At 40.1% G+C, this 901,491-nt stretch overlaps 43 protein-coding genes, 3 long non-coding RNA genes, 4 other non-coding genes and 1 pseudogene across 75 annotated transcripts; 21 read left to right on the top strand and 30 right to left on the bottom strand.

Annotated features, from left to right (window-relative positions):
• Positions 1-6,551: 6,551 nt before the first annotated feature.
• Positions 6,552-77,802, bottom strand: st6galnac5a (ST6 (alpha-N-acetyl-neuraminyl-2,3-beta-galactosyl-1,3)-N-acetylgalactosaminide alpha-2,6-sialyltransferase 5a). 3 transcript variants are annotated; one of them, XR_014908476.1, is made up of 6 exons: positions 77,625-77,802; positions 76,644-76,853; positions 29,613-30,025; positions 17,019-17,126; positions 15,854-15,987; positions 6,777-6,912 (listed from the first exon to the last, which is right to left on the bottom strand). XR_014908476.1 is itself a non-coding variant. In XM_085389314.1 (5 exons), exons 1-5 carry the CDS (start codon positions 77,637-77,639, stop codon positions 6,663-6,665), a joined length of 996 nt encoding a protein of 331 aa, XP_085245440.1. In that variant the 5' UTR covers positions 77,640-77,801; the 3' UTR covers positions 6,552-6,662. The 3 variants fall into 3 exon arrangements, 2 of the variants coding, with proteins under 2 accessions (XP_085245440.1, XP_085245441.1); XM_085389314.1 differs by lacking the exon at positions 15,854-15,987 and having other exon boundaries at positions 6,552-6,912; positions 77,625-77,801; XM_085389315.1 differs by lacking the exons at positions 15,854-15,987; positions 17,019-17,126 and having other exon boundaries at positions 6,552-6,912.
• Positions 77,803-106,152: 28,350 nt separating this feature from the next.
• st6galnac3 (ST6 (alpha-N-acetyl-neuraminyl-2,3-beta-galactosyl-1,3)-N-acetylgalactosaminide alpha-2,6-sialyltransferase 3) lies at positions 106,153-219,991 on the bottom strand. Its single transcript, XM_085389117.1, has 5 exons — positions 219,545-219,991; positions 179,758-179,937; positions 167,828-168,237; positions 114,827-114,934; positions 106,153-110,571 (listed from the first exon to the last, which is right to left on the bottom strand). Exons 1-5 carry the CDS (start codon positions 219,560-219,562, stop codon positions 110,382-110,384), a joined length of 906 nt encoding a protein of 301 aa, XP_085245243.1. The 5' UTR covers positions 219,563-219,991; the 3' UTR covers positions 106,153-110,381.
• A 38,491-nt stretch (positions 219,992-258,482) lies between these two features.
• Positions 258,483-262,469, bottom strand: rabggtb (Rab geranylgeranyltransferase subunit beta). The gene is given in 11 exon segments (XM_085390015.1): positions 258,483-258,895; positions 259,087-259,236; positions 259,750-259,875; positions 260,307-260,417; positions 260,716-260,768; positions 260,874-260,979; positions 261,284-261,481; positions 261,783-261,890; positions 262,225-262,247; positions 262,250-262,304; positions 262,464-262,469. Coding segments are annotated over 11 exon segments (1,077 nt in total). The 3' UTR covers positions 258,483-258,754.
• A 1,110-nt stretch (positions 262,470-263,579) lies between these two features.
• On the bottom strand, positions 263,580-271,509 carry acadm (acyl-CoA dehydrogenase medium chain). The gene is made up of 12 exons (XM_085389439.1): positions 271,420-271,509; positions 270,600-270,711; positions 270,338-270,435; positions 269,596-269,665; positions 269,218-269,318; positions 268,317-268,397; positions 265,997-266,127; positions 265,727-265,835; positions 265,346-265,486; positions 264,475-264,570; positions 264,111-264,359; positions 263,580-264,029 (listed from the first exon to the last, which is right to left on the bottom strand). The coding sequence occupies exons 1-12, from the start codon at positions 271,432-271,434 to the stop codon at positions 263,958-263,960; spliced, it is 1,275 nt and encodes a 424-aa protein (XP_085245565.1). The 5' UTR covers positions 271,435-271,509; the 3' UTR covers positions 263,580-263,957.
• A 7,522-nt stretch (positions 271,510-279,031) lies between these two features.
• rps8a (ribosomal protein S8a) lies at positions 279,032-282,525 on the bottom strand. Its single transcript, XM_085389435.1, has 6 exons — positions 282,483-282,525; positions 280,927-281,033; positions 280,563-280,662; positions 280,180-280,355; positions 279,593-279,722; positions 279,032-279,186 (listed from the first exon to the last, which is right to left on the bottom strand). The coding sequence occupies exons 1-6, from the start codon at positions 282,484-282,486 to the stop codon at positions 279,077-279,079; spliced, it is 627 nt and encodes a 208-aa protein (XP_085245561.1). The 5' UTR covers positions 282,487-282,525; the 3' UTR covers positions 279,032-279,076.
• Positions 279,830-279,897, bottom strand: LOC146647749 (small nucleolar RNA SNORD38). Its single transcript, XR_014908656.1, has one exon. It is a non-coding gene; the product is annotated as a small nucleolar RNA SNORD38 (small nucleolar RNA).
• Positions 280,453-280,522, bottom strand: LOC146647748 (small nucleolar RNA SNORD38). Its single transcript, XR_014908655.1, has one exon. It is a non-coding gene; the product is annotated as a small nucleolar RNA SNORD38 (small nucleolar RNA).
• LOC146647747 (small nucleolar RNA SNORD46) lies at positions 280,763-280,873 on the bottom strand. The gene has a single exon (XR_014908658.1). It is a non-coding gene; the product is annotated as a small nucleolar RNA SNORD46 (small nucleolar RNA).
• A 2,838-nt stretch (positions 282,526-285,363) lies between the features above and the next one.
• On the bottom strand, positions 285,364-293,140 carry hectd3 (HECT domain containing 3). The gene is made up of 20 exons (XM_085389972.1): positions 293,057-293,140; positions 292,247-292,692; positions 290,863-291,116; positions 290,630-290,765; positions 290,058-290,179; positions 289,549-289,662; positions 289,340-289,422; positions 289,060-289,225; positions 288,798-288,879; positions 288,512-288,694; positions 288,378-288,430; positions 288,113-288,281; positions 287,920-288,033; positions 287,655-287,744; positions 287,161-287,367; positions 286,924-287,053; positions 286,372-286,446; positions 285,910-285,991; positions 285,744-285,815; positions 285,364-285,584 (listed from the first exon to the last, which is right to left on the bottom strand). The coding sequence occupies exons 2-20, from the start codon at positions 292,595-292,597 to the stop codon at positions 285,500-285,502; spliced, it is 2,568 nt and encodes an 855-aa protein (XP_085246098.1). The 5' UTR covers positions 292,598-292,692; positions 293,057-293,140; the 3' UTR covers positions 285,364-285,499.
• A 1,068-nt stretch (positions 293,141-294,208) lies between these two features.
• Positions 294,209-298,194, bottom strand: best4 (bestrophin 4). The gene is made up of 9 exons (XM_085390014.1): positions 298,043-298,194; positions 297,858-297,958; positions 297,540-297,773; positions 296,683-296,837; positions 296,491-296,568; positions 295,895-296,047; positions 295,273-295,353; positions 295,036-295,190; positions 294,209-294,476 (listed from the first exon to the last, which is right to left on the bottom strand). Exons 1-9 carry the CDS (start codon positions 298,192-298,194, stop codon positions 294,209-294,211), a joined length of 1,377 nt encoding a protein of 458 aa, XP_085246140.1.
• Positions 298,195-300,880: 2,686 nt separating this feature from the next.
• On the bottom strand, positions 300,881-314,709 carry LOC146647743 (uncharacterized). Of its 2 annotated transcripts, XM_085389958.1 has the most exons (3): positions 314,494-314,709; positions 308,228-308,376; positions 300,881-308,141 (listed from the first exon to the last, which is right to left on the bottom strand). In XM_085389958.1, exon 3 carries the CDS (start codon positions 308,137-308,139, stop codon positions 306,898-306,900), a length of 1,242 nt encoding a protein of 413 aa, XP_085246084.1. In that variant the 5' UTR covers positions 308,140-308,141; positions 308,228-308,376; positions 314,494-314,709; the 3' UTR covers positions 300,881-306,897. The 2 variants fall into 2 exon arrangements, with proteins under 2 accessions (XP_085246084.1, XP_085246086.1); XM_085389960.1 differs by lacking the exon at positions 314,494-314,709 and having other exon boundaries at positions 308,228-308,396.
• A 484-nt stretch (positions 314,710-315,193) lies between these two features.
• Positions 315,194-318,215, bottom strand: LOC146647742 (uncharacterized; annotated as a pseudogene). The gene is made up of 3 exons (XR_014908590.1): positions 318,132-318,215; positions 317,146-317,242; positions 315,194-316,891 (listed from the first exon to the last, which is right to left on the bottom strand). The product of XR_014908590.1 is annotated as an uncharacterized LOC146647742 (transcript).
• Positions 318,216-319,807: 1,592 nt separating this feature from the next.
• glis1a (GLIS family zinc finger 1a) lies at positions 319,808-391,342 on the bottom strand. The gene is made up of 9 exons (XM_085389188.1): positions 391,096-391,342; positions 361,022-362,143; positions 345,457-345,618; positions 336,525-336,638; positions 333,382-333,508; positions 330,009-330,162; positions 323,897-324,030; positions 323,712-323,810; positions 319,808-323,187 (listed from the first exon to the last, which is right to left on the bottom strand). Exons 2-9 carry the CDS (start codon positions 361,913-361,915, stop codon positions 323,045-323,047), a joined length of 1,827 nt encoding a protein of 608 aa, XP_085245314.1. The 5' UTR covers positions 361,916-362,143; positions 391,096-391,342; the 3' UTR covers positions 319,808-323,044.
• A 5,171-nt stretch (positions 391,343-396,513) lies between these two features.
• hnrnpca (heterogeneous nuclear ribonucleoprotein C a) lies at positions 396,514-406,906 on the top strand. 11 transcript variants are annotated; one of them, XM_085389067.1, is made up of 10 exons: positions 396,514-396,707; positions 399,477-399,585; positions 401,104-401,372; positions 402,703-402,775; positions 402,969-403,025; positions 403,115-403,147; positions 403,275-403,444; positions 403,935-404,048; positions 404,344-404,507; positions 406,286-406,906. In XM_085389067.1, exons 2-10 carry the CDS (start codon positions 399,581-399,583, stop codon positions 406,388-406,390), a joined length of 990 nt encoding a protein of 329 aa, XP_085245193.1. In that variant the 5' UTR covers positions 396,514-396,707; positions 399,477-399,580; the 3' UTR covers positions 406,391-406,906. The 11 variants fall into 11 exon arrangements, with proteins under 11 accessions (XP_085245193.1, XP_085245198.1, XP_085245194.1 ...); XM_085389068.1 differs by having other exon boundaries at positions 396,516-396,707; positions 402,972-403,025; positions 403,118-403,147; positions 404,341-404,507; XM_085389066.1 differs by having other exon boundaries at positions 396,516-396,707; positions 402,972-403,025; positions 404,341-404,507.
• Positions 406,907-408,446: 1,540 nt separating this feature from the next.
• On the bottom strand, positions 408,447-412,327 carry LOC146647739 (ferric reductase 1-like). The gene is made up of 7 exons (XM_085390170.1): positions 412,239-412,327; positions 411,553-411,652; positions 410,288-410,494; positions 409,926-410,036; positions 409,557-409,698; positions 409,244-409,408; positions 408,447-408,720 (listed from the first exon to the last, which is right to left on the bottom strand). The coding sequence occupies exons 2-7, from the start codon at positions 411,649-411,651 to the stop codon at positions 408,668-408,670; spliced, it is 777 nt and encodes a 258-aa protein (XP_085246296.1). The 5' UTR covers position 411,652; positions 412,239-412,327; the 3' UTR covers positions 408,447-408,667.
• A 5,984-nt stretch (positions 412,328-418,311) lies between these two features.
• Positions 418,312-445,944, bottom strand: LOC146647738 (uncharacterized). Its single transcript, XM_085389767.1, has 33 exons — positions 445,856-445,944; positions 444,153-444,205; positions 443,611-443,637; positions 443,457-443,525; positions 442,475-442,528; positions 442,251-442,331; positions 442,026-442,088; positions 441,879-441,944; positions 440,625-440,693; positions 440,495-440,545; positions 438,746-438,850; positions 438,549-438,614; positions 434,846-434,905; positions 434,619-434,690; positions 434,405-434,470; positions 434,126-434,194; positions 433,905-433,964; positions 433,579-433,644; positions 429,546-429,611; positions 429,029-429,082; positions 428,862-428,933; positions 428,696-428,767; positions 428,246-428,302; positions 427,856-427,927; positions 427,706-427,774; positions 427,503-427,574; positions 427,241-427,303; positions 426,984-427,046; positions 426,210-426,284; positions 426,087-426,126; positions 425,226-425,277; positions 424,592-425,006; positions 418,312-423,695 (listed from the first exon to the last, which is right to left on the bottom strand). The coding sequence occupies exons 2-33, from the start codon at positions 444,198-444,200 to the stop codon at positions 422,067-422,069; spliced, it is 3,963 nt and encodes a 1,320-aa protein (XP_085245893.1). The 5' UTR covers positions 444,201-444,205; positions 445,856-445,944; the 3' UTR covers positions 418,312-422,066.
• A 3,024-nt stretch (positions 445,945-448,968) lies between these two features.
• Positions 448,969-449,892, top strand: LOC146647737 (uncharacterized). The gene is made up of 3 exons (XR_014908419.1): positions 448,969-449,187; positions 449,282-449,377; positions 449,804-449,892. It is a non-coding gene; the product is annotated as an uncharacterized LOC146647737 (long non-coding RNA).
• apol1 (apolipoprotein L, 1) lies at positions 449,735-470,775 on the bottom strand. 2 transcript variants are annotated; one of them, XM_085388578.1, is made up of 27 exons: positions 469,973-470,775; positions 469,828-469,881; positions 467,637-467,708; positions 466,912-466,977; positions 466,386-466,457; positions 466,196-466,252; positions 465,202-465,270; positions 464,572-464,622; positions 464,435-464,491; positions 464,013-464,078; positions 463,888-463,935; positions 463,696-463,770; positions 462,977-463,045; positions 462,803-462,856; positions 462,641-462,712; positions 460,985-461,032; positions 460,627-460,692; positions 460,175-460,231; positions 459,871-459,951; positions 459,718-459,768; positions 457,804-457,893; positions 457,602-457,652; positions 454,709-454,753; positions 453,902-453,979; positions 453,780-453,816; positions 453,408-453,459; positions 449,735-452,662 (listed from the first exon to the last, which is right to left on the bottom strand). In XM_085388578.1, exons 1-27 carry the CDS (start codon positions 469,973-469,975, stop codon positions 451,657-451,659), a joined length of 2,547 nt encoding a protein of 848 aa, XP_085244704.1. In that variant the 5' UTR covers positions 469,976-470,775; the 3' UTR covers positions 449,735-451,656. The 2 variants fall into 2 exon arrangements, with proteins under 2 accessions (XP_085244704.1, XP_085244705.1); XM_085388579.1 differs by lacking the exon at positions 460,175-460,231.
• Positions 464,726-464,844, top strand: LOC146647736 (5S ribosomal RNA). The gene has a single exon (XR_014908693.1). It is a non-coding gene; the product is annotated as a 5S ribosomal RNA (ribosomal RNA).
• A 4,900-nt stretch (positions 470,776-475,675) lies between the features above and the next one.
• tep1 (telomerase-associated protein 1) lies at positions 475,676-523,460 on the bottom strand. 2 transcript variants are annotated; one of them, XM_085388776.1, is made up of 56 exons: positions 523,320-523,460; positions 521,685-522,221; positions 521,392-521,574; positions 521,165-521,314; positions 519,085-519,249; positions 518,862-518,999; positions 518,497-518,568; positions 517,099-517,211; positions 514,561-514,718; positions 514,098-514,207; positions 513,896-513,974; positions 511,676-511,868; positions 511,070-511,346; positions 510,802-510,954; positions 510,569-510,637; positions 509,991-510,109; positions 509,789-509,857; positions 508,142-508,285; positions 507,767-508,058; positions 506,484-506,605; positions 506,218-506,331; positions 505,656-505,773; positions 505,324-505,512; positions 504,322-504,509; positions 504,072-504,231; positions 503,533-503,712; positions 503,337-503,429; positions 502,605-502,740; positions 492,203-492,362; positions 491,756-491,889; positions 491,581-491,669; positions 491,257-491,371; positions 491,083-491,109; positions 490,788-491,001; positions 489,794-489,914; positions 489,356-489,480; positions 489,166-489,265; positions 488,490-488,645; positions 487,941-488,153; positions 487,436-487,492; positions 487,091-487,226; positions 486,558-486,809; positions 486,286-486,437; positions 484,306-484,410; positions 483,327-483,431; positions 483,047-483,176; positions 482,822-482,907; positions 482,593-482,719; positions 481,000-481,130; positions 480,664-480,782; positions 480,222-480,368; positions 479,880-479,979; positions 477,765-477,882; positions 477,115-477,197; positions 476,556-476,660; positions 475,676-476,078 (listed from the first exon to the last, which is right to left on the bottom strand). In XM_085388776.1, exons 2-56 carry the CDS (start codon positions 522,219-522,221, stop codon positions 475,959-475,961), a joined length of 7,848 nt encoding a protein of 2,615 aa, XP_085244902.1. In that variant the 5' UTR covers positions 523,320-523,460; the 3' UTR covers positions 475,676-475,958. The 2 variants fall into 2 exon arrangements, with proteins under 2 accessions (XP_085244902.1, XP_085244901.1); XM_085388775.1 differs by lacking the exon at positions 523,320-523,460 and adding an exon at positions 522,935-523,247.
• LOC146647734 (uncharacterized) lies at positions 494,219-500,396 on the top strand. The gene is made up of 3 exons (XM_085389938.1): positions 494,219-494,420; positions 494,579-500,083; positions 500,253-500,396. Exons 2-3 carry the CDS (start codon positions 494,783-494,785, stop codon positions 500,394-500,396), a joined length of 5,445 nt encoding a protein of 1,814 aa, XP_085246064.1. The 5' UTR covers positions 494,219-494,420; positions 494,579-494,782.
• Positions 523,393-535,703, top strand: LOC146647732 (uncharacterized). Its single transcript, XM_085388779.1, has 5 exons — positions 523,393-524,153; positions 525,434-525,529; positions 525,928-526,033; positions 528,240-528,342; positions 533,035-535,703. Exons 1-4 carry the CDS (start codon positions 523,631-523,633, stop codon positions 528,295-528,297), a joined length of 783 nt encoding a protein of 260 aa, XP_085244905.1. The 5' UTR covers positions 523,393-523,630; the 3' UTR covers positions 528,298-528,342; positions 533,035-535,703.
• Positions 535,704-538,942: 3,239 nt separating this feature from the next.
• Positions 538,943-545,414, top strand: LOC146647730 (protein lifeguard 1). Of its 2 annotated transcripts, XM_085388777.1 has the most exons (7): positions 538,943-539,235; positions 539,343-539,500; positions 540,680-540,945; positions 542,574-542,774; positions 543,733-543,861; positions 544,835-544,978; positions 545,194-545,414. In XM_085388777.1, the coding sequence occupies exons 3-7, from the start codon at positions 540,691-540,693 to the stop codon at positions 545,326-545,328; spliced, it is 864 nt and encodes a 287-aa protein (XP_085244903.1). In that variant the 5' UTR covers positions 538,943-539,235; positions 539,343-539,500; positions 540,680-540,690; the 3' UTR covers positions 545,329-545,414. The 2 variants fall into 2 exon arrangements, with proteins under 2 accessions (XP_085244903.1, XP_085244904.1); XM_085388778.1 differs by having other exon boundaries at positions 538,943-540,945.
• Positions 539,289-545,317, bottom strand: LOC146647731 (uncharacterized). The gene is made up of 5 exons (XR_014908434.1): positions 545,197-545,317; positions 543,727-543,976; positions 543,409-543,468; positions 542,609-542,771; positions 539,289-539,411 (listed from the first exon to the last, which is right to left on the bottom strand). It is a non-coding gene; the product is annotated as an uncharacterized LOC146647731 (long non-coding RNA).
• Positions 545,415-545,912: 498 nt separating the features above from the next.
• parp2 (poly (ADP-ribose) polymerase 2) lies at positions 545,913-559,166 on the bottom strand. The gene is made up of 17 exons (XM_085388771.1): positions 558,789-559,166; positions 557,536-557,745; positions 557,098-557,274; positions 556,848-556,918; positions 556,285-556,335; positions 555,468-555,564; positions 555,286-555,361; positions 552,899-553,001; positions 552,138-552,291; positions 551,868-552,009; positions 551,714-551,777; positions 551,501-551,635; positions 550,515-550,642; positions 550,253-550,352; positions 549,717-549,815; positions 549,231-549,355; positions 545,913-546,522 (listed from the first exon to the last, which is right to left on the bottom strand). The coding sequence occupies exons 1-17, from the start codon at positions 558,859-558,861 to the stop codon at positions 546,363-546,365; spliced, it is 1,965 nt and encodes a 654-aa protein (XP_085244897.1). The 5' UTR covers positions 558,862-559,166; the 3' UTR covers positions 545,913-546,362.
• A 112-nt stretch (positions 559,167-559,278) lies between these two features.
• Positions 559,279-565,405, top strand: mettl17 (methyltransferase like 17). The gene is made up of 14 exons (XM_085388773.1): positions 559,279-559,452; positions 560,337-560,478; positions 560,577-560,726; positions 560,828-560,915; positions 561,222-561,303; positions 561,444-561,517; positions 561,600-561,694; positions 561,810-561,880; positions 562,157-562,264; positions 562,369-562,437; positions 562,518-562,568; positions 562,670-562,762; positions 563,825-564,021; positions 565,155-565,405. The coding sequence occupies exons 1-14, from the start codon at positions 559,384-559,386 to the stop codon at positions 565,246-565,248; spliced, it is 1,383 nt and encodes a 460-aa protein (XP_085244899.1). The 5' UTR covers positions 559,279-559,383; the 3' UTR covers positions 565,249-565,405.
• Positions 565,406-566,037: 632 nt separating this feature from the next.
• sdr39u1 (short chain dehydrogenase/reductase family 39U, member 1) lies at positions 566,038-570,367 on the bottom strand. Its single transcript, XM_085388774.1, has 6 exons — positions 570,268-570,367; positions 569,440-569,546; positions 569,060-569,142; positions 568,838-568,959; positions 568,569-568,721; positions 566,038-566,828 (listed from the first exon to the last, which is right to left on the bottom strand). Exons 1-6 carry the CDS (start codon positions 570,281-570,283, stop codon positions 566,401-566,403), a joined length of 909 nt encoding a protein of 302 aa, XP_085244900.1. The 5' UTR covers positions 570,284-570,367; the 3' UTR covers positions 566,038-566,400.
• A 2,761-nt stretch (positions 570,368-573,128) lies between these two features.
• On the top strand, positions 573,129-575,413 carry LOC146647726 (uncharacterized). The gene is made up of 3 exons (XR_014908618.1): positions 573,129-573,254; positions 574,338-574,363; positions 575,220-575,413. It is a non-coding gene; the product is annotated as an uncharacterized LOC146647726 (long non-coding RNA).
• A 1,183-nt stretch (positions 575,414-576,596) lies between these two features.
• On the bottom strand, positions 576,597-580,085 carry LOC146647725 (leukotriene B4 receptor 1-like). The gene is made up of 4 exons (XM_085388410.1): positions 579,502-580,085; positions 578,158-578,358; positions 578,003-578,046; positions 576,597-577,050 (listed from the first exon to the last, which is right to left on the bottom strand). Exons 1-4 carry the CDS (start codon positions 580,078-580,080, stop codon positions 576,777-576,779), a joined length of 1,098 nt encoding a protein of 365 aa, XP_085244536.1. The 5' UTR covers positions 580,081-580,085; the 3' UTR covers positions 576,597-576,776.
• Positions 580,086-591,570: 11,485 nt separating this feature from the next.
• LOC146647724 (leukotriene B4 receptor 1-like) lies at positions 591,571-596,646 on the bottom strand. The gene is made up of 5 exons (XM_085388413.1): positions 596,333-596,646; positions 593,796-594,378; positions 592,958-593,158; positions 592,800-592,843; positions 591,571-592,112 (listed from the first exon to the last, which is right to left on the bottom strand). The coding sequence occupies exons 2-5, from the start codon at positions 594,357-594,359 to the stop codon at positions 591,845-591,847; spliced, it is 1,077 nt and encodes a 358-aa protein (XP_085244539.1). The 5' UTR covers positions 594,360-594,378; positions 596,333-596,646; the 3' UTR covers positions 591,571-591,844.
• A 272-nt stretch (positions 596,647-596,918) lies between these two features.
• LOC146647722 (leukotriene B4 receptor 1-like) lies at positions 596,919-615,678 on the bottom strand. 2 transcript variants are annotated; one of them, XM_085388411.1, is made up of 5 exons: positions 615,315-615,678; positions 612,548-613,145; positions 611,368-611,568; positions 611,205-611,248; positions 596,919-599,516 (listed from the first exon to the last, which is right to left on the bottom strand). In XM_085388411.1, the coding sequence occupies exons 2-5, from the start codon at positions 613,124-613,126 to the stop codon at positions 599,252-599,254; spliced, it is 1,089 nt and encodes a 362-aa protein (XP_085244537.1). In that variant the 5' UTR covers positions 613,127-613,145; positions 615,315-615,678; the 3' UTR covers positions 596,919-599,251. The 2 variants fall into 2 exon arrangements, with proteins under 2 accessions (XP_085244537.1, XP_085244538.1); XM_085388412.1 differs by lacking the exon at positions 615,315-615,678 and adding an exon at positions 615,050-615,143.
• Positions 599,525-607,642, top strand: LOC146647723 (uncharacterized). The gene is made up of 3 exons (XM_085389936.1): positions 599,525-600,108; positions 600,226-604,786; positions 606,804-607,642. Exons 2-3 carry the CDS (start codon positions 600,853-600,855, stop codon positions 607,640-607,642), a joined length of 4,773 nt encoding a protein of 1,590 aa, XP_085246062.1. The 5' UTR covers positions 599,525-600,108; positions 600,226-600,852.
• A 7,269-nt stretch (positions 615,679-622,947) lies between the features above and the next one.
• Positions 622,948-652,832, top strand: nfatc4 (nuclear factor of activated T cells 4). The gene is made up of 13 exons (XM_085389867.1): positions 622,948-623,576; positions 627,782-627,948; positions 632,000-632,512; positions 637,500-637,675; positions 637,789-637,951; positions 638,136-638,236; positions 646,777-646,878; positions 647,132-647,319; positions 647,806-647,946; positions 649,017-649,072; positions 649,171-649,297; positions 649,446-650,168; positions 651,944-652,832. The coding sequence occupies exons 1-13, from the start codon at positions 623,384-623,386 to the stop codon at positions 652,012-652,014; spliced, it is 2,721 nt and encodes a 906-aa protein (XP_085245993.1). The 5' UTR covers positions 622,948-623,383; the 3' UTR covers positions 652,015-652,832.
• On the bottom strand, positions 640,004-646,426 carry LOC146647721 (uncharacterized). Its single transcript, XM_085389935.1, has 2 exons — positions 646,293-646,426; positions 640,004-645,975 (listed from the first exon to the last, which is right to left on the bottom strand). Exon 2 carries the CDS (start codon positions 645,743-645,745, stop codon positions 640,004-640,006), a length of 5,742 nt encoding a protein of 1,913 aa, XP_085246061.1. The 5' UTR covers positions 645,746-645,975; positions 646,293-646,426.
• Positions 652,833-659,038: 6,206 nt separating the features above from the next.
• On the bottom strand, positions 659,039-659,920 carry LOC146647719 (myeloid-associated differentiation marker homolog). The gene has a single exon (XM_085389882.1). It carries the CDS (start codon positions 659,918-659,920, stop codon positions 659,039-659,041), a length of 882 nt encoding a protein of 293 aa, XP_085246008.1.
• Positions 659,921-660,919: 999 nt separating this feature from the next.
• LOC146647718 (myeloid-associated differentiation marker homolog) lies at positions 660,920-672,126 on the bottom strand. Its single transcript, XM_085389881.1, has 2 exons — positions 671,968-672,126; positions 660,920-663,125 (listed from the first exon to the last, which is right to left on the bottom strand). The coding sequence occupies exon 2, from the start codon at positions 663,059-663,061 to the stop codon at positions 662,180-662,182; it is 882 nt and encodes a 293-aa protein (XP_085246007.1). The 5' UTR covers positions 663,062-663,125; positions 671,968-672,126; the 3' UTR covers positions 660,920-662,179.
• Positions 672,127-673,089: 963 nt separating this feature from the next.
• On the bottom strand, positions 673,090-679,470 carry LOC146647717 (myeloid-associated differentiation marker homolog). The gene is made up of 2 exons (XM_085389880.1): positions 679,341-679,470; positions 673,090-675,645 (listed from the first exon to the last, which is right to left on the bottom strand). The coding sequence occupies exon 2, from the start codon at positions 675,562-675,564 to the stop codon at positions 674,683-674,685; it is 882 nt and encodes a 293-aa protein (XP_085246006.1). The 5' UTR covers positions 675,565-675,645; positions 679,341-679,470; the 3' UTR covers positions 673,090-674,682.
• A 4,593-nt stretch (positions 679,471-684,063) lies between these two features.
• Positions 684,064-689,300, top strand: pex19 (peroxisomal biogenesis factor 19). Its single transcript, XM_085389883.1, has 8 exons — positions 684,064-684,190; positions 685,557-685,645; positions 686,603-686,765; positions 686,862-686,947; positions 687,029-687,199; positions 687,282-687,452; positions 687,540-687,584; positions 687,768-689,300. The coding sequence occupies exons 1-8, from the start codon at positions 684,127-684,129 to the stop codon at positions 687,852-687,854; spliced, it is 876 nt and encodes a 291-aa protein (XP_085246009.1). The 5' UTR covers positions 684,064-684,126; the 3' UTR covers positions 687,855-689,300.
• Positions 689,301-690,685: 1,385 nt separating this feature from the next.
• copa (COPI coat complex subunit alpha) lies at positions 690,686-702,964 on the top strand. The gene is made up of 30 exons (XM_085389866.1): positions 690,686-690,882; positions 691,206-691,319; positions 691,416-691,489; positions 691,707-691,787; positions 692,300-692,376; positions 692,548-692,657; positions 694,541-694,650; positions 695,190-695,289; positions 695,487-695,705; positions 695,972-696,122; positions 696,317-696,383; positions 696,490-696,565; positions 696,736-696,818; positions 697,117-697,342; positions 697,475-697,613; positions 697,992-698,154; positions 698,321-698,467; positions 698,621-698,810; positions 698,899-698,994; positions 699,106-699,194; positions 699,360-699,483; positions 700,068-700,157; positions 700,279-700,382; positions 700,466-700,612; positions 700,732-700,872; positions 700,993-701,175; positions 701,359-701,469; positions 701,567-701,728; positions 701,852-702,046; positions 702,556-702,964. The coding sequence occupies exons 1-30, from the start codon at positions 690,843-690,845 to the stop codon at positions 702,613-702,615; spliced, it is 3,669 nt and encodes a 1,222-aa protein (XP_085245992.1). The 5' UTR covers positions 690,686-690,842; the 3' UTR covers positions 702,616-702,964.
• A 1,172-nt stretch (positions 702,965-704,136) lies between these two features.
• On the top strand, positions 704,137-717,844 carry ncstn (nicastrin). Its single transcript, XM_085389876.1, has 17 exons — positions 704,137-704,209; positions 706,918-707,019; positions 707,476-707,599; positions 708,334-708,455; positions 709,055-709,200; positions 710,890-711,034; positions 711,204-711,316; positions 711,785-711,937; positions 712,055-712,159; positions 713,027-713,104; positions 713,383-713,552; positions 713,657-713,759; positions 714,143-714,244; positions 714,542-714,629; positions 715,089-715,252; positions 715,399-715,611; positions 716,636-717,844. Exons 1-17 carry the CDS (start codon positions 704,152-704,154, stop codon positions 716,756-716,758), a joined length of 2,109 nt encoding a protein of 702 aa, XP_085246002.1. The 5' UTR covers positions 704,137-704,151; the 3' UTR covers positions 716,759-717,844.
• Positions 717,845-720,182: 2,338 nt separating this feature from the next.
• Positions 720,183-741,864, top strand: LOC146647713 (vang-like protein 2). 2 transcript variants are annotated; one of them, XM_085389874.1, is made up of 8 exons: positions 720,183-720,473; positions 730,501-730,879; positions 734,169-734,292; positions 735,288-735,895; positions 737,113-737,246; positions 737,447-737,582; positions 737,702-737,945; positions 738,776-741,864. In XM_085389874.1, exons 2-8 carry the CDS (start codon positions 730,809-730,811, stop codon positions 739,034-739,036), a joined length of 1,578 nt encoding a protein of 525 aa, XP_085246000.1. In that variant the 5' UTR covers positions 720,183-720,473; positions 730,501-730,808; the 3' UTR covers positions 739,037-741,864. The 2 variants fall into 2 exon arrangements, with proteins under 2 accessions (XP_085246000.1, XP_085246001.1); XM_085389875.1 differs by having other exon boundaries at positions 720,236-720,433.
• A 5,860-nt stretch (positions 741,865-747,724) lies between these two features.
• nectin4b (nectin cell adhesion molecule 4b) lies at positions 747,725-769,401 on the top strand. Of its 2 annotated transcripts, none has more exons than XM_085389873.1 (11): positions 747,725-748,137; positions 752,410-752,610; positions 755,272-755,439; positions 758,528-758,806; positions 761,594-761,711; positions 765,296-765,447; positions 765,751-765,916; positions 766,054-766,129; positions 766,397-766,453; positions 766,649-766,834; positions 767,942-769,401. In XM_085389873.1, the coding sequence occupies exons 1-11, from the start codon at positions 748,086-748,088 to the stop codon at positions 768,167-768,169; spliced, it is 1,683 nt and encodes a 560-aa protein (XP_085245999.1). In that variant the 5' UTR covers positions 747,725-748,085; the 3' UTR covers positions 768,170-769,401. The 2 variants fall into 2 exon arrangements, with proteins under 2 accessions (XP_085245999.1, XP_085245998.1); XM_085389872.1 differs by having other exon boundaries at positions 767,906-769,401.
• A 2,971-nt stretch (positions 769,402-772,372) lies between these two features.
• Positions 772,373-776,633, bottom strand: LOC146647711 (uncharacterized). The gene is made up of 2 exons (XM_085389878.1): positions 775,415-776,633; positions 772,373-773,437 (listed from the first exon to the last, which is right to left on the bottom strand). Exons 1-2 carry the CDS (start codon positions 775,689-775,691, stop codon positions 772,530-772,532), a joined length of 1,185 nt encoding a protein of 394 aa, XP_085246004.1. The 5' UTR covers positions 775,692-776,633; the 3' UTR covers positions 772,373-772,529.
• A 731-nt stretch (positions 776,634-777,364) lies between these two features.
• Positions 777,365-813,764, top strand: tesk2 (testis associated actin remodelling kinase 2). 3 transcript variants are annotated; one of them, XM_085389870.1, is made up of 14 exons: positions 777,365-778,518; positions 783,034-783,164; positions 783,276-783,446; positions 783,703-783,816; positions 790,362-790,483; positions 793,803-793,851; positions 800,278-800,424; positions 801,676-801,758; positions 803,967-804,051; positions 804,315-804,398; positions 805,249-805,335; positions 807,736-807,874; positions 809,465-809,995; positions 811,381-813,764. In XM_085389870.1, exons 3-14 carry the CDS (start codon positions 783,324-783,326, stop codon positions 811,668-811,670), a joined length of 1,854 nt encoding a protein of 617 aa, XP_085245996.1. In that variant the 5' UTR covers positions 777,365-778,518; positions 783,034-783,164; positions 783,276-783,323; the 3' UTR covers positions 811,671-813,764. The 3 variants fall into 3 exon arrangements, with proteins under 3 accessions (XP_085245996.1, XP_085245995.1, XP_085245994.1); XM_085389869.1 differs by adding an exon at positions 778,759-778,809 and having other exon boundaries at positions 783,034-783,446; XM_085389868.1 differs by having other exon boundaries at positions 783,034-783,446.
• Positions 813,765-815,618: 1,854 nt separating this feature from the next.
• LOC146647709 (uncharacterized) lies at positions 815,619-819,242 on the bottom strand. The gene is made up of 5 exons (XM_085389877.1): positions 819,105-819,242; positions 818,710-818,942; positions 818,508-818,629; positions 817,791-817,893; positions 815,619-816,841 (listed from the first exon to the last, which is right to left on the bottom strand). The coding sequence occupies exons 1-5, from the start codon at positions 819,212-819,214 to the stop codon at positions 815,886-815,888; spliced, it is 1,524 nt and encodes a 507-aa protein (XP_085246003.1). The 5' UTR covers positions 819,215-819,242; the 3' UTR covers positions 815,619-815,885.
• A 3,061-nt stretch (positions 819,243-822,303) lies between these two features.
• On the top strand, positions 822,304-835,515 carry arhgap30 (Rho GTPase activating protein 30). Of its 2 annotated transcripts, none has more exons than XM_085389977.1 (14): positions 822,304-822,349; positions 822,907-823,286; positions 825,379-825,481; positions 825,582-825,726; positions 825,816-825,898; positions 826,608-826,715; positions 827,032-827,150; positions 827,247-827,418; positions 827,593-827,690; positions 828,060-828,137; positions 830,147-830,806; positions 831,555-831,763; positions 831,905-832,521; positions 833,554-835,515. In XM_085389977.1, exons 2-14 carry the CDS (start codon positions 823,199-823,201, stop codon positions 834,884-834,886), a joined length of 3,813 nt encoding a protein of 1,270 aa, XP_085246103.1. In that variant the 5' UTR covers positions 822,304-822,349; positions 822,907-823,198; the 3' UTR covers positions 834,887-835,515. The 2 variants fall into 2 exon arrangements, with proteins under 2 accessions (XP_085246103.1, XP_085246101.1); XM_085389975.1 differs by having other exon boundaries at positions 830,147-830,854.
• A 1,632-nt stretch (positions 835,516-837,147) lies between these two features.
• Positions 837,148-842,907, top strand: LOC146647707 (uncharacterized). The gene is made up of 2 exons (XM_085388630.1): positions 837,148-837,505; positions 840,042-842,907. Exons 1-2 carry the CDS (start codon positions 837,235-837,237, stop codon positions 840,983-840,985), a joined length of 1,215 nt encoding a protein of 404 aa, XP_085244756.1. The 5' UTR covers positions 837,148-837,234; the 3' UTR covers positions 840,986-842,907.
• Positions 842,908-843,596: 689 nt separating this feature from the next.
• On the top strand, positions 843,597-860,546 carry LOC146647706 (uncharacterized). Of its 3 annotated transcripts, none has more exons than XM_085388627.1 (5): positions 843,597-844,391; positions 849,124-849,711; positions 855,520-856,275; positions 856,764-856,895; positions 858,214-860,546. In XM_085388627.1, the coding sequence occupies exons 1-5, from the start codon at positions 844,154-844,156 to the stop codon at positions 858,477-858,479; spliced, it is 1,980 nt and encodes a 659-aa protein (XP_085244753.1). In that variant the 5' UTR covers positions 843,597-844,153; the 3' UTR covers positions 858,480-860,546. The 3 variants fall into 3 exon arrangements, 2 of the variants coding, with proteins under 2 accessions (XP_085244753.1, XP_085244752.1); XM_085388626.1 differs by having other exon boundaries at positions 843,598-844,391; positions 856,764-857,584; positions 858,214-858,348; XR_014908428.1 differs by having other exon boundaries at positions 843,599-844,391; positions 856,764-857,679; positions 858,214-858,351.
• A 1,984-nt stretch (positions 860,547-862,530) lies between these two features.
• Positions 862,531-867,895, top strand: LOC146647705 (uncharacterized). Its single transcript, XM_085388628.1, has 4 exons — positions 862,531-862,884; positions 863,125-863,189; positions 865,146-865,239; positions 865,331-867,895. Exons 1-4 carry the CDS (start codon positions 862,677-862,679, stop codon positions 866,395-866,397), a joined length of 1,434 nt encoding a protein of 477 aa, XP_085244754.1. The 5' UTR covers positions 862,531-862,676; the 3' UTR covers positions 866,398-867,895.
• Positions 867,896-871,832: 3,937 nt separating this feature from the next.
• Positions 871,833-879,079, bottom strand: pnp5b (purine nucleoside phosphorylase 5b). The gene is made up of 6 exons (XM_085389373.1): positions 878,924-879,079; positions 876,464-876,633; positions 875,829-875,932; positions 874,579-874,754; positions 873,224-873,414; positions 871,833-872,395 (listed from the first exon to the last, which is right to left on the bottom strand). Exons 1-6 carry the CDS (start codon positions 878,941-878,943, stop codon positions 872,181-872,183), a joined length of 876 nt encoding a protein of 291 aa, XP_085245499.1. The 5' UTR covers positions 878,944-879,079; the 3' UTR covers positions 871,833-872,180.
• An 11,133-nt stretch (positions 879,080-890,212) lies between these two features.
• On the top strand, positions 890,213-901,052 carry LOC146647703 (ATP-sensitive inward rectifier potassium channel 10-like). The gene is made up of 6 exons (XM_085388724.1): positions 890,213-890,295; positions 894,496-894,841; positions 896,780-896,991; positions 897,214-897,345; positions 898,068-898,245; positions 899,608-901,052. The coding sequence occupies exons 2-6, from the start codon at positions 894,496-894,498 to the stop codon at positions 900,003-900,005; spliced, it is 1,266 nt and encodes a 421-aa protein (XP_085244850.1). The 5' UTR covers positions 890,213-890,295; the 3' UTR covers positions 900,006-901,052.
• The last annotated feature ends 439 nt before the right edge of the window (positions 901,053-901,491 follow it).

The raw sequence follows: 901,491 nt of genomic DNA, 5'->3' as shown, positions 1-901,491 counted from the left end.
ATAGTTTTGTTTTTTTTATCAAGTAGGAACCAACCACACACACCCAGTATGCCATCACAGTGCGAAGACAAGGAGGAAACGCATTTCGAACACAACCTTCCAGAGCTACACATCAAACTGACCAGAGACCGACCGACTGGGGCAGTAGCTTGAAAGCTGGCCTTGCCATCACATTTAAAAAAAAAAAAAATGTGATGGCAGTTTCAAATAATTATACCTATAGACCATTTATAATAACATAAGGCTCATTAAAATGGCCCTTTAGAGCTACAATACCGCTCAGGAAAATTGTGTCATAGTTTCAGAGTAGCTACCAAACTACTCAATTAAATGGATTGATATTTATATATTACCTTTTTACTCAGTTGAGCATTTAAAGTACTTTCTACTGCAAGTCTCATTCACACGCATAGGTGTCAAGCATCGATCCACCACCTTCCAAGTGGCAGATGACTTGCTCTACCACCTGAGCCACATCCGCCCCTTGCTGTGTATCACTTAGGCCCATTGTAGAATAATTGCACAGGTTGTTTTCCAATCCAATTCCAATTTCTTTTGTTTTTTTAAGAGCAAAAAGTTTTTTTGTGTCTCATTGGGGATGTTGGTGTCTTGTTTATACTCTCTTAAGAACATCATCTACACTTAAGCCCTACCCAGTGCTTTTAAATGTGATACCAGTGAGTCATTTACAACAACCAGGTGTGGTGAGAGTGAGAGGCTGTCACAATTGCTAAACTCTGCATTTCATAAACCTACTTTATGCCATGACAAGGAAAACAAATCTAATCATTGCTTTTAGTTGTGTACCAGAAAGTATTGAAAACATCATTCCCTGAACAGCTATTCTAATAATTCACATTAATCAAGTTGGTATGAAGCAGGAAAATACTGTTCGCTCCAGTTTAAATACTATGCTTTTTTCCTGTATTATGCGCTCGTAAATGACTAGATCTGAGTCTTTTAGAGTATTGGTCTAACAAATGAGGTATTTCAGGACATCACCTTGGGCTTTGAGATTTTTTTTCTCCGTTTTTTTCTGAGATTTATTAGAGTACTGTAACTCCAGGCCTTTAAATTTTCTACAGAGCGTTTAATTTAGTTTCCCACAGAAGCCTCGTGTTAAACAGTCTTAATTTGCAAAATCCTAAATTGTTTTCTCATCCCTGCTGTAATGTTACATTTTAATATGACTGTTGAAAGAATTTTGTTTACACCAAACACATAAAAACTAATCTTGTCAGAGTAGATTGTATATGCAGGAATCCTTTCGTAGTACCATTTCATTCAACAACATCACAACTGGGAAACAGTTCTACACTGGCTTGAGAACCCATTGTTACCGTAGCATAATAGGACTGCTGTACGTTAAAAGAAAAATTACAGAGCCAGCTGATGGAGGGGGATAAAATTCAGAGATTAAAGTCATTTATCATCCATGCATCCATGTGTCTGTGTGAGGTTGGCTCAACTCATTACCAGCAGACCCTGCTGCTTACTTATGCCTCAAGTAGATAACCTAACAAGGTTATAACCTATACTTCATTATTGGATTTATCAATAAATGCTAATAAAGAACTCTTATTTTAGCCCAGCATCACCGTATTTACCTCCGCCAAGGAAGTAATTATTTGTATCAAAATGATTGATTGCATTGAAATCTTTACCAGAGGGAGGGGCTTGGTCCAACTTGAAGATGATTAGCTTTTGGAATTGATCCAAAGCTAGATTCAGATGCAGAACTTTTTAAACTGCTATAACAGCTATAACATAGTGTAGCTACACAAATATGCACAAATATCACATTTAATTTGGGAGATATCGTCTTGATGTTCGCAGTGAATGTCAAGACAGATATCTGGATGAGCAGATATCTTATGTATGATGTGGAGGGATTTGTAGCCCTATATATGTCTATGTAGTCCCTGCTCTTTTATCATGTGCATACAGACTCATTAGCTTCCTCACTAATGAACGTGCATGACATTCTTTAATAACTTTCTTGACTTTTTCCTCGCTAAGTTTTGGCTTTATTGTCTCAGTAGTTTTGAAGGTTTTTTTTTTTTTTTTTTAAATATAAATTTACGACTTTAATCTCAGAAATTTCTCAAATTATTACCCCCATCCCAGAGCTCCGTAATTTTCTTTTTATTCTGTAACAGCTCTAATACGCATTGTCATACATCAGTAGCCCAACCAAACCAAAAAACTTCAATAGCCCCAAATCCGTTATTTTTAATTTGTCCATTCATCCAGCCTTTTCTGTCGTGTATCTGGGTCGTGTTAATTAGGAATTGATAAATACTGCTGGGATGTACTGAAAAGGATTAGTGGCACATTTTAAGGCCATGACATCCCTGCTGGTTTTCTGTGATATGTTCACTTCAGTTTGAAGTTTCATTGTTGGAATTGTTGCAAATAAAAACAAATCCCGTTTTACATTGTCAGGTGCAGTCTTTATTGTTTTTATACTATAGTTTTTACTAAAACTATTTATAGTTTTTACTAAAACTATAGTCCTGCACAGTTTGTCTTAGAAAAACTGTTCAATCACTATGATGACCAGCTTGTTTGTCGTATTCAAAACATTTAAACCAATTAATCTATCTGTCTGAGGTTTTTAGTATAGACATACAGTAAGAGGAAAACAACAACTGAATTTATAAGTCAGGCTGTTTGCAGTTTAAAGGAAAATCAGGACAGATTTCAACTATTTAAGATGCCATTCACAATTTAAAGCTGCTTCTGTTGGTATTTGTGTGTATGTAATGTTTATACTCATGTATGAAAAATGTTCAAACTACAAGCCCTCATACATATTAGAACGACAATCTTAGTAATGACCTAACTTACTAGTTATAGGACTTCTACACGATGCTTTAAAATCCCCATTTCAGCATAAAAGACTAGTGAATTTAGTTGTTGTTAGGTGGTTGCTCCCTGCGACCCTAATGAGGATAAGTGGAAGAGGATGGATGAAAAGGTGGATGGATGGATAGGTGGTTGCTAGGGGCTCTGTATGCTGTAGGAGGCGTTCACGGACAGACAGAGATGGAGATTTGGTGTATTACAGTAAGACTCCTTAATACGATGTGATTTTCAAAATAGAACTTTTGAAGATCAAAAGCTTGATAGTGTTTAAATGCGTGCCTGTCATTCTGTCTGTAAACACAACTGCTTTAAAAGTTTTGAAGGAATTGTGATGAAACTTTGTAGGCATTTACAGTGCTGTCATGTTACGGATCACTTAAAATGTACGTTACATACATCAAGGTTTTTGAGGCCAGCTTAATGATTTACTGGTCAAAAATTAACAAAAATCCTTAAAAATTAGAAATCAAGTGTGAGGTGTATTTCCAGCAAACATAAAATACCTTATAAAGATTTAAAATGTAATTGCTCAATTGACCTTTGATCTGTCCTTTAAGACTGATCTACAGTTCAAAGTGATAATAATGCCATGCAGAGCTATTTAAACATATGTTTCTTACTGCCATTATTCGTAGTGACAACATACAGGTATATAGGGGAATGATATATGGGGATTCTAAATATCACATTGCAGTTTGCATGAAAATATCCAAATAATGTCCTATATAATGACCTCTGATCCCACTGTCACATTTCAGATCTGCCTTTCTTTCAAGTTGACCCCATAACGTGTTATTTTTACTGCACTACAAACAATAAATTTTACACCCACTCCATTTTAAAGTACATTTAAAAGGAACAAATAAAATTAAATAAATATATCCACAATTTAATAGGATTCCTTTAAAAGTAGATCCTGCCCAGAGAGAAAGCTGCCTTGGCAGAGGTTTGCACTCTCAGGGCGCTTCTTGTTCTATATGATATAAAAAATCTAAAAGCCTGCATATCCTGTTTAGTGACAAAACAACTGTATAACATCTGACTTCAGATGAAGATTTTTAATTACAGTTCTGTTATGTTAATATTTCTGAGTATTAGAGAATGCAATGAGCTTTTTATCATCCCAATATGAATTAAGCAGATTTTATTGATCTGGTAAAAGCTCCACAGTCTAATAACTAAATTGTCCTTTTACTGCATATTTCAATTCCCTTTTCTTTGTCAGCTTGATTTATATTCCTCATCTTCTATGAGATGGCAGTACAGTGCAATTTTCAAACACAAAAAAATGCTCCCACACTCAGTTATGAACATGGTCAAGAATCTATTTGTAGCTCTGGGGAGTAATGAGAGAGCCTTGTAGCTAGTCCCGTGTTTCATTATTATTTCAGTATGACACAGCCTGATGTCACAACCAGACAGGAAGAACAAGATTGAAAAGTGAAAATGGCAGCTGCCGTCACTCAAGGGTGAAGGTGAATCACTGACTCTCTCGCCTCCACACAGCCTACATACATCATCTTCCCCTCCTGGTCACTGCTGAACACAAGTACCAAAAATAGTTTCCATTTTTTCCCCTGCATTTACAGCACTTAGTTTACAACAAAGCTACCGATAAATGGTGCTTTACTGAGTTTTCAAACGATTAGTCAACTGGTCAACATAAAACTAACAACAGATTTTACAGACAACAAGATTGATACCATTCATGCTTATACAGGGGGAGTGAGGATACTGTTAAGACTTGCATCTGTATGTTTCGTTTGACTACCACAAAACAAATAGTAGCGCAGATGGCTTTTATTATTATTATTTTCTTTTTACATTTGACTTTCAGCTTGTGCTACGCTAACCGGCTACAGCCACGAGAGAGGTAACAGTCTTTTCATCTAACTTTCTGCAAGAAAGGGAATAATCAGATCTTCCAAAGTGTCAAACTATTTAAGTTATTTATGAAGCAAAGATATCAAAAATACCACTGGTGGAGATTTGCTTCTTTCTCAGGATTTTATCGCTGTTTGATAAAAATCTTCAGATTTTGGACAATCAGGAAATATCACGGTAGCCTGGGTAATTTAGATGAGCATTTTTCACTGTTTTCTTGCATTTTCTAAACCAAAGCGATCTTCTATAATGGAAAGAGTGAGTATTTGCAAACCTACACAGCATGATTTGTTTAATTAGGCGAAAAAAATAAAAATATTCAACTAATTACCATATTGCTAACAGACACAAATAACACTGTCATTGATGGATGAGTGAACATCTCTCCAGAAAAGAAAAAAAACATCCAGATTCTCGCTGCAGTACAAAGTTAGAAGCACTCTCAGCCTGGCAGCAGACCCTGCAGCAGCTGTTCATGATGTATGAGAAGCAGTTGTGTCTTTGTCTCCGCCGAGGAAATGTAATGTGAAACATGCCCTCATGGTGCGAGCACCCATGTATCTGACCCACAGCATCTCTGCTCTCATTACTCACATTACAGAGATGAGAGTAAAATCAATAGGGACTTAGCACCAGGATGTATCATTAAGATAACCCCACGTCTCATTGCTTTATCCTGATCGATGCCAGATTCTTATTCATGGATCAAGAAAGGAGGGATGGAAAATCAAGAGCAGGAATCTACATGTACTATATATTGTATTAAACAAGAGGAGAGTGTATATGTATGTAAATGAGAACAAGAGAGTGACACATTACATACTCACCAGTTTAATTAAAAAAAAAAAAAAAGTAAAAAGAAAACCCAGCATTCATTGAAACGGTGTAATTCTCCTTCTTGTTGATATGGGCTTTCAGACCTGGCAGCAGATACACAGTTGGATGGATAGCTGCTCCTGCATCCCTGTCCTCGATCCTAATTTCCTACCTGTCTTGTGTGACATGGTTGTGCATTTACACCCAGCTGGTAGCTATATGATCTCACTATTAACTGGTGACAGGAGCCAACAAAGCCTTATGATACATACATCTGGCACCAGAGGAGGTGCACACACACACATACGCACAGGATAAAACCTACCAGTACACGCTTGTCATTCAGCCAGACTGTGCGACATCGGGACATTTGAGTTAGGGTGAGCTCATAATGCACACATCTGAAAGGCAGCCTAAATGAGTCAGGGAAGTGATTTATAAAAACGCTTTGAAGGTGTCTGAGCCTTTGTTGTGTGACATGGGAGGTCTAACAAATCTCATTCAACTTGACCTCCCCAATCTTTGAAAAATGCAGAGCAATATCACACCTGAACAGTGACTGTTCGCACTTTCAAATAGCCAAATTTAACTCGAGCTACACCATTATTTGTATTCACCTTGCACTGCCTCCAGTAGCAAGATTTCAAAACATTCTAATGGTATTTTTCTTTCCACGAATCCTTCAGCGAATCCTGCACAGATCCACGATTCAACAGTGACTTTGTTGATAGACCAGACTCAAGTTTATATCCCCTGTGATCCCTCTAGTAAAGATATGCATACACACACACATATACACGACGAGCTAGAGAGTCCACAGTAAGACATTGCAAGCATGCATCATGAGCAGAGTGTGTAATGATGTTGCCTTCTTGTATTACCTCACTTTACAAGGCTTTCAGTGAGGATTGTTCAAGTTTGAATTGGTTCACCACAGTAAACAAAACACTGCTGGAGCTGCATCTGTTTTCATCTGTAATGACTAATTTTCCTTCATGTTTTATTCGTTGTTTCAAGGGTGCCGCACCCCCTGAATGCAAATCTTTACAGTCCTTACACAAATTTCTAAAGCATTTTCTTTAACCCCACAAAAGTCACGTCTTCAGCGGAGCTGCAGTGACTGTCCCCTCAAGCGTCCGGTTGGCTGGGAGAGGCGGGGGGCTCCAGTCCGGCTGGTAGAAATGGATGTCAAATGTCCGTGCCCAGTTGGCGAAGACGCGCTTCTCTGTTATAAAGCGGTGGTGACTGCCCCGTCGCCCACGCTCATGAGAAATGTACATAGCGCACTCATCTGGGCCACGTGGCTCATAGTAGTGATAGGGGACAGAGTGGTTCTGAGGCTCCCTGCAGTGATGGAAAGAGAGAGGGAGAGGGAAGAGACTGTTGACATTTAAAACCACTTTAATGAGTCACAGAGGTTCATGTGACACCAGAATGCATTTTTCATTTCAAGGTGAGGGAGAGAGACTGATCTGCATTCATTTGTTTGAGGTTTGCACGGCCCACACAGCTAAATGTAACTAGTTTTTATGACTTTTTAAATGCCATCTGCTGCTGAAGAGTGAGCGGAAAAGCCAAGCAAAGAAAAAAAGCTAAAAGCAGCAGCTTTGTTTGAACATGAATAATAAGTCTCTTGTGCTTGGTTTAAGTTCATGGCACTTCATATATCAACATTTCATTCAAATCCAACTGAGTTCAGTTTTATTTATCATTCAACAGACATTGCAGGGCACCTGGGATTACTTTGTAAAGTAAAGACATTGCAGTTGTATAGACAGAAACCCGGCAAGGATCCAGTTGGCGACAGTGGGGGAGATTAGTGTAAAGAGAGAAAAGACGTACAATGAGATTCACTACAATAAATGCGCTTTAAAGTGCTTTAAAAGATTGAAGTGAAAAATATAGAAGCGTGACTGAAAAAAATACGCTTTTTGCCACAATTTAGCAGAGATAAGTTATTTTCTCAGTTTTGAATTACAAGTGTAAATTTTGAGATAACAATCCAACATTTTGACTTGTGGATGGACGGGGTTGACTTCAGTGTACAGTGGCCCGGAGCAAAAATGCTGTAAAAGCACTCAAAACACTACAGAAGTTGAACAAAACACTGTCTAAATAAAAAAAAAAAAAAACCCTACAGAAAACACAACAGCAGTGTTTCTGGGGACACAATAACATGACAGAACACCCAGTGAAGTGACAGACTGCGCTGAGACACAGTTAAAAGCAGCAGAGTATTTGTTGTAAATGTAAATTCTTATAATACCTTAAATACATGTTTGCTATTAGCTGTTTACTGTTAGCTTGTCACTTCTGCAACTGTTGCATCCAATCATCGTCTCCCCCAAAAACACTTCTGTTGTGTTTTGTGTGCTTTTGCAGCACTTTTGTATTTGCTGGTGTTTTCTTACATTGCAGGTTGTTTCACTGGTTGCAAAAAAGAAGTTTCATGGTACATAAGGCTGATCACAGCCTGCACAAAGTAACACCTACTGGCGCTTGCAATATAAATTACTACGTGATTTAGTAGGTAATTCTTTTCCCCACCTGCACTGTTACAAACAATCTTAGGTGTCTTCAACTTGCCAAAATCCCACACTGTCCTGGTAGTGGCCAAAATGATTCTACTATAGAACCAGGTAGAAATAAATGTTACAGTGTTAGAATATTACAAGGTTACACTTTCCCCTCCACTCTTTACACAAACTTTAGCATAGAATGTCTTTGATTTCTCAGACAGATTAACCACTTCCTTCAATTGATTTTTGTTTAAGCTGTCATAGCACAAGAGGGTCTGAAGGTCATAGGACCAGTCTGTCTCAAAGCTGGCAAAGAGAGGCAGACAAACATTCATGCTCATATTCACACCAATTTAGAAAGAATATAGAATTGCTAACTTAACTTGCGCATCTTTGGACTGTGGGAGGAGCTGGAGCATCTAGAAAGAACATCTATGTCTTTCTTTTTTAAAAGTAGAAGTACACAACACCATACATGCCCAAAATATGTTGAAACTTGCATGTTCTGTTTCTTAGTAAACAGCATTACAGCCTTCTGGTTTGAGGCTTTGCACAACATTGTAGACCCCGAATGCTCTGAAGTGTCGGATGTACTTGAGGTCAGGGCGAATTCTTTCTTTAACAGGCTAGTAAAATATTTCTTTATACACAAGGGCATTGTAAGCTTGAACAAAGAGTGAGCCAAACAAACTGCTCTCACAAAGCTGACAACATATTATTGTGTTATAACAGTGTAGCAAATACTCTGCACCGTATTCTGTTTCTAAAATTGGAAAACCCAGCCTTAATGGTGTTAATGATTTTTCAACTTAATTTTCCTTTGCAGATTAACTGCACAGATTTTCATTTAAATTAAATTAGATGGTGAAGAAAGTAGATGTTAGGGAAAATATTCTAAAACACTTCTTCAGTAAAGACTCAGAGAAGAGAAACACACAGAACTTCTTGCTAGCAAGGGCAGCCTCCAGACTGAGACTCGCACTAAGAAACTGCCCCAATCTTTATTTATACTTCAGTAGGTGTGTGTGTGTGTGTGTGTAGGTGTGTGTGTGTGTGTGTGTGTGTGTGTGTGTGTGTGTGTGTGTGTGTGTGTGTCCTGCTGATCAAAGGGTCATGAGAGCACAAAAGGTACATCCTTGGTCAGGAAAGGGGGTAGTCTCCCCCACCCTAGATAACATGGTGAGGAAGTCCAGCAGTTCATCTATATGTAAAGAAGCACTTAAACTAAAACAGACATAGCTACGTTAATCCTGCCGTAAAACAATAAAACAAGGTATGAGCTCTCATGCTCCCAGACGTGGGGGTGCATTCCTGGGATGCACCCCAAGCCTGCAGCCTGTTAGAGATCACACACAATTAATTATATGCCTCTAAGTATACATGGTTGAATATTTTCTAATACAAATAACTACATGCAGTATTCTACCATATGCAAACTTATATCACTAAAAGATTATACTGACTACTAAATACAATTTTCCATTGACAGTAGACTTCCTGTTTGTGTATTTCAAACAATTTTCATTTCTGAATTTTGCCCAGTGTTAAATCACTTCTTCACACACATCTGTCATAATAGCTGAGATTCTGCTGAAATATTAATGAGGCATTTTAGCATTTTCACCTACGCTAGTCATCACGTCCATAGAGCAATTTATCTTCATATATTAATCATTATGCCATTAGATTTTTTCCACATCTGCCCATTTTTCTATTCAGTGTGAGCTCAAATCAAATTTGAGTCTTGGACTTGTATGCATTTCTGACCGTGATACATTTTAAATGTGAGTTTGTAAGATATTGCAACTGCTGAGCAAATGATAGCGCTGGTTTACATCACTCGAAATGCTTTAATAGCATGAAAAGACAAGGGTGCTGGCTTTGTTAGTTCTGTTTCAGTTAAAAAACTGCAACAGTAAAATGAAAATTTTCAACTGTATTATATAATTTTTTTGTAAGATCAGGAAAATAATTAGTTCTGAACCCCTTCTGCTTTTATAATCTCAGTGGCAGATGTATCCTTTTAATTTTTTTTGTTTCCAGTTGTCTTGCACAACACTGAAACTTTTGTGTAACAGAAGTTGTTCAGCGTTGTCATGAACAACATTGTCATGAAAGCCTAACAGGGAGGGTTTCATATTGTTCCCCAGCTTCTCTGCACACGCTGGGAGTGCAATAAAAACTGTGAGTTCTAAAAACACCTTAAAATGTGGGGAAATGTACTTCACCACTATGATCAATCATTTATTTAAAAAAAAAAACAAACAAAAAAAATACTTTTAGAAATCTGGCCACTGTGTAAAAATCACAAGCCCCAAAATTGACTTACATTTTTTTTAAGAATCAATTTGTTTTTAGAAAGAAGTGTTCCTTTGGGGAAAAAAAAGGAAAGGTGGGCATTTTAAAAGCAGTCCATAAACAGCATGTAGCAGCAATTTAACAAAGTAAAAAAAAATTCCCCTGCATCTTACGACTGAAAAAAGTTATATAACAGAAAAGGCAGCACTGAAGGAATAGTAAGGAATATTTTAATATTACAATTCATGCATTATTTATATTTGTTAGTTATTTATTAATGCTTTAGCGTTATATATTTATACACACACTTGAATGTCAATAAAGTGAATCTCACATGGCATTTGAGGTACACTTTTAAATTCTCAGTAGCATCGCATTCAGTAAAAATCGACTGACTGCAGTCATGATGTAAACTAAGAGACACGCTAAATATTGGCTTAGGCCAATGATTGCTCAAAGAAATGAAACAGCAGCACACCCTCGTCGTTATTGTCTATATTGAATTTGTGCTAAAACCCAAAATAAAAAAAATATTCTTTAAGCAATCACAGCCAAGGACAAAGATATACAGAACATTTTACAGTTTGTTCTTTTTTATTGAGAAATCTAATAAGATTTGTTCCCTGTTCAATAAAATCCCCCAATTAAAGCACAGGCTGAGACCAATGAGACGTGAGCTATAATTCAAACCATTAAACTCTGCTAACAAGGCTGGTTAATTTGGTTGCCAGAATCAAGAGGGATTCACAAACTGCTGCATAACCCATACAGGGAGTGCAGAATTATTAGGCAAGTTGTATTTTTGAGGAATAATTTTATTATTGAACAACAACCATGTTCTCAATGAACCCAAAAAACTCATTAATATCAAAGCTGAATGTTTCTGGAAGTAGTTTTTAGTTTGTTTTTAGTTTTAGCTATTTTAGGGGGATATCTGTGTGTGCAGGTGACTATTACTGTGCATAATTATTAGGCAACTTAACAAAAAACAAATATATACCCATTTCAATTATTTATTTTTACCAGTGAAACCAATATAACATCTCCACATTCACAAATATACATTTCTGACATTCAAAAACAAAACAAAAACAAATCAGCGACCAATATAGCCACCTTTCTTTGCAAGGACACTCAAAAGCCTGCCATCCATGGATTCTGTCAGTGTTTTGATCTGTTCACCATCAACATTGCGTGCAGCAGCAACCACAGCCTCCCAGACACTGTTCAGAGAGGTGTACTGTTTTCCCTCCTTGTAAATCTCACATTTGATGATGGACCACAGGTTCTCAATGGGGTTCAGATCAGGTGAACAAGGTGGCCATGTCATTAGTTTTTCTTCTTTTATACCCTTTCTTGCCAGCCACGCTGTGGAGTACTTGGACGCGTGTGATGGAGCATTGTCCTGCATGGAAATCATGTTTTTCTTGAAGGATGCAGACTTCTTCCTGTACCACTGCTTGAAGAAGGTGTCTTCCAGAAACTGGCAGTAGGACTGGGAGTTGAGCTTGACTCCATCCTCAACCCGAAAAGGCCCCACAAGCTCATCTTTGATGATACCAGCCCAAACCAGTACTCCACCTCCACCTTGCTGGCGTCTGAGTCGGACTGGAGCTCTCTGCCCTTTACCAATCCAGCCACGGGCCCATCCATCTGGCCCATCAAGACTCACTCTCATTTCATCAGTCCATAAAACCTTAGAAAAACCAGTCTTGAGATATTTCTTGGCCCAGTCTTGACGTTTCAGCTTGTGTGTCTTGTTCAGTGGTGGTCGTCTTTCAGCCTTTCTTACCTTGGCCATGTCTCTGAGTATTGCACACCTTGTGCTTTTGGGCACTCCAGTGATGTTGCAGCTCTGAAATATGGCCAAACTGGTGGCAAGTGGCATCTTGGCAGCTGCACGCTTGACTTTTCTCAGTTCATGGGCAGTTATTTTGCGCCTCGGTTTTTCCACACGCTTCTTGCGACCCTGTTGACTATTTTGAATGAAACGCTTGATTGTTCGATGATCACGCTTCAGAAGCTTTGCAATTTTGAGACTGCTGCATCCCTCTGCAAGATATCTCACTATTTTTGACTTTTCTGAGCCTGTCAAGTCCTTCTTTTGACCCACCATGCCAAAGGAAAGGACGTTGCCTAATAATTATGCACACCTGATATAGGGTGTTGATGTCATTAGACCACACCCCTTCTCATTACAGAGATGCACATCACCTAATATGCTTAATTGGTAGTAGGCTTTCGAGCCTATACAGCTTGGAGTAAGACAACATGCATGAAGAGGATGATGTGGACAAAATACTCATTTGCCTAATAATTCTGCACTCCCTGTAGTTCATTTCTCCTATAGAGGACCATCAGGATGAGAGCGCTTCTCTGAAAGTTCCCTGTACTGTGAATCTACAGTATTGATGCATTGATACACTTTTTTTAACATCTAATTTGGCTTGCATCTGTTGCATTTGCTAGAATTAATTTACTTCTTTCTATTAATGAATGAATTATTTAATAATTTTGCTGCAACGAAGAAAAATCTCAAAGTTGGAATAATTTATATGCTTCTTTACTATTTTAATTGCATAATTAGCCCTTAATAGGCTAATTAAATTAATTAATTAAAAATGCAATTACACAAAGTTTAACCTTTTTACATCCTTTCATCTTATGAAAAGTCAACACATCATAGAACAATGCTGTAATGTTCCTTATCACAGCGGTCCCCAACACCCGGGCCTCGGACCGGTACTGGTCCGTGAGTCGTTTGGTACCGGGCGCGAGAGTTGAGGCTCAGGTGTGAAATGTATGGCTTTCAGGGTTTTCAGCGTTATTTTGTTTTCGTTTTTATCGTTAACTCGGTTTTCCTGGGTCTTTTCACGTGGACTCGAGTCACATGACTTGGACTCGAGTCAGACTCGAGTCATTACTTTTATGACTTTAGACTTGACTTGAAAAAATGTTCTAAGACTTGTGACTTGACTTGGACTTTTACACCAATGACCTGGGACTTGAATTGGACTTGAACCGGTTTACTTGAAAAGACTTGATATTTCACCCCAAATATAAAATTTAACATGCATATTATATAGAGATTGAAAATGTGACGTCATTCAGGGGTAAAACCGCAAAGGATTCTGGGAACTCGTGGCAAGAGGTACTAGCGCACGCAGGCTTTCAATTGAAATCAGTCACACAGCGATAAAAAGAAACACAAAAATGTCAAGAAGCTGTTGTATTATTAACTGCAATAGCCGGTCGCATGACAGCCACGGGAAGCCGACGGGTAAAGAGATCGGTTGTTATCGGATTACGTCGTTGAAGAGAAATTGTTCGAGCCATGTTTCCGAAGTAACAAAGACGCGACGGGTGGCCTGGATTGCAGCCATTCAAAGATCAAATATAACGTCCCAGAACACTCCAGCTCACAGGTTAGTCTGCTCCAAGCATTTCCACAAAGGTCAGAGTTTTGTAGTAGTTAATACGTCATTTTCATAACATAATTAGTGATATAGGTTACAAGCAAGTCTGGCGCTGAACAGAAATGGTCGCGCTATGCTCCTTTGTTTATTGTGCATAAATAGTGAATTGTCCTGACACAATATTGCGTTTCTCCTCTGTTATTATGGTACATTGACAAAAACATATACTTTTATTCACAGGATAAAACAGTTGTTTTGTATCACTAATTGCCCAGTGCGATTACAACATACAGTACTATTGTCACTGCTACATTTCTGTAACGCGTACCAGAAATTATTTCCACTACTAATTAATTACCCTTGAGCTCAAAGGTCCTATTAATAAACGGTTAACGAATGTGTATTTATGACGACAATTTGTGAGACTGGTAAACTTATGATACGTACGATGGTCTTTCGTTCTACACGGTGCATTTCAAGGTCCTGCACCCATCCGTCGGTAAACTGCACCTGGGCTTGTTGCAGTGACCTGAAGTTACTAAACTTTCATGAGTGTATGCACTCACTCCAACAACCGTATGATTATAAATATGAATATAAATATGCTACAATGAGATAGCTGACTTCATCTAACTAGCAAATGTTTTCCAGGCTACGTTGGTGATACAGTTTTTTTTTAATGTGTATGATATTTTTTGTCATGCGATTTTAAAGCTGGTCCTACAACCACATCCAAGAATAACATGCAGCTTATCTCAGAACTGTCGGTGAAAATTATCCTTGGAGCTAAGTTTAATTGAGCTGCATTTTAAAGAGGTGCAATTTCACAATTTGTGTATATTTTCTAAGTTCACTATTTTGTCATGTGTTGAGAAAAACACAGATTTAAAAATTACATGGTCTAATATTTACATTTAGCATAACTGCAACATTCTTTTTTCGTTTTTTTTTTTTAAAGACTCGAAAGGACTTGAAATTCAAAATTTCAGACTTGTGACTTTACTCGGACTTTTACACCAGTGACTTGAGACTCGACTCTGACTTGCCTGACATTACTTGAGACTTGACTTGAGGATAAAGACTTGAGACTTACTTGAGACTTGCAAAACAATGACTTGGTCCCACCTCTGCTTATCAACAATAACAAACAATGTTGTTAAACACTGTTTAAAAGAGTCCCCGATTTTCTTTAATTGGAACTTTCAAGAAGAGCGATTTAAAAACATAAAGTCTGAATCTTATCTGCTTCAGGCTAAAATTTTATTCTAAACTACTGCACTGAATCGAGATTGCTGTCTGACAGCAGAAACAGTCAGATGCTGCATTTTAGTGACACCGGCACTATCTGCCACTTTGCTAGGTTAACCTCTTTAGCTGCTTATTAACACAAATATCTACAAAGCAAATCACATGGCAGAAACTCAATGAAATTAGGCATGTAGACATGGTCAAGAGGAGAATGCAAAGACTGCTTTGAGCTGATAGTAAGGGAGCAGTAACTGAACTCCTTACAACCAAAGTATGCAGAAGAGCATCTCTGAATGCACCACACATCAAACCTTGAAGCCGATGGGCTACAGCAGCGAAAGCCCACAGTGGGTGCCAATCCTGCCTGCTGATAAGAATAACCCGAGGCTACAGCTCATATGAGCTCACCAAAACTGAATGACAGAAGACTGAAAAAATGTTGCCTCGATTTCTTGATTTTTGGATGGTAGGGTCAAATGTGGCATAAACAACATGAAAGAACAGACACATCCTGCCTTGTACTCTCAGTGATGGTGATGGTGAGGTGGTGTAATGTTATGGTGGATCTTTTCTCTCCATAGTTTGTGCCTCTTGGTACCAAGTGAGCATTGTTTAAATGGCACGGGCTACGTGAGTATTGTTGGGATAGTCATCCCGTTATGACCACGGTGTTACCATGGCTGCTTCCAGCAGGATATTTGAGTTTGAGCTGAAATCAACTCAGACTGGTTTCTTTAAAATGGCAGTGAGTTCACTGCACTCAAATGGCATCTATAGTCACTAAATCTCACTCCAATAGAGCACCTGTGGGATGTAGTGGATGTGGGAGATTCTCATCATGGATATACGGCTGACAAATCTGCTGATGCTGTGTGATGCTGTCATGTCAATATCTCAGAGGAACCGTGTTGAGTCTATGCCCAAAGAAAAAGCCAGTTCTGAAGAAAGAAAAGCAAGTGTTTAGTCAGTATATACTGAAAGTACACGGTCCTCATAAGATGGCAATATATAGTTCTGCTTGTCAACAAAATGACTTCTTATCATCTAATCAGCATTATAGTACATGCATTAACCTGACCTAACAAAAAGCATCTCTCAAACAGAAATCACTCTGGTAAAATATGCCTGCCTTCAGGATACACATGAGGCATTATCCCTCATGCACGCATGTTCCAGTTCATCGCTGGGTGCTCTTGTATTTGCATACTGAATAATACAGAACATGTGGAGGACAAAAACATTCGGATTTTAAATGCAATAAAGCAATGCAGCTTTTCAGTTGTCTGTATTCAGAGTTCACGACCAATGTGTGCTTTCCCAGCCTCGGGACCAGATAATCCATTGTGTGTCGGTCAATTATTGGATATTTTTATTGATGCCACACTGCAGCGAATGAAAAAGTAAAAAGCTTGTTGTGGGGATATTGAATGGTGCAGAAAACAAACCAAATGTATCAGCACAAAAAGGTAGACAAAGCCAGAAAAAGCAAAGGGAGGCATGACTCAAGCTTTAATGCAATAGCAGGGAATTTGACCAGGCACTTTGTATTAGTGAAAATCCTTTCACTGTCGTTTTTCCCCCATCTGAAATTGTACATTGTATTTGGATGATTAGTATAAATCTAACACCTCTGTTAACAGGCACTGGCTCTATAATAATGTTTCTGAAACAGAAGAAAACCCAGGACTCTGTCTTTTCTTTCAACATTATGAATACTTGTCAGTTTACTGAATTATTATGTACTAATACACAAGCAATTTAAGTATTCCAAAACCCTCTCCAGCCACACTGAAATTTCATTTTCAGCTGTCTTAATATATTTAGTTTTTAATCTTTCTTATCAGGCCAGCTGCTATGAATTCATATTTGAAGTTACTGCATTTATGGCTCTCCTTTAAAAAAAATCTCAATGATGGTGCTTGCTGGTGGAGCTGGTGATGATCTTTGACTTTCAGCTCCACTGTCTCACCTGCAGAAGTCAGGCGCCACCATGCCATAGACATTGATCCTATCACACAGCTCCAGGGCGATGGTCATAGTGAACCAGCCGGTGCTCAGCCAGGTCTTCGATATTTTCCTGCAGAGGAAAGGAGGAGGATGTAGGGGGTGAAAGAAGATAGTTAGATGGATTTAATGCATGGGAGACCACAAGGATGAAAACTGAAAAACTTGGATAGATCATTAGAAAATCTCACATTGGCGTATTAGGGCAGAATAAAGATCTCTCTAAATCCTGAGGTCGATATTCCTGGCTGCAAGATCATTCAAGTTCCCCCACAGCTTCATTAAAATACAAATCCATCTTATGCATCGACTGGTACAAATGAACCCTGTCAAATAATCAAATCCTTAATCAGAAAAGAGCCTTGCTCTGCATGAAGTGTCGATAGTTGGATGACATACCTTCAGCATGCAGAACGATCTGCCTGCTTTCAGGAAGAAAAGAGCTGGCCGCTAATCAGACATGATGTTATGAAAAAAACTAAATGAAATATTAACATTGTACTTAAAAAAATCTAAATGTGCTCCAACATGTACTCCATCACAGGACTGGAAAAAAAAATGCTGCCTTACTATCATACTTTTTAAAATAATTCCTTGTTGGTTTTGTGTAGATTTGATGGTCTCCAGTGTACTGAAACTCGCAACACTTCTAGAGGTCAATGAAAACCTTTAAGTTACACCTGAAGATGAAATGAAAATAAGCTTAATAATTTTGGTTCAATTTTCAAATGAAGTTTACAATATCGCTGCACTGACATGTTTATAGAGCAGTGCTTTTCATTTAGATTCTAGTATAAAAGCACAGCAGATCTTTGGAAATGACCTTTGGATGCTGATTAAATAAATTCATTCAAACAAAAATATTCCAACAGAGCATGAAGCCCAGCTACTTTGGTGAACCTTCGACCTTTGCCCTTGTACACTGCAACTATGAAAAATATTCAAAAGTAACAAAATTCCCATCGACCTCAGCTGTAGCTGAACAAACCTCATTTAGGAAAAACAAACACAACCCCAGCTATTTGTTTGCTGTTGTGTGGCATGAATCATTTACCTTCTTGCAAATTGTTCTTGGCTCTTTTTATTTTTGATTAATAATGAAACTAAAAATCTGTTTAGCTGCGGTATGAAGCATGTGTTTTTCAGCTTCTGAAGGATTTCAACACAGGAAAAGGCCTGAGAATGACCCTGCTAACCTAAAGGCAAAGTACCAAAGCGGTCTTGGGAGGAAAACTGTACCCAAGTTTCACTGTGACCAAGTGCTTCCTCACAGCGTTACCAGCATGGTCTCATTTTCACAGTATAGTAGCAACAAAACCTCACAATGATACTGATCTCCAGCTCGCTGGCCTGCAGCCACAGCTGTAATCCCTTCCAACTAAAATTCATGCAGATGAGTTGAGCTGCGGTGGTCCAAAAACATTTTGCAAAAATCAGAATTCATCAAATCAACTTATGAAAATTTATTAGAAAATGCATCATAGCTCCCTCGTACACACTGTGAAGTGATTCAAATATGAGCTGATGTAGCAGGTTTGTGCTACAGCACAATTGAATCCTTAAGCTGAATTAGACTCAAATGTGGTTCTCATCGAGCTTCCCCTGCTGAACAGCTGAACTATCCTAATGGGAACTGTTATTGGTAACCAGTGGATGCATTAATCTCTCAGTGTTTGATGCACTTTTAGATGGCTTTTGGTAAATAAACACTGCAACTTTTACTGAAGCTTTATGAGAAAAAAATAAATGGAGCACAGTGAATGAGGCAAAATGTGGTCTAACTAATGCATTAAATGCTTTTCCTCTTTCATAATTCAAAGTTCAACACAACTACAAAGGGCAGGCATAAGAGGAAACTATAAAGACACGCAACCTCTAATGTATGCATAATTTTGGCAGATGAAACAAAGCTAAGAAAACCTTATGGTGAAAATGAGTCAGCTGAGGATACACCGACTTTGTCTGATGTTCTTAGGCAATTTGTTTCGCATAATGTCACCATTAATTTTAGATTTCAAAACAAGTTTAGCCTGCATATTGCATTTATACAATGCTCTGGTGATAAAAACAGCAATTCCAGCTCTGGTGGAGTCACGTGTACTCAATGCAAGTAGGGAGATGATGGGATAAAAAGTGAATTGTTTTGACAGTAAATGCTAATGTCAACATATTGCTGACCGCAGGTGTGGTTTTTGCTATGATAACCAACTTGGTTTAGCCTGCTAATAATTTAGTAATTAACACCAATTAAAAAGTAAAGCCACAGATGGATTAGTGAACATGCCAACAAGGCTGGCCTTTACCCGCCATGACATCACTACAAGGAGATGCAGAACGCAAAAGTACAAAGCAAAGCAAGGAAACTACTCCATAAGATTACATAAAAATATGTAAAACAAAGAAAGTTTGTTTCCAGTCAGTATAACTGAAGTCCTACTCAGAGATGATGGGTTCCCAGGCTTTCTGCTTCAGTTTCTGAGTGTGCTTATATAAAAGAGGCAGTCTCGTCATGCGACTCTTCTTCTGCAGAAAATGGGCCAACAAAGTGCCACCTACTCCAGTTTGAGACATTGCAAGAGGTCTTATAAAGAATATAAAAATATATATAAAATGTGAACGACATACTGGCGCTGCAAATAAGGCAAGAGGGGAATACCGACATAAACATCTAATCTTGTGAATTCAGCGTTTCATTTATTTGTTTACCGCTTATTCTGAGCTCCAAGGTTTTCGTCTAATGTGACATCTGCACAGGTGTGAAACATCAAACATAACAGACTACTTGAGAAGCTCCATTCCATAATGAGGGATACACAGAAACCACTGTGCTGGTTTAATATTCCCAGTGATAAATAGCCTATAATTAGACTGATCAATTACCTGCAATATCTGCAAGTTGGCAGCAAATTTGCACCATGAATATCCATCCATCCATCCATCCATTCGCTTCCGCTTATCCTTTTCAGGGTTGCGGGTGGTGCTGGAGCCTATCCCAGCTGTCACAGGGCAAGAGGCGGGGTACACCCTGGACAGGTCGCCAGTCTGTCGCAGGGCTAACACATAGAGACAGACAACCATTCACACTCACATTCACTCACGCATTCCCACCTATGGGCAATTTTGGATTAATCAATTAAACTATCCCCCACCATGAATATATTTACTTATATTTATTTATATATTTATATTTACACGTCAACTGCATCACCAACTCAATGCAGGCAAATACCCAGTCAAAGAAAGGAATCCATCTCCCACTCACTGCCTGCAGTCAGGAAAAGAATGAGTGAAAATGTGGCATTTACACACAATATTAAAGTGAAGCTCTGAACATAACCTGCTCCGGAGCCATTATGTGTTCAGCATAAGTTACCATAGTGATCCAGCCAGGTAAAAAGGGATGCACCGTTGTGACACTGAAAACTCTGGCCCATTAATCTCTCTTTATAGAACACCCCTCAGGCAGAGTCACAAAACCTAAAAAAACAGAAGCAAAATGACACAAAACATCTGCAAACATATAGTAAAAGCTCTAGGAGATGCATAACGATAAAACAACTTTGCTGTATGGTTTGTGGTCATTTACAGTATGTGTCTCTTTAAGTTTTTGATGTCTTACTCCACTGTAGGAGATTTGGGGGTCTTTTACTTGTGTAGCCACAGGGCTCTGTTTCTCATCTTGGCTCAGATTTTGTCCTAGTGACAGTTTGAATGCAGAGTTTCTACCATTTCATCACTTCTGAAAACTTTCCCTCAACATCACATGCATCAACTTCTCCGCAGTGCTTCAAAAAATCCCAATCATCAAAGTGACAATGACCGTGAATGTCAACCACATCTGGTGCGATTTAGTTATGCACACATTGCGATCATTATACTGAACCAACAGGATGCTACACGGTAAAGGTGTCAAAAAATTTTCTGCACTCGTTCCTTTGATTCTTTTCCAAGCACAGTTCATTATAGTTTTAAAATGATGCGGCGGAGGAAAAGTGAGCAGGTTCATATTCAAACTCTTGCTTGAGAGCACTTTGACAGCATGTGTTCCTTATCTCCCGACCGGCCTCATCACCCTGCTGCTTCTCAAAGCTTGTTACTCCTTCTTGTCTGTTCCCACACATATGCATCAGCATCCGCAGCATCCGAGGCTTTAACTTGGCAAGACAGAGAAACAAAGCCTGGGCCCTGATAAGAAAAGTCTTGACAAGAACAACCAGGCAGGCATCTCGAAACTCTGCTCGCCTGCTGTTGATGAGGTGACACATTTGGAGTGGAGGGTTTACCTGGCTGTTTGAAAAGGTGTTCAGACCTTCTCTCCCTTGTTTTCTCACAGATACAACAGTGCAGGGAGATGGGGTGGGGTGGGCTTGTGGGGTATATGTCAAGCAAAAATGCTGAAAGAAAGCCCTCTTTAACACCTAAACTTTGAGCATTTCTCTTTCTTAGGAAAGTGGCAGAGAAATGTCTTCCTGGGAAGGCAATAAGGGAGCGAGGAAATGTTATCAGTGTTTAAAGTGTATGAGAAGGCATTATAGACAGCACCCTAGAGCGTACCTAAAAAGTTAAACCCTGCTGTTTTGTCATGGCAAGGCTTTAAGTCTATGCTTTGATGCATTTTTAGACAAGCTGTGGTCCAGTGTCGGTCAGACTTTGATGTAAAAAGAAACATCTCGGAGAGCTAAGGAGTAGACTGCTGTGAAATTTAAGGGAAATCTCGCCGAGGTCCGCACTGAAATAATTAATAAATCATTCAGAGATCTTCACTGGTTTTTTTAATTTTCATGAAAGATTCTGAAAGACAAAATCAACAAGAATGAGTGTTTAAAAGAAGGGATCCACTTCAAAATATTGTTTCAGGAACACAACAAAGAGTTGAAGGTGTTTATTTGGCTTGATATCAATCACCTATGAGACAACAGTCATCACTTCATTTCAGTTTTATTCATCTAGTACCAGCTAACCAGTCATTTGAATGTGACATATTATAAGGTAGTTGCAGTGAGGTTTCTTACTGTTAAAAAGGGAGTTTTTCCTTCCCGCTATTTGCCAAGTGCTTACTCAAAGGGGGTCGCTTGATTAATGGGGTATTCTCTGTGTTTTTGTAGGGCCTTTACCTTAAAATATAACGCGACTTGAGGCGGTTGTTGTTGTGATTTGGTGCCATATAAATAACATTGAATTGAGCCAGGCTCAGGGACAGCAGTCATCTTCTTGGACCAGTTGCAAAGTGAGAGGCAGGAAAACAAAGAAGCTTGCTTTTTCACAAAGAGCCAGGTAGATTTGGATTGTTGTTTTTCCCTTAAAAAAATAAAAATCATTCTAAAAACTACTTGTAAAATATTTTTCTTAGCTCTGTACAGACATTAAGATTTCACCAACGTCTGAAATATTTTGCCTTGCTACTTTTATCCTCCACAGTGGGAACTTTTGAAGATGCTCATTCGGTTAAATAAAAATAGCGGAGGACAAACATGCACTACAGCTACAGTAAATAGAGACTATAAACCCAGTCTTCGTTTGCTTTCTTCCTTCAAATCAAGCAAAAAAAAAAACAACCTCTTCAGGTACAGCCACTCCTTATTTCTCTGTGGTCCAATAAAGCTTTGTGTTTGCTGGAAAAACGCACCACAAAATGGATGTTGATTTAAAATGTGGTTGAACAATCCAGACCCACCAAATCAATCGGCCCACACTGGCCACAGTGTTATGAACAGTGACAACACCCTTTTGTGTGACTTGCTGCTTTATTAGAGTCTGTCCATGCAGCAGACAACGCTGTCGACCCAGTGATGCTATCGCAGAAGAAGCACAGGCTTCTCATTTTCTTTTAATTAAGACAGGACCCAGTTTGTCTGGAACATGCTGATTTGTTTTGATATGCAAACATGGCCACCGGGCTTTAATATAACAACAGCCCTGTCTCTCAAACACACACACACACACACACACACACACACACACACACACACACACACACACACACACACACACACACACACACACACACACACACACACACACACAGGCTTACATACACACAAGCTCTTCTTTTGCAAATTAGAAAACTTTGAGAGTTCAAAGCACAGCATTTTGACACCAACCAATCTGTGGTGGATGTGTGGAGGTCTTAGTCAGAAGGCATGCAGCTAATCTCACTTAAGAAGTCTTCCTCATTTCCTTGTTTATGAACATGCTGATGAATAATGTGGTGTGAAATGTCAAGCTCTTAGCTTCAATGACTGTCTTTTAAAAGGACTTGAGGCAAGCTGTGAGTGGGACGACACATTTATCCCTGTGAAGGAGAGCAGTGCTGCTTCTCATGTTTACATGGTTTGGGATTGCAAATCCAGAAAAGGTACACATGTAGCTATAAGTTTAATTGCACGTTGAGCTTTCTTTTTTGAGTCTTAAAATCACATTTCTATATTTCAACATAAGATTTTGCTTTCCATTGCATTTCATTCCTAACAAGAGAAATGACTGTTAAATCTCTTTGGGGTGGATGGAGTTGGGTTTTTTAGTTATATTTGTGCAATTGTGGTCAGAAGTTTATGATCATGAATGTCATGGTAATTTGGGGTTTTTAATGATTTCCTAGATTTTTTATAGATGCTTGAAACTTTGTTACACACTAACATTAGGTTTCTGGAATGGTCGTCCCAAAGCCTCGACCTCAACCTTTTTAAAAATTTGTGGACTGCACTTAAAAGCCAGGTTGGTGCCAGGAAATCGAGGAAATTTGAATGAACTTCACCAGTTATGCCAAGCAGAGCTGGTCAAATATCCAGCCCAAACTATGTTAGGAACTTGCACCTTGCAAAGATGATTTTTATAGCCACCAAAAAGCTTTTAAGGGACATTTAACCAAATATTAGTGTGAGTGTATGGATATATTTGAGCTGTACTTTTGAGTCTGTGTGGATCAGAGAAGATCCTAAATAAATTCAAACTTGTGCATCCAATTCGGATTTTTAAAGCCAATACAGATGGTTGCTGTTTATTTTTCAACCCTGGGAAAAGAAAAGTTTAAAAAAATAATTAAAAGCCCCAAATGACCACAATGACTGACCACTGACTGCTACTATACATATATAGCAGCTATACTGTCTTTGAGCCTATTATTGTTATTACTGTGTGAAGGTCACATACAGGTATGATTTGCTGTTGTAAGTTCAAGCTGAAACATCTGTGAAGCATCATTATTTCATAACACTCCTATAAAGAAAAAGTATAAAAATATCTGAGTTCATTTTGTGTGTGCACACGGTTATTTATACCTGACACTTTCATCCTGAGTGATTGCAGTGTTTAGGGTTGATTACTAATTTAAACTCCTTCACTTTTTCTAGTCGCCTCTGTATCTACTTGACTTCCACATCACGTTCTGTCTGATCACAGTTTCTCTTGTATTTCGCTCTTTTTTATATCCATGGAAATGGCAGCAATAATGTGGCCTGAATATGTTTTGTTTGCAGTCTGCTTCCACATATAATCTTTTCCTACTACTGTACATTCCCCTCATTATATGTATTTTCTAATGTTCATTCCCTACAAGCAGCAAACCTGAATCCTCGCTTCAGTTTGGTGTTGGACTGTAAATTGACTTCAAGTTCAGACTTTAGACTGCACTCTTCAATTCTGTGAGAGCAGAAGTCTTTAAACAACGAAAATCTATGTAGAAATAGTGGAAATCTCCACACCGCATGCATTGATATGAGGCACATCACTTTTCTTCCATCAGTTTGTGTTGTTTGTTTGACCAATTACACCTTTATCTTGGTCATAATAGCTTAAGCAGTCCTGTGACATTTCATGAGTCACAGCAAAGGTTTTGCCCACCTTCAACCTGAGCAAAAGTCTTATCATCCAAAATAAGTGGAAACGTGTGGGTGTCTGCATGGCCTTTAAAGGTTACTTGGTTTGTAAATGTGTCCTATTCTTTTCATTTAGCAGGGAGCTTTTTCACTGCTGGGCCTGTTGAATATTCTCAAATTTTAGATCAAAAGATCACAGGTTCTTTGTTTTGGGCTCTTATTTCTAAAAAGGCATACAAATCTCAGTTTAAGCACGCTCTAAAAATATCACTTTTAACTTGTAACTTATAAATCTCAAATCAACTTAAATTTTTTTCCACTCACTGTTTTGTAAGTTCAACTTAGAAGATCTGTACTGTTACCTTAAATATCAGTTGCACTGATATGGGCTGTCACTGTTGCTCTTTCTTGCTCATTCAAAATGTCAATATCACTATTCTTGTCCAGTGATCTGTCAGGGCTCTGAGCCAATCAGCCTCGAGCCCGTGATCTTTACAGATCTGTCAATCTGCCTTTCAAGCTGTCTGTCATGTATCCCTCCTCTTTCCATCTCATCTGGCTTGCTATCTGCTGCCTGCTCTGTCTACTCTGCAACACCATCAAGAGAGAACACCCAACTTCTTGGTAGATCAAATGGTGGCAATGAAGGACAACACATCTTTGGTTGGCAAACAAGGATAAAGACTTAATTTAGGATTATATCGTCGCTGTAGCAAATAGCCTTGTTGATTTCTATAGGCTTTATCTGGCAGAGAACCCTATGTGGTAACTGTGAAAGACATCAAAATTGTCCTCCCCAAACCTCTCTGTGGTTGTAGAAGTATATGGAGTTGTCCCAGCCAGTCAGCAAAAATCAGGTGATGTGACAGGTAGTGACATAAATGCATCTTAACAATCTGAAGTTGCCTGGAGCATTTCAAACTTCAGTGTTCTTCTGGAATTTGGGAAATTCTGTTTTTCACCCCATCTACTCTTACATCACTGACCATAACATCGAAAGTAACAGTGGTAAATTTGACATATGATGTTTATGTAGTATTTCTAGAAATTAGTGAAACTTTATGCCATGAAAAGTGGTGGGACCATATCGTCACCTAAAACTGGCAAGTCGATTTTCAGACATACATCAGATGCATTTAATAATTTAATTTAATATATTGGTATTAATTTTACTGTGAGTCGTATTACTGCTAATTGATTTAGTAATTTGAAATCTGTGACTTACTTAGTTTTGATTTAATTACTTCTTGTTATATTTAAAATTTATATCTATAATTTATTTTAATTTTTTTAGAAGATCCTCACTATTACTGTTAAAATGCACTCTTTTCTTTTGCAGCTGCTGCTCTGCTCTTTTATGGAAAGACGGAGACTGTTGTTGTGTCAGCCCGTCAAATACCATGCTTTAGGATAGCACAACCTATACTTAGGTGTATACACACGCTCAATCAAGTCTATGAAATTTCACCAAGTGACATGAAGTGGTTGCCTAGACGACCGGACAGGACTGTACTTTTATATTTGTGTTACATTTGTGAGCATTTTCAGTCAATAAAAATGTTCCTTTGAGTTTATAAGTTTTTCTTACATCTTTAACATATACACTTTGTAGAAAATATTTTACTTTAAATAACCGAGGAACCATTGAGGGTAATTTCCATGACCTTGATTAGCAACATAGAATTTTTTTAAAAGTCACAAACATAACATAACCAATAATGTCTCCCAATAACACTCTAGGGGTCAACTTTTTTATTTCAAAGTATGTAACATTATGTAGAAGTGTGTAGAATTGTGTAGCCACACAATGTTAGGTCATTTCCACGGGAATAACACTGTGGACAGATCTGCAGGCTTCATCTGCCAATCACTGGCAGATTTCTTGCAGCAGACCCTTTTATTTTGTTTTGGGAACCAGCGTAATGTTGCAGTAGAAGAAGGGGAGTTGGCCAGAAGGACAGAACTACAAAGGTCACCGCAGACCGTGTTTACAACCCAAACTGAAACACCTCTACATAACCTGCAGAAAACGTATTACAAGTCAAAACGTTGCTTTAAGATAAGCTCAAAGTTAAGTTTTGCTTCTGCTTACTGTAAATCCTGCTTAAGATCAAAACTGATCAAAAGTCAGCTTTATAAATGAGTCCCTTTCAGCTGTTCTTCACAGCTATGTAATTTGTCCACTGCTCCAGCTGTCTCCTTGCTCTCTGATGCACAGCTGCCCTGCTGTGGCTTTTCTCTTTTCCTTTTTTTGACCAATGTTCATAAGCCATCAAAGCGCGCTTCAATACGACTGCCAAGGTTTGATGTAAGATGCACTGTTAAAGGGATTCAACCTAGATCTTTTTGATAGGTGACCTATCTCAAATCATCATATTTTACACTGCAGCTAGCTCCAGCAGAAACCACAGTTGGGCTGTTAACAATTACCACAAAGCATCATGGGAACAGAAAACACAGACAAGGGAGAAAAAAGTTATTTCAAAAACTAATTTGACTCTAATCACCAGTTAAGGCTCATTCTAGGAATTTACCAGAAAGGATGCAGAGGGACACCTGCTTCCCTTCTCTCTTCTGTATGTGTTATTAAAAACTGCAGGATGTGGCATCATCCTAAACCATATTAGTTCTCTTTACTGAAAAGGCATAACCCATAATTACAATTAAGCTTGCAGGGTTGCCGATTGCACGGTTGATTACCCAGAAGCTCTGCTTTTAATGCTGCGGCCACAGGCTCCCAGTTCTTAAATAACACGGGATTCATTTTCCAAATTAGATAAAATATTGCTTCATAAAGGTACGAGACATTTTGCATGCACAGAGCTTCTGTTAAATTTTTATCTCAAGCATTACAAAGATATACACTAATATATTAAGGCTTTATTTCTCTCTGCTTCCACGCTCCATGGAGCAGAAAGGACCTCGAATAATTCTCACTGATGTTAATGCCTGGTGCTAGAAAGGATGAGAAACTGTAAATACGAACAATAACAGAGAAAGCCTGCTCACTGTAAACATTTACCATGATTGTAGGCACAGATTCTGAAGGATTGATGTCTGAGCCATTCACCAAATCCTCTGCTTGGCGATTTCCCCCACGGCATCTATCTTAAGCTGAAGTCAGATTCAATCTCCGATGACACCCCAAACAAAGGCTCAGATAAAGCGACGGAGACACAAACAGTGTTTGTATGGGTGGGTTTTCATTAAGAGTTAATGGCCACAGGGCTGAGAACTCATCTCCGACTCATTAAAACGGAGTCCTTTAACACTGTTCATTTTGCAACTGAAACTCGGGGTAATTTTTAGGAGGCCATTAGGACACCACACAAAAGAAAGTGAAAGCTTGTTTTGTCACTTTCATTCCTTTCTTTACTACTTTAAAGTAGATCCCTCTGAGACCCATTCAAGTAGTTTTGTAAATAAATTACAATATCTGAGACTTCTTTATGCGAGAAACTTGCACGTTCATGTTTCCATGACATCCAGGTTTACTTGCTAAAGTCTGTTTTTCAAACACAACACGGATTATGAATGCAGAGGCATGCTTTGCAACCACCTACTCTTGTCCATTTAGTTTAAGGGTTTCCTGCAAGCATGGTACGTACTGTATTACTAAATGCATAGCCATGGTTTGACAGACATATACACTTTTACAACACAAAAGAAGCTGACTTTCATACGGTGCTGGAATAAAAGAGACTATTTGGGAGAAGGCATATGGTATAGTTACTATAGACTATGTGCTCTGAATTGGATCAGGCCAGATTTATGGTCCCACTTTTGTTTCTCAGCCTACACAAAAATAAGGATTGTGGAAGTTCAAACAAGACGTGTTTATAGTCCTCAAACAGCATTGTCTGTGACTCAAATGTTATGTGTAGGTTGAAATCTGATTGGATAAAAAGTTTGCTTGAACAGAAAACGGAAAAATCAGAGACGGGTTCACAATAAAGATGAAGGAGCTCAAAAGACAACAAAGATCAAAGAAAGATGGCTGAGAAGAACAAACGATGGCTGCAGAGGACAGTTTTAAGCATTTGGTTTCACTCCATTACAAGATGTTCTTTGCACTGTGAGTTTTGTCTTTTACATAAGCCCAACTAAAGGACCAACAACAGCACAGACAAACAAGAGAAGCCAAAGTTAACATATCTTTGGTCCCGCATGCATTCTTGCAATGCAAAAACTCCACATAACAAAAATGCAACACTATTCCAGCATCATTATCAGTAACATGAGCTCATTGTAAAGCATTCGCCGTCGGTAAGTCGTGCACCAAATTCATCAATTTACTAATCTTTGTGCACTATGCGTTGGAAAAGTTTGGACAAATTCACAAGAGAAATATGGCTGAATTTTCTGCTGATGTAATAGCTGAAGAAGCTGTGAAACTTGTAGCTTGAAAAGTATTGACTGTGCTGCCCTGAAGGTCAGATGAATCACACAAGTGAATGAAATTGGTAGTGACTGAAAATCTTTCCTTGCTTTCGATACAGTATGTGGGAGGGACTACAGCCTAGTGGCATATGGTTGATTTCCACAGGGATAGTGACATGTGAACGTTTGACTGATCAGATAATAACGCATTTGTACAAACTATAAAAATCAACCTGTTAAGTTTGTTTAAGGGCAGAATGATTAAAACTTTATAAAACTGATTAAATATTAATTAAATTATAGCTTTAGCTGAACTATTATTAGACTCCTGATGATGATGGGTTCTGATGCAGTGACGCCCTCACCTGTCCTTGCCGGTCTCCTTCTTGAAGAGTTCATCAAACTGCAGCATCTTCTGCCAGGAGATCATGTAGACTTTGAGCTTGGGGAGCACCTCTTTCATGAGCCTCAGGTTGTTGTACACAAGGCCCTTCCCATCATGCCTCATGTAGTTGCTGGGGCCCCAGAAGATAAATACTGTGTCCTGGCTGGCGTTGAGCAGTTCGTTGCGACTTCTCAAGACCCGCTGCATGCTGGAGTGTGCAATGACACGCAGGGAGGTGCGGTGACCGACGTCACGGGCGTAACCTCTGGCGGTGGGAGCGTCGTTCATGCGGATCACGCACTCGGCCCGGTCGATCTCTTCACCTCGACCGCCTCCAATGAGGTGACCTGAGCTAGTCACCAGGGTGCAGGTGTGGCAGTGCATCCTGAGAGGCTGAGTGAGAGAAGAGGGCAAAGAAGAAGAAGAAGAAAAAAAAAAAAACCAAGTAAGCAAACATGAACTTTCTCACAATATTTGGCTTCCACATCCTTCCGTGAATACCCCTGAAGCACAGCAGCAGAATTTCTGTTCGTTTTCTGCAGTTATTTGTTTGTAAGTCTACAAACTCTTTTTTCCACAAGTCAAAAATGCTGTGAAGTTCTGTTTAGCCTTGGTTTATACAGAGAAATGCAAAGCAGACAGAAATGCACACCTAGGGGAACTTTGGTAAAAAGCTTCACAATGTATTTGAGGCAGAAAATGCTTTGTTGACAAATGGGTAGCGACAGAGCCTCCTGGGTATATGTAGCTTGTCATATTGCTTTGCGATTGGTAGAAACCCTGGGGTCTTATAAAGGATTCACCTTAAATCTTTCTCTCACTCCCACACAACAGAAAAATGTGTGTTTACCTCCAAAACCAACACCAAGATGCAGAAAATCACCTGCAATACTTTATGGGAAACTCACAAAACATTATATTGTTAAAAAAATACAGCACACAGGACAACCATGTCAATAGAAACAACTATCACAACAATATTCACCATTATACTGACAGCTGTAAGGATAGCATAAATACTGCTTTTGCCTGATGAACATGAGGGTATTTACAACATGAACATATTTATTTGAATTCATTTCTACTTTGTAGATGGTGTTTTTCTTCTTGCTCCTGTCCATATATGAGCTGCCACAGCAGAGCTCCTTTTTTCTTTTGCTCTATTATTAAAGCAGCGGATTATGTTCATTTCCAGGCTTGTATTTTTGGACTCTAATACAGCTGCTTTTCACAATTCACAGTTAGAAGCATTTTTTTGAATTTTACTTTACATGCTGAGCCATGGTGCAGCATAAAATAAACAAGCTCCCTTGCCCTCCCTTTACGCCAGCTTAATTCTGATAAAGGAAGGATGGTGAAGGGTGTCAAAACTGGCTTTAATATTTGGAACTTTGGCCATGTGTTATACTAATATCCATCCGCGTAACAGTATATGACAGAGAATAAGGAAAATAAGTAATTAATGAATAGCGAATGAATAGGTCTCTTGTTCATTTTAAATTACATCTGTGTCTATGACTAAAAACATACAACACCACGGCCCGCTGATGTAAGTGTGACCTCTTTTTCACTACGGCATGCACATAAATCATTTGCATAGCCCTATTGATATATGTAAAGCTGCCCTGCATGTTGTTGGTATGTATGAAGCTGCTGCACATATGCTTTGCATGTATTTGTGGGCATGTCTGTGATTCCCCCCGCACTGCCACACATACACAGACACACACCCCTGCACCGAAAATCAATGATATGCAAACCAGCCCTGCAGAGCCCTCTAATGTGCCCTGAAATATCACCCCAGCTGATACGTGTGGTAGTTATTTACACTCTTATAGCCATAACAAATTTACATTTTCTTGGCATTAATAAGAACAAATGATAATAGCCTGATATGTGTGGGGGTGGAGCGGGGGTGGAGGAAGATGTGCCATTATCGTCGTCATCTGCCGACTTTGACTTAGTGGCAGATTAGTGGCGGAGCGGGCTCATCTGTTTAATGAGACCTTAAGGTGCAGGGAGAAAAAGGGGGGGGGTGTGTGACAGAAAGATGGAAAAGAGGCAGGAACGAAAAGAGGACCACAGAAGAGGTACGGAAATCAAGGATATGTAAAGGAGGGAGAGAGAGAGGGCCAAGAGAGAGATAGATGGAGGCACAGAGAGCCACACTGGTGCCATCGTGTTTGATGAAATGTTGAGCTAATGAGGTCCTGGTGGTCTACATCATCACCAAGAACAGCACCAGCATCCATCAGTTCCTCTTGTCTTCCCCTGGCCCTTCCTCTCCCACCTGGCAGAGCTTTGACAGCTAATCTGGCTGAAGAGCTGCGACACCAGCGGAGCAGGTCAGAAATCCCATTTTTACCCAGGGGCTTTTAAGTGGCTCTATAGACCTTATTCTCTCCTCCTCTGTCTCACGGAGCATTTAAGTGGGCCTTGCTGGCCAGAATTGGCCTCTTTGGGGAGCTCGGTCAGGCTATTACTAAGAAATAAGCTGCATGCTTTGGACGAGGTTCTCCATTCCAGTCGGAATTACGTGACCCATCCAATATGGTGGTTCTGGGTTGAGGCGATAAAGTCCAGGTAAACTGTGGTTTACCTCGAGATGGGACGCGAGCGCCTGCTGACTCCAAAGAACCGAAAATATCTTTCACATCCAATTTATCCTCGAAACCCCCCTGAAATTCGAACTCCATTTAAAGATTCATGCAACAAATGGTTTATAATTCAAGACACATCTATCATTTATGTCTTTGAAATCGCTGCCTTTGTTCCTCCTTAGTGAACAAAATGCCTTTGAACATAATTAAAAGATATGCTACATTTAAACTTTGACTGTTAAGAGTTTTTCTTTCTTTTATCAGTTTCTGGTTACAACACCTGATCAAAGCTGTGATCAATAATGCAACTCAGTGAATTTCCCAATCCTGATTATGTTTTGTCTTACCAGCAGTGGGGAAAAGACACAGATGAGGGGAAAAAAAAAATCAGAAAAAGTATTTTCTGCTGTACCATAAAGTACAGTCTAGCTGCTCTGATTAAAAGCTTTTCTGATTTTTCCAGGAATCTTTTTATTTTTGAGATAATTCAGCAGAATAAAAAAAAACTATTCCACTGAGCCACAGTTTCTCTATAAAAGGGTTATTTTATATAAAGGCTGGGAGGAGTCGTTCTGCAGTAGGTATACGACAAACTGTGCAGTTCTTTAGGGAGTGAAAGGTAATTTTATCCAATTTCAGTGGTACTTCATATTTTTCTCCAGCACAATTTAAAGGAAAATAGTCTACTTTTAAGCCAGTAGTCATTCACCAATCAGCTATTACAATAAAACCAGCTGACTAATACTGTGTAGGTCCCCCTCTTGCCACAAAATAACCGAGGCACCTCTGGGAGGTATGGCGATTTCCAGTGGTTTGTAGCGCTGGTGACAAATCCTTTCAGTCCAGTGGGTATGGGAGGGAGGGGCTTCTTGGCCTTTAACAATCTTTGAGTAGGTGTTGTGTGTCAAAGCACCATTTACATACCAGCAGTAAAGCTGCTTTTCTTTTGTGGCGGTTGGGAGTACAATAATTTTAAAAACTGCAAAACACTGGTAAACACGAAACTCTAGGCCCCTGACTGTTACTCAAAAGCAGTGTGTATCTGGGGCCTCTTAACATCTCACACAATTTCATTTAAAAAGGTAGCATTTCACACACAAAGAAAGATTTTTGATAAGTCTAAAATGTTCGTCTTCATAGCTGAACATGACCTGCAGATGCTTTTTTGTTGTTTCACTTACATCAGTTCTCTAATAAGCCTTTAAAGGAATCACCTCAGTCTGTAGGCTTACTTGTGACTCTTTGAGTTTCCAAAAGTAGAATGAGAGGCAGAGCCTTCAGCTCCCAGCCCGCTCTCCTGCGGAAGCAGTTCTGGCTTAGGAGACAGACACCCTCTCTACTCCTAAGATTAGACTTAAAACTTTCCTTTTTGATAAAGCATACAGTTAGGGCTGGAATCAGTTGACCCTGAAGCATCCCTTACTTATCCTGCTATAGGCTCAGGCTGCTGGGGGTCTTCCTGCGATACCCTCTGCATTTCTTTTCCACTCACCTCTTTTCACTCCCCAGGTGTTTATACACCACGGCTGTATGTTGTTAAATTTGATCTCATCTCTCACACAGTCTGTGTTTTGTTGTCTGTCCCTATCCTCTCTTTCTTCTCTCCTCTTTCCCCTCACTCTACCCAACCAGTCAGAGCAGATGACTGCCTCTCACTGAGCCTGGTTCTGCCAGAGGTCTCTTCCTTTTACAAAAGGAGTTTTTTCTTCACATCATCGCCTGGTGCTTGCGCATAGAGCATCACATGATTGTTGCCTTTTTTTTTATATATTGTCCGGGCTTTACAGTAACACTGATACATCAGGGATTTTCCTAAAAACTACTTTTCAGACACTTACACAAGAAAAAACATCAGCAAACAAATCATTGTTATTTACATTTAATAGTCTCAACTTTCACAACGAGCAGTTGTTTACAGTTCGCAGCTCCCTCTAGTTGACCTTCACTTTCCTGTTGTTCCCTCTCTGCAGCACTGCTTTTGCTACCTACTGTGCTGCAGCTATTAGAACCTGTCCTCATCCTCAGGGTGTCAAATACTGGCAAGGTATCGAAGCCAAAGGACACCTTGCGCATATCTCTGAGACGCCAGCGGCTTTGGCAAAACTGCAATATTTGATGCCCTTGAAAGAAGAACATGCTGGCAATTATAGCCATGCCGTCTGAACTGCCAAAATGACTTTGGCCTGCTGAGAATCAAGCCAATCTAATGGTTTGAAGAAATCTGATTGTCTGTTTGACATTTTACCAGTTCTCTCCAGGTAGATTTCATTACTGACAAGTGAGGTGCTGGATCCAGTGAAATAAGTGCCGGTCCCAGTCTGGGAGGCTCCAGCTCCTATTCTAGCAGGATCTGGGACAAATTAAGCCCTGCAGAAGAGGACATAACAGAGAAGTTGAGACCTCAATCTCTCTTATATTAAACCTTCATGACATCCTGAGAGCTTGTTTGGATTTTTTTAAGCCAATGCAATGACTAAGCAACAATAAACAATTTTATCTATGTATTATTTCAAGGAAACTCAAGGTTTGCAACTAACTATTGATTATTTAGCAATGGTTATTTTTGCAAAACAGATTCTAACCGTATTTGGTGAAAGTTTAAATCTAAAACAACCCATAAAAAGAATAAAACTATTCCAGCATAAATAACTTCCATTTAAAATCATCTCACGTTTTTTTTATTTTATTTTATAGTAAGGTGTTTCTCAGAGAGATGAAGGATAACCTTGTCCCACTTGTGGGACTTGCCGTGAACCTGCCGTGTTTTTTTTAAAGCCCATCCATCCACGGTGTCCTAGTAAAGGAACAAAAACAACAACATGCACACAGACAACAGCCAGTCACTGTCTGATCTGTGCTCAACCTGCCAGAGCGACAACCCAGAGCGAGGAGGCCGCCCTCCTCTGTTTCCTCATTCTGTCTGCATCTGAACACTCCGCTTCCACCGGGCCTGTCCTTCACGGGGCTGCAGGAACAATCAGTACCTCCATACCACACAACCCGCCTGACTACCTGACCCGAAGAAAACATGGCTGTCAGAGCTGGGTGGGGGATTAACTTTGAGGGATGGTGGAGGTGATGAAAGAGAGAAGCAGTTCAGCTCCAGACCACCTGGGGAGGCGTGAAGAAGGAAACGGAATAGCTGGGTGGGTATTTGGGGGCCATTACGGTCTGGTGTTGAACTGAATAAACATGATGTTTGCCATTCAAGATATATTTCTTGTCATATTAATGTCCTTTTGATCTTGTGTGTGAGTCAGAAGGCTGGCATTATTGAGTGACATTTGCAAAGTATATATAAGAGTATATAAGAGAGTATAATTAAATGGAAAGAGGAATACAAGCCGCGGTGGACTCATATAATCACTTATGATTACGGTGTGATTGTAGTTGAAAAAGACTGTGTGGCACAGCTACCCTGATTGGCTTTGTGGTCAGCACTCACAGCCCCTGGCTGCCCATGGGTAACACAGGCAATAATTGGTGGTTAAAACTCACATGGGTCTTAAGGGGGCATGAAATCAGCTTTAATTCCTCACCCGACTCCCTTCCACCATCCCCCTGCTCAGCTCTGTCCCTTGAGGAATACTTACACTGCGCTGAACCATTACGTCTGACGTATGCCATTCCCTCTCAGAGCGGAGAAATAGCATTCAAGTGTTGTTATTGATTTCATGTGCATGAATGCGATGGGAAGGGGGTTGGGGGACGAGCGAGGGCTTAGCAAGGATGCGGGGACTTCAAGGATGCGAAATGGAAGATATGGCCGGTAAATGTGAGCAATGAGAGGCAGCAATCATCCAGCCCAGCGGGATGCTGTCTGGCTGTCTGGTATTGCCCACAGATGCTACAACAGAGCAGAGCCTTTTTAGCCTCCTCCAGGCTGACCTTTAGGCTTGTCAAAGATCCCTTTGTTTTCTATAGCCTCCTCAGAGGAAAGCGTTCTACAACAGTCAGACCTTAATATTAGCTTGAGGAAAAAATGCTCATGAGGCCTTCTTAGAAAAGAGCCGAAGGGGAAATTATGACGTCAATTTAAATCTCTTTTTTCGCATGCCATGCTGCTAATGTAGACTGTGAAAGTGACTTCTGTCTTCCATGGCTCATTAATGACTGATGGGTCATATTTCATACTGTAGTGTCACAGGGGTGAGAGAGATACAGTCTGTAGCTGTGCAAAATTTAAAGACATTACAGACATTAAGGAAGGCGTTACAGAGCCAGTAGAAGCAAAACCAGCTGTCTGAAGCTATAATTTGGTCCTGCCTCCATCAGATGCGAAATATTTATCTGTGCATGTGATTATTTTGGCCATGCCAAGTCTACCACCTAAAGAATCATAGCACTTGCTTTCGTCCTACCGACCCACATAAGCATTCCTCAAGCAACATATATGAGTGTTTTTACTCCTGAGGATCAAGAAAGTCAGCTTTTGAAGGTAGACTGTGTGTAGCTGGTACACATACTGAATTTTGCCAGTTTCACATTTATTCCAAAACTGATAGGTTACAACGAGAAAACATAGTTAGATACATAAGATAAGATAAGATAAGATAACCTTTATTAGTCCCACACGTGGGAAATTTGTTTTGTCACAGCAGGAAGTGGACAGTGCAAAAGTTATGAGGCAAAAATTAGAATACAATAAGAATAAATACAGTACACAACTGTACAGAATAGAATAAAATAAAATACTATATACAGTAGAATAAAATAAAATAAATATACAATAGATAAAAATAGAATACAAATACAAATACTATATACAACTGAGTAAAAATACAACGATGACAGAAAGGATTATTGCACTTAGTATTATTGCATATGTATGGATGTGTGTGCTTGATCAGTTAAAGTCTTTATTATGGAGTCTGACAGCAGTGGGGAGGAAAGACCTGCGAAATCTCTCCGTCCCACACCGTGGGTGCCGCAGTCTCCCACTGAAGGAGCTGCTCAGTGCTGTCACAGTCTGCTGCATGGGGTGGGAGATGTTGTCCATCAGGGATGACAGCTTAGCCGCCGTTCTCCTGTCACTCACCACCTCCACTGGGTCCAGAGGGCATCCTAGAACAGAGCTGGCCCTTCGGATCACCCTGTTCAGTCTCTTCCTGTCCCCAGCAGAGATGCTGCCGCCCCAGCAGACCACACCATAAAAGATAGCAGAAGCCACCACAGAGTCATAGAAGGTCTTCAGGAGTGGGCCCTCCACTCCAAACGACCTGAGTCTCCGCAGCAGGTACAGCCTGCTCTGCCCTTTCCTGTAGAGGGCGTCTGAGTTATGAGTCCAGTCCAGTCTATTGTTCAGATGAACACCAAGGTACCTGTAGCTGTCCACAGCCTCAATGTCCATACCTTGGATGTTCAGTGGTTGCAGTGGAGAATGCTTGTGCCTGCGGAAGTCTACCACCAGTTCCTTGGTTTTACTGGCGTTGATCTGGAGGTAGTTCAGCTGGCACCAGTCCACAAAGTCTTGGGTCAGACCTCTGTACTCCTTGTCGTCCCCATCAGTGATGAGGCCGACTATTGCAGAGTCATCAGAGAACTTCTGCAGGAAGCACTGGGTGGAATTGTGGGAGAAGTCTGCAGTGTAGATGGTGAAGAGGAACGGAGCCAGAACCGTTCCCTGTGGGGCCCTCATAGAAAGCTTCATTTACAGAGGACCAGGGAGCCAACTATTGACCCATGCATAAGTGACATCACAAATGCATATTCAGTCACTTTAAAACACAACTGCAGGTCATAAAAACTGATTTCACATTACTGGTCACCACAGCCAGCTGGAATATACTGCATGCTCCTAATGTATTGTTATAGTTATTGTTTAAAGAGGGCCAGCCACCGAGTGTCCTGCTGTAATTTTAATCAGCACAAACTGGCAGAATGTCAGCACATTTCTGAAAGAAAAACAAATACAAGTCTCAACTGTTTTATTGCAGTTCTGATAATTAATGAGTAATATTGCTGAATAAGCTAGAATAAATATTTTGCTGTGAGTGGGAAAATAATTATTTTAGCCATTTAGCTCCATTCTCTCTTTTTCATTGAGAACTACCTCCTGAGTCTCCCGGTGAACTGAAGCCATTTCCAATAAAACAGGAATAATAGCAAACTGGAAATGAATAGGAAGTAATAGAATTAATAGGAAATCAAATCCTCTGTATAGAAGCTCTGCTAACACTAGTGTCATAAGGCTCTGACACTGATTTTGCCAATAGCACATGAAATGAATAGCACATTTGTTTTTTCACATTTTAACTAACGGTTACCAATTAAAGTAATAAGACCTGCTAGGGGTTTTGCTAATAATTGAGAAATTGAAACACTGATTTGGTAAAGATGCTGTAGGAAGGTGGGGCTCAATACCTGGCTGCTTCAATGTGCATATCAAAGTATGCTTGGCAACAAGTGTCACCTCAAGGTGTTATATATTATAAGGCAAAGACACTACAATAATACAGAGAGAAAACACCAACAATTATATGACCCCCTATAAGCAAATGCTTTAGCAACAGGAGGAAAAAACTCCCTTTTAACAGGAAGAAACCTCCAGCAGAACCAGGCTGGCATCCTAGACCTATTGCATGTATCTGTGTAGCCTGTATAATTATTGAATGTATGTGAATGATAGCTAGACTAGGGAAATCAAAGTAGAAAAGAAAAGCACTATAAAAAAAACCAGTCCAATTACAGTCATAGCAAGGAAAACACTGAAGAAAAAAAATCTTTCACTAGATGGTAAAATAGTTATGTGAGACCGAAAGCCAAAATGACACTGGAATCTGTGCAGCCATGGCTAAATATGCAGCAGAAACAAACCATTACAAATAATCTTCCAAGCAAAACAAACAGAAAAAAGCCATCTGAAGTCAGTTGTTCTGGGCTAAAGAAATAATAAATCTCACTGGGATTAATCCAGTGTATACAACAAATGATAATACATAATTTTATCATTCATTAAAATAGCCGATGAAAAAGGCCTAAAATAAATGAATAAATCTGATAACCGACAAGAAAAATACCCTAAAATTTGCTTCATTTCAAAGCTTGTTTCTGCTGCGAGCACCAAAATGTGCAATTTATGATATGGGATGATTAGAAGGAGAAACCGATGAGGGCAGAAATGGAAGGAGAAATTGGGAGGATAAATAAATCTTTTTTTTTTTTTTTTTTTTAAATAGGGATGGTGAGCATAAAAGAATGAGTGAACAGAGCATAAGCGAACAGAGAAACAAAACACCAATTAGAGCCTGTAGGAGCAAAGGAGGAGCGGACTAGAGGGGCGGTACGGCTGCAGTTACCAATTAGAGTAAAATCTCAACAGCTGCAGGCAACGGCAGAGTGGAAAACAACGAATTCAGTTATGTCGGTAAAGGCTGTGTATTCAGAGGGGGAAGAAAAAAAATCAAACCTGCTTCTATTGTGCTGATGTGCGCTGACACACATACACTGGGAAAAAAGAGACACTCCAGCAGGTTGAGAGCTGCAGGGCAGAGTCGATGTAGGAGGGCTTGTTTGGAGCTGTTTGTCTGGCTTGCACGTTTGACCAGTCATTAGGGAGAGCCGAGGTGGGAAGTAAGCCGAGGACTAATGAAGACGGGAGGAGGAGGAGGAAGAGGAGGAGAGAGTGGATAACGAAACAGGAGCAATTAGGGAATCCGGCGGTCAGCAGTCATACTCCAGGTTGACAGCTCCTGTGGCTCTGATGCTCTAGTCTTAATTAGGGCAGAGTTTTCAGTGTTGATCTTTAAAGAAGACGCCTTTGATGGAGGGCAATTATCTACTCCAGAAAAAACGAAAACCAACATCTGACCTAAAAAGAGAGTAATGAAAATTCACTGATGAAGCCTGAGAGTGGTTTTTTTTGGGATAAGTGACGTGGCTGATGATCTTGTTAGAGGAGCACTAGTTGAAATGAAAGCTGATATCATCGAGAGTGTTTGAAGAATAGAAGGCACCGGTGGCGGAGCTCTGATCTTCAAAGCATGCAGTAGTGTAAAGAGAGCCCTTTACTGTGTGGTGTGTGTATGTGCTGGGATGGGCGGGGGGCATTAAACACTTACAGTGTCTACAGAGCAGAGATTTAACGTGCGTGTTTGCGATCAAAGTAACCGTAAACGTGTACGGCTGTAGGAGAGGGATGCAACAATTTAGAGGACATTGTTCTAAGTCACGCAAACACCAACAGCAACAAAAAGCTTCAGTAGCACTTTTAAACAGCTGTTAGGATGCCTGGGTCGTTGACCCAGGGTTTTGAGTTTATTATATTATTTATCATTTCTAGTCTTTGATTTCTAAGAGTTCTGTCTCTGTGTAATCCTTAGTTGCTGTCCCTGTCTGCTATATCCCCGTGTCCAGTCAGTGTCTGTGTCTGCCCTGGTCTCACGTCTCTGTTCCCTCTGTTGTAGTGCCTGCCTGTGAGTCTGTGTCTGTAAGTTCAGTCTGTGTTATGTTTCCTGTTTTATTTTGAAGGTCCATGTCTTATGTTAATGTATCTGGTTTTGCTTCCCCTGTTTCGTTAGGCCTGATTTGCCCCAGCTGTGTTTCCCTCCTGTTGCCCATTCCCTGATTGCTCCCTCTGTGTATTTAAGCCCTGTGTTTCAGTTTGTCGATGTCGTGATCCACCCTTATCTTGCTGTGTGTTTTGTTTGCGTAAGTTTACCTTGGCGTCTTAGTTTTGTTACCCTTTTGAGTTTAGCATTAAAGCTGTTTTGAGTTCACGTTACGCCTCCGAGTGTCTGCACTGTGGGTCCTATTCCTGCCTGCACACAGCCTTCACATAACAGCAGCAGCAGCTGCTTTCTAAAAATCAAGGTCAGAAACAAAAATACTTCAGACTCACAAATTGAGCTACTGAACCCACACCTCAATAGCCCAGCAAGTGAAAATCAGAACCTTGTGCCGTTTTAAATTTGTAAAAATGGCACATGACGGCATAAGATGAAGTGCAAAACATGACACATTCCACTATGTTATTATTAATTTAACAAAAATTAAGCCAAAATGCAAAAGCAGCGTGTGGGAAACTAAGTGTACCCTCACTGATTCCACAGGAATTAAAAGAGTAAGTAGCAGCCAGATACTGCTAATGAAATGCACTTAATTAATTGATCATCTGCAAGTGTTGAACAACTCTATTGCATTTAGATGTGCGGTAACAAAATGCCAAGGAGCAAAGACATCAACAGTGATCTTAAAGAAGCAATTGTTGCTGCCCATCAGTCTGGGAAAGGTTATAAGGCAATTTCCAAACAGTTTGAAGTCTGTCCTCCTTCAATGAGAACGATTATTCACAAGTGGGAAAACATTCAAGACGGTCATCGGTCTCCAAACAAATTCACCTCAAGGTCAGACTGTGTAATGCTTAGAGTCACTGAAAAAAAAAACCCAGTGAAACCAAAGTGAAGAAGTCTGGCCATAATGCCCATTTGGCTAAAGGCAAAGACAGTCTATCAGCACAAACACCTCATACAAACTGTCAGTGGTGAAGGGATGATTTGGGCTTGTTTTGCAGCTATGGGACCTGGACACCTTGCTGTCATTGAGCCAACCAAGAAGTCCTCTGTATAGCAAAGTATTCTAGAGTCAAATGTGAGACTAAAGCTCGACTGAAACAAGGTAACGCAACAGGAAAATATCTACAGCAGCAAATCCTCTCTGATAAAGAAATTAAAAGAGCACTTTTTAATGAGACATTATGTGGCAAGAGTATGCAGTCAGTTCCAGGCAGGGGCCCCAACGCTCGCCTGCTCTGAATCCAAAGAACACCTCTAGGACATTATGTGTCGGTCCATCTAACTCTGCCAACTTGCACATCAGACTTTCCAGGAGCTCAGTGATGCCCTGCTCCAGATCTGGGAGGAGATTCTCCAGGACACTATCCATCACCTAGGAGCATGCCCCAACACTGTTAAACAGGCATGCAAGCATCTGGGGCCATCCTTTCATTTCTACCCATCACCCAATCCATCAGTACAGATGTTGCCCAGCATTATTATTTTTCCCACTGAGTTCTGATTTGAGATCTTGTTTTTTCTAGTAGTGTACAACAGAATAGCTAAAAAAAAAGAAAGTATCAAGATGTTGCAATGTTTCTGTCAAAGTCCAGACCTCAGCCTGAATGAAATGCTGTGACAGGATCTTAAGGGGCCTGTGGATAAAAGAATACCTGCAAATCTCAACGAACACAGGCAACGTTATAAAGAAGATTAGGCCAAATTCCTTCACAATGAAGTGAGAGGCTGATAAAATCATACCGAAAATTAATTGCAGCTAAAGGTGGTTCTAAAAGCGACTTAGTCACAAGTGTGCTGAATATTTCACACCCTGTTTTTGCATCTTGGCTCATTTTTTCATAAATAAATAATGACACGATGTAATATGTCATGTTTTGTAGTTCATCCGAAGGTTAGGGTTTATTTTCCTAATTTTAAGACCTGCTCAGGAGCAAATGATTTTTGATGATTTTATATCCCGACGCGTTAAACATTACAACTAAAAGAAGGTGAACTTTCATCTAATCGTGAGTGTGCATTAGCGCTGCCATACACACACAAGCTTGTCTGGATGTGACCTGACAGAGGTGCATGTGAGAATGCAAATGTCCGATACAGTCAGATCAGATATTAAACCTTCTAACAAGCTAGCTCACAATAGCATGTATGTGAGAACAGCTCAAGCAAAGGCAAGAGAGTGGGCGTCGTGTCTGCTGCCAACTGCACGCTCTACCCAGGAAACACTCAGACCTGAACCAAATTGGTGTTTCCAGTTGTGACACACATCTTTCTTTTCCTACATCTGAGACCGTTTCTCTTGATATTTTCCAGAGATCATGTGTCAAAAAGGCTACAGATAAATTGGTAGTCAACTGATGCAGTCGGATAAAGCAGTTAAGAACTGAAATTGTGTCTCTCACAAGTTACACGTCACTATTTTATCAGCAGTGAGGTATCTAGAGAGAGTAGCAACAGACAGATGACAGGTCTTTACAATGCTACAATGATTTAAATTTCATCCTGGAGGAAAACAATGAATTCCTATTTGTGAAAGATCTGCTCCACAAAAATGTTACACTTTTTTGATGATTGAATCACACAATTGAACATCGCTTAGGTTTAGAGCTTTCCTCAAAATGGAAAATAGCACAATTGTAGTTTACCTGCATTATCAAATGTGTTTCAAAGGTATTTTCAAGATGATCTCAGCTAGGAGAACAAAAACAATTCCCGTCTGGGGTCATGCAATAACTGATGAATCCTCAGAAAAGCATTACACTACCTACAACAAACCCTCAATACTCAAAATTTCATGCCTGTCCAGTCTAGTTTTTGCCAAGCTGCAATATTTATGTTTTATGTGAAGTAGTCAGCGTTCCCTGCTTCAATATAGGACGTCTAACAATGCTGCATTAAAAAAACTGCATTAGTGTGGGCGTGTTGTTTCTAGTGAGACAATGAAATATGATTGGGGCAGAGAAATACATTTGAGAAATAGATCCATTACTTTGAGGAATTATCACATGCCAAAACATTGCAAAGTGTTTTATGATGGCATGAGCAAAGATTTTTCAGCTCTGCAAAGTAAACTTTTCCTTCTCGGTGACCACAAACTGAAAAGTAGAATTAAAGTGTTAATGCTGCAAACTAATCGAGCAGAAAGCTGCTGGCAGGAGTCGTATGTTCTTTTTAAATGCTGTGATTGCTTTGCAAAGGCTTTCATTACAATGACGATAAGGCAGAAAAAATAGTAGATACTCTCTGCATTGTGTGGAGTTGTACAAATTTAAGGTTTTGCGATGCTCTCGTGTTGCAAATTATGATTTGCAAACAAATAAACCCCATCCTCAAAAGTTACCTCAAAGTTGAACGAGAAACCGTAACCACAGTGTTGCTACACTGGAGTGAGTTCTGCTTTACAGGTGATGCTATTATTGCTCCCACCCACACGTTTTTTTTCTGGCTGTACTCACTTCTCTGCCTCCCCAATCAAAAAATGCCCTTGTATCCCAAACACCTCTGCAGCTTTTGTACAGCCCCGCAGGCAGGACTCTGTGTCATTAAACCTCAACTTTCCTCACCACCTGCATAAAAGGTGAAGAGAACAAAGCTGCACCTTGCTTCTGCCTTGTTCTTTTCTCCCCGATAATACCTACACCTCCTCCTCTTCCTGTTCCTCACCTTGTCCAGTGTGGGTGACCTGGAAAAGACAATAAACGCCTCTTCCTGCCGTGAGCTGGAAAGACTGGACCCGAACAGCGAGCTGGAGTGTGAAGGCTGTCGGGTTGCACCTTGTTACAACACACTCTTTTTACTTAATTGGCTCCATATCAGCCTGTTTGCCACTGGTACAGACTGTACAATGATGCAGCCATTGCCTGTCCCTTTACCCTCCACCCAAATAGAAGAGGAGAGATACTGCTATGAGGAGAGGACCACACCAATACACCCCTGTAGGAGAGATTGCTTTGGCATGAATACAAAAGATGAGGTGCAATTTACCAGGTCAGAGAATCTCTCCTGCGCCCCCTTTTTGCTCCAAAATTGCACCAGGAGGTGCCATGTGGAGAAGATAAAGGAGGAAAAAGCCAAGGGGAAATGACAGAGGGACATTAGGAAGAGTGAGGGAGGCAGAAAGACTGGAGGAAGGCGAAAAAGGAGAGAGAGAGAAAGGGGTTGCTGTGACAGACAGAGGCGGGCTGAGGAGGGGAAGAAAATGAAAGGCAATCTGATAGATGAAAAAGAGGAGCAAGAAAAAGGAGTGGCTGTCAGAGAAAGAAGCACTTTGGAGACCAAGAAATGTAGGGCAGCTCCTTCAGAGAAAAGGCAGGGATTTCAGGGGCCTGCTTTGATGAGGAAAAGTTAGAAATGCACACTCACTTGCTTCAGACCGTTATCGAAATTATGATATCTGAAAGGGTCATTATGCAAGAGAAAGCAGCAGCCTCGCAAACACCATTAAAACATCTGCAGGATTTCCCTCTCTGAATGCCTCCAGACACCAGAGTTTAATTCTAAGATCGAGAAGATTTCACATTTGCGAGTGAGCTCACGGTTGCCGTGATCATCCTACCATTTATGGATGTGGTGTGCTGATATGTTCCCATAATCCTCTCAGATCAGTTTGTTGAGAGTGATAGGCATGGTTATTGCCCAGTGCAGTGTGGTAAACAATGGGCTGAATCAATAACGAGAAGATGATCTTGTTAAGAGAAGTCTGGTGAGAGTAATGACTCGGAGGAGACGTCTCAGCACAAGTTGTAAGCCGCTGTTTCGCTTTCCCGTCACGTCTGCCCCTCCACTGCAAAAGTCCCTTTTCTGCACAAGATACAGAGAGTTGAAAATGAAACTGGAAGATAAAAAGGTGCAGCATAATCTTAGCGTGGAACCGAATATATGCATGGGCAGGGACGGCGGGAGGAAATCTGAATACGGCACTCAGACGAACTGCTAACTGTCAAACTTGAGATGACAAGTTTGTTGTGAGCAAGGGCAAATTGGCAATTTTTACAGAAACCAAAAACAACGTCTTCCAGACTGGAGACGGGCTGTTAATCTTGGAGTGCAAAAAGATAAATCACGTCAAGCTAAATCCCATAGGAGCAATTATTGTTGTGTTGTAGCAATATAACGACAAGCCCGAGAAAAACAAAAAGAACACATCAATAATACATCGGCAATACTGCAAAGCCGTATGTGGGCAAAAGCTCCGCTTCCCTGTGAAAACATTTTCTGTACTAAATATTCTATTTGGAGTGTGTCCATTATGTGGTGGAACAGAGGATAATGAGAGACAGTAACCAAAAGGGGTGTGTGTGCGTGTGTGGATGTGTGTGTATAAAACACCAGCTGCCAGTGACTACACTTGTCAGGCAGGAAGAATCTCCTGGGAAGACAGATTTCATATTGGCAAGCAGGACACGTGAGTGTGTCTTTCAATCTCTCTGTGCTTTGTGCATCACTGTGTCTGTTAGATTTACTCAAATATTGAACTCAAGTACAGGTTTCATGAACTTTTATTGAAAATTTCCGTTCTATGCTATGACACTCCACTACGTTTCAGAGGAAAAATACTGTCTTTGACATCTGTCACTACTTAAAAGCTGAAGAAGGTTTTTATTTAAGAAAAAGTACTTGCATATATATGTATATACAATCTTACTAACCACTCAAAGCGCTTTAGACTACAAGTCGCATCTTAATCGCTCATTCATACAGTCCTGTATTCTATGCTCATCAAGCACTTCAACTGCCTTACATCCACAGCCAATTTACAGTCACCAATTAACTGCCATGCTGGCAGGTAGTGGCTGGCTGTTGCACGATGAAACAAATCTAATTCGTTGTGATTGCTTTGGTCACAAGCAAATTGCTGCAGTTGCTCATAGCTTGCATAAAGAAATGTCTGCAAATACCTGCAAATACTATCCAACTTCACACTGAAACTTGAAAAAGTGCAAACTGGAAGTGGAGGGCTTACTTTCATAGTAGCAGGATTCAAAAGATGCCACAGTTACTTTAAAGCAAATGGTCTCCATTTCTGTTTGTTGGTTACCAAGTGGCCTCTAGTCTTTGTAAGGAACTCGTAAAGTCTATAGAGAAAGGCCCATGTCAGGAATTCGAAACAGGAACCTTCTTGCTATGAGGCATCACTGTGCTCATGTTATAGACCAGTGCAAAGACCTTCAGTCTTTTGAAGCTTGCTTTTCCATCCATCAGTTAATTTGTGCTCAAAACACTGAAAACCTAAGGGAAATTCTGCGAATAGTTATTAAAAATCGAGGCAATAGCTTGGTGCGTGGATATAGCTCCAGAGTGACTGGTTCCAGCTGGAGTTCTCGCCCATTAAATCAAGGCTGGTTCTTGCGTTTCTCCCAACATCCAAGCAGTATGCCTGTGACAGCCGCTGGCTACAGTCACTTTGTCACAGTTGAGGAAGTGGAGTAGGTAGGGGTGAGCAGCCGTTTCTTTTGATCACCCGTTTTCTCCTGTTTTGAGTAAGTTAAGAAGGTCAGACTCTGTCTTTAGTTTTGGCTCTTATTTTGGTAAGGTTAGGTGTGTGGGAATCAGTTTAGCTTCGTTTTGTTTGTTATTTTGGCCTTGGCTCACCCCGAAGTGTTGACACACCCGTTTTGTTGTTCCTCTTGCATCACATTGTAAATAAATCCCCTTGTAACGAACGGATTTGTTTCCTGTCACTGATTGGGTCTTCGGGGAGCGAGTGCTTCACTCGTGTTATGGCCTGGCCCCTAGACGGCTCATAAAATGAATTGAATCTTCAAATAAAAAAACAGAAAACCATGTCATCTTTGAACATTTAGCCTTTGCAGAACTTGTGTTTCTTGAGCAACAGATAAAGAGTAAAGTCAGCTTTACTGCCAATAGACCATCGGTCAGTAACACATACCCTCAAAAAGTCTGGGGTGAGATGGGAAAGTTGCTGTGACACATACTCAACATAAAAAACCCACCTGATCCTTCCAATGGGGAAACATTTCTCAAATTAATGAATGAATCAAGCAGAAACACCATATTTTCCACACCTGCATTTGAGCGGCAATATCATCCGTCTGGAAGATAAGCACCACCAGCTGTTTATCTCAATGCACCTTGTAGCGAAATACCAGGAGCAGACGAAGACTCACATTAATTCTCACCTTCTTCTTCTCAAAATTATGTTAAAATCTACAGCAAAGTGGGACGAAAATGTGACTGACTTTCCCTTTTAAACTACTAGATGGTTTAATGTAAATAAAGTTCAAATCAAATTAAATACTTCACATAATAGTAAAGGACCTTTGACAGGACTTTCAGTATTGTATCAACCATTCACTGGCTTTTATCACGTTCTCCTGTTTGACTGCTTCCTGATTTGACAGAAGGCAGAGGTCGATGTTGTTAGAAGCGTCAGAATTGGGAAGAAACAGAATTTATGTGACTTTGAATGTGATTTAAGCATCTAGGAAAGTGATGATAGGTGATCTTATTTTCACCTTAACTATCGGTCTACAGAGGAATGTCCAGAAAAGGGAAAAACAAAAAGAAAAATATCTCTTAGTTAGTGGCACTTCTCTTGTTAACAATAAATGGACGATGAAGAGGTCAGAGGAGAATGGTTAGGCTGGTTTAGGCTGATAAAAAGAAAACAGGTACACATAAAGACTACAACATGTGTCCAATCAGCTACAAAGAAGAAACTGAGGCTACAGTGGTTGCATGCTCATCAAGACTGGACAATAGAAAACTGGAAAAGCATTTCTTGGTCTCTGATAAGTTTCAATTTCGGCTCCAGCACTCAGATGGTAGGGGTCAAAATTTGGCAAGAAAAAACACAAAAGCTTCCTTCCTTGTATCAACAACTCAGGTATCTGCTGCTGGTGGTGGAAAGATGTGGGGAGGATGTTTTTTTCCTGGCACACTTTGTACCAATCAAGTATCATTTAAACTGCAGTCCTTTACGGCCATGTTGTAAGAGCTACTTTCAGCCGGATAATGCCCCATGTCACAATGCTTATATAATCCCAGGCTGGTTTCTTGAACACAGCGAGCTGGCTGTACTCAAAAGGCCTCTACATTAACCAGATCTAAATCCAGCAGAGCACTATTGTGATTTGGTGGAACAAAATAATTACAGGAATCATGAAAGTGATACCCAGAAATCCGCACCAACTGCCTGATACCATCATTTCAGCATGGACCAAAATCTCAGAGGAATGCTTCGAGGACCTTCACAAATGCATGCATTGAAGAATAAAGGCAGTATTGAAGGCAAAAAGTCAACTCTACTACCAGGTTGTACCTAATAAAATAAGGATTGAGTGTAGTGGAAAACATGAATCCCTGAGCCATTTTTCTGAAAAAAAAAAAAACAAGCAGTTTCAGCTGCGGACTTAATGCTTGTCTTGTTTTACTGAAGTATTATTTTAAACTACAATTTTGGTGCTTGTATTTAAGGAAAGAATCCAAGTGATTCTTCCACCACATAGAGGAGAGCCTGTTTATGCATTTTTCTGCTGCATTCACAGATACACACATCTTAATGGGAAAATGCTAATGAAATGAATCCGAATGCTAATGCTTATTGCCAGGCTAATGCCTATTCATTTAGTCAATGGATGCACACCTGATATGCAACAATCACAAAACCGGTGATTAGAAACGTACGAATGAGTTACATTTACACACCTTGATCTTCACAATGAAAGTAATGATTCTTAGCAGCGACACTGGAAGCGGCTCACGTCAGTAAACAAGGGTTTGGGAGTTGTTGTGTTTTTTCCTTTCTGTCTCTTTACTGATTTTTTCACCAAGGTGATGAGCCTCCCCACATACGGCAGGCTCATTAGCCTAACCCTAAGCGTATTCTGCCTAGCAGGAATTCATAAAGACACAAACAATGCACACATGTTTGTGTCTTGTCCTCTCAGAAAGAGGCTCCCACAGTGTATTATCCCTTAATGAGCCCTGATCAGCCGATGAAGAAAAGGTAAGCATCTCACAGCTGCAGAAGTGGAGGAAGCATTCAAAGACTTCACTTAATGCAATTCTTGAAAAACAACCGCAAATAAAAAGTATTTGTTTACAGATAAATGGCCCAGACTAATGGAACGTTATTAGACTAACTGATGACTCACCGATTCGAAGTAGTTCCAAACAGATGAAAAGCAAAGTTCTGCTCCATTAATGTGTATTCATCGCCTTAAACTTTTTTATATCTTTGAGTGTTATTATGAGATATTAAAACAGGGATAGGCTGCTCATAATTTATTATTTACAGTTCCAGTACAGACTGGTAACCATCCAATGTTTTTACTATTAGGTCATGGGCCAATCACATGTATCTTACACTCTCATTGGTGGTTGTTTCAATCATTCACCTGGATGTTGAGTAGAGTTTATTTTGCTGCCTGTTTCATCTTTGCTTGCTGAAAGTTGCACAGTGTCATTGACTTTCTGTGGTCTCTGGTCGTGATGTCACTGCTATTTCCAGAATGGATTTGGTGCGATGTGGTGACCTGAGACCACAGAAAGTCAATAACATTCAACAACTTCAAGTAACTATGGTTGAAAAACTGCTGATGACGAGAAGCTTTTCCCCTTGAGCAACTGAAGCGACTACCAATGAGAGAGCAGGACTCTGTTGACTGGCATATGACCTGTTAATATGTTAACCAGTAAATATGTTAGAGGGTTATCCATTCAACCAAAGTGTCTAGCCTCTAACTTTCATTAAAGAAGGAAGGTTTGTTCAAACAAGGGGAGGTAGCGTGAGAGCAGGCAGGCAGGTGGGTTTTCCTCCACACAGGTTTTCCACAGCGGGTGTTTGTTTGCTTGACTGAAGGAATGGAGGCTGGAACACTGGGGGGGATATAGGCAGATGGAGAGGAAGAGGTAATTTCACTGAGAGATTAACTACAAGAAAGTTTTCCTGAAGCTAGACTGGTTTCCACACAGTATGCTCTATCTGGCAATAAGAGAGGATGAAGAGCTGATCCTTCTATGTGCGGGTAATTGAAGATGGAAAACAGGTGTGCTGGCCCCAGTTGACAGAAACAGGCGAGGGAAATGCCTATTTGATCCCACCAGGAAGGACAGTCTGCCATTTCACAAACTGGCATAGGGATAAGGGAGATGGAGAAGGATGCTGAGGAGGCATGACACAGGGCCTGGAAGGTCTGCAAGGGGCCAGCTGTCAGCTTCCAAGCAAATCACCCAACGAGGAAATCACTTCTAATGTGGACACAGTTTTAGAGTAGAGGGGTTTTCTCTAAACTCTAAACAGAAGACATGGAAGAATAAAGGCTTTTATGTGACTCAGGTGTGCAAAAGCTTACTACTATGAGCCCAACATGATGGCATGTTTTGCATTCTGAATTTTTCAGAAAAAAAAAAAGCATGTCACAATTTCATGGCCGTTTGATCCCCATCCCTACAGTTTTATAGTGCTTTAGTGTTTCGTGGTTTAAAAGAAGATACCTCTGTAACCATTTTAACTTTAAAAAATTAGCATTCAAGACCACAGCGTAGAAATCCAGAGCTTCATTAAAATGCAACATTTATTGTAAATGTAAAATCTTAGTCTTAACCTACAGGTTACAGCTGACTGCAGCTTTCGGATAAACACAAAGTAAAATGTTTCAGTCAGGGAGAAAAAGACATTTTTCCAGCACTGCACAGTCATCTTCTCAGTAGCTGAAGTTTGTAACTCTGAATGGATTTGTAGAAGCAATAAAACTGATTGTAAACTGATTGTGATATAAATAAACTTGTCTAATGCTCAGGCGGTCGATATTGTTCTTCTCAGATACTAGCTGAGCATCTGATGCCATAATGATGATGATGATGATCATCATCATCAGAGCTTTCTTTGCATTATTAATGAGATGATGATGATAGGAGGAGGAATTAACACGGATTATGAGCTGTGGAAATGGAGTCATCTTCAGCTCATAAATAGACTCTTTTGCATTGCTGAAATGAGCTTCGGTATCTGTTAATTTTATTAGCCGCAACCAGCTGTCTTTATATCATTCTTCTTCAGAGCAAAAATGACAATTAGGAGCGCTTCCAGTTTTGAAATGTGAACATTATTTTGTTCCAGAACTTTACTCTGAGCTCAGTGCTGATGGGATAAACTTTGCTGATGAATCAGCTGGGTCTAGGAGGAAACGTCTGCACTTCTATCAATCAAAGAAGAGCAATTTGACTCAAATAACTACTGTACATGTGCTGAAGTAACTTAGCTTCATTTGGTTATCTCGAGTGCAGATAACTACAGTGGGATGAGATGACTCAATACAATCTCAGAGGAAAAAGTGTTGTTTTAAAGACTTGAGAATATTTTATTAGATTGCTTTATTTTTACTGCTGAAGTTCATTCAATTTATATTTTCTCACATTAAAAAAAAAAAAAAAAGAGTAATCCATCTGCTGGCTCACTGTGAACACAGTCTCATTAGATTTTTTGCTCACCTTAAAGCACAAACATCCACTGATTCTACATTAAAGCCACTGCTTAAAGCCTGGTTGTTTTATTTTAAGATGTTTTAATAACCAGTGATTTTACATGATACACTGAGAGTTAATTACACTATATTTAGTAGTTTGGATTGTTAGCTTTCTAAAGGAAAAACATTAAAAAACCCTATGTAAATAGATAATATGCAAGTAAAACTTTATTTATATAGCACCTTTCAAGATATACAATCACAAAGTGCTTCACAAAAGTCAACAATGCATAACAAAATTAATAAATACTATGTATTTGGGGTACTTGCTTTTACAGCTTCTCTCTTATTTCCCAAGACAGAACAACATCTTCAAGATTTTATACCAGGTGCTCTTCCTTGGGACTGGCACTATGAGTACACTAGCTTGTGACTATACACATTATTTAGTTGGCTACTGTTAGAGTGCCAGGGAAGTTCACTGGTCCCTACATCTGTTAAAGTTTACTTACCTATCAATCTTCAGGAACTGGACTTAAGTGAACTTGAGAGGTAAAGTTTCAGCGTTTTATCCCTAAACTAAAGGCCTTTGTCTCCTTCCCAAGGAGATCGGGAGGCAAACTTCATACCAGAAAATGGATGTTTGTTACCAGTTTAAATTCAAATCAAATTCAAATTTTATTTGTCACACACACACAACCATACACAGTATGACATGGGGGTGAAATGCTTGTAGCTGTACAATGCCCGACCATTAAATGACAGAAGAAAAGTTTTACAATATTTACAATTTACAGTTTACTACAGAATTTACAAATTAACTTAGGAATTTACAGTAAAGAATGTGCAAATAGCAGAAGAGATTATAAAGATTATAAATTATAGGAATTATAGGAAATGTGTGGTGGTGCGTGTGGTGACGTGTGTGAGAGTCCAGTCCAGTCTTAACTAATATTAAGCCACTACTACCATTAAAAAAAGGAAAAAGAAAAGAAACACTGCAACAAAACTGATCGATAGAAAGGATTACATCAATAAGTTAATCGCTCCTTCATCTAGAAGGTTAAGCAACTGATAACACACAGTTCTGCCCAGAGCTGTGGCTGTGTGGTGCAGACCATCCACTCAGCTTAAACACTACTGAGTAGAGTCAGTTGCAAATAAACAAATTTTAGCTCAGGACCCGCTCATTTTTCATCGCCAGTGGTTATGTCATCTGTTATCATTTGAAGTTGCCAAAAATCATTGACTTCATATGGTCTCTGGTCACCATGCTGCTGCTGTCGCTTCCTGTGTAGATAGCCCTAAAGACAAGAGGAGGAGCAACAGGAACACAACACACCCACACAACAAAACCAGGTTTGCTATTCCCATAAAAGCCATTGGATCATTAAAATTAATGTTACTTGTCATAAGAAGCAGTGCAGTTTCACTAATGGTTCAGTTTTGTTTTCACTCACCTACTGGGTTAGGTGTAGGGAGGAAAAAATAATGTAATTCGGGTTAAAGCATCATCACTTTTCCATCATCCCTGTTAAAAGGGTAGCGCATTTACACCAGGTGCCTGATGTGTTACAATGTGATCCAAACAGGTCCTGCCTGAGCATCTTTGTGTGAGGAGCACAGATGCCAAAGGATAACCTGTGTGCATCTGTTTAAAAATAAAAATGAAAAGTATTAAAAGTATTTCACACCCAGCCATGATGAGGGGGCTCACTGATCCCTGATGAAATTTTTATTACAAAAAGACAATAACGTCTGATCATCACCAATGAAGTGAAGTTATTAGTAATTTACTGCATGTCTTCCCTTGCTCTGTCCCAGCTTTCATGTCCATTCTCCACTGTTCTGACGTATTAACGGCTCAAAAACCCACCAAGAAAAAAAGGAAATATAAATAATAAGACCAGCACTAATTGTTCTTTGCACATTTAGTGCAGCTGTGAGGTACATGTTAAAGGCTGTCTGAAATACGCTGCACTGTGCAGACACATTTGTTTTTTTAGTTCCTCTTAAAGCTGTTCAGTGCCCTTTGGCGGTGCTCAGCTTCAACTCCATTTTTTAAAAAGTCTTTTCAGGAAAAGCTTCTTTGTGATTTGCTTATTTTCAGTGGACTTTGCTGAGTTGGATGGGAGTTTGATATGATTAAAACTGCGTTGTTTTTTTTAATGCAATTTTGCAAAACCACTAGGAAAAAGACCACACCAACTACACCTTCAAAATCAGTTTAGTCACACTGACAATTATGGGAACTTCAGCTGTTTCCCTATATATTAGCATGACCCACTTGCAACCGCTGAGGCTTAGACAGGACCTTTGGATAGTTAAAGTCTGCATTTACTGACTTCTCAAGGATGATGGAGGTGAGTGGTTCATCACCGTTCTTACAGGCTTCAGTATAGCCACTTTGGAGCTGATGTTTGGACAATCGTGAAGTGGTGAAATGCCTCGGTTTGAACTTTCCCGCACAAACAAACGAACAGTCACACTTGCTTTTTTCAAGGATTGACAAGAAGTGTGAGAGCAGGGAGAGCTGCAAGGACAATTCTCTCCTCCACACTCCTAAAATTACTCCCTCCTTTACTGTTCATGTTCACTGCAGACACCTTGGCTTTCAAAGGAATGGAGACAACGTGTGATCAGAGACGTGACAAAAAGAGGATTTCCAAGTAAGATCACACTAGGAGATGACTGGAACTTGTTTACTGATATGGTTTAAGACGTATTTTTAACCCTACCTTTGTATAATGACCAGTTTTTGCTGCTTTAGTTGCTTTTATTATGATTTTGAGATTGCATCTTCTGCATTATGAAATCTCCTTTATCCACGCTGAAAGAAAAAGGACACAGGCATCACACATGTTTGTGGAAATGCCTCGTATTATCAAAAGGGATTATTTGTCATGTGATCAACTCTTACACACAGATAACATTTTCCATTTTCTACCTTCTATCGTTTTTTTTTTAACATGAGCACAGAATTGGGCCTCAGATAGAAATCACGTCCATTTGCTGGCTTGATCCCTTTCATTCTGTCACGGGCCACCGGGGCAGACCGTGTGGAGTGAGTGGAGGACCCAAGAGCAAACAGAGGTGAGGACACAAAAACCGGACTTAACAGAAGGCGAGCCTTTATTTAGGGCCGAAAACTTAAGGAACAAGGCAGCAAAGCAACTGAGGGAAAACCTGAACATAGACTGGGAAAACTATGGCTAAACAAAGTACAAACTAGGACTAGTTAAGGCTGGGAAACTATGACAAGGGGTAGGGGAGATAACACAGACGACGCGACACAGACTGTAAGAAACACAGAGACTAAATACACATGAGGGATGATCAGGGGAAGTGGCCACACATGGGAACGCAGCTGACACACATGAACTTAACGACAGGACAGGAGGAGTGAGCTGAATACACAGACAGTGAATGCAGGCCTTCAAAGTAAAACAGGAAACATGAGACATGAACCGGGGAGACGTAGTACAGGGGGAGGTGACATAACTGACAGCATGAACTTGACAGTACAAGACACACAGACATAAACACACGAAGGGCAAGGGAGACGTAATGCAAGGGTGACATAATTACAAAAAGGGCTGGACTACCTTAAAGAACCTAAGCAAACAATAAACATCAAAATAGGTTAAGCATAACACACTGGGTCACACGACCCAGGACCATGACACATTCAAGTTGTGGCATCAAATAAAATGCTCTTCTTTGTTAAAAATGCCTTTTTGTTGCTGCTTTTGTCGCTACGGAGACTTGGAGAAAAGTGTCTGACTTCAATCTAATTTTAGTAACTTACGCTTCTCAGGTGACAGCTCCTGAAAAGATTACTTATTACTTACAAACTCCTTTCCAGTGAGCATCTTGGAGCTGAATGATGTTGTGTTGACTGTCAATCTTGAGACACTTCGCAATGACTCAAAAATAGCACCAGAGTTCACATCACCTCTATGAGGTCTGCTCAGCGTGCTTCATAAATGTAAGCCGGACATCATTCCTTCTTAGCAAAAGGAAGCTTTCTGGATGTGACTTTTTAAATTAAAAAAATCATAATATAACAGTTGTACATGAGGTTGTAATCAATTAGATGCAAGCCAAACAAGTAAAAATCTAGTCCTTCAGAAAAAAAACACAAAATGAAAAGGTAGATTTTCTTCCTCTGACTCCAGCTGTCACATTTTATGGAAAAATCATGGTTCATCAGTGAGAGATGCAGAGAGTCTTATGCTGCCACGAATGACACGATGTTCAGTTCTTTGTATAGCCTTGAGAATTCTGTGTAAGCAACATAACGTTGGACTTTGATAGCCTTGTTAGTTGTGAGCTTATAATTGCAAACAGTACAGAGTAAATATCGAGCACTTATTAGCAGTTAACAGGATTGAGAAGCCTTTTTTATTGAACACGTTTCCCTTTGTTTTTTTCTTTTTGTTCCAGATCTTAGATTGCAGACTTTTAATTTCTTTGCCTTTTGTTTTATTGTTGTTACTGAGGAACGCTGATTAGTAAGCTTTTGTTCATTGTTTTGGGCATTGTTCGGCTCAGAAGCAGATAAACTCATACTGAACCTTGATTTGCCTTTTGCAGAGAGTAAACTCGCATATTATGTACAGGTTAACAGCAACAAACCCAAATCAAATTGTCAGTTAAAGATCATATTAAAAGACAGACACATAATCTTTTAGTTTGCTTTTTTTATGCAATAACATAATTAACACTTTCTGCTTTGTAACAGGGTCTGATGTGGAAACAGTGCCATGATTATGGCGTCTGTTTCATAACCACAGTGCAGGTTTTGCGGTGGAAACATTTGACTGAAGACACATTTTTGGCATTTCAATTTGTTTCTTTGTTACTGTTGGATTGTGTGTCCACAGGTGTTTGTACTTTGCGCCGTAATAAAATGACGGTAAAAGGCTCCGCCCACTTCCCATCCAGGTCTTACCATGCAACGACTCTGTGAATGCACTGGAGAAGTGTAGTGGTAGAGTCCTCCGTCAGGAATGAGATATGTGTGTCGACTTTTTATTCTCCCTTAAGATTATCGTGCCATAACGCTGCCCAGAGCAGCTCTGCTAACAGGTTATGGGCCCAGAGCAGCAGGAAAGAGATCCTAGAGATCCTGTAACTGCCAAAGGAAGGGCAGCGTTTCCTGGAAAGCCGCAGGTTACCGGCAGGTGTTAAAAGTTTGGCACGATTGAGTGAGTAAGCGTTTTTGTGCATCATGAGCAGACGCACGGCAGAGTCGGGCAGTCGATATTCCCGTTTGCAGTTTGATGGAGATGAAAGGAAATATGAGATATGGGAAACGAAGTTCCTTGGTCATCTCAGACTACAAGGTTTGAAAGATGTCATCTTAAAGGCTGAGGGTGATGAAGAAGCCGATGGTGAAGATGATGACAAAAATGCAGAAGCATATGCAGAGTTGATACAATTTCTGGATGACAAAAGTTTATCGTTAGTTATGAGAGATGCAGTTGATGACGGACGGAAAGCCCTAAAAATTTTGAGAGGTCATTATGCAGGAGTGGGCAAGCCAAGGATCATAAGTCTGTACACCGAACTTACTTCTCTCACAAATGAAAAGAATGAAAGTGTGACGGACTATATTATCCGAGCAGAAGCAATTATCACAGCGTTAAAAAATGCGGGTGAGTCATTAACTGATGGACTTCTGATCGCAACGATAATGAGAGGTCTACCAGAGACGTTTAAACCCCTGATTGTGCACGTTACACAGAGCGAAGCAAAAATCACATTTTCAGAGTTTAAAGTAAAACTCAGAAGTTATGAAGAAACCGAGAGAATGCGTGCGGCTGTAACTGATGACAACGTAATGAGGACAAAAGTGCAATTAGACCAGGATTCTACTTCATGGCGAGCAGATGACCGAAGATCAAAGAATAATGAGATTGTGTGTTTTAAATGTGGACTAAAGGGACACACTGCAAGAACGTGCCGATCCAGAGTATGGTGCAGTTTTTGCCGGAGTAGTACACACAAAGATGCGACCTGTAGAAGGAAGCTAAGACGGGATGAAGCGAGAGGGGTTGTGGAGAAGGACTACGCGTTCAGGACGGGCTCCGAACCCCAGAGGGTCCCGGACGGCGGCCAAGAGATGCTGAATAACCAGCTACTGGTGGATACGGGAGCGACGTCACATATCTTTACGAAGATCGAGAGTTTTAAGACTTTTGATGACACATTTCGACCCGAGGCTCATTGTGTAGAGTTGGCTGACGGAAGGCGGAGCAGAGGAGCTGCAAAGCGGCGAGGAGATGCTGAGATAAGTATGATTGACAGTAAAGGACGCAGTCACAAGGTAACATTGAAACAAGCACTCTACATTCCATCGTTTCCACAGGACATTTTGTCAGTAAAAGCAGCTACTAGTAACGGAGCCACTGTGGTTTTCAAACACGGGGACAGTTTTCTTAAACATGTTGATGGAACAAAATTCCCTATATATTGTAACGTTCACAAGAACCAGACGGTTGGGGTCTCAGTTTGTCCGTTTATTTGGCACATAAGCCAGCGGGTTGTTAACTCAGGGGGAAGCGCTCTCGAACTCCACCTCTCTTCAGCCTGGCACACACACAGAACAACCAGGTCCCACCCACCCCTTCCTGTACACCACAACCAAACATGAATCTTAAAGGAACAACAACAGTGTGCAGAGATCACCAACATGTCACTGTACAATAACACTTAACCATCGTTACACTGCCCCCCCAGCAATAAGTTCCTCGTCCCCGAGGGAACGACACAGTCTCTGAGGCGGGGTGGTAGCCTACGTTCCCTCCTTGACCTCCTGAGCCCCTGAGGTGGACGCGGAGCTTCGGGGCTTTGGGGTGGAGAGTCCGAGGGAGGGGAACGCAGCCCCGGTCGGGGGTCCCTCTGAGCAGGGTCACGGACGCTCTGTACACGTCCCTCTGGAAAGGAGGGGAGGGACTGCCCTCTGTAGGGGGCCATCCGGTCTCTGTGCAGCGCTACTATCCTCCCCCTAGGAGGCAACTGCACCCTGTAAACAACCTCCCCTACTCACTCTAGGACGCTGCAAGGCCCCACCCAGCTGCTATCCAGTTTAGGACACCGTCCCTTCTTCCTCTTTGGGCTTTAGACCCACACCAGCTCCCCAGCATGGAAGTGCCTCCCCTTAGTGGTGATGTCGTAATTCCTCTTTTGGCGCAGGCCTGCCTTCGCCAGCTGCTCTCGGGCGTAGGAATGTGCAGAATCCAGCCGGTCCTGCAGCTTCCTTGCGTAGTCCCGGCCCGGTGGTGCCTCTGGCGCGTCCGGGGGCTTCCCAAAAGCCAACTCTGCAGGAGTTCTCAGCTCTCTCCCTAACATGAGCAGGGCAGGCGTACATTGGGTGGAGTCCTGTACTGCCGACCTGTAGGCCATGAGGGTAAGGGGAAGATGGTAATCCCAGTCCCGTTGGTGTTCTGAGGTAAGGATGGCTAGCTGCTGGGCCAGCGTCCTGTTAAACCTTTCCACCAGCCCATCGCTTTGGGGGTGAAGTGGGGTGGTGCGGGTTTTCTTAGTCCCAAGGCGTTCACACATGGCAGCAAATACCTTGGACTCAAAGTTACGCCCCTGGTCACTGTGGAGGGTCTCTGCTGTTCCAAAGCGGCTGAACATCCCCTCCACTAATACATCAGCGACCGTCTCAGCCTCCTGATCTGGGATGGCGTATGCTTCCGGCCACTTGGTAAAATAGTCCATGGCCACAAGAACATAGCGGTTTCCTCTGTCTGTGCGAGGAAATGGGCCCATGACGTCCACAGCTACTCGCTCCATTGGGGCTCCTGCTGGTTGCTGCTGAAGCTGAGCCCGGGACTGGTCCTGTGGCCCTTTGTGTGAGGAACATGCATCACAGCTGCGGCAAAAGTCCTCCACGTCCCTCCGCTGTTGACCCCAGTAATAGCCCTGGCGGAGGCGGCGGAGAGTCTTGGAGACCCCAAAGTAGCCGGAGCCAGTGCTCCCATGGCAGGCTTCCAGCACAGCTGACCTCAGCGACCTTGGCACCACAACCTGCCACCTCTCCTCCCCCGTGGCAGGATCCTTCCAGGCACGCTCCAACACCCCCTCCTTCAGCCTGAGAGCTGCAAACTTGGCCCATAGCCCCCTGGTACAGATGGAAAACCCAGTGACCTCATCCCAAAGGGGTTGCTCCCCCTTCTCCAGCCACTGCAGGACCGGCAGCAGGTCCGTGTCTTGTTCCTGCCGTGCCCTCCACTCCGCTGCATCCACCATCAGAAGAGCCCTGCAGGCGAGCTGTGCTGCTCCGTCTATTGTCGTGAGTTCCCGCTCTATTTCCTCTCGCTTCTCACAGTAACGGCAGCCAGCTGCAGCACATGGGCGACGAGAGAGGGCGTCTGCGTTAGAATGGTGCGTCCCTGCTCTGTGCTCCACAGTGAAATTGAAGGCTTGGAGCTCCTCCAGCCAGCGAGCCACCTGTCCCTCTGGCTCCCTGAAAGACATCAGCCACTGAAGGGCAGCATGATCAGTTCTGATAACAAATGCTGTGCCGCACAGGTAGTACTTAAAGTGTCTCACCCCCGCCACCACAGCCAACAGCTCTCGTCGTGTGACACAGTAGCGCCGCTCACTCCTGTTCAGGACCCGGCTGAAGTACGCCACCACCTTCTCCCCTTCCGGCCCAACCTGCGACAACACCGCTCCCAGCCCCACATTACTTGCGTCAGTGTCCAGGACAAAAGGCAGGGCGGGGTCAGGGGGGGCAAGGACTGGAGACTCTGTCAGCGATCTGCGGAGGGTGTCGAACGCCTGCTGACAGTCCTGGGTCCAGATGAAGTCACGGTCCTTCTGCAGCAGGTGGAAGAGTGGTGCGGCTATGGAGGAAAAGCCCTTCACAAACCTCCTGTAATAAGACGCCAGCCCTAGGAAGCTTTTGAGCTGTTTCTGGTCTGCTGGTGTGGGCCACTCGGTAATGGTGTGAATTTTTTCCTCCAACGTGCTGATGCCCTCACGACCCAGCTTGTGGCCCAGAAACTCCACCTCCCTCCTCATGAAGTGGCACTTGTCGGGGTGCAGCTTCAGGCCTGCAGCTGCCACCCTCTCCAACACTTGTCTCAGGGCATCCAGGGCAGCATCAAAGGAGCTCCCGTGCACTAGAAGGTCATCCAGGTAAACCAGACACCGTTGCCGTGGGACGCCAGCCAGCACACTGTCCATAAGCCTCTCGAAGGTCGCAGGAGCATTGCAAAGACCAAAGCTCAGGACTTTGAACTGCCATAGTCCCCTGTTGGTGCAGAAGGCTGTCTTCGGTCTGGATTCCGGGGACAGTGGCACCTGCCAGTAGCCACTCCGCAGGTCCAGGGTGGAGAACCAGGAGGACCCGGCTACTAAGTCGAGAGACTCATCAATCCTGGGAAGGGGGTAAGAGTCCTTCTTCGTCACTTTGTTGAGTGGTCTGTAGTCCACACAGAAACGCATCCTAGGACTTTTTTTCTTAGGCACCATCACCACCGCGGAGGCCCACGGGCTATCAGATGGCTCTATGATGCCCGCCTTCATCATTTCACACAACTCTCTGTCCGCAGCCTCCTGATGAGCCAGGGGCAGGCGGCGTGGGCGCACTTTAATAGGCTGGGCATCCCCGGTCTCAATGACGTGCTCTACCAAGTGTGTCAAGCCAACATCACTTTCTTTCAGGGCAAAAATGTCACTAAACTCTTTTAGTACCTGCCATAGACTCTCTTGCTGCTGTGGAGTCAGCCCCTCACAGTTCTTTGACCAGATACTCCTCACTGCTAAGAGCCTCTCCTCCTCCTCCTCCGCTCGCTGTTCTGCTGGCGGGTCTGCAGCGGTCTCTGCGGTGGAGGTGGACGCCGCGGCAGATGCTGTGCAGACCGGGGGAGGAATAAGCGGCACCTTCTTCCCATCAGGGGTTACGAGGAAGCCTTTGCCTAAGTCCAGTACACCGCCAATGGCTCGTAAAAAATCCAGCCCAAGGATGCAGGCGTCCTGCACGTCAGCCACCCAGGCAGCATAAGACACACCGAGGTCCCCCACCTTGAACTGGAACACTCCCCTCCCTCTCATTGGGGCCAGATCACCGGTCACAGTCTTAAGTTGCACATTAGTCGGTTGCACAGCAGCTCCGGTTGGGACAATATCAGGTCGGACCAGCGTTGCATTGGACCCCGTGTCCAGCAGGGCCGTACAGGACACCCCCGCGATCGTCACTGGAACATGGCAAAAGCCGCCAACCTGGGTCCAGCCCACAGCGATGGCCGCACCGGGTGGAGGTGGCGGTGGTGTGGGGATGTCGTTCTCCCAGGCCCGTGTACTCCCGCCTACACGGGCCCGTGGGCGTTTCCCTGAACCGCTGCAAGCTTGGGGCACTGCCTGATGAGGTGTCCGGGTTGTCCACATCCCCAGCAGCTCTGTGGTCGGCGGTGTGGGCCAGCCCGAGGGGAAGGCGACTGCAGCGAAGCCGCCTGCACCAAACTGCACAAGCCCGCTGGCGTCTCCATCTGTTCCACAGGTGCTGACACAGCCCTCACCACGTGTGCGTCATCAGCGCCCCCAGAGGATCCTGCAAGCATCTCCCTCTCCAACGCTAGCTCCAGGGCTGCACTGAGTGTGGCTGGCCGAGCAGCCAGCTGCGACAGCTAACAGCTCGAACTGTGCGATAAACACTTCCCATGGCGTCTTGCCGCTGAACTTAGGCGTTTTTATATTCGCTGCAGCTTGCTGGGCGCCGCCATGTTTGTTTACATCACGTGACGGCGCGCCAAGCGAGGTCGACTCCTTCCCGCCGGAATCGCGGCCGCTGTGCGAACAGTTCCCGAGCCTAGTCAAACCTGGAGAAAATCCAGCCTCGGCAGACAGCCGCAGCGCCGTTTCCCTCACTCCATGGGCGGGCGAGCGCGGACGAACCTCCCTCTCCTCCGTCTCCTTCTTAATCTTGCCCGGCAACATCCTCGTCTCGTAACGGCAAGCGTCGCCAGCAACAGGGTGTCGGGCGTTCTGGGGTTCTTTTTTCTTTCTTCACTTCTGACACCAATGTAACGTTCACAAGAACCAAACGGTTGGGGTCTCAGTTTGTCCGTTTATTTGGCACATAAGCCAGCGGGTTGTTAACTCAGGGGGAAGCGCTCTCGAACTCCACCTCTCTTCAGCCTGGCACACACACAGAACAACCAGGTCCCACCCACCCCTTCCTGTACACCACAACCAAACATGAATCTTAAAGGAACAACAACAGTGTGCAGAGATCACCAACATGTCACTGTACAATAACACTTAACCATCGTTACAATATGAACATGAGAGACTGTTCTTTATAAACACTGTGCAAGAGTTTGAAGAGAAATGTAATGGATGTTTTGATATGCAAACGTGGCATGAAATTCTAGGACACTGTAATTATGAGGATGTTCAAAATCTGCAAAATGTCGTTGATGGAATGGAAATTAAGGGTAAAATCAACAAAAACATGCAATGTGAAGCCTGTATACAAGGGAAGTTTACTCAAACTAGGAACCGAGAACCAGATGAAAAGGCCAGGGCAGCATTAGAGTTGGTACATACGGATTTAGCTGGTCCGATTACGCCGAACTCGAAAGAAGGGTTTAAGTATGTTTTGTCGTTTGTTGATGATTATTCAGGTGCAACATTTGTATATAATCTGAAAAGCAAAAGTGATACAACTCAAGCAACTGAAAGATTTATTGCAGAGGTGGCGTCATATGGGAAAATCAAGTGCATTCGTTCTGATAATGGAACTGAATTTACAAGCAGACAGTTCAGAGATTTATTAAGTAGACACGGCATTAGGCAGGAAACTTCGGCGCCATATTCGCCTCATCAAAACGGAACAGCAGAGAGGAACTGGCGTACACTTTTTGACATGGCGAGATGCATGTTAGTTGAGAGCGAATTGCCAAAGTCTTTATGGCCATATGCAGTACAAACCGCGGGAGTGATTCGGAACCGATGTTTTAACAAACGCACAGGTCAGACAGCGTATAAGATGTTAACTGGAAAAAGACCTGATCTTTCTAGAATGAAAAAATTCGGATCATTGTGCTATGCTTATAAACAAAATAGGGGAAAGCTGGATCCAAGATGCGACAAAGGTGTTTTCTTGGGATATGACAAAAATAGTCCAGCATATTTGATCTATTTCCCAAAAACTGGGAAAGTTGAAAAGCACAGATTGATAAAAATACTAAATCCCGCGACAATGGATCAACAAACACAGAGTGATCAGATGTATGAAGATGAGGTTTATGAATCCAGAAAAGATGGTGAACCCAAACAGACGAAGGATGAGGATATTCCAGATGGTAGTGAAAGCAGTCAAACTGAGTCCGAGGTTAAAACTGATGATAAAGTAGATGCTGGAGCTACACGTTATCCATCCAGAATCAGAAAGAGACCTGATTATTTGAGTGATTATATCACGGATGTGAAAGAGTGTGAAAATGAACAGATGCAAACCAGTGTTGATTATTGCTACAGATTGTTGTGTGAAATACCCACATCATTTAGCGAAGCTATTGTGTCAAGTGAGTCAAAAGAATGGGAAAAAGCGATGAATGAAGAAATTCAATCCCTTAAGGAGAATGACACATTTACTTTAACCACTTTACCAGAGGGTAAGAAAGCAGTGGGGGGTAAATGGGTTTATGCCGTTAAAAAGAACTCAGACGGATCAGACAGATATAAAGCTCGATTTGTGGCTAAAGGTTTTAGTCAAACAAAAGGAGTTGATTATGAGGAGACTTTTTCACCGACTGCTAACTTATCGAGTGTGAGAGTTTTGATGCAGAAAGTGGTTCAGGATGATATGTTGGTTCACCAGATGGATGTAAAAACCGCCTATCTACACGCACCAATAAATGAAGAAATATATATACAACAACCAGAAGGTTTTGAGACAGAATCAAGTGAGACTAATAAACTGGTGTACAGACTAAAGAAATCACTTTATGGGCTGAAGCAATCGGGTCGTAACTGGAACCAAACCTTACATGACTATTTAAGCAGTTGTGGATTTAGACAAAATATTGCTGATCATTGTGTGTATTCAAAAGAAACTGAAAGTGAAAAAGTAATCATCATAGTGTGGGTGGATGATTTACTCATTGCAGCTAACAATGAAAATGTGCTTTCAGGCGTGAAAGAAATGCTCTCTTCTAAATTCCAAATGAAAGATCTGGGGAAACTTAACCATTTTCTAGGAATAGATTTTCGTCAAGAAAAAGAATGTGTCAAAATGTCACAGAAAATATATATTGAGAACATTTTAAAGAGATTTAACATGCAAAACTGTAAGCCAAGGTTAACACCCTGTGAACAGAAATGGACTCATTCTGATAAATTCGAGACATTACCAGATGTGAGGAGATATCGTGAAGCGGTAGGATGTCTTATTTATCTGAGCTATTGTACGCGACCTGATTTAAGCTATGTTGTCAGCAAACTGTTACAACATTTCAATGCGCCAACTGTTGATGATTGGACAGCAGTGAAACATGTTCTGAGGTATCTAAAAGGTAGTCGAGGAAAAGAACTGTGTTTTAGGAAATGTTCAAGTGGAAAACTAGGTCTACAAGCATACAGTGATGCAGATTGGGCATCCGATGTTTCTGATAGACGCAGTATGACAGGTTATTGTGTAAGCCTAAATGAAAATGGTCCTTTGATATCATGGAAAACCAAAAAGCAGACAACTACAGCACTATCAACTTGTGAAGCCGAATACATGGCATTAGCAGCAACAGTTCAGGAATGTATGTATTTGACTTATTTGATTCAAGATCTTGATGAGTTTGAGTATGAAATACCTATGATATTGGAGGACAATCAGGGAACAATCACTTTGTCAAAAGATCCAGTGAACAGACAAAGATGTAAACACATTGATGTATCATTTTATAAGGTCAGCTGTACATGAAAGGAAAGTGCTCATTGATTACTGTCCAACTGAGTCAATGGTAGCAGATATGATGACGAAACCAGTTTCAAAGTCTAAGTTAGAAAAATTCTCTGTATTTGTGTTTGGAATGTAAGATGTTTTTTCCGGAGGATTGTTTTTCCCCAACCTGTGTACAAGTGGGGGTGTTGGATTGTGTGTCCACAGGTGTTTGTACTTTGCGCCGTAATAAAATGACGGTAAAAGGCTCCGCCCACTTCCCATCCAGGTCTTACCATGCAACAACTCTGTGAATGCACTGGAGAAGTGTAGTGGTAGAGTCCTCCGTCAGGAATGAGATATGTGTGTCGACTTTTTATTCTCCCTTAAGATTATCGTGCCATAACGCTGCCCAGAGCAGCTCTGCTAACAGTTACACAGTCACATTCAAAAGGTGTGAAGATTGTGAAAGAACGCCAACGAGATGGATGCATTTACACCTTTTCAGTGACTGGATTCAAGTCTGAATGCTTCTTGGCTGCATTTGCACTCTGCAATTTTTAGATCTGATAGTTATCCAGTTGGCCCTCTGGATGCATGAAGTGGTTAGAGATTGCTAAGCTATTTGACTGCCGATAAGCAATCTGTAACTTTCCAAACCTGACATTCACAGCCCATTCACGGTCAGCTGTGCAGGGACAAAGACAAGAGAGGCAGGATTTGTATCTCTTTTGCTCTTCCCCCCCCTTTTTGATAGAGCCATTTCTTTCACCTTCACAGTGACTCAAACACTGTTTCAGGAGACTGAATCCCATTTTTCCAATAAGATGCATCTTCCTCTCAGATTATGGTTATGGCAGCTCAGGACCGTTTGTCTGATACGGTCCGATAACAGACAAAGTCTCGGCAACTTGTTCTGGTTGAGCATTAGCAGGATAACGTCCACCATGAACATTCAGAATGCCTCTGGTGTCCAGACTAAATTCATACTGCAGGTTCAATTCCAATTGTTCCATCAGAGCTGTTCAGCTTGCATTAAATTACCAGCTTAAACTGGCTTTAGTCACACTTGAGCAATTTTGACCAAGTGACCCTGACAAATCAGATTCAGGACAAAATGTGCATGTTGATCTGATGTGTTTCACTCATTTAGAAAACCTGACAAATAATAAAACGGCAAAGAAAAAAGCCCAATATTGGCCAGGTGATATGGATCATATGCACAATTTCCAGCTCAGTGAACAACATTTCATCTTAAATTGTTTTTGACATGGGCTGGACTATTTGCAGTGCCTCTTTTGCACTACAGAGATTTAGGTTCCCATGACAAGATGCTGGTATTGATATAATTTGATTTAATGCAGAGCTCCTCCATCAGAGAGGAAGAAAAAGGAGCCCGAAGCAGCTCTGTATGCACCCGGGAAAATTGCTTACTCTTCGGCACCTCTGGAAGTGTAATCAGTGAGCGGGATACCAAAGAAAGCCTTTGTCGAACAGCCATGACACCATCTCTTCAATGAGGGGGGGATGATGGGATATACATCAAAGTCGCCTCTGTAATTGGGAGTGTTTCGACTGAAGGGCAGACAACGTGGTACAGGAAATGATTTAATGTCACATCAGCAAAACACCGCAGGGCTACAGAAGCTGCCTCTGTCTTCTCGGCCGTCTGGTGCTTAAAACTTAAACTTTCTTCTGCAACTTTTCTTTTGTCTTTTCTTGTTTCACTTATAAACTTAAAACAGAGCTCTGCTCCTTTGCTCTGTTTTTGGACAAGAAGCACACTGTTTAGGCAAACCCCGTGTCTCCATAATTAATAACCTTGGCATCCAATATGTTTCTAATCTGGAGAAGGAATGCTCATGGCATAGAGAAGGAGACTATGCCAAATACAAAAAAAAAAAAGTTGGATCATTTCTCTCTCGCACCATGGAGGGCACGCTCATTAATCACGCCTAAAGAGCTGAGTAATGTTGCGGGCCTCGTGTGTCTGTGGAGCCAGATGACGGAAAAGCAAAGAAATTCGGTTTTATTGTAGTGCTTCTCGCCAGCCGTCGTCTTCCATTTGCTCTTAACCATGACAACGGCAGCAGCTATCATCTATCTCCTGATGTTGTGCCACAAGGTATGATCCATTTATCATAGTTTAACCTTTTCAGATCCTTTGCTGCTCTCTCTGGCGCTGAATGACGAAGGTGCTCCACATGCTAAAGCCTATCATCTACCAAAGATTAAAACGCAGAGAAGCTTTAAATCACCATTCGGCTCATGGCATAAGCCTCGGGAAATCTTCCCTCCACATCCTTTATGTTAAAAATGTATAACTTGACCAGTGATTCCCTAACCACAGAATGCCAAAAGGCACGAAATGCAAGATTACTCCATTGAGGGAATGCTTATCGAGAGGCAGTCTCCTCTCCCCTCCACCCCACCCTTCACCAGTAATTGCTTTCCAGGCCTGCACCGGAAAGAGCCTGGAGCTGTGTTATGTTTGGCGGGAGCAGAATACTCTGGAGATAAGTTGAATTCCAAGACTATGCTCCAATTGGGACTACTGTGGCATAACAAAACCACTATTCTCCTCTCTTCAGTCAGGAGAGCCGTTTTAGTATTCCAACATTGTCTTTGCATAAAAATAGCAGTTATCTGTCACTGATGTTTCCTTCATTTTGTGTTGTAATTTAAACCCTGTGAATGGTACAAAGCACAAAGACAGAACTCTCTCACACACACACGTTTGTGCTCTTTTTCCACACAGCCCTGCAGACTTCACAAACACTGTTAGTTCACATCAGATGACTACAGAGTCCTTGGCCATAACGGCCTAATTGGGGAGTTTTCTGTCTTGCTTTCCAGCTGGCTGATTGCAGAGCGAAATCCTAATGAACAGTGAAAAATAGCTTCGTTGCGCAGCGAAGATGTGGCTGTCTGAGATGAAATATTCAAACGTCTCACTTCTCCAGCTGTCACTAAAGCTGCGTTTGGGGGAAGGATGCCTTGTCATGTCTCCTTGGCACAGATGGCTTCGCATGCTCATGCCTTCAAGCGAAGTGTATCTAGTCAGAGTATTTCCAGCCCTGATATGTCTAAAAAAATCCACTCTGACCACAGTTTGTGCTGAACAATCTGCTTTGTAAATTTCGTGTTCTGTCTCAGTGGGATTGCTTGCTGCTGCCGCACAACAGTTTCTGTTTTTTTGGCCATACTGGAGCTGCGGCTCTGAGGGCGGCACAAATAAAAGAAAAATACTAATATTACAAGATTTGGTGAGCTATTATGATTCCCTGAGGAGCAATCACATATTGCCACATAAGCGGTGACATTTATGTCGTTAGTGAAAGTCAGTGATAGCTTTTGGATAAATTTTAATGAACGTGGATCCTCATTAATTTGCCCAATTATTTGAATTTCATCACAGACCACCATAAGGCAACACACTGGTTTATGACTTATAAAACTGATGAACTTCCAATTAAGTAAGAACCTCTGGGGCTTAAAAAAAGCCACCACAAAAGTACTAAAAATCTACAATTTTTCCAGTTACCTCTTAAGGCTGGCTCCCAACAATGTTCAAAATGCTAAAAGGTGGAAATCCAAAATGCAAATTTCAAAAATAAATTCTCACATCAAGGTGGGTACATACATCTTTTATGTACAGTCTGTGGTCAGGACACCAAAACTGCTGAGTGTGTAAATAGGAGAGGCAGAAAGCATGCGATGAAATGACATTAAATTATAGGTTTAAAATGTCATCAAAACACTACTTTTCTTTGTCTTAAGCAGAACACTGATTTGCACTTCAACATGTTGTCAGGATGGTGAAGGTGGCGATGAATAACATCAATTTAAAAAAAAAAAAGCGGTATAGTAAGTCAGAGCTGAGACGTGAGCAGGTGGAGGTTACATTAACTGCAACAAGCACAACCTCCAACCTAACATCAGCTATTGACATGTCCAGATCATCAGCTTAGAGACCCCGGGGCGCAAATGCGTGATGCTCCCCAGCAAGCTTGATTGACAGAATAGTTTTAAATCATTATAGAGGAGACCGGGCCTCATGAATGCCACTTTGCTAAGCATTTTCTCAACTTTAATATTGACTCCATTGAATTTCACACTGAATGAAAAATTACCTTTTTCATTTGTTAAAATTCCTGTTGAAGAAGTCAAGGTTGAACTTTTTTTAAATAAAGATCATTTGGGGGAATTTACCTTGATTTCAGAAAAATGCTGGCAGGCAACAAATATGGGGAAATGAGAGATTCTGCTTCTCTAACAAGTTCACTCAATAGGTCATCTGTGTAAGCTGCTATTACATAATATAATAGCCCTTGAGCAAGTGGATATAAAATTCCCAAACTTTTTTTTGCTAGGCCCCCCTTTGTTTTAAAAGAAAAATGTTTGGGCCTAAAAATCAAGAATGTGGGATACTGTTTGTCCGTGATTTGGAGAGCCCAGTGTGTGCTCCCGACGCAGGGAAAACCAATTCTGCAGGGGAAACCTACCTTGGCACTTGTGCAGGTGAAGCCAAAGGGAAGATATGCTTCACCATATTTTCTAGGAAGGAAGTTGTTTTGGAAACATATTTGGCGATGCTTCATATCCTGCTATGCGTTTGTGTGGAAGCCCTGTCAAAAACCTGTCAATTATGCTAGCAGAGTCCAAACGTTCTTTTTTTTTTCTCTTTTCATACCGCTACCGCTCCACTGTGGGTTTTTCTGTCCAGGCATGGTTGCATTGGCAGTGTGTTTCATTGAAATTTTAAAACATTAAGCTATTGCCAATCATTTTATTACGGTGGATCAAAATCTGATGGCACTTTTCTGCAGTCATATTTCCATCAATTTTGATAAGATCCCCAACACCACTGGTTGAACGGCAGCCCTATAATGTGACACGTTTTACAGATGAGTATAGACACTGAGTGTTGTACCTCAATTCTGACCTCGTCTGTACATACTGACAAAGATTTGAACCAAAAACATCCAATTTGGTGAGACCTGATTTTCAGTCCAGTTCTTGTGTAATTTGGCATACCTTAGCCTTTTCACCCCGTTTCCCTTCCTTATTAATGGTCCTTCCACTGATACAATTTCTGAAGAGGCTTCAGGGTCAGATGCATCTCTCAGGTTCGCCTACTGTAGATAGTTTTTTAGGCCTGCCACTTCTTCCTTTGTCCTCTACTTGTGCAGTTTACGGACGCACTTCACATAGTCCTTTACAAAGCAGCATTTTGGTGCACAAATACTATTATATGCCCATCAGACTGTTATCTTTGTCATTTTTAGTAAATTCATTAAAAGAAATTGTGACAGGCTGCTAGTAACAAGTTCCTGAAGATGTATCACTTCTTCATTGTCGGAGTTATGTGTTTTTTTAAAGGTTGAATGGTCATTATTAGGTGGCCATAAAAATCAACAAAAACATTAATGTAAAAATGGTCAAGTACAAGGCTGGGACTAAAAATGAGGGGAAAAGCAGCCAATGTCCAAAGATACATTAAGAGACTTCCAGAAAGCCTAATGAACTATTGTTGAAGACCACTTAAATACAAGGTAATACGAGCAAAATACAAAGAAATGAGAGGTGTCACTTAACTGTAGATGAAAGAAACAAATAGTTTATATTGGAGAACATCAGCTACTCAGCAACCAGGCTGCTTCTCTTGGTTTTGACCTTTAATCACAGGAAAAATCCACCTGTTTCCTTTCTCTCCAGCCACATATAAGGACCTTAGCCTCCCTTTCTTAACTCCACCTGACATGCAGGATATCACTTTTTACAAAATTTGCATGTTTTTTGGTGTCAGGAAGGCAATCAGAGGAAGACAGACGCTTTCTTGTCCTCCTATCTCCACTGAGAGACAGACAAGAGTGGTTTCCAGTCCTCCTCCTCCTCCTCCACCTTCTCACTGAGAAAATAAAAAGCAGGATAGTGCAAGAAGAAAGGAAACCCTTAGGGATTTCACTCCATCTTTCACTTCTGTGTCAGTTTCTGCCTCCTCCTTCACTCTCTTGTCTCATTCTCTCAGGCTGAACCTTTCCTGGCTCCTATATTCTCTTTTATCATTCTCTTCGTCCTTCCCCTTCCCCAGTTTTGTCCTTTTCTCTCATTCTCTTTGCCCTTACTCTACAAGAGTTTCTTTCCCTTTTCATCTCCACCCTAAGTTTCTTTCTCTGCTTTCTTATCTGGTCACTCTCATTCACAGCACAAGTCCAGGCCCACCAATGCTGCTGTGTAGCTCAAAATAAATTATCTTTCACTCTGAACTGAATCAAACATGTGGTGTTGAAACTTCTGGCTATGAAAGAATTAATGGATTTCAAATGCATACATGCATTTATTTATTCATCTATTTATTTCAAAGATGGTTCAAACAGTCATAGAGAAAATCATTTTAAGGACTCTGGCAAATGCTTTAGCATCTTGGCCAAGTGTCTGCAGAAGATATATAAGATTCCAAATGGTTTCTGGGCTGTCATGAGTTTAATACTCTGGTGGAAGATAAAGTGAAGCGGTCAAAGGCTGACTGACACTGCGCCCGTGTGCCAGCCAGCTGATATCTTGGAGAGATCAATATGGCGGCGAGGTCAGCAAGCAAAGATGAGGAAGACAAATGTTCGACTCAGTATGTTTTTTTCTCCCCAAACAATGATCATTCAACACTGCAGGAGAACACATTTGAGACAAGGCCAACAACTTTTACACTTTAATACACACAGAAAAACCTCAGCCACGTTTTCAGGTACATAAAAAGTTCACGGAAAGTTTTTGAAGACTTTACCGTGCTGCACGCTATAGTAGCCTGCGCATTCAGATCATAGAGTATTGATTGGAGTTTGCAGTGAGAGAACAAGACGGGTGACATAATAGCAGGTTTCAAGCAGCATAAATGATGTTCAGTGGTGCTCCGGCCCTAATTGATATCCCTTGTTGCCAAAATGTCAAAAAAATCTATTGCCAAGAGAAAAAATAAATTAGTAGTTTACTTATGATGCTCGGCTGCTCCAGTTCACTCAAGGAAAATCAATTCTCATCCCTAGCTGGGCTTACTGACGCATTACAGACAAATCCTCATCAAATCAAAACATGCATGGTCACTGAATATTGGCATTTGAGGCAGTGAGAAAAAAAAGATGGTGCTGCGTGCCCTGGGTTTCCGAAAATATGACAGCAATGACTCATTTCGTATTTACTTTTGCTCTGCTTGACTTTGGAGAGATCTATGTGACCTAGCTGCACAATAATTCCAAGTCAGAGTCAAAGAGCTAAATAGCCAGTGGCACATCGACTGCACCTCTGGGTAAATACTAACCCTAACTGCATTTGAATGTTTTCTATTAAACGAGGTCCATAACCCACACTGGTTAAATCAAATTCACAACATTAAAAGTTTTCCCATATTTGAAAGAAGCATATTTAGCACAAATCTCACAGATATAATACAATTAAAGGTTGGACTCCAAAGCAGAATAGGAGTGTCGGGCACAAATGTACCTACTTCTTACATGCAAATTGTGGTCTGGACTCCAGAGTGGACATGGACAACTATCACATTTGCAGTATTGGTAAATACTGCATTAGCTTTCTGCATAGAGAGGTGTATTGTAAGGCTGCAACCACACATCCCTCTCTTTACAAAATCGTCTTCTCACCTTAACTCTAAAACCAAGTTTTTTAACCACTGTTAAAGAAGTAATGACTCAAAAAGGCCCTCTGTATATAAACCACCCTGGAAGCCAATTACAAGCTTCAAACTCTTTAACTGGGATCTTTGTTGCATGTCACAAATTTCCTGCCAGCGCTTTACTGTCACTGTAAGGTAAGAAAAGATCCAAAATACTAAACATGAACTACAAGAAAAGAAACAGCCTTTTACTAAATGTGTCCACAAATTTAAGGTGTAAAACTCATGTTGAGATACCACAGACACAGAAAAAGTGTGAATAACAGTGATTGCATATTAAACAAATAAAATTTGCATGTGTTATTAACAGATTCAGCCATAATGTTAATTTCCTGTTTTGTTTTGAAGCCATTTGGATAATATGGTGAAAGTGTGGATTTGGCCAAATATCTGACTGCTGTTCTGCTCAGTTTTAACAGCATAACCAGAAAACCAAATAACACCTTTAATTTTAGACAACTGAGAAAAATTTCATCACATCTAATAAAAAAAAAACATTTAAAATATGATAATATATATAACTTTGGGATACTAATTTGACACAACCTAAAACATAATGACTTAAAACCCTTTTGTTTTTAAAAGCAGCCGATACATCCTTCCCTTGAGAAATATATAGAGAGAAATGGAAGCTTAAATCAGCATGTCAGTCATGCTGTCTTCATTCCTGCCACACATGGGCTGACTAGAAACACAGATCGGAAATCACCATGATGACATGTAAAGTAAATACACCCAAAAGGTGACAAACGTGCATTTTCTGTAGAGCAGAGCTACTCGGAGGAAAAACTCACGAAGAAATACAAGCAGCATGTCTCCTGAGAAAACTGCCAGCTGAACTTTTCAGGCAGCATTAAAGGTTTCCACACTTGTTGGTTTCTGCACCGGTGAGATTTCTTTTAGTGAATAATAGTTCTACAATCTGTTGCCGACCTCGATTACTTTGTCACAAGATTAAATGACTCTTCAGATCCTCTGGTGTTTAATTTAAAAGAAGTTCATTTACCAACCCGGCTACTTTTTCTGATGTTCAGGAACAGTGGGTTGACTCCCAGATGTGGCTGGAACATACTCACGTTGCATATTTGTCTCATTTGTACAGCCACAGCCTCATCTAAGAGCAGGTCCAATTACTCATATGTAAATCAGCCTATGACATAATCTGATGACTTAATGCTCGTTTTCTAGCAGGTAGCAGATACTGTTTTTTAAGACAGAGATGGCAGCACAAATTGGCCTGTCACTCATGGTGTCTTCAGTCCTGCCACTGACGGATTACTGTATGCACCGTCTGGACACAAGCCCAGCAGAGCTCAGGGGCCAGAGAAGTGACTGTTCTTGTTTAAAACTCGATTAAACAACCACTCAGATGCAAAATGACTGCAGATGTAAAATTGCTAGAAAGAGGTGGAATGACAAGGAAAGGATACAAAATGACTACAGATGCACAAAGTGACAACAAAAAGATTTAACGTGTCTGCTGAGAGACTAAAAATGACATCAAATATATTTAAAATGGCAATAGACCAATGCAAAAATAACTACTGAAACAAAATAACAACAGAGGTACAAAATGACTACAAAAATAGGTAAAATTACTTTAGATAGATGCAAAATGTCTATAGAGAGAGTGAGAATCAGTAAAGCAAGATGCAAACTGATTGCAGAGACACATAAAACAATGAGGGGAATTACAATGAAAAAGAATAGATACTAAATGTCTAGACAGAAGTAAATGGGCAATTATGCAAAAAATATCAAAGAGGCATAGAACAATTAAACAGGTAAAATTCTATTTCAGGGATGCAAAAATGATAGAAGACACACAAAATGACTCAAAAGTGAAAGAAAATAGCTAAAAATCAATGTAAAGCAGTGCAAAAGAGACTAAAAGATAAAATTCAGTTGAAAAAGAGGACTACTACAGAGAGATGTGAAATGATAATGAGTGGAGCCTAAATTGCACTAGAGCAATAAAAAAAATGACTACTAGTGAAGGGATGCAAAAAGCCTATATGGACACAAAATGAGCACAGATCGATGCAAAATGCGAGGGAAGTAAAGAAAAAAAGGAAATCACGGCTAAAAAAAAAGAAGTAATAAGTAATAAGAGTAATAAGGCATATGACAGTAGAGGGATACAAAATGAGAACAGCAACTCAAAGCGATTACTTAAAGAAACAGCAACTACAAATAGCCACAAATCATATTGGTGTTTTGCTCCTGCACATCTGAATGAATGATTGTGGCCAGAACGTTTCTCCAAATTTGTCATTCTTAAATCCAGCTGTTTCAGACAGTCGCGAGAGCCCACCAGCCAAACCGCCTGCATGGTAGTACGCTGTGCCTGCACGCTTACTGAAAACGCCTTCACAAGGTGAATGGGTCTGCTTTACTTGCAGAGGCTTCGCTCCCCGGTACTCTCATTGATTGTTTTCTCCTGGCTTGGTAAACAGATGGCAGTCAATACAACCCCACAATGACGTCAGAGTTCACCTAGCTGCGGGTCTCCTGGGCTTATCAATTAGAGCTTAAGAATGCAGTCGAGGATTTCATTTGTAGCCTAAGCTGTTATTAGTAACGACAGGTGGGTATTGAATGTGGCGCAACGCAGCGCCGGAGAAAATTGTGATAAATGACAGAGAGGATGCTCTCTCTCTCTCTTTCTCTCTCTCTCTAAAGACAGCTACTGGTCGTCAGGACAAGAGGAAATTTGCGTGAGTGCGGCTCAGGCTGGGAAAGATTCAGTGCCGAAAAAAGGGGTTTGGAGAAAAGTAAAACTTTCAAAAGCTTTGATGCCTACTCTGCTGGGCATTCACCACGTGTTAAAGCGAACCACGCGCCCGTTCTCTGCGTTATGAGACACGCACTCAGCCACATCTGTTTACCTTATGGTCGATGATGCTGTTGTATCCCTGGAGGATCGGGGGGTGAGGCTTGGCGACCCCGACGGAGGCTTCGGTGGGCCGCCGCAGCTGTTCATGCTGCCTGATGCGCGTGTCGTTGGCGTCTCTGGAAGCGCCGTTGAAGCTGCCGTTGTACACGAGGAACAAGCTGGCGCACAGGAGAAGCACGAGAAGCACGGCTACCCCATGGCGCTGACACAAAGACACAAGCAGATGCGGGCAAATTAGCCGAGTTCCACCAGACTGAGTTTAACCTGCACCTACGGACTTCATGCAAGATGAGCGGCAGCAGCAGGCGCTGGTTTGTCAGTAAAAGCCCAACTTCCTGTAATGCATGTCACGTGCGACCAAAAACTTAAAAACAGCTTTTATCGAACTATGATAAGGGCACAGCTAATGTTTATGACGCTGTCAGGCTGTTAATTATCTTCTTTACTTAGTTTGCATGCATTAATATTAATCATCAGGTGCGTTGAGGAGCACATGTGTACTGTAATTTACAGTAGGTGCCACACCTCAGAGGACACCAACAGCTTTTAAGTAAAAGTTCTAATAAAAAAGAAAAATAAATCACCTATGTGAATTCATGCCAATCGTACATGAACAGGATGAGCAGCTCACGGCACTTTCAATTTGTTTTCTTTTCTTTATTTCTTTAAAAAAATAGTTTAGAATTAATGCTTATCAGTTAATATTAAAGCAACACGGATATTGTTCACTTTCTACAGTGTATCCGTATTAAACGGAGACAAATCAAGCATCCAGCGCTCTGTGCTGTAGTGGAGCTTTAGTGCCAAACAGAGCGCACAGCTGGACGCCCATTGTTCTGATCCTAATCTTTTGATCCGACACTGTACGCCACAGCGGCGTTATGTCGATTATAGCGCACTTGACGGAACAATGCTGGATTTAAAAGCGAGCACAAACAGTTTGACTGCGGGGTTACATGGCAAAACCCTTTACCATAGGTGTCTTCATTTTGCGGCGCGCTGTCTTATCGCTGCGGTTCAGTGCGTAAGGCTCCACTTTCACTCATGGTCCAGCGTCATCTGCTCGCCTCCCGAATGCACTCCAGTCCGTCCGCGCTGTACCAGCCCGCCTGCCTCTGCCCGTGTGTCTTCAGACTGGAGCCCAAGCGCAATTCATACAGAGGAGACCGCGACAGATGTTCACTGTTGTACCTCTGCTGGGTCTTAATGCCCCCCGAGTTCTTTAGGAGCCGGTGAGTGGAGGCGCAGCGTTTTTAATTAAACAGACTACTGCAAAAGAGTGATAAGACCTATTTGCTAAACGTTATTTCCTGCTGAGGCATATTTGATGTAAATCTGCGCAATTAAACTAGAGTACAGTGAGCCCACTCTGTCATCTTTTGACGTCTGCTGCATTATCCATGGGATGGATTATAAAGACAAGAGAAGTTATGGCTTTACAGTGCAGACGTTATCTGGCACAACTCCCTGAATGTCTGTCACTCAGTGGTGAAACCACATGTTCATTCGTGCGCTGTGTTTATGTTCAAACTACACTGTACTCGAGTATTTCAGTTTTTAGATCTCCTCATACTTCCACTGTAGACTAGAGATTCTTTGTAGATTGTACTCCAGTCTGCAAAGAATCCCATTCATCACGTCCTTCCTTAAGAAATTAGACTCTTAAGGCGGTGTTACTTATTAAACTACTCCATCACATCCAACCATAAGCTGCACACATTACTGCACCAGCAATAGGATATGAAAAACTCAAAAAGAGCCCATTTCTATAATCGTGAAGGACACTTTTTACTTTTACCCACCATTGTTGCTGAACTGCTTTAACCTGTAAAGCTGTATTTAAGTAAATGAATCCTTCCTCTTCTCCATTCAGCGCATCAGAACACAGATTTAAAAACAGTTAAAATCTTTATTTCCTTTTCATTGTTTTTGAGTTTTCCACACTTTTTAAAAATATAATTGATTTTACTTAATTTTCTCTTATTTTTAAAATTTGTTGAAAGCTAGGTGTAAAATGCCACCACACTGAAACCAATAAATAACCTAAAACTAAATACTTTTACATCAATATCATATCAAATTGAATCTGTAGTACAGTAATCCAGTGAACTGACAACGAGCATTAATGAATGGAGCGTGTCTGCAGGAATGATACACTGTTAAAAACATAAAGAAGCAGTTGATCATCCCAGTAGAAATCTAATTCTGTTAAACTTTAGGGAAATTGGTCTGTCCTATTAGAAACCAACAAGCATCATCAATCAGTTTTACCTGCTTTGATTCAAATTAAAGTGACAACTGGACAGGTATTAGATCAAGTCTTTTGTTTGAGGAGGAACACTAGGAGCACTGCTGGATGCCTACAAAATAACCTCAGAGGCTTTAATGAGGACATGACCCCCTTAAGCAGGACCTGTGCTTACAGCCCAGCACCTTGCAGTGTGCCTGGAATTCACCAGAAAACACCAGAATGGGTGGCCTGGAGACACCATGGAAAACATTATATTACCTGCAACATCTATGAGAAGAATAGGGTAGCAGTAGTGAACCTGCCAGTCCTGTTGTTCTCTGGTGAATGCCAATTGAGCTGCACAGCGCTGGTGTATAAGCACAGGTACCACTGAAGGATATTGGGCCCTTATGGAGTTGGTTTCTAACAGTTTGGTCAGAAACATACACATAACCCACTGGAAGTAATGTTGTGAGACTTTGGCTGTATTCCTCTCATTTCCCTGCACACAAAGGAGCAGACACCGGTCCTGCTGGTGGACTCATGCATTTCCACACTCCTGCCTATTTCCCAGTATCACCTCCATGCTCTACAGACTGTGCCGGGAGAACCATATTATTCTTAGCAATTATAGATCAATTTGTTTTAAGATTCTCTGGACTCTAGGATGCCTTTGAAAACAATCAGAGGGCAAATGGTACTGTTCCTTTTGGGCACATCATAAGACCAGTAAAATAAATTGTTAACAGCTAGTTATATTTTCAGGATATACCAATAAAGTAGAGAAACAGAGAGATTCATGGACCTGCTTTGATATTTTCACACTAATATACACATAGGCAGTCATACATGCACTGCATGTCCATGCATACACACATACATATATATATATCATATCCAAAAAATATAAGTAAAATAGTAACAGCGGAAAAAAATAACTTGTGCAAACCAGATGGAAGAAACCTCCCCCCCCCATCCCCATCATTCTTTGAAACAGGAATGGAGTCAGCTCATCAGCTTCATCCATACCGCTGGTGCAGTACACTCAGAGAGGGTCAGACTTCTTTATTCAGAACCTGAGTTTTGGATCAACTGAAAGCAGCACCTTGTGCTGTCTGAGAATTTCATTTTCATTAATTATTCACAGGCCAAAGATGTTTGCTATGTCCTCATCTAGTCCAAAACTTAAAAAGTGATCAATGAAATAAAAAAAAGTTTTAAAATGTACAGTCAGCTGATGTAGTTGGACCAAAACAAATACAATGCAGTCACGTCCTACGGATGCAGTTTGAAGTCTTGCAGCATCTACTAACATTCACATTCAGACAGAAGGATAGAGTTTAAAAATATTCATGATTTAAGAGCATTTTTCACTCCGCTCAAGTCAGCAGCAGATGAGAAGATGGTATTTGAGAGATGTTTTTTCTGGAATGAAAGAATCAACTCAAGGATACGGCCTCGGATATTTCCTTTTCTTCTTATGGTCAGCATTTTGATCTGCTGAAGTGAAGATAACTTCATTAACAAAGGGCACAAAGTCACAAAAAGAAGAAGAAAGAAGCTGCTTTTTTTAAGCTGCTACACGGATCTATTTTGAGATTTAGTGCATTTTTTCTATCACATCTTTTAGAATAATGGTGAAATGTCTAAAATACACATTTATGCTTTTATTTTATCATCTATTGAACATTTATGCAACTTAGCATGTCTTATTTTCATTAACATATAATGTTGGAAAACTTACCATTTAAAAAAGGAAAAAAAAATATTAAAGACATAAAAAAAACCTACTGCATACTCTGATGATTTTTTTTTTTTAGATATAGATTATTTGCTAATTACATAAGTGTATGGATGTCATGCTACTTCTGAAAGTTAAATCAACACAAAGCAGAGATCATAATATCTGAGGTTCATCTTTAATCACTGAACATTTGAATAAGAAACAGAACAAAAGTCAGTTTAGAAAAAGAATATTGCAAATGTTAAACCATTTCTAATTCAAGTTGACAAAGAAAAAATAACAGATTTTTAAAAATAAATTCTCTGGTTGGAGCCAATTAAATTACCAGCCTAACTAGTTCTAGCTAGCACATTCCTCAAACCCTGTAAGCTGACCTCTTCTGCAGCCCTACTCAGAATCTAAAGGACACAGCCATCATTTTCAAAATAAACCTCAAGATACTTTTTGGCTTTTACTTTAGGTGCCCCATAATTTTTTGCCTTGACACCAAGACATATTCCACATTTTGTTGTTTGTGATTGTTTTGTTTATTTCCAATTGTTTACTTTGGTGTTTTGACTTTTGCTACACTTCTTTGACATTCTATTTATTTAGTTTAGTTTTTTTATGCGTGCATTAAACGTGTTATAGAAATAAAACTGAATGGGGTTAAAATGAGACAGTTGAGCCAAATGACACAGAAAAACATCTTTTGATTAGATCTTTACAAAAGTTGCCAGCAATAAACAAGGTCTCATCTTGTCGTCTGCCATTCTTTCTTCTGTGACTGCAAGTTGTTGTGTCAGATCTTGGACCGCCCTCCCTCACTTATCTGCACTCAACCCCTCCTAATCTTATTGGCATGGAGTGCTGCAAGTGCTACAGCTCAGAGGATGTTTTTATATGTGTTATATTACTGACTGGCCTCACAAGCCAAAGAAGACAAGTTTTGCTTATGTCTTGATCTTAAAAGACTAGAAGCAACAGAATTCTCAAAAGAGGTCAAAATCCAGGCAGGCAGAATATATTTTGGCAGAAAATAAAATGTAATATATATCATATGCTTGTTTTAAAAATGTCATCTGTTTATTAAAGTACTTTTTTTCTATTTCCATGCCCTCGTCATAATCCCGGGTCAATAATTTGTTTTATTCATTCTGTAGGATTATGAAATACTTATGTTCACTTTTTGAGAACCTCTGAGTTTTGTAACTTAAATTTCTAGTTTTTGGTTCTTGGTTGCGTTCATATATCTTCTCTTTTTCGTGTCTCGTCTCTGTGTTCTGTCTTCAGCGTCTCCTTTTGACGTCTGTTTTGTTCTTTGGTTTTCTCCATCTATCATGTCTCCATGTCTGATTATTCCCCAGTCCCAGCGTCAGCCTCACCTGAGTCTCTATGCGTTGCTGCCTGCTTTATTTTGTTAGTCCCCTATCGTGTTTGTGTATGTTCACTTTTGCTTCCCATGTGTCATTAGTCAGATTTAGTTCACCTCTGTTCACTTGTGTGTTCCATCTCCTGATTTCCTTATGTGTACATTTAAGCTCTAAGTTTTCTTCTGTTTGTTGTGGTGATCTCCTCTCATATTGTGTGTACTCCTGTTTGTGGGTCTGCCAAGACTAGTTTTTTAGTCATTCTGTTCCAGCTCTGCTCTGCCTTTGTTTGTTAAGTCTGCCAGCTAATAAAGTGGAGATTTCAGTTAAGTCATTGACTTAAGAGTCATTGCTTAACTGCTTAAGTTGTGTGGCGTATATACTCTGGAAAAGATGGACGTGGTCACCTTTGGTTTTTTGGACTGATCTAAAGCATGATTAGCAAGGTGTATATATATACTGTACAGGTATAAATGCACACAGACTGGTTAACCAATATCAGGTAAAACGCAACACTAGATTTTCACTCACCATAACTAGAGTATGGGCTTCCTGGAAGAGTTGTTAGTAAAAAAAACAAAGACAGGACAAATTGCAGCTGAGATTTCCAGTTCAGTGATCCAAATTAGTTGAGATGAGGCCTCGGTGAATTATTTTTTAAATTCCCCTCATGTACAGTTGTATTAAAGAGAAAGTATTGCCTACCTTTGAGGATGTTTTTGGCTCATACAGCACTTTGAAAACAGGGTTAGCCTAAGTAGATGATCTACAGGTTTTCATATTATCACACAGCATAGTCACCATTTACAATTTTACTCCACAAAATGTCCTCATGCTCGTGGTTTCCCACAGATCTCAGTCACTGGACCGATCTTGTTCAGTTTCTGTCTGGCGCCCCTTGCCCATGTAAAGTGTTCTAGCACTGTTATCCATTTACTGCCAGTTGTATAACTTAGCCAGTCTGGAAGAAAATCTGGGTTCACAGCATTTCTGCCTCACGCTATTTCTTATGTACCTGAACTCAAATAATGTTCAAGTCCTTGTTCTTGGTCCTGATCATATTTCTAACGGTGCTGCTCAGTAAGTAACTGATCCGAAGCAATCGGAGTTTTACATCTTTGATTAACATCTCAGTTTTAACCAGCATTTCACAAGTGCCTTTTGACTCGATATAACATTGCCATGCTCCTCTGTAGCTGAACACATTAAAATCTATCATTTCCTCATATTATTACAACTTGTTATGCATATATCTTAGTGATGTATATGTTTGGCACTTAATCCACTTTTTGGTCACTGTTTTGAAGCACCTTTTAACTCTGCCTTAGAAAACGTTAGGGACATAAAGGTTATTATTATTAAATTATTAAATGTTTGGCCTCAGAGGTTGTCACTTCCATAAAAAACCAGCGGTGTGGCTTTGGCATAAAACAACTCAATTACAATTCATGACTCAGCATAAATTACATCTTTGTTTACTGGAATAAAGGAAGATGTCAACCAGAGCAACAGAGTGGCTGAATAATGTTTTTGTAATATGTTTTGAGCAGCAAAATAGTTCAATGGCACAGATGAAGCAGACATGTAAGGTTTTAGTAACACGGGCAGCACTTGTTGGCTCATTTTGTTTATAGTTTTAATCTTTGCTCAGGTAAAAAATATATATATGCAGATTATAACCAGCTTTAAGCAGCTTTCCAGCAATTCCATTCTGCACGAAGCACCACATATGACAATATGACAGCATTAAATATAGAGAGGAGTGGCTGCATGTTTCACCCCCATTTGCTAGTGATTGTGTATAATCTGCTTATGAAAAAAAGATCCCCAAGGGAGACGCAAGAGAGACTTCCCAGAAGCAATAACTCACATCAGTGTTGCCATCTGAGTCACTGGGGGAAAATGTGCAATAAAACAGCGAAAGGTTGGAAGGCTGAACAATAACAACAATAACAAAAACAGCATATGAGAACAGGACTTTCACAGAAAGTCTGTTTTCGAAGAGTGCACCGATTGCTGCGTGGTTAGAGGGCATGCATATCTCTGAGCTTTAGCGGGGATATTTGGGGAAACGTGGGCAATTTGGCAAATCGACAAAGCATTCTCAGGAGCACAAATTATTTACTCCGCGGCTGTTTTTCCACTGCTGCTGCTGATGTCGTGAATTTTAAAATCCAATCATATTTGTGACGTAAAACTGTAACGCCCCATAACAATGTCCACAGACATTTGACTTCAACTTCCAGGGGATTAAAAGACAACACGGTCTGATTTTTTGTGCTCATATTCCCTCTTGGGAAACCAGACAAAAGTGTTACAAAAGTCTACACAAGCACGTAGAAGCAAGCAGGACGTCTGTGCAACACCTTCACTTTAATTCCCCCCCGAGTCGGGTTTTATCTACAGTCCCGAGAGGAGAGTGATGCCTCAAACTGAAAGCTGGAAAATAATGAAAATTTGCAGCATAATATGAACACGAGGAAGCTTTGCTCAATCCATCTTTACAGAGATGGATTTAATGAATTCTTCTGTATCTTCATTATTAGTGCAGCCTATTGCGGCATTTAATACTTCTCCAAAGGATTTAAATGAACGGATTTATTTTTGTGGAAATGCCACGACCAGGATTACTACAGCTTGGATGTTATGCTGGTGCTTTTACATTATACATGAATCTGTTGTAAGATAAAAGGATCAAACCTCCACTGTGAGTTTGTAGAAACTGTTATAAAGCCAGAAACAGAGAAGTCAGTTGTTGCAGCTGCTCTCGTTAAAGTAGTAACTGGTTTTTCCCCCCTGCGTGCTATAAAAAGTCTGGTTTCTGTGAACTCTAACTGTGCTCTCTTTTAAAACAAGTTCCACTGAGTATTCATGAGGGGCCAGTGCAGATCTCTGCTGTGTGGGCGCTTTGGCTCTATATACTCTTACCATCACCATCAGACCATGAGAAGCCATACAAATTTAAAATGTAATCACCACCGCAAGCAATCTAGCATGCCAGCAGCAGCTGGAGCATGTTGATCGACTGCAATGATCCCTGGAGTACTGAGGTTATGACGCTGCAAAATCTGATTGTCAGGGCCAGCACGATGATGATGATGATGATGATGGTAGTTGTAATGCTGCTGAGTATGCGGACAATGAAGGATGCTGATTGGCAGGTGTTTGCCTTCTTCAATGTGCGGGCATGCTCAGTCGCCTAGTTATTACTTGCCATAGGCCATGCCATGTCTGATTGTCTGTGGCCCACATCTGCACTATATTTCTCCCTTTTATGTTGTCTCTAATCCGATGCAGATCTGAATCCCGCCTCTGATTTATGAGTGAAAGCTGCTCCCCACGGTGCTGCAGGAGGGGGACTTTGACAAGAGAATCATACTGGCTTTTTGTCCTTTCCATAATTAGAGAGTACATCCAATTCACCCCATTCATTACCCTTGGGCCCAGTGACAAATGATGAGCAGGCGTGTTTTAATGCAGGCACACTGCCCCATTTGGGGCGAATGAGCAACAGTGCATACAAGAGCGGGAGAGATGGGAGATGCATTCACAAGGTACTTATCATATCACACTAAAAATAGGGAATTCTTATTTTCATCCAACATCCCACTGAGATAATAGCTGCATGTTTGACCAGGAGAATAAAGACACAGGGAGGATTTAAAGGACTACATGAATTGCTTTGAATGTTTTTTCACATTTGCTATAAATAACATGCATTCTGTCGTGACTTTAAAAGACTCTCCTCGCTAGATCTGAGCAGAACCTTCAAAAATGCTGTGATGGGGATTCAGCTGATCTTGGATGATGTGACTTGTTATACTGCTGAACTGCATTATGCTGTTGGTGGGTGTTTTTGTTTTCAATGCATTTTTTCCCACACCGTTTTTATTCTACAGAATAAAAAAGGTGTGGGAAAAATGCATGTAATAATATGTATAAGCATGTGCTAAATAATTGGATTGTTGAATCAACATTATTATTATTATCCTTAAAGAATATTTTCATCTTCTTTTTAACTATTATATCCCTTTTGCTTTGGGATTATGTGTAGTTCTCTTTAAAAACTGAGGTAACTGGACAAGTGGAGGACAAAAGAAGAAGTAGCAGGCCCAAAAAACAATTTACAGTGGAAGAACAGTATCTGAAAGTCACATCCATCAAAATATAAATAAATAAAAATCAATAAATCTCTGACAGACCTGACCTGACCTGAGAGATGACTCTGGAACCTTCAGTTGATCCATCTACTGTTCGCTGAAGCCTCATCAGAAATGGTCTCCGTGGAAGGCCGGCTGTCAGGCGGCCATTCATAAGGAAAGGAAACAAGCTGAGGTATGCCAAAGTATACAAGGACTGATAACTCCAAATTTTTTGTTTCAAATCCTGGTCAGAGGATTTCAAAAGAGAGATACTACTGTTGGGGTGCCTGAGTCATTGACCCAGAGTTTTGAGTTTTCATTATTATTGTACTTTGATTTTTGCCTTTATTTATCATTTCTAGTCTTTTGGTTTCTTTGTCAGAGTTGCGCTTCTGGGTTCTGTTCTGTGTTCCATAGTGTTCCCCCGACTACGGGCGCATTTTTCATGGGACTCGTTTAGCTCTCCAGCCACCTGCCTCGCCTGGTCCAGTCCGGTCCACGTCCGGTACCTCAACATCGCCAGCCACCTTCCAGGCTGCTGACTGGACTTCATTGGCGTTGTGGGCGGCCTCCTAAACTGGATCGCCGTCGTTGCTTTTCGCGCGGCCGGCGCTGTACAGTGCAGCGAGGAATGCCCAGACCTCTACATTGGAGAGACCAAACAGCCACTTCACAAGTGCATGGCACAACATAGAAGAGCCACCTCCACGGGACAAGACTCAGCAGTCCATCTGCATCTAAAAGATAAAGGACACTCTTTCGAAGATGCCAACGTTCACATTTTGGACAGAGAGGACAGATGGTTTGAAAGAGGAGTGAAAGAAGCCATCTATGTCCACTGTGAGCGACCATCTTTGAACAGAGACGGTGGTTTACGACACCAACTGTCTGCCATCTATAATCCAGTTTTGAGTTCCCTTGGCTCATGTGATTAGGTAGAGGATCATCAGGGGTCCTTTGTCCCTCTTTGGGGGGAAACTCCCACTGGCTTTAAATCTGGGACTCTCCACCTTTTGACCTTAGAACTGAAGAAGCTTCTCGGATGAGAGGTGAAACGTCTTCAAGCAACTCAAAGAAGTCCAGACGCTTTTCTTTCTAAGCTCCTTAGACTATGATGACCTGGATGACTGAGAATCTTCACAGACAACAAGAAAGCTACTCTAAGAGAGTTCAGGTTGTTTTGAAGAAGACAAGTGGTCAGACCAAATATGGACTTTCGAATTTGTCGGACAAACGTTGTTTTTGCCTCATACACTAGTTTTGTATGTTTGCATACGTTTAAGTAAATCGCTGCACCTATTTCTGATTTTCCTCACTATATATAGATATAGATAGATAGATCTATCTTTACATGATAGGTGGCTCAAGACTCCCCCCCCCCCCCCCCCCCCATACTGTAAGGGAGAATTCCAATACTGTAGGTCCCATGTGTACAGAAGAGCCAACTGCAGCTTCTCTCTGCATTAAATTGCATTTCTTGCAGCTCATAATTTTGGGATTTTTCCAATTGCACCATTTTAATTTTGTGTCACTGCTCTTGGTCCCATATTCCAGGTGGCCAAATGAAAGCCAATAATCTAAATCTGAACTTTGAATAAAACTGCATTGTAATTACACATGTTACCCCCTCAGCTCTGTCTTTCAGATACACAATATTCAGTATCACTCCTGGTTACACTCACTTACCTGCCAATAACAGCAAAACTGAAATTATTTTATTTAGTCCATCAAACTCTACAATGCTTTATTCTAAAACACTTGGTGCTTCATCCACATGTGTCCAAACTGTAGAAATCCTTCTGTTTTCATGGTTTTATTGAAGTCAGCAATGTCTTTGAAAACCATTGCTAAGTTAAAGCCAGTTTAAAGCCAGTTTAAAAGCCCTCGATGGATCAGTTGCACAATATATCACAGATAATTTAACTCCATATTTTGCCTCCAGGTCACAGAGGTCACCCTGCCAAAGACTTCTCTCAGTGGCCCCCCTTCTTGCCGAAAAGCTAAAGGCAAACTGGCTCTGCTGTTATTGCCCCCAGGCTCTGGAACAGTCTGCCATTCAATGTAAAAACCTGACAACTGACATACCCTTCCCCCCCCCCACTTGCTGTTAGTCAAGTCTGTGTCTCGTGATTTTCAATGTGAGCATTTTATTAGTTTTTCCCCCCTAAATGTTTAGAAAAAAAAATCCATTTATGTATGCTTTTATTTTTAATTCCTTTTTCAGGTTTATCCAAGTATTTCTCTTATTCAGTTACATTTTTATAATGATTTTCTTTGTTTGGTTTACAGTTTTATTATGTTGGCATGAGTTTTACGTTTTGACACCAGGTTTTCAGAAACCTCAGTGTGTGTGAGGGTTGTTTTTTTTGGTTTTTTTAAATGTGCTATATGCTGTAAATACAATTGACTTGAAGTTTGGAGGGAACATATTTACTAATTATGGAACCCAGCCATTGTTAAAAGGATTTAGGTCTACTAATTATGTTTATGGTTATATGTAAAATTGCTTTTCATACTGTGGCACAATATTTAAAAAAAGTCCCTCAGAAATGGTTACCAGTCATGTGAAGCACACCTTATATCATAACCAATGTGCAGGCTGGACTCAAGTCATTTTAAGTGAGTTTATTTACGGTGAACTATTTACAAGCTCTTGAGGCGAGTCAAATCCAGTTAGTCAAGGTGTGAGCTCTCTCTCTCACTCTCACTGAGTTAGTTCTTATCAGAACAAGTGTTGTGCTTCTTTTTCTCTTATATTTATTCCTTTTTGTTGTCATAGCCTCCCTACACATCCTCGGTGCAGCTCAACCAACTGCCAGGAGTTCAGTCACAGATTTACAGACGCTGGCTGATGTTGCTGACAACTACTAGCCTCAAGCAGAAGTGAAGGGTGGGCGAGAGAGGAACAACACTGTCACAAGTTTTGTGACTCCTATAACTGTTATTATTATTTTTTTCATATGCAGACTTTGACATGTAAATCGGAAAGCTACTACAAGTAAATGACCGAAACGTTGCCAAAAACCTGATCAGCTGAAACTTAAACAGTTTGACCCCTTTCATTTTTGCATGAATGGGGGTCTAGCTCTTTCTGTAACAAACACTTTGTTAACATGATAATGATAGCTGACAGGCCATTAGGAGGGAAATTAATGAATTATATTACCAGATGGGCCAAAAAATGAAGCCCATTCATGATGGCATGCAGGTAAATTAGAAAAGAGATTTCCAGGACTGAATTTAATTAAATAACGTCAATCATTAGGGCCATTCAAATGAAAATAAAGACCAAATAATACTTAATCCTACCCCTTTACCCAGTAAACTGCTGTCATTACATGACAATCTGTTCACTTTGTGTGTATTTACAGTTGGTGTAGCTAGGCCAGGACATCGTCCACTGGGGGATTGTTTGTTTTCCATATTTGTTGACTGTGGAAACATCAAGAATAGGGTGATGGGTGTCCTTTGCTCTGAGCTAGCCTTTAATTAAATTGCTCCCTCAGGCATGATGGAAGAGGGAATCTAGTTTCAGGGGTGACTGGGCCACGGATGAAGACCTGGTGCTTTGTACAGGTCTGGCTTTGTTGTGTGCCTCTATTGGAGGGGAGACGAGCAGACAAGCACTCACAGTATAACTTCACCAACAATTAAAGCAACGTCCTGGTGATGAATCAGGAGATATTTTTACTCTTTTATCCTCGCAAGGAAATTTGTTTTGTTGTTAGGTAAAGAACTTATGTAATCGATCTGTGTCTGTGTGTGTGTCTGTGTGTGCCAACATCCAACTAATGAGTGAAAGTAAAAAGGCAATGAATCTTAAATAAATGACAGAGGCACGCAGTGCGTAAAAGTTACCAACACTTTGCAGAGGTTCAAACCTCTCCTAGCATCAACATCAGCTGTGTGCTGGGAGCTTCGTGGCATGCGTTTCCATGGCTGAGAAGCATCTGGAGCTATAATGTTTAGGTTGCTCAGTACTGTTTTTCATATCTTCTGCTTTCTGCTCATCCTTTTAGGGCTAGTCAGAGCAAATCATTTGCTTCCATCTCAATTTATCCCTAGCCTCCTGTTTTGTTACACTAATAGTCTGCATGTCCTCCTCTACTATATCCACAAACCTTCTCTGTGGTCTTCCTGTTTGTTTTTTAGTATTTACATATGCATTGTACTCCACAATTTCATCTCAAGACGTAGCTTCTGGATTTGCGAACAGACATATAAACTACAGATACAATTTTGCGATTCCTATGTTGTAGCTATATTGTGATTGCATTGTCAAATGTTATAATATTAGACTATGTACATGCCTCTTATAGACATGCCGATGTCTATAAGAGATGAATTGTGTTGGTATTTGTATCTCAGTAAAATTGGACATATCAATTGTAAGGTTTCCTTTTAAAAAAATTCTTCTTTCTGTCACAATGGCAATAAAGTTTCACAAAGTCGACCCACGTTCAGATAAGAACTGAAACAGAAGAGGGGATAGCACTCTGGAAACTCAGGAAGCTGGACTGTATGAGGGCGATAGGGTAGCCAGGTGTCCCACTTTTATATTAACTTTGTTCAAGTTTCACATGTTGAGACACGTGTTATGACAATTTTCCATATTTTGATTTCTCAAAACATGAGTTTCACATTGAAATGTGGCTCTGAAAGATTTGTTATAACAGAGATGAATTCCTGATCAAACTAAAGCATGATTGGTAGACATAAAAGCAGCTAAAGCAGCTAATGATTTGGAGAGTTGTCACAATTTATTTTAAATGAAACATAAAAGTGTGTCCAAGGACTTTTGCATAAGACCACTAAAACAAACTTTACTGTTCATTTCTACTTATTGCGTTAACTTAGTGAGGACATGAGGGAAATTGCTTTCAAATAAAGCACATTTATCCTTCATATGATGAATACCTGATGTGTAAGATTAGCTCTCAGCATTAGTATTGTGTTCCACACAAACATACAGACAGGGAGACTAACCAAGCACACGTGAACCCAGGTAACAAAGCAGGTTAGTGAAAGCCACCCAAGAAAATAACCTTCAAAATATAACAGAAATAAATTGAAAGCAAGACAAAGAATGAAGTTCCAGAGAAAACAGGACACGGGAGGAACTGAAGAATGAAATAATGATGAGGAAAATAATATTTGTTAAAGCTATGGATTTTGTATTATTCTATATCTCTTACCAAATGAGTTTTGCATTTATGTATTGTCTATTTTAAGCATACAAATTCGGGCTATTAATGCTTGACAACAATTCCTTTTATGTAAAGGTAAAAGTCTTAATATGAAACAAACTGTGTTGGGAAAGTACACAGGCCCTAACTTGTGATGTAAAGGCTGGGAAACCTTTCTTATCATCACCCACAATGATTGTTCCTTTTCTGTTCTATGGATTTTTTTTTTCTGTTTTGCTGCTTGGGCAGCTTTTATTTTATTAAAAAAAAAAAAAAAAGCCTCTTGCAACTACTTTTATTGCATATTTCAGCTCTAGTGCACAATGAATTTTAACCCAATTCAGCTAAAGAACAGCAGTTTTCCCCTCTCTGTTACACCAAATCTCGGTGTAATGCAACCCTTCTGAAAACGTTGCTGCCCTCACTGCCATTAATGTGTCCATCCACCTTCCAGCTAATGGAAATTTACATTTGGTGCACCTAAGTGCCTTTTTCAAAGTGCCACTCTAATGTGCCATTTTCAGCCCCCTCCATTTGAATCTTTATTGAAAGTTGTGCTGAAATTCCAAGAAAATTCATGGTTAGGAGGAAGATTACAGTTTGTGTCCAAGATAATTTCGACACTCAGCGACTCTCTCGCCATCCTAATTTCCCTGTGGACATAGCAACCTACCATCCAAGTGACTGGAGGCCAGAATCCCATAAATGAAGGCGTCTTTTCTCCATTCTAGTTCCACTCCCTGGTAATAACTGGCTGAGATACAGGCCAGGAGTCTATCTCCCTCTTTGGCTGGTTTGGCTGAATGAGTAATGGCTAATTAACTGTCTGAATATGATTGTTTATCTGACTTTATGATCTGACTGTGTGCCAGTTTGTCTGCCTCTCTGCCTGAGTGTCGTCTATGAGTCTGTCTGCAGTCAGGCCAGTCCACTCCTGACAATAGTGCAAATGTACCAGATGCTCTGCTGTAAGGTCTGTGCCTCAGTGCTGGCATTGTGCCACCGCTCCTGCTTCACTAGGCTAATGTAAATGCACTGTCTCATCATCTGGGCCCATAGGGAGGCACACTTGTCTGCCCCGACATGCTCGCTTTCGTGGGGGGAAGCAAGTGGGCCAGATGCTAGCGAATGACAAGGGAGCCATTGGAGGTCAGGAGTGAAGGACTGCAAAACATCGAGGCTGAAATCATTTATAATGCTGTCAGTGAGTGCAAAAGCCATGGCAGTGCCCCCTTTTAAATGGCTGTTACTCTTTAACAAATATAACAGTGCTAAATATGTCACTTGAGCCTTTGCACTTTGGTAACTAACGGGCAAAAAGAGCTTTTTAGTGTAGTTTGTTTTTCATGACACACGCCCTGTCATATCAGACTGAGTGGAGCTTTCCTCATGGCAAATTTCATCCTCTGGACTTATTCAACTACGGGTAATATAATAATGGCACTGTAAATACTTAGGTTAGGACTGTTATATATCCAGACTTTCCTCTGTAAAGTCCTCAAGGGTGCACTTGCTCAAATTATAATTCTTTTTTCTCACTTACACTTCTAGAAATCACTAATTAGTGGAAATCAAGGTAACTATGCAGAAAAAGCTAAAGGCACACGTTGGCAGCAATTTGTCTAGATTTTGAGGTGAAGTAGCAGGAGATGGCATATGTGCAGTTTGAGCTTAGATTCTACGGTTCAGTGTTTCCTTTACATCATTATGACAAGTTTCATTTTGTAGCCGGTTCTCTCTGTGCCTGGTGGGTTTTCTCTCGGTACTGCAGATGTCTCCCAGAGTTCAAGCTCAAATATACACCAAAATAACAGGTAACATTCAATTCTGCATCCTTTTAAAAATGTTTTTTTGTACTGTTCCACTAACGTACACAGAAATTGTGACCAGAGGTTCAGGAATGGTCTCTGTGAGGTACAAACCATGGGGGTATAAATAAGAGTGTTTTAGAGAAGTGCGCCCCAGTGACAAGCTATTGTACCTGTAGTGGAGTCTGGTTTGAATCAGAAAGATTTGGAGACTTCTGCTTCCACTGTGATGCAAATCTAACTGTAATTTCATACATATATATTTACTTTTCCAACACAAAAAACTATAATGCAACATGACACAAAGCTTCCAGCTTGCGACAAAGCCAAACAACCTAACAGTGGTTAATTTTAATAAAATATGTTACAGGAGCAACATAGTTTACCTTCAAATAAATAATGAGATAGAACTAAATTTTAAAGACAAATGCCAATCGTCATTTAACCTTAAAATCTACACCCTAAAAAAACAAAAAAACAACAGCAGTTTTGTGATCAAGTTACCAAAACCAACAGTTTTAAAAGGACCAAGTCCTTTAAATGCTAAAAACTTATAAAGTGGAAGTAATATTACGAAACAATGCACAATGCAAACTGCTGTTTTCCATTTTCATACTGCAAGTGTTTATGACCATGATTACAACCATGGGTTGCAATAATGGGTTCAGTGGCAACTCTGGAGCAGCAGAAACAAGTTTGACCTTTGAAGTGGATGTGGTGAACTCGCTAGCAGCAGCTGCTCATTTACTTGTTGAGTTTTTGGCCACCTGGTGAAGATCTAATATCCGCGCTCATTTAGCTCTGGTTTTGGGTTCTGCCAACACCTGTGGAAAATATCTGTCTCTTCCACGGCTAAATTTTCTGTGTTCATCGTTGAGTTGCTATCTGTGTCTCTCTGCTGTTTGTTGCTTTGCCGGTACACCGAGTGAAGTTTTATTTTTGCAGAATTAAGCTGCCTGTTGTGGAAAAACCACAATGAGAACACGTATTAAAAAAAAACACAATTTAAAAAGCTATGACACATTTGAAACCTTCCCTAAATCTAACCAACTTTTTCTTTTTTAATGCCAAACCCAATTTAACTGCAGGGCTGACACATTATAAACCTAATTTATTTTCCCAAATATAATTTGTAACCACTTCAGAAATCTCTGTGTATTAAATTATTGAATAATTTTTGGTCTACCAGATTAAAGAAAGATGTCAGAGTGCTCTGTAACTACTATGTAAGTGCAGGGAATTTAACATTTAATTTCACCTATTTAGAAAATCAAGCTGCTGATGGCGTTATGGTGTGGGAGATATTTTCTTGGCACGTGTTAGTACCAAATGAGCTTTGTTTAAACACCACAGCCTTGCTGAGTATTGTCGCTAGCCATGTCCTTTGTGACCACAGTGTACCCATGATCTGATTGCTGCTTCCAGCAGGATAACACACCATGTCACAAAGCTCAAATCATCTCAAAAGAATTTCTTGAACATGACAATGAATTCATTGTATTCAAATGGTCTCCACAGTCACCAGATCTGAAGCAACTGTGTATATATATATAAGTCATGTAGTCCCTGTAGAGCTGCAGTCAAAGAATGACCTATTTACCTCTCCTATACATGTAGCTCTCCATCGCACTCCATATCTGCAACAGCAGAGGTAGCAAGTGAGAAAATCTATTCCCTAATTTGGATGAATCACCACTTAAAACACGACTTTAAACTTCTTACTTGCCCTAACAAAGAAAAGCAGCTCACTGACAATCATTCTGAAAGCACAGATGAGACTTTTTAAACAAGATATCATGTTTTTTGCAGGATCATAGTGCAGATGTACCAGCTTGTCATGAATGTTTGCATGGCTGCACTGAGCACTGGGGCAGATAGACAACCTAGCTGTTGAAGAGCTATGAATCCTTTCCTCGTCCTGCTGTCTTTTTTTCTTTTGTGGAAATATTCTTGTGCGATACGCGATTGGTTTGGACATATCTTATTTTCAGGAGGCTTTTGAAAGCTCCTCTGTCTCTGTTGTGCGAGAATTCCCAGCGAGATCAGTGCTGCCTCTGAGGTTTGGACAGACAAGCAAACCGCTCAACATACACGGTGGGTTTCTGAAGCAGGCATGATAAGTGTGCTCACATCGTGTTTGGTTAGAAGGAGAACAACAAGTGTGTGTGTGGCTGTTCTGCTTTACTTTGCTTCAGGGTAAAAAAAAAAAGAAAAGAAAAAAAAAGCTGCTGCTGGTAGTATATATCCAACAGAGTAGGGATTCATCAAACTGTCAATGTATTCCAAAATTTTACTAAGTTGGGTTAGCACAGTTGGTGAAATCTTTCATGTCTTCAGCTGCTTGCCACGGCTGCAAATACGCTGTGAACATCTCCTCTCACTGCTTGTAAAATCGTCGCTCAGATGATGGGAGGCAGCTCTTCTCTGCAATTTCACATCCATGACCGACTGCAGTCAAATGGCTGGCAAAGCTGGTTTGTGAAATTCGAACATTTCCATTGAATATATAGTGTGAGTCATTTTTTTAAAAACATCTTTGAGATTCAGGGTGCACAAGTCATGCAATGGCAGGTGAGATTTGTTCGCTTATCATTGCCTACGGGCTTCAAAATGATGAGGACAGGTCAGTGAGCAAGCGTACTACCTACGGATCTGTGTACATGTGAAGCATTTCAGATTCTTAAATATTCCACCTTTTTGGTGATCTTTTCTCCTCCCTGTTGTTATGTGCTCCTCATAGCCTTCTTATAATATACAGAACAGCACTGCACACTTAACTACCACCTAAAACTGTTTGCACAGCATCTTTTTGTCCTTCTGTTTAGTATGTAAATTTATGTTGTTTACCTCAGGCTCTTTACTTTTTGTGTGTTTGTCATATTATTGCACTAGTGGTCTTGCTAAAACAATTAAAACTAAGTGTGCAGGAAACTTATTTCAAGCTCAGCTGATGCAATTGTCCATCCATCCATTTTCTGCCATTTATTCAGATCCGGGTCATTGGTCGTTACCCAGTACTCCCTCACCATCCATGTCCTCCAGCTTTTTCAGGGGGACACTGAGGTGTTCCCAAATCCACTGAGACATAATCTCTGCAGCGCATCCCAGGTTCACAGAGCGGTCACTTCTGTGTAGGACACTCCCAAAATACCTCATCTAGGAGGAGTCTGAGTCAGATGTCTCAACCACCTCATTCAGCAACTTTTGATGATACAGTATAATCTACGGTTTACATGCCAGTAAATTTAAGATGTTTTCAGACATTAAATCTGGAAATTGTCCAGGACCTCCATCCTGTGCCATGTGATAGTCGACAGAATCAAGAACTGGCAGGATAAAGTTTAAGACTGCAGTGAATGCACGGAAGATGCTCAAAATAACTGCTTGATAAGTCCTCCATTTATATCAAATGATATCAATCAAACGAATATAGCTTTTAGGCAGACTGCTCCGTCAGCTGGAGATATCACTAAGTAGTTATGAACTCATTTAATCAGGGTGGTACTGCATTGCTAAAAAGATGTATAGAAGGAGAGTTTCACTTTGGAACAGCAACAAAAGTCAACATAAGGATGCTGGAAAGATGGTGGAAGAAATCAGATGATTTACAGCCAAAGGGGTTGGCTTCATTCCCACGTGGGGCTGTTATTTATTTATTTATTTATTTATTTATTCCACATTTCTTTTATTGTTGGACTCAGATCATTTTTCTTGCTGTTCAGCTTTGGTCTCACTTGCTGCTTGGTTAGTTTTTGGCAGTAAAATTATTTGGTTACAAAAGAAGAACAACCCTCTTTTTCATAATGAAACCAAATGTTAAAAAGCTAATTTTTTTTTAATTTACATAGCTTTTACTTTTCATACTTTTATACCAGTAAAGAAAAATTTAAGATAACACACATCTGGTCTTGTAGTAGATACACTGGGGCACATACTTGTGATAACAGGAATTACACGGGGAGGAAGCTGTTACCTATACAACAATAGGTATAATATAATAACAATAGATATAGCAATTACAGCTACCTATGCACTTGCTGTTGAGGGAAAGGGAAGCAGCAGTTTTCAACTTAAAAGCAAGATGATGTCCATAGTTGATGGAAACACAAATAAAAGAGGAGGACCCATGAAGAGTTTCTATAAGCTATGCTGAATGCTTAAATAGGCAGCTGAAAAAAAGGATCACTGTTAGATAGAAGTGGAAGCAGGAATTTAATCAATCAAAACGAATATAGATAGTGAAGTGAGAAAAAACATTATTTCTTTCTGAAATATAATGGAATCAAATGTACCTTGAAATTGTAGTACATGTTGTACTTCAGTAAACGGTTACCACCTACTGGGTTTAGTGGAGCTACTCGGTAGCCAACAGCAGAACACTGTGGGTGTGCTGGGAGGCTCCCAGGGGAGACTGTATGAATGTGAAGCAGGGTGTTCGGGGGAGAAGCGTTTATTTCCAGGAAGCGTTCTCAGTCAATAAGAGCTCCCCTTGATCCTCATGCACCTTGAAAGCAGCTGACGCCTCCCAGCAGTAGATTTGACAGAGCAGTCAATCAAGTCTGTCGGCTGTCACACACACCAGGGCGTCATCTGCATAAAACTGAGAAATGGAAACATGGAAAATGAATAAAGAAAACCTGTGGCTCGTGTATTTGCTGAAATATAAATAGGCATCTGAGGTTGGTGTGATTGATTGAGATGAGCAAAGGGAGGATTTCCAGGGAGAAGACCTTTTAGAACAATTCCATTACCTTCAGGCCCACAGGAAATGTGGGTTGCTATAAACTTTGATTACATCAAGGCAGGTGAAAGGATAGGTGGAGAGGGTTGTAAACAGGAACATTAACTGAAATGTTATGGCTTGTGATCATATATTGCTCAGTCTTTACTCGAGTCAATGCAAACCACTTATTTCTGCTTTTTTATAGTGCTTGAATAATTGCGCAAGATTATTGAAATAGCACCAGCACAGACAAAATAATATACTGTCGACATGCATGACAATACAGAGATTTATTTTGTCAGCGCTACGGCTGCAATTAGTCACAGTTGAATGTTTTCTGTTGCCTCAGATAATCTGAAAATCGTTGACATTTAGTGCCAGCCCATACACTTTATCCTCCCGATTCCTGACAGGCTCGATATGCGCGGAGAAAACGAAGACAGGGGGATGAGGGACTACTGGAGGAGGTGGGTGTAATCAATATAGACATGAGGTAATTAGTGTAGCACTCATATTTCTTTAGGGAGGTGGGCGTAAAAATGTGGCGATCAAAGTGATGTGTGCTCCGTGCAAGTCACTAATGAGGCACCAGCGCGGCTACAGGAATATAATGTTAAAGAGCCTTTAAGAAACCTGTATGGAATTAAATAAAACACGAGCTCCTGCTCAGTCTTTCACTCGCTTCGCAGTCTTTTTAAAAGCGTTACCAGGCAGTGAAGGAACATATGACTGGACTCTTACTCCCACTGGGACTCTCATTTCTTTCTGCTAAAAACTGGACACAGCTTCTAGACTTGTTGGCTGCGTCGAAACCAGTGAAATACACCAATTAACAGGATCTGGCGACAAAAACACGAGTGCTTCGCCAAGTGGACAGGAGAGAGTCCAAAAATCATGACTCCCATTCCGTTCAGTCCACATGAAAAATACAAATGAGCAGAGACGGGGTTGCAGATATTTGAAGGTGCAAACAAGGAGCTTTACACAGCTGGAGATCAGCACTCGTGGGAAGGTGATATATTGTGATGTGTTTTGGCTTGATGTTTTCCCCACACACACACCTGACTAATTGGCTGCATCTGTCAACAAACAACAAAACGGTCATTAGCGCAGGAGTAAAACACGAGGAAGACATAAGAGGAGTTTTCATTTGAGACAAGCAGACGGCTGGACTGAAACAAGTGTCAGAAACATGGTAATTTGGTTCAGTTACTTATTAAAAATGACTTTCGCATTCAGGGCACAAAATTTATGTGATGCAAGTAGAGATTTGTACAGATATCTTTGCCTGCAGGCTAGAAAAAGATCGGCATGATAACATTTTGCAGAAAACAACTCAGTGAGCCAGCAAACCACAACTGGTTATTTTCCACGGCATATATTCCACAGTAGCATGGATCTCCTTGCTCTGTGACTATATGTGATTGAAAACTGATTTTCAAATCCTTTGTTAAAAACAGAAAATGCTGAATAGGATGAATTTAATATGGGAAGTTTACCTGATAATTACCATGAAAAAAATGTTTTTTTTTCAGGCTTTATTCCCTTTTGTGTTTCCCAAAGATCAGCGACAAATACCACTCGTGTACAGTGCTACCTTAGGTCTTCTTCTTCTTTCGGCTGATCAACAGCAGATCATCTGCCTACGTCTCACTCTTGCATCCTCTTCTGTCCTGTCATTACAGTAATGAATCTTCTTTCTGCTTGACTTCTATCTGACAGCTCTATTTTTTACATCCTTTACCTAACATGCCTACTATCTACACCTCCAAACCATCTCAAACTGAGCTGTCCGTCTGATGTGCTGATTTCTAATCCTATCCATCCTTGTCACGCCCACAGAAAATCTTAGCATCTTCAGCACTGCCAGCTCGGCCTCCTGTCATGCCTATCAGCACCATATCTACTAACAAATATTTACCTGCAGGTTTTAATCAATGTTCAAATTCATAGCAACACATGTGCTGTAAATATTTCTCAGTAAGAACAATGCTCTAATTAAGAAGTCATTCATTGTTGGTATTCTGTTTGTCAGTAAATTTTAGCAAAAGTGGCAAAGTCTGGAGCTGAAAAATAAACCAACGCCTAAGTGATTCCACACAACTATGAGAAGTAAAAAAAAAAAAATGTATGCATTAATATAGCTTGGCAGATGTTTATGGCTTTTTTATCTAATATACAATTCCAAAGCTTTTTTGAAAGTTGGAGAACAAAAAGAATGATCATATTGGGTTACACTCTTTGTCTTCAGAACTGCTTTAATTCTTTGAGTGTTGGAGGTGCTGGAGACATTCATCACAGAATTTGCTCCACATTTACATGACAGCATCACACAGTCAAAGCAGATTTACTGGCTACACATCCTTGATTTGAATACACATTCCAAAGGTGCTCTATTTGATTGAGATGTAGTATGTACTGGGCTTGTGCACAGTCGGTGTATTTATTCAAACATAAAATATGTCAGTCTCATTTTTTATTAGGCTGCAACATTTTTTTAGAGGCACGTAGAGAGAGACAGAGCTACTTTAGACTTTGTTTCTTTTATCTGTTTTTCCTTTTTTTTCCACTTCATCCCTTATAATTACCACTGTGCGTGTCCCTGAGCCACGGTAATGGTACATGCTGCAGCACCATCTGGCCCTGGAGAGCACATCCTCCTGCAAATATGTTCCAGAGGTCAAACGCTCTGCAAGAACAAATTTGCAAACACCAAATTGAAAAGATTCCAGTTGTGTCATTGACCTTGTGCAGTTTGAACTGTGCACATAACAGAAAACGCTAATGTGCACCAGCTGCCAGGACAACAAAAAAATGAAGGCAGGAAAAAAATCAGGTAAGCATGGGGTCAGACTGGAATTTAATTGAGTTCTTGCACAGTGAAGGTAAGTGAAGTGATAATGGCAGATTGTTTCTCTCTCCTCAGGGTAAGGTAGACTGAAAAAGTTATTTTCTACATTTACCCAACGGCTCATTAGTTTCTCTGTTGTTGTAAGCTTGTGCAAATTACATCATGTCCATTACTTCCATTGCTCAGAAAGCAAGCTCCCTGTATGGCTCCACCCAGCACTTCAGAGAAATGAATGGGCTGTGGAGCTTGCAGCTATTTAGTTATTAGTTAATACATCAGCCGTGTCATTGTACTGTCTACGGATTTCATAAAGAAGACTGAAGAGCATGCCGAGCTGATGTGGTCAGCTCTGAATATGGATTCCAGGCACCTTAGTTTATTATTTGATGCGATGTAACTCATATTTGTTTGTGACAAAGCACAATGGGGAGGTAAATTAATGTGTGTGTGTGTTTAGAAGGGACAGTGCTTAATGCTAAGTAATCTTAGAACAGAAAACCAATTCTCCTAGTTGCACTGGTCCAGAGCTCTTCTCGGCAGGTAGGTTGTTCCAAGTGTCACAGAGAACTTCCCACAGGTCACTAGTGTTTATTGGTGACATGACTGCTGACAGAAGTAATAGGATAAATCTTAAGCATATAGGGCAATACTCTCTGTCCACATTGAGCCAAATGCTGCAAAACTGATGGTGCTTGACAGTCCAAACGGATAATGAGCCAAAAACAACTCCGTAGTTTCTCAATGCAAAGAAATGGGACATCCTTCAATGACCAAGTCAGTCATGTGATCACAATCCAGAAGAGCATGCTTTCCAGATAGTTAATACAAAATTAAATACAGAAAGACAAACAATCAAGCAGCAACTGCAGAGGACTGCAGCAAAGGCCTGACAGAGCATCTCAAAGGAGGAACAGCATTTGGCGATATCTGCAGGTTTTGGACTTAACTGCAAAGGTTTTCAATCCAAGAACTAAAAACAACTGTTAATTGCCCGAGTTTCTCTAATTACTTCTGAGCATCTGAAAACTATTTATAGGGACTATGTATAAAAATGTCTGTATTTCCTAAAAAGTTTAAACGATATTTTTGTTAAACTCCTTTAATTTTCTCCCGTGTTTCAAAATGTTGAGCCAGAAAGTCAACCATCATTCCCAGGACGAGAACACGGTTAAAATAACCCAAACTAGGCAAATAGGAGGTGTGATGGGTGGTGAATTATAAATGTGTTGGTTCAGCCAAAAAGTGCACAATTCCCACTGTCCTCCCACAGGTGCCTCAGGACATTACAATAGAACTAGAACCTTATGGTAATGATAGAGACTATAGATGTGCTCCTGGCATGGTCACAGATGGATCCTCATTAAAGTCTCCTGTTTGTTCTCTGAGTTGCAGTTGGTCTCTGTGCACATTTGTACATCCAATAAGTCAGAACAGGACTTCTAAGCCATGAGGGAAAAGTTGTAAAAGTAGTGCTGGAAGCACAGCACTGAATGATTTTTAAATCTCATTTGGAATATGCACTAATGTGACCGACTGACTTCTACAGGGCTCGGGACAGCGTTGCTGACACAGACGCTGGTCAGCTCAAGCAGACAACAACTCAAACTGTCAGTTAATTAAACTAAAGCCAGAGGGAGCATAACAACAACATCCAAACATACTTTTCTGTGCTGTGGCTTGGCGTCCTCCTGGACACTACATGACTCTTTGATTAAACTTATGTAAATGTGCTATTCAAACACACCAGCATGTACGTGAGCTGAAAACATTGAGCATCACGGCTCAATCGATTCATATTTAAAAAGAAAATACACTTCTTTTTTTTTTTAAAGAACTAAGACTTTCACTCCTATTGGTAGCAGGGCTTGAGAGGCCACGCTACCCCTGATGCCTTCATGTCATGTTTACAGTGTACTGAACAGTTTTGAAGGACAGGTAATTTCCTGAATGTGTGTGTTCAGTGGTAATGTTTTTCTCAGTCGGTGGATTGTAGCAATGGATGTCAGGTTTTTTCCATTTCCCCCATGTTGTTAATAATTTAACAACATAATTTACAATAAATTCCTGCTTTTCATCTTGGTTGGATTTTTTTTCTATATTTAACCAGAAAACTATATTTAACTAAATCTCTTTTCTGATGTTCCCAAAATGATGTGAGTTGCATTATTATAAGCGTCATTTCTAATTAAATTGCCACAAGCTCAAATGAAGAAGACTGTCAATGAATAAATTGCAACTTAGAAAACACGCTCATTAAAACATTAGTTAATGTACCAAATAAATAAAATCAAGTAAAAAGACAGCAAAAAGGAGACATGTCAGCATCACATAATTGCTTCAGATTGGTCTGCTGCACATCCATGATGTGAATCTCCTGTTCCACCACATTTCAAAGGTGCTCTATTTGATTGTGATCTGCAGGCTCTGGAGGCCATTTGAGTACTGGGAATGCATTCATGTTCAAAAGAACCCTATTTGTTATTACAATGATCAGTTACAACATTAAAACAGCTGAAATTAATAATATAGATCATCTTGTCAACAATGTAATGTTCTGCTTAAAAACCCTGCATCGTGATCTTGATGTGGATGTTGATTTATAGTACTGCCCGGATGTCGTTGGTAGTGATTGTTTTGCCATCTGTAAGCATGCGCTTGTCTATCTCTATTGCTAAAACTGACCTCATCATGGTGGATTTAGGTTTTATAAATCTTAAACTATAAGAATGAGAAAAACTGGATGTTTGCACTGGCAGAATACAAACTAGTGCATTATTGAGCAAACTCGATGCAATTACAGCCTATTACAGTGAGTTTCAGGGTAGCCTATCCACATGTTAATCAATATGCTATATTTACACTGGATATTGTTACCAAACAAAGCTATACATTAGCTTAGTGTCCATAGAGCAAGTACCAGACATTAGATCTGGAGACTGTGAAGGCCATGATCTAAGCTTTTTCTGACACAACGATCCCCCACATCATTAAACAACAACCACAGGCCTGAACTGTTGATTAAAATAGGATGAATTGATGCTTTCATGTTGTTTACACCAAAATCGGGCTCTACCATCCAAATGTTGCAGCAGAAATTGGGACTCATCAGACCAGACCCATCAAACATTTTTTCTAATCTTCCATTGTCCGATTTTGGTGAGCCGATTACAATGTAGCTTCATTTCCTGATCTTTGCAGAGAGGAGTCACACCCAATGTGGTCTTCTGCTGCTGTAGCTCTTCGGCATGATGTTTGTTGAGAGATTCTCTTTTGCTTTTCTTGGTTGTAATGAGTTGTTATTTCAGTTACTGGTGACTTCCTGTCAGTAAACCCAGTAATGCATTGAGTTGCTGCCATGTAATTGGCTGCCTAGATATTTGCATTAATGAGGAGTTGAGCAGGTGGTGCTGAATTTGGCAATGTAGTATTTAGGTTACAGAGAGGAGAAAGAAAAACTCCTCTGTTTTCAGTCAGGATATTTCATTTTGTGTGCTTCAAGTTCAGCTGTTCTTGTTTCTAAAGTAACAAAACTGCATTAACATACTGCTGCAGTGGCCTTTTAATTTTCTGTCTTGATTCTTTATTCATTACTGTGGCATAAAAAGCACAAGTGTAGGCATTATTATTTCAAACTTATGATCATTTATGCAGAGGTTACATAAAAACCAAAAACTCCCAGGAAGTGTCTGGACTCAGCACATCTCTGCTCCTCTACTGACGTTTTAAAATTCTCATGAGACACCAGATTTAAGATGACAGCTCAGCCGGCGCTCCATTCATATAACATGAACACATTTCACCAGTCGTCTTATATTCTTATCCTCCTTACTCGGCTTTGTTATGAAAAGAAATTAATCATATAAAAGGAGTTTTACGGTTTTCTTTAATCCCCACAGTGAATAAAAGACAGAGGACACACTTCACATCGGTAAAAATAAGAACATTCACAATATATCTAATTTTAGCTAATATGCAGACAGCAAATGACAGAAGTAACACATATAATCACAATTATTATTATTTTTAACGAAATGTACAATTCAATAACCTGCAAAAATCCATGCAGCATTTGGATGTTATTTCACCACTGATTAAAAAAAAGGTGTGTTAGCTGTGTTAGCAAAACCACTTTTTTTTCATCATAGTGTCATTTTACATTCTATGCAACTTAAACACGCAAAGTTACACACTTCACAAGGACACTTAACCTGGACACGAAAAACAAACGTGTCAGGACACAAAAAAACTGTAAGACATGCACAGAGGAAAGGAGATGACATAATTATGAATGTCATAATAAACTTTTCAATGCAAAAAAGCACTTCAAGAGTTTGAAATGGCAATACGATAATTAGCAGGGAATAAATAATGTGCTACATAAAGAAACAATCAAAAGTTTTGTCAAATTGTAACTAAATTCCAAACTGTAATTACTTTGACTATCACAGCGGGACACCCAGAAAAAATAATGACTGTATTTTAAAACTGTGACGAATAATGAAATTCACGTCTTTGTTCTGCAAATGTCGAGACTCAAATGTTTTAATCAGGACTTCGGTTTGCTTTTAACTTCAACATTTGCCCCTAATTTTTATTTACACTGATCAGCCACAACATTAAAAACACTGACAGGTGAAATTAATTACACTTATCATCTTGTCAACAACGTGGTGTTCCGCTTAGAAAACTTACATCCTGTCGTATGCTATGGTTAGTGATACGTTGTCATTTATGTGCTAGTGTGTCTGCATTGCTCTTCCCTGTAAAACTGACCTGATCATGTAGGATTAGTGCTAATAAATTCTGAGCTAGGAAAGCAAGAGTAGGGGTATCTACTCCAGACAAAAACTGCCCAGAAACAGATCCCAAGGTGGTGATCCAGCCCCCAAACTTCTGCAGCATGTGTTAGATGCCCTACAACACACCCAGTCTACAGGATGACCTACACATATGATCAGAGCTGTTTTTGCTACAGAAAGGGGGACGGCACAATATTTAGCAGCCAGTCTAAATGTTGTAGCTGATCTGTGTTTTCATTCGAGTGCAGACTTTTCTTCGGATTTAACGACAGTTTATACTTTTTCAAATTAAACAGCACTGCTCAGAACATGACTTGAGGTCATTTAAGGCAGCGATCCCCAAACCTGGGCCTCGGACCGGTACTGGTCCGTGAGTCGTTTGGTACCGGGCTGCGAGAGTTGAGGCCCAGGTGTGAAATGTATAGTTTTCAGGGTTTTTATCGGTTTTCAGCGTTATTTTGTTATCGTTTTTATCGTTAACTCGGTTTTCCTGGGTCTTTTCACGTGTGTAGAGATTAAATCTTCTTTTTTTCGGTACCGGTACTAGTTTTATTTTGTTGTACTTTTCCGCGACACCTTAAAAGCCGGTCTGTGAAAATATTGTCAGGCATAAACCGGTCCGTGGCGCAAAAAAGGTTGGGGACCGCTGATTTAAGGGATACTTTAAGGTCTGGATAAGAACAAAAGGGGTAAAATAGTTCAAAATTTTAGGACACAAAAAAATAGTTGAGCAAATCAATTCCATTCTCATATCTGTACAGTAAATATGAAGCTTCAGGCCCCCGACTTAAAGCTGCAAACAAGAGAAAACCACTTCATAGCTGGCCAACTAGTAATGATTATGTAAAAGAGCGTTTTTGTAAACAAATAAGATATAAAACATTTTAATAGGGGAAATTCAGAGATGCTATTCGGTGGATTTTGTTACCTTTTATGACCCATTTTCATTTTTTATTCTAAGGTAACCTACTGTAACCTGTTGCTGGCTGTATATTTAGCTGGCAGATATGAATGCTCATATTTTCTTTAAAAAACAAAAAAAAAGCTCTTGCATTTGAAAAAAAGAACTTCTGGAAATAAAGCTACCTTATTATCTGCCTGCATCTCAGCCCAGTCTTTTATTCAGTCCCCTTCCTGCGAGCCACAGATGATTCATGAGAGCCCATAAGAGGATGTATTCTTCATAATATACTGTATAATGCATCCTTGGGTTTTCATCCAGTGTGCTCCAGCTGAGAACAATGCAGTGTCTGTTGCTCAGGAAATAACCAACTATGTGGCCTGCAGCAGCAGAAAAAAAACGACTGCACACAAACGAGTGCATCAACAAAAAACAAACAAACAAACAAAAAAGGCATCAATGCTTAAATTAAAAACATGCCACAAAAGGAGGATTGGAGATAAACAGAAAAAAACAGCACTCTTCTTCCACTTGTGAGTAAACAAACAAAAAGCCTTCAAATAATTCATCAAAAAACCCTAAAAACACGTCAAACATGTCTCACAGCAAGTCTGTTTCTTGTATTGATGTGAAGCACTTTACAATGTAGGTTGAAAACTACAGCAGAAATGCAACTGCCTGTTGGAGAGCTGCCAGATGACTGCACAATTGCGTGCTGAGCGAGATGTATAAAACATGTATGTTAAATGTTTAACATGCATGGCCTACTGTACCTATCCACGCTTCAGTGTCTATGGCTGTTTTTTCCCCACGGGAAGGAGAAGAAGCATGATTTCCAACTCTGCCGGCCCAGATTTCATTTTCATGCTCTAATACTTCACGTACATGTGGAGGACACTTTGATCCACTGCTACCCGTCGTGCTGGGATTCCAAACACCTCTTGAACACGCGCCATCCCCGAGGAGACCCCATTACTGTAACTTTCGTTCAAAACTTAAACTACTTTGTTAGTTTTTGACTGATTTAGGGATTCAAATAAATAAACTTGAACACAAAAAATTGTAACAAAAAGCAGTTTTCACGCATGGACTGCTGCACAGAACCTTTCTAGGACTAACCCAACAAAGGTGGAGGTGAGACTGCAAATGTCTAATGCAATTAAATCAGCCATTAGCTGGTCTTTAACCCGCCAGCTCACTTGTACAAAGGCTGTATGACGTGTGCCGATGTGAGAGCAGAGCATCTAATATTACATGCAGCGAGTGCATCATGTGTAATGCCTCCAGGAAGTCTTATTTAGGCAGCTCCCTCACCTAAACAACACAGAGTATTTCCAGGATGGCGAACGCATCTAAAACTGACTATTTCCTGCTGTGCGATACATATGAGGAAAGAGAACTGTGGAAAATATCCCAACCTGATTCTCACAAAATTGTCCAAAGTGCATGTGTGAAAAACGGCTTCAGGCAAACAACACTGACAGAGAGAGTTTAGAAAACTGTTACAAAGTAAACTGTTAGAGGTGGAGCCTTAAAGTCCTTTAGTGTACCTCTTCAAAGTAGAAAACTCTGAAAAAAGAAAAACCTTTAAAAGTACTTTGTGGAGTTTGTGACCTCTAATATTGCTGATATTGAATGTTTGTTTGTTTCTTTTTTTCTACGAGTGGCTCCACATTTTGTTTGTCACAAAATGGGGCTATGAGAGTGTTTTTTGAGTAGGGAATCCATTCATTGTAGCTGTTAAACCTCAAGGATACGCACAATGACTTCTGAATGTAAATCTAAATGTTCTTTATTGATTTAAAAAAAACTCCACAAGGTGCCTTTAATCTTGAGGTACATCCAATACCTTTGTTTTTCAAGGTCTCCAGCTACATCTTATGGGCCTTAAAAGCAGCTTAGATGTTGGGGGGGGGGAGGGGGGGGGGGGGCTATAAGGCCAACAAGTTAAGATCAAAAATGAGTTTTTTATATGGTCATTGCATCGTTACAATTGTTTTTCCTACTTACTATCCGAATACATGTATTCAAGTTATAGCTGCCATGAGGTTTTAGCAACATTAAGCACCTTCTTAATCGTTCCTGTGCCATCAGCAAGTACATTCAGACACCCATGTTCTATGTTTTTACGGGTCTAGAAGGGTTCTCACACAAGATTACTAGGTTACAAATAACTTACAGAGAATCTGAAGCACTGAATTTCAATGTGTAGGTGGTACCTGGTTTCAAATGAAATGCAGTGAGTGCAGAGTTGCCGAAACTCTGCTGATATGTCAAAATGTGACTTTTCACCCCCAAACCCCCATTTTTCTTTTAAGTGAAAGTATTAGAAAAAGCTACAAATGGACCTCAAAAAAATCTAATGGATTTCATGCTTATTTTCAGTCAAGTTTTAACCTGTAAACTTGACCTGCAAATCACCACATCAGTGCTCACAGACAAACAGCATAGCCTCCGTGTGTTGTTAGGCATTGATTTGCAGCAATTCTGAGACTCTGGATCTCAGCTGCAATCACCAGGGAGTGTTTGCATCGAGCAGTCTGTATTTAAAGTCTTTGAGTCGGTCCAGTCCTCCCCTCTGGGCCACCGCTCTGACCAGGACACTAATCACAGCCTCGGGAGAGGCAGTCTTGGTCACATCCACAGCTACCAGCCAGCATACACACCTCACCACTTCACTGATTATTCTTCACCGTCCTGGAACAGATGTATTCAAATGTAATGGCCCGAGCCAAGAGACACGCACGCTCCAACCAGAGACAAATGGGAAGATGCGTTCACGCAGCAAAGCTTTACACAAAGAGGCACAAAGCTGGATGAGAGTACGAGAGAGAGCATCTTCCTTTGTGTCTATACGATGAACTTCAGAGTATGTTGCAGGCACAATGATAACAGAATACAATTAACTTCAAATGGTTTCACTGCACATATAAATCTCTCTCTCCGCAGGGTCACAAATGACTTAACTCCTGCCGTAAAGACGAAGCTTCTAATTGCACATCATTCTGTGCGCTGTGATACTCACACTGTCGATTGGCACACTGTTCAAGAGAATTAACAATTTATCTCCGCGGGAATACATTAGCAAACTATCAGGACATCAGGCCAACACCGCAACATGTGTCTTAATCGTCAATTTCACAGCATTATAAAAAGAAAAAAAAAAATAACATAAAGAGGACACCTTTAAGTTGCATGTATGACCACACAGAAGCAAAAAAGCTGATTTACATCTCCACCTCTGGTTTACCTTCAAGTTTGACTGCAATCTGCTAGTGCTGTCTTTTTCTCGTGACCTTGTTTTGAAGCGTCTTTGAACAGAACGGAGTAAAATTGAATCTGACAGAGCATCTGCCTTCACCACTCGCTCAGTCAGAGATGAAGGCCTGAATGATACTCGTTATAGATTAATTACAGCCTGACAGAAGACAGACACGCAGAGGAAACAAAGTGGACGAGCTTGTCAGACGTCCAAGCTGATGCCACTCGCCTCCACGGTGGCAGCTAAGCGCTTCTTCTGCTACAGCTTTGAGAGAAAATGTAAATTCGGCCTCTGTGATGTGTAGAGAATACGGAAATCTGAGCCACTGAGGTCACTGCGAGTTGACGGACGCTTGTTTCTTCTCCTTTTTTTAAAGTTCAAACCATCCTTCGCTAGACTCACAGAGCAGCGAGCGGATCGATTAGTCAGTGCACAGCAGCAGGCCTCAGCTCTAAAATTCAGGAGAGGGCTTTAAATTCAAAAAAGCAGGAGATGTGTCATTGCTGTTCACATTGGTCAAACTTTTATGTAATTTTTTTTCTTTTTTTTGTATGAGGCTCCATGTGTACCCAACCAGGACTTTAAAAACAACCTTTATTAATAGATATGGGCTGGGATTTGGGCAAAAATGGCTGTGTGTTGGTTAGTGTAACTGCAGAGATTCATTTTGTCTCTGTGGATGATAGTTATGATGATGATGATGATAATGATGCTTCCATGCTGCTTCAGCCAGGGTCACGACAGCTGCCACGGTGGGTTGAAGAACTTGATGGCATGAGACTTTGCCCACTTGGCAAAAACGGACTTCTCCGTGATGAAACGGTGTCCTCCATATGGGGCACTCTCATGCAGGAGATACTCAGCACACTCGTCTCGGCTGCCCGCCTCGTAATAATGGTAGGGAACTTTTTTGTAATCCTCTGTCCTAAAAAGAAGAAGAAGAAGAAGATTATTTACACATTATTTAGACAAACTTTCATCTACAATTGTTTGGGAGTGGCACTATACCTCCTCTGCACATGTACAGACCATCTCTGCTATATCTCCCTGACTTTGTCTCCAAACGGCTCAACCTGAGCCGTCTGTCTAATAAACTCATTTCTAATTTTGGCTATCCTGGTCACACTCAGTGAAAACCTTAACATCTTTAACTTTGCCACCTCCAGCTTCGCCTTCTGTCTTTTTGTTAGTGCCACTGTCTCCAAACCATAGCAGTTCTTACTACAGTCTTTTCTTTCAGTCCCAAATTACCCCTGACACTCATCCTCACTGATCGTCAACTGTTTTCTCAGTCTAGCTTCAACAACTCTTTCCTATATCATCATGATATGGGTTATCAGCTTTATACCTCTGTAGTTACTACAGCTCTGCACATGACACTTGCTGTTGAAAATCAGTACCAATAGACTTCTCTGTTCTTCGGGCATTCTCCAACAGTCTGGTTAAAAAGTCCACTGCCCTCTCTCCTAGACATCTCCATACCCTCCACAGGTATGTCACACCCATATCAGCTGCTTTCCACTCTTCACATCTGCCCTCACTTCCTCCTTCCTAATTCTCAGCACTTTCTGATTGACCAATTTTCCTCTTCTTGCTCTCATTTTCTTCATTCATGAGCTCCTCAAAGCACTCGTTCCATTTTCTCAGTACACCCTCTTCACTTGGGGATGGCACTGCATATGTGGGAAAAAAGCTATTAAAAAAATTCAGCCCACTCCTCATCTGTGTCTGAGATCAGCTTGAGGCTTCATTAGCCACCACACATATTACATTCGAATTTCCAGCTGACCTGTCAGTGGTTCAGTTGCACTGTGAGTACTGTGGGCGGTAGGTTTTGACAAGGAAGAAGAATGAGTGTGTTAAAAAAAACATGATCTCTAGTTCTGCTGTGTCAATTCTGATGTTGGAGAAATGCACCGACATAGCATACAAACGTCTAACAAAAGTGTATACTGTGGTAGTATAGTATTAAAAATTGAGTAAACTAACTGCACTGTAGCCTTTATGAACATTTATGAAACTGTGATAAAGGCACCATGTGTGTATCAATTATTTGGAATTGAAATACTGACATCTTGTTATTAATATGAAAATGCTTGGGGTCCTAATCTTGCTTTTCAATTTAACTGATGTATTGATGGGACATGTTCAGCTTCGTGTTACGTCAGTCTGCCTGCCTTTGAATTATCCATTAAGTACAAATCTTTTTGTTTACTTTTTTACACTTTGGTAACAGATTGTTCACCTCTGTACACCTTTGAATGTTGATTTAACCCTAACCCGAGAGTAATGTTCCTCAATGTAAAATCTGGAGAAATCGATTGGATGCTCATGATCTTTGGACCCTCACAGCCGAGCATTAAAAACAGGCGTGATTCTGTCCCATATCTCATACATAAATTTTAGTCTAGAGCACGAGATGTTCATGTTTTCCAAAATGAATCGAAATTTCAATTCATCTGACCCCAGAGCAGTTTTCCACTTTTATGTTTTGTGACTCCAAGAGGAAAAGGAGTATTTGGCTTGTTATCAGTGTTCAGTTCAAAAGTCTGATGTTATGAGAACATCACAGTCTGTAGATTTGGCGGCTTATACATCTGAAAAGACACCATTAATGCTGAAAGGTATATACAGGTACATACTGTTTGCAGTCCAGATATCTCACCAATTGAAAACATTTGGAGCATCATGAAACAAAAAACATGACAAATGCAACCCATGACTCTTGAGCAGCCAAGAATGGGACAACATTCCTCTCCCAGAATTTGAAAACTTCATATGTTCCCTATATTGTGAGTAAAATATGGGTTCATGGGTTTGTAAATCATTACATTCTGTTTTTCATTTTATACAGTGTCCCAGCTGTTTGGGAATTGGGTTTGTACATATGCTAAGCTATTTTATTTATCCAGGTGTACACATGTTTGTCAGGGAACATTTTTAATTTGCTATGGCAGACACTGATGGCAGCCTGCTCCTGTTTCAACATGGCAAATCCCACAGGCACAAATCGAGGTCAGTAAAGAAAAGGTTTTCTCAGTTGGATGAATTGGAATAGGATCTCCAGGCCAGAGTTCATCACTCTACATCCTGTTAATGCTGTCGTGTATAAATGGGAGCAAATCCCTGCCTAAAGTCTCAAAAATTGTGAAAAAGCTGCCCTGCAAAGTAGAGACTGTTATAGTAGTAGACTATTTGTCAAATGTCTATCCATCCAGTTATCCAGCCAGCTTTTTAACTGCTTATCCAACTAAGGTCACAGCTCACAAACCCATCCCAGCTCTCACAGATACAAGGTACATCCTGGGCAGGTCGCTAGTTCATCGCTGGGCTAACTCAGAGAGACAGGCATTCACAGCTAGGACCAATTTAGATTCACAACATAACATGCATGTGTGTGTGTAACCACAGCAACCCGAGAAAATGTGTTTGCACTAGTCACTCAGGTTTAAAAAAAACAAACATATAGGTATTTATTTTTCTACTGCATATCAAATTAAAACCATGACTGATGTTTGAGTATTCACATATTGTTAAATATATAAACATATTGATGAATATACATTAAAATTTTCAATCTTCTCTTTCTCACAGTTAAGAATACATTTAGCGTTCTTGGTTTTGGCTTAAAATAAATAAAAATCCAAAGTAAGAAAACAAATTCAATTATTAAACCATTAAAACGAAGCTCCTTTGAGACGGTGTTCAGTAATTCGAGCTGATTCTGCCGCGAGCAAAGGCTTCTACTCGGCAGGTCTACCTTATTTGAAAAAAGGGGCTGCTGTCGGCGCCCGCATTTATTCAATAAATAGTCTTTTAACTAAACTCTGATTTACATCACAACAGATTCACTTCTATTCTGAGACAAAGTAAATCTGAAAACATGCAGCAAGCTCAGTAATGTACAGTAATGGATTTCACGATGCGTCGCTCGGTTTAGAGTTTGCATTCAAAAGAAGGGATCAATAAAAACAGAAGGAAGCTTGGAGCAATGGATAAGGTTCATTGTGCACTCTGCCACTGGTTTCTAATGGCGAGTGACAGCTTTATGAGAGGATGACTTGTGTAACAATTGCACTGAGAGAATGAATACAGAGAGAAGGGAAACAGCCATCACGGCAGCCAGTGACTCCACAGCGGGAAAGCGACCGTGGCTGTCTGCCAGCTTACAGTAATACAAAGCCCAATCACTGCCTCTCCTCTGTGTCACACAGTGTGCACCAGTGTTGACAAATAAATTCAATTTCACCCTCTCTGCAGCACCTGTTGAAGCACCACTGCCACAGAACCACTGGGGTCAATCCTAACCTAAAACCATGAATATTGCCACACAAAAGTTTCCTTCTCCTTGTTGTTCTGGAGCATCCAGCTGACAGAAGCACTTTGCGTGACTCTAAACTGTCAATTCAGAAACTTGGTGAAACACAATATATTCCTGTCCTATGCAGGATGGGGGGAAATAAATGAGAGAGGCAGGGAGAGAAAACTGGCCCTTAACTGCCTCACTGAATCATAAAATCCTCCATGCTGGTTGAATTATCGCTTCGCTCTGCCATGTGTCTTTATTTCAGCTCCTGCTGTGCACGGGCTGCACAGAGAGGATAAAAAGCAGGATTTTCAGTGTGCATTAGGTAAAAGTGTTTGATTTGGGGGATAGAGAGAGCTCAGGTAGAGCTGCGAGAGGAGGCGAGATCATCAAGGCTGAGATGACTTGAGACTGAGCAGCCATGCCCAGAGCAAGAGCATCTTGTTTGTCATCCCTCCCATGGCCTCGCAGTCAGACAGTAATCACTCACCCCGGAGTCAGAGAGAAGACGACAGGCCCGATATACAAATAAAACTCGAAGCAGAGGAGGAATTGGGGTGCTGGAGCCCAGCCACCCGCAGCCAAAGAGAGACTGCTGCCTGCTGGGTATTCTAGGCAGGGAAACATAATGGTATTCATGGCACAGAGAACCCAATATGGATTTCAGCATAGAAACTCAGCCATTAAATCCAAACTGAGGCATTGGAAATGTAACAGGGCAGACCGTGGTTATGGGAGGTTGTGATTGGCCGGCGCTGGGGTGAATGTGAATGGAGTTTTCAAAGTTTTGTAGGAACGCGTGCATTTTTCATGCAAGTATAGAGGAAGGAAGATGTGGGAGCGGGTAGCGAGAGTGTGACAGTTCATGTCTTACTTGCAATAGGTGTCATTTATCATGCCGTAGATATGGATCTCTTTGCACATGTCCATGGCGAGGATGAGCGTGAACCAGCCCGTGCTGAGGTAGGAGCCGGACTGGATCCTGCAACACACAAAGATAATGCACTGTAATATTCATTTGCATAAAAATCCTAATCATTTGCATTGAAATATAAAAAAATAAAAACAAGCACAAAGTTTTAAGTATGCCATTTTTCAGCCCCTTGTACACTTCTCTCTTGTGTGATTGTAATTCAGGTGATCTGAGAATTATAATTATCCTAACAGATGTTCTTAGCGTAGGCTGCTCTGGATCTGAGCCTCAGCTCAAATGTATATATATCTACAGAACAGCAAGAAAGCTGGCAGATGCATAACCATATGTCAAGTTTCACATGAGAAATGTTTCTAATTTTAGAGACCAAATAAATATTATGTACAGTGATAATTTAGGGGGTTGTAACATTCACAGTGGCTGTATATAAAAAAATTTGAGGGCTGAGAAATGCTTGATGTTGTTGATTAGCTTCATTCACAGCAGTCATCCCCTGTGAGTGAAGCAGGCCGGTCAATAACAACATGCATTATCCTTTCATCACCATCATCATCAGACCCGTAGTTTGTGAGCTCTGACCCATCAAAGTTGAAAAAAAGTGAGCTTTGATCATTTTCAAACACAGAGCACACAGACTCAAGATTTTTTTTAAGAAACCTGATTAGTAACACCTGAAGCGGGTCATAAAATGTGCTTCCCTAGCCTCTTCCAGGCAGGGGGCCCCCCACATACCCCGAGGGCAACTCTTCTCTGCAATGCAAAACACCACCAGGAGCCTTAGACTGTGAATAAATTAAATGCAGTGCACTGCATGACACCGATAATGATAAATGAAATGGGACATGACCACCGTGTAATGCAGCATCAGTACGGAGAGGTGCAATGAAAATTCATTTAGAGCATCCAATTATACGACACCATCATTAAAATAAACAAATGAATAAATTAGGTCTGAAACTACAAATTATTTTCATTATTGTTCACTTCAGCTTGTTTTTTTCTTAAAAACTGTCAGAAAACAGTGGAAGGTGTTTGTTATAGTTACGCACGTCCCGAGGAGGTGTGTTCAGATGGCTTGTTTTGTTTTACCAACAGCACAAAACCTTCAAGGACATTCAGTTCAATAACACATAGGACAAAGACGAGCTTAATAACATTTAAAAAAAATTAAAAGCTGGAATTTTTAATTTAAAGATGACTAAAAAGACTTATTGTTAGCTTTCAGAAGTGGATATTGTGATCAAGAAAAAATAATTCCAAAAACAATAAATGTAGAGCATGACAACAGAAAGGGAGATGTAGTGGTCTTGAACACACTTCTTTACCTTCTGTAAACCACAAAAAAAAGCACAAAACTTATATGACAGTTGAGTTCCTTTAACATTGGTGTGCTTTGATTCTTGGTTATATTTCTGCTGTTATTATATATCAGTGTTATTTTTATATGTGGGATATAACGTCTGCACCTGTGATTTCTTCTTTATTGTGGTTATATTTATCCATCAGTTGTCACAAACACAAATGAATTCCCAAAAGGTCAGTAAAGACTACTACTGCGACTGCTATGAGCTTTCATAGTGTGGGCTCAAGATTAAGTTCAGATTATTTAGTTCTAGACAAATGACTTCTTTCTATTTCTGTTTAAAGAGGCCAAAGCTGCAGAGTTATTAATGTTAGTAGATCAGTATGTGTAAAGACAGACTTAGAAAACAAACAAATATTACATCCTTCTTGAATTAATTGAATTAATTCATTAAACCATATTGTTTGAAGGATGTTAATTAAACCCTTTTTTGTCTCCAAATTAAAATACAAATGCAAAACCTGCAAACAATACTTTGAAGATACTGTTTCAGGGTTAGGACCATGGACAGCACTCTATTCCATTCACTAGACTTTAAAGCACACAGTGTGAACTATAGTAAAACTACTGTTGCTACATGCAAGAAGCCAGTACACAAAATGAGTCAGAAAATCTTGACAAGCAGGAACTGTGCTAATTAAACTTCACAACCAAAACCAGCTGTGTTCTGAAGTAAATACTGAGATAATCTTTTAAAAAGGGTTTCTTATGTGTTGCTTGTTTTCTGCAGATGATTTACAGTCTGATTTTTCCATGTGAGATAAAGGTTGTATCCAAAAGCATTCACTCATTCACGCTTCTCTATTTTCTGATGATGACGATATAGTGAGCTCCCGAGGAAATTAATATTTTGGCCACCACTTCGGTCATTTTCTCATCATTCAGTTGCAATACAAAATAATAGATCATCCGCTAAATAAATAAATCAATAAGAAGCCACAACTAAGGAAAAGCAACGAGCAGAAGAGATATATTTGGGCCAAGAAACACTAGGACATTAGACCAGTGGAAATCTGTGCTTTGGTGTAATGAGTCCAAATTTGACTTCTTTGGTTCCACCTGTGGTGTCTTTGTTTGACGTAGAAAAAGTGAATGGATGGTCTCTACATGCATGGTTCCCACCGTGAAGCATGGAGAAGGTGTGATGGTGTGGAGGTGCTTTGTTGGGGATTTATTCAAAATTGAAGGCTCACTGATCCAGCATGGCTACCACACAGCATCCTGCAGCGACACACAATCCCAATCATTTTGCGTTTAGTTGGATCATCATTTATTTTTCAACAGGACAATGACCCCGAACAAACCTTCAGGCTGTGTGAGGGCTATTTGACCAAGAAGGAGAGTGATGGTGCTGCGCTAGATGGCCTGGCCTCCACAGTCTCCTGACCTAAACCCAGTCGAGATGGTTTGGAATGAGATGGACCACAGAGTGACGACAAAAGGACCAACAAGTGCTCAGCATCTCTGGGAACTCCTTCAAGACAGTTGGAAAACCATTTCAGGTGACGACCTCATGAAGCTCATCGAGAGAATGCCAAGAGTGTGCAAAGCAGTAATCAAAGCAAAGAGTGGAATTTTTTTTAAGAATCTAAAATATAAACATGTTTTGAGTTATTTCACACTCTTTTGTTTATCACATAATTCCATAAGTGTTCATTCATAATTGTGATGCCTTCAGTGAGACTCTACAATGTAAAATACTCATGAAAATCAAGAAAAACTTTTAATGAGAAGGTATGTACAAATCTTTGACTGTTAGTCTATATGCATATAAAATAATCAAAATTAAATGTATGAATGCTGAATTAATGTTTTAATGTTTATCTGTATCTGCTCCATGGGCTACAGCTTAACAGCATAATAGCTCTCTCTGTTATGGCACCTCTGACGAAGCAATCAAAAACAGCAACACCGAGCAGATCATCAGAATCAACCCCTGACCACAGCAGAATGTAGGCTCATAGCCCAAATACAATTTCTTTGCTGGCTTGAGAGCTCGGAGCTAACATCTGTCAAGGCAGCAGTTGAAAATGCATTGCATGATGAACAGCTTCAATTCAGCTCAATTGGGGTTTTTTTATATAGCGCCAACTCACAACAATAGTCACCTTAAGGTGCTTTATATTGCAAGGTAAAATCCTTCAGTTGTGATAGAAAACTCCAACAATCAAAGCCAATTCCATGTGAAAAAAAAAACACTTTTGGAGTATCAGGGTGAGGTAAGACCAGTTTTTCATTGCTCTACTACTGCACAGTAGCCAAAAATGCACATCAGCCTGTTATTAACGGAAAGTTGGTGATCCAGTGCAATTTATTTGTCTGTAAATAATGTGTAAGTGAATGTTTTTAGATATTTTTGCTTGGAGATATTTTCATAATAGTCGGTGCATAGCTGATGCTGTATGGTCTTTGCTTATTTTGTGAACGCTTATTATTAGATCATCACTGGCTCTCCCAGAAAATAATAGTGTCTGTGAGCATTAAAGTAAAGACAGCGTGCTTGCAGGCATTGTATTTTCGTTATGTGCTGAATTTGCCAATAATAATACAGTCCATGTATATGTGTGTAGCTTAGAACTTGTGTAGATTTCTTAGGTAGTTATTATTTTACGGGAAAATGTTGGATTTTTATTAGACATTTAATATTTTTTTCTAATAAGGGCATATACAGGGAGTGCAGAATTATTAGGCAAGTTGTATTTTTGAGGAATAATGTTATTATTGAACAACAACCATGTTCTCAATGAACCCAAAAAACTCATTAATATCAAAGCTGAATGTTCTTGAAAGTAGTTTTTAGTTTGTTTTTAGTTTTAGCTATTTTAGGGGGATATCTGTGTGTGCAGGTGACTATTACTCTGCATAATTATTAGGCAACTTAAGAAAAAACAAATATATACCCATTTCAATTATTTATTTTTACCAGTGAAACCAATATAACATCTCCACATTCACAAATATACATTTCTGACATTCAAAAACAAAACAAAAACAAATCAGCGACCAATATAGCCACCTTTCTTTGCAAGGACACTCAAAAGCCTGCCATCCATGGATTCTGTCAGTGTTTTGATCTGTTCACCATCAACATTGCGTGCAGCAGCAACCACAGCCTCCCAGACACTGTTCAGAGAGGTGTACTGTTTTCCCTCCTTGTAAATCTCACATTTGATGATGGACCACAGGTTCTCAACGGGGTTCAGATCAGGTGAACAAGGAGGCCATGTCATTAGTTTTTCTTCTTTTATACCCTTTCTTGCCAGCCACGCTGTGGAGTACTTGGACGCGTGTGATGGAGCATTGTCCTGCATGAAAATCATGTTTTTCTTGAAGGATGCAGACTTCTTCCTGTACCACTGCTTGAAGAAGGTGTCTTCCAGAAACTGGCAGTAGGACTGGGAGTTGAGCTTGACTCCATCCTCAACCCGAAAAGGCCCCACAAGCTCATCTTTGATGATACCAACCCAAACCAGTACTCCACCTCCACCTTGCTGGCGTCTGAGTCGGACTGGAGCTCTCTGCCCTTTACCAATCCAGCCACGGGCCTATCCATCTGGCCCATCAAGACTCACTCTCATTTCATCAGTCCATAAAACCTTAGAAAAATCAGTCTTGAGATATTTCTTGGCCCAGTCTTGACGTTTCAGCTTGTGTGTCTTGTTCAGTGGTGGTCGTCTTTCAGCCTTTCTTACCTTGGCCATGTCTCTGAGTATTGCACACCTTGTGCTTTTGGGCACTCCAGTGATGTTGCAGCTCTGAAATATGGCCAAACTGGTGGCAAGTGGCATCTTGGCAGCTGCACGCTTGACTTTTCTCAGTTCATGGGCAGTTATTTTGCGCCTTGGTTTTTCCACACGCTTCTTGCGACCCTGTTGACTATTTTGAATGAAACGCTTGATTGTTCGATGATCACGCTTCAGAAGCTTTGCAATTTTGAGACTGCTGCATCCCTCTGCAAGATATCTCACTATTTTTGACTTTTCTGAGCCTGTCAAGTCCTTCTTTTGACCCATTTTGCCAAAGGAAAGGACGTTGCCTAATAATTATGCACACCTGATATAGGGTGTTGATGTCATTAGACCACACCCCTTCTCATTACAGAGATGCACATCACCTAATATGCTTAATCGGTAGTAGGCTTTCGAGCCTATAAAGCTTGTGGTAAGACAACATGCATGGAGAGGATGATGTGGACAAAATACTTATTTGCCTAATAATTCTGCACTCCCTGTATAAAGACAAACATCTGCATAGAAAACACCATAAGGACAAAAGCCTCAGCCACGAAGCTCCTGGCAAACAGTTTTTGTGCTGATGTTAATCCAGAGGAATTCAAACATTAAGGTGTGGCTAGGGATGGGTATCGAAACCCGGTTCTTGTTGAGAACCGGTTCCCACTGTTTCAATTCCTTGGAATTGTTTGCCATTTTTGCAAATGATTCCCTTATCGATTCCAGTCGCCCTGACTTTTTCTCTAGTGTCATTATAAAGTAAAAAATTATACTGTGTTAACTTTAATAATGAGATCTTTCATGATTTTTTTAATCTTTATCTAACAGAGCTGGTATTTACAAGGATAAAACACAAATTAAACCATCAAGTGGATTTTGCAGGGTTTCCATCATAGTGCTAAAATGTCATATTAACTAATTTAGCTGTTGTAGTTTTTAAAACTTTTAAAACTTAAAAAAAAAAGTTTTTAAAAGAAATTTTAAAAACAGGCAAATGTTTTAATTTACAATTGTTTCATCTGTTTAGCTGATATCCATCCATTTATGGTGGGCTAGATAGTTCTTTACCATATGTGAACAATAAGCATGATTTGGTGCTCTCTTGTCAGTACAGGTTGTAAAGTGAGAAATAAACTCCCAGTTGTCTTCCTCTGTTGGCCAACAAAGCTCTGCGTTTCCATCTGTGCTTTACAATTACCATTATGGCGGATTGATAGCAAAACAATTGAGTGTAAAATTAAATTTACGAGGCTAAAACACATTTAAAATCATATCCTCTAGTGTCTACTTCAAAAACACCAACCTTTTATTTTATTTTTCAGATCAGAGTTAGAATGTTTGTGTTTGTATTTTAACAACATGATGAACTATCAGGACCAAGAGAGGACAAAGAAAGAACCCATTCAATTTAGGTATGAATCCACTTCTTTGAAAATCCAAACAAGGGAAAAGACCTAGTGACTCTCTAGTGAATTCATTAGGTGGTTAAATGAGAAGCCAAACACTCAAATCACCAGTATCTTACAAAGCCAGAGTCTGGGTACAAACGAGCCAAAATAAATCCAGAAACCAATCAGAGATTAAACTAAAGAGTTAATAAAAAATGTGAACAGAAAGTAGTTTGTTTTTTGAGGTTTAGTGGTACAACAAAACCCTCATAAACACATAGACAGTGGGGTTGTGGGGAGGTGAAAATAAAAAAAAAATGCAATTTGCTGTAATAAAGGAGTGGAGGAGCACAGAAGGGAAATGGCACATTATCACTGATACACAGCTCGGCAGCTCTCAGCTGTCAGAGTTGTCAACACATCACTATTACCCTGCATTATTCATTAGTAATTTGCCACTCTTGCGGCACACACGCAGACAGAGACGAATACAGGCACACATACACCACGTCCCAGATGAGAGCTGGATGTCCTGGAGCAAAAAGGCAGTCAGGAATAAATAAAGGGGGTGGGATCCACTGACCCGGTGGCTAACGTTTCAAAGCAGATGTTTGGCAGTGAAGACGTGCCGAGAACGACTGAATTCAGGGTCTACAACCAGTAATGTGTTTACCTGTGACAATTATAATGGGACAAGAGAGTAGAAAAGATGCTGTTATTGTGTGGCCAATTTAAGAGAGATAAGACACGGTGTGAAGCTGCTTTGGCAGGCGACAAATAACATCCAGAGCCGGAGGACAGAGAGAATGCAATTTGCTTGTTTTGTTAAGGCAGAAAAATTCCGTCTTTTACTCAAAGACGGCAAACAAAATGTGTCTGGCTCGACACTGCTTGGCTTTTTAAGCAGTCTTTAAAGCCACTGAGACAGCTTTCTTGAAAAATAAAACAATAAATTGGGTTTGGGCATGAACCATGGGGATTAAAAAAAAGAAATAAAAAATGTGCATAAAAAGCTCAGATAAATCCCTCTTTTTGTTGCTCTCCAACACAGACCTGAGACAAGTGAGGCGGGAGCGATTGGGACTGACATGCTAGGATACTGCCATGCTACTGGCACTGCGAAATGAAGGGTGTTTGAGAAATGAAGTCAGATGCTCTGAGCGGGGTCTAAGTAAATAATCCCCTAAGTCGGACTGATCTGGAGCTTGTTGTGCTTTACCTGCCGAGCGCCAGGGGCTAAGGAGTGGTGGAGAACTGCCCAGGATCAGTGAGAGACTCCTCTACCTACGACTCTGTTCAATAACTCACACTTGACATTCACAGCAAGAGAGCTGTCCACGTGTGCAAGAAACTCTGCACTGACGACTGATTCAGTCGAGCCATGCTATCTAATGCCTCTGCAAGCTGCACAAATATGACATGACACCTGTCAGAAGTGCTTAGTGGAATAAAACTCAGCTCTATTGTAAAAACTTGATCCTTACTCAGAGAGGAAATCCTTTTGACTCTGAAAACTGTTTTACAGTTGGCAAAAATAAATGATGTAATATCAGGCAAATGCACATATTCACATAATCGCCTGGCTGGGTGTCACTCTTTGACTGCATGTTTAAAAGAACACCTGCTCTCATTATGCACGACCCACTGCTGATATAACTGCCTTTGGCAGCTCATAAATCATGACTCAAGATACAAAGAAATGTAATGGAATTAATTAAGGTCATTTACCTTCTTACTCAGTTAGATTATTGCATTGATTCAACTCTTGTGCCTAAATGTATAGCTGTATCCTGCAGGTTAGTTTAGGGTAGTTAGCTTAGGCCAGAGGTTTCCAGGGATGTCTTCAACTGGTTGTTGGGGTGTTTTCCGTGACCAGGTGGCAAGTAGCTGCTTGAGCTTGCTGGCTGATACCAGGTGAAAGTTGCTGCACCACAAACTTCCTTGATATTGCTTTGCTAACTAGAAGATACCGGCTGCAAACACTCACCATTTGCTCTCCAAGTTACAGTGAAACTTGGAAAAATTATGATGCAAACCAGAAATTGAGAACTTTTGTCCTCAAACTAAAGGTATGTCTTACCACAACAGCAATGATCAATTAATGGTGAATGGTCTCCACCATTAAAGTAATGATTTTTGTTGCCATCTGCATGGTTTCACTATCATTTAGCAAGCAGTTTGCAAGTGTTTGCAGGAAGTCATCGCCTTTAATGTGAACTGCTAGTGACTGCAACAAAAACCCTTTCACTAGCAACTGACGGTTACCAGGGGCCATTTAAAAGTAGAATGGGAGGCAGAGCCTTCAGTTTTCAGGCCCCTCTTCTGTGGAACCAGCTTCCTGTTTGGATTCGGGAGACAGACACTATCTCTACTTTTAAGATTAGGCTTAAAACGTTCCTTTTTGCTAAAGCATATAGTTAGGGCTGGACCAGGTGAGCCTGAATCCTCCCTGAACTGTGGTTTTATTTTTGCCCTTTTGTTTCTTTTAGTAGCACAACCATACGTCCTCACTTTGGGTCTGCATCATCTGAAGAAAATAAAGAATGTCATGATGATGGTGTCAAAAGAATGGTAATGGACAGGTGAAAGGATATCATACACCTGAAAACTAGTTTAAACTATTGGTTGGTGGATAGAAATAAAATTATTATTTCAGTTAGTATCAGATGTGATTTAAAACCTAGTCTCTGTAGATGACACCTTGTAAGATGAAAATATCTAAGATAAAAAAAAAAGTCTAATCACTCTTTTCTAGTTTTGTAATTAATGTTAGGTCTTTTTATTATGACTAAGTGCACCATGTGGATATCCAAGGACATTTCAAGAAGTTATGTAAGAAGTTAAAAATATGTTATCAATTTGAAAAAACATGGAATTTTCATGAACATAAAGTGTACTAACCATAAAGTGCAATTTAAAAATAGTTTCACAAACTCTATTTTAGTAGGTTCACTTTCTCTGTCACACCAACACTCCCCATGTCCTCTTTCTTTCGAGATTCAGCAGGAACAACACCCCGAGGCAGGACTCTCAGGCAGAATAGGTAAACATAAAAATCACTTTTTATTTAGGTTGGAAGTCCATGAGCTGCAAAAATCCACAAAGAAAGCAACTAGAATCCAAAAAAATCCAAGACATGAACTGGGAAACACAGGGAGGATAAAGAGAATCCAAAAACAGGCTGGCAATACACAAAGAGGGATAACAGGGTGGATTAACACACACTTTGACAAAGGACAAAAAGAACCTGAGACCAGGTATACACACAGAGATACAAGGACGGCAAATCAAGGAGCTGAGGAACAAAACACAGCTGTAACTAATCATGACAAGACGAGGAAGTAATTTAAATATAGGGCACAAGAGACAAATGACTATCAAAATAAAACAGGAAGTAACTACATGGGAGAATCATGACAAAGATGAAGGATTAATAACTACATACAGTACAAAAAGAGGTCAGGCTATACTAAACTGATGCACAAAGTAGATAATATAAATCAATAAGGAAATATCTTTCACTTCTCCTCCTGCCTGACAACTACATATTCAACATCCTTTGAACAATACATCATCTCTCCCTCTGCAAATGTCCAAACCATCTCAACCTCACCGTGTTAAGAACATAACAAAAGGCTAAATCATCACCTGACCACATTCCCTTGTTTCAAGACTACAGTTCCACAAATTCAAATGTTTGTCATGGACAATCTGCTCAAATGTGATTGATTAACAGAACCTGGATTACGAATGGACTACAAACAGAAACCAGAAAGCTCTTGGCCTTTGGACAAAGATTTTTAAGATCTGTGTACAGACAGCCAAAGGAAAGTTTAATACTGGACACTGGAGGTGGTCAGTAAAAGGTGAAGCTCAATAATGCTGCAGTTCAAAGTTCTTCACTGAATTAAGCCTTAATCTTCCATCATACGCGGCTTTTCTGTAGTGTTTTTAATTCTACGTGTATGGACCAAATAACTTGGGTATTATTCATTGTTTATTTCTTATTCTGCCAGGTTTGCATTTGTTTGATTGAATCATGTTGACACATGAGTTACCCAAGAGATTTAAAAAGTCCAGAATACCTAAGACATGTGGACTTCATATAGCCAGGTCTGTATTTCATATTAAAGTTAACTTGCAACACTGAAGTCAATGTGTCTGCAAAATCAGATTAGTTATTACAAATAAACACAACACTTTGTAGGCAGTTGACTCACAATCATGTGGATTTCCATAAATGTGCCAATTCTTTTACTTAGTTCTGTAAAGTCAATTAAATTGTTGTTAAAATTGTGCTCCTCCTTTTAGCTTTTAGTCTGGCTGTGACTACCTATGATAACTCTGATTGTACTTACCTTATGCAACTCTTCCCATAGCACAAACATTATTTATTTATTTAGCTAGTTATCCATCCGACTAGGGAGTCTTTTATCTTTTTAAAAAAAATCTTTTTTACATGAGACCTGACAGCACACTCCATCAAAATCAATTCATATCCACATAATGCTTTTTGATTACACTTCTAGTTAAATGATGTTTGAAATGCAATCTGTCCTTAAACAGCTGATGAGTCTATGTATCCCTGATTTCTTAAAAAAAAAACATAATTATATTAAAAAAAAAAAAAAAAAACTCAGTGTGACCAAATTTAGAATTGTTTTAACCTTGATATTTAGAGTTGTTTTTATTTGCTAATCAGCAAAATGATACCAGCTCGTTCCTTCTGCATCACAATCAGCATCTTTCTGATACCTGTTATTATGTGGAGCATTGCAGTGATTTTTTCTCTAGTAGTGTCTGGTTTTTCTGCGTCCAAACCTGCTGTATACCTAACGTTATATCAGTATTTAGGAGTTAAAGATGGGGATTAGTAAAGTAGGGGAGACCGGGGATAGTTGTAACGTGGGTCAGTTGTAACACTTCAAATTTCTCCAATCAGGGCTAAGTTTCAAATGATGTGACTCATCCTGTGCATGCCCAATTCAGTTCTGCTATCACATGTGAAAAATCAGCACATTTTGTCAAAAACAGACAATTTAACACCAAAAAAAGTAATTTGTATGCCAAAAAGTAAGTTTTTCTACTTTATTTCAATTTCTAATAGCATTATCTGCTTTGCAGTTAAACTCATCAAACTTAAATTATGTTATTTGTATGTCTATGGGGATATATTCTGTGTAGGTCTTTAGTGCTAATGTTTTAGCCGTTGGCTGTAATGTTAGCTAGTTCATGGCTATAGGAGTCTGGGTCAGTTGTAACAGCAACAGTCTGGGTTAGTTGTAACAATAATGCAGATGTTACAACTTACCACACTATTACTTTAACTTATATTAAACAAGTTGGGGCAACGACATCAGCAGAGAGAGGTTCACTGGTCGCTTTTGTATATGCGGTTAATGCCATTGGCAACACAATTCCTCCACTGTTTGTGTTCCCACACATACATTATGCAGACCTCTGTGTCAGAGATGGACCAGTAGGAAGTACTGGTAGTGGAAATAAATCAGGATGAGTGCAAGAAACAGATTTCCTCATCTTTCTGAAGCACTTTGCAAACCACACCAAGGTAAGCCATGATAAAAAGTAATGGAATTGCGATGCTGGTGAACAACTACATTTTTCAGCTTCATTGTTATGTTCAAAATTGGTGCAAGAGTTCTAATGCCCACTGAGCCAATGAGGCCAAACTCAAGGAAGACCAACCAAAATTAATGAAATATTCAGTTGCAGAAAATTCCATAATTTGTCTTTTTTGGGGGGTTGGAATATGTTCAAAAGCTAGATTTCTGCATTCTGTCACACACACACATAGCTACATAAATGGCTCTAAGTGCATTCATGTGTTGAATAAACAAAGATTACATGTTAATATTTTGTTAGTACCCTTATTTCATTGTGTTACATTTCACCCCAGGATATGTTACAACTAACCCAGACTATGGGGTTAATTGTAACATTTCACTCTTTGTGTTTGAGACCATACCATGCAATGGGTAATTGTGCTGCAGAGAAAATAGCTGCACTATTTAATAGCCGAGACATGTAAATACTTTGCATTACATTTTGAATCCACTACCTTAAAAGAGCTCCAATTTACAGACAGAAATGTCAAAAATGTTACAACTATCCCCGGTCTCCCCTACTTCCTATTCTTTCAGCCAGGTCGGTTTGAGGTTTACGTGGATAGACCTACACCCTCCCACACATCCATCCTCTATCAATTTACTTCAGACACAATCTGGTGAGAGCATTTTATCAGGCCAAGTTCCTTCCTCTTTGATGGTGGGCATCAAGTCAACCGTCTATTTCTCTCAATCTCTTTTTCTCTCTTCTGTTTTGGCTCAAAGAAATTGCCACTCGAACAGAGCTTCAAATATACAGTATTGTCTGGGGTTTGCACAAGTACCATCCAACATAAAGCTGTTACATGAAGGACTTTCTCACTCGCTCTGCAGCCTTAAAAATCGATCTGAACATGAACAGCAGACGGCATTGCTTCTGTCCCTCTATTTCTTCATCCGCATGTAATTTTCTTCTCCCTGCAGGGTGCAGCTTGATGCAAATGAGAGTTTGTTATTAATTGATTACTTCATACAGCAAGAGACCGTGACACAAGTCTCTGCGGTTGCCCGTGGGCGAGTTCCGTGTAGAGGAACGGCACACCATGTCTTCATGTGTCTCTGAAGTAGCTGAGGAGCCCCTGGGACAAAACAGTGACAAAATCCTGAGCTGAGCCGCGAGGTGAAAGCAGGGCATTTTGGCAACATTTTTCTTTTATACAGACCGCAGAGCACAGCAATTTAACGATAGGAATGAACAATGCAGCTGTGTGGGCTTGCTGAGGCGTTTCTTAATTCTGCCAGGAGGCAATGTGAAGCATCAGGGATGACCTCCAACAGCCCACATTATGAAAAAGACAATTTGCTTTCCATAATTCCAGTTTTGTTTACTTTTCTGTGTGACTCTATTAATAACCAGGGAGATGATTTGGGCCCTCAGAGAGCAGACGCCTGTTGATGCAGAGAAGCTCCATCTCTTGTTCGGATGATGTCAGGACAAAAAAGGCTTTTATGTTTTTCCCTTTTTCTCCAACGACTCTCTGAAATGGGTTTTTTGCTTTTATCCATACCAGCTAGCGTGGCTGAAATATCCAACAAGTCCTCAAGCTAAATGACCATGTTGGTTGTTTGCATCTGCAGTCTAAAATGACCCATGTAAGCTTTCCTAAAACAACATATAGGAGCGTTTCCAATTTCAAAGAAAGAAAAAGTCCAACTTTAGTTAGCATTAGCAAATAGTGATGTGGGTTAAAATCGACCCTTTTAAACCTTTTATCAGAAGTCTGAACTCTGTTTTATATGTTTTAAGGCAACAACATAATAAACTTGTATTGTTCAGAGGTTTTAATATCTCAGTAAATACTGGCTGGACTGAAAATTTGATAAGATATTCCTTTTACCCTTAGCATGAATTTTTAAAGCCATGTTTACCTTTTTAAGTAAACCTATATGGCTATGAAAATAACTCAATAGCATTGTCACCTTTAGGAAGCCAGCACCTTGTGAACCTGTGGAGTGGAGGTTCCTTCCATCTTTTTTTTTTAATATCATTGAAATTGTTTGTTTCTGAACCACAATCAAAATGCTTTGCTGCTTGAACTTAAGTCCCTTAGGCCTATTTGTCCTTTTAGAAGCACTTCCATGGATCTTGTCAGGTATCTAGTTAGATTTAACGTGTTATCAAGAACCAGAATATTAATTACTTGCATAAAAGTCTGTTATGTGTGGCAAAAATAACCAGGACCTCACCATCAGTGTAGAATTGACATGTTTTTAGCTCAATTTGAACATCCCACCTCCTGATTTTTCATGCATAAAATCACAGTGCCCATTTTTGAGGTAGTTTAGCTACGCTTCTTGGGAGCTATATTTTTATCCTTTTACATACACATGGTTTGCTTCAAACAAAAATGCCGGTCAGTCTTACACTGGTGAAATAAAAGCAAATATAGCCTCAAAAGGAACTGATAATACTGCTGTGGTCTTCTTAAAAACAGTAATTTTTCCAAGATTTCAAGCCACAAGTAATGTACGGTACTGCATGAAGTGGCAATTACTGATTAATGGAATTGTTAATCATTGATACTTTTTATTTTTAACATTCATGTAGGCATATAAAGGTTCACTTTCTCTCCTGGTCACAGGAATGTTCCAGTGTCATATTGTGCTACCTAATGCAAGAACCGGCTTTGAACAATAATAAAATTAGTGGTAGGAAACTTGCATCAGGGTCTCTAATTTAAAACAGACACATCACGAGTCCTTGACTGGCTTCAGTAAATCCAGAACGTGCCAGAATATTCTGGTTTGTTGGAAGAGAAAACTCACATTGTCTCATGAACATTTCAGTTTTTGGCAGTTTTCGATATTGAACAACCTTCATTTTTACAACAATAACATTCTGATGCGAGAATGACAAATATCTTTGGCTGTAAGACTATAATCAAACCCACTGGGGCCGATGCCTCAGACACTCAGCTATTGCTTCTTAAATTAGTAGAAAAGTTCTAAGCTTTATTCGATCACAAAACCTTTAAAATAATAAACGTGCATCAGTAACACAATGTGCCACTGGAACATGAGAGTGCCAGTTGCTGAAAACGGGCCTATGCTTACTTTGTTAGGTACACCAGTTAAACTGCTCATTGATGCAAATGCCTAATCAGCCAATCAGGTGGATGCAGCTCAGTGCATTTAGGCATCGTCAAGATGAGCTCGAGTTCAAATTTAGCACCATAATGGGGAAGAAAGGCAATTTAAGTGACATTGAAAAGGGAACAAATGCATCTAAGCAGAACTTCTGAAAACCTTTATCTGCAACTAAACAATTCATACTTATTTCTGTGATATATGCATTAGTAAAACATGGTATCTTTAATTAAGACGGTCATATTGAGATTTTACTGTGATACTAGTTTACAGGGCGTGTTGTACATCCACAGCACACTGTTAAAAAAACATCCTAAAACAACGGTAATATTCCGGCAGCTGGGGTGCCAAAATACGACCGTGAAATAACAGAAAATAACTCCCCATAAAAATACGGTTATTTCCAGTAATGAAAATACAATTAGTTGCGCTAATTTGACATGGGATCTCGCCTTTTTCAAGTGCCGCTAAACATTAAATCAGGAACACGTTAATGTGATTAAACAATGAAATCATCTATAAATAGGGAAAAAAAACATCTTAAAAAAACGGTAATATTCCGGCAGCTGGGGCGCCAAAATACGACCGTAAAATAACAGAAAATAACTGTCCCATAAAAATACAGTTATTTTCAGTAATGAAAATAGAGTTTGTTGACATGGGATTCTGCCTTTTCCAAGTGCTTTTAGACATTAAATTAGGAACATTTTTACGTGATCAAACAATGAAATTACCTATAAACAAGGTCACTGAATGTGGAAATATGAATCATAATACGTAAATGTACAGAAATATACAGTTAACAGTTGGTTTAAATAATATTTGATTGCATGCCCTGGGACAGACTGAAAGAGGCGAGGCTGCCATATCGCACCATCGGCCCCTTTGGCTATCACTAGTAGGCGGTAGGTGAAGAGTCTTGACCACGGACACAACGACGGAGAGTGTCCGAGCCGGGGCGCGAACCGGCAATCTTCTGATCACAAGGGGAACTGCCAACTCTTGAGCCACGAACGCCCTAACTAGCAATGATAATAATACTTATGTGATGTAACACAAGCTTATAGGGATCATGTTATATACTTTTCCATAGCATTACATTTGAATTCAACAGTTCAATCTTTTAAATAACGGACAGATATTTGTGAAATCCTGATACATTTGTGAATGTATTTTAACAATCTAAATATGCATATGTGCAGACAGATACATTTAATAATCATGACAATTATGTTGTATTGCATTACAGTGATTTAACGTTAATTTACATTCAAAATGTGAAGTCAAAGTCTATTTACGTAACTTTAATGATATTCTAGAAGAACAGAACATTACTGTAAAATGCACAGTTAATTACCTTCATATTAGGGTTTTTTCCTACGGTCGCAGCGTTACCCGCAACCTTGTTGTTGTTAGTTCACATTCATTGGCCGATGCTTAGCGTCATGTTATTTATATTAATTGCAATTCCTACCTCTACATTTCTTTTTCAAAATATATAATTAGCACAGCATATCCGTGCAATGTTTTACATTGTGGCATGCAGAGAAATCTTAACAAAGAAGCTCACAGAGAGAGATTGAGCTTGTTATTTAACCCCAAACTGGTAGGGGGAGCTCTTTATTAAAACACTTGCTGGTGCTACAATGTGCCTCAAGGTTCAACAACAGCACAACAGAAGTCACTCATGGTACAGCACTCTCGCTACAAAACAACAACTGTCAGTGACGCTGCACCACGTCGTAAACACAACATTCAAGATAACAGTTAAAAGTAACGTAACCATAAACAATAAAACAAGAACATCTAAACACATGTCCCAAGGCATGATGGGAGACATTCCTGGATGTATTTTTACAATCTAAATACGCATATGTACAACAAAATATATTTAACAAACAAGTAAATTGGGTTTTATTACATTTACAGTGATGTTATGTTATTTTACATTTGACGTGTCAGATCACAGTCTACTTATGTAAATGTAATGATATTCTAGAAAAACAGTACACAACTGTAAAATACACAGTAAAATAATTTGACATTACTATTTTTTGGAACAGTGCAGTAGATGCGCAATTCAGCCAAGTTTTACTGTGTGTGTTTCTAATACAGTTCACCATCAAATGTTCCTGTCTCATAGCAGCAGGAGGTAAACTGAAACTCCAGCCCTGCAGTACTACTGTTTCTCATTTTCTTGCAGAGCTATGAATTCTTGAATAACTTTTGCAGAAGAATGATAACATTTTGTTGTGGTATTGCATTCAGTACAGAAAATGTACTTCAGCTAACCATAAAATATCCATGCAGCACTGGCTACAGTCAAGGTCCACTGATATGTCTCATAATTAAACTCACTTTCAATCAACTACATGGCTGCAGATGTTTTGGTTTGTTTCGTTCTTAATTTTGAGGTATTAGTTTTGATTATTTTCTTCTTTTGACTGTTACTCCTTTAAATGAATTATGCTCATTATGAGCGAACATAGACCAGTGCAACAGTTCAAGCCAAAGTATAAAGAGCATTTACTGAATGTAGATCTCGCCCGCATGAATTTAAAAACCTTTATTGAGCTTCTACTCCTTTGATCCAAGTCATGTTTTATCCAGATTCCCTGTACTAAGCTTTTTAAAAATATATTCAGTGTTTGTCCAAAAAATGTCATTTATTGAAGAGTTTCTGATTAATAAACTGCAAATAAACCACACATTTTTACCCCAAATCCGTATCCAACAAATCGCTAAGCCATAAGAGGAAAACCCCACTGAGTGCAGTCATACATGTCCAAGGTGTGATCTGGCTAGTCAACAAACAAATTTTGCCCTCTGATGATGGTGGCAATTGTACAATCTGTGGTGTTTGCTGATGACCAGTCGATGTTGTATCCCGACTGGTGGTTTTTTAAGAAATGTATTTACTTATGAACATGCCGCAAGTGACTTTGCACTGTTAAAACGCAATAACTGGAACACAATAATTCCAAGAACAGACACAGTTTGACATACTGTAGAAAATAAACAAGGGTATTTAAATGAAATCTTCTTCTGCATGTAAAACTAGAAATATTGATTGAAATGACAGGAACCATAAAAGTAAAATAAATTGGACTTTACCTGGGTTTCTGCGTGCTTCATCACATTTCTAGACACCTTTCCTTTAATCCAATATTTCACACAGCTAAAAGATTTATTGAGTGGTGGGTGTGTTTTTTGAGTCAACGCCACAGTGGCACTGTAAAATGTTGCTGAAATAGTCCCCAACAAGTCAAGTGGCTTTATTGTCATTTCAACCATGTGCAGTGATACAGTACCCATGGTGCTACATATAACATATAACAGACAGTCAACACTGGACTACATAAAGTGCAAGTGTGCAAGAATTGCAAAAACACGAAACCAAGACAGTGCGACACTAGACAGAACAGAACGACACAAACACAAGACAGTGCAATAGAAAACTGCAACAATGACACATCGTGCTTTTAGAAAATTACAAGTTCAAGAGGAACAAATGCTTTTTTCTTTTTTTTTTAAATTTCCAAGCAGGAAAATCCTGAAGTATGATTTTGATCTTTTCACATATATTGTTTGTTGTCTTTAAATGCTGCATCACAAAGACAACAACATCAGCAGCACAACGCACATCCCTAAACCTTCCTTAACATGGCTGTAAAACAGGAAAGTCCGTTTTCCTGTAATACTCACTGAAAATATGCAGACGACTGGCAGGAATCTCTCGTACAGATGCTGTTGTAACATAGAGGTATCAAGTTGTATTCTATATCAGAATTCCTGGACAGAATCAGAATTTTAAATATTAAAAGATACATAATACTTAAGTTTTTAAAATTCATTATATGCTTGGTTATAAGTATATTTTAATTGCCTTTCATTTGAATTTTGATTTAAATGGACATGAATACATCTTTATTTAGAGTCACTCTGAAGCAACTTTCTATATATGTTGTCTGCATTCCAAAAAAAACCCACCAAAAATTCTTTCATTTTCTATTTTTGTCCTTAGACATGCTGGGCTTCTTTATTTCTTTCTTCTTTTTTGATATTGGAATTTAGTCCCCCGAGTATGGCTTTATATTTTTTCTGGTTCAATATTCATTGCTGTTTTCAAATTTTCAACTCTCTTTTGGTCACCCCTTTTTTCCACTTTTGTTCACGAGTTTTATCCTTTCTATCTACAATTCTCTCTCTGACCCTTTCAACTATTTTCTCCCCATCCCCCTTCCTCTGCTTCTCTCTCTTCTGACCTTCTGTGTCCGACCTTCCCTTCTTCCACGAATTAATGGGCTCATACTCCTACTAAAGCAGATGTCAATACGAGCACAGTGAGGGGACAGAGTGCAGTATAAAAGGTACAAAGAGGCTTTGAACTCCCAGTGTCGAGGCTGATGTCCTAGCAAACAGCCAGCAGTCATATCACTGCTCTGACATTTTGCATGGAGGACTCTGTAAAGTGAAGTACCCACAGACTCGCTTATCCTGGGCAAAGGGAGATTTTCTCCACCAAAGCCAAATTGTGCTCTGTTTCAGTGATGACAGGAGAATACTGCAGTGTCAACCATGATACGATGAAAATATCACCACAAACACTGACTGTCAACATTCCCTGGAAAACGTTCTAGGAAAATGTCAGAGCTTTAAAGCATGCTGCTGATTTTGATGTTTTGCTGATGTTTTGCTGTTAAAGTAAAAACGTCTCCCCATTCATGTTCTCAAATGTCATGATAATTAGGTCTAAAACAAACTTTTCAACAAGTTTTGAAGGTGGTAGATGACCGATATAAGAAAAAAAAAAAAAGCCAAAAAAGGTGCAATCAGTTGAAATTGGGAGTGCTAGAGTAAAATATGTCTGATTAACCTCAGGCAGTGGTGCAAAAGTAGTGGTGGGAGATTTATCATGGCAAAGATAATAAGCGTGGCCTATGGCCAAAATCTAGTGAGCACTTTTTATTTTGTTAAAGATTTTTTTCTCATGTTTTATATAAGATTACTTACCTTCTGTCCCCAGAAGGCATTTCTTGTGCCATTTAATCTGTCATTTTTTTTGCAAAGTTGCATTTAAAGCCAAGTTAGAATTAATTTAAGATAGTAGAATATATAATATTGTAGCATCTATATATTTTATGAAATGCAAGCTAATTAGGAAGCAACATTTTCAAACTGCATGCTGCCAAGCCAGGCTACTGATGTGTCATCCTCTTCTCCAATTTGTTCAGTGCATCAGCAGAAAATTGTTTGCTAGCTGCTGTGCTACAGTATGTTGGTATATACAAGGCTAGAGTAAAATATTTGGATACTTTGAACCAATCTCTTATCACATGTTTTGCCTCTCCCTTATTAGAAAACAATATCTTAAGATTCCTTTGGATATGCAGTGAGAAGATTATGGGCATTAAACCGATGCATTAGCTTTAGGAATACTAGCTAAAGCTAACTGCATGTTACCCAGCAGCAATGAGGCTATTTGAAGGTTAAATGTTGACTTGCTTGAAGGTTTAACAGAAAGGGGAACCACAGATAGGTTCATCACAAAGAGAAAAGATCACAAATATATTAAAAAAATACTAAAGATGCATAGCTGAGAATCAAAAAATATTACTAAAAAGACAGTGCTCTAATCAGCCAATCACATGACAGCAGCTCAGTGCATTCAGGCATGTACACGCACTTAAAAACACCTGGTGAAGACCAAACTGAGCATCGCAATGGGAGGAAGGAAGATTATTTATATGTGACACTGTTGTTGGTACCAGATTGGCTGGTCTGCGTCACCCACCTTTCTAATCTGGTGCGATGGATGACTTGCATCATGCAAACAAAAACTCTATGACAACTGTTGCTCTCATGTCAACATAGACACAAATGTCTGAGGAATGTTTCCTGCACCATGAACAATTGCATCAGTCCTGAAACCAAAGGGAGATCCAACCTGATACTATCAAGCTATATAGTACTATATAATACTATCTTGGAGAAAGTTAAGGAAATAAAATAGCAGTGACTGTAAAAAGCTCTGCATAGCATTTATAGTATCATACAAGCACCTTGAGTCATTGTTGACAGTCGCTTATAGCACTTTGACCAATATTATCAAGAATACATTTTTTAACCTATGCTAATTATCATTCTCACATTGCTGACTAAATTCTGCTCAAATCAGTTTGTAAAAGCATGAAGTGAATGAGCGATAAGACTCTTTCTATCCATGTATGTCTCTATAGATGGATAGAAAATGATATTACAAAGTCCACGTTGAACTTTTTATACCTAGAGAGCAATATTTTCAGCTTTCACATTGGGCTCATAGGTCTGAACCATACCGCTATTTTTCTCAGAATAATTCATATCGATCAACACTTCATATCTTTTGATGTTTATTTCATGTTCACATTGGAGCTCCGGGTGGTGTGGTGACTAATTTAGAAGCCAAAAACAGCCGATCAAAACTGTTATTTATCATTTTAGTTACTCACTGATGAATGACTCATAGGTTTTTGATTTGATCAGTGGATTTTATTAGTGGGACTGGATAAAATTAACTTTAAATGCAGAAAACGGGCTGGAATAATCTGGTAATCCAGCGTTCCTGTAGAGTGAAGTGATAGTGCTGTGAACACTGTGTGGAATAATGGTGTAAAGATTTGGTTTTAGATCAGGATGCGTGGTGAAAACACAGAATGCAAACGTGCATAATTGCCTAATTACATGTGACAGACTGACACTCTGCTCCTTGCGCTTGACGTTTTCCCAACACAATGACATCAAAAGCTTACTGCTCACCTGCTGCCCAATGCATCCCAACTCTCGACAGGTGCCAATGTAACGAGACCATACGACTTACTCCGTTCACCTGTCAGTTGTTTTAATGTTTCGGCTGATCCATGATCATTTTTACCTTTATAATCAGGTCTCTTGTTTATTAATTTACTAGTTTTTTTATTAATTTAATTTAATCTGTTTTTATTAAAAGTGAAGACAGTGACTACAACATCAGTAAAACCCTGCAGATTTTCACACAAACTAAAAATTTGTTGAGAAAAGAAGTGCCGAGGTGCAGTGTGTCATTTTTTGGCACTGCTCCCCTGCAGGCACCGTGCTGCTAGCACGGTCCAGGCTGCTGTGTTCATTGACACTCTGCATGTGGAGAACATCCATCATCCTAAGTTTCTCCACATTCGGTGCATTTGTCCCCTGTCACATTTAGAGCAACAAACAAAAAACAGAAAAAACAACAGCAACACAAACACCCAAATGACTGACCAGATGGTGCTAGGTAGTGAAAGCCAAAAAAGAACATATTTCTCTGCATCCCTCCTGCATCCTCGCAGCGCTCCTTCCCCCTCCTGACATGCATGGAGTGCTCGGCGAGGGGTTTCCACTCATCTCCTTGTCTCTGCCTGGCAACTAGCACTTTAATAATTCTCTCAGAGCACAGGAAGGCATCTGATGCCTTTATACCCACCACAACACCAGCAGTTTTCTCTCATTAATTTCACAGCACCCCAGCAACTCCGAGGCAAAGACTTAGGGAGAGAAGATAACACGCTTACATCTTACTCGGTGTCTTTCTGGTCTAAGGTGCCTGTGCTGTTTGTTTTACAAAGTTTCTTCCTACATGTTTCAGAGCAAAAAACATTTAGAATTATGTCCTATTATCCTCTTGGATGGCGTCAAGCCTTTCTTGTAATTCATTAAACTATTCAGTGAGATTAAATTCATGGCTTTGCTGCACACAGCTTTGATAATAAATCATAATTAACTCCCTGAGTATTTCTACAATAGACCACTGACAGATGCAGTTACTTTTGCCAAAAAAAGTACTGACAAATTATTTGAAAAATTTGGACGTAATTAAAAAAAAAACTTCCTAAAGCCCCAAGGATAAAGAAAAAAGTGATATTTCAAAGGAGAAAAGTGGAATGATGGAGAAATATTTCCATTTGTATCAGCTGGCTGCACCTAAATGTTTCAGTGGTGAGTCAAAGTTAAAAGTAGGATAGATAGTTGTTTCACACAATTACCACCCACAGTTTCTGTCGCTGTCTCAGTCTCAGTAACACTCCAGCGAAAACTTCAAAGCAAATTTCTCTCCCATTTCTTCAAACCAATTGTATAACCTTGTTTCTCAATTTAAAAGACAAAGCCGGATTAGATAACTAGAGCTCAGCCTTGAATCAAAGGGTGTCACACATGCTAAGCATATTTTCTGTTACATTTCAGGGCATTTAACTGGCATGCTAATCCTCTGCGTCACACAATGAGCAGAACAACACTTTCCTACTTGCCCATATGGAAAAGAAACAGTAAAAACTTATATGATTTACTCATGAAAGTGGCCACTTTCTCATTACTTTCATATATTGCTTTAGTAAGTATCCAATACATACAAGTTTTATATCTGTTTTCACTCTTGTGTGCTTTTCATACAAGTTTCACACAAGACAGATACAAACTTTATAAGATTTATATATATCTTTTCCATATGGGTGGGTTCAAGTAATTTTAGCATTTTTAGCTATTACTAGCTCATGTTTGTTTTTTCAGCTTTTAAAGTTTGCGCTAAATTTCTTTGTTGTATTATTGTGATATAAAGCAGGTATAAAGCACATGTGTATCCAAGTTATTTACACGTGGAATACATTGCTCATCAACCAAAATAAATTCGAAATTATAAATCACAATCCCTAAATAAACTATAGCTGCTAACTAATATATTATTAGTATATAAACTCATAACGTAATGTAACTACATATCCCCATGGCCCAGTTTGAAATGTTAAAATCTTCTCTGACTCTGCAACAACTTTAATCTAAAAAATGAAACCTTTAAGCCTTCGGTTTCCATTCATTCTTTTTTGATCCTCCGATTTAGTTGTTGAATTTGATTCTCCATCAACAGCTCCATTAAAAGTTCAGGTTCAAAAATGTCAGAAAAGGAAGAATAATACTAAGTGAATCCTTTAAGAAGGAAGAGAAAAAAAACCTGTGAGATAAAAATTATTTTATTTTAGAGCCACTGCCAAAGTACTGTATCATTTAAAGAATTAAACCAGAAAGATTCAGCCTGTAAAAATGCACTGTATTCAATAGTCATGGGTGAAAGTGGGATTTGGCAGATTGGCTGCAGTGTCAGGAAAACAATCATTTAGAATTTAGTCACAATATTGTGTATCATGAACTGCAGTAGATTTCTTTGTGTACAGCCTGTGATCAGCTGACCTGTGCTGCTGCCCTTTGTGCATTTGAACTGAAGATTGAGGCTTATTTCGTTTGGTGATTTGGTCATTGGCTTGAATTTAAACTAGATTCCCAAATTGACCATAATGACCATAATAAAGTGACCATAATCTATCTGCTAAGTGAATGCACATGACCATTTCCCTGTTTGGCAAATAGGCTGCTGTCAGTCCCCACAAGGCTGAAAATCAGACACTTCTGGTCCCTAGCCAATAAATCAGTGTAACTCTAATTTAAATTGATGTCTGATACTGCTAAGGTAACGTAACACTGACCATGAATACCAGTCTGCTCTGTACCACTCTGGTAAAGAGCATTACTGGAAACTGCAATATTACAATCTATCTAGATTTGCCAGAATTAAATTGTACTAAATTATCTAGTTTGTTTTTCAAGAACGTTTGCAACATTAAAAAACTTGATCTATAGAGCCTGTATCTTATTAACTAACTCTAACCTTAGTTAGAACACTCCAGATATGCTTTAAATTTCCAGTTTCCCAAATGCTACTTACCTAGCAGTCTTTAAATATTAGAAGAATCTCACATTAACATTATTTTTCTTTTCCTGGGAAATACAGCAGATATATAAAATAAAACTTTACTCCATTTATGCTAGCGCTAAGAAGAGGAGCTTACATGTAAGTACTCTGGCCACAATCCATCTACACAATCAATGCATCACACGAAGGAAAGACAGAAAAAAATGATGTGTTGGGATCGCACGTGGACCGTGGGATGTCATTAGTTTCTTATTACTGAGCAATTATCTCCATGCCGTCAACTTCAAGCAATACCAGGTTGCAGTACGCAAAAAATTAAGTCCCTTGACAGCATTTTGAATTAACCTGTCATCAATCAGAGTTAAATGCTCAATAACTAAAGGGCCCAGAATGCCATTCTGGATCATTCATTCCCACTTTAACACCTGCCTACAGGATTAAAACAAAAACAAATCCTTTACACCTAAAAACTTTTAGTTACTTTTTTACCTGCACTACCCTCAGCTCCCATGTGAGGAATCGGTGACTTGTGATTATTTGAAATTATATATTTTTCCTAAGTGCTGCAGTTGATTTTTAATTTAATTTTAATTAGATTTTTAAATGAATGTTCAACACCTGTTATTATTTATATTTAAACCACATGCTGAATACTTGACCATTTTAAATTGCTTTTATCGGCTTTCCTTGATCAAACCAATTAGTCAGTTTAGTGATCCTTATGTTAAAAAAGTTACTGGGCATCAAACAAAAATTATGTAGAATTTTTAAACAAAAACATTAAAACCCATGTTTTTCATTTAACAGAAGGTAGTCAAACACCACCCCCACACCTGGCCAAAAAAAGACGATTTCAAGCTTAAAATATTATAAAAATATTAATGTATGTACAAGATAAGTTAAATCAGGGTTGCTCGCACAGTCATGGACATTTCTGTCACCAATCTCAAGTCAAGTGGCTTTATTATCATTTCAACCATGTCCAGCAGTACAGTACACAGTGAAGCGAGATAACATTCCTCCAAGAGCATGGTGCTACATATAACATCCATCCATCCATTCGCTTCCGCTTATCCTTTTTCAGAGTCGCAGGGGGCGCTGGAGCCTATCCCAGCTGTCATAGGGCGAGAGGCGGGGTACACCCTGGACAGGTCGCCAGTCTGTCGCAGGGCCAACACACAGGGACAGACAACCATTCGCACTCACATTCACACCTAGTGGCTATTTGGATTATCCAATTAACCTATCTCCACAAGCTGCATGTCTTTGGACGGTGGGAGGAAGCCGGAGTACCCGGAGGGAACCCACGCAAACACGGGGAGAACATGCAAACTCCACACAGAAAGACCTGATGTTGGAATTGAACTCAGGACCTTCTTGTTGTGTGGCAACAGTGCTAACCACCGTGCGACCGTGCTGCCCCGGTCAATTAACACAGGACTACATAAAATGCAAGTGTGCAAAAATTGCACACACAAAAAACCCAAAACAAAAAAAAGTACAACACCAGACAGAACCATTTGTGAGAAATGTATTAAGCTGATGAGGATTGAGTTCCTTTCAGCTCAGAGCAAACGAAACAAAGGCAGATAATGAATAGACTACACGTACAAACAACAATCAATGTGGCACTTTAGGTTTTGGTGAATATTTGAAAATGTTGTGGAAGACCTATTTCTAAATAGCACAAAGGTCAATAAAGCTGAATTAATCCGGTTCCCATGGAGACCATAAAGATCTGCTGGAAATCTGTGCATATACATGTTGTAGATGTTTACCTGACTTGTTACCTGACACTAAAAACCTAATTCCCAGATGACTAAAATTTATGGGCAGTGAGTCTCTCCACAGTCCAACCAAATATTTAATGAGTTTTTTACATCAGCTGTACAGCCATGCTGATTTCATAACTGAAAATTATGCAGCTGTGTTAAAAAAAAAAGTATTTATTCCATCTTTGTCTAACAGCACTTATTGTACTATTGTACAGTATAATACAGGCTAAAATATAATATACACTATGTTTTGCTAATTCAGTGCAAACAGGTCCAGACTCCTACACTAACACGATTGTAACCAATCACAAAAGGGTGTTGGAGTCACCGCACTAGCCAAACGTAATGAATGCACTCTCCCACACGGGCCATTCGTGGCATGGTAATGAGCATGAGCCTTAGTGTTGTGGAAACGCGCCACCTGTCAACCAGTAACTTTCCCACAACCTACCTATCACCTGTCAGCTACTATAAGTTGTGCTTTTGGTAGGGTGCGGTCGAAGGGGACAGGGTGAGACACGGACTCTGTGAGTGACAGGTTTGAATTTTAAATGAGAGAAAGAAATCCCTGCAACAACAACAACAACAACAAAACCAAAAAGTCTCCACAGCAACAAACCTGAACTGAATATGAATTACACTTGACTGGTTAAATACTGGTATTATTTTCATTTCCATTTCCATATAATACGACTGTCACTTTAAGTATAAAGTAACAATAACAACAATGACAATGACAATACATATTTGTGCATTTCTTGGTTTATTTGCAAGGAGAAATTCCCTTAAAGTCAGTGTGCATATTTTTTTTCTGTCTTTCAAATGAAAGTGGCAAAAACTGGAGCTGTGGTCTGACGTGACTTGTTTTAATCCATACAGAATGATAATCTTGAAACACAAAAGATTAAAGCTCCAGTTCATCTGGAGTTCAAGTGGTGACTTTTGATACATCTGCAGACTTGATAAACAACTGGCAAGATAGTGTGTGCATATCCTGTACAGTATTTAGGACAGGTGTGGCAGTGGGTAAAGGAGCCTGCACACTGAATTACAGCTCCACTAAATGTTAAATGATTGAAATGGGCAACATTTTGTACCTTTTATATCAACGTAAATGTTGCCTCTTTTTAGTCGAATAAAATTTCATTCAGTGTGCAGACACTTTTTTTTTCCTTGATTAAAAGGTCGTCTGAGTGATGGAAACAAAATAAGTAAAAATTGCAATAGACCCGTCATGCATCAGTCATTTCTTTCAGTAGATTTCTTTAACATGACCTTTTCTGTATTTGTCCAGGCAACGACAATCCTGAATTTAAATGTCTTGAAATAAATATATAAACTTGCAGAATCTGTAATCAAGGGAAAAAGGTACCATAAACAAGTACTGACCAATCATGATTTTAGGGAGGAAGGCCTTAAAGAGACAGGAATTGAAATATACTGTTGTCAAGGAGATGGACTGAGATGCTACTATTCTAGTCAAGTCCCAAAATAAAAATACAGAGCATAAGAACTGAGATTGATAGATTTCTTTTAAAGCTCACAGACGTGTGAATCAAACATCGCATGTGCCAGGTTAGATTAGACTAGTTTAGATGAAACTTTATTAATCCCTCGGGTGGGTTCCTCCGGGAAATTCAGTTATAAAAGGAGGTCATAAAAAGGTTATAAAAGGTTATAAAAAGGAGAGGGACTACTAGAAGACAAACAAGCCACAGAACACCAAACACTAGCAGTACTAGTGTGTAGTGCAAGGGAAAGCATGGCACTGTGGCAGTTAGTACTGGTGCCTAATAGCAAGAAGTAATCCATCTTCCTCCCACGGTCCAAAGACATGCAGTTAGTGGGATTATGTTAACTAGGTTAATTGATTCTAAATGGGTGTTTACCCGCCTCTTGACCTATGATGACTAGAATAGGGTCCAGTATCCTTGCACCCTAAATTGTATAAGCAATGGCTGGATGGGTACTTTGTAACTGAGGCCTAAATTAATAGTCACTGTTGTTCTGCCTGGATGGCAAAGTGTGGGCAATAGGAAAAAAATGTGTATTCCCTGACCAGTTTGGGGCGGTTGCTTGAGATTTTCCACTAAGTGAAAATTGGTCACAAAGGTCCTTGTAGTTGCTTTGGTAAGTGACAAATTGAGACAGTTGCCTGTAGTCTGCACAGAAGACACCTTATCTGCAATCACAAGCACTCCTGGCTTACTTTTTTTTTAAACGTATTTTTTTTTTTTTACCTTTGAAGGCCACTGGTCTCAGTCTCTACAATTTTCAAGTTTCACTTCCACTCATTCCCTCTTGCACGTTGTGCTAAAACACAAAAGCATCAATACTGCTGGTGCGTCGTGTGCTTTGGCTTGTTTTTCCTTCTAATTTGGGTAACCCTGCACACTTTGTGTTCAAGACAAGTCTGTAAGCAGGTCTGTCTCTACAAGCATCTCTACAATCCATCAGTGTGGGAGCACAGGACTCCCAGATGGCACTGAGCTCACGGAGGGAGAAGGCTGCAAAGGTTGGTATAGATGAAACTGCTGTGTTTGTGTTTAAATAATGCACCTCCTGTACATTAAACCTTCTGTTGCTATTACAATGGTACAGCGCTGCACTTTTCTTAGCAACAACAACATTATTTAAGGGAAGACCTCAAGCCCAGTATAAGCCTAGCGCTGTACTGACGTCAGCATTTACAAGAACAGTGATTGTACTGTCAAACACAGGTACTGCTTCAAACATCGGCTTAAGGGGAAAATGGAGCATTTTAAACAGCTTTTACTGACTAAATTAACAATTTCACTCTGAAAAAAAAAAATCAAAACCAACTGGCAAATTACTAAAACATGAAAGCAAACTTACGCTGCAGGTCTTTTTCATAGCTTCTGCAGTTAATTAAACACTATTCACTTTGGGAAGGTAATATTTCATTTCAAATGTCACTGACAAAAATTCTCTGCATCTCATGGAACAATATCTTGATATAAAGAAACCTAGACTTCATGGTCGATAAGCGTATTAGCTCCACTTATCAAAGCTCTGACAAACAGCCCCAAGCAAAAGAATCCCATCATTATCCATGACCCGAGCCAAGACCTTAACTCACTTCACAGGAGAAAACAGCATTTGTTTTGCTAAAAGAGTCTGATTTATGCATTATTCAAAGAAGGATGAAGCGTCTTGGAACTGAAAGCTTCGTGCCAGTTGACAGGTTTATCATTAAAAAAAAAAAGCTTTGCTACATAACAGCTTACAGTCTTTGTCGTCAAAGAGAAGCAAAGCCTGCCAGTGTTAGTGCCATGTTCTTCTTACCAGAGATGGCAACAATGCTGTCTCTGTGGCTCTGTGCACAGCAGCCATCAACCATTTATGAAGATTTACTGCGCAGAAAAAGCGGAGTAACAAATGGCTTAAGGTCAGCAGAGGTGAGCAGAAGCCTGAATAGGTTTGTTAAAAGAGCACCTTTTTTATGACTCCAGAAAGGAGAATGTAGAAAAACAGTGTGAGGTAACTGGCAGACTCTGAAAGCTCCGCAGCCTATTCAGCATGTTAATGGGATGCCTGTCCAAGTCCGGGGAGTAAAAGCCATGGATTAGCAAAACAGATGAGGACTAACTTATGAGATTTCTCCAGGGACAGAGATCAAGACAAAAACCTAAAACCAAGAATTACACACAGAACTACTGATTATCATTGATTTAAAGCTTAATAATCAATTAAATCCGACTGGTACTGTTGAATAATTTACAGCAGAGTCCTCTTGGGCATCACAATAGGGACTAATCCCAATAACTGTGGTACTATTAAGTCCTCCCGAGCCCGCTCTCAAGCCACACCAGGTCACCTCTCTTACAGTAAAGAAGATTTATGGTGGTTCACATAGAAATGTGCTAGGATAACACCCTCTCACTCCTAGTTTTACAGCTGACTTACAGTGCTTTTCATGTTCATCACTGCACATTATGATCACGGTAAACGATGCTGCACACAAATCAGAATACTGAAAGATGTGCTACAAGGAACAAAGAAATTATTTTTCCTTTTTTCAACGTGTAACAAATTAAACTGACACATTTACACAAAGCCACATACTGATTAAGCATCCATATTAAGTTTTCAACTCTACATCAATCACAACACTGAATCAGCTGTTCATTGTTACAGGCATCGATCTAGTCAAAGTCAAAGTAGTTACAATGTAGTTAAAAGCTACGTGATTAATGTAAATTACTTCATCAAAATTTTATTTCTTTTGCGCTTTAGAGTAACTTTCACTTACCCTTGATTACTTCTTTATTCTAAAAAAGAGAAAGAAAAAAAACCTCTACACATATTCTCTTCAGCGTTCATACTAAGAAGTTAACGACCTGCAGGGGAGAAACGAGAGACAAAGACACTGCAAGAGATGCAGGTGGTCTGAAAACAGTGAGGTGATCTGGCCCATTCAGCACTTTTAGCAGCTCTGGAGGCAATTACGACAATTTCAAACTCTTAGTGTTTGATTGCTGCAATTTGTGCAAGAAAATTTCACTGCTCTGAGTCATAACCACAGAAAAAAAGAGGCCCCTGAAACTGACAATGATCCCATTTTTAAGCTTCTCAGTAACCCAGTACACGCTGTATGTGCATTCATGTAACCAGAAACACCAAATAGTTGCTTTTACATTTTTTAATTAGCTTAAAACTGACTAAGACAAATGAGAAAAGAGTTGTAGCCCTCAGCACAATTCACTAAATCTATTGTACATTCTCCCCGAAGCATCATGGGAAAAGATGATCTGTGAGTTTTTAACTTCTAAAACTTTAAAATTATTAAAATTTGCTTAACAACATTAAAATGGCCCAGTGTTAATGCTAGAGCTACAATTAATCAAGTGATCAGTCAGTCGATTGACAGAAAACTAATTTATTTAATATTCATTCGATTGGAAAAAGCCATTTTAAATTTATTCATGCATTCATTTTCCCCAACTCCTTATCCATTTCAGGGTCATTTTAAATCATAAATTACATAAATTACTGATTTGAGCTTTGTGATATGGAGCATTATCCTACTGGAAACAGTCATCAGAAGATGGGTATACTGTGGTCATAAAGCAACAATACTCAGGTATGGTCTTGCATTTAAACAATCATTGTTACCAATGAGCCCAAAGTGTGCCAAGGAAATATCCCCCACACCATCACCGGTCCGCACCATTTATACAAGGCTTCAATGGTTCAATGTGTTGTGCGTTCAGAGACGGTCTTCTGCATACCTTGGTTGTTTTGGACTGAGTTACTGTTGCCTTCCTATCAGCTCGGAGCAGTCTGGCCATTCTCCTCTGACCTCTGGCATCAACAAGGCATTTTCACCCAAAGAACTGCTGCTCACTGGATATTTTCTCTTTTTCAAACCATTTTCTGTAAACCCTAGAAATGCTTGTGTGGGAAAATCCCAGTAGATCGGCAGTTTCTAAAATACTCAGACGAGACTATCTGGCACCACCAACCATGCCATGTTCAAAGTCACTGAAATCCTATTTCCCTTCCACCCTGATGCTCAGTTTGAACTTCAACAAGTGCTCTTAACAATGTCTGCATGCCTAAATGCACTGAGTTGCTAACATGTGCCTGGCTAATTAGATGTTTGCATTAATGAGCAGCTAAACCCATGGGTTTTTGTAATGCTGATCATACAATGAGTCAAGTTATATATATATATATATATATATATATATATATATATATATATATATATATATATATATATATATATATATATATATATATATATTTTTTTTTTTTTTTTTTTTTTTTTTTTTACTGCTGTATAGCAACTTTGAAACCTTAAAAACAGTAGGCTCAGAGGGAGCAACTGTTTGTAAAGCCTTGTGCTGGGATTACTATGATTTGTGTGTCAATGCATTTAAAAATCAAAAAGAAAATGCAAAGCAGTAAATTGCAGCCCCAGAAGCTGTTGTTTGTTGGGCAAAAGAAAAAAAAAAGGAAAAGGGTGAATTATTATTTGTCACTTGCTGGGACGCTCTCAGAAGAAAAAGCGCAGCTCTGTTTGGGGAGATGAGGGCTTGACAATTTCACAAGCAGATTTTAATACTGCTGCCAAGAGGTGATTGCCTCCCTTTTCACACAGTACTGTACAACTGTAATCTGAAGTGACTAGTTCACATCCAATTTAGGGCTGAACATATAACAGAACACCACTGACAGGATGCATTACAGCTGAGGCAGCATAGACTATTATGGTCACACTCATTCTTCTTGCTTAGGACAATGATGGGCGATCCATCTTTGTCAGCCACGCGACAGTAAGTGCATTACTTAAGATCACACTGTGAGTGTTGTCTGAAATTATGCAGCAGGCTACACACTTTGTATTTTATGTTTTGCAGATTATTTGATTGAAATTCAACAGTACAGCAAATGTAAAAAGAAAAACAAAGCAAAAAAACCAAGTTGTTCAACAGCCTAAACATCACAGAAAAGCTTGTTCGAGTCATACACTGCTAGGGGGTCTGTGCGAGCAAGTTATCTGGTCTGCTGAGAGATTCACAATTCAGCACCTGCTGCAGTTAAAATGTCAAACGCTGGACTGGGAAAAGGAGAAGGGAGGATAGTGAGGAGGAGGACTGGTAAAAATTTACAGCAGTATACCTGTGAAAGACTCTCATGCCTGACCACAGCGTACCACATTTCATGCAGTTTCAGGCTCTCACCTTCACGTCAAAACAATCAGCCTCTACACAATCACAGAGACAGTCACATCAGTTGCTTTTTTCCTCAGCAATGATTCAGACAAAAACACAACTCTTTCTGGATTGCTCATGGTCATCTGTAGACCTGATTAATCCTTCAGATGCTCCGTCACACTTGAGTCAAATCTGACTGAGAGAAATCAGCGGTTGTCTGGTGATTGCATTCAACTTTTTTGTTGTCAAAGACTGGCTGAAACCAGTTGAGGCAAACAACTGGTTGCCCAGAGGTGGAGTATGCGTAAAACACACACAAGAAGCATGGATCTCACATGAAGCATAAAAAAGCAACAAATCTTCAGATCCGTGAAGGAGAAACCTGATTTAACAAATGACTTTTTTACTTTGCAAAAACACATTTTTATTATTACATCTCTATTTTCATTTCTTCTACTGCTCCTAATGCTCTCTTTTATATTCTACAGTTATTCTTACCTCCTGAGTCATATTACTTTTTGCTGTTACAGCTTTATAATTTCTCATCCAAGACCAATGAGGTTTTATCTTATCTTCGAATGCCTGAATAAGGGCAATGTAGTTCTTTAAAGGACAAATAAAATGCTGAGACTGTGCTGGAGACACCGGTGTACAGATATATTCCTAATGCACAGTGACATACTGTGAAGCTTTCTGTTAGGAGGACGTTTTATCTCTTTAGGGTGCTATTTTCTGAGGCCACACAGGCATTTGATCTAATAAGGCTTATTAGATGAGGCTGGCTTGCCACATGACCAGTGATGCAGGTGTGTGTTTGGGTGTGTGTTCACCCAATGAAGCGTATTCGGGAGCTGCAAAAAAGAGCAGAAAATGCATTTAAAGCTTATGTGCCTGCGGACTAACCATCATGTCTACCTGAATTACTGCCCAGCTGGCAGAATAACCAATTCGTGTGAGCCTGACACGACTTTGTTAGAGTCAACTGCAGAAAGATTTTATTCAAAAAGCAAGGAGGCTTCTATAAAAGGAGGTATGACAAATGTCTGCCATTTTTAAGCGTATTGTTGGTGACATGAAAGTAAGAGCTGTCTGCCATTTTCCTACCAAGAATAATCAGATCGTATAGAAAAGCAAAAAATGAAAACACCCTGTGGCCATAAAATTATGTTGACACTTATATAGACATGACAATGACCCATGTAAGTGATGCTGCTCACTCAGTACTTACCCAAATATGGAGACAGAATATTTGTGTATAGCCCCAGTGTTTACCCATGTTACTGTGCACAGCACATCTGTAAATATAGGTTGAAAAATAACACTAAAAGACAGATTTGAACTAAAAATATGCTAATTAGCCATGTGCTCTTGTTCCTCATGATAATTATCCGTGTAGTGATGTGGTGATTAATGCATGCCAGTCAGGTATGCTGCTGAAAGACTGTCCAGCTAAAGAATGAACTGAATAATCGAGTTTGTTTTTCTTTCAAAATCCAATCATGATTAAGTGATAATGCTTCTGATAAAAAATATTTTTCTTGTTTTTCCTTTTTTGTTTCATCCCATTCATCATATTCAATTCCCTGTCTAAAACAAGCAGATAAGATTCAAACCTTGGATTTGGAGACACTTTCCAACTAATACTTGTGGTCATATCTGTAAATGTAAGTAAAAGACAGACTTCGCATATCCCGTGTAAATGTGGTGCACAAAACACAGACCTGTGGGCTAATTTTTAAATCACGTCCACTGCTAATACTAATCCTATGAGAGTAAGGCTTCAGGCTTAAGGTTTTCATTGGACTTGTCTGCAACCATGAACTATGGCACTCAGAGCAGGTCACCTCATAGAAAACAACCGCTCTCCAAACAGCAAAAAAACAACAAAAGCATTTTAATGCAGGAGTTGGTCTAAAGGCACCTTGGCACTACCCAGTGGTCTTTTGTGAACTCAATAGATTATGGTTGAATAGGTTGGATGGAGCATACAGTGGGGCAAAAAAGTATTTAGTCAGCCACCGATTGTGCAAGTTCCCCCACCTAAAATGATAACAGAGGTCAGTAATTTGCACCAGAGGTACACTTCAACTGTGAGAGACAGAATGTGAAAAAAAAAATCCATGAATCCACATGGTAGGATTTGTAAAGAATTTATTCGTAAATCAGGGTGGAAAATAAGTATTTGGTCAATAACAAAAATACAACTCAATACTTTGTAACATAACCTTTGTTGGCAATAACAGAGGTCAAACGTTTACTATAGGTCTTTACCAGGTTTGCACACACAGTAGCTGGTATTTTGGCCCATTCCTCCATGCAGATCTTCTCGAGAGCAGTGATGTTTTGGGGCTGTCGCCGAGCAACACGGACTTTCAACTCCCGCCACAGATTTTCTATGGGGTTGAGGTCTGGAGACTGGCTAGGCCACTCCAGGACTTTCAAATGCTTCTTACAGAGCCACTCCTTTGTTGCCCGGGCGGTGTGTTTTGGATCATTGTCATGTTGGGAGACCCAGCCTCGTTTCATCTTCAAAGTTCTCACTGATGGAAGGAGGTTTTGGCTCAAAATCTCACGATACATGGCCCCATTCATTCTGTCCTTAACACGGATCAGTCGTCCTGTCCCCTTGGCAGAAAAACAGCCCCATAGCATGATGTTTCCACCCCCATGCTTCACAGTAGGTATGGTGTTCTTGGGATGCAACTCAGTATTCTTCTTCCTCCAAACACGACGAGTTGAGTTTATACCAAAAAGTTCTACTTTGGTTTCATCTGACCACATGACATTCTCCCAATCCTCTGCTGTATCATCCATGTGCTCTCTGGCAAACTTCAGACGGGCCTGGACATGCACTGGCTTCAGCAGCGGAACACGTCTGGCACTGCGGGATTTGATTCCCTGCCGTTGTAGTGTGTTACTGATGGTGACCTTTGTTACTTTGGTCCCAGCTCTCTGCAGGTCATTCACCAGGTCCCCCCGTGTGGTTCTGGGATCTTTGCTCACCGTTCTCATGATCATTTTGACCCCACGGGATGAGATCTTGCGTGGAGCCCCAGATCGAGGGAGATTATCAGTGGTCTTGTATGTCTTCCATTTTCTGATGATTGCTCCCACAGTTGATTTTTTCACACCAAGCTGCTTGCCTATTGTAGATTCACTCTTCCCAGTCTGGTGCAGGTCTACAATACTTTTCCTGGTGTCCTTCGAAAGCTCTTTGGTCTTGGCCATGGCGGAGTTTGGAGTCTGACTGTTTGAGGCTGTGGACAGGTGTCTTTTATACAGATGATGAGTTCAAACTGGTGCCATTCATACAGGTAACGAGTGGGGGACAGAAAAGCTTCTTACAGAAGACGTTACAGGTCTGTGAGAGCCAGAGATTTTCCTTGTTTGAGGTGACCAAATACTTATTTTCCACCCTGATTTACGAATAAATTCTTTACAAATCCTACCATGTGAATTCATGGATTTTTTTTTCACATTCTGTCTCTCACAGTTGAAGTGTACCTCTGGTGCAAATTACTGACCTCTGTCATCATTTTAAGTGGGGGAACTTGCACAATCGGTGGCTGACTAAATACTTTTTTGCCCCACTGTACATTACATTGTATGCTTTAAAGAAAATGCATCACGAAAAACAACCATCATAAGTGGGAATAACCAATAAAGATATCTTACAAGATAATGGTGGGTTCCTGCGCAGCTAGATTTCTATAGACGGTGGGTGATAATGACCAGAGAGATGCTCACACCAGAGACAAAAAGACCTGGCTTAACTGAAGCTGACCTGTAATGGCCCCAAACATTATCTGACATTACTGCTAGCAAAGAAGATGCAACCAATTATTAAATCCAAGGATTCACTTATTCTTCCACCAGCCCAGGGATTGTTTAATAAGCGTGCTAATGAATGTGTTACCACTACACAGCTTTAATATTTGAGATTAGACAATTTTGTGGCCATAAGGTTTGATGTTTACTTTGCCACAAAAAATGATTAAAGAACTCAATTCTTTAATCTTAGCATAATACATTAAATTCCTGTCTGTCTGTGTGTTTGTTTGGTGCTTTGTCCTCAAACCCTGAGCTGTGTTCCCCTGGAGGTTCTTAATTATATGGGATATCACTGCTTTTATCATAGATGGGACAAAAGGATTTGTGCCTTTTTGACATTCCAGATGGATCCATTGGAAAACCCAATGTCCACTCCCTTGCTAATAGCTTTGCTAGCATCACCCAAATGTGATTACATCACTAGCACAGAAATGGAAATGGATTTTAAGGAAGACTGCACATTGCCTCCAGCTGATAGTTTGCTTTTTGTCAACAATTGCCTTTCTTTCTCTGATGAGGTCACGAGTCACTGATCCCTTCTTCCTTTAGGAGGGAACACTAACGACTTTCCTGTTCCTCTAAATTGGCAGCCTTTGACCCAGTGAACAGCCAGCCGGAACGCCATGTTATTTGTGTTTCAGGGTTTCCAGTGGCTTCATTTAATAAGATAATTTCATAGCAATTAGAAGCTTTCAGAACTGAAATGTAATGTCATTATATGCTGATGTTGGCAAAGCGCAACACGCTCTGAGCTGATTTTAGGGCTGCGTACAGTGGAAATCACAACTTTATGTGGTGCGAGACAATGAATTCTCTTGCTCTCTTTTCTCTTTAAACTGCTCGTTGTTATGAGCATGAAATTACAGTTAAGTGGTGATGCTGCAAACACTGCGATTCAATCTTCCACGTGAACCGACCGCAGCAATCCTATCTGCTGTTTCTTCTCTTGACATCCAAAACACAAAGCAATTACAGACACAGTCACGTACTGCGCGCCCTGTAAACACAAGACCGGCACTGCTGCAGAGTTATTTGACATTGAAGCCAGTGGCTGCTCTCAATTGCATCAGGACACAGATTGCATCAACAAAGTTCAGTAACTGAAACTTTCAATCACATTCCTTCATTTGAGTTAGAATATTTCACGGTCAGACAGCAATTCTCAGCTTTTAAGTCTGTCACACTTCAAAGCTTCTGTGTGCTGGAAGTATTTTGTCAAAGCCACAATGCATTGAGGCAGCAACAAAGAGGAGAACCACATCTGTAAGGTGAAATTCTAGTTACTTATTTATCACAGATCTTCTATGTAATAATCTGACTGACAAGAACAGGTTACACAATACTGTCTGCAAATTAAGCTTTTGTTGTTGTCAAGACACCAAAATAAATATGTGGTAGCTTTAAGACATTAACAAGATGAAAGAGCGCATTTGAAGTCAATACAATTAGTTTATCATCAGGAATACCCTAAAAACAGTCAGAAAATGTGTTTTGAGTCATTAATATTTACATGAAGAAATGTGCACAATGGTTGATTAAATCCATTCTTGAGATTAAAAAAAAAGAAAAAAAAGATGCAGACGATGAACAGAAAGGTGCTGAATATACATGTTTACTCCCATAGATATTATAATATAGCCTATTATTATGTCAAGCCCCGGTTTCGAGTGTGCCGATCTGTCTCAAAAAAACCTCCCATCCAAATGTTTTTGGATGACATGGAGTGAAAATCTGTTAGCTAACACTAGCAAGCTTGGTTAGTGAGCTGCAAGGATAAACTGTCTCAGTGTATCAGACAGGGAACAACTAGAACTATCAATGACAAAAACAAAAAACCCAACTCTTCCTAAATGCAAAATGTTATGTTCATAATAAAATAAGTTACCGAACTTGTAACTTTTTTTGTCCATTCCTCATACCAAGGCTGCTAGCTTGTGGTTGGCTCTGAGCACAGGATAGCTTTAGCTACTTTTTCCTTTGTTAGCTTTTTAAAAATATCTATGTCCAGCTCAGTGGGGCCGATTTCTATCCTATTTGGTCTGTAGTTAAAAGCATTTTCGTAGAAGGTTCCTCTTTGATCATATTGAGGAACCTTCTACGCTAGCAATGTTTTAGCATGTGGCTCTGAGTGGAAGCAACTATTTACCTGCACCACTGTGTGCATGCTGCCCATTTGCAAAATGCAATTTGCAAAATGGACCAGCTGTCAGTCTGACATGACACTGACAGCTGGTCATACTGCAGAGCAGAAACACTGGAGAACAACTTGTTCCAATTCATGGCAGGTCTATTTAAAAGGATGAGTTATTTAAAAAGGCTTTATTCAATCATAATCAACTTTTTGGTGATTATTATTATTATTATTATTATTATTATTAGACTTTCATTCTATAAAATTGTTTTCAATTATGTTTTCTAGAAGACTAACTGGTTAAAATCATTTGTGTCTTTGTAAACTGTACTAACTTTGACTCTATTGACTGTATTGAGTTTGAACCATCTTAGTGCACACATTTTATGACGCTGCTCTTTAATAATTAGAATAATAGCAATTACATTGATTAAGCCACACCAGGTTCTAGGATGTTTTCTATCGGGTTAACCAATGAAATGAAATGAAAGCAGCTACAGCCAACGGCAGACACAGAATGGCACTTTGTTGCAAAGTTTTCAGGACGATCGGCTGTATTAATCAAGAATGTAAAATGAGATTTTTGCAGTTGCAGTCCAACCACAGGTTTGGGGATTGATAAAGTTGAAACTAGAGCCAAAACTCAGATCAACTGTGCCAAAGATATCCTCCCAAAAAATCTAGCTCTCTCACAGACAAATGGAAGACTAAATTCCAGTTTTATTTGAGTGTTTACATACATGAGAGCTGGAGAGGTTTTTCTATTTTTATTAAACAAAAATCTTCCTTAAAGCCCAGAAAATCCCCATGAATGTCTTACCAGTTTTTTCTCTATTGAAAAAAGTCAGGTGTTTCTAATTGACAAAACGGCTTGTCGGTAAAGAGCTGTTCGCATTGAGAATCTCGTAGACTGTGATTATAACACAGAAGAGAAGCTGTTGAACTTAATGGTGTTTCATTTGAAACTATTTTGGGATGAGTAAGTGCAGACTGCCAGGGGCACTCACACCAATGTGAAGTGGACGGCTGGAGATTTTGAAGCATGGCTGCACAGCTATGACATTCACACTAATAAAAACAGATTAAAATATAATTCTCAACATATATTTGGAGGCACACGAGAGTGGAGCATCTGCTATTAAGTTCATCTGTGACCAGAGTGACTCATTCCTGAAGATGAACTGCAGATGAATCATCCATTTTTGATTCTTGTGCCTGAGGCATTAACAACATCTTCTTGTCAGCTTTGTGTCAAACTTCTGACTTCATGTTTGTTGAAATCAATTCTGACAAATGTTACAGCTGAACTTATACGATCCCCATTTGACCAGTTTGAATCGTTGGTATTGATTGACCACCCTGAGCATTGCTTGTGTTCATCTGAAGCCCAAAGTAAGAAACCGAAGTCCCGTGATTGGAGATTTTACCATTAGTGTCCTTCCTTTTCTTATAGTAGCAGGAGCTGGAGCCAGATCGGACTCTCAAAGACTCTAATTTCATGATTGGGGATTACTTTAACATTTTAACTGGAGTACACAAAAATAAATGAGCTATAACTAAATGACACCTGTGTTCTCTTGAAATTAATGGTCACCTTTGGAGTTTTTGACCATGGGCCATGAGTTAGATTAATGTTTTGATTAGAAGGTACCTAAACAGTTTCTATCCCCTGCACTAATATGCGGACTAATGACCAGCACAAGCTGAGACAAACATTTCTGCCAAGTGCACCTGCAAATACAAATGAATACCAGCCCCTTACTTCTAGAGTAAAGCCTGCACAGAGATAACAGGTAATTTTTAATCTTTTACCTTGCATGATTTATTGCAAGAGGAGAGAAATAAGAACTGCATTAAAGTAATCAGTGAAATTATAATTAAAGCTTATTTATGAAGTTTTTTTTTAACCTCTGGTAATGTTTAATAAGCAGATCCATGTAATGAATATTGCGCTCTGATTGTTTGCCTGATGAAGACCCAGCAGAGTCAAAATGTTGCTTCTTGTCAGTCAGATGAAATTTATAAGAAACCTGTAATTTTCTACTTTTTATTGAGTTCATTGCACCCTAGCTGGCCTTAATATGTATACGCCATCTCGTTTTGCTGATTTTAATCTTGTGTTCCTCCGTGAACAAAAACACAATTCCATTTTTCTTACAAAGAAAATCAAATCAGTTCAGTTTGGAAGTGGTTTATGAAAGGATATGGATCTCCAGGCATCGGCAGGGGTTTGTCAGTCGTCACATGCAGCCTCTTCAAATCTTCATGACAGAAAGCTCAGGAAGGAACAGATCTCAAATGTTGCCTTTTCTCTAAGGCTACGTTCACACTGCAGGCGAAAGCGCAGACGAAAGCGCATCAAATCCGATTTTTTTTTACCCTATGCGACCCATATCCGATCAGTGTGAACGGCACAAATCCGATATTTTCAAATCCGATCTGGGTCACTTTCGTATGTGGTACTGAATCCGATACATATCCGATGTTTCAGAAAGCGACTGCTGTGTGAATGGTCAAGTCGCATTAAATCCGTCTTTTACGTCACTGACACAACAGACGCCAATTATCAGCGCCCGAGAAGACATCGCGAACGCTTCCTGGCCATCCGGTGAAACTGCTGGGAAGACAACGTTGGAGAAACGTTAACATTTTATTTGTACTGCATAACCTGCAGATTCTGACAGAAATCTGCAACTATCCTTTGAAGCACCGCTCCTCTAAGACAGCAATAAGGATAATTATTAGGTTATCTACATTATTATGTAAATAACTAAATAACTTAAAGCAAAAATTGGGAAACATGAAGTCCGAAGTCTTTATATTAAGGACCATCAGTCAAACAATATTGTTTGCTCTGGGTCTAAACCGAGCGCGCTGTGTGTGACATCTTCTTTTGCGCATGCGGGCCGCTTTGAGCGTTCACACTAGAGCGCGTTTGCTGTCGCATTTTATTTGTAGTGTGAACAAGCAGACAAAAAAATCGGATTTGATCAAAAAATCGGAATTGAGCATTAAGACCTGCAGTGTGAATGTAGCCTAAGTCCCAAATAGTACTTATTTGCAAGATCTTGCATGAACACAGCCTGTCTATTAAGATTTTCTTCCCTGGAGCCACCTTTTCTGGATAGCATTCCTAAGTTGCTGTAAAAACTATCTGAATATCGATTTTCTGAAAGTTACCGAGGCACGGCTCATCTACTATGACAACAAAAGGATGTAGAATTTGTTATGCTATAATCCTGCTGCATCAAAACTTAGCTGCAACTCTATCGACTATCAACTCTATGCAACTCTGAGATTCAGTAACATCAGCATCACTGACTCACTGCAGTATGACCGTTATTTCTTATTTTCAAATCTTATTAAGACGGAAATAAAATTGCCTGTATTCACTTGCCTTTTTTTTTTTTAAATCCCACTCTGGACTGATGATAAGTAGATGACCTACTGTGCTTCAAAATTTTAAAACCGTCTTTCTTCTATAGAGTGGGATGAAAGACTTTTTGTGGGGAAGACTGAACAACAAAAAAATTACAGCAGAGCACACGAACAAAGAGAAGCAGTGAAGTGTACATGCGGGGGTCCCTGATTGGCAGATTAGGAACAGGTGTGGAAGAAACCTCAGGCGAGCCTGATGAGGGAGGGCCAGAAAATTATAAAGGAGAGGAAAACCATCAAAGTAAGAAAGTAAAACTGACAGAAGCACAAGAATCACTCATCACAGAGAAGCTTTATTCAGCTGCTCCCTCACTCAGAAGGGGTCGTCACAGTGGATGGCCCCACATGTTTTATTTAGACGGTTTTTAAGCCCTTCCTGATGCACCCTTCAAGGGATTTGTATTTCGACCCGGTCTCGAGCCAGGGATCTTTTGTTAGTTAGATAAATGTATAACTTGAACGTAAACTCAATAAAACTTCCAAACCATGATTTCCTCTTGTGCTCGTCTGATTGTAAGAGTTGTGGTTTAAGGTTTAGGAGTGTCACAGAAGATTTTCTGATTTCAAAATGTGCTGTGGCAGTCTAAAGTTTGAGAATGGCTGTTTCTACTCTATTCAAAAGCATCTTAACAAGTGTCCTGTGGGTGGTTAACAAGTTTTAAGTCAGCCAACACTGCAGTATTTTTCAAACAGAAAGAACACATATGTGTATTGCAAATTGCTTTAATTATAGTTTGACTGAAAAACAACAATAAAAAACTGTATCTGTAGTCTGTCTCTGAGTAACCTCAAAGTTTTCTTGTACTTTACAAAAAAAACAGTTACAGGTGTGAAAAACGTGCAAATTGCATCAACTGAACTAATCAAATGAAAGCAATTGTTTTGTTTTTTAAAGTAAGTAAAATTATCAAAAGTCAAGTTGTAATGTTGTAGGAAGATTGTAACCAAGGTTTTATATCTATTTCATAGGTTACCGTGGAAAACCTTTCACTGTACGACTTTCCATCACATCTAGTTTGATTTCGTGTGTGTGTGTGTCAACAACTTGGAAAAGACTGACAGTTTAAAACAGCACTGCAATGAATTTCTAATTCAAGGAGTTTACATTCTGAATTCTACTTCAAAGAAATTAGGAGTCACATATAGTTCTTACACACACACTGGACATTCTGGACATTGTTTTCACTTCATCACTTAAATCACTTTAAGCATATTTGCACTGCACAAGACATAATGTGGATTGCACAACACTGGTCACTATATTCTTCATTTCCAGTTAATACTTGTACAGCTGCTGTTATTGTGTGTGTGTGTGTGTGTGTGTGTGTGTGTGTGTGTGTGTGTGTGTATGTATGTATATATATATATATATATATATATATATATATATATATAAAAACACACAGCACGCCCCTGCGGGCGGTTTATCCTTCAAGCTCGGGTCCTCTACCAGAGGCCTGGGAGCTTGAGGGTCCTGCGCAGTATCTTAGCTGTTCCCAGGACTGCGCTCTTCTGGACAGAGATCTCCGATGTTATTCCCGGGATCTGCTGGAGCCACTCGCCTAGCTTGGGAGTCACCGCACCTAGTGCTCCGATTACCACGGGGACCACCATTACCTTCACCCTCCACATCCTCTCGAGCTCTTCTCTGAGCCCTTGGTATTTCTCCAGCTTCTCGTGTTCCTTCTTCCTGATATTGCTGTCATTCGGAACCGCTACATCGATCACTACGGCCGTCTTCTTCTGTTTGTCTACCACCACTATGTCCGGTTGGTTAGCCACCACCATTTTGTCCGTCTGTATCTGGAAGTCCCACAGGATCTTAGCTCGGTCATTCTCCACCACCCTTGGGGGCATCTCCCATTTTGACCTCGGGACTTCCAGGTTATACTCGGCACAGATGTTCCTGTACACTATGCCGGCCACTTGGTTATGGCGTTCCATGTATGCCTTGCCTGCTAGCATCTTGCACCCTGCTGTTATGTGCTGGATTGTCTCTGGGGCATCTTTACACAGCCTGCACCTGGGGTCTTGCCTGGTGTGATAGACCCCAGCCTCTATGGATCTTGTACTCAGAGCTTGTTCTTGTGCTGCCATGATTAGTGCCTCTGTGCTGTCTTTCAGTCCAGCTTTGTCCAGCCACTGGTAGGATTTCTGGATATCAGCCACCTCCTCTATCTGCCGGTGGTACATACCGTGCAGGGGCCTGTCCTTCCATGATGGTTCCTCGTTTCCCTCCTCTTTCTTGGGTTTCTGCTGCCTGAGGCATTCACTGAGCACTCGGTCAGTTGGGGCCATCTTCCCAATGTATTCTTGGATGTTCCACCAGTCCCCGGCCCCCTTCCTTCCGCTTAGCGTACAGCCTCAGGGTGCTGGACTTGGGGTGAAACCCTCCATGCATGGTAAGGAGCTTTCTTGTCTTTATGTCAGTGGCTTCTACCTCCTCCTTTGGCCAGCCTATTACCCCAGCAGGGTACCTGATCACAGGCAGGGCGTACGTGTTGATGGCCCGGATCTTGTTCTTACCATTCAGCTGACTCCTCAGGACTTGCCTGACCCTCTGCAGGTACTTGGTGGTTGCAGCCTTTCTAGCGGCCTCTTCATGGTTCCCATTTGCCTGCGGGATCCCCAGGTACTTGTAACTGTCCTCTATGTCTGCAATGTTGCCTTCTGGTAGTTCAATCCCCTCAGTTCTGACTACCTTCCCTCTCTTTGATACCATCCGACTACACTTCTCCAGTCCGAACGACATTCCAATGTCATTGCTGTATAGCCTGGTAGTGTGGATCAGTGAATCGATGTCTCGTTCACTCTTGGCATACAGCTTGATGTCATCCATGTACAGGAGGTGGCAGACAACTGCTCCGTTCCGTAGTCGGTATCCGTAGCCAGTCTTGTTAATGATCTCACTGAGGGGGTTCAGGCCTATGCAGAACAGCAGTGGGGACAGAGCATCTCCTTGGTAGATCCCGCACTTGATGGTGACTTGTGCTATGGGCTTGGAGTTGGCCTCTAGTGTTGTACGCCACATCCCCATTGAGTTCCTGATGAAGGCTCTTAGGGTCCCATTGATCTTGTACAATTCTAGGCATTCCAGTATCCAGCTGTGGGGCATTGAGTCATAGGCCTTCTTGTAATCAATCCAGGCAGTGCACAGGTTGGTCAGTCTGGTCTTGCAGTCTCGGCTGATTGTTCTGTCTACCAGTAGCTGGTGTTTTGCGCCTCTGGTATTCTTGCCAATTCCTTTCTGTGTCCCGTTCATGTATTGACCCATGTGCCTGTTCATCTTAGCCGATATGATGCCTGACAGGAGCTTCCATGTAGTACTGAGGCAGGTTATTGGTCGGTAGTTGGAGGGGACCGGTCCCTTCTTGGGGTCCTTGGGGATCAGGACCGTCCGGCCTTCAGTTAGCCATTCCGGGTGTCTCTCGTTAACTAGCAGCTGGTTCATTTGTGCTGCCAGACGCTCGTGGACTGCAGTCAGCTTCTTCAGCCAGTAGGGGTGAACCATGTCGGGCCCTGGTGCTGTCCAACTCTTCATACTGGAGACCCTTTCTTGGATATCTGCCACTGTGATGGTTACTGGACCCTGTTCAGGGAGGTCGCTGTGGTCTGCCCTCAGATCCTCTAGCCACTGAGCATTGCCGTTATGGGTTGCATCCTTCTCCCATATGCTCTTCCAGTATTGCTCCGTCTCCAGCCTTGGTGGTGCTGTTCTCTTATTGTTCCCTTGCCACTGAGAGTACACCTTTGCTGGTTCTGTGGAGAACAGCTGGTTTATTCTCCTGCCTTCTATCTCTCTGGTGTACCTCCTCAAGCGGCTGGCCAAGGCTGTGAGTCTCTGCTTGGCAGTTTCCAAGGCCTCAAGTATAGACAGCTTGCTGTATTTCTTAGGCACCTTATTTGTCGCACCTTTCTGCAGCTCCGTTAGTTGGCTAACCTCCCTCCGTGCTACTTTGATCTTGCCCTCTAGCCTCCTTCTCCATGGAGGGTACTGCCCCTTGTGGCTGTTCAACTTGTAGCCAAGCATCTCACTGATCACTGCTGCCGTATTGTAGATCAGCTTGTTAGTGTCGGTAATCGTGGTTGTAGGTATTGCCCGTAGTGCTGCATTAACATCATCTAGCAGACCTTCTGAGGGTACTTCACGTAATCTTGGTAACCGGCTACGGGGGATCCAGGTTTCAAGCTTGGCCATGATCCTATTTTTCAGGTCAGTTCCTCTCGCACTCAACGATCCTTCTCCTATCGCACTTGGGGCTATGTACCCAATCTCGGGTGGGGGTGATGATATTGCCCCCCTGACCTGGCGTCCTGACTCCTCCTTGCCGTAGCATTTGTGTTGTACCTCGTCAATCTCTAGCTGTGAGAGCAGTCCCTGCTTTCGAATGTTGGAACAGCAGCTGGATAGCGTAGTGGTTAGACTACACGCCTTTGGAACAGAGGATCGCAAGTTCGATTCCTGCCTGGGGCGTCTGTATCCAGTAAGGGTCCTAAGGCTAGACCCCCTATGCTAAGCGAGCCTACCGCAGACATGAGCGAGACAGATAAATATGAAGGCATGCCGGCTCGGACGTCGCCCGGATCAACAAGGTCCGCGTCAGGTGTTGAGGAACCAGGGCACCCTGACGAAAAGTGGGCTACTGGAACAAGAAGGCATCGGTGGGCAAGAGACGAAAACAGGGCGTTGTTGGAATGCTACTACGCAAGTAACCCCGGCGGAAGGGGCTACATGAATAGGATGAGGGACCTATGGATTCTTCGATACCCAACATCCACAATGACGGCGAAACAACTAGTAGCTCAGTGTTCCAACATTCGTATATATATATATTTCTTCATACATTCTTATATAGTTCTATACTGTGTATTGTGTATTTTGTTGTACAGTTATTTTATTTTCAACTTTAATTTATATATTTTATCTTATTCTTTCCCAGTTAAATTTACCCTTCATTCTAATTTGTGTTGTACAGTTATTTCATTTTTAACCTTAACTTTTTATATTTTATTCCTTCCTAGTTAAATTTACACTTAATTTTTCGTATTTATTTCCTATCTTATTCATAGCCTTTTCCTCTTTTTTTTTTCTTTAGGTCACGAGCAGTTGTCTAAGCATTTCACTGCATATCGTACTGTGTATGACTGTGTACGTGACAAATAAAATAAAATAAAAAATTTGAATTTGAATTAAAAAAGGTCAACAAAACATCCAATGCAGTTCTGAAAAATGTAACAATTACTGGATTATTGATTGTTATTATTTAAGAAAGTTGTTGGTTGCATTTCTGTTGTCACACAAGATCCCCGGTTCGATCTGGGGGTAAAACACAAATTTCCTTTGGGTATGATTCAGGAAGGGCATCGGGGTAAAAACCACCAAATTAAACATGCAGAGCTACCTGCTGTGGGGACTTCTTCTGAATGAAGGAGCAGTCAACAGTAGCTGTTGTCTTCATACAGACAGCTCAACCTTCTGACACCTAAGGTCGAGTTCCTGCACACTCACCAGATGCTGGTTTGACAAGCTCGAGCACAACAATTCAGAAAGACATCTTGGGATTTCACTATGTCAAGGCTGATGAGCATTAACTATAATTTTTATAGTGACTTTAAATTGTACTGGCAGCCAACACAGGCCAACACTGCTGTAATGTGCTCCATTATCTTTCTACTTGTTAGAAAAAAATAGCTGCAGCATTTTTAACCATTGAAGACATTATATAAAACTGATAATGTGTTACTTTTTTTTTTTTAAGTCAGATTAGCATTTTAAAAAGCTGAAATGTGTCTGATCTTTAAGATGTTTCACAGCTAAAACAAATACAGTTGTGACTGTACATATTTAAATCAGGTCTATAAAGCAGTCACTCACAAATGGCAGTAGAGCTGCCAAGTAAGACGTCTTCTTGCCATCAGGAGGAGCTTGGCCTTCAAAGATGGCTGTGGCCCATGCTGCTCCCAGCGATCAAACCACCAAGCCACCTGGGTGCAGTGCACCACCCACTCTGCCACCTGAGCCAAGTCTGCAGCATTAGGCAATAAAGACTCACAGAAAGAAAGAACATTGCTCACACTATCATAAACAGAAGGGTGGTGACACACTTGTGAAAACTCACACATTCGTTTCACAATCTACTTCCGCACACATTTGAACAGAAACACACGGTGGTGCCATGAAGGAGCAGCTGGCCGGGAAGCAGAGACCCAGGTCACGCAGGCCTAGGTGGCAGTGCTATAAAGTGACAGTGTGATTAAAGTCCTGTGTCGTCGTCAGGCCCGTTATCTACTGCCGCTAACAGGCCAGTGCCGATACGCTCCGACAGCCGGCGACTGCAGCTCAGGAGGTATTGCTGATAACACCCAGCCTCAGCTCGTGCAACTTCCAGCCGCAGTGCGCAATTATGAATCATATGTTTAAGTGGCTGTCAAATACATTCACGTGCAGGACTGTTCATTATCATGGCTCCAGATAGAAGCTGGATTGGCCATTTCCTGTTTATCGCTTTTAGATTATCATCATTACCTCTTAGTTCTCAGAAGAGGATGGATGAGGAGAGAGACACGGAGGACACTAATGGTCTTGACTTGATTTGAACCCAAGACGTCATCATGCCATTAGACTTGAGACAAACAGATACTTTTCTGTGAGAAGATTTTTAAATGTATTAATATGTACTCACTTGTCTTTTGTGTCAATAATTGGATTAAAATGAAGCTCTCTCAGAATGTTCCACATCTCAGCACATCCTAAAAGAACAAATTTGTTTATTTTTTTCCCCCAAACATTTATATTTGTTCGCTCTCTGATGCATTGCTGCTTCACCACAATCCATTTGTACTCTCTTTCAAGCTGTGAGCAGCTCTTTGAATTTTCTTTGAGGAACACGTTCTGCGACAATAGACAATCGACTCTATCCTCAATCCAGTCCACATGTCAACGTGTACGGCATGGATACTAGAAAAGCTGAATCTTCCAGTGTGACACCTCACTACAGAAAAATTCATTTTTATTTTTCTTTCTAAAGTTTAACTGAATATTTACTCAGTAACATAAGTGGTTGATAATGATTTGCCACCTGGTGAGTTATTGTTAGACTGACAACTGATTTTGACTTCTGCAGTGAATCTTGGCCGCCGTGAGTGGTCGCCATCATTACCATCATTAATGCTTCTGCATGGTTTTTTTATGTGTTAATTACCTTGTGCTCATGTCACAGTGTTTTATACCAGCCACTATGTCTTTGTACTTTCCATCACAATCATTCTAATAGTTTCAGCAATCTCCCCCTTAGGACTTTGCTGACATCTGTGAGTCCTTATGTTGAGGCTATGGCTTTTATATCGAGGCAATCCTCTGACTGATGCATTCAAAAACTGTGGCAAAAAATAACACTAAATTCATAGGAGGAATCCACAGTACACAATCTCAATCACAATAGGTGTGGGCTGCATTGAGAAAATGTGTCACATTTCCATGGATGTGCTAGTCAGGCCCAAAAATGCAGCCAACAGAGTGCCTGCAGTCACCTGATCCACAACAATGCATCCAGGTTGCTGCTGTCTGAGGGCTGAATTATTTTGCTGAAAAAATAGCCCTAATCTAGGAGTGATTCGTCTTTTCTGAAGCGTAAAACATTTGGTGTCCTGGACGTTGTGAGCCCGGAGGCTGTAGTGTATACCATGAGATTTTAAAAGCTTAGCTTAAAGGTGTGCTACACATGAATAGTGCTAATAAAAGCTTTACTGTTGTAGAATGACAAGTAGATGGTTTAAGGACTTGAGTCTGTTTAACAAACAAGGGAAACGACTTTGCAGCATGCTGAAGAAGAAGAGGAGCCTCAGTTAGCATATATCTGCGAGGCTCAGATACAGAAACAACATTAAAGAGGGTCTATACGTCCTAACTTAACTATAACAGAGAAACAGTATACACTTAGTAAATAAGGGGGCCCAACAACTTTAGAAGATTTTGAATTTCTCATCTACACTTCGCATATAAACAGAGTCTGCTCAGCTTTAGCACATCGTTGGTTTCCTAATATCTTCTTATGTTTATCAAAAGAAAGACCTAAACAAAGACAAAAGCAGGAGCACAACCAGCAAAAAGTGAGTGTTAATAAAGCCAATAAGGAAAGACTACAGTCTGACTGCAGTCCAGATAAATACAGAGTCCAATGTACAAACACATCAGAAAATGCATGGAACAACAAACAGACAAACTGATAGAGGGAGAGACAGGATTAGGAAGGCAGAGAGATGATGGATGAAACTAATGAGGGCGGGGCACAAAAGACAAACAGGGAAGATAAGCATCAAAGACGCGGGAAAAAACTAAACTAAAGAACGTGGCGCATTATGCCAGGCGCTGTCTCACACTGTGATCCTGGTCGTGACGTAGTCTGCACCTCCTTTTGACCTGCTCCTGACTTAAATCAGCTTAATTGAGGTGGTCTTCACTGTAGCTCCATTTAGATTATCATAACCGCTTTTCTAATTACCCCACAGTTTAATTTCCTCTGTCCAGAGATGACTGAGCTTCCTGACAGGCTGAGAGACAGTTACACGGTTGGCTGGCTAATCAGTCAGCGCTGACGCCTCTCTCCCCTTGATCAAGTAAGCAAGTCGAAGCTGGGACGGCACGTCTCCTAGGCTGCTTGCGGCAATCTGGATAATTAGAGTTGTGTTCGATCAGTGTTCCATCTTTGCCAAGCTGATGATTATCCCCGCATGCAGAAAGCAGTGACAGTAAACCAGCAAACACAGACACGCACAAATTACAAGGTAACGGCAGACAAGCTGCTGTGGTATTTTAAGAGTTATAATATTGCTGTAGACATTAATAAATGTAGTTTGCATGGATAAGGGAAGGAAAGGACCATGTTTTTTAATAGATATTTCATGTCTGAGTGAAATAAAGAATTTCAGAGCAGTGCCTTAGTGTATTATTTCAACATAACGGCAATTATCCCCTTCGCTACCTGTGATTACATTAAAATACTGAAATAAGTGCAGCAAAGTTTGAGGCAAGCACAAAAAAAATGATCGAAAAACATACAGACGAACCTCTCAGTGCTCATCACGTTTTCATTTGACGGGGTTCTTGTTACACATTGAGTTTGGTCTGTGATACCAATCAGCAACGACTGAAGTGCTGCATCTCACCCAGGAGCATTATGTTGCGTAATGAGATTCTTCTCCCCGAACATCCCTCCCTAATCCCACGCTTCTATCTGTGCTTTGTGGTCCTTCGCAACAGCTGAGCCAAGATGAACATGGATGCTCTACATGAAATTCAGTGTTAACCCTGCCATCATGAATAACGGCGAGACAATGGAGCCGAAATGGAATGGATGCTACGCCCATTACCAAACACGTTAATCCTCTTAAGAAGTTAAGGCAGGTCTTGATGACATGTGGGCAAGGCAGAGGTATAAAGCGCTGCAGAAATGAGCAGAGACTAATCTGAGAAATTAGGTTCATCCTAAACAAAAGCAGGCCTCGAGCTTTGATCCCATTTTCATTAACCTGCAATTCTCTCTGGGGAATTGACAGGGAAAAAAAATAACCAGGTGAGCCTCTCTTTAAGTTGCGGTTTGCAGTTTTAACACAGGTTGTAGTAAAACATCCCTAAAAACTTTAACTGATCTGCAACTTAAATCAATTCACTGCTTTTCAGAATGTGCCAAGACGCTGTCGGAGAAGTTGTGAGACCAGCTGTGTCTGGGGGTGCTTAGAAAGACTGCCAGAATCATGCTACCTCATTAACCAGATTTCTCCCAGACCAGCATTTGGCTGATGCCTATGACCCAGGCACAGCACACTTCTAAGGCGCTGTGTAAGAGCTCATTTTTCAAAAAATGGCCCCCAGTGCCATGCAGAGCCTCTTTAGAGGCAAAGTTAAGTAACTCACTTTGATGAAGCCTCGTGAGAGGGAAGATTTGAGACAAGAAAAGCACAGAGCAATGAACAGACCATCAGTACTGATAAGATCAATATTATAGCAACAAACAGAGGGGTAGATGTCAAAGTGCTGAGCAGCAAATCTGTCAGAGTGAAAAAGTGGAGGTCTGCTGTGGAATTCAGTGATGCTGTGCCAAAAACAAAAACAGGGCAACTGCAGTTTGACTCACCTGTCTCTTCCAGTCTCCTTCTTAAAGACCATGTCGCAGTGGTTCATCCTGTCCTCTGTGGTGACAAAGATGCGGGCATGAGGGTAGTTTTCCGACGCCTGCCGCAGCATGTTGTACACAATGCCTTTCCCGTCTTTCCTCATGTTCCGGAGCGGCCCCCACACAACGTAGACCGTGTCGTTGGCCTGGCCGAAGAAGTACTGGGGCTTCTGCAGCAGCAGGGGAACGCTGGTATGAGAGACGACCCTCAGAGTCGTGCGTTGGCCCACATCGTTCTCAAACCCCCGTGTGGGTGCGTTGTTCATCCGCCAGATGCAGGGAGACCGATCTATCTGCGGGCCGGCACCCTGGCCCAACATCTGACCAGAGCTGGACACGATGCTGCACAGTTCGCAGTTCAGCTTCAAGGGCTGGAGGAGAGGAAGCAAGTCCATTAGAACTTTAAGGGCACTTGCAGAGCACCTGTCAAGGCTACTTAGTTTTTGCTTCCAAATTTAGACTTCCAGCCTCTCCTATCACACATTTTCATAGCAAGGACCAAAGACCAAAATGAATCAACAATGATTATGGCTAATGAAGGTAACAGACAAATAAGAAGCACCTGTGATCTATATCTTACGTATTTTCAAAGGGCATGCAGCTGAATTAGTGCATTTCAACTACTAAAAACAGCACAGTCCATAAGATCATTGTGAAACAACACATACGCTGTCCATGGTCCTGAAATGAATCCAGTTCAGTTTATCTAATATTTCACTGTTTATTAGAGTGTAATAAAACTTTATTGAGGAAAAATGTGTTTTTAAAATGTATTAACATAAATAATTTGATCAGAACATAAACAAACAGCACCATAAAACTACCAAACCAATTCAAAACATCAAAATAAAATATGGGCTGCTATTAAGACTTTGTATTCCTGACATCCATCCAAGGCCTGATTATTTTCAGGATAGGGTTCAAAGTCAATGCCACCATCTTGTCATTTTCTTCATTCTTCAGTCATTTGGCTTTGAACCCCACTGTGCACGCTGTGAAATTTGTGCCGCAGAAGCCACGTTTAAAAGAACCCAACACCAAAAATTGAATTTTGTTGCCACTGCTATTATCACTGGCGTGGCTCCTTTAGGTTTGAGGTTCCAGGTTCATTTACCTTGTGCAAATCTTAGGTTAAGAATCAATTTTAACGGTAACATAGGAAAGCCTGAACATTTTTAACTTCCAAAGAAGTTAAAGAAAGTTTGTTTAGGCCTGCATTGTTGTCTGATTTGTGTGAGTTAAATAATCTAAGAACGCTCAGCAACTTTCATCAGTTTCTATCAGTGCAAGTTCAGCAGGACTGTGGAACAGTTCATAAAATAAAGCCACAAGAAAGCAAGATAATTAGAACACCCAGCAAGCAGAAAGGAAATTTATCACAGTGCGAAATACTGCAGCGCTTTATCACCGGCTTCTATTGCTGGAGAACAAGGTCTTTACATGCACCATCACCAGGAAGACACGAATACATGAAAACCGACAGGGAAATATATTAAATACACTGAAATTATCAAGGCAAAACAAAATAATGTCCTCCTACAGAATCTTAATGATGTTAGAAAACTCTATGATCGCTGTCTTACTGATAAATATTCTGCTGAAACGAACTCCTGAAAACACATTAAACAGCAGTTTTTTAAAAGATTAAAAGCACATTAAAAACCTTAAACACATGAAATGAGGAGACTTTTATATTCAGTCTTTAAATTGTGCAAACTGGCCACTTTATAAGGTACACCTTGCTAGTACTGTGTTGGACCCCTCTTTTTCCCTGATGAACCGTTGACACAAGCAGGATGGATCCATGTTTTCATGCTGTTTACACCAAATTCTGACCTTACCATTAAGCTATTGCAGCAGAAACGAGTGGTTCCTTGAATTACTGCTGCCTTCCTATCCCTGTAGATCAGGGCCTCAAGGCCTCAAGGGCTGGTGTCCTGCAGGTTTTAGATCTCATCCTGGGTCAACACACCTGAATCAAATGATTAGTTCATTATTGGCCCTCTGGAGAACTTCAAGACATGTTGAGGAGGTCATTTAGCCATTTAAATCAGCTGCGTTGGATCAAGGACACATCATCAGTTTCTGAACTACTCAGATCAGCCCATCTGGCGTCAACAACCTTGCCATGTTCAAATTCATTGTGCCTAATAAAAGGACCCACGAGTGTACATTCCCTTTCATTAAATTAAATGAGTTTTAAATACTGAATAAGTGGTTTCCTTCAAAATTACAATGCATTTGACGCAGTTTCGTCTTGTTTTGTTAGAGTTGTGATATATTTTATATGTGTTCAGTAATATTATTAAAGTGATGTTTTGGCAAGGGACTTTAAACAAAATGCATTTGGTGATTATTCATAAAAAAAATATTAATCAGGGTTTTACGGGCCTCTATAATTTTCTTTTATTCCCCAAGACTGATGTCACACTGCCCAGAACTAACATAGATTAAGTTAATTGAATATGGGACCTCAGAGGTTACAGCTGCGAGGATGACAGAGAAGCAAGCAAGCTGTGTCATTTATCTTACTGTTACTGTATATATATATATTTTATATATCTTATTATATGTTACAGGAGCAAGGGGATTTGTAATGAATCTTCAGTAAGAGCCCTTAGCTACGCTTTGCCAACCGAGGAAAAAAGCCCTCACTGAATCCAAAATGGGAGATTTACCTAATTGAAGCTAATATGCTTGGTTTGTTTTGATGAGATTAAACTTACTTAAGTAAATGAATGCGCGGCAAAGTTGGGAAAAGAAAACGCACTGTGTCACGACTAAACCCTGTTCATCATTTGCTTAATGGAGAATAACTGTAATGTCACTGGTCTGAATGCAAATTGCATTTTTGCTGCACTTTTAATGCACTCTGGTTTCGAACGCAAAACTCTTTGGCATTTGATCAACAAGCACAAGAGTTTTAGAGTGCAAGCACAAGACAATCCACTAAAAACTGTTACAGCTCCTGGCTTATCAGCACTCACAACACGCTTACCACACAAGATCGGTTGCTGCAAAAGGGAACTACACAAAACTACCATTGGTTTTCTTTTGTATCTGACATGTTTCTTTCATACATAACTCCAGCTGACGCTGCTGGTATTGCCTTGTCTTTCATGTATGGATTCAATCACGGGTTAAGAAAGGATTTCTGGACCCAGTCTCCATTTACTGGGTGGTTGAGATAGACATCACCGCAGCCTTGAGCCGTCAGCAGCTCGTCCATCATCACCCCTCAGCCTAGCCCATAACTCCATCATGCCTTTTAGCACACACAGATTGGCTGGGCTCTGTGGGGAGCACTGACTGGCTAACTGTATGTGAAACATATGAGTTTGTCACTGGAAACCTACCAACAAGGAGCCCCTGAGCAAGGCATTTCACCATACTTCTGCTGCAGAGTAGCTGCTTAGTGACAAATAAACAAAAATTGAGGTTTTGGTTTTTAAAAGGCATGTGAGCAGTTTACAGTCACACAAATAAAACCAGCAGTGAACATTATTGTTTCTAATCTCATTTACATGCATTACAGAAGAGTGGAAACCTCATCTAATAACTACAAACCCCGTTGGAACACTTTTTATTCAGTATGCACTGGAATCTGGCTCCCAATAAATCTGAGTTTTACGTCCTATAAATCAATAAAAATGTTACGGCCTCCTCCTCTTCCTCTCCTCGCTTTGATTCATGTTTCAGTTCCATGTTCACGACGGCGCTGTTTCAGTGTGGCCTGCAGTAATCGCAAACAGAGTGCACTTTTATAATCCGAGTAATTCCGGCACTCTGATAAGTACGAAATCGACTCACCAAAGCTTTAGATTTTTAATGCATGAGCGTGTTAAAAATAAAGTGGGTTATTTAAAAAGCAGGCTTAATGCCGGGGACACAGCCATCATTAAATTATAGCACTGGGGTGTGAACTTAACCTTGGCTTGTTCATTAAAATGCTCTGAACACGATTAATTAATAAGCAATAATTATTACATTAACTTGCCAAATATTTCATTGTATGTCTCTGGGACTTCGAAGTCTTTCTGCTTAAAAAATTAGCTTCAGCTGTCTCCATGGGGGAAAGTGGTTCATTTCAAATGCTTCTCTTGGGGTGTTTACATTAAAATAAAGGAGAAAAGTACAGTTCACATTTGAAACCCCTTCCCAGAAACAAATGATTAAGAGGTACATTAACGAAACATGAAAATATCCCCACGTTTAGTTCTGCACGAGCTATTTATGAGTTCTTTTAATAATAACCACAGGTCGTCCAGTGGGAGGCAACCTTTTTTGAAACTTTGATTACTTAGATTCTTTGTAGTGATTTAGTTTTTTATTTGTTCAATTAATCTTGAGTAGCTTACAGTTTGTTTTATATAATGCAAGTATAGGACCAGGTAAAGTTCTGTGGATGTTTTGTTTGATTGTTTTACTGCTTTTATTCTTTTGTTTTGTTTTTATACATAACTGATGATGTAGTGCTAATTACCCAACATTTTACTTTTAGCATGTTAACCGAGTGAAACGGCAAAAGGGAGGTGGTGACCATAATAACTATAATAGCTTTTAGCATAGTATTCTCACTGTGAGCATGCAGTCCCTGTGTTTGTCGACTAATTGTGCTTTGAAACCTCAAGTCTGACCTTTGGCTGTTGCCATCTTGGGATTCTGGAGCTAGAAGAGGCATGCAAAGGGTAGAGTGTCTAGGAGATTACTCACGGGCATGGTTTTCAAATACATGGCCTCCACTTACTAAAGCATACCCAGTTTTATCATTTCATGGCTCACTCACACTACAGTGAAAGCAGGACCACAAACTCCTTGTGACAAAGGAAATTGGGTGGTCTTCCAGTGATTCAATTATATTTTTTCACATTCAATAACTGGTTGGAAGGAGTTGTGGTCACCAGCTAGTTGCCCAGAGTTTAAGCATGCCACACTCTTACCCCTTTTAATCAAGAGGCGACTGCACAGGTCACCCAGAGGGAGGCAACCTGTCTCCAATCAAAGACTTAACTATTTATAATAAATCACAGGCAGACTGGCAAAGGTTTCCAAACAGCAAATGTGCCAACACATTTGCTATCGGTCTATGCACAATTCGCCTGTGACATGTCTCTTTGCTTAAGGGGACTTGACTTAACTAGTTTCCAACTGGTTGTATTCTGGTTATATTCCTCTCTAACAGTAAGGCTGCCAAGTACCTGTCATTTTGCAGTCAAATCGTCATCCTGCACCAACTACATTACTATTTGTTGAGGAATTTCTGAATTTCTGCTTTAGATCTATGAGAGTCTGGTTGAATTCTGCATGTAAGTAGTTAATGTGAATTTCTGTGTACACAGATGGATAATAGATTTGCAATTTTAACCAATTCATCACAGTTAATTGCTGTGTTATCACAAACTGATAGCAGACTGCCTCCATCATATTGCTGTTTTATGGCCGTCTCAACAAAACAAAGGCACCCTGAAGACAGCAGCTGACAGCGAGTGATTACACACCAAGTCGCTGTCTATAAAGCAACTGTTTCAAGGGCAACAAAACACAACTTTGTTGCACATGGTTACAATAATTCTGATCATGCTCCAACACTGTTTTCAAAAAGTGCGACTGTGACATTATCCGACATGGAAACATATGAATCCTTGGATTTAATGCTTGAGAACATGAAAGAAAAACAAAGTGTCCCAAGGTCATAAACAAGTAAGCAATGGGGTGATTGTTTTTTCCCCACAAACTACCACGAAATCACACATCTTTCTCCAACCAGAGGAGTCGCCCCCTGCTGGATATTAGAAAAAATGTTGCTTGAAACCTGCATTGTCTTTTTACTTCAACACAGCTACAAGCACAACCTTGAGCTGCTAGCATGGCAGTGGACTTGCGTGCTGTAGTATTTTAAGCTTTAAACTTTTAGACCAGGAGTCACCAAACATCCCTCACTAGATTAAAGGCTTTGTTATACATGTTTAATTAATCCTATTAATCCTTGTCTAAACAACAAATGGTGCTAAATGAATGTTTACAGCACCATTACGCTGCTTCCCCTACCTATAGTGCTTTCTGGGTTGGGTAACTTACAAATTACTTTCAAATTAGAGGCTCAATATTTCTAAGTAGCAGCAGCTAACTTACACTCACTGGCCACTTTGTGAGGGTAACCTGTTCAACCGCTCAGTAGCATAAATATCTAATCAGCCGATCACATGGCAGCAACTTAATATATTTAGGCATGTAAACTAGGCCAAGGCAACCCACTGAAATTCAAAGTGAGTATTAGAATGGAAAAGAAAGGTGATTTAAATAACGTGGCACGGTTGTTGTAAGACTGGCTGATCTGAGTGATTCAGAAACTGCTGATCCAATGGGATTTTCCTGCACAACCATCTTTGGGGTTTACAGAGGGTTTACAAAAAAAACGAAATAGAAAATATCCAGCAGTTCTGTGGGTGAAAACGTCACCAGTTATGCAGAAGAGCATCTGGGAATGTACAACATATCAAACCTTGAAGCAGATTTGCTATAGAAGGTAAAGCTCAAATCATCTTAAACTGGCTCCTTGAACATGACAATGAGTTTGCTGTGCTCAAATGACCTCCACAGTCACCAGATGTAGTGAAACGGGAGCGTCCCATCACGCATGTGTGGTCAACATATCTACAGCTGTGTGATACTATCATGTCAATATGGACCAAAATCTCTCAGAAATGTTTCCAACACCTTGTTGAATTTATGCTACAATGAACTAAAGAAGTTCTGACTGCAAAAGGTTTGATCCAGTTGCAAAGTGATTGAAGAGTGTAAATGTCTTTCTGACATCTTATCTGACATTTAATCACAAATCCTATTTCATAACAAGGTAAACCTGGATACTACAAATAAATACAAAAAACATTTTATCATTATAAACTAATAAAAATAAGAAAAAAAGGCATTTTAACCAGATGTTTCCCAGACATTCTAATCTAAACACCAACACTAACTCTGAAACACATAATTCTTCACTAACACAGGTTTAATTGTTTGGCATTATTTGAGCAATCAAAGCACAATCAAAGCAGATGGTTTTGGATGTTATGTAACAGATGTTTATGAAGACAAGTTTTAATTGGTGCAAGCAATTTTATTTTATCTCTTGTCTGCAAGGAGCTGATAACAACTTAGAGAGGACTTACATACAATAATGCATATTTTATTAGCCGGTGCAACACGGGCCACAAACAAGAAGCTTTCTCATTAACGTCCATTAGTATCCACAAAGTGCTCCAAAACTCAGACCACTTTCGAAACACACACAGTGGAAAACGTTGTGAGAAAGGCCTGCATTTAAAATGCTCACGTCCAAATGAAAATATAGAGTTTCTCCCTCGCTCTGTGATGGACCAGACACATGGATGTAAAGTGCCACAAGAAAAATGTTTTCTATTTCTCCCGAAAGCAGCGCAGGAACAATTTATCACAGCTGGAGACAGACTCAATCAAATGAATAAAATAAGGCAGGCCATACCCCTGCTACCGGGTTATGCATTATACATGTTTGCGAGAGGTTTATAACACTTCAAATGACACCTCGCTGGGGATCATGTGAGATTGCCTTACTGTCCAGGTGAAATGCTACAGCTTCTAAAGGTGCTGCTGTGTACTTAACAGAGGCTGACAGCTCACACAGCAGGCCTTCATTCCCGACTTCATCACTTACGACACCTGGCGCGGGAGTATCGCCTTGACCAGACCTCCACAATTTCATCCATCCTTTGTCAGAAATTTCATAAGAGTGCAGAGCACTTTTGACACTCATTCTCAGGCCAATCACTGCCTTCCTGATTAGATATAGAGAACTCACTGGTGGGGGAATTTGAGCCAAAAGAGGCCTAATTCTGTAGAAGCTGCCAGTCTTTTTTACGATGATTTACATAAATCTCCATGGGGAGAGGGCAGTGATTTAAGCAGTCTTGTCTGGAGGCAGAAGGAGGTGCAGACGTAGAGACTGGTGTAAAGTGTGATTGCCTCTGGGCCCATGTTGTGTGGATGAAACTCTCCAGAGGCAGAGGATGGCGCTCTGCATTAATCTGCGAGTATCATCCTGCTGAATATAAGACATCCACTTCACATGAATTGACTTCGAATTCTCATTTTCACCCGGAAATGTTACACACATTCATGCTTAGTAAAATGTACATTTTTTAAAACATTTTTTCACCATGACTACTCAATATCCAATAGCATAAGCACAATGGGCTGTGTTTAAACAGGCTGCCTTCCCAAACAATAAACACAGCTTGGTTTTTACATTTTGATGTGGTGGGAATTAAAAGGCTTTGATATTTCAATTTCCATAAATTGTGCAGGGAATATACAGCACAAAGCTGTTTGAAGGCAGAGGAATGGGATCACGGACACGGGTGTTTGGGATTAAAAATAAATAACACTCACAAGGGACATTAAAACGAGCATTTTCAGATCCATCACAGAGAATCTGATATAATAAATTAAGAAAACTCTTAAGGGGGTGCTCTATTTTGAATAGACTACACCTTCATTGTGAAGGTGAATGCTTATAGAATATAAATGTACTGCAGGAGAAAGGGTTACTCAAGTATGAAGTATTATTATATTACAAATGTGTTGCATTATCAAATGTTTACAAAAAAACATAGTGGGGAAAATAAGTATTTGATGCCCTGCTGAATTTGCAAGTGTGATTGCTTACTAAGAAATTAAAAGTCACTAATTTTATGGTTGTTTCATTTTAATAGAGAGAGACAGAAACAGATTATATATTTGATTGCCTACAATCCCTGATTCCTGCACACACAGATGAGAGATTACAATCAGTCAGTTACTCCTGATCTCATCTTGTTTCATGTATAAAGCACACCTGACCACAGAATCCGTTTGTTTCATTCCAGTTCTTCCACCAGCATAGAGAAGACCAAAGAACTGTAAAGGTTAGAATAATTATTCAAAAAAGGAAGAAATATAAAAGAAACATCAGTTGCCCTCAGTCTAACACCATGTACCTCCATCCCTCAGCCAGAAGCTTCAAGTTGGGTCATAGATGGGTCTTCCAGTATGACAAATGACCCAAAACATACCGCTAAGGCAACAAAGGAGTGGCTAATGAAGAAGCACATCAAGGTCATGGAGTAGCATAGCCACTCTCCAAACCTCAATTCTACAGAAAATCAGTGGAGTTGGCTGAAGCTATGAGTTGGCAAGTGACAGCCAAGAAACCTAAAGGCTCTAAAGTGTTTCTGTAAAGAGGAGTGGGCCAAAAACTCCTGAGATCTGTTCAAATCTGATGACCAACTGCAAGAAATGAAATGAAAATTAAACTGCCATAAAAATTAGAGACACGTACACTTCTTAAGTGAGCAAATTCAGCTGGCATTTAGCTAATTATTTCCCCTAATGTATATCTATGTAAAATGTGAGATGCCTTTATCATAAGCAGCAGAAACATTTTCCTCTAAAATAAAATATATGTAAGAATATGTGAAAGATACTTTATTAATATTAGGAAGATTAAAGCCAAATATTGAAGAATTACACCTGCACCTCTGTCATTAATTTAAAAACATCTTTTAATCTGCTTATGCTCTCTTAATCTTCTTAGTTTGCCTTGATAGCTGAAATGACTTTTTTACCTTCGGTTTTGTTTGTTAGTTTTACTGAAATCCTGAATTCTGTTATTTACTGGGAACTAGAGCAGGGAGATATGACCAAAAATATTTATCATGATATACATTTGAAAATTTGCGATAACGATGATATAATTGACACTAGACAAAACACTTTACAACTCCACAACTTTATTAGTGCAAAAAACAAAAACCATCAATGTATTTTCACTTAAACAAGCAGCTGTTTTTTATGTGCATTAAAGTTATATAAAAATTTAACAGTGCAAATGCAAATTCCTTGCTGACCAAAAGGCATTTCCGGTGGAAATTGGCCGACATATCCTCAGCATAACCATGTATAATATCCACAAAACTTAAAGAGAGGTTATACACACACAATACGGTAATATTATGTTGAAGCACAGTATGTATCACTCCGCGAGGCTCCTGCCTACGATAGCCGTAATGCTCCGACAATCCATCAAGCGATGCGGGTTCGTAGCTTAGCAAAGTCTGACGGGTGAAAGCTAAACCAGTTCCACACCACTGAAGTTGCAGCATTTTTACAAACCAGTTCTGGTTCATCCGTTTCATTCAACGATCTGCTTTCGCCCTTCTCATTCTCCGTCGCCGCCATACTTTTTCCGCCATGTGAGTATGAAAACAAAGGCACTGCGCATACGCGTTTAACCCATATTCTATCGCGATATTTCATTTTCTTATCTTTGCCCAATATTATACCGGTATTACCATGAACTGTATGATATGGCCCAGCCCTACTGGGAACTTCTTGGCTCTTTATCACATTTGAAGTTAACCCTTTGGCTTTTATTATGGTTTAAAAGTGTGTGTGTTTATGTGTGGGGTGTGGCCAATTTGATTGGCAAGGGGGCAGACACAAGTTGCTGGAGCCAATCACGTCAATCCAAGGCTTCACCTCTGCTAACTGAGGCCACTGAACTCCACTGTGTTGCAGTACTGGTGGTTTTTGAGGGCATTTAATGAAACTGACTGACACAATATTAAATCCCGCTGTGTGGTACAACAGTCTGCACTGATCAGTATTTTATCAGTTTGTTACTTAGCTTAATTAGTAAAATAATTCCCAACTCAAAGAGCTGGAAAGAAGTTCACACCCCAAAATCAGTGCTGCAGCACGCTGGATTGTTTTCACACATTTTGATGTGACGGTTGCTATAACATGAGGCTGAGCTAGCTAGACATAAAGAAATAAATATATTGGGGACTGTAGTTAGATAAAAGATAAATTAAAAAATAATAATAATTAAAAAGGGCAGCACAGTGGCACGGTGGTTAGCACTGTTGCCGCACAGCAAGAAGGTCCTGAGTTCAATTCCACCATCAGGCCGGGGTCTTTCTGTGTGGAGTTTGCATGTTCTCCCCGTGTTTGCGTGGGTTCTCTCCGGGTACTCCGGCTTCCTCCCAAAGTCCAAAGACATGCAGCTTGTGGGGATAGGTTAATTGGACAATCCAAATTGTCACTAGGTGTGAATGTGTGAATGAATGTGAGTGCAAATGGTTGTTTGTCCCTGTGTGTTGGCCCTGCGACAGACTGGCGACCTGTCCAGGGTGTACCCTGCCTCTCGCCCTATGACAGCTGGGATAGGCTCCAGCGCCCCCCGCGACCCTGAAAAGGATAAGCGGAAGCGAATGGATGGATGGATGGATGGATGGATAATAATTAAAAAGACATAAAAAAGAAGTTTGAGTTCTTTAAGAAATGACGTCTTTGCCATCACAGTTGTTGTTGCAAGAGGGATCATTTTGTTCCAGAGAGTTTGAATCCTGGCGGGTCTATTGTTAATCTTTAGTGATTAAAAAATAAAATGATAAAAGATATATTTTACTTGAATCAAAATCTTTTGTTGTTTATTTTGCCTAAAGACAATCGAGTTCATTTCCCTTACTTTGACTTGATACATTTAGCTTAGTTTGCTGCACCTCGCCTGCAGATGCACCTGACCCTCAAAGTTTGAAATCTACTGAATTAGCATTTTTTTAAAATTTCATATAGAAATCATCAGCATCTATTATCAGCATATGTTGATAATTTAACATTCATCGCATTTACATACAGTTTCGAAAACAATTGACAGTCTTCTGATTTTTTTTATGCGAATAATATGAAAAAACACATGAGAATAGAAGTGCAAATGTTATCTAGCATCTACAAATAAATGAACACTTAGTGAGATGTAACAGCTTAACCTATGTGTGTCTTCCCTGTAGTTCCAGGTGTTTGTTCCTCACCTCCTGTTTAGGAATGCTGACGTATCCCAGGTGGGGCTTGTAAGGCTTGTATGGCTGCTTGGAGAACAACGTCTCGCCAAATACAGGCTGAAAGAGGAAGGAGGGCTTCTCAGAATAGTTCACCACCACCACAAAGAGCGACACTGCCACAATCAGACTGGTCGCGATCAGGGACTTCCTCTGTGGAGGGAGAGAAAGCACATTCATGAGAAGCCTGACCAGTGCACAGAATAAAACCTGAATATATGTTAGAGCAAATCTAAATGTGGCCTTTCAGTATTTTCTGTGGTTTAACAGCTTGGGCTGAATGATAAGCAGAGAAGAAGATTTGCAGTTTCATCGTAAAACTGTAACTGTGAAAGTCAACTATTTGTTTTGAAAATAAAATAGCATGATAAAAACATATTTACACTAAAAAGATAATTGTGTGTTAGATTCCAGATGCCAACAGTGCACACAGTTGTGCATGAAACTTAGTGGGGAAAACAACACTTTAACATTTAATAACACTGAGCTCAAAGGAAAAGATCAGTGAAAACAAGTTCAGCCAACAGTGGCACGATTCTTTCAGCAAACTCAATACATGTTGACGCTGCAAACCCCTAAACTAGATTTAATCTTATTCTTCAAAGATTTCAAAACAGAAAGTTAAAGCTTTAAGTTGATTATTTCACTTAACAAGACATCACAAGACATACAAACACAAATATATTGAGTACATTAGAATACAACATGATATACACAAATTTCTCTAACTGTAATTTTGTGTGGTGATTTATTTTCACTCCTGATAATCTCACAAGGTCAGGCTCTGCTGTTTGTTTGTTAGTTACTGAGCGTGTGCATTTTGCACAGCTAAATAGGTAAAATTGAAGGTGACAATCATTTACCAGGATGATTGCTCGTGCACATCACCAGGAATTCATGGCATTGAGCTTCATTTTTGTTAAATATGATGCCGCATTTTAATGTCCTAATACCACCGCATACAGTTAGGTTCACGGATATTTAGCACTATGACCCAGCTTTTGTTATTTTGCCTTCGTATATGACAAAATGTAGCTTAAATGATAAAAAATTTAAAGTATTGCATCAACTGTTTTAGGAAATTCTCCATTTTTCATAGGCTGACATGATTTTAAATATGAGTGTTCACATCACCAAATACTGTTTCCTTCTTTGATATGCTCTGTTACACCCTTACTGCAGCCGCCTTCAGTTGGCGCTTGTTTGTGCAACTCTCTGCCTTCAGTTTTTTTGTATTTGATAACTAAAAAAACATGCTCCGCTAGGTTGAAATCATGTGACTGACTTAACCATTAAAAAAAATGTCCCATTTCTTTACCTTCAGAAACTCTGGGGTTGCTTTTGCAGTATGTTTGGGGTCATTATCCATTCGCACTGTACAGGACTGTCCGATCAGTTTTGCAGCATTTGGCTGACTCTGAGCAGAGAGTGGGTCCTGTACACTTCAGAATTCATCCTGCGGCTTCTATCAGCAGTCACATCAGTAATAAACACCAGTGGCCCAGTTCCACTGGCAGCCATGCATGCTCTTGCAATAACATTGCTTTCACCATGTTTGACAGATTTGTTGTGTTTCTTGGACCATGAGCTCTTCTTCACTCACCCTCCTTTCACTCTAGTTGTTTATACATATACACCATTTTGCATGTCATATTCTAACTCTAACCTGTGTGTTATTTGTCCCGTCTCTCTCCCCTCATACCCCACCGGTCACAACATAGCTGCACCTCCCTGAGCTTGGTTCTCCCGAAGGTCTCATCCTGTTAAAAGGGAATTTTTTGTCCCACTTTTGCCAATAGCTTGCTTGCAGGGGGTCATCTGATGGGACTTCTGTCTATTTTTGTAGGGTCTTTAACTTACAATATAAAGTGCCTTAATGCAATGTTAATTAAATTGCATCAAAGTCCTCTTCTTGGTTATATCTATGCAAAGAGGGATTTTTTAAATAATTGGATGCTCTTTTAGATGTTTTGTGGCAAATTTGGCCTTCTTGTTCTTGTTCACACCTTTGTAGTTTCTCTATGTTCATGTCGATTTTAACAATGGTACATCTAATTCATTGAGAGTGTTCTTGACTTGGTTAGACGTTGTGAGGACGCACTAATTTTGTTAAACCTCTTGAATTAAAAGTGAAAGCCTGCAGATTAATGACATCTTGGTTGTCTGCTTAAAATGCAATTTTTAGTGTATACAAGAGGTAAATTGTGTTACTGTTCAGAACTTTATTTATGGGCCTAATTGTATTACATTAGGTTGGAGAAGGAAGACAACCTTGTGCATGAGGCTTATTCAGTCACAAGAACCTCTGTAATGGATTTTTTGACTATTTTGGGGAAATCTGAATGGGTCAGTCAGTGTTTTGAGTTCAAGGCAAGACTAGCTGCTTGTTGAATGTCCAATGACTCACTGAGTTGTCCTATTTGTGTAGAGTACAAAAAAACTCTATACAAGCTCATTGTACACAATGTTAGTGAACATGCTGTTACGTTGCAGTCAAATAGCATTGTCGCTCAAGCTTGTGCAGCCCAACACGTTTCCCCACTAGCATCAAGTCAAACTCGGAATCCTCCAAGTCAAAATGAACCAGACAGCGACAACCTCACATTCAACCTTGATGATTCTCCCATCCCAGAGCAATGGAAAGAGCGAATTCTGGGAAAACTGAGATCCATCCCTGAAGTTTTTGCTCTCAATGACATGTCCCATGGCCACACCACAGCTGTGAAGCACCAAATCAAATTGAACAATGAAACACCTTTCAAAGAGCGGCCAAGGCCCATACACCCAAGTGACAGAGAAGCTGTCAAACAACATTTAAGAGAATTACTGGATGCAGGCATCATTCGAGAGTCACAAAGTCCTTTCGCCTCACCAATTGTTTTGGTAAGGAAAAAGAATGGCTCGATAAGGCTATGCATAGATTACCGTAAACTAAATCTAAATCTAAGAACTATTCGAGATGCATATGCCCTGCCAAATATTGAGGAGACATTCACAGCTCTGAGTGGAGCTAAATGGTTTTCGGTCATGGACCTTAAGTCCGGTTACTATCAGGTGGAGGTAGCCGAGGAGGACAAGCCTAAGACAGCCTTTGTGTGTCCTCTTGGCTTCTATGAATTTAATAGGATGCCACAGGGTGTTACAAATGCCCCAAGCACCTTCCAACGCCTGATGGAGAAGTGTGTGGGTGACCTCCACCTCACCGAAGTGCTTGTCTTTTTAGATGACCTGATTGTGTTCTCAGACACATTAGAAGAGCACGAATCCAGGCTAATGAAAGTTCTTACTCGCTTGAGAGACTACGGTCTTAAATTATCCCCAGAAAAATGCCACTTCTTCAAAACATCTGTGAAGTATTTAGGGCATGTTGTGGATGCTCACGGAGTCCACACCGATCCCGAAAAGATCTCTGCTCTGAAATGTTGGCCGCGCCCATCCAATTTCAAAGAGCTTAAATGTTTTTTAGGCTTCGCTGGATACTATATCAGTGTCTCATTCTGAGTGGAGGGATATTCCTTCTTTAAGTTGAGTTACCACTGCCAGTCTCCTTACGATCCTAACTGAACCCAACAAGAGTAGATTCTCAAATATTTTTTTTTCCTTGACTTTGTATGACAGATTACTGTGGATTTGACTGATTTTGGACTACTCAGTTAAAAAGGGTGACAACTAGTGGCGAGCCAGCCAGGAGATTGGCATAGTGGTTTTACCTCCAACTCATATGACACACTGAGTGATACGTTTATTTTCGAAAATGGCACTTGACCTTTGTGAACACTTTAGAGTTGATAGCCAGAAAACCCTGCTTATTACAGGTATTGAAAGACATCGTAGTGAACATGATATAACTAATGTTTTTGAAGTCAATGGTAAGATCTCTAACATTGTCAGGGTCCCTGATGAGCCACATCAGCCCGAAGGCAGAACACTTATAGTGTATGAGTCTGAACAGGCTATCTTAAAGATAGACCCTTCCACCTTAGGGGAAGTTGTCAGCCCTTTAGACCCTACAGTGAAATGGGTTTCCAAAACCGTCAGAGATATCACCCAAGAAGAAATGGGCAAGGAAGTGGCCCGTAGATACCTGAAGGAACTTGAGTTTATGGGGGGCAGTGGGAGGGCAGGCTTCCTCAGTATTTTCCAAGGCGAATTGCAGGCCAGCCCTACCCCCCAGACTGAGACACGATCACCCGTTGACCATAACGTTAATACGACAGCTGACATCATTCCCAATACTGATTCAAGTGAACCCGTAGAACCCACAAGTGCTTTCAGCCCACATACTGACACTTTTGCTGGTCCAGTACATGTAGACGAGAGCATCTACAACCCTTCGCATATTCAGAAAGTAGTGGTTGAACATGTTATTCGTAATGAGCCAAGTCACGCACCCCTTGCTCACGCTAAGATACGTACCTTCTCAGGCCGACTTCCACAGCCCAACGGTGAAGTCGACTATGAGACATGGCGTACCCAAGTCGATCTTCTACTCAGTGACCCTTTCCTGACTGATGCCCTCAAAGTGAGGAAGATACTTGAGAGCTTACTTAGCCCCGCATCTGAAATTGTAAAGCCTCTGGGGGTCACTGCGACACCAAGCACTTATGTCACTCAGCTTGATTCAGCCTTTGGAGTTGTTGAGGACGGTGAAGAGCTTTACACTGCCTTTCTTGGCTCGAATCAAAACAGCGGAGAAAACCCATCTGCCTTCTTGAACCGTCTTCACAGCCTTCTCACACGAGTCATTTCTAGAGGGGGAGCCCCTCTTACAAATGTAAATGAACTGCTTCTTAAGCAATTCATTAGAGGTTGCTGGGACCAAAGCTTGATAATAAGTCTCCAGCTTGAAGCAAAAAAGAGCTTTCCACCCTCATTTTCGGAGCTTCTCCTCATGTTAAGGACTGAGGAAGAGCGTCGTTTCGCCAAGTTGGACCGCATGAAGAAACATTTGGGTGCAACAAAAGCTGCTGCACATGCACACTCGGTTTTTAGTATGCCCACCCTTGGCCAAGCGCCACTTGCGACTCCTACTCCAACCGACAGTGAAGCTGTGAAACTCGAACAAAAAGTCAATGAACTCACAAAGCAAGTTGAACAGTTAACTTTAACTCAAAGGCCAAGGAGCACCACCCCAAGTACTGAACCTCTTGTAAGCACTAAATCCAAATCTGTGAACCCAAAACCAAATGAAACTGCCAAGCTTGAAAGTCAAATAGCCAAGTTGACCAAACAAGTCCAAATGCTTGTCCAAAGCCAAAGACATTCAACCAAACCTGAGAAATATGAGCCCAAAAATTCTCTAGCTGTCAACACCAGAAACTCACAGACATTTGCTAAAGTTCCTGGCACACCTAGGGCATGGTTTTGCTTTAAGTGTGGGGAAGACAATCATATTGCAGTAAGCTGCACAAATGACACTAATCCTACACTTGTCTGAGAAAAGCATGCAGAGTTGAGAAAGAAACAGGCTGATTTTGCTGCACGACAGGCCACAGCCCCGTTTGCTTTAAACTAGTGGCAGCTCCTGTCGTGGGACACCCAGGAGCTGAAACCCTTGATTCCCCCAGTCCCGAGACATTAGCTTGTGGTCCTGAAGTGCAAATCACAGAACCCATTCATCCCATAGACAGCCTAGATCCTAACTTCCTCTTCCCTCAAGGTCTCATAGGCCCACGCTGTGCAGCCTCAGTACTTGTTGACGGGGTACCCTGTGAATCCATAATGGACTCAGGCTCACAGGTTACGACCATTTCTGAGTCTTTTCACAAGATGCACCTTTCCCACCTTCCCATCCAGCCAATACATGCTCTTCTTGAAATTGAAGGAGCAGGAGGGCAAAACGTGCCATACTTGGGTTATGTTCAGACTTGGATTACATTTCCCGAAAACATTGCAGGCAAAGAACAACAATTAACTGTCTTGGCCCTTGTTGTTCCTGAGTGTCACTTTAACAGTAGAATTCCGCTGTTGATAGGGACAAATGTGCTTTTACGGGTTTATGGACAGTTAGTACATCAAGATGGTCCCAAGTTCATTCGTAAGCTACACTCTAAGCAGTTTGCAACGATCCTTCAACATGTTGCCCAAGTACAAAGAAATGATACTCATTCCTGCCCTGTCATGTTGCATAGCAAAGGGGCAGTGACAATCCCTGCAAGACACAAACAATGCCTAATGGGAAATGTGAGGTTAAGAAAGAACAACCAGAACACAAGTTTTGTCCTTGAGCCGCATGAGCAATACAAGTTACCAGGTGGATTGCTTCTTGAATCGGCTTTAGTAGACATTCCTTTTAATTCCAGCAGTAAAGTACCTGTCATACATTGTTGTCAAACGGGTCAAAGACAGCCCAGTGTATGTTGTCAAACCGGAAAACGGAGACGGCCCCCAGCGTACATTGCACAGGGATTTGCTTCTCCCTTGCGGGTTCTTACCTGTTGAAGATCAGGTTGGATCGGACTCTCAAAATGTGAATCAAAGGAAAATGAGGACCAGGAGTAAACCAAACTGCACAAAAGGCAACGACAAGGATAATGGAGGAGAGTACAGTGATGAGGATGAGATGAGTGATGAAGAGGAATTATGTTTTGGCACATGGAATCCATAAATCATCACAAAAGGCCCTTACATTCAAACTGAGTCAGCTCATCCTAAAGCCCAACAGCAATTGGACAGTCATCCCCCTGTATCATCCCCTGACACTGCTGTACCGGAAACGTCCTTACCTGATATTGGAAAACCTACTTTGACACAACCTGAAGTCTCTAACACAAGTCATGTGGACTATGTTCCTTCCGATGCTAGGTCTTCAGACCATGTTGTGATTGACTGTTGTGATTATGTCTCTGTAAAGCACTTTGAATCACCTTGTTGTTGAATTGTGCTATACAAATAAACTTGCCTTGCCTTGCCTTGCCTTGACATTCCCGAACCCAACTTGACACCTACCATGACTGATGCAGATCTCACTCCACCAGAGCCTGCAGTCATTAATGATGATGCTGTTAGTACTGATGCTGGTGCTACAGAACCAGTGAGGTTGAGGCGCTCTGACAGAGAAAGACGCCCACCTCAGAAGTTCACTTATGATGAGTTAGGAGAGCCGCTGACCTTGGCTATTAGCTCCTTTTTCCAAACCTTAGGCGTTGCATTCTCCAAAACTGTCATGTCACCTTTACCAGGCCCCAGTTGGTCAACGATGCATGAAGGGACTCATGCCGTTTAGAGGGGGAGAGTGTAACCCATGGTTATTTTATTGCCAATTGTATTCTGTTTTTATTCTAATTTGAAGTGTTACTGTTTGTTAAATGCTGAGTTTTCCCATGTACCGTGAATGCACCATAGCGCGTGCGTGGTGACTTTCTTTCACTGCATCCGCCTGCACGGAGCTAGATGCGCAAAGCTGTGTGGATATTCAGTCCTGTAACGTGTTGCGCTACGGAATTAATGTTTTCTTTGAAGAATATCCTGGTGAGTCTCACAGTTGCAGTTTCAGTTGTGATTCATAGTCCAGTTTCTGAGCATAAAACCAGTCAGGATACAATGCTTGTCGGAAATGTGATATTTGTCTTAGAACCTGCTAACGATTGCTTAGCTGTGTTAGCCTGTGGAGAGTATGCTAGCGTACCCACATGTGCTCCCTGGGCTAATGCGCTTACATGTGAAGTTTTAGCTAACACACCACGGAGACACTTTTCATGCTTCATGATTTGCAGTGAAATGTATTTTTGTTGTTGATAAATTGTTATTGGCCAATAAGAACTGTATAGATGTGTGATGTGTGAGGAACAAAAGGGATAACACTAGAGAAACACGTTTTATTTTACAAGTGAGTGATTGCACTGCACGTTGTGTGCAGGCTGGTTTTTTGTTTACGTGGTAGAAATCTGCTGCAAGGACCGAGCGGTGCCATCTAAGGACTGGATGCCACTGGAGGTGCCTAGAAAGGACGTTCTCAATCTGAAGGCCACCTGTTTCCTTGGAGGGTGGTAGGATACAACGATTTGCAATTTTTTTTGGATTAACGTTTTTTTTCTGAGATCTCAGGACACTTTATGTTGTTACTTTTTTTCTTTTTTTGGGGGTCAGATCTGATTCCACTTAACACAAAAAACTGATGCATCAAAAAGCAAAAACTGTGACTAAAGACAATTAACACTTACTAAGAACACTGAATACTAAGTGCACTGAACTGAAAAGAACAGCCTACCTAATATATTTATGGACACTTTAAGTGATATATTGTACATTGTTGAGATTTACATGTTTGAAATGGTCTAAATGTTTTGTTCATGTCTATGTTTTGGAGCATTTAAATGTTGAATACACTCAAATCACTTTTCTCCCTTTAAGTTGTTGTCAGTGTCTCATTCTGAGTGGAGGGATATTCCTTCTTTAAGTTGAGTTACCACTGCCAGTCTCCTTACGATCCTAACTGAACCCAACAAGAGTAGATTCTCAAATATTTTTTTTTCCTTGACTTTGTATGACAGATTACTGTGGATTTGACTGATTTTGGACTACTCAGTTAAAAAGGGTGACAAGTGCATCTTTCTAGGGCCCACGGAGATATGAGCACTCGTTCTGTGAGAGGATGTTTTCAAGTCAGAAACTTTATAAGGGAAGAAAATGAAAGTTAAATTCAATCATTATGTTTTCAATTACAGACTTGTGAGTCACAATATCCTCTTCCTTTCACTTCAAATACATCGAATATGAAAAGATTCCTGTGAAGTCCTCCTCCTTCCTATGTAGTCAATTTGCAGAGATTAACCCTTAATCTCTGCTCACTGACACACGCAATTTCCCTCTTTCTAGTGTGACTGAGCCAACACACCTTGAAAAAGCTGAGCTGGCACAGGCAAAGTCGTAATCAATTCTGTAGGAGCGTCACAGCTCAGCTTGAGGTTACTCGACAGACGTTCGTGGCTCTCAGATGATGATTGTGTTCTACTTTTCATCTGGTTGCACTAATGCACTGACTGTGCATAAATGATATGAGCTTCTTTTCTGTTTCAATATTTTTACTAATGAAGCAACAGCTGGGGCTGCATTAATACAAACAGTGCACAACAGCCCCACGATCATATGGAGGTAAGAGGTATTACGGCCTGGCTGAAAGAGCTGAGTGATGAATAATGGATAAAAGATAGAGGACGAGGAAAGGTCTCACAGACAAGAAGATATTAGCAGGGCAGAGCTGGAGATCAATAGATACAAGAGAGAAAGAATCGGACTGTAGTGAAAGAAATCTGAGGCATGCTACAACAGCTCTCAGCCAGAGGGTGATGATAGACTGCAGCAGAGCCAGAGATGCTTTATTTTTTTTCTCTTTTATTCCAGGAAACTTTAATAATGTGCTGCCAATATAACACACGGCAGCAGGAAAGTCTGGGTTTTTAAGAAGGTGCTGTTTTGCAAATTCTTTGAATTTATCTGATGTTGGGGAGATTGAATGTGGCGCGTGGTAATGGTGAAGCCCCCACCGCCAGCCTGCCTGCACCACCACAAGCTCTGATCTCCAACATTAAACATCCCAAGGGAGACACCGGAGGCTGTGCTCTTCAGAGATGAGATCAAACATTTGGTGTGCGGTGGGAGTGGGGTTGAAAAAGACGGCGACCATTTGCTGCCCTGACAAGCCTATCACACTTTACCAGTTGCATGTTTGTTGCATCATACATCATTTCATGGCATTACAACCATCTTTGATCATAAACAGACTCTCAACTTTGATCTGGCATGAAAACAGCACAAAGGGGACCAATGAGAAATCCCTTTTCCACTCGATCAGTACTTTACAAAATAATATATAACACTTTCCTGAAAGAACAGTCAGTTATATGCCACCCCCCCCAAAAAAAGAACAAAAAAGTGGCAGGTCGAGGTTTCTGAAAATGTGCTGTAATAGCCAGTCATCAAGAGTCCATAATGGAGCATGAAACCAATCCTTTATAAAGCAGGAGGGTTCATCATGAGGGGGAAAAAAAACAACCCTCGGCTCAGTCTGCAGAGCTGCAGCATCCATCTGTTCTCATGAGGACAGAAAATTTCCTTGTCTCCTTCAACCTCAATCTGGCCACAAATCACAGGGGAAATGATGTGTCAAAGACTGGAGGCGATTGGAGGGCTCCATGTGGGCGTTGTGGGGCACTGAACCTCCACTAGCTCGAGCGAAAGACTCACAACTTCTCTCCTCGTTTGCTCATCCATCAGGGTGATCACGAGTCAGCCTGTTGAGGCGTGTGACACAGAAATTGAAAGGCTCAGTATCAAAGGAGGAGTACAGTCGGGGAGTGGGACCATTAACACCATCATAGAGGCAGCAGAACAGCTATAAAGTTTCAACATTAGAGCTTTCGGTCAATGTTAAAAATTTCGCTTGAGCAATATGACTCCATATGCAGCTGCAACGACCTTGTTTGCCATCACGAGATCAGACAATGATGGCCATTAACGGCACAGGCACTTAACGGCTGTAGCCTGGGAACGTTTCATATAATGCGCGCCGTCTGAAGGCTCTGAGTTGTCTATTTTTAAAAGTGCTAAAACCTACTCTTAGGAGATATTGATCTCAGTTCACCGGCAGACTGTGTGGGATCACTGGGCTCTGGTACATGAGAGAGCCATAATTTCCCCCCAGTCCCTCCTGCAGGGAGCCTGTATGAGCAGATTGCACACAGGAAGCTAGCAGAAGGTTATTGATGGCCAGCTTGTCCATTTGTGGCAATGACCAAACTGACTTGTCAGTTGTGCAGAAATTGAGCAATATGTGTTGTTATAAAGTACATTCAATCAAATGTCTGTATTTCTGTTTTATGCTATTTATTTTTACATTTTTACAGCTTTAGCTTTAGAGATCACACAAACACATTTTTATTTGCTTATAGTACTTCATCTGTAACAACACTACAGTAATACATGTAAAGCTTCATAATAAAGGCTCAAAAACCTCAGAAACATTTTTAGCTGATTAGTCAGTGTCACTGACTTCAAATGAAGTACTGTGCAACAGTTTTGAGGCATTTCTTATTTCTTTATGTTTTGCTAGTAAAATAGGAAGCACAGTAGGTGCAGCAATTTACTGAAATGTGTTCACACATACACGGAAATACAGTTCATAAGATAAAAACAGAGTTTGTACAATTCTGTAGGCGCTCACTGTTGTAGCTCTCAGGTACAACACAGGCTGCCGTGCCAAAGTGTCTACAGATACAACTTAAAACTGGTTCTTTACTAGGTTGTCTGTGTGTGTAGATACTATATTTGCTCATCCCTTGGGTTAGGAGTCTGTTTTTATGCTTGAATGATTTATTGGTCCGTGTCTTAACCACAAAAAAAACCCAGTCCTCTGAAAATGGTAAATTGGTCAGGTACAAAGACTGGACTAAAAATGAGTGATAAAGCAGACCATGTCCAAAGAACACCCACACCTGCTGAGGTGCTAGCCACGATGGTTGTGGTGGATTGGTTGGGAGCTCTGTTTGTAGTTTTAGTTTTTCCACTCAGGTTTTCACAGTCCTCAGTCTTATAGTAAGATAAGATATGACAAAGATTGCCATCCTTTCATTTTGACAAAGTAATTATTGTATTTGGGTTTATAATGCACGACCAAGGAGGTGATTTCAGAATTCCTGGAATAACACCACCCATCCCATCTGTAAACATTTAAAATTGTCTCACTCCTTCACTGAAGGCATTTTTACTTACAATGGAGTGTTATCACTTTTGTTTATGAAAAAGATCTGATACCTTCACTAAATATTACTAACTACGTAAATCACTAGGGCACTTTTCTTACTAATTAAACAACAAAAAAGGTATAATAAATCTGTAAACTGCAGAATAATCAACAAGTCGTGCTCAATTCACTTGTGTGATGAATAAAAATTCAAAGCAAATTAGCTGTTTATTTCCTCATGCATATATAGTGCATTCAAAATTTCACCTCCATCAGGCTCTATCTGAGCATGAAGAGAATACAATTTCCCACAAAGACTAATGCTCCAGCTCAGTAAACAACAGGGCCACACAGTAGTTCAATCCAAAAAGCTAATGGCAGTGGGTATTGGAATAATGAGAGGCTCAACCTGAAGAAAATGCCTCATGAAAAAACATATCTGGTAGCTATTTTTGAGTGTCTCATGGGCAATGGGCAAAAAACAGAAAATTACATTTGCAATGCAAAAACGCTACCTTGCTGGCTCCTGATTCTCTCCACCACGGTCCAGCGAGCAGTTAAAATCCAATTTCAATTAAGGTGTTTGAGAAAATATTTGAGGAGCCTTACTCTCACTCTTCCTCTTCATAGTGCTAGTGTTTCTCTCCAAGGCAATAAGACAGAAATATAAACAAAGAACCACTCCTGAGATTAAAAGAGGGCCCAGGCACATTACTTCACTTGTGTCATATTTCCAGCAAAGGTCTCGCTTCAAAGCCATCCAAGTACAAGATAACAAACTATTCTTTTCCCGGCGGAGGAAGAGGCCGAGTCTTTGCTGCCAGTAACACGGTCACGCACAGGTTCCCCTTCAAATTTCACCCACGGGAGCCTAGACTGCCACAGGAACTGAGAAATGATGTTAATATAATTTGCAGCTGTATCTGCATTTAGATTAGGTTCATCACTGTCTTATCAAGTTAATTGAGGAGTTATTTCTACGTTTAAACTTAATCTGCTTCAGTAAAGTTTCATGAAGGCATCACATGTGTCACACTCACAAGTTCATGCTCTCACTTCTGTCTTTGAAAGGAATGTGTGGAGCTGCTATAGCGATCCATCTTGTCAAAATGGGATAAAAACATATAGAGGGTATTTTATTATTTTCTGTTAGTTTCACTTCTCCAGGCAGAGGGATAGTTCCAGTGTTAGCAGAACTACAGGCCTAAAGAGCCAACATAAATGTTATGACAAGAACCACTTCATGCTCAGCTGATATCTGTCGCATATGGTCCCTAATTACTGCCATTGGAATCATTCATTGTTATTCCCAGTATATCCTATGTTCCTTCTATTAATGCTGGAAGTGGGAAATGAACTCCCTGGTGCATGTCTCGCTCTCTCATGAGCAGTATCACATTTCCATTTTTGTCTTTGGGCTATGCAACAAGGAGGGTGGATAGTTACAATAATAAGTGGATGACAACAGTACTGGTTACAACCTTACAGAAAAGTATATGACAGTTGGATCAGATCACCCTACAGTGCCAAGTGTGAAAAAAGGTATGCCAAGTCAAACGTATTCTAGTTTAGATTTATGTTACAAAATGTAAGCATGCCTACTGACAGCATTTTTCACCTTTGTTTTTCACAAACTAAACTGTAGAGTCTAGACCTGAAGGGAAAAATCCAATAATATTCATATTTAAAGGTGCAAAAAGGCAAACCTTGTAGTGCTTAAGTTTTCATTTTCAAGAGATGAATATAGTTGTATTGTGGTTATTGACTACAATACCCTTGAACATTTTGATTCTGAATAACTATGAAGTTGATGCTGCTTTGTTGTAGAAAAATGGACTGTTGGCATAACTATGATCGTATAAAGTAGCATTATGAATTTAAACTTGACATGGGTTTAAAGTCTTAGCCACCACTCATTTCTTTATATTTAAAGAAAGGTAGGAAAATGGGAACTAGGTGCAGCGATTTATTGAAGCATGTGCAAACATAAATAGAAATAAAGTCCATCCATCCATTTGCTTCCGGTTATCCTTTTTCAGGGTCACGGGGGACGCTGGAGCCTATCCCAGCTGTCATAGGGCGAAAGGGTACACCCTGGACAGGTCGCCGGTCTGTCGCAGGGCTAAATAAAGTATATGGGGTAAAACCAGAGCTTCTTCAAAGCTTTTCTTTGGATGATGGCTGCATGTTTTTGATCTCATCTCTGTTTAAAAAGACTTCTGGTTTCTGGGAGGCCAATCCGTGACCTATAGTGTTTGTGTGTTTGTGATGATTGTTATGCTGCCAATCAGACACTTTCTGGATGGTGCTGCAAAATAGCTCAAACTCTGACAGTGCTTTGCTGTGTTCATAATTCCATGAAATCTGACAAAATCTCCAGGACCACTGGCTGAAATATAGCCCCAAACCACTGTGTTTTACAGATAGCTCTCACTGTACACTCTCCTGACCTCATCCAAATATTCTGATGATGAATTGAACCAAAAATTTGTTCCAAGTTTCACTTCCCTAAGAATGGCTTCTTGACAGCCACCCTTTAACTCAGACCATTTCCAATGAGGCTTTGTGAACAGTAGCTTGATCAAGTAAAGGCAAAGATGCATCACTTCAGTCCTGTGTCAGGTGGCTCCAGCCCAGCTCCAAATATATCTAAAACCTCCAAAGAGAAGAACTCACCTGGAATACTCACCTGCCTGCTAACATCCACTTCTCACTTGGATCCCGCCTGCCTCCAGAGATATCACTCCATACCTATGCCTCTCTCAAGTCAAGTTAAACTGTTCCATTCTTTTTCTGTCACACTTGGACATAGTTCAATCCCTTATGGACCCCTGGCTAACTCATTCTGTCCTCCTTCAACAGAACACCCGTCGTTGATCCAGTTAACAGTTGCCTTTACATTATCTTCTTCATTGTGTGAAAATAAATCTCCTAACTGCATTCAGCGTGTTGAGTCTGAATTCAGTGTCTTCCCTTGTTTTATATTTTTGGAGTTTTTTAGTTGTAAGCTAAATCATTACTTTATAGTGATGATATGATACTTTTCATGAATCTCTTATTAAAGACTAGCACCCCAATTAATATGAATTGCAGATGCACTTTGGCAACCAAGCTGAATAGCGTAAAATCTGATTCTAAAATCAGCCAAAACACCAAACTATGGCTTCAAAATAACATCTGCAAACTACTGAGTTGATTGTGAATGTATCTGTCCAGTATTTTGAACGTTGCTTAAGGCACCATCTGCAGTTTTATTCAGATTGAGATTTAACAATATTGTGAAATTCATATCAAAAAACTTAAGTCAACATCCTTTTATTAGAGGTACACCCAAGCCCTTGAGTAGATCGCTATAAATAAACCCTATAAGTAGTATTTTCTTTTTATATATATTGGTTGACTTGGTTAGCTATAGAGGAACTCTTGTGAAATTACTTTCATACCCCAGGCACAGCAATGGATGCAGACGGAGAGAGACGAGGAGAGTTCAGATCCAGGAATTACCAAGGCTGGAGAAAACAGCTCAAATTAATGCAGAGTGGGAGCAACGTGGTCCTTCACTACACTGACGTCTCAGGAAAATCTCAGGCAGAGGTGCTTTCCATTCTGTGTTGATCCATTCCTCTCTTGTACACTTTTTAGCATTTTCAAAATTATGCAGAAGGGTTGAGTTAGGCACAGAGCTGAGAGTGAGGGGGTATATTATTTCTATTTTGCTTTAAACAGGCTCACAGTAAAGCACATCTACTTTAAAACTGTATGAGAACCAGAAACTGGTTTATTGCTAAGTAAAATTTCTCACATGTTGTTGAGGTGTGCTAGAAAGTAAGAAAAATAAAAAGGACTGATTTGCAAATAGTATATATATTTACACACACACACACACACACACACACACACACACACACACACATATACATATATGTGTGTGTGTATATATATATACATAATGAACCTAATGCCCTAATGAACTACAGCTGCAGCCGTAAAAATGAATGAGCAGCAGCAAAGTTCATTGCTCATTTGGGGGTTTTAAAACCTGATGATCCCAACCAAGCCCAGCAGAGGGGGCAGTCCCCTTACACAGCTGTCATGTGGAGAACATATGGGAGCAGAAGAGCACTGGTTGCAGCCTTGCATCTTAAAAACTGATCTGTGGAGCTCCTCTGACTAAGCCACTGGCCTGGAGAAACCCCCCAAACACTCACTAGGTTAGTTACAGTAAGTTAATCCAGAAGAACAAGGTTTATTTTCTGAATGAACACCAAGAACCAAATCCAGTCAACGTGTTTCATTCATTTACTTTGCCATGGTGTGCCCAGTAATGTGCTTCTCATAATCCAAAAAACACGCTTCTAAATAAATCACTTCTAGTGAGCATGTGTATGCAGCAGGTTTAAAAGGCAACCGAAATGACAGCTCCACTGGGCTGTGAGCGCTTTCATTTCTTGAAAAGAAATTTGAATTGTTACTCGCTCACAATTAGTTTGCTGACAAGTGTGGCATTTGAGGCATAATGTACTTAGCTATAGTTGGGAAATATAATAACACAGAACATGCAAGTAGTACTAAAACAATTAGTTAAATATTGTGAGCCTTCTTGAATGACAAATGAGAGAAATACATCAGTCCTTGCTTTTCAGAGATTTAGTATATACAATTTATATATTACTGGACATTTAAAGACCTCATCTTGGGTTCTTGGTGTTCTCTCTAATAATTACAGACAGAGAAGTTGTAAAAAAAAACAAAAAAAAAAACAATAATTTCTTTCTACCATATTTTTAAAAAATAGTCACCATTCTGGGCTAAGGTTGTATTTACTGACATATGTTAAATCCAATATTCCAATCTTATTATTACCAGTGAGTAATGTCAGTCATGTTATATGACTGAAAATATTCAAACAATCATTGAGTGAAATTTTCTTAGTACTGTATCTGTCACGATTTATATATAGTATGTAATATGCACAGCCACTTTACTGGGTACACCTAATCCAATCAGCCAATCACATGATAGCAATTCATTCTGTTGAGGCATTGACTGCTGAACTTCAAACTGAGAATGAGGAATAAAGGTGATTTAAGTGAACATGGCATGGTTGTTGATGCAAGAACAGGATTTTCCCACAACCATCTTACAGAGAATGGTCTAAAAAAAGAGAAACTATCCAAAAGTATCTAATTGATGCCAGAGGTCAGAGAATAGCCAGACTGCTTCAAGCTGATAGGAGGGCAACAGTAACTCATATAACCACTCATTATAACCAAGAGGAGGATCTGTAAATGCACAACATGTCAAGCCTGGAAGCAAATGGGCCACAGCAGCAGAAAACCGCACCGCATTCCACTACTGCCAGCCAAGAACAGGAAACTGGGGCTACAATTCACACTAGCTCACCAAAGTTGGACAACAGAAGACTGAAGAAACATTGCAGATTGATGAAAAAACATCTCATAAGGCTTGATTTCTGCTGCAACATTCAGATGGTAGGGGCAGACAAAGCATGGATCCATCCACCTTTTCATGAAACTGTAATGATGTTAGGGAAATTTTCTTAGCATGCTTAATGCCCACAGTGGACCAATCTTCTTACGTCTGCTTCCAGCAGGATAACACACCATGTCACAAAGCTCAAATCATCTCAACCTGTCTTCTTCAACATGACAGTGAGTTCACTGTATTCAAATCTGATCAACAGTCACCAGATCTCGATGCAACAGGGGATATTCACATCTGATAAATCTGCAACTGTGTGACCAAAATCTCTAAAGAATGTTTCCCGTAAATTTTTGGCAAAGGGGGTGAGAGGACAGTGCTGGCAAGGTGTAACTGAAAATACATGTAACAGTCTCCGGAGCAACGGTTACAAAATAATATAAAAACAAAATAAACAATAACTAACCAGCATCTTACAGATGGAAACATGACCAAAAATTTAAAAAAACAAAAAAACAAACCTCATTATATGCTGCTTTCCTTCTGGCAGTCAGTATTCAGTCAAAACTTAAGGAAGTCATGCTCGTCAAAGAGGTATAATGGATGTAATGATGAACATCCAGCTTTCATTTCAGAGATGCTCATTCCTGCTTGCAGACCAATTTGCAGGAAATGAAGTCGCAGCAGAAACGATCATTTCTCTTAAAAGATAAAAGGGATAAACACGTAATATGTGGTGCACCAATCTCCAACTCATTTTTTGTGTATTTTATCAACTAAGTACAGCTGTCCATGCTGTGTTAATGAAACTTCACTCATTCCCGATATGGGCACAGTGACCTTCCTCCTGTACAATAACAAAATGTCCTGATGACGCCCTTGGAGCATGTTACTTCCGTGGTATCACACTTATCGGCGGCGACATATGAAAAGCAAATCCTTAAATCCGGGTCAAATGAACACTAATCTGGTCTACTGGCATGAAACTGGATCGTTTTGGTACAGACCATCATGAACAATCTTAATCTGGACCCCAAAAAATAAATCAGGTTGTTTTTGTGTGGATGAGACTCTGCAGGTGGCAACAATAAGGACTCAACACCCTTTTTTTCTGTATAAACTCAAATACCGCAAATCCCAGTCATCAGTAGATGACGTCAATCGCTGCGCACATGTGTTCACCAGCACACGTGTACTTGTATGTGTGCCTGCGACAGGAAAGCACCAAAAGCCCATTTGACTAATGCATATCTGATATCAAATGGAATATAATCCCCACAAGTATGAAGGATTAAACACTCTGCAATATTCACTTCCCCCCCTCTGGATCCAGCAAACTTTTGGGACAAGAGGAAAAGAGCGCCATATGTTCAGAAAAAACAGTCTGGTGATGCTCTATGCTCTGCTGCGTAGGCTGATGCTTGCTCACTTGAGAAAGTGAAGAATTTGTCAAAGTGAAAGGGGGGGCTGCTCTTTGTGGCACTTTGAAAAGCTGAAAACTGGAATATCTGTGCGCTGAGTGAATGAGTCTACCTGTCAGGACGAGAAAAAAAAGCATTCTGAGAATTCATTATTTTTGGCAGTAAGTTATTGTGCTCCATTAAGACTCTCTGCTATGTGACTTTCTTCCCCGCAGCACTTCTGTAAGCCCATTTGTCTCATTTGATGATGTTTTGTCTCAAGGTCACAACACACAACAATGTGAAGCAGAAAGTTTATATTTTCAATTTTATGCTTATTTATTTTTCTGCTTTACTGATTTTTTTTTTTTTAGGATTTACTTTGCAGATTCAGATAAGCAGCTGAGATCCTCAATCTGAAAACTGCCCTGTGTACTGAGGGCAACATCTCCCAGGATGCACAAAGAAGGTGTATCCAGTGTGAATGGGACATAGAACAGTCCTTACTAATGACTGTAATAATACTATCTAACCTAAGACCAACATAACTGTATCACAAAATAATTAAGAGGTACTTTAAATTTATTTTACTATTTATTATACTATAATGAATATGATATTATTTTTAATGATTTAAAGTACAAACCTAGTCAAAGTAATGTTGTTTGCCTTTGCCTGAAAGAGATGCATTCGTTTTACACAGCAAGCGCTACATATTTGATGTGGTTAATGTTATGTGCATCTTTAACTAAATAAACTGATCTTCAGTAACGCTCTCCTGTGTTCTCCTGCTGTGTTTTAAATGGTTCAGGCCCAGATTATACATCGTTTGAATGCACAAAGCCTCACAATTCAAGCTGCTTTAGATCCCAACGGAAGAGCAACAACAGTTCCTTACAGCGCAGAAAGAGTGCACACGTTGCAAAAAGTTAGTTTATGACACTTTCTATCATCTGTATGAGCATATACTTGTTGGATTTCGATCCACTGCTCATAAAACTTCAGCAAACAAAATGCTTCCAAGCTTTTTGCCTTTTTTTTTCTTTAAGGAAAATAGGGGTGAAAGTCAAGGTGTTAATGTATGTTTGTTGAACCTGGTTCAAGCCAATTAACTGTAAATCAAAAAATCAATAAACCTTAATAGCTCTCAGTGCGAAGCCGAGCAAGCCTGGCTATGAAGATACAGTAACTCCATTTATCAGACCACCTGCTCACTTTTGCTTTATGATGGAAAAATGATGACTAAACGTTCCCTCGTCTATAACATCTATAACTCCTATTGTCAGGGGTTATTTTTGGAGAGAGCCAAAATGCCTCCTGCCATTCAGCCAGGAGCACAAAATGACTTCTGCCGCTCACTTATGACAAGAGTCATTTCAGCTTTATCCTTCTGTCATATCTGAGTTTTTAAGGGCTGGCTCTCATAGCCGCAGATGGCCATTGGGCAGAAGAGATCGCACTGCCGGCCAAGGACAAAGCTACTGTACAGTAATGCATCAGTTGCTCTCCATCCAGCACAAATGTCCCAAATTTGGGCCACAAGTCGTGACTGCAACCACTTTGCAAGACAAACTTTACTGAAACAAAAAGAAAAAGGAGAAAAAACAACATGCATGAGAACGCAGAGGCTGCAAATTTAGCTTTGAAATTCTATGGAGTTCTTTACAGCAGAATACCAATTATTGTCCCTGTCTTTGTGTTTGAAGGGCGAAGGCAGGGGGGGAATCTGGCTGTTGAGAAAAACATCGACCAGAGAAAATCCATTTTAATTTGCCAAATGCCAGAGCAGGATTACTGACATTTAGCAACTGATATTTCCCCTGAAACTCAATAGGATCCCTCCATAACTTCATAATAAAGCCTCATCTCATTGCAAGTGATTATGCACAGCATGACTGCTCACACACAGAAATCTGAGTATATGTATTTATCAAAAGTGCAAACACAGAGACATTTGAGAATGTGGAAAGATTAGAAAGACAGATGCAATGCATCATTTGCAGGACGCAGGAGCAAACAGCGCTGACAGTTTCTTTCAACACTTGACTAAACAGAAGTTCGGCCTCTGCAGAGATTTTTTAAAAAGGTGTTATTTGTTAAAGAAATGCATTTGACAAGAAAATGTCTCCTCGAGGATGCTGGAGACGGGGAAGCAGGAATGTATGTAGAGTTCTAAAGTGGTTCAGCATCAAAAGGGAATTTGTCCTGTTTGAAGTTCAGCCTTCAGAGGGATGACGACTACAATACCTAGAGGTGACAAATGCATTGTTGTAAGAGGCAAAGTGATTTGTTTTGCCTTTGACTTTGAGAGATCCTTTTACTACAATAACTGCACAGTTGGGGGTGCCCCTATAGATCAGTTTATTGAGCAGGAATCCCATATACCAACGGCTATAGTCCTTAATGCAGTGGCCTGGCTTGAGTCTTCCCCAGACAATTTCCTGCATGTCACTCACCCTCTTTCTCTCTCCACATTCGTATCTACTCTACTCTGTGCTGTGTAAGAAAGGTCTAAAATGCTCCAAAATATATAAACATGCAACATATAGAAATATATATTTAGGATATATATATAAAAATAAAGAAAGTGCACAGAAAGCTCAGCTGATACACTAGATACTCATAATGAACACCCTTAGTGTTGCTCAGCATCCTTGCATTTCGCTAACGATTAATGCAGATTCCCAGTACATTAGCCAGAAACATTTTCCACACGTCTGTCAAGATGAAGCTACAAGTTAATGAGCATAAGAAAAGACGGATGTGGAGGAATATCTTTCTGAGCAGTGGAACAAATAGGATATGTTGGATTAGACAGAGCATGTGTTGCATTTAGGACATATTTTTATATTTTTAAGTCATGTCTCACCCTGAGCATGTATAGCTTTTATTGTGGAGGAGAAAATCTGAGTCAGCTGCACCCTCGTTGTTTACAGCGGTAGAAATTTCTGTGAGCTTTCTAACAGCGAATGCACTCAAATGATTTGCAAGCACACCTCTTTGTTTTTCATTAATCCTCTTAGATTGTGAAGGTGCTTTAAGAGCTTCACTAACGGCATTATGAAACTTAAAGTGGAGCGGCTGTTGCACACAATAAACAACCCAGCCAGGTGAATCGAAGGCCACCAAACGAGCCTGCTATGCGACACACGCAGGTGTTCACTCTGCAAAATAACAATAAAGTTTGCCAAGTCTGTCAAAGCCTCTGTGGATAGCTGCCACCCTGTGTTAGGAGAATGGTGGCATTCAATGTGTGTGAGTGTGTGGGAGAAGGTTTGGGAGGAGGTGGTAGAGGTGTCACAGTCAACAACAAAAAAACAGCACCCGACGCTGCAGTTGTGAGGGAGATCAATAATAAGCCAAAATACAAATCTGGACACAGAAAGCAATCACAGAACGGCCGCTGAACCTCAAACACGACATGGAACGAGAGCAGTGAGCCTCGCTGAGCAGATGCAACATCACCCAGAGTGCACAGTGGCATTTTGAAATGCTGCCCACTCCCTTTTTCCACACTGACCACAACAAAAGTTTGGAGGCACAAGCGAACATAAAAGTACCCGGCGGTTTTTATTTCATGGGGGACAAAAAAAAGACTGGCCTTTATTTAATGCCCTCACTTAAACGCCAGGCTTTATTTGTGTCTGTCAACCTCTTCGGTTTACGCCGGCAATCAGCTTCCCAGCGCTGGTGTCCAGAGCACTGCCGGACTTCCAGTGGGGATAATAACAGAGGCGCTGCAACCTTTTATTAGCCTGGTCAACAGCCCTCAGGAAAGAGCCTATACTATGACTAGACATGTTTCCCACTGAGCACATCACTGAGTTTATAGCTCTACCTGACACTTCAATGAGAGGGGAAACTGAATCAAAGCCAGGATATTCGTCAAGGATATCTGATGCTGTATATGTCATCCACAATTCAGCAGCGGGATGGAAATAAATCCTAACATGTCAGGGCAATAAATTAAGCTAAAAAGCTGGTCTGCCCGGGAGCAGGCGTGGCACACAGCTCACAGTTAGACAACACTAATGCAATTACAGGGATTTTCTGCTTGCTCAGAGGCTCGGTTCAAGGGCGGAGCGCAGAGAGCTGAAGGCGAGCTGCACACAATCAGGCGTTTCTCAGGGTAGCAGCCAAGCCTGATCTTGCCACCTCACTCTGTGGAAAGGCCGTTGAGAAAATGCATATAGGATTACAGCAGTATGGTTATGAGATCCAGGGTATTCTGCATGTCTGATGAGCCTAACCTGTGCCAAACTCAGCTTTGCTGGTTTGGGTTATTGAAGGTTATGAAAACAAAATCATTTTTTGAACAGCCACAAGGATGCGAGCTGTGACCTAAAACAGGATTTTAGAAAATTACCCCACTAAATTGATACCCTGAAGAAGGACTTTGCTTGCCCCTTTGCTCCCACTAGCTGTATGGTCAGAGTCAGGTACAAACAAGCCACTGATACTAAAATACCAAGTTTCAGTATTTTGTATATTTCAGCAAAACAACACTTGAACCATTCCTTCATTCCTGCAACCTTCCTACTCAGTCTGACACCTCAAACTATCCCTTTGAGTCTTTTTTTATAATTTGGGAAGTGTTTCTAAGCCGCATCCAAGTCTATGGAGAGCATAACTCCTTACCAAACATGGCCTCTGCTGATCTGTCTCTTCTGGGGCTTTGGATCGCCGCTGTGCCAACAGGCAGTAAGGCCTTGCCAAGAGTACAACAAGCTCTTAGACCTTGCCAAGCGTACAATGTGTGGACGGGGACTTGCCAAATGTAATCCAGCAATAGTGCAACACGCTCAAATGAATCCAACTGGCTGTAGGTTGTAACTCTCTGTAACTCTGTCACTTTATGCTTGGAAATCAACTGAAACTGAAGGAATAAATGCTCCTAAAAGCTGATAATTGTGCAGAAATTTGTGGTTAAGAGTGCTGGAAAGCGTCCAACGGAAGAAAAGGGTAGCAGAAAACTAAACTGTTTAAATCTAGAAAGGGTGGTTTCCAATACCTGTCTGCATTCCTGGGTGTCTGATCGATTCATGCTGCTCTCCTCCTTTTTGTCAATTCTGGTCTCAAACTCTCTCTAACACTCATTGTCATTTTCATCATCATTACTTTGATCCACTGATCTTCTTGCCTCATTGCTTATCTGTCATCCTGCCTTTCCGAACGTCCTTCCTGCAACACTTCACCTCATCCTGGATGTTCAGAGAGACTCATCTGAAGTCTCCATCAACCATCTGCTAACTCTTTTCCCTTGCCACCATCATCTGTGACTCTGGGGTTCTGTTCTATTTACCACCTAGGTGTAGGACACCGTTCTGCCATATTGCTTCAGAGTATAATCTAATTACTCAAATTACACTCCTTTTTGTTGTCTGACCAACAGTCCAAAACACAAAAAAGGTTCAGATCACATAATGGAAGACAAGACAGAGCACACGTTTTCACATTTTCGAAAACCGTAACACTAAAGTTTAAACATTAGTTCCTTGAAAAACGATAATTACAAAAAACTTTCGTTTTGCTGTAAAATCCAGTGTTTCAACCTTGATTTAAGCTTATTAGCACCTTATAAACACCAGTGTGTGAATGTGTGTGTGAATGGGTGGATGACTGGATGTGTAAAGCGCTTTGGGGTCCTTAGGGACTAGTAAAGCGCTATATAAATACAGGCCATTTACCATTTACCTGAACTCAAACATCTTGAACAGGAGTTTCCAGTGGTTATTCTGCTGTGACAATTCAGTGCAACTGTAAACAGAACCTACAGCAGGTCTAAAAATGAGCTACGCTGGAGTTCATTTCAAATTAAGAATTCATGTGATGTGATGATTAACCGTAAAAGTAATTTTAAAGTAGAAGCACTTTACCAAACATTTGCTGACTATAACATATGACAGGGTAATGTTCATATTGGGGCGACCGTGGCTCAGGGGTTTGGGAAGCGCATCTGTAACCGGAAGGTCACAGATGCGTCCTTGGGCAAGACACTTTACCCTACCGCCTACTGGTGTTGGCCAGAGGGGCCGATGGCGCGATATGGCAGCCTCGCTTCTGTCAGTCTGCCCCAGGGCAGCTGTGACTACAACCGTGGCTTACCTCCACCAGTGTGTGAATGCGAGAGTGAATGAATAGTGGCATTGTAAAGCGCTTTGGGTGCCTTGAAAAGCGCTATATAAATCCAATCCATTATTATGTTCTTTTCATCCTCCCTTCTTTTCTCATTTTTTTTTACTTTAGAGGGTTGGTCAGACAAAATGATACATGCTAGAAAGATTACATTTGTGGAGAATGACAATGAGCATTCACATTTTTAATTAATCAGAAATCACAGTGAAAATAATAATGTTTTTTAAAACCTGGCTTGCTGATTCACTTCCCTAGCACTTTTAATTTCTGCTCTGTACTCTACCTGAATATTCACCAAATCACAGACAGGGCCTCTCTCAGCAGGTGTTCACAGCTCAGAGACAAATCTGCCGTCATACATACACAGAATGTCCATCCGGTATTTGCCATTCCCACGCTGCTGTTAGGTTGGCTGGTGGCCGCCTGGATGATTCTCTAACCCAAAAGTCCAAAGCTGGTCCAGGGAACCATCAGGGCCGGATGCTGCCATCTGACCACCAAGGATCTGCCACTTTGGCAGGTTTGTCTCTGACTCACTGACTCAGTGTTATCTACAAGTGGAAGTTAAAATCCCAGTGGACAGTGAATTGTTGAGATGCCAGTCTTAATCCTGAAGTGGCGTGTGACCCTTTAAGCCCCACAGACCTGCTGTCCGAGAGGTCCTGAACGTGTTTGTGTTCAGCATGTGCTGTTACTTATCTATGTAGCTATGTGACACACTGGTAAAATGCTTGCCACACAGCTAATTTGATATGCATTCAAAGAAAAACAGAGGAGGAGGTGCTAAATCCAGATGCAGCCAGCTGCCTCACATTTCCCCGCTACAACTGCTTCTGCTGACTCTTAAATGTGTGCAATGGTAAATGACTGGAGCAATAACTTTAAAAACAGAAGCACTTGATTACTGAAGAAAAACATTGCCAAGTTTGGTACCAACAGTTTTTATGTATTTTCCCCAAATCAAGGGACCATATGGACGTTTGGGGTTGTTTTTTTTTAATCGAGATTTAAGCCAAACCCCTGAGAATAACTCCGGTGTTTCTGAAAGTTAGGATTTCTATTCAGTCAAAAACTGAAGCAACCTAAACTTTTCAGATGAAAATACAGCTATAAGAGTGCAGTCGACTGTAATGATTAAAGAAAAACAATGGCAGATTAATAACTGCACTCAAATATTTTCTGCATGAATTGTCACTCTGTCCCCTTGTTTCGGGGTAATTAAAGTTTAAAACTTCAACCTTGACATTACAGCTCCACCGTGAACGCATGTACAGTAATAATAGGGGTTATGGCCCAGAGGTTCTTTGTGAGCGACGTGTAATTTTATGCTGCTGACCGTGACTGCAATTATAGCGGGACTTAATTTGTAGGCTGCCATATCACCTCTTTCATTAAACTGTGTGTCGTTTCTTTGTGTTTAGTCCAGTAAAGGGACTAGAGAAAAAAAAAAAAAGGATGGCCAGTGCTGGCAGCTCAACTCGTATCGGAAGAGCTCAAGCAGCCTGAACTGGCAGAGCAGCACATGATTAAACACAACAGGATTAGAGACTGGCTGAACAACACAACCAATGAGAAGGAGTAAGGCAAAATCAGAAGTCTTTCCCAGATGCTGATACGATCCCTTGTGTAAGTGAGAGGTCACTACTATGACCGCTGCACTGTGGATTAACGCCAGATCTGGAGGGAGGTGATCGCCCTTGGTTACTACTGTGGATAAGCTAACCTTGTACTAGCTTCTGCAGCAGTGTGTGTATGTGCACAACAGATGTAGGTTACATTACCATAATAAAGCAGCCACACGCTTAAATGGTACTCTGTTGGCTCAAAAGGGTTCAGAGGATAGACTGCAACAGCAGAGCAAAAGACAAAGACTTTCTTTGAGGTCTTTGAGTCAGGAAAAGGACTCAGCTAAAGTTTGGGTGAAATCTGATTTCTCCTCACGTTTTATTTCTAAAATATTATGGAACATAGCTGCACCATTTTTTACTGAAACCTTCACGTTCCTGCAATGATGTTACAATATGAAATGTCTTCATGCGTGGCTGAATTTGCTCCTTTTGCAGTGGCTCTTGAAATAAGTTAGAATCAATATTTCTAACAGGGCTGCTGTGTCAACAAACAATGATGACAATGTGACAATATGAACAAGGTTACTGGCATGCTCTGTAAAAAAGACATATAGCTAGAGTAGCTTCACCCACTGGTTTTGATTTTTAAGCGTCAGTGTTGTACTAGCCACCGCCAGAAACGACCACATTTAGACGAGAATGTCGAGAAAAGTTATCAGCTGCCACTAGCAAGCTTGGTTAGCACGCTGCAATGCTCAATTAAAAGCATGGCATCCTGACCTGTTCATTCATTCATTTTGAGGCTGCAAGGTGTCCAACTTTTTAGCGGGGTATCACCCAACCCTAGCTCCTAGCTATTACTACCTATTATTTTAAAACTTTTCACAAATGCAAATTAAACAAATGAAAACACAAAAAGAGGTATAAACTCACAAGCCTCTTTGTTTGGGTAACACAAATATCTAATCAGTTGCATTGCAGTAATTCAGTACATTTCAGCACGTAGTCAGTATGTTGAAGTTCAAAACCAGCTTTAAAATGGGGAAGAAAGGTCATCTTTAGTGACTTTTCAAGTAGCATTGGTGCTGGTGCCACACAGGTTGAGTTTACTCTCCCACAAAATATCCAGTAAGTGACAGTTTTCTGATGTCTGAGATCAGAGGGGAATGGCCAGACTGCTTCGAGCTGACAGGAAGGCAACAATAACTCAACCACTCATTACAACCCAGGTACGTGCAACATTTCGAATCCTGAAGCATATGGGGTACAGCAGCCGAAGACTACAGCGGCCAAGAACATAAAACTGAGGTTACAGTTTGCATCGGCTCACCAAAAATGTCCACTGCCCTCTGTCCAAGACATCATCATACCTTTATAGCTATGCCATCTGGACAAACCACCTGATAGTCTTCATTATCTTGATAGCTGCCCTCACCTCCTCCTTACTAATCCTCTGGCTACAACCTACCTGAGTATTATTGCTTTCTGACCACAGTGTTGTCATTGCTGCTTCCAGCAGGATAATGCACCACGTCACAAAGCTTAAATAATCTAAAACCGTTTTGTTTTGTTTTTTACAGGACAATGAGTTCACTGTACTCATTGTCCTGTACCCAGTCCCCAGATCTCAATCCAATAGAACTACACCTTTGGGATGTGTGGAACAGCAGATTAACATGATGGATGTGCAGCAGGGAAATTTGCAGCAACTGTATAATCCAAGATGTAACTAAGTAAATGTCCAGTGAGTTTAAATCCTAAAACCTCCCTGATTTTAAGCATTAATTGGATAGCTCGATTTTTACTTTTCAGACAAAAACTAAACAGTTATGGTTTTGGGTTCAGGGTGTATCCGAATTCGGATTCAGCAAACTTCAACTAAACTTCTGCTGAAGTAGTTAAGAACGTGTCACAGTTCCACACACCCTTAATGCGTAAGAACCTATTTAACTGTAAGTAATTGATCTATTCTACTTTAGGACTAAAAAGTTTTTGTCTCCCTGTGCGACCAGGCAACTATAAAACAGTGGATTCTGAGACTTCTCCTGTAAACTTCACACTCAAGAAGTAAAACAGATAAAGGGAAGAATGGTACAAGAGGGAATCTGAGCAGGGATTTGATAACAGTTTGAATACAAACTACAGTATCTGCTTCATTCAACATCCTGCCAGTACCCCGTGCTTTCTCTAAAACTGTGACGGGACACGTTTTATCAGCTCCCTTTCTATAGCAACATAATCACATGGGACAAGAGGGACTCAGAGAAGTGCCATTCATCCCTGAAACTCTTAAGAAATGGGACACTGGCTGCATTCCCCATAGTTGTAAAAGCACCGCTCTACACCCACTAACGACGGTCTGTCTGTGTGTGCACGCATTAATTAATCTAAAATTTCGGCTTGTGTGTTTTGGTTGGTGTGCACCCACATCACCCCGTCGGGCGAATTTGCTGCTCTGGCCCTGTTCTGCCATATGTGGTTAGCAATGAAAGCAGAATAGTTGTCTTTTGATGTGATGTGATAGAGGGCTTATTCTGAACTGTTAGCACAGAGGACAACAGCGACAGCCTTTCCCAGCTTAAGCACAGCTCTTCACGGACGAGCTCACTCCAATTAAAACAAAAGATGACAAAGGGGGAACTCTGCATGTCACATTTCTTTTTTCAGACCCTACTTGGTAGGAAACTGTGAATAAAACAATGTGTGTGTGTATATTTACATAATCACTATGATAAAACTGGGACAAACACATTAAAATGTCTATCTAAAAATACATTTATTCTTGTTTATGTCATTTTCAGTCTTTGTCCCTTGTTGAGCCAATACATCTGAAAGCATATTGGTCAAACACATAAAATAACCTTCACCTATGGTCACAAGCTTTAGGTTGTGACCAAAAGGATGAGATCGTGGGTACAAGGACTGCAAATGAGCTTCTTCCAAAGGGTGGCAATGCTCTCCTTTGGCGAATGGCTGGAGCTCAGTCATTCATGAGGAGTTCAGAGAAGAGCAGCTACTCCTCCACATCGAAGGGAACCAGTTGAGGTGGTTGAGGTGACTAGGATGCCTTCTGGGCATTCCCTAGGTTAGGTTTTTCACTTCTACCAGAAGGAGGCCCTGGAATAGACCTGAGACACGCTGGAGTGATAACATCTCTGCTGGGGAAATGAAGATATGTGTGTCTCTGTTTAGACTGTTGCTCTCTCGACCTGGACCCAGATAAATGGGAGAAAATTGATGGAACATTATGAAGAAAGTGATGAGTCCATGGAGGATGGATGCAGAAGCAAAGAAATTGTGAAAGACAACAACTGCTCTGAAAGAAAATCTCTGATTTTGGAGGAAAACTTGCTGCACTGACTGGGACCTGTTTGTTCCTGACATGGAAAAGCTTCATGCGTTCATGTGTGAGAGCAATCCAAGGTGTGGAGCTGTAAGAACAAATTAGTGTTTCAGCTCCTCTGAAATCACCTATCACAACAAGAAAACAGTCATTTTGTGTGCTGATATAATTGCTACTCTTACTCCAGCACAAACACACACTAAACAGTGACTATTTGGACAGTTAGGTCAATCAGTCTACAAGCATTCCCAGAGGGAGATTTCTAACGCAGCTAGCAAAAAAAGCAATTCAATGCGTGTAATTTCTGAGTTTACTCAGATGCAGTTTAATGATACTCTTCATTTCCCAGATCTTTAAAATAGGGGTTGAGAGTGCTGAGCTAGTATGACCCAGAGACCCACAATAGTCACAATAATGGAAAATCCTCTAGGATGCAATAAACCAGAATTACCCAATAAGTTTACAAATGGTGACCAAGATAATGTACACTCTGATAAAAGCACTTCACAAATGAAAAACAATCTTGTCAGTGTTTCCCTGGGCCACGAAAATAACCTTAACAGCTTCCTTTTAAAATTCAGCAGCATACATGATGCTGCAATAACCTGATATCTGCTAACATGTCAGACCTCCACATCTGGCTTTAATTCATGGAGTCATTTGTTTACCTAATATTAGTTAGTGGTTAAAATTTTAGTTGGCAGTAAACCTTGAAAATAAAATAATAAATAATAAAGAGATGATGGAAAAACTGGTGTATGGAGAAAAAAAATCATAATATTCCTGAAATATGTAACTTTAGTTTTGCAGACCTCACGTGAGGTCTGCAAGATGGCGCCAGTGTGTACGGCAAGCCGTCTCCGCTCCTCCGAGTTCCTTTTGTTGTTAGCTGTTTTATTTTCCTTATGTTTTCTGGATGGAACCACATTAATTGTTTATGACCGTCAAACGCTGCTGGATCTCCGACCTCTGAAACATCTCCGACCTTTGAAACATCAACCAGCATATCCACTTTTGAAATTGGGAAGCGACATTCCGTCTCCCATAGACACGACTACTGGCATTTATTGCCTGCCTTTTTTCCCCCCTGCCAAGAAACGGCCCAGACGACGGGGAAAACGGAGCGGCATCCGGATTCGCATCAAAACTTATTTGAAACTACATGGTGTAACCAACTACTACGCCATTTCGGATATCCTCCAACCCCTATCCTCTCTCCATGACCAGCACACCATCAGATTACCCCGCCATCGATGGATCCGACAACTCGCTAATTCGGAACTACCAATCGTCCACCAACCCACTAGAAGCTGGATACGGGCGCGTGGTGGTGGCGTGAACCACAGCAACCTACGTCCGCTGAGGCGTGCTCCAAATAGCGATGAGATGACTACGATCAAGATGGCTGTGCTGAACATTAGATCGCTGGCGAACAAGTCTTTCGTTCTGAATGATTTTTTTCTCTCCTCCGAGCGAGACTTTCTATTCCTGACAGAAACCTGGATCCGACCTGGTGAGTCTGTCTCCCTATCGGAATTTCTTCCACCAGAATGTACTTTTGTCAGTACTCCTAGGACTTCGGGCAGAGGGGGAGGGCTAGTCACGGCTTTTAAAAACAAGTTCCGTGTGCGACAGCTTCCCCCAGCCATATTTTCTAGCTTTGAGGTGCAGTTACTTGAGTTGAACTGCTCCTCCCCGATCCTCTGTGCGGTGGTATATCGCCCACCAAAAGTCAATAAGGATTTTATTCATGAGTTTGCTGACTTTTTAGGAAACCTCTTGGTTAATTATGACTGTACTCTCATTACTGGTGATTTCAATATTCATGTCTGTTGTGAGTTGGACCCACTGGTCAAGGACTTTCTTGCTCTTATAGACTCTTAACCTTACTCAGTGGGTCAGTAAACCAACCCATATTAAAGGCCACACGCTTGATTTGGTACTATCCTACGGTTTGGACATTTGCATTACGGACATTTATAATCCTGGGATATCGGACCATTTCCCGGTTTTGTTTAATGTCAATGTGTGCAATATGGAGCTGAAACGTGAGGGTCCTGTGCAAAATATACGCATGATTAACTCAGAGACTATTGCTCAGTTTTCTATGGCTCTGACCAACACTGCCTTCTGCGAAATTAACTGGGATACAGCTACACCGGTTAATGATCTCGCTAACTCCTTCATCGCCACCTGTACTTCTATTTTAGACACTGTAGCTCCCTTAAAGACCAAACGCCTTAAACCATTCCGTCAACCGTGGATGAATGACTATACTCGTACCCTCCGACGTGAATGCCGCCAAGCGGAGAGGAGATGGAAGAAAGACAAACTCCAGATCTCCTTTGACATTCTCCACAATTGTCTGAAGAAATATCAGAAGGCTGTTAAAACTGCAAAAGCCTCCTTCCTTTCGGAGATCATTGCGACTAATAGTCATAAGCCGCAGGTCCTTTTTGGCATTTTTAATTCGTTAATAAATCCACTCTCCACTCAGACCGAGACCTCCCAAGCTTTATGTGAAAAATTCCTAAACTATTTTTCAGATAAAACTATAGCACTAAGATCCACATATCTACCCATTGAGGACACATCTTTAACATCCGAACCCTCGTCGGTACTAGAACAGTTTGAATTTGTTTCCTTTCCGACCCTTAAGGAAATAATAGCTCAAACGAAAAATTCCAATTCCCGTCATGATGTGCTCCCTTCTCGCATTATCAAAAACGCCCTGAATATTGTAGGACCCTGGATTTTACTTATAATGAATTCATCACTACTATCAGGCTGCGTCCCTGCTGTGTTCAAACATGCAGTTATCCAACCTGTAATCAAGAAAAGTAATCTTGATCCTAATGTCCTCTCAAACTATAGGCCGGTATCGAAACTCCCTTTTATGGCTAAAGTCTTAGAGAAAATTGTTCTCAAGCAATTGCAATCTTTCTTAGAGGCAAATGGAATCAATGAAAAATTCCAATCTGGTTTTAAACCTCACCACAGTACTGAGACAGCTTTACTGAGAGTTTTTAACGATCTCCTCGTAACTGTTGATACAGGGCGCCCTGTGGTTTTAGTTCTTTTAGACTTGTCCTCTGCTTTTGATACGGTCGACCATGATATTCTCCTTTCAAGACTTGAACATGTAGTTGGCCTTAAAGGCAAAGTACTCTCATGGTTTAAATCATACCTATCCGAGCGGTTTTTCTCTGTCTCTATGGGAAATCACTCCTCTTCCCCCGCACCCCTTCGTTGCGGTGTTCCCCAGGGGTCTGTGTTAAGTCCCACGTTGTTCTCTCTCTATCTGTTACCCCTGGGAAAAATCTTTAGAAATCACAATATCTCTTTTCACTGCTATGCGGATGATATCCAAATCTATTTCCCTTTGGATTTGGATCTTCAATCCCCGCTATTGCCGTTGCTTAATTGTCTGTGTGACGTCAGAGACTGGCTACTGCATAATTCGCTCACCCTCAATGAAAACAAAACAGAAATTATCGTCCTTGGTAGCCACATGCCGTTGAAACAGCTTTCGGAGACTTTAGGTTCCTATGCCAGCCACTTATCGCCCACTGTCAGAAATCTCGGAGTAATGCTGGACAGCTCCCTCAAATTAGATAAGCAAGTGGCTGCAGTGGTAAAAACCAGCTTCTACCAACTACGCCAAATTTCGAAGGCAATGCCTTACCTACGACATAAAGACCTTGAAAGGCTCATTCATGCTTTTATAACCTCTAGACTGGACTACTGTAATTCTCTTTACTTAGGCCTCCAACTCTCTCTTATTCAACGCCTACAATTAGTCCAGAATGCCGCAGCACGCCTTTTAAGCGGCGCTAGAAGACAGGATCATATTACTCCCATTCTAGCTGACCTCCACTGGCTTCCTGTCAAATACCGTATTGTTTTTAAAATTCTTTTATATACTTTTAAAATCTTAAATAACTTGGCACCCAGTTATTTGATTGACCTTCTTAATCTATATATCCCTACAAGGGCACTCAGATCCTCTAATCAGGGGCTTCTAATGCAACCAATGTCTCGATTAAAGACGAAGGGGGATCGGGCCTTTGCTTTCGCTGCACCAAAACTCTGGAACAGCCTACCGGTTGATGTCCGTATGTCGGAAACTATCCAATCTTTTAAATCTCGGTTAAAAACCCATCTATTTAAGCTCGCTTTTCAAACTACTTAACTTAATTTTCCCTGATTCATGCCTGTTCTTATATTATTATTTTATAATTTTATTCTTTGTTAACTGTTTTCTCCTGTTGTAAATTGCAAGTATGGTTCGTTTGTGAAGCACTTTGTTGTACTTGTGACTTTTAAATGTGCTATAGAAATAAAATTGAAATTGAAATTGAAATTCAACATCCCCCCAGGTTTCCACTTAAGAGAAAACTGCCAGAAAGATTAAAATGTCAGGCATTATTCCTCAATAACAAAAACACAAACGTCACCGTGACTTTCATCACTCTGTGGTTTTATTGGTGCTCTTCTAATTGCACTGAATCAACGGAAAGTTATTTTCTAAAGACTGCTATTATCTATACATATTCAGCAGAAATGGAACACAATCATTTGCATATTTTGTTTGTTTTGGGGGTTGTTTTTTTTTCATTTTGCAGTTTCATTTTTGCAGCACTTAAATTACATCATCTATCCATCCTTTATTGCCTATTTAAGAATGTAAAAAGAAAACAATATGCACAGACATCCAAGAAATCCATGAAAACGCTATACAGCTACTGGACAAATCAACATTTAAACATATTACAAGAACATATGACAGTAAATTGTTGACATTTACCTTAAAACTCGTGCAGAGAGTATATAAATGATATGATAAAGTCAATGTGATGCTGGAGGTCCTCAATTAATAGCTCCTTTAATGGGAATCGTTTCTGTTTATTCCCAGCTCTATATTTATTCTTGGATTCTGCTAGAATAGTTCTGCATGTTTGACAGTTTCCCCTTTACTTACCTTAGCATGCCATACTGAGCCTTGGTCTACACACTTAGTGCATCCTGCCTCAAGCAAACTTTTACCGTCTCTATATTTACACTAACTTCATTCTGATTGGATCGATTCACAATCAGAACGTTTCTGCACTCACAGCCAGAGTATGCGTCTCATTTGATAATGTTAAGGACATTTACTATTGTGTAGATACATTATTTACTTAGTACTTACAAGTGCATATACTTAGTACTTGTAGACAGACTAATCTCACTATTTAAACTTGCCATGTTTTGTATGATCACTATAGCAGCGTATGTATATCAGAAAAAAAGAAAATTTATTATATGATTGAAGTATTAAAGACACAAACATTTGTATTAGGTGGGTTTGGATTTATGTACCTCATAGCCACTATCTACATCAGAATAATACGGAGCTAATAAGAAACAAGGACACTGGTATCATTTAATTTAAAGTTACAGCTCATTTACTTGCGTCCACTTCTCGTTTACATTTCGTTCAGTCACTCTGAAACTTGTACCGTGTAATTATATTTTCTTTTTTCCCCGTTTTTGATATTACAGTGTCAAATCTAGTGTGAAATTAACTGCTGTCTCCCATAACAAAAACAGCCTAACAGAGCAGATGCGGGTGTGACAGTAAAGTTTTTGAAGTGACATATTGTTTCTTGATGAAGCTGAAGAGGAGGTCGTGGGTGTTTGGATACTGTCAGTCATCTTTCAACTATAGCAAAAAAATAAAAAAGGATAATATATTAAACGTGGCAAAAACACATTATGTTAATGGTGATGAACTGATTTTGTGTATGCTTTTTTTAAGAGAAAGGGAAATGAACATGTAAAATCCTCTTAGAAGGCACAACGCAATATGTTCAACTACTCTTACAGCATCAAAAACCTCACGATCGAGCACAACAGACTAAGAAGTTACCGTATTAAGCTTTAAGCACACAAGTTACAACACAAAACTCATTCACGCCTATTGTTGGGTACCCCATTCAACTGCTCAATAACACAAATGTCTAACCAGCCAATCACATGATCGCAACTCAATCCATTCAGGTAAGATTTCCTGCTGAAGTTCAAACCAGTATCAAAATGTGGAAGACAGATCATTTAAGTGATGGGTTGGGTGTTGGTGCTTAACAGGCTGCTGAGTATTTAATCAACTGTTGATCTGCTGGGATTTTACCACACAATCATGAGTTTACAGAGAATGGTCTGGAAAAAAAATTAAAAATATCCACTGAGTGACTGATCAAAATGCCTGTTTGATGTCAGAGTCAGAGTATGGCCAAACACTTTGAGCTGATAGGACACCACTAGCTACTCAAATAACCACTCATTGCAACTAAGTTATGCAGATGAGCATCTCAAACCTTAAAGGAGATGGGCTACAGCAGCAGAACACCACACCACATTCCACTACTATCAGCTAAGAACAGAAAACTAAGAGTACAATTCACATTGGCTAAGAAAAAACAAGACTTTAAAAATGTTCCCTGGTCTGATAAGCGTCAATTTCTTTTGCAATATTAGGTTGACTGGGTCAGAATTTAGTGTAAACATCAGCAAAGAGTGGATCCACCCTGCCTTGAATCAACAGCTCAGGCCTATGCTGTTGTAATGTTGGAGGGGATATGTTCTTGGTACACTTTGGGCCCTTTATTACCAACTGAGCATTTTTTAAAGTCTGACAATATACCTGAATATTGTTTTTCACCATGTCCATTAATTTATGATCACACTGTACCATCATCCTCCAAACTGGTTTCTTGAACATTAAAATTAGTTCACTGCACTCAAATGGCCTTCTTGGTCTCAGTTAGAGCTCAATCCAGCACCTTTGAGATGCGGTGAAATGGGAAATTTGCATCATAGATGTGTGATGCTAACACATCAAATATGGAACAAAATCTCAGAGGAATGTTACAAGCCCCTTGTTAAATCTGTGCCACAAAGAAATAAGGCAGTTCTGAAGATTAAAGGGGTCCAACCCAGTACTAGCAAGGTGCACCTAATAAAGTGGCCAGTGAATATGTAACGTCAAAATCAACTTCAATTGCTTCAGTCCTGACAAACACACTCATTCTTGCTTCACAGTTTTAAAGATTTTTGCTTTTTTTTGGTCTTAAGTGATATAATGGTTGGATGGATGGATGGATGGATGGATGGATGGATGGATGGATGGACGGACTTTCAGACTTCTTTCCTTGAGCAGTCCATTATCTTCTGATCGATTTAAATGAATCCGTCAAAGTAGCAGGATACAGATACCAGGCCTGTCAGTGTCCTTGTATCACCATGACGTGGCTACATTTCAGGTTACACCGTGGGTTACCATGTCGGTTTCAGAAGGGTCTGTGGTTACACGAAATCTATTATGACACATAGCTTTAACACTAGGAGTCCCAGGCTTCTACCTTTCTACCTTTAAAACCCACCACCAGCCAAATGGCTGGTAGGCTTTTAGCTAGGCTTTAGCTTCAGCCAAGTGGAAGCTAAATTGGCTAGTCATTCATATGTAAATTAGGTTGTTAGCTGGGAATTCTGGAGGGAGGGGAGTGGGGGTGTGTGGATGAGGGGGTGGGGGAGCTGCTAAAAGCTGTGAACTTCCTTTTGTGTTTCATCTTGATGCATTCTCAATCATCCAGGGAAATAAATCTCCAAAAGTCACCAACTTGGAGTGTTTCAGTTTGCCATCTTAGGGAGAAATCAACACACATGGGTGTAGGTCCTTTGTTGCTGAGATTTATTGATAAAAACAGTACAAAAAAACCAACCATTTGTACACATATTTACAAATAATAATAAAAAGTGAGTGAGTACATTTCAACATTTTCAGCAACTGTTCTTTTCTTGCCTTCTTCTCAGCTACATGAGAGTGAGCCAACTCTCTTGCAAGCTCCACCACATTTACATATGAATGACTAGCCAATCCACTAGTGGATTGAGGAATTTCCCTGCGAATCTTGTTGACTGTGCCGAGGATGGTGGTTTTCAGTCTAAGAAGTTTTTGCGCGAGTGAAAGCGATGTGAAAAAATTGTCCGTGGTAACATTTCTGCCCTTGTCTAGGAATGGTTCCATCAGCCTCATTACTACATTTTCAGAAAGTCTCTCCCCAGTGGGACGATTGGGGTCCTTGCCAAGATATGGGAAGACATTGCAAATGTACTTGGATTTTAGGTCGCAAGCCACCCAAAACTTGATCCCAAACTTGTCAGGTTTACTTGCAATATACTGCAGGAAACAGCACCGAGTCTTTGATGGGAAAAGCTGTTCATCAACGGTGATATGTAGACCAGGGTTGTAGCACGTGATGCAGTTGGTGACCAATGATCCCCACACACTGGAAATTGCAGCGAACTTATCAGTCTTTGCTCGATTTGCTCCATTGTGGCATCAATCAGACCACTGGTATAATGTTGAAATGTACTCACTCACTTTTTATTATTATTTGTAAATATGTGTACAAATGGTTGGTTTTTTGTACTGTTTTTATCAATAAATCTCAGCAACAAAGGACCTACACCCATGTGTGTTGATTTCTCCCTAAGACGGCAAACTGAAACACTCCAAGTTGGTGACTTTTGGAGATTTATTTCCCTGGATGATTGAGAATGCATCAAGATGAAACACAAAAGGAAGTTCACAGCTTTTAGCAGCTCCCCCACCCCCTCATCCACACACCCCCACTCCCCTCCCTCCAGAATTCCCAGCTAACAACCTAATATACATATGAATGACTAGCCAATTTAGCTTCCACTTGGCTGAAGCTAAAGCTTAGCTAAAAGCCATTTGGCTGCTCTCCGGGTTTTAAAGGTAGAAAAAGCCAAATGGCAGTCCGTGGTGATGTAAGTGATAAATCCCTAGTTGAATCAACAGTGTAGGTATGTCATAATCACAAAGCTTTTTTAAATCCTACACTGTAACATGACACAAACTTCACTAAAAATTTAACTACACATCGCTTTGATGACGTCCATGCAGTTATTATGGCTGGGAGCGGCATTGGCCATTTGCAAAGGCTACATCATAAGCTCTCCATGGAATCAACAGAGGTCTAAATTAAGCCCAACAGTGGTCCAGAGACCTGTTCGGCTGTCATGGGGCAAAAGGTTGACCATCCTCACGGCCCTGAATCGGACAAGAAAATGAATGATAGACAGATACTTTGAAAATATCTTTAAGAGTTCAGCAATAACCATTTTAACTAAATATCTGTTGGCTTGACAGGAAAAAAGCTGCCCATACTATCACTACCTTCACAATTCAAGCCTAAATTATAACTTGGGAAAACAAAACAGTCCAATTAGTTTAGTTTAGTTAGATTCATTAAGCAACATTTTAAAACACTCTTTGCTTCTGAAACTCATAATCCCTAAATTTTCACTGTCAGCTAAGCAAGCTTTAACCTGCTGAGCAGATTTCAGACACTATGTTGTGGTTCCCAACTTTCTCAGGTATACACCACTTCAGAAGTTGAAAAAATGTTATTTCTCCACACGTTACAGTTTTTTACTAATTCCTTTACATCATTAATCATTTATCTTAATTTCACTGTATATTTTCAGCAGACTGTCCATGCCCTGCAGTTTGAACCACTAGACTATGTGTAGAACTCTGGAAAGCGGTGGTCGATATTTTTCATGATATTCCTACATTTCACGAAGAAGTTATTTAAATCATAAAGACAATACCTGCTACTGTCATCCTTTATTAAGAGAAATCAGTGTGTAGTCCCATTAAAGAAGTTTCAAACGAAGTGAAATCTGCTTCCTGTGAAGGACGTCAGAGATTTGTTAACTTTCCCTCAGCTCACGTGATGTGAACACCTGGACATGTCAGGAAGGATGTTGTGTGCACAGCTGGCTGGCCTGCTGATGCTGCCATTTATTTATTTATTTGCTTGTTTGTTAAATAAACACAAACATGGGTTGAAAACTAAACTCAAACACAGGAATCTGCTTCCATCATATTTGCACAAGGCCCCCCCAAAACACACACAAAAAAGCCCAGCAGACAGGAAGCAGAGGAGGGTTAATTACCTCCGCCGAGCATCACCACTGCCAAATGCAGCTGCCCGGATCACGTTTCAGCGCACATCTGCTAAAATGCACACTGGCGGAAAGCCGGCCACGTCTCAGCCTCCTGATGTGCGTTTCTTCCTTTAATGACAGCAGCATATGAGTAAGAGAAACCCCCTCTTACCTTCCACATCCAGGCCATTCTTATTTCCACGCAGACAATGGTGGACCGCCTGTTTTCTTCAGCCCCTAAACGCGCTCACCACCTCCGTCTGCAAGCACGTTTCCTCACGTGCTCATCACAGGAGCAGATGCGGGTGCAGTGCGGTGGTATGCGGGGATCGGCTCCATAAATGTTGGAGTGTACCGTTATTCGTCTCCTCTCTGTTTTTTTTTCCTCCCATGGAGCTGCTGGGACCTGCAACGACGCTGCGTTGCTACTGGCCGGCTGAGACGCGTAGCCCCGCCCCGTGTGCGGCACGTGACCGCCGCTGACGCCCTGGCCCTGGCGTTTTACAACATCAGGAACATGAGGACGAGGGAAACAATAATAACAGAGGGTGCTGTGTGTTGAGTGTAGGCAGAGACGGACTTTAAGGTTATGCAGTACCGCCCCTCATTTCTTCATAATTTGCTTCCAAAGAGCCAGACTCGTTTTTCAAAGTGGTCTTGGATTTTTCCAGACATTCCGATGGTCTTCCAAAGTTTTTTTTTTTTTTTTTTTTTTTGGAACATGGGCTGTTTTTTCACTCATTTTTAGTCCAGTCCATCTGATCCTTTTCAGAGGAATTTTTCTTGGTTTTTTTGCGGTTTTTGTTTTTTAATTAAGCCGCTTAGTGAAAGAATCAATTTCAAATTGCATTTCTGCCTCAGTATGGTGTACAGTGTGTACACGTGGGGGATAAAAGAAGAAGTGACAGGCTTAAAAAAATTATCTACTGCAGATAAACAGTATTTGATTGGCATGTCCTTGAGGAGAAAAGGTAAAGACCTGACACAGGACCAGAGAAATGTATCTGGCCCTCCTGTTGACATATAGTGTCCATTGAAGCCTCATCAGAAATGGTCTCAGTGGGAGAGTGGCAGTGGCATCGGGTCTCATGGAGTTTTTAGTTCACATTATTGTTAAAGTATACAGAGGATGTCAGGAGGTTCATCAGTGTATACAGCCATTTGTAAAACAAAGGGAAGGCTCTGTCATGGGTGTGGCTGCGTTTCAGCCAATAGTTTTGGAGATCTTGTCAAAATTGATGGAATTCTGAAAGTAGAAGAGCATCGTTAGATTTTCATCCAATCTGAAAGTCTTCTGATTGACAATGTTTTGGTTTTTCAACATGACAATGAAACACCGAGACACACTGCCAATAAAAGTAAAGCTGGATAGAAAAACACTAAATGAAACTTCATTAGTCATGGATTGGCTTCCCAGGAGCCCAGATCTCAAAATTGTTGAAGCAGTGTGAGATCATTTTGATGGAGAACATAACAGAAAGTAGCCAGCATCCAAAGAAGAGCTTTGAATGTCCTTCAAGAAGCCTGGAAAACTCAAGACTTTTAAACAGTGCTGTGTTTAAACAATGTTACTGCCATAGGTAAAGTGTGAATCTAACTATATGTCACTTACTGTTGCCTGAAATTTGTTCAAATAAGTGTACTGGATGGCGTACACTGTTTGAGTTAAGACATGAGTGCTTTTCCAACCAGAGAAGAGTTGTTTTTGTTTTTATTTAATATCCCTTTCTTGCAACATCTCATTTAACTGTTTGAAACATAATGCAGTGAGGCTCCCAGGTAGTCTGGCATTATTATTATGATTATTATTATCATATTAGAGTCAAATGGTAAATGGCCTTTATTTGTATAGCGCTTTACTCGTCCCTAAGGACCCCAAAGCGCTTTACACAACCAGTCATCCACCCATTCACACACTGGTGATGGCAAACTACATTGTAGTCACAGCCACCCTGGGGCACACTGACAGAGGCCAGACACTGGCGCCACCTCTGACCACCACCACCAGGTGAAGTGTCTTGCCCAAGGACACAACGACCGAGACTGTCCAAGCCGGGGCTCAAACCGGCAACCTTCCGATTACAAGGCGAACTCCCAACTCTTGAGCCACGATCGCCCTCAAGACAAATAAAGGCATTTTTTAGTCTTCTTTTGAAGACTGAGAGCCAAACGTAACAGCTTAAAATGTCTGGCTAATATCAAGCTTAACCTGATATAACTATGCAGTCAATGAAAAATCCATTTATTTAAATTTACTGCTGGACTTAATAGATCAGATATTTTTCAGCAAGATTTCTGCTCATGTTCAGAACTGTCTGCACAATTACACTTTCACACATGTTTGATCTGTGTTTTGGGATGCTTTTTACCTCAGCTACATCACTGAAGCTAACCAAAATGAGAAGGAAAGGGAACATTATGCAAAGCGTTTATAAGTAACTTTTCTATGAAATATTTATACTTTCATGAACTTGGTGGTATGATGTTGTCCTGAATTATATCTAATCTACAGAAAAAAGTGCTGTCAGTCATATTCACTGATTTTTCATTTTTCTCATCTCTTTCTCTGGTTTCCTCTTCTGAATTCATACAAGTCAAAGTATAGGTGTAGGAACCAAGAGAACAAGTAATCATTACTGTACAAAATCAGAGTAAAATACATATAGACAACTATTTATATTCTGTGTGTTATTAACAGAATGCCAATCTTCATCTTTATTTTTTAACAAAAGAGTTATCTGATACCAATACTGTGTGTTGTTTAGAATCAGAATCAGAATCAGAATACTTTATTGATCCCTGGGGGAAATTATTTTCCTTTGAGGCACACTGATCTGATCAGACACTATACTCCAGTAGTCCTTGAAATTCAAAAAGTTCTAAACTGGTAAATTGTAAAAATCAACATGTGATTTCACCAGTGCCGAGACGAACAAAGTTAAAATTGAATCATAAGTCAGGCAGAAAGAGGCACCGCTGAGAGAATTTGGAACTGGAAAAATCTAATCTGGGATTTTAATGTGAGGATTTATCTTCCTTTTTTTATTTAGCTTGCTCTGTGAACCCAAAGCACAGCTGTTACCTTTGAACTGGCAATACAGGTCAAATGTGCTCGTGGGCCTACAGCTGGACTGCAGCTGATGGGCCCTGGAGCTGAGGGTGGCCCAGTTTAAACTAAAATAATAATGTTAATTCAATTCCATTCATATCATTTTGGTTCAGTTTTACTAATATAAATTCACAGTCACAGCCACCTAAAGATACTTTATATTGTAAAGACCCTACAGTATTAGAAAGATGTTTAAAGTCCATTTGTTTCATTAACGGTGGATCTTAGAAGGTTAACCAAAGCGATGGGTAACTGGGCATGCTTTCAATAATTTAAGGATCTCATATGTGTTAATTCACTTGTGGTTTGCTTTCCATATCACAATGGTCTAAGAAGCGTGTGGATGTCAGTGCACAGTGAGGTACATTTTTCTTCTGCCACTCTTTTGTTACCTTGGTTTTGGGTCATTCTTATGCTTGAAGACCCATCTGTGAGTCATCTTCAGTGTTCTGGCTGAGAGAAGGAGGCTCTTGTTCAGGATTTTGAACCCTTAATAGAAAAACAGCTGCAAAGCATGTTTCCTCCTCCGTGCTTAAGTGTGGGGGTGGTGTGATTTTGGTTTCATCTGACCACAGCAGTCTCTGGCAAATTTAAGATCATCCTGTACATGTTCCTTCTTGAGCAGAGGGACCTTGTGGACCCTGCATTGTGTGTTACCTCCCAGTTTGGGGCTGATCCGCCACCTTTCTCATGATCATTCTAACCCCATGAGGCAAGAACTTGCATGGAGCTCCAGACTGAGGGCAATTGGTGGTCATTTTTATTTGTTTCATTTCCAAATAATCACACCAATATTTGTCATTTTCTCACCAAGCTTCTTGCTGGTGGTCTTGTAGTCCATTCCACCCTTGTGCAGGTCAACGGTCTGCTTCTTGATGTCCTTTGACAGCTCTTTGGTCTTTCCCATGATGGTGGAGGGGGAAAAATCATTGTGAGGACGTGTGCTTTATACACAAAATAAGCTGCAATCAGTAAGAGTATCTGTAATTGACTAATTGTATGACACACAGCCAATCTGGGAATTCCGGTTGAGTTATTTCACTCAATGACATGCAAAGCGACTTATATCTTTTATGTAATGTATTTTTTTGTGGATTTTTGGTTAATATTCTTTCTCTCTCTCTGCTATAATGAAACTATTATAACAATTAGAGACTGTTCAATACAAATTCAACAGGGGATTCCCCCACTGTCCACACAGAGTCCTCGCTCTTTACATTCAAATAATTATTTCCCTCACTGTACGTACAACTGCTTAAAAATTGAGACAGACCCCATACACTCCCATTTAAAAAAAAAAAAAAAAAAAAAAAAGCTTTACCACCCCACCACCACCCCTTTCAACACAGCAGCACAGTGTTTATCTTTTTTCTACTTTTAAACCCATTTAGGAGTCACCACAGCAGATTATCTCCTTCCTTCCCTATCCCTAGCATCTTCTGTCACACAAATCCTCTGCATCCATAAACTTTCTCTGGGTCTTCCTCTTCCCCTCCTGTCTGGCAGCTCCAACTTCATTACACCCGCCATCCCTCCTCTGCACATGTCCAAAACATCTCCGCCTTTCCTCTCTAACTTCTCCAAACGCTCAGTCTGAGCTGTCCCCCTCATGTACTCATTTCCACTCCTATCCATCCTGTAAACTTTCTTTTATAGTTAATAAATTACACATTTAAATTGCATTAGAGGTTCATTCATGAGCACAATTACTCAGTGAGAGGGTTTGTACCGTTTGATCTTATTTAGTGTTCAGTTGTACCGAGACACACAGGTGCACCTTGCTAACCAAGCCAGCTAGCCAGTGCTGATACTTTCCTGGGTCTGCCTTGTCATCCAAATAAAGTCACATAAATTTTTAAAGCAAAGAAAAATGGCAAAAGTCATGCTGGCAATAAGTTTTCAAGCAGCAGAATACAAGCCGACGACACAGCAGCATAAAAATAGATATACTTCTGGGGTGTTCATGTGTGCCCACATGCACATTCATACTGCTCGAGTATAATCCTAACTTTTCCATATTAAGCCAATCAGTGACAAACTATATAAAAAAAAAAAACTATAACATTTTAACCCCTAATGAACTTGTTGACAGATGGCATTTATCAACAGATATTTTATATTGGTGGTTTTTCTTCTACTAATACATAATCAGATGTACTTAAATGTAGTAGAATTTTTTTGCATTTGTATATTTTCAGTACAAATTCCTGATTATACTTGTGTGCCTTTACTCAAATAACATTAAAACACAGTAAAAGTACTGCCACCATAGAGTTAAGGGTTCAATTTACATAGAGGGCAGGTTGGTAACAGTTGGGAAGGTAAAAAGTTAAGGCTATATTTATTTCTTTCACGACATGACATTTATAGATGCAATTTGTGTTGAAATATCCATCAGCCCTACTGTTATATTTTTGGGAGCTTATAATTTTTAAATTAACTGTGGGAAGAAGCTGAAACAAGGGCAATAAACTAGAAAATCTTTTTACGTTTGTTTGCAACATCAAAATACTTCAGAGGAAGCACACTATGGGGAGATGCATGAAAAAAAAAAGTTTCTCTGACTCAAATCAACAAGCTCTTTTCTGGAAGCAGGATACTGAGTCGTACAAAGAGAGTATCAAGTGCAGTATAATGTGGAGAAGAAGTCATGTTGGGAGAAAATCAGTGTGAAAATCAGTGATCTTGTCAGATCAAAATTAACCTCTGGGAACATGTTATCTTGTAAGAACAACATCCATATGTTGTTCTTACAGCAAGTCCTGCTGGAACACGATCGCCGTTCCAAAGATAGCACATTTTAATCTTGTGAGGATAAGATATTTTTGTGGGAATGCGATCAGGTTGTTGTGAAGTTATTGCAGTGTGAGAAAACAAGAACAGAAGTTGCAGGAGCAGGTCGTTACATTACGGAAACAAGATCGATTTGTGGAAAGAATTATTGAAATGAAAATCATGCAAGTCTAGATAATCTTGCTGTGCTGTTGTGACAGCTCCTTCCATTTGCCACAGATTTGACATTTTCCAGTGTAGTCGTTCTCCCAGTGGGCTCTTTGGGTCAGCGCCGCCTTTTGTAAGGAGTGTCAGGAAAATGTAGAATAATTTAATTTTTCAAGTGTGTCCTCTGACTGTAATAAGTCTTTGGGGATGCAGCCACACTGCTGCCAAGTTTCATTTCACCTCGCTGCATGATGCAGATGTTATTTAGCTCTTTTTTGCTTTGAGAACAGACTAGAGCCAGAGTCAAGGATTGACTCATAAAATCAAATTCACAGCAACGATAAAAATGTAGCAAATAGTTAAAAACTTAAATCACCATTGTGGTTGTTTTCTCTCCCAGTATTTTTACTGGGTGTTGTTTATTAGGCAGTTTCTTGGAGTGGACTTAATTATGTAAGACAGACACACACTTATTGTACGGCTATATCAGTAATGCTGAGAGAAAATAGTTTGTTTTTAAGCTCGCAGCTCTGTTTGATTTGTTTTTCTTTTATAATTACAAAAACTTATGTGAGAACATTTTTGTTGTTTTCTCTGGTGGGTAGATAAAGTCAAACTTGCACTTTTTTTTTCAAGTGCTGATTTCACATGACTGCAAAACTGTGGCATTGAAGAAAATTGATCAATTACCTCCAAGAGCAGTAATCAGTGCTGAAGTTGTGAAAGTTTCTAAATTAAATCCTGAAATATTGAGAAGTGAGCCAAATTAGATTTTTGTCATTTTTCCATTTGTATCTTAGCTTTTTGTTGTTGTCGTGAAATTCCAGCAAACAGATGCCGTTTGAGGTAACACAAGGACTCAAGGCTACCTCAGGATACCTTAAGAGTCTGTTACACAGCAGGAAAATTACAGGTCCGCTGCTGTCAGCGAGAACATGCAAATACCACACAGCATGCACACAGGTGACTGATGAGCTCGAACGAGGTCATGAAGGGATGAGGATAACCACTGAGCCAGTGGACTATCACTGTGTGAGGTCATTAGTGTGTTTGATTACCTTATTTTTAATCATCAATATTCCCATAATATTCATAAAGTCTTACTGTTTTATTAAGCCTTCTTTTTTCTGAGTGTGTGAATGGGTGGATGACTGGATATGTAAAGCGCTTTGGGGTCCTTAGGGACTAGTAAAGCGCTATATAAATACAGGCCATTTACCATTTACCATTCTCTATTAGCCTTTTTACTGTAGTTCTGTGTTATTAGAATTTATTACAGGGCTGCACAAGTTACTCTTTATTTAAACAGTCTAGAGAAAGAAACAACAGAATCATATTATTACCAGTAAAACAGATAGCCAAAACAGAAAACACAATCAAAAACAACCTGTGGCTTTTCTAGGCAGAGTTTCCATGTTCTAGCTCATCCATGTGTTTGTTATGGATACCCTGGCTTCCCCCGACAGCCCAGAGGCATGCGCTTCAGGTTAACTGGTGATTTTAAATTGGCCGTATAGGTGTGAGTGCGGCCATCTGTCTCTCTGTATTAGCCCAGTAATATATTGGCAGCCTGTCCAGGGCGTAACCCACCTCTCACCCAATGACAGCTGGGATAGGGTGCAGCCTAACTGTGACCCTGTACAGGATTGTGAAAGAGGATGGACGGATGGAATCAGAAAATAAAAAAATAAAAGGTTTTCAAGCTAACCATCAGTTACCAAAACTTTTCTCATTTAGAGTCAACAGCTGTATGTACTGTTGATCCCATTACAGTTTGCGCTTCTTATGGAACAGTTTTTGCTCCAACACAGGGAATTTAATAAAAGTGATTTTGGAGCACCAGTGTGCTACTCACCACTTTTGGATGAATGCAACTTTGTGTGCTTATCCAATTTGAAATGCAAGTTAAAGGGTGGCTCCTTTGACAGTGATATTGCTAACGTGCACCAGCAAGTGATCAGAATGGCACTTCCAGGGAGTCGTGCAAATGTGGCGAGAGCAGTGTATGGCTGCTGAAAGGGAGGACTTCAAAGAAAAAGGCTGAATTTAAATGAGGTTTTTGCTCTTTATAGGTGCAGTGGTGGAAATTTTTGATGGCACCTCATAAATTTATCATGTAACTCCAAAATAGTGGTATTCATGAACATCAATGGATGAAGAGCTTGCCATTTTTACATTTTCTTTCATTATTACACATTGCCAAGAGATCGGTGAATAAGGAATATTTTTGGAATGAGGTTGCTTCTTTGTTGCATTTGATTCATACAAAATCACAGAGATGGACGTGGCTGAAGAGTTTAGGTATTTGAAATGCTTTGCTACAGGGAAGAAAGTCACTAAACAGAAATGGCTGCAGCCAAACCCTCTAACAGCGGACCAATCGATGGCAGCTGTCAGCAAAATAAAGTATGGAGAATCTGACCTTTCTCTTTAAGACTGCAATATGATAAAAAAAAAAATAAAAAAAAAATTTAAATGCTAAAAAAAAAAAGAAATAGCTATATAGAGCAAACATTTGTGGATTTTTTCTCTAGTCACCTGAACTTAAACCTACTTAAGTCTATGAAAGCTAAGCATTGTTGACATCCATAAACTGTATATTAAAGATGGACATTGTGACATCACACACTGGTTAGTGAAGTCCTGTTGTGCAAGGTGTTAAAGGTTAAGATTAGTCTGAGTGTGTGTGAATGATAGATAAAATCACTTGTACAAAAAAATGTTTGTGTGAATGTGATCATTGATGGGTGAGGAATGCTGTATAAAGTGCTCAAGTAGAGTAGAAAATAATAAGTAATTATTTAAGAATCAGTCCGTTTATCCTCTACCATGATTTTCCCACAGACTTCTAATCATCAGATTTTTGCAGTCAAAGAAGTCGCCCCCTGCTGGCCTTTGGGGGCAATACAGGTTTAAGGCAATTCTGCACTGGCTTCTTTCAGAATCTGGAGCTATGTTAATCTTTTTATATACAGACAACTCAAAAAGATCTTCTTTGATGCATTTTAACACCATTCAAAGACATTATGGATGATCAGGTTCGAATCATATGATGCTGCCATCAAAGCCGAAGAGGGTAAAATAAATACAAAGATATTCTGAAATAAAATGTTATAAGATTTTTTTTTTAACTTACCATTCATATTGTTAAGGTGTTATTTATTTTAATAAAAAAGTTTAATTTAACACAATGACCACACTGTGTACATACATGCTGATGAGATACAATAGATCAATCCATATGATGACAGCCTGGTCAGTGTTAACTACCTTCAGAAAATACCGATGTAAATAAAGTTGTCTCCTTTCAAAGAGTTTGCTTAAAGGCGATCTCAAACTGTTACTTGAATGAAATCCTGTCTTGCCAAGGTGTCACATTCCTTTATGAGAGAAGGATTAAATATATTGTAGAAATCTCATTTTAAAAAGCCAAGGACACACAAACACAAGTTGTGGCCACACAACCATCAAATTTCAATTTAACCTTCTTTGACAGCACATATTTGGAGAGCTGATTTGGTTTGAGACATTGATTTTATGTTCTTGAAACTCTTGGAAATATCAGAGAAAGTGATAGAAACTTGGCAAACATCCTGTCTGTCTTTCCCATCACGCTATTCTGATGCTGCCTTTGTGTTCCTCCTGCCTGTATGGAAGGCTGTAATTGAGTTCAGCTGCAGCCTGCCTCCCTGCCAGATGACATGACACCTTGAGTAAACAGAAATTTTCCAAGATGTCAGTCTTGTTTGCAAATGAAAGAAACCAATCTCAGGTTCTCTTTTTTTTTAACAAAAAATATTTGATATACACCAGCTGCAATTACTGAAGCACAAACAAGCATGGATTCACGAGGTACAGACACTTGCTGCTTGAAAAGAAGCACATACCCACACCTATAAAACGCTCTGAGTGGGTAACCACAGCCTGCTGGTACACCTCACTTCTTTTGATTAGGTTCTACAGCATTGATTAAACTTCTCAGTTATTTTCGGCAGGTGTGAAGCAGGTCCTCTCAACAAATCAATAGCTCTATCGGGGATATCACCAAATCTCCTTCTTTCTCGCCGTCTCCATCTCTTCTCTTTTAAAGCTTTTCAAACAGAGCATGAAAAAAGTAACCCTCAAACGCTGGAAGTGCAACATCACGGATTAAAATTCTCAGAGTAGCGTGTGCGTGCCACTGAAAGAGAAAGTCAAGGTCATCCGCATCTGAAATTACCTCTGGATGATTAACGGACTACGGATCATACTCTGTCACCTTTCATGATGTGATAAGCACCTATCAGTCTCAAGGAAGCAGAGGAAGGTAGCGCTACACCTTCAAGTTAGAAACTGTCTCAGATGGGTGTCTCTGCTTTGTACAGTGGATCAAATGACCGACAGCTTCACCTTCAACTAGCAGCAAGTGAACTTCCAGTTTACTTTCCAATATAGAAACAAAGTGTTTTGTCCCACTTCCACAGGCCTGATGTGTACAAACCAAATGCATGCATGTACATATTTACTTAGTATACTGTGCCATGGCCAAAAGAAAATCCTCATCCTCATCAATCATATTTAAATATCCACCCACAGCAGCAATAAAACTCTAGGGTTTCTCGCTTGTGTACTGATGGGACGGTGTGTTATGTTGGTAGTGTTCCAGCGTGGGCACACAACATGTTAAAATCCTACATGGATTTAAACTGTGGTATGGATTTAGGACACAGCTTAAAGTCTTCCCCCTTGCTAGCAGCTCTAGAAAGCTATAACATGATGCTGACATTAACACTAACAAGTTAGTAAAACCAAAATATTCATCTCCTTAGCATGCCTGCATGTCAACATTTGCTGTTCAAAGATTTTTGCTTTACAGGTACTTGGTTACAGATGTGAACTGCTCCATTGCATTTTTGCCTGATGTAGAAGAAAGCTTTGTGATGACAGAGTTATTGCACTAAACAGGAATATGTGCAAGTTAAACTATCAAACAGCTGTAGAGATTTTCCACTCTGAATGTTTTGGGAAACAAAAATCAGGAGGATTCTTCCTCTGAGGACCATGCATATCAGTACAAAGGTTTGTTCCAGTAAATCTGTTATTTATATTTCTAAAACTCAAGAAAATTCAACCATCCAGATTGTATTTTTTCACTGAAGGCATTACAACAAGAAAACACTAAACATTACTTTTGTTTCAACAGCATGGCATTGTGATAAAAGTCCAGAAGTTGGCCTCCCTGCAGATAAGGGCCACCCTATTAAAAATGTTTGAACCACTGTGAAACAAATAATATGACAAAGGAGATCAACTGAAATCCTATCTCAAGCAAGAATATAGGGGGGAACAGCCAAACTGCATCAATAGATATCAGCTCCCAAACGCTCACAGAGTGCTGTTCAAAGAAGAAACCATGCAGCACAAGCCGCTTGTCTGACATTAGTTATCACTGCGTCCAAATGCTCTTTCAGTTTCCAAAAGCAAACAGCCACCGAGGCATGGTGTTAAAAATGGTTCAAATTTTTTACAACTCTAATAAAATATAAGTGAATTTAGGAGCTTAATGTTGTTAGATTATTAATATTAAGTTAGCTAAATAAATGCCACTACATACCATGTTTTCTCTGAAGACAGAGCAAATGCACAAGCACATGGAAGATGAATGTTAAAGGTTAAATTGTTCTAAATAAAAGTGCATGTTGAGACTGCCTGATTAGCAGAGACAAATACAACCATATGGTAGGAAGAAGACCAGCCAACACGCTGTCAGTGACTGATATGTTGAAAAAGTTGTGATCCCAGGTTTCAGTTCACACTGGAATAAATCAGAGTCTGAAGTGTTATAATATTTTTCGTCCTAAACACCATAATACACCTGAATATGAATATTCAAAAAAATAAGGAACACAGCACTGGAATAAAATAGAATAGCCCTTTATTTTCATTGTACATGTACAACAAAAAGGGAACGAACCTCATCTAGTGCAGCAGACTCTTGGGCTCAGAAATGGGGTTAAGTCAACCTTTAACAAGCTGACAGTAAACACTCTCCTTTCCTAACTAGGGGGACCAGGTGGGACTGCACAGCACATTTATCCCTTGTCCTCCTGCCCCAAATATTGAAACAATGTCCTACATTTTGATTTGTTCCAGTTTTTGAAAGTCAACACTGAGAAACTTTTATTGAGTGGCTGTGGAAAAAAAACAGCCACTCAAAAGAATTTAATCACGGGTCTTCTGCAGATTAACACTTCACTGTCTTTTGCTCCCTATGCCACCGCTAAAGTGGAAAATTGCAGATTTTTCATAGAAAATAGAAAAACACAAATGAATGTGAATCATACCATAGCAAAGACTGAGAATTACTTCCCACTGGTTTCACCCAACTATTAGAAATGTCATAGAGTTTGTTATGCTTCTATCAGTTATGTGTGAGCTCAAAACAAGATGTACCAGTTGATGGATGAATCCCACTTTAACCCAAATGATTACTAAGCAACTGAAGCAACAGGTAACAACAGTGTGATGGCATTAGCCACGCATCGGTAAAATCAGTCCATACATTCACCTCAGTTTGTTTCGCAGTTAAGTCAAGCAATATAATCAATTAATGTCTTTGCTTAAACCTAACAGTGATATTTTGAAGTGCAGCTATAATAGCATTTAGTGGTTTTACCAAAAGAAAAGTTTTCTGTTACTAATTATGTTTCTCTTTCTTTGAGTTACCTGATTTGGGAAGGTGGCTGTTTCCTGTCTGGGCAAAAGGCGTGGCCAAGAGCTGAGGAGTTGGATGGTCGTGCTTGGCAGGACCAACCAAGTGCTTCTCAGAAACGGGGATGTTTTAGGTTTACTTATGTAGTTTCGTGCTTAGTTAGTATTGGCGTTTGTTTTTGTTTCCCCTATCGTGTGTAAATGGTTTGGCCAAACCACTGTAAAGGTTACCCTCTTGTGTCTTTGTGTTCAGGTCAGTTTGTGAGTTAAGTTGTGTCCACGTTGTTTGGTTAATTTTCTGGAAGTTACAGTTTGAGTAGAATTATATTTAGTTGACCTCTTTCATGGGCCTGCCAATTATATTTTGAATTTTGTCTGTTTGAACTTTTTGGGGTTGGTTAAAATTAAAAAAAGGCCATTTTGAAGACATTTTTCCTGTGTCCTCTATGCCAGGGGTCTCGAACTCCAGGCCTCGAGGGCCACTGTCCTGCAAGTTTTAGATGTGTCCTTGATCCAACACAGCAGATTTAAATGGCTAAGTTACCTCCTCAACATGTCTTGAAGTTCTCCAGAGGCCTGGTAATGAACTAATCATTTGATTCAGGTGTGTTGACCCAGGGTGAGATCTAAAACCTGCAGGACACCGGCCCTCGAGGCCTGGAGTTCGAGACCCCTGCTCTGACAGTTTTAAACATTACTGTTAGAAACATAATGAGGAGAAGCTTCTTCCCCCCAGGCTATTCGGGCCCTGAATCAGGTGTAGGACTGGACTCTCACACACATCACATCACCGCACACACTCTGTTTATTTGCACACTAATTATAATTTATTATCTCTTTTTTCTTTCAAAATTTCTTTCATAAATCGTTATTTGCACATTCTTACTACTGTAAATTTCTGAGTTAAAATCTGTAAATTTTGTAGTAATCTGTGAATCTTGCTGTCATTCTTACTGTCATTTAATGGGCGGGCATTGCACAGCAATAAGCATTTCACCACATGTCGTTCTGTGTATGGTTGTGTGTGTGTGTGACAAATAAAATTCGAATTTTAACTAATTTTTTTCCGCTTGTTCCACTTGGGCCTATTCCTGCTGCCGTAGGCTAAGTGACAGGGTGCACCCTGGACAAGTCACCAAGCGTTCAAACCTGTGGGCTATTTGGAATCAACAGTTAATGACCAGTTAGTTAACCCTAACCTAAACAATATCTTTGGACCGTGGGAGAGAAACCCTAATTCCCAATAAAATGCTATAAGAACTTGGACTATATCCACTATTCATCACTAATCTATTCAGTAATCTATTCAGTATTTCACTCAATCAATTAAAAAACAAAAAACAAAAAGTGATCCCCGTAAGTAAAGTCTGTAGTATTCATCCTCGATATGTCATGACAATTCATCTAAAAGCTTTTCACCAATGAGAAATTGTGTGCCTTCAGCACACAGTTAAAACAACCACCTTTTTTAAAAGTGAGAATGTGAGAAAAAATATTTTGAATTTTTTTAATGCTTCAGATTAATGTTTGCTCACATTTCAATAGAATGAGTTGAGACTTGCCATTTTAGACGAGCTTCTCTTGCGTCTGATAACAAAAACTGCCTGCAGAGAGAGAGAAAAGACATTGTGTCTGAAGTGTTCCCACAGAAGCTTGTGATGAAAAGGTGTGGGGAAAAAAGTACCCGAGGACAAAAAGTTAAAATCGTATAAATGTGTAAAAATAGAGGGTAACACAGAGAAAGGCGGACAGCCTAATAGTCATAACAGATTTAGACTGCTTGAAGGAAGCATTGCCCTGAGGTTCATTTAAGTACTTTTCTCTCATCAGCGAGGAAAAGATCTAAAACTGTGAAAAGAAAAGAGAAGCCAGTGCAGTTTTTTCTCCCAGAGCTATTGTCTAAAAATACTGGACACCATGCTGCGAAGTATGGCTCTGATTTCAGTTTCACAGAACCTGCATCCATTTGCTTGATGGGAACAGTTGGCGTTGGTCTGATTCCCAGGCTGCAGTTCGGTGCAGTGAACCCAGTAAGAAGATGCCTGAGTGATGATGCCCTCTCTGCCCCCTGAAACCCTCCTCCTGTGCTGACAGACACAGACACAAAGACTCTGATAGAGGCTCTCAGCTGATGGAGACAAGCCTGTAAGTACTATTGTAGCAATAATAATTGCAGATATAAGTGATGTCAAAGCATACCTCAGCATGTACAGTGGGGGATTCAATTTCTAATAAGGAGGAATTCCTCTGTTTTATATTACATACATACACATAGTCAAGCTGCATGTTCTCCACATTTGTTCAAACCTGAAAATCCATTTTATCCCAGCAGGATCTTGAAATGTTCTGAAAAAACCCCAGAGACGTAATTTCTCTTTCACAGTCTTCCCATGGCTCCAAAATTTTTCAACAGGTTTGTGGTCAGTTACAGGAAAATCTTTGGTCTTAAAGGCTTAAAATAAGTATATAAGAAATTAACATATAGAGAAACCTCAACCTTGCATTCTTTTTAATGGCCAGCGGGGGAAGGGGGGGGGGGGGGGGGGGGGGAATGTCCCGTGGTTGCAAAAAGAAGTCCGGCTGCATAGAAGTCTGTAACAAAATGACTCCACTTCTCACTTGTTTCAACACCTCAGGAGACATTTTTGCAAAAAGAGTATGATTTCAATCTCCTTTTTTCAATCTTTTTTCATATGACATTAGCTCTGGTAAGTGGCTATCATGTAAGCAACCAATGTCCTTGGTTTATCCACCAGTGGGATGTGTCACAGTGACTACATCCATGTTTTATAGTCCATATAGCCTTCAAAGCTGTGTTTGAACTCACTTTTCTGCTGCAGTATGAATCATTCTTCACAAAGATGCAAACCAGAGAGTCGAAGATGCCTCTGAAGAGTAGACTGCTACTCTTTCTTGGTCTAGGAGGAGTGGATTCAAAGCTCAGAGCAGTGACTTCAGACTTCACTATGGGTTCACCCTATTGCCATTCACCTTTGTCTTGGATTCAGCAGTAAACAGGAGTTTTTCCCTCTTTCTCCATGAAATGCTGGCATGTCTTAGCCCAACACGGATGTTTTTTAAGACATCACTTGAGACACTACTTGTAGACAACAGATTTTTTTAACAAGGCTTTTGGTGAAAAGTCTTAGCAAATTCTGTCTGTGATGAAGCTGTTTTTCTGTCTCCCAGTGAATGCAACCTACAAATCTAATTTCAGAGTGGAAAATAATAAACTTACACCAGGGTTCTTTATGTAAGGTTTATAGCATGAAGCCAGAGATCTGAGAGTACACCACAAGTCAAAACAGCCTTGCAATACTAATTGAAAACAACCTGTTAGACAGATGAATTAGTTTAATACAGTGGACACAGATATATTGTTAAAAATGATTCACTGATCATGAAATATTGAATAGCTAGCGTTGGGAAATGGATTTCTCCAGAAAAGCTACCTACTGTGGCTCTGTTCTGGCCATTACTTTGTCTTAAGTCTGGGCTTCTTATAAGAGTGTGGTGAGTTCTGTAGCTCAGCTGCAGGGGAAGGGTTGGCCAACTTGGCTGGTAACGATCGTCTAATCATGCCTCCTCTATTTCAGTAGCACATTGGGACCTGGAAGAGGAAGAGAGCTGAGTTGGAGCAGCAGTGCGAGGAAACTGGGCAAACAAGAGAGAAAGGGACAGCGGCTGCTGCAGCTTGGAAACAGCTCTGTAAATAAAAGTCACAAATATTATAACCACTGTGTGTGTCATGCTTTCTAAAACCCATTTATGCTGAAAGTCTCTTTGAGGAGTATGGGAAAAATGGCATCGGTGTTCAGTGGGTTTCAAATTAACAATATTAGTTAAGTGTGGATGTGAGGTTGGCTCAAACTGATCGAACACCATAAAGAATCAAATAGTTTTAAAAAAGATATGACGTATGGTTGATCTGAGTACAGGAACAGTACAGTACAGTACAGTCTCATTAAGCCATGACTGGGATTTTACTTTGGAGTGGTGTGACCTTAATGAGCCAACAATGTTCAGGATAGTGAAGCAAGTGTTGTTAAAATAATTTAAGATATGCTATGCACAGAGATGAACTGGGAGAGAGTAATGGATCATAAAATGATTAAAACAAATTGGTCGGTGGTAACAGATATAATATAACATGAGCATCAAATAGAAGCACATCTTTGGACCATTATTTCTGGAAGGCTGACTTTCCTGATGGGGAAAGAAACTGCAATTTCAATTTCACTGGTATGCCCTGATAATCCAAAACATAAAAATAAATCAAACAGATAAAACTACTGAAGGAAACGGTTTCCAGGGCCTAATCCGTGGATCGACTTCCTTCGAGGCGTGGACGTCTATCAGCAGAGAATGTACCTTCACCTATCAGCAGAGAATGTCCCTTAGTCTGTAACACAGTCAAATATATTCTCAAGTAATATTCAAGCATGCCATTCAGCGTGTTAGTACGAGCTCGGGAGCAGCTTGGGAGAACAAGAAAACAGAGACTGCTTCAGGTTGTCTTCCCAAATTGACTCAACTTTATTCACAAGTACAACAGTTTATATAGAGGGTAAAATTCATAAGACAGCAGATTATCAGTTTAAACCAGTACAGACCAAGATAAGGGAGCGTCTTCCTGCCCTTGGGTGAAGAAGCATCCTTTGTGTAGTGTATCAGTTCAGCTACAATTGTGATTATCTCAGCGACATATTTTCAAGGCACAAAATAAAGAGTTCTTTCATTAGTGAAATCTGAAACAAACCATCTGGCCTTCAACAGGCGTCTCCTAAGAGATTAAGAAACTAATGTAGCTGAGGGAGTGATCTCTGTGGTATTTCAACCTTGTACCAGCCTGTGATTCTCACACATCAATTCTTGGGTCAAAGAGAAAAACACTGAAACAAAGGGGCCTTATTGAATGACAGAGTTTTCCTGCATAATGTCACTATAAAACAATATCCAGTAAATGCTACCATGGTACTAAAATACCTAACAGTTCCCCTCTTTTATTATTTTTAAAAATAATAACTCAATAGAAAGGAAAAATCACAAATGTAATAACATAATATAAAAAGCAAATCATAAAATGTAACTGGTCTGTCGAGCAGGCTTAATATCAAATAAAAATCCTAAGGTTAATGCAGTAGATATGATTAATAACCTAAATATATAAAAAACACAGTTCTTCAGTCGTCTCCTGGCCTGGTCCCAGGTTCGAGAGACCCCGTATAAGCGTCGTGTGATGACAATGGGCATTTCATTTTCTCCATTATCAGGATGGAATGAGTCTATCTTTATCAGGTTAGACATTGTGTGGTACTCTAGGCTTTCTGTTCCTGCTGGATGTTCGAGTACCTTGTTGTTGTTCAGGTGGGGGATCAAAGGGCTTTCTGAGTCTTGGCTCTTTCCGGCGTTGTGTGTTAATCAGTGATTGTGTGTGTGTAGGTGTATTGGATCCGGGCGCTGGCTCGCCTGAGTCGTCATCTGTAGGTGTATTGAATCCGGGCGCTGGCTCGCCGGAGACGTCATCTACTTGATCCGACGCCTTAGGTGGTTTGGTGGGGCTGGTCTTAACCCTGCTGGCATGAATCCACTGAGGTTGTCCGTCTGTTAGGATGCTGGTTCTCGTCACTGCAAGTACAGTCTGGGGGCTGGAACATGCGCGGCCTCCCCGAATTTCCTTGGTTTTAGCGACTTCACCAACACCGCATCTCCTTGTCTCCACTGGTGGAACTGTGGAGGGGAAAGGCTGAGAGAGACAAACTTTCTGATAGTTATTATTCAGTGTTTCTACCAGGTTATGAACATAGTCAGACAATGCAGTGTCTATGTCCCCTTCCAATAGCGGTGCCCCTCTGGAGGCTGACCATGGTGTTGGAAACGGTCTTCCCATGATTATTTCAAATGGAGATAATTTGGTTGCTGCGGATGGAGTCATTCTAATCTCGCAGAGGATTTGAGGAAGTAATTTGACCCAGGTCATTCCTGTTTCTATCATTGCTTTAGTCAGGCGGTTTTTTATGGTCCTATTCATTCTTTCTACAACTCCTGAACTCTGAGGATGGTAGGGCACATGATATTTCCAGTCTATTGCTAGAGTTTTAGCACACTTTTGAATTACTTCTGATGTGAATGAAGGTCCTCTATCACTGTTAATTTGGTGAGGTATTCCAAATCTGGGTATTATTTCATTGCACAACTTTTGACAGACTACTTCTGCAGTTTCTTTTGATGTTGGATAAGCTTCTACCCATTTACTAAATTGGTCCACTATTACCAGTAAGTACTTGATGCTTCCTTGTGCTGGCATGTGTGTAAAATCAATTTGTAATGTATGAAATGGGAAATCTGGTTGTGGTAAATGCTGATGTTTTGCTTTTGGTTTTCCTACATTAGTTCGTGCACATGTTAGACAGGTTGCTAATATGCGTTTTACTGCGTGTGATGTTTTCTCGATTAGACCTACGTGCTGCTGATTTGCATTCCCTCCTCCAGTGTCCTATTTTTCCACAATAAAAACATACGTCTCCACTCCTATCTCTCCTTCTGAAATCTCCCTGCTGCGCTTGTTGAGGGGGCGGGGCCCCTGCATACATCATTTTTTCACTTTCCTCTGAGCCTTCAACATCAAAATTCAACATCATCTTAACACTTTTAGCCTTCGTGCTGTTGGGGAAAAGATCTGCACCAGCTTTTGTTTTGACAAGTGTGATAAAGTTCTTTATTTTCATGTCATAGAGATTATCAGTGGCAGTCAGCTTCAATAGTTGTGAACATTCTGGATGAATATTGTTTAAGAATGTTGTTATGAAAATCTGATCATTTCCTCCTTCAGGCATGCATGCCTCATTAGTCCAGCAGTGTGTGAAACGTTTCATAAACACTAGAATGGATTCATCTGGCTCTTGCTTGCACATGGTTACTGCATTTAAATCGATTTTATCTCTAGACATTGTGAGCAGAAATTTCTTTAGATTTTGAAAAAAGGCTGTGATTTTGTCATCGTTTATCCACAAAAACGAGGTGGTGTTGGCTGCTTGGTCATTTTTAGGGTCTAGTTCCTCTACTTCTTCAATAAGCTGAGATTCAGTCACACCTGGGATTCGTTGACATAATATATATCTATAATCAGGCCCACCCAAGTGGTGGTATCTGGTACTTCTCTGTAATGCAGAAACAAAGGCTGTAGGATTTTGTAGAGGATCGGGAAGTTCTTTAATGGTTGCTGCTAACTCTGAAATTTTAGGGGGTTGAATGCAACACATGTCCCCTATTATCATGAACGGAAGGGAGGTGCTGACGTCATTAAATTGTGATCCCTGCTTTTCTTTATAACGGGTGTTTTTGTGGGGGCCCTCTTGAGTTTTTTCCTCTTTTCTCTGCTTTAAGTAGTTCCTTATTAAATTTCTGGTGTTAGTTATTGCTTTTGGCACAGTTAAACCATTCGCTACTCTAGTGTGGCGCTGAACATGATTATCTATGACGGAAACGGCTTCCTGCAGTTCAGCTTCCGTACGTTCAGTTAAAGGGTCTTTCATGATTTCCTCACACTCTGCCATTAACTGTTTTGTTTGCTTTTTATGTTCCTGTAACTCTCTTTCTCGTTCAGTGTATTCTCGTTCCTGTCTTTGATCTAGGTTAAACCAGTCATCTTCTTCTGATTTAGGTGTCATTTCAGTGCCTTCCTCACTCTTTTGGGATTCTGCTGTTATATCAGGATATACGCGCTGGTGACGTGCAGCCGCCGCAGCAGCTATTAATTCTGTTTTTTCATCATAAGGCGGCGGAGCCGTAGGTTGAACGGATGGGCATATAAGGCTAGTTTTTTCTGCAGTGGATTTACTAGAGCCTACACTGGCTTGATTTAAAGCATTTACGTCTGGCTCGGGTCCTTTTTTCCATAGTGGTAGCATGCGATTGGTCACATCACGACATTCTATCATATATTTTTTACAGGACTTTTTTAATCAGCCTACTTTCCTTATCACAAATAGTATTTAACATTTCTACTGACCTGTTTTCTGGCGATAATCGTTCGGGATAGGGCTCCGGAAATACATTAGGATGCATTAAACTAATAGTTCTTAAGTTCGAGACGAAATCAGTCACGTAAGCACTTCCGCATGTTCTGGATACGTAATCATGGAAGTCTTCATTGATTCGCGAGCGTGGATTAAACGTAACCGGAAGTGGGAGTCGTACTGAGCCGCTATTTTTATATTTTATTTTTTTCGGTTTTACAGTTAATTTTGATTTTTTATCGGACCCGTCTGAGGTCTTTGAATTATTCTGACCCATGGTCAGTGATTTCCAGAGGGGTTTAGACGCTTTGAAGGATTTAAGTTAGTTTTTATTTTTGCTGTGGCACACCTGAGGTTACTTGATTTTTTTTTTGCTAGCAATTTTATGTTTTTAGTGAGCAACTTGTAACGTCGGGTTGCGTTTAGTGGAGTGAGAGGAGGCGGCAAAACACCTAGCAGGGTAGCCAAAAGAATACACACTCACGCTGGCGTTGGGGATTCCACAGTGTGTTCTTTAATATACCTTCTCTTCATCAACCATATAAGCCCGGTTGAACGGCTGCAGCTTAACAAACATAGCGCACAGTGTTCGTACAACCCATAACGTTGCAAACAAAGGTGTCTGGAGAGGTAAAACATAAAATCCGTCCCTCCTCATGTACTAGCGTGCAAGCACATGTCCACACCATCACAGAGAGAGAGAGCAGAGAGACCAGTGGCACACACTGATGAAACCATCAACCCTCGACTTGGGTGTCTTAAAGGGACACCACACCATAACGGCTGTTACATATTCCCCCCCGGTTAAACAAAGGCTGCCCTCAGCCGGACCCAGGTGACCCTCCTCCCGCTACCCCCTTTCACCACACATAGCTACTTTAGGTAGTAAGCAGGTCGTGGAGGAATTGTTACACACCTGTACAGCATTGGTACAGTCCAGACTTAACCAGCCTCCATACATGGTCAGCAGGATAAGAAGTTAAAACCAAAACAGGGAAATGTACAGTGCAATATTGACAAACTGGCATACATGACAGTGTCCCACATGGTGAATGTCCATTTAAACAAATGTTAAAGAAAGAAAATAAACTTAGGATAGCCAGGACAATTGCAGAATGAAATTCCCTTTTTCTTTCATTGCGTTTCTTCTACTTCACAAACTTGCAACAGACAGCATAATATGTGAAAACAGTACCAGAAAGTACTGTAGAAAACCCAAACAACAGTCATGTTACAACAGTAACCAATACGAAATACATAAAAAAAAAAATTCAAATTCAGGAACTATGGCAAAGCTGCATCGAACCCACGCCCAGGAAACGCAGGTCCACGCGCATCCAATGGAGCCACGACGAAGAGGCCAAACAGAGAACGGCGCCACAGTCCACAAACCACGCTGGGGCAGCTCCAGCCGCTGCCATGGAAATGCACCGCCGCGACCCTTTGATCCTCCCGACGTCCTCGTCCAGGCCAGCCTGGTCCGTTCCCGCGAAACATGGCGGACAGCCACTTTGCCGCGTCGTACCTTTTTATGTACCAATCATCAACTGCTCGAAGATACTGCATACTGAGGTCCAAGAGAAGATGTTCGGGCGCCATTTTGTAACGTCGGGTTGCGTTTAGTGGTTGAGAGGAGGCGGCAAAACACCTAGCAGGGTAGCCAAAAGAATACACACTCACGCTGGCGTTGGGGATTCCACAGTGTGTTCTTTAATATACCTTCTCTTCATCAACCATATAAGCCCGGTTGAACGGCTGCAGCTTAACAAACATAGCGCACAGTGTTCGTACAACCCATAACGTTGCAAACAAAGGTGTCTGGAGAGGTAAAACATAAAATCCGTCCCTCCTCATGTACTAGCGTGCAAGCACATGTCCACACCATCACAGAGAGAGAGAGCAGAGAGACCAGTGGCACACACTGATGAAACCATCAACCCTCGACTTGGGTGTCTTAAAGGGACACCACACCATAACGGCTGTTACAAACTTCTCACTTTTTAACGAGCAACTTCTCGTTTTATGACCCCAGGCAACTTCCTGTGTCCTTTCTGCTGGTGAGCAACTTCTTAGTTTATGACAGCAGGCAACTTCCTGTGTCCTTTCTGCTTTTATTTACAAAACAACAGGCAACTTCCTGTGTTTCTATGTGGGCCACTAACGAAGGCTCCTCAGCGTATCCCACTTGTTACTATGTGGGCCACTGAAGAAGGCCTCGTCAGCGTATCCCGTTTCTATGTGGATCACTGAGAAAGGCATAACACAGTCTTATAAAATAAAAGACGAGTGCCTACCTTCGTCAGGATCCCACTTCTGACACCAAAATTGAAGGAAACGGTTTCCAGGGCCTAATCCGTGGATCGACTTCCTTCGAGGCGTGGACGTCTATCAGCAGAGAATGTACCTTCACCTATCAGCAGAGAATGTCCCTTAGTCTGTAACACAGTCAAATATATTCTCAAGTAATATTCAAGCATGCCATTCAGCGTGTTAGTACGAGCTCGGGAGCAGCTTGGGAGAACAAGAAAACAGAGACTGCTTCAGGTTGTCTTCCCAAATTGACTCAACTTTATTCACAAGTACAACAGTTTATATAGAGGGTAAAATTCATGAGACAGCAGATTATCAGTTTAAACCAGTACAGACCAAGATAAGGGAGCGTCTTCCTGCCCTTGGGTGAAGAAGCATCCTTTGTGTAGTTTATCAGTTCAGCTACAATTATGATTATCTCAGCGACATATTTTCAAGGCACAAAATAAAGAGTTCTTTCATTAGTGAATTCTGAAACAAACCATCTGGCCTTCAACAGGCGTCTCCTAAGAGATTAAGAAACTAATGTAGCTGAGGGAGTGATCTCTGTGGTATTTCAACCTTGTACCAGCCTGTGATTCTCACACATCAATTCTTGGGTCAAAGAGAAAAACACTGAAACAAAGGGGCCTTATTGAATGACAGAGTTTTCCTGCATAATGTCACTATAAAACAATATCCAGTAAATGCTACCATGGTACTAAAATACCTAACAACTACATTGCTCAAATTTTTTTTATCATATTAGAAATTGTGCAGAATTTTTTTTAAATGGGCTTATTTCTTTTTCTAATATTGACCTCAGCTTCTGTTCACTGCACTTGCCTTGAGCACACAAATCCCACTCGCCAGCTTTTCAAATCATTTTGTTTATGAACAGCATCCAACCAGAAGAAAGCTGGCTTAAAGGTAGAGTAGTATCAAGACCTACTGTAAGATAAATACGTTTTTTTAAAACAGTGGATCATTCAAAGCCATTGTAGCAGAACCAAATAAAAACAAGGACCCTGAAAATGATTGTAATCAGTTGGACGCCGCTATTCAGCTAAACGGGCTGGCCTCGTTTCGCGCCGACAGAAATGCAGCTCTGTGCGGTAAGACTCGCGGTGGCGGCTTGTGTGTTTACATCAACGAGAAATGGTGCAAGAACTCTGTGCTAGTCTCTAGTTATTGCTCATCGCTGGTGGAGTTTGTGACTGTTAGATGCAGACCTTTTTACTTACCACGGGAATTCACCACTGTTTTCATTATCGGAGTGTACATTCCACCTAGCGCTAATGCTAAGGAAGCGCTATGGGAATTGTATACAAAGATCAGTGAACTGCAAAATACACACCCGGATGGACTGTTTATTGTTGCTGGGGACTTCAACCATGCAAATCTCAAGTCAGTGCTTCCTAGATTCCATCAGTATGTGGACTTTGCAACGAGGGGAGAAAACACGCTAGATCTTGTTTACACAAACATCCCCGGCGCATATCGGGCAGAGCCCCGCCTCCACCTCGGCTACTCAGACCACATCTCTGTTATGCTAATTCCAGCATACAGACCACTCGTCAGGCGATCAAAACCGGTTCTGAAGCAGGTGAAAACCTGGCCAGCAGGAGCCATCTCTGCTCTTCAGGACTGTTTTGAGAGCACTGACTGGAACATGTTTAGAGAGGCTGCAACTTACGGCGACTTCACTGACTTGGAGGAGTACACATCATCAGTGTCCAGCTATATCAACAAGTGCACCGATGACGTCACTGTCTCCAAGATCATCATCTCACGACCCAACCAGAAACCGTGGATTACTGCGGAAGTGCGTGCACTTCTAAGGACCCGAGACTCTGCCTTCAAAGAGGGAGATAAGGTGGCGCTTAGAAGAGCGAGGGCTGAACTTTCTCGGGCCATCAGAGAGGCGAAGCGCGCACACGCCCAGAGAATCCACAACCACTTCAAGGACAGCGGCGACACACGACGCATGTGGCAGGGCTTACAAGCCATCGCTAACTACAGGACGACACCACCTGCCTGTGACAGTGACGGCTCCCTCCCAGATGTGCTTAACAACTTCTATGCTCGGTTCGACAGGCAGAACGACGTGGCGGCGAGGAAGACCACCCCTCCTCCGAACGACCAGGTCCTGTGTCTCACTACAGCTGAGGTGAGGAAAACTCTACGCAGAGTCAATCCACGTAAAGCTGCTGGACCAGACAACATCCCAGGCAGAGTGCTCAGAGAATGTGCTGATCAGCTGGCAAATGTTCTCACCGACATCTTCAACATCTCTCTGAGCAGTGCCGTTGTCCCCACGTGCTTCAAGGCCACCACCATCGTCCCCGTGCCCAAGAAGTCTTCTGTGTCCTGTCTCAATGACTACCGCCCTATCGCACTTACACCCACCATCATGAAGTGCTTCGAACGGCTCGTCATGAGACACATCAAGACCCTGCTGCCCCCCTCACTGGACCCAATGCAATTTGCATACCGCCATAACCGCTCAACGGACGACGCCATCTCCACTGCACTCCATCTTGCCCTGACACACTTGGACAAGAAGGACTCACACGTCCGAATGCTGTACATAGATTTCAGCTCAGCATTTAACACGATCATCCCCCAACAACTGATCGGAAAGCTGAGCCTGTTAGGCCTGAACACCTCCCTCTGCAACTGGATCCTGGACTTTCTGACCGGAAGGCCTCAGTCAGTACGGATCGGGAACTGCACCTCCAGCACCACCACACTGAGCACTGGGGCCCCACAAGGCTGTGTGCTCAGTCCTCTGCTGTTCACACTGCTGACTCATGACTGTGTAGCAACACACAGTTCAAATCACATCATTAAATTCGCTGATGACACGACCGTGGTGGGTCTCATTAGCAAGAACGACAAGTCAGCGTACAGAGAGGAAGTGCAGAGACTAACGGACTGGTGTAAGGACAACAACCTGTCTCTGAATGTTGACAAGACAAAAGAGATGGTTGTTGACTTTAGGAGGACACGAGGCGACCACTCACCGCTGAGCATCAACGGCTCCTCTGTGGAGATCGTTGACAGCACCAAATTCCTGGGCGTACACCTGGAGAAGGACCTCGGCTGGTCCCTCAACACCAGCTCCCTGCACAAGAAAGCCCAACAGCGTCTCTTCTTTCTGAGAAGACTGAGAAAGGCCCGGCTTCCACCACCGATCCTGACCACCTTCTATAGAGGAACTATTGAGAGCATCCTGAGCGGCTGCATCACTGTCTGGTTTGGGAGCTGTGCCATATCAGACCGCAAGACCCTACAGCGGATAGTGGGAACAGCAGAGAAGATCATCGGGGTCTCTCTACCCTCTATTGAGGACATCTACACCACACGCTGCATTCGCAAAGCCACCAGCATTGTGGCTGATCGGACACACCCCTCTCACACACTCTTTACACTCCTGCCATCTGGAAAAAGGTACCGAAGCATTCGGGCACGCACATCCAGACTGTGCAACAGCTTTTTTCCACAAGCCATCCGTCTCCTCAGCAAAAAGGGACTGACTGATAAACACGCACACACACACATACACTAACATTATCACTCAGCTTAACTCAAATACCTCAAAACATTGAGACTGGACTGAGTAACCAACACAAGCGCAAACACACTGACCTACACCACCAAACCATCGCACACACCAACCTGTAAATGCTCTTTTGCACAATATTATTACTAGATATATTATATATATATATTTTTTTTTTTTTGCACTAACTTGTCTTGTAGCACCTTGGTTCCTGGAGGAACGTTGTTTCGCCTCACTGTGTATTTTTAAACTGTATATGGTTGAAGTGACAATAAAGTTGAACTTGAACTTGAACTTGACTATAAAATGTAAAGGTGATTAGGAGATCCTGACAAAATGATAACACTATCAGCAAAATTTAACAGCTGCTGTGGAATCTCACTGTGCTTCAGCAGGTGGATTTTTCCAGGTCGTCACATTTGAAATCTTCATATTTATCTTTTTCTTGGCTGCTTTCTGAGCTCCTTTTATCTAAATCTAATCAGCTGTATTACAAATTTGGTCACACATTACCACACAAGAAATCTCTGTTAGTTTTTTTTTTTCTCTATTATTGAATACACTGACAACTTTTTATAATTAAAAATGGGCTGAATTATAATTTTGGTGAAATATAATGGAAATTTTAGCTTTAATTCAACATTTAATTCAACATATTTTCACAAAGATTATTTAGAGTATTTTCTCTGGATTGATCTCAAACAACAAACCCTTCTTCAGAAAACTCTTAATTTTCACAGTTGTCTTATGATGAACATTTTAATATTTCATAGTGATCTGGTAGTTGTGGCTTTCCAGAACAGACCTGTGTAAACCACAATTTTCACACATCTGTTTCAGAGGCTATACTCACACTTCGTATCGCCTGCAGCCACAGAAACAGCGGATAATCCGCTGTCCTGTGTTCCTCCGCTTTCAAGACAGCTCACAAGAATGAATCATTTTGACTCACTATGACAAATTTCTCTCAAGCATAAATTGAAATGTAATTACCACAAGTTCTTTTGGACACTGTGTCATTTTGTTAATGTATGAATGATTCATCTCAGAACACAAGGTTCATTTGTATTAATAAATGAATTGCAGACTAGGAGTCCGTGCCCAAGTAAAAATTTAGTTTCCATTTTCATTTTCCCTTCAGCAGCTTTAAGGACATTTTTATTCTTTCTGAACTCTGATCCATGTCATCATCACAGTCCAAAATTTGTGCTTTACTGCCTCCTAGTGAATACAACAGTAGGTGATAATGGGTTAGAAAGATTTGTCAGATTACCAGTTATCACTGTAGGGCAATAAATATGACATCTGCTGCTTTTCACACACATCATACCAAAGACAAATCTAGCACCCGGTGGTCCATTTACCAGCTGTTATGGAGCTTTTCATCATCTCATTTTTTCTTGTTATTGTGGAAATGTAGCTGCAACCTGTCATTTCAAAAGTTATGGAAGAAGCTGTTCAGGGAAAGATGAACGAGAGGTGTGAAGATCTGCATCATAAAAGCAGATGTCAAAAAGTGCATAACTCATTTAGGTTTTTATTCCAGATTTATTGTAAATTAAAAATAGGGAAGATTTGGATTATAATTTATAAGAAATATTTAATGCTCTGTTCTGGCTATTACTTGATTTCATCAGGCTTAACACTATGACCACCTGCCTAAGATTGCATTTGTCCCCCTTTTGCTGCAAAAAGAACACTGACCTGTCGAAGCATGGATTTCATGGACCCCTGAGGACGTGCAACCAAGATGTTAGCAACAGATCCTCAGCCACATCCATCAGGGAATATCATTTCAATGTAAGCATGTACATGGTCTGTAACAATGCTTAGGAAGGTGCTACAAAGTAACATTCACATGGATGGCAGGACCCAAAGTTTCAAAGCAGAAAATTGCCCAAAGCATCACACTGCCACCACTGACATCCCCAGGTAAGGTACGCATAAGCATCCGACCATCCACATGATGTAAAACAAGGGTAGGCAAGTCCAGGCCTCGAGTGCTGGTGTCCTGCAGGTTTTAGATGTGTCCTTGATCCAACACAGCTGATTTGATGGCTAAATGACCTCCTCAACATGTCCTGAAGTTCTCCTGCTAATGAATTAATCATCTAATTCAGATGTGTTGACCCAGGGTGATATCTAAAACCTGCAGGACACTGGCACTCGAGGCCTGGAGTTGCCTGGGGAACTCGACACTACCCCTGATGTAAAATAAAACATGATTCATCAGACCAGACCGACTTCTTCCAGGGCTTCATGCTCACATGTCCATTATTCGTCCTTTCGGCAGTGGACATTGGTCAGCATCCACACTCTGACTGGTCTGCAAAGCCACATTAGCTCATCTGTCAGACCAGACCACACAACTTTTCCTCACCACATGCATCACTGAGCCTTAGCCATTGATGTTTTGGAGATGCTCTGACCCAGTCATCTAGCCATCAGAACTGGAACCTTATCAAAATTTCCTCAAATCATCACCCTTCCCCAGTTCCTGCTCCCAACATAAACTTTGAAGATAAAATGATGAAGAGATAATGAGTGTTATTCACTTCACCCCTCAGTGGTCATAATGTTATGCCTGATTAGTGCATACCTCAAAGGTATGTTTTATAAGTTCTTCCTTTTAAAGAGCAGGGTAGTGCTAAATATACTGATAACAAGTGAATTACAATTAAAAATCAGATGTATCTCACAAGTTCTGAATTCCTAACAAAGAAGACTATTAGGTTCTTGCAACCTATGGTTAAGTAGCTTGTAGAACCACCTTTAGCAGCAAGTAATCCTTTTCTGTGTGACTTTATCAGTCTCTCAGTGGGAATTTTGGCCCATTCTTATTTACAGCGTTGCTTCAGTTTATCAAGAGGCAGGCATTAATTTTTGCACAGCTCTCTTAGGTTTCTGCCACAGCATTTTAATCTGGTTGAGGTCTGGGCTTTGACTGGACTGTTGCAGCACAATGATTCTTTACATTTTCAGTCATTCTGTTGTAGATTTGCTGCTGTGCTTGGGTTCACTTTCTAATTGCATGACACAATTTCGGTCAAGTTTTGATGACTGAGAATGCATCAAGACATGTAACTCTAGGGTTTCGTGCTTCATCTTGTCTGAGCACACTCTGACTTTGCGGTGAGTTTGCTGGTACAACCACTCCTGGGAAGACTGGCATTGAGCAAGACTTCATATTAACCATCAGCAGTGAGATTTCAAGCATTTCAATAATCATGCCTTCTATACTTCTCTATCTACTGATGTCTCGTTTCACTACTGTGGGGTTTTTCCTTAGTAACTTCAAGTTGTTAGTTGCTTAGAAAATCAATCCTCATGAGACACAATGAAATATTCTCTTGAAAGTTGAAAGTTCAGCCCAGCGTACATCTCAGAGGTGCCCTGCTGTCATGAAACTGCAGATGCTCCAGAACAGCTTCCAAACAGACCTTGAGTTCAGATTGTTTTGCCTGCTGCTGTTTCTGAGGTCAGGAGTAAACTTTTGTTCATGTTACTCAATAGCACTACCTGTAGGGATGTTCTGTTTTCTTAAGAGTCTGGCTTAGTTCAAACTCTCTTAAAATTATAATGTTTGATGTATGAATAAAATATAAGAAAAAAAAGAAATCTTATCCAGTCTAAGTGGCTGACAGTTCACCATAGAAGAAAATGAGTCATTAAAAAATCATGAAGGATGGTGTTGATGCCTGATCGGAACTTCAGGTCACAGCAAAAAACAAAAAAAGATAAAGTGGAAAGTAATTAAGATGAGAACGAAGTCATGATTTTCTCTCTTGATATTTTGCAAGTCAGTCTCACAGCAAATGTACACCAGCTACAGCTTTCTACAGTGGGAACGGCTCTAAAATTATGAGATACTTTCACTTATTCCTGTTTCTTTCTACTGACCTGCATACAAGTCATGTGAATGTCATATTTTTTTATTTTTTCCATTCCAGGTGGTGCATGACTCAAACACTGGACTTATCCTAGAGACTGGGGTTTAGATTCTGTGTAGGTTCGTTTTTAATATTTAATTTGTATTTTTTAAAATATATATTTTTTGCTGTTTAGGCATGTTATCTTTAGAGTTTGACCCAGGAGACTTGGAGTTTGCGTCCTATGTGGTATCATTAGTTTTTCTGTATTATTTTTTATATTGTTTTTAGTTGTTCTTCTGACAGTGTTTAGTTTTGTTTGGTTTTTGGGTGCAATTATTTTTTCATACTATTTTTAGACATTGTCTTTAGGGCCATCATAGCTGTTACACCTTTTGCTTTGAAACTGTGCAGTTTTTAATCATCTATACATCCACACATTTTCTTAATTGCTTTTCCATTTCAGGGTGATGAGAGAGCTGGAGCCTATTTCACGCTCGTGTTCGTACCAATTTAGAATTGCCAGTTAACTTTAGTGTGGGAGGATTGTAGAGTGCCCAGACAGAACACCCACACAAGCACCAGGAGAGCACAAAAACTCCACACAGAAACGCTCCAGCCAGCCAGCAGATTTGAACCAAGAACCCTCTTGATGTGAGGTAACAGAGCTGACCACTGTACTGCTTTGGTACCCCATGAGGAACTTAATTGTTGAATAAAAACTGGACTTGTCTAAAGAGCAATACTGACCGCCTACCACCATCCATAAAGCTGAGTATTAGACTTCTTGTTTTCACCAGGAGTCATGGGCCAGTTTTTCTTGGCTGAGCACACAGACTTCTTGACCCTAGTCTTCACTGGATGCCTCAAAATTCACATTGTGAGCAAAAACTTTGTTGAATTTTGGTGTTTGTTAGCGTTGGACCTTTTCCTGCTAAATTATCCATCTCATGGTTTATCATACAGACATGACAGTGGTTTAAAAATTCTTATTAATAAGTAATCCAGGAAAAAGTCAGTTACGTTTGTGAGTTATTTTGTCTTCTTTAGACAGAAGCTTCAAGCAAAATCAGCAAACCTCAGAGATTTTTGAGGCAGTTTTGTTTTTCTTCACCTTCAGACTGAAAATAAGCTCACTGCATAGAGCTGCCTGAGAGATTTTAGACACCTGATATCCTTTCACTTCAGCCAAAGCACTGAAAAACCTATATTTTTGAATGACAACACGGTGAAGCTTTAAGCAAAGCCACAATACCAGCTGCAGCTGCTCTGTCAGTTGATGGGTAACAAACTCACCAGCAACATGAGGTAAATTATAAATTTGTTGGAAACAAACAAGACTGTCCAATTCATGCCAAAGCTGCAAAACCGACCTCTCGCGGAGCTGCTGGGAGGCAATAACAGAAGCAGAATAAAACCAAACTGGGTGAAAAGTTAAAAACAAAACTGCTCCAAACTCATGAGTAATCTCTACACACATAATATTGCTGTGGCTTAATTAAACATTTATTAAGTGATTGTCTGCTGTGCCTGTGGTTTAGCAACATTTGGCTGCAGCTGCCTGTCCTGGACTAATCCTCTGTATTTTGTGCTGAGAGATAACGAGAGGGTGACAGGACTGAGAAGAGGAGAGGGAGGAAAAATGGGTTGCGGCTTTCCTTGCAAACAAATACGACAGAGAGGTGAAAGCTGTGATCCATCCATCTGTCTCTCTGCTCCTTTTCTCTCTTTGGTTTCCTCACTCTTCGCCTCTGTCTCTCATTCACACTTTTTTCTTTTTTTTTTTTGCTTCTCTCCCACCTTCTGTCTTCCCTGTCTCTTTCTCACTAATGAGAGCCAGTGGGGTTTCTCAGCAGCCTAACAACCAGCATGTTTGTCTCTGCCCAGACACCAGGGGCCCACAGATTACTGCTCCCCCATGGACTAAATGAATACACAAATAAATACAAGGCTCCCAGTATATTTTCTGCAGCACCACATTGCACTAAGAATATAACACGATGAAAAATGCATGCGACAGGAATGGTGGCAGAGGTGAAGGCAGGGCCAGGGGCACCTTGGGTCTGATTGGCCCCTGCATACCTCACGCCAGAGTCAGAGAAGGATGGCTTGTTAGTATTATGGATGGAATATTGAACAGGTCAGCTGAAGATGTGGGGGACCTCATGATTCCAGGTTTTATTAAACGAGGTGGCACAAGGCCGGCCAAGGAAACTGCTGGGAGGCCAGGGGCAAAATCATAAAAAAATATTTTAAGATATCATCTACAAAAAGACACAAAACAAACTGATGCAAAATGACCACAGGTATATCCAAGAAGGCCAAAACACACTAGAAAAACCCAAATCAGGCTCAAAAGTTCATAAAAAGATTGAAAAGTATTAAAAAAATAGACCCAATAAGACCACAAGCAGATTCACAAGGACCACCGACAGCCAAAAAACAGTGAGAAACGTGTCCCTCTGGACTCACAGAGCTTAAAAATGACCATGCAATCATGTTAAATATCTTAACACCTTCACAATGTTCTAATGGCGCTTCTCAACAGGAATTAACAGCTCTATGAAATAAGGCTTAGACACAGACACAAAATGACCACTGAAAGACACAAAGCAACAACACATGAAAACAAAACTGAAAATAAATGTAAAAGGACTACAAACAGCTGTAAAATAACCCTGTCACTAACAAGAATCAAAACTTTAAACGCGTCTTATCTAAAGTTACTTCCCAGCATGATGAAGTTCATCAGAATATTAATGTAAAATGTGCTTCACCATCTTCACGATCCTGATGCTCTAATTACTGCCGGGAGATAATAACGTTCTCCATAGTTACTGCAATCATTTTATCATTAGACTGACATTTTATTAAAGCCTTTGTTAGAAAATTGTTTCAGTTAAAGTGTCATTTTCTTATCACCGTTACATTGCAGGGGGAAATCTTATCTTCATTACATGGAGGAAAACAGGTAGGAGAGAATTACAGAGACGGACTGCATCCATCTTTTTACCCCGGTCCATTACTGCAGTCTGCCACCGCTGTGAAACACAATCTCTCACACAGCATCGGCAGAGTCTGTGGGCTGCCAGCTTCATTACTGCAGCATCAATCTTAATGCTGGAAGTAAAAGAGTTTTATCCTAATCAATGCAATTCATGAAAGTCTTTAACTACAATCTGTTTAAATGCTTAACATTAGATATTAAAGCTAAAATATCTCTTTATTTATATATATATAAAGGTAAGGCTGCCATCTAGTGGCAAAGCTAATTTAGTTCTGCAGAACGAGCTCATACATATGAAAACGACGTCTATACAATATTTAAGATTCTGGTACAAAGTACAAACATGTTAAAAAAATGTTTTCAAATAGTGACTGTTTATGCAGTTCAGAGGCGTTATGACAGGGAATCAACAGACTCTTTATGAATGCTTTCCAGATCAGTTTTAATCCATTAGTAATTAAAACCTCTGGGCTTCCAGACTCTCTAATCAGCCAATCACATGGCAGCAACTCAGTGCATTTGGTCAAGATGACCTGCTGAAGTTCAAGCTGACTATCAAAGTGCAAACGAAAGGTGATTTGAGTGATTTTAAATGTGTCAGAGTTTTTGCCAAACAGGAAGGTCTGAGTGTTTCAGAAACGGTTGGACTATTCTGATTTTCCCACACAATCACCTCACATTCTATCACATGTCAGAGGTCAGACTGCTTTGACTGATAGGAAAGTAACTCAAATAACCACTCGTTACAACCACAGTATGTAGAAGGGAATCTCTGAATACAGCACCGTGAACCTTGAAGCAGCTGAGCCACGGCAGCAGAAGAGTTTTGAAAGGTTTTCCTTTGGTCATGTTGCACTTTTTAGAGTGAAATAACTGCAAAAATGATTCACACAGCTTAACCCTCTGATGCATGAATTATGAAAGCCTTGGTCAAGATTTTTTTCTTAAGTGCTTTTATTCTTCTCAGGACATGAAAAAAAATGTTCAACTCTTTTTTCCCCAAAAATATGTTTTTTTATAAAGTTATAAACTTGTCCACTCCAGTGGATTACATGCGCCTGAGCACTTAGCATGAAATACTGTGAATTTACTATAAAAATTTATTACCTTGTGTTCTATTGTAAATATACAAACACTTGTTTGCTTGTATCCTTTGAAAAACATCTCAGCAATTTTTTTGGAACTTTCAACTCATAAGGCCCCAATGTTTAGACGTAAATAACAAAACCAATCAACAGTCCTAGCTGTGAATCCTACACCTGAATATGGCAAACTATCTCCAACAAGAGAAACATTTTTGAGTCTACACAGTTCTATAACGATGCAGGACAGTATTACCAAGCCCTTAGTAGCATGCTGGAAGAAAACACAAACTGACATCTTAGTCTCTGCATCTCCAAACACTTCTGTGTTCATCACACCTAGGCTGTCCGTAGTTCCTATGTCTCTGTTCTGCTCTGGCAGCCACTCTCATCATCACTGGACTTATCACTGAACTCATCATCACTGCACTCATCAATGAAATCATCATCACTGGAGCTGGATGGAATTTCCTGGACTATTCTGTACGCTGCCTTATTCTTTGCTGCATTTGAAGTCTACAAAATATGATAAAATAATTATTATAGTAACTCAAACTACAGCTGATCTGCACAGAAATATACATTTTAAATGAGTAGCTTATAAATGTAACAATTATATGCTTACTTATAACCAAAACAGTCCCAAAAAACAGTGAGACAATTTATGACTTATGTTAAAAAAATATAGTGGGTAATGCATGATGTCCACTACAGTGGACACATGGTTAATCGTAGTTTTCTACATATTAGACATAACAATTTCTTATTCCAAACAGATAATATCCTTCCCTAGATGTTACTGCATATCATCATATTTTTTTTACCTGTTGGGCTCTTTTAGCATAGAAGGATTGACAGGATATGCCAGCAGTGGTCGGCAGGGGTGACAGTTTGTCTGCCATCTTTGATTCAGAGGAAATTTACTTGCAGTTGCACTAACTGAACACTGAATTGACCTCAATGGAGCATGGCAGCAGAGAGCACTCTAGAGGCTAATATGCAGTTCCACCATAGAAACCAATGCATTAAAGAGATATGTACGTTTTAGTAGCTGTCCACTCCAGTGACCACTATGCATCAGAGGGTTAAGTTACCGTGCTCACAAGATGAAATGTTTGCATATCACACATGCAAAGATGCTAAAGTAACAGCAGACACAGGTTACAGCTTCAAAAGCAAACCAACAGCAAAAAAAACCCCCCAATATTTAAAACTAAAATATTAATTGTTGTTTAATTGTCTTTCATTTAAAAATCTCCCACATTTCAGTGCTCCAGCTCACCCAGTGTGAAAAATGCATGTTCCTCTTTTCATTTTTTAAATAGTTTTCCATTTTTAAGTAACATCACAGTGTGAGGGGCTTACTTGGGGTTATGGGTAAACATTAAACCAAAACCTTTAATCAAGAAATCAGCACATTATTCCACAATGAAAAATAATCATCACTCAGTATCACCATAATTAGCCCCATGCGAGCCAAATGAAACAGCCTGTCCAAATTCAAATTCAAATTCAAATTTTATTTGTCACGTACACAGTCATACACAGTACGATATGTAGTGAAATGCTTGGACAACTGCTCGTGACCTAAAGAGAACAAAAAAGGAAAAGGCTATGAATAAGATAGGAAATAAATATGAAAAATTAAAAAGGGTAAATTTAACTAGGAAGGAATAAAATATAAATTAAGGTTAAAAATGAAATAACTGTACAACACAAATTAGAATGAAGGGTAAATTTAACTGGGAAGAATAAGATAAAGATAAATATATAAATTAAAGTTGAAAATAAAATAACTGTACAACAAAATACACAATATAGAACTATATAAGAATGTATGAAGAAATCTAAATCTAAATAAATATATACACAATAACAGCAGCTGTACAAGTATTAACCGGAAATGAAGAATATAGTGACCAGTGTTGTGTAAAACCAAAGTCCAGAAAGTCCAGTGTGTGTGTAAGAACCATATGTGTGGGTCAGTACTGTGTGGTGGTGTGATTGAGAGACCGTATCGCCTGCGGGAAGAAGCTCCTCCTCAGTCTCTCTGTGTTGGTCTTCAGGGAGCGGAATCGCTTTCCTGACCTCAACAGAGAGAACAGTCTGTTGTTGGGATGGCTGAGGTCCTTCACGATCTTCCTGGCCTTGGTCCAGCACCGCCTGCTGTAGATTGAGTGCAGGTCAGGGAGCTCGGAGCGGATGGTGCGCTCAGCTGACCGCACAACCCTCTGTAGAGCTCGTCTGTCCTGCATGGTGCTGTTCCCGAACCAGGTTAAGATGTTTCCCGTCAGGATGCTCTCTATGGTGCACGAGTAAAAGTTCCTGAGCACCTTGGAGGGCAGTTGGAAGTCTCTCAAGCGTCTGAGGTGGTAGAGACGCTGTCGGGCCTTTTTCACCACGGTGTTGATGTGACAGGACCATGACAGGTCCTGCGTGATGTGAACTCCGAGGTCCATTAGTGATAATCTAGCTGTAATATAGGAGAAAAACAAAGGAGGTATTTTCTCTGCATTATTTACCTCTTTTGATTTTTCTTATATTATATTCATATTTTTACAGCAGTAGGTCTGAATCCTCCTTACCGCTGATCATTACACCTTTTCTTCCACCATGGAGTAATCAGCTTCATCTAAAAACCTGTTAGTATTTTATTGGTAGTCGATTGAAGTTTACCTGAGCATGAGAGGCAGCAGATGGCCTTCCTCTTTTGTTAGCTGAATAAGTAAAATAAACCAAACTGTTACCCTGGTCTGCAAAATGGATTTGTTTACTCTGTGGCTGTTCAAGTTCTGTGTAACTTTTATGTAGTTTGAAGTAAATTGCCACCATGGCACCTTTCTCACTTTGTCTTCTACAGCAGGGTAACAATAGATTCTTCTAAATTGAAGCCCAAATACGTAAATAGACTCGATGTGCATGTTAGAGATGAATTGCTATGGGATTTGAAAATTCAAAGCCCAAGTTTAGTTTAAGTCTTTGTGGGGCATTATTCAAATTTATTCACCAAAACACTATGGAGACTCTAAACTTGTATCACTTACAATTAATGTAAAAGTAGACTTTAACTTACACGTTTACTATTCGGATTTGGGGAAAAGTCTCAATATAGTTGCCTTCTTTTCATTTTCATTAGAGTCAAGTTTCAACTTGTATTTTAAATAAGCTCCAGCTGCTCAGTTAATCACACGGGGTCCAACAGCGACAGAGGCGGCGCCGCGTGTTTGATTTGGCTGATTTTTACATCAGAAGCTCTTCCTGACCCCAAGGGATTTGTGTTTCCTCCTGGAATCAAATTCATATTAATGACACAAAACGTATATTTTAAACAATCAAACAGAAATAAAGCAAAACAACATCATCATCAATCATATGGTCCTTTTAATGCTTGATCTGAAGATGCTTTTATGGGTTTGAGCGGCCTTTTCATCCCGACAATAAAATCTCGTTTTTGACATCATTTTTGTCTGTTGCAAGTTTGAATCATATCCAGAATGTACAATTACGGGAAGATAAAACTCCGATGACTGGCATTATTTATCTGCATTATCTTTGTTTGCTGACGAAGTCAATTTGTTTTTTATTTTAATATGTTTAGTGAGCAGAATCCATTGAAAACTGAACTTTAAAACTTATAATAACACAGGGGTCACTCTATGTGACTATTCATTTTGTATAGCAATAACATTTACTCAGTATTAAAAGCCCTTAAAAGGGGAAAACTAATAAGAACGAATGCTTTACCAACTCACTGATAATGTCTCTCTTTATTGACACTTAACAGTTAACAAAGAACAGATAGAAATTTAATTCTGTAAGACGAGAAGAGTGCACAAAGTGAACTTGAAGCTGTCTGAAAAGCCATTTCATTTGACGGTAAGACTGGAAATATTTCATGTTGCACGCACTGTGGAGGCAAATCTAACACAGCTGCACTGAGCAACATACATTTAAATAAATAGTGTAACTAGGATCCTGGATAAGACATTAAACGTACCAATGATAGTGTTTAAGCTCTGGGTGGTTCCAGTCACAAAGAGAACATTTTCTCTTTCCATAAAGCCCGCCAAAATAAGAGTCTGTGTAGGTTTTATTTTAATGCATGGAGAAAGCTGTCCTATGACGCATCTCCACTTCTAAAGCCTACTGAGCAGTGTTGCTCTTCACATGCTCTTATCAAATACATAATAAGCTAAAGGCAGGAAATTGAAAAAGCTCTAGCTTTATGTGTGACAACATACTAAAACAGCAAATCTAACTTTTACCTTTTCTCCCTCAGCCGAATTCATCTGACTCATCGCTTCCATTCTTCACTCTCAAGTTCAAAGCTGATAAGCTATGAATATTCCCAGTCATTCCAGTAACAAACATGATAATAAAGCACGATAGGACAGAATAGAAGGAACTTCTGGCCAAAGAAACTCATAACACTAATAGCTTCTTGGCTAGAGGACAAGCTGGAAGGTGATAACATCAGGAAGATGAAACATTTTAACTGTGAGCAAACTTTCACATTTTCCCCCACAAACTGACATAGTGAGTAAGTTGAGAAGTTGTTGTTGCATGTTGTTGAATGTTTTTGCATGATTTCCAGCCTTCTGCAAAGATGACACGTCAAAGCATCTTTTTAAGCCCCTCCTTTCGTTGCAGTGACACAAGAACACCGACTCGATGAGTAGCAGGAGGATTAAAACAGAGAGGTTCAGAGGAAGTCATGTCCAAACTGTGAGACTCTGTGCACCCGAAATCCAGCCGTGCCATGAGCTTCTGTTTTGTGCGGGTGGAAAAAGTGTCTGTGTGATGCATCAGAGGGTTAGCTGAGGAGGTCAGGCTGCAGGCCAATACGCTGAAGGACATCCTCGGGCATGCACAGCACCGGATTCACCGGTTTGATCTGTTCGTCTCCAAGCAGGGAGAGACCTGCAACCCCGAACAGGGTGTGGAAAGGATCCACCTGCAAAGGAGGATTAATAGGAATCAATAAGACTGATTATAGAGAAAATACTACAAAAGTGGGCCACAGAAATGGACCAAAACACTTCGCACTCAGTGTCTTTGAAACCACCTGCTTTACCTCACATGCAAAGACTTTTTTTCAGTCCAAAACATAAATATTCAAATTTAGATTCTTAAAATTCTTCTCACCATATCTCCTGGTCTATCGGCAAAACCTCCCGTCTCCTCGTCTTGACAGGCCAAAATAAACTTTCGCAGCTTGTCTTTGTCAATCCAGCGGATCCTGCCGATGATTTTCAGCGAGGCCAAAACCCACCACGAGTAGCACACATCTGGAAGCTGAATGATACCGAAAGTAAACCACAGCTGTTGCACGTATTTTCTGCCACATGCCGGTTCAGAATATGGAGGCAGCAGTCTGCAGAGACACTGAGAGCTCCCTCTACCCACTCCACCTCCTTTAGCTCCACTTTTCTTGGTAGGATATGTCTGAAACACCTCAACTAGGAGGCGTCAAGTCAGTCAGCCCAGTCAGTCTTAGTCAGATGCCTGACAACCTCAACTGCCTCCTTTTGATGTGGAGGAGTGGCTCTACTTTGAGGCCCAAAGAGGACAGAGAACCCAGCCACCCTTTGGAGGAAGCTGATCTCCTCCTTTCAGACACATTAATATTTTATTTAATCTTAAAAACTGTATTTATTACCAGGTAATCCAATAAATCATCAGCCTTTTCAATCTGCATTATTGCTTCTACAGCTCAAACTCTTCAACTGCGAAGGAGTCTGAACTTCAAACTATAAAACCAGATACTTTCATTAAGTAACTCAATACTTCACAGTGTTTGGCACAAACCTTCTCAGGTCGACCATTCAGGCCTCCAGACGGCAGCTGTCTCTCACACAGCCACCACCCCAGCAGGTCAGCGTTCAACTGGTGTAACTGGCCAGTGAGCGACAGGAAGCCAGTGCAGCAGTAAATCTGACAGACAGGAAGGAAAACACCGGAAATTGATTTAAATAACAACTGATCCTAAAGTGCCAAATTCACCACCATCCAGGTTGAACACGTCATCCTTACACTGCAACTGTCTTGGCCTCATTTATAAGTCAGCTTCATTCAACAAGACTGGTGTGCAGGAGCAAATCAGGCAGGAAGTGTCAACTTAACATATAATTCCTTTATTTTATTTTAGGTTGAAACTTAAAAGAGTTTTGCTGCTTTTGTTCAAAAAGATTGATTTACTGTCTGACAGCAATTCATTAAAAAATGAAATTGTTATGATTATTGAATCTATTGACAAATAATTGAAATTTTGCTCAATTCTATTTTCTATCAAATAGAAACAAAACACTTCTGAGAGTCTCCAAACTTTTCTGTGGGAGTAAATATCAGTATATCAGTGAACTCACCTGACCAGCATGAGACTCAGAACCAGGTCTGCATCCAAAGCCTCCATCAAAGTTCATACATGACAAAACAAACTCTACGGCTTTGTCAACATTGATCGTGTCCATCTTGCCCTGGGAAACAAAAAACATCTTAAAATGAAGTATAATGAGCTTAAATTAACAGTTTATTAAAACATGCTTGTTAAGACTTAAGAATGAAAGAGCTGTTGAGTCAACTGATGAACTTTGTGATATTGTGTAACTTTATTATTTATTTAGCCTCATTTTATCGACACAAAATAAAGTCCGATGCTCCCACATAACACTGCCGAGTAATGGACTTTCTAAAACAGGTTCAACTATAAAAAGTTTTAAGTTAAATAATAAATCATGTAAATAATAATTTACATGGAAAGACTAACATACGTACCAGTAATGCGAGTGTAGCAACAGCGCAGAAGGAAAACCGTGTGTCTATTTCTCCTGCAAAGACAAAAAAAATTTAGAAAAATTGTTCTTAGCTTTATTTATTTCTTCCCTAACTTAGAAGCACGTGTATTGTGGGATGTGAGAGTAAAACTCACTCACCCCACTTGTCCCCCGCAAAAGAGCCATCTTCCTGCTGCAGCCCTTTGACATATTCCACAACTTTGTCCACATCAATCGCATCTACGCTGTCATACAAGCACAAGATCTGAGGAAGAGAGTTCACAAAATACTAATAAACAAGAGAACATAAAATACACCATGTGCAGACCATTCAAGTTCCTTTACAGACCAGACACTATGGGACATAATTTGAGATGTTTATTTGAGCTAAATATAAGCAGCACTATGAAGAAAAATAAATAAACATCTAGAGGAATAAACACTAGAACTGCTAAAAAATTTTGCTAAAGAGGGGCCAATTCAGAAATATTAAAGCACATATAAATATTTAAAAGTTCAGTGTATCATCTAGAATTAAAGCTGTAGAGAATACGAGAGTAATCTGCTACCTGGACGGCACTGAGGGTGTAGAGCAGGTGGGGGTCATGTCCGATGCTGGCGCTGATGCCTCCACACTCGTGCTGACAAGCTTTGATGAAGTCTACGATCTCCTGCTGGTTCATTCTGGGTAGCTCCCCCATCAGGTCCATCACAGTCAGCCCCCAATAGATGCCGCTCATCCTCAAGTACTCAGACAGCGTGTACTCCTGACAAAACACCAAAGGTCAGCAGCGTTAGTTCAAAAACATTGGCTGCTTTTTAGTGATTGCCCCTCTGAACTCCAAAGTCTACCACAGAAGCTCAACTGGATTGTTATCTGGAGGTTTTGAAGACCACCCATTCAGCGACCCCTTTGAGTCCCACACTTTCTCATCCCATTCAGTAACTCCTCATCTTCTTTGGGTAGGATCATTGTCGGCGGGATGACAACGACTACCCTTTTCTTGCAAGTGGCCAAGCCCTGAATAGAAACACAGATATCAAGGCTCTGATGAGGCCTGTACTCACATAGTCGTCCTTTTTGGAGCCGTAGGCAGCGATGTAGTCTGCGTGTTTCTCCAGCAGCAGCGTGCTGGGAGCGTCGGGCTTTATGATCACATCTTTCACCTGGGTCCCCTGAAATTCAACACACATCAACAACACGTCAGACAGCCTTAAAACTCAATAACCTGAAAAAAATCAAACTTGGCTTCTTCCTCTTCGTAATCTAGCGCTGAGTTAACCCCTGTTTAGCAGATAAATGGCTGACTGTTAACATGATTCACGGCTTGTTGACAGGCTGCTACATGCTAACATCTTAGCCACTCTGCTAGCTGCTTTCACTGATTAGCGCGCTTGTGTGGGACTAAGTTTGGATAGACTAGAGGAAAGAGCACACTTACATAATATTTTATTGTAATGTTATCCTAAACTACACTCGTTATCACACTAGAAACAGGTCGCTAGTTACCATTCTGACATGATCCGGCGTTTTCCTTCTTCCTCTTCTACAACAATTCGGGCTGTTGGTTTGAAGCGCGTTATTGCCACCTATTGGTTTGGAAGGAGAACTGCAGCCTAAATCCTCATATTTGAAGTGATATTTGTTACTCGAATATATTTAAGCACAAATGTTCAGGTATCTTACTCAAGTCATTTATTTTTGCAGTGTTGGGGGAAAATTTCCCACTGCAATTATTTTTCCATAACCATCATGTGCAACTTCGAGCAAGGCACCACTGAAAACACTATGACCAGCTACATCACTGTGTGGTTTGGAAACTCCACCTGAATCACATAGTAAATGCAGCAGAAAAGATCACTGGTTGCTTCATTGCCCTCCCACCTCGACAACTGTAACACCTGCCTAGCAGTCAGTATTGTGGTGACCTCCTCCATCAGACTGATACACAGCTTCAAAATATTGAACTCCTTCCTTCCTCAACTCACTCCCCACTCTGTCCCCCTAGAAGACTGGATTCTAACAAACCCACACACGAGCAATGTGTCTTACACCTAGCCTTTACATAAAGGACATTAGTGCTGCTGTTGTGTCTTGAAGACTATATGGCTGTTATCTACACAGATTACTTCAATTACAGAACTGAAAATGAAGCAGACTTTTTAAAGTTAAAGAAGTTGTTTTAATAAATATAATGAATATTTGACAGATTCCTAACAAGTGAAGCTTGCAATAAAAAGAAATTAAAAAAACGACATGGTTGTGAATGCTGTCATTAGGTAATGAGCCCTCTCTCAGCACGTGGAGGACCCAGAAGAAATGAAATTTAGAAAAGACTCAAATTGCTTGTTTATTTAGCAAATGGGAGAAAGGAGAAGAAAGAAAAATAAATGTTTAGACTGAATGAAATAATTTATTCAGTGACAATTTATGGACACAATTCTCTATGATGTGACAACGGTCTATCGTCAGCTCATCCACACGTGCCTTGTCTGCACAGGTAAGCCGTAAAGCTGACGCTTTACACTGGATATTCATTTGAAATCTAGAAGAGACAGCAGCTAAATGTAAAATCAAACTGTTTTCAGACAGCATGCAATTTTACACTCATCAGTATGTTTACACATTCTGGCAAGAAATTCATTTCTACATTTAAAACCTTTTGTTTTTAAAAAAACAAGCAAAGATCAGTATGAGAGTCAGAACTGAGAGAAAAGGCTTAGAGTAAGGCATGAAGAAATTAATGACCATTTATCAAACTCCTGATGCAAAGAAGAGTGAATGTGATCAAACACCAATCACACTGTTCAAGTACTGCAGCAACAGAGTAAGGCTGAAGGTTAGAAAAAAGGACTAGGCTTGCACTAACTTTAGTCCCAACAGTTCTGGTTCATCAGCAGAAGCTTCACAGCACAACAGGCAATTGGTAGATCACACTATTAATGCTACACAATAGGCCCCCCACCATCATCATTAACAGAAACTTCTGTGATCAGGACATAGCTGTGTCATATTCTGCGACTTGATGGATTGGTGTAACTTATGGCATCGTGAATTATGAGGCAAAAGGAGGCTGATGAGTCTTGTTGATCTGGATCACTCTTGAAAACCGCAGTAGGATGAAGTGACATTAATGCAAAATTTTGATCGTTATCCTGAGTTCAAGTGGCCAAATAGAACAGAAACAAATACATTATGTATACCAAACACGAAAAGTAAGTTTAAATGATGATGAGCAGACTTCATTTCTTGGCTCTTCCCAGGTGTTCTCGGGCAATAATGAGCCTTTGGATCTGAGCTGTGCCCTCGTAGATCTACAAAAGAAATCAGATTAATTAAAGAAGATGAAGCTGAGATGGTGTAGTAGTGCATAGTTGCACATTATTGTCACCCACCTGGTAGATCTTTGCATCCCTCATGAGCTTCTCTACAGGGTACTCGCTATTGAAGCCGTTGCCTCCAAATATCTGAACAGCATCAGAGGCCACCTGATTGGCGATGTCCCCTGCGAAGGCCTTGGCGATGGAAGCGTAGTAGGTGTTTCTGCGGCCCTGGTCCACCTCCCAGGCAGCACGCTGGTACGCCATCCTAGCCAGCTCTACCTTCATCGCCATCTCAGCCAGGAGGAAGGACACAGCTTGGTGCTGCAAATCAAGAAACAGAAGCACGTTGATCTTTTCTTCATCTGAGTTTAAAACAAAAAGCAGTCCAATTAAGGATACCCAGATTTTAAAGGACAAACAAAATGCATGAACACACCTCAGCAATAACTTTGCCGAAGGTCTTCCTCTCCAGAGCGTAACTGGTGGCTTCGTCGAGCGCCCTCTGTGCCAGGCCGGTAGCTCCTGCTGCCACCTGCATTGGAGCAAATACATGAACCATGCTCAGACAAATCTTCAGCTACAAGTTTAAACTTTTGTCCTTAAATCTGGTGATGTTGCATCCACTGTTGTCCTTGTTTAGTTTCCTGCTGATGTTTTACTACATTTCAAAGTTCCTGTTGTAACAGAGGCAGCTCATAAACTGAAACAAAGCCAGGGTTTTCTTTGGCATTTTGCCTATATAGGATAGAGACAGTGGACTGACAGGAAAGCGGGGAGAGAGGGGAAAACAGGCCGCAAAGGACTTGAACCTGGACCGCTGCTTTTCTGGCCATGCAATCACATGGTCAACCACTGAGCCAAACTGGCACCCAATTATCACCATTTAAATCATGGTTCATATTTGTTAGCACACGTTTGAAAATTTAAGAGTCCACACTAGTGCATCTTTGTACTGCTGAGTCACACTCAAACTACAAGCTCAGAGACAACTTTGATCAATATTAGACAGTGAAAATAATAAGATATTCTCCTTAGCTGCAAGTGTTAATTCTCCAGGAGCACAATATATATCCCTTAAACTGTAGCAAGTTAAATTAGATTCAAATGACAGGGGGGGGGGGGGGACCCACTGCTTAACACCTTTAAAGACCAATAACTTCAGATTTTTGCACTCCAATTTCTAATCCTTTTATTTGCAGATATAATTTGATGCCAAAAGATGAATCATGTCTTTACTTCTTGTAAAGATGAAGCTATGCACAGTAGTCGTTACAGATGTTAGGTTTTGTCACAGCTGGAAAACTTACTGGTGGCCTGGTCATGTCAAAGGCACCCATGGCAATTTTGAATCCAGATCCCTCTCCGATCAGGACATTCTCCTTCGGTATTCTCACATCCTCAAAGGTAATGCCCCTCGTGTCAGAACACCTCTGGCCCATGTTCATTTCCTACAGGCACAAAAACAAAATAAAATTTAAAATGGGATACATTTACAAACTGAACATTTTTCCTCCTTTTATTACATATAATTTTTAACAAACAACAATCATTTGCACTACTCAGTAAATTATCTGACATTACACGTCTAATGTTTATAGAACAGAGCATCAAACTTCTGCAACATTTAAAATATGATTTACTCACTGAAGAATGTGCTTAATGTTTTAAAAGACTCTTTTTCAGCTCACCTTCCTTCCTATTTGAATTCCCGGAGTGTCTGCATCCACAATGAAGCCAGTAAAAGCCTTGCTGGCTGAACACTTGGGATCTGAGTTAGTGCGAGCAAGCAGGAAGTACCTAAAAGTATTAGAGACTAAATTACCAGACAGAAGTTGCTGTAGTAGTCAGAGAGAAAAGTAGTGCAAATTTCAGCATTCAGAGTGGCCTTGAGGACGAATGCCCTTTAAAACTGATCACTACAACTTTGCAATACATCAGCAGCAACTGTGAGCACACACCAGTTAGCTTTCCCTCCGTTGGTGATCCACATCTTCTGCCCATTAACAACATACTCATCGCCCATTTTTACGGCTCGTGTTTTGATGCCAGCCACGTCAGATCCTGCCCCGGGCTCAGTGACACAGTACGCCTGCAGAAACCCACACAGGAGTTAAAATGAGAACAGCAGCACCGTCTTTCATTGCATGTTTGCTGCTGTCAGCACACAGTAGTAAGGCACAGAGTTTATGGTCCTTTTTACAAGATAAATAAGGCATGACGGTATAACAAGAAGCACTCTGAACTGCCTTGTTGTTCAAAGTCTCCTACACAAACAAACTTTCCTTCATTTGTTACCATTTATTCTGTAAAGGGTATTAATAAACAAACTTGAAAGTTAAATGCTCTGTCATTGTGTTTGTTGTTGTTGGGTTGATTATTGACGTCACCTGCGCCCACCATATGTTAAGGTGGTGCTTTAAAAAGAGTCACAGCCACAGGTCGTAGAAACTGAAGCCACAGGCTGAAGTGTGTTTGTTTCTACCATATATTAAAGACATTTGTGATGCAACTGCCTGCCAGTGTCCTTCAAAGTTTTAGGTGGGTCATAGCGACTTAAAGATTACAAAAGTTCCTATAAAGAAGAACTTTCTGTGATAAAGCTCAAGAAGCGTCTACAGGAGGTGCTGGATTATACGCATGGAACATCAAACTGGCGATCCCAGTGGATGGAAAGGATGCACAGAGAGCACAAAAGGGTAGGCAACCAGTCATCAGACGGGCTCTCCACTGAAGTAGTGATCCACTTTTTAGCATCACCGAGCAGAACGGTTTGCACCCAAAAAAAAAAGTCATCTACAACAAGGTTCACAGAGTGGCAGGAGGTACAGATGGACACGCAAAGAGGACTTCAGGACATCCAGCATAAATCAACTTATCCAAACAGACAGTTAAGTAATCAGGAATTTTCTTTTTAAACCATCTTAAAAAATAAAAAATGTCAATTTACAAGCAACACTTAATTGCAATAACACCAAATTATTTCAATGAATGTAAAGACTCTGGACACCACTCCCTCTGTACAAACCATTTACCAAAATGAGGAGCAAACAATTAGTGGATTACAATTAAGAAATTAAAATCTAGGAAATTCTTTATTTGCACCAGAATCTAATGCCTCTGTATCAACTTTGTTGTTTAGTTGAAGAAGAAGTTAAGTTCTTTTTGTTTTTCCTAGAGCAACAAAATGTTCTTTTTAAAATTCTCGCTGCATGAAAGGCTCTAAAAGATCTCTCAGTTATGATTTGTCATTTGCTAATGTTGATAAAGGTCATCCAGTAGTGCTGCTAGATAAGCTCGTGAGTCCACTGAATATTACAGATTTCCACTGAGGTCTACGGAAGTCCGTCCACAGAATTCCTCATTAAATTAGCAGAAACAGTTTAGTAAGAACTCTCCCTTACAGAAACAGGAAGTCTCACTGGGTAGCCCTTTCAGTCCCAATTATGGAAATTCATTCATGGAGAAGTTTGAGCCTGATCATCTCCTGCTTATCCAGGGCCAGGTCTCAGAGGCAGCAGCCCAAGCAGAAGAGCCCAGACCTCCCTCTCCCCAGCCACCTCCTCCAGCTCATGGCACACCGAGGTGTGCCCAGGCCAGCCAAAAGACATAATCTCTGCCTCCTCCTGGTAGGACATGCCCAGAACGCCTTACCCAAGAGGCACCAAGAAGGAATCTCAATCAGATCCTCAAACCATATCAGCTTGCTCATTGTGCCATATGGCAACGGCACCTCTGCTCGGACTCCCTCCCAAATGACTGAAATTCTCACCCCATCACCAAGGAAGGGGCCAGCCAGTCCAGAGAAAACCACCACTTGCATCCACATCTTATTTTTTTTGGTCACTACCCAGAGCTCATAGCCATAAGTGAGGTTAGTGATTTAGAGGGATAAATCAACAGCCTCCAGCTGACACTGCAGAGGCTCGCACCCAAGTGTGAAACAGCAAGAATGAGAATTAGCACCTAAAAATATGACGCCATCATTCTCCACAAGAAACACCTGAACTGAATGTTTGTAAGTACTTTAATTCTAGATGACAGTTTGGCACATTGACACTTAACTAAAATCAAGAGTAGTAACCATGACAGTTAAAGATCTAATATTTCCCTATCAAATATTACAGAGGAAAGAAATATTCCTTAAAATATATGAGGGCACTCTTATCTGTATGCATGTTCTGCAGTAGATGATTGAACTACTGCAGAACAAGCAATATCACTAGATGCTGCATTCTTCCAAATATCAAATCATGTCATCGTTTCCAATTAAATACTTACACACATGAGAGGCTCCTCAGTCAGCCGTCCCAGGTATTTCTTCTTCTGTGCATCACTGCCAGCAATAATGACAGGCATTTGCTGTGTGGGGGAAAACAGATACAGTTCATTCTAACACAGCTACTCTTCTCCTCTGTGCTCAATATGCATGAAATAAACTTTGGGAAAACATCATTAGCCTTATTTTCTTAACATGAAATACTTTTGTACGTGTGAATCTAAACAGCTGGCTGATGAACAGTCAAAAGCCGGCTCCAGAGAGCCCGTGATGGCTGATTACATAAACCCCCAAGTTTCCCCCCGGGTTCAAAATAACCTTTTAATCGTCCCTGATATGAGTTCTGTCCTGCTGCCAAACTCTTGTTTATTGGCTTTCGTTTTAAATTGTCTTCTTGGTAAATGGACTGTATTTGTATAGCGCTTTACTTAGTCCGTAAGGACCCCAAAGCGCTTTACACTACATTCAGTCATCCACCCATTCACACACACTGGTGATGGCAAGCTACATTGTAGCCACAGCTGCCCTGGGGCGCACTGACAGAGGTACCTGCTCCGATTCCTGTCCATATGTACTGAAAAATTATGCCTCTCTGGCTAAGACTTCTCCTTTTCCCTTACTTTAGGAGACATTTTCTCCTCTGAATGTGGAATGAGAGTCAGATTCTGATAATATATGGCCCCTTGAAGCAAAATTGTATTTGTAATAATTTGCTAAATAAACAATATGCTTGGCAGCAGTCTATTTTTGGTGGATCAGTTGCAACAACAGGTTCTAAAACATATTTAAACAAGTTACAAAGCCAGTTTAAAGGCTCTAAATCTGGTTCTAGGTTTGTGTCTTGGTGGGCCTTAAATAAATAAATAAATAAATAAATAAATAAGCAAGCTGTGAATAACTTACTCCGAGAGAGTTTGCCTCCATGGCAGTTTGCATCCCTGTGCATCCATAAGCCAGTTCCTCTGTGATGAGGCAGCTGTCAAAGCTCGACAAACCCATTCCACCTGAAAACAAAGAGGAACAAATAAGGTTTTCAAATGCAGTGTTCAGTGTGTCGAGTTTCCTGAAATTAACACATGTCCACTGCCATTTTCCCCCAGGAACAGCAAACATGGTCACACTAGGCAACAACATTACAGCTATCTGTATTATCTCTTTATGTAAAGGCAACATGTATGGTATGATGGAGACTGCACTAATATTTTACCTGTGAATGAATCTCATCCATGCAAAGCAAAGTTTAGAATGAGCCACTAAATTTCAAATAAGAATGCAACACACCATATTCCTGTGGAATGTGACCGTTAACCAGACCAAGCTCCCACGCCTTCTTGATGATGGGGAAAGGATACTGTAAAGGGAGACAACATGTCAGTGTTACCACTTTTAATTTCGTTGTACCTGTAACAATGACAAAGACATTATGTTTCTGATTGTGATTCTACTAAGCCTCTAACAATCATGCCAAAGGAAAAAAAATAGAAAGGTTAAAGACAAGTCTGTGTACACAAGCAAATATCCACACACACACACACAGTTTTTGTCCGCTAGAGTGGGATTTTCACGGCATATTCTGCACCAAAATCTGTGCGTTCATCATTTGTTTGAAGCCAGCTCACCTCCTGCAACCACTTTTCTGAGAATATGCGATTCTTTTGTGGTTCGGACTCCTGACATTTCTTTGTAAGTGGAGGAACACCAAAGTAACTGCTTATAGGAGCTTGCTTCTTCGACATCTTTACGACTTCTAAACAAATGTCTGTCCTCCTCCAGAAAATCTTATGTACGCAAACACGCGTTGCAACTTCTTATCTGATGCGCGTCTTTTATTTTGACAGCGAATGCGCACCTGCGGACCACTTATGTGCACCCCTGACTATAGACCTACTAAGTGATAACCGTAATTGAAAATCTCTACAGACATCAACAGTACAAGCACATCTACATATATGAAGTTAAAAAAAAAAAATTTTTTTTTTAAATTTGACAATCGCTACAGCAGCCCAATCCTCGCTTTACTCACTTCACCACTCTTGTCATAAGCAGGAGCAACAGGTATGATCTCTTCTCGTGCAAACCTCCTCGCCAACTGCTGGAACTCCTTCTGCTGATCGGTCAACTCTGTGGGCCAAAGAAGCAACAAAGCATTTTAGCTTTATTTTAATAGATCCCTATAAACTACATCACTGGAAGGGTTATTTGCTAAACAAGAATTTCATGCATCAGTTACATGAGACCCTACTTTAAAAACAAAATGATATTACCAAGGCCTACAGCCTATTTACCAAATGAGAAGCCAAGGGGTGGAGCAGGGCTGCTGGAAGATGCTGTGGCACTGGCTGTAGCTGTAGAAGAGCTCTGCAGACGGATCCCACACCGCACACCAGCTCTGAGGACCTGTATGTAAAAAATATAGGTATGCATCAGACAGTTTGTGACACCTCACACCTGTTAAATTAAAAACTTAAGAATCATTAATCACCACCCATGAAAATGACACAAAAAGCCTAATGTGAGGGCACTTTCTTAGCACTGCGAGTTTCCTGTTCGTGAATTCTTTACTCATATTCATAAGCCTGTGAGCCGTGGTAATGTTTGGCTGCAACCCAGGAATAGGAGCATTAATGGTTGAGTTATTTGTCTTTTACTGCCGTGTTTGACAGTTGTGTCTTCATATTCCTGTTTACTTCTGTAACAGTGCTTTTCAATCGCTTGTTTGTTTGCTGAGATGTAACATTGAGATTTATAAAGGGGTAGAGTCTGTCTCTTAAATTTCTTTGAAAACTCCAATGTTGCCTAGTCCAATTTAAAAAGGTAAACCTTTTGGTGTAACTAATGCACTAATGCGTATTTTGACAATATAAAATTACGTGTAGATTTAGGAGAAACCTTTTTACATGTAGACTAAATGAACAGTCCTCTGATAACGTCTCATAACGCTACAGCACTGAGCTAGCTAACGCTAGCGTGTGACGTAGTCGCTAAACGTGCAGAAAATCGGATGAAGATCGATAAACTGTCAATCGGGAGGTGCTCACAGAAAATCTTTAAGGAGTTAACCCACAACAGAGACAGGTAGATCATTGTTAAGATAGAGAATTTTACCTTGTTCAGCAGCATTGTTATTGCACCAGAGGACTCTCTACACTAACCGTGTTCTACCTTTGCCCTACTTCTACATAAGCGTCCTCTCACCCAATCAAAGCAGTGACATTAGTCACGTGTCATTGGTTGGCCGTGACTGTGACTTTTACCCCAGTTAGTTACTTAAAAGCTTCACCTTACAGCAGATATCACTTTAAAATGCGTTAAAGCACAGAAAGATTACTTTAGCCAAATAAAACGAAACTAAACCTAGATGTTTTTCCCCCAAAAAATAATCATTAACTAAAATAAAACACGACCAAGATTAGGCTTTAGTGCACATTTATGGAGAATTTGTACAGGTGGAAAGTAACGAAGTACAAATACTTAGTTACTGTACTTACGTAGAATTTTCAGGCATCTGTACCTAACTTGAGTAGTTTTGTTTTCTGACAACTTTTTACATTTACTCCCTACATTTTTAAACAAATATCTGTACTATCTACTCCTTACATTTCAAAACAGACTTTACTTTTGACTTAACGCATTTGAGGGAACTTATTATTATTATTTCAAACATCAAACCAATTTCACCATAAACAGTGACGCATGAAAGGCAATCCTGTTCTCTGTGGTATTTAATAAACTGAAAATTTAAAGCTCACTTGTAAGTCCTGTGTTTTTTAATCAGATGTTAGAATCAGATTTTTTTTTCATATTGTGAAACCTGCTGCAAAACAAACCATAGCAGACTAACTGTGTTTTTAAAAGGTTGCATTAAAATCCGCTGCTTTTTAGCACAGGGTAAACAGGTTAGCTGGTTGTACTGTGATGGATTTAAAGTTACGGTGTGTGAATGGTGAACAGTGGTTGTGGTGCTCATGGTCAGAGTCAGGTCACATCAAGTGTAGCTGAGATGAATTTGAATTTAAGCTGATGATGCTTAGATTCATTGACTGAATTCCACCTTCATACAAACTGTACTGTCTAATATAAAGGCAGCATAAACAGTGTGCTGTCAGTGCAGAGGATGGAAATCAGCCAGGCCAACATTAAACATCTGCTGACATCTTGTTGAATTTAGGTGTGCAAGAAAATCTACTCATAAGAAATTACTGCGAGTTGTGATTCTTTTCTCCACACTGAGCCACTACAACTAATTTTAGGTTTCCCCCTCCTGCTGAATCCCACTTTAACCTCGTTCCTACTCGTTTTCCTGTTAAGAGGCAAAGTCAGTGTGATCAACTATATTATTATTGTGTATTATTATTATTGAGACAACACAATCAAAGGTTCTGAATATTTTGAAATGATTTAATAATTTAGGTGAGCTTATTGATCCAAATATCAATAGTATCAGTACCACCACTGCTATTGGTACTGGATCAATACTAGCACAATAGTATCAATACTTCATGCTCATTAAAAAAATGTTCAAAAAGCTCTTCCCAGGAGGGTGACACGGTTGCCCCCCTGGTGGTCTTCCTCGGGTCCTCGTACTCTGGGACCTCTGGATGTCTAGGGCCTGGATCTCCTCCATACCTGCTTCATGCTCTGGGGGACGGGGCTATGGCTCCCCACACTCCGTGCTGATCCACACAGGTGTTCACAGACACAAACTACACCTTTGTTGGCTGCTACCTCAAATCACATTGTGCGCTGTCAATCATGCGTACTGCACAGTAACATGTAATATTTAGTATCTACTGTTAGCTACTGTTAGCTACTTTATTGTGATGGTGTTGTATTTATTATGTTGCTCTTTTTTGTTTGTTTTCTCTTCTGTTTTTTCTTATCTCCATACAGGTGATCCAGGTGTTTTGTTTGTTTTTCAATTCTTTCTTTCCCCTTTCTCACCATCTCTTCTCCCCTCTATTTTTCTTTCTCTCCCTCTCTTTCTTTCATTCTTTCTCCCTGTCCTATCCCCCAGTCATGTCTACCCCGTCTGTAACAACCGAAAATCAAGTAAAATAAATACTTAATTATAATAAAGGTCAATCAAATATGACAAGGCCATGATGATCCAATTGGTAAAGTAAATCCGCTTGGCATCTTTCTTGGCCTTCAGACAACAATTCTGATGGCTAAAGATCCAAACGGGACAGGCAAAAAAAAAAAAAAGTGGCAGGATGTACTGTGAAGTGTACAGGGCTCTACTCTGCACAGATTCAAAAAAATGCTGCAAAACTGATACTGCAAAAGCAACCTGAGAGTTTCTCAAACTAAAGAAATGAGATATTCTTTAATGGTCAAGTCAACCCAACAGAGCATGCTTTTCAGGCCTGGCAGAGCAGGACAGGACAGGTGATGTCCATGAGTTTTTCAGCTATTGACTACAAAAGGTGTCTATGATACAGTTACTAAATGATTTTGAAGTACTGCATCTGTTTTCTGGACAGGAAACACTCAAACTCTCTATTAAAAGTTGAGTAGTTTTGAATATTTGCAAAACATATTTTAGTCTATCGAACACATTTTAATATTACAGGGAGTGCAGAATTATTAGGCAAGTTGTATTTTTGAGGAATAATTTTATTATTGAACAACAACCATGTTCTCAATGAAACCAAAAAAACTCAGTAATATCAAAGCTGAATGTTTTTGGAAGTAGTTTTTAGTTTTAGCTATTTTAGGGGGATATCTGTGTGTGCAGGTGACTATTACTGTGCATAATTATTAGGCAACTTAACAAAAAACAAATATATACCCATTTCAATTATTTATTTTTACCAGTGAAACCAATATAACATCTCCACATTCACAAATATACATTTCTGACATTCAAAAACAAAACAAAAACAAATCAGCGACCAATATAGCCACCTTTCTTTGCAAGGACACTCAAAAGCCTGCCATCCATGGATTCTGTCAGTGTTTTGATCTGTTCACCATCAACATTGCGTGCAGCAGCAACCACAGCCTCCCAGACACTGTTCAGAGAGGTGTACTGTTTTCCCTCCTTGTAAATCTCACATTTGATGATGGACCACAGGTTCTCAATGGGGTTCAGATCAGGTGAACAAGGTGGCCATGTCATTAGTTTGTCTTCTTTTATACCCTTTCTTGCCAGCCACGCTGTGGAGTACTTGGACGCGTGTGATGGAGCATTGTCCTGCATGAAAATCATGTTTTTCTTGAAGCATGCAGACTTCTTCCTGTACCACTGCTTGAAGAAGGTGTCTTCCAGAAACTGGCAGTAGGACTGGGAGTTGAGCTTGACTCCATCCTCAACCCGAAAAGGCCCCACAAGCTCATCTTTGATGATACCAGCCCAAACCAGTACTCCACCTCCACCTTGCTGGCGTCTGAGTCGGACTGGAGCTCTCTGCCCTTTACCAATCCAGCCACGGGCCCATCCATCTGGCCCATCAAGACTCACTCTCATTTCATCAGTCCATCAGTGGTCGTCTTTCAGCCTTTCTTACCTTGGCCATGTCTCTGAGTATTGCACACCTTGTGCTTTTGGGCACTCCAGTGATGTTGCAGCTCTGAAATATGGCCGAACTGGTGGCAAGTGGCATCTTGGCAGCTGCACGCTTGACTTTTCTCAGTTCATGGGCAGTTATTTTGTGCCTTGGTTTTTCCACACGCTTCTTGCGACCCTGTTGACTATTTTGAATGAAACGCTTGATTGTTCGATGATCACGCTTCAGAAGCTTTCCAATTTTGAGACTGCTGCATCCCTCTGCAAGATATCTCACTATTTTTGACTTTTCTGAGCCTGTCAAGTCCTTCTTTTGACCCATTTTGCCAAAGGAAAGGACGTTGCCTAATAATTATGCACACCTGATATAGGGTGTTGATGTCATTAGACCACACCCCTTCTCATTACAGAGATGCACATCACCTAATATGCTTAATTGGTAGTAGGCTTTCGAGCCTATACAGCTTGGAGTAGGACAACATGCATGAAGAGGATGATGTGGACAAAATACTCATTTGCCTAATAATTCTGCACTCCCTGTAGACAAGAATAACACAAGTAAATAAAAAAAATTGCAGATTTTAAATGATGATTTCATAACCATGTCTTCTTGGGAAGCTGAGTTAAACTAACTACTGCCAGACTCAAGAAGTTATTTAAATAGAACCTGCCTGACAAAGTGACAAAGACTAAAACAAACACATTGTGTGTCCCATGATCTAAAGAAACAGGTGACAAACAAAGTCATTGACATCTATCAGCCTGGAAAGAGTTACAAAGCAATTTCTCAGGCTTTGGGACTCCAGTGATCCATTGTGAGAGTCATTATCTGCAAATAGAGAAATCCTGGAACAGCAGTGAACCTTCTCAGGAGTCAACGCTTCGACTTCAACTCACCCAAGAGGTCTCAAAAGAACCAAGAAAACCATCTAAAGAACTCAGAGTCTCAGTGAAGGTCGGAGTTCAGTGATAAGAATGAGATTGGGCAAAAATGGCATCCATGGGAGAATTCCAAAGGCTCATCTCACATTTTCTAAAAAAATATCTAATGATCCCCAAGAGAGAAAATGTTCTGTGGACCGAGAAATTCAATTCTCTGGAAGGTTTGATTCCTGTAACCTCTGGCATAAAACTAACACACCATGGAGGGTTACGTGGCCATGTCAAAATCCTGACTTAACCCTGCTTGAAATAATGAAAACCGTCTGCGCTTGCATTAACACAATTTTGCGAAGAAAAGTGGAAAAAAGCTCCTCCACAGTGATACGAAAGACTGACAGTTACTACCAGAGATGGGCAGTAACGCGTTACTGTAATCCAGTTACTTTTTTCAACTAAAGAGTAATGTACGGGATTACTATAGCAAAAAAAGTATTTAGATTACTGATTAGATCAACCATGGATAATAAGGAGTGCAGGAGAGAGTACGAGCATGCAGCATTCAAAGCGTTGACGTACTGACATTACTTTGAGTTTTATTCCGTAAAAAGTGAATGAAACATTAGTGTCCACTGTACACTCTGCGTGGGAATGTGAAATTCACAGAGAAACCCCTGGATCCCCCCACTAACATGACTGCTGTGGCACCAGGCAAACCTCCACCCGCCCCACTCCTGCTAAACAGGTGACAATAGATTTAAGAGCGAAAGGACTTAGTGCCGCTGAATCTTTAATTGTAATTATTTTTTGCCGTGTTTTACTTGCACCTATTTGAAAGAGCGAGTGTAAACACAAAACATTATTTTATTTTATATGTTGAAATATGCAGAAAACAGTTTTTTTTATTTTAATTTAATTTTTTTTTACATTTAGGAGTCACTGTACAGTATCATGTGCATCAGCTTCAATAATTTGTTACAGATATCCATCTAAATGTCTTCTTCTTTTTTTAACAACGAAAACATCCATGCAAAAGAAGAAAAAAGAAGAAGAAACTAAGAAGAAGAAAAACAAAACAAAATGACAAAAACAATTAGTGAGAGAGATTTAATTACCAGTAATATAAATAATAAATCTAAGGTTAACAAAGTCTAAATCTGGCCTGCGTGTTATTATATAGTCCATCCATTTCTTACAACATGACACACACAGGTCCCTCTTGTAGTTCACATCCGCTCGTTTTCTCCATCCTGTAAATGTCCATTATGACGTCCATCCACATGTTCATTGTTGGGCTCTGACATGAAAGTCATTTTTTGTGAGGGCTTTTTTGCCTACCACCAACAAAATATTAAACAAATATTTATCGTTCTCTGTCCATCCTTCTGGCATGAGTCCAAAAAATAAAGATTTACTTTCTAGAGGCAAATAACTTCCAAATATCTCTTGTACTGCTACATGTATTCCCTTCCAATAAGTTTTAATAACACGACAGTCCCAGTAATTATATGATAATGATTTGCATTTGTGTTTCCACAATTCTTCCAGCAAATGGGAGGGTTACTTTGATTTTTGGTGAGATGTAATAAAATATGTTATCAGGCTTTTCCAACCAAATTCCCTCCAGCTCTGTGAGCTGCTACATTTCCATTGGTATGTCCTTATTGTTTTCCACTCCTCCTTCATAATATCTATACCTCCCTCCATTTCCCATTGTTTTAATATGTAGGGTTGAGTGTGATTTCATGTTTATTAACCCTTTATACAAGGCAGCGATAAAGCCTCTATCTTTATTTGAGCTGTATGCCCAGTCTAATAGCTGTTTGCTTAATTCAGCCTTAGATTTGATCTTTTTGCCTCATCTGTAGGTATCTACAAAAATCCTGTGTTTCTAACGAGTATTTTTCTTTAACCTTTTCAAAACTAGTAGTCTACCTTTCTCCATTACCATACATAAAGCTGTTAATCCTTTATTTGTCCAATCTTTGAATCTAGAATCCAATTTACTTGGAACAAAATGTGTATCGTATGCACACCACTTAAGAATTGCTACATCTTCTTTTAGTTTATACTATTTTATTACTATTTCCCAAATTTTAAAAGTCAGCTTGATCCATGGATTTAAAATAGTTTTTATTAAATCTTGCAGGCTACTCGCTAATTGTATTCAAGCAATTGTGTTTTACTCACATTAACTTTGTATCCTGATAACAGAAAATAGGTTTAAATGTTAAACAAGTCTCTTCAAGTCAAAGACAGTTGCATATAACTCAATTTTTGCTTAAAGCAATGTGCATAAAATTGAAAGATTAAAACTAATAAAACAACTTTTAGAAAGAGGCTTTTCATTTGATTCAATTTTATATGATGGATTATGCAGAAAAAACTGAATTGGGCTGAAAGTTCTTTTGCTTTATTCTGTAATCAGGTTGTGCATCATGTTTTCGAAAAGTAACTACTTAATGATAAGTAATCATTAAGTAACGGATTACTTTTTTCGAGAAGTAATTAGTAATTACTTTTTTTCAAGTAACTTGACCAACACTGGTTACCACAAATGCTTGATTACAGATTAGTTTTTGCTGCAAAGGGTTTCGTGACTCATTAGGTTTAAGGGGAATTGTTTTTTCACAAAGGTCCAGACTGAGGTTAGGGTGGTGTTTTTACCCTTAATGAATGGAATTTTCTCAGGTTATCTTTTGGCTGATACTTTTTAACCTAAAACACACCTCATCAAATTGGTTTAAAGACTTAAAACATTTAACCACGTGAGTTTCAGTTAATGCAATCCTTATGTTCTTCTAAGGAACTGATTTTCTCATTTTCTATACACACACACACACACACACACAACACTTTACCTCTCAAATATGTTATCCAATATTTGCAGGCTACATTGGCAGAAATAAAACACCCTCAAGATTTTTTCTGGTTATTTGCATCAAATCCACTGCTAAGTGTTAAAAGTCATACCTCGACTCCAACACAAGCAGTGTTAATGTAACGAACAGACATTAACAAGTATTTGCCTTATATTTACACCAACACCTAAGCAGCAGAGGCCTTTCCTCATTAAAATAGGTGTGGGAATGTCATTCTAAATAGTTGCTTTTACTCAGATCTGAATACTCCTCCAACTCAGCAATTCATCTAATGCACTCTTTAACGCATGCAGACCTGAAGGCAGTCAGAAATCTACATTTTTATATTTGTCACTAATTATAATGTGTGATCAGTTTACCCCCAGTTAGCCTTTGAAAAGAAAATCCAGTTCTGATTGAATGCACAAATAACAGTCACATCCAGTGAAAGAGCAGACACAGTGGACAATTGTGGGACGTTTGGATTTTATTGACGTATCAAACAGCTGTACATCTATTTGCCTTTCTTGGCCTTGATCTTCCTCAGGTAGAACTCCAGCTCCTTGCCCTCCAGGATGTAGCCGTCTGCTCTGCCGCACTGGCCGGGTCTGGAGGCGATGCAAGCTGCATGAAGGAAGATGGAAGCAGAGTCAGTCACATTATCAAGGTCAGTACATCAAGTTTCAGATGTGTGGGTTTGATGTTGCAGAAATATATTTAAGGCAATGAGAGCATGTTAACGTCAGTCTTTGCATTTCTCCTGTCATTTGACCTTTCAATAAAAATACAAATATTTTATTCCTAGCAAATTTTTAAACAGTCGCTCAAAATTATTTATAATTCTTGTGGAAAGTGAAAACCTTTTTGTTAAATACACCAAAAACACTGCCCTGGTATTTGTATTTTAACACATATGCACAAGATAAACTACCACACATGATTACACTTTCATACTCCAAAATGAAAACTTTCAAACAGCACTCACCACTTATCCAAGTAAAAATAATTCTGCCACAAATGTTGGACTTACCGAGCAGTTTTCCCTGCTGGAACTGCTCTTCCAGGAGTGAGCTGATCTTGGCGTTCTTCTTGCGCTCATCGTACTTCTTCTGGGTCTTCTTTGACCTCTTCCTGTTCAGGATCTCTTCCTCCTCAGGGCTCTGCATCAGGATGGGAAAGCAAAGCTCTTTAGATGTTGCAAAAAATTACTGCACAAAAACCACATGCTTTGAATATTCTTTTAATGAGCAACTTCAGTTGACAGGTCTTTCTCAGAGTCTTTACTATCACCACTTCCATTCAGTAGCAGAACTGGACAAGTTATCGTCATGGAAAGACACATATCAAATCTGTTATCTTTGTTAATAAAGATAAAAGGCTTGTACTTTGGTTGTTTATGGACAAATAAAGACGTCTTCCACTGAAGGGAGACGAAAGGCATTAAAAAAAAAACAAAAAAAAAAAAACTTAAGAGTCTTTGGTATGACAAAGCTGCTGCATATGAAAGCGATGTGCCTCCATTAGCATTTAAAAAGCGTTCACAGTAACACAAGAGAATGCGAAACCTAGTTATAACATGCTTTAACTACAAGCATCAACACTGAGCTTATGACATACCAGCTTGGCGCCCTTCTTGCGTCCCAGTGGAGTGGCGTAGTGAGCCTCATACCACTGCCTGAAGGGAAGACTGTCAACAAGGACGATGCAGTTCTTCACCAGGGTCTTGGTTCTGACCAGCTCGTTGTTGGAGGCATTGTAGACCACATCAATGATCCTGGTCTTCCGTGTGCAGCCTGAATACACAAAACCCAGGCACGATCATTAAACTTCCCATTGAATCTGACTACATAGTTTCATAAATCATTTAACTATGAATAGAGAGAAGGTGTCTTTCTCAGGAGTCTTTGCTGTCACCACTTGCATTCAGTAGCAGAACTGGACAAAGTTATCATCATGGAAAGGTGTGTGGAATATCAAAAGGTATTCCAGGAGAAACTTACACTCAGAGCCCCATGAGAAGTTTCCATTGTCCAACCTCAGAGCTCGGTACTTCTTGTTCCCACCGCGGACCCTCACCGTGTGGATGCGGCGAGCTCCAATCTTTAAAAAAAACAAAACAACAAGAACACATTGTATTATAGTTTATAAAATGATTTGTGTGAAACCTCCTTTCCTGAGCAGCAGCATGCATATGCTTTGAAGCGTGTCAGTGTAACTATGACAAGTCCTAACATTGGTAAGCCCAAAGCTTTGAACCAAAACGGCTCAAAAAAAAAGACCCACCTAAGGTCAAGTTTTCATCACCCACGCTACCACATTATTCAGTCTAATCAGGTAAGAGGTGCCCCCCGCAAAAAAAGTCACCTTTGTGTTTGCAGCAGGTCGCCCGAGCTCATACTTCCTCTTCTTGTGGTAGGGTTTGCGTTTACCGCCGGTCTTGCGGCGTTTATGCCAGTTGTCCCTTGAGATACCTGCAAAAGTAAAATACGGAAAACTAGGAGTCAGTTTACTGGGCCAACAACAAGATGCTAGCAAGAAGATTATTTTTTTGTGCTTGAGCAATCAGTTCTCCAAGGTAAGGGTTGTCCGCAATTTGATTTGGATTCCGCATAAAAGAGTTTCATCATGTCGCTCAAGCAATCAAATGGTACTTTAAAATGGCAAGATGTAGTTGCTTTTGCAAAAAGTTAAAAATTAACAAAGCCAACTTGTGTTGCATATTAACACAGATTTAAACTATTTTAACAGTAAACAAAAAACTGAGATGAGCCAACTTCCAGACTCAAAACCACGCAGCAATATTTCAGGACTTGCCAATAATAACACAGCTAACAGCATCTTGACAAAGTGACCAACACCAGTTTGGTTACATGCAATACTCAGATACATGCATTCAGAAGCTCTTACAGACCCACTACATCACATTGGTACCTTAAAATCTCAGTCTTCTAGGCTACAAATACACCCTAGACTGTGCTATCATAGCATTCCTAAAGTCAGGACATAAACATATTTCCACAACTATTATATATATTCGTTTGGGTTTTCAGTAGTAATCCAGGGGCCCTACATCACCAACGTGGACCTAAAGCCACCAAAACATGTGGCTAGTGACATCTCCTGTGTTCCACCCTGCATGCAGGCCTGCTAACTGTCCCACTCAATGAGCATTAGTCTTTATTCTCCAAGTGGCTGGTGCTCCACTACTCCATGTTATGGTTTGAATGTGGACCAGATAATTCAGTCCATCTTCCAAAGCAAAACAAGGAACATTTAGAGGTGAAGCCCAAGGTGTCCCACTGGAGAACATGAATGCATCATAGAGCATGCAGGAAGGGAGACACGAGACAGGCCGGGTCTACCTGCGACATAGCTTTCAAAATAAGATGCCTCTAAATAGGACAAAATAAAGCTGAATTAAGCTCGACAACAATAACTAGACAAAATACTTCTCTAAAAAAGCATAAGCATTTACATTATTACGTTAAGCGTCTCAGCCAAGCAGCGTGACAAGATCACGATAGGCATGCTAACTAAGCTAACTTCGACCAGCCTAAACAGTTGAATTTGCGAGCAAAGATGTCCAACACTTCTCGTATAAAGCCAAATTAACGCGAAAACACCGCTACTTCACAATAAAACGTCCCAAACCAGCCACAAGAGAAGTCTTTGGGGACGCTTCAGCCTCAACAGCTAACTACATAGCCATTGAGTGCAGCCATCTTGGATACTCGCTTCAGATAACGACTAGAAAATATTTCTTTAAAACAAATTCAACATACTATAGACAGCAAAGAGTCAACTATTTCTATTTAGATGACAACATTTATCGCTATAGCAAACCATTACTGGAATATTCCTTCGTTAAAACATCAGATGGGTAAGGATTCGGTCTCCGGCGCGAGCATGAAAACACGTACCCATTCTCAGGCGCCGGCTAGAAAGAGGAACCGCAAGGGCTCATGGGGAGGTTTGAACACCCTAGGTCTCGCGAGAACTAACTCTTCAGCGAACGAGATTTCCTTTATTGTCTCAGAAAAGTTTCGAGATATCACTACCAGAGACAGAACAACATTACAGAAAGTACAAAATTGCTTTCATATTCTCTAAGGTCTTCATTTTCTTCTTCTTCATCAGACTGTTTCATTTATGTGTGGACACAGCAGATCATCTGCCTCCATCTCACTCCATCCCTTGCATCCTCTTCAGTCACACCAGCTTTCTGCATGCTCTTCTTCTCCTCTGAGGTCTTCCTCCGTCCAGTATATCCAATTCCCTCCTTTGCACATGTCTAAACCATGGTAGCCTTGAAACTCTAACTTTGCCTCCAAATCGCTCAGCCTGACCGTGTCCCTCTGATGTACTCATTTATAATCTTGCCTATTCTGGTCACTCTCAATTAAGGTCTGAGCATCTCCAGTTCTTCAACCTCCAGCTTTCCCTCCTGTCTTCCTGCTGTGCCACCATCTTCATACACCATAGCAGGCCCTACTATCATCTTGTAAACCTTCCCTTTCACTCTTGCTGTTATCATTTTTCCAGATATCGCCCAAGGTATCACATACAGGTGCATCTCAAAATCTGAAATATTCTGAAAAAGTTTATTTTTTTCATAATTTTATTCAAAAATGTAAACTTTTTTATATCCCAATAACACATCTCAAGCCTTTTTTGTTTTATTTTAGATGACTGTGGCTTATAAATCATGAAAATCAGAAATTCATTATCTAAAATGATTAGAACATATAGTATATATGTTACTATATGTTAGTTAAGTCATATTTTTTCCAGTTGTGGTCTGAAGTTTACACACTCGTCATGGGCATAAATATCATGGTAATTCTGGGACTTTCATGATTTATTTGCTTATGCAACATACATCTTTCATAACTTTAAAAAAACAAACAAACAAGAATTGGATGTACAAATTTGAACTTTATTTTCCTCTAATCCACACAGGGTCCAAAATATGCATGCACCTCCTCATATATTTGGCTAAAATCTGCTTTAGCAAGATACCAGATACTTGTGGTTCTGCCTTAATTCTGGCAGGATATTTGGCCACTCTTCTTGGCAGAATTGGTAGAATTCATTTAAATTGATTTCCCTGGCATGGACCCACAATCCACACATTTTTAATAAGGTTAAGGCTGAGGCTTCGAAAGCGCCAGTCCACACGCATTATGTTAGCCTGCTTCATCCATTTCAAAACCAGTTCTGTTAGGGTGTTTGGGCTCATTGTCCTCTTGAAACACCCAACTGCCTTCAAGTTTAGTTGTTGATCCAAAGTAAAGTATAAGAATTTGAAGGTACTCCCTCCTCATTATTCTATCCACTTTGTGGAATATACCAGTTCCACTGGCGGCAAAACAGCCCCAGAGCATGATGCAACCACCATCTGGTATAATGTTTTTAGGTCATCTTTACTCCTCCAAACAAACCTCTTGTCACTGCAGCCAAATAACTCAGTTGGTCTTGTCTGACCATAAAACTTTTGTCCAGAATGTATTTAGCTTGTCCATCTGGGCAGCGGCACATTTCAGTCACGCTTGAAAGCATCAACTTTGAAGCAAGGCAGTCTTTCTTGGTCAGCAACCTCTCAGTCCATGGTGATATAAAACTCCCTCCACTGTTCCTGCAGTCTCCAGCTCATGTTAGGCTTAAGTATTTCGCTGTTCCTGAACATCCTAACCAATTTGATCTTATCTAAGAGTGACGGTTGAGTTTTTTAACAGACCTTGCCAAAGGGATGGCAGATCCAAACAAAGTATTATTTTTATTTACTTGTCCTTTTATAAATTCCATCTGTGCCTTGTAGCAACTGTCAGACAAATATAACCACAATAACAGAGTTGTTACCATTGCAGACATTAAAGACACTAACAACAAGAAAGTGGTGTAGGAACACAATCACACATCAAATATAAGTAAGGGACATCCATATCACACCACATCATATAATCACCTATATTTGTTGAACAGAGAAAGGTTGAAAAGACCTCTGGGCTCAAGATCTTTTATAGACTGGGCCATTACTGCCATATGAAGTGGCTGGTGAGTGGATAATGACATGTATTTAATTACTGCTGTGACAAAAGGACTTGATGACTGCAGGGAATGGTGCAAATGTTCTGTTTATGTATTTGCATGCACGCGTCTTTCAGCGTGCCTTTGTCTGCTTCTCACTGTGTATCACCATGTTGTTATTTTTGCTTTTGTACTCCAACTCTCCTCCCCGAGTCCCGTCACGCTGCTTAAATAGAGGAGCCACGATTAAACGATGGCTACCTGCTGTTGACCATCCTTCCCTGGCACTGCCCTCTCCCTCTTCAGTGGCTGAGTCACAAACCACACCCCGCAACAACTTCTATTTTGTTTTACAATTTTTAGAGTTAGTAGTGAAAACAGATGTCATTTCAAAATGTATAATAAAAGAATAGACATAATGTTAAAGAACGTGTAACACAGGTACTTTAAATAGGTTGTTTTCAGATACAAATATAATAAAATAAAGATTAAGAATGAGTAAATACATATAATGCGTAAATCTGATGTAAAATTTTATTAACAGTAATTAATTGGACCGTGTGTTATACAGATGACTTTATCTGTTTGATCATTTTTAACAGTTTGGGTTTAGAAACACTGTTTACTCATTTTTATTACCAGCAACATTTAAACATGACATGTCATGATAACTTCTTCCTGTTTTGTCTGGGTTAAATGAGTCTTGAAGAAAAATTTGATCTTTTACTGAGTTGAACACATAAAAAGTTAATAAAAACCATACTGAGTCACGTCCATGTTTCCATATAGTTATTTATTATATACAGCTATTGGTTATTTGGCAGTTGTGAGGGTATGGTGAAAAGTTGGCAAGATATCTTGATTCGACTGAGTTGTGGCGTGTGCAGCGGTCAGTGAAACAGTAGGGAGATCACTCTTCCCAGGGACTCATGTCGGTATCAATGGCCACACAGTTGTACGCAGCATAGCGCAGCTTCTCCTCACAAACTTTCGCACTGCAGGACAAAACAAGGAATAGAGGAAACACAAGACAATAATGTAACAGTGCTGTCAACTTCAAAAACTGCTTAATAATCTTTAAGAGATTTAACTTCTGTTAAATCATCAATGCATCATTAATAACAGTGCACATAAAGCACATGGGGTTGTTATACCTCGGATAGTTGGGTAGATAAAGGGTACTAGAACATGTGGAGGACTGTGGAAGTGCATCAGTCGTTTCAGAGCTGAATCAAGAAAACAAACAACAAAAAACAAATTACAATCAAATCTAAATCTAATTGTAGTCAAATAATAATAACTACGTACACTTGAACTCACCCTTGTTTGTCAGGAAAGACGTAGATAGGTGCAGGAAGACGACTTCGACCGGTTACAAACCTCAGAAACCTGCTGCGATCCTCTGAAGACAGAAATCAAGAATATCAGTCTGGGTCAAAATCTGCACTTGAATAATGCAGACACAAATACAATTTAGCATCTTTATATAAACCTAGAACCTAGACCATAAATTCACCATGAAAGAGTGAACCGAGCTCATAGACAAAGCACGATAAGGTTTATTTTTCAATCTTATACAACCAGTCTTCTTCTTAACACCAGAGGATCTGCCCCCTGCTGGTCATTACAAAAAATAGCAATTTAAGGGATTTCTCCATTGGCGTCATTTTTCGGACCCAAAAGCTTTATCTGTCTTTTATATTTGGCCATTGGTGCAGAGTTTATGTTGTGAGAGCCATTTACTACTTTTTAAAATGGGGCAAAAATAAACAGTGAACTCACCATTGGTGAAGTTTGTCAGCGCCTCCCATAAGTACTGCACTCTAACATCACTTTGTTCCAGGTCCTCATAACGTGCTGGTGGGGAGAACAAAAGATTACAATGGTTTGGTTACTTGCAGCATTTTGTGACTTAATACAACTTGCATCTTATTACTTCACCTTAACTTGTACCTTAACAGAAACAACATCTCAGACCTCATTTGTGGTCGAGGATTTGAAAGGAACGTGGATAAAACGAAGATGGGAAAAGTCCCACAAGAGGTCAACCTCTTTTGTATTTTTAAAGCTACGCCAAGTCCACTTGTGAAAAAAGGTACCACATGCATACACGGGTGTACTGAAAATGAAATACAATTCATTCGAAAACATAACAGATACCACTGCTAAAATTAGATTTAGTTTAAACTAAGCTAGAATTTTATTTGAATTTATCCACTTCCAGTTGTGTCTTGGATAAATTACTTGCAAATGGTCCCATTTCACTTTCTTAATTACGACAGAAAAATGTCTACTTATAGTCAAAGTAAGTTTAAATCCAGGCCGGACACTCACTGAGTCGCTTCAGAGCTTCCACAGTGATCTCTGGGTCTCCACATATTTTCTTTTCCACTTCCTGCCAGGTGAGCAGGTCCAGCACTGCCTGAGGAACCACCTTCAGCAGTCCCGTCTGTATGGCAGCAATCTGTAACACACGTGTACAAACCACTAAAACATCACTGGAGTATTTTACAAAGAGTTGGCTTAAAGAGTAAAAGAAATACGGGTAATTCCAATTTATGTGAAGCCCACCTGCTGTTTGCTCTCCTCCATCCGAGCTTTCTGCACCAGGCGGATAAACTCACTGCGGTCCTCATAACGAACTGACACATTACTGCCACCGGGGATCAGTTCCACCATTGAGCCATCCGTCAGCAGAGTGGTGTAGACCAGCTCCTCCCCAAATCGGAACTCAAATGTCTCCTGGTCCATGTTCTCCATGGCCTCCAGAAGGTTTACCTGAACACATGTTCACAGTGAGGCAACCAGGAAAACAACCCATCCAATCTGTTAATTCCTTCTAGATTTTAATTTTAATGCAAAAAGAAAAAAACAAACCCAAAACGCTACATGAAACAAATGTAATCGATCAACAAACTGTAGGAGCAAATTAATAATTATTATAAAATAGTGACAATAAATTCTTGTACTTTTATGAAACACAGTCAGCAGAGACTTTTCTTCTTTCAAAGCTTTGACATTTAAATGACACCACCATGTAAATGTAATGATTTGAATATCCTCACCAGTACAGAGTCTACTGCAGCAAAGTCTTTACTCCAGCTGACAGCTTCCCCAATCAGCTGCTTCCACACAAGCCCCGGAAGAGCCAAAACCTGCAGGAGTGAACACACAGCAAGTCTGAAAAGTCAAATATCTACAACTAATAAATATTTACAATGGTAATTATCTATGTTACAATAATTTAATAAAACCATTACATTTTTGTTAAAACCCAATAAATATTCTTACACTATTTCTAAAATTGCAAACAACCTACAAAAGACTCACCAAGAAATCTTTCCCTCTGAGAGCAGCACCCATCAGCTGACCGATCCACTCGTATTTGTGGAACTCTTTACAGGAAGGGGTGGGAACGTAATAATCTCTAGCCTCAAAGTCACCCTGACAGATGAGCAAAAGACACTTTTAGAACAACAGTGATATCCATTCTGATGATAGGCGGCAATGGGATAGTGACTACCTGATTGGATGTCCGGCTGAAGAACGGGAGAGGCATGGGACACTCGGACGAGCTGGGGCAAAGCTCCTCCGACATGTCTGCGAGGCTATCTCGAAATCCACCTCCTTGGTCGATAATTCCCTCTGCAATGAACTTGCATTCCCACCACTGGTCATAACGAGCGGGCCACCTGAAGGATCAAAAAGGCACACTGGAGATTCAGATTTTAATCCTCGAGTTATAAAAGTCCTAAATATTGGACACAAGAGGCTGATAAAATGCACACCTGTAATCTAAAGTTTTCTCAAACTTGTCTGACGGCTTGAGACCCTCATACACCTGCAAGAGGAAAAATAAAGCATCTGAATTATTGCACATCTTCTCTACACATTGAATTTTAGGCTTCCTTCTGGTCCCTACCTGGTTGAAGACGGCGTTCTTGCAGGTTGGGTCCAGAGATGAGTTGTCCCTGTGCTCCATGGCCAGACGTCGGTTAATGTAGAGTCGAGGCATGAAGTTTGGCTTACTGGTCTCCGAGTCTTTCAGGCACTGAGTGATGAGGGCTGAGCGGCGCTTGGACAGCAGCAAGAACTGCTTTATGCTCTAATGGGCACCAAAAGACACATGTTATAAAGAAACACATAAAAAATGCTTGCTGTTGTGCACAGATCATAAATGACATGTTAAAAGCTTTAGGACGGCTCACTTTGATCTGGTTGAAGGTACCCAGGCTGTAATCCCAGGCTGGCACTAGGTGCGGGAGCGCGCTGTCCAAAAGATTGATAAACCTGCAGACAGAAAGAGACACAAACTGGAAACACCTTCTGTTTACAGATAACATGGACAATCAGAACACTTTATCTTGAGGGTAAAGACCTGAGAAGTTGAAGGAGGATATTTTTTCCAAGCCCGAAGACAAATATTTAGTTCTGTAAAAAGTACATGGGGCACAATGTTCGCTGACCTACCTCTGGATAACTAACGCTCTGCGGTACAGGATATCTGGTGGGGTGCCCTGCAGACGTGGGTAGCGGACGAGGTTAGAGGACTGGAAAACATCAGCGTTCAGACCCAGATCCCTCTCACAGGACGACTTAATCTTCAAGCCTCGGATCCGCACATCTATTCCATCCTCTGTAAAAGCCAAAATGAGGAAAAAAGCGTTGCTTTATGTTCAGTGCAAAAGCTCCTGCAAAAGCATTCAAACAGAAATCAGCTAGTTTGACACAAAAACATAAAAATTCTGACCTCTACATTCCTCGATCCGAATTTCTATAACTGGTAAATGGGAAGTCATATCCTCAAGCACACACACTTCTCCTATCAGATTACTAGAAACATAAAAGTAAAAGTACATAAATGTAGAATATAAACTGTAATCAGTATGCATTCATTTTTGAACTTTTTTTTTTGTTAAATTGCAAACTGTAGCAATAATCTCGTTTGACAAAACTTACTCATCTATGGTGACGTCACTTAGCTTCTTTAGGTTGTCTCCTTCTCCTCCAAACACTGTGACTCTTTTGGGCATGTAGTTATCATCCGTTGAGTCCACAGTCAGTATCAGCTTACTAGTAAACAAAACAGGCAATAAATAAAATATTGAGACCTCAGCAGCTTATCAGTGAAACAAAAAGAGACATAAAGTGCTTCACATTTTTAAATGTCTAATATAGCAACTCTACGTGATGATTACACCATCATAGGGATAGTGCAAAATTTGAGTATAATACCCAGATCAGTTGTTGTCAAACTTCTTACTTTAGAACCCAAAAACATTATATTCATACCATTATATATACTAATATTAATATATACATTACACCACAAGGCAAAAAACTGCATGTGGCACAGTTTACATTACAGTTTATCTTAATGATCTTGTTGTCATAGTCACTGCACTGTCCAAGCCTTTGACTTTATTTTTACTATTCTTTACTATTACTCAATTTTTGTGTTTCCTTACTTGACCACAGTGCCTTTCTTCATGTGCAGGCGGATCCAGTGTTGGCCCTGCATGCCGTCGCTCTCCCAGTAAGTTTCAACATCGCCATCTGTCAGGCAACTCGCCCCCCCGCTGGGATCTTCCTGTAAGCAAATATCAAGGTTTGATGAATGGACTGAATTCATAAACAAACCCATTTTAAATTCATAAATACATACATATTTGTCATACCCACAAATAATTACATGCATGTTATACTAGACTGTCTATCATGATGGTCACTGGGTCAAATTAAAGTCATAAAAACTTCTCAGATCAATCTAGTTTCCTTTCACTGCATTTTTGATGTCATCAGGTAAGAGGTCCAATGTAACTCCACCGAGAACGCCAATCCATGTTTTGCCAACGTTAAAAAGAAAAGAAAACAAACCTTACGGACTAGTTACTAGTATTCTATTTACCTTAACATGACATCACAAACTACAATCCTCATTTTCTTTTTTTTATACTTAGAAAGATTTAGACTGTTTGAAATGAGATTTAAAGTCAGTCGATGCGAGTTTCATTTGTGACGAGGGCTTAATTTTGCTCACCGAGCATGAAGACACATCGATGCTGGTCACACACTGCTTCACACTCCCCAAGTTCTCGTCCTCTTTTCCTATGTGATCGTAGAAGTAATGCACGAGGTCCTCATCACATTCATATGTCCAAGTAGGAGGAACATACCTGAAACAGTTCAACTGAGCATTAATTGCATTCATTTTAAAATCTGCTGCACCAGAAAACTCAACTTTCCATTTTAACTTTGCACAGACGGACTCACCTCAGCTTCTGGATGGCAGCCTCATCACACTCTGCGATTTTGGGTTTCTCGCCAATGTAAAGTGCATTCTCCACATCCACCACTTGTTCCCACCTGTTGCAGGGCTTGTGGTCGTAGCCAAAGAGCTGCTGCTGCCTAGTGACAGTCTCTGGTGACTCCACGGGTACCAGCCTGTCGCCTCCCTCGGTGTGTTTACACACGAGGATCCAGCCTTCCTCCAAATCTTGGCCCGGACGGTGCTCCTCCAGCTGCTCCTGGGGACAGCCACGGATCAACTGGTCAACATTTGCTTTCTTACCAAATTTACAATAATTGAGAACACACAAATCAACCTATAATACCTTTTCGAGTTCCATATTTTAAATTTTGTGTCACAGCTCATAAAAAATTCTTATTTATCTTGTATACAAAGTTCATCCACTTTCTGAAAAATCCATATTTCACTCCACCCTTGTTACCTTTAAGCCAACTGTTTTCCTGAATGGCTTGCCCTTTTGCAACCAGAGGGTTTAAACAGCAGGTATGAGGAGCTGCATGTCTGAGATGACATTAGGGATATCAGCTTTCTATGACCTCATACAGAGCCAAGAGCTGAAAAACTGTCTGAAATAGTTTTATTTGATGCCAAACACAGGAATATAATTCCTGTGTTTGGCAGGAATTCATGTTTGGCTTACATGAATTATTTGTATGTAACAAAACCCATTATTTCTAACTTTAACCACAATAGACATGTGCACCATTATTGTGCAATATACACTGCAATAATTATAATCAAGATTAATCTATTTTTGCTGTAATAAAATGTGGCAAAAATATATAAACCTCTCTCTTTCTAACTCAGTTGCTCGAGCTTATATTCATGATTCATCATTTTACAGAGCTCTTATTGATAGTGACAAGATCACCTGTTTTTCTGAGATTACCAGTTAAACCTAATGCATATCTTTGGATGAAAATCACTGCAGACATGAGAAGATCCTAATATGATATCACAAACTGAAATCTTCAGTCTTGCCTTTCATTCAGAAAAAACATTTGATATAAGAACTGGAATCAGTTAATGTGAGTTTCATTTGTAAAGAGGGTCAAATTTCACTACTATGTACCTAATATGTTACTTTGCAGCTCAATACTTTTATTCTTTGACCCTTTTAGAGCTGTGTTATACTGAGCCTTAGCAAAGCCACTCAGTTCATCCACTGTCTGAAACTGTCTGAGTGCTTTTAGGCTCACTGGATTATTGGACCTCATTATTTAATGTGAGCATCCACCACTGTAACAGTATGTAAAGTGTATGTAAACAAAGGGTTATTGTTGTTTCAAGCAGCACAAAGACTTTTACTGATGTCACTGCATCCAAGGGGAAGTAACAGCGTCTTACCTTATTCATTTTGACCCAAAGGCCCTGGCTATTACAGTACTCCTCCCCTGTTGTCCGGATGCATGTCCCTTTCTTTGGTTCAATGTTGTACTTGCATGCTTTCTTACTGTGGGCAGTCTGATGGGGGCTTTCGAAGACAGAGACTATGGTTTTTCCCACGGTGGAGCCTCCCGCAGAGGCACCGGAGGAGGAAGCGGATGAGCTGGAAGATGAATCCTTGCAGATTTTGTAGCACACTTCTTTGGGGACATAACACAGACACTCGGGCACCGGTTCGCTCCTCCTGAAAGTTTCGATGCACCTGTTCAGGAAGCGGATCCTGCCGAGCAGCAGGTGAGGGTTGTCGCCCATCGTGAAGGTGGCAGTCAGTAGCTCAGCAGTAGCAGGAGCTCATCGGCTGACATTACACCGCTTTTGTTTTCCTGCGTGGCTGCGCAGGGATGCTCCTGTCAAACCAAACAAAACCCAACTTTCTTTAGAAACTTTGGCTTCGTTTAAAATATCGATTAATTAAACTGGCTCCTAGCTCTCCTAATAAAATCTGAACACTGTTTGAAATGCTAGGAATTCGCTAATCAGCAGGCAAAGTTCCCTGACACAAATATCACCTCCTCCCATTAGGTAAAAGTGAGAGCGCTAACATTAGCATGCTACCAGGGTGTTCAGTAAACGAGTCCATCCCTCACCGCAGCTGTCATCAACAACCCTGGCGGCCAGCTAGGCTCATATTTAACAAAACTTCACGGGACATGAACATTTCACGGAGTAAGAAGTGTGGTCAATTCTTAAAAACAGTAGATACCAACGTACCTGCTGACAAGTGTCCCGCACCCTGTTACAGATTCTATGGTTTTCTGACAACACGGAAGAGCAAAGACTCTTCTGATCCTTCCGGCCTTCCGTCGCTGTTTCCTTTACAAAATAAAAGCTTCTCAGTCGAGTATTTAATTTTCTTAACTTTTGAAGGCTGAACTCCGAAAATAGTTGCCAGAAAGTTCACATTTTTCGAACCCTGACTGTTTATCCAACCTTCCAACACAACTTTTAAAAAAAAGAAATTAAAAAAAAATCTGCATGGATGAGTTTTAATTGGTATTTGCTACAGCCGGGATTTTTGCGAAATTCATTGATTAATATGTTTTTATAAAAACTCATAAAAACTCGTGTCAGATACGATTAAATACATTAGTGTGATCTAAGTGTAAAGAATAAACTGCAACTTTAATATCATTATTGTTAGTGTTGTTGTTGTTAAGGGAAATCACGTGGATTTATGTAAATACAGTTATAGCAAGGGAGGATTACTTACTGAACAAAGGCTTCAGACCTCCAAGGCTTTCACAATCAAAGGTTTACTATGGATTGAGTTAAATACACCTTTTTAATAGCATTAATCACATCTTACAGAGCCTGTGTGGAAGACAAACCTATTTCAGTATATTCAACAATCATAAACATTCATAATTTTCATTATACCGATAAAGTTTTCATTTATGAAAGACTTACAGTCATCAGGGTTTTACAGTGTTTTCAGTCACAGTGTTTTCTGCTTTGAAACACTTTAGCTCCCTCCAAATAGTTTTTAGCCACTTAAAGTAAATTGCACAATAATGATAATAATAACATATTTTTCATCTGGAATTTTATTTACTCAAGAATATCAGACATTTTTTTCTCATAATACATAGATTTCTGACAGATAGGATAAAATGGGTCTCTGACACAGTACTAAGCAAACAGGAGATCTAATAGTTAATAATTAAATAAATAATTAGTTTTGTGCTTAATTTCCAAAAATGTCTACAAATAAAATCTGAAAAGGATGAAATCTTATTGTAGTTCACAGTTTAAAACAAGCGAGACCTTTCAATGTCACATTTCCACCTCCCCAAAAAATGTTTTCAAACATTTTTTTGTCATGTTTACAATAAACGTTTTCAAAAACATGACAGCAAGTATCAATTAGTTGTGTTCAATTAAAACTTTAATTAGTCCCCTTTCTTGTTCTTTGTGAGTGATCACATCTATTTCCCTTTCATCATCCCCGTCTGCCTCGTTTGGGTTTGACGAGACTTCCTTCAGAGAAGAGAGGCTCCCACTGCGCAGGATGCCTTTACCCCACTGCAGAAGGCTGTTGAGCCCATCACTCACAGAGCCCTGAAGGTGCAAATGCTGTTTGTTCATAGGAGTGCCTCCAGGCTGGTGAATCTCTAGATCTTCAGCACTCATCCTGAAAACATGGAAGATACTTTAAACCCAAAGATGGCAGTGGTTGTGATTTATTTAGGAATGTAAAATCAAGCTATTACAACAAACTGTCCAGAATGGAAGTGTTAAATAAATTTTAAGTATAAAAATATACTTACATTTTCAAAATTGTAACTGAAAATTATGATATATTCCCATTATCATTATGTAATATTATCATTATTATTATATTATATTATCATTATCATATGGATTAAAATTTTTATAAAAAATGAAAAAGATTTTTGACAAGCTACAAAAAAAAAAGAAAAATCAAGATAATCATAGAAGGATTGATATATAATTCCAGTTCTACTTATAAATAGAGTTCACAAATATTTACATTTTGAATAAAATACACACACACATATATAACATAACATAACAAGATGAAAGAGGTGGCTTGGGTGAGGGAAGTCTGGGCTTCTCTGCTCAGGCCGCTGCCCCCGCTACCCGAACCCCATAAGGTTCGGGTAGGGTGGATGGATGGATGAATGGATGGATATACTCATATATCTTAAATTCCATCCCTCTCACTTTACCTCATGTCATAAGTGGAGCCTTTGAATGCTGGTCTGAGGCTCTCCGCTGCTGTCGACAGAGTGTAAGGGATGGAGAAGTGTCTCTGCATCCAGTGTTTGTCCTTCACCATTGGAGCCAGATTCTGGTACATGTCGTCCACAGCCAGCATTGACACCTGCGGGAGAAAGAAAGAGATTTAACATCTCATTCTAGGTTTCTAGTAGTCATAATTAGGGGGAATGTCTGAAGGGGAAAACCTGAAAGTTTCTGTCAATCAACTGGTTCGTTTCAAAGTCATCATCATCTTCGCCAAATGGATTGATGATCAGCTCTCCCACCTACAAAACAGAAACAGAAACTGGACAAGCAAAGAGTGGGAAAAAAAACTGCATGCGTCAGTGCTTCAGCATGCCTTTCTCCATGCAGCTGTGATATTCAGTAAACATCTCAGTCTACTGTTCCCAACTGATGGGTCAGGGGCCTCCAATTGGTCACCAGATAACTTAGAGGGTTTATGAGTTGAACAAAGAAAGTTCGCATACATAAGCTTGGTGTAGTTGTATTAGTTATTCAAGTAAAACCAAAAGACAATCTTGATAGGAAATCTCTTTTTAGAACAGCAGCAACAAAGACCTCAGCATCACATCATTGTTATTTTTTTTACTTTTCAACTGCTGTGAACAACCAATTTATGCTCATAAGGTGTATTTTATGAGCTTATTGGATGTCTTTTTTTTTTTAAAGTAAAATCATACAAAACCACAATGTTAAAACTGTCACAAAAAATAAAAAGTACATATTTCCCTCTGAAATATGATAAGACTATATTATAGAGCCTGGAATGGAAGTGTGCACTTATACATGATGGTGCTGTGTTACCTTGAGCCAGCCAGTGTAAAAGAAGAACTGCAGCAGGGTAAAAACAGGGACGTACAAGTCCAGTCTGTGGTCCTTGTAACCTTTCTCGGGATTCAGGAATTGTCGGCCAATCACACAGAAGCCAAAAAATGAGTAAACTGCAATAGTTACTACCTACACAGAAAAAAAAAAAACAATGAGATAGAAAATTAGGGGTTGCTAAGTACAGTTGTGTCTCAGAAGGTAGAATAATCTGGTGATTTATATGAAATTGATGAAATCTGACAAGCACATATGTTGTTGAAAAGAAACAGCAGAAAGGTTTTGTCATGTAAAAAACACATTTTATGTAATGATCTAGGCAAAAAACCTGAACTGGTCATGAGTTAAAGAAGCATATCCATGTGCACCACTAATATGATTCAGGACAACAGCAACATTACATGCTGATGGTTGGTTTAATCTATAAAAAAATCTAAAAAGAATCCAAGTTTTATTTGATAATTCCTTAATATGTTCTAGATATAAAAATCTTTGAATGTATTTAGTTATGAATCAAGTCTATAGTGATGTACAGCACTTAAATGAATGGCTCATATTTCATTGGCTGATCGTACCTGAGTGTAGACCAGAGGGATGCTTATCCAGTCGTAGTGGAACAGCAGACTGCACTTTGCTCTGTAGTTATTGAGTTCCTGCAGATGTAGTACAGCAGTGGAGTTTACGCACACTTTAGAGCCATAGATTATTTGTAAGTCATAGAAAATGTGTAGGTCTGCTCTTGTTGCATTCTTTAGTAAACTCCTCACATCCATCAGCAGCCTCAGAGCTATGTCGTCCCTCACTCGGCCCTCCTCTCTCGCTCTGGACGCCAGGTTTGAAAACCACGTCAGAGGCATCCAGTACTTGTTGAAGTCAGAGTGCAGTGACTCAAACTTTTTCAGCTCCTCCAAGGTCATAAATCCTGCCCACGTATTAGACACACTTAGTTAACATGATATATGAAACCATTAAATTACTGACAGCAATTAAAGTGACTGCAATAAACTGAACTGCATAACACTGAAATGTTAGTATTAGGATTTTATTCACTTTAAAATACAATGAAGTAAATGTGTTTGAGTTTTGGTCTGTTAGTTAAACTAAACAAGACTGAGAATCATGATGGCTGTTCTTTTTTTTCCCCATTTTTTCCCCCGTTGTAACTGACAAAATACTTGTATCCCAAAAGCCCCACTGCCCAACTCAATCTTAATCACACATTTTTACTAAATGGACAAACTCCTTATCCCTGTGAGGTGTACAGTGGTATATTGTGACCTATAAAAACAATTCTCTTGGCTGAACTCTTCCCTGTTTTAGTGCTAAAAATATATATTTCTGTGTGTTTATAAGTATTTGATGTGTAGAAAAAACTTATTTCAGCATTATTTTGTAACTTATAACTAAGATTTGGTGAAGTAAAAAGATGCCTGTGAGAAGTACAAAAGGAAGAAGTCTTGAGTAATGAGCCCTTTATTTTTTCCTCAGTATTGTCTATATTGGAAGCACTCTGTCTTTCTTACTGGTACATTCAGCAATTATTATATGTCTGAATATGGTGCAAAAGGTACATTTGAGATTTTTAAAATTAACTCGACTTTTGATTAAGAACTGTTGCTCTCACCAGCCTCCACAATGTGGTCCAAAGTTGGGAACCGCTTGTGAACTCTTGTGCTAATGGAGCGGAGAATAAGGACTGAAGATAAATTGGCATATCTCATGAGGGTTCGTCTCAGCAGACGGCCCTTCTCATCAGTCCCGTGGACGTTCCCAGACACCACCATCATCAGGTTGTCAGGCAGTGGGAAGCTGGTGTACTGACCCCACCACCTATTAAAGGCCAAGGTCACATAGAAACCTAGAATAAAACAAAAAAAAGAGAGAAAGTTCATGCATATGATTTTTTTTTTAGTTCTTTAACTGCTGTATGATTCATTCTTACCAAGCACAAACAAAACAGGGATGTAGTTGGTGTTGGTGAACTGATCACAGTAAAGGGCGATACGCTCAAACAGATCCTGCTGCCTCCGTGTGAGGAGAAACCTGTGGAGCAAATTAAAATTGTCACTGCGAGACAAACAAGCAAAGCTAGGTAAGAGTAAGAGCGGTATGAAAATGTGAATTTACCTGTAAAACAAACTGAAAAACAAATAAACACTACAAAACACCAGTAACTCCTTGTAGAGCAGCCTGTAGATGCTTCCCTTCCACCTGAACAGGAGCCTGGAAAAGCCAGCAAACCTGGCATTGGCCACCTCAAGACTGTAGGAAACTGTCATGTTTAAGCACCAAATCCCTGAAAAGCATTAAAAGGCATTTAAATGTATGTTTAATAATTACATATACATAAAAGACTTTTTAAGACCTGTCCTACCTCCACCTGTGCTGAATCCTGTTGTCCTGAGAAAAAAGTTTCTTCCTCTGGGCCTGAATTTAAAGCTCTCTGTGGCGCTGTCATAAATTAACACCTTAGTTTTATTACTTGGGAACCTGCAGCCTAAGTGAAACACACCTACGGTTACAGACTGCATGAAAACATCTCTTTTTAAGCTCACATAACTGGTTTGAGTGATCAGCAATCAAGTTATTATTCAGTAAAACCTTCCAGTAAAAGTTATAATCTATAAGGTTCTCAGTCAACACAAAAGTGTTAATAATTATTGTGTTAATTCCTCCTGTTAGTGCTGAGCTGACTTAAATATTTTTAAAAAGTTAAATTATTCTTACAGCTGTCATTTATTCTAAAAAAAAAAAAAGATAAAGAATAATTAATGATACACAAAAGCAAAAAACAAAACAAAAGACAAAAAAAAATCTAGTGTTGTATCACATTAAGCAAACAGAAACACTAAATTATTACATGTCAGAGGCAGTTGGGCTTAAAAAATATATTTTATTTATATACAAATTATACATATACCTGTATAGGGCAGCAAGGTGTCATGGTGTTTAGCACTGTTAGCTCACAACAAGAAAGTCTGAATCCAGCATCTGTCCGAGGCCTTTCTATGTGGAGTTTGCAAGTCCAAAAACGTGAAGTTAGTGGGTTAGGTTAACTGGTGACTCTAAATGGCCCATAGGTGTGACTTTGAGTGTGAATGGTTGTCTGTCTCTCTGTGTTAGCCCTGTGACAGACGGATGACCTGTCCAGGGTGTACCCCGCCTCTCACCCCGTGCCAGCTCCAGTCCCCCCCTGACCCTGAAGTGGAGACGTGAAAGAGGATAGATGGATGGATAAGCTATATAAATTTAGATTTTTAATGAAACTTGTACGCAAACAATTGGACTGCAGCTTCTTCTAAACTATGTATGATTTATCACACTCAGGAATGCATTTTTTATAAGAGCAGACTTTATAATAATCGTGTATAATGTTACATAATGACGTCATTACAGCTCATATTGGATTGTAATCTCTGCAGGGGAATAGCTCTTTATATGACTTCTAAATATTTAGAATTGAGGATTTATTTTATGATCAAGACTGCCATCTGTTTTATAAATGTATCCATTTTATGTGCGTATTTGAGAGGATTATATCAGCTGTGTCAGTTTTACTGTTTGATGATGTATTTATTACTGTTATTGACTTGCTTCGTCTAGTTATCTGTAAGGCTGAATTACGTTTTAAAAAACTTGCATGTTAAATTTTAACATGCAAAAATTTAACATGCAAATGTTGTTGCACAATTGCACAAATCTGCTGTTGTTTTTTAATCATTTGTTCTCACATAATAAAAAATGTGGCGTTTTAAGCTATATGTAATACTATTCTGACTGCTGTATGTGCCTTTTCTTTTCAAATAAGGTTTACTTACATATGTAAAGTAGAAAGCAATATTTAAGTGAAAATGCACTGCACACTTTTTCTGTCGACATGCCTTTTTCTGATGTAACACAAATAAGTACTTTGGACCTGCTATCTCAGCATCCTGCCACAGAAAATCAAACAGAGCGCACACAGATTGATTGCTCAGCAGAGGCCGCTAGGTGCGTAGACTGTGTTATTTACTGGTGACTGTGATAGCAACAGTCTAAACATCAGAGCTGTCAGAGGTGTCCATCCCTCCAGTCTCCGTCCTTTGTAACTGGTTGCTGTGCTTAGCTCACTTGTTTGTTTTTCACATAGTTACAGCTCCTCACTGTAAATCAGACTCTTCTTTTCCAGCCCTGCTTTGGACACTGGTTCTGTTTGCTCACCTCTGAGTGGACATTTATGAGGCCATGTATCCTCCACTGGAGCCTGGATCAGCAATCACTGTGGACTTCCCCATTCCCAGCCTGAATCCGAGTCTCACAGTGTTTACATTTTTATTTGCACTGATTTTTGTTTTACTAGGAGATTTTAAAAAAATATATATATCCACGCTAAAAAAGAACTAATCTCAATTCCTGACACTAGGTGGCATTATTGTAATGTGCAGCATGGCTCTGAGCCTCAGCCCTTAGGCCTGTATTTACTTCATAAACAGAGACACCCAGAGGCTCCTTTATTGACAGAAAACAATCAAAGGAACATCTGACATATTTAACACTTTGTTTGCATTTTATGTCAAAACTCTCTCTTTATTACTGGTTCCAGAAATCTTAAAAGTCTTGCTTTTTACTTTGCTTCCCTCGTGAGTATCAAACTGACACACAATGGTTCGTCTGTGATCTTGATCTATAGATGAAACACACGCCCAGATTAGCATCCATGGATACTCAGACAACTGTTTCAGCCTAGTCATTTCCTGCCTTTGGCTACTGATTGTGGCTAAGATCTCTGAGAATGGCACTTCCATGCCGATCATTTTGGTAACCCAATGCTGTAATTACAACTTCCCACGGTGAGTGAAATTAGAGCTCAAAAGAGGGATTTCAGGTAGCTGGGGTCAGCCTGGGTCATTGCCAGGGCAGAAAGGGGAACAGAAAAAGATTAGGAGTCTGTTTTCAGAGATACTGAACACAAATACTTAAAGACAAGCTTTTATTTCTCTGTCAACAATATTAAAGTGTATACACAATCAACATAGTGCATCTTCCTGTATAAATGTGGTTAAAAAAATCAGTGCTTTTATTACATACAGTATTGCCATTTTACATCTGAATGATTACTAATGATTCAGCGATACTGAAGACGTTACGGAGTGTCAAATATGTAGCTAATGGCACAAAATCTGTCTGCAGCATTTGCAAAGTGTTAACATTACAGAGAATCAGGACACAATTTTGTCTCAGGCAGATATCTGACTCATTGTCAGTTTTACAGCATTTTTACTGAAAAAACAACAACGTTACACTTAGCCTGTCACCACAAAAACAAGCCAACGTAGTTTGTTTTTCTTTCCTTTACAACAGTAGCCTTTCTTAATGAAAGTAGACTGACTAATTATAAAAAACAAACAAACAACAAAAAATCCCAAGCCTTGACTTATATTTGACACTTTTAAGACATCTCAGGCTGTTTATCAACTGTTTTATGAATTGATAGTTTATTAGTTTTCTTTTTTCTTTTTTTTTTTAAATCTTTGTTCAAAGACAATAAAACATATACAATGATTTTGCTGGTCCGGACTTAAGATTAAACTAGCCTACATAGCCTATTAACTAAGATGTCTAACAGGCTTTTTAGGCTAACAAACAGTTTGTCAAACAAAGCTCGTTTATGTTAAAATGAAGGAGGGTTATAAAGTTTGATTACTTTTTTAAATATTCGGATTCCATGTATCCTATTATTTAATTTTGGCAATTTTAATTTCCCAGCAGGACTAAATTTAATCAAATTCAAATATATTTAGTCTAAATGTTACGGCCCTAGCAGGGCCTCCTTCTGAAGGTGCCTGTGTGGGCGTGTCCCACCACCTCTTCTGCCTGAGGTGCCACACTTCCCTTTTGTGCAGCTGACTCTCGTCAGTAATCAAGGAGATTTAAGCCCAGGGAAAGGTGATTTCTGGGCCAGAGTGCCATTAGTGTGGTTACAGCTTGTGAGCTGTGTTTTTGGTGGTTTTCAGCTAGTGAGCTTCATGTCCGTATTTGCAGTTAGTGAGCTGCTCTTTCTTTTTGGCTTACGTTTTACTTTATTGACAAAAGCCTGAGTTTTGTTTTCTTAAATGGTGATAGCGGCTTGTCCGTCTCTTTTAGTTGAGCTACTTTAATAAAACTCTTTAATTTAACCCTCATGCCTTCTTGTCTCCTTTTTCTGACCCGGACACTTTTTGTTACTTCCCCCTCACCGCCTAGACCCCTCAGGGGAACGTAACACTAAAAAAAAAAAAGTGTGCTTATTGAAATGTATTTGACACTAAGCAATAGCACAACACAAATGTCCAGTAATTTAGAATGTAATTTTAGAAACATGTAAACCTTTGGACTTGTAGGTATTTATACAGTCAAAAGTATAGTTAAGGTAGTGAAGTTTGAAAGTTGGCGCTTTTTTATGCCTCTTCCAAAATTTCAAAAGTTAGCATGTTTGCTAACTAGCAAGAAAATTAACCAAATATATGATTCATTTACAACTTTAGAATGTGGGTTTACAGGTTACAATTAAAAAAAAAAAGGTTAATAGTACATTCACCGTAGCTTTCTACTGTTTTTAAATGCTAATCCTGAATGTTATCAGTGTGGTTTAGCTAAAGTTATCTTATATATATCAAGCTTTGGCTAAACTTTAAACAAAACAAAACTGGAGAGACCACATCATAAGAGACTACTTCATTCATTCTAAATTAAAAACACACTGTTTCATATATGAGGTAATACGAGGTAAGGTTTACTTATTGCTAACTTTACATGTAGCCTTAGCCTCACTCTTTTTATGCATTTTTTGTATACACCAAATACATTTTTTTTAACATTAGTCATTTCAATTAATATTGAGAAACCATAGACAATATTTTATTTTTACCAGTTCATGAAGTAAGTTTATTATTAGCTAAAATTCATTTGAATCTCAGTGTTGCTTCAATGTAATTAGCAAAATAGTCAAAACAAATGTTGTTTTTTTATATATATACAAGGACACATAAGAACGACAGTAAGTTAAAAAAAAACTAAAAAAAATGTTTATTAATTGAATCTAAATTATAGAATTTGATTTAAACTTTTAAAATGTGGTGAAATTCAGCAAAACTCTCTGTCACACGGGCTTAGGTGACTTAGGAACTGTACCAAAAACCTCCTTGTGATTGCTTTGGCTACTAGCAGGTTGCTAAAGTTTGCATTGAAGACAGACTTCACTGCAAACCCTTGCTATCCAACTACCAGTTGTTAGTGAAGATTGAAGAAGCGTAATGTAAAATAGGAACTGGAGAATGTTCATCTTCACGGAAAAAGTGTGTCAAACGACTGAAACTAACAGGCTTGAACACACAAAACTTCACTTTGAAAGCAAAATGTCTCAGTTTCCAGTTTGCGTTGCACTCTTCACAGTTCTACAACACTTAGTGAGGAGTTGGCGAATGTTTGCAGACAAGTTAGAATGCTCCATGCAAACTACGGGCAATCACAGCAATCTGTTGGCAATCAAAGTAATCACAGAGGTTTTTGGTGCAGCACTATATACCGCTGTCTGATTAATTTTATCCAACAACACCCAGGAAGCACTTGCCAACTATTCAGGAAGAAAATGTTTTTCCTTAGCAACCTCTTGCTAGGTCCCCAACCAGTCTCCAGGGCTGTGTGACTAGAACTTAGACTCCAGGAAATGTTTTGTCTTTAGTGGTGGGGATAAAGACAAGACATTCATGTAACAGAGTACAACCTGACTCTAACAATATGCTAACTTGTATATAATTTTTGCATGTTTGGCCAGATGAAGGTACCGAAACTACTTGGTTAGTTTTAGGAAAAGACTGTGGAGGAAAAGACTGTGGATTGGGTTAAAATACTACATTTATGACTACCACAGGATAAATGAGGCAAATTGTGTCCATATTTACAAACAAGCAAATCACATTTCATGGCTATTTCACAAATTGTGAAATTAAATTTTGTCAGCAGGTTATTCAGTCAGAAATAAAGTCCAGTACATAACTGCTGCCAATGTAAACCTATGACAAAAATATAAAGCTTGACAGGCACTGAAATAATAACCAGAGAATAACATCTAAAATGCACAGAACTGTACATCAGTGGCATGTAGCTGTATGTCCCTTTTACATTAACATAACAACAAGCTGTTTTGTGAATCAACTGTCTTTGCATTTGTCTTTTGACCGAAGAGCACTTGGCAACCTTACAATGTTGATATATAAAGCTTAAACGTAAAATATGTGAAAACTCATCTGGAAAATACAGATCAGTTTTTTTCAATTGCAGGAAGTTCCACACCCTTTGCTGCACCCTCAGTATTTCACTGAACAAAAAAACCAATTAGCCTGCGAAACCAGCAAGTGTGAGAGCGAGACATCCGTCTGTTTTCCACATCTTTGATAAGGATCGAGTGTCCTACACTGTCACAATAACCCTGCTGAGCACTGTTTTCTTTCGTGCAGGTCTCAGCTCCACTTTACCGAACAAGCACTGCTTAGATTTGTATCTTAAACCAGCATTTAGGCCCAACCGCCATGGCCTTTTTCAAACTCTCTGCACATTTCAGTGTGTGACGCAAAGCAAGCGTCGTCATCTTGTCTGTCCTTTTATCCTCCCTTAACAATGAAAGACACATAAAATTAGATTTGTCATCTTAGCTTTACATTCTACATTTAGCTCTAAATTAACTACGAACATAGCGGTGGGATTAGTCATTGTTAAGCACCTATATTTCTGGTTGTGCAGCTTAATCAGGAATTCTCTTGTGTTCGGTACAACAAGTCGAACAGGAATGGCCGGAACAACGACAGTTGTGTGAGGTAAAGAAAAAGTAGACACAAAAGGCTGCTGTACTTAGCAGTTAAAAATATATCCTCGTTCCTTGTCTTTAAAATGACATTAAATGCACACTGCACTCGACTCAGTATTAAACAGAATAAATCTATTTCCGCGTTTTTCCATGAGCGGAAAAAAAAAGAAAAAAGGAAAATCAGGCCTCCCTTTTGAGCCGTCACTGCGTTCCTCGGGTCCCACAGGAAAAGCTCCAGATTAAATCACTTCCTCACACATTGTGATACTGTGGAGGCTGGACCACACTGTCCCTGTAACTAGTTAATGCATTGTTTTGATTTGGCTGTTGTTTTTTTACACACTAATAGGAAATTTGGGGAAATACATTTATTTTTTCTACCCAGTTATAGACTGATAAAGCTCCCTGATCTGTGTGTTACGTATGGAGACAGAGGTAAAGGAGCATTGTTCTTCCTAGAACTGAGGGCTTCTGGACTGAGATCTCAGATGTAGTATATCCACCTGATTATCACTAGATATAATTTAACTTAATGTTATTTTTTTTATGCTAGAATATAAGAAGTTTTATGAAGGAGCATAAAAGTGATTTACTTGCATTCCTGATCAGAAAATTTAATTTTGCTGTTTGAATGTTATGTTTGATTCATTTCTGGCCTCTCACTGAAGTCCAGTATACTGTCTCAAATTCAAGTATGAAAAATTTAGTTCAGTGAATTCAGTTATTTCAGTTGTAAACAAGTCTTTGAAAGATTTCTGAAATATTTGTGTTTTCTTAGTTTTTTGACAGGTGGTCTAAGAAATTTATAAGGTACTCTATGTTGGATGCTTGTAGTAAAAGCCAAAGGTCTAAATTGTGTGTATAAAGCCTGCGAGCCAAAAACCCAGGCTTCATTCTGCTTTTAGCATTTGTTTTTCTCTTTTGTTTCTCCTCTAGGTGCTGTATAAATGTCATATAGAGTGGGTAATCGTAATATGGTCTAAGCACACAGCTATAGCTGCGAGCACAAAAGCCTCACTCCTGCTGTTCAAATCTGCTCCTTCTACAGGGCAGCCAATCAGAAGAAACTTGGCTTAAAGGGAGATAAAAAAAAGTCTTGTTTCAGACATAGAAGAGCTGACCAACATAACAGGTCTTCTTTCGATGAAGGGCAAAGAGCTATCTGGCTTTGCCCAGGTTAGACATCAACATACTAGCACCTTAAAAAGGCCCAGTCAAACCAGAATACTGAAAACATTAAATTTGTATACATTTAGTTACCCAGATTTATGCCTCAAAGCAAGCCAACACAGCAGTGCTGGTTTTGAAAGAAACCAAATTAGTGTAAAGTAGATGTTTTTCTGTGGGTTAAGAACAGGCGCATCAGTGTCGGCTGCATTTGACTTACAGGAAGTCCTTCACTGCTAATTTAAACTGCACTGTTATCAATGCTGTGCTTTTCCACCTATGACAAGTCAACATGTCCACTGTAAAAAACAACAACATGTATTTCTGCCTCTGATCACTGACACTAATACATGTATGAATTTATTTCTAAATAAGCTTTGGACTAGCATTAGCATCTTCATGTTAGCGCTTCCCTGTTAGATGTAAAACTGTTATCAAACCTCCAAAACTAATTACAGAAATCTTGGTATTTCCAGGCTTTTAAACTTAAAAACGTAACTTTATTTATTCCAGACACAGAAGCAGAAATAAAAAACTTCTAAAATACCATGGCGTGAGCATGCATCGAAGCCATGACAGATTTATCATTTATTGAGCTACAGTGTTGTTTCTGCTTAACTTTAGTTTCTGCATTTATCAGATAGGGCAGTACAGACAGAGCAGGCCCTGCTGTATCTTTATGCTATGGGAGGCTAACTTCTAGAAACTTTCTGTGTGTTATGACACAAGTATATGACTATTTTAAGGAAAACTCTTTTCAGATATTTGAGAGAATCAAGTGGATCAGTTGCCAAACCAACTGAGACTAGGTAGTTCTGCTCTGATGAAATAAAAAAGAAGACAGACAAAAACACAAAGAAGGACAGAAACCTGTAGTAACTTTGGCAGGAATATCTTAAGACCTCATCATGCAGGAAGTTGGTTTGAAGGCACCATGTGAATGCCACAAATATTCTAATAAAGATTTTTTTAAAGTATTTCCTGTAATGCTGATCTATTCTTTGGTGGAAGATGATGTCGCCACATTCTCGTACTCGCCATGGTCCGAGTCCTCCAGTTCGATACCTGGCACCAGGTTGTAGTACTCGGTTGACTGAGTCATGTAAGCTTTCTCCCTGTCAGCTGAGTCTTTCATCACTTCTGTGACACTCACCGTGTCCAGCTCTGTATTATTGGCCCCATCAGGCTCCTGGGAGCCTTGCCTCTCCTCTGTGGAGCTGGAGCGGCACGAGGTGACTCGCGGAAGAGACTCTACTGAGCCCAGCTTGATCTCCACTTCTTCATAGATGTCCCTGGTGCTGCCCAGGAGGGCGGATGCTGGGCGAAGCAGCAGCTGGTTCTTCAGGATCCCCTCTCCAGCTTTACCCTGCTCAGCCGCTGAAGGCTGCTGTTTGCTGCGATGCTTCTGGCCGTTGGAGCTGGAACTGTGAGGCCTCTTTTTTGAGCTGCTGAAAGTAGGCACTTCTTTTTTCTTCCTCGTCCTCCCACAGCACCAGCAGAGCAGCAAGGTGGACAGGACGAGGAGGGGAAGGACAATGAAGAGCGCTGTGAGGCCGGCTGGCCGACACGCATCGGAAACCTTCACCGACAACACAGTCCTGCCGGCCAGGTGCCAGGGAGAGAAGCAGGTCATGTTCCAAAGCAGATCCTGCAGTTTGATGGTGCGATTAGCCTCCCTTCTTGCCTCCAGGCCTTCCACTAACAAGCAAGAGCAGTCCCAGTGGTTCCCATCCAGCTCCAACTTTTGAAGCCTCGGATTGTCCAATATAGAGCTAGGGAGGAAATTTAGCTGGTTTTCTTGTAGAAACAACTTCTGGAGGTTGTTGGAGTCCTTTAGAAAGTCCCCAGGAAGCTCCTGAAGTAAGTTCCCAGCCAGATCCAGCTCCTTCAGACTGGGCTGTCTCCCCAGAAACCCACTTGGTAACATTTTTAGTCTATTATGACTCAAAAAGACCTTCTGCAATGCAGAGGCCCCAGAAGCCTCTTCGCCACTGATATCGAGAGAGCTGATATTACAGTTGGAGAGATCCAGTGTCACTATGTTTGTTTCATTGGTAAACACAGACCAGTCCACACGGGTGAAAGCAGATCCAGAGTAGTTCAGGCAACACACATCAGCAGGAACCTTGGAGGGAAACTGGGACATAATGGTGGCTCCTGGACAAACACATCCAACAGCAAGTCCTGTCTTCACTAGCAATATGAAAATCAGCCGGAGACTCCACTGGAAAACCATCTCTGAAACAGAAAAGACTGTTAAACCCAGCACAGAAAACATGACTTCATCACTACATATTGGTGCTCTGTCTGTTACTCCACCCTACCTGTTTCCTTGTCTCTAGGAAGGGATCCACTTTATGTTGGCTAACAGAGCTGGAATTATAGTTGTAAACCTAGCAGCTCCTCCTCCAGGTTGCTGTGAGGATCGCAAGAGTTGGCATGGTGACGCGAATCACTGGGGATCAGTTGCTAGCTGTGAGAGAGGAAACAGATGCTTCTATGACTCTCACATGAAAGTAATCTCTTAACTGACAGATGGGAGTTACACATGCATGAGTGGAGTGAAAAACCGGACTCTAATCTGAGAAGAAGGTTATCTACACAGACTTAGACCCCCTCAAATCTGGATCTATGTCTCACTTTAATGCCAACATGTCAATAAACTTGCTCTTTGAAACAACCTCCAGCATTTTGGTGTTTATGGTTGAAGTTGATTTAACTGTGTGTTTGTGTAAACCTGCTTGTAAGAATTAACTTTGTAAGGTAAATACAGTAGTACTTAATAGTTCAGTTTAAGCCTGAATTTTTGTTTAAATAATTATAATTAATTATAATGCCAGTCAGAAACACCCAAGCTTACTAGCATGCCTTGTAAAAAGTGATATACAACTAAAGTATAAAACTGTAGTTAGAAAATTGCTTGAAAGAAAGTCTTAAAGACTTCACGTGTGATGCAATTTACCAAATGCACAGTGTACAGGATGTACACGCTTTATACATGGAGATAAAAATGATGCTGAGGTTCATTATGGTCACAAAAATGCAGCAGGGTTTCCCACAGATTCTGAGTCTATTTGTGGAAGTTGGGGCCGAGCATGTGTGTGTGTGCACTCGACGGGGGCACATGCACACTTCTTAAGTAAATAAACTGAAAAGACTACTTGGTGACAAATAAATAACAGATTAATAAAAGCAGCAGTTTGTGAGCATGAACTCTGTGGACATGAGCTGCACTTGCTCAAGGCAGCTTTGATTCACAGTAACTGTACCTGTAACTTGTACCATACAGAGTTTATATAAACCATGCAGATAAATATAAATAGCATCCATAGCAGATTTGAGCTATTCCCAGTTTGTGTTCTTTCTGTTAAATTTGGGGCTTGAAAAGCCCACATATTGTTGCTGTGATGGTTTTTCCAGAATCCTCAGTGACTCTTTGGACCACCGGGATAAAAATATGCCCTCCAATGAAGATAAATGAGATTTAGAACCTGTTTACAACATTTCTTGGAGCGAAAAATCTGTCTGTGCAATCAGCGAGCTGAATATTTTTACTTCCAGATGTAGAAGAGTCTGTGGGGATTCTTCAGAACAACAGTAAGTGCTTTTAAATGACCTTCTGGTGCATTTAAACTTTGCTGGTTAATTTAGTTTTGGAAAAACAAATGGTTACCTCAGTGAATATATGCTCTTAATGTCTGTGTAGGGCACAAACTGGACTTAACTTCAACAGCAAAATACAAATGTGCTATTTTTATCCATAAATATAAACTTTGTTTTGTAGCGTCTGGACAGGTTCATTTTGAAAATGTACGGGAATAAACAATTTCACAGCACGTATAGTAAAAAACGAAGATGACTCAGAGGATGGTACCCAAAATGTCTTATTTCACTGTAATTTCACTCCATCGTAATTACTTTAAACTCAGGTTTCATCCCTGCCGTGTGTCTGGCTGGGAGAACGTGACACGACAATATTTTGGAAAACCTGCACTTGGAGACACAAATAAACTAATTGCTGGTCACTTCCTAAAACTCACATGTGTACTGTGACGCCGCCTGAACATGAAAGCGCATGTGGTCGGCATAAACAAGGCCTTTCTTTTCCAAATGACTTACATGTGAAGCGGGCAGGATGACACCAGCCGGGACGGAGACTGTGTTTGTTTCGCCCGCCAAAAAAAGGAATGCGATAAATTATCAAACAAAAAAGCAAGACCCACATGTAACCATGGCAACCAACATTTGAAACCAACTTAAGGTAGGGACGGGCTTATCCCAAATAACCTTCACACAACTAAGTCACATGGTAACAACTGGCAACTAGTTACGGTTTCTTCCTGGGTTCAAACCTGAGCAGGGACCTTCTGGGTAGAGTGTACATGTTCTCCCCGTGACTTTTATCTTAACTTATTGTTGCTCTTTGCTCACAAGCTCAAAATCTATTAGTTGTTCCTTGTACAAGACCAGGGGGTTAGGGCCTTGCAGTCTGTGACTCCAAGGCTCTGGAACAGATTACGACTCCAACTCTGTTTAGCTGACTGAAACTTTTCTGTTTAATCAGGCTTTTTAATTTGTTTTGTTTTCATTTAACATAGTTCTCGTCTTATATTAATTGTGTTTTAATTCTTGTACGTGCTTTGTGACTTTTATGCCTGTGAAATGTGCTACAGATATAAACTTTACTTACTTTGGATCCCTGGTTTCTCCTACCCCGCCTATCTCAGCTCAGGACACTCTCACCAAAGAGATTCCTAATCTCAGCCAAACTCCAGATGCCAGAATTAAACAAGTGATAGAGAATTTATCTGAAACCTTCTAAAACAGGGGTCCCCAATCCCAGTCCACAAGGGCCGGTGTCCCTGCAGGTTTTAGATCTCACCCTGGGTCAACACACCTGAATCACATGATTAGTTCATTACCAGGCCTCTGGAGAACTTCAAGACATGTTGAGAAAGTAATTTATCCATTTAAATCAGCTGTGATGGATCAAGGACACATCTAAAACCTGCAGGGACACCGGCCCGCGTGGACTGGGATTGGGGACCCCTGTTCTAAAAGAAGAACATTTGCTTTTCTTCTAAGCTGTTCTCTGGATTTTGGACCTTTGTTTGGGGAAAACAAGACACAAATCTTCAAGTCTCAGAAAGCTCAATGTATTTTCACTATTTTGATGTCTTATATCAAAACGGGTTATATATTGAACCCACTCTATATAGCGACAGCACTCCCTGATAGCAGTGCGCTCCCAAGCAGCGAAATGCAAATCATTAAAACTGCTCATGAACAGGTTGCTGTGTTTGCCCGTTTGTTCCTCTTTTCATTTTCTCTTTTCAAATATGGATAACCGTGTTCTGACTGGGAATATTCTGTGTGAATGTGTTCTAAATAATTTTGATTGTTTTGTTTACTGGTTCCATTTATCATACTTTTCTAAATGATTAAATACATTCTGGTAGAAATAAAAAGGGGGGCTAAGGCCTTGAACGGGCCTTTGATGTGTCAGTGGGATGTGTCCCAGCTAAAGAGGCTTGCCTTGAATCGTGCAGTCTCAGAGGCTCTACTGCCAACATCCTGGAGTTGGACAACACAATTCCCAGACCAAAACCAACCAGACATGTCTATAATTCCTGGTTTACTCAAGTGTAGCGTTTTTAATAATTTTCTCAGACTCTTCCAGATCGTGAGTGTGCTCCTCTGTAAAACCAAATGTTCTCCTGGACATAAAAGAGGCACAAATGGCTTTTTTTCAACCTTGACTTAAAATATCAGCACAGCAGCGAGGCTCCTGAACAAATGCAGGAAGTGAGCGTCAGTGGAGAGAAATAATCTGCCTTGAGCTGATATCTGCCGCTTGTAGAGATGATCTAACATTTCTAGTATGAGTATGAGGGAGGATGAGATATGGTCGGTATGAAGGAGGCTGTATATGTTAAAGGGAAAGTCTGTATTAAATGGGATCTTATTGCACTTCTGACAGTGAAAACAGCTTCATAGAGAGTATAACAGCTTTAATTGTGTATTTTAATCGTCACTTTAGACTAAAACTAAATTCTTTAATATTAGCATGAAGTGACTTTGAGTAAAACACATCCTTTACAGGGAATAGCTGATTTTTCCCAGCAGAGCCAAGCTGTTAATGTGAACTAGAAGTTTAGAAACGATACAGCACTGCAGGATCTTTTAATGATATCTGCTACATTAAAAAAAAAGTTTGACCAAGATCCAGACCGAATGACACATTTTACAGTTGAAAAACCGTAAATTAACCTTGTTAATGTTCTCTGTAACAATAAAGTACTATCCCTTAATAAACCTGATCCAGTGTGGCTGCACTGTTATATCTTCTTAATAATTTTCCAACAGATACATCTGCACTCGGCTACTGATATACTGGTCTAGCTTTAGCTGTCATATTGGACGTAATGGCTGGTATGGCAACAGAGCAACAGTCACTGGAGACGAGTTTCTGGACACCTGATAAATGTAAAGTCATTTACATCATTCTTGTTTTGGTTTGGTTTGTGCAAACTCCTGAGACAAATATCTGTCCTCTTTAGCAGCTACGTGCTCCAGTGTGTTCACCAGCTGGTTTCTAACTTTGTGTCTGCAGTTTGGTGCGAAGCCAGCAGTCCACCGACAGTTTACATAGCTTTTTAACACTCAGGAGAACAGTGAGAGTGAACCAACGCTGGCCAGAAAACAAAAGATGAGCTGAAAGACACTAAAAGTGAGGGGTGAAAACAGTTATATCAGTCATTTGCTCCTTCTGCCGCGAGCATTCCTGGGATGACAAACAGGCATGTTTCCACTTCAGAGGAATAAAATCTGAATAAAATATGATCACTTCCATCTCCATATTTTTATTTTCTCATATTTATTCAGGACGAATATGGGAACTTGAAGGTCTCCCTGCTGGAAACTAAACATCTAAATCTGTTGCAGAGTACTGAACATGTGACATTCACTTGTGCTGGGATGCTGATTAGTTGATATATGGAGTAAAGCGTCATTAAAGGGGACTTATCATTCTCTATAATTCTTTCTTTTTTTATTATACCGAGGCTCGATACAGCTCCTTGGTTCTGAAACAAATCATTGCCTTTAAGGCAAATTGCTTCTGATTGGCTGCTCTTCACAAACAGAAGGTTTCACAGCAGGCAGTTGGTGCTTCTGACCTCACAGCCAGATCATTGTTTGGGTGGATGACTATATTATTATTATACAGAGCCAAGAGCAGGAAAAACTGTCTTTAAAAACACTGAGCTTTTTGGCTCACGGGCATAATACTTACACTTACTCTGACATCAGTTTTTAACACTCCGCTCATGTTTAATATTAAAATCCAGTCTTCTAATCGTATATGTATGACAGAAACAGACAGAGAGCACGTTAGGTCCAGATTAAAAAGCAGACATTTATTGATAAATCCTCAAAAAATAAGGAAACAAGACAGCAATCACCAATTTAAGATCTACCAGTGGATGTTCATATGTCATCATTTGAACAGAGCCTGTATAGTGCTCTGTTTATTTATAATATGCACCATTTCATTTGCATGTTGCACAGCCCTGTGAGAAATCTTTGTTCTAACTGATGGCTATCAAGACCCAGGAACATCCCTCTGAACACGGAAAAGGAAAATGCGTGAAGGAAATAATTTGCCTGGAGTTGGACACTTTGGTTCAAATGTTCACACCCGAGCAGGAGCCAAGTCTGGACAGCTCTTGTATATGTGCAACTAAGTTCATGCAGTCGCTCGTTAAGATAACTGCATGTCTGAAATGTCAAACTCCCATCTCGCCCTGATAACAGGGGCAGTGAAAAGGTTATAGGGTCCCTGCTGAGCAGCATCTGACTGACATGCCTTGTTTGAGGTGTCAGTCAGTCTATGTCCAGTATTCAGTGCAAACATTAGCTGATGAGCTGATCTTTGGATTCTGACACTACACACAAACATAAGTCACTTGCTGACCTTTGCAGATCTTCTGAGTTACGCCTTTAAGAAGATTTAAATCTGGAGAACAAGGATGATCTCACTGACCAGCAATGTGAGTTGCTACATCCTCTCTGGGAGCAGAGCTTCCTCTGAAATAACGGTCTCCATTCTCCTTCATTTGAGCAGAAAATATCTGAGCTAAATTAGAGCTGCAGCTGACCACACACTGGGGTGGGGGTGGTGGTGGTGGGGGGGGGGGGGGGGTGATTTGGGGGCTTATTGTGTAAAATTTTAATTCTCCAAACTCAGTACTGTTAAATATTCAAATGTAATTCAATAATTACCAAAATCAAATTAATTAAATATTCTAAACACTTATTTGGTGTATGGTCAACTTTCTGAATGTGATTGGATAGCACTGGGTCACATAGGTCCGTGACCACCTGCAGTGCTTAAATCTGGCCACTGTTCACCATAAAAACACATTAAAAGCATTATTCTACGACTCGGACCAAAACAAAGTGGCTATAATTGAAAAAACAAACAAACAAACAAACAAACAAACAAACACGGGAACACCTCCTAAAAGTTAAGTGAAGGTGCGTTTTGACGCACAAACACGCAGTCCATATTTAAAACACATCACCTTACCTGCGATGTCAGCTACAGGCGTGTTGCGCTGAAACCCTGATGGACGACTCGAACATCACGCACAGCCACGGCAGCAGCTCCTCTCTCCTCTCTGCATCCCATCAAGTGGTCCGTCTGAAGGGCTTCCCCTCTTCCAGCGAATCCGGGGGCGCGTCTTCCTCCGAGAGGAGTGTGGAAACACAGCCTCCTGGTTGTGTGAGGGAGTGTATCTTTGTGTGGGTGTTAATAAAGTTAATCCTTACACAATGTGATCCTTTATTTGGTTGAAGACGACAGATTGAACCCTCGCTGAGCACCGGGCAAAGTTTAACTGAAGCCACTGAAGGTGTGTGATGTAGCAGGGCGCCACCTCTTGGTTGAAGTCGTTTTCAACATTTCACCGACTCAGGATCGGATGAATCCAGTGTTGGCGTATTTTAAATAATAAAAAGCAGATAAATATAAACTTGAATTCTAGCAAAATTTTGTAAAAATTGAGTGCATATGTTGTATTGGTTATTTCATGCACTAAAAACAGCTGAAAGTGGCTGAGAAAAATGTCTGACTCGTATAATCCACAACCCACAGGATGCTGCTGTTCCAACAGTAAATAATCAGAATCAGAACACTTTATTAATCCCAGAGGGAATTACATAAAGAACTATTAATATCAAAAATTAATTAATGGCACAAGTAAACACACTTGTCACTTTAGCAGGGGTACAGATACTTTGGCAAGAGTTGAATCAACGATTCAACTTTATTACTCAAGTAAAAGTGAAGGAGTATAGCCTCTGAAATATAGGCATTTATTAAAGTCAGACTTATATACTGGAAGATTCAAAAATTCATCTTAGAAACTTCCGATTGTTCCAAGTCCCAGTAATTGTGGCAGTTTGAAAAAGATTTAATAAAGGTTTCATAAAATAACAGTCAAATTTCAGATGAGAGAAGAAGAAAAAAACTAAATGAAAGTGGCTTACTGCAGAGTGCAATTACTGCACTTGTGTTCATTATGGACCGATTTCTGACAGAAACGTTACACACTGCAAATTCATTCCCTCACTCACTTTAAAATAAATAAAATACTGATCATCTCGATGCCCCTTGTATTGTGGCTCTCCTGCTTTGAAAGGGAAACTGCAAATACATGATTGCAACTACAAAGATATGCACGGGCCAGCTTCACTGATGCTCTGCTCCACAGAGTTAGTTTTTTTAGGACTTCTGCCTCGGCCTAAACCAACACACTCTCAAAATTTGACCAGCTGTTCCTGAGACGTAAAGTTGAAAACTTTCCAGATTTTGTTTTCTCTATTCTGAATATTGACACATTTAACCTGGTTTCCCTTTTAAGTGAAATTTTATAAGACTTGGTACATAAATATTTCAGGTATTGTCAAAATGTTGTGATCTTTGACCACCGAATAATTAACTTGAACACTCAGTTTCAGGCGATCTTCTATACTTTTGGATCTGTATGATGCCAGTGAGAGTGGATATCCCAAATATGATCATCTCAGCCACAAAGAAGCTCCATCCATCTGCTGTTCAAGCCTTATGCTTGTGATAGGCAACCAATCAGAAGAGGTTACATGGAGGCAGAGGAGACCTAAACTCATATGGAACTGTGAACCAAACAAAGCTCCTTTAATAAAGTGCAAAAAAATATGTTGAATTCCCTCTAAACAAGAAATTATAATATAAAGACCAAAATATAATCAATTCAGTGTGGAATACATATGTGTCAGCAAATTTTCTACTGTGTTTTTCTCCACATACTGTCAATGATCCACTGAACAGCCCCCACTGTTGTTCTGAGGCAGCTCAGTCATCCAAGTCTCACATGAATGCCTTTTGGGAAGTCAAAGAGGCCATAAGCTTTACTAACACCTTTGCTTTTACTATGAGATGCAGCTTTAATGTTTTCTTTGTATGTGCACCAATAAGTTCTTTTTGTAGAGAACGACGGCGCAGTGAGGGCACTTCACTGACTTTAAATACATCACACGTGAAGAGAGCAGCTCTGTGGCTTCAGACTGTGCCGCCTCGGCAGGTGGTTTACAGGCGTCTGGAGGGGGAGCCGAGTTTGGCTGACAGGATGGCGGAGTGTCAACAGGTGACACAAGTGTGCAACAATGGTCTGACATTACAGAGTCCTCTCCAGCTGATGTGGGAAGGTTACGCTCCAAAGGAGGCTGCGCTGACCTCTGCTGGGGAGCACAGGGAGTGAAAAAGGATGATGACGATGATGCAGGTGCCCTGATTTCTGCCGAAGGTGGCACTGTATCACATGTGTTTCGACATCCAGTTACGTGTAATGTCATATCCTCTTTGCGCATGATTGTTTTCTCACAGTGCGGGCAGTGGTAATGACCCGTGTCTCGGCAAGGCAGGTTGCATCTGCAAATGTTTGTATCTGCAAGGGACAGCCATACATCACAGTTAGGAATTTAGCTGTCCAGCTGTGATTTTACTCAGTGATGCGATGGCATAAATATTTAAAAATCACGTTTCTTTCAAAGTAACTCTAGCTTTCTTCTAAAGCTGATCTACTGACTCCAAATCAGAGTTGGTAAGAGTAAGTAAAACTGTTGACCTTTAAATGTACGGTAAATGCAACGCTGTTAATCAAAAGAAGCCCACATTTATTTCCTCTTGTCATCAGCTTACCTTGGAAATAAACTGCATTTTTGATGTGGGACTCCAGATGTCTGCACATGGTCCTTGCACGTGTGGTGGTGAATTTGGGACACAGAGGGCAGCCCAGCTGTAAACAATTCCCAGTTTTACTCTTTAACTGGCATCCAGTCTTAATTATGGATGGATGCATCCTTCATCATATTTTTATTTACTTTTTCCTTTATACAAAAATAAAACATATGATGATGATGGATGGATGCATCTGGAAAACAGTTTTTTTATTATCATTATTACTTGTTCTATGTGGTTATTTTATAAATTATGAAAGAATAAACTACACAGCCCACATTAGGAGCCGGTTTCCAGGACAGTGACTAGGTTAAATGCCAACCGTCTCCTTACACGTTGTTAGGCTTGTCAACTGCGAGGGTCACAGTAAGCTCCAAGAGTCACAGTAAGCTCCAAGAGTCACAGTAAGCTCCAAGAGTCACAGTAAGCTCCAAGAGTCACAGTAAGCTCCAAGAGTCACAGTAAGCTCCAAGAGTCACAATCTTAAAAATGAGCTATATGTAAGAATTTATTTTAAAGCTGATTCAAAAAGAAACAATTTTGCTACCAAATGCAGTTTATTATCCAAAATATGTTTTCTGCCTCTCTGACAAATAAAAATCATCATCAGCCACACAACAGACTGAACAATGAACAATAACACACACACACACACACACACACACACACTGAACCTTCAAATTCACACTAATATAACAAAACCCCGTCAAACCAGTAAATATTTAAAGTGTCTATCAATTCAGATAAAGTATTGAAGAACCTTTTTCTACACCAATCAGCTGTGACCAATAAAGGACGTTCTGGTCTGCGCATGCGTGATTATCTCAAGCGCTGACAGCTAAAAACAAACACTCGCTTTGACAGGTTTAACACTTTAAGACTGTCACACACTAGATTCTTCGGTATATTCAAGTTTAATGTAACGTAACTTTAGAAAATATTCTTACCGCTGTGAGAAAACAAAAACAGATGCAGACGGACCTCCGCGACAGTTACCTCCACAGGTTGCAGGAAATTACGTGACAGACTGCTCACGGGCAACTTTACTTCCTCGTCTTTAGGTTTACTGTGGTTAGACTAAAGGTGCAAGTCGCCCCCTACTGTAGTAGACGGTAACATCGTCATTACAGTATATTTTGAATATTAGACCTGGTTTCTATATATTTAATTGAAGCCTTTTGAGCTATCAGCTTCTCTTCCCGGACCTGCCTCACTCTGTTTCCCTGCATTTGTCTTTTTAATATGAACTTCTCGACTTCCTGACCTCTATGTAACATCGTCTTAACTCTGATGAAGAGCAGCTGAATTGATTACATGGCTAGTGCTGCTAAATCCTGCAGGAAGTGTATTAACAGAGGACTACAAAGGGAGAAGTGCTGAGTAATCTGGCCCTGTCATACCTTAAAAGCCTCACAATATCATTTTAGCTAACCTGAGCACTTTGCTCTCAGACTGCAGGCTTGTTGTTGGTTCCTAGAGTTTCTAAAAGTACAATGTTAGAGAAAGGATTCAGGTGTTAGGCCTCTGTCCTATGCAACCAGCTCAGAGACATACACCCTCTCTACTTTTAAGATTAGACTCAAAGCTTTCATTTTTCATGAAGATTCTGGATGATCATTTATGAATCAATCACACTAGAGTAAAAAATGAATGGCTAATTCATTGCAACTAGGAACAATTCGTGGTTGCATTTGGCAACTGATTGCAAATAGTTGCAGCTGGTGGCCCAGAGATTGAATGTGCCACATGCTAAACCACCCTAAACCTTTGGGTGGCCAGTTGTAAAGGTAAGCTGGTGGGAGACAGACAAAGGTTAGCAAATAACTGCTGTCTGACTTATAAATTCAGACCGATTGGTTGCTTTGTTCTAATGTGACTGTGGCATTAGCTGTGCTGCTGTAGGCCCAACCTGCTGGGCGACTTCCCATGATGCACCAATTCTCCTCTTTTCACTCCTAGTGCGTTTATATGGCGCTACTGTAACTTTTCTCTGCTCTTGCCTGTAGTTTTGTGTTTTGTCTTATTTGTTGATCCTCCTCCATTCGGTCATGGCATGATTGCCCCTCTTTAAGCTGGTTCAGGGAGTTCTCTTCAATGCACCATCACCAAGTAGTTGGTCATGCAGGAATGCTAATACAATATTAAGCACCTTGAGATGACTGAGATGAACTGGAGGGATGTAGAAATAAATAATTTGATTGAAAATAATCTGAAGTATGTGTACTTGTGTTTTTTGTTTCTAATGCAGCATAATCCAATCATTTCATGTTCTAAAACCATTTTCTTATAACTATTGCTCTAGGAAATGTAGCTAGTAACCTTTCAAAAGTCTTACAATTTAGAGTGGGAATGAACTTGATCCAGCTGGTCCAGTAGATGGCAGCATTACCCAACCAAGATCGTCCACTTCTAAACATGGAAAACCCAAAATAACAAAATTAAGAATTATAATCATTGTTTGTCACATTTCACACTAAAATGCAGTACTGATTCAGTACTTAAAAACAAAACAAAAACAAGCAAATACAAACAGATTCTTTTTATTTTGGTATAAAAGACAGATGCATTTTTATACAGTTCAGTAAGAAAACTCTACAAAATTACTACAAAATCAGTGTAAACATTTTCTGGTTGGTCATTTTCTCAAAGTCTCTAAGCCGAGACAGAAAAGAGTGCAGAGAAGATACTGTAAACACTGAAAATAACACTGATTGAAACTGTACAATAAACACATAAAAGGCAGCACGCTGAAGAAACGAGTCACACGATTATACTGCTGTCCTGTTTTTGAGAATAACTTTATTTTAGTGCAGTTTATTGCATAGTTTTGTTTGTTTCATCAAAATCAACTCCCCTTTGTGACATTTCTGGAACATTTCTATACAGCAGCCCTCTTTTGGGTATCTGCTGCAGTTTCCCCTCTAGTCACAAGCAGAGTGAGTTTGCTCATTGACACTGCAGATACAAGATAATCTGGTTACTCACAAACACACACTATGACCTTAAAGGAGTAAATTATTATCTTCAGATGATGTCTTTCTTGTTGCGAGCTACATATGATGACTGTTTAGTGTAAGGCTGCAGCTGGGTTAGGTTAGCTTCACACGAGGACTGGAAATAGCTTCATACAGCTTTAAAATGTTTTCCAAGCTTCCTACTTGAGACAGAATATTGTTGTGCACACCATAAAGCATGCTAAAATTCATCCTTTTGACTTCACACACATATGAACGGGATAAAATGAAACAACTTCCACTGCTCTATTAAAAAGCTACTTTCAGCTGCTCTTTTATTCATAAGGAGTCACCACAGCAGGTAGTTTGATTGTCTGAGATATCTTTAAACACTTGATGCCCTTCCTGTTGTGCTTCCCAGTCTCAAACTGGGAGAAGACACTTTCTTTACTTATTAGGAAAATATGTAAACCACTACACTCCTAGAGGATCTAATTATTGTCAGACCAAATTAACCCTCAGTCATTGCCAAGATACAGAAAAGAATTTACAGTTTTACATTAAATACCTTAATGTCAACATTTTTTTTTAAGTGTCCAGGATATTTAATACCAACATTTGTTGATAGGCCTCTGTGTAACTGACTGAGGTGCTACCTGTAGCTACAGGCAAGGACATCATAAACTGCAGCTGTACAGGATGTGGGCTATGTTTATAAAACTATAAATGTCAGAGGTTCCATACATGAATTTGCTTTGAATAAGTGAAAACCCTTCACAGCACATCTAAATGTTAAGACTCCAGTTTATAGATTTCTATTCAGACATTCAACTGAGCATTTTTGTGGTCGACTCATTTGTTTTACATACATACAAAAAAAAAAAAAAATTAAGACTGGGAGGAGACACAAACCCAGCCTCTAGTGACTCAAGCCAGTGTACTCCCTCAGTGCCAGAACCAAGCCTGGATGAATGTGGGAGGGACACTGCATCAGCAAAGCCGAGTGTATATCCTCCTGAGAACTACAGGAAAAAAGTATCTTTCAGTTTAACTTTATTGTGATTTCCTGTCTCTTTGGATCAGAGGCCACACAAACACATGAGATATCATTGGAAACATAAATGAATAGACTGATTATCAGGAGGAAATGGTTGGAACCATTTGCTACGCCTCCCCTTGGAAAGAAGGGAGCAGCTGAAAGCATCTTCTGTGGATGTTTTTTAGGTCCATTTTATTGCTTTTGTTAGACCCATGCTAGCTGTTTCCAGTCTTTATCCCGCACTCAGCTAACCAGCTGGTAGCTGTAGCTTCATAGTTAATACAACAACAAGAAAGAGATATCGGTCTTCTTATGTAACCCAGATAAACACACAGCAAGAATCTCTCCCAAACGCTGGACTAAGCTTTGAAATGTTTAAACTGCTGAATGTGTTGAATTAAAAAGCTGAATCTGAGCGTTTTATTTACAACTTTATGTCTTTGAGTTATTCTCGAACCTCCACTGTTTTATCTAAATCACTGTGAGGACTGCAAACATTTAAAAACATATTTACACACAAACAACAAGAAAATATGAAATTAGAACATTTTGTGAATGTGGATGTTTCGTTTTACTGATGTCTTTGTAATCATCTTCTACATTCCACTTTGTGTACCCACACGAGGTTGGGAAGCATTGCATTATGGATTACTTCTTTGATTATCTCCTACAAACCAAGCCACTGCAGAGGCAGAAGTGTCCTCACTAGCTAAGATCAACATTGGAGACAAAGACAAATAAAATGAAGTCTGCAGCTCCTTCTATCCAGAAAACACAAATGTTGTGGTCATTTTTGAATTTAGAAAAAAAAAAAAAAGTCATTGCTACTTTGCTACTGAGAATACTGTGCAGAAATCTTGACCAACTCCTAATTTCATTATACTTTACTTCCAAGCAGCCAAACACTCTTGTAATCTTTAAAGTGCTCTTGAGCAATAGCCCTCCAGGCTTTCTGAAAGTCTTTCAACATTTTTCTTTGGACACTGGTTAGAGCTTGTACCTGAGCATTTTCACAGGAATGTTTTTGTTTATTAAGCCACTTTACACTGACCTCTGAGCAGCATCTTTAAAGAATTTTAGGGAACTGAACAAGCAAGGGACAAACGAAGAAGTGGCAGGCTTATAACGCTATTCTAGTAATAGTATTATCATCTGACAGACATGCCCTTGGGGATCCTGTCAGATCTGATACTGTCAGATTTCGGTCCACCATTCAGTACCGTCTGATAATCATCTTAGTGGCAACGCTCCCAAACACACTGAAGATGCAGTAAAAGCTTACCTGAATAGAAAAACACACAACGGAACAGTATCGGTCATGAACTGGGCTCCCTGTTTCAACATTACTGAAACAGTATGGGATCATGTAGACAGAGCACAGAGCTCAATGCAGCAAACATCCAAAGAAAAGCTTTAAATGTTCTTCAGGAAGTCTGGAGGACATTTCCTAAAGACTACTTAAAGAAATTAAATGAAAGCATCATACCAGATATTGACTTTCAAGCTTTTTAGAAATCTGCAAACACTGTTTCTGCCTTATATCTTTGAACATTTCAACAAATGGCATTGCCTATTTCCCATTTTGCTAGTGAAATATAAAGAAATGTTGGGTGGGTCAAGACTCTTGCACAATACTGTCTCTCTGTGATTTTCCCTTTTGGCCATTTGTTTGTTTGTCCACAGATCCACAGCTTAACAAGAGTTTTTCAGCCTCTAGTTATTTTTGTACCATTTAAACTCCCACTGGCTTTTTTCTCTTGCCAAAAAAGGAACAATGCTGATAAAATGCTCCTTAGATATATATATACACAAGTGAGTGATTGTCAGCTGTCGCATTCATGCTGCATAGAATATTTCTGGGTGTCCATCACGAGTCCAGATAGACGGAGTAAATCTGACTGAGGCAGCGGTCGACACCACCTGCCTGGAAGAGGAAGCTGTCGTCTGGGCAGGGAGGCAAGGAGTAACCGCCCCCCGCCTGACCCTGCAGGTCCTGCAGCAAGTCAAACCCTGACAGAAGGAAAAAAAAAAAACAACACAGCAAATGAGTTATTTAAATGTGAAAGGTTTTATTATTACATATGGGAAAGAGTTTAGTTGGAGGTTTTAAAAAAAATGCAAACAGATAGTTGTCTTCATAATTGTTTGAGCAACTATAATCAATGTTTTATAATAAATGGCATCAAATAACAGCATGGAAACCATGAGGCAATATTAAAACCTACTACAGCTCACTGTTTATCTGTCTGCTCAGTAAATGTTTAGTCTCAGTTTGCTCCCACTGTTCTTATAGTGTCACTTTCAGTAGCTGCTTTTAGTAAAAAGGCTCTAAAAACCTTTAATTGACCAAATTAACAACAAGCGGATAAAAAGCTATTAGCCTCAGTAAAGTTTTACTCTTTAGTCAGATAATTATCAGCTATATAGATCTTTTTAAAATTGCATTAGAAAGCTTATTTCAGCTCTGAAATAAAACTACAGGTTACCACAGATATAGTTAGCAACAAGCTACATTTGTGTAGTTGACGTCTCACCTGTAGAGTGGGAGGCGGGCTGGTTGGTGAAGTAACTTGCAGGCTCAAAACCTCCATCGCTGGGTGCCTGAGCCATCTTTCCCTCTCCATACAGGCAGCCTAGGAGAATCACAGAGTAGACGAAGATGAAGCATGGCATTGAACACACGCCTCACTCACATTACTTGACTTGATGTTGTCTGTACCGTGTTGCTGCGAGAACACTTGCTGTTGGTGGTTGTAGGTTTTCTGGAAGCCCTGCAGCCGGACATCTACTCTGTCTGAGCAGGGACTCGCTGGGATCACGTCAGCGGACACAAACAAGGAAGCTGGTCTGTTCCTGGAAACGCACAACATAAACATTTATCTAGCATCAAATCACAAAAACAGTTGCCTCAAAGCGCTTTATACTGTAAGGTAAAAACTCTACAGTAATGTGGAGAAAACCCCAACAACCAGACAACCAACCACCAGGCCAATTTTGGATTAAGCCCTGCTGCCACAGATGACCACCTTTTCTGCTTGCTCACCTTCCTTATAAATGGCTTCTTCACAGACATCCAACCAGTGAAATCATTCCTGATTATTCTCAAGTAGACAGATAACAGTAGATGGATCAACTGATGGGCCAGATGCCTTTTTCAGGTCGTGCGTCAGGTCTTTGGTAGATTTTTTAAATATTTCTTAAGGACATGACTTTCAGAAACTGCCGTAGATCATTTTTAGGCCCATCACTTTTCCTTTTGTTTTTTAGGCAAAACTGGACCAGTTTGCTTAACCTTCTAGGACCTGGCGTCCACATATGTGGACATCACATTATGGGTTGTCTAGACCACAATACTAAATTTTACTCTGCAAGGGCCTGATATCCACTTACGAGGACATTATAATGCCACCGTTCTACTGAAATTTAAGACGAATGTCCTCATAAGTGGATCTAATTTTTCAAAGAAACAAAAATCAGGTAAAAAAATAAATAAATCTGGTAATTCTTTGTTTTTATATTCATCAGGTTCCAATCAGCCCAAATAGCAAAGAAAATTTAAAAAAAAAAATGCCATGAAAGAGTTCGGGTCTTAGGAGGTTAAGGACACACTCCACACCACATTGAGATAAGTTTTCAGTTAATAGTTCTTTGAAAATTTTTTTTAAAGACCTCCAGAAACTGCAGAACTGTTGCTCAAGAGCACTTTAAATAATTACAAGAAAGTCCAGCTCCTTGGAAGTAAACCATAAAGAAATAAGAGATGACTTAAGATTTCTAAAGTTAGTAACATCAAACTATTCTCCACAAACACGGTTAACTTTAAACTCCAGTACTGATTACTGCGTGTGTTTCAGTGTTAAAATGAATAAACACTGACCACATTCATCATAGTGATGGAGTGCTACGTGTCAACAGGTCCTACTGAAGCCATTTAAAGACCAAATCTAAGTACAAGTTGAAAGTGACAGGTTTGATGGTTTAACTCAAAAATTATTATTTATTTTTTTTAAAGTGGAAATGAAGTTTCCAGAGAATTGATCCTGTATGTGACTGACTCAGCCCGGCCTGTTTCTACACTAATGCTGTTTTTGGCCTGACCTTCACTTCTGCTGAACTGCTGAAAGTTTCTGTCACACTGAGATGTATATCAGCGTTTGTTAAGCACCATAAAATTCAACACAAGTTTTCCAAGCCAATAAATATTATGGTAAAACGATAATGATGTTGTAACTCTCTGATTGATGGAACTTCAATCTTAGTTGTATTAAACTAAATTGTGAAAATTATTTCATAGGGAAGGTTTCAATCAATGTAAGCAACAACACTGACTCTGATACAATGAACCCAGGGCACGAGGTTTTCAGGTAATTAAATCAGATAAACATCAGCTGACCGCTGTATACATCAGAAACATGTAAACACTTCTCTTCTGCAAACAGTGCAGTTTGTATAAGAAAGCGTTTCCACCTCAGGAGGGTAATGTGCTGCAGAGAGCTGTATCCATCTCTTTGCTGCAAGAATGTGCTGACTGTGCACAAACACTCTGACTCAACATGGAAACGAATGAGTCAGTGGAGCCAAGTCGACGAGAAGAAAGAAAGGCAGCTGAATTTCTCTCTAAGGAGATACGCAGCTGAAAAAAAAAACAAAAAAACCCCGTACGGTATTCAAGTGCCCCCCTTCCACCTTCAAAGAGCCCACTCTCAGCATTTCATGTGGCCTGAAGGCTTTCCTGGATGATGTACTGCAGCATATTGGTCCCCAGAGAGCCAAACAGCACTGGTTTCTGCTGGAAGACTTTTAGTGGGCTTCATAAACAAGCCAGGCCTTGTCAGAGATACCGATGGCTGCTGGTCTGAACATCGTATATTTTCGCATCTGATCAGCTATAAAAAGAGGAAATGTTTGGAGATTTCTTTACATATCTCTCATTTATCATCCCCAAGTCTCTTTATTACCCATTTCCCATGTCAGATGCTATTACATTTAAGTTAACAGTCTCTGCTTTCATTGGAGAAATACAATAAAAGCCAAAATTAATCAGAAGGACTTTTTGAAACCCAAACTGATATAACTTACAGATGGCTGTGGCTTCCCGAGGTAATAAAATCCAGGTTTTGTATAGTATTATGTAAACAACGTGGCCTTTGATATAGCGTGGCTGTTGAAATGAATGTGCTGCAATGACTGCAAGGCAAAAGAATTCAACACATCTTTGAATTTCCCCTCACTGGCCCCTGAACCATCAGCGCTGACCTTAACTATAAACAACGCCGTCTGCGCCACGGCTTACATTCTTGTAATGTTGCAACAACATAGTTGAGATGTCTGAGCTGTGCTGGGTCGATCTGTCACTTTGTGGCCGGTGTGCCCAACTGCTCACATGCACGAGCTTACCGAGGGCCCAGGGCTGAGGACGCGGCTGTCAGTAAACCTCAGGAAACTTTTTGTCTGATCATATTTTACCAACTGACCCTCTGCAGGACTCACGTTTTTCTTACTAACTACAGCTGCCATCCTTACTGCTTATGCAGAATGAAAGGAATCCAGCTTGCAGAATTTAAGATCTTCTGCGCATTGTGCTGCATTTAATTGGTGCCAGCTTATGATCACAAACCTGATGTTTCGAATTTGAATTTTGAAAGTATTTCGGTGATATGGATTTAATGGATCACAGGGGATTACGTTAAATCTGTGCAATACAGATGGAGATTTAATGGGATCTAAGTGCTACCACTAAGTGCTTAGGGAAACTACAGCACAAGCATTTCATTTTAGAGCTACAGCAAGTAAAAAAAGTGAAGGATTTCACTTAAAGCGGCTATTTAGGTCCAATGTCACTTGGAGTTTCTGCAAAATAAACTTCATTACATCGCCTTCCTTCAACGTGTATAATAGTGTTTCTGTGTGAGCGCTATCCTGGTTAGTGTGCCTGTATCTGATGGACACGCTGCTGCAAAAAAATGCAAATCCAGCACCACGCTACCTCTCTCTTCCAACCGCACAATATATACAAACACTGTGCATCACAAATACTAAACTGATGGACAAGCCTCACTGCGGGCCTCTGTAAATTATTAAAAGACGTCAAAATGGCTCATTACAGCCAGAGTAAACATTGGCCTCCCTATGAGGTCAGAGCATGATGCTGCCTGCACCATGAAGAAAAGATAATTTACTTTCACGTGTTTAACGTCTCTCGTCTAAGTCATTTTGTGGAAAATCAAGTGCTTGTCTGGTATTAGCTTTGGCAGGTTGTCATATACTGTGGGCACCAGTGGGATTCAATGACATCCTCCGCTGCTATAAAGAGACGTCAATGGACGGATTGTGCATAGCTTCATGGAAGCTCTACTGTAGCTGCACATTTTAGGAAGCCGGAGAGATTCTGAGAGAGGTGAGCAAAGTTCCTAAAAATGCACAAAAGCATCAAATGTTTGATTTATTAAAATCTGTATTTGTTTTGTAAACTTTAAAGTGGTTTTAGAAGTGAAATATGTGATGAAATCCAGATCAAATAGTACTTACAAATTCTGTGTTTTCTTGTATATATATTGGTTGACCGACACAATACAATCTCCTCAACCCAAGGCCTGTGGCTGGCACACATACATTTATGATGTAGTTTTATCACTACAAATACAGTAACTTCTTGAGTAGTTTTCAAAGAGGAACAACTAACCGTAACGTGTAAGAATATCTGAAAAACAGAAGTGGACTTTTTTCATTTGTAATCATAAGAAAAAAAAATAAAGATCTTGCAATAAAAAAAAGCTTCTGCGTTGAGACAAATTTCCATTGATACATATTTCTTACATTTTAAAAATCACTAAGCATTTCCATAAACAATCTCAGATATGTGTCTAATCAATACAATGCACTTTGCTTTAACAGTCAGGGTCAAATCTGAATCCTTTCAAAAAAGATGACATTGACCAAAAAATAAAAAAATAAAAAAACCTTCTTCAGCTTCAATTCTAATCAGTGGATTCGCCATCACTTAAACATGCAGACTACTTTTGCAGTTTGCACAATATCACTAAGGGATAGAAGTGAGGTTGGCTTAAATGTCAATATGTATCCCATAAACCAGGGGTGGAGAACTCCAGGCCTCAAGGGCCGGTGTCCTGCAGGTTTTAGATATATTACCCTGGGTCAACAAACCTGAATCAAATGATTAGTTCATTACCAGGCCTCTGGAAAACTTCAAGACACGCTAAGGAGGTAATTTAGCTATTTAAATCAGCTGTATTGTATCACACTCAGGTATTATCAGTGAAGGAGTTCTAGTTAATTGCACTTCTAAGTGGTCTAAGTAAAGTAAGACACACGAGGCTGTCGGCATAAATAAAAGAATAAAAGACAAGTGGCACAAAATCATGGAAGGATATGTTTTTGTCTAGTCCACTTTTCTCGCTGATGAATTGGGCAGTATCTCCTCTGCCTGCCTTTCTGGAAAAGTCACAACTATACATAGTAGACCTTTTGCTACTTTCATTTCAACCCTAAGGGTCAATGATGAACCCTAAAGCTTAAACCTGTTGAAATCAGTGCTCAGAGAAAACAACCAATCTTAACATTTAAGCCAAACACCGAAAGGCCACTTGAAAACAACCCTTGGAAATATTGGAAGAATTTCATATGAAACAATGTGCATTATATGGTAATATTTTATATCATTTATTAAACCACAAAAATGTTATTCTGGCCTTTATTGATGCTATTTTATTAGACAGACTGTTTTTGTTTTTACTATAGTGCCAATAAAAGTTACTTTATGGGCAAACCTTCAATGACCAATAATTTTAGGCCCTATTGTCCAGAAACTGCAGCCCTGGAGGCTTTCAGCTGTATCTTTTTAGTCTCACTTCTACTTTTATACTTGCCTAGAGAAAATTTGTCTCAGCTTACAGTGCACATAAGTTCTGTGGTCTCCAACTACCCAATCAGTGCGACCACAAAGCCATAACTCCATCTCTGGTGATAATGTCTCTGGTTTATTCAAGAATGCACAAGCTCGGATCTCTCTGGCTTTTTCTAGAAATCAGAGATGAGGGAAAGCAAAACAAAATGACTGTGAAATCTTTAGTATCACTTTGAAGCTTCAGTGTTTGATATGGAACAGAGCCGGACTGCTCAGAAGTGTTAAGCAGCTTAGAAACACTTTAATACATGCCAGATATGTTTAAACAATACGTTTAGGACATATAAAAGCAGAGGTTTTGGGGGCGAATCCTTGAAAAGGATACAGAAAGGAGCATAAAATTGAGGTCTGTTAGTTTTCACTATTTTTATCTATAGTAGAAAATAACTCTGAATAAAAACTGCCACATGAGATCTTATTCAGCTCCACTGTAGTGAGTTGGCAGCAGAAATCCCAGCAGCAGATAACTGAAAACCTTGCCAGACACCACGAGGGGTAAGTAGGAAAATATGTCTTTTCTTTATTTTTGTGATTTGGATGAACTGACTATTTTACGTTTGCCTCTTGTTTTATTGTTAAATGTCAGTAAAGTAATCTCCTTCCCAAGAAATAAAAGCAGCCCAATGTTGAAATACATGACAGTGTAGAAATTAAAAATGATAGATGTTTCTTTGCTTTTTATTATATGAAAGAAAATATTCACAATGGTACAACAAGATGCAACCTTGGGGAAGATAAACTTCCATCAGAAGATAAACTTGCCCATAAGCAAGTCACTAAACATCTATTACTCTGCTATAAAAACTAAGTGGACTGTTTCCAGTCCAGCTTCGTTGTATGAATAAATAAATAAATGCTCAGGGGATGCACCGCATTTAACTTGAACTTGCTCTGATCTTACACTCACCCCTCTCTCATGCTCCCCGGGCTTGTTAATGAAGATATTGGGCTATTAGCATCAAAGTTTCCCTCCAGGCCTGGATACCTCGAGTCTGCTGATGGGGGCAGAAACTCTGAATTCCCCCGACTGTGGGCGGTGCTGCTGCTGTTTGAGTACACACCTGAAAGAGAGCCACAGATAACCTCAGTAAATCTGCTCCACCAAACATTTTGAGCATCCACCTCCACATCTGGTCCCACATCTAGTCTGAGGTCTCTGCAGCAAAGGTTGGATGATGTATATAACAGTTACAATAGAGTAGGAGTTAACATTAGAATCATTAGAAACTTCAACTGCAACGTATTTCACTTCAACGCCAAATTACATGTAGCCAAGTTTTCCAAACACCAAAAGTTTAGGAAGTGTTGCAATGCTTTTCATTCTCACATCTTTTGCTGTCAGAGATCGACCGCAAGTAGTTGTGGCAACTAACTGGTTGCCCGGAGGCTGAGTGTGCAATCTCCTCATACACTGGGTAAATACTTTCAATTGCACAGCAATTGCACAAACAATCACAGTCAGACAGAACGACTTTGATTAGTTTTAGACAGACTGGTGAATGTTTTAAGATAACTGGCATTTAGAAATGCAGAAAGATTACCAGGGTGTTGCAATAAATCTGTGTCAGCCTGCAACACCTTTCCTGTCAGTCGAGGCTTAACTCAACTAGTTGCTAACTGGCTGTACTCTGGTTATTTTCATATATTTTCATACTCTTGACAGGCACTCGTAAACATGACCATATTTCCCCAGTCTTGGCTTGTTTACACTGGCTTCCAGGACGTTGTAGAATTGATTTTAAAATTTTATTGCTTGTTTTTAAATCTCTAAATGGATTAGCTCTGTCATACCTCTCTGATTTGTTAACTAAAAATACTCCAAATAGAACTCTCAGGTCAGCTGAGAAGCAGGCTGAAAAACTGAGGAGACTGGGCCTTTGCGATAGTTGCGCCCAAACTTTGGAACAGTCTGCCTCTTGAAATTAGGATCTTTCCAACATTTTTAAAACCCATCTGAAAACACATTTTTACTCTCTACCTTTTAATTGTGTTAAAATTGTGTTTTACTTTGTTCTTTGTGTGGGTTTCTTCTACTTTTTTACTTTTTTACTATGTACAGCACTTTGGTCAACCTGTGTTGTTTTTAAATGACCTTATAAATAAATGGATTGATTGATTGATATATAAATAAAAGTTGCTGAGCATCTGTGCCGTTAAATCTTCCTACTACATCACTATCACATCACTACCTGTAATGATGATTTTCACTGGGTTCAAGCTGTATTGAATTGTATTATAACAAACACCAATAAAATATAAAGAAATGAAAGGCTGACTCTACTCAGTGTTGCACTTTATTTTTCAGCACAGCCTGAATTCTCTCAAGCTGTCTTGCAATTTCTTTAAGTAGTGTTCAGAAACGGCTCTCCAGGCTTCTGGAAGGACATTCAAAGATCTTTGGATGTTGGCTGCCTCTTGTTCCTTTCTCTGTCAAGATAATGCAACACTGCTTCAACAATGCTGATGTTTGGGCTCTGAGGAAGTCAGTCCATGACTGATAGTGCTCCACTGTTGGCTCTTCTATCCAGGTATGCTTCTACTGTCCGCAATAATTTTCATGGTGAAAAATTGAACTAATATCAGTCAGATGCTTTGCAGATGGTATAACATGGTGGATTAAAATCTGACTGTACTCTTCTGCAATCATTCAATTTTGACAAGCGCCCCAACACCGCTGGCTGAGAAGCAGCCCCAGACCATGACAGAGCCTCCTCCATGTTTTACAGATGGCTGTAGGGATGTTTGTACTGCTCTACTGACCTCCTCCATAAATACTGAAAGGCCAATAAAACTCTAATTCGTATTCATTTCCCAATAACAGCTGTTGCCAGTGATCTTCAGTCCAGTTACTGAGTAATTTGGCATACCTCAGCCTCTCTTCACATTTCTGATGAGGCTTCAGTGAACAGTAGATGGATCACCTGAGGGGTTAGATTTTCCTCTCAAGTCCTGTGTTAGGTATTTCCTAACATTTGGTGGGTGTGTTTGTTAAGTTTGGGAAGAAATTATGTTTTTGCAACAGATTGTTGGTACCAAGGTGCCTGCAGACATAATTTAAAATGGGTTCTTTGCAAAGTTGTCTGTGTAGACACAACACTGATTCAATTAGGTCCCTTTTACAAGGATTGGACTAAAAATGAGTAACAAAAAAAAGCAGCCAATGTTCAAAGAAAAGCTTTGAAAGACCTTTAGAAAGCCTAGAGAATTATTGCTCAAGACCACTTTAAAAAATGGCAAGAAAGTCTGGCTCCTTGTAGGCAAACAAAACTGTCGAAAATATTAAAATACTCAATTTATAGTTAAATGAAACTCTTCCAAATTATCGTGCAGTAGTGACATTTCCCCCCACTGATGAGCAACTCAATGTGCTATAGAAAAACAATTTCTGGTGTAAATACAAGTATATTACACACAGTGTGCACATATGGACAGATGGGGATTAGACTATGTTGCAAGCAGACTTTGAGGAGTTTCCATGGTCAGCGTAATCCATTTTTCTGTAAACCTTTCAGAGCCACATTTCAAGCCTACAGGGGCTGAATGCTCAATATCAAAAATATAGTTTCATGTTGTTCATTTAAATCTGTAACTTGTACCTGCATGCAATCAGTAAGCTGTCAGCACTAGGTTTTAAGCCAAGCTGACAATGATAGTGTGTGTCACCATAAATCCACCTAGTATACCACAACAGAAAGCAGTTTTCAGGCTATAACATTTGGCCATTTGAGATAAGAAAAAGTCCTCCTGGGATTTTTTCAAAATTAAACACTGACATGCTTGTTTCACCCTGACTAAACATAGCTCATAGCGTGCCGCTTGAGGCTTTTCCCTCAAAGTCTTCTGAGTAAAACGGCGAGTAGTCTGAAGTAATAGACATGGACAGCTTTCCTGGACGCTCTCCACTGTCTTTGGCCAACTGAGCCTCAGTGTACCTGACAGCTTCTTGATTCTGGTTCAGCCATTGAAATGGAAAGAAAAAGAGCTTGGCTGGAAAACCCGTTTGGAGAAGCTGAAGGACAAGTGGGGTGAAGGCCAACTTGCCCACAGTCATGGTGCCCAGTAATTGGACAAGGTAAACACTGGCATGATGAGCTATCATCGAAGGAATGAGAGAGGAGGGAAAGGAAAAGGAGCAAATGAGGCCATGGGAGAAAATGAAAGAGACAGCTTAACAGCCCAGGTGTTTTGGGCAATCACTCTTTTCTTTTGGGTTTTGCTCATTTCCAGAGAGGCGCTGGAGGCTAAGCACAGACTTCTGCTACCGTTTCATCTGCACATACCTGTGAAGTCATCTAAAGCCGGTAAAGGTGAGCTGTTTTTTTGGTGCGACGAGGCAGAGCTGTGGAGATGCTGGCGTGCCAGGCAGTCACTTAAGATGTCAGATTCCAGCATCGTGTGCACCTGAACCTGACAACAACACAAAACGCATTACAGCCATATAGATACATGTCATATAACAGCACTGTGTTATCATGCTGGTGACCAAGTGTGGGTGTTTGCCAGCATGCAGGGATGAGAATAATTACGTTAAAGCTGCAGCTTAGTTGTCTTCCAACTATATGCTGTTGGGCAACGCAGCTCCCATGCAAGTTTAAACTAAATGACTTCTCTTTTGATTTCATTCAGTAAAGCAACTGAAAACACAGTGAGCGAGCTGCAGGAGGTTTTCTACTGTTCAATTATCAAAGAAATGAGTTTGCACCAGATGCCTGGTTCTTGTTTCATCTTGCGATCCAGCTTCTTGAGGTACAAAATCCAGAAATCTTATTAGGCAATCGTATTCCAAAAACGTTCTAGCAAAGTTAAGGCTAAACAATTGGCTTTATTTTCCAGCGCTAAACAGAACATCCCCCCGGAACTTTCCAAAACAATTTATTGACAGCTTCGGGATTCAGAAGAAGCTCGCGGCAGACACCCAGGAACCACAAAAGCGGCGTGAATAATCAGCAAGAAATGCTCACCCAAAGTAGCGTTCACGAAGCCAGAAACTTCAATCGCTGTGACACATCAGCTCGAATAAATGTATGCCCGTGAGGAGCTTAAGAAGCTCATCTTTAATATTTCAAAGTTCCAATTAGCCCCACAGGGTTTACTGCAGCACAGGGCGTGTCGACTGTGTCACAACTTACCAACACACGTGGTTCTGTTTAAACCAAACAAGGCATGCGAATACACACACAAAGCCCCAGTGTCACTCACAGGCCATAGAAAACAAACAAGGCCCAGATAAAGCAGAACAATAGGCTCCCTATTCGGACTTCCAGGGAGTGTGTGTAATACTTTGTTTTGTTGTATTTCATCCTACTGAATCATAAACATACCCACTCTCTCCTGCTGCTGCTGTAGTTCTCCAGAAATAAGACCTGCAACCCCCGAGAAGCCCCCTTTCTCTTTGAAAGTTATATAAAGAAGCAGTTCTCTACTATCTATATTTAAGAAAAAAAATTCTGGAAGAACAACATTGTTTTGAACTTTAAGGTTAAACGGGAACAAACATGCATCTCATTTGCTTTTAAACATGAGGTAACAATCAGGAAATAAAATCAAGATGTAGCACCAGAAAAAACCCTGTTTTACTTTCTCTTCCTGAGCTTGTTCATTTTTAGCTACAGATTTTCTATTCAGGGTCTCATGAATGACTGTGTGTGTCTTTATGGAATTTAAAACATAACCTTTTTTGGGGGGCAATTTTTATGTTTTAATAATTATTGAAAAAAGCTGTCTATTTTTAACTGAAATGCCAGATTTGGGGAATGGCACACTCACTGATATTTTTAGGAAAGCAAAGCTTTTATTTGTGTGTCGCTTTTACAGAAAGAAAATCCTTGTTCAGAAATTGCATGCTTTTACGGTCACTCATTTCTTCCAAATTGGATCAATTTTAAATGAATTCAAAGTCATTTAAATGATTTGGCACCTGCAGGCAGGACATCTGCCTCCAGATGTTAGGCTTGACCATAAATGCTTCAGTTTGGCTTTTGATTAATATGTCTTTCATTCTTTATTTTATGTAAATGTGTATGCTTATAATGGTGAGTATTGTTCCGTAACCACTGCTGATTAAGCAGCTGTCTATGTTGGCCAGGACTCTGTTGCGAAAGACATTTTAAACCTCAAGGGTCTTGTCACCAGGTTAAAATGAGGTTAAATACAAACATGCAGTCATGTGAATAATAAGGTTTCAAAATCTAAGTTCACCCTATGATCTAGCAGCAATAACCTGAAATAATTGTTTTCTGTATGACTTTATTAATATGTGGAGGAAATTTGGCCCACTCGTCTTTTCAACGTTGCTTCAGTCCATTGAGGTTTGCAGGAATTTGTTTATGTACAGCTCTCTTAAGGTCCCACCACAACATTTCAATCAGCCTGAGGTCCATTGCAACACCTTTTTAACCATTCTGTTGTAGAGTTTTTGCTGTTTTTGGACTCATTGTCCTGTTGCATGACCCAGTATAAGCAAGATATAAATGTAGGACAGATGGCCTTATATTGAATCTAAATATCGGTATACAGAGGTGTTCATGTTTGACTCAGTGGCTGCAAGGTACCCGGGTCCTGTGGCTGCAAAAGAAACCCAAATGATCACCGCTTCATCAATGTGGTTGATAGCGGCTATGTTGTGTTTGTACTGATATGCTTGTTTTTTACCAAATGTGGGACAGTTGCCGACATTGTTTTTAGTTTGTAGAGCCTCTTTGTCATTTGTCATAATAACCTTCAAGTTTTGTGCTGAAATAAAATCAAAAACATGCATGGCTGCTCCTAATAACTTCATCAACTAATGAGTGGAGCCTTCATAGCAGTTTGTATTGTTTTCATTATTATGAGAAGAAACACAACTTAACATGTATTCCAAACAAGAGAAGACAAATATCCATCATAAATACAAACTCCAGATGTGCTGTGTATAATTGCAGACAGTCAAGTATAATAAATTGGGAAGGAAAAAAAAAAATCTATCAAGTAATATAACTTAAAACATTTCATGTTTTATGATGTTAAGCTGTTGAGAAATAATCAATTGATTCCAGTAAATTTCAGCCCTGTGAAGGTGGCTCAGGAATACAAGGCACTGATGTGATCCTGGTTTAAATTATGTACTTTTGATCCCATCCAATAAAAGCTTAAATATGACCCCACTATTGGACAACCTGATAGGTGAGTGGTTAGGGTGCACACTGCATGTTTTACTCCTGGCTAGACGGACCTTTATTGAATGTCTTTTCCACTATCCACCCAAACCATCCATTAAGGGCAAAAAAAAATGCAGCTCAAATTTAAAAAAACGTCCCCAGGTTGCTTTTAAAAATGCTTTGGCCATAATTTTTTATTTCTAACCACACTTTCTGAATCCTCCCTTTGCTTCTGAACGACACACAGTCAAGTTTTAAAAACATAGAAAGGTTTTAATGTTCATTACCTTGACCTCCTTTTCCTGAAGGCCTTTGGCTGAATGAGCTTTGACGTGCTTTCGTAATGAGCTGGGGTCAGTGTAGCGCTTGGTGCATCCCGGTATCTGACAGGCGTATGGTTTCTGTGAATGAACCACAAGAAGGAGAGGTGAGAGAAGTTTGACTGAACATTTAGAAGCACCTTGGTTTAACTTTCTGTTATAAAAAGAAAACAGGTGTGCTGCTATTAAAAAGAGCACAAATTATTTTTTGGTGTTTTGGGGAACACTTTCTCCTGCAACTCTTCTTCTAGCGGATTGCAAAAATTTAGCAATGTTGATTTCAGTACTGAGCTAAGGAGAACAAACCTTTTTTTGTACAGAAAACACAACAAAAATAGCACAACACGCCAAATTAAACCCAGAGCTTGAGAGTTATTATTAGATTTACTGTAAGGTGCAGACTACACCATCTCTTATATATCCTACATTATGTATTGAGAAGGTTACGAATTTTCTACACCAGAACTGAATAATATTCACAACACGATGATGATTTTATAGTCTCATCAGATACAACGATGTCAAACATAAAATGTGTGTACAAATAATGGCACAAGTTCAGATGACTCACATCCACACTGAAGGCATAAACATTTAGGATAAAGATCGTAAATGTGGCTACTTCTTGTGACAACTGGACTAACAGAGGAAGAAAGAAGATGTAGTTCTGTCAACATTTTACATAAAGTGCTCCTCAGCTGAAAGGGAGGATATTTACCTTTCATCTGCAGGCTTAAAAGAGGGGAAGAGAGAAGAGAGTTTAGCCATAAATCATTTCATTCATAAAGTAAACTGTATGAGCTACCTGCAGTCTTTGTATTCATATAAAAGTATTTATTTCTGCACATTATTTCCTGAAGGAATAAACATTTCATAGCAGGCTAAAGCAGCTGGAAGACAAAGTATTTTCTGGTGTAATGATATAAAATACTACAGTTAACTGAGTCCTCCTGAAATAAGTAAAATGAGTAACATCGTGGAATGTGTGTTGAAATGTTTTTTACTGTACAAATAGCTCATTTCTTATATGCAGACAGGTTTTCATCATTTTACTTCGAAGTAGAAAGTTGAGTAAGATGACTGTATTTCACAATTTAGTGAATAAATGAGCTCATTGCCATGAATCTCAGATCTCTTTTTTATTCGCTCTTTTTCATTGCCAAGTATTTAACAGGTGGATTCAATTATACATTCATGAAAACACATGTACAGTGTTTATTTGAGCCTTTTGGGTTTATGTGCTGGGATGTGAGCACTACAAGTCAAAAAAATAATGAGCGTCAGGTTTGATGATCGTATTTTTCAGGACATTTTAGCAGAAAATGTGACGAGAGCTGTGATGTAGTTAACACTGCCCAGTTTCTCATCTTTGTACGTAGGATTACGAAAAAAGTTTGAGATTACAGCAGAGATCACAGCTGTGTGCTAGATGAAAGAGACTATGACGAAGAGTGATTTGTTAAATGAAATCAGATAAACTTGCTGCTGTTACATTAGTAGCAAAATCTGACTAAAACTGATCATTTTGTGTTGTATTATAAACCAGGAGGTGTTGCACAAGTCAGAGCTAAAACAACACATTGTTGATGTTGTAAATAAATAGTTAACTTCACCAGGGCAAGGGTTTTAGAGGTGCATGAAGCTGAACATTGTGAGGCTACCACACAGGTCAGCCTGGACTAAAAAGGGTTTAGGACCTGCTGCACATCCATGATGAGAATCTGGCATTCCAACATATCCAAGAAGTTCTCAGTTGGGGGCATTTGAATACAGTGAATCTGTAAAAAGCTCTGATCTGAGCTTTATGAAGAAGCCAACAGAAGATAGGTACACTGTGGTATTAAAGGGATAGACATAGTCAGCAACAATACTCAGGTAGTGTAGTGTGGTGTTTAAACTACACCAAGGGTGCCAAAAAAAGGAAAAAAAGATAAAGAAATTGCCAAGAAAATACCCCTGTACCACCACCAGCCTAGACTGTTGACACGTAGCAGGGTGGATCTATGCTTTCGTGTTGTTTTTATGTTTAAATTCTGATCTTAAAAGAACCAGACAAGGCAATATTGTTTCTCCAATCTCCTCTGGAGGAAATGCAGAGTAAAGCTGAGCTTAGTGAGGTAGGAAAAACAAATCACCATGGGCAACAGTGAGGTGTTTTGGGCATGACTTTTTATCTGCTTCTTAGCGTGGAGCATCCCAGACAACATTTGAAAACCCCTGCTTTTCAAAATGACTTCTTTCTCTGTAATTAGTCATTTGCCTGAAGATCTAATATGGAAACACTGCAAAGAAATATCATTTCTTTTTTCTTTCTAATATGGCAGCTTTCAGCATATTTGTCACACTTATCTTTGTAAAATATAAAAATTTAACTCAGCTTTTAAATGATAATTTCATTTATTAAGGGAGAGAACTATCCAAACTTAACTTGCCCTGTGAGAAAAAGTAATTTCCCCCTTAAATTGATGAATTAATAAAAAAAAAAAAAAATAGGACCCATCTAATAAAGGGAAGTAGGCTAAAAGATCTCAATAACAACAAATAATGCTACAATCTAAAGAAACAGATGAGAAACTCCTCTGTCATTGACATCTGTCTGTCTGGAAATGAAGACAGATGTATGAAGTCATTTCTAAGGCTTTGGGACTCCAGCGAACCGCAGTGAGAGTCATTATATACAAACGGAGAAAACTCGGAACAGTGGTGATCATTCCCAGGAATGACTGACCCACCAAAATTACTGCAAGAGCAAATTGACGACTCATCCAGGAGGTCACAGAAGAACCCAGAACATTCTAAAGAACTCACTTGCCTCAGTTAAGGTCAGTTTTTGTGATTCAACAATTAAAAAAAGAGACAAACGAAGAAACATCTTGATAATCCTCAAGACTTTTGTGTCTCGACACTGTTGGACTAATGAGTGAAAAGTAGATTGTTTGGAATGTCTGACTCCTGTTACATCTCATGTTAAACTAACACTTTTCATATAAAGAACATCATACCAGCAGTGGCAGTAGTGTGATGGTCTGGATCCAGACAACCATAGTTGAGGAAACCATGAATTTTGCTCTTTACCAGAAAATCCTGAAGCTAAATGTTTAGCTATCAATTCAAGCCCTGAAGCTCAGGCTCAGTTTGGTTATGCAGCAGGACAGTGATCCAAAAAACGTCAGCAAGTCCACCTCTGAATGGCTGAAATGCAAAAAAAAAAAAGAGCCTTTGAAGCTTGGCCTTAGTCAAAGTGTGGATTTAAATGAAATTGAGTTGCTTTGGCATGACCATAAACGGTCTGTCCATGCTTGAAAACCCTCGAATGTGGCTGAATTAAAACAATTCTGCAAAGAAGCCAAAATTCCTCCACAGTGATGTTATTATCACAAAAACTTGAAAATTTGATTGCTGTTTGTGTTGCCAAGGCTGGCACAACTAGTTATTAGGTTTAGGAGTCAGCTGCTTTTTCACAAAGGTTCAGGTAGGATTGGATAAGCTTTTTTCCTTTATCATATAAAAAAGAAAAAACAGCATTTTTGCATTTTACCTGGGTTATCTTTGGCTAATGTTAAAAACTGTTTGATGATCTTGGGTTTGACAGTAATGCAAAAAACAAAGTAGTATTGAAAAATCACTTGTATTTTTTAATGATGCCACAAAACAATGAATGAAGCAAATAAGTAAAAATGTTACTGTAAAAAGAATTTTTAGTAGAAATATATCAGGACAGGCTTGACTATAATAATGCTTGTGTCAGTGGGATTGTTATTTTTCTAATGTCTGCTCGATTTTTCTTCTCCAGTATTCCCAATTTTTGTGTAATTCTTAAACAAATACATTTCAAATTATAGACATGCAATACCAACGTAGATCTGGCATCAGAGTAAGTGCTGCTCTACAGTGTCTGTAAAAAAAAAGAAAAAAAAAAGGGGGCAATTTCAAAACTATTTCAGGAAAAATATTCCCTGTGAGACCAGCTCAGTTCTCTCTTAGTCTAAATAGATCAGCACCAAATGAAGTGCTGTCTTTCTAATCTTAGCATAAATTCAGGGTAATGACATGCAAAGTGGTTATGGCAAATGACAGCTCTGAGACAGACTGTAAATTCATAAACTGCATATCAGTTTCCAATTATGTGTGCCAAAAAAATTTAGAAATCTTTTTTTCCTGTTGCCAGGGCTCAACCCAAAAAAACCCAAAACAAAACCCTGGCATTATTCAGCACCACATTTCATATCGGATTTGTCACAGTCCATCACTTTTTTGCACTTCACTGCCATCGTAAAATGAAAGCTCTCAATGCTTTTAATACATTTCCAAATTCTCAAAACAAACCACATTTTTATGTTATGTGAGCGTTAACTTAGAAAGGTAATTCCTGCTTGAGCCTGCACTTACTTTAGGACAAAATTCCCCAAAGTGTCATATTAGTAACACAATACAAGCTGTTTAATCAAACTTGAAAAACATTTCTTGGCCTGCCGTTGCACTAGTCAGCAGTTATTTACATTCAGACAGGCTTCCACTGGGCCTCCAGGATGGCGCCAGATGTGTCTGATTGTTAATTTGTGACGCAACTTCGAAGCCCCCATTAGCCAGTGTGAAACCACTAAAGGGAGAAAATAACTTGCTGTAATAACAGTGGAGCGAATCGTGAAGCTCCATCTCATCCGTGTAATAAGAGATCTGATTCGCGGGATTACAGCTAAATTCTCATCACTTGTCAGCAGGAGTAGAAATAACTGTGGTCTGTAGGGTAAATCCACAGCAGGTATGCAGTTTCACAATCCCAAAAATGTCAGACTGTAAAGCAGAGACCACCTCACACCTTATATTACTGAGCAAATATTATTTATCTTAATATTCAGAGCAATTATGTGTAGTCTTGTGTTTTTAAAGTGTATGGTCTCATGCATTGCAGCAATTTTTAAACATAATTTATTGTGTATTTTGTATAAATGTTTCAAGTAAATTCACCCAGACAGACATGAGCAGTGATACTATAGATTCACTCGCCACTTTTTTAGATACACCTGTTTATTTGCTCATTAATGCATTAATCTAATAAGTCAATCACATGGCAGCAACTAGGCTTACTGAGGCATGTAGACATGGCCAAGACAACCTGCTGAAGCTCAAACTGAGCATCAAAATGAGGGAGAAAGGTAATTTAAACATCTTTGAACACGGCATCGTTTTGGTTCCAGACAGGGTGGTCTGAGTTTTTTGGAAACTGCTGATCTACTGGGAATTTTTCCACGCAGTCATCTGTAGGGTTTACAGAGAGACAAAATTAAAAATACCTGCTTGATGTCAGTGGTCAGAGGAGAATAGCCGGATTCTTTAACCTGACAACAACTCAAATAACCTGAATGAATAGCACGTTGAACCTTGAATCAGATGGGATACAGCAGCAGAAAACCACAATGAATGCCACAATAGAACAATAGAAGACTGGATTTCTGCTCTAACGTTCGGATGGTAGGGTCAGAATTTGGTATCAACAACATGAAAGCACGGATCTATCCTCCCTTGTTTCAGCGGTTCAGACTGCTGGTGGTGTAATGGTGTAGGGGATATTTTCCCTTAGTACCAGCTGAAGATCATTTAAACATCACGAGGTACCTGAGCACTGCTGTAGTGTACCCATCTTCTGATGGCTGCTTCCAGCAGATTCGTAAAGCTCAAATGTTCTCCAACTGATTTCCGAACATAAAAATGAGTTTACTATGCTCAAATGACATTTACAGTCATCAGTTTCACTCCCATAGAGCACATTTCGGATGTGGTGGAATGGCAGTTTGGCATCATGGATGTGCAGCCAACAAATGTGCAGCAACTGTGCAGCATAGTGTTGAATCCAAGCAATGAAGAGATAAGTCAGTTCTGAAAACAAAAGTGGATTTAACCTCCTAAGACCCGAACTCTTCCATGGCATACATTTTTAATTTCTCTTTGATATTTGGGCTGATTGGGGCCCGATGAATGTAAAAACAAAGAATTACTAGATTTTTTTTTACCTTCTTTTTGTTTTTAAGAAAAATAAGAGCCACATATGAGGATATTCGTTTAAAATTTTGATAGAACAGTAGCAGCAAAATTGAGTATTTTGGTCTAAATAACCCAAAATGTGATGTCCACATATGTGGACGCCAGGTCCTAAGAGGTTAACCCCATACTACGAAAGTGTATCTAACCCAGAGGCTCAAAAGGAAAAGTCAATTTCACTCAGTTATTTTTAGGTAAATACCATCTGCCAAGAAGGTGATGTAACTGACTGCTTTGTTTTGTTTTGTTATTTGTTACCAGGTTTGCTCAAAAAAGTTATACTGTGCATCAAAGGCTTGGAGGTGGACAGAGATTTCCAAATATTAAATTATTTTGAATAACCTTAGACACTAAAATGTTGTTTAAACATAAAAGTTATGACAGGTTCATCTACAAGATTCATCCAAACTGTAGCAAAGCACTCTTACTTTATATTTAAAGTTATTCTAAAACTTATTTTAAATTTTTTAGAATTCAGTACTTTTTTCTACAATATTTTAAATGAGATTAAAAATAAATAAAGCGCTTTCTGAAAAGACCTCATCATATTATTAAATCCTATTTATTTAAAAAACAGTTCTTCAACAATCTAATAATACAAGTAAATGTCCTCCAATAACATTTTACCCAAGGGACGGAAGTTTTATCAGAAATATCTTGTGAAAGTCTTGATCCAGCTGATTTTTACATCATTATTATAAAATCACTTCATAACATTTTCCATGTTTTGCCAACAAACACTTTGGTCCAAAAAATGTAACTAATCATTTCAGCCGATAAAAATAAGTGTAATGGTTTAATAACTAATGTTTTTTCCCTAAAATATAGTCAAGCAAAGTTATTATGTAATATTAAAAAATATATATATATTAAAGTAGATAAATACCATACTAATGCAGCATTTAAATACATCCCCTGGGCATGAGAACACCTTCATGGAAAGAGTGACAATGCTGGCACGACACTTGACACCTGGTACACAAGAGTGGATTACGAGAAAAGGCCTGTTTCTGTTCTTTCTCAGGCTCCATCAGCTGTGGATTTCATAACTTATTTTGCAGTTGTAACCTTAATTTATGATCATCAAGAGCACGGGGGACACTCACTCCCACTAGTTTGAGTCCCCTGATGAATTTAATGTCGTTACTGTAGATGGTGTGTATGAAAATTCCTGGAAATTCACGCTGTCTTCACGGTTGAATGGATTATATTTTTTCCCTGTTTTGTATAAACTGATCTGACACAAGCAGACTCTGCACAGCAAGTTAAAATTGGCTCACACGCACTAGCAGTTTATCTTCCCAAGTCATTCCCAGAAGGTCCCATAGAAAGCTGAGGGAGAGGCAGTCTGCTGCACTTTAACCCTCTGAGGTCTCAGCCACTGTTTTCAACTGTCTGCTGCCTCTGCTAACATAGCACTACATCTACAACAAAGCACATATAAAATCCTGAATAAATGCAGTACTGTAAAATAATTAACGCGTTTTAAGCACACCTGTGTTGGTATGAAAGTTTAAAAAGTCAATTTAATGTTTATTCATTTTTCAGCACACGTCTAAAAAAGACCAAATTGTGCTATATAAATAAACTTGCCTTGCCTAAAGTTCTCATGTGGCAAACAGAATTATAATATTGTGGTCGGCGATTAGGTGGAACCTTTTTCTCCTTAACCCTAACCTGTACACCGTACCTTTGTATTTAAAACAACTGCTGAAGTTTGGTGGGGGTACTGTCATCACAAAAGTCACAAAAACACAGTCTGTTTTTCAGGATTACTTTGAAACAAATGTACCTCTAAAGAAAGTTTATGTCACTTATGTTGTCCAGACAAATCAGGTACATGTCGCCGTGCCAACCCAAGTAACAGAGCTCTAACATAAGTGGCAACATTGTAGCCCAAACCATGATTTTGTATTATTTTTTTTATAAACTTAACCCAGAGGTTTTAAATATCTAAACCCAATCAGGTAATTTATTTTTAACTAACAACATAGTTAAAAATACTAAAAAAGGAAACATGTATGACTCAAACTTGCATCTCCGGCTGTAATGACTACCTCCACTACGACTCACTACAAAATAAAAATCATGTCCAGAAACACAGTGCACTAGATTAGAGCTGATTAGAGCTGAATTCATTTTCCTACGCCACATTAGCAAGAAGCTTGTTTACCTGAATTTCCCCAATGAGGGACAATAAAGGATATTTCTATTGTACTTCTAGAGATTGTGACCATTTCCCAAGCTGTGTTAAACTTATTAAACTGCATTAGTTTAGAAATACTATGTTGACAAAAAAAAAGTGTAGAAATCTACAGTTTTGCTGTGTGTGCTCTCATTAAAGAGTAATAAAGTTGTTGCTGTGGTATTGGGATCCTACATTGTTTGAATTATCAGCCTTAGTGCATTTACACAATATGCAATTAGGGCAAAGGCAAAATACAGCAACAGAATGGGCATTAATGCCAGTGAGTGTCTTTAATTACAAGAGTTAATATAGCATACAAACATGTCAAGAAAAGCTCGTTTTTTTGTCTCCATTTCAAAAATGGCGCTATTTCCAACATACAGCAGTTCAACCAGGCTGAAAGAGGTTACATGCATGTATGATGAGTTCACTGTCTCTGACCCAAGCCAGAATAATTCTTCATGTTATCTTCAGATTCTTTCTGTACTTGCATATAGCGTGTTTACATGACCTTGACCTCTTTGTGACCTACTGTTATGGTGACGTTTGCTTGGAGAAGCAAAAAGCAACCAGCTATTGAGTCCACTCTAATACTACAAACTGACAGAAAGCTCAAATTAGGAGAACGTGCACTATAATAGAGCACATCCTAAATGGAAGGAGCCCACTGACCGTGTCCAGATGTGTGCGCTGGTGTTTAGCACGATCACTGGAGTTGCTGAAAGCCTTGAGGCAGCCGGGGTGCTGGCAAATGTAAGGTTTCTCCCCCGTGTGGCTCCTCAGGTGGATCTTCAGGTTCTCCAGACGGGAGAACGCCTTGGAGCAGCCCTCAAACTAACAAATAGAAAAGCAGAAGATTTTATATAGAAAAATTATTTAAGAAAATGTGCCTAGATTATCTTTAAAAATTAGTAAAAGTGGCACTTTGCCCATCAGCGTACACTCAACAATGACAAAATGAAACCATGTGTTTAGACATTTTTGCAAATCAATTGCATTTAATACCATCAGTTAGTGGGGAACCATACACGGTGTGCCATCCTATGTTTTCCAAATATTAAAAAGAATGTTCGTAACAGGACAACGCATTAACCCATTCCACTCCTGAGGCGCCTGTATTAGAAGGAGACCGTGTGATATTTAAACAGAACCTGTTGCTTTTTATAAAGACTAGTAAGCAAGTCTACATTCACTCAACAAGTTGCTTAGTGAAACCATGACTAAGAAGATCCAGCAGGTAACAGGTAATGGAGTAAAAATATTTAAAATTGGTTCAGCAGTATCAGTGTTTACTAATATATTGTCATTAGTCTGCTTCTTTCATAATTAAAGATTAAAGAGGAGTTAAAGGATTTTTTTTTTCCATTTATATATTTTAACTGTACTCAGATGCACTGAAAAAGCAGTAGATGAAATAACTTGATAGTGTTGTGCACACTGCTGATAATAGTTGTGTAACAATCTAAAAAGAGGGCTTGAAATTCAAATCCTAGATACTGTCACCTTAGAGAGTTGAATGTCATATCGCCTAAAAGCTACCGCCACCGCTTTAATCCAGTGACAAGCAGTCCCGACTCACTCCGCTGACCCGATACTCGTTTCTCCTGTTCACGCTGGCCATGAACACGGGTATAATGTGCTTCATATAAAAGTAATGGGTTTCAAAAACCCCGGTGTGACCAACTTTTTTGTGAAAGTGCATGCAGTGAGCCAAAATAAAGCTTCAGCACTTTGAGAACGTAACAGTTTATTTAAAAATTTGGGAAAAAGAATGTTCATAACTGGACGATTTCTGTCACTTTATTTGAAAAGTTTGGGGGCTTTTAAGTGCAGTTTGCCATCAGTTTATTGCATTTACACAAGAAATCAGTGTCTAGTTCTTGAAAGATTTTAAGATCTACCGATTCAAATCTGTGACGGTAGACTAACAACTACATGAGAATTTAAAAAAAAAAAAAAAAATCATTCTGACATCTCTTTAGGGACTCAAAACAAAATAACAAAACTACAACATAAACTAAGAAATCATTAAATCCCCTTATGTTCCTTTAAAATGCTTAAGTTGTAACTACGTTTGACATAGAACTTAATGTCCTTACAGAAAAAACTAAACCAGAGGCAATGTACCAGTATTTATATCATAAACTTCAGGTAGTGGCTGTTCTCCACTCAGAGAAAAAAAACGTAGCCAAAACCACACAAACACACACGCACCGACTGCGGTAGGTACTGTTTCAATGAGCCTCAGCATGCTTACATACTGCCCGACATACTGCCTATGGTTTATATCTTTACAGAAATTCCAATTTCTACTGATCAGTGTTTCATATTGTATCTTTATGTCAGAACGCCAAATATATGGAAATATTTAAAAAGGAAGTAAGAGACAGCATAGACCAGGGGTGTCCAAGTCCAGGCCTCAAGGACCGGTGTCCTGCAGGTTTTAGATATCACCCTGGATCAACACACTTGAATCAAATGGTTAGTTCATTACCAGCCCTCTGGAGAACTTCAAGACATGTTGAGGAGGTAATTTAGCCATTTAAATCTGCTGTGTTGGATCAAGGTCACATTTAAAACCTGCAGGACACCAGACCTCGAGGCCTGGAGTTGGACACCGCTGGCATAGACACACGCAGAAGATTTACATATAGACCAGGGGTCCCCAATCCCAGTCCACGAGGGCCGGTGTCCCTGCAGGCTTCAGATGTGTCCTTGATCAATCACAGCTGATTTAAATGGATAGATTACCTTCTTAACATGTCTTGAAGTTTTCCAGAGGCCTGGTAATGAACTAATCATGTGATTCAGGTGTGTTGACCCAGGGTGAGATCTAAAACCTGCAGGGACACCGGCCCTTGTGGACTGGGATTGGGGACCCCTGATTTAGACCATTTTCATTTGTCAGTATTTTTTATATTTAGAAAAAGGTTTTGAATCAAAATAAAATAATTTTTTATTCCCATGACACAATTTACTCTATAGATTTAACTGTTCTCTCTTCAAAATGACAAAGAAAAAAAATCAAGACCGATCATCGTGTGTGTGACACTTAAATTTGCATTTAAAAGAAAATAATCCCCTTATAATCTATAGATATTTTATAGATTCTATACAAATATTATATTTATTTCTTAAAACTTTTGATAAAATCTTCAGAAAATTGGTCTCTAGACTCAGTTCTAGTTTAGCACTGAAGGCTTGAATAAAGTAATTCTTTTACATTTTTTTTTTAATATCCAGAATTTATTCCACACATTTATTAGCCATCACTAATGAGTCTATAAATGTCACTCACCTCATTAGGTTTAATAAGCCTGTACATAAAAAACACACTACATCATCTTGATTAATTAATCCAAGCTTTGAAAACACCTCGCCACAAAAATACAGATGGGCAATTGAAGCATTCAAACACTGAGTCACACAAGAACACAGATGAAGCCCTGAGAAAGTGAAGCTGTAACATTTCAACAATGTGCAGCTGTGAAGTCAAACCTCACAACATTAGTCTGAGTTATCTGAGAAAAAAAAGAAGCTTTTTTGTAGTTTAATCCATTGCCACAGGAGGACAATATTTAAGATCTATAGTTTATGTTCTGATATTTAATGCAAATGTAATTTACTCTACATTTTTCAAGACTTAATATCTTTTCCATTATTAATTTTTATTCCCCTTTGAAAAAGCACCTACTTTTTCAAAACAATTTTTCTTCTTATTTTACTAATACACACAACCCTGCCAATGTTCGCACATACAGACACACACACTTATAATTTAAAACTACGTTATCAGGAATAGAGATGGCACGATACCACTTTTTTATGTCCGATACCGATACCGATATCATAAATTTGGATATCTGCCGATACCGATATGAATCCGATATAGTGTTTTTTAATCAACAAAACTGTTTTTTTAAATATCTTGCTGCATTTTGTATAAGTTCATACTCAAGTTTAAAACAACAACTACACTAAAGCTATTCTGTTATACCTGTATACAAAAAAAATATTTCATAGTTCAGCAATACTGATCAATCTAATAAACTTAAACCTACACCATCCTCCCTATTCTGGTATTTTAAAGAGTACTTAGCGTAAATATTAAGCAACCTAACTAATAGGGTTCCAACTCCCAGCAACAACAAAAATAAAAAAATAAAAAAATAGGGAACCACCCCTCATGCTCCACCTCATGATGCTTAATCGACGTAATCAACCTTAATTTGATGCAGTGTGAAAAAAAATGCACAGAAATCAATTATTTTTCAAGAAATATTAAATAGATTCAACATCTTTCTTCAACAAAATTGCAGACTGCACAGATGGTACCTTCCCAAAGGAAAAAGTACTATAGCTTACTAGGGTATATATATTAGACTTAATAGTCACTATATACAGTAATGGACTTCTATTCATTTTACATCAAATTAAAACTTTGGGTGTCAGATAATTATTTATTAAAAGCTCGACATTTTAAATGAGAATAAGAAAGAAAAGTATGTCTTTGTGCCCCCTTTTCCCTGTTCATGCCCTATCGGCCCCCCTGGCTAAACTTTGCTAGATCCGCCCCTGCACAGTTACCAGCCGTCAGCTGCGTACAAAAAGATCCTCGAGTAGAAAGTAATATTAAATAAATTCTAACAACAGCTTATCAAGCTTAAACGTGCTGCTGTTGTTCAGCCGCTGGTTTCCTCTTTCTGGTGCAAAGTGGGCCAAAAGCAAACTAGAGAGACGGACTCGCGACAGAAAAGCCGATCAGCTGATCATTAAGCAGTTTCATGATTGAAGTAGCAGCAAGAAGAGGCAGTCGCCTGTTAAGCTTAACGCAGGAATGCTTTACAAACATTCAGAGATGGACTTACACACTTGCTTTACTTCTCTCGGGGATAACTTTGTCGGAGATGAAATGCCGGGTTGCTAGCGAAGCTCCAAATGCTATCCAGACCACCGACAGGTCCCGCATGCCACAGCCGCTCTATCACGTGATGCATACTGCTCCGACGTGCTAACGTTCTGAGGTGAGTTACGGCGTGTTGCAAGTTTTGTGAGGTGCTTTCGTGATATTTAATGGATCGGATTACTTTTTTTTTTCTTCTCCGATATCCGATCCAGTAATTTAGGCCAGTATCGGACCGATACCGATACGTAATATCGGATCGGTCCATCTCTAATCAGGAATGAAAAAGACGATCACTCCACACTATATCAGGTACACCTTGTCAGTACTGGGTTGGACCCTCTTTTGCCTTCACAGGCATCTTACTGTAATTCTTGGTGGTGCAGATTAAACTAGGTGCTGTTTACACCAAATCCTAACCCTACAACCCAAATTTAACATCAGAAATCAATACTCGTCACACCAGGTGATGTTTTCTCTGATATTCTACGGTCCAATTTTGCTGAGGCCATGCAACTTGTATATTCAGGTTCCTGTTATTAGGTAACAGGATTGGCAGATGATGTTCTTCTGCTTCACTGATTGTAAAGAGTTGTTATTGAAGTTCCTGCCGTCTTCTATTAGACCAACAAGGCATTTACGCCCAGAGAACTGCTACCGATGGGATTATTTCATTTATAAACCATTCTCTGTAAACCTTACAGGTGGTTGTGCAGGAAAATCAGCGTAAATTAGAAGTATTGGAAATACTCAGACCCGACCATCTGGTACTAACAATCATGCCACCGTTTGATGCCCAGTTTAAACTTCAGCAGGTTGTCTCGAGAATGTCTTCATCCATGTCTTGGGTTGCCATGATTAGCTGATAGATATCTAATACCTAAAAACAAACAAACAAACAAACAAACAAACAAAACTAGCTAATGGGTAAAGTTTCATAAAAGAAAAAAAAAAACAAGCCCTGCAGTTTATACTACAGATGTGATATAATGACGAGTAAAAGAACCATTGACTAATACTTATTATTTATAATTACATATTTGGTACTCTCTTGAGTCTTATAATTCCTGCTAAAAATATTTTGATGGGAAGACATTTTATTCTGCCTTTACAGCTGATAATATTAATTTTTCAGACAATGCTCGTCATTCGAGGGTCACTGGTTTTGGTCTTTTCATGGTTATATGACAGACAGATCATAAATGTACATACATGTGCATTTTATTGAAGCATCATAAATTACACATGATGACTCTCACACAGTGGGTTTAGAGGTGCTTTGAGAACTCGTGTTTACAGCCTGAGGAACACCTGTCCAATCTGGGGCTTGACATTACGAGCTGGTAAATAAAGCTGAATTCATTAACAAACACTGACTGCATTCATGTGAGATATATTCATTTTCCACTGCAGCACCGGGAATGACTTAATTCACATCTTCTGGCATAAGAACTTTATGAAAATGAAATGACGTTATTCACGTAGTTCAAGTTTGACTAATGACTAATTTTTTGTGTTTATGTTGATTTAATATTTATTAGTTGGCAGCAGGCTGGATCACTATAATGAACTAATTCACTTATGAAGGAAGCGTATCCCAGAGTGAGAACTTCTGAATGAATTACTAATCCTTAGGCTGATGACAGCAGGGAATAACGGAGAGAGCTGCTCAGGGATGGGGACTTGGCACCAAACAGCAGGTCATAATGGGGCAGATGTATTCAGGTCATGAATTATTGAGCTTCATGAAGTGACTCATGACAGAAGTGATGCAGGATGACGCATCGCTGGGGCTCAAAGGCCACTGTTGTGATGGTAAATGTAGAAAGGACCGTGTTTTCACACCAGCGTGGTTGTAGATCTGTCTTTATCTTAGTGGCCTGGGTTAAATTTATGGCTCAAATATATGAGCCTCTTTTTTTAACCCTTTAAGACCTACCATAGAACCAAGTCCGCCAGAGCTTATATTATATTTTTACATGCTGTGGAGCCATTTTTGGGAGCATTTCAAGTTGCTATACATCAATACAACCATTATAGCCCAGATTTTAATAATATGTATTCATTAAGTGCATAGTAATTACATAAATTGCAAAAAAGTGCAATAAACTACAAAAAAATTGAAAATCGTTTTTGATTTTTTAACATATATTTGTAGTTAGAGAAATTTAAGAGGCTTATCCCTCAAAACTGTAAATACAAAAAAGTTGCACAAAATAGTTTCCCACCACAGGAAATTTATTTTGAGTGTCTTCATAGTCTAATTTTTGAAATACACCAATTTTTATACACTGCTGGAAAAACGAAAATAAATATTATACTGCAAATTTGCAAAAAAGCAGCATATGCATCAAAATAAACTATTTCCAGCAGTGCAATATGAGTCCTAAGCATCCCAGAAACGACACAGAAAGTCATAAAGTCAAAGATAACTTTTAAAAAGAGCAGTATAGGCCCTGAGGCCCTGATCGCAAAAAAGACTACATTTCCGCGAAAATGACGTCACTTCCGGTTTCGGCCAGGTAATGGCGGAAATGCAAAAGTTCGCGCTGACGTCTATTCCAACGTAGGAAGTGTTTTGAACAGCTGATCGGACCAGCAAAGCGTGTTTCTGGAATATTATGTTTTTGTTCCTGCAAGCGCTTTTTATGCAGTTTTTGCAAAGCTTTATGTGGAAGGAAACCGTGACCTAGGACAAGCTGATGGCACAATATGTAAGTACAACTCCTCCGGTTTCATATGCAAAAAAAATTTTTGCGCTAGCTTACGTGGTTGCAGTGCTACCGGGATTTAAAAATAGTTACGCATAACAGAGCGTTCCCGCTCCGATCGGCTCTAAAGGGTTAATTATTTATTGACATTTAAAGTTTTATCTGCTGAAACTAGCGAGCTATAGAAGCAAACCCATTGGGTGTTTTTTGTTTGTGCAATGAACAAAACAAAGGAAAGATTCTGCATCCATCCACTTCCTGCTGCTTATCTGGGTCTGGGCTGTGGGGCAAGCAGTCAAGGCAGTCAAGGCAGCCTCCCCCCTCCAGAACCTCCCTGTCTCAAGACCCCCACAGAGGGACACCAAGTCACTTTCCACTGTGAAATAATCAGGTAATCAACCTTTTAATTCTATAAATGAAAAAGGGAAAATCAGATTAAGTTACACATAATGTGACAGGAAAATATATATATATAACAATAGATGCATACACATTTTACTGTGGTTTTCTTCTACTCTTGTGCTGCATTTCTGAAACTGCATAGGTAATAATCCTGGGGACTTGTAGTATTCAAAAACTGCACACAATGGCCACAAATATGAAAAACCATCTTTTTGTCTTTAGGAACATACTTTCCATAAGAGACAATCATTTAGCTGCTGATCTAAGGACAATGCATAATGTCTATGCTAGGCAATAAATTAAATGCATCTGTCAGAAAAGGCTCAGGGTGATCAGCGGTTCCCTTTCAGTCGATTCACTCGGTACAACACATAAGTATGGGATATCACGCCCTCGCGTGTCCTGGCTGAAGAAACCTTTATTCACGCCTTTACGGCAGATGACGTGTGATGACACGCGCAAGGCCCCGCCCGCACATATAGCCGCTGCCATCACCGTCATCCCTCAGTTCTTACGCTCTTCACCTCGCTGAGAACACCTCTGTTGAGTTGGGCTAGCTAGCTACTGCTAGTTAGCTCCGTTGTCTGCCAACTTGAACCTAGCTTAACTGCCCCTGTTGGTGTTAGCCTCCACCGCCCAGCTGGTGCGTAGGCTGCCCGCGGAGCGCTATTTTCAAGTTTTTCTTGTGCAGCGTTTCGCTTTGCGTTTTGGGAATGGACTCCAAACCGAAGCGAGCAAAGCAGAAATCTTCTGTTCGCCCCTGTCCTCAGGGATGTGGTTTCTCTTTGCACGACAGCGACCAGCACGATGCCTGCCCTGTCTGCCTGGGGATCGTCCACGCTAGGAGAGCGTTGACGGAGCCCGAAGCTTGTGCGTTTTGTCGCCAGCTCCGACGCTCGACCCTGGAAAGACGGGTGACGTTTGTGGAAAGAGTGCTGGGACGCTCGGCTGTCGCACGGCATGACCCTCTTCTTTCCGAGTCTGGAGCCCCGGCTTCGTCCGAGTCCGAAGACGAAAATTTTCAGGTCGATGTCCCCGCGATTAGCTGGGCTGACCACATGGAATACGTTGACGGGTTAGCCGATGACGGACCGGAACCATGCAGGAGCGCTGACGGGCTTCAGCCTGGGTTGAAGCCCGCCAGCGCTCCCCAGGAAGACGATGACGTGCTGGACATCGGCCTGGACATCCATGGTTTGTCGGAGGATGAGCAGGAGAGCTCATTGTCGACCCAATATGCCGCCGCTGCTGCGCCGGTCGGCCACGATGACACCTCTCTTTTCTCCCTGTTTCGCCGTGCCGCTGAGAAGCTGCAGGTGGACTGGCCCTCTCCTCCACCAGCTCGGAAGCCGTCGCGGTTTGCGGGTTTTTTCCTTCCACCGGAGCCCGCAACGGCCAAAAACTGCCTCCCCATGTTCCCAGACTTTCTCTGCGAGCTAACAGCGTCATGGGACAAACCTCTGTCTACCCGCGTCACTGTGCCCGGCTATGGACAGTACATGGAATTGGACGGCGCCGAGGGAGCTGGTTTAGCTAACCCACCCCCTATGGAGCCGTCTCTGGCTGCTTATCTGGCCCCGTCCCATAACCATGGTGTCGGTGGCCCCGCAACTCTGCCGTCCAAGCACTGCAGATTCTCGGCCTCGCAGCTGGAGAAGATTTATCGGGCTCAGGCCGGCACCGCTCGAGCCATGAGCTCCGTCACCATGCTCCAGACGTACCAAGCAATGTGCCTGGCGGAGCTTGGATCGCTGGTTCCGGAGGACAGCCCGCTGTCACCTCTTCTTAACGAGGTTAGAGTCACCACGGATTACATCCTCCGTGCGTCTCGCTGTGCAGCGCTCTCCCTGGGCAGAGGGATGGCTTCGACAGTGGTGGCGCAGAGGCACCTGTGGCTGACCCTCTCCGACGTCCCTGATAGAGACAGAGCTGTGTATCTGGACGCACCAGTGTCTGCGGCTGGGTTATTCGGACATTCACTTGAAGCCATTCAGGCTAGATTCGATCTGAGGAAGAAGCAGACGGAAGCTCTGCGCGACATCATCCCCAGACGCCAGCCCCAGCCCAAGCCCACTGCTAGCTCTCACAGGCCCGCCGCTCCTCTGACAGCTGGCAAGAGACCGGCGCCCACTGCTGGAGTGGGAGGGCCGCCGGCGAGAGCACGTACTCCGGCCCGAGCTCCACGCCAGTCGGCCTGGGGCAAAGGCCCTCCCCCAGGCCCCCGACGGGACCCGACGCCCAGGAGGAAGAAGCCTCAGCCCTCCTAGCTGTGATTGCGAGTGGGGAAGGGATCCGGCAGCAGGGAGACGCTGCTCTTACCCCTCTGTTGCCGCACAAGAGGTGCCGCTTAAGTTCTGTTCAGGTTGTCAGCCCCAGAAGGCGCTGCACTTCCCTATCGCGGTCTCCCAAGCACATAACCCCTGCACACGGTTCAGATGTGTTGAATGTTCAAGCGACCACATCGAGTGTTCCCGCTGTTTTTCATTGTTATGCCCCGGAAAAGGTGCACCCAACAAAATGTATAAATGTACATGTTCCCATGTTGCAATCAATAAAGAGTGTTGTTTACTCTCAAACAATCTCAAATGCTCAACCTGCAGGCGAAATGAGCCAGGTCAGGCAGGGGATGCAGTCCCCTGCAGACACACTGGGGGGCGACGGCGCCCCGCCGTCAGTGCTGCAGGCCAGCCGGCTGGCTGCTCACTTCCCTCAGTGGCGCGCTTGCGCCCCCTCTCCGTGGGTGCTGCAAACCGTTGCCATGGGTTACCGGTTGCAGTTCCGGGTCAAGCCGCCTCGTTTCCAAAGAGTCGTGAACACGATTGTCAACCCCGAGGCAGCCTTGGTACTCAGAGAGGAAATACAGGCGCTATTACAGAAGAGAGCAATACGGATGGTCCCCGCTTCGGAGACGGACAAAGGTTGGTACAGCCGTTATTTTGTCATTCCGAAGAAAGGGGGAGGGCTTCGTCCCATCCTCGACCTGCGAGTCTTGAACACGTACCTGCGAACGTACAGGTTCAAGATGCTAACACTCAGACAGCTCCTGAGTGCAGTCGGCCCGGGAGATTGGTTTGCGACAATCGATCTAACAGATGCTTATTTTCATGTCGCTATACACCCGAAACACAGGCAGTTTCTGAGGTTTGCATTCGAGGGCGTAGCCTACGAATACCTAGTGCTGCCGTTCGGGCTGTCGCTCGCTCCCCGCACCTTTACGAAATGTGCCGAGGCAGCGCTAGCGCCCCTCAGGAAGAGGGGCATCCGCATCTTGGCCTACCTGGACGACTGGGCTCTCGTGGCTTGCTCCAGAGAACAGGCGGAGACGCAGCTGTCGCGGGTTCTGTCACACATTCAGACACTGGGGTTCTCTGTGAACTTTCAGAAGAGCTCGCTAATCCCAGGTCAACAGATCGCTTTTCTCGGTCTGGAAATATGCTCTCTTTCCAGCCGCGCACGGTTGTCAGAGCACAGAGTGGCCGCGTTTCATCGCTGCCTCGCTCAATTTCAGCTGGGACGCAGACTGCGTTTCCAGACGATATTACGCTTGTTGGGCATGATGGCATCTATGATCGCCGTAGTGCCGCTTGGGCTGTTGAAAATGAGAGCGTTTCAACGCTGGACTCTCTCTCACCGTTTGTGTGCTTCGCGTCACCTCCGGAGGAGGCTGCCGGTAACTGCGTCTTGCATGCTAGCTCTCCGTCCTTGGAGGGAGCCCGGGCTACTGCACCAGGGCTCTCGGATTGGGAGGGTGTTGTTTCGCAAGGTGGTGTCCACAGATGCTTCCCTAAGTGGGTGGGGAGCGCTGTGCGAGGGTGCGTCAGTGAGAGGGATCTGGTCCGCGGCTCAGCGCCAGCTGCACATCAACCACTTAGAGCTGTTAGCAGTGTTCTTAGCTCTAAAGCGTTTCCGTCCAGTCCTGCAGGGCCAGCATGTCTTAGTCAGGACGGACAATTCAACAGTGGTGTCTTATATAAACAGGCAGGGAGGAACACGCTCTCTTCCCCTGTTGCAGCTGTCTCGCTCTCTGCTGTTATGGTGCAGTGTTCATTTTCTGACTCTAAGAGCCACCCATGTCCCGGGCCACCTGAACCTGGGGCCGGACCTTCTCTCCAGGGGGGGTCCTCTGGTGAGAGAATGGAGGTTACACCCTTCAATAGTGGCTCAGATTTGGGATCTATTTGGCGAGGCGCAAATAGATCTTTTTGCTTCCAGGGTGAATGCTCACTGCCCCCTGTACTTCTCCATAATCGACCACGATGCACCCTTGGGCTTGGACGCGCTAGCGCACCAATGGCCAGACGTGCTCCTGTATGCATTTCCCCCAGTGGAAATGATATCTCCAATTCTGGAGAGGGTGCGTCGGCATTCCCTCTCTCTGATCCTGGTGGCCCCTTGGTGGCCCGCGAAGTCGTGGTATGCAGAAATAATCAGCCTGCTTGCAGCAAGTCCTTGGCAGCTTCCTCTCCGCAGGGATCTCCTCTCTCAGGCGGGGGGGGAAGTGTTTCATCCGCGCCCGGATCTGTGGCACCTTCATGCTTACCTGCTGAGAGGTTAAACTTGGTTGCTAAGGGTCTGCCACCTAGTGTGGTAGCGACGATTCAGAGCGCCAGGGCCTCGTCTACTAGAGGCTTGTACGCTTACAAATGGCGAGCCTTCGAGCGATGGTGCCAGGACCGCCACACTCTCCCATTTCAGTGCTCTATTGTGGATGTTTTACATTCCTGCAGGAGCTGTTGGATAAAGGCCTTTCGTTTTCGACGATCAAGGTTTATTTAGCGGCTATATCTGCTTGTCATATCGGTTTTGACGGGGTGACACCAGGTGCGCATCCCCTCGCCGTGCGTTTTCTGAAAGGGGTTCGCCGGCTGAGGCCCGTGCTTAAGTCCAGTGTCCCGGCTTGGGACTTGTCTTTGGTGCTGGAGGCCCTTTGTGGCCCTCCGTTTGAACCCGTTGAGTCGGTAGATATGAAACTTCTTTCATATAAGACCGCATTACTTCTCGCTTTGGCCTCGGCGAAGCGAGTGGGGGACCTTCATGCGCTGTCTGTGCATCCTGCCTGCACACAGTTTTCTCCTGATGGCCGCAAGGTCGTATTGCGTCCGAATGCCGCCTATCTTCCCAAGGTCATGCCTGCATCTTATAGTTCAATGGAGTTTGAGTTGCTGAGCTTTTGCTCCCCTCCTTTTGAATCTGAGGAGCAGAGGAGGGTGCATTCTCTTTGTCCGGTGCGTGCGCTACGCACCTACATTGAGCGCACTCGGGATGTGCGTTTGTGTGACCAGTTGTTTGTCTGCTTCGCTAATCCGAATAGAGGTAGAGCTCTGTCCAGACAGAGGCTGTCCCACTGGATTATAGAAGCTATCTCGCTGGCATACAGCACCGGAGGTTTTGCGTTGCCCCACGGGGTGGGAGCTCATTCCACCAGGGGGATGGCGACCTCATGGGCTCTTTTTAGAGGGGTGCCTGTGGCTGATATTTGTGCAGCGGCTAATTGGGCGTCGCCGCACACTTTTGTGCGGTTTTATCGGTTGGACGTTACAGCCCCTTCGGTGGCTCATGCTGTCCTTTCTGCTGGGTCTACCACTCACTAAGGAGGTGGTGGTCCCGTTCCGGTTCGGTGGCTGCTCTGCGGGGCGTGTATATAGGTCCCATACTTATGTGTTGTACCGAGTGAATCGACTGAAAGGGAACGGTTAGTTATGTCTATAACTTCTGTTCCCTGAAGGAGAGGAACGAGGTACAACACAGGGTGGCCCCACTGAGCAGTTGGCTCGGTGAAGAGCGGCTATCGAACTGAGGGATGACGGTGATGGCAGCGGCTATATGTGCGGGCGGGGCCTTGCGCGTGTCATCACACGTCATCTGCCGTAAAGGCGTGAATAAAGGTTTCTTCAGCCAGGACACGCGAGGGCGTGATATCCCATACTTATGTGTTGTACCTCGTTCCTCTCCTTCAGGGAACAGAAGTTATAGACATAACTAACCGTTTTCGTATGCTTAGACACATCCTCCATTCATACATTCATTCATTCCTCCTCTGGCATTCATGAGTCAGGGAAACCTGTTGTGACGAGAGGAAAAGGTTTAAATCATTTCCCTGTCTAACAGATGGTTCATCAGTCTGGCAGAAATCAGTAGAAGACTGTGAGCTCATTAATGCCTTTCAAACCCAGTTAAAGCTCCAAGTGGCCCTGGCCCATGCGATGCTGGAAAGGATGAGATACTGTATGTTTTGACTGACTGTTCTAAGATTTGGCATGTGCTGGATAAATCTCTCCAAGTGAAGGGAATAAACAAACAAACAAAAAACGTTCATTCTCACAAAAAAACACATACACTGTAGCAGCCAGCCTAACTAGACATTAACCAACAGGGATGCACGTGCAGACTGGATCGGACACAAAACAGCCTTTAACCTCTCGGTTTTCTAGTACTGTATTTTTCGGACCATAAGGCGCACGGTTGATGAACGAGTCTTTTTTCATACATACGGCGCACTGGATTATAAGGCGCATTAAGCAAAAAAAAAAAAAAAAAGTCAGATAAGTCAAACTTTACTCAACTCGTTCCATTGATTCATTAATGTTGAATTCTCTCGCAGCTACTCTATTCCCATGTTGTCACAGTATATTAATGACTAACCTTATATTTTACAGCACCCTGCCATGCGATTGCATTTGTCCCTAACCATCAGGAACCCTCACGTTAACTTTTGAGTGGAAAAAAGTTAGCGTTCATCCTCCAGCTTCACTGTGTTTGTTATGCTAACATAGCAGTGTCGCTAGCGATCACGTAGCACATCATTATATACCATGCTAGTCCAACTTCAGTAACCCTACAAAAGTCACTGCTGTTTAGTTTTCTTCTTCTTTATTTATGTTAGAAGTGATAGCAGAGCTGTATGTTTTAATTTATTTAGAAATCCCATACAGAACATGGTATATCATCCTTAGGTAGAAACTAGCAAGCTAACTTCCTGCTAACTTCTAACTCTGTTAAATTTCATAAATTCTGTTTTCATGGATGCCCGGATGTTAAACTTAATTGTTACACCTGGTAAAGCAGCAACACTGATCATTTTATTAAAGATAAAAGAATTTAGACCGTTTCTAACTCTCAGTGATGTCGCAGTGTTTATTGTGTACCACATAAAGTTGGTTCAAGGTCAGTAAGCAAACAGAATTCATACATAAAGTGCATAAGGCTCACTGTCAATTTTTGAGAAAATTAAAGGATTTTAAGTGCGCCTTATAGCCCGAAAAATACGCTGCCTGTACGTCCATTAGTTCTTAGGTGAGAATAAAGCAGCTATCATTTGGGTTTGTTCACAGTTGTGATCCTCTTGTGTCCTGCATCATGTTCCCTTCCTTGATCAACAGGTCCCAACATTCTCGTTATATACCAGGGGAATCAGGAGAAAACAGCCTTCTGGTACGATGGCTGTGCATGCCAGTACTTTATCACAGCCACACATTTAGGGGGACCCATTATGCTTTTCTTCATTTCCTTAGGTAATATATATATGTCTATGTTATAATAGCGGATGCTCATTAAGTTTCACATAATGACATTAGTGTATGTACAATCCTCATTAATTGCAGATGGCTACAAACGCTTGGCTTTAGTTTCCATCTGCACCTGATTCTGTATGAGCTAGAGCAGATATCCCTTATATGGCTGTCTCAGACACACAAGCCCCACCCAATTGCTGTTCAAAATATCTTTTTATTTGGGGCATGAAATTAGAAGAAAGTTAGCTTAAAGGAAGGGAAGGGGAAGAGAACTAAAAGACTTGTTTCAGATAAAGGATGACAAAGAATGGTTATTTTGACCTGGGAATCATGTCAAGTGGGTCTACTAGAAAACATGAAGTTAGAAATAAGTATAACAGGTCCCTTTCAAAGAATTAATGGACACAAAGTGCTGGTTTTATGTTTTGATGCTTAAAACCCCTTCCATTTGACAAGGTACTACTAAGAATATTACTGTTATTGCTAAATTAAATAGTTGCCGCATTGCTCTAATAAACTACTGTTGTATAAATTCCTTAACGGGGAAAACTCTTCCAAGAGATTTCTGTTTTGCAGTTTGAGAAGTAGTTTGTGTCTTCTCTCAGTAACTTCAGATTTATTTATTTATTTATTTATTTATTTTAAACGGTCCGTTCTGACTCGGTTATCCATTTATTCTGTCATTTAACTGTTGACTAAAGCAAACTCACCATGCACTTGTTGGGTTTTTCTCCAGAATGGACCCTCATGTGGATAAGCAGCTTGTAGCGAGCATTGAACGGTTTGTTGCGTCGCACGCAGCCAGTCCAGAAACATGCAAACTCCTCCCCCTTTCTCTGGTCGATGTGCACTTTCTCGATGTGCCTCACTAGCTCCTCCTGGGTGCTATAAGTGGCACTGCAGTCGATCCAATGACACGGTTGCTCCTGCTGGTCAAGCGTGGGGTCCTGTCCCACAGGTACGTTAATCATGGGGGACTGAAGAGAGGACTGTGTGCTGTCCTGATTGCTGTATCCTTGAAAAGCCTGATTTAAATGGTACAGCTCCCCCTGCTGGTTGCTAATTTGAAACTGTTCCCTCTTACATGGCAAGAAATCATCTGCAGGTTCTTGTTTTACGGAGCAATATTCCTCCTGTGGCTTTTGTTGTTGTTGAGACAATTTATTGTTGGCATCAGAAAGAGGCAAGCAAGATGCAAAAAGTAGAGATGAGGAGGCAGAAGACAGTGAGGAAGGTGGCGAGGCGAAAGATGAAGATGTGGCACAGCTGGTGAGCATGTAGGAAATTGGGAAGGAAGGCTGAGGGTAGCAGCTAAACCTCTGAGTGCTGTTTTGGGTGTCTGTGTGAGCTGTGGTTGCAAAGTCCTCCACAGTCTTTTCTACGTGGGATCCGGCTGTCTTACAGTTGAGCAGGGAGGTGAGGTCACGCCCAAGCGAGGAGAGCGACAGTGAGGTCCTGGGAAGACAGCACAGGCCTCCCGATTGGATCGATGGCTGGCAGAAGCCACCAGAAGACAGCGGCGCCTGAAGATCCTCAGCATCCTCAAACACACTCCCAAATCCAGGAAGAGTCACATCTGGAGGCCCGAGATCAGGGGGCCACATGCCAGCCCCCACTCACAGACTCCTACCAAGAGATCCTGTCAGTAAAATCGTTGAAGTCGATTATCTTGGAGCAATTTTAAGACCCCATTGTAGATAAAACCCTCTGCAGCATCTTTTCGCATTCAAAGGTAATCAAATTAGATTCATGTGCAACTTCTGGCACCTTCTGAATGTGTAGACTTCAGTCATTTGTTCCAAAGTGTTGCGTGGTCAGTCATCACTCCAGCACTGTGGGAGACAAAAACCAAACCCAAATGAGTCATCATAAAAAATACATAAATTTAAAAAAGTGCTTGAATCTTTTATGATCGAAAAAACAGTTTAAAACCTGAAGAATTGCATTCAAGTATATGTACCCTAGTTTTCTTGCCTAACTACGACACAAGTCTTGAAAATAAACAAGGTCAGTTAGCTGCAAAAGCTACTGCTGAAGCTAGAGTTAAAGCTGACCTACAGTATGATGCTCTTTGCAGCTCCATAATTTTAATATTGGAATCTAGCAGAACAGCTTTGCATAGGCCACATTTCAATAATAATCCTTATTTATCTTATCCTGGGCCTTGGTGCAGCCCCTTTGTTCATCTAGTGTCTGAAACAAGTTGTTCTAGCCTATCTGCCCTTAACTTTTCTGTCTTCTGACTGGCTGTCTTTTGCAGACAGAGCGCTAAAACAACAGGTGGGTGGGGATTTACTGCTCAAGGGCAGCGCTGACATAAAAAGGGCCTACTATACAGAAATCTATAGTCAAAAGGGCTGTGAACCAGACAGATAAATGTTGTAGAGCAAAAAATAAAATATAATAGCCTGAAATTTAAAAAGATTAGCGTACGATGCAGCATGAAATGGAAAAGCTGCAAAAAGTCACTGCGCTGGAACGAGACACGTGTGATGATCTGTGCATTTGAAAAGAGATATTCCATCTCTTACACTCAAGCCTCACCACATCTACCATGGAATTCACCCATCAACCACTGGTTCATCACTCGGCCATTGCCTCAGCAGAGTTTCCTTCACAAACAAATTTCCAAAGATGCTTCTCTCATGAGAAGCATTACTCTAAACTTAAGGACTCACAAAACTAAGAAAATCTTGATCAAACTGGGGATTATTTTCACCAAAACTGTCTGTAACACTCTGGAGGTCCTTGGATTTTATGGTGTTTAGTGTCCTGGCTGTTGGGTTTAATGATTTGTTTTTTTACTTTCATTTTAAAAGAAAAACCTGTTTCATTTCTGACCACTACACAACATGCAGAAGACTGTTTAAAAAAAAAAAAATATGAGGACTGGAACGCTCATATTGTCTAATGAATGTTTCTTATAAAAATTCAATACTTGTATCACCTTGACATGACAATTCATTAAACATTCATGTGTTGTGTTGATAAAGGATGATGTACCACTCATGCTGCTAAAGAGGACTTGTGAGCTTGTTTCAGTCTGAAACACTAATCAACACAAGAAGTTTTTTTACTTATAGTAATTTATATTGAGCAGCACGGCTCTAGCCTAGGACCTCTCAATCTTTATGCAAACATGGGTGGAAAGGAAAAGGTGGTGAGAGCAGTGACAAGACCCAACAGGCATCAATAAGAGCAGATTTACTTTGATCAAGTCAGATACACCATGAAAAGGAGGAACTGGGGTGGAGGCGGTCTAAAAAGAGGCAGATCTGCACCTAGTATGGGACAGACTAAAGCACAATAAACAGTGTGCCCTTGAAAAGATTTACCAATTGGTTATGTAGAAGGGTATCAGCTGAGCCATCAGCTAATGTGGGCTGGTAATGAGATGAGCTGCTGAGCCCGGAGTGCAGCCGAGCTCGACTTTGAGACCTGCCTGAACTAACGCTGCGCTGTTTGGAGATCAAACAGAAGTTGACTCAAGTAGATTTACCCCAACTCCCTAAAAGGCCTTAAACACAATCTATAAACAGATTTTGATTTGTAAAAATGATGGACTTGCCCTTTTAAAGACAGCACTTAGCACATTTTACCATGTCGGCTGAACTGAGTCAGGATTGATTGTAACTCAGCTGGTGTGACAACTTGCCACGCTGTTCAACAGTATGAAGCATGAAACCCAGACTGTCTCATTCTCTCAATGTTATTCCCTCATTTCCATTTTGTGTCCAATCATTAACAACAAATAGACCACAGTGACCAGAAGGAAAGGTTTTGGATGGAGTAAAAACCAAAACAAACACAGTCCAGCGCTCCTTGTCAGCAGACTTCAGTCAAATATCTTAGAGTGTAATTCTGCAACGACTGTGTGTTTGCTGCTGCGACACTCAGAGCTGATTCATTACTCCAGGCATTTAGGCCACCCTTGCAGCAAACAGCCAGTTGCTGTGTGGCAGCCGATTGCCTGGAACCTGGTCCAGATGCTTGTTAACAGAGGAAGAGTAATGGACCGCATCTCACCGCTTGCTACTGATGCAATACAGGGAGGCTGGAAAATGGTGGGCCAAACACAAGCACCCCCACCCCTGTCACATATACAGTAGCTCTACTGTGCAGAAGTCCTTGACTGTTTATTGGACTTGACTTGATTTCCACAGTTCTCTACCATCTGCCAGATATCGATGATCTAATTTTCAGTAGGATCGCTGCCACGTGTAATTAGTCATTGGAAAGATTCAAAAGGATTTTATGCTGATGGTTATTTTACGAGCCACAGGCCAACACAGCTAAGAGGATGAGTAAGTTCAGTTCTGTAGTTATATTAGCTGACGAAGGAGTCGCTAAGTGTAGGTTAATGCCCATAGTTTCCTGTTATAGTCTGGTTTACAGTTTTACGATTCTTCCTGTAAATCGCTGGAGTTCCCCCACCATAGTCATGTCATGGGAACTGTGGTTGACTTTTAATTAGAGAGGCTGCGATGTGTCTGTGTGTCGATGAGTTGCAAGGGATTAACGATAGCAGATGTGGTTTGGCATGTTTGAAATGGGATAATTCCAAACTAGATTCTTTTAGCTGTAAGAGCTTATGAATATGAAGATTTGATGTTCACATTTGTAATCTAACTGCTCCTCTTTAGCGTCAAACCGGGACTTGTGTAAAAATCCTCTATGCCATAAATACAGCTGTAAATATAGCACACAGAGGACATTTTTAGCATTGTCTGTTCGCAAACCACTTTGGTCTTGATCCAGAAAGAAGAGTTAGACGGCAATACTAAGAAAAGTGACCCACAAAGCCTCAACTGAACCAGCAAACTCTATGAAATAGCAGCCTCATCTCATGTGGCGTCTTTTAAGGACTCACTCGCTGTGGTTAGCTAAACACAGCTGTGGCATTTCAGGACAAGCAAATGTGTACTTGTCTCAACAATAAGCACTTTGGGTCTTGAATTACAAACTTTTTCAGTGCCTCTTGGTTCAACTCAAACGTGGGAAAGATATCCTTATTAAACTGAGAAATGCGAACACATACAACAGAATTAGGTTTCCCAAATCTTCATAAATAATCCAGAGCTGTGGCAATTAGAGTTCACTGACTTGTGCTAAGACTGAGCACACATTACTAAGTAAATAATATTTATTTCTTGTTTTCCACTCTTATCACCATCTTGCCCAAGGACACTTCGACGTGCAGACTGGAGGAGCCAGGAAATCGAGCCTCTGACCCTCTAATTAGCAGATGACCAACAAAAAAAAAAAAAAAAAAAAAAACTAAAACAAAATATAAACAAACAAAAAAAAAAAACGTGTGCAGATTAAAGATATCATACCACACCAAAAGATGATATTTCCCAGTAAAAACCACATCTGTAAACAACAAAAACCTGACTGGTGGGTCTTAAACCCACAAACTTTGAATCACATCTCAAGTGTTTGACTAGGAATCTAACGTGCTATTGTTTGCACCAAAAAGCCTGTTACAGATCAACTTTATTTACACATAAGAGTAAAGTTTAGTACACACAAATACGCAGGATCTCATTGTTTTGCACTGTCAAAACATGCTGTCAAAACAGCACACAGTTTGAGTTATCACTTCATCAGGTGCATGTGAACTCAGCATTTTGTCAGATTCTTATGAGTAAGACTTAATATGTTTGTCTCTGGGAGCTTTTGACAGAGGAAAAAGGTTCTCCAAGCACATAACGGTCAGACTACCCTCTCCCACCCAGCCCTTAAAGCTGAAGTAATCAATATGTGTTATGCAAGCGTTTAAGAACAAAGATGAGCGTGTCAAAGTGTTTCGGTTTCTTTCAGCTCATTGTTTTGGATGAATGTAAACTTGATGCTCTCATCAATCATGTTTCCAGACACAGCAGGAAGCCGTTTTAGTCAAAGAGCTCTGATAAAACCTCTGTGCACAACTTACTGAGCACCAGACCAAGACAGACGGCATTAGTGACCAGCTGTTGAACATGGCAGAGGAATTAGTCACTCCCTATGGAATTTCTTTTGTGATTACTGTGGCTAAAAAATGCTTTGCAGCAGCTTTTCTCAAAAATTCCAGATTCATGTGGCAAAGATTTATGTCCTTTTACTGCATTAAAATTGTAATTATTGCAAACTGTAGTTATATACACATTGCAATTATAGCAACATTACAAGCATAATGTTCATAAGTGTAACTTTTTTAAAGAAAAACTGCATCAACTTAAAATGAAAAGAATGTATCTGTTTTTACAGTACACACATGTCATGTTAACAACACTTTGTTTGCAACATTTTCCCAAGCTCTTTAACGGCAATTCTTTTTCTGCATGCCTTAACTATGCACAAAAGGTATGAAATTACAGGATAAATCATGGCCCAAATGTTGTTGTTTTAAAAGCTTTGTGGGTGACTTCACTAATACAAATGTTAAAAAAAATAAAATTGAAAGTTCTTGAGTAATTTTGGTTAATCTCAGAAATAACATAAATTCCAAGATGGACTAAATGGCAAATAAAGAATGGCCTATTTGGTGTTGGTGGAGACCAAAATCAGTGATTAAATGAGGCAACAAGGAAGTTTTTTCCTAACACAACATGTTAGTGATAAATTTAAAACATGGTTTGGTGCCTTCAGGCTAAAACAACAGCAGCAATCAGGAGGATTAGCTAAGACAAGCTTTTGATATGTTTTGGTGCAGCAGTCCCCAACCCCGGACCACCGACAGGTACTGGTCCGTGAGCCGCTTGATACCAGGCCGTGAGAGTTGAGGCTCGGGTTATGGTTTTCGGGGATTTTATCGTTAACTCTGTTTCCCTGGGTCTTTTCCCGTGTTGTAGTTGCGCGTCTTATTTTGAAAGAAATATTTATGCATTACCATAGCGACCAGAGAGCATTAAGTGGAAGATTTTACTCTCGGTGTTGTTGGCGCATTTCAGGAGAAGGCTGCTAATAAAGTTACACAATTACACAGTGAATTTGCGTTGATTGTTGCGTTTACACAACAATATAGTTTTTGTCTTGGTCGTATCATTTTATTTTATTGTATTTATCTGCGACACTGTAAAGGCCGTTCTGCGAAAATATTGTTGACATTAAACCGGTCTGTGGCACAAAAAAGGTTTGGGACCGCTGTTTTAGTGAATAAAGTAGAAAGACATGGAGAACACAAACCTCTTTGTGTTTGTGTCCTTTTTAAATGATCAAATAGTAAAAACAACAAAACAAGAGTTTAAAAGGTAAATATTCATTATCTACTATTCTGAATAATATGTGCATATGTGAATGTGCAGTATTTACAATATTTTTCGTGTACATGTATTCATTAGTGATGATTTTCATATTGGCTTACAGAAAGAAGTTGCTATAATATCAAAACAAAGTAGCATTTCTAAGACATATTTGCATCATTCATTTCAAAGTACACCTAAGTTCTGATTTGTAACTCTCCCATTGAGTTATATTAGACTTCTCACATAAATCATGCAAGACTAAAACAAGTGTAAATCTTAGTTCCTGAATTAGAAAGAAAATACATGTAGAAATCCTCAAGGCAGCAGCATATTTCAGGTTAAGACAATATGTTTGCAGGAGAATAAAATCTCATAAATGTGGCTGGCAATGCATTAAAGAAAGCTTTTTAATTACATAACTAGTTTCACAACTGTCACTTGTGTTTTTATAATGAACATGAGAGACCAGTATCCCAGTAACCAAGAAAGTTGGCCGCAGTCTGAGAGTTTACACTTCTCTAAATAATTTGTCTCAGATCCTCCAATTTCAAAACACCTTAATCCTGTGAAAACAATTTTGTGGGATTGTGGTATGCTAATAAATCCTAGTTTACTGCATTTTCAGGTCATTAGCCTATATTTGTCCACAGGAAACTGGAAAGGCAAACTTTTTTCCTAACAGCTTCCTGCTTTATATTCAGTACACATTCACACCTTGCTATATTCATACAAGTGACTGCACTAAAGATTCAAATAAGCTTCCCTACTTTGCTCTTATGTTTTTATAAGTACTACTTGCTCGTGCTACAGTTGGTCAGTAATTTTAGTTCGATGTTAGGTGGTTGCTCGGAAACATGATGACATCACTATATATCATGCATAATGAAAGCTTTGTGGATATAAATTAGATGTTACTGTTTTGAAACTGAAATTAAATCCTTAGTGGTTTTATGAGGTGTTAAAAGTGAGTAAATGCTACAAATGGTCAGTGATTTTAGCCTGTTTGTAGGTGCTTGCTAGGCAACATGATTGTATTAATCATAACATCCAATATAAATAAAAATCTTCAGGGGCCAGTGTTGGATGTTCAACTCCTGATGGGGTAAGAGGAATTCGCAAGCAAACAAACACACGGAGATTTCATGTATTAAAGTCAGATTTTCCAGAAAGACAAACCAGTAACCAGTAACCAGTAACTAAGTAAATATTCTCCCATTTATTCCCCTATAGATCTTTCTATATATTGACGCATCTGTTTCTTTCTACTACTGTTCAAAATCTATGAACACCCCCCCCCAAAAAAAAAAAAAAAAAAAAAAAAAAAACAACTTTAATGAATCCCTTTTAATGAGCTAGTGAAAAAGTTCATTTCCTGAAATAAATACTTTTTTTTTGCCGGTCAACTCATAGCCAATTGCAGAAAAAAATCTAGACATAAATTTTTATTCCAGGTTTATTCTTGACTGATCTTTTGAATTCTGTATAAGAAAGCATATTAAATGTAATGTTATTAAAAATGTATTGCTACTTTACAATATTGGACCACTTTAAATGGCAAATTACAACAGAAGGAAATTACTGCTGCTCTAACATAATTCAGTCTCAGTTTTACAGTTAAGCACAGAGTTAGCTCAGGCAGTTCAGCTAACCTCGATTGCCAGCTCACATCACCTGAAGGTTCAGCCAATACCCTTTTATTCATCCAGTTTCCTAGCTCCTATAGGGTTCACTGATTAAGCTGCAGACAGTCTTGCAAGCCACTTTGCAACCCACCTCTATCTTTTGTGCTCTGACTTAATTATTGCCAGTTTTGTTGTCAGTGATCTCTGTTCTGTTCCATGCTGGGTCATGGGTAACAGAGCCAAGCTGCTAAATATACATTCGTGCACATTAGTGGAATTTATTGGGTCCTCAAATAAGCACATTTACAGATACCTCACAAAATGTTTCTGGTAAACAGTAGCAGAGAAATTGTGACGCTGCTTTTTTGATGCTCAAACGCATGAATCCAGATCCAACAGCAAACACAAGCTTCAATTTACTACTGTAAGCTCATGATTTCACAAACATGAAATGTACTTACTTTGAAATCTGAGTTCTGCAGCTCCACCGAACCTCAGTGTTTATTTGCCGATTTACCCCAGAAGACAGAAAAGAAAACTACCTGCTGTGCTGATATATCTACCGCTAAGAGACCAACTGGCACCTTTTGCATATATATTAACAGTGACAACTGTTCATCATCATCCTCAGCAAGACTCCCATCAGAAGACACATAGAGGGCAGTAATAAATTCCTATAAATGTGCTTTGGATCACAGTCCTGCATGCTGGGGGACAGAGTTTTTGTAAAAGTGAATAAAAATATGAGCACAATCTTCTGCTTCTGTTCTGCACTAAACTCTAAAAATGTCCCATCTGTACAAGCTGTCAAACTGATTCAGCTTCAACAGGAGAACGATTTATTTTCACTGAGGGAAGACGCCTGAGCTGAAGCTGCTGACCTGACACTGCGGGCTGAATACAGAGACACGTTGTTGTGATTAGAGGTGTACGTTACCCTTTTCCAAAACCAAGAACCAAGTACCCAATGCTGAGAAAAGTCTTAAATATTTTTAAACACAATTTGCTGTTGGCCATCACGAGCTATGAACTTAAACACTGACGTAACTAAAAATGTTCAAATGTGAGTTTGAACAAAAATTGTTTGGAGTGTCAAGATAAAGATTCACAGGAACTTGTGTCCTACATTAAAATCCCACTAAACTCTGATGGGATTTTATTCAGAAGTAACTAAATATCAGCACAGAAAAGAGGACAAAAAAAGCAAGATGCCAAAAGTCTAAAACTGTATCAGATTTTTCTAAAAAAAAAAATCGGAGCGCACACATAAAGATCAGAGTTTGTAAAGAGGGAAAAAAAGAAAAATCAAAAAAAGAGAAACCCTTTAAGAGCAAAGCACTCTTCGTGCTAAGAGTGCCACAACAATCCAGCAACAACTAACTAATCATCAAGTGTGAACACGTGTTTAACAGCTTGGCAGTTTGATGATCTGGAGCATTCAGGTGTGTTAACACAATGACAAAGTAGTTCCAGAAATGGATGTCCCAGCAAATTGACCCCAAAGTCAGACCGCTCAGTGAAATTGCACAGTGCACAGTGGTGGAGGGGCAATAATTGGGGTTTGTTTTATTGCGCGACACGGGAATGTCGCAGTCAGAGTCCACCGTGAACTCTTCTGTATACCAAATTATTCTAGAGTCAAATGTGAAGCCATAAACAAATGCCTGCAAACTTCAATAAAATGAAGCAACGTCGTTAGAAAGAATGGGCAAAAAATGCTCCAAAATGATGTGGAGGAAGTAAAGTCACACAGAAAAACATTCACGGGGCATTTGATCATAATTATGTAAGTGACATGACTGAGATGTGACAAAAGTTTATCTAAACTGCAAAATAAATGAGTATTACAAAAAAAAAAAAAAAAAAAGAAATCAGGAAATTACAGAAACAATAAACACAGAATCTTATGACAGTGTATCTACATGTACAAAAATACGAACAAAACTCTGGTTGTCATTATTTTTAGTGGTTCCACTGCGCTTTATGTTTTTATTGATGACAGACTGGATGCTGGTCACGAACCAATTATAGTTACCATCTTTCAAGACCTGCAATGTTCATTCTTCAGCCTGTTTTTCATTTTCCAATGTTGTGTGAGTAAGAGTGCTTTAAGCTTCAGTTAGTCAATGTGACAGACGTGCTGTGGGAAGTTTCAGTACAAGTGGAGAACAGAATAGAACCAGGCTGCACAAATGATTACTGAAATAGATACTAGTGTCTTTATCGTGACATTACAAGACACCAGAGGTACAACATCAGTTCTTGTAAGTCCATGTGTTTCTGGTAAGATTATTTTCATGCCAATACTGTGTAGTCTGAACCCTTCATTATGGAAATTTTATGTATTAAGCATTGCATCAGTTGCTGACTGAATTTGCCAGTGTTTTTTCAGGTGGAAATTTAAAAAAAGGAAAATAGCCCAGAGCTTGAGAGGTTAACCACAACCACAATTGTTCCCAAACCTAACCAAACCTTAGCCACTGTGCTGTCACACATGAAAACATGTTACAAGAACTGTGTTTTGGAGGTTTGGGAAAGCACAGACTGCTGAGGTTTTCTGCCAAATATGGGCATCATGTCAAGAAAATATCCTGCTGAAGGCCTATGCTGTACTTGGATTTTAACATGAAGACTGAACGACACGTGAACACTTCACAAAAAATTCTACTGCGAATTAAAGAGCTTTGTGTTGACCGAGAGCTCAAATGGAAAGTCAGACATAACTAGAAGATGAAGCAGGTGCAAAAACACCTGTGGATGGTATGGCCATGCCAAAGTTCCAGTCTGGGGACATCAATGCCACTGATGAGGACCACATGGCTGAGAGTTGGCACCTCGTTTCTGAACCTGTCCGCTCTGTGTGCCAGTCAGCTTCTCGCAGCCAGTTCTGTGTGAAAAAGGTGCTGAATACATTTATTCCACGCAAGTATAAATCCCTACGGCATCCGTGTCAGCTCAATAAAAGAGGGCAATGTGAAGCTGCAACACTACCATGACAAAAATCAGTGGTGACGCCAGTTAAGACGCTCAGCCATGTCTATATTTGCAAGCATTGCTGAAAGCAAGGCTAGTTCTGGTAACAAAAAACACCAATGCCTGCAGCACAGCTTGAAACTGAAGGAAAGAATGCAAAGCTGCAATACAAGACCCCAACAGAGGACCCGATTAGTCTTCCATCCCCACAAATATAGACTCTGCAGCTGGAAGGAAAAACAGAGACCATCCATCAAAAAAATAAAGATCCAGGTAAGTGTTATTTAAAACAGATATGCCCTCAAGGCTGGGATTGGTTACAGTGGCCGTGAAAGCTCAACAGCTTAGAACAGACATGCAAAAAGACAAAACAAGTGATGTTTAACAACAATGTAAATAAAATACAGAAATGAGCTGCAAATAACAGACTGAACAATGACAGATGGCATGTGCAACGGATAAGCACTCTGGTTGTTAACCAGGTGACTCGTCAAAGAAGCCTGTGCGTTGTGGTAGAAAATGAACTTTATGTGCATTTATTTTAATGTTCTTATTACATAATACATCTAGAAGATTATGCCTCTAAAAATTAAAAATCATAGTTTACTTATATTTGGTTGCTTTTTCATTCAAGGTTGAGCAATACAGTGCACATTTTTACCATGAAACTTAGTAGAGGAGATGCAGAGACGACCATCTGTTTTACAGTTGATGAGCCCAAAGGCTGTGAAGACAGCATTTTAGATCAGGAAAGCAAGCACGATCATAGTCATTGTTTTTTTTAAACAATCATCCTCATCTTGTTTTTTTTGGTTTTCTTGTTTTTTCACACTTGCAGTATCATGCTCTGTTAATTTGTGTCGGAGGTTCGTTTCTGTAACATCCTCAAGCGATCCCTAAAAAACTTTCTCATTACTCACCTTGTCACCACATTTGTCTCTGTCGCCTTTATCTTAACCAAAAATGAATTTTCAAATTGAAGCCTTGCCATATTGACACTCTGACACTGTGGATGATGCACATTTGGACTTCACTAAACACTGGAAGTGGTGTACTTTTGCACAAGAAGATGGCCTTGAAGTGGATTCAAGTCTAATTCAAATCAGACATGTTTATTTTCTCTTTATAGGCGCAGGAACAAAACTTTTTGACCACATCTGGCATGACTATAGATGTGTGCTATGAAATCATTTGGAATAGTTATAGGCCTGCAATTCAAATCAATGTTCCAAATAGAAAATACATATAACTAATCATAAAACTGGCTTTGTTTAGCCCCAAGCACACAAGGCTGGACACTAATCGCCGACATGCATGTGCGAACTACTTACTGAAATGTAGTGAAACTGTTAAAAGTGGGACACAAACCAAAAACAGAGACTGATTGCTTTAAAAGTAAATGTTCCACCTTCTGAAATGTGTTAAATACAACTGTAAGGCACAATTTTTACTCTGAAAGCAAATAATCTCCATATCTGGTTTAACTTGCACTTTTTCAAGTCATTACCACTCAACTAGTAATTGTCAGCTGTTTGCAGACAAGCTGGTGACATCCAACGTTTTTACAGATGTAGGACCTTTAGTTGTTTTGTTTGTTTGTTTGTTTTAAGAGAAATATATACAGAGCCTAAAAACTGATCTTACTTGTGTGGCTAAATCTATCACAAAGCCTCACTGGGTCACCAGTATAGCTTCAATTGTTTTAATAAACTGAGTTTTGATGATGTGAAACAGAGGGAGAGAATATCAACATTTGTTTTCCACTTATTTTGATGCAGTGTTTCTGCTCTAATAATTCTGTTTTTGTTAGTGATTCTTGCTGGTTGTAGACTTTGCAACGGTGCTCTTGTTGAACTTCACATAAAAGCTAAGTAACTAATATCCATCATCTGTGCTGGTAACTCAAACTTAACTATATAATCACCTGCAGCTGGTCTGAAGTTGAGATGCTTTAACGAAGTCTTGGCTGGTTTCCTGCGAGTGTTTCAGCTCAGTGTGCTGTGACCCCGTTTGCCTCGAGTCTCTGACGTGATGACTGTGGCTGGTGAAAATCTGACTCACTGGTAAAATCCCCTCCCTTATTTTGATATATTCAGTCACTTTTATCATTAGTATTTAACACTCCCAATTCCCTAACACCCCAGTCCAGTTAAGTTGTGTGAGCGAAACCAAAAAATTGTTTGATTTCGAGACGCAGTTCGGGTCAAAGTAAGCTCACTGGGAGCAGGTGAATGATTCACTCTGGTATTGCAGAACATGAGGATTTGCTCTTGGGTCACAATTCATGCATGCCATCTTAATAAAAGGTTTAAATTACTGTTGACTTTATTCACAGTAATCCTTCCTCTGCACTGAGACATTTAATAGCCCAGATAGGGATTTTAGAAATGTGCAATTTATTGAAACTCCAAACTAAAGTCTATTTTACTGGATGAGCAGGAGGGATTTTGTTCTTTTGTTTCATTTTGAATTACATATCTGCACATAGAAATGACCTATTTCAGTTTTCTATGAGAAACTGACACACACACACACACACACACACACACACACACACACACACACACACACACACACACACACACACACACACACACACACACACACACACACACACACACACACACACACACACACACACACACACACACACACACACACACACACACACACACTATGGTTGTAATCAAAATCGCTCTGCAGTTCAACAAAAAATTTGCTTCACTAAGTATTTTTATAATAACGTAGCAGTGAGTGACATTAGAAAAGCTAAAACATGAGAAGAGAACTGCATGTTTGAGGCGTGAAGACGTAAAATCAGCACACTTTCCACTGTTTCCTCTGTGCAGAAGTAGGGGATTCACCAGCAAAGGGGAAAACCAAAGGAGGAGAAAAATTCAAACAAGAAATGATTTTATTTACTTTGTTTATCTAATTTATTTGAAGTTGTTTGTTCTTTCATTGCAGAGCTGCTTTCTGTCATGTGCTGTCACTGTAGTTTTGCTCCTCTGTTTTGATTTTGTTTTAAGTAGTAAAACCTTTCAAATAAACACTATTTACACATTAAAAAGATTGAGAATTTGTCTTTTGGTGTGTTTTCAAGAACAACAAGAGGGTACATTTTGGTGTTGTAAATGACTCCCAAGTGGCCCGTTACTGGTGGAGACAAGCTTTTCCATGATCTCATTGCATTATACAATTTACTGTAATATCTGTTGCAGATTTAGAAAACACCATGTAGCACTGTCGACTTTGTATGAAAGATGGAAAAAGCTCTAAATCTGCATTCCCACTAATGACCAGCAGTGTGAGACTGGCCTCGTTCACCATTTTCAAGTCTTAAAATTCAACATGAGGTGCAATTTGTACATTATAGTCCTCGACAGACTACAGGAGGAGATGCTGTCCATCGATCATCTAGTGTCAAAAAACCAAGATGATGCTGGCCAAATAGAAGATGGAATTGGCAACAGATGATGCTACATTGACTAAATCCATCTTTTATAAATAGGGTTTGCTTAACACTTGTAATTATTAGTACGTTCAGTTGGTTGTGATTTCACAGATTAACAAAAGCAGATATTACATTTTGTAGTGAGGTGAAGCGGAGTGTAATCAAAGGAACAAAAAAGAATTTGTATCATAGTTTTGAGTAGCTCATAAGAAACTTGCTCATATGTGAGAAATGACTACAATGATATAGGCTTTAGAGTCAAGCTATTACCTGACAATGTAAACTTTAAGTCCAAAAGTACCAAAGTCCAGAGTCCATATAAAATATGCGATGAGCTGAGCCAGGTTAGGTTTTGAAAACCAGACACCATAAGCATAGGATGGATTTGACGGTGAAACTGAGGTAAACTACATACTCCTAAGGCAACAACTTATCAAACACAAAGTAGGCCCAACCCAGCGTCATTCTTTTGTATCCTTCTGGAGATTACACACCAAACATGTTGAAAAAGCAAAACTGACATGAAATTCAGAATGTTTCCACTGCAAACTTGCAGCTTGTAATTAGTGTAACATTATATTCAGAAAAAAATCATTCACCACCAAACATGAGCTTTATAAATAAAAAGGAAGAAACAAGGATTCTGTGTTCAATTCAATTAAATGCTTAATTGTCCAACAAGGGGAAATTAGTTTAGCAGCAAGAGCAACAATAAGAATAAACAAAACAATAATAAAAAGTTCTTGTTCTTCAAAGTCATGTTACCAAACCAAGCAGTGATACAGAAAGAAATAACAGATTCAATAAAAGGTCTGTAAAACAAAGACAACATTTCAGAAGAGACATTAAAAGATCCCATTTACCTGAAAAAGAATCTGTCTATAGGTTCATCCAGTTATCAAGACTCCAGGAGAGGAAGTTGCATCACGACTGCTGCATGTCAGTGGGGCAGATTGAGTGCTTGTTGGCAGATATGGGAACGCATTTGAGGAAGCAGGTAAATAATTTCAGAGAGTCTAGCAGCGTCTAGCTGCGTGTCTCAGGTAGAATAGCATTGTTTTACTATTTGATCTGAATGGTCAGATCTGTTAGTTCACATTTAAAAATAAAACATAACCCAGCAAAATTATGTGGTTGGTTTGAACAGCTGTGAATGATGAGTGAGAAAAATATTTTTAATGGTAAATGGCCTGTATTTGTATAGCGCTTTTACTAGTCCCCCCTAGGGACCCCAAAGCGCTTTACACACCCAGTCATCCACCCATTCACACACACATTCACACACTGGTGGAGGCAAGCTACAGTTGTAGCCACAGCTGCCCTGGGGCAGACTGACAGAAGCGAGGCTACCATATCGTGCCATCGGCACTTCTGGCCCACACCAGTAGGCGGTAGGTGAAGTCTTGCCCAAGGACACAACGACTGAGACTGTCTGAGCCGGGAACCTTCCGATTACAAGGCGAACTCCCAACTCTTGAGCCACGATCGCCCCATGCATGAAACATTTGCACAAAGTTTTGCACTTGTGTGTAAAGGCCTTAATGGGGTCCATAACTTACTAAAGGAACTTCAATTCAATAAGACTTGAAACAGCAACTGAAACCATAAACTCAATAGGAAAGTGAATACTTAGGTGATCAAAGCAGAGAGCCTAGGGGTCATTTTCCCATAGACTTTAATGCAAACATTTGGCTGCCAGAGGAGTCACCCGCTGCTTTCCATCAAAAATATTTTAAGTTATAAGCACTTTCATAATGACTTTTATGTGCAGGGTATGTTTTTTGGTTTTGAAAAGACTATAGCAATGCTTCTTGCGGCAAAATCCATTTTCCCCACTTGTGAATTGCACTCATGTCAACAAGCAAGACATAATTAAGTGATTTTCCTTAAAGCTGCGATATATCCGACTTGGCGCACAACATATGGAAGTATCGGCAGAAGTAAGCAAACACTAATACTTTATACTTGCAACTCTGCAATAAAAAAAACCCTCAAAGTTATTACACTGGGTTCAAGTTACACTCACACACAGTAGCTATTAATAGCAATTTATTATGGGTCTCCTCTGTGACCAAAACATATCCAAGTGCAACGCGAGAATGTGAAAAGACAGCAGAAATCTGCAGTGATGAGTGAGAATCAGCAGCACAAGTGGACTGGCAGCCAACAATCCAGAGTTTCCTAATGACATGAACACAGCATTATATTATCATGCAATTCCTGTTTGACGCAAGACCTTAAGCAATCTGTAAATTTTTTCTTAGGCAAGTGTTGAGATATGCCATTTCAGCTCTCAGCATCTGCGACACCAATTCACATTTCATTTTTCTTCCTTCGCTTTTAAACTCAAACCATAAAAAAAATATGTGGGTCTCTGCCTTTCCCTCCATCACCGCTCACCTATGCTGCTCCGGCCTCCCCTCTTGGCAAACCTAAACCTTTACAAGCAGGTGTGGATCTGTGAGAAACTTTGTTTTAGTGCAGATGGCAGGAAATTCCAGTGAAATGACAGCGGCTCAGTCTAAACCACAAGTTGTTGTGAGCAGCACTCATGGACCAGATAGAGCAGGGCCAGCAGCAGCAGTGCCTATGGACCAAACTTGGACTCCTGGCCTGCCAGCGCCTTGAAATATGAGCAGCTTCACGAGGCGTCTGTTAAAACTCTTCTGCAATGGACTTATTCCTGGTATGGTGGGTACTGACTGACTCCAGTGTGTCTTTCCAAACAAATTTTGGGTGGTATTTGGTCTGAGCAACCCTGTGAAAACAGATTATGTTTTACATCTAGTGGTTTATTGTAGCCGATGTTTGGTGAACCATCAGTATTTCAGCCAGTAGATCAGTCAGGGCAGCATCAAGCAACACTTTCCAGCTTTTCATGCAGGGCTCCTCCACATGATGTCATGGGAGAATTAGCGAGTGAAGAAGCCGCACATCCAACACTACAAAGCCGGGAATTTAAAGTTTGTTTTTATATAAATCTTGTTACATTGACTATATTGTTAATAATGTAATCTATTACAGTTAGCTGAATAAACAGTTTGACAAAGTTATGCGGTCGTGTTTAGGACAGCCTCAGTTTCACTGGCATCTTCTTGTCCTTGAACACTTTAGTTTCCCTTTCAGTGGCTTTAACGTTGGTAAAATCAGCCAATTCATCAGTGACTGACAGTGTCAGCGTGTTCCAGCTGTTCATTGCACTGATATGATAATTACACAGAGGTTTTCTGGAGTGCCACATTTGCCTCATATGATTTATATTTTTGCATGAGATATCCCACTTGATCCACACCTAATTTTCTGTTTTTTGGGTTGTTTTTTGTTTTTTTAATCCTGTCATCAAGTGGAAATATTCAACATGTTTTCCACAAAGTTTTAGCCCGACAAATTTTGTATCTTTGGAAATGTTGGAATGTGAAGAACAATTTAAAATGTTGTATTTTTTCTGCCTTGGGACAAATTTCACCACAAGCTTCTTATATTGTTAACTCAATGCAATCAGTCATTCAGCACCTCATGTATCAACTGAAGGTGTTCCTGAGATTTATTTTTCTTTGCTGTAGGAATCTGACAAACTTTCCATTAACATGTAAAACGTTCCTTGTGCTGCCATGTAGTTGATATTTTTTTAAAAGCAGCAAAGTACGTGAACTTTAAAATGGGACTTATTATTCTCATTTCCAACTTCACAGTTCAAAATAATCCTTGATTTTTGTATTTTATTGGATGTTGGCACAGCCCCTCAGTTCATCCACTCTCTCAAATAAGTTGTTGTACTGATCAGAAGGTTGGTGGTTTGATCCCCCACCACTCTCCAATGCACCCATTGGACTATAAATGTGTGTGAATGTTAGATAGAAAGCACTTAAGCATTAAAAAAGTGCCTGTGTGTATGAGGTGTAGAGTAGAACAGCAGTATGTAAGATCGAGTCCATTTACCATCTGATATCAGTGACAGTAGCCAACAGCACAAATGTTGTTTCCTGCAAGATGTAACCTTTCATAGAAAGTTGAGTTTTTTCCCCCCTATATCATCATACATATAATTCGCTCAAATTACCTTAAAATATTGTGATATAATTTTGAAGCTGTATCACCCACCTCTACACTGAATTACAGTTCAAGTTACATTTCACTGTAATTCTGCATGCTTTGTAGCTGTGCATGGCTATTTTATCTAACGTGTGCTATCAAAATTATATTTAAATATACTCTGACACCAGATACTTTTGCCCAGTACATGCTTCTGTGTGTGTGTGTGTGTGTGTGTGTGTGTGTGTGTGTGTGTGTGTGTGTGTGTGTGTGTGTGTGTGTGTGTGTGTGTGTCAAAAACAAATAAATCGTAGTGTGAGCTAGGAAAACATACACAATCAATAAAAGGAAGGAAGTCAGAAGTGTTTACAGCTGTTTAAAATGGCAACACTAAGACAGAATGAAAAGCCAGCAATCATAAAATGAAGAAAGCCACAATGGAGACATCCAGAGATAATGGTGAATTTTCTGGAAGAGAATCATAGTGTTGCGCTTCATTGTTCGCATTGAAAATGACAGAAATAATTGCGTAACATCTGAAAGAGAGCTGAGAGAGAAGCCGGGTTTATTTCTTAGCTCCGCACAGCTTGCTAATCACAGCGTGATTATCAGCTTCAGAAAGTTACAGAAATGGCAGGAAACGAGCAACTTTGATTAGATGTCGGTAAGGTCCATGTGTGCGAAACCATTTGAAACTATACACAGCCTCACTGTGGAGGTAAGGGTTTAATGACCTTCTACCTTTATCAGACCTAACACAGAGGTGATGGTCTTAAGCCTTAGAGTGGAAGCTTCACACAGTAATTACAATATGTGGAGAAAATAGAACTTTCTCAGTTGCATCAAAGAAAGAAATGCATGCATGCGTCTACTTCCACATATGGAAGTGAACGTATTACTGAGTACACTGTTAGAACAACAACAACTTTCCCCAAAGGAGTGAAAGTTTGAGTCATATCTCTCTACCTTATTCACTCTCTTGCACTTGGATGCTGAGGAGTGAATATGGCACAGTCACGCAAGAAAGGGGGGAGAAAAAAAAAGCACATCAAAATACTCATTAAAGTAATGCTTTTAACAAGTTCCAGGACACAATCTTAACTGTACTCTGAGTATTCATTTCAAAACAACTCTCACCAACCCTCTTCTTTGTAAGCATCAGTGAAAACTCATGTTTTACTTCAACATTTCTCCCTGCAGTTCCAGCAGACCCTACGCCACCTTTGAAACACTCCTTTTTTCTTTCTTTAAAAAAATAAAAATAAAAAATAAACACAGAAATGTAAATTGATTTCCTTCTGGGAGTAGATGAAAGCTGCATATGTCGCTCTGCAGATTCTTCAAGCCATCATTAATTTTGACAGATCTCTTTAATTTAACTGCTATATTTGTTATGCTTGTATGTTAGTCTTAGGAGGTTCCCAGTAATAATATTTGAACTTTATTGCAACAACTCCCTCTGCATTGAGTTTGTTACTCTCTTTAGTGCACACGTCCCAACACAAACTAATGCAAAAAACAGCACATGATGTTGCTACTGGCAGTGGCTACATGCTCTGTAAGAAGTATACTTTTAATTTAACATAATAATTTTGTCATTTTTCTAGGACAGTTCCTCTTTGTTGCCGAGTTATTTACCAATCTGTTTGCTGGCACATTGTTTATTGCTGCTGCATTGATTTAATCACTTTCTGCTCTGCTCTCTTGCTGCTTCTGCTCCAACCTCCTGCTGAAGACCCCATGGGAAATAAACCAATTAGCTTTATTTTGTTATCCTTTATGAATGTGTGTTCATCTTCAAAACTGTACTGTAACAAAAGACAACAGAGCTTTAAAATATGGGACATGTTCTTAATATACCCTAAACTGCACTTGCTGATATTTTTTTCATTATGTAAAAATGGAAGAGGTCTCCCACAGAGGATTACTGCCAGCTCTGCCTTTACCCAACAGCTTTGATCAGTTAGATCAATCATTGTTTTGGTTTTACGGCCTATGGATGTATTATTTTGGTTTACTTTGACCACCACGCATGGCTTTTTATTCAGTATGAAGCCCTAAAAATACACTAAACACCACCTGCTAAGGACCAAAAGAGAGCCAGAAATAGATTAGATCTGAACACAGTGGACCATTAACCAGACCAAAGGCCAGACATTTCCCTCAAAGTTGGTGAAGACCAAAAGCGGAGCTAGAAGGAGTTAAAAAGGAACTAACCAGTCACTGTGCTAGGTATGCCAATTTAATTCCTCATTAATTCTATTCATAATTCATTCTAATCAGACAATTAAGCAGCTCAATGCATTTAGGCATGAACACATGCTCAAGACAAACTCCTGAAGTTCAAACCGAGCATCAAACCGAGGAAGAAGGGTGATTTCAGTGAGTTTGAACGTGACAGGATTGTTGGTGGCAGACAGGCTGGTCTGTGCGTTTCAGAAACTGCTGGTCTTTGGGGATTTTCCCACATAGTCAGCTCTAGGTTTTACAAAGAAGGGTCCAAAAAAGAAAAAAATATCCAGTGAGCAGCAGTTCTGAGTGAGAATGCTTTGTTGATGTCAGAGGAGAATAGGCACAGTCTTTCAGGTTGTTAGAAACGCAACAGTAACTCAAATAAATTCTTTACAACCAAGGTATGCAAAAGATCACCTCTGAATGCACAACATGTCAAACCTGCATATAAGCTGCAGCAGCAGAAGACCACACCAGAGCAAAATTGGACAACAAAAGACTAAAAAAACATTCCCTCATCTGATAAGTCTCAATTTCTGAGGCAAAATTCAGATGGTAGGGTCAGAATTAGGTCCCAACAACATGAACGCATGGGTCTATTCCACCTTGTAGCAATAGTGCAGGTTGGTGGTGAGGGTATAATGATGTGGGGGGGTATTTTCTGGGGGGCCCTTAGTACCAGCTGAGCATCGTTTAAACACTGCAGCTTAAGGCTGGGTGATATATCGAGTTTTAAATATATCGCTATATTTTTATACGAGATATCAGATGTGACAGTATCGTTTATATTGATATAGTCTATGTTACCTTATAATTATACTTGTGGAGCCGCAAGTTTGCCTCTTTTTCGTCCACTTTTGTCTCTACGCAACGTTACTCTGCTTCGCCTCTCCTTCACTGAACACAACTCCCCCTCCCCCATCGCTTCACCTGCAGGCAACGAAAAGATGGACACGGCAGCTATCAAAGAGGAGCTGGTTGGTAAAAAGAAAACATTTGGAGATTACCATTTTAGTGTGGCCAGCGTTATCTTAGTGCGGTTAGCTCATTAACGCATTGACGCCGTGCAACCCCACGCACGGGGCGTTCCGCAGTAACTCGTTAACGGAGATTTGCCGCGTTAATGCAGTTTTGGCGTTAACGTCGTTTTAACAAGATTAATGCTGACAGCACTAATTATTATTACTATTATTTGGAGTGTCAGATGAGCAGCAGAATAATGTATTCTGTTGAGAATGTCGCCTTATGTATAAATTCTGGTTGTGCTTACTGATCGCAAACCGATTTAATGTGCTACACTGCGCTCAGAAATCTGTCAAAAAATGTTTTAGTACGACTTTGGTAAACTACGGAGCTGCACCGCTTGATGGATTGTTGGAGCATTACGGCTACCGTAGTCAGGAGCCTCGCGGAGTGATACGTACTGTGCTTCAACGTAATATTACTGTATTTTGTGTGTATAATGACCAGAAATGGCTCCTGTTAAGAGACATGGTTACAAAGCGGATTTCAAACTCCCGGCTGTCAGTCACGCAGTAGAACTTGGGAACAGAGCAGCTGTGAAATCTGTGTCTTTGTTATTATGCTCAGCGTCTTTTACTTTACATTTTGACTGCACAATTGTGAGCTTTTTGTTATGCACAAAAACAACATTGTTTTATTTTATTTATAGAGCATTATTATTTAATAAATGCTGATAATTTATTTCTGAGTAATTTTTCATGTACATCTACGCTGTATGTTAGTAAAAGTGCCTGTGTGACATCTGGGAAACAGCTTTAACTAAGAACTCTCTTTCTGTTCTTACTTTATGGCTTAAAAAATATATATCGAGATATATATCGTATATCACCATCCAACTAAAGAATATCGAGATATGAATTTTGGACCATATCGCCCAGCCTACCTGATTATTGGACCACGTCCAATCCTTTTAACGAACCCATCTTCTGTTGACTGTTTACATTAGGATAATGCATGACGTCACAAAGTCCAAATCATGTCACAAAGATCATTGTACTAAAAATGCCTCCACAATCCAATAGAGCACCTTAACTAAGTCTGCTCTCAGATTGGGACATGCTAGCTTTTCCTGGCAGGACTTTTTGATGACGTTTCTCCTCAACTTTTTACTGGTTCGACGCCGATGGAAGCTTATTTCCACCACTGAGAAGAGAAAAAAAATAGGCTGCTGCCCCCATGATAATGGGTTTTGATAACGGGCGACCGTGGCTCAGGGGGTTTGGAATCGCATCTGTAACCGGAAGGTCGCCGGTTCGATCCCTGGGCTCTCCGTCCTGGTCGTTGTGTCCTTGGGCAAGACACTTTACTCTACTTGCCTACTGGTGTTGGCCAGAGGGGCCGATGGCGCGATATGGCAGCCTCGCTTCTGTCAGTCTGCCCCAGGGCAGCTGTGGCTACAACTGTAGCTTGCCTCCACCAGTGTATGAATGTGAGAGTGAATGAATAGTGGTATTGTAAAGCGCTTTGGGTGCCTTGAAAAGCGCTTTATAAATCCAATCCATTATTATTATTATTTTCTCAGACGTTTGACTTTGTAAGACAAACTTTTCAGATAATTAACTGAAATTTTTACTTCTGGATGGCAAAAAGAAAAACATTTCAGTTTCCACGGAAATATAGCTAGTAATAATTTCTTACTCTACTTGTGTTTTTAAATGGTAGCTTAAAAAGCTACTGGGTGCATTATTGCCACCTTTTAACTTTAGTAATATGTGAAGCCTAGATTATACTCTGTTGTGGACATGGACAGCTGGAGACTCGATGGCACATCAGTCTTTGAAGTCCACTTGAAGTTTGCTGCCTGGGTGCAACCATAGTTGGTGCACTGTGATGTACATTCTGCGCGGACCACCAACCCCAACTATCTCCAAACTCCAAAATTTACATGACTGGGACCCCAGTGGACTATATAGACCACAGCAGACTCATAGATATGGAAAGCATAAACCCTGCTTTACAGCTTACCAGCTGCTGAGGGGGAAAGGGTTGTACCTGTATCAGTATCTCTTGTACGCCACTACATTTACACTATTTGCTTTATAATAAACCATATTTAAATACTGGGGACCAAATGAATAAAAAAAAAAGCTTTAATACACAATCCAGTATAGTGTCGAAAGTGATTAAGGCATCGTTTGAGATCATTCACTGTTGCTTTATCTCTTGTTCAAACATTGACATCTAATGCATTTAAATATTTAAGGTATCCAAGTTTCAATCAAGTCCAACACAAAATCAACAAAGCCCAAGGAGGAACCTTTCCCTGCAACACAATCTGGATTCATTTCTAAACCAGAGACACTATAGATACATTCATACACTCCCGCACACATTTAATACATCTGTTTTCATGTGCTGTGAAAATAACCTTGAGCATGAATCTGGGATTTATAATTGTCATTTACAGATAAAGTACCCTCCTTGTATTAACTGGAACTCCTATAATCCCACTAATTCACTGGACTGCGCAAAGAAGAAAAGTTCTGGGAGTTGAAATAATTTCCCAAGTAAACATGATTTAAAAAGACATTTGCCCGCAGTTAATAAACACCAGAAACAATGTTGAAACAGTTACCTCGGATACTTGAAGCGAGTTGTATTACCCAGCTGTGTCACCCTCGGGTGTTGCAAAAGAGAACGCACCTCTGGCCAGGAATAATATTTCTGAACGAAACCAAAATGACTCTGTGCTTTTAGGGCAATAACTGTTAATGTCCGTGAAAGGTATGCAGGGGTTGGGCAGCTGAGAAAAACAAGTGACGACCCATTTCATCAACATGCTCTGTCATAAAACAACAGCTCGAACTAGCATGAGATCGGATGTGACAAATTCAGACTCCAGGCTGTTTTTTCAAAGATGTGGAAACAAATATTTATGTATGAAAAAGCAAATTAAATTCTTGCCTAACACTAATTCATCCCATATGACCCAGGGTTCGCTGCAGAACTCTTAATTAAATACATTAGGTCATCTTTCCCTACGTAATGTAAACACAAGTATTAAGAGGTCTTTCGAAACAAAGCGTATGACTTTGAAAGACCTCTAATGGCCACCAGAGGGAATAGCATTAGCCTTTTTTTTTCCCCAGCCAAAATCTGATCAGATTTTAGACAAATTTGAATCAGCAGGTTTTTCCCATCAACTGGTTTTACACAAATTTAGAGAAGTGGGTGGAATATTAGATGATCAAAGGAGGAGCAGTAACTGACTGCATTACAACAAACTTATTTCAAGAATTTATTTGCGTTTACAGTTTTGAGGAGATTTTCAAGATCATTTGGGGAAAATGCCACATTAAAAGCAGCTTTGCACAATTTTGGCAACACTCTCCTAGATTGGTTTTCAATTATCTACGTTTTTTTAGCGATTGCCATTTTTCCAGTTGCTGCTTTTAGTTGTTGTGTTTATGTTTAATGTACTTTAGTACTGTTTGTATTAAAATGTTGCATCTTAAAAAGATAAACAAGGACGCATTCTGAATATTAGCTATACATCTTCTGACTTGGCTCAGAAATCAACAGCAGCACATCAGATAAACGAAACGTCAGATAAATAAGTAAACAAACATGCATGAATGCAACTTTTTCCAGTTCTGATACAACACTGACACCTTGACTGAGGGTTCAGTAAGACACACTATGTTACCATAAATGCAATAAAAGCTTCTCTAAAGCGTCAAACCAAACATAGCAATAGTGAAAGTTAGCAAGAGAGCGAAACTAACAAGGAAAGATTTGTCAGTGGAACTTTTCAGTTGTGTCAATTCACTTGACCTTACTTAGCTGACTTAACAGCTTGAGGTTAAATCCCAAAGTGCTGCAAACATACAAATAAAAGCTGTTGCTATAACAAGTGTGAAATAGCTCCAAACTAGCTGCTAGTTTCTACCATGTTGTAGCAGTGGTGTGGGAAGAGTGAAGGAGTAAAACACAGGACGTAATTAAACAGGTCCTGTTTTAAAGCAAGGGATCCGCTAAGTCTATTCTTGTGTTGGAGAACAGACACACAGGACACACAGGACTTAGTGTTTTGAGTTAAGATGGGACTAATGTGAGCTCACCTGGAAATCTACACACCTTTATATAAATAAAGGCTAAAGAACAAGAGTAGATCAACATCGGATCTTAATCCAAAGGCTAGATCGGTGAATCCCCTGTTGGAAAATCTGTCAGTAATGAACTTTTGAAACTGGCTGAGAACAATAAGGATGTCAAAGACGCAATCTAAAATCGTTAATGTATTTTTGCTTTGGGGAACCTTTTTCTTGCCTTTAACATTTTTTTTTTTTTAAATATAAAAGGTCAGAAAATAGTAAAGATTGCATCAATATTTCCTGAATCCAAGAGCATCAGTTTCATTCTAAATCTAAGGGCAAAAAAAGAAAAGAAAATACAAAACTGATGGTGACAGCATTAATGACATGACATGACATGAAGAATTGCCCAAGACTTCTGAAAATAATGATGTGTTGTAATTAATAAGTTGTTTTTCCAGTGCATTAATCTCTGCTTTAGGTCTAACATTTAAAACAGCAGCATGAAGTCAGATATTATCACTAAAAAAGACAGCGAGCAAAGATAAGAACTCAAGTAATATATTTAAGAGAAAACTGTATTCTTTTTAAAAAAAAAAACCTTGCTGCATTATTAAACATCAAAAACCTGCAAATAAGTAATCTCCCTAACAAACGGAAAAACGAACCGAACCAATTCCATAACCCATTCAGCAGAGGTAATTAATGATGCCGCTAAACAATTCATTAACCAACATATTTTTCCAACTACAAAGCTTGTTGGTCTCTCAGTTCCTAAGGGAAATGATAACATTTCAATATATACTGGGGATCAGAGGGGGCTTCTCAGGAACTGGGTTACAGCCATGTTGTAACCCAACATAGCTGGACTGGCCATCGGGCATACCGGGCATTTGCCCGGCGGGCCGATGGTGATTTTTCGTTTTTTTTCCGTAACGGTATAAACACTGAAAGGTGGCGGATTGGCCAGATGAAGGGAGATGTGTAAAAATAACTCAGTTGTTTGGTGGTGGCTATTGCGGAGCTTCTACAGATTCAGTAACATTAGCAAGTGGTGGAGGCCAGCAGATACAACACGCTGGCAGGTGGATGACGGAAAGGCAGGAGGAGCAGAGACCCAAGGCGGTGAACTGAACTTTAGGTAAGAAGTTATGACCTGCAGTCTATCTGGGTCAGATATAAACCAAGTTTAGGTGGAGTTTATTTTCGTTATGCTGACTTTTCACAGTCAGTTACAATAGCTCGTACGGCGTACTAGCTAGCATGACGGAGTTTCTATACAGCTGGGCGGGTGCTATGATGTTATTGATGTTGAACTTGTTTTATCTTATTTTATTTATAAGGTTAATTATTAGAGTTTCCAACCGTCCTGTAAAAAACGGAATCGTCTCGTATTCAGAGAAAATATTGCGCGTTTCGTATTGAGGTGAAAAGGAGCACAGTTTGTCCCGGACTTCAGCTACAATGAAAAAGACACAAAGCTGGAGTTATTCTGTCTTTGCTGCACAGCTGCCTCTTCTTCTCTCATTCTCCCCCCTCCCTGTCCTGTTTCTACTTCAATAATGAAACTGATCAATGATCAGCTGATCGGCTTTTCTCTCATTTGTTTATTGCCCACTTTGCGCCAGAAAGAAGAAACCAGCGGATGTCGCACTAAACAACAGCAGCACGTTTAAGCTTGATCAGCTGTTGTTAGAATTTATTTATTATTCATTTCTAGTATCAGCTGATGTTTGCTGGAGCCACAGCTGTAAAAGCTGCTGGTCATGATGTTGGTTTGGTTATCTGGTGAGAGGGAAACATGAAGATGAAACCAGGAGATGTCCTTACTGAATCATCAGAGCTGAACAGGTGATGGAGAAACAGGTTTACCTTTTAGGTGACATGAATGAGTTGAAGGGAAGTTATGAACTGTTTCTGAGAGACAAATAACACCAGGATCCTTTTTATATGTAGCTGACAGCTGGTAACTGTGCAGGGGAAAGTTGTATTCTTTCTCACCTGTCTTTCTATCTCCTTTCACTTTTTAAAGGTTGCCATGTTAGAAAAAATATTTTGCCCTGCCATGCTGTTTATTGATGTGGCAAATGAATGGTTTATGAAAATATATCTAAATCTGTCATCAGTAATCAGTAATGTCATGGTCGGCTGTGTGGCAGGCAGGCAGGAGTGGTGGACCCAAAATGCAGGATTCTCAGGACACGAGGTTTAGACAGAAAATGCAGCTTTATTGCTGGAGCAGAACATCAAGATAAAATAAAACTCACAAAAGCAAACAAAACTCTAAACAGAGATGCAGGAGGACTGGAAATCCTAAACACGCAGCAAGTGAGGGTGAACAGACGTTAACGATGCGACACCGAGTAGGGGAAGACACAGACACTAAATACAAGAGGTGAACGGAGCAAAGAGGAAACAGCTGGGAGACACAGCTGACGTTGATTACACTGACGAGACAGGGAGAGCACAAAGCTGAACGCACTGACAAAGGACACAGACCTACAAAATAAGACAGGAAGCACACGCCAGACAGAGAGACTCGTAAACAGGCATAATGACGTCATGGACAAACAGAGGGACATATGGGCAGAGAAGACTAAGCACAGGCAACCTAAACCAAACATAAGGGCAAGATAACAAAACCTAAACCAGACATAATCATCATCAACATCATCATCAGATAACTAAAGAATCAGAATATAATTGTAATCAAAACAGTATCACCAGAGAATAACCAATCCATAATGCAAAAATAAACCAAAACATAAGAAACTCAAAATGCTGGGTCGACCCGACCCAGGACCGTGACAAGTAATGATCATGTCTCACCTCTAGTCTCCTCTGTCTTAATTTCAGGTTTTCACCATGTGTTCTAGATAGTTTAGGAGGTTAACTCGACCAAGCAGTCTACTTTCGGGTACAGTTTAGAATACCAGAATAGGGAGGATGGTGTAGGTTTAAGTTTATTAGACTGATACATATATACCAACAAGACAGTGTACATCACTGTGACAACAGCGTTTGTTTTCATTCAAAGGCTTTATGGTTTTTCCTATAATACCTGGTGGGCCAGTCTCTAGTCAAAATGCCCGGGCCGATTTTTTGTCCCAGTCCAGCCCTGTAACCCAATGACACATTTTGAATCTGCCGTTTACATTTTGAAAGCGGCAATAGTAAAACAATCCACTAAAACTGAAATGTTATTGTTATTTTCTCTCCCCGGTGAGAAGTTGAGGCGAACATACAGCACAACTGTCAGGCCAAACAAATACTTTAGGTAGAAACAAACCTTGGCTTGCTGCTGATTTCCCGCTCGTAGCACCATGGTCCATGTGAGAACTTGAACAAACAATCTGAGCATCTGGTGAAATAATCTGTGAGTCATCAGTGTTGACCAACAACCTGATCAAACTCCCAAAAGCATATTAAAGTAACTTAGTGGTTTCTGAAAAAGCCAAAAATCTTGTTTATTGCTCCTTTAAGAGTCACATATATAACATTAAATTAAGTTAATAAATTATCAGTGATTCCCCACCTCAATGTACATCTCAAAACCATCAATTCCCAGCACAAGCTGCATGTCAGTGACACCATAAGACTAATGATTAAAACAAGCCTCCTCATCGGTTTGCCTCTCAGTAAGCCAGATTTCCACCCCCTGCGCAGCACTTTTCATTCCAGCTACATTACATAAATCAGCAGACTGCAGAGGAGTGGAAAGGAAAAGTCCCATAAGTAACAGGAGGGAAACTATCACAGGGAACCATTTGGGCATGAGCTCACTATAGTGTATAGCTCTTAATTGCCTTACTCAAATGCTTGTTGCACAATCAGAATAAGTTCTTGTGTAATCCAAGATACAGAGGTAAGATTAGACCTGATAATAACATTTCTTGAGGACAGCGTGGAACTATTTTCTTCCACCCAGCGATGATTTTCCTCACTTATCATAAAACTCCTGACAGGTCACTGTACATTTGCATCCATCATACATCAGCTGGAGTCCATTTACAGAAACTCTTAGTTTTCTGGGGGTTTTTTTTTTTGGGGTGGTGGGGGCTTCGTTAGGAGAAAACACATCATATTGTTTCAAACGTGCTAACGCGTTAAACTCCATGACAGCGAAAAAAATCGTGAAAAAAACTTCATAAAAGTGCAGTAAAGTCACATCAGGCCAGCTGTTCTTACCGTGTGGTGTCCCCTCATCAGCTTGTTGTCAGTAGGTCTTTGCCTCGCGCTGACTGCACGCGGATTGTACTTCCCACTGTCACTGCAGAGCTGTCGGCTCAAGAGCTGCAGCTGCCTAGCTGCCCGCGCGCGCACGCACGAACTCTCTCCCCTCGACGTGAGCTAATATACGTTCATCTGTAAGCATCTGTTACTGCTTTTAAAGCTCTTTCATAATGCTGCATATGAAGCGCTCGTTGAGTCTGTAGTGTTTTAACAGTGAGCAACGAAGTAAAAAAAAAAAAAAAAAGTTTAAAAAAAACGACTTAGACCAGGGGCGTGTCCAGAAGGGGGGTATGTGGTGAGTCTAAATATGATTGGCCCCCAATCTGAGTTAGAGGGAAAATATTAATAAAACAGAGAAACGTTGAAGTGCTTTCATTTTATGTTGTCCTTGCAGCCAGTATGTATGGAAGCTATGGAAGGACTGATTCTTATATAGCGCTTTTCTACTCTCCCAGAGTACTCAAAGCGCTCTATATAACATGCCACATTCACCCAAACACACAAGCACTTTCTCTGTACTTAATGCTTTCTAACTACATTCACACACATTCATATCGGAGAGCAACTTGGGCTTGACATGCAGACTAGAGGAGCCAAGGATCAAACCACCAACCTTCCAATCAGTAGGTGACCTGCACTACCTCCTGATGTACAGCCACCCCATGCCCTCTGTAAGTCAGAATTTCAAGTTAGGTATTTCTAAAGAACTTGGATTTTTGTGTTGTTGAGTTGAAACTTTGAGATGATCACTCAAAAATATCAACATCTAACATTCAAGCATTTATTTTTCATCAAAAGAAACAAAAAAGTTGTTTTTATTTAGAATTTTTTTTTCTATTGTTGTTGGTTTAGAAACTAAAATGAAAAAATAGAGATAAATCTTGAAGTACTATTTTGGGATAGTATTTTTGAAAGAAAAGTTGAAATAATATTTCAAGTTTAATCTCGAACAAGGGTGACAATTATTTTAACTTTTTTCTTGAAATGGCACTTTGATATTTATCTACAAAAATAGATTTTAATCTCAAAAAGAATTATATTAATAAAATTTATATTGTGTGTGGGACAAATTTGGGCTACATCATTGTACCATACTGATCTACTTTATCTGCTCCTGTTTTTAGATATATAAGATAAGAAACTTTACACTGATTGGTAAAATCGGTTTGGGAGTTTGTTGGTGTGGTAAGGATGGAGTTCTTGTAAATAAATTGTCCCTTTTGGCTGATCAAGAACAAAAGGACCACCGTTTTATACTACACTCTCAGACTGCTGTAGCCTGTTTACATTATCTTCAGGTAAATTCACCTATATTTGCTCATGGACAGTGGCTTTACATTTTAAAAGGAAAATACGAGAGCATTTCTTTTTTTTAGGATAAAAAACTGCCCAGGAGTGAGCTGTCTTGGTGGAAGCTTGCACCTTCTACATGTAATATGTTGTATGTGTGAAGTATTGAGTCTTTAGTCATAATTTGGGCATGTATATCACTATAGTCTAGCTATAATATACATAGATTTAAGGCATTTTTTTATATATATAGTCATCGTTTAAATAGAAAGTTTTAACCTTAGTAAACCACACATATGCCGGCTAGTTTCACGTCTGTAGATTTCATGGTTACTATGATTAAAGAAGCTTTAGGTATAATTCATAGTAAACTTACTTCAATCAAATTGGAACATTTGGTAGTTTTAACCAACCTCACAGGGCAAAATCTCTAAACTGCTAATGAGTACTGGGAAAAATGTTTTCCATACATACAAACTGTTTTTATCACTGTATGATTCTGATAGAAGTCCACTTTCTCATTGAAGAATGGCTATTTGATATGTTATCCTCGTGCTAAAGTCAATAGAAGGCATGTTGACTGTAAATCAGTTTATTGATTATTAGCACCTGCAGCACACGGGTCAGAGCAGGACGTTAAATCTAAAGCAGCTCCAGATGTGCTCTAAATAGTTTAAGCCTCTTAAGACAAATGCATCTGTAAAACTATAAGTATGCATAACAGAAAGTTTTATTACGGTTTTTCCCTGTACGGTTTACCACTTTTCCTATATTATAACTGAAAGAGACTTAATATTAAGTTCACATGGCTTCTCTTCACTTTATGATATTTGTATTTCCAGTGGTTTCCCTATAAATTGTGTTGAGTGTGTTTGAGGTGCTTGGTGTTGACCTTACTTTCACCATATTCTGGTTTCTGCTCCGCACAGTTTCCTATATGGTGTCTCTGTCGCTGTCAGGTCTGCATGATTTATACCAGGGTGAAAATTGATGGCACACATTACCATCCCATCACTGCCAGCACTGACATGTAAACTCCCTGCTACTCCAACATTTGTACCAATCACGTCAATACTTGGACACACTGCATAACAGCGTGTCAAACATCTGTCTCGTCCTCACGCTCTTAAGACTTTCATAAATACACAAAAGAGGCAAACAAGCAGAAACCTTTCATCTGTGTACATGATCACACAGTAAAACTGCAAGTCAGAGTATGAGTTCTGATTTCTGAGAAGATGCACAGAGCTGTAAACAAGTCCTCTGGGATGGAGCTGCAAACAAAACCAGATGGGCAAAAACAATTCACAAAAGAACGTATTCTCCATGAAAATTTGGGACACAGGGGCTTCGCTGCTAACTAGATGCAGAAAGCAGCTGGTGTTAATCTCTCTTTTTACCATCCCTTCTCTTTAAAGTCATTCAGAAATCTTTTGAAAATGAGAATTAAAGCATTTATTCAGGGTAAAACACAAGTGTTTTATCTGCAGCTCATTTTCATCTCAGAGCAAACAACAAATCACTGGAGATGATGGACTGATGTTCCAACTTGGAGAATTAAGTAGGTTCTCAAATTCACATGCTTTCAAGGCTTTTTCATTGTGGGATATTTGGTATTTTGCGATGAATATAAAAAGATATGCAGGCATTTTGACACTCTGCAACCAGCAATGACTTTAAAAAAAAATCAAATTAATGTAATAAGAGCTCATCATTTAACTCAAATTGGTAAGTGTCTGTCCCATAAATTAAATAATCCCAGCATTTTTGGTATTTCAGATATTTGGTTCACTTTTACTATAAAAATATGCCGATATGCTATCACCTCTCAAGCCCTCTGGAGACACATAATGCATAGATTTTATAGAGCGTGTCCTCAGCGATTTTCTTTCCTCTCTGTATTACTTGACTTTCTTTGTGTTGAGGACCTGTTTCTTCTACATCAGTGTTTTATGTTAAGTTTTATATATATATATATATATATATATATATATATATGAAACACTTACTGTTTGCAAGGTATAGCAAGAGGTGTTACTTCCTTTTCAAGACTTACAAGCCAAAAGGGTCTAGCAAAAACAGCATACAAGCTAAAAGATTTGGTTGATACACCTCCTCGGTTTGCCTCTACTTTTTTTCTTTGTTTAACCCTTGTGTGGTGTTCGTATTTTTGTTACTCAGCCAGTGTTCATGGGTCTGGTGGACCCGCTAGAGTTTTGGCTTTCCAAATTAACACTATCAAACAATTTTATGTTAAATTACTCAACAGATGTTTACTTCATCCCAATTACAAGACATATGAACAGCAAACATGGTTAATTTTTTCCCTTTACCTTTGTTAGATCACATTTATGAATTAATGTGCTTCTCGTTTTTCTTTTATATAAAATGTTATAAATAAATCAGTTATAATCAAGTGGAGTGAGTGGAAAGACACAACACATTTACACGTGAAAAAATAATTAATTGTTTAATTTTTCTTTTGAAAAAAACTGAACACGGGTCTCACAGACCCGAACACCATACAAGGGTTAAGACGTTGAAAAAAATTGTTGCACAGCACCTGTACACTAGGTGTCCTCAGTGAGCTTTCTATAACAACGGTGGGCAACTTCAGACCTCGAAGGCTGGTGTCCTGCAGGTTTTAGATGTGCCCTTGAACCAACCCAGCTGATTTAAACTGCTAAATGCCCCCCTCAACATGTCCTGACGTTCTCTAGAGGCTGGTAATGAACTGCTTATGTGATTCAGGTGGGTTGACCCAGGGTGAGATCTAAATCCTGCGGGACACCGGCACTCGGGGCCTGGAGTTGCCCACACCTGGTGTATAACCTGACTTTCTTTGTTTCAGGCCTCGTGTCTACACAGCTGTCGCTTTTCTCCACTCACTCTTGTATATGTAAATAAGAAGAGTGGTCAGGTCAATATAACTAATCTTCCACGTTTCCATTTGGGTGTGTTTTCTTTTAATTAAAAAAATAAGTCCCTATTAGTCAGTTCAAAAGAGCCTTTTCACTAATCTCCTAAACCTTTTCTTTTCAACTAACATCACTTTATTAGTTGTGTACCTTCTATTAAGCTCTATTAATTAGCACATTTTGTTTTTAATGTCTACACTTTAATGTGCTGGGTTGAAAGGAGTAAAAAGAACATAGGAGCAGATGTACTACACTTTATAACTAAAGAGTTGCAACCTGCTTGTCCGGTTCTTGAAACATCCCAATAATTATAATCAGTTGTGGTGTTTTTCTAAGCTTATCTGTAATTATCTAAATGTACGCAGAGCTTCTTTGTGGTACATTCTTTCTTCTTGGTAGCAGAGCCTTCATCTGATTAAAAAAATGTTCACCCTCTAAACAGGTAAATCTCTTAATCTGTGCCAAATACTTGTTAAACTCACATTCATCTTTTTATAAATAACAACACTGTCATCTCCTGGCCGGCTGTGGTAATAAACCAGAGGCCTATTGCTATTAGATAAATGTAAGTAAACGGCCCGTTAGACAAATGCGAGAGGCTGTTGAATTAGAAAAGAACTTTATTAAGTCAGAGTTAATCACAGTTACAAAGATGATTCATACTGGTCTAATTGTTAGCCAATGTTTAAAAATAAAAACCACTGAATGTGTTTTCACAGCAAGATAAGCAAAAGTTACTAAACACTGTTCTAACATAAATATCTTGTTTAATATATATTTATCAAATATATATTAACCATAAGTTATCAAATATACATTTAATTTATCACATAATCTTTAAAAAGGTGAAAAGAGAAATTAACATAATAAAAATAAACGTTTTAAATAATTCATTTTTTAACTAGAGGAAAAAAACTAGAAAATTTCTTTGTTATTTTGAATTTAAAAAATTTACTCTTTTGGGTCAAAAAGGGTTTCGTTTGTTTTGTTAAAGGAAGAACTAAAGAAAAATAAACGTATTTAAAGAGTCCTAGTTTTTGGAGATTTTATTCTGAAAAGAGTGCGTAGTGATTTCTCCAAGAAAGAGGGTGAGTATGTTTTATATGTTTAGTTGGAGTGAGAGTGGCGGGGTGCTTCAAATGATGTACCAGTTACCGATTCCGGCCTCCTCGAATTGCACCGCAACAAAAAACAAGCGTCTCCGTCAATGACCGCGCCACCACCGCCTCTATGCGTTAGCTCGGCGGCTAGAAGAAAGCTAGCTAAGGGGGCTGAACCGGGTCTGCTCCAAAAGGACAACCTAAGTAACAAATTGACAGGTTTTACCGAAAGCAAGACATTTTGTTCGTAAAGGTCGTGGTGAGTATTTTGTTCCCAGACATTTTTCATTTTTCCTTCCTTTTTCTTTTCTTTTTGGATTTTTTTCTACGATGCTTTTTGGACAGGACGTAATGTGCTGGCTAGCGAGGTAGCTGGCTTAGCGGCCTCGGAGATGCTCATCCCCTCCAAAAAAAAAGAGCACAAACGCTGGTTGTGGTTTTTAGAAAACACGACGCTTTGGATGCCTCTTAGCAACAGTCTCGTCCACTTTTTTGCAAGTTTGTGTAGCTGTATTTTTTGTAGTGTTTATTGTGAAGACTTTTCTTTTACGGGACTTGCTGGTTTTTGGCACGCTTTTCAGCCAGCTGGCCAGCTAACATTAGCATGTTAATAACCGCGGCAGCAGCAGCATCCTGATGATTGATTACACGTTATCGACTTCAGATTTGTCAGAATTTTGCAGGTTTTGGTTTTTGCAAGACAAAGAGGAACTGGTCTGATGGCTGTATACTTTTTTTTCATGCTTTTTAATTGTTGGTTGGCTAACGTTAGCCATGCTAGCCGGCTTTGATCCCGGAGGCCAGTCAGGGCCTGTGTTTCACTCTGAGGCCTGCTGAAGGCGCTGTCGGGGTCCAAGCGGGTGTGTTGTGGATGGTTTAGGTAATTTTTGATTATCCCTAGACTTTGCTTTTTTTGCTTCGGCTTTGGGTTTTTTTCTGCCCCCTATGGAGTAGTTTTTTTTTCCTCGTGTTTTTCCCCCTCCCCCTCCCATGATGAAGAGTGATTTTTATTTTTATTTTTCTTCTTGAGTTTGAACGGTTTGGAGTGCCATTGGCTTAAGTTTTTACATAACGTTACTAATACACATTTGATTAATTAAACATTTCATCTGAACCAGTATTATGGTTGTGTATATGTGTATCAAAAGCAATCCACGCCCTCACATTCACTCCATTTACCCTTTTTATGAGAAAACACAAAGCTTATGGAAAATAAATTTAAACATCACTATTATACAATACTGCGCACAAGTCTCAAACCGCCACTCATTTCTTTATTTCGTGCCAATAATTTATTGAAATGTGTAAATATATAAATTAAAATATGATGTGTATAAATAAAAAAACAAATACAAAAACGTTTTGTAAATTTCAGTTGTTTGGTATGACCACCCTTACCTTTTAACATGGCCTGAGTTCGCTCATGAAAGTTTTCTTGGAATTTCTTTTAAGGAGCTTTCAGGAATAGTTCTCCGGGCTTCTTTAAGACATTCCCAGAGCCTCTGCAGTGTTTTTATAAATGGCTGTATGCATGCACTGTTGTACCTCCTTTGTGGTTAGATTTAAACCAAAAATTTGAGATTTTGATTAATTACTTCAGAAGACCTGTTGCCCCTGGTTTTCAGTCCAGATTTTGTGTAATTTGGCAAACCTCAGACATTTCCCATCCTTAAACATAGCTTCTCTCTTCTTACACAGACCATTTTTGATAAGGTTTCAGTGAGCACTACATGGATAACCTCTGAGATCCAGTTTCAAGTTTTTGCTGGATTCTCTTTATATATATATATATCTAATTTAAGGATATGATTTTCAGATACTGTTCATTTGCTGTAGCACTACACACCATACGGAGATAGGTCAGGTTTTCACTTAATAGTTCTTTGGGAATCACCTGATTGGTGCAAAATGAACTACATTATCCTTTACATTTTCCATAGATTTGCTAAGTTTTCTGTTACTTGAGTTAGGTTCCTTTCCTATGCTTTTGATTTATAAGCCTGGGTTAAGTGGTTTCATAAAGACACAAACAAACATACAAAAAATCCTCTGGAAATGAGTGTAAAAGCTGCCAGTGTCCAGGGAACAACTCTGAAAGACCTTCAGAGATCCTGGGGAACTATTGGTCAAGACTTCTTGGAGGCAAAATATAAAGACATCAGGGGTGGCTCGAGACTTTTCCACAGTACTGTTTGTTATGGCAAAAGCACATTTACACTCTTGATTTCATAATCTCTGAATTTGGTGATTATTAGTAATAATAATGAAATCTCTGGTTACCCTTAAAGCTTCTCTAAATATAATTTTCCCTTTAATTTCCCCCTGCTGCTGATGTAATTCCCAGTTCCAGAGTTTTTATTATAACACTACTTGTGTTTAACAGATTATATACTATATATTTTTGGCTGACCTTTGTATTGTGTCCCTTCACATACGCACCCCCGTGAGTACTAATAAATGGATCTGCCCATATTTGGACTAATAACCTTAGCTTAGATAAATTCCAAATTTTAATATTTCACTGATATGTAAATACCCTGCTCTTCTAGTTTTTACAAGCGGTTCCATCTAAGTCATTGTGAACTTTATGTGTCAGTAATCAGCATTAATTTGTGGTTTGTCTAGGAAATGAAAATAAAAGCAAACGTAGCACAGTGTTTTGAAATTCATCCAGCTTTGCTAAACTTGTTGGCATCTCGGCTGCATCTAGAAATGCAAACAAATGTCTAAGCTACTACACCCATATTTCTTCACACACTAGCAAAGCATATGCGGGCTAAGCCAGTGCACTTTCTGTCGATTGATTGCAGTCCCAGGTATCAATTTGTGTCTGGTTCTGTTCTGTATTCTCACACTTCACCCAGCCTTAGACATTGCAGTAGGTATACATGCATTAGGCTCTACTTGTAGTCTCATACTGGCTAGCTGTCTAACTCATCACTGACTCTTGCACACACTCCAAACAGGTAAGGCTTCGTACAAGATAACCCTGCTCAGCTTGACCGAGGTGTGTTTTCTGTCACCTCAGTATAAGTCGCCAGGGGCGAAGGTGAAGGTCGAGACACCAGCCCAAACTGAACCCAGCCCACAGTCTCAAACATCAGGCAGACGACAGCCCTGCACACAGACGCAATGGAGTGAGTGATGATGAATGAAAACCCCCTCTTCTGTCAGCCAGGGGGTTAATGTTAATGCCACGTAACTGTTTTTATGTTTACTGCCCCTCTCCAGACTTTACACACACTGGGCAATGGGCTTCACACACTTGCTTATATAGTTTACTTAAAATGTTGATTACATATATTCAGTGAGGATTGGGCAGCATTACAGTGCTACAAGAAGCTGTATTTGTATCTACAGCTAAAGCTCTACACCTGTACTGCAGGTTATTAGTTCATTGAAATGAGTCTGGCATAGCTGGGGCTCCATTAACAGGTAAATGAATTATATTAATGGCGAGTGATAGTTATTTTTTTTCTAGTTTCTTTTATTCAAAATCGTGTATTTTAGTTAAATATTTGTTTTACTTTTCTGAAGAAACGCACACCCCTTATTTAATGTATTATGAAAGCACTGACAGGCATACCATAAAATTCAGAAGGAAGAAGGAACAAAGTTGTCATTTTGTTGTTGTTGTCTTTGTGATTATTATGTTTTATTACTCAACCCAGAGCCCCAAGCACTTCAGGCATTAGAATTAGAGATTTCTGGTATGAAACAAATGTCACTACTTCCCACTGGTCTAGCTTTCTGTCATGGGTGTGTGGTTGGAGGTGTTGACTGTAAGCTTTGTGAAGAGGAAGTTTAGTTGCTAAATGTAAATGTTATTGTGAAAATATTTTGCATTAAACCATACAAGATAAACGATAAGCAAAGTCCTTTTAAATTTGATTATGCAGATTTGCAGTTGTTGTTGTCAGATGTTTGTTTGCATGTTTTACAATTTCCTTTTAAACTTTTATATGAAAATTATACGACAGAACTACGTAAAAGTACTAAAACAAATGCTCCTTTGAAAATGATTTAAATGTCTGCTACAGTTAGATTTAGTCCATTGTGAACTTTTTACTTTATAATTTATTTTAGGTGATAAATAACAGGCTTCTCAGTTAGAATGAGCCTTTAGTCGGCACCTAAGCAGGAGGCATACTGCTTACTTTAAAGGCAAAGAGTGGATTTTGGCTTACTTGACAGAAAACAGGGTTTTCTAGCCATTAGATAACAATGTTGTTTGTTAATAAATTAAACCCAGATATTTTGATCAAGATTTGTCTTTGGCTATGCCTAAAAGCCCTTAAGAGGACAATTTGTTTTATATCCAGGAAATCACAGTTGAAGAATCATGTGGTTCGTGGTCTTAGTGCTTGACTTTGTTTCCATCAGTTTGGATTTCTTTTAGATGAAGAGGAAATGATGCAGCTTTTAAATATTAAGTACATGGAAGCTGGTCGGAATCTAATCAGTTTCAAATTTGTAGAATAAGAAAAATTTTTTAGAAAAATGCAGGTAACCAAACTAAATTTCTCAGGAAATCCTGATGAGTCCTTGACACTTTGCTTTGTGACTCGGCAAAAGCAGGATCCATTCAAAGGGTCAGATATTTCTCATCCTGCTACTAAATCGGCTGCATATGTGTCTGTGTGTCTTCCTGACAGTCGTTCGCCCACCTCCTCCAGCCTGATGAGCGCCAGCAACGTCACCAACAAGACCGACCCACGCTCCCTCAATTCGCGGGTCTTTATTGGCAACCTCAACACGCTGCTGGTCACCAAGGCAGATGTCGAGGCCATCTTCTCTAAATACGGCAAGATCGTAGGCTGCTCTGTCCACAAGGGCTATGCCTTTGTGCAATACGCCAATGAGAGGAATGCCCGCGCCGCTGTCGGCGGGGAGGATGGGAGAATGATTGTTGGACAAGTGCTTGGTGAGGGCTCAGTCTCTGAATTTTCATTTAAAAGGATTTTTCTCTTTATTATAGTCTTATTTAACTAAAATAAACTGAACTTCTGAGCTCATTGTTTGAACCTTCTTAGTTTGTTACCACTTTAAACAGTCACTGTTTGTTTGCTGGGGCTGATAAGTGATAAGTTTTTTTCCCCCACCCTTCTTGACGCAACCTCAAAGACATTTGTGTCTCCTGAGATCAAAGCAGGGATCTTTTGCTTGTTAGGCTTCCTGGTTAGACCCTGGGAGGAGCTAAGATTTAGTCTCATTTGTTTTTACTCAGAAAACTTATGTTGTTAGGCAGGAATCTTAATATGTCCATCTGCCGCCATAAAATATACACACATTTCCCAGTTTAAAAGTTTAACTGCTGGGTGTAAGAGGTTTCTCACTGAGAAGTGAAAAAGTCTACACGCAGTGCAGACTTTGGTGCGTGAGAGCTGGATCACAATTTGCTTTCAGACTAGTCGTCGGTATGCATCCAGTCATTCTGCTGCTCCACAACACTGCGTAATCAATTTGTTGTTTCGTGTGAACAAGTGTGAATGTTTAGGTATAATTTGCTTATTTTAAACAAATGATTTTCAAACATTTCCGCTTAAATGTGGATGTGAATTCATTTTCTCACTACCTGAGAAGATGAGCTGAAATACAGGTTAATGAGGGTCCCTTGGCTGTGAGAATGAAACTGAGATGACTCGTAAGACTCACTCAGTGACAGTAACAATGAAGTCTGATAGTGATAGATTACAATACTCAAGGGATGCAAGAGTGTAATTGCTTTACACGATGTCTCACTGCTCTGAAAAGAAATGAAGGAACTAGACAAGTAAAGTACTTTGATGTTTCTAATTGTATTTCTTCATTTAATCTCCTTTTAAAATGTTTTCAGTGGTAACAGCCGTAGGCACGAGCAAGCCTGAAGTACATTTGAGGGAAAATGTAACATAAAATCCATTTTGTGTTAATTTTGACTCATTTTGACTTGTCAAAAGAAACACCAAACTTCTCACTCACAAATGTGTGCCATTATTATTTGTAAAAGAGAAAGCAGGGAAGTATGTAGTGCCAGCAGCACTATTGTTGACTACAGTACAAAAATATTTATAAATATATTTAATGTTTATATAATATTTAATAAAAGTGTATTCACAGCAAACCTCTAGTAAAAAAAAATTTAACCTTCATCAAACCTGCTATTTTCTGAAGAGAGACTCGTGGCATTGTTAAAAACTTCTAAAGCATTGGTTTCAAGTTATTTGTCCTCTCAATGGGTTTGTGCATTAATGTATAATGTAACTGTCTGGCAGACATCAACCTGGCTGGAGAACCCAAACCGCACAGATCAAAAAGCACCAAACGCTCCGCTGGAGACATGTACAGGTAAGTATCAGCTGCAAACCTGAACAGAAAGCCAGAAATGCCCCCATCACTGTTCTTGATGAGGGCATAAGTGACTTTTGATTTGGCACTAAAGGAAAAACTTGATGTAGTTAGAGAAAAGAAAGAATGCAGTGATACCAGCAAGTCTTCATATTTTTCAACACAAGCTTTCTGTTCTTTTGTTCTTCCACAGCAGCAGCAGCAGCTCCTTTGACCTCGATTATGATTTTCAGAGAGATTATTATGACAGGTGAGTAGATCCCTGACGATGGATGAGTGCTTTACACTCACGCACAGTGCCAATCTTTGTTGTTTGTTCATGCTTTGTTGTTTGTTCAGCAGTTCATGCTTGAAGATGTCACTCAAAAATGGGTATGAATGTTATTTGATTAGAAAAAGCAGTAATGCTTCACTTCTACCACTGCTCTGTTCTCACATTCAGCACAGAGTATGTTTATTCATTTTTAAAAAAAATGTAAAACCTCTTGTTTGATAACAGAATGTACTCGTACCCGTCCCGTGTCCCTGCTCCTCCTCCCCCATTGTCACGGGCTGTGATCCCGTCGAAACGCCCGCGGGTCAGCCTTAGTGGAGGAAGCAGCCGGCGGACCAAAAGCAGCTTTTCCTCTTCATCCAAGAGCAGTCAAAGGACTTCCTCATCCAGAACAAGTGAGTCGGCTACCTGGTCCATGCAGCTGTCTGGAACTTCAGCACAACAGTATATTATCCTAAATTCGATCAGTTTCACTGAATACCAAACTGTTGTTGTTGGTGCTGTTATCATCATCAACATCCTGCATAAATCTGCTTTTGTAAAGATTTACAGAGGGTTATTCAGTCAGGCCTACAGACTGGGCAGTGACTGTATGGCCACACAATAACTAACACATGATGCACCAGCACAACCATAAGTACCGGCAGCAATATCGGCCACTTACAAAGGTCTAAATACATTTAATTAGCATCTGGCTTATCAGACTTATTGCTGGCAATACAAACCAAACCCACTGTGTTGTACATTTTCCTAATTACTTTAAACATTGGGCCAAATAATAATCTTTCAGTAACCTTATACACGTCCTTTGATACGGGGGGCAACTGTCAAAATGTACCCTCGTTGTAGAATAAGGCTTTCTAACTCCCCACCCCCATTCCACAGTGAAAGTGGATGAGCTACAGACAATCAAGAGAGAGTTGACGCAGATCAAAAGCAAAGTGGATGACCTCCTGGAGAGCCTGGAGCGTATGGAGAGGGACCATAGCAAGAAGTCAGGTAGGAGGGACACGGCATGTTTTAATGGGGAGTGCTGAGTGAGGTAAAACTCAGCAATAAATGCCTCCGTGTTTAACCAGATGGCCTGTAAATGAAAACCTACAGTACAGAATGATCTCACACATTCTTTTCTCACAGCTGTAATACAGCCTTAATGGCCTGCTTTTGTTGAAAATTAACTATAACAGCCTCTAAAGATTTCTAGCTTTTATTATATTTTTTCCCAGAGTAGCCTTTAAGTTCATTTAATAGAACAGATAACGGGTCATGAATGTACCTTTGTGTTTGGCAGAAGGTAAGAGTATGAAACCAGAGCCAGGAGAGGTGACTTCACCTCCACACCCAAGCAACAAGAAGGATGACAGTTTGAAGAGGGAGAGGGACAACCAGGATATGAATGACTCTGATGAAGAAGAGGACGACGAGGAAGAGGAGGGAGACCTGCTGGAGGAAGAGGAGGTGAGGTTTGCAAATGGTATTCAGAGGGAAAGGAATAAATGAATATGGGGTTTTTTAGGGGGACTTTTTATTCAAATTCAAATTCAAATTTCAAATCCAGCACTGGACAGACCTGCCATGTGCATCGTGTGGTATCAAGCATCAGACACGTTTGGGATGGGTGAGGGTGGCTGAGTGCGTATCTGTGTCAGTGTACATGCGTGTGTGTATCCGGTGTCCTTTCAACCAGTTAAGCGAAAGTCAGCAGTCCGCAGCCTACGCAGGTGGCCTTGGAAGGATATGTGCGCAGAGACCCACAACAGTCTGATTATCAGGGAGAAGATTTTGTTGTTTTCAGCCAGCCGGCCTGATGGGCCTTTTAGCGACATGGGGAGCCAAATGAGAGAAATTTTGGTTTAGTGCGAACGAGCTGCCTCCAATGCTACAGCCAGTCTAAATGTCCTTCACTGGTCACCAGGTCTGTCAATTTCCCGCTAAGCTTCTCCAAGATCTTATCCATGTGGCGTTCAATAACAACAGTCTGAGTACTCACAGCCCGCCCCATCGCTTCGATCATAGCAGCCAGCCTTGTGGGGTTTTGAACGGCTCTAACCGCTTTCTTCAGTCTTCGATAAGCCAGCTCCGATCGGCAAGAACCCTGTTATTATGGTTCTGAATAGGTAGAAATCTTCTATGTCCTCGATTGACAGTCCCGGGAATCCCAGGCACACGACGCGCCACTTCTAGCACCCATCCAGCGTGTATCCAGCAGGTCCCTCCAGGACATATGGGCTCTCCTTAACCCAGGCTTGCGTTCAGGGGCCAGTGGATCAAATCCATATTCTTTAGGTTTTAGAGAACAAGACTGAGAGACTCTCTGGGATAAAGTTAGACAAGATTACACAAGGGCATAAGAAGCCAAGCAGGAAGAGATGCGTCTGCCTCCATCAGAGCCGACAGCAAATTTTATTTGTAAGAAGAAAGAACTTCATGTCTCAGATTTTCTCAAACTGCTGACATGTGAAGTCATTTTCTGAGAAATTTTATGGCATCGGGTTTTATTCATTCATTCCTCATTACCTTAAAACTGGAATTCATGTGATTTAAGTCCGCTAAGCTACAGTGAGTGCTCACTTGATCCAACTCAAGTCTGTCCCCTTCACCCTCCGAGTTAATGGTTCCATGTGCCATCATGCCTAAGTATCTCTCAAATGGAAGCTTAGAAAAACCAAGTACCAAGTTTTAAATCTCTCTTAATATTCTAAGGAGCTTGGAAAGAAAAGTGACTGGACTTAAGTTGCTTGAAGACATTTTGCCTCTCATCCGAGAAGCGTCTTCAGTTCTAGGGTCAAATAGTGGAGTGTCCCAGATCCACCATTCAACCCTAGAACTGAAGACGCTTCTCAGATGAGAGGCAAAATGTCTTCAAGCAACTTAAGTCCAGTCACTTTTCTTTCCAAGCTCCTTAGACTACGATGACCTGGATGACTGAGCCTTCAGACTCTCTCAATATTAGCGACTGCTACAATATATACTGCTCTTAAAAAGAAATATTAAGAAAATGTCAATCATTTATTGTATTGTGCCTACTGTTTCCGTTTCAGCCAGAAGTTTTCAACATTTCTAAAATGATCCCGATCAATAAGATTTTTCTTCTTTTTCTCACTACAAGTTATAACAAAAATAGTAATTTATGAAGCAACTGTCACCTAGTGCCACATACAAAAGTTTATTTAAATGAGTTTTTTGAAATATCCGAATACGATTTCTTTTTTCATCACTTATTAAATTGTCTGCAGGTGAAAAGTCAAGAGAGGGATGAGGAGGAAGAGGAAGAGGAGGAAGGCGAGCACGTGGAAGCAGACGATGATGGTGACAGCGTGAATGGAGACGAAGACTCGTAGGCATAGATGACAGCCCCGCATGCGGTGTAGTCGCAGCTTCCAGAAGGACATCGGACTCCTATTTTAACTCTAATATTGTAGATATAGGAAAAAAAACAAAACGTACACACACGCACATAAACACACACATAAGCATGGTGCACACACTCTGTCATAATGTCCCTAAAGGAGATTTTTGTTTGCGTATCTTGCCCGTCATCCGGTACCCCCTATTTACAGGAACTAGTTGTAGGTTTGGGTTTGTTTTTTTTGTTTTTTTTACAGCGTCGTTACTTGTCTTCAAGAGAAGGCACGAGTGTGGACTGGTGATGTTCTCAGAGACGACAGCTCGACGGACATGTCTTAATGTGAGGGCGAAAATTTCTGTTTAAAAAACAAAAACGTTTTTAGCTTCAGTGTGTTTTGTTTTTCTCATCAGTGAATTAGTTTGGCCTTGTCTGTCTGTATGTTACTGTCAGTTTTTATACTATTCAGTTAAACTGTAAAGGAATAAATTGCAATAAAATATTGAATTTGCTTTTGTGTTTTGTTTGGCTCGACATGGATCTTTTGTATTGACACTACAGAGATGTTCCTTATCTGGCTTCACTTAATTCAGATGTCATGAATTCCATTTACATGGTTATCACTTCAGTAAGTAACCCAGGGTTTCCTGGTGTAGTCAGAAGCATTTTCAGCATATTTTCAAAGGGAAGAGGGAACTAAAGTAGAAAAACATGAAGTTGAAAACCATAGTTAAAGCATCAGTGTGAGTGTGGGGGATTGGAAAAAGGTTATACAGTTTTTTAGCTCTCTGAATGCACAATAAGTTGAAGCAGGCATGCTGCAGAAGAACAAATCATGTGCAACTCCTGGAAACTGAGGCTATGATTAAAAACTGATCTGAGAAAACTGGACAACAAGAGATGGGGGGAAACATTGCCAGTTTTGGTTTGGGCTGCTACATTCTGACTATATGGTCAGAATGTGATTATTCCGGCAGGATAATGTGTGTGTAACAAAGAATGAGATGAGATCAAGTGCTCAAGTTCACAGTATTCAAATGTTTCCAGTGTGATACTCAATTTGTGCCACAAAGACTCGGAGCAAGCCCACAAGCAAAAGTAGTTCCAATGAAATACAACACAAGGTGTGCCTATTAAATTGTGCAATGAGCATCTGTTACTGTGACACGTAGCACAACAGCTGCTTTGTTCTAGCCAACTAAGGTATTTTATGGTTTCTGTCAGATGACCATAAGCGCTTAAGTGTGCAAATCAAAATCAAATGAAGTTGCCATGATGTCATAAGCAGTGCGCCACTCTCGTCATGGTTACCGAAGTGACTTCAGCAAAGGATGCAATGGCAAACCTGCTGTCTCAAGATGCATTTTAGGGAATTTGGACATCCTTCACAACACAGAGTGCATTTGTATTTGATTGTTTATTTATATCTTATAGCTTATTTAAGGCACTGCAGATATAAATTAGCTAGCAGCTACAGGTTGCACAAATCATCTTTTCTCTTATGAGATCAGTGTGTTATGCAGTTATATCATCATGCTGTATATCATGAATGCACTGAGATTCCCACGAACAATCATAAACAGCTGTTAGTCAGCTTGTGCAGAAGGTTACTTGTATGCACTGAACATACAAGTAACAAAATGGGGATGTACCCGATGTTTCTCACAGCCAAAACAGGGCGGTGAGAGGGAAACGAGATGACATTGCAGTGATCAGTTTTGAGAGATTCAGTACCGTGTGTCTCTCGATTTAACCAGATGAGGTTCATTTAGACATCAGTCACACCCTCATCACCACCAGGAAAGATTGTCACACTGTATCTTAGGGGATAGGATTTGTTGATTTCACTGTACCGTGTCCAGAGATGCAGCTCATGAGATAAGACCATAGTTTAACTTTATTATAATTAGCTTCAGTTTCAGTAAGTTTATCTTTTAAAAGATAATCTACAATCAGTACATATATCTGTTAAACAAAACCATCTTGCCATTTGTCTAAGTATGCTTACTTGTAGGTGTGTATATGTAAGTCACATGCATGAATATAAAAAATAATATATATATATATATTTGGTGACTAAATCCACACAATTACTTTGAAACTGAACAACATAACATCTTCAAATTCAATAGATACAAAAAGTGCAAAGGAAACATAAAACATTTCACTATTAGTTCAGTAAACACGTCATAAATAGCTTGACACTCAGATTTTCTGGCTTTGCAAACCAGTCATCTTCACCGGGTCACAGGTTCTTCCTCTCTGCACTCTTTCAGGCTGTCTTCAGGACGAACAGCATGAGGACAGTTAGCAGGAGTGTCAAAGCTGGCAGGGAGAAAAGACAAAAAAGCAATTATTCAGAAAACATCCGTCAGGGTTTCTGCTGGTTAAAGTTAAGATATCTTTAATACCACATGGTGCAAAGTGTAATTATGCATCATAGTCATTGCTAAAGAAAAATTCAGCCAGGACAATATGGGCTAAAATGACATATTATCCCTGCTCTTTCTGTTGTATAGCAAATTTATTGTCATGCATTTGCTCCATTAAAAGGGCCAGAAGTCCAATAATGGCTCCAGCAGTTTCTAAATGTAGCTGATTTATACATAGTTTTCATTGTCCCCTTAATCTATGGTAAATTATACATTACTTACTTGGAAAACTAATTTTTTTTCTTCACCACTATCTTTTACTTATAACTCTAAAATGTTTCATAGTAGAATGAACTAATTTATTAAACAATATTTAGTAACTAAAGCTTCAGAACTGGGTATTGTGAACTGTGAATCTTCATCACATTGAGCCCTAAATCTACAGTCTGAGAATAAAATGTGAGTGTGGTGTTTACCATGACTGTGAAGAGCGCCACTGGCTGAATTTTTTGTCGTAGAAGGTGATGCGGTGGTGGCGTTGGTGGCGGTGGTGGTTGTGGTGGCGTTTGCAACATTGGCGCTTGGGTTGGCGAGGTTCAGAGGATTGGTGGTTTTGCTAGCTGTGAAGGCCCCAAAATTGCCTGAAGTATAAAACATTGAAAATAGTGATGAGGATTCAATTTAACCTTCATTTACAGCTTCACAAATAATGTAGCATCTAACGTGTATATTTATGTTGATAAGAGTAGACAACAAGTTACAGTTGAAGGCTGCTTTCACTGGACTTACTTTCAGTCAATGGTCCAGACCCAAGGATGACAACATAAGTGGTAGAATCAGCGCTCCTGGTGTTGGTGGCATTCGAATTGGGGACACTGAACTCACACTGGATCTTTCCATTGACTACCTGGCCTCGTATCTTTGTCACAGTCTGATAAAAACAATTTGACCATCAGGTAAAGTATTACATTTTAAAAAACCCACTTTTTGTTGTGTTTTTTTTAGGGCTTTGATGACTGAATTACAGAGTATGCATTAAATAATTTTTAGGTTAGCAGCTTTTAGGAATGTGTTCTGATCATCTGTCAACCGTTCAACTGTTTCAGCTTGTTTGGTAATGTTTATCTGGATACGTTTTAAAAGTAGTTACAGCCTCACCGAATCAAATGTAGAGAGTGTGTTGTTGATGTTGTTTCTCTGCCGAGCCGCAAAGACGAATGAAGCATTGTTAGAGCTGTTCTGAGCACAGATGTAAAGCGCAGTGGTACCCTGAAAAAGAGCAAGCAGTTTTAAGGGTTATATACTTCCTTAACTCACTGGTCTCACTTTTAACTCATTACTTTGGCCTGGACCAATAAAGACATAAACACATAAGCAGGTCTGTGTGACCTTATAGAAACACAGATGTAATTGATTAACCTTGGTATAGTATTTCCTAGGTGCCTTATCCTTAACTTGGCCTTATCACTTGTACCTTAAATAAACCTTAATCATCGCTCTGGTTTTGTGTGCTGTGGTACCTGGGTTGCACTGGCGGTGAGCCCCAGTGCGATGTACCCAGTGGAGTTCCCACTGAGCTGGAACATCAGCTCAGTGCCGTTAGGAGCTGTAGTGTTGCCTGCAGCCACTGATCCAAAGAAACAGCTGCTGTTCCCAGCAGGGTCACAGTTGTCTGGGGTCTGTATGCACAGCTTACTAATCCCGCAACCTGTCTTTGTAATGTTTACCTAGTAGAGAGACACACGAGCATAATCCAAGTCACAAAACAGCTTAGCAGCTTCAACTTCTGTGTCAACACTTTGACGAATAATAGCATCCCAGCTCATGAACTGGGAACAGCTGCTATTAGTTAACATTAGGTTACTAAAGGCTTTATGGGAAATGAAACTCTACCTTAAAAAAAATTTGAAATGTATAAATCACACAAATCCCATTAATTATATGATTTATAAAAGCCACTGTTTAGCCATATGTGACTGTTAGACTGTATGTAAAAGATGGCAGTAGCCACCACACCCATCTCGATTCTTGTCTCCCATGTTGGAGCCTCATTCTGAACATTTTTGCAACCGCCATTACACAATCTGTAACCTGCTCTTTTACTCTAATGTAGATCTGACCTCATTATGTATTAAATTAGTCATAACTTAGATAACATAAATAGTTAGCATTTTCCAACTATTTATTTATAAGTGACTTATGTATGTATGTATGTATATATATGTATATATTGTACTATTCTTAGTTAGCGTATTGTCTGTCTTGTCTTAATGTTGGTTTAAAATGGAGCACTGTAACAAAAAATAATTTCCCCCAGGGATCAATAAAGTATTCTGATTCTGATTCTGATCTGAGATCGTGAACTCAAAAGAAACGCGCTTACTGAGTTCATCGATGGGGAGACATTTTTCCATAGACTTTTATATAATTAGACTTCTTCACTTCTCCTCCTGCTGGCTATTATTATGGATAAATGCTCAAGGCACTCCCCCTGCTTTTTAGACCCACTAGCATTTTTTTTCTTCTCCCATGATAATAATAATTCTCAGAATGTATAAATGTAAATAAAAGTTTAACCAAGCTAACCATGCGCTGTTCTATTTCACGCTGTAGATGCTTAACTTAAAAAGACAAAATTAGCAGTAAATTCTGACACTATTTCGTACAGTAAAACTCATTTCAGCTCCTAAATATGTAAAAGTGTATGCTTAACAAATGCACTCCATCCGTGTAAATCACCATGGTCACAGTCGTATTGTGCTGGCAAAGTTAAATATAAACCAACCGTTGCATTAATGGCAAATGTGAAACTGTCTGCTGCTTGGACCCCCGGAGCCACAAAAAGCATCACTGCGGCAATCAGCAGGCTCAGGCCTCGCTCCATTCTTTCCAGGAAAGCAAACAGTGAGAGAGCAAATAAGAGAAGAGCAGATAAGAATGAGATTGCAGACTCTTTTTTTTCCAGAACAAACTAAGCTCCTTTACATTCTACCTCAGTTTTATTATAACAACTTGTAAATTTGAAATTTGTGTGTAAAAAATGCAGTTATAATAAAATGTTTTGTTCTAAAATACAGTTAAGTAAAAAGATTGTAAAAAAAAAATGAATTGAAAAGAAAAAATAATAATTTAAGCCATGTCCACAAGGCTGAAAACACATTTATACACAAATGTACTAAGTACAGTCAGTCATTTAAAAGGTAATAAAACACATTATGGTTTATCCAGACTGGAATATTGACAGAATAATTATTCATTTAAAAACAGAGCATCGTTCCTTTTCTTTTCCAGGGTTTGTTTTTTCTTTGTGTAACTAAAAATCGATTGTCAGATTATCTAAATAGTATTTCTAGAATTCTCATAATTAACCTGATTATGCTTTAAAGGATAATGACAACAAATGAAATAGAAGCAGGCATCCAGGAGAATCCAAATCTAAAATGTAATTAAATAAAGTTTGGAGAGACTTACTCGATGCTGTGAAGTTTAAATGCTGCGTTGAAGGATTGTTTTCTGCTCTCTGTGGGATGATCCGCAGTTCTGGTGATGGAGCAATGTGGAAGTAGCTTTTTGTTAAATAAGGGGCGGGGCTTGATAAGAATACACCTGTGTACCTGCCTGGGTGTGGGTTAGTTGTTTGCATTACTAAAGCAGTTTCTGTAGAGCAAGCCTTGCTAATGTCCTTGGTTTTTTCTTCTTTTACGATTTTCTGTTAGGAGTTGACTCACAAGGTTACTTTGGTTCAAAGTTTACTGCTCATCACTAAATACACTGTGAAATAAAGAAAACACGCATGAGAAGATAGTTTGGCTGAGCTAAATTAAATATAAATAAAAGTCAAATATTAATTAATTAATCGCAATCATTGTATGACTGTTTGTATGATTGTTCTCACACTGGATTCTCCTTAAAATAACAATGTAATATAAATTGGGCTTAGATAAGCAACTTCATAAATATGTAAAACATCATTTTGCATTTCTTTTCTTAGTGTATGGGTTTTCAAACAAAGCAGATTCAAAGTGGTTTTTACTGCCAGTGTCATTGACTGCCAGTAAAGTCAATGACACACAGCAAATACACGTAAACACCGAGAATGAACTTTATAGGGCTTTATTCTGAGAAGTGGAATATTGAGCATTCACTTGCACTGTAAAGGAACATTTCCCCCCAAAGAAAACAACAATTCCCTTTTAAGGAGTTAGAGACGATGTCAAACACCCAGATTATTTGGTACCTTTATAAAGAATGTTGTGGCGTAACCACAGTTGCATCGTGATCTGACCTTCCTGTCAGCTTAGTTACACTTTTTGGATTTTTGTGTTCTTTATTTCCTTTTCAAGGAATTTCCTTTTCGTTTCTGGAAGTCTTTGTGTGTCATTACGTCACATGGGGTGTAGCTCAGGAGGGAGGGGAGGTCATCTACTGATTGGAAGGTTGTTGGTTTGATCCCTGAGTTTACATGCCAAATATCCTTGGACAAGAAACTAATCCCAAATTGCTCTCTGATGCATCCATCGTGTGAATGTGAGGTAGCAAGCACTTACAAAGCATAGAAGAAAGTGAAGGTGGCATGTTGTAGAAAGTGCTTTGAGTGGTCTGGGAGAGTAGCAAAGTGTAAGAATGAGTCTGTTTACCATTAGGATGATTTCATCCTGCTTAGTGTGACTTTTAAAAGAAGGAGAAAAATTAAAAAAGTAAATTTGACAAAAGTCCAAGATCTAGAATTAGTACCAGTCCATATGATCTTACATAGGACATCATTTCATATGAGCTTTCTTACTTTTCTCGTCCTAGAGAAATTCCATTTTTACTACAGTTCATTGGTCTTCATATGATTTTGTCCATGTCACAAACTTTTCCCCTGTGAAAGGCTTAGTGAGTTGGATTTTGAAAGGTTTCATAGACCAAATTTGATCATCATATAACATCCTGTTACCGTTAATTGGATAAACAGCTAAGAAAATGGATAGCTGGTTAGATTTTAAAATATTTTATTAATAGGCGCATTTAACTGCTGACATTATCCAGACTAATTTTGCCGAAATCACACTTTTAATACAAAAACCTCATATTTTGTGGTTCCTGAAACCATATTTAGAGGCTTGTGGGAGTGTCTCCTCTGAGAATCAGACCACATTTTGTGGCGCCACACCCTGCATGCGCTGCAAAGTAAAGAGTTAATTCCAGCCAAATGTGCCCCTTTACAAAGAATGAGAAAGGTGTCTTTGTGCCTTAACAATAACCATATGCATTCCTACATTTAGGGTCACATTTCATAAGTTATTATTGTAAGAGAACGAGTGAGTGTTTATCCTGAAACTAAATCTTAGAATGAAGCTTGTGTTATTTACCAAAAACAGCTTCTTTCTTCTTAGCACTTCATCATTCTTACGGAGAATATAAACTATTTCCCACACTGTGGATAGCAGGCTTTTATGGCTGACGTGAAAACCATAAAGGGCACCGATTTGTTCATCTTTGAGGGCAAATTTAGATTGAATTTGTGGAAATTAAATATAACTAAAAATTCTTAGATTGAAAGTCTACTTATAAGCTTTTGGAGTTAGTAGAGGGTTTAAATACAGTGGGAAAAATATTTAATTTGATCTCCCGAAGAGAGAGACAAAGTATGAACCAAAAACCCAGAAAGAAACACATTACATGAAGGTTATAAACTTATTTGCAGTCTTTGAGTCTTTGTAGTTTTTTGTACTGGGTCACCAGGTTTGTACACATCTTGGGAGGGATTTTGGCCCACTCCTCTTTACGGAAGCTCTTTAAATCCATTAAGTTTCCTGGCTGTTATTTGGCTTGGCCCAACAGATTTTTATAGGCTTGAGGTCTGGGCAATTCATAACCTTAGAGTGCTTCTTTAGCCACTCCTTTGTTGCTTTTGCAGTTTAATTCATTATCAGGTTGGATGACACATCCACGAACCATCTGCAATATTCTGGCTGTTCTCATCTAGATTTTACAGAACATGACCCTGCCTGTTGGCATTTCAGTGTGGGGAAGTCGTCTGCATCTTTAGTAGATTCATATATCAATTTATATAGATGTATTATTTAAAATATTTTTTTTACGTAATGTGTAACATAATGTTTTTTTCTGGATTTTTTATTTTTATTTTGCTGTTGTTGATTTTCTGTCTCTCCCCAATATTCATTGTTTTCTTAGTAAGTAAACTTAAACAAATTCGTCAAGGGATCAAATAATATTTTCCTGGATTGCATAACAAGGTCTTAACCTTATCGCTGTTATACAGAATTAGTACTGAAAAAATAAAACTGAATTAATGTAATTTGACTGACAGACTGACAGACAGCCGTTTTTACAGCCTAATACTGGGAATGTACCTGTAGACTGCACAACTGTCAATATCTGCCAGTATTTACCTTGCACCAGGAAATAAGCTACCAGTGGCTGATGTTTATCAGTTTCCAAGTATGAAATTTGAGCCTCTTTTTTTGGTAACTAACAATACTTTGTCCTGTCATTAACTACAGGATAAACTTATTTAAAATACTGGCAGTGGTGCAGAACTACACAGTGAGCGAAACTGATTAATATGACATTTTAAATGTAAATTACAAATCCTTTTCTAAACAATGAAGCTACAGTCCTGTGCAAAGGTTTTAGGCAGGTGTGAAAAATGCTCTAAACAAAGAATGCTTTCAGAAATATAAATAATTGTTTATTGGCCCCGAATGTATTCTGCAGCAGGACAACGACCCCAAACATACAGCCAAAGTCATTAAGAGCCATCCTCAGTGGAAAGAAGAACAAGAAGTACTAGATGTGCTGGTATGGCCCCCACAGAGCCCTGATCTCAATATCATCGAGTGTGTCTGGGATTACACGAAGGGACAGAAGTGTGAGGAAGAATTGATGCTGTTTTAAGGGTAAAGGTTGGTCACACCAAATACTCATTTGATTTAGATTTCTCTTTTGTTCATTCACTGCACTTTGTCGATTAATACCTGCACCTGCCTAAAATGTTTGCACAGTACTGGATGTCAGTCAGGTGATGTATACATCACAAAGTTGATTATAAGGATGAGGTCAGGGCAGGGATGGGAGAATACAATAGTGGACTCTAGCATGGGAGAGGCCCAGTTGTTTTCTAGTCTACTTCAAGCCAAAAGTCAACATTTTTAATTTTACTACATTTTTTTTTTATTGCGTATTTTATTGTAACGACAATAACAAAACTCCTCTAAACTTGACAGGACTTATTTCTTCTTTGTCTAAAAGTAAAGTTGCCCTTTTACATACACTGAGCGAAACCCTTGCCATAGTAATGTCATCCTGTATCTGCTATTTTTCAAATATAATTTTGTTTGCCTCTGTCATAGATTGTATAGAAAAATATATTTTACACAGTTTATGGTCTGTGATGATATAGCACTAAAAAGTCATTCAGGTGTGGTGGTATTGTTCCCTCAAGGAACACTTGACTTAAGTGGCTAAAGAAATGTCAGAGTACAGATCCATTGGTAATCTTATGTCTTAATGATAAATTAACTGATAAGCAATCTTTAAGAGAGCTATTCAGAGGCAGGATGGCTGGTATAGGAAGAAAAGGTCAAACCATATCTCCTTTGTAATCTGAGATCTACTTAAGGTTTGAAAGGTAAATTCCCAGCTGCAATTTGACGTCATGTGACTTCATTTTACTAAATACTCTTCTTCACTGTTCTCTTTTCTTTTTTCACATTTAATCATTCATCTAAATTTTTTAAATGTCACCATCTAGGAAAAAGTGCCGAATGATTACAGTAAACTGTTTATATGTACTTGGGCAAAAGAAAGAGTATTATTTCATGTATCATTCTGTTTTAAATATATTTGCTTTCATGCAAGTCAAGTACTAGTCTGCTTTTACTCTGAAGGTCAGGAGGGGAGTGGACCATGAATCCTGAATATGGTCAGAATAAGGAGCTCTTTTGTGAAAAACAAAATCGCTACGGTTGGGGCATCAGAATACGCTTTTTCTTTAGGGGGTTAAGCAAAGTACATTTGGTTAAGACAACTTTAAGTGGCAGTGACCCTTCATCAAACACACTGCATCAAACTTATTGATGCCAAAAGTTGGAGGAAAATGGACAGATGGCTTTAAGTTGAGAAGGTAGGAAGGTAACAGTAACTCAAATAAACACTTGATATAACCAAGCTCTGCAGAGCATCTCTCTGAATGCACATGTCACTCCTTTAAGCAGATGGCGTGCAGCAGCTGAAGATCACACCAGTTGCTAATCCTTTGAGCTAAGAACAGGAAACTGAGGCAACAATTTGCACAGTTTTACCAGAATTTGATGACAAAAGGCTGAAAAAAAAGGTCCCTGGTCGATGAATCTTGATTTCCGGTGTGACCCTCAGATGGTAGGGTTAGAATTTGACACAAACATCATGAAAGCCTAGATCCATTCTGCCTTGTATCAATGGCTCGGGCTGGTAAGCAAGGTGTGATGGTGTAGGGGATATTTTCTTGGCCCCTTTGTACTAACAGGGCATCATTTAAACCCCACAGCCTAAGATGTACCTTACAAAGTGGCTGGTGAGTGTATATACGCCTGAAAAAACGCCCCCAACTTTTATTCTACAATAGAAATAGAAATGAAGGAGATCACATACTACATCCACTTCAGTCACATTATTAGCAACACGTTGATCTTGTCGAGGCTAAAGAAAACATTAACACACACACTCACACTGTATGTTATACAATACTAGCAGCAGAGAAACAATAGGCACATTGTTTACTGTTTTGTCATAAACTCTTTCCATTTGTCATGATGTTGAAACTCTTCCTCATTTTGAGATAATGATCACTTGTTATGTGTAATAACACGAGGTATGAAGCGTAAGAACGTTTAGTCTTTGAGGAAAAATATCACGCTGTTCCCTTTTCTTCATCATGTTTGACCAGTTTTCCTGCAATCAGATCTGTTTTGAGTTAGGCTGCTGTTGTCTTCAGTAAACACACTGGTGCTTTTCCATATGACTAAATATAGCCTTCCTACCTGCTTGACATTTAATTGATTAAAATAATCAGTTCCTCCCAGAGAGGAAGCAGGAATTGCTGTAACACCTTCTGTTTCATTGTAGAGCAGCACACCACGTTTAAAAAAAAAAAAAAAACAACCCCTGAAATGATCCCAAATCCTTTGCGATAATAAAATAAACGACTGAGATAAGAACATACTGGTTTCTCCTTTAGTAAACACAGCCACAATTTACAAGATAGTAAAAAGTTTTACCCTGTTCATATTTAGCCTTCTACTTATTAACTTGACCTCTCAAGGACTCAGCTGGTCTACAGTAACACAAGCAGCTTGATCACTGAGTTGCTTTTAATGTGCCGCAGAAAATAGCTGAGATCATCATGGTGTTAATGCAGGCTTATCACATGGTTACAAACCATGTGATAAGTATTGTGCTTTGTAAACACTTTTCCCTTATGTTTAATTTATGGTTTTATGTCATAATGCGGCTGTGCGCACACGACACAAGAGGTGAGAAAGTGAACTCAAAAGGAGATTGCGACATTGGCAAAGAGAAACACGGGGCTTAACTACACCGAGGAATAACGAGGGGAATGCGACACAGAAGGAGAGCACAGCTGGGAGTGATTAGGCCGGACGAGACAAGGGAAAGAAAACTAGAAAGACTGATATGAGACACGGACCTTCAAAGTAAAACATGAAAAGCACCGATTGAACTCTAAACACGTAAACTTAACAGAGACTGGGGAGACAGAACAGAGGCCTGAAGCGTGGGACAGAACGGCACAGAGTAGACACGGAACACAGGGAAGCCATAACAAAACCGAAGAACGAAAACTTTAACAGCCATAACTGAACCTAGAGTAATAATAATAACTTAAATAATCAAAACAGCCCAACAAAGGACTCAGAACATAAACCATAATATAAAATACCAAAACACAAGAGACTCAAAATGCTGGGTCACAAAGACCCAGAAGCGTGACACTTTATTAAAGGCTGGTGAATAGATAGTTAATTTAAACTATATATAATTTAACAGTTAACTAACAAATCATTTTTAATTGACCCATCACATTCATCTCACAACATTTTTAGGGGATAGATTGATTTGGCAGATTTTTCTTTTCTTGTTTCAACATCAGATGTCCTTCCTGACACAACCCCAAAAGCATTTGTATCTCCTCCCAGAGCCGAGCCAAGGCTCTTTTGTTAGGCAAATGTGCAAACCACTGTGATCTGTTTATAACATAAATAATGCAATCTATTAAAAGTGGTGATGTTATAGGATGGCATTTTAAACACCCCCAATAGGTCCCAGTTCCTCCAGTCTACACATTAAATTGTTCAGGTATGAAAGAGTGTGTAAAATTTGTACGGAAATGTAGAGTGCTTTTGGCGGTAACAACACTGCTTTGTATAATGGAAATGTAGCTTTTAAAGACGACAGAGTATCTCTTAATTTGGTTTTGGTAAACTGCAACGACTTCGATCACTTTATTTTGAACCATCTGATCAACACTGTAGCTATGGTATACACCATGAGAGCTCATCGGTGAGCTTAGAAACTCTTGTACTTTAACTGTGGAAGTGAGATCCATGACATCTGCTTCAAGGTTATTAGGTGTAGCAGAAAGGACACAAAACAGACATTTTCTCTTTTTGTTTACTCATGAAAAGCCCAGAGGAGTAGAAAAGACCCATGTAAAAACACATACAATGACTATACACAGACTGAGACACCAGTGATGAAAACACAGAAACAAAGTACCATCACTAAAATGTAGCGGCATTAAACCTGAGAGCATGGGCATGGAGGAAGCGACACCTGGTTAAAGTGCTCTGTTTGAAAAATCTCTGTAACAGGTGAGCTTTAAGAACACGAACAGGTATCACATGATTATTCTATCAGCCTGGCGCAGTTCCAGGGTGTGTTTTACTTTTGTAATTTAATGACTCAAAGTCAAACTGGCTTTTTTGTCATATAAAAAAACAATTTGGAGCATTTCTGTAAGAAAACCTTGTTAAAACATACAAGTCATACAAGTTTTACTTTCATACACGAATAAAAAAAACACAGACACTGTGTAACATATTTTAAATAAATGTAAAAAAGGTTATATGATGTTAGAAGTCAGTAATAATCATGACTGGTTTTTTTGTCATTTATCCTGTGTTTAATCACCGACTTTGGTTGATTGTGTTCAACAGAGGAAGGAGGGAGCATCTAAACCCAACCCACCTAAATCTGCCTAAACAAATGCTGCAATTACATACTGTCAGGTTTATATGGTTGATTGTCATTTATGCTTAGAAATATTTACTCATATATGCTTAGAGTTTAGAATCGATGTCATATTGATAGGGGTCTGATCCTTAGTAGTCTGCAAAGACTCTGTGTGCCTTCCAGACTGTTCTGGCATTCACACCCACATCCTGGGAGCATGGGAGAGGTCATTAAGAGGTCATACCTTCTTACTGTTTCATGGCAGGATAAACACATCTATATCTGTTTTAGTCTAAGTGCCTTTTGTTTAGATGAACTGCTGGACTCCCAGACCAGCAGGTTTAGGGAAGTCGTTTATGGGGTCACATTCTGACCACACACACACACACACACACACACACACACACACACACAACGCACAGACAAGGTACTCTTTGTTTGTATGCATATGTCATATGTTAATGAACCTATGCATACTCATGTAACCTCAATAAAGAGCAGCGTTACGGGGGGAGCGGACGAGAGCAACTGGGGTCAAGCGAAGGAACGGCGTTTTTCCAGTTCTCTCCCGTGCACGAGAAACATAAAGAACTTTGCCTACTCGTGTCTTGCTTTGCTGTGTAGTTAAATTGTCTTGAACGTTCCAGCGAATAGGTTTAAGCTACAAACCCATCACATACAAATACTGCAATTGCAAAACATACATAAAACATCTAAATGTAGTGTCTCTGAAGCTGTGGAAAATAAAACGGGTAGGTATAGCACGGGCTGCAAATCATCCCGACTCACCAAATTCAGCCATTCACATTCACAATTCGCTTATTATTCAGCTGCAGAAATGTTACAGAGTGACTTCAGCCACATCTTAAATGTATTAACCTCCCCTTACTTATTTTTACTATTATCCATTTTAGTGCATTAGTTAGTCGACTAGAAAGTGCCGATGGCCTGTAGACTACTTTCTGCTAATCATGCCACCATGCCACAACGCACTGAAAGCTTTTGCAAGAGTCATTCTGCAGGTTGACTGTATGGCAGGACCTTAAAACATCTGCCCCTCCAAATGCAATGATTCATAGGAAGTCTTAGTGTCGTGTCTCACAGTGTTTGCAGATAGACCCCCTTACATTTTCCCACTCAAAGGGAGAAGCAAATGAGTGAAACAGAGAGACTAAATTCAGAGTTTGAACCTATTGCAAACATTAGCACGCTAATCGTCACTGTATTATGTAGTGTGTCAGTATGCCAAAGGCTTAGCAGCGGTTGGTTATTATTATTTTTACTGATAACTGTCTAATGATAACTTGGAATTCTAATTTAGCAGATTTACTTGTATTCTCAGGTGTCATAATTGATTTGATTCCATGTGAAGTGATGTTAGTGTTGATTTTATTTATTTATTTATTGTTTTTGCATTTGCCATGTTTTATTGGGGTATTTATATGTTGTATGTCGAGTTATTTTTAGCACTGCACAGTAGCAGAAGGTAAATTTTCCTCTGATACAATAAAGTTTTACCTTTGACCCAACAGTCGTGCTGAAGGCATCAAAGTCATTAGAGTTATCATCTGTGGATCACACAAATCCCATGAAGACACCCGTACTCATCACATTTGTAAGAGGTGTAATCAAGACGTTCTGGGAGTCAAAAATCAAAAACCAAACATGCTAAAAAATTTCAAGACGATATTCTAATGCATCTCTGGACAGCTCACAACACTGCTGCTGGCGTTCCTACATCACTGTCTTATTGTCAAATGACAAAAATCAGCTTCTTTTTCAAACTGTCCTGACTTTCAACTTGAAGCTCCTCACAGAGCATCAGGTCAGAAGTGGGACAACCCCTACCCCCCACCCCAGTAGTGCTACTGTTTCATCCTTGTATCTGCGTCATTAAAAGGAGTTCAGTTAGCCTTCTGCTGCTCCTGTTTGTAATGTACACCTCCATGTACACACAGCTATCACTGGTTTACTGCAGTACTGTGAGAAACCGTAGATGCAGTGGATTTTCTTGTTGAAGTAACACACTGTATGTTTTTGTTGGTAAGGCGGTAGATGTTAGAATTAAATGTCCAGTCCGTCTCGCAGGAGAGCTTTGGCACGAGCTCGTTGTCCTGGTTGGCTGTGTTCATGCTCTCTCCCTCTTTCACTTCCTCTCCTCTCTCTGTTACTCCTCTGACTCTCTCCATCGTCTTTTCTTTTTGCCTTTGTGTCACCTCCCTCACCTCCTGCCCTCTCAAACTGCCTCCTTGCACTCTCCACCCTGCTCCCATGCTTCTCATCTCCCCTCTCCCTGTGCTCCCTCTTGTGGTGGCTCCTCTTTGAATACTCTCTGCTGCCTCCTAACTCTCTTTCTGACCCTCTCCTCTTCGTTGATGATATTTCGTGATCTTGGTGCGACTCCTTCCTGTTCTCAGTCTCCTGACATTGTCTCTTTTCTTCTCTATTTTTTGCCATTTCAGCTCTCCAGTCCTTCACTCCTCTATCCTCCTCGCTCCCTTTCCTGCTTTGCCTTTCTTCGCCAGTTCCTCTATTTAGATGTTCACCTCCTCTTTCTACCCCTTTCTCACTGCTGCTGCTATGTCTCCTCTTACTGCGGTCCCCTGTTTTTACAGATGTACTTTCAGGTGGCTTCCTTTCTCCTTCATCATCCCTGCTGCTTCTTCTCCTTTCACTTCCTCTCTCAGGTTTCACTCGCTCACTTTTGCTGCCCTCTGATCTGCTCTTCACTTCCTCCTGCTCTTTTCTACTTTTATGTTTCTCTTTCTCTGTTGTTTTATTTGTACCAATATCATCGTTTATCTTGCTGACCTTACCATTACAGTTGTCATTTCCAGCTGTTATTCTGTTTTTGGTGTTTTTGTCTTGTTTGCTTTCTTTCTGAGACTGTTGTTTCAGGACTTCTTTGGCAGTTTTGCCACTTGCCTTGTTTTTCTCCTCTTTTTCCTCATCGGGCATCTTTTCTTTGGACTTGCATTTCTCTTTGTCTTTGTCGTTACTGTCCTCCTGTTTTTTCTCCTTTTCTTCATCTTTTCCTTTCAAGCTCTTCTCCTTTTTCTCCTTCTCATCTTTTTCTTTTATGCTCTTCTCCTCTTTCTTCACCTTTTTAATTTTTGAATTTTCCTTCTCCATTTCTTTACCCTTCTTCTCAACCTCTACAACCTTCTTGTCCACTTTCTCCTCCAGGAGGTCCAGCTCCTGCTCCAGCTCAGCCAGCTTCTTTGGATCAGACACCAAGTCGTCCTCAACCTCTACTTCCACCTCCTCAACCTCCTCAAACTCCTCCACCTCAATGCCGTCCATCGTCTTCTGCAGCTGCGTCTTCACCCTGTTGAGCTCCAGGAGGCCATCTTGAAGGTCTTTACATACCTCTCTGATCTTGGTGGCAAATTTGGTTTTGGCACCCTTGTGAAGCTCATGAGAGTCTTTAGCGAGGAAGAAAACATCCAAAGCCAAAAAGAGTGCCGACATGACGCCTGTGGTGACGCTGATGGCCTGAGCGGCCTTGGCTATGCCGCCTGCCCTACCTAAAACCTGCACGGTGCTGACGAGCTGGTTGGTGTTGATCATCAGGGCTTTTCCCGCGCGGCCTCCCTCTTTCATCACGTGTTTAATGTTGTGGTTCATAGCTTTTTTGGCAGCACTTTGAGCGTATTTCTCAAAATCCCACTCCTGCAGGGTGTCAAGACCTTTCTACAGCAGAAAAGAGAGACAATAAAGAGATGGATATATTTGATTTTAAAGTCAAACCTGTTGATAAAATATTATTGAGATATCATTTTTTAACATTTATTAAAAGAATTATTATTTTCTTCTTAAAAGGTCGAGTTCACCAAAGTTAGGTGTTAAAGTTGGGTGTCCACGCTGCCCGCCCTCCTGCCCAACCAGCAGAGTGACGACAATACTCCATCAGCCTTTTACAGCCAAGGGGTATAAAGTACCAACCATACACAATCAGTTAAACATGGACTTAACTGACTGAATCTAGGCTAGATTACATCTCAGAGTGTCTAAATTCAGGGATACAAAACTCTGGATTTACAGTCCTAGGAATTTAAAACACTGCAGTCATTGTTGCAGTGCTGTAATGTAGTATTGTGTCACAGTAAACTGCCATATAAGCACTTGACCAGAGCAGCGCGTACCCATGCACAGGCGTTAACCTTTGAGAAAGAAAGGCTGCCACTTTATCCTCTTTGAAAAAGCCCAAATCAATACTTTTAAGTATATTTTAATACCTTAACAAAACTCGTAAATAATCTTGTGAATAAATAGCACATACAAAATAAGGTTTTCATTGGATGCTTTGCAGTCCTGTGAAATTTAAGTACATGCTTACTGCCTCCATAGAAATAACAGGTGCTGCAAGTCAACACAGCTTGGAGCTGTATGATGCCACCTGCTGAGGGATCTGTGATACTACTGCAAAGCTTAAGAGATTTCAGCTTGGGCAGGCAACATGTTTCTTTGAATTTCAAAACAAAACAAAAAAAATCCATCATATTTTAGTAGGCTCAGGAATGTATTCTGATCTCAGAGAGTGTGCTTTAAATACTTTGTTCTTAACCTTTTAGAAAAAATCCCCTCACCTGCACAAACTCCATGCACTCTCTGAGGACTTTGATCTCCTCCTGGTAGCCCTGGATCATTTTCTCCATCTTCTTACGGTCCATGTTGGAGTGGACCGTATCAGTGATTTTAGCCGTCGCTGACGTGATGCTGCCTGCCGTCGCCACACCGATCCCCACTGCTGTCACAATAATAGAGGCGCCAAAAGTGAAAGGCGCCAGAATGAGGCCTGTGATTGTGGTGACGCTACCCGCGACGCTGGCCACGCCTCCGCCCACAGCGGCCGACACAGTCTTCTTATGGAACTCATCCGCAGCGTCCGCCATAGCCAAAAGCTCCAGGATGCGATGCTGTAAGGACGCCCCGCGCTGGTTGAAAAGACGCACGAAAAGACGGGCTGCCATGTAGACGCGGTCGGCTGCCTGCTCCATCGCCCTGCAGAAACAGACACAAACAGAAACATTATGCTTATCAATCTGACACATAAAGTTGTAATTATTATTATTAAGACTAGATTTACTGCTAAATTTAAGCCTTAAAGTTGTCAACAAATCAAAAAAGAATTATACCCTAAAAACAAATGCAAAAATCTCAAATATTATGTTTACTGGAAACATGAAGGTAAAGTTATTAAAAAACAGAAACTGTATTCACATTTCCTCATCCTCTGCCCGGAAATCAGAAGTCTCATTCCACTCCTTCCAACCTGGCAAACAGCAGCAGAAATAATACAACGAGTAGACAGAAAACATAAAAAATATATAATAGTTCTCCTAAATGTTGAAACTAGGGCTGTGCGATATGACCAAAATCTCATATCCCGACGATATGAGATTTATGAGATGAGACGTTATCGGACGATATTCTATCGTCCGATAACAATATAAATCACAAAAATGTAACATTTTCTGTAAATTCTGTGAATCTCGGGCAGCTTGACTTGCGGGAAGTGTTTCCAGCTGCGCGCCATGTAGCTGGAGTTGAGTGTTTTAACCGATGCATGAAACGATACATTTTTAGACATAAGTTGTAAAGGCCGCCGTTTTCTTTTCTTTTCTGTGCTGCAGGGAAAAGCCTGTTCTAACGTTTGAGTCCAAGGTTTATTTTTTAGCACCTGGCGGCTCTTTTTTAATTCTCATCTGCTCTTTCACGTGACTCAGTTTATTTTGAAAAGTCTCAACGGGATCTTGAGCTTTATTGTGAAAGGTTTGTGGAAAATAAACAAGCGGACACGCGATGCTGTTACCGTTGTTGTTGCTAACCATAACGCATAAAAACAGGCGCTTGTCCGTCTGTAGTGTGGTTATATTAAATATAAGAGAAAGAGAGAACTTTAAGAAATTAATATAGCCACTACAGTGACCATCAAAAACGATGAAAAAAATATTGCCGTAAACAGTTTATTTTGCGACACCGCGAAACAAACGATAGCGTAAAATGAAACGATAGACGTTTTTATATCATCATCCGATATATATCGTTATATCGAACAGCCCTAGTTGAAACCACACTAACCTTTGACTGTGTTCCACCACTCCAAAAGCTCATCCTCTTCCTGAAAACAAGAAGCTTGAATGAAGAGACAACTCATCTGTCAAATACCATAAATGACTAACACTCACAAACTCTGAGGCTCACCGGCTCAGTTTCGACTGGGTTTTCCTCAGTCGGATAAGCAGCCATCTCCACCGGCTGAACCTCCACTGTGCTCTCCTGGAAAACAAATAATAAAACAGCTGTTAGTCGCACTGTTGCGAGTTTCCTGTCAATTTAAGCACCTTGAGACGCTTTTGTTGTGCACTGGCGGTACATAAATAAAACTGAACTGAATTCATGAAGGCGTCTCTTGATTGCAGTCTTTGAAAGTGATGTGTCTACTTCCTTTGATAGTGTTCTCGACTTGGCTCGATGCTATGATATTGGGTTTTTTAAAACCATGAAAAATATTCTGTCATTATGCACTTCAGTTTTCTTCAGTGGTGTTGCTGAGCTGATCATTGTAGTCGAATCCACCAGACTGTTGATTCGGTCACTCCTAATTTTTCCCCCCTCAGTCTCAGTGAGTTAATGCAACACTTTTGTTAAACCCTGTGAATTAAAGCTGATAATCTGAACTCCAGCCACATATTACATTCTGCTTAAAATCCACTGCGGTGGTGTACACATTGTAAATTACGATATACATATAATAACACATACGTGACAGGTCCACATCAAAAGTCAGAGGTTATCCTATACAAACATTTCTTGTGTGAAAATTTAGAAAAATGAAAATTAAAGACAGTTGAAAATCATAGTTCTGGTTGGAGGTTAAATTAAACAATATGAACATCAAGTGGAGAATTTTAAAAATTTCATTCATGAACCACAATGAATATTTTAACTTAAAATCTTTAATGCCATCATGCTGACCTGTGCTGGGCTCATCTCCTGCAACTCAAGAGTTTCCTCAATGCAAGGCATTTCATCTGAAGTCTGTGGAGGAAAAATGATGATGGTTGTCATAGACCACAATAATCTACACTGAAAGACTTTACATTTTACAGACTGACTGCAAGTTAATTATTAATAAATATAACTTTGGAAAATCTGGTGGAAAAATAAGGTAAAAAAAAAAAAAAAAAAAAAACGCCAACAAAACAAAAATAACAACAGACAGATGCAGGTACCTGAGAAGCCAGGCCAAGTTTGGGAATGTTAGGAAGAGTTTTCTTAACTCGGAATGACACAACCTGAAAGAAATAAACAAGAGTAATGTTTTATTTATTTAAGTGGAGCTTTGACATCAAAACTGAGAACTCAAATGATGTAAGAAAACGTCTGGATATGCATTGATTATTGTTGATGAACTCCAACTACAGCAGCTGACACTGGAAGTAAAAAGCATACGTCGCACTGATTGTGCTTATTCCTCCTCGTATGCGCTCTTACTCGTCTTTTCTTTTTGATGGTCCTCTTGCGTCTCAGCCCGCCTCCTGCTGGAGCCTCCATGTCCTCATCTTCCTGCAGCAGACAACAGGAATAATTTATTTTCAAGAGAGATCGGCTAAATTTCCTAAAATGTTACTTGCCCAAATTATTAGCTTAAAAAGCTTAAAAAGTTGGGATTTTTATGTGATTGATGTCATTTCTACCTGTTGCTCCTCAGTTTTGAGCGTCCTTCTGAACATCCCAGTGATCCCGGAGAAGACGACTTTTTTCTCCTGTTAACAAAATAAAACCATGAGGCATTTATTTATTTATTTGCTAAACCTCAGAAACAGTGTTAAAATCAAAAGTCTGACCTTTGGGGTGCTTGAAGCTTCTAAAAGATTGTCATTACTGGCAGACAGCTGACTGTTTGCCAAAGCCGCCTCCTTTAAAAAGACAAATACAGTCTTATATAAACTATTAGCACTTATTTTGTGCACCAAACAGGGACAAAAATGTAAAGATTACACTATAATGTTTAAAACCTTTGATGCAGAGTCTCTCATCTAAACTTATATTTAGATTTGCTGGCATCACATTATTAATACAGAGCAGAATATTATTTCTGTGTGCTGCGTCTTACATGCAGCAGCACAAATAGCCTAAACCAGACACTGCATTTCCACAAGTAGAACTCCACAACACTGAGAAAGGATAACTTCCCGACCTGATTATCCTGACAGTAGTTTCAGTAGTAATCTCACCTTTCCTGCATCTGTGAGGCTGTCACAGCTGGCTGACAGCTGCCTCGAGAGGGGATCCTGGAAAAGAAATGCAGTGAATTCAGGAAAAAAGTCCAGATTATTGTATTAAATGATGAAAACAGTCTTTTGATTGATGGTGCTTTCAAAACTTTGGTCTGGTTGAGCGTGATGACATGACAATAAGATTTTATTAGCTGTGTGACATCTGCTTTTGTTTGTGTGTTTGTTTAAATTTTTCATTATTTGCATCCTTGTTTGAGCTGCTGTGGAATATTTTCAGAAGTGAAATAAATATAAATGACATTTTGATTCTTGTTTTGAAGTAAGAAGTAATGACAAATGCGAAGGAAGAAGTACAGTTTTGGCCTTAAAGAGTCATTTTCTGATAATGTACTACATCTAACTCTGAAAAGCATAAAAATACATGAAAAATCCAAATGTATTTGGCACCTGAGTAGCGACAGAGCGTGGAGCTGGTTTGGGAGACTTTTTGAAGAATCCTGCCAATCCTCCTGTTTTTTCCTGAAATATATGAACAGTAAATAATCAAAGACATAAATGAGGGTGAAACAGGTCATGACTGTGACTGTCCAAATGTTCTGGTCCACATCTGTACCGTTGCTGTGTTTGCTTCTGACAGGTTTTCATCGCTGGTTGATAATTTCTGTTCTTCATCTGCGTTTGTTTCCTGAACAAACACAACATAAAGCATAAAAAAGACCAACACAAGTACAACTGAATATCTTTGAGTGTATTATAGTTATTTAAAGGGCAACACTGCACCTCATCTGCTGGTTTTGGAGCTCTCTTGAACATCTCACTGAAATGTTTTTCCCCCTGAAATCAGACAATTAACAATCTTGCTAACAGACAGTACAGACTACATCAGTTTCATAAGGTCTGTCTGAAAAGTAACATGGCTAACAATGACTTCTTCTTTTTCTTTTTATTAGGATCAATATCTCCAAACATTGATTGGAGATAAAACAGTGTGTTGAACTGAGGAATCCAGAAGAGAGAAAACAAAAACGAAGGGTAACTCAAGCACCAAGACAAAGTTAAAATGTTGATGTGGAAGTGGTTAAAGTGTGACGACATGAAATCCCACAAAGGAAACGATCTGACAAACAAATAAAAAAACAAGACAAGAATGAAGCAACTCAGTATGAGGTCTGCTTTTATACACAGTTTCAAGATTACACGGGATGCCGTGTGTGAAAGAGGAATATTACTGATTTAGCATAAACACTGAACGTAAAAAGCTGAACATGTAATCGCTCTGCGCAGGGCTGACACTGACCTCATCCAACAGGTTGTCAATGCTGCCGGATCTTTTTAAAATTTTAGCCAGGCCTCCTTTTTTCTGCTAAAACAAACACATTTAAGTTACTTTTTAAAATTCATTAAAACATTCAGTAGCAAAAACTGTCTCAGGGAAAATAAAACAGGAACTTGACAACACGCCGACTTTCGATATCAGTAAGCCTCAATGTCACAGTGATTTATTCTAGTACTGTACGGAAGTTTAACCCTCACTGAAGTGTACTTGCATAGTATTTTAATTTCCTCTTATACTTCTACTCCCTTACAGTTATTTGACATCTAAAGTTATTGCTTAATTTTCTTAAAAACACATTTAAGTTAGTAAAATAAAAAATAAAAAAGCACCGTTCACACAGTGTGTGCAAAATGTCCTCACCCGAATATTTTACTCCTTGAGTTAAGTTTCACATAAGCGTATACTACAAGCAGGTAGGTGGAGAGTTTGAGAAACTGGCTGCTTAGAAGTGGACTAATATGGATCCACGAGGACGTCAACATGTCAAATCGATTTTTATTTCAATTCAATGTGCAGTTGTCAAGATAAGATGTGATGTGTCCAAAGAATTCTTGCAAAAAGTGTAAAACAAACCAAAGAATTATATGTAAATACAGTATTTAGGACTTACTTTAATATTTAAAAAACACAATAAAATAAAAAGGGACCTTTTCTGCTTAATTACTACTTCAACTGTAAGTACTTTAGAGTCTTTTCTTTGTAAGATTTTACTTGTAATAAAGATTTTGACACATCTGCAGAGGTTTTAATTATGTAGATTATTATATAAGTATCAATATTTCATGACACATATTTGAAAGCAGTAAATGACTCATTGCACTCACTGCATCAGATCTAATGTGTGTGGCCAGGTTTCAGTTCATGTTCACATGACTAACGCAGCTACAGTTGATTTTTGTTTTGTTTTTAAAGGAGAAGAAGGTTTTTTTTGTTTTTTAAATCGAGTACCTTTGTGACGGTTGTGTCATTCACATTCTCACAGCTGGCAGATAACTGAGCCTCAGTATTTACCACCAACTCCTGAATTAAAAGCAAAGAACAATAAAAACCAACGTCTCCTCTGTAGCTTGGTGTTTGATTATAAGACCTGGTTCGTTAGCGGTTTCAGTAAAAGTTGCGGATGAAGAGATTTGCCATAGAAGTTGGGTTTTTTTGTTTGTTTGTTTGTTTGTTTTTGTTTGAGCCAACAGCTCATCATGAAATCATGAACTCTGTGTGTTGGCTTGGTGACAGACTTGATTTGTCTATGGCACCCTTCCTTTCACCCTGTGACAACCAGGGTAGGCTTCAGCCCCCTACGACTGTAAATTAGATGAGCAATAGAGGACAGACAGAAGGGAGTGTCTGACATGGTGATGCTTAACCAATGTGTGCATTCATCAGAAAGACCAAAGCAAAGCACTTCTGGAAGTTGTAGAGTATTTAGGCAATACCACCAAAATATGCATACGTATAACCAGGAAAGTATCACTATGACTGAATATGAAAAATAAGAGAAAAATTGTTTCCTGTACATTTAGCTTTTTTTAGTCTGCCTATGTCAAGTTCTGCTTGTCCCTGAATATAATAAACACGTCTTTGTCATTTCTGTTTTGCTTTCTCTGGTACGTTTAGCCAATAGCATATCTGTAATGCAGGGCACCAATTCTTAAACTGTAAGGCCTATCTATAGTAGACCTGAGAGGTCAAATGCACTGCAACTTAAGAAAACACCTCCCTTTCAAAGTGTTGACGTTTAGATAGTGATTGTTCTCATTTATCACCTTCCCACCATTACCTTCACTTTGCCTGCTCTCTAATCCTTTAATTTACCTTGAAGCACACTCTCACGATCCAATTTTTTATTCCTGTGCACTGCATTTATACTCTTTTGTAAATATTTATTTGGGGGCTTTTTGCCTTTTTTGACAGGGTGAGAGAGAGCCGGGGAAGGGGACTCGAGCCCAGGTCACTGCATTTCAGCCATCAGGCATATAGGCACCTGCTCAACCAGTGAGCAACACTAGTACCTGAATTTATATTCTTTAGTAATAAATATAAACTTCACTTTAATTTACATTGTTTTCAACCAGTTTATATTCTAAATGTGGGGAGCATCTTTAAATAATCACTAACATTCATAAACCTTTCTTCTGTAAAACCTTTATTTGCTACTCCAATATAACCAGGGGTGCACATAAGTGGTCTGCAGGTGCGCATTCGCTGTCAAAATAAAAGACGCGCACCAGATAAGAAGTTGTAAGGCGCGTTTGCGTACATATAAAAGGCACTGTTTTTGTCCGCTAGAGTGGGATTTTCACGGCATATTTTGCACCACATCTCTGTGCGTTCATCATTTGTTTGAAGCCAGCTCACCTCCTGCAACCACTTTTCTGAGAATACGCGCTTCTTTTGCGGTTCGGACTCCTTCTGACATTTCTTTGGAGGTGGAGGAACACCAAAGTAATTGCTTAAAGGAGCTTCTTCGACATCTTTAAGAGTTCTAAACAAATGTCTGTCCTCCTCCAGAAAATCTTATGTACGCAAACGCGCGTTGCAACTTCTTATCTGATGCGCGTCTTTTATTTTGCCAGCGAATGCGCACCTGCGGACCACTTATGTGCACCCCTGAATATAACCTCCTGCTGGCCTGTGAATCTCTTATCATCCTAACAAACCCCAGCTCCATCATCTTGGATCACAGCTGGTGCTGGTCTGATTAGAGTGGCCCTCCACCTTGCAGCGGTTGTCCAGAGCAGAAAAAAAGACTGCTGTTGTCCGAGATGGTTGAGTGTGACCACAGGATGAGCTCCTCAGCAGTCCTGGTGTGAAATCTTTTATAATCCTTCTAGTTTGCATTATTGGGTGTGTGTCTGCTTTGATTAAAGGTTGGTGCCAACCTTGGCAGATGTAGCTTGTAGCTGTCTGTTAGGCTCCACCTCCTTTCTCCTATACACAGTAGAAAAAGGTTTTCACCACCAACTGGCGTTTTCATCAGTCAGTTAGCAGTGTCTGGTTCAATCACCCTCAGATTTCTGGCTTCAGATATGAATATTATAATAACACAAAGTCCTCCAACGTTTGTTAAAAACTCTTTTTTGTTGACACTTTTGCCTCCATTATCTTCACTGAGCTGTTTACTCTTTTAACTTATCTTAACACATACACTATAAACTCCATTTCCCCCCCATGTTCTCCACTTTACACCTTTTAGTATTTTACTGACCACCACATGAACCCTACCTGAGTTTCCTTCAGCTTAAACCAATATTTGCAGTAGTTCATGTTTTTCCTACAGACGTAAGATTTAAGATGTTTGTGCGTGTGCATGTACCAAAGGTGCAAAAAAAGTATTTCTGCATGTGCATATGAATGGATTTGAGTGCTGCAAAAGACTGACTCTGAAATACATTTTTAAAAAGCCACTTTTAAGTTTCTCCTCTGCAAACATTTTAACTGTTGTGTATTTCATGATGTAGCAGAATGATGTAATTCAGCTGCCTCGCCTGCGAGTCTCATGTCACGTGGGTGAACTTGGACTGCATGGGTGCTGCAGCTCTCAGCGAACATCTAGAGCAGTATGAGGACATGCCGCGTGTCCAAGATGGTCGAACTGGAGTCTATTTAATGGTGGAATGAGGTCCTCTATGGAGAAGAAGCTGAATGATATTTGCACTGCCACAGTAAAAACTAGTCTGGAACATAAGAGATGGGGGTAGGTTGGAAAAGTAAGTAGTGACTGAACTTTTAAAATTAGAGATGGACGACTGTTCCGCACTTTTTATTTTCTAATACAGACTAGAAATAGATAAAAATAAGTCCGCAAATGTATCTGGGTGGCCTCCCCAAATGCACACTAGTTATTGAGAGCCTGTCATTTAATAATTTCAGCGGTTTACACAACCCCTGCCGGGCATCCCTTCTCCAGGAGTTTTGGGAAAAAAAATTATCTTTTCTTGGTGACATCAGAACAATTAATTGGAATTACATCAAGATAATATTAAATGATCCTCACCTTTGACTGGGCTACAGTCAGATCATCATTGGAGTTGGGTAAGTCACCATGCAGGGACTGCTGGTCCTGAAACAAAATTTTTTGTTTGAGTAGTTATGAAAAACATCATGGGAGTCAGGGAATGTTTTATCAGATTTTCTAACTGATCACTTTCAGCTTTGGCTTGTTTCGGCAACTTCTTTAACATCCCAGCGTATCGTAGTTTTTTTTCCCTGAGACAAACAGGAACAGTATGCTCGTGCTCATTTATCACAGATCTCTGTGTGTACATTAAAATTCCACGTGACGTTATCTCTGCTGCCACTACAGCAGCTGCTGGACCTCACCTTGTTTTTAGACAGGCTGTCGCTGCTGGCAGAAAGCTCACTGTGGGCACTCAGATTCTCCTGAAACACCAAAGTCATTTGAGAGGGAAAAAAAATATACCGATAAACTAAAATTAATGTTTCTGTCCACGTATTTCTAAGGCAAATAAGTTCTCCTAAAAGTTAAACCATTATTTTAACAATTTAAATTGTTATTTTGAACAGTTCTGTTGCAAGCTCACCTGCGTTGGCGTCTCAGCGGCTGGTTTTTTTGGCTTTTTAAGGAAACCAAACAAGTAGCTTCCCTTTTCCTAAGATAGATTAGATAAAACATGATGATGACCACACATCTCCATCTTTCCACAAACACAAGAGAATTGATATTGATGATCTAAACGCATGTACAAAATTAGAGCTTCCGAACAAAAACAACTCCATGGCAGCTTGTCTAACTCCCTCCCTCGGCCTCTATCCTCTTGTGCAAGAGAATTTCCTCATTTGCTAAAGATAAGAAAACTTACATGAGACATCTCTGATGTTTTCTCCTCTTCTTCTAGGTCTTCAGAATTACTGTCTGCTTTATTGTCCTGCCCAAAAAATAAGAGCGTGCAATTTGATTATCAGGTGATGGAAGCAGTAACCTAATCATGCGAGCTTATGTCTTTTGTGTGACTAGTTACGCAATACATGTGCATATAATCTGGTATGTTTTATGTGTATTTTTGATGATTCTACCTGATCAGTTTGAAGACTTTCTGTTGGTTTCCACCTCTTCTTTAACATCCCACTGTACCATTGGTTTTTTTCCTGAAACAGACACGAACAGCATGCTCATGCTCGGTTATTCTACCCAAAGTCAGACAACTAATTTTGCAGGTAAATATACCACTGAGCTGTATGTGTACACTGTAATTCCAGATAACATTATCTCTGCTGCCACTACAGCAGCTACAGGGCCTCACCTTGTTTTCAGACAGGCTGTCGCTGCTGGCAGAAAGGTCACTGTGAGAACTCAGATTCTCCTGAAACACCAAAATGATTTCAGATTTTAAAAAAGATAATAACACTAATATTATCCAAAAAAGTTGATTCTGGACTCAGCATTTTCAGTGGGAGAAACATTTCGCCACTCATCCAAATGACTTCTTCAGTCTCGGCTAACTGCCTGTTTCCCCAGATGAAACAATGGTCTGATTGTTTCATCTGGGGAAACAGTCACTAAAACGTTGGAGGTGGTTCATAGGAGATTACAGGACCCCAACCTCAGCAACAGGACCACTCTCAGGACCGACCAAATGTGTTTGTGTCTTCATTCCACCTATTTCACATGCAAGGGTCAGTACTACAGACAGAAAAATGGGTGTGCCATGGGTTCCCCAGTTTCACCCATTGTGGCCAACTTGTACATGGAAAAAATGGAAAAGAGGGCTTTGTTATCCTACCCTGGAACATCACCAAGTCATTAGTTTAGGTATGTGGATGACACCTGTTCAGTTCAGTTCATTTTTATTTCAAACATATACATTCACCAACATTTCATAATATCATTCCATGCAGTTGTTTGAAAAGGAGTAGGCAGAAGTATGTATTTATTTAGCCCGACCCCCTCAGGTTTACATCTTAATCATTTCCTCGTCATCTAAATTTAAACAAGAAAAACGTATACAATGGTTTCAACTTTTCTCACATTCGACTAAAACTATGTTTAGATTTACTATTTTGCAAAGGAAAATAAACATCACTTTGACTGCTGTCTTGGGTTAATTGCATTTTCTTCATTCTTTTACTTATTTAAAATTTATTTTTTGAGTTTTATTTTAAACTGGTTTATATCACTACTGACTAGAGATGGACCGATCCGATATTACGTATCGGTATCGGTCCGATACGGACCTAAATTACTGGATCGGATATCGGAGAGAAATAAAAAATGTAATCCGATCCGAAGTATCACAAAATCACCTCACAAAACGCGCTACTTGGCGTAACCCAGATCGGCGCATCGGAGCAGTATGTGTCACGTGATAGAGCGGCTGTTTGGCGGTCTGTTGGAGCATTTGGAGCCTCGTACGTGCTTCCTAACTGCGGCATTTCATCTCGGCGAAAACTATCCCAGAGAAGTAAAGCAAGTGTGTAAGTTCATCCCTGAATGTTTGCATAGTATTTCCACGTTAAGCTTAACAACTGATATATTGAGCCACAGCTGGACTGGCCATCGGAGTTCCATATTGAGGTGAAAAGGAAGCGATTTGTCCCATACTTCAGCTAGAATTAAAAAATAGACACAAAGCTGGAGTTATTCTGTCTTTGCTGCGCAGTTGCATCTACTTCTCTCATTCCCTCCCCCTTCCTCTCCTGTTATTACTTCAAACATGAAACTGATCAATCATCAGCTGATCGGCTTTTCTGCCGCAAGTCCCGTCTTTCTTGTTTGTTTATCGCCCACTTTGCGCTAGAAAGAGGAGACCAGCGGCACGTTTAAGCGTGAAAAGCTGTTGTTAGAATGTATTTAACATTACTTTCTAGTATCAGCTGAGGTTTGCTGGGGCCACAGCTGTAAAAGCTGCTGGTCATGATATCTGTTTGGATATGTGGTGAGAGGGAAACATGAAGATGAAACCAGGAGATGTCCTTACTGAATCATCAGAGCTGAGCAGGTGATGGAGAAACAGGTTTACCTTTTAGGTGACATGAATGAGTTGAAGGGAAGTTATGAACTGTTTCTGAGAGACAAATAACAGCAAGATCCTTTTCTAAGTAGCTGACGGCTGGTAACTGTGCAGGGGCGGGTCTAGCAAAGCTTTGTCAGGGGCCAGGTAGGGCACTAACAGGGAGAGGGGGGCACAAAGAAATACTTTTCTTTGTTATGTCATTTAAAAACTTTGAATAAATAATTATCTGAATCTTACAACAAAAGTGGTCATCTGATTAAATGTATAGAAATCCATTATTGTATATAGTAACTAATAAGTCTAATATACACCCTAGTAAGCTATAGTACTTTTTCCTTTGGAAAGGTACCATCTGTGCAGTCTGCAATTCTGTTGAAGCAAGATGTTGAATCTATTTAAATATTGAAGAAAAATAATTGATTTCTGTGCATTTGTTTTACACTTGCATTAAATTAAAGTTGATTACATCGATTAAGGGCGGGGGGTGGTTCCCTAATATTTTTGCTGGGAGTTGGCAACCCTATTAGTTAGGTTGCTTAATATATCCACTAAGTACTCTTTAAAATACCAGAATAGGGAGGATGGTGTAGGTTTAAATTTATTAGATTGATCAGTGTTGCTGAACTATAAAATGGAGTGCATTTTTTGCATACAGGTATAACAGAATAGCTTCAATCTCTTGTTTTTTAAAACTTGAGTATGAACTTATACAAAATGCAGCAATATATTTATAAAAAAACAGTTTTATTGATTACAAAATACGCTATATCGGATTCATATCGGTATCGGCAGATATCCAAATTTATGATATCGGAATCGGTATCGGACATTAAAAAGTGGTATCGTGCCATCTCTACTACTGACCTTCATTTCTTCTTTTAACTCATTCCAGAATTTAACTCCCGCTATTGAAATAGACATCCTTTTAAAAGTTGTTCTTACTCTTTGTATTTTTAAATTCCACTTCCCTCTAAAATTATACCTCCCTTCTCTCTCTAAGAACCATTTACTTATTTCGACTGGGAGCATCCCTTTCCTTGCTTTATATATTATTTGCACTGTTTTAAACTTTACCAGATCCTGGAATTTTATAGCTTGCGTCTTAATAAAGAGTGCATTTGTGTGAGTCCTATACCCCTCCTGATATATTGTACATATATTTATTAGTTTCAGGTTGGCCATTCTTGTATTTTGCTCGTTTGTGTTGTTGCGTTTGCACATCTCTGTTGCTTGTGGGGCTCGCACACAAGAATTTCACTCGCATGTGCTGTGCCAGTGTGCCTGCACATGTGATGTGACAATAAAAAGTGATTTGATTTGATTTGATTTGATTTGATCCTGAGATTTGATTGTCTGGGTGAAAATCAAATCTCAGGATGTACCACAATTCACGGATCACATTGACTCGGTGGACCAACACATCAAATTCACCAGGGAGGATATGAAAAGTGGCAGGTTAGCCTCTTAGACTGTGAGATTTCTATCAGTAATGGGGGACATTTAAAAGTTGACGTATACCGTAAACCTACACATATGGATCAGTATTTAAGGTTTGACTCTCATCATCCACTGGAGCACAAACCTGGTATCATCAGGATGCTAGAACACAGAGCAAACACCATCCCCACAGACACAGTGGCCAGGGAAGCAGAAGAACATTTTTATTTCTACATTTTACATCATTTTATTATTTAAGAAATAGTGCACACTCACTTGTGCTGACATCTCATTTGGTGATTTTTTTTGTTTGTTTTTAAGGATACCAGAGAAGAAACCTCTCTTTCCCTGGAAAGGAATGTTTGTTTGTTTTCTTTTGGCATAAACACAGCAGCAAAATTAATTCAAAGTTACTCCAGACTGCTGCTGTACGGCTTATGAACAGGATCTAAATACATACACAGAATTAGAGCTTTGTGTTTAAATGATGGCATCTTTGCCTCTTTCCTCCTGTGGAGTTTCTCCCCAATGCTAATGCCACTGCAACAAAACTTACATGGGACGTTTCTGATGTTTTCGCCTCTTCTTCTCCGTCTTCAGCATCACTGACGGCTTTACTGACCTGAGAGCAAACAAGAAAAAAAGAGTCAAAAAAAATTATCCAACATTAAGTCTACACACTAATCATATAATGTGTGCGTTTTAAATGGAAAAGCAGAACTTTACTTTTAATATTCTTTTATCAGTTTGTACCTGTTTGGGTTCTGCGGTTTTTTCTTGCTTGATTTTCTCTACAGATTGTTGGTTTTCTGAGGCCACTTCTTCTGTGCTAGAATCTGGACTCTGCTTTCTGCTGGCCTGAAAAAAGAGTCAACAATGTGATTGATAAACAAAAAACAAGACGCAAAAAACACCCCCCCCACAAAAACAAATGTGGCTATACCCTAAAGCACGGGCGCCAACATCTACAATTTCTTTACATATGAAACAAGTTGGTCATTAACCAAAACAAAGTATTGTAACAGGCAAATGCGGCTCTCAACAAAGTTACAAATGAAGTGACGTCATGTGAAAACTTAGTAGGCAGTAAACAAAGTAGACCCCAAAAAACATGTTAAAGACAGGAAGTGTGATTTTATGCACAGTGTTGGGGAGTATACATGTACAACTGTTACGTATTTAAAATACAAAATATGAGTGACTGTATTCCGTTACAGTTACCGTTTAAAAAGGTAGTATTCAGAATACAGTTACTTTGTTGAAATAAATGGATTATTTTCCTGTTTCATATGTTAGGCTGTGCCCTTTTTGGTAATTCCACGCCGGTGGAAACCCGAACAAAACACGCATTAAGAGGCTCTAATGCCTGTGTCTCAATCTCAGGGCCCATGTCACCTCGACTTGCAGCCCGCATAATCACATGAAGAAATATTTTTTAAAATTATTATTTAAAAAATGATTTAATATGAAGGCAATAGGCAGAGTTTTACAGGCATAGCCCTAAAGAATGTAGCCTCATGGGCAGTGTAGTGCTGCAGGGAGAATGGACTGCCATACCCATTATGTGTCTGTGAGCGCGAGGAGGGAGAAAAAGGAGAGTCGAACAGTAAGAGTTGTGACCGACCAGAAACGGGAGATGGGAGCATGTAAATATAATAATAACCACTGCAGCCAAAAAGAGTGCCTGACGAGCCCAGTTGTAAGTAAGCTATTAAGACTCGAAGGTTCCGTTGGAGCAGCCTTTCAACGCCGCTCTTTGTCTCTCGCTAGCAAACTTGACCCAGACAACAAAGTAAAGCTAGTTTTCGGCTACGAGCCCAACACGGAACCCGACGTATTAGCCAGAGGTCCCTTTACTACGGTTCGGAGCCGCAGACCTGTTTTATATACGCGGGGAATAGTTTTCTATACGAGATCGCTGCTAAAAGTGCAGCCTTACCTAATGTCCACCCTACTGTTACTCATTTTATATTAAGATTTAAAAATCTAGTTAGTATTGGTATGGCGAGCAACCTTCAGTAAAAGTAATAAATCACACAGCAATAGTACATTCATGTAGTTGTAAAAAGCACGATAATATATTAAGTAATCCAAAGTATTCAGAATACCTACGTAACGGAATACGTTACTAAATACATTTTGGGGCATGTATTCTGTAATCTGTAGTGGAATACATTTTAAAAGTAACCTTGCCAACACTGTTCATGCACCAACTTTCACGTGCTTGCACATCTTGGTGGATTGTTAAAATAGGAAAGTGTTTATAAACACCAGAGCTAAATTAAACCAACAAGTTGTTTTCAATTTGTGCAGCCAAAGATATATTTTGTGTTATCGTCTTATTAAATATTCGATCATTTTTGAAAGTAAAGCAACATCAAGGCAAAGTGAAGAAAACCCACACAGTGCAGTTAACACCACCGCGACCATCAGTCAAAGTGTTTGAGAGACAGTAACGCGCAGCAGCCACCACTAACAGAAAGCTCAGGCTGGGCTTCGTACCTTTGGCGATGACTTGAATTGCAACCCTTTCATTACTGCTTTCAGAACGCCCTGCCAACCACAGTCACATGTCACAAAAACAGCTGAGATCACTGACAGTGGAGCGCTTGGTAACACGCATGACACATACCGGTTTGCTGTCGGGAGCCTGTTTGACTGGGACGTCATCAGTCTTTTCCTCTCCATTCGTCATGTAACCCTGAGTAGGAAAAAAAGAAAGCTCAGCACACCAATCCACATTAAAACTAAACTCTGACTACTCAGCTGACCAGAAAGGCTCAGAAAGAGTCACAAACAGCAGCTCTCATATGTGGAGAGACCTGGCAAAATGGGCTGGATTATTATTCTTATTTATTTAAATGCTGCAGAGATCTTTAACTTTTTAATCTCATGATGTGATGTACTTTGTTTATACAGATACTATGTTTTTATTTTTTGTTAATGCTTCAAATTCTCATATTTTCAAAATTTTCCCAACTTTGATGTGAGCGACTGAAGCGACTACCAATGAGAGTGAAGGACACTGGTGATTCATTTGTGGCAAGGTGGTAAATACACAAGATTGTTACTTAGGCAATTGGCACATTTTCTAGCAAGTGACCATCAACGACAAAGCAATGTGTGACAATGTGCGCTTTTTGTCTGGACGCCGCTTTATGTTTCATTTATACATCTGCGTTGAATCTATGTAGACCTTACAATGTAGCCCACAAGACTATCCAAAGACAGCATTCACACCTGTGCAGATGGATGAACATTAGTTTGCCCTACTGCACAGGGTTTCGGGAAAGTTTCGATTACAATGTACCTACCACAGATTCAACGCAGAACAAACATCCCTTATTAGTCCTAACACTGATTCCTCTGCTTGAGGGTTTCCAGACTGGCAAGAAGACAGGACGAGGGGCGAGTCAAGATTATTAAAATGGAGGGGAAATTGTTTCTAGGGAGGAACAGGCATCATAATTTAAAAGAAATATTCATTTATATAATGAAAAATAGGATTTCGCCACTTCCACATCCATCATTAACTAATTTTGAAACAACTTGTTGTGCATCACTGCTTACAGAACAGTATAAACAACAAGTAGATACATTAGCCTGAAACAGTGCAAAAGTACACACACACACACACACCCTGATATGCTAACACAAAATGTTAAAGCTTGTCTAAAGCCCTGCTGTGCATTTACACTGAACAGCTGGAGGTGCTTTGCTAATAGTGAAAGTGGGCGCTCTCCCTTTTTGGCTCCACTGAAATATTCCAGTCAGCATTGAGTTATTACCCTACAACAAAGCACACGTGTAGAGAAAGAGCAAGACATTGTATGTACTGTGCATGAACTAAGCCTGAGCTGAACATTATTGGGTGCAGTTCAAATACCTGTTTGAAGTCTGCATCATCTTTGGAAACCGCAGCAGCTTCAAGTTGCTCAGTTTCTTTGGCACTCTGGAAAGAAAGAGGAAGGTTTTGATCTGGGAGTTTATGAAAAGAAGCGAGGAGGAAGATGGTACTTTGCTGCGTTTGTACCTCTGTGACCTTGGTCTGTGCGCTCGGCCTGCGTTGGCTGTATCTGGTTGGGGCGTTCAGTTCCTGCAAACACAAAACGCCCCACATGGAACAATAACAAAAGACATATGGAACAGGAAAGAAACATGAAACCCTGAGAAGCTCCAAACTCATGTTCATTTCAACATGAAAACAGAAAACAGTAAAACAATAGTTTTACATTGACCCTGAGAAAATGTGCTGTACCTTCTCTGTGGGTCTGGGTGGGACCACGGGCGTCTCAGGTGGTTTATCTTTTGTCTGTTGTTGCTTCACATTTCCATCGTTCTGATAAAGAAAAAAAAAGTTGTAAACTTGTTTTTAAAGGTCACACAAATGAGCGAGATATCTGAAGTAGGAAAATGAAGGAAAGCTGTAATGATGTAAGTGGTAAACAGCAGTAGTGGAGAAGCAACACAATGTGTACACACCCCATTGTATGCTGCTGTGACTTTTTTCAGTCTGTATTGTGTGTGACTCAGTTCCTGTGGAGAAAATACAAATCTGGTTTGAAATAAATGAGTACAGTAGAACAATTTAAAACAGATTTTTAGAAACCACACAGTTTTTTAGACTGAAGAGCCACTTTCACACAAAACTGTAGAGAATCCTGTCAGAACATTATTCAAAGTTCATCTTTCTCACATTCAGGGCAAAGCAGGAGTAACTTTGATTACTGGAAATGCTCTGCGTGCTTTTCACAGGCAGACACTCACTACCTGTGAATTCACCTGACACTTATTTGTTCTAATCTCACACTGGTACAAATCGCTGACATCACAAAGACTCTGCTCAAGCGCTGGCAGGTTACAGACCGGCTGATGAACGATCTGACTGCGTTCTCACATCACTTGTGTCAGTGTTCAAGGCTGGCAGGCATGTGTGAAAACAGCTTAAGAAAAATGTTTAGGCTGAATAAGATAAGATTTCCCAAAAAACAAAAAAATAACATAATAGTTTAAATAAATAAGAATGACCCATAAAGTAAAACGATATAAGGTAAAAATTAACAATGTACACAAAAAAAAATTAACACAAAGGAAAAAATATAATAAAATTTAAGATCTTAAAAATGACTAAAACAAATCAGATGTGATCAAATGATCAGTTAGTAAAAGTCTAATTGATACAGGTGACACATTTTTCTTTTATTACAGAAGAAGCTTTATTGGCTTTTAATAAATGACCAAAATTATAAAGCAGATATTTCTTTTGTACTCAGAGGTCATCCCATTCAAAAACAATCTCACACCTAACGTCCATACGGGAAGAAGCCGTTTTTGAACAGTTCAGCTCCTGTTAGCTTCATCATTTCAATGAAAAATCAAATAAGTCAGCATGTATTATTATCATTAACCATTTGATGTCAATACATTTGAAATCTTTTATTTTCTGTGCACACGCAGGACTTACAGAATCTGTCGGTCTCTGAGGAACAGCAGGAGGGGGTTTCTCAGGTCTCTGTGGTTCATTTCTTTTTATCTGAAAATATGTTTATAATATATTTACAGCATGTGATTATTTTAAACACCAGCTTAATTATTTATTTATGTGTTTATCACTCTACCTCTGTGGGCTTCGGAGGAGGTTTGGGCTATAAATGGAGAAGAGAGAGAAAAAAAGAGAAGCTGTTAGCTATGCTAAGTACTGTTTGGGCTTTGGGCGTTTAAAGGTTTAGCTTGTAATCTATTAGGCAAATATTAACAAGATGTGCGATTAGTCTCTAATATTCTCTGCAGCAGCTCAGACATACAGCATACATAAATAACAATTTGCAGCCATAACAAGAACAAGATATTGTGCAGCTTTTTGTGATGAAGTCAGTCCAGGATTAGAAGACACAGTAAACACTAAGATGACCTGAAAACACAGACAAAATAACTCCTCCAGCATCGTTCCTGCAAAGTGCTTGAAAGATTCTACAGAAAAACTTGTTCAGTGTAAAATGCAGCTTGTACACTGACTAATTTGTGCAAGTACTCTCAATTTACTTCAACACTTAAAACATCTGCACTGCAGGCTGTATATACATTTACAGCACCGTATGGGTGATGTGTTGGGGTTGTGCATTGCTTGTGTTTGTTCTGTGTTAACTTTAAATGTTCTCACCGACTTTGGTTTCTTCTTGACTTCTGGTTTCATCATACACACCTCCATCCTGCCTGCAGAGAGAGATAAAGGGTTTAACTTCTTTGTGATGGCAGCATCACCATTTGTATGCCAACGGGAGCAGCAGCAGCAGTAAGAGACCACCTTCCACCATTCAGCACAGCAAATATCGACTTGTCCACAGTTTATTGCATTCACTAGTTCATGCATTTATTACTTCCAGGCTGAACTACTGTAATTCATTATTATCAGGATGTCCTAAAAACTCCCTGAAAAGCCTTCAGCTAATCCAAAATGCTGCAGCAAGAGTCCTGACAGGGACTAGAAAGAGAGAGCATATTTCTCCTGTTTTGGCTTCCCTTCATTGGCTTCCTGTTAAATCCAGAATTGAATTCAAAATCCTGCTCCTCACATACAAGGTCTTAAATAATCAGGCCCCATCTTATCTTAATGACCTTGTAGTACCATATCACCCTATCAGAACACTTCGCTCTCACACTGGTGCCTTCCTTGTTGTTCCTAGAGTATTTAAAAGTTGAATGGGAGGGAGAGCCTTCAGTTTTCAGGCCCCTCTTCTGTGGAACCAGCTTCCAGCTTGGATTTGGGAGACAGACACTATCTCTACATTCAAGATTAGGCTTAAAACTTTCCTTTTTGCTAAAGCATATAGTTAGGGCTGGACCAGGTGATCCTGAATCCTCCCTTAGTTATGCTGCAATAGATGTAGGCTGCCGGGGGATTCCCATGATGCATTGAGTTTTTCCTTTCCAGTCACCTTCTCACTCACTATGTGTTAATAGACCTCTCTGCATTGAATCATATCTGTTATTAATCTCTGACTCTCTTCCAGAGCATTTGATTTCAGCTATATATAAATTTTAAATAAACACGAAAAGTAATATTTTCAGCCATATGTACATACTGTTACAGTGGTGCATACTTCTATTAAACATATTTATTTCAAATGATGAGGTCAGCATATGTAGAATCCTCTGAATCAAAAGCTCAGGCTTAAGACTGTTCTCAGTGCTCAATATTAGATAGTGTTTTAAAAAAATAATATGGCCGTGTTAGCTCTGGCTGTGTGAACAGAAGCCACCCACCTGCTGTTCAAACCTTATGACCATGAAGGGCAGCCAATCAGAAGAAAGAAAGCTCAAAAGGAGAGGAGCTGAAAGAGCTCGTTTCAGATACAGGATGAACCGAGGGTCTGCACCAAGGCTAAAGTAAAGTAAGGCTAAACTGTGAATCACGCAAAGCTACTCTAAAAGGGTTCAAACTAAAAAAAAAAAATTAACGGTTCATTGAACGCCCGCTCCCCATTTCCTTTTGCAGCTTTTAAGTTTAACTTTTCGAGGGTTGACTCACAAACATTTGCTCTTACTGTTTAGTTTTTAGTTGCTCCAGGCGTTGCGATTAAGGAATTAATCACAAATATTCTGACTGAATTGTTTTCACGCTACCGATTACAAATACAACCATGCAATTTATACTCACAGTGCTTCTCAAAACTGAAGAAATGTATTTGAGTCAATAATAAACCGTAAGCTTACAGGACCTGACCAACTACAGTGTCAACACTGGAAACCAAAAATAACGCAGGTTAGCTTCCACTGTGCGTATATTTAACTGTAAATGATAAACAAGAAGCTTGTACACAGACAGAAAGTCCCGTCGATGTCTCACTGAGCAGTTTCACCTACCGGAGGTTTGAAGACGCCGCAGACACTCGTGGACATCTAATTTGTAATAAACAAAATCAGTGCGGAGCAAACCGACGACTCCTTCACGGTCAGGGCATTCTCAGGAGTTTTTAAAACTTCTCCAAATCCGCACATCTGCACACTGGTGCGTTCAGGAGTTCCGCGAAAAGCTGCGAAATCACATCTTCGAGTGGAACGCAGCGGTTTTATTTTCTTTTTGTAATTTTAAGTACAATTCTGAACTGAAATGAACTTTACTTATCCTTACCAGAATGAAAAACAACATGAAAAAGATCTAGCTGCTTCATTTTCCAGTGAGATGTAGCACGTACAGGCAACTACTGACAGACTAATACAGTGGATTAGACAAATAAGACACCTTGTAGAGCAAACTTTTTCTAGATTGCCCCACTGTAGAATCCCCATTTACTTTATTTCATTTTATTTTATGTAAAGAACTTTTTTTTTATAATTTTTAGATTATTATTCTTTTGTTTATCAAAAAAGAATAAAACTGATATCATGTAAAAACATATATGCCTACTGCTGAGCACAAAACAGAACAAAGCAAAAAAAATCTAATTCTTTGTCTTGTTTACTTTATTCATTAAACAGGTTACTGTATTTTACAGCTACTTTAACATTTATTTTGCCATGTTTGTCTATTTTACTTTACTGTCTATGTGTGTTATAACATAAAAAGTGTTACAAAACTCTCCTTGATTTCAACAATCTTTGTAATATAATGCTTTATGACTCAAGCATAACACTCTACCTTCACTAAAACTACATTTTTGTTAATGAATTCAAATAAACATCTGTAATTTGGAAACTTGTTCAAAAGATAACATGCTGTTTTTTTGTAAAACTGTACATTTGAAAACTCATGGTCAAAAATAATAATAATTATGTTTTAGCATTAAAATTAAATTTGGATTTGAGAGCTTGTCCATAGTGGTTCGTTAACTATTGCAAAAACACCAGAAAGCTGATTCTGCTCATCTGCACGTGGAATTTTCAGAATCATCCAAGTAAGGAACTGATTAAGCATAAAAAATATTTTGGTAATTGCCAATGCTGTTAATGTAGTGCAGGTAAACCTTACACTAGGTGTTATTCTAATAAATTTGTTAAGCACTATATATATATATATATATATATATATATATATGTCAGTGGCTTCTATCTCCTCCTTTGGCCAGCCTATTACCCCCAGCAGGGTACCATCATGGAAGGACAGGCCCCTGCACGGTATGTACCACCGGCAGATAGAGGAGGTGGCTGATATCCAGAAATCCTACCAGTGGCTGGACAAAGCTGGACTGAAAGACAGCACAGAGGCACTAATCATGGCAGCACAAGAACAAGCTCTGAGTACAAGATCCATAGAGGCTGGGGTCTATCACACCAGGCAAGACCCCAGGTGCAGGCTGTGTAAAGATGCCCCAGAGACAATCCAGCACATAACAGCAGGGTGCAAGATGCTAGCAGGCAAGGCATACATGGAACGCCATAACCAAGCGGCCGGCATAGTGTACAGGAACATCTGTGCCGAGTATAACCTAGAAGTCCCGAGGTCAAAATGGGAGATGCCCCCAAGGGTGGTGGAGAATGACCGAGCTAAGATCCTGTGGGACTTCCAGATACAGACGGACAAAATGGTGGTGGCTAACCAACCGGACATAGTGGTGGTAGACAAACAGAAGAAGACGGCCGTAGTGATCGATGTAGCGGTTCCGAATGACAGCAATATCAGGAAGAAGGAACACGAGAAGCTGGAGAAATACCAAGGGCTCAGAGAAGAGCTCGAGAGGATGTGGAGGGTGAAGGTAACGGTGGTCCCCGTGGTAATCGGAGCACTAGGTGCGGTGACTCCCAAGCTAGGCGAGTGGCTCCAGCAGATCCCGGGAATAACATCGGAGATCTCTGTCCAGAAGAGCGCAGTCCTGGGAACAGCTAAGATACTGCGCAGGACCCTCAAGCTCCCAGGCCTCTGGTAGAGGACCCGAGCTTGAAGGATAAACCGCCCGCAGGGGCGTGCTGGGTGTTTTTTTTATATATATATATATATATATATATATATATATATATATATATATATATATATATATATGTGTGTGTGTGTGTGTGTGTGTTACATATATATTGTATTTGATATATAAATTAAATATAAAAATTCCCCGCTCACCCCTGCGGGCAGTCTTTATCCTTCAAGCTCAGGTCCCCTACCAGAGGCCTGTGAGTTTGAGGGTCCTGTGCAGTATGTTAGCTGTTCCTAAGACTGCGCTATTCTGGACAGAGATCTCAGATGTTGTTCCCGGGATCTGCTGGAGCCACTCCGCCTAGCTTGAGAGTCACCACCTAGTGCTCTGATTACCACTGGGACCACTGTTACCTTCACCCGCCACATCTTCTTGAGCTCTTCTCTGAGCCCTTGGTATTTCTCAAGCTTTTCGTGTTCCTTCTTCCTGATGTTGCTGTCATTCAGTATCGCTAGGTCTATCACTACTGCAGTCTTCCCCTGCTTGTCCACCACTTACTATGTGCAGTTGGTTAGCCATCACCATTTTGTCCGTCTATATCTGGAAGTCCCACAGGATCTTGCTCGGGCATCTCCCATTTTGACCTCGGGACTTTCAGGTCATACTCAGCACACATTTTTCTGTATTCTGTACCTGGTTATGGCGTTCCATCTATGTCCTGCCTGCGGGCATCTTGCACCCTGCTGTTATGTGCTGGATAGTCTGACAGACATCTTTACACAGCCTGCACCTTGGGTCTTGCCTGGTGCGGTGGATCTAGCCTCAGCTTGTGCTGAGTATGTGCTCATGCATGCTATCTGCCTGTCTCATTCAGTAAGCCCAAGTATTTCGACACCACCCAAAGATAAGATTGTTCGCTGATTGAGAAAAATTTATATATATATAAAACACCCAGCACGCCCCTGCGGGCGGTTTTATCCTTCAAGCTCGGGTCCTCTACCAGAGGCCTGGGAGCTTGAGGGTCCTGCGCAGTATCTTAGCTGTTCCCAGGACTGCGCTCTTCTGGACAGAGATCTCCGATGTTATTCCCGGGATCTGCTGGAGCCAGCCAGGCCATCCATCCATCCATCCATACATACATCCATACATACATACATCCATACAATAGACTGGTGACCTGTCCAGGGTGTACCCTGGCTCTCACCCGATGGTAGCTGGGATAGGCTCCATCCCTCCCGTGACCCTGACAAGGATAAGCGGAAGAGAATGGATGGACAAACCAAAAGCAGCTTCTGTGCTTTAAATCCTCACAGGAAAATAAAACGTTATTCAATCTGGGGAGTTCTTGCAGTCAGTAAATATTTATGAAGTAACTGTTCCTGTATTTCACCTGGTTTTCCCTGTTGTAGATGATGCAATTTCTTTGTCTCCTTTCTGGTTTCAGTGATGTAAAGTCACCTGGAAAGGGGCGTGTTCAGTTAGAGGGTTACCTACCTCTGTGGGAGCCTTGGTCAGTTTCATATGACGTCACTGAAGTCATGTAAGTATTTGAAATCCTAAACGAGATGCAAATTAGAAAATAGTAAAAATCATTGTTCGTGGAAAAACAAACACTGATACATTAAGAGAGACAATAATAACAATAAACAGTGGAAATTCACTGGCTGCAGCCTTTGTCCTTTTAGATCATTTAATTCAATTAAAGGTAACTTTCTAGATTTAAAACAGCCACCAGAAAATATGTTTTGGAAGTAATTAAAAGTCAATAATTAGTTTTTAAAAAAATCCAGTAAAGACTTGACACAGGACCTAAGGGATGGATTTATCTGCTCTCTCTCTCTGTGTGTGTGTGTGTGTGTGTGTGTGTTTTGCAGCCATGACAAATCTGTGATTAATTACAAAAAGCATAAACATCAAGTAACAATTTATTTGAAGGTAACAGAATAATCATTGCCATTGTTGACAGACTGGCGACCTGTCCAGAGTGTACCCTGCCTCTCGCCCAAGACAGCTGGGATAGGCTCCAGCGCCCCCACGACCCTAGAAAGGATAAGCGGAAGCTAATGGATGGATGGACATATATTGAACAGAATATTGCACAAAGAAGGCATCACTAAACGATCAACTTCACCCAGCACAGAAAATATACATTTATTTAACGGTTATAAAACAGCCCACAGAGCTTTTACCATCAGAGCTTCCAGTGCAGACAGCTAATTAACCCTCAACCCTGAAATAATAAAGATAATAAAAACGAATCTTCTCAGGAAAAAGCAACTCAGACTTTGGTTTTTACCCTCATGTTTGTTTTACTCCTGGACAAAATGAAATCATCTGAGAGGAAACATGACTACAAACCAATTAGTTTAATTCAGATTAGTCCTTTTCTGATACTGTTTAAGTGGACAACTGTTAATAAGTTCAAACTTAGCTTTGTTAAAACCTTGAAGTTTACTGACAACCAAATAAAATTACCTGCTAATTAACTATCTAAACTATGTTAATGTTAATATAGTTTTGCATGAAAACATGATTTGAAATATATTATTTACCAATTATGTATACTGGGAAGGAAAACAAAATACAACAACAACAAAAAGCTAAATAGAAAATTAAAATAAAAGTTTTCCATCAGTGCTAAACTCCATAATACCAACTGAAGGAAATGCATTTCTTAATATATGTATACCGTATTTTTTGGACCATAAGGCAGAGCGGATTATAAGGCGCATTAAGCAAACAAAACAGTCAGATAAGTCAAACTTTACTCAACTCATTCTTCTTGCTTCCTCCACTTCCCTACTATTGATTCATTAATGTTGAATTCTCTTGCAGCTGCTCTATTCCCATGTTGTACTGCGTGACTGGTAGCCTTGAGTTTGAAATCCTTATACACACACACACAATACGGCAATATTATGTTGAAGCACAGTACGTATCACTCCGCGAGGCTCCTGACTACGGTAGCCATAATGCTCCGACAATCCATCAAGCGGTGGGGCTTTGTAGCTTAGCAAAGTCGTACCAAAACATTTCTTGACACATTTTTGAGCGTCGTGTACCACAAATTCGGTTCGAGATCAGTAAGATCAACCAGAATTCATACATAAGGCGCACCAGATTATAAGGCGCATTTTTGAGAAAATTAAAGGATTTTAAGTGCGCCTTATAGTCCGAAAAATACGGTAACTGCAACACATTTACAAAAGGCAGTTAACATAACACCACAACCTCTAAAATTGTTCTCTTTGGAAGTCATGTTATAGATTGTAAGTCCCTGTGTACACGCTCAGTAGCTTCTAGCTCTACAGAGGTTCGACTGTTTTAAAACACTGCGAGCAGCTAAGTCATTCCTGAAGGTAAATGGGGCAGCCATTTTTTATGGAATGACCCACTAGATGGAAACAAGCTATAAACTTAAGCAAAGTCCAAACTAGGGTTTCCAAACAGCTGCTGCAGCAGTACAAAATCCAGTTACCTTTTTTTAAATTTGCTCTTTTCATTAAAATATACAAAACTAATCAGCCATTCTTGATGTTATCTGAAACACACCAATATCATCAAGGCAAATGCATCTTTAAAGAAGTCGGATCCTTTATTTCAGGTTTAGATATTTAACTTAATATTTTAACCTTTAAGGGCTCCTTTTGGACAATTAAAATACGCCTGATTGCAATTTTACTTAAAAAAAAAAATCTGGCACCAACCACCTCATAGATAGTAAAATACAAAACATTTGCTTGTCTTTTGGGAATCGGACTGAGTTTTCCTTTAACCCTTAACTAGGAAGCAAAGCTGAAAGAACTTCCTAGTTATGTGTCAAACATATTCTCTGTTCTCAAGGTCCTTTTTGATGGCTTTTTTAATGCGGTCGATTTCATCTTCGTCTGAGCTGTCATTGTCCTTCTTTTCACTGTTCAAATCTTTTCCATCCTTCTCCTTCTTTTCTTTGTTGTCTTTCTCTTTTTTTTCACTGTCCAGATCTTTGGTGGTCTTCTCAGAGTCTTTTTCTGGTGAGTTGAACTGCAGCTCTTGATGTATTGAGTTCAGCTCCACCAGACCATCGTGCAGCTGTTGCGCCACCTCCCTGATTTTGGCAGCAAACTCTGATTTTGCCCCTTTCTTGAGTTCTTTTGAGTCTTTGGACACAAAGTAGATATCCATAACTACAAAGAGTCCAGTAAGCACACCGGTTGCCATACTAGCAATCTGGACTGCTCTGGCTGCGGTGCTACCTGCTACATGGGCAAACTGGACAAAACGCATGATCTCATTGGCATTGACGAGGATCGCCTTTCCTGCCATGGCGCCATCTTCATAGAATTTGCTAGTAAGTGAAGGAAAGTCCTGATTGTATGCGCTATTCTTCATCTTGATCAGATCGAACCTGCGCAGGTTCTCAATACCCTGTTTGATGAACGTCAGGCACTTGTTGATGTCTTCCATCTTCTCCTGGTAGTCCTGCACGATCTTCTCCACCTTCTTGCGGTCCATGGTGTTGTTGACCTGGTTGGAGATGCCAGCACCTGCTGATGTCAGACCGCCTGCCGCAGCAATGCCCAGTCCCACTGCAGTCACAATCAAGGAAGTTCCCATGGTGAAGGGAGCCAGGGCGAGGCCAGCAACAGTGGCGACGCCCCCAACGGCGCTGGTGGAGCCGCCTGTGATTTGAGCGATCTTTGTGTTCTTGCTGAACTTGTCGAGCCCATCAGCGATGCCGTTGAGGTCGATGACATGCTGCCAGAGGCTCTCTGCCCGGTCCGTGAACAGTTTGTTGAAGACTCTGATGCCCTTCTGCAGCTTCTCAGCGGTCAAAGCAAAGGCCCTGAGAAAAGAAATTTGAGTCCTATTATACATTTTATAAGTAACTCCATCAAAAAGGCCATTTTGTCTCATTTACACCAACAGAATAAGTGTTAATTAACCAAAATATATATTTGATATTTATTTAACTAGTGATTTTGAGGAAAGCAGAATATCTTGTTTCTCAAAGCATGACAAAACAAACCTTTTTTTAAAGATTATTCACACCACTGTTTTCATTGGAATTGATTATTGATTATCCTTCCTCAGGAGAAAAGTTAAGTGTTGTTGTTTCGGGGTATGAGCTTCTTCAGTTCTCCATGGTGGATGTTTATGATGCAGATATATTATAAATTTTGTGTTGTCCAACGGTGGGCATAGCAATATTTGAGCAGCTCCAGAATAACCTTTTACATTTTATTCACATCACAATATGATAACAATATGGCAACAAAGGAAGATACCAAAGCAATATTTTATATTCAATTCTTGAATCTTAGCCATCAGAGCAGACTAAACCTTCTGGCAAAGATAGCAGGCGACAAGGAATTAGCAGCCTCGATTTAATGGTTAATAAGGAAATCAACATAAAATGCTACCATCTTCTTAAGAGACACAGCAAAGACATTTTAATGTGCTGCCTCCCTAAATTGATGCATTTATTATATTATATTGTAAAAATAAGTATAGCAGAACGGACCCCTGAAAGACCAAAAACAGCATTTAATGAAACATAAACACCTATATTAAAGCATATTAAAGCTTACTTGGCCTCTTCTTTTTCTGTCATGTCTTTATGTTGAGGTGGGTCTTTCCATTCTGAAAAAAAAAATGACAAAAGAATGATTTATCATCGTTTTGTGCATCTTAGCAGCCCAAAAGTATGTAAATGCAAAACTATTACACTCATGCATGATATTAATCTGCTGCGATAACAGCATCAACTCTTTAAAAAAAAAAAAAAAAAAAAAAAAAGGCCTTCTACCTGATTTTAACATCTGGCTGAAAGAATTTGGTTCCATTTCACCACAAGAACATGAGTGAAGTTAGTTTCTAATGCTGAGGGATAAGAATTACTTAAAAAAAAAAAAAAAAATAAACCAAAAAAAAAAAAAAACCCCATTTCATTTTCAACTTACGCTCCACAGTTTCCCACCATTCCATAAGATCCACATCCTGAAAGACATCATTAGGTTCCATGTTTGTTATTTTTGCTTTCCAAATAATGACTGAAGACTGCATTAAAATGTCAAAAACCTACATTACTATGTTCAGCTGAGGCAGTGCCAATACGGTAGTCCTCTAGCTGGTCAAACACAGACCTGTTCGCACCTTCACTCTGAGATGAAAGAAATAGTAAATAATAAAATTACATATCAAAACCACCATTTTAATCATAATTACTTCAACAAAAGATTGTGTCTGCAGTGAAACTGAAAAAAAAAATACACAGTACTTGAGCATGAATGACATTATCATGCAACACATTTGGTCAGTTTCATTTTTTACATGGCTGTTGCGCATCTAAAGAGGAGGAAGTTTTGGTGAAAGGGATTCTGGGAATAGTGACTTATTTCTGCTGTTTTTGCAGAAGTTAAAGGACTCAACAGGGGAAAAAGGAAGCAGAGAAAGACGTCTGGGCATATTGTAGCCTAATCTCGTCTCATCATCCATGGCATAGACATGCACAAACACTGTGCGGCTGTTGTGTGTGGGTTTCATGTCAGCACTGGAAAGGGGAAAAACATGTAGACCACAACTGAGTCTGTTGGAAGGTGAGCAAACACTCTAGAGACAAGTTCTGCAAAGACTGTAAGTCTTTGTTTTCAGAGTGGAAGGAGGCATTAGGTGACAAAAACAGGCTTTTTGTAATGGTAATTTGTAAGTCCTGAACAACAGTGGTTAAACCAGCAAAATGTGGGCAAATACAGTGAGACTCTGAGATAAAAAAACAAAAGAGGTTAAAAAGTTACTTTTGGTTTTAAAGTTTGATGTGCGAGGGGTGAGAGGGAGAAGGAAAGAAAAGAAAGAAAGTTTCTTGATATATTATTTTGATTATATTGTCTACCTCTGCTTGGGCTGTTTCTTGTGCACGTCTCTGTATCACTTTGGCCTGAAATAAACAAACACAGACACACAGTTCAATCGTTTGTAATACCAACACAGGACTTATCTGAATGTTTTATGATCTTAGACATAAAATAAATAAATAATTTAAATAAGTAATTTTTCTTCAAGGAAAAAAATAGCTGAAGAAGGAAAAAACATACAATTTCTTCCTTTTCACTTTCTTTGGTATTCAGGTTTAAGACTGGGTCAGTGAATTGCTCAAAAAGGCAGGCCATGTAATTCATTTATGTAAGCTTACCTGCCAAAACAACACAGAAATACTGCTTTGCTTAAGAACCACAGAGAAATTTGGAGCTAGTTTGTTTATTCATTTCTCAAATAAATAAATAAACAAATTCTGTTTGTGTAACAGTATATCAGAAGGTCTTTTTACCACCTTAATCAAAATTCTTTATGAGCTCAAACAGAGTTCAGTGCTCAAGATTTTAAGGGAGAAGCAATTTTGGAGACATCGTAGTTAGAGCCAAGTTACACTGTTCTATTTCGGTCTTTGGGTAATTTTTATGCCATTCAAAGCTCATGCAAGATTGAAAGCTTGGGGGAAGCTTCACCATTTGTTAATAGCAGAGGTCACTGGGGTAGTTGAAAAGCTCCCTGATCGGCCACCAGATACAGGCTCTGGACCAGGCATCTCCAACTCCAATCCTACTGGAGTAGCCCAGCTATTGTCCTGCAGCTTTCAGATGTATCCCTACTCCAACACGGTTGAAAATGGTCGCATTACCTCTTCAGCATGCCATCAAGTTTGGCAATAGCCTGGTAACAAGCCATTCATTTGATTCAGGTTTATTGGAACAAGGATGCATCTAAAAGCTGCAGGACAGTAGCTCTCCAGGACTGGAGTTGGAGACCCCTGCTCTGGACAATGTAGGGCTGTCTTGGTTGACATGCTTCTTTAATTTTGTGTCACAGTGCTGTTGTGGTTTTCAAAAAGGGGTTTGGAGGGTATGGTCTATTTATTGGGGTATCACACTGTTCATCCACCATAGGACAGTTGATGTCAGAATGCTACACAGGCTAACTGCCAAACCTTGGATTTAGGAGGAGGAATGCTTATTCTGTCCTGGACATGGAACAGTAGACCAGATCTTTACTATCGGACAACTTCTAGAGGGATTGTGGGAGTTTGAGTTAGAGTCTATATGTGCTTTGTAGACCTGGAGAAAGTTTATGGCTGGGTTCGTCTCGGGAACCTGTGGAATTCTTGGCAGTATATGGTTTCAGGTCTGTTGTTACAGCCATTTAGATCTTTGGGAGAGCTGAGAACAGTCAGTCCCTGGCACAAAGTCAAGCATATTTTCAGCCATCTTGATGCATGCTCAATTATCTATTTAAGTAAATCTCAAAAGGTAGCTCTTTCAGTGGGAGAAACGTTTCGTTACTCATCCAAGTGACTTCTTCAGTCTCAACTGACTGCAGGTTTCCCCAACCTTATAAACAGTACATTTGCACAATGACTGCAACTAGCCCACTGAATGAACAATGGGCTGTGAGGACAGTTCCTTGATCATTAATATGCAAATTGTCATGACCATTGATCAACAACCACCAATCAAAGACCATTGATCATTGATCAAAGACCATTGAGCAATGGCCATGAGTATCATTCACAGAGAGTTGGGGAATGGCTGCAATCACAGCAACCACTGGAGCACAAACTTGGTGTCATAAAATAAAAGGAAATTATAAATTGTAAGAAGTGTGCAAAAGGAAAAACCAGAGTGCGTGTGGAGATGAGATGTGTGTGAAAGAGTTCAGTCCTACACCTGGTTCGGTACCCGAATAGCCTGGGAGAAGAAGCTCCTGCTCATTCTCTCTGTTTTGGCCTTAAAGGAGCGGAAGCGCTTCCCAGAACTCAACAGTGAGCAGAGTCCATTGTTGGGATGGGAGAGGTCCATCAAAATCTTCCTGGCTTTGGTCTTGCACGGCTTGGTGTAGATGGACAGCAGGTCAGGAAGCTCTGATCGAATGATGCGTTTGGCCGAATGCACCATTCATTGCAGATCTCGTCTGTCCTGCTTGGTGCTGTTCCTAAACCAGGTGCAGATGTTTCCCGTCAGGACGCTCTCAATGGTGCAGGATTAATAGGTTTTAAGCACCCTCAGTGGCAGATGGAAGTCTCTAAGTCTTGTGAGGAAGAAGAGACGCTGGCGGGCTTTCTTAACCAAGGTGTTAATGTGACAGGACCAGTGATGGGAATAACGGCGTTACAAGTAATGGCGTTACTTTTTTCAGTAACGAGTAATCTAACTAATTACTATTCCTATCGTCCACCTAAGTGGACACGTAAAAAACTCTTTGAAAAGTACATGTTTAAAAAAATGAAGTTCGAAAATCTTTTCTCATGCCTAAAGATGAATAAAAATACTTAAGAAAAAAAATCCTGATTGAGGTTGTCATACTTCATGCATGACAGGGTTAAACACCAAAACATGCTGCGCCAAAAAGTGATCCACCCCAAAGATTGCGTCCCTCAACACAGAGCAATATAGTATTCGCTGTTAAGTGCCAGGAGGATTGCCATTCTGATCATTAGACTTCTCTAATGATAATTAGCACAGAATAAATGGGTGGATACGCGTTTCGTAAAAGTGGCATGTAGCATGATGTCAGGTTGGATCTGTCTGCTCAAATTTTGGTTTCTCCAGCTCAGTGTCAGCTCCACAAAAGGTACAGAGCCATTCTCGTGATGACCCCGCCCCCCCAAAAAAAGAAAATCCAACAAAAACTGACTGATTATTTTTATGAGAATGTCGGGGAAAGCTTCGGTTGTGTTGTGTAAACCAAAATGGAAGAGAACGGTTTGTACATGTTGCATGTTTGAATGTTACCTTTACATCAGGCATGAACGGGTTGTGCCTCTTTTTTTTCTTGACGTTGGTCTAAAAGAAAAAAATAAAATAAAAACATAAAAAGATCTCAGAATTATTGTAAAGGTCAAACACTGAAATACTCCTGCAGTAAAATGAATAAATGTTTGTGCCAACTTAAAAAAAAAGTTGTTCATGAACAGAAGGAATGTAGCTTAACGACCTCCATTTTTTCCTTAACCTCTTCTTTATTCTTTTCCTCCTTGGATGCAGATTCCTCATCTGCATTCAGCCCCACATCATCCGATGCAGCCTGAAGTAAATAAGAAAAACAAAACAATAAAAAGGTCAACATGAGCATGAAATAATAATCAACACGTCCTGGTTTTTGTTAGTCACAACCCCAGACCTTTCTATTTCTCCACTGATGAGTATAGATATAAAAATAGATATGTGCCATGTGTTTCTTTGTTTTCTTGTCTTTAGTCTAAAAAGAAAACACAAATAAAAAGGTCAAATCATTTTATCCTATAAAAAAAATAATCTATCCAAACTATCAAGCAGTTTGGATATATGCAAATAAAGTATAATATCTGAATAAAGTCATGACTCCTGAGTTGGAAACTTAAAGTGCATCTTTTTAGAGGTCCCCCCCACCAAGGCTTAAAATAAAGGAGGGGCTGAGAGGTGCCTCCAGGGTTTTTTGTCCCAACACTATAGCCCCTTTTCCATTAGTACCTACTGGGTTCGACTCTGATTGACTGGTTTTCCATTACAACCCAGTAGCGCCTTAGCTGTGTCTCAATTACTAGGCCGCATCCATCAGAGGCTGCAACTGAAGGCCATTTATGTTACAGCGACGTAATGAAGGCTGTCCCAATTCAAAGGCTGCTCCAAATGCGGCTGTGTCCTTCATTTCCCCGGATTTGAAGGATGGGTCTGTAGTATCCTTCGTGGCCCAACCTATCCCAGAATTCATAGCGCGGCCCAGCCAATTCCAGTTTCCAACAATGGCAGCAGCTACTTTGTTTTAATATTACTCTACTCCAGCCCACGTAGACCGCAAATGTCGGGTCCTTCGAAGGATGCGGCCTAGGACTTGGGACACAGTTCTTGTTTGCCTGCTTGTTGTCATAGCAACGCGTCTGCGCATGCTGTTGTTTTTCTTACTCATTTTATGTATTTTCAAATGTTTCAATATTGCTACTGTTGTAAATTCTGCCACAGGCGACTTTGTTTTAGGTGGAAAGGTGAAAAAGTAATTAAGTTGCTTTTATTAAATTTGATAAATGATTGACATGACACATCTGGTATAACATGAGCAGGCAATGAAACAGTATTAGTATGAGCATACGACAAGGTAGTGAAGGGGTTAAAACATGAAGACATGAAACACTCGATAAGAAGGAAGCAAGAACTTGAAAAGTTAGGATTAGCCACCACAAATAATTCAGGTTTGTTTTCATCGGCTCTTTTATACCACACAGTATAAAAACAAAAAACAACAACAACCACAGGCTCACGGAAGTCATTCTATTGAGATCGGTCCATCTATATAGATATGTATTATTTTGAAAACCCAAAAACCTGGCATATGCAGAGGGTCTAGTCTGACCCACAATGATGACAAGACAAACGTAACATTTTGCCCTTCGGAGGGTTCTTCTCATCATCGCCATCTTTGGCTACAGCAGATTCATCTCCTTTTACACCTTCTTTACCTGATGGTCTCTGCCGCAAATTAAACTAATCAGTTAATTGCAATGGTTTTTTTGTATTGTGCAGGAACGTACTGAAGTAGCAGATAATGATATTATGAATCAGGTTAGGCAAACATTTGATCAGTTATATCTGATCCCACAGGTTTGCTCACAGGCTAAAATGAAATGTAAGGAGAAACTTCAATTCTTCACAAGAATAAAGACGTCCATCCATCCATCCATTTTCTTCCGCTTATCCAGGAGAGAAGAATAAAGACATTTCTGACTAATTTCATCTAAGTTTTTCATATTTTTTTGTAGCGGCGGTCAGAAAGAACCAGCCGTCATAGTCAACTTCCGATAATCAATACTTGTCTAAAATAACATTAAACCCTTTTTTAGAGTCTAATCGTTGTACTGTATGAAAATGTTAATACCTGTTGGTTGTTCTGTTCTTGTCGACTGTGTCCAATTATTCTGTTCAGCTCCTGAAATTAAACCACAACAGTTTTCTAAACGATAAGGGTTTAAAGTAGTGCTTTAATACACATCATCACAGACAAACTATTCCCTAAACTCAGGGAGCTCACCTCTTCTGATGGTCGGGCAGGAACTGCAGGAGGCTTAGCAGGTTTTTCTTTCTTCTCTCTGGAGGTCATGTCTTTGCCTTCCTGTACAGGACAAAAATAAAATACTTGTTCCAAAGCTGAAACTGAATGTGAAACAGTCAGTTAATGCCAAGTACTGGCTTTCTATTTATACAAAGCAGTGCATTTTAAACATTTTGATTCTTTTAAAGCCACTCAAATGATCTAATCTGTATTCTAACAGCTTCCCTCAAATATAATAAAACTCTGGGCAATTAAAGCAAAACCTAAGAAATGCAAACCATACGTTGTTATCCTCACTTCTTGGTTTTACTTTGTCATGTGACAACGTCCCCTTCACCTCCTGCTCAACGAAATCACATCAACAAAGAGAGCAGAAGTTAGAATATTCCAACAAAGACCACACGTCACAAAAAGAGGCAGCGGTGTTTGACTGCATGTGAACCTCCTGAGTTGGTCTGGATGGGACCAAGATAGCTGCACTCCTTTCCCTTCTTTCGTACTGGTTCATGTTACTTTTGACCTCACAAGGGCGCACATACACACACAAACCCAAAAACAAACGCAGTGTAACTGAAGGCACTAGCGCATGACGACAGGGAGGTTTGATAAGAGGAAGTCATGCAGAGAGGAGGAGGAAGTGGTGAAAGGTATGGAATAAGAAGTGTGAGGATTTTTGACTGCATGTATGTGGGTGGGTAATTTGAAGACTCACAGTGACGCATTAAATAGACTTACTGGTTTTGATTTTTCTCCCACTTCTTTTTCATTCTCCTTGAGTGTTTCTGCATCTTCTGTGTCTTTCTGAACAAAAGGAAAATAAATATTGGGCTTGTGAATATAAAAATGAGGTGGCACTTTCATGAAATTAGGGAACCAAACGGAAAAAATACACCCCACACCAGCACTTTATGTAGTCTGCAAAATCTGTGGGATAAATAGTACCATCTACACCACTGCCACCATCCCTAATGTGTGCAAAACATCGTTACTGCTAAAAAATGAACAATCACCACCATCACCAAAAAACAGCCACGATTACAAGTGCCTCAGTAACACCTTGACCAACATCAAACATATTTAGCAGTGTAGTTACTTTTTGGCGGAAAGATATCAGTTTGGACATGGCTCCAACCACGGCATTCTGGGAGGGAGAAAACATCAGGAGAATATTGAAGCTTAAAGTTAATAAAGCTTTTATTCGTGTGGTGTCCGAGTCTATATTTACAGTGGCTTGCAAAAGTATTCGGCCCCCTTGAACTTTCCCACATTTTGTCACATTACAGCCACAAACATGAACCTCCGCCCCAGTCTCAAGTCTTTTGCAGACTCCAAGAGGTTTTCTTCCAAGATTGCCCTGTATTTGGCTCCATCCATCTTCCCATCAACTCTGACCAGCTTCCCTGCTGAAGAGAAGCAGCCCCAGAGCATGATGCTGCCACCACCATATTTGACAGTGGGGTTGGTGTGTTCAGAGTGATGTGCAGTGTTAGTTTTCTGCCACACATAGCGTTTTGCATTTTGGCCAAAAATTTCCATTTTGGTCTCATCTGACCAGAGCACCTTCTTCACGTTTGCTGTGTCCCCCACATGGCTTGTGGCAAACTGCAAACGGGACTTCTTATGGTTTTCTGTTAACAATGGCTTTCTTCTTGCCACTCTTCCATAAAGGCCAACTTTGTGCAGCACACCACTAATAGTTGTCCTATGGAGAGATTCCCCCACCTGAGCTGTAGATCTCTGCAGCTCGTCCAGAGTCACCATGGGCCTCTTGGCTGCATTTCTGATCAGCGCTCTCCTTGTTCGGCCTGTGAGTTTAGGTGGACGCCCTTGTCTTGGTAGGTTTACAGTTGTGCCATACTCCTTCCATTTCTGAATGTTCACTTGAACAGTGCTCCGTGGGATGTTCAAGGCTTGGGAAATCTTTTTGTAGCCTAAGCCTGCTTTAAATTTCTCAATAACTTTATCTCTGACCTGTCTGGTGTGTTCTTTGGACTTCATGGTGTTGTTGCTCCCAATATTCTCTTGGACAACCTCTGAGGCCGACACATAGCAGCTGTATTTGTACTGACATTAGATTACACACAGGTGCACTCTATTTAGTCATTAGCACTCATGAAGCATGTCTATGGGCAACTGACTGCACTCAGACCAAAGGGGGCTGAATAATTCCACACACCCCACTTTGCAGTTTTTTATTTGTATAAAATGTTTGTAATCATGTATGATTTTCGTTCCACTTCTCACGTGTACACCACTTTGTGTTGGTCTTTCACGTGGAATTCCAATAAAATTGATTCATGTTTGTGGCTGTAATGTGACAAAATGTGGGAAAGTTCAAATACGAATACTTTTGCAAGCCACTGTAGATCTCCAGATTTAAATTCTGTGGAAGCCTTATGGCCACAGCGGGGTGGCATTCCTGGTTTTGTTTTGTCTTAGTCCTTTTTTAAAATGATTTTTTGAGGGGGACTTTTAAGCCTTTGTTGAGACAGGACAGTGGAGAGAAGACAGGGAATAAGTAGAGAGAGGGCAGGGGAAAGACATGTAGTAAATGGCCTCAGGGATGCATCTTAAAGACTTTCAATGGTGGTGAAACTAAACCCAACTTTTAACTGAATGAACAGGAAGCAGCAAGCTTCCTACTAAATAAGACTTCCCCTCAGTGTCTGTCAAACGTAACTTGAATTAAATAAACTGAGAAATGTCAAACAAATGTACTTTAAACAGGGAAAAATATCTATAGCCGTACCTGCTTATGGCCTGATGACTTCTTGTTGCTGACAGTTAAATCTTCTTCTATTGAGCCTGCCTCCTTTTCATTCTGTACAGAACAGACAGAAATCAACGGATGAATGTGGCTGTACAATCCTCAGATTTTTTTCCCCCAAGGGATAATCAAGAGCATCCTTACTTTGTTTGCATATCGAAATGGATTCAGCTTTGTCATTCCCCCAGCCAGTTTATTCTGAATATGAGGTAAAACAGAATTTTAAATGAAGAAGAAGAAGAAGAAGATCCTGCTTCCTGTTCATTCAGTCAAAAGTTGGGTTTAGAAGAAGAAGAAGACCCAAACATTAACACAAACCTGTTTTTGAGTGGGCTGGTTATCTCCATGGTCCACTTTCTTCTCGTCATCGTTGTTGGAGCTTTTCTCCTGTGGATGATGCCAATTTTGATTGAGTTAATGTCACAATACCCCGCTCACTTCGATCTTCTTCTGCTATCCAATTTGCTGTGGCTTCTTTCCACGTCAGCACCACGGGAAGCAGAACTTTTGGCTGCTCTGCTCCCAAGCTGTGGAACTCTCTACCCTCAGATGTAAGAAACATTGGTTCTCTCTCCCAGTTTAAATCTCAACTCAAAACCCATCTGTTCACTGTGAACCCACTGTTTGTTAATTTGATCTTGTTCTTTTGTTTTTATTGTTCTTCATTTTGTCATCTCTATTATGCGTTTTATTCTATTGTTAAGTGTCCTTGGATGTCTTCAATAATCATTTTTAAAATGCTTTTGAGGCATTCGCTCTCTCCGTCCCTCATATATTTTAAGCGACCTCTCACTTGTTTATCACTGCAGAGCGTGCTCTTCATCATTTGACTGAAACCATTATGAGGTAAAACAAAAACAGCTACCATTTAGAGTAAATCATCAAGCCAAACTGTTGTTTTTCTTTCTTCAAAAAAATTAAAACACTGTTATATTCGTGCATCCTCTGATTAAGCACGGGTCATCAATATCATCAATCACTGTGAGGCAAAATCTCCTTTAAAGAGAGCTGAAATTCAGCTTGGTGAAACAACCAACCTCCTTGGTTTTGGGCTTCCCTGTGGCAGAACTGTTCTCCTGTGAGTCTCCTGAGTGGTCAGTCTTTTCCTTATCCTGGTAACATACAAAGTATGTACCGTATATCACAAACCAGAAAGCATAATCACATGTGCATCGCACAGGCAGGTAGAGGACGTGATATGACGTGATATTACTGAAAAAGGAAATAACCTGAGAGGAGGAGGTGAAGGGACTCCTCAAGACCTTTGCAACGCCACCCTGACAGAATTCAGAGCAGTTAAGGTTAGAAACTGATCGTATTTCCTGTATATTGTAACAGTAACCTTATCACTTACTTTTGAAGACTTCTCCACGGCACTGTCATTACCAGCAAGGAGTTCATCATCGACAGACAAATCATCCTTAACAAAAGGGTAATCAAACAAAAAAGTCAGTCAGACAAAAACAGCAGTGTTAACTCCAAAACAACCCAGTATCAAAAAGATTCATTGTTAAAGTCATACAAGCAATGTCCTTACATTTGAGCCCTGCAACAAATCACCAAATCACTTTTGAAAATAAAACAAAAGCGATCAATCTTTTTTTTTATGCCATACTTTGTGTCTGGCATAAAAAAAGAGCATTTGGGGGTCGACTATATATAGTCTTAAACATGACTTTAGTGACAATTAGTGACACTTGTGTTACCTTATTTACTTTTGATAGCTGACTTTTGTTTGGTTTTGGTTTTTTCAAACAGGGGAAAAAAACAACTTACCTTTGCGTGGTTCTTGTCATTGCTGCCAGAGAGATCATCTGGTGCAGCAGAATCCTCCTGAAGGTCAGAAAAAACATCAACTACAATACTCATAATAGTCCAGAAAATGGACTGTAACATTGTTATTAATCTCTTACCTGAGGGTGTGGGGATTTTTTAAACATACTGCTAAACATCCCACCTGTCTCCTAAAGAAAAAAATCAAATCACATTAAAATTGGTGTTTGGCAAGGATTTGACGCTGTGCGCTACCTTAACAAGAATCACTCGGAAGGATCACGGCGTGGTATGGCTTACGGCCATACCACCCTGAGCACACCCGATCTCGTCTGATCTCGGAAGCTAAGCAGGGTTGGGCTTGGTTAGTACTTGAATGGGAGACCGCCTGGGAATACCAGGTGCTGTGAGCTTTGGGGTGGCTGTAGCTCAGGAGGTGGAGTAGGTCATCTACTGATCGGAAGGTTGGTGGTTCGATCCCTAGCTCCTCCAGTTTGCATGTCAAGTATCCTTGGGCAAGATACTAACCCCAAGTTCCTCTCTGATGCATCCATCGGAGTGTGAATGTACTTAGAAAGCACTATGTATACAGAAAGTGCTTGTGAGAATTGTGTGATTGGGTGAATGTGGTACTCTGGGAGAGTAGAAAAGCTCTATATAAGAATCAGTCCATTTACCATCACTATTTTTATTTCTAGCTGCTTATAGGGTGAAAGCGAACTTTAAAACTAGTTGCTGCAGATGGAGGAAGCAGCTTTTAAAAAACTCACCTTAGTGTTGCTGTTCACTGGCAGATTGTCGTTGCTGCCTAAGATCTTAACGGTTGTGGACAAATCCTCCTAACAAGAGAAACAAAACCTTTTGACCACTTAATATGTATTTCAACACGGGTGAAACTAAGAGGAGTCAGACCCATTTTGGAGTCCTTTTTTTAAAAAAAAATTAAAATTCTACTTGTCATCCACCTGACTCCTAAAAGTAACAAAAAGAGATGTGCAAAGATACATAAAGAGATGTATAAAAACACCTTTTTTTAGTTTTAAATGAATAAAGTAGCAGTTCCTTTGTTTAAACTGGCGCATCAGTCACATGGACAGGGAGGGTTCAGTGCCCCAAACATTTGCCAGCACTTTTTCCAGATAGCTGATGCAGGTTTTTCCCTCTCGTACAAACACACACACAACAAAAACCTGTCCACTTAGGCACATTGCTACTGTAGCTCAAAATCACCAACGTATTGTAAGTCACTAATAAAGCACATTTGGATTTTCCAGGGGATGATACTAGAAAAATCACACATAAAGGTTTTAACAGATAACCATTTCATAAATCTCTGAAAAACATGCTTTTGCCCAGTATATTTATCTGTGCTTGAAGTGACATTTATCAGGTCCCCTTTTTTCCTTTGGTGTTTGAAGTTACCATTAAGATTCAATCAAATAAATTCATTCATTCAGTTTGGGTACTTTTTTGTATTATGAAGTGGTAAATGCACTTTTAATAACAAGCGACAGAGGCGGTTAGTTAACTGGAGAAGTAGTCAGTAGAAGGAGGCATTGTCATTCCCTATACTGTTATTTAAATGATAATATTACCATTTTTATTAAGATGTATTTCTTTGTTGCATTTCTTATGTTGTAGAGATTTTGACTAATGCCTTTTGATGTTAGCATGGACCTCTTGTCGATGTTATGTAGTTTTGTTAAGACATAAATGGTAACTTTAAAAGAGAATCTCAAATTGCTGTTTGCTGATTAGACCTACCTTTGCATTGGTGTCCTCAGACAGATTGTCATTACTGGCTGAGATGGCCTTTAGATCCTGAAGCACACAAGAATGCACAGTAAATAACAAATAACATAATAATACACAGTTTAGCCAGTTAGTCATTAGTAGCATTTCCTGCATGAACCTCCAGTGAGTGGAGGACATGTAATAAAAGATTGTGTTTAACCTGCGAAGGCCTCCGCACATGTCTTGGTTTGGGAGATAGTTTCCGTAATCCACCCAGCTCACCTGATTTATCCTGAAGAGAAATGTACAGAAAAGAATTTCAAAACATAACACTAGGTAGGAAATCCACAGCGATTACATGAATTTTGTTTTTCTCTGTGAAGTCCAACTAAAACCAAATCATTTATAGGTATTAAATATTTAACAGTCCAGCTTAATGATTGGCTAAAAGCAAATCATAGCAGCAGCTATTTTAATGAACCACATTGCAATTATTTTTAAATAATGTATTTTTTTTTACTCTGTTGCATTGTAGCTTTGAAGATTTTCCCCAGTTACAAGCATTTAGTGGAGTTTTGTAGTTATAGTTTATACATATATAAGATCTGCAGATAGTTAAATAGGGACAGGATTGAAAACTAGCAATTGCTATAAATTCTGCACATCATCATTTCTATGCTTATGTTAAAATACAAGCAAAATTTGAATTAAAAAATATGTATATCACAGAAAGAGAGCAAATTTACCTTTGACTTGCTGGTTAAACTGTCATTGCTGGCAGACAGTTCAGGATTTTGTAATGTCAAGGCAGCCTGCAAAAACAAAAAAAAGGTGTTTTTGGTTATAGGAAACTAAGGAAATTAAAGCCACAAAGGCAGAAAACTGTTATTCCCTGTTATCTTATAAATATTTAAAAACATGACCAACAAAACAAAACAAAACCTGAAGCAAAAGAGGAAACAAACAGGAAAATATTACTTTTATCAATGCATGTGGTACTGATTATCCAAACTTACTGTTAGGGCTTAATCATTTTTTTTTTCATCTGTATACAAACTTAAGAACTACTTTTGGTTTAGAGAAAATTCCTGTGGGATAATTTTCATTACTTGTTTGGGACATTCATAACATAAGGTTTTGACTTGACAGGATTTGCATTTGTAGTATAATGTCATGTCTGATCCTCTTTGGCAGATTTTAGGCATTCCTTTAAGCATTCCAGCATAATTACAACCACAAATATATCATTAATTGGAGATACAAGTATGTAAATTATAAAAAAAAAAAGTTGCTTTAAATTTGATTACAAATACATAAATTTGACTGTTTCAAGTTAATTAATTAAAATTAGTTACAGCTAATTGCTGCAATCTGTTGGAAGTCAGTCCTCGATCCAAGCTTTTGAAAAGACAACAAAATTAATAAAATAAACAAAAAAGCATAATAAGGATAATTAAAGCCGCAACATTACCTGTGCAGATGGAAGCAGTTCTTTAGACTTGGAGGATTTTTTGAATATCCCACTGAATAATGAGGCTTTTTGCTGATTGAAAATTAAAAAGAGAGACATTCATTTACTGAAATCCATCTCAAAGAAACATTGCCATTAAAAGATGTAAATCTGCAGTTAAAAAAATGCCTCGCTGATTACAGCTCTGCTCTCAGGACTCAAAACTGAAAAGATTTTAACTAATGCAATTGTTACTAATGCACTTACACATTTTAAAGATCTCACTCCAATCTCATGTTTGAATTTAAAATCTGGAATTGAAGCTGATTTCATGTCTGGACTTGGAAAACATCATGAGTGATTTTTGTATTTACAGCATGTGTACGTACAAGTTAAAAGTGGACCACAATGCTTCTGGCTTCCGACCACTTAAGTGAAGCAAAGTCTTCCTTTGGGCCTCATGGTAAATTTGCCGAGCAGCTCAGACATAATCAGATTGTTTAATATTTATTCCAGTATATTACAGGTGACATGTCAGAGAAAAGTTATTCATTTTCCGTGTTTTGAACTACTTTGTTTAGTACAGAACTTCCTACTGTCCAAGTTGTGCATTACACTAGTAGCACATAAAACCATAAAAGCGTCAAAAATCAAATATACTATAAAGAAGGCTTTGATTTTGAAAGAAAAAAGTAATAATAAACAAAAGAATGAATAATTACTAACAGTTTTTGTTATAAGTTTAATTTATTTTAACTTAAAATCTTTATTAAGTAATTTGTATGTATCTATATCAAATATTATGGACACACATGTGCTAGTATATTAAAGACTAGAATGTGAATGTACTACAACTATATCTCAACCAATCGTGGGAACATGCACAGTCACTGCCCCAACTTGGAGTTTTGAAAAAGTCCGATAAGGAAAATGGGCATTATTTTACACAATAAAACGCTAGAGTCTGAAAACAAATATAGTGCTGGATATGAGCCCAGTGGATCTACTCGAATGTTCTGGCTGAAGAAAACAGCAGGCCTGGAAATATTCTTCTGCGTCACAGGAAAAAAGAAAAAACATGTTTGTTCATTATTGTGAATGTGCTCTTTGTAGATTAGTTGGGGCAAGGTCCTTCTGGGCAAGTCATGCCGTCTTGGTGACACATTCAGGCAGTTATTTATTCCAGAGGGAGGATATTATTCCAAGGTCAGCTGTTGTAAGAAACTCGCTTTATTGGGCATGACGCAGGATCATGTATCATACAAGTGCCACCTTTTGTGATAGTCACCATAGATTTGGACTGCTATTCTTTCAGTTAAACATCACTAGTTTAGTGAATGGTACATACTCACTGGGGTAATGTTAGAGGACATTTAAACCAACGTCTCATAATTGTAGGATCAGGGCAAAGAATTGATTTAGAACAGTATCACGATATCTTGCATGGAGATATGGTATTGACGCAGGGAGACCAAACATCAATATTTTATTAAATATATTAAAATAGTACTCTGTGGATACTACGAACAAGAGGGCTCATTTTGGCTGACAGACAACTGGTTGTATTATGGTCATATTCCCATAGAACAGAAAGGTTGCTGTGTACAAATACGACAATTCACGTGAATTTCTGTTAAATGCAAATTTATGTCCACGTAGCAAGATATGATTTTCAACAAATAGTTTATATCTAAATTATCAGAAACAGATTGTATGCAATTGCCAACTTGACCCTGTTCAGTTGCAGACTGATAGCAGACTACTGCGTCTTGGTGTTGGTGTGCTTAACAATCTCTCATGTAAAAAAGTGAGAAAACTTTTGAATTAAAAAAAAATCATGAGCTTTGAGCAACCTAAGCAGATTTTCTTTTACCATTACTCACTATTTTTAATGAGTTTTATGAGTTTGTCCTAACGGACAAACCTTAAAAGTATGGAAGTTTAACAGTGAAAGGCAGAGTTAACGAGGGACCCGGAGGGTTATTTTCGCCTTCGATCAACCCGAGTAAGTTACAGTCCCTTAAAAATAAACCCTTAAAGTAACCTCGCAGGCGTTACTTTGCGATGAAGAGCCAACGTGAACTCTCCGCACACTTATGCGTCTGTTTGTGGTCGCAGTTTGTGGTAAAGGTCAGTAAAGTGTTGAACATGCTTACCGAGCTGACTTCAGGAAGAAACAAAACAAACGTCAACAAACTAAAGTTGTACTCACAGAGACAGCTCCTCCGTCACACTCCAGGTCCAAATCAAGGTTACCGTACCGCTCCTGTAACAGACAGGTTACATATTTACTGTATCAACGCTATTTTTATAAAGGCGTTCACCATAAAGGGCGAGACGTGTAACGGCCACCGTACCATTAACGTACAATTACAGGGAACTGCTGTCTCCCTTAGGTGAACTTGTCCCGTTTGTTGTCAGAGGTTAACGGATATAAATATAAAAGTCCCGCTCCTCAGAAGGACTTTGTGTCCTCTGCTTGTTGATACTGTCGGTTGTTTTCACTCAGCGAGCTGCGCAGGTCAGGATTCTCCCTCCTTTGTAGGAAAAAAAATTACAAAACAGAAGGAAAAAGAAACTGGCTGGGAATACTTCCCCCAGATCTGGGTTATCGCTTGAAACTGGCGGAGGTTGTCCGCTTCACCCCGTGGTCCAGGTGAGTGAGCGTCTCATCTGGGAGCGGTCAACCCGATTCTGCTGCATTCGGGAACTGGTGTCAAGCCAGCCTCCAATTCGAGACTTGCAGTCAAGCCAGCCTCCAGTTTGTTTTACGTTCCCTGTGTATTCAAAGTATTACGGGAATGGATGTGGAAACCGGATTTCAAAATAAAAGCCAACTTCGAGTGAATTAACAGATATGTTAAGAACATAATAACATATAATTTAGGCTTTTTTTTTTTACAAACTCTAATGTTAGATCTATATGACACAGCCTTGTACCCTAATTGTGCCCTGTCACTATCAAGGCCATCTTATTTTGGATTTCAAAGTAAAAGCCCTGTGAATCTTCATTTTTGAACTACTCTTTCAATGACTTAATAATGCTCTTAAAAGCAAAAGTCGTATTTCCAAATACTATTTGAACTTTATATCAACACTTTCCAACCACAGTCTTTTTACAGTGATACCATATCAATATCAAGTCAGTCTGATTTTGCCTTTCATAGTAATGGCCCTTTGAAATTGTCCATAATTGACTTAATCTTCTAACTATTCAAAATGCTCTAAAATGAAAAATTCTTGTTTCCACAGGGTAATTCCACCTTAGATCAACAGTATACAGCCCCACAGTGATACCATATCAATATCAAGTCATTCTGATTATGCCTTCCAAAATAAAAGCCTTTTTAAATTGTCCATAATTGACCTAACTTTCAGTGATTTCAAAATGTTTTAAAATGGAAATTTCCTGTTTCCACAGGGTAATTCCACTCCAGATCAACAGTATACAACCTCACGATGTTACCATATCAATATCAAGACATTCTGATATTGCTTTAAAAAATAAAAGCATTTTCAAACTGCCCATATCTGAGTTGCTCCTGGAACAATTTCAAAATGCTCTAAAATGGCACATTCCTGTTTCCACAGGGTAATTCCACTTTAGATCAACAGTATACAGCCCCACAGTGATACCATATCAATATCAAGTCATTCTGATTTTGCTCTCAAAAATAAAAGCCTTTTCAAATTGTCCATAATTGACCTAACTTTCAGTGATTTCAAAATGCTCTAAAAAGGAAAATTCCTGTTTCCACAGGGTAATTCCACCTTAGATCAACAGTATACAGCCCCACAGTGATACCATATCAATATCAAGTCATTCTGATTATGCCTTCCAAAATAAAAGACTTTTCAAATTGCCAAGATACGACCTACTCTTTTAAAGATTTCAAAATGCTCTAAAAGTGAAAATTGCTGTTTCCACAGGATAATTTCACTTTAGGTCAACAGTATACAACCTCACGATGTTACCATATCAATTTCAAGTAATTCTGATTATGCCTTCCAAAATAATGGCCTGTTGAAAATGCCCATAATTTACCTAACTTTCAGTGATTTCAGAATGCTCTAAAAGGGAAGATTTCAGTTTCCACAGGGTAATTCCACTTTAGATCAACAGTATACAACCTCACGATGTTACCATGTCAATTTCAAGTCAGTCTGATTTTGCTTTTCAAAATAAAAGCTTTTTCAATTTGCCCATATATGACTTACTCTTGGAGCGAATTCAAAATGCTCTAAGATGGAAAATTGCTGTTTCCACAGCATAATTCCACTTTAGATCAATAGTATCCAACCCCACAGTGATACCATATCAATATCAAATCAGTCTGATGTTGCCTTCCAAAATAAAAGACTTTTCAAATTGCCGATATACGACCTACTCTTTTAAAGAATTCAGAACGCTCTAAAAATGAAACTTGCTCTTTCCACAGGATGAATCCATGTTAGATCAAAAGTGTACATCCACACCATGGTACTACTTCGATTTCAAGTCATTCTGATTTTGCCTTCCAAAATAATGGCCTGTTGAAAATGCCAATAACTTACCTAACTTTCAGTGATTTCGGAATGCTCTAAAAAGGAAATTTTCTGTTTCCACAGAATAATTTCACTTTAAATCAACAGTATACAACCCCACAGAGATACGATGTTAAGATCAAGTCACTCTGATTTTGCCTTCCAAAATAAAAGTATTTTCAAATTGCCCGTAGACGACCTACTCGTTTAACGATTTCAAAATGCTCTTAAATTGAAAGATGCTGTTTCCACAGGATAATTCCACTTTAGATCAACAGTATCCAACCCGACAGTAAAACCATGTAAATTTCATGTTGGTCTGATTTCGCCTTTCAAATTAATGGCCCGTCGAATTTGTCCATATGTGATATACTCTTTCAATTATTTCAGAATGTTTTAAAAATGAAAATTGCTGTTTCAACACATATTGGGTTTTCATTTTGAAAAGCAAAATCAGACTCAATTGATTATGACAGAATTGAATCATAAAGATGATGTAAAAGGAAGCTGAAATTGCCACTAGGTTGTAATTGATAGTACGTTTATATTTTAAGTCTGTGGAAAGATGTCATTCTAAATAAAGAAATTACAAAACAGCTTGCAAACCAACCATGACATCTTTCCACAGACTTAAAATATAAACGTACTATCAATTACAACCTAGTGGCAATTTCAGCTTCCTTTTACATCATCTTTATGATTCAATTCTGTCATAATCAATTGAGTCTGATTTTGCTTTTCAAAATGAAAACCCAATATGTGTTGAAACAGCAATTTTCATTTTTAAAACATTCTGAAATAATTGAAAGAGTATATCACATATGGACAAATTCGACGGGCCATTAATTTGAAAGGCGAAATCAGACCAACATGAAATTTACATGGTTTTACTGTCGGGTTGGATACTGTTGATCTAAAGTGGAATTATCCTGTGGAAACAGCATCTTTCAATTTAAGAGCATTTTGAAATCGTTAAACGAGTAGGTCGTCTACGGGCAATTTGAAAATACTTTTATTTTGGAAGGCAAAATCAGAGTGACTTGATCTTAACATCGTATCTCTGTGGGGTTGTATACTGTTGATTTAAAGTGAAATTATTCTGTGGAAACAGAAAATTTCCTTTTTAGAGCATTCCGAAATCACTGAAAGTTAGGTAAGTTATTGGCATTTTCAACAGGCCATTATTTTGGAAGGCAAAATCAGAATGACTTGAAATCGAAGTAGTACCATGGTGTGGATGTACACTTTTGATCTAACATGGATTCATCCTGTGGAAAGAGCAAGTTTCATTTTTAGAGCGTTCTGAATTCTTTAAAAGAGTAGGTCGTATATCGGCAATTTGAAAAGTCTTTTATTTTGGAAGGCAACATCAGACTGATTTGATATTGATATGGTATCACTGTGGGGTTGGATACTATTGATCTAAAGTGGAATTATGCTGTGGAAACAGCAATTTTCCATCTTAGAGCATTTTGAATTCGCTCCAAGAGTAAGTCATATATGGGCAAATTGAAAAAGCTTTTATTTTGAAAAGCAAAATCAGACTGACTTGAAATTGACATGGTAACATCGTGAGGTTGTATACTGTTGATCTAAAGTGGAATTACCCTGTGGAAACTGAAATCTTCCTTTTTAGAGCATTCTGAAATCACTGAAAGTTAGGTAAATTATGGGCATTTTCAACAGGCCATTATTTTGGAAGGCATAATCAGAATTACTTGAAATTGATATGGTAACATCGTGAGGTTGTATACTGTTGACCTAAAGTGAAATTATCCTGTGGAAACAGCAATTTTCACTTTTAGAGCATTTTGAAATCTTTAAAAGAGTAGGTCGTATCTTGGCAATTTGAAAAGTCTTTTATTTTGGAAGGCAAAATCAGAATGACTTGATATTAATATGGTATCACTGTGGGGCTGTATACTGTTGATCTAAAGTGGAATTACCCTGTGGAAACAGGAATGTGCCATTTTAGAGCATTTTGAAATTGTTCCAGGAGCAACTCAGATATGGGCAGTTTGAAAATGCTTTTATTTTTTAAAGCAATATCAGAATGTCTTGATATTGATATGGTAACATCGTGAGGTTGTATACTGTTGATCTGGAGTGGAATTACCCTGTGGAAACAGGAAATTTCCATTTTAAAACATTTTGAAATCACTGAAAGTTAGGTCAATTATGGACAATTTAAAAAGGCTTTTATTTTGGAAGGCATAATCAGAATGACTTGATATTGATATGGTATCACTGTGGGGCTGTATACTGTTGATCTAAGGTGGAATTACCCTGTGGAAACAAGAATTTTTCATTTTAGAGCATTTTGAATCGTTAGAAGATTAAGTCAATTATGGACAATTTCAAAGGGCCATTACTATGAAAGGCAAAATCAGACTGACTTGATATTGATATGGTATCACTGTAAAAAGACTGTGGTTGGAAAGTGTTGATATAAAGTTCAAATAGTATTTGGAAATACGACTTTTGCTTTTAAGAGCATTATTAAGTCATTGAAAGAGTAGTTCAAAAATGAAGATTCACAGGGCTTTTACTTTGAAATCCAAAATAAGATGGCCTTGATAGTGACAGGGCACAATTAGGGTACAAGGCTGTGTCATATAGATCTAACATTAGAGTTTGTAAAAAAAAAAAAAAGCCTAAATTATATGTTATTATGTTCTTAACATATCTGTTAATTCACTTGAAGTTGGCTTTTATTTTGAAATCCGGTTTCCACATCCATTCCCGTAATACTTTGAATACACAGGGAACGTAAAACAAACTGGAGGCTGGCTTGACTGCAAGTCTCGAATTGGAGGCTGGCTTGACACAAGTATTCGGGAGCAGTTCGGAAATTCCCTTTACAGCCTTAGGGTATAAAAATACAACTAGAAGGATATCAGCAGGTTAAGTACTTAAGTTAATGTCTCTCAAATAATTGTAAAAAATTGTCTGTGTACTAAAAATAAAAGCACCTATTATACTATCATCAGCTGTGGCAAGCACGCTTACTGTACCTTTTAACCTTTTTCTTAATCAATATGTGACATTTAAAGCTACTTCAAACAATGTTTGGCGTTTTAGAATTTGTGTAAATTTACACAAAATATAGCTCATTAAATACGGTGCGTTTTTTCCAAACTTAAAACTTAGATACATTTAGAGAAAATCCCTTCAAAAAGAATAGTCTGTGTTGAAAATCATTAATACCGACACCACTTTTGATCCCTCTATATACTGACTCTTTAAGGAGGTCAAAAGCAGTCACTGTACAAACATTAATTAAAAAATATCCGGGGGTCTCTGCTAGAACTTTCATTAAAACGTGAGTAAATAAAATGTGTTTTTTTAAATAGGTAAAACAACTGAAATAACGAGTAATTAAAATCAAAACAAACAACCAATATCTGCTGTCATCTAACGCTTGAAGAACTGTCAAGGGGAAATCATGTAAACACTTGAAAAATATGTAAAAATATTTAATAAAATACACCCAAAATAACACAATGGGAAGAATTTAAAAAAGACAAACACATTTTTCTCTTCTTCTGCTTGAATTTTTAATTAAAGAGATCTTTCTAACATTTGAAGCTTTTTTTTTTTTTTTTATTAACCTTGCTTGTCATGTTTGCAAGTTTCTCCATCTAAATTAAAGGTAGGTCAAATGTGGCTAGGTAAACATTTCACTTTCTTTTTTCTTCACATGAATTTATTGTACATACGACACCAAAATGAAAGCATTCCTATTGGTCTTTGCTTAGTTTGTAACAAGTCACAACACTATCCTGAATTCCTAAAGCTTAGAGTGTAACGCAGAGAGAATTACTCTCTCCAAGAGAGGAAGTAGAGCTTTCTTTCTCCGTCACTGCAGACCAGCTCAGTGGGTCTTTGTGGATTCACCTCCAAGATCAGAACAGGACCTCCACACACAAACAAGCCCACCTGCAGAAAGAAAAGGAGACAGGGTGAAGAAAATCATCCTTGCTTTAAGAGAAGTTAAAATAATTTGACAATTAATCTCACAATTTTTACAATATAAAGCCAGGAATCTTACAACTTTGCTGCTACTCTTGGAAAAACCCAGAAACTATTCTAATGGTTGTCAAACCAGGTCTTAATTCATATATATAATCAAATGTCAAAACGCATCATTGGTATAGGGGAAAATATCAAATGTTGTATTTATAGGGGAAAGCTGAGGCATAAAACAATTTATTCCTATTCAGGAAATTAAGTTAAAAGATTTAACACACCTCACAAGTAGAGACTGTAATTTACTAGTAGAGATAACTGTAAAATGTATTTGCTGGGTACTGTTTTCAGCTGCAAAAACACTGTAAACACAGTAAGTTAGCAAGAATGTGATAAGGAGACAAACATAATCTATGACCAGATTGTTTTGTGGAGTTTGTAGAGTACCTGATTCTTGGTGTCTCTGTCCCACAGCTTCACTGTCCGGTCATAGGAGGCTGAGATGATGGTGCTGTCAGTGAGTCTCAGCACACTGATCCTGTCACTGTGAGCCTGCAGATAAAGCATCACAATTACAAGGAGGAAAGTTGTATATCATGTCTGCTGTCTGCTTTCTTTTCTCTGTACATTTAAATCAAGATGACCAAATTTGATTTGTCTATAAATAAATTTTAAAAATTCAGAGGAAAAATTGCCAGATTTGTAATTTTACCTGCTGAAATATGAGAATTTTCAGCTTTTTTTTGGCAGTTTTCTCTCTTTCTGCTTTGTTAAAAGACCTCAGACGTTACTGGGAACTTATTAAGCTTTTTTCTTTTTTTTTCTCTGTCAGACAGGAAGAAAGTAAGAAAACGTTTTTACAATAGTGAAGCTTGATATTAAGTGTATGGTCACCATTTGCCCAAATAATCAATGTGAGCCAAAAACTCAGGTTTCATACTGCTTGAAATGTTCAGTTTTACATGTTCATGTCAGTCACTCTCTTCTCTCACTCTTGAACTCTTACAGGCTTTCTTTTGCTCCATGAGGACAGCTCTGGTGGGCGATTGAACCACATGTTGCCCTCCGCATCTCCACACACCACAAAATCTAAAACAGACAAACATTTCAGGTGTGACAGAATCTCCATATACACATAGAACATGCTTGATATTGCAATGTTTTCATGTGTAAACAAGTTTCGTTTTGTGCTCTGAACTTTTCAGAGTTTGGAAGTTATATGGATTTTCTAATGATGTCTGACTCCTAATGCACGTGTCCAAGATACTCATTAATCAGATTAACCTCAGTAGTCCTCTGATTGGCTGTTGGGATCATTGGGACATTTTCTATATGTGTATATATGGTATGGGAGAGCAGAGGTGTTGCCTAGTTACCTTATTTGCTTAGTTACCTTATGAATTTAACCAACAGGAAGCAAAACAGTGTGGTGGAATTCTACTTAACAGTCTTCTTATTTACAATATTTGAATACCCTGCATCATCTTGACCATTATTTTAAAGCAAGGGTGCAAAATCTAGGCAGTGATGCATAGGAATACAATGTTTTAGTCATATGCTGCAGAAAAGTGAATATCTTGACTATTTTTCTGAGACCAAATTAGCATGAAAAATCAACTGAAGTAAACATCTTTTACTTCCAGGTCTGATGTTTACCGTTATCCATTATCACAGCTGTTATCAGGGTCCTCTTCTTCTTCCCCTCCTCCTCGTCACATTTCATGTTCAGTTCACTGAAAGCTCTTTCAAGGGATGTTTCCCGACTCATGGGAAACTGAAAATTAAGAGGATATGATTGTCAGCTGTCTTTTCATCGGTGTCTTATTACTCAGTGTTATCACCGGTGCCTCAACGGTCATGTCAGTGGGGGGATCCGGGGTTTTCTCTGTGATTTTCACATTCCTGTGGCAGTGTGCTAGGTGGTTGCTCAGATTTGAAGTTAAAATTTTTGCTGTAGAAAGAAGTTTTCTTCCCACGAAGAGTGCACAATGGATGCTAATGTTTTTGTCACTTTTTATGGAATCAAACTCAAAGTAATGCCTCTGTCAGTGCGCCCCAGGGTGGCTGTGGCTACATGTAGCTTGCCATGACAAGTAGGGCTGCTCGATTATGGCAAAAATGATAATCACGATTATTTTCACTGAAATTGAGATCACGATTATTTGACGATATTTATTTAACCCTTTAAGACCTACTATAGAACCAAGTCCACCAGAGCTTATATTATTTTTATTTATTTTTTTTTACATGCTGTAGTGCCATTTGTGGGAGCATTTCAAGTTGCTATACATCAATACAACTGTTATAGCCCAGATTTTAATAATATGTATGCATTAAGTGCATAGTAATTACATAAATTGCAAAAAAGTGCAATAAACTACAAAAAAAAATTGAAAATCGCTTTTGTTTTGTTTACATATATTTCTACTTGGAGAAGTTTAAGAGGTTTATCCCTCAAAACTTTAAATACAATAAAGTTGCAAAAAATAGTTTCCCACCACAGGAAATTTATTTTGAGTGTCTTCATAGTTTTATTTTGGAGATACAGCAATTTTTATATACTGCAGGAAAAACAAAAAACAATCCTATGATGCAAATTTGCAAAGAAAACAGCATGTGCATCATTTCACTGTGGGAAGTGTTACGAACAGCTGATAGGAACGGCAAAGCGTGTTTCTGGAATATTATGCTTTTGTTCCTGCAAGCGCTTTTTATGCAGTTTTTGCAAAGCTATATGTGGAACGAAACCGTGACCGAGGACAAGCTGATGGCATCAGATGTAAGTACAACTCCTCCGGTTTCATATGCAAAACAAATTATTGCGCTAGCTTACACGGTTCAGGTTCTACAGGGATTTAAAAATAGTTACGCAAAACGGAGCGTGCTGCTCTGACCGGCTTTAAAGGGTTAACAATGACTTTAAAATAATAATATAAAATAGTGTGCAACACCACTGAAGTTTTTTTTTTTTTTAAACTCTCTTTTCAACCAACGGCAGTCACTCTCCAAATAACTTCTGCTTAGCTTTCCGAGCTTCCCTCGGGTCCTCTTAATCAGCGGTCTCCAACCTTTTTTGCGCCACGGACGGTTTATGCCCGACAATATTTTCACGGACCGGCCTTTAAGGTGTCGCGGATAAATGAGGGAGGGGCTAATAATCGGCTCAGTCATTTTTAATGATCGTTGAAAGCCCAGATCGTAATCGTGATTAAAATTCGATTAATTGAGCAGCCCTAATGACAAGTGTGTGAATGTGTGCATGAATGGGTGGATGACTGGATGTGTAAAGCGCTTTGGGGTCCTTAGGGACTAGTAAAGCGCTATACAAATACAGGCCATTTACCAATGTCAGTACTTCCATGCTTTAAACGCTGCATGGTCGTACTCTCTCCATTGTTGATATACACACGTCTGTTGCTGCCACGGGTGTTGCACGCGCTTACGTCGTTGTCATGAGATACTCTCACAAACAAAAATCAGGGTTTAGTAACACAGTGTGCCTACGGGAAAGTAACAGTAATCTAATTACATTTTTTTGCAATAGTAATCCCTTACATTACTCAGTACTTTAAAAAAGTAAGCGGATTACAGTAACGCGTTACTGCCCATCTCTGCCTATAGACATGTACTAAATCTGTTCACAAGAGATGATGAGTGTCCACAGTTCAAGGGAGGGGATTATTTCCTAAAATACCAATTCTTTTCATCTTCAGAATGGTTTTGATGGTGAATTAACGCTTAATGTGGAGTAATGCTGGTTCGTATACTCACAAGGAAGCCGATGTAAATCTCTCCCTTTGATTCACCCACCAGCCACACGCTTTTCTTATCATTGTGGATCACGCAGTGAAATTCAACTTCATAGTGCCAACTGATAACAAGAGACAACCCACATTTAGAGTTACCAAAAACAAGCAACAAGGAATCCATCAAAGAGCTGTTGAACTGGATTTTGGTCATGCAAATATCAAATAAGCATTTTGATCCAAGGTCTGCTATAGTTTGAGGAAAGAAGCTAAAACAGCTTGTTTTAGAATGTAGTCCAGTATGAGAGGATTATTATGCTGAATGGCTGATTTAAAAAATAAAAAAAAAGCATGAAAAATACATTACTTGTTGACTTTATTGTGCCAGCTGCCCTCATTGTTCTTGGGTGCCACATCAAATACTTCTCCAGTTTTGTTCACCCCAAATAAAGCAGTGCAGTAGAAGAGGCGCACCACTGGTTCACTGACTGTGTAGGTGGTTACCTTCACCAAGCTGGAAGCAAGAGACAAAAATTAAAGAATTAGTTAGTGTGAAGACTGAAACTCATAATACCTCATGTGATGTCTCCCTCCACTGCTGATGCACTGAAGCTCAGAATCAGTTAAACTTCACAATCTTAATCAACACAAAACAGCTTTCACGTGCCAGTTTACCACAGCGCTTAGACAGTCATATGATTGTTTTTTTATTAAGCAAACTAGGCAAAATTAGTTATTGTCTTTAACTTTATAGGACTAATGCAGATGAGAGTGCTTGGGCATCTTATGTATTAGCTGTTGGTGTTTACCTTGCTGTGTCATGTTTTTTATTCCACACCAGCTTCCAAACACCAATAAGTTTCACACTCGCCACAGCGATCTGACTATCAGGCATGGAGCAGACCGCTGTAATGGGGTCATCAAATACCTGACACACACACACACACACACACACACACACACACACACACACACACACACACACACACACACACACACACACACACACACACACACACACACACACACACACACACACACACACAAAAAGATGGATGGCATGGTCAAAAAACAAACAAACAAAAAAAAAAAACAGATTTAAAAAGAGTTTAAAAAAAACTATTTTTCTTTGTACACTTCTTCACCTGCTTGTGGCCAACCACTGAGTTGTTTTGCCACAACTCGAGCAAACCAGATTCATACCCAGCGAGGAGCAGGTCATCATTTTGACAGAAGCACAGAGCTGTGACCGAGCCTTTCAGGTTTGGAGGACTTGCTGTGGAAAAAAGAAGAAACACAGTTTTCATAACAAAATGTGTATAAGGACCCTTAATAACACTGTAATTACTTTAAAGATAAGGCTACATAGGGCACCAGTTTAGCTCCCAGCACGTGTTCAGTAGTACTTATTTTATTTTTAGATTTAAAACAAATCTTCTTTGATTAATTCAACACTGAAGAAATTCTAATTGATACTCATATCTCCCAATCTTTGTCACCATCATTCATTTATGTTTTAAAAGGTACAATAAGTTTTTTTGAGGCTTTTTGTTAAATATAAAAAAAGAATATTGTAGTCATAAAGACACATTGATTTGTTGACATTGACAATTGCATCTGAAACCAAAATGATGCACTCTCGTAAACTTTAAATGCAGTCATTATAAGTACATAGATTTGTGTGCTGGATTGTGGGCACACCATTTTGAACACAATGACTGAGATGGACATCGCAGCTAATTGGTTCAAGATTTCCTGAAATGAAGTCTGGGCTCTAACACAAGAAGACGTGCATAAACATAAAAAGGGTTTTTCTTGAAAGGAAATGAAAATTATAAGGAGTTTTAAAGACATTTTAAGTAGCTAATTTTGCACAATATTGGTGAGAAATTTAATGGGAACATGGAAAAATAATTAAAGACATTAATATTTAACATAATACCTCTCTTTTTGCATCTCTCTATATAACGTCCTCCTTATCAGTGCACAAAAGGGGAGCATTTTAAACATCATTACTCATAAGCACTTACAGCTGCAAAAGGCCACATAATAATGCGTCGTTAACCAATTTTCAAATGTTCATTACCTAATTGCAGATGATAAATATTGACTTTTTAATACAGTAAAAAAATAAAATAACGAGAGTTAAATCCATTTTCAAATTTGAGATGTTTCTACTGGCTTACTGTGCCAATTTATGGAACATAAGCTGAAGCCAAACAGTTGGTACTAAAATAAGAAAAATGAGAGATTTGTAGCTCCCTAAAAGTTGATTTTATTCATCTGGACGTAGCGTTTTCAGTGAGAGAAACGTTTCGTCACTCATCCAAGTGACTTCTTCAGTCTCAGCTGACTGCAGGTTTCCCAAATCTTATACACAGTACATTTGTACAGTGACTGAAACTAGCACCACTGAAGGAACAATGGGTTGGGAGATTGGTTCCTTGATCATGCAAATTGTCATGACGATTGGTCAACAACCACTGATCAAAGACCACTGATCAATAGCCATGAGTACCATTCACAGAGAGTTGGGGTTTAAAAGCCACAGAGACACTGTGTTTAACTGTTCCAATACTCCTGACACATACGGGATCACTACGGGTTTTTGCTGAGCTTTCTTTAGGTGCCTTCCCAGCAGATTTGTAGACACTTGTGAGTTGATAATTATGATTTGTATCATTTATATAAATGGTAAAAAAATAAAAGTCTCAATTTAAACCAATTTTTTTTTTTACCTCTTGCCCATGTCCAGCATCGCAGCGAGCGGTCTTCAGAAACAGTGAAGAATTGTGGGACCCTTTCCTTGCAAACGACTCCATGAATCGCACCGCTGTGACCGCGAAAGGTGCTAAAGTGCTCCACCTGGAAATAAACCGACATATCTAGTCAGTGAGAAAATACATCTGAAGAAGCAGCAGGGCACTTTAAAAATTCAGAGGATTTTTTTTTATTTGTTTGAGAGACCTGTAAGGGTTTCCAAAATTTCACTGTGCCATCATCAGACGCTGTGAAAACGGACATTTCTTCTGACTTCACTTCCTTCCCTTTGTCTTAAAAACAAAGAGTGGGCTTAGAAATATCAAATATTAATTTCAGAATATGCAGTATTAACTCAATACAGCGTACTGAATGATGGAAAGAGGAGGAGACTATGTGTGTAATCACTTCCCAGCATGTTTTCTCAGGTACCTGTATTTGGGAGGAGAGAGCAGTGGTGTATGCGTCTCATGTGAGCAGAAATATGGCAGATTTCAGTGTTTGTTTCCCACTTCCAGACATGCAGTGCCCCCTCTGCACAGCTGGCTATCACATATTGTCCCTGCCCACAGAAAGCACGACAGAGCAGGTCAACAAAGAAAATAATTTATCAAACCAAAGAAAAAGACAATTTCATGCTATAGTTAAACAGTTCTTTACATTGTACACAATATAGAGAGCTTATTTACTTAAAGCTGCATAAGTGACTCACCAGACAGCAGACAGAGGTAAGTGGACTTGTCCAGGAGATTTCCCTCAGACACTGCCCAGCCTGAAGGTCCCACGAACAAAGTCTGCCGTCATTTGAAGAGCTTAACTGGAACAAAAACAAAAAACACATTTTTGAAAGCACTTGTATGTTACTTAGATGTAATTATCAGATATGCGTGTCTGTGCATTGCTTCCAAGCTTGCTAGCCTTAGCTGATAAATTAACACTCCATCTTCTTAGCCAAATGTGGACACTTTAGGCTCCAAAAAAAAAAAAAAAAGGAAAAACAGAAAATTAGTTTAAAAACAAACAAACAAACACATAGACCCCACCCACCCAAAAAACAACAACAACAAAAACAACCCAAACATGTACAGCAACCCTCTTCGATACACTGTTTATTAACTAAATGAGCCAAATTTTTCCACAAAACCTTTCTACAATATAGCTGTACAGCAATTCTTGACTAAGTTTCTTTATTTTTTATTTTTAAATTGAAAGACTTGACCATAAACAGTTTAACTATCATGAATACAGTACATACGACTAAAGAATTTTTACATGAAATCTTGTGATGCCACCTGTTGCTTTTCCTTAGTTGCCCTGTTGAATTTGATCTTGTTGTACTGTGAGGTAACAGTGCAATATGGAGTCAGGTGTGAGACATTTTAGCACCAATGACACTAAACAGGGGAGAAAATTTTCAAAGCACCACTCATAACCCCGACAAGGATCAGGCAAAGGCCACTATTTGTATTTTTCTTTCCACTGTCCTACAATAACTGTGATTGTAGTAAAGGACAAAGGACGCTTGTTTGGTTGGTCTCGACATGCCTCCATCCCCATTTTAATATAACATCACAGCTTTGTATATATAATTAATTTGATCTCTTGGCTGTGGACCACAGATCCCACTTTCAGAACCACTGCTTTATGACACAAACAAAATATGAAAAGAAAAAAAGAAAAAGAAGACCAACCACACAATCTGGAGTCCAAACGCAGCCTGTGACCCAGTCTCGGTGAGCATGAGGCAGAGTCTTAGAACGAACAGCAGGAGCAGTCACATCCCACACCATCAGAGCCTGAAACAATCAAATGTTTATGATAACAGATGAAGAGAAAACCAATGTAGCTCTCTCCAGAGGTAGAATATAACAAGTGCATTTAATCAGCTACTGTTAGTGTTTATGTTTTATGTGCTTTATTTTTCTGCATTCCACACTGAAACACTACACTTTTAATTACACTACATGAGTTTTAGTTCCCAATTGCCAGTCTTGGTAGCCGGGGATCAGTCCGCCAGGGCCTCCGCTCCTGGCTGTTACCCAGCACACAATGCACCCAACCCCTACGGCACCACCTGCGGGTGGTGGGCCTGCGGGAGGATGGGCCCATGTCCCCTTTTCGGGCTGTGCCCGGCCGGGCCCCATGGACTAAGGCCTGGCCACCACACGCTCGCCCTCGGGCACACTCGCCCTCGGGCACCCTCCCCAGGCCTGTCTCCAGGGCGGGGCCCGATAACCCTATCCCGTCAGGCTAAACTGTTCCTTCAATGTTCTCCTCATAAGGGTCTTCTGAATCGCTCTTTGTCTGGTCCCTCACCCAGGACCAATTTGCCATGGGAGACCCTATCGGGGGCAAAAGCCCCCGGACAACATAGCCCATGGGAACCCCTCCACCACGATAAGGTAGCGATTCACGGAGGCCCCAGTCCGTGAGATCTTCAACACACACCTCTGGCAGAGCTTCAACAGCATTCCGAGGGAGAGTGGGGACATTGAGTCCGAATGGACCATGTTCAGCATCTCCATTGCCGAAGCCGCTGCATTGAGCTGCGGCCGCAAAGTGGTTGGTGCCTGTCGTGGTGGTAACCCCCGAACCAAATGGTGGACACCAGGCTGAAGAAGGAGTCCTATCGGGCTTGGCTAGCCTGTGGGACTTTGGAGGCAGCTGACAGGTACCGACAGGCCAAGCGGAATGCGGCTCGGGCAGTGGCTGAAGCAAAAACTCGGGTGGGGGAGGAGTTCGGAGAGGCCATGGAAAAAGACTTTCGGACTGCCTCGAAGAGATTCTGTCAAACAGTCAGGCAACTCAGGAGGCGAAAGTGGTGCTCTACCTGCACTGTGTATAGTGCTGGTGGAGCGCTGCTCACTTCGACTGAGAAAATTGTCGGGCGGTGGAAGGAATACGTCGAGGACCTCCTTAATCCCACTGACATGTCTTACGAGGAGGAAGCAGAGTCTGGGGATGACCCGCCAATTTCCAGGGGAGAGGTCACTTAGGCAGTTAAACAACTCCTTGGTGGCAGAGCCCCTGGTGTGGATTAGGTCCGCCCCGAGTTCCTGAAGGCTCTGGACATTGTAGGGCTGTCCTGGCTGACAAGCCTCTGCAATGTTGCGTGGAGATCAGGGGCAGTACCTCTGGACTGGCAGAACGGGGTGGTGGTCCCCATCTTTAAGAAGGGGGACCGGAGGGTGTGTTCCAACTACAGGGGGATCAGACTCCTCAGCCTCCCTGGGAAAGTCTATGCCAGGGTGCTGGAAAGGAGAGTTTGTCCACTAGTCGAACCTCAGATACAGGAGGAACAATGCAGTTTTTGTCCTGGTCGCGAAACACTGGACCAGCTCTTTATCCCCGGCCCCGGATAAAGCGGAAGAAGATGGATGGATGGATGGATGGAGTTTTAGTTACCTTATAAGGTAATTTAAGTGTACCAAAAAATCTTACATGTTCAGTAGGCAGTATCCCTAATCTGAATCTATGAAGCACTGCAACTACATGATATCATTATTAATATTATTATTATTTTATTTTTTTAAGTAAGAATAACCCAGAATTCATGATTTCACCCTCTCAAATGAGACAACGTTCTCCCCCTCTCATACTGATTTCACAGTTGTAACCTTTTATTGAGGTACTCTCATAAGGTTCATAAGGGGGGGAAGAGTTACAGGTACCTGATCTTTTCCACCAGACAGCAGCTGTGCACCATCTGGACTGAAAGCCAGACACGTGACTCCGCCACTGTGGCCCCTCAGTATTGAATTTGGCTGGATCGGAGGGTCACAGGTCAGATCAGACAATAACCACAGCCCAATGGTGAAGTCATCTAATTCAAAGAGCAACATTGTAAAACATTTTTAGACATAAGTCAAACTGACTGGAACTTGAGAAACTTTTGATAATACCCTGAGAAGAAAGCATAATCACTACCACCAATCACACCTACCTGAAGCTGTCGCCAGGTACGTGGAGTTTTGTGCGAGTGCCTGGATGGTGCCCGATTGCACACCAAACACTCCCACCATTTCCAGGACTTCTGTCATTCCCTCCTCTTCTTGTTTTCTCTTCCACACCCGCAGAAATTTGTCACTTCCTCCAGACACCAGCAGATCGGTGTCGGTCTGCTCTGCTTCTAACATGACCCACAGCATGCACGGTACAGACACGTCCAGGTCCACGGAGGCCCAAATCTTCTCACCTGAAAAATTAATTTTGGTACAGTTTGTTTCTTTTATAGTGCACACACTTAAAAAGAGCAAGAAAGGAAAAAACCTAGAGGAGATGCTTTGAATTTTAATGCCAGAGATGTCTTTTTTGAGCCACTGGCCCCACTTCATCACACACACACACACACACACACACACACACACACACACACACACACACACACACACACACACACACACACACACACACACACTTTCTTGTAGTGATTCCATCTGGTAAACATTTTTGAAACATTCGTAGCTCACAACACACCTGATCTGAGGCTGAAAAGTTTGATGCCATCAGCGTGGTATCCCACAGCAACATAGTCTCCATTCACAGCCACACACAGAGCAGCAGGCTGAGACGTTACAGCCTTTAGCTTTTTCAGAGGTGGTTCCTGCATCCACTGACGAAGAAGAAGAAGAAAAAAAAAAAAAAAAAAAAAAAAAAAAAAAAACATGAACATGAAGATGCTGAAATTCATGAATATATGAATGAACAGGTTTTTCCATCAATAGAGCCCCACCTTAACACTTAACATCATCAGTACAAGATCCTTGTAAATGTGCAGCATCATTAAAGTTAAAAGGGGTCCAGCAAAATATTAGAACTTACATCATCACATTTTAATTCAGTGACAGAACGTCCAAGTCCTCCAGACCAGAGGTTGAGCTGTTTGAACAGAAAAAACAGAAATGGGAGGTGGTGATGATTAGCTTTATAATCACTGAAATCTTTGTTTGTGAGAAGATACTGGTGCCTGTTCCTGCACTGACTTTCTCCTGATAACTGCACTATGACTGCTTCAGAGGTGGTGCTTTTTGAGGTCGTTTTTGAGAAAATAAACAGCAGTGTCATATCAGTCATCTCAGATAAATCAGAAAACAACAAAAGGCTATCTCCGAACGTTGATTCTGTTCATCTGGACGTAGAGTTTTCTGAAAACTCTACATCCAGATGAACAGAATCAACGTTCGGAGATTTACTTACCTGGATGATTGAGAATGCATCAAGATGTTTTAAACCAAAAGTTATTTTATACAAAACCAAATGGTTATTAAAATAAGCAACATTTGAAGGGAAAAGCAGAAGCTTTATTATGTGCTGACTGATGTCTCACCATGTGATCAGAGCCAGCGCTCAGAAGCATGGATCCTTCCTCCAGGAAGGTGAGGGACTCTGTGGCTTCACAGTGAGCCTGGAAACATCCCACACAGGTGGAGGTGGGCACTGACCACACCCTCACCTCCCCAGACACAGAGCCAGAGCAGAGCATGGAGGAGTAGGGAGAAAAAGAGAGGCTGCGCACTGATCGTGTGTGGCCGCACAGGGACTGATGGAGAGAGAGAAAAACAGTGAGTGCATTATCTGAAGTAGTTCTTCTTTCAGCTGTTCTCTAATAATAATAATAATAATAATAATAATAATACTTTCAAAAAAGCCCTATTCTGCTAAAGAACTGAAATTAAAAATAAATATCTCAGTTTCAATAGACCACACCCCCTTTTGTAGACATGTTTTCATTGGTTCCGATATTCCATACTTCAGTTATATTTATGGTCCAATTTTTTTTCTCCTGTAGATCTTTAGTAGAACTGATTATGTATTTTTAACATACATTCATGGTGAAAATGAAATAACATTGCAACATTCACAGCATTGAGCTCACTGTTAGTTTTTTATTCTTGAGCCAGTTCCACATGATCACATTTCCATTCCAGCAGCCAGCAGCCAGAAGGTGACCCTTAGGGTCAAAGGTCACACAGTTCATAGGGCTTCTGCTGAGCACGGAGGACACTTCAGTACCTTTATCAGAAGACCACACCTGAAGAGAAGAAACAGGTTTGATTAATACAGTCGAGGAACGATGTCAAACCTGGCAGTGCAGCGTCAGGCTGTAAACCATAACAAAGCAGCTGCACAAATGACTAACAACACATCATCACTTAATCATCACTTTCACCCTCAGGGAGACAGACTAGAGCTAGAGAACAATTTCAACTTCCAATGATTATGAAAAAAAGAAAGCAAAGTTACTTTTTTATGCAACTGTAGCTACATAAGGGCTGCTCAACTTTGGCTAAACTCATAATCATAAGTGTTGAACATTATTATACACAGACGCTGGAAAAATAGTGGACATATTCTACCTTTCTGTGAACCTTAATTACAATCTAGCTGATATTGAAGATTATTTCGTTCAATGAACACTCTACAAAACTAAATTACATAACACTGTTTGTTTTTGATCCACATGCGCTGGCATTCCTGAGGTCCTATTTCACATGATACTGAATCAAGACAGAAGTCGAGGCAGAAAAACACAAACATCTTTTTAGTGTTACTTTAATCATGCAGTCGAGGGAAACCGTGGCGAGGTGCTTCTTGTCTGCAGTGACATCACTTCCTGTTATCATATTAGTGTGGCCATCAATAACGTCAGTCCTACAGAAACACAAGTAAAATGACTTTAAAGATTCGGTGCTATATTTGTAAAAAATTAAATCTAAACCAATCTTTTAACCCTTCTCACACCTGCATCCATTTTCAATGTCCCACACTTCTATTCGCCCATCAAAGGAGGTGGTAGCAAGTCGTAAGTCCTTCAGGAAGACACAGCTCGAGATGCCGTCACAGCTGCTGATCAGAGACTTCACCTCCTGCTCACAGCCAGGAGAAAGTGCATATTAGACATTTTAAAGGCTTCTTATTCTCAGCAAGTGTGACAGCACATTATTTATGTATGAATTTATTTTTGTTTAATCAGGGTAGAAAATGTCTCAGCTAGAAATAAAAACAGCAAACGCATAAAGTTCACATTAATGACAATAAATACCAACTGGAAATTAACTACACACAAACATGGTCAATGAATCCAGTCTGCTACTGATCTCACAAATTCAAAGCATGAATACAAGCTGCTGAGTTGATCCACAACGTTATAAAATGTGTTTAAAACAAACACATTTGTACCTGTCCAGTCTGCGTGTGGATGAAATGTAGAGTTCCCTCGCCAGTACCAACCACCATCATCTGGTCATCCTGGCTCACAACCAGAGAGGTGGGCTCCGAGGGGAAGGTTGACAGCAGCTCGCTGAGTTCAGGAGTTCAAACGCACAAGAATATCAACACAATAAAACAATATGGACTATATTATCCAACATACACATATATCTTATTTGTTTTGTACTTCTGCTGGTATTACTGATCCCACAAGTACATTTACCATTTCCTATAATATAAGCATATACAATTTACAGTATACATTGCAGAAAAGATGCAGAAAGATTATTTTATTTTTAGCCCCAAAAATATGTACTCTTGGACAACAGGCAAAAAGCCTTCAGGAAAAAAAAAAAAAAACTTCAGTTGGTGACCTCTAGTGGTCAGGAGATACCATCAAGTTCTGCAAAGCTACTGCAGAAACATGGCGGTACAACACAATGGACTTTCCGTTCTTTTTAGAGGATTAGACCCCAGTTAACACAGAATTATGAACCTTATCTTCATTTTCTGTATAAAATATATCTGAAAATAGCACATCCCTTTAAAGCAGGGGAAGGGGAACTTCAGGCCTCAAGGGCCGGTGTCCTACAGGTTTTAGATGTGTCCTGTATCCAACACAGCTGATTTAAATGGCTAAATTACCTCCTCAACATGTCTTGAAGTTCTTCAGAGGCCTGGTAATGAACTAATGATTTGATTCAGGTGTGTTGACCCAGGGTGAGATCTAAATCCTGCACGACACTGGCCCTCAAGGCCTGGAGTTCCCCATCCCTGCTTTAAAGTATGACTTCTCCGGGTGAAACTTATTGTTATACTTTTAAGTTCATGTTGGTGCTAAAACCTTTGTCTTAATATATTTTTAAAGTGCTGCATGACCACTTTTATTACAGTAAGAGACATCAAGAACTCTTCTACTGACAATAAAAAAAAAAAAAAATCACCTTGAAGGAGAACCCCTTACCTTTTTTCTTCACCATCACTGTTCCCATCAATGTTCAGACACTCAATTACCCGCACTCCTCCTTTGCCCACCATGCCTTTTCCCCAGGTGTGAGCAGAGGTCTCTTGAGGTTCATTGAGGGCCTGCTGAATGAAAAGAGCTGGCCAGGAGGAGAGTGTGGAGGCGTGACGCCGCAAGAAATTACGGCAATCCTTTAAATCGTCCTGGATGGAAGCTGAGAGGACAAAAAGAAACTGGAATGAATAAAACAAACACCTGGCAAGGATTTGTGGGTAAAGTACTTTTAAGCACTTACATGATGGTGCAGACTCTTGGTTCTTATCTGCAGAAATTACAGGATATAAATATCAGGAATTTTTGAGGAGTGTAATCTCAAAAAAACACATTTTAAAATATACACAGCTGCACACAGAAGAGATGTAAAAGTTTAAAAGGAAACCCACCTAACAGGCTTCAGAAAGTTACTCACCATACCAGCTGTATGTCTCCAGGAGGTGGTGCAGGAAGCCGTGGCGCACATTAGCGTAAAGGAAATAATAGCTGGAAAGCAGGAAAGAAAGTTCCCCCAGTTGTCCACTTTGAATCTAAACAAAGCCAAACAAAAGCAGTGAGAAGTTAAAATCTTCAAGAAATATCAACTGTAGCTATGATTCCCACAAGATTAGGACTTATACAATACAATATATTGTGCTTTATCTGCGGTAATTATAATAAATTACTGTATTGGTTTTTTTGCTGAATTTTATTAATATTCATGTTGCGCAGCATGAATTAATGATGGAAGATTCCTAACCAGGCTAGAAGGCAGGTGCATGATAGAGTTGGCTTCACAATGAAGGAAGGTATTTTGGCCCCGAGGGTCAGCTTGTGTCCACAGATGAGCTGTGGGAAAAAACCCCAAAAAACTCACCAATACATTTACAGCGGTTTACACTCAGTGTACTAAAAGCTAATTATGAGTACTTTACCTGCCAGTGTGAGGTGAGCTCTGGTTTTGTCACTTTCTGTGGGGAGAAAAAAGTCCTCAAAGGCTTGCTTCACCTCCGGATTGGTTAAAGCCAGCAGGTCGTCAGTATTGTGGCAATGAGATGGACCAATCAGACTGCAGGAAAAGATTCAAGTGTAATGCTTATTTAAAACTTTGTAATATGGCTTAAAACTCTAAACACACTCTGATCGAAACCTGAGACAAAAACTTAAAGGGAAGAAAAGGGAAAATAAAGGATATTGTTTATTCTTATTAATATCTGAGTTGTAAAGAAAGAGAATGCAAATAATTACATAATAACAATACAGTATTATGAATTATTAAAGGAATCTCAAGAAACCACACAGACCACTGCCTCTTTTTCCATGAACACAACGTAATATGTCATAAAACTTAAATAATATGCTTATATGCTCTGGGCTTATACCTTTGTAAACTCTGCACTATGCGGGTGAAGGTTGCCATAGGAATGCGTCCTTTGGGCTCTCTGGACAACTGCAGCACTTCCTGCCATGTGACTTGTCCATCCCGTAAAGACAAATCATTGCATGTGTTCAACACAGAGTATAAATCTCTCTCCTTCAGGCCTGTGGATGAAAAGGAGGAAATGTTGAGGCAGAGTAGGTCACTTTAGTTTACGCTCACTCCTCAAATCAGACTTCTGGTTAGAAGGAGTGTATGAACATTGATTGAGCTATTATACATATAAGATGAGATTTATTAAAGTTATTATTATTAAAAACAACAACAACAGCAACAAGTTTTTAAATAAGGTTTCATCTTATTTGAAGTGTTTTCCAAAAGTCTGAGGCAACAACTATAAAAGGTACACTGCATTCAATGTGTATACAGCCAGGAAAAGATTTGTGTTTCTGTGTGTGGACAGAGCCTGTGAAACAGTTTAAGTGTGGAGTTGACGCTGTATCCAAACATAAATGACCTCAAAAAAAGAGGTTATTAGGCGACTAATAAGATAGAAAGAGGAAAATGGTGAATTTCAATGAATGTCTCTGTTTACTAAGTTACTACTTCATATTTAGTTTACAATTAAATTTCCAAAGGTGGAGGTATTTAACTTTGATGAGTGGAGGTAAAAGTTATGGTGTTGTAAAAACATGATGATACGATAGTAATTTGTATTTTACACCGTGTATGTACTCTGTAGGGGTGCAACAATACTCGTATCGATATTGAACCGTTCGATACAGTGCTTTCGGTTCGGTACCCATATGTATCGAACAATACAAAATAAATTTTATATTTATTTTATCAACTTTCCTTCTGACGATGCTGTCTGTGTTGAGCGCTCAGTGGATCTGCGCTCCACAGTGCAGCCTAGGCGGAGTAGTCGAAAGCAGATTCACTGAGCGCAGGGCAAGCTAGCGAGACAGAAGTTAAGCTCTCCTTGCAACATGGCAAATTGAACCTCCCCCACCCTCATTCAGATTTGGCGTTTGGAACTATTTTGGTTTTCATGTGAGGTATGACCCTGAAGGTAAGCGCGTCATGGACTAAAGTAAAACAGTATGTTGGATGTGCCACGCAATGCTCAATTACATGGGTGGGAGCTAGTGTGTTAGCGCAGTTAGCTTGTTAAGGTGTTGGCCGTCCAGCCCCATGCATGGGCGATCTGCGGTAGCTCGTTAACGGAGATTTGCCGTGTTGTGGCGTTAACGTCATTTCAACCAGATTTACGCTGACAGCACTAGTGGGAACACAACAAATATGACTGCACATTTACACCGACATCATCCTAGTGCAAAGACAAGTGGAAGCAGACAAAAACAACAAGCACGCATGCTACAAACTTTACCCGAGTCATTTAGAAGGCCGTTAGCACATGATTCTTCTTATGGGGACCTGATATGTTTAATATGCTGCTGAGAATATAGCCCAGAAGAAGCGTATAGTATAGCTTTTATTTTGGAAAGAGCCATTTCTCTGTAATAAACTCTTTTCCAAAGATGAGTGATTCCTCAATCAGATACAGGGTTCGCAAAATCGCCGACATCCCGATTTTTCCAGTCGGGCTACCAAAATCTATCTCTGCCCTGCCCGTCAGGCTATCATAGGAAGGAAAAATATATGTCAATGGTTTTGCATTCTTTCGGAAATGTAGCTGGGTAATTATGTCATTGGCATTGGTGAGCCACTGTCAATATGTGACATATTGAAATCGCGTTTGAATTTGCGCTTGTTTTTTGCTTTCACTTTGCAATCCTGCGAACTGTGTATAGAGAGCGACAGCACTGATTGGTGAGTGATGATAATTTGCGCACCAATTCCTCTGACATAGTCTTATCAATTGTTAGCTTACTATGCAAACATGACAAGTGAAATCTCCCGCAGCAAGCTTAAACATGTGAGAGGTTGATCGCGCAGAGAATCGCTGAGCGTTATGTGAGTGCGTGTGTAAAAGCAGCAGGATACATATTGTTCTGCCTTTTATAACTTAAATCGGATATTATAGTTGTAAGCTGCCCTAGAGCTCCCTCTAGTGGCTGCTTTGGGTTCGGTTACTTTGGGAAAGGAAAAAAATGAGAACGTGAAGAAGAAATAAAAGATGGCGGAAAGTGATACCGTAATGTTATCGTTCTAAGCTGATACGGACCTTAAAATGTTGTTGCCTTGGACAAGATATGTCTGTAAGTATGAGTGTCGATAAAATAATTATTCTTTTGTTTTGTGTAAAAATGGTACGATAATTTGTACATTTGAAAGTTTTATCTTGTTAGCTTGCAGTAAGAGGGTAACAAGCTAGTTTACAATGTTAGTTAGCTAATACAGTATTTTGTACTTTCAGTTTTACGATGGTCAAAGAGAAGGCAATGGTCAGAGGCCATTCTTCAATAAATCAGCGCAAAAAGGAAAATAAGTCTGGTTATTGGAGCATCGTTATCTCGCTGTCTAGCTGGTGAAACTAAGAGACTCAGGGCGAGGACAGCATAGTAAAAAGACATTAGCGCAGCGGGCACAACCACGAGGAGCTATTTTCAGCACATCAGTTATGAGTCTACGGTCAGGAAAGCAATATCAACTGGATCTTCCAGAAGAGGAAGAAACACCAGACCAAAGAGAAACAAAACAAGTGCACAACGCAGAGGATATGGAGAACAAGGATAATGCTAGCAACGCAGACACACAGGCAGAGTCTAGACGCTCGCGTACGTCCAAGCGTTCATCCACAAGTTCTGCAGCACTTAAAGCACGAGCAAAAGCAGAGGCTGCACGTGCACAGCTGGCGTATTCAGAAAGAGAAGCAGCTATAATGAAACAAAAAACTGAACTTGAGGCAAATTTACATGTTTTGAGCTGTCAAAAGGCTGTTGCAGTTGCAGAAGCAGAGGTTGCAGTTTATGAAGAAGAGGAGGAGGGACTCTCAAAGAGTGAACTGCGCTATCCATTGGTGGGACCACCCGCCAGTCCAAAACAACGCACAGCAGAGTATGTACAAAAACACTCAGATATTTGCCTTGAAGGATTCAAATTAAAAGTAGATCCACTTGCCTGTCACAAAGCTGCGCGTGAACAATGCGAAATGGCTATGAATGCAGATATAGACAATGACTGCTCACACAGTGCTCAAAAGGCTAATGTTAAAGTGGAACTCCAAACACAACAGAGAGAGAGACTGGATTCCCCCAAACCTTATCCATACAACACTCTTCAAACATCAACAGAGACACAGGGTGTCCAGGATATTACAAGGTACCTGACACGGAGGGAAATGTTAAGTACTGGACTTTTGCAGTTTGATGACCACCCAGAAAACTACTGGGCGTGGAAGGCATCATTTCAAAGTGCTATTAAAGACTTGCACGTTACAGCTCAAGAGGAGCTAGATTTAATGGTCAAATGGCTTGGAGTGGAGTCTGGTCACCAGGCCAAAAGAATCCGATCAGTCCATGTCTTTAATCCAGCTGCAGCTCTCAACCTTGTGTGGCAAAGACTCGAGGAATGTTATGGATCTCCAGAAGTGGTAGAAAATGCACTGTTAAAAAAGATTGAACAGTTTCCCAAACTAAACAACAGAGACAACACAAAGTTAAGAGAGCTGGGTGACGTTCTGCAGGAAATAGAATGTGCAAAAGATGGAGGATATCTACCAGGCCTCTCATATTTGGACACAGCTCGCGGAGTCAACCCCATTGTGGAAAAGTTACCATATGGACTGCAGGAAAAATGGATTGCAACAGGAGCAAAGTACAAAGAAGAACATAAAGTTGTTTTCCCCCCTTTCAGTGTCTTTTCAAAGTTTGTAAGACAACAAGCCAAAATAAGAAACGACCCAAGCTTTGTCATCACACCTCCTGCCGACACAAGCTTCAAGAAGGAGAAAAGCTTCAGAGGCAGTAACAGGCAAGTGATTAGTGTACACAAAACGGACATTCCTACAGACACTAGTTCACCTCAAAATAATTACAGCAAGCCTATAGAAAGCCCTGACAAGGTATGCCCAATACATAAGAAGCCTCACCCTCTTAAAAGGTGCAAGAGTTTTAGAGCAAAGCCCATAGATGAGCGCAAGTCATTTTTAAAAGAGAACAGAATCTGTTTTAAATGCTGTGGCTCTACTCAACATTTAGCAAGGGACTGCAGGGCTCAAATAAAATGCATGGACTGTGGTAGCGACAGGCATTTAGCAGTGCTACATCCAGGTCCACCCCCTGCTCCAGCTGAGAGCTCTGGAGCTGATAAAGATGATGGCGGGGAGACACAGGATAGTGCAAATGCCTCAGTTGTTTCCAAATGCACAGAAGTCTGTGGTGATGAAGATAGCCCACATTCATGCTCAAAAATAAGTCCTGTGTTAGTCTATCCAGAAGGCGAAAAAGAACAGGCTAGAAAGATGTATGCAGTGCTTGATGAACAAAGTAACAAGTCACTAGCTAAGTCGCAGTTTTTTGAGCTCTTTAATATTAAGACACGCTCAGAGACTTACAAGCTCAGAACATGCTCAGGACTGTCAGATAATGTCGGCAGAACAGCAGTAAACTTCATGATTGAGTCAATGGATGGTAAAGTAAAGCTCCCACTCCCAAACCTGATTGAATGTGACATGATTCCAGACGACAGGAGAGAGATTCCCTCTCCACAAGTGGCCATGAAGTTCTCACACTTACAGAAGATAGCTGAAAAAGTACCTCCTGTAGAAGAACAAGTACCTATTCTGTTGCTTTTGGGAAGAGACATTATACAGGTACACAAAGTCAGAGAGAGAATCAATGGGCCACACAATACACCTTATGCACAGCGTTTGGATTTAGGCTGGGTTATAGTTGGAGAAGCCTGCATGGGGAAGACGCATAAGCCCCCTAGTGTGAGTGTTCTCAAAACACATATTCTCCAGAATGGCCGTGCTTCTTACCTCTGCCCATGTCCTAACACGTTTCAAATCAAAGACCAGTTAAACACCACACCTAACCCCAAAAAGGACAGGGGAAACACAAACACCAATCAACTGGGAGAAACTGTTTTTGACAGGACAAAAGATGATGACAAACCAGCACTGTCAGTAGAGGACAAAGACTTCATTGACATCATGGAGAAGGAGGTGTATCAAAATGAATGTAACAGCTGGGTGGCGCCTTTGCCATTCCGCTCTCCAAGACCAGAGCTTCCGAGTAACAGAGAGCAAGCATTCAAGCGCCTCCAATCTCTCAGAAAGACATTAGACCGGAACCCTGAAATGAAAAGACAATATATCGAATTCATTCAAAACATGCTGGACAATGACCATGCAGAAGTCGCTCCACCTTTGGACTCAAACAAAGAACACTGGTACTTGCCATCCTTCGGTGTGTACCACCCACAAAAACCTAATCAGCTGAGAGTAGTCTTTGACTCAAGTGCAGAATTTGAAGGACAGTCCCTTAACAAAGTCTTATTAAGTGGACCCGACCTAAATAACACACTGCTGGGTGTCCTTATGCGTTTTAGGAAAGAGCCTGTAGCATTTTCAGCTGATGTGCAACAAATGTTTTATTGTTTTGAAGTGAGAGAGGATCATAGGGATTATCTGAGATTCCTTTGGTATAAAGATAATGATCCCGACCAAGGTATTTGTGACTATAGAATGAGGGTTCATGTTTTTGGGAATAGCCCTTCCCCAGCTGTGGCTATTTATTGTATGAGGCGTGCTGCAGTCGAGGGAGAAGAAAAGCACGGACATGATGCAAAGCAGTTTGTAATGAGACATTTTTACGTTGATGATGGTCTCGCATCCACAGCAACAGTGGAAGAAGCTGTTGAGACACTCACAAGCGCTCAAAAGATGCTGGCACAGTCAAACTTAAGGCTACATAAAATAGCCTCTAATGACCACAAAGTAGTGGAAGCGTTTCCTGCTGCCGAGAGAGCCAAGGATCTAAAAGACTTGGATTTAGAGTTGGACGACATACCCCTGCAAAGGAGCTTGGGGGTACTGTGGAATCTTAAAAAGGACTGTTTTACCTTTCACGTCACCACTGAACAAAAGCCGTTCACCAGGAGAGGTGTCTTGGCCACTGTTAACAGTCTGTATGACCCGCTGGGTTTCGTGTCACCCATCACAATGCAGGGAAAAGCTCTTCTCCGTGAATTGACCTCAGAGCAAAAGGACTGGGATGAATCACTTCCTGCAGAAAAAGAAGATGAATGGAGCAGATGGAGAAGCTCATTGAAGGATCTTGAGCGGCTTCAGATACCGAGGTGCTACCTCTCGTTCTCCCAGGCCATTGCTGTGAAAAAAGAACTGTGCATATTTTCAGATGCCTCCACCATGGCCATAGGAGCAGTGGCATATCTGAGAGCTATTGATGGTGAAGGTCAGTGGCACACAGGTTTCATCATGGGCAAGTCCAAAGTAGCCCCAAGACCCGCCCACACTGTTCCTAGATTGGAGTTATGTGCAGCAGTGTTAGCTGTAGAGATGTACGAACTCATTAGAGATGAGATTGACATTGAAGCAGACACTGTCAGATTTTTCACAGACAGTAAAATTGTTCTTGGTTACATACACAACAACACAAAGAGGTTCTACACTTACGTGGCTAACCGAGTGATTAGAATCAGAAAGACTACACATCCAGCACAGTGGTTTTACATAGCCACTAGTGACAATCCAGCAGACACAGCCACTAGACCAATTGCAGCTTCTGCATTGGCTTCTACAAACTGGTTTAGTGGTCCTTCCTTTTTGACACAACACGACATAGAGAAGTCTCACTGTGATAGTTTCACACTGATCGATCCTGACACAGATGCAGAGATCAGACCTGATATAACAAGTTTTGTTACCAAAGCCTCAGTAACACAGCTAGAGCCATGCCGTTTTGAAAGATTCTCTCATTGGATGAGATTGTGTCGCACTATTGCATCACTAAAGCGTGTGGCAGTATCATTCAAGAAAACAAACACAGAAGGTAAAGGCTGGAAGTGTTTCAGTGAAACTAACACCACAGATGAAGTGTCTAAAGCAGCAAAGTTCATCATTCACACAGTACAAAGTGAAACGTTCAAAGAAGAGTACAGATGCATAAAAGAAAATCTGCCACTTCCAAAACAAAGCTGTCTTCAAAGGTTAAATCCAGTTATTGATGAAGATGGGCTCCTCAGACTAGGAGGTCGATTGGCACCTGCTAACCTAACAAAAGATGAGAAACACCCACTCATTATCCCAAATGCTCATCATATAGCCATCCTTCTTATTAGATACTATCATGAGAAGGTAGCGCATCAGGGGCGTCACCTAACAGAAGGAACGCTCAGAGGTGCTGGATTTTGGATTATTGGCAGTAAACGGCTCGTCTCTTCTGTTATTTACAAGTGTGTTCTCTGTCGAAAGCTTCGAGGACAACTTCAGACCCAAAAGATGGCAGATTTACCTGTGGACAGGCTGACACCAACGCCACCGTTCACTAGTGTAGGACTGGATGTCTTTGGACCCTGGACGGTCACCACACGTCGCACCAGAGGAGGGAGTGCAGACAGTAAACGCTGGGCTGTGCTTTTCACCTGCATGTCCACGAGAGCTGTGCACATTGAGCTCATTGAAACAATGTCAACATCCAGCTTCATCAATGCGCTGAGGAGATTTTTCTGCATCCGTGGACCTGCTCAAATACTCAGATCTGATAGAGGTACAAATTTTGTTGGAGCATGCAATGAGTTGCAAATTGATCACAAGGACACAGAACTAAACTCATACCTGCAAGAGAAAGGATGCACATGGCTGTTTAATCCCCCACACTCGTCACACATGGGTGGCTCGTGGGAGAGACTTATTGGAGTAGCAAGGCGCATCCTAGATGGTATTCTGTTGAAAGCCGTACATGTCCAACTAACGCATGAAGTGTTAAGTACATTCATGGCAGAAGTAATGGCAATAATGAATGCAAGACCACTTGTACCAGTCTCAACAGATCCAGACAAACCAAACCTTCTCACTCCAGCAATGCTCCTTACACAAAAGGTCAATGCATTATCTGCACCAACAGGAAGCTTTGGACCGCCAGACCTCTACTCAAAGCAATGGAAGCAAGTACAGTGTTTGGCAGACTCTTTTTGGAAACAGTGGAAAAGTGAATATCTTTCAACACTACAGCAAAGGAGAAAATGGACTGATGATAAAACAAACATAAAAGTTGGTGATGTTGTGTTATTGAAAGATGCTCTCGCACACAGAAATGACTGGTCCATGGGAAAAGTTGTAAGAACATTTGAGAGCAAGGACAATAAGGTTCGAAAAGCAGAAGTAAAGACTGTGAAAGATGGAAATGAAAAAGTGTTTTTGAGACCCATCGCTGATATGGTTTTGCTTTTATCAAGTGATAAATAAGTGTTTGAAATAGCCCTAAACTGTTCAAAATGTTTATTAGAAAAGTTTGTTCTAGTGGCACAATTATATTGTACCAGGCGGGGAGTGTTCTGCCTTTTATAACTTAAATCGGATATTATAGTTGTAAGCTGCCCTAGAGCTCCCTCTAGTGGCTGCTTTGGGTTCGGTTACTTTGGGAAAGGAAAAAAATGAGAACGTGAAGAAGAAATAAAAGATGGCGGAAAGTGATACCGTAATGTTATCGTTCTAAGCTGATACGGACCTTAAAATGTTGTTGCCTTGGACAAGATATGTCTGTAAGTATGAGTGTCGATAAAATAATTATTCTTTTGTTTTGTGTAAAAATGGTACGATAATTTGTACATTTGAAAGTTTTATCTTGTTAGCTTGCAGTAAGAGGGTAACAAGCTAGTTTACAATGTTAGTTAGCTAATACAGTATTTTGTACTTTCAGTTTTACGATGGTCAAAGAGAAGGCAATGGTCAGAGGCCATTCTTCAATAAATCAGCGCAAAAAGGAAAATAAGTCTGGTTATTGGAGCATCGTTATCTCGCTGTCTAGCTGGTGAAACTAAGAGACTCAGGGCGAGGACAGCATACATATTGTAGCGGGTCAGGGCTGTTCGGGGTTCTGTTTGTACAGTTATGTTTTGTTTATGTTGCCATAGTGACGGGTGACGCCCTCTCGCTGCAACGGTGTGTCCTTCCGGGGTCAGAGGGCGCCCTGTGTGTTGTTGTTGTTGTTGCTGTGCTGTTGCCGCACTGAGCAGTTAGCTAGCGGCAGTGTTCTTCTGCAGATGTCAATAAACGGCTGTGATCCCTGGCTAGCTCACGGGAAGCAAGACCAAACAACACCTCCGTCTCCTCCTTGTCTGAGCTCGCCACATTGGTGTCAGAAGTGGGATGATGGTGGCACCCCATGTTCTGACCCGAGTGACTTTTCCCCCGCCGGTCGTGACCGGCCGGTGTGCCAAAAGAAGGCACCTGGACATTTGCAGGACTTTGTGTGGGGTAATGGGGTCGTCGGGGACGACTGACCCCTTAGGTGGGGGCTATGTAGCGGGTCAGGGCTGTTCGGGGTTCTGTTTGTACAGTTATGTTTTGTTTATGTTGCCATAGTGACGGGTGACGCCCTCTCGCTGCTACGGTGTGTTCTTCCGGGGTCAGAGGGCGCCCTGTGTTTTTGTTGCTGTGCTGTTGCCGCGCTGAGCAGTTAGCTAGCGGCAGTGTTCTTCTGCAGATGTCAATAAACGGCTGTGCTCCCTGGCTAGCTCACGGGAAGCAAGACCAAACGATACCTCCGTCTCCTCGTTGTCTGAGCTCACCACAATATTTTAGTTCTGCTGAGCCAAGTAAGACAGGTCAGGGTGAAGAAGTGACAGCCAAAGAAAAGCTTGCCACAAAACGGAAAAGTTATGACAAATCAGACTGTAAGGCAAAAAGAAAGTGCAGCTTTATGGTTTCATGGACAAAATAATTTCTGTGGCTGCAATATGACAAGCGAAATAACCAGGGCTGCACATAAGTGGTCCGCAGGTGCGCATTCGCTGTCAAAATAAAAAACGGGCACAAGATAAGAAGTTGCAACGCGTGTTTGCATACATAAGATTTTCAGGAGGGGGACAGACATTTGTTTAGAACTCTTAAAGATGTCGAAGAAGCAAGCTCCTTTAAGCAATTACTGTGATGTTCCTCTACCTCCAAAGAAATGTCAGAAGGAGTCCGAACCACAAAAGAAGCACGTATTCTCGGAAAAGTAGTTGCAGGAGGTGAGCTGGCTTCAAACAAATGATGAACGCACAGAGATGTGGTGCGGAATGTGCCGTGAAAATTTAATAAATGACAAATTAAAAAGGCATGAACGTTTTTTTTTTAATCGAAAAAATATCGAACCGTGACACCAAAGTATCAAACCGAACCGTGAATTTTGTGTATTGTTGCACCCCTACTATCTATTCTTATTCAAGAATAAATGTGCAGTTAACATATGATATTGGGACATCAATCATACCTGTGGTGCTGACAGTGAGTGTAGCCAGGGCCCAGCGGAGTCCCAGCATGCCTCTGTACTGTGAGCAGAGTCTCTGCAGGCTGTACTGCACCAGCTGTCTCAGAGACTGCGGCAAGTCCTGCAGGCTCTCCTTCAGCTAGGACGCAAACACAGAAGCCGCTTTCACACATGAACTCCAGACAATGATGTACAAAGATGCCTTTTCTTAAATATAGGATGCAACTAGTGTGTACATAAGAAGCTACCTCTGCACACAGGAGGTGGCAGGATAAAGGGCAAACAGGTAAACAACAAATTCTCCTGGCAGTTGGTTACTCTAATGGACTACTGGACATCACATGGTATAAGGAGCCGGCAAGTTGAAGACCGTTTAATGTGGGAACAGATATGGAGGCTGACAATGAAGTCTAAAGTTTAGAGGAAATGTATACCAAGCAAAATAATTTGCACAACAGTTCATTTGCAGTCAAGCAGATCCTGCACTGGTTTATTGTGGAAGAGAGAGCTGAGTGTGAATGTGTCGATTTACTGGTTAAATTACTTTTCTACCCACCTCCATGTTCCTATATGTAAAATTAAATAAATATTCAAGTATTTTAGTAATCTTCCACCAAACACTGTATTAATATTTCAGCATTTCTTTATTACCTTTATTGTAGTTACGTGTTAGATTAAAATTGTCACATAAATTAAAATACCAGAGAGAAGGGGGCTAAAGCAGTGAGTTTGAACCTTGTCAAAAGAAGCAAAATTCCTCAGGTCTTCACAAGCCAGGTGCAAGTAAAGAGGACTGACTGCTCCCTTCTTGGATATTAGTGTCTGGAGCTGGACAAACACACACAAGCATGACATAGTGTAAAGATGGATATAAAAGACAAATTTAACCATCCAGAGAATGTTTTGAATTCAAAGATATCATAAGAAGAACCTGGTTGTTGAAAGCACAGTCGCTGAGTTTCTTGCCAAATGCATCCAGTTCCTTCTGAACGATCTCCTTTCGGTCTGGCAAGGTAAGCTGTCCCAGCGTAAACAGGAGCGTCCCTTTTTTCTTGGTTAGTGTTTGTAACAGAGCTGCTTTAGACGTGATGCTCACCACCAAACAGACACCCTGTTAAGACCAGGATTATTTGAGATTAAGTGCAGTTAAAACTGAAACATACCGTAACGAAAGTAAATAAATGGATGAGCAGCCCTGCACATTACACATATAAAAAAAAGTTTATGAAGACAGGGATGAAAAAATTATGGAGAGTTTATCGCCTGCACATAAGATTTCGTTTTTGCAGGTCATCAACTTTCAAATATTTTAATGCAAAATAAAAGTTGTGCACACCAGAGGATAAAAGGATCTATTTGATTAACATGGGCTGTATCTGAACTTATAATAAGTAAAATTGCAGCAGGTCCCTTGAAATAAATGTATCCGAGTTGCAAATCTTTGCTATTTTTTTATGTGTGATGAAGCACCTTTTCTCCCCAGGTGACCCGTGGAAGCTGCTGTGGGATCCAATCAGAGCTGACCTGACCTCTGCCATCCTGGACAAGATCTGCCCCATCAACTAGCAGCACCAGAGGTTTGTTCCTCTTTATATTACTTAATGTGGAGTGAAACTCTGACAGCAAATCTCTGAGAAAAGGAAAAAAAAAAATCGGTCATGAAACAGACAGCTGGAAACCACTGTAAGGGAACAGATTACATGACCAAAAAGTTACTTACTTATACGAGTGAGGAAAAGGCGATTCCTCCTCTGTGCCCTTTATCTTTCTCAGCCACTTAACAAGACACCGAAGGAGTTTTTCCACAGAGTGTGCTGATTGGCTGGCAGCTGTAGAGTAAGAGATTACATTGCAGACGAGGTTTTTCCTGGACTTAACTCCAGTCCTGAGGGCCTCAGCTAGAGCAGCCTGTGTGTGGAAACAATAAATTTACATTTAGGCCAGAATATATTTGACCATATGAGCTCTGAATACCAGCTCAAAAGATAATGAAACAAAATAAAAATATCAAGAAACAAAGTTCGAGTTGAGGGTCGGGTGTGAACTCTATGGTTTTCGGGGTTTTTATGGTTATTTTTTTAATCGATTTTATCGTTAACTCGGTTTCCTTGGGTCTTTTCCCGTGTGTTATGAATAAATCTTCCTTTTTTGATACCGGTACTGGTTTTATTTTGTTGAATTTATCTGAAACACCTTAAAGGCCGGTCCGTGAAAATATTGTCGGACATAAACCGGTTCTTGGCACAAAAAGGGTTGGGGACCGCTGCTCTAAAAAGCCCGCTTGGAAAATTAGCTGGAAAGTAAAGACTAAGTAAGTACGTGAACTCAAACGCATTTCTTTTCATTTCCGTTCATCTGAAAATCTGAAGATGTTTGGCCTCTTATGATAATTGGGATTGCCTGGTAGAGAGAATGAAACCTTTCCTTACCTAAAAGGTTACAGGTTAAAAATCTAACTATGTGTTTTTAGAGATTTTGAGCTTGAGTCTTTGAGAAGTGCACAAGATAATAAATGACTGTTGGCTTGTTATGCAACTTGGAGAGGAAACTCCCAATCAATTAATCAATTAGTTACAAGCAAAAATGCCAGAAAATCTACCTCGTTCTAAAACATTCAAAAAGTTCAGACGCCATAATCAATTTTGATGCCTTCATGTGGTGTTTCTTTCATTATGTCCACTTCCTACACATGCAGCAGGTTAGAAGTCTTTCAGAAATTTACCATGAAGACAGTTTTTCCTTCTCCAGGTCCTCCCTCCACCACAATCATCCCTCCTTTGGTCTGGGCCTGCTCCACCAAATCCACAGCGTTAGACAGAAGCTTCGACCTGCCAAAAAACTGCCTCTGCATCGCCTCCTGGTGGACCTCCTGCTCCAACACCTCTGATGCAGCCTCAGCCTCCTCAGCCTCCTGTGAGATGTATAATTATGAAGTGTTTATTGAGTCGATTAGTAAGGTGCAGCATTGAAGAAAATCTAAGAATAAAGATACTGAAGTGGATCATATCAGAAGATTCTACCTCTACAAGCAAAATCAGAGCTTATCAGACTCACGTCGACAAACAGCTTTTTGACAGCCATCCAAAGGTCCTCCAGCACAGCGTTGCCAAAGTCCTCCAGGTTTTTCAGATATGGTTTCCCATCCACAACGCCTCCCCACTCACACGAATAACTATACCACAGAGAAATTTAGTGAAATGTGACTTTTTCAGGACTGAAAAGCAGGAACAAAACAAGTTAATTTTCTTATTAAATTTAATTTAAATATTTAATTTATCCAATAGAGATCCGAACAGAAACCTGGACATTTCCAGGCGACTCTGTTCATATAAAAGATGTCCTTTATGACTCTAATTTGACAATAATTAACATCAACACATCAAACTTATTAGTTATTTATTATGGTCTGTGGGGTGAGACACATAAATAAGTAAAATACAACTGGTGCAATTTGCAGACCTTTTCCCACCTGCACATCTTTTAAGGCTTTTAACTTTGGTACAAACATAACATTTAAGACCAAAAAACAAAAGCAGAGAGCATACAGTGAAAGAGCATACTTTTAAACTACTTAGATTATGGCTTTAGTGCTATAAGCATGATTGAGACGACTCACTTTTCTGTGACCTTGACATCACCGGACAAGAGTCTTCCCTTCAGAGAGGCCATTTTATGTGCAGCGTCCGTTGATTCAGGAGCAAAATGTGATCTCCAAGCCACAGGAACTGAACTGAACACCAATAGAAATACTGGATAAAGTAATGTGATGCATTTCTGCTATACTGCTGTTGGACTGCTATACTTAAATCAACTCCCAAAAAACAAAAACCCAACATGTATAAAATGTATAAAAACATCAAATTAAAATATTAAAATACATACTTGATGATGTTCGGATCTCTAAAGTAGCAAAGCATTCGCTGGTGTGCTACGTCGGGATAAAGAGCCTGAAACTGACGGATTTCCATCTCTGTGATGGACAGACCTGCTGGGGCTGAGGCCAGCTGCAAAGAATAAATTATTCATCTTTCATTTCAACTCAGATTTATAACTTAAAACAAAAGTCATCATTAAATTTAGTTTGTACATCTTAACATGTCAGGTATGTGACACATTTATTGTTATGCTTGATGTTTTTGTCTCTAATGTTATATGTTATGCACTACTACAGCACTTTAGGTTTCTTAACCTTCATGTAATCACTAATATGAATGTTCACGCATTTCACAATAGTTATATAAAGTTATTAAACACCTATCGAAGTATCTATCATCAATGAAGTTAATTACTGTGCTAATTTATCTCCTTGAGCCTGGTTCTGCTTGAGATTTTTTCCCTGTTAAAAGAGAGTTTTTCCCTCCCACAGTCACTAAGTTCGTCCTTGTAGAGGATCAGGTGCTTGTTGGTCCATCCATCCATTTGCTTCCGCTTATCCCTTTCAGGGTCAGCTGGAGCTTATCTTAGGGCAAGAGGCAGGGTACAGTCTGTCACAGGGCTAACACATAGACAAAGACCTCAATTAACCTAACCCCACTAAGTGCATGTCTTTGGACAGTGGGAGGAAGCCGGAGTACCCAGGGAGAACCCACGCAAACACGGGGAGAACATGCAAACTCCACACAGACTCTACCATTGACTGATGGTAGAATTGAACTCAGGACCTTCTTGCTGTGAGGCAACAGTGCTAACCCCCGTGCCACCGTGCTTGTTGGTGTTTCTTTGTAATATTTTAGGGCCTTTACTTTACAATATAAAGCACTTTGAGGCAAACTGGTTCTCACAGAGACTGCCTTTATAATATGTTGCTCTTGTTATCTAAAATTTAACATCTAATTTTATATGTATATAAATATGGCATAAAGTAAGTTGTTAGTAAGATAGTTGGTACCATTTTCTACAAATGTTATAATTCATGTAGGCAGAAGTCTGGTTGTTTAATGTCTGGAATATAGGATTATAATTTATTCTTGTATTGTTAGACTCAACTGTCATTTCCTTAATTATTACAAAGATTTCTTGTAAAAGATCATAACTTAATCCATTTAAGTTTAGTGTCGGTGTGACAGGTTTGGTCAGAATATTTTTCTGTTTGTTCTGTACTTTCCAGTATTTTCCCGGTCACATTTACAGAGCTTGTCCTGTTACGTCTGTTCCATAAGTCTTACCCAGCTGTACTGTGGGAGGTCTGGTAGGTCAGGTTTGGGGGGCACCTGACCGTATCTCTCCCCGAGGATTCCCACCAGCATCTGGCTGCGACACACCTCTGACAGGCATAACTCTGAGGCCCGCTCAGACTCCTCCTCTGTCACACCCCAACGCAGTTCTACCTCTTGCAAGTAGAGGCAGTGTGGTGCAGCGCGCCGGCGTAGCTCTGGGAAGACGCTCCGCACCAAGATGTCGCGTTCAGAGTGCATGTCTCTGAATGTGGAGGAGATGAACACCCGCACACCTTGCCATCTGAGGATGGAGGGAGGAACTACAGTTAAACTAATGAGGAGAAATAGGGAGGAAAAAAAAACATCTTAAAATGTAAAACATACCTTAATTTTGGGCTTGTTGGTATTGAGACCAGATTGCTCGTGGTCTGAGAGTGTTGACCCCCCTCTGGTGGAGGAATGTTATATAATTTGTCCAAATGCTCCACGTGATCGAGCAGCCTGGAAGATCCTCTCTCTGCCACAAACCTGGTCAAATAGTGAAAAAAAGGATTGGGGGGGAAATATTTATTGACTTTCTTGATAACTATAAACTTTTGTTGTATCCATACAATAATATGCAGCTGGTCATCTTAGTTTAGCGACAACTAGAAACAAAGGAACACTAAAGGCAGGTTCTGTCTATGGGAGGGGCACACTTTCGGTGTGACCAGCTGCCCCTTCCACTTCATCACTGGACGTTCCAGTGGAAAAACCTTTTTTAAACCTTATATTCTGTCATTACATACAATAAAAATCCTTATAAGCTTTGTTAATCTCATCCAAAACTTATAAGGATCCTTTTAAATTGGTTTAACTGCTGAAAACGTGCAATTTTCACATCAGGATGAAAATAAAAGTTCATTTAACTTATGCTTCCTCAAGGTGTTTCCAGATGCCTGTGATGTGGCAAAACCTGCTTCCAGAAGCACATTGACAAACCTCATTGACAAACAAGGCTAGCTCTGTGGTCGGCATGAAGCTGGACACTCTGGTGACAGTGGCAGAGAAAAGGACACTAAAAACAACTGCTGGACATTATGAACAATGCTGGGCATCCTCTGCACACGGCCATTAACAACCAGAAGAGTCTGTTCAGTGACAGGTTGCTTCTCCCCAAGACAAGAACTAACAGACTTAAAAACCTTTGTCCCACACGCCATCAAACTGTTTAACTCCTCTCTGGAGGGGAGAGGGAGGGGAAACAGGAGGACAAAGGAGGGGGGAACAACTAAGCTGTAGTGCCTCTTCACCTCACTGTGCAATACCTTTTGTGCAATACTTTTGTTAATAGTCAATGGTGCAATAGACCTCAATACATGAAATGTGCAATTCACTTGTATTTTTATTCCTATTTATTCTATTTATCCCCTTCGTATATTTTATTTATATATGTCTCTGTATTTATATATGTGTGTGTGTATATATATATAATATTCTGTAACTGTAACTTCTGTCGGTGCTGTGCTTTTGGAAACCGAATTTCCCAGAGGAACCCACCCGAGGGATTAATAAAGTTTTATCTTATCTTATCTCTTATCTTCAACAGTGAGTGCTCAGTACAGGTCCTAGCTGGAGTTTTATGATGTTTCTTCCCATATATTTTGCATCTTTCCACTGTAACTCTAATAATAGTGTTGAGATAATGGCTTAACAGAGTAACCTGCTGCTATTATTATTAGTTTTTCAGGACATTAAACAAATGTGATATTACATTTTACTCAAGAGGCTCTTTTTCTCCAGCTTCGTGTTAAGCTAAGCTAACCAGCTGTTGATTCCAGTTTCACACTCAACCAAAAAAATATAGAAGTGGCATCAATGGTTTCATTGTGGCAAGAAAGTAAATAATCATATTGGCTAAAAGATGAACGATGACTAAACATCAAGTGAAATAAACGCTTGTTGTTATCAATATTATTATAACACCTTACTGTGCCAATGGATGCAACATTTATATCGTTTATATGAATAATAAAAAATTATGCATTTTACCTCAGCACCTGCTCACTGAAGCCTGTCAGCACTATGTGGTTCCTGTCGAGGGTTTCTGAGTTTCCATCACTAAAACCAAACATTGCAAATTATTGCATATTTGAGTTTTATCATCCCAGTGATGACCGTTTTTGCTGTTCCTGACAGAACAGCAAAAATAAATAAAAACAAACAAACAAACAAACAAAAAAACCACCATTACCTATCTGAACAAATGTGCACTACAAGGGAACTGCTGTTTATTTCCGTCCTGTAGTTCCTGATGACAAAGCTGACTTCTGTACTTAGCCAGGACTCAGACAGCACGATGATGTTGCTCACCTGAGGTTTCAAAAGTATTTAAGTGAATTTAAGAAAGAAACTTATGTGAGTGAACCTGAAAAGCAGGCAGAAAAACAGTACTGTGCCACCTTCTTACAGGAGCTGTAGATACTCATCTGTGCCATGTACAGGCACGAAAAATTCTGCAACTGTAAAGCTCATGACCCATCCAGGCAATGAAAACAGTAACTTAAGTCTATTATTAAAGCTGCTGTTTGCGAGTGAAAGGAGTGAAGTTAACAGTAGGGATACAGCAGGATTATTTAAAAACTAATCATATTAAATATTTTTGTTATAAAAATAGCTCAAAACGATATGGCAGAGAGTAAGAAAATACAGTTCAGAGAGATGTTAGTGAAAGCGTGAAACAGAAAACTGAAAGTGTAGGTGAAAACAACTCCTGTGTTACACCTCTGCAGGCAAACGCATCATCACAAATTACACATAAAAAAAACTAACCTTTTTGCTCTTTAATATTCTGTCAAAGTAAGCTGTGTCACATTCTTCAGAGTTGTCTTCATAAATGTTCTGCAAAAGAAAGCAAACTTTATAGCAGTTTGCACAGTTGTCCTCTATCAACAACTATAAGTATAGTTTACCATGCTTGGTTTAAGAACAATACTAATAGCAATAATCTTCATTTCTCAAATCAAAAACAAATAAAGATTAAGATGCTATAACAGAATATGGACCTTTATTTGCTTGAGCACACTTCTGACATTTTCCAACAGGACATCAGACTTCAGCTTTGCTTCTTCCCACTGATTGGAATAAGTTATGCACAACTCACAATCCTCTGTACTGCTGGAGATCATCAGAGCGAGCAAAACTGCAACCTCTATCTTCTGTCAAGATACATGATAAATAAATGGGTGGAGAGGTTAACAGGCTCCGTCATTTTAATATGCCAAACTTTTTCCAGACACAAAAAAATAAATAAATAAAAATATAGGGAGTTACACTTGGAGTGAGTTTGTCATGATCCTCGATATTAGTCTTCCTGCGTTTCGGTTTTGGGTTTTCTGCCTCTTTTTCTTCATTTTCTTGTTCCTCTGGGTCAGGAGGCAGGCAGAAGTCCAGTTTCTTGATCGCAGACTGATCATAATAGATGCCCGGAGAGAGCAGGATAAGTGTCCGTCCAGGGAGCGGAGGCACGTTGTGACGACAGGAGATCTGAACGGCAGTTTCCAGAGCTTTACGGTAACGGTCCAACAGTGCAACAGTGTAGTTCCTCTGACTGCACACATACAGAAAACTTTAGTCTTACACTCTGTGCAGATTGATTCTTTTTCTCACTACCAAATACATTTTAATCTGAACCGATCTGCAACATAAAAACATTTTCGATGTCATTATAAGCAGTTTTGTGGCAGTATATATTTACATTTTCTTCATGTGATGCTTTTGTAACCTGTGCATCACTGCAAAAGCAAATTATATATAGAAAACATCCAAACAATGCAGTGTAAAGATTAGCAAACCAGGAATGTTTTTGTTTTTTTCCAAAATTAACTAAAGCTAAAAGGAAAAGTAATTATCACCAATTCAAAAATAACATTCACATACTTGGCTTTTATGAGCTGGGCCTTCTTCATTCTATACATTCGAGAGATAAACGGCACCCTGAGTGTCAGCCTGATCCTGCTCTTTTTAGTCGTTTCCCACGTCAGCCGCTTTAAGCGCTGGCTTTTGGGAATCTTCTTCAGGATGTCCATCAGGATCTTGTTGGCAGAGGGTAGTTGTTGCTGTACTGCAGAGGCTAAAAGAAAAAAAGATTGAAAGGAGAAGTGCTATGTGTGTTTTTTTGTTTTTCACAGATGTTTACACCTCATCTATGGAGGGTTACGTTTTGTGTCATTTTGCTGACATATTTTAGTTTAAAACTGGTCACATAAACTTAGCAGAAAAAGTATGAAAATTTGTGTGGCCGATTAATTCTTAGTTGTAACAATGCTCTTGGCAATAAATCTTAAACTGTTGGAAAGCCTGTTTATTTCACTTTAAATGGTCCTATTTTTGTAAGGAAAACGTATTTGTGGGTTGAGCAGCAGAGTTGAGTAACCTCCCAAAATTTCTCTGCTAATCACAAACAGCTTATTCTGCTATTGACTCTTGCTTGGTGTAGTTTATTGGATTGGATGCCTGAAGTTGATTCAGATTGTAAACTCATTACTTACAGTCCACATGTTGCAGACATCAGTACAATTGGGCCTAACAGTAAAGGGCAGACATGGCAGCCCTCTCAGACTAGAGACTGGCTGTTCCCAATTGGCCCCCAAGACTGTAGAAGACTGCCTACAGTTCCTAGTGCTGCCAGGATGAGGAAACTGTCTTCCTGTGTTGTTGTCTTCTTGGGATGCCCTCTTCATGGGCCATCTCTGACATCCACCATTGAAACTTAGCCTTCAATTTGGAGATGGTCCTAGGGCTCACTTCAAATAATGCTGCAATTTGGTTTTGGGGAGTAAAAGCTTGAAGTTGCCCTATAGCACAGGCCCTAACCAGATCAGAACTGATATGAATTCAGCAATTGCAATTCCATTGTCAATATCAATTATCAATTTGATTTCTTAGTGATTTTCATTGGCTCTGCTTTGAGAGCCACCACCATCTCTAAGCAGTATGTCAAAGACATTGCATTTTTGCAAATAAATTGCATGCTCTGCGGTCAAATGTTTGTGAATGTTGGAGGTATTTGCTGTCTTCGTTGTAAATGGTGTTGTGATCATTATTTAAAAATGTAATGTATTACACATATCACACAGAACACTTTTCTTAAAAGTAATGCAGTGTGTTGCCTTCTCCTGTGAGCAATTAAGTAATTCATTATACTACTCGTTCCGTTACTTTCGTGCAACTTTCATGCTGAAACGCACTGTCACATAATAACCAGTTAATAGCATAAACCTTAGCCTAGAGCCCCACATACAAACACAAATCCCTATCCTAATAATGACACACATATGATTTTCTCTTAGTATTTAAATATGAACACAAAGCAATGATGAAAACCAGCAGAGATGACCACAGTAATTCTACTGTAGAAACAAAAACCAATAGAAAAGGAGGCTGAAGCCTTACGGCTTATCAGTGAACTTGTTGAAGTTCAGGGTCAGGCTGCTGGGCCTGTGTTGACATTCACTCAGCTTTAACATCACTGTGGGTTTTTGAATAGCTTAGTGTAAGCATGCTCTCAGCGCAAGTGCTTGAAATAAGTTGAGGTTCTATTAGCAGCATAATGCAGTTTCCACTTTACCATCGTGCTCTCATCCTTTTGTGCAATAAAAATAAAAGCAAGGTCCATATCTACGCTGCAGACTGCGCCAATCTTTTCCTTCTTAGACACATGAACTGAAATCAGCTGATAGCAGGGGAATTGATAGGCAAGCAGACTAACAGTTCCAAGAAATTGGACTACTAGGAACCGGTTCTTTACAAGAGCTGGTTCTTGTTTCCCATCCCTAATATAAGGTGCCAATTAATCACCTGATTGAACAAATTTCAAAACAAATTTCCCACCTGTGGGACTAATAAAGGTCATCTTATCTTATCTTGGCAGAGTCAATAGCAGTCAATTGGCCAAAAAAAAAAAAAAAAAAAAAAAAATCCCAAATATTCCAGCTGTGACTGTAGGGTCACCCCGCCTCCCCTCACATTACACCCAATATTTGATCCAAATTATACATTCCAATGAATCATCTAAATTTTAGCCTATTTGATGTAATATAGACTAATACTGATTTAATAATGAATATGGAACGTTTTTTGCACTATAGTGCATCTCACCCATAGCGTAGAGCTCCATGATGACTTTGTAGGCAGCAAGGAATCTAAAAGGAAACTGTCGGCTCTGAACAACTGCTTTCTGTAAACAAATTACAAACAGTTACAGAGAACCTGATGAGCTAATTTCAACAGCAAAACAATTTCACTCATCTTTTACTCGCTTTTTATATGCTTTAAAATAAAGATTTATAGTGTGTTTCACCTCATTGGTCAGTCTGCTGAGGATCTTGTTGTGATGAGCCTCACTGATGCCCTTAGTAATCATGTTCCTCAGATTTCTCAGCATGGCCATGAATGGAAGAGACTTGGTGTCTGCGAAGGGGAGACATTATCTGTCTGTGTGTGTGTAATCATGTTTATCTTTGAGTATTTGCAGGTTATGTATACACGCATGCTCTGTCTACTTTAAAGTCTGCTGTACTAAATATTAAATAACTAATTTAAACATAAAATTCATTGATGTGTTGTAAAGAGTGATTGAGGGCTTTTAACTTGAAGGAATGAACCTCTGAAACACACTGAACACACAGAGGGAAAGATGATGCATTTTTTTTTCCTATCATCATGTGCTTGGTAAAGTGATTCAGTGGTTGCACTGCTGTGGTCAACAAGCCCGTGCACATTGTTCAGTTCAATAGAAAGCCCAAGCTTTTTGTTTTTCAGACCTATGAGCTTCTCCCAGGTGGCGGCCTTGTTGCCCTCCATACTGAGCAGCCGTTCCCACGTCTGCGGCTCCTTAAGTTTCATTCGCTGCCCAGCTCTCTCCCTGTCCCACACGCCTTTCATTCCACTGTGTGTGAATGCCTTCACATCAGCTGGATACCTGATGACAACAAAAAACACTGCATTTTTATATGCACCTGATTTCTACCTTCATTTCTCTAAAGAATAAATATCAAAGAGGGTCAAAACAGGAACTCCAACAAAAATGTGCTGCATTTTACAAAGAATTGAGTACAAATTCATTTCTCTGAGACATACCAGCTATCTTTTTTTTTTTTTTTTTTTTTTTTTTTTTTCTCTAAATGACATCAGAAACAGCAGTATGCGACATTACGTGATGGCAGAGCTTCAGTTCATCCTTTGTCATTTTTTTTTTTTTTTTTTTTTTTTAATAAATAGGACAGGGGGAATGAATGAGAGAGAGAGGGGGAGAGAAAGAAAGAAAACCAAAGGGGAGAAGAGACGGTGAGAAGGGGGGGGAAGAGAGAGAAAAAAAAAAAAAACTCCTGGGTCACCTGTATGGAGAAAAAAAAAAAAAAAAAAACAACAAACAAACAAAAACAAACAGAGGAGACAGCAAACAACAAAGAGCAACATAATAATAGAGAAAACAAAGCACCATCACAATAAACTAGCTAGTCATAGATATCAGTATTTACTAAGTAATAAACGATATTGTGCAGCACGCAAGATAGACAGCGCACAGTGTGCTTTGAGGCAGCAGCCAAGAAAGCTTTAGTCCGCGTCTGTGAATACCCATGTGTGCATACCTGTGTGGATCAGCATGCTTGCATTCCAAAGGTTTCTCCATGTAATGATCTGCTAGGGAGTGTGGGGGGGCCACAGCCCCGTCCTCCAGGGTGTGAAGCGGGTATGGAGGAGATCAAACTCCAGACATCCAGAGGCCCCCAGAACACAAGAGACCATGGAAGACCAACAGAGGGGCAGCCGCGCCACTGTCCCAGTAAGAGCTGAGGAGAGTCCCAGATGAGGGCTCGCCCAGCAGCCGCGGAGCAGAAGTCAGGGGGAGTTGCAGTGACGCGCCCGTGAGCTCCGCCGGCCCCCAGCTGCGCCTGAGTGACCGAGCCCTAGGCCGAGAGGCCGGGGGCACCCCACCTCCAAAGGGGCCCGAGCGAGCCCCAGGCCCCAGGCCCTGACAAGCGGCCGCCAAGGAGTGAGCCGGTGTGCACCCGGACGCCCACCCCCAGACACAAAGAACCACCAACACACCGACACCTGAGGGAGTCCGCCACCGGCAGGGGAAGTGGTGGTGGGTGGAGATAGGCCTCCAAACCTTGGAGGGCCTGAGGTGTCCCCAGAGAGGTGGCGTCTGATACCCAACCTGACATATAGACACAGACATACAGGCACACACAGACACAAACATCCATTCCCACCCTCATGCTCTCATATGCACTCACTCCACACTCAACCAACGTGGAGACAGACATAAAGAGACGCTGTACACACAATCACACTCCCCAAGCGTACTCTACAAACCGGGTCTAGGTACCCTTGCCCCTGGAGGGGGGAATTGCACCCAGACCCAGGTGGTGTTACCCTTTTCCCTGCGGTGGGGAGAGGCAGACCACCCCGACTCCGCAGCAGCAGGGAGGCCCCACACCCCAGACCGCAGTCGGATGGCCAACTCCTCCTACTAGCCCTCCCGCTCCAGCAGGCCGCAGAGAATGGGGGTGGGAGAAGACTCCAAACCTCCCTCCACCCGCTCATTGTAGTGTTGATGCATATGTGTTCTAAGGTGCAATTAAAACCCAGGAGGGCATGGAGCTACCTGCCAAGGAGCAGCAGGTAAGCGCATAGTCCCTCCTGCTAGCCCTCAATGACTAAGTGTATTTAAAATTGAGAGGTGGGCAACGACGTCAGGGGTGAGGTATACACCCTGATGGTGATTTGGACTCCGTGATTGTGCCCACCCCCAAGATCCTATATGTATGTGTAATGAGAGTGTGAATAATGTGAATGTCTAAGTTGTGGGATAAAATTGAGGCAGAGGCAGCCAGAAGGGGACGGGGGGGGGGGGGGGGTAGCCTCCTCTGCACCCTGGTGACATACCCCCACTCCAAGGCCCTGCATGTGTGGGTGGTTGTGGAGGAGCGGGAAGAGGGAGGCAGCTGGAGATGGGGATGATCCAGCTATCTTATAAATTAGAAAGGATAATGCACCTCTAGTGCAAAAAAATGAAAACACTGCATACATTTATATTTTTAGCGAGACTTTAACTTCCTATCTCCAGCATTTATAGCCAGTACAGAAAGATTTTAATAAATGGTTCTCGAACAGATATGATGACAAGCATCTGTAAACATACAACTAAACAGATACAAGGTGTCAATCACCAGAAAAAAATTAGGACTTGTGGACGAAGCATAATTAAACAGCATGAGAATTACATGTTTTTTTTATGTGCTTATGCAACGTGAAAGGAAACAAACTCTGAAGCACAATTCTGCAGGTCTTACTTTTTCCCCAGAATGGCCATAACGTGTTCAGCCGGTTCTTTGATGTGAAGCCTCTTGATCATCTTCTTTATGCTGAACTCGCTCTGCTTCTTATCCACCACCTTTAACTGCAACTGCATCCAATCACAGACACAAATAAAGCAGCCATAGCCGACGTTTAAACAAGAGTAGAAAAACGGCTCTTCAAGAGAACAAAAGCAATATTAAAATGATGAATGAGTCATTCATTTTTTCAGTTGTTTAGCAGGAACTTTTTCAACTCAATCTGCACTAAATGATCTCACAATCTTGTCCTTTCTTTTTATATTTTAGCACTTTTCCCTTTAGGTCAGAAAAGACTTTGCTTAATCTATGAGATCCATTACGTTTATGATTAAGCCCATTGCACAGAAGCTTGCAGCAGCAGGTGCACATCCAACCGTGCTCAGCAAAGACGTGTAGAAAATTGACATAAACAGCAAAATATAATTATTTACACGACAAAACGAAACACACATTTTAGTTTAGTTTTCACTCATAAAATCATAAAGGTGCACACTACTGGAAGGCTAGAAGCTGCAATTTCTTAGTAGTTAGCAGATTTTCATGATAAGAACAACTCATACTCTCTCTGAAACAAGTTGTTTTAGCTCTTCTCATTTTAAGTCAACTTTTTCCTGATTGGTCGTTTGTCAAAAACTGGTTTGAACAGCAGGTGTGTGGAGCTTCTGTGCTCAAGGCAAAAGGCGGTACAACTGCGTGCTAGCAAGCAAGTAATATGCCTATTACAGTAGTTGGTAACATGAATCATTGTGTGATGCTCAAGATGATTTTCACTTTAAAATAACTCCATGGAAATTCTAAAGAGTTACAGCCCACCGTAGTGTTCCTCTCACTGGATTGTGTTTGGGGGGTTTGGTTGAAGCATGACTCATAAGAATGGATAATTGGTTGGTTTAGGAAGGAAGAGTGAGCCACCGGCACAGGAGAGACAGAAATATGGATTAAGTAACTTTTCCCTTGTGCTAGTTTATTTTCCAGTGAATGAATGAATCTGTATTTTGTTTTAATTAATTGTTTTATACACACAAAACTCCATATACATATTTCTATATATACAGTTACTCTTGAAAAAGCAGGATGTTGTCTCCTCAAAAGTGTAGCCTTTTCTGCTAGTCACTGGAGCACAAGCACTATGACTTAAATATAAAACATTAAGAGAAAATAAAGTTCTGGGCCTCACTAATTAGTAAAGCCTGGTTATATCCTTGTATATATGACAGGAAATAAGAACGAGCATAATAGGTCTGTTTTAAGAAAGCACTTCATTAAACAGTAACTAAAAAAAATAGAAAGACAGAAAGGAACTGAAAGGAAGCGCCTTATTTAGTGACACAACAGTAAAGTGTATTGACTTACAAAGTTCTTCAGAATTGATGCATTTGATCTGACCAAGTCCGCCCACTCCTTGATCTGTTTATCGGTTGGCTTCTGGAAGTCACAGATGCCATAATATGTGTGGTCAGATACAGATATTTAAAGCATGTATGTATAAGAAGTGAATTTAGAGTCAGCTACACAAACACAGAAACCACAAGCAGTTTTTTCTGGTTGAGTCAGTGAGGCAGAACAAAAACAAAACAATAAAAGCAAAGTGTTCATCTCTAGTACTAAAGTTTTTTCCCCACTAAAGAGGTGGTGAAATTAGTATTACTTGGTTAGGCCTTAATTTCCACATTGAGACCTTAAAAGTTTAGGAGAGAACATAATCACTGAATGTGTACCTTTGCTTTGCGCTTGTTGCGGTTGTGCTTACAGCGGTGCTTGCGTGTGTTGTATTTGGCCAGCTGATACTCGCTGAACTGCTTGAACTTGTCAGCCATCGCCTTCTTCAGGCACATCGGCAGAGAGCGGCTGAAGCACTGGAAACATCAGATTGTAGTGTGAAGACAGACTTGGTGCATCCAGATCGTCCAGACCGTACAACAGATAATCATTATGACTTACTGTACTGTAGATTCTGACTATTTCCAGCCAATCAGACGGCAGCTGTACAGCAGCACAGAAGTATCTGCGGACATGTGGCTTGGTGGGCGGCAGGTTGGCAGCCAGAGCCAATAAGAAGTTCGCAGTGATCCGAATATTTAACTTCTGTCGAGTGTAAAGTGCCACCTAGATTGGAGCAGACAGACCATATAATATATGACATACATGATTATGTGTACCATTCATTAGCTGTGCTTACTCTCATGACGCACCACTTTAAATTGGTTATTTGAGAATACCTGATGTGTGTGCATCAGGGCTGAAAAATTAAGCAAACACCAAAGTGGAAAACCCCCCCAAAACTGCAGTTCCCTCAATGAGCCCTTCAGCCTGGCTCCAGAAGCAATTCACTCTCACTAAAAAAGCTCAACTATTAGCATTAAAAAGTAGGTTCTGGTCTCTATGAGTAATTTCCTTCTTCATAACAACTCTAAGAGGGGTGATATTTTTGTTGCTGTTGTTTTATAACTCGCTCGTTTTGATAGAGTTAGGGACGTGGCTAATTTAATCGACAGGCAGCTAAAACTGATTGTGCTATCCCTGACCTCTGATATGAGTGATTAAACTGGATTTTCTACTGTTTTTACCCTGTTGGACCCTTTGGGAAATTTTTTATGGCTTATCTGATTAAAACACAACATGTGTTCAGTGGGTTCATAGTTCATCTTGAAGATATATTGGTAAGACTTACAGTTAGGTATGCAAACATAGACAGCTATAGCTGACTGCCATCTTCTAAGTCTTATCTCTGCTAACTTAAGCCACTGAACTGGACTGCTCTACCATGTTTTGCTGCTGGAACTTTGAGCATTGTTAATCACATTATCTCACTAATAATACAGCTTGTTCAGCGAAGCTGAAAGGAGAAGAAGTGGTCAAGGTAGATGAGTTTAAATACCTGACTTTAACCATCCAAAGCAATGTACAGTGCACAAGAGAGGTGAAGAAGAGAGTGCAGGCAGTGTGCAGTAGGTGGAGAGATGAGTGTTAGGAGTCGTTTGTGTCAATAGGATAGCAAGATTTATAAGATGGCAGTGAGACCCACTATGATGTATGGTTTGGAGTCTGTGCCACTGACAAAAAGACAGGAGGAGTGCCCGGGATGGACAGGATTAGAGATGAGTATATCAGCTGAGCTGAGCAATTTGGAGACAAAGTTAGAGAAGCAAAACTGAGATAGTCTGGACGTGAAGAAGAAGGATAGCAGATACAGTGTACCAAGGATGTGCAATAAGCAGCTGCCGTAAGATTTGTGAATGACGTGAAGCAGGACATGGGCTGGTGTGACTGAGGGGGATGCTAGAGACAGGGTGAGATGGAGGCAGATGATCTGGTGTAGGAGGAGGATATTTCTTTTTCAGTTTTGATCAGTCTGATTTTAGCATCTGAATGCTAACAGTATAGTCTTATCTGTACAGTTTTTCGATGCAGTTTGCAAACCAGGTTGTTACCTTTAGTTGGTATTTCAATGCTCTATCCTGTTGTCCAAATGGGATCATTTCTGGCTCTAAATAGTTAGCATGAGTACAGTGAAATAGTCTATGAAAATATTCTGAACATCCAAGAAAGTAAAGCTCTTGTTACATGTTGGGCACACCTTAATGCAAACTGACAATTTGCATGTTGGAAGCTGTGTGACCTTGTGATAAACCATGTTATTTTTTTTTTTATCTTGGGTTGAACTAAAGACATTCGTAAATTCAACCAACAATACAGGCTTGTGGGAATTAATTGGTCTGGAAAGTCTTTGCAGATCTCCTCATGACCTACATGAGGAGACTGTAAAAGAGTTAGCTAATTTGCATGTAGCTACTAATGCACTCATTTATAACAACACATTTGTGCAGGCAATATTTTCCTGAAACAGAGCAACAATTTAATATTGCCTGTGATATATGCAGTCATAGTAGATTTATCCCATTGTCACATGGTGTTGAGTGTTTATCTGTTTTGTTTTTTTTAATTTGCTTTTCTACCACATTGACATGATAATGGAGTCCTGGTGGAGTTAAAATATTAAAAATTTAGTTCCCATGCATACCTTCAGAAGAAACTGTGGGTCATAGGCAGAAATATCCTTTGCCAGGTTTGTGATTCTGGTCCAAACACTGTCCTCTGAGTCCCAGTCCTTCTGGCCTGGAGCTGTGCTCTCATTGACCAGAGAGCAACACACAATGTTCAAGAGGAAATACTGAAGGACAGACAAAGACAAGGAGTCACTTTAATCAGCACCCAGGAGTTCAACACAAATAAATTATTCTCTATAACCTTTTTGTCTTTCAGCTCCTCTTCGGCCTTCTCGTTTCCTCTTTCGACCTCTCCAAATTCCTCCTGTCTGACAACCTCGGCTTGTTCAAATTCTTGTTCCATCAACTCTGTTTCCAGTACAGGCAAGTCCATAGTTTTCTCAGCATCAATTTCTTCAGCCTCATTATCTTCATCCTCAGAAATCTGCTTGTGCAGAACAAATTAAATTACAAATGACATGCAACAAAAGTTTTAATAAAATTTGATGTGTTATGATTTTATGTTTAAAGAGGAATGAGGAATATCTCATGTACCACACTTGTTTCTTCAAAACTGAAAGGCATCACTTCAGATATCTCATATCTTTCATCTGGATCCCCTCCATCATCCCTTTTCTCTTCTTTACTCATGAGATCATGGTGGAAGAATGAAGGAGTTTGAGCAAAGTTAGTGAGTAGAGCACCACTGGCCAGGGATGTGGGGAGCAAAGAGTCATTAGGGACTGAGGAGGTCAAGGAAAAAGAATGATGAGATAAGTTACTGTCTAGGAGCTTGTTCTGGGTGCTTAGGAGGGGAGAAGTGAAGGAGGCTGCAAAGGAAGAAGTGGAGAGAAGGGAGGATGAGGTGGAAGATAGTTTGGAGGGTTGGAGAGAGGAGCAAGAGGAAGGCTGTGCTGCAAAATCTATGAGTGGGGAGGAAAGCTGGGGCATTATTGTGGAGGTTTGAGCTAAGAACTTATTCTCCAGACTTGGGGGAGAATAATTTGAAGTCAAACTTCTCCCACATGTTGCCTGCTGCTGCTTCTGCACTCCTGGGGCCAGGCTTGCTGACTGCAAAGTCAGAGCACTCATCTGCAGAAAAAGAGATCAGAATGTCAAAAGCCACTCCTCTCCTCTCAGTCACAAGCCATATAATCCTAGAGAGCACAGAGTATTGAGTGGCAGGATTCCTTCTACTGTTTGAACAAGCACTGTTTTATTGTATCTAAGGGCGTGAACCATATTACAGGAACAAAGTCTGAAAACATGATGCCCAACAGACTGTAGATAGTGTCATTGGGAAACATACAGAATAATGCATGAATAACATACAGAAATGTGAACAAATATAAATCTGTCAAATATAAATACAAATATAAATGGGCCTTGAAGCAGACCGCAAACGCAGCTCGAAACTAAAGTAAAACTTGCTAAACTGACACATAATTGGGACTACGACGTTTAAACTTGGTGCGGTGATCTCCAGAGTTTGTTTTGGATTAAAAAAAAAACAAACAAAACAAAAACAACAACTCATGTTATGTCATCGATTTGACAATTATCCATGTGTAAACAACAAGAATAAGGGCAGTAAAATCAGCCACCAAAGTCAGAAATAAAACAAACACTGATATAAGTTATACGGAAAGAACATTAGCTGCAATGAATGAACTGCCAAATGCAAACACAGCACAACATTTGCAGCTGAATTCAATATGGGAGCAAATGTTTCGTTCTTTGCAGTGACTCAAGTTTTCATAGGCGTGGTTAGCTACAAGGACGATTGCTAGACACAGGAAACTCACCGCAAAACCCACAATTTCAACTCCGTGGGTAGAGAGTTTGATATACAACGTTTCCGTCAGACGTTATTTTCTGTTTCGAAGCCCCTTCAAGTCAAGAGTAACCACTGATTTCCTGTAAACGGCTGTCATACAAACACCTGTCCTGTCAGCCGGCTATCAAAAGACCAGTGATTGGTCAGAATACTGTGTTCGTAATACGATTTTTTTTTTTACCGTAATACCGGACATATGGGTGTCGACCAGAAAAGAACAACTGTCACGCGCAATAAATTCAGATATATTTATTTGAAAAAGATAATAATCTTAGATAAACATATAACACCATAAAACATATCTAAGCTGTTTAATGTTCAAATAATAAAGTCATTATGGATGATGAAGTTACCGTAAATGCCGGACTGAGGCACAAAGAGGAAACGCAAACGCTCTATTTCCGCTGCAGCAGCCAGAACGGGTACATCAAAAAAGAAAGGAAAATGTGGATAGTGAGGACGAACTGAGGCCGGAGGAGACACGTCGAACTTCAACTACTCCTTTCACAAGGCCACGTTACTGGGCAGTTGGGATTATTTAAACTGTCCATCCGAGTATTTTACCATATTACGGGTCGTTTCGAAGTTAATCCGTCCACCTCGTTCTGTGGTAGTTTGTTTTGAGGAAGCAGCGCGGCTAGCCAGCTCAATTAGCCTACCAGAGATGGGGACGAGAACGAGTCGCCTACACGAAGACACGGTTTCCTCAGCTTTCGGGAAAGATGGGACAAAGCGGGATTCCTGTCGGCGACCTCGCTGCACGAGGCCCACCAGCCTCGTTGTCGACTTTTCGGTGAGCTTCGATGACACTGAGGCTAACCGAAGCCGATCGGAGGAGGGTAGTGACTCGGACCCGGGGCAGCTCGGAGCGAGCGCGGACGGCAGCCCTGCTGACCACCACAGCATCCCCTCTAGCATTGGCCAGGCGTCACCCGGGGACGACGACAGCAGCGAGGGGAAACCCGAGGAAGACGGCAATGTTAGCCCAGAGGCTCCCGTCGACGCAGAACACCAGCAGGTTGAGGAGACAGGCCGCACACCACACCGCACCTTTTCCGAGCGGCTGCCCGGGAATCGGCACTCTGCCACCCGTGTTGGCGCAAGGTCCGCCCGTGTTCGAAGCACACACCAGCGGCCGGTGTCAGAGGCTTGGATCGGCCTTTACCGTTTGAACAATCGCCACGGCAGTAAGTTAACATCTAAACAGCACCAGATAGATATGTATATATATTTTTAAAAATACAATCTTTAGCATTTGCGCCACATAAATGACATTTCCTTAGTAACGGGGCTGGTCTGCACCAGTAATTGTGGTTTGGCTTGCATACAGCTAGGCGTTTTTCCACAGAAGCTACATAAAATCCATGGATGTGTTGGAGCTTGAAGATGACGGGAAAAGATTGCGCAATACCTGAGGAGAAGGGGGGGAAATGTGGGGGTTGACTGTGCTTTCATTAGACAGCTGATGTTAATCTGAAGTCAGACAAAATAATAACACAGGGCTATTAAAACCTTGACTAAGAGAAAAATGCAACTGTTGCATCCTTAAGTAAAAGACATGTTTTTTGGATATAACGACATCATAAATGCCACAGTGCAACCCTCAATCAAGCCAGTCTGGAATTAAATGGATTTGCTGAGGAATTTACATTCTTGGACAGATAATCTTTTTTTTTTTTTTTCCTGCTCGCATGCTGACTAAAATAATCAGAGGACCTATTGTATGAAGCAGACCTGTGGCATAAAACTGGAAGTGATGATATACAAGTCCATTCAGTTCACAAGGCCTGCTGACAGTGGCTGTCCGTGGTAAATCCTGCAGCATGAAAGTCTTAAGCAACAAACTGCCTTTTTTTTTTTTTTTTTTAAAAAAAGAACTTGCATTAAAATTGGAACATTAGTGTGCAGAGGAAGCCAAAAAATTTTTTGCACTTGTCTCGGCCTGCATTAGATAATCAGATGAATAGAGATGGTGGAGATGTGACGGCAAGCGTGACATTTTGAGCCAACACAGAGCAGTGTGGTGGATTTCCCAGGCCAGCCCTCTAGCAAGTGTAGGGAAATGGGTCACAACTGCACATGCCTGCTCACTGCTGGCAGCGAATCATAGATGGAGGAGGCAAATGTAGGGCAGCGAGGCACTGTTTCTGCCTGGCTCTCCTATCTACGAATGGCTCGAGCAGTGGCCATCCCTCAAGACTGAGTCAGTGTTTTGAGCAGTGAGTACAGTCAAATAACGTTATTTCAGGTCAGTTACACTCAGGGCAACGTCTTTCTCACCATCTCAGGCATGGGAACGCCTCATTTAGCATGTGTGTTTCAGGCTGCTCTTTGGTTTGCGGTTTCAGCTTGTGCAACCTAGATGTCCAAACACAGCACTTGTGCTCAGCGCGCATCATCTATCATTTATATCGTGCTGTGACACACAGTGTTAATCTTGGGTCTGTTGTGTCTGTGCCCTCTACAGATATCCGCTGTCCTTTCTGCTCAAAGCCTTTCCCGGGGGGTCGGATTGAGGATCACCTGTTGAGTTGCCTCACATCTCCTCCTCTACCTTACAACAGTAAGTATCGTGCTACAACAGTAAGTATCGTGCCACTAAAATACTCCTACAGCTGTGTTTATTAAAAGGCTGGTGACTTAATGTCAGGGTTTTTCCCTATGCATAAAAAAAACACATTCTGGCACTCATCAAAGTGCCCTTTGAACTTTCCAGAAGAGAAGATCACAAAGTCTCTGACAAAAATATGAGCAACACTTTATTTTTAAGTAGGCTTTAATATAATCAAGTCAAAAAACTTTTTTTCATCAAACTGAACATAATAAGAGGAACATTCAGACTTCTGTAGACTCATTGCCTTTGCTATATATGGACTGGTTACATGCATTGCCATTCCCCAGAGGGCCATTTTTAGCCTGGAAAAACCCTGATTGTTGATTTGTGTGTTTGTGCATTTACAGCGGATGTGCTCAGTAAAGACAGTGGAGAGTGTTCCATCTGTTTGGAGGATTTGGTACAGGGAGAGACCATCGCCAGACTGGCCTGCCTCTGCGTCTACCACAAGAGGTATGAATGAAATTAAAATAAAATGTAGGGCAGATAAGCTTGTTTCTTCGCTTGGGACAAAACGTGACATTAAAAGTAAACTCACTGGGCAAATGTGGTGGTTTCCAGAGCTGACATCTATCTGAAACAAGGATGCAAAAGTTGTTCTGTACTAGTGTGTATCGTATATAGAGCTACACTTTTCTGAGAATTACAGATCGGTTGCTCATGTCCCAGATAGGATGTGCCAGACTCAACTCTGTAATCTTTGCTAAAGTGATGGAATTGGGAAGCCTTGTTTTGAAATTTGAGATAAAATGGATTAAAGCCAAACATGTGTTCACATTATTTTGACTTATTATTATGCTCATTTCCTGCTGTATGTATTTAATTCATTTAAACTTTGGCCACGTTTAATAAGAGCATCCTCCATTATAAATATGTGACAGAAAAAAAGGGAAGACTTTAAATATTTTTTCAGTAAGAGCTTTAACAACTGTGAAAACACATGCAGGATTATTGCATTTTAATTTGACAGATGTGAGCACAGTGTTTTCTAAGTGGCAATGACATTTCTAGGAAAAAACTAAATGACTATCAACTTTCATAATGTGTTTCAGCCCATTTGACATTTTTAAAACGTGCTGTAATGTTCAACGCTTTATTTTTTTGTAACTTCCAAGGAATTAATGACATTTCTAGGAGATTTTTTTTTTTACTGTGATCCTGTATTTTGTATGTTTCAGCCAATTTATTTAAAAAACAAAAAAAACCCCCACATTGACAGTTTAAAACAAACTGTAATGTTCATCACTTGATTTTTGCCCAGCTTCCAAGAAGCCACTGATTTCCCCTTAATCTCAGTACAGCCGATTTACCAAGATTAGGTAATCGATCACTCAAGATCCAGCCTGCTGTATTTTTTATAACTTTTAAAAAAATTACAGATAACATAATTAGTTCTCCAAAAGTTGATTCTGTTCATCTGGACGTAGCGTTTTGAGTGGGATTTGTTTTGCTCCTTAGTAAGGCAGGCCTTTATGCATCACTAAAAGTAGAGCGCAGGACTAAAAACACTGTAAGCACAGTCATGGATGGAGTCTGGTCAGTGCTTTGCGTGTGGCTCATTTGGTGAATAACAAATGTACATTAGTTGTACAGATTGCAAGTTTTGCAGTTTTATGAATGTTTACATGCACTGCTGCTGCCATCTCGGATTGTTAAGTCTGGGTCGGTGAGGCTGCTCCGGCTTTCTACGTTTGAAAATTTCTAACTTCAAACGGAACGCGCTGCTAGAGCCGGTCACAAGCCGGGAGACGAATAGGATCACTAATCGGGTCTGAGGTATATGAGGACAATCTGCCATAATGTTGTTTTGTGCTTTACTAGCTACACTGCTAACAGACCCAAAATCATTGACTATTTCTACTGAATAAAGAAAGTCAGTCGGTTACTTATGTGAATACATCGTGTGTGTCTTATATAAAACTACTTGTATTGATTGAGTTTCTTATCAATCATTTTAAACAGTTTATACAAGACTATACAAGTATTTTATTTTTTACTGTTGATTAATCTTACACCGGTTTTCATTATTCAATGTGTTTACCCAACGCTCAATGCAATTACTTAATTTTGTTTTAGTAGTAGCATCACCCAAAACATTCAGTTTAATTATCCAAAAAAAGGAGAGAGAAAGGAGCACAACCTAAAATCTCCTGCTGGTAAATGCTTTCCCCCCCACACCATTTTTTTTCTTTTTTTTTTTTCTCCCATCCAGGCTCATTAAGTATCGACTGCTTGTCTCAGCTCCAGATTAGTGACTTAAAGCCAATAAAAATAAAAGTCATTACCATCTGAAAAACATGAGGTGAGGGCACGAGTTAAAAGTAAAGAGGCCATTAACTTAAGGGGGGAAAAAACTCCTAACAGACTTTTGCAACTCAAAACAAAAAGACAAAGGCAAACAGCCAAAAGAGGCCCCGAGGTCTTCAGGCGTCTTATCTCTGCTCCATTTGTATTCAGGGAGTCAACGAGGCCTTAAAGGATTAACTGCTGAATGTTTACCCTTTTATTTTGGTTTCACACCTCCTGTGAGTGGATTAGGCCTTGTGGGAGACGCTACAACCACAGGCAGACCTTCGAGCTTCTCCCACATTCACATGAGTTGATTCAAGTATATCGTCTTGGTGTCTCCACATTCTCAGTGTGCTCTGTCTCCCTGCAGCTGCATTGATTCCTGGTCAAAGGTGAAGCCTTGCTGCCCTGAACATCCCTTTGATTGACTCATGGGGTCACATGTATCCCACGCTGTGACCAACCTGACTCAGGTACGTGCACTGCTGACCTGATAAATGACCAAAACGTGCAGCTAGTACTGCCTGCAGTGAAGAGTAATGGTGACATTATGGTTCAGCAGTGGTAGCGTGTGTGCAATCCGGAGTGCCTACTTGCACAGAGCGCCTGGTTTCAATAGGGGCAGCATGTGATGTATGTGGCACAACCAGTCTGTGGATTTCCCCTGTTTGTGCTACCGTTGGTCCATCAGCGAGCTGTGGAGAAAAGCAAATTTATAACAGACTGTTTCACTTCAGCTCTTTGAATTTGAAGACAATGCCTCTCACTTTCGTGGTTAACTCTGCTGTTGCTCCCTTCCCTGTTCTGGCCCTCTTACCAACCACTCAGCTTTCTACCGATGCACGGCGTCATCCGTGTCCAGCAGCATGCATTTGGGATTTTGGAGGACTGCAGTGGAGAATGTTTGCACCCCCCTAGGGGATGCATACGCAAATTGACACAATTGTGGTACACTAAATTACGCATAACTACAATTATTAAGTGTAATGTATTTAGGTCACACAGTCATTTAAAATGTTGCCAGTACTACAGCCGAGCTGGTGGATTTTTTTGCATCAGCAATTGTGTTTTTGAAGAACCAGACCTTCAAAGCTATGAAAGAACGACATTTATTATGAGTCCTATTAGCACTAAAGGAGGCTTAGGTGTAACTAAACATTGGCTACACTGAGCAGGAAAGTGCTGGTGAGACGGAGAACTACAAGCCCTTCAAACCCCTGACGACACATTAAGCTGTAAATTTAATTTGCAGAAAGTGTGCTCCGATAACCCACGTGTAGGTTACACAATGAAATAAGTCGCTTTGTGCATGCTTGTAATTAACCAAGCTACAGATTAAACTACAGATAAGCACCGCGGTGCGTTGCAACGGGAACAGGAAGTGAGACATTGCCACAACAAAGCCAGCACCAAATAAGAGTGCCAGTATCCACGAGTTGTTGGCAAGTTGTTTAAAAAAATAAAATGTGTGGTTAGATTTGTTTTCTGGAGGGAAACAGGCCCCCACCTTGAGTGTGAAATTGATGCAAGACAAAGAGCTGCGACTGTTAATTATGCCATTATTGACGGATCCAGTGATTGCTTTCTTGATTAGCTATTGTGTGTGATAAATGCCAACAATGTCTGTAAAATGCTAGTCTGGTATGCACATTAATTTCCCAGTGGATGTGTTATAGATTTATTTACTGTTCATCAAAATGTGTTTTTCAAGATGGATTTATTAGTTGTACTTTTCAGAAAAGTAAAGAAATGCAATGTGAATCTTTTAGTTTAGCGTTAGCGTCTGAGCCATAGAGAATATAAAAGATGAAAAGAACAATTTTTTTTTTTAAAACATTTTTTTTATGGGTTCTATTTTGAGACCTCAAGATGAGCTCAATAAGTCATCAGACAATGCCCAGCATACCCTGGTTAATCCTGCTTTCTAAAACAGAATAATCAGATTGAAAGAAACAGTTTGTTTTATTCAATTCAATTTTATTTATATAGCGCCAAATCACAACAGCAGTCTCCTCAAGCCGCTTTATATTGTACAGTAGATACAGAGGAAAAACCCAACAATCATATGACCCCCTATGAGCAAGCACTTTGGGAAGGAAAAACTCCCTTTTAACAGGAAGAAACCTCCGGCAGAACCAGGCTCAGGGAGGGGCGGGGCCATCTGCTGTGACCAGTTGGGGTGATGATGAAACGCATGCTGCTTAGATACCATATTTCTAAGAGACAGAGATTAATAACAGATATGATTCAATGCAGAGAGGTCTATTAACACATAGTGAGTGAGAAAGGTGACTGGAAAGGAAAAACTCAATGCATCATGGGAATCCCCCAGCAGCCTACATCTATTGCAGCATAACTAAGGGAGGATTCAGGGTCACCTGGTCCAGCCCTAACTATATGCTTTAGCAAAAAGGAAAGTTTTAAGCCTAATCTTGAATGTAGAGATAGTGTCTGTCTCCCAAATCCAAGCTGGAAGCTGGTTCCACAGAAGAGGAGCCTGAAAACTGAAGGCTCTCCCTCCCATTCAACATTTAAATACTCTAGGAACAACAATAGGCCTGCAGTGCGAGAGCGAAGTGCTCTAATGGGGTGATATGGTACTACAAGGTCATTAAGCTAAGATGGGGCCTGATTATTTAAGACCTTGTATGTGAGGAGCAGGATTTTGAATTCAATTCTGGATTTAACAGGAAGCCAATGAAGGGAAGCCAAAACAGGAGAAATATGCTCTCTCTTTCTAGTCCCTGTCAGTACTCTTGCTGCAGCATTTTGGATTAGCTGAAGGCTTTTCAGTGAGTTTTTAGGACATCCTGATAATAATGAATTACAGTAGTCCAGTCTGGAAGTAATAAATGCATGAACTAGCTTTTCAGCGTCACTCTGAGACAGGATATTTCAAATTTTGGAGATGTTGCGCAAATGGAAGAAAGCAATCTTACATATTTGTTAAATATGCGCATTGAAGGACATGTCTTGGTCAAAAATAACTCCAAGGTTCCTCACAGCGTTACTGGAGGCCAAGGTAATGCCATCCAGAGTAAGAATCTGGTTAGATACCATATTTCTAGGCTTTTCAGGGCCGAGTACAATAACCTCAGTTTTATCTGAATTAAGAAGCAGAAAGTTAGCGGCCATCCAGGTCTTTATGTCTTTAAGACATTCCTGCAGTTTAACTAATTGTTGTGTGTTATCTGGCTTCATAGATAGATAGAGCTGGGTGTCATCTGCATAGCAGTGAAAATGTATGCTATGTCTTCTAATGATGCTGCCTAGGGGAAGCATGTATAATGTAAACAGAATTGGTCCTAGCACTGAACCCTGTGGAACTCCATAATTAACCTCAGTGTGTGAAGAGGACTCTCCATTTACATGAACAAATTGGAGTCTATTAGATAGATACGATACAAACCACTGCAGCGCAGTACCTGTAATACCTAAAGCGTGCTCTAATCGTGCTAAAAGAATATTATGGTCAACGGTATCGAACGCTGCACTGAGGTCTAGCAGGACAAGCACAGAGATGAGTCCACTGTCAGAGGCCATAAGAAGATCATTTGTAACCTTCACTAAAGCTGTTTCTGTGCTGTGATGAGCTCTGAAACCTGACTGAAACTCTTCAAATAAGCCATTCCTCTGCAGATGATCTGTTAGCTGTTTGACAACTACTCTTTCAAGGATTTTTGATATGAAAGGAAGGTTGGAGATTGGCCTATAATTAGCTAAGACTGCTGGGTCTAGAGATGGCTTTTTGAGTAAAGGTTTAACTACAGCCACCTTGAAGGCCTGTGGTACATAGCCGATTATTAGAGATAGGTTGATCATATTTAAGATCAAAGAATTAATTAATGGCAGGACTTCTTTGAGCAGTTTTGTAGGAATGGGGTCCAAAAGACACGTTGATGGTTTGGAGGAAGTAATTATAGAAGTTAACTCAGAAAGATCAATTGGAGAAAAAGAGACTAACTTAACATCAATGGTACTAAGAGTAGCTGTAGATAATATTACATCTGTGGGATGGTTATTGGTAATTTTTTCTCTAATGATTAAAATTTTATTTGTGAAGAAGTTCATGAAGTCATTACTAGTTAACGTTAAAGGGATTGTTGGCTCAACAGAGCTCTGACTGTTTGTCAGCCTGGCTACAGTGCTGAAGAGAAACCTGGGGTTGTTCTTATTTTCTTCAATCAGTGATGAATAGTAAGATGTTCTGGCTTTGTGGGGGGCTTTCTTATAAAGCAGCAAACTATTTCTCCAGGCTAAATGATGATCCTCTAAATTTGTGACACGCCATTTCCTCTCCAGCTTACGAGTCATCTGCTTTAGGCTACGTGTTTGAGAATTATACCACGGAGTCAGGTACTTCTGATTAGAGACCTTAGTTTTCACAGGAGCTACAGTATCCAGAGTCGTACGTAGTGAGGAGGTAAAATTATTAACAAGATAATCGACCTCTGTTGGAGCAGCGTTCAGATAGCTGCTCTGCTCTATGTTGGTACAGGGCATTGAAGATGATAGCAGTGGGTGGATTATATTCTTAAACTTAGTTACAGCACTTTTTGAAAGACATCTACTGTGATAAAGTCTACTCTCCACTGCTGTGTAATCAATTATTGTAAATTTAAATGTTATCAGGAAATGATCAGACAGGAGAGGGTTTTCAGGAAACATTGTTAAATGTTCAGTTTCTATACCACATGTTAACACAAGATCTAGAGTGTGATTAAAGTGGTGGGTGGGTTCTTTTACAGTTTGAGAGAAGCCAATTGAGTCTAACAGATTAAATGCCATGTTGAGGCTGTCATTTTTAGCATCTACATGGATGTTTCTGGATTTCTCAGTGTTCACAAAACACTGTGTGTGTGAGTGGGTGCGTGGGGTTGGGAGAAACTGCACCCTCAAAGTTTTTTGCGTCAGTGCTGAACTTAATAGTGTTTGAATAGAAAATAAATGCTGGCAGCACAAAGAACTTCTGCCTGTGGCCACATCGTTTCTGTAAAACACCAAAAACAACAACAAAAAAGATATAGAATTGATATAAATTTTCACATTTTTTCTGTCTTTGCTGCAGTCTGTTTTTCAGCACAGTCCCCACGGCCTGTATTAATGAATCTTTTTTTTTTTTTCTTCTTCTTCTTCTTCTTTCGTGTCTTTTTCTGCCCTCACAGGAGACTACACTGAATCCGAAAAATCCCCAATAAAAAATGTGTAATTGAACAAACGAAAGCCCACTGTCACTCTTGGACACAGACTACAAATACATGAGCGGAGAACAGACGATCCTAAGAGGAAGCTGCACGTGAAGACACCTGATGCTCTCTGCTGGGATCGCTCCCTTTTGAGCTTGACCATTTCAAGCCAAACTCCTCCCGACAGTTCAAAAATCCGTGGTCGAGACATCCCCTCCCGGTTGGAACAGAAACGACAGCGTTTATCCGTCTATCCTGCGCACTTGGCTTTAAACTGCAGAACGTATAAATATTATCATCCTAGAACGAACTTAAACCTGGCTGCGGGGGAAGGGGGGGGGGGCTAAAAAAGAAAAGAAAAAATGGTCTTAACTGTGACTCTGGATCCTCTCCTGTGTATTTTCTCTCCCTCCCAACGGGATTGTTTATTTTATCAAGTGTTTTGCAAAAAAAAAGACAAAATCCAAAACAGAACGATTATCGTTCCATGTCATACATCGGATGAATGTTTTCTTTTCTCGGCTCACCCCATAAATGAACCAACCTCACACTGAAAGCGCAAACTGTTACTATGTAAACATTGCTTTATTTTGATTGAGCTGGAGGTTGAGGACTTGTATTTGGTGAGTGGGGGCTGCCGTCATTAGGTGTTGGGTTTTTTTGTTTTTTGTTTTTCCTCTCCTGTTACATGTAAACATTTCAGGGGATGTTTGGGGGCCTAACTGTTTGGGGAGTGGAAAAATAAGTCTTTTTTTTTTTTTTTTTTTTTTTTGGTAGGTCAGACTTGTAGGTGGTTGAATAGCGGTGGGTTTAATGTGCTGCTACTTGGTGAGCGTTGAGGAGGGTTTGTAGGTATTTTATAGGGCCATAGTAGCGCTGGTGTTTGCACCAACTTGTGCACTTTTGTCCCTCAGGCTTGTTTTAGTTTAAACCATAAGATCCAGGATAAGATTGTTTGTGTGTTTGTATGCGTGTGCACGTTTAGATAACAACCAGGGACAGACTATGTCCTGAGCACGACTGTAAGTGTGTGTGTGTGTGTGTACTGTAAATTGCCCAGAAGTCTGCTTGGTGAACCGGCTTAACTGCATTCAACATCCTTCCTGTTTAATGTTGTATTTGGTACGCAACATGGCGGCTCACATGGTCGAAACTTCTACTTTGAAAGCTGTTTTGAGTTTTTGTCCCCTGCCTCCTCTGTCCTCTGGGGTGTAATTTGGATTCTTTCTCTCTGCTTTTGGACCACGCAACAGTTTCGCCATCTGGTTACACAAATGTCAGATCGAGGGGAGATAAAGGGACAGATGTATTTTTGGAGCAAGTGTACACCATGTGGTATCTGCCTCGATCCATAACACTGGAGGCTACGGACAGCTGATGGTTAATTATTACATAAGCAGCCCCCCCCCCCCCCCCCCCCCCCCCAATTCCCCTTGTTTTTTTTTTTTGTTTTTTTTTTATTTAGGCTATTTTATTATCACAATGCTCATGTTTGTTGCTAAATGTGTTAAATGGCTATCCTTGGCCTTTCTTTTTGTGTGTGTGTGTGTGTTGATTGCCTTTTGCCTGGTGAAGGGGTTCTTGTGCAAAGAGGTATTTGTGGTGTCGTTTTTGGGGGCTGAGCTGAAGTGGAAGCCGAAACAGTAAGGCTGCTCAACAGATGCTGCCTGATACAGGTCGTACGTAGGCCAGTGGAAACTCTAGCAGTAAGAACAAAATATATATTGTAACTGATTGCTTTTGCTGCCTGCTCTAAAGGTGTTTACCTTTCAGCGCTGCAGTGGTGTGGGGCAGTTTAGAGGTTGGCCAAGAGGTGAGCCATGCTCACAGGTTTGTTCACCCCAGCCTCTGTTGGTCTTTTCTGTCTCCCCCCACCCCAATGTTCTGCAGTCTGCGGTGCTATAACCTGTCCCGTCATTAGAGGGCAGCCTTGTGCATGTTTCTCTTATTTTGTATTGGAGAAAAGAAAAATAAAGCCAAAAATAGTTTGTTTGTGCATTTAGGTCTGTGTTGTTGTGGGGGACAGGGCAGAAGAGGAGGCACATTGATCATTTAGATGTTCAGATTACATTTGTCGTGGTGATAAGTTATGATATTGTATACTTTGGCTGGGAGGGTTTTAAGGGGGGGTGTTTGTGTGAGTGTGTGTGTGTGTTCAGAGGGGTGTTGGTGGCAGTTGGGTTGTCAATAAAGATTACAGACAATCCAAAACCGCCACCTTACTCTTGATTTACTTCCTTAACCCCCTCTAAGCTGTGCGGTGCAATACCTCAAATTTTTACCAATGCTAGCTAAATGCTCTGTGTGCAAACTAGCCCCTCTCCAACCAAGGATGTATTTTGTATAAATATTCTCAAGTCTTTGGTTTCGAATCACAGGGCGCCATTTCCCTGCCTGCCCTGTGATTACAGACCGATGTTTAAAATGTCACCACAGCGGTATCTGCATCCCCAAGATATGGACAATCTGCCTTTACTCTGGTATAAAACAAACAAATTGAGTTTTATTTATTAAATTGTAAATATGTAATACAATTCAAGAAAATTGCTTGGTCCTTGTCTGTTCAATATACTGTTTCTAAGCTCCGATCTTTTGTATGTCTCAAATTGTTTTTATATGTATTTTTTACAATAAATATGTGTGACAGATGTTTTGTCCGTGTCTGTTTTGTGTATATCTATTTTTGTTTTGGTTAAGTTGTCAAAAATGTCTCCTTGTTTGTGGAGCTTGACTGCGGCGCCTGCTTAAGCATATGTGTAGATTTCAGGAGTTACATTGGACATGTCATCTCCATGTGAACAGAAGGAGAGGAATCTCCAAAAGTTGATACTGTTCATGTGGACGTAGCGTTTTCAGTGGGAGAAACACTTCGTCACTCATCCAAGTGACTTCTTCAGTCTCAGCTGACTGCAGGTTTCCTCAATCTTATAAACAGAAGGAGAGGCATTACTTGTTCTTTAATAATTAATGTAAAGTAAGCAGAGGAAGGTGTTTGGTAACTCTTAAGCCATCGTTGGCTGTTCTTGTTTTTTTTCATCCCCCAATAACAAATAATTCCTAAAAATGATGAAAAACATCCACAATGGTGATGTCCTTAAGGTGCAGAAAAATGCATTTTGACCATTTTGAAAATTGCTGCTAAAATGCATCTGAGCTACTGAAGCAGATTTGTAAACGACATCACATTTCAGCAAACAAAATGCATAAAAGTAGCACGATTTCAGATACGCTTCATGGTCCAACTCTCATGACTGAAACCAGGTGTAAACAGAAGATATTTATGTGATTTGAGCTAGCAGGGAAAATACATAAAGGCAATGTCCCCAAAAAAGTCTGTCATTTTACAGTGAGAGATTATTCACAAGTGGGAATACAGTCAAGACATTTACCAATCTTCCCAGTAGTGAAATGTCCCAACGAGGTCCTGCCCAAGGACTGACTCTGCAATGCTCTGAGAAACTTGAAATCTAAGAGACTAGAGGCCTCAGTTAGCATGTTAAATGTTACAGATCATTATGGTCCGATCAGAAAAAGCTGAACAAGTGTGGTTCTTGTTTGGAAGGGTTCCCCAGAGCAAGGTTAATGTAGTTAACTAAAAATAATTAGATGTGAAAAAACATTTTATAGGACACATCTGTAGTTTTAGGATCTGTTACTTTGGCAAAAAATGTATTACAACAAGCCTGCTGAGGCACGCGTTTATTGAGTTTCTAGATGTCTCCAAGACTGTGAGTCATCAGCTTTCAAAAGGTTCTGTGTTCTTACTTTAATACTTGTACTGATGCTCCGAAATCTTACTTCTGACATTTACCCTCCGTAATATAATTAAAAAGAAAAACTTACACGAATAAAACTAAACATTTTGTGACAATAAAAACTAATTTGAAACAGGAAAACTACGCTGGAACTTAAACTGAATTAAAAACAAAGTGAAAATAAAATTAAAAACCAATTAGAAAATACAAAACTATAATAAGTTAAATGAAATTTAAGGCAATTTAAGGCAACCTATGAACCAGAGTGTCTACTCAGCTGTATGGCTTTATCACATTTATATTTAAAGTCCTAAAAGAAACAATAATTGGATTTGTATTACTGTCGTAGGCTGACTTAAAGACTGCCACTAAGTAATGCACTTATTTTACAAAAATCATCAGTAACAAGCCAGCATATCAGTTATTTCAGGCTTATATGCATATGTGGCAGACAGCAAAGTGCACACTGCTGAGCATAGAAGAGGTTTGTGAGAACCAGACAGCACAATGAGGAGCTTTTATAAAGCACAGTACACTGTGTTCAGGTCAGAGACATTATAAGAGCGAGACGTGGCACTCAAACAATCCTGAATTTAAATGCATGAGTAATTCAGCAGCAGTAATAAAAATCAAATCCTTCCAATCCTTATTTCAGATGAAAGTCACCAAACGTTTTAAGCAGTTTTGATCAGATTTGCCTGGAGATTCCATACATGCAATTTTTGTGTCCTGTGACCACCAACATTACAGTTAATTGAAATAATGCTTTAAAATAAATGTCCAAGTATCTAAACTAGCTCTACTGTAGCTCCTGCAGCTGGTACCTGCAAGTCCCAGCACAGCCCAACCATTATGCAATGGTATGGGTCATTGTGCAATGAAGACAAACATCACACAGTTCCCATTTATGAAATCTGAGCTTTAAGTTTGTGATGTGGTCATTTCCAAGTTCCGAATTTCTGACTTTATTCTGCATTAAATCTAAAAATCAGGGAGGGCACAACATGTTACTGTTGCATTTAAAAGCATGTTTTGTGCCTTAGTTCTTTTTACAGTTGAAACCACAACATCCCCTCAGTATCTGTGAACTGAAGCTCCCAGCTCTACCACATGATGCCCCTCAGCTATTTCCTCTTCTGCACTCGACGTCACCATTGAACTCTAAGCTTGAACTGCTCCAGAAATTGACCTGAAGAAAGTAAAGTAACTTTAAATTTTTAGGAAGTGTCCGGCAGCCAGTGTTACAAGAATCACAGCATTTGTCGGGGAAAGAATGGATTTTCCTAAATATCAACACACACTATAGTTGTTTTGTATAAACACAATGAAAATGAAACTGAAAAGAGGCAGTGATGTAAACAGACCTGAAAATATACCACAACCGTCTTCAAAACTATAAGCTATGTCATAATTTAAAAATAATAAACCTGTGAAATAAAAGCTATCACTTAAATAACAACTCCTCTTAGTGTCTGTTTGTTCATTATGGTTGTGTGTGTATATATACTGTTTTTAATTAAGGACAGCAGACATTAAAAATAACTGAAGTAAACACAAAATATTTTGTGTTGTCCCAAAAGATGAATATTTATCCTAATACTTTTATTTTCTTGAGGGAAATGTGAGCACTGAATGAGCTGTCTGGAAATAGGTTGCACACTTATTATTGCAATTACAGTCTATGCCTGACAGCAGCAGACAAACTGAATATGTGAATATTTTCAGGACAGCTTTCCAAAGACAAAATATTACCCCAGATTTCTATGAATATTGTATTTAGTTAGCATTTATAAATACTATTTTAAAAAAGAACTATTTGTGTTATACTTTAAGTACTTCCTCATAATTTGAATAAAACCAGACAATTATGAATGTACTCATGTTCAAGCACCTGTTTCTACATTTGCACACATAAGCAATACTTTGAACCACAGACAGACAGGTAAAAAAAAATAAATCACGTAATTCTTTGTTTTTACATTCATCAGGTCCCAATTAGCCCAAATAGCAAAGAGAAATTAAAAATGCATGCCATGAAAGAGTTCGGGTCTTAGGAGGTTAAAGTGAATGAAAGTTTAACAGATTCAAAATGAAAGCAGAACAGTCAGTAGCTTCTGATCACATGATTCGAGAGGCTGACTGCTGGAGTAAGGACTCAGCAAATTTGCTGCAGAAGGAGAAGCCTGGCCATATTGTCACAAACTGCAGTTTAGGTAGACTGTGAGAAAAAGGATACGGCAGGATGACGGCAACAAATGGCAAACCTTTATTCAGGTTGCAAGCAGTCCAGGAAACAAGTCCAAAAATAGGGGCAAACAGAAGCCAAATCAATGCAGAGAGAAGGCACACAACTGAGCAACTAATGAATGATGCAGCCACTATGTCAAAATCTAAGGGAAAGGAGAGGACTATTTATACATATAAGGTAATCAGGGAAGCAGGAACAGCTGGAGGAATGATACACAGGTACAGACAATCAGGACAATGACACAGGGGAATATGTAAAAATCAATCATTTTTACATTTTTACAGCACTCAATTCTGGAAGTTCAGACTGAGGAGGACCCTGGGAAGTCCTTGGACACTTTAATGGCCAACGATCTGTTAAGAAACAAAGGAGTTTTTAAACCCTGTCAGTCATCAGAAGGTTTCGCCACTTTAAAGTGGAAGGAAGTGAAACTCAATATCACGTAAGTAAAATATACAGCTGCCATCGTCAGCCTGTCCAGGTTTAACGTGTAGCCTTCATCACATTAAGTACTGTGGGATTATCAAGCAACAGAGGTAGGAAGAACAATAATTTACTCTCTATTATAGACCTATACTACAGTATGTAAAAGGTAACGTCCTGTGTACCTGACACCAGTGCTTCTCCTACTGGTAAAAACAACTGTTTGCAAGTTTTATAGTTTACTTAATTTGCACTGTTCTTGTTTCATTTAATTATCTGGACTGCTTTTTCTAAATAAGGCAGCATTATTTCATTCATGGATCTGATCATGTCTAATTTCAGACTCTTACTTTACTGATGTTGTGATCATTATTTAAGTTTTGCTGTGTTTAGACGTTCAGATTCTTGTGGATGTCTGATATGATTTCCACTTGTAGTGTGGCCAAAAACCTGAAAGGTTTAAAAGGCCACCATGACTCTGGGTCAGTTCCCTTTATAGACTTCTAATTCAAGTGTCCATAAAAACAGATTTCATGTAAGATGCAGCAAAAACTGAGCTCTGTCCATTAAACACTTCATTGTCTACAAGTAGTCTTAACTTAAAAAAGATCAAGGATATTCCCAGCAACAGTTCATTTGTAACAAAATGAGCTAAAATAATATTGTGTAATGTGCATTAAACTTAAATGAAGTAAAGTAAGGTCATTTGTGTTCAAGTGTTTAATTTTTAAGTAAAGACAGCATGTCTAATTTTAGTGTGAAAACTGCAATATAGTTTGCAAAATAAGTTCAGTTTAATTGTGTATCATAAATCTTTTAGCCAACATCAGCTGACACAACACCAACTTTCCCACGGTAAATGCTGAAATCAAACATTTTACTTCTCAGTGCCCACATCATTCTTGTGTAACAAGTCAGCAGCAAGCCTGGATTTTTTTAAAAAACAATCTGCATCTGACTTGCAATGCTGTGCATGACCCTTCTGTCCGCATTCAGAATTATTGCAGCTATTTGAAACCAAATATATGAGTAGAAATATTATTTTAGTAGCTCGGTTACTGATTTTAATGACGTCCTCGTGTTTTATTGTATTTTTTTAAACCTTGCACTTTCCACTTGTGCTGATATACATGCCACAGCTGATGTTTACTTGAATTTAACTTTTACATTTGGTTCCTCTTTTGTCACTGACTTTCAGTTTTTACCAGAATGTCAGCAGACTCCATCACTTCCAAGGAGACACAGCACGATCCCGGCTCTGATGTCCCCTCAGCATCGATGCATTCCTACCAAGAAGAGCAGCCTCCAGCCTACTCTGAAGCCCCACCAGTGTACAAACCACCTCAAATCTCTCGTTATGAGTCTTTCCATGACATAAACCCACAGATATCATCAGAAACGACTCCGCTGGTGTCCTCATCTTCCTTTGATGACGAGATAGTGAGGAAAGGGTTTATTAGAAAGGTTTGTACGCTACGTTTTGGACGATAACTCTAAGAATCCACCATAAATATTGAAAATCTTTCTGAGACATGTGCGCCAAGTACTCTTTGTATTTGCTGCAACACAACAACACAAAACTGTTTTCTTTTGTTGTTGTTATGATCAGTAATTTTAACTCCATTTAGCTATAAAATAAGTAATATTATGCACCTTAAAAAAATCAGACTAAATTAAATGAGTAAGTCAACTTTCTTGCCCCTGAAAAATGACATATTATTCTATATTCTGAAACTGAAAATAACACAAAAGCTCATAAAAATAAAGCAATTTTTAAAACTAAAAACTAGACTGAAACAATAAAAGAGGAAAAGAATCAAAAAGGAATTAAAACATACAAAACTTAAGTAACCCTGAATTTCACAGCCAGTTACAGGAAGCCGTAATGGCACGTCAACATAGCAGCCAGATGTTTTGGTCGGGTCTACTTTCACACAACAGCCACTTGGAGTGGGAGAAGTTGGGTGTTTCAAATCCTGTTTACTTTTAGGGAGCTGTTTATTTTATGAACTGGTAATTGCAGCACGTGGTAATCACATGTTACAGTTGGCAAAATCAGGAACTATTTTGTGCCTGTATGCGGAAGATTAAGGAGGCTGTTTCTCTCACTTTCTTCCTGAGCACAAATAAGTAGATTTGAGAAAAGAGAGAAGTCAAACTTATTTTCAAGGACCACACAAGCATCCTTGAATTTCCACGCCCTCCCTGAGCCTGCAAGGGTCCTTAACGGGTACTCCAGCTTTCTCCACAGTCCAGAGACCCACACTTTGGTTAACTGTTGATATTGAACAGGCCAAATGTGATCGGCTGCCACTCTGTTAGGATGGCCACAGATTAACAACCTCTCCAGGTTGTATCCTGCCTCTCACCCTATGACAGCTGGGATAGGCTCCAGCTGCTAAGTGACCCTGAACTGGATAAATTGAGGAAAATGAATAGATGATCTACATACAACCCAATTTGAGTGGGACTAGCCAGTAAAGACATTGTATAACAACCCATCTTTATTTTAATATAGAGAACTAAAAGTATGTTTTAAAAACAATAACACTTAATGAACCCTGCTTCTGCAGATGATACACCTTAAAAAAGTGTATTGCTTAAGTTTATTGCTATTATAATTCACAGCGACTGTTGAAAAGCACAAACTCTTCACATTTACAGGTTTCACGCACTAAACATTGATAGTATTTTACTCTGTGATTGAAATAATGTCTCAAGATCTAAAAAATACTCAACTTTTAATATTCTTTGACTCCAGTGTGATGAAGTTGGTGTTACCTCACCAGGTACTGTATGCATTTTACTGAAAAATCAAAGATTTCTTTGGGCCATCCTGGGGGCTGGTCTGGGGTCTTTGGTGAGCCAACTCTGGCTCCAGAACTGCATGTTTGACACCACGTTTATAATATTTCAAAGCAGCCTCTGACTAAGGAAACAGTTGACATTGTTGGACTAGTTCTTCTTTGTTAATGTGAGTTAAATTTAAGGAAAAACATTTGCAGTTTTCTTTTACAGTGTAGTTACTTAGTAATAAAGTTGTACCGGTAATTTAAAAAACAAAACTCAGCCTTTTCTCTTTTCTGGGACAGGTTTTTAGCATCGTGACGCTCCAGCTGCTGTTCACCTTCACTGTAGTGTGCGTGTTCACCTTCTCCAGCGTGGTCAAAGAGGCAGTGCAATCAAACATTTGGGTATATCTCAGTTCCTTCATCGTCTTCGTTGTGGTCGCCATCGCCCTCAGTTGCTGCAAGTCCTTCAGCCAGCATCACCCGTGGAACATTGTGGCACTGGTGGGTCACAAATAACAAAACCATGTATCAAATGGATATGAAACACGGCACAGTCACATTTTTGGAAAGAGAAGTGAAATACTTTGGTCATGCAGTCAGGATGGCACCTCAGCTTGTGAACCACTTAACTAAAAACTAGAAGTTAAAGTATAAGTGCTAAGTGCTCAGCAATAACTTTGTTTAAAAAAAGGAAATAAAGGTCAGAATAAGAACAACAGCAACAAAAAAAACCACTGATGACTTTTGTCAAAGATTTAGACTTCCACAAACAGATAGTAAATGTTCTGGCACTTATGTAGCACTTTTCTATTCTAACTGAGAACTCAAAGCTCTAAATGACTTGTGAAAAGTTTGCTTTTTACATTTTCCAAAACAAAACCTCTAAAGTTTTCTCTAAAGGGCAGCAGATTCACTGAGTGATTCCAGGTTTGGTTGGCATGTTAATTTAGGACAGGCTCTTCCTGTTCCTGTTGTTGTTAAATACTGCACATACAGCAGAGCAAAACGCAAGCAGAAGCTCACTGCTGCACCTTTTCTTTTAAAAGCACTCATTAAGTGCATTCATGTCTGAATGCATGGCAAGTGTATGAATGAGTGTGTGTATAAGAGAAAAAGAAAAAGCCTTAAACCAAACCTGCTCATGTGTTCTGCTTTCTTATCTAGGTCACCTCAACCCGGCAATTCCTGGAAGAGACTGGCAAACACAACAAACTAGAAAAGCAGAGGCCAAAAGGCCACATTGCCCGAATATAAAAGTTTGTTTTTTCAGTGTCGGAAACAAGCATCCATACCTGAAGACCACATTCACACAATTTCTTTCTGGCCTTGCTTCTTGTACATGTTCTGTTCTGTTTTCATTATTTGATATGTTCTTATTTTTTGTTTTGAGTGAAAATAAGTGGAAAATGTGTTTCACGTGTTCTGGAGATGTTTAATGCACTTAATTTTCTACCTCCAGTTTGTTGTCACTGTGAGCATGTCATACATGACGGGGACCATCGCCTCCTTTCACAACACCACTGCTGTGATCCTGGCTATGGGAGTAACGCTGGCCATTTCTATCTCAATCATCGCTTTTTCAGCGCAGGTGAGACCGTCAGGCTGTGCAGAAGCGCTACATTTGAAAAGCTTTCTTCTTCTTCTTCACCAAAGCAGAGTGCATATTTCTCAGCTGACTTTGAAGTCAGAACTCTGAAAAGTTTCTGTAAAGAAAATCCACAGCACATCAGAATAACACAAAATGCATGCAGTGAAAAATGTAACGTGAAAGGGAAGCTGATTAACTATTTGGTCATAGATGATTTTAATTGACTGATATTTGTAAGACTGATATCGAATATTCTGATATTTGATTTTTTTTTCTTTCAGACACACGAAACATAAATAGATTCCCCTAACATTCATTATCTGTATTTATTTATTCACTGCTTTACGTTCTGCCCGACTCTGCTTGGATCAGAGGGTTGTTTTGTTTGTGGCGTTTCCAACATGTGTTGCCAGCAGGGAAGTTGCAGGTTGCCCTCTGGTGGACAAACTATGCAACTTCACCACTCATACCATGGTTGAAGGATTCCATTATTATATATTTTTTTTAATATTCATTTATAAATACCGATACTGATCAGCCCAACCAATAGTTTTTTTAATCTCCCCTCTATTTTTTAATGATTAAGCAATCTTTCATTTTAAAGAAAATTATAAATCACTGGTCCCGGCTCCTTCAGTGCAAACATTTGCTAATTTTGCAGGGTTTTTTTTATATCACAGTAAATTTAATATTGCTCATATTGTAGATTATTTCTCATTCAAGACATTTAAATACATCAACATAGTCCCTTGGAGAGTATGCAAACACTTTTTCCTTGCATTTGAAAGATCTGAAATGCCTTATTTTATGAGACTCATATGCTTCAAGTTTCAAAAGATTAATATTTCACATGTTCATTTCATATGTCACATGGTTACTGTGCACTACAGAAAAAAAAATCTAAATAAGATTAGACACTGATAGATTATTTAATAATGACATTCATGTCTTTATGTCTTTCTGTTATTTGCAGACTCGCTATGATTTTACTTATTGCAACAGTGCTTTGTTGATTCTGGTCGTGGACGTCGCCATGTTTGGGATATTTTGCACATTCTACTACAGCTACATTGCTGAAGTTATCTATGGATGTCTGGGAGCTCTGTTGTTTTCATTGGTAAGAGAAGGAACAAGATCCAGTAAGGTCCACAGGTTTTCGAATGAGGACACTTTTAAAATACAACAACAAAGAGTTTCAGCTTTAATTCAAGGAGTTTAAATAAATCTGCATTAGCTGTATTTTGTTTAATTTAAAATACAGTGTATTTTAATATAATTTGATCGCATTTTTCTCACACTGGTCTAAATCTCCTCCTCCTCTGCCTCTCTTAGTACCTGGTGATCGACTGTCAGCTGGTGATGGGGAGGATGGCCTACAGTGCAGATCCAGAAGATTACATCAACGCTGCTCTCAGAATCTACCTAGATGTAGTCCTAATTTTCCTCTACATCCTGGGGAGGAGGTGAAACTGCATATACAAAACAAACGGACACTTCAGACTGTGGATTAAAATGTCCTCTATCATTATGTGCTGTATATAATCTCCTCGCATCATGTCACACACACAAAAAAAAAAAAATCTGTTTGCATAGAATCTTGTCTTTGTCTCAGATTTAAATCCATTAAAAATCAAACAAAAAAACCCACCACACTTTATGTTGAGTCATTTATTTTTATTCCCACTCTTCAAAATTTAAAAACCTTCATCCTCATAACAGATCCAGAAGAATATTTGTGTTACAACAAACACCTACACTAAAACCATTCTACCCTTAATAATGATAATGAGACCTTCTACTGATCCAAGGACGTTTAGTAATATACATATACAGGGACAAAAAGTAGTGCAAAAGGTTTTGTGTATCCTCTCCATGTTAAAGTATCTAGTATCTAGTATAACAAACCTCTGTCGAACAACAGCTTTTTCTCATACATGATACCAGGATATAAGAGAAACTGTAGAAAATCCAAGAAAAAGTTGAACTCAAAGTTGATGTTTTCCCTCAGTTGGTCCCTCATGGTTTCCTCAGACACTCATTTATATATGGTGATGCAGAACCTTCAGCAAATCCTGCTGCCAGCATCAGTGATTATTTTGAGTTATTTCAACCCAGCAGTCAATTCGATATAAGATGTCAAAGAAGTGAAAATGCTGGCACTAATCCCAAGATGGGGGAAAAAAATCAATTCATATGCAAGATTTTCCTTTTTAATATAATTTATTGTATAATGAAACATCCACTAGTCATGCCTTTGATGACGCATCTACAGTTTTTGTCTTGGAAAAAACCCTAAAACAATTCATTATATTATCAAAACAGCTGTAAATGATTTTTCTCAGTTGAGCAATTGCTGCAGCCTTATATGAATGAGTGTTTTCAGGTGTAACATCCAACCCCCACCCATGCCCCGAAACATAGAAGTTAACGCTACATGAAGAATGACTAAAAACGCCTAAACATTCATCCATATTTCACAAAGGCACACAGTTCCCAAGGCTTCACCACAGTGATGAGTAGTTAAACTTTACACGCAGCAGGTACCTCATGCGAGTCTGTGCAGGATTGTAAACAATGAACTCGTTGTAGAGGAGGGAGTAAGCGTTAGATTTACCCACTCCCGTTTTCACGCCAGGCCCCATCGGCACCGTCATACCGTCCCTGAGAAAGAAATCGAGAAACAATAAAATAAATCCGTGGGATTAACACAAATTACCTTTGTTTAAAATTTCTTTTAGGTGATTGTAACAATTTTTTTCCCAAAAAAGGAAAATATTCTGCACTCTTTGGCTTCAATTTCTTTTTTTTTTCTTCGGCTATTTTTTAGGATCTTTGATCCATCCTCTTAACTCCTTCTCCAGTTCAGAATCATGGGAAAGCTCAATCGCATCCCAGATATCTTGGAGCGAGAGGCAGGGCACTTCCAATCTATTAAAAGGCCAACACAAGACAGACAACCACTCACATTCTTATTTATCGTTAATTTAGAATTACCAATTAACCTAACAAGCCGAGGAAGCACACATAGGGAGAGCATGCAGACTCCAGCTGGCCAGGAGATTCACACCCAGGACCTTCTCGCTGTGAGACAACAGTGCTAACCACTGCACCACTATGCCATCCATCTCTGGGGATGTTTTGCAAATCACTTAAACTGTAGTGAAACAGTGTGCAGCAGTATACTACAATTAATTTACAAATAGAATACGCTCCGTTATCAAACCTTGGGCTTGTATTGGACAAATGCAGGGCTGCTGTTGTTATGCAAGTGATAAAGATATATTCCAAACCTCCTGCTAATTTTAACAGAATTAGGTACACCATGTGAAGATTAAAGAGTATTTTAAGGCATTAAAAAAACTGCAGTGAAAAGTCGTAAACTAATTTCTTCAGCTTCAGGTAACTTACTAACAGGACAGGTGCAGTTTGTTAATACCAGTCTAAAAGAATGTAATTACTGCTCATGGCATGTAGGTTAAATATAGGCCTAAGGTGAGACTTGTCACTATATATAATGACAGAGTCGTTATAGTGGAAACAGGATTCAGTAATTAACAGGCCTTAATGTAGGACTGTAAACCGTGCGTTAATATCTTGAAATTACTTTCTGTAGCATTCTTGTTTTTAGACAACTCAACAACAACAAATAAATATGGCTCTAAAATGTTCACACTGTTGAATCTTCTCTATCGTTTTTGTAGATTGTGACTATGAATTTGTTCACTGGTAAATGGAGTGCATTTAGGGAGCATCGTTCTAGTCTCACTGACTACTCACAGTGACTTCAACCCAGTGTTTCAAACACATCGATTTTATATGGGGCACAGTTATGTGAACACCTCTTCAATCTTTGGTAATTTATCCAAACTTGGTTTTTTAATCCATCTGAAACAATTCGGATGTTGCTAACCACCTACCCCTGGCCCTTTCCTGCTGGTCTGTTTCTCATCCAGCTACATCTCCAGTGAGTTTGAAATCCAACCATGGGATCACATTTAGACATTTATACTGCTTATTCTTCACAAAGTGGGTCAATCTATTGATGCATGCATTCATTTTCTCCCACTTATCAGACGAAGGCAGGAGCCTATTCCAGCTGTCATAGAGCAAGATGCACCCTGGACAGGTTACCAATTACATTTAGAAACTATTCGTATTATTTAATAAATTATTTGAGAAAACTTTGTGCACCTATTTTCACGCCTACACACACCACGACCACAACAAACACCGTCACCCACCACATTCATATATGCTACGGTTTTATTGCAGCCTTACAGGCTCCTTACACACCGAAGGGATTTACGAAACTGTGACAAGCAGACTAGAGAAGCTATGAGTGTATAACCCCACAGACTGCAGCAGTTTCAACCATCTAATAAGGTCATAGCAAACCACAAACAAACTGCATTTTCTATCATGGCAGGTCAGACTTCATTTTCACAAATGGAGCTAAACACATTCACTGCTGTGTTTCATGGTCAGCTGACTGGTCTGCAGTGAAAAACAGAATTTGGTGGAAGCTATGGAGGAGAAGTGGCACAGCAGGAAAAACAGCAGAATAAACAAGGGGAAAGCAAGGCCAGTGCATTAACGAATGAGTCATCATGTAGCCAGCAGAGTCCAGCATTCAGCATTTTGACTTTCATTTAAGTGGTCTCACTCCAAATTGCCTTTTTCTGTAACATAAACATCTGACATTTATATGAAGTGCTTGAACATAGCCCTCAGTAGAGAGGTCTAAGTAGATTAGATAAACAGTTTAGGTAATCTATACAAGCACTATGGGTTACAAGGGTCTCTGAACTAAATTTATCACTTTAAATCAGTGCTTCCCACACAAATTGAGCTCTAGACTTTACTTCAGTGGGCTTGAACGGGACATTAAAGCTGCCTAAGTGTATTCTGTGTTGCTTTTTAGCATTTCTTTTATTTATTTTGCCCATCTATTTACAATATTCCCTTCCTTTTGTTTTAAACAATAAGTGATCTCTACACAACTATTCCTGGACCTTCCCATGGTGTTTTCCCACCAGTGGGGTATTGTTGTGCTCTTTGGTGTCATTCAGCTGCTCTCCAGAGAGTCTGTTATCCTGGAGTCGTACAGACTACAACAGCAGCTGGTAATGACAGTTCTTAGACGACTCTGGAAACCTGCTGTAAGCAGCAGCTGGAGAACTGCTTCACTGAACTTAGAGGTTGCATGCATCCCGTCTATACTGTCCTTGAATGAGCAGTGCTAAACAAGATAGGCAGCTGTGTTTTGAGTGAGCTAAAACTTATGAAGGCCTCGTTTTAAAGCAATGGACCAAATAACTGAGCAGTAACTGGCCTGTGTTAAATATATCATTATAATTAGAGAGACTTACAGTGTGACAGAGTTTTTGTGGTCAGGTCCAGTCTGTCCCAGACCCTTGGTGCTGTGTTTTCCAGCAGGCAGATTGTTTGCTTCATAGTCTGCATCCAGCAGCTCATTAGATTCTCCCAGAGCGACCTGTGGGCATGAATATATGAATATTTACCAGTGCTGCATTATATTTAGGCCACTACACTTTGCAGAGGAATTTTTCTGGGTATCAAATTCAGCTTTTTTGGCTTCCTACGGGTCTCTACCTGAGACCTCAGCAGTAAACATCCTCATTGCAGGATCAAAAAAGTATCTGGATACAAATTATAAATATAACTGTTCAACCTGCAAAAACAAAACTTCATTGCAGATTACAGACAAGACATTTCCTTGGCAGCAAATTTAAGACATTTGCAGGCCAGAGCAGCTGCAACAAAACTTCAATAATGAAAATTATTAATGGCAAACAAACAAACAAACAAACAAACAAACAAAAAACCACCCTTACTTCACACAGTAGCAGCAGTCCAACGTTGTTGTTCTGGTTGGAAAAACAGTAGTTGGCACTTTTTGATGACATGTCAGCAAAGTAGATACCTTTACCAAACTGAGTGAAAGAGAAATGAGAAAATGTAATATACCGATGTGAGTTCAATTTCAATGCCTGAGATAATTTCATGTTGAAAATTGATCACATTTTAGAGACTCCTTAAAATGTAATTATTTAGATCAATTTTATTGATTTTTTCTTAAAAATGTGTTTAACTTCTGTTACATACAAGCTGAGACAAAGTAAAACTGCATATTTTATTTGTCTTTCATTCTCTCACCGAGGTTCCTACACGGTTTTAAAAAATTAAGATCAAGACATTTTAAGATACCAATGAAGAACAATGATGACAACAATAAGTACTGTAAATATTCAATATTCAATAAATATTGAATATTTAATATCCAGGCTTTCCGCTAGTGTACTGCAACCCGTGTTGGACCTAAGACTGGTCTTAAGGACTGGTCTTTTTGAATTTTGATATTCCATCCTACCATGTAACCAGTAACAGGAGCTTCAGGGGGGGCCACTCGAAGTCCCTGACTGAGGATGCCGACCCAGTTAGACAGACGTGAACCGTGCCACAGCAGAGTCCTGGCAGACAGGTAGATGGTTAGCTTGGCTCATTGTGAAAAAAGACCCCATAATTTTCATTGACATCAATGTTGGATTTTTATCAATGCAAACATGCAGCATAATAAATCTGATTTTGAAGTCAGCTTGAAGTCATAAAGCAGTAACAGTATTTCTTCCTACCTGTTACTTAACTGTGACAGGAAATTTTTGCTCTCCCCGTCTCTGTCCACTGAGAAAATGTCAAGCACGGTCATGGTGTAGTCACAGTGGGTGGGGGCGTGAGTGGTGTGCAGATACTGCTCTATCACCTTCACACAAAGAGGAGGAAAGTTAGCTCAATGCAAAATGCTGAAAGGAATCCAAGATAATACTGAAGACTAACAACTACACAAGTTTTAGTGTGAATGGAAATGTAGTCAGCCAAAGGAAATCTCCATGGTACCTACTCAGTATCAGTCAGTTCACTGTGAGATATATGCACGTTATCTCTGGATTAAATTAAACAAGATTTGACACTGTTTACAGAGCAGTGCCCCACCAGATATTTTAGTCTAAATAAAAATAATAATAATAATAATGATTTTAAAAATCACACATTAAAAAGCTAGTATTTCCAGCATATCAAATATTTTTTTATTTCAGCTGAACAACAGAGCCTGTGCTGTTTTCACATTTGGACATGATAGGAGGTTTCACAAACTCAACAGCAGCTTCTGCTGACAGACTAACTATCTGTGTTTGCAGACAGACCTTTGGAACACTATGTTCCTGACATAGTGTTAGTTAGTTTAGTTAGTGTAAACATAAATTAACTAGCAGTCAGAAGGTCACAAGTAGTCTGTTCATCCTGCTGTCAAAAATAATATATGAGCCCTGACAGGTTTGGCATTAATAAAGTAACACCAGCAATTGCCCTACCAAGGAGAATATGATCAGATGAGAAGATTCACCACAAACTATCGACTAGTCAACGCTGAGGTTGCAGCACTTCAAGTGAAATGACTACAAATGAATAAATTATTCTCTGTGCATAATGATTTAGATGCAGAAAAGTCTTACGCAACTACATCAGCCTATCAAATTGTTTTGAGGCTAAGAACAAGTAACATCAATAATGTGACACGGTTTGGTAAAACTGGTTAGTTAATTATTTAAATCACACTGACCTTGTACTCATTGTTGCTGGAGTCCAGAGGCTGCAGTTTGCACCGGAGGGAGTGATACTGTCTGTCCAGAGGATGTTCATCGCTGTCTTCACTGGACTTGACCATTTTTACTGCTATCTGGATGTCACTCAGTGCCTTTAAAACAGGGATGGGAGACATTGTTCAGTTAAGAAAGGTTTTTTAAGCAAACCGAATAAAATCAAAACATTTTACCTCCAAAAGGGCAATTTTGGCTTTCAGCTCTTCTTCTGTTTGGATAAGTGGGGGAGTTTTCAACCTATAAGGGTTACACCTTTTAGTTACAGCAAGACAGGAATCGGTGGTAACTATCCACACTCTGGTTTTGTCTAAAGTTTCATCCTTTTACCCAAAGTCATGTGGGATGCGGGTGTAAAATTGATTGCATGCTTCTAAAAGGTCACGACTGCTCCCTTTCTTCTTCTTCAAGCAATCCTCGATCTTCTTCAGTGCTGAGTAACCTGCTCGGATCTGCTCTGGGGTCAGCTTGCCTAAAGGTAGAAAGGAAGAAAAATGTCAAGTCTGACACCGTGCATGGAAATACTGGTCACTCTGTCACCAACTTCATCTTCTCATTTAGTCAAATCAACCTGTAATAATGAATTTGAGTCAGACTGACCAAGAGGAGCTTTCTTGGTGTCAAACTTCATCTCCAGCACACACTCCTCCATGGCTTTCAGATCACAGATGAGCTCTAGGAGAGACTGAATCCTTGAATCCAGCTCGGAGGTTTTCTTTTTTGGTACAGTATCCACTGTGGTCTGATTCTCCTCCTGGAATGGTGAAAAACATCCAAGAATACAATCTGACACATCCAACCTTTTAATTCAGTTCAGTTTTATTTATATAGTGCCAAATGACAAGAACAGTCAGCTCAAGGTGCTTTATATTATAAGGTGAAACCCTAAAAAGATACAGAAAAAAATCCAAACAATCAGACAGCCCCCATATAAGGAAACAATTGGTGACAGTGGGAAGAAAAAAATCCCTTTTAACAAGGTTCGGGGAGGGGCGGCTATCTACTGTGATCTTTTATTGAATGTAACATATTTCTGAACATATTTCTCCAGTGCAACTTCTGCTGACAGAAGTTTCGGCATTATAACACTCAAAGACTCCTTAATAGAAATCTATGGTACAATTCTTAAACAACAGAGATGACAGTTATCCAACCCCCAAAGAGCTAATTAGGACCCAGAGATGCTAATCAGCTCAGGCCTCTGGACTGAGGTGTTTATGAAGCAGTAATTTTGCCGCTAGTAGTATGGCTTTTTTCTATTCACTTATATAGGAATTTCAAAGTAAGAACGCCCAGAGGCTTTGCCAACATGGCTGCTAAATGCCAAGAATGACTTTTAGTAAGACTTTTCCTAAACGTACCTTTTCATTCGTGCTGTAGTCCATAAACACCATGTCATATTTTCCAGCTACTTTCTCAAAACTATCTCGATGCTCCCATTCGTTCTTGGTCTTTTCAAAGAACCTGCAGCAAAACAAACAAGTTGGAATTTCACCAAACACACATCCATGAAGGCACCTGGAAAACCTTTCTTTTTCCACTGTCAGTCATATAATGTAAAGTAAAGTAAAATTTTATTTATATAGCACCTTTCAAGATAAAATCACAAAGTGCTTTACAGAGGCAGAAAACAGACATTAAAATCTCAAACAAAACAAAATCAACCAAAAGCAAGTTTAAACAGATGCGTTTTTAACTGCTTTTTAAAAGACATGACTGAGTCCACAGATCTCAAACTCAAAGGGAGCGAGTTCCAGAGTCTGGGAGCCACTGATACAAACGCTCTGTCACCTTTTGTTTTTAACCCTGTATGCTGGACAACCAGCAACCCCTGGTCACAAGACCTCAGGGACCTGCTGGGGTGATAAGGAAGAAGAAGAGCACTTATGCAAGTTGGAGCTACACCGTGCAGGTCCCTATAAGTCATGATTATGATCTTAAAATGGACCCTGAACTTGACAGGGAGCCAATGCAGTTGAATCAGCAGGGGAGCGGCATCTGAGTATTTGTGATGCTTTATCAGAAGCTTAGCAGCAGCATTTTGAACACCCTGCAGTCGTTCCAGGGAGGCATTACTTAAGCAAGTAAACAAGGAATTACAATAGTCTAAGCGCAATTAAACAAAAACATGAATAATCATTTCCAATTCGGAACGTGACACAATGGGACTCAGCTTAGCGATATTTGTTAAATGGAAAAAACAAGAGCGAACCAAAGATTTAACGTGTGTGTCCAGCGTCAGAGCTGGATCAAGTGTAACACCAAGGTTCCTAATGGAGGATTTAATATAAGAAGCAAGAGGGCCTAGATTTTTAACCACGAGGGGAACAAATTTCTCAGGAGCAAAGACAATGACTTCCGTTTTATCAGCATTTAGTTGAAGGTAATTACCAGCCAGCCAATCTCTAACGGAATCTAAGCAGGACTGCAAGATTTGGAGTTTAGAAACATCAGGTGGCCTAAAAGAGATATATAGCTGAATATCATCTGCATAACAATGATATGAAATATCAGAGAAAGAGCTAAGAAGTTGCAGAAGAGGGAGTAAATACAACAAAAACAATAACGGTCCCAAGACAGAGCCCTGAGGCACCCCACAGGCAAGAGAGCTGACGGAGGATCTGAACTTAGAGGCAGCCACAGAGAAAGATCGATTTGACAAATAGGATTTAAACCATTCCAATGCGGTACCCGATACACCCACCCAGTGGTTTAATCTATCTAACAAAATAAGATGATCAACAGTGTCAAAAGCAGAGGTCAGATCCAGCAACATCAAAACAGTGCACTCTCCAGCATCATAATTCATCAAAATATCATTAGACACTCTAAGAAGTGCAGTTTCGGTAGAGTGAGCCTTACAAAAGCCAGATTGAAATTTATCGAGAATTTTATGTTCATCTAGAACAACTGTGAGTTGCTTGGCCACAACCTTTTCTAAAATCTTGGCAATAAAAGGCAATTTTTAGATAGGTCTGTAACTGGAAAGCAAAGAAGGATCAAGTTTAGGCTTTTTTAAAAGTGGGTGAATGACAGCACTTTTACAGTAACCAGGGACCTGACCAGAGAGTAGAGATGCATTAATAATTTTAAGAACACTAGGACCAATAGACTCAAAAACATTTTTAAACAAAGACCCAGATAAAATATCAAGGGGGCAAGAGGATGATCTAATTGAAGTAACCAGCGTCAACAACTCAGGTAAAGACACTGGTGAAAATCTTTCAAATATGACAGGCTTAAGTAAAATCGGAACAGGCAAATGGTACATGGAGGGAGAGATGTTGCTCCTTACATTGCTAACCTTTTCAACAAAGAAGGAAAGAAAATTTTCCCAGTCTTCGTTCGAAGAAATTGGGACAGCAGCAGAAGCCGGAGCAACTATATCCCTAATAGTGTCAAATAAAACCTTAGGGTTACCTCTGCTCCTAGAGACTAGGTTTGAAAAATAAGCAGCCCTTGCATCACGAATTGAAGCATTAAAGGAAACTAAAAGGTCTTTTAAATGAAAGAGATGAACCTGTAAACGAGTCTTTCTCCACAAACGCTCAGCTTTACGACAGACACGCTTTAAACAGCGAATGCTGTCGTTTATCCAGGGCGAGGGTTTTGTAACAGGGGCTAGTCTAGTTTTAATAGGGCAAATATTATCGATAATAGAAAGACAGTAATTATTAAAACGATTTGTTAATAAATCAACATCATTAGAAGCAGGCAGAACCAAATTAAAAACGTCAGAAAAACTCACTTTTTCTTGAAGACATCTTTGGCCTTCAGCAGGTCTCCACCACAGACTGTAAGGCTGTTTTGACCTACTTTACCCACTGCAGAAACAAATGATAAAAATCAACAAAATGCACAAAGGTGGTGCAATTTCTGCAAAATGACAAATATTTTCAAACAAAAACTGTCAGTTGACATTGAACATACCCCTGCCCCATCTCATCCACACACTGTAAACCTTGGAGCTGTCGTCCTCCAGCAGCTGGATCAGGTAATATTTGTTGTTGTTAAACTGAAGATTTGTCTGCAAATTGAAACAAATGATGTTTACTGCAGGCTACAAATTGGAAACTGAAGCTAAAAAACTGAATTTGTGAGATTTAAAGTTTTCACTTTTTCATTATTACCTATAAAGTACTACCTATACTGCTCCAGGATGAAATAATAATAAATGTTATTAAAATGGATCTATCATGCTATCGCATATTTACTGAACAATGAGGTCAGCGTGTGCACAAATAATCCCTGTGAGCCAAAACCTCTGGTCTGCTCCAAACAGTCAGTTTCTGGCAGGTTTTTCAGCTTTTGACTTTAGATGATGTTGTAGACAGGGATAGTCCTAGTATGACCATCTAAGGCAGCGGTCCCCAACCTTTTTTGCGCCACGGACCGGTTTATGCCTGACAATATTTTCACAGACCGGCCTTTAAGGTGTTGCGGAAAAATACAACAAAATAAAACTAGTACCGGTACCGAAAAAAAGAAGATTTATTCATAACACACGTGAAAAGACCCAGGAAAACCGAGTTGACGATAACAAAATAACGCTGAAAACCGATAAAAACCCTGAAAACCATACATTTCACACCTGAGCCTCAACTCTCGCGGCCCAGTACCAAACAACTCACGGACCGGTACCGGTCCAAGGCCCGGGGGTTGGGGACGGCTGATCTAAGTCACACAGCCCTAAAAAAAACTATAAAGATGGAACTGAGCATAATTTATTTCCTTTTAATTGTGTTACCTGATTGAGCATCACATCGTAAACATCATTTCCTTCATTGTAAACATGAGCCTGAAATAGAAATATAAAAATGAGTTATACAAATCAAAAGAATCCCACCATGTCTGCATTCAGGAAATATAAATATTTGTATATAAAATATTTACTTTTTTGTGTTTAAAAAGAACAGATTTGCAATTATGTTAAAAAATAATTTAAACAGAACCAATTACCACGTCTTATATTTTCATGTAACAGTCATATGTAAATCTACTGACAATTAGGTAAGATGAATTCAATTATCTTCTAATTGTAACAATACTTCTCAGATTTATTGCTTATCTGTTTAGTGTGTGGAAAAACACAATCATATATATGGTATTCAGTTGAAAACAACCATTTAGAAAATTTAAGCTTCACTGAAAGATTTATTTGTGTTTAAGCAGACACTGATCAGAATAGTTTGTCACAAGAGGAACTGTAACTGGGGGAAAGCTTTGCCTTATAGCAGCCAGGTGTCAAACCACAAGCATGACTGACATGAATCGTGAGATTTATATATCGTGTGGATGCCAACACTGTACCTTTCCCAGTTTGGCTTTACATTCAGAGTCTACTGGTGCTTTTCCCTTCATGACCACTGTCTTCACAACTTCTGTTCAGAACAGATCAAACACAAAAGAGTAGTGAGGTGAAGAAACATCTACAGTTCAGATGCAATTCCATGCTCACCTGATCCTTAAAAGCTTTAAAAGTTACTGTGCTTTGATAATGACTAATATTGTCATGGCTGTAAAATTTTGTAAGTATATAAAGAAATTAGATCCATGTTACCTTCACTTTTTACTTCTTCTTTGGCTTTTTTGGGCATTTCTTCAGTGTTTGTCTGGCTCTTGCTTTGTCCTCTTCTCTTCTTAGCTGCAGGCTGCTCTTCTGTGTCCTCCTCTTCCTCTTTAACTTGAGCTGGTTTCTCATTATGAGTAGCAACGTCACCAGCTTCATTCTGACTTTCTTAATAAAACAGGAGAAAAGAGGAAAGACTGTGAGTACCTCCAAGAATTCAGATTTTTCAATTAAATTTAAACTGAAATAAACTATATAAATTTCATGAAATTATGTTTTAGATACCATTTCTACAAAAGACATTTATTTAAAAATGAACTAAACTGCAGTTAAGAAAATATCAAGCAACACAATTTAAAAATGAGGATTTATGAAAACAGAATACAGGGAGCAGGGAGGATGATAGAAAATTCACAGCGAAAAACACACCTGCTTTTACATTCTGACAGCGAACTTTCCGTTTGTACTTTGTGACAGGATTGATCTGAACCATCTTCTTCAGATCAACTTCGTAGGCTGTCCCCGAGCCCAGAGAGAGAGTGACAGATGTTTTCCCAGAAGAGACGGCCGAGTCCAAGACGGCACAGGCTGATGGAGAGTATGGTTCCCACTGTCTTTTATCCCCCATCCACTGCCACACTGATTAGAAATACACACAGAAGAAAATCTAACTCTTACACAGTGGCCTTTTAGAGATCAGAAACAAGTCTTTAAGTTATTAAAACTCTGTGTCTGTAATACCTCTTCCTTAATTTTTGTCCCCTGACAAATACCAATTATATTAAAATAAAAAAAGTATTAATGCTGCTGTTGTTTAAAAAAAAATGAAAAAACGTCTGGATAAACTGCAAAATAGTAAAAAGAAAAATAAAACCAATACATGCTTCTTTTTTTTTCCTGGAAGGTGCAAATAGCTGTGAAACATTTTAATTTTAACAGAAGCAAAGCAAAGAGTGGCTGCAAAGAAAATCAGCCTTACTTTTAAAGGGAGCTCATTACACTCGAATTCTCCCCTTAGTTCAACAAATGCATCAGAACAAACTGTTTTTTCTCGCCTTCATTTCAGTGCAAACTTCCTTTATTCCAAGTTTGTTCTGATTGGCTGCTCTAGACAAACAGGTTTAAAAAGTAGCATGATCATGTTTGAGTTAACCCTCTCACTGACATCATCTGGAACAAAAATTTGAGGGAAAATGTCAAAAATTAAATGTTTACAGTAATTTAAAGCATAATCATTTCTACACACATTGGCATCATTATTTTACAATTAAAGTGGTCATATTTAACATAAACATTCCAGAATGTTAGCAGTATATGTTAGACAGTAAGCAGGTCACATTAGAAAAGGCCCCTTCGCTTTTGGTATGCAATAAATGTAGCTCACAACAAATAAATACTTTTTTTATTGGTCGTTTTAACTGCTCACTTAGGAACTTATTTTATTTGAAATTTTAGAAACGCAACCGGATTTATCAGCAAACCGAGCTACAAAAATTGTTTCGTTTGTTTTTTAAGCTGACAATTTTTTATTATTATTTCACACAGACAGTACCGGTGTCTGAATTATGAGTGAAGCTTCATAATATTGATCTTCATGCTGTCTCCTGTCCGAACATGTCCACAGTTCAATGGCGTAGTTACCCTGCAGCAGCTACAATATTATGCTAATACGACACACAGACCTGTTTTTGACTGGGCTTCTCCATTTTCTGGTGCACTCTCACATTTATTTCTGGAACTTCTCGCTCGCCTCATGGTGGGTTATTAAAAATAATTATCTGGCTGCTGTTAAAGGGGAACCTCAGCGATAACACTAAAACACGGCGGGAAACTTTTCCCCACCGTACTACTGTTTCCTGACCGGCAGCCGCACTACAAACGATTGTTTCATGTGAAGATGAATCACTCCGCCGCGAAAAGTGAAGCCATTGTTGTTTCCGGTGCGAAGACGGTTAATATGCCAGCGATTTATATTAAACGCAGTTCAAAGTTTAAAATACATTTAGGTTTATATTTGTTTTCATTTAGTCCCAACTTTGTCTATTCCGTGGCCGAGAGGTAAACTTGATGTCGCAGATGCTGGACAGTAGGCGGAGTAGCACTCTTCGTTGTTCTCCTGAGGTGGGAACAGAGATTAGGGGCGAAAGTGTTCCGCCTTAGGTAGTGGTCGGAATTATTTTGTTGAAGGATTAGTGGGATTCTAACGTGACACTTTAGGAAGGCTGGATGAAAGTTGAATTTTAAGCCATTTAAACGTAACGGTTAGAAGCAGATGTTATGGTACTGCGTAGATTTAGCGCCTGTGTTCTCTGTCAGAGAAAACCTTTGGCGATGCTGGTGTGCCGGGTGAGTACGGATTGATATTACCACTGAATGCAGCTTTTTAATCGCAGAGGTCAGACACATAAGCTATAGAGAACAAAATAGTTTCAGTCTGTACATTTACATTTTATTTTTTATTTTTGGCATAATATACACCATTTAGTCGTGAATCTACTCTACCTGTCCCCCAGATGTCAGGGCTGCCAACTCTCACTGGTGTAAAACATGATTTCTACGTTCATTCAAACACTGCCCAAACACATCTCTGAATACTACACTGAGGGGATTTTCTGGGGTTATTATCAGCTCAGCATAAAAAATCTCTTGGCTATGTCTTTCTGACATTATAACTGGAGCCAGTAAGGCTGCTGTCTGATTCCCAGTTACCTTGGACTCAAACATTTCATTAAATAAACTAAAACTGCACTTACTGGCCACTTCATTATTTACACCTTGCTAGCACTGGATAGGCCCTCCTTTTGCCTTCAGAATACTGTGATCATAAGTAGGTGGACATGGTCAGCAACAATACTCGAGTATATTGTTACACAAACAACCACGTCACGTAACATAAATTACTTTTCATCCAAATTTTGATGCTTGGTTTGAATTTCCATAGGTCTTCTTGTCCATGTTTGCATGCCTAAATGCGTTAAGTCGCTGCTATGTGATTAGCTGATGAAATACCTACGTTAACAAGCACTCAAACAGTACATGTGCCTAATGTAGTGGCCACTGGATCTTTTGAAAAAAATGAAACACAGATTTTGTTTGGTTTCTTTGTTTGTTTGTTTTTTTCTAAAATCTGGCTGTAATTGGATTTCCTGTTTTTTATTTTCCTCATATAATCATATTTTAGTTTAATTCAAAGGTCAGTAAAACAGCATCATTTAAACCTGTTATTTCAGGCAATAAGTGCAGCTACACACCCACAGCCACAGGTAGATTTCCTAAAGGGTGAACCACACAGAAAACACCCAGGTGTGACCAACTTGAAAACTCTACGGCTACCTGAGGAACTCCACGTGGCTGCACAGTCGATTATTCACAGTAAGCTTAGTGTTGGTAAATCAGTTAATATAACAGATCTTTCTGACCAGCTTCATTGGTTGAAACCCTTTGCCTCTCATCCATCTCTGCATCTGTAGGAGCTCAGGTGAATCAGCTTCCTGAGCGCATTCACAAGCTCACGAACTTCCTGTGGAGCAGGAAACGAGCGGTCGAGGATTTAACTCTGAGGCAGAAAGCTGTGAGCCTGGAGAAAGAATTGTGGGAGAAAGCCATGCAAAAGGGAGGAGGTGGGTGACATATGTATAATTTTTTTAAAAGTAATAATACACATGCAACAAGATCATATCATGCAGCAGCTAGAAAAAATAAATATACATTCATTCTGCAGATATAGACGAGCAAGCAATGGAAGACCGCATTAGGAGGAAAGTTCTCTCAGAGCTCCGAAGAACGACATATCACTGGGCACCCACGAAGTAACATGTCATTTAACTACAGTGTTATCCATTATCAGTTTTTCACGTTTCAGTCTGTTCTGAATGCCTCTTTGTTATATTTACTGATTCCTAAAGGAGAAAAAGCCTCTTTTACCCATAATAGGAGAAGCTAAAACTGCGATTTATGACAAATGCTGAACATTTTATACCTTTAACAGACTTAAGATGCTTTCTTTAGATAAACCCAGCGAATGGTTGCGCTCCACCATGATCCATCCTGAAGTTGTAGTTTTGGTCCTTAAATTTGACGTGCAGTAGATTTACAAGCATCTCACTGTGTTTCAGGTACGATGAAGAGCTCGGCGTGGTCTACATGGCAGCTCGACTTGCTGGCGGTTACGCTGCAGTGAGGAGAGCTCTGAATGAGGTAGCAAAGTGCTGTGGAGGCAATCGGCTTACGTGGTGATACAGGGAGCTTCCTTTTTAAGAATCGCTTGAATCCAAGCACAAGTTGTTTTTTGTGGTTAAACTCAGTTATACCTGCAGTTTTTTCCCCTCATCATTTAGATAAAGAAGAGGGATCCCTCCTTTGCTCCTCACACTCTCCTGGATTTTGGTTCTGGGTTAGGAACCGTTGTCTGGTTAGTGTGTAACACTAGTAAAACATGTAAATGCTTTAGTCTGAATAGCTAAACTAAGTTTATAATCTGGCCGTTTCCTCAGGGCATCTCACGCATGCTGGGGTGACTCTTTGAAGGAGATGGTGTGTGTGGACAGCTCAGGGCCAATGAACATTTTGGCAGAACAACTTCTGAAAGGTAGACACACATGTAGACAATTTATTTTTGTTTCTTTATGTGAAATACAGATGTTAATAAGAACTGACTGGATTGTATTATTATTATTATTTTTTTTTTTTTTTGAATTGAGCAGGTGATGACGAAAGAGCTGAACCCTGCATCAAACAAGTGTATTTCAGGCAGTTTCTCCCTGTCTCTCCTAAGGTAAAACTCCCTCAGCTTTTATTTAAGTCACAATGTGTTCACTGTCAAGAATTTTAAAAAATCAGTGTGTTATTAAAAATGTATATGCAATATTCTAGACTTCAATTCTGGGTTATACATGGATTTTTAAAATATTTTTAGTTGTTGTTCTAGAAAAGAACACAAACAGACAAAATCAAAAAATAAAGAAAATCCCAATATTTTTGATTTGCTGTCATTAATGTTCCAGATAATCTCAACAACTGGAAATCCTGACCATCCTTTTTCTCCTTTCAGGTGCAGTTTGATTTAGTCACTGCAGCTTTTACCCTCTCAGAGCTGCCAAATGTGAAAGACCGAGAGGAGGCAGCATTCACTCTTTGGAGAAAGACAAGCTCATATCTGGTGAGATCAAAGAAAGATACAACTTAAGAAAATGATTGGTGAGCCTCTGGTGTTTAAAAGGAAACAGAAAAAAAAACTATTAATCGTTGCATTTTATGTTCTAGGTGCTGGTGGAAAATGGGACCAAAGAGGGCCATCAGATACTCATGGAAGCCAGAGATACTTTATTGAAGGTATTTAAACACACTGGATAAGACAGCAGTTCACAATAGTTGTTATTGATCAAACTAAATTGTTGGTTTTCTGACTCCAGAAACAAGAGAAGACCGTTTATGACTCCAGGCCAGCATCAGTGTTTGCTCCAGTAAGTTTAACACCCAGTAGATTTAATTAAAGTCATACTTAGAGCCATTAGTGTCTCAGTCTTATTGCGCGTCTATTCATTCATTTATTTATTTATTTTAGTGTTCACATGAACTGGTGTGTCCCAAACTGGCCCATGAGCCCGTCACACCCTGCAACTTCCAGCAGCATTACCAACCTCTGTCTCTACCCAGGGTAAGACTCAACTGTCTATGTCTGTTTACAGCTTTTCACTTTAAATGGGATCTAATCTGTTAATTACCAGGTCTCTTTCTTTTTATTCTTGGACTCCACCGGAGCAGCATTGCATGAATTTTAAATTATCCTTATTGTCCTAAGACAACACTGGTGAATTAGTGCTTGAGTAGTACCAGCTAATATAGTCAGGCTCACCTCAACGCACAGCCGGTGCTCTGCAACAGGTCTCCTGGAGAGGGGCTGGACTCTCAGTCTAGAGTTGCCCTCAGAGAAAGATGGCAAGCAGTGGTGGGTATACAGTTATGGTCACAAGCTCTAAGTAGTGACAAAAAGATCACAGATAGAAGCAGTAGAAATCAACTACCTCCGCAGGGTGGCTCACTGTTGTCATTTGGGAGTCCTTTCTGAGGGCTTCAGAGTACATCCGCAACTCGAAAGGAGCCAGCTGAGGGTTTTTGAGGATCTGACTAGGATATGACCTGGACATCTCCTTGGTGAGGCATTTTGAGCATATTCTACTTAGAGAATCTCTGGGACAGACCCACGAGATTATGCCTCAGCTGCTTTGGGAACACCTCGGATGAGCTGGAAGGGTGACGGGAGGAGAGGAAGTTCTGAGGCTTTTCTTCTTAGAATGCTGGTCCTGCAAACCAAGCAACAGACCAAATAAGACTAAAACATTTTAGTGTAATCTGCAAAAACAACATATAGTCTTCTGTACCAGGCTCTGCTATTAAAATCAGCTGCACTTCATTCCCTTCTGTGAACGCAGCTGAAGTTTCGTATTATTGTATATTATCAGGAAACTCATATTTATTTAATAGCATGTAAAACATAAAAGACACAAAGTCTTGCGCCAAGATTTTATCTTGGATTGAATTCGTTATTTTTAACTTCATAACTTTTTATTCTTGTTGCCTTTTAAGTATTATTAATTTACACTTGTCTTATATTTGTTGCTGACAGAAGGTGCTATATATGCAAACATGTTTTGTTTTGTGTTTTTTCAGATAAATGCTGAATGAATTCCATATCAACCCTTTTTTTTTTCTTTTCCAGCACAATGACCGTCAGATCGAGAAGTTCAGCTACCTAATTTTGAGGCGGACAGAAGCAGTGGAGGAAGGCACAAAGGGTGTGGAGTGGGCCAGGCTGATTGCACCAGTGCTGCGCAGAACGAGGCATGTCCACTGTCGCATGTGTTGCCCGGACGGACAGCTACAGCACATGGTGGTGACAGCCCGTAAACACAGCAGGTAAAAAGAAAAATCAGTGTCACACAAATTCATCAGCTGCAGAATAGGTTTAGTCCTTTTCCTTAAATGCTAGCATAGAGCAGGGGTGGGCAACTCCAGGCCTCAAGGGCTGGTGTCCTGCAGGTTTTAGATATCACCCTGGGTCAACACACCTGAACCAAATGATTAGTTCATTACCAGCCCTCTGGAGAACTTCAAGACATGTTGACCCATTTAGCCATTTAAATCAGCTGTGTGGGCTCAAGGATACATCTAAAACCTGCAGCACATTGGCCCTTGAGGCCTGGAGTTGCCCATCTCTGGCATAGAGAGATGAAGACAAAATGCACTCTGTGGGAGAGAGAAGACAAAAGGTACTGACATTCAGTAGTGACAGGTGAGTGCATTGGGAGGGAAAAGAAGAGAGTGAAGAAGAACTGCTCAGTGCATCATGGGAAGTCCCCCAGCAGTCTGACAAAAGGATTCTTCAGGGTCATCAAATTCTGCTCAGGTTTCATCAAAAAGAAACGTTTGAAGTCTAATTTTATAATCGAGAGGATATCAGTCCTGAATCCAGAGATATTAAGACTCTAGGTCAGATCGGATACCATAGGGTTTTTAGGATATGATGTTAGGGACCAGGTGCATTAAAATAAACTAAGAAGAAATATGTCATTAAAATGCTTATTAGGGCTGCGTACTGTTTGAATTTGATTCAGTGTGGGGCCACGCAGTTCATCAACAACGTTTTCTAAAATTAACAAAACTCCTCAGGTGTTTAAAGATTTCCTAGACACAGGTAGGCACGCAGGAAAGATGCGGGAAATACAGAAAGAGAGAATGAGGGAAGGAAATGCAGCAAAAGATCTGGCTTGCCTGGACTTCAAACTGGGGAATTGCTGATCAAATTTGGCTATAATTCTGAATTATGTGATCCGAAAATGTGTCAGAACTAGACCAAATGGAGCAGAAATTCATTGTAAACCTTCTGTATGTCATAATAATCGATACTCTGTGCTACAGGCAGCCTTTGGTTGCTGGATATTCTTATTGCTTTTTGTTGTTTTATTGTCACTGATGGACTTATTTGACTGTTTTGTTTTGTATTGGATTTTTTCTGTTTAATTGTTCTATTTCAATGTCATTTTAATCAGAGATATGTACCGCTGCGCTCGGAGCAGTGACTGGGGAGATCAAATGCCGATCATTCGGGGTGTAGAGGAAGACGTCAACAGTGATTCAGAGTGACGATTCAGCCGTAAAGACAGACTGTGGAAACATACGATACATCGTGAAACTGATAATACTTTGATTTATAGACAAAGGAGCTGCAAATTACATATACATTTCCTCTCTGCAGTTTTCTTTATTGTGTACCACCTCCAATAAACCATTATATTTTTAAGTGTGATGCTCTTTGGACTGAAATGTCTTTTAAAAAGTATTTTGAAATTGAATTTACCTTGAAGCATTTCATTTTCAATGCGGTCCAAACAAACCTTAAAGTTGTTTATTCAGCAGAACAATACATAACATGAGCTTTATGTATTTTTTTTGGTAACATAACATTTCACAGCCTTAAAATAAAAAGGGTAAAATTTCTTTTTGCACGTTTCCGTGTTGCAGGTTAATTCAGTGACACTGTGAGACTCAGAGATTTCAGCAACATTTTTAATTTACTGCAGGCCACAAAAAAGATCCAGTAAACTTGATTAACCTAGACTTATGTAAACGACTATTTAAAAAAACAAAACAAAACAAAAAAAAAAAAAGACTCCAGGCTATGACCTGTAGCTCCAATAATTGTTTCGGTGCTTCACCACCTGTAATGTGGTCATGTGGTTATTTATATTACTAACCACTGTGTCACTGACAATTTTTTTTTGCATTAATTAGGAGTTAATAACAATAAACACGGTCACTAGTTGCAGCATTAATGGCTAGATGTACAACCATCCAAGATTATCTTCTGTAGCTCTGTTCATGAGTTTGAACGAAAGGAGCAAAAGCTGCTAAAGGAGAAAGTTTAGACACATCTGTTATCAAGACTCAACTCTGTCAGATTTATTTTACAGAAACACTTCAGTATCAACAATCATGTCCCAGTGCTTTCTAAATGTAAGCAAAGGCTTAAAGCCGCTTGTTATTGTCCCGAATGCGGAGAAACACTTTAAAGCAAAGCATGACATTTTATTTAAAACAGTTTTTCAAACATGATCCCATAACTGCTCTTTAGCAATATGAGAAACAACAGTTCATCAGTACACAGATCTGATGAATAAGTAATTTACAACAGTCTTTTACTGAGTCATGATCCTGGGATTCATTTTCAATGACTCGTTTAGGCTCATATTTGTTTATTCTTGTATTACAGTAAAAATGAACCGCCGTACTCTCTTGTTAATTAACAATCTCCTTCAAAGCGGAGGTCAAGTCAGGGTAGTTGTACTGAAATCCAGACTCCAAAGTCCTCTTAGGTATGACTTTCTGGCCTTGAGTAAGGATCACGGCCCTCTCCGAACCCAGCAGGGCGTTCATGACAAAGCCAGGTACAGGAAGGATGGTGGGCCGCCTCAAGACCCGACCCAATTCTTTAGTGAATTCATAGTTTGTGTTGAGAGCCGGCGCGACTCCGTTGAACACTTGTGGTGATGAGGAGGGTGGAGTGTCAGCTGGGGGCTCCAGTGCGCGGACAATGATTCCTGCCAGGTCTGAAACGTGGATCCAGGGAAATGGTTGTCTTCCAGATCCCAGGGTACCCCCGAGGCCGAGCCAGAACGGCAGCAGCATCTGCTTCATGGCCCCACCATCACGACCCAGCACTGCCCCTGGGGAATGCATGGAAAATAAGAAAGCACATGTTTTTCACTGCAGCCATTTTAACTTGTTTAATGATGATTTACTGGGACACTCTTTATAACTGAAAAACCATTAGTTCAAGCTTATGCTGTCCATTCAGTCAATCTAGTCAGATTATCTGCCGTGAAATGGCCCACGAGATAAAATTTTAATTCATGCTATAAAAACTGAAAAAGATAAAAAGTAATACAGAGATAAGATACTTTAAATCTTCACATGTTGTGTATGCATGTACAAAATGCAAAAGTTTAACAGACTGATGGTCTTTTAAAGTTTTTCTTTGGATGGTGGTAGCCTTTTCATTCTTTTTATTCTAGTTCTTGTACCCGATCGTCTTCAAAGGAAAGGTTTTTGCCCCAATTACTTTCTTTAGTTTGTTAAACCAGTTAACACTGACCTGTGAATCATTCAAGCATGAAAAAGGCACCCAATTCAAGAAATGAACCACTGTTTTTAAAAATGTATCCTTAGGCACTTTGTTATTAGAAGCCAGTCATAAAAACAAATTTTTTTCCACATTTCTTTAAGTCGATTTAGTCAATCTCTGAAAAATGCCAAGGATAACATATTTTGACAGGCATAAAAATTATATTTTTGGTGATTCCAAAATAACTATGAGCAGAACACTTAGGCTATGTTCACACTGCAGGCGAACGCGCATCAAATCCGACTTTTTTTGATCCTATCCGACTCATATCCGATCATGGTATGACAGCTTGAACGGCACAAACCCAATATTTTCAAATCCGACCTAGGTCACTTTCGTATGTGGTACTGAATCCATTACGTATCTGATGTTTTAGAAAGTGACTGCTGTTTGAATGGTCATTTTGCATTTAATCTGTCTTTTACATCACTGACACAAGACGGACGCCAATTATCAGCGCTAGAGAAGACAAACGAGAAAGCATGGCGGCCGTTGTTAAAGCACGGGCTCTCTTTTTTCTCTGTTTCCTTCTTTCTCTATTTAATTTGTCAAAATTCTGTCGGTTACGACTGTGCAGAAATTGATAGACTGCTGCAACAACACCTACTAGCTCTGTAGCCGCCATTTTTACTTCCGCAAACAGAGCGCGTTGTGTGTGACATCTTCTTTTGTGCATGTGGACCACTTTGAGGGCCATGAACCGTTCACACTAGAGCGCATTTGCTGTCACATTTTATTTGTAGTGTGAACAACCAGAAAAGGAAAAAAAAAAAATCGGATTTGATCAAAAAATTGCAATTGAGCATTAACACCTGCAGTGTGAACTACAGGTTACACTTACAAATTATGAAGAAACTAGACGTGAGGACAAAAGAAGTGGCAGGCCTAAAGAAACCATCTACAGCAGACGAACAGGATCTGAAAGCCATGTTCTTAAGAAATAGGAAAAAAAATCCAGCAAAGACCTTACATAGGACCAGAAAGATGCATGTGGCCCTTCATCTGATCCATTTAGACCACGGGTAGGCAATTCCAGGCCAGGTTTTAGATCTTACCTTGGGTAACACAACACACCTGAATCACATGATTAGTTTGTTACCAGGCCTCTGGAGAACTTCAGGACATGTTGAGGAGCTAATTTAGCCATTTAAATCAGCTGTGTTGGTTCCAGGACACATCTAAAACCTGCAGGGACACCGGCCCTCGAGGCCTGGAGTTGCCCACCCCTGATTTAGACAGATTCAGAATGGACAATAAACATAAGCATGTGCCGTATACAAACCAGGCCGGATGATGACTTGTTTGGTGGTTTTTGCCACATTTTCAGGAAGTAGTGCTGCTGCTTCCCACTCTTTGACAAGTCTTGAGAGAAGGTCAAACGGAGTCCATTCACTGTCTTCTGTGTATTGAGCTGTTAGACTGGGTTTATAGCAAGCTGTGTCATGAAAACAAACAAACGAACAATAAGCAATAATAGAATTACTATCTATATTATCAATGAGTTCATCTGATCTGCTGTGCTGAGTAGAATCTCACTTATTAAATGCTTACCTACACCTGACACCAGCACCCAAGAGTGAGGAGGACTGGAGGAAGCAGCAATGGCTTGAGAAAGAGCTTTAGTTGTGTCAACGCGACTGGAGAACAAGTCTTTTTTGTAGCTTTCATTCCACCTTCAAAACAGAACCCAAGGGAAGAAACAGTGACAATCCCTGTAAATGCATTAAAATGCTGCAGATATTAGGATGGACTCTTTGATTATTTATTTCTCACCATCGCAGTGGGTTTATGAGATTCTCTCCAGCCAAGTTGACGGCACCCTCACACGGTGGGAGACCCTGAGACTCCAGCTCACCCTGCAGGAGCAGAGAGGAAGAAACATAAAGATGTTTAGAAATGTCACTGGATCTGTAAACTATCCCCCTTCCACATTTATCAGTTTGTACGTCTCTGTCTGTACAGTTTGTACATACTGAATTTCCCGGAGGAACCAACATGAGGGATTAATAAATTTCTTCTCCCTCTCTAATTTCAGTCCTTCAAACCATCAGGCATCAGCTCCAGTATGATGTTTCGTTAACAGTGATGAATCAACAGGTCCTAAAATGAGCTTTAGGTTTGCCCTTTTACTTTGTATTAACTTTAGGTCATACCCATGTTATCTTCCCTGGACCAGGCTGGCGGGATATCAGTGTCACCTCATGACCTTTGTCCCTAAGTAGGCGGGTAAGCTCACGGCCAACGAAGCCAGATCCCCCTCCTACAAGAAACACAACAGACAGAGAAATCATCAAAAGGAACAAACTGAAAAACAAAAGCCGCACACTTCCTTCAACTTAGAAACTGTGATTCATACAAGTGTGTAAAGAAAGTACTGTATAAAGATTTAAAATCGGATTTATTTTATCATATCGTGCTTTAATTTTTTTTTAACGTTTTACGTTAAATTTAAAATTACACTCAGTTTTAACTGCTGTAACAAAGGAAAGTCGCAACTTTCAAAAAACCCTTTTTGCTCATGACGTTAAGGTGGCTTTGGATCAACTTTATTCTCGTTTTTGCAGTTTAACTTAAAGAGAAATATTTCTATTATTTAACCAAACAACTAAATAAATACATAGAAACGCTTCAAAATTATTAAAAAAAAAACCCTCAAAATTAGGTGAGTCAGGCATGCGTGGTGCGCATGCGTATTGTACATGCTTACAAAACATTGCTTTGTGCATTACCTGAGCAAACTCAACTATGAAACACACCATAAGCACACAGTTTTAGCACGCTTTCTCAAAGCTCCCAGGCTCTGTTCACAATAGTGCTACAGCCCAACATAATGCACAAGTACAAACTCACTAATGGATATAAGGCACTTCATTATTGGCCGCAACGTAAACATTAGCTGTAAGCTATCTGAAAGCGTAATGTCACTCTGACCTTTCCGAGCAACTTTAAAAAACGTGTAACTTTTTAAAAATTGTACATACCTATTAAAATTCTCATGGCCAGAAGCTTGCCCTTTAACCTTGAGTTAAATCTCAAAACGCCACCGTACACGAGTCCCGCCTCTCCTTCTTCTTCCTCTTCTTAAATGTTATTGGCGGTTGGCAAACAACTGATTGGTGCATTACCGCCACCACTAGTATGGAGTGTGAACTGGAATGACGCCCCCCCCCAAAGAAAAAAACACCTCAAAGCCTTTCAAACACTCTTCCCGCTTTAAAAAACTGAAATAAAGCCTGGTAACTCTTACTTCCAGAATCCTTTTGCAATAGGTCAACCAGATCCAATTTCATTTTCATATTAATAAGGTTTTGGGATAATTGTCTCCTCTCCACCTGATATTTCGGACAGTGCAATATCACAAACTCTATAGTTTCTGTGTCTCCACAGAAGGCACATTTCCCTAATTTCCTTCGGGATTAATAAAGTATTCTGATTCTGATTCTGATTATGTTTCCCAATCAAGAATAATGTAGCATTTAACCCAGTATGTCCAAATCTCAATCTCGATATGACCATCTCCTCTCTCCTGCTCCTTCCAGTGGTCCTCATTTCTCCTACCCCCCTTTGTATTGTACACAACCACCATCCTCTCCTTTCCTCCTCCCACTGCTTTTGCCATCTACCCCTCATTTCTTGCCGTATGATACTCTTCACTTCAGCTTGACCAAAACTAACAGCCAGGTCAACTGTCCCATGTTTTGTGGCTTGCTTCGCCGCTCTGTCTGCCATTTCATTCCCCATTATTCCATAATGGGCTGGAATCCATAGAAACACAACTGTAAGACCCATCATGTTTATCCTGAACAGTGTTTGCTGAATTTCTGCTAGAATATCTGCTCTCACATCTGAGTGACTACCTTGTAAACTAAGCAATGATACTCTTGATTCTGAACAAACAATAGCTTTTAATGGCCTCATATCTTCCACCCACTGAACCGCCAACAGAATTGCAAGCAGTTCTCCAGTGAATACTGACAGTCTATCAGTGATCCTTTTTTCTATTTTAACCATGAACTCTGGGACCACAACTGCTACACCAATTTGACTGGCTGAATCCTTAGATGCATCCGTATATAATTGAACACAACCATAAAACTGGTCAATGTAAGCCTGCACAGTATAGGAGTTTAAAATAAATGCCCCATCCTTAGTCTTCTTATCCAGTAGAGTGAAATCAACTATGGCTTCAGGAAGTATCCAGGGAGATATTGCTGGTAACGAAACTCGTCCAACTGATCCAGTTTAAATTCACTTGCTCTTCCACCCACAATCCACCCAAAGCTCTTTGATTTCCACCTTCCTTTCTCCCAGCAAGGGTTAAGAACTGCTTGTGGTGGGTGATCCTGTCCATGGCCTTGAAGATTTGCCCAATAATTAAGTACAAGTTGTGTTCTTCTCAGTCCTAGAGGCATCTCCCCCATCTCCACCTCCCTCCTCTCCTTCTCCAGCTGCTCTGTTATCAAACTGTAATTTCAGCGAGTTTGGTCCAATCGGCGTTCCGTACTTTAGCCACGCAAACACGTCATTTTGTAGTTCACAGTTGGCTTGACCGAAGTCGGAATTCTTTAGTAACAGCTGACACCTGCTGGTTTTAGTGATGTGATGTCGTTCCTTTTCAAATTTAAAGGAATAATATGAGATATAACCCCAAACTTTTTTAGCTTTAAGTACTAAAAGTTTAACTCACACCGCCTCTGACGTAACTACAGCATCCGAATGAGAAATGTTTACCCTTGATTAGGTAAGAAATTAGGTAATATTAGGCAATAAATTATTAATGTAGAAGATCATAGTTAAAACAAACAAAAGTTGTTTGTTTTTTTTAAGTTTAAAGCGAATATCTTGTAACAGACATTTATCATTGCAGGATTAGCACAGATGCACAGGAATACGAGTGAAATAAAAATGCCATTTATGGTATCATTTTCTGCTAATTAAAGGGTAATACAAAACGTAAATATTACAATAGCGCCATGGGCCACAGTCCAACATCAACAAAAGCTAAACAAAAATCTTAACAACAGTAACAACAATAATAATTTAATGTTGTTATTTATGTTAGCCACACACACACACACACACACACACACACACACACACACACACACACACACACACACACACACACACACACACACACACACATGTGTGTGTGTAACAATGTGCTGCTTTGGAAAGATGAAACCAAAGTTGAGATGGTTGGTCATAATGCACACCGCCATGTTTGCCAAAAAACCAAACACAGCATATCAACACAAACATCTCATACCAGCTGTTGGTGGTAGAGGGGGGTAACAATTTGAGGACTGTTTTGCGGCCACAGGACCTGTGCACCTTGCATTCACTGTGCTAATCAAAAGTATTTTAGGGTCAAATAAGAAGTAATCGGTCCCATAGCTACAGCTTGGCAGCAAATCTGCAACAGAATGGCTAAAAAAAGATGTTGCATTGGCTCAGTCAAAGTCCAGGCTGCAACCTTATTAAAATATTGTAGCAGGACCTTCAGAGAGCTGTGCATAAAAGTTTGCCTGCTAACGTCAATTAGCTGAAGCAACACCGTAAGGACGTGTGGGCCTAAATTCCTCCAAAATGACGTTAGAGATTGATAAAGTCATGTGGAAAATGTACTGTATGCCACTGTATGTATTTTCCTTACTTGTATATTCAGGCTGTGCCTCTATGCTGCTACTTTATGTCATTATGTTTACATTTCGGTAGTAATGTGTTTCAGTAATAATATGCAGGATGCGTATTAAAGAGAAGATGTCTTGAAAGTATACTGTTAAACGATGTTTTTATTTTTATGCGGCACAGGCAAACCCGGAAGCTGCTTGCTTGACGGCAGAGAGCAGGAGACACGTGGTTTGATAAAGAGATAAATTGCGGCTCGGGCTCATTAACGACCTCTCTTCCTTGTTGCGGTGATGCAGGTCGGACATGAGGTGCTGGAGAGACGAGAACTGACGAGGTGACACCTTGTTTTACTCTAAATGTTCACCTTTAGTGATGATTCTCTTGGTTATTGTCGCAGGTGTCGTGTTTATATTTATGCGTTTGCGCGTTTCTTGACGTTATTTCCGCACATTGTTAGCTCGCAGCTTCAGTAGCGCCAAATGCACCTCGTGGTTTCCGCTGATGAGGAAAATGCAGCTGAATATTAAACGATGCGTACGAGGGACTAATGCAATTTAGGCTTTGATTGGGAGCTCAGTGAACTTTAAGGTGCTGGGGCTGTGTTCTGTAATGTTATAACAGTTTAGGTTGATGTGTTTGAGGTTAATGACTCCCATAGGAGGAAGACCTGTGGGTCAGGGTTGGTGTGTACTTCAAACATCACATACAAAACGATCTAAATGAAGCTGGCTTGCTTCACCGAGAACTGAACGAAACTGATTAAAATTGGAAGTTAATTTTAGTTGCGTCAAACGACACAATACCCGTGCATAAGACCTCCGTGCTACTATGTTGGGTCAACTAACGTCCACTATGAACTTCATAAGTAACAAAGTTAAAACTAATATAAAGGTCAAGCACTAAGGCCTTGTTTACAAAGGGTATAATCCGTTTTATTAAGAACTTGAGGAGTCAGCGTGTTCCCTTTGTTTATGCTTGTAAAACAAAGGGTTTCCTGTCTTGTCCTATCTGAGAGTGTAAATTCCTAAATGAGCTAAATAGGTTCTGTAAGTTCTAAACATTGCTGTAATATTTACCAAAATCACAAGCTGAATGTTCAGTTCACACATTTTAAAATGCATCAACTAAACTGTGCATTATATAAAAAATAAGAAATTATTTCTTTACTCTTAGCTTTATCACACTAGGCCCATTAATTGAGTTGTGCCATTTCAGTTCTCATCCTATACCTGCTGCAGATGCAGACTTGCCAGCTTTTAGTCAAACCTTGATGATGAGTTGCATGTGAGTCCGTGTTTCACCTGAAACCTCATGATTATCTTTCACTGCACTGATGGGTTTGACAGTAAGGGCGCAGGTCAGGCACTCTGGTGTGTAAGTGCACAGTTAAGCTAATCTTATGTTCCTTTTCTTTCAGGATTTCAGAACCTGGGTGTGTCCAAGGTAAGGTTTCTTCAGTTTTGTTCGCTGAAATTGCATCACAATATCTGTTGGTTTAAAAGTGTGGAAATTCCAAGCTTTAGATTCAAGGTGTTTAATGTCATGTGTCCAAAGAAAGGCATTTCTCTGTGCAAATGAAATTGTTTCTTTGCTGTCCACCCTCAGATGCTGGTTAAGATATACAATAGAAATAGAGCAGATAAAATACAAATGGTATAAATAAATGAAGACAGAAAAGGAGATAAAATTAAGAAATTTAAGATGCTGAAGTCAGGTGGTCTATAGTCAAAATTTAACTAGGGTCAAATTCTGCTAGGTAATTTCTTTTTTTGACTTTTTGAAATTAAATGGTTAATGCAATCCACTCTGGATATCAAAATCCAGCCCATAATCTGATATTGAATGGCCAATAAGCTTGCATCACAAAGGAACCGTATTATCTAATAGCCAGTTTTCATTAGTCCCTATTCGGGTCAGGACACTTTTTAGGGTTTTCCATTAGGTGATAGTACCTGGTACTTTTTAGTACCAACTCAACCGGGGTACCAAGCAATCGAGGCAGAAATATGAAAATGTGTCGGTAGATGTGGTCACGGATTGGCTAGTCAGTGATGCATGAAGTCAGCAAAGCCATTAAGTTGATGACTTTAAATTAACTTAGGTTAACATTAAAGTGTTACTTAGTCTGTGCAGTATGTTTTTATATTGTGGTGTACTAAAAATGTGTAACCAGAGTTTAGTACAACATAGTTCAACAGCACCCCCACTTTTTTTTTTTTAATTTATTTTAAACTCTAAAGTGATTGTAATGCTGAATTAATGCCTTTGAGGCTCTATTAATATTTTCTTTGTTTGACAGGTGATGGATCCTTCATGAGCTCTGGCTGCTGGGTTTCCTCAGGTGGAAATGTTGTGATTTTAAAGTATTAAATGTAATTTATTTTAATTAAATCTTTGTTTACTGACAAATACAACTTGATCTATATTTCAGTGATAACAATTTGTAGTAGGTACATTTGTGTGTTCAATAAAGCATCTTTTTTGTAAATCAAACTTTTGCAGGTTTTTATTTCAAATGTGTAATTTGAATTGTTTTTGCAGGATGTGTTGGGCTTGGACTGTGCAAAGGACTTCTTTTTAATTATGGTTAATGTGCCGTACATTTGAAGTTGGGGCAAAATGGGTAAATGAATATTAAAATTAGACTAGGAGCATGTCTAAATGGACCAGTCAAAACATGTTTAAAGTGTAGTGGGGAAAATGACTCAAAATGACTAAATTAAAATTCCTGTTGCCTAATCTGCGAAAAGGCGTTACTGAAAGGTATGAAAAGCATCAGTAAAACTGAGGTCTTGACCTCAGTATACACTCACTGGGCTCTGTCATTGGCTACAGCCTGCTACTATAGCAGATATTTGACAAGATGCTGAAAAGACTACTCAGATTTTGGTCTATTTGGATGTGATGGAATCAGTTTCTTTGGGTTTGGCATCTGATACAACCTTCATTCCACAAACCAAAGGTGCTGTATTTGACTGGAGGCTATTTGAGCAGTGAGCTCGTTTTCAAGTTGAGGAAACCAGTTTGAGATGACCTGAGCCTTGTGCCTTGGCAGCAACAATGGTATGCAAGTGTACTTGTGTTTAACAACGCTCAAACATTGATCACCAGCATCGATGCAAGCCTGGAGAATCCACTGTTGCACAAAACTCTGACTTTGACCATTTTTGGTGAGGAAATTGTAGCATTGGGAATGGCACATTTTCTGCAGCTGTAGCCAATTTTCTTTAATTTAGAGATGCTCTTCTACATTTGTAACAATTAGTTTAAGTTGGTGGTGCCTTTTCTTGGCTCAAAGTCATTCTGGCTTTAACGATGACAAAATAAAAACAGATTATGTAGAAATGTTGGACAAAGAGCAGGTTAAACACGAGTCCTTTGACTTGAGCTTCTATGTAACAAATCTGACAAGCTCATGACACTGTCAATTGCAGAAGATTTTAAATGTTTGTTTTTTTTTCATTGAAAGTAAACTGCATTAAAAATTTCTTGATATTGAATATGCAGTTTTCTTAAAGTGTACTTTAGTAGCAAGCATCAGTTTTCATTCACACCATTTTTATTTTACAAAATCAGTCTTTACATTAAGGAATAAAAACTGTAAATACGTTAAAACTGTAGTTTTAACGTATTTACAGACCTGAGACTTTACAGATATTCAGATGCACGTAGACGAAGGTAAACTGCTTGTGCTTACACTCCTGACTTCCACTTTAATTGTGTTATCACATTTTAAATAAAAAAAAATGCTGTGCTAATGCTTGTTGTGTGTAGCCTAAAATCTATAAGTCCACATAAAGCTTTACACAATTTTAAGTGCTTTCATTTATATATACAGTCTGTTAGTGTATGAAGTTCATTCAACATTCCTGTTCTCTGGAGTAGAAGCCACTGTACGATTTTGACAATCAACATTACTCTCTCCGACATTGTCATAAGTTGTGAGTCGGGTGCTTTTGGTTCCTGTTTGATCTGATAATGTTCCCTCAAATAGCTTAGCCATGAAGGCAAAACCATTTTTCTTGATGTAGGATTTCCCTGCAAAGGTGTAGAGGACTGGGTTAGCACAACTGCTGATGAAGGCCAAAGCTGAGGTCACTGCACGGCTGGACTGAGAGATGGTATCTAATCTGCAGGGGAAAAGTTTGAAAAGTCATATATATATATATATTTTTTTTTTTTTCCAGCTGTGTTCATTGCACATAGATTTCTCCACATTCTGAATAATTTCATAATATTATGTACTTGAGATGGTAGGATGGTCAATGTCTTAACAACTTCACATTGAGGAACATTACTCTGAAATTGCTGCACATATTTTAGATGTAGTTTTTGCAGATTGGTGACCCTTTACCCATCTTTACTTGTGAAAAACTATACCTCTCTAAGATGCTCTTACTGACCTGTTCCTCTAGCACTTCCACTGCACTTTTTGCATTTAAACATTCAAAGTTTGTACTTGCTCTTGTAAGAATGCCCCCCCCCCCCCACACACACACACCCACACCCAAAAAAGCTTTTTTTTTTTTTTTGGTTTCAGCAGAGTGGATCCCGCCCGAGGGCCCAGACACTTCCACCTTCCTCGCCTGCTCAGGTGTGGTGGGAAGTCGGGGGCCGAGCTGGGGACGTGACCCAAGGATCCACAGAGCTGTAGGTGCCCCAAGTTATTCTCAGGCAGGGGAGGGGGTGGTGGCCTAGCCCGCTGTAGTCTGATCCCAAAGCTGATGAGGGAGTGGATCCCGCCCAAGGGCCTGGACACTCTGCCATTGCCTGTGAGATGTCCACTTTCCTCATCAGTCCTGAGCTAGGGATGTGACCCGAGGGTCTCACTCACTGGCTAACACATTAGCCACAGCTAGCCGCTAGAGACACAGCAGCTACAACTTTGTTGTGGGGATCCGGGCAACAGAATCCTGGGAAGCTACCGAGACAGGCTTCCCACCATAAAGGTAAACGGACACACACTGTCACCACACACTAACCATATATTGATGCCACACAAAAGCACACACATGTACAACCAAGTAAAGAATATGTAACAGAGTGGAGAAAGAGCCTCTACAGAAAACTTAAGTTACTCACCTTTCTCTTATGGGTGAGTTCTTTGGGTACCAAGCAGCTGCCACCTTTGGTAGAAAACAAAACACACTCAGTATTCACTCAAAAGCACAGCTCTCTTAACAGAAATTTTGAGCAGATTTGATGCGAATATTTGTCAAGAACACGCCCTCGCACACCTGTACCATGTTGATGACGTGGTACGGCAGCCAGAACAGACCAAATGTGATGACAATAGCCAGGATGAGTTTCTCGCTGCGGGCATTTCGTTGGAACTTGGTCTCCCTCAAGCGTTTCAGGATGACAACATAGCAGGTTATAATGATTGCATAAGGAATAATGAATCCTGCCACTGTCTCAAATGCGTACTGAAACCTCACCTGAAAACAAGAGCATATAAAGAAAGGCACTTTTCTTCAGACATGAACTGATTTCTCCAAATATGGAAAACAAATAAAGAAGTAAAAGCTAAAATTGTAAAACTGTTTAAGTTGAATTAACTTATTTGCTTTGTTTTTGTCAAATTAGAGGACAAAATCAAACATCTGATGACTTTAAGCCACGTCATGATGTCTTTTGTGTGAAAAAGCACCTTCTGCATAATAAGTATTTTTACTATATACATTCTGAAGGGAATTTGGATGCTACTAGTTTTGAAGCCTTAATTAACAACAACTTTTATTGTTGCCACTTTAGCTTAGTGGGTGAACAAGCGAGCACCTGCCACATGGCTGGAGAGCTATGACCTAGGTTTGAATCTGACCTACAGCACTTTGCTGCATGTCTTCCCTCTCTCCTCCTCTTCAAGTATTATCTTAACTGCTTTGCTATCCAATAAAGGGAAAAATGCCAACAAAACTAGTATTTTAAAAAGAGGACTTTTACCTGTAAAAACAATGTTTTGCATTGATCCTTTATGAAGGATCAACACAAAAGCTTGAAACACATGGAGTCTAGTGTATAAAGAATCTTTTAGTAAAAGTAATCTGCTCAAAGCACTATGGATACTAGTTAAGCTGCAGCTATAAAAGGCCTTAAACACAGTAAAAAAACACATCTGCAACCTCCTGCTAAAATAGACTGTCTACTTGTTCATGAAGTTGTATCTAATAAAATTTATTTTTATGTAAGTATTACCATTATTTCTTTTATTATTATTTTTTAAGTCAGTGGTTTGTGACATTGAAACAGAATTCATTTTTAAAGAAAAGACTGTTCTCAGTTTTTTTTCTCTTCAGCACCCTATTATAAACTGATGTGAATTAAGAAGGCTGATATCATCCAATGAAGATTTTCAAGTTGTTGATGCATCTTTATTAAAAAACAAAAAACAAAACAAACCTAATTTCAGATAGGTGTGCTGGACCTTTTGCTCAAAGCATGTGATCATGTTCAATACCTCACTCACTATTTTACGGGCTCTCACATGCAGAAGGTTTTTTGAAGGCATTTTATGGATGGAAATATGATTATGAAACTAATCAGATCAGTGGCAGACAAATAACCAACACAAGTGTACTTACATGTCTACGCAGTGTGTGATTGGGTGCACACACATATGTTGTTTGATTCATATCATCAGTTTCTTTTTTCACATCTCGAAACACCAATGAGGGGATAGACATGACCATCACTAGCACCCATGTGCCTAGGATCACCCTCCTCACAACCTTCCTGGTGATCAGGTGATACAGTGTGTGTGGAAAGACTATGGCCAACAGCCTGTGCACGCTCATCAGGGTTATCAGAAAGATTGACGCATACATGTTGGAGTTGCACAGGTAGAACAGGATTTTGCACATGGCGTTTCCAAAGACCCACGTCTGCATGACCAGGTAGATGATGAAAAAGATGGTGAGAGCCATGAGGAACCCATCAGCACATGCCAAGTTAAGGATGAGGAGAGTGGTGACTGAGCGTTGTTGGCAGCGGGCCAGGATGCTCCAGACAATGAAGAGATTTCCAGGGACGCCCAGGAGGAAGACCAAGCTGAGGATGAGGGCACCAATGGCTGCGGAATAGTCATTTTTCACAGCATTTTCATCATCAGGGTCAGGGGTGGGGTTTGGTCCAGTCAGAGGTGAGAGACTTGAGTAGCTCATGGCAGAAGAATTTTTGATCCTTTAGATGGGAAAAAACATTAGAACACCAAAAGGAAATTATGTAGCTTACAGCTGCTCCAAGACAATGACAGTAACAGACTAAACTAATTTAATATGACAATGTATTAAAAAGTCTACAAAACATCAGCAATAGCTCTAAAATATATATAACTATAGATCAATTTAAATATCAAGAATATTACAGAGGTGAAATAAATGAGATTGACATTTAACTCTATAAATCAATAAATAAACAAAACTAATGAGGTCCAAAACACTAGAGTAGCCCTTGATAAATGCTAACTTCATGGAAACTGTTTACAGTGGTTATAATTCAGCATGACTGTCAGGTTAGCAGATTGCCCCTTCAGTATTATTTATTATCATTCATTCATTCATTTATCTTTTTAAGATAAGCACCTTTGAACTGCATTTTCGGACTCTCCACGTTGAACAGATGTTTCTTATCAAGAAAGAGCTTCAATACCTTAATCCAGAAATCATGGGAGACCACCCAAAACACGTTTAACCTGCACTGCCAAAGCCTAAATCCTATTTTACTTAATAGATCTAAAAAACTTCTACAAATATGAAAACCAAAATGTTTGACTTTGGTAGTGTTTATTTTTCGACATTTAACCATCAGCTCTGTACAGATAGATTTTAGACACTTCCTAAAACCACAACCTATTTTTTCTCTGTGTTAAGCAAATTAGATATAGTTTTTTACTAGTTTATTTTTTTTTAAAAGAGACAGAAATTACTGAACACAGAGTTTTTGGACGATTTGATTCTTTCAACAAACAACATTCAAACAAACCATAATATTAAGAAGACAGTCATACACAATAACTGAGGACATGTGCTACCCTGACACAGCGTTTAAATATTTGCAACCAAGCCAACGATTCAGCCCAAACTTGTCGAACATTAGCTGCACTGCGTCAAAGAAAAGTATACAGTCTTTGTTTCAAGTTGATTTTTTTTCTCCTTTGTCTCATGTCGAAAACTGATATGCCGAAGTCACAGACAGTCATCCTCTGCGTCAGTTTTGCACCTTGTGGTAAAAAGTATGACGCATCTGTGCACTGATTGCAAAGACAAAATAAATATAAGTGATAGTGACAGAAGTCTAAAGGTTCACAAACTGGTCAACATACGATGATATGATGAGAACAAGACATCAAGTCTTAATTTCTTTTCTCTGGTACCACTAAAACACACTGTTTATTTTCCCCTGTTGGAGTTTTGCAAGTAATTAAAAAAATTAATTACTGCCAGGCTTACATCACCAGTAAGTATTGCAACAAAAATAAGATGCTGTTTGTTATCAAAAAGAGGTCCAAAAGAAAATATGCTAAAATGGCTATTTAGTATATATTATATTGCTCACCTTTTGACGGTTTGTTATTTCTCCGTGATGTGTATGAGCTTAGGATGTCCGCTGTTCCCAAAATTTGATGGTGTTCCTGTGAGCTGAATAAAAACTGAATCCTTTCCTGCCTCGCAGGCTGTAACATGCTGTCGGTGAGGGGATGTCCTTCCTTAAAAGTCATGCTATTTCTTTTTCTGTCTTGCACAACTTTCCTATGTCATGTTTGCTGGGCACACAGGCACAAACATGTATTTAGAGATTACACACACACACATCAGCAAAATGTAATTGTTCACATAAGTCTCTGTCACTGACAGAAATGCTAATTTTCAAAATATAAAACAAAACCAAACAAAAAACCCAAACAGAACAAAAAGAAAAAAAATATTTAAACAGCCTTAAAAATACAGAACAATTGAGAACAACAACCAATTCTAAACTGGGAGCGAAATGAAGTCAGATCTGTTATTCACTGTAATCTCTTCCTGTCTGTCAGATCCAGAAGCCAGTAGCTAAACACATTTTGAATTATTTTTACCAATGGAAATCAGGAAGAAAAAAGATTCAGAAAGAGAAGTACTGATAGATGAATTCATGAATTAAAAAGGCATGCAGAATTCCTGACAATATATCAGTGTTTAAGGCAGAGATGTCAGGTTTATGTTATTGTTTGGCTGCCATGCACTGCATGTGGGTGTCCAGGGCAGTGCGGATGAAGATCAGTTCGCAAAAAGAGTCACTCTTGAGGAAAGAACCGAATGTACATATGTCATAACCATTGAGGAAATGTGTGAAAACAAGGAAAACAGAAAATCTTTCATTCATGAAAGCCATGACAAATACACTTTCCCTCCACAATTAAAAGATATTTTATTGTAACCAGGTTGAAACTTTGTGGTTGTGAGTTAATGATTGAGGTGACTGATTAATAAAGATCCCGATGGAAAGTTTTCAGAATCAGTAGAAGCAGTTTTCAATCTTCACACCATTTAATAGCATGCAGGGATTACATGGGTATCTTATTTTTAGACTGTTGAATACAATACACAGTCCAGCAGAAGGCAGCAACACTTCAGCACTCTGTCTACCTAACATTAGCAGAGATCCCTGAAAAACAGCTGCTCCTAATACATCCAAGTTCTCTGTTTTAATTACATAACCCAGCAATCAGTGACCTTCAGGGAACCATGAAGGAACATTCTTTCTAAGTTCCCTGAAGGTTGTGAGGGCCAAAATGAGGCTATGTGAGACAGTGAAACATTTGAAGCATTTGTGCTGGAATTGCATCGAGGTTTTGGTGCGAGATCGACAGACGGATTGGTGCCGTGTCTGCAGCGATGTACTGTACTGGTTCGTCGTGGTGACGATAGAGCTGAGTATAAAAGCAAAGCTCTCAATTTACCATTTGGTCTATGTCCCTACCTTCACCTACAGTTACGAGCTATGGGTAGTGACCAAAAGAAATAAGTGGAAATAAGCTTCCTCCAAAGACTGGCATCTGCTGCCACATCAAAAGGAGCCAGTTGGTTTGAGCATCTTACTAGGATTTCTCTTGGGCGCCTGCGAGATGTCATTTTTAATATTTGCTGTCTTTGTCATATCATCAGCAGTCTACTGTTTACTATCATAGCCAAGTGGCTAACAAAGGTAAACAGAAGTTTTCCCAATTCCTACTAATGAATGTTATCTTGTTTCAAGATACATAATACCTGCCATTATCCAAAGTCACATCTGCTTTCCTGTATCTTTTGCTTGTTATCGTTTTCTCTCTTTTTTTTTTTTTTAAGCCTGGTGGCTTTGACCTTTTTTTGTCCATCTTCCATCAGTAATTTTGCTCTCCAGTATCAACACCCAACCCAACAACATAAACTAATAGACTACTAGATCTACACCTTGTTGTGATTTCACACAACCCAGGAGAAATAATTACTACATAATGGGCTTGAATTGACAATATTATGAAAGAAATGTGCACTATTTGGAAGCAGCCCGCCCCCTCCCCTTTCAACAGGTTGTGTGTGAGACTTCAGCACAGCAGCAGCAGCAAGCAGGCGCACCGAGGGCCCTGGCGCACACTTTTCGCTCACTCATGTGTATGATAGAATTTAGAAAACACATCGGTGAAAATTATAAGTCTATATAATAATGTCTTCAGCTTTTGTGTTTCTTGTCTTGCAGAACATGTGCAGGATTAAGTCTATCATCAGAGTAGATCTCCTGCTGACCTCCAAAATCCAAAAGGAAATGTTTTTGGCCCGGTTTAATAACCCTGTACAGCCTGTCATACAGTGGATGCAATGGGTGCCTATGGGCAACAAACAAAATGTCCAGTGTCCTTGGAACAAACATGTACCGGGTCAAAAACACGATGATGCCATGAAAGGGGAACTACCGGGCCTGGGCGGCCAGTGACAACATTACGAAGCAGGCGCGGACAACCGTCCCACACAGCACAAGGCCTGTTTTCATTGACTGAAGGGCAAGGACGTCCGGGTTCTGATCATTGCTGAGTGGCCATGGCAGTGTAGTCTACGCCAATATACACGGGAGAAACCAACACGTAGGAGAGACAGTCAGGGATGTGATTGGACTTTTACCAGCCACATGCTGAATGTCTATCGTAAACTCCGAAATGGACGCCAACTGGCGCTGCTGGCATGCGCTCCATGGGTCAGAGACCTTGGATATTGCAAGGGATCAACATATGTGGTAAAGTTGCAACCCTCGAGCAAAATGCATGCACTTCGTGTCATGAGGTGCAGGGCCAGCTACTCCCTGACGAAAACAACACGTTCGGCATCCAGTGTATGACTGAAAAAGGCGAGTGGCTGCCAGACACCGGAAACCCGCTGTTCCAACATGGCACCCTCTGCTACGTCCAATGCGTCAGTGGTTAATGCGATCTCTGCTGAAGGAAACGGGTGGGCCAGCAGGGTGGCATTAGCTAGCGCAGACTTGGCCGTGGATTATTCCTGGATGCATTCTGGGAGCCAGTCAACAAGATCTTTGGCTGTTTTACCTTTCAAGGCAGCGTAGAGCGGCTGTAGCAGGTGGGAAGCTCTGGGTAGAAAGTGGTTGTAAAAATTGATCATCCCCAAGAACTCCTGCAACACTTTAACCGACGTGGGATGCAGAAAAGCCGAAACGGCCTGGACCCCATCTGGCAACGGGACCACACTATCAGCAGAAATGCGGTGCTCCAGGAAATCCAGGACATGCAACCCAAACTGGCACTTGGAAGGGTTGGAAGCAGAGTAAAACATGGTGCAGATGGGACTCGTGCTCGCTCACCGAGCAGCTGGCCACCAATATATCGTCCAGGTACACGAAAACGAAAGGCAGCCCCCGCAAGACAGAGTCCATCAGCCTTTCAGGCCAAACAGCATGCACAAAGACTCGAATAAGCCAAAGAGGGTAATGACAGCGGTTTTAGAAACGTCTTCGGCGTGCACAGGAACCTGGTGATACCGCGGCACCACGTCAATGTCAGAAAAAATTCGAGGTCCCAGTGAGATGGGCGGAAAAATCCTGAATGTGGAGGTGGGGTAACGATCGTTCTCCGTGGCATTATTTAAACGGTGAAAATCTCTGCATGGCCGCCGCCGACCGTCTGCCAACACCCAGGTCTGAGAGGGAGAGAAGCTTTTCGGCTCGCTCCGCATCGGAGAGGGCATAGCGCTGAAGAAGTAGTTCCTTAAGGGCGGCATATTTCCCTTGGGCGGGTGGATCCCGGAGGAGGGTAATTGCACGACAGGTGGCTAGCGGGTTGAGCGAGGCCACCACATGGTGATACTTCGTGTTGTCAGTCGAGATGACACGAAGGGTGAACTGAGCCTCCACGTGCACGAACCACAATGCGGGATCATGGAGCCAAAAGTCCTGCAGCTTCAGCGCCACAGCAAACTTAGCTGCAGCAGGAGGCGGAGGACCTGCAGTCGTTGATGTATCCAGACCAGAGCCGGCGTCATCCTCAACCTGTAACATGTTTGAGTCTGGGGTCACCAATGTGGAGGTAAGCACAGACAACACGGGAGCTCTTAGTTCTCACTCCAGCTTTATTCCTCTCTTCACATCAACTGAATACATCGCCACAAAACTCAGCAACACATTTCCTCAACACTGGGTGTGAGTGGAGCCCTCTAGTGGTCCACCACAGCATTAAAATTTTAAATCGCGTTAATTGTGATGACAGCACCAACGTTGACAGCTATAGTTTGATGGTTTGTTTTTATTTTGCGAGCTGGTTATTAGGTGCTGCTCCAGCCAGCCAGAGAATCCCCGCTGCCCCGCCCTCTCCTCCCTGGAGTGGAAGCCCATTAAAATTTTATGTTAATCAGACTCTAGCAGGGCTGTGCAGAGAGGTTTAAAGGGGCGGGTGCTCAAAGTTTAAAAGGGGCACATTGAACCAGGTTGAATAACAACAACACACATTCATCAAGAATCTAATATGGGAAGGGCAGGGTTGTGTTGATCTGAGACTGTAGACATTAAAAAGTCCACAGGAGAGATGGTAGCTGATTAAAGTGTCATGAGATAATAACAAAATGCAAAGATTGGTGACAGCGCTTGGAACCATAAGGCAACAAAAACTGTGAGAAATAATTTAGGATCTGCCTGTGAATCACTCTTTGCTTCTCTTCTTCCTTCCATCCCATCATTTCATATATCTCTCTCCACTTGCTGTCTATCTGAGAACAAGGCACAACTTGTTATTGCAATAAACTATAATCTAATTATCCACACCTAACAACTCTTGCACTTAATCTATAATAAAATGATGACAGAAAAATGTTACAGCACTGCCTTTAGTAGCCTCACACAGCTCCTGCTGTTTCCTCCTCATGTCCTTACCAGGCATGTCTGCACAATGTTATATCATGAGTAATATTTTTTTTAAAATCCATCTAAATAAAACACACACATGCACGCACACACAGTGACATTTTAGACCTTCTTCAGAATACTGTATATACTATGGGCATCATGGTGCTGATCCAGAATCCTTACATTATTATTTATTACTAGAGCTACAATAATAAAGCAAAGAGGAGGGGGAAGTAATAAATATGAAATAATGTCATTATGATGATTCCATTTTTTTCACTATCCACTCTGTGCAGGGGCAAAGCTTATTACATTTTTAAACTGTAGAGATACAATCATTTTACTGCTGTAAAATCCAACTTTTGTCTTATTTAAAATATAAATCTAATATAATCTGCTTCTTAATGTATGTTCTTTAAAATACAGCGTGTGTTTTTTTAAATATTATAATAATGCATAATTATGTGGACATGCATATTAGATCGTTTTTAGTGAAATATAATCCCTCCAGAGAGGCAGGAAAAGCCCGGAAACTTACTTTAAAACTAAATATGTTCTAAATACTTTAAAACTAAATATGTTCCCTAAAAGGGTGACAGAGCTACAGACCCATGACAGCCTTACACAGGTAGCCAGCAGCTGTGACCAGCACTATATGTGCAGTTAATAAAAGGACAGGTATTCCATGTTTGGCACTGATCACCACCTGCACTCATGTATATATCTATCTATCTACTTAGCACTTTTAGTTCTTATTCTCATTTTTATTTTCATGTCTATTTAAGCTTAATTTATAACAGTATTTATAACAGTATGTTTGCACTGAAGCACCGCAGCAATTTCCTAATGTTGTAAACCCGCTCAACATTTGGCAATAAAACCCTTTCTGATTCTGATTCTAATGTTTGTCGCGCTGTTGCACGCACAGCACGCTCGTTTGTTTCAGTTCGTCAGTTGCAACAAGACAACTTACCAACGTGTACGTAATAAGCTAATACTCCTGTGTGCTACACACTACAGTGTACGCTGTACACCTACTTACTGGTTGTGTCGCATCAGTCTGTGTCTCTGAGTTAACTTGTGTTTCTCCTACAGCTCCGGACCGCTAAAAATGCGCGTGCTCTTTGTGAGCTCGTTCCCGGCTCGTAACCAGCGCGTTCTGCCGTCAAGGGCGATCATTGGTTAAATGTGATCATGTGACTGGTGCAAGCGAGATCCTTTTATTTAGCAAAACTGTGATTAATAGTTAAATATTATTGTTGAGGGGCACAGACAGGACTCCGCACCCACACACACATAAAAAATAATAATAATTTTTTTTAAAAAGTTGCCTTATCAAAAGCGCACTTTGGGCATCCATCAGGAAAGGGGCGGGTGCTCAAGCCCCTCTAGCCCCCCCCCCCTCTGCACGTGCCTGGACTCTAGACTTTGTTTATCATTCCAAAAACTACCTCTATAAATCAACTTATATAATGGAAAGGATTTCCATATGCTTTCTATTAGCATTAAGTGTTTTTGTCAAACTAATGTAATTAGTTGTTCATTTTTTGTTGTTGTTGCATTTTTTCAGTGTGAAAATGCATTATATGTACAATGATATTTTTAGATTTTGTTATATTTTTATATCATACCTTTTATTTCTACATGCATTTAACATTTATTGTTCAAAATCATTAAATCACTATCTATTAATTTTCTACAGTTTTACCAATTTCAGTGAATAATCTTAAAAGATATACAACTAATATAACTGTGAAATCTGTGAAATTACCTTATACCTTTTCATAATTGACTAATACTTATAATTAGTAGGGGTGCAACGATACTCGTATCGATATTGAACCGTTTGATACAGTGCTTTCGGTTCGGTACGCATATGTATCGAACAATACAAAATTTTTAATTTATTTTATCAACTTTTCTTCTGACGGTGTTGTCTGTGTTGAGAGCTCAGTGGATCTGCGTTCGACTACTCCGCCTAGGCTGCACTGTCGAGCGCAGATTCACTGAGCGCAGGGCAAGCTAGCAAGACAGAAGTTAAGCTCGTTGCAACATAGCAAATTGAACCTCCCCCACCCTCATTCAGATCTGGCCTTTGGAACCATTTTGGTCTTCATGTGAAGTATGACCCTGAAGGTAAGCACGTCATGGACAAAAGTAAAACAGTATGTCGGATGTGCCACGCAATGCTCAATTACATGGGTGGGAACTACTGCGTTAGCGCAGTTTGCTCGTTAACGTGTTGACACCGTCCAGCCCCACGCACGGGGCAATCTGCGGTAGCTTGTTAACGGAGATTTGCCGTGTTGTGGCGTTAACGTCATTTCAGATTAATGCTGACAGCACTAGTGGGAACACAACAAATATGACTGTGCATTTACGCCGACATCATCCTAGTGCAAAGACAAGTGGAAGCAGACAAAAACAACAAGCACGCATGCTACAAACTTTACCCGAGTCATTTAGACAGCCGTTAGCTCATGATTCTCCTTATGGGGACCTGATATGTTTAATATGCTGCTGAGAGTATACCCCAGAAGAAGTGTATAGTATAGCTTTTATTTTGGAAAGAGCCATTTCTCTGTAATAAACTCTTTTCCAAAGATGAGTGATTTCTCGATCAGATAGATTTATTTTTTTATTACTTTGTTGTTTCAGCAATATTAAATTTAAAAACTGTACTTTTGAGTTAAAATATATATTTATAATTTTAATAAATGACAAATTAAAAAAGCATGAACATTTTTTTGTATCGAAAAAATATCGAACCGTGACACCAAAGGATCGAACCGAACCGTGAATTTTGTGTATCGTTGCACCCCTAATAATTAGATGTCATGCACAAGAAAAAGAAAGATCTAATTTCTTTCACCAGATTTTTTGTGAAAAGTTCCTTAATTGCACAATATATCAGTTATTAACAAATCCATGTAAAAATAACAGAAACTACTTGTTTTTTTTATCATTTCCACTCAATTTATGAAGTTTTGACTATAATCTTTTATAATCATGTTTAGTTTTTAAATGACTTTTTGTGATTTTGTTAGAATTTCATACATTTAGAAATATATTAAACTTTGTATGAAAAGTGAAGAGAATTTGTAGAAATCCAACCCAAATTGTGAAGGTCTGTGACAAAGTGGATGAGCAGTTGCAATGCTCTCCTATTGTCCCATATGTGTTGACCTTTTTTTGCACATTATACACATTATTCTGTTTCTATTTATTTGCTATTTGTTAAGTAACATTGTTGCACTCACTATCCCAGGTTTTGTTTGTGTAAGCGTTCTGTTGCCGGCAAATCAAACATTCTGCAAATTAAGGCAAATACTCAGTTACATGTTTCTTTATATTTTATTATGTTACAGATTAAGTCATTTGTTCATACTTTGTTCTGTCTTTTCAGTCTTCATGAGGGTCAGGTGTGGGGAAACGCCTGCCTAGCATTTTCTCATTTTAAAGTCACACATGATGTCACACATGACATCAGCAGGTCAAACCAAGTGGAGGGGTTTCTTTTTCCATAGAGATGCTTCCTTTTGTTTGTGTTAAGGTTTAAAGGGATTTGTTGAATTTTTTTCCTTTTGTTAATACTGCCATTTAGTTGTGTAAATGTGCATATTAGAAGTGTGAAGATGTTTTGTGTCTTTTTAATCATCTGTGTAGCGTTTTAGATCCCTCAGTTTGAGTGAGTGGTACTGGCTGGGCTAATTGGAGGGAAATTGATGGCCCTGTTTAAAGCCAGTCTCTACCAGGTCAAACTTTGCAAACTTCCAAGTAGAGCTGGGCGATATGAGATTTTTTCATATCACGATATGTTTTTTTCATTTCAGGCGATAACGATATCTATCACGATATAAGCCAAATAACTATATTTGTAAGATTTAAATGTGCCGTTGCTCACAAGTAAAATGTGAAATAATCAGCAGCTTGTTTTTATTTAAATATTTATTTCCCATAATAAGTTCAACAGGGTAGATGTACTTAAGGAACATGAGACTTTTTCAGATAAATAAAGGCAAATATTGCAAACTACACAAAAGGCAGCCGCTAAAGCGTTTAAGTTTCAAAATAGAACAAACGAAACAGATTAAATTGTCAATTCCACTTAGAAACAAAATATTAATTCTAAAAATAAATCTTAGTTTGTTTTACAGAAGAACAGACAAAACTGACTAACTTTTGTCAATATCAAATAAACTGAGAACTAAAAGGAAATTCTCAATCTCTCCTTGTTGTATAGCTTAGCTTTTCAAACAGTTTTAACAGTTACTTTAGTCTGACAAAAGCCGAATGACGAATTAGCGCTTCCAGTCAGAGACTGAGGCTACGTCCACACGTACACGGGTATTTTTGAAAACGGAGATTTTCCGTTTTCGTTTTAAAAAATAATCCCGTCCACACATAAAGGCAGAAATGAAGGAAAACGCTGCTATGAACATGCCAAAGCAGCAGGTGGCGCTAGATTCCTAACCGTGCAGAAATATTGGCCAATCAGAAGTCTAGAAGCCTCGGTGGGAAAAAGTAAACAAAGCTGGGGCATAGAAGCAGAACCGAGTCATATGTGTGGAGGGACAGTAACTGTGTGTATATGTAAGCATTTAAACACTGCAGAGAGTAGAATTAACAGTAACGGTATTGTAGAAATTCATTTCACCGAAACAATAACGTGGCGCAGTGTGACGCATGCACCAGTTTATTGTATTTCCAGACTTGCTTTCGGCACAATTTACAGTGCACGCTACTCTGTTTTTTGTCAGACTTGAAATAGCCGAAATACCTTCACACTACGGAACTTCTATGGCTCTTCCGTTCGACAATCTCTCCGGCATTGGAACCATCATCTGTTTTCTCTTCGGTCACGCTCAGTTGATTTTTCTAGTCAGCACACTCATTTCCTCCATTACGCGCTGGCTCCATTACCCGCTGGCTGCTTCCCAAACAAACACACGTGCGGCTTGGCACTTGTGCTGTACGTAACAAGTCACGCGACGTGACGCTGCGGCTGTGATTGGTTCGGCTCTGCGCTACTTAATTTGGATTGGCTGACCTTTTTTTTTTTTTTTTTTTTCTTTAAGAGGACAAGAGCGGCGAGGTCTATCGCGATAGCTTAATTTCTCTATCGAGTAAAAGTTATATCGCGATACATATCGTTATCGTTCTATCGCCCAGCTCTACTTCCAAGCATCCCATCTTCATTCGTTCACCTGACTATAAATTAACAGACTGAGCATGAAATCACTCACCTTAGTCTGATTTCTATGTTAGGTAGCATTCTCACATACACATAATATTATCACAATTTTATTTGATTATTCCAAAAAAATATGTACAGTCCTATACACTTTACAGATATTCAGGTGCATGCAAGCAAAAGTAGCCCGGCTGTGCCTGTGCCTCTTACTTCCACTTAAACTCTGTTATCAGATTCTAAATATACTGTGCTGGTGCTTATCGTCTGTAGCCTCAAATGCTCAAGCTACATGTCTACATGTTCCGTTCAAAGATTTACACAATTTTAAGTGTTCTCATTTAGATACAGTCTGTTAAGTGCATTAAGTTCATTCAACATCGATTTTGTAGAGGAGAAGCCAGTGTATGATTTTCAGAATCAACGTTATTCTTTCCCAGATCGTCTTTTGCTGTGAACTGGGTGCTTTTGGTTCCTGTTTGCTCCGATGATGTTCCCTCAAACAGCTTAGCCATAAAGGCAAAGCCATTATTCTTGATATAGGATTTCCCAGCAAAGGTGTAGAGGACCGGGTTAGCACAGCTGCTGATGAAGGCCAAAGTTGAGGTCACCGCTCGGGTTGACTCAGCCATACCATACAATCTGCAGGAAAGTTAAAGTTGGATATTTCACATTGATGGTGATTGTTTTTATACAGAGTGCCATTATAGCCTCGTCAGACTGACTCAGTACCCCTTAATTATCACCTGCAGTATCAAGACCCTATTAAGACTTTCTCTGAAAAGATGCTTTCCTCCTCTGCATGCCATCTCAACATTGCCTCTCTAATATTACCTCTGCCGGCTTAACCTGAGCTGACTCTTTGATGTATTCATTTCTAATTTTGTACATCCTAGTCACATATGACTTCTCATTTGTCAGACCTTAAACCTGCAATTTTGGATGGTAAGGTGAACATGGTATTCACAGAGAGATTTCTGTAAGTGGTCCTAAACCCCTGCAGTGATTTTCCACAACAGAATCCTGACTGCTGTTAGTGCAGTGTCACATGAAGCCCGAATATTGAGATTTCTCCAGATTTTGGAATATTTTGATAATATTATATACTGAAGATGGTGGCACATTCAAACTCTTTACAATTATAGTATATTCAGTTTACTGGATGGTAAAAATTAAATCTAGGTGTATGTCACTGCATGCACAGAGACAGACTACATATATCAGCTTTGAATTACAGAGTATTGTTATTACTGGACATAATGCATAAAATGACAATATAGTACTTCACTAACTTTAGCACCATGTTTATGAAAATCTTCAGTTACTCACCGTTTTCTTGTTGCTGAGTCTTTTGGGTACCACGCAGCTGCCACCTTGGGTGAAAAATAAAAACCCACTCAGTATTCAATCGAATCCTCAGATAATTGATTTACAAACAGATTTGATGTGGTTATTGGGTTATTGGTAGAGAAGATGCCCTTGCACACCTGTATCATGTTGATGACGTGGTACGGCAACCAGAACAGGCCAAACATTATGACGATAGCCAGGATAAGTTTCTCGCTGCGGACATTTCGTTGAAACCTGGTCTCCCTCAGGCGTTTCAGGATGAGAACGTAGCTGGTTATGATGATTGCATAAGGAATAATGAATCCTGCCACTGTCTCAGTGGTGTACTGAAGCCTCACCTGCATGAGAGGATATAAAGCCATTTCCTTAGAGATTAAATACCTAAGTCATGTCAATGTGGTCTTTGGAGGACTTTTACTTGTAAAGAAGGAATGTTTTACAGAAGAGCATTACTACATTTATGAAGGATCAATGCAAAATGATTTTCAGACTTTTGTGCAGTGCCACTGCTCATGCATCAGTATTTACGGTGTGGGCTGAAGAGCTTAAAAAACATGCAGTCTGGTGTAATCTTAGTTATTTTAACTACATTTTGAACACTAGTTAAGCTGCAGCTTCCAAGGCCTTAAACACAGTAACAAAGCTTTTCTCTCTCTCTCTCTTTCTTTCTTCACCGATTCAGCACTCTATCATGAAATAAACTGATATGAATTAAGAAAGCTGATATCAACTTGTGCAGATGTTTAAGCTATTAATGCATCTTTATTTCAAAACAAACCAAAAAAGCCTCAATTTCAGTTAGTTGTTATGGACCTTTTACTCAATATATGTTATCATTTTCAGTTGCTTACCCACTATTTCTCGCGCTCTCAAATGTACAGATGATTTTTGAAGGCATTTTATGCATGACAATAAATATAGTAATCAAACTAATCAGATCAGTGGCAGAAAAATAGCCAACACAAGTGTACTTACATGTTCAGACAGTGTGTGATTGGGTGCACACACAACTTTCATTTTGTTTTGAGCAGTAGCAGCTCGAAACACCAACGAGGGAATGGAAATGACCATCACGAACATCCAGGTGCCTAGGATCACCCTCCTCACAACCTTCCTGGTGATCAGGCGATACAGTGTGTGTGGAAAGACCACGGCCAACAGCCTGTTCACGCTCATCAGGGTTATCAGAAAGATTGACGCATACATGTTGGAGTTGCACAGGTAGAACACAATTTTGCACATGGTGTTACCAAAGACCCACGACTGCATGACCAGGTAGATGATGAAAAAGATGGTGAGAGCCATGAGGAACCCATCAGCACATGCCAAGTTGAGGATGAGGAGGGTGGTGACTGAGCGTTGTCGGCAGCGGGCCAGGATGCTCCAGACAATGAAGAGATTTCCAGGGACACCCAGGAGGAAGACCAAGCTGAGGATGAGGGCACCAATGGCTGTAAAATAGTTATTGCTCACAGCGCTCTCTTCTGCTGGTTCAGTGGGAATTGGATTTGTCAAAGGTGGGAGACTCGTGTTACTCATTGTAGAAGAATTTTTGACCCTGAAGGTGGGAAAAAACATTAGAACCTCAAACACAAACTCAGTCAACAGTTTAGTAAACAAAACTAATGACGTCCAAAACACTAAAGTAGCACTTTGATAAATGCTAACTTCATGTTTACAGTTTTCAGCATGGAACTGTCCGGTTACCAGATTATAATATAATATCAGTATCAATAATATCAGTATTATTTATTTATTTTTTCATTCATTTATATTTTTTACCCTTTCATGCATGACTTATGACAACTTCAGTGTGGATTTTTGAAAGTATTTTTATTCATCTGTAGGCATGAAAAAAATGTATAAATACTTAAATATTATATACTTAATAAATATTCAAGAAAAAAAATCCATATTAAGGTTGTCATAAGTCATGCATGACAGGGTTAAATAACAATAATTACAATGAAACGCGTCATACATCTATAGTAACATTGAACGACCGGTGGGTGGCAGGGTATGGAGTGACACATCAGTGTCCAATGTAGTAATTTATGTGCAAATATCGCATCAACACTGGCACAAATGCAAGAAAACAGCATTCGAATAGCTGTCCACTCTAGTGACCACTATGCGTGAAAGTGTTAAGATAAGCACCTTAGAAGTACTTTTTCTGGCTCTCCACATGGAACAGAAATTACTTGTCAAGACAGTAACAAGTAATTTCTGGATTAATGCACATTAATCCAGAAATTATCATGGGAGACCATCCAAAACACGTTCTCACCTGCACCGCTAAAGCTTAAATTGTATCTTACTTAATTGATCTGAGCAAATTTATACAAAAATGAAAACAACAAAGTTTGACTTTGGTAAAGTGTGTTTTTTGACATTTACCATCAGCTCTGTACAGTTGGATTTCAGACACTTCCTAAAACCACAACCTCTTTTGTCTCTGTGTTAAGCAAATTAGATATAGTTGTTTACTTTAATATGTCTGGTAGATGAATATTGAAACTCTAAAATTTTTATCAAACAAATGCACATACGTATTGTATCTCCAACCAGTGATATACTTAGATATTATAAAACATAATTTATAATATAGTTATATATAAAAACAACATCTCATAATTATGTGACTGTATTTTTTCTAGTTGTGAGGTCTGCTAATGTGTAATTTCGGTAATCGGTAAAATGAAACATGAGGTGAAAAATATGAACAAGTGGTTTGAATGGGTATATGATCGAGAGCTCCACACTGACACATAAGTTATAATTAAAAGTGGTATTTCCATTGAATCAACCCTCTGCATTAAAAAAAGGAATTACCTGAAAAGATAGAAAGGTATGTAAGAGGCAAAAAGTGACAGAAATTACTGAACACAGAGTTCTTTGACAATTTGGTTCATTCAATAAAAACCCCCATAATAACCAGATACGGAAGATTTAAAAAAATGACTAATACTTTTTTAAAGAGGGACGTGTGCTACCCTGACACAGCCTCTAAAATATTTGTATCCAAGTATCTAGCCAACGATTCAGCCCTCAGAGGCAGCGTGCTAAAACACGTTGCACATTGGCAGCACTGCGTCAAAGAACAGTGTTTCAACATAGTCTTTGATTCAACTTGATTTTTTTTCTTTTTCTCACCTCATTTTTTCACATAGAAAACTGAAGTGCAGAAGTCACAGACATTGTCTGAGTCACTTTTGGACACTGTAGTAAAAAGCGTCTGTACACTGATCGCAAAGAAAAAATAAGTGGTGTGATTGTCTTTATCTCATTCAATTTCAAGCATTTCTTTGGGTAGAAAACCTCTCAAAAATGTTGGTTAAAAACTGGGAATCATAAAAGAACTGCAAAGAATGCCAATAACTTTATATGGAAGGGCTCCATAACATGCAGGTTTGTAAACCATTTGGTATTAATTTAAACTTAGAAATGATCAAAAATATCAAAAGGAGGTCCAAAAGAAAATATGCTAAATGTTCATTCATGATATTACTCACCTTTTTATGGTTTGTTATCTCTCTGTGATGTGTTCCCAAAGTCTGAAGGTGTTCTTGTGAGCTCAGACCATAAAAACCAAACTGAACCCTTTCCTGCCTCGCAGGCTATAACATGCTGTCAGTGAGGGGAGGGATGCCGAGAGGCGTGCTCTTCCTTAAAAGTCCCGCTTTTCCGTTTTCTTTCTAAAGCTTTGTATTCATGACCATGTATGAGTGTCGTATAGAATTTTTCTGTATCTGTGTATATGTGCTAAAACAGAATATGAACTGTTATTTTTATATCCATTCTTTAAAAACGGATGTCCCAATGTGATGTACCAGAATGCATTTTTCTGTGTCCGTAGGCACTTTTAACTCTAAGCTAAGTGTTGTGCAATGAAAAGCACCCGGGGGGTTAGATGATTCAAAAGACTTTCCTGTGTCATGTATGCTGGGCACACAAGCGCAAACACGCATTTAGAGATCACACACACAACAGCAAAACCTACTTGTTCATACAAGGCTCTGTCACTGACGAAGATGCTACTCTTCACAATATAAAACAAAATGAAACAAGACAAAAAAAACAAAGAAATGTGTTAAAACAAATTTAATAATATTCCAACAGCCGTATAAAAATATCGATTTTTTAAATAATTAAAACACAGAAACTTTCTGTACTTTTACATTACAGTAAATCAAAACTTAAAGGAATGTCACTTTACATTTACATAAAATCTTGTGAATTTTTAAAGACTTTTTTTCTTCAATCTCGAAAATATGTACCAGGAGCCTGCTGGAAGTGTTCTCTTTTTCACTTTTGGCTGGGATTTATCTTTAATCTGATGAATTAGATGAATTACAAAAAAACAAACAAACAAACAACCATATGAAAGAGTAATCAATAACTTTGATTCCACTGCAATATACCTTTCCCCCTAAGCACCTGGTGTGCGTTTATTGTCAGCATCTCCCCTGTCCTCTGCCTTACCCTCCCTCCCTCCTCCCCCATTTAATAAACAAATCAATGTAAAATTTGCACATTGAGCACCATCAGGCAAACATCATTATATTAACAGATGGCATAAATCACAGATATTTTAAAATAAGAATAAAATGAAATAACAGAAATACATATGATTCAAATTTTTCAGCGAATTGTCTATTTAAACGTGTAAAATGCATTGAGTGGTGAGTAAGTCTAGTACGCAACATTTAGCAAAAGCCCAAAGTCAGCCTGTGGATCCCACAGAGGCATTTCCCTCTGGACAAGCAAGGCAAGTGCTTGAGCAGGCAAGCTCCATGTTTTAAGTACATAGGTTCATTGAATTGCTTTTAATCATTAGTCTAATTTTTGTAGTGCTGTGTTGTTGCACTTCAAATTGTTGCAGAAAGCTGTTACAGTTTTTTTAAAACCAAAAATAATAAGGCAGCTGATGTATTTATAGTAAATACAATTTTGTTGTTCTATTTTGTTAATTTTAGTTGGCCTATGACATTCAGTATCCTAGTTAATATTATAATGTTCACACATGCTCTCAAGAACCAGACGTTTTGATCTCACCACGGTTTATTGTGTAGGTAGAGAAACACGGGCTGTTAACCCCTAAGACAGACCTCCGGTATAACTCCTCTCCAGCTCCGAACAACAAGAACTCCCTTTCTCTTCCTGCACACACTCACTGACATTTCCTGCTGCGCAACCAAACATGTCTCTTAAAGAAACAACAACAGTGCACACAGGTAGTCAACCTGTCACAGTAGAATAGCCTTTAACAATCATTACAATATTATATCACACTGAATATCAAGTGTAAATCAATCCCAGGCACACTTGCAGCTGAACTTACTACCAATTCAGATTAAAGTCATAGATGGGTTAAACTTTCCAGGCTGGCAATAAGATGATGCAAACAACACTGCTGCAACTGTGCAGCTCTTTGAGGTTTTGTATATTGCTTCTCTGTGTGGCCATTAGGGGGAGATGCTGACTTTGCTAAATATTATTTGAATTATGTTTCTGCAAGTGTGCAAATTGTTTTTTTGATTTTTTGTAATCTACAGTGCTAAAGCTCAATCTAACAACAACAAAAAGTTCTCACATCTAGTTTCACAAGCATATTTATAATGGAACATTAGAAAATGAAATAGGATAATAGTAGGTGTGTGAATGATCACTAAGCAGTATTACTGACAGTAATAGAAGGCCCCAAAAACCTAATTTTGATTAGGCCTGCCTTGAGGAATACTTCACAATGTCTCCTCTGAGCTGAACTTTTTTCTCCTCCCTGCAAGTCATCACTTACACTTGTTTTCTCTCTCATGACCCTCTTAGACTACGTCCTAGGCCCACCTAGGCTACATCACTCTTTGTCAGCTCATTTTATATAGTTATATCATTATAAATCAACCTACTGAGCTTTATTTTGTGAGTCTGCCTTTTGGGTACAGCCATTTACAATTCTTAACCGTTGCATTTAAAACACACACACACACACATCACATGAACACATCCCACACAGTGTCATATAAACCATTCAATCTGTGTCTCTGTGTAAGGCCAAACTTCGCAAACTTCCCCAACCGTCCCATCTTCATTCATTCACCTGACTATAAATGAACACACTAAGCATGAAAACACTCAGCTGAGTCTGCTTTCTATGTTAGGTAGCATTCTCACATACACATAATGTGACACACAAAAAAAAGTATGTACAGTCCTATACACTTTACAGATATTCAGGTGCATGCAGGCAAAAGTAGCCCAGCTGTGCCTGTGCCTCTGACTTTCACTTAAACTCTGTTATCAGATTCTAAATATACTGTGCTGGTGCTTATCGTCTGTAGCCTCAAATGCTCAAGCTACATATTCCGTTTAAAGATTTACACAATTTTAAATGTTCTCATTTATATACAGTCTGTTAAGTGCATTAAGTTAATTCAACATCGATTTTGTTGAGTAGAAGCCAGTGTATGATTTTCAGAATCAACGTTATTCTTTCCCAGATCGTCTGTTGCTGTGAACCGGGTGGTTTTGGGTCCTGTTTCCGATGATGTTCCCTCAAACAGCTTAGCCATAAAGGCAAAGCCATTATTCTTGATATAGGATTTACCGGCAAAGGTGTAGAGGACCGGGTTAGCACAGCTGCTGATGAAGGACAAAGCTGAGGTCACCGCTCGGGTTAAGTCGGCAAAATCCTGCAATCTGCAGGGAAGAAAGTTAAAGTTGGATTTTTCACATTGATGGTGATTGTTTTTGTACAGAGTGACTCAAGGACCCCTTAATCATCACCTGCAGTATCAAGACATATGGAGACCTTCCATAAAAAGATGCTTTCTGAGTCTTTTTATTATTATTCTTTTGGCTTCTCCCTTCAGGGTTCTGCAACCGCATAATCCCCAGGGATAATTAAAGTATTCTCATTCTGAATTTTCTCTGCGGTCTTTTTCTCCTTCCTGGCAGCTCCTTATTGCATATCTGTAATCCAGTTTACCTACTACTCCTCCTCTGCACATGTCCAGAGGAGGAGTCTCAACTAGGGGTGGGTTTCGATAATTGAATTTCCGATTAAAATCAGTGTAAAGCTCCAGTTTTGTTTATTGATCTAAGCCTGAACAGCTACGCGTAGTGTCCAGTAGAGGGCTCTGTTGTTTAGTTAGCGGCAAGCCGCACTTCCAGCTCAGACCGGTTTTGTGGCGCACATTTCCCAGTAGGCAGCTCTCAATGAAGCGTGAAGCAGCGTGATACCGGACTCTAGCGAAACGAACAATTTGCAGCCCTTGGAATGCGGAGCGAGGTACATGTTTTAAGTTGTATTTCTTTGCTTAATTGATATTTTGTTGTATTTTCTGCTTTATTTGAGTTCATATTTGTAATAAGCGTCTAAGAAAATGTATTTTGTGTTTCTGTTTAGTTTTCACGGTGCATTGGCGCACCTGGCGCACTGTTAGATTCTGAATGAATCTCAAAGTAAAAATTACTGCACCCGTCGAGGCTCTCTCTATTTCTTCCTTGGTCCGGGGGACTGTTACAGTGAAAACTCGATCGCTGAGTGAAGGCTACTTGCTAGCTCCCATGCCAGATGAGTGCAGCCCGTGCCACGAGCTGGGTCCGTGTGTCAGCTGTGAGAGATTTCTACACCAGTCAAGATCATCTTTGCTTCGTTGCCTACCTCCCCTTTGAACTCTGATGGTCACTTTACGAAGGTGCAGGTATTATGCCCATTAAGGACTTTGCTGATAACAGGACTCTGCACTCTAATTCAGAATTACTTGCCTTAAATATTTTTGTGGTTACAGCCTTAAAGGTATACTGCATTGCACTGAGTAATTACAATCTTTAAATTGTATGGGTTTATTCTTCTTGAAAGTAACGTATATCAGCGGTATTTACAGTTACATTTTGTCTAATATGTGGGTGCTAATCTGTTTATTTATGTGATGTAAACGTCTGATGTGAGCATTGTTTCCAAAAGTAACACTCACGTAAGTTTAAGTCCAGACGTTATCGCATAGAGCAACATACACATTACAGTAACAAAATGTTGAACGCTGCTGAAGAAGCCGACGACTCAGAGCAACAAGGAGTAAGATCCAGCAATCGTGAAAGGCATTTAACTGAAAAGGGTAAAGAAATGCAGGAATATGAGGCAAAGAAAAATGAGAAGGCATTTAACAAAGCTTATGACACTTGGAAGAAGGCAGCTAAAGAAATCAGAACAAAGCTGAAAACTTTCTGCTCACCTGAAGAGCTAAACAATGCCAGTCATGACATAAGAGACAAGCACGCTGTAGTACAACAGCATTATGAACCCATTCGCCGCAGCCAATCCATGACGCCCGACATTGTTAAGCGAATGGATGCTTGTGCAGTGCTTACAACTGACATTTGTGAAGTTGTTGCTAAACGACAGGAAAATATCGATCAGCTCTTTAACGATCGCCTTGAAAAGGAAAGAGTACGAGTGATGTTAAACAAAAGGGACTATAGTTCTGTGTTTGGTGATACAAAAACTGAAACGTCGTTCCCAGAGGGTTCAGTTGCACGCTCAAAGGCAGATTCTACTGGCAGTCGTGAGGTGGAAGCAGAAGCTGAACTTGCAGCCAAAGTGGAACAAGCAAAGGCCACACAAGAAATATTGGCACAGGAAACCAAGATCAGCCAAATGGAAAATGAGTGGAAAATAAAGGAAGTGGAAACAAAGGCAAAGTTGGAGGAGGAAAAGACTAAACTTCAACAGTTAAAGGCAGACAGCGAAGTGAAAGTAGCAGCTGCACGAGTAAGAGCCCTTAGCGCTCAAAATGACATTGAAAGCCATGATCAAGTGTCCTGCTACAACTTAGAAAATTCCGCAAATCTCCCCAACAGCGCACCACGGCTCTCTTTAAATCCACAAGCACCAACATTTAGACCTCACAATACTACTCCAGAACGTGAAGAACTTAGCTTAGTTCAAGCCCTCGCCAGCTCTCTTACCCTAAACAGGCTTCCTGTACCTGAGCCCACCATCTTTAGTGGCGACCCCCTAAAGTTTATGGATTGGAAGGTATCCTTTATGGCACTAATTGGTGACAAACCTTTACCTGTGTGTGAGAAAATGTTGTATCTAAAGAGCTATCTTGCAGGTGAAGCACGAAAGGCAGTAGAGGGATATTTCTTCCGCAACAGTGAGCAGGCATACGCAGGCATTTGGAGCGTTTTAGAGGAAAGGTATGGCAGCCCATTTGTTATCCAAAGAGCCTTTAGGGCTAAACTCACAAAATGGCCTAAAATAGCTGCCAATGATCCTAAAGCACTGAGGGAGTTGGCAGATTTTCTCCAAAGCTGTGCAGAGGCTATCCCTCAAGTCAAAGGCCTAGAGATCCTTAATGATTGTGAGGAAAATCACAAGCTTCTAAGAAAACTGCCTGAGTGGATAGTGCAGAGATGGAGCCGCATTGTGGTGGAGGAGCTAGACAAAAGCCAAGACTACCCCAACTTCGCTCGCTTTACAAAGTTCATACAAAATGAAGCTAAAGTAGTTTGCAATCCTGTTGCCTCACCATTCCTAATAAACGAAAGGGCATCAGAAGAGCAGCATGTTAAAAGAGCGAAGGCACTCAGTACTACCATCCAACCAAAGTCTCCACCAATCCCAGTATCTACTTCTAGACCTAAACCCCCATGTTTGTTTTGCAAAGAAGAATCGCACGGCATAGCTAAGTGTCCTGCTTTTGCAGCGAAAACTAGTGATGACAAGAAAGTTTTCATTCAAGAAAATCGTCTCTGCTTTGGGTGTTTGAGGAGGGGTCATGTAACCAAAGAATGCAGAGGACGTCACTCCTGTAGTAAGTGTGGTCGGCGTCACCCCACCTGTCTACACACAGAAAGAGTGAATGAACCTAAAGAAAAGAAAACTGAGGATTCTAAATCCCCAGATGAAGGTGCAAACAAGGAAGTGCATAATGTTATGACTCATGTACTAACAAGGAAACTATCTTCCACATCCAGCATAGTACCAGTATTTGTGTCAGTTGCATCTGAGCCTGAGAAAGAAATACTTACATATGCCCTGCTTGACACCCAGAGTGACTCATCCTTTATTTTAGAGGATTTGGCCTCAGAACTAAATGTAGACGCCCAACCAGTGCAGTTAAAGCTTAGCACCATGACTTCCGTCGACACAGTCGTTGCAAGTAAACTTGCCAACAACTTACAGGTGCGTTGGTTTGATTCTGAGACTCGTGTCCGAATAGAACACGTCTACTCTCGTGACTTTATCCCAGTTGACAAGTCTCATATCCCTACCAAGGAAACTGCACTTCAGTGGCCACACCTTGAAGGCTTAGCTAACAAGTTACAGCCATTGCAGAACTGTGAAGTAGGTCTATTGATTGGTTATGACTGCCCATCAGCACTAGCCCCCCTAGAGATCGTCACAGGCAAAATAAACGAACCTTTCGCACAAAGAACCCTACTAGGATGGAGTATTATTGGTTCTGGTAATCCTCACCTAGACAGAGAAGGTAACCAGAGTTATGTGCACAGGATCACAGTCAAAGAAATGCCCATACCATCAGCCACAGAAGTACTCAAAGTCCTAGAGACTGACTTTAATGAGAGAAACTATGAGGATAAGTATGTATCACAGGATGATGTTCGCTTCATACAAATCCTCAGTGATACAATAAAACAAAGATCAGATGGGCACTATGAGATGCCGCTTCCCTTCAAGGGCAATGATCCACCAGCGCTTCCCAACAATAAGAAGTTAGCCACAGTCCGACTGCAACACCTGAAGAAAAGGCTAAAGGCTGATAAACAGTATCATGAACATTACTGTTCCTTTATGAGAGACATTATCAGCAGTGGTGATGCAGAATTAGCACCTCCTTTGTCTGAAGGCAAGACTGCATGGTACATCCCACACCATGGGGTATATCACCCGAAAAAACCAGCCAAGCTAAGAGTTGTCTTTGACTGTTCAGCAAAATTTCTCGGTGTCTCATTAAACGACACTCTTCTCACAGGTCCAGATATGATCAACTCATTGGTGGGGGTACTCTGTCGTTTCAGAAAGGAAAATGTAGCCATAATCTGTGATATCGAGAGAATGTTCCACCAGTTCTCTGTTTGTCCAGACATGCGCAACTATCTGAGATTTCTGTGGTGGCAGGATGGACAATTAGACAAAGAACCCAGAGAATACAGAATGGCTGTACATCTATTCGGTGCCAGTTCATCCCCTGGATGTGCTAATTTCGGCCTGAAATATTTGGCACAACAGTACAGAGCAGACTATCCTAAGGCCTCAGAGTTTGTTGAACAGAACTTTTATGTAGACGATGGTCTAACTAGTGTCCCATCAGTTAAAGAGGCACAAGAACTCATCACCGAAACACAAGCACTTTGTAGACTTGGCGGTCTACATCTGCACAAGTTCAACTCAAACCAAAGTGATGCGCTTTCCCAGCTGGAACCCTCAGACAGAGCAGACACCACAGAACCGCTCGATCTCAAACCTGACACAACAGCTGAAGGCCATGTGCTCGGCATCCAGTGGTCAATCAAAAATGACACTTTCAGTTTCAAAATAAACACTAAGGACCAACCTCCTACTCGCCGGAGCATACTGTCAGTGATCTCATCCCTGTACGACCCACTAGGGTTCGTAGCTCCCTTCACCTTAAGAGGCAAAGGTATCCTACAGGAACTGTGTCGCAGAGGCATTGAATGGGATGACCCCCTTCCTGACAACTTACGCTCACGGTGGGAGGACTGGAAAGATGGGTTGGAAAGACTAAAATCGGTTGCAGTGCCTAGATGTTACCACCCACCAGAACTAACAGACATTGTAAAGGTGGAACTGCACCACTTTTGTGATGCTAGTGATTTAGGATATGGTGCATGCTCCTATATTAGGTACCTCAGCAACGAGAAGGTCCACTGTAGTCTTGTTATGGCTAAGGCAAGAGTCGCACCTACCAAGGTCACAAGTATCCCGCGATTAGAACTCTCAGCCGCAGTCACATCAGCTAGAATGAGCAGCATGCTAAAAGCAGAGCTTCAGATGTGCATTAACCCTTTAAGACCTACCATAGAACCAAGTCCGCCAGAGCTTATATTATATTTTTACATGCTGTGGAGCCATTTTTGGGAGCATTTCAAGTTGCTATACATCAATACAACCATTATAGCCCAGATTTTAATAATATGTATTCATTAAGTGCATAGTAATTACATAAATTGCAAAAAAGTGCAATAAACTACAAAAAAATTGAAAATCGTTTTTGATTTTTTAACATATATTTGTAGTTAGAAATTTAAGAGTCTTATCCCTCAAAACTGTAAATACAAAAAAGTTGCACAAAATAGTTTCCTACCACAGGAAATTTATTTTGAGTGTCTTCATAGTTTTATTTTTGAAATACACCAATTTTTATACACTGCAGGAAAAACGAAAATAAATATTATACTGCAAATTTGCAAAAAAGCAGCATATGCATCAAAATAAACTATTTCCAGCAGTGCAATATGAGTCCTAAGCATCCCAGAAACGACACAGAAAGTCATAAAGTCAAAGATAACTTTTAAAAAGAGCAGTATAGGCCCTGAGGCCCTGATCGCAAAAAAGACTACATTTCCGCGAAAATGACGTCACTTCCGGTTTCGGGCAGGTAATGGCGGAAATGCAAAAGTTCGCGCTGACGTCTATTCCAACGTAGGAAGTGTTTTGAACAGCTGATCAGATCGGTAAAGCATGTTTCTGGAATATTATGCTTTTGTTCCTGCAAGCGCTTTTTATGCAGTTTTTGCAAAGCTTTATGTGGAAGGAAACCGTGACCTAGGACAAGCTGATGGCATCAGATGTAAGTACAACTCCTCCGGTTTCATATGCAAAAAAAATTTTTGCGCTAGCTTACGTGGTTGCAGTGCTACTGGGATTTAAAAATAGTTACGCATAACAGAGCGTTCCCGCTCCGATCGGCTCTAAAGGGTTAATGAAGAGTTCTTTTGGACTGACTCCCAAGTAGTCTTAGCCTATATTAACAATGAGGCACGACGGTTCCACGTCTTCGTTGCCAACCGTGTTCAGTTAATTAGGCAAACTACAGATCCCAGACAGTGGCACTACATTGACACAGCTCAGAATCCTGCAGATTACGCCTCTAGAGGGCTCAGTGCATCAGAAATCATGTCAACATGTTGGTTGTCTGGTCCAAAGTTTCTGTGGGAACATGACATTTCATATGCACCCAGCCCCTCAGCTGTGTTGTTAGTAGGGGATCCAGAAGTCAAAGCAGTCAAAGCTCTCACAACTCAAACAAGTGAACAAGACAATATCCTCAGCCGTTTGTCAAGGTTTTCAAGCTGGTCAATGCTCCTTAAAGTGGTTGCAAGGATAAAAGGATTGAGATCCAGCAAAGCCCGCCCAGTATGGAAACTTTGTAACAGTAGATGAACGGAGAACAGCTGCTGACACAATAATAAAGCTCCTTCAGCAGCAGGCCTTTTCTCAAGAGATGGAAGTGTTGAAGGTGGGAGATAACCTTCCGAGTTCAAGTCCCCTCTTTAGAGTAGATCCAGTGCTAGATCAAGGACTTCTCCGTGTTGGAGGAAGACTGAAGAAGTCAACACTCTGTCAGGGACTTAAGCACCCCATCATCCTCCCAAAAGACCATCACATTACAAAGTTGATCATTGCTCATTTTCATGCACAGATTTGTCATCAAGGTAGAAGCCAAACTCTCATGGAAATCAGATCGAATGGGTTTTGGGTGATTGGTGGGAGCAAGGAAGTTGCAAAACTAATAAGCAAATGTGTTCAATGTCGAAAACTAAGACGTTCACCAGAAGAACAACGCATGTCTGAACTTCCAAAGGAACGAGTTGAAATCTCAGATCCTTTCATGTATTGTGGAATGGACTGTTTCGGACCATTTGTCACAAAACAAGGTCGCAAAGAGCATAAAAGATACGGACTCCTCTTTACATGTCTTTCCTCACGTGCAGTCCACATTGAGATGCTTGAGGATCTTTCTACTGACTCTTTCATCAACGCTCTGAGATGTTTCATCAGCTTAAGAGGAGCTGTTTGTAAGTTGTACAGTGACCAGGGTACAAACTTTATTGGAGCCAAAAATGAGCTAAGAGAGTCTCTTAAACAATGTGACATGGATGCCTTAGAAGCATTCCTTGCCAATAAACAGTGTGAGTTCGTCTTCAATGCCCCATCTGCTAGCCATGCCGGAGGTGTGTGGGAACGACAGATTCGAACCATCCGCAATGTTCTCAATGCCACCATTGCTCAATGCCAAGGCAGGCTGGATGACAGCTCTCTAAGAACTCTATTCTATGAGGCGATGTTTATAGTTAATGGTCGACCACTGAGCGTCGATGGAATCAATGATCCTAAATCTCCTGAACCTCTAACTCCAAATCACCTCATATTGATGAAATCAAAGGTTGCACTGCCTCCACCAGGAAAGTTTGTGAAAGAGGACTTATATGCAAGGAAACGTTGGCGCAGAGTCCAGTATCTCACTGAGCAGTTTTGGAGTAGATGGAAAAGAGAGTACCTTCTGAACATATCTATGAGACAGAAATGGCACCTACCACGTCGAAATCTTAAAGTCAATGACATAGTCATTATCAAAGAAGACATGCTTCCCAGAAATCAGTGGCAACTGGCTCGAGTGGTTGAAGCACCAGAAGAAGATGACGGTTTGGTCCGCAGAGTCAAGCTTCAAGTTGGCGATCGAGGCTTAATAAAGAAGCAGGGAACAGCACACAAACCTCACGTAGTTGAGCGACCTGTTCAAAAGCTTGTAGTTCTATTAGAAAATAACTAATTGATGTTTCAATCAATACTGTCACATCAGGCGTATTTGCGAAAGTTTATTGATGATGTATTTGAAATTGTGTTCGTTCTTGTAGTAATGTCCATATGTTACAGCTGGAAATCATGTAAAGAATGTTGTTTATTATACATGATTTGGTGGGAGTGTAAAGGTCCAGTTTTGTTTATTGATCTAAGCCTGAACAGCTACGCGTAGTGTCCAGTAGAGGGCTCTGTTGTTTAGTTAGCGGCAAGCTGCACTTCCAGCTCAGACCGGTTTTGTGGCGCACATTTCCCAGTAGGCAGCTCTCAATGAAGCGTGAAGCAGCGTGATACCGGACTCTAGCGAAACGAACAATTTGCAGCCCTTGGAATGCGGAGCGAGGTACATGTTTTAAGTTGTATTTCTTTGCTTAATTGATATTTTGTTGTATTTTCTGCTTTATTTGAGTTCATATTTGTAATAAGCGTCTAAGAAAATGTATTTTGTGTTTCTGTTTAGTTTTCACGGTGCATTGGCGCACCTGGCGCACTGTTAGATTCTGAATGAATCTCAAAGTAAAAATTACTGCACCCGTCGAGGCTCTCTCTATTTCTTCCTTGGTCCGGGGGACTGCTACAATCAGAAAATTAAAATTTTAGCTTGAATAAAGTGATATTGATTCATTAAATCCTGAATCAACTTTTAAATATACATGTATTTTGCCAGAAATGCCAGAATCTCAGGTTAAAACTCACAAAACTATTTCAACAACCACCAAACAGCTAAAAAAGCAAGTGAGAGCAGGTAAATGGATTCCACACAAAGATGTAAACACAATGCGCAGAGCCGATGCTTCAGAATCTGTGAGATGTCGGCTTTCTCACCCACTGGGGCTGAAAGCTGAGAGCTCACACCTTCTGAAGCTGCAGGTTTTGTCACTCTCCAAACTAAATTGACTGGCAGCAAAAGAAGATCAAAACTATGCTTCACATTTCATAAACATCGCCATTAATTCGCTCTGACTTTTGCTGTTTTGCTTCCACCACAATAAAATCACAATTCCTGCACAGCTCTCTCTCTCTTGCTCTCTCTCAGTGTACTTCAAGAACAGTTTCCCATTACACACCAGTCTACCATTGTTAACAGCACTGTCGGCCGCTGTTTGTTTTTGTTTTTTAAGTGTCTCTAATAAACCCTCTGAATGCACAGCTTCACTTCAGCAGCATCAGTAATGTTCATATACTGATTTGTGCTTTTCTTCCATTTTTGATCTACTGCATATATACAGTGGGGCAAAAAAGTATTTAGTCAGCCACCGATTGTGCAAGTTCCCCCACTTAAAATGATGACAGAGGTCAGTAATTTGCACCAGAGGTACACTTCAACTGTGAGAGACAGAATGTGAAAAAAAATCCATGAATTCACATGGTAGGATTTGTAAAGAATTTATTCGTAAATTAGGGTGGAAAATAAGTATTTGGTCACCTCAAACAAGGAAAATCTCTGGCTCTCACAGACCTGTAACGTCGTCTGTAAGAAGCTTTTCTGTCCCCCACTCGTTACCTGTATGAATGGCACCTGTTTGAACTCATCATCTGTATAAAAGACACCTGTCCACAGCCTCAAACAGTCAGACTCCAAACTCCGCCATGGCCAAGACCAAAGAGCTTTCGAAGGACACCAGGAAAAGTATTGTAGACCTGCACCAGACTGGGAAGAGTGAATCTACAATAGGCAAGCAGCTTGGTGTGAAAAAATCAACTGTGGGAGCAATCATCAGAAAATGGAAGACATACAAGACCACTGATAATCTCCCTCGATCTGGGGCTCCACGCAAGATCTCATCCCGTGGGGTCAAAATGATCATGAGAACGGTGAGCAAAGATCCCAGAACCACACGGGGGGACCTGGTGAATGACCTGCAGAGAGCTGGGACCAAAGTAACAAAGGTCACCATCAGTGACACACTACAACGGCAGGGAATCAAATCCCGCAGTGCCAGACGTGTACCGCTGCTGAAGCCAGTGCAGGTCCAGGCCCGTCTGAAGTTTGCCAGAGAGCACATGGATGATACAGCAGAGGATTGGGAGAATGTCATGTGGTCAGATGAAACCAAAGTAGAACTTTTTGGTATAAACTCAACTCGTCGTGTTTGGAGGACGAAGAATACTGAGTTGCATCCCAAGAACACCATACCTACTGTGAAGCATGGGGGTGGAAACATCATGCTATGGGGCTGTTTTTCTGCCAAGGGGACAGGACGACTGATCCGTGTTAAGGACAGAATGAATGGGGCCATGTATCGTGAGATTTTGAGCCAAAACCTCCTTCCATCAGTGAGAACTTTGAAGATGAAACGAGGCTGGGTCTTCCAACATGACAATGATCCAAAACACACCGCCCGGGCAACAAAGGAGTGGCTCTGTAAGAAGCATTTGAAAGTCCTGGAGTGGCCTAGCCAGTCTCCAGACCTCAACCCCATAGAAAATCTGTGGCGGGAGTTGAAAGTCCGTGTTGCTCGGCGACAGCCCCAAAACATCACTGCTCTCGAGAAGATCTGCATGGAGGAATGGGCCAAAATACCAGCTACTGTGTGTGCAAACCTGGTAAAGACCTATAGTAAACGTTTGACCTCTGTTATTGCCAACAAAGGTTATGTTACAAAGTATTGAGTTGTATTTTTGTTATTGACCAAATACTTATTTTCCACCCTGATTTACGGATAAATTCTTTACAAATCCTACCATGTGGATTCATGGATTTTTTTTTCACATTCTGTCTCTCACAGTTGAAGTGTACCTCTGGTGCAAATTACTGACCTCTGTCATCATTTTAGGTGGGGGAACTTGCACAATCGGTGGCTGACTAAATACTTTTTTGCCCCACTGTATATATATATTTTAGGTTATCTGCTATAAAAAGCCAGGCCAGGAAACTCTCCTTAATCTTTTTCTGTGTTTTAGTTACTTTGACACAAAGGCATCTTCTGTGTTGCTTACATCTCTGATGAAGTCTCACAAGTGCCAGTATTGATAAATGATCAGAATTATAATATCTCTGACTGTCTGGGTCAAAATTGAATTGAATTGAATCGAATCATGGATCGAATTGAATCGGGACCTTGTGAATTGGAATCGAATCGAGTCTAGAAATCAGTGACGATACGATACTCTGTCTCTTGTTTGTTAGAGCTTCAACCTTTTGGATGGTAAGGTGAACATGGTATTCACAGAGAGATTTCTGGAAGTGGTCCTGAACCCCTGCAGTGATTTTCCACAACAGAATCCTGCCTGCTTTTAGTGCAGTGTCACATGAAGCCCGGATATTGAGATTTCTCCAGATTTTGGAATATTTTGATAATATTATATACTGAAGATGGTGGCACATTCAAACTCTTTACAATTATAGTATATTCAGTTTACTGGATGGTAAAAATTAAATCTAGGTGTGTGTCACTGCATGCACGGAGACAGACTACATATATCAGCTTTGAATTACAGAGTATTGTTATTACTGGACATAATGCATAAAATGACAATATTGTACTTCACTAACTTTAGCACCATGTTTCTGAAAATCTTCAGTTACTCACCGTTTTCTTGTTGCTGAGTCTTTTGGGTACCACGCAGCTGCCACCTTGGGTGGAAAAAAAAACACCAACCCACTCAGTATTCAATCGAATCCTCAGATAATCGATTTACAAACAGATTTGATGTGGTTATTGGGTTATTGGTAGAGAAGATGCCCTTGCACACCTGTATCAGGTTGATGACGTGGTACGGCAACCAGAACAGGCCAAACATTATGACGATAGCCAGGATAAGTTTCTCGCTGCGGATATTTCGTTGAAACCTGGTCTCCCTCAGGCGTTTCAGGATGAGAACGTAGCTGGTTATAATGATTGCATAAGGAATAATGAATCCTGCCACTGTCTGAAAGGCGTACTCAAACCTCACCTGCACATGAGAGGATATAAAGAAAAGCTGTTTCCTTAGATATTAAATGAAAAACAAAGAAATAGAGCCAAAATTATGAAACTGTTTAAACTGATCAACTTCTCTGGGGGGGTTTTGTCAAATGAGAGGACAAAATGAAACATCTGAAGACCTAAAATCAAGTAATGTTGTTATGGTCTTTGATCTGAAAAGGGGCATTCTGCAAAATAAATCATTTTACTTTATGTAGTTTTAGAATATTTTGATTCTAATTTGCCACCTTACTTAAGGAGGACTTTTACTTGTAAAGAAGGAATGTTTTACAGAAGAGCATTACTACATTTATGAAGGATCAATGCAAAATGATTTTCAGACTTTTGTGCAGTGCCACATCAGTATTTACGTTGTGGGCTCAAGGGCTTAAAAAACGTGCAGTCTGGTGTAATTTGAATTATTTTAACTACATTTTGAACACTAGTTAAGCTGCAGCTTCCAAGGCCTTAAACACAGTAACAAACACATCTGCAATATTTCTTTCCTCTCAGTTTCAGATAGTGTGTTCCCGTTAAAATAGGCAAATGTTTTAGCTGTCTAATTGTTCATGAAATCATATCTAATAAAATGTCGAGTATTATAAGAGTATTTTTTGACACGGTAGTTTTTATCAATAGTTACAGTTTAAACAGAGATATACTACATTTCAGGAGAAATAAACAAACAACCAAAATATCCTCCTTTAATCTGAGAATGTAAGGCATTTTTTCCCCAACAACATTTAACCAGTCTTTTAAAGAACCGTTTTTTCTTTTATTAATTAAGTCATGAATGAAGAATTCTGGCCCTTTTGCTCAAAGCGTGATCATGTTCAATACCTCATTCACTATTTCACTGGCTCTCACATGCAGAAGGTTTTTAGAAGGCATTTTGATAATGGAAACAAATATGGTTATGAATCTAATCAGATCAGTGGCAGACAAATAACCAACACAAGTGTACTTACATGTCTACGCAGTGTGTGATTGGGTGCACACACATATGTTGTTTGATTCATATCATCAGTTTCTTCTTTCACATCTCGAAACACCAACGAAGGAATGGAAATGGCCATCACTAGCACCCATGTGCCTAGGATCACCCTCTTCACAACCTTCCTGGTGATCAGGTGATACAGTGTGTGTGGAAAGACCACGGCCAACAGCCTGTTCACGCTCATCAGGGTTATCAGAAAGACTGATGCATACATGTTGGAGTTGCACAGGTAGAACACAATTTTGCACATGGTGTTACCAAAGACCCACGACTGCATGGCCAGGTAGATGATGAAAAAGATGGAGAGAGCCATGAGGAACCCATCAGCACATGCCAAGTTGAGGATGAGGAGGGTGGTGACTGAGCGTTGTCGGCAGCGGGCCAGGATGCTCCAGACAATGAAGAGATTTCCAGGGACACCCAGGAGGAAGACCAAGCTGAAGATGAGGGCACCAATGGCTGTGGAATAGTCATTTTTCACAGCATTTTCCTCATCAGGGTCAGGAGTAGTCTTTGGGCCAGTCAGGAATGAGACACTTATGTTGTTCATGCTAGGTGAACTTTTGAACCTGAAAGAAAAACCCATTGGTTTTCTTTGACTCTCCAATTGAAACATGAATTACTAGTCAAGAAAGAGCTTCAACATACATACTTAACAGACATATTCCCTACATGCACTTATAAAGCTTGGGTTTTCTCTAATCCACATAGAGTCAGAAGTATATGCAGATTCAAATATATATGTACACCTCCACTAATATTTGTTTAAATATCCCTTAGCAAGTTTCACCTCAACCAAGGCTTTTGCTAGCCATTAACAAGCTTCTAGTATAATTGTGGATAGCTATCTGATCATTCTTCTTGGCATAAATAGTAGAGTTAATTTAAATTGGTGGATTTTTTGGTATAGACACAACTTTTAAGCAGAGATCAAAAAAATTCAGTAGCGTTGTGGTCAGAGATTTGGGGAAACCAGTCCCATCACGCTGTGTTTTCTCCACGCTCCAAGTTCCCTGTGTTCCCAGTAGGGCTGCCACGATTAGTCGACTAGTCACGATCACGTCGACTATCAAAATCGCGACGACAAATTTAATAGTCAATGCGTCGTCTTGTAAGATCCTGAAAGACGCAGGAATAATTACAGTTGAACCCCGACTTACGAAATTAATTTGTTCCCGAGGGTCCTTCGCAGGGCTAACACAGAGAGACAGACAACCATTTGCACTCACACCTATGGGCAATGTAGACTAATCAATTAACCTATCCCCACAAACTGCATGTCTTTGGACAGTGGGAGGAAGCGGGAGTACCTGGAGGGAACCCATGCAAACACGGGGAGAACATGCAAACTCCACACAGAAAAAACACAGCCTGATGGTGGAATTGAACTCAGGACCTTCCTGCTATGCAGCAACAGTGCTAACCACCCTTCCACTGTGCTGCCTCAGTAATTAATGCTGCAATCTTAAATATGATCAACCTATCTCTAATAATTGGTACCACAGGCCTTCAAGCTGTCACTAATTAAACCATTACTTAAAAAGCCATCTCTAGCTGTCTTAGGCCTTCCTTTGATCTAAAAATGTTTTGAAAGAGTAGCTGTTGAACAGCTGACAGATCATCTGCAGAGGAATGGTTTCTTTGAAGAGTTTCACTCATCTCTGTGCCTGTTCTGCTAGACCTCAGTGCAGCGTTCGATACTGTAGACCATAATACTTTATTACAGTGATAAGAGCATGCTGTATATATATTAAAGTACTGTGCTGCAGTGGTTTGAATCATATTTATCTAATAGACTCCAAATTGTTCTTGTAAATAAAGAGTTCTCTTCACACACTAAGGTTAATTATGGAGTTCCGCAGGGTTCAGTGCTAGGACCAATTCTGTTTACATTATACACGCGTCCTTTATCCGGTATCATCAGAAAGAATCGCATACAGTTTCACTGCAATGCAGATGACACCTAACTTTCTCTTTCCATGAAGCCAGATGATACACACCAATTAGTTAAACTGCGGGAATGTCTTAAAGATATAAAGACCTGGATGACCTCTAATTTTTTGCTTCTAAATTCAGATAAAACTGAGGTGATGTACTTGGCCCTAAAAATCTTAGATCTAACCAGATTCTTAGAGCTGGATCAGGTGACCCTGAATCCTCCCTTAGTTAGGTTGCAATAGGCGTAGGATGTTGAAGGATTGTCATGATTCATGGGAAGTATTTCTTCTTCAGTCATCTTTTTCTACATCTTTTTGTACAGAAATAACTCAAAAATAAAAACAATTGTTGGCTCACACCTTACTACTGTACTGCAGCCTTTAAATTATTTACATCCAAGGCTCTAGAAAATGATTCAGCATAATCTCATAAACAGCATATTAAAAAGCACCAAACATTGATATTAACAGCAAATACTGCATCGAAGAGCATTATTTCAACAGTCTTTGGTTCATGTTGAAGTTTTTTTCCTTACTTGTGTCACTACAGTCTCTCACTGGAAGTAAAGTACAAGCAGTTGGCTTCTGAGTCAGTTTTGCACACTGTAGTAAAAGCCTTTGTGTATCTGTAAGCATTCCGATAATGTGATGGGTTTTAAAAAACATGTTATTTTGTATCAATAACTGACTTCAGAAAAATTATTTTAAGATTTTTTTAGCTTTGAAATAAATTCACTTGTCAAAAAAATTGGGTGGTCCAAAAAAACAGGTGCTAAGTGTTTTTGTTTATAATCCACTCACCTTTTCACGATGTATTTTCTCTTTGTGATATGTATATCGTTCAAATATCCGCTGCTCACCAGCCCTGACAGTGCTCCTTTGAGCTCAAACTATAACATCTCGCCTCGCGGGTTGTAACATGCTGTGGTTTAAGGGAGCGCTTCAGAGAGGCGTGTCCTTCATTAAAACTCTCCCGCTCCCCTTTTCTGTCGAAACCTTTGTATTATCTCGATGTATGATTGTCCTGGGAATTTTTTTCTGTGCTAAAACAGAGTCTTCACTCTGTTATTATTTATAAAAAAGCATGCGTTCTTTAAGATAACGTGTTCCAGTGTGAGGTACCATAATGCATTTCTCTGTTTCCTGAGACGCTTTTCACCCTGAGTCAATTGTTATTAAAAGCACCCGAGGCGTATAGATAAAATTTAAAAGCTTGCATTTTAGAGAATAGGCACGCATAAGCAAAACATTCTTGTTCATACAAGTCTCTGTCACTGACAGGAATGCAGCTTTCCATGAAACGGGGAAGAGAGAAACTTTGGAGAAGCCCAACCCGCTCACGGACTGAGTGAATGACGCGGTTTTTTTTCCCTTTTCTTTTACTTCCAGGAATTCCAGGTTATGCATGTCTACCTTTAGTGAAGCCATGTTTTTCGTAATCATCTGCTCTAAGCTGTTGAAATGGAGAAACCACATGTGCAAACCACAATCAATCAGATAACCTCAAATACAACCACTAAACAAAATAAACAAACAAACAAAAATACTCGTTTTACTTTTCAAAAAGCTGTTCAATTAACGATTTTTCTACACTGCACTTCATCTGACAACCAAAGGAGCTCAACTGAGGGTGGCTATACGTCAACATCCTGTTACTATATCAGTGTTGTCACATCTCCTGAGCTCTCACCGTCAGTATCAATGTTTCAACCGTCACCACTGTGGTGATTACATCTTTCATGTCACACAGGTCTCAAGCACCGAGTTTATCCTGCTTGTGCCGGCTTTGTGGTCTAGTTAGTGCCACCACTGAAGAAACTAGTTTGATCCTGCCTGTCTTGGCTTAAAACAGTTACATTTCCTGGTCAAATAAAGTTTTAAAAATGTGATTTGTGAGAGTGATTCTATGGATTTTTGACGTTTTTTGGATTTTGAAACATGATTTATTTACATTAGCTCAACCTAAATATCAAAAAATGGGTAAATAACACCAAAATAACCTGGACTGGAAACTGGCATTCCATCATTTTGATACAAATTGTCTAAATGATGGGTAAAAGACTTTTAAGTGTTCAGGAAGACTAGAAAAGTTCCAGTCCTAAAACTCCAAAAGTCCAAGAAAGACCAAACAATTCATTATTTGGAAACATGTCAAAAATATTTGGAGTGTATATCAATTAAAGGAGGGGGCTCTGATTGTAGCCGTGCAAGGTGGTCTTAAAATAACTGAGAATGGATAAAATGTTTTATAGAAATTGAAATGGTAAATATGCTTGATAGTTTATTTTAAGAGAAAAGTGAGGAAATGGTTCAGTTTCCCAGCGTGCCATTCTTCAAGATGAAATTAGTTCATTCATTATATGTATTTGGTGTATTTAGCGGTTCCCTTATTCAGGTTTGTTTGCACCACTGAATAAAATGAAAAATAGGGGAAAAAACCTGTTTGAGTGAATCAATCCAAATTTTGATAATAACTTGAGAATTTCAACAGCAAACGCCTTGTAATTTATTTGTTTTTCTTTATTTCCGTAGTAGAAACAAGCCTCGATAGCCTCTGCCAGAAAAACTTTAGCATCAAACATTCTTGCCTGGTGAGTTTGATGCTCTAGTTTGATATTATTCTACATCAGTTTACAGTGAAAATGTGTTTATGTAAACAAAAATACTCGTTTTACTTTTCAAAAAGCTGTTCAATTAACGATTTTTCTACACTGCACTTCATCTGACAACCAAAGGAGCTCAACTGAGGGTGGCTATACGTCAACATCCTGTTACTATATCAGTGTTGTCACATCTCCTGAGCTCTCACCGTCAGTATCGATGTTTCAACCGTAACCACTGTGGTGATTACATCTTTCATGTCACACAGGTCTCAAGCACCGAGTTTATCCTGCTTGTGCCGGCTTTGTGGTCTAGTTAGTGCCACCACTGAAGAAACTAGTTTGATCCTGCCTGTCTTGGCTTAAAACAGTTACATTTCCTGGTCAAATAAAGTTTTAAAAATGTGATTTGTGAGAGTGATTCTATGGATTTTTGACGTTTTTTGGATTTTGAAACATGATTTATTTACATTAGCTCAACCTAAATATCAAAAAATGGGTAAATAACACCAAAATAACCTGGACTGGAACTGGCATTCCATCATTTTGATACAAATTGTCAAAATGATGGGTAAAAGACTTTTAAGTGTTCAGGAAGACTAGAAAAGTTCCAGTCCTAAAACTCCAAAAGTCCAAGAAAGACCAAACAATTCATTATTTGGAAACATGTCAAAAATATTTGGAGTGTATATCAATTAAAGGAGGGGGCTCTGATTGTAGCCGTGCAAGGTGGTCTTAAAATAACTGAGAATGGATAAAATGTTTTATAGAAATTGAAATGGTAAATATGCTTGATAGTTTATTTTAAGAGAAAAGTGAGGAAATGGTTCAGTTTCCCAGCGTGCCATTCTTCAAGATGAAATTAGTTCATTCATTATATGTATTTGGTGTATTTAGCGGTTCCCTTATTCAGGTTTGTTTGCACCACTGAATAAAATGAAAAATAGGGGAAAAAACCTGTTTGAGTGAATCAATCCAAATTTTGATAATAACTTGAGAATTTCAACAGCAAACGCCTTGTAATTTATTTGTTTTTCTTTATTTCCGTAGTAGAAACAAGCCTCGATAGCCTCTGCCAGAAAAACTTTAGCATCAAACATTCTTGCCTGGTGAGTTTGATGCTCTAGTTTGATATTATTCTACATCAGTTTACAGTGAAAATGTGTTTATGTAAACAAAAATCAGACAGCGGGTGAAATTTTCTCACTTTTTTTTATGTATTATTTCTCTTGGTGTCACAGGTTTAAAATCCAGTCTGATGGTAGGATACTTTGTCTTTTAAGTGTGTCATGCATTCATGTCAAGAATAAATTAAGGTAAATCTCAAAAACAGTGGACTTTTATAGTGCAGATGTGTTTTAGCAAAATCTCTGTCCATGTTTAAAAGCTTTCAACATGTTTAAAACAAGCCAAATGTAATAATTCTAAGGAATTCTCACCTCATCTCAACTCTGTGTTAACGGTAATTTTTTTTTCACTCACTCTTGTCAGACTTTTCACACTTTCATCATGGGCATATGTGAGTAACCACCAGCAGCATGATGAATTAGTGTTTCCTTATACCACAATGCACTTACATCTGAACTCACGCAGGGCTCAAGTGTTGAGTTTATCCTGCTTCTGCCGGTTTTTTCTGGTCCACTTATTCCCACTACTTTTAAAGAGCTACGTTAATACTGCCTATCATGACCTATAGGACATGCTTGCAAAAGAATGTCTAAAGAGTTTTATTTTTAAGATTAAACTCTAAAAGTTGAACTTTTATTTGGGTAAGTAATTTTAAAATAAACTTGAGTGGAAAATAGCTCTACAGACCAAAATAAAAACAGATCATTTTGATTTGAATGTAAACGTGTGCAATGCTTTGAGTCGTCAGTAAAAGTGGAAAAGTGCCGTCCAAACAATTAAGTACTTGGAAATTTGTGTATAATATTTTTAGTTTGTAGTTTTAGTTGAACTAAAAGTGTAAATTAGAAAAAAAGTAAAACAAGGAAGTAATTTAGTTTCTCAGAACCATCTGTCACCCTTCAAGATGAACTCGGTGTGCTCATCCTATACAGTAAACATTTAGTGAAAGATGTGATGGTCCTTTTATTGAAGTTCATTGTCTTTCATTTACAAAATAAACTGAGGGTTTCTTTTTATTAAACATTTTAAATAAACCTGAATTTCAATTCAATTTTATTTATACACCGTCAAATCACACCAACAGTCATGTAATAATATTGTATACTTTATTGATCCCTGTGGGGAAATCACTTTTGTTTTTCTTCGCATTTGACCCATTCACTCAGTGAAGCAGTGGGCAGCCACTAAGCAGGCCCCCGGGGAGCGGTGTGCAGGGACGGTACCTTGCTCAGGGGTACCTCAGGGTAGCCGTTCAGTGGATTCGAACCACTGACCTTCTGATCATGGGGCGACCGCCCCCCTATGAGCAAGCACTTTGGCGACAGTGGGAACGAAAAACTCCCTTTTACCAGGAAGAAACCTCCATCAGAGCCAGGCTCAGGGAACTGCAGTCATCTGCCATGACTGGCTTGGGTGAGGAGAGGAAGGCAGGATGAAAGAGATGCTGTGGAAGAGAGCCAGAGATAGTAATAAATAATGATTAAATACAGAGAGGTCTACACATAGTGACTAGAAATAGTGATTGAAGGAGAACTACTTCCCCCAGCAGCCTACACCTACTGCAGTATAACTAAGAGAGAATTCGGGGTCACCTGATCCAGCCCTAACTACATGCTTTATCAAAAAGGAAACTTTTAAGCCTAATACTAAAAGTAGAGATAGTGTCTGTCTCCCAAATCTAAACGGAATCTGGTTCCACAGAAGAGGAGCCTGAAAGCTGAAGGCTCTGCCTCCCATTCTACTTTTGAATACTCTAGGAACAACAAGTAGGCCCACAGTTTGAAAGCAAAATGCTCTAATGGGGTGATATGGCACTATGAGGTCATTAAGATAAGATGGGGCCTGATTATTCAAGACCTTGTATATGATTTTATGTGATGTACGTGATTCTGTGAAAATGTGTCTGTCTGGGACCAGCAGCCCCCTTAAAAGAAAGTATTATGTAAACAAATAAGAAGATTATCGACATTCACTGGATAACTTGATAATAGACTTTAACCTGTGGCAGTCTCACCAACCCTTAGCTCAACCCCAACGTCAGCCAAGAAAACTAGTGAAGACTCAGCCTCCAGTAAAAAGGAAAAAGGAGAAATAATTATTTGGGCCTCTGATGAATTTGTAAGTTTTCTCACTTACAACAAAATGAACGAAACGAAATATCAACCATGGTGGTGGAGTGGTTGGGATTGGTTCCTGAGTGGAGTGGTTCCTGTGTCGACAGAGCACAGGAACTTTATCAATCCCAGAGAGACACTGAGTTATAAAAGCAGCATAAAAAAAAGACAGCAAATCTGATGTATAACGGAAATCATGTTGCCAAAATCATTTTACTGATCATTTTTGGTAAATTTCACTTTGAAAATTCACTTCGCTTTGCTTTTTAGGAAAGTTACGGTAAAATTATTCTAGCTTTCACCACACGAGGGCAACACATCCACGGGAATCATTCCTTCTGTGTCTTCTCCTCCCATATACTTGACACTCAGCAGCTCCTCCTGTCTTTTGCACTCATCCATCATACTGCAGTGTTGCTTTAAACAATTTATTAGCCATTCAACTTTACAGTTTCACAGCCCTTTAAATCTTTCCATTTATAGCAGTGTTCTATCTCTGAACTGCTGGAAATGTACAGCACTGCTTACACATAGATTTTTAGGATTCAGTGTTTATAAGAGAGTACTTTTGTCATCTATGCAAAAAAAATAAATAAATAAAAAATCATTCAGAACATACACATGCAGATTACAATACAATAAATGCTTATCCTCTAAGTGACAATGGACAATGCACATTTAGTTTTTTTATTTTATATCTTTATCAAAGTCTTAATCGATCTATCTCGATAACAGAAAGAAAAATAAAGCTGTTTAAAATAAATACCTGTAAACTCGCCTGAAGTGAAAATGATATAGAGGCGGAATGAGAGAGAGCAGACTAAATATATACTTTTTGTTGTTTTCCACACGACAAACAAGAAGAAAAGACTTTCCCCACCCCTCACCTCTTTTCTTGGATTATTTACTGCATGAAAAACACAAACCGTTGCATTAATTTCAGTGACACCGCTGTGTGAACGCAGTCCTGACAGCTCCGGCACTGGATTGACCCAGATACATGCAAATGCACATTGCAAGGAGATTACTATGTAATAAAAACATGTGGTATTTTCATTGTATTGTAAAGCTAGAGGAAGTCATTATAAAAAGGTGCAAAACTCTGTGTTGTTTTGTGGCCAAATGGGGGTTTCAAAAGGCAGGTTTATCTTACACTGTAAAACCCCCTGTACAACCTCAGGTGTATCGAGTAAGTTATAAAGGCATTCCTTTGTGTTTAGAAACTCAGTTGCAGTCAAATATAAGCATCTTTTGGAAATATTTAGCAACAATTAAGTCCTATGCAAGACCTTTTGGAAAATACTCGTTTCAACAGCTGGAGCAACTGGCTTCACATCTGCTTTTGGAAAGGTACAGGAGGACTTTAAATATTAATCACACTGTCTGAAGCATGCTTTCACTCGTAGTTTGGACATTTTCTTGTCTCTTAGGAAAGCAGGAAACTAAATGGTTGATTAGAAAATTTCAACCACCATGAGGTCACCAATCAAACCTCTATGGGTTTTTTTCTTTACCACAGAGAAAACAATTTCCCTGATTATAACCCAATGGAGTCAGTGGGATTTTTTTCACCGTGGTTGTGTAAAGGTTTATCAAGTCTGAGGCTTGTTAGGGCCTCAGAAATTCTTGTGCCTGCCTTGCTGGTCGCACTTTTTCCTCTCCCCAACCACACTGCAACATCTTGAAATCAGTCCAGCATCCAAGGCCTGCCCACACAACCCCAAGAGGATGACATAGAGAGTGAAACAGGCCCCCAGCTACACACCAGTATAACATACTCCTAATGATTGTGAGAACGAGAGGAGGCCGAGGAAGGAGGACAGAAGAGACAGAGTGGAGGGGAGGGGGCACTGAGAGCTGAACTGAGGCGGAGAGAGCCAGAGAGAGAGTGTTTATTTAAGTTTTTCGTCTCCTGACTCAGACAGAGAGCAGACTACAGAGGATAATGAGAAACAGACCTTTGGTGGAGAGGAAGAGGAGGGAGGCAAGACTCAGGAGAAGGAGGGACAAGGAGGATTCAGTGGGGAGAAGAGGGGAGAAGGAGCTGGGAGGGAAAGGAAAAAAATGCAAGAGAAGAAAAGGGGAGGGGTGACAGCCAAAAAAGGGGGGCTGTTGTGTTCATTGCCACAGGAAATAGGCCCTCTTATGTTCACTAACTGACAGTTAACATCACAGCCCTGGTGGCCGTGCAGGCGGCCTATGGCAGGTTTCAGAGATAATGAACTTCTTGCCATGTGTCCTGCTCATGATTGGAATAATAATCATATTGTTTTGGGCTTAACTATGCGAAAATCTAATTGATGATAAGGATGATGAGGACATGAAGTTGATTTTAAAAGGAAAAACTAAATGAGATGATGCAAATGATGCAAAATGAGACAAGAAAAGAGAAATTTGCATGGGATTGTTATAATAAGTTATATTAAGTGAACGACTTCAAGAGAAACCTTCAGAGTGAGCGAGGCAGGGGGAGAGGAGGGGGGCAGGAGGTTGGGCAGAGGGGATTCATGACTGACAGACATGAGGTCCTATGGGGAATGAGTAACGGACCAACTGGAGCTGGGAAACCCACCCAAAGGCAATTAAGGGTAAAGGACGACAAAAATATTTGATAAACTTTTTTTCCCTCCTCCCAGTCTCTTGAAGAACTAGAAGAAGAAGCTACAGGGATGACGATGGAGCTAGAATGAAAGAGCCGACGGTATTTTGGAAATATGATTCGGAGAAGACTGTAAATTATCCGGAGCGAAAATTTGATTTGGATATCAAGACATCAAGTCTGGAAAAACTTGCAAACAAGGAGGCAAGAAGCAGAATTTTTCGCGTAGAAACTTTCTGAAGCAAAACTTTCCTACATATCCCAGATGAGGAATATTAGCACAATGACGCGCACTTAGGAGAAGAGTTTGGGGAATAAAGTTCCTTTGAATTCTTTTTAAAGGCGCACCAAGGGACGTTAAAATCGCCTGACGCAGGGAGACAAGATTGTATCAGTATATCTGTATCCTGTCCTTGCTGCCGGAGGGCGATGGGGGCCGCGCCGGGCTCGGGCTGGGAGGAGGGAGAGTTCGAGTTCAAGTTGGTTTTTGAGGAGGATCCGCCGTCGCGGCAGGGCCAGGATCCATCCCCGGTGCGCTCTACCGAGCCGGAGAGCTCCGCTGCCGGGGAGGAAAGTGAAGGCGCCCTGCTGCAACTCGACTCCTCCAGCAGCAGCAGCCTGGGTTAGAGTCACTTCCTGAATAGCTGAATGTGTTAAAAGCAAAGGGACATACTGGATAAAGGGGGTCTGAGCGGCCTGACGGGGTGGCTTCTAAAACTCATGGGAACTTCTGTGCGCGTGCGTGCCGTTGCGTGTAGTCTGATGGGGCTTTCATCTGCATGCCTGTGCTTATGTGATGTGTATGTTTGAACGTACGTCCGATGCTTGCGTGAGAACGAGTATATTTTTACTGTGTGTTTGTTTTCTGTGTGGTATGCATCTGCGTGCATATCTTTGCGCATTGTGAGCTTGTGCATGCGTGCAGCCCCAGACTCAATGTGTTTCTAATCAGCTGTGCGTGTGAGTAGAGTTAACAGCTGCCAGCTGGGAAGGAACCTCAACCTCTGTGTACTGAACACACACACACACACACACACACACACCTCCCTCCCGTCTTCATCCGAGCTCCACCAATACATACACATACCTCACATCCTCACATCTTCTCACTCATTTGTTTCCCGCCCACACTGGCATACATTTGTATTACCACACCCAAGGTATGAACATTAACTACAGGAGAAAAAGGAGAGGGCAAGTCTTCACGTTTTTCTTCGCTTTTTTTTAATGTTTCAGAGTATGTAGGTTTTATTTATTTGGGTATAAATCTCAATGGATATGACCATAAAATGTGTTAAAGTTGGGCTTTTCAAAACGAAGCAATGCAGAAGTTAAATATGAATCCAGTATCTATCAAGGTAAACAGATGCTGCAACAAGATTGTTGTGGTGGTAAAGTTTGTTCACCAATGAGTTGAATAATTTAACTGTCAAAGACTTTTAAAAAATACATTATTGCAAAAATACTTATACTTTAGGTGAATCAGTCTATTATGCTGCTCCAGATCTGTTTTGTGACCTATTGTTTTTACCCCGAACCTCATGCCGGAAACCATCTCATTTAAGATCGAAGTTTGTTAAAGAGCTGGACTCTCGAACTGAGATTCTCTGAGGTATATTAGATCTGTTAGACTGGTATCTCCAAAAGAAACTGATCCAATGATAATTTAAATTATGTTTTTTTTAAAGATTAAGAAGAGAACACGAAGAGATAAATTCCCCATTAAATTGAGGCAAAAAAAAAAAAAAAAGACAACAGTTTAAGCTTAAGAAGAAATCAATCTGAGTGGCACAAATGTATGTTTTTTTCCCCATTTCCTTTGAACCCTATAAGGCTTATATATATACATGTATACATACATATATATATGCCATACAAGGGGGCACACAGCAGTATTATACCATTTTTGCTTTTCTCTTCTCTCAATGTCTCATGACCCCTCTCATGTATTTTTCCACCACTTGTGAGGCCCCACAGACCCCCAGGTTGAGGTAAACATTGCTTTTTTGAGGTTCAGCTCAGGACATGGAAACAAAGATGAAAGTATATTAGATCAGTGAGTCTTTTTTTCCCCCCTGTTCGATAAGTGTTAGTTAAATTCTAGTGCCTCATAAACTCCTGCTGGTCTACATATAAACCGCTAAATCACTGATTCATGTGAAAAATCCGCTAGCAGAAGAGTTGCCTCAGTACTGTAGCTTTAATCACTTGGAAATACTTTTGTTGCCAGGAAACATTTGAAGAGATTTTTTTTTCACCCAGCTTCTTAATTCGTTGGCAGTTGCTGTTGTGTGTCCGCATTGCCCAAAAATTGCCCGCATGGCCCGCCGCCACTACGGAGCGGCAGCGAGCCTCGTTCATTAGAGAGTAACTACTGTTTGACTCCATGTGAAGCCAGACCACACCACACTGGGAAAATGTTGTGGCAAGGGATGTGGCCTTAAGGAGTCAGTTTGGTGGCTTATGGGCAAAATACAAAGGAGTCATGTTGAGATTATACAATGAAAAAAGTCTCTATATAAATGTCAAGGTCAGCGGTGGATTTGGGTGTGTGGTTCTTCATGCTGTGAAATGAATCAGTGGGCCAAAAGTAAACTTCATGATTTAGTTAGAATTCCCATTTCACCCTTTATTGCGCAATTTGTAACTATAATACATGGAAAAATGTACGAAATAGTTTAAAAGTAGAACTGAAAGTTTTGGAGGGATTTTGATAAATTGTTGCCATACGACAGAGTGATTATGGATAAAACCAAATCCCACTTTAAGGCAAGATTATCACAGTCTTTTTGGCCCACATTTAGATTCATCTGGACACCTACGTTGATGTTTTTGAACTGAATGTGGAAGCTGGCAGCATTTACCATTCCAAGTTTGGTCCCCTGTTTCCTGTTGCTTTTATTAACAAAATAATAAAGACTAAGACTAAAAAATAGCGTGAAGAATTTTAAAATGAAAACCAACTGGTGTCCAAGAGTCACAAAAAAAACATGGCTAATACCAAACTCATGTCTGCCTTTTAAATGTGAAGCTATAGTTAGCTGCTAATAAGCCTAGCTAGCATAAAGATTTAACAACAGCTTCAGAGATAATAATACATTGATTTTTATGCTTCTGACTAGGTGTTTCCAGTCTTTATGCTATAAAATTAAGCTAGTTGTCTCCAAATAGTGTACCAAGTATATGAGTGTGCAGTGAGGAACAGTGTAGACACCTCAGTGAATGGTCACGTTATGATGGTGCATTGGTTTGAGTGTCAGAGTGATCCTGGAGGTTATGTTGTTGGGGGCATTTCCTCCAGGTTGGGTCTCCCAAGACAAACTGGTCTGTGACTGAGACTCGGCTCATTCCAAAAAAGCTCTGAACGTGACACATGGTCAGCATTTTTTCCTGTTTTTTGTGGACTGTATAAAACTGTCTGATAAGGTGTCGGAGACAAATTATATCCTAGGATTAAACAGCAATGCTTTTAGTGTTGTGATGGTAAAACCTGTGGGCAGATGTTCACATTGGTTCTTCCATGTAGAGTGGAAGTCTGGTCAGAGCTATAAATATTGATTAGGTTGTGGCAATTGGGAAAGCATATGCATGCATCTTTTTTAAATACATTAGCATTTGACTGAAGTTCACCTATATACACAAACTACTTTTTCTTTTAAATATAATGGCATATACATTTGTCTACATGTAAATTCTGTTTCATTAATTTCATGGACTCTTACATGTCTGGATTATGACATTTGTCACCTTCCTAACCCCAGTGTCTGCATTATAACCCTGTGATGTGACACGAGTCTGGCTCAGGTTGCTCAGTACCATAAGAGACAGAGTTCAAAGCACGAGGTCAGATGTTAGAGGTGTACTCGTGGAGTATGTGTTTCTCGAATTGCTTGCTTTTCGTTTGATTGAGATTTAAGAGGGGCATCCAGCAAACAGCGACTTTCCCAACTCCTAATTTCATTTTTTAAGCAAGGAAATGTATGGTGTGATGCTAGTGGAGCTTTTTACTAAGAACACAAATACCGCTGTAATGCTATGTTCCTTCAGGCGATGTAATCAGAAGAAATTTTAAATGACAGATGTAATAGAGGCTTCCAAATACCACTATTTGCCTTAAGATTTTGGCTGGCTATCAAGTACACCTTGTACACAAAATGTTTTAAAATCACTCAATAATGTTAAGCAGCTGTTTGCCTCAGATTTTCTAAAAATGTCAAACGACTTAATCCTCTGTCAGTGCAGCTAGTTGTTTCTTATCTATTTGCTAAGCTAAGTTACTAAACTGTTTGGAGTAGTTTTGCATTTTCTGAAAATTACTTCTATTTCCTCATTTATATTAAAAGTGACAAAAATGCTGCACTTGCTTTTAAAACATTATTGCGGTAAAATTCCAGCGTGTGCATTTTCCATATGGTAGCAATTACAGTAAAATGAAGGGAAACTGATGTGTAAAGCATGATGGAAGCACACTGATGATAAAAAATGAATCCTTACTCACCACAAATTGTGTTTACAATATTTTGATTTTCATCTAATGAGTCTCTCTCACGCCAGAGGTACAAGAGCAGGACAGTTGCAGAACTAGCTATTATTGTGTGGTTAAGGGGATGAAAAGCAGATGAATAATTATTTATTGTCATGTGGATGAAAAGGTGTAAAGTGAACAGAACAAAGTGCTGTTCTTTGGGAGCATGGGATTATAGTCAGTTTAAGCAAGCAGGCAACTTGCCAACAGAAAGAGTATTGTAAAGATTTTCTAATTCATATAATTTGTGGGTGTGCCCTTCATGTGTCCGGACATTCATCCCAACCTTAATGTATTTTCAGTTCCAGACAAAAACCTGGCTGCCTCTCACGCAGGTCACTCAATCGACATCCCCAGCCCGACACCTGCGTCCAGTCAGCGGGCAGGGATGCATTCCCCACCTCCACGAAGGGATCACTTCAATAAGTTCAGCGGGACCTATGAGAGCCTGCCGGCACGCTCTGTACAGGTGAGACAGCCTATGTCTAAGTATTTCATATAATCTGCAGTTTCAACCTCGACTGAACAAATGACCGTAGAAAGAATCAGCTGCAGCAGCTGCAGCAGCCGTCTGATTGGTTGACCTTAAGTTTGTTCCAAGCGCATATTCAACTTTTGTAGACACGCCATCGATTGCATGTAAGTCAGTCCAAGAAGAAGGAGGCTTCCTCAGCAGATTTCTCTTTGGTTTCCTTCCATTTCCCCTTAAGATTAAGAGGTTTTCCTTACTTGGAGAGTTTTTTTCTGTATCCAAACCAAGGGCCGAAAGACTTAGGGTATATAAGTTAAAGTTTTTTGAGACAAAGCAAACAGACTTTTAAACACTCACACATTTAGTTGAGGAAATATTATGCACTTCTTTACTATGACTTGAGCATTTTGCAGGGCAGCTGCTGAAATATGTTGTAATACTGTCTCAGAATATAACAAGGTGAGAGTACATGTACAGTTTTCACTGAATTCTGTGGTTTACTGGGTAAAAAAGATTGGTCTTTTGTACCTGAAGGACCCAAATTCTGGACTTGCAGACAACACAAGGTAAATGAAAAATAATCCTTGATTAGGTTGAAAGTCCTTTACAAAAGTTGAAAATTCCACAGCTGCACAATACATGAGGGAATAAACACAGAGAGGAAAACAGACTATTAAAATAAAACAGGAAGTAACTGCACAGCGAATCACGTGAAAAAGAAGAAGACTTGACAACGAGAGGGTGGAGAAGCAAGCATGTTCCTCAAAATATAAAAACATCCCACAAATAAAACACATAACCCAAACTGTATTATATTAACTAAAACTCAAAATTATAAAAACCACAGGACGTGACAAACAAGAGGTTTTAAACACAGCCAGACACCCAGCCTACTTTCTCCTACTGTCCTGGAGTCATTTTGAAAAAGTCTGAAGGCAGCTAAATTTCACTGTGGCAGATTTTATATATTAGGTTTCAAATTAAGCTAAAGAGGCTTTCAGGGAGCACATCCTTAAAAGGGGTCAGTGCCAAGAAAAGGATCCAAATCCACACATAAAAAAAGCTTGTTTTCTCATAGTTTATCTCACCACGATGTTAAATGAAACTCTTAGTACATACAAACAAAACGTAGTGATCACTGCCTCAGTGCTCTCTAAATAGAGAAGGGAATAAATAACGTATTTTTGCCTTGCCGTTAACAGATGTCCCCTTTAACTACTTGGTGGAGACCACAAGAATGAACACTTTCTAATATTTTTTCTTTGCTTTTTATACATTATTATTATTATTATTATTATTATTATTATTATTACATAATAATAATAATAATAATAATAATAATAATAATAATAATAATAATAATAATAATAATAATAATATAACAACAGACTGTTCTCTCTGTTGAGGTCAGGAAAGCGATTCCGCTCCCTGAAGACCAACACAGAGAGACTGAGGAGGAGCTTCTTCCCGCAGGCGATACGGTCTCTCAATCACACCACCACACAGTACTGACCCACACATATGGTTCTTACACACACACTGGACATTCTGGACTTTGGTTTTGCACAACACTGGTCACTATATTCTTCATTTCCGGTTAATACTTGTACAGCTGCTGTTATTGTGTATATATTTATTTATATTTAGATTTCTTCATACATTCTTATATAGTTCTATATTGTGTATTGTGTATTTTGTTGTACAGTTATTTTATTTTCAACTTTAATTTATATATTTATCTTTATCTTATTCTTCCCAGTTAAATTTACCCTTCATTCTAATTTGTGTTGTACAGTTATTTCATTTTTAACCTTAATTTATATTCTATTCCTTCCTAGTTAAATTTACCCTTTTTAATTTTTCATATTTATTTCCTATCTTATTCATAGCCTTTTCCTTTTTTTGTTTTCTTTAGGTCACGAGCAGTTGTCCAAGCATTTCACTACATATCGTACTGTGTATGACTGTGTACGACTGTGTACGTGACAAATAAAATTTGAATTTGAATTTTATTATTATTATTATTATTATTAACTCCTCCAGTTCTGATAAGACTTGGTAAGGATGTAGAGTGGGGTCATGTCAAAAATCCATTAAAATTTGGTCTGCATCCATCAAGGTCTTCAAGGTCAACTTCATTATTTATTAGTTGAAAATTGTCAAAAAGGCTCATAACTTATAAAAATATGATTCTATGCCGTGTTTGTAGAAAGTACCATAGACAATCTTAAAATATTATGTTGCATTTGACCTTTGACCTCTCCTTAAAGGTCAAAAGATTGATCTGAAGGTCAAAGTAATAACAATGGTTTAAAGAGCTATTTAAAATTGTGCTTCTTACTGCCAGTTTTCTTACTGAGATTTGAATTGTTAATTAGATACAGTGGGGCAAAAAAGTATTTAGTCAGCCACCGATTGTGCAAGTTCCCCCACCTAAAATGATGACAGAGGTCAGTAATTTGCACCAGAGGTACACTTCAACTGTGAGAGACAGAATGTGAAAAAAAAAATCCATGAATTCACATGGTAGGATTTGTAAAGAATTTATTCGTAAATCAGGGTGGAAAATAAGTATTTGGTCAATAACAAAAATACAACTCAATACTTTGTAACATAACCTTTGTTGGCAATAACAGAGGTCAAACGTTTACTATAGGTCTTTACCAGGTTTGCACACACAGTAGCTGGTATTTTGGCCCATTCCTCCATGCAGATCTTCTCGAGAGCAGTGATGTTTTGGGGCTGTCGCCGAGCAACACGGACTTTCAACTCCCGCCACAGATTTTCTATGGGGTTGAGGTCTGGAGACTGGCTAGGCCACTCCAGGACTTTCAAATGCTTCTTACGGAGCCACTCCTTTGTTGCCCGGGCGGTGTGTTTTGGATCATTGTCATGTTGGAAGACCCAGCCTCGTTTCATCTTCAAAGTTCTCACTGATGGAAGGAGGTTTTGGTTCAAAATATCACGATACATGGCCCCATTCATTCTGTCCTTAACACGGATCAGTCGTCCTGTCTCCTTGGCAGAAAAACAGCCCCATAGCATGATGTTTCCACCCCCATGCTTCACAGTAGGTATGGTGTTCTTGGGATGCAACTCAGTATTCTTCGTCCTCCAAACACGACGAGTTGAGTTTATACCAAATAGTTCTACTTTGGTTTCATCTGACCACATGACATTCTCCCAATCCTCTGCTGTATCATCCATGTGCTCTCTGGCAAACTTCAGACGGGCCTGGACATGCACTGGCTTCAGCAGCGGAACACGTCTGGCACTGCGGGATTTGATTCCCTGCCGTTGTAGTGTGTTACTGATGGTGACCTTTGTTACTTTGGTCCCAGCTCTCTGCAGGTCATTCACCTGGTCCCCCCGTGTGGTTCTGGGATCTTTGCTCACCGTTCTCATGATCATTTTGACCCCACGGGATGAGATCTTGCGTGGAGCCCCAGATCGAGGGAGATTATCAGTGGTCTTGTATGTCTTCCATTTTCTGATGATTGCTCCCACAGTTGATTTTTTTCACACCAAGCTGCTTGCCTATTGTAGATTCACTCTTCCCAGTCTGGTGCAGGTCTACAATACTTTTCCTGGTGTCCTTCGAAAGCTCTTTGGTCTTGGCCATGGCGGAGTTTGGAGTCTGACTGTTTGAGGCTGTGGACAGGTGTCTTTTATACAGATGATGAGTTCAAACAGGTGCCATTCATACAGGTAACGAGTGGGGGACAGAAAAGCTTCTTACAGAAGACGTTACAGGTCTGTGAGAGCCAGAGATTTTCCTTGTTTGAGGTGACCAAATACTTATTTTCCACCCTGATTTACGAATAAATTCTTTACAAATCCTACCATGTGGATTCATGGATTTTTTTTTTTTTTCATATTCTGTCTCTCACAGTTGAAGTGTACCTCTGGTGCAAATTACTGACCTCTGTCATCATTTTAAGTGGGGGAACTTGCACAATCGGTGGCTGACTAAATACTTTTTTGCCCCACTGTATATTTTTTTGTGTGTGTGACAATGTTTGTGACGAGCCTCTTATCTTTTTTCCAGGTTTCTGAATCTCGTGTGGTCGAGTGCCCCAGCATCCAGATAACCACCATCTCGCCTGATGATGACACAACACCCACCATTTCCAGTTACTGGGACATGGGCAACAGCGGCGGTTGGGACAGAGAGCGCCTTTACCTGCCTCTACTGGATCCTTTTACTTATCGTGACAGATGCCCCAGCTCCCTCAGCCCCAGCCCCGCCTCTAGCCCCTCCTCTCGAGGCTGGCTCAGTCCCGCTTCCAGCTGCGACTCTCTGCTGGTGGAGGAGGAGGAGCTGAACGAAGGCAGCATCAATTTTGGGCACTCATCATCCTCAAGGCCCACCTCACCTAGTGGGAAGAAGCGTAGAAACTCCCCGCTGGCGTCTCCCTGTACTTCGCGCAGAGGGAGTTACTCAGAGGAACTGCAGGGGTGCAACCTGGAGGGTGGAGAGTCCACCCCTCACTCTCAAGCTCCGCCCAGCAGCTGTGAGCTCAGCATTCCTCAGAAAACCAGGAAGACATCATTGGAGCAGGTAAAGTGCTGTGTGTGATCTATTGCCTTTACTTAGGTGCCGCCCTGCCAAACCTGGAGTAGGCCTCTCAAAGCAGCAGTATAAAATTCTGTTTTCTAACTCGGCTCCTACTCTTAGACCTCAAGCTGCCATCCCTGTCTAGTTTGTTTGTTTGTTTTTAAACTAAAACAGAAATTACAAGAGAGGGTTCAATCTAACTGTCAAGCCAAGGACACTGCACAGTCACACAGTAAAAAACTTGTGGAACTCAAGGTAGCCAAGCCATAATGAATGTCCAGCTTCATGATTTATTTGAGTCTATATGTGACCATCATATATCAAATGAACACCAAGCTGTACTGAAGAAGACTTGAAACCAGTGACTGACCCATTAAACTTATCAGGAAAATGTTCAGTGAGGCAGAAAATCGAGTGAAAACTCAGTGATTTCCTCATTGACTTCTATGTAATGGCGCTCGCAATGAGAGGAGTCGCCCCCTGCTGGCTATCACAAAGAATGCAGGTTCAAAGGACCTTTATTTCAGAGCCATCTATACAGTGTATGCTCATTTTATGTTGCTTTTACTATGCTTCTGTCTAGCATCGACACTAAATATGTATTTTAGCAAATACAAAAACTGAAGCAGTTTAAGTCTTAAAACAGTTTTCAAGAAAGCTAAAAGCTGCAACTTTTGAATGATACAGACACCTACGTTTTGTCTGTGAAGGTTCTCAGTCATCCAGGTCATCGTAGTCAAAGGAGCTTGCAAAGAAAAGCGTCTGGACTTCTATAAGTTGCTTGAAGACGTTTCACCTCTCATCCGAGAAGCTTCTTCGGATGAGCTTGAAGAAGCTTCTCGGATGAGAGGTGAAACGTCTTCAAGCAACTTATAGAAGTCCAGACGCTTTTCTTTGCAAGCTCCTTTGACACCTACGTTTTAGTTCCTGATTGGATGTTTAATTTGCAAAGATTAAACTCTGTTATGTTTTGAGATTTCATTTTTATTGTATGGGTATTTCTTTCCCAATACCTTGGCTTCCTCTGGTGATGGATAATGCTATGTTGCTGTATTTACTGTGCAAAAACTCCCAGTCTGTGTGTTCTGGTGCTGTGGCTGCTTTATACTTGTGTTATTACTGAACCCTGCTGTATTCATCAGAGTGTGAGAGTGTGTGTATGCTCAGAAACCATGTAAAGGCATGGAATGTGTGAATGGCTGGGTGAAAAAAAGCTCTCTGGATGCTCAGTTAGAACAGAAAAGTGCTATATCTATATCTAAGTATCAGTCCATTTACTTTCAGCAATAGTTCCACATGATTGGCGGTCCAAACAGTTTTGCCATTACTATACTTCCTCTGTAATTTTTTGTAGAGATAAGCAGGCCCCTCTGTGTAGACGGCCTGCCTATAATCCACGTGCTTGGACATTATTGCATAAATGTTGCTAATATTGCATTAGTGTATTAGTGTAGATACCTCCAAAAGCTGACCATGATGTAATTTTCAGGCTGCATTGGCATGTTTTCTTACTCCTTTATTTTGTGATCTGTTCCTTGCCATAGTTTTGTTGACTTTTCTTTAGAGTACATTAGGGTTCCCTTACACAGAAATAAGGAAAACAACATTTACTTCTTTCTCTAAATCTATAAAACTTTGGTTTTTGGATAATCAAACATGTTGTCATGATTTGAGTAGTGTCAAAGAAAGTCTTTGATTCTAATGTGTAAGGATTTTTAACATTTGATTTTTAATATGTTATATGGGCATTGTAAAGATGCCTGGGTCGTTGACCCAGGGTTTTTGAGTTTATTATTTATTATTTCTAGTCTTTGGTTTCTTTGAGTTCTGTCTTATGGTTTATGTCTCTGTCTTCTCTAGTTGCTATCTCCCCTGTCAGCTGTATCCCCTTGTCTAGTTCGCGTCTCTGTGTATCCTTAGTTGCTATATCCCCGTGTCTGCCCTGGTCCCACATCTCTGTTCCCTCTGTTGTAGTGCCTGCATGTGAGTCTGTGTCTTTTGTTCAGTCTGTGTTATGGGTTTCCTGTTTTACTTTGAAAGTCCACGTCTGATTTTAATGTGTCTGGTTTTGCTTCCCCTTGTCTCGTTAGGCCTGATTTGCCCCAGCTGTGTGTCCCTCCTGTTACCCATTCCCCGATTGCTCCCTCTGGTCGTGTCCAAATTCATGGGCTGCATCCTCCTGAGGCCGCATTTGTAGACCGATTACGTCACAGCGACGCACCGAAGGCTGTCCAAATTCGTAGACTCCTCCGAATGCAGCCGACAAATGCGTCCTCCTTTTCCCTGAATTTGAAGGATGGGTCGGGTGTGTCCTTCGTGGCCTACCATATCCCAGAATTCATAGCGCGGCCCAGCCAAACTCCAGTTTCCAATAATGGCGGCCGCTACTAAGTTTTAAAATTACTCATACTAATCTTTCTGGGTCACAAAATAAACTTTTAACATATTTTCAGGCGAGAAAGTAGCTGTGTAAACATCAAATATCTGCTCGGTTTATCAAGATATCGCATATTTGCAAAAGTGCTTCGACGTTTTCGGAGACGTCTGCTACCCACCAGCTCGATAGCTAGCCGGGAGCTCCAGGGTTACTGATGCGGCTGAGAACGGCACAACTCCCGGCACATCATTTTCAGATCACCGCGGACTTTCGCTGCTCGGGTTAAACGTAATATATAAGTCACTTAGACAACCTAAAAATGTTATTGTTGGGCTTTTTTCAGTGTTTTGTTTGTTCGTGAGTAAATCGGTTTGGCTGAGATTAAAGTTATTAGATTAGATTAGATAAAATAAAACTTTATTAATCCCCCGGGTTAGAGATGGACCGATCCGATATTACGTATCGGTATCGGTCCGATACTGACCTAAATTACTGGATCGGATATTGGAGAAAAATAAAAAATGTAATCGATCCATTAAATATCACGAAAGCACAAAACTTGCAACACGCCGTAACTCACCTCAGAACGTTAGCACGTGGGAGCAGTATGCATCACGTGATAGAGCGGCTGTGGCATGTGGGACCTGTCGGTGGTCTGGATAGCATTTGGAGCTTCGCTAGCAACCCGGCATTTCATCTCCGACAAAGTTATCCCCGAGAGAAGTAAAGCAAGTGTGTAAGTCCATCTCTGAATGTTTGTAAAGCATTCCTGCGTTAAGCTTAACAAACGATATATGGAGCGACTGCCTCTTCTTGCTGCTACTTCAATCATGAAACTGCTTAATGATCAGCTGATCGGCTTTTCTGTCGCGAGTCCGTCTCTCTTGTTTGCTTTTGGCCCACTTTGCACCAGAAAGAGGAAACCAGCGGCTGAACAACAGCAGCACGTTTAAGCTTGATCAGCTATTGTTAGAATGTATTTAATATTACTTTCTACACCAGGATCTTTTTCTACGTAGCTGACGCTGGTAACTGTGCAGGGGCGGATCTAGCAAAGTTTAGCCAGGGGGGCCAATAGGGCATTAACAGGGAAAAGGGGGCACAAAGACATACTTTTCTTTCTTATTCTCATTTAAAATGTCTAGCTTTTAATAAATAATTATCTGACACCCAAATTTTTAATTTGATGTAAAATGAATAGAAGTCCATTACTGTATATAGTGACTATTAAGTCTAATATATATACCCTAGTAAGCTATAGTACTTTTTCCTTTGGGAAGGTACCATCTGTGCAGTCTGCAATTTTGTTGAAGAAAGATGTTGAATCTATTTAATATTTCTTGAAAAATAATTGATTTCTGTGCATTTTTTTTCACACTGCATCAAATTAAGGTTGATTACGTCGATTAAGCATCATGAGGTGGAGCGTGAGGGGTGGTTCCCTATTTTTTATTTATTTATTTTTGTTGTTGCTGGGAGTTGGAACCCTATTAGTTAGGTTGCTTAATATTTATGCTAAGTACTCTTTAAAATACCAGAATAGGGAGGATGGTGTAGGTTTAAGTTTATTAGATTGATCAGTATTGCTGAACTATGAAATGTTTTTTTTTGCATACAGGTATAACAGAATAGCTTTAGTGTAGTTGTTGTTTTAAATTTGAGTATGAACTTATACAAAATGCAGCAAGATATTTAAAAAACAGTTTTGTTGATTAAAAAACACTATATCAGATTCATATCGGTATCGGCAGATATCCAAATTTATGATATCGATATCGGTATCGGACATAAAAAAGTGGTATCGTGCCATCTCTACCCCGGGTGGGTTCCTCCTTGGTTTTTACACAGCTGACTAAACGTCAAACAGGAAACTGATTAAACAGAAGTATGAGACAGTCGAGAATTTACGCCAGTGCCCTGTTATATTTTAGATAGCAAGAAGCAGACGGCTGAGTTTATTAAACTCCACCGAGACAGCGGTGACGCTAATCAGAAGGCTAGACCGTCCAATTTCACGGCCGTTTACTTCCGGCCTACCCGACCTTCTGAGGACCCGGCCCACGTAGACCGCGAAGGCCGGGTTCTCAGGAGGATGCAGCCCATGAATTTGGACACGACCTCTGTGTATTTGAGCCCTGTGTTTCTTTGTGTCTGTGTTGCGATCTACCGTTTACCTAGCTGTGTTCTGTCAGTCCTCCGGTGTAAGTTTAGTTTGATTTTTTCCAGTTATGTTATATTTGAGTTTAACATTAAAGCTGTTTTGAGTTCACATCTGGCTCTGGAGTCTGCACCTTGGGTCCTATTCCTGTCTGCACACAGCCCACACATAACAGGCATGTGTTTATTTTTAGATATGTTTCTCTCTTTTAGCTAGCCTCACATGCCTGTGTATGTGCGGTTTTGTTGGTTAATTTAATATGTTATCAATAGGCAGGGACTACAGAAGAAAATTAGCTCGTGCGGCTAAATCTGGCACATTCACATGATGAATTGTTTAAATAAATAAAAACATAAACATACAGAGAAGACTGAAATATAAAAGAAACATAATAGAAATAGCAAAGCAAAAACAAGTCTGTGGAGAACTAAAGAGGTGGGATTTTTGTGTTGCAGTTATCTCCCAGGGAGGTGGACCAGGAGCAGGCTCTGGGCCACAGCTCTCCCTGCCCACTGCCAGAGACCCAGCAGACCAGGAGAGAGCCCCCATCTGTGGGCATGGACTACCTCTCTGTTCCCCCTCCTCTGGCCTGGGGCAGAACCCGAGCCAGCGCCCACAGCCCTCTATTCAGGCAAGGACAGCATCACTTTTCAACATTTCAATCCTGTAAATTTACTTGCTTCTCTCCATGTGGGTCTTTCTATTCTTACTACATCTAAAATTCTCACATCTGATTTATTTCAGGTCTAACGCCCTGCCGCCACTTGATTGGCCTCTGCCATCCCAGTTTGACCAGTATGAGCTGCGTATTGAGGTCCAGCCTCGGCCACACCACAGAGCCCACTACGAGACGGAGGGCAGCAGAGGAGCCGTCAAAGCTGCACCGACTGGACATCCTGTTGTCAAGGTGAAAACGAAATTTCTCAGGGGTTTTTTTTTTCACCTTTTAACTGAGTTATATGATATCAGATCTAATTTAAGGTTAACATGTCTTTGATCATGTTCACACGACACTGGAACAAATTCTTTGGCCACTGCTGCTGGCCTCATCGCAGTTTGATTTCACACTGCGTCTCTCTCTATCTTCACAGCTGTGTGGTTACACAGAGAGAAAACCGCTCTCTCTTCAGGTTTTCGTTGGAACAGCTGATGACCGATCAATCAGACCACATCCTTTCTATCAGATACACAGGTACTGAGCTGCAGTATTTTTCTATTTAAACACAAATGTTTTCTTCATGCCATGATGTTCAAGGAACACAAAATTCAGGGGACCCATCACGTGACTGTCGTAGCTTTAACCATTGTGCAATAAACCACCAGCTGGTTCTCGTGTTAGTCCAGAAAATATGTTACAACAGTTGTTGTTAGTCCCTTCCCATAATCCAGAGAATATATTTTTGATTATGATATCCTATATCGAGTGAAGTGCAGATCCAAACTGAGAAAAAAAACACACCCACACAAATTTTGTATTTTAAACACAATATTGAGTTCAGTTCCATCTTTGAAAGTAATATAATTTAAAACTGAGTCAAGAGCCCTTAGAGATGGCGTGAGAAGTTCAGCCATCTGGGAGGGGATCAGAGTAGAGCCGCTGCTCCTCCACATCGAAAGGAGCCAGTTGAGGTGGTCTGGGCATCTGACAAGGATATATCCTGGGCACGTCCTGGGTGAGGTGATGTCCCACGGGGAGAAGGCCCTAGGGCAGATCCAGGACATGCTGGAGAGATTATGTCTCTCGGCTGGCCAGGGAATGCCTTGGTGTCCCCCCCAGTCAAGCTGGAGGAGGCTTCTCTGCTTAGGCTGCTGCCCCTGTGATCTGGCCCCGGATAAGCAGAAGAAGATGGATGGATGGATGGATAATTTAAAATTATATGTGAGAGATTCATTTATCATTCAGAAGGGAATGTAGTCAACTCTGCACACCTTAAACTGTCAGTCAATACTAAAAATATCAAAGTAAGTCTACAAGATCAAGTTGGATGAATATTTTTTTAGTGGCCAGTGAAATTTTCCAGCCATTGTATATTACAATGTTTATTTTTTTAAAGTTAATAACATAAGTGCAAGACTTTAACTAATGCTCATTATTTTTTTAAGTCATTAGAAAAAAAGCGAGGGTGATTGTACTGTTATCGCTACGTGTTGGATACACTGTGTATGTTAACGCAGGTCAACAGCAAGCCAAACTCAATTTTCATGAGCCAGGAAACTGAGCGTCTTGCTCCTTTATTACAGTCTTCTCGACGGCTTACAATCTTTTACAACTGTAGCTTGAATAGCTCGATGAAAGTGCTGAGTGAAACTAAAAAATAAACCAGAAAATAAAATATCCTTTAGCTCTTTGACATTGTGAAATAAATGCACAAAAGAAATAGTTAGTGACAGAAAACATGTATCAAAGTTAGTCTTAGCTGCTAAGTAATGATAAACAATAGTTTTAACAATCCTCTGATATGCAAATTAGATCGCTAGCATCATTGCTATGTTTTAATAGACCATGCTCTAAGCAAAATCCGCTTCTGGGATAAGGCTAATTCCTGGCACAAACACATTCACAAAACGATCTCTAAATCAGCTCTTATAAACATATAAAACAACCAGAACATGTAATAAACTTACAGCCATTGCTTTCGATGGTGTATATAAAGATTCAGGCCACAGGAGATGAAGTTTAAACACAGATAGGCAGGTTTTCTGTACAATGCTTTTCCCGACTGACTGCAGCGTCTGCTTCCCACAATGCATTGCGAACACAGATTACTCCTTCAAAATAAGATACAGAAAAACTAATGCTGACTGTATAGAACATATTTTTAACTAAATGACTCTCTTTTTTAACATAAATTACCACAGATGAAATATGACATTTTATCACTAAATTATTATGAACCATTTTTTTTTAATCTTTTACTTGGGACAGAACACTCCCCGCCTGGCATTACTGATGCCACTACTACTTTTTATCAGTCACTTCCTTTTCTAAGAGCACAACAACATCCGAAATGGGACGCAGGTAAGTCTTTGAGACTCCCTGGGAAGATGTCCTCACTTCGACCTTTCTGACCTTCCCATCACTGCTTGGAAAGGTGGCTGTGATGATAGCCATTGTCCATTCGTTTCTGGGTGCTTGATTTTGTTTCAACAACACAATGTCGCCTGACTGAAGATTGCGGTGTGTTCCATGCCACTTGCGCCTTGATTGGAGGGTGTTGAGATATTCGTTTCTCCAGCGACTCCAGAAACCATTGGCGAGTGCTTGCACTTGTTTCCATTGGTTCTTGAGCAAGTCTTTTCCACAAAAGTCTCCTGGTGGAGAAAGAACGCCCTGCTTTTGGGTCAGTATCATTGCAGGACAGAGTATGAATGGTGAGGAAGGGTCAGTCGAAATAGGGACCAAGGGCCTTGCATTGATTATAGACGATACCTCAGCCATTAGGGTACAAAGCACCTCATGTGTGAGACGGGTGTGTTTGTTCTGCAAGAGCATAGAATCCAATATTCGGCGAGTTACCCCAATCATCCTTTCCCAGACGCCCCCCATGTGAGAAGCATGTGGGGGGTTGAACTCCCATGTGCAACCGTTGGCATGAAGATGGTTGATAATGTCGGGAGGGTTCTTGTTTGGTTGTGCCATGCCAAGCTCCACGCTTGCTGCGATGAAGTTGGTGCCCCTGTCTGACCGCAGTTGTTTGGCTGGGCCTCTTATTGCAAAGAATCTGCGTATTGCATTTATGCAGCTGCAAGTGTCCATAGATTCAATGACTTCGATGTGTACACCTCTTGTAGTCATACACGTAAAAAGTATCGCCCACCTCTTACTTTGTGCTGCGCCACCTCGTGTGCGTCGAGTAACCACTGACCATGGGCCAAACACGTCCAACCCAACATACGAAAATGGAGGGCATGTTTCAAGTCTTTCAGGCGGGAGATCTGCCATTTTTTGAGTCTCTAGTTTCCCCCTGAGTTTCTTGCATGTTACGCAACGGTGGATAATGGATGAGACCAGTCTTTTGCAGCCTACAATCCACAGTCCAGCTTGCCTAACTGCACTCTCTGTGAACTGCCTTCCTTGATGCACAACCTTAGCATGATAGTGCAGGACAAGCAACTTTGACACATGATGCTTGCTTGGCAGAATTTTTGGATTCTTTAACGATGGGTCCAATGAAGCATGTTTGAGGCGACCTCCAACTTTGATGAGGTCTTCACCCATGAATGGGTCGAGGGCTACAATGGGGCTAGAGGCGTGGATGGTTTGATTGGCTTGTAGAGCAGCGTACTCATCAGGAAAAGCGTCCCTTTGAACAGACTGGAGAATGAGGTTACTGGCCGCATCCATCTCCTCTGGAGTGCGTGGTTCTCTGCATTTATGCCAGCCCCTGCATGAATGATTTGACGAGTTGCTTGATGAGTGAGAACGAGCTTGGTGAATTAAGAAAGCAATGGCACGTACCAGTGAGGTCCAGCTTGAAAAGCGTCGGAAGCGTTCTGGTGTGAATCCGCTCTTCTGAATCTGAGTAACAAAGGTACTAACTTGTCGGATTTCAGCATCCACTTCAGGTTCAATCAGCTCAAACGATTCATTCGTCTCTGGTTCATGTAGTTTGTAAAGGAAGTCTGATCCCTTAAACCACATAGTGTCCATGAGCTGCAATGCAGGTACTGACCTGGTTGCTAGATCAGCTGGGTTTTGCTCTGATGTAACATAATGCCACTGTTCAGGGGATGTGGACTGGCGTATACGATGAACTCGATTATGTACGTAGACATAAAAGCGCTTTGAATCGTTGCAAATGTACCCAAGAACCACCCTGCTGTCACAGTAGAATTTTACAGTGTTTGGTTTATGATCAAGTTCATCCAGAATGAGCTCCGCCATCTCCACCGCTAGAACTGCTCCACAAAGCTCAAGACGAGGTATTGTCGGTTCTGGTTGGGGTGAAAGTTTTGCTTTGCCAAGCACAAATCCGACTTCACATTGTCCCTCTGCATTGACTGTTTTCAAATATGCTACTGCTGCAATAGCCCAGCTTGAGGCATCACTGAAGACACACAGTTCAGTGTAAGTGGACATGGAAAGGGAGGCTGGTACATAGCAGCGCGGCACTCTTAGGCGGCTCAAATCTTGGAGGGACATTTTCCACGTTTCCCATGCGTCCATCTCCTCTTGGGGGAGAGAAGCATCCCAATCTTGGACTCCATTTGACATTTTGCGTAACAAGAGTCTGCCTTTGATTGTCACTGGCGATGCTAGTCCCAAGGGGTCGAAGATGCTATTAATCACTGAGAGAACCCCGCGGCGGGTATAGGGTTTGTCATTGACGGCTACCTTGAAGGTAAATGAATCAGTGTTAATGTCCCAGCACATTCCTAGACTTCTCTGGGCCGGTAAAGCATCGTCGCCGAGACTCAAGTCTTTAATACCGGAGGCCAAATCCTCTGGCTTGAATGCTTGCATGACTGAGACACTATTCGAGGCAATTTTGTGGAGCTTGAGGTTAGACTCAGCTAAGGATGCACATGTGCGCCTGAGCAGATCGATGGCTGCAGACTCTGTGGGAACCGAAATCAGCCCGTCATCAACGTAGAAGTGTCTCTCGACAAAGTGTCTTGTGTCTGCTCCAAACTTTGCCTCACCTTCCTGGATGGCTCTTCGAAGGCAATAGATGGCTACCGCTGGTGACGGACTATTACCAAAAACATGTACCCGCATGTGGTACTCCTGCACCTCTTTTGACAAGTCATTGTCCTTGTGCCACAGGAACCTCAAATAATCTCTGTGGTCTGGTCTAACCAGGAACCCGTAAAACATCTGCTGAATGTCAGCAGTGGTTGCAATGGGCTCTCTCCTAAACCGAATCAGGACACCAAGGAGGGTGTTATTGAGATCAGGGCCTGTTAATAACACTGAATTGAGTGACACACCAGACTGCTCGGCACTAGAGTCAAAGACCACCCGTATCTGACCGGGCTTCTGGGGGTGATATACGCCGAAAATAGGCAGGTACCAGCACTCAGTGTTATCATCAATGGGTGGAGCAATCTCTGCATGGTTGTTTTTAAACAGCTTGTCCATAAATTCTGAGAACTGCTCTTTCATTTGAGGGTTTTTGGTTAAGTTGCGTCTCAGTGAGTTGAGTCTAGACAGCGCTTGGTCTCTGTTATTTGGAAGTGGCAAGCGAGGGGACTTGAATGGTAAAGGAGCAATCCAGTTATTGTTTCCATCTTGGTGGACTTCCTTTTCCATTATCTTAAGGAAGGTCTCGTCCTCAAAGGACAGGGCATGCTGGTTGTCATACTCTGTGCGCTCAAAAACTTTCTCTCCAAGCTTTTCTTCTGCTGCATTGGGTTTCGAACTGCGTTTTAAGAAGCTACTCTTGTGCTCCCCGCCATAGCATGGTTTTTCTTTGATCTTCATGCTGTTAGGACAAGGAGTGAGGAGAGATGGACGTCCGTTGGAGAGCACGTGGGTTTTATAGGCATTGACCGTTGGCCTGTGAGCATTGAGGCATACTTCCCCCACGATTACCCAGCCTAGGTCTAGGCGCTGAGCAAAGGGAGCATTGTGGGGTCCGTTGACTTGTTGTCGTGCCTTGTGGACTTGTATGATGTCTCTGCCCAGTAGAACTGCAATCTGGGCAGCTGGGTCGTGCTTAGGTATCAGAGGAGCCAGATGTTTCAAGTGGGCATGGGCAAGAGCGACTTCAGGTGTAGGTATTTCATCTCTGTTAAATACTATCTCATCACATTCAATGAGAGGAGGAAGGTCTAGACGTGGGCCTTCACCTACAGGCTCAATTTGGAACCCCACTGCTTTCCTGCCGAGCATTTGAGTTAGACCAGCACACGTTCTCATATGGTATGTCAGAGGGCTATCCTTGATTCCAAATAGCTCGAAGAATTCAGGACGCGCCAGCGAGCAATTGCTCTGATCATCAAGAATGGCGTACATCTTAACAGACCGTTCTGGTTGACCTTTAGGGAAAACTTGAACTAGACATACCTTGGAGCAGGAACGCGGAGGACAGCCTTCACCGCAGATCTCAGTGCATCGTGACGTTACCTTGGGTAGAGTGTTGTCTTGAGGCTGAGGCTCTGGTTCAGGTGCATTTTCCGGCTGGGGTTTTTGACCCGTGTCAGGGTGCATGGCAGAGCAATGTCTTTCACTTTGGCACTCCTCACACTTGACCTTCAGGTCGCAGTCCTTTATTGTGTGCATGGGAGAACAACAGCGAAAACATCGTTTGTGTTCTTTGAGTATGTTTCGTCTTTCTTGTAGTGGTTTGATCCGGAAAGCTCTACATTTGGCTAGAGAATGCGTTTTCTTGTGGACTGGACAATAACGTGTTAGATCATCCTCTCTGATACTAGCAGAAGCACTTGTATCAACCTCTGTTCTGTTTACAGTTAGAGGTGATTTGTAGCTAATTTGTTTGAATGGTGGTCTCTCACCTTTGTTGAGGGGTTGACTGCTGCATGACACAAAACTTGGATCGTTTCTCGCTTTTGCCTCCTCTTGGACAAACTTTACAAAGTATGAGAATGGAGGGAACGTCACATTATATTTTTGTTTGTATTTTGAACCAGTGTGGAGCCATTTATCTTGTAAGCCTGGAGGCAGCTTTTCCACTATGGGCTTAACCCCACGTGGTGTGTCAAGGTAAGCGAGGCCTGGGAGGTAGGCTTCGTCTTTAGCAACCTGCAGCTCTAGGAGCAAATCTCCTAGTTCCCTAAGTTTAACATTGTCTCTGTTTGTAAGGCGAGGAAAACTGTCCAGTTTTTTAAACAGGGCATTCTCTACTACTTCGGGTGTAGCATAACACTCCTCCAGCCTATCCCATGACAACTGGAAGGCAGCTTTGGGGTTAGTGGTATAAACAGCCCTGATTCTTTTAACATGCTCTGAGGACTCTTTACCGAGCCACTTGACTAGGAGATCTAACTGCTGGCTGTATGTAAGATCAATGCCTCCAGTTGCATTTAAGAATGAAGACTGCCATGCTCTAAAATTTTCAGGGGTGTCATCAAACTTAAAGAGCCCTGTTGTGATTAACTCTCTGCGTGCAAGGAACCTAGCAAAGTCAGCCATAGGTGCATCACTATTGTGAGGAGCATGGTGACTGTTCGGCTCGACATACTCTCTTGGTGGGTCAAAAGTTTCCTCCTCTACGTACATTTTTGAGAGTACAGGTGGAGAGGAGGTTGGTTTCCTTGGAGTGAATGATGGCGCCTTTGCTGTCAGTTTGACTTGAGGTGTTCCTTCTTCAGCCGGATGTGACTTTAGCTGGGTTTGATGTTGCACGTACTCCATAGTTCTCTGTCTGATAACTTGTGGTGGGACTGAACTTTTTAAACTTTCTCCTTTTTCTTGTTCAACAGCTGCGGCAGCTTCTAGAACCTCTGCTTTTGCCGTAGCAGCTGCAGCTTTTTTCTCTATCTCTAACATCTGTAAATCCATTTCCAGATTTGCTTGCTGCTTTTTAATTTCCAATTGTCTCTTACTGTACAAGGCTTTGGCGTTTGTAGCTTCAGCAGACGCTCTTGCAAAGATGGCTGCTTCCAATACACTGGACCTTGAGGACAACTTGGAAGATGAGCGCTTGGAGCCAGAGTGTTTGGATCGGGAGCTAGCCTCTGATGGTGCTTTGTCTCCTGAGTTAGCCATTTCTTCTGCCTTCTCCCCGTGGGCATCCATCGCTGTGGCATAAACTTTATCTTCCACCAACTGCTGACATGGCTTTTCACTGTACTGTTATCGCTACGTGTTGGATACACTGTGTATGTTAACGCAGGTCAACAGCAAGCCAAACTCAATTTTCATGAGCCAGGAAACTGAGCGTCTTGCTCCTTTATTACAGTCTTCTCGACGGCTTACAATCTTTTACAACTGTAGCTTGAATAGCTCGATGAAAGTGCTGAGTGAAACTAAAAAATAAACCAGAAAATAAAATATCCTTTAGCTCTTTGACATTGTGAAATAAATGCACAAAAGAAATAGTTAGTGACAGAAAACATGTATCAAAGTTAGTCTTAGCTGCTAAGTAATGATAAACAATAGTTTTAACAATCCTCTGATATGCAAATTAGATCGCTAGCATCATTGCTATGTTTTAATAGACCATGCTCTAAGCAAAATCCGCTTCTGGGATAAGGCTAATTCCTGGCACAAACACATTCACAAAACGATCTCTAAATCAGCTCTTATAAACATATAAAACAACCAGAACATGTAATAAACTTACAGCCATTGCTTTCGATGGTGTATATAAAGATTCAGGCCACAGGAGATGAAGTTTAAACACAGATAGGCAGGTTTTCTGTACAATGCTTTTCCCGACTGACTGCAGCGTCTGCTTCCCACAATGCATTGCGAACACAGATTACTCCTTCAAAATAAGATACAGAAAAACTAATGCTGACTGTATAGAACATATTTTTAACTAAATGACTCTCTTTTTTAACATAAATTACCACAGATGAAATATGACATTTTATCACTAAATTATTATGAACCATTTTTTTTAATCTTTTACTTGGGACAGAACAGTGATATTAGTGATTATTGATCTCATGTGTTCACAGAACTTGAAGTGACGTGAAAAGGATTATTAATCCTCACATTTTGGAAGCAATTTCACCGTTTTTCGTTCATAAATAACTTGTGTTCTGCTGGGATTTCACTTTATTTTTCTCAGCTGGTAAATTTAAATGTATGTTCCCCTTCAGAGTGACTGGAAAGATGGTGGGCACTGCCAGTCACGAGAGCGTCCAGGTGGGGACCAAACTACTGGACATCCCCCTCAGCCCCGAGAACAACATGACTGCTCTGTAAGTCAGAAGGATGCTCTCACTGTCCTCGTCATGTTTGTAGAAAAAGGATTTTTTTTTTTTTAACACATATGCTGGAGTTGCTTATTATATATGCTCGGGTGGGCTGCTCATGTTTGACTGCTGTGTCATACCTTTGTAACTGGTCTACTTTAAGTTTTAAATAGCTCTTTCCCTAAAGTTTCAGTTTCAGTGTTGAGTGAAACTTTTCCTACTCAAAATTATGTCATGAGACAAATCTTGTGTTTCACAGCATCGACTGTGCCGGGATTTTGAAACTGAGGAACTCAGACATTGAGCTGAGGAAAGGAGAAACAGATGTTGGAAGGAAAAACACACGTGTTCGTTTGGTGTTTCGTACCCACCTCCCTATAGTGCCCCCTTCAGGACCCCCTGGACGAGTGTTGGCTCTGCAGGTTGCCTCTCTGCCCATCGAATGCTGTGAGTGGCTGCTTTATGGAGAATTCATATTATGATACAGAATCCTTTTACAAAGGAGTCACATTTGAAACATGCAGTGTCACTTGGATTTGTCAAAGGTTGAGATTTTTTACAATTCTGCAAACACTGATCACAAGTGCTTTGCTTTATAAACATTATTTTATTTTGTTTTTCACTTCCAGATCTTATTTGATATATTTGATTTTATTCTACTTTATAATGTCATGTCTTTTTAATCAACCTTATCCTGCATTACTTCTGCTCCACTACTCAAGCTCTTAACTTCACTGATTACTCTTTGTTGCTTTTTTTTACATTTTATTTTACTTTGTATTTTATGGATTGATGTTTTATTGCATTTTGCTCTGTATTATTAATGGCTTGTCCGTCATCTGTAGAGCACTTTGAGATGCACTAACCTTGATGAAAGGTAGTGTATGATTAAAGTCTGACTACATATGCATTTATCGTTTCTCTCCACCACAGCCCAGCGTTCGGCCCAGGAGCTGCCTGTCATCGAGTCGGTCAGCCTCACTTCCTGCTCTGTGGAAGGAGGGGAAGAGCTGCTGCTGAGCGGCACAAACTTCCTGCCAGTCTCCAGAGTCCTTTTCATGGAGAGAGGCACAGGTAAGCGTCCAGAGGAGCCTTGGCGCATTTTAATTTACAGAACTGGCAGTAAAAGTTGATTGGGAATATAATAAGACAGAAAATAATTTGAAATCACTTTTTAATATTAGGTAAATGATACTTCAGCTCATTAGATTTAGAATAAAATAGTGCTGCAGGAATTCACAGTTAGAACTTACAATTCTCTAACTGTTAACTTCTCCAACTAGTTAAACATGCATGGGAGAGTTAACAGACCCACTATACATACACAGAGAGGCAAGAGAGGAAATAAAATTAAATGCAAGACACTAAACACAAGGAACTTCCAAAATAACATGTGAGAGTCATAACTAAATGGAACAAACACTGAGGGAACAAATAAAAAACGAGTCAACAACTGAGAAAAGCAAAATGTTCAAATAACATAAAGATCAATAAACCAAAATAAAAATACCAAACAACCTAAAACAGTTCAAAAACCACATTAAGTTATAATACACACACAAAAAATGATAATTTTCACTATTTCATAGTGAATAGTTCTCTCATATCAAATCATAAAAACTGTCAAAATGCACATTTCCAGGTTCCCACACATAGTTGACAAGCATTTCAAATGCAGAGCACGAAGGATTTGATGCAATGCTTGTGCAACTAGGTCTAATAAACATTGAAGATGTTGTGGGACAATATTTTTTTATTACAACAAACAATAGGCCCCTTTAAATGGTTGTCTTCACATATTTGAAGTTCATTATATGCTGATAATTTTCACATTCAGGTCTGTGTAATCCAGGTATTAGAAACTTATCTCACATGTATGTCATAATGTGGGGAGAACGTGGACTCAGAGACTCAAGAGTTTAAAAAATCAACAAATCTTTATTCAAGCTGAACATCAAAATTCAACCCAGTATACACACAAAGAAAAAATTATATGGTGATTATTTGATGATGAGTTCAGAATCAGAAGGGGGATACTAGAAGTCTAACAGACATTTTAAATGAAGCTTAATTCAGATGCTGCACTTTTATAATTGACTTGTGTTCATTATGTCAAACCTTGCTCTTGTGCTCTTTTGCATTAGATGGCAAATTACAGTGGGAGGAGGAGGCTCATGTTGACCGTGACAACAGCAATGAGGTAAATTTGTGAAATTTCAGCAGACGCATCCAACACAACTGGAGATGCTCTGATAAATGCTCTGTAATCCCCCTGTATGTCGTCTTTATGCCTTCCAGTGTCTGTTATGTGTGAGGGTCCCAGCCTACAGTGACCTATCTGTCAGTCGGCCTGTGTCGGTCAATCTTTATGTTTCTAATGGGAAGAGGAAACGGAGCAGCACTCACTGCTTTAAGTATTTACCCAGTGAGTATCTAATCCCACAAATAATTTTGAAATAAAGAGATTTATAGTTTGAAATCCAATGTAAATACAACACTTATATGTGGCAGCTGGACATGCTTTACATGAACATCAGTTATGTGTGTCAGTTATTCTCGGTTTCTTCCCTCAGTTATGTTCAAAGAAGATGATCCCCTGCTCTCTCGATCCCCTATGCTGCCTCTGGATGGGGGAAACATGTGTCCTGCAGGGGGTCCACCCAGGATAGACAAAGGCTTCCATGTGAGAGGGGACCATATGTCTGATGAGCAAAATCTGAGCTTCCACCTACCCCCCTACCCCTCCACCTATTCCTCTCCGTGCCCACCCATAAACTACAATGAGGAGTACTGCTCTAAACCTGATGCCACGGTGGAAGAGCCCGGCGGGACCAGGCCAGCACTATCCGAGCGTCACCCCAGTTTTGAGAACCTAGAGCTGGGCTTCACCGAGCTCCTTCCCCCTCTGTACCCACGTGGTCCGCAGCCTCCCTCACCTTCACCTTCCCCATGGCTGGACTCACCCTACTTGTCCTCTTCACCCTCTCCTTCCCAGTCATCCTCTCTCAGCCCTTTCCCAGCTGGAAGTCCTATCTCAACCTCCCCTCTGCCTCCCATCCCCAACTCCTCTTACCCACAGTACTCTGCTTATGCTCAGGAGGTCTGTCCCTCCCCTCCTACCAACCCAAACCCCTATCAGGATATCTGCCCAGCATCCTACTCCCACTATGAGGGCTGGGACCCCCAGGGAAGAGTGCTGGATACAGGAAATGGGGGAGAGAGGGATCCCAAGATCCAGGAGTGTCCATTGGAGTTTACCAGCTCTGCCTCTATGCACCACATTACCTTTGAAGAAGGTGAGACATAGTTTTTTTCAAAAAAATGTGATATTTGAAAACTGATTTGATAAAAAAAATGACATAAGTGGCTACAAACACAGATACAGAAATGTTGGAGGAAGAAATACAAAGAATTTTTAATATTCTGGATAGAAGAAGGAATGGTATCCACGGAATGGACTTTGCATTTTGGCTGCCACTCTCTAGGTATTTTGGGCGTTTTTTTATTTTGTTTTTCTGGCCAGACGTGACCAGATTTGGAAGAGAATGTGGAGTCCTAAGATATCTGGTAATATCACCAAATTTGCCATACATATCTGTTAATTATTGATAAGAAACATAAAAATAAAAAACAGAAATTTCACTCCAGAAAACTAGATCACAAAGTTCTTGGACAGCTGTACCACACAAACAGCACAACTACACTTAGCAGCCTTTCTAGTATCTAAATGTACAGGTTATAAAATAACTTTTTATTTTGAAAGGGCAAACTTTTCACAGAGACAATTTGTTGTACCAGACTGTAAACACGACTTTAATGCCGTAAAGCTGGCCATTTTAAAGTGAGTATCAGCGGAAGTTGACTCACTTTTGCAGCCAGTCTCCAGTGGCCACTATAGGAACTGCAGTTTTTAGCACTTCAGTGTTCTTGTTTTTCAGCCCCGGGACTATGATTTTTAAAGGCACTTTTTAAAACAAGTTTATTAAATCATGTTTATTAATGCTGAAATATTTTTCTACTCAGTGCATTGTCTTTGATCTACAAACACTGCTTTATGGAGTGAGAATGTGATATGACATGCAACACAGGCTCTCTGATGGCCAGGATAGCTGGTGATCATGTGGTATTTGGTGTAAAGATTTGGCTACCAGGCCGATTCACAACTTTATATGGACATTACCTGCAGGGTCAGTCATAGTAAAAAAGAAAAGAGCTGTATTTTTGTCAAAATTTGAATAATCTGAATTTATGCTCTCCAAATTAGTTTGCCATTTAATTTGGCCCCAAAAATTGTCTTTTTGATGAGAAAGTGAAACCTTGTTGTAGGTAAACTGGTAGCTTGAGAAACAAAGTGGTTAATTCCAACCTACCTCTTGACTAAAATAAAAGAACCCAGAAAGACTAGTTTTCAAACAGGTAACTCCTTATTTGTAGAGTTTCAGTCTCTTCTAAAAACACCATCAAAAGTCTCTTGCCGGGTTCTACTAGGACCTTCTTCCTGCTTCCTGTTACAAAGTGCTTACTCTTAAGGGGTTGCTCGATTGTTTGGGTTTTCCCCAATACTGTAGGGTTTTACGATTATTGATGATTGATTTAACTGCATGGAGTTATTGATGGTGACTTGACTTGATTGAGTTGATAATTGTATAAACTATTTTTGATTTTTGATTGTGACAGATATATAGACAGATATTAGTCAATGTAATGTTTGGTAGCATCTTGTGGTTGCTGGTGTTTTTAGATGTTTACAGTCTTCACTGTAATTTGCATTATAACATTTAAAAAAAGAAACAAAGCATTAACCTTGGTGGTTAAGTTGGGGACTAGATTTTATTTTTACTTGATGCAAGAAGATGTGGTGTGGTGTGCAGTTTTTCTAGATGTTCCAAATACGTAAAAAATAAATAAATACAAATCTCTAAAAAGGGGATGTTGAAATACGATTAAAATAAAGCCAATGAATTCTGAAAATATACATACAATTGAAACTGACAGTGCAGTATAGGTTATTTTGTATTTTGCAGCAGCAAATTGCATCAAGTGAATCTGTGATTTTCTTCTCCTTCCACAGTATCAGAGTTCATCGGGGAGGACATCCAGTCTTACCAGCCAAGCTCACAGATGGACAACCAGCCAAACTGAGCTGAGAAGGTCCCCCGTTTGATATTCAGCCTCATTTTTAAATTCCTTATGCACTCGGTATCAAGATGTGTCGCTGCAGTTACATTTAATATTGAAAGGGGATTACCAGGACACTGTAATTATGACCACAGGTAACTGTTTTATAAAGGGAAACTAATATTTGTAACATGTTTTCAAAATAAATTATATAAGAAACTGCTTGAGTTTGAAATGTCTGCAAAACATAGACCATAATCTTTTTTCAGGGGCTGTTTTCATTGATGTTTTTCTTTTGGTCCTGAACTGGGCTTAATCCACAACTGGGGAAACCAGCTGCTACTGTTTCTCAGTATATATCGGCTGGTGCAGGGCTGATATTTGACCTCTTGAAAGGATGATAAGGCAGGGACTTTTAAAACAGTTTGAAAGGTTTGTAAGAGATATAGTTTGTTAGAATACCTCAAAGTAGAGCAAGTTTGTTTCAGAATGGTGAAACATGGAGGAGTTGGTGGGTGACTCAGCAGAAGGATGCTTCAGCAGTCTTAAATCAGCAGCTGTTTGAAAGAGTACTCATAGTCCTGCAACCCTTTACAGTGTCCTTTTTTTCTCCTCTTAAAGAACTGTGGCTAGAGGAGAGATGGATGAAAAGTCTTTAAGTCTCGCAAAACATTCAAGGTAATAAAAAGTTTTCAAACAACAAGAAGATCTTAAAGTTGCAGCAGATAGTTTGCTGACACTTTTATGGGTATATATGCTTCGCTGCAACCATACATGGGCATGCTGTGAGCTTGAGACCAAAATCACTAATGGTACAGGATAGTTACAGTATAGCTGCCGTGGAGCTCTGAATGTAGCTCTACTGAAGCCATAACGCCTTCATGACACTGACTTTTCCATTTCCTCGTCCTACTTTTCTCTCTGGCTGCAGCTCAGGAAAGGTTGTTAGTTACACATGGAAAGTTCATGACAAGCAAACGTGCCAAAAATAAATCAATGGAAAGCTTGCGTTTAAAGCTGCAAATAGCATTTTAATTATAGCTGAAGAGCACAAAGGGCTGAGTTAAAGGAATCAAATCACAACCAGATAACAGGACAGGTATTGGTATTGATTAGTGCAGATGTAGAATTGCGTGGAAGAACTATTTCATACTGGAGTGATTATACACAGATTGGCCCACACCATTAAAACAACCAGCACATGAGGTAAATAACACTGATCATCTTGTTACAGTGTTCGGTCCTGGCACTCGTGCGGAGGTTACTTTGACACATACCACCCATCTGAAACACCCCCCACCCCTAACCGCTGCAAAGTCATGCACCAGTGACAGTGGCAGTAAAATGTGGCTCGCCACGCTGCTCAAGAAAATCTTCCAGAACAAGAAAAATAGCTTAAACTGTTAGCCCGACCTCCAAACTCCCCAGATCCCAATCCGGTGAGCAACAGTGGAAAGCACAAGAATCAGACCAAGGAGTCCCCACCCAGCAAACCACAGGAACCAAGGGTCCACTGCCAACATCCCAATGTCAGACACCGCCATTGTATACATGTATGTGTAAGCATGTTCATGGGAATATTTATGTATTTTTTTTAAGATCCACTGTATTTCCAGTCCTCTGATACAAAGTAATGCTTTTGTTAATTGAAAAAATGAAGAAAATGCATAAAAAAGCCTTATGAAACCAAAGAATCAACCTCAGCATCTTCTCATTGCTAACACACCACGTGCTCTCCTACTGGGAAAAAACACTTTGGTCCAAACTATGTGACTGTCTGTCAGTTCAAGGTTTAATAACATCTTCAGTGTGATAAAAGCACGATCTGCAGCCAGATTGTAAATTATGACTTCCACAAGCTCTTAATTTTTGAACTTTGTCACTATCTTATCAGTACTGCATAGTTTCTCATCCTATAAATGGATAAACAAGGTCGCCCTGACTTCAAGCTGCTCAACGACCTTGTAAAATTGAATCCATGTAGGTTTTCATTAAGTGTTTTAGTAGGCCAGAAAATAGTGCTTAAATGTTTTTGTGAAGGCAGAAAAAACATGTTTCACTTTTCTGTGCACTAGTGAATTGTTTGTATATGGCACAATCTGTTTACTCACCCTTCCCTTCTTGCCCTTCTGTGTGGTTTTTTTCTCATTTATCTGTTATTTGTATCCTTATCTCTTTCTTCCCATTGACTATGACAGTGGACTTTATCACAGTATGGCATCTTGAAGGATGTTTCCATTTCTAAAGTGCATCAGGAAGGGAGAGAAGTGGAGGAGCTTTAATTTGAGACTCTATGAGGAAGGGTTTTTAACCTGTGAAGTCATATATGTCCTTTTTTGTCACATTGTGTGAAGTTAATTAAAAGTAGGACAAAATATAAAGGTTGTCTAAACACTGTCACATCTGAGATCATAAAAAACAGACAATACAGCTGTTCCAAATGTAATTGATATGGCTTTAAAACGACTTCCGGAAAGGAAGGCTGTGTCATTTTGTTCTGTTGCTTGCATCTATGATGGGAGGGACCAAGATGTGAGGAGAGGGTTTGAGGAAAGGAATGAAAGAAGTGAAAACTGAGAAATGTATATGCTCCACCCGTGTCCTGTTGTCTTCCCCTGTCATCTGCCACATTGTCCTCATTATTGTGCACGCACTGTTTTCCGGTAATCCTCGCCTCATGTTAGACTTCCTTTTTGTCTCTGACCCAATTTTGTCTCTGTTTTTTTTCTTTGCTTGTTTCTCCTGGGTTTTTTTCACCTGTTTACTGTATACCTGACTCAGCTTTACTACAGTAAAGGGTTTTTAACTTTCACCCGATCTCCCTGGTCACCACAGATAATATTCATTACAGTGACTCTTGTTTTGTTGTTCTACAGATTAATCTTGTCACATGAAATCACACAGATATTCACCAGGGGGAGGTATAATCTCAAACATAAGAGACTGAGCTCTGGCCAGCCTGACCGACACATGCAGGTTCACATAGCTTTTGTCTTTGTAGAAACCCCTAGCCGAGTTCGCAGTAAACGCAGCTGCAATCCAATTTTAGGATCCTCAAGTATGTGAGAAACAAATATAGCAATCCGCCTGCTGCCTGCTGTTAATGTGACAAAGCAGCCTACAGGCTCTGGTTTTAATGCCAATAATGCTCCACTGACTATATTTATAATCATGCTAGTTCTTGTTAATCTATAACAAGTTCCTGGCAGTGTGCTCACACCGAGACAGCTGATGATTAATCGGTTTAATGTTTACAAGCTTAGCTAATATTTGTGAGTAACTATAATCGTGACTGAGGCTGAACTCTTACTAAAGTATCACAAAAGTCAGATTCAGACTCTGATACACTGTCAACCATAAAAGTTAGCAGAAAACAAAACATGAAGGTAACCGATTAAAGTGGAAAGTTTTGTTCTATAGTCCTTTGCATTTTTTAAAATATTAGTCAAAAGTAGTGTATCGCTATGATTTCGTTACTGTGGACAGGCACAAGTAACAACTATGCAATCTCAGATTAAATACTGCCATTACTGATACGAAAACATGTGTTTAGCACACTAATTTGCTATTTTACTAATGCTGATGCTAATGATAGCCTTTTAGATCGGCGTCTGCACTGGATTGCAACATACAGTGAAGACAAATCACATTAGACCACTGAAGAAAAAGCATTTTGCATCTGAGACAGCCTTATCTTACCCAAGCTTTATTATGGCAGAAAAGTAAAGGAGCAAGCATCCAAAAAAGATCTACCTATTCAGCTAAGCTGCAAAATGTACTATTAAAGGAATGCTCTGTTTTCAATGTAAAATACATTACAATAGATAGAGTTAAAGAGGACCAATTATGCTCATTTTCAGCTTCATATTTTTACACTTAGATTCCACTGGAGTAGCTCTGAATGAGTCACTGTTTAAATATTCTTTGTTTATCTTATGCTGGGCCTTGGTGGAGCCCCTCTCCACTGTTCACTTGCAGTTCATAAACCTTCTGATAACAACAAATGTTAGCTCCTTTTCCTCTCCCTTTACCCGAATTTCCTTCTCATTGGCTGTCCCTTATAAAGAGGTTTCATCAGCAGGGGTGTTTGAAACACACAATATGTTAACTAATCTCCTATAAACTTATAAGGTTTATACTTACATTATAAACCTTATAAGTTTATAAGGTTTATAATGTAAGTATACATCTAAATGTCTCCAATTACTTTGGACCTTGTGCTATAATCTGTTAAATGCTCTTGAGAAGAACACGGGTGGGTACTTGCTAGGCTGACCTATAAATAAGAGACTGAAGACATCAGTCTCTTTGTTTGGCATAAAAAAAAGTAACAAAGTGAGAAGAGAATATTTCTAAAGCTTTTTGATCACCATCTTCACTTTTTGTTGATCCCCCAATGGAAGTAAAAAGAGATCAAATTGTGGTTTTATGAGGGGGTCTCGTGTTTGACTGTTTCTTGACTGACGTCACATAACCTTTGATAAAAAACACGACTTGGTGCTTTACAGGCTCTATAACACACTGATTTTTATGTGTGGTAAAGTGTTGAAGTTCCCCTTTAAAATAAAAAGATGATATGAGACTGTGCAGCAAGAAGCTAAATTCAACACGGCAGAGGGTCAGTGTAAAGTCAGAGGACACAAACATGTTGAAAGCAAATGAGCATATTGGGAAACTTACTTCTTTAAATTACTTAATTTGTTACACACACACACAGCTTGACCAGCTATTAGCCATTAAAAATCAGGAAGAAATCAGGTTCGGGCCAAGCAGAAGGCTGTGTACAAGCAGTTTCAGGAAGATGAGAATGTATGCATGTCAGCACTGCTGCACATTTCAGGCTCTCAGCACATCTGTGCGTCTCTGTTAATTAGCCACATGTTCTCAGTTAGGTATTGTGCTGTCATTCAAGTGCTTGTTGTTCCACATTTAACTCTTGGCAGTGTTTGGAACAACACGTCTGCTCTTCCAGTGGAAACATGATGCTGCGTAAGAGACAGAGTTCTTTCTATGGCCTCTTTCAGTTGAGATTGTATCAAGCTATTGTAGTGCTGCTGACTTACTCTTTGTTCTTCCTGTGAGTCAGAGTGGGATGGCCAAGAATTAATTTAGTAACGTAGGGTAAGGAAGCTGATCTGCACAGGACTTTTGTCCCTATAAATGAAACTTATACGAGATGGAGTAAAAAATCACACACACACAAACACAATAGAGTTAAGATGTGTAATGTTTAATTATTGCAGATTGCACAATATTTCTTTTATTAAAATGAAAATGTGCAGAAATGAAACGTTTGTTAAATCAAAGTAGTAAGATGGGTCTGATTTGTTTTTATCTGTTGATTCAAAACAGATTTTTAAGACTTTAAAAATCCCTAAACCATTGCAGCAAAGGTGTTTTTAATGCAGAATAGTACAGTTATTCTTTTCTCCTTCATTTAAAATCCAGACACTGATCAGCGTTTAGCAATACTGGCTTTAAGTTACTACATCATGCAGGAAGTAGGACCAGGATTGGCCTCCAGTCAAGTCGTGACTAGACTGGTAAACATCTTGACCTCTCTTTTTTTGCATGAGCTCAGAGTCCTTTTCCTCTATTAGCAGATGACCTAGTAAAGAGTCTTTTTTGTTAAATTCTGTGCAGGTAAAACATCGAAGTGACATGACAGAGAAAATACAGAACAACATTTTGATGATCACGAATTTCAGTATAATTGAAATCCCAAAGGGGACATTTCTGGTATAAAGATAACATAAAAAGTCTTCTGTGTTCTGTCCACATTAATGACGATATATTGCTCGGGATGATAAACATGGTTAATCACACAAAGCTGTTAATTTAGCTTCATATTATTTATCTACCGACCACTTTTCTCATATATATGCTGTAAACCAAACTTTAAAAACTGTCTAGGCTGGTTGAAGCTGAGTCATCATGTTCATGATTTATGGTAAAGCCCTATTAACTCTGATCTTGCCAGCAGCTACAGCACCACATTCCCAGACCAGATGATCCAACATTTCCTTTAGAAAAATAATGTACAAGTCATTGTGTCTCGATTGGGCGTCACCGCTGTCTTGTTTCCTGACGATAGAGTTACAGGCAACTTAAATATTCATAGTTTCCACTCTGCCCCCCTTGTAGCCTCCAGTGGTCAAACATTTACAGTTGGTGTGAATCACAGTTGTCACTGATTCACATCCTGGGGTCCGCACAAAGCTGGAGTCTCTCTGAGAACAGAGGTGGTGTTTTGAGCTGATGCTGATTGACAGTTAGTTTACTTAGTTAATTCATTTATATACTTTGTGAACATTCAGCACAATTAGAGATCAGAGTTTAACAGAAAATCAGGTTTCAGAAGAGTGATTAGGAAAACGTGGTGCTTTGCATCTATTTCAGTGGACAATCATGAATTTGATGAATGAAAATCAGTTTTAACAGTCAATCCTGAGGAATCCTAAACTGCAAGCATACACTCACTGGAAGCTTTATTAGGCATACCTTGCTAGTCCCAGGTTGAATGCCCTTTGTCCTTAAGAACTGCCATAATTTACTTAAATACATATAAAGATAACATCAACAATGTGTTGAAAACATTCCTCAATTTTGGTCCATACTGACACGACAGCATCACATCAGGGTGGCTGTAGCCGAGGAGGTAGAGCAGGTCATGTACTATTCCCTGGCTGCTCCACTCTGCATGCCAAAATTATTCTTGGGTATCCATAGTGCAAAAAATATCTAACAAAAACTCAATGCTATCTTTGTTTTTGTTCCTCTGTCTTATTTCCATGCACACAGCATTTTTTGAGTCTTCTTTTGGAAAATCTGTTGATAGCTTATTACAATCCAAATAATAAGCATTCCTGTATACATGAAAAAATGTATTAAAATGGGAACTGATCTGCCATTAAAAACTCCTACTGTCTGCCTCTATCAAAAGTCAAATTGCTTGCAGCAGTATAACTGAAAGCAGTTCCACAGCCTTGGACAAACTGGGCAAATTCAGTTTTATTTGGAGCATACTGCTACCCTTACTTCTTGTTTCTCATGCGTTGACAAATATCAGACGGGTGGAGTAGATCAGGTCTGCCAGGTAGAGGATGAAGTTGACACCGGTGAGTACAGCCACTGTCATGCCCTTATCCCATGAACACAACCCCAATTGTGTGTTGCAGTTGTATGGCCTATTTTTATTCCCACCGTGCCTGGGGTCAAAGTTGAAGATAGGCCAGATGATGGTTGCTAACAGGTAGAGAACCACAGCCAGCATGGCGTAGGCTGACAGGAACCGGGGGAATGGGAAAGGCAAGCACCCGGTACACTCGCCTATACAGAGCAGGATGATGGCTGCTGACAGGATGAAGCAGATGCAATAGACAGCCATGCAGTACTTCAGTGCATGGTGATGGTCGTACAACACGGGATCAGTCACAAAGACAAATAAGATGCAGGCCACGAAGGTCTCACAGACTTTCAATAGTCCAGGTCCTGTGGCCATGTAGCCGGCCACCTCACCTGGACGCGCCTTGCTGATGCTCACCTCGCTTATGTAAGCAATGGTAGCCAAGCAAGAGAAGACGGCTACTATGATGCTGTAATCGCGGATTGTACTGGGGCCCATAGAACCTTTGAGGAAGTAGAGTGGGAAGATGATAGAGGCGGACAAACAGAGTAGGGCAGCGTAGCAGGCAAAGGTGATAGGGAAGTTCTTCCAGGAAACAGGGACTTTCGTCTGCAGACCGAAGAGCTCCACCAGAATCATGAGCAGAGTGCCGGCAAAGCTGAAGGCCCAGCAGAAGATGCACCAGTCTCCGGTGCCGGGGATGATCCTGGCACCATGCACAGCCACAGAGAATGCCACACAGGAGAAAGCCAGGGCTGCCAGCCGTGTCCACAGCAGAGGGTTGAAGTGGAGGACTATTGCCATGATGAGAGGTGAATTGGGCGATGAGAGAAGCAGAACAGATTCCTCCTATTTGTTGGAGTTTCCTCTGTCAGGCAGAGAAAATTGTAAGAAAAAGAAAATGATTAGTGGTATTCTAGAGTCTGATGCAACTTTTTATGGCTCCAGATGAAATACAAGCTATAACTATGTGAGGCCAGCAGTCTGTGCCCAAAGAGAGTCAGTCCTCCTACATAATAATTTCTGAGTGAAACAATGATGCCTTTGTATTTTCATGAATGGCTAAAACAAATGAAATGGTGAAAACACAAAGTGAAACTGCAAATATGACATCACTGTGATCAAACACATCACAACCCATTTGCATCTGGTCAAATCAGCTGGTAAACACACCAGCTTTTATTTCTCTGGTAGTTTATGTCATACAAGCTTGTATTAAACCCTGGATGTTTCCATTGTGACAGGTAAATGTGTATATTTATTGACTCATATTACCAATTATTTTCCTATGTGTGTGTGTCACACACTTAACTCATTCACTGCCAGCCATTTTCAAATGGCTGGCAGTGAAACACAACAAGACTTGCACCACATTTTTGTCTCACTGCGCAATCCCTTACGTGCGCAAACCCTGCACCTCCTTGCAGGTCTACTTTTACTGCTGGTGGGCTTCAGTTCAACTTACGTTGACTGCCATTGACGTCTATAGACGTCAATGGCAGTGAATGAGTTAATATTAAATATCTATACCAGATTCTGCAGCTTCTAATAAACTTTGACATATTTCAGTCTTGACTTACAAGGGGATTGACTCACATTGTGACATGACAAAGCTACACCAACAGGGTGGCTAAAAAAAAGTTTAGAGTTAAATAAAATGTTCAAATTGGACCATACAGGAGCTTTAAATAAACCAAAGCATAAAAACATGAAAGTAACACACAAACATCTGTTAATCATGTGGTTTTATTGAAACACTGGAATACATTTTCCTTCAACACCGATGCGGTTTCCACACTTGAAACAGCAGAGTATAAAAAATGTAAAGACTACAATCCTAAGAGCATGTAGACGGAGTGAAACCTTTTTTAATAGATTTCTATGAGCAGTACCACACAAACTGACATAGCATTAGTAGGTTCTTTGATATTTGGAGACACCAGAAATATAAACACACAATGAAAACATTAATGCGTGCACTTTGACTATATGCTTTCCTTGTTTTTTTCAGATATGTTCTTACAATAGATTGTAGTTCGCAGACACACACATTCCATAACAAGAGCAAAACCTAGGCTTCCAATCATCTTTAACATCATGTAAACTTAACTTCTTTAAATCATTGAAGTGTTGATATCATGAACTTAAAAAAAGACTAATTGCTAGAACCCAAAAACTCAACATTATCGTTGTTTTTATTCCACTCTGTCTTTTCTACATGCACACAGCATTTTTTTGAATCTTCCTTTGGAAAATCTGTTGACAGATTACTACTATCCAAAGCATCCCTGCATACATGAAAACTGTATTTTCTGTATTAAAATGGGAATTGATTTTTGAGTAATATCAGCAGATTCCAGCAATCACATTCAGGTCTCTATATAAAAGATAAGAGTCTATTTGGGTGACTGGAAGCAAATATTTGCCATTTACATGCCCCAACACATAAACAGAAAGTCATATTGTTGTATGTGTAGACACAACCACTAACTTGCTTCCAACTCCTCCCTTCTCTCTCTCTCTCTCTCTCTCTTCCTCTCTAAGAAATTCAGTCATGCAGTATACTTCACACAAAATTAAATTCGGCAAGGTTTCAGGGCTAATTTTTAAAGTTTCAGGCCAAAAAGAGCGCAAGATCTGTGTTTTGACCAGCCGAATATGTCAATCTTTGCCTATGAAAAGCTTTGTTCATGGCTTGAGCACACTCTCTTTTGAGTTTTTTAAAATGCATTTCCATATTTACTACTGCACAGTTACCTTGGGCCATAGGGCATGCTTTTCTCCTTCTGTCTGGTTCTAGCAAAAGTCAAATCATATCATTTTCAGGGTAAATTTCAAACAACAAATTGAGTCATACAGGATTTGTCTCAGCTGTGCTATCATGCTAAAGTTTGCTCTTTAGCCTCCTATCACAACTTGTCCTCTAGTGATTCCATTAAAGTGACCAGAGTGCTAAACTGAGTATGCTTGCAGCAGTAACAGTGACAGCAGTTCCAAAGCCTTTATCAAAGTGGGCAAATTCAATTTTATTTGGAGCATACTGCTAGCCTCACTTCCTGTTTTTTAAGCATTGACAAATACTAGACGGGTGGAGTAGATCAGGTCTGCCAGGTAGAGAATGAAGTTGATAGCAGTGAGTAGAGCCACTGCCATGCGCTTATCCCATGAACACAACCCCGATTCTGTGCTGCAGCTGTATGGCCTATCTCTATTCCCACCATGCCTGGGGTCAAAGTTGAAGATAGGCCAGATGATGGTTGCTGACAGGTAGAGGACCACGGCCAGCATGGCGTAGGCTGACAGGAACCGGGGGAATGGGAAAGGCAAGCACCCGGTACACTCGCCTATACAGAGCAGGATGATGGCTGCTGACAGGATGAAGCAGATGCAGTAGACAGCCATGCAGTACTTCGGTGCATCATGACGGTCGTACAACACGGGATCAGTCACAAAGACAAAGATGATGCAGGCCACGAAGGTCTCACAGACTTTCAATAGTCCAGGTCCTGTGGCCATGTAGCCGGCCACCTCACCTGGACGTGCCTTGCTGATGCTCACCTCACTTATGTAAGCAATGGTAGCCAAGCAAGAGAAGAAGGCTGCCACAATACGGTAGTCGCGGATCGTACTGGGGCCTGTGGAATGTTTGAGGAAGTAGAGTGGGAAGATGATAGAGGCGGACAAACAGAGTAGGGCAGCGTAGCAGGCAAAGGTGATAGGGAAGTTCTTCCAGGAAACAGGGACTTTCGTCTGCAGACCGAAGAGCTCCACCAGAATCACGAGCAGAGTGCCGGCAAAGCTGAAGGCCCAGCAGAAGATGCACCAGTCTCCGATGATGGGGATGGTCCTGGCACCATGCACAGCCACAGAGAATGCCACACAGGAGAAAGCCAGGGCTGCCAGCCGTGTCCACAGCAGAGGGTTGAAGTAGAGGACTATTGCCATGATGAGAGGTGAATTGGGCGATGAGAGAAGCAGAACAGATTCCTCCTATTTGTTGGAGTTTCCTCTGTCAGGCAGAGAAAATTGTAAGAAAAAGAAAATGATTAGTGGTATTCTAGAGTCTGATGCAGCAGTCTGTGCCCAAAGAGAGTCAGTCCTCCTACATAATAATTTCTGAGTGAAACAATGATGCCTTTGTATTTTCATGAATGGCTAAAACAAATGAAATGGTGAAAACGCAAAACTACAAATAATGAGTTCACTGTGGTCAAACCCATCACAGTCCATTTACATCTCGTCAAATCAGCTGGTGAGCGCGCCATCTTTTATTTCTCTTGTAGTTTATGTCTCATGAAAGCTCCAGACTTGTTCTCATAACAGAATTGCAGCCTCCAGTGGTCAAAAATTTACAGTCGTTGTGACAGTTGTCACTGATTCACACCCTGGGGTTAGCACAAAGCTGAAAGGAATCTCTGAGAAGAGAGGTGATGGGTACATGCATCATATATATATATATATATATATATATATATATATATATATATATATACACACACACACACACACACATATATATACATATATAGATATATACACATATATATAGATATATACACACACACACACACACACACACACACATATATATATATATATATAAAAACACCCAGCACGCCCCTGCGGGCGGTTTATCCTTCAAGCTCGGGTCCTCTACCAGAGGCCTGGGAGCTTGAGGGTCCTGCGCAGTATCTTAGCTGTTCCCAGGACTGCGCTCTTCTGGACAGAGATCTCCGATGTTGTTCCTGGGATCTGCTGGAGCCACTCGCCTAGCTTGAGAGTCACCGCACCTAGTGCTCCGATTACCACGGGGACCACCGTTACCTTCACCCTCCACATCCTCTCGAGCTCTTCTCTGAGCCCTTGGTATTTCTCCAGCTTCTCGTGTTCCTTCTTCCTGATATTGCTGTCATTCGGAACCGCTACATCGATCACTACGGCCATCTTCTTCTGTTTGTCTACCACCACTATGTCCGGTTGGTTAGCCACCACCATTTTGTCCGTCTGTATCTGGAAGTCCCACAGGATCTTAGCTCGGTCATTCTCCACCACCCTTGGGGGCATCTCCCATTTTGACCTCGGGACTTCCAGGTTATACTCGGCACAGATGTTCCTGTACACTATGCCGGCCACTTGGTTATGGCGTTCCATGTATGCCTTGCCTGCTAGCATCTTGCACCCAGCTGTTATGTGCTGGATTGTCTCTGGGGCATCTTTACACAGCCTGCACCTGGGGTCTTGCCTGGTGTGATAGACCCCAGCCTCTATGGATCTTGTACTCAGAGCTTGTTCTTGTGCTGCCATGATTAGTGCCTCTGTGCTGTCTTTCAGTCCAGCTTTGTCCAGCCACTGGTAGGATTTCTGGATATCAGCCACCTCCTCTATCTGCCGGTGGTACATACCGTGCAGGGGCCTGTCCTTCCATGATGGTTTCTCGTCTCCCTCCTCTTTCTTGGGTTTCTGCTGCCTGAGGTATTCACTGAGCACTCGGTCAGTTGGGGCCATCTTCCTAATGTATTCTTGGATGTTCCTTGTCTCATCCTGGACTGTGGTGCTGACACTCACCAGTCCCCGGCCCCCTTCCTTCCGCTTAGCGTACAGCCTCAGGGTGCTGGATTTGGGGTGAAACCCTCCATGCATGGTAAGGAGCTTTCTTGTCTTTATGTCAGTGGCTTCTATCTCCTCCTTTGGCCAGCCTATTACCCCAGCAGGGTACCTGATCACGGGCAGGGCGTACGTGTTGATGGCCCGGATCTTGTTCTTACCATTCAGCTGACTCCTCAGGACTTGCCTGACCCTCTGCAGGTACTTGGTGGTTGCAGCTTTTCTAGCGGCCTCTTCATGGTTCCCATTCGCCTGTGGGATCCCCAAGTACTTGTAACTGTCCTCTATGTCTGCAATGTTGCCTTCTGGTAGTTCAATCCCCTCAGTTCTGACTACCTTCCCTCTCTTTGTTACCATCCGACTACACTTCTCCAGTCCGAACGACATTCCAATGTCATTGCTGTATAGCCTGGTAGTGTGGATCAGTGAATCGATGTCTCGTTCACTCTTGGCATACAGCTTGATGTCATCCATGTACAGGAGGTGGCTGACAACTGCTCCGTTCTGTAGTCGGTATCCGTAGCCAGTCTTGTTAATGATCTCACTGAGGGGGTTCAGGCCTATGCAGAACAGCAGTGGGGACAGAGCATCTCCTTGGTAGATCCCGCACTTGATGGTGACTTGTGCTATGGGCTTGGAGTTGGCCTCTAGTGTTGTACGCCACATCCCCATTGAGTTCCTGATGAAGGCTCTTAGGGTCCCATTGATCTTGTACAATTCTAGGCATTCCAGTATCCAGCTGTGGGGCATTGAGTCATAGGCCTTCTTGTAATCAATCCAGGCAGTGCACAGGTTGGTCAGTCTGGTCTTGCAGTCTCGGCTGATTGTTCTGTCTACCAGTAGCTGGTGTTTTGCGCCTCTGGTATTCTTGCCAATTCCTTTCTGTGTCCCGCTCATGTATTGACCCATGTGCCTGTTCATCTTAGCCGATATGATGCCTGACAGGAGCTTCCATGTAGTACTGAGGCAGGTTATTGGTCGGTAGTTGGAGGGGACCGGTCCCTTCTTGGGGTCCTTGGGGATCAGGACCGTCCGGCCTTCAGTTAGCCATTCCGGGTGTCTCTCGTTAACTAGCAGCTGGTTCATTTGTGCTGCCAGACGCTCGTGGAGTGCAGTCAGCTTCTTCAGCCAGTAGGCGTGAACCATGTCGGGCCCTGGTGCTGTCCAACTCTTCATACTGGAGACCCTTTCTTGGATATCTGCCACTGTGATGGTTACTGGACCCTGTTCAGGGAGGTCGCTGTGGTCAGCCCTCAGATCCTCTAGCCACTGAGCATTGCCGTTATGGGTTGCATCCTTCTCCCATATGCTCTTCCAGTATTGCTCCGTCCGGTGGTGCTGTTCTCTTATTGTTCCCTTGCCACTGAGAGTACACCTTTGCTGGTTCTGTGGAGAACAGCTGGTTTATTCTCCTGCCTTCTATCTCTCTGGTGTACCTCCTCAAGCGGCTGGCCAAGGCTGTGAGTCTTTGCTTGGCAGTTTCCAAGGCCTCAGGTATGGACAGCTTGCTGTATTTCTTAGGCACCTTATTTGTCGCACCTTTCTGCAACTCCGTTAGTTGGCTAACCTCCCTCCGTGCTACTTTGATCTTGCCCTCTAGCCTCCTTCTCCATGGAGGGTACTGCCCCTTGTCGCTGTTCAACTTGTAGCCAAGCATCTCACTGATCACTGTTGCCGTATTGTAGATCAGCTTGTTAGTGTCGGTAATCGTGGTTGTAGGTATTGCCCGTAGTGCTGCATTAACATCATCTAGCAGACCTTCTGAGGGAACTTCACGTAATCTTGGTAACCGGCTACGCGGGATCCAGGTTTCAAGCTTGGCCATGATCCTATTTTTCAGGTCAGTTCCTCTCGCACTCAACGATCCTTCTCCTATCGCACTTGGGGCTATGTACCCAATCTCGGGTGGGGGTGATGATATCTCCCCCCTGACCTGGCGTCCTGACTCCTCCTTGCCGTAGCATTTGTGTTGTACCTCGTCAATCTCTAGCTGTGAGAGCAGTCCCTTCTTTCGAATGTTGGAACACTGAGCTACTAGTTGTTTCGCCGTCATTGTGGATGTTGGGTATCGAAGAATCCATAGGTCCCTCATCCTATTCATGTAGCCCCTTCCGCCGGGGTTACTTGCATAGTAGCATTCCAACAACGCCCTGTTTTCGTCTCTTGCCCACCGATGCCTTCTTGTTCCAGTAGCCCACTTTTCGTCAGGGTGCCCTGGTTCCTCAACACCTGACGCGGACCTTGTTGATCCGGGCGACGTCCGAGCCGGCATGCCTTCATATTTATCTGTCTCGCTCATGTCTGCGGTAGGCTTGCTTAGCATAGGGGGTCTAGCCTTAGGACCCTTACTGGATACAGACGCCCCAGGCAGGAATCGAACTTGCGATCCTCTGTTCCAAAGGCGTGTAGTCTAACCACTACGCTATCCAGCTGCGTAGTGGTTAGACTACACGTATGTATGTATATGTATGTATATGTATATATATATATATATATATATACACACACACACACACACACATATATATACATATATAGATATATACACATATATATAGATATATACACACACACACACACACACACACACATATATATATATATATATATATATATATATATATATATATATATATACGTATGATAGCAGTTGGATAGCGTAACAGAGGATCGCAAGTTCGATTCCTGCCTGGGGCGTCTGCATCCAGTAAGGGTCCTAAGGCTAGACCCCCTATGCTAAGCAAGCCTACCGCAGACATGAGCGAGACAGATAAATATGAAGGCATGCCGAGTATAACCTGGAAGTCCCGAGGTCAAAATGGGAGATGCCCCCAAGGGTGGTGGAGAATGACCGAGCTAAGATCCTGTGGGACTTCCACATACAGACGGACAAAATGGTGGTGGCTAACCAACCGGACATAGTGGTGGTAGACAAACAGAAGAAGACGGCCGTAGTGATCGATGTAGCGGTTCTGAAAGCGGTTCACAGTGCTGCCCAAGAGCTGGGCCTTCAGGGAATGAGGGAGGAGTTGGTGCTTTGAACCATCTGACAAACATTAGAACGGTGGAACGTTTCCTTCTCTATCTAATATCAGCAAGAAGGAACACGAGAAGCTGGAGAAATACCAAGGGCTCAGAGAAGAGCTCGAGAGGATATGGAGGGTGAAGGTAACGGTGGTCCCCGTGGTAATTGGAGCACTAGGTGCGGTGACTCCCAAGCTAGGCGAGTGGCTCCAGCAGATCCCGGGAATAACATCGGAGATCTCTGTCCAGAAGAGGACCCTCAATCATCCTTGATGATGGGTCAGAGCGCACAATCCTTCTTCACAGTGCTGCCCAAGAGCTGGGCCTTCAGGGAATGAGGGAGGAGTTGGCGCTTTGAACCATCCGACAAACATTAGAACGGTGGAAGGACATTCCGTTTCCTTCTCTATAGCCCTTGGAAACGGTTCCGGATCCAAGATGCCACTGAGCTTGGGCTCGCCAAACACTCACATCCAGCACTGCAAAGGTCCTACCACCACCTGTGAGGTCTTCCACTTCATTCGTTCCACCAAGCTCAACCATTATTGCTGATTGGCTCTGACTACCCACATCTCCTGACTCCAATAGAGCCTGTACATCTGGGTCCATGGGGAGGACCAGCTGCACTCAAGACACGGCTGGGTTGGACTCTGCAGGGTCCAGCCAAGGTTCTTCTACATCAAGCCTCCACTCCTCAGTGTCTACTCACAAGCACCCTGACTCCCAGTGCTGAACTTCTCAGTAATGTAGCCAAGCTCTGGCAGATGGATGTTCTCCCATACCAGAATGAGAAAGTGGCCACACGTTCAAAACAAGATACCATGGCTGTCAAGATGCTAGAGGAGAAGATATGCCGATATGCCGCCCCGTTGCTGTGGAAAGAGGAACCAGTCCTGCTTCATTCCACTAAGGACTCTGTCCTGGGTCACATGCGAGCCACGGAGAAGCGCCTCCTGAAGAAGCCTGTACGAGCAGCCACCTATAACCAGGAAATTCAGAAGCTGGTGGATGCAGGCTATGTGAGTAAACTGACCATCGCGGACATGGATATAGATGGCAACACCTGGTACATACCACACCACATGGTTCATCATATTGGCAAGGATCGCATTGTATTCAACTGTTCTTTTGTGCACAATGGTACCAGCCTGAATCAGCATCTCCTAGCTGGTCCTACCCTGGGCTGGATGCTCCTGGGTGTGTTACTTCGCTTCCGGGAGTATCCCATTGCGGTGAGCAGTGACATCAAGGGGATGTTTCACCAGGTCCACCTCTTGACTCAGGACAAGCCTTTCCTCCGTTTCCTCTGGAGAGATGGATTGCACGAGGCAACCAGATGTCTACGAATGGCAGGTGTTGCCTTTCAGGGCGACATCCCTGCTGTGCCACCAATGCTCTGCAGCAGCACGTTCTGGATCACAGCAGCCCCAGCGAAGATACCCGTCACACAGTAGAGAAATGTTTCTACGTTGACAATCTCCTCCAGAGCTTCGCATCATTTCCCGAAGCCCAGCAACTGGTCAACAAAATCCAGCAGTTGCTGCTCACCAGTGGCTTCGAATTACGACAGTGGGCTTCTAACTACCCAGAACTCATCAGTCATATGCCACCTGGATCAGACTCACAGAGCAGTGAACTGTGGTTTTCCCCCAATGGGACTGATGTACCAAAGCGGACTCTGGGCCTGCAATGGCACTGTCAGTCTGATGAGCTCAGATATCAGATTTGGCACACCGAGCAGTTGGTGGAGCCCACAATGCGCAACATCTATTGGGTTCTGGCCAAGCAGTATGATCCGCTTGGCCTCCTCATTCCTTACACCACTCGGGCCAAAATCCTGATGCAGCATCTCTGGCGGAAAAGGAGAGACTGGGATGATCCGAATCTGCCAATCGACCTGCTGAAGCTGTGGCATGCATGGGAAAGTGAATTGATTCAGCTCCCTGATGTCTCCCTGCCACGTTGTTATGTGCAGCCAGAGACAGACCTATCCCTTTGCAAGCAGAGCATCCACATCTTCTCCGATGCATTTGAGAAGGCATATGGAGCTGTAGCCTACCTTAGGACGGAAGATCATATGGGGGGAATCCAGGTAGCCTTCCTAGCCGCGCTGATCTCGATTTGCTCCCGTCCGTCAACAGTCCATTCTGAGGTTGGAGCTCTGTGCTGCTCATGTGGGAGCCCAGCTTGCTGCCGTTCTCAAGAGGGAACTCACCCTTTGTATCTCAAGCATTGTCTATTGGACAGACTCCACTACAGTCCTGAACTGGCTCCAGTCCCAATCCCAGGCTCCAGATATTCAAGAGCTAACTGAAGGGGGCCTGTGGAGATATCCTGCCGACGACATCACTCGGGGATTACTGCTCTCGCAGCTCACCGCTCATCATCGGTCGCGCCGGGGCCCACCTTTTCTCTGGCAGATGGCATCATACTGCCCAGAGCTCCCGAACCACATTTCCCTTGATGATTCATCAGAGCTGCGGAAGGATAGCTTCTGATGTTGCTTCTTTCGGTGGCTTCCAGGACTTGCCTGAAGATTACGTTCGAGCTGTCCACGGGACAGCTGCCAACTCAACACCCACAGCAGAGAATTACTGGCAAGCAGAACTAGCATTCCTCCAGAAGGTACAGGAAGACAGTTTTCCTGAAGATTTTGTTCGGCTGTCATCTCACAAACCGGTAGCTGCCAGCAGTCGCCTACTTGCCTTAGCTCCTTAGTATGACCCAGAGGTTCAACTGATCCGTGTGTGTGTGTGTGTGGGGGGGGGGGGGGGGGGGCTTCGCAGATGTGAAACCCTCAGTCAAGACATCTTGCATCCTGTCGTTCTTGACCCTCAGCATTTTATTACAAAGCACATCATCCAGGATTGTGATCGCAGGCTTGTTCACCCAGGCTCCGAGAGGGTCTTTGCTGAGCTCCGGCGCAGGTTCTGGATACTTCGAGGACAAGAGACCATCCGGAAGCACCAGTACAACTGTCCTGAATGCAGGAGGTGGCGCAGTCAGCCGGTCATTCCCAAGATGGTTGACCTTCCCTCATCCAGTTTAAGACTTCATCGCCCAGCCTTCTATTCAACTGGGGTGGACTGCTTTGGTCCATACCTTGTCAAGATGGGGCGGCGTACCGAGAAACGGTGGGGGATCATCTTCAAATGCCTAACCACCCATGCAGTCTACTTTGATCTGCTTGCCAGCATGGACACTGACTCATTCCTGATGGGACTGCGTCGTTTCATCGCGAGACGTGGGAAGCCCTTCGAACTACTGTCGGATCAAGGTACCAACTTCAAAGGTGGTAGCTCTGAACTCCAGGAGACTTTCAACGCCCTCGGCCCAGCTCTGAAGTCACAGTTGGCCAGCCAGCAGATTCATTTTCGTTTCAACCCTCCATAGGCTCCACATTTCGGTGGTTCCTGGGAACGGGAGACTCGTTCCATCAAGTCTGCGCTGCATACCATTCTCGGCTTGCAGCATGTCACTGAGGAAGTCTTTAGGACGATACTCAGCAAGGTAGAGAGCATCATCAACTCTAAGCCGCTAGGTTATGTCTCCTCAGACATAGCAGATGCTGATCCAATCACTCCCAACATGTTGTTGATGGGGCGGCCTGATTCCAGTATGCCACAGGTCGTCTACCCAGAAGCAGAACTCCTGAGTCGTTGTAGGTGGAGGCAGTGTCAAGCCTTGGCGGATCAATTCTGGATCCACTACATCCGGAATTATCTACCTTCACTCCATATGCAGCATAAATGGCAGCAGGAAAGAGATGAGTTGACTGTTGGCACTATCGTTCTCATTGTGGACCAGCAGCTCCCTCGTGCCATATGGCCAGTTGGTAAGGTCATCCAAGTCATCCCTGGAGCAGATGGCAGGGTTCGGAAAGTTCAGATACAGGTTGGAGACAAGACATACACCCGACCAGTGGCTCGACTCATCAGACTCACAGCTCTTCCACCGGAGTCTACTGCCTGACCTTCCTGAGTGAAGTGCACCTTTGCTCCGCAAAGTTGGGGGCGGCTGTACAAAAGGCCAGCCCATCGGCTGAACCGACGAACAGAGCCACATCTGCCGAGTAAATATATCAGCATACAGCTGTGAGCGGTGAGGCAACCCATCCTCTTCACCAATCAGAAGACACAATTCTACCTCATCATTACGCACACACTTCGACGCAGAGTTCGGTCGGAGCTGCAGGTGGGGAGAGTCAGTAGAGTTTTACTCACCGTGTGGATTTTCGTTCCTTGTGCTGTTAGCAGTGTGCGTCCATGAGACTGTAAGTTTCTGTGTTTATCCTGTTTGTTCTTTGCTGCAGCCATTATCCTCCCTTGTTTAAATCCTTGGCGCACACTTTGTTTACTGAATGTTACTGCCCAAGCAGCCTCTGCCATGCGGTCATTAAGGGACCGTCACTAATTTCTCATGTTGGCTATAGTGTAAAGTGCCTAGTTAGGGTTTATGTAAATAGTAAAATTAGCATTTGTTGATACTCCCTTATTTTGGTTGAACGTTCCACTACCCAGTATTGTTTGTATTGTTGTATTACACATTTAATTCACTCTGTTCACATAATCATGGAAGACTTTTATGTTCTTTCCAACAGAAACCACACCATCACTTCAACACAATGCATATAGCATTTTACAGCCTGTTAAATCCCCTCACTCACATTATGGATGTGTACCTCGGATTCTTGTTAAATAAATGAGTGAACGGCAGATACCTGAGTGGCAGTGGATTTTGTGGATAAGCCATCTGTTCTTATCGGACAACCCTGTTGAGATTGTGGATTCATAGAGTCAGCACCTTATCATCTTCATTATTCATAGTCAGGAGGTCAAGTCCATCCCTCTTAAAGTGACATTCTCCATTACAATGGCGTTTCACCTCAGTTTTAAATAGAAACTCAAGAAACTCAAAGAAGTTCAGTTGCTTTCTTTCCAAGCTCTTTAGACCAACACGCTGTTTTTTTTGGCTGGAAAGGTGGAGGTATTAACATTAGAGTTGGTTGTGGGACTCACTTTTGGAGCCAGCCCCGTGTTGCCACTGAAGGTATTGATTTTTTTGGGCTCTTGCTTTAAACCCTGGCTGTTTCCATTTGGACAGGTACCTACTTATTTACCAGTTATTTTCCTATGTGTGTGTGTCACACACTTAGTATTAAATATCTATACCAGATTTTGCAGCTTCTAATAGACGTTGGCATTTTTCAGCCTTGACTAAGAAGAGGAGCTACACCAACAGGGTGGCTAAAAATAAGTTTAGAGTTAAATAAAATGTTCAAATTGGATCATATGGGGACTAAACCAAAGCATAAAAACATGAAAGTAACACACAAACATCTGTTAATCATGTGGATTTATTGAAACACTGGAATACATTTTCCTTCAACACTGATGCGGTTTCCACACTTGGAACAGCAAAGTATAAAAAATGTAAAGACTACAATCCTAAGAACATCTAGACTGAGAGAAACCTTTTTATTAGATTTCTATAAGCAGTACAAAACAAATAGATGTAATGAATATAACCTTAGCTGTGAGGGACCAGCATTAGTAGGTTCTTGGATATTTGGAGACACCAGAAATATAAACACACAATGAAAACACTAATACGTGCACTTTGACTATATGTTTTTCTTGTTTCTTTAAATCCATATATGTTCTTACAATAGATTATAGCTCACAGATATGCACATTCCATAACAAGAGCAAAAGCTAGCCTACCAATCATCTTTAACATCATGTAAACCAATTCATCACTTCTTTAAGTGGTTGAATTGTTGGGATATGAACTTAAAGAAATGACTGACTGATGCAACCCTGTCAGCTGCTTTGTGTACTGCAATGAAGTTTAATGATGCCATTTAAAAAAAAGGCCACAAAAGTCAGTCACATGGCACTGCAATATTTTCTGTAACAGTTAATCTGAAATGTTCACTGATTTTCTTTTTATATATACACTTTTGACATACACTCTGCCAAAAGTATCAAACAAAAACTCAACATTAGCTTTGTTTTTATTTTTCTGTCTTATTTACATGAACACAGCATGTAAATAAGACGTGGCCTTCTTTTGGGAAATCTGTTGGTAGATTACTACTATCCAAAGCATCCCTGCATACATGAAAAATGTATTTTCTGTATAAAAATGGGAACTGATCTACCATTAAAAATTTTGAGTAATATCAGCAGATTCCAGCAATCACATTCAGGTCTCTATATAAAAGATAAGAGTCTATTTGGGTGACTGGAAGCAAATATTTGCCATTTACATGCCCCAATACATGAACAGAAAGTCATATTGTTGTATGTGTAGACACAACCACTAACTTGCTTCCAACTCCTCCCCTCTCTCTCTCTCTCTCTCTCTCTCTCTCTCTCTCTCACTTTCTCTCTAAGAAATTCAGTCATGCAGTATACTTCACACAAAATTAATTCGGCAAGGTTTCAGGGCTAATTTTTAACGTTTCGGGCCAAAAAGAGCGCAAGATCTGTGTTTTGACCAGCCGAATATGTCAATCTCTACCTATGAAAAGCTTAATTCATGGTTTGAGCACACTCTCTTTTGTATTTTTTGTTTTTTTAAATGCATTTCCATATTTACCACTGCACAGTTAGGGCAGCTTGGGCCATAGGGCATGCTTTTCTCCTTCTGTCTGGTTCTAGCAAAAGTCAAATCATATTATTTTAAGGGCAAATTTAAAACAACAAATTGAGTCACACAGGATTTGTCTCAGCTGTGCTATCATGCTAAAGTTTGTTCTCTAGTCTCCTATCACGGCTTGTCCTCAAGTGATACCATTAAAGTGATCAGAGTGCTAGACTGAGTATGCCACCATTTGCTTGTAGCAATAAAAGAGACAGCAATTCCAAAGCCTTTGTCAAAGTGGGCAAATTAAATTTTATTTGGAGCATACTGCTAGCATGATTTCCTGTTTTTTAAGCATTGACAAATACTAGACGGGTGGAGTAGATCAGGTCTGCCAGGTAGAGGATGAAGTTGACACCGGTGAGTACAGCCACTGCCATGCGCTTATCCCACAAACACAACCCCGGTTGTGAGCTGCAGTTGTATGGCCTATTTTTATCCCCACCGTGTTTGGGGTCAAAGTTGAAGATAGGCCAGATGATGGTTGCTGACAGGTAGAGGACCACGGCCAGCATGGCGTAGGCTGACAGGAACCGGGGGAATGGGAAAGGCAAGTACCCGGTACACTCGCCTATACAGAGCAGGATGATGGCTGCTGACAGGATGAAGCAGATGCAGTACACGGCCATGCAGTACTTCAGTGCATCGTGACGGTCGTACAACACGGGGTCACTCACAAAGACGAAGATGACGCAGGCCACGAAGGTCTCACAGACTTTCAATAGTCCAGGTCCTGTGGCCATGTAGCCGGCCACCTCACCCGGACGCGCCTTGCTGATGCTCACCTCACTTATGTAAGCAATGGTAGCCAAGCAGGAGAAGACGGTTACCACGATACGGTAGTCGCGGACCGAACTGGAGCCCGATAAACCCTTGAGGAAGTAGAGTGGGAAGATGATAGAGGCGGACAAACAGAGTAGGGCAGCGTAGCAGGCAAAGGTGATAGGGAAGTTCTTCCAGGAAACAGGGGCTTTGGTCTGCAGGCCGAAGAGCTCCACCAGAATCACGAGCAGAGTGCCGGCAAAGCTGAAGGCCCAGCAGAAGATGCACCAGTCTCCGGTGCCGTGCACGAGTTGGGCACCATGCACGGCCACAGAGAATGCCACACAGGAGAAAGCCAGGGCTGCCAGCCGTGTCCACAGCAGAGGGCTGGAGTGGAGGACTATAGCCATAATGAGAGGTGAATTGGGCGATGAGAGAAGCAGAAAAGTTTCCTCTTATTTGTGGGCGTTTCCTCTGTCAAGCAGACAAATCTGTAAGAAGAAAAAGATAATGATTAGTAAGTGGTGTTTTAGAGTCTCATGCAACTTTTTATGGCTCTAGATGAAATATAAGAGACAACTATGCGAGACCAGCAACCTGTGCGCAAACAGGGTTCATCCGACTACATACCAGTTTCTGAGTGGAACAATTCTACCGTTGTATTTTCATGAATGACTTAAACAACAACTCAAATCCTAAAAACCCAATTCGAAACTGCAAATAATGAGTTCACTGTGGTCACAGCCCATTCACATCTGGTCAAATCAGCTGGTGAACACACCATTTTAATTTCTCTGGTAGTTTATGTCTCATACAAGCTCCAGACGTGTTCTCACAACAGAATTAAAGTACCAAGTGCAGCCTCTTCCTTTCAGACATTGCTCAATAGTCATGTCCTCAGAGATGGGTGTTATGCTACAAACTCCCCAGACCCCTGTCTGTCATCGTGTTGCAAATGTGGCCTATTTGTTCCACACCCACTCCCAGTGTCGCAAGTACAGTGCAATTTTGAATTTAAACTATGAATATAGTCTAAGGAAAGCTGAAGTCTTTTTGTCCTCTCCTTTTTTGGGTAGAAAGTTCAGTGTAACATAGCACCAAGCAAAATGATATTGATCCTAATATCTAATATCTTTAAGGTGTTTTAATTAAATTTTATATTTGACTAGAATATTTAATGTAGTTTAAAATATTTTTGTCAGTGGTTAAAAAGTTTATATTTCTAGAAATATTTCTGGAAATGTAAGATTTAGTCCAACAAGTATGTCACTACTTGCCTGTCACTACTTCTTCAGCTGGCTACAGAGCTGCTTTCAGTTAAGTTACACCCACCTGGGGTAAGAGCTGACGTTAGCATTTTACAATGACTAGACAATGAAAAACATTTTTAATGATGAAGAGAATGAATGCACTATTATTTTATTATATATAATCTTACTTTTTTGGGTGACAGTATAAAGTGTGTTTATACTCTTAATTTCTACTTTGAGTCTTCCTCAGATTGGCAAGTGTTCATTTAGTAAATGAAGGTTTGATTTAACCACAGCATCCACATGACCAGAATGCCAAACTTAACGCTTCAACGCAGAAGATTACAAATCCACAGGGGTTGGGGTGTCATACTGTCATAATGGTGGATGCACATGTTAAAGTGGTCAACACTTCAAATAATCAGGTCACCATTTTTAGTGGTAATCCTTTTCAGACGAAAGCTCGAGCTCCAGACAGCTCAGGCTCAGAAGCCCCACCCACTAAATGTTCAAACCTTCTGTTTGCAAGGGAAGAGAGTGGCTCTATGGTAGAAGTCAAACAGCTTTTCTGTTAATTTTACAAAGCTACAGAGCTGGAAATCAGCTAGGCACACTTTAAAATGTCAGAAAACAAAATTGCCATGACAGAGCTGAATGCAACGTTTTCACTCAAAAAGTACTTAACTTGATACAAATTGATACAAAACACAGCATCGCTGTTTTTGCCTTATATCTTTTGGTACACTTATCCCTCATCCTTCTTACCGTTTGCTCAATTTTATTGCTCAGCCTTCCACCCAAAATAATTAGTACTAGTGTTATCTCCAGACTTCATACCAAAAATTACTTACAAAATGCTTTTAGCGATCTGTATGCAAGTATTTTCCAGATAATATAATTTACCTCAAACTGCAACTGGTTGGGCAGCTGCACTGCACTGCAAGGTTGACAAGATTAGTCAACTTACAGAAGAGTTCATATCCTGTCATTGTGCTTGCTAATGCTTTTAGGAAAATTCTATATAGCAGCTGATCTACAGTGGTGTTTTGGGGGGTTGGATTTGTTTCCTTGTTTTTTTTTTCCACAGCTAACATTTCACAGCTCAGATTCACTCTGGCAACACTGGCTGCCTTTCCTCCCTTTCCTCCCTTCCCCTCATGACACCTATTGCCTGCTTGGCTCCACAAGTGCTCCTCTCCTTACACAGCTTACACAGAGAGACAGTTATAAACATGGAGAAAAGGCCTGTTTACATTAGTCCTATTAAACATCTATGACACAGTCATGGACGAGGAGGTGAAAATCTAAACTGGTGGTGAGGTATCAAGACAAAGAAGTGGACAAAAAGAGAGAAATGGAAAAAAAAGACCATGCAAACTGATTCAGGGTGACTCACTTCACCCTAGGAGGAGGGGAACACGGGGGAAGCCCTGTGCCTTGGCCACAGAAGGACACATAGTTTAAACACAGTGATGGAGTGGAATAGCTGAAGGCTGAGTCACTACAAGGCCCCTTGCTTTCACCACTCCTCGTTTCTCTTTCTACCTCCTCCCCTATTTCTTATAAAAATTTTCCAAGTTACTCATGGGTTCCAGATGTGCTGCAGTCTGGCTGCTGCTGAACAACTGGTAACTTTGTCATGTTTGCCAAGTTTTGTCTTTTCTTCTCTTTTTCTTTCCTTGCTTTCCTCCTCGTGGTCTCATTTGGTGGCTGGCTACTCCCTCTCTTTTCCATCAGTTGTCCTCTTTCTCCCCCCCTGTTCAAAAGTCCCAACCCAGCCTGAGAGTCAGGGTACCGATTATGCTTTGTGTAAACCACTCAAAATAAATGAATATGGAGGGTCGTAATGGAAAAATCAGTCCCGCTACTCCTACTGCCATTGCTTTGCTACTTGTGGAATTGAATCAGGAAAGAATAAAGGAGAGAAAAATAGTCATGATAGAGAAAAAAGCGTGGAAAAAGTGTCGTCACACAGCACAGCATGGAAATCACAAGGGGGGGGGGGGGGGGGGGGGGGGGCTTCCTTAATTGCAAGAGATGCTGAAAATAGAAAATAGATTATATCAGGATGTGACAGCATCATGCTCCTCTGCACAGTCGTTTTACACATATCACACGCACACACAGATGTTAAGATGTACTATCATGTCAAGATGTTCAGGAAACGAATGTTTCAGTGTCCCAGCAGAGAGGTCATGTGGTGTCCTTGTTTTGTTGCCATGACACAACATTAGTTACTCAATTTCACCTATAATCCACTTACAAAGATGGAGGCACAAGATGAACACTGTTGGCCAACAATTTCAGTATATGCAAGTCAGAGCATGATGTCAGTGTATTCAAAACTGAGTACTGCGTTTTGAAAGGTTGATAGGATTTTTTCAGCAAATGCCTAAGTAGTCGAGGCACAAAATCCTTCTGATAAAAGGTACAGTGAGGATCACATTTTGCTTCTCTTCTCTTCACTCAACAAAAGCCACATCTCTTAATTAAAATTAAAGGAAAAACTTTAAAAAGAAGAAGAAGAAATATTTAGGCATATCAGGGAATAGGTAAAAGGAGAATGTAACCCCTTTGTAAAGTAAAACATGTAAGTTTGACAGCTCTGTTTTAGTCTCATGCAGTTCATTCATTGACAGTAAAGTGGGAGTGCCACTTGCCACACCCTGCTCCAACCACAGAAACACACCACACTGCAGTCTTTTATATAGTCTCAAAAACATATAACAAACATTTTCTTTTGAAAAATCGAACTACGCGATAATATTTAGTAAAACATCTGGATATTTAAAGTTACTCCTCGTGGTGGAAAATTCTAATTCGTCGAAAGCCTGTAGATTTTCAAAATAAACGTGTAGACTAAGTAATCAATTCTTCTCAGTAAAGTCTACCACTGTGTGCTGTGAACTTTCCTGTACACTTCTCAAAACGCCTACCTTGATCGCAAAAACACCACAGCGGGAAGTTTCCTTTCTGCTTTTCGTTGCTGCTGCTGCTGCTGCTGCTCTCAGCTCCTGAGAACATGCAAGTGGTAGGAGAGCCGACGATTGCAGGTCCTCAGCCCCCTGGCTGGATCTTCTAGTAGCTCAGACGAGCTGCTCCCCGCCCAAAAAACCAAATTAGGCGTCAAATGTCTGCACCGTTATTCTCGTCTGACTTAAATCATCCTCCTTCTCCTCCTCCTCATCTCCCTCCTCCATGCTACCCAGGCTACTGCTCTGTTACTCTGAGCCCTCGTATCTAATCTTCCTAATTAGTTTAATACTATTTATTGGTGCAAAACTAATGAAAAGCAGGGAATCAAAATAATGAAAAGCTTCTGTGAGTGACTGCAGCTTTCTATGTGAAGTCTGTTAGCATGATATGCTTGTTGGAAATGCAGAGCTACCTGAAAGTTCACTTTTGATTGTGCCAGAATCCTTCTAGAAGCACGACTTGCCACCCATCGTGATATTTAACTATTTTGAACACTGACCTAAATTAATTTCAGTATCACTCAAATACATCTTGGACTGAAGTTTAAGGGAGATTTCACGAACGGCAAAGATGGTGGCAGAACCCAAGAAGCTGATAAGAGAAAATGGCTGGGAAATTAGCAATACCTTGCTATAAGCTATGGAAGCTTGTTTCCAAATCTGATTTGTATGTGCGTGTGTTTGTGTATATGTGTGAGAGAGACTGATTCATTTATTTACTTATTTTTGCCATCTGTAAGTCAGAGTTTCAGGTTATTAATCTCAAAATCTCGATTTAACATCACTTGTTTCCACTTACTTTGAAATTGCATTGCAGCATTTTGAGTTAGGACAGCTCAGATCAACCATAATCCCAGTAGCAGTAAATAAAAATAAACAACTAAAATATAATAAAATAATAATTAAAAAAAAGATTTGATTAAAAAAAAATATTTTTTTCCTTTCTCCTTCTAATCAGGTATTTATTCACACGTGGTCATAACTACATAAGTATTACTGAATAATTGTAGTACTGTTAATCATAATGTCACTGGACAAAAGCATAGGGCTGGTGATAGAATATAGTTCTATATTCTATTTTTATTTTACTTGCAAATCTTGTAGGCTGCTGTTTATTTTAAAGCTGTAGTTAATTATTATATTGCATATTTTACTACCAATCAGAAATATATAGCTCAGTAAGTAAAATAATCTCCAGCAGCAAAGTAAAAGTGACGTACAGGTTAATGAATCAATAATTATCATCTAACAACGTGATGTTGATAATAATGGTATCCTAAAACCTTTGTGTTACTTAAGCGGGGACATGACTTTTATATGGGGGCAATTATATAAGTATGTGTTTCGCTCCTTGGAAAATTAGTTGATTAATGAAAACTAATGTTTAAACACTGAAAATCATCCACCTACTTTCTACACTGTATTTATTTGTGATTAAATATTCAGATTTCCCCACAACGTACCATCCTGGACACACCCCTGAGTTGCCTGATATCTGATTAGAAAATTAGACGTTAACGTTTTAGAAAGCCCCACGTGAACAATCAATGTTGTCATCTCCATCAGCGTTACTATCGCTACGGGCCGGATGTGCTAAACATTTGTCAGCGCTTCCCTCTGAATCTTTACACTCGGAGTATATTTTTTCATGCTGTTGCTTAGCAACGACACCCCGACAACCATATTTATTTGTATGGACTGTAAAACTGAGACGTTTCCTGAAAATAGAAAAAGGAAACCCCCGACCTCTGGTATCACATAGGCATTTATACAAGACTGATTTGACTTATTTAAATCGTTCACATTTCAACAATTAAGGCCTGTGGGGCTACACTGTAAAATCTAATTAATTCCCAGAACTCAAAAAAATTGAGGAAACTCGTTGCCTCAAAAAAACTAAGTAAAGCTTACTTAAGATGACTGTTAGGACAACTTATACATTGCAAGTCTGCAGTATTAAGAATAACTTGATATTTCTGACTGTACAATTTTAATTGTTTACCTACTGACAAACATTTCAAGTTCAACTAAATGAAAAAACAATTTGTGGTAACCTGAATATGATTAAAAATAATTAACAACACTTTTTGTAATGATGTTAAAAATCAGCCCAACTTTTATTTTCAAACACAACAAAGTATAACAGCCAACATACTGGACACTGTTCTGCTGAACAACAAACAATTATATTGCCATCACTGTTATAATCTTACAATGAAACACATTCTCAGATCTAATTATTCTGAAAATAAGTTTAGGCCTACCTCAAGTTTGTTTTGTACTTACTTATATAATCAAAATAAAATATTTGTTGTTCTGTCACAAGTGCAATCTCTAATTTAAACAACACATTTGTTTTTCATTCCAACACAGGAGCTGGAATGTTGTAATGTTTTAAGGATGGCTTGTTTCCAGTCCAGGCATTACTGCCTGAATGACTATCATGGATCGAGGTGATCCAAATGTAGGTGCAGAAGAAAGTCTTTAACTTCCCTTAAGTACAGTGGCAGTGGATGTGCGTTGGAGATGCAATGAGCTTGAACCTGCAGGCGACCATCTTCACTGACCACACCATCTGTGACGGAGGACTCATCTCTCCTGGTGTCCTGCAAGCAAACAATCATATTGGAACAAAAACAAAACAAACATGAACATGAACTTAATTGCTTTCTTAAAACATTTTTTTCTGCATTTGGTATAAAACAGACTCCAATTTACACAATCTCAGGCTCCCTCCCCAGCGGAGAGGTGACATTCAATGTCCCAATTGTCAGTCTGGATAGCCCTGACCCCCACCCAACATACAATAATGTCATGAAAGCATCATTTTAAAAAGGGCTATGCAAACATGGCCAATAACTTTCATTCTAATGATGTGCAAAATGATTTGGGAACAAAACAAATTTTGCTGTTAGAAAACTTGCAGACTTCACTATATACAGTGTAGACCCTCTAAACTAAGTTTGGGGGATGTGATCTTTCAAGAAATGCAGACCAAACTGTTGTTTGTTTACTTACACAGCATGTCTTGTAGAATTAACTGGAGTCACCAGCAACAGCATCGTGCAGCCATATCTCAAGTCTAATAACAGAAGACAGGAAAAGATTAGTAAAGAAACAACTTCCCCAAACCACAGGACAAATAAAACAATAAGTAAAACAGGCTGATCTAAAGTATGATTAAAGTTCAGCCTGATTAATATAAATGTCACTGACAGTTGCTAATATATTGGAAAACCAAAATACTTACTGATGTCTTTCTGTCCAACAACAGGAGTGCTGGTCCCGAGCCTCAAAGACAGTAAGATGCAAGCAGAGGGAGAAAAAACAGAACATTTTTCAGAAACTGATTTGATCCTTAATGGCTGTGCAATTATTGTAACATAGAGTTTGCTTATGTTGTTAAATAAAGGCTAGATTTGACATTAATAGATGTCACAGATGTTCAAAAGCTGCCACAAAGCATGACAAAAAATGGACGTCTCCAAAAACTTCGGAGCATTTTTGCAAATATGTGATGTCTTGATAAATCTTTCTGTCTGGCAGCTCCATCTTCAACACCCTTTGTCAAATGTATGCATATCAGTATATCTACTATCCATCTTCTTTGCATGATCCAGCCATTTCAGCCTTTCCTTACTAACTTTGTCTCCAAGCCATTCAACCTGAGCTGCCCCTCTGATGTAACCATTTCCAGTGATGGCGCCATGATCTCTAAGATGTCATCATAGCAGGTCATCTTGTAAGCCTTAAAATTGTATTTCACTCTGGCTGCTGGCCTTCTATCATACATCACCCCTGATACTTGGCTGCACCCACCCCTCTCTGCCTGCACTCTCTTCTTCACCTCTTGTGTGCACCATCCATTACTTTGGATGGTTTACGCAACGTATTTAAAATCAACTACCTTTACTATCACCGCTTCTTGCAGCTTCACTCTTACACCTGTCTCCCTCTCATTCAAACACATGTAATCTATCTTGCCTTTTACGTATTTTCATTCTTCTTCTTTCCATTGCAAACCTCCATCTCTCCAGGCTCTCTTCCACCTGCTGCCTGCTCTCAATATAGATCACAATATGAGCCACCAACGTCGACGTCCACAGAGACTCCAGGCTGACCTCATCTGCCAACCTGTCCACCTTGAACCCATCTATCAATTAAACTGCATACATCACCACTGTCTCACTGTCCTCACACGTGTCCCGCACCGCCCTCACACTTCTCTGCCACTCCTGACTTCATTCTATCACACACTTTGGCTAGATTCACAGTCCAAGTCCTTCTAATCTTCTCTATACTTCTCTATCAGAACTCTCAAATAAAACAACTGTAGTTTAATATGTGCGAGTTTTAAACTGACTAAATGTACAGATCAGTGTGGTTTCTTATCAATGAGTATACATTTACAGATACAGAATTTGTCCATTGTAAGATCAATGGACAAATAAGATCAATGAGGTGAAGATGGGATAATGACAAAAAGGAGGGGAACACAATTAAATAGAAAACATTTAAAAACTCACATAAATTCTAATACAAACACAAATAAAATACAGGAAGTATCATGTAAACATTTGTGCTTTTGTGTGCGTGTTTTCCAGAACACTAAACAACACTTTGCTCCAGAGTAAACTATTTAACCGGCCACGAGGCGGCGCTCACTCGGAGGAGTGACGTAGAGGTGTTTGCGACATTTTTACAGCAGAAGCGGCAGTTTCCGCGCTGGGTTGGTGAAGGCAACATCATGGCGTCAGGACCAGGAGGGTCGTCCGATGGGCACGATGCAGAGCTGGAAGAATTATTGGACAGTAAGAGTCGGCATTAATATTTTATCAGTGTGTGTATTTCTGAACACAGCAGTGGGGTTTTCGTGCAGCTTCGTGGTGTCGCTGTGTCCTTTTTTTGTTGTTGTTGTGCTTTCATCGTGTCAGGGCTTAGCTCAACGTCAGGTGCTCCTGCCGGGGTCTGCAGGAGTAATGTCCAAGAAGAAACGTCAGCACGAATCGCTTAATGTCTCTGCTGTCAGATAACTTTATCCGGGTTCAGTTTGTGCCCTTCATCGTGTATCTGCACAGAACACGGAGTCAGTTTCCTTAACTACATATTTTGTTCAAGGCAAATTTTCAAAACAACCCAGCTTAGGATTTAAACAGTTTTATTTTTCCAAATATGTATAAAGGCTAAATCATCTACAGTTTTACTTTCTCAACAGTAGGTTTTCAATATAAAAGACATTCATAACAATAATAAAACAATCAGAAAAGGGCTAAAAATCGTCAAACCGCTTTATATGTTTTTCCTTCAGTTTAAAGTCATCATTTGTCTTATATAAGACAACATATTATTGTGTTATGTACACCAAATTCTGACCCTTCCATCCAAATGTTCCAGCAGAAATCAAGACTCATCAGACCAGTCAAACCTTTTCTAATCTTCTAATGTTCAAATTAGTTCTTCGTTGGCAGGAATTTCACCTGGCGTTGTCTTATGCCCCTATAGCCCATGTACTTCAAAGTTTGATGTATTTTGCATATTTTGTATGTTGACTGGTTGCATTGAGTGGTTATTTAAGTTAATGTTGCCTTCCTGTCAGCTCGAAGCTTCCTGGCTATTCTCTGACCTCTGACATCAACATGACATTTTCACCCAGAGAACTGCTGCTCACTGGATCTTTTCTCTTTTCACACCATTCTCTGTAAACCCCAGTGATGGTTGTGTGGGAACAGCCCAGTAAATCAGCAGTTTCAGAACAACCATTCCATATTCTAAGTTATTTAAATAACCTGTCTTTGCCACTCTTATGCTCAGTTTAAACTTTAGCAGGTTGTTGTTTTCCTAATTAAAGGCCAGAATTGGTGTTTGAAGAATGAAGTGATTGTTGATTAATTGGTTAGTTTAAAAAAAAAAAAAGTCACTGCTTTCGTGTTTTAAAATGTGAATATATTATGTTTTTGCTCATTTCTTTGATAATGAATTTTTTTAAAATTTTGAACACAGAATGAGTTGATTAAAAACAAGAATGACTATTTTAAAGTTCAGAAAAATTGCTGCAGCATTATATGTTATCCAGTTATCCCATAGCAATAGAATAACTGGATAATTATTTGTCAGTGAGTATGAAACCATTAAAAGCATTTTGAGTGAATTGGTTCTAATATCATCGCTTTCTTTCAGGTGCGTTGGATGATTTTGACAAGGCGCCCGCCCCTCCAGCCCCCGACCCTGCAGCCGCTTCGTCCTCAGCCAGCAGTGGTGCACAAAAGGTGCTTGCGAAATAATTTAGAATAGAATATAATATTTAGAATGGAATGGAAGGCCAGCAGCAGCTTCCGGTTCAAATTATTCTGCCTCAGGACACAGAGGAAGTGCTGCCGCTGCTGGGCCTTCTTTACCGGGGCGATGGTGTTGTGGGTCCAGGTGAGATCAGCTGAGATGTGGGTGCCCAGAAACCGGAAGGTGGAGACAGATTCCACTCGTTCTCCATTTCTAATGAGAGGGGAATGGACCTGTCTGTGCCTCGTGAAGTCCATTATGAGTTCTTTTGATTTAAGGACGTTCAGCTTCAGGTTATTTTCTAAGCACCAGAGGGACAAGTTCTCTACATCCGTCCTGTACGCTGTCTCATCTCCATCAGAGTTGAGTCCAACCATGGTGGTGTCACGGTGGCAAATTTTTAAATAAAAGTTTGGCTTATAGTGAATACCAATACATTTTCTTTTTTTTTAAATTTATTACCCCTAATGTTAGGGAATCTAGGACATGTTGATTTTAAGAAATAACTGACACAATTTGAAGTCTTTTCAGTCCTTCATCACTTTTTTAACATTTCACCACCAAAAAACTGAAGTCACACAACAGATAAACATCGCAACTTTCTTATTTCCTGATATCAGTAAATATCAGTATTTGCAGATGGCAATATTTGACTGATAAAGCAGTGCTTTTGTCTTTTTCTGTTAATTTTCTATCCAAAACTGCAACTAGAAAGTGTCAGTGTTATTTTAGTTTTGAGCTTTCAAATGTTGGTTCTTTTACTATTAGGAAGCAAGACTGCTGCAGGTTTATGTCAAGTTTAAAACACTGTAAGCTAGAGTCGGGTCTAGAATAAAAAAACAAAACTGTTTCAATTCAGATGCACTGAAAAGAAGAACATCTTCCTCTGTTTTTCCTTATTTCTATATAAGGGATTTTGTTTGTTTTCTCTTCTTTGCCTGTCTCAGCCCCCTTTGCTAGAGGACTGTAAGCTCTTCGAGACTCTCTTTGAAGGGGACATGGCTGCCCAAGCTAAGGAGGAGTGGGAGAAGGCCATGACGGAGCTGGCTCAGGAGGAGCCGGAGCTTCTCCAACACTTTCAAAAGCTATCAGAGGCTGCGGGAAAAGTTGGTAAGATATAGGCTTGTGTTGACTATAGTTTACTTCTAGTCTTCTGCCTATTTTGGCTTGTTAGTTTACACAAAATACTCTGTTTATTCTGAGCAGGTACTGACACTGCCTCCCAACAAGAATTCACTTGCTGTCTAAAAGAAACCCTTCAGGGGCTGGCCAAAAATGCAGACAACCTGAAGGTGGGTCAAGCTGAAATTGAGCAAATATAATGAAGGTTTTGCAAATGAGAGCAACTTCATAGTCTGATTGTTTTTTTGCAGTCTTCGGGACTAGCTGGAGATGATCTTGTCAAAGCACTAGAAGGCCTAGGGTTGGAGGAGGGTGAAGGAGGTGGTGATGATGGAAACATCCTGCCCATCATGCAGTCTATCATGCAGAATCTTCTCTCTAAGGAGGTTCTTTATCCATCTCTGAAGGAAATCACTACTAAGGTGTGCCTTTGGTTTTATAGCAGACATTATATTCTGCAGTGTCCCATTCAGTATTTGTATTAACTCTACTTCATTCTTGCAGTACCCAGAGTGGCTGGAAACCAACAAACCGAGCCTTAGTCCAGAGGATTACCAGCGCTATGAGCAGCAGGCCAAAATCATGGGAGACATCTGTAAGCTCTTTGAGAGAGAGGGAGAGGGTGCAGCAGATAAAGAGAGCACATTTGAGAGGATCATGGACCTGATGCAAAAGGTGATGCAGCACTATCTCTTATCTCATAAAAAAGCAGTTTATGTGTAGAGTGAAACTGGTAACTTATCCTGTTTCTTTTACCAACAGCTGCAAGACCTTGGACAACCACCTAAAGAGCTAGCAGGTGATGCGGTAAGTAAAAACACCATTGTGTGTTTGACCTCACTAAGATTTCAGGGAAAGAAAATGTGCTGTCATTTGATTGTCCCTTTCATAACAGAACTGCGGTTGATGTTTTAATCTGAATTTTATGTGATTTGAAATGAGCACAAATATTTATAGGCTTCTTCCTCTTTTTTTTTTCTTCCTCTCCAGCCTCCTGGCTTTAACTTTGACATGGACTCTCTCAATCTTCCTGGGGGCCCCGGGGCCGGGTCAGCCGAGCAGTGCTCCATCATGTGATGAGGGGAGTGGTGGTGTCCATCTGAAGCACTTGAGCCGAAGGGTCGCTGTGTGTGTCAGCAGCGGGGGAGAGGGACAGAATGAGAAGCAAATGTCAGGCAGGAGTGTGACTAATCCGTCATCACTGCTCTCCCCCCTAAAGAGTAAAGTGTGTGGAAACAGAAGCAACATAAGGAATCACAAACAACAAACACACATTCTTCTCCATAAAAATCACAGAAGGTACAACTAAGAACATTTGGACATCTTTTCATTAGCAGCTGCCACAATTCCTTCACTCTTTAATTTTAGCAGAGTTTCTGTAAGAAGAAAATACCACTGGCCTTCTCAGTGTTGTTTTTACATACTGTTCAACCTTATGGTAATTTACATCAAAGCACTTCACGGGTATAAACGGTGCCTTTTCAAAGTGACTTTAAGTTGTTGTTTTTAGGTTTCATTAGAACGTGAAATTTCATCTATTATTCAGCTACGATCGGCTTTAAAATGGTGTGAATTTGCAATAACATCCCTAGTTGGCACCAAGTGATTGTTTTCTAACATTTCACTTAAGATAAAAGCTTTAATTTAGAAAGTTTATGGTTAACATGCTAGAAAACTATGAAAAATGTGTACATTTGTTAGTTATTTAAAAGACTAAAACAACTAAAGAGGAGTGGAGCTCTCATAAGAGATTTCCTTTACCTCTTAAAACTAAGCCAGCTAATTTAATAAGACCATTCGCTATTCCTCATTCCAAAATATTGATTTGAAGTGATTGATGATTCCTGGATGCCTTTGCTGTGGTTGAAGTGATCATTATAGTGTAGAGTTACTGTGCAAAGTGCTTCCCTGTGATTCCCAGTGTTTTCAATGTGCAAAATGGTGTTTTCCTTTGGTATGGGGTCCCCGCTGGGGAACAATAATCACCTGAGGGCATGAAAATAAACCCTATAAAAGTGCGTCATGTTTGTTCCAGAGAAGGCGACAGACAGTGTAGTAAACATCACATTGTGTTACATAAAAGGGAGAGAGAAAGAGGTGACTAAATCATGGAGATGCGCTATTGGGTAAGACATCAACAACCTGATGTTGGCACTTTCTGGCAGTGGCTGTCGGGTTTGTGTAGCGGACAACAGTTGACTTCTGTAACTGTAGAGAGAGATCTAGATATCACACGAGCACCAGCCCATCAGTGACTGTATAATAAAGGGTTCTGTGAAAGGAATCAGTCAGCCATGTGCTGAGAAGAGATGCGATTTACATCAGCTGAGGGGAGTTCTGCTGCAGAGGTTCACAGAGACCTGTGGTTTCATCCCAGTGTGGGGTGGGACTCAACTCTCAGGGCCGATGCAAATGTTTCCCACAGCACCGTTAAAAATAATAAAAAGAATGATGATGATAATAAAACCTTTTTGACACTATTCTTCTGTAAATATATAAAATAAAACTAATGATATACTGCAATTGTTCCCGGTGTGATTTTTGTCATTTCTTTCATACTGCTTATGGAACATGAGTAGAAATATTGTGTCATAATCAACTGCATTCAGAGACAAGTTTTACTGTAAGCTTACTGCACTTCAGTTCGTGTATGCGGTAGTCATGATCCTAAAGCTGTGGTCCTTTTATAAAATATGCTGCATTACTGGAGAAATTCTGCAGTAAATGAAGTAAAAGGATTTTTCAAATTTAAATCCTCAAGTAATAAATAATTAATAAATAATAAATTCATATACACTCATTTTGAACATGTCACTGTAATTTGGGGCTTTTAATGGCTTCTTTCACAATGTCTTTAACATGACAAAAGTAGTATCATAGTATCATACTCTGGGGCTTTTTGCTGCTAATGGTATGAGTACACTGGACAAAGTGGATGGAAAAATGAAGAAAGAGAATTACTTCTAAATTCTTTAATGTTACCTCAAATCAACAGCTACACATTTGAAACTTGAAACATGGTTGGATCTTCCAACAGGACAGTGGAATGGCCTTCTCAAAGCCCTGACCTCAAAATCTGTAGACTATGATTATGAAACCAGTCACTATAAATGAATTCTACCAAGTCTGACAATAAGAGTTGTCAAATATCCAGTAAGAATTATTCTGACTGTTTTTTAAAGTCATTAAAGATGTATGATGTCCTATCAGCCAAACCTGGAAAAAGAACAGGTCGAAGAAATCACTAAAAGCCCCAAATTATCACGATATTCATGCCTATGAATAAGTGTGTGTAAACTTCTGATCACAACTGTATTTTGAGACGTTTAAAAAGGAAAAAAATGTGTAGAAGTCCACTTTCTTTTCGTAGCAATCCTAGATTATTGATTTTTTTTTTTTTTTTTGCTTTTTGGGGGTTTTTTTTGTAATCCAGTGGAAATGCATTACTTCACACTACAGGCGCCCCCGCGTGCCACGTATCGTGTCTGCAGCAGATGACGTCATCAAATTATTACTTGCAGTCGGTTTTAGAAATAAGGAATTTTATAATTGTTTAGGAAGAAAACAAATCAATGTATTGATCAATACGTATTAAGTTCTTTTAATTGTAAATTTGTCACTTTAATCTCATACAATTTGCGAGTTCATGACATTGACATTTTAAAGAATAACCTCTTTGTCTCTTAGATTTTTACCGCTTTATTAAAGAAGCTAATGACTCTTTATCCGAGTCCGTATACTTATTTCGTACGTCTAGGAAGTGCTTAGCAATTTACAGATTAGATTTTTTATGACGGCATTTAGTCGCGGATGTCTTGTCTATGGGTTACATTTCTACGCGCCGCTGCCGTGGAACTTTCTGCGTCAGATTTTCGTCGCAAAACTTTATTGTTCAAAACCGGAAGACAAAACGGACTACGTGTCAGGAAAAAGGAGAATCAACTAAATGGGCGAAGGTGGTCAGGCTGCTTGATTCAACCAATCTGCAAATCCTTTTTAATTATTTGCTCTGACTGAGTTTTGTCTCAGCATTAAAAAGAAGAGCTTTGCGGTTCACCAGTAACGATGTTAACAAAATTTGAAACGAAGTCGGCCCGTGTCAAAGGTAAGAGTCTGCTAGCTACTTATTAGCAAAGAAGCTAACGTTAGCTAGTTGACGTTATCGTCCTCGGTTGATTATTCAGCCAGAATTCTCTCTTTATTCTTGTTTTTAAATAGATTTTTTCTCCGACTGTCTGTAACTAATTTGTCTTTATTATGTCTTATTCAGATGTAGCGATAAATGGACAGTAGTTGTACGTGTCCTTAGCTGTCCGGCTAACATCACTTTGCATGTTTAAAAAGCCGCTGTAAATTAGGATGATGCTGGTCGTCTGAAGTGTAATAGCCTCTTCTGTAAGAGCTCTGATGAGCTGTTTTACATTTCAGGCCTGAGCTTCCATCCCAAACGGCCGTGGGTTCTTGCAAGTTTGCACAACGGAGTCATCCAGCTGTGGGACTATCGGATGTGTACACTTATTGACAAATTCGATGAGCATGACGGTAAGACGGTGTTTTAGCTGGAGTACGCTGCTTTAGCTTACAAACTGTGTTATTAATGGAAATGAGGTGTGATTTTAATGTGGTATCTCACATCAGGGCCTGTAAGAGGGATTGATTTCCACAAGCAGCAGCCACTGTTTGTGTCTGGAGGAGATGACTACAAAATCAAGGTGGGACTGCTGTGGCATCAAGACTCTCATTAAATGTCATGAAGCTGGATAAATGTTGTTCAAGTGCTTATTTTTGTATTTATTTGGTTTGAGGCAGTATCTCATACTCAGGATTTCTAATATTTTGCCTAAACGTCAAAGGTGCTGCCATGTCTTAATGCACTACTGTAATATGAAACCTAGGTGAGAGCTGAGTAAATATTCTTGTTGTGTACAGGTGTGGAACTACAAGCTGAGGCGCTGTCTCTTCACCCTCCTTGGGCATCTTGACTACATCAGAACCACCTTCTTTCACCATGTGAGTTGTCCTGCCGTTTTAACATAGAAAATGGACAAGTGACAAATTATAGGAAAACCTTGAACCTTTGACTCCCACAGTGACTCTCATATTTTGAACTACTTGTCCAAATCAATGGAGGTATACAAAATTATCACCTTTTATCCTGTGAAGTGCTCTCTTCCAGAATGGCCTCCACCAATCTGGATTAGATTAAATTATGCAACTTGTATGTTATGGCTTTTCCAGTCACCAGATCTTAGCCCATCATTTAAGATATGTTGTCTCCAAGTCCAAGATAGAAATCATTAGTTGTATTTGTGATGGTGGAGCACTGTACAAATGTAAACAACACTAAAGCTGGGATTCAGTACAGTACTACATATTATGGTAAACACTTTGTCTTTAAGGGGTTTTCCTTTATATTGTCACCCCACTGGATTAGTACTTCTTTCTGTTTTTGGGTGTTTTTGTATTTTATGTTAGAACAATTTAGACTTAAGTTATTACATTAATTGTCACCTTGCCTGTAGGAGTACCCCTGGATTCTGAGTGCTTCAGATGATCAGACGATTCGCATTTGGAACTGGCAGTCCAGGACGTGTGTCTGGTAAGACACTGTGTAAAGTTTAAACTGTTGTTTCTCACAACTTGCACATAGTTAGGATGTTTAATTGAGATTTTAAATAAACAGAAGAATGAAAATTGTTAAAATTTACAATAATGAAAATGAGTGGTCTGCCCTGATTTCTTATGTTTCCTATTTCTTTCTTCTCTGCAGTGTGCTGACTGGCCATAATCACTACGTGATGTGTGCCCAGTTCCACCCATCTGAGGACCTGGTGGTGTCGGGCAGTTTGGACCAGACTGTGCGAGTGTGGGATATCTCCGGTGAGGGCCTGGGGATGGCCGACCAGAGGACAGCGGGCTGGGTTTTGGGGGAGGGGTTGGGAGCAGAGTGGTACAGATGAGGAGGAAGAAAACAGGAGCAGGACCGAAGTGAAGTCCTAAACCTCTTCTTCCTCTCTAACTTGTAGAGGATAAAACTCTGTGGGCTGTTTGCAGAAACACCTCTCTTTTGATAGATGGTAAGAGAGTTAGATGCAGTGGAACAAATTTATGGTGTGCTATTTTTTTATTATTTTAATACAACACTGTAAATAAAAGCTCTGAAAGGAGAAAGGCCTTACAGGTTAGATCGGGGTGGGCAATTTCAGGCCCAGAGGGCCGGTGTCCTGCAGGTTTTAGATCTCACCTTGGGTCAACACACCTGTATCACATGATTAGTTCGTTACCAGGCCTCTGGAGAACTTCAGGACATGGTGAGGAGCTAATTTAGCCATTTAAATCAGCTGTGTTGGTTCAAGGACACATCTAAAACCTGCAGGGACACCGGCCCTCGAGGCCTGGAGTTGCCCACCTCTGGGTTAGATACACAGTGAAAGGATAAAATCCACATGGATGGATAATTGGAGAGGTGTTTCTGTGCCTGTGCATGCTGTAAAAATCTTGTCATTTTTCTTTCTCCTGTTTCTTGTCTTTAGATTAACTGCACTCATTTGCTTTCATTTCCTTTCATGTGAACATGCATAAGTTCTAACATTCACCAATCCTGGGTTTATGTCATTTAACTTGAGCATGGTTGCATCCATTTGTACTTTTTTTTTTTTTTTTTTCTAACTTGTCTATCACATGACTTAACTGCAGCATGTGTTTTCATTTTTTTTATGATAAATACATAGTAAGTTTAAAGTTTAGCTTTAAGGGGGTCACTTTGCACTCATACTCACAATATAGAAAATCCATACTGCTTTTGCATCCAAAAAACATTAATTGGTTAAAAAAGAGTTAATCTTTTTTATACACTTAAACTTTCTGGCTGTCCCATATTTCTATATGACCTATGACATTTGCACGACTGGCTCTACTATTAAAAAAATAACATGAAATATACTACAGGTTTATATTTCCTGTAGTCATTGCAACTTATTGTTGTCATCCTCATTCCTAACCAGTAATTGTGGCATTTCAGACTATACTAACTGCACGTCATTTAAACATTGTGACTGAAATGTGCATGAGCCTTTAAGAAAGCAAACTCCAAGACTCATAGTCCTGATACTCAACACCCCATCGAGGCTCACCTTTACAATGCTAGCTACCACCCACTCCACCTCCATCAGCCAAGTCCATGCACTCCCTGTGTCCTCCTTATCCCATGCTCTCCCTGGAAACATCCACACCTGCACATGGGTTCCTAGTGTCATTTCTGTTTCCCATGTCATCTCTCTCTGTGCTGTTGTACTATCTGCTCACCACATTGTTTTAACAGGCAAGAATCATGAATGCAAGCTGTGTTTTCTCCATCTTTTTTCATTTCCTGATTTTGCTGAGTCTCTGAAATAATCAGCTACCTTGCTCTGCTATCCATCCAAATCACAAGTTACTCCGGTTTCTTCTGTAATCTGATGATTAATTAAACCAATCAAAGCACTGTTGCAGGAATGATTGTTTCCAGACTCAAGCTGGCAGTCAATGAGAAAGCAGAGGTTGTGTTGGTGTGTTTCAAACCTGTGTGTGTGTTCAGTAGTACAAAAGTGCGCTCTGTTTTTTAAACCCCCCTTTTGTGGCCTCTCTTCTCCAATGATGATTCTCCAAATTTGATATCTAAATAATGTGTATCTTGTTTTTCCCATGTTCCGATCCTCTATTGTGCCCTGTCTAATTTGGTTATGGCTCCCCCCTTTGCACGCGGTGCTCTCTGATGGTTCCAGGTTTGAGGAAGAAGAACCTGTCTCCAGGTGCTGTGGAGACAGAGGTGCGCGGCATCTCTGGTGTTGATTTGTTTGGTGCCTCTGATGCTGTTGTTAAACACGTCCTCGAGGTGAGAAGCAACTTTGTAGCTTTTGTAAACGTTGTGGTCATTTGAGTGAATCAGCCTTTAAAGGTTACCAGTGAGGGAGCCTTCATATGTTCCTGGTATCTCATTACAGGGAAATGTCAGTTTGTAGTCTTCCGCTCACATATTGTTTGGATTTCCTGTTTGTTTGTTTGTTTTTTAATGATTAATTAGCATTAATGAGGTTTCTTCAAATCATCAAAAAAGTCCATGATGCAGTTCTGTCTGTGGAAAACACCAGCTTTTAGCCCGAGCTGGCAGTTGAATCTGTGGGTTGTTTTTTTTTTTGTTTTTTTTTAGGGGTATGTGATTATGACTTAAGGTCAGAAATATTCAGTTATAGGTAATAAAACTACATTGCTTGGGTTTTGTTTTAATGTACTATTTTATGGTTTCTGTGTGATATATTAATTATTTAATGGTACTATAATGGCTTCACGGAGAGTAACACAGTTTAGTTTCATATAGATTGATGCCATGCTATGACAGCTGTCTGTGTGACTTGAGCTTATGTTTATGTTCAGGGTCACGATCGTGGGGTCAACTGGGCAGCCTTCCACCCCACCATGCCTCTCATTGTGTCTGGAGCTGATGACAGGCAGGTGAAGATCTGGAGGATGAATGGTGAGTGACTTGACATGAGTGTTAGAAGTTGATGTTCACAGAAGCTAAAACCCCTGACTTTTCTGTTATGTGCCAAGAAGTAGGTATTTCATTAAGCTGACTACTTCACTAATTGTTTCCTGCTGTAAATGTTTCTGCTTCTTTTTTGTCTTTAATTATCTCTCCTTTTTTTTGTTTTTCCCCCCACCTGTGTTCAGAGTCCAAGGCATGGGAGCTCGATACATGCCGTGGGCACTACAACAACGTGTCTTGTGCCATCTTCCACCCACGCCAGGAGCTCATTCTGTCCAACTCTGAGGACAAGAGCATCCGGGTGTGGGACATGTCCAAAAGGACCGGAGTACAGACCTTCCGCCGTGATCACGACCGCTTCTGGGTGCTGGGTGCCCACCCAAACCTCAACCTGTTTGCTGCAGGTAAGTGCTGACAGTGATCTGATCAAAACAGGAACATTAACAGTTCAAACATCAATTTGCAAAGTAGTTGTTTGGTTAGTTTTGAAGCTGATCCTTTGCATATCAGGGAAAATTAAAAAAAAAAAAAAGAAGATTTTAATGGTTCTCTTAAGTTCACATGGCCTAATAACAGGAAATGTCTAGCATGTATTTCCTGAGGAGGGGAAAAAATACAGTGTGTACGTGTGAAATTTGCACTGACGAATGGTTTGTTTTGTGTCCTTAAGGTCATGACAGTGGTATGATTGTGTTCAAGCTGGAGCGTGAACGTCCAGCCTACGCCGTACATGGCAACATGCTTTACTACGTCAAGGATCGCTTCCTCCGCCAGCTGGACTTCAACAGCAGCAAAGACACGGCTGTTATGCAGCTGCGCAGGTAGGTGTGGTGTGCATGAGATAGCATTTTGAGTGCAATTTCTTAGAATTCCTTTCTTAGACCAAAAAGAAATTGGTCTAAGAAATTATGGGCTAGTGCTTGTTTTTTGTCGTTCGTGGGTTTTTTGTTTTTAAATGAAAATCTGTCTAGTTTAAAATAACAATTTTACCTGTTTTACCTTCTCCTTAACTTAGTGGGTCTAAGTTCCCAGTGTTCAGCATGTCTTATAATCCCGCTGAGAATGCTGTCCTGCTCTGCACTGTAAGTATCTCTCAGTGAAAATGCACTCGCACACATTAATCTCTTACTGCTCAGTTAAGTGTGTTGGTTCGCATCTGTTTATCGAAATGCTCTTTACCTCCTGCAGAGAGCAACCAACCTGGAGAACAGCACCTATGACCTGTACTCAATTCCCAAAGAAAGTGACTCTCAGAACCCCGATGGTAAAAAAACAAACAAACAAAAAAAACCCCAACAGTTTAATTATGTTTTTTCTCACACTCTAAAAACATTTGTTTTTTTTTTTCCCTTTACTTATTGAATGTTATATGCCTCCAGTTTGTATCTCCTTGAATGAAGTAACAAGAGGCTGCGTTTTCTTTTTAAATTCCAGCACCGGAGGGGAAAAGGTCTTCTGGTCTGACAGCCGTTTGGGTGGCCAGGAACAGATTTGCTGTGTTGGACCGTATGCACTCTGTAAGTGCATATGAAAGTTTACAAAGCAGTGAAATATATAGGAAATCCCTTTTTAAAAGATTTTTTGAAAAGTTGGTTAATTCTATAAAAAGAACTGAAAGTGTTGATCAGTAAATCATTTGTTCTTTACAAATGATCGATCAAAGGCAGTCTGGCACGTTAATCTCCGAATGAAACAATCAAGAGTCCATTATGTGACTTGTGAAGCCTGCAAATATTTGAAGAAAACTTTTTACTTTGCTTTTTGTCCTAATCTATAATTATTCATCACAGTGCTTTCTTCATTTCTCCATTGCAGCTGCTGATTAAAAATCTGAAGAATGAAATTGTGAAGAAAGTCCAGGTGCCGAGCTGTGAGGAGATCTTCTACGCCGGGACAGGCTCACTGCTGCTGCGTGATGCCGATGGCGTCACGCTGTTTGACGTGCAGCAGAAACGCTCCCTGGCCACCGTGAAAATCTCTAAGGTCAAGTACGTGGTGTGGAGCGCAGACACCAGCCACGTGGCTCTGCTGGCTAAACACGGTGAGTGGATGAGATGAATATCTGCAGATTTGACCAACAAATATTCAAACCTGAAAGTTTTCTCTGCTGGTTCTCAAAGGAAGCTCTAAATCTGATTTTTCTCTTTTTTTTTTTTTCTTCCCTTCCCTTCAGCAATTATGATCTGCAACCGTAAACTGGAAAGTCTGTGCAACATTCACGAGAACATCAGAGTGAAGAGTGGAGCCTGGGATGAGAGCGGAGTCTTTATCTACACCACTTCCAACCACATCAAATACGCCCTCACGTCTGGGTATGTGCTGCTTAGAAAAGGCAGTGTTAATTTATTCCCACAGGCACAAGTCTCTGGGGACAGAAACTTCTTAACACAGACCTGTAGAGCTTCAACAAAATAAGCTGTCACTGAGAAAGTTGTGAGCTAAAATGTTGCCTTAGTGCTTGTTTTCTTTGATAGTGTTGTGCTCCCACATGTCTTTTAAAATAAGCACAGCAGTGACTTAGAATAGTTAGAGATTTGAGCAAAAACAAAGCTCCAACTTTATGTTTTAAAGACAAATACAAGTTTGTTTGCTTTAAATTCTCTGGACAGAAAAGCTCAAATCTTTCACAGTTAGAAAGCATCAGTTCAGTGTAAAATGTCTAACTTAGGATATTCTTTGTGTTCCTGTAGTGATCATGGCATCATCAGGACCCTGGACCTGCCCATCTATGTGACCCGCGTGAGAGGCAACAGCGTTTATTGCCTGGACAGGGAGTGCAGGCCCCGTGTGCTCACCATCGACCCCACAGAGTACCGCTTCAAACTGGCCCTGGTCAATCGCAAATATGATGAGGTCGGTTCTTAAGGGTGGTGTCCTTGAAGTGATAATCTGAGTATATTTAAGGAGATTAAACACCAGAACTGTGCAGTGATAATCTGAGTTTCATATTAAACAGCATTACATTTTTGCCAGGAATCATTTGATTCCTAATTCTGAGATCATTCCTGTTACTCTTCAGGTGCTCCACATGGTGCGCAATGCCAAACTGGTAGGTCAGTCCATCATTGCCTATCTGCAGAAGAAGGGCTACCCCGAGGTAGCACTGCACTTCGTCAAAGATGAGAAGACGCGCTTTAGCCTGGCTCTGGAGTGTGGGAACATCGAGGTGAGCTGGCAGCAGTACTCAAAGACTGCTGTACCTATTCTATCATTTTTTTTAAGATAAGGATGGAAGTCTTGTGCATGATGAGCTCTAATCAAATCACAGTGAGACCGAGATCTGTGTGCAAAATTAAAAATCTCATCTCTGTACTTCCAGGTGGCTCTGGAAGCAGCCAAAGCCCTGGATGAGCGCAGCTGCTGGGAGCGTCTGGGTGAGGCAGCACTGCTGCAGGGTCACCACCAGGTCGTGGAAATGTGCTATCAGAGGACCAAGAACTTTGACAAGCTCACCTTCCTCTACCTCATCACTGGTAACTTGGCCAAGCTACGCAAGATGATGAAGATTGGTGAGTGAGGATGTCTATTCTTTGTTACATGTTGCAAAGGTGTATATGTTCTCTTTCAGTATTTCTAATGGCTGTGTTGTCTGTGTAGCTGAGATCAGAAAGGACATGAGCGGTCACTACCAGGCAGCACTCTACCTGGGAGACGTCAGCGAAAGGGTTAGAATATTGAAGAACTGTGGACAAAGTGAGTTAATTTGTCAACATTCACTCATATTCTGTCGTATTTTGTTTGCCAGCCTTTATGGCAGTAAAATGACAAGTTATCATGCAAAATTGTTTGTGTGCATGCTTGCAGAGTCTCTGGCCTACCTGACTGCAGCCACACACGGGTTGGATGAAGAGGCTGAGGCACTAAAAGAGACGTTTGACCCAGAAAAGGAGACGGTGTGTTCACAAAACATTCTTCCTACACAAATTATGGGAAACAATAACATGCAGAAGCAGTGAACCTAATATGTATTTTTTTTAACAATACAGTAATTCATGTTGATAAATAACATAATTATTGCTTAATTTTAATTTAAAAATGGTTTATTATGTAACTTTTAGGTGCCAGAGGTTGATCCTAATGCACAGCTGTTGCAGCCACCTCCACCCATCAACCCTCTAGACACTAACTGGCCTCTGCTCACCGTCTCAAAGGGCTTCTTTGAGGGAGCTATTGCAGCAAAGGGTAAGTCAAGAGCCACGATGGACTGAAAAGGAACATAATACTTTAAAGTTTCATCCATGTTAACTTTGTTCAAATGGAACCAAGAATGGAGACACTTAATACTTAATTCCAAACAAGGTTATGTGATTGGTTGGGTTTTGTCTGTTTGTTAGCAGGTTAGTCAAAAGTTGCATATGGAGCAAAACCTTATTAGAGGTGCAACTTGGCCCAACCTGAAAGTGATCAGCTGATGAATATTTGGAACGATTCTTTAGCATTGCTAGATAGGATAATGTTTGACATATCTTTGCAAATACATACCAGATTTAAATAAGAAAAACTGAGATATCCCTTTGATGATCTCAAGAAAATATCACAATACAATCTGGATCCAGATATCCAAAGACTCACGTCCATGGTCTGAGCTGAGTTTTCTGCCTGGACTTGGATTGCTTTTAAAACAGCTGGTTGTTTGTTTGTTTTTTGTTTTTTTAATATCTTTCTAATATGCAACAGTGTTGCTTTTTTTTAAAGGAATTCAAAGATGAAGTAATTGTAGAAACGTGTGGGATTTAATATGGGCACCTGTTGTTCACCTGTTGTAGGGAAAGCTGGTCAGATGGCTGCCGACTTGGACATGGATACTTCAGGAGGCGAGGGCTGGGGAGATGATGCTGAGCTTCAGCTGGATGAAGGTAAATTCCGACTGATTTTAACAAATCATTTTCTATTTTTTTCTTTTCTTTTTTCAAACTTTCAGTGTACTGCTTGAGCCTAAAAATATTAAATGTGTATCTTTCCCTCTCTTCTTCACAGATGGCTTTGTGGATGCTCCGGAAGGATTAGGAGAGGAAGGATTGGGGAAAGAGGAAGGAGGAGGATGGGATGTTGAGGAAGACCTGGATCTTCCTCCAGAGCTGGTGAGAGAGAGAAAAATTCTCATATTAAATGTGAAAAGAACATAAAGCTGAGTACTTTATACTATCTTTACACCAATCAACAGGATGTACCAGTTGGTGCAGGTGGAGGAACAGAGGACGGCTTCTTTGTCCCACCAACCAAGGGCACAAGTCCAACCCAGATGTGGTGCAACAATTCCCAGCTGCCAGTGGATCATATCCTGGCCGGCTCCTTTGAAACTGCAATGAGGGTCCGCTCATAGTGTTTTCCAACACAGTTTATTTATTTTTGGTTCCCTTTGATAACATATATCATCGTTTAAAAAGGAAGGCATAAATGGTTAATTACTGTTGCTTGTTTCTACCATAGCTGCTCCACGACCAGGTTGGAGTTGTGGACTTTGGCCCCTATAAGTCGCTTTTCATGCAGACTCTGTCCAGAGGACGCACATCTTACCTGGGGCTGCCGTCCCTGCCCTGCCTGCGTGGGCACCCACAAAGGAACTGGAAGGTACAGCTGTCTATTTGGTGGATGTATTTTTTATTGATATATCTGCTCCTTTTCTTCATAGTTTCTAATTGATTCCACAAAATAGAAAATGACTTTTTTTATCTTTGATTTTCTTCTCAGGACTGTGGGGCAAAGCAGGGGCTGCCTGCTGTGGGCCTGCGTCTCTCTGATCTCATCTCCCGCCTGCAGCAGTGCTACCAGCTGACCACAGCCGGACGATTTGAGGACGCCGTTGAGCGCTTCAGAGTCATCCTTCTGTCTGTACCCCTGCTGGTGGTTGATAACAAACAGGAGATTGCAGAGGTAAGCAACAAGCATGCCTTGAACCTGATCTGTTTAATCTCTAAAATCCATTTGTAATGGACCTAATAAGCTTGCCTGTATGATCCTCATGGCTCCTGTGGCTTTCAGATAAACTAATTTTGTTGACATGCTGATACACATTTATATGTGCTCAGATACTTAACTGGGTTGTATGTGTTTTAGGCTCAGCAGCTGATTACAATATGCAGAGAGTACATAGTGGGTCTGACCATGGAGACTGAGAGGAAGAAGCTGCCTAAAGACACTTTGGAACAGCAGAAGAGGTTGTGTGAGGTAAAAAAAAAAACACAATGAAGCTTTCACTGATTCACACAAAAAAATCACCAAAGCATGATGAAAATGTTCAAAAAAATGTTTGTTTTCCTTGCAGATGGCTGCTTACTTCACCCACTGTAATCTCCAGCCAGTCCACATGGTGTTAGTGTTGCGCACAGCTTTGAACCTCTTCTTCAAACTGCGTAACTTTAAGACAGCTGCAGGCTTCGCACGACGTCTCCTCGAACTTGGGCCCAAGCCAGATGTTGCACAGCAGGTTAGTTGTTCATCACTCATAACTTATTTTTTTATTTTATAATTGTCTTTATTAGATGGCCTTTATTGTGCTGGTGTCATTCTCTTGCCATCATCTCCTTTGCAAAAATATTTCCTTCTTTAGACTCGCAAGATTTTGGCAGCCTGTGAGAAGAACTTGACAGACGCCCACCAGTTGAACTACGACCCCCACAATCCATTTGACCTGTGCGCTGCCTCTTACGTTCCCCTGTACCGCGGACGCCCCGTTGAGAAGTGCCCTCTGTCTGGAGCCTGCTACTGCCCCCCTTACAAAGGCCAGATCTGCAGGGTCACACAGGTAGACCAAACAAATGTGTATATAAAATTTTAGGGACCATCATTTAGTAAAGGAGAGAACATTTGGTCTGAATGCTCAAGTTTCTTGATCACTCAGATCTGAAACTGTAACCATCTTTAATGAGAACACCTGGTAAATTGTTTATGTTTGAAGGTATTTTCTCTTCAGTCAGGGAATAAGGGCTAATAATAATAACAATAATTATTAATAAATAATATTAATACAGTAATATCTGTTGAAGATTTGCAAGAAAAAAGGCAATACTATCAGTCAAGTTCACTTTCAGCTTAGTGAGTGGAAACCTTTTCAAATCTTCAGATGTGGTTGTCATGACAAAGTAGCAGAAATTTTATTAACCACTTCTAAGCTCCTGCTTCTATTTTTATATCATTAAATATGCTGCCTTCACTTTTCCTTTTTATTTATTTAAATGCCCATCTCTGCTATAACTACACCCCCCCCCCCCCCCCCCCCCCCCCACTAATTTTTAATGTTTCCTCTTTTTCTAGGCGACGGAGATCGGCAAGGACGTGATTGGTCTGCGTGTGAGTCCACTTCAGTTCCGCTGAGAGGATTAAAAAAAATGAAAACACTTCCACTCTTACTTTGTTGTAGTAATGATACAATTATTTGCATGAGAAATGGAAGCAGTTATATATGTGTTTGCTCACAGTGCTGTTAAACCTCTTTAAATCCTTTCTCAGCTATCTATTCCTGTTCATCACTGATCCTACTAAAAGCTTTTTGTTGTAAGTACTGCTGCATCAATAACACAGTACTGTGTGCTTTATTAGAGCTGTAAAACCGTACTGTTAACCCGCTCCTGACTTGTATGACGTGAATAATGGAAAATGAACAGCAGTACGCTGTGTATCTGTGGGAAACGATAAAATAAAAAGGTCCTTTTATGAACACAAATGAAGTGTGTGAGTTGGGCCATCTTTGTCGTGTTTTTAATACGCTATGGTGTCTGCAGAAGGAAGTGAAATGGGAACATTTGATGTGCACCTCAAGGATGAGTCATGAGGAATGAAAATGGAAAAGCCTACACAGTGAACTGGCTCCTTAGTTGGCATTACAAGTTGAAAATAAGGGGGTGACATTCACAGTCAAGTTTGTTATATGGTTACCTGTTACACCTGACCCGATTCTTGTTAAATACTGAAAATGTGGTTCCTTTTATAATGTGCAAAGTTCTCATTTTGACAGTCTGCCCTCTACCTGTAAAAGGAAGCACTGTCATTATTACCCAGAACACATTCTGGCAGATGTTAGAAAAAAAGAAAAAAAAGAAGAAAAAGCGGGGGGAAATATATAATCTCTCTCTTTCATTGAAAGGAAAAGAAGCTCATCCCACAGGATTTTGAACACTTTAATAAAACAAACTAAAATAAAGGCTTTGTTTATTGGTTAAAAGCTTCAGTGGCTTACATTACATTAAATTCATTCAACTACTGATTTATTTTAAATGGATTTCCCCCTTACAAGATGTTTTTGATAACTGTACATTTAGCATCACAAGTCAAGTCAGTTTCTGCTCTGCAGGACTGTATCACTCCCAATGTGTCTGAAAACTGAATTACTCTCTTCTGTCATGTCCAAAACACCAATATAGTTAACAAAATTAAACAATGACATGTTGGTTAAGTCATATCAAATAAAGATAATACTCTAAATACATACATACATACATACATACATACAAAAATTAACTGAAACAATTTTTTGTACTTAAATAACTAAAATTAATATCAAAATATTATGGAAATTCATAGCTTTTAGTCTATGCTAGTATTTCAAACTTGTCAACAAATCAAGCATGAAGCGTTCCACTTTCTATTAAAAAAAATGTGTGATCTAATCTAATATCTGATCTTTTAAAACTTTGCCCGTCACAAATTTTATAAAAAGTTTCAAAACAATAAAAACAAACTAACTGAAACATAGCTGAATCAAAATCTACCATTTAAAGAATATATATAATACATAACTTCAGTCCATCTGAGTCCGCCCCTTTTTCTGTAAACCGGACCCAAACAGCAAAACCCGGATGTTTCCCCATGTCAACACTTCCTGTTGTGTTTTCAGCTTTTCAAACCAGGAAGATGGATTTGCTGTCGAATAAATGGATCATTAACTTGATATTTTGTTTGTTTTTCATAGGTGAGTTGTATTCCCCTGTTGCTAAACTTGTGTCTTCGTCTAACTGCTGAAGAACGAAATGTGTTTCGCTTTCGGGCGGTTAGCTTCGAGGACTTCTTTGTGTCCGGTGCTAGCTGAATGCTAGGCTAAATTAGCGTTAGCAGGAGGTTTTCTGTCTGCCTTTAAAATCTATGTCCCGGTTTTAAAATGGGTTTTTCAACTGAGTTCGGTGCTTCGACTGTTCTCTACGCATTTCAAACAAGTGGATGTGCAAAAGAAACACAGCATCTATTGTGTTAATTAAGCCTTTGTGGTGATTTTGTAGTGACAGATTGGGTCAGCCCTCTTCTTAACTCAGCATCAGCGTGACCGCTCGTGATTTCACCGCTGCGGCCGCCCCCGGAGGGATTAAAGGCTGGACCGCTACACCAGATTATATACATTATATACATATTTCTTGTAGTTTACGTGACTCTCTAATGAAATTAAACAGAAGACAAGCCACTTTCAAACATTTAGAATATCCTGGTAAATCGGCACATAGGTGAGCAAACATAGCATCATTTGAGATGAAAAAAAAATCTGTTTCTCATTTCCCCTTTCTGTTGCTGTGGGGAGATTAGTTACAAAAAAACCCCGAACAATTGTGCTTTCTTTTCATTCTAAACGTGACCTTTACTTTAGTGTTGAGTGATTTTTAGTATTTTGATAAAAAGAAATGTCAGACATATTATTATAATAAAGACAACTAACACTAACATTTAAATTACTTAAAAAAAATGTTTTTAAACAATAAAAGCTTAAAAACAACTGAGCCTACCCAGTATGAAAAGTAGGAAACGAAACAGAATTGAAATATTTAGAAAATAAGGAACTGTAATAACTCTTGAACTTACTATAGTTTAAGTTTGATAAAAGTGTTGTGTAAAAAGAAAAAACTTGAGCATGCTTTCAGAAATAGTTTGTTGAGTAGTTAAGATGAAGTCAGAATATATATCTGTGGTGCCCATTACCCTTTTTTTAAAACCTTAGCTGGTGTTCGCAAACGTCTTTGGATTTAGTCTCAATAACAACTTTGTCCTCACGCTTTTATAGATCATCTGGTTGATGTGTTCCTATTTTTTGTTAGGCAGCAAATTCTTTGGTATGCAGGAACCCTATTTATGTAAAATAATTAATAATAACAATGCTATGAATTATACCGCTTCTTGAAGTGCAAAAACGTACATTTGAAAATGCTGTCCTGGACCATGTTAAAAAGATGAAACCATGAGGTCAGGTTAAAGCGAGGACACTGATCCTTCTCATGTAAAGTTTTTGAACCCAGATACCAAGAATATTTTATGTCTTTATGACTCAAGTATATCAAGATTTAGAAACACATTAAGTATTTTACAACTTCACTGCAAATTTTAAAGCCGACAACCTCCCCGTTGTCTGAATGGGATCCGTTGGCCTGTTTTTAGACTGTTGCTGTATGTTTCTGTTGTTGACTTTCAGCAGTATTAATTCATGAGCGATTAGATGCTGTTATAGTGTAATATTTGAAGGATGACAGTTTGAAACCCCGAAGTATTGTATTGTACACAATACTTAAGCACAGTTTCGTACCATATATTACCTGGGGAATAAAAGCAGCATTGTATTGCTTACATGTCATAAAGAACCTAGTTCTATTATTATCCAAATAAAAGACGTTAAATAAGCGACCTGTGACGCAGGATTTATTTGAAAATTATTTCTACAAAGCATGTTAAAGGAAAAGCTCCTCTAATTTCAATGTGGGTAAACAGGCATCTTAACTCTCAAGGAGGAATCTTTGGATGTATAATAGGAGTAACCCTTGTTTCTCTTTTGTGAACTGAGGGGTGAGCAAAGAAGCAAAATAATAGTGATCGCTGTCTGTACAGCTCAGTAGGCCTATACTTGTAAAAAACCTGCAACCAGATCTTTATTCATATATACTGAGGTGTCAAAACGTGTGAATAAGGGTATTTCCAAAACTGCGGCTTGGTTCTTTCTTTGGTTTTCAGTTCACACCTTGTTTTTGAGCTCATGTTTCAGTGTATGCTTCTGCTTCTGCTATTTTTCTTTTTTTTTCTTTTTTCTTTTTTTTAAAGAAAGAGAGAGAATGAACTAACAACACATTTATATATATATATATATATATATACAAACTTTATCATCAAAAGATGAACTCCGTTATTGTGCTCCAGTTCACTTGTTTCCCGAACAACCTTTAAACATTACAGTGGGTGTTAGCATCTTCACGTGTACTATGGAAACTGGTGCAACATTTATGCCGTGCTGACTAGGCCTCGGAAAGGACCTCTTTGTGTTGTCTAATAGTCAAAACACAGCTAGTTGTAAGTGCAGGTTATAAAAATGAGAATGAGTGTTGCTGTCATGCTTGGGGAACCTGCCTACTTATAACATTATCACAGGGACCAGGCTCGCGATGGAAACTATAAGAAATGAGAAAATGGAAAATTGGCCTGTTGTGCGCAGACCTCTGTATGGATATTTTTAATGCACTGGGAGCTCAGAGTTCATGGTTTCTTCATGCAGAATGAAGCTTGGAGTAGATTAGGATCTAGCATGTTTCAAAGTGTTTAGAAAGTTTGATTTAAATTATTTCTAAGAAAACAAATCAGGAGACAATAGTATAAGTGGAATAGTAAAGATGAAATTTGTGTGTATGTTCAAATATTTGTTTTTTCTTCTTGCAGGTGTCAGCTGTAATTCAGTGGAAAACAAGATTTATGTGCATCTTAATTACACTATACCGTGTGTGCGACTTCTAAACGCAACACATCAAATAGGCTGTCAGTGTGAGTACATCAGCTTCTATTATATTATATTTTGATATTATTATCCAAGTTGAACCTATTACATAAAAGTATTTGTTGTAGTTTGGAGTATCTTAGATACACAGTGAGCAATAATAAAATGCTTAGTGAGCATTAATCTGCAAACACCTTCCTGTGTTTCCTGTGTTTTTGCTTCAGTTGTTCAAATTCACAAACACACATCTGTGTAGCTGTGACAGAAGAGTTCTCACAGATGAAAGCCCACAGTAAAACAAATATTTCCTGTGATAACTACCTGAATATCAAAAAACTGAATATCCATAGAAGTGTGTGCTGGTGTCACACTACAAAAGCCTCACCAGTTTTGCAGTTTTGCTTCTGTTTAATGAAAGTAATGGAGAATGATTGAAAAGCTTTTAAGGATATTTATGTCTTGGACAGCTGTAACACAGATATATTCCTTGTTTCGGATTTCAGCGTCTTTATCAGGTGATGTTGGTGTGCTCCATGTGCTCGAATCAGAAGCAAACCTGGACTGGGTCCTGAAAACTGGTCCCAACCCTCCTTATATGGTGATTCTGGATTCTACGCTCTTTACGAGGTGCGCTCAACATGTCTCACCCTGTAGTGGAAGCCCCCACAGTAGTTTTTAGTGAACATAAACCTCATTTACTCACACTTTAAATCTGTTACTGATTTACTCCATATTTGGTTTTATTTTGAACAATCAATCGACATCAAAACAGAATTGCAGTTTGAAACTATCCAATTAACAAATGTAAAAGCTGCAGTTAGTCCACACTTTGTATACTGTCTATGATCCTGCTAGCCAATCAGACGTGATGCAAGACAGCTACATATACACCCAGCAATAACACGCATGTGGAGTAGTTTTAAATTAATAGGTTAGAAGTAGCTCATATTTCTATCTTTTGATGTCGGCCCATGTGGTAATGCTACATGTCATGTTATAAATTATTGCACTTTGAGTATCAAACTGGAGTTGACTTTAAGAAATTAAAGTAAGACATTTTTCTCTTTCAGACCTATTTTAGATATTTTTTTATACTTAACAAAAAACAAAAACTTTGGTAATAAAAATAAATCAGTGAAGTAATGGGACTGTGGCTCTGTTATGGAGGCCAATCTGCTATAAGTTGTCATTTACTTACATGCATAATAAAATAGATGTGTGTTTAATAGGAGCTGCTAAACTTAAAGAAAGAAACTTGAACCATATTTCAAAAGAATTAACGCACCTATGATCTCTGTGTTTTTTTTTTTTTTTTAACCTGCATCATCTCCTGTACTGTGTGCCGGCTGTCTGCTCATCAGATCTATCATGATGAAACTTAAGACTGGCTCCAGTAGGGTTGCTGGAGTTGTTGTTGTGGCGCCAAGCTCAAATCCAGCTGAGGGTTTCTCTCCACACACCACCTGCCCCAACGAGAACTCAGGTGGGTGGGGGTTACATGTTAAGGCTTGCTCCACAGTTTTACACAAGCTACAGAAATAAATTATAGTTTGATGATCCTCAGAGAGCATAGCTCATAAAACCACAAGTTGTAACTGGGTCATATTTCATGTTCTGCGCTTGACTTCTAAAACATTGCAGTGTCTGCAAAATGTCTTGTTTACACTCAACAGAGATTTAATTAGAATGGCTTTTATTGTCACTGTACACATGTAGAGTAAGATACAAAGCATCTCCTACTCAGTGCAGACATGTGGGAAAAGAAAGGGGGGTGAAGTCCACAGTTCTGCGGCATTATATCAGGAGAAAAAAGGGAATTCACATCCTTTACTGAAGTAAAACATGTAATTTCACAGTTGGAAGATGCTTTGCTAACGCCATATACTATTAAATAGTCCTGGATTCAAACTTTAAGTCTAGTCGGGGTAACATGTAGCACACAGTCAAAATACTCCGGGTCATTTTAGGGAAGTTGGATGCTTGGTAGATGAGGAACAATCCAACTGTATCTTTGGATCAGGGGTCTCTTTAATGTTACTGATGGTAATTTTTGTTTTTCCCCTCTCTGTGCGTCCCCTATAGGCGTGTATTCAGAGAGCTATGACCCAGCCTTAGCCCACTGTAACGTGACCGTGTGGAACCCTCTGGGAAATGGCTTGTCCTACGAGGAGTATGACTTCCCGATGTTCTCCCTGAAAGACGACAACGACACTCAGGCCATAAAACAGGTTATTTGTTTTCCACTTGATGTTGGAGAGTACAAGATTGTGCAGTCACATGATAAGCTACTCACACACTACGAGTCCAAATCTGAACTTGCCTCACCGGTCGTTGAGGTTAGATTAGAAATAATGCTCTAAAGCTGTTTCAGCAGCAAACAAGGTCATCTTCATGTAGATCACATAGTATTGCATTAGTTTAAAACAGAATGGCACACTATTCAAAGAGAAGTTATGTTTCTTCCCTTATAAAATAGACGTGTATCGAATTCAGATTACATTCATAGTATGGAGTCTAAGCTGCTTGGTTTGACCTGAACTACAACTTTTTGTTATAATTTCAGTTTACAGGCAACTTTAAGGATTTAAAGTTGCCTGTAAATAGCCACAGTGCTAAGTAAAAGACCAACGAAATGCCGCAATTTCACCTACCAAAATATTCTGAATGTTGTGTACCAAACAAATTCATACTATTTGTAAGGTATTTCCATTACAAAAGGCAGTAGATGCACAACATACAGTACAGCGGTCTGCTTTAATTAGCAAATGTGAAGGCTAGCAGCATTTAGCTACAGCTTTCTGTGTTTATATATACATTATTCAAAGCAGCCATGCTCCTGATTTTAACCCTTACAACTATCCAAATGCACAGATTAAGCTTGTGTTTCTTTTGTGTTATATTTTGAGGTTGGACATTTTAACGTGGGAATCGGTTTTTTGCTTTTAAAGCCAGCCTTAGAAGATTAGAAGATTTGCAGTTTTTGACATTTTCATGTTGATGGGTTTAAACTAGGGATGTGTGCCACTAGTCCAATCATCGACACTGTTGTCACTAGTTAGTGCTAGATGTACTAGGCATTTAATCTAATTATTTTACATTTATTTGATGCCGAATGCTGGCAAACTGTTGTATCCCAAATATCATGCAGCTGTCTGCCACCAGATGGAGCATGGTTGTTGAGAAATGCCATAAATCTGTTAATCAGGCCTGATATTTTTGTTAACAACTAGTTAGTTCTTTTAAAGGCAAAAGAGTGAGATTGTGAATACAAATAGTGGAAGATTGGACGGGCTCTCTCTTAGTGATAGGGTGAGGAGTTCAGTTATATGTGAGGGGCTCAGAGCAGAGCCGCTGCTCCTCCACATTGAAAGGAGCCAGTTGAGGTGGTCGCCTCCTGGGTAAGGTGTTCCAGCCGTGTGTGTCCTACCAGGAGGAGGCCCCAGGGCAGACCCAGGACACGCTGGAGAGATTGCGTCTCTCAGCTGGCCTGGGAATGCCTCGATGTGATAGCGAGGTCTAGGCTTCCCCAGAACCTGACTTCAGATAAGTGGAAGAAAATAGCTGGATGATTTATTGTTTTATTATTTCAGATTTTTACATTCATTGAAGTGGTTGGTCTGAATTTGCAGCACACTTTTGAGTTACAATTTCGTAGTTTTTCAGATGTTGATTTGTCATAGTCATTCATTAATGAAGACTAATTAACGGTTTCAGATGCCTTTTGATTTGGGAGTTTCTGACATCCTTGATTAAACACTCCTCAAATTTAACGTGATATTGTCAATATTATTGACTAGTCGGTTAGTCTAATTTTTTGTCCTCATGCAGTCGACTAAGAAATTTGTCCCCAGGAACATTCTTAGTTCAAATCTGTGTATACAGGCGTTTTTCATCTGTGTGCTTTTCTCCATTCACAGTGCTACTACAATCATAACCATGTTGTGAATGGCAGTAGTCCGCAGTACCCACTGTGCGCGATGCAGCTCTACTCACACATGTCTGCCGTCACTGACACGGCCACCTGCATGAGGAGAAATGGCATCAACTTCAGCTTAAACCCAGGTATTTTTCAAGTGTAATTATCTAAACATTACTTAACGTTTTTACAATATGTGGGAAATATTTTCAGAAACATGCTGCAAAAATATTTAAATAAGAGAGTTTTTATCATTGTTATTTTATTATAGTGCTAATCACTGTTTGTTTGGGCCTTGTTCTTTTCACCCTGAAGAAATCGTATGTGACCCACTTGGAGACTTTAATGTTTTGGCCTCGACCAGGCCTCTGAACTACACAGATAAGGGCCACAAGATGGGGGAGAGCGTGGTCATCGCAGCAGCGAGGGTGAGTTCAAGCAAAAGTGGTTTCAAAAGAAAACCACAGTACCACGTGTTACATATTAACATGCTGAGAATGATGTGAGAATTCAGTATTACCCTCAAATAGACTTTATTTGGGTCGACGGCTGAGGTCAAAATTTTATTCATCTTGCTTTTATTTTGAAAGTCGGTCATTGCTAACCCCCTCTACCTGGATTTTCCTGTTTGGCTGAGTGGTGGTTCTGACCTCTAAGTGCAGTTCTTGTATCCATGACATAAAATGAAGATGAATAGTGGCCAACATATCAAAGTGACTGCTCACTTTTGAGTAAAGGATGTACTATAGATGGTAGAAGTGGCTGATCTGCAGTATACAGTGGTAGAGCTTTTGTTTACATTTTGATTAATAAAAATGTTCATAGCTAGTTAAATTGAACAACTTGTGTAGATAAATTCTCTGCTTAATCCCTGTTCGCTCCTGTCCTGTCTGCAGCTGGACAGCCGGTCTTTTTTCTTTGACATTGCTCCAGGCGCCGAGAGTGCAGCCTCGGGGTTTGTCACCTTGCTGGCGGCAGCACACGCTCTGCGCAACGCCACCCAGGAGGCCCAACCCAACCGCACCATCCTCTACGCATTCTTCCAGGGGGTCAGTTCTTTGTTTTTTTTTCTTTTTTTCTGTAGTCAGCACAGTGCTCAACTAACATTTGAGAACTGTTTTCATTTTGACTGTCCTGCCATTCATCCATTTGTCTGTTGACCACAGGAAACCTTTGACTACATCGGCAGCTCGAGGTTGGTGTACGACATGGAGAATAAACAGTTTCCTTTGGACCTGGACAATGTTCACTCGGTGGTGGAGATTGGACAGGTGTGTATTATATTACTGATAGCTTTACACGTAACTGTCATGTGGCACAAACTCCTGAAGTTTAAGGAAAATTTTGTTTGAATTTGGGTATATTTTTTTTCATACCTGCATTTGTTTATATTTTCAATACTTTTAGATTAAAGGCAAGTTTATTTATATAGCACAATTTAACAACACGGTGATTCAAAGTGCTTTACAGAGACATTAAAGAACAAAAACAAATAAAAAGCATGATTTAAAATCGATTAAAAAAACAGTGGATAAAATCAGAACAGTAGATAAAATCAGTAGTTAAAATGTAAGTTTTGAAATTTAAGCTTAACAGTGCGGATTTGGTGTTTTATTCAAATGCAGCTGAGAATAGGATAGTCTTCAACCTGGATTTAAATAAACTGAGCGTTTCTGGGAGTTTGTTCCAGATATATGGAGCATAAAAGCTGAATGCAGCTTCTCCGTGTCTGGTTCTGACTCTGGGAACTGATAAAAAACCGGATCCAGATGACCTGAGGGATCTGGAAGGTTCATACTGGGTCAGGAGGTCACTGATGTATTTTGGTCCTAAACCATTCAGAGCTTTATAGACCAGCATCAGAACTTTAAAGTCTATCCTCTGATGGACAGGCAGCCAGTGTAAAGACCTCAGAGCTGGACTTAAAGAATAATTCAACTAGAATACCTCTTTACTTGACAATTGAATGGCTTTAAAAAATTCAAATTAAAACTTTTGATTATATATAATGTTTGTTTTTTTTACCATGTGCAGATTTCTTTTGTGTTACTTATTAATAATTATTTAATATTAGTTGTGGGTTATTTTAATGAAAATGTGCAAGTACAATATGATTATGTCGGACTTTCCTGTCCTAGGTGGGACTCCATGGAGAATCAAAGCTCTGGGTTCACACTGATCCCGTGTCTCGGAGGAACAGCAGTGTGAATGAAGAGGTTGGTCTCTCTCCGTACCTATATCCCTCTCACCTCCTAAACACTCATGTCTCTGAGCCTTCATTTCTTACATTCCTCTATGCTTTAGTTTTATGTATTTATATACTTGTTATTCTCGCCCCACGGCAGCTGGGACGGGCTCCTGTGTCCATGTAACTTGTGCGGGAAAACATCATAACTTTCAGATAAACGGAAAAAAACTGAAACCAGAGCTCACAGTGTGTGTTTTACTGTGTGGCTAACATTTGTTCTTACTTCCCTTCACTGATCTGTTTCAGGTGGAAAAGCTCATCAGAAACTTGAACTCGTCTGCCTTAAATCTCAACTTCTCATTGCAAGAGCCCAGTTTCTCTCAGCCGCTGCCTCCGTCATCCTTGCAGCGTTTCCTGCGAGCACGGCCAATCCCTGGTGTTGTCATCCAGAATCATAACTCTGCTTTCACCAACAAGTACTTTGCATTTTCTTCAGTATAAATAATAATCAATCCAGAGCTAGGGATTGTTTTTGGTTTTTTTGGTTTTTTTAAAAATCCATTTCCTGTTCTGTGCACAGGTACTATGAAAGTATGTATGATAATGCGGAGTACCTGAACATGTCTTACCCACCAAACCTGACGCCAGAGGAGCAGCTGGAATACGTAACAGATGCTGCAAAGGTATAGCTGTTGTTAAAACCGTTTAAAAGTGTGTTAACCTACATTTAAAGTGATTTTTATTTATATTTTTTAAATGCATTAAAAGTATTAAGAGCAACATGAGCCCTGGTTACTGATCTTTTCTTCTTATTTTTAGCTTGAAAGAGTTTAAATATATATATTTTTAATTTTAAGATCAGCTTGTTTGAATTATCTTTTCACATTAACAGTTTTCCAAAATATAGCAAGTCTATTTTTATTTAAGCTGCAGAAAGTCACGTTATCGTCTAAACTTTGTTTATCATCTAAACATTGTTGCTCTGTTGTGTTGATTTACTGTGGAGAGCTTCATACAAAGTCTTTTGAGCTCTGAAAAACATTCTTTGTTTCCCTGCATCATCAAGGCTCTGACTGAAGCGGCGACCATTGTGGCTCGAGCTCTGTACACACAGGCAGGAGGATCGGACCCCATCCAGCTGCAAAACATTAACGTGGATAGTCAGATGGTAAGTTTATTTATTTTAATGAATGCTATTTTGTTTACAAGCTCATTTTTCTTATTCCAATTATCTTTAACTCGTCTAAGAAATCTTCAAAAATAAGGAAATTTAAAAACTTTAGTGGCTTCTTCAGTCACTTCATTCATTCATTTTGAACTTGAAATTTATTTCTTTTAAACTGTTCAGCAAAAGTTCAATAATAATCAATTGTAGATTCTTTATAAGTGCTTTTTATTTTCTCCTTGATGCTGCTGTTACCTTGTGGGACTGAACAGAAGTGAATCTGTCCTACTTCCCTCACAGGTGACCCAAATGCTGTACGGTTTCCTTGTTAAGTCAAATAACTCCTGGTTCCAGCAAATGGTACCTTCGGACTTCGCGATTCATCTGCGTAAGTTGATCCTGTTTTGTACTAGACTGTTAAAAATGTTGTAGGAGTAAAAAGTCTTGTTATGTGTCTTCAATATGTTTCATCTTTATTTATAAAGCACTTTAAAACAACCACAGCAAAGTGCTGCATGTTGGAACTAAAAAATAAAATTACATAAGATATAAATAAAATCCAAATAAAAGAAAAAAGTTAAATAATGAATTAATTAGTTAATAACAAATTTAATTAAAAGGAAAAACGAAGTCCTTCTGAGGCCAAAAGCCAAAGAATAAAAATGGGTTTTAAGCCGTGTTCTAAAACCCATTTCTATGGGTTTTGTTGATAAATGTTGCTTCTTAACACCTATTTAGATGCTGTTTATAATATTGTCCTATTGTTGTTTTGAAGTATGAAGTCTTAAATGAAGCTTATCTTTTTATCAAAACTTTATTTCCTCACAAAATACTTTCTTTCTCTCAGGTGAAAGACCCACAAACTTCTACGTGGGGGTGACACAACAGCACAGTGAACCGACTCTTCTGGTCCAATACCTGCTGGCCAACCTGACCGGCACCACCGTCAACATCACCCAGGACAACTGCCAGAACCAGAGAGAGGGCGAGGATGACAAAGAGAGCAAACATGTAAGATTTACAACAGTGTGTATTTTCTTGAAAGTCAACTTGGGTGTAAGTTGCCCTCTGGTAATTTAAGTAAGAACTTTAAAACCTTTGGAACATCATTTATCTAATTCCTCCCTTTAACACATTGTTCTCAACCTGTCCCTCAGATATACAGCTACATGTGGGTTCAAGGTGCAGCACCTCCCAACAGTACGGAACGAGTGGCATTCTGCGTTCGCTCCACAGTTCGTCTCTCCAAAGCGCTGTCCCCGGCCTTCGACCTGGAGGAGTACACCTCCAAAGATTACTCAACGTGGACGGAGTCCAGGTGGAAGAGCATTAAAGGGCGCATATTCCTGGTGGCCAGTCATGAACTGGAGGTAAACTTTTCCTCAAAGACACCACAGATGTGACTGATGCACACACACAGCAGAGAAGTTGTTCTACAACTAAAAAGTTTGATATGTGAATGCAATAACTCGAGACAAGGCAACATAGGATTTTGAAGTTGATACCATTGATAGTTGCTTCTACTAGCAGGCTGAGGGGTAGCACTGTTGGCATCCAGTACTTTTTTGTAAGCAGTGATCTCATTGTTAGTGGAGGGCAGGGATTGTTTTAAGGCACGCGAGTGCTTGTGGGAAAGTCTCATGTTGAAAAAATGGCTTCCAAACAATAACAAGAGACCAAATTTGCATGGTAATTGTAACAGTGTCCATGATTGGTTGTTATTTTCTCTCTGATCTAGATTTTCTCACAGTAGTGTTTGTGATTTTAGCGGCCGATCCGGCCTAAACCAACAACTCCGGTTTCCAGAACTACAGCAACAAAAGAGCCTAACAACAAAAACAAAACTGGTTAAATCCTGGCAGTGACTGATTGCGTGCGTTGAACAAATTTCAGGTCTCTGCATGTTCATCAACACATTGTGCTAAAACAAATCGAAACTCTTTTATTTCAGTGTTGATACAATCCGATTTTGTTAATGTGGTAACTGCATCTCACTGCTTAAACTGGCGCCTTTGGGTTCACCGTTTGTATCACTGCAGCTTTAAAGTCACATGATAATGTGACTGAGTTATTTTTAATATAACAGCTCATCACATGAGTGCAAAGCCACAGGCAGCTGGAACTCGACTTCCCTCATTCTACAGTTTTACCCCTGTGATAGCTGGAATAATCGCTTCCACAGTAAAGCATTTAGAGGCTTTTTGGTTGAGAGCTACAATCGGAACTACTTGATGTTTAAATGTGACTATAAATAAAGGTGATGTTATCTTGCTGCTGTGTACACCCTGGGGGGTAACAGAAGTTGATACAGTAACTTTGTGGTATGTTTAGAAGTTAAAACTGCATTTGAAAACCTTCTTGTTGTATCTGTAACGATTGCCCTTTCTCCTCCAGATGTTGACGCTCGGAGTCGGTGTCGCCGTGCTGATAGCATCCTTAATGTTGACGTACATCATCAGCTCAAAGGCCGACATACTCTTCAGCTCAGGGAGGGAGCCCACCGCTGCCACCTACTGATTCACTCAGAAGCGTCTCAGACCCACGACCACTACTTCTACTACTATTGCTACTACTACTACTTTTATCCCAACCAGACATGGACAGTTTTCTTTAAAACACACCACGAGTAGGTACACAGACAGGTTAGTATCAGCTGCATCGAGGTGGGGGGGTGAGGGGTTCCTTTTAGACGACGACTCCGTGTTTATGGACTCACTCATGTGAGGCGTGACATGAGGACTGGACCGGACTGGATTTGCCTGGATGGATCTGGACTCATCAGGGTCATAAAACACACTGGTCAGGCACCAGCAGGCCCTGCCAGTGGAAACGATGTTTATATTTTTTGTTTTAGGTTTTTTTTGTTTTGTTTTGTTGGTTTTTTTTCCTTTTTATCCTAAAAGAATGTTTTGTTTACTGTGTCATGGGATAGGCACTAAACATTGAGCATTACTTTGAGCTGTGTGTATGATTTTGAAAATGTGAATGCAGCCGTGTGTGTGTGAACAATTATAAGTGTGCGCACGTCTGTGTGTGTGTGTGTGAACTTTGTATGAGGATTGCGATGGTATGTGCAATACTGTAGCTGTCTTCTCTGTCAGTGTAGTTAACTTATCAATCAGTTTTAATGATAAGAAACCACTTTGTGAGTCAATGAGCAAGTAGTAATATTACAAATTTAACATTTTGCAAAATCTGGAAATGTGCAGTGAAAGATTTTGATAATAAATCAGTATCATTCAGTCCAAGTACACATGATGAAACTGTACTTGTAGACCCACTGCAGTTTCACATATTGTGATATTTGAATGGGAATTTTCCAAGAGTCTGGCATGGCTGAAAAAAACACTTTATTTCTCATCAGTCAGCAGCCATAATGTATTAAAAAAGCAGTCAGAAAGATCAGTTTTAGCAGTGAAAAACAACATGCTGGTACTCTGCCTTTGCACTCTTTGGTTTTTTGGTTTTTTTCCCAATGAAGTTTATTTTCTGAAAATTGTATGACACACGAGATTAGTGATGGGTGTTTGTTTTAATAGATGGAATTAAAAGACCGATTGTGATGCCTTGATGAAGAAATAAACATTGCTTCTTTTCCAAACTTGTATTTCACAGTCCTTTGACTTTGGCACAGAAAAGCAGGAAAATGTTGAAAAAGGGATCACAAGGATGGAAATTACTTTGTTCATTTATTTATTTATTTTTTATTAAACACACACAGGAGATGCTAATTTCCACTACTGCAAGACAAATGTACATTTAGAAAGTACATGGAAAGGCACTGGCTTCTAAATTGCCACATTAACAAAGCATCTAAATCACTGAGAGGAAGACCCACTAGACTAGAGCAAGTGCAGCTGACAGCTTCAAGCCTTCATCAGATGCAGGATCCATAAATTAGGCCTCGGTGCAGCTCCTCAGTTCATCAAGCAGTTTTAACTCCCTGCCCCTCCTTTCTTTAAGACCGCTTTTTATTCTGTTTGGTACCCCCCCAACACAGGTGTCACAATGTTACCCACTGCCACTATTGATGCCTGTGAAGCCTCTGGCTGTTTTGAAGTGGATGTGATGAGCAAGGAGTGAATCTGACTATGAAGCAGAATTGATTGACATTTATTCTGGATAATCCTTTTTTTTTTCTGACTCCAGCAGACTTCACGTTCTTTTCCGTATAAACTTAAACTACTAATTGTGCGCAGCAGAAAAGTGTTTACTGAAGTCACAGAGTGAGGGAGCCAATAGTTGTTTTTTGACCTTCATAGAGCTGGATTTGCAACTGGAGGAGTCGCCCCCTGCTGGCCATTAAAGGAATGCATGTTTAAGGCACTTCTACTGGCTCGAGTTCTCTGACCTTCAGGGACTTTCGCACTTTTGTGCGTGTCAGTCCTTTGTGGTTGAGATGACCTTGCTAAGAATATCCCCTCGTCATGATGTCACACAGATCCAAGAGTGGAAAAAACTCTTAAACTGAGTGCTTAAAGCAGTATGAAGCTTTGGCTTTGGCTACCTGCACACATAGTTTGAAACTTTGGTCATGTTTAATATGATCATCCATCCATTATCTTCCTCTTAAGCCAGCTCACAATGACAGCAAACGAAGGTTTTGATAGACTCAAAAGGCGGTTTTTGAGTTGATAATTTTTTAAGAGTCCTTGGGAAAAAAAGCAAGAAAGTAGAGATCCTCCTTAAAAGAAACACAGTGTGACTTAAGTACTGTAAGTAGTTAATGGTAAACCCTAGCCTGCATTTTGTTGGAAGGTAGTTGTAAAACAAATATTGTAATATTTTTAGTAAGACGCAGTACAGAAAAACCTCTGCCAAGGATCCTCTGCCATATCTACAGTGAGATTATTTTGAGCTACAGTACTGTGAAAAATGTTTGAGTCACCCTTAATTTCTTTATATTTTGCTGGGAAAATGTAAAATACGTGCAGCGATTTGCAGAAACAAGTCTCTTAGGTAAGCTCTCTTCTAATTTCTGTAAGTAGTCATCATGAATAGTCCTCCAGGCTTCTTGAAGGACATTTGGCATACCTCAACATTTCCTCCCTGTTTCCCTTTTTAAAGAATGGCTTCTTGATAGCCACCCTTCCATTTCTGACGAGGCTTCAGTGAAAATGGATCAACTGGCAAGGACATGTGCCAGGTCTTTGCTAGAGTCCAACCATTTATTAATATACATTATCCATGTTGTACAAATCCGTGGTATAATACAAAAAATGTTTTCTTCTTACCTCTAAACTATACGACATATTAAAACCTGTTCGTGCTGCATGTCTGGATTCGTAACCATCTTCTTAGCTGCACGGAGGTCAGGAGGTTTGAAAGCATCTAATGATGATGGCGCTTTTAGAGGACTGTTCCCGTCAGCAGCTCCATAAACCGCCTCTCTGTTTTAAGAGCCACATTACTCTGTCCCGGTCCCTCTCATCGAGCGCACACTCTCAGAGACATCAGCGCGGTGATAGATGCGCCGTGGCTGAACCACACTCTCTCACGGGCCTGGTCCCCCAGGGGGGGAACAGAGGAGGGGCCAGAGTGAAGCGGAGGCGGGGCGCACGGTGCTACGGCTGAGTGGAAGGAGAGTGGAAAGTAAGAAAATACCTGAATGGACGATCCGGAATAAGTAAGTAGTATTTCTTTGCGGAAATGTGTTAAAATGTTGGAAGTGGTGCTGTGGATGCTTGCGCGCAGTTGTAACGCGGAGAGGGGAGCTGGGAGGCTTCGGGGCGCCGGAGATCTCCGGTTTCCCCAAACAATAGTCGAGAGGACGCGATGGTCGCCCTTTTTTTTTTTTTGAATCCGAAGGGAAGTTTAGGACCCTCGTCGGCGCTATTGTTGACCCCACGGAGGCCACGTAGCTCCCTGGATCGATTTTAAACGTGGGAGGAAGAGTTGCCTTTATTAATGTGAACAGAAGCGTAAAAAAAGGAGACTGAGAGTGATGCGCCTGGAAGCAAAGAGCGCGTCCAGTGTGACTGCAGGCCGGAGGGTTTGAATTTTGTCCTCGGCGAAGGGCTGGTGGGAATTTCAGTGCGTCCATTCATTTTACTGCGAGGGCGTCCCATTTGGAAAAGGAAAGGGGAAAGAAAGGGAGCGGGCGTTGGGATCATTTGGCATCAGGACGCCACCGGTGGGGCCTGGGAGTCTCCCATTGTCCTGCCTTTCTCCAACACCCTCCTTTTTCATCTTGTAGGTCGCACAACTCTTTATACTCGCCCGGTTCTTCGCAGTAAGTTAGCCTTTGGTGGCTCTTTGTGCATGTGGAATATTGTTGAAATATTAATGAACGCAGCTCGACTCTTGAGCCACGCTGCCGTAGCCTGCAGCACGGTGCTAAAATGTCTAAACACAGGCTGTAATTCAAAGTGAAACAGGATAACGTTGCTGCAGCCGAAACAGGCCCTGATTACGCACAGATCCAGTGCTTGAAACGTCTGTTCGCCCTTCAACTTCTAATTTCTAAGATTTGAGTCCTGCTTTTGCGAGATAAAACTACACAATGCTATCACCAGGCTTTAAAAATACCACAGAATGGCTGTAAACTGCTTCCAGTGGGGATGTTTTAGTGATAAAACGGGTCGTAAACATAGCAGGGGCTCAGTGGAAATGGACTGAAGAAGGAATTTTACACAGTGATACCACAGAGATTAAGAAATATGAAGCACAGCTGGTTCATTGTAGAAGTATTGGTGCCCATTAATTTAGGAAATCTGAAGTATTAAGAAATGCTGGCAAAAATCAACTAGATTTCTCCCCTTATTGTTAGTTAAAATAAAAACTCCAGTATTTTATGTAGAAACATGTTTGGTCTGACCAGGAGTCTTAAACCCAAATACTACAATATTATCAAACAGAGAAAAACACCAAGACCTTCCATATTCAAGAAGCTGATGGAGAAAACGTTAGTTTTCTTTCTTGAAAAGCAGAAAATGTTAGACTTTACTCCTTTAGAAATAAACTGAGGTTTTACTTAACAATTCAAATTGTCCATTGGCCCTTTTCATCTGTAAATTGACTAATTTACCATTTCAGCTCTTCAGACAGCCTGGCTTTCTGCTTAAAGGGTCTGTCCACACAAACACAGAGAATACAGCTTGTCCTCTGACCCCCTGCGGTGTGCCTTCTACTTTGGTTCAATTAAAGTATAAGAGAAGCATGACAACTAGTAATGTGAGTGCAGAGAGAATTGTGCATGTATTTTCAGGAAACAGACATGGTAGAAGGTTTCTATCATGTCATATTTGTGTTTAATCACATGGAATCACATTTTGTTTTCTTTTTAAGTCAATGTGGTTGCTTCAGGTTGAAAAAATGCACAAAAAAGCTTCCAAATGTCTTGTGATAAAACATAATTTTGGATGTTTAAAGCACTTAAACAAGGAGTCAAATTGATGTTTGTCAGGTGACTCACAAATTAAGTCTTAATTAAGAAATTGCCGCAATATCTACATTAATATTGTCATCATGAAAAGATTTCAGTGCTCAGAAAGTGTTTCCTGAAGGGAATACGAGTGTTTTCTTATTCAAAATAAATGCATCTCTGTTTGACTCATACAGCTCTTTTTGACTGCCTTAAAAAATGCAATAGTTTCTGACTCCAGTCTGATCGCCACATTTGAACTTCTGCTGTTTTTATGGTCTCTGACAGTGAATTATGACACGCCTCTTCATTTTTGGACTTTTTCAAGCAACTCCTGACGTTTTATAACCCAAACAAAGAAAATAATGATGCTCTGACTTATCAGTAACACATAGTTGGCTGCTGTTGTTAGACTCGCCATAGTCATGACTCATGAATCATCTCAGCCGCTTCCTGTCTCTGCAGTACTTTTGTTTGGATATGAAGACAAATCTATACAGAGTCAGAAGACAGGCCTGTTGATTCAAACACACCCTATTAGATTTTCTCACTCGCACACACGCGCACACCTGCTCCCGTTTGCTCGCCGTGTGTGCAGACCTGGACAGAAGCAGTTGTCTTGTTGTTCACTGGTTTTACTGATGTGGGTGGCGGTCTCTGTTCTGTCTGTGTGTGTGTGTGTGTGTGGCCCTTGTTACACTGATGAGCCTCTTCCCCTGTTGGACCCTGGGCGTGTGCATGCTTATTTTCACAGTTGGTGGACTATATCTGGCCTAAAATGGCTATGGAGCGGAGCTGGTCACTTCAGAGGTGTCCCGGCTTGCTTTTCCGCCCTGACAGCTGCCGTCACAGTGCAAGCAGCTCCAAACTTTTTGACGGCAGCTCGATTTCTTTTTGCCATGGGGAAGGTAGCTGTAAAATCTTCCATGTGCTTGTTTTGATTACCGTGTGACTAGATCTGCACGCTTGCAGCAAAATAATTGCACTGTTAATGGTTTGATTTCATTGTTGGAATCATTTTTATTGATGAGCATAACCAAAATGGTCTTCTATGAACGTCTGCACTGTTTTAAGCTGTATAGTTACTTTAAATGATGCATGAAGAAATGCATATGAAATCCAAACTGCAAGCCAAAGATGTTTAAACTATGGATTTGACTCAGGAGCGTTGTTGCTTTGAGCTACATTAATTGATTTTGGATGCACTGAGTCATAAACCAGATTGATTTAAATTGAAAACAAAAGGAGTTGGTACAATAAATTCCACAATAAAAAAAATAATGAAGTCGATTTTAGCTGTTGAGGATTGGGACCCTGTGTGGAGGCTGTGTTGTGTGCATATGAGATTTGGTTCCTTCACTCAGGCTTGAATGTGTTTGTCTTCTGTTTTCAGAGGAAGCTGTTGTCTTTGCTCTCAGTTGATGGCGCATATTAAATGACTTTACACTCCCTTTGGCCTGAGCCATAAAACCTTTGAGCCGTGGCTCTAGTAGGCCTGAAGCCCAGCATCATAACTGTTTAATCTTAGACCACACACACACACACACACACACACACAGAGGTTTCTGGACTGGCTTGCAGTGGACAACCCTGGTGAAATCGGTCAGAGCTTTTTTATTTTTTAGAAAGTTGACTCTTTTTGCGTAAGACTATATGGAAAAAGTCATACCGGTATTTGGTTAACAATGTCAGGAGGAACAATGGCTTAGCTGGATGAAAAGAAACGAACCTTTTGTGTAAGGTGCTAATCAAAAACTAGAACCAGTGGTAGGTTGTTATTGCTTTACTGAACAGATTTGTGCTCAGATGTACTTTTACACTGTGGGTGTGTGGTTTCCTTTTTTTTTTTTTTTTTTTTTTTTTTTTTTTTTTTTAATACTAATGCTGCTGATTAAAGATGGAAGGCGAGAATCCTCTTGAAGTCCATGAAGTAGGTCATAGAGGACGGTGGGATGAATAGGAAACCTTATCCATCTTAGTACCGGACCACACCTTTGTAGATCAAGTGTTCAGTCATATTCTCACTATCAGGCCAGCACACAGGCAGGTATGGCAACAGGATTATTTCAGACTGTAAAGGTCAGCAGACCATGTGCAATCTAGATTTACTCATATCAAAATTTTCTGGTAGCTTAGTGCTTTAAGCCACTTGAAAGTGATGTAATATTTGCAACTTTCTTTTCATACTTTCTTTAGAGAGGACGGGCCTTTTGCAGGCCTTACTTGCAGAGACGGCCCTGTGCGCTTTACTTTTTTGAAGCATATGTCTCTCATTATACGTATAACAGGCTGAATGTAATGTTTACAAGAAACTGCTTTATCTACCTCAAAGGTCAAATGCTGAAAGATGATGTCAGCGTTTCAGCATAAAAACAGAGTTAATTTTACACTCGACTCCAGTCTTCGTACAGAGAAATCATTCACTGAAGCTGAAAAAAGGCCTTTTTTTTTTTTTTTTTTTTTTTAAATTGACAGGAGCCCCAAAAACCCAGAATGCAGTGCTGCTAGGGATCCACCAATTTATCCAAGTTTTACATCATCCAGCAGTTATTTATACTGTAAAAGTCAATTTATGTTACGTTATTTAGAACAGGTAAAATGCTACAGAGAGCTCTAGTCTCCTTACCAGTCGGCAGATATCGTCCAGTCACAAATTTAACATTATTGCTCATGTTTACTTGGATACTGTCAAAACTTTTTTTTAAAGAACATAAAGCAGAAGGACATGTTTGGAGAGTAATTTAGATAACGCATGATCACATAGCTTATCCTAATTGCGAAAGCTGCAGCAAAGTAGCATCACAGCTGAGCAAACGGTGGAGTCAAACAGTGCGCCAGTGCTCACTTGTTTGGGAAATGCAAAGTTGAAGAGTTGAGAAACATTAACCCCGTGTTTATGTGCCTGTGCATGTAAAACTCAGCAAAACTCTAAAACATCCCCAAATATTAAGTTCAGTCCTTCACAGCCTCTGTGTGCAGCTTCTGTGACAGTTCACATTTTGAGATTCTGAAGTTCCCTTTACAGCTTTGCTACTTAAATACTGATTTTTAAAGGTCAGATAGACTATACCCAGTTCAGTAGTTTGCAGCAGTGATTATGATTGTGAATGCAGTCTTTCATTCTTTGGAGAATACCAAATGTTTATCGATACACCATAGTAAGTGTTATCATGCTAATGTTTTTCATTGTTGCACAGTCTTGGTTTCAGTGTATGTTGTCATAAATGTTGTGGTTAAGGGTAAAAAGTCATTGTGCCATGATGTGAGTGACTGGAATAGAAGGACACTTGGCAGGAAACAGAAAATGCAGGAACTTAATTACAAACATTACCCTGCTATGTTTGCTAGGTGTGTGAGAAAATGTGTGTATTTAGCCGGAGGGCTTTTGTGAACAGTGAGCTCTGCTTGTCTGTGTATTCTACATGTCGTTGATTCAGAGGGTTTCACAAGAACCATAATTACCAGTTAAATCATCTGCTACATGTTTTTGAAAGTTTATCTTCTGTTTAATCTAAATTAAACTTTCATATCAAATCCTAAGATCCATGTTTTAGATGTAGCCGGTAGGTTTCTCCAGCTAACTTGGCTATCCTAATTTCTGAGACGTTAGTTAGTTAGTTAGTTAGTTAAATGCCTTTTGAATTATTTGTTGTCTTTCATTAAGATGCCATCATCAGGCACGAAATTTCTCATGACCTCTTAAGTCCATCTTTCATTGACTTGTAACTTGAAATCAAGTCTTAACGTTCACAATGAATATTCGCTGTGTTAAATAGTAATACTTTCATTTAATTATCTTACCTCTTTGAGAATATGTCAATATTACCTGAGTGCTTTCACGCTCTGCTGATGATAAATCTTTTTTGTTTTTCCCCCTTTCATGCAACTGTCACCACTCCGCCCACAATGGGAGGAAATGTCAACATATTAAGGTGATAAATATTATGTTTGAATGTCTTTTCTCGTTGCCTTTGTCCAACGTGTTTGTGTTGTATCTCCATACGTCTCTAGGGGGAATTTAGACTCCTATGCTTGGCCTTTTAATTGCTCTCTAAGGCTTTTGGATACATATAACCGTGACACTCTTCACAACATTTGTCTTTACGTGCAAGCAAAAGCACACATTTATGTCAGCAGCATTTTATGTATGGCAAGAGCATCCAAGGAGGGTTTGCTAAGGGCTGTGCTGCAAAATGGGAATTATACCAAGGGCCAGATATACAGGATACAGTTTATAGACGTGCTTTAATTAAATTACCAGAAGAAAATAAGATCATTAGTCTTTATAAAATGTAGTTAAGCAAACTAACTCCACAAAGAAGGCTTTCCTTCAGCCAACTTATAACAACCTGTTCCACAAGCTTGAAGTTGGGGCATTTAATAAAATCTTGTTAAGCTCTAATGTCAAAGCATAAAACCAGTCTTTTGTTTCAGTCTTGCACAGAGTGCGTCGTCAGCTCCTCAGCTCTGGCATTGCCTGTGTCACAGGCCCGAACACGACAGCTCAATATTTGTGCAGGAAGCTAATTTAAGAAAAAAAGAAGAAAATGGAGGCAAAAGCTCTCACCTAGTCTACCTGTACCATAGAGAGCAGCCTCCTGGCACGAAACAAAAATGAAGCTTGCAGCAAACTCTGCAGCTTCAACACTTTGAGATCAGGACTGAAAGAAGAAACATGTTTTGCTTTAGCTGCATACCTGTTTGCAGTATGTATGACTTCACATCTTTGCTGCTGTATATGTTCAAATGGGAACTATGTTCTTTGAAAACAAATTGTTTCATGGTAGGCGTCTGTTAACACTCAGTTAGACATGGACTATGTAGTCTTGTCACGTTCATTGTTTGCAGGCTTGTCAGATTGCCGATGCAGTGGAGGGTTAGTTTGCCATGAGCACAGGGCGGTGCAGACCACAGGCCAAACTTTCTTGAGAATCTAAAATAATTTGTGAGTTGGATTAAAATTGACAAATGGCTAGGTTGTGGGCTTTGATTTTGACACATATTATAAAGAGCACTAATCTGAGTAATGCTTTTGTTTCCTTTTTATCACTCATGCGTTCAAAAAGCTGAGCCATTTTCTTCTGTCTCTGCTGTTAGAGTTTCAGATATAGAGGAGTAAATATGCTGCTGAAATAAGACGTTACTCCTTCATTTTCCTTTGTCGTTGCTTGGAAAGGCAGACCGCATCATTATAATCGCTTAATTGTTATTTATGTGCGTTGGTGGGGCGAGCATTATGGCCAGTGATGATTTCCGATTGTTATTTTGGCCAGCGTTTCTCTGTCTGGGAGAGCAAATACCGGCTAAGCTTCTACAGCCATTAGATTAAACACTTTAGATTTGTGTCTCTTGCCTGTGTAGAGTATTTGGCTTGTCTGGGAATCTCTGAGTCCTCTCCACTTATTGTCCTCGTATTATTTTGCTGAGAAGCTCTACCCATATCTGCTCCTCTGTCTGTCCCCGAATGGCATGTTTAAAAGAACTTGTGAAGAGGAGTTTGTTTAATGTGCTTTTCTTCGGTTTAACTTGATCTAAAATAAGAATCCTCTTGCTTCGCGTGACATTCAGAATGCAGACTCCTGTCTGTTGTAGGGGTCGCATGAAACACAGCTTTTAAGCACTTTATTTGGCCTAAAAGCACAGCACCATTCTGCTAATTCCTCTGCTAAAGCTGAAGATAAAAGCCGATCATGATGCACCAGAAAGCAGCTGTTAGTCATTGGAGTTTTGTGGTTTTGGAATAAGCATGCTGTTGAGGTTTTGCACATGGCTGCAAGGGTCCAAAATCTTCTCTGGTCTGCTAAAAGTTAGTGATTCCGGATAAGGGGAGGTTTCTCATAACATTGAGCTATTGAATTTTTCATTATTTGCTATCATATTTATGCTGGTGGTAAGTGGTGTTTATTTTAAACAGGAAGAAACTTTCAGAAACTGAGATCAGCGCATGTGTGAATAATCCCTATGAGGGGACTGGCCTGGTTGTGCGCTGATCATACGCAGAGCTTGGTAAACTGTTGTTTGCATGTTATAGCTGTGCACAACCAGGGGCAGTCTAAAGTCTGTGTGCTGCTCTTGTTTCAGCCACTGATGATCTTCAAGATTATTAGAAAAGCCCTGGTTCCAGGGAAATGGAACAGACTTGCTGCCAGGAGTGGGTGATATTGTCACAACATCATTTATATTTCAAGGAAATTTGGGAAAAATGTATCTATTAAAAAGATATAGTGAACAGTGTTTTATCAGTGATTGCAGCCTGCAGGAAGCACTATTTATTTATTACTACAACACAAAGAAACTGTCAGTAACTCCTGATGACACACTATTGAATTTGAAGTGTGACTCTATAGAAACAAGATGCTAGCAGCAGGATTATAGCACTGCACTATATATGCACTGATAGTGGCAAAGTTAAATCTAAGCATTAAAAGTAACCTAAGTAGCGTTTTCCATGGAAGTTTTAAGTAAAAATATAAAACAAATGCTTAACATTTTAATACTACTACTACTAATAATTAAAGTAGCTTAACCTTAACTTAGACTCACAATATTTTCACATAACACTGAAAAATATTTTCTACCTGGGATCTGGGTATAGCTTTATCAGGAGTTGCTTGAAGCCCTGCATTTCCATCATGTAACTGCACCCATAATTTCCATCCATCTCCCTGTCATACAGACAACTAGCAGTGCTCTGGCGATCCCCGATGGAGTCTCCGTTGTTTACTTTTTCCAAGCATATCATCAGCTCCTAGTATCTCCTCCTCGCATGGCGTCATAGCTTGGTGGTGTCTTTTTTACCACAAGTGTTGAAACAAGTGTAGTGTTTCCACCTTTAGCGGGAACAGCTTTCTCGCATATTTTGCAAAGTGCTGTAATTTTTGTTTGAGGTTGTTGAAGGGACTCCCTGTTACTAAATTATTATTGGAGGCTGCCTCTTGCTGTAACACATGTCTGGGCTTGTCTCATGCGCACTATGAAAGTAAACGTATGGCATCTCTTTATCATTAATATCACGCTCTGACACTCGTGCATTTGTCACATACCATTAGTCTTTTGCTTTCTATAACCAAATGCCTAAGCTAAAAGACACACATGCAGTTTCACTTGGAATAAAGGCTTGGGTGCTCCAAAGGCTCTAAAAGACTCTCTTTCAGTCTTTATGATGTCAGAGTGGAACATTGATGCCCCACCCGACCTATTATTCAAACCCTTTGTTTGTGAGGAACAACCAATGAGAAGAAAGATGACTTAAGTTGGAGGGCTTGTTGCAGACAGTGGATGAACTGACACTTTACCGTGTAATAATGATGATGATAATACTGCTGCTGCTACTACTACTACTACTACTACTAATGATGATAATAATAATGATGATGATAATAATGTTGCAAAAAGAGATGGTGAAAATGTGGATAAACTTTGACAAAGAGATTGGATTTCATGCAGGACTTGGATGAAGGGAAGTGGATTTTAAACTCAATGGTCTTGATGGGGCATAAAAGCATCTTTAAGTGGAATCTGTCCGGCATTGATAGCAGCTAGCCTCCCTCTCCATTTCCCAAAGAGGGCCAATCAAAGCCAGTGAGCCACGCCCTCCCTTTATCGATTAACTACCATGTGACAGCCAAACATCCATCACGCCGATACTTTTATTTTGGTGATTTTTTTTTTTTTTTTTTTCCCTCCCGCGTGGACAGACAGTGTGTCAGAGGGCGGTGTGAGGTCAGGTTTCCACAGTAACTGTCAGCCTCCAATCCCCCTACAGCTGAACACCCTCATTCATTACCATGGCAGCGGAGAGGCCCCGTTTCCCGGGGGACGAGGGGCGTGAGGGACGGAATGTGAGACGGCGAGAGAGGGAGGGAGAGGGCAAACAAGTTTAGTGAAAACACAGTAATCCAATATGGCTGCCATTGTGACACAGCTAACTGTGGCTAATGCTCGCTGCTTGGAGAGAGGAGATATAGTCGTGTGATGATTAACCTCAGCTGAGACCTGGAAGCGATGAAAGCGCTTGAAGTGAAACCGAAGCCTCAGTTTAGAAGGTTAATGTGTTTTATAGTGGATGTGGGTATAAACCACATAAATGGACTCTTAAAGGGTCATTTTACTTTACTTTAAAAAGGGAGGAGTTTTGAGGCTTTCTCTTAAGTGTGAGATTAAGAGAGTTGGTGACCTCCCTTTAAAAAAAACAAAACAAAACAAAAACTTATGTTTTTTTCTGTTTTGTGCCGTTTAGTTACCTGTGCAGCCCACAAAGAAGGATGCCCATATTCCTGTGTGTGCCTGTCAGTTAATGATGGCTTATAGGTCAGACCTTGTATGACTGCCGTAGTGATTTTAATGGAAAATGACCAGGGTGCACATTAAGACATGCAAATGAAGCATGCAGACGCCCTCAGACTAGTGGAAAGGAGTTGACGTCTGAAAGGGGCTTATGATTTTAACCTTCCATGTGTTCGCAGACGTCTGCGTTGTTACTTCTTTCTAAAGTTAGGCTTCAGGCGCATTCCTCAGACAGCATTTTGAAATGTGCTATGCTTTTCAATGCCTGATATAAAGCCAGTGTTTCCAAAATGATCTTTATCTTGTAAATTGTTCCAAGGCCGTGATGCGTATTATGAAAAGGAGCTTTTGCCCAAGTTTAGAAGTGACACCGGGGACCTTGTTTTGTACCATCTAGATGGTCTGGTGTGACTGCTGTTAGGAGCACAAGGCAGGAAGCTCAGGCAGGAAAAAGGAAAAGATAAATATGAAGCCTGCGGTGTATTTTTAGTGTGTTGTCAGTTCAGTTAAACTGTGCAACTTAGGAGCACAAATAGTAGCTCAGGCAGAGAAATGGCTACATGCGATGCTGAGTTTTAACCAGCGCTCTCTTTTTGTCCTTCTCTTTCAGATCTCGGCAACCTCGGCTCTCCCCTGTTGCAACTCTCCTGCCCATCATCCTCTCCCACCCCTATTCCTTCCTCATCATCTCATCGTTTTAGCCTCCCCTGCCCTCCCATCCTCCCTTCTCTTGCTCCCCCCTCATCGGCCTCCAAGATAGATTCCCTCAGGAGTAAGGTTGACCTACTCAAACTGCCCCTGGCTCTCTCCACCAAGTCCATCTCCGAGCGCAAAAACCAACTGGGAGGCGTCGGCGAGCAGCGCGGCACGGCGGGAGGAGGCGGGGCTCGTAAAGCCCGCTCACCGCCGACCCGAGACATGGACAACGAGTCGCAGTACTCGGGCTACTCATACAAGTCCTCCCATTCCCGAAGCTCCCGAAAGCACAGGTGGGTAAGACCCATTCAAGTAGGCACACTCAGGCTCATAACTTCATGTATTTGTTTCTGGTCTGTTGTTTGGACTGATTCGAATATTGGTTGGTTTAAATATTGGATCTTCAAATACATATTGTGATTTACACAACATAATTAGAATGACAGCAACAACAACTGTATTTCTGTATTTGTATTTTTTTTTATCAAATATTTATGCAACTGCAGCAGTAGTCAGTCCAAGAGTGTAGATCAGGGATCTACGGTGTAGGGAAAATAAGTGCAACATGATGTCTCAGTTTTTCAACATGATAACAAAATGCTATTGATAAAGATAACGAAATCGCATCAATCTGCCAGAATGAATGAATGTGTAGGAAAAGCTGTAAAAGTCATGAAAATACAGTTAAGTCTAAAATCTGTGCCGTCCTTTAAATATTCGAAAGCCATCCCAGTGGGCCAGATTGAAGTCTTGGCTGGGCCGATTCTGGCCCCCCAGCCTTATGTTTGACACCCCTGGTCCTAATTATTATTTGAGTTTTTTCTTTTTCTGAAGGAGACTCCCCAGTCACTGAAACTCAGCAGTGAACCAAAATCTGCAGCTGCTGCCTCATAAATCAGCGATTGTGGCACTTATATTAGTTAGAAAATAACAGTTTTTAAAGGTTTTGAGTTTATATACAGGTTTGTACCTGATGTGTATGTGGTTTCTAAACTCCAGACCAACACTAGCCATCTGAAAGGATAATTAATCATCAAATGTTTTATCACTTTGTAACAGGTAGTGACTTGTGAGGTTTCATAACCAAATTCTCCCTATAAGAAGTCGTCAGTAACAGTAGGGTGTCTGGTATGCAGCTCAAAAGCTTTACAGATGCTGTGGATGAAAACCACATGCTGAGATCCACACTAGGAGACATAGTGGCACATATTTTAATACTGAACACTCACACATCATACATCTATATTGAAAATAGGAATTATAAAGTATACTTACTCATACATAACCTCATATAGAGCCAGGAAGACGGCTTTAATTCTAAACACATCCATCAGAGTCGCTACAGTGAACTAAGAAAACAGTTTGCTGATTAACCACTCAAAGAAGCTGAGTGACCCCTGGGCTGCTTTTATACATGTTATCCAGGGAAACCTTAAGGAAGCATTTTCGCTGAATCTGTGCGAACGTCTGTTTGCTTGATTAAACTTCAAATTTTTTAAGCTCCAATCTCAGTTGATAAATTGGAGGTGGTGAGCGATGGCAATGCTTTTAATTTCCTTTCTGGCAGTATCGTTTTGTTATGCTTTAGAAAAACACCACTGTTCACTGGGTAAAGAGGAAAAAAAAGCTATGAGGCAATTAATCATTCTGACTGTTTTTAAATGAGAGGAAAACAGACATAATTCAATTAGTGACTATACCGAGGAATGTAAGACCCATTTCTTTGTTTACGAGGAATTTTAAAAAGTTACAGTTGTGGTCAAAAGTTTCATACACTCATCATGAAGGTCACAGTAATTTGGGGCTTTCAACTTTTTCTTTGAACTGTTTTTTTCCCCCTGGGTGGCACCAAAGTACAGCATGTGTCTTTAATAAGTTGCTGGATGCACAAGTTTGAATTTATTTTGGAGTTTCTGTATTTCTCGCAGGGTCAAAAGTATAAATACGGGCTCGGATATAAACATACGCTGACTTAAATCTTTTAACAAGTGGTGCTGAAGCTTCTACAGTGTCTTTTAACTCGACAAGACCAAAGCCTATTAACCTCTCATTGCTGATCATGATTGTGGGCAACTGTTTTCTTTTTGCCAGCATAAAGAGGAATTGTTTGACACCACTGCTCAAAAGAATGGGGAAACCCAGACTTGCATAAGTTGGGAAGATCCCTTGTAGCCATTTCTAAACAATCCCAAGATCATCCGTTCAAATAATTGTACGTAAGTATAACTTATTCACATGTGTCACGACTTTGATCCAAAAAGATCCAAAACGGTCCCCCCTCAGATAAGAGGAAATTGGTCAGGATGTTCAGAAACAACCCAGGAACCACCAGGGCCCAAGCTTGACATGAACTAGAAACTGCTGGACCACCAGCATCACTGTCCACAGTGAAGCTTGACTGAAATCTGCATCTGACCACAAGGCTATGGACATGATCAGATAAGATGGAGGCTGAAACATTTCTATTTGGCCTCAATGACAAAAGGTACTTTTGGAGGATTAAAGGTGAGGCTTTCAAACCTAAGAACACTGTACCAAATGTCACGCATGGTGGTGGTAGCATCATGCTCTGTGGCTGTTTTGCTGTCAGTGGTGCTGATATACAGGGTGGGCCATTTATATGGATACACCGTAATAAAATGGGAATGGTTGTCACCATTGTTTTTCTTGTGACATTACCAATAAGCTTGATGTGTCACATGGCCCTCTTCCTATTGGAAAAACAAAAGTTGTATCCAAGATGGCCGACTTGTAAATGCCCACCATGGTCACCACCCATCTTGAGGAGTTTGCCCCCTCACATATACTAATGTGCCACAAACAGGACTTTAATATCACCAACCATTCCCATGTTATTACGGTGTATCCATATAAATGGCCCACCCTGTATAATACAAAGTTGAATTACGAACAAGGAAGGCTACTTATAAAATCTTAAACTTCACATTAAATCAACAGCTAGAGGGTTGAAACTTGGACACATCTGGACATCTGGATCTGATTAAGCTTAAAAACTGGGTCCATGCAAAAAAAAAAAAAAAAAGAAGGAAAAAACAACCAATTTAATTGAACTTGATCAGTTTTGTCAAGACGAGTGGTCAAATAACAAACCAGAATTATGGCAGAAGCTTAATTCTGGTTAATGGCTATCAAAAGTGTCTGGTTGAGGTCAAGCTTGCTAAGGGACATTTAACCAAATATTAGTGAGGTGTGTGTGTATATTTGAGTTTGTGTGGATTAGCACAAAAGTCTAAAATAAATTGTTTTCTTAAGCCACTAAAGATGTTTGTTGTATAATGATTCCAGCCTGGAAAAATAACAGTTAAAAAACCCTTTAAAAGCCCAAAATTACCATGACATTCATGCCCACGATGAGTGTATGTAAACTTCTGACCACAACTGTGTGTTCTTCTATCACAAAGATTCACCACAGCAACTTTGACAGACAATCTGCTAAGACAATAAATAAAAATTGGATAACTAATAGCAGATTGTGTCATGGTGTAACATCATCACATCATTCGATGCGTCTGTGACTAATGTAGCCCTTTATGATATGATACATAATTTCTTTGTCTTCAGGGATCGGCGGGACCGTCACCGCTCCAAGAGCCGAGACAGCAGCAGTCGTGGAGACAAATCGGTCACCATCCAAACACCCGGAGAGCCGCTTCTCGATGCAGAGTCGACCCGCGGAGATGACAGGGTCAGTTACAGTGTTTTCTGCTTTCTTTTTGTTCATGCATCGTCATCTTTGACCTCATTTAATCACCAGTCATTATTCTAATTAATGGTTAACATTGTGCATATCTTATCCCACCAATGTTTCTTAAATCTACAATTTGTTCAAAAAATGTTAGTGACTTTCGGTCCTTTAGCTGCATGTCACTAACATTGACAAAGTTAATAGGCTCAGATTACCCTGGAGCTGTACATGCTAAAATATTATGTTTAATTAAAGTCAAACACTCAGCTGAACTACAAATAGTCCTTTAAACCAAAACTTTGACCTCTCTACTTTATTCAGGTCAAAAAGCTGTTGCTGAATTCCCCATCAGTTTTCCTTTGTTATCCATTCAAAGTGGTCTCTCAGATTCTTTCAACAGCTCAAGTGTGTTTTCTTAGAGCTGTTAATCATATCGTTTCAGTCCTTTTCTGCCTCGTCAGTTAGCGAGGAGAGAGCAGGTGCTGACTTTAAAATAATCTGACTTCACTATTTAAAGTGCAGAGACGTGCTTTCATTAAGGAGCCCGAGGGGACGTATTTGTTCTCAGATGAAGTGAAGAGTCATTCTTAAAATAGTAAAGGGGCACTTGCATTAAAGCTTAACCAACCTGCAATCGCTCTTGGGACAAAGATGTTCAGGGCTTGAGCCCTTAGCTTCTAATTTTAAGTTGAGGGCTTTTCAGCTGCTCAAAAAAGATTTTTAAAAAAGCAAGAACTGTTCATTTGTGCTTACTCTGCCTTCCAACCAACCCTTTCATGTAAACATCTTGTGTTCATATATGTAGGATAAGCAGCTTCAGATTTTGTCTCACACCCTCCTTTTCTTAGGTATGGCTGAGCAACTCCTGTTCACACATACAATCCCAGCATTCTTAGCCTCTTGAAGAGGTGCAACTTAAGTCAAAGCTGGGGGTGAACTTAATATATTACTCAGCATAGAGATTAAAATGACTAATTGTTTTCTTTGTTGTGCAGGATGACAACTGGGGAGAGACCACCACTGTGGTCACTGGCACCTCAGAGCACAGCATCTCGAACGAGGACCTGACCCGCGTCACCAAAGATTTGGAGGAGTCAACTCCACTGGAGTGCAAGCGTTTTGTGGGTCCGGCGTTGGGAGGCTGCCTGAGCTTCTTTGCTCTGGTCACGCCATTAGCCTTCCTCATCCTGCCGCAGGTCTTGTGGCGTGACGCCCTCGAGCCTTGCGGCACGCCCTGCGAGGGCCTCTACGTCTCCCTGGCCTTCAAGCTCTTGGTCCTGCTCATCTCCTCCTGGGCTCTGTTCCTCCGCCCTCCCCGCGCCACCCTCCCGCGCTTTTTTGTCTTCCGCTGCCTCCTGATGGTGCTGGTGTTCCTGTTTGTGGCGTCGTACTGGTTGTTCTACGGCGTGCGTGTGTTGGAGCCCAGAGAACGGGACTATAGGGGGATTGTGGAGTATGCTGCCTCGCTGGTGGATGCTCTGCTCTTCATCCAGTACCTGGCTCTGGTGCTGCTGGAAGTCCGACACCTTCAGCCAGCCTTCTGCCTTAAGGTGGTGCGGAGCACAGATGGTGCCAGCAAGTTCTACAACGTGGGCCACCTCAGGTTTGTGACACCAGCCATGGCATTTAATTAATATCTTTACAGAATTGTTGTTTGTTACTTGGTTGCCTTCTAGTAACAAAATACGATAAACCTGCTGAGAGGCAGAAGATTAACCTCATGAGTCCCAAACTCTTATTCGCAATGTACCACAGACAGGCCTGTGCTCAGCAGCATGAAGTATAAGCTGCAGAAAAGCTAAATGCTATGTCCTTACATGAGGATGCAGGGTCTCAGTTACTCTATGGAGTGATTTTTGCTGGTATGGATTGGGTCCTTTGTCTTTACAAAGGAAAGAGTCACTGCAAATCAATACAAAGTTGTCTTAAGTGGGTTTAAAATGTCTGAAAGTTGATACTTGGGTGTGTTCACGCTTGTATTTGAGAAGCTTTACAAGCTTTTTTCTCTGCCTGTGCTCTGAAACCACATCCTAGAGCGGGAAAAATGTATTTTTAAGTTGTCAAAATCAATCACACACAGATTGTTTTTTGGAAACAAACTGAAGGGGAAGTGTGCGTGCATGCATATCTCCATCAGGCCATTATTTTTTTTTTTAAACGTGAGCAGCATGCAGAGACATCACAACTTAAATCTGATTTCATTTTTCCTTTTTTGATGATTCAAGGATGTAATCCATCCCCAGCAGTCACACCTACATCGTGTACACGGGCATTATTTTAAGTAACTTTAGTAAGATTTCAGTGAAATATAAAAAAAGCGTGACACTGGCAGGGACTCCATGGTTTTGGTGATTCTGGTGGTCAAGAACTGTTTAATGGAAATATAATATATGCTCAATTATTCTGATTATCCCAATGGACTGGGTAAAAATGTGCATATATTTCTTAGCATATTGCATGTATTTATTGTTGTTGAAACATTTCTTAGTTTCAACAACAATAAATCTATTAACTTTAAAGCGGAAGTTTCACAAAACCTAGGTAAATATTAAACTACACCAAAAAACAGTTTGGGGGATGTGAGGGGATGCATTTTACTTTGAAGTATTTTACTGTCCAAACATCAGTGTATCTTATTTTAAAGTAATAGTTGAGGTGTGACATTAAACGAGATCACCATCAAAGGCAGAAATGTGAGGGAGGTGCTGAGATATAGTTTACATTTACGTCTGTATTAACTGCAGCCTGTCCGTTGTGCAGTCAGCAGCTGTTGTTTGACCTGTACTTACTGTGACACTGACGACAGATACTGTGTTTTAGCATCCAGCGGGCAGCTGTCTGGGTTTTGGACCGTTATTACAGCGACTTCCCCGTCTATAACCCAGCTCTCCTCAACCTGCCCAAGTCCATCCTGTCCAAGAAGATGACAGGCTTCAAAGTTTACTCTCTGGATGGTAAATATAGTTTCGTCCTGGCTCTGACGTCTGTCTTTAATCCAGTAGTAAATCGTTTTTTCTTTAATTTTCGTTGCCGTTTGTTGGTCTACGTCAGAAGCAGGTGGCTTTACAGCAAGAACGGGAAACATAAAGAACTCCTTAAACTACCTGTCTGAGTTCTAATGTGCAGTCCAATACTCCCTCCTTCGGTCTTACAGAAAACACCACCAATAACTCCACAGGCCAGTCCCGGGCCATGATAGCAGCTGCTGCTAGACGGAGAGACAACTCCCACAACGAGTATTACTACGAGGAGGCCGAGATGGACCGAAGGATCCGCAAACGGAAGGCCAGGTCAGATACACTCCACGTTCCTCGTCGGCCTCGAGGGCCATTTATCACCCGCAGAACTTTTCGGTTTTTCATCTTTGATCTGTTGGGTATGTCACCACAGTTCTCTTTTACTCTAATAGGTTGGTGGTGGCGGTGGAAGAGGCCTTCACGCATATCAAGCGCCTCCAAGAGGAAGAGGCAACCTCATCTCCCAAACACCCCAGAGAGGTAATGGATCCTCGAGAGGCGGCCCAAGCCATCTTTGCCCCGATGGCCCGGGCCATGCAGAAGTACCTGAGAACCACACGGCAGCAGGCCTTCCACAGTATGGAGAGCATCCTCACACACCTTCAGTTCTGCATCACGCACAACATGACACCCAAGGTGAGTCGTCAATAGTTCCAATACAGCAAACAGCCTAATTGATATTAAAATATTTGTTTGTTTTGTTTTTAAACATGTTTGAGTATTGATGGCTGTTTCTTAGCAGAATTTTCTACTAGAGAATCGAATACATCTCTAACTCGGAGGCGCCTAAGTCCCTGATGATAGCAGCCACTTGATACTGTTTTCAGTCTTGTCCTGTGTGTACAGATACTTTCTATTGATTATCAAAACCCTTCTATATTATTTACCATAAGGATGTTTTTTTTATTTATTTTTTGCTATTTAAACCCAAACAGTCCCTCATTGAGTGCAGATGTACCTACCTTTACTCCTGAATACTCTCTCTTTTTGGGACACTTTCTTTTATTTAAAAAAACAAAACAGCTTCTATCAGTTGCTGTCTTATTCACAAGAGGTCAACACACTGGATCAATGTGCATATTTGATCTGGTATGGATGCTCCTTCCATCCCAACATGGCCCGTCCAAGGGATTTGTGCTTCCTTTCGGTCTCGAGAGGAGATGCCAGGGATCTAGTGTTAGCCAAATATGTTACCACTGTAGGACAGAGCCACTTTAATTAAATATAAAATAAATACAACACAATAAGGGGATCTTTGCCACTACAGAAAGGCAGAATTATTGTAGGATAGTATTTCTTTTACTTGTTTTAGCGGACAGTGTAGATCGATGAAATGATCTTCAAAGCCGCATCATTAGTGATGTAAATGTAGTTAAGTGCTTCATGAGTGTACTTGGGCACGGCACTTCAGCACTAAGACAGCTGGTGTTTCCTTGGTGATTAAACTCCAACATCCTCCTTTTCAGGCTTTCCTGGAGCGTTACCTCACCGCCGGCCCCACCATGCAGTACCAGCAGCAGAACGGTAGGGGGCGCCAGTGGACTCTGGTGAGCGAGGAGCCGGTGACCTCAGCCCTGCGTCAGGGTTTGGTCTTCTCCCTGCGACGCCTGGACTTCTCCCTTGTTGTCACGGTGACGCCGCTCCCCTTCCTGCGACTCGGGGAGGAGTTCATCGACCCAAAGAGCCACAAGTTCGTCATGAGGCTGCAGTCTGAGACCTCGGTGTAAAGGCGTCCAGTAAAACGTCTTCTTTTTCCTACACTTTCCTCTCCCCTCGTGCTAACTCCTCCTGGATCACTGATGCGGTGGGACATGCGGAGGCCATGTGGTCTATTCTGGCCCAATCATTTCCCCTCTCATCAACAAACAAACCATTCAGAGAGGAACATCTCTGCGGGCCTCATCCTTCCTGTTTTGTGATCATCACAGATGCTTTGCGTCAGACTGTGATCAGCTCAACGATTGTTCAAACCCTGGAAGTAAACAGATGCCTTGACCTTTTCTTGTCTTGACAATGTCTTTACGGCACACTGTAAAGTTCTTTCTTCCTCTAAACGGGGACTTTTCCTCCTTTTGCCTCTTCTTTTGCTGTAACCACTGGACTAGTTTACTGTGCTGACTCAACACGTAAACACCAGAGGAAGGGGATTACATCACATGTGTCACTTCCTCTTATTTGTGTCTTAAAATCAGTCCAACTGGATTTCAGCTCTGACTGCAACGCTGATGTACCACTGCCCTCTGGTCCCCTGTCAGTGGTTGTGTTTAACATAAGCAGGACTGTTGTTGTTTTTTTACATATATATGTTAGAGGAGTGACTTTTTAACTTTCAGAATGTAGCATTTTGTGCAGTGAGTTAACATGTTCTCTCTTGTGGCCTTGAAGGGCCAGTATGTCCTTTTTTTTTTTTTTAAATTTATGTGACTATTAAGCAAAATGGAAGTACATTCCTAACTCACTGCAACTCCAAACTGTATGTTCATGATTGTTTAAATATGCAGCTTTAGTTCATTTAACACTGGTACTTTTACTATTGATGTCACAGTTTTAGCAGGACGTGTTACAGAATAAAAATGACATTTTCACCTGGTATTAACTGAGATTCTGAACATTACTTGCGTGAGGATCTTAAAGTGTGAGCTTGACGATGTTCTGAATTTTTCATACTGTCAACAAATCCAGCAAAAAGACCAACAGTGCACTCGTCTCGAGTGTCATTACTTGGAATCTATTCATTGCTGCTACTTCCTAAGAACAACTCATACATGCATTATGCTGTTATTATTATTTTTTAACTCATGGATACTATGTTTTTGGAAATGTTACTCATGCCTAAGTAGTAAGTGGATTTACTCAGTGCCATTTATAGCTGGTTACTTTTAGATACAATTGAGTATTTTTGGCAGCAGGATGGCGTGAGTGGAAAAATAAATTGCACAGCAATGGAAAAACTGGAGCCAGTAACAGGTCGATGCCACTCTTTACAGAGTAAAACATTTCTAATATCACATAATGGTTCATATTTTCAGAATATTACTTAGATTCTTTAGTAAATTATACTCGCGCTTTATGTTCTGTCTGCTAGTCAGTCTCTCCAATGGGCAAACTAAAAACGTCTTGATATCAGCTCGTATCAGAGCAACGTGTATGCTGATACTGAAATATGTGTATTAGTGGATATTAACCTGATGTATTAGCTGTGCTTTAGAGAAAAAAAAACACATCACGTAGTACATTGGTGTTCTGGGTGTAGTTTTTGGATAGACCAGTAAATTAAATCAGGGTCTCAGTACCCATACAAAGCATGTTTTCTTTTTCTTTTTTTTTGGGGGGGGGGGGGGGGTGTTAATAATTGACTGGGGGTATTTTTGGTCTTTTTATGGCTTTTATTTGACAATATGAAAAACAAGAGTATTACCAGCCTCACTCTTTAATGCAAATGCAATCTGTGCGTCCGATATGTTGAAATGCTGGTAAAATCTTTGCATTTTAAGTGATAAAATCTGCAGCTTTTCTGTGACTGACTGGGGGAAAAAAGCATACTCTGTGCTAAATTCTAGTTAACTGTTTGTGCGACCATGTTTCAAGAGTTTCCTTAACAGATACTGACAGAGTTGCTGCATTATTGAGGGTATATTTAGATTCTGCGGAAGAAGTTCCGCCTGCACACTTAACTCTAAGCCACCCTAATAATCAGATAACAGCATTTTGAGTCACTGTGTGCAGGCGCTCATCTGTCATAAAACTTCAGTCAATCGGAAAACGCCCTGATTATTAATATTGGAAGCGAAATAATACAGTGTATCGTTACAGTGTAATACCAGGTGTAAATGTAGTCAGTCTCACACTTCTTACACAATTAAATGAATCCAGATGTGGCAGCTGTAGTTTAACTATGAGCTAGCTTATTGTGGTTTAATGTTTTTGTTTTTTCTTACATGCATATCTACAAGAATCCCAAACCAGACATGTGATTGTAACTCCTCTCTGCAGCTCCTCTGCAGCAGTAGCTTATCACCGCCTCGCCTTGTGCCACGAGCTGAAACGGGCACAGTGAACATGCTGCCTATGACCTTTCCTCAGCCTTAGTTTCCAGATGTGCAGGAGCAGCAGACTCTGACTCCCCCACCCCTTCGTCTGCAGGTCCTGATACTTAACCCGATGTTTCCACCCCACATGCTGAGCCACAGAAACAGACAAAAGCAGGCTGACTGTTTTTGTCAAATGCGATTTTAAAAAGTCCTTCACATTTCTGAAAAATGAAACAAACAAACACCAGGTCCGATTTGTTCGATATTTCATCTGATTTTTGTAAAAAAACTAACAAAAAAAACAAACGAACAAAAGAATGCATGCATAGATTTATTTTGGGCTCCAAATCCTTTTTATAATAAGTTGTTTTCTATCATTTTTACGGTGCCTAAGTTATGATGATGCAATTTTCAGAATGTAAAAAAAAAATTGTAGATCTGTGTTGTATTTTGTTCTTTTTGGTAACTGTAGCTTGTATAGTGTGCTAGGCTTTTTCCATTATTAAACCATTTATTACTTACAAGTCTCCTTGTTTCTTAACTTGCAGCATGGGGAACTTTAGTCTGTAAAGTGAAACATGTGACTGAAGCTAAGAAGCAAAAGGAGCTGAGACTTCTCTTTTTAATGTGATTGAAGAAAATTAATATCTGCATTTGATCATTTTGGTTTGCTTTAATAAGAATTTGTTCTTGAATGCTGTTACCCAAAGCCGATTTGGGCCTTTGGACGTGAACAATTTTCACCAGTTTTTCACAAGACTTTTAGAGGAACTTCTGTCAAGTTGGGGGATGGCAGTGTGGTAGGCGTGTGGTTTCATAGCTTCAAAACGGACAGAGAGCCACTGACTTCCTGTTCGCTGCTTCTCATCTCTGTGAGTATAAGACATCTCGCTGACACCCTACAAGGGGAAAAACAAAGCAGATCAACCATCTTATCTTCAGCCCACCTGGTAAGAGCACTCATTGCTCTCTTTTTGATCCTGCTCTAGTAGGAGTACTTTTGAGATACCTGTGGCATTGAAAAGGGATGACACGGAGTTAGTGTCTCTTAACATCTTTCTTCTGGCTGTGTCGAGGATCGCGACTAAGTGTGTGTTATGTGTGTACAGACAGCATTGAAGGCATGGATATATGTTTTATCCTGGATGGTATTCTCATCCTATATGGCATCATCCTCACCGTGCTGTACTGCAGACTGAGGGTAAGGCAAACAGGAACCACACACACAGATCGCCATGATGGACTGTAGAAAGTGTACAGCTGTTACTTCTTCCTTCTAGACAGTGCGTGAAGGAAATGCACTTTAATGCAGCAATTTGTTTAAAGTTGCTCTTTATGTTAGGCTGGAAAAAGTATAGCAACTCTTATAAAACTTCCCCAATTTCTTTAGATAACTTTTTTAAAACTTGTGGTTCCTTGTAATAGTGTACGAGCATTCTTTTGAGTCAATTATCTAGAATCATTTTACATCCTCTTCAACATTTCACATGATTAATAAACTACAATGGGAGTCACCCAATCACATGCTTTATTTCTTTTTTGACAGATGCGTCCGTCCAGCAGCTCATCTGGCAGTTACCCAGAGGTAAAATTAAATCTGTGTTATTGCGTAAAATTATAAAGAAATGGGGAATTTAATCTAAACACAAGTGTGTATAGAAAAGGGGTTTTTTAGCGTATCAAAGCTGTTTTTTCTCTGTAACATCATAGTTCAGCTTAAACACCAACCCTTTTTTATAATTTCCTGTAAGCAAGCTGACCACCGACCTATATTATTTATACTCTATGTATGTCGTCACAGTTTCCATCAGTGTTTTTTTCCGCACCAAGTAACAGTGTCAGATCCCACTTCCTGTAAAAAGGGTCTAGATTTGCACATTACTCGTATCTCAAAATCTTAGAGTAAATGAAAAAAAAGAAAGAAAGACTGCCAAATGCCAGTCAGTACCCGAAGAAGCATCCAGTTATTTCACGTGTCCAACACTTAGTTGAAAGAATTGCCCCTGAACGCACTCTTGATCATGTCTTTATTTCCATTCACACAGAAACAACCTGCTGGGGGAGGCATCTATGCGGTGAGACTTCTCATTCTAATGCTTAAAAACATATTTAAAATGGCACATGACGGAAAAGTGACAGCACATTGCACAGTAGATGTTTTTCTTTTTTATTCATCTCGCTGGCTGTCACAAAATCACACTTAAGAGTCGGTGCAGGAAATGAACAGTGTCGTTTTAGAGCAGCTTTCACATCAAGTTTGTGCCACTTCACAGTATGTGTGTCTGTCTGCTTGCATCCTGCAGGGTCTGACCACCCAAAGTACTGACACCTACGAGACCATCAGACTGGACAAAAAGCCCATTGTCTAAAACAACACAGATTTGGTTCAATGAGGATGCTGTTCACAAAAACACAGTGTTACACCTGTTGAAGCTTTATACTGTATAATACGTTGTGTTGTCTTGTAGCGGGCCGGGGCATAGACTTCCTATATGCACATTTTTCACATTTACTTTGTAAAAAATGCTTCCTGTATTCTTGAACTTTATAGTGTGCATGCATGAGATATAAAATGACTAAATAATTTAACTGTTTACTAATAAAAGCTGTGTCGATGAGTTTAAACTGTGTGACTCTTTGTGTCTCACAGCTGCTCTTGCTGAAGTTAAAAAGAAAAGAGAAGTTTGAGGTTTCTGTTCAAGTCTTCCCTTTTTTTATTTGAGCTGTCTGGACTAGAACTTCGAGCCGTGTAAACAGAGCTTAACTTCACTAACCGACCTTTAGGAAAAGCTTTATAATCCCATTGCTTTAATCTGTCATTGCTTTAGTTTAATTCTAGCTGATCGATGCTTTGTGTCAGAAAATTCTGATGACTATAAATACTGGTTTCTTAAAAGCTTCTTTTAATGTCTTTAAGAGGCTTTATTTTTAAAGATCTGACTAACAGGTGAAAACACAAAGAAGCTCAGTTTGCAGATGACGTCAAAGAGGTTTATGACGAGAACTGAGAAGTTGGAACCAAATTGTCAATAATGAAACAATTGTTTCTGCATTTCTTCCTTTCTTAATAAAGACTTTATGATTACTGGTTAAAGTCAGGCAACACTTTTAGGGTTTTTAGACTAGTTGCAAAACCAAATGTAACACAGTGACTGATGCAGAAAGATTTTTATTTTTTAATATTGGCCTTTTCCTACTTTGGAAACATCTTATTTCTTTGTGTTAGTTTTTCATAATAGATGTCACCTTTCCATTTCTGAACCAACTATTATATATTGGCATTGCTCATAACTCAAAATGTTTCAAAGAAACTCAACGTATGATGGTATTTCACAAGTAATCCAAATTATGCAAAAAGTCAGTATTTTACAATTTTGATCCTTTTTTTAAATAACTTGTGCTAATCTCTGAGGCCCAGCTTCAGTGATTCATCTTTATCACAGTTTGTATAGCAGAAAATTAATTGATGATACTAAAAACATCCTCAAAGACCAACTTCTTCCAAAGGCCCTGAAAGTTTTTTGTATGATAAAGCACCACATTAAGAACCAAATGTGATAATTAAGTTGTACAGAGATCAGCAAATTCACACTTTGGATCCTATCCCCTGATCTTAAGCCAATCAAGAATCTACTGCCAGGATGTAAATGGCAGGTGGACAAGCAGGACCCCACAAATTGTCATCAGCTTCCAGCAATGCTACAGCAGGAATGGATCGCCATCAAGCTTTGGGCCAAAAGCTGATATCCAGCATGCCACAAAACTGTAGAAGTTACATTAACTAAAATAAAAGCATGCACAAAATGAACAAAAAACCTAAGTAAAAATGTAGGTGTATGAAACAAAACTACTCAACTTCTTTCTTCCTTAAAAAAAATATTAGAACACATGTCACACAAATACTTTAGAAAACTGTCAAAAAGGTTAAACTACACTCTTACTTTTTAGGAATTAAAAAAAAAATCATGTTTTTGTACCCAAATTAGAGCTGGAACACTAACCTGGCACACTACACTGACAAATCAATATAATTTGGCATCCTAATAGCGCAAACCATAACGTGCTTTACAGTCAATAACAACAATAACCATATTTTAAAATTTAAAAATATGATTTTGATTTTTTTTAAGTATAAATTAGGAAATAATTGTAATTTAAAAAAAAAAGTATGTTACATTTTTTGTAACATCCTCTCTGTTGATTGCAGACGCAGGTAAGACCAGATAATACCACCAACAGAAAATCCTGATATGTGACTGTTCTGTTTAGGTGTCTAGATCTCACAGATAAATGTAACAGCTGCAACAAAGGACGTTTAAAATCTCTTTATTTGTCTCACCTGCCTTTGACATGGAAATATAACTGGAAATGCATTCAAAACAGACTCACAGGAGGCTGTACTTACCGGCTGTGTGCAGTTTTCCCCGAGGCTCCTCGCAATGACAGGACAAACTTGCTCACACTGAAGCGTCACACAAGCATTCTGCTGTTACAACACACCTGCCCCCAGCATTATCTCGTGAATCAAAGGAAGAAGTAAACATCTATGTTTGTGATTCCCACGGCTCAATGAGCATATTTTTTCCTTTTAATATGGGGTCCCCCCCCCCCCCCCCCCCTTTGTACTGCTACGTTTTTTATAGTCTGCAAAATGATAGATGCGTCTTTAAAAGGCAATTTAAAAATATAACAGGAAACGGTTTAAATACAAAGCTGATATGTTTCAGACTGAGTGGATCGAGTGTTAGAAAGTGCAGCAAAGGTCCCGTGTATCAAGTCTTGCTGAAGAAGTGTTGTCAGAAACTGTCCGCAAGTCTAAAGCTTCCTGTTTGCAGTCTGGGTTTGTGGATCAGGCCATCTGAGCTTAAGCCAATAAATAAACCATTGAAAGTAAAAACAAAACCCCTCACAAACTTTCAGGTTATTTTGGAAAAATAGAACAAACTGGCATCGATAATGGTGTTACCTTCAAGTACTCCTGGGAAACTCAGTTCGATGAATGCTGTGAAAACAAACTTCATCCACCCATTTTCTTCCACAGAGAAGAATTGGGGTCACATTCTGAAAAGAAATGAATGTCTCTGGGTTAATTATATATTTTAAAAAACCTTTCACTTTAAATTGCTGGTATAAATGGAAGATGACCATTAGGGGAGGAATTAAAGCATACACGGTTATGTGAGGATTGTTAAAGAAAGGGGGCCAGAACCAGGCCGCCGAAAGGGTTAAATCGAGCCCACTAGCCTTGGATAACGTGAAAACAGCGATGACAGGGGGCATAAATGCTTTCTATCAAACGAGACAGTGTAAGAAAGGAGAAAAATTCATGACATAATGTGTTACTAAAGAATAACATACACATTACCGGTATGTTATGTCTAAAAACAACTTGGTCGTATGCGGTATGCATCCTGCCCACGTAAGACTATGTTGTGGCCCACCGTGTAAGATGAGTTTGAAACCCCTGGTTTACACAAAGAAACATCAACAACACTTGCACTATTGAATCTTCACCGTCTCCCCACAATGAATACTTTTTAATGGCTAATCCTACTTGCGGCTTTTCAGATCCTTTAGATGCTGTCATTAAAAACTTGTAGCATCTAAAATTCTTCCTAACAAACAGTAAAGTAACTATTCTGCACTCATACAAGCATGAAAGCGAGTCATTTAAAACCATGTTTGTGCAGTTCACCTGTTTATTTCACTGGTAAGCCACAGTAGTGAGGGTTTTAACCACACAATAAAAAACTACCGTTTTATTCTTCGTGTTCTTTTCTGTCTTTCACCCTTTTTTCCATTACTTTTTGATCTTGTTTTTCTTCTCTTGTTTTGTTCTAGTTTTTCTTTGTGATCTATTATCTTGAATATAAAAGGTTCTTGATCTTGGTGATTAGCAAAATGGGAAAAAGAAACAAACAAACAAAAAAGAAAATGCAAGTTTAGCTGATAGACAAAATAGATTCATAAATAAAAGTAGCCACCACTAATACAGTCGTTTCAAACAAAGTCTGATAAATACTCTCCAGAGTAAGGATTTTATTTACTTGTGTAATTGTAAGAGGACATTGTTGGATTTGTCCAAGAAGAGTGGGGGTGTTAATTAGTGTTACTTTTATAGCTTATTGATAAAATTGCAGACTACAATCAAATGATCAACAGTTTAACTGTTAATTTGATCCCTAAACATGTGTAGTTAGATATAAGAAGTTAATCTTGTGAAATTGCTTGACATAAAGTATATTTTTGGTTAATTTTCCGACCCTACCACTGCATTTTCATCTTGCGTCACCTGAACGCAGCGCTAGTGGGCGTGTCAGTGGGCGGGGCGGAGGGAAACAGGTGTAGCGACTCAACCCAAACCTGTATTCTGGTGCTTCTGCCTTCGCGTGACAAGCGAGGTTGTTCTTTTATAAACACGAACTTTATTTTTCTGTCGTGCGAAAGCTCAAATGCAGATTTAACATTTTCCGTTTATTTGTTCATTTCACTGGAAATGAAGATAGAGCCTCTATCAGCTATTTGCTAACATTGTTCTTTTATCAGTGGAAGTGTGATTTTTTTTTAAACATTATTTCTCAGTTGAACAGGAAACATCTGCTGCCCCTGGCTCCTTGCTGCGGGGTTTGTGTTTTTTAAACCAACCCTCAATTTCCCAGCTGAATTTGAACATGGAAGCTTAACACGAGATCTGAATTTCCCAGAAGAAGGCTAATAAAGAGAAACTTTTACTTTGGAACCAAACATGAAGTCAGCTGGAAAAAGTGCTTTGCTCCTGGCATTGCTTTCTTTAATCGGTGAGTTTTCTGTTACATTGATTTGCATGTAAATTAACAGTGACACTGCTTCATAAAACACGAATCACCTGTCTAAGCAAGTCATTTGGGGAATTCTGTGTTCTCCTTTCTGTTAACTGGGTCTGTGACGATTAAACATTTGACAGACATGGCATAAAGCTTGGATATAGTGTCTAAAATCTATACATTTTGAACTTCGTGGTAGCTTCTTGTGCTTAATGTTGGTGTAATTAACCCAGCAATCTTCCTATGAGTGTTAAAACAATGTCCTTTAATATAGAAGGGCTCTTTTTTCCCCCCCAAGACACTGAATTATTATTATTGCAGTCTTCATAAGTCTCTATGCCTTTGCTTTACTTGCCATGGTTTTGGTCCAATTGTGCAAATTTTTTTTGTTACAACATGCAATGATTTCTGTCTCCAAATCTTAAGCTCATCATGTCACCAAAGATTTATAAATTTAGAAAACTTTTTAATTTTTGCTTTTTCTAAACAGACATATTGGATTTTTTTGGCTACTTCTGATCTTTTAATTGCATTAACTCAACTGGAGAAATGAATGAAAACCTGAACTACAGCCACCAAACTCTTTAACTTGTGACAAGCTGTTACAAGCAGGGGCGTTTCTAGGATTTTTTTAATGGGGTGGCTGGGGGCATGGCAAAAAAATCAGTCAGGTGGGGTGGGACGGGGGCAGTTTTGCTAACTTTTTCTAAATGCAGAAAATCATCAACCAACATCTAGATAGACAAAATAAAGCTGATTGCGTCACTAAACGGATATCATATCACTGCAAATCATCTCAGTCTAAGCGGAATAAAGCAAAAAGACTAAATTTCCAGTTTTTGTTGAGCTGCAGTTTAAGGTGCTGGTGAGAAACCATATTAGTTTCACATTGTGTATAGTTCTTTTCCTTTTTTTAATTGCAAAACTATTGACTACAACTCCCTAAGAAATGTAACCCAATAAGTTTTTAGATTGCAGTGAGATTCTAGGGTGTGCCTCATCAAATTACCTTTACATTTTTAATTTGTGCGCACAGATGTACTCGAAAGCAAGAAGGTAATTCCCAGGGTAGGATTTAAACCTGTACAACATGCATAAAAGGAACAATAATTTACAATAATTTAGAAGACAGTCTTTTGTTTCCTTTCTTTCTTTGCATGTGCATTAGCTGCACCATCACATAGCTAGGCTTTTTTTCTGCTGGCTACTAAATATATAAAAAAAAAAACAACCCTCAAATGAATCAGAGTTCATGGACAGGTGCCACCTCATGCCCTTCTGGACCTGCCCTGGGTTGCAAGTAGCTTTATATGGTACAACAAGCCAATAAAACAAATGTTTGTTTTGGACAACAGCGTCCTTCCAAAATTTTTTGCAATATATTTGGGAATGCCTTTTGCTTTTTTAGATAACCTGTATTGACCTGTGCAACAGATCTAGCTACCCTCAGATAAATGGTTCTCAATTCAATTCATTTCAGCTGAAAAATATAATGCCAAATAACCACACAGTCACCCCAAGGTGCTTTATACTGTAAGGTAAAGGACCTAAAGGAGAGAAATCCCCAACTATAAGATGATATAATATGAGCAAGCACTTGGTGACTGTGGGAAGGACAAATTCCCTTTTAACAGGAAGACGCCTCCAGCAGAACAAGGCCAGTTTGGCGGCGGTGGCGGGGGGTACTCTCTCTGCAGTTTGTAGTTTGAAGCATCTTAACAGAGATAAGTTGATCGTATTTAAAATTGTAGCATTAATGTAGCATTAACAGTCTGCTGTTCTGCTGCACTCGTGAGGCCAGCTGACTATCTCAGAGTTATCAGTAATTCTGCAGCCATGAACATGGGTGAACTGTTCTGGTGTCCACATACTTTTGTCCGTGCAGGTGTGGAGAAAGAAGCAACAGAACAGAATGCAGCTCCATCACATTCTTACTCTTACTAAGTGATTTAGAAGTCGTGGCCCAACCTGCGTCTTCCTGTTTTTTTTTTTGTTTTTTTTTGATGACTAATTCTGATAATGTTCGTCTGCTTTTGTTTCCTCATCTAGTGGAGATTAACATCATTTTACATTTAGTTTGGACTGTTCTGCTCCAGATGAAGGAGCAATCAGATGAATGTGACTGTGTTGTTTTTACTCTTGACCACAGCAGTTTGAATGAACAAGAAAAGCTTGTACAACAGCTTTGTGGTGCCCCAGTGTTTGTCTAGAGTGTGTGTGTGTGTGTTTGTATAATTCTTTCTTTCAGTTTATCTCTCGGCTCACATTGTCAACTCGTCTCCTTCCTCCAAAAATCTGAGTCTATGTCTGTCTCTCTCGGTCTCTCTCGGTCTGGTCCTCATTTAGGTCAACCACACTGTAGTTCTTTGTACCTACTTTTGAACTTTCTGTCTGTGTGAAGAGGCATGTCGGCTCTCCTGTCTGTGCCACTGCTTTGTCAGTGTGTCCTTGTACTAACTATATCAGATCTGTGGGAGTCCCTGTCCTATATTGGCTTCTTTGTAATCATTGATTAAGCTTGTGAATCAGTAACCACAGAGCAAGGAAGAAAAAAACAAACTTTAAACCCAGAAATCAAAGTGCAAATGTTTTGCATCTTCTGTTTGAGTTGTTGATGTGGCTCTCACACCCATTCCTGTTTCTCTCGCGGTTACACGTACGCATTTCACCAGGTGTGATAAATGTTCCAGCCATTAGTCAGTTCCGATTAATGGCTTTTCAACAGTTTTGATAGTGAAACCCGTCACTGAGAGTTGACAAGAACCAGTAGTTGTCTTTTTGTGCTTGAGTTGCTAAAATGTTGGGTAAATCCTGGATTTTCTATAAAATATCATTAAAAATCATCTACTATTGTGCCAGAATGGATTCAGTGTGCAGGCAACGTTTTGCAAAACACTAAAGTTCCTTAAACATACAGCAGTGAGTTAATTAAATGCAATATTTCATTAATCAAATCCACATTTATTCCTCACACAGAAACCTGAGCTCAGGTGATGAAGAATTTGTTTTAGTTTTATTCTGTCGCAAAGCATTCTTTAAAACCAAAAGCAAGTCAAACTTGAAACATGGAGATGGAGAAGGACATTACGAAATGAAACCGAATAAAGCAAACTTTAAACAGCGGGAAGATCATAGGACACAAAATGAAATCAGTCATCGAACAATGAGACAGCAAAACAAAAAAACGAGTTGAGATCCAATAGATAAGATGGAAATATGTTTCTAATGCAATCAATGTGAAATGTAAAACAATAGAAGCGTAAACATGTGTTGGCGGGCAGATGTTCGTAGTCTTCACCCTCTTGGACCCCTACTGGGAGTAAACCTTGTTTCTCTCTCTGGTAGTTCAAGCCTGCTTCGAAAAATTAACGACTGGTTTTTAAGGAAAAAAAAAAGCAAATCCAAGACCTATTCTAATGATGGTCAAACCACGTCTTTATTGATATATACTTAGGTGTCAGATCTCGTCATTAAGGACTCGGTGGAGTCAAATGCTCTTTTTATGTGGGAAAGGGTTAAAAGAAACTACACACGTGGAAACTTTTCCGTGTTTCCTAATATAAAGGCAGTCTGTCTGAATTGTTTACTGTCAACAAGAAATATGAAGTAATAAAGTTTTTGCTCTGTCGTGAATAGCAAGTTTGTTCACAAACAAGAGGCAATTTCTGCTTTTAAAAGTCACCTAAAACCAGTTTTTAGTGACTTTCTCGGTGTTGGCATGTCAACGGACAAGCTGGTTAGGTGAATGAGCGAATGCCTGTAATTGTAAATGTTTGCCTATACACAAACCTGTATAGGCTATACCCGACCTTCTGCCTGGAGCATTATAGAATAATGTCGAGCTTTTTATGATCATCCTGAACAGGATTGGTCATAAGAGCTGTCTGGAAGGAAGCACAAACACTTTGGATAACAGAAGAGTGGCAAAAACACAAAATAGTAGCAAAATAGTTGTCACAGGTTCCCAGGCCCTAAGGTCATGTCTGTTTTGTATTTCTTCACTTTGAGGAGCTGGAACAACATATTTGGGTGTGTTGGCACTGACGGGTCTCTGTGAAATTATGGAGAGATTACTATGATGAGTAAAAACGACTGCATGCTTCATCACTTGATTTGGAAATTCCATGCGAAATACCATAAATGTAATTTAGTCTTCAAAATGTACAAATGCCAATGATTTGCTGTGTTTCCTAATCCAAAATCACACTCTCCAAATATGCCTTATCTTCCACTGATTAAATCCACATGTTTCTCTTCCCTCCTCAGCCATGCGCGTGGGGGGTGGATTTGTGGAGCCTGCTAACCCCGTCACCACCCTGCGCTCCGTGACAGAGACTCAAACCAGACTCCCCTGTCAGTATCAGGTGGAGGGTGAGCAGAAGGTGGTGCAGGTCACCTGGTACAAGGAGCTTTCAGATGGCAGCAAAGATACGATCATCACAGCTCACTTCTTGGACGGCCATAGAGGTACTTGACTGAAGAAGCTCCTGTAAAGTCCCTGGGGAAAATAAAAATTTCAGTAATAACATCTTGGCAAAGCTTTTTTCTTTTCTCTTTCTTGGGGGGGGTAATGAGCGAGGTGCAAGTCAAGCATTGTTTTCCCAGCAGATGCTGCAGTTGTAGCAGTCCTTGGACATGATACTTAGTGCAAGCATTTATTATCAAGACCAAAACAACTATTTGGTGCATCCTTTGGTTCCAAATACACTTACACACACTGCCCTCATCAGGTTATTGTTTATGGATTTGAACCTCAGTTATCAAATGCTACATCTGCTTTATAACTGCTTTATCTTAAAAAATATAGAGATAATGCAACCTAAGCATTAATGACTTGACAAATGCCAACCATACCTACACTTATTATAATATGCTCTATAATAATAATCAGGAACGCTAAGGTTCTTCATTACTGCTGACCAAAGTTCACTCAAAACCATAAGGAGAAAGAAATACTATAAAAGTGGTCAGCTAATAACAAAATATAGGAAAGACTTTGCTCTTTGTAATTTTATTTGCTTTGATACTAATAACTTTAAGAATGTCTGTATTTCATTTAATTGTTCCATTTTTCAGGTTATTAGAAACATGTATTGTTGTCTTACTAAAGTGTACCAGTTAAGCTCACTTTCAGATCTGTATTCTTGTTCTTGGAGCTTTACTTGATTCACAGCTAACACCTCTCAGTTTAAAGATACAATCAGAAATAAAAACAAAACAAAACATTATTTAATAAAAAAATATATACATTTTACTAATAAATACGCATTAGTGTGTAATTATGTCTTCTAATAACTGATGCATTATGATCAACTCAAAATTAATCAATTAGAAATGCATAGAAGCAGGCGATGGTTTGTCATGTTGGCCTGATATTTTGGATACGGTGGCTGAGATTCACACATAAAATACAATGTCAATAGAGACTGGCCACGTGCGCAGTATGCCAAATATGGAAGAGAACAGGGCTCGCAGTTGTTCACATGTTGTGGTGGCAAATTTGAATTTGTATCTAACTCCAATTTCTGTCAGTGTAAAATGTTTAGCTACGCATTCGATCAATGAAATGTCTTAATATAAGACATGGAAGAGCAATTTCAACAGTATGTCTCAGGTTTTCTACATGGCAAAAAATGCTGCTTTAGTAAGTAAAAGAAATCTGTCCCCAATGATCTAAGATGTAAAATTACAGAAATGTATAATTGAATTATTTTGGCATATTGTGACTGGCCATGAGAGAGGTTTTAAGGGTAGGAAAAGCTGTAAAAAGAAAAAAAAGTATGCTGTCTTTCACATTTTCCAAAGCCATCCAGTATTGGAGTCTTTGCCAGGCTAATTGCGGCCCGCGCCCTTATGTTTGACACACCCCTGGTTTAGACGTAATATCATCCTTTTCCTCAAGCCTCATCTCCTGACACATAAAAACGTGCATAAACATGCTTATCTATTCCCAATATTGTCACAGTTACTTTGTGTCAGCAGATTAAACATCAGCATGAACATCACTGACTCATCGACTCATATCAGACTCCTTTCACAAAGTTTTACAGCTCCCTCCCAAATCAACATGGACACGTATTGACAGCTGAGGTAAACAGCGGACTGTCAACCTGTGCTCACTACAGATGAACTTCAGTCACAGTTTGTTTGTCCTGCAGCGAGTATTATGCACTTATGCAGTTGATCTGCAATCTATCGACATCTAGCGAGAGATTTTAGATACTGTAACTTTAAGCAGACTTTCTTCTGATTGGCTGCCCCTCATAAAGTTTTGAACAGAAGGTGGGTGGAGCTTCTGTGCTCATAGCCAGAGCTTTGTGCCTGAAATTATGACATTGGGGATATCCACTTTCAGTAACACCGTATGGAGCTAAGAATAGGAAAAAAATGTCTGAAACTGAGCATAAAGAGCAGTCTGAAGCCACGCTTCAAGGAAAAGCATTTTAACATTTACAGTTTTGACTAATCATAACAGCCTCAGTGCAAGATCTGGAGGTTGGAGATTTGCTTTGTGAATTGGTGGAGAAGTCAGAAGGTTGAGGTACATGTGCTGGTTAATGGAAATGTAATTTGATCCAGAGGCCCACGGCTGGTCCAGTGGGCCATGATTGTATGAATGAATGTGAATCATGCGCTACTTCTACCTTTGTTAATCGTTTAAATACCTTTTTCCTCACTGCTGTTGTTAAAGAGTACTCACTACTATGAGTAGACCTGATTTAAAGGCTGTTACATTACTCTGCTTATAACACACATCATTTCACTTTCAGATTTATTCATGTAAAGATAAATTAGACGCATCATCTTTAATAGCAACTTTATCCATAAATTCAAATTAGAGTCACAAGTTAAAAGTACACACATGAGAAAATAAAACAAAATAATTGTTGCTGTGTCTCTAATTGGCATGTGGTTATTTGAAATGAGATCATCCCAGCAGACCATTGTTTTGTACCTGGATTACTCTTTATTATTTGTCTGTTGTGACGCTGCTTGATAACTGGAGGCTTATTTTAACAATGTCTAACCATTTATTCTCCTTTCCTGGAGCTAATGCTTTTGACAAAGGGTCTGTTTGACGTTTTGTGAGTGTTGAAGATGCTCACCTGAGGTTTTGTTGTTTGACAGAGTTTGGGCGTTACTCTGGTCGGGTGAGGTTCGAGAACAGCAACCCCATCAAGAACTCTGCTCTGATCATCCTGAACACAGAGCAGTCGGACGAGGGCACCTACGCCTGCCATATCTCCACCTTCCCCAGTGGAAATTTTGAGACGAAGATCGCCCTCACCGTCTGGAGTAAGACTCATCATCCTTTCTCTCTCTCTCTCTTTTTTTTTTTTTTTTAAATCTTCTCGCCCACATGTCCCTAATCCTGAGAGAGCTTCTGTAATGATGTTTACACCATCATATCTTCATAGAGGAACTGGTGACTGGGGGAATTCAGGTGTGCCAGCATGGCCACAAGCACTGCCAGCTTACTTTAGGTTTTAGCATGTGAAAAGCCAAAAGGGAAATGCTTTTAATTCTATATTATTCTGTTACTCCAACTAAAAATTAAGAAAAAGTTTAAAATATTCTCAAGTATAAAAAAGCACCACAGAATCTGCGTACACCAAAAATATGTTATGCAGACTCTGATTCTGGTAGGTAGATAGCAGCTCAGCTGTCAAAACATTTGCAAGTTTATTTGGTGTTCCAGAAAGATGGAGAGGGTTTTCCAAGATCCAAGATAAATAGGTTTCCACCACGAGGAGTGATTGAGTTTAAGATAAGTTTGGCATTGATGTAAGTTTCGTATATATCCTTAAATCACAAGTTTACATAAAGAGCTTTACACCCCCATAATCTTTATAATCTTAATTCTTCCTCTAAAGAAGGGAGGATGATAGAGAAACGACTGGGAAAAGCATGTTGTGTATATACAAAGAAAAGCGAAATAAAAAAGTATAATCACTATTAAAAAGTATGATATAATTGTGGAAACAGGGTTATGCTTTAAAGAGCTGCCAACTTCAATTTCCCAGGTCTGTGGCAGAAGAAAAGCTTCCTCTTTAGCCTAAAATCACCTGTTTCCACTCCTTATTTTGTCTTTTGAACAATCTTTGCAGAAGTTTTGCACCCAGCTAAAGCCTGGCACAAGTAATTTCCCACTGAGAAAGGAGCTTAAAATTCTGTCCCCTTTAAAATGTTTCAAAAACTCATTTTGATGTATACAGTTTCTGCGGTGCCGCTGTTGTCCCCAGGCTTCCTCCTTTACAACCATAATAACAGCCGTGGGAACACCTTTGTGAATCCTCTGTGAAGTAAACCCTGGAATGATGCTATCATTTTTAAACAACTTTCCCATTTCACTGCCAGTCATCTGCAGTAACAGACCTGTCTCAACACGCCCCAGATCTGACAAATCAACAGAAAGTTGAGTAGTAAGAGACAACCTGTAGCACTGAATTCCCTCCATGTTGGAACATTCAGCTGTAAAATGTTGATTTGTAAGTGCAGAAACTGATGCAGGCGGCTACCTGCCCACGTGTTACTGTCAAAAACTGTAAACTGAACAAACTGGTCATGTTGTTCTTAATGCGAAAGAATAGGTTTTAGAGAAATGACCCTACTGTGAATGCACTATGCCAAAAAGTCACATTTGGACTTGGAATTTTTGTTAAAAACTGGGTGTTTGGTTTACGGATACATTTATTTTAATTGGATGAAAAATGACCAGGATGGAGGTATCAGCATGTTTCACAACACAGCTTCTCTCATGAAGGCACTTTTCAGATAAGTTTGTCAGGTAAATAATGTGAGAGCTGAAATATTTGGAGGGGAGAACATCTCCCCTGCTCACTTTTTCTTGAATTGTGTCTTTTCTTGGCTGTGAGTCAGAGTCATTTATCACTGTGGAAGCTGGAATCATTCCTTTATTACTGTAAGCCAATGAGTGCAGCATATTTCCCTCGCTGATATGCCGCGCTGTGCTTTAGTGTTTTGTTTTTTTACTAGTTTCTGTTTTTAAAGGTTTGAGCTTTCCTCAGGTGGTGCCCTTTTCTTTGTCAGTTAATCCGTAATAGTTGTTGTTGTTAATGGTACCGACTTGTTTTGTCTGATGTATTAATAATCCAAACATTAGTGGAAAGAGTTAACCAGCCAGTTACTGTTTACAACAGTCATGACTGCAGAGTGAATCACAATCGTGTTAAACCAGTTGGTGACAGGGCAGCAAAAACAAAATGTAGCTGTGTGAAAACGTCTAAGGTGACCTGTTCTGAGAGAGTTTTGCAACTTGGTGTTCTTACACAATTCCAATGAATTTGATGGTACTTTTAGTTGGAAACCCACAACTGTAATATGTGGGATATTCTCCAAAGTAGAAGTGGGCACATTAAAGCACAAAAAGATCACTCTGTTTATACACTGTATATAAAAGATGGAAGTCGATTTGCATTAGCTGGATAGCTTTTCCCATTTTGATTTTTTTTTTTAACCTTTCTTTTTGGTGTTGCGACCTGCTAACACTTGGTGCAAGTTGCATTAATGCACATGGTACAGAAATGGATACCTGCTAATTTATAATAGAAAAATACTATAATTTAATTGTTTCATGTATTACATCAAAAATAGTCAAATTCCACAAATACCATGGAGCGGTCCAGTTCAATGACTCATTATCAGGTGAGGCTGAGCAGACAGCTAGAGCTACACGTGTGTCTGCCCGCACCTGTCAGTCACATAAGCCACACCCACTAACAATGCCCAGTTCCAGCAAGGTGGAATGAATGGGCGACGATGACTGTAAAGTTCAAAACCTTTTCTTTCTTTCTTCTTTGTTTTAAACTAGGTTTTAAACCACTGGGATATGTGGTTTCATGTCCAAGTGGTTATTTGAAGATAGGAATCTAGAGGGATCAATGAAGGTCACCCTGCTGGTGGCACTAAATAGAAAGTCAGCGGATCTGTAGGTGGTTCAGCAACCCGGAAGATTTTACTGCACTCTGTCTGTTTTTTGTTTTTGTTTTTGCTTTGCATTTAAATTTTGTAGATCAAATAACATTTTTACAAAAGGTATGCGGAAAAATGCAAATGTGAATCTGTTGTTGGTACTGCAGGAACATTTTTGAATCATTAGGCAGTTCTGACTTGAAAGTCTGTACAAACTTTCATGCTAATCCCTCAAACAGATTTCATTTGCCAGTCAGGACAAGTGTTGGATCATCTACCCCCTTAGCTCTAAGAGCCAAGAAGTGAAAAATAAACTAACTTGGGAAAGAGACTTTGTAATCTGATGACTGAACTCATTGTGCTTTTTTTAAATTTAGTACTTCAGCAAAGGATCAGATGGAAAGTCCAAACCAGAAGACTTAAATTAACCTCTTTCCTTTTCGTTGTCTAGTTTTACCCATCTCCTCCCTGGATCCAGTAACTCTTGTGGAGGGCCAATCCTTCCGTGTGGCAGCCACCTGCCGGGCTATAGGTCACCCACTTCCCATTCTCTTGTGGGACACGGACATCTCAGGAACGGTCCAGAACCGCACCAGCGAGACTCGGTCAGTGTCCAGCTACTTCTCGCTCCACCCCCTGCGTAGCATGAACGGGAAAAAGCTGGACTGTTTAGTGTGGCATCCTGGTCTGGAGGAGCCACGTAGGATCAGCAACCGCCTGGAGGTTCAATGTGAGTATAGCTGTGGAGCAGAAGTAAAACAGACTGGAGCTGTGGCATTAACATCATATTTTTAAGTGCTGAGTTGCAGAAATAATATTGCTGGTTCAAGGAAGAACAATTGAAGGAACCAGAAAAGTCACAGAGTATGATATGGAAAAATAAGGGAGAGAATGGTACCCCTCACTGGCCCCTTCCCATTCTTTACAGGTCGGGGATCACACATCGCTCATTCTTGCCCGTCAGAAAAACATTTCCTGAAATTATTCAAGCAAAAATAAAATGTGGAGAAGTTAGAATGTTATCTGTTTTTACCAAGTTATTTGGTAGAAAATTCTGTCTCCATACAAGATACAGCTCTATAATTTAGCCTTAACATACAGCACAACAAGCTCGAGCACTGATCAGACGTCTTAAATCGCACCAGTAGGATCAGTCGTGGTGGATCGTTGCCAGTGAAGCTGTCACCACCGAGTCGCTCACTGATACTGCGACAGTGACAAAAGCGCTATGGCGGTCACCTTTTTTTCCTTCCCCTTGTCTGAAACAAATGTCTCACTTCAAACTTCATTCATGGGAAAGTGCAGGAATGTGAGCTTTGGTTTTGTATACACTGTCCATCCGTCAGACACATGACTTGCAGAAACCAGAGAGCGAAGGGTGTGGATATTGAAAGCAGTTTTAGTCAATTAACCATGAAAGTTTTAAAACAACATGAAATAATTTATCTTGACATTCGTCAGTAACTAATTTGAACATGTACTACACAAAGGTCATGTGTAGTGGTGGCTGATGCCTAATAAATGCCTGGACCTCCTACTGTTTACTAATTTAATTAGTAGATCATTACGCCCCAATACTGCTTTCTCAGTGCCATCCATATTTTGTTTTGGTGTGTTTTGCAGCTGTAAATAGATACTCTGTAAGCTTGCATTGTATGAAGCAGTGTACGTCACTGCAAAGGGTTTTAAATTACCACACTTGTGCTGTTTAGTGCAAACTATATGGTCCTATAGAATATGTAAAGAACTGGGACACGCCTGGCTTTTTAGTTAATAACAGGAACAAATAAAGGAAAAAATGACATAAGTGTTTTTACTCTCAGATTTCTTAAACACTGTTTTTATAGTCCCACCTTTCTCCTTTCACTTGAAGCTTTGCGCTGATCCTTGACGTATCGCGATTTAATCCTTCTTCCCTCTGCTGTTAAATATTTATAGGTTACTACTTAAACCAGCATACGCTGATGTTTTAAAAGCGGAAATTTGAATGCATAACAGCAGTTATGCCAGTTATAGAAGGTAACATGACAAAAACAAACATTACAATCGTGTTTTTTGCAGATTTCTTATAGTATTGTAGAAACTATGAATACTCCCAAATGACAAAAAAGTATTAGATTAAAAAACAACAACATTTCTTCTACATCTCATCCAAAATAATAATATTCACTTCAAATGGACACTTGTTAAATATTGCGCCCATACCAAGAATATCACGAGGTGACCTAATAAGTTGGTCCCTCCCTTTTTATGTAGGTGTGTTTGCGACGATACGAAACCACTAAGTTAATATTTATGTTTGAACAACTCCGAAGACTAACACCTGCAAAACACAGCTATAACTAACAGTACTAACCACGCCCATGTTTTTCCTCTAATGGTGTCAAAATGTCGGCATTGAAATCAATAAACATATTACATTTTTAAAGGTTTTTATATTTTATACTCGAGAAGTTAAAGTTCTATAACCATTTTTGATCCTGCCAAATTCTCCCATAAAATTAATACTTGAGTACAGTATGTATACTACCTGTATATATTAATAACATTACATAAATGAAGATATTATGGTGATGTAGTATAAAAGGAGCATTATGTGGATGGTCTGCCAAACATCAGTCTATCACTGATAACTCAACTTCATGCATCTGAGCAAAAGTTACTTTCAAAATATTACATTTATTCCCTATAACCTGGCGGATTCCTGCACTTTCTTCAGCATGTTTTCATTCTTTGTATCTTTGAGTACCACCTTAATGACTCTTTTTTTTTTTTTTTTGGTGAGTGTGTTGTGGTGGGAAAGACAGAGCTGTATTCAGCATGCAAACTAAATCAGCTCATACTTATCAGCATACTGTATGGAATGACACTGCAGTTGCTCTTTGCTGGGCTATGGGCCAAACTTTAAGCTCTCCCCTTTAATGGGAATGTAAGCCAATTAGATATTTTTGACTCTAGTTGCCCAGCAAATTATATTTATAAGGCTTAACTGTTAGTCTTTGAGATTAAAGAGCTGGGTAAATATTAGCTACTATCGGCAGATTTGATCCTGCGGCGGGAAAGTTTATCAGTAATAATCTGTCCTTGACTACTGTTACTGTGTAACTGTGCCAAAACTTTAACTGTTCCAACAATTCCTCTTTGTCTGATTTGAAGGACATTTGTTAAAGGTGTGGGTGTGAGCTGTGCCAGCTTTTAAAATGGGATTAAATACAAGGTTTCAAGCTAAAGTTTTCTGCTAAAATTATGTACTCACTGTTAAAATCACTGAACTGGTGCTCAATACGCTTAGTAATGACTCCAAACCTCCCAGATAACATTTGAAATTTTGAGACTTGCGAAAATCTTTTTGTAGATTTAAGACGAGGAAATAACTTCATCTGTTGTGTTTATGGTGTAAACAAACTTCTTTGTATCTTCTCTGCTGCTCTACAAAGTTCTCTATTTGATCTATTATGCAGCATAGGAGACACTAGGTTGTGATGCTGCTTACTTAATATTTGTGTTTCTGTGTCAGACCCCCCAGATGCTACGATCACGACGTCCTCGTCTCGTTGGTATGTGGGTTTGGAGAAAGCTGAGCTGGTGTGCGAAGGCAGGGGACACCCCACACCTCAAAACTTCACCTGGACGTGGTACTTTCTGCATTTTCACATACACATCTGTCACTCTGGCAGTCAACAACACTATGATGATATCATGTTAAATCCCACCTCCCCCCTTTCTAATACTATTTATGCTGCTAATGTTCTCTTTACATGGCACTGGAATGTAACTCAAAACATAGATAAGCCACTGCTAACACGCATACACATGGAGCACACACCTGCAAACAACAAAGGAGTGCGCTCCCATCTAAAGGGGGGTTCCTATCCTCTGCTGGCTCAAATCACTGCTGAATAAAAGGTGCGGTGTCGCGTTGCGAAATTTCAAGTTAGAAGATTGTGTTTCACACGAGGGAGGGAGTGAGCGACACAAGGAAGAGCAGGAGACACATGCTAAGCGTTTAATCATAGTGCCATGCTTTAAATATCACTCTAATGCCTGGTAAAACACTGGGTCTGTACTTTAATTAAAGACGCCAGCCATTACAGTTCTCCCTGTGCACACAGTGATCAAATGTTTTGTGCTGAGTACTTGGGTCATGAGGCAATCTTGAAATATTAAAGTTGTGCTAGTTTCAACCTCTCCACTAAGCCATCCATCACTGAGGCCCCACTGTGAGGAAATCCACTGATTAATTTTAGTTATAATGTCAGTAAACGTTTTGAAATGTTGACTTTTTTTTCCCCTTGTTTGCCTTTTAACAATGTAAATATATAAAAATACAACCATTAGTCAATATGAGTGGCTGACTGCTGGTCTCTCCATGTGAGCATTCACAGAACAAATCTGTAGTTTAATCTGCGTTGAAAAGAAGCAAATTTCTCATTTAGTGGGGTTATGTAAAAGATTGTTGACTAAGGAAATGATCCTACACGTAAGCCATGTGTGGAATAAATAAACTATCATTTCAGCTTTAAATATAAGAAGTCATGCTAGCTGTTTCTGTGTGTTGAGCCTTAATGCTAAATTCTTGGTTCCACTTTTATATGAATTGGCAGATAACATTAATTTTATCAGCAACCTGTGCATTTCCCACAATGTCTCACTGACTTTGAGTGTGGAATAGCTGAGGGTGCAAGCCAGACTATTTGAGAAATAGTGGATCTATTTTTCTCAAGAGGCCATCTGTAGAGCTTACAGAGATGGTCATGCAATTCTCTGGGTGAAAATCCCCTGTTGATGTCAGAGGTCAGATGAGAATGGCTAGACTGCTTTGAGCTGATAGGAAGGGAACAGTAACTCAAATAAGCACTTGTTACAATCAGCATATGCAGAAGAGCATCTTTTAATGCACAATACTATTGGACTAGAGCAGCAGAAGACCAGCCTGGGTGCCACTCCTGTACGAATATCCACTCGATCCATCTCTATCCACAAGACAATATTTTAGATGTAGTGGATGTAGGAGAGTCACAGCATGTACAGTACTGTTAAGTTTTAGGCAGAAAAAATGCTGTAAGCAGGCAGCACGGTGGCATGGTGGTTAGCACTGTTGCCGCACAGCAAGAAGTTCCTGAGTTCAATTCCACCATCAGGCCAGCAGGGCCTTTCTGTGTGGAGTTTGCATGTCCTCCCCGTGTTTGCGTGGGTTCTCCCCGGCTTCCTCCCACAGTCCAAAAACATGCACTTTGTGTGGATAGGTTAATTGAAAAATCCAAATTGCCCATAGGTGTGAATGCGGGAGTGAATGTGAGTGTGAATGGTTGTCTGTCCCTGTGTGTTATCCCTGCGACAGACTGGCGTCCTGTCCAGGGTGTACCCTGCCTCTCGCCCCTTGACAGCTGGGATAGGCTCCAGCGCCCCCCGCAACCCTGAAAAAGGATAAGCGGAAGCTAATGGATGGATGGAAATGCTGTAAACAAAGAATGCTTTCAAAGACGGAAATGTTAATCATTTATTTTCATCAATCAACAAAATGCAGTGAATGAACAAAAATAAAATCTAAATAAAATCAATATTAGGTGTGACCACCCTTTGCCTTCAAAACAGCATCAATTCTTCCAGGTCAGGGGTGGGCAACTCCAGGCCTTGGGTGTTGGTGTCCTGCAGGTTTTAGATGTGTTCTTGATCCAACACAGCGGATTCAAAATGGCTAAATTACCTCCTCAACATGTCTTGAAGTTCTCCAGAGGCCTGGTAATGAACTGATCATTTGATTCAGGTGTGTTGACCCAGGGTGATATCTAAAACCTGCAGGACACCGGCACTTGAGGCCTGGAGTTGCCCACCCTTGTTCTAGGTATACTTGCACACAGTTTTTGAAGGAGTACTTCTTGTTCATTAAGATAGCTCTTAATGACTTTGGCTGTATGTTTGGGGTCGTTGTCCTGCTGCAGAATACATTTGGGGCCAATAAACAATTATGTTTCTTAAAGCATTCTTTGTTTACAGCATTTTTTTCACACCTACCTACAACTTAGGCATAATACTGTATGTGCAGCCCAAAAATCTGCAGCAGCTGTGTGATGCTGTCATGGGAATATGGACCCAAATCTCTGAACAGTGTTTCCAGAATCTTGTTCAGTCTCTTATGAGGAGAAAGGGGCCATCCAACCAGTACTAACAAGGTATACCTAATAAAGTGGCAGATGAGTGCATATTTTATTAATCAGAGCAACCCTAAAAATGTAGAATGTGTATGTACAACAAGTGTATCAAATTCACAAATACCTTTCTTGATCTTCTTATAGCTGCTTTACGTTGCTCCAAAGACAAAGTCATTGTTAAGTGTAACAGATAATACCATAAAACATGTAATTTGCGTTATCTAGTAAACTTTTACTTTTACCTTTGGCACTATCGAGGCCAGCTACTTTAGTTTCACAATATGTTTTTATGTATAACTCATGTAGTGAAACTATATTGTACTACTCTAGTTTCAGTCATTTCACAATAGGTCTTTGCTTCATTGCACTGATACTGTGGTAAGTCACAAAAACAATAAGTCACGGGAGAGATTAGAATCTTTTTGGCCAGTGAAGCTGTATTGCACACCATATCTATATCATTTCCACCATCCTCGCTGTGTCAGATGCAATCTCCACCTGTGACTCGATTTAGAAAAGGCTGGTCAGAGAAGCTAGGCGGGGTGTTGAGAAAAGAAATCTGACCCGGGGCGACTTTGACGGGGGGGATAAAGCAGTAGGTAAATAGCTGGTGGAGCACAGTGAAACCAGGGGGGAATATGACCCCTCTCAGTGGACCTGATCAGAAACTGCCTCTATTATGTGGCCTGTACAATTTAGGGCTCAGAAGTTGGGCTTGTTTCAATCCCCCAAACCTAGTATTTACCTGGTTTATACAGATGAGCCCTGCATGCTTTGGTTCAGGTGGTTTCACTCTGTGATGAACCTGATCCTTCAGAGTGTTTACTAAGCGGATAACTTCCTTGATTCAAACCAGTTTTTGCATTTTCCTGTTACTTGCAAGCAAACGTCATTAGATATTTGTATATTTCCAGCTCTCTGGTTTGAACTCTGCTCCTTTCATTTTGTTGTTTGCAGCTATGAGTCAAAGCTGCTGTTTCAAACAGTGAGTCACAGACTTCTGCGTAGTTCACCTCTCTGTGACATCTGCAAGTTAATGGTAACATTTTTCTTTTGATTGCTTGCAGGAAAGGGGGAGCTCTGCCTGACGGGGTGTCTGTGGTTGGAGGGAAGCTCCTCTTTCAGCGGCCTGTTCACTTGAGTGACAGTGGGGCCTACGAGTGCATGGTCACAAACAGTGTGGGAAGGGGAAAAACTGAGTATATGCTCAATATAGATGGTAAGTGCAGTAAAGCTAATTTTGCATACATTTTCATGGGATTTGATGGAGAAACTGTTCTGCTGCTGTGAGCTTTGTTGATGTTTTTGCAGGTGGAAATTTAGACTTATTTGCCAAACTCCTTCTGAGTTGGTGTAATTTTGAACATTTGCTGCCCCCTCTTGTTAGATACAAGGCATTAACAGTTGAACTCAGTCTGGATTACAAAAAAAATATTAAAGGAAAGATGTAGCTGTGTTGTTGTTGAATGTATTTATATGCGAGAGAGTCATCGGATCTTTTCATATTTTTATATTTTTTTAGAGATGCAATGGCGCATTGGTGAAACCCCTCCTGATAACCTGCTGCTGATCATAATTTGTGCCTCCACCGGAGGTTTAATCCTCCTCCTGATCATCATCATCTTGGTGGTTCACCGCCATCATCGACGTAGAACGAACAAGCTTAAGAGACAGCTATCTGAAAAATCGTGAGCTAAAGCACATATTGTTAAAGAAGGCTTTTATTAATAACTTCAACTGGGATTTAAACTGATCTATTTTGTGAACATGCAGGTTTTCCATAAAACCTCAAAATGTGTGTGTGGTTTTTATTTTTTTCTCCCAGGGATGAAATTAGGAGTTTCTCTAGGCAAGCCTCTTTCAGGAGAATAAACTCTACCAGCACAGACTTCAGATACCAGGTAGGAATACGCACACAGACAGACACACACACTCTCCTGCTGACAACAATAGCCTGCAAGCTTGAAGGAAGCCAGGTTGACACACCTGTCCTGCTCGGGTGGAGCCGCTGGCAGCTCAGGCTGATGATTACAGGCTGCTGCAGCTTCAAACAACACTGAAACATGCAGCGTTCACATATATCATTAATATCTAATTTTTGGCGGTTTGTTATATTCCTCTTCGTGTTCAGGTTCACTAATTTTTGGCGACTTTCTATTTTTCTCCAGGGTGAAGACTCCATGCTCAGAATAGACAGCCGAATGAAAAACAGCCAAATGTCTTTGGTGAGTGTCTCACCGTGATGAAATATATCCAGGTAGAATACTGCTGATCTTGGTTCTGCCTGCGCTGTCTCTAAGGAATTGTTCATATAGCTGCTTCTTTCTAATGTTGAAGGTTTTTTCAAAATAAAATGCTTTAAGATCTTGTCTCAGATTTGCACTTTATCATTACATTGAATGTCCTCTCCCTGCCTACAGGAGCATACCCATTCCACTCTGGGTGGGAGGTGGGGGCCAGGAGATGTAGAACTGGATGAACTGGGACGTCCGGTCATCTGGTGTGAAGGCAGCGATATTCCAGGAGGAGCTGAGGTTGACGGAGGGAAGGAGGCGCAAAGGAACAGGGTGGAGTCATACGTGAAGAGCAGTAGCAACATGTCGCTGGTATGTGTCAGCGTCTGAGAGATTAAGTTTGAAATGTGTTTAGATTTGTTTGTAATGTATCATATGGTAACGGCATGCTGTATTTATTGCTGAGTTTGTATCGTCACTGAGGGTGACGTGGTAAAACAAAAGGGATTCAAATGACAGGAAACATTTTAGGAAACAACAGCAAGAAACGTCATCTCTGTTTTATTAGTCACTTTATAATTGTTCCTTTCTTCTACAAATGATGACGCTTTATTGGATTTATTTAGAAACAGGATCAGGAATGTAAACATGACTGTTTTGTTAAATCTGGATTACAATCTGATGTCATCACGACCAAAGCTTCACTTAGAGGTTTCATACAAAAGAGATTGAATACCAGTGTGCATTCTCTCCTAGCAATTATTACCACAAAAAAACGTCATAAGAAATATTGGATGGTAGGATATGGTCCATGTTGTGTTAGGAGCTTTTTTTCTTCTTTTTTTAAAATCTAGACTTCTACCTCAATAAACTGGTTTTCACTGATCCCATAGACGGTTTTGGTAGAAATATAAAGTTTATCTACAGATTATCCAGCTTGAATTTGGATTTTTAGTGCAAGTATCATAAACCCAGTTTTATCCCCTCTGTGCCTTTTTCAGTCCAACTTCAATTTTTTGGTTATATAAAGGGGACCTATGATGCTCATTTCCAACTAAATATGTATTCTTGGACTCCAGTAAAATAGTTTTGCCTGACTCACAGTTTATCCTCTTTATGGGGCAATCCATTTTAGCCATTTTCTTTCTTAAGGCCACCATCTCCTAGCCAACTTTCATGTGATTGGCTGATCATACAGAGCCAAAACTAGAATAACAGTGTGAAACTAAGTGGTAGGGCAGATTGAACCCTGAGGTTTTGGCTTGCAGGAATTACCTGTTCATCTGCTGAACTCAGTGTTTAAAACTTCAGTTTCAACATTAACTGTTGTAACTGTGTATTTGAGAGAAAATAAGGAAAGGCATAATAGGTCCTCCTTAATATTGGTAACTTTCAGGACAAATCAGGAAAAACAGTATTCTATTTTTATACTGTTTCTACCAGGACTCAGGTCTTCCTTCATCTTTGGTTCCTCTGAAGGCTCAGCAGGATGACGGCAGCGGGCCCAGAGAACCAGACGCCTGCCAGCCCAGGGAGAGAGAGGACTGGGCTCCCACACAGTCTGAAGGACACGACAGTGACGAAGATGGGAGCCCCTACCAGTTATCACAGACTCTCAGGAATTACTTTGACTACAGCAATGGGGCCATCAGGCCCAAGCCAAGTAACAATTCCATTATTCTACACCCCAGAGGACAGCTGATCTAGACAGGACTCTCATCTGTGATATGAAAAGAGAGACTGTCTGTATCTCTGCAGTGACTCTGACTGTGACGTTTGATGTTTGCTTTGAAGGGTAATTCGTCTCAGGTACTATCCCAATGCTGATTGTTGATTTTTTACTTTAGAGATTCTTCCTTATTTCTGTTAATCAAAAGAAGGTTATGAGTTGTTCTTTTGAGCATTTTATGACTTCATCAGTGAGGTAATAAAAAAGAGATGAGGAATAATTTGGGGGAAGAGGGGAAAAAAAAAAAAGAAGTCCTGAGCCAGATACGACTGGTATAGTAGAACTGGAACATTTTGGACCACTAATGTAGAATTAAGTTTATAGAGAGTTTTGCCCTGAAAGGTATGCAAATGAAAAGTATTTTTGTTCTTTAAGGTATTGTATTAAGAATCCTGTTACAAATGTTTACTATGTTTGGTGCAAAGCTGAGTTTTGCATCCAGTGCTTCTTGTTTAAATACATGTGAATAGATACAAAGGACTTGAGAATCCTGCCTCATGCAGGACAATATGTATATATTCCATGTGTTTATATACACTGATCATCCACGACATTAAAACTGTTAAAAGGTGAAGTGAATAACATTGACTCACTTGTTACATCGCTTCGCCCTGTAGAGAAACCTTAGATCTGGCGACTCCACATCACAAAAATTACTTGAGGAACTTGGCAAAGAGTCCAAGGTGCTGATACAAACTATCAGCTCCTCAGATCCAAATTGAATTCAGGTTTTTGAGGCTGATACTCACCCAAAGGATCAAGTAAAGACACCCTCAGCGATCCAGTGCTCTTGCCCCGATGGGTCAGTTATTTCTACATTGTTTCCACATCAACTCTTGCACATTAGGTGTTCTTATGTTAATGTCTGATATATGTGTGTGTGTACATTTGTTTATTAATACATCTTTACAGCCACCTGCTGCTGTCAGCTTAAAAAAAACCTCGTTAATATGAAGAACAAAAGAGACGATGCTGAAAGTTCTTTGGCCAGCTGGTGTTGAAATGCAGCAAACTGGGTCAGTTTCATCTATATAACTATAACTTTTTAGTGCTGTAAATACCTTTTTGTAAAAAAAGAAACATTGTGATGATACAAATACACTGTAAATTTTTCTATGCTTTTTTTTAAGAAGATCAGGAAGTGATGTGTATATGTTGAAAATCTTTATTTGTAAAAGTGCAGCTTACAAACATTCTTTTAAAAAACACTGGAACACTGGTTGGTAAAGGTCAGATGGTTTAGGTCATATTTGACAATCCAAAAATTTTTGTTTTCATTGGTGACAAACTGCTCTCCTTACTCTATAATAAGTTGTGGAGTTCCTCAGAGATCCATACTGGGACCTATCTATTTTCCCCCATCATATATGCTACCAATGGAACCTTAGGAATATCCCAAGAATAAACTGAATGCTGAGTTTTACTGACTCTCAGACTATTATTCATGCTTTTATTTCCTCTCAGTTGGGTTTTTGTACTGGTTTTTCAAAGGTACCAATCAGAGATAACAATAAATAGACTTCAGATTGTGCAAAATGCAGCTGTAAGACTGCATTTTGCACATGTGAACATATTATCCCAGTTTACCCCTCTACAATTCAATTCAACAGTCGCCACAAGCTGCTTTATATTGTAAGGTACAGATCCTACAGTATTACAGAGAAAACCCAAAGAATCAGATGCTGGATGTCCAATACTTTTACAATTGATTTTAAGATTTAACTTATTACTTGTAAAGGCATTTAGGCTTGGACCGAGATTATATACGTAAGAGGTGGGGAACTCAGGCCTCATGGGCCGGCGTTCTGTAGGTTTTAGATGTGTCCTTGTTCCAACACAGCTGATTTAAATGACTAAATTACCTCCTCAACATGTCTTTAAGTTTTCCAGAGGCCTGGTAATGTAGTAATCATTTTATTCAGGTGTGTTGACCCAGGGTGATATCTAAAACCTGCAGAACACCGGCCCTTCAGGCCTGGAGATCCCCAGACCTGATATATGTGAACAGCTGTTTGCTGTACCGACCAGTGTGCAGCCTGAGATGCTCAGGCAGAAACCTGTTAACTGTTCCCACCTCATGCTTAAACCAAAAAGGTGATCAAGTGTCTGCTTTTAGGGCTCCATGGCTGACTCGTTTATATTGTAAGATTATTTTTTTAATACTGGTATTGATAAGTGCTACACAACCAAACATTATCATTTCACTAGACTGCAGCTGCTCTCCAAGGTTGGAGCTGACATGGACAACTGTTGCAAACCTTTGGCTGTCACCCTACAACTATAGCCCAGTTAGAATCTGCCCCCTACTGCTTGATGATTGTAAGTGTACATGTAGTCACTCTTGAGGTTGTTGAAGGGTCTTAATTAAAGTATTGGGTACAAATACAGTTGAAAACTCTGTGATGCCCTTATCTCTGTGATGAAACTTACACTCAGCGTCTTTGATGTTTTACACAGATTGGAATTAAGATGATGCCAATCACTTCAAAATTCTCATTCTCCTTCCATTTTTATTTAAAAAAATCAATAACAAAGATGTTACAGCCCTGGGCCTTGGAGGGAGTGAGACTGCCCTTTTGTGTTCATGCAAATCTAAGTGTGCCAGGACTCGTGGATGATTGGCTGCTGGGAGTCCTGTGCCAGCCCTCTTTTATCCAGATCACAGTGTGCCAAAGGCAAAGCCTTTGCCTTTAGACAATAATTCTGATGGCAAAAGAGTCAAACGGGACAGGCAAAAAAAAAAAAAGATCACAGTGTGCCAGACCTCGTGGACGATTGGCTGCCTGGAGATCTCATGACCACTCCATGACCAATTGACTGGCTGATTGTCTGCACCTGGGAATATAAAAAGCTGAAGAGCCTTCACACTATGGGGAACTGCTGCGCTGAAGTGAACATGCAGTGGCATCCTTGTCTGCTTTGCATGTGAAGCTCGTTTGTTAAACCTGTTTGCTGTGTTGCTCTTTGTTTAAACCTGGTATACAGCTAAACTTAGTTTCATTAGAGTTTTGTGATGCTGGCTTGCCTTGGTTAACCCTTAGCTTTTACTCTTGCCTGTTCTTTTCATTGTGTATTAATTGTTTCCCCGGTGGTCTGTTGAACAGCCCTGTCGGTTTTCAGTTTAATGTTTGTAATAAAACCCCTTATTTACTCAGATTTCGTGAGAGGGCTTGTGTATGTTTCTCCCCTCCTGTCGCCTAGCAGAGGGGGTCGTGACATAAGGCTTTTAAAAAAAGAATATAGAAATCATATCTGTAAGCATGTGGAGTTTGTTCCTAAGGATATATAAAATTTGTGGTATATGTTAAATTCTCTTACATTTGTTTTGAGCCCAAGAGGACACACAAACCCAGCCTCTGAGAATTACAAGCTCGCATACTCTTCGTGCCAGGGAGTCTTTTGTTGGGATGGCAGTTGTAAACTTGGTGCCAGTTCAAACATGCACTGTGATGACCCCTTGGGAAATAAGTGAGCAGCTAAAAGTACCTGTCCCTCCACATACCAGACAAAAATGTTTTACTGTAAGGAATGGAGTTGATAAAACTGAATTAAGGCTGATGTTACATTAAATGGCATTATTTAATGCTAGGTTTAGAACAACACTGAATGTTTCTGACCCTCCAAGTGAACAAGCAAAGTGTGTACGGGGAAGGGCTTAAGCCTAGGGCTACAAAGTCTACATCTCCTACCATGACTGGCTCTGGATCCTGTGGAAAAACTTTGGAGGAAGTACCTGAATGTTTTGGAAGTTAAAGATTCTTCAGAATGGGAAAATTTTAACTCGACTGACCCATGAACATCTAAGCTGCAGTGCAAGGCTGAACAACATGTTTTTTTCCTCTACAAACAGAACATTGAAATCTTAGTTTATCTTAATTTTTTGCTTAGGCAGCATCACAAACACAATTTAGGCTGTCGTGTGGTGACCAACAAATTCTTTGTCCTTTTTTTTTACATCCTTAGTGCTCTGTGGTGAAGTAATTTATCAAATGTCTTGTGACTTTTCCTCACCATCTTTCCATCAGGGCGAGGAAAACTAAGCGATTAGATGCTGGATTTTTCCTGTCTAGCTTAAACTGAATGTCTTAGAGGTCATATGTTCCTAGTTTGTCATATGTGTGTTAAAAACCTCTTTTCTGGCAGTTCATATGTTCCTGTTTTAGTTCTTAAAAGCCACACTGTGTCAAAATTTTTGTTTATTTCACAAAAAGAGGGCACAGTTAAATCAGTCTGCTACATTATTTTTCCAGAAATATCAAAAAACAAACAGAATTTGTTAATAAATCTAGATCTAAAAGCCACTTAGATATTTCTAGCTTTTCTTCAAAATCTACTGAATTAAACTGCGTTCTGTGCGAGAGCCTCTTTGTGAGTCCTTTGATGAGTGCGAAGGTTACTCCTCTGAGAAAAGCACTTGCCACACGTGTCGCATGTGTACGGTTTCTCTCCTGTGTGAATTCGCTGGTGTATCTCGAGGTGGCTGATGCGATCAAAGCTCTTCCCACAGAACGGGCAGATGTACCACTTCTCCCTAATGCGGCGCCCCGCTATAGTTTTGTGCAACTCTGGGTCGTTTAAATGAAAGAGTCTGTTGTCTGTGTTAAAGGTTGACATGTTTTTAGTCTGTGGTTGCTGTTTTTCTGAGAGGAATCTAATGGACATTCCTCTCTCTGAGTGATTTATTGCTTCTATAGGTTGACTTGGCTGAGACTGGCTGAAAGTCACAGGTGCCCTTGATTTACTTGATGCACCTTGAACCGTTTCATTGTCCCTCATAAACCTGTCCGAGTATGCTCCCTCTGCTGAATTATCGAAAATGTCCAAGGCATTTTGAATGAGCAAGATTTCGGAGTCCAGATTTTGAGACAACTGCTTTGTTTCGAAAAAGCACTCCGAGTCATCCGCAGTGTCGCTGTCTCCCACCGAAACAGTCAGCCACTGCTGTGACTCTTGCTCTTCCACAACCTCAGCAGGCTGGTGGTTCAAATTCATCTCGTGGGGACCTGCTCCACTGTTAACGCTGTGATCAGAGTCCACGACCTGCTCCACGATCTGGACGTCATCCTCGTCTTCTAGTTTGACTACTAAGTCTTCGTCATCTTTGCCCTCACTGTCAGATTTGCGCTGCTCACTGCGTTTCTCTTCTGTTTGAGGAGGTGATGACGTTCCCTGATTTGGTGAAATATCCACCTTATCTCTCACGCTCTGATCCGAAGACAAAGTCTGGACCGACTCTATCGTAGGCCCTGAAAGGACACAGCAGATTGTTTAAATTGTTAAAGGAAAATCAAAGTTCCCTTAAAAAGTCATTTTTTAAAACAGGTTAATTTTATAATTAATCGCCTCAGCAACAGAGGCAGCAAATACTGTGAATTGTAAAGAAAGGTACCCAAATAACATGCACCTGCTTCATTACAGTGCTGTCTGAAAATGTGACATTAAACACTGGGAAACTTTTTGACTTGAGTAAGTAACAAGCAGATACACCAACGCTTTTAATGACTGTTAGCTGCAGGGACAGTCAAGCCAACTACAATGACATATCACTAAGAAAATCATCATATTACAGTGGAAAAGCTGGCAGTAGAAAGTATTTGACAAGTTTTCCTACAAAATGGCAAAAGTCACTTAAAACATTTTCTGCCTGTTGACAAATTAGGTAAATCTAAAGAACACAGACCTGTTTGTTATCTACAAACCCAATTCTGAAACCTTTGGGACACGATGTAAAATGCAAATAAAGAGACTGCAATGATTTCCCAAGCTCATAAACCACTTTTTAAATTCACAGCATAACTTAGAAAACATCAACAGGTAAAACTGAGACATTTTACTAATTCATAAAAATTTTAGTTTATTTTGAATGTGACTGCAGTGATGTGTCTCAAAAAGGTTGGATCTTTTGCCAGTCTTTAGGCACATTTTTTTCTTTCTGATACTTTGACCTTTTTCTTCTTTAGTAACCCGGTGTGTGTAACTTTGGCTCTGTTCTGTGGATCATTACCATGCTGATATACACCTCTTTTACCACTTGTCTTGTTAGTTAATAGTTAATATTTTGGTGGATCCAGTGACAATGTCAGGAACCTTGGCCTCATTTTGGACAGTGATCTCAGTTTTGATAATCATATTAATCAGGCCAACCAGAACTGCTTTCTATCGCTTCAAAAACACATCAAATGTTAAAAATCCCTATCTCACACTGAATCTCAGAAATAGGCCCATGCATTTATATAAAGCAGGTTATACTACTGTAATGCTCTGTTTGCTGGATTATCCAAATCATCACTAGGACGACTTCAGCTTGTTAAGAATGCAGGAGCCAATCCGTAAATGCACAAGGAAATTTGACTATATAACCCCATACTGAAGTCACTAACTGGCTCTCAGTTCAACACAGAATTACCTTTAAAATCCTTCTATTAGTTCATAAAGCTCTCAATGATTCCTACCCCCTTCCTGTACATCTCCGGCTTACTCAGTGTTTATAATCCGATTAGACCTCTCAGGCAGGTGCAGATCTTTTAACACTTCCCAGAATTTGATCTAAGTGTGCTGAAGGTGCTTTCAGTTGCTGTGGTCCTATCCTTTGGAAGGAGCTCACTTTTATCAATTACAACTGTGTCTAAACAAACTTAAAACATTTTTATTCTCACAGGCTTACAATAAATAACAGTGTAAGTGGGTGTATATGTGTATGTGTGTCTATTAACTTTAATTTATTTCTTTGTAAAGGTTAGTTTAGTTTTTCTGTGTTTAAATTAATTTTGCCTTTACATCATGTGGTAACATGCTGGACATAATGTCTACCTAAAACATTCATCAGGCTTCTTTTCATCATCAAACTTAAGTCATGCGGGTTTGTGCCAAGAAGCAAGAAAGAAACTACTCTCCTTCTAAACCCGATGTTGACATTACTGTGAGCTGACACTGTTTTAAGCTGCAATATTAAACAATACAGATGTGCTAAAACTCCTCCTGTGCACACTTACAAATAGAAGGCGCTGTATAGAGAATATAGTTGTTATATTGTTAAATACGAGAGAATATAATTGTTTGGAAACGCTGTACTTAAACAAACACATGTCTTCATATGTTCACAAACATTACAGTGTGTTACAGATAGTTTGCAAACTGACTTTTTCATCCACGGGGTATTAAATTGTGTCTTTTAAGACAAATATCGTTTATTGATCCCCTGTTTCTGCCGCGGTTGTTCTTACCATCACCGGCGGGCGGCAGCAGCTTATTCTGCTGCTCTCTCTTGGAAAAAGATGATGAGGAGTTATTTGCAGACTGAGCCCGAGCCTCTAACCGCTCCTTTTCCATCAACAACAACTTTCTGTTCAGAGCCTCGATTTCAATCTCTCTCCTCCGAAGCTCGACCTGGACCAATGCGAAGCCGTCCTCCCACAGTTTGCTAATTTCCACCACGGCTGCTTTAGTTAGCATCTCCATGATCGAGGTTAACTTGCTCTGGAAAGCTACACTGTTGGCCATTTCCCCCGCGATCAGCAGTTCTCCTTGACTGTGAGGACGAGGCAGGATGTTAAACGGACTCGGTGCGTGGGGACAGATCACACAGAAGGAGCGAACTCGCCGCGGTAGTTTACATCACAGACGCTCTTTGAGGTGAAAAATATGGAAGTGTAATACAATAGCAACAGGAAACTCGAGTGCTCACGTGATGCTGAGAGTTTACGGTGCCCCTGATGGGTCAAACTTTCTCACCAGCAATATAATTATAATGAAGTGTGGCAGTGTTTGGTCGTTTAAATGAACTATATAAACAAACAATAGCAGTTTTGTAATTTCATAGGCTGTCTGTAATAAATACCGGTTGGAAATAATCATTATATTTATTGTTTTTTTTTTTTTTTTCCAAATATTAGATTACATTATAATACAACATTTGTTATCTATTCTCGAATAACTGAGGTCAGCTAGAGTCCAGGTTGGGTCTTAACTATGAGTATTTCACGCAATTATTATTATTAGAAAAAAGTATAATAACAAACGTTGAACATGTGAACATATTGACAAAGCAAAGCAAGTGCTTTGTCAATATGAAGTAACCTTCGCACTCATCAAAGGACTCACAAAGAGGCTCTCACACAAACGCAGTTTTATTCAGTAGATTTTGGAGAAAAGCTAGAAATATCTAAGTGGCTTTTAGATCACGTACCTCTCCTATCTTCCCCATGATGAGAAAGATGACGTGAAAAACCTGATTCAAGCGCACCCTAGTCTGTTTGGGGATGTACCATCTAGAACCCCAGTGTTAAAGCACGACATTGACGTGGGTAATGCGTGCCCTATTAAGCGACACGCATACCGGTGCCCCCCACTCAAGGTTTGGCGATACCTAGCCATAGCTCTTGGAGCTCTCCATGTATGCTGACACCAAAGTCCGATGGTTCTCCTCGTTTTTGTACTGATTTTAGGAGGGTATATATATATATATATATATATATATATATATATATATATATATATATATATATATATATATATATATATATATGGGGGCGATCGTGGCTCAAGAGTTAGGAGTTCGCCTTGTAATCGGAAGGTTGCCGTCTCGGTCGTTGTGTCCTTGGGCAAGACACTTCACCTGTTGCCTACTGGTGGTGGTCAGAGGGCCCGGTGGCGCCAGTGTCCGGCAGCCTCGCCTCTGTCAGTGCGCCCCAGGGTGGCTGTGGTTACAATGTAGCTTGCCATCACCAGTGTGCGAATGTGTGTGTGAATGGGTGGATGACTGGATATGTAAAGCGCTTTGGGGTCCTTAGGGACTAGTAAAGCGCTATATAAATACAGGCCATTTACCATTTTACCATTTTATATATGTATATATATATATATATGTATATATATATATATATATATGTATATATATGTATGTATGTATATATATATATATATGTGTATATATGTATATATATGTATATATATATATATATATATATATATATGTATACATATGTATATATATATATATATATATGTATACATATATATACATATATACATATATATATACATACATACGTATATATATATATGTATATATATATATGTATATATATATATGTATATATATATGTATATATATATATATATACATACATACATATATATACATATATATATATATATATGCGGTTCAGATTCTGTTTGTTACTCTGACAGTATCAGGACACGCAGGAGTGGCTGAGATATGTTCAAACTTTACTATCGTGCGCAAATAACTACAGACCTTTTCTTTGAAAGTTATTGGAAAATGTCATCTAGAACAAATTCAGGTGTGCCGCTTGTTTCTTGATTTTTGTGAGCTGGCTTGTGCTGACTGATTTTCTCCATTAGATGAGGCTGTTTTTCCACGAGAGTACATAAAAGCTGGAGTTAAAGCACCTTGCGAGCAGAAAAAGTCATTATAAATAAGACTTATTAAATATATGGTGCTCAAGTTTGTGATTATTTTACCAGGCAATACGTGACCACACAAAATAGATCAGAAGTCTTAACGTATCACTGAATGAAATCGTTTTATTGGGTAATAAACCAATAAAATGTCACATGTAAATGGGATGGATTTAACAAAAGCAGTGGGGTTGCTGGAGTTGTCAACAAAAACTTTAAAAAACAAACTAATACAAGCTATTGGGCAATTCAAAGTACAAGTACAAAAATACTTTGAAATATAAATGAATAAGGGTGAAGTCGTTGTTATGAAACATAGGCAATGAACTTACCAAGACATTGCTGAGGGTTCCACTTATTTTTTTAAAATTGTATGATGGTACATACCGGTAGGTATATTTCTCTCATTTTAACTAACGCTCGCGCAAATTTCCGCGTGCTCATTGGCTTGTAGACGCGCCAGTCGAATGTGGGCGGGGCCAGTGGGAGTTACTTGGATGAGAGACGAAAGACGACGGAGCTGTCAAACACCAACAATCGACTGAAATATTATCCCGGGCGGTACAAAAACACGGTCATTTGGTCATTTGTGGATACAAGGACAACATAAGCAGTCTCTGAATTGATTGTGACACTTGAGCCTTTGGGAATTTGGACTTTTCAATCGTCGCGACGAGAAACTTCTTGTTTGTGTGTGTTTGCAGGATCCAGGGGCTAATGTCTGTTAGCTCTCTGCTCAGCTCCAGTTTTGTTGACAAACTAGCCCGTCCGCTAGTCACGAAGCTAGCCTCGGTCCCAACCCTGCTGTTTTGGCGTTAATTGGACGTTTTCTTCAAATGGCACCTGGTAAAAGACACGAAAACGAGTTTGCACTGTTACTGCAAACACCTCTATGAAATAAAAACAGGTGAGTCAGCTGAACTCGAGGGGAACACACGCCAATGCTGACTGTTTCTTCTGTGGTTTGTTTACATTTATGTCGCGGCCAAAAAAACACTTAAAATAACAGAAGAAATGCTGATCGAGAAGTTCATTATTTAGCATATTATTTATACTTTACAAGATACGAATCATGCTTTTCCCCCTTCACTCGTGCTGTTTTTGGCTCTCACGTATATAAAGTAGGTTTTTCCCCTTCACTCCACAGTGCCTGTCCCCTCGGTTTGTTCCATTATTTCAAAACTCTGAAGAATGAGAGGTATGCATTGGTATGGTATTCTGTAATAGATTGTGGTCAGATGTGATGCTATTCTCTTTTGTTAAAATTGATCTTGTTTACATTTTTGCATGGCTTTTTACAGTTAGTTGGTATCTATAACTCACCAAACAAAGGGCCTATCAGATTACTGAAATGCTGAAAATTGTTTACAGAAATTATCATTAGAGACTATCATAACTTCTACATTGTGTTTGAATGTAGTGAAAACAGGTCTGTGCTTATTGCTGAGCTGTGTATGCAGACTCTTACACGTTCACTCACGCCCATTTAATTCCTCTTGCTCCTCAGAGACACTAACCCTAGCTACAAACCTGTCATTAGAGCATCACTTAAGTACTTTTTTCTTTTTATTTATTGCTGACATTTTCTATTAGTCTCTGATCCACTGAGACACAGTGGCATGGTGTTCAGGCCCCCAAACTACTGTTAAAACATTTGGCCTGAGGCTGCTTTGGTGATGCCCCATCTGTTTCAGAGTAGCAACAAGCCACATTTTACAGACCCCAAGAAAAATTCTGCCTTTGAAATTTCCACCCTTTTCCTTTAGTGTGGTGTTTTTTAAGTGCACGCCTTTTGGATATGTAGGCAACAGGGTATAGTTTGGAAACAAATATAGTTATGAACTCTGTTGGTTTGCCTACATTTTCTTTTTATCATTTCCAGTGTGATAGAGGGTTATCGTATTGCTCAAAATTACAACTTTCTGTAGTATGATCCTATTTTTTTAATTGGACTAAGTCATGTTGTAGTATGCAGCTGTGGTTGTTTCCCCCATAATTGAATTCTTTTTTATTGCCAGGAAGTGACTATGAATGATGTGCGTTTCATTTTTACCTAATGAGTAGGTGTTTAAATTATTACTATGGTTGTCATCATCTTTTGCCTATAAAATAATCATTCTGACTGAAAATCCTTTTTTAACCACCCACTAAAGATCAGGCTTTTTCAAGTATCATGTGTATGTCTGAAGTGTTTGTGAGAATGGGAAGTTTTTATTTAGTCAGTTAGGGCAGCTTTGACCATTAATGTGGGTGTGTGAATGCAGAAGCTCTTCTTTGTTGCTTCTCGGTTATGAATATAGGGAGAATTTATGTTCTACTTGCTGACCTATTCTTGTCTACTCAGATACAGAATAGATGTGATGTATCTGTGTTCTTGGTCTTGGACGGAAACCCCACTGAAATTAGATAGGAACGCTTGGGCCTGGTACTTGTGGCTTGCATTTTTCTTGGCACAGCCACTTTTATTCCTGCTGTACTGTTTCTGCAAGGCATAAAATGAGGTGTCGCTGTTAGGGGGAAAAAAAACAGAAAGAGGAGGATGAAAAGCCTTTTAAGGATGTGGCTGGGACAGAGAATGATCTCAGAAATTGTCCAGTAGGAGTACAGCAACTCTCTTAAGAGTCTAGTGTCACTGCTGTTTTTAGGATCTTATGAAACCTCATCTGGGCCCAACATTGACTTTTGAATTTCTGCTTTGGTTTAATGGGCCTCTTTAGTATATTCATTTAAAACACTGCACCTGTTTTAAGCTTTTGTCATTATTCCTCTCAAACACAGAAAGGCCAGAGTACATAATGACAGTATTTATAGTATTAGCGATAATGTGAAGTCCGACTTCTACGTATGAGCTCATTGTTGGAACCCATACTTAAAGGAATCGTTTAAACACAACACATAGTCTTTGTTTACTTTCTGTTCTTACATCAGGGAAGAAGTTGAAGTCAAATTTCCACATTGGCGCAACATTATGCAAGCGTTTCTAAAATAGCAAAAGTGGATAAGAATAAGGATGAAGTCGTTGTTAAAAATACCCCTTACAATTTCCTGAAACCCAAAGTGACATCATTAGATGTCCACTTTTTGTTCATTCACTAGTTCAGAGCCTTTTTTCATATTTTGAGCTTTTTTTCTTTCTTTTTTTTTTATGAGATCATGAGTCCACAGAGCTCAGGCTCAGGCGGAGAGAGTCCAGAGTCTGCAATTGTTGCAAAAGCTCTGTCTACTTTGTTTGATGCACAGTCAGCAGGCCCTGATCACACGACCTCAGACACCTGATGGGGATATATTGATGTTAACGTTCTCTGATATCCCCTGGTGCTTGTCAATGCAGAGTTGATACCAGAATCTGAAATGGACTTTGAAGTTAACAGGGAGCCAGTGCAACAAAATCTTACTTTCAGCGACATACTTGCTGGGTAGTAGTTATAAAAATGTTCCTAAATGTGCTTAAAAATGTGCAGAAGAGCCAACAGGTATAACAGAAACAATAAAGAACTTGTAGGCAAGAGAAGTGGAGCATGACGTGTACTTAGAAGCAGCCACAAAAAAAGAGTCATTCAGACACATCTGAAGAGAACTAGGCCCTGATACACCTACCTACTATCTCAGCCTATCAATGTGATGGTCAACAATATGCAAAGTAGATGTCAAGTCAGAAATCAGAATCTTTATTGCCATTGTAGCAATAAAACATTGAACATTGAAAAAATGAAAGTGCAACATCGTCATCCGGTACCTTTCTGTGTGGACAAGGGAAACAATAGTTTTGTTTTGCGACATCAAAAGTTTACGCCTGTGTCAGACTGTGCCCCGTGTTATTGTTTGTAGCCTTATGATTGGCCAACATTTATATACAGTTAGAATTATTGCTACCTGTTGCACCTGACATCATTTTTTTGTATTGTCATGTAGATGCCGACATCTTTAAATATGCAAGCAGAAAATCCCTAGTGGCAAAACTTGAGGTTGTGAAATATTTTTATTGACCTGAACACATTCAATCCATAAAATCAAACTCAAAATCATTTTAATTTCTGACTTCCATGGATAAATGGAACAAACTCCAGCTTTAAATTCAGCTGGCAAACAGTTTATAATTGGATGCTTCTTTCATTATTACATTAACATTAACAGGTCACAAGCAATTTACTGCGTGAAAGTTATTATTTCTCACTGAACTCTGTTCTTATTTAAAGGTGTATGTTCTATTCAGCACACATAAGATGCTCAGTCGTCAGGTCAATTTTTCACTTACTGTTGAGACATAGGATCTGAAATATGTCTTCAGTGGAAATGTACAGTGAGTGGAAATTTTCTGCTTATGACCTTAGGTGAAGGAAGGCATTTTTTTGTGTACTCTTCAGCATTTATAGGGAAAGATTTATAGAGTGGCTCAACATGTTTTTATCAGCTAAAGAAATCTTCCTCTAGCTTGACGTATTCTTAAGATATGAAAGCCACATTGTTTACAGGCATTTAAAGACCTTTAGCCGCAGACGTGCTTTCCTGTTCCCCTTTGTACCCTGCTGACTTTGTTTTGGATGGCAGAAAGGTCCAAGACCTGAGCTATTCCTTGGCTAATCTCCCATAATTGGACAATGGGCCCCTATTACAGCCATTTCATTTGAGCCTGTTGAGTAATATTGGCTTGTCTCGTCCCTCCTGAGACAGGACCCAGTCCAAAGTTGCATTTGCTTTTAAATATCTTTAGAATAACATGAAATTGTAACTTGCTCCTTCTTTATTGTTTAGGACTATGTGTAAGACTGCTGGTCAATAAGGAGCCATAAAATGTTCAGGGCACATTCAATACCAAAAAGTTGTAGTAAAAGTACTGAATTGACTTAAATTCAGTTTGCATAGGTCTTAAATGTGTCTTTTAGTCTCAGACATTCTCTAGACATTTTGTTTTTGTGACATGACTGCATCAAAAAGGTCTTGCTTTATAGTTAGATAGATAGATCATGTCAAAAGGACCATTTTAAATATACAAAAATCTTTGTTAAATAGGCCTGATGACTTGAGATGGAGGATTTATGGGCCACCAAGTCTCGGCACCTGAAAATAGTGATGAAGTAAACCATGCTTGATAACATGCTTGTGAGTCACTGGAAATCCAAAGACGGAAGTTTAACAGCAAAAATGATCAGAATGTAGACTGATACCTGGAGATAAGTAGATATTTTGTATGAAAACAATATTTTTGTCATTTGGACACTTTGCTTAAACTCATTCAAACACTTAAAATTTTTCTTACTGTTCATTTTATGTTTCACTTAAAGTGGGAATAAATGTTAAAGCCTTAATTTGCATTTGCTTATACCTCTCATTGGCTACAATGGCTACTTCAATCAGCAGCATAGAAAAAAAAAGTCTGCCATGAAGCTTACTCATTAAATTTCTTCTTTCTTTCTTTCTACAGGTCTCCAGGGATACAACATACCTCTGTCAAACATGTGAAATCCTTATTTGGGTGAAGTTCTCAGTTACAAGCAGTGATGATTTGGATTACTTGGAAAATTCTTGGGTTCAGATTCAGAAACAGAAGTCTATGTGTGTGATATATTTTCTCCCGCAACACAAACTGTGCAAATACTGTTCTGCCGTGAAACCCTCGGCTCCGCGAAAACCAACCAGTCCACTTGTCATGCGGGTACATTACAGAAAAACACCCATAATACCCTCACTGGTACCACCGTCATTCACGTCACCATGGAACGGAATAAACGCAATTCCATTGCTGGGTTTCCTACACGACCTGAATGCCTCAATGAGGACAGAGATGATATCGGAGGGGTAGGAGTGTGTGAGATGGGAATGGCTCCACCTTTGCAGGTTGGTTTTTAGTTTAGTTTAAAATTGTTACATGTTATACACTATACAGGACTCGTGTGCACTCTACAACTCAATGTAAAGCCAGTGTAGAGCTTGGACAACAGTATAATTATAACCTGTACAGTCTAGTCTGTACTTAGCTATAGATTAGTGGCTTTTTTCAGAAACTGTTTCTGACAACCTCTTCAGCCCAAACAAAGTTGTGGTATGGTCCTGCAACATGCTCATCAAACATGTCCTTTTCTGTGTTCTCCAGGTGTCTTCCCCATCATCCTACCGAGCCCTCATCAGTGCCTTCTCCTGTCTTACACGCCTTGATGACTTCTCCCGCGAGTGGATTGGCTCAGGATTTTTCTCTGATGTATTCAGGGTGTGTAGAGATCAGATATTACCTCACTCTTTTCTCAAGTTCAGTCTTTTCTTTCACTGTCTTCTCATTTTATAACCATGCCTCATTTCATACCTCAAGCAAGAGTGTCAGATTTGACCTCAGCTGAATTCTTCACCCTTGGTGCCTGACATAGTTTTATTTTGTGATTCGATTGCACTCAGTCTCATTATTAATTAGGCTCTGCTAAATGAAGCTGCAGCAGAAGAAACTTTTTTTTTTGGTCTGTTGTATTATCAGTCCACCATGACAGTTACAAATTTTTGCATGACTCATTGTGGTTTAGATAAGCAGTTATCTATTTATCAAACTGTTAGGGGTGGGCGATAGAAACAATAAAAATTTGGCCAACGATAGAGATTTTGACTATACCGCTCTATCGCCATAGCGCATGTTGATGATGTCGTCAAGCTGTGCCTGTTTTGGTCGAAAGCATCGCAGCGGCTACAACCATTATCATCTGCAAATTATGCCGGGCGACAGTCATAGCAAAGAGATGAAGCACTTTTAAAATATGGGGAAAGCCAAAAACTGCGCTTCCTCCACTTCCGTAACATTGATTCATTAATGTTGAATTCTCTCGCAGCTGTTCTGTTCCCATGTTGTTGCAGTATATTAATAACTAACCTTGTATTGTGGATGAATAATCTCAGTTGTTCTCCTTACTGAAGCTTGGCCCATGTATAGCATCCTGCTATGCGATTGCATTTGTCCCTGACCACCAGAATCCCTCACGTTAACTTTTATCGAGTGGAAAAAAAGTTGGCGTTCATCCTCCAGCTTCACTGTGCTAATGTTATGCTAACATAGCTGTGTTGCTAGCAATCACGTAGCACATCATTATATACCAGGTAGTCCAACTTCAGTAACCCTGCAAACGCCACTGCTGTTTAGTTTTCTGTCTTCATTTATGTTGGAAATGGTAGCAGAGCTGTACATTTTAATTAGTTTCAAAAATCTCTCAGTCAGAACATGGTATGTCATGTTTAGCTGGAAACTAGCGAGCTAACTTCCTGTTAACTTCTAATTCTGTTAAATGTAATAAATTCTGTTTTCATGGATGCCTGGATGTTAAACTTAATTGTTACACCTGGTAAAGCAGCAACGCTGATGATTTTATTAAAGATGAAAGAATTTAGACTGTTTTTAACTCTCAGTGTTCGTTTGACTTTGGGACCTGAAGAGGAGTTTTGGACCCAGATTACTCCGCGAAGCTCCTCACTACGGCAGCCGTAATGCTCTGACAATCCATCAAGAAGTGCGGCTTACCAAAGTTGTACTAAAACATTTTTTAACAGATTTCTGCACGCCAAAATCGGTTCGAGGTCAGTAAGCACAACCAGAATTCATACATAAGGCACACTCTCGATTTTTGAGAAAATTAAAGGATTTTAAGTGTGCCTTATAGTGTGGAAAATACGTTATACAGAAGAAAATAATATATCACGATATATATATATATATTAGGGGTGCAACGATACACAAAATTCACGGTTCGGTTCGATACTTTGGTGTCACGGTTCGATATTTTTTCGATACAAAAAAAATGTTCATGCCTTCTTAATTTGTCATTTATTAAAATTATAAATATATATTTTAACTCAAAAGTACAGTTTTTAAATTTAACCCTAACCCTTGTACGTGTTTTTTATTTTGACAGCGAATGCGCACCTGCGGACCACTTATGTGCAGCCCTGGTTATTTAGCTCGTCATATTGCAGCCACAGAAATTCTTTTGTCCATGAAACCATAAAGCTGCACTTTCTTTTTGCCTTATAGTCTGATTTGTCATAACTTCTCCGTTTTGTGGTAAGCTTTTCTTTGGCTGTCACTTCTTCACCCTGACCTGTCTTATTTGGCTCAGCAGAACTGAAATGCTTTTACACACTCACTCACATAAGCTCAGCGATTCTCTGCGCGATCAACCTCTCACATGTTTAAGCTTGCTGCGGGAGATTTCACTTGTCATGTTTGCATAGTAAGCTAACGATTAATAAGACGATGTCAGAGGAATTGGTGCACAAATTATCATCACTCACAGATCAGTGCTGTCGCTCTCTATACACAGTTCACACGATTGCAAAGTGAAAGCAAAAAAACAAGCGCAAATTCAAACGCGATTTCAATATGTCACATATTGACAGTGGCTCACCGATGCCAATGACATAATTACCCAGCTACATTTCCGAAAGAATGCAAAAGCATTGACATATATTTTTCTTCCTACAATAGCCCGACTGGAAAAATCGCTAGCTCCGGGACGTCGGGCTAGCGATATTGCAAGCCCTGTATCTGATTGAGGAATCACTCATCTTTGGAAAAGAGAGTTTATTACAGAGAAATGTCTCTTTCCAAAATAAAAGCTATACTATCCGCTTCTTCTGGGCTATATTCTCAGCAGCATAAGGAGAATCATGTGCTAACAGCTGTCTAAATGACTCGGCTAAAGTTAGTAGCATGCTTGTTGTTTTTGTCTTTGCACAAATCTCCGTTAACGAGCTACCGCCGATCACCCCGTGCATGGGGCTAGACGGCCAACACGTTAACGAGCTAACTGCGCTAACACACTAGTTCCCACCCATGTAATTGAGCATTGTGTGGCACATCCAACATACTGTTTTACTTTAGTCCATGACTCGCTTACCTTCAGGGTCATACGCCACATGAAAACCAAAATAATTCCAAACACCACATCTGAATGAGGGTGGGGGAGGTGCCCTGCGCTCTTCCTTCTGACGATGCTGTCTGTGTTGAGCGCTCAGTGGATCTGCGCTCGACAGTGCAGCCTAGGCGGAGTAGTCGAACGCAGATTCACTGAGCGCTCAACACAGACAGCATCGTCAGAAGGAAAGTTGATAAAATAAATTACAAATGTTGTATTGTTCGATACATATGCGTACCGAACCGAAAGCACTGTATCGAACGGTTCAATATCGATACGAATATTGTTGCACCCCTAATATATATATATATATATATATATATATATATATATATATATATATATATATATATATATATATATATATATATATCGTTACCGCACGTTTTTCAAATTATACCGTGATGTGGATTTTAGGCCATATCGCCCAGCCCTACAAACTATTATAATTTATTTTTCCTTGTTAGCTTTTGTGTATTGGAATTTCAACTTGGCTTTAGTGCAGGGGGATTGGCCATGTACTGGATTGTATGCAACATGAGACCTCCAGTGGAGATGACCTGCTGTGACATTTGGTTTCCATTGTGTCGTGGGTGGGCTGATTGATGATACTGTTGTTGTCTGACAGCCAGTGGTGTTTGAGTGACGTGTGTGTTGTTAGGAACAGCTCAAGCTAATCCAGAAGATTTGTATTGGAGCGAATCTAGGTATATTGTAATTGGTTTTTATTAGCCATATTAAGCTTGTAGAAAGTGCTGTTATTCAGCACTATTCTAACCCATTGTGTAGTTTGTATGCCAGCTCTCAGAAACATGCCATTGTTATTGATGTAAAACCCCTGGAAGTTATTCATAACTCACAGTGCTGCAACTGGGCTAAAGAGTGGATTAAAAAAACAAAAAATAAACAAAGCAAACACCATTGACGAATGATTTTAGAGACATTTGGGGTGTGTTTCATTGAAGGGAAACAAGCATAATCACTGTGAGATAAGCATTACTCACTTTGTTTTCTATACTGCTATAGAAAATGATCAGAGCTGAGGCAAAAGAAGGAGTTTAAAGAGGAGGGACAGATTCGGGTGGATCCTGGGGTGGTGTGGAAAGACTGATGAACGGGATGTGGTGCTTCAGAAGAGGTTTTAGGTGTTTACTGAGTACAAAGGAAGGCAAGGATGAGGGCTACAGAGGAGAGGAAGAGGAGTTTGAAAGGAGGGGGGGGTGTAAGGATTGGTTAGAGGTTGAGTTATTTTGGGGTGGCAGGGGCTTGGTAAAGGGTTTGAGACAGACACTAGGGTTATGGTTTCCATCTGAGAAGGCGAGGTGGAAAAATGGGGAGACACTAGAGAGGAAGATGGGAGAGGGGGAAAAATGCTACCCCTACAGACTTGATGATTACTTGGGCATGATTTGCTGGAGCCCACAGAGGGGAGAAAAAGGGGGGGATGAGGAATAACTGCAGATGGGGGGGATGTGAAGAGTGAGGAATTGGGGGTCGGACGGATGTGGGGGAGGAGGCCTTTAGAGGAGTGGCCATCTGTTGTTTCTGCTGTCCTGTGGTGGGGACTGTCGGCTCTTTTAGCTTCTCTATAGGCTCCTCTTGTTCATGTATATCTTTCATCTGTTTCTTTGTTAATTTCTATTTGTGTTATTTCAGTTATTATATTGTTTATAATGGATTGGATTTATATAGCGCTTTATAGGCACCCAAAGCGCTTTACAATGCCACTATTCATTCACTCTCACATTCATACACTGGTGGAGGCAGCTACAGTTGTAGCCACAGCTGCCCTGGGGCAGACTGACAGAAGCGAGGCTGCCATATCGCGCCATCGGCCCCTCTGGCCAACACCAGTAGGAAAGTAGGGTAAAGTGTCTTGCCCAAGGACACAACGACCAGGACAGAGAGCCCAGGGATCGAACCGGCGACCTTCCGGTTACAGATGCGATTCACAACCCCCTGAGCCACGGTCACCCTTTTAGCCATGCCCACTCCTTTGAACTTGAACAGAGACATTTTTGTTTGTGCATGTGTGAGACACAGAGAGAAGTCGATACAGAAAACTCTCACAGACTAAATTCAAGTTCATTATATTTTTTGAAGTTCTGCTTATACACGGTATATAATAGTGATCATCTTGCACTAAGTAATGAACTTGCAGTGCAGAGGAACTAGTGTTATTCTGTATACTTTCCTTTAATTGTTAATGTTGCCTGCATAATCCACATTGATTTTTGCCTGTGTTGTCAAGTTCCCATCCTACTGATGGGATATCACAGTGGCTGTGTAATGGAAGATAGCTGCTATAAGATGACATAAATTTGCCATTTATTTATTTATTTATTTATTTATTTATAGTGAATATAAGAGCGTTTTTGGGACTGTATACCCCCCTCCCCCAGTCTTTATTGAATCTAATCAAATGTAGCAGTTTTTAAAAAAGGAATGCACGACTAAAAGTGACCAAAACTCTTTTACTAACAAACCATGTTTATCCAGCATCCAGTATTGAGTAAGTGTCCAAAACAAACCAACATATGTGACAGGTGAACCTTTGTTCTTGTAATGGTTCATGCTTTACCAAACAAAGAATGCACAATGGCCCATACAGTAACACTGGCAGCACTGAAACCTTTTATTCACTGTGCAGTTTAAAATGATCTTTGAAGTGTTGGTTTAAGTTGCTGCAGAATGAATGATAGCATAACTGCTATACTAACGTGCCAGTTAGCAGGTCTGGTTTGCATGAGTCTATGAATAATTTTCCACAGTTAACACCTCATCTGGAGCTTATGATATTTGAATAGTTGCCTTATGTACTGAAGCTCATCTTTCCGTAGATACAGGATTAATTTAGGCTTTTGAAATTACTTTCTTAAAAGCTTTTTAAATGCTTCTGATGGGAGGAAAGAGTTTGCATGTGCAGGTAGATAGATTTGCATACAGTGTCTTAGTCAATTGGTTCTCCTGACGTCTAGACAGGCACATTGGGGCTTTCTACCTTTAATAGTAACCACAGGAATCTGTAAAATAATCTGTGTTTCCTTCAGTAGATATTAAATATATTAAGCAAATTGAACTGCTGATATTTTAGAAAGTGTGTGTATGTGTGTGTGTTTGTATTTGCAATGGCTCCAAAGTATATCTTTAAATTTGGGATAAAAACAAACAAAATCAAAATCTGCATACACGTCTCTATTTCGTGTTACATTTGATGTTGATTAAGAAATATTTGCTTCTAAATTTTGATTCAACTTTCTTGGTTTTGACTTTTAGGCATTTAAATTTAAACATGCTACCAACATAGCACCTCTTGCTAGTCAATTGCAGTCAATGAAAAATAAATGCTAGTAGATTGTTTAAAAAAAAAGTGTACTGTACTGTTTCAAAGCTTCAACGGGAAATGTTTTAAAGTTGTCACAATCCAATGACCTGTTAGGTTTGCCGTGCTGGGATAGTCTCCAGCCAGCCATGGAGGGATTGAGTGTGATGCCACAACTATGTAACAAATCAATGGAAACTAAATCCTGACGCAGAATCATATAAAATTGATTGTGGAGCACTGACCTGACTGTTTCCTTTGTCATGGCTGGTCAGCATTGACTGACCTCATTTCACTTCTCTTTTATGTCCTGCCCTTTGTTTTTTTGGCTTCCTCTGTTTTCTTGCCTGAAGAACCAGATTTAATATTTTTTTGGGTTATAATTGCAGAAGAGCTTGGTTGCAAGCTGTTCAAGGCCTTAACTGTTGTGCTCATTTTAGGCATTATGCAGTCATAGTTAATCTGCCCTAGATATGAAGGATGAGACAGTGTTTGGTTGTATTTGACTGTAACTGAACACATTGTCATTTGACTTTTTTCCAGGTACGTCATCGAGCTTCAGACCAAGTTATGGCTCTGAAGATGAACAAGCTCAGCAGTAACAGGGCTAATATGTTGAGAGAAGTCCAGCTAATGAACCGGCTTAATCATCCAAACATACTCAGGTTAGTAATCGAATAAGAGTAATTTATTTTCCAGCCAGGGCTCTTAAAAATAAATAAATAAATAAATAACCTTTGTTAATTGAATCTTAATTTAAAATGTTGGTTGCTTCTAAAAGCTGCATTAATTTAACTTTTAAAACAAAGCAAGCAAAATCATTATTTTGTTCCAGATAATTATTACGTTATGGTGCAGATTTTAAGAAACTCATTCTTAGTAACGATTTCAGAAACTCTAGATGATATTCAGCACAAATGACTGTGTGCAGAAAATAATTTCTACTAACACCTGCCTGTGTGATGATAAACAAAATATATTTATAGTCTTCCACCCCCTTCACCACCACTTCTCTTCTGTCATTTGCTCTTGTGCTTGTGGTTGTGACCTGTTTCCTTTGGGGTTGGTTTGAAACTGTGTCAAACATAGAGCCTATTAGCAATGGATTTTCTAAGCTGCCAACTCCTGTTAGGGTTTCACCAGATGCCTGGAAGCAAGAAGCAAGGAGGGCCCTCTCTGTCACAGGGAAGGGGAAAGGCAGAAGCTGTATACAGTCATGAACATTTTCTTTTCAGTTATCTGCTGTATGATTGGCAAAGTGTCAAAAAGTTGGTGACATTTGTGGTCCTTGCTGATTTGTGTTGTCTCCATTTAACATTTTTCAGAATTAAAATAGAAATCAATGTCAAACCGTTTTAAAAGGGCAGTCGCAGTTTTGCTTTTCTTCTTCTTTTTGGACCTAGTACTAAATAAATAGTAACACAGGTAAGCATGATGCATTGATAGACTTAACAAGTGCCTCGCTTAGCCAGAGATACCTGCTAAATAGCACCAAGTAATGTAGAAATAAAGTGGATACTGTCCTAATAGTATATTAACTTTAAGCCTTAATAAAATTCAAAGGGGTGAGATATACACAAAAAATTGGCTACATAGTGCAGTAGTTTACATGTTTGCTTAACAAGTGAAAAGTTCCCAGTTCGATTCTAGGAGGAGACACAAATGTCTTTGGGGTTGCATCAGAAGAAGGCATCTGATGTTAAAGTCTGCCAAAACAAATGTGATCCCCTGTGAATAAGTGAGCAGCTGAAAGTAGCTTTTTTTCACTCTGTGCTGTTCTTGTGAAAGGGAAAATTGGATACATGTAGCAAAGCCTGTTTTAGTTGCAAAGTTTTAACATGGGATTCTAGAGGACTTGACTTACTTTTGCAGCCTCAATTTGCCATTTAAGGAACTCTGATTTTTGGAATTTGTTTTTGGGCTTCACTTTTCAGCGCCACAGGTTGCAACTTGGTCAGAACCTAGGCATCATGATGAAATTGACTTTAAGTTCCATTTTCTTTAAGATCTAACTTCCTGTTGAAGTTAAATGCACATAATCTTTGGCCACTTTCAACTTTGAATCCATAATTACGCTGCTGTCCTGCTGACTAATTTCTCTAATGTCCTTAAAAGTCTTCTGTTTCTGTAGTGTAATGCCACTTTTCATGACTTTATTTTGTTTTGCTTTGTTTAAACATTAAGAACATTGACATAAATGGACAAAGGCCAAAACAAAACTGGAAGCTAGTAAAGATCTAAAAAAGATACATAAATATGTGAAGCCTGTGGATTTGAGCAAGGCTGCCTCTGTTAATAGTTAAAGTTACTTATGTATGTATAACTTTGCATAATCATGATTTTTCCCAGTCTTTCAGTTAGTCAGTTGTTACAGTTTTCTTTGCAGCTGCCAGAAGAATCTTACACAGGTATTAGTGTTTTGGATGTACATGTCCTTTAAGGTGTATAAAATCAAATGTGCTTGTGGAATTATATAACCAATGGCTGCTGTCCAAGAAAAGTTTTAGTTTTCCACATCTAAAAAATATGAATAGTATATTTTAGTTCTTCAGATTGTATTTGTTTTATGGTTCTTAAATGCAGATCTTATCCATATTTAAACCTCTTCAAATGACATCTGTGGTAAAATGCAAAGGTGTTTAACTTTAATTTTACTGCAGGAAAGTATGGAAAGTGGGTACACTTAATAAAATGTTGAATATGAGATGTTATTTCAATTAGAACAACTGTTTTGCTATAAAATAGGTTTGTTATTTTGTCTTTGTAGTAAATATTTCACATTCTACTTTGGGCATGTGTGTGGGGGAGTGTGTGTTTACGGCCATGCACACATATGCATAAATATCTTTGTGTGTTCACGGACACACAAGCACACATCGTTTACAATGCCATCTTTGTTAAGCGTGCTTCATGGTTTGTGTGTCTGTGTGCTAACAAGCTTGCACTGAGGGGGTCATTGTTAGCTAAAGTCCAATAAGGGCCCACAGAGTTGACCTTTTTGTTTACTTCAGAATTATGAGGTCCTCAACTGAGTTTGTGAACAGTTGGTTCATGTGTTGCTCTGGACACACACACACACACACACACACACACACACACACACACACACACACACACACACACACACACACACACACCATTAGATTTCAAGTGAAGGGGTACACAGCCCTCTCTGGGCTCAATTTATTTTATAAATACAGATGAATAAAAAGTCATCCAAAATTGAGGAAGAATGATCTGACATGATAAGTTGAGGCTGTGTTTATCCTTGATTAAAGTGTTTGTCATTGTGGTAGATTTAATTATTTAGTTATTTAGTTTAATATCAGAAATTGAATTTGTCAGTGTGATTATGAAACACTGACACAACAGAAAGGGTGTTAGCGTGATTGTGGTTTTGTTTATTACTATATTAAAATTTGCAGGAAAGGCAGAGGGAGAAATGGAAGGAATGCAGGTGAAGCAGCTGAGCTGTTATTATCCTGCTGTTATGAGACTGTCTGACAGTAATCACCGGTCCGGTCTTGCCTATTGGAATTTTAATCTTTTCTCAACTGTTGTTGCTGCTTTCTTCTCTTCACTCATAACAGAAAAGGTCACAAAGTATTTTAATCTATTTTTTATACACACTACATAGCAAGTGATTCTATAGTGTAATGGTTAACACATTTTCTTGGCAAGCAAAAGGCTGTTACTTTGATTCCAGCTGGAAGCACAAATGCCCTTTGGGGTTGTATGAGGAAGGGTATCTAGTGTAAAACACCTCCTGTGATAAGGGAGCAGACAACTTCTTCTAGCAAGTTATTGAACTAGTTAGAAACTGTGTTTGTGGCTTGCAAAGATAAGAACATTTGTCTGTCAGTGTCTCAACCACATTTTTCTTTTATCAAGTCAAATTATTACACATATCTTCAATTAATCTTTGAAATGGTGCTTATAAAACATGTTTTAACAACAACATTTTTCATTGCATCTGTCTTCTAGGTTTAAAGGAGTTTGTGTCCATGAGGGCCAGCTTCATGCTCTCACAGAGGTAGGAGAACATATGCACAAACACACAATTTCACACTGAAGCTTCTGTGCACACTAATATGTGAGATCAAAGCGTGGCTGCTAATGAAAGGTCGAGCACTGGGGCACCTATGCTATAATTCTTTTTGTGTTAGTGTGGCTTGTGTGCGTTCTTGTTATTTTCAAGTGAACACCACGTAATCCATGAGCACAACACAGAAGTGCACAAGCCTGTAATTGTGGAAAACCAAGAGAACTGAATGTCCTTATTTATGTGTAACCCTTGGCCTCTGTGTGAGTAAGCGGGAGGGAGAATTTGATACAGGCAACTAATCAAGCTTTCCAGGGAAGGTAAACGTTTGGATATCTTTGTGATTAATGTTATTTAAATTCACATAGCCCAATTTTAGTCACAGAAAATGTCCAATAGACACATGACATATCTGAGTCTGAATGAAAGGATGAGTTGCACAGAACATCAGGTCTTATCCTCCAAATTACAAAAGAATAAACTGAGGCAGAAACAGAACCCTTGGTGGCGTTTATGTTATAGTAAAGGGCCCCTTGTTACCAAGTAGCTTTGATTTTTCTCAAGTCATTCTGAATACTGAACAGTATTCTCCAACATTGCAAGTTGCTTTTTGCTTCTCATGTGTGTTTTTTTTGGGGTAATTTAAATAATAAATACAATGGGGTAGTTGTTGCTCGGGAGGTAGAACAGGTCATCTACTAATTTGAAAGTTGGTGGTTTGATCCCTGACTGCTTCAAAGTATCTTTGGGCAACTACTGAACCCCAAGTTGTTCACCGGGGTGTGAGTGCTAGATAGAAAACAGGCGTAGAAAAAAGTGCTTCTATAAATGTGAGTGAATAAGAGAAGTTAAAAGCTTCTTTTAACTAATAAAGCTTTTTGCTTCTGTCAGTCTCAGATCTCCAGGCATTCAGACATAGATTTCTTTTTGTCTGTATTTCTGTAACAAAAGGTTTTAACAGGAGTTTATTAGCCTTGTTCTAACCCCTAACATGGAGATTACTAAATTATGAATTAATTAATTTTGAACTAGTAATGTTATGAAAACTACAACTCCTGTTTTCTTGCAACACGTGTTGCACATGTTGCAATAAAATTTGCCCTCTGCTGCTTAATGCAGTGTAAATTTAGTCATATCACAGACTGCGTTTTCTGTTCGATAAGTTTTTAAAATTTTATACACACATAATCTGCCTAATGATGTGCTAATGTCAATCTACATGAACTTTCATTTATACAGATATACATCAACACTTCAGCCACTGATGAGCCAGTTCATCTCTGCAAATGATTATGTATGAATTTGCATGATATGGTCAGTTACATGTAAATGTGGGGTGATAGACATGGGCTATCTGAAGTAAGAATACACTGTTAGAGATGCTCCCGGACTCACACATATGTTCTAAATTACACTGCTGTGCTGCACAGTGAATGTGTTTATTGTAGCCTTGACAAATAGAGACTGACACCAGTTTTATAATAGAACACATCTTGAGATGCTGAATTTGCACATATGGTTGATCGTAGTTGCAAAGGGAAGTACTGCATATTGTACTATGCATACGCACTGTGGTAGGTCTTGTATTCCTTCCTTCAGCGTAAACAGATCCTGTTGTATCGTGTCAGGGCCAAGCTGTATGCTCTGACTCTGGTAGCAGGCTCATGGCGTTTTGTTACCTGACCCCCGCTATGTGGCTATGCTCAGAGGAAGAGGAGAATGAAGTTACTGCATGGCCTCAAGCTGCTTCAGTAACACTGACTGACACGCAGACACAAGCACATCCCATGTTAGCGCATATGTTAGCTTGAAACTGAAACACTGAAGTGCTGTTAGCATTCAAGAGAGCAAAAGTTGAAAATGATAGATTTGATTTTATTATTGTTTCATGCACAGAAAATAAGTCCAGCATGAAAGAGCTTATAAGACACAAATAGCAGAAGAAAGAAGAAAAGAAAAAGAAGAAAATTAAATGGTGTTGGAAAAGCACCATAACTCACAACTGCTAAATAAATAATCCAGTCTGATGTCTTCTCCAGGGTTTAGATATAAAGGCATCCAGTTAATAAACAACCTTTTCATTCTGTCAGTGCACAAAAACATGTCTGGATTTTTAACAGACGTTTTATTAAATAAAGTCGTCCTTAACTCGTCTAAATAAGAATAATCCAGGAGAACACTGAAGAGTACAACCTGCATACCTCCCTTGTATTAATTCTAAAACTTAAAATTTTTTTAGTTTTTTTTCCCCTTCTTGTTTCAAAGATTGGCTTTGAATGGTCTATAGCATATGATAGAATTAAAACCTTCTTCCCCATTTAGGTAAGGAAACCCTTGAGATCTACAACTGTTTTTTAATCTTTATTACATTATGATGATCTGCTCTTTATAAATGTGCCTGATAGTAACTACATAAGGTATACCTGTACATAATTATGCGTTATGTTTTGTTATTAGCTTTGCAAATTGTGCACACATCATTGCTGTTTGTCTTCAAACTTTCCTGTTGGATTCTTTCTATATAGAACTTTCCCCTCCTGGTTCCCTCTTACGTCTGCGCATACACGTGTATCAGGAAGGCTTTTGCTTTTATATATTTGATAAATGTTTCTCCACAGAGTAAGAACAGAATCAGACAAAAACTTTTAAATTTGTCTGTTTTTCCTGGAAGTAAATAAAGAAGGGCCTGAAATTCTCAGAACTGGTTACGGTGGAGGATTTGAAGTCTATTTTATTTTATTTTATTTTATTTTATTTTATTTTATTTTATTTTATTTTATTTTATTTTATTTTATTTTATTTTATTTTGCCTGTCCCGTTTGGCTCTTTTGCCATCAGAATTGTTGTCTAAAGGCAAAGAAAGATGCCCAACGGATTTACTTTACCAAATTGACCATCCCAGCCTTGCCGTAATGGTCCATTTGATTCACCTTTTATTGTTTATGTTATTTTCACTTGCTGAATACGGGACAGACTTGACTGGGGGAAAGAAGGGGAGAAAGAAAGAGGGAAAGAGAAACAGCTGAGAAGAGGGACGGGGGAGAAGGGCAAAAGACAAAAACCAACAGAATGGGCAGAAAAAAAAAAAAGAAAAAAAAATGCATATATCGATCACCTGGACCTGCTGAGAAAGAAAAAAGAAAACAAGCAGAAGAGAACAAGAGTAATAGAATAAACAACATCACAATGATATATGGGAATATGACAGTAAATACTAAATATTAAACATTATTGTGCAGCACATAAGATCAACAGAACACAGTGTGCTTTGAGGTAGGAGCCAAAAAGGGTGTAGTTTGTGGGTGTGATCACCCGTGTGTACACCTGTGAGCATGGACGCGCTTTTTTTTTTTTTTTTTTTTTTTTTTTTTTAAACGTTCCTTCATGTAATGATCTGCTAGAGGGTGTGGGGGGGCCACAGCCCCGTCCTCCAGGGCATGAAGCAGGTATGGAGGAGATCAAAACTCCAGACATCCAGAGGCCCCCAGAACACAAGAGACCAAGGAAGACCAACAGAGGGGCAGCCGCGCCACTGTCCCAGAAAGAGCTGAGGAGAGTCCCAGATGAGGGCTCACTCAGCAGCCGCGGAGCAGAAGCCAGGGGGAGTTGCAGTGACGCGCCCGTGAGCTCCGCCGGCAGCCAGCCGTGCCTGAGTGACCGAGGAGCCCCAGGCCGAGAGGCCGGGGGCACCCCACCTCCGAAGTGGCCCGAGCGAGCCCCAGGCTCCAGGCCCCGATAAGCGGCCGCCAAGTTTGTCTTCAAACTTTCCTGTTGGATTCTTTCTATATAGAACTTTCCCCTCCTGGTTCCCTCTTACGTCTGCGCATACACGTGTATCAGGAAGGCTTTTGCTTTTATATATTTGATAAATGTTTCTCCACAGAGTAAGAACAGAATCAAACAAAAACTTTTAAATTTGTCTGTTTTTCCTGGAAGTATATAAAGAAGGGCCTGAAATTCTCAGAACTGGTTACGGTGGAGGATTTGAAGTCAATTTTAAAGGATCAGGAAAATGCTACTCTTGGTTAATATAATTTCTCCTCAATTTGCACTGAAATTGGTTTTAACCTTCATATTTTATTAAATATGTTTTGGACATTGTGCTGTGCGCTGTCCTCTTGGCCAGGGTCCTCCTGAAATAGTATCTTGGACCTGCATAAATATATATAGGCTATAATAAAGGGTATAATGTAGGATAAATATAGGATATAATAAAAGGAATCGTTGCATGATGTGGGTATTTGGCATCTGCACTGGATTACTGTTTCACAGGCAAATTATCCTTTGAAGACTTAGCACAATGCACAGTGATCTAGACCTCAAAGACTTGCTCTGCTTCTGCTCAGCTTCATTTTAATGCATCTTATATGAACTGCTTCTGCAATCGTAATCTGGGCTAATGGTAAGTCATGACCCATGCCAGGATTATACTGCTGTTTGAAGCTGCTCCCGGCAGCAAACAAGAACTCTTTGTTTGAGTCTTTCCAGGTTTTTTAACCTGAAACACAGACAGTCCTCCAGAACTGTTGTGACCAGCCATACGTTTCTTATTTCCTCAGCTCACTGCATCTTAAATGATCATACTCGGTACTTGCATGGCCCAAACGTGCCATGTTTAATGATCAGTTTGGTGCATCAGTACTTCCATAAACAGGATGAGGTAAATTCCGGGAAATACACAATGCATGAGTGAGAGGCTTTTTAAAATATAACTTTGCTTTTAGTTTACACGACAGGTGCACTCTTCTGTAAAATCGTGTGATTTGCTTTTCTGACTAGGCATACTTTGTGCGTATTCTGTTGGTGTGATTATAAACTGTGCGAAGCAGGGAAGTTGGATTAGTCTTTTTTTTTTTTTTTTCTTTTTAATTGACTGCACTTGGGGTTTCTCCTGTTGTGTTTCTCTGTTTGGAAACTCCAATCAGGCGTAGACAACAGATGTTGAACTCTGTGGCTACTGAGGAATTTACTGGACAAATACTGTAATCCTCTGACATCTTGAAGCGGTGTGCGCATGTGTGTCACAGTATATCTGAGGGTAAAAGACCGCAGGCAGCTCAATATTTTGGGTCCAATCGTCCAGTTGCTTGAAATCCACAAACATCCAAAGGCACAAAAAGCACCTCTGCTGATCCCCTGTAGAAATTGAGAAAGACCGTAGTCCGGTACATGGAATTATCAGCTGTGGAGGTTAAGACAAACATTTCAGCAAACGTATGTGAAGAATATTGTTGGTAGTCACTGATGACAGGACACAGTTTTTACATATTTTTGCAAAATAATTTGCATTCTTTATTCATTTTTTTTTCCTTCAGTTTTACGTGATGTGGATTTGTAGGTTGGCCTATCTAATTTATGTTGGGCTTTGGAATCTAAACCTTTATGACACTTAACCCTGAAATGATCTGGCTAATATTCAGTTTCAGATTCAGCTTGATTGGTATTAATCTGACTAGAAGCCCAGTTTATTTATTGCATTAAGAAGTAGAGTACAGTTTCAGCTCTCATTGCTCTAATTCAACTCCTGTCAGTCATAGAGTAACCACAGTTAAACCCGAGCAACTCCTTATCTCATCTCTCACAGTTTTAACTACAGTTGTTTTTGATATGTGACAGGATTAGAAGGTCTTTGCATGCAAGACCCGAGGTCAGCTACGTTCTTCTGGACCAAAGCTGACGGACAAACTGAAGGCCCCAGCATAGCTTAAACCCACGGAGCAGGTTTACTAATTCGCCTACACGGTGGGCAGATGGTTCCCATTCATGTTAAGGAAACCAGCCATTCTGCCAGCCAGTTGAACAGGCTGCAGGCCAGATTTTGTTCAGGCAGTTGGTCGATACATTACCTAACCCACCAAGCAGGCTGTCAGTAGTCACTGAATCCAACTGATCAGTCCTCTACTCTGAGCTGTCAAATGAGCAGCTAGTAACATGATTAGTCAGAACCTCTGTGCAGCTTGAATTTACCTCTGTATTTTAATGATGGTGAGTGTGATTGCACCACTGTGACTAATGGATTGTAAAGCCAGCAAGTCATTCTGTTCTGTTGCTGGCAACAGGGAGTGTTATCTTGCCATGACTGGAGTATTCACACCAACTCTATCTAATTCCACTGAAAGGAATTTGATATCTCCCCATCTCACTGTTATAATGACCTGTGTAGGAAGGAAATGCTTTGTTTTTCAAGCATAGTAAAGCAGTTCCTGGTTCAGTAATACCAATAATATGAAATAATTTGTTCTTCCGCACATTTTGAAACCATATTGCACGTTGTCTGTTCTCGAGCTTCAGCATTTTAAAAGCAATTTTCTGTGCCCTACTTTGTTCAGGGTTATTTTAGATCTGAATGTAAATCTTGTTTAAAAATAATCTGATATTTACCAGTTAATTTATAGATGTGTCTTTCTCTTCCTGTAGTACATCAATGGTGGGAACCTGGAGCAACTTCTGGACAGCAACAAACACCTGAGCTGGCCAACCAGGGTGAAATTAGCCTGTGATATCGCCAGCGGTCTGGCCTACTTGCACTCTAAAGGCATATTCCACCGGGACCTCACCTCCAAGGTTAGCTAAATGGGTAATTGTGTCATTAAGAGGTGAAACGGGAGCTAAAAATGGTCTGCTTATATCCCCCCAAAATGAACACTTGGACATCTTCAGATTAGAACCCTTGTGGTGTATTTCTTGTAAGTGTTTTTGTGTGGAGAACAATATAAAATGTTTGACTTTGGCTTCTTTATGAGTTTCCTGTGGGGTAGTATATAATGAAATACTAGCTGTACTAAACAGATAATTGTTTTTCCATTTTCTCATCCCAGGATAATATTCATAAGACTTTCTTAGTGTTATTTAGAAACCTTAAAGTATGTTCAGGTGTGTCCCTGTAACACAGTTTACAAAGAGTTCAGCAGGTTTAGGAATAAGTGGAACCTAAAGACCGCTAACACTGTCACATGTGATATTTTGTACCAAGCAGCTTCTAGTTTTCCAACTTGATCCAGAGCCATGTTGGCGCAGCGAGGGAACATGAGCAGTATGCACTCTGCTGTAAAATCATATTTATTTCCTCTCTTTGCTTTTAGCTCTTCACCTGTTTACAAAATAATAATAATAATAATAAGTACCTGCAAAAAAATAAAGCGTGTGAAATTTTCCACTGGACTAGATGAAAACGCAACACGCAAGAAAAGCCTTTTGTGGTCATATGTGTACTCATAGCCTTGCAAATTATACTTCCTCAAATTAATAGAGAGTCTATTTACTTGGACTCATACCGGTCGGGGAAGTAAATGAACAAAGCAACATTGTCTGCTTTGTATTTAGTTAAAGCTATGCACTGTTCTAAAGACTCTCTCCTCTTATTGTACTGTCCTGCTTTATTGGAGAAATTATTTTGTAGTTTACAGAGCAACATGTTGGTGTACCATTTATAAAGGCAGGATAGAAATCTAGTTGTGCACTCACTGTGTCGTATGTTACTCCAGTCAGTAGAGCTGAATGTTAATGTTCTACGTACTCACAGTTTATTTATATGCCAGTCTGGGTAGCTGTGACTACTAAATGTCACAGTTAAGTTACACAGGGGTGTGCAGACAAAGTTAGAAGTGCATGTGCATTAGAAATTTCAATAAACGGCATATTTACAGCCTGTTAATTTAATCTGAAGAGGAATGTTCAACAGGAAAGATGCAACACCATGTACAGTAATGGTGAGGAAGTAGAGTTTTGGACTGGTATTACTAGCTCACAAAAGTTTTTTTTGGGTTTTTTTTTAATGCAACTTCCTCAAGCAAACGTGTCTTTCTGCATTCACAGAACTGCCTGATCAAGAGTGATGACGGCATGTACACAGCAGTGGTGGGAGACTTTGGCCTGGCAGAAAAGATCCCTACCAATCTGTAAGGAGGACTCACTGATCTCAGCACATATTTACACCTGGATCATAACTAGTATTAAAAATAATAAACAGCATTTGGAGGCCGTGCTTCTGGTTTTCTACCAGTGTTACAGTCGTGCTTACTCATACTAACACTGAATCTAAATTGTGTTGTAAAAGGGGCCGGCTGTAACCATGAAGTCATTGATAATTATCACCCAGCGTTAGCTTGATCTGTCCTTGTACCCTTTCATTCACTCACTGTTTTTAGTTTTTACATTTAGCGTGTTTGCGTCACAGCTCTTCTCATCCACCTCGTACTAGACTCAGTAATTTACAGCTGTCAAAAACCACACGTACCCCACGTACTGATCGACAAAGAGTAAGGGAAAACACTGATGAACAGAAGCACATTTAGTAGGTAAAACTGCAGGCTCTTTTTTTCTTTTCAAAACCCCAGATCTAAAATTAGATTGATTTTAAGACAGATGACTCAAAACTGAAGTTTAACAAGGCTGATGTCTGCTAGTACGTAACCAAACTGAGATATCCGTTCGCTTGTTTTATCTGGTTAAAAAAAGTTTATCAAACTTCAAAGCTGTATTGGACCAGTTTTATACTTGCTTGTAGTGGCTACTAACATCTCTAGGTGTGTCACATAGTTTGGTTTATGTAATTTAACTGACTGGGATGATGTCTTTGCAGGGTAGCCTTTTTAGCTTTGTCTTGATTTGTTTTAATTTATCTGCACCACACTTCCATTTGTGTCAGGAATAAATGATCATATTGCTACTCCATTCAAATGCTGCTCATTGTAATGAGTGCCAGAGAATATTGCAGGTCATAAGATTAATATTCTAGCCTGTTTTTTGTTCATTACTGCTCTCCACATGATTATTTTTGTACCTTTCTGTTGTTGCTGTTACAGCTAACTCAGAGTCTTCCTCCTCTTCTTCCTCCTCCTCCTCCTCCTCATATCACTCACAGGGTTATTTACTGACACATAGGTCAGGCACTAACATTAACAGCCGCCTCTACATTTCACATTCTCTTCTTTAGTGTTTTGATAACAGTAGGATAGTATCAGTGCCGGGTTTTACTTTTTTAATCCTGCAGCAGAGTAAAGGAGTGTCTCTGTTTTGTCTTTTCTAAACTATATTCAGGAGCGCTGTGCATAGAGACCAAATAATAACTTATGTAATGCTTTATGCATGTGGATATGTAAACATGTATGGGTGTTACTGTGCTGAAAGTAGCCACTCCCGTTATTATTTATTATTAAGTGGGAGAGTGCAGTTTGTCAGGAAATGATGAATCTTGGCTTGCTTAATCCAGTTTAAAAATGTATGAAGCAAAGGTCATTTAAGTGAACGAATTAGAGAGTTAAGAGAAATGTTACTATATCATTTTAAATGTCATAAAAGGTGATTAAAAGGTCTGCCTGGTAGAGTCAATACCAAAAACCATTGGTAGTAAATTAGAATAGAATGTGGTTATTTGTAAATCTTATAGACCTTATAGACTTCTTTTAATAGCAGTTTGGAAAGTGTCTGAGAACTGAGGAGACCTGCTGCTAGACCTTTGTGAGAGAAATATTGTCCCCTTTTTGTCCGATATGCGATTCTCGCTGCTCAAAAATACTGTGTGTTCTTGTTTTGTATTTTTCATTCCATGATGTACCAAATGTTTGCAATTGGTAAAAATCAGCCTGCCTGCAGTCCAGACTCTTCTATGACAAAGCCATGCTGCAGTAATGGATGCAGTATGTTTTTTAGCATTGTCTTGCTGAAATATGCAATCTCTGAAAAAGGAATGGTCTGGATGGGAGCATATGTTGCTCTACAAGCTGCATGTACCTTTCAGCATTAATGGTGAGGTTAGAGTTTGCATGTTTTCACAGATGTTCTATATCCATTTACTCCGCTAATGCACTCAAAGAGGCTTTTACTTTTTAGCACACGGGTAATATAAAGCCTCATGTTGTATTAAACATCCTTCCTTTACCCACTTTGTGAACATGGTCAGGTCAGGTCTCTTCCTCGTTCTACACTCACTCTTGCCTTCCTCAAGTTAAAAACAACTCTGTAAAAATATTTTAGATCAGTGAAGCAGGAAAGCAGAGTTCTAGGTTAATCTTAAAACTGCAAAGTTTCTTACATTTTCTGGCTTTTTTACTATGATGGCATGTTGAATATAATAAATTATTCTGTGTCTGTGATGGTGTGTTTAGCGCTGAAGGAGAGAAGCTTTCAGTGGTTGGGTCTCCTTTCTGGATGGCTCCGGAGGTGCTGAGAGATGAACCCTACAATGAGAAGGTAGATGTTTATCTTTACAGCCAGTGCTGCTATGGCCTCAGACTGGACTGAACATAAACTTTGATTAGACATTGTTACAATAGTTTTGATTAAACCTAAACAAACCCCGATGGAAACTGAATCTTCGGAACTGTTAATAATAGCAGATAATTCGCAGTTACTCTGATCTGAATTGTTAGAAGGGGCAATTTTATATTTTTATAAGCAGTCTTTCTTTGCTCTTGCGGGTATGTGTGTAAATATTAACGTCGATCTGTTTTCAGGCCGACGTGTTCTCCTATGGAATAATCCTGTGTGAAATCATCGCAAGGATTCAGGCCGACCCCGACTTTCTTCCCCGCACAGAGGTGACTGCTCATCTGCCTCGCATCACTTTTCTGATCACATGACCTTGCAGTACTAAGTCTACATGTTTGCACTGTACACAGACTAATCTTGTTGCTATACTGTGCCTCTCACCATGTGTACACAGTAAAATAGTTATTCACAGAACAAAATGAGTGTCAACCATTTTCCCACCCATTTTAGAAAAATATAAGTGAACTTCAAATACTTACTATTTATTCATCTAATGAACTTTCTCATTGTGCTTATGTCCAGGCTCTCTTTGTACAAGGCCGATGTTTACCGTTTATGATGTGAAATATGTAAAAGGCTCAGAATATTGCTGTTCAAGTTAGTTAAAACCACCCTTTTCAGTCTTATTTATAACTGCAGTAGCATCTTACACTGGCATTAAAATTATGAAATGCATGTTAATAAAATACAGAAACTTTGATCACCTGTACATTTGTTTTGCACACCGTTTAACATTAAAATCCCTTACCAAGCATCTACTGTATGCAAGTTGGCATGAATTCATTAAGAATGATAACTGGTCAAAAGGGTAATCCTTTGCATTTCAGTGTGAATTGTGCCCTTAAGCCGGGCTTACAAGTGAATCCAAGTTAATAATAAAGCAGCTGATTATTAGTTCTTGATGGCCTAAAGCAAAAGAAAACTTGGCAGCCAGCAGGATCATGTCAGAGGGATTAGTTTGACACGAAGCTGGCTTTGGCAGCTGAGTTACAGTATGTCAAACATCTGCTGAAGTGCTGTCAGTCTCCGTCTTTATCCCACTGTTAGAATATGAATTTCCTGTTTGTTCTTCATGTATTTCAAACCTCTTTGTCCCTCTCGCTTCGCCCTCCTGACCAGAACTTCGGCCTGGACTATCACACATTCCAGCACATGGTTGGAGACTGTCCGCCTGACTTCCTCCAGCTGGCCTTTAACTGCTGCAATGTGAGTCCATTATACAACCTCATTTTTTAAATTTCAGAAATAATAAAACTTTAAAAAGCAGGATTCAAATAATCCAAGTAGTGTCTGTGAGGCTTCAGGCTGCTCTAAAGGCTCTGTTTCTAAATTTTTTCCTACTATTTAAATCGGTATGATGTCAAAAAAAGAGCAGATATACCATACCATACCAACTTTATTTCTAAAGCACTTTAACATAAAACCAGAGTTTCACAAAGTGCTGTACATGTTAATAGCATACGTAAAGAAAATAAAAATGAGATACGATAAAATAAATAGATACAATAAATTGAAACATGTTAAAACAAATTGAGTCAACCCCTCTAATCAATGCCAAAGGCTTCAGCGAATAAATATGTTTTAAGAAGACTTTTAAATTCAGAGAGAGAAGAGGCCTGCCTAACATGCAAGGGCAGATCATTCCACAACTTTGGAGCAGCTACAGCAAAAGCACGATCACCTTTAAGTTTAAGATATCTGTCATATAGCCATTTGAGGCCCACCCACCTGCTCTTCAGTCCTTGTGTTTGCAACCAGCAGCCAATTGGAATAAAGTTGGCTTAATAATGGTAGAGAAGCTAACATAGTTTATTTCAGACCAAGTGAAATGAGCGACTTCATCAAAACCCATGAGATAAACTGTGATTCATTTAAAGTGGCTCTTTTAAAGTCCAATAAACAGCTTAGGTTTATTTTAAGCATAAAAACATGTTGTTTACTGGGAGATGTACGTGGTCATTGCTTATCGATTTCCAATCCTCTGCTTTCCATCTTGTGCAACAAACATTCAGGGCTGCTTATCTCTGACCAGCATTTACAGGAAGTAAACAAAACATAACTGTTAAATATTTAAAATTCAATAGAAAAAAATAAATGTGCTTGTTAGCACTAGTTCACTGATAATAAACACCCACTGTCTGCTTGTGAGAAAACAGCTTGCAGGCAGCAGTAGCTTTAAAGTAGCTCATAAAGTTGAGGCTTCAGTCTGTTTTTATAATGTGTTTACCACAAACTCTGCTATGTTGAGACAACATTTCCCAGTTGGCTTTGTCCTGGAGTTTCGACTGTTTTATTTCTAATTAGTTAAGTAACGTTCATTCCCTTTTTCAGAAATAAAGGGGCAATCTGATTATGTGAATAATCGGATTTAGCTTCCTCTCCAGAAGGGGTTCTGTTCTCTAAAAGCAGAGCCACTCACTTGGCACGTTCTGCTTTTCTTAAGTCATATACTGGTTTGTTGTAAAAGTATCTAGAATAAGCAGCAAGTAAATGAAACCATAAAATAAAATATATTTGCTTATAGACTTTAAATGAGATTTTGCTACTTTGTTTTACTCACATGATCACTGAACTGAAAACACGAGTTATTTTTCACTGAAGTTAATTACAACCACAGATGATGAGAGCATTAAAGATCTTACAGCACCCTGCTGATTAAGACTAGATAGGCCTCTTCTATCCCTTCTCATCCTTATCTCTTGTCTTGCTTTTATCATCCTTATCCTTCTTCAAGTCTGTTTCCAAGTCTGTCTCTTTCTGGCATTTCCTTGCGACTTCTTTTGCACTTCTTTGACAGTTAAATATCATCTTTTAGCAACACTTTCATTTTTTTCACACTTTGTATTTCATCCCAGCTGTCCATTGCCAATTTCTTCTTCTTCCATCTGCCTCCCCTTGTTTCTCTTGCTTTTATTTTGCCTCTCAGCTTTATCATTTTCATTTCATACATTTCTATCCTCATAAATTCAGTCAGTCACTATTCTTGGAAAGGAGGGGCTTTCCTGCATAGGGGAATTTTTTGTAATTTTCTCATAGGGATTTTTAGCTAGAGCCAAACGTTAATCAACGGCTATATGATTAAAATATTAAGCACGTTTGAGTTTGCATTTCTGTCACATAGGGTGACTCATGGCCTTTAATGTAAGGATATGATTGTACTTGTATGTGCTGGCACCACCCAAAGGTAAATCTAATTCTTAGCCATAAAATAAACATTTTATTACTAGATTTTATTGCTAAGGACAGTCGAAAATCATAGTGACCTCAGATGTTCATTTTACTACTTGTCTTAGTCTTATACCACAGTCTGCTGAGCAACTGAACATTTCCCAACTAGAGTGCCAATAATATTATAAAACCGTCCTTTCTTTGTGCCACTATGGCACCAACCTGTAAACTACAGTTTAAGGGTTTTGGTGTCATCGAGTAATGTAATGTGAACTATGACACTGTTACATAATCAACGCAGTTTTCATGTTAAGATAAATGCAATTCTGTTTGTGTGTTTCTCTTTACCTAGAAAATAATTTACAAAGTGCAACCTTTGATAATGTTTATTACTGTCACTATCAGCCTTCTCCATATCTCCTTTTTCTTCTCCTTTAGATGGATCCTAAACTCCGTCCATCCTTCTCAGACCTCGTCAGGCACCTCGAGGAGATTTTCGCACGCCTTAAAGTTGAAGATATGGAGCACGAGTGTGTCCTGCTCACTGGGGACAATGACAAGAAAACCATAGCCAAAGGTAACAGTCCCCCCCCCTCCCACTCTCACATAAAACTTCAGCTTTACAGTCCATAAAGGCCACGTCGTTTTATTTACACGAAGATGCTTGTAAATTCCTGTGAGGGGAGGTGAAAGGAGGGGAAACTGTAAGCAAACAAGGCAACAGAAATTTCCCTCACCTCACCCTTGCCACTTACAACAGTACAGACTCTGCTTGTCTTATCTTCTCAGCCTGTCAACTATTTCACCATTTATCCAATGTCCAATCCAACTCTTCTTTTTCCTCCTAACACCACAGTGCTTCTCATCTCAAAGCAAACGGTCACTTACAAAGGTGCTGTTTACACTGCCCTCACCCTAAACATACAGCCAGGCTTGCTCAGGCCAGATTTTGCTCCTTCCAAACAGCTTCAGCCATGTAATAGCCCTTATTTCACTGACGTCTGTATTCACTATTATCGCACTCAAGCGAGCTATTTAAAGTGCATCATGTTAACATTTATCTGAGTGTCCCTATCACTGACCCAGAGCTCTAACCGTGAATCACTTTGATTCCTGAAAATATAAACTTCATCCACGGTAGAAGAGGAAATTTGGTCAGAGATCAACATTCCTGCTTGAGACACTTAATCCATGCAGGCCCAGGTTTCACTTCTAATTTGGTCCCGCGTAGAGCCGCCTGCATGTCTGACACATCATGGAGTCACGAGGAGCCAGTAATGATTTTGTTTGGGCAAGCCCCAGAGCTTCACCCCCCCCCCCACTACATGTTATGTCACAGCTGTGACATAAAACATTTATACAGCTGTCAAGATTATTGTTTTCTTTTTATCCGATGAAGGTGGCAGAACATATAAAACGCAGTCTTAGCCTGCTGGCATGAGGGTGATCCCTCATGTAGCTGTTACTGTGTGGAAAACAGGGCCTGACTGTGACACCTCTCATCAGCTGTTGGTTGTTACATCATAAACTTCCTTTTCGCCATTCCTCCTCCCCTCTATGTACCCATCATCCTCCTCCACCTCCTCCATCTCCCTCTCTCTGCTGATAACATCAATGTTTCCCGAGACCAGGATCGCCCTGACAGTAGGAAATGTTTCTGTTGCATAACGAAAACGTAAAAGCCAAATATTTTTCCAAAGGAGCCTTTTTTTAGTCCACATGAGTAAAAAGAGTTTCCTGGAATAAAGGAGACACCTGGGGGTCCACTACAAGCTTTGAGAGGAGCTCGTTTTTTTAGATATATTTATGCTATGCTTGGAACCGTCTCAGTACTTAACTTTAAAAAATATTTATACGAGTAAACCCTTTGTTTTTGAACAATGTTTAACAACCACCGGCGAGACGGTTTCTTAATCCTGCCATGATTCCAGCGCTGCGAGAATTAAACCCGACCACACCACTGAAAACGTCTGTTTAAATAATCTCATGCAGCGCCTTGGGAAACTGTTAACATACATTTAGCCTATTCTGCCATCTAGTGGTTTTAAAATATTCCTGCTTCACCTTCTGTATGGCTATGTCAAAAAAAAACCTGAAATACACTTCTGTATTTTCTGTAGATTTTATGTAAGATGATCACAGAAAGCTCTTGTTCTCTTCATTTAAGGGGAGAAGATCCAAGGCTTCAAGCGAGGGAATCCTCTTGGTTTCCAGAACGATAAAATCCCTCCTAAATCACCCCGCCCCAGACGAAACATCTGGCTCAGCCGCAGCCAATCGGACGTCTTCTCCTGCAAGCCAGGAAGAAAAGTCAATGTCCAGGACCCTTACTATAACCCCCCTACTGCCAAGAGAGCCTCCAAAGCCCGCAAGATCAACCCTTTTACAGCCCGAGAAGATCTGTGCGGGGGGAAGATTAAGTTTTACGATGTGCCCAGCAAGTCTGTCTTCTCCCTGGTGTTTGACCTCCACTCGCCACCTGGAAGTGTGTTCAGTAACCAACCATGTGCTCTCGGGCCCGGAAGAGCCCAACAAGAGGCGTCTTATTACTGGCAGCAGCTGCCGGGAAGACAGTGTCACTCCTTACCGGTATCGCCCCAGCTTCCTCGCTCTGAGATCTTCCACCTCGCCGCTGCTGTTAGCACCAACAACGGTTCTGTTAACTGTAACTCCAGTCAGCTGTCCACAACTCTTCTAGGTGAGCTCAGCGAATGTTTGTGGAAAGATAAAAGATGAGCTTCAAGTAGAAAACAATCAACTAAAATTAGATTTTAGTTTAGTTTAGTGGCTAATGGTCCCTCTTTGAAGTGACATGTCAGGGACATTTGTGATTAACCAAGCAGTTTGCATGTAGCATGCAGCAAGCATTGTAAATAAATAACATTTTTAATTGCTGAGTGTGTAAGTAACTCTTTGCTTTGCGGTTTAAATTCTAAGCTAGAGGATTGTGAACTCATAATATGCTTCTTTTCAGCTAAGAGTGCACCATACATGAGGCGAGTAAGGTGATGATAACCAGAAATAAGGAACTCATGTTCAGTGCTGCTTTTGAGCAGGTTTTAAATAAGAGGATAACACGTTATCTTCTGTCAGTGATGACCACAGTAACGACCAAACCATATGTGTCATATTATTACATTACCTGTTCACTTTTAGGTTACTGTAACAGACATGAGTCATCATCTGTGAAGTCAGTTTCATTCCGTCTGTTTCATATAAATGAAACGGTGTGGGCCATCTCATTCTGCAGGAGCAGGAACAGAACAGTCTGTAATTATTAGGGCGAGTTTCCTCGTTCATCAGTTTTTGCTCCTTTAGTGTAGGTTGACAAGTTAATGCGATTATTTAAGTGTACATCTTTTGGGATGCATAAGAAAACTATTTGAGTTCCAGTGCAAAGAACACTGGAACAAGGACCATTACCATATCGCTATGGTAATGGTCCCACATAATTAGTAGCTAAAGTTTGGAAACTTGCATGGTTTAAATGATAAGCATGAGGGTGATGAATAACTGGCAATATTTGTCTGCAGACGCCGTGTGTGACCTTATTAAAGTCGTCCTTTATGATCTCAAAATAATAATGCACTTTGAATGTCGGACAGGAAATTCCAGTGGCAGTCAAATAGAGCAGCCATGTAATTGATAGTAGCTTTCCATGACTTAGTGTCACCGATTTACCCTATTTACACAAGTTTAAGTTTAGCCATAGATCAACATGTGTGTCCTACTCATAGTGTGAGAAATCTGTGTTCATCTGATCAACAACACTGCATCCAAACTACTTCAGATTTGGTTTGATGAATTATCAGGAGCCCGAGTTAAGTGCACTGCTGAGTTTGATGCTGCTTGGATGAAGGATGTGACAGACACACACACACACAGACACACACACACAGACTATTTTTGTTGCTGTCCTTTTTACAAAACAGTAACTTTATGATTACCTATATATGATACATTAATGGACATCTGTAAATTGTAGCTACAAAGAGTTAAATTCAACATAATTTACAAGTACAGCAGTCTTTTTGTTGTAACCTTTTATCCTTACTCTTTCGGCTTTTTTTTTTTTTCTCACAGGTACTAACTCACGGTCTGATGCAGGCCAAATGGGAAATGACATCCGGCAAAAGGTGGCGCTGAGCAGCTGGACGAAGAAATATGTCGTGGTTGAAATCCCACCCTACTGCGGGCAGAGAAGAGGGGAGGACGACGGGGAGGTAGAGGGAAGTAAGGAGGACTCGTTAAGGGAGAGCTGGTCTCCGATGATCCCCAGCAGTGAGAGAGACAGTGGAGAGGCCATGGACTGCTCGAGCAGCCCGGAGGACGAGCAGGAATGGGAACGGGGGACAAACACATGCCCAATGTAATGCACCCGCGCAAAATGCGTCAACACACTGAGGTGGTGGAAAAGAAAGCGGGGAGGACTCTGACTCCACAGAGGCAGCCGAAAACGGCTTTTAAAAGTAGACTGGACACATTTCAAATTTTTTTGGAGAATAAAAGATAAAAGGAAAAATCACTTGATTGTGATCTTTCAAGTGAATGTATCACCTGTTGACTCAATCAAGCACACTTGATTTGGATAAATAATTATTGTTCAAAGTTTCCACCCAGGTGTGAAAGTCAGCAATAGCACAAAAAGCTTTTTATCAACACAACGGACCCTCTGCATAGAGATTATTTTTCTGAAAAGGTTGTTTGTATTTAATATTGTGAGATGTAGATTTTTTTCTTTTTCCTCTAGTCAGTGTTTTGTCTATGAGGAGAGGTATTGAAGAGCCATTGTGTTGTGTTTAGGTTTTGATACTTTTTGTGTTCATTGAGAAACAAATGCTTATACTGAATCAAAAACCCCCGCATCAGATTTACAAGACCGTACGCTGATATTCAGATGAGAACGTGCCTAAAAGCACTCACGAGACCGATGTTTAATCTCTCCCCCAGGAGAAAAAGGGTGACAGAGTTAAGGGTTTGTCAGTGATTTCTCTGTGAAATTGGGAAAAGGGTGGTTCCTCACTGCTCATTCCTGCCAATTTAAAAAAACAACCTGGTGTCAGGCGACTGAAATCTTTCAGGAACATTTCTTGTTCTTTTGACATTTTTTAGCCCGCTAACTTTAAAGTACAGAAAAAAGAGGAGAGATAAACTAGTCAAACAAAAGCCAGCCAGTCTAAGCATTTTTTATTTCTACCCTCTGTAGGCAAACATAGATATTGTAATAAATGTCTTGTACATCTGTCAGGCCAGATTTCCAAAACAGTCCCTCCAAAAAAGAAGCAAGCCAAAACACAGGTTATTTACTTGGATGTGTTCCAACTCAAGACAAGTTTAAAGCCACACGATGCAAATTTTAAAGAGCAAAACTTAAATAAAAAGCCAAATCTGAGATCATACCACGACAAAGGCTGAAAATCCTTCCACGCTATGCACTGAATTATCCCTGGATTCAGAAGGATATCTGGATCTAGCTTCATATACATCTCAAAAATATATCACAACTCTGTCTCCCAGTTTTGATCATGTAAAGTTTTGATGCAAAGTTTCCAGTTTTTCGCCATCTCTCGCTGGTGATAAATCCTTCCAAAAATTCCCGCATCTAGATTTGTACGTACTCCAAAAATTTATCACTTCTGAGTTTGCCAAGTCTCACCACTGATTTTAAAAAAAAAAAAAAAAGAAAAAAAAAAAGAAGGGAAAATAATAATATTAAATAATCCGTCCATAATATTTGAGTGCTTCTACTAGCAGACGAACCATCCAGTGTGTGATGGGTTTGAAGTAACAACCTGCTTCCCACTTTACTCTTCTGATTAAGTATTACAGGATGAAGCTACTGAAGCATAATTAAATCCACTTTAAGGTTGATAATTGTAGCAAATGTTGGTAAACTATAGAAAGACGGGTCTTACGTCAGACTTATTAAAAAAAAAACAGGATTACTGTAAGTCATACAAACAGTGTTATCAAACAGTCCTTACAGATTTGTGCGTTGTCAGAAACTTTTCATGGTGGTATTGTTTTAACATTGCTGATACTGAAATCACTTTACTTAAAGGACTCAGTTGATGATTGGGTGTAAATATGTTTTCCAGTTTAACATCATAACCTGGAGTTTCAAAGTCTTTCATGGTGACTTTCTGCTCTAGTGGAGGGAAAACATTTAGGCAACAGGAAGTGCCGCAAATAAATGCAGTTGTTATTTGGTAAAACTGAATAATTACAGCGTACAGTACAGATTTTTTTAAAGCTGCTAACATTTGGTTCGCTTTGTTTAATGAACTATGAGACCCTGTGACTTGTTGTACTTGACACTCCACTGAATGTCTGATTTGAATCAGTCGTCTTTAGTTTTTCCATCTCCACCTTAATGAGTATTAAAATCCTTGTAAATGTCTATCCGAACAGCTCTGTGTACAAACTAAATGGCTCATAAAGATTAGATTCATAGTGTTGAACATCAACGCCGATATTTTTTCCTTTGTGTGGCTTTTGTTGCGTTCTGCTGATCTCAGTCTGATCCCTCTAATAAGAACTAAAATGCACACATAGAGTGATATATACAGTCCTGTCCTATCACTACTCCTCTATGCAACTTTTATCACAGTTTTACAGGATAAAAGATCTAATTTCATATTTATATTGAAAAAAGTAATGTCTTACCTTTGTATATTTGTGTAAAATGTTTGTGGTACTTGCCTTGTTGAATACAGATTAAGATGTTTTTTGTTTTTCTGATTGAATAACAAGTTTGCCTGAGTTTTTCTTGTCTTACTTCAGGATGACTCCCGTCACCCTCAGAACTCACACTTCAGATTCCAGAGCCTATTTTAGCTTTCAGAAAAGGTCAACCAGTCAGTCTTTAATCGGTTTATAATCACCAATAACCCTAACAAGCATCACTGAGTTGGAGGAGGAAGCTAGAGTACCTGAAGCTACACGGGCAGCATGGGAACATTGAAACTCTAGACAGATTCAAACCCAGGAACCTTCTTGTTGTGAGACATTCGTGCTGACCACTGCACCATCCTAAGCGAGATCTGTTTCTAAAATAAATGAAACTTCCCAATTTGATTTCCATGCCCGGAGACTGAAGACAAGCGATGCCAAAAGATGGTTAGTTTAATTCTCATGAGTCATATATTTAAATAAAGCAGTTCTGACACTTTCCAAAATCCTTCAAGTCTAATCTGGTTACATTTCTTTCAGTTTACTGAAATGTATTTATTGTAACAGCCGTCCATCTGCAGGTTATCCAGTTCAGGGTCATAGGCCGAGAGACTTATCCCAGCTTCACAGGGTGGGAGGCGGGGTACGGCCTGCAGAGGTCGCCTTTCTGTTTTATGACCAGTAACATTCAATAAAATTCAAATCAAACTTAATCCTCGATTGACTGTTTGTAAAAATGTAACCTAGAGGTTTAAACATACCACAGTTCCTACTTTAGTTTGCAGTTGTAAGAAGTTATTTAAAACATACCTAATTTATAATCAAATGATTTCCAGCTTATAAAAACACTGACATTGTGCTTGAAAATGTAAAAACAACAAAATGGGAGGGGAGGGGGGTGCAGGGATTACTGCTTTTGTTAGAGCCAGACAATCTCTTCTTCTACCCCCTGACGGCCCATCAGTTTTTTGGTACTTCTTTGATTTACCTCCAGCACAAGTAACTTTGATGTTTAATGGAAACACCAGACACCGATCTAATCTCTGATAGGGCTGAGATGTGTTCAAAGATGTGTTCAAGGACCAAGTTCAAATGCAGAGCAACTTTATTTACTTTTCAAATTTGCAGTTTGGGCTCCGCAGGGAAAAACTTATCAGGATTAAATTAACATAAGTTACATGTAATAACAAAGGCAATGAATATGAAATTGGTAATTTAGGAACAACAACACGGTTGAAGATGAAGAGAGAAGAATGGCAGGTAGAAAGCCTCTAGCTTTTCATTAGCCTCTCATTAAGGCTGATGGATTAACACATAAAGCTACGTTTCATGAGTCTTTAAGGTGATTTGAAACCAGTGATTAAAAGGACTGAAGCTAGCATTAGTTCTGCAGTCTGATCACAGACTGTATATGAAAGATTGACATATGCTTCAGGTCTGAATTTTAAGCCATTGGAGAAGTGCTTTAAACCTGCATTCTTTTTAAAAGCCAGTAGAGGGCGACTATAAAAAAAAGAACTCAGTTTTACTCGGTTTGTGACCTCAATAAACATTTCATAAACACTGAGTTTATGTCTCACTGAATAAATTTGTTCCTAGTTGGAGTAAAACAGATGTGTTATACGGGGCATGTTTGAGGAGTTGATGAGTTTATTTCCACCCTTTACTCACCACAGCTGGCTAAAAAAAACAAAAAAACATAAAAAGATAAAACACTTAATAACAACTTTCCACAATCCATCTTTTCCATGCAGCCTGTGTGGCGCCTGATGGAAACACATTAGCCGGGCCATAAACTTGACTGTAGTTTTATAATTCTGTACCACTCAGTCTAAAATTATGTGTATATGTAACATCACAAAAACAAAACCAATTATTAAGTTCTCCACACGGGCAGCGGTTGTATAAAATAAACATTATAAGTGTGCTGTTTTCTGATGAGACTTGAGGCTAGAGCGCTGGGTGAAGCACTTCCCGCACAGCGAGCACTCGTAGGGCTTCTCCCCGCTGTGGACCACCGCGTGTCTGATGAGGTTGCACTGTTTGGTGAAGCTCCGGCCGCACTGCATGCAGCTGAACGGCTTCTCGCCCGTGTGACTCCTCAGGTGCTCTTTGAGCTGGCTGAACCTGGTGAAGCTTTTGTCGCAGTACGTGCAGTTGAACCGCTTCTCGCCGAGCCCGGACCTCCAGGGCGTCCTCATCCTCCTCGCCAGGCTCAAACTGCCTCCAACTCTGTGTGTGGCGAAGGGGCCTGCGGGGTTCGGCCCAGTCCGGCCCTCGTCTGGATTACTCGTTTGAGTACAGCTCTGTAACTGTTGAGGAATCAAGGTGGGATCTGTGGAGTTAATCTGAGATGCAGAGTTTTGTCCTTCCTCTGACTGTGGCCTCTTACATCCCAAACTTCTGCCTCGTCTTTTCACTCGTGCGGAACTCAGCACAACAGAATTAAATTTCCCAACAGAGTGAACTCTGGGTGCCACATCCTCCAAATGCAACAGGGCTGAAGATGCAAATGCAGCAGGAATCTGCTCAAACTGCTGCCCGGTGTACGGGACACCTGGGTCCCCCGTGTCTCTGCACACGCTGGATGGCCACAGCTGCCCCTCAGCTGTCTCTGTCACAAACGTGTGGGCTGAACCGAGTGGAGCTGCGTCCTCATCCGCCTCTTCCTCTTTCTCGTGTTTCACTACGAGTTCGATATCATTTTGGCCGCTGTTCAGCTGCTGTTCTGGGAAAATGCTGTAGCCGTCTACTTGGGAAACCAGATCTTCAGAGAGGGCCGGGTTTTCAGCCGAGTGGTAAAGCTCCGCAAAGCTGTCGCCTTGGGCAGGTTTTGTTGTGTCGAAATACGGCTGATGCTCGGCTCCAGAGACTAAAGAGAGCACATTACCAGAGAGATGCCTTTAATAAAACCTTTAATCGTTTAGAGCAAAGGTGTCAAACATAAGGCCAAGTCTCCAGAGTCACCCCACTGGACAGCTTTGGAAAATGTAAAGGAGGGTGTAAATTTTTCATATTTATTTTCATATATTTCTGTATTTTCATAAATTTGACAGCTTGCCCTACTATTAAAGCTCTTCCCTGTGGCTATCCATATTACACCAATGTAATTAAGTAATAATTAAACTATTAAATTAGAGAAAATCTCCTGTTTTTTTTCCACAGTAAAACACATAAATGTGGACAAAAACTTTCTGCTTTATAACTACAGGACAGTCTGAACAATGATAATTTTACACATTTATTTCTTGCAACTCAATCCCAGAGTCAAGCTGATAGATTTATTTTATTAAGCAGAGCAGCATTTCTTTATCATATATTGAAAGTAAAGGTAAAGTTGTGCTTCTTTTTCCTCATATTGTGATATCTCAGGGATTAAATGGGCAGTTAAACCTCTTTGCACCAATAGAAAGGGAAGTTTCACTGGTCTGACCCACTTGGCCTCTGAGTTTGACATCCCTGATTTATAGTCGGCAAATAACAATTTGGCTCATTTGAAATTAATTTATAGTTGTAATTCTTATCAGATCATATCCTGGGCTTTGAATTCAGTGCAATGCTGTTAAACTGCAAACCTAGACAATAATTTGTCTGTAAACTGAACCATGTGTGTAGCATCAGCTCTGGTGCACATTAGCACACATACATATTAATTTGTACTCAGACTCAGGCTTCTCATCTTATGACCTGTATATAAACAGTGCATTTATTTACCTTTACAGCTTATCTGAGTAAAGTGAAGTATTCCTTGTGCTTGAACGAAAAGTCCCTCTTAAACATCACATTGTTTTATTTCTTCACTATTAAAGGTGTGGACTCACTCGGTCTGTCCTCTGCATCATTTTTCCACATATCCTCTTCTGCACACTCCTCTTTGATCCGTATGTGATCAGGCCCATTAGCAAGCTCCACGGCCTCAGCACACTGCAACAGCAGGCTCAGGGTTAGTGCTTAAATAAGATGACACATGCACTGCGTGGTCAAGCAAATGCATCAGTGCTTATATGCAAGTTGTGCTAGTAGAGCTCTAGCCCATCTACAATGAGGTTAAATAAGGTTAACATCACAAAGTTATAAAGTTTTGTACTTACGAGTCAATATAAAATAATTATTACATATATTCTAATTTACTTTCCCGTGTTTCTATCTTAAGGATATAGGTTTAAAAAAAAAAAACTCCCTTAAAGCAACTGGTTCCTCGCTGAGCCTGGTTCTGCCAGAGGTTTCTTCCTGTTAAAATTGAGTTTTTCCTTCCCACTGTTGCCATTCATAGGGGGTCATATGCTTGTTGGGTTTTTCTCTGTATATATTATTGTAGGGTCTACCTTATAATATAAAGCACATTGAGGCAACGGTTGTTGTGATTTGGCGCTGTATAAATAAAACTGAATTGAATTGAATTGAACTGAACCCAGTCTGGGAGCTGGTTCCACAAGGGGATTGGGCTCTTCTAGTTAAAGGCTCTGTCTCTCACTCTCACTTCTGGAACTTCTATGAATGGGATAATATGGTGCACTGGTATAATAGCCGTATCCTACCTGCTGGGGTTGATCTGGAGCCTGAGCTTCCACCGGTGTGTCCCAATGTGAGCTCTGAGTTTCTTTGTTGAGAACTACTTTGACCAGAGGAGAGAATCTCCCCGCTGATGGATTGTTAAACACTAAGAGAGAAGATCACACAAAACTGTCAGTTATAAACAAAGACGTGACTCCTCAGCATCTCTCAGGCAGGTGTCCCCACCTTTTCTCCTGGCCCTCATCCGGCTCTTCCTCAGCTCTGCCTCCATCACCTCACACTTGCTCTTCAGCAGGTCGATGTCCCGCCGGCTCTGGCTCACCTCCAGCCTGAGCACCGTGCAGCTCTGGTCCACACGCCGGTTTATCTCAGCTACAGCCGCCTTGGCCAGGACTTCCATGACGGACAGCAGCTGACTCTGGAAGTCGCAGCTCTCCATCTCGCACTGGTTTCGGCTCCTTGTTACAGCACAAATAAACGTTTTAAGCTGCACACGTCTACGCGTGCTGTGTGTGAATCTGTGTGAAAGTATTAGAGCAGTGCATCCATCACCGAAGCACAGCGGCAGAAGTATCTGCAGGTTCTTCCGCGTATGCTAGAGGGACGCTTGTTTTTTCTACCTCTGTGATCCAGACAGACGGTCACGACTGAATCCTCCTAGAAAATTCATGCAAAAAACAACAAGCTGATAAATGCGTCTGTGCGTGTTTAAAAATGTAGTTTCCACCATTACAGGAAGTACTTAAACGACACACCAAACTCACTTGCAGCCACAAGTGACGTTGTGCTATTACCGTAATTATTACATACAAGCGCACTGCGCGTGTAGCAGGTGTGATTGCGGGTGACTGATTATTATTTGTTTTAATAATAATCATTTATTATGATTATTTATTATTTATGTGTAACTCCAATTACAATATGCTGTAACCTAGCTACTACCTTTATAAACAGCCAGATATGGACTTAACTGTACGTACAACAACTGACTTTTTTGCGAGATACAGATGTCTGACATATTACATGTGTAATATGACTTTTACATTTTGGAGGGTTCGTTTTTAGGCATGGTTTAGGTTGTCATGCCCATTTTGTGCAAAGATTAAAGTGATTGGGCCGCAAAAGCCACAAGGAAAGAAGCTCCTCCTTTCTCTGTAGTTTCAGTGTGCGTAGCATGGCTGATATGGCCAAAGGAGCATTTTTCTGCTGTTTCAATACTATTATTCTAAGAAGAGACTTAACCTTCCTGTAGCATTTATGAACACATCTGAAAAGAAAGAAAGAAAGAAACCCATAAGAAATGTAACAGACAATTTAAGCAGTGAAAAAATTATGATAACAAAAAAAGAGAGAAAGAAAAACATCATTAACACTGGGTTACAGTTACTAATATAAACCACTCTCTGTCCAGGTTTTATCCCTAAGTTTTCGTCCAAACTTCGAGACACTCCACCTTAGATGAAACAGCTCACTGCAAATAAGCATTAAGTTGTTATGAGTGATCGGCTTCACCCTGTAATCAACTCTTATAGGATGGTGAGGATTATACTGGTCTTTATATACTATCTTTTGGAAGAATGGTGATTGTCCAGTAGAGTTCATGAGACTTGTACAGTCAATCAGTGGGCATGCGGGGGCCCAGCACCTTACTAACACACTTTTCCTTGTTTTTCCTTTAATTTGTCCTGTATGCTGGTTTTTCCTCTATAGTCTAATCATCACATAAAATTATTCTGAAAAAAGTTATGCAATTAAGGTAAAAATAAATAAATAAATAAAAACTATCATGGCGTGAATGATGCAGGAACACACAAAGGCAGGCTAACAGAGACAAAGGAGGGGTTATGTAAACCCACATGAGTAGGTATAATAGAAACACCAGGGTAAACAAGATGCAACTGAAACTAATTAGAACAAAAACAAAACAAGTTTAACTAATGACTAAGAAAACAAAACAAAACAGAAAGTAACTAAATGGGGAATTCCACGACGAAGACAAAATCTTGAGGAGGCAAGAAGAAAAGAAACATAAGAAATCAAATTTAGATAATATTAATAGATTGTTTTTTAAATAAAACACACAGTCTTAAACTGAGGCTAAACCAGCAAATATACACTAACCCCCCCCCCCCCCCCCCCCCCCCCCCCCCCCCCCCCCCCCAGGTGGGCATCCATAAAAATGACCAAGTTGCAAGAAATAACAATCCATCCATTTTCTTCTGGTTATCAAGTTCAGGGTGGCAGTGGGGTTGGAGCCTGTCCCAGCTCTGATGGGTGAATCCAGGTCCTTCTTGTACTCCACCACTTTGTAATTTCTTAGTTACAGCCTTCATAAATTTTGGGAATGCCTTGCAGAGTACTGGCTCAATAACCTACTGGCAAATACAAAACCTTAAAATCCACAAGACTAACTAAAAGATTTTCCAACAATTACATGTGCAATATTGATCAAGTGCACAACCTGGCAAATTTAAGGTTATTGTTAAAACACTGCATAAAGCACTGATATAAAACCCATTACTTATGACCTAAGAGTGAATTATAAGTGGTGACTATGTTGTGCCAATTTGTTAGAGATGATACAACAAGAAAATTGCACGATAACAGCTGAAGAAGCAATGGAGCATATTAAAATACAGGAAGTTACAAAACTGTAGCTCAGAGATGCAAATAAGTAAAGGAAGGTAAACCATCTATAGAGAAAAACAGTCGGAGAACAATCAGGTGTGATAAGTATTCCACACTTATCTGCTTTAACAGGGATTCTTACAACTAAACCTTTTACAGTAGAAACCATCTGTGATGAACTGTAAAAGGGAAAAAGCCCAGCAGGTCCACAGAAACTCATCATAAACATAATGTTTTGAGGGCTTTATTTCAAATAACAGGATACTGCAAGAATAGCATCAACACAGTGTGTAATGTAGACACACACACACACAAACAACTAGACTTTTTATGTTTCTCTGCAGTGCTTTGTGACTCTTTTGTTACTTTGTGGTGCATTCGTGTTCTTTGTGGCTCAAGAGTTGGGAGTTCGCCTTGTAATCGGAAGGTTGCCGGTTCGAGCCCCAGCTTGGACAGTCTCGGTCGTTGTGTTCTTGGGCAAGACACTTCACCCGTTGCCTACTGGTGGTGGTCAGAGGGCCCGGTGGCGCCAGTGTCTGGCAGCCTTGCCTCTGTCAGTGCGCCCCAGGGTGGCTGTGGCTACAATGTAGCTGCCATTACCAGTGTGTGAATGTGTGTGTGAATGGGTGGATGACTGGATATGTAAAGCGCTTTGGGGTCCTTAGGGACTAGTAAAGCGCTATATAAATACAGGCCATTTACCATTTCTGAACTACTTTTCTTGCTCATGTGTTTGTCTTCTCCTTCATTGGCACAGTGTGACTAGCTTTAGTTTATCTTATGATTTCACTGACATACTGAATCTTTGTATGACAGCTGTGTGGAACTCCGGTGATAATTCTTGAGCCCCTATGTGATACTTTGCTGGTACTTATATTTATATTTATATTTATATTTATATTTATATGTAGCAATGATGTAAAACTGTTAAAATGGAAGAAAATGTAATCAGATTTCATCCCTCATCTTTAAGGTACGTTCAGATCTACTTATTTCAGTCAGGGTGATGGAGGTCGGCCCACAGAGAGACAAATGCAGCGCATGTGAGGGAAATAGATGAACTGTACAGATACTATGAACTGATTTCCCTACTCAGCAGAGGCGGAGAAACAGAGGGCCAAATACAGAGAGAAAGCACAAGAGAAGGAGAGACACTCAGGAAGTTAAACAGGGGAAGTTTAGTGGTTTGTTGCGTCATCGTTTTATGCTGCTACTTGTGTGCCGATGCAGAGTGAAGGTAGGAACACTTGTGTTCGCTTTTTAATTTGTTTGTTTCCTCACATTTAAAGTCTTTCCAAAAACGTGGACCGATTGGGAGGGTGGTGGATGATAGGAGAGTAGCGGCAGGTGTCAGGAAGATGGAGAGAGTGGGGAGAGAGTTTGAACGTCTCTGTGAATCTATATGTTCAGTGCTCGACTTCCGCTGAAATGAGAACAGGGCCGCGATGGCCCTGACATGAGGGCAGGGAGGACAGACCGGGCTCTGTAGTGAGCGTAGTCCTCAGGCAGGAGCGGAGATTAGAAGCTTAAGTTGGTCCACCACCTCAGAGAAACCTTATAGCATGATTGGAGCGAAACGTTCAGGGGCTCTTTTCAGTGAATACGAGAAGTACAGATGCAAGGGTGTGGCCTTTCATTCGAAAATAAATTGAGTGCATCAGGGGGAAGTGAAGGCGTCATATGCAAGGCGAGCGTTCAGTGCAGTTTGTTTGATTTTAACTGTGAGATTGTTCATTGTTAAAACGTGAAACTGCTATATCCACAACGAAACCGTTATCATTTCTGCTTTTGCAGGGAGGAAGACACAACAAAGTATGTCCTAACGCTCGATTTTACGTGACAGCCCCAATGCAGCGCAGCTCACAGAGGAAACAAGCTGCACCTAACAACATGCACTGAAGCAAAGGAAACAGAAGCAACAGCAGCACAGTCAAACCTCTGAAATGTGCAACGTTTTATCAGAGTCATCGTCACTTTAACCATTTTGGTCAACGCATCCAGAACAGACAGTCAGTGAACCTGACCGTCACCAGCAGGGTAGAGGGGACCAGTCTGAATGTGAGGTGAAAAGAGAAGACAGGAAGAGATGAGGAGAGTTCGAAGAAAAGGGGGCAACAAAGAGAAGGTGTTTGGATGTGATCTGTTGGAGCATCTAAATACCTCTGGTCAAGAGGGTAAGTGAGCAACCCTGACTAGAAAACATGTCCTGCTCTTATTGTTGTTTTCTCCACTTGTCATAGTTTTCTTCATTGCATTAAACACAATCCTGCAGAGATAAATCATTTACACATGGGTGTCAGACATCAGCAGAAGTACCGTTTATACCATGTAAATGAAACATGTCATAGAAGTGTTACTAAACTGAAGCAACCTGCTATTAAGCACATTTCATGGGATATTTCTCATGTTTCTCAACTCTTTAGCATCTCACTCTGCAGTAAAGTGCTTGCCTATGCTTTTTTTAAAAGCATAGGCAAGTCGTGAAGGCCAACGTTCAGATTATGACTTTGCTTGTCAAACCACACCAGGCTGAGTCAAACATTTGAAAAAGTCTTAATCATTTTATAATGTGACCCCGACTGACTCATTGTGGGCAAAGCGTGGGACATCGCAGGGCAAATTACTTTGGGGGTAAGTAAAAAAAAAAAAGGTAAAGACTTTTGGGAAAGTATTCTGGCACTGATGAGACAAAGGTTGACTTTTTTGGAAGAACATCAGACCAGCAGTCATAAGTGGGCATAGTGTGATGGTCTGGGGCTGCTTTGCTGCTTCAGCACGACTTTCTGTAACTGATGGAACCATCTCTTTACCAGAAATGCTCAAGGAGAACGTCTGGCCAACAGTTCATGCCCTAAACCTCAAACAGAGTTGAACTGAAAAGAAGGACAGTGATCCAAAACACCAGCAAGTCCACCTCTGATTGGTTTAAAAAACTCCAAAATAATGGTGTTGGAGTGTCATAGTGAAATATTCTTTAGCATGACCTTAAACTGGCCATTCATGCTTGAAAACCCTCCAGTGTGGCTTTATTAATTCATCCTGCAAACATGAGTGAGCCAAAATTCCTCCAGAGCAAAGTGAAAAACTCATTGCAGTGATCACAAATGTTCATTGCAGTTGTTGTTGCCAAGGGTGGCAAAGCCAATTATGAGGCTTAGGGGACAATTGAACAATGAAATTACAATTTAAAAGCTGCATTTTGTATTTATTCAGGTTGTCTTTGTCTAATATTAGAATATGTTAGGTAATCTGAAACATATAAAATATAACTGTGACAAATATGCAACAAACTAAGAAATCAGATGGGGGCAAACACTTTTTTGTGGTACTATAACTGGAGAAACAATGATTTTTGCACTTCAGCTTCTGTTTTATTTTCTGGTATTTTAAGATTTTAGCAGGGATGCAACACATTTCTTGTCAGTAATGTTTCCACTTACATGAAATAAACAAAAAAATATCGGACATAATGTCAATAAATGGGATGAAAGGACGAGGAAGGTATCTGCTGTGCACCTGGCCAACTTAACCGTGACCCTTAGAACAGAAATATTCCTCTCAGGGATCCATGTAGTCTTTGGCACTTCTGTGCTTCAAGCTAAATGCCCACATGTCAACAATGACAAAGGAAACATAACTATTTTAAGCAGACAGAATATTTGCTGTGTTCACAGTCATAGTTTGGTATGCTAATTTTTCTCACTATCAATAAGCAAAGACAAAACAACAACAAAGCTGTGGCTGAAATCAGTTTCATGTTTGTATTTGTCAAATCTCAGTATTACAGAAATGTACTTAAAAATAACCTGTTCAACTACCACAATATAAGTTTTATATATATAGTATAAATGGTGTGGTGACTTTGACCCTAAAATAAGTTTTTAAAAAGGTTTTTAACCCTGGAAATTATATTCATTACAACAGTCTTTCATAGGTTTTGATCGAGGAGTCTTTGAGTCATATGCCTGATGCTCTGCATGAACCTCTAGATGTCAGAGGATCATTATCAATAAGATCCGTGGACCAATTGAAACCGGGCAAATTTTCATAGTCAAAAGTCATCAGTATGCTTTAGTTATAAAATTATAGATTTGATAGACTTATTGACTGTATATGTACCGAATTTCCAGAATTTCCCTTAGGAAGCAACCCGAGGGATTAATAAAGTTTCATCTAAATATTTGTATCTAAAGATGACAGATTGAACATGTTCCATGCTTTTATTAGGCCAATATCCAGGTTATTCATTTGAGTCTTCTTTCACAGTTCCACTGGTGCTGCGATGCTGCAGTGAGTTTGTGGAGCATCATGGGATTGTTGATGGGATCTACAGGTTGTCTGGAGTGTCATCCAATATCCAGAAACTCAGGTAAAATGTCTGTGTGTGGTCAACCTTTACCTGTAAATAAACAATATAATCCACATATATTTTAATGGATATTCGATTATGTTATTATCATTCAAAACAGGGGTGAGTTTGAGAGTGATGGAAATCCTGAACTGAACAAGGATTTGTACCTGCAGGACATCCACTGTGTCAGCTCTTTGTGTAAAGCTTATTTCAGAGAGCTGCCCAACCCTCTGCTCACATATCAGCTGTATGACAAATTTGCTGTGAGTATCTCAGACATGCGAAAAAAACAAAATAAAATCCTTGACTGGTCTACAGGCATGAAAACAGAAAATAACACATATCCTAACAGGAAGCTGTGGCCATCCAGCTAGAGGAGGAGAGGCTAGTAAAGATCGGTGATGTCCTGAAAGAGCTACCAGCACCTCATTACAGGTACAACCCTCTGCATCCCAATGACAGCCACTTTTACTATATAATAACCTGTATTTCTGCACACAAGCAGAGGGCATCTCCTTTTATTTCTCTCCAGTAACTATCACAACAGATCAGCTCAATTTTATTACTTCACCAGAGATTAGTAGGCTTTAGTAAATTCTTCTATATGTAGATTTTAGTTCACTGCCACAAGGAAGACATGTAGGAAAATATTACAAAACTGTACATTTACAGATAATAACACTGGACCCCGTGAAGCTGCTTAATTACATATAAATGGGCTGAACTGGCAGACCAGAACCTAACTGCACGGTTTTGGTCCGCCATCATCCATCTATTATCGTGGGGTAGAAACATAAGCACAGATGCCGACACTCTTCTCTCCCTAACCACCTCGTCCTCCAGGGGCATGCAAGGCATTCCAAAGCCAGCCAAGAGAGCCCTGGGTCTACCCTGGGCTCTCATTACAGTTCAACATGGCTGAAATACTTCACTTAGTTGGATCACACAGTCCAAAAGTCCAGTACAGTTACCAATTAAAAAGTAAAGAACTGACCAATAACAGTATTTCCTTTACGAAAACCACCATTAATCCCACATTTACAGATGATAATACTGATTATTATGTGGTTGATGTGTAAAATAATACTGTTTCTAACAAGGCTGCAGATTTAAAAGCTGATCATGTATCATGTGTGTCCTACAGGACTCTGGAGTTTCTCATGCGTCATCTTGTCAGAATGGCCTCGTATTCGTCAGAAACCAACATGCACTCCAGGAACCTGGCCATTGTCTGGGCCCCCAACCTGCTCAGGTGTGTTAATGAAAAATCAGTGTGTCTCAGATATGTGCTCTTGTGAACTGAGGGATACACTACCTGCTTTCATTCTGAGGGAAAATACTATATATATAAACTGCTGAAAGTTACTGTAATTTAAATTTATATTGTATGCGATTCAATAACCTTGTATAGTGCACCGCTGCCTTTGCTTACCTGTTCCTTGTTCCTTTTCTGCTTCACTTTGTTCTTCTGTTGTTTTCATCCATTCCTTCTTCTCCTTTAGCACATAGTCATGTCTTGCAGTTGTGATAATCAATCAGTAAACCAATCTATCAATCTGTATGAAAAGGTCTAAAGACATTGAAGCGACAGGATTCAATGGCACTGCGGCCTTCATGGAGGTCAGGGTCCAGTCCATCGTGGTGGAGTTCATTCTCACACACGTCCCTCAGCTGTTTCCCGATGCAGGTCAGAACACAGATGTGCATCCACAGACACTCACGTGCAGAGAAAGGCGATAAACTTATGTACCACAGCTTAAAATCTTTCCTCTGACCTCTTCAGACATATCAAACGAGAGAAGGAAGTCCCTCCCATCCCCATCAGCATTCCCCAACACGGAGGAATGTTTATTCCGGCCTGTTCCCACCCCAGCTTGTAGCTATGGGAACATCAGTCCAGGAGATGGTCCACTTCCCATAAGACCTTACCATGCCATCATTGAAGGCACAGACAAGTGAGTAAACCATTTCTTTATCTGGGTCACCATTACTGTCCGTTATACACAAAATCTTAGTCGCTTACACTTTTTAGAGTATCAGGTGAATGAACAAGTGATGCTTGTATGTTAGAAAATAACATTTCTTTTCATATAAACTTCTTGCAAATGTGCGTGTCTTGCTCGCCTCAGGAGGAAAGGATCCCTTAAAGGCAGGAAGTGGATGTCCATCTTTAACATTGGAGGACGATTCCCGGATCCACGGCGAAAACACAAACCTTCAACCAAAGGTACAAAACCTTCACATAGAAATGAGTCACATCATTTATTCCTACTAAGTTAATTTCTCCTTTTCCATAAACAGGTTTGCGTGTTAACAACTTTATTCTCTTTGGTTTGTTTTCTAATTTCTTCTCACTTTTAGGAAATAGCAACATTTAAAATGACATTCAAACTCACATATTTTTAAATATTAATATTTAAAAATGTAAATATAATTTGTTTGTATTTTGGCACATTTTATTAATGTACTTTTAGAAAACTGTTGCTGCTGGCTGCTGTTTTGGACATCAGTTTTAAGTCTCCCATAGATCAGTTCCAACAGCTTCTCTCTATATATTATCTCACTTATCTTAGAAATAATTTTTATATTTTTTCAGCTCCAGAGAAAGAAAGGCCTGCTCTGAGACCTGCAAGAAGCATGGACTCCCTCAGCTCCCCATCCTATCCAAATGAAGGTATCGTCTTCTGAAACATTAAAATGATGAATTTGTTACTTAGAAAAATAATTAAATGCAGTAAAAATGTTAAGAAGTAAGTGAATTTCATATTTATTTAGATATAAACTCTTCTATAAAGAATTTGAAATGTTGATTTAATTTGTTTGATTTGATTAAGCTGTAAGACTCTGAGGTTTGTTAAAATGTGAACTCACAGTGCTTACGTATAAGAAGAAAACAAGTAGATAAAATTTCATTTAAATGCATCTGGTGATAGTGAACAGCTGACTGGGAACTTCTTCCACCATCACCACACAATAGAGTTGAATGGAGTTTGTTTTCTAATGTCTTGAAGAAAAAAGCACTTTTACATGTCATTTCGTAAAGTCCCGCTTTGAAGCAATTAAGCCATCCCCATTGCAGTTTTTGGACTGTGCTGGTATTTATATAGTGCTTTTAATTTTTCTAGTCTTACTGATGTCTCAGAGTACTTTACCAGCAGTGACTACAAGTCATATTTTGAAGTAAGAAGTGACCACATTTACTAGCGGTTTAACTACAACCACTAGCAAGAATGGCTAGCTAGAAACATTTATAGACTGCATCAGTGCAATGCAAAGAGTGACACATGCAAATTAATCTTAAGTAGCACAAAGTAAAATGCTAGAATTTAACCCAGTCTCTGACAAAATGTAAAATCCATTAACGTTTATAGACACCAGCTGATTCGTTTTTTCCCATGAGAGCTAGCGTAAATTTGAAGCTAATGTACAGAGTGTATCAAAATGAATCATTCAGTTTGGAGAGGCTATGTTTTTTAAAGTAATGGACGTAGAAACTTGCGGTAAATCTTAAAATATTATTAAGGTTTTACATACAAAACAGCGCTTTGCACATCATGTTCTACCTACATTTTGCCTCCCCACCCATAACCTTCATTTAATTTTTAATTTATATTCTAACATCTGTAGGCATTTAGTATATATTCTTATTTAGTGTATTTATATAGAGAAATATAGATTATATATACTGTAAATACTACATATTCTGTTTCTGTATCAATGACACCAAGACAAATTCCCCGTTTGTGTAAAAGCTTTGCAAAAAACGTGATTCTGATTCTGAAAATTTACAGTGTTCAAAAGTGCTCCACTTTGAGCAGGCCATTTGTCCATGCGATAGTCAAACTTGTGCCATACTTTTATGAGCATGTCTGGAGTCACTGCTGTTGTTAATATTTAACCTACCGTACACCATGTGGAACTAACAAATCTCTAACAAACTCTTAATAGAGCAGTTAAAATAAATGTCCTAAAATACCCATTGGCACCTCCAATCCCTAAGTCTCCAAATGTGGACTTTTTCTCCACTTAAACAAGAGAAATGATTTTGTGTACCTGGAAAAAATCCCTACATATAAGATCGTTTGGAGTAAATGAAAACACAACAGAAAATACATGAATGAAGTTGGTATCAGACATACACAAACTCATGTTTGAAAAACAGAAGGTAGAAATGTAACACATCAAGACCTCCCCTCTAATATAAATACAAATAGAATGAATAAGTATGTGAACATAGAAATGGGATATTTGTGAACAGGAAAAACACGATTATTTTACAAACTGCTGTGAGAATATTTTGCCACACTGGTGAAAAGTATACTTTACTAGATTTTCACTTGTCAAACCTGGAGCACAGACCTTTTGTGGGTTTTTTTAAAAATACAAGTAAGCAAAAAGAAAGCCACATCATTAGATAAGCTCAAAATACTCCAAAAAGCATCAAAAGCACAAATACAGTCAAGAGGTCATGGTTCAGTCCAGCCCAGTGAAATTAGTTGAGATCAAGTCAGTGCCCAAGGTGCACAGTCGGGTGTTTCAACATGGATAATCATGCATAAACTTGATTCTGTCAATCTTGGAGGATTCATTGTTGATTCAAATTATTGTTTGCAGATAATATCAAAATTTAGACTCAACTTTACCTTTCACTTAGGCTAAACTTATTTGTCATTATATTTTTAGGTACCAGGCGTCCTGGCCAGCGCCCTCCTTCCACCAGCATGTCTCCCCTTGTCACTACCACCCCTCAGGCTGTCTCTGAGCTCCCAGTATCTTCAGGTGGATTAGGTGCCAGTGAATATGCTGTGACCTACCGCAGGGGAACAGGGCTAGTAAGCGGTGGTGCAGGCGTACAGGGTACCTACACAGCTCTTGATCCAGAAGGTTTAGGATTAGCAGGCAATGATACTGTCCAGTCCAGATCTCCAGGAATATCCACTAAAGCTGGTCGGAGAGCAGCCATGCACATCACAGGACCCACCATGGTTACTGTGCCACTACATATCACCTCTAACCTGGCTTTAGGGGTTCTTCAAGGGGGCGGAGCTGACAGGATCATACAACGTAGAGACAAAAACGGGGGTGACAAGGCGGGAGCAGAAAAGGCAGCGAAAAAGGTAAGCAGAGTAATGGAATGGAATGTGGAAGAAACCAAGAAGGAGGAGGAGGAAGTGAAAAGTGAAAAGGAGAAAAGCAGTGCAGAAGACGTGGAGACGACAGAGGATTCGGTGGCAGCAGGTGGTGCTGAGGAGAAAACGGAAAAAGGAGCAGAAGAGAAAGGAGATGAACCTAAGAGACAACGAGCCAAAAGCCTCCTGTCCAACTCAGAAGAAGATAACAAAGGTGATGCCAAAAATGCTGAACAAAATGTTGAAGATGATGAATATATGGGTAATTTGAACTTTTTTATTACAATGACCACTTTTTCTTACAAGGACTGCAAATAATAACTGTTTTGCACATCAGTTATTGATTTTCTGGTTCAAACTTAAACGTCTTAGCTGCTACTACAAAGATTTCTTTAAAATTTGGTACAAATAGTCAAGACCTCCGGTGCACCTATCGAGGAAACACTCCCAGGGGGACTAGCGATTTTTCTCTTTGTTGACTTTTTGTAATGTAACCCTGAGTTTTAATGTGGTTTTATATAAAATTCCACAAACAGTTCTGCTAAGTTTCATAAACGGGTCAAACGTTTGACCTTCAACTTTTTCGATGGTGCCCTTTAACAGGAATACCAAATACTTGCCAATCTGACTTCTGTATGTGTTTTGTGCAAATTACCACATTAGGGTAATCTGAAGGATGACATCCATTCAACTGCTCTAAGTCTTTTTTGCCCCAACCTTTGACTATAGTCTTTTAAAATACTTGAGCATTTTTGTTTTTATTTATTTCCTCCAAGCACATTTTGAGAATCAGTCAAAAAATAAGCCCAATAATCTTACGCTTGTATTTTCCCCAGAAATTAGTTTTTTCTCTTTGTTTTTCTGCAGCTGTCTTAGAATTAAACTATTGCAAGTACAGTGCAACAAATGAATTTTACTCAGTCGTGAAACTCATTAACTCATGATCGTTGTTTCATTGACAGAAATGAAAGTTAGTGAGACGTCCGAGCTTCAGCCAGAGGACACTCAGCATGAAGATAATGGAGAGTTCAATGCTTCTGATGTTCTCAACTCAACAGAGGTGGCAGGCGACAACCAGAATATGTTTGGCTACATTCAAGACAACTTTGAATTCCTGGACCAAATGGACTGCAGTGGAATGGACCATATGGACTGCAGTGTCTCTTATCAGGTGTGTTTTTTATGGTTGCAAATCTTTCTTAGCACATAAGAAGTTGGAGGTTTGCAGAAGAAAATGGTTATTTGCACAGGAGCAGTATTACGCTGTATTTGTGAAAGCTTTTTAATGTGGTTCCTCTTTTTTCCCCAATAGGTGCAGGAGTTCTCTGTTGAACCTCCTTGTCACTCAGACGATGAGTATGAATCAATGGCTCAAGTTCAGACTTCTCCTTGTCCTCCAGAGCCACAGTCACGCCTGCGTCCAGGCCCTCAAAGTCCCAGCGAGTCAAACCCACACAGACCGCTCAGTCTCGACTTGCACAGTCGACACACAAAATCCCTCAGCCTGCCTTACATGACCTCGCCTGTCCACGGACCGGATGAGTCTTCATCTGAAGACGAGGCTATGGGGGATGACATTGGTGATAACGAGTACAGTAGCGAGGAAGACGAGAGCATGTTCGTTAAAAGCCTTCCACCGGATTTCTTTTTGAACACAATCTCTGGGTTGGAACCTGAAACTGATGGAGAGGAAAGTTCCCCTCATGATAGCGTTTCTGTGCATTACATAGAGAGCTCTGAAGAAAGAGACTGCCAGTCACTGAAAACTGAACATTCGGCATGTACAGAAACAACTACGGGAGAGCGGGAGCAGGTAGAAGTGAACGACAGAGAAGATAAAAATGGACTGGATGAAAAGGAGATGATAGAAAAACAAGAGGAAACTAAAGTTCATCAGGAAGGAGACCAGCTGGAAAACGACGTGCAAAGGTGACAACTGATTACAATCTCAGATTTTAGTATTTATCATTATAGTTACCATGCATGTGCATTTTTGTCTTAATCTTTCCTGACTGGCAGACAGAAAAAGCACAACAACAACTATTTTATCTGTTATTTTACACTAACAGTGAGTCAGAAAACCACAACAGTGTGTGTGATTGTAGCTTAAATGCTTGATGTTTAATTAGAATGTGACCAGGTTCTGCACCACCTGTCTGACATATGATGTTTGAGCATCTTTCAGTTCGTTATTTTGATTTTAAACTCGCCTTATTGTTTTCATCTTTCTCTGCAACTGGGTCCAGCAACCTAATAATCTGAATATACCCAGACAACAGTCAGCCGGTGAAACCTTTAGACTGTAATGACCCAGATATTTCCCTCAGGAGTTTGAGAAGGCCAAACAGAAATAGAATGGAGAGTGAACAGGCTATTTGACCTTACTTATGAGAAACGTTATTCCACATGAATGAGAAAGATGTAAATAGTGCTAGCATGCTTAACATATAAACTTGAAAAGGTTTACATGTCAGTTATGTTTTTGTGGCTGATTTTGGAGAAGAAACCGAACTGCACACTTTTCAAAAGACACTATAATCACTTCACTCTTATTTTGCTGTGGTGATTTGTTTTCCAGTATCCTGTAGTTAAGTTGTGTGGTCACAGTGGCCACTACTTGGATGATTTGAAGGCTAATGCCTGAAACCTGTGTGCACCCCCTGGTGGAAAAAGATTAAAAGTACAGTGTGGCAGATAGCACCACATGTCCTTCCCGTCCCTCCATTAGAAAATCATAACAAACTGAGGGGAATTCTCTTTTGATACATTAAACTTTGTGTCATCAGCTTGAGAAATGCTACAAGAACAAACTGCTACAAGTTTAATTAAATCAGGAAGAAATATTAAAGAAGAAGCTCAAAATTAGAGCTCAAAAAATTCTATAAACAAACGTTAATATGTCTTAAAGTCTCACTTATATTGTACGCGTCTAAACTGTTTTTGTCTCTTAACTATCTGCAGCAGAGAAACAGAGGAACATCTGGATATTATGAAAGATACTGAAAGTGAAATATCCTCAACAACCTGCTGTACAGAGTTTCCACTGCCAGTCACCGAGGACGCTGACGAATCCAGCACTGTGGCTGGCACGAGCGTTGAGGAGGTGAAGGAAGTAGTTGAAATTGCTCACAGCGATTGTCCATCTCAGGAAATGATGAACCAGAAAGAAACTGAATCAACAAATCATACCAGAAGCTGTAATGGAGGGGGTACAACAGAGAGAGACAATAAGGAGGGGGAGAATGGTGTGATATGCAATGAAATGGAGGACATGTGTGAACAGTTTGTACTGAAAATAGAGGAAAGTGACGAGAGAATGAGGGAAGAAACCTCAGAGGGAAAAGCTGACAGAGAACACGACAGTAGCAATGAGCAGGATACCCAAATCTGTGGGACACACAATGACATTTGGGAAGAACTTGAGGACATTGTATCTGAAGTGATAGAAGATGAGGAAAAGGCGCAGTCTGAGAGGGAGGGTGATGTTGGGCAAGAACATTTGGTAAAAGATGAACAGGACGAAGAGCACGGATCAAAGGAAATGGTGGAAGACGACAAAGAGGAGGCGAAGAAGACGGAAGGTATGATAGAAATAGACGGTGAACCAGTTGAGACGGCTGAAGGAGCGCCAACAAGTTTAGAAATGCAACAAGAGTTTAACGAAGATGAGACCCAGAGAGAAACTCATGAGAAGATGGCCAGCAAGGAAGACTCTCAGGAACATGTCACAGCAGAAGCGTTTTCAGATCAGCCAGAGAATGAGAGCGATGGTAAACAGACAGCCGATGAGCAACTTGAAACTGCGCCAAGTGAAGATAACCAATTTAAAGAGGTGGGCTCTGATATGAAAGAGGGAAGAGAGAGTGAGAAGAGTGACGGCCCCTTAGAGGGTGTCGGAAGCACGCTGGTCTCCTCACAGCCGAAGATCTACCAAGTTAAAGCCGTGCCGGTGGTGCCTCCGAAGCCGCAGCACTGCAGAATCACCGCCCTGACCATCCGACAGCAGCAGCAGCAAAGAGAGAGAAGAGACGGCGACAGAGGGAGAGACAACACGCTGAGAGTCCCAGGAGAGCAGGACAAGGACGGAGACCAGAGCGACGAGGGCTCTGAGAAGAAAGAGAGTCCAAAGCTCAGGGGAGATAGCCGGGAGAGAGAGGGGAGGAGGGACAGGGCCGAAGTCAGAAACAGTCCCCTCAGCATGTGCTTTGATGAGGCTGTGGCCATTGCAACCATGAGGAGAGAGAAAGAGAGGGTGAGAGAAGGAGAGGCGGAGGCAGACGCGCTGGGGAAGTGACGTAGAGGTTTGAATTGTACAAACTAGTTTTCCCCACACAGAGTTAAAGGCTGTATTTTCTTATATAGAGGGGTGAATTTATTCCATTATACATTACAGCAACAGCAGCCCTGCTTGTGTAAGGCAACTGATTTAGCCGTTTCTGTGTTTCTTTGTAGAATGCATAAACTCGACGTGCAGTCATAACCAATAGTTGTCTAATATAAATATTGTTCAAGGGAAGATTTGTTCTCCGTTCATTTACCAGAACAGAATAGACCGCTGAGATGATATAAAGGGAATCAGATGCTGGGGTTGGATTTACGCGGTCAGCATCTTGAATCCTGATATTAAGAGGAATAAACTGAAACAGATGACAAACACTGAAGTGCCGAAGTGCTGCTCCAGTGTGACAAACCATCTGGATGAACTGCTAGAGTCTGGGTTGCTAATCTAAAAGTAAAAAATATTCGCATTGAATACACTCCCTGTTACACTCGGTGTTTGCACGAGTAACGAGTTTTCTCTCTCGTTACAGAAAAGTGTACATAAAAATAGAGGTTTGATGCCAAATACAAATGTGTTTAAAAAGATGCATTGACTATATCATATCATTTAGCAGGAATATGATGTCAACAGATCCAAAGTTGTTTTGCATTGTGTGAATAAAACATGTTTTCAATATGCTGTGTCTTCTTCAATCCTTCTTTATTTAAACTTTATCAGAGCAAACAAAGTGTTGGTGCTGAAGTTATAAATAGCCTTTATTGTTACGTTATAAAAATGCTGCTGGTATTTGCTTACAAAATACAAAAAACCATTAAAATAACTTCTTCAAGCTTCAAAAATCACTTGAAAAATAACTCGACTTCACTGTTCATTGCTTTTGATGGTTGACCCCTTGCATTTATCCACCTTGCACTACCTTTTCTCCTTACATATTCACCTTTTTCTACCTGCCTCCCTCTCACTCACACACATGTATTCTGTTTTGCTTCTGTAACCTGAAGCTGACGGTCTTTAAAACAAAAGAACTCATAATAGACTTCATAAGGCACAGACAGGTTCATTCCCCTCTTATTATAAAGGGAGAATGGTTGGATTCTGTCTCCATCTTTAGGTTTCTGGGCACTCACATCTCCGTCGACCATAAGATAAAGAAGAAGGTCCAGCAGCGGCTGAAATAACTCCGCGTCGTAAGGAAGAATAACCTGAATCAGAAGCTCCTGCTAGCCTTCTACTGGTCCTCAGTGGAGAGCGTGGACTCCAACTATCTGGGTGTTTGGTACGCAGTGGCCACAACTGACAACAGGAAGGATGAGCAGAGGGTAATTAACACCCCCCCCCCCCCCCAAAAAAAAAACAACAACAAAAAAAAACATTGGCTGCCCTCTGCCTCTCTTCACAGGTGACCCCTTGAATCCCACTCACTACCTGTTTGGCCCACTGCCCTCTGGTCGACACCTCCAGACACAAACAGCTTCTTCCCGGGGCCATTCGGACTGCAAACAAACACTGTTCTCACACACCCCACCCCTGCCCACCAACCTCACCACCTGAGCCATAATGATTATAAATCCCTCATAATAAACGGAGCAGTGTTCTCTAATGTGTCTTTATATATACATACATATATACATCTATATACATATATACATCTATCTATCTATCTATCTGTATATATACATATATATATATATATATATATATATATACACATATATACATATATATATATATATATATATATATATACTGTATATATATATATACATATATATATATATATATATATATACACAGTATATATATATACAGTGTATATATATATATATATATACAGTATATATATATATATATATATACAGTATATATATATATATATATATATATACTGTATATATATATATATATATATACAGTATATATATATATATATATATATATATATATATATATATATATACAGTATATATATATATACAGTATATATATATATATATATATATATATATATATATATATATATATATATATATATATATATATATATATATATATATATATATATATATATATATATATATATATATATATATATACACATCCACATATACACACATCCACATATATATACACACATCCACATATATATATAAGACACATTAGAGAACACTGCTCCGTTTATTATGAGAGATTTATAATCATCATTATGTTTATTAGAAGTTTTACAGCCGTCGGTTTTACATCATATCCGCCTTTTCATTTTCCCGGAAGGGAACCAAAATAACAGCAGGGGAGTTGGATCTCACCACATGCATCAGCTGGTAGTTCAGTTTATAGCTGAGGTTTAATCTTCGGGTCATAGGATGTCTTTTCCCTCGTCGTTTCCTGCGCAGGTCGCAGCCATCATGGACGTCTTGGCGAAGGCGGCGGTGGCAGAAATCACGAAGCTGGTGGAAGACGGGAGTCTGGTCCTGCGCCTGGAGCTGAGTCGGAGGGAAGATGAGAATCAGGAGCTCCGAGCAAGTTTGAAGCTGATAGAGGCTGAGCTCAAGAAAGCTCAAGAAGCTGCCGCAAGCACAGCTACAGAAGCCAAACATACGCAGACTACAGCCGAGGAACTGGTGCTCCGAACGGGTAAGAAACGGCAACATCTGGAACCGACTAAACGAACCTTACTCAAAAAAATCTCAAATTTTAACTTCCTTTGCTTATAAAAAGGTTTACTGCACATTAGAACATAAATGATCATCCCTGTCATGTTGTGATGGTTCAAGTTTAGGTTCGGCTGAAGTATGAATCATTAGTAAGTGAAATGTATTCATAAAGCACACTGAAACGTTGCTTTGATTAATGGAGGACCACAAGAGCCACACGCATCAAAACAAAGAATTCTGTGCTTAAATAATGAATTCTGCATTTGTAAATTCATTTTTGAAATAATTGTATTTATTCAAACATTATTAAATAATACATTACTTCAGTAGTTTATTTTAAATAAAAACACTATTTTAAAATCTAGTTTTCAAAATTAATTAGTAATCCATCAATAAATACTTATATGAATTTCACAAAAAAAGAATTAAACTCTCAATAAAAACCTCATTTCAAAAACTATTTTCGAATTCCAAATTAAAAAACTAATTTTCAAAATCTTTTTTTTTAAACTCAATATGAAAAAATAGAAATAAGTAAATGGTTTCAAAAACCCACGATTTACTAATAACATTTAAAATGGTGATTCCACTCCTCATTTGAAAATCCATTTCAAATGGAAAGAGTAAAGGGAAGTTAAAGTCCAGACTTAAAAGCACAGATGGAGGATGCCCTGCTTATGTCAAGCAGTAACAGTCTAAGGAGAAAGCTACTGGACTTTTTTTTTTGCGCCTGTCCCGTTTGGTTCTTTTGAGATCAGAATTATTGTCTAAAGGCCAAGAAAGTTGTCCAAAGGATTTACTTTACCAAATGGACCATCCCAGCCCTGCCGTATTGGTCTATTTGATTCACTTTGTTTTTAGTGTTAATTTTATTTTATTTTCACTTGTTACACATGGGACAGACGTCACTGGGGAAATGAAAGGGGAGAAAGAGAGGTAGGGAAAGAAAAACAGTGGGGAAGAGAAACTGTGATAAAGGGCAAAAAACAAAAACCAACAAAACAAACAGACAAAAAATACATATATCAATGACCTGGATCACCTGTTGAGAAAGAAAAATAGAGAAAACAAGCAAAAAAAGAGAGCAATAGAATAAACAACATCACGATGATCTATGTGAATATAACAGTAAATACTAAATATTAAACATTATTGTGCAGCACGTAGGATCGACAGCACACAGTGTGCTTTGAGGTAGGAGCCAAAAAGGGTGTAGTTTGTGTGTGTGTGAGCACCCGTGTGTACACCTGTGAGCATGAACGCACTTGTTTTAAAAGGTCCCTTTTAAAGGTCCCTGCTAGAGGGTGTGGGGGGCCATAGCCTCGTCCTCCAGGGCATGAAGCAGGTATGGAGGAGATTCAGGCTCCAGACATCCAGAGGCCCTCAGAGCACAAGAGACTAAGGAAGACCAACAGAGGGGCAGCCGTGCCACTCTCCCGGAAAGAGCTGAGGAGAGCCCCAGATGAGGGGTCACTCAGCAGCCGCGGAGCAGAAGCCAGGGGGGGTTGCAGTGACGTGCCCGTGAGCTCCGCCGGCAGCCAGCTGTGCCAGAGTGACCGAGCCCCAAGCCCAGAGGCCGAGCGAGCCCCAGGCTCCAGGCCCCGACAAGCAGCCACCAGGAGTGAGCCAGTGCATACCTGGACGCCCATCCCCGGACACAAAGAACCACCAATGCAGCAGCAGGGAGGCCCCACATTCCATTTCTTTTTGTTTCATTTAGTCCTTTCACCCCTCATCCAAGGGGCTTCTTCACTTCCTCATGACATGAGCCAAGGTCATTACCTCCAGATGTTTTAGGTGAAACCACGTTGAGACCTTGCCTAACCCTATCATCTGACCCACTGAGGTCATCTGATGTGAGGTTAAGGCTCAAGAGTGCATTAGAATAGAATAGAATAGAATAGAATAGAATAAATCTTTATTATCCCACCGATGGGAAATTTCGATGTTACAGAGCTCTTACAGCAAGGGAAAATAAAATATAAAAGGAAGACACAGGGTGGTCCTATAAACATAAACAACCGAAATTTGTATGTACAGGTATAGGTTATAGGTGCCTGAATCCTTTACCAACAATTTATTTTAGTCTTTGTAGTTCATTTATAAAGATAGTTAAATATAAATTTCTGTACACTGTCTTTCTAACTGCTGGGATATTTTTTTATTATGTCTTGGTCCAATTCGATGAATCAAAGAAATTCATTTTCTTTGACATTCATTTCATTTTCAGATTAAACTGACTGAATCTTTTTTAGCAATATATCAGTCAGATAAAACTCAAGAACTTATGAAGATAAAAACAGTTTATTGCAGTATATCAGGGACTTTCTAAACTTTGTAAAACCTGAGTTTATCAGGAAGCATCCTTTTGTGGCTGACATGTCTAACCGTTTCCAGTAAACAGCAGCACTAAAACACTTCTACTGGTGAAACTGGTTAGATGCTCTGTTGACTTGCATTTGTTGGTTGAGAATTGAAATCGAGTGTTAACACGGTTGTCATCCTTTTAAATGCAGACAAAAAGGAAGCTCAGGACATGGTTGCAGTGTCTCTTCAACCAAAAACTGCCCAAAATGTGACAGAAGAGAGCCAAAACATCTGGCCAGTGGTGAAGCACGAGCCAGAGGATGAACCTGCTAACATCGAAACAGAAGACAACACGGCGAGAACAGGTGTTTGCTTCAAGGCAGAGCAGGATGACTTGATGTGGCCTGCTTGTAGCATGTTTGAGAGTAACCCTGTGGCGTTGCAGCAGCACATGCAGATCCTCCCCTCTGACGCTGATCAGTATTCTCCTCAGAGCAACACAGAAAGTTCCTATAATTCTTTACTGTCTACCACAGAGGAAACTGCAGGCGCGCCAGTGAGAGCGGAGGTAGAGACGCACCCCGCGTGTATGGGAGGCATCGCTTTAGAGTCTGTTCATACTAAAGAGTTCAGATGTATTTCACCCCCTGCAGGCAGTCAGGGTGACTGCTTGCGAGCTGAGCCGTTACTCCCTCTGCCTCACGTGGAAACAGCCGCAGCAATCTCAGCAAGTTCAAATGCTGACGCTCCTAACCAGAGTAGAGATGTCTTTAAAGCCAAAAGGGTGATGAAGGTGTGCAGACCTAATCAGAAAGTCTACGTCTGCTCTTTGTGCAACAAGAGTTTCTCGTGCCTGTTTCAATTGGAGAAACACGTAGCCACCCACCAACCCTCCAAACGCTTCAGGTGCCTCGAGTGTGGGAAATCTTTCACCCAGAAGACCCGGCTGAGGACGCACCAAAGCGTGCACACCGGGGAGAGGCCGTTTAGTTGCAAAATCTGCGGTAAGATGTTTTCGAGGCAGGACAACTGCCTCAGACACGAGCGGTTCCACAGCGGGCTGGAGCCGTACAGCTGCAGGCAGTGCGGTAAAAGCTTCACGGCGCTTGGTAACCTCAAAATACATGAAGAGATCCACCTGCAAGGAAGATAGCGATCAGATACTGCAGCTCTCAGAGATGGACTGCGGTAGTTTGAACATTTGCATGAACCTTTTATTTTACAAGTGTGCTTTGACAGTTTTATTGGAGTGAATGAACAGAAACATAAAAAGCCCTCTGATTTGCATTACAGGGGGGCAGATGCATTAGAGTCATTACATTTATCGTTTGCTTTGTCTTGCTTTTCCATTGGACGCACACCTCTTTGTGAGATATTACACATAAAACTAATATAATTTGACATTTTGTCCCATTAATGTGACAAACTTCATCTCCTGGGAAATCTAAACATAAAAAACATCGTAACTGTTATTTTTGAAAAAAGTTTCTATGTCTTTTTTTCCTAATGGCATGATCACAATTAACCTAAAAAAAGAAGCACTGCTCTGGAGATTATTTACTTTTAAGGGAATATTATTGTGTTTTTGAAAAAAAAAAAAACATATAGTAGTGGGTAATATGTATTGATGGGTAACAGATAATAGGTATTGATTTGTAAATAACTGGACATGAATAATTTGAGTTTATTATCTAATTTTTCTGACTAGGCAGCTCATTCTCTTTTTCACGACCATATGTGATGTAGATGTGAAATGTAAAAGTGAGGTCAGAGGTATAATTAGATATTTAGAATCCCCCACAGCAGTAACAATTCCTAAATGTTGCAAAAAACAAAGGCAGCAGACTTTTAATCAGTTTTAAAGATTAAAGACATTTTATGAAAGTTTGACCTTATTTGACCACAACCACCACAACCTACACAGACAGAATAAATTAAATAAAACAGAAACTAAAAAATAACCACTAACTGATAAATAAAGGCATTCTGGTGTTGATGCAAGAGTTAACAGTTTAACTTCCATAAATGTCAACTATTGATTGATTCTCATGCCGCGAGTAGGAACTACTAGAGAGGTGGGGAAGATTTTCTTTTTCTGTGTTCTCATATAAATATTAGATGGCCTTTAAATGCAGTCTGAGTAGCAAACGATTCTCTCAGGCATTGAAACTGCAAGAGCGTGGTGACGTGTGAAGGGCTCAGAGGAATATATTTGGTCTTTGTTTTCAGTTTCCCCAAACATACCACCAGCAGACTGTGTAGTGTAGATGTTCCTGTCGTGTCAGGGGCTTCCTGGAGGGTGTCTGCACTCATTTCTCTGAGAACAGCTTCTGTGGTTAACTCCAACAACTTATATGAACCAGCACTCTTTAGATGGCACATTGAACTGAAAAGATTAGTAAGAAATGGTTTGTTTATTGATGTTAACCGTGATGCTGATTATGCTCCCACGTGGATGCGCACATGGACAGCTGTGGTCACTGGGGTGTGTCGTTGTTTTATACTACTTTTAAGTCCACGTGCAGGGAGGACATTGCACTGTAGTTGCAGGGCACATGGATGCCTGATGATACCCTGCAGGTCCCTTTCAAATTCACAGATGTGGAAACATTTTTTTTTCCATAAGCCATTTGTGTGTTACTGTTTAGTAGACATTTCTGTGTTTGGGACATTTTTATGCAGTTTTAGATTCTTGTTCAAGAAAATGTTTCATTTGGAAGTTTTAGCTACCTTATTTCTTCTTAATTTTTAATTCTTCAATGACTGTACAAATACTCAAAGAAAACTGTGATTGGTGTGTTTGTAACTTTGTCATACTTCTGTACTCAGAAGTATTACAGTGCCTTGAAAATATACTGGTATCTGTTGTTGAAACATGTCTGAAGAAATTAAATGGTTGGTCCTTTTCTAATATTTGCCCTTGTGATGTAGTTATTAGCAGGACAAACTGTATGTGACTGAAGATTACTTGTCAGATCTTAATTACACACATTTAATTAAAAAGTAAAAACTTTTAAGTGCGCGAGAGATTTTGATTGTGTGTGTGTGTGTGTGTGTATTCATTGTCTTTTGTGGGGTTTTTTTTCCCAACAGTTTAATAAAGTGCAGACAACACAACAATGAGTTAATTGCATTTTTTTGAATTGAAAGTACATTTTTCATTTAAAGCTTCAACTCTGGGTTTCAAATGGTTAGATACATCTGTATAACTGCTCAAATATCTAATCAGATGACAGTAGTTCAATCCATTTAGGCCTTTAGACATGGTCAGCAGGATCGGTTCAAATCAAGCATCAGCATGGGGAAGAAATGTGATTTACGCGACTTTGAACGCAGCATGGTTGTTGGTGTTAGATAGGCTAATCTGAGTAGTTCAGAAACTGCTCATCTACTGATATTTTCGTCGATCTCACGGCCCATTGTTAGTCAGTGGTGCTAGATTCAGTCATGCAAATATACTATTTATAAGGTTGGGGAAACCTGCGGTCAGCAGAGAATGAAGACGTCACTTTGCCTTTCTGTCTCCAACCTGAGCTGTCTCTCTGATATATTCATTTCTAATCGTCTCCATTCTGGTTACTCGAAACAAAAATTTAAAAATCTTCAACTGAATATGTACACGTCCTGCACATATAAATTTTACTCTCAGGTGTTCCTAAAACTTAGCAGCTCTCCATTGTGTTGGTGCATAGAACTGGTGGGAATTTAAAATAATCCCTGACTCTGGTTACAACACTTTTAGATGAACATACTGTAATTAATCCAGATTCAAATGTTATGAAAGTGTATGATTTCTTTTGTCGTGTTGCACTTTATAGATGGTCCCTGCAACCTCCTCTCACAGCTGCTGTGTGTGTTGTATTGATGTGACTGGAAACATTGGAAACTTCTCATAAGTAAATGCTTGAAGAGTAAAGCAATATGGTCCCTTTAAGATAAAACCTGAAAATAGCATGTTTTCTCTAGATTCTCGTAAACTTCCTACTTTAGTCTTTTGAAGACTTTTTGTTTTTGGTTTAACAAAAAAAGGTCCAGCAGCCCCAGAAGTGCGGTGACAATATGCGTTGCGCTCTTCTTCGCGTTTTTACGGTATGTGTGTCATCACTTCCGTAAAACGAGAAAGTGTTTATCTCTTTGTACTCATTAAAAACCAACATCAGGCTAACCAAATGCCTGCAGGCTGGGAAGAGCCAGCGGCTCCCGCATCGGCCTGCTTCGCTTAGACGCGGCCGTTAACTCACCTCCCTGACGTGGGACCCACCGAGCCGCTTCTCTGGCTTTAAAGTTCAGCCCTCCTTCACTCCTTGGTCGGTTCACGATAATGTTGAGCAGCGTTGCTCTGCGCTCCCAGATCGCCTCCGTGATTGATGCCTTGTCCAAAGCAGCCGTGGCAGAAATCGCCAAAGTTGTGGAGGATGGCATGGTGGTGCTGCGGCTGGAAATGTGCCAGCGTGAAAACGAGATCAAGAAGCTGAAGAGCAACATCGAGCTCCTGCACGGCGAGCTGAGAGTAACCCAGCAGGCGGTGACCCTGAGACCCGACCACCACGGGAGAGATGGTGAGCTGGACCCGAGCTAAACCACACCTCAACACCCTGTAGCTGCCGTGCTAACCTGGCACCTCTTTGCTGAGGGGTGCCAACTTACTGGTACACTGATGCAAGGTTTGTCAGGGACGAAAATGCACAAATCTCAGTTTTCAAACTTTTATAAAGGGGTTGTGTAAAGGTAGAGAAATACTTTATTAAATTCTAGAGAAAAAATAATAATTTAAGAACAAATGTTTATGTTGCCACGTTGTGAAAAATCCCCCAGCACAAGGCTTTGGCTTTTATTTGCTCTGCAATAATATGGGAAATCGTTCCAGTGGTCATTTTGGATCATTTATCTTTTGGCTGCAGGACATGAGGACCAAAATAGGTCTTTTTAATGAGCTGGCGTGTTTGCAGTTATATAGTGTAAAGAAAAGAATGTAAGCATTACAAAATTGTTTCTCTTCTTTGCGATAAGATATTAGCAGAAGTTACTTAGAAATAGATTTTTGTCCAGATGCCATGTGGACCTTTTCTGGGGACAGATATGAAACACACAAATCTATTTTCTCACTTTGTTGTAGATCTTTGAGTGATTCGTTTCATTTTGAAGAACATTTGGTACAAATATTTGGTTTGTTTCATGAGTCTCTCCCGCCTGCTCACATAGGTCAGAATAAACAGTATTACTTACACGGGCATGAGTTCAGTGCACCAGTTGTGCTTACTGTATTTATTGCTTAACTGCCATTAAAAACAAGAAAGAACATATTTTAGAAATCTGTCAAAAACAAGTTTAAAAAAAAAAAATGACTGAATTCACATTTGATTACTCACACTGGAGCTGGCACACTGGACTCCTTTGAGAAGTCGGAAATTAATCAAACAGTTAACCAGTAAAATTAATATTATTTTTTGTTTGTGAATGCAAGTAAATAACAGTAATTTGTCATCTTACTTTAAAAAAGTAATAGTATTGTCTGTTTTTTTTTTTTTTTTTTTTTTTTTTTTGTAAAATCAAATTGAAAAGTTATTGGATGTCAACAATAGTTATATTAAAAGTATCACTTCAATAAAAGAGCTTGTGGATATGGTGGGTTAACCATTACAGATTGATTTTGGTAATTACTGTTAATTTAGGGCAGCTGTGGCATAAATCTTATATTGGATGGTCGTCTAAAAATGTATTAAGCGCTGTAGCTTTCCAAAATGTACAAGAAGTCGAGATAGTAATATGTAAAAGCACCACTAATATTCACATATTTAGTGAGCTGTACAGCTCATGGATTTGTGGCATAGGAGATAAAGCAGGTTGTCCGCTAATTGCAGGGTGGGTGGTTGAATCCTTGGCTCCTCCAATGAATCCATCAGAGTGAGGGATGGTTTGAAAGCTCTCAGTCAATGGGCAATATTAAACAAATATGTAGGGCTGCTGTCTTGCATTTGCGCAGTATCTCTAAAATTAGAAACATCCAGTCTCAGAGTGATGCTGAAAAACTAGTTCATGCATTTATTACTTCTAGGCTGGGCTATTGTAATTCATTATTATCAGGCTGTCCTAAAAACTCAGTTAATCCAAAAGGCTGCAGTGAGAGTACTGACAGGGACTAGAAAAAGAGAGCGTGTTCCTCTCACACTGGCCTCTCTTTGTTGGCTTCCTGTTAAATCCAGAATCTAATTTTACAATAATTCTCCTCACGTACAACATCGGTTCAGTTCAATTTGATTTATATAGTGCAAAACACAACAACAGTCAAAGGTGCTTTATATTGTAAGATAAAGACACTAATCAAACAACCCGCTTTGAGCGAGCAGTGGAAAGGAAAAACTCCCTTTTAAAGAGGAAAAAACCTCCAGCAGAATGTCCTCAGGGAAGGTCGGCCATCTGCCAGGACCAGCAGGGGTTGTCTGAATAATCAGGCCCTGTCTTATCTTAAAGACCCCAATAGAGCAATTGTCTCTCGGATTCCTGGCTTACTTGTGATTCCTAGGATGTTTAAAAGTAAAATTGGAAGCATCCTCTGTGGAACCAGCTCTTATTTTTAAGATTACATTTCAACTTTTCCTTTATGGTAAACCGTAGAGTTAGGGCTGGATCAGTTAACCCCGAATCCTCCCTTAGTTATACTACAATAGGCCAAAGTTGAGTATTTGTTCTTCATCCATCCATCCATCCTCATCCGCTTTATTCGAGGCCGGGTCGCGGGGGCAGCAGCCTAAGCAAAGAGGCCCAGACCTCCCTCTCCCCAGCCACCTCCTCCAGCTTATCCGGGGGAACACCAAGACGTTCCCAGGCCAGCCGAGAGATATAATCTCTCCAGCGTGTCCTGGGTCTGCCCCGGGGCCTCCTCCCGGTGGGACATGCCTGGAACACCTCACCCAGGAGGCGCCCAGGGGGCATCCTTGTCAGATGCCCGAACCACCTTAGCTGGCTCCTTTCGATGTGGAGCAGCAGCGGCTCTACTCTGAGCCCCTCCCGGATGGCCGAACTTCTCACCCTATCTCTAAGGGAGAGGCCAGCCACCCTTCGGAGGAAGCTCATTTCTGCCGCTTGTATCCGCGATCTCGTTCTTTCGGTTACTACCCACAGCTCGTGGCCATAGGTGAGGGTAGGGACGTAGATCGACCGGTAAATTGAGAGCTTCGCTTTTACACTCAGCTCCCTCTTCACCACGATGGACCGGTGCAGCATCTGCATTACTGCAGCTGCAGCCCCAATCCGTCTGTCGATCTCCGGCTCCCTTCTCCCATCACTCGCGAACAAGACCCCGAGATACTTTAACTCCTCCACTTGGGGCAGGAACTCATCCCCGACCCGGAGTGGGCACTCCACCCTTTTCCGGCTGAGAACCATGGCCTCAGATATGGAGGTGCTGATCCTCATTCCCGCTGCTTCACACTCGGCTGCGAACCGTTCCAGTGCGAGCTGGAGGCCCTCACCCGATGAAGCCAACAGAAGTATTTGTTCTTCACTCACCTATTTTCACTCACTATGTGTGGTTATGGGAGACTGCCCCGCCCCACCGAGCCTGTTTCTACCAGAAATTCTTCCTTACAGGGGATCATTTCATTGTTTGGGTTTTCTGTCAATTGCTGTAGATTCTTTACCTTACAATATCAAGCGCCTTGAGGCGACTGTTGTTGTGATTTGGTACATAAATAGAATTAAATGAGGTTTGTAGTAAAAAGCATGTTTAATGCTCGTTTAGAGTATGAAAGCACTATGTAAGTACCTGCCAAATTTAGGTAGTGAAACACGATCATTAGAGGATTGATTAGATTCTTGAACAAAATCCGAAAGGTACGGAGCCCCCCAGGGGACATGGGAGAAAAAAAAATTACGGAGGAAAAAAAAAAAATTAGGGAGAAAAAAAAAAATTAAGACGGACTTTTGCGAGATCTCGCAAAAGTATTGCGAGATCTCGCAAAACTCCAACAATGGCGGCAGCTACTTAGTTGTAATATTACTCTTTCTGGGTCACAAAATACACTTTTAAGATATTTTGAGGCGTGAATGTAGTTGTGTAAACGTCAGATACCTGCTCGGTTTACAAGACATCACATATTTGCAAAAGAGCTCCGACGTTTTTGGAGATCTGACACCCACTAGCTCGAAGCTAACGGGCGGTCGAGACCTACTACAGCCGGGAGGAACACCGCTTTCCCGGCACATCGTGCCTCGACCTCCCGGTCGGCTTCGAGCTGGCGGCCACTAGCTCGAAGCTAACGGGAAGTCGAGACCTACTACAGCCGGGAGGAACACCGCTTTCCCGGCACATCGTGCCTCGACCTCCCGGTCGGCTTCGAGCTGGCGGCCACTAGCTCGAAGCTAACGGGAAGTCGAGACCTACTACAGCCGGGAGGAACACCGCTTTCCCGGCACATCGTGCCTCGACCTCCCGGTCGGCTTCGAGCTGGCGGCCTCCGAAGAATGCGGCTAAAACTTTTGCGAGATCTCGCAATACTTTTGCGAGCGCTCGCAATACTTATTGCGAGATCTCGCAATACTTTTGCGAGATCTCGCGAGATCTCGCAAAAGTCCGTCTTAAATTTTTTTTTTCTCCCTAATTTTTTTTTTTCCTCCCTAATTTTTTTTTCTCCCATGTCCCCTGGGGGGCTCCGTAGTACGGGCATATTTACATTTACTCCAAGATCTCATTAGTTACACGTCATTCACAAGAATAACTTCTGGTTTGTTGAGGCGGATCACATAACACTTTTAGCTCTGCTATTTATGAGGTCCAAAATAAATCTGTGCACCTTGTGAAAAGTTTTAAACTCACGCATGGTGCATAGTGTTTGGAGATATTGCCATGTAACAGTTTTGCAAGTTTTACCAAGGACCTGATTTCAAAACTTGAATAATGTGAAACTAAAGTGGTGCGTGCAGAGTCCATACTCTGCCACGACCAATGTTCTGTTTTTCAAACTTTTAGAACGTAATAACAGACCAAAGTTTAACAAGTTCTTCCTTTGCCACTGCTTCACCTCTCCATTAAACTTCATGAAATGCAGATCAAAAGTTGTGTAAACACAAAATCAGATGAACAAATGGCATTCAACTAATGTCTATCTTGACTCTCATCTTGGGGAAGAATTAAAGTTACAACTCTTTAATGTATGTTATTGGTTTGTTTCTGTCATTTTACATATCTCACCATCATCCTGGGGAAATTACTTCCTCCGGCTTCTAATTGTTTTGGAATTAAGTTAGTGATGGTTTAATTCAGTTATAACATGCATGTTTATCTTTCTGCAGAAAGCCAGGGTGGTGCTGGTGATGTGAAGAACTCTCTTGAAAATGTGCATGCTGATGATGGACCCGCCACTCTGTCTGTACCTGAAGTGAAGGTCAAATGTGAACCTGTGGAGGAGGAAAATCAACAGGCCAGCAGACAGTCCGACAAACCAGGAGAAGAGCTGCCTCTGTATGAAAGTGGACAGTGGAGATCGACGACACAAAATGAGACTGGACATAACAGCTCTCATTATTTACGTTTAGGACAGAACTCCCTGTCGTGTCTTCCCGAATCGTCTTTGGACAGTGGGCTGGCCGTGTCCTGCAGCAGCTCTGGTGGATTTCAGCAGAACCACTTTGGTCGTGGGTTACTGGGTTATAGTCTGTACCGCAATGCGTACAACACGGCACGGAGGAGGACGGTAAAGAGGCTGATGTTTAAGAAAGGCTTTATCTGTCCGTACTGCGGCAAATGTTTCGAGCGCGTGGGGCATCTCGAGCGGCATAAAAGGATTCACACTGGTGAGAAGCCATACCGCTGCGAGATATGTGGGAGGCGGTTCAATCAGAAATGCAGCCTCAAGGAGCACACAAAGATTCACAGAAGATGTAAGTAAAATGCTTCCTACTATGAGGTTTTTGGTTTGTTGCTTTAAGTTGGATTGTAACCAGCTCTCATCAGTGAAACACTTGGTCAGTTAAAGCTTGTGGAAATGAAGGCAGTGTTCATCTTCAATGCTTTCAAGCACTCAACAACTGAACAAGCAAACTATTCTGAGGGTGCAAGTATAGACACATGACTCCTTTCTTTTTTTGCTGATATATGCCTATGCTCCTATGAGCAAGCTATTGCAGTATTAAAAAAAGGGAGGGTTCAGCAGCCCCAACTATATGCTTCATCAAAGAGGAAATATTTAAGAAGAGAAGAAGAGGGGCCTGAAAGCTGAAGGATCTGCCTCCTATTCTACTTTTTAATCCCTAAGAACCAGAAACGTGCTCTGTTGGGGTGATATCGTATTATAAGGTCTTTAAGATTATATTGGGCCTGATTCTTCAAGACCTTGCATGTGAGAAGAGTATGTATAATGTTAAATGGTGATTATGAGACAGAGTTTTTCAGCTATTTTACAGAGTAACATGAAAGTATTGTAAGTAGGATAACAAATAACTTTTTCCTGAGAGTAATGAGGTAATGTTTTAGGAAAGCCTGTAAATGAATTACTATAGTTGAGCATAGAAGTTTTTCAGCATCACTTTGAGACAGGGTGTTTCTAATTTTAGAGATATTTCTTGAATGCAGGAACACAGTCCAATCATGATAGGTGTCGTAGATAAATAAATACTAAAAATTGATCGTTTTAGCCTATTGCTAGGTGGTTCCTAAGCAACAGGACATGCCCGAATAAGTCTTTGTGGATCTAAATGAGATGTTATTGTGAACTTAAAACTTTTAAAAGGTGTTATAGGTGCATAGATGAGAATAATTGATCATTTATACCTACCTAACTATTGTTTGGTGGTTGCTAGGCAACATGATGGCATGATATACTTGATAGAGAGATAAACTTTGTTCATGCTGAAAGCACTTTGCTTGTTGCACTTTGCTGTGAAGCTGACAGCTGCTCACCTGCTGACATTCCAGGTTCTGGTTGCCTTGGTAACTCTCTAAGATTGTATGCCAGTCAACAGTTTCCTGTACTCTCATTGGTCCCGTACTCTCATGTTGGAGTCCTGCCCCACTCATAGTCACTTGAAGTCACCAAATGTCATTCATGTTTTCTCCTCACTTTTATCTTCCATGTTGCTTCCATCTTTAGATGTACCTGTCCTCCACGTTTGGTTGCTCAACTCACGATTGTTTAAGCATAGTTGGAGACAAAGAAACAAACAGATTTTGTATAAGAACAATATGTCGACCAATTAGCTTTTCAGAAGCGACCAAAATGGTTAGTGCAGAAAGCTCGTTTAGATGATTTGAGACACAAAGACAAACACAAAAGCTTCTTATTATAGTTTTTCAGGAGCATCAACCACAGTCACAAACTCTGTCCTAGGCAACGGCTCTGTCAGATTAAGCCATTGTTCTGAAGAACTACAAACTGATTGACAGCTCTCCCTACTGGTGGCAGGTTTGGCAAAACAAAAAAGAAATAAATATGACCCTTACATTTAGCGCCATATTTATCATAAAGGTTTGAGCTATTTTCACACAGGAACTTCATACAACGCTAAAAGGGAACCTGTCACAAAATGGTTCGAAGCTGCCTGTTCTCACTTCTAACGCAACAGGAAATCTGCTTCAGAAGGTTTCTTACTAGCAGAAGTACTGTTGATTTTTAGGTGATAATGCCATTCAGGTATGGGACCAAAACTTACTCGAGTGTGACTTCACGTTGACAGATGAAAGACCGTTTGTCTACATCCTCGCATGCAGCTCGTTTTGTACAAAGACTAAAAAGGTTCAGGGTGAAAGCAGCCCTGGACCCAGTTAACTCATTCACTGCCAGCCATTGGCAGTGAATGAGTTAAACCCATTGACTCATTCACTGCCATTGACGGCTATAGACGTCAATGGCAGTGAATGAGTTAAGCTGCTCCTCTGCTTTTCTAACAGTCTGAACATGAGCAGAGAAAAAGTTGTGAAAACATCTGTCGTACATGCTCAAATATTTCAGTAACTGCACAATCATTGTCACTCTCAGAAGGGCCAAAAGACTTTGTGTTACACTTGGCAGTTTTGAGGTCTCCAGTAGTTTGGAGGTACATGTAAATCAGGGTGTTGCTGCATAATGGTGTGTGCACTCAGGCAGTATCCTCCTCTGTTATCGTACTGAAGGAGGTCAGGACCGGTGGCTGTTTGGTTGGTGGGGAATTACTACATTGCTCAACGATTCTTCAGCAGGGCAGGATTAGGGAGGTTCACGGATTTGTGGAGGATCAAACTTGGATGCCTGGGGTCATTGGCTCTCTGCCAGCGTACAGTATTATAGATTTTACTTATAAGAATGAATGAAAGATTAAAGACACATTTAAAATTATATGTAATTTATATGAAACATATAGAAGCAGTAATTTTATCTTTTAATTTGAAGGTTCATGTCACTCACATGACACGTTAGTAGCTAGTTGTACGCTGTGGTGTGTTATTTTTATCTTCTGTCTCTGAGTCTTGGTTCACAGTTTGAAGTCAGTAAGCACAGGAAAAATTATGTGGGTTAGGTGTGATGACAGTGAGTGAGTGGAGGGGAAGGTGACTTAAAAGGGTCTCAGTGAACAGCAGAGTCCCCCTTCCTGCCTTGTAGAGCCAATTTCTAGCTTTGTGCTACCCAGAGCAAGACCACCGGGCTCTGTACAAGATCCACCGGATATTAGTTACCGAGGTTGAAACCCAGTTCATGCATGTAATGTGACACTATTGAATTGTTCAGTGCCCTTCGAACCTTTAGGCAATTAACCAATTTTCAGCTTATTTTCTGCTGATCTTAGCAGAGCATAGCAAGCAACACCAAGGACAAAAATGACCCTCTGTGTTTGCAGACAGATGAAACAATAAATCATTTCAGGGGTTCCCTCAAAGTATTTAGCATAGTTGGTAAGCCACCATAACTTTGTGTTCGAGTGTGGCGTCAAATCCAAACCGTTTCCAGATGTCTTCATAGACGACATCATGATTATTGTCAAGCAGGGGTCGCAAGTTTCCTTCCCTGCGGGTGTTTAAAGGAAAGAATTTCTAAAGCTTAAACTACTTGTGTTTTAAACAGCTTAAAGCTTTAACTGCTGATGGTAAAGAAGCAGGAGCATTATTTTCCATACCAACTGATCACTTTTGGTCTCAATTGTTGTTATTATTAACAATAAAAAATGAGTTTTTTGACATTTAACTTAGGGGTGAGCAGAATATTCCTTTCATCCAATAAATAAACAAATTCAAAATGATTAATTTTAATTGCAGTTTCTACACTCAGTTGCTCTGTGGCTGCCAGTGGGGCTCGCTCTGCAGTTTTATACCATTTCTGTAGTGTGAGGTTGAAACCTGCTAACCCCGTGAATATACCAAACATGGCTGCATGTTCTGGCTCTGAAGCCTCTGGAGCTAATTGCACCCACTCAAAATGATGATTACAGTTCCACCAGATGTGCTGCTGTGTGATTCAGAAGCATTGTAGGAGTGACTTGAGGTCTCAGTGCTGCTTAAAATGGAGCCGGGTCTATTTTTGATGAAGACGCCTCAAGTTGCACAGAGCAGATTAGGGAGGCGAGAATCTGGTCAGTTTTCAATATCAACGAACCCCCACCCACAAGACTAAACACTTCATTTCTGGTGTGAACTGACACCCTGAGAAGCGCTGAACAAAAAACTGGAGGTCACAAAACTCCACAGACATACACCTGACTCAAGTTTGAGAACATGTACCAGTTTAATCTTTGGTTTTGTTTGTTTTTTTTTTTTTTTTTTGCCTCAATAATGACTAAAATGACTTTTGAATAATGAAATTTGCTTATTTTTGATGAACTTATCCATTAATTAAATAACTGGAACACTACAATAGACTTCATAGCAGACCTTAGTCAAACCACCAGAACTGAAGAAGCTTCTCGGATGAGAGGTGAAACGTCTTCAAGCAACTTAAAGAAGTCCAGACGCTTTTCTTTCCAAGCTCCTTAGACCACCATTTTCATCCACACCTCTGAAATTGCAGCGATAGTGAGCTGAGTGTTTTCAGGCGTCATTTTCCCAGCAATGTTTTCTCCAGTTCCTCCTGGAGGTCCTGAGGTGTCCACAGGCCAAATTCTGGCCAAAAACATCTGTGTCATTTATATTCAGTCTGGACAGGAAACCTATATTTAATATAAATTTTTCCACATTCTTGGAGGGTCTTTAAGTGTGCTTTAAATGAAATCTAGTCTTTAATTCAGATGAGGCTGGCACCATTAAAAAAATATTTCCTCCACTTAGTGTTTCCAATTAACCTATCCCCACTAACTGCATGTCTTTGGACTGTGGGAGGAAGCCGGAGAACCCACGCAAACACAGGGAGAATATGCAAACTCCACATAGAAAGACCCTGGCCTGATGGTGGAATTGAACTCAGGACCTTCTTGCTGTGAGGCAACAGTGCTAACCACGGTGTCACCCGATTTAAATCATATTTTAAAACAAATTAGTTATAGTTAAAAGCAATTTGGCATAAAGCCCACCACTGAAAATGCTGAAACAATGCACTCAAAAAAATATCTATCTTTGGATGAACACAATTTAATCATGGCACCTTTTTCCACGTGATTTAACCAAGTACAGTAACCCATTTTAGACCATGTCAAACCAACACATTTGGCATCTGGTGGTTTTATGTAATCAGATTACGTTGGATCACCGTAGCATACTTGCATTGACTTGAAGTGATTGATTTCAGTATGTAGAGTGAAATTTGTTTTAATTCATTCTACACAAGTTAAAAACTTTAGGAAAACACAATGAAATCTTGTTGTTGGAACAACTACTTTGTTAATCAAGGCAATTACTGCTAGTCGTGCTTAATGAACCAATATAGGGGTTGATGATTTCATAGAGACAAACAACCATTTGCACTTACATTCATGGGTAATTTAGTATCGCCAATTTCCTAGCAAAACTAGGAAAGCTATGATTACAAAGCTTGATGCAGAATTTTCTGCACTGTTTTGTCCCTGACAGGTTAAACCACAATAAATAGCGATAGCATACACGTGGTGTGGGTGTAGTTGTCTGCCTCTTAAAACTCCAGCGATTTCCCTGCAGTTTGACATCTAATGTGATCTTGTGAATGTCGTGAGTCCAGGCAACGAACCACTCTTACTAGATTGTATCATGTCATCTTAACAAGTACAAATTAAGTTGCTGAATTTCATGCAGATGCTACATGATTTAATTACGTTCACCATAGAAACATGAAATTATTTAGTTCAAATTACAAGCTTGAATCTTGCACATGTAACAACCACCCAATTTCATTTGAGTGTGGGGAAGGTACTGACTGGAACTTGGAGCAGTGGCACTGATGATTTGACAGAAGGGTCGTAGTTGGTTTGTGGAGGTCTTGGGGAGATGGTGGACTGACTGACTTGTAAATTGTAAATGGTCTGGCACTTTAATATAGTGTTTCTCTAGTCTATTTAAGAACTCAGTGTGGTTTCTTGTTACAAGCCTCATTCACCTATTTGCATATATTCATGCAAGAGCCTTTTTTTTTTTTTTTTTGTCTAAGCACCTTTTTACCCAACATTGAATCAACGGGGTCAAATATCTATAGATACTTTGACAACTGGATTGGAGGAGTAGTGATTGAATATAAGATTATCCATTCTGAAACCAGAATAAACTCGTCAATGTTTAAAAGGTGAATTACCTTATTTTTCCTCCTCTCTCTGCTTAAACAGGTATTCAGTCAGGACCTGTTGAGATCCAAGTGACTGAGCAGAAACTGATTCCTGAGGTGAATCCACCTATTGATGCGCATCGCCCTGAAGAAGCGATCGTTGAAGATGCTCTACCTAAGAGTGAGGACATTCTGCCAACACCTGTACAGGTTAAATCTGAGCCTGCAGAGAAGACTATCACACCGCCACCGCTCTTTCACGGGGGAAACGAGCAGACAAGAGAAGGAGTTGAAACCCTCGGCGACACCTTCGCAGCGTTTGAGAGAGACAGCCAGCAGTGGATGCCCAGACTACAAAACAACCCTGAGATGGGCAGTACAGAATTTCTTAGCAGCTCGGAGCAAAACATGCCATCGTTCCCCGGGATGGCTCAGTTACTCTCTCCACCAGCTGAAGCTTCTTGTAGCACCTTCTCTTTCCCAGGAAAACCGTACGGCGAACTCAAAAACAGCATTATCTCCCAAACGCCCTTTGGATCCTCAGACCCTCTTATGATCTCACAAGAAGGAGGCTTACACGGTATGACAGAGACCTTGATGAATCATGTGCATCAGAAGAGAAGCAGATCTTTTCAGGTAATCAAACCAAAGAAGTGCTTCATCTGCTCGTACTGCGGCAAGACCTTCGAGCGAGCCGGACACCTTGAAAGGCATTTGCGAATTCATACCGGCGAGAAGCCGTACGGCTGCCACATCTGTGGGAGGTGCTTCAATCAGAAGAGTAGCCTCAAAGGCCACATGAAGACACACAGAAATGGTAAGGAAGGGGCAAAAGTATCGAAATTCTCTATAACATTATAGATGATTGGAAAAAAAGCAGGTACACGTTTTGGTAGCTGGAATAGTGCATTTTTGTTAAAGCTTAAAAACTCGTACTTTTTTCCTAATGAGACACACAGGTTTCACAACATGGTAAGAAATTTATTTCTGAAGAAATTCATTAGGAAAAACAGCAAATTAACAGTATAATTCATTTAGTTTTGGTCATGATAAATATTATAAGTTTATCAATGCTGAAACCAGGAGTCAACTGTGATACAGCTTCCTGTGGAGCGGTTCGTGGCAGCCCGGCGAAAGCCGTGAATAGTTTTTTTTGGTTTGCTGATCATATTTCTATATCCCCATTAAATGTGTATTTTCCACTTTATGGGATCCATATGTGAAAACAACCAGCACTATTGTGTATAAAATTTGTTGGCTAACACTATCTGCTAATTAACGTCTGTTCTTGTTTTTTCTGGAAAGGAGAAAACCCAGATGTGCTGGAGCCCCAGCACATGATGTTTACACTTCCTGATAACCAACTGTTGCAGAACTTGGCAGAATCTAAGAATGGACTACCACCTTTTGAGGAACCCTTACCAGGCCCCACATACGGTGAGACGGCCAGGGAGGAAACTGTTATGGTAAAGCTGGAGCCTAATGGAGAGAATTTTCAGGCTGTAGGTCAGGTAGGGACTGATAATGGCACGGCAGCACCAGATCAAAGTCAGCTGTGGACGTCTGGGCTTGAGAAGAGCAGCGATGCCCCTGAACAAACTGTCTGTGTACTTCTACAAGATGTCAAGTATCACCTCAGTCCTGCTGCCGGAGCCGCGAGTGAGCAGCAGGGATATACGTCGCCGATCAAGGATCTGCCTTTTCTAGACAAAGAAAATGAAGAAATGATGCTCAGTGACCAGTATTCTGTCTTAGGCATGCAACCCAGCAGCTCTGATATAACTCTCACACCTGAGCCACACAATCAGCATATCATACACAAGGTGGCTGTGAGTGATTACAACACAGCGAATGACCGGACTCCTGAAGTGAGTGTTTTTGGATTTAACATGAACTCGTCAACTGACCGTGAGGGAAACTGCGGCGAGGAGTCTGCCACGCAAAACTGCTTCATATGCTCGAACTGTGGCCAAAGCTTTGATAGCTTCGATATATTTCAGAGACACCAGTGTGAGAAAATCACAGAGCAGCCTTTCAGCTGTGAGATCTGTGGAAAGAGTTTTAACCAGATGAGCATCCTGAAACTGCATCTTAAACTGCATGTGGACTGAAATATACAAAAATATGTAAGCATAGCACACAAGTACAGTTATTCATATTATTTATATAAACACTTGTAGTAAAACTCTCAAAGGCTGAATCTGAAGAACAAAATCTTGAGGTAGGTTTTTTTTTTTTTTTTCAAGCACAAAAATGACTGATCCATCTGACTTCTGTGATATTTTTAAGTGCTCACAGAAATGTTTTCCTGGTGCTTCGAACCACTTCATCTGTTTTTGAATTGATTGAGGAGTGTAATTGCTCTGCAACACAACTGCTCTTTACTTGCTCTGTATTGTTCTGTGCTGGGCTCTTGAGTGCCTTTCACAATAGTGTAATTAATATGAGGAGAGAAACAAAGTTGAGAGTATGGAAGTGTGATGCATTCACTTGACAAGAACAAAAATACACCTGTTTTTTTTTCTGAATTACAATAATTATCTTGGAAATCCAAAGAAAAACTTGAGATCTTAAAATCGTAAAAGAGGAGAGAGTCTTTGAGTCATATAGTTGATAACAGTACAAACTGTTTGCTGTATATTCAAGTGTTTTTCTGGGATCTCTTAAACATCAACATACAAAAATAGCAGTATCTCCCAAAGTTTTAAATGTGAGCAAAAGTAAATCCATCCATCCATCTTCTTCTGCTTATCAGGTGCCGGATCATGGGGGCGGCAGCCTAAGCAGAGAAGCCCAGACCTCCCTCTCCCCAGCTATCTCCTCCAGCTTGTCTGGGGGAACACCAAGGCGTTCCCAGGCCAGCCGAGAGATATATTCTCTCCAGTGTGTCCTGGGTCTGCCCCGGGGCCTCCTCCCGGTGGGACATGCCCTGAACACCTCGCCCAGGAGGCATCCTTGTCAGATGCCCGAATCACCTCAACTGGCTCCTTTCCATGTGGAGGAGCAGCGGCTCTACTCTGAGCCCCTCCCAGATGGCTGAAATTCTCACCCGAGAGGACAGCCACCCTTCATAGGAAGCTCATTTCTAACTGTGTAACACTAAGTGGGGAGTCAGGAATTATCATTACTACTCAAGAAATCAAGCTTTCGTGTTCTTTTGAGATCTTACGTGAAATATGTTTCTTTGGTTGGCACAAACAACTCATTTTTAGCATTTATGCACCTGCAACACTTATTTTCATAAAGGTGAATTATATAAGCCTAGAAAACCACCTTTTAATGGGCTAAAATTACCGATTTTAGCATCTAAACAAAATCTGGTGCCTGAGTTAACCAGCAGCACAGACAGAACAAACAGTGCTGCATGTGCATGGACTGGTCTCACTGATTCAGAAAAACAGGAGCGTTTTTGCACAAATGAATCCATTATGTCTCTGTAGGTGAGAAACATTAGAAGCTGTCAGATGTTCATGTCTGTAAACGGAGCATTTACTCAGACTTGTCATTCGTTTATGTGTTACTAACTTTTTTTTTTTTAAGTAACAGGCCAAAAACAAATGTTTGATATTTGCAAGCTACTAACTAAAAGCTTTTTCTGTTATTTAAGTGCAGAACTTCAATTTTTAAAAAAAATCTAAACTACTCAAAGACATTTATTTTGTGTCAAAAGTACTTTATTTTATTATAGTAGCCAGTACAGTCCTGTAATCAACCATTACCTCAACCCATATGACATATTAATAGAATTTTAAAGGGCACTGCTTCTTATGTGTCCTTTTACATTTGAATTACATTTTTAAAAGATAGAGAAAATAGTTACAAACATAGATTTCATTTCTCATTATCACATATCAATTCGAAAATATTTGATTGTTTTTATTGGTACAAGTGTATGCATTATTTTAACACATTACATTGAAATTTAGCGTTCTGCTTTTTTATTTGCTGTTCCATACTATAGCATATATAACGAAGCAAGTATACTGGACCAGTTTTTCTAAACTTTGGTTGAGACATCATGCCAATGCTGTTAAAGTAAAATAATTTAATTTTGCATCAGTAAAATAGATTTTAAGATATGGGCTGGTGTGTAGTTCACCCACACAGAGTTTAACTGTTGTAGAAGTTACTGTAAGGTAAGTTTTAAATTTAGTCGAAGACATTCAAATAGTTGCTTTGCAGCATTTTATTTCTGTCCTCTTATGGGCTGCGCACTGAACCTCAAATCACAGTATCTTCTAAAGTTACATGAAATTTGCGCTTGCACTGTAGTGCCACATTCTGCAAGTTTGGTCTTAAACAAGACAAATTACAGCTGGATAGTCTTTAACTTTCCAGTCGAGCCAAGATTTCAATTATGTGACATTTTCCACTAACCAAAAAAAATTTCCTTGAAGAAATTAAAGGATGAGTGTTAATGATGAAGAATCAAAGAGAAGGTTGTGCATTAAATACCTCATTTACATCTATGGTGACTATCAAGAATTTCAAATGGTCAAAGACTTTGAAGTTTCTCTTTGTTTGTTTGACTACCTATACCTACCCACGATGATATTTATTGTGTGAAATGTATTTTTATTTATGACCTGGGTCAAAGACATAATCCAGAAACTAGTTACTAAAGCAGTGTTGAGTATTTTATATAGACAACAGTGTCCTGAATTGTCAGATGGACTTAAAGAGGCCATTAAAATAGCACCGACCAAGCCAACAGAGAGACTGTCTGAGGCAGGTGTCACAAAACTATTTCTTGTATCATATGAGTGCTTCTGGTTTTTTTTTTTTTTTTTCCATGGAAATGAAATTCCTAACCTGCCACTGCAGTGTCGATGCCTCTCAAAAGTGCATCACAAAGTAAACCTCTTATAATTTCCCCCCTTCCTTATATGAAGTGTTTTCTGTTTACTTTAGTACAGAGGTTTATTACACAAGGCTGCTGATCAACAATTGCTGAAACCCAAGGCCGTTGTGGAAAGATTTAAATTCACTTTGTACATGAAGTTGGATTACATATTCAAGGATACGTAATATGTGAATAACAAAATATAATTTTCTTTATTTGTATTTTCTAATAAATGGAAAATTCTGTGTTTGAGTTGTGGATTCTTTTCGTATTGATCAGTCTAAGTAATTGCTAAATGTTAAATCTTTCAAATGCTGATTTCTTCCTTCTCTCCATTCTGTTACATCTCCTACCTTCCTCCTAGTCTTCCAGTTTTTCCATATTCTTGGAAAAAATGTAAAACTGGGACCCTGTAGGGATCCTTGAAGGAGCCTAACTTACACAAAATGTATAAGTTCTAAAATCACAGATGGGACCTTTGACATTACATTTTTTTTCTTTTCTTTTTTTTTCAATTACTAAGATGCTAACTCACTAGTTTATAATTTTTAGGATCCCTGGATACGTCTGTTACAGTAACTGCATATTCTAAAGTGGGCCAGTGTGTGACTTGGGAAGATGAATGGCTGATGAGCAAAGCCTGTGAGTTAGTTGAGGCAGACATCACATCGCACCAAGTCTATTTAAGTGTAAAGAATCTTTCTCTCTGACATCTCATGCCAGCATCCACCCTTAGTTCTGGAGGACATTTGACTCATCACTATGCAGTTTCTATGTGTAGCATGTTTGTGGGGAGTAATAAGCTTAGTAATAAGTAATAAGAGAGTAATTAAATTCAGTTGTGTATTTGAGATTAAAATGAGAAGATTTAAAACATGGGCGATGTTACCGTGACTACCATGATCTGTTTGTAAAACCCTGATCTTGAACCCCAATAACGGCATTTTGGTTGTTGCCATGTTGTGTTTCTTAAGATCCTGCCGTGGGCACATTTGGATGAATAGGTGGAGTTTTTAGTTATCACATTAAGGCTTGTGAGATACTGTTATGAAGGGAGTTATTACTTCTAGAGACAATCAACTGTGGCACCAAGCCATAAACATTTTAAATTTTGCTTGCCACAAATGCCCTGTGACAATGCGCACGTGTTTCTTTTGGTTCTTCGAAGTTGGTGTCTGCTTCATTCTGAGTCGAGGGCAGTGGTAAAGGCACAATTCCACAATGTCTTTAAACTGACAGTGAAAGATGGTCTCAATGAAAGTTGGTATTAATTGTGACGCACCACGAGTGGCTGGATTTAGCTTTCTCAAATCTGTTTTGTGTGTTTCAAACTTTTTTGTAAACAGCACACTGGGTGCTGGCAGCTAAGAACAAGAAACTGAGGATACAGTTCACACAGGCTCACCAAAACTGTACAATATGAGGGATGAGTCTTGATTTCTGTTGCAACAATCAGATTTTAGGGTCACAATCTGAGGAAAAATCGGGGTTCGGAGTGCTGCTGGTGGTGTAGCAGTGTGGTCGATCTTTCCTTGGCACAGTTCGGGCACCTTGGTACCAATTGAGCTTTCTTTAAACACCACAGTCTATCTGAGTGTTGTTGCTTGCTCATCCCTTTATGACCACAGTGCACCCATCTACCGATGGCTGCTTCCAGAAGGATAACACACCCGTCAAAAATATGTTAAGGGTTTAGTCTAGAGGTATGATTGGTCTGGTACTCATTTGTACCAAGAGATCTATTTCACAGGTTCTTCTTACACAGAAAAAAGGTCTCCAAACAAATTCATATAAAAGCAAATGAACTAGATTAAGGTATCCACGTATGTTTTCTTGTATTTTCTAAATTTTTTACTGATGTCCTGGAGTCCCAAAGAGAAGGTCTGTTGTTCCATTTACACACATTTCCTGAACTTTCTTTATTCAAACATTTTTTCTATCTTTCTTTAGTTTTTACTACTACTGCAATTAGTATTTGTAAGTACAATCTGACTTGTTTTTTGAGACCATGTGGCATATTTCCCAATAAAATACAACAAGAATCTAAACTAATCTTTGAGCTGGTTATTGACCTTTATCTCATTTCCTAACCCACAATTTCCTTTCTACGTGCAGTTTTAGCTCAAATTTAACACCCATGGGTGATGACTCAGAAGGATGAAGGCCTCGTACCTGTTATTCCACCGCGCCTCTATTCGTGTATTTATGGTAAAGCCCTCCGCCACACGGAAGAAAGGTTTCAGCTAGCATGATGCTCACAGGGATGTAAAAATTTTCTACTGCGTCGCTTCTTTTCACATTTTTTAAACCACTACTTGGAAGCACTTACTAATTCTTCTAATTTACCTGGCATATATTACTTTGAATGAGTCAACATGGCGACGTGCATTCCCTTTCAAACACAGTTATCCTCAATAATGGAGGTTCTGGTGAAGGCAGCAGTGGCAGAGATATCCAAACTAGTCGATGACAAATGTGCGTTTCTGCATCTTGAAATATCCCGAAAGCAGAGCGAGAACGAGATGCTGAAGAGGAAACTGCTGGTGATGGAGAGCAAAAATGCGCAGCTGCAGCGAGGATTCGGTAAGATTTCCATCACTGTTTGTGCCAACTGACAACTCAGTGTGTTGTGCATCTAAATGTAGAAGTAGAACCAAACGCAGGAAGAATTTGATTTAAAAAGCCACCGCTGGTGTGTTTTATGTTAACCTCTGCTTATTTTTGTAAATGAATTTCGAGGTATTTTACTCCCCCTCCAAATAATATCTACTTTTCCTCTGCCTGAGCTTTCAAATTGAGATTTTTCTTCCCTTCTGCAACCAGAAAACTACATGGACAGAGGAACTGATGTGGGTAGCAACTGTCCGCACCCTGCAAGAGATATGAAGGTCTGTGTTTACTACATGCTCTAATAATTGTTGCCTTTTGGACAACATTTGCTCTTTTAAAAAAACCCCCAAACAAAACAAACTTTTTTGTTTTTAGAGAAGTCATACATAAAATGAATATGTTGCTGCAAGTTTCAATGTTTACACAGTTTAAAAACATACCAGCTACATGGAAAAAGTAACTCCGCTTAATTTAGATGTTTTAAAAGGGAGACCTGGCCTTTAAACAACCATGAAGTGACATCTAAGGGATAACTTTGTAACAGCAAGAATGGTGATTGAAGGATAAAAAATGTTTTGAAGAAAAGTCAACAAACTGTTAATTTTATTCCTTGTTAAATTAAAGTTATTTCAATAATCCTTCAAAATAGCACCTGTAGGTCTTTCATGGTGGTTACGATGGGGTAAGATTTGCATCTCGAGTTATTTTGTTACCCCCTCTGTGTCACACACCTAGACTTAAAATCAGGTCCAGGTTAGGCGTCTGCGATTTGAGCTTCCTTTAACAGTGACAGCTGAAAGCTGTGAGGTTTGTGCTCTGCTGTTCTCTTTGCTGTTGAAGTTTGTGGTTGTCATCAAGACAATATCTGAAGATTGTGTTCATATAAAAATAAATAAATAAACAAATAAAACAAGAAAACGTGTATTGCCTGTGAGCATGGGAATTCAAACATATCCCCAAATGATATGAGATAAAATCCCCCACACGTGGAAGGTCAGTTCAACCCAGGGGCAGATTGACTGATGCAACAAGAAGTCTTGCAAAAAACTTGAGCATTTGTTCATTTATTCTTTAGCTGTTAGTGTCAAAGTGTTAGCATCAGAAAAATAAAGAAACAGTAGAGCTGTATGGCTGGAGTAACAGTAGACATGTTTGGTGCAGACAAAAGATGAGAAAAACTGTTCACCATCTGTGAAGTTTAGTGGTGGAAGTGTTGTGGTTTTGCGCTGTTTCGCTGCCTCTGCAGAAGGTCCCTTATAGTCATTTATTTACTTGTGAGTTCTACTTCATATTAAAAACTGCTTAGATATAATGTGAGGTCATCTGTTGAGTTTGCATTGAGGGGATTCTCAAAAATCTTTCATGTTAGAGTGATCAGAAATTTTCACACCCAGACTGATGAACACTTCCGAAAAGCCTACAAAAAGTTACAGTGTTTGGACGTGGATATAAGATGTGTAGTTTTGTACACCAGTACAGTGGATTTTAGATCAAACAATCGAGATGTGGTGAAAGCGCAGACTTTCAGCCTTTAATTGAAGGGGTTTAACAAAACTGTTACATTAACCTTTCAGGAATTATGGGCATTTTTATGCACAGTTCCCCATAATCAGAGGCTCAGAAGGACCTCACTGTATTTCTGCTAGGCCTTCACACACCAGTTAAAGTAATTGCTGTTGCTGTTTTTGTACTGTAAATGATTGAAATGGTAACTTTATCTTAAAGCGTCATCTTTATTTTGTTTTCCAAAAGAATTAAAAGTTTGCCTTTCTAAACAAAAAAAATCCAGAAACTTTTAGTGGTTGTATATATTTTTTCACAAATTGTAAAAGAAAAATGGGGGGAAAAATGGGCAGCTGACACTGGTGATAAACTAGTTCAAAAAGTGGATCAAAAACCTGTGTGTTAATCTAATAGTGTCAGTTATATGATAAATGTCACCTCGCTGCGGAAATGTCACCTCTTAATCTTATAGTTTTGGTTTCATTGCTGAGGCTTTGTTTGTGTGACACCACTCCCATAGGTGTTTCTATTTATGGCAGGTAGCTGTGTTATGAAAAGGGTGGATTAATAATTAGTAAGTTGTTTGTAGAGGGGAAAACAAAGCTAAAAGAAGTGAAATATAAAACTTAATTTGGCAGATTCTGGTGTTGCAATCTCTATATTATTAACATATATCTTAGAAGTTCTCAAGTTGAAAAACAAATAAGGTAATCCATGCCCTTTTTGTGTAGTTTCCTGAGATTGAAGATGCAACTGTTTCCTTCACAATTAAAGAAGAAAGTCCAGATGAGGCTCTATGGATCAGTGATTCTGCTGGACCAATTGGTGAGTTGAAGACCTAGGTTTTGTGCAAGAATTAAACCTTAATTGAACTTCACACCCTTACCTGAAGTCTCCTAACACCTGTCACCTGCAGGTTCTGCTGTTCAGTACCCTAACGCTGCTAGTGCTCCAGAGAACCAGCAGTTTGAAGAGGGCCACCAGTTAACCCATCCAGAGGTTGCCAGACAGAAGCCATCAGAGTTCAGTGACTCGTTTAACTCTGCCCAGCGTGCAGTAGACATCAGTAGCCTTCAGTTCACAGTGAAGACAGAGAAGGAAGAAGATCGACTGGCATTCAGACAGGATGGGTGCCAGCACAATGTGGGGAAGCAGACGCAACTTGCTGCTGAATTTTCATTGGATGAAAGGGAGAATCAAATTTGGTCGTCCATAATTGAAGGTAATGACATTGACACTGGGTTCCCTGACTTCTCTAGTGTAGTAGAGGAGTATTCCAACACGTACCCGGACCATTCAGATCCAAATGTAGCTTCTAACCTGAGCAAGTCGACTAACGTCCAGCAGTTGCCTTCTCAGAGGCTTTGCAATGGGATTTACAACAGCGAATATCAGAAGGACGTTCCACAGTCGTCAGATTTCCAGCCTAGGTCGCAGGCTCCGTTATTGCAGCAAGACAAGCAGAAGGAACTAATTTACCCGCAGAGAAACGCGTCACACTCCACTCACCTGAGCCAGCTAGAGGAAGACCCTGAGAGGGAGACCGCAACTCGAGACGGACCAGTTGTAACTCAGTCGCACAACACGTTCACACCGAGCAGCTTTAACCCTCACAGCCTACACAAACCCCTCTCTGGGACGGCCCGATGCTACGGGTGCTCGCAGTGCGGAAAGTCGTTCAGCCGCCTCCACCAGTTCAAGCTGCACCAGCAGAGCCACAAGAGAAAGCGAGCGTTTTGGTGCACGGTGTGCGGGAAGAGTTTCCAGTGCTCGTCGCACCTCAGCATACACCACCGGACTCACACGGGAGAGAAGCCGTACGGTTGCGGACAGTGCGGGAAGAGGTTCACGCAGCAGAGCAGCCTGAGGGTTCACCAGCGGACGCACAGCGGGGAACGACCATACAGCTGCTCACAGTGCGGGAAAACCTTCATCCTCATGCATCATTTAAAGCGACACCGAATCATTCACACCTACAGCTGAGGTGGTGCGAGTGGTCGAGGTGAAAGACGACGGTCTGAGAATCAAATATTCAGTGGACGGCAGCTTTTTTTTCCAGTGGGATTTTTTTTTAACCATATGGCATTACTGAACAACTTTGTATATTAATGCATATTTTACTATGCAAAATCCATCTGGATATCAACATGTTTGCTTCTTTTTAAGTACTTAAAATGATCAAAATGTGAAACTGAACTGCACCCTCGTTCACACGTTTGTGAAACCCTTCCAAAGCTAGAAATCCAAAAAAATGGAAAAGGAAAACCAAGCTCTTAAATGGTAAATGGCCTGTATTTGTATAGCGCTTTACTAGTCCCTAAGGATCCCAAAGCGCTTTACACAACCAGTCATCCACCCATCCAATCACACACTGGTGATGGCAAGCTACATTGTAGCCACAGCCACCCTGGGGTGCACTGACAGAGGCGAGGCTGCCGAACACTGGTGCCACCGGGCCCTCTGACCACCACCAAGCAACGGGTGAAGTGTCTTGCCCAAGGACACAACGACCGAGACTGTCCAAGCTGGGGCTCGAACCGGCAACCTTCCGATTACAAGGCGAACTCCCAACTGTTGAGCCACGATCGCCACCAAGCTCTTAAATGGCTGAGTCATCATCTAAAACCACGTGGCTTTGCTCTTACAGTTACCTGCATAAGTGCAGATCTGCTCTGACTTCCTGTTTGTTTTTGCTTCTCATGTCGAACTGGGGTTCGTGTCATCTCAGTACTGAAACCTTACAAGCACAAGATGCTCATTACCCCCATTCACTCTGACAAAGGTTTTTCATTCAAATTCATTCAAACTTTTCTCAGGTTTGTGCTTTAATGTCAGACGTTCGAAGCCTGCCTGACTCGTCCTCTCTGTTAGATTTTCCATGAAACTCTTCCCATAAACCCTTTGCTCTTTGTTATGCTTTATATTAAAACTGTTATCAAAACCAACAGATGCATTTTTTTGCTGTTATACTCACATGAAAGAATTAAATTCAGACCTTTAGATGGATGAAGGGATAGAGGGTTTTGTCAGTGTTTCTGGTTTTGGACGTCACACTTTTTCAACGACAAACTTCGAGCTCTTGGGTGCAGCTACTCGCGTAGTAAAAATGAATGTCATGTTGTGGTTTGTACTCACAGTTATGTGACTATAACTCACAGGTACACACTTCTGTTTGCTCCACTTCACGTGCCCGGCCGTGGAGCGCTGGCTGTTCTGAAAACTCTGACTGCGAGGTTAATTAGCTATGCGAGACAGCTGTGCCTCTCCTCAGCTGGCAGTGCTCCCATCACACCGCTCCAGCTCTCCTTCATACACCTGAACCAGGAAACCACTCCCTGCTGACACAGAGTTCCTCAAACTACTTGCCTGAGTTCACTATCATTCAAAATTAGGCTGCAAATATTATTTTAATCCATTAACTTTCAAAAGATATATGACTGATTAATGTTATTTAACTCTTGTCACGTTGACCATTAAGTAATTCACCATTTTGTGAGTCATTAACAATAGAAACGGATACAAGCTGAATTTTAGCATTAGTAAAACCTTTGGGGATTTTTCCCTTAAAACAAAAAGGTTAAAACCACAGCTTTAACTTTTTGTCTTGAACAACAATGGTCCAAAAACCAATTACGTGAAAGACACGAAAAAAAACAAGCCTTTGATTTTAAGATTTGATTTTGTAACACAAACAAGATATTTAATAGGAACATTTTATAATTAATTTACTCGGTCAGCAATCAGATGATGCTCAGATTATAGCATCCTACTGTAATCCACCAAATTTCTGTCTGCTTCTCTGCAAACTACAAGACTTCAGCAATAGTCATGGCAACTAATTTTAAACCTTATCTAGATTAAATTTTATTTTACCTAACAAACACCCACCGACATGTGAAAATGACCCTTTTTTTTTAGCATTTATACACTTATCATTTTATATAAGCATCATAGCATTTTAATTGCACGACAATTAAACGTCTCTATTATTGTGGCCTCTTTAACTTAGGCATAAAGCGCCTTGAGGCGACTGTTGGGATCTGGCGTTACATAAATCAATAACCTGATTTATATCTACAAAACTCGCCTGCCGACCACCGAACAACAGACTGAAATTGCAGACAGACACTACTGCAGCATGCCATGCACTCATCAGATTTGCAGTCAGTCCATTAGATGAGATGTCAGCAGAGGGCGTTGTAACTCATCCAGGGTGACTGTGCAAAAAGGGAACTATGCTGCTGCCTGAACAGGAACAGGGAGTTCACACTTTGATGTTTATTACAGGAACTAACAGCAACCACCTGCCTGTGAACTTCATGTATTTTACAGCCTCTTACATAAACTGCTCTCAGGACAGTCCTGCGACAGGCACATCAGCCTCTAGAGCACTTGTCTCTGTCTCTTTGCGTTATTCCACCTCTTCATGCTTTGTGTTCTTCACTCGCTGTTTTCTCTTGGACTGTCAGGCTCTCAAAGAGGAGAAACCCTGTAACACTGAGACAGTAGATTGAGTCGTACACAGGCTGTAACAGGCCTGAGATCATTTGGATAAAACTGCTTCCTGTAGTTTATAAGATAAGCCTTTTGGATTGTAATGCCAGCTCACTTGGTTTATACTGAAATCTCTAAACAGCAGTGGATTACTGCGAAATTTACTTCTATGGTTTCCAGACAACAGATCCATGAAATAACACATTCATTCTTAGAAAAATAATGCTGGCATACCTGAAATACTATTTTATTTTTTTTTATTTGCTTTCATCGAGTCAATATCCCAATTTTACTACCAAATATGGCCTTACTCTGGGTTTGTTCTATTAATAAATGTTGGAAATATAACATGCTAAAGAATGATTATTATGCTATAATGTTAAATATTAACCTTGGTTAACATGGACTTTTCAATATCATCATCATCAACAGATCAACACTGTGACGTCAGTCTTCTGTGTAAGGTGACCTTGAGTGTTTTGAAAGGCGCCTAAAATAAAATGTATTATCATTATTGTTATTACTTCTCTATCCCGTTTTCAAGGCTCCAGACTCTTGGCCTTGTTCAAAACCTGTCAGAGTTTTTGGTAAGAGCACGTGCACAGAACTAATATGGAAAATCTTGTTGGTTAAATTTAAAGTTTATCTTTGTGGGCAGGATTAAATACACAGTTTTAATGTGGCTTTTTATTGGGAGGTTGTAAAGTACAACAAAAAACTGCCCGGGTGCAGTGTGCCCCGGTAGATGGCGTGTGAAAAACACTTCCTTTTTCTTCTACATTATCTTTCGAGAACAGCTGTCATATTTGTGAGACTTTTTTGATGTAAGTGGAGGAAGTTTTCAAAGGCTTATTTGTCCAATAATGGGCCATTTTAATACAACCCCTCAGTTTATCCTCTGTGTAAAACATCCTGTTTTAGCTCACTTCACCTACCTTTGAGCCAACTTTCTGTCAGCTGGATGCCTCTCACAAGGATTAAACAGTAGGTGGGCGGGGCTTCTGTGTTCTTAGTTTTATAGCTGCGATGACAGTAATCGTGTCCCCTCTAAATAATAACACACAGAGCTGAAGCGGAAATGTCTAAACCTTTGTCTCTTAACTAATAACTTGCACACATGCGGACACTTTATTTGTGTGTGCGTTTTCGACTATTGTTCAGCTGTTTGTCTTGTGTAAATATCTGATCATGACTGCAACTCAATGCATTTCAACATCTAAGTTAAACTGGTGACAGAGTTTACAGAAAATAGGTCTGAAAAAGAGAACAAATCTAGTGAACTTCACTTCTCTAGGTTAAAATGCTTTGTTGAGGCCAGAGGTCAGAGGAGAATGGCCAGACTGCTTCGAGTACATTCAGAGATCAGAGGTGCGATCTATTCCTATGGCCTTATTAGTAATCCTGTATATATTTCCACTCACATTTCAGCAGAATCTGTCTTCTGTCTTTTACCTCAGCTGCAAGTTGTAGAACGTGTTATCTGTGGCGATTCAAAGCTTATATATAAAGTGTGTTCAAGTCAAATAGTGCAGATCAGTACCTTTAACTTTCTTGTTCGAAGGAGGAACCAGAAGTGAAAATATGTCAACCGCTTTGCGTTCAACATATTTTTATGAACAGCAAGCAAATTACTCACAGTACACTGAGGACTCACAAAGGTTTATGTGCGTACTTTTCCATAAATCTAGCCTTCACACCCACAGGATGATTCTTTGTTTCTGTGTATTTATTCAGCACATTTTGTGCAGACACCTGATCGCCCTCTTTTGGATGCTGGATTACAGACAGCTTGTAAAATTCTCACAACCTTGTTTGGCTATAAACAGCAGTGCCTGAGCGTCATGGAATTTTTTTTCTTTTCATGGGAGGAGGAAGGGAGCAAATGGCAGTGGGTGATATTTGGGTAAGAAAGTGACCAGAGGTGGCATGCAGAGTAGAAAATGCATGGGAAAGTTAGGGGAGGCTGTCAGTGATAAGAAAGGAGGATAAGGACTGCAGATAAAATGAGAAACAAACTGAGTACCTACTAAATTCTTACTCAGGGAAGCTTACACTGAGCTAGCAGGTTGTGCTTTAATTGAAGGTTTTCTTCTAACAGGCTCCTTTATGTGTGGACACAGTTTGGATTTCTTCACCTTTTTTGGTCCAACAGTATTTTTCTTTGTCCTTTAGGTGAAGCCGAATATTAAAAATAACATTAAAAATTTAGGAGTTATTTAAATTAAGCTGATCAGATTGTCTTTGCTTTAGTGGCACGTTTACAAGGTAATAAATAAACCAAAGGGGTACAAAAATACTTGAATGAAAGACACTAACTTCACAAATAAAAAGGTGAGAACAGTCAGGAAATGTTTGCACACGAATAACAAAAGAACATTACTTTAATTTTGAGTCTCTTAATGCTTTAGCATGAAAATGAAGATTGATTTAAATCATTTCAAGATGACTGGAGAGAGACATCCTGTGATTGATCACAGAAACATTCAGCCCCACAGTTTCAAACGCAGCACACAAAAACCACTTTAGTTTTCCAACAGAGTAATTTATTGTAAAAGCTGAGCTATAGTTGTTACAGATCTTAGTAAAGTACCACTAAAAGCACAGGCTGACGCACAGCCGGCCTGTTAGTTTACACAGTGACAGGAAATGGCAAGACATTTTTAATGTAATCTACTTTCTTTCATAACTGTGCCATGTCTCTTTCTTCAATGTAGTCTATACATTAAAAAAAACAAATACAAAAAACCTACTTAAATACATTTTCTATAAATAGTTTATAATTTACATTTTCTCTACAAAAAAAAAAGGAACATTATTACCACTTTAGTCAAATTGACAGGAACGTATGCTGAATGAGTTGGTCCTCTTAAATAAAAAAAAATGTGAACATCATTTGTTTTTCATATTAGCGAATAGTTGATGTGAGGGAATGTAAGAGAATGAGAAATAAATAGGTTAATAATTTAGGTTTTATAACACGATACTGTTTCACTGAATCCCTTTGCAGCTGGACACAGTACAGTATACTACAGCAGGAAATAGTCAAGAGAACGTTTGTCCTAACACAGTATCTGTGCAGTGTAAATGTAAACAAAGCTTATTATGTGGACTAGTTTCCAAGCTCATAAGACTAAAAAGTTTCGCTAAGAAAGTAGTTCATCATTCTACAAGCATTGTGCTTTAAAAATTGCTTTCAGCTAAGCGTTTTGATAGAAATCCTCTAGCTGTGATGCAGAGATCAAGTGCAGTGACGGTGGCCACCAGGTCATCTATCAGTTATTGATGTTATGCTCCAGCTGAGCCACAATGGTGGACACGAGCTTCTCCATCTGCTCGGCCCTCAGCCTGCCCGTCTCCAGGACCTCTTCGTGGTTGGCCTTCTCGTGGCTGTCGTAGTCCATCACTGCGCGGTTGCTGATCAGAGACAAGGCGAAGCAGCGCATCCCGGTGTGGCGGGCGACGATCACCTCGTGTACTGTGCTCATCCCTGCATTAAAAATTGAAAAGGTAAGTTATAACACTGACGTTCTCAATATACTTCCTTAATTAAATGGCATAAAGCTTATTCTTAAACTAGAAGAACAAATATGAAATTATTTAACTGTCAGATTTTATTTAGTATTGTACATATGGATGTAGTTTTGGGTATATTAGTGTATTTGGGCAATCTTTTTCTATAGAGGGATGACACGTTTCGTCTGTGTGAGGTATGCTGATATGTTGATTATTATTTTATCCATTAAATGCCTTGTTTGTGTTTTGCAGTCCCTAACAAGAATTTTCCTTTGCCTTACATCTGAAAAAGGCCTATTCTGCATATCATATTATAAAAGAGACTGCTTGATCGATTAAAGCAGCTCCTTTAAGAAGTAAATTAATCTGATAAGACTTTCAACAGGCCTCCTAAAAGCCCAAGCACCGATCCTGAGCTCCCCATGAGTAACAGAGCTCTTCACCTTATCTCTCAGGGTAAACATGGATCTGTGATTTTATTCTTTCAGCCACGACACACAGTTTGCAGAGACAGATGAGAGTAGGAACCTCGATCAACCAGTAAACTGACTGCTTTACTTTTGAACTCTACTTCACCCTCCATCCTGAACAAGACTATTATCTGAATTCTTCTCCTAAATAAGCAACTAATATCCATCCTAGAGCAAGAAATCCATTTTGGATCAGATCAGATCTCCATTCATTCAAAAAGATATCTGCTTGTAGTTGTGATGATTCGGGATTGGGACAATGTGAGGCGCGTAGGAATATTAAAACAGAAGTCGATGTGTTTTTGTGTGAGAGAGCAACATTTAAAACTCACCGACAGCATCAGCGCCTAGCATGTGCAGCATGCGGCACTCGGCAATGGTTTCGAAGGAGGGGCCTCCGAGAACGCAGTACACGCCTTCACGCACAAATTCACTAAAGCCCAGGTCTGCGGCCACATCGTGCGCCAGCTGCCGGAGCTTGCGATCGTAGGCATCAGACATGCAGGGGAAACGCAAGCCAAACCTGAAGGGAGAACAGGAGTGTTGACGCAAAAGAATCTACACAACAAAAGACAGGAATCTACACAGCTATGACTCAATACTGAAGTTACCCAACAAATAGATACTCAGAGTTTTTTAATGTGATCATGAGAAGATAAAAAGCTCACAAAGGATATTTTTCATCAGCCAAATTGTCTTATCTTTCAGCATCTCTTACAGAGATAAGAATGTGCTATGTTCATTATAACAGACCAACATAAGCTGGTCATAATTTTAAATAAACCACAACATCCCCACTTGGCAGTTGTTAATGTCTCAACCTGGCTCTGTGGCCAGCATTAAATAAGTGTCATGCAAAGCCTCCAGTGTGAAGCCACCCTAAACAACAGGCATACTTGCTGACCCTAAAAATCAAATGCCTATTGTTGTTAAAGGTCTGAAGAGTCACAGTTTTGTGTAGGAGGGCCCAACAATGCACATTTGTCATGGTGGAGGAGGGAACTTAGAACAGCTCAATTGTTTGCACAGTGACGGTGTAGCCCTCGCTTGAAATATTTAACCAAATGATTTGGGGACCACGAGTTGCTTACAAACATAAAATTTGCGATCTTTAGGAGGACAGCAGTCAGTTATGATAAAATAAGTAGCAGAATGAGCAAATTCTGTTACTGCAGCGCATCCTTTCTAACATTCATGTAAATGTGTTTGTACCAAGGTTAAACCTGAACAAACTTAAGTCCGAAAGGTGCCTCTCTTGTGGCCCCAGGGCTACTTTAACTGTGAGTAAAATTCAACCATGTGTACGCTGAGAGTGTAGCATCGGGTGGCACCAGGGTGAGGCATTTTCCAAGGTCTTGTTAATGATTTTAGCGGTCGGTCTGTCTAAATGTTTATACTGAGCGAAACAACGGCTCATTCATAACAGTTTGTTTTTAATTCAGAGGAAATCTTCTCCAACGCTTCTTGTTACACAGGTTCACATTCAGCCTGCTTTATTTATAACAACAGAAGCCCTTAGACTGATAGTGGACTGGTCGACTTTCATAGCTACAGGGAAATGTTAACAATGACTGGAACAGCAAAATTTAATGCTTAATGTACTGAGAAAAAAATTAGCTAGAAAAGCTTCAAACCAAAAAATGCTATCTTCAATATCTGCTTCTACCCCTCCCTCACCTCCACCTACCTGTCATCATTGGGTCCAGACAGCGGGTTGACCCCAGCAAACCCTGGCATGTTGATGTGGTCCTTGATGACCATGATGTCCCCCACTTTGTAGTCCTGGTTGAGGCCTCCGGCTGCGTTGGTCATTATCATCGTCTCTACGCCCATCAGCTTGAAGACGCGCATGGGCAATGTGATCTAGTATAAATAAGTGAATATAAAACACACACAAAAAAAAACGTGTGTTAACGTTATAAGACAAACAAGCAAAACTCATGCAAAGCGAACATTGAATAACACAAGAGACATGAAATGTGTGGAAGAAAACTGCTCTCAGTTATCGATTTAGGAAATTCACCTTTATTTATTAACACACTGATGTAACAATAGACACAAAGAAATTTCCTACACTGATAACCTGAATACAGTTGTCTTCTCCCGAGAGCAGTCGACATAACAAGCTTAGATCAACGTTACATTTAAGGAGCCATCCAAGTCAGAGAGAACGCTAATTTTCTCATTGTTTAGTCTCCATGCGCTCCACAGCAAAAGTCTGGGAGTGAGTAATCTTCCAGAAGCCTTAGAAACCTGAGATTTACATTTGAGATGCTCAGCAGCTGTTTGTGTCTTCAAAGCTCCGAGCTGGCACTTTTTGTGGGAATAACTTTCTACTAGATAAACTATTCCACTGTAAACACTGGACAGAAAAGCCTGTGGATAACCCTGCATAATCCTGACCAGTGTCTGAGGGGAAAAAGTTCCTGCTGAGTTTTTAAAATGTTTTTATTAAAAGCTTTTTGGCTTTTATTCATCCACATTTTGTATCTCTATGATTGGAAGTATATTATGAGTAAATCTCTCTAAAATCTTCTGTATTGTTCAATTAGGTAAAACATACATTCGAATAAACATCTGCTGTGTTGTCTGAGGGATACAATCCTTTAATTTAGCATTTTATGATACGGACTACAGGGGTTTAAAGTACTGGGACTTATGTGCTGCTAACACTCACAAACCACAAAGCTAAAATCGGGTGTATAGTATCGATACAGAACATTTACAATGTTCAGCCATCCAGAAATGACTGTGTACTTCCTCTCCCCACCACTGCCTCAGGTTTCCTTTTGTCCTCTGACTGAATACAACTTATTGACCCTGTGAGAATCTATGGAATGTCCTCTAAATGGAAGAACCTGCTCTAGTCCAGAAGACTCTGATAGCAAAAAAACGACAAGCTTTTATTGCCTGTGTTAGCTTTTTGTCTCTACTCACCTTCTGGATGGGGTAGCCCTCGTACAGGTGGAACCTGCCCTGCATGCATACACATGGCTTCCCTTTTAGTGTTCCAAACACGAGCCGGCCAGCATGACCATGCACTGCAACACACACAAACACACACTGTTAGACCCCAGTGCAATTCACAACACAGCCCAATCTTATGGCAAAGTGTGAAGTAGTCATGAGTCAGCACAGTTGAAAAGCTGGATTTGACAATGAAGAAGATGAAGCTCTAAAAGTAGGAAAAGTGGCAACTATTATATTTTAACCCAAAACATGATCTTTTTCTACACCTAAGACAGTATTTGTACTTCCTAATTCTAACTGAACAGTTTATATGGTTCAACTCACCCTTTTTAAGAGCAGTGTAATGACAATTCATGTCCAAGAATAAAAAAATCAGCAGATTAAATCTTAAGACTGTTTCATAAAGTGCCGTGGGACTGTGTCGAATCAAGGTCACAAGCATGCGCGTGCGCGCGCGCGCACACACACACACACACACACACACACACACACACACACACACACACACACACACACACACACACACAAACAAACAAACAAACAAACAAACAAACAAACAAACAAACAGTTGTGTTTCCCAAACTGCTGGAGGTTGTGGATACCTGTACTCCGGGGGAAATTGGGAATATCGCTGTATTTGAAAATCTGCGGGTCCTTGATCATTTCAGCCAGACCTCCCAGGCCTGAACCGCACACGATTCCCACAATCGGCCGCACCTGTGTGTTCGACAGCAGCCAATCAGCTGTGGTCTTGCATTCTTCATAGCTGACGCTGGAAAGCAAGAGAAACATATATGAAAACATGAAGTTATGCAGTGTTTCAAAGCAGAACGTGGCCTAACATGTGAGGACACACAAACAAAGTCAGTTTTTATTTATAGTATTTATCTCAAAGGTCTGACATAGAGGCTTTAGTCTTCTTACACACAAATTCATACTGCATACAGCATTCCTTTACCAGGAAATAACAGTGATTTGCCATTTCAGCCGATGCAATTTGTAAGGAGGAGTATCCTGTACAGTTCCTGAGCTGAAATGAATGTCTTGAACAGACATGTACAAACACACTTAATATCCTGTTATTGTGCAAACATACAGTGTGTCACGGTCAGGTGGTTGAGTGAAATGCCTGTGTGATGTAAACAGAATGAAATGTTTCTCAACCAAACATCGATGCACCTTTTATTGTTCAGTTTTGTTTGTCTGTACATCTGAGGAGTCAATTCTCACATCAACACTGACGGTTTTCTGCCTTCTGTGCTCTGATCACCACCAGCACGGCTCTTTAACTTTACTTATAACCCTGTTAATTTCCTGAGGATGGCTACGTTTTTTTAAACTATATAAATAATAAAATGTTGTAAAGCCACTTGATTACAGCCACTAGGTTGTTCCACATGAAATAGAACCAATGAGATAACATAAAACCTTAAAAACAACCCCAAAAGCAAATAGTTTAATCAAAAGCAAACTAAATATTGTTTAACCTGTCTGTGCTCTTTTCTACAAACACTTTATCTTTAACCGGATCAAAGTGAGCTGTTAACAGGCTCATCCGATATATAAGCCATTAACAAAGACTGGGGAAGTGTCTTATTAAAGCTGAATATTAGCATAAAAAGGGGCTCAGCAAGATAGCATCAGAGAACTTGTTTATTCTGCTTGTTACACACCACGTATTGCCAAATTAGCTTCACTGCATGCTTGCCCTCTGGCCACCCCCCTCATCCTATGCAGTAGATGCAGAGGCCTTAACCACATATGGTAAGGCACTGATTTGTAGAGTGGATGCCTATCACCAATGGAAATATCACATGTAGTTTTAAATATCACATGTGTTTTAAATCATTTCATTAGTGGTACAAAACATCCCAACCCTTCCCCCACTCACCCACCCAAGTGGAGCTATTGTAATTAAAATCACCACAGTGTAATTACCACAAGAATAACTGAAGACTCTGGAGGAGTTTGGGAGTTAATCCCGCCCTTTGAACCCCCTAAAGCCCCTTTAAAGACCTTCTTTTTCGTTCAGAAAGAAGCTTCACGGTAGTTGGAAAAATCCAGGTGGTAGAATGGGTCTATTAATGATGCTACTTCGATCAGGTGTTTTAAGCAGGACAAGATTCAAGATCCAAGATCCTTTATTTGTCACATACATAGTTCTGAGTACAGTGAAATGTGTACTAAAAAAGCACTATAATAATGGCAGTATATGCTTATTTTATATAAGGATAAAAAAAACCGATAATAAATCGAGGGAAAGTGAAGATCTGTTCTTTTTTACGCGCTCAACATTTAAAAAACAGAATAAAACAAACAAAAATCATGTTCTAATATTTCTGTTCAATCGTTTCCAATGTTTTCATTCTTTTCCTCTTTCAAAGTGGTACGTGCGCTCCGTCACTAACCCAGCCCACACTTTTATGTGATGGTGGTGGAGGCTGTAGCTGACTCACGGACACCTCATTGGGCCCACATGTGGTCAAATGAAACAAACTGCGACATGAAGGAAGCATTACGGCAACGAGGAGATTACAGTGTGTGTTCACTGTGAATAAACCACCTTTCTGTGCCAGTAATGGGACAGCGGGTTCAGTGACGTCACGGAGGATCTCGTGTGGGGTTTGTACGCCCCATCCATCAGTTCCGGTGGGCACGTTGTAGCTCTTCCGCGCGTAATTGCGCGTTCAAAGACTGCGGAAGAACTCAGGAAAACTGCCAGCGGAGCGGAGAGATGTTAAAGCCCCAGGCAGTTTATTTATTTATCTATTTTTTTAAAAAAAATCAGGACCACCGTAATTAAGCAGTTTGAGGATATTAGTTTCCTTATTGATGTTCGACAGAAGCAGCTATACACATTCAACAGAATAGAAACCCGGTGATGGACTACACAAAGTTAATCCAGCCTCCACACAGAAAACGTATGCTAGAGGTGCGAGTATTTGGTATTTGAGGGATTAATACATCATAAATAGAGTCTGCCTACACGAGTAGTTCTAATCACACACAGATGTTTAGTCTTTAATACGAATACAAAAGGAAGGTATGAATAGTTCACTCACCCAGAGATAAACTCAGACATGATGGAATGTGATTCAGATGGAGTCAGCAGGTTGTTCTGTGTTAGAGTGAGTCCTGTCGGTATTATTCGGGTTTCCTGATGTGGGACCGGTTTTAGATTCACACCCCCACCCTTCTATGTCACTGCTGGCATAGCATGACATCGGAGGCTCTGATTGGTCCACCCACAGGCGTGTGCCTCTGATGCACTGGTTAACACAAGTAGTCATAGCAATCGGTGCTGCGTTCAGGATACAGCGCGTCGACATAAGGAAGGATGTGTGTGGAATTAAGACAAAAATCCACACGAGGCAGCCTCTTGAGGAGCCGGGATCCGTCCTCTGTTTTTGTTACAAAAGGAAATTAGTGAGACTGCTCCCACTTTGACTGAAATACACCTCTAATACTTAAGAATGAAACTGAAAAAATAACTACGAATTATTAATACGCATTTGTCCAAATATACCAACTGTAAGACATTCTTTATTAATTATATATAATATTCCCTTAAGATGAGTTAACCTTGTTAGCCTTTTATTATAAACCATTTAAATTTACTTACTTAGCTCATATATTCTATATTACCTCGCTTTCTTAACTTTCTCGAGCTTTTATTTAGCGTGTTTTACACCCAAATAAAACTGCCGCGCACACAAGAATATACCCACTTTGGGATAGATAAAGAACAACAACATTTTTAATAACGGGATCAAAAACAAGCAAATGTTTCTGAGGGATATTATTGTTATACTATTTGAAAAGGAGATTGAAGGTAAGATGTTGGGAGTTATTCTTTAGCTTTTTGAACAAGCATCAAAACTTTGGTCGAATTTCCCACAGGACTTGAAGGCAGCACCGAACCCATTCAAGAACGTGGTTGTGCAGGTTTTGGTGCTGATGCAATCGCCCTGCACGTGATACAAAAAGGACCATAGGCTACATAATATCCGGCATATTTTAATTTCTTCTAGTATTTACTAGAAATATTAGAAGGAATAAATTGTCACAGCTCAAAAAGCTTACCGCATACAGACTTTGTTGACAAATGATAGGGAAAGGAAAATCAACTTTCCAGAGTAACTTAACCACACGTGGTAAGAGTAGGCATTTCTTCATGTACTTGAAACAATGAAAAATTCTAGTTTATCATCGATCTGTGTTTGGAGGGATGAACTGATTCACAGGAAAACGAACTCAGAAGATTTTAAGCTGTGTTGAGATAGTGAGAAGGCGATTGTGGATCAAGTCTCAAGGTTGTACATTCCCATGTGGCACTACTTAGCAGTGTGAGCTGTCCTGGGTTCTGTGTGCAAATTTTACGCTTTTAATAAAGTTTTTATGAAAGAAAAAAAAACGTTTTTTTTTAAAGCAACAGCTTGCAATTGTTTTCTAAAGATACAGTCATTTAAAAGAAAAAGAAAAGTAAGCCCACTTTCAGTTCTAAGGTTTTATCTTTATATTTATCAGGACATTTTTAAAAAAAAAAGTCATCTGTCAAGCACAGGGGGTGGTGCATTTGGATTTGTTTTATAAACACAAGACCTGGACTCCTCGCGGTTAATGAGCTGACCATGACCTACACTGTATACCAAAGTATTCTACAGTTAATGATCCCAAGCACTGCAGCAAACTGAATGGTTGAATGCTGGATTGTAATTAGTTTTTCACTCACTGCTTCAGCATTTTGCTGAATTTCTCTTTAATATATAATAACACTGTAATAAATCATGTACCATCAATCATCTGAGGTTGTTCTTAAATAATTTTAGAACGTGCTGAGAATTATTTTTAATTGCGTCCTGATGTACCCTTTTTAATGCCGTGTATTTATAAGATGAGTGTAAGTTTTTCAAGAGCTGAAAAAACATTTTTCAGCCTCTTCAGATTATTTTGTCAGTCTGCTATTTTCCTACAGCTGTTGCTGCTTACAGAAATGAACTGTCAGGACTGGGGACCCTTCCTCTGCTCATGGCTGAACATGCACTTCTCCTCAGGCATGAGGGGACACTTGGGTAAAAGGGCTGGGCGTCTTTAACATTAAAACGTTTCATTTCATTGGTAGCGAGGAGTTCAGCACTAAATCTGCCCTTGGGCTCTTACATAATGAAATACTACACTTCAGAGGAGACATACTGCAGATGTTGGTGGAACTAGAAGAAAAGTATATGTTCCAAAATGAAGGATATGTTGCTTTTGGGATTTAGTGAATATTTTCCATGGGTTTTACCACAAACATTGGGTCTAAACTCCTAAAGATCATTGCAAGTGTTGCCCCAAATTTCACCAAAATCTAGTGAGCACTGTTTAAGCACCAGTCATTCTTTAAAGTGTTGACTAAGTAAAAATCCTAAATTGATGTTTTTACAAAAGGAAGGCCGAACACTTTTCCAAAATAATCAGGAATAGTCCTTCAAGTACAAATTAAATGGCAGCCCATTTGTATGCATGTGAACATAACAGTAGCTTTAGTGAATAAAGAGTTTTAAAACCAGATGGTTTTAAAATGACAGGTTCATACACGTGTAATGTATGCATGCCAGAGTTTATGTGTTCACTATATCACAGTGTGTCCTGTCTTATATACCTGCTTTGGGAGCTGTACAGAGCAGCCAGTGTTCTGTTACATACTGTTATGTAACTGCTGATTTGCATTCACACGGCTTCCTGACGTGCAAGCCAAAGCCCGCTGCTCTCACTCTGAATATAAATTAGTAACAGGTCACAAGTGCAAGAATTTTGCTTTGATAACCCAAAGCAGATTCGAGCTACTGTTTAATTGTAGGTTAATTGTCCTTTGACGTCCTTTTAAGGAGCAACAGGTTCACAATTAATTAACCAGAATTCCAGATAAAATTGGAGTTTATTATTTAGGCACGGCCTTAATGAAAGTTGTTACATGCATACTTTATTTTACTCTTTTTTCCCCCTTTTACTTCCTCCACAACATCCACAACCTCAACCCTTCATCTTGAATTGAATTCAGTTGAATGTTGAACACATTCATGTTATTTCCTGTTGTTTATAGGCCTCAAACCTAACCAAGCTAACCAGTTAGATTTGAGCTGCAGTAGTGAGGCATCCATGCGCATGTGGATATATTATATATAGAAACACAGTCAACAGAATGCTGAATGAATGAATAAATTAAAAAAAAAAAATCAATATTAACAACTTAATTTAGTGAACCAGAGCTATGATTTGTTTATTTGAGTGTTGGATCCTGGAACAAAGTATTGTTCTGCACTAAAACCCTTTTTTCCAGAAGCAGGAAAGTCAAAGTCGCTACGCGAAGGCTGAGAGTTGTCAAGTAAAACTGTCTGCACAAGGACGACTGGTTCAGCTGTGGCTCACCAATCAGCCTCTTAGACAATTTAACATTTTGGTTGAGTAACTTTCTACTTTCTGTTCTTTTACAGATAAACTTCCAAACCACGATACCAAGGAAAAGGATAAAACAAACTTGATCTTCTTTTGCTTTCTGTTGTTTCCTGTAGGGGTCGCCACAGCCCTCTGATAAAGGACGAATGAGGCTGAACTGTGAAGCTGAAGAAACTTTTGCCTTTAACGCACATTTATGTGTTTCAGTGTGTCTTTGAAGGGGAGCATGTCCTACTGGATGCAATGCTTATTCTGTAACATGCATTTCTTAACAATGAAAGAAACTGGGTCATTTTTTGTGTTCTGACTACAGACCTATGAGCTGACTTTAGCCCTCATGTTGTGTTCATTTCGTGTCAAACAATTTTGTGTTCCCACTTTATTAATCTCATTAATCTGATCTTATATGTCTTGAATTTGAGTTCTTATAGAAACACAATTTCTGTCTTATATTGATTATAAGAAATAATCGGATCAAACGGTAAACTGTGTATTAGAGACTACTCTGGGTCAATATTATAATGAACTTTTGTTTTGAAACATTTAAAAGTTTTATACAGTCACATAATGTAACCTGTTGTGTTCCTGGTCAAAAGTGAATGTTTTATTTGTGCACCGAGGAAAGTATCCCAAAACTACACTTGCTTCTGACACAGTTCCTGACCAAGACCGCACAAGATGAAGAAATTATCATCTTATGTCCCCGAGACCTCCAATCAAGCTCCAGAACCACAACCTTTGCTTGTTTCTTTTCAGGAAATCTTCTTTGTGGACAAAGACATGGAATCTTAGGTCAGTCTGATAAGTCAACTACATTTTTTGGAGGTAAAACTTTTAAAGTTGTCAAATTTGACCTAACACAACATTGGGGTTAAAAGCATCATATCACTAATGATGGCAGTTTTGAATAGTTAGATAATCAACTTGTTATTTTGTCAAAATAAAGAAAATAATAAGTAGTATCATATCCATCCCTAAAGACTGGAGTCGTCGTGGAATAAAGTGGTTATTATAGTTGCTTTCATTATTTTTCATGAAACTTTAACAATGAAGTCACACACCAACGAGCATAAATTGAGGGTTGGTGCCTTTGGCCACCAGTAGGGGGCGCTCCAGTCTTAAAAGCTGCTGATTCAGTAGGGGACGCTGATACTTCACTAGGTAATGATTTGGAATTCAAAGAAAAATTCTCATACTGAGCAACTGTGGTTCTAGCAGCAGTGCCAGAGGTATTATAAGTGTTGTCTGGACACCAGATCAAATAAGTTTTCATGAGGACTTTCTTAAAATTCCTTGCTCTTGGACTTATTCATACAGGGAGTGCAGAATTATTAGGCAAGTTGTATTTTTGAGGAATAATTTTATTATTGAACAACAACCATGTTCTCAATGAACCCAAAAAACTCATTAATATCAAAGCTGAATGTTCTTGGAAGTAGTTTTTAGTTTTAGCTATTTTAGGGGGATATCTGTGTGTGCAGGTGACTATTACTGTGCATAATTATTAGGCAACTTAACAAAAAACAAATATATACCCATTTCAATTATTTATTTTTACCAGTGAAACCAATATAACATCTCCACATTCACAAATATACATTTCTGACATTCAAAAACAAATCAGCGACCAATATAGCCACCTTTCTTTGCAAGGACACTCAAAAGCCTGCCATCCATGGATTCTGTCAGTGTTTTGATCTGTTCACCATCAACATTGCGTGCAGCAGCAACCACAGCCTCCCAGACACTGTTCAGAGAGGTGTACTGTTTTCCCTCCTTGTAAATCTCACATTTGATGATGGACCACAGGTTCTCAATGGGGTTCAGATCAGGTGAACAAGGTGGCCATGTCATTAGTTTTTCTTCTTTTATACCCTTTCTTGCCAGCCACGCTGTGGAGTACTTGGACGCGTGTGATGGAGCATTGTCCTGCATGAAAATCATGTTTTTCTTGAAGGATGCAGACTTCTTCCTGTACCACTGCTTGAAGAAGGTGTCTTCCAGAAACTGGCAGTAGGACTGGGAGTTGAGCTTGACTCCATCCTCAACCCGAAAAGGCCCCACAAGCTCATCTTTGATGATACCAGCCCAAACCAGTACTCCACCTCCACCTTGCTGGCGTCTGAGTCGGACTGGAGCTCTCTGCCCTTTACCAATCCAGCCACGGGCCCATCCATCTGGCCCATCAAGACTCACTCTCATTTCATCAGTCCATAAAACCTTAGAAGAATCAGTCTTGAGATATTTCTTGGCCCAGTCTTGACGTTTCAGCTTGTGTGCCTTGTTCAGTGGTGGTCGTCTTTCAGCCTTGTCTCTGAGTATTGCACACCTTGTGCTTTTGGGCACTCCAGTGATGTTGCAGCTCTGAAATATGGCCAAACTGGTGGCAAGTGGCATCTTGGCAGCTGCATGCTTGACTTTTCTCAGTTCATGGGCAGTTATTTTGCGCCTTGGTTTTTCCACACGCTTCTTGCGACCCTGTTGACTATTTTGAATGAAACACTTGATTGTTCGATGATCACGCTTCAGAAGCTTTGCAATTTTGAGACTGCTGCATCCCTCTGCAAGATATCTCACTATTTTTGACTTTTCTGAGCCTGTCAAGTCCTTCTTCTGACCCATTTTGCCAAAGGAAAGGACGTTGCCTAATAATTATGCACACCTGATATAGGGTGTTGATGTCATTAGACCACACCCCTTCTCATTACAGAGATGCACATCACCTAATATGCTTAATTGGTAGTAGGCTTTTGAGCCTATACAGCTTGGAGTAAGACAACATGCATGAAGAGGATGATGTGGACAAAATACTCATTTGCCTAATAATTCTGCACTCCCTGTACAATAATCTTGCATCTAAGATACATTGTAGTAATATATATGTCTGTATATACATATATATTTCTGCAATGTATCTAAAGTGTTGTTGAGGAGATGAAATACTATCAGGTGTGAGTGATTGGGCCTGCAAAGAGCATAGCAACTGGTGGCCTGAATGTCTGCTGTAAACTCACATATAGTACCTTAGATATTGAGGTCATTACCCAAACTTCCTGTTCCTGTTAAGCACATTTTCACCTTAACTTTATCTTATGGAAACTTGCTGTTTTTTCCTTGCAAGGGAAACAGGTCCCTGTGATGTGGCTGTGTGAAGAAATAAAGGTCATCTGAAAATGAGTAATACGTGTACCACACACACACACGCAAACACTCACTCACACACACGCACACACACGCACACACACACACTTCTCAACCCTCACCGTTACCTAAACCACAGTGAGTTATACTATAATGACTTGTTTTTTTTTATCTTAAAAGGGAGCTCATTCCTCAAATGATCAATAGTAGGAAATACTGTCATATGTTTCCCTCTGCTGACTAAACCTGGAATTGCAGCAAAAGTCAAACTTCTGTAATTGGTCTTGCACAGCTACTATTTTTTAAACAAAACATCAAACATCCATCCATCCATTTGTCTATTGCCTAAAGCTCATCTGAAGCTGACAGATATTGAATGAAACATAGTATGATATTATGTATTTTTATTGTTATTATTGCGGCATCATAATTACATAATGCTGGATGCTAAACATAATGAATGAATGAACCAAGTCTACATTTTAAATAAACCCTGAATTTGTAAGTCTGTCATGAATATTGGCAACAAGTTTTTTTTAAACTCTCTGTAACCTGATGTCTGTGTTTTCACCTTAGTGAATTCACCAAGCAGAAGTAAGAACCGGAAGGAAGTGGGAAAAACAGCAAAACAGCAACTAAATGTGCAGAGAGAATCAGATAAAAGGCTGCAGAGAGAAAAAGGAGGGTGAGAAAAAGAGTTTCTAAAGAACGGAGGTAAGTTCACCAACACCACCACTAACAGCTAACATGAGCCAAGAGCACTGACTGACCCCACCACACACACACACACACACACACACACACACACACACACACACACACACACACACACACACACACACACACACACACCCCTACTTTTTTCCCTAGCATGCGCATGAAGAGAAAAAACGGTAAACAGCTGATTTTTTTAACAGCTCTTCATACTGAAACTGAATCACATGCATGCACGCATGTATGTCTCGATGTCTCGAGTACTTCAGCACCTTGAGGTTTTAAATGATCAAAGTCATGCTCAAAAAGAGAAGATGGTGAGATCATTACTTTTTTTGCAGGTACCATATTTGATGACATATCTTCAATTAGAATATGTTGATACTAATACTTTTTAACTAAGTGAGAAAAAAAACCATCAGTAAGTGGTATAATAAAGATAAAGTTTTAAAGTAAAAGGGAAGCCATATTTTTATCGTTCCCCCTTGCTTGGTCCAACTTCCTAGTCAAGTCAGAAGTACTGACTGTAATTTACAAGAACTGTGGAGGAAATTGAATGTGGGTTGAGTGATGCTCATACAGGTTGGGGTAAAATTAGCACTGAGGGTCGACTTTACGTTCAGTGCACAAACTTACATATAATTAGTGTGCAGTACAGCAACTTTATTTGGACAGATACTTTTCTCACATAGTTACATAGTTAATAAAGGTAGTTTCCGCACATAATATACCTGCCAAAAACAGATAAACTCTAGACTGCGGGGCTATTAATGCACGTGCAGGTTAGCATGCATTATTTTAACAAAGTGAAATACTTGGCTAAATGCTCGAATGTTGTTGTGTTGTAATAACTGGATTTTCAGGCTAAATTACTTAGAGCTTGATTGTCACTGTGACCACAAAACAACCCTTGAAGAAAACTATTACTTCTACTTTTACTTTTAACTTTATAAACTAACACACACTTTATAATTCTTGCGCTCATACACTAATGTTGAAATACAAGCACCTTGCGTGGAGATGCCCTGCAAAATGCAGGAACAAATAACCAACTAACTGCCACAAATGAGAAGAATAAACGTTCATGCTGCTTCAGCCTACGCTTTGATTTTAGGATTCTTGCTCCTGCAGCTTTATAGATGTGCATGCAAAAACTGACTGCGTAAGAAAAGTTCAGACAGCGTGGTTTAATCTTATCTTTTTCCTTCCTCTTCAAAGGCCACACGCTTGCATTGCCACGATCACACATATTTTCCATTTCTTTTGAATACACAGAAAACTTTTACACAGTTTCACAGTGGTTATTTAGTTTCCACGATACCGACTTCCTCTTCATATATGTGTCTTGTTTTTTTGGTGGTCGGGGGTAATACAGAAAGGCTCCAGTGTTGCTTTAAAATAGAACATCTTGATGGCAACAATAACAACACAAAAATAAAGTTCAGGGCTGATCCTGCACTTTGTTCAAAGTGGACTCTTCTGCACATGTGACCAATGGTCCTCATTGACCAATGGTCCTCTTTCTATTAAATAATGCTTTGTCACCCTCTCCTGAGCCAAACCATGGGGTTGTATTCACCTCACGGATGCCTCTCTTTATGTGGCGGAGCTTAACAGGATGCTCCGTACAGACGCTCTTGGACACAGCAAACGCCGGGCACAGAAGAAATGAATAGGGTGCTCTGTGGTTTCCCCTAAAAGAGTGTTTGTGTGTGTACTTGTGTGTGTGTAGGTTTGCTGCAGGGGGTGGTTTGTTAGGGCCATTTGTTGGCGCGTGCACATGTCCTTGTGTGCGTTTGTGCAGAATGTGCACGCGAGGCACTGAACATGTGTGTTTATTTCTCTCTGCGTGAATCTGGTGTGCTGCCTGTATGATGTATTCATGGCCCTTTGTGTCATTTTAATAAAAACAAAAGGAAAAAGGGAGACTGTGGGGAGTGGCGATCAATTATTACACCAATTACACAGACTTTCAGGACGCAACAGGGATTCAGGAATGAGCGAGCTCAGGGGGAACAGTGAGAGAGGGGCCTGTTATAAAGCCAAGTCCTGTCACTTTGGGAAGAATTTGTAGCCAGTGAGAGCGGGCTTTGGGTCCGAAACAAGAGCCCGATGAGCCAGTGACTGTCTCCATAATTCTCCTCAGCGGTGTATCAGTGTCGTGGGACGCAGGGTGTTGAAGTTACTCCTGCAGAGTTACAGTCCCAGTTGTGTCCTGTGAGCATGACAACAAAGCAGCCATGTGGACGAAAGGCTGAGGCTCCAGGCTCCTAACTCCTCTCTGTACGGGTCAATTAGATTGCAGCCTGCGCTGAAAAGGTAAGCAAATGAATTCTCAACAAAGTGCGCTGGAAATACGAAAGAATAAATCAGAGTTGGACCCGATGATCATTAGACTCGTAAAGTAATAATTCTCCATGGAATTAATTCTCCAGGACAAAGCGATTGTGTAGATGTGTGTAATTATATATTTGAGCTTATTAAATTGATTTGATTTTTTACTGCATGTATTGTTGAACCTAAACAATATTTCAGAAAATGCTGACACACTGCAAATTAGATCATGAGAGCATTGCCTTGCACAATCAGAGGTTGCAAAACACAAAAATCCATGACAGTAGCATAAACGATCTTGAATATATCATTTACAAAATAAAAAGTTAATAAAGGGGACTTGTCTTTTTGTGCTGCATTTTGAAGTAAAGTTTCACAGTTCCTTAAAGTGTTTCTCTTAATATCTTGGTTTCCGGAAGATGATAGATAGATGGACATTTTATCAGCAATCAGCTTGTCAGCAATGATCAGTTTGTTCTTTCCATCTCTGTAAAACATACCATATAAAACAAACTTAAAAATGCTTTGAAAGCTGTGGATACAAATCGAGTTCAGTTTATTTCACAGTGTAAACCAGGCAGAAGGTTTATTATTGTGCATATTTGCTCCAGTTTATTATTTCAGTTTACCTTAAAAAAAGGTTCAATGCTGCCTCAAAAGAGGTAAATCAACAGTTTTTGGTGAAGATCTGATCAACACTTGAAGAAGTTTACACTTCCCCGCATCTCCATCGCAATGAAACTATAGCATGATATTGTCGATTATATTTCCCCAAATCTGATCTTTAAAGAGGGAGAACACGTCTAATAAATGAACTTTAGATCGTCAGTAAAAAGACGCTTAGAGGATGAGAAAAAAGTTTTTATTTCTTAATGAATCTTAATGAATTTTTTGACAGAGGAAAAAAACAAAATAACAAATAAAATAAGAAGGGGGAGAAAAGTGTGTGTGAGTGTGTCTGGAGGGGAGGGAGGGGGATTACTCCTCACTCCAGAATACTAATGAGGGCCTTTTGTCACAGATCTTTCTCTCTTTCCCCTTCTGTCTGTGTGCTCTCATTTTCCACTTTACTCATTTCTCCCTCTCTTTCATTTTCACACACACACACACACACACACACACACACACACACACACACACACACACACACACACACACACACACACACACACACACCACTTCACAGGACATTCAGGACTTTTACTCATTCATTCATTCACTCAAAAAACTTTAATATAAGCTTCCCTACCTACAAGCCTAATTCAACCAAAATGCACTGATTTGTGTTTACGTTGTGACGACTTGCTTTTCTTCCATCAGTGAAACGTTGAGTCCTCACAATGTGAAGACGTATTTATACTGACACAACATGACTGGCACACATGCATAGCTGTGCACTTGTATTTACATGCATACAAAATGACACACCTACGATCACATAAAAGACACATGTAATTTCAATCCTACTCTCACATAATCACACACACTCTCGCACACGCACACACATGGATGGGCACAGAGTCGTATTTGTCAATGGCGCCTTTTGTTTCTTTTATCTGAGCTCGCAACAAAGCATTCCTGTGTACACAGAGGGGAGAGAGATAGAGAGAAGGAAGGAAGGAAGGCGAGAGAAAGAGGAAAGGAGAAGAAGAGAGAGGAAAAGAGAAAGAGGGAGATCAGGAAAACATCCACTGCTCTTTTTGTCAGACAAAAGTTTTGATTGAGTTCTTGGATTCGTCTCACTGAGGCTGCAGGTACAGTAAAGTTGTAGCGCTGCCATGGAGATGGAATACATCCTGCTGGAGAGGTTCGTTAATAGTTTCCCTCTCATTTACTCTATTAGTTATCTGATACATGGCTGTAGTGGAATTTGCGAGCGTATTCGTGTGTGCGCGGCTGACAGGGACAGGGCTGGGTAAGAGGGTGATGCAGAGTTGAAAGAGTGAAGTTTTCAATTGATCCATTGTAAGTGCAAAGCCTTTGAATGGCTCACAAAAGTGTGATGTAATTAAAGCTGATGTAATCCACAATCAGCAAAGGAGCTATTTTTGATTTATGCTACGAGGCAAAAGTATATGGACACACCTGGTCTAGAGATGAGAATGAGGAAATAATATTTTCACATCTGTGCAAAAAAGTAAAAATTTTTTTGCAGTTTAGAATTTATCAAAAACCCTGACCTCAGCCCTATCTAATGCCTTTGGCACAGATGCTGGCTGCAGGCTGGACCGTGACAGTGTATAATAATTAAGTCCTTTACCGCACTTACATGCAGTTCACCGGAAATTTATTTGACATTGCAGACGAGTAAGAAAAGTGTTTCTAAACTCGTTTGCGTGCAAACTTCCTCAAAAGCATCTCTGGGCCTGTTGTCTTGTTGCAGATGTGAATTGTTACAAATTTCAGCAAAGCGATTTTTCATCTCTGAACTGTTTATATGAATTAATTTTATTTCGCTCAAATTTTCTAGGGGCAAAATCTGTTATTTAGAAAAAGGAGAGAAAGTAAGAGCTGTTTGTTTTTCTCTCCTATACCTTTTACACATCTTTGTTTTTATTGTGAACATCCAAGTAGGGTCCAAACTCTAGGCTGAGAATCCAAGTAAATGATAATTTTCGTTTATGCTATGAAGATGACACATGTAAGTGCCTCTAAAGTGAAACATAGGAGACAGAAAAACAGTCCCCAGCACAGCGGCATTATGAAGGGTGAGAATCTTGAATTAGGTTTAAAGTTTTGCTTTCAGATTCTGTTTGGCACTCTTGCCATCAATTCCTTTTATGGAGAAAACCCCTCAAAACTTTGCCTTGTTGTTTGTGTGATGTGATGGTGATTACACCAGACCTCATTTGCAAGACAGCTGAAGCTTGCCCAACTTATGCTTGCACGAGTAATTTACATTGTCATTTTTGGAGGAAGCTAGTCTGTCAGAAATAAACAACTGCTTTAGAAAAACAGTGTAAATGCAGCTGAAAATAGTGTCAGTTTGACTAGCTGCAAGAATAAAATGCCGTTAAGCCACAAATTCACAGTGTTTTTAGTAATATGTCTGTCACACTGATCATTATATGCAGAATATAATAAACACAATTTTATTACAAAAGATTTCAGTTGCATTGCAGGACTTCTTCTTACTTATACATCTGAGTATTACTTCCACCACTAATATACGTTTGGAGCTCACCGATGCTTCTGTCATTGAGTGGGATCAAATCCCTGAAGCCAGGCTCCAAAATTTTATCAACAATCAGGAAGCTGAAATAAGATTCCCAGTAATCACAAATTATCATGTTAACAGGTGGCCACTTACTTTTTGGCCTGAGAGGACCATGAAGACCAGAGAGCTTTTATATCCTTTTACATGAAAAGGAGAATTTTACATTCTGCTTTAATGAGCGTGAGAAGTTCTCACAGAGTGATCTTCTGAGGATCCAGAGTGTAAAACACCCGAGAAAAGACTTCACAGGAGTCAAGTCTCAGGCTGAACAAGGCCAAAGCACACAGAAAGCTGAACTGGCCCTTTCCCTATCCATCTCTCACTGTCTCTTGCTGTCTCTGGTTTCCAGTCAGAAGTTCACTCTTTGTCCACTAAAGGTCTCCCTGATCAGAATCAACAGTAAGCTTTTTAAATAAACGTTATCTTGATAAACGTCTGAGTTTCCAACAAAGATTTTGACCTTAATTGACTCTTTCAAGTTTCTTCTCTGTCCTTTGGATCACAAATGAGTCTCTGTGTGGGTTGTCTGTTGCGTCAATGAATGCATCCTAATTACTGTCTTCTTTCTTTCTTTCTTTTCACCTTCCTCTTCCTTATCTCCCTGTTTTGTGGGCTATTCTCTCACTTGACCTCCATCATTTGTTGAACGTAAGTGAGCATGTCAAATTATGCAGGAGCTAGCTGTCTGACATGACCTGTATCTAAATATTCTTTCATCATATTCATGCAAACATACCAAAATGTAAAAACTGAAAAACTGAAATACTTGCTATCAGATCACGGGGACATTTGAAATTCAATTTGTCTTTCTAAAGACAGAAATAAACAGGTCTTTTGTTTTAGATGAGGGTTAGTCCAAATATGGGACTAAACATTGATTAGCAGCTTTTTTCTTCCTGTTTTTCACATCAAGTATACATCGCCCAAACCTGGTCTTAAGAAAGATCTAACCACACTAACAGATGTGTGAGCTTGTACTTCCTCTAATACCAAGTCTCTCCTCTTTAGCATTCACCATCATGTTAACTGACACAAAGTGGAGCTGACAGCTGACAGTGATGGAGATGCTGTCAGTCTGAAGAAATGCATGCATTTCAAAGAACATGCTAAAGGAGTTAGCATCTATGAGTCAGAAATATCTGTCAAAATGCTGTGTGACATTTTACTATTTGAGGACATACAGCGAGTGTTATTCTTGTCTGAAGCATGCTACATACTTGTGTGTGTAGTTTATCTTTCCATCACTGGTCACATGTTTGTTAGTTTGCTTTTTTCGTTAGTAGTTTACAGCTAGTGAGTCACAGGCCCGACATGGTGAGATAATGTATGACTTCCATGCGTAACTATACTTAGTCACTGAAATTTACTTTTTGAAACCACATTTTAATGACTCACTCTACCGTTTAACCACCATAAAAAGCACCAAGCAGCCCACCTTACCTGAAAAACATGTACAGACTATTCTAAAGAAATGATTTACACAAGAGGAGAGTTCTCTATCTTCTATGTGACACAACACATGAAGCTGAAACCCAATAAGTTTTGAAACGTGAAGAAATGTTTGTTCTTCCTGTTTCAGGTTTTAGTTTCAATCAATCAAAAGAAGAACAAAGCACCCCTTTTGGGCCACACAGTGACGGCATATGTCACTTCTTCATGACTATATTTCAGTAAATTTCCAAACACCAAGAATGCCTATTTACGGAAATAATGGGCAGGGTACAGACATTTAAAATGTGTTAGTGTTAACTTGCCCTCTAAGGGTTTCTTCTTTTATTTCTCACATTTTTTTAATGGTGTTATCTGTTTTATATTTTTAGGGTTTACACAGTCTAACTCATCCATACTATAAGAACAGCCATATGGCACTGGCCTTGCCTTCTCATAATCCTTGATTTGCTGCCTCTAAACTGTTGGCAGGGTGGCACTTCTCATTGCTGCTAAAATATTCATGCTTCAGAAAACTTTCCTTGAGCCATGATATTGGAAATGAAATATATGGTACATGTTAATATGTGTATTTATTCATTCTTCTGTCAGAACTACTCACTGAATATGTGGTGTTCTAATATTAACACAGTGAATTTTAGTAAATTCCTCAAACTATTATTACATTCAATCAGTTTCTGTTGGAGAGTGACTCATGACCAGAGAGGATTCCTGTCTGAGTGAACTCCCAGAACAGTTTCACCAGCTAAAGAATTTCCCACAACAACATGTGTGGGTCTGCATGACCTTTCATCTTTGTTATTCTGTTATTAAAATTATTACCAGGCTGACACAAACACATATTAGACACGTAGTTTAAATGTGTTAAAGAGAGAGCAGATATCTGCAGGGAAGTTACTAACAGCTGCAGTTAGTCATAGTGGGAAGAGTGTAAAGTCTGTACACAGGAAGCCACTGTTATCAGATTGGCTCTGCTTAAATATGAAACTAAAGTTCCTCTAACATGTGTCGGATGTCACACTCAGCTTACCTCTTTTCAGCTAGCAGGCTTACTGTTCTGAAGGAGCTCAAATCATGAGCTTTTTTTGAAATCCAACCAATTAACTTTGTGCCTACACCTAAAAAGAAAGTAAAAGCAAAGTAAAAAGCACAAAACCACAAAATGCAAAGGTTTCCTGCAGCTTACACCACAGCTTATACCTGCAGACCCCTAACAAGGATTGTGCAGATCCTGTATATTTTAAAGCATAACATATTTTGCACTCCAGGATGAGAATGTGTACTTTGTGTCAGACAAATGACCAATAAAAACATTGTATTCCATTTTTTTCTATTTCCCAGATGACATCTGCCACACCTCCTTCCTCTCGTAGCTCCTCTCCACATAAAGTTTGCCACTCGCAGACACAGACAGATGTCTTAAAACCTTTACTTGGTGGTGGCATATCTAGTGGGGGAGGGTCTCTGAGGAAGAGGAGACGTGTCCTGTCCAAAGATGGGCGAAGCAACGTGCGCATCGAGCATGTCAGCGGACGGAGTGCTCTGTACATGCGTGACCTCTGGACAACATTTCTGGACATGCAGTGGCGCTACAAGTTCTTCCTGTTCACTGCCACTTTTGCAGGGACCTGGTTCATGTTCGGGGTGCTGTGGTACCTGGTTGCACTGGTCCATGGAGACCTTCTTGGTGAGAAAGCAGGGAGAAATTTAAAAGAGCAAAGATCAGGTCATAGGTTCACACTGACACGCCTCCCCGGCCTTGAGTTTGGCACATGGAGTCATTCTAAGTGATCTACAAGCGGATTTTCAGTTAAAAGTTTCAACTGACATTAACAATCATTCACTATTACACCTGAAAAGTGTTTTTCAGTTACATAATTAGTAACTGAGTCATACAGAAAGTTTCCAGTTTTGACTTCAAGTCATCTGCACAAAAAGTACCTAATCTTCCTGCGCAGGTTTGTGGTTTATTATGGGTCGAATACAGGAAATGTCTGAAAAAATGTCAGTGCTGACTTTAAAACCCCAAATTATTTATACATTTGAGAAACACTAAAACCTGCAGGTCAGTGCAAAAATATCTAACTATTCAAGTGTTTCAGTTGTCAACCACTGACAGTTTAATACTTAGACTTCCTGCTGACTTCTTTTAAAAAGTGAAAAACCGTTGTGCTGTGTGTGTGAATTCAAACCCATTCAAACCGAATGCACACAGTCATTGCATAAACTGAAACAGGAGTGTTTGCTAAGAAGCTTCCCAGACTTCAGGTGTTCATTGCGCTTTACACGTCATGACTTCTTGCAAAACCTCAGTCATGTCTGTTTAGGACACTCAACCTCAATGTATGTGCAACTGAGCAATGCAAGAAGAAGTGTGAAACAGATCTCATTGCCTTCTTCACACCAAAACAAAGAGACTACAGACAAGTGTGAAAACAGCCATAATAGTGAATATAACCTTGACTAAAGAAGTGACTATAAGGGAAAGTGGAGCCAACAAGATCTCCTGTTCAAACTAAATGAAATCAAATTTATTTCTGTAGCACATTTTAAAAGACCGGACTACATCAAACTGTTTCACAATTCTACCGCAATGCGGGTAAAATTAGGGGCAGAGCATGACAGGTAAAACAAGGTACGAACAATACAATTACATAGTGCAATGCAGCGGGTCAAAGTCAAACTAATTTGCTTCAAAAGCCAAGTTAAACAACTGGGTTTTTTTGGCGAACAATTGAATGGACTCAGCTGTGCGGACATCGACTGGGAGATTGTTCCAGAGTCTAGGGGTGGCCATAGCAAAGGCAGGGTCACCTCTGGTCTTTAATCGTGACCTTGGTTGCACTAATAACAGTTGGCTAGACGATCATAGTACTGTCTTAGGGTTATACAAGTTGAAGAGACCAGTTAGGTAGCTAGGCGCCAGGTTATTTAGAGTTTTAAGAGTAAGCAAAAGTATTTTAAAATCAATACGGTATTTAACGGGGAGCCAGTGTAAGTTAGCTAGGACAGGGGTGATGTGATCATGCCTTCTCCTGTCTTAAAGCTGCCAGTGCTATTCAGTTTAATTGCTCTATATTTTGTTATTTGTTCAAATTTAAATGTAATCATGCATTTAATAATGCATTTCCTTAAAAATATGGGACCATTTAAGAGGCTTTCCAACAGATCTATTGCCAAGAAGCATTGTTAAATAAAAAAAAAAAAAACTAACTAATTTCCTTACTTTTTGTGCTAACCAGGATGCATATGCAGTGAGGTTGAATGTTATAGGAGGCTTGTAACGAGATGCAGAGGCCGTTGTTTCTTTTTGTTTTTTACTGAACTTATCTTGCGGTTAAAGTGAAGTTTTAGCTATAATCTGGCAACTATATCATATCTTTATGCTATCTTAGTTTTCGTTAACACATGCCTCTCCCCCTCTTCCGCTGATGTTACTCGTGTCTCAGCAGACAGTGTGTTTAATAGCAAAATCCCTTTTTTAGCCAGACTTTAAATATTCTGGTCTGTTGTTCCATAATAATGTGTATAAAACTAAAAAGCAAATAATAACAAAAGTGTTTATTTTTATATTTTAAAATGACTTAAAAGAGCTTTTGATGCTTTTTTAAACATTTTCCTCCAGAGTTTGACCCTCCATCAAACCACACGCCCTGTGTGATGCAGATGCAGACGCTAACGGGGGCTTTCCTCTTCTCCCTGGAGTCCCAAACAACCATTGGATACGGTTTTCGCTGCATCACTGAGGAATGTCCAGCTGCCATAATCCTTCTTATAGTTCAACTGGTTATCACCATGCTCATGGAAATCTTCATCACCGGTACCTTTCTGGCCAAGGTAGCCAACAAATGAAATATCCATGTAAGATGCAATGAAAAGAGACAAGTGCCTTGTATCAACAAAGCCGTGCAGGTCTTAATTTGTGTTTTGAAAACATTTTTTTTTTTAAAAAAAGCAGAAGTTGTCTTGACTAAAACAACACTGCAGTGTACATGTGAGCTGCAGGTTTACTCAATAATCATTAACAAAGATGACTCTGACCAAGTTCCTCCTGATCAGGTTGCCCGGCCAAAGAAGCGCGGTGAGACAGTGAAGTTTAGCCAACATGCTGTGGTGTCCGCCCACGAGGGCCGCCCCTGCCTCATGATCCGGGTGGCCAACATGCGCAAAAGTCTCCTGATTGGGTGTCAGGCAAGTATGCATGCAGATACTTTAAGTATACAGTAGCTGAGAAAAGTTCCACTTGTTACGGCAGGTCTAGCGGACCCGACCGCAACAAGAGGAATGATTCACCCCCAGTTCGACCCCAAGCAGCACATCACACCATAAGTTAAAATAAGAGATGGTTTATTTACAAGAACAAAACAAAAATGGGTTTCACAGGAGACACTCAGGCTTCGGGGTGGACCCACGCCAAAATAGCAGACAAAAGGAAATTAACTCAGAGGAGCGACTGCTTGCCTAGCCCCAAAGAAACATGACCAAACAACAATCACTTACTTCGCTGACTAACAAAACATGAGAAAACTGTGCCCAACTGCAAAGGCGGTCCACCCCTACTTCCTGCTGGATTCACAAAACAACACAGGGCATGTCGCAACCCCAGCTGGTTGAGGGTAAAACCGAGGATGGATGGATTGCCATCCTCAACCGCGTCATCTTATACCCCGCCTCCAGATCATCATCCAATCCAGGCACACCATCTTCAGGATCCACCACTCCTGGAGGCACACCTGCACAGTCACATTTATATGTCAGAACCCCAGCCCACGAAGACAGCCGTAACACACTCCATACTTGTAAAGACTAGACAATAAAAATAGGTTTAGAGGTCATAGATTAGAGTGAATGAGAAATTTGTCAAACTGGGAACCAGTTGAACTAAAGCAACATGTGCACAATATTCCTATCAGGTGACTGGAAAACTGCTCCAGACGTCTCTGACCAAGGAAGGGGAGACGGTTCGTCTGGATCAGAGAAATGTCCCCTTTCAAGTGGACACTTCCAGTGACAGCCCCTTCCTCATCCTGCCCCTTACCTTCTACCATGTCATCGATGACAACAGTCCCTTGAGAGCTTGGGCAGCCAAGGGTAAGTTTAGCGATGAGAGCAGTAGACTCGGCGGACGGTGTCACAAACTGCATCAGAATGATTTCTTTGACCTTTGTGTCTCATTCCTCTGTCATACAAACATCTGACCCTGAAGGTTTCTAGCACAATTTTACCTCCTTCCAAGGTGCTGGTAGGAAAAGGCAAATTCTTTCAGCAACACTTGTGTTATAGAGAAAAACATCATCCCTCATTCCTCCCTTTCTGGTGTAGGTGGAGAATTTAACAATAGGCCTGCTTTCCACAAATTGTAGTTAGTTAATAAGCCTAGTAATGAACTGTTAAAAATAGCTTCAGTTTCTGAGAAATGTCATGACTAGGTTCACAAAAATTGAATTCATGCAGAAATAAATTTCCTCTTTTTGGTTGTGAAGTCAAAAGATTAAAAAAAGACTTTAAAAAAATGAAGCCACTAGCTTAATGTTTTACATGTTGCTTGATGCTGTATTTGTTAATGTAGTAACTATGTCACATTCTTCAGGGGTCTCACACTCATTTTAGTTCATGAGCCACATTATAGTTATTTATTGATCACCTATTAAATAGAGCCTAAATAAAACCAGCTTTTTAAAAACAGATGATCATTTGGAGAATTTTAACAGTACTTCCAGCAGAGACATAGTTTTGTTTCACTGAAAACGCAACAAAACTGTCTCAGTTCTTCATCTGAAAAAAAGAAATGTGAAATGAAACAACATGGTCTCTGATTCCCAACCAGACCATGGGTGATGTCCTTCCAGTAATTAAATGGCTGTAAAGCTGATGACAGTTCTGTCTCCATTACTTCTTTATCTGCATGGACACTTGTTTTTAACCCCAGTTTTCATCTGTATAAAGATTCACTAGCTGGGCCAACGTCCTCATTTTAGGTTTGACAGCGTTTTAGTAGGTAAAGGTGATGCTTGGACATGAATTGAGCTGCGGTTTGGGGAAGGCCTCGAAGGGGACTGTCGATGGCTCCCGGGCCTGGCAGATCTCCATGTACTAAATAGAAGTGAAGAAGTTAAGAATCGAAAACAAGGAGGGAGGGAGGGTGGGGCACGTCAACGAGAATGAACAGCTTGCAGAACTGGGGGGACCCATAGAGATGACAACCAGAAGGAGCGTGTTTGGAGGCGTGGTCCCGCTCCTGAAATTCCGATACATGATCTCCAATTAAAAGAAGATACACACAAAATGCTCATAATAACACAAATTAAGAGCACTACTAGTGGTTAAAAACCTTAACTGTGAGTCTTTAAGTGAAATATCTTTATAACTTTCTTTCATCCATTTTGTCCTAAGGATATTCTTGGTCTTTAACTTTAATGTGACATTTCTTTCCATTGTATGTACCTTCTTCAGGTGGTGGCTGGACTGACCCAGAATTGGCTGACTTTGAGTTGCTGGTGATCATGAGCGCCACCGTGGAGCCAACCTCCGCCACCTGTCAGGTTCGCACCTCCTACCTGCCAGATGAGATCCTCTGGGGCTACGAGTTTCCCCCTGTAGTTTCCCTGTCTCCCTCAGGGAAATATGTAGCAGACTTTGCCTTCTTCGACAAAGTGGCCAAGAACAAGACCGCCCCCATTTTTAAGCCATCCAGCCCCCAGCACGGGTACCAGAGCAATGGAGGGGGGACTGTACCTGAGGTGACTGATCCAGAGAAGATTCGTCTGGAGCAGAGCTACAGGGAACAACGAGGAGAGGACCGAGGTCGGGTCAGGGACGCTCCTCTGAGTGTTCGCATCAGCAACGTGTGAAGAGTATAAACCAGAAGGTTTAAAAAGCAACAGGAGACGTCGCCAAGTTCAGTGTAAATAACAAATCAGTGAAACATCATATCGATGAACAGAACAGATTAATGTTGACTACTGTATGAACATGTGGAGTATGTTATTGTCATATGCTTGCTGGGTATGATATATATAGATACACTCACTTGACTGTATTCATATGAAGGAATAACGTCATAACTACAGCTCTTTACATCTGATCACAGCAAAAGTCCATTCACTTCACATACACTACATACAGTTTTAACTCAAAAAACTACAATACAAATGATACAAAAATCAAGTAAAGAAGATGGAAATCTCAGTGGGCACTAACCAAGTTACAAAAAGGTGTGAGACAGTGGTGTTTAATTTTCATTTTTTCCAAAGTAGAGCAGAATAAAGAGTGGGTTTGGGGACGTTACTATGACGAAGTGAGATGGAAACACCCGCCCACTTAAGTAGAAGCACTGAACCGTGTATAATACGCCTAAAATGTATGCAAATGTGTGTTTAAAATACATACCCTGTTACATGTAAACATTTATGTACAAAGGTCATATGACTCTGAGTTTTTGCAGTAAAACAGGAGTAAAAGCAGTTTTTCTGCCTCCTGCAACCCCTCCCTACCCCCGATTTCCTCTAAATGAGTAATATATTTTATATTTCCTGGTAAAAACCCAAACATGTAGTGTAATAGTTCAATTAAATGTAGCACTACAACTGAAAAGTAGACAAAGCTGATACGTTTTGTGTTCAGTATGACCTGTATGTTGGTAATGGTATTTGTATTTCATGATTTCTGTCATGCGTGACTGCTGTTGCTGCTTCAGAACATAGCACTTTATGTATGTGATGTAAATTTGCATCTTGAAAGGTTAAGGTGAATGTGTGTTAAATTTTGAGTCTACTAAAAGCACTCAAACACTGAAAATGATTGAATTGTTAGTTTTAAAAAACAAATGATTAATGTTTTTTAACAAATCAGACTGTAACAGTTTTTTGAATGTCTCTGTAGCTTTAATAATATTAATATGTCCAGATATGCACAAACATTAAAGGAACTCTCCTTTATGTAAAAAGCAGTAGCCTACTATTCCTTGAACACTTCTGTGATCATTTTGTTGGATCCCCTTATTTTTTTTAGTGTACAAATCACACAAAAAGTGGAACAGTAGGATACATCACAGGGGAGTGCTGGGATGTGAGAATGTGGAATAGTAATAGTTAGAAATGAAGTGATCCATGAGCTTAATGGATCTGAATAGGATGAAAAATACATGCTTTGTAATACTTCCTTCACATTATGAGTGTAAAGTGTCTTTAAAGACCAGCTTAGTGACTTAATCTTATCTTTGGTTTTCTTCATCCTCCTCTTGTACACCACTTGACCCACTTGAACTTGTACCACCCTGGAAACTATCTCTGGAAGACTCTCACTCTTCTAGGAAACATCTCGCACCATGTGGACTTT

Source organism: Rhamphochromis longiceps, linkage group LG18 (assembly GCF_057381845.1).
Source record: "Rhamphochromis longiceps isolate RC_006_pf linkage group LG18, R_longiceps_female_GT1.1, whole genome shotgun sequence".
Taxonomy (NCBI): domain Eukaryota; kingdom Metazoa; phylum Chordata; class Actinopteri; order Cichliformes; family Cichlidae; genus Rhamphochromis; species Rhamphochromis longiceps.
This window is presented reverse-complemented; position numbering and strand designations above follow the sequence as displayed.

What these genes read in the sequence shown, in the direction of transcription:
- pnp5b (XM_085389373.1), bottom strand. Translation starts at nt 878,943, where the DNA reads ATGTCTGAGTTTATCTCTGG. An exon ending in CAATTTCCCCCGGAGTACAG is followed by an intron (nt 875,933 to 876,463) that starts GTATCCACAACC and finishes TGTGTGTTGCAG; the next exon opens with TGCATGGTCATGCTGGCCGG. An exon ending in TCTGGACCCAATGATGACAG is followed by an intron (nt 873,415 to 874,578) that starts GTAGGTGGAGGT and finishes TTCTCCCTTCAG; the next exon opens with GTTTGGCTTGCGTTTCCCCT.
- sdr39u1 (XM_085388774.1), bottom strand. An exon ending in GTCCAGGGAAGATAACATGG is followed by an intron (nt 569,143 to 569,439) that starts GTATGACCTAAA and finishes CTGCTCCTGCAG; the next exon opens with GGTGAGCTGGAGTCTCAGGG. An exon ending in GGTGCTGGTGTCAGGTGTAG is followed by an intron (nt 568,722 to 568,837) that starts GTAAGCATTTAA and finishes TTCATGACACAG; the next exon opens with CTTGCTATAAACCCAGTCTA.
- LOC146647730 (XM_085388777.1), top strand. Translation starts at nt 540,691, where the DNA reads ATGTCAGCAGACTCCATCACTTCCAAGGAGACACAGCACGATCCCGGC. An exon ending in CGTGGAACATTGTGGCACTG is followed by an intron (nt 542,775 to 543,732) that starts GTGGGTCACAAA and finishes TTCTACCTCCAG; the next exon opens with TTTGTTGTCACTGTGAGCAT. An exon ending in TCATCGCTTTTTCAGCGCAG is followed by an intron (nt 543,862 to 544,834) that starts GTGAGACCGTCA and finishes TGTTATTTGCAG; the next exon opens with ACTCGCTATGATTTTACTTA.
- nfatc4 (XM_085389867.1), top strand. Translation starts at nt 623,384, where the DNA reads ATGGGGGCCGCGCCGGGCTCGGGCTGGGAGGAGGGAGAGTTCGAGTTC. An exon ending in GAGAACAACATGACTGCTCT is followed by an intron (nt 646,879 to 647,131) that starts GTAAGTCAGAAG and finishes TGTGTTTCACAG; the next exon opens with CATCGACTGTGCCGGGATTT. An exon ending in ACCGTGACAACAGCAATGAG is followed by an intron (nt 649,073 to 649,170) that starts GTAAATTTGTGA and finishes TATGCCTTCCAG; the next exon opens with TGTCTGTTATGTGTGAGGGT.
- LOC146647719 (XM_085389882.1), bottom strand. Translation starts at nt 659,920, where the DNA reads ATGGCAATAGTCCTCCACTTCAACCCTCTGCTGTGGACACGGCTGGCA.
- tesk2 (XM_085389870.1), top strand. Translation starts at nt 783,324, where the DNA reads ATGGAACGGAATAAACGCAATTCCATTGCTGGGTTTCCTACACGACCT. An exon ending in TGGCCTTTAACTGCTGCAAT is followed by an intron (nt 805,336 to 807,735) that starts GTGAGTCCATTA and finishes CTTCTCCTTTAG; the next exon opens with ATGGATCCTAAACTCCGTCC. An exon ending in GCTGTCCACAACTCTTCTAG is followed by an intron (nt 809,996 to 811,380) that starts GTGAGCTCAGCG and finishes TTTTTCTCACAG; the next exon opens with GTACTAACTCACGGTCTGAT.
- LOC146647722 (XM_085388411.1), bottom strand. Translation starts at nt 613,126, where the DNA reads ATGAACAACATAAGTGTCTCATTCCTGACTGGCCCAAAGACTACTCCT. An exon ending in ACGTCATCAACCTGATACAG is followed by an intron (nt 611,249 to 611,367) that starts GTGTGCAAGGGC and finishes TTTCCACCCAAG; the next exon opens with GTGGCAGCTGCGTGGTACCC. An exon ending in GACTCAGCAACAAGAAAACG is followed by an intron (nt 599,517 to 611,204) that starts GTGAGTAACTGA and finishes TCTTCCCTGCAG; the next exon opens with ATTGCAGGATTTTGCCGACT.
- st6galnac3 (XM_085389117.1), bottom strand. An exon ending in AAGGAGACTGGAAGAGACAG is followed by an intron (nt 114,935 to 167,827) that starts GTGAGTCAAACT and finishes TGTGTGTTGCAG; the next exon opens with GATCCAGTCCGGCTCCTACC. An exon ending in ATAAATGACACCTATTGCAA is followed by an intron (nt 110,572 to 114,826) that starts GTAAGACATGAA and finishes TCTTCTTTTTAG; the next exon opens with GACAGAGGATTACAAAAAAG.
- LOC146647711 (XM_085389878.1), bottom strand. Translation starts at nt 775,691, where the DNA reads ATGGCCAACAGTGTAGCTTTCCAGAGCAAGTTAACCTCGATCATGGAG. An exon ending in GCTGCCGCCCGCCGGTGATG is followed by an intron (nt 773,438 to 775,414) that starts GTAAGAACAACC and finishes GTGTCCTTTCAG; the next exon opens with GGCCTACGATAGAGTCGGTC.
- apol1 (XM_085388578.1), bottom strand. An exon ending in CTGAGGACACCAATGCAAAG is followed by an intron (nt 465,271 to 466,195) that starts GTAGGTCTAATC and finishes TTCTCTTGTTAG; the next exon opens with GAGGATTTGTCCACAACCGT. An exon ending in CAGTGAACAGCAACACTAAG is followed by an intron (nt 464,623 to 465,201) that starts GTGAGTTTTTTA and finishes TTTTTTCTTTAG; the next exon opens with GAGACAGGTGGGATGTTTAG.
- glis1a (XM_085389188.1), bottom strand. Translation starts at nt 361,915, where the DNA reads ATGTGGCCCCCTGATCTCGGGCCTCCAGATGTGACTCTTCCTGGATTT. An exon ending in AGCGCACACATCTGGACACG is followed by an intron (nt 336,639 to 345,456) that starts GTCAGTGGGCTC and finishes GTTCATTCACAG; the next exon opens with AAACCATACGCCTGTCAGAT. An exon ending in CCGGGGAGCATGAGAGAGGG is followed by an intron (nt 324,031 to 330,008) that starts GTGAGTGTAAGA and finishes GTGCGTTTCCAG; the next exon opens with GAACAGACCAGCTTCCTTGT.
- LOC146647725 (XM_085388410.1), bottom strand. Translation starts at nt 580,080, where the DNA reads ATGAGCTACTCAAGTCTCTCACCTCTGACTGGACCAAACCCCACCCCT. An exon ending in ATCACACACTGCGTAGACAT is followed by an intron (nt 578,359 to 579,501) that starts GTAAGTACACTT and finishes TCTTGTTTTCAG; the next exon opens with GTGAGGTTTCAGTACGCATT. An exon ending in ACGTCATCAACATGGTACAG is followed by an intron (nt 578,047 to 578,157) that starts GTGTGCGAGGGC and finishes TTTCTACCAAAG; the next exon opens with GTGGCAGCTGCTTGGTACCC.
- st6galnac5a (XM_085389314.1), bottom strand. An exon ending in ACAGCATCATCGACCATAAG is followed by an intron (nt 30,026 to 76,643) that starts GTAAACAGATGT and finishes TCTCTCACTCAG; the next exon opens with CCTCTCAGGATGCACTGCCA. An exon ending in GTGGCGCCTGACTTCTGCAG is followed by an intron (nt 6,913 to 17,018) that starts GTGAGACAGTGG and finishes CCATCACTGCAG; the next exon opens with GGAGCCTCAGAACCACTCTG.
- parp2 (XM_085388771.1), bottom strand. Translation starts at nt 558,861, where the DNA reads ATGAGGCGAGCGAGAAGTTCCAGAAATAAATGTGAGAGTGCACCAGAA. An exon ending in AGAAGCCCAGTCAAAAACAG is followed by an intron (nt 557,746 to 558,788) that starts GTCTGTGTGTCG and finishes ATTTCTAATCAG; the next exon opens with TGTGGCAGTGGATGGGGGAT. An exon ending in CACAAAAACTCTGTCACACT is followed by an intron (nt 546,523 to 549,230) that starts GTAAGTCTCTCT and finishes TTTCTTTCTCAG; the next exon opens with GGACGGTATGACGGTGCCGA.
- hectd3 (XM_085389972.1), bottom strand. Translation starts at nt 292,597, where the DNA reads ATGGGCGACAACCCTCACCTGCTGCTCGGCAGGATCCGCTTCCTGAAC. An exon ending in TTTGGGTCAAAATGAATAAG is followed by an intron (nt 291,117 to 292,246) that starts GTAAGACGCTGT and finishes GGCTGTCCCCAG; the next exon opens with GAGCAGCTGGAGGAGCACCG. An exon ending in GAGAAAACTTTAGATTACAG is followed by an intron (nt 288,282 to 288,377) that starts GTGTGCATTTTA and finishes TTGATCCTTCAG; the next exon opens with GTGGCCCGCTCGTTATGACC.
- LOC146647706 (XM_085388626.1), top strand. Translation starts at nt 844,154, where the DNA reads ATGTTGAGCAGCGTTGCTCTGCGCTCCCAGATCGCCTCCGTGATTGAT. An exon ending in CGACCACCACGGGAGAGATG is followed by an intron (nt 844,392 to 849,123) that starts GTGAGCTGGACC and finishes ATCTTTCTGCAG; the next exon opens with AAAGCCAGGGTGGTGCTGGT. An exon ending in CACAAAGATTCACAGAAGAT is followed by an intron (nt 849,712 to 855,519) that starts GTAAGTAAAATG and finishes CTGCTTAAACAG; the next exon opens with GTATTCAGTCAGGACCTGTT.
- copa (XM_085389866.1), top strand. Translation starts at nt 690,843, where the DNA reads ATGTTAACAAAATTTGAAACGAAGTCGGCCCGTGTCAAAG. An exon ending in TGGATCTTCCTCCAGAGCTG is followed by an intron (nt 700,383 to 700,465) that starts GTGAGAGAGAGA and finishes ACCAATCAACAG; the next exon opens with GATGTACCAGTTGGTGCAGG. An exon ending in ACAAACAGGAGATTGCAGAG is followed by an intron (nt 701,176 to 701,358) that starts GTAAGCAACAAG and finishes TATGTGTTTTAG; the next exon opens with GCTCAGCAGCTGATTACAAT.
- LOC146647743 (XM_085389958.1), bottom strand. Translation starts at nt 308,139, where the DNA reads ATGGTTTTCCAGTGGAGTCTCCGGCTGATTTTCATATTGCTAGTGAAG.
- arhgap30 (XM_085389975.1), top strand. Translation starts at nt 823,199, where the DNA reads ATGAGGAGAGTTCGAAGAAAAGGGGGCAACAAAGAGAAGGTGTTTGGA. An exon ending in TGGGCCCCCAACCTGCTCAG is followed by an intron (nt 826,716 to 827,031) that starts GTGTGTTAATGA and finishes CTGTATGAAAAG; the next exon opens with GTCTAAAGACATTGAAGCGA. An exon ending in CCCATCCTATCCAAATGAAG is followed by an intron (nt 828,138 to 830,146) that starts GTATCGTCTTCT and finishes TTATATTTTTAG; the next exon opens with GTACCAGGCGTCCTGGCCAG.
- rps8a (XM_085389435.1), bottom strand. An exon ending in GACCTGCTGCAAACACAAAG is followed by an intron (nt 280,663 to 280,926) that starts GTGACTTTTTTT and finishes TTTTTTTTAAAG; the next exon opens with ATTGGAGCTCGCCGCATCCA. An exon ending in CCAGCAGGGAAAACTGCTCG is followed by an intron (nt 279,187 to 279,592) that starts GTAAGTCCAACA and finishes TCCTTCATGCAG; the next exon opens with CTTGCATCGCCTCCAGACCC.
- LOC146647718 (XM_085389881.1), bottom strand. Translation starts at nt 663,061, where the DNA reads ATGGCAATAGTCCTCTACTTCAACCCTCTGCTGTGGACACGGCTGGCA.
- LOC146647717 (XM_085389880.1), bottom strand. Translation starts at nt 675,564, where the DNA reads ATGGCTATAGTCCTCCACTCCAGCCCTCTGCTGTGGACACGGCTGGCA.
- LOC146647739 (XM_085390170.1), bottom strand. Translation starts at nt 411,651, where the DNA reads ATGGAGCGAGGCCTGAGCCTGCTGATTGCCGCAGTGATGCTTTTTGTG. An exon ending in CATTTGCCATTAATGCAACG is followed by an intron (nt 410,495 to 411,552) that starts GTTGGTTTATAT and finishes TCTCTCTACTAG; the next exon opens with GTAAACATTACAAAGACAGG. An exon ending in TCACCGCCAGTGCAACCCAG is followed by an intron (nt 410,037 to 410,287) that starts GTACCACAGCAC and finishes GCTCTTTTTCAG; the next exon opens with GGTACCACTGCGCTTTACAT.
- LOC146647723 (XM_085389936.1), top strand. Translation starts at nt 600,853, where the DNA reads ATGTTGAACGCTGCTGAAGAAGCCGACGACTCAGAGCAACAAGGAGTA. An exon ending in CGCACCTACCAAGGTCACAA is followed by an intron (nt 604,787 to 606,803) that starts GTATCCCGCGAT and finishes CCTCACGTGCAG; the next exon opens with TCCACATTGAGATGCTTGAG.
- ncstn (XM_085389876.1), top strand. Translation starts at nt 704,152, where the DNA reads ATGGATTTGCTGTCGAATAAATGGATCATTAACTTGATATTTTGTTTG. An exon ending in AACTCTGCTTTCACCAACAA is followed by an intron (nt 713,553 to 713,656) that starts GTACTTTGCATT and finishes TTCTGTGCACAG; the next exon opens with GTACTATGAAAGTATGTATG. An exon ending in TGGCCAGTCATGAACTGGAG is followed by an intron (nt 715,612 to 716,635) that starts GTAAACTTTTCC and finishes TTTCTCCTCCAG; the next exon opens with ATGTTGACGCTCGGAGTCGG.
- hnrnpca (XM_085389063.1), top strand. An exon ending in GGACCATAGCAAGAAGTCAG is followed by an intron (nt 404,049 to 404,340) that starts GTAGGAGGGACA and finishes TGTGTTTGGCAG; the next exon opens with AAGGTAAGAGTATGAAACCA. An exon ending in ACCTGCTGGAGGAAGAGGAG is followed by an intron (nt 404,508 to 406,285) that starts GTGAGGTTTGCA and finishes AATTGTCTGCAG; the next exon opens with GTGAAAAGTCAAGAGAGGGA.
- LOC146647734 (XM_085389938.1), top strand. Translation starts at nt 494,783, where the DNA reads ATGAGTCTACGGTCAGGAAAGCAATATCAACTGGATCTTCCAGAAGAG. An exon ending in ATGGTATTCTGTTGAAAGCC is followed by an intron (nt 500,084 to 500,252) that starts GTACATGTCCAA and finishes CTGCACCAACAG; the next exon opens with GAAGCTTTGGACCGCCAGAC.
- LOC146647703 (XM_085388724.1), top strand. Translation starts at nt 894,496, where the DNA reads ATGACATCTGCCACACCTCCTTCCTCTCGTAGCTCCTCTCCACATAAA. An exon ending in GGTCCATGGAGACCTTCTTG is followed by an intron (nt 894,842 to 896,779) that starts GTGAGAAAGCAG and finishes ATTTTCCTCCAG; the next exon opens with AGTTTGACCCTCCATCAAAC. An exon ending in GTCTCCTGATTGGGTGTCAG is followed by an intron (nt 897,346 to 898,067) that starts GCAAGTATGCAT and finishes TATTCCTATCAG; the next exon opens with GTGACTGGAAAACTGCTCCA.
- nectin4b (XM_085389872.1), top strand. Translation starts at nt 748,086, where the DNA reads ATGAAGTCAGCTGGAAAAAGTGCTTTGCTCCTGGCATTGCTTTCTTTA. An exon ending in GGCATTGCTTTCTTTAATCG is followed by an intron (nt 748,138 to 752,409) that starts GTGAGTTTTCTG and finishes TTCCCTCCTCAG; the next exon opens with CCATGCGCGTGGGGGGTGGA. An exon ending in GCACAGACTTCAGATACCAG is followed by an intron (nt 766,130 to 766,396) that starts GTAGGAATACGC and finishes ATTTTTCTCCAG; the next exon opens with GGTGAAGACTCCATGCTCAG.
- LOC146647724 (XM_085388413.1), bottom strand. Translation starts at nt 594,359, where the DNA reads ATGAGTAACACGAGTCTCCCACCTTTGACAAATCCAATTCCCACTGAA. An exon ending in ATCACACACTGTCTGAACAT is followed by an intron (nt 593,159 to 593,795) that starts GTAAGTACACTT and finishes CCTCTCATGCAG; the next exon opens with GTGAGGCTTCAGTACACCAC. An exon ending in ACGTCATCAACATGATACAG is followed by an intron (nt 592,844 to 592,957) that starts GTGTGCAAGGGC and finishes TTTTCACCCAAG; the next exon opens with GTGGCAGCTGCGTGGTACCC.
- LOC146647709 (XM_085389877.1), bottom strand. Translation starts at nt 819,214, where the DNA reads ATGGTGGAAACTACATTTTTAAACACGCACAGACGCATTTATCAGCTT. An exon ending in CGTCTGTCTGGATCACAGAG is followed by an intron (nt 818,943 to 819,104) that starts GTAGAAAAAACA and finishes TGCTGTAACAAG; the next exon opens with GAGCCGAAACCAGTGCGAGA. An exon ending in GATGAGGGCCAGGAGAAAAG is followed by an intron (nt 818,630 to 818,709) that starts GTGGGGACACCT and finishes CTTCTCTCTTAG; the next exon opens with TGTTTAACAATCCATCAGCG.
- tep1 (XM_085388776.1), bottom strand. Translation starts at nt 522,221, where the DNA reads ATGAGTGCTCTGACTTTGCAGTCAGCAAGCCTGGCCCCAGGAGTGCAG. An exon ending in ACCTCCCACAGTACAGCTGG is followed by an intron (nt 506,606 to 507,766) that starts GTAAGACTTATG and finishes TATTCTTTGCAG; the next exon opens with CTGGCCTCAGCCCCAGCAGG. An exon ending in TGGCACAATAAAGTCAACAA is followed by an intron (nt 479,980 to 480,221) that starts GTAATGTATTTT and finishes TCTTGTTATCAG; the next exon opens with TTGGCACTATGAAGTTGAAT.
- pex19 (XM_085389883.1), top strand. Translation starts at nt 684,127, where the DNA reads ATGGCGTCAGGACCAGGAGGGTCGTCCGATGGGCACGATGCAGAGCTG. An exon ending in TCATGGACCTGATGCAAAAG is followed by an intron (nt 687,453 to 687,539) that starts GTGATGCAGCAC and finishes TTTTACCAACAG; the next exon opens with CTGCAAGACCTTGGACAACC. An exon ending in AAGAGCTAGCAGGTGATGCG is followed by an intron (nt 687,585 to 687,767) that starts GTAAGTAAAAAC and finishes CTTCCTCTCCAG; the next exon opens with CCTCCTGGCTTTAACTTTGA.
- LOC146647707 (XM_085388630.1), top strand. Translation starts at nt 837,235, where the DNA reads ATGTCTTTTCCCTCGTCGTTTCCTGCGCAGGTCGCAGCCATCATGGAC. An exon ending in GGAACTGGTGCTCCGAACGG is followed by an intron (nt 837,506 to 840,041) that starts GTAAGAAACGGC and finishes TTTTAAATGCAG; the next exon opens with ACAAAAAGGAAGCTCAGGAC.
- acadm (XM_085389439.1), bottom strand. An exon ending in TGGAGGCAAACTCTCTCGGA is followed by an intron (nt 268,398 to 269,217) that starts GTAAGTTATTCA and finishes TCCCCCACACAG; the next exon opens with CAAATGCCTGTCATTATTGC. An exon ending in CTGAGGAGCCTCTCATGTGT is followed by an intron (nt 266,128 to 268,316) that starts GTAAGTATTTAA and finishes GGGTTTCTGCAG; the next exon opens with GCGTACTGTGTCACTGAGCC.
- LOC146647738 (XM_085389767.1), bottom strand. Translation starts at nt 444,200, where the DNA reads ATGGAGGTGTGTATGATGAAACCAGAAGTCAAGAAGAAACCAAAGTCG. An exon ending in TTGACAACCTGTTGGATGAG is followed by an intron (nt 429,083 to 429,545) that starts GTCAGTGTCAGC and finishes GTCTGATTTCAG; the next exon opens with GGGGAAAAACATTTCAGTGA. An exon ending in AGGAGATGAGCCCAGCACAG is followed by an intron (nt 426,285 to 426,983) that starts GTCAGCATGATG and finishes TTTGTTTTCCAG; the next exon opens with GAGAGCACAGTGGAGGTTCA.
- LOC146647732 (XM_085388779.1), top strand. Translation starts at nt 523,631, where the DNA reads ATGGGGACGAGAACGAGTCGCCTACACGAAGACACGGTTTCCTCAGCT. An exon ending in TTTGAACAATCGCCACGGCA is followed by an intron (nt 524,154 to 525,433) that starts GTAAGTTAACAT and finishes TGCCCTCTACAG; the next exon opens with ATATCCGCTGTCCTTTCTGC. An exon ending in CTCTGCGTCTACCACAAGAG is followed by an intron (nt 526,034 to 528,239) that starts GTATGAATGAAA and finishes GTCTCCCTGCAG; the next exon opens with CTGCATTGATTCCTGGTCAA.
- mettl17 (XM_085388773.1), top strand. Translation starts at nt 559,384, where the DNA reads ATGGTACTGCGTAGATTTAGCGCCTGTGTTCTCTGTCAGAGAAAACCT. An exon ending in TATCACTGGGCACCCACGAA is followed by an intron (nt 560,916 to 561,221) that starts GTAACATGTCAT and finishes ACTGTGTTTCAG; the next exon opens with GTACGATGAAGAGCTCGGCG. An exon ending in ACAGCCCGTAAACACAGCAG is followed by an intron (nt 564,022 to 565,154) that starts GTAAAAAGAAAA and finishes CATTTTAATCAG; the next exon opens with AGATATGTACCGCTGCGCTC.
- LOC146647721 (XM_085389935.1), bottom strand. Translation starts at nt 645,745, where the DNA reads ATGGATGCCCACGGGGAGAAGGCAGAAGAAATGGCTAACTCAGGAGAC.
- LOC146647705 (XM_085388628.1), top strand. Translation starts at nt 862,677, where the DNA reads ATGGCGACGTGCATTCCCTTTCAAACACAGTTATCCTCAATAATGGAG. An exon ending in GCAGCTGCAGCGAGGATTCG is followed by an intron (nt 862,885 to 863,124) that starts GTAAGATTTCCA and finishes TTCTGCAACCAG; the next exon opens with AAAACTACATGGACAGAGGA. An exon ending in ACCCTGCAAGAGATATGAAG is followed by an intron (nt 863,190 to 865,145) that starts GTCTGTGTTTAC and finishes CTTTTTGTGTAG; the next exon opens with TTTCCTGAGATTGAAGATGC.
- LOC146647713 (XM_085389874.1), top strand. Translation starts at nt 730,809, where the DNA reads ATGGACAACGAGTCGCAGTACTCGGGCTACTCATACAAGTCCTCCCAT. An exon ending in CAAAGTTTACTCTCTGGATG is followed by an intron (nt 737,247 to 737,446) that starts GTAAATATAGTT and finishes TCGGTCTTACAG; the next exon opens with AAAACACCACCAATAACTCC. An exon ending in ATCCGCAAACGGAAGGCCAG is followed by an intron (nt 737,583 to 737,701) that starts GTCAGATACACT and finishes TTACTCTAATAG; the next exon opens with GTTGGTGGTGGCGGTGGAAG.
- best4 (XM_085390014.1), bottom strand. Translation starts at nt 298,194, where the DNA reads ATGACAGTTTCCTACAGTCTTGAGGTGGCCAATGCCAGGTTTGCTGGC. An exon ending in CTCTGAGGCTGCTGATGGAT is followed by an intron (nt 296,569 to 296,682) that starts GTGAGGAGTTTA and finishes CTACATCTGCAG; the next exon opens with GAACTCAATAACTACAGAGC. An exon ending in GGCTCCACTTATGACATGAG is followed by an intron (nt 294,477 to 295,035) that starts GTAAAGTGAGAG and finishes CCATGTTTTCAG; the next exon opens with GATGAGTGCTGAAGATCTAG.